This window comes from Cordyceps javanica, chromosome 2 (genome assembly GCF_051103115.1).
Source record: "Cordyceps javanica chromosome 2, complete sequence".
Lineage (NCBI taxonomy): Eukaryota > Fungi > Ascomycota > Sordariomycetes > Hypocreales > Cordycipitaceae > Cordyceps > Cordyceps javanica.
The window spans coordinates 794,391-1,757,737 of NC_139296.1; the positions used below are offsets into that span (position 1 = coordinate 794,391).

Below are 963,347 nucleotides of genomic sequence, written 5' to 3' on the forward strand. Positions count from 1 at the left end.
ATTCAACTTATTGGTCTAAAGTTGTGCGCTCACCAGATTATGTATACTGATTCAAATTAGTCTCGACATCTTGGCAAGTTCTCTCAATCACTAAACGAGATTCGTCTTCAGTGCGTCTTGTCAAGAGATATCCTGAGCGCGAGATAACTATAAGAAATAGTGGTGGGCTACCGGCCATGGTGGCACACGACAGCTGTCCCAGATAGCTATCAATGTATAAGATTAAAGTGCTGTACTATCCCAAAGTCCAGCAAATCACTCTTTATATCTCCAATTCCTTAGCTGAAGACCGTCAGAGGCGGCCAATTCTGTAAGCCCAGCGTGGCCCCTATATGAGCAGAAACGATGATAAATAGGCATAGATGGATATTGATTGAACATTGCAAGGAACCTGATGCAATAGTTACCTCGTGAGTTACATCATTTCTTCAGGGCTATTTCATTTGTGCAGCCGTTCTTTGGGTATCATTATCGCACGCTCCCAGTACAGTGAACCGTCGCCAACTATCTCTAGATGTTTTCTAAGATGGAAGAGATAAAATTCGTTTAAAACATTTGCTAACTGACCGGAATAAATTCAATTCGAGGAGAGCTTATTAATCATCAGAAGCGGCACCCAGAACTATATTCTTCATTTTTTAACAAGACAGGAAGAGTATCAAGTCAGATAAAGCAGTCAATGGATAGACACGATTTCATCTTGATCCGAAGTACTCATATACACGATAGTTCAGCCCCTAATTGGAGTATAGTAGAACCAGGGTCCTCATAGCCAAGCATTAACCGCTATAAATAACTCATCTATTTCCGAAGGCTGTCTCCGAACAACGACGCTTTAAAGCCGAATAGGCTCTATAAGGCCATGAAGCAAGACTAGATTTCATAGTGTCATCGACTCTGTACTTGAACTCTTGGTGTTTGTCGTTTGAGCATGCATACACGACACATGCGACGGACCAAAGTTTGGTGAAAGGGCTAGAAATGCATACAGATGTCGATGTGTCGCGAGGCACCAGTCATAACATACAGCCCAGATATCCCAGGATTGCTTCGAAGAGGCCAGAGTTACTACATTTAATTTCCTAGAAGCTTTGCCAACGGCACTTGCGAATCTCTAGCCAATCTGCGGGGAGGGGGGAGTAAGGAGACCCCTTGCGCATTCACAGCCATCCGATTTGGAAACTCGAAGAAGGAAAAGGTCAAAAAAAGGCCTTCAAGTCGATTCCCTGGCAAAAACAGGCATCCATCGACCTTGGCCGGGAGCCGAATTTGGGATATCATTTGACCACGCACAAGTACCGGCCGAGATTGGGCAAACTGATCCCCTTGGACCGTCGCATATTTCAGGACACGGGTACGCTTACCGTTTATGGAAGCTGGCTCTCGAGAACATGGGAAGCGTCTATACTTGCTACATCTTTCCGCTATCTGCAAAGTTTGGTGGTTTGGCCAGAGAACACGTCACTCGACGAAGAAAAAAACCTCCGATGGCCTATGATTGCCATTGAATATAGTGACCAAGAGAACTAGAGTGGACCAATGACGCGCATGTCCCCCCCCGGGCTGACTACAAAATGTTGCCTCAATGCCGATAGTTTCTGTATCGCGGCGATGAATAAACGGGTTCCGATCCGTTTTTTTTCGTGCCGACTCTTCCTCCTGGCGGGCGGCGATCTTTCATCCTGCGGTTTGTGTCCAGGTGTGGCTGTAGAAAGTGTCAATATCCAGGGTCCAGTTTCGGTTTCTACATCGACGCTGCCGTGTTCGCAGAACCACAGTCTTTTCAAACCAGAGCAAAAGATTTAGATTGGTGTGCTGCTGCTGCCTTGCAGACAGTTGTGCTTCTCAGACCGGCTTGATCTCAAGGGTGGTGGTTACCCTCGCTGATGTCCTGACGTTTGCGATGGCTACCAACGGCGCTGACCTGCTGATGCGTATCCCATCCGCATGACAGGACTGCTGGCAAATCATGTCAAACATGTTGGATGGCACGGCCTTTGATACAAGCCACCATTCCCAGATCAATGCATTCCGTGGCAAGTTGGCCACGGCTTGAGATAGTGGTCCGGCCAACAGGATGCAAGGTTGCTTATGCTCTTGCTCTTGCATTTTTGGCATGTCATATATAGTGTTGACGGAGCGTTTGTCAGAAAATAATAATACTGTTCAAACGACTGTCTGGCGGGAACCGTCTCGCAGAAGTGGTCGCCACTCCCCCCCCCGGCAGATCGTCGCGGAGAATGACTACCTCGTCGGGGAAGGATTTGTTGGCATACTTGCATCCGGGGCCCGCGCTGCAGGGCGCGGGCGCCACCGGCTGTGTTTTACAACTTGCGCCTTCAGACAAAAGTTCCCCTCTTTGGTCTTCTACGAGGTAAGTAGTCCATGGCCAGTAGTTGCTATTTCGTAGGAAGGCTCACCCCCGCCCTCCCCTTGGGGACGAGGTAGGATAGCATGCCACCCGACGGCATCGCAAACACCGTCACAGCGATGAGTTGCAGTCGGTACGCCTTCCACGATGTGGCAAATTGGATCCGTGCGACCATTGGACGCCCTGGAAGCAGCCGAGAACCCAGGGCGGGAAGTGGTTGCCGTCGGCCTTGTTTCCCAGTGGGAGGAGCTCTCTCTCTCTCTCTTTTCAAGTGCCGACTCTCGCCTCATTACCCCATCCGGTCAAATTAAATCCAACTTTTTTTTTTTTGATTGATCGAAAAAGCTGTCGGTGACGTCCAATGCCAAGGGCCCGTCGTCGAGTTGCCAGCAGCTCTCGAAACGTAACCATGTTGTTGGGTTCGGAATTCCCGTGGGTTTTTTTTTTTTTTTTTTGGTTTCAGGCAAGACACTAATAACCTGTCGGGGCATTGAGGCTCTTCTAAGATTCTTTTTCTCTCCCTCTAAATTTATGTTTAAGCTTTGGAAATGCTTGGCATGGAAGCTTGATGCTGGCCCTTGCGCAGAATCAATTTCTGACAGCGTCTCGAAATCCGTAGTTATTAGCTACAGATTGGGAGGCGCAAAGTCCTGCAGTCATCTTACAAGAGAAGCAGGGTGCAAAGGGGTGCAAAGCTATCAAATTCACCAACACGCCCCTGTTGCGTGGCATGTGGGTAGCCGAAAAATAAGATGGCGCTCGAGTCGGATAAAGACAACACGGCGCTTCACTAGTCTTACTCTTCTTTGCCTCTTTAATTTTTTAATTTTTTTTTGCTTTGCTGCTTGCCTTATCCGTACTGCGCTTCAATACAACTCAACACCGGGTAGAAGGCTAACGCTGAATAGCACGTCTCATCAAATCATTCAGGGGACGATATGGGCAGCCCTTTGGTGACTTGTCTCTTTCTTAGTCAGTTTCTCCGGTAGCATTGTGTTCATGTTACATGATGGCTCGTCCAATCGCCTTGTCAAGCCACATCGGTGGAAGGGGGACCCCCAAGTCGCAACGATGCCCAGTCGATGCAGGCTTGCGGCAGCGAGAGCCTCATACAAATCGCTGCGTTCCGTGAGACCTCCGTTCGTTCCGCCAATCGATGCCGTGAGCCCTGTTCGTTTGTTCCCGGTCATCACAACACCCCTTTGTTGAAAAACAAGGCCAAAGAAGGGGTGATCGATGAGCGGTGTCACGGGCGACGGGTGGATGATCTGCAGAGCTAACTGGCTCTTTTTTGGGGGGGCAGGGCACAAATCAACATCTTGACGACCTCTTGGCCTCTGTCTCGGCTCACGCTTGTTACGGTGGGGGGTCAGTCAGTGGTGCGGGCTTCCTCATTGGGAGTTAAATCCATGTGCTGGCAGAGATTTCCGCCTGCATTGGTCGTCTAGGGCCAAAAGCATGTAAGCCGGTTGTCGCCCGCTAATATACGAAGACCGAGAGGTAGCGTCAGCACCAAAGATGATACCACCGCCGGCAAAATAGCGCATAAACACTAATCCTGAAAGGAGACAAAACACGACGCGATTGGAAGAGCAGAGAGCCATAAAGCGGGCAAGAGATAAAACCCGCTTTCACGGGATTGTACACGGCACACACGTGCAGACGGTGTGCGATGATGTCTGGAGCAAAGACGACTAAAATAGCGCCAGAGTCAAAGGGAAGAGACTAATTATACGTTTCAAACAACAAGGTCCTCGTGGTTTTCGTGTTGCAACATGTGTGGATTTACTTTTCTTCCTTCCTTTCTTTCTTTCTTGTCCTTTGTTACTTAGCGACCAAACTAGATACGGCGTGTTGGGAAAAACGAAATTCCCAGCCTCACCGGAAACACAGCCGACGGCGCATCAGCCGGGTCAAGACCCCCATCAACGGCTTTTCAGCTGCTGGGGCGGAGAACGATGGCGTGTGTCTATAGAGCTACATCGTCATTTCGCACAGTCTGCTCATTTCCAAAAAAGGTTCTCCGCACAATGTAAACAAAGTGTCTGTAGTTGAACGGACGCGCCCCCCCAAATAGCCGAACGGCGATGGGCTCGCTCTCCAGACCGACCTCTGGGGGACTTTTGGCGAGGGGTTGCTGATACATGTAAGTCTTATCGAAAAGATCGGCGGTATGCCCGCAACCAGTTCGTTCGGCGCCCGGACTTTGGATGCTCCATTCTGGGCCAGGGACGGGGATGGGGGGGGCCTTGTTTGGCTACTTTTTTAACATTTGGTCGCAGTGCTTACTGGTCGATCACCCCGGGGTCGGGCAATTATCTCCAACGAGGTTTCACTGATACGCAAGCGTACAGGGCCCGTACGGCGAACAAGGGAAGAAAAAAAAAGGGACAAGGGCGAGCATTTTGTGCGTAGGGCCGGCCGTACATGTCTGCTGTTGCATCAGGCCACTAATAGGGCACAACACTGAGTACGGCGACTGCAAGGGGGCGAAGGGGGCGCGTAGGTATGTACATACATACAGAGTACAATGTATATGCAACGGCTCTCGGCGGAATGCTTTCGAGGGAAAGCTCGTCAAGCGGCTCGCCAAGTGGTGAGGTTTGTGTCCATGCTAGGAAACTCGGATCTGGAAAAGGGAATAAACAAGGGCAAGTGTCGCTTGGCGACAGCTTGGATTCAAGCACACCCTCAGGTTTCGCTACGACCCGAGTTCAGTCGGTTAGCCGACAGGGCCTCAGGAATTCCTGATCCTCTTTCCGGGCTCGCTGCCGGCGGCGCCATCGTTGCCCACCACGGCAAACCACGCCACAATATCGAGCGTCATTCCGGAGCCCCGAAAACCCGCCCATCGGCTCCGAGACGAGTTGGTGAAGAAAACATCATAGCCAGAGCGGGATACCCGTGATGAGCGCACCAAGGGCAAGAAAGGAAAATTAGAGTAGACAGAGGGGCCCGCGAGCGCACGGCGTAGAGGGGCGAGCCAAGGGGTTTTTGCAGATGGTAGTGCGCGGAGAGGAACCCCCCCTCTCTCCCCTTGAGCAGGCGATAGATGCACGGTGGGTTTTTCCGGCAGGCTGCGTGGTACGGATTGAACGAAATCCTCGCGACCAAGAGATTGATCCTTCGTTATCTCTTGATCTCCCCCGCCACGCAAATTCGCTCACTCACTCTATTGATTTTCGGCTCTCGTCGCGCCGTAATAATACTGATAAAAAAAAAAAAGTGGCCAAGCCTGGGGTTATGGAGAGTCCATGCGGCTTGGCTTCATTTGATTGTTCAGCGACCAGCGCCCACTCTCGAAGCAACAGCAAAGGCTTAATTAAAAAAGCCAAAATCAACATAGAATAAAATCAAAACCTTGAATCGGGCCAGATTCGCGAAATACGGCAGGCGGACGCAGGATGATCGGGGCGCCTCAGGGAAAAGGGGGGGCGTGCAAGAGGACCAAAAGAGGCAGGTACGTTTTTTCTGCGAAAGGTGAGTCCAGGAATGGAGAGGTCTTCTGGCCCTCTGAGGCTGAGAAGGCTTCTTCTCCAGTATATATGGAACGTGACGTAAAGGTAAAGCCACAATTACAACCCCTCGCAGTGACGCTGGGAACGGATATGCTAGACTCGCTTCGACTTGCATCGTATGGAGGAATGGATCCCCCTGCGATACCCCTGCTTCCCGCACGGCATCGTCTGCCGAGCGGAACTGCGAAAAAAAAAAATTGTACTAAAAAAAAATCAGTTCCTCCCCAAAACCAATTAGACAACTGGATAATGCCGACGGATAGCGTTGCTGCCAAGTAACTTACCTGACTGGCAGGATGCAGCCAAGACGATGCATCACATTTACGCCCTACCTGGCAGCAGCTGCCAATGCAGGCCAGACTCGAGGGCAAAGACAAAAAATAAAAAAAGAACCCTTGCATTTCACTCACGCATATTAATAAGGTCTCAACGGAATGGCATATTGGCGGGGCCTGCAATGTATTTTTCTTGTCCTGTTTCTTTTTCATAAAAGGAACATGGTCGGAATGCGGAATGACTGCAGGACAGGCTACCAGTCGCGTACCTCCGAGCAAGATGCGGAATACGCCATCTGAAGAATCTCTCTCGCGTTTCTTGTTGCTTTGGGTTACTTTCTTCTGCAGGCTTGCCTTGAATTGTCGAAATCTAGCGAGGCAGGCTTCCCTGATATGAAATCGGGACCTGACGCTAGGCCAAGGCAACAGACAGCCACAGCGATAAGTCACACGTCTCACCACCTCCACGATGCCCCCTGCTAGAGCGTTCGTCTTGACAGCGCCTCTCGCCACACACACACACACACACACACACACACACACATACAGGTCCGACATCCTTGTCTTCGATGGCTTGCCCATTGATCCTAGCTAGTCAAACACGCAGTTGCTGCCATCTTGCCCGCCACAGGCATACGCATCGCAATCGATTGGTTCTGGGAACAATGATGCTGACGACAGAAGACGGGGATCGTGCCCAATCACGTAGATGCCGCGGAATCAAGGTTCAACAAGGGAGGGGTGATGTTCCTGTTTATTTCCGTCGTCTTTCCTGTAGAGGCACTGATCTTCTGCTCCGTAGGGTAAGTGAAACATGGAGCAACACCTTCGGCCTAATTTTCTCGGATGAACGGCTAACTAACCTGCCGGTCAAAATTCAACCGCAAAACTATGGGGGCATACCTTGAAGAAATCTCCTCCAACACATGAAATGCAAGCTAACGGTGTGTCCTGCGTCGATGCTGTGTTTTCATCGACGGCGACTCATGCCCACCAGCAGCTGATATGAATAATAAAATTGCTGCTGTGAAGCTGAGTGCAGCAATCGGCCGGGTCAATCCCTCCACTGCCTGGGGGCGGAACCACAGTCAGGCTGCTGCTTAACACAGCCCCAGTTATGGAGAAAGATTTTTCACGATCCATCTATTCGTAAATGAAGTATTCGTGGAGCCTTGTTGATGGTTGACTTTGCAGCTGTCATGTATACTTCTCGCCTCACCGGGATAGCGCCTCTCACGCAGGAGAGCAGTCGGAGATCATCAAGCAAGATTTGTGTAACATGAAGCCTTACCTGAAGTCTTTGATCAGATTCATACCATCATTCATACCCGGCTTGGCGGCATTTGACTGCAACACCCGTTACGACGTCTCGCAGCTTGGCACAGGCGCCACGCCTACGTCTGCCAAGCTGAAAGTCACCCCCCCTGCTTCAATTTATTTCATCATTTTTTTGGAGCAGCAGCAGTACGAACTCGGGCTCTTCGGACAGCGTGTGCTGGGGCTCTAAAACACTCGAGGCTGAAAATAGAACCTGGTCTGCTGTGGCCCGAGTCTGTGTATGTCTCATTCTTCAAATGCATAATCGTACTGGATATAGGCAACGCCAATTCGTTTGTCATGATGGCGCAGAATCACCCGAATGTCCCACTCGACTCTGGCGTACCCCATGCTCGTAAAAACTCATGGGACTGCGCAATATGTGCCTATTCGCCGCGATCTGTGAGCTTATTTGACTTTATTCGGCCGGCTAAACAGACGGCTTGATAACCCTTTCCTCAACCATCGTTGACATCAAGGTAGAGGATGCGCAGAAATAGGAAGGTGGGAACAGTTTTTAAGAGTTTTTTTCTGGACCAAGAGCACCTGGAGGGATAGTGACGCGATCCGCGGAGACCTCAATGGACTATTCGGTGCGAGTGCCTAAGTACTGGACGTGGCTCTTACAAATGTGATGAAAGTGGACAGGGGCCCAATCCATCTCGCGCACTAACGAAGAACGCATCTGAGGTGTAAACAATTGGGGGCGTAAAAGACAGATTCGATGTTGCAAGGACGGAATCCCCGGGCGAGATGCCGAGATTCAGAGGAGAAAAAAAAGTCACGACAAAGTTCGTTGCGGAATCAATAAAATTCTTCTGCCCAGGCCATAACGTGGGCATTCGTGGGTCATCATCTGCACCAAGTCGGAGAAATGGCCTATTTGGCAGGCATTTGCCCCGAAGGACATCCATCCAACCTGAGTTGTATGCAACAAGACCTAGGCCGACCCCTCCAATAAGACTGGCGCTTTATAGGTGTCCAAAGAGAGACAGTATTGGGGCCAAGGAGCTTGGTGTATGGCTTGGCTTTATTTTTTCCTGACGATTTTAAATTTGGCACGCTGCCTGCGTTATTGCTTATCCATGACGGCAGCGGCGTAGGACAGTAACACAGGCTTACGGGGCCTGAAGACGTGCTTGGGCCCAAGGCTGAGTTGAACGAGGCGAGACAAGGCGTGTCTCTTCAACTTACGTATACAAGTAGGACATTGATTAATGACCAAGACACTAGTTGGTCAGAGAGATTAGAAAACGACGACCGAGAAAACCCACCGAGCTGCATCGAGCAAGATGACCGTCGACCGGTTATGTCACTGGTCGCATATCTGCCGGACAATGCCGGCATTACTTTAGACATGACAGTAACCGCATGTAGCAGCCGCCGGGTCAAGAATCACTGGCGAGCAATCTGGACTTCGCGTGCGTGGCCAGACAACCTGCGGTCTCCTGTGTGTGGGCGTCGTGCAAGACAAGGCATGCGCGCGCTCACGCTCACGGCACCGGCTATGGCGAAGTCCGCCAGCCACCCCCCCCCCCCTCCAAAAAAAAAGAAGAAGAAGAAAAAAAGAAAAAGAACAGGTAGAGATGGTGGGGGTGTGCAGCTTAGCACAGAAGATATTGCTTGTTCAGGATGTAGGGCCAAGATAACGGGGAAGCGATCACATTCGGCGTGGCAGTCGCATGCGCAAGACTGCGACGAATGACATCAAAGGGGCTGGTGGGAATAAAACTTGGCGGCCAAGTAGTTGCTTGACTGTACAGACGCCAAAAAGTCATTGTCTTAGTTGAAGTTAGAGGTCGCTCAAGTAAATAGGAAGATCCCGATCACACCAGATGATCCCCCACCAGGATGACGAGCAGAAAACACATAGGAGGCGTTGTGCCAGCAATCCCCCAGTGCTGCGCCTCTTGTGCTTTCCTCCTTCCTGATCAGCGCCAAGCGTCTGGGATGGCTCGGGAGATGAGCGTCGGCAAGCGTGGCCGCCGCTGTCCATCGTAATTGGGGTCCGTCGTGGACGAGCCAAGCATCGCGAGGAGGCTATGCTCTAGATTGTGGGAGGAACTGCACATGGAGGTCCCTTCGGGTGCCCGCAAAACACAATGCTTGCGGGACCTCCATGGCTCTGCGACCAGTGGATTGGCGCGTGGACTGACGGACGAATGGTGATGGCTAGATTGCACTGGGCGCACTCGTACCGCCGACGGGCTTGCATGAGCTTGCAGCACAGCGGGTATCCAGCTCCAGCGACCCGTGGGACCCGGGGCTGCGAGTATGCTTGGGCCAGAAAGGACAAGGTGCCACCGGCGCTGCAACGAAAAAGGATGCTTATGAAAGAAGCTAAACAACAAGAGTGCTTGGAGGGAGGGGTCGGACCACTGCCTAAGTAGTTAATTAGTTAGTAGTCGCGGTGGCGGCGAATGTAAGAACCAACTTGAAAACGAGTTGGGCGCGGCCGGCGGCAGGCAGGTAGGCCTAGATTAAGAGGAGCAAAAAAAAAAGAACGTAGCGAGAGAAGCAATTCAAGATTCGGCTGGGATGGCGTGTGGACTCGATGGCGTGAGTTTTTGAAGAAATAGGAGCAAACGGGCTCAAGCTTGGAGGAGGAAGAGGATCAGCAGCAAGCCGCAGTACTACCCGTAACGCAGCACGGTGCTGGCAACTGGCAGCTGGCAACTGGCAGCTGGCAGGCAAACGTAGCGAAATGGCAGGGCTGACTCAGCTTGTCAATCGTCGTGCTGTTGATCGCCCTCTTGGCTTTTTCTTAGTTCTTCTTGGAAGCTTCTTCACCTTGGCATTCTGGCCAGCAAACCGAACGGTATTGCCCAATCGCGTACTGAATCCCGCTTCTCTCGCTCACACATACCATCAGCCTCTCGCCCTCCGCACCTCATCTTTTGGCGTCAACTTTTGGCGCCCATCTCCATGGCCACCTTATGGTTCGGCGGAGCCAGCGTCTCCCCCAACGCACTAGCCCGAGTCGGCGCAGTTGCAGAGGGCAGAGCTCGTCCAAGCTAATCTGGGGACTTTTTCGACACTTTTGACTTCGTCGTGGTCGCACGGTTACCGCACGCCTCCCTCCCCTGCGCCGCCGAGGCCCACCGCCACCAGTCCAGGGTCAGCCGGACAAACCCTGAATCCCGGACATGCTTCACCTTGGTTCCTCGCTGCCCAGCGGCCGTCGCCGTACGCAGGGGTCGAGGGTGTGGCTCGCGGAAGATTTTGGGGGCCGTCATGCCATCGGCGGACAAGGCCCTCGCACAACAGTCCGCAGAGCCGCCCCCCCCGGTCCGGCACCTGGCAATATCTCGCCAGAGCAGAGCTGAGACTGGCCGCATCAGTAGCACCAGTAGCAGCAGAAGTAGCCATCTGAATCTCCTTTGGCCCAGTATTTAGGTGGATCACCGGCCTACTCTGCGCCTGTCTGCTGGGAGGCGTTTCTCCGCTGCCTGGCGCAAGTCTCTTCTATCGATGCGGCTGGGCTGGGCTGGGCTGCTCCGGGCAGGGCGTGTCGACAACGGACCGGGAGGAGGCGAGGGCGGCGGAGTGGAAGGAGTGGGAGGAGTGGGAGGAGTGGGAGGAAGTTCACCTAGCGTGCCGGCGCGCCTGGGAGGATTATTAACGTAAGAAGGGGGGGCGTGCCGAATCTACCACGCAGAAGAGATCCAACCTGCCGCTTGGGAATAGCTCAACCTGACCGGGTGCCGCTACCTAGTTAGCAGGACTTGGCTGAGTATGTCTATTCTGGGTCATGTTTCCGACTTCCAGCACGTTTCACCCCCAAATACTTTGCTGCCCCGGACCACCTTTTAGACACACTCTCTATCCCCACTGACTCATCTCAACTCCTTCGTCCTGGCCAAATACCTTATTTACTGCGTGCCCCTCGCTCCCGTTCTCCCAGTTTTGTCAAGTATACTTATACACCTGCATCTCCCAACATATCCCAAACCTGTTCTGCTCACCCGCTCCTCCCGCACACTACAATCTATCTCACCTTTGCCAACTGTACCACACATATACACACACAGAGAGATAAGAGAAACGCCCTACTGCAAACCCTCTACAAAAACCTGCACTTGGACCGAAATGCCCTCTGCCACGGCATCCGACGCAAGTGACCAATCCTGTCAACACAAGAAGACCATGTCTTCCGTCTCGAGCACATCCTCCGCCGGCGCACAGCCGCGTGGTAGCCAATCACCACCCACAACCATGAACCGTGAAACCACTCCAGAGTCCCTCGCGGACGCTGATCAAAAAACCAAGAAGAGAATTCAGAACAGAGTCGCCCAGAGAACCTACCGTGAGCCCACCCACAAGAACTCGCGGCGGCCTCTTTGGGCTGTTTCACTGACTAGACCATGACAGGCAACCGCATGAAGCAGCGGGTACAGGATCTCGAGCAGCAGCTCTGTGAAATGCGTGCCCGACAACAGCAACAACAATTCTATCCTCAGGACATGCCTGGGTCTGTTACACCTGACGGTTCCATGGGCTTTGTTCCCAACGCCGGAAACATTCCCCCAGCTCTGTGGCAGCAAACAATGTCCCTCCCCAGAACTCCAGGCTCAATGCCCCAGGAGATGTGGCCTACCATGGCCGTCGATGGCAGTAATAATCAAACCATGCCCGATGCAGTGCCCATGACTGGAAACCCATACATGGCCCGAAACTTTCACCAGCAGCCTCCTTTCAATAACCCGGCTCTTCTCAACCAACTCAACCCGTCGGGCGCCACTGGTCTTGAGCAGGTTCCGATGATGTCCCCGAGTCTGGAGATGCCTGGTGAATCTCCTATGCAGAGACTGTATCGCAATGGCAGCACTGCATCAACGCCGAATCAGGAATCTATCCAGCTAGATGCCCATTTTGGGTACAGAGGGACTGTCACTGGTCTTGGTAGGTTTCCACATTTCAGGAGCTGTTATAATTGGCATACTAATCCCAGTCTGAACAGGCCAAGCCTCTGAAATCTCCGAGGAAGACGGAAACGATGCCAAGCTATTCACCAACCCCACATCATGGGAGAACAGCCCGGCGATGATGTCGCCAACCAGCTCAAGGACAGGGACTGTTGCTCCCCAGAGCGCTATTTCCACCTCGCCATGGGGCTCTATTGCCACCGCAGCCACCGAGGTCTCAGATGCAGGTTCACCGCACCAATTCTCGAGTATCGAAGAGCGTTTCGAATATGTTCTAGAGTGTGCTCGCCGCGTTGGGTTTGATACGTTTGACTCAATGGCTGCTCAGTACTACGGAAGCTGTTTCGACCCCTGTTCTTCTCTCGCCATGGACCAGCGACTGAGCCGCAACCGCCATCTCCCCGCTCTATTGGCTGAAATTCGGCAAAAGTCTGCTCAGTGGAGTGTGTGGGAGAGACGTGCGTACCAAGACGAGGCGCTCAAGACCGCAGAGGACATTTGCGCCATAGAGTGCCGCGAGTTCCGATCCAAGCAGGATCTGTGCGACGCCAACGCCATGAATCTAGCCACTATCCAGCAGAAGGTACGTCTTTTTTTTTAGCTTGATTCGGGCCGCAAACCTTTCTGAGAACTGAGACGCTAACCGAGACTTGTTCCAGCTACCTAACGTGTGGACACTTCTGTCTGGGCTAGCCTCCGCCACACCGCTGCAAAGGCAGGGTGACCGCTCGAATTTGGTTTACAACAGTATCAAACAACTTTGTGCGCTAGGTGATGCGTCTGGTCATATGGCTGTGGATAGCCAGTAGAAACTTGGTTCCCACGAGGTATGTCCGCACTTAAACCAAGAACTTTTGCTTCTTTACTAATATGTGACAGTTCGTTCTCCTTATGAATAATATTCTTACTCTGTTCTTTACAACTTGATTGTTTGTAAAATGGAGTTTGGTAGTTTTTTTCTCGATACATATTACTATCTTGTTTGGTTAGAATTGGGCAAAAGATACATGCCAAGGCACGGTGTTAACAGCGTGAAAATGATCCGCATAGGCGTTTATTGGGCAGAAGCTGGGTTCAAGATTTGGGGATTTTGAAGACTATTAGCACATTTTGTTTTTGGTTGTACATAGATAAGTCTCGTGTGCCAAGCATTGCCTACTTGCTGCCACGTAACATATAAATTTAAAGCACATGATGCATGCACAAAAGCAAAAAGCCACCATATGTGCAGACATGGCGCCGATGATCGCGGGAGCTGCTCCCACATTTAACGTTTACCACAAATCAAAGTCTTGAAGATGCTGATCAACGCTGCGCCTGCCAAGTTGGGGTCAGACGAGGTTACTCAAACAACTGTCTCCTGAACTAGGAACTGGGGTAGCATGACGCGGAGCGGAGTAGCGTTACAGTGTCAAGAGAGGACGCGGAGACGTTGGAGGCAGAATATTGCGACGGTTACTTGTAAATACGAAATAGGTTATCTTATTTCCGACGAAGGGGACTGAAGTTTCGCAAGTAAGAGCTGACGGACGTAAGCAGCCCTGGTCATGGTGCTATTGCGAGGCTCACCAGTTTAAACCCTTGTCGTGACAGCATGCCTCAATCCCGGCTTGACTAGGCACATTGGCCCCTCAGCAGCACTCTTTCCCATCGATACATGGCGTGAGATGGTAGGCAAATTCTGGTGCCGGGATGGGATGCTTAATAAGGAGGCAAAACCGTCCTCACGTCAGAGCCAGAACCAAAACCAAACGCACGGGACTTGCTTGCCCCTTGACCTAAAAAAAAGTCTGCGGCTTTGGTGAGCATTGCTACGTTTTGTATGCAAAAGAGATAGAAAGCCACCGTTTTGAAAGTTTTGAAATTCGCGGCCTGTATTACGGCCACAAAGGGCCAGCACCGCATCGTCAGTCTTCCCTTTGTTATTCCCCTTCCAGCTCTGCGAGCCACTGTCTGTTTTGGATCCGCTGCTTCGATGCTGATGGCGCCTTGTTCACTCCTGGTCAAACCTTGTTTACGCGGCCGGCCCCCCCCCCTTGCAATCGGACCCCCCCATGCTCGCTGGGCTGTGTGGCTTGTCTGACGCTAAGATGCGGCCTAATAGCCAGCCCATGGGAAGAAATACGGATAGATTTGCGGTCGCCAAGCCGCTGGGACCACAAAACAAGGCCTCTAATGCGGTGGACTGGATCGGAAACCCGGTCGGGGACCGCAAACCATTGGTGGCTTCGATTATCTCGGCGTAAGCATAACTCTGGGCCTAAACAAAGCACCACACCACACACACCCTTGCAACTCAACCACCACTAGTTGGGCGGCGGGCCAGCCAACCCGTCACTGGACCGATCAAGCCCCTACTTACTTACAGCGAGATGGACCGTAAGCTGAGAGGAGAGAGCGAGATGTTTATGGAGTAGTTGGTGGAGCGAAACCATGCGGCTGAGAGAGGAACGTGTTCTCCCCCCCCAGCAGGCCGCCTCTCGGCATCTCACTTTTAAATCCTGGCAAGCACGACGATAACAAATGAGTCGTCTTAATAGGCTGGACACCTTTTATGAAGGATTTTGTCGCTGCTCGCTGACAGTTTAGCAGCGTGAGGCTGCAACAAGGTTATGTGGGCTGTGTTGCATCACGGAGTCCGGCAGGCGAACCCTAATTCTGACGGGCAGGACCGCGTCGTCACATCTTTTTTTTTCCCACTGGCAAGGAAGAGGGTTCTCTTCTCTCTTTCCAGCGCAGCTGCATAAATATTGTCTGCTCGTTACTGATACCCCAGCTCCTGCACGACACGCCGGCGGCGCGGTGCGCCAGTCCGCAAATGCGTTCAGGGAGCCCTGTCGCTTGTCCGAGCAGGCATAGACCCTGACAAAACTACCAGTAGTTTGGGAGTCTGGACCAAACGCCGGCCCCCCGCCTCCCCCCCTTTGGCGGGAACGATTGGGCAGGGCAACCAAGGCCGGCGGGCTTGATTACATTCACCAACCTCCAGGTGCCCCCGGGAGGATACCGGATGCAGTTTATCCCGGGAAGACGTTTGGAGGGGGGAGGGGGGCGGACTCAAAGTACTGGTAATAAACGCGAAGCCTGCGCCGTGGTGGAAATCAGCGCCAAGACAGCTTAGATCAAGAAGGGTCTGGCAGAGGTTCTTCTTCATGAATCAGCGGCGCAATCCTGGACGGGCTGCCATGCCGTCATGGACGTCTCAGCGAAAGATGTAGTTTGCTTACTGGTACCTAACCGCCAAGTTCTCACCATGTAAGTGGCAACAGGGGAATCTGGTCGCATTCTCCGGTTGCCAACCGCCAAAACCCTCTTTTGACTGCTGTGGTCTCGTCCAAGTACCGCTTTTGCTGTTGCTATCAACCATTACCGCTCGCGACGCACAGTCCCCGGGCCGCCTGGGGCTTTGAACGGGTCCTAGCGTGGCGGCGCTCAAGGGAGCTGGTTACTCCAATCTCTCTTTACTTAGTTGGCTGAGCCCTTCTTCAACTGAAAGCGAAACTCGAATCGCGGGCCAACCAAATGTCTGCCCGCAAAATTCACAAGTCCCTGAAAATCAACTGGAATTGTCATCTTTGGCCCCGTAGTTCCCAGCTGTTGCTGCCATTACTCAAGAGTGTTACAACGTCCCGTGGATCTGGCTGTCCCGGCCCCCTCCGACCTCCTCATACTTTTAGTAGTCTACTGGTACTTTCCTCTCGTTCCTTGGCAAAGGTGCGCCCAGACTTTCTGTGAGCGCACTGCTCCATCATGAGCTGGTTCCCAGCTCGAGCCTTTGCACCGGGCACCTGGCTAGCCGCAGCAACGACTTGCTCAGGAATGCAAACCTGCAGCGTTGCATATGCCCAGCCGCTACCGCGAAGGCACGAGGACCAGTGCGCACAGTCCAGTAAGTAGCTTCGCCCCATATCCTTAAACTGAAGCTTGTTGTGATGCTTGAATGATTACTGACGAGTGTGGCAGCGCTGTAGGTGGAGAAGGGCCAAGACCCGACGATGGTGATAGTGAGAAACCGCCTTTCTATTAGTGGATGATACCACAAAAAAGTGTCTCTGGGGGTGACAGCTACGACGTCGCCAGCCAACTCCGATCATCATGCCACATCGAGCCCCTCGGCTCGGGCCCCCTCCCCCAAAATCGAAAAAAGAAAAAAAGAAAGAAAAAAGCACCGCGCGGCCTATGTGGGTGGGAAACATCCGCATCGGCACCGTCAACGACTCGCCAAAGCGACAGTGGAACATTGTTACCCCGTACTTATCCATTACTCGAGGAAAGCTACGCCGTCTTGCTATCTCGTTTTGGGATTAGTCTTTGACGGCAGTCACTTTTAAGCTTGTTTCCCTGAAGGGCGACCTTGACTACATGTGTACTGGTAGAGAGCCGGCCGCCCCAGTCCCGTATGCCCTCTTGGCAAGGGCAAGTTACATAATTGCCAGCGAGGTTGTGTGCCGGGCGAGTCGAGCGCCAAACAGGGTGATGATGAAAGATTGATTGGCTCCGACTGATCCGTGGCAGGCCCCTGGCCGCTGCCGCCGTTACGTTTCGTTTAGACAATCTATATTGCCCCCCGTAAGCGGCGATGCAAGCCACGGGTCAAAGCCTCTTCTCGCGGACCGCTCGACCATTCGATCAAGGGAATTTTTATTCAAGTCATGTTCAATATTTCCTCCGCAAAGGGGTTGGCGCAATTGCGTTACCACGCATTGCTTAGATTGAAGTGGCGTTCGCGCGTGGTAGCATGCGGGCCGACTCCACGACAGGCTAGATAAGTATCTTCGCGGCCAGCTCTTCTGGAGGGGTGTGCGCTGCCGGACAGCTTGCAGTGTCGGCAACCGAAGCGATTCATCATGGGTATATTTTTGGACGCGAGATGTGTAGATAGAGCACCGCCAAGCAAAAGAGGCTTGGCCAGGTGGTATTGCAATGGCGCAACGGCAGCGAGGCTTCCAGCTCGTTGACACTTGTGCCCGCGGACGGAATGCATCATCTATCTCATTTGAAATTTTGCTTCCGCCCGGGGGGAAGACGACTTGCTCCGCGAATGATTCGCTCCCCCCTTCCGCCTTTCCCGCCCCCAAAAGGCATTAAGCATATTTGAGCCATCTTTACAGCTGCATGAATCTCTTGGCTAGCTCTCGGCGATGGTTGTTGTCACTGGCAGAAGTCCACTTGGTCATACGCCAGAGTCAGAACGCAGGCAGAGCCAAGAGTCAAGGTGGCTTCGGCACATGAGAGACAAGAGTCGTCCACTTGGCCCAGATCCTGTCTCTTCTTGCGCAACAGCTCATCAGTTCACACGCAATTTCACACCCACTTTGACCAAGACTTTTTGGGTATCCACCAAGAACCCTCATGGGGTCAACTCTTGACGCCCCTTTCAACTTGGCGTGCCAAGTTGCCTCAGACGGGAGCTGATCCGCAGCTAACTAATCTATAGGCCGAGCAAATATATGGCGAAAGCCGTTATGGCTGCTTACGAAACCGAAATTTGGTTACGGAGGTCCTCGGTCCGGCGTTCGCTTTACGGGGCATTGTATAAACAGGTTGTCATCATATTGAATAACCTCTACATTTTGTGGTGTGGCTTTTCCGCCCATCCCCTCATCTGGGCCCAGTGTCCTGCATAAAATAGCCCATTGCCTCCTATTACCGACGCCAAATTAGGCTGCTACTTTACTAAAGACAGTCCATAACTACTCGTTATCGCAAGGTCTTCCTGCGTTACATTGCCGCGTGGCACCCACACCCACACACAGACACGGTGGTGGATTTGACGGGGTATGGCCTATGGGGGAAAAAAGGAAAAAAAAGAGAAAAATAAATCTCCTTTTGCTCAGTCTACTTATCGGCAAAATACTATGCACCGCCAAGGCCCCATGTTTCAATTTGGGGCGGAGAATGAGCGTGGAGGCGGGGAGAACGAGAATGGAAGGAGGGGGGGGGGTGTTAGTCCTTGGCGATGCTACCCAGGGCTAGCAAAGGAAGCTGAGATGATTGTGCTCGTACTGTTCAGCGGGAGTGTCGTTACATTCGCCTTGGCGGGGCGAATGGCACATCTCTGTGAATACCAAGGATTTGGATCTGCCGGAGGACATATGCGACACTGCCTGCTTCTCGCCACCCCCCTTTCCCTGTCTTCCTCTTCGGCGGTTTTCGCAGCTCATTACGAGCCATGGCTGTTTGGCGGATCTCAGCGATGCTGTTTCGCATAAAGTCAATAAAATCAATGGTGGGCAACGAATAGGATCCGGGAACGACTTCTTTTCTGTGGTAACCGAAGCGGCCCGTGTCAAGGAGCGGCTTACCCGTCACGAGGGACCTCGTGCGGCATTCGCAACGGATGACGATGGGGAAAAAAAGAAAATTAATACCGCTTCCTCAATCGCCCCATGTTTCATGAGCACAGGTTTGGGTGTAGCAGTATCACACCCAAGGGGAAGAGTTCGTGTCCAGTCTCGACTTCTCGATCGGCAGGGAGAGAATACGCCGCCGACACATGGCCAAACCGTTTGACCCGCCGGGGTTTTTTCCTCTTCCTCAAGAACCGAGTCGAACCATGCGAAGAAGCCTAGGTCCGAGACACATCTTTTTTTATGAGCGAAATTCCCGCGCTCGGCCCTCCCACTTGCTGGCGTGTTGGCAAGGTGCTAGGCGAAAAGAAGGGGTTTTGCCGCATTCTTAATTTAGCGTTGGCAGGAAAGATTGATAACGAGTAACACGGGTCCTTGTCTCAATCAGATAAGTACGGATTAAATGCTGCCCCTAACAAAAGTTGCAGGCCACGCGTCGTCCGGTGGATCGGGGCCGGCTGCCAGGCTCGGGCAACCTCGTACGGGGGTGGAGAATGTGTTGGCTTTTCCATTTATTAGAGTTTCATTATTAAAGTCATCAAAGCCGATAGTTGTTGTCGTGGAGCGTACGGGATGCCCTAGAAGGCAGGCGCGTGAAAAAAAGTAGAAATAGTATCCATACCTCGCCAAAATGCTGATATGCTGAGAGTACGACTCACTCGGCCAGCCACATTATCGACGTCTGGCCACTTTCGGAGAAAACGGCAAAAAAGATGACACAATGTAAAGCTTCGGGATGGCCGGATAAGAGAGGCGTCGGCCGCACCCTGACCAAACATGCTTTTGAGCCAAACGCATTGCCTTGCAAATACACAGAAAAATGCCACAAAGATTGCCTGCTCCAGCGATGATTGGGCAAAGTTCGTTTTGGAATACAATAATGACGCCACATTTTCACAAGTAAGAGCATAGATATGAGTTGAAGGATTCTCTTTCGGGTGAGAGGGAGGGACAGACAGATGTTTGTGACAGTGCTGCGGTGAAATGATGTTGGAAGCATGTCGTCTGCCAGGCTATGGCTGAGTTTCTTTGCGCCAAAGTGAGACTTTGGTTTCAATTTCTTAACGATAAGTCTGATGGAGTTGAGTGTGTCAAAAACATAGAATGAAGGAATGTAAAAGTGAAACCCCATTGTTACATTGAGAATAGTTGTTGACAGAAGATTCTCACACCAGCAGCAGGCCCCAGGCCACCGAGAATCCTTACCAGCAAGCTATGTACTCATTCTCCCAAAACTTTAAGTGTACTGAAAAGACATTGTGAGTATGACTATATGCAGAAACAAAGAAAGCTGATAATTGTGAAAAGTAAATATGGTCAAGGCAGCGATGATCAGGCCGCACGCGGTAGACGATTTCCAGAGATGTGCCTAGCCAATAGAGGTATATCCAGCAAGATTCGGCCACGACCCTTCGATGCTGAGGGATGAACTAGATATTTAAAACTAGTTTGAGCCGCGACACAACCACGAGCCTCGAGTGCCATCGAGCACGCCAGGCGCAGAGGCACCGCCGCTCGCGACCTCGCCGCGGTCTTTCACCAACAAAATTGATCGACTGAGCCACGATATTGCGCAGGGCTTCCTGCGGATCGAGGTGCGGCTCGAGACCATTGAGAAGCGCATCAAAGGTATCATGTCTGACAGTATACAGCGCTCTCTCGATGCTGCTCAACGAGTGTACTCTCAGTCCGGGGCCGTGGGCAAAGGGGTTGACACAAATTTCTGTGGTAGGCACGGCACACGCAGATGCTCCAATCGAATAACTTTGTTTATTGTCAAAGAAAAATTATTATTACCATCATATCATGGGAGTTTTATCCTCCTCACATCGCATTGTAAAAGCCATGCTTCTACCAGAACCAATACTGGGGGGCCGCTCACGGCCAGTCCAAGTCTCCCTTACCCAACCACCATATGAGAAAAACAAGAGGAAAAAAAAGACAAAACCGTCCAGTGAAAATCCAACTCCCAAGTATAATCATCGACTATAGAATAAAACATGCATGGCAAAGAAAAAAACGGAAATGGGGTATAGTGCCTATTTTTTCAAGAGACAAGAGAAGCATGAGCGAGTCAAGGGTATCGCGCTGCAGTGTTTTTTTCTTCTTCTTTTTCCATGCCAGAATCCTTCTCTGGCGTACGCAGATTCTTCCATTTGAAGTACGCTCAGAGACGAAAATCGATGGCAAGTAAAAGTTGCCATGCGCGAGAGGCGGAGAGAGAATTGAACGACCAAGACACAGCATGGTGAAGAGTTTGGGGCCATGCTCGCTTCGAGGAGAAAGAATCGCTGATTTCGACCGATATTTCAAAGGAGACAACAGGTATTAAAACCCGGTATCGGGAGAAAAAAATAAAAAAAGAGACCATACGCGCGCATATCGGCCCCAGATGTGCTGGCTGCGTGATGCCAGTTTAGCTTTGCGCTGTCCAAAATAGGAAACGGGCAGGAAACGGGCGTGGCTCTGATTGGCTGCGGGCCGCCCGCCTGACTGCACCTCGCGATGCGCCAAAAATTCTTCATCGACTCGACGCCCATCCTCTCAAGTCACCTGGCCCTGCGGCCAGCGAGCGCTATTGGCTTAGTCGTTCTCTCGCGCGCGCGGGGGGAACAAAAACCCAATGCTTGCCCACCATGGGCGGCGCCAAAAGCGAGAATCCCTTTTTTACAAGCCGCAGCTTCCCTGCGGTCTTTTTTGCGACCCCGGGGAGGAAGAGAAAAAGTCGCATAACGTTTGCTTAGGCACGAGACGAGCCGTCACTGTATCCGGCGCCATTGTACATGGGCGGCGCGGGGTGTCCATGCTGCGATGACAGTCCAGAATAGCTCTCCGCATAACTTGCCGGGGCCTGGTCCCATCTGGGGGGAGTCGCGGCGGACGGGTTGTGGCTGATCGGAGTGTGCAGTCCGCTGTGGCCATAGCTGCCTGTTGACACGCTCCTGTTGTCGTACGTGCTGACGGCGGGGAGGGCGCTGGTGTTGATGCGCATCGGCGGCGGCTGGTGAGGGCTGGGGTTGCGCATGCTCGGGCTCATCGTGCGTGCGACGCTGGGGTAGGAAGCCGTGGTGTACGGTGTCCAGCTCGCCTGTGAGCCGGATAGCGACCGTGGGGAAGGAATGGGGTCATGGTGGCTTGCGGTGATCGAGTACTGGCTGTGAGGATCGCCGTGGTGCGACGACATGCTCGACTGCGGCGGCATGTGCTGGGCGGGAGGCGTCGGTAGCGGTGCGTACGGACCCGGGTTCATCGGCGCATTCATGCCCGCGGACGGCATCTGGCTGCTGGGGCTTGCGCTGTATTTGCCGATAATCTTCTTGAGAGCGCCTTCGAGGACCTTCCACGGGAAGACTTTGACGTCCTTTTCAATGTTTCGCGGCTTCGGGTTAGGAAAGCCCATGATGAGCTTGAAGAACTCCTCGCTGTCTGGCTTCGCTTTCGAGACGGTCAGAGGATGGAACCCTTCGAGATTTCGACGGATACGGTTCTTCTCCTCCACGCTAAAGCGGTTGGGTGCCGCCACGAGCTGTTCCAGGAGCTGAATGGTATCGACAGACGTGACAAAGCACTCATTCTTTTCCGCCCAGTAGATGCACGACACGCAGATGCTGTTTTGTGGGCGTTCATTTACGGGTACTGCTCGAAAGTCTGTCGTCAACGTGGATCCAGATTGTGTTTTTCGAAAAACCACGATTCGGCGACGGTTCTCCCACTCCTCGTGCGTCCAGTTGTCGACCATGGAGTCCAGTTTGCCGTGGATCTTCAAGACAGCCTTGGTCGCGTAGAGGGAGATGGCGGCATACTGACTGCCGGCGCTGCCTCCACTCGTGATAGTGCTCGTACGGATAAGCGCGGGTGGGTTTGCGGAGGATGCGGACATTGAGATGGGTGTCAGGCTGCTTCGTCCCACGCTGTCGAGGCCGCCCATGGAGCTCCGCGTGCTTCCAAGAGGGGTGTTGAATCCATTCCACCCAAGAGAGCGGCGTCCGCCGTAACTGGAGTCAGCAAAGCTGTTGCTTCTATACGTAGTTATCATCTCGTTGTTGCTTTGTGTAGGAAATGCTGCGGCGTAGGATCCGGGCTGCGAGGAATAATCGTAGCTATTTGTAGCGGCCTCGTTGCTGATCTGAGCCTCGCCAGACTTTGGTGAGTGGCCCGGCTGATCGACATGCGTGCCAGGTGCGCCCGCCTCGGTCTTGGGCATCTTGTCCGGTCTCGTGACACCATCGCCGGACGCTTCAAGGTATTGGAAGTGGCCGGCACCAGTCCTCGAGATCTCGTCGCCGGTTGGGCCGTCGATAACTAGTGACAAAGGCACGCTGCTGGAGCTACAGCCCGTGACTAATGACTGCGGCGCATCGGCACTGCACGAGTAAATGTAGCCTGAGCTATCTTGGGGGTCCCTCGCCACATCCTGCATGGGGCACTTTTCGTTACCGAATTGAAGGAAGAAGTATGGCATCGGTGAGGACATCGAGAATAAATCGTACTGAGCCGAGATCTTGAGATAGACCTTGGTCCCAAAGACTCCCGATGATGGCTGGCAAGAGACGACAGTCGGCCCCGCCGGCATGTAAGGAGCGACTGCATTGTTAGAACCAAAGGCCTGTTGGTTCAGCTGAGCGAACTTGTCCGCCTGTTGAGAAGAGAAGGGCTGCTGGTAGGGCTCCAATGCAGCGTCTTGGTACCTTGGTTGATCGTAACCTAGGAGCAGCTTATTAGTATCTTTCCTGCTTGGTATTGCCTCACACCTGAGCAAGCCATATATCGGGAAATGGCACCTCTCGCACAGCTCTGATGGGCAGTGCGATAAACTGGCTCAGCGAGGAGAGACCTAGAGCGACATACCAGGTATCGAGGGTAGTGACGGTTTGCTGTAGGCGGCCATCTTGTATCAGGCGGCCACGAGGGCAGTTCACTGATTATGTTGAAAAAAAGGACTTTTGGCGACAGAGCAGTTGAGGAGAGCGACTCTAGATCTCTGTCCTTTCAGATACTGGTAATCTGTCTCGGAGCCTTCTTGGACTGGCCGGCGAGGCATAGTCAGCAATCATGACCGACTGCAAAGAGCACGGGGTGTCGCATCAAGTAGCAGAGGTTTCCTCTGCGGCGGCATGTTTCGCGATGAACTCACATCAAGATATCTCCAGAGTGAATCCTTGCCCACTGGGAGAAAAGAGAACCGTGGCAAGTGTCGTTGGGGGGGGGGAGGAAGATGAAGAATGCAAACCACTGTCTTGGGAGAGAGAAGGGCTACACGAACGGTTTAAACCAGGTCTCGACGAGGTCTCGACGGGAGGGAATCAGTCGCACTAATAGGGCTCCCTGGCATCTAGTGCCTTGGGTTCGGAGATTTGATATGCGACAACCCCCAGAGACTAAAGTGCAAGTCGAGGCTGGTGCTTGTACCGTGGAGTGTTGAGCTTTCTTGCGATGCCGCGCTAGTTTCTTCTTTCTCTTGGAGGAGGAGGAGGAGGGGGGGGGGGGGGGGCTGGGTGAGACAGTGTATGGGTCCTGAGAGCTGGTAATGGGACGGAGCAAGGTCTCTACCAGTGGCGGAGAGGGGTTCCGATCCAAAGCAGAGACACTGGCATTCCAAGAAGAGAAGATCAGTACGCAAAGTTGGCAGGGTGCTTTCCTCTTCGGCCAGAGTCCTCTCGAATGGGAGAGGCGGTGTTTGAAGCAAGCCAGATGGTGTGCGGACCAGGCAGTCACTGTCTCATTGGGGGTTCAGGGACAGGCAGCAAGCTCATCGGAGGCTGGCAACTGGGTCTGGGGGAGGTAGTATGTAGGAGGAGGAGGGTTAGGAATACACAAAACGGGTAGATTTGTTGATGGGACGGAGAGAGAGAAGTTGGCCACTAATTTGCAACGTCGGGTCAGCATTCTTTTTTATCTCCCATTGCCCAAGTAAGTAGTGTGGATGATGCAACGGGGGCAGTCCACAACTGGCAAAGACTGGCTGCGAAGTAGCAAGGGGAGAGAGATGGAATGGAAATTACCATGGAGATCTACTTACATTACCAAGATGGGCGATTCGATGAGGGTCGATTTGACTAGCAGCGGACTTATTGTTCAGTATCTGTCGCCTCGCCGCCCGCGCGCAGTGGAGTCAAGATGCTGCAAGTGCAAGCCTATCTGAAGGGAGGGAAATGAACGTTCAACGACGGTGAAAATCATACATGTATCTGAGATTTCGCTCAAAGAGGACGTTCGCTTCAACAAGTGTAGACAGGATAGGAAACTAGCTCCAGCGGCCGATGGGAGAACAAAGCCAAGTCAGGAACAGCATAGACTGGCCAAGGCAGTGGGGTCGAGAGAATTCAGGAGAGTCAACGTCTCGGGGGCGCCCCCTGTGGATATCTCGAGTTGTCGAGAAGAGAGAATTGGGAAACGCACCAAGGGATGCTTTCTTTTGGCGGCTGGATGGCGCTATGCAAGTCGTTTTTTTAGCTTGTCCTGCTTCGGGACGGGGGGAGGAGGACCAGGACCCAGTTGGACGTGCACCCAAGACAGGACGAGTTGCCATGTAAGAGCCAGTTTGACCCTACTTTTTCACGACAAAGGCAACCCAGCAGTTGGCCTAATGGCCCTACTGGCCTACCTAATCTTGCGCACAAGCCATATTGCAGAGAAACAGACTAGGGGGATTCAAGCCCATCATACTGGTACGCGAACGAGCTTCTTGTCGAGGGCATGGATGAGGAGGAGACTCTGGACGCCACCGCGCCTCGCTCCTGGGAGCGGACAAGGCACGCCCGTGGCCGAATAATGGCTTGCGAGCCAAGGTAGCCTGCCTGCCACTTTGTCACTTGCTTTTCTTTTCTTTTCTTTTTTTTTTTTCCCTCTCATGGAGTGCCACATCCACGCAGGTCCCCCTTGACCGGCCAAGGCCGGGCTAGACCATGGGACACCAGGACACAACAAGTCCAAAGTACATCGAAATGGCTGCCGATGATGGCTTGTGCCTAGTTAGTGGGGAGGGGGGGGGGGGGGTACGCTGGGCTCTTGTCGTGGGGAATGGCAATTGTTTAGCCGTCTTCCCGCCGGCGCGGCCACCGTTGAGATGCGAGATGGTTTATGAGCTTCTGAGGGATGATGCAAGGGTAGCAAGGGTGACAGGCAACACCAGACAGGGATATCTAGGCCGGACTGGCGTAGCATTGGGTGGGGGAGCTGGGAATCACAAGGATCAGCCCTCCCCCAAGCCGCATTCATCATTCTCGCCTCTTGCGTGCGTGTGCGTTGGCTCCTGGAGGTTCCTTTCAGGTTCAGGCTGGTCCAGATTGAGTGTTGATAGTGGTCAAGTCAGCTCGTGGCAACGAGCAGGTCAACCAGTAAAAGTGTCATTGCAGTAGTTGTCTTGGATCAAATGGGGCTGCCGATGATGGCGCGACAAGCGTTGCGTGCAGTGCAGAGGAGAGCGATCGCTGACTTGTTAGTCCGCACCGGGGCTTGATCCGCCCGACTCCCAAACCAAACCGTGGGAAACAACAGCTAGTTAGCCCAGGGCGGTGCCTAGTTACCGCGTACTTGGTCCAACACTCGGCCTCGATTGCAGAACTGCTCTGACCAACGAGGTACATTCTAGTCTGTCTAGTATACTCTGTACTTGGTTGCTTTTCCAAGTAGTTGGTGCAGGGCCTGACCAATGTCAAGCAAGGGTCGGCAACCCCGTACTGAGTACTGATAGAAAGCGGTGGTGACTTTCAGGGAACCTGGTCATGGAGGAGCAAGCACTTGGGATGTCGTATCTTGGAGTACTGGTATTCGCCGTGCAGACCGGGGGTTGCTGAGAGATCAGCATCAATGCTCCACCTCGCGTCCCTCCCTCCACCGGGAGGTGTGGTGATGAAAAGGACGTCCAATTTGGCCGTCATCACTGATGGGTTGGATGCAGCCAAAGCCTGCTGTGGCGTCCTGTGACATTGCGAATGAACCACGCCGCCTCAGAGCCATCCTATATCAGGACCGCAATAATTCGGCACCACTAAACAGCTGAACCAGCTCCCCGGTGCCAGCCAAGATGCTCTCGCTCTCTGATTCCTGTCTATCCCTGCGCCGATGCAGCAGTGACAGCTTGCAAGGTGAGGAGGGGGGGGGGGGGGGGCCACGTGCCGCCACGGCTCATCTGTCCGCCCGCCCGGGGATATTGAGTAGTGTGGACCTTTGAGAACCACAAGACAGAAGGAAATACCAAGTACGACGACGAGTTTTTTGTGCGCTAAAGTGATGCGCAATCAGAGCAGCCTGACATTAGCGCGTCCAGAGCTACAGTATCAGTATCGCCATGTTGCTTCTGGGCAGTCTGGCAAGGGAGTTGGTCCGTGTGGTGCGACTGCGCAAAAAATTGCAAGCGTGACGGAAACAAGACTGTAATCTTAAACATGCTGCAAAGTTTTCTTTTTCCTGAGATGGGCAATACAATTTGCCCGCGAAAAAAAAAAATAAAAAGGGGACGGGGGGCCATTGGTCATGCGAGGAGAGAGGAGAAAAAAAAACGAAGGGAAAAAGGAAAAAAAAAAATCCAGAGAAAAAAGAAACCGTGCACCCACCCCCAACTTGGGAGCCGCAGAATGCGAGCGAAATTAAACTCGAATTTACCAGTCGCTGTCTTTCTCCACTATTCAAGCCACAGTTTGCAGCTTTGTCTGTGCCGATTGTGACAAGCCGTACTAAGTAGACAGCACAAGTTGGTATTGAGATTGCGTTCCCGCATTGGTGGTGATTTGACCGAGCCCTTGTCGTGCCCGTCATGATGGATGGTGGGCGTCGTCGCCGCCGCCGCTGATGGAGTCCCCATTGACTACCGACGATCGGGCAAGGCCCCCTCTGAATTGAAGCATCATCCAAGCAAGGTGGTTGAAGGCCATGTATGCGGGTGGTGTTAATCCCGAGATCAGCAGACCTTGCAGAAGCCACGGCGCAGTGCGCCCGCAGCGTCCCCGGATGTTGTGGTACAACAAGAAAAAGACTTTGCCCTTTTTACATGGTCGGAACCGACGTTCGCTTTTTTTGATAGCATGCAAATCGTCCCACAGATCCGGTTGCTGCTTTAATCAACCCCCAGAGACCAGAGAGCAAGCAAAGTGTTGGTGTCAAAGTTGATGTCAAAGTTGATGGCGCCATGGGGAGGAGTTGCCTTACTTGCTCCAGTTAGACCATGTCGGCAATCGCAAGCATGGCGGCACATGTCGTGACTGAACTACTACTCTCATCATGTAACGCTGGTTTGTGCAGACCTCTCTCTACTCGCGCCCGACGGGCTGGCTGCATGCGTTGGAGTAAAACACCAGATTAAGCAGGCAAGCAGGCTGTGAGGTATGCCGCCACGCCACACCATACAGACTTTTGGGACATCCGCCTGACCTGTTAGGAGCCTGCATATCAACAAGACGGAAGCAAGCCCACCGAAGGCGCCGCGCCCAGAGTGTGTGTGTACGTATGTTTGCGTGTCCATTCTTGCCTTGCTCGTCCAGGGGGGGGGGTCTGAAAATCAGCAAGCTGGACGACGACGACGAGGGTGCCCGTTTAGTTCGCTGTTAGCCGCAGATGGTGGACCGGGGGGAGCATTTTGCAATATTTCATCATATTCTGGGTGCGCCATATCAGGCTGGCTCCAGGTATGAGAGATAAAGTGTGGGCGTTGGCGAGTCAATTCAAAGACAAACTTGTGCCATTTCCCTTCAAAGTCGGGGAGGCGCCAACAAGGGTGTGTGTGTGTGTGATACTTTTCACCGCTCCGATCGGTACGGGTGTTTTGTTTCTGTATGTCGCGATGAGGTAAAACAACGATTAAGTGTGCGTGCAAGTCTTGCTTTTGGTGCCAGGAACGGCCGTGGCTGCCAGACACACAACCCGTGAGGCTGCGTGTCCGTGGCCCATCAAGGGTGTGTGTGTGTGTGCCCTTTTTGCACTGTTGGGGGGAAGCTGTCAGTGACGACTCGAGAGAGCAAGGTCTTTGAATGTCTCACCTTGTTCCTTTGCCCCCCCCCCCCCCCCCTCCATGCCTGCGTCGAGCATTTCTCGCTGCGCCGTTCTCTTGCTTTGCGGTTACCTCATAACCGACTGATGGCTGTCATGTCACCACTGCCAGTTCCCAAGTCCTCAAAGCAGGCCTTGCCCCCCCCCCCCCCCTCCAACACGGCTGCAGTCGAAAGGCGCATCAATGCCCCCTTGTGCATTTTGGCTGCAAGATGAGCAGCTGAGAAGGGAAGGGGGGGGGTTATTAGCTCGCGCCATGCCGTTACTAGCCTGTCAACCTCCCCCCCTCCCCCCGACCGCCGCTCTGGTAATCCACACAACTCACTGCACGCTGCGTTGCATTTTCTGACTCAAAGACTTACCTGATCGGGATCTATTGCGCAAAAACTGTCCCGCCTGTGCGGCAACAGTTACTGTGAACCTCTTGTCGTTGTTGTCCTGCAGGCTTTCTCCAAGACGGCGAATTCGGTCGAGTCTATCACGTTGGCGTTGTTGATCTCTGGCCACGCAACAGGATTTAGACTCTGTTTATTGGGAGACTTGGATGGACACGGGGTTACTTTATACGAAAATACTACAGTATGGCTTTCGCTGTTCTATGCCAATGATTTTTCTTTGCGGCCGCCACAAGCTTTGACCACTTGCAACTCGCGTTCGAAATCTCGGGTGCCCGGATTGACAGTGTGTTGCTGTAGACGTTACTGCGCAACCCAACGGGGGCAGGCGAGGATATGCAAAGAGAACTCTACGCAAAGACGCATGCTGCTTCCCTTTATTACTTGGAGGCCGGCCTGAGAAGACTGCTAATAACCACGGCCCACCCCAAGTTCTGCTCTCTCTCGCCACTAATACACCCAATCTTCTTTGGTGGCTTGACTGATACATGAGATTTTCAAAGCCAACTCCATTCCGCGCATAATCACAACACTTGCACTAACATGACGCATGTAGGGATTCAAAAAGGCAGCGAGGCCTGAGCATATTCAGACGCGTGCTTTTTTTTCTGAATGCCTCCGGTGTGACGGCAAAAGACCCTTTGTAGCACTTGATAGTATCGTTCGCATCGGGCCGTTATGCGATGCCTGTATGTGTGTGTGCTACCCTGCGAGATAAATTGGCGAAGTCGTATTTCCTGTGTTCATCTCTTCAAACTTGAAGCGGAACCGCCGACGGCTGCGTTGCATCTCCCCCTTCGGAGCATCGGACTGTGGCGCTCGCCTACTGGCAGCCCGTGGTGGTGGCGCGGCTTCAATCACAGCGCCTGAGAAACTAATAACTCGCAGCACCCGCCTGGGAATTTAAAAATTATTTATTCATTTATTTATTCATTTTCGCCGTGGACTCGAGCGCCATAGCGGCCCTTTCCTTGGGAATAACAGCGCGCACATATATACCAGCGTGTTGGATTCCGACGCTTGGCTTTGGCTGGCAATCATGGCGCAAAAGGAGCTGAAGAGACTTGGAAATTATCGCCACAATATTGCCATTAGCTCCAGCCCAGTCTTTTTTTTTTCCTTTTTTTCCTTTTCTTGCTGTGCGATTGTCTGCTTTTGCAACGTCCAACGCCCTTTGTAAACAACGGCTCATCGCTTCTCCGCCTTGCTTAGGTTGTGCTCTGCACCTCAACCCCAACACCAAACTTGCGACCTGGTGCCCGTGTAGAGTGCTGCTGATTAATGCCCCCCTGTTCGATCTAACTGCAATGCAATTGGGCAGACTTGCATATGAATTTGGAATCGTTGAGATTGATTGATCGCCCGCGTTATTAGGTCCCGCTATACGCCACTCCGCTCGGACTCCGTGGGGGGGGCAAAGGGGGGGGAGGGGCCAGTGACATTTGCTGGGGGATAATAGAAAGGATGATATCCCTACGCGGATCTTTCAAGCGCTGCCAGTCCATCGGTAAGGTTGCGCTACACAGGTGCTGGGTACTTGGTGGCTTCCGTCCAGTCTGTTACTAAGTACGGTGTACTCCATAGCTATGAAGGTGAACAGCGTCGCCCTGCTCCTATAATGTTGATCCGAATGCGACCAATTCTACTGAATTCCACCCAGAGTGGAAACTCTCATTTGTATCGTGCGGCTTCAGTATACTTGGTGGCGTCACACGCAAGGCGTTCACTGTACGAGGTCGTGTTCTTCATATTTGGAAAGTCCAGCGAGTTTCGTCCTCTTGGACACCCAGAAAATCAGGAGCCATTTTCATTTTTTGCTTGATTGCTGCCAAAGTGACGACTATGTAATACAAGCTTTCTGCGGAATCTTCTTTGAAACCCACTCCCACGTAGCAGATCAAAAAAAAGAGTTCGACCCTTAACCTCGTAGCCCTCTAAACCTGATGACTCTGATCTTAAACAGGCACCCGAGACGGAAGGGTCAGACACCACGATGGAGATGAAGCAGTGTATGCTCTTGAAAGCATGGCCTCTTTTAGCTCTTCGAGTCATGCCTCTGCATTCGTTCCTTGTTGCACCACCCACCGTAGCACGCGTCGTCGCATCGATCCATGACACACACTGCGCCGCGCGCACAACAGGCGAGACCTGCGACATTGTCTAACGCTGCACTAGCGATGGGACTCAACCGTCAAAATGGTTTGCAGATGAGAAAGGTTGTTGAATCAACATCGCCAACGGTAAAAGAGAAAAAAAAAATATGTGCGGTAGTTGCTTGTGCCGACCAGGGGTGTTGTTCACCATGCTCGCCAAGCAGGTGACCAAAGGTCGCGCGCGGGCGCCGACCAGGGGGTTAACGGCAGGCTCTGTGCGGGCCATTTCATTGCCCGACACTAAACAGGACGGATGACGTTCACAATTCACAATTACACCATCAGGCAAACTACTGAAAGTCTGGCCGTGAGGCGCACCTCCCGCTCAATACGGCGTCGCTTCAACGTCGCCTCACCACCACCACCACCACCCCCTTCAACTTCTGTCCCTTGGACTGTTGTCCCTTTGGTCACCTCCACATTTTGACCCCATGGCCTAGGCCATCTTCTCCTCTCGCCTTTCGGTCACTAGGAATTGATCCACTTTGGACGGGATGTGACGGGATGCTTGAATAGCTAGCTAGCATGGGGGGTCAGACCAAGTCACTGGTCAGTAAGTACCTGGTGTGATTGATGAGTCTTCTTGTCCGACCGAGCCCATCAGATTGGTCGTGCTTGGGTGCACCCCATGGAAAACCCCGGCTTACGGTCGCTGCGGTGAGGCGTCCATTCCGTCCAAGCTTTGTTTTACATATGCCGTGTGATGGTTCGGCCCTTCGATAGCCCTGCCAGCAAAAGGCCAACAAATGCTCAGGGTTCAGCGACGAGCAAGTGCCGAGAATCCGGATCCGGGCTTTCAATCAAGCGACTTTTTACCACAACGACGCTAATAAATCAATTTCCATCATTCTAGCGTCTATTGCAAATGGCCCGTCGGCAGCACGGATGCTTCCTACCCTAGATATGATGTGATTACCATCATGTTCTGGCATGTAGAGGATTGTGATGAATCAATTTAATCGTCCCCTTTATATCAGAGCTCGGCGTATCATGGGGGCCAGTATTTTCCTGACTCGGCCTGTCCACAGGGTAGGTGTACGCAGCAGGACATCAGGTTGGCTGGCAGTAAGAAAACTGTCGTTGTAAGCCGTTACCAATGAGGCAAACTAGGCAAACTCGCGCCAATGTATTCGACTGGGCGTATTTCTCGTGAATTACTTTCAACATGGTGGCGTCGTCATCTCACCGGCCAGATACTGTTTCTAAAAAAAAAAAAAAGACATGTTTGGCTGAAGCAGACGAGAGAGCCAACGGCCGCGCCGCCCTAGAGTGTTGATAAACATGTCGTAGATGCCCACGATGCCCTGGATCTATAGACTAGCCCTGGCAAACAATGCCCCGTCCACCAGAGATTTCTAGCCGAGTGTCTGACACACTACCGAGAGTTCCCTCATGGTTTTCGGTAAGAGACAAAGTTTGAGGCGGCGCAGCGCGAAGCCCCCCCCCCCCCCATCTCCGCAAGTAACCGCAAAAATGCAAGAGCCAATGTAGCGCACGCAGAATGCCCAAGCACTCGTGGCCGTTTCTTGCTGCCGGTATGCTTAAAAAGTACCGTCAAGAACAACTTTCTCTGCCCTTGTCCGTGCTTCCGTGTGGCAGCTGGTTGCGCTAGTTACCGAGCTCTCACCTCACCTCGGTCAAACGGACGGTGACCTGATGATTTTCTTTGCGAGCCCCAAGCTTGCAACGCTACAGTCATGGGGAGAAAAGTCCGGAGTAAATATCCGCATCTACCGAGAGAGAAATCTTTGCTGCAACGAATGGGAGAACAAGGCAACAGAATCAGGCCACAACCGCAAAACCACTCGTATCATGATGTCCCTGCGCCGTCCTAGTGGTGGTCACAAGGTATTGATGGGCATTCCTTCACTATCCGAACCTCCGTAACATCGAAGCATGGATCAGCAAAGCTCATAGTCACATACATACATTCGCCGTTTCCCCACCGTCGATAATCTCTGTTGCTGCGAGAAAAATCTCTTTCACGTCATGTGAGCGTTACAAGCAGGGCGGCGCAGCTATTGGTTACTGGGAGAGTTATAATTTTTTTGATCGTGGTGAGCATGACGCCTGCATTCGATATTATTCTGTATTACTTCAAAAACATTTCCATCATTCGAAAGGTACAGATAGTCGGACTTTCCAAAGAGTTTCGCCTCAGAGCTCTTGTACTGAGTAGCTGTTCGTCTTACCCACCCCTTGCCTCGAGGGTTGGCTCAGGAGCAAATACTAGAGTTCGTCTTAACTCTCTCTTCTTTCTTTTTTGGCATCAAAGCGCTGCGTGCTCCAAGACAATACAGAGGTACTTTCTTGTCAGATATGCACCACCATGCTCAGCCAAGTACTCCGTAGACGCCTCCTTTGGCACCAGGAATGCCAATGTCTCACCCAGACCATCCCACCCGATAAGCAGAAAGGTGGTCAGTGTGACGGACAAGGCCCGCCGAATTCCTCATGACACTTTTGATTTGCGAATCAGCTCTATACCAGCTCCAGTCCATGAGGTAGGGGGGCGGGACGTCTACCCGCTCTGGCAGCCCAACGATGCTGCTGTGAGCCCAGCATCCCCTCACTTTCTGCCCACGCCTGCGGTACGAACAGCTTCGTGACGCACATCCACCGAAATCACGAAGCCTCGATTGGGGCTTTGTCCCCCCGCCCCCCCCCCCCCCCCCCCCCCCCCCCCTCTTGACTGTTCCGCTGTCCCGTCATTCTGGTAACGGGGCAAAAACATTCGGTACAACCGGGCGTAAAGCTAGGCTCTCGCAAGCACCACCTGGACGCAGACCTGCGATAGAGATGAGTATGGTGATAGAATGATCTGAATCAATAAAAAAGAACAACGGCCTACCAAATGGAGGTTTGGCTGGTCACATCTGCTGCTGCCACAAATGCCCACCTCGGATTGTTTCGGGTACGTGAAGGATACGTTTGTCACAGAAGTTGTACGCACGAAAAAAACATCACACGGACACCAATTGTGAGGCCACTTGAAAGCAAACGACTGTATCCGTATAGTTGCTCAGTCTTGCTCATGCACGAATTGAACCCTGGGCGTCATGTTGAGCCAGGTCAAGTTCGGTCGAAGGAAGAGGCGCGCCGCCTCCATTCCAGCCACTGCCATCACATATCATGAAGACAAACAGTTTTGTCCAATCAACCCCGGAGAAACCAAACCCGCCTGTCATCTTTGCAGGGAAAGTGACAAGCAGCTTTGCTGTGGCTCACCGGGGCCAGACCCAGCGACTCCCGACAACTGATCCTTCCTACCACCAATACAGAATTTCATGCATCAAGTGGCGACGCCAGCTTCCTTTTTATTTTCTTTTTCTTCTCAGAGTTGGGCCGCCGTCTTGAAGTGCAAGGGCGGGCACAAGGCAGGGGAAGAGGAGGGGGGGGGGGGGGGGTCCATCACCGCGATGGCAACCACTGGGCTGGTGGTGGTGTCCCACGGCGGAAACTGAGACATCCCCACGGTTATGGCTTGCGCCCGTGGCCGTGTTGGAGGCAGCATGGCAGCCTCGGAGTGAAGCTCGGGCTCTTAACCCTTTCAGTGCTGAAAAAGGTCTCTAGGATCTTTTGGCCATGTATCGTACACGCCTCTCTGGTGCAAGCGATGCAACATGGCCCCAGCACTGCTTCAGACAGCTCGAAGAGGCCAAGCTCGACGGCCGCTAAAGTGATGCGGAAGCACCCGCGTCAGTTTTCTACTCGTTAGTGTGGGCCTTTGAACCATCTTCTGATGTGCTCTGTTTTCTCGCCAAGTAGTGCGGTAATATGTATGACCTCGTAGACTCGTCCCATGTCCAAATCGCTGTCCGTATCCGACAAACTGCGGAAAGGCGCAGTCACTCCAGGGCCATGTCAACTCACAGGTTTGTGATATGTATACCAGGCTTTGGCAAGCTAACCAGTTATGCTGGAACGGGTTCAGTTTGGCCTTGACGGTGACTGGGGTGGATGGGCGGCAAAATACTGTACGGCTGGACACCACGCTATCAACTGCAGTCCCGAGACTGACCGAGATTAGACCGATCATGATTCTATTAGGACTTGAAGCTGTCAATACTATGAAGGTCCATCTTACCTCCATGGTAAAAGCCTTAGTGATTCATTTTTCAGTCGAAATTGATACTCGGTCTATCAAGTTTCAATATCTCAGATCATACAGTATACCTGAATGCAGACAGTAGAGCCCAATGCCAGAAATGCAATGTCTTTTATCATGAGTTGATTGCAAAAGCCGCCGTGGAGGGACAAGCTGCGAGGTGGAAGGCTGATACTAGACTTTGGCATTTGTTGAAATCCTGCAGTTCAAGTGTTGGTGCTGCTGAGGGCTTTCAAATCTTCGCCATGAAGATGCGAATCTTTCTGCAAGATATCTGAGAATCTCTCCATCTTTCGACTTGATGTCTTTGATAAAAAAGATTCCTTTGTGCTCGCTCCTTGGGCTGTCAGATGCGTGATAAGATTCCAGATCAACACCTTTGTTCTCATCTCGACGAAGGGCTTTATCAGCGACACAGCTCCCCTCTGGCAACCAATCTTCGAGCAAGTTGAGAAACTTTCCATGTTGGCAGAATGTAGAGATACTTGTGTTTCAGTAAAGAACACACTGGCGAACAGTTATATTTTTGCCATGCTTCACTGGCCATACTTTGAAAAAATCGAATTGCCTCGAACTTGGCAAGGAGCCATAGGCTCATGAGCAGAAACTGTGCGTAATTACCTTGCAGCTCGACCGTGGCATCAGGTCTGATCTTACATTGCACGGGCTTGATCACCGCTCTTCCTTGAGAGACAAACATGAAGTCAGACAGAGTCGGGCTCTATCTGCGCCCCCCCTCTCCCCTCCACGGCTTGCCACAGGCTAAGTAACTCGAAGCTTTCTGTCGAAATGCTCGAGACTTCTCCAGAACAAAGTCGAAGCAAGTACCGGCAGGCAAATATAAAACGTTCATACAGACTCAAGTGCGAATAGCAAGGGGTGGCCCTTGTTATCGAATCGTTGCCTTCAAGAGCTCAGCAGAGTACCAACCTCGTTATTGGCTACTGTCGGCGGCCACGGTATGGGAGATCGGTGTGATAGGTAAGTATGGGCTTTGTATTCGCTCCCAGTAAAAATAAAAGATCTTGGTAGTGTGTATTTCGGTCGTATAGCTTAGCGCATATCGCATACCGTGGCAGCACCGACGAGGCAGAGAGCACTGAGCCATGGCGAGGTATGGCACAGAGGCCATATGGAAGTCTTCAAGTTAGAGGTCATGTCATAGTTTTCTCTCCAGGTGCGGTAAAGTGTGTGTTTTTATCGAAAACATTTCAGCAGATATCAGGCAGCGACGTGGTCTGAGTTCACAGAAGCCCATATAGTGCTATCCGGCAGCTCACTACAAAGGTCGTGATGCGACGCACGTGGACGGAAAACAGTTTGCAAAGACGCTACGCGCAGTTCCTGCCAATTGCATAAGATAGGAGGTCACAGGAGTAGATTTGCTGATTGCATCGCTCTCAATCGACAGCTTCATGGACAAGGTAGAAGGGGCGGCGGTTGTTCGCTCAAGACTGGTAGCTGGCTGATTATCAGTGGCAACATCGGTAAATGTTTCGTCATATATCGTCCCCGTTACATATATTGTCGTCTATTTATTCATCAGTACACCCGGTGCTGTAGACCCGAGCGACATATACCGCCGAAGTTTCCCGATGGCTCCTGTGCAAGTTAGAGAGTTCCGTCTTTGATAATTCTGAGAGAGTCCAGCTGCCAATATCCGTGACCACCACGTCTTATGATCTCGCCAGCCTGTGAGAAGAAAGAGTCCACGCGCAAGGCCACAGGCCGAAGAAGCAGCTTTCCGACGTAGCATTCCGTAGCCGCCAAACGCTGTAGGGATTGGTGAAAGCTCAAAAGAACATGATGAGCCACTTTAATATCGTCGGGGCCAGAGGCCACGATGAAGAGGTGAATCATAAAGTTTCCACACAGGATAAGTTGAGACCGTGCCACTGTGAGGGCGTTAGAAACATGCATGGCACAAGATTGCGGGAAACAACTTACGCCGGCCCCAGAAACCTTGTAAATCACCTTCCGTAACTTCATCCATGAATGTCGCAAATATCTGCATCTCATAAACAGCTTCGTGAAAATTCCGGCGCAGACTCGAATTAGGATCTACTCGGGCCGCCTTTGTGGCGGGAGACAGAATGGCGCGGAACAGTAAAACTTTGGCGGTGTGGTACATCAAATGTAGTGGACCTGGTAGATGAAACAGTTTAATTCACGTGTGAACGATGCAGCATGGAGCAGGAAACATACAGTTGTTATGGATAGCGGGCGCCGAATTGATTCGCCTGGTGGACAAGCACTGGGGAAGCAGACTAGACCAATCGCGTAGTTTCTCTCTTTGAATTGCCAGTGTGTGAGCAACATGGTCGGGGCCATGTGAATACCTCGCACCTGGATTTACAAGACTAATTTCAATCATCAGATGGATTTCAATGTTGCAATATATGGGAACGAAACTCACAAGCTGCAGTCGATGATTTCGCGTACAATTCTGGTGATGCGAACCATTTCCAAAAATCGTTGGCCAACAGCGACTTGAAATACAGAGGAGTCCGGATCAACCATGTGCTTCAAATCCTCGGGCACATCTTCATCGAAGCGGAGGTCCTCTATATCAGGCGGCGTCGTGTCGAAGGATTCACGATATATGTGAGGGGGGTTCCCATGGCAGACAGAAGTCCAGCAATCAGCCATGTATATTGCCCACCAGAGCTTCTTGCGAAGTTTCTTCTCCCATGGCTCTATATTCCAGTTGGAAGGATCTTGATGAAGGCCGCTCATCTGCGCATTGGAGACGGCTTGAGCCGCGAGGATCCAGATGCTAGGCGTCTCAACTGTATCGGTCCAAGGCGGGGTCATGTGGATCAGAAGCAAGCTCGCTTGCAGGTTGGCGAGGTTCGGGTTCTCGAGCTCACATCGCAGAGAGCTCTGCGCCTGCGTATGCAGCTCGTGTTGCTCCCAAGGACAAGGGCCCTTGAGGGATGGATCTCGGTTCCAGAATACAGTGGCCAGTGCGTACACGGCGCCGCGGAGCGATGCAGGAATCTTTTCCTTTGCGGAGTTGTAGAGACGGAGGAAGCGAACCTTGGAGACGACAGGATACACCGGGTGAACGTATTTGAAGTATAAGCGGACGAGATTGGGTCCATAGGGGTAGACTCTGGATTCAATGGCGAGGGATGCCTCTCGTTTGGGGCGGTTGGTGTACTCGGGGACTTCGTTTTCTAGGAGCAGGAAATGAACGGGGGGATCATTTGGGCGTGAACTGCCGGGATAGACCTGGAGGTAGTCGGCGTCAATCTCGTCAATCTCGCTGACGAGCATGTAGCGGAAGGAGTCAAGAACGTGAGTATCTTGTTCTGCAGCCGGACCCATGTAGTTGGCGGTCTTGTTCACATTGTCTTCGAGTGTATGGATGCGACCCGGGCCGTTTGTGGGCCAGATACCCATGCCCTCGACACTGCCGTTGGTGAATGTAGTGATGGTGGAAGGGGGAGGAAGAGTAACGGCAGTCTTGCGATCCTTGTCAGTGAAGGGGGGAGGCAGGGCTGCTTGCGAGGAAGGACGGGGACTTGCTTGCATTGGCGTTCGGGCTGCAGAGGGATGTGAGGGAGGGTTGGCGGGAGAAAAGGCATAGTGAGAGGAGCCGGGGCTGTCGTGTGAGGGCGTGGGCCACGAGGTCACGGCCGGCCGCGAGGTGCCGTTGGCGAAGAGATCCGGGCGAGGATGGCGGGATGAGTCTGCAGGAGATGAGATGGAGAGCGAATGAGGCGAGGCGGCATCGGGCGAGGCGTGATCAGCGGATGCCGTGTCACCAGCGTCCTTGTCGGCTAGTGTGCCGGAGGACAGGCAAGGGATGCCTCGTGTCTCACAGAATCGGCCTGAAAAAGCAAGGCCGGGTTAGCCATGTACATGCAGGATGCGAGGCAGTGAGCCAAAGATGATGGCAAGCCTCGCACTAGAGAAGCGAGGCGAAGCGGACAGGCCACAGGGCAACGAGCAAGCATAATTGAGGCGAGAAAGGCAAAGAGGGTGAAGAAAAAAAAAACTTACATGGCGGCTGGTCGGTGATGACGCACGCCGTCTTACGGCGGCGACATGCATCGCAAGGGCGATTCTTTCGACTTCTGCGCTCACGAGCCTGGCCGAAGCTGCTCTGGATGGTAAACTTGCGGCGGCGGGCTACGGAAGCTGAGGCTGCATCAGCCGGCGCAGGCTCGGGGGTGTCGGCGGGAGGACTGTGCATGTTCGGATGGTTTGCAGCCGAAACAAGAGCGCACAGAGACGGGTACTAGGGGAATACCCCGGACGAGGTAGGCGGGTAAACGAGATGAGAAAGATGTTCGGCCAACAAAGAACTCGGCCAAGGATGCAAAGGGCGGGCGGGCGTGGTTGCAGATGAGGCGGCCGAGCGTGAGGGAAGCCAAGATTGCAACGGCGGGCGAGGGGGGGAAAAAAAAAGTTGGCCGAAGAATGAGGAGTGGGGAGGGAGAGAGAGGGAGAGAGAGAGAGAAAGCGAGGAGAGAGAGCTGAGAGGCTGGAGGGGGCGAAGCGGCGGCAGGCTTGAACTGGCCGACGTACGACTTGCAGCTTTTTGGTGGGCACAAACGGAGTTTTAGGTTCTTTGCTGAAGACGCAGGATGACGACGACCTAATAATAGTACCTACCAGCCTACTAACCTAGCTAGGTACCTGCCAATGCCTATCGGCTGTTTACTGGCAAGAGAAGAGCTTGCAACTACTTACGGACTAAGGATACCTACTAAATAAACTACCCTCCTGGGTACTAGTCACCAAGTCCTTAGTTCGGTCGGTTCCTTGACACTTGGGTACTAATGAATTATTTAGGTATAGTATGTACCTAGCTGCTGATGATGATGCGCGCCTGGCAAGCAGAGGCACGGCACCACGAGCACACTTGGACTCCAACTCGCAGAAACCGATTCAATACCCATCATCTCGACAAATTCATTTACCTCGAGGCATGATCTCAGCAGTACAGAGTAAGAAGCTTCTCATTGCTTTATAATCATCCCGCCAGGTTTTGTCTGACCCCAGTACCCGTTTAATAATTAGCGGCATGACCGCTGTAACCCGCCCTATTTTAGCGGCCTGTCGACATGCTAATAAGCGGGACTGTCGGCTAGGGACTCCGTACTCCGTAGTTTGAGAGAAGTACCGACGTACCTAATTCAGGCTTGTCAACCAAGGCGAAATGCCCGTGATTCATGGCAAGGAATCATGATGGGAAAAAAAAGGAGAAAAATAAAGGAATCAAAATGGAAATGGAGTCAAAAAGAGAACCTGACAAAGAGGAAATCAAAACGTAAACCCAAAATCATCCATCACCGTCTCAATCCACTTATTACAGACGAATTCCCAACATCACCACTCTTACCCATCCAGTAACGGAGCGTCTCGTTCCGCCGCTTGTGGATACAGCCTCGTGTGGTGCCTGCAAGAGTTGGCCGACGATGCCACACCACGAGTCAATTCTTGGCCATTTCTCCCGAATTCCCCATCTCCACCACGGCTGCGATACCCACGCCCATTGATTGTTTCAATCCATCAATGTTCATGCCATTACTAAAAAAGAACTAAGTATATGCGGGGAATCGCCCACCGTCAACCTGAAAATGCTTCTGCACCTGGCAAACACTCAAACAAACACACCGCCATTGACAATGCTCCACGCAACAGTCGAAATAGCGTCTCGCCTACTTTGGTGAGCCAAGTCGTCCGTCTTGGCCTCTCTCTCAACGTTGCTCTATCACTACTGCCGGCTCCGTGGTATGAACCCCTGACCCCCTTGCTTCGATCCTCTTATTCTCGTCCCCGACATTCGCCGCGGCCATTCGCCCCGATTCCGACAAGCTGACGTCCCACCGGTCGCTATAGTACCTTTGCACCTCCGCGGCCGCCATCTCGTTCTTGACAAACCCATCTACGGCCCGTGCCGGGAACGCCTTGTGTAGCGCCACAAAGACGAGGCCGCTCGAGAAGAATCCGTACAAGTAATTAGTCATATACAGCTCTCGAATGCTGTCCGGCACGCTGACCGAGCTGTTGACAGAGGCGACAAAGCCTGGCAAGCACGGGCCGACGCCGATTGCCCACTGTTCGATATGGCGTTAGCGACTGCTCCTCACATTACTCAACTGGATGTGATACTTGCCGCAATGGGTGCTCTCCAGTTGACGCCGTTGCTATACCAGTATTTGCTCGACGGGTCGCCTCGGAACAGATCGTCGACATCCAACTTCTGTCGGTGCACAATGTAGTAGCTCGCCACCATCATGCCTGTCATGGGCGCCAGAAAAACACCATACCCGGACATGACCGAGATGAAAATGGTCGCCGTGTCTACCATGCGCCACGGATTCACAATGGGGCTTATCATCGCCGTGATGTAGGCGCCACGGCGAATGTTGAGGAACCGCGGGAAGACAGCCGCCAAGTCTATGCCTCCTGCCAGCGCGTTGCCGAGAACGTTACTGCCCAGCTGGGAAAAGGTCAATGCCAGACCCGAAAAGAAGACGCCGGCGCGAGCCCCCGGCGTTGGATTCCTGCGGACAACCCGCGCTAGGAGTCCCGGGAGAAACCAGTGCTCCTTGCCAAGGCGGTCTTGCGTCGCGGCGACCACCAGGATGCCAATGATGGACGTGCCGATGCTATAAATTGGATACGCAATGATCTGGCCCCATTTGGCGTCTCGGGGTGAGCGCGCCAGGCGAGTGTAATCGTTCTGGTTGAGGATGCCGGCCGCAATCGAACCGACCGTCGCAACAATGCCAGAGACCATGACCCACGCGGTGCTGTTGGGACCACTAGGAGGGTTCGGCTTGTCTTCGGTAATGGTGCTTCCAAATCCGCTCGGTCCCATTGTCGACAGAGCCCAGATCAAAAGGGCGATATAAAAGACGAGTGCAACGAGGGATGTGCTGTTCAAGAACCACTGCAGACGATGCGGCCGGATCCATATGAATGGAAGGCTGATGGCGCAAAATATGACGTACGACATGAAGCGCGCCGTCGTCAAGTGAGCGCGCCGTGGCATGGTATTGTTGATGTGACGATCGACGCTGGGATCCAATGCCAGGACGATCAGATGGAAGCACTGTCCGCCAGTCCATGCTTGAGAGGCATACCTGTTGCAAGGTTAGTGAGTCTTTTTTGAGTGACCATTTTCGTAGAGCAAAAGATGAGCCACTGACCAAACTATGACATGCGTTAGCAAACAGGAGATGATGATGTGTAGGAATACTCAACGCACCTATTGAAAGAAATATGCGGTTCCAGATGGTGAACTGAGACCCCCACATGCCCCAGATCGATCGACTGATGACGGGAAATCCGACTTGAGCAAGGTTAGTTGAGGACTCTTGGATGTCAGGCAGCCTCGTTGCTCACTGTGATACCGAGGGCCTGCCATGGAATTGGCGAGGACCGCAGCCAACGCTATCAGATTCCCAGCCACGATGCCTGCATTGCGCTAGTTAAGATCTGATTGTCCGAGGCCAAGCGACAAATAAAACTTACAAATGACGGCTTGCCACCAAGAAAGGCCGAGCGGGATGAGTGCACTCCCGGTGATGAAGGTCGTCGTGTTGCAGTTAATGACAAGCCCTATCATGAATGCGGTCAGCCATGGTCGGTGAGAGTGCTGTTGAATTTGGGGAAGATGGTACAGAAATCGTGAAAGGATCTCAGGTTCCACGTCCGCCGTTCCTTCTCCACGGGCCTGACATCATCGTTCTGGAGAATTGTACAGTCAGTGAATCAAGCATCACTCGTTGACGTTTTGGAAAGGGGATGGCTCACAATCCATTGCGACACCGAAGATAGCTCAGCAGCCCTCATGAGTGCAGAGAGACGCTCCGTGAAGCGGCGAGGGCGGCGTCGTGCCCCTTCTGAGGGGGTGGTCGACGACATGGTCGACCTCTAGCTTTATCAACGCCGCAGCTGGATTTCCTTTTCGCGCCGTGTCGCGCACCAAATGCAGGCGAGAACAAAATAGGCGGCGACTGGCAGGCAGGTGACAGGTTTCTGCGAGGAACTTTTTTTCTGTGCAGCGTGGTTGGTTCGGAGTAACCTAAGCAGGACCGATTGGCCCTCAAAGTGAGCAAGGTCTCAGAGCCATATAGATCTGCGCTGCAAAGCCAAGGATGAGGCTTGGGATAAGTGCACCAGAACGGCAGCCTGCTCTCTTTTCTCGATGTAAGAAGCGCTTCACTCTGTTCTCGACGTGCGATGGCGCATATAGGCAGTGCATTTCGTTGAACCGAAGAAGAAGCGGAACTAGGTAGAGTTGGAGGCCCGAAGGGGGCCAAAGGAGCTAACCATCTCCACCCACTCAGTTGAATAACTAACTAGTACCGGGGCACGCCTCAGTGGGCTTTACTGAGTACTAGTAGACGGACGCGCGGTCGCGCTGGGGTTGGCTGTCAAACTGGCTTCTCGATTGGCTCGCAACTGCGTAGGACACGGTTTGAAATTGGTCTGAAAATACTCCGAGTACAGCTGAGGCTCCAGTCGCGCTGATCTCCCCACCACTGCGTTTTGTTGGTCAGCCGTATTGGGGAGTTTGACTGGTTCACTTGCGGCCTGCTCTACACCTAGCAGAGTTATGCATAGATGTATACATCCCGGCATATTACGGCAACAGCAAGACTACTCTTGATGAATCCCCAAAGAATATCGACTTGAGGGGCTGATCGCAAAGACGAAGTTGCGCTACGAGAACCGTTGCACTGCCTTGCGCTGTGGAAACTCCGATTACGTCATCGGGTCTGGGCTGAGCATTTACTTTGTTGAAAGCGAAATCCAATAGCCTGTGCTAACAAACATTGTTAAATTCCCGAAGATGGATGGGGAGAGGCTTGACTCATGTCCTATATCCAAGCAAGCCCGGCAAGCGAGTGTATGAAATCTCAAGACTTTGCCGCACGTCCAACGCGATGCGAGGTCTGACGCAGGTACCCCCTCGTCCCCTGTACATGTGCCACGCCCCCACTACCTTGTGTAACGGGTTCGTGCACACGATATGTGCAATATACTAAATTTATACTCTGTATATACGGATAGAGCATGTACGAACAAGTTTATTTTAGAAGCGTAATAACTTTGTTGTAACTTTGTTTCAAGATACTTTGATGCTGTTTTTTTCTTTTTTTTTTTTAGTGGGAACCACTGCTAGCACCAGATTTGGCAAGTTCATGGCCCGAGAACTACTTGGACATACTCATGGGTTGGAGATGGTAGTTGCGATGAAACCCGGCAGCAAAGTACAGCGGATAAAACAGCGCAAAACATACCTGATTACTGCTAGTCACACATTTGCCGATCCCAGACCGGTCTGGGATGCGCCATGGTTGCAGTGGATGAAACGTAACGGCCGCGACACACTGGACAGAGAAACAAGTAGTCGGCCGCGCGTGCAATTCATCGCATGCTAGGCAGAGGAGCGTCTCTTTTATTGGGCTACCCATGAACGTGTCAGACGCTAAACGCATTTGCTCACTTTGAAAAAAATTCCCAAAATTAGGAAAGCGAATGGCGGTGGCTCTTTCTTTCTCTCTCTTCCCAACCTGGATACTTTGTTTCCCAGCACATGAGGCGTAAAGCAATGAGGCCAGGATTTTTTTTATCATCTCGTTTGACCTACTATGTATGAGCAGTTCGCGAACTTACTCTCACAGGTCTATATAATCATGTGTCGTGATTCCGCAAAATCAGAGACACGGACCTGCCCTGACAAGGACCCTTGCTCGTTTCTGTCGAGCGCAGCTTTCGGAAGTAACACGCGGCGTTTTTTTTTGAAAGCCTTTACCCGATTCCTCAACTGAAGAAAAAAAAGAAAAAAAAACCCACTGCGAAACCGTACGAAGTAGAAGCTTGTAACGCATGATTGCGGGCTAAAGGGGGCGGCGGGGGGCTTCGGTGCGTCAGGCCGACCTGGCAGTCAGGACAATGGCGACCTACGACTTCTGTTCGAGCTGGTGGTTGCGGCTTGGAACGACAAGTTACGGGTATGCGAAAAGGGCCGCCGCGGCGTCCCCTTGATAGGCACCCGAGGCGGGCTTGCGGTGATGCCCGATTACTTTGGCCAACTTCGCGGCGTGTGTGTACAAAGGGGGCCGTCAGCCCGTCAATTTGTCCTGGCATCTTGCCGTATGAGCCATACTCAAGACTTGGCAAGCATGGATGCCAATCCGACTTCTCCTAATCTTTGGTGGGAAGCGGCAATCCAAGTAGCAGCAGTGTGACGAAGGGGGCCGGGCGGGACGAATATGAGTAACTCGGTCAAGGATATTGACGTCATTTTATTTGCTGGAAAGAGATAGAGCTCTCTGGGCCATCCATGTTCTTTTCCCGCGGCCTGTCTTCATCAGCCCAAACGTTCTCATGCCCAACCGCCCTCGGCCATGAAAGTTTCATGGCTGTCCACCGTAGAGAACCATTGTCGTCCCGGCACGCCAATTCAGCGTCGATGGAGCTTCACCCTTCCCTCAGCATCCCTCAAAGTTCGCCTTGGCTTTTGAAATTTACGAGTCCCGGTACCTTTCTGGCGCGTTTGTATGAAAAATGTGCGCAAAGTCCATGAATCCGACTGGTTGTGAGGTGGCAGGACATTGAAAGAGGGGGAGGGAGGTAGGGTGAAAACCAGGCAAAGAATTGCCGGCCCACCAGTCAGGGTTCTGAATAGCTACAGGAAAATGTGCCGCCGAGATTGCCTAGTAGGTTAGGGCAAGGTACTGAATTGAAGCACCAAAGGAACAACACTCGACTGAAGACGTCGAGATGGTTGAACCCCCCACCCCTCACACTCCCTGATCTTTGAAGTTCTTGCCATGAGATTGCGCCGATATATCTACCTCTCAGGGCATCGACTCGATATACCAAGTCACCGTCTTACACTTCGTAGCCAGTCTGATATCGCCAGTCACCAGATTCTCCCACCAAGGACTGTCACTCCGCAGCGTGAACTTTGCCTTTCGCCTACAGTGACCATTCATTTGTTCCTGCAAAACTTGCCAATTGGAAATCAGTTAAGCCCGGCCCTTCTGTTCTTCTTTTTTTCGTCTTGGTCAGCCTCGGCGGCAGTGAAGGACACGCCGGTTGGAACAAGTGTGCAATATACGTGGAGACTGCTCATCCATCTGACGGTCATGACATTCTTGGACAATGGCCTTCCTACACAGCCCCTCCTCGGGGTGGAAATTACTGCCAATGGAGCCAAAAGATAAAAGCCTGCAGACTATTTGGTCCACTTTATGAAGCAGTATGGGCAGCATCCAGCACTACCTCGGCGAAAAGCCCGGCTCTTTTGCTTGATATACATGTACTGAGCTGCTTTGCAGGATTAAATGGCATGATCTCGACTAGGAGTATCCTGGGGGGCTGGATAGAGGCGGCAGATCGCCGGATATTGTAAGTTTTGTTCAAGTTATGCAGATGCTGCGTCAGACGTTCAACTCCAGCGACAGTCATTTCGGCCTCATCCGCACTGCACCTATCTTCCTGCTGGTATCTTTGCTAGTTCAATCTCTCCGATTTACTTTAGTACGCCGATTGAGTCGACTTGATGATTGTGAGTGGATGAATTTGTGATACTTCTCATCTAAAAACCACCTTTTTCTAGCGTGCCATGTACCCCAGTTGCGCGATTTGCACGGCGTCTGGGACCCAAAGAGCCTCCGTCGGAAGCATTGTCCAGAGCGACACTAATCTAACGGAGATCAAGATGTAGCCATACTTCTCGCTCAGGCATTTGCAGTCTTCAAGAACATAAACACCAGTGCATCTGCTTTTCGCCGCAATGCTACATCGATCTACTGTGTCTTTTGTCATACATTCAGGCAGATGCTGGCATTCCCAACTGGCTTGCGTGGTGGGATGGATTCATTGAAGAGTTTTGTCCCAGGTGGAGGGTTTTTAGCAGAATTGGGCGGATATTGCAATCACGAGCTCCCTCACGCAACAGCAACCTGCGCACATACCAGCAAGCTTATTACACACTCGCAGAGTGTCTTCTCCCGTGTGTTGTTAGGACCGTTTGTATATATTGTACTCACCACTTGCATGCGCATAGAAGATGATCGAAAGCCTGCCGACCACTTTCTGGCATTATCAGAGTCAACCTTCATTTGCAAGGAGGAACTGCGAATCGATTGATCATCTGTCCAAAGTATAGGTTAAGTGAGATTGCTGAGGAACTGCGAATCGATTGATCATCTGTCCAAAGTATAGGTTAAGTGAGATTGCTCTGTAGCGAAAGAGGCTGTAACGCGGGCCGCATAGATATTCTACGGATACCAACTGTGTTGGTTTAATAAAAGGGCTTAGTGGAGGGAGAAGATGCTCGAAGTTAACCGATATACTTGTCATATTCCAGAACTTCTCTTGAAAATTTTGCCCAGCTTCAACCTTGTCGTGTGAGTGGCGCTTCGTGCCTTTGGCTCCCGGGTATGACCAGTAGCAGCGAATCATGAAATAAATTTTTTTTAAATGTGCTCGCGCTATGGCCTCAAGTCAAGCCAGCCCGGGAGGTTGACCCGGCCGGCTCATGTACCAGCATCAACAGGGTGTGTGACGCAGCGATAAGTGTGTTGATCAGGTTGGACTTGTTTTATGGACATGAGAGTCTTTCGCATTGGTCGCGTACGCTAATACAGCCCTCTCAATATTCACTTGATGACACTCTCTAGAATCATGAGTTTCTCCAGAAGCCTCGGCTTCAACGTTGTTGGCAATCGCTAATTTCAAGGTGACGAGGTTTTGCTCGGTTTCCTGTATCGGCGTTGACGCCATCTGCGTTCATTGATAATGGGCGGGAAAACGTTTTGACAACAGCCACGGCGCCACGCTTGGTAATTATCACGCCCTGCGCCTTTGCGTGCTCCGAAACCGCACAGCTTAGAAATATCCATCGTGCATTTCATCGCTGCCCCCAGCAAGAGATCCCCAAGCCGACCCGAGCTCCGTCTCAGCTGAGGCGCCGAGGCCGAGCCTCATTCGCCAGGGTAACTGCTGCGCGACCCACTCACTCCGAAGCCGAAGCCGACCCCATACTTGGGCTCCATTCACATTGACAGTGACCTGAGTCAATGTGAGTGCGGCGTGAATCGAGGCCGAGTCTGCCAAGAAATTAACGATCGCTGACCGAGTGAGTCGCAGTTCATCACAAGGTTTGTGGCCGAAGGGCGCGTGGCTGCGCACGCAATGCCGGCCGGCGCTTGGAAAGTGACGAATACGGATATGCATTTATTTATCTATATATATAAGGGGCGCGCTTTCCTGATCAAGCCCAATTGTTGATATGCCAAACCAATATTCGGTCCTGTCAATTAGCTTCTGAAATAAAGACAAAGAAGATTTAAAAAGTCACCAAGCAGCCTCGTCACAAAAATTATACAATCAACAAAGGCCTTCCAAACCAAAAAGACAGCCACCAAAACCACAACAATGCCATTCTTTAAAAAGTCAAAGACGGCAAACCTCGGGTCGACAGCTTCCGAAGTCACTCTCGTCGATCCGTCTGCCAACCAAGCAGTGGCCAAGCACACGTCGCAGACTGTCAAGCCCAAGTCCGCGCATCCCAAGCAGAAGCCCCTGTCGTCGGAGAAGGATAAGTGGAATACCATGGAGGCTAGGTTAGGTGAGAACTCGTGCGATTACATGTGATGTATCATTTCGCTAATTTTTTTTCTTCTTATTTGCAGCTTATATTATCAACAAGTGAGAGACGGCCAGCGGTTTGGACGGATGGCGCTTTAGACAAGATACCACGACATGAAATCACGATAGACGTCAGCTTTTATTTTACTTGCTTGTTGCATTCGTTGCGCTTTATTCCGGTCATTTCACGACTTGAGTTAATATCATAATTCATTTTTCCCTTTTTTTTTAACCTTTCAAGCCCCTTGTCGGAAAATTGTGACAGTTGGTAGCCCGATTCGGCTGGCCGACCGGTACTGCACCCGGCATAAAGGCCATGCTCCACATATTCGGACTCCGGTTATAATGAGCAAACTCGGCGAGCCGATCTGGGTTATACCAGGCGCAAACCCTGGCTCATTATTGCAACCCAATCATGCTTCCCAAGAAATGTAGAAGAGAGGGAAAAAAATACAAAAGAATCCATGATTTGAGCGAGTAGGTAGAGTTAGCGTGGCCGGAGTTTCACCAACCGGAAGAGGCTGACACCCCACGTCGCGGGTTCCCTGCTGACAATGAGTCACGTGAAGCATCGGCTCTGCCAACAACTCTACCCCAAGCTCAGGAGTGAGATGACGAGGCCGTGAGACGGCGAGGCTTGCTGGTGGCGCTGCTGTTTTGAACAAATCTCACTACGAATTGACGCTCATTGACTCAATCTCATGATCCGGAATTATCGGCCCGGCATCATTGAAATACACATCAATCGACGCCACCATAGAGGAGCCACCCCCACCATCGAACCCCTCACCGAGGAGTGTCATTCATAGCTGTGCATGGTTGAGCTGTGCCCGCCATCGATATGAAATCGCCGGGAAAGCCGTCGGCGGCAAGCATCGTCTTCGTGCAGGAGGATCCGACGACGGTTCAGCGCTTGAGAAAATGGGCACCCAAGACAAAAACCGGGTGCAAGACCTGTCGGTTCGTTTATACTCGCGCACTGTAGTCCGTGTACGCGGCTGGTCGCAATCCAGATGCTCATTTCTTTTCTTCACTAGTATCCGGCGGGTGAAATGCGATGAGGGCAGACCGTCCTGCAAGAAATGTACGTGACCACGAAACAAACTCGATGGGCTATCGAATGGAATTCCTTGAATCTCACACGACGCATCCAGGCATCTCAACAGGCCGCACATGCGACGGCTATGAAACCCCGGCAGCGGTGCCAGATCCAGCAGGGTCACCACCAGCGATGTCGACAGAGCAACTAATGCGACTTCTAGACCAGCCAGCGCATGCCTCGGGTCCCATCTACGGCGGCTCCAGCCGTGCCGAGAAGGAGGCCTTTTTCCGCTTCTACAACCTGACGGTCAAGCAGGTGGCGGGCAAGACGGACACCATGTTCTGGAAGATCAACCTGCCGCAGCTGTCGCAGGCGCAGCCGGTGCTGTGGCACGCGTCGCTCGCGCTGTCGGCCATGCAGCTGCGCGAGACGATCCACGACAAGACGGCGCTGGCGCACCAGACGCGCCAGGATCACTTCAAGTTTGCGCTGAGCCAGTACAGCAAGTCGATTGCGCAGCTCGTCAAGCTGTCGGGCAAGACGGACATGACGGGCAACGACCAGGAGGCCGTGCTGACGGCGTGCATCGTGCTGAGCTGCTTCTGCCTGATGCAGCTGGAGAACCGCGACGCCCTCATCCACTCGCTCTACGGCCTCAAGCTGACGCGCCAGTGGAACTTTGCCAAGCGCGCCACGAACCCCAAGCTGTCCGAGAGCGCCCGCTCCACTGCCGACTACCTGACCGCCATGATGAAGTACTTTGAGATGAGCTTTATGGAGCAGGCGACGGAGCCTCCCACCCCGGAGGAAGAGGCGGCCGGCCTGCCGGCGCGGGTCCTGACCATCAGCCGCCTCCCAATCGGGCGCCACCGGGTGACGCCCGACGCCGGCGAGTGTCCGCTCACGATCCGCCTGTGGTGCGTCAAGGGCCAGGTCGACCTGCACCTGCGCTTCGTGGAGGACCGGCAGATGCCCAAGGACGAGTTCATGGCGCAGTTCGAGACGGTCATCATCACGGCGCAGGACATTATCCGCGACATCAACGCCACGTCCAAGGTGGACCAGGAGTGCACGCTGGCCGCCACGTTTGGCGCGACGCCGTTTGTGCCGCAGCTCGTGCAGCCGCCCATCGCGTGCTCCGACCGCCACCGGTTGCAGACGGCCACGGTGCTCGTCACGGGCGGCGAGTGGCCGTCCGACATTGGATACTTTGACACGACGGTCCTCGGGTCCAAGTTTGAGCGCGGCGCGCTCGTGCCCTACGGCTCGCTCGTCTGGGACGACCGCATCGCCGCGGGCGGCTGCGACTGCGGCTCCGACGGCGTGCGACTATGCCGCGAGCACGCGACGCCCAACATCAAGCAGGACTTTATGCGTGAGGAGGGTATCAAGACCCTCTTCAAGGACCTGGGCGACGTGATTCGGCGGTGGCCGGTGCACATGGTTACTATGAACTGGTAACTGCCCGCAAGAGATAACATATACGAATATAAATATATACATAGCTACTCAGGATACCATGGCAATTTTTGTTTTACGAGGGAAATACGTTTTAAGCACGGGGAAGCCGCAGTACATAGTTGAAAGTCCACAATTTTATTCATTCTTTGACGGAGTTGGACAAATCCATTAGATAGTGACAGTGAAATGCAAAGGCACATGGAGAAGCGGGCTCTCGTGTCTGGACCCTGCCCTGTAGCGTGCTTCTGTTTGGCTTCTGTTACCTTGGCTTAGAGCTCGTTCTCCTTCTTGCGGATGTCAAAGACCTTGAGGGCCTCCTCGGCGGCCTTGAGACCAGAGAGGGCCATGGCGCCAAAGGTAGGACCTAGCGCGTGCGTTAGTTGTAGACCCGAAAACGAGAATTGAAGCAAGACCGAAAAGAATGGGATAAAAATGAAAATAAAAGAAAGGCGAGCTCAACGTACCCATGCGGTTGGCACCGTCCACCTCGGACAGCTCCATGCCGCCGACAATCAGGCCCGGCACAATCTCGCGCGTGCCCTTGACGATGGCGTCCTCGGCCGTGTTCATGTCGAGGCCGCGCATGCCGCCGAGCTTCTCGATGCGCTGCATGCTGACGAGGCGCTTGACGCAAAAGGCGCCCATGGGGCCGTCGTGGCCGGTGGTGGAGATGATGAGGGGCGCGTTGATGGTGTTGGGGTCCATGCAGGACTGGTCGTCGTGGTGCATGGAGACGAGGGTCCAGTTGGTGACGACGCCGGCGATGCGGACGTTGGCCGGGTCGTCGCCGTCGCGGGCGGCGCGCGTGATGAGGTCCTCGACGCAGGTGGCGTTGAAGAGCTTGATGTTGGGCATCTGCAGCACCTTGGACATGACGGTCGAGGTGAAGAGGGCGGCGTGGCGGACGACGACGTAGGCGCCCTCGTCCTCGTACGGCACGCCAACCTCGCGCAGGAAGGCGTCGGCGGGCTTGCGCATCACCATGGCGGAGAAGAGCTGGCCGCCGAGCCACGCGCCGCCACCGGGGCTGACCGAGGCCTCAATGATGGCGATCTTGAGGTCCGGGCGCTTCTTGCCCAGCACGTAGGCGGCCGACAGGCCGCACGAGCCGGCGCCGATGATGACAATGTCAGACTCGGCGTACGTGTCCAGGTCCTGGAAGTAGCGGCGCGTCATGGCCCGCGAGACCTGCGACTCGCGGATCGGCGCAAACTTGAAGCTGTCCCACTGGCCGAGCATGTCATCGATGGCGATGCGGCTGGTGTCGGGGAAGCTGCCCGGCACGGCCACGGCGTGGCTCCCGTTGCCCTTGGACACGGGAACGGCGGCGTGCTGGGGGGGAGAGATGGCGGCAGGAGGGCTCATTTTTTTTTGTGTGGGATTGCAGGATCACCTGTGACGGTTAGGATGATGATGTCCTGTGAGAGACGAGGGGGACAAAAGGGGGAGGCATGATCCTTTCGCTGGTATTATCCAGATCAAGTTGAAGGCCGTATAATCTCAGCCACGCCCGCCTCTTCGACCTCGTTTCCGTGGTGCCGTACAAGGTACGGTAGTGGGAGACAAGGACGCAGAGACGGGCAGGCACCGGCTCATGCTGCAACACTTTACCTGAAAGAGGATAACATGATCTCAAGTCTGGACAGAGTACCACCGAGAGGCCGCCATGATGAGGGCCATTGTCCCGGGCAAGGGAGGGTAATCAAATACCAAAAGACGTTGTGCTTTGTATCTGCGTGTCGTGTAGAGAAGAGTGTTAGCCATCCATTACTTTTTTTTTTTACCTGTCATGCACCTGCCAGCCGCCGAGATGTGGACGAACTTATTGGATGGTTTGAGATTCTTTTTTGTTACTGTTTTCAATCTTGTCACTGATGAAAATCGAGGTGAAGAAGAAAGAGTTGGAAGCAAAAGAAAGGGCCGCCATGCGTCTTTTTTATATCATTACTCCTCTTTTTTTGCGCCCTTGCCTCTTCTATTGGACGACGACCCGAGTCTGGCCATGTCTATGACAACGCAAAGGAACAACCCCTCCGACTGAGGGGTTTTCGGAGGGGGGGCCAAGCCGCTCAAGCACTCCACACCGGACACGGCAATTGCGCTTAGAGGCGGGCAGGAGGGGTCCTCGATTGCCAATCCGTTGCTAAAGGAGTTTGTGGGACTGGGAAGGGGTGGGAAGGACAGGCTGGATGGGTGGGTGGGTGCTTTGACTTGCATCATTTACAGCAAAAGCCATCTTTGCATGAGTGAGTGTTATCTGTTAGAGCTTGGATAGAGCTACGCGGACGGCATCTCGAGATCGAGACGAACAGGTCGGGCCAGCCCAGATTTTGGGTCCGAATGCGGCGCCGTTGCTAGCGCTGGCCAACGTCTCACATGGCGGAAAGAGAAAACGTTGAATTTTGAAGTGGAAATTGAGTCATGTCGACTCATAATTATGGTTATTCTATTCGTCTATAAGCTCCTCTTAATTGTGGCCCTCGTACGAGGACGGGAGCGTTCCAGCTTCCCTAACGCCCCTGGACATCAGCTGGCCGGTGGATGAGTTAAATTGACGAGCGGTTTGTGAATTTATCTTTTCAGGGAGTTTACAATGGGCGTATTCATTCGGTGGTTTCATTTCCGTGCTCGGTGATGAACAAAGTGGGAGCATGTCTTCTGGGTTGGAGGACAACAGTCCAATCATCCAGAGATTCCAAGATGCATTTTTCGCTTCATCATGAGTGGCATGTAATTACGCCTCGGCAACCTCTTTCACAGTCTGCACGAAGCGATCCGGGTCGTGGGCAAAGCGGCCGAGAAAGAGGCCGTCGAGGCCCGTCTTGAGGCGCTCGAAGAGGCCGGGCCCGGCGCTGCCGCCGTAGACGACGCGCGTGGTGCCCTTTCTGTCCCGGACGCAGTCGAGGGCGCGCAGGCCGGCAACCACGGCGAGGATATGGGCGTTGCCGGCGGGCTCGGCGGCGCCAATGGCCCACACGGGCTCGTAGGCCAGGACGAGCTCGGCGTCGTCGGCGAGGGCGCGGGCGACGGCCTCGACCTGCGGCCGGCACTCGTCCACGGCGGCGGCCGTGTCGTCGCTCCGCGTCTTCTCGCCGACGCACACGAGCGGGACGAGGCCGTTGCGGCTGGCGGCGGCGGCCTTGGCGGCGGTGACGGCGTCGTCCTCGCCAAAGAGGCGCCGGCGCTCGGCGTGGCCGACGGCGACGATGCGCGCGCCGGCCGCCCGCAGCACCGAGGGGCTCACCTCGCCCGTGAAGGAGCCGCTGTCCTCCCAGTGGCAGTCCTGCGCGCCGGTCCACACGGGCAGGCCGGTCGCGCGGACCTGGGCGGCGGTGGCGCCCACGGTGACAAAGTCGGGGAGGATGAAGACGTCAATCCGGGCGAGGAGCTCCGGCGGCAGCGTGGACAGGCGGGCGAGGACGTCGGTCGTGTAGTTTTGGGTCTTGTCGTAGGAAAAGTACATTTTGGAGGAGAGGCCGACGAGGCGGCGGCGGGGGGGAGGCGTCGTCGTCATGGCGAGGGGAGCTGTGATGTCAACGCAAGAGATGCGTCGTGGTGGTGGCAGGCAAGCACGGCAGGACAGCAGCGAGGCACCACAAATGCTGTACTCGGGTGGACAAAGGGAAAAGGTAGAGATGAGGTAGAGGAGAAATCATGGTGGGAATTGGACCCCAAGAAAAATGAAACTGGCAACTGTTCTTGCTTGGTAGCCTCACGACTGGGCGTGTCCGAGGCTCGGTGAGCTTTCCGGCGGCTGGGGCGACCCCTCCAACCCTCCAACCCGCCTGGAGCCGACTGTTGAACAGTGGCATTGGGTGCTGAAGGAACCCGCTTAAGGCGCTGAGCTCCGGGCGGGTTGGCGGGTTGGCGGGTCCGAGGGTGTCTTTAGAAAAGAAGGCGGTTTCTGGGTAGAGGTGGCGAAGGATATACAGAGCTACGACGGATGGATTACAATGAAGAAAAAAACCAAAACAATTACCGAGACATCAATTCCCCAATTGGTATCTAATGATTATTTGTAACCCCTTTGAACCGGCTCTGAAGAGCAAATCTTGCTCGCGCTCTCTACGACTGCCTGTGTCGGCCACGGGTGTATGAGTACTAAACTACAGCGAACGCCCGCAGCGCCCACAGCGCCCACAAATCTCCCCCGCCAGGTGTTGCCGCTTCGGGCATGCCGGGCTCTGAAGTGGTGACGGATGCATTGCCACGCTGACGCCGATGGCTCTTTTTGGATTCAGGATTATATTGATTTTTGTCTTGTTAATCTTCCCCTGCTTACTCGTAGTTGGACCATGAGCAACAATTGGAGCTAACTGTCTATACAATGTGTACTGATGATGTGCTGCTGGGAGGCGGACATCACAGGCCCGGGCAAAGAAGCACAACACCGCAACAGACACCCCAGTACTTCATCATGGTAGCTCCGTCTTTCCAACATTGTATAGGAACGCACTACCTTTGATAACGTGCACATCGGCCAGGAGCCTCTTAACCCTCCAGCTGATCAATCTCGGCCACCTTCTTGGCACTCGCGCTGTTGGGGTCAAACTCGTAGCCCAGCCACTCGCCCGCCAGGCGGCGCGCCAACTCAAGGCCGACGACGCGCTCGCCCATGCACAGCACCTGGGCGTTGTTGCTGAGCACGCTGCGCTCGACGCTGAAGCTGTCGTGGGCCGTGACGGCGCGGACGCCCTTGATCTTGTTGGCCGTGATGGCCACGCCCAGTCCGGTGCCGCACACCAGCAGCGCCCGGTCCGCCTTGCCCTCGGCCACGAGCCGCGCCGCCGCCGCCGCCCGCGTCGGGTACGCCGTCTTGTCGCTGGCCTCGCCCGAGCCCACGTCGATGACCTCGCTCACCCGGCTGTCCGACTCAAAGTCGCGCTTGATGGCGTTTTTGTAGCTGACGCCGGCTTCCTGCAGAAACGAATTGGGTTGTCAGCGGTTGATAAAAACGAGAGGAGGAGACCAACGCAGAGAGAGAGAGAGAGAGAGAGAAACAGTGGCGGCTGGCTGGTCACTTACATCGCAGCCCATGGCTATTCTCCAAGTAGGTGCCATTGTTTGTCTGATCTTGATAAACCGTAGAAGGAAATGAAAAGAAAAAAGGGCCGAGCGTCTAGACGAAGTGAACAGAAAAGATGTCAAGGTCGAGAAGATGCAAAGGCAAAAAGGTGACACGAGAGAGGCAAGCTTTCGTTTGCACGTCCGAAGCTCGGCCACGGCTTGCACCAGCACAACCTCGCCACACCCCTCACCAACTTGGTCCAACCCCCACCAAAACAAATGCTCGGAGAAAAATTATTCGATCACGCTGCCATCATTCAGGGACCGCGGTGCTAGGCAATGGCCATCCGAGTTCCAGAACCCCGGATGCAGGGGCAAAAAAGCTGGGGCAAGCTCCATCTCTCGCAGCCCAAAAAGACCCCTTCGTGGTGGGTGACCGCTGCCCGCCGGCTTGCCCGATGCGGAAATCCCGATCGCAATCCCCCCATCTCCATGATGCTGCAAACAAGAAAACGGACCAAAGCTATGCTGTGCTTGGTGCCATTGTGGCACACTTGCAATGTCTTTCTAGCTGTCCGAAGACGGGAAGCTCCAGATTTAGTTGTCCGTCTTCCCCTCCCTCACTCGTCTCGCCCGCTTCTCCGACTGCGGCACCATGCCCGACGCCGTTGTTGCTGCAGCCACGCCTGCCAACCTCGACACCCCGTGGGCAGAGGACAAGGACGAAGAGTTCCTCGCCACGCACCCCCAGCTCACGATAAATCGCTGATCAGCTCCCTCGGGGCTCTCCCTCTGCTCTCTCCTTCACCCTCACCCTTTCCGCCGTCTTACTGCTGCAAAGACTTTGCGGTCGCCGTAGTCGTCTCTCTCCTGCCGCACGACCTCTCACCCGCAGGAAAACAGCACGCGACCTCCCATAAATCACCATGTCTAAACGTCACCTCTTTGACTCCCCCGACGGCCTCGTCAATAAGGCCCTCCGCGGCATCATCCGCTACAACCCCAGCCTCAGCTTCGACGAGGCCAACCGCGTCGTCTTCAACTCGGACTATGATCGCTCCAAGGTGGCTCTCATCTCGGGCGGCGGCTCCGGCCACGAACCCGGCTGGAGCGGCTACGTCGGCACCAACATGCTCGCCGCCGCCGTTCAGGGCGACATTTTTGCCAGCCCCAGCACCAAGCAGATCGTCGCCGGCGTAGACGCCGTTCCCAGCGACAAGGGCACCATCCTCGTCATCACAAACTACACCGGCGACTGCCTGCACTTTGGCCTCGCCAACGAAAAGGCCAACGCCAAGGGTCACCGCTGCCGCACCATCATCTGCGGCGATGACGTCTCCGTCGGCCGCAAGGGCAGCCTGGTCGGACGTCGCGGCCTTGCCGGTCAGATTGGCGTTCTCAAGGTCATGGGCGGAGCCGCCGGCGCCGGCGCGTCGCTCGACGAGGTCTACGATCTCGGTGTCGCTTTTTCCCAACAGATCGTCTCCATCGCCGCGACTCTGGACCACTGTCACGTCCCGGGCCGCGCGGAACACGCTATGCTCAAGGAGGACGAGGTCGAGCTCGGCACCGGCCCCCACAATGAGCCCGGCTACAAGAAGCTCTCCCCGGCGCCATCGCCGCAGGACCTCGTCAAGCAGATCCTCACCCACTGTCTCGACGAAAAGGACCCCGAGCGCGGCTACGTTAAATTCGCCCCCGGCGACGAGACCATGCTGCTCGTCAGCAACTTTGGCGGCATGTCCCACCTTGAGATGGGTGCCCTGGTCGACGAGCTCCTCGAGCAGCTCGAGCGCGACTGGAACATTGACCCGGCCCGCGTCTGTGCTGGCTTCCTCGAGACGTCGCTCAACGCTCCCGCTTTCTCCGTCTCCGTGATCAATGTCACGGCCGCCGCCAAGAATTGCAGCTACTCGGTCGACCAGATCAAGTCCTTCTTCGACGTCCGTACAAATACCTACTGGGAGTCGGTCGCCGGCGCCCAGTCCAAGCGCCGCGCCCGTAAGGACCAACTCGTGCAGGCACCCAAGCCCGAGCACAAGACGGCCGACGACGCGCACGACCTCAAGGCCGACCCAGCCCTGCTCGACAAGGTCCTGCGCACCGCCTGCGACGATCTCATCAAGGCCGAGCCAGACCTGACCAGGTGGGACACCGTCATGGGTGACGGCGACTGCGGCGAGACGCTCAAGACGGGTGCCACTGCGTTGCTCGCCGCGCTCGACAGCGGGCTGGCCAAGACGGGCTCCGTCGTCTCCGTGCTTCTGGAGCTCGAGGACATTGTCGAGAGCAAGATGGGCGGTACGCTCGGCGGCATTCTCGGCATCTTCTTCGTCTCGTTACGCGCCGCCGTCGAGAAGAACATTGCTGTCGCCCAGTCGGACGGGGCCGTCGCGCTCTGGGGCAAAGCCCTCGCCACCGCGCTCGAGAACCTGCGCCGCTACACGCCCGCCAAGGTCGGCGACCGCACCGTCATGGACACCCTCATGCCCTTTGCTGAGGCCATGGGCACCTCGGGCTTTGACGGCGCCGTCGACGCGGCCGTCAAGGGTGCGGAAGCGACCAAGACCATGACGCCCCGCCTGGGTCGCGCAACCTATGTAGGCGGCGGCAGCAGTGGCGGCGAGAACCAGGAGCTGCCTCCGGACCCGGGCGCGTGGGGAGCGATGGTTGTCATTGCTGGTCTGCACAAGGCTTTTACGGGCAGCAAGTAATGAAGGTGTGGGAGAAGTTGCATTTGGCGTTTTTTTTTTTTCACAACTTGAGCGGCACCGGAGTGCCCTGTAATGAGGGGGGAGGCTGAGGTAGTAACGCATAAAGAATGGGCATGTTTGCAACCGGTAAAAGAATCGCCGGGCGAGATGATTAGTCTGGATGCATGAATAAACATTTGAAATAAAGTAATCAGATTTGAGAGTATAGGTGAAGCTACCTTGATCTGATCTACACGAGTTGATGGGTAGAAATTCCAAAACTGTCCAAGAGAAATAGCTACGCAGGGCGTGTGAAAGATTGATAATCCCCAAATAATTCTCGATAAATCACAAACCTGCAGAGAGAAGAAGACTAAAACGACGAAGAGATAAAACGGTCAAGCATGCGAAATCCTTGATTGTTTATTCATGGAGCAGATGATTCCCTCGTTGATTTGTTCTGACTCCTATGGCGGGGATATTTGAAGGAAATCTACGTTATCCTGCTGATCTGAGTCGAGCCTTTCATATTATAAAAATCAATTGACAGAAACAGAAAATTAAAAAAAAAGAAGAAGACGGTTCGTTTCCACAACTTGACGATGCTCAACACCTCCCTTGGTTTCCTCAGTCGCTATCCTCCAGAGCCTTCTCCTTATCCGACGCCTGCTGCTCCCCCTGCTGCTGCTGCTGCTGCGGAGGGAACTTCATGCCGCGGTTCGGCCCGCCGGGCGCGGCGCCGGGGCCCCAGCCGCCGTAGCCCCCGGCCGTGGCGACGCCGGCGAGCCCCGCGGCGTTGCCCATGGCCAGGGTGCCGGCGAGCTGGTTGCGGCCGACGCCGGGCTGCGTGTCCTTCCACGAGTCGAACTGCTCGCGCGTCTTGCCCGTGTACTTGAGCAGGTCGGCGTCGCTGATGGGCTCGCCGCGCTTCGAGTCCTGGTAGCGCTGGTACAGCCCCTTCTTCTCGCCCTGGCCGTCGGCGGCGGTCTTGTCGTTGGACTTGAAGAGACCCATGATTTGTGTGTGTGTGTGTGTGTGTGTTTTTTCTTTTATCGTTCCCTTTGTCTATTTAAGGGCTGCAAAGATGTCGACGTGTTTTTTTTTTCTTCTTGGTGCGTGCACGTTGCTGCGCAAAGGAGTTTGTGTGTATAAGTCGCTGTTGGGTTATGATGTAATGTCCCGCCAAGAGAGGACCCTTGGACAGCAGATCAACGGGTTTTTATCACGAGTAGGCGATTGCTCTCCATGGGGTAAACTCAGTGCTCCCCCCAATCAGTTACCCGCCTGCATCAGCCTTGCAATGACGGCATGGGCAACTACCTCCGACTCGGCCCAATAACGCTGCTAATCAGAACTGTGGCGCTGAGGCTGTCCCGCTTCTGGAAAATTCGCGGTGGAGGGTTGTGAAGGGGTCTCGCCCAGTTTGTATTAATCACAAGACCACTCAGCAGTTAATTCAAAATTGCCGTTGAGCCGACCAGGCTGCCAGGGCAAACTCTACTCAGCCTCAATGGGTTCCGCATAGAACCTGGGCGGTAAATCGAAGATTTGTGGGTTCTTTCAAGATGCTTGGCATTCAGGGAAGCGGAACATCCTCATAATTCTGCGTGGCTACATTTGCTCAAACATGTTCCAGTAGCTGTGCAATTGTAATTGTTCTTTGATTGGGCATGAAAGCCTGGTTATATACAATGAACCGCCACCGAGGCACTCGTCACACGCCACACGCACACGTACACGCACCACAACTGTACGTTTAGGCAGCAGGTTCATTATCGGCCCTTTAACCGGTGATAAATAACTACCCCAGTCTGTCGTGGCGGCGCGCCATCGCCGAACTAGCAAACTAGTGATGCGGGCGGCGGCGCCCGGACAAGGTAACAAAGAAACGTACGACATGGACGTCCCCTTGCAATTATTAGGCATGGACGGCCATACCAATAGTGTTGTTACCGCCGTTGAAGGCGACAAACTGCGACTTGAACATGATGTCACCGTAAATAGCCATGCCGCCAGCCGGAGCCGCCTGCAAGCCGCCAAAGCAAGCTACAAGGAAAAAAGAGAGTGTTAGCCGAAACCAAAATCCACAACTAAAAGTAGTGAATGCCGAGCGCCGAGCTCCGCTACGTTTCAAGGTGGGAAACCTGGAAGAATATATATATGTGTGTGTGTGAAGAGCCCCAAACTTACCACCATTGCCCACGGGCGCAAAGTTAATGTCGGCGCCCTTGATGCGAGCCATGTAGACGCCGCCAATGTCGAGGTCCAGGTCCGGCAGCTTGGCATCGCACGGGACGACGACGCCGCCCATCTGCTTGCTGTTCTGCGCCTGGGGCACCTGCGCGTAGTAGCCCTTGACGACGGAGGGGTCGGCGAGGAGGAGCGTGGTGCCCGTGTCGGCGATGGCCTGGCCGCCGCGGGCGCCCTGCTGCGGGGCGCCGCCGTTGACGGCAAAGGACTGGCTGCTGAACTGCCAGAAGCCCTTGGTCGTGTTGACGGGGATCCAGGTCATCGGGCCCGTGAACTTGGACGCGTCGACGCGGCCAAACTCGTACGCGCCGGGCGCGCTGGCGCGCAGGTCGGCCGTGAAGAGCGGCTCCGCGAGGCTGGGCATGACGTTTTCGAAAAACGTCTTTTGCTTCTGCGGCTTGACGGCGTTGATGGTGCCAAAGGCGAGGCCCATGAGCCCGTCGTTCTTGACGTCCTTGGCAAACGTGCCGCTCACCTGGGTCGCCAGCTCGACGGCCTGCCGCGGCACCACGGCGCCGCCCACCTCGACCACGTCGGTGCCCACGTTGCCCGTGGCGCCCGAGCCGTCGCCGTAGCGGATCGTGAACTCGGCGCCGGCCATCATCTGGAACGACCGGCTCTTGGCCGGGTCGAAGAACTGCCGCCCCTGCGTCTGCGCCGTCGGCAGCTGCGAGTTGAAGACCCAGAGGTCCGACGAGCCCGTGTCAAAGTCGAGCGTGATGGGCTGCCCGCCAATCTTGACCTGCGCCAGATACTCGACGTCATCCTTCTCCGGGACGGCTTCCACCGTACCGGTCTGATTGCCTTGGCGCGCCTTGGCGAGAGCGTCCGTCATGTCGGGGCTTTGATTGCCATTGTTGTTGTTGTTGTTGTTGTTGTTGTTTCCGGAACCCTTGCCGCCTCTTCCAGCACCATTGCCATTGCTATTGCCATTGCCATTGCCTTGTTGGCCGCCACGGTTGCCTCCGTTGTTGTTGGCGCCATTGTTGGCTCCGTTGGCAGCACCGTTACCCGTGCCTTGGGCAGGCCGGTTGCCGCCATTGTTGTTTTCACCGTTATTAGCACCGTTCCCAGCTCCCTGAGTGGGACGGTTGCCGCCACCATTGTTGATGTTACCGTTGTTATTATTGGCGCCGTTATTCGCACCGTTGCCGGCACCTTTGGGAGGACGATTTCCATTTCCAGTAGCCTCGCCGTTGCCATTACCATTACCATTGCCCAGCAAGCTACCCAGGATATCGTCGAGAGCGGACTCTGTCCCGACTTGCTCCACACTAACCTGGTCATCCGACTTTTCCATCGGATTACTCCATTTGCTAGTACGACGCCTCTCTAGTATCTCGTTCTTCTCCTGTGTCTCCAGAGCGTCGACTAGATCGTTGGGCAAGGGCATTCCGTACTTGCGGTAAGCTTTGGCAAGGGCCCGGGGTCCATTTCGGCCAGTGAAGGCTTCATTTCGAACTCGTTCGACCTTGAAAGATCTCTTTTCCACGTACGGGGCGGCGGTAGCCAAGCTCGTCAGCTCCAGCAGGAGCAGTAGTGAAGAGAGGGCCTTGGTATACATGGCGCCTGGCTATGTGAAATACCGTGAAACTTTATGAAAGGAAGAAGAAGAAGAAGAAATGTCACGCCTGGTGACAGAATGAGAATAAAAAAAAGAGATGGTAAAATAAAGATTGAGCTGAAAGAAGGGTGGGCAAGAATATATGCCAAGAACTCAACACATAAGAAATGAAGTAACAAAAGAACGGGAGCCAGCGTCCCTCGGATGATGAAGAAGAAAGGGAGTAAGGAGAAAAGACGATCAAGAACTCGGGCAAATAAATGTCTAGTAAAGGAGTATATACACGCTGCTGATCCTCTACCAAAGATGTCGGCTGTGTCGGTCTGTTCGCAAACCGAGTTCGTCACAGCCAATCGCCCCCCAGACTTCAACATGGCGAGCTGGATAGCCGCCCAGCAGACGTCGTCAGCCTATTGCGGAGACCGGGATCCCTCCAAGGGACTCTCCGCAGAAGCAAAACAGGTGCTACTGGGAGTTGTCGCTCACACACGGCTTGTAACAGCGATGGCAAAGTAAAAGTCAGGCTTATTGGCTATATCTGTGGCTTCCACTGTTTCGCGCTATCCGATATTCCGCTTCAGGCCCCGAGGGGCGCTGATTGTGGTTTCCCTCGTGCCGCCGGAGCCGGGTGTATCAGCCGGTAACAACAATCTGGGCGAAACGTGGTTGCTATTTCCCGCTTTTCGGAGCCGATATTGCCAATAAAAATTTCATCATCGTGCCAACATGTATTCTACGCGAAATGCCCTTAATTTCCCACAAAGCCGGCTCTTATCTGCTGAGTTAGGATGGTGGACAGGCAACTGCGGTTTTCATTATTCGCAAGGCAAGGGGGGGGGGCATATTAATTACGTCTACACGCCTTCTTGAATAGGACAAATGCAGCGGCTACCGTAATAACGGAGAACGAATAAGTAGTACACCGTGAATAGCCCCCAGGTTTCAGCGGCAAGGGAAAAAAGGGACCCCCGCTGGAGAGAAACTTGTCATGTTTCAGGACTTGCATGTAACAATAGGAAGCTGCTTAGCGATTGGCGGAAATAAATGAATTGTTATGATCCGTACTGAGTGAAGATGATTGAATGGATTGGAACAAGCTTGCATGGGGAAAAGCGATAGAGGGCACTTCATGGGCAGTCATTCCCTTCATTTCCACAATCGCCTACTTGAGTGGCAGGTACTAGTTATTCGGTGGCACTGGGACAACCTGACCAGGGGACCGTTCAGTTTGACCATCATGTAACCGACTAAAAGTATAAAGTTGGTGAGCAACTTAACTAACTAGTGGGTAAGTAGCTTGAGACACCGACTCTGCTAAGCGTCCTTGTGCCGGATGTGATTCCTGACTCACTAAGCATTGTCTAACCGTGCCTACTCAACCAAGCGTACTTGATTTTTTTATCGACCGTACCTGCTTTATCAACGACCCTCAAGTGTGAGCAGCATTAAATCAGAGGGCAGCGTATATGCTGATTATTGTATGAGCTCGGCGGCTGTCACTGCTAGATATTAAGACTGAAGGAACCTTGCACGTTTTTTTATTTTTAGGACAGAAGCCTGTTATTTCTGGCTTTCTTTTTTTTTTTCGCTTCTCCTTTACTTTTTCTTATCAATCTCTTTATTAATGTTTTAATCTCCACTCCCTTGGTTGGTTTGTTACAACTACTTGCCTCTTGAAGCCTATATTTAGCGATTCTCAGGTGTGCATGGCCATCATGGGCATTTTCCTGGTCAATTCACTTGCATTGAAGAGGACCACAATGTACATCAAGCTTGGCAAACGATGCAATTTTCCCTTGGCGATGCGATGCGAGGTCGATCGCCAGTGGATACGGCTTGGCGCTGAAACCACCAGCAGCGGCTAGCCGTTTCACACACATCTTCAAACTCACTGGGGCGGACTGACGAGGCTCACAGCACTAATCGGGCAAGTCATGGATGAGACCTGGAACTTCGTTTGAGACGCATGAAGATTCGGAGCATATTGGTAAACAAATTGGGCAGGTAGGCGTGGGTATCATACCGGACGGCAGTCCTGTTAATCTGGCAGAGTCGCAGTCTTACACCACCAGCTAGCTGTCCTCGTCGTGATTTTCAGAGAAAGACTTTCTCACATGCCGTAAATTAGCTTGTACCGGATCAAATGTACATATGTTCCTATCAATCAGTCTGCTGATCTCGTTTCTGATCATCATGGTTGAAGCGGTCTCCGTCTCAGCCGGTTCGATGCCTTCCATAATTCTTGAAGACGGCTAGCAAGAGCAGATCATATGTTCCCTTCAGAGAGCCCGCAAGCACAAAGGTCAACCAGAAGTACTTGTGACTAGCAAGTACACCGGTGATCAGAGGGCCCATGCTCTGCGCTGTCGTCTTGACGACGTTTACAGCGCCCATTACGGAAGTTCGTTCTCCCGGCTGCAAGATGGTAGCCATGAACGCGGTCCTCGGTGCACTGTCCATGCTCTGCAGGGATGCACGCAAAACCAAAAACATAATCGCAAGTTTCGGATCCGATGGAATCGGAATCAGGGCCAGAAACACTGCCGAGGGAAGATGAGTGAACACCATAGTCTGACCACATTAGCAAAATCATGTCATCTCGGGATGGATGAAACGAACCTTGACATTTCCGAGGCGCTTTGCAATGGACGAAGCGACCAACACCGTTATTGCCGAAATGATGCTAGTCGTGAAGAAGAGAGACCCTAGCTTGCCTTCTTCGATGCCGAACTGGCTCCGGAAATAGAACGTTACCCATGAGCTGTGAAAAATATTAGCCATGTCCGCGTGGTGGGTTTGTCTTGTGTCCGCAGATACTCACAGGGAGGCCAGGCCTGAGCCCAAAGAGTCAATAGCAAACAGGATACAAAGAATGGTCGTAATCTTTTTGCTTTCCGGGCTGATATGAGGAAGCATAGATGCCAGCCGGCTCTTCTTGGCAGGCGGCGCAGTTTCCCGTGCATCATCGAGCAGGGGCGCACGCTCATCAGCGGTATCTGTCGGTGCCGGCGGAGCGGCGTCGAGCTCTACCTCGCGGGACAGCATGACGGTGAGCAGCAGCTTTATCAGGCCGAACACGGAGTAGGCGACAAAGGCTCCGCGGTAGGCGCCGAGCAGCGACCAGTGAAGGCGGCTGCGGGCCGCCTCGATGGCCCAGCCGCTGGCCATCATGCCAAAGGCCGACCCGGCGGGCGCGAAGAGCGTGTACCAGGCGTACACCTCGGCCCTGTGCTCCGTGGCCGTCAGGTGGGCGACGATGCTCTCCTCGACGGCGCGAAAGGGCCCAATCTCGTTGCCGGCCGGGCTGATGACGCCGAGGATGGCGGCGAGCAGCAGCGCCCAGTAGTTGGAGAAGAGGGCGAAGACGGCGCCGCTGGCCGCCATGAGCAGCGCGCCGAGCGAGAGGATGGCCTTGCGGCCGACGCGGTCGGCGAAGAGCGTGAGGAAGAAGCTAATCACCACGTCGCCGGCCAGCGTCAGCGTCATGAAGAGGCCGACGCGCGTGCGCGAGTGGCCGAGCTCCTGCAGGAACGCGACCAGGATGAGCGTCGTGACGCCGTAGGCGAAGAGCCGGACGAAGCGCTGCAGGCAGAGCAGCTTGATGTCCCGCGGCGAGTGGAAGAGCGTGACCAGGCCGAGCTCTGCCAGCACGCGGTAGTAAAAGGGCGGCCGTTGGGCCTGCGCCTCGTTGGCCATGGCGACGACCGGGGGCGGCGGGAGGAGGGAGATTCCGTCACGACGGATATGGAAAAGTTTGGTGCTTAAACTGTCGCGCCCAGATTGAATACTGAATCGAGTTCGTCTGAGATGTCCTCGTGTCTGACGGCGCACAGTGGTTATTTATGAGCTTCACAACTGTCGGAGCTCCGAGATGACACTAGTGAGGCTGTGATGGCCGTATTATTCGCAAATTACGAACGTCTCCACGTGCATCCGCTATTTACCCCAAGCGAACCAGTTTAGGTGGGTTTGATCTCAAAGTTCGCCGAATCGCCGAGACTGCGTAAGAGTGTAATCCTGTCTTGATTGGTTTTAGCTGGACGCTGATACGACCCGCATATAAGCAGGGAATTACAAGTGCTCTGCCAAGGTATTTCGAAATCCTGCTGTTACTTATCCCATCACTCTGTCTAAAGCAAAACCCTTCAAGCCCTGAAGAAGTAGGAGAGCTATTTTGTCTACTGCTTGTACTCTCCTTCGGAAACGCGCCTGATCAAGTCCTTGAGTACCTTGGCGGCATACTCGTAGTCCTTCATGTCTAGGTAGATTTGCGAGCTGAGCCGTACCCAGACTCTGCCTCCCAGCGCGAACAACGGCATCAGAGTCCTGTAGTCGTCCTTTTGGGTCTTCATCATCCACTGGTGGGCGCTCCCGGCATCGTCCTCCGGCAGCGCGACATCGCCATCCCGGGCAGCGGCACCCTTGTCGCCCAGCCAGATCGGTAACGCGACGTTGGCCATGGCGCAGTTGGTCAATGTGCCCTTCTTGTTCTCCAGGACCTCGGTCCCGAGTTCCTGCGCCACGTACTTGCTTCCCTTCTTGTTGAGGTCCCAGAGGTACGCCATGATGCGGTCCTCGCCGCCGCACACGTCCCTGCGCCAGGCGATCGCATCCTTTGTCACAATCTCCTGCGACCGGTCTCTTGTCCCCACGAGCTCGAAATTATTGACAAACTCGGACTTTGTGTTTGGCGGCAGGGGGCTGCGCCGGACGGTCGCCTTTGGGAGGTACCCGTGGCTTATCGAAAGGGCCGTCCGGATCAAGCCCTGGTTGCGCTCGGGACAGTACAGGATGGCACAGCCCCGGGGCACGTGAAGCCACTTGTGGCAGTTGGATGTGAAGAAGTCGGGATCCGCCGCGGCGAGATCCAGCTTCACCATGCCGATGCCTTGCGCACCGTCTACCATGCTCAGCACGCCGAGTTCTTTGCACGCTTTGCACATTTCTTCCCACGGGAATACAAGTCCGGGATTCGAAGAAACGACATCGAATGTGCAGATCCGGGCTCTCTTCCCTTGCTTTTCAATCTCCGATACCGCATCACGGAACTGCTGAATAATGTCCTCGTCCTCCAACGGGTAGCTGAGAGGGATTTCGTGAATTCCGACACGACTCGTACCAAAGTATTCGACCATGTAGTCTGCAATCTTTGCGCATGCTGGATATATCGTCGAAAAGAAGATGATGACGTCTTTTCCGTCTTCGGCCCACTTGATGTTGCGAAACACCGTGTTGACGGCCTCGGTGGCATTGGGCACGAATACCACGGTGTCAGTCGGCGCGTTGACAATCTTGGCCACGGCTTCGCGGGACTCGTCAATGAGCAGACCCAGATCATACCGGATAAACTTGTCCGGCTCCGCCTCGGATAGGTCCTGATAAGCCCGAAACTTGTCCCTGATCTCGAGCGGCATCGTTCCATATGATCCTGCGGGTTCTTTATTAGCCCTTGCTCCAAGTTCATCAGTCTGCGCTGGCCTGCGTCCCACCGTGGTTCAGGTTCACCCAATCCTGTGCAAAGGGGAACAGCTTCTTCACTTCCCCTCCAAACTCCAGATACTTTCCTCTAGAAGGAAGCTCCGTTTGGTTGGTGGAAGCCATAGCTTCATACAGATACTGGTTGGTGATGAGTCTCCGATTATATGATTTGACAACTTCAGTGTTGAGCTGAGCGATTAAAGACGGCAAACTAAAGACGGCAAACTTGTTCCGACTGCGCTCGGACTGCTGACAGCGCTCGCGATGAAGAGATGATTTATACAGATTGCACAATGACTAGGTCCAAAGAATGCTTTACAAGTGAGTCATTGCAGCTGAATAATTCGACGACTTGCGGAGATCCGATTTCGGGTCGCGCCCATCTCTCGTCTTAAAGAAGTCAACCACGCCCTATAGAAATGCTAACGAAATAGGCCGCGAAAAGCCGCAGCTCACCCAAAAAAAGAACAAACGCGAATTATTATGGCCCCTACCAAAACACTTCGTAACGAGACAAGCTAGTTTAAATGATCAAACCACAAGCATAGGTCATGTATTAGTTGCATTCAGATAGTCTTGACCCGCTCAGAGCAATTGAGTCATTGGTGGTGACAAGCCGGAGCGACACTTGGGCGCTCTGCGCGACATGGATGACTACGCACTTCTTTAGGAAATACTCGTTCCCTTTTTACTGTTCTCCTTCAGATGTTTCCTTGTTTCTTCTACTTTAGATCCCCCCCACTCATAGATCCATCACTTCTAGATCTTGCGCACTCTGGTAAAGCATGTGGTGTGAGCTTCCGCTGCCTCCCCTGCTGCTTCCATTGAACCTTTTGTGGCATCACTGTTGCTCCAACCTGTATCTGCTCACATGTACAGACAAACACTGGCCAGAAGTGGGTGTGGCACTGTTGTGTTGATTCAAGTCGGTTATTATGTCAGGTCAGCAAAACAATACTAAGGAACGCAGTGGTAGTATTACAGAGGCAAGGCAGCTCAGAGCTACAAAAGAGATCTGGCCATGTAACTAGTAGAGCAAACTTGAAATACAATTGCCGACAGTCTCGGTCTACTGGTTGATAACTGCCAAGGAGAGAATACAGTGTCCATCTTAGGGTCCAAGTGGACCACTGTAGAGGTCAGCCTCACTTTTCTTAGCGCAGTGCGAGGCTTCATCAGGATAGGTAGGTACAGCCGATCTCTCCTGCGAGGAAGGAAGAAAATGGTGATGGAAGCTTAAAGTGAACTCGATATTTCATATCATGAGAAAGCTATGTAACAGACTTCGGTAAAGAAAGTGGACCAAATACAGTGAAAGAAAGCAAATACACCAGAGAATGTCGTATGTCTAAAAAAATGACAGGCAAGGAAATCGTACATGGCGTCTAGCTGTCCCAAATAGCCCCGTATGCGGGAACTCCTCGTGTTTCCAGCCCATAAACTACCTTTTTGGTGATTTTCTCGTTGGCGATGATAATGACGGCCTCTGCTCGGAATGAGACGGCCAAGTTGTACCCCATCTTGGTGAGGTCTGGTCTGCCTTTGACGGCCGTGTCGTGGATGATGGCATCCGGAATGGTCTCGTAGATGGTGTTGAGAAGCGCTTTGCCAAACGTCTTTTCTGGGCTCTTTGTGGACCATATCAGCTGTGTCTCACAGGACGGGTTCTGGATGTGGCCCAGGAGCGGTCCAATGCCGGAACCGGTCCCGATGACGACGATGCGGTTGAAGAGTGTGGCAATGCGCATGACGCCGCAGGTGGGTATGCCGCGCACCCACACAGATCGCGGCGCGTTTTGTATGCACGACTTTGTCCAGTCGCCCGCGTTGGAGACGACCAGGGAGTAGCCGGGCTGGTTGGCCAGGGCACTCGGCTTGGGCTGAGGAATGGTTGCGAAGGAGTGCCACTCCAGCAGCGGGCGTGTCGAGATGCGCGTAAAGCTGCCGTTGACCGGAACAGTGTACGTAAAAGAGAGAACGGCCGCGTGGTCCGACAACGGTACAGTCTCGACCGGGACTTTGCGCAGGAACAGCCAAGAGGACGCGATGCTGCACGTAGCAACGGTCAGCAGCCAGAACGCGGGGCTTCGGACGAGAACCGTGCCCATGTTCTGTCCCGGCTGCAGGACATCCCTAGCGTTGAGGACCGTCTTGACCCAGAAGAGGAGGAGCGCCGTCCAGCCCATGAACCGGTGGCCCTGCTCAAACGTATTGTGGTATTTCTTGCGGAATGTAGGGTAGGCGAAACCAATCATTGCGCAGCACAGCGCGCAGATCATCCAGGAGACGACAATGGAGGCGACGGAATCGAGCCGCCTGTCTCGGTCCCGGAGATAAGACATGGTGGAGGAGATGTTGCTGCCCAGCAACCAGGCGGTCGAGCAGACACCCGCGGCCGAGTGCACGCCGCCCAGGTGGTAAATCTTGGCGCACCTGCGCCTGATCCAGAGCGGCGCGCCCTTGGGCACGGAGCAGAACACGGTGTACAAGACGTTGATGACGGCATCCTGGCGGACCAGGACGGCCAGCGTCAGGTTGGCGGCCACCACGACCGTGAGGGGCTGCGCGTCGTCGGCGGCGCGCAGCGCGAGCAGCGCCGCGAGGGCGCCGGCGTTGAGGAGAATGACAAAGGAAAAAAGAGTGCGGTAGATGATGAGGATGCGGTACGCCAGCCCGCGCCACGGCTGCGGCAGCTTCTTGGCCGGAACGTCGAGGCTCAGGTCGGCGGCGGGAGAAAAGTCCTGCTGCTCCTCCTTCTCCGTGACGGCGGTCGAGGCCGAGGAGAAGGAGCGCGTCTCGACCAGCGTGCCCCTCTCGCTCGGCGTCTTTTCCAGCGGCGGCGCCTCAAAGGTGCTGCTGCCCTTGTCGTCGGCCTCGGCCATGCCGCGGAGGGCCTTCTTGTCCGTCTTGCCGTTGGCCGTCACGGGAAAGGCTGCGAGCTGATGGATGACGGAGGGGATCGCATAGTAGGGCTGGCGCTGCGCGACGCACGCCAGGATGTGCTGCTCATCCTGGTCGGCGGGGGACACGAATGCGTGAATCTGCCCGTCCAAGAAGAGGGCCACGGCCTGGGAGACGCCTGGCGCGGACAGGAGCGACGAGGAGATGCCATCAAGCTCAACCCGGAATCCCTTGCTTGTGCATCAGTATGTGGTTCATCTCAAGAATGTCGAAGCGGGAAAAAAAGATAATAATTACCTTGACTTTGACTTGGTCGTCGCAGCGTCCAAGAATGATGATGTTGCCGGAAGCGTCCCACTGGCCAAGATCACCCGTGCGATACATTCGCGACCTGAAACCAGTCAGCTCCGAGATCTTTCATTTTTTTTTTTTTTTTGGCAGCGGGAATTCTTCTTTGCTTACCCGTCATTGGTAAAAGGGTCGGGGAGATAGGACTCTCTGGTTTTCTGCTCGAGCCCGACGTAGCCTCGAGAGACACCACTCCCACCGGCCCACATGATGCCGGCCTGGCCGAGCCCGATGGGCTGCATATCCTCATCGAGAATATAGACATTGTTGTTGGGTGTCGGCTTTCCAATGTTGATGGGCTCTCCCGCAACATGCTTGCACATAGTGTTGACAATGGTTGTCTCAGTTGGCCCGCAGCAGTTCCAGTACTCCGCTTCGGTAGCCCAGAGATCGGCTAGAGACTGGGTCGTGGGCTCACCGGCAGTTGCGACTACTCTGATGTTGCGGTACTTATGGGGTGGGTATTTTGATAATATGCTCGGGGTGCAGATCAAGACATCAATCTTTTTGCGTCGGTCAGCCTGCTGTGAGGGGCGTGTTGCTTGCGAGAGTTACGAGTACATACCTGGCGCATCGTGGGCTCCCACTCAGACCCTCGGATGACGAGAGTGCCACCATTGCATAGACAGGTGAAAATTTCCCAGGCAGCTGAATCGTATTAGTATCTGCTGAATAAAACTAGTTTTTGAGCATGTTTTTTTCTTTTCAAGTACTTACCCATGTCAAAGCTGATGTTGAGAACTTGACCAACACGGACACCGGGACTTACACCGAGGTTTCCGGGATACTGGCACACAAGGTTGGCCACGTTACCATGAGTAACGTCAACTCCCTTGGGCTTTCCAGTAGTACCTGTTAAACTCTGTTAGCATTGTGCTTTTCATGGATTATTCCGTTGACTTGCCTGATGTGTATATGACGTAGCACCCGCTGGCAGGAGTCGCCAAGTCCATCCATGCACGACCAACCGCATGCACGGCGTCGTCGTCGTCGCCGTCGCCGGCCACGCACTCTTCCACATTCACAGCGTGGACATGCGGGAACAAGCCTCTGACTCTCTTCTCGGTGGCAGAGATGCACACCAAGACACGGCCGCCGCTCTCTTGGAGCACGTGGCGGAGGGTAGAGTCGGGCACGACGCCGCCGTCCAGAGGGACGTACTGGGCTCCACAAAGCAAAACGGCCCAGATGGCGACGACCATCTCATAGCCGCGCTTGAGCACGAGGGGGACCCTCTGGCCCGGCTGCACGCCGATGCGGCGCAGGTGCCAAGCCAGGGCCTGTGCTTGCAGGGCGAGCTCGCCATAGGTCATATGCCGTGGGACACGACCGGAGAGATCGTGCACTGCGGTCCCCGCGGGGTTGGAGAGGGCATAGTGGGTGAATGCAGCCGTGGTGGTGCAGAATGGAGCTGTCTGTGCTTTCCCAAAAGAGAAGACCATGTTGGCCGCGTCCATGTTGGTGCTCTTGGGCCGTGTAAGCATCATCGCGGTGGCCATGGTTTACTGACCGACAATTGCTCGAGTGCACATGGAAAGTCTGAAAAGAGTTGAATTGATAATTTGGAATACTCGGTTCCAACCTAGGTTCTCAATCATATATACATATTTCGGCAGTTTCGAAGCTTCCTAATTTGGACAGCCAGTTCCGGCTAACGATGCAGGCTGCTGCATGAAACGAGGCAAAATGTATCTCTACGGCAACATCAGGGTGCTCGAAGTATCCAATCTCTCCAAATTCTTCCGAATCAAGCGTCTTTTCTCAGTCACGCGGCCGGAGTAAGGCGTCCAGTTTGTAGACATGCCTTCTCACCGAGTGGGAATTTCGCCACACATCCCCAACGCCGGAGCTACCAGGGGGGGTGGTTTCCAATCCTTCGCGTCTCGCCGTGTCGTCGTTTGGTATCTATTGGGCGCTTGGGAAGTGGTGAATGTCACCACAATGCATTGTACAAGCCACGTAAGAAGAAGAAGAAGAAGAAAAAAAAAAAAAAAAAAAAAGAGGTGGCATTCCAGCCTCACCACAACCCCGGTACTGCATAAGAGGCTTTTCACCCTTGTATAAACGCAGAAAAAGGCTCTCGCCCTTGTTTGACTTTTTTTTTTTTCTTTTTTTCTTTTTCTCTCTTCTTGCGGCGTTTCTTCGCTAGCTCGAACCCAAGGTGCCGGCACGATGGGTTTCGAGTGCTCTCTGCTTGAGCCATACCCACGATCATGTCTCACTCGTTAGCCAGAGAGAACACCCACTGATTGGCAGTTCGCAGGAATTGCGCGACGCTGTGGCACATGACCGAATTGTGGCTCGCCTACCAGGAGATAAGGGAAAAAAAAAGAATGAGTCGGTGGCGGCTTTGTTGAACGGATACCCGTTCCGAGGCCAAGACGACCTGCCTGTGTTGAACCGGAGAGCATAAGAAAGACGCAGCGACGAACTATATCCAAGATGGCGCCTATTTTGTCAAGTCTGTTCTTTTTGGTTTTCTGGCTGAATTAGTAAATGGATCTAACCTGTTCAAGAAACGCCTGTTGTTTTATTTTATTTTTCAACCCGCAAATACCGGTCACCCGTTCTCAAACCCTCGAGAGTGTGAAAAAAAACAAATGTTTCTTGACTCTTTCCTCAAAGGCCGACAATCTAAGACTGTCATGTTCCAGAGCCCAATTGGCTTTTGTACTTTCCACGCGGGTAGGAGATTAAAAGAGAACGGAAGAAGAAAAAAAAACTTGAGAGATTATCATTCCACCATTCCCAAGAACCCTGCCAAAGTGGGCAGAGACGGTGAGGAATGGATAGACCTCCCCAGGCAACTCTACCTTGTCATCTCGTTACCCACGGCGAGCTGAAGGTGTGGGCATTGTTACCGAGACAAGGGATGGCCGTCCTATCTCTAGGACCGATTTGCGTCACCATCCTACATCTTCAACAACAGCCTTCGGCCCCCCCCCCCCCCCCCCAAACAGTTGTCGAGCGACAGGGTCTGCACGGCCCATGTGGTGTATGGTTTCAGCCCGCAAAGGTATGTTTTGGTTTTTTGAGTTAGTCATGTCTTGAACATCGTAGAAACGTGTCCAGGTTATTCCTGCAGCACCGGTCACACACTGCCCGACTCATCATGGCCAAGGCTGGAAGGGGGGGGGGGAGAGAGAGAGCTGTCACAAATCGCGACGAACTCAAGATGCTGTCTGTGCGCAAGCATCGTGATGAAGAAATCTCATTCAAGATCACCTTGTCACATTCCAAAAATGGAATGTCGCGCCGTCGACCTGCCCGTATCGGTCTTGTTTACGACGGGTCTTTCGGATGCTTCAATTGCATCTTCGCCGTGCGTGCATATTGGTTCTCGGCCTAGTTGTCAATGTACGGGTACATGCGCACCTTCTGTCCGAGGTATCTGTTTATTTACACTTTAATCCTTGCCTCTCCAATAAATGTTAACCGGTCGATACCGGTCAATATCCGAAGTCGTAGTCGCCCTTGCGAGGCAGCCCAATCTCCATCATCAAGCAACCTTTCCTCTCTGCCACGACCCTCCATCAGGTTGATTCTTGCCTCTTTCTTCACATTTCCGACGGAGCATTCGCATTCAATCACACCATGACTGATACGGCCCCAGTTGATTTGGTATTATCGTCAACCCCCGCTGCGGGCGTCAGACTCCTCTGCCTCAACCGACCAGAGAAGCGCAACGCACTCTCGCAGCCTTTGATCCGCTCCCTCCTCTCGGCGCTCAGTAATGCCTCTGCAGATGACCACATCTTTTCCATCATCCTAACTGGAAACGGACCCTTCTTCTGTGGTAAGTCTCACCATCGATCCTCGTTCCACGTGAACCGATGGATGAATGTTCTAACCGTCACAAGCCGGCGCCGATCTCAATGATATCGCCACTCTTGACGAGGCCGGCGCAAGAGCGTCTCGCTACCTGGAGGACTTGTGCAAGGGCTTCGCCGCTGTCAAGAAGCCCATCATAGCTGCCGTCAACGGCCCTGCTGTACGTGTCCCGCACGCGACCCCTCCCTCTCGATACAAGGTGCACGTGTGCACTTGGCTGACGATGAACAGCTCGGCGGAGGATTCGAGATTGCTCTGATGGTGAGATGATCCTCTAATGCACCCTTCTGTCCCACCTTGTTTCAACTGCGCTAATTAAAAGCAAAGAGCGACTTTATCGTGTCGGCGGAGCCCGCCTACTTTGTACTCCCCGAAACAAAGATTGGGCTCATCCCCGGCGCCGGTGGTACCCAACGACTCACGGCGGCCGTCGGCAAGTACAGGGTGGGTTTCTTCAACGGAAAGCTGTACAGCAATGTCCGTCCGCAGCTAACAGGATCGGTCCTCCCGCCCGTCCGCAGGCCATGCGCAGCATCTTGCTTGCGGAGCCCATGACTGCCGAGGAGGCCATGGCCGCCAGCCTCGTCGCTAGCGTCGTCAACCCTGACAACTTGACCCAGCGCTGCTTGGAGATGGCATCCAACTTCACCGCCGCCAACAGACAGACTATCGAATTCGCCAAGCAAGCCATCTGCAGAGGTGAGAGTGCATGCGTAAGCGGAGTCGTGTTATTATCCTTGTCTGACTGATGAGCTAGCCGATGATCTCGGCCGTGACGACGGCTTTGAGCGGGATTTGTACTATACCGCGTTCGGAACTGATGAGAAGAAGCGCGGGGTCGACGAGTTCTTGACCGCTCGTCGCAAGAAGGCCTGAGCGGATTCACCATTGCGCGAGATGAAAATTTTAGTAGAGACATGTAAATGGAATTTGCCGTTCCGCTTAGGTTTTCCAGCAACTACAGTACGCCTTTTCAATAATAAACAGTCAATGCATTGTCGTTTCTTCGTCATCTATGAGTCTAGGCTTGAAGCGCAGGCACTAGCTCGCGTTTCATTGCTGCACTTCCAAATCGAGCCCCAGTTCCGCAGTTGGCCCTCGAGCACTCTCGTTCCGGTCTGCGAGGCGGCTGCAGCTTTCCGCAGCAGTGGGCTAGCCCCCAGATCAGCGAACGCCACAGCCGCATCCGTCGTCTCGGGCATGACTCTCGTGGCTTGCTTGGCTCGCTGCTGCGACTGTTTCGAGGGCTGCGAGACTGGATGGGTCTTGGACGGGGAAGAACATGGCTGCTCCAACAACCCAACCAGAGGATCGTCGATATAAAAAGGATTTGGGCGACGAAACCCGGTGAACCAGCCAAGGTTCGGCGAGAGGGACGCGAGCGGGCCCGTTGGTGGACTCTTGGGCTCCATTGGCTGGGGCTTGCCGAAGGGCGACGACACGAGACCAGGTCTCAGCGGCGGTAGTGTCATGCCCATATCAAGCTTGTTTTGTAACGTACCGCGACGCCTGCCCACTGTGGGCATCACAACTTCCTCGCCGTCGATCATTTTGCGCTTGCGGACTCTGGGGTTTGACTTGACAGAGTAGAGTATCGAATTTTCCTGGGCGAGATCGCCAGACACGGGGCTCTGGGGCTGGAGCTGGGGCTTCTGCTTCTGCTCCTCCTCCTGCTCCTGCTCCTGCTCCTGTTGTTGCTGGTGTGAAACCGCGAGATCCGACCGGGGTTGCTGCATAACCATCTCTGCCGCATCGCTTTTGCGGCTGCGACCATGGTTGGGATTCAGCGTGGAGGGTCGTTTCTTGGCTTTTTCGAGCGCACCAGGAGCAGACTTGCGCGAGCCCTTGGCTCTTGGCCGAGGCAGTTTGAGAGCGGGGATCTGCCCCGGATCCGTCGCATTAGCATTCATCAACGACGGCACTGAATCGGCCGTGACTGTTGCGCGACGAGCGGGCTTTGCCGGTGTCTCCCTTCCGGTGATACGTCTTAGTTCTTTGAGGATTTTCAAGGTGCAATAAGCACCAGTGACTTTAGAATCGCGCATGGCTACGGGGTTCGCGGCGGGCGGGCGCGGCTTCTTAGGTGATGGGTCACGCCAGAGCTTCGGAACGCGAATCTGCAGGTCGTCGACCCAAGCATCGCAATCCCATTGAATCCAAAAGTCAATAATGTCGCCCCATGAGCTCTCTGGCGGCTTGGTGAAGTTGACAAAGATCACTTTACCGCCTTTGCTGTGCACCGTTTTCGCAAATTCTCTCACCATGACTTTGAGCCCATGCACCCGCAAGCTTGTGCCTAGAATGAGAAGCATATCTGGATAGAGCGCGAGATCGTGAGTGATGATGGGACTGATCAGGTGAGCATTGGGATGCTCTTCGCCATATAAAACGATGTCCGGGCGTAGCTTTCCAACGCCGAGCGCTCTCTTGCCCTTTTCCTCACGCTCCGCGGCGGCTCCAGCACATCTTGGACACTCGGGCTGCTGGCCCGTCAAGGTCGCTGTTTCGCGGTCCTCGTCATCCCAGGAGCAGACCTGCCCGCACAGAAAGCAGCGCAGCTGTTCCAGCGATCCATGTAGGAATACACACTCGACACCGGATTGCGATGGCTCTTTCTTGAGAGTGGCGGGAGGCGTGCTACTTTTTGTATCGGTGGACGATGCTTCAGTCTCAGTCTGCGAGGCTGATGCTGATTCTGATGCAGACGCTTGTGATGCCCGTGGTATGGGCGACTCTGATGCAAGGTCTTCGGACACAGATTTTTGGCTGCTAGACGGCTCTTTACTCGAAGCCTCGTCCACCATCTTGGCCAGCTGGTCCTTGTTGGCCGTAGATCGACGGCTGAATCTACCGCGACTGCCGGGCCCATCAATCAACGACGTTGAAAGGCCAACTTTTTCTTCAATCTGATCAATGTTTTGCGTGTAGCAGCGTACCAACTTGCCGCGGTTCCTCAGGTGACTGATGAACCTATGCGAGCCGGTCGGCTCCGCGTCCTTGATCTTTTGCCGCAGAGACGTGGCAAATGTGTAAAATACTTGCGTGCGGACCGGGTCGGCCCAGACCGACACGTCAAACAAGTCTCGGCCTTTCATATTGGGCAGTGTACTGCGGCCAGAACTTGATCCTTGCGACGAATTAAACAGCTTCCTCGCTGCTGAAAAGTCTTCCGGCTCTGAATCGCTGGTGTTGCTGTGCTCATTAGACTCCGTGTCAGAAGTTGAACCGTGGTCGTACGGGTCAAATAGCACGGGCGGAGGCGAGGATAGCGGCGAGGAGCTAGGGGGTACGCCGAGCCTCGAGAGATGCTCGGCAAGCCGGAATGCGGACGGGGGTACTATTTGGTCGTCGGGCGGCGGTGAGGACAAGGGTGAAGTGGCGAGCTTGGCGAGGGCGATGGAAAGCGAAGGACGCGCAGGGCGAGGGGTAGTATAGGGAACCTCGGATGTAGGTTTGGACTCTGGCAGTGACGGGCTTTCCGGAGCAGCGCTTGAATCCGCAGCAAGCTCGTCCTGTTTTATCTGTTGATGCAGCGTTTCCGTCTCCTCGTCGTCCTGGGTAACTTTTTCCTCTAGTTGTGGCGAAGCACTGGAAGAAGCTCTCCGCCGCTTGACTGGTCTGTCTGCGTCCCCTTCATCCTCATCCGCGTCCTCTCGCGTCTCCGCGTCGGGTTTCCGCGCTGCTTGTTTAGCCACCGCGTCGAATTGTGCTTGAATCAGCGAGTACAGGCCATTTTCGGATCGAAAGTCCTGTAGATAACATCGCCATGTTAGTGAAACTCGATCAAAGATACCAAAGACAAGCACCAATGCGTTTTGGCTGTCGCTGCATACCGGAATGCCAGAGTTGGTACTTATGCCCGCGCCCGTCACGACGACTACCTTGCGCGCTTTCAGCAGCGAGTCAGCAATGCCTTGGAGAAGCTCTCCGGAGCTTGGCTCGACGTGTGCAGTCGGCATGATTCCCTATCCGATGCAAGAATTGGCTTTGATCCAAGAGAAGGCGAGCTCGATGGTCTGTGGTTTGCTGACTACCGCGCAGTCGCAAAGCCAACGCGTCGCACCACACAGCGAGTGACAGTCTCAAAATGTGTACATGTAGGTGATGAAGAAATCCGTCATGTTGTATTGTATGTTGAAGATACCATTGGCAGTTTCGTACGCTTTGTATTACGCGCCGGCAGCTATCTGATCGATCGCGGTGTAGACGTTGTGGGTGCGATAGACTCAATGCCGAACCGAGGAACGTAAGGATAATAAATATCAAGAAAAGAAATGGGGCAAAAAAAGTATCCAAAAATTGTAAAAAGGGGAGGAAAGATGCCCAATTCAAGAGCTGCAGCCGCTTCAATGGTTTGTGCAATGCTGCTGGGCGTTTGACAGCTGTGACGCGCCTCACAGTACTTGTGATGATGTCGCGACTGGGTGGTTCCCGCCGAACCCCAATTTGTTTTCTTTCCTCCCATGGCGGACTAGCGCTGTTCGGAGCAGTCACTGATTGAGCCTTGAGCCGCTGAAAGGACCCGCTGTAGGCGGCTGATTAGTGGCGGGCCAGCGGGCTTTAGCGGCATGTTAGGGATCGTCTTTCAGACGGTCCAGCGGTTCCGCCAGGGCCAGGCCAGACCTGCTGCTACAGCACGGATAGGGTGGGGGTGAAGAAGGGGCGCACAAGTTTGGTTTGATGGTGCTAACAGCGCTAGGTGGGCTGACCTGCAGAGAACGTTAGTACAATGAATGATCAGCCTTTCATCATTCCTGTCTCTCGATCCTGCCAGGAAAGTCGGCATAGAAAAATAAAACGAAACAATCTACCTCGAGTCATAGCAAGCATGTGTTTGGCAGTTGATGCCAGTAAGCTGTTATGCCTGCATGCATTACATGTGTATTTTCTTCAACCGTACCACCACACTCCAGTTCGAAGGTCACTGTGGATGGCATTTACGTGCACACACACACACATATATATATATACATGGGCATCATCCCTTCTCGTCCGGCATGGTTGTCAAAATTCATAAATCATTTTTGTATGCTCCTCTACTGTGCTTTGGCGAGAATTATTCGCGCATGCTCCCATTGGGCTCTTCATGCCGAAAGACTGGATGATTGGCGTCCACACAGCCGACCTGTGATTGCGACTTGTCCACCCCCCCCCCCCCCCCTTCACCTCGAACTCAACAATGCGTCTCTCCTCATCACGCATCCTGGCGGACAATCCTACTCGACCGCGTGTACCAGCGCGTCGAGAAGCTCGGTAAAGTCCCCGGGCACGCCCAGCCCCGTGACGGCGTCCCAGCCGGGCTTGGCCGGCCACCCGCCCGGCGTCTCGCCGTCCCAGCTGCACGAGCGGCTCTGGCCCTCGGTCACGTCCTGCAATGTCCTGCGCACCGGCTCGCTGTACAGCCACGGGGTGACCCATCCAAGCGGGCGCTTGCCGGCGCGGGCGCGCGCGTCGTTGACCATGGCCAGCATGGCCGCGACGATGGGCGCGCTGGCGCTCGTGCCCTGCAGCAGGCCCGGCCTGCCCTGGGCGACGACGAGCACGTTGGTGCCCACCGCCGCAATGTCCGGGATGGCGCGGTTCCGCGGCTCGTAGTAGCCGTCGAGGTGGCCGTCGAGGGCGCGCACGTACGCGCCCACCGCCGCTCGCTGCCAGGCCGGCTGCGCATAGTACTGCGAGAAGCCCCCCGTGCTGAACTCGGCCGCCGCGGGCGGGCCGCCGGCGGCGGCGGCGGGGGCGTTGCTGACGGCGCCCACGGCGAGCGCCCACGGGCACGTCGACGGGAACGTCGCCACGGTCATCTTGCGGCCGGACCCGTCGCGCGCGCGGCAGTTGGAGCCCTGCCCGCCCTGCGCCCCGCCGTCGCCGGACCCGAAGAGCACCGTCATGCCGCGGGCGGCGAGCAGGCCAATCATGCCGCACACCTTGTCCGCGTACGGCCGCGGCACCGACGCCTCGTCGTCGGCGTACGAGACGGACAGCACGCTCGGCATCTCGCCCGCGGGCTTGTCCAGGAGGTACTGGAACAGCTCCAGGAACGGCTCGTTGGTCGACGCGTTGCTCGAGTCCGACCGGCCGTCCTCGCCGATGAGCTCGCCCCGGCCCCCGGCCGAGTAGAAGACGAGGCGGGCCGGGTACGCCAGGCCCAGCGCGAGGTCGACGTCCAGCGCCGCCTCGCTGCCCGACCGCGACCGGTCCTGCGGGTTCTCGCCGCCGCCGACGAGCTCCACCGTGTAGTTGTAGCCCTTGGCCGCGAGCTCGGGCGCCTGCTGCGACAGGAACTGGTCCGAGTCCTCGTAGTTGGCGTACTCGTCGAGGAAGCCGGCCACGCCCATGGTCACGCTCGACCTGTCGTCGGGCGTCTTGTAGTAAAAGTTGTACGCCTCCCGGATGCACCGCGGCGTGACGACCGAGGTGCACGGTGGTGGTGGCTGCGGCTGCGGCGCGTCGGCGCGTCTCGTCAGGTCCATCTCGTCGAGCCACCGGATCTGGGAGACGGAGCGGGCCGGCTTCATAAAGTTGGACACGGGGTGGATGAAATCAATGGCGTCCTCGAGGGCGTCGGGGATGGAATACTGCGTGGTGCGCAGCACCGGCGCGTCCCCCCCGCCCTCGTAGACGTAGTGCTCCAGGAGGGAGCCGATGAGCGCGTCCGTCTGCCTGACCGTTGCGCGGACGTGCACCCAGTCGCCCTTGGTGTCCGAGTCCTGGATGCCGTGGCTGCGCAGCCACGCTTGCACCATGCTGACCGACTTGGCAGCCGGGGCACGCATCGCGGTAGAGTCTACCAGCGATAGCAAGTCCCCTCGCACCGATGTCAAAAGCTTTTGGAGGCCCTTCATCTTGGGCTGCTTCAGGGCGATAGAAAATGAGTATTGTTGATTCGGGTCGACTTGGTCGTCGATTTTCTTCCATCCGGGAGGGAGCCGCGCCGTCTTCTCGATGCAAATGTCGGCCAGCGATCCCCATCCGAGCAGCGCCGCTCCCAATGCCAGCTTGGGTAACATGATTATCGACGATGAAATAGAGATCAAAGTCGACAATAGAAGGAGGGCACTTTTTTCAACAAAAAGTTGCGGCCTTCACCCTATTGTCAGGAAAAGGGGGGGGTGTCCTCTTTATTACAGAAGCAAAGTCGTTGCAATACTAAGTAGCCCAAATGGTCTGAGACATGTATTCGCCCATTCAGGTACAAAGCTTGTAAAATGCCTATTTATTAGTCCCCTTTTTGTTTGTTCTAGTTTTGCCAACGATGTTTCCCACTCAAGTTTCGCCTATTACGGTGCCTGGCATGTACACGTACAACGCGAATCCTAATCCACCGAGTCAATAAGCAGGGCCGCAGCACGAGTTTGACATTGCGACAAACGAAGTCCCTTGAATCATCGGCTAGTGCTATGAAGAGAAAGGCATTCCCGACCCGCACAGTCCAATATTGGGTAGCACATAGCGGGCGTGTTGTTTCCCTGGCAGCCATGTCTCACATCTGAACCGAGTACTAATATGGAGTGCACTATGTAGTTGCTCGCGCCGAGGCTACGCAGATTCAGGGAGACACGCCAAGATCGATAGGTAACAATGAATGGTCAAGAAAGAAGAATTCTAATGTCCGCCTTATTGATACATCTGTGGTAGGCTCCGCCTGTTTTGCTTGCTGATGTCCGCAGCCAACATTTACAGGGCATTATTCTGTATACATCACAAGGCGATTGTGATTAGTCCCTGTCTACTTGAGTTTCCCTAGCTTGGCAGTTGCTCTCTTGGGCGTGCTTTTTTCATCCAATAGTTGAGCAGTGACGTAGTGCTCCTAAGTAGGTGTCGCACTTTGACACGGTCCAGTGTGAGTGAGATCGCCGCTCAGCCCCCGGAGCTAACTTGTAAGTACCGCGTGCCTCCAAAACTGGAGCTTGCCCCTTGCAGATGATCACAGCTGGATAAATACCATATTCATGCTCCTTGGGGTATTTTTTTTTATTTTAGCCAAATGTGTGGGATCGGCTCATCGTCGGCGGTAACTACATGGCCCTCAATCCTCTGCTGGTATTCTTGCAAGCTTCGGGTAGTCGCTGTTCATTGCTGCCATGCCCTGTGGTTGGCTGTTGCACAAAATCACTGGCAAAGTGCTCTCAGCGGGGATTTGTGACTCGTTGATCCGGATATTCCATTCATCCTTGGTGTCCATAGGATTGATGCCGGGCCTTGCTGTGATCTCGCCGCCTGACAGGCGCAGCAATTGCCAGCCACTCCGAGCCAAGAGGCGATTATACCTACCCTGTATAGCGCAGGCGGAAGAGGAAGGACCGGTAGTATTGCAGCGGAGAGTTGAAAAGTCGGCAGCCAGACTATCTGGAGGATATAGATGACCACTTGCGAAGTCTTTGCTTGGATTTGGTTTGTCATTAGAATCTAGCAATGATTCTGTTTGATGCATTCGCCCGAGCGGGATCCAATCTCGGGTGTTCTACAATAGCGGTACTGTGCCAGCATGAAGCGAGTGATCGACGTGTGTCAAAGGCTTGGAGACAAGAAGAATAACGTAAAATGGCCCACTGTACTTCCATCCCGATGAGAAAGATGATCAAGGATTTCAAGCACATAAGAGCTGTGCTTATGAGTGTCCTGGCTCGGCTTTGGTCACAATCGCGAGCAGACGGAATTTCCCGCGGATTTCCCGCGGAACTCGGACTACACGCAGCAAACGTACTCATCAACGACGAATATATATACATCAACAAAAGAATGCAAAACGGAAAACATCCATCATTCATCACTCACAACTCATCGATTCCTCATTTTATCTGACACTAATTCAATATCGAGCCACATCTGTCTAGATCATCTCATATTGAATCTTGTTCTGCCCATTCTCTCTCGAAACAGAAGAGCATACCCCCCTTCCTACCAACAACAACAAAAAAAAAAAAACAACAACACATCACATCATGTCATCATCACAATCCACGCCGCAAGAGAGTCTCCAGGCCATCAACAACAGGACCCTGGGAACGTCGGCCGACTCCTTCCCCGTCGTCACGCTGCCCGGCGGCGACCAGGTCCCCACGGGCACGGTGGGCGCCCTCCTCGTTAACATCCGGGCCTACGACGCGGCGGCGGCAGCGGGGGACGCCGACGCGCAGGACACGCTCGCGCGGGCCATTCGCGCAGCGGTGCCGGTCCTGCAGCGGGTGGGCATGTTTGACCTCTTCCGCCCCGATGAGTGGACGTCGGACCGGAGCCAGGGCAGGACGTTGGTCGGGGAGACGGCTGCGGCTGCGGCGGCGGCTGCGGCCAAGGAGCAAAGTTGAGACATTGGGGGAGAAGGGGGGAAACATGACAGGAGAGAGAGAGAGAGAGAGCGTGATGGAGAGTGGTGCAAGGCCAAGGAAGAGAGGAAGAAGAAGAAAGAAAGAAAGAAAGAACCACTGGCCCGAGGAGAACAGTGGTATTCAAACAGAAAAAATGGCGTGCAAGACGAGACACTTGAGTTGCGACGGACTAATACGGGTGGTGCATCATGAAGAAGAAAGGCGCACCTCATTCATTATTCATTGTAAAGCCCCCATTCGATGATATAAAAAAAGTAAATAGCCAAAAAAAAACAATGCTGCACACAGTATAATGCTCCTTCAAATGTACCCAATCCAAGAAATATGTGCAAAAGAGAAAACGGACATCAAAAGAGGTGGTAGTAGAGCGCACGCAACAATACATTGATAGTGCCGTTGCTCATGAATGATGAGCCGGGTAGAGCTCACATGTCTTCTTACAACGTCGTCCTCATTTGATATCCAACGCGACGACGACGACCAACCGCAAACCTTGACAGGTCAGGCATACATGGATATATAAAACTTGGTCCTTCAGATGGCGAGAGAGAAAAAATAAAAACGGAAATGGTGGGTATATGCTTCCAATAAAAAAAGTATGGTGAATTTGCAGCTCCCTTCATATACCAACAGCGCCAGCCACGCTGCTTGTCCTGGGTGGCAGCTGAATATCGTCGTCGTCATCTGAGCTGTCGGCGGCGGCACGATCCAGTATGCGGTCAATGTCCTCGTCGCAAAGCGCCGGTCGCGCGCGACTGTTGCCGAGGCCGAGGCCGCTGGGGAGGGACAGCGCGCCGCGTATATGGCCGCCGACCCCGTTGGCCCGTCGTTTGGGCGTCCAAACGTTTGGTGAGCGGTACGGCTGCTGTTGCTGCGGCGAGTCGAGATCCATCGGCGAGCCGGGCGGCGGCGGGCCCATGGCAGGCGACTTGTCAAAGCCGACCCGCCTTTGGGGCATGGCCGGGCGCTGGCCGGGCAAGCCTTTTCGGAAGCTGCTGCTGCTGGTCGGGGTGTGGCGATTCATGTTGTTATTGTTGTTGCTGTTGTCGTGCAAAGAAGTCCTCTGCTGGGGCGGCGCCGGCGAGACGGAGGGGGAAAAGGCGTGTCGGAGATTGGTAGAGTTGTTGGGGCTGCTCATGAAAAGAAGCGTCTCGATGGCATCCTGTTCTCGCACGTTCTGATGGGGCGAGTACAGCATGGCGTCTGGTGGACGCGACGGTTGCGACGACGACACGGCACCCGGATCCAAGTGTCGTCGCGGTGAGTAGCTGCTCGCGGCCGAGGCGGAGTGCGAGTGAGTGAGCAGGGCGGGCGGATGCCTCGCGATGGTATTTCGACGGCCGTTGCCCGACTGTCTGGACAGCGAGGGCTGGATGGGCGCGGGAGGGGCGAGGACGGGCTTGCGGGAGCGTGCCGGGGGTGAGCGGGACCCGTGACGGGGCTGCACGGGGTCGGGCGCAAAGTGCACCTGCGCCGCCGACGTCGGATGCGGTCGGGGGCTGGTGGAAGAAGACTGGCGGCGATGGAGGGTAGAGTTGCTGGAGACGGGCGATGCGGCCTGGGAGGCGAGAGACTCGACCTCGTCGAGGGAGCGTGACTGCCATCCGTTGTTGACCTTGATCATGGCATACGTCAGCCGCGTCTTGAGATCCGCCGACATCTATAAGACGTGTTAGCGAGAGAAGAGCAAAGGTGACGAGCGCGGGTTGGGGGTGGGGGGGGATCAGTGGTTCGTGATGCGTACGTCCATAATTTGGCTTCCCGTCGACGTCGTGCTCATGGCACTGACGGTTCTGGCATGGCCCTTGATCGGGCTGTTGCTGCCACTTCGAGGCTTGACCTGGCCGTCCGCCATGCGCTTCCGTGACGCGGTCGAGGCCTCCTGCTGGTCGATGCGTTGCTGGGCCGCGGCAATGGCGGACAGCCGCAAGAGCTCCTGTCCGGCCTGACCGTGGGCGTCGGCCCCGGCATCATCGCCCTGTGCATGGGCGGCTCGCCTCGCGTCGCCGCCGGCCGCGGCCGCGGACTCTTGCGAGTCGGGTATGGTTGTCTGGGAGGAGGAGGGGCAGGCGGACAAGGCGGCGGGCATGGCGGAGGAGACGGGCGCGACGAGGGACTGGCCAAAGGTCGACGACGAGGGCGCCGCCGCAGCGGACGGCCGCGAAGCACCGGGCACGACCTCGACGCGCCCGGCGTCGTCTTGTGTCGGGGATGCCATGTCGTCGTGGTCGGCACGTGCTTGGTGGGCGGTGGGCGGCGTGGCCGGCACGGTCAAGTCGCTCCCGTCGCGTCTCGACGACGACGCAGAGGACGACGGCAGCGCCGCGTCGCCGCCGCTTTTGGTACCTGGGCCGAGTTGCGACATGCGGAGTTTCTCTTTTCTCTTTTCTTTTCTTTCTCAAACAGCCAAATTAAAGAAAATGAATCGAGAAATCAAGAATCCGAATCTGGGCTCGATCGAAGGGGGGGGTTTGGAGCGGCCGTCGTCCCCGGGGGGCAGACAGAAAGCGTGATTAGCGGCCTGGCAAATCACCAGTCGTGATGAGCGAGGGCCGTTCCGGACAAGACCGAGAGAGAGTGCAGTTGGCAGGTAAAAAGTACCTCTTTCAGTGGGATCACACGTATTAGGACAGCGCAGTGGTTCGCGGGGGAGGTCATGTAGCGGGTACCTACTGACTGATTTGGACTTTAAGAAGACGGGAAAACAACAACAACAAAAAAACCCCCAAGAACTGTAGAGACGCGTTAGTTTGTCAGGCCAGAAATATTCAGTCGTGTCTGAAGGGTGGAAAAAAAGAAAAAAAAAAGAGAATGACAAAGGAAGAAAAAAAAAGAGGAAAAGAAAACGGCTGCCTGTGATGCTCGACCTCTCAGTAAGTACTCTGAACGCCAGCCAAAGTGGTTACGCGGTCTCGCGCGGCGGCCTCGCAAAAATAAAAGTCGCAGAGACTTTCGCACTCGTACTTGCAGCGCCTGCTGAGTGGTGGCGCGAACCTCCCGCCAGGCCGCGTGACAGCGGGGCTACACTGGGGCTACCTGAGCTACGACTTGTCATTACGCTCATCACAAGGATGGGAGCATTGCCCGGTGAAGAAGATGTGGAAGAATAGGAACAAGGTCAGAAGGGAAAAAAATAAGAAACAGGAAAAAAAAAAGAACAAGAAAAGAAGAGAAATAGAAAAAAGAAAAAAGTGCCAAACCAATACCATCAAACTCCAACACTGTGCTTCATTTCTGCAGGCTTCTTCACCAAGGTGAGTACCTAAGTACCTTAGTAAGTACAAGCAACTGAGTAAGTACATCTCCCCACTGTACCTAAGCCACTCCCTCTTTTGTGAGGGGCAGCCCTGCATCATCACCACCGCGGCTGGACCCATAAACTGAAGCACAAGTAAATAAATAAATAGCACGTCTAACCTGGTTGATAAAAACCAAAAGACTGGAATAGAAATAACAGAATCCCAGCTGTGAACAGAGGTGGGCCGTCTTTGCTTCAGTAGTAGTCTACTGGTAGTGCGAGTAATGACCTACTTACGCGCAGCAGCTGCAAGCCTCTTCGGTAAGTACTTACCCAGGTAAGTAGGACATTCGGCAATAGATCTATTGCGTGGTTTTTCTACAACTGCAAGTCACTCGAAATCACTGGAAATCGCTGGAAATCACTAGAGGTCAATTCACGTATAGAATTTTTGAAAGAGAAGAAAAGAAAGGAAAAGACGCAAAACGAATGTCCTTGTCCGTCCCATTCTTGCCCTCACGCCTCCGGCGTCCAGTTCCACGCGCCCGAAGTAAACAGCTGCTTGGCCATCTTGTCCACGTACAGCGCGCCCTCGTACCGTAGACGCTGGTCGTTGGCCACGGCTCGGGTAAACAAGAATGTGAGCCTCGCCTGCTCGTCGTTGCCGTCATTGTCGCGGCGTACCGCCACCGCCGCCGGCGCCGCCGTCGGCGTGCACGAAGGAGCCGGCTCGCGCCCCCAGGAGGCCGTGTCCCGTCGATTTTTCCAGTCGGCGTGCGACAGTGCCACGACACGGGCTGAGAGCATCGACTGCAGGTAGTCCAGGATCGGTCCGATCCGCACCCGCAGGCCGCAGTTTGTGTGGTGCTTGTCAATCTGGTAGTTGGGACACTGCCGCAGCGTGCCGAGCAGCTCCTCAATCTGGACAGAGGAGCCGTCAGGCACCGCGTCCATGGACGAGGCGCCGTAGTCGACCAGGTAGAGCAGGCGCTTGGAGACGAGAAACTTGATCATCTGTCCCAGCTGGAACGAGTCGCACGCCGCGCTCGAGTCGTAGCCCAGCTTGCACTGTCTGTCGCGGCACGAGTACAAATCGATAAAATGCTTCTGCACGGACGCGACGGTGCCGAGTATGCACTCGCGACGGTAACGAAGTTCCTCTGCGAAAGCATTAGTTGGCAACATCAAAGGTATGTGTAAACCGTCACCCGGTCTGGATCATCTCCCGACCTTCTATACCGTCGGGCAGGTTCCACCATGCAGCCGTCGAGACCGTGTCCGGGTCATGGAACACGCTCCAGAGGCTGGAACCGCGCATGATGAGCTCGCGCGAGGACTGCTGCAGCCTCATGGGCTGTCCCAGCAGCCACGAAACCAGAATCTTCTGGCGCAGGACTTGCTCGACCTCGGTCGGTCGGCCCGCATCGTCCACGAGCGGCTTTGTGCTGGTCAGCGGCCATTTGAACTTGAGATCCGTGTTGAGTGCCCGCGCAACGACGGCGATGCAGTCAAACCGGTCTGCAATGATGGCCATGGTGGTGGCGTATGACATGGTGGCCCGCATCTCCTTGACCGGCTTCCCGTGCAGGATGCGCAGCATGTCCTCGAAAGCGCCCTCACGGCCCGCAGCCTTGGTGGCGTCGTCGTCGTCGGCGACCGTCACCCATGGGAGGTCCTCGACGCTCGCCTCCCCGGGCGCGACCCTCATCGAGCGCAGCTTGGCATGGGCGGCGGCGACGACGTCGGCCTCGCGGAACTGCGGGTTGGATAGCAGGTTGGCAAAGTACCTCGAGCTGCGTTTCAGCACCTCGAGGCTCAGCCGATACGCAACCCGCAGCCGCGCGCGGCCGCTGGCAGGGGGCGGCGGCCGGTTTGGCGTCGGCGTCTTGCGCAGCGCTGCCGCCTCGGCCTTTCGGTGCTTCTTGAGCGTCTCCGGCGACGTTTCAAAAGTCACGTCCAGCACAATGTTGCCATCTGCGGCGATGTTGACAACCCTGCGTCCATCCGCCGTCGTGCTGTCCGATGTCTCGCCGTCTGCAGAGGCAGCGGCCGACTCTCCCATCCTTTGGTCTAGGGCATTCGAACATGAAATGGCTGTGGGGATAGGACTTGAAATCGCCAATACCACAGCACCGGAAGCTTAGACGAGAGAGCCCTGATAGTCCTGATATGTTGAGAGGCGGATAGCAAGGTTCAAATGCAGCCAAGATTGGCGGCGGCGGCGTGGCAGCAGAAACGCAGGTAGATGCCTAATATGGTGTGCTCGGCCGAGCTGGAGCACAGCGGAGGCCAGCACTGGGGCTCTTCTAAAAGTACAGGTAGGTGCCTTAGGTAGGTAGGTAGTGCCAGGTGCGCCCACAGTACTCCGTACAGCAGCCAGCTTTGCCCTGACGGGGCTATCTACTAACCTAGGCAGGTAGCAGTAAGTAGGTGTTGATGAGAACGAAAAGTGCCAGTGTCAACCGTGGCTCATTACTTTTCATCTTTTGGAAAATGGTGTCGAAATCAATTCTTGATAGTAGACTTGTATTAAACAGATTTTTCTGCATCCTTGTCGTCCTTTTCTTCCTCGTATACCAGTACATTTCCCGCGTGGGTTCGTCGCTACTTACTGAGTACAGGCAGGCTGAGGCTTACTACGGCCTGTGGAGCCGCCAAACAACCCCCCACGCCCGCCTATCAATACGCTTTGCGCCGGCCAACAAACTCAACAGATCTAATCTTGCGTCTCCAGTTCAGACTGTCAACTTTCCCTCCGCCTTTCCGTTTAAAGCTCCACTGCCCCCTCACCTCCAGAACGGCCATCCGTGCCTGTCTTTAAAAGCTCGCATCTCGTGAGAATTGGTCTTCTCTCTCGGGGACTCTGCACCTCCTCCGCGCTGTTGTCCCTGCCCCTCGTCGAAGCCGTGAGTGCCAACAATTGGGCACCGCGCCCCGCTAGGCCACCTCAACAACTGACGTCGTGAGACAACAGAGCTGAGCTGCTTTCGCTGCTGCCGGCCAATTCGACTCGACATGCTGGTGGGAGCCCTGCGATAACAGCACTCACCCTCCGCTCCGGATTCGACCAAACAGGAGAAACGGAAATGGCCTCAATGGCGCACAACGTGTGCCGCTTCCCGAATAGGGTCGCCTATCTTTGCGCCGAGTGCGCCAGACTGGTACCGTCGGCGGCAGCCCTGGTGGCTCGCCCGCGGGCTGCGCGAGCCTTTTCGGAGCTGCGCGCCGGAAATTCCAAGCCTGATAAAGATCCAGAGACGGCCGAGCACTCGCACTGGATGTCACCCCCCTCACTGCAACAGCATAATCTGCCATGCCGCCCCTCCCGCCGAGCGTCGCTAGCCGCACCGAGCGAGGCGGCTGCCGCCCAACACCCCGAAGCGAAGCGACGAGGCTTCCACACCTACTTCGTCACCCACCTGCCCTCCTCCTCCATGCATCCAGACGCCAGACGAATAGCAGGCGGCCACAAACTGCCCCGCGACGCCTCCACACCTCACACACCGAGCCCCGGCGCCGGTCCCGCCGTCGCCATCCCCAACCTGTCGGCCCGCGACCTGACCGTGGTGCGCATCCCGCTCCGGAGAGCCAAGCACCACTTTGGATCCGCAAGCTCGCGTGGCAGCCGACCCTACAATGAAGACACCGACCAGGCTGGCATCGTCGACATACCCGCCTTTGCGAAACGCGCGCCCATGAGCATCAAGCAAAAACCTGGCGAGCCGACGCCCGCCGAGAGCCAGTCCGGCGACCCCCAGATATTCTACTTTGGCGTGTTTGACGGTCACGGCGGGACGCAGTGCTCGACCTTTCTCCGCGACGAGCTGCACGGCTACATTGAGGAGGTGTCCAACACGTTTGGCCTCGAGAGCAGCCTGCGCAAGCAAAAGCCCGGCCGCGAGGCAGACGGCGGCGGCGGCCTTCTCACCAAGGAAAAGGCGCTGCGCTCCGTGCCCCTCAAGAAGCCGGAAGAGGTCGAGGACAAGGTCGAGGACCCCGACACGGCCTCGATGCGCCACGCGCCCAAGCACGGGCAGCCGCTGCAGAGCGAGGACGCCGTGCCGGCCAAGCTCCACGACTACCCCAAAGCCGTCCAGCTGGAGCGGGACCTCGTCGCCGAGTACGCCGACACCATCGGCGGCTACTTTCGCCGCTTCAACCCGGAGCACTTTGACCTGTCCGACGACGCATCCCACAACTCGGTCGTGTCCTTTGAGTCGGCCCTCACCTACGCCTTCCTCCGCGCCGACCTCGACTTCGTGTCGGCGCAGGCGCGCAAGGCCGACCCGGACGACCTGCGCGTGTCCGACTCGCCCGTCAACAGCGACGAGATCCTCGGCGCGCCCCACGCCACGCCCTCGGGCCACGGCATCGGCGGCGCCACCCGCTTCAAGGGCGGCTCGACTGCCTCCGTCGCCCTCATCTCCACGCCGACCCCGGCCCCCTTCTGGCACCCGGCCGCCCAGTCGACCCTCCTCGTCGCCCACGTCGGCGACAGCCGCGTCCTCCTCTGCGATACCGCCACCGGCCTACCCCGGCCCCTCACCTCGGACCACCACCCCAGCACCCCGACCGAGAGCCGCCGGCTCCGCCGCTACGCCCCTGCCGGCTCCATGGTCTCAGGAGACAGCTTCGGCGAGGAGCGCATTGCCGGCCTCGCCAACAGCCGCGCCTTTGGCGACATCCGGAGCAAGCGCATCGGCGTCTCCGCCGAGCCCGAGGTCACCCGCGTCGAGCTCGGCCCCGCCCAGTACGCCTTCCTCGTCCTCATGTCCGACGGCGTCTGCGGCACCCTCTCCGACCAGGAGATTGTCGACATCGTCAAGGAGGCCAAGACCCCCGAGCAGGGCGCTCGCGCCGTCGTCGACTACGCCACCGAGGTCTCCGACGACGGCGACAACGCCACCTGCCAGGTCGTCCGCCTCGGCGGCTGGGAGCGCCGCTCCGAGGGCGGCCTCGGCCCCATCGGCACAAAGGAGGTCCGCGACATTCGCCGCAAGGAAGCTCTGGATCCGCGGCGCGGGAAGCGGTGAGAGAAACGTGCACACGCTACAGACGACAAAACAAGAAACAGAAACCAATGGAAGCGTAGCGAGCGAGCTATTGGAGGAGAAAGATAACAACGGAGCGTTAGGGTCATGCTCGAGGTGTTTCCGCAGTTGTGAGACCAACAACAAACACCCTCATGTTCGACAATGCATTCGTCGACCATGGCTCAAATTCTTTCCACAGGACCATTTTTGCATCACCATCATTAGAAATCCAGGCATTTTATATAGATCTCCTTGTCTCATAAATACGAGCTTTTTTACTAGAATTGAACTTTTCGATGGACCAGTATCCCCTAGTAAGGATGATCTGCATCAGTGCGTTGCTCTGCCCTCTCCAAAAACTCCATTCACCACTCCCCGAGCGTTTTGCCAGCGCTACATGCCCCATAATCTAAATCTCAAAGTGAACGAAAGAGCGGTACCTCGTCTAGTAACGAGGTCCTTGGCCAGGGTACTGGTTCCACGAACCAGGCGGACCTTGGCCGGGAGGAGGCTGCTGTCCGTACGGCGGGTACTGTTGTTGCTGTGGGGGGCCGCCATAGCCGGGGCCGGGAGGGCCGCCCGGGCCAGGTCCGTAACCACCTCCACCGTAGCCAGGGCCACCGTAGCCCTGGGGAGCAGGCGGCGCCGGGCCACCCCATTGACCTCCGGGAGGACCGTGAGAAGGAGCGCTACCATATCCAGGCCCGCCACCATAACCGCCTTGCTGAGGAGGGGGCGGCCCCTGGCTATATCCAGAGTAGTACTGGCCAGGGTTAGGAGGCGGCTGGTTGTATCCACCTGAAGGCCCGGATGTCGGCTGGCTGTAGTTGTATCCGTCTGAGGGAGGGGGACGACTTGTCGGCGGTGCAGGCGAGTGCGACATGTAGTTTTCACTGGCATTTCCGTCACTTCCTTGAATCGACGCCAAGTCTCGCGTCTGAATTTCAGACCAGAGAGAGCCAGCAACCTTGCCATGGCCGGCGTGCGCCGCATCCAAACCACCTCCACAAGAGTGAATGTCGCGCTTCCCACTTCCGCCCTGTTGATTCAGAATATGGTTCTTGCCAGTTTTGACAGAATCCGAGGACAAGAGACGATCAAGTTCATGACGGCGAGGGTGCTCATCGGCCCATTTTCGGACAGTTTTGAACATGTCTCGATGAATCTCAATGTTTTCATCACGAAGGGCAGGGTGATGTAAGGCGCGAAGAATATCGTTGGTAACTTCGTCGGTAGGCACGCCAATATTGTCCCAAGCAAAAAGAATGCGACTGAGATCGTTAACATATATAGTTTGGGAAGGTGGCACGAAACTTACGGAACTGCATACTGCAGACAGGTTGCAGCGACGCGGCCAGCACAGGAGTTGAGGACATTAGTAAAATGATCTTTCGACAGCATTGAGTGAGTGGGATCCGAGCAACGAGGATTGTCCCATGGCTCCAGCTGAGACTTGGAGCTGGCCGAAATGATGCCTGAGGAGCCGTCTTTGAGCACCTTGGATACTTGGTTGATGATGGGACGGATAAAGGGGGCCAGCAGTCCAAGCACAAAAGCGGTTAGAGTTTCGCTAATGTGTTCAAGAAGCTTCTCAAGACCAGGAATCTTGGCAATCCCTCGGCTGATGGTCTTGACAATTCTGTCTCTGAACTGAAGAATCGGGTAAATTTGCCTAGCAGTCTTGACAGGATCAAAGTCGGGGCTCATGCCCGGGACGATGTTGGTGTTTCCTTCGGCCCTAGCTCGATCCATACCGCGGTCCATGGATCGGTTTTGCTGTTCCTGCGCCTCAGACATGGCCTGGAGCTCTCTAGCTTGGGCAGCAAACCCATCTCCTTCGCCGGGGAGCTTTGAGACCAAAGAGATGAAATCGGTTGGCGCAGAGACACCGAGAAAACCGCGATCACTCGAGCCACCCCCGCCATTTCTGGCAGCTTCAGCGTTCTTCAGAGCAACGTCGACCTCGTCGACCTCTGATTGGGTGAAGTGATCATTAGCCTCTCCAATGACGGAGTGAAGGAAATCGACACCACCGAATGTTCCAGTAACGATGGGATAGATTCTCTTGCCGCGAACGTTGATCTCGGCTTGGGTGCCACAGTGTGGGAAGACATTGTGGTGACCCAATTCTCGAAGAGCAAGCTCACAGTAATTACTGTGCGCACTATAGTCTTCCAGACAATGCAACGCCTGACCAAGGCATCTGAGAGCTTCGCAAAGGTTCTCTTCTTTCCCTTTGCCCTTGTCGCCGTTGGTATAGATGCGACCAAAGTGAATGCAGCGAGCGATGCTGAATCGCAGATAGCCGGCGCTTGTTGCCCAGTCACCTTTCTCGTTCTTGATGTAGTTTTTCATGCCAGTCTCCATATCGATCTCGGTTTCGACAGGGCGTACAGGTCCTCTGAGGCGTGGGTCCAGCGTGCGAGCATCGACGCCTTCGGCATAGCCAAGAGGATTGTCAATGTGCTCTTCGGGTCGGTAGCAGCCAAGACGCTCCTCGGTGACCTCGAATTCGTCGGTAGCGTATCCATGAGCCATGAAAGACAGAACCCACACCTGATTTATAATGTCAGAGCTCCATCATACGAACGACAGGGTGGGAACCAATACAAGAATGCGAATAGTGGCGCCGTTGACGCCCTTGAGACTGCCAACATCGACGGCCTGCGAGTAATCACGGAGCCAGTTGCCAAAGTAGACGCGTTTGACGTTCATGGAACTCCATTTCTTGCCGTGCAAGAAAGCAAGGCTTGTGAGCATGTCCTCAATATCTGGTCAGGTTAGCTAACGTATTGTCACGTCGCGAGGCACGAGTGCGGGGCTAAACCAACCTCCATGTCGCCAGTTAAAGCCTTCAACCTGTGCTACGGTAAGGATAATGCACTTTAATCATATGGTAATGATGACCAACCTGAGCAATGGAAGGGATATTCCCTGCGCCGAATGCGGCGACCTTGCCGGGCAAGTAGGCCAGACAGACAACGGCCACCACTAGGATGAATGTACCCCGCGAAAGCCCGAATGACGACATGGTGGGGGTTGCAGAATAAACGGAGCTGTGTTGCTTGAGCTAAGAGCTCGTTTGAGGAGAGGTATCAAAAATTCAAATGAAAGTAGATGGTATCCTGAGCGAAACGGCGTAAAGAGGTATTGTGTTGAAGATCTCGCACGACAACCAAAGCAGGTGACAGTGGTGGTAAGTATGTAGGTGGGGTTGAGAGAAGCTTGCTGGAAGAGGTCAGATGCAAAATGTGGCTGGTGAGGCAACCTGCCAACCTGTTTGCCTGCGTCCAACGTCTGGTGGACGCGCTTTATTAGCCCAGCCTGCGCCACTCCCTACTTTTAGGTACCTTAGTATGTTGGCAGCCACCATGGCGCAGCACTGTGGCATGTAGGTGAGGGCTGCAGATGAGCTGTTGCCTTTAGGTATTCGCCGAGACAAGAAAGATGTTACCATTTACGGATTGCAGACAGCTACACTTGAAAAAATCAGGCAGAGACGGGGGCTTGCTGCAACATCCTAATTTCGCCTATTTGATAACTACTGGTAGTGCTCATGAGCCTGTGTCTTACTGCGGTGAACATGACGAACATGGAGAAACCTACGCTTCCCGCCATACCTACTCAATAGCCGTGTGCTTGTTTGATGTGCCTGATTTTTTTCCCTCCTCAGAATCCCCGTTTTCGAGCCACGCGTCCATTTTTTCTGCAAAGCAGGCCTCTCGGAAGGTCGGGATGATTTGGACCACAAACACCCGACCCAACCAGCCATGATGAGGTTACAGGGTGCAGATGCGCCCATGTCAAATCCTACAGCATCCTCCCAGGGGGGCCAGGCCAATAAGGAATGCGCTATAAGGATTCCCCTGCCCCTAAAAGGCGGGGCAAGGTCAGTCGCGACTGGCCTGACTGTGGCCGCCAAAGGGACAACAAGTAACGCCACCAGCACTCTTCGGCATCCGCTAACACCGGCTGCGATTAGTTAAGGGGCCCTGGCCACTTATTCCCATCTTTAATTTTGGCACCAAACACTCGCTATCCTAAAATCCTTCCTCTTCACGACATCTCTGGCCTACGCGCAAATCGCTTCGTTTTCCTTTGCATGACTGGTTATTCAAGTTCAACCCTATAGTTCTGCTCAGACAGCCTTTTCTGGCCAACAGCGACAGCTTGAGCGCACTACCACCTCTGTCGCGAATCCTTCGCAGGTACCCGGCCCTCCCGATAATATTCCCGATTACCCGATCGCCGCAAGATGCCATCCAGAATTCTTCCCACCTTTTCGCGCGCCGAAGTTGAATCGCATAGCTCTGCCGACTCATGCTATGTTACCATCGGCAGCAAAGTTTACGATGTTACCGACTTCGCCGATGACCACCCAGGCGGGAGCAGCCTTGTCCTTGAATACGCGGGCAAGGACATCGGCGACATCTTAAAGGACCCTACATCCCATGAACACTCCGAGGCCGCCTACGATGTTTTGGATGATTCACTTGTTGGCTTCGTTACTGAAAAGAGTGTCCCCAACGGCACTACCAATGGATCTGCCACTATCGAGAAGAACACCCCATACGTCCATCCCCGTACCGGCATGTCTTGCGAGGAGGATCTCAGCAGGGACACCGACGTCAGCCTTGATTACAAGAAACACAAGTTCTTGGATCTCAGCAAGCCCCTTCTTCTCCAAGTGTGGAATGGCGGCTTCACCAAGGATTTCTACCTCGACCAGGTTCATCGCCCGCGCCACTACAAGGGTGGCGAGTCGGCCCCTTTGTTCGGAAACTTCCTTGAACCCTTTAGCAAGACCCCATGGTGGGCAGTTCCATTGATTTGGTTGCCTTGTGTTGCGTGGGGACTTACCAAAGCAGCCGAGGGCCTCCCTGTCCCGTATGTTGCTGCATACTGGATATTTGGCGTCATGCTCTGGACTCTCATTGAGTACGGCATGCACCGCTTCCTCTTCCATCTTGATGGGTATGTACTATCCATTCAGTCATCTTTCTCGGCATATTACTAACGCTACCCAAGCTGGCTCCCCGACAACCGCGTCTTCATCACCCTCCACTTCCTGCTCCACGGCATTCACCACTACCTGCCCATGGACAAGTACCGACTTGTTATGCCACCAACCCTATTCGTCGTTCTTGCGACCCCTTTCTGGCACCTGTCACGTACTGTCTTTTCATACAACTGGTATGCTGCTGTTGCTGTTTACTGTGGTGGAATTTTTGGCTACATCTGCTACGATCTCACCCACTACTTCCTCCACCATGAGAACCTTCCTCTGTGGTACAAGCAACTCAAGAAATACCACCTCGCGCACCACTTTCTCGATTACGAGCTCGGTTTCGGTGTCACCAGCAAGTTCTGGGATACCATTTTCGGGACCGAGCTGACGACTCCCATCAAGACCAAGTAAATGACCTTTGGATGCTTTGCGAGGAGGCCAAGGAAGCGAGCGGAGTAACAGGTGTAGCTGCTGGGCAGATTGAAAACCTACGACATGATTGAAAGAGCGTCAAAAATTGCGAATGAATGATTTTTCTTCATTACACTAATTAATTGTAACTTATTTTAATACACTTTAATTTGCTCATGCGTTTACTTGCCTTGCTTTTCTGTGCTCCTCAGCTGCCCCGCCTGATTTCTTTGTTGCTGCCTACCTGCCCTTCTTGGCGGCCGACAGGCTGGCACGCGTTCACGTGACCTTTCCCCGACCCAAATTTCGCCGCCTCTGTTGCCCGACCTCCCCCCAACAGCACTTTGATTGCTGGAACCAGTCTCGAGTCTACCGAGGTCGTGATACTGTATAAGTGCCTGAAATAATTATTAGCGGTGTATCGAAATTTCAAAAAATGGCCAGCTTAGACGTTGAAGCCTTGCTCGACGCCACTGCAAAGAGCGCAGAGGAGTCCCATGCCAGGCCATCTGCTGAGGATGCTTCCAGAAATGAGCGATCGGACCGCAGAGATTCTGACCGTGACCGAGACCGAGACCGCGACCGTGACCGAGATCACGATCGCCGCCGAAGAGATCGCCGCGATGCCAGCCCGCTGAACAGAAGCCGACGAGGAACTCCCGATGAGGGCACACCGCGGAGTGACGCCGGCAGCCATCGAAGCCGGCGCCGTAGCCGGAGCCGTGATGATGACCGCCGTTCACGACGCAACCGAGACGGCGACTACTACCGCAGTGGCCGAGGCCGTTCACGTTCCCGCTCGCCGCGCCGTCACAACCGCCGGGATGATCGCGATAGAGATCGTCGCGATCGTGATCGCCATTACCGAAGCCGCGATGATGACCCGCGCGACAAGCGAGACGCTACGCCTGCGCTCAATGAAGATGAAAGGGACAGAAGAACAGTATTTGTACAACAACTTGCAGCTCGGCTGCGGAGTCGTGAGTTGAAAGCGTTCTTCGAAAAAGTTGGTCCTGTCACGGAAGCACAGATCGTTAAAGATCGCATTAGTGGGCGATCAAAGGGGTAAGCTGACGAGCACTATCACTCAAAGAACTACAATACTAATGTATCCCAGCGTCGGCTATGTCGAGTTCAAGGACGAAGACTCGGTGGCCACTGCCCTTCAGCTTACTGGACAGAAACTACTAGGTATACCTGTCATCGTTCAAGTAACGGAAGCAGAGAAGAATCGTCAGGCCCGCACTACGGAATCTGGCGGCTCTCACCCCAACCACGTCCCGTTCCATCGCCTATATGTCGGAAACATTCACTTCAATGTCACCGAGCAAGATCTACAGGCTGTTTTCGACCCATTCGGAGAACTGGAATTCGTTCAGCTTCAGAAGGATGAAAGCAACCGCAGCCGCGGCTACGGCTTTGTTCAGTACGTTTCTCCTCCTAACTAGGCCCACCCTTCGTCTCTAACAATTGTCTAGGTTCCGCGATGCGGGCCAGGCTCGTGAAGCCTTGGAAAAGATGAATGGCTTTGACTTGGCCGGCCGTCCTATCCGAGTTGGCCTCGGCAACGATAAGTTTACCCCTGAGAGCACTGCCAACATGTTACAGAGATTTTCGGGCCAGAACTCCAACCAACAGGGCTCCGCCTTTTCAGGATCCGGTGGTCGCGGAGGACAGAATTCCAACTTCGATCGAGCCGGCGCGCGAGATAGTGAGAAGACGGGCGGCGCTAGCGCCCTGGATGACACCGATGTTGGCGGTGTCAATTTTAATAACTATAGTCGCGATGCGTTGATGCGCAAACTTGCCCGAACCGACGAGTCGAACAAGGGCTCTGACGAGAGGCCGGTGTTGAAACCTAGAACCGAGACGAAGCCACTCCCCATGAACGTCAACACTGCCAGCCGTTGTGTTGTCCTCCACAACATGTTCGATCCCGATGAGTATGTTGATGTAACAATCCCTCTAACACTGAACATTTCTAACAAGATCCACAGGGAGGAAGGCGATGACTGGGTCAAGGAGCTCGAAGACGATGTGCGCCAGGAAGCCGAGGAGAAATACGGTCATGTTGTACACATTTCCGTGGACCCCAATACCAAGGGTGATATCTACCTAAAATTCGACAAGGTTCAAGGTGGTGAGAACGCTATTCGCGGCCTCAACGGCAGATACTTTGGTGGACGCATGATCGACGCGTCGCCTGTTGTAGACGCAGTCTACAGCAGCTTGTTCTCTCGCACCCGGGCTTTCTAAATGCTAATCTTGAGCTCCGCGATATTCTTATTTCACTATAGGATCCGACAACGAGAGGCGCGCTAAACATACACTCGTCCCAACGGAGCCCAAGCTATTTGCGTCTCACGACTGGCATCTACATCGCTTGCACCATGGGCGATTAAGAGCCACCAGTTCCACCTTCAGAATCCGCTCTTGCATCATTAGCCCGAGCAAACAGGTTTTACACTTGCCTCGCCCTAGTCTCCCGTACTGATTTATATGCCCTAGGACAGCCAAATCAGGCTCCTACCCGACAGGAGTCACGATAGGCATTCCCTGGTAAAAAGTCTTTATGAAATTGGATGCTCCTTGCCTTGTATCTATAAAATAATCTATCAGTAGCAGATTTGTTCTAAACCCGTTTGCTTCCGTGTCTTCTGTATGCCCTCGTGCCTGTGAGCGAAAATTAATATCAAAGTTCGCGGGAAAGTCATTTTCTGCGCTTTACCACTACTGCATCTATTGATGGCAGCCTCTTTGTGTCGTTTGTTAGCGGGTCGGTCTGAGAATAACAGTTGTAGGGAAGAGGTGCGAGACCCGTTTGCCCTCGCGTTCTTTTGACAGTTTTGATGTTCACATTCTCCTGTGGTTCCCTCTCACTTGGCACCAGCTGCATTCACTCGGCCTCGCATGCTAAACTGTCGGAAGATGACTCGCTTCGCTTCCCATGACATGAAGGCGCTTCCCGCTCCTTCATTCACGCATTTTCGCGCCACTCAGCTTTCGCCTTCTCATGACGAGGGGCATGTGCAGCTCAGTCATACCGTCGTTTCATTCTCGGTCAATATCCCTCCTCACAGCTTGTCATTTATATTGCGATTTGTGCCAGTGATCTACGGAACGGACATACCACCACGCTGAAGATGAGAACGTGTGTTTGCTACGCCTTGCCCGTGTAAAGCAACCGCGCTTCAAGTTACTGCCCCATCTGCCCATCGTTTGGTGAGTAGCGGCATTATGAGCATAACTGGATCGACCGCGATCGGCTCAGAACACGAATCCCGAGTCGACGGGGGCATGGTAAGGCCGGCCTCGCAAGTTGGCGACGACATTGCGACACAAGGATCCGTCGGCACCATGCTCTCCATGAACTTCTCGACGCCGCTCGCCGGTCCGGCGCGTTCTGAGAAGATAAAGCAAATGTCCAAAAATCATGTGAGATAAATCTCAAGATACGCCTTTGCTCTAGATTACCGTGGTCGCTGACTCGTGACCGTAGGCTGCATTCGAAAAGTCGCGCGCGATGCAGCAAATCCTCGTCAAGATCCAGCAGTCGCTGCGCCGGATGCCAGGCGTGTCGTCGGCCGAGTCCTCTGAGATTGTGGTGCAGCTGCAAGAGGTTGGACAGACCATCAGCCGCGAGACGAGCGATCTCGTCAACGCTGTCATGAACCTGACGCTCGATCAGGAAGACACGGACAAGGCCGTCGCGCGCATGAGCATTGAGGCAAACATTGCCAAGGCCAGAATAGATGACCAGTGTAATACCATACAAAAGTTGGAAGCGCAGCTGAAGAGTGACACATACAGCAAGGCTCAGAGTAGCCAGAACGTTGAGCAGAGCTCGACTGGCAGCAAGACTACCCAGAGCCACGAGGACAAAAACGAGCTGATCGAGGTCAGTCAGTATGATGCTGAGCCTTGCTCTCCGCTGTCAAAGAAATCGCCCTGCTGAACAGATTCACAGGCTCTACAAGAGACGAACAAGCACCTTGAGGAGCAAGTCAACGGTCGTCGCTCCCTTTGGGTCATGAAGCACCCGGACGAGCAGTCCCTCGCGCGCGCCATCGAGACACTTCGGGACTCTGCGGAAGGCTTCCCCGTTGCCCAAGGCGCGCTCATTTCCCTCCGCCAGAACATCAACCGAGCCAACAGCGGCAACAGCGCCGGCGACCTGCGCCAGGACTATGGCCGGCCCGCCGAGCTGGATCATGACATGGCCTCGCCCGACTTTCACGCACGACCGTCGGCGGCGCAGCTGCCCATCGGCAGCCTACGCGGCGCGACCGGTGCGCCTCCTCGTGCGCCTTCGACGGCTCCATATGCTGCTCCGCGTCGAAGCAACCACGCTTCGGCCTCTGCCGCGTGGGACCAGCATCCTCCGCCGCCGCCGCTACCCACCTCCTCGCGCGGCGTACCGTCCTCTATGGGCGGTGCCGGCACCAGCAGCTTTGCCATCTCATCCTTCAGCCGTGGTGGCTCCAGTGGCCGCAAGACGGTGGTGCCGGCGACGGCGCAGAACAGCTCGCACTTCAGCCCCAGTGCCGCCGAGTTCTATCCCTGGAACCCGTCCTCTGGTGATCACGGCAACGGAGGCAGACGCCACGCGTCTACTTCTTTCAGCAACGGCGCTGCCAATGCCAGTGGTGCGCCCAACTCTAGCAGCAACACGCGCGACTATTATCCTCGTACCCCGACTGCCGCGTCCCGCGGCCGTTACGGTCGCCTCCAGGAAGCTCCGCCGTCCGCTGGCTCTGACACTGGCGGCGGCGTGAGCCTCGGCGGAAGCAGCACTAACATGGCGAGTCGTAGCAGCAGCAGCTTGATCCCTGCGCCTCCCCTGCCGCCGCCGCCGCCGCCGCCGCCTCCCCCAGCGCCGGCCCCGTTCATCGCGCCCCTGGTACACATGAACGAGCGGTCGATGGCGGCATGGCACGACGGCATCATGGAATTCTACGCCGTAATCCGGGCGTTTGTCGAGCGGCACGCCAGCCAGCCGGACCACGCGTCGTCGATGAAGATGAGCTCGACGGGACTCTGGCCCATCCTGCTGGCAACGTACCACCCGCTGTCGCCGGCCGAGGCCGCGTCGTACCTCGAGTACCACCTGCGCAACGAGAACTCCAAGGCCTGCCTCGTCACACGCGTCATGATTGACTACATTGTCAACCGCGTGTGGACGCCTGCCGCGTGGAGCGGCGCCGACGATGAGTCGACCTATTCGCTCATGGAGCTGGAGCGAGATATGGAGAGAATGCTAGGTGCGTTCTCTTGATTTTATGTTTTCCCTTCAATTCTTTTTCTTCTGCCTTTTTTCCCCCTTCATATGGCTGATATTTGTGCTTGTCTGTTTCCGTGTGTCTAGGCCAACCGTCCGCCTTCCGCCAACCTTTGCTCGACAGGCAGGCGGCCATCATCGACGCGATCCTCGCCCGGGAGCAGGACTCGTCCTTCCACAAGGCCAAGGTGGACGAGATGACGGGTACGCTGCTCGCCAACCTGCAGCCGCTGCTCAACCGCCTGGCCAACCCGGCCGACGCCTACCGTGACATGGCGCAGGTGGCCGAGCACGCGTGGGAGCTGTCGTCGCGCATCCTCACGTCACGCCTCACGTTCGACTTTCGCTTCCCCGAGATTGGCAGCCGCTTCTCGAGCCAGTCGATGCTGCCCATCTGGCCTCGCATGGATCCCTTTGAGCTGCAGGCCAAACACTGGCGCGTGGCGCTCGTCACCACGCCCGTCATTACGTGCCGCAACGACACAGGCACCAACATTTCGGCGCATTCGGTGTCTCTGGCTGACGTCTTTTGCATGCATTGAAACGTCAGACCAGATGCGGCAGCTATGGGGAGGTTTCTTGTCTTTTCTGCTCCATGTTTCTTTGCTTTTTTTTTTTGTGTTCTCCGTATTTGTGTTTTCCTCTTTCCTTCATTCTTCATGCTATTAGTCTCTCTCCGGTTTACATGACAAAAAAAGGAGCTTGTGGTTATGCAAAAGTGCAATGCGAGTGGAATTAAGTTTATGGAGCTATTTTTACGAAAAGCGACAACATGTTCTTTGGGGGGCTGACTGGGGAGAGAATTGGGACTGTTGCTTCGAGATCTTCTTTACCTTTTATATCATGAAACAGCGAAAACGCGGCGAAATAGATTATGAGCCACATTTTCTATGGAGTATAAAAAGACATTTGGTCAGGGAAGAATTCGCGCACAAAAGGATCAAGATAAGATATAGGCTGAGATTTTTTTATCAATGAACAAGGCAATTTCCCTCTATCTAGGCCAGTCTATAATACAGAAAAGAACAACGCCACTACGACCCTAGCGGCCAACCGAACCCGATGAACTGGATGGCGACCCAGACATGGTTGAGCGAAAGCCAAACCAGCCAGCCCGCCGCTTGATTCAGCTCAGCGCGTCTTGGCGGGGTTTTTAGGCGCCGGACATGGGCGTCCAGTCCAGCCGCTTGACCACGGCGCCGAGGACGACCTTGAGAATGTCATCCGCGGTCAGGGTCTGCTTCCGCGTGTGGCTCCAGCTCGAGGCGTCGACGATGTCGCGGTACCCGGCGGCGGGCTGGTCCGCCAGGCAATTGTCGAGCGACTGCAGCGCCTCGCGGGCGCGGGCGTCGCAGCCGACCTGGAAGAACTGCACGCCGAGCTGCGACATGGGCGCGCCGAGGTCGGTGAGGCGGCGCGCGACGTGGGCGAGCACGCCGGTCGGGTCGTCCGTCGGGCAGCCGTCGGTGATGACGATGACGTTGAGGGGCTTGATGAGGCCGCCGGCCGCCCGCTGGCTCTCGAAGACGCGCATGTAGCTGCCGAGGATGGCATCGAGGCGCTCGCCGGTCGGCGTGCAGCCCCACGGCCCGCCCACCTCGTGGAAGAGGGCCGTCACCTGCTCGGGGTCGCGGATGCCGTAGTAGCCGCCGGGGGCGCGGGCCGAGGGCGGCAGCGCCCTCCCGGGCTTCTGGTGGTTGAGGAAGTAGATGTCGATGCCGTCGGCGTCGCGGGCCGTGCAGATGGGCACCACGGCGCGTAGCACGTCGGCGACCTCGGTCCAGCGCGACTTCTGGGACCCGGGGAACGACGGCTCGGCCATGGAACCCGAGTCGTCAATCAGGAATACCGTGTCAAAGTTGCAAAGAAACGCAAATGGGTCGTTGTCGCCGCCGCCGCTGCCGTGTGTTGTGGCGCCGCTAGAGGGGCCGGGTTCCGGAGCCGCCGTGTAAGCGGGCGGGGGGTCGTCGCATGCAGCACCAGCACCATCATCCTGTCCGGGTGCGCCCTTTTCAGCAGAGGCCTCTTGAAAGATGGTCAGCGATATTCTGCGGCGGATTATGGATCTTTCTACTTACTTTTCCCCAGTGCCGACCGATAGAAAGAGCTCATTTTGAAAGGCATAATGGGTGGTGAATTGTGGTGTTGGTGGTAACGGTGGCAGCAGTGGGAGAGTGAAGGATGCCTAGGTGAGATGGGTTGAAGTGAGTCTTATATATAAGGGAAAGGATGCCTGGAGAATGTCAAGTCCTGGCGTTTTCTTGTGTCTCTGTTTGTTTTTGATAATAGTATCACATTGCACAGACGCAAGAAGAGTTTCTTTATATGTCGTGAGTTGGGCAAAACAGCCTTTCTACCCCCAGCGTGTGTAACTTTGGGTCGCCTTTTTCACAGCCTCTCTCTACGCGCCCGACGCAGGCCATCACATAGCAGCCATCATAGCTACACTGATATCGGCATCTCCTACATGAAGCACCAATGTGATGGTGATTAGCTTTACTTTCCTTTGTTCGGTGCCCGTTTGCCGAAGGCTTGACGCTGCATTGGTGGCTACTGGTACTGATAGAGGTGTGCGCCACAGCCCCCGGCCCCCGCCCCCTTGCACAGCCACCAACAAGGCTCTGTCTGTCTGCAACCCCCCTTCGTAGTCAGAGATCTCCGTTGTGCCTTGCGACTGCGTCTACCATGGGTTTCAGGACTTTCCCTCCTGGTATCATGTAGCGTTCCTGCAGGATCCTACGTTTCTCAGTCTGCCCTATTTCCGCCTTGCTAGGACGGCCAGCTGACCGTCTCGCGGGGTCCGGCAGATCGACAGCGTTTTTACAGTTGAGGTGTGGGTCACGAACTGTAATATGTAGTGGGCAATGAGGCTTCTATTGCCGAAAGAATTCATTTTCAGCCTTCATATACCTGAACATCACCGAGAAAATAGGAGCTATTCATGCTCAAAATATGCACTACTTTGTTCCATACACTCGTGATCAGAGGTGCTATCGAGTCATCATCTGCACTGCCTGCCACACGGTCTAGGACGACGCCTGCTTCTTGAACCTGCAAATTGTTGTTAGCTGCGGAAAGCTAGGGGTACACTTAGGGCTACAAGGCATACTTGTTGACCACTTTTTCGATGCTGTCCAGGCCCTTTGTAAGAACATCCATTCTAGGACCGTACGAGAATCGCACAAAGTGATGGCAGGGCGAGTCAAACAGGTCACGGCGACGTGAGGGGTTTAGATCAAAGAAGATGCCGGGCACGACAATGACCTTTTCTTCCAAGCAGGCCTGGAAGAAGTTGAGGCCGTCAGAGATGGCCTCGGGCAGACCCTCCAGGTTCAGCCAGCTGCGCCGGTTAGTACACGGCTGCGTTTTCGGCTGGTGTTGGTGAAGAGCTTACAGGTAAAAAGTAGAGTCGGGGACGTATTTGATGACAAAGCCCATTTCGCGGAGGCGCTTGACAACAAAGTCGCGCTTGTCACGGAAGTGGCGCTGTAGGTGCACCATTTCCTCCTGAACAAGCTTGGGTTCAAGGAACTGCACAGCAGCCTCCTGGAAGGCGTGATTGGCACCACCATCAAGGTAGCTGCCGCAAGAGCCGATACTTGAAAGAGTTAGCATCATTTGACAGGTAGAGAGGTTGGGGTAACCAACGCGCTAATGTATTCTACGTTCTGTTAGCCAATATTCTAGCAAGTCGCGAGGCTATACATACCCTTGGGGCCAATGATCCATGCGATTCTCCAGCCTGGGAGTCGGAACCGCTTGGTAAGGCCATCAATGATCAGGACATCATCCTCGTCGACGTCCTCGACATTCTCGGCGGCAGAGATGGTGGTTCCGTCGCAGTTGCTGGTGTAGTTGTAGCCAGAGTAAAACTCGTCGCTGATAAAAGTGGCACGTCCACGGCAGATGTCCTGAATTTCGGCAAGCTCGGGGTTGGCGACAACACGACCGGTAGGATTTCGAGGGTTGGAGGTGAGAATGACAGAGGTACCACGAGAGATTTCCTCTGCAATCTTGTCGGGGTGGATATGGTAGCCATCCTCCTCGGAGAGGGGGACGGGAATGGCAGCAAACTAAACTTGTCAGCACGGCTGTTCGTGGTCAAGTGCAGCGCGACACTGGGCGGCGTACGTTCTTGAACAGGCTCAGCATTTCATTATAAGCCGTGTAGTCGGGCAGGAAAAAGGACAGGTACGAGGTGCCAAGGACGGCGGCGATGCGGATCAGACCGGCGCGGCCACCGGGGACAATGGCAACATTCTCCCAGGTGTACTGGCTTTCCTTGCCCTTGCGGTGAGCCTCGTTGTAAAGGTTGGCAACAGCCTCGCGGAGTGGCTTGATGCCGGCAGTGGGGCCGTACTCGCGGGCCGCCATGGAAATGTCGATGGTGTTAGGACGAGGGAAGCAGCCAGCAATATCGTCTTCGACTTCGGGGGCACCTTGACCAAGATTGGCCCATTCTTCGGGGTGTTCGGTGAAGCCATATTCGCAGGCGCGCTCGGTACACCAGACGACACCGGTCGAGGCGCGACTGGCGTCGAGGCCAGCGTGGGGCATGTGGCCTTCGTGGGCATTACGGAATTGCCGGTGAACTTTGGACTGAACCTCTGTTTGTGACAGGATTAGTATTCGATTGCGGCAGAATTTTGCTGCATTAGGATATATATCGGAAGTTTATCGGTGATAGCTCGTTTCGTATCGGATTGCCGCGCACTGTTGGGTTGGGCTGGAGCTTTGGCGGGGTAAGGGTAGGTAGCTTGTTGAAGGCAATAGACCGCGGGGAAGCCGGACAGCAACGTCGCCCTCTAGGAACAGGCCGCTTGCAAGACGGACAAAGCAAAAAAAAGGAAAAAAGAAAGAAAAAAGCAACCCACCGTTGGATCCGGGCTCAGCATTAGAAAAGCGTCTGGCCATGGGCTTGGGAGCGCCAGTGTGGCGGTTAAAAGAGAACTTGCGGCCGCTAAACATGATTGATTTGGTTGCGCGTGTATGAGTGAGGTGTTGGATGATGCGACGTCAGTGTTGAAGGGCACTGTGGTGAGAGAGAAATAAGCAGGAATTGCGATGGCGTCAGGGATGCACAATGACGAAGAAGGAGAGCAGTTGAGGAGAGAAATCAGAAGAAATGCGAGGATGGGAGCAGTGTGAGGAAGAGGAGGGGAATCGAGTCATGAAAGAAATGAGAGAAAAAAAAGAAGCGCGCTGATGAGGGTCCAATTGAGGATGCCAGTCTGGGGAGGGCGGTCTGTTTTATTTAGTTGTATTTTGGTTTTATTTGCTCGTTTTTATTTTATTTTATTTTGGGTCGACAGAGTGGCTGCCAGCTGCCAACTGCCAACTGCGAGGCCTCAGAACCAAAAACGTCAGCTGCCAACCATCTGACCAGTGATGCCCCTCGTCTCCGCCATGCCTTGTTCTCGTCTTCACGGCAGCCTACCTATCTACTTACTTAACTAGGTACCTACCTTGATCATCAGTCCTCCCTTCTGGCTCTCTCACCTCCAATTCACATGCACACACTGGCGATCCAGCCCAGTCAACCGCATACGCAATCCAAACAAAGCATCGGGAATTCGGCACGCCGACCAGCGCTGATGTCCGCGTTGGACAGTGAGGATCCATCAAAACCATTTCAAGACGAGAGAGGGGCGCACCAAGAGGGCCAAACAAATGGGGGCGAGCATTGAGCACCGAGGACACCGCATCGCACCAATCAATCAGAAGTCAACTTACAAAACACGCGCAAAGTATGTACAAGCCTTCCCGGTGCGCAATCCACTTCAAAGTGACCAGCACGCCGCAATTTGGCCGGCAAAATAACGCATCTTGGTCCAGGCGCTGAACAAATACCGTTGATTCGGTGACGGAACTGGGCCTCGTCCTCCCTGCTACGCCTGGCCTGCCAGCCTAAAAGTGCTGATCGCCCATCCACGGGCCGCTCCCTCATGCCTGGGGTGCATACACGGCAACTCCGGACACGACGAAACTCTTCCCAGTCTCGTAAAAGCGGCTGAGACTATACAACAATACTCAGTACCCTTGACGCTATCTTGGGCCAATCCGGAAATTGGTCACGCTTCTATTACTTGAGGCATTAAATAAATCGTGGCAAGACCGCCTCGCAAACAGAAACAGTACACCGAGAGCTCCAAATGGGGAGCTCCATCCGACCTTTGTTTAGACGTTGTCTCTCACCTGCGGCCTCTCATCTTAGCACAAACACTCCGATGCGGCTTTGTACGAAAGAAACAAAGCAGAGCCTGTCGCCATACGATGTCATGCCTCAGAAAGAAAAACCACGCCGTTGCACGGCCTTGAGCCTGGCGCATCAGCTTCCATGTTGTTGTAGAAATCGTGCAGGCCGTCCCCCGACTTGCTCCACAGTAAAGGTCTCACCAGGCGACATCGCATCGGATGAATGACAGCATTGTTGGCCCACGGTAGTCTTACAAAGCTGTCGGAAAACAAAAAGGGCAACGTATTCTCTCAAGTACGACGTTGCACCAAGTGCCAAATCTTTCAGCTCTGCGCCTTTATCCATTAGCATGCACCTACTTCGGAAACGGGTTCGCTGATGTTGTCTCCCCTGTCGTCCCTCCACCTGTCAGGACCCTGGCTGCCGAAGCATCGAGACACCTAACCCACCCGTCGCCAAAATCGCCAAGCTACAGGAAAAAAAATTGCTTCGTCACAGCCTCAGTTACCCTTGACATCACATCCACGAGCAACACAACGTAAGCCTCGCATCACAATTTCCAGTCAATCCCAAGCTGCAACGTAATATAGAGCATTATAACCCTTTCAATGCGCCGCGCCGCGCTCGCAACGCTCGCAGGGCACTCGTTGCGTCACCATTCGTGTCGTCCAGCACCCGTCCTCTACCGCCGCGCCTTGGCCTCTCACCGCGCCTTCTCCATGTCCGGTAACACACAATACTCGTCGTCATCATCCAAGGACGACGCCACGGCCCCCGCCACGGACCGACAGAAGCAGCAGGGCCTGCCTGCACCTGGCGAGGGCACACCCATTACACTCGACGTCAGCGGCGACGGCTCCACGGTCAAGCTCTCCGAACTGGGCCCGCTTGTCGTCAACGTCGACGGTACCGTCGCGCGCATATCCAACTGGAAGGAGATGACAGATGCAGAGCGCGAGACAACGGTGCGCATGGTGGGGAGGCGCAACAAGCAGCGCCTGGAAGCTCTCAAGAAGAGCAAGGCGGCGGAGGAGGAGGGGAGGGGGGAGAGTGGCGCGCAATGAACCGTGTAACTGAAGGGGCTCAAAATGTATCCAACTTGTTGCATACGTGAGGCCATACGCGAGGCATGCATGAGAGGGCATGTATATGTGTAAGTTGAAGAGTGCCTGCCCGTCGCAATGAGCGGGTGCATGACGTTACCGTGGGAGAGAGAGAGAGATGTCGTTTGTGATCATGTACTGTGCTACATACTAAGTGTACGTTGAGAAATTATTTATTCAGCACATTTGCCACTTTTTCAAGTCTTGGGATTCAGAAAAAAAAAGAAAAAGGTTTCCAAGCCAGAGAAAAAGAGTACGGATACGACGAGTACCTCTATAGAAGTTTGATTCGTTGAAACAGAGAAGCGCTGTACATATGAGTCGAAAATTAACAAGATAAAAGAATAGTCAATCATTAACGCATAGTTCATCTAGAAACGTGTCTCACAACTGCCAACCAGAGTTTATAATCATGATTGTCCCACAGTTTGTCCAAAATAAAAAAAACATAGAGCCCGGGGGACCGCCCGCTGCTCAGTCCCGCTCCCCATTCCCATGCTATACCTGATGGCCGCCCTTGGTCATTCTCATGCGCCGACGAGATTCAAGCTTCGTCGAGAGTAAAATCAATCAAAAAGAAAATCACTAACCCTTGCCCATATATAAAAAGAAACAGAAAAGTAACAGAAAAAAAAAGACGGAATAAACAAAAGAGATTGGTAAGATTGCGAAAGGGGACAGTATCCACCGAGAGTGAGAAGCCCAGCCACACAATCAATGACTACCAACATGAAAACGCCAGCTTTCTTCCTTGTAGTCAAGGTTCAAAGCATTCCAACTTTTTTGTTCTGCAGCCTTGGTCCAATGGACTTGGCATGCTTGCACATTCATGCAGGAATATGCAAGCAGCTATGCAAGTTTGCAAAGCTACCGCTCGTCCTTGATGGCGGCGGCGGCGGTAGTGCTCGACCCGGCGGACTTGTTGAGCTTGGTGCCAGCCTGCTTGGTAAACTCCTTCCAGAGAGCGGCAATGTCCTCGTTGCCCTCGTTCTTCTCGACGAGCAGGTTCTTGAGCCACTTGTTCTCGGTCTCGAGCTGAGCGACCTTGTTCTCGAGATCCGTCACCTTGGACTGCATCTCCTTGGCCGACTTTTCGAGAGCCTGCTCACGCTGCTTCTTCTTGATGCGGAAGCGGGCGCTGGCGGCGGTGTTGCGGCGACGCTTGTCCTCCTCGGCAGCGACGCGCGAAGCCTCCTCAAAGTGCATGGCCTGAGCCTGAGGAGCAATGGGCTCGGCCTTGTGCTTGACCTCGGCAGGGCGGGCGGCAGCGGCGTGATACTGGGGGTTCTGGTGAGGCAACTGGGCGGCGCCATGGTTGGGCTGCAGAGGCGGGAAGTTGTGGTTGGCTTCGGCAAAGGTGTTCATCTGGGGCGCATATGTGTTGTTGAACTCATAGGCGAATTCGTCTATAATTGGCAGGGGCCGTGTTAGTCAACTGCTGGAATCTGGGGCGCGTAGCATTGTGCTGCCGTATGGGCCAAGCACCGAAGCTGCAAAGTGAAAAGAAATCCTGAAGCTCAGAGTACAATGGAAGCACCGAAGCTACCAAGTACAAGGGAAGCCCGAGGAAACAAGGAAAAAGAACAAGAGCAGCCAAGAAAAGACGAGTAGGATAGAGGCAAGGGGGGATTATGCAAGAGGATAGATGGCAGGCAGACCGAGGGAAAGAGATATAAAAAGGAAGGCGACAGCAAAGATGACGACCTAACCTTATCAAAGGTCCCTCGATCTGCGTTGCTGGCGACCCGAGGCCGTGCGGCGCAGGACAGATTTGGGTGCATCGACTGAGGGGCGCCGGCATCACGAGATATTGCACCATCGGTCCCGCCATTTGTAAGCCTCCAGGCTCCCCAGGCGGGCCCCACTTGGGGTGCTGCAGAGAGGCTCTCTCTAGAGAGGCTCCGGCTCCTGAGAGGCTGGATGTGCCAGCTGGCAGTCCCAACAAGGGCAGGCTGCAAACTGCCATGTCGCAATTTGCAAGGAGGCGGGGATATTGTGCCAGAGGTACAGATGCAGGCAGACCAGGTATAAGCTGATGCGGGAGAGGCAAGGTGGAGAGGGGTCGAATGGCGAACCGGTTCAGCGAGTCTGTCTACCCTTGGATTTCTCTGATTGACTGGCACACTAACAGTCGTTGCGAGACAGTACCCCCTCCCCCAGAGGGTGGGCAAGTAGACAAACCTTAACCGAGGCTGAAAAGGCGAACATGGAACGCAAATGTAGGGTACAAATGGACAAGGGGCAGGAAAGTAAGTTGGAGGGGGACAAGTTGAAAATAAAAAGATGAAAGAGGAAAAGAAGTAGTAGACGTACTGGGGATGAAGTCCAAGTTGGGCATGTCACCCATGACGGAGGGAGCAGCGCTCACATCGTCGGAGGAGGGTGTAGAGTGGGCAACCTCCTTGACGGGCTGGGCCTGGAAGTCGGTGTTTTGGCCCGTCTCAAAGTCGAAGAATTCCGTGTTGGTGAAGAGAGCCAGGTCGCCCTCCATGTTGAAGTTTTCGTCGACGGAGCCCTCTTGAGGAGAGATGGTGTTGAGGTCGCGGAGGTAGTGCGACACGTTGGGGGCGTGTCGGCCGTTGTAATTGGACATTTTTGGCGATTTTGTCAAGGACTAGTCTGATGATGGCCGTAAATGTTTTTTTTCCCGATTGATTCTCGATGAACTTTTGGCGATTCAAGGCGTCAATCACGTAGTCGGTGGTCTCTCCAGTCCGTAAACGTTGTTCCTTTTCGCAATGTGGTGGGCGCACACGAAGCGAAAAAAAGAATATAAATTTAGGTCGGTCGCAAACCTCTTTGGTGTAGAGACGGATCAAGAGACTTTTAAAAAAAAGATCGAAAAGGATTATTTCCGTCAAAGCAATGTCGTCGGATGCCGTCAGTATCGGTTGTCGGTGGAGAGAGATGATGAAGAAGAAGAAGGAGAAGCGTTCGTGGATTGTTTGCGGAGAGGGAAAAGGCAAACGCGGGGCGGAATGGTGGTGGATGGTGGTGGAGAGGCAGGTCAAGGTTATTGAATGAGTCTTTTGCGGATTTTTTTCGCTCGCCGAGGGGCTCCGATACCGTCTTGATGGGAGCAGGAGAGCGAGGTAAGTACTTGCCTGCATGCGTAGGTACCAGTCGGCAGGGGATAGGGTGTGTAGGTACCTAGGTCGGTACGTTGGTACATGGGAACTCAGAGTTGGGTACTTAGGTTACTTATAGGTTCTGGCAAAATACTTATAGGGACTCCGTGAGGCGCGAGGGGGCGCTGAAAGCAACCAAAACAGCATTACCGAGGGGGGGCCACAGTGAGAGATGGGTAGCGAGTGGGTACTTGCTGCTCCGTACTCAGTACCGAAGCCGAGCAACCAAGGAACCTGCAAACAGCAGCACGTAGGGGGGTTGAGGGGGCTGCACTGAGTAAAGGTGTCCTGTGGTGTCCTGTGGTGGGGAGTCTGGTAAGTATGGAGTACTTGGCGGGTATGTACTCCGTATTGTGGGCGAGACAATTAAAACAGCCTTAATATTTATAATTATTTTATTACTGAGTACCATCATTTTTTTTGGTCTTGCTCTGAACTTGGTCTATTTCTCTTTTTTTTTTCTTCTTTCCTTTTTACATGGTTTCGCGACGTCCCGAGACACCATGGCCGCCCAGTGGCAAGGAGGCGCCAGGGGAGGGACAAGCATCCAGGCAGGCAGGCAGGCAGGCAGAGAGGCTGAAGCGGCAGAGCCAGAGCAAAAGACAATAAAAATAAAATAAAAATACTTGGGGGGTCCAAGGTAACTTTGGTGATTGGACATGTTGAGCCTCCAACGCCACGGCCAGACCAAGTGGGGGAGTGCAAATCGTCGTCTGGTGCTGCTTAGCAATCATCATCAGCATGCTTCCAAGTTCCCACACAACCTGGCAGTGTGGCAGTCTGGCAGACTGGCGCTGCAACATGGCTGCGGAGCTGAGCTTAAATGCAAAAACTCGACCAATCAAGCTCATTCCACCCGCCTGCATCATCTTATCTTTACCAATCACGAGCCTTGCATGCCTTGGTCCGCCCTGCCCTTCTACTGCTACATACGCCCTTTGGAGCCCCCATCCGGACCATCCCCTTATCTTGCTTGATGAGTCTCGAGTCTGCACGGCGCTCTACTCAGTAAACTCCGAGCACGTGCCAGCCACCGGGCGCCGTGCAGGAACCTCTTGTTCGTCTTTCCGCTCTTCCGTGTTTCCGCCCGCTCTTCTTTGACTCTCTCTTTGTCTGTCCGTCTCTCTCTCTTCCCCAATCCGTTCGTCGGCTCCGGGTTTACACGACCAGGGCAACCCATACAACCAACCAGAACCTGGCAACCGAGGCCACAACAGACCATCATGGGCTGTCACACTGTCTCTTTGTTACCAGCTTGCCGTACTCACACTTAATGCTAAGCACATGGCACTTAAGTCCTCCGTAGAGCCCGAATAAACTAGGACCCCTCAGTGCCCCCCTACTTACTCCCAGCCTGCTGCCTAGCTAATAAACCCCGCCAGTGTCATCGAACAGCCTTTCTTTTTCCATTTTGAAATGGTTGCCATCCAGTCTCAACGCCATCATGACGTGATTCATCGGCACTACCAATTGCAGCTATCCGACCCCAAGGCACTACCGGTCTCTTGCTGCACTATTGGTCTATTACGCCGCCCCTTCCCAAGCTGCATCAAACTATCAAACTATCAAAAAAAAAGTTATAAAAAATACATCTCACCAGCAAGGGAACCATGTGTGAAGTCTTGAACCTACGTAGCATTTTCGGCCCCCCCGCAAGTAACCAGGGGCCCGGGAGGGGCGGCGACATGTTCGAGTCCAGAGCATGGCTTTGCTCTAGAAAATGTTACCAAATAGAAATGTCTTGGATGATTTCGCCTAATGAGACAAGAAAAAGAAAAAAAGGGAAGAGACAAAGAAACGCAATAATATAAATTACTTATAGTACACAAATTGTTTAATGGCACACACCAAGTTCTACAGCTGCTCGTCGAGACCCCTTGAGACCCCTACTGGTACCGACTAGTAATTACTACTCCCACGCCAGCCTGGTCGTCTCCTCGTCAATGTGAATGCCAAACTGCCTGCTGGCCAGCCCGTAGCTCTGCGCCACGGCCTCGCTGCCGTAGACGCGCATCTCCTCCTCGTAGTCAGCCGTGAGCCCGTCGCGGATCCTCCAGCCACCACCACCGCCACCACCACCCGCCGCCGCCGCCGCCTCGCCGATGAGGCGGCCCAGCAGCGCCGCGTCGCGGAGCGCCGTGTTGGCCCCGAGCCCGCCCGCCGGCGTCATGCTGTGCGCCGCGTCGCCAATGACCGTCACCCGCGGCTCGTTGGGCCACCGCGGCACGCCCGACGGCGTCGAGCAGGTGATTTTCCAAAACGCAGCCTCCTCGTCCCGCATCGCCTCCACCAGCGCCCGGAACCGCGGGTGCCAGCCCCGCGTCAGGTCCCGCGCCATCGACGCCGCCGCCGCGCCCACGATGCTGTAGTCGTCGTTGGGCGCGCGGATCGTCCCCGGCCGCGCCGTCATGGTCCAGCCCAAGTCGTCGTCGTCGTCGTCGTCGTCGTCATCGTCCTTGGCCTGCTCCCCCTGCTCCCCCTTCTCCTTCTCCACCTCCGCCTTGGGCCGCACGTTGGTGATGATGCTCACGCCGTCCGGTCCGCGCAGCGCAAAGACGCCCTCGCCCAGCCCGTCAAACGCCGCCCTCGGCGCCTGCCCGTGGATGCCCCGCGCGCCCGTGTCGTACGTCTTGAGGCGCCCGCCCGACACCTGCCGCGCAATCTTGGAGTGGATGCCGTCGCCGCCGACGAGCAGCGCGCCCTCGTCCGACCGCGACCCGTCGGCGAAGACGGCGCGCACGCCCCTGCCCCCGTCCGTCAGCTCGTAGCCCGTCACCTTGCTGTTCCACCGGATGTGGCCCTCGAGGCCCGTCGCCAGCACCCGCCGCATGTCGCCCCGCGCCATGCCCACCACCTTGCCGCCCCGCGACGACAGGCCGCTGCCGCCCACCGTCAGCGTCTCTCCCTCGGCCGTCTCGCCCGTCACGGCGTCGAGCACGGAGAAGCCGGCGCCGCCCGTCTTGCCGCTCCGCCGCCAGAACAGATCCCACAGCTCCGGGCTCAGCACCGACTCCACGGCGTCCAGGCCCTCGGCCGACAGCCGCAGCCGGTACCCCTGCGCGCGGAAGATGAACGAGGCGTCCCGCTCAAAGATCTGAAATGGGATACCGGACCGGAGCAGGGACTGGCCGAGCAGCAGAGACGATAGGCCGCCGCCCGAGATGAGAATTGGCTTTGGGTCTGCCATGGCGTAGATATGTGTGTGTGTGTGTGTGTGTGTGTGTGTGAATGTGTGGGTGGTTGGTACAATCACTCGATTATTTGTGTATTGAATTTCACTAAAAAAGAGAGGATTTGAGTATTTAATGTTCTTGTTTTTTTGGCGCATTTACATCGCGCCGGCAAAGGATAGATCTTGACTAGATTTATGTTTTCCAATACCCCGGATCCGTCCCGAAAGGCGAGGGCCGATGCATAAAGCTTAATTGTAAGCAGCCGCGCGGGACGGAGCCATAATTGTAAGCCAGTGCACGCATACTGGGTACGTCCGTCTACTGCCTCGGAAGCCACTTTTTGTCATTTTTTATTTTATTTTTTTCGCTCGGCGCTACTCCGATACAAACCTCCGATTACAAAGCCAACGTAGCGCCCGCTCAACCACACCATAAATCGGCCTCTATATGGAAATCGATAGTAGTGCTTATAGACTCCATTTCTTTCTTGAATGTTTTCGCAACGTCTCCGACTTTTACATTTATAATACTATCAGATTAGGTAATAATATGCTTCAGGTGCAATGACTCCCTGCGCCATGGTGTGAATGGTGGGAAATGGAGGAGGTATCTGGGCTTGGTCAGATTAGCAAGCAGCAAGGGGCGGGGTACTCCGAGGCTCGCAATGCTATCAAAGGCGTCGTATTTACGCTGTATGAGATGATTACCCGCGACAAGGCTCGACGTGACAAACGGCACGAGGATCAAGACATATTCGCAGTTGAGCAGATGGTCTGGTCCAAGCATCCCGATGTGCGGCTGGGTCGTCCCGTCCATAAATTCCGCAGATCTCTCAACGACTGGCGCCAACGTAGGCGAAAGGGAGACCAGATCACGGTCAGCACACAAGCTCCAAACGCGCTAGACTGGCCGCCGATTCCTGACCCGCCACTGACACAAGTCACCACGTGTCGTGGTGTTGAACTGGAGCCCGTCGAGGAGTTTCAGAAACTGTATGAATGGAAGCGAAGCAAGTTACGGGAACAAGGTAAAGTGGTCCTGAGTCGGCAAAGGCCAGCTCAGAAATGGCCAGAAAAAAAAACAGCGCCGACGACCTTGTCAAAGTTGGCCGAGTGAAGAGTAGTCCGTACTTGGCGAAATAAAAGCAGACAACCCCGGTATCCGCACGTAGATGGTCTCGTATGCGACAACGAGATCACCATCACACCCTAAACACTATGCCATACGTTTGGTGCTGCTCCCCCGCGCTCTTCATAGTTTGTTGTCAAAGATGAATGGGCATGAACACACATGGGAATAATTCTGGTTCGGAATTCAGAGGGCCCAGAAGTCAAACTGAGTTCACGCTGCCAAGGATGGCCAAGAAAGTAGGTAGATAAGATATCCTTTGTATATATTGCAGCTGCTCGTGGCTTGCCCTTCTGCTACTATCGATTTGTAGTCTCCAGCACAAGGCACTTCAAAGGGCCGACGCTGAGGGTCGGGTGGTGACTTCACGAACAGCTGCTGTTGGTTCCAAATTACAATGCCTGCACGACTCATACATTTTTGGTATCACAATACCAAAAAAAATCCATTTCAATCAAAGCAGAATGGGGTCAAACGTCAGTCGGGTATATCAATCCTTTCCTTATACCCCCTTCCCACCTAAAGGGGGTGTATTTGTACGAGGCTACGACTACAACTGGGCAGCGTTCGCAGCACACGCGCACATTTGACTGCCATCGTACTGTGAGTACATAGTTCAACCAGTCATTTCAGTAGCAAGATTGCCCCAATCTATGATGATGGATTGTACGTATCAGCTTCCCTGGATGGAAGCACTCGTTAGCCTGCGAGTTCCCGAAAGACAAACGCAGATATCGACACTAAAAAGATCATCCATTGGTCTATTTGCCAAATTTCCGAATTCTCAGATATCAGCAACTCCACTGCATACCTGTCTAGGTCATCCCATCCTCGTCCAGAAGCAAGATGACTTCCCGAGGTCAACGCACTACACAGCAAAGTGCTTTCAGCAAAACGGCCCTTCTCGTCAACCGATGATTTGTCTTTGTCGTTTGTCAGCTTTTAATCATACAGCAATTTTATCCCGAGACAATACGCAGATCGGCCATGCCGCTTCTGCTTCAGATCGCCAAACCCGCCCTGAGCGTCACAGCCATGGGGGGAACGCCCTTGGCCTGCTTTCACGAAAGGAAAAGGCAAAACTCAATCATCTTGTTATCAAAACTATGCTTATTAGAGAACTAGAGTAGCGGCCCGTGCACTTTGAGCGCCTGCAGGTTACACTGCATGGGCGATCAACCGTGTAAACTGGAACCCCCGGGCGTCTCAATTCAGTGATTCCATCCTGTCCATCGCCGACCTCCCGCCCCAATGCCCTACGTTAGCTTCTGGCGTCCAAGACAAGAGCCAACGTGTCAAAGTGACAGCGTCTGTGCAAATACGGAAAGCCAATCAGTATCCAGCGGACAGGCAAGGGCACTGTTGTAGATCACTGCTCACAAGTATACGGATGTGCTCGGAGATGAACACGGTTTCTCCAACCCATTAGTGCGTAACTTGCACAACCGATGATACCCAGTCAGCAATCTAGGGCGAGAGAATGGTAAGAGCAATATCGGCTTCTGGATGAACCGGTACTAGTCGCTCTGGAGCTGCCAAGTGCGGCAGGCTCACGGGCGTTCCAAGCCATTCAGACTCAGCCCAGTCTGCAGCTCGGCTATGCCTTCCTAGCTAACAAAGAAGTTTACAGTAGATTCAATACCATGTGATTAATGTTTTAAACTTGCCGTTGCTTCATTCGAGCTTCCATGTCTTACAATATTCCAGACCGCACTGAGCCATGACGCCGCCCTCTCGCCACTGCGCCCCCACGAGGCTCAACGCAACAGCTCCTCGCTTTTCGCAGGCACAGTTCAGTTACAGGACAAAGCAGTACGATTACTTGCTCTCGTCTCGCTTGCTGTTCTTATGGTATATACAGATCATGATTGCCTCCGCAAGGCGCTCTCGTTCCCTGGCAAGTAACCGCAAGGAACAAGCCTGCAGCTTCATGAACCACAAACTCACAGAACGTCCCAGAAGCGTGGTAAGCCCCGAATAATTTGCCCCCCGACGTTATCAGTGAAAATCCTGCAATACGGCCTGATGTATAGGCTGCTGTGGAGCGAGCTGAGATGGAGTGGTCGCGCGACCCCTATCCGCGAGCCTTTTGCTGCGATGGCGCAGATTGCGCCATCGCTGCCTCCGTACACGAACTTTTTTTTTTTCCTACTGGCCCCCTTGTATCGGCGATCCCGCCTTGTCTGCTTCTTGTTTTTCGTAATTTGGGAGGAGCAAAGACTTTTCCAAGTCACTATCGAGATGTTCATCTTAAAATGATCGGCACATATTTGCTGAATATACTTTCGTCATCGTGAGAGGCATCCATCTAACCAATGTGGCCGCGCCGTTGGGTTACAATCAAGGCCGACTGCAACTGCGACGCATGAGACAGCATAATGAGGCTCCATCTCTCAAGGGCCGTATTCCAAGTCACGGCAAAAGGAAAAGATGAGCTAAGGAAGCCGAGTTCATGTACTTGTATTCTTGTTTCATTTATATATGTGATGAATGTACACAGCCACCGACGGGCCGTCGGCCACGGCAGTCATGCTGGCCGTTCTACTCTAGCAATTTCAATATCCGAAAATATACACAACACTGCGGCGCCGGCATGTGATGTCTCATAGCGACCAAGTCACGCGGATTGCGCCATCTCAGCAGTTGGCGTAGATGGCGTTGGCGAACATGGCATAGCTGTCGGCATTGTTCAGGCTCTGCTGGGTCGTCAGCTTGCGGATGTTGTCGTAGCCGTAGCCATTGTCCACGGTGCCGGCCACCTCGCGGAGGTGGGTGGTCTCGTGCAGGGTGGTGGTGGCCTGGTCCTGGCGGTGGCAGGCGTTGGTGAGGGCGGGCAGGTTGTCCCAGTAGAGGTCGCAGTAGACCTGGAGGCTGCGCGCGGGCTGCGTGTAGGCGAGGACGCGGCTGCGGCAGCCGCCGAACTGGTCGGTGCAGTAGTAGCGGGACGCGCCGCCGTTGGTCGAGCCGCACTCCTGGGCCACCTTGTCGAAGACGTTGGCAATGGTGCTGCGGGTGCCGTTGGACGACGACTTGAAGTACTCCTCGACCTTGGCGGCGGGGCCGGACCGGGCGGCCTCGGCGGCCTTCTTGGAGAGCGACGCGCAGCTGCTGAGGGCGTTGATGGTGCCCGTCTTGCGGCTGCCGGTGCAGTCCGACTGGACCTGCGTGCGCTTCTCGTACCGGGCCTGGATGGCGCTGTGGACGGCCTGCGCGACCGCGCCGTCGATCTCGGCCTCGATGGCGTTGGAGGCGTACGCGACGGAGCCAATCAGCTTGTTGTCGGCCTCGGAGGCGTACGACAGCACGCCGGTCGAGGACACGGAGAACTTGCCGCCGGCGGACAGGTCGTGGGTCTCGGCGAGGTGGAAGGTGACCTCGACGGACTGGCCGGCATCAATCTTCTGGAAGTCCTCGTCGGTCAGGTTCTCGGTGCTGAGACGGAGGCGTAGGCCCTGGAACTCGACACTGTTGCCTATAACGAGCATGTTAGCGTTCTTTCTTTCTTTCTTCTTCTTTCTTCTTCTTTCTTCTTCTTTCTTCTTCTTTCTTCTTCTTTCTTCTTCTTTCTTCTTCTTTCTTCTTCTTTCTTCTTCTTTCTTCTTCTTTCTTCTTCTTTCTTCTTCTTTCTTCTTCTTTCTTCTTCTTTCTTCTTCTTTCTTCTTCTTTCTTCTTTCCTCTTCTTTCCTCTTCTTTCTCTTCGTCTACTTCTTCTCGTTCATATTCACGTCAGGGGAATTTTGAGCTTACCATCGGCCTCAATGGCAGCCTTTTCGGTGTGGGCATCATCAAAAATGGTACCGTGCTTGAAGATCTTGAGGTTGTTCTTGCCGGTGTTGGTAATGGTGGCCTTGACCTCGCCAGAGCTGCCAGTGGACTCAATCTTGACATCAAGAGGGGAGGGAGCAGTAGAGGGGGCAGCAACAGCCACGGAGGCAAGAGCGGCGGCGAGGGTGAAGAACTTCATTGTGAGGAAACTGAGACGGTTTGATTGAGGCTTTTGATGGTGGGAAAGGAATGAGAAGCTGTTGATACTCTGCAACTTGGTCAGTACAGTCGTGTCTCATGGACGGCGTAAAGCGAGCTTTTATACACGAGAGAGCATCCGGCCGCCGGGTGATATGAAACGACTGGCATCCCGGGAAGGACGACGACGCTATTCGCAGAAGTGGTCCGACTTGGCTTCCAAATTTGGCAGTAGCCTTGTCCTCCGAGGACCACTTTGCCGATCGTTGCCAAGAATCCGGAGAAGGCCACTGTTAGTCTTTCAAAGAGACAATGGGTTCGATGCGACTTGCCAGAAACCGTCAAGGTCGTCTTGGCATCGGTATCCAAGTCTGTCAGCGCTACGGACAAGCGCGATGTCTGTCGGGTGCGCTCCCGCAGCAAGAATTGTTTTCGAGAGTGTTCAAGCGGCCTCAAGATGCCAATCTCGAGCCTCCGTGAACGAGTTTTGAGCCATCACCACAACAGGACTACTCCGGGGCTCGGAACCAACAAAGGCGATGATCGTCGAGTTAACCGACTTCAATATTGGCAAGCATTTTTGGCCCCCGCTGCTTCCCCCTTCTCACGTCGTTTCACCTAGATCAAGGCTCCGAAAGCATGATGGCTGTTTTTTTGGATAGTCTGATCTACATACAGCAGAGGGTTTCAGGCACATGGGCGCGGATAGAGTTGTGCTTATGCTAAAATGGTTGGTTCATGACCTGCCTAATGCAGACTACGGGAGGGCCGCTGTGTGTTTGGCGGTATACAGATGCGGCGCCGTCGGATGCTCGCTCTCACTGTCATGTCTGCAATGCCTGTCATCAGCTATGCCATACCATATGGTCAATAACTTGTTTTACTGTCACTGTCGGTGCCTCGATTGCGTGTTGGCTGACCAACACGTTCAAGTCATCAAGACAACTTGCGAACAGCACGCCGTCTCAAGTTTATCGCTGAAAACTGTACAAGTATAAATGAAATCGCAATGGAGCTCTACCCTCTATTGTCAGTTTCGGATGAAAACCTCCTATCTGCAATTCGGGGGTTATTGTAGGGTAGCATTGTATAGTACCGTTCCCTTCACTTGTGCGCAAATTGCTTAGCGGCTTGACAATGAAATGAAAAATATTATATCCAAGGGGTCACCATGGGAATCAATCCGAAGTCTGGCCTTGTCAGCTCAAAGTGGAAGTCGCTAGGGTGTTGGCCTACAGCTAGTTGTGATGTGTACTGATAGCATGATGATCTGCACAATTCCGCAACCCCTGTTTGAAGATGGAGGAGCAGACCCAGGCATATACTATTGGCACATTCATTATCAACGCCACGTGTTTTGGGAAACTGTTTCAAGTTGAATATACTCTGTTATCAGCCGTTCTCTGAAGAGTTTTCTCCCCAAGAGCTGGTTACCATGACCTTTGTTTTGGCTGGCCTGGACATCATCAGGGGGGAGATTGTAGCTGACTGGGGGACGGAGATGGCATCGGCCCCCGTAGTTGTGACCGGCTAGCACACAAAGCAAGGGACGCCATCTGCCGGCTTCTCCTTTTCGAGATGCCGGAGCATCGTCCAGAGATGGTAGGTGGCAGCTGCTGCGGGGAACGAAGAATGGAGCTTGACAGGCCCTGCCATTTAGTGGACTGCCAAGTCGTGGAGATGGAAAATGTCCGATGGTTAGAGCCTCCTTGGAACTGCCGGGAACGGGTTTAGACGGGCCATTGGAGTAATCCTGGCAAGGAGCTTGAAGATGCAGATGTGAGACGGGAAGCACAGGTTGTCTTGTCTTTGGAGCTGACGGAGGATTTACAGCAACGCTGCTCGGCAATGGGCCAGGACAGGATTTTTTTTTTCTCTCTCTGAAAACCTTGCAACTAGTGTCCATCTGAGGGCTCACAACATTATATTAAGAAACCGTGCCAACAGTCAACCGGCTTGTAGTAAATAGGGCTCGCCTCCGTAGAAAACCACTCGCGGCTGCTAATAAAGCGCAAGCTGCAACCTTGGGCACTTACAGCGGCTCCAGCACAGCTTCAGTGGCTTCCAGTGGATTTACAGCGTCTACTTGGAGCCTTTTGGCGCCAAGCATCCACTGTAATATCCTCGCAACAGGGCAATGTCTCCCTGTAAGAGTATTGCTCAACAGCACGCTTTAGGCCCACCCACTTATGCTGTCCCCTGGCCAAGCTGCAGGCTACAGAAAAGCTTCTGGCGTCGCGCGACGCGTCTTCCCGCTCAATGGCACCCCTCCACCCAAAAAGTGCTGGTCAGCATAACCAGCTCGTCGAAACATCACCGCCGCCGCCCTTCAAACGCCAATTGGCCTTGACATTGTACGCACCATCCCGCCCATCTAATCCTCCCCCTCGGGCTATGGCACCCTCCCCGCCGTTGCCATGTCTCGACTGTCCATCCCCACCACGGCGCGGCTGCCCTCGTCTCTGCGTGTTGACCCCTCCAACCTGGTCGTCATCAAGAGCCTGAACCGGCTGTCGCGCGAGTCGCTTCTTGCGCTGGCGCTCGATTGGCTCGACGAGGGCACCGTCGCCAACGCCGTCCCCTACCTCGACCGCCGCGGGCCCGACGAGGAGCCCGACAGCGACGACCTCTATCCGCCCTGCCGCACCGTCGCCGAGCTCCAGCAGCTCTACGCCGACATGCAGGAGCAGAGGGGATCCAAGCGCGACGTCGTCAGCCGCATCCTCGAGGGCGACTGGCGCCACGGTCTGACCCTCTACCAGCTTGCCATGGTCGACTTTGCCTACCTCGACGAGCACCCGGCCTCCCAGAAGTGGACTGCCTACAAGATCCTCCCCCTCACCCACCCGACGCACGATGCCGACGAAGAGATCCTCAAGGTCGACGAGGCGAGCCTCCACATCCCTCGATTCCACCCCTCAACCTTTCTCCAGAACCTGCAGGACCAGGTCCTCCCGGATGTCAAGGCTCACTACCACTTCTACCGTCCAAGCGACTACCCCGTCCTGATGTTGCGCGTCTTCGCCATTGACTCCCCCTACAACAGCCAGCTCGCCCTGACCTCAGCCAGCAGCAATGGGTCCGCGACGAACTACACCTCCTCGCGCACCGTTTATCTGGCCTTTCCCGATGGCTCGCCAAACCTGTACATCTCCAAGTCGCAGTCAGCCGGCGCCTCGGCCCACGGCGAGTCGCGCAGCCTGCAGAGCTTGATCGTCAAGGGTGTGCCCAAGGCTCTCTCCAGGCCCCGGGAGCGCTTCACCCTCAGAAACTCGGGACTCACCAGCAGGAACCTGGATGCGCTCCTGGACCGCAAGGGCCCGGGCCGCGGCAACGCAGCCGGCGGCGGCTGGAGCATTTTCGCCAACGAAAAGAACAAGAAGTCACCTCTCGACCCTGTGCTGCCGCCACCTCCGCTGTCAGCGTCTGAGCACAGCCGAAAACGAGCATCGCCGCTTACGCAGCAGCGTCGCGAGGCGAAACGAGCCAAGCTGGTGGCCAAGGGACGCTTCGGCGACTCGGCCATTGTGACGGACGGCAAGGGCGTGGAGCGCGTCGATGTCGTGATTCAGGACCCGTATCCGTCTGTCAATGGTGTCGACATACAGGATTCGGACACTGACGACAGACGACCACCGGCTGCGGCCAGGCGCGGCCCGCGAAGGAGCCTAGACACCATGCTGAACGAAGACGGCGACGACTCCGCGGCCGCCGTTGCTTCCCTTCGGGGCGCCGACTCACGGTGGTCTCCCAACGTGCGGATCACATTCCAAGGCACCCACGTGTTCGCCGGCATTCGACAGCTCGTGGAGGCCGGCATCATCGACGGCGAGCGCATGCCCGGATGGATGACTGGCGAAGATGGCGTCACGGCAGGTGTCGTGCGCCACGGTCGTATCAAAGGAAATAAGGGCTCGGGGATATGAGTTTTATGAGTTTTGTTTTAGTTTTTCCCTCTGTTTTGGCATTTCTATCATGTATTTATCATCTAGCGCTGTTTAGATACCATTCTTGGAAAACGATACCCCGTAGGGATACGACTGGCACGTCTATCTCTATTTTTATGTCCAGCTAAAAACAAACGCTGTTTTTTGTCCCTTTGAATGACCCTCTTCTCTATGCACTCTCGCCGAGGTCAAACACCTTGTTCGTGTTTCTCCAGGCGGCCTCGCAGACTTGCTCCACCGAAACGCCCTGGATGCCCGCGACAATCTTGGCGATGCGTTCTATCGTGCAGGGCTCGTTGCGACCCTTGACCATGCAGCCCTCCTGCCAGTTCTTGGTTGCTTTGAAGCGCGACGGCACCTCGGGCTCCGCTTTTTGGTTCTTCTTTTTGCCGTGGTTCGGCTGCTTCTGGGGCTTGTGCTTCTTTCCGGCGCTGTTGGTCGTTCCCGAGGCGGCGTCCCCGGGCGTTGCGGGCGCCTCCGCCGCCTCCGCCGCCGCCTCCTTCGGCTCCGGCTCCGGCCGAGCGGGCTCGGGCTTTTCGACGAGATACTTCCAGCCGGCGTGGCTGGGGCGCACCTCGCACCAGGGCCCGTCCGTCTCGAGCATGATGCGGTCGAGCGGCAGCTGCGCGACGACGGCGCAGTTCTCCTCCGTCTTGAGGCTGCAGCCGTTGACGCCAATGTAGAGGCCGAGGTCGAGCAGCTCGCGCATCTCCTCGAGGGAGCCGGTGAAGCTGTGCACCACGGCGCCGCGCCGCAGCCGCTCGAGCCGCGGGCCGAAGGCGTCCTTGAGCAGCCGCGCAAAGTCGGCGGCGGCGGCGCGCGAGTGCAGGAACAGCGGCAGCGGCGGCTCCACGGCGGCGGCGAGCTCGAGCTGCGCCGCGAAGCTGTGCAGCTGCACCGTCTTGCCGCAAAAGTGCAGCCGGTCGTAGTCGAGGCCGAATTCGCCCAGGGCGACCAGCCGGCCGCCGCCGTCCGAGGCCCGCGCCCCGGCGGCCACGATCCCTTTCAGCCGCGCGATGTGGGCGGCCGACTTTTCGGGGTCGACCGCGCACTCGGGGATGGGCGCGGACGGGTCCGGGTCGCAGGGCGCCGTGTGCCCCTCGTCGGTGGCCGTCGACTCGCCGGCGCCGAACATGCCGCTGCTGCACGGGTGTATGCCTGCGGTGTAATAGACGGTCCCGGCTGTTCGAGTGGTGAGTGACGTGTGAGCAGGTTGGGGAAAACGAGGGTCGCGAATGCATGTGCTGGTCAGAAGAGGAACCTACGATACTCATTGGCGAGGTCGACAGCATCCTGGATGCTATGCCAGTCCGAGCCCGTCACCATCAGTTTTGTGCATCCGACCTGCTTGGCTCTGTCTATAACGGCTTCTAGGTCGTCGGGATGCTTTTGGTTGCCGCGATACGTGCCGCGATATACGCGATCTGCGAGATTGATGCCAATCTAGCCCACGGGGCGGAGGGTCAGCTCACTGGTCACTGCCTGACCGGCGTGGGGACTCCCCCTTACATCGACATATCTCGGGCTGTATGCTGGTGCTGAAGGCTCAGCAGTGGGCTCATGGTTTGCCATGACGTGTATCGCTGAATTTCTAACTCGCTGTAGTGAAGGGGAGCGTAATATTGACTGCTGGATAAAACGAGGTCTAGGGTGGCTGGTCAGCTTTTTTTTTTTTTTCTTATTACGATGACGTTGGTTCATTTGATTGGGCAAGTTCAACTGACCTTGGCCGACAAAGCATCGAGTAAATTGATATGGATGATGTGGCTGACTGGAAGAGTCATACACTGGTTCTGAGTCACCAGATGGTTGTTGAATGAGATGATGAGAATAATCTCCGCCTGTCTCGTTTCGCGCACTGAGGCTGCCTAGTCCACGAGTGGCAGTGGGTCAGGCATCGTGCGCTGCCCCTGGGCCACGGCACGACTTTCATCGAACACTGCATTTATTGGCCGAAAGGCTGCTTGCGATTCACTTTGGAAAAAAAGTATAATAATAACAACAGAAGTCATCTAAAATCGGGGGCCAATAGACACACCCTACTAATATACTACATGCCTGAATGTATTAAGTAAAGTTTGCCTCGCACTTACTCGGCTGAAGATCGCGACAGTACCAACACCTAGTAAAGCCCAAACGAGTTTCTGGGCCAATCTCGAGAGTATCATAATGTCAAGTCTGTAGAGCATGCTCAAAAACTGCGCTTCGTCATTCAGATGTGGGAACGGCACGTCTGGGACGGGAACATCGAGAAACTTGCACAGCGGCTCCCATCCGTCTCTCAAATCGAACTCGAGCAGCCGCTCTGCTGGTACGAGCCTCCTGACCATGTCGTGGTGCTCACGGTGGCGGCCGGGGAGCCTTTCGTGCGCTTCACGCCTCGAGCATGCCCCCAGCCAGCCCATGGACACGTCGAAATACGCCGCCGTCGTCGTGATGCCCGCCCAGGGCGCCAGCGTGCACTTGATGAAGCCGCCGAGGCCGCAGTAGGTGCGGTCGAGGAGGACGCGGCCGTAGCTGCGCGCCCACTTGTCGACGGGCCGCTCCACGAGGATGACCTTGGCGTCCGGGTACGCGCCGATGAGCTGCTCGCTGAACATGCTCCCGACATCGGTGGTGCAGCGGTAGCGCCCGACGAGCCGGTCCCAGTCGGCCCGGGTCCACGGCAGCAGGGGATCGTACGGGGGCAGGTAGAAGGGGAGTCTGCCGTCGGGCGCGGCGGCCAGGCGGGTGGTGCGTAAAAAGGGAAACGAGCACCACGCCGCGTGCGTCCACGCGTAGACCTCGCGGGTGCTGATGTCGCGCATGCCGTGGTGCACGGGGCCGACGCCGAGTATATCCAGCGCGGTGGAAAGAGAGAGGGTTCCCGAGCGGGGGAGCCCAGCGCAGATGATGCCCTGGCCGGTCGCGAAGGAGGCATTTGAAGGGAGTTTGCTGTCTGCCATTTGTTGCGGATATGGTGTCAAAGCGATAGGTCTACAGTAGTCACACCAGAGCGCATATACGCTCGACCAGGGCAATCTATGTTGTGATGGTAGTTGACGTCCTAGTGAATGTCACGCCGACACAGTTGTACATGTATGTCAACGAATGGCAAATTAAAAAGTCTCCGAGGGCTAGTCGCGGCTAGCATGGATTCAATCATACGCAGCCGGGGTCGCTTACTAGGCTACACGACGGAGTAGTGATGAACGGGGTCCATGTTGTTGGATGAGATTGAATCGACATCTGAATGGGGGCGAGCGCAGAGTACAGCGATCGTCTGATGCTATCGGACTCCGACCGTGACCGAGCTTGGACCGGAAATCACAGCGTTGCACATTCGATAGATGCCAATCCTGCAACAGGACGGCGCCGTGTTTCATTGGAGCAGCTCGGAATCCTTTGCGAGTCGTCCCGGAGGAGCACATTCCTTGCGTGGCTGCGTGAAGCGAGTACGGTACAGCACAGCCCGAATTCACGGCCAGTCTGCGTCAAGTGGCGGGGAGATTGTACATGACCCCTTGTACTGCACACTCTTCCCTTGATTGCCAAGAGTGTACGTGCTATTACTTACCAGTAGCCAGCCTCTTTGTTCCATGGGCGGGCTATTAATGAGATGGAAGTGGCACGTGATTCCGCGTCACAGTGCGAAACGCGGTCGCGTATCCAGCCACTGTTGATAACGGTGGAAACAGTGGTAAGAAAGAAACGTCATAAGGGGACCAAAAATGGGAAAATAATAATCATAATTGGGAGGAGCAAATAGAGGAATCATAAAGTAAATCCAACATGTCGGCCTAAAAGGATACAGCCTGTAGTCAATTGGCCTTGGTAAGCTTGGTAAGTAAGTACTAATAAATCCCAAGAAGCAAACTGCCCCATCATGTCAAGTACTCCGTACTCCGTACTGAGCCCCTCATCAATTACCACCCATAGCTCGGGGGCCTCCACCGATGGCAGTAACCAACACTATTAACACCGTCGGGATTAGCCCAGGTACAAGCGCCCCCAGCGTCCCATTGCTCGCATTCCCTTCGATCCCCTTCGGTCGCCGTCGCCGTTAAAGTGCATCGACCAGTTCACGTGACTGCGCGCCACACTGCAAAGCGCGCGTGGCCAGCCACTTTAAGTGCTTGCGTCGAGACAGGATAATGCGTGAACATTCACCAAAAGACACTCTAAAAGGGTAGATATTATATTCATTTGAAAGGCAAAAATAGACGAACATATCTCTGCTGATTATTCATATATATTTCTCAACGTCGTCATTGCTCTGCCGCTGCGGCGCCCGAACCATCTTGAACGGTCTCCTCAACCCTGGTCTCAGGTCCGCCCGTTTTTTAATGGATTCCTAGGCTTTGTCATTGTTGTCGCGCTAACTTTTGGCGTCGCGTAGCGAAAACACGCGACCGAGCATAAGAAGCCCGTTTTACCACCCCTCTCTACGCGTCTTCTTCACTCTTCCCATCTTCAGCATCTGCTTCTGCATCACACCAAGGCCTCGACCTGCAACGGCTCTTCACCCCACGACAGCTGTGTGTATCCTGGTTGATACCTGCAGCATTGAGAGTAGTCAACTCTTTCTTCGCCACGCCTTTTCAGCCCGCAGTCGTCGCTTCGACGACGCCATCACGTCGCCGTCATGTACGTGAAGAAGAGAGGTAAGTCGCGATGCAATCATCCACTCTCGGGATGCAGCTTCTAATGCCCCCCCCTCTAGATGGACGCCAGGAGCGTGTCCAGTTCGACAAGATCACTGCTCGTGTCTCGAGACTGTGTTACGGCCTCGACACTGAACATGTCGACCCCGTCGCCATCACCCAGAAGGTCATCTCTGGTGTCTACGGTGGTGTGACCACCATTCAGCTTGACGATCTCGTAAGTGCTCAATCCATTGCCAATGCCACTACCCATCCTGGTTGCTAATCGCACTTCACGACAGGCTGCCGAGACTGCCGCCTACATGACCGTCACCCACCCTGACTACGCTATCCTCGCGGCCCGCATCGCCGTCTCCAACCTCCACAAGCAGACCAAGAAGCAATGGTCTTCTGTCATCAGCGATCTGTATCACTACATTAACCCCAAGAACGACCGTGCGTCTCCCATGATTGCCAAGTCGACATACGAGTGTGTCATGAGACACAAGGAGGAGCTCGATTCCGCCATCGTCTACGACCGCGATTTCAACTACCAATACTTTGGTTTCAAGACCCTGGAGCGCTCATACCTCCTCAAGCTCAATGGTAAGATTGTTGAGCGTCCTCAGCACATGATTATGCGTGTTGCTGTCGGAATCTGGGGCGACAACATTGAGCGTGTGGTTCAAACCTATAACCTCATGTCGAGCAAGTTCTTCACCCACGCCTCGCCCACTCTCTTCAACGCTGGTACGCCCCAGGCCCAGCTGTCATCCTGCTTCCTGGTCGACATGAAGGATGACTCCATCGAGGGCATCTATGATACTCTCAAATCTTGCGCCATGATCTCCAAGATGGCAGGTGGTATCGGCCTCAACGTTCACCGCATTCGTGCCACCGGCTCCTACATTGCTGGCACCAATGGTACTTCTAACGGCGTCATTCCTATGCTTCGTGTCTTCAACAATACTGCCAGATACGTTGACCAGGGAGGTAACAAACGCCCCGGTGCTTTTGCCATCTACCTCGAGCCCTGGCACGCTGATGTCTTCGAGTTCCTCGACCTGCGCAAGAACCATGGCAAGGAAGAGGTTCGTGCCCGTGATCTATTCCTCGCTCTCTGGATCCCCGATCTGTTCATGAAGCGTGTCGAGAAGAATGGTGACTGGACTCTGATGTGCCCTAACGAGTGCCCTGGCCTTGCCGACTGCTACGGCGAGGAGTTTGAGGCTCTCTACGAAAAGTACGAGAGCCAGGGCAAGGGTCGCAAGACCATCAAGGCCCAGAAGCTCTGGTATTCCATACTGGAAGCTCAGACCGAGACCGGCAACCCCTTCATGCTCTACAAGGACCACTGCAACCGCAAGAGCAACCAGAAGAACCTTGGTACTATCCGCAGCTCTAACCTCTGCACTGAGATTATCGAATACTGCGCTCCTGACGAGACCGCTGTTTGCAACCTGGCTTCCCTGGCCCTCCCTGCCTACGTTGACTACACCCAGGGTGTCTATGACTTCAAGAAGCTGCACGAAGTTACCATGGTTGTCGTGCGCAACCTGAACCGCATCATCGACGTTAACCACTACCCCATCCCCGAGGCTCGCAACAGCAACATGCGTCACCGCCCTATCGGTGTCGGTGTCCAAGGTCTTGCTGATGCCTTCCTCGCTCTGCGTATGCCATTTGAATCCCCCGAGGCTCGTGAACTCAACAAGCAAATCTTCGAGACCATCTACCACGCCGCCCTCACTGCCTCCATGGAGATTGCCAAGGAGGAGGGACCTTATGAGTCGTTCAAGGGCTCACCGACCTCCGAGGGCATCCTTCAGTTCGACATGTGGAACGTCAAACCCTCTGACCTCTGGGAGTGGGACGAGCTCCGCGAGCAGGTCAAGAAGCATGGTGTTCGCAACTCTCTTCTGGTGGCCCCCATGCCCACTGCCAGTACCTCGCAGATTCTTGGCAACAACGAATGCTTCGAGCCCTACACATCCAACATCTACCAGCGCCGTGTCCTCGCTGGTGAGTTCCAGGTTGTCAACCCTTGGCTGCTTAAGGATCTCGTCGACATGGGCCTGTGGTCTGACGCGATGAAGAACCGCATCATTGCCGAAAATGGTTCCATTCAAAACATCCCCAACATCCCTGCCGATGTGAAGGCTCTGTACAAGACTGTCTGGGAGATTTCCCAGCGCCAGGTTGTCCAGATGGCTGCTGACCGTGGTGCTTTCATTGACCAGTCCCAGTCACTCAACATCCACATGCGCGACCCAACCATGGGCAAGATTACCAGCATGCACTTTGCCGGCTGGAAACTTGGTCTTAAGACTGGCATGTACTACCTGCGCACGCAGGCTGCTGCCGCTCCTATTCAGTTCACTGTTGATCAAGAAGCTCTGAAGCTGGTTGATGCCGCTACTGCCCGTGAACGCCTGCCCAAGAAGCGTGCCCCTCCTGCCGGCACCAGCTACATGTCGTCAGCGTCTCCCATGGCCAGAGCGTCTGTCACCCCCAAGGACGCTGGCAACTCTGTCAGCTCCAACGGCATGCCTACCCCCAGCACCACCCCTCCCCCTATCATTGCCGGCAGCCGCCCTCTGTCATCCCTCCAGAAGCCGAACACGATGAAGGCGGATGTTGAGGATGGCGATAGCCCCAAGGTCCTCGCCACTGAGCCCTCTCAGCAAGTTGACGAGGAGCTTGTCGAGGGCAAGCGCTCCAGCAATCAGGATGAGGACGGCGATGACAACCAGGACCGCGAGCGCGACATTTACTCGGAGGCCGTTGTTGCATGCAGCATCGAGAACCCCGAGTCTTGCGTCATGTGCAGCGGTTAGAGCATGATGCGCCATCATATTAGACACGAGTGTATGACTGTAATTCCAATCGGCTTGGAAGCAGACGAAATAGGCATGTTGCGAGTATTATTTTTTGGTTTTTGTTCATTGCAAAGCATGAGAAAAATGGACCAGGTATTCATGGAGGGTAATTCAGCAGCTTTCGGTCATGGGTTTTATTTCATTGGTGTGTTTTCTGTTTGTTCATTGTTGTTTTGTCTTGCACGGATGGTTGTGATATCTTGGTGTTTCCCCCCCCTTTTTGGCTCATTATGGATTGGGATGTTGATTATCTTGTCCTAGTGTGCGAATGTATCTAGTTTTGTGCTCTATCTCGTTAATGTCCACTACGAATGCATAATTCAATGTCCGCCGCTTGAGATTGTGATTGCTGCAGATGGCTGCATGTCTCGCAAGGTGGGGTAAGCAAAACAGTTGACAGTCTGCCAAGGATCCGGGTCAACCTTGAGACGGGGTGATGATCTCACCGCTGATGCACAACTCGACATACTTGCTTGATCGTCTCTCCCCAATGGTTTTATTTCTTTTCTTTTGCAAGTCATAGCCCCCACTGTGGCGAGAAGACAGGCCTGTTGAGCAAGAACTGTGCCCAGCGGTGATCGGATGATTCAACACTGCAGCCACTTGAGTCCCCCCCCCTCTCCCGATGTGCCGACGGATCCAAGCGACAAAAAGCTGAGCTGCATGGGGTTGGGACACAATGTGGCGTCACTGGGGAGACAAACAGGGAAAAATGAAAGGCTGGGGGTTGCAAGCTTTCTGTATCCGACAAGGTGACCCCCCCCAAAAGAAAGCCGACTAAGTAAGTATAGAGGAGTTGCTGCAGGCTGCAGGCTGCAAGCTGCATACAGCAGCTCAGCCATGAGTGCCGTGGTGGGTTGGATGCCAATGCTAAGGCAGCATCATGTATGCGGTGGGTTGATTGCGTCTTGTTGCATTTACAAATAAGTATGTCACTAAATTGTATCCGGCCGAAAAAAAAAGGAAAAAAAAAAAAGCCTACCGACCATCTGTTGCGTCACAGACAATTGAGTTTGTCTTTGCTTTTCCAAGGCGATTGACTTTTTTTTTTTTTCATGCTCTTCTTAGCTCGCCTTTTTGGGTTACTTTTTTCTGCTGCCAAAACTACTCGGTAATGACGAAGTTGTACGGATTATACTTACATATTCCTCCTTTGGATACTTACAACGGCGGAAGTCAAAGGCAACGCAAACCATATCAACGGCACAACGTACAGCTTAGACTGGACGTAGAGGGCAATGACGGCGAGCTACATGTCGTTTTCGTCGAGAACAGCCCGAGACCAGAGACTGAGAATGTCTCACGGCCCATTCAGTGACTGAATGGGAGCCGCCTTCTACCAGCGCAAAAGTCTAAAATTTGGGACCGTTTTTCAACCCTGTTTAGTTGAACGAAATGTATCAGAAACGAGATGATAGCAGAGTTGTCATCTTAGAGCCATCAAGTCAGTGAAAGCACATACGAGGGTGGGCAGCGTCGACTTTTGCTTCCTAAGCGTTCCTGTCTTACTACGTAAGAACATACTGACTGTCTCTTCGATTGACTCTGCGTGCATGTCTCGCGAGACCTCGGTTCTTCCAATAGCTGCCGGCTCAGACAAGCGCATGGTATTTCCACTGTTGACACTAGTTATCTACGCTACGGAGTCGGGCCTTGGTCCGAAGGGTCCAGCAGGTGAAGGAGTCACGTAAAGCATCGCTTCATAGCAGGACATGGTTTCGTGTAGCCAGGTGTCGAGGCCGACCTTGGCAACACGGCTGTATTGATCTTGTACCTCTTTGTACAGCCGTCTCACTCATCAATACTTAGCAGTGCCCTCCACAGATAGACCCGCTCTTGGGCTCAAAGAGCAGGAAATTTCCGCTCTGGAAAACCTTGCCAAGCAAATTGAGCCATGGGGGGCTGTGGGTATGAGAAGAGTTGAAGAGGTCTTCCCAAAGCGCTCAGTCAACATCGCTAATAGGCTTAGTTTGGTCAGCTACTTACTGGTAGCAACGCTTGTGGCCCAAAAGTAGACTGCAGTCGGCTCCTAGCGGCCAACCAGACCAGGGTTGTTGTGGCTGGGGACGAATTTAGCTGCAGATCGGACGGCGTTGGGGATACCAGATGCTGGAGGAGTGTGGCTGTCTTGTTAGCTGTCGGGGCACAGATATTCACCACTTTGTTGTTTGGACCATAGCAATCTAAGCCAAGACAATTAAGCAGATACGATGAGAGGTCGGTCGATGGCTTCAAAAGCTGCAGTGCGGCCGTTGCAAAAATGCCAATGGCACTGTGTTCACTAGTACCTGTCCATGCACCCAGCGGATGATTGTTGTGGGCCAGTCGGGAGCGCGGCTTCTGTGGCGCTCTGGCCACGCCGAGATTTGCATGGGGATCAAAGACATCTGCTAGTGGTCGGCTGATTTGATTGCTCATAAGTATCAGCGGTGAGATACCGACAAACGAAATCCGTACAGAGTGTGCAAGTAGATGAGTGAATTTCGGCCGACCAGCCGCGTGGAGACGCTCCATGGGTTAGCATGGTGACGTCCTTGTGCAAAATCTACGGCTGCGACAGTCTTATCGTTGGGGATCTCGACGGCAACGTCGCATTTGAACAGTCTTTGTTTGACCAGGCGGGAAGCCATTGCCGGGTTACCTGGCGCACATTGGATGGTACCGAGCGCGGTGACGTCGAGGATTTATGTGGCGTGAGCGCTGGCCAGGGGTGGGATGTGGGTTGATCGAAAGGATCCAGATATTTGCTGCGCTCACCGAAGGAGGCTGCCTTTACGTTGTTCCCGGCATTGATGTGGGCGGCGCTCTCAAAGCTGCTTGGCTGCGTGTGCGATGGATGATGCGGTTGTGGACCGGCACAACTGGGGGCCCAGCTGAACAGGGGAGCGGACGCGGGAGGGGCATCCGAGGAAAGCAGTTGGCGTTCAACTCCCAACCACAAACGCCGTCGCCAGGCCATTCGCCAAGCAGCTCTCGGCCAGCGCGAAATGACAAAGCTTGAGGCCCTTTCCACACTGGACGGCTGGAGCGTGTGTATGCTCTGCAATTGGACTCTTGGAAAAGTCAGGGTGCTTGGAGCGAGATTTGCACAATGTAAACGGCCTCAGGAGCAGTAAGACAGACAGGGGATGCCAGGTAGACAGCTCGCAGGCTTGCAGATTGGGGCCATTGGCATCGATTGTGTGCTGCAGACTTTTCCTCGATGGATACTAGATGGACGTGTCGATTGAAGCTTGGGTTGCCGTGCGTGGTCGGGAACAGGCCTGAGTTGGCAGATGATGGGGGTGGGAAGCTCTCATGAAGCTTTCCGTGGGCTAGACGTCCAGCTTGTTCACTGTGGCGCAGGCCGACTGTAGTGGTGAGTCCAGTGCCTCCACCTTTGGTCCTAAGAAGCTGTCGGAAAGCCTCTAGAGAGCTTGCTTCAGAAGGGCAGACGGACTACAGCAGCTGGAGGCCGCCACTGAAATGGAGACCGGCCTGCGCCACACCATCCATCACCTTGGCCGGACGCAGTAACGCCTACTTAGCTTGTCTGTGTTTGCGACGAAACCTGATTCTAGTCACAGTGCAATGCGATTGTTATCGTGTCGAGCATGTGAATTCCAGACAATTGGCGGCGCGCTGACCTGGACTCCCCCGTCGAGCCAAGAACGCGTCCCTTTGTGTGGAAATTTAGACTTTGAGCCCACCCAGCACAGTGGCCCAAGCTGTAGATTAGGTGTTTCAAGGGAGCAATGCAAATAAAGTAGCCCTATCCGATCTTTACTTTGTCTCCGGAGCTATGGGAGTCCGACCCCTCCCTTTCTATTAAGAAGAAAAATGTCTGATGGGGATTTGCGCATTCTGATGGGAGTGCATCGAAGCTGTTTTGCACCGAAAAAAGCTGCATCTGGCAAAGGAAGCCCGAGTTTTGGCTGATGCGATGGGTCCCCGCTGGCACTGCAGATCGTCATAATAAACCATCGGATATATCATCAGCACATCACACGCATCACACACTGGTGTTTTAATCTAATTTCCATCGAAACACGTCTGCGGGGCGTCTGGTAGCGCTGTGATACGCCGTACGAGTAAGATACCAAGAAAGCCTGGAATGAGGTCGTGTACTCAGTACGGAGTAGTTCGCTTGGGCTTGGCGCGACACAAGTTTGAGAGAGTTTGGTCGCAGGTGCGGATTGTGTATTTACCAGTACGCGAATTTTCCAGAAGCAAGGTCTCTTTAACATTTTGCACGGGCTTGACAGCCCTATAATACTGCACTGTGTTATCATGCCTCGACTAAAACTGTCCGAAGCAGATGGCCCTGCAATTTGGTAATGCACCATATAAATTACTCCGTATTCATATGTATATAGGGCTAGGCAAACCGGTAGGTCTCTCCAGAACCAGCCAGCAACATCGGGGAGCGCCTATCTCTTGCAGCTGATGCGACAGAGGTCGATCGGGATGACCTGTAGCATTGAAGATACCGTCTCAAACGGAATTGCTGCGCAGCTAGACCTGCGACAAGGCGTCGGTCACATTGAGCCGCGACACCCGGGTTTGCCCGAGGAACTTCTTTTTTATTCTGCGAATTGGCAAGGCAGGACGTAATGCGTAAGTATGGGATTAGCGAGGCAAAATTTGGCGTTGTTAGCACTGACATTGTGGCCCAAGACACAAGATGGGGGAGTGAGTACACGCGCTTGGCCAATTTTAGCATACCACTGAAGCTTTGTGACGCGGATTCCATAGAGGTATTTCCGACTATTTAATGCTAAAAAGGAAAACACTTCAAGATTGAGGTGCAAGGGATTCCCAAATGTAGCCTGAGGCGAGGGATGTTCCATGGCTGGCATCCAAGTTTGCGGGGTCCGAGACAAAGAGGAGCGCCACGGAGGGAGGATGTGGCTTGCTTGCGGTGCGAGGAAATTACCCTTGGGCATTTGCAGGCATTGTACGGAGTACGGAGTATCAAATACTAAGTAGGAGGGCGTGAAGAGCCTGTCAGACTTGCTGATGAAATTTACATTGATTACATATTCCAGAGATGTTGAGAGGCATACGGAGCACTCCTGTCGGTGTTGATATTATCAGTAGCTGCCTGGCGCTGGCCTGTTATATCGGGGAGGGGCTTGCGGTTGAGAGAAAAACAATCAAAAGTTTGGACCATGCAATTTAAACACAAGAACCACAAGTAATGATCAAGCAACAGGCTAGTGACTCCTGGGAAGAGCTGATTCGCGTGTGCGGCAAGGGGTGGTGCGATGGCAAGTTCCTCGTCATTTCGCTTCAGGTGCTTCGACTCCACTGGCGGACGGCACGACACTGGTAGAGCAGGGCCCGGTGGACATGCTACAGTGGAAGAGCGCCGCTAACAGCCCGCTAGAGACCAGCTTGGAGGATCCTTGGGCAGCCCATGAGGAGGTCGCAGCGCACCAGTCGGGTCGGTGTGCTGTGCATCAAACTGATTACATATGACCGTGCCAGAGAGGGGTGGAAAAAAAAAGAAAAAACAACCTTTTTTGCTATTTTCTGTATCTGTCCATTGATATTTCAGGGGTGGGTGCGGCTCGGAAGCTCGTCTGCCGTGTACTATAATCACAATATGATGGATTGCTGGTTTGCCGTCATACCTACGTATACGTATGCATCTCCGTGGCGAGATCCATGAGCCCGAGAGAGAGAAGAGCCTTGCTGGGCTGAGCTGTCCCGGTTTATCTTGCAGTGAGTGGCAATACCCTGCTGCTGTCGCTTTGCAACATGCAATTGAGTAAAATAAATAAATAAATAAATAAATAGCCGAAAAAAAAATAATAGATCTAGAGGGAGATAATGACGAGCCTGACCCCACCAGCCTCCCCTTTCCAAGCTTTCCCTTGCCTTTCAGCCACCCCTGTCCGCCTGTGTGGCTAGTAGTACCAGTAAGTGCTGAACTCGATTTTAGCGCGTCATAGGTACTCCAAGTAACTGTGGTCGGCCTCGCCAGACCGGCTCCGGTGGGTTTCCCCAGCCCAGCCAGCCAGCCATCCAGCCTACCCCGGCGCAGTCCCCCCCCCCCCCCACCATCCACCTGGGAGGGCTGCCACGCTGCCAGCAGCTGCGAAGGGCAAGAGGCAGGCCCGTCGCTGCACGTACCCGCTTGTAAAGCTACGTACCTGCGCATACCTACTCAGGTACCTGAGAGGCCCATCGCGTCGCCGCGTTCAGCGCTAGCATGCTGCTAGTCCAACTACCTTGCTCCGTACCTCCATAGACAGATAGGTTAGTAGACACCTGGAAGTAGGCGAGACAAGCAACAACATACCACCCCCTGCCCCCCTATCCCAGGCAAGCTAAGCTACCCATCGAGCCATCTACCCATCCCAGGGCCGGCCATCCAGCCCATCATGGCTCCTTGCCCTCCGTTTGCTCTGCTGCCCGCCCTTTCCCCAAGTTCCCTCTGGCCTGCCAGCTGCCAGGTCTGTCCAAAACATGCAAGCCCGCCAGCTGGCAGTCACTCATCGCTCATAACCCACATTTAGAGTTTATCCTCTCGGCCAATTGGCCGCGCCCCAGTTGCCGTTTGCCGTTTCCCAGACACGGTCTCTCACACTCTCTCGCCCTCTCTCGCTGCAGTACTAATAATTGCCCTCCTCCCACCCTCCCTCCAGCCTCTCTTCTTTCTCCTCCCTTCACGCTTCAACTGCCACCGGTTTTCTCTCTCAAGTGTTCCCTCTCAAGTTTTCTCCGCAACACCTCAGCCCTGTGCTTTGTCTCGTCGACTTCAACACTTCTAAACAGTATGTCTTGGCTAATATCTACTCCCTTATCCCTCTTACACACTGCTCGCCTGTTCCGCCACCGTCACTGGCACCAAATAAACACCCAGGCCCGAGCCTTCAATATAGCATTATCCTTCGAGACGATTAGCCGATGAACTCCGTGCAAGGTTTCTTGGTGAGACTTTGCACGCAATCGATATTCAATCGCTCTCCGTTCGACGAGATCCCCTCGACTTGCCTTCCCGCCATTTCTTTTCACAACATCTTCCACAAACATTCAGACGCGCTTGAGCATTTGCTGACTATCCCGCCTCTGAATCAGATACATCGTCTCACAATTGTTTCACTCCCAACTCCATCAAAATGAAGTCTGTTTTCGCTCTCAGCGCTCTGGCCGCCATTGCCACCGCCCAGGATGTCTCCAGCCTGGCCCAGTGCGGTGTAAGTGCACGATGATGTCCCTGTCACCAACCGGGCAACACCTCTAACAATCCGACTTAGCAAACCTGCGCCAACAACATGCTGGCTGCCGGCAAGGCCCAGGAGCTCGGCTGCGCTGCCAATGACCTGAAGTGCCTCTGCGGCAACGTCAACTTCGGCTACGGTCTCCGTGACTGCTCTGCCGCCATTTGCCCCAGCGAGGACGCCGCCAAGGTTGTTGCCTACGGTATCGCTGCCTGCCAGGGTGCTGGCGTTAGCATCAACCCTGGCTCCGGCTCCGGCTCCGGCTCCGGCTCCGAGTCTGGTTCTGGCTCTGCCTCTAGCTCCGCCACTGGCACTGGCTCTGGCTCCGGTAACGGTTCTGGCGCCTCGTCTACCGGCTCCGGCTCCGGCTCCGAGCCCACTACTACCTCTGGCTCTGGCTCTGGTGTTGGAGGTGGCTCTGGCTCCGGCTCTGGCTCCGAGTCTGCTACCGGCACTGGCTCCGGCTCCGGCTCTGAGTCTGCCACTGGCACTGGCTCCGAGTCTGGCAACGGCTCTGGTGCCTCTTCCACTGGCTCTGGCGAGGCCACCACCACCGGAACGGGTGCTGGCTCCGAGTCCACCTCGGGCTCTGGCGAGGCCTCGTCTACTGGCTCCGGCTCCGGCTCTGAGACCACTCAGGCCCCTAGCTCTTCGGAGGGCTCTGGCAACGGCAACGGCGAGGCTTCCTCCACTGGCAACGGCTCTGGTGCTAGCTCCACCACCGGCTCCAAGAACTACGCTCCTCAGGCCACCGCCCAGGTCGGCGTTGTCGCCGCCGCCGCCGGTATCGCCGCCTTCTTCCTGTAAAGGAGTTGAGCCCTTATCTGCAATTTTTTTCTTCTTCATGATGCACATGTTTGTCACATAATACCCCGCCTGATGTGTCGACTCGAGGGGTCGCCAGGGTGTCGCATTTGAGCTGGAAGAACCTACACGGGCAAATCTATGCAAAAACGTGCTACTCGGTTGTCGACTCACGACTAGATGCTAGGCAGGCTCCACGAGGGTCGATATGATTTAGTGATCTTGTTCTTGTTCTAATGGTAACGACGGGGGAATGGACAAGTGGACTTATAATGTATGGTTTTTACGCCAGGAGTGTTTGAAAAGAATATAAACCTGATTGTTTGCCCCGCTTGGTCGTTGGACTCGTCTAGCGCCGCAGACATTAATAGATAATATTTGGTTTTACTATTATGGCTTTGCTTGCTTTCCACATTGTGACTCTGTAACTGCCTCTACGCAGCCACGCCTGCTTTACGTCGCCAGGGAGGTAGTTGTGCCGTCACCATCACGCTCAAAGTGACTGTATGGTTGCCTTTCTGAAAATGCCTACTCACAAACCAGCAGCTAATTGATGGCCACCGTGAGTGACACCTATGAGATTTGATGGGCCCAATGCATCATCAATGTTATTCATTGATAAATGCTGAGCTCAATCTACTATACGGACTCTAACATCTATAGCAATCGGCTGGTGCCTTTCCGACAAGGTACCAGCGCTACTCGCTGCAGGTCAATGTCGGCCGCATCACAGACACGAGTTCCAAATCATGTGCGCCACCTGACCGCAAAAGCCATTTTCAAGCAAGTGGTATCCTTTCGCAGAATCCACGCGATGGGCCAATGCCGCCATCTAGGCAGCACTGCTCCAACCTGCGGCTACGTTCCGGGTGCCAACCCCGCAACAGCCCCTCGTGCAGCAGCCGACTCTACAAAACCAACTCACACCAAACATCACCACAGCACTCGCGCGTCATCATGCTCGAAAAAATCACCAAAGTATATGCGAATCATGGCATTCCCATCAAGTGCGACATTTATACCGCCTCCGAGCCCGTGCCGGACGCGCCGGTTGCTCTCTTCTTCCACGCCGGCGCGCTGACGGGATGGGGCCGGGACTGTGTCCCGCCCTGGCTGGTACAGGTACGTCGGGAGAGGGCCAACGAGCTGGTCACGCTTCCCTACAGTGACCCCCCCTTGATCCGTGTTGGTGCTTGCTCGAAGCACTGTATTCTGACCTGCTTCATACGATATAGACTTGCTACAAGCAGAAATGGCCGCTCATGAGCGCAAGCTATCGGCTCATGCCGCAGACGGGCACCGATGGGCTGGCTGAAGACGTCACGGCCGCGTATGAATTTGCGCAGAACTGGGACTGTAGTAGCAGTGAAAAGAAGCGGCGCGTCATTGTTGTGGGCGCGAGTGCAGGTGCGTAGAATCCCGCGCGTGGTTTCGAGCCATGGAACCGACTATTGTGTGTCTGGGCCATAATTAACCTTGAAGGGAGCATTGGAGGCGGGAAACAGGATTCTTCCTCGCCTCGTTTCTCGGCCGTACCGCCAGCCCACCGCCGCTGGCGCTGCTGTCCATTGCGGGCATCAACTCGTTCACGCACCCGTTTTACGCCTCGTCGACGCTGGTGACGCCGGAGCCGACACCCGACGCCGACGTGGCGCCGGCCCTGGACCCGAGCGCGGCGCCGGTCGTGGGGCGGTCCATCCCCAACGGGCACGACGGGGCGGCCGACTTTTGCGTCGCGGCGCTGCGGGAGGACGGCAGCCGCGACCCGGACTTTTGCCCGCCGCCCGCCGAGCCGGACACGCGCAGCGACGAGGAGCGCCGGCTGTGGGACGCCCGCGCGCTCCTGTACCGGTACCTGATCCACCGGAACCGCTGGCCGGGCCTGACGGCGGCGCTGGACGGCGGGCGCGAGTGGACGACGTGGTCGGCGGCCCGCAGGGCGCGGTGGCCGCCGACCGTCGTCTTCCACGGGAGCGCCGACGCGGCGGTGCCGCTCGAGGTCAGCGAGCGGCTCCGGGACGTCATGGGCGCGGAGCGCGTGGCGCTCTTCGTGGCCGAGGGCCGGGATCACCTCTTTGAGAGGGCCCTGTTCCTCGAGGACGAGGAGCCGGGCATGGACGCGGTGCGGGACGCGGTGGCGAAGCTGGTCGAGGTTGTCAAGGCGGCAGAGGCGGCGGCTTGAACATGGGTGGGGAGAGTGGGTTGGTTGGTAAATGAGACAGGATAGGGCACAATGATGGCGCTTTTTGTGGCTTGTAGGATTCGAAGTGAGTCATGGAACTCGGCTCCCGGACAGGGTATCTGTTCCCGTTGTGTTTGTTGAGTGAGCTACGCTGCACTCGATGGATGGGATATGGGGTTGTCAAAAAGCTGTTGGCGTGATTATATGGATTTAGATGACCACCAACTTGCTAGCAAGCACTAATCGAGACTGAGTAGTCTGTTTACGCAACCATATTCTTGAACAAGGGCCCAAACTTTGCTTGATTGGTTTTTTTTGTTCTCAACTGCATGTCATGATCCGGGGTGTTGACAGGCAGAAAGCCGTCTAAGCATTTCCGTCCTATTTCCAGGACCGCATTTTCATCAGCAGACTAAAACCCCTGGCTCAGCCACTCATCATCCCAGAACAGCCCTAGTTCGATCTTTTCTGGGGGGGGGGGGGGGGGGCCAATTGGCAATTATTACAGACTGCTGATGTAAGGGCCATCTAAGCAAACATGACGAGCCTTGCAGAGTGGAACAGGGACTCGAGCCTGCCCCGGCCCTATCATAGTGGCGGTGTCTTGGGATGGTCACTAATAATTATGCAAGCATCGACAAGCGTATTGACAAAGCTCTCGTTTGATTTGTGTAGTCTTTTGCTTCCTCGCTGGGTTATTTCTTTTTTTATTTTTGGATCGTGGACGAAGCTTTTGGACTATAACTAAGCAGACCAGACACCTCTAAAGCGTTCGCAACCTTTCCATGACACAACTGCCCTTTTTGTCTATATAACCGCCATTGTAATTCCCAAGTCGCCGAAATTCTCATGTTTCGAAGCACACTCAACAACAACCACAACCACAACAACAACAAAAACAACAAGAACATCTTCACAGCAGTCGTCCTTGCTCTCCTGTCCGGTCTCGTCTACATTTGCATCACAGAACAGGCCGCCGCGACAGCCATTGCGTCCGCAAAGCTCTCTGCAGTCAAGCAGCTCCTCCTAGTCAACAAGGGCTCCTCCTCCTCCTCCGTATTGTCCACCACCTTTCAGGCATCGTCGTCCGCCGCCGCAATGACCGGCACCGCGCTCGCCGTCCCGCGCACCATCAAAAAGGCCTTTCTGGCCGTCGAGCAGTCCGAGGGCCAGGGCGCCCGCGTGCGCCGCTCCATCGGCACGCCGTCCCTCCGCAACTTTTCGCCCTTTTTGATGCTGGATCACTTTTCCGTCAAGCCCGGCGCCGGATTTCCCGATCAGTACGTTATTTTTTTCATTCATTTTTCCTTTCTCATTTTTTCTCCCCTCCCGGATTTCCTCTAGTCTTCTCTCTCTTTTCCCTTTCCCCTTCTCTCTCTCTTCCTTCCTATTCCCCCCCCTCCCTGGTCGGCCGGGTCTCCACTTTTAAAATATCCAAATAACTGACATGACCGAAAACCAGCCCTCACCGAGGTCAAGAGACCATCACGTACCTTCTCGAAGGCGCCGTCGATCATGAGGACTTCACCGGCGCAAGCGGCACCATCAATGCCGGAGATCTTCAGTTCATGACGGCGGGAAAGGGCATCCAGCACGCCGAGATGCCCCACCAAAACACTGACGGAAGCGCCAACGTCGGCCTTCAGCTCTGGGTCGATCTGCCCGAGAAGCTCAAGTACTGCGAGCCGCGCTACCGCGATCTCCGGGCCGCCGAGATCCCCCAGGTGGATGTGGATGGCGGAAAGGCCACCATCAAGGTCATCTCCGGCCAGAGCCACGGCGTCGACTCGGTCAAGGACCTCGCCTACACGCCCGTCTGGATCCTCGACGTGACGCTCCGCCCCGGCGCCAAGGTCGTGCAGCCGCTCCCGCAGGGCTGGAACGCCTTCTCGTACGTCCTCGAAGGCGACGTCATCTTTGGCAAGGAGGGCGAGGGCAACCGCTTGCCCGTCGGCCAGTACCACAACGCCGTGTTTAACCAGGAGGGCGACGCCGTCTACGTCGAAAACGACCCGGATGCCATCAAGGACGCCCGCCTCGTCATTGTCGCGGGCACACCGCTCGATCAGGAAGTCGTCCAGTACGGACCCTTTGTCCTCAACTCTCGAGAAGAGGTTGTCCAGGCCATCACCGACTTTCAGACACACTCCAACGGTTTTGAGCGCTCCGAGGGCTGGCAGTCCGAGATTGGCAAAAGCATGAGGTACTGATCAGCGGAATGTCTGCTGAGATGGACAGGGAGTAGCAAGATTGTGGTGGCTTGATTTTGGGATGCGGCGTTTTGCAAGATTTGAACGGGTCATATGCACCCGAGGGCCGAAAACCGGCGTCTGCTAGCAAGGATGGCCTTTTGTTAGATTTCTATATTGAATTTGATTTATATTCCAAAATGCGGGTTTTGTCGTATCGGATGACCATGTGTGAAACGGCCTGCCGATGTGGCCCGATGCAAGGCAGGCAGGCACTGCAGTCACGCAAACAAGCACGGCTAGAGGAAATGCCGCGGCCGGCCGGGTTGTTACAGGAGGGTCGTGAAGCAACTACCGACCTGACCACGCCACGCACCGTGAAGCATGCGGCCCAGGTCACATGGTAGTCTTGCATATATATGACTGTCCACGTAGCTGGGCTGTCTCTGGCTGCCGCTGCAACACCCTCTCCACGTCAGGCTTTCGGCCGTTGGGCTGGTCAGGTCATCCGGCATGAGGCGGCAAGAGAGAGAGAGAGGCGGAGGACTGCTGTATGCAGACGACGACGCGCGCGCCCAGGTCTTAATATGTATGCGATGCCTTGTTCGCATTGCAAGTCCCGCCTGCCGGGGACAAGGTCAAGCAAGTCCCATTGTGAGTCATTTGCATACCGCGACGTATAAAAAGCAAGACCTCCAGAGAGACGACAAGCTTTCTCAACACTGGTTTCTGTCACGCGGGACGCCGTTGGGAGAGATGCCCGAGGCTGAATGAGGTAACGAGGTGCATGCGTAGACCTAATAAACTTGCCATGACCGCCCGCATAATCGTGGCTGCATTTACTTCCTCCGTCCTCTGCCCTATCTGACACACACCGCCGCAAGCTCAAGAGAAAACGGGTTGATCTTTCTTCTTTCATTCTTTCGGGCAAGCTGCGTCCTGTCTTTGCGCGCGAGCCAGGACAGACAGGCAGAATAGGCCAAGGAATATTACCGTGATTTCCTTGTCAATTGGGCAACATGCATGCCTGGCATCGTAGCAAGGGAAAGGGGGGAGAAAAGAAAAAAAATAATAGAAAAATAGAAATAATCAAAAAAAAAATCGCCAATTCACGCCCGTTCTTTTTTAGAGTCGGAAAAGTTCCCCGTCTCCAGGGGAAAGGGATAGGGGGGAAGGGGGAAGGGACATTTCTGCATGCCCAGCCGACAAGGTGCATGCATGGTTTGCTCGTCCAGGTTTCGAACTGCAGAGCACAATGTCACGATGATGTATTGCTTGCGTAGTTGAGACTGAAAAGGAAAAAGAAAAAAGAAACACTCGCAATCTTTACCAATTTCAAGGATAGGTGCTGCGGGTGCAGCGTAGTCCGGGCACACTTATACGGCGCGCGGCGCTCTGCGACATTCATCCGTAGTACTGGCGGCGGAGCACAACGCCAAACTGGTCCCCCAACTGGGCAGCGAGAAATGTTGTTGTTCCAGCGCCACTTGATCATGGCAAAGCAAGGGTGTGTATATATGTATGTGTGTGTATATATGTGTGTGTGTGTGTGTGTGCAAGGACGAGTGGCTCCAAGTAGGTGATCCTCCCTTGTTTTTTTTTTCTTTTTTCTTTATTTGGCGTGCCCTTTCCTACTGAGTACCTATTTTATGGAATAGTAATCAGGCGTCGCCCGCAGACCGATGTAATTCGGATAACCCGACCGCCTGGACGAGGAGGCGGGATGCCAGGCACCGTACTTGGAGAAACCCTGCCAAAAAAAAAAGGCCGTATGATTACACCCGGTATAGTTACTACTACTCCGTACTAACATGAGGAATGCGCCCATCATCGCCTTGGTTTGGGGGGAAAGGGGGAAACACAGCCATAGCTTGGTTCGATTACGGCCGGGTTCGTCGCGTGTGCAATTTATTTGCTTTCTGGCGCCGACTTGAGGCAGGATTATGCGCTTCCAAAGCACTTTTATAAAAGTACACACACCGCTCTTGCGCCATTCAACTCGTCGGCGGTTTGGACGGCTGAGTGATCAATGGACCCCTCTGCCGGGTTTTGGTGGCTTACCGTGGTCGCGCTGGTTGGTTGCACATTTGCATGCATAATTTGCTTTTTATTTTTATTTTTCGTAAGCCCGGGCAACATGGGTTGCATGTAAATCGACCTTGGTCTTCTCTGGAATCTCACCCTTTTTTTTTCTTTTTGTAATACTGATATTAGTTTGGTCCATATAATCCTGTACGTCGTGAGTGAAACCAGTCTATACCTTGTTTCCGATTTCCTGGGCCCTGAGCCGCTCTGCATGCTTTGCGTTTGACCCAGCTCATGTGCGTACATTGAAAAAAAAAAGCCTAGTCTCGTAAACAAACTTGACTTGCTGATTCATTCGTCCCAGTGAATCAGGGCACAAGGGGAGTCATGTCTTGGGGGACCTCTGTGCAGATGGTGACGGGACTCAATTGCTCTACCCTTCCTGCGCGCCTTGCCTTGCCTTGCCTTGAGTCTCTTTTTTTTTTTTTGCCAGGAGAAAAGACGTCTCGCCCAAGGCTCGAGCACATGTTCATGCAGCCGCAATCCTCCTTTGTGCCCGAATACTGCCATGGTCTGGCCGCTTGTCCATTTGAAAGTTTCCATGGCGGAAGAAACCGCATGCAGTCAGTCAGTCGTACGCTGACGTGTTGTGTACATGTATATATAGTACATGTATATATCGTGTTGAGAGTATCACCGCCTACTTACTGGCCACAACATGCGGCCATCGTCACTGTGCTTTGCCTTGACAACAAGGCCCCCCCTCCACCCCCCGGGCCCTGCCCACCACTTTATCCACAATATCCAGGGCTGGGGGTGGTGGGCACTGGGCAATAGACGAAGCCTGGAGCCTATTGCCAGACCAGATAGTTACCGATAATCCGGATACAAAGTGCCCAACGGACCACCCCATCCCCCCTGTCAGCCCAGGACAAGAACAAACCACATCGGCAGTTTTAGCTCACTTAACCCCCGCTGATTGGACGATACCATCCGTGGTCCCCCCCCTGCTTGGGATGTGCAAAAAAGCTTGGGTCAGTCAGTGCCGGCGAATGAGGACGGGAGCTGCAAGGCCCGGGCAGCAAAAGGGTAGAGACAGAAGGAAGTACCAGTAGCTACCAGTAAGAAATGCCACGCCACCCATGTCTCGCGCAGTATAAACAAACTACTGGTACATAGGCGAAAGAGAAAGATGCCCAAAGCTCGCCCCGGTTTTTGAGACATGGCAAGTACCAAGAAGCGCCAGAGTTGTCAAGCCGATAAAAAAAATTTGATACCTTGCTTGCCTTGGCCTTGCTTCTGCATGTAGGTCCGGCTTTCCATGTCTTTCTGGCTTCGGGACCCCTTTTGTATTTTTTTTTTCTCGGCTGCGCCTCATAATCCTTGCCCGCCAGCCCATGCCATTCGTTTTCTGACGTCGTCTCTCTTTTGATCTGCCCAGGCCCAAGCGCACCTCCCATGCAACGCGCCAGCCAACCCGTGTTCTTGGGAAACCGCAAGTACAAGAAACCCTTGGCGGTCCCTGTTTTTTTATATAAATACGAAAGGGTACTAGTATCCTCGAGAGTCCCGGCCGACAAGAAGGTTTCGATGGGCTGATCCGAGTCCAAAAGTCGACAAGGAAGCATACGAACCACCATCCATTGACGAGGAGCCTCCCCGCCCCCTCCCTCCCCCCATTCCCGTCACATCAAAGACAGTCCCGGATATCTGGGAGAGCAAGAAAACACCACCAAGACGTCTTTTTTTGTCTGGAAAATACGAAAAACTTACATCTTTGCGGGGACAATCGGCCGCTCCCGCCGTGGGTGTGTTGTACCCGCTCTCAGCCATCCACTTTGACCAACACAATCTCGGAGAAGCCCTGGACGGGCCTATAGTCGACGCCGTGTTGAGACTAGCATCTCCGAAGTTGAACGGGCTGTTTATGAGGATTCTCACTTGGGACATACAATACCTATCCCACTGGGATCGAACGAGCTAGTCAGTCCGTCACGCCACCCCCCCCTCCCCTTTCGGCTCTCTTCCGCTTTGTCTACACCCTTCCCCTCCTCTCTGCTCTTCCTCCTTCTTGGCCGCTCCTCCGAAAGGGCCAAGCTCGTACAAACCAATCATCCATCCATCCCGTTTCTTCCCCCTGCCGGCGAATAGGATAGAGAGAGAAAGGTGGTTGCTTTTAGCGCACGCGCAGTGGGGAAGTTGTTCTCGGGACATAAAAAGCTAAAGAGACGGTCGGTAAGGTAGGTATCTCAGCGCGGCGCCCTTTTTTTCTCTTTAGTTTAAGCGTTGGTTGCCACTTTCGCTTCCCACTACTCTCTCTCTTTCCCTTCTAGCTTCTCCCCTTTCTGATATCAAGTCTGCGTGTTCTAATTACAAGGTTGTTCTTCGAAAGAAAATCAAAATCGGAGCTGCTATAGCCGGACCCTGTCTATATTATTCTTTTTCTTATCGCCGCGACTTGATTCAAGTTGCATGCCGAAAAGGTTCACAGGTGCTTCAGATATCCCCACTCATATCACGCGCGGTTATTGTTGACCTGGCCGTTGACAAAAGACTCAGTTTCCCCAAGATTTCCAGTGAATCTGCTAAAAGAAATGGGCGCCGCACAGGCTCCATCCGTGGCCGAGGACGTTCATCTTCTGACGGCGGCCGAGGTGTTGGGCTACATCCGCGCCGGTGAGCTCACCGTCGAGCAGTATGCGCAGGCGCTGCTGGATCGTATTGCCGAGCGCGACTCGCAGGTCCGGGCGTGGGCCTACCTCGACCGCAACCATGTCCTCGAGCAGGCCCGAACTCTCGACGCCGTGCCCTTTGAACAGCGCGGTCCTCTTCACGGGATGCCTATTGGCGTCAAGGATGTCATCTACACCAAAGGTAAGATAGAGGGACGGCCCGGCCCGGTTTAATCTTCTGTCCCCGGGAAACCTCCCAATGTCGGGGGACGGGTTACGCCACAAGACAGACGGACAAACACACACAAACAGGAAACTCGCATGGTAGCTAACCCCGGCCCAACCAAATCTTTCCAGATATGCCGACGCAATTCAACTCGGGCGCGTACAAGGGGGACTTTCCCAAGGTAGACGCCGCGCCGATCAAGCTTCTCCGTGCGGCCGGCGCGCTGCTGCTCGGCAAAACGACGACGACCGAGTTCGCGGCGACCGGGGAGGGCCCGGCCACGCGCAACCCGCACGACCTGTCGCGGACGCCGGGTGGGTCGTCGTCCGGGTCCGGGGCGTCGGTGGGGGACTTTCAGGTGCCGGTGGCGCTGGGTACGCAGACGGGCGGCTCCGTGATCCGGCCGGCGTGCTTCAACGGGACGTACGGCTTCAAGCCGACGTGGGGCCGCATCTCGCGCGAGGGGCTCAAGTTCTTCTCGGTGACGTACGACACGCTGGGCTTCTTCGCGCGCGGCGTCGACGACCTCGTGCTGCTGGCCGACGCCTTTGGCCTGCACGACGACGCGTCGCTGCCGGCGGCGCCGACGACGCCCCCGGCGCGGCTGTCCCGGCAGTCGCTCGACGGATCGGTCGACGGGCTGCGGCTGGCCGTGGTGCGGACCCTCATGTGGCCGCACGCGGGCGCCGGCACGCGCGCCGCCATGGACCGGGCCGCGGCGCTGCTCCGCGCCCGCGGCGCCGTCGTCGACGACGTCGACCTGCCGCCCGACTTTGACCGGCTGCCCGCCTGGTACGACGTGGTGCTGGCGCACGAGGGCGGCGCCGCCTTCCTGCCCGAGTACCGCGCCAACCGCGCTCACCTCGGCGCGCTGCTGGTCGGGTACGCCGAGACGTCGGGCGGCCACTCGCACCGCGCCTACCTCGAGGCGCTCGACGGCATCGCCGCCCTGCGGCCCCGCGCCGACGCCCTCTTTTCCGGCTACGACGCCGTCCTCACCCCCAGCGCCCCCGACGAGGCGCCCCTCGGCGCCACCACCGGCAGCTACCTCTTCTGCAAGATGTGGTCCGCCCTCCACGTCCCCGTCCTCAACATGCCCGGCTTCCAGGGCGCCCACGGCATGCCCATCGGCCTCTCCCTGCTCGCCCCGCGCTACAGGGACGCCCAGCTGCTCGCCGTCGCCGCGCCCGTCGGCGCCCTCTTCGAGGCCGAGGGCGGCTGGACGCGGCGCGTCCATAACAAGGCGAGCTCGACGGCGGCAGCGGCGGTGGCTCCCCCCCTGCCGATAACGACGACAACAATGAGTGAACGTTTTGACCTGCCGACGAGTAATTACGGTGGCGTGCACGGCGCCAGCCACAACAACGGTACGATTTCGTGAATACAACAAACGCATTCTCTTTTCCTTTCTTTTCTCTCTTCCCCTTTCTTCTTCTTCTCAAAACAGCACTTTACTAGCACACAGTAGACTGATGCAGAATCGTGGTCAGCAGTTGGCAGGATCAAGCCTCGGTTATAGTTGCAAGAGGTAAAAGACAAAACATACAGCAACAGCACTAATCACACACATACACACACACACATCTTAGCTTTCAATCTAAAGATTGAAGCAATGAGAAAATCTTTTGTCAAGAGGGGAAATACACAGGCCTTGCATACGTGTCTTTTATGTTTTTGCGGCATCGTCATATTTTGTTGGCGCTTTTTCATGAATTTCCTTTCTGTCTTGGATGATGAGAGAACAAGGAAAATGGGAGGAGTAGAAGGGGAGGGAGAGGGAGAAGAATTAGAAAAAGAAAAAAAATAGGACAAAGCCGAAGAGGTGGCAACAAGACTCATTTATATATCGCAAGAAACCCCCAATTTTGGTATCGAGTGTTGAGCTCGTACTAGATTGACTAATTCAATTTTTGATCCGCCGGATTGTAAGAATGCATATATGCTGCGTGCATATGAGAGAGAATACAGAATTCATGAAGCGGAACGCATGAAATTTTGTCAAGGGGAGACAACACGAAAAGAGAACCAGGAAAAAAAAGCAATTCGATCATTCATCGCATCTACTCATTGGCCGGCGGCCATAGCGTGATCAATACATGCAGCAAGCTATCATTCGAGTCAGCTGGTGAGATCGGAGGAGGAAACAAACATCTTGCGGTACATACAGCTTCGGGAACAATGCCCTGGTTGCCGAGATATCGGCACATGCTCTTGACAAGCTCGACTTGGTCGTCGGGGCCGAGTCTAGTAATGGCGGTTTCCAGCACGGTGCCGAGGTCAACCTTGTAAATGGCGATAAAGGTGTGAAAGTACATGTAGGCAAAGAAGCCCATAATGAACTGGCAATCCATGCGGTCCGTCATGCCGCCGTGTCCGGGGATGGAGTCGCCAAAGTCCTTGATCTTGAAGCTGCGTTTCAGGCCCGAGGCGAAGAAGCCGCCAAAGGGCGCAATGAGCGAAGCAAAAGAGGCGAGGACAAAGGTGTGGAGCTGAATCGGGGCAAAGGTGAGGGTAATGGTGCGGTGCTGCGGCAGGAAGAAGAACTGCGGAATCTCGTAGGTGGCGGGCAGGAAGACGGGGTTGGGGGTGCACTGCAGGCCGGTGAAGATGTTGGCGCCGAGGTCGTTGACGGGGCAGATGAAGAACTTGGACTGCATCATGAGGTTGGAGAGGAAGATGCCAAAGATGACGGTCATGATCCAGGCGCCGACAAAGCCCTCGACAGTCTTTTTCGGCGAGAGCTTGATGAGCTGGGTGCGGCCAAAGGCGATGCCGCAAATGTAGGCAAAGATGTCGTTGGTGATGACGAGGGAGGCGGGCAGGAAGAACCAGATCATGCCCTCAAAGATGTTGTTCATGACAAAGTGCGCCTGGACGACGATGAGGTAGAGGGCCATGTGCGTCCAGGCAAAGTTGGTAAACTGGAACTTGTAGTGGCCGGCCTTGAGCGAGGCGACGAAGAAGACGAATCCTGGGGAGACTCGAGGTTAGCTTGCGAGAGCAGAGGCAAGCGACTGCGCAGCGAAGAGTCGCGGCAGAGGGCCTGGGCGCGGGCGCCGTGTGCTTACCAAAGACATAGAGAATGAAGCTGATGAAGCGGTGGTGAGTAGCGAGCGGAAGCAGCACCTTGTCAACCAGGACAATGTGCTTGAAGTAGTAGATGACGCTCTCGCCGTACAAAAAGTACATGGTGGTGGCGAGCCAGTACCAGTTGAGGCTCTTGGTCGATCGTAGGGAGCGGGCGCGGCTGGGCACGTTGGCGATGGCAATAACCTCCTTGAAGGAGATGATCTGGACGGCGGTGACAATGGCAATCATGTAGATGTGGCCCATGAAGAGGGCACCGAAAAAGACGCCCATCATGACAAAGGTCCATAGCGTCCGCGTCCAAAAGTTGGCCTTTTTCTTTTCGTACTCGGCTCTTTGCTCCTCGGGGGTGGGCGGTTTCTATGGAGGCGCAAGGAACACGGTTAGTTCTCCTGCGGCTTGGGTGGCGCAAACGGGCAGCTAGAAAGGGGGAGAAGGGAGCTGGCAAGCCAGCGCTTGACTGCCTTGCACCAAAACATACCTCATCGACAGTTTCGAGTGTCAAATGCGCCTTGCTGCGCGAGGGAGAGCCATCCTCGCTGACGTCGCTGAAGCTGGACCGACGGCCCTCTGAGCCGCTGCCGTTGCCGGACTTGTGGGAGAAGCGAACGCCGCGTCTAGCCATGACTGGCTACTGTGTGCTTTTTTTGTGTGTGGTGAGGCTGCCGTTCCAATTGCTTTTTCGTTTCCAAATATCAGAGACTGTCCTTTGCGCAGAGCGAGGTCGCGAGATGCTGATGTTGTTGTTTCGTTTGACGATGGGCCGGCAAAGGCGGCAGCGACGGCGGCGAAAAAAGCAAGGTGGCGGCGGCGATGACGATGTCCAGCCCGAGCCTAGAAGATAGCAAGCTGCTCCGGTGTCTGCGGCAAAATGAGGGGGCAGCGCAGCTCCTTGACGAAATGCAAATTTGAGCAAAGGAGGTCGTCGTCGAGGAGAAGAGGACGGGGGGGGGGGGGGGGGGGGGTAGGTTTTGGTGGACGGGGAGAGGAGGTATGTGACGTCGAGAAATGTTGTTGAGCGCTGACCATGGATTTCTTTGGACTCTTTGGATTAGCTGGCCTCCGTTCCAGTTTTTTTTTTCCTTCGGTGTTCTTGGGAGTCTAAGTAAGTATTTCCCAGTCTGAGCCAAGGTAAGGTTACTTTTGCAGTTGGGGGGCTGGACGGGGACAGCGGAGCAATCGGGTCGACTTTTCGCAGCGGAAGCACCGGTGGAGGTTTTTTAGGTTGGCAGGCTTGTTAGTAGGTACTTACTTCGCCCATACCTAAAGATACTTAGTAGCCGTATGATGATGCTTTTCTTCGAGGTAGCAGTGCATTGTGGCTTGTGAGGGCGGGGCGTTCCAGGGGACTTGGCGCTGGAAAGCGCTGGGAATTGGCTTGACATCAACGGACAAGCGTGCTGTATTACCAGTCTTGGGCGTTGTCTAGGTACCTCCCCGTTTGCTCCCAGGTACCTAAGCTACTAACTACCTAAGCACTGGGTATACTTGGGACGCTCAAAGGTGGAGAGGGACCAGCCGAGGGACAGCGAAATGTGGAGCACACTTGGGGCTTGAGGTGGCTGGTGCAGGAGCTCTGGCCTTGTCAAGATGGATGAAGCTGGGGAAAAGGGAGCAGCGGTGCTGAATTTTGACTAGAGCACAGGAGGCTCAACAATGACGAAAAAAATCAGGGCGACTCTTCAACGTCGGTCCAAGCCACTGCATTTTTTTTTTACATCAATATCCTAGGCGGGCATAGAGTATCTGGTGCGGCTCTGCGCTCATGCCGACTAGCCAAGGTTTCGTGCTAACTCAAGCAGCTACTTATCCGGGCGGATTGCCCAGGTATTGCTGGCAAAGCCGCATGTGGCGTTTTTCCATCTACCTAGGGACAGGTAAGTATATAGTTACTCAGGTACTCAACAAGAATCCATCCACCACCAACAAACAGCTGCATGGATTCCCCTCGTCAGTACGGAGTACTCCATACAGACTAATATATTCTTATTTGTATCCGTATTTTGGTGGGAAACAGCACAAGGCGGCGTGATTGGTACTGCGAGTTGGCCACATGCCCCTAAAAGTGATGCAATAATCTACTTATACCCCGTACGTTAATAGGTGCTGCAATACGTCCTGCGCCAAGCCGGAATGATCAGCCACAAGCTGCATTATAAGCTGTATTTACAGGTGCGGTCTGCTGTAAGCTTGTGGTAAACATGGCCAAAGCAGCGCCCTGACGGCACCGAAGCCTCGCAAGACACGCTGTATTCCCTACCTGGAGTAAGTAAGTAGGCGCCTTGCCAGACAGAGTACCTAGGTACCTAGACACGTAAATAGCTAGGTAGGTACCTACCTAGGGCGGTACGGCCTTCATCCTCTCCAAACAAACGACATCTCCCATCTCAACTTTAATCAATCTTACCTGCACCTGTCACTTTCCCTCCTCTAGCCACACCAATCATCTTCAACGTAAGACGCTAAAACTTGTTCTTTGTCTGACCCTTTCTTACATCTTAGTTGGCTCTTACACACAGAGGATAAACTGCTGGACCACCACCATCCACTCAACAACTCAACCAGTCGCACATGCCGCTACTGCACCAGCCCGGCTCCTGAACCCACACACACTACACCTACTGCCGCCAACGTCATTCGCTCACATCAATCCAAGCAAACACTACTCACTATCTCGACTTGCTCTTACAAACCTGCGATTACTCCCGACCTGTTACACGACTCCCCGGCATAAATATCCCGCTCGCCCACTACCCCTCTCTCATCTACCCCTCCCTCTCCCCCTTGATGCTGCCGATTCGCACCTTGGCTCGACCTCTGCGCTCGACCTTGACCAGGCAAGCTCCATTTGCGCCTCGCCAGACTCTTGCGCTTACCAACCGATTTGCTGCCGGCGCCACACGTCTCGCAAGCTCTTGCTGCGACGGCTCAAACCACCCTCACCCACCCGCGACCTCGCGACCCAAAATCATGGCCGGCTCTAGCCCCAAGGACGTCGAGGAGTACCTCCAGCAGTCCCACGATCGCATCTTCGAAAACAACCGCCAGTGGGCCGCCCGCAAGAAGGAGCAGGATCCGGGGTTCTTTGTCAGCCTGAGTGCTGGCCAATCCCCCAATTACCTCTGGATCGGATGCAGTGACTCGCGCATCCCAGCCGAGCAGATTACTGGTCTCGAGCCCGGCGAGACGTTTGTCCACCGCAACATTGCCAACCTTGTTGTCAACACCGATCTCAATGTCATGAGCGTCATCAACTACGCTGTCCGCCACCTCGGCGTCAAGCACATCGTCGTCTGCGGCCACTACGGCTGCGGTGGTGTCAAGGCTGCCATGACCCCCAAGGACCTGGGCATCCTCAACCCCTGGCTGCGAAACATCCGCGACGTCTATCGGCTGCACGAGGATGAACTCGACGCCATTACCGACGAGGAGAAGCGCTACAACCGTCTCGTCGAGCTCAACGTTGTTGAACAGTGCCGCAACGTCATCAAGACCGCCGCCGTTCAGCAGTCTTACAAGAAGAACCAGTATCCTATTGTTCACGGCTGGGTCTTTGGCTTCAACGATGGCCTCCTCACCGATCTCAAGATTGACTTTAAGGAGATGCTTGGCAAGGTCCAGAAGATCTACAACCTCGCCGACGAGTAAATTCGCCGCCAGAGCTGTTACACCATAGCAAAAAAAAAATCACAACAATAAAAATACCGCCGCATGTACTTTGCGTCGTTTTCGTAATACGGGAAAAGTGTTTTGGAAACAGCAACGGGGCTTTTTGGGGCAAAGTGGAAGGACCGGCCAGCTGTTGTCGTAGGCGTTGGGAGCATGAGGCGAGAGTAGCATCACTAGAAGAAGAGCTTCTATCGAGGCGTTGAATACAGAGTTTACGGTGCGGTATTTGCATCACCACCAATGAGAGGGAAAAATTTCACAAAGTCGACCGGCAAAATTGTGACTGTAGCATTTTGACGGATTGCCGAAGCTAGCCTAGCATATCCACGCTAGCCAGGACGACTTCGGAGCATGAGCCAGTCTCAACCGCTAGGCGACGAATATTTTTGGATGGTGAATTGTATACTTATTAGACACTTCGACCGTCGTGGTTGAGCGGAAAATGACGAGGGGTTATTTGCATCTTGTAGCTTTTCTTGGCTCGGAATGGGGGAAAGTAAGGTAAAAGGAAAAAAAAAAACACGAAGCCTTCGCCATCAGATTGAAAAGAAAATCCCGATAGCTATTCTCAACAGACTCCACAACCAGCAGCCAACAGAGTATAACAAACACGCATAGGCGCTATGCGACTAGGCTCCGATGATCTTGCTGTGACATCATGCTGATACAGGGTATAATAATGGTGAACCTCCGCTTTGCCGCGGCATGCAACACAGTGGCATGCAACCCAGTTGCGACGCATCGCTTCCAGCTCAGCAGTCGCTATGCAAAGAGCTGTTTACAAAGCTTTCTGCGAGATGTTCCGGCAGAAGCTTCTTGCTCTATCACAGCCTGCTACCGGCCCCTCTGCTCCAACAACCGTCACCTCTGCTGCTCGTCTGTGCTCTTGGAACCAGATAGCTCGGCCCCGACGCATCGAAATCCCCTTCTATCCCGAGGCTCGTGTAGCTCAGGTGGTTAGAGCGTCGTACTAATACCGGGCGAATATCGTCGATTATTGGTGATGCGAAGGTCGTAGGTTCAAGCCCTGCCATGAGCACAAAGTTGGGATCGCATTCTTTTTGCCGTCCTCGGCAGTCGTTTTGCCAAGACGAGCTTGAAAGAAATAGCAACGACAGCTGTTTCACGATTTGTTACGCGTGTTCCAACACTACATGAAAATCCGAGGCAGGAAGGAGCCGTTATGATGAAGAGAGGTCATGGTTACCAGCTACAGCTGCGCCTGGATCCGTGTACACGCTACACGTGCCACACAACCCCACCAGCCCTCCAGATCTACCAAGACAACGTGAACGCAACATATAATATGATAACTACTTAAAACCTTGCCAGGACTACGCAGTTCTGCAATCGCTCGACAACCCCCCCGCCGGCGGTGGCCTAAATGGCCAAATCTTGCTGGCGCTCATTTCTCCAGCATGGACTTGGATGAATTTTCCGACGACGGTCTCGACGATCTTCCCGAGAACGCTCTCCGCGAGATTGAAAACCAGGCTATCCAGTTCACGCAGGCACAAGCGCAGCCAACGCAAGACCAGCCGCGATCTTCCATAGACGTCCGAGCCCAACAGTCTGATTATGGCTGGGAAGAGGACGATGACCTGGACACCGCCCAGGTCGTCAACGACGCTGGCGTGCCCGTGGGTCGACGGCCCGGCTTCCCCAAGGCGCCGGCCCAGATTCCTACCAATGCGCCGCGACGAGCCATACCGCCGATTCCGAACCCTCAATGGAATCCGTCCACGGCTCAGAGCGCCCGGCCGAACGCGTCACTGGCGCAGCCGCCTCCTTTACGCACAGGCGTCGTCGCCGCCGCCGCCGCCGCCTCCCAGCGCTTCAACCCTTCGCAAGCGTCCGCCGCCGGGGGCGGGCAGGCTCCGCTGCTCACGCAGACCCAGCCCGGCGACGTGCTTTCGGCCCTCCAGATCCGAATCCGCGCGCTCGAATACGACCTCAACGCCGCGCGGGGCGAGGCGTCCATCATCCGCGCCAACTCGGTCAAGGCCCAGCGCGAGTTTGACGCGCAGGTCTCCCAGCTGAAAAAGGCCAATGCCGAACAGCTCGATAAGCACAGCCGCGCCGTCGAGGCGGCCGTCGCGGCCGAGCGCTCCGCCCACACGGAGCTGCAGTTCCTCCAGCAGGACATGAAGGAGGTCAGCGACCGCGCGCGGAGAAGGGACGCCGCCGGCCCGCCGGGCAGCATCGCCACGACGCCGAAAAAGGCCGGCGGCAGGAGCTGGGGCATCGCCGACGGCTTCGACGAGATGGACGTCGCCATGAGCCCCAGCAAGGGACGCGGAAGGGGCCGATCGGCCGGCTCTGTCGCCGCCAATGTGGGCGAGCGCACGCCGACCAAGGGCAAAAGAAAGCGGCCAGTGGTGGACAGCCCGGTGGCGGCCCTCGAGATTGACACCGTGGACAGCGTCATGGGCGATGACAAGCCGGACCTGTCGCAGTCCTCACAGCACCGGACCACTGTTCCCCCTCCCGCGCCGCCTTATGAGGTTTGTTTCTTCTGTCTGCCGCGCCATTTATCAAGTGCTAATCGTTCGCCACAGTTCCTGCAGCTCATTCTAGACCATGGAAGTTTTCATCATCAACCGCCCACTTTTGACATTCTGTCTCGCTTTTCCTTCCCGTCCGACACGACATCTGCGTCACTAGCCTCCAAAATCTTCGAACGGCTGCCGCTCATGGGCAACCCACACCAGCCCATGCAGCTGCAGGTTGACTTTGCTGAGACAATCATCGGGCTCTGGCTCCGCTGCTTCGAAGAGCACTACTGGGCGCCCATCAAATACCTGATGTCGCTCCTATCTTTCACCTTTCAGCTTCACGTTACCTCGGTTGCTCCACTCGTTGCTCGGAATCTGTTACCCATTGCGCAGTCAACAATCTGCCTGGTTGCTGACACTCTGCAGTCGCGATTGCCAGACGGAAACTTTCCAAAGCAGCAAGAATATAAATATTATGAAGAACATGTTGATACTGTCGAAGCCATGTCGCTTTTGCACATGTGTGCTCTCGCTTGCGCGACGTCACACGACGATGTACAACTTGGGTTTGAGCATGGTCTCTCTTCTTTTTGGAAACTCATGACCCTCGATATGGTTGTCATATTATTGTCACCCAAGCAGCGATTTCACGATATTGTCAACATGCTAGACTTGTTATCTACCTCTTCAACTCCGGATTCGGTAGGTCCCATAACAGAGGAAAAAGAGCCGCAACTTGTCGCTCGAATAATGATCGAACGCGTCTCTGCTAGGCTTGTGGAGGGTCCGCGATCACCGCACACCCAGACGCAGAAAAGGACGATACGGGCAACCGCTCTTCGTACCCTCATTGCTTTTGCTCGATATCCGTTTGGCGCCTTGCAGCTCGCTACGCACGACAACGCTCTGCCGCGTCTCATGACCTGCTTGTGCACGTCCATCGATGAGCTCTACGATCAGCCCATCTCGTCCACGTTTCTACCCGAGCCGCCAGTACCAGCTGACGAGGATGTCTGCGGGGGTTCTGCCTCCAATCATGCCGTCAAGATGGACGAGGCCAGCGCTACTCCTGAGCTGAGCCGCATTATCTCGCAGTGCGTGCTTCTCCTCCACGCCTTCGTCACGGACCCTTGTACGGCTGATGCCGCTGACATGAGCCGCAAGCTATCCGTATTTCACGGCGGCAGCCAGCGCCAGCTCTTGGCACTTGGCCGCCTGACTTTTGCGGAGGAAGATCTGATCATGGAAGCCGGCATCGACAGCGAGATTGTCGAAGCGGCGCATGAGCTGCTTGAACTAGCCGTGTCGCCTGATGAGGGCGAGGTTGTAAGCGAGGCATTTGGGCCATGAGCATGTGATGATGGATACAATAGCGAAATGCTACAGCTGGGACATGTGCTTCGCATACCGCGGAATTCCGGTTGATGATTGCTCTCATTAATCATTATATAAGTATGTAATGTACACTTAGATTCTATATTACGCCCAGTTTTTTGAGACAGCGCTTCGGCACTTTGCTCTTGCGGCTTGTTCCACTAATACACAATGAACACGCAAGACTCTCCAAACGTGCCAACTACCACTTTGAGGATGATGGCGGGAAAAGAGGAAAACACTGAAAGAGCCTAGAGCAAATCTGCTGTCGGCTTCTACCGTTAAATTCTCTGTTTCCTTTTTTTATCTCCTTTTTTTAGTTTTTTTTTTTTTTTTTTCTGCATTTGATCTCGCAGGAGTATGCCATGCCGGCACAATCCTACGCGTCCAACCCCATGGACTTGCGGATCGCCACGTTGGGCACGATCCAAGAGGGCCCCAGGCGAAATGCGCCGCTGGCCGGCAGGCCGGAATCTTTGGCCCCCATGGCCATCTCGGTCAGGAAGCGGCCGAGCAGCGGTGTGGGCGAGTGGGTGCCGGGCATGGCCGCTCTCATGACGGGGCCGAGGACGGCGATGCCGGCGCGGTAGAGCAGGCCCGGATCCGGGATGTACGGCTTGATGGCGTCGTGCTGCGACGCGTCGACGAACCCGGGCCGGACCGAGTCGACCCGCAGCGCGCCGCGCGAGGCGGCCGCGAGGTCGGCCAGGCCCTGCTCCGTCTCGCCCTTGACGCGGGCGAAGAGGGCGGAGAAGCGGCCGGGCGTCTGCGTCGCGCCCTCGCCCGAGACGTACACGAAGCGAAAGGGCCCGCCGTCGCCGCCGTCGTCGCCGCCGAGGCCGGCAAAGGACGCCGCCGCCGCCAGGGCGTAGTCCTTGGTGATGGCGACGTACTCGTCGCGGCCGACCTTTGTCTGGCTGATGCCGAGCGCCCACACGCAGCCCTGCGCGCCGCGCAGCTGGCCCAGGACGTCGGCGTCGTACGCGGCAAAGTCGCGGTGGATGATGACGTGCACCTTGGGGCTCCGGGCGTCGTCGGCGAGCGGGATCGGGCGCCGGCTGAGCACGGAGATCTTGGTCACGTCCTTGGCCTTGATCATGGCCTCGAGTACAGAGGACCCGACGAGGCCGGTCGCACCGGTGAGGATGAGATGCATGGGTGGTGGTAGGCAAGGTTAGGTTAGGTAGGTAGGTTAGGTGGGTAGGTAGGTAAGAGAGAAGCTGATGTTGGAAAAGACTCCGAGTCACTGTTTCTGGATTCTCCCGATGGATGGGAACTGGTACAAAGTTATAGTAATTTTCTTCTTCTCTTTCTTTTTTGCAAAGCCGGCCGCGTTGCTGTTATGCGTACGGATGTACATGGCTGCTTATCACCATTATCGCCGAAACCTAGCCCGCCTGTGCGGACCCGGACTCAGCCCGTGCGGAGTCCGTCGTCCTTCCTAGGTGTATGCACATAACAGCTGGATCTGTCTTTTTTTTTCGGCCGCAAGGCCTCCGCCTGTTCTCTAGAAAAATCAAGAGTAAAATTATGGCAAGATTTGACTCGAAGCGAAATCCATCGCAACAGCGGGACCACGTCGTATTCCACCGATGCTTGCGATGAAAGATATACTTGACCCAAAAGTTCATACCTTCGCATTCCGCACTCATCAGTCCTACCTGATCAATACCAAACAACATGTGCCGCTGAGCACCACCGCCATCGTCGCAATTGCCATATCGTTTTTCCAGCCACTCAATCCTTCTTTTCAGTAGGGACCGCTTGGGGATGGAAAGCACCGAAGCGGCCAAAAGCCTTTTGCCATGGTAGGGCAACCGGAGCCGCCGAAGTTACGCTTGGGAGCTAACCAAAGCTACCCTACACGAAAACGCCGTGACAGTAGCTTCACGTTTCCTACGTCTATATTCACCTCATTATTTCTATATGTAAGGAATTCGACTATCTTACATGAAATACGGAACATGACGCACGCAATTTCTATTCAGGTTCAATTCTCAGTATGTGTACCAACAAGAAGCTTCTATGGACGGCACATTTGAAGCGTCAGGAGTATTCCCAAGGGAACCAAATTGAAAGCATGCAACGATACCAATCGCGGCTGAAGAAAATTGGTTTCATTTCCTCGAAAGAATGACAGGCTTTATTTTGTCTCCTCGCTGGGCTCGATGTAGGCTGGCAGACGTAAGGGACCACTAATCATCACTGCCCCCTCGAAATGGTGAAAGAAGAAAAAAACAGATAAGGAATAAGAATTGTTTAACTCATTACAAGTAGCAAGCAGACTTTATTTCTCTTTTTCTGCATTATTTGCTCTATTTCTCCTATATTCGTTGCCGCAGTTCCACGTTGCCCAGACAACCGTGACCAGTCTCTACCCTCACAGTCTTCGCCTCACCACAGCTAGCCTGGCTTCTATCAAGCAATCATCGACACAATGTCGCAGTAGCTACAGCGGCGGAACATGCAGCTAGAATGACGAGTCCATGGATGATCATGTAGGCAAGGCGACTGGGTGACGCTTGTCAACGGGCAGATGGGAGACAACAGTACATAGGCGCTTAATCATATATACGGCTTTTGCCATCTCATGCAGACTGGGCAGTTTCTGCACATAATTGCTACGTGAGGCTTGTACCAATACATCAGATGTCGAAGTTACTGTACATGCATCATTTTCCTTCTTGTAAAACATGAGAGCTACAGGTATTCTAATCTGCGTCGTACGCATTCACGGGGGTTTCTGTTCTGGTGCCCTCACTGATACCCGGTCATTGTCCTTCAATTTTTGTGCCATCTTTCTACGGAACCGGATGAAGGCTCTCCATCGGAAGGGACACACCTGACTTTCAAGTGCGCTCCTGATAAAGTCAATGAAAGCAAGATCAAATGACGAGGTCAAGCCCCGAAAAATGTATAAAGGTAGGCAATGAAATGTGTCCAACCTGTGCTTTTTTACCATACCATCCTGCCATCCTATCGCTTTCCGGAGAATCAGGTTCACCTATCAAGAAAAAAAAAGACTGAATTGAGCAGCAAACAGGTGGCTCAATAAACTAACTGCTGCGTATAGAAGAAACAGTATACATATCATAATTGTGACTACTCAGACGCCTGTTGAATACTTTCTTCCAGCTGGGTAGTAAAACAAGCTATGAACGCTTCGGCACTCATCATACTACCCGCGAGAAGTGACCTATCACCACTAAGCGAGACGCTAATTGACTGCTGGTCTTGAACAGTGATGTTGAAGAAAAGTTGCTGAGGATACAAGTGAGAAATGTCCAGCTGATCCACGAGCGATGCAGACAAAGTAGAAGGTTTGGAAATGGTAAAGTAGTCTGATGCAATGGGCTCGCCTAACCTCCATCTGGAGAGCGCCTTGGTCTTGTTCGGCCGCTCTTCTAGCTGCACAGCCTGGTCGCTGTCGACGAACATGATGTTGATATGCGTGTTAAACCTGGGGCCCATCTTCCGCACATTGCCAGTCTGCGAGAATTTGGCGAGCTGTGCCAAGTGATGTTGGATGCTGGTGAGGGCGCTGGCTGGCGCATTCGCTCCCCGTTCCAGATCCACGGACATGGGCGTCACGGTAAGCGTAGGCATATTCGCCGCGGTTAGGTCTATATCCTGTGCGCCGGTCGTGGAACACAAGACGCGCGAGGCATGGCTTAGGCCAAAGGTGGGATGCGAGCGGCCCGTGAAACGCGACAAGGTTTTTGCAAAGGCGAAAAGTATCACGGCTGAGGGGTTCTTGGTGCTCGCCAGACAATCGACTGCCTCCCGCGGAATGCCCACAGATGATTTGACCTTGAAGTGCGGGCCGTGTGAGACTTGAACCGCAAGCTGTGAGTCCTCGGCCGGAAGCAGGATCGTGTCTTGGGCCCGAAGCAGATGCTGTCTCCAGTAGGAATTTTCCATGGCAAGGTCCCGCGCTCCTCGTATTTGCTGCACCTGCAGTTCAAGTGAACCATGATGCTGGAGAGCAGTGCCATGTGTCAGCATGTTTATCAAATCGCTTTCAATCATTTTGATGCTCCATGCATCGTATAGTGCATGATGGAATCGCAGAACAACTGCCTTGCCATCTGAGCCCTCCAGGAAAGATAATCGCGAAGGAGGTTTGCGCATATTTGATGGATCAGCATTTTCTTTGCTAATGTGCTGAGTGACAAGTTCTTCGATCAGTTTCCCATCGTCATGGATTACTGTAAAACGGCTTGATCCATTGTCAGCCTCGCTCAAGGTCACTTGAACCAAGTCAGCGTCTTTGCCCACGACTGCGAATGTCGTTCGAAGTATATCATGAGCTCGGACAAGCTCACTCCAGCGTCGTGCCACCATTTCTTTGTCAATATTGTCATCAAGGACCCGATACAGCCACGGAGCCTCAAAGAAGCGCTTGCCGTGGAGTAGCCATTGTTCCAGGTGTGCACGTTGGCCAGAGAGTACTGGCAGAACGGAGAGTATGAGATCCTCTGATGATTGTAGTTTTTCTGCGACAAGGCTTTTCATTTCTTGTTCTTTAGCCTGAGATTGCGATTTCTGAGTTGAAGCATGAGGCTCCACCCGTTGATCTCGCGTCCCGTTTTCAACAATGTCGCGGACACTCGCACCTTTCATAATCTGGAAGACGCTCACGATCAAGCCAGTCTTTTTGCGAACTGCATTGGCGAGTTTTATGGCCAGAATGGAGTCTATCCCGGCGTTGGCCAATTTGGTATAATAGTCGAGAGCGCGGCCCTTGCTTCGCGGGCCAAGTATCGCTTTCACGATGTCCAAAACCGCATCGCAGTGAGGCGTGTGGCCGTTCAGCTCACTCACCCTGTCTGTTTTGCTCGAACGTGCGCCATTTTTCTTTGAGTCATGTCTCGTTGTGATCTTCATTTTTGCCAGGTCAATCACTGGCTCGTGTGCGTCTCCAACGGCGATACGCATCAACATGGCCTCCACGGCACGCCCTAAAGCTTCCAGCTCAGACGAGCCCAGGTTGCCTCTCAACTTGCCACAGAGAGTGTTGCCACTGATGAAATAGTTGGCAATTAACGGATACTCGTCAAAAACTGGCCCGTCTCTGGCTTTTTGATTCGTTGTGTTGTCAGATGTTGCCCGTACCAGATGAAATAATCGCTCCGCCGGCCCCTGCGAAGCAGCCACGCCATCAAAAACGAACAGGCTTTCGAATAGTGTAGATGGCACAGACTGGCCGTCAACCAAGGAGGATCTCCACAGTGTTTGGATTCCACGCAAAGATGCTAGTGCATTCACCCCTCGTATCTCATCGCCCGTGTTTTGTACCTGTTCCAAAGCTGATGCCAAACTGCAAGCAGCGCCGTCCTTAGACAGTCGCACACGTATAGGTACAGTATTGATCATTGGCCCGAGCATGGAGCTTTGCGATTCCGTATCAAGGTTGCTAGCTGTTGAAATTGTCTCACCAAAGATCACATCTGGTTGACTGTAGAGAAGCTGGCAGAGTGCTGCTGCCCAAGCCAACTGAAGTGCAGCCTTTACTGTCACATTGTATGATTTACATCCCGACTGCAAAGCACTAAAACTAGACTCATCCAAGCAAATAGAGAAGGTCGATGATGCTTGTGAGTCATTTGCCGACAAGTTTAGCGGTATGTAGGTGTAACCACTGACAACTGTACTCCAGAATGCTTCCGAACTGCTTTGTGCGGCGGAAACCATCTTTGCAAATGGACGAAATAGATAAGTCCGGAAATCGTCATCGGAATTGAGGCGACCGTACAAGCGCGCACTATATCTTTCTTCGAGTATTCTCCATATAGAAGAGAGTGACGCGGCATCGTATAACACGTGGTGAATCTGGAATGTCACCCTGCCAAGAGCAGCTGACACAATTTTCCAATTGAACAGGTCACTTTTCTCTGTAGCTGAAACCACACCCAGCCAGGGCGCTTGACTATTTTGCGTGAAGGTAAACTGAGTGCGCAGAATCTCGCATGCTTGGATGACATCTTGCACCGCTGCGGAGAAAGCATCTAGAGACGGCGTGTCCATCTCAAGAGCTTTCCCAGAAAGTTGGATGCTGTGAGAATAGAGGTAGGCGCTCTTTGTGATTGCAAAAGATGCGCTGAGCATACCCTCTTGCATAGGTGTCGCCAAGAAGAAGAGATCCTTGGCGAGTTCTGCAAGAATGTTGTCGTATGAGTCTGAGACGGTGTCCTCTTTTTGGCTGGGCTTGTGCACGCTCTCTACGGCCTCCAGTTCTGTGCTTGTAAGACGTTTACCAAGCTTGGCCTCGGATCCGTGAACGTGATCTATAAGGCCTTGAACTGTTCGAGATTTGATGACGGCATCAACAGTCAACTTCAAACCAGTTTCCCCGCTCAGACATTTAACAAACGGTAGCACAGTAATCGAGTCAAGCCCGAGTTGGTACAAGGTCGTCGTTCCAGGCTTTGTCGAGATCTCCGGTTTTGGGAGCTGTAGGAAGCGAGAGAGAGCTATGTGGACGGAATCTGTTGCGGAAAGTTGGCCGCGATCGCTTAGGGTGGATTTTGATCCCTCTGCTTTGGGGTCTGAAATGCGAGCGAGGTTGGAAGTGTGGTGGTATACTGGAACAAACTGCCCAACAGTGGCACCTGCGGTGGCAGCGCTGCAGACTATCTTCTCGAAGATTTGAGCAGTATCTGCGAGGCGCGATGAGCTTAAGACGCCGCATGAAGAAAGTGTCAAGTCGATGCTGCCATCTGTATAGATGTCGACGTCAATAGCTAACGCCATGTCACTCTTACTCTCGGTATGCAGAGCAGTCATGCCGCCTGGCTTGTTTTCTGGCGTTACCGCCACGTCGTTGTCGATGATATTGATACTCAGTAGACTATCAAAGAGCTTTCTATCAGAGCCAACCCAGCGCTGAACCATCTCCGAAGGAACAAAGGGCATGGATCCCTGCGAGGCATCGCAGTGATACTGGTGGATTCTTTGAGTGAGTTCAGTAAGCGTCTCATCTTTAGACTGTAAATGGATTGCTTGAGTCAAGGTGTTTAAGCATGGGCCAATAAAATCATCCACACGAGGGATAGTGTGGCTGAGAAGAGGCCTTAGGGATAGGACATAGCCGTACACGACATCCGCTTTCTGTGTCAACCGGGCCAAACATAGAGCAGTGGCGAGCTGGAAAGCACTTGATAGCTGGATTTTTGAGGTAGTGTTCGATGTTGCAGCCTTAAACTTTTCTTTGAGCTGCGTTGCGGTATGACGGAATCGCAACGTTGACCGAGCAGTAGAAGATTCAATCATTGTGCCGAAGCTGTCAGTAACATAGCATGGCTGGACATCTTGTAGCAAAGTCTGCCACTGAAGTCTGACTGAATCTGTTTGCATATCGGAGAGCTGGCACTCGAAAGTGACTTGCTTCATCAACTCCAAGGAGGCGCTAGAGGAAGCCACGTCCGAAGAGGAGTTTGCATATTCTGCTTCCAGTTTTTGTTTTAAAGTACCCAAGGCTGCGCCGTCGAACAAACCATGGTGAATCGTAAGAGTGACAAAGACCTGACCTGGCTCCTTGTGTTCATCCAGCTGAACTCTGAATGGGGGTCTGTGATTCATTTGACGTACGACATCAACCATTGTGCCGAGGTTGTCAAAAGGGGAGAAAGTGGCGGCAGCAAGCACCACTTGACAGATTTCGCCACGTCCTTCGCGCTGGACAAAACAGGTCCTAAGCATTGCTTCAGAAGCTACTATTCGCTCAAATGCGGCTCTCCACCGTGAGATAATTGTTCCTTTAGGCAAAAGGTAGTGAAATTGAGCCAGATATGGGACTTGGCTCACTGTATCATGCCCTTCGGGATTCCTAGTCAACCACGATAGTGAATGTGCCACTAGCGCGGCTTGCAGTGGAAGACAAGGCAGAACAGCCTCGATATTCAAGTCTTTCAGACCAAAAGATTCCTTCTCTGTCTCAGACAGAACGATTTCGAGCTCCTGTGATCTCGCAATGGCTTGTAGAGGCTCATATCCAGCTGATGAGGGGCTAGCAGCATCGTCTTTGTCGGTAGATTGTGCTATTGATCCAATAGTGCATCCTGCTGCAAGCAGAGTTGTCATGCTGACATTGGCGAAACCTTTTCTTCTCAAGATTGACATCAAGTGAACGGCCGAAAGACTGTCCACACCCAGCTGAGCAATGGAACTCGTTGCCGAAGCTAGAATTTTGCTACCCACTGCTTCCTCCACAGCTTCCAGGATGATTGTTTCCTTCGCGTCTAGATGCTTTTCCACTGTACCTACAGTCGTTGGAAGAGTCTCGTACGTATGAGTTTGACCACCGAAAAAATCATTTCCTAGCCGTTTAAGCTGCTTTGTATCTACTTTGCCAGACGCTGCTAGGTAGGGAATCTTGGACACCCAGACCAACGTTGGTACCATGAAAGCCGGGAGCTTTTCGTCACACTTTTGCCCAATAACATTAAAAAGATCTTGTTGTGCCTGGGGAAGGTTGTGTACGACTTGGGAGTCTGCTTCTAGCTCCCTCCTCAGCAAGTCTCGCGCATCACGGGCAACAAACCCCATAAGGACCTGCTGGTTGTTCGCATTTGGATTAGATACAACGGCGGCAGCAAAGTCGAGATGGCCCTCGCCAACAGAGGACTCTTTTAGAAAAGTGACAACCTCTCCAAGTTCAAGCCTCTGACCCCGAACCTTGGTCTGCTGGTCGATTCTTCCCAGGAATTCGAGCGTCCCATCATGCATCATTCGCATCATGTCGCCAGTCCTGTAAACGCGTTTCTCGCCCCAGTTAGGCAAATGGATTGTGCAAAAGCTTTTTGCGGTCTCATCTGGTCTATCCAAGTAGCCTATGGCAACTTGTGGGCCTGCGATACAGAGTTCGCCGGGCTGGCCTCTCATTGCAAGGACTGCATCGCCTTCTGAGGTGTGGCATATCAACAAGGCTTCGAGGCCATGAAGGGGCAGTCCAAGGTTGCGCGAGTTGGAGTTGTGATTGACGGCATGTCCCAAGCAGCCAATTGTGACTTCTGTAGGTCCATAGAAGTTGAAAAGTGTAGCTCTCCCATGGTCGTCTGCAGCAGTGGGACCGGCAGGGCTGGACCACATGTCGAGAAGCTCAGACGATGCTTGTTCCCCTCCAGTGGTGATTACCCGTACTGTTGGTACATCGGAATGTTTCAGGCCCATTTTGGTCAGAACAGAAGGGACAGAGCCGAAATGGGTGATTTCTGAGTGCTTGATGACTTGATGCAGACTGGCTAGCATGGAGTTGCGATCCTTGCCAATCACCACACGATACCCCAAATACCAAGGCACAAACATTTGCGTAAGATGTGGATCGAAAGCACGAGATGTGAGGTTCAGGTATTTACCAGAATTGCCTAACGTTGCGGTGGCGGGAGCATGTTCCACCAGCCTGGTACTGAACGCTTCAATGAAGCTGCACAAATTTTGGGCTGACACCCGGACGCCTTTTGGCCGACCAGAAGAGCCTGAAGTGTAGAGAAGATAGCCGCCATTGATTATCGGTTCACGTGTCCACGAGCGTGGCCACGACGATACTGTGTCAATCGCATCATTACCGTCTGGGACAAGAAAGACAGGAGGATCATCATTGCGATCGAGACCAAGTGTATTTTCGAGATCGGCCGTGGTTATGACCAATTTCGCCTTTGCATCGCGTATGATGAGTTGCTTTCGTGCGAGTGGCAAGTCTTCGTCTATAGGAAGGTATACAAAACCAGCACGGAATATTGCCAATGTCACGGCCAGAGACATAATATCACGGGCCATATACATTGCCACAACATCATCGGTGTGGAGTTGCGCTGCATGAGTTGTAAGCTTGGTAGCTATTGCATTTGTGAGTGTGTTGAGCTGGCCGTAGGTAATTTGGCGGGTGAGAATTGTGTCATCCAAGGCGTCCGACTCCTCAAATACCAATTCCTCGGCGGCGATCCAGTCAGGAGAGTTGCTTGCGTGTATAGCAACTGTATCGGTGGGATCAACCTGTTGGGGAGAAGCAGACAAAGTCTTTCCGCTAACAGAAACGAGGTTGCGTGCGAATCGATTGCGAAGCTGACAAAGTGCAGTGTCAGGCGAGCCCACCATAGCATTCATAAATTCGAGGGTCTGCTGCAACATTAAGTCGAGCTGTCCCTGAGAAATTTGGCGACCATCTCCAGTCAGCTCGATCGTCTTCTCTGCTTCAAAGATGTTCAAAGCTAGTGGGTGTTCCACATTGAGTGACAGCGCCATGTCCTGTTCTTTGAACATCTGTAGGGCGAGTGAGGTAGGCTGCTCTATATCACTGTGCGGCGCTGGGTGATAGACAAAAATACCAGGAAGAGGTAGATTTGTGCCATTGTTGGCCTTCTTGAAGGCTCTTTTCAAATCAACTGGATGTAAATTCCGGAGAACATGTGAATACTTTGCTGAATCCCTCGACATATTTTCCCAAAGCTCACTGGCTGAAGAAGAGCTCGCTCGAATAACGACAGGGATAGTGGCAATAGCTGGACCCATGACACTTTCAAGATCTGGATGAATGATTCTCTGCGAAACAGTTTGGCCCAATATCACCGCATCCAATTCCATGTACCATGCCAGTATGCAACCGAATGCAGACTGGAATGCAATGGGGACGCTGGGATATGCGGCGTCTCGTGATTTGAAGATGGCCGGAACAGCTGCTCTTGCACATAGAATCTCTCTTGATTGCTTTTGCCGCGACTGTGTCAGGTCGGGAAAGGGGCCGTTAGTTGGACCTACTGCTTTCTGCAACTCCATTAGTTGAGCAGCCCACAAAGAAGCTGCTTCTTCTCTTTGTTCAGTTGTAGGCAGTAGACCTAGCTCCAGTCCTCTTTCAAACTGAAGTGTGCAATCGGGGCTCAGGTGATTTGAGTCGCGGTACAGCGCTGTGACAGTTTCTAGCAGAATCTGCGAAGAGACTCCGTCGTAGAGTGCGTGATGCATGCTTAGCATTAGCTTGTGCTCGCTCTCTGTATAGGTAACAGCCCACGGAGGCCTATCTGTCTTGGAAGGCTGAAGTTCAGTCTGTAGTTTCCTGGCGTGGTCACCCAGATCACCTTGCGAGCAAGTGGTCCAATAAACCTTTGCATTACTTCGAACAAACTGGAGGATAGTGGATGAGATGCCGTGTGCACGAGCCCAGGAAATACTGCTATCACTCCCCTCGATATCAAATAGTGTCAAAGGAAAGAAAACAGATCGAAGAATGTCAAACCGCTGGGTGCATTTTTCCCACGCCGCTTCAAGGCGTTGAGCGTCAATTTGTTCCATGTGACTTAAATCAAATACTCGATGCGTCCAGTATGCGCCACCATCAAGCATTGTCTCAACAAGGAGTGATTCTTGCATGGGCGTGGCAGGCAGTACGCACAGTGTATCTTGTGGCCGCATAGATCCCTCAAGTTTGTTTGTCAAATCCTCTCGAATATTGGCCAACCATGAATGATCGGCTCGCGTGTTATCAGATTCCGCAATCATTGTTTCAGGGGTAGCTTCGCATCGGGGTCGCACTGCATCGGTAACAACATTGATGAGCTCGCCGAGAATCTGACATCGCATTAGGCTTAGAACATTGATCGGGCACTCGAGCTCTCGTTTCAAGTACCAGGCGAGTTTGGTTATTTGAAGAGAGCTCAAACCTAAAGCTGCTAGTGTGTTATCTGGAGAATTTCTCTCCGGCGGGATTTCCAGGTAAGCGGTGATCATGTCGACTATCGGCAATTCCTCCTCACTCCAATGTTCTGTTTTCGATGCGTCAACTCCGCCTGAAGGGTCCGCAAGAACACCGCGAGCTGACAACTTGAGATCAGAACTTTGGTAAATCTCCCGCAGTACTTTTCGGTCAACTTTATTGGAGGCAGTCCTCGGCATAGAACCGTCTAGTATAATGACATGGCCCGGTACCATATAAGCCGGCAGGAGATCTTTTGCTCTTTGGATAACCTGTGAACGTATACTGTCTGTGTCGATGTCTGACGTCTTGATGGACACAAAAGTAACGACAACTTTGCTTTTGCTCTCAGCATCAGACCCAGGCAGAGGAAGATACAAAGTTTCAACATGTTCAATAGCTGCCTCTTCAGACTTGACGGTTGCGCATGCGGCACTGATTTCGCTCAACTCGATGCGAATACCCGTGATCTTAACCAAGTCGTCGTTTCTGCCAAGAAACTCGAACCCGTGATCGTTGAGGCGCACCATGTCACCAGTCAAGTAAATGAGACCGTCGATCGCATTTGCATTGGTAATAAAAGACTTGGTGGTTTTGGTTTTGTTGGCTAGATAGCCTTTACCGACTTGCAAGCCTCCAAGAGCCAGCTCTCCAACGCCGTATCTCGGAACGAGCTCCCAGCGCTTTTGTTGGCCATGTGCCATTTCAACTTCTCGAACGACAAAAGCTGTGCAAGAATTCAAGGGAAAGCCGACATTGGCAGCTTTGGCTGGCTCTCGAGTTTTACCACGAAACTGCCTCATTGTGGACACAACAGCGTTTTCAGCAGGCCCGTAAGTGTTGTAGGCCGCAGTGGTAATGTCTGGCGCTGCCCACGCATGTGCAACATCTTCCGTTAGTTTTTCGCCGATGAATGTTACATAATGCAGTGTTGAGCCCCTGATCTCCTCCACTGCGATACTTGCGCCAAATGACGGCGTCAGATGGGCGTGCGTGGGACGTGCTTTCCAGATAAAGTCGACAAATGTTCCCAGTATTAGTTCACGAGTCCCGCTCACGACACAGCCTGCGAGACCCCAAGTGTAAAATAGATCTTGTACAAACACATCGAAGGTGTACGAGGACAGCTGTAATGTGCGAACTTGGCCCGCTTTGTCGTCGTGTGCGACTTGAATCTGTAGATCCTTCATGGCCTGGAATGCAGCAGAATGCGGGATCATGACACCTTTTGGCTCACCAGTGGTTCCTGATGTCCAAAGGAGGTATGCCAAATCTGTACCACAAATGCTTCCCGGAGAGAGGGTGCCGGTCCGGGGGTTTGGTCTCACCAATAACTCATGATTGGCGTATTCATCCATTATGATGACACGCCAGCCATGCAAGCTCTCTTGCGAAAGACACGGTTCGACCAAATGAAGAGACTCTTTGTTCGTTAGAAGCACATTACTTTGTGTTCTCGCAATGAGAGATGTTCGTCTCTGAATAGGAGACGTATCGTCAATCGGGCACCATGCCGAGCCTGCCTTCAGAATAGCCAGAATAGCGACATACAAGTCGACACTGCGCTGAATACAGATGGGAATAACCTCGGCATTCTCCTGTCTGAGTATGTTGGCTAGGCCATTCGCCCTAGAGTCGAGCTCCCGGTAGCTGACATCAGTGGGAGGAGTGTCTAACGAAGTGTAGAATGTAAGCGCCACTCGATCGGGGGTGGCTGCAGCTTGGCTCTCAAATTGAGAGTGAAGAAGTGTAGCATGGGATTCAGCGCTGTGGCTCTGGTCAGTTGCATTTCCCTCTACAGAAAGAAGGTGCCTTGGGAGCCGAGACGGGAGCGCCTGAACCAAGTCATAGGGGTCTGCGCCGAGGAAAACGTCTACGAGCCCAGCTAGTTGCCTCGCCACGAAACCAGCTGACACTTTTGAGAGAGTGTCTTCATGATATGTGATTTTGAAAGTCATTCCATCGCCAAAATACTCGGGGCTACCAGGGAGTCCACCACTAGGCGGAATTACCTCCGCAAAGATGGCGAAGTCGTACCGAATCGCGCGACTGCGGGCTTCCGTCCAGGGAAATGAAGCTACTTCGGGCTCACGTTTCTCATCCGAATCCGTATAAGCTTGTAGAGCTAAAGCGGTGTTGTACGGAAGGGCTCTTAGAACGCCGAATGATGTGTGTCTTTTTGTTTGCGCCACTCGAGACTTGGCATTCAGAGCTTCGAGTAACTCCTGCACGGTCTGGGAGCTTGGAAGAGCGACCCGACAAGGTACAACAGAAAAGTCAGGCGCGTGGGTAGGGGTATGATGACCAGATAAGACACTCCCAAATGTGACATCAAGCGTATCTGCCTCGGAGAGGAGGCTGATCAAAACACACCAGGCGGCTTGGACGATAGAGAGTGGTGAGGAGTTCAGGATGCGACTGCGGCTCTCGAGGTACGCCCATGATAGCTCACTTTGGTGCTGTACCATGCCAAAGTCTTTTTTTTCTTTGGATTGTCCAAACTCGGCATTGTTCCCGCTCAGGGATCCCAAGCTCTCAGCTTCCTGTCCAACGAGCTCGTCTTGCCACATACGATCGGTTGCAGGATCCAGGCCAGAAGCCCAGTCAACAACTGAATCGAAGATACTGTTTCTCTGTGGCAAGGTTTGACCCGAAAAGCAACTGGCAATATCCAGAAGGAGGAGCTGGATTGAAGCGCCATCACAAATACAGTGCGCAAAGCTCAAGATAAGCACAACTGGACTTGCGATATCTTGATCCTCTTCAATGACCTGGATCTGATATAGTATGTTTGACTCGAGGTTCATCTTTGCCGCTGCATTTTCTACCAAATCGTCGATCCCACTGTCGAGGTACTGTGCGCAAACCTTCTGATGTGTGATGCGGGGCGAGGCTTCAGTGATCTGGGACCAAGCATCTTGTGTGACAACAACTTGCGCGAAAGGGGAAAACGAATCGTCGCATGGAATCATCATGGACCGGTAGATTGGCTGCAGGGAGATGACCGATTCAATGCTGTGCATCAAGGCTGGAACACATGTGCCGGCTCTCAATCGTAGGATGGAGTGACTGATGTAGTTGCGTGCATCCATGGCAAAGCTCACAGCTAGCTGACTCTGTGTGTTGGTGGCTGGCAATATGGCTTCAACATCTCTTGGTGTGACATTCAACTTGGAAAGTGCTTCAGGCATGTTTTTCCTGGAAAACTCGGCGACTCGAAGTCTCGCCTGCTCGCGTTTGCCCTCTGCAAACGCGGAAAAAAAGACGGAGCGAATGCTGGCATCCGCTCCAAGAAGCTGTGCTAGTGATGGTTGAAGCTGACTATACCGAGGGTCTTCTTGGCCGAGGTCGCTTCGAGACCAGCGATGTCGGATATCGCGTAAAAATCGCATTGCTAAGAGGCTATCCAGGCCCGTGCTCGCAAGCAAGGTTGTGGCATTGATGGTTTGGTTTGTGCCCAGAATGTTGGACACCATCTCAAGTAGCTCGTCTTCCAGTTTTGCGTCACTCTCATTGCTCAACGGGCTACGTCTCCCGATGTCCACGTCTCGAGAGGTGGGATAGTTGTGTTGCTCCAGGTGTACTTGCACGTATTCAGCTGCTTTTGCGCGATTTTTCTTCCCTGATGAAGATTTTGGCAATTCCTCAACATTGAGAAGCCTGAACGGTCTCATGTAATCTGGAAGATACTGGTGCGCGACCCTCATGCAATCACGCTCAACCGAGCCAAAATCATCTCTGGAATCTGGGTCGAGCACAATTAGGCTGACAACCTTCTCTGACCCGGACACGGAACCTTGCGGTCTCCAAACGACGGAGAGAGTTTCTCGAATTTGAGGCACCTTCTCTGTTAGGATGCTTTCGATTTCAGCCAGTTCCACACGCCGCCCACTCAGCTTGACTTGATCGTCTGAGATGCGGCCTAGGAACTCAATAATGGGATTTCCTCGATCGTCCCATACAATTCTGGCGCGATCTCCTGATTTATAGCCACGACCCCATGTATCATCGTCGAAAAAGGCAGCTGCTGTCTCGCTTTCTCTGTTAATATAGCCTGTTTGGCTAATTTGTGGTCCGATCAGGACGAGTTCTCCTGTAGCGCCCATGGGGACAGGCCTCAAGGTCAACGTCGAGGCTGCCTCGGTATAGCCCTCGTCGACAATGAGAACGCCACACGTTGATAGGGGCGTTCCTATTACAGACCCGCGCTGCCCGGATGGCACATGTGCCTGAGCGATGCAGTATATCGCAGCCTCCGTCGGGCCATATCCATTATAGAGACCGCTCGGCTTCCCTACCGATCGACTGATCGCGGCGGCGTTGTAGGGCGCAAAGTCTTGAATTATTCTAGTGGTGAGGCTCTCGCCACCGAGCATCAGACCTTTGATAGACGAAGGGTCGAGCAGACTGGCAAAACTCGGTGTGATATTCGTAATGTCAGCTTTCAATGTGGTGAGAACCTTGTCTAGATTCTGAAGAGTAAAATCTCGTGGAGCACAACAGAGTGTCGACCCAGTGCTGAGAGTCCAGAATATCTCGAAGATGGAGATATCAAACGTAGGCGCTGCTCCTTGGAACCATCGAAGTTGTTGTGTGTTGGTTGGGCCCAGAAGTTGACCGAAGCCATAGTGGGAGCTCAAGGCCGATATAGTGCATGCTGCTGAAGCATGACTGATCGCCACACCTTTTGCCCTGCCAGTCGTTCCCGATGTATACAAAACGTATGCTGTACTTGTGCTTGGTATCGTGGGAGTCCCCTTCTCCAGTGAGCAGCTGGTTGAGACGTCACAAGCTCTGAGGTATGGGGTTGTATCCAACAACGGCTTGGCCGACATGGCCGATGCCGCTGATGGCGCGGAACCAGCTACAAGAACAGTGATGGGCTGAAGATCTTCGAATAGAGCTTGCAGCCTTTCTTTCGGGGTATCGTGTGCGATAGGACAGAATGCCAGGCCTGCCTTGAGAATGGCAATGTAGCTAATGTACATTTCTGGACACGGTCCGATCAGAACGGCCACAGCTGCGGGCGATGGCAACGTTTGAAGCTCTGTACAGGTACGCAATAACTCTGCAGCTAAGGCACTTGATGCAGTTTCCAATTGCTTGTACGTGTACTGGACTCTCTTGCCACTATCCAGGTCAATGAGAAACTCTAATGCAATGGCCTGCGGAGTCTCGGCCGCACGTTGTTCAAACCAAGCATGAAGCAGGGGATTGTGATTGTCAAAGCTGCCAATCGCCTCATGGTCTCTGGTTTCTTTCGGAATTGAATAGTTTGGGAAAATAGGCGGCGGTGAAAGCGCTGGTGGACAATTTAACACCGACGGTCTTGTCCACTCGGTGGTGTGAGGAAGCCCAGACTGCAGCCCTCGGACGATGTCATCTAGCATCGTTCCAATGCTGTCCAAAGCCGGTTGCGGTACAATGTTGGCATATGAAACCAAATTCAGGGCACCGCCTGGGGCAGGGAGATGAAGCTGAAGTGCCTGCCTGCCATGTTAGTGATATGGTCCGATTTGCGTTTAGCTAAAGCGCTTACCCTGCCATGTCCAACTGAGATGTCCGTTGAGATTGTTTCAGATCCCGTATACGGCATAAACTCAAAAGCCAGGTGCGAATCCGAATGCCGTCTATTTGTTTCGGAAGGCAAGACTCGAATGTAACCCCCACGGTTCGAGTCATGGACATAATATGACTCTCCTGGGTTTATAACAAGAAGTTGCGATGCCACCTTTAGAAAAGCTTGAACGATGAACGAATCGTCCAAGTTGGGCTTCAGAGTACTCGTCCAATGAGCAAGCTCTCCGGTCTCCTGGTAAACCGCAGATAAATTATAGGAGCGGGTGTGCAGTGGCCGCAGCCTGGTTGCTGTTGGTTGAGGAGGGTCCATTTCGAGCAGTTCGCGACGTCGTATGTCAATTTTGCCAACCACTTGACGTATACTTGCCGGTTCTGCAGCTCTTTAAAGTGTGTTTCTTTTATTAGGAAGCCTAAGACCCTTTTCGCTACTTGGTTACTTCTCTACCAATTATCAAGGAGCGGCGTCGGCAAGGCCTTAATACAGAGCGTCGTCACTCATATCCACCAACTGTCAAGAGCGGCAAGCAGAAGACAACTCCAGCCTTGAGACAACCGACCCATGTCCATATTCACCAGAGACCTAGAAAACAAGCATTGTGGAACCGGAGAGGTGGCTCTAGTGACAACCTGTTGGGAGCCGCAAGGGAGTGGCTGGGATTAGGCAGGTGTGTGTGTGGAGCGGCAAGCTGAGGGACGGGAACAGGGAAGTATTACTGAGTAGTTAGCTGATGAGATTATCAATCTGCGTTGCCACACAGTGCTTCTGGCTGAATCGCACTGCGGCGTTCGGACCGGAAAGATCAACACGCGCCGTCTTGCGAAAAATCACTAGTCCTGGTCATTCGGTTCTAGTGATGATCCTTCGCGCGGTATCCGACCAACCATCCAAAGCAGGGTTTGTTTTCCCACTTTAATTTTTTCTTCTTCTTGTAAAAGTGTCGGCCTGATTAGAATGCCCGACGTATTTGAGCATCGTATTTTAGATACGAGTCCCCGAACACTTACATTGAGAGTGGGCTATATCACGTTGGCCCACCGCGTGTTTTGATATAGCTCCTCATTACCGATAGCGCGCAATGAACTCTTGATAGAAGTGACTAAATCTGAATTTCCCAAAAAGAAAAAAAAAATTACATAGGCATCTCAGCCTAGCAAGCACCTAATGCTGTCCGATGCAGCTCTCAGCACACACGCCGTAAGCTTGGTTGGAGGGGGGCGCACTTGAAGGGTTTCGGATTCCTGATTGATAGGATCACCACTTTACACTACTGATTCAGGAATGATGGGCCGGATGTATTTTCCAAATTCAAAATCGCGTTCAAAATCAAGATCGTCTAAGTCGCTTTAGCCCCCCTCCCCCAAGCAGAGCCACGGCATGTCTCGGCTAAACAAAGTGTCCCTCCTGAAAAAAGCGATTCCTCTGCAACGCAAATAGGATGGCCGTTTTATGCGGCAGCTCGAAGCGCTTCTTCCTGTCTTGAGGCAAATATTTGCTCTGAATATGAACATGGGCCAGGTCATGTCGAGGCTCTGCCAGAATCTGCTCGGTGCGCGGATCCCGCAAGAAGCAGCAGTGCTTGATCGACGTGGCCACCGCTTGGTAGCGTGCGCCACCGCGAAACCGTTCCTCTCCCTGGATGATGTGGGAGTTTTGGTCGTAGTCGCCAATGGTCACACCGCAGCACGATCCAGAGAAGCACGCTGCATTGTCCTCCTTTGCGTAGCCCAGCTCGGTGTACCCAGCCAGCTCCCCGTCCCAGGTGAAGATGCAGGACATGGTGTGAGGGTCAGCGAGCTGTGCGGCCAGATATGCTCTGTGGTGCTCGTCAGGGCCGCGTTCCTTCCATGCGGCATTGACGCGATCCGAGTTCTGCCAATTCTTGTACGTCTCAAAATGGACTGGGTTGGAGGCGTCAATGTGTATGATCTGGAGCTGCTGCCCCAGTTCGACCACATATCGCGAATAGATGACGGAGCCAGGCTTCGGTTTCGGTGGACGGACAGGATGGACGGTGCAGACGTTGCCTTTGCGAGTGAACCCCATCTGAGTAGCAAAGACACCAAGCGTGCTGTTAAAGCCCGGAAAGCCCGTAACTTCGGGTCGGTCTTGGAGCCAGTGTTGCGCATCTGGAGCTCCAGCTCCCTGCCAAAATGCAGACCTATGCAGCCAATAGATGATGTCGCTTCGGTCGCCTCCTGCCGAGATATTTGGCGAAAATGGTGACACCACAGCTAAGCCCGTGCGTGTCATGTATTCGCCCAATCGCGAGCTCGACAATGATATAGGAATCAAATCGCAGTCTCTGTGGTCGGGGTGTAACCACAGGGCATATACTGCCGCCCAGGCTTGCACAAGCTCATGATTGGAGGTGCTAGGTCTGAATGGCGACGCAGAGTTGACGTTTTTGTCTAGCAACTCTAGGTGTAGCACAAAGCCAACCTCAGCCCTGTCGTCGCTTACCATGGCCGCAGAGACTCGTGTCTGGGTCCCATACGCAGTCCATTGCGCCAGTGTCATTGTTTCAGAGCCGACAGTATACTGAAGTCCGGCATCTTTGTCCGATGAAATCCATACACTGGTGGTGGCGTCTGGCAATCTGAAAGACAGCTTACCAGACCATTGAGGCGACAGCTCTTGGCCAGACTCGGGAGTCATTGGTGTGTCTGCCATTGTAGTTGACAGTAATGGAATAAACTGGGTTTATTGTAATATTGCAGTAATGAATGAGATGAAGTCACTACGAGAGGAAATGGATCGGGATTTATGAAATGGCAGGACGGACAGACAGACAAAGTCAGGGAGGAGCAGCTAAGACAATTTACTTGCCAAATGCAGGCAAATGATCACCTTTCCCGCAGAAGACAAAAGCTGGTTGACACAAGCCCAAGTTGCGTCGTTGACCAACGCCGCTAAGTTCACATCTAAGAAATAGGTACGTAAATCGCCGTTCGCCCTGTCTTGGCCTATGTCTGGAGTACTGCTCATGACGTTCGTATACAAAGTATACTCTGTCGCTGCTCCTACCCACAAATTTGGGTTAAGTATGAAGTATCCGTACGGAGTATAGAGCTATACCTTGCTCGCCAGGCTTCTCACACCCACTCATACCACTGCTTAACTACCGACGTAATATAACTCGTGGAGACAATCCCTACTTAGAAAGCCACGGCGGGACGGTGGGGGCGCGCTGGATCCTGAGATCCCCGTCTTTACGTGCTTTACTTCGTCGCTCACGTACTACTACTACCTTGATCTACCAAGTACGGAGTACATCAATTTTGTTCACTAATATCACCCTTGCAGACAGCGCACTGACGTACAGATGCGGGCCATACGAGGCCCTAGGTAGGGACGGCTCAGAAGAGTAAGTGGACTGTTCATCAGACGGTAACCTAGTACAGCGCGCAAATCTCGCTACGGGTGTGACTGACTGACTGACTGTATGCACCTAACAAGCACGGAATTTCCTGCCTATCTCGTTTCTAACGCTAGGCGCCTTCAACCAGTCGGGCGAAAACAAGTGCTGGTTTTTTTGGTGTAAGTGCAAGATACAACGCCCTATCTTTGCGCGGGAAGCGAGACACTCATACAGACAGACGCAACAGTCAAGAGTCTCTTGCATTCAGGATGCAGGCCAGTGACACCACGTCGTTTCCTCCGCGGAAATGGTATAGACGAGTCCCTTTCGTATCAACGGTTCCGATTGAGAAACGGTTGACGGAGCCTCGCCAAATCACAACCGCAAAAAATGTCGAAGATGGTACCCTTGGAGATGGAAAGGCCGTCTTTCCCGAAACCACGGCCAACTGGTTTTCGATATTGACGTTCGACTGGCTGGGTCAAGTTTTACGCACAGGATATAGCAGACCGCTCCAGGCAGATGATCTATATGACATGCCAGATCATAGGCTAGCAAAGGGCTACGCAAGTCAACTTGAGGACAGATGGCGAGCTAGGCGGGACCAAAACGAGGCAAAGAGCCCGTCAAGGTGGAAGCCGTTCTGGATTCGCCGCGCATCAAACGCAACTGTCTTGGCGCTTGCGCTCAGCGATATATCGTTCCGTTGGTTCTGGTTCGGTGGCCTCTTCAAGCTGTGCGGCGACATGCTGCAGATTTTGTCGCCGCTCCTGATTCGCTTTCTCATCGGCACGCTCTCGGATGATTCGCCGAAAGCGCTGGGAGCCGGATTCGGCTATGCAGTCGGCTTGTTTCTCCTCCTCGTCTGCTCCGTCACGGCCAACGTTCACGGCTTCTACCGCTCGTACACCACGGGCATCTTGTCGCGAGCGGCACTCATGCATGCCATCTACGCGCGCGCCACTACGCGACTGACGGAGAGGGAGCGGCTGCGACGAGAGCTGGGCACCGGAAAACTCATGAGTTTGATGAGCGCCGATGTGACGCGCGTCGACTTTTGCTGTGGGTTTTTCCACGCGACGTGGACAAGCATCGCCCAGATGTTGCTCTGCTTTGCACTGGCGGTGTGGTCCCTCGGCTACAGCGCGCTGCCAGGGTTTGCCCTTCTCGCGCTCCTATATCCCCTGCAGTCGTATATGATGCGCAAGCTATTGCAGCTGCGTCGAGGGAGCATGCCGTACACGGATGCCCGCATTAAAGCGGTGGTGGAAGCTGTGTCCACGATCCGTCTCGTCAAAACCAACGCTTATGAGGAGAGTATCCTCACCAAAATTGACAAGCTGAGGTCCGATGAGGTCATATATATCCGAAAAAGAATGCTTCTTCGAGCGCTCAACGTGGCCGTATCGTACACCGCGCCAACTCTTGCGTCCGTCGTCAGCATCATCACCTACGGGGCCACTCATCAAGGACGCATGGAAGCAAAAGTCGTATTTCCTGCTTTGGCTTACTTCCTACTACTTAGAACGCCACTGCAAGTCTTGCCCACTTCGCTCTCCGCCATCGCAGATGCTCGTGCCTCACTTGAACGCTTGTCCGCCTTTATGGTAGCGAGCGACGATACTTTCCGCCCAGATGCCGTACCAAGCAAAATCTTTGAGGATCGACCCAATGAGAAAGTGTCCGATGATATTGTTGTTCACATTGAAGATGCCGAGTTTGCACATCATGATGATGAAGAACTCTTGATGGACGACGCTGCTGAGAAGTCTACACTCGACGCTTCGTCGGCACGCACTCCTCGTCTTCGCATTGATACGCTCTCTGTCAAGAAAAACCAGCTGGTGTGCATCACAGGGCCGGTAGCGTCAGGAAAAACATTTCTGATCGGCGCGTTGCTGGGGGACAAGCACCGAATTCGGGCGCAGCGGTGTGAACTCAATCTCGGTCATGACCTAGCACAGTCCGCTATTGCATTTGCTCCCCAGACAGCTTGGCTTCTAAGTGAGACTGTCCGAGAAAATATAGTTTTCGGACGCCGTTTCGATTTCGCGAGATATGAGGATGTGCTCACGCGATGCTGTCTCCATGACGATATCAAAAAGTTACCAGACGGTGACATGACGGTGGTTGGTGAGCTCGGCGTATCACTATCGGGTGGTCAGAAGCAACGCATCAGCATTGCCCGCGCTATTTATGGTGATAGCAAGCTGCTTCTCCTCGACGATTGCTTCTCGGCTCTAGATGCTCATATTGGCGCAATGGTCTTTGACATGGTTGTCAACAGGGCGCGCAAGGATAACGAGACGACGATTGTTCTTGTAACCCACTCTGTGTCCTTTACCAGACAAGCAGATCAGATTCTTCATATCGAGAATGGATGCATTGTTGAACGTGGCACTTATGCCCAGCTCTTAAGTCATAACGGCCTTTTTACCAAATTTGTGCAGTCCTCGCTGACTCACAGGTTAGCGCACGACGCTGATGCGGAGCACAAGGAAACTGCAGAGGAGTTGGCATCGGGCTCTGTTGGAAAACAAGAAACGGAAGACGATGTGAAGCCAGATCAAGTCAAAGTCGAAGAGAAGCTATGTGCAGAGAACAAACCTCGCGGCAAGGAAGTCATGCAGAAAGAAGAACGACTCGTCGGTTCCGTCAGTGGCAAGACATATCTCCGTTATATCCTACTTGGAAACGCCGCCTTGACGGTACCGCTATTTGTTATGTCTATCCTGATATACCAGGGAACAGCGGTTGTCTCGCCCCTATGGCTAAGCTGGTGGCAAACTAGGAGATACACGTCGTTGTCTGAAGGTGTGTATATGGGCGGGTTCGCAGCCTTCGGAATCGGACAGTCGCTTGGCTTATTTTGTATGAGCGCAGCATTTGCATTTTTCTGCTTTTTCTGCTCCAACAAGCTGCACCATGTTGCCATGTCCCGACTGCTGCACGCACCCATGTCCTTTTTCGATACCTCACCGCATGGTCGCATCACGCACCGGTTCAGCAAGGATGTTGATGCCGTCGACAACGTTGTTGGCGAGACCCTGCGTCTCTTCATATCGACCACATCACAAGTCATCGGCACCATCACTGTTGTGGCGATTGTTCTCCCGCCGTTTCTCGCCGTGGCCGCGCTACTCTTGCTCATCTACATCTGGACAGGCATGTACTATCGCCCGTCGTCGCGCGAGCTCCGGCGCCTCAACAACCTGCTTCGAAGCCGCATTTACGAGCACTTTGGCGAATCGCTGTCTGGGCTGCCAACGCTCAAGGCATTTGGCATGCTACCACGCTTTCTAGAGGACAATGCGCGGCGGATCGACACGGAGAACACGGCCTACTGGCTCTCTGTGGCGTGTCAACGCTGGCTGAACCTGCGCCTTGATCTTGCCGGATCTGTGCTCGTTCTAGGAGCTGGGCTGCTGGTAGTCGGCCTGCGGGACAAGATTGGCGCATCGGCAGGAGGTTTAGTCTTGACCTATGTTGTGACGGCTCAGCAAGTCTTTGGAAATATGATCCGGCAGAGTGCCGAGATTGAGAACAACATGAACTCGGTCGAGCGGCTCCTTCACTATGCATACAACATTGAGCAAGAGCCTGCATACCATGTTGCCGACCAGGACAAGGCACTCGAATCCCGTCAATGGCCGAATGAGGGACGTGTGCAGCTTCAGTCGGTCACGCTCAGTCACCGGGATGGTCTTCGTCCAGCTATTAGGGATGTGACGCTGGATATTGAACCGGGTGAGAAGATTGGCGTGGTCGGGCGCACCGGCGCGGGCAAGTCTACCTGTACGTATACTGTATCTATACGCAACACTTACTGAAACTTGGACCTTACTAACTATGTTACGCTTCAGTGCTCTCGGCACTCCTAAGGATTCGTGAGCCTTCAAGCGGCAAGGTCCTCATTGATGGGGTTGACATTGGCACTCTTGGCCTGCAGTTTCTACGCTCCCGTCTGTCAGTCATCAGTCAAGATGCCGTTCTCTTGGCCGGCTCCATTCGCTCGAATCTCGATCCTTTTGAGCAACATGATGATAAATGGCTGAACGACTGCCTAGAAATGGTGGGATTGGGCGAGGGCGTACCTCAGAAAATTGACAGCCACGACGAGGACGATGACAGCAACAAATCCGAAAACGGCCGACGGACTCTGACTCTAGCCTCGCATGTTACGCAGGGCGGTTCCAACATTTCACAGGGCCAGCGGGCCCTCATCTCCATTGCGCGCGCGTTGGTGCGACGATCCAAGATTGTCATTTTTGACGAGGCCACCGCGTCAATTGATGTCGAGGCGGACGCAAAGCTCCAAGCCATGTTGTGCCGGGTCCTGGTCGACGCCACGGTGATTACCATAGCGCACAGGCTGGATACAATCATCTCGTCTGTGAACAGGGTCATCGTCATGGATAGTGGAACGGTAGCCGAGTTTGATACGGTGTCTGCGCTCCTGGCTCAGCCAGACAGTCTCTTCAGGGCGTTGTGCGATGCCGCCAAAATTACGGTTTAGAAAGTTTTCCTTCCTGTTTCGAGTGGAGGTGCTTTTTTTTTTTCGGAAAGAGTAAAAAACATGGATAGAGCGAACAGGTTTCAAGCATTTTCTAGGTATGCGATCTGCATGATGTGACTCAATTCATCCAGAGTTGGAAAGTTTTGCCGTATACAGACTATACTTGCCTCATGTAATGCACAAGCAAGCATGTCATCGAGCAAGGAATTGAAGGATGCACTTGGCGCGGCAGCCGCTGCAAAATATATGCCAAGGAATAGTTCTACGCGACGAGCGCCCCCCCAGCAAAAGTATAAGCTTATTGCCGAGCGGGCCAGGAATCTGTTCTCCACACTACCATACAAGGGTTTACTCTATGAGGGATATACCCAACAGGAACCTTCTCATGGAAATACTAAGTAGGGGCAGTAATGGCCGTGGGCTGCCAAGGGGGTGTGGATGAGGATGGGGCGGCGCGGGCTGGCGGTGGCTGTTTCTCCGCCATTCGCCTCCGTATTGTTTAATCCGATGTTTGGGTAGCATTTATCAATCAGTCCACTATATACGCCTGCCTCCACACAGTGCGACGCTCTTCAGAATTAAATCCCCCCGGTAGGCCAAGTCTGGCGAGCGGAGATCCCTCAGCCGGGTTGCTCTGGTCTTCTACCTGCGAGCCGGCTCACATGATGCCCCCCGTTCCTTTTATGATGGCGAAATAGGGGTTTTCTCATTTTGAACTCCGGCCAAGTTCCGTTCCTGGCTATTGATTCCTTTCGTGTAATCTGTACTGGAGGAACATTGAAGGAAGCGACGGGAGAAGCTTGCCTCGTTTCCACCAGCTGAAGGGCCTTTTTCGAGCAAGGGTCTTCCCATCACAAGGCTGCGCCGTTTTTTTTTTTCTTCTTTTTCCGACCAGGGTCTATACGAAGTTCTTGCTCTGGCGACTCTGGGAATTACAAAGCTGCGCAGTTGCCACACATTGTCTTGCGTGGTTTGGAAGGGAAAAGGGCATGCGCATTCAGCTGTTTTCGCTGCCTCGTCTTCCGAATTCAGAAACAAGCAAAGCTTTCAAGGCAAAGACTCGCAGATATGTCGAGTTCGCGAGAGCAGCCGGCGCATCAGTCTGGCGCCGTGGAGAGCCACGCTGTTCCAGGCACCTCAAGCTCGACCGGCAAAAACGCCGTGGGCCTTCGCATTGACGATGAAGAAGCACCATCCAAACCTACAGACGAAGACGATGGTCGTCACGTCGAAGCCGGTGTCAGCAGAGTCGAAGCCTTCAACAAGGTTCTGTACGAGTCGGGCCGGGCCGGCCAGATCCTTCTCTGGCTGCTGGGAATCTCCATCGGCCTGACCATGTTCGCGTACGCATTGGACCTGGGAATCACCACGACCGTCTTCAACACCATGGCCAGCTCGACCTTTGGCCAGCACTCGCAGCTTGGCGCCGTCGCGACCGCCAGTCAGATCATCCGCGCCATCAGCAAGCCCTTCATCGGCAAGCTCTCCGACATCACCTCCCGACCTACCACGTACGTGGTCATCCTCGCCTTCTACGCCCTCGGCTTCATCGTCGCCGCCACCTCCAGCACATTTGCTGCCTACACCGTCGGCATCTGCTTCACATCAATTGGCAAATCAGGCCTCGATCTGCTGAGCGACATCATTGTCGGTGATTTGACGCCGCTTGAGTGGCGTGGTTTCTTCGGCGCCGCGACGTCTCTGCCCTTTGTCGTGACTGTCCCCATCAATGGCTTCATCGGTGAGGCCTTTGTCGACAAGTGGCGCTGGGGATTGGGCATGTTCGCGATCCTCATTCCAGTGCTGCTCACACCCGCGATTGTGACGCTGTACGTGATGCAGCGTCGCGGCGAAAAGCTGGGAATGGTTACCATGGCAGCATCAAAGCGCATCCGCACTGGTACTGCCGGCGAGGCTGAGCTGTACGGTACGAGTGGCCGATTGTCGCACTGGTTCCATCTTTTGCGCGGCGGACTCATTGATATCGATATCCTTGGTCTCATTATCCTCGGCGTGGCGTTCTCTCTTATCCTTCTACCCTTTTCAATCGCCAAGAGCACTGCCGGCGGCTGGGGCAGCGCACGCATCATTGCGATGCTCGTCGTGGGCTGCCTTCTGCTCATCGTCTTTGGTCTATACGAAAAGTTCATGTCACCAAAGCCCGTCATGAGCCAGCGCATCATGAACAACCGGACATTTGCTGCGTCTGTGGTCATCTTTACTTTCAATCAAATGGCGTCCTCCGTCCGAAACACATACTTGTCGTCGTATATTTACATCACCAAAGAGTGGACGGAGTACCAGTGGATCATCTTTCTCGGCATCACAACCATCGGGCTCAGCTTGCTAGGCCCATTCGTCGGCCTCATTCAACGTCGCACCCACCGCTACAAATCAATGATGGTGTTTGGTGCTGTGGCGAGGATGACAGGCTACGGGCTGCTGCTTGATAAGAACGGAGATATGACGCAGGACACTGCACGTCTCGTCATCGCTCAGCTCGTATACTGTCTCGGCTCCTTCAATGTCGTTGGTGCTCGCGTGGGCAGTCAAGCTTCTGTACCGCACGAGGACATGGCCTCGATGATTTCGTTGCTGACGCTGTGGTCGACGCTCGGCTCGTCCATGGGAAGTGCGGTGTCGTCTGCCATCTGGACCAACGAGATGCTGGACCGCATGCAACACGAGCTTCCCAACGTCAACAAAAAGACAATTACGAAAATATACAGCAGCATCAAGAAGCTCCGAACGGACTATGCATTCGACGATCCCATCCGGCAGGGCTCCATCCGCGCGTATGCCTATGTCAACGGGCACATCTCGATCACTGCGGTCGTCCTCGCCGCGCTGCCTCTCTTTGCCAGCTTCTTCATGCCCGACTTTTACTTGGGTAAACAGCAGAACGCTGTCACAAATACTGGGCTCAATGGTGAGAGAGTTGACGTGCCTGAGCAGGAGACTGAGCCTGTTGTTACGAATGACGGCGGCAAGGTGCCCTTCTATCGCCGATGGTTAGTGGCCTACCGCAAAGCCTAGACGCAAATCGCGGAAGAAATACGTAGTTGAAAGTTTTCCTTGACCAATCTTCCCAACCCGACTTACGTTTCTATGAGGGAATGCATTCTTGGATCATCAATCGCCTTGCAGCAGCTACCCTATAGATTCACTGTTGATCAGATTAAGCCTATGACACATATGCTGCAGTATCTTACGGTATATAGTAGCTATTGACTCAATGTTGATCGTATTGCCAGAATAGTGACCCATGTGCACACGAATTGTCTGCCGCTGCTCTTTGCTACTACTTGTTGACATTCAGCCAAAGCCACGAGATTCGAGGCGCGTCACCCTTGTACGAATACAAATTGAAAGCGCAAAGATTTACGACATGATCAATTCAATAATTATCGCGAAAACTAAGAAGCCAATTCGCAAACGCTCTCAACCCCCATACTCCACGCCAACCTAGATGAACAATCTGCTCGTAAGACCTCTAGCTGGTATAAGCGCATGTGCCCATATCCCGCTTGACAGGCTCAGCCTCGATAGAAATATCAAAGTCAAAAATATCCATAGGGATGCCAAGAGTCGTGCAGACATTAGGTTTATCCACAATCCCAGCGATTGAGCCACGCACAGGGGCACAGGATAACAATAGATAAATCTGCTCGCCCGAGTACCCTACAGATCAAGTTAGCTAGCCGTCTCATGACCGGGCAAAAAAGTCGCGACTCACCAAACTGTTTAAGGTATTCAATGGCCCGAAGGCAAGCCTGCCGATAGGCGACCGTAGCGTCCAGGTAGTGCTGCTTGCCGTCTTCATCAACAGAGAATCCCTCAAAGGTGAGGTAACGCGAGGGCCCGTAGTGAGGCTGCACCTCGCCGGGAAGAAAGACGGGATGCGGGACAGCTCGCGACTTCATGCCATTCTTGATGAGATCAAACTTGATTGTGATGATGCCCGCCATCTCGATGGCGCCGCAGAAGCTGATTTCTCCGTCACCCTGGCTAAAGTGCAAATCGCCGACGGAAAACTTGGCGCCCGGGACGTGGACGGGCAGGTACGTCTTGGAGCCGCGCGAAATGTTGCAAATGTCGACATTGCCACCGTGCTCCGGCCGTCCAGGCACGGTGCGGGCGCCCTCCTTGCCGATGCGGGCCTTGAGCTCACCGGTGGCGGTCGTCGCATGGGCGTTGGTGTCCTGGGGCAGGTGGGCGAGGGTCTTGCCGGGATGCGACGTGGCGCCGGCCTCGACGAGGCCGCCCTCGCGCTTGTTCCACTCGGCGAGAATTTCCGGCGACGGGGCGCAGCCGAGGATACCGGGATGGATCAGGCCGGGGAAGCGCACGCCCGGTATGTGGCGGCTGGAGCAGTAGATGCCGTCAAAGTCCCAGATGGCCTTGGCGGCCTTGGGGTAGTGGTCCTCGAGGAAGCCGCCGCCGTTGCTGCGGTCAAAGACGCCGGTGAAGCCCCAGGGGGAGTGGTCAAAGGGCTGGATGTCGCTGATGTGGACGACGAGCAGGTCGCCAGGCTCGGCGCCCTTGACGTCGAACGGCCCAGTCAGGTAATGGCACTTGGACAGTTCCGCATCACGCACGTCATTGGCGCTATCGTTGTTGCCGATCTGGCCGCCGGTCCAGTCGAGGCATTCAATCTTGACAGTCTCGCCAGGCTCGACTGTGCCAATGCTAGGAACTGTAGGAAGTTGAACGTGTAAGCTTGAGATGATCCGGAGACGCTCACGAAAGCAGCAACAACGACTAACCATCTGGGTGCCAGCGGTTGTGCAGATAGGGCTGCTGATCAGCAGGCACGTCAAAGGAGACGGATTGGGCAGTACGAATCTTGCCAGGCATATTGGACAGATTTTATTCTTCTTCTTCTTGGTACAAGTATCGTTATCAGAATTTTGGCTTTTGGTATTGATGATGAAATGGTAAAGCTACAGACTTTTTTGAGTTCAGCAAGCTGAGCGCCGAGCCGAATTATATAGGAATGCGCCTCGTGCGGGGAAGGTAGTATAGTATAGCCATCGAACGACGGACAATATTCAACACGTTCTCTTACCCCGCATGTCTAGAGGGTCGAGACCTGCATCGTCGATAATAGTAAATGATTGACACTCGGCATTCGGAGTTGTATTGGCTGCTGAATCGAGGGCGTCTTGGCATTTTACGAGGTTGCGATAAGAGGCTGTTGTGAAATGATATCAGTCGCCTAGGGATCAGCATAGTCTCCGCACATGAGATTGTAGTCATGTGCCGTTATCTTGAGCAGGAGATATGCATAACCTGAGCGTCTATTCGCACTTGAAGCTGCCATTTCTCCAACATTGTTGAGCAACGCCTGGGTCGGCCAAGTCTTGGACCGGCCATGTTTTGTTGTTAGTGGCCGTTGCTTGGTGTCAAGAGCGCAGCGCGGGGAACCTTGTCTGCCACCCAATGCAACCGCAAATCAGCTTTGACTATCGAGAAGCTAGTCTCCTAAGCTCGGACAAGAGGAAATAAAAAAGGCGACCGCCGATCAGCCAATCACCATTTTTATTCTCCGACGTCAAGACAGGACGGACGAAAAAGAGACCCGTCGATCGACCAGTAGGTCTGCCCTCGCATGACTCGGACAAGAGCGAAACGGGGGAGAACGCGGCCGTGAATCAGCCCCGTCTTGCCAAGGGACAGATGCTTTGATGTCTCTCCAAACCTTTAAACTCGGGCGAGAGGAAGGAATAAAAAAAACCCGACCGTCCAATGTTGGTGGGTGGCGTCGGGCTGAGGGAGATGGCAAATGGGGTGTACTCCTTGAGCAGTTCGTAATCGTCTCCTTCTATGTACATACTCCGTGGTTACAGATTACTTTGACCAAGCAAGGGTAGAGTGTGACCTGAGACGATATTGGAACATCCTGCTCCAAATGAATGCTCGCCATGGGTGGAGCTCTCTGGCCGGTCTTGACATGGATCATGGCGACCAGTACTGAGTAAAGTCTGGAAAAAAGGGCCATTTGCAGCGAATCGCTGGCATTCATGGATTTGCAGCAGATACCTGTTGTTTCTACTTCACGTTACGAATTCGGGAGCACCATCGCGTGCCAAGGTAACGATGCAGTCAGCAAGGCATTATGATATTACATCATGAAAATGGCCAGCAAAACTTGAGATAACAAATCTACCTGGGTGGATCTCAATGTTTCAAGCTGCTGCACTTGCTCATGCGGTGTGCGTCTCCTCCACAGTTATTGAGACAGCGAGCGGCGTGGCCAAAATCCCAGCCGGGCATAGGGCAAGAAACGTTAACTAGCGTGTACAAAGTCGTTAGAAGAGGTGCACGATACCATATAGAAGGTTGCCACATTCTCTCTACGCATTCTTAAGGTGGACATTGTCGAGTTGTTACTTGGTACGTTGAAAACAAAGTGACTCTGTTTATCTGGCCACCGAGGATGTCAGGATAGTTTCGTATGGGCAAATGACTTGACCATTCATGTAAAAAAAATTCGGCGATATGCATTCGTGTCCGTGATGCGATTTTCACATTTCAACATCAGGAACGATGAGTACAGCAGCGCCATCATCAGCGCGATAGCCGTCATGGTAATCGAAGCGGAGGAGGGAGGCGGTTGGTGCAGCCCGATGAAATGCACGCCGAAAGAGTCGGCCAATAACCAAAAAGGCGCCAATGCTAGCGGTTTACACCGCACACCAGCCACGCAAAGAAGACATTCACCGAGTGATTGACGCAGACCGAGAGTGCCGGTCCGCCGCAGGCACCGGCGGTTTGGGTTCCGGGGCGGACACACGGTGCAGCCCGGCGCGAAAGGAAAGAGGGGGGCGCGCCGCTGTGGGATGGCGCGCAGCAGCGTGGTATTTTTCGACGCCAGAACCAGCATGCACAAAGGGATTCGGCAATTTCGTGTACTGGCTACAGGGGCAAGAGGCAGTCGAACCCCCGTGGTGGTGGTGGGTGAGTGACGCACGTCACTAGACGCGAGAACGCCCAGTTTCGGCCAAAGATGAGGAGGGTTGGGCTGGCCATTCAGGAGTGGGTTGTGCAGTGGCCGGAGGAGATGGGGCGCAACTGTCGAGGGTCTATCGCTCTATTATCAGAAGATCTCATTAATGGGAATGCGGCTTAGCCTCAGCCCCATGAACTGGTCGGAGGAGATGGGGCGCAGCTGTCGAGGACTATCGCTTTATTGTCAGAGGATCTAACTGAGAATGCGGCTACAAGCCTCAGCCTATAAAATGGCTAGATTCACAGCAGGTACTGTTTGTACGGAAAGGCAAAAGGTCTTGGCTGCAACACACGTGCATGCCCTCTGCTTTGGTATTTCTAACGAGTTGAGTGATTATCTTTCTCCTATTGTACGTGCCCCATCTCCCAGTTCTAGTTTCCAATGATGCCTCATTACTTTATGGGAGTTTCTATTACACCTTGTGTATCGCGCCCGTCTTGACGTCGTAGATGTAGCTCGTAATGGGAACATCTAGCACAAGCTCTGATTTCTGCAGCAGCGCCTTATCATCGGCCAAGCTCTGATGCAAGTCCCGAATCGGCAGAAACGAGAAATGTTCCGCGCTTTCATCAAGCTCCGTCCGGATCTTGCTGCGCAGCGCCTCGTCACTAAATGTCATCATGCCGCAGTCCGTCTACCGATCCATCAGTTCATAATTCCACCCATTTTTTTTAAAGAGAGAGAGCTTGCAGCACCACGTCCCTCCATCGAGCAAAGCGAGTGAGTGACAGGGGGAAAAAACGTACGTGATGGATAAGGACGATCTCGCGCGTGCCAAGGAGCTGCTGGGATATGATGATGGAACGGAGGGAGTCGGCGGCGCGCCCGCCGCCATTGCGGATGACGTGCGCGTCACCTTCAGACAGGCCGAGTGCGCGGGCGGGATCGATGCGTGCATCCATACAAGTGAGGATGAGTACCTTGCTGTATTTTTTTTTTTTTTCGTTTTAGCTGTTTGCTCCCTGTTCTTTTACATTCCAAGCTTTGGAAAGACTGGTATAGGGTAGCTTCTTCGACGAATCGCTCACCACGACAGCAACTCGCCTCGGCATTACCATATCGGGCAAGTAGACACGTACCGGCCCGGGGGCATGGGAAGATCGGCTTTGGTGAACTGTGCGGCGTACTGCTGGTTCGCCGCTTCAAAATCGGCGGTGACAGACATGTTGCTTGATGTCGATTTGGAGTGGGCGCTTTCTTGATGTGGTATGAAGAGTATTCCAGAATGAAATTACAAGCATACAAGTATCAGCCAGTCAATCAAATATATATCAATTTTCTCACAAAATGTTTGTCCAGTGTCATCAACATCTTTCCGGCAAAAAGCGGCCAATTCGGGGCAGTGTCACCGGGCCGTAATGTTCGAGAACTCACACTGTGACGGGATCGTTCGGATCGTCGTGGTCCGCAATGGTGTCATTTGCAGCGTACCCATCAAGATCCGCTGCTGCAATTCTCTCCCGCCAGGCATGTCCGCTGTTGCATTGCAACCTTTGCTCATCACGCTACTGCCATCCGCTTCAAGAAGCCTCTACATCCCGAAATCTTCGAGTACAAAGAGACTAGAAACTCTGAACGGAGCCAGTTTTTCCTGAATTTGGGTATGGCGTGGAGCATATCATGACTCGCCGGACTTATCACGGGCACAAACACGGGTCGCCAAGGCCCAGGGATCGGTCTAGCACGGCAGATTAATCAGCGAACGCCATAAGACTGCTTTATAATCTATCATCATGCGATCGAATAGAATTTTTAAAAGTGTTGTATCTATTATTGACTTGGAATTAGGGGACGGAGTTCACAGTCTTTGCCTAGGCCACAAGTTCCTCTTACACCTTATACGTAAAAGATGAATTTTTATCTCACTGGGCTTTTTTGCAATTTCCGCAGGAAACCGACTGCGGACTGGGAGGAGATCGCATGGATAACAGCTTCTATAGACAAAATCTCACATCTTCTGTGGCGCGCTCGGCACTCAATCACTCATCAAGTCTGACGAGAAGAAGCCGCATCGCATCGCATAGGCGTTGACAGACGAACAAAAAAAATCTGGGAGGTGGGCAAACTATCAAATTTGCTATCAATTGTAGTTTACACTGCCACGCATATGTTTGCGGATATTAGCCCCTTTTCGGACTCTGGCTCAGGCTCCAGAGCTATGATGAGGATTTGCACACCGTGACCTTGGCTTGAGCTTTTCAACATCCTCGTGACACTCTTGCACATGAAGGGTTGTTTTTACCACCTGGCCATGGCTGCATGGGCTCTGTAGAGACGGCAAGGCTATTGATGGCATCTAAATGACAATCATGGTCCCTGTTGCGTTTTTTCTCTGCAGTATACATTCATGGCGTGATTCCACCCACGTCGGCCCCGACTTCCATGTGGGCCAAAAGTCGGTATACCGTGAGCCAGCGAGAAGCTTTGGTGCGTAATATGTCGGATACCGCCAGCTCCCGTTGGTGATTGAACGTCGGCTTCCGGTCTTTCCGTGATGTTGAGGTCCTTCAACAACATTCGCAACCTATGATGTGCTCGGTTGTTGGGATTCGCCTTGCCCGGGTTAGCCGGGTAATGTGTATAAAGATGACGGTTTGAACGTTGATCAACCCTTTTCAGATATCTCATTTACAGCATCTTTTCAGTCGCGATACTAAATTCTAATCTGCATTGAATCTACATCTATCATGCCTGCAGTCACTCGACAATACAAGGCAGCTGCGGTGCAAGCCGAGCCTGGCTGGTTTGACCTTGAAAAGTCCGTTCAGAAAACAATAGGCTTTATCCAAGAGGCTGGAGAGAAGGGGTGCAAGCTCATTGCATTTCCTGAGCTTTGTGAGTGTTGATTAGATGCAAAATGAAAATAAGTCTAATACGATGTAGGGATTCCAGGGTCAGTACAATATCTGCAGACGTCTACACTACTGACACAGTCAGATACCCCTATTTTCAATGGCGCGTAAACTATCAGGACTCCTTGCCGCTTCTCAAGGACTACCATCAGAACAGCCTGCAACCGGACTCGAAGGAGATGCAGCGAATTCGCGCTGCTGCGAAAAGCGCTCAGATCTATGTATCCTTGAGCTACTCGGAGCTCGAAGGCCACACGCTATATATCGCGCAGATTCTCATCGACCCGACCGGCACTATCATTAATCACCGCCGCAAGATCAAGCCCACGCACGTGGAGAAGCTAATGTTCGGGGAAGGCACGGGCGATTCGCTGAACACCGTGGTTGAGACGGAGATTGGCAGGCTTGGCCATCTGAACTGCTGGGAAAGCGTACGTTGCCCTCTCTGTTGGTTCGAGATGCCGACTGTTCGAGATGCTGACCGACTTGAACAGATGAACCCATTCCTCAAGGCCCTTGGCTGCGCCCAGCATGAAGATATTCATGTGGCAGCATGGCCCGTCTCCCCCCCTGCCTCGTCCCTCAAGTATCCTGACCCCTACCTCAACACATCAGAGGTTATATCGGAGCTGGTGACTCCTGCCTACGCCTACGAGACGGGCACATGGACATTGGCGCCGACACACGTTGTCACGCGCGAGGGTGCCCGGTTAAACCTACCGAAGCGTCTGCAAAATGACGAAAGAGCTGTCGATGCGGAATTTGAAGTGATCGGCAATGGCTTCACTCGGATCTACCGCCCTGACGGGTCTCGAGCAGTAGAAGACCCACCAAAGACATTTCAAGGTCTTGTTGTGGCCGAGATTGACCTGGACGAAAACCTGCTTACGAAGCATCTGGCCGATTTTGTATGTTGCTTTATAAATGAGAATTTGGTAAATATGTACTAACTGGCATTGAATAGGGAGGGCACTACATGCGCCCAGATTTGATTCGGTTGCTTGTCGATAAGTCGCCAAAGACACTCATCGTCGACGCTGATACCATAGAAGCCAAGTCTCATACCAGCACGTTGGAGAGACTTGGCCTTGCTAAACCGCTCCCTGGATACGAGGCGTAGTTTGTTTCTTGACTCAATCACTTGAGAGGACAATCCCAACTCAATCATGCATCTCTAGTTTACGTGGGTAGATGAATTCATCGATGTAGTGGAAGCTTCGTATGCCAAGATATTCAAACGTCTGTGTTTGCGTCGCTGCAAGTTCCCGGCCCTTGACAGAGTCATGGGGTCATCGGCCTCGAACTTGATCGGTAACGGCTTACTATTAGAGCTTTCCTCTCGAGCCCGCGATCTAGTCTCTACGAGCAAATGCAGCGACCGTGCCGCAAACTGCGAACTGAGTCCTCCTACTCTTTCCCTTGCACCATGTATGGGCGCCAAAAAATGGTCATGTTAAAAGGTGGTGGAGCTGCTTCAAAGGGAAAGGGGTCGATATTCTGGCTGCGAATAATCACAGATGGACACCAGTCCATGTGCAAGTTTGAGGGTGTGCATCCCTTTAGCCTCTTATAAGTTATAGTAGCCCGATGATAAGGGCCCGACTGCGGAAAACACCGAAGGGCAAGTAGATTACGACCACGGAAATGTGGTAGATGGGGGCGATGGGTGAGAGGACCACATTGGACGGCGCCAAGAAGAATAAAATAATGCCGATGACCCTTCTTTTTCTGCAAAAGAAGGAAGCAAGATAAGTAACTAGTGGACGCTGCCGTTGACAATAGGGCAACGGCGGCATCCACTTGGTTGTCGCACCATGAAACCGGCCCAGCGTCACGACTCCGTCTCCAATCGGCCCCTAGCAGTTTTATCGCAAACCGGCTTGCCGCAACTGCGCCTCCCTCTCACACATTCCCGTGACAAATGCCCAGAGGGATCCAGCCTTTCCCGCCGGGCAAAAAGGAAATTTGCAGAGCCAAGAATCGACCCATGGCTCATCTCGCGGCATAGTACTCCGTACCCCCGCCGAGAGGGCGAGAGAGAGAGAGAGGGCTGGGCTGGGCTGGGTTTTGCTCAATCCCACCGGCACACGGCGGTTACAGCCACACCGACCTTGTCTCATCATCGGACTTGTTGATTTGCAGGGCCCTACGGTTGTAGCAGGATGACGGTAATCCCAATCCTCTAACTATCGAGGAGAGGAAACGAAACTGGTATCAGGCCGGTGTGGCCTGACCGGCGCCTGCGCGTCTTTCTTGTTTCTGGTCTCAATCGCTCTCGCTTTCTGCTCTGCATACCTTTTTTTGTTTTTGGTTTTGTTTTCTTACATCCAAGTAGTCTTTCTTTTAATTCAGTGCAACCGATCGCCCGTTTAATTCTTCTCTTTCTTTATTCCCGGGACGAGCTGCTGCGCGGTTCCTCAGCCTGTCAGTCATTTGATCTATCCCTTCGTAATATTACCTACCGATGAATACGGCGAGCGGGTACTCGCCATCGAACAACTGTTAATTAAACGGATTCGGGGCCAGCCTTCTCTCGACGAGAAAAGCCCTTGCTAAACCGCCCCCTTTTTTCCCATCTTTGCTTTGGAAGACGGATGCTCGCCGCCGACAGCTTCGTCAACTCAACCATGATGGTCCGCGTCTCGCTCGTGGCCGGCGCCCTCCTGGCGCGCACCGCGTCCGCGGGCCTCGCCATCGCCGACACGATCCTCGTCCGCGCCGAGGATGTCCTCTCGACGCCGTACGTGTCCCTCGTCGCCGCCGCCGAGCACCAGGCTGCCGCTGCCGCCGCCGCCGCCTCCTCCCAGGCCCTCGTGCGCCGCCAGCAACAGCAGAACCAGCCCGGCGGCGACAACAACAACGCCACCCGGCCGCCCGACGGCATCCAGCTGCAGCCCGACGGCAGCCTCAACCTCACCGCCTGGAACCAGGAGACCAACAACGCCTGCGTCGACGCCCTGCGCTCCATCCAGCGCGCCAGCAACCCCTCGGGCAACTGCATCTGCTACAACCTGCCCTCGCTCGACGCCAAGTCGGGCGTCTTCGAGGCCGAGATGCGCCTGTACAAGGTCTCGGAGCCCCGCGGCAGCTGGACCGGCATCAAGCCGTCCGACATCAACGTCAGCGTCTCGTACACCGGCGCCAGCGCCAGCCCGGTCAAGCCCGAGACCCTGTCGGCCAAGGGCATGAAGGGCGCCATGTCGTCCGTGATTCGACGCTTGGGCCTGCAGGCCCGCGAGGACCACAACCCGGAGCTGCTGCAAGTATACATGCTCGTGGGCCAAATTGACAAGAAGGAAATGTCGGACCAAATGTCCATGTACGTTTGTGTGCAAGTCACGCTCGACATATGTACTCTTTGACGCTAACGAAAGATGTCCTTGTTATAGGTCCGCCCTGCAAAGCCTCATCATGCCGACACTCACCCTCGCGGCCACCAACACCAGCGGCGTCCGCGTCGCCACCAATGTCAGCCTCAACGAAGCCACCTTCCTCAACGGCGTCTTTTCGCGCGAGGTTGTCCAGTCCGACTTTTCCGCCGCCCAGGCTGCCGTGGATGACGCCCTCGCCGCCCTGCACAACGGCACCGCCGCCTTTGTCCTGCCTGGCGTCCAGCTCATGATCTTCCCCGTCGGTCTCATCATCACCTCAATCTGGCTGGCCCTCGGCTTGGCCGCGTACGGCATGGGTACTTTTGAGCGTATCCAGCACGCCGAGAACTACAGGACACGCAAGGGTCTCGATGCCAGCCGCCTCCGCGGAGGAAAGACATTCTGAGTCGATTAGGGCAGCCTCAAACTTACATGTGTAAACAAGCATGTTGTCTCATCGCGGCTCTTTTTTTTTTTCACCTCCGTTGTCGGCATTTTCTTTGCAAGCGTCAGATTTATACATTCATTATAGCCGTAGCCAGGCACGTTTCAATAGAACATTATTTGTCAACTATCCAATCTGGGTATAACTAAAAGCGAGCATTACTCTAGGAAAGACAACGCCAAGCAATCATCTCAGCGTCAATGCGGAGCCGTCTCAAACTAAGTCTAATTTGCAATCCATACTACAAAAGAGAGATGTAAAAAGAAGAAGAAGAAAATGCAAGGACATAAATGACGAGACAACTGCGAAACCAGAGTATGCAGTTGATTCCGTTCTCAAGTAGCACCGCGCTGAATTCATCACACAAATGACAGAAGCAACCTCATGGAATCATCCCATTCGCCGACTTGATTTGAAAAAAAAAACAAGGCTAGAAAAAGAAGAAGAAAGGGGAAAAGGACTAAGAATCATGCAGAGACGCTCAAGCGGCGCTCGCCTCTCAGGCGGTTCTTGGCCCACATGATGGACTCGATAAACATCATGTAAGCGCCGGTGACGATCCAAAAGGAGATGATGATGCCGAGGCCGCCGACAAGACGAGCGTCGACGATGCGGCTGACAATGGCCTCGCGCGTGGCATTGTTCATCATGAGCCAGCCGTAGAGGGGCACCAGCTGCTGGGCGTCCTGGGAGAGGGTGCGCTCGGCGGCGGCGGGGTCGGCGCGGGCGGCGGCGTCCGCCTCGGCGGCGCGCTCGGCAATGGTGTCGGCCATGCGCCAGGCGACCTTGTTGTTGATCTTGTCCCAGGTGCACTCGCAGGCGGCGGCGCGGGCGGCCTCGCCCATGCGGGCGCGCAGCGCCTTGTCCGCGGCCAGGCGGGCGGCCTTTGCGACGAAGCCGTCGACGTCGTCGGGGCCGACCAGGAAGCCCGTGTCGCCGTGGGCGATGATGTCCGAGGGCCCGCCCTCGTCGCGGGCGACGACGGGGACGCCGCTGGCCATGGACTCGAGGACGACGAGGCCAAACGTCTCGGTGACGGAGCAGTGCAAGAAGACGTCGGCGCTGGCGTAGTAGGCGGCCAGCTCCTCGCCGACCTTGAAGCCGGTAAAGACGACCTTGCCGGCGGCGCGCAGGGGCTCGTCAAACAGCTCGTGCACCTCCTTCTCGACGTCGGGGTTGCGGTTGCCGCCGACAATGACCATCTTGTAGGGCAGGCCGCGGGCGTCCATCTCGCGGGCGGCCCTGGCCAGGAAGTCGAAGCCCTTTTCGCCGGCGATGCGGCAGACGGTGAGGAAGACGACGACCTTGTCGTCGCCGTCGCGGGGGCCCAGAAGTTCGGCGCGGAGGCGGGCGCTGCGCCGGGCCGGGTGGAAGAGGTCGGCGTTGACGCCGCGGGTGAGGAGCTCGAGCTTGTCGGCGGGGACCCGCTGGCGGGCCAGGTAGCGGCGGACGAAGCGCGAGGGGTAGAAGATGGTGCGGACCGAGGCGTGGCGGAAGAGGTAGCTCTGGACGGCGTCAAAGGCGAAGACGGCGGCGTGGCTGAGCGGGGCCGGGAAGAGGATGTCGCAGTAGCCGGCGAGGTCGGTCTGGAAGTTGCAGAGGACGGGGATCTGGCGGGCGCGGGGCTGCTGGCGCAGCTGCAGCATGACCTGGAAGCCGAGGCTGGCGGGCGAGGCGAGGTAGATGAGGTCGGGCAGCGCGTCGGCGCCAAAGGTGCGGGCGTAGAGGGTCGAGTTGCGGACCGGGTAGACGACGGAGAGCTCCGGGTTGAAGGGGAGCGGGTAGCCCGTCAGGCGCACCTCGGGTTGCTGCAATTGCTGCTGCGGCTGCTGCTTGTCGTCATGGAGCGGCGACAGGCTCGGCGACGACGGCGGCGAAAAGGTGTTGTGGTTGGTGTGATTGTGCGGCGCGACGACAGCGACCTGCGCCCCGTGGTTGCGAAGGTGCGTAACCAGCATCAACGTCGTCCGGCTCACGCCGTTGACGGGACCAAAGGACTCGGTGCAGAGCAGGATGCGCTTGCCGCGCAGCTGGCTGGGGAATTGCGCCAGGTCATGCTCGGGGTACCGGCCGGAGGAGGAGGCGGTGGTCATAGAAGCCATTTGCGCACGCGAGAAATAGAGAGAGAGAGAGAGAGAGAGAGCCTTCTTCGAATGGCACAAGAAGGCTGAGAGGATTCCGGACTGGAAAAGATGGTTGGGTACGACGCGCCGCGGTGAGGCTCACAGGCTCTTTCTTGTCACGTCTTGTTGCCGTTGTAGATGGAGTCACGTACGGCCGGATTCAAGACTAGAAATGAGCATTCGATAGAATAGAGAGAAGAAAAAAGTGGCAAAAAGGAAAAAAAAAAGAAAATGGCAAAGGTGTGCAGAGGAGGGGAAAAAGTTGGGATGCAGCTGACGTCAGACAAGATTCTTGTCCCAGATACCTAGTCAGTCCAACACATGACTTTTTAACGAGGATTGATAGTACTTAGTAGGTACATGAAAAACGGACAGCGGCCGGACGGAAAACACAGGACGCGGTGACTGCCTGTACATGAAGGCGTCGGCCGAGGACGAAACCGCCCGGTGCCACCGTCGTCGCCGGCGGCGCGCGCGCGTGGGAGAGGGCAGGATGGCCGCACGTGTGGTCGCGAGACGCGGATGTTGCCCAAAAAAATGGAGGGGAAGAGAAGGGTTTCTAGCTTCTCCGCCGCTTGAAGAAACGCTTCCAAAAAAAGAAGTCATGGCTTGTTGGGGCAAAAAAAAAAAAAGAAATCACCAAATGCAGACAGCGGCTTCCCGTGAGCGGAAGGGGGGGGAGGGGAGGGGGGTATGTACATGGAACAAACAGGTGGGCAAAAAAAAAAAAAATCAGCCTTGTCATGTGCTCTCGTCATGCCTAAATGGATAGACTGTCTTTATGTCTTGTTCGTTTTTTGTAGCAATGGCGAGTGCGAAAATGGCCACGGGCATGGCTGCAGTTTGTCTGACTGGGTGGCTTGAGAGAGGGGTAGGGAGGGAAGGGGGGGGGGAGGGGGACCGCGCTCGGCGGGGGAGGGGTTTGCGGCCCTGCAGCTGATGCAGATGATGGAGGGTGTTTAAATCGGGATATAGCTTGATAAGGGCCCTTCGAGTCGCAGACCGAATTGTGGTGGTGGTGGTTGTTGAACTTGTTGTTGCGATCTGTTGCAGGGCTGCTATGTATAAGTCGATGATGGCGTGGGTGCTGCTAGGCAAGCCATGGCAAACAGGGCCATTCGCCAGTAATCAACTGATCAAATCTGCCCTCTTTTCACTCCCATCATTGCTCACAAGTTTTGGCTCGTCATCTGTCCAGATGTACTCGGTACCGTCCCGTCCTTTGCATTGCCAGAATCGGGTGGCTGGAAGTCGATCTATCCAATCAGAGACGAGATCTCAACCACATTCCCCATCGCGGCCAATGACAGGCTACAAAGTGCTTCCCCCGGTTCGGCTACCCGCCATAACACATCATGACTAGAGGGTCTCAGTTCCCCAACAACTATTGCGCCCCCAATGGGAAAGAAAAGGAGGGTAAAAAAGAAAGAAAGAAAGAAAGACTGCCGCCGAATAAGCACAGCGATTCAAGACCTCGTGGGCATTCTGGTTGGTCAAGGGATGGAACGGGTGCACAGTCGATGTTGCTGCTGTACTTTTAGTCTGTTCCCAGGCTATTTATTGGCACGGCGGGAAGCGGTTTGTGCTCGTGACAATGAAGAGAGATGTGTGTCGCCTCTTTTTCTTTTTCTGGCTCACCGCCTCTCAATTATTTTCCTGACTAGTGAATCCAACGCACAGTCTTCTCTACTTCTTAGGAAAATAGAAATTGGCATCATGCCTGTTTCGCGTGCGAGGTCGCAGTGCTGCCATGTAAACTGCCCCGGGTGATGTCGGACGGGAGGCTTATTGGCTGAGCAAGCAGTGGAGCGCAGATGCAGCTGCTGTTTCCAGCGATTGCCGAATGCAAGCTCGAGGCTGCATTTTATGAGTGGGTGGGAGAGCAGCAGTTGTTAATAGGGAGGAGGAATCTCAACGAGCAGGCAGGGAAAAAAAGCGTGATGCAGGGTCTGATCGGCATTCAAAAGATAGAGGGGGGGGGTTCCCTTCTATCGTGGCTGTATGGCTTGCTGCTGTGGCTCACACGACAGCACTAAAGACCGCAATTGCGCCGCGCACGCGGACCAGCACAAGCCGCAAATCCAACTAACAACGGGCGGTACCAGTAACCAAATTGAGAGAAAAAATAAGTATGTTGTGGGAGATGACTGTTTGGTATAAAAAAAAAGCCAAGGACAGATGCGGTGACGCGACTGGTGTAAAATGCCTGACTCGGCACACTAGTAGCAGCGGCAGCAACAGGAGCAGTAGCACCTAGCGCAACACGGAACTGTAAAGCTTAAAAAGTAGCTTGACATTTTGTTGCATTTGACCGGTTTTCTTTTTGAATAGGAGGAGTGAGAGACGGGAGAGAGAAGAAGGAGAAGAAGAAGAAGAAAGTAGAGTGGCCGAGAGTTGTACAGCTGCCCCCCTTGTGAATGCAGAATAGTTGCAAAGCAACTCTTAACGACCATGGGTGAGAGAGAAAGAAGAACGAGGGAGCGAGAGAGAACAGAGAGAGCAGAGAGAGAGAAAGAGGGAGAAAGATCCTATCACCACCACCACCATGTCCAGGGAGCAGGTCTTGGACGCACGCCAAGCCAGCCAGCCTACAGCCAAGTGTCCTTGTCTATTTCCGTGGCGTGTTGTTCCGGATCCTGCTGACCCAATCCTCAAGTCCGCATCCGTGCCCACGCACCAGGAGTCAAACCTTATTAGACCACCCATCTGTAACTAAGCTTATTGTTTTGACACGTTTGGCCAAGGTGATGATGGCAAGTGGGAAAAGGGGCCAGGATGCTCGTGTACTGAAAACAAGTGAATGAAAAAGGACAGAAAAAAAATGTTTAGGTTGCTGTCATAATTGTGAGACTAGTGTTGATTGTTCCTCTTGATGTAAGTGATGTAAGAAGTAACGATGATATTTGGGTTATTCAAGCATTCGGCATTGGGACTTTCGTATGTCATGTTTTTTTCCTGTTCTTTCTTTTCTTTTCTTTTTCTTTTTGATTCCCGTGGTATTTCCCGATCGCTAGGGGGCCAGAAGAGCAGCATGTCGCGTGCCAAGAAGCTCAGCCAAGGAGGAAGGGGGGACTCAAAGTGTGACATTTTCTCGGCCTGCATTAGGAATTGCTTGGCTGTGTGTGGCTTTCTTTTAAGCGGTTCTACAATTTTTTTTTCTTTTCTTTTTTGGTTTCCTCTCTCCTTCTTTTCCAAGTTTTGGTCCATTTCCTGTCATCGGGTGGGTTCTTTGAGCATTACGCAATACCATTGCGGGATGCGTCGGGTGGTGATGTGTGGCGCCGGCAAGCAATCTCTTGCAAGTTGCGCGTCTCGTGGAAAATAGAAAGAAGAGAAATGAATGTATCTGCGTCTGCTAGCTCGGCAGAAAAATGCCGTTGGCGCTCAGTCCACAAAGGAACAAAAAAAAAGTTTTGGGAAAGCTGAGTTGGTCGAGTCCGCGTAAGATGCTGTCGTCACGGACGGAAACGGGCGGGCTGGTGGCACGACGCCACAAAAGCTAGATGGGCAGACCATCGGTGCCGACGCGGGCAAAATCAGGGGGGAAGGATATAGGGAATGAGAAAGGAATTAGGGATGAGAGCTTCTAGTGCCGAGACTTTTTTATTTTTCAAGGTTTTTTTTATTTATTTTATGAGTTATCGCGTTGCATTGAAATGTACGGAGTATATGCCCAGACTCTTGGCAAGGTTTGCGCCGTGACGCACATTGTGGCAGTTGGCCAGCACCAGGGGCTACAGTGGGTGTAAGTGTTGGTGAGGGCGGAATCGGGAAAGGATTCTGGCGGAGGGGGGGAGAAGAGAGAATAGAATAATACAGAAGAAAAGCACAACGGTAATGGCCGACTGAATTGGTTTGTGGTGCCGAGTACAGCTACTACCTGATGCTATTTCCATTGTTTATAGCCAAGACGTTAGTGTGCCGAGACGGGCAAGGAAGCTGTCATCAGCCACGGTCCAGTTATAATTTGGGGATGCCGGAGTAAACGGATAGGAAGAAGCCCGAGTGTAGAATATGCAGAAAAAGAGGAGGGTATGAAGAGGAGGTTTCTCAAAAAAGAAACCCCTTGACCAGCACCTGTCCTGTTACCTGGCAACTTGATATTGGTCATGGTGTTGGTGGTACGTACTCAGTAATGTGAGGCATGGGATCTGGTGATGCTGCATCTCGATAGTGCAAGGTACCATGTAATCTGTAATAGTAGCTACCTCACCTATAAGAGTCCATCTGCAGCGGGTGCACGCTGTGGGTGGGTGCAGCAGGTACTATACTGGATGAGCAGCCCACCAACTTTACAGGGCATTCCTCGCTAACATTGCCAAGTTCCAGTTGATAGGTACCTTCAGGCGTTTCTACAGCTGCCCCCTGCGGGCTGCTTGTACTAAATCAGTGCAGCGCCCTTCCGCCACTTCCAGCTCTGTTATCAACATACTCCGTGCCCCTCCCCCATGCCTCACCTCACCAACCCCAAGCGTTGCACCCACCCAACAAGTACCTCGTCACCCATTTTATATCAACAAGATACATTTGGAGCCCCCCCCTTCTCCCCCTCTTCCTCTTCCTCCCACAGACCAAAAAAACCAACCCCACTGGCCTTCCCCCCCCCCTCCCCCATATCGCTCGGCCACCAACCTACAGCGCCAAGCGCATTGCCCACGTTCGCTTCCTGGCACCCTTGACAGGCAAGGGCCGCCGTCCTTGCACCCAGTGAGAGTGCGCGCCTCTACTTAGCTTGGACACCAACTTTGCTTTTAGCTTATGATTTTATTCAATTCTATTTATATTCAATTTTATTATTTCTTTTATTCATTTTTTGGTATTTTTTTGTAGCCACTTGGCGCCGTTGGGATTTGCCTGTCGGGCAGGCAGCACCCCCGGCTGGTGGACGCACCGCACCATGGGTGCACCGTATCATAGGTAGTGCCTTGGGGCGATCAAGCCAATTCCTTTTAACCACCCGCTTCTCCGCGTCTCTCTCTTTTTTTTTTTTGCGTAGTTGTGTCTGTGTACCTTTTTTTTTTATTTTTCGTATTTCTACTCGCATCTTCTCTTTCTCCTCATCTTCATTGCCCCTACTTTGGTTTTCTCCTTCTTCTTTCAACTTTTGATTCTTGGTCGTCGAGTTCTACCTGCCAGTTTTCCCACCCACCACCTACCTCCTACAGGTACCTACCTACCTACCCTAGGTACCTACCTACTGATACCTGCCTATACGCTGCGCTACGCCGCCCCCGCGAGACGCCCCCCGTCGGCCTCACTAACACAGCAAACGGCGCGCGCTGCCGGCCATCGCCATGTCGTCCTCACCCATCGTCGACACCGTCAAGGCCCTGAGTCTCAACAGCTCGGCCAACAACTCCAACGCCTCGCAAACGCCTGCTTTCACCATCCGAAACATTTGTTGCGTCGGTGCTGGCTACGTCGGTACGTCCTCACACGAGCACCTCACCTTACCACCCCCCCCTTCTCTTCACTGCGAATCCCATGTCGTCTTGCAAACAAGTAGATTCGAAGACTAACACACACTCCTTCGACATCCAGGCGGCCCTACCGCCGCAGTCCTTGCCTTCCAGAACCCTCACATCAAAGTCACCGTCGTCGACCGTGACCAGACCCGGATCCGTCGCTGGAACTCGAGGCACCCTCCCATCTACGAGCCCGGCCTGCAGGACATTGTCCGCATCGCCCGCGACGGCAGCCGCGAGACCTTCTTCACCAACGATGCCACCAGCGACGCCGACACCTTCAACTCGGACTTTGGCGAGGTCCGCGTCCCGCCTCGTCAGAGCAACCTCTTCTTCACCACCGACGTGGCCGCCAGCATCGCCGACGCCGACATTGTCCTCATCTCCGTCAACACCCCCACCAAGGAGCGCGGCATCGGCGCCGGCAGCGCCACCGACATGACCGCCTTTGAAGCCGTCACCGCCGTCGTCGCCCAGAACGCTCGCGAGGGCGCCATCATCGTCGAGAAGAGCACGGTGCCTTGCCGTACAGCTCAGCTCGTCGCCGAGACTGTTCGTACTTTTTCCCATGACACTGAAACATTGCTCTGGCCCCCAAATAAAGTCTGATTCTCACTAACACGCCTCTCCCGGCCCTCGCAGATTGCCATGCACCGCCCTGGCGCCCACTTTGAGATCCTCTCCAACCCCGAATTTCTCGCTGCCGGCACCGCCGTCAACGATCTGCTCTACCCCGACCGTATCCTCATCGGTTCCGCCCCGACCCCGACCGGCAAGCTCGCCGCCGAGGCTCTCGTCAACGTCTACGCCGCCTGGGTGCCCCGCGACCGCATCCTCACCACCAACGTTTGGTCGTCCGAGCTCGCCAAGCTCGTCGCAAACTCGATGCTGGCCCAGCGCATCTCCAGCATCAACTCCATCTCCGCCGTCTGCGAGCAGACGGGCGCCGACGTCGACGAGGTCGCCCGCGCCGTTGGCGTCGACCCCCGCATCGGCAACAAGTTCCTCGTCGCCGGCATCGGTTTTGGCGGCAGCTGCTTCAAGAAAGACGTCCTCAACCTCGTCTACCTTGCCGACACCATGGGCCTGCCCGAGGTAGGCGAGTACTGGCGCCAGGTCGTCAAGATGAACGAGTACGCTCGCGACCGCTTCACCAACCGCGTCATCAAGTGCCTCAACAACACCCTCGTCGGCAAAAAGGTCTGCATCCTCGGCTACGCCTTCAAGAAGAACACCTCGGATACCCGTGAAGCTCCCGCCCTGGAGATGATCAGGACCCTGCTCGAGGAGCGGCCCCGCGAGATTGCCGTCTTCGACCCCTGCTGCAACCCGCTGGTGATTAAGAATGAGATCCGATCCCTCCTCGGGCCGCTGGCCGAGGGCAACAACATTTCCGTCTACGCCAACGCCTACGACGCCTGCGACGACGCCACCGCCGTCGTCATCGCCACCGAGTTTGACGAGTTCCGTAACCAGCCCGTACCCAAACCCGCGACTCTTGCCGCCGCCGCCGAGACTGCTGCTGATGCTGCTGCTGCGCCCAAGACGATTGGCGGCAAGCCCAACCCCAAGTCCGACCCGCGCCCCTTCAAGGCAGCCACGCCCTCTGAGAATGATCTCTTGGCCCTCCACAAGCATCTGGCTCAGCGCGAGAATGGGCAAGGGCCCGACCCGCTCAACCGCTTCAACGCGGAGCCCTCTTGCGACGGTGCCTGCCCCGACTGCCAGCAGGAGAACGAGAGCAAGGCCACGGGCCATGCCACAGGCATGGGCAGCGCCGAGGAGTACAAGCCCAAGGAGCGTCTCAACTGGGAGCGCATCGCTGACTCCATGACGATTCCCCGCTGGGTGTTTGACGGCCGTGGCGTGATTGACTCGCGCGAGATGGTCAAGCTGGGTGTGCGTGTCGAAAGCGTTGGTCGTCAGCACCGCTTCTAACGGATTCATGCATGACGGACGTTGTTTCTGCTCTTTTTTTTTGTTTCGTTTATCTTTATGCATTCAAGTGGCATCAGATGGTTTTTTGGGATTCCGTGTTTCCGCACAATGACATACATGTTGCATTTCTAATTGGAGTCGAAACGCCTTGGCAGGGTCTGCCAATTTTTATGGACTAGACGAGATTCTATTTCTCTTCCTTTGTCCCCCCCCCCCCCTTCTTTTCCCCAAATGAATAGATTTATATCCAATAATTGGCCAAGGTGGCACACGCTAGTTACAGGACTTGGTGGTGTATGTTAGAAAAAGGTGCAAGAGCAAACTGCATTACTGTGTCGGTTCCAAACTACAAAGCCAAATTCCATGATTCAAGACACGATACAATGTCGAACAATTGACCAGCCCAGGGGGGTATAGAGTTTTACTTTGAGCTGCATTTCCGTTTTCTTTCCTTGTCCGAAATCTCTCTTGCGTCTCTGCCTGCGCTTGGGTTTCGCTTTCAACCTCAACTCCCCCTTCTCCCCCCGCCTCCCCTCAAAAATCCATGGCCATCAAACCTTGACCGGCTCGTTGGCGTCGTCGTCGCGCGGCGACGCCCCGCTGCCGACCTCTCGCCGAGGCGGGATGGAGAAGCCGACGAGGACCCAGCCGACGAGGACGACGTACTCGGGCAGCAGCGCCATGAGGGCAAAGGCGACGGCCGAGCCCGTCAGCGGGTTCCAGGGGCTCGGCCGCGCGTTGCCGCCTGCCGCCGCCGCCGCCGACTCGGCCGCGACCTCGAGCAGGCCGTACGCGGTGCGCAGCGCCAGCGGCGCCGCCGCGGGGAGCAGCGCGCCGACCAGCACCCGCCGGCTGCTCGGCAAAAGCGGCGGCAAGGAGGAGGAGGAGGAGAACCACCACCACCGCACCTGCACGCCCGTGAGCAGGACCAGCTCCGCGGCCAGCACGACGTACCCCGCCAGCGTCAGGGCCCGGCTGAGGCGCGCCGAGACGGAGGCGGTGCCGCCGCCCGCGGCGAGGAGGAGGATGGCGGCGACAAAGGTGAGGCGCAGGACCTTGGCGAGATGATGGTACGTGGGCTTGTCTGCGTGGTTATCTTGTATGCTGTTTTTGTAACAAATGTCAGTTTTTTTTTTTTTTTGCTCTTCTTTCTCCTTCTTTCTCTCTTTCAATCTGTCTTGTGTGCATGTGCATGTGCATATGTGTGTAAACCCCCGTGTTGCAGCAGACGTACATTAAACGAGTGAGGCCAAGGTTGGCAACAATCAGCGGAACGACGCCGACGTTGAGAAGGATGAGGGCGGCGATCCAGAGACCAGTGTTGTCGGGCTTCTGTTCGGCAAGGATGGTGACGATGCCACCAGCGAGGCGGACTTTTTTCTGCAGCATTAGCCTTTTTATTCTCTCTTTCTTGTCGGCATCATCAATTTTTTCTTCTTTTTCTTCTTCTTCCTCTTCTTCTTCCTCTTCTTCTTCTTTTTCTTCTTCTTTTTCTCTTCCTCTTCTTTTCCTCTTCTTTCGCTCTCTTGCAGGTTGGCACATACACAAACTAAACGGTATTAGCGGCCACCAAGCCATACGTGGGCGAATGCGGGCGTTGCGCCAAAACAGGTAGATGACGACGGGCACCATGGGCGCGTAAAAGACGACCTGGGCAATGGCCGCGGAAGTGTGCGGGTTGGGCATGGCGGGCCGGTTTTTCAGCGACGAGTTATTCCGTATTCCGTAGGTTGCTGTAGTTGCTGCAGCGGCCCTGCTGTTTTGGTTGTATTTGCTCGCTTCGGTGATGAAAGAGCAAGTTTGCTTGGTGCCCCCTTCTCCAGTCCGAGGTGATGAATCTTCTATATATCTTGGGAGAAATAAAGCTCTCGCTGCATTCCGCCCTATACGGACAAGCGGCGACGACAAGTCGTGGCCATCCCGATCCCCCCCTGCCTGCCTGCCTGCCTGCCTGCAAATCTCCCTTTTGCGAAATGCGCATCGTTGCTGTGCCCGTTTCTTCGTGGCATAACGCCCGATTCGGAATAGCCAGCTGAGAGAATGAACGGGATGACGGTGCCGGTGATCCACGATGGGTCGCTGGCAACTCGTTAGCGTACCAGGACAGGCCGAGCCACCTTTCCTCTCAACTGTGCCCGGCCTTCGCCACTTTGTATTTGTTCCACATCTACACAGCTTCGGCGATTTGCTGCTCATTGCCACCAGTAAGTAATATGGACAAGTCCCGGCCATGTACTGCCCGCACGTCATGCGGTCAGCCTTACCAGGCGACAAAGTAACAGTGACGCCCGGGCACCTGTTGTTTACAGGCAAAAACTCTACTTAATCAACTTCATTTGAACAATGTGCGCTAGCAGCATCTTCTCCGCTTTTTCGTGGCATAACGCCCAAAAGGGAAATCTTGCTTGGGGGACATCTCGCAGGAGCTTGTCCCTGCCAGGCAAGGTTTGCCTTTGCCTCGCCGCGACAACGCTGTCTTCTTTTGCGGCCGCACACCATCCATCCTCGAGGCGCAAACGACCTGGAATCAAGCCTAGCCCTGATCAGCGTTTAGACTAGCATTGGCGAAACCCATGCTGCCTCTCGTAGGGTAGTAATGAACCAACTTCTAGAAAGGGAAAGCTTATAGGGTGGCTTTTTTTATTTTCGATCTAATAATTTAGAGTTGACAAAACAGTGGCTGTTGTGGTGGCAGCCGAATGTAGCGACCGTTTTGGTGAGGGGAGTCTATACCGCATCGATGGCTATACCGCGAACCATCCACCCAATCGCCGCCCGGCGCCCGCCTCGGGGGTCCGGCTGCGGTGGCGAAGCAACCTCCGGACCTTTTTGCCCCACACGGACGGCACCCAGGCAAAGGGTACTCCGTAGTTGGTATTTACCCTTCCGACCCGCCCGCCCGGCCGCGCGCATCACCGTTCTTGCCCATGACCACAGTTCTCATTACGAAATCGCTTCTTTGGCCAAGACCAACTTTGTCCTGCGTTCGCACTACGGTCATGATTCGTGTCGTCAATGCTGTTTCTACCGCCGTGGCTGCATCCCTTGGCCATCATACAGGGCGCCCTCGTTGGCGCGTCGCAGATGGAGTTTCAGATTGGGCAAGCACCCCCCCCCCCCCCCTCCCCCCCGGGGGTCGCCTCCATCATGTAACGACCAGGACCGACGAGCGAGCGCTGCTTTGAAAGTTCTGCCAGTCAAGATAATGCGCAGATGTCATGCCACCCGCACCCAGCTGCGCTTCGATTCCCGCCCAACGTGGATTGGCCAAAGTCTCAATGTAGGTTGGCTTCTTTTTGTTTCATCAGCGGCAGAAATGGAAAAATAAAAGAATGATTGTTTCTTCTCATCTGCTGACTCTTGAGTCGTCAAGCATCAATGCAACTCGGTAAATGCGGAATGATGTCCATGTTGATGACGCCATCGTGCAGTGCTGGACGGCAATATTGTGCTTGTTGCCCAGTCGCACAACACTGCGAATCCTCCCGACGTATTCCAAGTCTCTCTCATAGCATGGACAGAGTTAAATAGCATGGGGGAAGAGCACGCCGTTCTGTATTAATAGGGGAGTGATTGCCATAAATAGCTAGCCCCTCACTTATTACTCTTCCGCTGGTAGTGGCTCGAGTTGTGCCTGGCTCGGTCGTGTTTGAGCCAGCCGTTTCATACTGCTACCTGTCAGACCAGCGTTGACCCTGGCCCTTGCGTGCAAACCACTGATGCATACGTCTTGAACCTGGTACGGATTACCTGTGTCCCTGATTTGTAGACCCTCCGGAAGGTGCCGCCGCCTGAACTCCCCTCCTGCCTGGTGCGCATGTCGAGAGCTTCCTCATTTACACACTCCCCCGAGCAAAACCTGTGCGCGCGCGCTTTTCTCTCTTTCGTGCTCACCCATAGTACGTCCCGGAAAAAAGCTGGCGTGTAGCAGTCCACGGCATAATGAAGGCGTCAGATGCGGGAATACTGCTGCTATCCAACGGCGCGCTGATGGCCGGCGTGCTCGCCGAGGCGCTCCCGCCGGACAGCATCCCGATCCAGTGCGCCACGATATGCGGTCCCATTGTCGAGCTGTCGTCGATATGCAGCGGCAGCCGCGGGCGAGGCGGAGGGAACGGCGGCTCGATCCTGGCCAGGCGACGGAATCCGATAAATCAAGACTTGCACGTGGCAGCTGACCGAAGGGACAAGGTCGCTCGCGTACCACATGACGGAGCCAACGTTGTGGAAAGAGACTTCACAGTCATTGTGCCCGCGCCAACATCCTTTCCAGCATCACTACTTCAACCAGAGGAGACTGCCTCTCCACCCCAACAATCGAAACTCACACGTATATATCCTACACAAGTATTGCCGACGCAAAAATCACAGTCAAACACGCCACCGTCGTCACCACCACCACCTCCTCCTCCTCCTCCTCTTCCTCCTCCCTCCTCGACATCATTGCGGCCTCCGCCACCACCCCCGACTGCAAGCCCTGCTTCAAGCCAACAGCATCCTTCTCCAAGCACACCGACTGGAAACGGCGATGAAGAGGGCGAAGGCCCGACGACGCGGCCCACGACGGGGACTTCTGCCACGCCAACGACCTCTCACCGTCCGCGCAGCTCAATGGACGCCATGACGGACGATGACGGAGATGACGGCTGGGAGGAAACCGGCAGCGATCAGGGCACCAACGGCGGTAATGTCACGAAACCTGATCAGGACCAGGGACGGTGGACCGCAAACAGCGGCGAGGAAGACTGCGTCTGTCAGAACAAGAGCTTCAACGTGCCAAACATTGCTGCTCTTTGCGCGAGCTGCATCGCCGGAGCCAACCAGGTCCAGAATGGTAAGCAAAATGTAGCCGCCCAACACTTGGTTTCTTTTCTTTTTCTTTTCTTTTTTTTTTTTTTCTCCTTGCGTGAATACCATTTTTTCCTTCTTCTTCGACTCCTAACGTTGACCACTTTTGGGCACACATTTCTTTCTTTATCACTTTTTTCGTCTTCATTTTCATATCGATGGGCCTGCCAATGCAGCTTGTCGCTAACTCGAGTCTACAGATATGGATGTCATCATGACAACTTGCAAGTTCACCACGAAGCAGTACAGTCCAGATCAGGACAAGCTCGTCAACAATATCCAAGTGCACGCCGTACCGCCAAAAGCTGTGCTAGGCCAGAATGCAGGCGTTGCCAGTGGCGAAGCGACAAGCCTGATGCCCACCCGTGAGGTTCAGATCGTCGTGGGGGCAGCTCTCGGGTTGCTTCAGCTGTGGCTTCTGTGATGTCTGAAGTGGAATCCCCGTACTCTGTTTTCTTTGCTTTTTTTTTCAATTTCACTCTCCCCATCTGGCTAGTACCTCGAGGATTTCTAGTCTCCATTGAGCTCTACAAGCTCATCTACAGCCACCAAACCATTTCTTGCCCAAACCGATTCGAATCCTCCCTAGCGAGCACCAGGGCAATGTGGCGGCAGCCAACACCGCCTTCGATGCTGGAGATCCTTCACTTCGCCATCCAGCCTATGGTCTTTCGTGCGCGATCATGGATCTGGCATCGAATTGGGTGTCGCATTCAAGTGCAGCGCCCGGATAGATGAGGGAGAATTTGGCTGGCTCACATTTCTCCGTGTCAGCATTCGTGATGCCCAGAGCCTACCAGACCGAGGACTCTAGTCGGAAAAACTCGTTAACGGCCTACATACTTTTTGTACATTACCGCTACACATGTCTCAATCGCAAAAGGGATGTGTTCAAGGGGAAACCGGCCACCAGAGATTGAGACCATTTTGGGAATCAAGGAATAGGCAGCGGTCGGGCCAACCCAGATCTCTGAATCTCAGCAATGTTCATCACTTTTCACGGTCGGCTTTTTTTGCTCATTTTTGCTCAATATATATGTCATGTGTTTTTAAGTCCTCTCAGAGTGTTGTTGGATTTTTCCCATTGCCATCAGTCGTCGTTTAGTTACTACTTCGTTGCAGATTTCAGAGGATAGAGCTGATGAGAGCAAAGACTGAAGAATCAGAATTACATCAAACATAGCAGATGCGTACAAGTCAAGGGCAAGTCGAGGCAGCCAGCTCAGGTGATTTTCTTTCTGAGCACATATTGGAGCCAGACTATATTCGATGTGATTACACTGAGCATGCGACGATTTACAGCTACGTAGAAACAAGGGCTCCAGTAAAAAACTCTAAACTACTTAGATCACACATTTGTCCGGGTCGTAAATTGCCGCAGTTAAATAACTACATTGTCTATTTAAATGACCAGCTGAACTCTGGGGTAGACCGGCTCGCGATGTTCTGGGGTAATTCTCCACCAATAATACGCTCCAAACCCAGCATGCATCATTGAATCCGCCCCAATATTTGCAAAAGACAGGGCACAATGTGCGCAAAGACTGTTTTCGCAGCTACATCTCGGCTCGAGCATCGATTTGTGAATGCTGTGAGAGCTTGGCAACGCCGAAGAAAGAAAGATGAGGCTCTCCGTTGTTACTTTGGCACTCTGCGCTCTGACGTGCAATGGCGCCTCGGTGAATACCCAGGATGCCCAAGACATGGCGACTCTGACACGCCGAAGACTCGCTGACCTGGCCGAATTTCCCGACCCCTCATGGTTTAGCAGCATTGCAAAATGGATCGACACGCAAAAGCCAGACGGCACATGGCCGGATGTCAATTACCTCTCGGGATGCCCTGCGCGTAAGTCTTTGGTGATCGCCCTCGACGGGGGATGGAAAAGGGGGACATCGGTTAACGGGCAGATGTGTCAAGGACGCGCCAATTGGCCAATTCAGGACCATTGGAACCGAATCATCACGTTGGCGGCAGCATGGAGCGGCACCAGCTTGATCGCGGATCAAAAATGGACCAACGATACCAAGGCGTGGGAGGCCATCTCCAATGGCTTGGATTATTGGTTCAAAAACGACTACAAACCTGCCGCGTGCATGGGGAATGGCGGCAATGCGTGAGTTGCCGACTGTGCCTGATGCTTTGTGTCCGTGATGCTGACCCTGAGCAGGGCGCTGGGCTGTCCGTGTGGCACGCCAGGGCTGTGGAACACTGCAAGTTCTCTGGCACTCTGCAATGGAAGCATGAACGACGCTGACCGGCCTCATTTGGAATTAGAACTGGTATGGTCAGGCTATCCTGATCCCGCAGTTGAGCTCTACGGCCTGTCTCTTGGCCCGAGATGGGAATCTTTCCCGGGAGCAGCGAGAGGGGTGCATCCGCCTGACCAAGCGTACTTACGACAACATTGACCAGTCTTACGGTACTGGAGGGACACTCACCGCCGCCAATGTAAGCTCCGGCTCCTGAGAGCCGACACATTCTGTTCCAGACTGACTTGCTCGCGCTGAGGTGGTTCTTGTTCTGCAAAGCGCTGTAAGCCTAGGCCTGTTCACTAGTAATGCCACGATCGTGGAAAGCGCGATACAGAGAGCATTTGGAGTCATGACGGTGAGAAAGTATGCCTTCCATCTTGAGCAAGGATTCTGATCCGCGTGCGTAGTTTACCGACGGGGCGATGCAAGACGGCATTCACAGGGACGGCTCATTTTTACAACATGATGGCATCCTGTACAATGGCAATTATGGGAAAGATTTGGTACTTTGCAAGTTTGCAATTTATTTGGGGTGACTATCATGACTGATTATTGCGGCAGCTCAACATCTTTATCCAACTCGAAGGTGAAGCTGTCGGCACACGGTTCGCTGCGGATGACGCCACCCGAGAGGCCATGTCGACGTACATCCGAGGCAACGAGTGGATGATATTTACAGACCAGAAGACGGGACAGCAGCACTGGGACTTTGCAAGTATAACCCGTCAAAAAGCACCTGGGCTGCCGCCTAACCGGATACGTAGAACACCATCGGCCGCTTTGTCAGCTACCCGACCAAGGATTTGCAGGCCAGTGCCGACATCAACTTCAACGTCACGAAGCTCGCGCGAGCTGTTGCTGACTTTGAGGGCCCGTACAACGTCAATGATACAATCCAAAGACTAGGGTCCAACGGGACAGAGCAGCTCATCGGGAACAAGGGGTTCTGGGCAAGCGATTACATGGTAAGTTGCCCCTGCATCAGCCCGTCACCACCAGACCTATGCCGCGACTAACGTCCGCGACAGGTGCACCGCAGGAAATCTTTCATTGTTGCGAACAAGATGCTCTCGGTGCGCTCCACCAGCTCGGAGCTCGTCAACGGCGCCAACCCGCTCGGCTACCACCTCGGCCAGGGCACGCTGTTCACCTACGTCTCCGGCACCGAGTACGAGGACATTTGGGCGTCGTGGGACTGGAACCTCGTCCCGGGCACGACGGTCGTCCGCGACCGGCCCGCGCTGGCGGCGACCAAGGTCAAGTACAGCGGCCAGAGGGACTTTGTGGGCGTGGTGAGCGACGGCCGCGTGGGCGTCGCCGTCGAGGACTACGCGGACCCGTTTGACGGGCACATCTCGTACAAGAAGGCCTGGTTCCATCTCGGCGACGCGGTGCTCGTGAGCGTCCTCGACGTGCGGACCAGGGGCGGCGTGGGCGGCGCGCCGCCGCCGGCCATCACGGTGCTGGACAACCGCGCCAGGGCAGACGGCGGCGCCTTCGTCGACGGCAAGCCGGTCGCGCTCGGCAACGACACCAGGGCGGCCGGCAGGACGCTGTTTTACGGGGGCAACGGGTATCTCGCCTACGGGGCGCCGCTCGACCTCACCATGTCGGAGGGCGAGCGGACGGGGAACTGGTCCGCCATCTCGACGTCCACGGCGGGCGAGGCCACGGCGGCCATCTTTTCCGCCTACATGACCGTCAACGCGTCCGGGACAGCGACGACGACGTACGCCCTGTTCCCGGCGACCAGCCAGAGCGAGCTGGCCCGGGAGGCCGAGCGGCCGTCGTGGCGCCCCGTCTCGGGCGGCGGCGTCTCGGGCGCGGCGGGCCAGGGCGTGCTGAGCGTCGTCTTCTGGCCGGGCGGCGGCGACGGCGGCGCCCTCACCGTGGCCCTCGCCGACATTGGCTGGGCGGACAGGGGCACCGTCAGGCTAACCTCGCGGCAGCCCGGCGTCTACCTGCTGACCGGCACCAGGGCGGCGGCGACCGGCGGCGGGCCGGGCAAGAAGGGGGTGCGGCTGGCCGTGTCGGCGGCCGACCCGACGCAGAAGCTCGGGACGGCCACGCTGGAGCTCGCCTTTTCCCAGCCCCTTGGGAACGCGAAAGAGGGCGCGTGTAACCGGGCCTTGCGGTCCAGTAGCGAATTGTCCTTTGTGTTGCCGGCGGGAGGCATGGCGGGCTCGTCGGTGCAGCAAAGCACATTCGTGCCACTGGTATAGGAAACAGTAGCACCGAGAAGGCTGGGGGTTACGGAAAAGGCTGAGGGGGGGAATACGGAAAGTAACAGCAGCAGTGTCTTGTTCTGTTTTGATTGGGTAAAATTTTTGTCAACCAGTAGAGGGTCGTACATGTGCGATATTAGCCACCGAGTAACCAGCGTACACGCAGCAATGACGACGTACAGCAATCACACACACTCACGGGGACACACACACTCACGGGGACACACACACTCACGGGGAACGAGGCAGAAGCGAACACATGAAACCCCAAAGGCCCTGGTATCCCAAAGCCGTGGAACATGATGCGGCATCCAGAACCGAGAAAGAGGCCGTACAACGCATGCGCTTCCCCAGTCACAGGCCGCACCGTTGGACGATTGGATGATTTGAACCTTGTCCCTCCGTGATATAAATACCCATCTACGCGCCGACAACGTTCTTTGTTTTTCCTTTCCTTTCATCAAACCGCATCCTTTGCGACTCTTTTTTTTTTTTACCTTGGCTTCTTGCACTGGTACGAATACCTTTGGAAAGCTCCATATCGGGGCGCCAGTGTTTGAACGGTCTGCCAACCGAAGAGGCCAAGTCGGCATCTCCCGTCCTCCTCCTCCGCCCCCGCCCCCGCCCCCGAATCGATCGATCTACGACGACCACCGCCGCAATCGTCGTCGCCGAGCCCGAAACCGAACGGGAAAAACGTTAGCTAAGTCTTCCTGTTCCCCCCCCCTTTTTTTTCTTTTTTTCTTTTTGCTTTGCTTTTTTTTTTCGTTTCTTTTTTTTGGTTTTCGTTTTGCTCATTTTCTTTTTCTTTTTTGGGCTTCCTTTTTTGGGTTGTTTTTGGGTTCTTTTCGGGTTCTTTTTTGGGTTTCTTTTTTTTGGGGGGGTTTTGTTTTTAAATATTTTATCCAATATTTTTATGATTTTGGGGGTTTTGTTTTTTCGGCGTTCTCGGAGTTCCTGGCGTTCCTGGCGTTCCTGATTTTTCTGATTTTTCTGGGTTTCTGGGTTTCTGGGTTTCTGGGTTTCTGGAGTTTTTGGCGTTTCTGGCGTTTCTGGCGTTTCTGGAGTTTCTGGAGTTCCTGGCGTTCCTGGCGTTTGGCGTTTTGGCGTTTTGGCGTTTCATCGTTATATTGTTGTTCTTGTTGTTCTTGTTGTTCTTGTTCTTGTTCTTGTTCTTGTTCTTGTTGTTCCTGTTCTTGTTCCTGTTGTTCTTGTTCTTGTTCTTGTTCTTGTTTTTGTTCTCATTTTTGTGATTGACATCTACACAGGTTTTTACAATATATTTCTATTCTTGCACAGAAAAACTCGAGTGTGTAATCGTGCTTGTACATGGTGGCCGTGCTATCTGCTTGCAACGGAGCAATAGATCGTATTAGAAATATATAGTCATACAATGCTGGAATTCATTTCGCTAATAAATGTATACAAATTCGTCATTCTCTCTGTCGGTGAGATCTTTAAAGGCATTCTGCCCAAGACGCTGCTGCTCGGAAGCCTCCACGTCGCCACCGGCCACCTCGTTGTCGGACTGAATATCATGGTAATGCTGCTGCATGGAGTGGTCGACGACTTTGGCCTCCTTGCCGTTGCGTACGCGCCTCTTCTCCTGCAGCTTGTTGAGCATGACCAGGTTGGCCCACTGGATGAGAATGACGGCGACCAGGGCGACAAAGATGCCGAGGCAGGCGCGCAGGCCGGGCTTGTACTCGGGTGCGTCGGCGCTGTTGAAGAGGATGGGGCCGACAATGTTGCCGGCGGAGCTGGCCGCGTTGTAGAGGCTCATGACGACCGACTTCTTGGTGGTGCCCGCCGTGTTGCCGACGATCCAGGTGACGATGAGCGGGTTGCCGCCAAAGAGGAAAGCGAGCAGGTAGTAGCCGACGAGCAGGGCGGCGCGGGCCGAGTCGTCGCGCTTGACAGAGTAGAGCACGGCCAGGCCGGCGACGACGGGCAGCACAAAGAGCACCAGAATCGCGCCCTTGAGCTTCGCCTTTTGCGCCAGGTAGCTGGCAAGGAGAATGACAATCAACTGCAGGGCGCCAAAGGGCATGTTCAGCAGGCTGGAAGTGTACTTGTCAAAGTGGAGGCCGTTGATGATGAGCGGACCAAACGTGTTGGCGACACTAGCGCCAATGTTGAGCAGCATCGCCATGGCCATCCATATCCAAGACTTGGGCTCCAGAGCCGCTTCGACGAGGTGCTTCCACTTAAACTCGCGGTTGCCTGTGCCCGTCTGGTTCGCGCGCAGACGCTCAATGGCCTGCACCTTTTCGTCCTCTGTGAGAAAGCGGGCGGAGGGGATGTCGTTGTCGAGTTTCCAGTAGACGACGGGGGCGGAGATTATGGTGATGAGGCCAACGAATAAAAAGATGCTAGGCACAGTGTCAGTACAATCGTTTCGGCAGCCGACTGGAAATCCATCTCACATTTGCCATTCCTTGAGCAGATCGGATTTGATGTGTCCCAGGCCGTAGGACAGAGCCGCAGCCAGGATGGTGGCGAGGCCGTTTGTGCCGTACCAGGCGGCGATTCGGATGGGCTGCTCGGCGCGGCGGTACCACTGGCTGGTGATGATGCTGAAGAGCGGCAGGCAGCCCGCCTCGAAGAGGCCCAAGAAGAAGCGGGTGGCCAGCAGGTCGCCAAAGTTCTTGCTGGCGGCCATGCAGGCCTGGGCGATGCCCCAGCCCAGACAGAGCGCGGGCATGAGAATGCGGTGGGGGACCTTGACGATGAGGTAGGAGGAGAAGGGCTGCCAGGCGAGCTGGGCGATGGCGGCCATGGAGCCGACGAGCGAGTACTGGTTGCCCGTCAGGCCCGTGTCCTCCTTGAGGCCGTAGGTGGCGCCGTAGCCGAGGACGGACTTGTCGAGGATCTGGAGGAAGTAGACCCAGACGAGAATGACGAGGATGACGCGGTCCGTCTTGCGGCAGATGCGGCGGCTGTCCTCCTCGGTGAGGCGGACGGGCGCGGAGCTCCCACCGAGGACGGCGGCGGCGACATCGTCGTGCTTGGTCGTGTGCGGCGCGGAGCTGGTCGAGTCGTCTCGGGACTGGCGGCGCGACGGACGCATCTCGTGGTGGGCGACGTCGTGCTTGGGGTCACTGGCATCCATTGTCCTTTTTTTCTGGTCTCCCCTGTTATCGTGGGAGGGACGACGGTGGACACGGGGTAGATGCGGCGGGAAGCATGGGGATGGAAAGGGTTGGTGACTGGCGAGGGTCGAGTTTTCTTTATACCCAGCATGGCAAACGGCTGCTGTATGCCCATCTCCGTGGTTTTCGCCCAGTCAAGTGGGTGGGAAAACGAGAGCCAAGATGGTTTAGTCGTGACGCTAACAATTCTGGATTCCTCCCCCCCCGGGGCCCCGCTGAGGTAGGTCGGTCTATAGCCTACCTATAGGTAGTAAGTAAGTACTTGCACCTGTTAGGTTGGGGATTCTTTAGCGCCATCGACTCATGGCTTCGGGCTTGGTTCAGCCGCTAAACGAACCGCCTTCTAGGTCCCGGAGTGCAGGAAACAGCCTACCTAGGTACCTGCGGACGGCCTGAAACCTACAGGTGGGTAGGTACCTAGGCACTCGCTAGGATGATGCCTGGAGCAGCCCGTAGACCGCTGTTATGAGGCTGAAAATGGGAAAATAGGAGCCGTTCCTGCAGCTGCAACGTGATGCAATGTTCCCCCACGCACTGAGTCTTCCAAGCAACCCCCATCAGCTTGCCAGGTACCTAGGTACCTACATTAGGCTACGGAGATGGAGTAATTAACTGTGCCGGCTATCTAAGCGTGTCTGGGGCATCGGCACTATATCGACCGGTTGTTTCTTTTATTTTCATCTCTTGACTCGTTTCCCACTCTTTTTTTTTTGTCTCCTTTTCTTCGTTTCCTCGCCGGATCAAAGCATGAGTGGAGTGATGTTGGAGACTGCGGTCAGCTCCTGGTCGGCAATATCTTTTTAGAGCCCCCCTCCCCTCCCCCAGGTGCTCCCACGATGTCAATTGCCGGCGCCGTAGCCCGTATCCAGCCGGCCCTTTTACCCATCAACTTACCCACAGCTTCATGACCCCCTACCCGGGGACGAGGTACGTGCGTTAATAAGCCACAGCCCAACGCGATTCAGCACCTTGCGTGGTCCCCTGCAGGGAGGGCGAAGGTAATAGTACTTACCCAATGAGACCCCAGCACTGTTACTTATTGAGCTATTATTGGTACCAGTACCTCTTGTCGTGCCTCCCAGCTGTGCTGCAAAAGGCGCTGCAAGGCCGCCGCGGAGAAAAAAAAAATTAGGCATGTATTGACAGGCTGCTTGGCCTCATGCATGGCAGTGGCCGGCAGCATCCCAGCCATATATCTGTGCAGGGAAACTCGGCTCTCGCTCGGTTGCCACTGGTTCTCGCCGTCCGCGGGCGCCTGGCCAACTCGCGATTCTTTTTATGCTTGAACGGCCTGCCGTGAAATCATCCCAAGGCCCTTTGCAAGTCCACAAAATACACTACATCATCAGAACGTTGTTGTTGACCCCAGATTCGCTCTTCTCCAGAGCGCTATCCCGCAATCCCGCCATCCGACCTTGCCGCTTTCGTGGGGTGATGGTCGTAGTGTTCACTGTTGTGCGGGGGGGCCGAGATCAAATGCCGACTGGCTCTTTCAAAGTCAAACGCCGGACGGCCTCGTTACTTACCTGCTACCAGTACCTACGAAGTACGGATACTGAGCAGGTAACTACTTATTAGCTGTCTCAGCGCCAGGCGACTGGCCACGCGCCGAACTTGCCAGTAGCCGGCACCACGTGTGGTATTTGTGGTCACGAATACAAAATCCAAATCCGGTACAATAATTTCAAAGTACTAGCAATAAACTATTACCATATACCTTTTGAGGCGTTTCCTTTTCCTGCTGTCCACTCTTCATCAATATTGCGCGCCCTTTTCCAGGTCGGAACGCTTTCCGCCCACCGAAATGACCGTCAGCTCTTCTCCCCTGCACCGTGTGGTGCTGGTCGTCTGCGGCCCTGCGGCCTCGGGGAAAAGCTCCGTCGCAGAGGCATTGGCCGATGAGTTTAATTTTCAATACATTGAGGGAGACAGTGTATGCCCCTCCCCCTCTCCCATTTCATAGACTCCCATTTCATATATCCAACGCCGTGAAAAATCCGCTGCCAGAGGCTGACCCGCGCCATGTCTACCGGTAGCACCACCCGCAAAGCTCCATCGACAAGATGACCAGCGGTATACCACTCTCCGACGACGATAGGTGGGACTGGCTCGTCGGTCTCCGAGAGCTTGCCAAGCAGGGCCTACTGGCAGGCCATCCCGGCGTTGTCGTCTCCTGCAGCGCCTTGAAACACACCTACCGAGACGTGATTAGGATCTTGCCCGCGGAGCAGCCCGGCGTCATGCTGCGTTTCGTCTACCTCAAGGTCAGCCCCAACGTTCTGCTCGCGAGGATCAAGGCCAGAAACGGCCATTTCATGAAGGACAGTATGCTCAAGAGCCAGCTGGACAGCCTCGAGGAGCCTCTGCTGGAGGAGACAGATGTCATTACGGTCGACGCCAATGTTGGGCTGTCTGACGTCACCAGCAACGCCATCTACAGCGTGCGAAAATCTGCCACGGTTTAATGGTCTGATTTGGATAGAAATACACAAATACACTTATAGAGAATAGACGATATGACACGACTTGAAACCCCAAGACAAAAACTCTACGGATTACTTCCGGACACTGATTAATTTACCGGCCCTGCAAGTGTACAGATTAACACTACTGATAGTCCCGTCGCAAATATTGCCCCGTAGTGGCGGCTATTGGTAGGTACTCAGTAGGCAAGCAGGCCATTCTACTATGTGTGATGGGTCCAGTACTGAGTTACTCAGTTGTAGGTGGGGAGTTCCCGGCGCGGGGATACCGTGCCATGAGTGTGCATACTGGGCCTACATTCCTGCTCGCTTTTCCACAAAGCAAAACGAGAGGGAAAAATAAGTAATTTTCCACCTATCTTTGCAAACATGACGACTCTCTCCCTCAACGAGGTTGATAATCGCATTCAGGGTCGTCTTGCCCTGGTCACGGGAGCGAGGTGAGGCCCAGTCCCCCCCCCCCCCCTCTCCCCCCTGCCCGTACCTGCAAACGGCAGTCCCCTATTAATAACAATGACGATGATAGCGGCGGAATAGGTTCAGGATGCGCCAAGGGTCTGGCGGCAGACGGTTGCGACGTGGCCCTCCACTACTCGTCTAGCAAGGTCCGTGTGCGATGCTCTGTGAAGTGGCCATATTTGCTCATCTCGCGCGAATCAATTGGATGGACTGTCCTGACACGGCGTGCAGGATAAAGCCGAGGCGCTGGCGTCGGAGCTCGCGGCGCAGTACCCGGGGCAGCTCTTCGTCACCGTCTCGGCGGACCTGACCTCGCGGGAGGCCACGAGGGATCTCGTCGCGAAGCTGCTGGCGCGGGCCGACGTCGCGGCGCGGCACAAGGCCGTGTCGGTGCTGGTGGCCAACGCCGGCCTCGGCAGGCGCATCCGCGATGTCCGGGACATTGACGAGGCCGACTGGGACGACATCATGGAGGTCAACGCGCGCAGCCAGTTCGTCGTGACCAAGGCGGCGCTGCAGGGCATGCGGGCCCAGGGCTGGGGGCGCGTCATCCTGGTCGGCAGCATCGCGAGCCACGGCGGCGGCATCAACGGCTGCCACTACGCCGCGTCCAAGGGCGCCCTCTGCTCGATGGGCAAGAACCTGGCCACCGTGCTGGCGGCCGAGGGCATCACGGTCAATATTGTGAGTTTATGGTTTGCGTGAGCTGTCGGGACAAGGGGGGGGCAATGCTGGTCATGCTAACGGGACGGGGGGGACCCCATTGTATAGGTGTCGCCGGCCATGATTGGGGCGACGGGAATGATTCCCACTCCAAAATCGAGGTACAAGATGCTATTTCCTTTGCGTGGTGAAAATCGGGCTAACGTCTTTTTTTTTTTCCGTCTTCTTTCGTTTACAGAACGTGGACCAAGGGCACCGACATTGACGCGCTCAAGGACCAAGATCCAGGTCTAGGCATTGCTGCGAGTGTGCCCATTCACCGCCTGGGGCTGCCTGAAGAAGTCGCCAGCGTGGTTTCAATGTAAGTGTGGAGAGTTTTTGTTTTTCTCTATTTTTCAATATTGTAAAGTCTGTCATGGTTTGCAATAAATTTAACTTTATATTAGGTTCGCAAAGACTGGTTATCTGACGGGCCAGGATATTGTGCTTGGAGGTGGCTTGAAATAGACACACAAAAAGAAAAAGGGACAGACGAGTAGAATTTCGAAGCAAAAAGGACGAGAGCGAAATTACAAGTTTACAAGAATCTGCGTGAAGATCCAAATTTTAATTCTCAATCGTCAAACACGCCGCCTGTTGATCCCTGCCGCCAGGACCTACATACAACCATCGGCATTTGCCGCGAGTTCAAAGGTCCCAAGGAAAGGCTCGGCTTCTGCCGCCTCTGGACCAAGCGAGCAAGGTCCTACCTAGTTAGTGGCTGCGCCATGGCACCTAGGCTCTAACTACCTAGCCAACGGTCCCCCATACCTTTTTTTTCCCCAGCGAAATCGTTCTTCTTTTTCCCCAAAAGGCTCGCTCGCCCGTCGGCTTTTGCCCCCCACAGAACTTGCCTCCTCCAAACCCCATTTTACGGCCATCTCGGCCGTCTCGCGATAACCATAAATTCGCACAGTAACCGGCATGACCCACCCCAGCAAAGGAAAGCGTGTATCGCGCGCCTGTATATCTTGCCGCTCGAGAAAGACAAGATGTGATCTGTAAGCGGCCCTCCTCTTTTCCCACCCCTTCCCCCTCCCCCAGTTCCATCTCACACTAGCGCCGTCTGCCCGCGATGCGCGACGCCGCGGCGACCTTTGCGTCACTGGAAGCCGCCGCCGCCGTGCGCCAAACGGCCAATGCCTTCCTTGCCTTTTGACACGCGAAAAAAAAAAGACATCAAAGAGAAAAGCACCCCCTTGCTCACCACGGAATATGATTCTTTCTTGTCCAACAATGGCAGAGATTCCACTGGCTCGCCGGGTACCCCGCCCTGCCAACGATGTATAGAAGAGAAGCGCGAGTGTGTGCTCGCCACCTCGCGCCGCGGTGGCCGCCGCGTCCGCAAGAAAAAGGTGCAGGATGAGTCGGGGCCTGCTAGCACCGCTGCGGATGCGAGCGGTCACGCAGGAGGGGTCGGGGCGCTGCAGACACCCGTGCGCCAGACGGCACCGCGCGACGGTCACGGCATGGATGCCTGGCCGCACGGCGGCGGCGGTGGCGGCGGCGGCGTGCCGCACCAGGATTCGTCCTGGACAGGCGACGGCTCTACGTCTCGGACCGACGCCTCGCAGTCGGCGTCCCGCCGAAGCTCAGTCGCCCTCGACGGCCACCTTGCCTCTGCGGACCTGCTCAACCCCTCGGACGCGCTGGACTTGCTCGCGCATGTGGCCGACTTGGAGCCCGGCAACAGCCAGGACAAGGACTCCATGCCGGTGCGCACAGCCAATGCGAGGCAGGCGCCGCGCGACACCAATCTCCATTACCCGCCCATATCGGATGGCGCGTTGGGTTTTGCCGACGCGGCCACCTTAATACAACAGTATGTTCCGGCCACGCACCCCGCCCACGGGCGCGCGCCAGTCGTCAACTGACATGTGATTGCCCTAGCTACCACGAAAACTTCCATCCGTTCTTTCCCATCGTATACAAGTCCATCTTTGACGGTCACATATCGGAATGGATCGAAAAGGAGCCCCATGTCCTCACGGCAGTCCTGACCGTCGCCTCAAAGGAGGAGCCGTCGTGGCAGAGGGCCCACGAGGCCTGCTCACGGCACATGGAAAGCCTCTTGTCGCCTCTCATCTATGGCGGCGTCACCACAGTCGGCGCCGTCGAGGCGCTGCTGATCCTGGCCGAGTGGGCGCCCCAGCCGCCGCATGAGATATCGTCCATCGGCTGCGGCAAGGAGGACTACGGCGCCTGGATGCTGGTCGGCGTTGCCATCCGGCTCGGCTATCTGCAGAGACTCGAGCAGACGGGGTTGCAGGACCCGCCAGAGAGCCCTTCGGAGAGCTTCAGCCGTAAAAAGATTGCCTGGGCTGGTAAGTGTGTGCCGCCCGCATCGAGAGGACCACCGCTGACCAGTGTTGCCAGCATGCTACATGAGTGATCGCCAAGTTTCGATCCGTCTTGGCAAAGGGTTTTGGTCTCGAGGGCCGGGCCCCGCTTCGAACCTCCGCGCCGTCGACTTTCCTTCCCTTCAGTCACAACAGCTAGGGCCTGACAATATGGGGTTACTGTTCCAGGCGCAGCTCGAACTGACCCAACTGTTCAGCAATGCGCACGACATCCTATACTCGTCAACGAGTCATCGCGAGCAGTTGTACCTCGGCGGTGAATATGTCCGATATATCGTATGTTGCTAGACTTTCTTTTATGCTTTATCAATTTTCCCCTTGTTGGGGTTGGACCGCAGCTGACACAACCAGGACGATTTCGCTGCCGTTCTGAGAAAGTGGAAGATGACGTGGGGAAGCTTCAGTTGTGAGTTTGTAGCAATAAAGTGCTTTCTCCCATCGCTTCTAACAATGGATCCCAGTCACGCCACACGTCAAAGCTTCGTTGATCCTATCATATGACTTTTTGCGCCTGTATATCAATGCATTCGCATTCCAGGCAACCATGAACAGGGCCGCGGCAAAGACCCGCAAAGCCAACAAGAGCCACATTACAGGTCCGTTGTTTGCAGACTTGGCCGCGGCACCGGATGCCCGCTTCATCTACGAGTCGATCGACGCCGCGAATTCTCTTTTGAGCATCTTGAACAGCTTCATCGACCCGGTTGCGGGTTTAAAGTACATGCCACTCAAGTATTCGTTGTTTGTAATCTATGCTGCTGTCTTTCTCTTCAAGGTACGTTTTCACAGCCTGCTAGTCTACTTTGTTGTGACCTGACCTGATGGGGGGGAAATAATAGGCTTGGAGCGCGGGCGCTATTAGCAATGAGGGCATTACAGGCGTGAGGCGCGCCATTCTCGGGACTATTGCACAACTGCAAAAGACGTCCAACAGCACACAGAGCATCGGACATCGATATGCGAGGTCGCTGCGCTTGCTGTGGAGGAAGCGACCGAGCAGAAGGGGCCAGAAGCAGGACAACAGCCAGGCGGCCCAGCCGTCACTGAACGTTCCTCTGGAGCAGTCGATTCCCGGGCCTCAGGGTGGTTTCGACGGCGGCATGCAGGGGGGCATCGAGCTGGAAGCGCTGAACGGATTCTCCTGGCGAGACTTGGACTCGCTGGGCCAGTACATTTCCAACGACGCGTCCATGACGGACGGCGTGCTGACGACGCCGGAATTCGATTCGGAGCACAGCACCAACGCTGTGGACGCGCTGCCTGTGGATTTTGCGTACCAGAATATGTGGAATGGTGGTGATATCATCTTCTAGGGTAGAAGACGGGGCGATTCAACAAAAAATCAAACCAACAGAACTGAAAGATGGTTCATGTTCTGTATGTGGGTGACGAAGCTTATGTTGGTTCGGTTTTCTGGCAAAAAAAAGGACAGAGGTCGTATTAGTCAAAGATTGAAATCTAGTCCGCTTTCATTCGGTGCTATCCATACCTGGTCTATAAGTATTACTTAACTTGGACGATTGCGATGAGGAGCTTTTGTGATGCGGACGTGGTACCCGGGCGCGACTTGAGGTGATGGGACTTGCAAAGTTCCATGTCCCACACTTTTGTCTCGTTGTCGGCAAACGGTAGTTGGCAAATGAACGAGAATCAGTGGGCCACTGATTATAATCTAAGCCGAAAACAAAGAAGAAGGGGAAAATAACGAATAAAATGAAAATGCACGACAATACTTCGGTCCATATGGAGGTACCTATGTAAGTAGCAACGAGCCCCATCCCGCCATGCAGGTGTAGGTAGGTACCCGGCGGGTGACAAAATAGGCCGCCGTAACACAAGATCGAGCTTACTTTTCATAAACGCAAACTTTTGTTACACATCTATAGTATAAAGGTGAGACCTTCTATTATTGCAACTTATTTGCCCGCTCTGTGCTGGCGGTCTGTTCTCTCACCCACCTGGGTACCTGCAGCCTGAGGCTGTAGACGGGCCACTGCAGCGTCACGTGCTGAAGCGACCAACTAACTACAGCGACCCCCTTTTTCTGGGTGAATTCGTATGCTGGACGCCCTTTACCCAATTTTGCTTTTTTTCTCGGGATGAATTGATTTCTTGCGCCCGCCTGCTTGGCTGCTTGCGAATCAACAAAGGAAAGAAGAGAATTTCTCAACACGAAGAGAAAAAATCACACGACTCAGCAGACTCATCACCACACACATGCACACGAGAGGTGGCGTGCACACCCCCTTTTATCCGGCGCAATGGCTTCCGCGGCAGCAGCAAGAAGCAGTTGGATGCAGCCTGCACGGCTAGTGGTGAGAACAGCTGCTGGTGCTGGTGCTGGTGCTGGTTGCTCAGCTGCGGCTCAGCGGCTGCCGCCGGCATCAGCAGCAGCAGCAGCAGCACGGTTTTACTACAGTGGGTGCGGCGCCGCAGCTGCAAGGCATCAGTCGCAGTCGACGTAAGTGCTCAAGCCACCAGTTTTTTTTTTCTTTGGCCAGTGTCCCTGCAGCCTTGCCTTTTTCTGACCATCACCTGGTTTTTGTTTTTTTTTTTTCCCGCACCCCGCGTACAAAGTCCCTTGGTATTGAAGTCGGACGATCCTCCTCGTCTACGATTGTTCGCTGTTAGGTAAAGGGCGGCTGTGCTAGCTGCATGGAGCTAGTGGCTCACTGCCTGGCCGGTTACAGCAAGTTGGCTGGTTATTACTTAGGTATCTAGGTGAGGTAGGTTAGGTAGCTTTCCCTGCTTACCTGCCTATACCTACCTACCTACCTAGGTATTACTGAGGCACTTACTTTACCAAAGGACCTTTTCCTGGCTCCAGTATCTGGACTCTACCCAGGTACATCTGTTTATTACTGGCCTGCCCGCTGAACAAAGTACCTGCCTGACCCGCGTGGGATCTGGGACATCTTCATGACCAATAGCCAACTTATCTTGACCATCTACCCATCAATCTATTGCCTCCTCCCTACCTCCCTACCTCCCAAAGGGACCTACCTACCCTGATCCTCGATGCTAGACAGCTACGACGACTACGTATCCGCTGTCCTCGTCAACAAGTTGCACCCATTGGACACCACAGAGGACTTTAGGAGGAAAAAAGCCACCCACAGCTGATCCACCCATCTTACCCCTCCACAGACGAGGAAAGGCCCCGTCCTCTAGGGTCACCCCTACACCATGACCAACCCCGCCATCCCACTACTTGACACACCATTTACACCCAGAATCCATCCCACCGCCACCTTCCACAAACGCTCTCGTCACCCCACCGGCTGCCTGCTCCGAATTTCACAACCTCTCTGCTGACAGCTTGTCCTGCCCAGTATATTATCTAGCCGGCGTCCCTCGTCTCCTTTGCCTCTGTTGCTTCGCTCCCTCCAGACTGCCCCGCAATCCCGCCATCTGCATACTAGCCAGACGCGCCACTGCTCCTTTCGTCGAAACAACATGTGCAGAACTCAGTCCGGTCTCGTCCCCGGCGGCGGCGCCAACAACGATCCTACCAAGAGTCGCGAGCTCCTTCCCGCCAATGTCGTCCCTACGCACTACGACCTGACCCTCGAGCCCGACTTTACCAACTTCAAGTATGACGGCACCGTCATTGTCGACCTCGACGTCGCCGAGGACTCGAGCTCCATCTCCCTCCACACTCTCGAGATTACCGTCCACTCCAGCAAGATTACTTCCAATGGCGAGCTTGTCACGTAAGTCGAATCCCTTCTACCAAAAAAAAGGAAGGAGAAGGAAAAGGAAAAGGAAAAGGGGACAGAGGAGAAGAAGGGGAGGGGAGGGGACAAGAACGAGGAGGACAAGGACAAGTAGAAAAGAAAAGGCGGCAAGGTCTGTTGCTGACGTCCCCCAAACAGTGATAATGCCACCGTTACCACCGACGAAAAAGCTCAAGTCACCAAATTCGACTTCCAGGGCACTCTCGCCAAGGGCTCCAAGGCCCAGCTCGAGATCAAGTTCACCGGTATCCTCAACGACAAGATGGCTGGCTTCTACCGCTCCACGTACAAGAACAAGGACGGCTCCGACGGCGTTCTCGCCGTCACCCAAATGGAGCCTACCGATGCTCGCAGAGCCTTTCCCTGCTTCGACGAGCCCTCCCTCAAGGCCAAGTTCACCGTCCACATTATTGCCGACAAGCACTTGACTTGTCTCAGCAACATGGACGTCAAGAATGAGACCGAGGTTGGCGCCAAGAAGGCTGTCCACTTCAACACATCTCCTCTCATGTCCACCTACCTCCTTGCCTTTGTCGTCGGCGAGCTCAACTACATCGAGACCACCGCGCACCGTGTGCCCATCCGTGTCTACGCTCCCCCCAGCGAGGATATTGAGCACGGCCGTTTCTCTCTCGACCTCGCTGCCAAGACTCTTCCCTTTTACGAAAAGACGTTTGGCATCGACTTTCCCCTCCCCAAGATGGACCAGGTTGCTATCCCCGACTTCTCCGCCGGTGCCATGGAGAACTGGGGTCTCGTCACCTACCGTGTCGTTGACCTCTTGCTTGACGAGAAGGAGACCAGCATCAACACCAAGATTCGTGTTGCCGAGGTTGTCCAGCACGAGCTGGCTCACCAGTGGTTCGGTAACCTTGTCACCATGGACTGGTGGGATGGCCTTTGGCTGAACGAGGGCTTCGCCACCTGGGTTTCCTGGCACTCTTCCAACTCCTTCTTCCCTGAGTGGAAGGTCTGGGAGGAATACGTCGTAGACAACCTGCAGTCCGCCCTGGGCCTGGATTCTCTTCGCAGCAGTCACCCCATTGAGGTCCCTGTCAAGTGTGCTGAGGAGATCGCACAAATCTTCGACGCCATTTCCTACTCCAAGGGCTCTGCCGTTTTGCGCATGATTTCCACCTACCTCGGTGAGGAGACCTTCCTCGAGGGTGTTCGCCAGTACCTCAAAAAGCACGCCTACGGCAACACCGAGACTGGTGACCTCTGGGCTTCGCTGGCTGCTGCCAGCGGAAAGCCGGTATCCGAGGTCATGGGTGTGTGGACCAAAGAGATAGGCTTCCCCGTCGTCACCGTGACTGAGAACGGCTCTACTGCCGAGGTGACTCAGAACCGATTCCTTCGCACAGGCGATGTTAAGCCCGAAGAGGACAAAGTTCTCTACCCCGTCTTCCTTGGTCTCCGCACCAAGGATGGCGTTGAGAATAATACAACTCTGAACGACAGAAAGACACAATTCAGCATTCCTGCCGACGACTTCTTCAAACTGAATGCTAACCACACCAGCCTGTACCGCACAGCGTACACGCCTGAACGACTAGGCAAGCTTGGTGAGGCTGCCAAGGCGGGCCTTCTTACCGTTGAGGATAGGGCTGGCATGATTGCTGATGCCGCCTCGCTCGCTGTTGCCGGCAACCAAAAGACCAGTGGCATCCTGAATCTGCTCAAGGGCTTCGACTCGGAGACTGAGTACGTTGTCTGGAGCGAGATCCTGCGTCGACTGTCGGGTATCGAAGGTGCCTGGATCTTTGAGGACAAGGCTGTTCGTGACGGCCTGAGGAGGTTCCGCCGGGAGCTCGTCAGTCCCAAGGCCCACGCCCTGGGCTGGGAGTTCAAGGAGACTGACACCCACAACGAGGAGCAGTTCAAGACTCTTATGTTTGCTTCTGCTGGTGGTAGCGGCGATGAAAAGGTCATCCAGGCTGCCAAGGATATGTTTGCCAAGTACGCAGCTGGCGACAAGTCGGCTATTCACCCCAACCTCCGCGCTTCCGTCTTTACCTTGACCCTGAAACACGGTGGCGCCAAGGAATTTGACCAGATCATCGAAGTCTACCGTGCCTCGACTCTGAGCAACGAGCGTAACACCATCTTGAGATCTCTCGGTCGTGCCGAGGATCCTGAAATCATCAAGCGCAGCTTGGCCATGCTCTTCGGCCCCGATATCAAAAACCAGGACTGCACATCTGCTCTTGGAGGTTTCCAGGCTCATCCCAACGGTATTGCGGCCATCTTTCAGTACCTGACCAACAATTGGGACCTCATCCTCAAGAATGTTGGTGATAACGCATCGCTGCTTGGCGGCGTTGTCGCCGTCACCACTGGCGGGTCGACCAAGGCTGAGCAGCTGGCAAAGATCGAGGCCTTCTTCGCCGACAAGAACACGAGCGCTTTCGATAATACTCTGAACCAGATTAAGGATTCCATCCGCGCTAAAATCGCTTGGCTAGAGCGTGATGCGGATGATGTCGCGGCCTGGGTCAAGGAGAATGGATATCTCTCCTAAATTTCTAGATACCACATAAACAGCAGTGAATTTTGCATTCAAGCTAGTCGTATCAACTAGTTCTAGCAATTAAAAAAAAGTTGAAAACTCGCAGCCTGGAAACGACTTGTATGATTTTTACTACGACCTATTCTGAAGGGAACACCGGCTGACAGTGCTCCAACGAGCATGGGCTTGACGGTGACTTGGAAACTTGAACTAATCCGATGCGCTGATCCGCGTTATTCTCACCTAGTTCAGCCGCATTGTCTTTCGCACCACACGGAACACACTGGGCCAGCAGGAAGCATAGCACCACGACGGGCGGCAGTCTTTCGCGAAGTGACAGTTGTAGTCGGCCCACGCGTCGACCGCGTGCCCCTGCAGCATGTCCAGCTGCCGCAGGTTCCAGGCATCGATTGTAAGTACCGGCCGGGCAGACCGTCCGGCGGCGGTCGGGAGCGGACGGATGTGCTCCTCGCGTAGCCTCTCAGAATCGGGTGCCGTCTTGCCCCTCCTGTCCCCGTCGCCGCCCTCCCTCAAGCAAAGGCGTCGACGAGACGAGACGAGACGCCGCTTGCCGGCAAGCCGCGCGTCGGACCCCGCGACGCGGCAAAACGGATACACGTCGTGATGCACATGTCAATGTTCTCGACAGTTTGCGCTCGACGTCAAGGTCGGCCTTGGTGGTGATGAGGGTATTGGGCGCTCGGCGCCCTCGCCCTCGCCCTCGCCCTCGCGGCACTGGCAGGCAGGTAGACTCGGTTATGTACTCGCAGTGCAACTCGTGCGGGTACGGGGTGGCAGCTGGGCTTGGTACAGCGCGCCGTTAGGGTCCAGGTCCGGGTCCGGGCGCGACGGAGGCTCCTCCACGTGCGGCGCGAACAGTGGCAAGTCCGCCGCGTATGGTTCCATGTCGTCGTAGGAGTATTGTCGGCAGGCTCCATGCAAGCAAGCACTGACATTGTTGTAGTTGCCTCTGCGCCCACGTAAAACTCCGCGACGTGGGCGTGCTTGCGGGAATGTGGTGGCCAAATGGAGGATCTAGGAACGGGACAGCCGGGCACAACGTTTCTAGAATGTGGGGGAAAACAACGGACAAGCAGGTACGAATGGATTAATTGGGCTCGCTACACATTGCGTCATATCAAGATGGAGGATCTGGGGGTGATTGAGATTTTGTCGGATCTGTAGGGTAGTGTAGCGGAGATTTTTTTTTTTTATTCACGGAAAATCGGCGCCGAGATACTCGCCGTTCATCTTTCGCCGCGGCGGAATTTGGTGGATAAAGGGGCAGGGCAAGGGGGGAGGGGTGGGAAGAGGCCAGATAAGATGCTGAAACAGATACTGGCGGGACTCAATACGCAGAGGGCTGTGCCGGAAGAGAACAGTTGAATTGCGAGACTCGGACGGGCAGTGGCCCGATTAAATCGATACGGAGCCATTCGGACTCGGACTCCAGCGCCGTCCCGAGAGCGGCCTCGCCGCCGCCGCCGCCGCGTCCTCCTCCTCCGCGCGATGCGAGCCAATCTGCAATGCCTCTAGACAAGAGACCGCGGATGACGCACGATGCAGACGACGCTTCCAGGGCCTGCCGGGCTGGTGACGACAGATGCCTGCCCGGTGTCGCGTGGCCGAGGGTGGTGGTGGTAGGTAGGGCCCGACAGGGCTGATTTGGCATGACGCCATGGAACATGATAGCCTTGTGTGAGTGTGTGTGTGTCTGACTCGCAAAACGCTCAACCTGATTGGTCGCAAGCCATTTGTGTTGGTATTCCGAGAGCTAATGCAAAACTTATTCAATTGACTTTTTTTTTTTTCTTTGGTTCTTTGTCTTGTCTGTTTCAATCTTGCCGCATGCCAGCCAGCAACATCTGAGAGCGAAAGAATTTCACAGGCAGATTGCATAAAGCTGACATGCACCTGGAAACTATGCGGCGGTTAATATTTACTCCACCCTTATTAAATTGACCTTGTTGTTTTTTATTTTGATTTTTTTTCTCCCTCCTGTCCCAATGCAGCGCGACGCTGGGCCAAGGACCCGATTGGGGCCCGAGGGTTCCGAATACGCGGAGATGGATAAGTAGATTCAAGGCCGCCAAGACAAGAGGAAGGAAAAAAAAAAAAACTAAAAGCAAAAAGGCCGTTTCTACTGGTAGCGTGGCAATGCATCCATCTTCGCACGTCATTTTCTCTTCGTTTTCTCAGTTTCTTTCGCTCTCTCGGGGTCCAACATTCTTCGGATTTTACCGCTGCCACCCGGCGAGGCTGAGTGGGAGGTTGCAACTAGTAGAAAGCGAGTTGCTCGCCAATCAATGCGGCGGAGAAGACTAAGGAAAAGTTTGTTTTTTTCTCTGTTTTCTGCGGCGGACTTTTTTTGAGTTTTGGGTGTCAGCAAGCCAGCCGTTGGGCAATGCACTGCGGGAAAACAAAGTAGAGAGCTACCAGTATGTATGTGTCTGTGCCACTGCTTGTTTCGTCTCATAATAAGGGTCTGTTTACATTCCAAAAGGCCCACGCCGGAAACCTTGTCGAGCTAGGGTTTATAATTTGCATGTGTTGATCCAGAGATGGGCCTGCATCACAAATGCACCTGCGGTTATAGGTTTGACACCGCGTAGTAAGTGTCCGGGCTGGCACCTCAGCACAGCTGGAACCGATACCGTACCAGGCACCATGCAAGGCCAATTGATCGCACCCTACAATCATCGGCAGCTCTTCAATCGATCATCAACCGGAGCTGCCAGAATTGATTGGCCCGAGACACTAGCCGGAAGCAGCCTGGCCAGCCCCAATAGCCGGCTCGACTAGCAGCGTCACCTCTGCGATGAGCCAATCCCCAGTCTGCAAATCCCTACGGGGTATACTATAGCTCCGTCCCGAGGGCCTCTCTTTTTCTATGGGCTCTAGGCTGTGCCCGGCCTTGTCTGTGGGCTAAAATCCGCAGACGGACATGCCAGACCCATGCAAGCACTGATCCACGTCAAGAGCTATCCGAGCTTGGCCAACTCTAGCTGTCATGGAGGGTGGTCAATGTACCAAGTTCGGGGGCAACCAGACATTGCCCGTACCATCGAGGGCGTTATCCGGACTTGTCGGGCCCCTCCCTACCGAGTCTTGGGCAGATTGAAATACCCTGGCTTGTCCCGCTTCATGTTGTAGATGCCCTCCCTTTCACTTATACCTTATCAAAGTAAGACCCCCTAATACGAAGCGCGGCATACGGCCTACATCAGTGTCTGCACGCCCAGTAGACGAAGGGCCCTATCCTTTCAACACGCGCTTGCCAGTCCTTTCTCAAGGGCCTCTCCAAGATGGCGACCAACGACAACAACACCACCAAGCCGCTCGAGGTGGCGCCAGAACTCGAGTACCAACCGCAGCAGCCAGGCCCGTCTGCCGGCCAGATCGACGCTCGACAGGATGTGGAGAAGCCGGTGCCCATTGACGACTCGGACGAGGACGAACGGGGCGACGAGATCGCGCCGCTGGGCCGCCGCGACACCAACGCCATGATCGCGGACAATGACCGCGAGGAGATTATGCGCATCGCCAGCCAGATCAGCCGCCGCCGCTCCAGCGTCGCGAGCCTGCAGCAGGTGCCCTCCCACGTCGCCGGCCTGGACGTCGACGACGCCCGGCTCGACCCCCAGAGCGACACCTTTGATCTCGGCAAGTGGGTGCGCCACTTTGTCAGCCAGGTGCGCAAGGAGAACCGCGCCGGCCCCAACACGGGCGTGTCGTGGCGCGACCTCGACGTCTTTGGCTCCGGCGACGCCATCCAGATCCAGAAGACGGTCGGCTCGCTCCTCATGGCGCCCCTGCGCCTCGGCGAGTTCTTCAGCCTCGGCAAGAAGGAGCACAAGCAGATCCTGCACGGCTTCAACGGCATCCTCAAGCCCGGCGAGCTGCTCGTCGTGCTCGGCCGCCCCGGCTCCGGCTGCAGCACCATGCTCAAGTCCATCTGCGGCGAGCTCTACGGCCTCAACCTCGGCGACAGCACCGAGATCCACTACAACGGCATCCCGCAGAAGCAGATGATGGCCGAGTTCAAGGGCGAGACCTCGTACAACCAAGAGGTCGACAAGCACTTCCCCCACCTCACCGTCGGGCAGACCCTCGAGTTCGCCGCCACGGTCCGCACGCCCCAGGAGCGCATCCAGGGCATGTCCCGGTCCGAGTACGCCAAGTACATGGTCAAGGTCGTCATGGCGGCCTTCGGCCTGAGCCACACCTACAACACCAAGGTCGGCGACGACTTCATCCGCGGCGTGTCCGGCGGCGAGCGCAAGCGCGTCAGCATCGCGGAGATGCTCCTCGCCGGCTCGCCCATCAGCGCCTGGGACAACAGCACCCGCGGCCTGGACTCGGCCACCGCCTTCAAGTTCGTGCAGAGCCTCCGCATGGTGACGGAGATTGGCGACGGCGTCTGCGCGGTGGCCATCTACCAGGCCAGCCAGGCCATCTACGACCTCTTCGACAAGGCCACCGTCCTCTACGAGGGCCGCCAGATCTACTTTGGCCCCGCGCGCCAGGCGAAGCGCTACTTTGAGGAGCAAGGGTGGTACTGCCCCCCGCGCCAGACCACCGGCGACTTCCTCACCTCCATCACCAACCCGGGCGAGCGCCAGACCCGCGAGGGCTTCGAGAACAAGGTGCCGCGCACCCCCGAGGACTTTGAGCGGGCCTGGCGGCAGTCGGCCGACTACCGCGCCCTCCTCTCCGAGATTGACGCCCACGACAAGGAGTTCTCCGGCGCCGGCCAGGAGACCAGCGTGGCCCAGCTGCGCGAGCGCAAGAACGCCATGCAGGCCCGCCACGTCCGCCCCAAGTCGCCCTACCTCATCAGCACCTGGATGCAGATCAAGGCCAACACCAAGCGCGCCTACCAGCGCATCTGGGGTGACATCTCGGCCCTGGCCGCCCAGGTCGCCAGCAACGTCTTCATCGCCCTCATTGTCGGCAGTGCCTTTTACGGCAACCCCGATACCACCGACGGTTTCTTTGCTCGTGGCTCTGTCCTCTTCATCGCCATTCTCATGAACGCCCTCACTGCCATTTCCGAAATCAACAGTCTCTACGCCCAGCGCCCCATTGTCGAGAAGCAAGCCTCGTACGCCTTTTATCATCCGGCTACCGAGGCCATGGCTGGAATCTTGTCCGATATACCCATCAAGTTTGTCACTGCTGTCGTCTTCAACATCATTCTCTATTTCATGACCGGTCTCCGACGCGAGCCGGGCCAGTTCTTCCTCTTCTTCCTCATCACATTCATGACCACCTTTGTTATGAGTTCAGTCTTCAGAACTCTGGCAGCTTCGACCAAGACCGTCTCACAGGCCATGGGTCTTTCTGGTGTAATGGTTTTGATTCTCGTCATCTATACTGGATTTGTCATTCCGCAGCCGTCCATGCACCCTTGGTTCGCCTGGCTTCGATGGATCAACCCAATCTTTTACGCCTTCGAGATTCTCGTTGCCAATGAATTCCATGGTCGGGATTTCCCTTGTGCCCCCGGTTCCTTTGTCCCCCCCTACCAGCCTCGTGTCGGCACGTCCTTCATTTGCGCCGTCACTGGCGCAGTCAAGGGCGCAGAGACGGTCAGTGGCGATGCTTTCATTGCTGCGAGCTACCAGTATCACTACTCCCATGTTTGGCGAAACTTTGGAATTCTCATCGCCTTTCTAGTCGCCTTTATGATCATGTATTTCATCGTCACCGAACTCAACTCCTCCACCACCAGCACTGCCGAGGCTCTTGTTTTCCAGCGAGGCCATGTTCCTGACTATCTTCTCAAGGGAGGTCAGAAGCCTGTGGAAACAGACAAGGGCAAAGAGGAGAATGCCGAGGATGTTCCACTGCCCCCGCAAACCGACATCTTCACTTGGCGCGATGTTGTGTATGACATTCCCTACAAAGGGGGAGAGAGAAGACTGCTTGACCACGTTTCCGGTTGGGTCAAGCCTGGTACTCTGACTGCTCTTATGGGTGTATCTGGTGCCGGAAAAACGACCCTCTTGGATGTCTTGGCCCAGCGAACTACAATGGGTGTAATTACTGGCGACATGCTCGTCAGTGGAAAGCCACTCGATGCCAGTTTCCAGCGCAACACCGGTTATGTCCAGCAACAAGGTAAAGACTGCTCATCTCCATATAACAAACTCTTTGGCTAACCTCAGATCAGATCTTCATCTCGAAACCGCGACTGTCCGCGAAAGTCTCCGATTTAGTGCCATGCTTCGTCAGCCCAAGACGGTCAGCAAGAAGGAGAAATACGAGTTCGTTGAAGAAGTCATCAAGATGCTCAACATGGAAGAATTTGCCAATGCCGTCGTTGGTGTGCCTGGCGAAGGCCTCAATGTCGAGCAGCGCAAGCTTCTGACCATTGGTGTTGAACTCGCCGCGAAGCCCAAGCTACTCCTCTTCCTCGACGAGCCCACCAGTGGTCTCGACTCGCAATCCTCCTGGTCCATCTGCTCTTTCCTCCGTAAGCTGGCAGATTCGGGTCAAGCTATTCTCTGCACCGTCCACCAGCCCTCCGCCATTCTCTTCCAAGAATTCGATCGCCTCTTGTTCTTGGCCAAGGGTGGAAAGACTGTCTACTTTGGTCAGATTGGCGACAATTCGCGAACACTTCTGGACTATTTTGAGGGCAACGGCGCTAGAAAGTGTGACGACCAAGAAAACCCTGCCGAGTACATGCTCGAGGTGGTCAACAACGGATACAACGACAAGGGCAAGGATTGGCAGTCAGTCTGGAACGAGAGCAAGGAAAGTGTTGCGGTGCAAACGGAACTCGATCGTATTCATTCAGAGTCCCGACCCTCGGGATCCTCCTCAGATGCCACTCAGCGAACCGAGTTTGCTATGCCATTGACAACCCAGATCAGGGAGGTAACATACCGAGTCTTCCAGCAGTACTGGCGCATGCCGAGCTACATCATTGCCAAGATTGCCCTTAGCGTTGCGGCAGGTCTCTTTATTGGGTTCACTTTCTTCAATGCCAAGACCAGTCTGGGTGGAATGCAGATTGTGATGTTTTCCGTCTTCATGATCACCAACATTTTCCCTACCCTCGTTCAGCAGATCCAGCCGCTTTTCATCACCCAGCGATCGCTGTATGAGGTCCGTGAGAGACCCAGCAAGGCCTACTCCTGGGTAGCCTTCGTTTTGGCCAACATTGTTGTCGAGATCCCTTACCAAATCGTTGCCGCTATCCTCATCTGGGCATGCTTCTACTTCCCTGTTGTTGGTATCCAAACCTCTGACCGCCAGGGTTTGGTCCTGCTCTTTGTCATCCAGCTATTCCTCTACGCGTCTTCATTTGCGCACATGACCATTGCGGCCATGCCAGATGCGCAGACAGCCTCTAGCATCGTCACGGTGTTGGTGCTGATGAGCATTCTGTTCAACGGTGTCTTGCAGCCTCCCGATGCTCTACCCGGATTCTGGATCTTCATGTATCGCGTCAGCCCCTTTACATATTGGATTGCCGGTATCGTGGCGACCATGTTGCACGGTCGTCAGGTCGAATGCGCCGAAAAAGAGACGCAGATTTTTGACCCTCGCGATGGCCAGACTTGCGGCACTTATCTCGCCCCTCTTGCTGGGCAGGCGCCCGGCACTCTGCAAAATCCCGATGCCACGTCAGACTGCAGGTACTGCTCGTTCAAAGTGGCTGACCAGTTCCTGGCGGGTTCCCGTATCTACTGGAATGAACGATGGCGCAACTTTGGCATCATGTGGGTTTACATTGTGTTTAACATTGCCATGGCCATCTTTTTCTACTACATGTTTAGAGTCCGCAAAGGAGGATTTGGCCTCGGCAAGCTCTTTGGCCGTAAAAAGGCCGCGAAACCGAAGAAGGAGGAGGCTGCGACTGAGAAGCCTGCCAGCAGTGGCTCCGCGACTTCTACTCCAATTACCAACTAGAATATAGGTCGATATCGATCAACTGCTTACTTTCATTACAACTGAAAAAGAATTTCCTAGTCCTTTACATTAGATTTTATATTTATATTTGTTTAATACATGTACCTTCTTTTCAATACCGTTCTGCTACGGCAGTTCCGAATACTTGGTCGCGTGCACGACGAGCTGCGTCGCTATAGTTGTGTTCGCTGTCGGCCGATTCACGGATCTCTGTAGCAAGTGAGTTGGCATACCGTGCGAAATGGTAACAGCTTCCGGGTGCAATACGACTTGGTCTTCAGCCACGCAACAAAGAGTATCAAACATCTTCAGAGATCTGAGTGAGGTCTCTCAACCTGCCGAAGACGCAATCACCCGCCGTATTCTTCAGATGCAGATCCCTCCTCAGTCTTTCGCCGAAGCACCCGTGAGTATCGTGGTACTCTTATGATATTCCAAGACTTTTCCACAGTTCTGTAACGAGCTAGAACGGGTCCAGAAGTCTGAGAAGTGGAGTGAAGGGTACAAGTCGCGACAGTATCTGCACCTCAGTCTTCGGCGTGGATGCATACTTTCAAGTATAAATGAAGGCCAGATATAAAGAGCATTTTGAACACGAAAGATCCCATTGCCTTTCGTGTTGGGTAACATTACGGCGAATGCATGATTAAATGCACGATTCAGGCAACCGGGCAAAGAGTTGGTGGATTTGCGGCGATGCCTGACGTAGTTGTGGCGTCGCTAGCTCAACGCCTCCTCCGTGGCCAATTATTACGCTAGTGAGTTAATTATTGAGTTCTCCATTCACCGCTTATGGGAGGGAGCTCGTCGACGTTGATGTCTATGCCAATGTCTATATGAGGCACCGCTTCTGCGAGCCGGCGTAAAGAGACGCATAAGGCGCGCAAAGACGTCATTAAAAAAAAGAGAGGATTGCCTCTGCCTCGGAGACTGAAAACGACGTCGTAGGTGAATAGTTCGATTGCATTTTCTTAGTTTCCCAAACAGAGACGAGGGTTAGTTGTGACGGAGCACAGGCTGTTTTAGACGTTGTCGGTCTCGACTAAAGGGGTGAGGCTTTTGCATAGACGTTGATTTCGCAGACTTGGCCAAGATCATTTCCCCATGATTCAATGCAATCCCATTGTCTTTTCTTATGCAATCGCTACGCTGCGACTGCGACGACCAGTGGTCGCCACACTATTCACCCTGTACCAGACTTGCTCAGGTTATCTATCAGTATTAGGAAACGGACAACCTAATAGAGATGTTGTCAAAAATTCGCCAAGTCTTTGCTATTGTAAAAAGACAAATATTGTAAATAGTACACGTTGTTTTCGAACAGTCGCAGGGCCATAACGAGGTAAGAGCCCCTGATCAACAAAGCCTCCTCATGCATTGCTATTCGACCGGGTCGAGTGTGAAACCGGGCTTAGATCTGACACTGCCCCCGATATATTCTGTAGCATACTTGGCCTTGTGAAACGGCACTTCGGGACCCGAGAAGCGGCTTTGTATACGTGAAGACGACCGGTAGCAAAGAAGACAGCAGTCTTGAGGGCATACCAACGGCTGGCGGACGACTACGAAAGGGCTATTGCAGTATTCAGAGGCACAGTGCCTCAGGCTTTATCAGTATCTGTAGTTTGAACACCGATACCGCAAATGATACAGGACGCCACCGATACCCATAGGTGGCACTAAAATTTCGCAGAGTTGAAATGGCTTCTTACTGATACTGATGGAAGGATCACAGTCTTGGCAGGCCTGGTGAGGGGCGGGCCGCGGTGCGTGTGGGAGATTTGCTTGTCGAGCCTGAGGAGTCACTAGACTCACTACTGGTACTACTGGTATGCCGAGACAATAGCCATGAACTACCGAGTGGGACTAGGATGATGTGTGGCAGAAATATCCTGACATCCATCTAACTGCGGCACGAGTAGCATGATCGTAGAGAAAGGACTGATGATGAGATCGTAATGCGTCTCAACCACTGCGCCAGCTCCGCCTTTTGCTCGCATGACGCTTTCTCTTCATTGATCATATGGGTTTCTGCTGATACGAGGAAAATGTTCATAAAGATTGCGAAAAAAAGAAAAAAAAAACAAAGCTTAGTCGCCACCACCAGCCATTCCTTTTCCCAGGTAGCGCAGGCTAGCAATGTCATTAGCCGACGGAGAATGCTCCATTTATCCAGGGAGAAATTTTGCGTGAAGAAGATCGACAAGGTGCCCTGCCGCGCATTCTGCAACAGTGGATGCTGTGGCTTTTGTTAGATTTTTTTCCGCCGCAGGGTCTGGTTCGCCGTGGCTCCGGAATAGGCAATTTTCGACGCCGGTTCATGGCAAAGCCCCCTATTGCACATTCCACCAGGCTTATTACCGAGACTTGGTCAATGCTACCTGAGCGAAATGACTAGGTGAAAAAGACGTGCAGGGACGGATTTTCACTGTCGTTGGCTAGATCGGATGAATGCTGCACGTGAGTAGTACTATCAGTAGAACATCCGGAGCCGCTCCGAGTTTTGCCAAGCCATTTGATTTCGGCAGTCAATATACTGATCCCCTCAAGCTACGTGCGCTAAAAAAAAGAGGCCTCTCTGTAACAAGGATTGACTCTGGCAACATATGCTTCGAGTTTGCGTAAAACTTTTACTGCCAAGGTGGTCGAGAGCCGGGCTCCATTTCCGCCTCGTGTATTAGTAGTAGAGGGATACCGAGTTGCTGACTCTAAGTAAGTAGTATACAGAATGAAGACGAGGTACAAAGATGCTTGAGTCGCAGCTAGCGGTCTACCAGCAAAGAAACTACCGAGCACTATTTTCGAGTTGGCCCCAGCCAACAACTTTTCGTTGTTAGTCCGCAAAATGCTCGGTATCCGGCTGAATGAACTTTGCAGCTTATAGCAGTGGAAACTATGGCCAGGTTCATTTCCCCTCTGGTTACTGAAACAGTCCAGATGAGAACCGGGACTTGAACCCACTCTTCTACGTTGTTGCAGGGCAATAGTACTCCGTGCACGACTCATGGCTGTAAATCCGGACAAGGCCGCTAACCAACTTGTCAGTACTTGGCAACGCTCGCTACGGAGTACAAGGGGCGAGCTACCAGTAGCATCCCGATTTGTAGTTTGATCTGCAGGTAATATGTAGATGAGTTTCCGTAGTCAGTCCTGTGCTCTTCTTCCTTAGCAAGTTCGAGTTACGCCTCATTCAACATCATGTCTGATGCTGCCGTGGCCGCGGCCATTGCCAGCGGCAGAATCCCCGAGGGCATCACGGAAGAATTTCTCAACGAATCAAAGGACCAGCCTGCAATCATCGCCATTGTTGTCGTGACCGTACTGACCAGCTTGGTTGTGCTTTGTCGTCTGGCATCGCGCGCGTTCGTCATAAAACGCATCGGTATCGACGATGGGTTGGCCTTGGGATCTCTGGTACTTTCTTGTTCAGACATGGGCAACATCATCGTCCCTTTTGCTAATTCCTGTGCCTTAGTCTTGTTTCATTGCATTCGTTGGTCTCTGCATTGAACTCATCAAGTTGGGTTCTGGCCGTCACTTTGTCTACGTCGAAAACGTTCTCAGCAACGAAACGCAGCTCCGGACCCAGGTACTCGACTTTGTCGCCCACATTCTCTACACGGTTGCGCTCCTCCTTTGCCGCGTCTCTGGACTGGCATTTTACCACCGTCTCTGCAATATGCATGACCGATTCAAGCTCATGATTCAAATCGTCTTTGGCATCTTGATTGCGGGGTTCTTGCCACAAATCCTGCTCTTGATTTTCCACTGCCGCCCGGTAACAGGATATTGGCCCTACGACTCCCAGCCTGAATCGAAGCGATACGAATGCCTGCAGTGGGGTTTGGTGTACAGCGTCAATTCTGCAGTGTCGCTGCTGTGCGATCTGCTCATCTTTGGTATTCCTATTGTTATGCTTTGGAGCCTAGAGATGAGCCGCAAGAAGAAGATTCAGCTTGGATCTATCCTGCTGCCCGGTACTCTGTAAGTACAATACTAACAATACCAACAATGGCCGTGGTTTCAAACTGACCAGAAACCTAGCGTTATTGCCATCTCCGTAACACGATTGGTTCTAGTGATCCGTGGACAGTGGCAAGAGGACATGGTGAGTCGAGTATTCTTTATCACGGCGCGGACGCTCACTAACACTACATCACACAGTCATGGGAGTACAATCCGATGCTCGGTGTCGAGGTGGCCGAAATTGGTGCTACTTTGATTGCACTTTCTGTCCCAGGAGTCAAGCCGGTTTTTGACAGGTTTGTATTGGGCAAAAAGGATACCAGCGATGCGTATGGTTCCACAGGTCAGCGGAAACACAATGGGACGACTGACTCGGGTGCGACGAAGCTGGGCACCCTTCGGCTGCGGAGCCAACATCTGGGTAGTCGAGAGGACATCAACCAGCCCAATTACGCGACGGCGGTGAGCGCTGGGCACGCTCCTAGCACGGATGACTTTCACAGCACCAAATCCACGGATGGCATTTATGTCAAGGTTGACTTTGACGTAGATGATGGGCAAGCTCATGCCCGGTGAGCGGCGGAAAGAGCTACGTGTTATTCTAGACTACGAATACTTGTAATTTTCAAAATTCATCAATTATGCCACCTAGCTACGTATCTCGAAATACCCATTTCCATGAGCTAATTTTACAGTGACCACAACTTTCCGTTGTAACAGGATTCAGGTGTACTGGTAGACTGAGCGATGGGTTCCTCTTCTCAACAGTTTGTGGACCAACCAGCAAGTTTGTCACCCCACCAGAGAACCCGTCTAGGTGCCTGTAATGAAAGAAGCGAGTCAGTTAGTTAGTTACCCGCCATTTTGAGAGTGGATGAAGAAGGTTATAAGCCACTTTTTACTGGATCCCTCTTGCGGGACCTGTTGGCCGAAAGGGCTTGCCGGGGCGATGGGGTTGGGAGCGCAAATTTCTGTCAGCCAAACTCTCGCAAACCCGCAGTGTTGCCATGGAGGAAGTGTCATGGAAGGGATATGGAAGCAGCTTCTCCCGACGCACTTACCACCTGCCGGGGATAGATACCCTTTGGAAGCGCGGTTCTTACGGGGATCGCCACTCTTTACCCAGTACGCCAGGGAGGGGGCCCATAACTACCAAGTAGAGCATATTTGATGAAGATTGATACCCCGGTAGTTGCCATATTTCTCGCACGTGGCAGATTCATGCCGCGGAAAATTAGAGGGCGATATATGTAGAACCGTGGCCGCGCATTTCGCTGTCTCATGCCTTTACACAACCGGATTCGGCTGCCACAAGGACAATCGCACAACGGTGATCGGCAAGCCTGTGCCCCCTTTCCGTCCATTCCACGGTCTGCTGTCTGTCACCTGCCTACCACCACCTTGCCATCATGCGTGCTTCGATCCTGTCCGCTGCGGCGCTCATCGCGGCTGTTCGCGCGTTCGATACGCAATTCACGCCGTCGCTAATCCCACTCCTGGAGAATGCCGATTCGACGAAGCTGTTTCCCATGGCCGACTGCCATGGCTTCAAGCTGGAGGAGGCCACCATCGACCAGATGCAGCAAGCTATGCAAAATGGCAACCTGACATCGGTCAAGCTGGTGGGCTGCTACCTGACTAGAATGTTTCAGACTCAGGAGTACATCAAGTAAGGAACTTTCTGGCGTCTGCGAATTTTGCGATTCTTCGCTTTGTGTAAGATGATCATTTTCTAACCTGAAATCCGATGCAGCTCCGTCTTGCAAGTCAACCCGGACGTGTTCGCCATCGCCGCTGAGCGCGATGCAGAGCGTCAGGCCGGCAAGGTCCGAGGCCCTCTGCACGGGATCCCCTTCACCGTCAAGGACAACATCGCCACCAAGGACAACATGGAGACCACGGCAGGGAGCTGGGCGCTTCTCGGCAGCATTGTGCCCCGCGACGCACACGTCGTGACAAAGCTCCGCGACGCTGGCGCCGTGCTCTTCGGCAAGGCCACGCTCAGCGAGTGGGCGGACATGCGCAGCAGCAACTACTCGGAGGGATTCTCCGGCCGCGGCGGGCAGTGCCGCAACTCATACAACTTGACAGTGAACCCCGGCGGCAGCAGCTCGGGGAGCGCTGTCGGCGTCGCGGCCAACGTGGTGCCCTTCTCGCTCGGTACCGAGACTGACGGCAGTGGTAAGAACATCTGCATCTCCTCCGCGCTGTGATTGCAGACATGCTGACCTTGGCCATGACAACAAAAAGTCATCAACCCTGCTTCCCGCAATGCTCTTGTCGGGTTCAAGCCCACAGTCGGCCGCACCTCACGAGCCGGCGTCATCCCCGAAACGGAGCACCAGGATTCGGTCGGCACCTTTGGCCGCACGGTGCGCGACGCCGTGTACGCTTTTGACGCCATCCACGGCGCGGACCAGCGTGACAACTACACGACTGTCGATGGCATCATTGACGCGCCCGAGGGCGGCTACGCGAAGCTTCTGGCCAAGAAGTCGGCGCTCAAGTGTGCGCGCTTCGGGCTGCCGTGGAAGAGCTACTGGCGGTTCGCCGACGACGAGCAGTTGGCAGCACTCACGCAGCTCCTGGACTTGATGCGCGCCGCAGGTGCCACCATTATCAACGGCACCGAGATCACCGACCATGAGACCATTGTCAGCCCCAATGGCTGGGATTGGGATTGGGGTGTCACTTCGCGCAACCGCGCCAACGAGTCGGAGCTGACTTACGTCAAGGTTGACTTTTACAACAACATGAACGATTACCTAAAGGAGCTCACCAACACCAACATGCGCACCGTCGACGACATCATCCAGTACAACTTCGATAATGACGGCGCCGAGGGCGGCCACCCTTGGCCTCTCGGCCACCCGGCATTCTACTCTGGCCAGGACGTCTTCCTCGCCGCGCAGAAGACCAAGGGTGAAAAGGACGAGACGTACTTCCAGGCGCTGAACTACATTCAGTCCACGGCCCGCAAGGGTATCGATGATGCTCTCCGCCACAACGGCACCAGACTCAATGGTCTGCTTGTGCCGCCGGGCGTCGGCCAGAGCTACCAGCAGGCCGCGCAGGCAGGCTACCCCGCGGTCACGATCCCAGCTGGTGTCAGCTCTGACTCGGGAATTCCGTTTGGACTCGCAATCCTCCAGACGGCTTGGCGCGAGGACGAGCTTGTCAGATGGGCGAGCGCCATCGAGGACCTGCAGCTCACCTCAAACACGACACTCAAGCGCACCCGGCCGACTTGGCGTGGCTATCTCGAACGCAACGTCCCTGTGCCGTTTTAATACAGCTTTATTCAAAGTATAATTGGATTGAGTGTGTGGTAGCTGTAGCAAGGTATGAACATACAACAATTACATTAGAAGTATATATTCCTTTACCCAAAGATTATTTTCATATCCCCTCTCCAGGATCAAGTGATGCTCAAAATGACACGAAACGCTTTCCTAGATTCACCGGACTACTGCAAGTAACACATGAACTCGAGTCAAGACATTTACACTTTGGGTCAATTGATGTGCACTATGTAGAGGCGATGATCGGCCGATAGGCTGCCAAACATCAAGAGCTGTACATGGGTGTGATGATTGTCCCTCTCACGGCCGGCCGAGCCGGAACTTTACACGACGAAGAACTCCACGCGACGGTCGAGGCTACCTTCCCCCCTTTCGATTTTTCTTTAAAAGTTTGAGAGCTTCTCAAGCGGGAGGGGCGGCGGCCGGCGCGGCAGCCGGAGCGGTGCAACCAAGCGTCTCCTTGAAGCACGCCAACCCGGCGTCCACGCCGGTCTGGAACTCCGGGGGTGCGAACAGGCCCAGACCTTTCTTGAGAGCCCCGACAGCGGTCTTGAGACCAGTGTCAATCATGCCGCTGCAGTCGATGGGCGCGGCCGGGGCGGCCGGGGGCGGCGCGTCGGTGACGGGGCAGCCGATGGCCTTCTTGAAGCAAGCGCCGCCAGCGTCGGTGGCGTCCTTGAGGTTAGCCGGGGCGCTGCTGCCCAGAGCACCCTGGAGGGCCACGACGGACGCCTTCAGCGCGGTGTCGACCATGGCGGGACAGCTGCGGCGCTCTACGGCGGCAGAGGCGAGGCCGGCGGCGACGGCGGTGATGAGGAGTGAGGCCTTCATTTCGACTAGGTAAATGGCGAAAGCTTTTGATATAGATGGTGATGATGATGATGATGATGATGGCAGCAGGGACAGAAGACGATGCGAAATGCGTAATGCGTAATGCGTAATGATGCGGGATTGTTGGCAGCAGTCATCAGCTTGGTAGGCTCTCGTAGTCGGTTATGTAGTTTTTCTTCGCTGTGCTTTTTGCGACAAATGACATATACATAAATTCAGAAAAAAGTCGTATTAGTGCCATGGAGTTGTATTGATGCGACAGCTTGCAGCATTGTCTCATCATCATCCGACGAGGGCGCGTCAGGACTCAATTGACAGATACCGCTTCCCACCCAAATCTTGCCGCTTGTCCTCCTCAAGTTACCCGCATTATTGACCCGTTGATCCTTTCGGCTTCTTCTCTCGTTTCCCTGCATGCATGTACAAACTTGTGCGCTGTGCGGTAATGCTCACCAGCTGTGAGACATGGAAGTCAGCCCCGTGGCGTGGCGAGACAGGCGCGGAACCGAGACATGAATGAGGTCCAGGATCCAGCCAGCCACAGGATGATGGTGCTCTGCTACAAAGTACAGGGTCGAGGATGTTGTGAGGCATGCCATTCCTTACGTACGAGCTGTACCAATTAACCCTTGTGAGAGAAAGATGGCGAATTGCCTGGGGCCACTCGTCCATATCCCTCATTGTTGTCGGTGTTGTCGGTGTTGTCGACGCTTTGGTTTGACGCGTATTACTATAATCCTACATCTTTGTTCTCTTCGATTGTCATTCTATAGCAGCGGAACACCGATTGAGCCCTCGCGCCTTACTGGTCGCTGTTTAGGACTGTTTTATGCGAAAAGGCCAGACGCTGGTGGATTGTAATGTAGTCCTTTTAACACAGAAATGCATCCCCGCTGTCAGACCTTTTTGGCATGTTGGCAGATCTACGGAGTACATGACTTAGACATGGCCAGGTACATTACATTCCCTGTTCTTGGCCAATTGCCATTTCACTTTTCCTTTTATTGTTAGCGGGAAAACGAAAAGAGGATAATGCAGCATTCCACAAGAAAATGACCATGTGGAGAGAATGATGTCTCTGGTACACGCGGCAACTGCTGGCCAAATGCCACTTGGAACAAGCTGAGATAATGATTCACAAAAGTCAACTAGCTTCAAGAGCCCGAAATATTGCTTTTCATGATGCGCTGTTCACCCATAGGTCGCAGGTAGCCCAGACATGGAGTCAAGATCCGTCACCTCTAGCCGCGCTAGCTGTCAAATTTCCCGCCACGAAGAGGAATTTGAGGCTTTCAACCCATTACCGCAAAGTGCGGATCTACTCTAGTGATCTTCGCCTATCTACTTTACTTCTGATACATAGCCTCTAGTTACTGTGTCGATTCGCTGTCAATGTCTTCCAATGGATCAATTCACGGCATGCCTGCCCGTACTCAAGCAATCTCGAGACTATACCATCAGTCATGTTGGCCGGAGCGGTGTATTTCTGATACATGGGAGTGAAGCCAAGGACAATGGCTGACACGGATGCAAATCAAATTCATCATCTGACGTGAAAGTGGATAGAAAGTATCTTGTCGGTGAGTTTGCCGAAAAAAAGGGTTCTCCAACCAGTAGCACTCCTGTGCTGTGGAATGCTTGCTGTATTAGCTCTGACGTGTACATTGTATTTAAGCTATCCGTATTCCAAACTAACGGGTACTTTGATATTCCTTACGTATTTGCTTGTCCCTGGCGAATCCCATATTCGTACTTCTAGTGTTCTCCTACAGGCCGTTGGGGTCAGTGTCCAGTATCCGCACTAGAAGGTCCAAGTCAAATTCACGCCGATCACAGTGTTGATACATGGTAACGAAAACTTCCGAGATGGATTACACCTACGACAGCAAAGCCTTGAACCTGCCGGACTCAGCCACGACAGGGGGCAGCGCGTCAAACTTTGATCGTGAGCAGGCCGTATTTTACGACGAGATTGGCTGCCTTGACGCAAAGACCTTCTCAGAGGCCGCAAGTGAGGCCGCCAATGTCTCCGAGTCTCCCGCTGCTTGGACTTACAAGTGTATTGGAAAATGCAAACGCCCTGCGGGAGGCTGCGTCGAGCATCTGCGGGCGCAGGTGGCAGCACTGCGGGCCACGGCGGATGATGTCGCAAAGAAGCACAGCAATGGCGTTGGCCTCATCAACAATGGATCCGGCCTGCTCTTTCCGGGGAAGCAGAAGTCTGCGGGATGCAGCCGCTCACCGGCCTGGGATGGACTTGAAGAGTCGAGCCCTTGGTTTCCAGGCAAGGTCTCCGGGGTGCCAGCACCGAATTTCTCTGCCCTGTTCGGGGTATACACCCAAGGTTTTGTCCTCGTCGACTATTGGGAGAGGATCAAAGTGTCCAAGCTGGACGGTACAATCTCCTACGCGGCCACTGACACCGCCTGGCGTCTGAAAGGCGTCGAGGTCCAGTGCGTGGATGATGACGAGGAGACGGAACCGTGGGCGACACAGACCTCTCTGGAGGGCGGCCGCGAAGGGCGGTTCAAATATCAATGCCAGATGCCGAGGCTCGGAACCGCGCAGGACACACTGGCAGAGCAGCTCTTTGCCATTGGCGCGCTGCGAAACGCCCGGGTTCTCAGCGCCGTCATGTGCTGCGTGGAACTCTACCACACGGCGGCCAAGCTCCTCGAAATGCGCGACATCACCATGAGGACGGGCCGCGAGACCAGGGTCGGCGGGCTCCGAACCACCATGGACGGCGTGGTCTTCACCAAGGTGGCGCTCAAGGGCGACCAGCTCCCGCCCAAGCTGAGCGGCTACGCCACCAGCCCGACGCCGGACTTTGAAGACCTCTGCCGGCGCGAGGGGGCGACGGGCGCGATGCGCAACACCAGCGTCATGGCCATGTCGCTGGGCTACGACCGCGGGGTCTACGGCGGCAGCATCGCGGGCATGTGGGCCGTGATGGACTCGGGCTTCATGTACGACTACTCGACGGGCAACTTTAGCCGGAAGCTGGGCCGGCGGATCGGCGACGCCTTCGCGGCGGTGCGGGCCCAGGACACGGGCAACGCGGCGCTCAACGCGCACCTCCTCGACGTCGTCACCGTCATCGCGTGCAACTTCACGGCGCTCAAGGCCAAGGCGGCGCTCGAGGACCGGCGCAAGCTGCGGTCGCGGCCGTGCATGGCCGTGTGGGACGACCTGGCGGCGGCGGCGCGGTACCGCATGGCCGACGCGGCCTTTGCGCACGTGTGGTACGACAGCCCCAACGACATGCGCAGCCTCGTGCTCGGCGGGCTCGGCTGCGCGCTGCACGACCTCATCGACGTCGGGCCCGACGTGGCGTGCGGCGAGGTGAGCAACCTGATCCCGTCGCTGACGGGGGGGGACCTGTCGGCGGGCGCGCTGCGCGCCGTCTACGTCGGGCTCGTCGCCGCGCTCGAGTGGTGCGCCGAGCACGACCCCTTCAACACGACGGGCCTGGCCATCCTCTTCACCCACTGGTGGCAGCTCTGCAACCTGCGCCACCGGCCCGTCGCCCTCATGAGCCGCGTCGCGCCCTCGCCCGCCTACGCCGTCTGCCCGGAGAAGCTGGCCGCCGAGCCGACCTTTGCGTGCATCACGCGCGGCCACGGCCTGCGCTACGTCGAGGGCCAGGCCGTCCTCGACGACCAGCGCGCCGAGCTGGCCCGCGTCGAGGCCGCCCTCGCCGCCGCCGGCGTCACCGACCTCGACGGCCTGATCCGGAAGCTCGTCCGCCCGGTACTCGACTACGCCGACGGCAAGGACACGCGCCTGCCCGTCGAGGTCGCGTACTGCACCGACGTCCTCGACGCCAACCTGGCCCGCGAGCACTCGCACAAGATCCGCGCCCTCTGGGCGCTCATGCTCATCATGTGGAAGTCCGGCGCCGTCTGGATGGCCGTCCTGGCCAACACGCAGTACTCCCACCAGGGGCTGACCAACTGCGACCGCGGACGCGACGACTACAGCGCCTCGACGTGGGGAAAGGCAATCCCGGGCGCCGACAAGGATGCCGGGGCCGGAGCGTCAGGGTCGGGCCGTCCCGAGAGCTCCAGCGTCCAGTGGTTGATGTCCAAGGCACGTCGGCTGGCGCAAAAGCTGTGGCTAGCTTAGGGCTGGCGGTTGGACAGGGTTTTGATTGCAAGCTGGTCTTGCCTTTGTGACTTTTACTCACGACATTTGACTATTCTTGCTCAGTATATACGTATAGCTACAGAAATATATTACCCGTTTTACAAAAGTTTTACGTTATTTTTGCTAGGCTACGGCCGCGTCTCTCATCTGCCGGAGGGAGACGATGGCACCACTGACAAACATGGGCAGCCCTATAATGAGCTTCAAATCAAAATTTTAAATGAGGCAAGAAGGTACATCAGATAAGAAAGGAGAGGATTCTCCCTATATCATTGATCGAGGGCAATACACAAAGTACACAAAAGCACACAGAAAATAAAGTAAAAGGCTTCCCTGTCTGCCTGCCTGCCAGTAGATATTACAGAGAATGAACTACAAGCAGATTAAGAGGATGCTATGGCATTGTAGTAATAGATTTAGCTGTCCGATCAGCCAATTTGATAAGTCTGTCTTATCTAGGCCAACTATCTACTACACTGTCCTTCTTACAGCGTGCTCGAGGGAACTCAGCTACCAAGGTCTCGTACGTGACTGTGTCGCGTTTCCTCTTGAGACGCCGCGATGAAGAGGCCCCCTCGTCAACGACCAGGACCCGCGTAGAAGGTCTCGATCCCCCTCCCCCCTCCCCTTGTTTCTCGCTTGTTGTAGAGAGACCTGCCCAACGAAACTTTTGCTTCTACAAGATGCTTGTAGGAGAGAGAGAGAGAGAGAGGCAAGGGTTGCCCCAAATCTGATTTTTTTTTTCAGCTTGCCCACTAGCGCCGGGCATACTCGATCAGATCCCACAGGTTGCCGTACAGGTCCTTGAAGACGGCGACGGTGCCGTAGTCGTGAACCGCGACCGGCCGCGCCCACTCCACGCCGGCGGCGGTGAAGCGGTCGTAGTCGCGCCGGAAGTCGTCGGTCGCGAGGAAGAGGAAGACGCGGTCGTCGCCCGTCTGCCGCCCGACGGCGGCGAGCTGGTCGGGCGAGGAGGCGCGGGCGAGGAGGATCGTGGTGACTGCACTGCTACTGCTGCCGCCGCCGCCGGAACCGACCGCCGCACCGGGCGGGGCAATGGTGACCCAGCGCTTGTTCTGCTCCGGGACGGGTCGGTCCTCGACGACGGTGAAGCCGAGCTTGCCGACGTAAAAGGCGAGGGCCTCGTCGTAGTCGCGGACGACGACGGAGACGTGCGCGATGTGTGGCATTGTTGGTTGTGGTTGTGGTGATGATGATGGCGGTGGTGGTATGTGGTGGTTGCCAAACAGAGGAAAAAATCAAGGATATATTGTGTGGGGAAACAGTTAACGGCGGAGACTGTCTCCCTCTCTGTCCTCGTCTCTTTCTCTCTCTGTTCACATACGCCACGATGGAATGGGGATCTCTGTTTGGCACATAGTATACATTTCTCATTCAATTCAAAAAAAAATCGCTTTTTCTTATATATACCCGAGCAGAAGCAAAGACAAAACAGAACCAGGCTTGACCAAAGGAATCAGACTGTACCATTACAGCTTCGCGAACAAGCCGGCGCAGGCGCCCTTGCCGAGCTGGACCAGGGTGCTCTTGGTGCGCATGTAGGCGCGGATACCCTCCTCGCCATTCTCCAGGCCGATGCCGCTCATCTTCCAGCCGCCGACGGGCATCTCGGCGGGGGACTCGCCCCAGGTGTTGATCCAGGTGATGCCGGCGTGCAGCTGGCGGATGACGTGGTGGGCGAGGCTGAGGTCGGAGGCGACGACGCCGGCGGCGAGGCCCATGGGGGTGTCGTTGGCGCGGCGGACGACGTCGGGCAGCCACTGGTCCTGGGAGCGGCCGCGGACGGCGTAGGGGAGGAGGCACATGACGGGGCCAAAGATCTCCTCACGGGCGACGCGCATGTCGTCGGTGCAGTCGGTGAAGACGACGGGGGGCACCCAGTAGCCGGCGGGGGTGGGCTTGGTGCTCTGGGCGTCGGCGGCGCCGTCGTAGAGGACGCGGGCGCGGTCGACGTCCTTGCCGTGGCGGATGTAGGCGCGGACCTTGTCCGTGTGCGGGGCGGAGACGACGGGGCCAAAGTTGGTGGCCTCGTGGCGGGGCATGCCCATGCGGATGCCGTGGCGGCAGCGGCGGACCAGGGCCTGCTCGAGGGCGGGCAGCAGGGTGTCGGGGACGAAGACGCGGGTGCCGTTGGTGCAGACCTGGCCGGTGGAGAAGAAGTTTGCGGCCATGGCGACGTCGGCGGCCTCGTCGACGTCGGCGTCGGGCAGGACGACGAGGGGGCTCTTGCCGCCGAGCTCCATGGTGATGCCCTTCATGTCCTTGGCGGCGGCGGCGGCGACCTTGCTGCCGGTGCTGACCTGGCCGGTGAAGGAGACCTTGGCGACGGCCGGGTGGGAGACGAGGGGGACGCCGGCGCTGGGCCCGTCGCCGTAGACGACGTTGAAAACGCCCGGGGGCAGGCCGGCCTCGAGGTAGATGCGGGCGAGGGTGTCGGCGTGGAGGGGGGTGACCTCGCTGGGCTTGTAGACCATGCAGTTGCCGGCGGCGAGGCAGGGGGCCGACTTCCAGAGGGCGATCTGGATGGGGTAGTTCCAGGCGCCGATGCCGGCGCAGACGCCGAGGGGCTCGTGGGTGGTGAGGACGTAGGCGTCGGGGCGGAGGGTGGTGTGCTGGCCGGGCTGGCGGCCGGCGACCAGGTGGGCGTAGTACTCGAGGACGTCGGCGCCGGTGGCGACGTCGACGGTCGACGTCTCGGACCAGGCCTTGCCCGTGTCGAGCGTCTCGGTCAGGGCGAGGGCGTCGTTGCGGGCGCGGAGGAGGGCGGCGGCGCGCAGCAGGACGGCGGCGCGCTCGGGGGCGGGCGTCTGCGACCAGGTCGGGAAGGCGGCCTGGGCCGAGGCGACGGCGTCGTCAATCTGCTGGCGCGTCGAGGTGTAGATGGTGGCGAGGGGCTCGGCGGTGCTGGGGTCGATGGACTGGAAGGTGTCGGAGGCGGATGAGGTTTTGGGCTGTGGCTGGCCGGAGTGGAAGGTGTGAATTTCTTTGGCAAAGGTCATGATGGCTTTGCTTGCTTTCTTGGTTTGTGGTTGTGGTTGTGATGCAAGAGACGCAAGTCTGGTGGGTGTGTTTGTGTGTCTTTTTCTTTTTTTTTTTTTCCCTTGGTGGGTGACAAGTGACGCAATGCGGAAACAGAGGATTCGTCGAGAGCTTGCTGGCTGTCCGGGGCCGAGTTTCGCGCAGGACGATGAATTGGGAGTAGAGCCGGTGAGAGAGACAATTGCCGAGCAAAGCAGGTGGGTTCGGCAACCAATGGTAATAGAGAGCTTGGTTGGAGTCGGTGTTGATGATGGATGGGAGGGAGGAGCTGCAAGGACGAAGTTGGCGGGCGGGCGGCGAGCGGGACACCGGATGCTCGGACGCCGGAGGTCTGGCAGCTGTTGTGGAGCAAAAAATGGAGGAACTTTTTTTTTTCCTTCTTCTTTTCCTCTTTTTTTTTTTTTTTCTTTCCTTTCTTATTTTCCATTGCGTCTTATTTTTCTCACATTTTCCTCGTGTACAATTGCTCTCGGCCCGTAGCTGCCTTGTCCCGAGTACAGTGTTTATTGTCACGTGCCCACGTACCTCTATTGTATCCTGAGCAGACGAACAACGCATAAACAAGCAGGTTTTCTGTAGTATAGGTATCCGTGTGGTTGATGGTATTACGATTGTTATTTTGATCGTGAATGCTGCGCTCTGCAACACGAAATCTTTAAAGGTGGCCGCCTCTACTTGGAGACTATACCCATCTCGATGCTACCCGGCAGCTGCCTCACGATCTGGCACTCTATACAAAGGAGCTTGGCTTCATCCTTGACTGCTACCATGAGTTTCGGCATGATGTACAGATGGGCGAGCCAGGAGATGAAGGGAATCGAGAAGCAAATCGTCATCAGGCGTGAAATTGTCCGGCAATCGCGATTGTCTGTGTACGGTGATTGCCCAGAAGTGTGCTTCCACTCCGTATCCATGCCGTGACCCCGTAGCCCACTGACTGACTACTAATACAACCCACAGTCAATTCCGCCGGCTGCCTGGTGCATTACTCGCCAGTGTTGGCGGGCGAAGGGGGCGCAAGCAAGCGTTGGTGGTTGCAGTGGGAATGGAATGACTGTGCAAATAAATTCCTTGGTAGCCAGCAGCCGGCAACGGCAACGGCAACGGTTCTGCAACACGGAGCACGGCCCGATCAGGTGGTTTACACCCCGGGCAGTTGGATGCAACCATGCAACTACAGTTGAGTGGATTGGGGACCAGCCTCGAGACTTGAGCCAGCTGGTTCCAGCCACAATGGCGTTGGCTAGAAACAGAGTTGAACCATGCAAGTCGGTAGTTCCATAACAAGCTGGTAACAGGCCATGAGTGGGCGAAGGGGATTTTTTTTCTCCCCCTCTCCTGCAGAAAGATTCCTTTCTCACAAGAGAGAGACGGAGAGTGACAGAAAGATATGAAAGCCGTCGTGAGACACGTAGCCTTGATGGCTACCTCCGTTTGCTGCTCGTGTAAAAAAGGCCGCCCCGGCTCGGCGCCCCTCCGAAGAGAAGAGGAGAGGCCCCCCCCCGTTTCCCAAAAGGGTCACTGACTAGCATCTGCAATCCACTTGAGTAGAAACAGAACCCTTGCTGTGGGCAGAATGGGTAAAAAAAAAAAGTGAATCGTCGATAGGACAACTACTGAGTTGACACGGGAAAGAAAAAAAAAAATCGGCGGGGCAGGGTGCGCCAAAAAAACAAAATGACATCAGTGACCCGCAGGCTAGGTGTCGGACGGCTCCGCCCAGCCCCAGCGGGCGCTGTAAAAATGGCCTGTAGAAGGGTGACATGGTGCGATGGTATGGGGGAGGGGGAAGCTAAAGAAGAGATTTCTTCTTCTGCATTCTTCTTCTTTTTCTTAAACTAAAAACAATAAAATAAATAAAACTAAAAGGCCAAACAGCCGCCCACTTTCGGCGCCGGCCACAGCGCGGCTACAGCGAGTTCAGCACGCGGCCAGCCTGCCTGCAGGTACGTACCTATCTTGGTACCTAGATGGACCTGCATACCCTCAGCAGAGCAGCGTCGTATTAAGCCAAGAACTGGGAAAAGAGGAACAGATGTGAAGAAAAAAAAAGACAACAAAAATCCCCTCGTTGGTCTATACAAGCTGTGCTTGCATAAAAAAAAAATCCCCAGCTCCTTGGGGCTTGCCTGATTGTGACAACCTCGACAACCCTCGACAAGCCTCCAGCCTCCATGCTCCAAGCCTCCAGCGCCCCAATAGCCCACCATCTAGTCATACCGTGCATCGAATATCAACATCGGCACTGTATTCGAACCCGCAAATCAAGAGCATCTTCACAGTGCCAACAGAGGCCCATCATTTGACCCTCTCATCCCCATATCATCACCACCCATGTTCCCTCCCCCTCCCCACCTACGTAATACCCTGTCTCGTCCATGCTGAACCACATCGCCAAACATCATCATCATCACCACCACCACCACCACCACCCAATGTCGGTGAGACGCCCGCCTCACAGTCTGACTGACTCTCTACACACACTCTACCCCGGGGCTCTCTCAACCAGGATCCACTCCACCGCCCAGCCAACTCGCGTGATCGCAATTAACAATTCCGATACTCCGCCTCGGCCAATACTGTTTGTCATTTGCTTGCTCTGCACCGCATTGCATTTGGCCGCAGCCCTGCCCTCTACTACTGAGTAATGAATATCTCTCTGAAGAATAACAATAAAAAAAAAAAAACCCATCTCCTCGGCTCTCTCCTCTCCGTACTATTTTTCTTTCCATCTTCTTAGATACCTGCCTTCAACCAACTTCCCATCCGCTATTTCCAAACCACCACCACCACCACCTCCATCATCATCATCCTCACCACAGCCCACGAGTGATCTAGCCTCGACACCTCTCAGCTTTCCAAAGTGGCGTTCAATCACCTACTATAAACCCTTTCCCGCTCTCCCTCGCTCGCTCCGTGACCCGACCTGCATATCCCGCTCCGGTTCCGGTCAAGCTCTGGCTTCTGTTTGCTCCACCCACCCGGACCCTAGTCACCCTACTTGCCGCGCCTTTGTCTCTTCTTTTTCTTTTTTTCTTCTTCTACTTCTTCTACACCTTCTACTTCTTCTACTTCTTCCTCTCTTATTAGTCCAGCCTCCCAAACCCTCTCTTCGGCCTTGGATACTCTTTCCTTGTTTTTCCTTTTCGTTTCTTCTATTTGACATTCAGAAACCAACACCCCTCCAATCCCTCCCCTCGGCCCCTCCTCCCCCAAAAAAATGACCACACAGTCTCTTCCCGCTTCGGCGGCCACCAACTTTGACTACATCATCGTCGGTGGTGGCACCGCCGGCTGCGTCCTCGCCTCTCGCCTCTCCAGCTACCTCCCCGAGCGCAAGGTCCTCCTCATCGAGGCCGGCCCCTCCGACTTCAACCTCTCCCAGGTCCTCAACCTCCGCGAGTGGCTCTCCCTCCTCGGCGGCGACCTCGACTACGACTATCCCACCACCGAGCAGCCCAACGGCAACTCCCACATCCGCCACTCGCGCGCCAAGGTCCTCGGCGGCTGCTCCTCCCACAACACCCTCATCTCCTTCCGCCCCTTCCGCCACGACATGGACCGCTGGGTCCAGCAGGGCTGCACCGGCTGGACCTTTGACAACCTCACCCGCCACATCGACAACCTCCGCAACACCTTCCAGCCCGTCCACGCCCGCCACCGCAACCAGCTCTGCAAGGACTGGGTCGCCGCCTGCTCAACCGCCCTTGGCATCCCCGTCATTGACAACTTCAACTCGGAGATTCGCGAGACCGGCCAGCTCACCAGCGGCGCCGGCTTCTTCAACATCTCCTACAACCCCGACGACGGCAAGCGCAGCAGCGCCTCCGTCGCCTACATCCACCCCATCCTTCGCGGCGACGAGCGCCGCCCCAACCTCACCGTCCTGACCGAGACCTGGGTCTCCAAGCTCCACGTCGATGGCGACGTCGCTACCGGCGTCGACATCGCCCTCAAGTCGGGCCAAAAGATGACTCTCCGCCCCCGCAAGGAGATCATCCTCTCCGCCGGTGCCGTCGACACCCCCAAGCTGCTGCTGCACTCGGGTCTCGGCCCCCGCGCCCAGCTCCAGTCCCTCGGCATCCGCGTCGTCAAGGACCTCCCCGGCGTCGGCGAAAACCTCATTGACCACCCCGAGACCATCATCATGTGGGAGCTCAGCAAGCCCGTGCCCCCCAACCAGACCACCATGGACTCGGACGCCGGCGTCTTCATCCGCCGCGACCCCACCAACGCCGCCGGCAACGACGGCGATGCCGCCGACATCATGATGCACTGCTACCAGATCCCCTTCACCCTCAACACGGAGCGCCTCGGCTACCCCCTCATCCCCGACGGCTACGCCTTCTGCATGACCCCCAACATTCCCCGCGCCCGCTCCCGTGGCCGCATCTATCTCACCTCGGCCGATCCCAACGTCAAGCCCGCCCTCGACTTCCGCTACTTCACCGACCCCGAGGGCTACGACGCCTCCATCCTCGTCGACGGCATCAAGGCCGCCCGCAAGATTGCCCAGGAGGCTCCCTTCAAGGGCTGGCTCAAGCAGGAGGTCGCCCCCGGCCCCAAGGTCCAGACCGACGAGGAGATTAGCGAGTACGCCCGCCGCGCCGCCCACACCGTCTACCACCCGGCCGGCACCACCAAGATGGGCGATGTCTCCAAGGACGAGTATGCCGTCGTCGACCCCGAGCTCAAGGTCCGCGGCATCAAGAAGCTGCGCATCGCCGACGCCGGCGTCTTCCCCGAGATGCCCTCCATCAACCCCATGCTTACTGTCCTCGCCATTGGTGAGCGAGCTGCCGAGTTGATTGCCATGGAGGAGGGCTGGAAGCCCGACTCCAACAAGCCCCGCCTGTAAAAACCCAGCACACGGTCGGCTGTATTAAAAAAAAAGAGAGAAGAAAAAAAAAAGTCGGCAAGGCTTTTATTGTCTTTGCTTTCTTATATTTGGAAACGGGAAATGTCAACAAAAGAAATTGACAAGTTTTTTTTTTTTTTGGAGAAAAGAAGAACCTCGCAGTCTGGAGCGTGCCCAGCCGCCTAACCTGCGAATTAGGAATGACTACATGTATATATACCTGTCGGTGCATGATATCACTTGAACATGATGAAGCTAGTAAAAGCGAAAAATGAGGAACAGAATGACAAGTTGAAACGTAACTTTGCAAACTCGTGGATCAGAGTGCATTACGCAAATAGGTGAATACGTCAAGCAGACCAAGAAGTAGATGTATGATGAGTTGAACCAATCTATGTGAAGTAAAAAAAGAAAAGAAAAGAACGAAAAAAGCCTTACGAAAACCATCTAAAAAAAAGTTGATCAAAGGAAAATACTACCCAGAAAGCAAAAAAAAAAAAAAAAAAGAAAAGAAAAAGGAAAAAGAAGGAGACGCCAACGCTATAATGCCCATCATGCTAATGCAACGCTCAATGCTCGCTTTCAATAGATTTCAATATCTGCACAACATCACGCACCAACTCGTCCGCCTCTTGTTCCGTGACGAGGGCCTCTGGGCCAAAGACACCCATGTCGAGCCGGCCACCGTCCCGCACGGCGAATTCGACATCCACAGAGTCCTGTAAAGAAGAACCCAAAATAGTTAGCGGAACCAAAGCTCCCAAGAATGATAAAAAAACCAAGAGGGGGAAATTTTGCAACATCCAATGAAAAGAAAAGCACCAAAAAAAAAAACGTACCGGATAAGCGTCGCAAACTGCATTCTTCACTACCAACTCATTTTGAACATGACGATACAGCGAAAGGACGGAGGCGGCAGCGGCTTCTTCCTCGTCATGCCCGGTAGGTGTTATCGGCACGAGCCGCACAGTGGCGGCGTCCGGCGGTGATGCGTTCCGCTCCCGCTCCCGCTCCCGCTCCGCCTCCGCCGTCGGCGCCGGCAGCGTCAAAAAGTTGACAAACCTGTCCACCTTGACGCCCGTCCACCGGGCCACCTCCCACAAGCCGACCTGCGCGTGGTCGTCGGCAGTCACCTGGCGCATGTCCTCGTGCACGCGCCGCGCCGTCTCCACGACGCTCTCCGCCTTCCGGACCACGACGCGGAGGGGGACCAGGTTGAGCGTGGGCAGGGTGTCGGGGATGCGGTCGTCGGCGCGGTTGGCCAGGTAGACTCCGAGCACGACGCTTCTGCTGCCAGAAGAGGAGGGCTCCGGCTCCGACTCCGACTCCGGCTCCGACTCCGGCTGCTGTTGCTCGCAAGGCGGAATGGACAGCGCGTATGCGGCGAGGACGAGGGACTGGAGGCTGATGCCGTTGGCGGCGGCAACGTCTCCCAGGGCGGCGACGCTGGAAAGGGCGCCCTCCTTGAAGAGTGCTGTTCGGGGCCCGGTCGTGTCCACTTGGCGGATCGCAGGATCGTGCCCGTCGAGATGGCCCGTCCAAAACGCCCTGCGCAGAGCCCAGCTCTCGTCGCTCTGCCTGGCGGTCACCATGCGCGCCCACTGGTGAATGTGCGCGGCGTCGTCATCGTCGTTGTGCTGGTCGTCTTGCCCCTGCAGGTGGCCGAGCAAGGTGTCCATCATGGCTGGCAGGCTGACGCCGTCGTACAGCGCATGGTGAATGCGCAGCCGCAGCGTGGTCTCGGAAGGCTCGAGAGTCCGGCCCACCTCGAGGCGGACAAGGGGCTGCGCGCCGCCGGCGCGGGAGCAGCCCGGCTTGAGAACGACCTGGACAAAGGGCAGGTCGTCCCCTTGCCCGGTGGGAACGAGACATGTGCGAAGCATCGGTAGCTGTTCGACGACCCGGGCCCAGGCATCGTGAACGTCCGCCACGGCTCGGGACCCAGACAATTGGTAGGCAAACTCGGGGTAGAAGATCTTGCCGCTGGTGTTTTGCCACGTGCTCATCATGTACACTTGCATGGGCAGCGCCGGCAGGACGTGCTCGACCTGGTCTCTCGCGATGCCGGCCCCAGCGAGCAGAGCGTCAACGTCGACGCCCGTGGGCGGTGTCCAGGCTCGCCAGTCCAGTTCCGCTGGCGGCGTCTTGGAGTCTTGAGATGCGCCCGCTTGCTCGGCCATGTGCGCGATACTGGTGGAGCGTACCAACTCGGTTGGCCGGAGGAAGATGCCCTTTTGCTTCAGCAGAGTGGACACTTTGATGGCAGTGATGGAGTCGAGGCCCAGATGATATAGCGTGCTAGACGCGTCGATTGCATCTTCCGGGATGTTTGAAACTCGACTGAGGACATCCCTGATTGCCAGAGAGACCGAGTCCCAACCGCAAAAGGCATCTTTGCTGTTTGTTTGCGGACCATCACTGTCATCTTCGGCCAAGATTATAGAAGGGAATCCGCAAATTTGGGCACCTGCATGCGAGAACACGACAACGTCCTCGTCGACGTGACCCAGAATGTGCTGGAGAGCCGAGTCCAGCTCCGCGAGCAAAGTTTGAGAGAACTGCTCGTCCTCGAAATGGCCTTGACAAGCCACTGTCCACTCCAAAACGTCTCCGCCCACCGCTGCTGCTTCTACGCACACCGGGTAGTCCACGCTCGATGATCCCTCAACAGACCGGAACAGCGACTGCGAGTCGCCTCCCGAGGGGTTCCTTTGCAGCAGAAACAGAGAATTGAACAAGTCTTTGCCGGCTACTCTGGCTACTTTCATGGCTTTGCGGAGGGGAAACGTCTGGTAGGACCGCAGCTCGGCAAGGTTGTCCTCCATGTATCGCAAGAAGGAGGAGATTGATCCGTGCAGGATGCAGCGGACGGCGACGGTGTTCATGGTGGGAAACAGGAGGTCCTCGGCGCCTTCAAAGTCGCGTCCCGAAAGGATGGAGCCAAAGACAATGTCGAGCGAGCGTGTCCGGCGTGCGAGGACGACGGCCCAGCAAGCTTGGCAGAGCGATTGGAGGCTGATCTTTTGCTCCCGGCAGAAACGGCTGATGTCGCCGAATCCAATCGTAGAGATGGCCTCCACCCTGGCAGCCTTTTTAGATGAATCCGCATCCGCTTCGGGGACCATGGTTGACCGCGCCGCTTCGAGATAGTTGGCCCAGAAGCCTTCCGCTTCCGACGTGAGACACGCAGAAGACTTGAGCAGGAAAAGGTCTGCCGATGGCCTGGATACTGTCTCGCCCTGGTAAATGGTCCTCAGATCTTGGTGGAGTAGTCCAAGAGACCAGCCGTCGTATAGAGCATGCGAAATGGAGAGCACAAAAAAGGTCGTCTCTCCAAGACTGACACGCACAACACGCGCGAGGTTCCTCTCGGCCGCGTTCTGACGCGCCTCTTCTCTGCTCTGTTCCTGGATAGCCTGCAGCTCATCCATGGCGGTGATTGTCACTTCCGATATGGCGGGAGAGGACTGGTAGACGACCTGCGCATAAACCGCGGGAGCTTGTGGATCTACGATTTCCACGAAGCCAGTTCGCAGGATCGGAGTTGCCTCAAAGAGCCTGGACCACGCAGCCTGGAGCCGAGAGGCGTCGATGCCGGGCTCAACCTGAAGGACTTCGTGGTTGAAATACCACGTAAAATCTGATTCGACCATGCCAGAGACCATGGTGTCCTGGAGCGGCGTTGTGGGGAGAACTTCGTCAATGTTGGCCATGTCAAGCCCCGTCACCTCCACGTAACGGCGGAGCTCCGACTTGATGTTTCGCAAGCCGTTCATCTCGCTTGGTCCATGACCGTTTACCATTTGCATTACCGAGTCCGCCAATGACGCCATCGAGCGTCCCTTCATGATTGCAGATGGGCTAATCACCATATTTTTCTTCTTCAGGCGAGCAGAGAGCTGAACCGCATCGATGCTGTCCAGACCTAGTTCAAGCCAGGTGGTGGAGGGCGCAATGTCAGCCTCCGAAATGCTGGATAGAGCTGTAACCTCTTGTAGTAGAGCTCGGGCATTCGGGCCCCAAGATTCCGCTTCATTGTCGCTGATGTCTTTTGGCGGCTCTACTTTTGATTCATCGAGCCGAGCTGATTCGATCTGAACTGGAACTGATGCATCCGTTCCAATGCTAGTGAGCATGTCTTCGAACACATCCAGGATGTTACTGAGCTCCGATTCATTTGTCAAGTCGCGCTTTGCAACTACAAGGAGCTGTACTGTTTTGTCATGGCGTTTTGTGACCTCCAGGGCCAAGGGGTAGTCGGGATTCAACCCGCCATCCTCAACCTCCCACGGAACGACACCCTGCTGCTCCATCTCCCCCTCGATTTGGTAGGCAAAGAGGCTTTCGAAAAGCGGCTTGCCGTTGGCCGCCCACTTTTGCAGTTGCTGTAGGGGCACGTGCGGATCTTCCAGAACCATGGCGTTGAAGTCTTGGCATCGCTGAAGGAGGGAGCGCCAAGTCGGCACTGAGGAGAGATTGCCAAAGAATGGCAGAGTATTGAAAAGGGGCCCGGCGGTCAATTCCACTCCTGGCAGAGAGATTGACCGTCCCGATATGATGACTCCCGTTGTAGCATTGCCGCGGCTGAGCTTTTGAAGAGTGGAAATCCAGGCAGCGAGCAGCAGAGACTGCATGGTGACGTTGTTGACCGATCGGAGACTTTCAAGCTTTGGCCAACCGAGTACCCGTGTTTGAGATAGCGGGACAACGCTTCTTTCCCCTTGAGAGAGAGTCAGTGAAGAGAGAGACCAGCCTTCGAGATGTTCCATCCATGTCTGTTTCGCGCTTTCGTGGTTCCTTAGGGGTCCATGGATGAGGGCATCCGCAAAAGAGGGGCCGGATGTGACCTCGATACCACGATATAGTTTTGCCAGTTTGTTCATCATCAAATCAAAGCTTATACCGTCGTATAGTCCATGGAATATGTACAGCACAATGATTTTCATGTCCGTGCCGGTGACGAGGGTGGCCTTGATGGGAGCGTGGAGGCGGTCGCTATTTCCATCGATCCATTCGTGCCGCAGAGACTCAACAACCTCTTCAATAACCTCATCCTCAGCGAGGGAACGCTCGTCCCACGGTAGACGCATTCCCCGCAGGGCCACCTGGGCAAACCCGTCAGCAGTATGTAAAAAGGATGTGCGAAGAATCGCTTCCTGCTCGAAAAGGGAGCTGAATGCAGCTTGCACCGATTGGACAGCAGTGTCCGGCTTCAGGTGAAGCTTAAAGGTATTAAAGTATGCGCCTTCGCCGTCTTCAACAGCAGTCTTTGCGAGCATTCCTTGCTGCAACGGAGAGCATGGATAGATGTACTCAATCTCCGACGGCGACACGTTGAGATCTCTGCAGACGCGAGCTCTGTATTTGTGTTCGAAAGCCTGGACTCTTTGTCGGGTTCGCTTAAACTCTGCCGAGGTATCGCGGGATGCATTGGTCGAGAGCGCAGCAGCGAGATCAGCCACAATAGGGTTGCGAAGGATCAGTGCAGGAGAGGCGGCAGGCAGCCCCCTTTCAACTAGAAAAGCAGACAGCGATAGAGCCGTGATTGAATCGATTCCAAAGTCGAAAATGCTAGCGGAATCTTCGACTACGGCGCTGTCTAGGTTGCAGAATTGTGCCAACGATGCTACAAGCTTCTGATAGCTTGGACTGTCCGCGGACAGAGTGCGTTTGACAGTGGCTGAGCCTAATTTAACCAACTCTTCCTGCGTTAGTCCAGAGAAGAGCGTCCTCAGCTGTTTAGCTTCTGCCTTATTGTTTGGCGACAGCGGAATAAATGGGAGCTTCAAGAAGTAGGTCGGGACCATGTATCCCGGCAGCTTGTCCCTGCACATGTTTCTTGCCTCAGTGCTGATGCCGCTGTCGTCTTCGAGGACAGCTAGTGGCGTGCTGCGGTCCTGGGTTTCGACAACGAAAGAGACAAGCACATCCTTTCCGCTAAAGGTGTGCTTTGCGACGAGTGTTGTCACGTCATGCATATTCTTGACAGACCGGATGACATGGTCAATCTCGCCGAGCTCTAGCCGCTGACCGCGCAGCTTTACCTGGTCATCGGCCCGACCAAGGAACTCGAAGCATCCGTCGTGGAGGATGCGAACCAAGTCGCCAGTTCGATATATTCTTTCTCCAAACGCCGTGAGAGTAGGGAACTTTTCGTCTGTCAGCTGTGACCGATTCAGATAACCCTTGCCAACTAGCTTGCCGCTGATGCAGAGCTCCCCGACCGCGCCTCGGAGTACGGGAATCTCCGTATCCTTGTGGAAAACAAATGATCCCACGTTTCTGAATTGCCTGCCGATGTTACTAGGTCGGCCATTCTGCGGCACACGCTGGTAGGTAGTGACACCAATCGTGGCTTCTGTCGGACCATAGGCGTTGTATATGACAGCCTTGGACCCCCACGCATCTAGAATTTCTTGCTTCAACTGTTCTCCGCCGGTAATGAAGACGCCGCGGCAGAGACCAGGGACCGTGTCAGGATGAGTGAGCCTAGCCAAGCTTGGTGTCAAGTCAATATGCGTAATGTCGGTATTGTTGATGAAGCCAATGAGATCATCCAGAATCAAGTCCTTCTTTGCCGCCACGACTGTGATTCCAACAGACCAGCTCCAGTACTGTTCAAGCACTGATACATCGAAATGTAGCGCCGCGAATTGGAGCCATCGCGAGTCATCAGCCCAGTGTCCGCGAAACAGGTCTTGGAAGGCCATCATGCATTGTACCGTGTTCTCGTGGGTGATTTCGCAGCCTTTCGGGGTACCGGTGGTCCCCGAGGTATATAAGCAGTAGCAAGTGCTGCCAGGCGTGAGGATCCCGTTTATCTCGCATGGTGTATCGGGGTAGTCTCCAAGCAGGGCATCGTCAATCACGATGACAGGGCAAGGCACTTCAAAGTCAATGACACTTCCGTCGCCAGTGAGGAGGCAAGGCGCCCCCGAGTCTTGCAAAATGAATTCCTTTCGGGCATTTGGAGCGTTGAAGTCCAAGGCAACAAAGGCAGAACCGGATTTCAAGATGCCCAAAATCGCAAAATACGCTTCAGGGCATTTGTCAAAGTGAACTGCAATGATGCTGCCAGCCTCGGTGTGACTTGACAGCATGTTTGCGACTTTGTTGCCAATGGAATCGAGTTGAGAATATGTCCACTGCTCGCGAATTGGCGCACTGCCCCGGAATCCACTGACATGCTCCAGGGCAATCTTGTTTGGATTTGTCCTTGCCTGAATCTCCACGAATTGGTGCAGAAGCTCAACTGGCGCTTTCATGGTCGGTTCCAGGGGTGGAGAGACGGCAAAAATGTCGGGGTTATACTTGTGCAGGTCATGCTGATGGCCGTCTGGATTCACGAGAAGGTCTTCTAGGGTGGCATCAAATTGGCGCAGTAACATCTTGGCTTGATTTGGGGGCAAAATGTCACTGAAATACGTGATACGCAGCAAGACACTCTCATCACCGGTGGGTTCAACTTCGAGCGACACTGGGAATTCGGCCGCCGCATCGTCTTGCTTCTGAATCCAGGGCCGCTCATCAGTCCCGCCTTCGATTTTCTGGTATGCGACAAGTGTGTCAAAGACTGGGGTTGCCGGGTAGCCCATTTCCTTCTGGATGCGACTCAGAGGCAGGTATTGGTATTTGTGGATTTCGGAGACGGAGCGCATGATCTGATCCAGGAGGTCCTTATTCGATCCAACGTTTTGAGCCACCACCGGCACAGTAGTCAAACAAGGAAGCGGTGTATTGAGCGTAGCTTCGCAGGTCCTACCAGAAAATGTGACACCGAAAACAACTGCCTCTTCCCCAGTGTAGCCCGCGAGAAGCCTAGTCCACGAAGCTAGGATCGCGGTTTGGACAGAGATCTCCAAGCTTTTAGTCATTTGGTGCAGATCTGAACTTGTGAGAGTGGAAGTGACTTCTTCGATCAGTATCTCTCTCTTGCTTTCTCTCAAAGGCGTGAGGAGTGGAAAGTGATTGATCGTTGCCTGCTCCCCTAGTCGATGCCAAAAAGTGCAAGCTTCTTCCTGCTCTCCTGTGCTGCGCTGCAGCACTGCAGAGAGGCCAGCAGAGACATCTTCGACAGAGTGGGCTTCCTGGTCGTTCAACAGTCTCCCAAAATTCGACAAGGGTTCTTGTAGTGAGGTGGCGTCATAGAGAGCGTGATGCATGATCAAGTGAACATGGACCGCATCATCCAGTGTCACAACGGCCAATCTCCACATGGGTAGAGCCAAGTGTGACTGCATTTCCCTCGCTGCACTCTCTTTCCAAGCACGAGGATTGAAATTGGCATTTTCCGCAGTGATAAACAGGTCGCTCTTCACAGTCTTGTACTGAATCATGGCGTAGGCTGAATCGGCATGGCGGACCGAGGTAAACCCAGTTCTTAGCATGGAATGGGCAGCGACGAGCTGTGACCATTGTTGCAGGACCATAGCAGCGGTTAATTTCTGATCCATTTCAAGACCAATCTTATTGAGATAATGCTCTCCGCCAGAGGAACCGAAGGCTGACAGCATAGCAGATTGCATGGGCGTGCAAGGAAGTAGCTGATAGTCGTCCCCATCCAGGCTCAGCCCGGGGCGCAACTTCGCATCAAATGCGGCTAAATCATATGCAATCAACTCATTCTTGGGCCGATAGCCGTTGTCAAATATCCTTGTGGCAATCTTGGAGCAATTTTGGCAATCAATGATATCCGATGCCGAGATGGAGTAACCTTTTTGACGAAGGAGTGCCGCCACCTGAACAGCGTTGATGCTGTCAAGACCAAGCCGGAATAAGCTGGTGAATCTTTCAATGCGTTGGAATGGTGTTTGCGATAGCTCGGACAAAACGGCACGAACATCGAGTTCTTCTGCTGTCCAGTTGGAACTGTCGTCATGTTTTTCGTACTCGTCTCCATCGTCATCGAAGAAGTACGGTTGTTCGAGGTGCAAATTTTCAAGCAAGGACTCGGGAATGCTACGTTTATTCAGAACCGCATGGGGAGATGCAAGAATCTGCGAGAGTATGTGCTTGAAAAGTTCTGCGATTCCTGCAGCCAGGGTAAAGGACACTGCAGACATGTCATAATGTACGTCGAGAACCAGCGTATTGAGATTGGGGCAAGGAGTGACTTCGCAGACTAATGGCAGATCCATGACACCAGCATCTTCTTCCAGTGTCCAAACATTGACGTCCATTTCCTGGAGGGGCTGTTGAACGAGAAGGAGAGTGTCGAATAGCGTTCTTGTCTCAGTCGCGGCAATCTTCTGGACTTGTCGCAAAGGCGTAAACTGATGCTCCAGTATGCTCGTGTTGAGGGCCAGTAAAGCTTTTGCCAGATCAATATTCGATAGCGAATCTGGCATGTCTTGGCGGATAGGCACAGTGTTGAAGCACGGCGCCACCAGGCGCTCGATTCCTTCGAGTCCGATTGTGCGACCACTTACGACGTTGCCAAAGCAAATGTCACTCTTCTGGCCCAGAATTGCCAGCAGTCTCGCCATCGTGGCCTGGCATAGAGAGAGAAGTGAGATACCAAGCGACTTGATCTGGTGCTGGGCCATGTGAAGGGATCTCTCAATGGTAAGCGTGTGTGTAACTTGCTGAACCGCTTTACCGCGGGGCTTGCGAAATAGCAGCGAGGGCTGGAAGTTGGACAACTGATGCTTCCAGAATGCCTGGTTAGTATCGGGCAGCTTCAAAATTTCGCTCATGAATGGAACTTGAGAAACAGGCGGTCTTAGTTGCTCGCCGCGAGCAAGAGCTTCAACCTCGCGCCAGAGACACCCCATCGCAACACCGTCGTAAAGTGCATGGTGGCAAATGAAGGACAGAAATCTCGTCTCCCCGTAGTGTATCAAAGCCAGTGACAGAGGCGGCGTGTTTGTGTCCAGCGGCTCTGGCACCAGGGCAAGATGATCCCGAATGGCGTCCTCGAGGGATGGTTGCGTTACAGTAAACTCGCGCCATGGCAACTCCCATTTCGCGAGCGACACTTGCGCGATGGGGTAATCTGGGCTGTTGGTAGAAACGAAGCACGTGCGTAGAATACTGTGACGCTCACACATGTGCTGCCAGTAGCCTCTCATTTTGGTGGGATCAACTCCGAGACGCAAGAGAGACTTGTTGTAATAACTTGTCTTGCCGCGAGACACCATGGCCTCTTGGAGTGGAGAGCATGGCAGAATGTCAACAACTTCCTTGCCTTCCATTGCAAGAGCAGTAGTGACAGATTGCCGGAATTTCTCGTCGAAATACTCATTTGTGATAGCAGCAATGGCATCTTTCTTGTGGCTGGGGTGCAGCCTTCGGGCAAGCTGGGCGACTGTCGGGTGCTGCAAAACAGTCGAGATAGATATAGTGGTTCCAAACTCTCTCGTCAGGCTTTTGGAAACTTGGATAGCTGATAGTGAGTCCAGTCCTAGGATAGCCAGCGGCGTCCATCTGCCAACATCATGGCGCGATACTTTGAGGGAGGCGGCCATGAGCGAGGCAACAGCTTGCTCCGTCTCGTTCCAATCTTCATCATCCTCTTTGGCAGAAGCATGGGCCACTGTTTTGAGAAAATCGTTTGACAGTTGCCCAAACGCTGCATTGATCGCTCTCTTGTCAACCTTGCCGCTAGGGGTGAGAGGAATGCGCGAAACGGGAATCAGATAGGACGGCACCATGTATGAAAGCAGATTCGTATGCAACTCCGCAAACACTTGATCTTGCACGGCCGTGTCTGCGTCCAATACGCGGAACTCTTCTGCAGCCTTGTCTCGGACATAAAATGTCACCAGCCATTCGCCCATTGAATCCTTCTGCTTCAGGACAAGCGTAACAGCTGCTGTGGCAGAGGAGACCCTCGATACGATGCCATTGATCTCTGCAGCTTCGATGCGCTGGCCACGCAATTTCACCTGATCATCAATGCGACCCAGGATTACCAAAGATCCATCCGGGAGCATACGGCCAAAGTCTCCTGAGCGGTAGAGTCTGCCGTAAGACGGGTGCTGGATGAACTTTTCTGCAGTCAAGCGCGTCATATTGAGATAGCCAGTCGCAACTTGATCGCCACCAAAGCAAAATTCGCCGGCCCAGCCAACAGGGAGAGTGGCTAAGCCCTTTGGCTCGACAACGGCGACAGAGGTGTTGTCAAATACCAACCCGAGATGTTCAATATAGTCACCCGGCGACATCTTCTTGACGGAGCAGATATTGGTTGTTTCTGACGGGCCATAACCCTGCCATAAAAGCCTATTCCATCGCTCATTGACAGCATTGGTCATGGGCTCACCGGCCGTCACGAGAAACTCGACGCTGGGAACATTAATCGGATCAAGAAGTGAGGCTATGGTTGGTGTTAAGCTTAGATGCGTAATCTTAAACTTTCGAATGGCTTCCTCAATATCCGCGAATAGTACGTCATTCGTCGCAGCACACAGGCACATGCCCTTGTGCCATGCAAAAAATATCTCAAAGACGGAGACATCAAAGGCTTGTGAGCAGGCTTGCAGAAAGTTCGAAGGCCCCTTGACGGCCTGTGGGTACTCCACTCCAAGGTAAGTGACGTTGCTCGCAATGTTCTTGTGACTGACATTGACACCCTTGGGTGTTCCCGTTGTTCCGGACGTATAGATGACATAGGCCGTGTTGCTGCTGTCAATGTCGATGGACGGGTTATTAACAGGATAGTCTTGCATCGTATCATCATCAATAATCAATATCCGAACAGCCGGTGAAATCGGGATATCTCTTAGGGAGTCCTGGTTGGTAATGCAAAGACGGGATTCTGACTGTTTGAAAATCTCCAGTATTCTCGCATTCGGCGTGGAGGGTAGCAGCGGTAGGTAGCCGCACCCTGCTTTTACAATACCCAGGATGGCGGAATAAAGGCGAATGGATTTTTGCATGATGATGGGTATGACCTCGCCAGGCCGGACATCTTGAGCCAAGAGGAAGTGGGCAATACGATTGGCATTACCATTGAGGTCATGGTATGTAATAGACGCTGTCTCAAAAAAAGCAGCCGATATTTGAGTGGCGAAAGAAATTGCCACACGATCGCCGTAAAGAGCTGCCGCTTCTTCGACGACGCCAGCTAGGTTGTCTGTCTGTGAGCTTCGGTCCATCTTCTCCAGCTGCATATTATACGCCGAAAGATCGGTCTCCAAGGAGCGCATCGACTCTAATGGCGAATGCGGATTCTCGATGATGGCTGAGGATATCTTCGCAACCTGGCACAGTATCTTGTCAACCACATCAGACGAAAAATAGTCATTGTGGAAAGTTGCCTGGAAGATGACGGCACCTGGCGCGGGCTGCACCTCAAGAACCAGCTTCGTTTCTAGGCTGTCCATGTGCGCAGTCTCCGTGACGACGGTGCCCATCTGCTTTCGATGCTCGAGAGACTCTTGGTACACAAACAATACATCGTACAATTGCTCTGCCCCATACATGTTGATGATTTTCTTGACGGCAAGTTGCGACAGCGTCGAATGCTCCATCATGTGCCGGTTGCTCGACGATATGCTGTTGACGAGATCCTCGACGGTAGCCATGCGCTCCATGTTCACACGGAGGGGCAAGGAGCTGATGCAAGGTCCCATGATGTTTTCGACGCCTTTTACCGGAATCGTGCGCCCAGAAGTTACAGAGCCTATTACGACGTCCTGCAACCCAAGGATGCCGCCCCAGACCAGCGCGAGGGCGGCTTGAAATGGTACCTGTGCGCTCCCAGTGTACGACTGGCTGGGCAGACTCGGGAGAGCGTGTTTGTAGGTTATTGACTGAAGTTTTCCAGACGGTACTGTCCGAGGAATGAGCCGGGGAAAGGGGGGCTTATTCCACCCAAAGAGATAGTCAGCCCAAAATACTCTGGCTCTGTCGTCGAACTGTTCGCGCTCCTGCGATTGAAAGAAGGCGAGTACGTCTCGAAACTGGTTCCGAGGCGGCAGTTCTTGGTTGCTAATTGCTTTTGCAAGATCAGACTTGAACAAGTCGAGAGACCACCCATCGTAAATTGCGTGGTGTAGGTGTAGGTATATTCTGTACAAGCTGTCCTCGGCAACTCTTTCAACGTGAATCTTTAATGGACTTAGTAAGTTTGAGCTGGCCCTGTCTGGTATTGTCAGACATCTTTCGTGATCACGAGCTACCGTGATGCTGTCGGCGCGTAATGCATCAAATATTACGGATCGAAAAGTAGACTCGTGTTGCACGAATCCGGTTCGAAGAATCTCACTTTGCTGAACAATGCCGTGGATGGCCTGGCATACTTCCTCGGCGGTCGCTTTCGTGGACAGCTGGAGCTCGACCGTATTCCAGTACGCCTCTGCGTTGCGCATCGTCTCGGAGAGCATAGCAATTTGCAGATTCGAGCAGGGCGTAACGTCCTCAACCTGGCGATGGGATAGCTCGAGCTCAAGCTCTGCAGACTTGATGTCGGCCAATTTTCCAATGCAGCTGACAGAGGCTCGGAATCTGTTCACTTCTTCTTCTTCTTGACCCTCAGTTTCTACTAATGCGGAAACGAGGTGGCCAAGGCTCTTCATCTTGAGTAGAGACACTGCTTGGATGCTGTAGCCTGCCTGTCGCAAGCTGGAAGATAGCCCAATCGCTGTAAGAGAGTCCAGCCCAGCTCGACCAAGATCGGTTTCGAGACTCGACTGCGAGCCAAAATACTCTTCCAGCACCTTCAGTAGTCTAGGCTCTATAGAAGCCTGAATGCCGCCAGGCGCGCGAGTTTCAGTTTTTGACTGCTCAAACTGTCGTTCTAGCTCTTTTGCATTGACCTTGCCGCTGGGCAATCGTGGCAGCTCTTCCAAGAGCACCACCTCGCCGGGTATCATGAATTGCGGCAACCATTGATTGCAGCTTGCCAAAACATCCTCTTCCAACACGCAGCCGTCAACGGCACAGAAGAGCACCAGAATCCCACCAATTACCCTCGCAGTGGCTCCGTGACACCCGCTCGTTTTCAGGGCGGCGTGCTCAATCTCGCCCAGCTCGATACGCTGGCCACGCAGCTTGACCTGCCCGGCCGATATGCGCCCCAAGCATTCAATGGTACCATCTTCATTGAGTCTGGCTTTGTCACCGGTGCGATACACACGCCCGTACGGTGAGCTGATGAAGGCATTATTTGTTTTTACTTTGTCATTGAGGTATCCGGTTGCAAGCTGGTGCCCGCCAACCGCAAGCTCGCCGACTTGGCCAATGGGGAGTATTTGGAAGTTGGTTGAATCAGAGTCATCCGAGGCTGGCTTGATGACGAAACAGGATACAGTTTCTAGGGGCGTACCGATATTCCCGGTAGAGGAATCTGATTGAAATGATCCTTGTAATGTGCTGTTGAGGTTCCTATTAGCATGTCTGCGAACCGCCCTTCTCAGATCGTTGCACGCTTACCAGTGGATAGTTGCTTCAGTTGGTCCGTACATTGCCCACAGGATGCTCTTTTTGTCGGCGCTGCCACCAAACTCTTGCACCACCAACGGGTTCAGCATCTCACCAATTGTGAGCAGAAGCTCCAGTCGTGGCGCATTCTCCCTCTTCCGTAGCAGGCTCGCTGCCACAGTCGGCGTGAGCTCGCACGCATCCACGTCCATCCGCCGCAGCACCGCCGGCAGGTCGTCCAGTGTTTCTTGCCGGCGGGCGCTGGCGAGCGTCGCGCCGCGAAAGAGCGGGAAGAAGATTTCAAAGACGGACACGTCAAAAGTGGGCGCGGCGAACTGAAAGAACCGCGAAAAGTGCGGGATGTGCGCGTCGTGCGCGAGAAGGGCCTGGGTGGCCGCGTCGTGGGATATCGTGACACCTTTCGGTGTGCCCGTCGAACCCGACGTGTACATTACGTAGGCGTAGCTCTCCGGCGTGGGCTGCCGTGTGGTTGCCTGATGCCGCGGACCAACAGCCTCATAGCTGTCGGAGGCGTGAAGGACGGTGACACTTGCGCCACGGGGTATCCTTGGCGCGAGCTCTGGACTAGTAACAACGACCTTGGCACCGACATCTTTCAATATAAATTGAACTCTTTCTGCGGGAGCGTCTAAGTTTAGGGGACAGAATGCACCGCCGGCTTTGAGAATAGCTAGCAGCGTGATATACAGATCTGGAGACTGCTGTAGAAGAACGGGCACGATCAGCTGGCCCCGGACAGAGCCGGACGCCAATGCAATTTGCGATGCGAGCGCATCAGAGGCTTCATGAAGTGATCGGTAGGAGAACTTGGTGATGTCTCCTTGGCAGAGGTGCTCCAGCGCAACGTCCTCGCAGGCAGGCCGCACGAGGCCGTGCAGTAAGGCTGCTGGTCCGGACGCCCTAGGGGGAGACGGGTTGAGGACGGACAGTCCCTGCGTGCTGTCCATGGCTGCGGGCAGGCTATTTTCGTCTGGTGTGGTGACTTGGTGATCAACAAAGTGCTGGCTGGACATGCGCAAGCTCAAACGCCTGAACTGTCTGTTTAAGAGCAGCTGGTTTTCATGTGGAGTCTGGCAGAGAAGTAGTTCGTGCCGGGAGGTGACTTGTCACAACTTGTCACAACCCGCAGCCGGCGCAAATGCCTGGAATAGGGACCGCGGAAAACGTGTAATTCATTCAACAGCCACGTCGGACACTTGTCTTGCTCTTTTCACGTATTTGTCCGTTCCTGGTCTCCTTTACGACGAGAGGCATAAGCAAACTAAACCATGTCATTATCAGCCGTACAGATCATACGGGCTCATTCGGCACATCTAACCCTTGCTTCTACACCCACCACCCTAGTCGAAGAAGCTCGGATCGCAGGGGATGGATGGGTGGATGCCGGGCGGGCAATCGGGGAGGGTGACGGACTTGCAAGAGGAGATTGAAATAATGATTGAACCAATGAGAAGAGTTGTAAAACAAATATTATTGCGTGATCACAAATGCAGAGCAAGCTGTTCGACAGCTTCCAGGTTGCAGCTTCAGTGGACCCCTGCAGGGAGAGGCTGGCCTGTCAGAGAGGAGGAATTATTCAGCACCACGTCTTGATTCGCGACGGCGTGTCCCGAAGGTGAATCACTTGACGGAAAGGGCTGCGGCAAGGGAAGTCATATGCGACGCCGGGCCGTTGGGAAGGGGGAATGGAGGGGGGAGGGGGGGGGGACTCGCTTGCATGCCAATAGCTTCCTGCGGTTAAAATGAGGATCTCGGATTTGAATGGGAAAATGCAGGAAATGCGGAGACGAGGACGGACGATGATGACAGTGAACTGACGAGCGCAAGGGCGGTGGCACCAAAAGGCAAGCGTCTCGCGTGGAGCTTCTAAGTTTGGTCGATGGCTCGCTCATTCACAAGCGTGGCTGGGCATGGATCCGCCACATTGATGGTGTGTCTGAGATGCAGATCGAGGATTTGATGGCGGCGGCGGCGAGGCAAAGTGACGGCGGGCTGAAGGTGATCGGTCCCCGTGTCATTTCCCGCCCTCGTTTCTGGTTGTGTAGGATGTGTGAGAGAGAGAGTGTGTGTGTGTGTGTGGTGTGCAGGCGAGAGAGACAGAGAGTGAGTGAGAGAAAGAGTACTCCGTACTAGGACGGACAATCAGCCAGGGCTTGGCTTTCGGGCTCGCTGGCAAGTCGATGCGACAGCCAGCCGCCTGCGTAATGGAATCAAGCCTTCTCTCCCGCTTCCCGCAGGTACACCACACCCCGAGCATGACTAGACAGACAACGCGCGGAGAGAGTAGAGAGAGACACACACGCACTCACTCACACCACACAAGCCACCCACATCAGCAGGGTCCTTGTGTCCATGACGAGGCGATTGCGCGCGCGGCGCAGGCCAGCCTAACCAGAGGGGTACCCATGCCGTTGCATGCTGATGGTTAGTTAGTTATTAGTTGATGCGTGGACGGCGGCGCCATTCGTGCAGCTTTTTGATGCGGAGCTATCGGAGGAGCCAGCCTAAACGGTTCTGGCGACAACCATCATGACAACAAGCTTTCTCTCTTTCTTGTCTGTGTCCTTCTCGCTCCCATCAACTGGCCTCGCTCTCTCTCCGGCCCGTGGGCACATCCAAGGGTATGCTGATTACTCGGCCCAGGGTTCTGTGGGAACTAAGTAACATAAGCACGCTTTCTCTTGCTCTCTTTTTTTTTTCTTCTTTTTTTCTATTGGCGTCCCTTTCTGCACAGACACACAGAAGCATTGCTTGGCTACAGGGATTTTTGCCCATTTTGACCAGTTATAACGCCATCACCAGTCCCATTCGGAAGAGAGGCTGAACAAAACTTGAAAACATAAAAAAAAACGCCCCCTCCTCTTACTGATGCCTCTTTGTTGGGGGAGAAAAGTTGGCAAAAAAAAAGCAGCAGACCAAGTTTCGCGGACTGGCAGCCTTGAACGATGACGGCACGGCTTTTTTTTTTTTCTTCTTTTTTTTTCTTTTTTCTTTTTTTAGCGAACAGCAATATCCCCGAAACCCAAAGCAGCCAATCTGCAAGCGCAACGCGCCGTCGTTGAAACAGCAGAAGACGGCAAAGGAGGGGGGTGTGGTGGTGGTGTGGTGGTGTAGTGGTGTGGCATCCATAGAGGCTACTTTTTAGAAACTAAACTAATATAATCACCCCAAAGTTTTTTTTTTTAACGAGCCAATGCAAGACAAAAGGTTCCACCGCCCCGGCCAGCGGATTTACGTAGCTTCTCTTGTGGACGACCTCATTATTGTTAGTTAGTCTCTGCACAGTGTGCCCCATCGCCGACAGGCACGCGGTGCAGCGCGGCTCCAATAAATCCCTCCGTCTCTCTCTGTTTCTCTGTCCGTGTCTCTCGGTCTCTTTGTCTCTCTGTCTCTCACTTACTTGCTCTGTTACCCCCCCCGGCACCGTCTCTCTCCAGGTTTGCCGGTAACAAGGTTTTCCCACCAGTCGTGCAGCTTCTACTGCTCTTCTAGCTTGACAGGCTCGACTAGTGCATATCATCTTGTCCAAATGACCTTTGATTTATTCATATATTTTCCTCCTTGGCTCCGAGGAGCGACAATTAAGGTGCGTGTGGGCCATCCGTCACACATATAGCCGGCAATTGAACAGCTGTCGTGTTTTTTTGTCGGGGTGGATGTGCATTAAAAGTCTCGGGTACTGTGGAGTTACTCAGTATAAGAGGAAAAAAAGAGGCATGGCGGCTTCCCAGAGCAGATCCTCGAGGCTACCGAGAAAAGGTGAGGAAAAATTTTCACGACGAGGCGGACAAGTGAGAGAGAGGCAAAGGGGGGGCATACAAGAAACAAGCGAGCCAATTGGTGGTGAGTGGGTGAGTTACCAGGTTCTGGATCTTATCAGATCCTTTTTTGTTATCTGATCATCAGATAAAAATTCGCTCACCCCCCACATGGCGCTCTCAGAAAAACGACAATATAAGTGTTTCGCGCCCCTCCCGCCAGAATGACAGGCCCTGGTTCTTTGGCTCCAGTCTTCAAATTAGCTTTTTATTCAGTTTTTTTGGGGTTTTTTTCTGGTGCGGCTGAACCCCAATCGGGATGTGGTGGGTGACAAAAGAGAGAGAGAGAGCGACAGAGAGAGAGAGAGAGAGACGGAGGGAGCGACAGAGAGGGAGTGTGCGTGTGCGTGCGTCAGAGGCTCAGAGCCTATATGCGGAACATGGGTAATGCAGGGCTCTACCTTCTTGCTTCAGGTTCCTGAAAAGGCGCTCCAGCCGGCGGGGAGGGACAAGAACGGGGGCGGCGGCGGCGGCGGCGGCGGCGGTATCACTCAGATCCCAAAACAAGCCAGCCGAAGCGCTGCTTGGGATCCCGCCCCCCCGTCATGACCCTGTCCTCCCTCTTCGAGCAGCTGAACGGGCCAGGCAATGCTGCCAAGCTGCGCATGTGGATGTTACACTGCATTCGAGCATCACAAGGATCCGCTGGCTTGCTTGCCTGGGTTTGGGCCTTGAAGTGCGTGTGCTTGCATGCTGCTCCTTGTCTCTGATGATGACACGCCCGTTCTCCGAGCTCTTGCGGAGCGGTGGACTATGTCCGAAGGCCACGGCCAAAGAGGAGTCTCGCGGCTCCATTGAACAACCTTGACAGCCTGCGTCTATTAGTAGCAGAGGGAATGGAAGGGAGGGGGGACCGTTCCGTAAAAGTCAGCCTGATGAAACCATCGCCCCGGCTGCTGTAGACTGACTGGATGACTGGCTCAATGCCACCCTATCTGGCAAACTCTAGGCGGAGATTTTGGCCCATGGTCGTCGTGTTTAAACGTGGCCGCGTGGGGTTGCTGAATGCCGAGCAACGGGTCCGGCGCTACACCTTGTCTAAATTTTGCCTCTCACCGGCACTCTTCATTTTCCCCTTCCCTGTGTAGATTAGTAGTGCCAGGTAGTGCCAGGAGACGCAAGAATAGCTACAAAGCCCCAAAAACTAGAGTCAGCTCCATCCGCAGCTCCATGGACCACCCCAGTTACGGCTGAAATCGGCAGACGCTGCTGGAAGCATGGCATGTTCTTGCGCCCATCCTGTCCGGCCCCCGACCGGCATTCCCATTGCCAGCCGGTGTGGCGTCTGTCCAAGAGATCCGTCAAATATATATGTAGAGCGTTGCCCCTCCATGCAGGCCTACCTGGACCCCTTCCCACATCTCTCCCACCTTATATATCCCAACCTCTTGCCACGACTCAATCGTGCGTGCCTCGGTACCTGACCTCTTTCTACCAGGCCTCTTTGTTATTTCCATTTTCTCTTGTAAGGCTTGTTGACAACTTGCACTGTTACTGGTGTCTCACTGACCTTGCCAAGAGATTCTTTGCCCTTTTTTTTTAACAACCTTCTTTTTTCCCCACCGGCAATTGTCATCGTCCAGATCTGAGAGCCCACCATGTCTCCTCATCGAGAAACCAGCGGAGATGAGAGCACCGCGGCTACCGTGCACCAGAACGGCACTAACGGCACTGCTGCTCCTGAGCTTGTAGCGGTCCCTACCAACGGCACAGCTCCTACCAACGGCGCGGTCCCTACCAATGGTGCGGCCACGGCACCCGAGTCTCTTGCCGTCAAGAATGGCGTCGATTCACGCGTCAAGCCTATTCAGCGTTCCTCTCATCTCGTTGCCACCGATCTCGATGCCGAATATGACCTCGTCTGCGTCGGTTTCGGCCCCGCCAGTCTCTCCGTCGCCATTGCTCTCCACGACTCTCTGGCCGCTGGCAAGAAGCTCCGTCCCGACGGTTCGGCTCCCAAAGTCCTCTTCTTGGAGAAGCAGACTCGTTTCGCGTGGCACGCCGGTATGCTTCTTCCCGGCGCCAAGATGCAGATTTCCTTTGTCAAGGACCTAGCGACCCTCCGTGATCCTCGATCGCACTTCACATTCCTCAACTACCTCCACCAACACGACCGCTTGGTTGACTTTACCAACCTCGGTACATTCCTCCCAGCTCGCATCGAATACGAAGACTACATGAGATGGTGCTCGAGTCATTTCGAGCATCTCGTTCAGTACGACCATGAGGTGGTGTCGGTGACGCCGGCAGTTAAAAAGGCCGACACTGTCAAGCTTTTCACTGTTGAGGCCCGAGACAACGCCAGCGGGCAGATGCAGACTTTTAGAGGGCGCAACGTTCTGCTCGCCACGGGCGGCAAGCCCAGCTTCCCCAAGAGCTTCCCTATCAAGCACCCTCGTATCCTGCACTCCTCGCAGTATGCCTACATGGTGCCCAAGATTCTTTCTGACAAGAATGCCGCCTACAAGGTGGTCGTGGTCGGCGCCGGACAGAGTGCCGCCGAGATCTTCCACAACATACAGAACCTATACCCCAACTCGAGCACCCAGCTCGTGATGCGCCAGGAATTCCTAAAGCCCAGCGATGACTCGCCCTTGTAAGTACCTTTCTGGCCACGACTCAAAGCAGTGGCGTTGTTGTTACTCACACCTGTCTAGCGTAAATTCCATCTTCAACCCCGAGTACATTGACTCGCTGTTCCCCAAATCCGCCAAGGACAGGAGTGAGTTTCTTGTCGATGCTCGCGCCACAAACTACGGCGTCGTACGTCTGGAGCTTATTGAGGAGTTGTTTGAGCGCATGTACTCTCAGAAGCGTACGCTCGGCCCCGATGAGCGCAGCTGGCCCCATAGAATCATGGGCTGCCGCCAGATCAGCAACATCGAGTCCAACGGAGAGCGCCTGGAGGTCAAGATCCACGGGCTTTCAGATGGTGTGGTCAACTCTGCCGACGAGGAGATCCTGTCTGCAGACCTCATCATTGCGGCCACTGGCTATCAGCGCAACGCGCACATTGATATGCTCAAGAGCACTTGGGACATGCTGCCCAAGGCTGTCCCTGGAACTGCCATGTTCAACAAGGGCGTCACGGGATGGAACGTCGACACGGAGCAGGGCGAGCGCAAGATCGCCGTCGGCCGTGATTATCGCGTCCAGTACAAGCCTGGGACAGTGGCCGCCGACGCCGGCATTTGGCTGCAGGGATGCTGCGAGGGAACCCACGGAGTAAGTCAAGAACAAGAGCACTTTTTTTTCGGATAGGTAACAACAGAATGCTAATCGAGGTGATGCAGCTGAGCGATACTCTCTTGTCGGTTCTTGCTACGAGATCGGGCGAAATTGTCGAGTCCATTTTCGGCTCCAAACAGTAAGAGTGAAATTTGTCAGGCGCTTCGAGCAAAGCAGTACAAAGTATAGACTGCTGGTTGCATGAAGCAGCTAGTTTGGAAAAAGTAATTTGTTCATATTCTTAGCGAAGATGCGCGCGAATGAGCCGCATCGGATATTCTTTTGCTTTGGGATTCAATGTTTCTGTCAGCTTACCCCTATTTTACGCTACGAAGGTCATAGAAAGGATATACGCATATGATGTTTAGAGTCGATGTACATGGCGAGAAAGTGTGAAACAATCGGAAGCCAAGGTTTGAAGCCTCGATTGTCTTGCGTGATGGTGATCTGTGGAGCCGGCGGCGCTGGGGCATGGCCAGCAAGGACGTGTAGGGAAAAAATGTGAAACTGGCAAGACATTTTGTCAATTTAATGGTGGTTCAACTTGATCACTCAGAGCGACATGTCGTGTAAAATCCGAAGCAAACTCGGGCTTGAATTCTGGTGAACTTTGCAAACTCGGTCGGGCTCGGTGGCCGGGCTCAGTGGTAGGTTCTGATCCGCCCGCCATGTCTGATTGGTGGCAGTGACGAAAAAAAAAACGCTGATTCTCCGCCTGCATGTCTCTCGGGTTTGGTGGTTGACGCAAAAGAACCATGCAAGATCGACATGTCTCATGTGGCCTTGAGCTTAAGCAGCTGCTGTTTCTGGCAAGGGTCCGGTGGCATTGGAGTGGGCAAAGCTGAGGTGGAGCCCGCCTCGGAGGGGCGAGAGAGAGGCAACAGTGGGAGCCAAGTTGGCCCAGGTCCGTTTCTCGGACATGCAAAACCGGGCAAGCGTGCAGAGCATGCTCCATAGCGGTGGCCATGAACGGGTGGGATTGGAAGGCGCCCGTCACCGGCCGGCCCTCAAACAACCAAGGGCAGGCATGCAGGGAATACGGTGTAAGAAGCCCGCAATAAAAGAGAGCCGAGAACAATGTAGAGATTGTGGCTGTGCAGCAAGCCGGCGGCGGAAATGGGGCGGACGTTGGAAAGGTGTGAGCCATGTTTCTTGCGGAGGGTATCTTTTCAGTCGCTGATTAACCTTGATTTTTGAAGGCCAGCCCGGGGCAACGGCGTCGTCTAACATTTTCAGGAGGGGTGAGTAATTTTCGAGTCGAGTGAGGGTGTCGTGTTCGTAGCAAAGTCGAAAAGGTCGTGGGCCGCGTGGCTCCGGGGAGGGCAACGCCTTGTAGGGCGAGCCCAGTCATCTCAGGCCGGCAATCAAGGATCAAGATTAGTTCGTGGGGACGGGTAAAGGGCCTGATTCGGCGGCATGATTCGATATCGATGGAAAGTAGGGGATGATACTGGCCAAGAGAGATTGGAGATTGGCAAAAGACGTGTACGGGTGCGTAGGCAATGTCGTAGCCCTGTGACGCGGCGTGGGTAGAAACGACGCGGCGAGAGCATCAAGAAGGCTTGGCCCGTTTGGCTCGGTGGGTGCGTCTGCGTCTGCAGCCAGTAGCCAGCCAGCCAGCTTACCAGCCAACCAGCCGGCTACAGGGCTGTCACGGCACATTGGGCTGGTTTTGGCTGGATTTGGGTGAGTCACGCCAACGCTAGGAGGTGGAAGAATGGACTGGTCAGTTTGCAGCGATGGATTCGATTGGTGAGTTGCAGCTAATAAGAGCGGCGAGAGGGTGGTTATGTGGAGGTCTGGAGGAGGGCGGAGAGATGGATGTGGATGTGGCAGACAATTTGATTAGTCAGCGATGTGGTGTGACCGTTTGATGGAGTGACAGATGATGGCGGCTCGTCTGGTCAGGTACGGATTACCAGTAGGTGGGATGCATTTGATACCCCTGTTGAGGAAGCGATTGGTCGCCTCTTTCTAGCTGGCCAATTTCATCAATTCTCCAATAGTTGTCTACCAGGTATGTGCTGGAGCCCCCGCCGAACCGAACGGAAGGCGGGGGGACGGGGACAGGTCGTGGCTTGGAGCGAGGCTTTGTGGCACGAGTCGGGAGGTTACGATTTAAAAGCCACAGCAAGGGAAAAGAAGAGGAAGAAGAAGAGAGTTTAGGCATGGAAATCTTTGTTGATAATGAATATCAATGGATAGAAAGTGTTGGGTATATTGAGTATTCGAGGTAATACGAATGACTTAGACATGTCTGTCAGTACAGAGCTGCAAGTGACACCAAGGTCCGATGTTGTGGTGCCTCGGTAAGTACAGGTGTCCTCGTAATTACAGGGTACCTAGATTACTTGAAATAGCTACGAAAGGGAAGCCGCTCACTTGGAGTCAGACGCTACGCCACAACAAGACCATGATAACAAGGGCGCAGAAAGTGGTTTGAAGAACAAAAAGCAAAGTATGCGTTTAATGAAGAAATAAACAACAGGCTTGCGCCAGCGCTACCTCTGACAATCAAGCCCAGGCTTTCGAGGGCGGCCTTCAGCCAGCCAGTACTAGGGCAGCAGCAACGCCTCGTGTCCCCACTGGCTCCCTGAAAAGGTGGGGGAACGGAGAAGGCTGACCTGAGAGCTGTAGCCTGGAGAACGGCGCGCCTATATGGAGGCCGGGGCACAGTGCTGGAGCACGGGAAAATGCAGGAGAAAAGAAGAAGAGAAAAAGAAGAGAAAATCAAAATCAAAATCAAAGTCTTCAGCCTGTTTTTCAAACCCATTGTTTTGCAGCTTGTTGTTGCCTCTGAGAGAAACTCTGCCAGTTTGTTCATCTTGTGCAGCGTGTTGGCCAAAGTCACCCGCTAAAGTGCCGACTGCCTGCCTGCCCCGAGCACAAGTACAGGTACCTAGGTACCTCTCCAAAACCGCGCTTCGTGTTTGTCCTACAGGTACCTATAACCATCTCAGCATCTTTTACACGGCTGGAGCTTATAAATCTGCAATCCGGCAATCAATCAACCAGGTCCATTCCATCAGCGACAATTGGTCCTACAGTCTTGCCATCTGTCCGCATCCATGTCCCTTGACTACCAGTAGTTATAACTTGTCCATATCAAAAAACTAAAACCCCCAGCTAATCAAAACCCACTTGCACATGGCGTATAGATAATAGCACTTGGTACCCCAACCAATGCCCCCCCCCCCCGTCCCCTCAATATTCCATGGCCGACCCCGGGCCCTTTTGTACCCTGTCTCTTTTTAGCCTGTCTCTCCATTTGCTACCTCGTACAGTTACCTTTTTGCCTCTGTGTCGACACTCTCTTTCTCGACCTCGCTCTCTCTCCCCCAAAATACTCCCCGTTCTCTTCTCCGCAATACCATCCTGTCTGCAAACCCCAACTATTGGTGCATCTATCTGAAGAGCCTCGCAGCCGCTTCCTTGTCCGCCGTCCCTCTTCTCCTTGTCCTCCTCTCCCTCCTCCTCTTGCTTTCCTCCTTTCCTCCTCCTCCTGCTCCTCCTGCTCCTCCACTCCCTCATCAGATAACTCCCCTGTCTCAGCCCAAGTCTGCTTGTCCTTTACAACGTACCAACGTAACTGCGGATTACTTATCGAGTAATCTGTAGTCACCATCTTAGTACCTGCTGGGTAAGTAGGGGAGCCAAGCCGACGTTGCCGTCTCCACCAAACCCCCGTCCGTTCTTCTTCTTCCCCAACCCCAAAAAAAGCTGCCTCCCGCATTTACTCTTGTCATTGTCAACGTCAACCTGCCACGCCCGCGATTCGCAATCCTCTTGCGAATCCCTTCCGCCCCTTGCAGATACACCAGCCCTATCACAGCGACCCGGCCCTCCTTGACGCGACGCTGCTCCTCCACTCTCCCTCTCTCTCAGCCTGATCCTCACACCCGCCGCACGCCACGCCTCGCATCACCCATTTGCACGTTGGCTAGCATTGCTCGTCTGCTAGTCTGCTCGTCTGCTCGGCCGTTCTCGGCCTTAGCAGTCTCTCTGCCCTGTCTGCCCTCCTCAAACGCCAACCTTGCTGCAGGTTGGCTCATGATGGACAGTCATATCCCCTCAATTCCTTGACATCATGTACATTGCGCCAGCGCCTTGGTAAACATATAGCGATACCCCTCTCTCCATCATCTCGGACCCCGCCGCCGCCGCCGTCGCCGTCGCCGTCGCCGTGTCGCCGTTGTCACTCCTCCGTCTCGAGAATCCGCCGCTGCTGCTCTGCCCCTCCCTGTCACCATTGACCATTGACCGCTGCTCTCGTTTTCCTCTTCCAAAGTGGCATACATTTCGTGCCTCTCTCTCGGCTTCTGAGTCTTTCCTGCCTCTGCGCATCTATGCAGATCGACGGTGAACGACGGCCCTCTCAGAGGCTACCCGTCAACCCTCGCCGCCACAAAGTAGCTCCCGAGCAGCGCAAACGTGTTGCGAAAGCGTAAGTCTGTTCATCCACCTTCAACTAATCAAATGATTTTTTTTTTCGATTTTTCCGATTTTTTGCAATTTCTTTTTTCGTATCCTCGACCCTCTCCTCCATCTCCCATCATCATGCCCTGACTCGTCTTCTCCTTGTCTACAGATGTAATAGCTGCAACGTACGTCGCATCAAGTGCTCCGGCGAGAGGCCCTGCGCCTCGTGCGCTTCCGCCAATCGCGAGTGTGTGTACCCTGCACCTGTCGAAAAAGTCTCCGTCTCCAAGTCAGAGCTCGACGACCTCAAGAAAAAGGTTGAGCTGTACGAAAAGGCTTTGCAGGATGCCCTCCCGGACCCCGCCAAACGACACGAGCTGCTGCAGCACGCTGCCGGCAGCCCTCCCTCGGCCATCTCGCCCGTTCACAGTCCCTTCTCCACCAGTAACCACTTTGCCCCGAGCGTCTCCGGCCAGAGCACCATAATCAAATCCGAGCCTCTGGATGACGACCACACGACCGGCCGCCTCCTCCATGACGCTGACGGCACCGCCCGTTTCCACGGCGAGACGAGCGGTGCCACCTTTCTCGATCATCTCAAGGAGCTCATCGGCGCCGTCTTGCCGCTTGCCCACCACCAACAGCCCGCTCCTCACGATGGAAGCGCCTTCTTGTCCACTCTGGGAAAGTGTCCCACGGATGACTCTCGCCCACTCGATGAAAAGGATGTGAACCCTCTATTGCTTCCGCCGCCAAGCTCCATGGTCTCCATGCTCACCGAAGTCAGATACGTCGTCCAGGACGGCAACGGCGCCTGGCCCAGCGGCGGCATCTACTGGTTTGGCGACCTCGGACAGCCGCCACAAGCCCCAGTCGTCCCTCCCAATCAAGCCTCCTTTGATCTCGACGCATATCGCTTGCTGGCTTTCCCGCATGCTGCCTTTGCCATCGCCGCCCACAGCACTGGTCCCTGGCCGCCAATCAACGAGTCGGAAGACATCAAGTTTAGCGACTCATTTTTTGCGAGAGCCTGCGTGCTACTCCGGAACCCACTCGATATCGGTCGCTGTTCGATACAGGATGTCTCTGCGTTCGCGCTCATGGCATATCATCTCGTCGAGGTCTGCAAGCGAGATTCTGCCTATATGCACATTGCTGCTGCCTCACATCTCTGCATCATGCTTGGGGCACACCGCGGCTGGGTAGATGAAAAAGGCAAGCGAATTTTCTGGACCGTCTACATTTTGGATAGATGGCTCAGTTGCCTGATGGGTCGTCCGCCCGTCATCGCCGACGACGCAATCCGCATCCCGCTTCCCTCTGATGCTGCGTAAGTGGTCCGCATCTACCGACTGCGGTTCAAAAGTCAAACTAACTCGTCCCATGTAGTGGCATGCCGCCCGCAGCCGGCTTACGCGCTCACGTCGAACTCTCACGCATTTCCGGTTACGTCGTCTGCAATACCTACAGGATAGCGCCTTGGGATTCGGTGAACGGCTCCGGCGACTCGTCACAGAGTCCTGGAAAGGTCATGTGGATGCTGGAACAGTGGAAAAGCACCCTGCCCTTGCGCCTGCAGCTGTCACCGGACGGCCTGAGCAACGATCCGGCCTGCGTAATGCTGCACATGCGATACAACCAACTCATCATTGTCGCTACGCGCCCGCTTTTCTTCGTCGCCGTCAAAAAGTCCGTCGCTGAGCGTCTCATGTCGCAAGCCAGCTCCAAAGAGTACAACATACAACTGGCTCATCTCAGAATGTGCATTGACGCCGCGCGCAACAACATCAAACTTGCCCGCCACTTCATGACCATCAATCGCCACCCGAAGCCGCTCCATGCCATGCTGCACTACTGCTTCAGCGCAGCCGTGTGTCTGATACTGGAGAGCCTGGTTTACCCGCAGCAAAGCGTGTCGCCCGAACAAAACGCCAGCAGGAGCGCCGACATCCAGTTCGCCCTCGACATCCTCCACGGCTGCGCCCGCTTGAAGAGCGACCCGACCGATAAATCATGCACCGAATCGCTGCACGATTTGCAAATTCTGGTCGCAAGGCTGACGACGCCTCTCCACGTCGATCCCCAGATCGGCAACTCTCACCTGCAGGCGCTGGGACTCACCAACAGCTTCCCGCAGCCGCCGCCGCCACCGATGCCGATTGAATCCGAGCCTGCTCTGTACAATGAGCTCGTCAACTGGATGGACGACGACTGGTTCATGTACGGCACATATATGGATTGAGAAGCATAATGAGCAAGATTAGACGAAAAATGCGATGACGACTTGAAATACAATATTTTTTTTCATTTTGGTTTCTTTTTCTTCTTTGGGGGGATATTGGGAGGGAAAGGAAGGGGGGTATATCCCACGCATATTTAAATTTACCTATACAAGCTTTTAGAAGGAGCTACACAAAGCATGGATCAACAATACCTCTCTCTCTATATATATACGCATTTTCAAGGCCGAGAACCAGCATCAAACCCGAAACTCAACCAACAAAAAATAGTCTCCAACCCAGATTCAACGGTTTTCTTCTCCTTTCTCTTCCTTTTTGTCCAAGATCGTATTTTGGCTTCCTCTTTTCTCTACCGTCGATTCCCCCCTTGCCCGCACAGCATCACACATGTATATGGTTGTGGGAGAGTTTTTTTTTTTTCATCTTCACTTTCCTTCACTAGCTTTGTTATTTCTGGCTAGTCACGCATCTCTCACCATCTTGCGTACCTTGTAGTTTGGAGAGGAAGAAGGATGGAAAAGAGTAGCCTGAGGGAGCAAGCAAGCAAGCAAGCAGGTAACTGGCTGTCTGTACTGCTTGTAGTTGTTTCTTTTATACAAAATCAGCGATTATTTTAGTTTCTTTTTTTTTCTCGGGTGGTCACATTGAATCAATCCATCGATTTCAAAATTTTCGAACTTGAAGAAAAAAGAAACCCATTCCGTTCAGAATGGCCCGTCATTGTTCAAGTAATTGTGTTCAAAACCACGTGCAAGTTCTGTAGCAGTGGATGATCAATCACAAAAAGATGATCGAGGGCAAAAAGGCACATTTCACTTCTTCGACGAGGTGTAAAATCACATTATACGCAAGCATAATTTGTACAAACAGTTTCTATTGCCCCTCAAATACAACGCCACATGGGTATCATCGTGTCTAGCTCTCTGGCGGCGGCGGCGGCGGTTGCTGCGCCCCATCCATCTTCATGGCCGCGAGCTGGCCCTGCAGGCCCCTCTTGTCCACCCTCATCGCCTGGTCCAGGTGCATCTCGCCCTCTCGCAGCCTGGCCTTGCTGATGGCGACGTCGCGTTCGCGCCGCCGGCGCTGCGCGTCCACCGCGCGGTTGTGCTCCTCCAGCGCCCTCTCGCGCTTCTCCCTTGCCCGTTTCCGCTCCGCATCCGCCTCGGCGGCCACCAGGTCCGCGCCGCCGCTCTGCGACGACGGCGGTGGCGGCAGACTCTGCGCAAAAGCCTCGATCAGGGGATCGCGCACGCTGGGCGGCAGCGAAATGTACCGCACGTCGGCCAGGACGGTGCTCGGGAGCGAGCCGCCGGCCGCGGACGCATTGTTGAGCAGCGCGGCGGGCTGCGCCCTGAGCAGGGCCGTGAGGTCCGCCTTGAGCGACGCTGACGGCATCTTGAGGCGGTTGATGTGCTCGCGGTACAGCTTCTCCCGGTCCCTGTCCGGCAGCGCCGCGTCGCGCATGGCGTCCTCTTTCTTGTACTTGCGCCTGAACTCGGGCCAGTAGAGCTTCGGCGTGGCCTTGTCCTGCAGGAGCGCGAGGTACGCCACCCGCGGGTCCTGCTTCTCCTGCTGCGCGCGCTGCGCCTTGCGCTGAGCGATGCGCTCGCGCGACCACCTGTCGTGGCACTCCTTGCGCGCTTTGGTCGTGCTGAGTGCGGTATAGCGCGGGTCCTCTACAATCTTGCCGTCTTCGAGCAGCTTCTCCCAGGCGCTGTAGGGGTTGATGCGGAAGTCGTCGAGCATGTCGGTGAAGAGGAGCTCGGCGTCTTCCTGCGAGAATTCCAGGCCCTCCGCGCCGTCTGGCCAGTCCTGCGTATTGCCGTCGTCGTATTCGCCTGGTTCGAGCCCGTACTCCTCGCCCATCATTTGTAATTGCATCGCAATGTCGTCCTCTGTAAATTCAAGCGGGCCGGCGTCTTGTTCCGCCTCCTGCTCTTGTTCTTCGTGCTCCTCGGCATCGTCATCAATCCGAGGTCGTTTATTAGGATGGTTCGCAGCGTCATCGTCTTCTTGACCTTCATCGTCTGTAACTTCGACTTCTTCATATTCTGAGTCATCACCAGCATCGTCGCCCTTGTCTTCGGCTGTATCTTTGCCGCCCGTAGCCTTCTCCTGTAGGCGCTTCTTGTCCATTTCGAGAATTGCCGGCATCAGCTTCTCTGGAATGCGCCAGTAGCTTGTGTTCTTGGCAGAATTGTAGACGAAGCGTCGCGAATACTTGGTGTACACGAGGATCCACGGCTCGTGGCCCGGGATGGGAACCTTTCTCCGGGGCTTATCTGTGGGCTGTGGGCGCGGTCTCACAGCACCTTTGCCATGATCCTGGCGTTGCTGCTGCTGTTGTTGCTGCTGTGGTCCGCGATTGTGCTGGGCGAGATATGCATTGGCAACTCTTGGGTCGGCGAGTGAAGGCATCCCACTGTATGGCCCATAGGGTTGCTGCGGTTGCGCTAACGGTTCGGGGACAGAGGCGACGCCCGGTCGCTTGTATGTCGACTCTTTCGTCTCGGCATTGTAATAATATGTGTGTCCAGTCGGTGCCGTGTGTTCTGTCCAGCCTGGTGGCAGTGGCGCGCTGCTGGCCACCGCCGCCGCTGACGGCACGTATGTCGATTTGAGCATCGAAAGCAGGTTATGGGCGGTATTATTCAGTCAGTAACGCGTTCATGGGTTTTCCGCAGCCGTTCCCCGATCAATGTGCGTCTTGGGAAGTGGTTGGCGCAGATTAAGATGGCAAACCAGGTGGGAAATAAAATGCAAGCTTCTGGCTGGAGAGCGGGTTTCTGGTGGAGCTACAACGGCTACTTACCCTTCACAAGTACCCAGGCGACGAACTCGTGGGCATACCACCAAATCTAGGTACAAGTACAACTAATATCTCTAGACGAGATATGCTCGCAATAATCATTTCGGCCTCTCATCGAAGAACAACGGATTCCTTTGTCTCGTCTGCGTACAAACCATGATGCTACCAGTCAAAGCTCTGTGGGGGCACTGCGCCACTGACTGGCTGCCAAGGTTGTCTTTACGGCTGCGTACCTGAGCTCAACACCCCCAAGTACCTAGCTCTTGGTCTTGACACGTCTTCTGCATCAAACACATCAACGGAGGCGCCGGCTCAGCGATAGAGTGCGCATTCATATGGCGTAAAAGACGTATCTGGGCTGCTTATATACAAGTATACACCCCGATGAGCTCGGGACAATGGCGCTGCGTGGCACTTCCAGTCCTGTCAGGATCCCGTCAACGCCCTTTGCAAGGCTCTGGATGGTCAGCCAGCGATACCACCACTTCAGACCTAAAAGAAACTAACGGAATCACTATATAGACATCCCATGCTCCCGAATATGTTGGTTTTCTTCTGCTTCTTGCCGGCTGGATATGCGTAAGCTGCTCGTTCCTTGCAGCATCTGCGAGCACGCGACACTAACTCACCCGTGCCAGCTGGTTCTCTTCGTGACCCCGTTTCATCGCATGTTCAGTGTTGATGACCTGCGAATCTCGTTTCCCCACGCAGAACATGAGCGTGTGCCTGTCGGTGAGACTACTTGCTTTTGATCCCGTTGTTTTCGGCCATCCTAACAAGCGGCAGTCATGAACTTTGTATACGCCTTCTTTATTCCGCTTGGGGTGCTCGTCGTGTACAACCTGATTATGCGGTCGCCAGTCGCCAAGCACGAAGTCACCTATATTTCCTTCATGATCTCGATCGCGTTGACATTATTCCTGACAGACGTCATCAAGAATGCAGTCGGCCGACCGCGACCTGACCTTTTAGATCGATGCCACCCCAAGGCTGGAACCACGGCCCATACGCTAGTCACCATTGATGTATGCACCACTGCTGATGGACACAAGCTGCAGGATGGGTGGCGATCATTCCCTTCTGGCCATTCGTCTTTTTCCTTTGCGGGACTCGGCTTTGTGAGTCTGTACTTTGCTGGTCAGTTTCAGATCTTCAGGACGGCGACCGGCGGCCGTGACCTCAGCCGTGCCCTCTTCTGCCTGACACCGCTCGTGGGAGCGGCCCTTATTGCCATTTCTAGATGCGAGGACTATCGTCATGACGTGTATGACATTTGTGTTGGGTCGATCCTAGGCTTCACCATAGCATACTGGAGCTACCGTAGGCACTGGCCTCCTCTGACCAGCCCGCTCTGCTCCCAGCCTTATCCACCTCCAGGCACTGATAATCAAACTTGGCAACGAATCCGCGATGAGGAAGCTGGGCCAGAGGATGCTGGTTTCGAAATGGGCCAATTGAGAGGCGGAGGCGGAGGCGGCAGCAGGAGCTAGGCTACGTTGACGATATGAACCATTCAGAGACATTTTGTGTCATGTTTGTTATACATAGTTCAAGGAAGGATGCCTTCCCTCATATCTATCAGCCCAGTTCAGCCCAATTCCTTGCATGTGCATTTATTTCTCCTCAGTCTCTTCGTTCTTGGCCAGATCATGCTCCTTTAGCAAAGCCGTGATTTCATCCGCGCTCCATAATCTGTGGTACACCTTGCCGTCCTCGGTCTTGCCTACTGTAGCGAACTCGACTAAAAAAGTATAAGTATCAAGATAAGTCTGGCATTGAGCGACGGAGCTGCTTACTCTTTTCGCTGCTCAGCTTCGTGGAGTCCATGGTCTTGCTCAGGACCTTGACGGCCATAGCGCAAGCCTCCTGCAGCGTGCAGTCTTCCTTATAATCCTGCTTCAGCAGACTCTGGGCACTGGCATTGTTGGCTCCAGCGCTGGTGGCTTTCCAGCCGCCGTAGTTTCCTGACGGGTTGCTGAGGTACAGTTGGAACTCTCTACGGGGGTCCCAGCCGGCGTAGATGAAGGAGACGCCGAACGGTCGGAGACCGCCGTGTTGGGTGTAGCCCTGCTTGAGATCGCAGAGTCGGCGTACGAGCTGTTCGCAGGGAATGTCTTCGTTGTAGGTTAGGAGATATCGCTGGGCGGCTTGGCGGGCGTAGTTGATGAGGATGTTGGCATCGGCTGTCATGCCAGCGACGGCGCAGATCATGTTACTGCAGGTGGCGGGGGTCAGTGACTGATCAGGTTGCGGACAATGACGTCGGAGATTCATTAGGACATACTCGTTGAGGACGTAAAGCTTTTCGGCAGAGGTGTCCTGCTCGAGAAGCTTGGATGTGACCTTGCGCTCGGCAGCGAGAACGATGCCGTCCTTTGCCAGGATGCCAATGGCGGTACCGGCATGGGAGATGGCTTCGAGCGCATATTCAACCTGATAGAGTCGGCCCTCGGGCGAGAAGATAGTCGTCTGAGTTCTAGTTAGGCTGGAAGCGTTCTGATGGAGCTGTGATGGTGAAGGCGCTACATACTCTCGAATCGTAGCGACGAGACATGATGACAGCGTCGCGGGCGCGCGGAAACTACAAATGGGTCGTTTCTGGTAATTAATAGGAGAGATGACGAGGGGACAGAATGGAAGCCGCGGGTAATCGTGGCGATTGTGTGTTGCAAAGGGCCAATCGTTGGTAGGGTCACGAAGCTCAGGATGATGGGACGGCTGGTATCAAGATCAAGCTCCAGGCACGGCCGCCGCGTAGCTCGTTGTGAGGGCTGCTGGCTGGACAGAGGAGAGGTAAGGTTAGCTTGGGCGGGTGTGGAGTGGCTAGCCGAGGATTGGCCGTAGTTAGTCACCAGCGTGTGCAAACAGCACAGAGCACTTTGCGGTTGGAAATCTGGCCTGAACCGTTAGGCATCCACGACTGTCCACCAAAACGCCACCTGCCCGCGCCAGTCTGGGCTCGCGTCACTGTCTGTCGCTCACTGATGACCTATTTTATTAGGTGCTTCTAGGCTTCTAGGCTGCTTGGCTGCCAGCTGCCAGCTGCCAAACCAAAACTGCTTCGACGCTTGTAATTCGCTGAAAGCCTCCACCCAAAAAACTGACGTATTTTTGCTCGGCTCGAATTTCATATCCTCCTCCCCCCCAAAGCAGACAGGCAGCTTTTTCTTTTCCCCTCGCCACCTTCATCACCATCATCACCCTCTCTACAGACTCTTCGAGCTTCTCGGCGTATCGGTATCCATCACTCCTCCCCGTCTTTACGTGCTCTTTTCATCTCTTCCCATCTCTTCCCATCTCTTCTCATCTCTTCTTCTACATTCTTCCCAAAAAGTGGGCTTCGGACCGCTACGTGACCATCTCAAAGTCCTAATAACTGCTCAGACACAGGGGCTAGCCAGCCTCTCCCAGCCCACATCGGCAAGAGGAAAAAATCAAAGGGGAACCACTCCTAATAGCTACGCGCTCGCTCGTCACAAACGCGACTCTGGGCGTTTTTGCGCCAGCCTACGCAACCCATTTCTGCTGTTGCAAATCCGCAAGATAGACACAGACTGTTATACTCTGTGGCGTGGGGATATTTTCGCGTTTAGTTCTGCTTAAAGCCTGCCTACTCCGTAAACCGCCCCATACCTGTTGGATCAGGTACCTAAACAGTAGAATACCATCGCAGGCGAGCCTCCTGCAACTGCATATTGCGCTGCGTTGACCGAGTAGCCATGTCCGGTAAGCTATAAACCACCCCATTACCTGAGTCGCTTGCGCGACTCTGCGCCCCCGAGATGGCGCGCGGCGCTGATGTCGCGCGACGTCGTCCCTGCCCTCCCCCCCCCCTGATGCCGCTCTTCTCGCAGCTCATACTAACTCTTTCTTCGCAGGCGAACCCGAACCGAGGCGCTCAGTCCGCGCGACCAAGGGCCAGCACACAAAATCCTTTGACGAGCTCGAGCAACCCGCTGCCCCCAAACGACGCCAAACGAAGAAGTCGAGGAAGGCACAGGACGAGGAAGAGCAATCCCAAGAGCCCGAGGAGATTATCCGATGCGTCTGTGGCGCTACGGAGCAAGACGAAGACTCGGGCGAGGCTTGGATCTCGTGCGAGACATGCTACGCGTGGCAACATAACGTCTGCGTCGGCGTGAGCTCATATGAGGATGAGATCCCAGAGTACTACTGGTGCGAGCAGTGCCGTCCGCAAGACCACAAAGAGCTGCTAGATGGCATCGCCAAGGGAGAGCAGCCGTGGATTGCTCGACGCAAAGCCCACGAGGAAGAGGTGGCAAGCAGAAAGAGGAGGGGTGGTAGGAAACCAAAAGGGAAACGCGCAAGTGATCCAAAGGACGAGATTGAAAAAGATGGCCGGGGCAAGGCCAAGGCCTCGCCAGCTCCAGACGCTACAGCAAAAGATAGACGCGAATCTGGCGGTCGACCAGGCAAACGAAAGTCGCGGGACGACTCTCAGGACGGCGACCCAAAGGTATGTATCAACACATTAAATGTTCAGATGGAGCCGGCCACTAACGACTGTGCAGAACTCCAAGTTGCGCCGCGTCTCGGCAAACGATTCATCTGCCGGGGACGTGCAATACACACCGCCAGCTGACTTGGCCACAACCATATCCGACTTACCGACTGCCAGAGCTGGGCCGGCCAAGGCCCTGAAAAAATCAATCCTGCATGTCTTGTCAGCAATGGAGAAGAATAATGCTGCCAAGATTCCCAAGGATAGCACTACAGAGAGCACATCGGAGCTGTATGCTCTCCAGATCGAGCGCGCAGTCTTCGATACGCATCCAGCCAGCAAGGGCCAGAAGGAATACAATCAGCAGATAAAGTCGCTGACGTTTAACCTCAAAAACAATCCAGAGCTTGTCGATGGTCTGGTTCACAAGGCCCATTCACCGGCAGGGCTGGCAGTCATGACATCGGAACAGCTTGCATCTGCTGAAATGCAGAAGCAGACGGCGGAAATGAAGGCCAAGGCAGAGAAGCAGTCCATTCTCTACACTGGAGAGACGGGCCCTCGCGTTCGAAGAACCCACAAGGGCGAAGAGGTTGTGGAAGACGAGAGCATGGCGAATACTAACGAGCTTCCAATACCTCGCGGGGGGGGCGCTCGACGTGGTGCAAATACCGACTCAAGCGAACCGATCAAACGAGAGTCCATGAGCACTGACTACGACATGGCTCAGTCGCCCAAGCAACCGGATGATCAACGCTCGCCCAGCCAGTCCAAATTCAATATTTCTGAAGTCTTCTCTCAAGTCAAATCACCAACCCAGGCGCAGCGTCGCCGACCTTCCGCGCCTGTTCTCAACACGTCGGGCCCTGGTTTTGACCCTGACGTTGACCGAATGCTGGAGGACGAGAATGACTCACCGCCCTATTCGCCTACAGAAGACTCAACAGACCCCGACATTGTCTGGAGAGGATCTCTGGCTATGAGCTCCATCGCGGACTTCCAGGCTACTGGAAAGCACGTCGGTGGTGCCAACTTTGCTAACCTGGGGCACTGGTCCAAGCTCATTCCGAAACGCATGACTGTAGCCGGCCGGATTACGGAGCAGAGTGCCATTGAGTATCTTTGCAGCCTTCGTTACAGCAACCTGACCGATATAGTCGTAGTCGGTCTTACTCCGACCTCCCCGGAAGCGCAGCCGGAATACAACGCCCTAGTTGACTACTTTGTCAGCAAGAAACGATATGGTGTCGTCGGTAACAAGGCTGCAGGCAACGTTCGGGATACATATCTCGTGCCTGTTCCTCCTGGGGAGAACAATCACCCCGAGTTCATGCTGAATTTGGTTGATAACTTCATCCCCAAGACGCGAACCGAGCCCATGCTGCTAGCAGTCTTTGTGTACCGTAATGAGCCTTCCGAGACCATTCAACCAAAGAATGAACCTATTGCCTCTCCCTCGACACCTGCAGTAGCTACCGCGCTGAACACCGAGGGATATGCACAGCGAAGCAACTCGATTCCCGGCCCTGGGTTCTCGCCTGCCACGCCACACGGCGGCCTTGCGGGCTCCCCTTCCAATGGGAACACGCCCGGGCAGATAGCTACTCCGATTCCATCGCACCTTGCGCATGGCCGTGCTCCGCCGCCCGCACCCACACCACCCAACGCCTCGAACCTGACCAGTCCCCCGCCACCGTTTGCTCAGATGACGGAAGCTCAAAAGATTCAGGCACAACAGGCCGGCCAGCACACAGCCCACGAGGTTCTGGGGGCCTTTGTCAAGGTCCCCACCGTACAGTTTCTGCTGCCCCAGGCACACCAGATGTCCCGCCGCGAGTGGGAGATTATCAAGTCGATTTATGAGCGGGAACCCAAGGCTCGCGATGATCTCCAGTACCTAAGCGTGCTACTAGAGAAGGAAAGCGGGCCGAAAAAGCCGTGAGCTACCTTTCTCTAGGCCCCTATCCAACGCCCTTGCTAGTCATTATTCTCTATGGTGGGATTCTGAGTCAAATTGTATAAATGTTGCCTCGTAATGTATTATTAATAGCCGCGCTGGTGCTTCGAAGCCGACGTCTCCATACGCTACTTTGTCGTTTCTCGAAGGGAATGGTTCTACTGTTAACTTTGGCGCAGGTAAGAAAGGGGAGAGGAGAAAAGGTCAGGTAAAAGTGGGTTTATTTAAACAGAAAAAAAAATGGAATTGCATATTAATTTTCAATCGTGGGAATGAACAGCATGTGATGACTCAACAGGGGTTTGTCAACGGGTGAATGATTTCATTTCTTGTAAAAGAAATCACAAGCGTAAAAGGCTCTAGACGCACTGGGCTCCCGTTTCGTCGGTCACGGTTCGTAATTCCGGAAGCCGTATGAATCCCGTGCTCTAGCGTCGGTTCCCATCCATCAACGACAAACTTGCCGGCGCTCGGCGCTCGGCCGGTGAGAAAATGCAGGATCTGATAACTCTTATCAGATCCTGGCTCTCGACCGCCTGCGTCGTGCGTCCAATCACAGCCATAGCCACCGCAGCCTTATTTCACATGCCGTAAATGTCTTATAAAGAACACCAGCTCGCCTTTAGTCTTTTCTTCTTCTTCTTCTTCTTTTGCGCTTCACTCTAAACTTCTATCTTACTTTTCAATTGCAAAACTCTCGCTTCAATCTACCACGTTTATAGGCGCGATGGCTGTTTCCGACGGAGACAGCATCGAAGTCATCCCCATGCCCGGCCGCGACGAGCAAGACCAACCGGCCGCGGCCGCTGCTGCTGCTGCCATTGGTCTCTCCAGTCTCGCAGCGGGGCACGGCAAGGGCGAGCAGCCGCCGCCGCCGCCGCCGCCGCCATCGGACCCGTTCCTCGTGGCCTTTGACCCGGACTACGACGCGACCAACCCGCTCGACTGGCGCGCGGGCAAGAAGTGGATGGTAACGGACGTGCTCTCGGCGACGGGTTTCAACCGCATCATGGTGTCGACCATGGTGGCGCCGGCGCTGCCGGCCATGGGGCGAGAGCTCGGCATGGGCCCGACCGCGGCCGCGCTGTCCATGTCGGCCTACCTGCTCGCGACGGCCTTTGGCCCGCTCGTCATCGGCCCGCTGTCCGAGGTGTACGGCCGGCAGGTGGTGCTGCACGGGTCCGGCCTCTGGTTTCTGGTGTGGAACGTCCTGTGCGGCTTCGCCCATTCCAAGGAGACGCTCATCGCCGCGCGCTTCCTCGCGGGCTTCGGCGCCAGCGCCATCTACTCCCTCGGCGCCGGCGTGCTGGGCGACGTGTGGCGTCCGGAGCAGCGGGGCCGCTCGCTGGGCATCTACCTGCTGATCCCGCTGCTGGGGGCAGCCGTCGGTACGTTTAGAAAAAAGACGGAAGAGGGTACCCTTGGGGGGAATTGCGGGGGTGGGGAGAGAGATGGAGGAAAGCAAGACAAGGGTGCTGCTGTACAGTTTGCTAATGAGATTCGGGTATATTAAACAGGACCCATCATCGGTGGCTTCATTGCCATGCGCTCCGATTGGCGCTGGATGTTCTGGTCGACGTCCATCTTCCAGGCCGCCATGATCTTCGCCTCCCTCTTCTGCTTCCCCGAGACGTACGGACCGCTGATCCTCCAGCGGCGCGCGCGCAAGCTGCGCCGGGACACGGGCGACGCGCGCTACCACACCCTCAGTGAGCGCCGCGACGGCACGCGGTCGGCGGTGGCGCTCGTCGCGCGCGCCGTCAGCCGCCCGACGCGGCTGCTCCTGCGCCACCCCATCATCCAGGTGGTGTCGATCAAGGGCGCCATCGACTACGGCATCCTGTACATTGTGCTGTCGACCTTTTCCGAGCTGTGGATGCGCCAGTACGGGCAGTCGGTCGAGATCAGCGGTCTGCACTACCTCGTCATCTCCGCGGCCGAGATTGCGGGCTCACAGCTCGGCGGGTACATCATGGACTGCGTCTACAGGCGTCGGCAGCACCGTGGCGCGCACGTCCCCGAGTCCCGTCTGCCGTACATGATTCCCTTCCTGGCCCTCGGAGGCGGCGGCATGCTCATGTACGGCTGGGTTGCGCAGTACAAGCTGCATTGGGCCGTGGTTGATGTGGGTGTCTTTATCATGCTGTTTGGTCAGCAGTTGAGTGGAATTCCGAGTACGTTTGCTTCTTCTACCTAGCTGTTCCATGCTAGGATTACGAAAGGATTGCTAACCATCTGTCTAGTCAGCGCCTATCTCATTGACTCCTACGGAGACCATGTAAGCAGTGCCATGGGTGCGACACAGTTTCCTAGGAGCCTCACAGCGTTTCTGTTTCCGCTCTTCGCGCCCTCAATGTATCAAGCATTGGGATACGGATGGTCAAATACAATCTTGGCCCTTGGCTATTTGGTCATCAGCATCCCACTGACAGTACTGCTGTGGAAGTATGGCGCCGGGCTTCGACAGCGCGCAGGCTCGTCATATTAAGAACTGCTAGTTGGTAGAGTAATTACGTATCGAGACAAGTCAAGATCGTTTTAGTAAGACGCGTACTTAATATACCATTCAGCTTTGGCAGCTACCAGCTATGGGTATCGATGTCGCTTCATCCGGATGGTAGATATATCGCCAGCCGTGGCAGTACTGGATCCTGTATCGATATTCGCGTAAGCGAATTCTATGGAGCTCGCGACATCAGCTTTGCTCCTGGTTGTGGTACTTGTGCAGCCACCTGACTGTCTCGGGTGACGTGGCTGCAATTTATGATCGTCCAATGCGCGAATATTCACGCAAGTGCGCGTCATTATGGTAGTACCGGCCCCATGCTACCTCACAGCAAACTTGGTGCTGTTGCACTTGTCTATACCACAGCAAAGAGGCGTCCTTTGTACATGGTTTGTTTCTTATTATACCTTGTCCCTCCTTTCAGGCTCAGGGGAATATATCGTCCACAGACGCCCAAATCTGCCGTTCTCTATTCCAGTCAATGTTTGAATCCTTTGCATCTTCGGCGCGCCGCTTCTCTTCCGTTAGTTGCGTTGAGCCGGCCCCTGAAGTTGCCACAGCAGCAGCAGCAGCGCTATCACTCAGGCCTAAGCTTCCCAGACCTTCCAGCAGGCGCTTCGCCTTGTCGACTTGCGTTCGTATGGCTAGCGTCTCGGTGCGCGTGCGGTCCAAGTGGTCCTGCATCATCTCAATCGCTGACTCGCGGGCTTGGTGCGGGCGATACTCGTTGAGGATATGGTGTATATTGATGAAGAGCGTCCGCAAGTCTTGCACCTTGGCCTCGGCGTGCGTGGGACTTCGCGAGAGTGCGCCGGTAAGCTCAAGAAAGTTGAGCAATAGCGACTTGGACAGACGCTTGAGCTCGAACGCGCGGTCGTAGTGCTTGGCGTCCCTGGCGCTCGACTGGCCCGAGGCGGGGAGATTGGTGATGCCTTGCTCTTCGAGTGTCGGTAACTGATCGTTGAGCTACAGGGTGGGAGAAACGGACGGTCAGTCATGCGGCGCAGCGAACTAGCTTCTGTCAGGCTTCATACCATGTACTGATCTCCAAACACACGCCATCGCCCGTCGGTGGGTTCTGGAGGCGGCTGCAGGTACGTCAACTCCTCCGGGAGATTCGTGATTCTAGTCTTCGGCTTGTAGCTTTCGTCATCTGTCACTCTCTGCTTCTCTTCCTCGTCGTGTTCTTTGCGCAGATGATCATAGCTAGCTATCTTGTCGGGTGTAAAGTCTTTCCAGAAGGGCGGCGGGTTGGGAAAGGTTGACGACAGCGAGACGGCCTCCTGTTCCTCCATGGTTTCCGTTATGAGAGTGTCAAATAGACGGCTCGCATCGTCATCTGAGATGGCCGATCCGAGTGCGTTGTAGTTCGGACCCGGGATGAAGATGGGAAGTGGGCTGTCCGGGTCCTGCGAGCCTGGAGACGGCGTGTGCAACACATCGGTTAAATTACGGCGGTGAGAGCCCTCCATCCTTGCAAGTGACTCGATTATCCAGCCTCTTGACTTTTTTGGCACTTTTGTCGTTACTACGAGAATCTGGAAATATTTGGAAATCCCGTCTAGCCATTGAGCTTTATACTTTTTTTTTTGCCGTGGTGCGAGAAACCCAGAGGGGTCGAGGTGCAAATGCTACGTATACTTGGGTGCACCAATCCATGCATTACCAGTAGTGGCGGTACAGACGAAGCTCCGCGACTGTGTGCTCCCCGTCACTACTTCTCGTCTCCAACCAAATCACGCTTCAAGATGGCCGACGTGCGAGCGCTGCTACGCCAGCAGCGACAATCCCGTCGCATTGACCACCCTTACGCTGCGTACAGCGACGCAGGCAAGCTGCTGTGCACCCTGTGCCGCGAGCAAATACGAGCTGAGAGCCAGTGGGAGTCGCACACCAAGGGTACAAGCCACCGGCGACGGGCCGTCGCCTCTGCCACGGCCGCCGCAGAGTCAGCTCCGTCAGAGGATGCAGAGTCACTGAATGAGAAGGGGCAAGCAGCACAAGCACATGACGCAGCCGCCGATGACCTGGGGGGGCAGGCAGAAGATGAAGAAAAGAAGCCCAACGCCGGCGATGGCACCGAGATGACACGGACGCAACCACACAAACGAAAGATTAGCGACGCCGACGATACCGACGCCATGGATCTAGACGACGCTGTTCGAAGAAAGAGAAGCCGTGGCGACATTTCCATTGACGTCTCGGCCGCCAACCACCGCCGAGACGGCGGCGCGGACAAGGACAAGGACGCAGAGGCCTCGACGACGAACGCCCCTGCCCGCCGCGACTCCAACCGCACGCCACCGACGCTGGCGCGACGCATGTCCTCGACACCCTCCCGCGGCGTCGAGCTGCAGATTCCCTCGCGGCCGGCCACACCCGCCCACCGTGATTCGTCCTCGTCGTCGACGCCGGGCATCTCGAGCCTCTCCGGGCTCACGACCGCCTCCGCCGCCGTGGCCGGCGCGCAAGCGAGCGCCACGCCCTCGGCCACTCACGGGAGCATCGCCGCCGACAAGTTCCCCGACGCTCATGTCGATGAGGACGAGTGGGCCGCGTTCGAGGCTGAGATGGCCGCCACCGCAGCGCCGTACGCCGACGACGCCGTCATCTCCGCGCCCGCCATGAATGCCGAGGAGTCTGCAGCTGCTGCTGCTGCTGCTGCTGCTGGTGCCACCGGCGGGCTGATCAGTGGCGAGCAGGGCGGCGGCTCGCGCAAGAGTCGCGCTGACCTCGACATCGAAGGTGAGCGCGAGGATGCGGCGCGTGCGCGCGAGGACGAGTTTGACGACATGCAGCAGCTCGAGGCGCGCGTCAGGCGCCTCAAGGAGAAGCGCGAGGAACTACGTAAACGGGCGTCGAGCATAGGGCAGAGTCATGCTCCTGCAAGGCTGCAAAGTCAGCTGCCCGATGCAGACAGCAAGAGTCCCGCTGCGGAGAATGGAGCTAAGGAGGGTGCACCGGATGACGACGATGAAGACGACGAAGACGACGACGATGAGGAGGAGGATGACTGGAACGGCTTCAGATTCCGCAAATAACGGCGTTTTGCATTCTGCATGTCGTTTTTTTTTTTTTTGAAGAAAGAAAAAAAACAAATCGAGCGGCTGTCGGCCAAAAGATGCGAGTGGCAGACGTTGCCTCAGTTTACGGCGCATCACGGAGTTTAATTTTGAAATTCACAACTGGGCAGCATATAACAACACGGCGAGATCTGTATTTTACAAAGTAGGGGCAGTTCTATTCTCCATGTAAATAATAAATGTGATGAGGAAGCCCGCATTCAAGGCAATAATTGTTGAGGCATGACGCCGCACGTCAAATCTCACATACGAAGCAGCCATCATCGTCCAACTCCGCTAGCGAACAAGAGGCTTTCCCGGCCAAAACACAGATATAGGCATTGCAAACAAGTACAAAGAAACGGATCATTGCTGCCTAACGCAGGGCTGTATGTTGCTCTTCTCGGCCGACTTGCTCCCAAAATCGAGTAAGTCTCCAAACCCGGCCCACACCACGTACTTCATCTCGGTGGCGAGCCCTCTCCTCTCGCTCCTGCACCTCCCCCCGCCACTTGGCAGCGATCCACCTTCTAAGACCGTCCTTGACTTTTTCCTTTTCAATGGCCCTGCGCTTGGCCACCAAACCAGGGACGACGTGTACAGTAGTCATGCCGGGGACACATTCCGGGGGCAACACTGCGCGTTGGACTAGTGCCTCCGGTGAGGGGCGAGCGGCCAGGCGACGGGACAGACGAATGGATACTAGAGAGCGAGCGAGTTTTCGAGACACGACTGACGTATGTGTGAGGAAGATGGAGCGGGTAATGAGATCTTCCAAAGAGAGCCGGTTATGCAGGGCTAGTAAAGGAGGGAGGGTGAGCCGAGTGCGCCTGAGGCGGTATCGATGTAGAACTGGGTCCGCGCACAAAGAGCGCAGGTAGTGACATGCCTACAGCCGGATGCCCGAGTCAGCAACGTGTGTATGCATATATTCACGGCGAAGTGTGGGTGGCGCAAGGCGACGATGGTGTCAAGGTGATCGAAATGGAAAAAGTGGCATTGGGCTGCTTGCAGGTTCTTGGCGCGGTGGGAAAGTGCCTTCAGTACTTACCCGTGAAGTAGGCAAAAGGTCGCACACGTCAAGATAGCCCAGAATCTGGAGCATGATCTCTGCTGGCAGCGCCTGTAGCGAAGGGTCGTGGGCCGAAGGACCCAAGTTGCGTGATAGGGATACCGGGGTGTAAGTCAAGCCGCGGAGGCCAAACGCACTACCCGATGCGTCGTGGCAGTTTGCGAGGGCCGGCAGAGGAGGTTGGGCACCATATGGGTGACAAGTATCTGGTAATGCCGTTGTGCTGGTCCCTGTCGCAACTACATCATCGTGAGGCGCATGCTCTGGCAGCGGTCGAGACGTGGCCGTGGGGGCGTCAGCGCAACAACAACAACTAGAGACAAGCAGTCTGCGGGGCTGAATCATGAGCTGTTCATCTCTCAAGGCGGCGGGTGGAAGAGCATGAGAAGGCTGTGGTGGTAGGATGCTGTCGGGATCCATGGCAATGGGCGGCTGCAAGCTGCGGACCAGTGACAGTATTCGCGGGGGCCGATGCTGGTGAGGCCCGATGCGGCGGCCCGGTGGAAACTTGGCGTTTTGGGTATGCAATTGTTATCGTTCGTGGCTCGCTCTACCGATCCTTTTCGGGGTAAGCAGGATGTTGTTTTCCTCCAGATTAGGCCAAGGCAAGTCGACTGAATAGCCACAATGAGGCGGTCGTCGCATGAGGTCGCGGATTCGCCAGACGTTTTACGCAACCGTCCGGGCGGCCATGCCTGGGTGGGACTGCGGCCGCCACAAACACGGTTGCACGCCGCCTGGCGGAGCGGTGTCGACCAGGAGAAATTGGAAGAGAAAAAAAAAGATGAGATTGGGAAGGGCAGGCACCGCGGGCTGGGATACGACGAGCGGAATGCAGCTGCAACAAGTTTTGCAGGTGGGCAAAGAGGGAATAAGTTGACCGAGGCGAGAAAAGCGATCGCTGAAATCGGCCCCAGGTTTCACGGCGCAAGGCTCGACCAGAGTGATGCAAGACGCACGTCCGAGGGTGGGTCGGTCGAAAGATGCTGAAACCAGCGCGTCTGGTGTGGCCGAGGAGATGCTGGCAAGGATGATTTCGATAGGCTGGGCGTATATTGAGGTCACGAATGATGGAAGGGGGGCATGGAGGTGAAGGGATGAAGTTTGCCGAGACGAAATGAGCAAAGGACCAAGACAAGTGTTGATCCGTTTGCTCTGGCAGCTGGCAGTTGGCAGCTGGCAACCCGCTGCCCATCACGGAAGTCGCTGTCGCTACTTAACTACTTGACTCGTAACTAACGCCCTCGGTTATTAATAACTACCTAGGTACCAGTAGTATGTACATGCAAGTAACTCGCCCAACTTACTTACTTAGGTGGTCTCTAGTACTTACTTACCAGGCAAGTACTTAAGTAAGTATCTGTAAGTACGGAGTCCTTGGTCCTGTGTTTACGCAGTCCACCAGACTGGCGGTACCTGCATCTTTGCGGCGCTGCACCGCGAATGCACAAGTCACTGTGGATCATATATCAGGCAGCAGTTTATAAAGGCCCTGCAGCGGCAAGGAACAGATGAGCAGGAAAATCTAGCATTATGATGCGGGGAGCAGAGCCTTTTCGATTGCGAGGGATATAGCCAGAGGGCGGGCCTGCAATACTAATAGGTAGATGATCACGCTAGGCGCTAATGGGATGCAACCCGATCAGGGAGGCGATCGGCTAGGAAGTTGCCCGTAAAACTAAGTTACCCTATACTAGAGTTTAAACTTTTGACGGATACTGAGTAGGATGTACATCACTTGCTTGGAATGAAAGGGTGTGAAGGGAGGGGGAAGGAAGCTTTTATGACAGCTCCTGTTTATTCATTCAATCTCCCTTTTCTGTTCCGGGACATCTTACAGTTGTCTTGGCAGTGTTGGCTAGCGACTATCATACGAGGCCCTATAACTGAATCATGAACCTCGCTTCCCCGCAGCGTTATATCAGGTTCCAAACATTGCATAATATAAGACGATTCCGGACCAGACTCGGAATATCATGATGAAAAGACGGTGTAGAAATTCGAGGCACATTGAAACTTGGTCATTCGCGGCCTCTTTTCGGATCTATCCCTCTCTCATTGATTGCTCCCCTCGTCGTCCCAGTGATGGCCAAGAAACAGGCCAGAAACAACGTCCCTTTGCCCCAAAACAAAGGCCGCCTTCTAAAACAGTGTCTTGGAGGTCCGAAACTACATCATCTCACATGTAGATTCTTCACACTACGGCTTGCTACCGTCTCTTACACGCCCTATTGCACGACTTATCACCCGGCCGCAGGCACACCCCACATTGAAAGTGCTTGCATACCGACCTGTGCCAGAGGTCATGTGGTGAGAAATAATGGGATCAGAGCATCACAGATATAAAGAGATATGACACACGTATTGCTCCATCGTCAAGCCGCCGATACCCCTCCCTGGTGCATCTTGTACGCCGATGATGCAGGCTCACAAGTCAGATCCCTTGACCGCAACTTGCAATAACAAACAACAAAGTTGATCGATTTTGAAAAGAGAACAAGGCAAGAAAAAAAAATAAGAAATTCTTGCCAGCCTCGTGTTTTTGCGCATTAGCCTGGAGCCTTGTCTTAGCCTTTTCCTGAATGAGCTGCATTCTAAGCCCGCGGCCACCTCGTACGCGGCCCGTTCACGCGGCCACCAGAGAACTCCAATCATAAACCGGGTGACGCCCCCCCCCCCTCTCAGCCGCCATATCATGCGGCCATCCCCTGCTTCGTCACAGTTCCAGATTATTGCCGGCCAGTGATATCATCGACGGCTTGCTGGGACCGACACGTTAATCCGTTTTGGAGGAGAGGTACCGGAGCTGAGAGATGCCGAACGGCTGTCTCAAAGGTAAATTAACCTCAGCAGGGGCGTTGAATTACCGGCGTCGCTTAGGAATATTGAGGACGTAGCTATTGCAGCATTGCTGATTGGGTATAACTGCAGCGGCAATACTACCCATGTTCCGCCCCCAAGCATGAGCGGGAGAAAAACAGTGATCTCCTCAGTGGCGATTCGAGAGACCCTCCGCTGCGTTACTCTGCCGTTCGATTTGTTTCGGCAGCTTACATGCTTGTATTGGGTCTCGAAAATTCTGCATCGAAATCTGTCACCATGAATCTCGAGAGTTGCGATTGGCCGTGGACGTAACCCGGTATTCTCTCGGCGATCGTACATACCGGTATATGTCGCTTCTGCATGCATCACTGCCGTTAAAGACACCGGTAGAACGACTGTGGCTCGGAACATTCCCGCTGTATCAGGCAAACTGCCGTACTCAGTAAAGACCAGCGACTCGTCGGCTGTCCGCCACCAATGGATAACAAAGCACCCATGCGACCCATTTACCCTTGCCATATTTCAATAGAAATCCGTAATTCAAGGGTGTAGCGCCAAGACAAGCCTCAAATGCCAGGATTATTACCCAGTCATGGTATTATTCAATTTTTGAATCGTCTACACTGACAGTGTGGACCGGCCCGTTGCTGTGACCAATGTATTTGCCACGTAAGGATGCCTTACCTCACGAGCCTTTCGCCCTCACTGATCATTAGTGGTGCCCTTCACGGCACCGAAAGCACGGGGAAAGGCCGGACTCGACAAGGATTGCGTTGTCGTTTGCTAAAATCAAATGGTCACGGTGGTTGAAGCGGCCGCAGGCTACCAGACGCCTAGTTTCAGTTTCGGGGACAAAATGCAAGCCGCACATCTGCCAAGCGAACTTGCTGCAGGACGGAGCTCAGTGTCATGATAAAAACTCGCAGTGGAGACTGAGTGTAAGCATGAAAACGTTCTTCAACTAGGAAAAAGGCAGACTAGAAGGTGTGGGACGAGTTGTCGGACGAAGCGGATGGCTTCCCCGCTGGGAAATGTCTTCAGCCGTTGCCGAACATGTCTCGCCGTCCTGTAGGATTTGTTCCAGATGGCAGCGGGCGTACAGAAGAAAGTCATTTGTACCAGATTCAATAACGGCAGGCAGACACCAAAGTTGCCTCAAGAGAAAAGTGGAAGATTGCCCACGCAAACCTTGTCGCGGCTAGACACACCCCTTCAATAGTTGGCCTCATGCAGTGCAACCGGAACACCTCGACACATGCTGCCGTGAGTCGTACTGATAGTGTCGGCCTTGTCTTTTAACGTCCGGTTTGTACATCTTTCAAAGCGGAAGAGACTGTGGTCGGCGGCTTTTTGTCCACGAAGGATTGGTGTGGCTTAGAGGTAGGCAAAAATCACTTCTTTTGTTTTTCGAGGGCGTTCCACAGTCTCCAGGATGGCTGCAGAGCCACCCGAGTAAAGTAGTAGCATCCGGAAATTTGACTGTCGCTCCAGAAAGCCTCGGTTCGCGACCCAGAACACAGGCAGGCTGCAAAATGCAACCACGAGGAGGGGGGGGTTTATGAAAACAACCTCAACCTTTGGTGGCTTTCTTTCTGGGGATCATTGCGGTGAGACCGCCGCCTATGCTTGCCGCCATCATGACAGTCGAATGACAAAAGTAATTCTACCACTCGTGCCACGTCGCCCGCCTCACTTTCTCGGGGCTCGTCCCGAAAGTAACGGACAGGCGGGGGCGAGTACTGGTACTCTGCTCCATGGCACGACTGAGGACATGGGCAAAGGCTCCTCATTTCCGTGCCTCCGCTACCTCATGTGAGGCATTGGGTATGCAAATAGCGAGTGTGCTCCGGAAAATGTGTCCCCCTACACTCTGGCTTGCTGATGGCCACTGCTAGACGGCTCTGTTGCCACACCTCTGTGTTGCGTTCCAGGGCTGCTTGTCCAGCGTACCACAAGACTCACGGTCATATGCCGCACTATAAACGGAAATTAAGCCCAGACCAATGGAAGCTGGCTTACAATACATTGGAAGCCTTGTCGTGCCCATTTTCTGACTTGTCAAGGACAAAAAGAGTCAGACTGGCGGCCAAAGTGTGCTGTCAACGATGGTATCGTAGTTTTGCGTTGCATGGGGAAGCTGTTAAACCTCGCACCACAGATATCCCGCTCGGTGCTAAGAGCCTGAAGTGTCTGAACCAATGGAAACGACGTCGGCTTTCGAGTACTGCTAGAAAGCTGTGTTACCCGTGCCATGGTTCCCTGTCTTGCGTTACCACAACCGGCTTGCCACACGAATAAGCCAAGTGCCAACATGATTGATAACGGACAAACAAGAAGCGCCTCTTGATTCTGCAAGTGTGTGAGTACGGGCGCGAATACCATGAAACTGTTAGTGTAGGTGTGTGTGTGTGTGTGTACTCCGTACGTGTGTGTGTGCTCTTGTGTGTGTGTGTGTGTGGTGCCGCCGTGGTGCGAGGGATGGGCTCGGCGCTCTCTCAAAGTTCGCTGCTGTCTCAGGCCACCTTGATATTATATCCACCAGCTCGGGGGCCAAGAGCCAGACTGCAGCCCCGGCCCTCACCGAGAATGACATTGCAGCCATGCTCGTCATCAGCGGTTAAAAAAAATAATTAGCCCCCTCACTTCCCTCCTTCTGGCGAAGACGAACCACGACGACCCACTGGGCCGCAGATCTGGCCGCCTGCTCCTCCGTCCGCGTTGCGGCGTGCTGAAGTTGGGCGGCGCTGCTGTGAAAGAAGTGATGATGCTAGAGCCTAGCAGGAGGGGTAAGGAGCGCCACTAGCAAGCCCTTGTAATAACATGGCTGCTTTGCTGAGCTGCATTGTGCATGCAATACAAACGAAGGTGGTGTGCATTCCGGATCTGTGCAAAGGCGCACCACGACCCGCTGCCACGTCTCTATTCTCGCAAGGAACACGCCCCTAGTGATTTGGGGAAGGAGGGGATCTTATGGGGGCGGTTTGGTGCGCGTGTGGTGTGTGTTTTGATAATTATCCCGGCTTTCCTTGGGGCGCATCCTTGCATTGGTGTGCAGCGAGAGCATCGCTCTGCATGCTGCAGTGCTCTCTACATGCAGGCATAACGCCGTATCTTGTATAGGCGATTCAACTGCATCTCGCCCGAATCTGCTCCGGAGTTTGTAGTGTTGGACTCGATTCCCGGCCAAAAATCCTGGCAGTCTTTGGACGACGAGAGGGGCGTCGACCCCCTTGTGGATGTGTGTGCCCAAGCCGCACCACACACTCACATTTTAGCACAATTAGCTAACGACGCTGTTGCAGGGTCTTGGGCCAGAGACCTTCACACCAACTTGGGTAACACTATACACCCGCAGCATTACCCAGGAACGTGTCGTGTAGGTGGCCGCATGCGCGTGTTGTTCAGTGGGGGAGGGGTGTGTGCATCAGGGCGAGATGTTGACAGGAGACAAAAGCATGGGGCAGAAAGTACGGATACCCAATGCAAGTGTACAAGCCTCTTTTGCTTTTCTTTTTTTCTATTTTTGCAGAATCTATACCCAAATGACGATTGTTGGCCAGCAAAGGAAACGGTGATTGTTGGTCTCGGAAGTCCCACTGCGGGTTGGGCCTTAAGTCAATGCAAGCCAGACGCGGACGAGCGACGGCCTGTTGAAGCGGCCTTCTGTTCGATCAGGTATATAAGTTGGCTGGGATACCCGAGCTTGCTCTCTTGCCAAAAGGTTGTTTCTCTATCTTCAGGTTCGCTGCGCCGTGACGCTTTATCGAATTCGACTCTGGGCGATTGAGTTCCGTCTACCGCATCTACTCACACTCTAGGCCAGAGCCTGGTGTCCACTACCCCCCCTTCCTGTGTAGAAGTAAGTTGTGTTGCATCTTCTGTTCTGTACCGAAAGTTACCCAGTGGCGGATCCCGGAAAGTACTCGCATGTCTCCAGGATCGCTGGGTGGGTTCCGTTGCTAAGTTGACTGGCTGACATGCTAGACCACTCGCCGGCTTTTAGTCGTCACCATCATCTCCCTCTCGTACTTGTCTTTGATTCGGTGTACTGTCGCTCGCGGTTTCGGTCGATACTCACCTGACAATGTGCTACTTTGAAATGACGCTCTGGAGCTGTGGCTACTGGCGCTGGGGCCACTTTCGTCAACAGTGCAACAAAGAATACCGCATGGGCGAGACTTGCGGCCTTAAGCTCGTGTATGACACGAAACGGGAAGCAGATGCCTGCAAGCTCTGCCACGACATAGAGAAGAAGCAGAGACGCTATGACAAGATGGCTCGCGACGTCGAGCGCTGGCAGCGCGAGGGCAACCGCAGAGCGACGATTGAAAGGACATGTGGAGAAATGCGAGAGGTGGCGGATCAAATTTACCGCATGAGAGACGAACATTACCAGAGAACCTCCTCCCTCGGACAGGTATGCACATGATGGCCCTGCCGCGCGAGCGATTGCATGATGCGCGGCTGCATATTGACACCTGCGATCAAAACGGCTGACGAAATTTATCCCAAAGTGACGAGACGCACGAGTTGTGTAACGACGAAAAATCACGAAAGTTGTGGTGACCCCTCACCAGCCGACCACATTGATCGACCTAAATATGTGTGGCATAAGCGGGCAAGACGGCGGAACGGAGCGCGCTCTGCCAGCAGCAGGTCAGATTTGTTGCGGGTTGTCGGCGAAATGGACCAGTCATCTGCCGAGGCCGCGAAGCGTTATGTTATTTGGAACATCTGGAACATGAATTGGACGAAGAGTTTTCTTTGTACTCGAGATTATTTCACATCAGTAGCACGAGCAACAATCACAGACTGCGTAATTCATCCTTTGAAATGGAAAAAAGGACTGCTGAGCATTGTGTCGCCCCAGTGTGTGTGCCGAAGCCAAGCGCTGGGAAGTGTATTTCAGCAGACGCAGTGGCTGCATATGCGCAAGGCAGTGCTAAAAAGTCAGTCTTGTCTGGGGCAATGCTGCTTGTCTGTGAAATAAGTTTGCAGGCCCGCATATGCGGTTTGACTCGAGGAAGAGCAGCCAGCCGCTGCTTGTATGGCGCCGTCTTGTGTCAACTAGGAGCCGAAAGCAGTCGTGATAGGGCTTAGCAGCCCCAGCGAGTCTCTCGCTATCCGCTTCGAGCTTTGCAAAACGAGCAGCCAGAGCCCCATGGCCTGACTTGTTGCTTGAAAAGGTCGCGCAGCAACACCACTACCCTCCCCCCTCTCCCCGTGCTAGCGAGCTGGGCATACGTACGGGTTGCAGGGCACCGGCATTCGCCCAGGATGTACGGAGTACAGCCAGCCCAGTGCGACAAACCTTCCCCCGCCTGCGGGCCATTAAGCTTTTTCGCTCATAAGTGCTCGGTGACTGTCGCCCACGTTGTCACAGGCCACTGAGGCTTGGTGCGTCTCCCGGACACCCTGTGATTAGTCCAAGACGCACACTGCCTGCTGCGCTGCCCGCTCGCTCGCATGGTGGAGAATGATGTTGGAGGCTTTCTCGGACAAGCTTCACCTGACCGACATTGACATGATCTGCCCAAGACCAAGGCCAGCACGAGTAAACGGTTTGGTGGACAAGCGTGCCCCGCTGACGGGATGGCGTAGAACGGTGGAACGGGGGCCAGGGCAGACTGACACGCCAAGCATTTGTCCCAGATGCGGGAGCGCTTCTCATCTCGGACGCTGATCCAGAGCTGAACTCTACATGTGTCCTGTCCCGACAATCTGGTACCAGTCTGGCGCCATCCCGACAATTTGGTCCTGGGTGCTGTGCTCTCCAAGGGGTTGGTTGATGCGCGGGACGCTCCGTCCACCCTTGTCCGAACCATAGAGCGGCCCCATTCCACTTGTGCGACTAATGAGCGGTGCGAGCCGGAGCCGCTTGATGAAAAATAGGGCTAGCGAATGGAGAATTGAGACTATCCTGGTAGACTAAAAACCGGCTCCGCCGATTTTCTTGCGCACGTGTCCGGCAGTTGCGAAAGCGATGGATGTTGCGGTGAGAAGAAAAATGTCAAATCGCTTTATATACCTGAGTGGCTGCGGCTCTCGAGGCAACGCTTTGCTCATCCAGTAAACTTTCAGCGCTGAATGAATAGTGATTAAAATGTCCTGCATCGCATCGACTGCTTTGATTATCAAATTCCGAGTTTGACGTTATTTTCTTTATTAAACAGCTATATTTTGTACCAAGTGTTCCTTGGTCCTTTCCTTTACGAGTAAGAGACGATGAATCGATCGATTCTGCCTTGAAGTGAAAAGACGCTTCCAACGAGCGAGGTGACAGGGCGACTGAAGGTGCTGCTTCGTGAGGAAATTTTGGTCTGCGTGGTATACAATGAAGGAGAAAAAAAAGATGGAGGGTCGTTCCGGTCGAGCCATGATTTTCATGACGAAATGGTCAAGATATTGTACAAGAAATATGTATGTCGCAAATGCACAGCAGTTGCTTCTTAATTCATTGCCGCGGCAGCATCGGCAAAGGTTCCGACAAGCGCTCCATTGTCGTTGTCCAACGTCTTGAGACTCATGGGGCGTTCGTTTTGCGAGTCGTCTTCGGTGAACCAGTCGATTTTGACGCCGGCGGCCTGGTCGACATCTTCCGATGAGAGCTTTGATACAAGGTGCTGGTAGCGCGCAACGCGAGCGCCTTGTCCAGCGTATCCGAATCCGGCCGACGTTCCGGCGTTGGGCCTTTGGGGTGCAATCTCGAAAATATCAACCATGTTGCTAAACGTCATAGAGTTAGCATTTTGGTGCAAAGTAAGGGCGGAAAAAAGACTCGCAGGGCGGCCATTGACGTTTGTATACACCCGACAAATCCCCCCCCCCGGAGCTTTGAAAAGCCGTTGAAACATTCTCACCTCGACGTTTTGGCAACTACTTGCTGAAGAGCCTCATTTTCACGTTGGGCCTCGATGGAATCGTCCCCGCCGTGACCTTCAGCGAAGCTACCGTATTGCATGGTAACATCGTCATCGTATAATAGTCTATTCTCCTCCTGCTGTGTGTGATTGTTTCGCAGTCAGCCAAAATGCGCACAAAAGCGTTTGCTCGCCGTCGTGTCGGCGCGTACCTCGTCGTATGTGTCTTTGTCCCGCTGCCCGAGACAGGACTGGCAGGCACCCATAGTGGCTGAACTGGGCGCGCAGGGCCGCGCGACGGAGTCGCTGCGGAGTTTCGAACGACCGGTCGGCGCAGGGAGGTGCTAGTTCATGCTATATAGCCGTTCGGGAGGTGGGATGGCGTCGTAGAGTAAATTTGTTGACCAGAAGAGACTCGCTGTTGACGGGCAGGCAGCTGGCGCAAGTTGGCGCAACCCGACGGTGCAAGCGCCGGTGCCGGAAAAACAGGCGTTCCGGTCTTAGCTAGCTCAAACGTTGAGCCAGCATTTTAAGCTTCTCGCAACTTCGTCTCGGGAACCACATCTGGCGATTCACAAAGTATATTTTTATGATGGGGTACAGGCCCTACAGTATTTGCATGTCCTGCCACCAAAATCGATTACTTTCATTTTTTGTTTGTGGTTTTGTGTGTAGTCTCTTGGTTTGTGATGCGTATTCTGATATGCCACCCCCTTCCAATACTTCCGCCCTGCTAGACGCTAATAATACGGAGCACCTTGGAACAAACTGAGACCATGCCGAGGGAGCCAGGTGACTTGACCAGTCGCTACTATATACTCAAGAGACTCAAATCGTTCTGAACGACCTGCTCCCTCCTATTTTGAAATACAACATTGAAGATGCAGAGCGTTCGATGCCCCCTAATTATCACCCTCGAGGGGGCTCCTTCAACCCGGGTGTCAGCGAGACAGTTTTCATTGATATTGCCATTGTAATATCGGCTATTAGCTCTTATTGACCATGATTGGGAAGAATGAAGCAACTAAATAAGAAAGACTAGATATAAGAGATCTTGTAGCCACTGACCGCCTTGGTGATGCCCTTGTCAGCTCGCGCCAGACTTGATCTCCTTTTTGAATATTCACCGCTGGTGCTTCCGTTGCCGACCACTCTTTTCGTATACAGCTCCCACCTTCTTACGCAATGCATTCCAGCGCCATTTCTTGGGCGCTGCTGGCAGCCGCCCCTCTGGCCTCGGCTCGATTCAGCCTCCTGCCCCGCGCCGTCGCCGACAATGGCTGTCCCTGCCCCACGTTTACCAGCATCACGACAGTAACGGTGTCGCAGCCGGCAGTAATCTGCGCTCCCATCACAATCACAATTGCCCAGCCGGCCCCCATCGAGGCCGTCACCGTCACCGTCACCCACACCCCTACACCTGAGCCCGTGGCCTTTGAGGAGGCCGCCGCCGCCTCCATCTCATGCCAGCAGCCCCAGGAACTGGTCGCCGGCGAGACCGTCATCATGACCCCCCAGACGCTTCTGGAGCCCGAGACGTTCATACCCAGCTCAGAATACGTCACCACTGTTATCGTCCAGCCTCTACCTACCGAAAGCCCCTCCCATACCGAGGGGGTGGGAGCTGTGACCATTACCACCAACGAGAGCCCGTGCCCACCCGACACAACCACAACAGTCACTGCTTTTAACACTGTTCGGGTCACTGTCAGCTCGCTTCCTAGCCAAGGTTCGACGACAGTAACTGGCGCGGCCGCTGCTCGATAGCCGGCCCGTCAATATCACAACCTGCTTTGATGCTGTTTACAAGATGGGCGACAGCAGTGATTGGGTGTTGCATATCTTCTATTTCTCTTCTTTTATATATCATTTGGCATTCTGTGATAAGTGTCGGCGCACTTGCTTGCAATGCAATTGTGAATCTGCTACTTTATAATGTATAGCTACGCCGTGTTAGACCGTGTCGTAATATTTCCTTGTATCATTTGTTCACACAACGGTATGCGCACTTGCTTGCAAAAATAGATTTACTACCATAGAATATACAGCTACACTGTCTTAGACCGTGTCATTACAATGAATTTTACAGTTTTTTCAAACGAGTGTATGCGCACTTGCTTGCAGTGATAGATTTACCACTATATAATATATAGCTACATCGTATAGCTACATTGTATCAGAACCGCATTGATAGCGCAACTGAACCACAGCAGTCATGTTCCTGCAAGCTTCCTCTTCCCGTCCCCCTCTCCCATTTCAGTCCCAGTTGGCGCGAATCACGTCCGCGATGACGCCGTGGTCCTCCTCCTGCTTGAGGCCGCTCACGACGACGACGGCCACGACGCCGTCGACGCCCGGGACGCGGATGGGGACGCCGCCGCCGTGGATCGCGTACTCGCCCGCGGCCTCGGGCCCCAGGCCATTCTTGGCCGCGAAGAGGGCCTCGTCGCCGCCGCCGTGCTTGCGGCCGACCAGGTACGAGCTCACGCCCCAGCGCAGCACGGCCGCGCGTTTGCGCCGCACCCACGCCTCGTGGTCCGGCAGCGCGCCGGGCCCCGTCACGCTCTGGTACAGCGTCGGCCCCCCCGGCGCGGCCGCGGACACGTTGATGAGCGCCGGCCGCCCGGCCGCCGCGAAGGCGAGCAGCCGCGCGTGCAGCAGGTGGCCCAGCTCCCAGGCGTCGTCGGCCGTAAAGGACGACAGCACGAAGCCCTTGCCGCCAAAGTCGGTGGCGGCGAGCTCCTCGTACTGTCGCGCGTTTGTTTGTCTCTGTGTTAGTGAGGGAGCAAAGGAGGGCCTTCGGTGGTGGTGGTGTGTGGTTCCGAGACGTACCGTGGCCGGAGCGTGCGGAATGTCAACCGCCGGCGCCGGGTTTCTAGTCGCGGCAAGGACCTTTTCAAGGCCGTGCCCGGCGGCAAAGTTTCTCTTCCAGACCTTTTGAGACATGTTTCTCTTTTATTTGCTTTTTTTCGTCGTCTTATTGATTTTATGATTGGTCTTGAAAGATATTTAAAGTTTGCATGGATGTTGCAACCCTCCCGGAAGAAAAAAAAAAAAACAAGCACAAGATAAAAAGGAAAAAAATGGCAAAGACTTGGGACATGCAACGTTCCCACCAACCGCCCAACACCACCCAGTTTTTGAGCCATTTTCTTTTTTGGGGTTAGCAACCTGGCGACCATCGGAGCCGCAAGCCACAGCGGGAAGGGTAGAGAGAGAAGAGGTGCGTGTTTTTATTATCTAATGGAGCTACCCGAGTACACTCCGGCCGCCGGGCCTCCGAATTGAGTTTGGTCGCCGACCCCGCCTCCACCGGCTGCTGAGGAGGGCGTCAATTAATAATGGCCGTGGGCCGGACACACCGACAACGGTACACTTTTGAATTCAATAAACGCATTCTCAATAAGGTTTCTCTTTTTCTTGCAAAATCCGAGTATACTAGCAACTGCGTACATTTCATCCTACTGTACAATGATTGGCTGTCGTTGTCGTTGTTGTTGTTGTTTTCGAACATGCGCCTTTCCGGGGCCGGTTCCTCCATCCATCATCATTCTCAAAGATAGAAAATCACAAACAAGAAAAAGGCTACAAAAATGAAATCCCTCGGCATGTCCTGTCATCATCAAGCAAGCAAGCAATCATGACTGATGTTTCACGCGCATCTGTAAATCCAAAGTCAAAGTCGAAGAGGCACCGGATTTCTAAGCTTCGCCGCTGACGAGCTCACTTGTCGTTTGCGTATCTTCCATTTCCATGGCCACATCACCGTCTCGTGCCAGAAAAGACAGGGACGTGCTGCTTGTCTCAAACATGCCGTCGTCGAGACCCGGGTTCCCCTCCAGAGCTTGAATGGTCTCCAAAGCCCGGACAAACTTCTCCCGCTCGGCCTTGAGCGCTTCGCGCTTTTCCGCCGTCGCTGTGTCCTCCTCCATCAAGCGCTGGTAAGCGGCCCTGGCATTGCCACCCTGAAGCCCAAGTCGAGTCCGCAGCTCAAAATCGAGGCGTTTGCGAATCTCTGGCAGCATGCCGCAAAGTGTAAGCTGGGCCATCCGGTCCACGAAACGCAGTGCAGCGAGGCGGTAGTAGCCTCTAACATAAGATACCACCTTAACTTCGTCGGCAAAGTTATCAGGGCCGAGCTTGAACTTTTCTTTCTCTTGCTCCTTCATCTCTTGTTGTCTCTGTTCCTCGCCCATGTTAGCCCAATTGCCAAGTCGGCGCGCCGCTTCCGGAAAGCGAGCCTGGAATCGCATCTGGTGTCGAAACCATCCGAGTTCTTTCTCTTCCAGCTCTCTGTACATAGTTAGAGTCTCTTTCTGGAACGTGATGAGTTGCTGAGTCTCGTGTTTGAATATTAGGAAGGCCTGATCCATTGTCTGTTGCAATTGCTCTTTAAGAAAACGTGTTAGGTGGTCGCCAGTCTCGCGGTAAATCAACCGTTTTCGGAGACGATCAAGAGACGAATTCAACTTCTCGCCTAGCTTTTCATGTAGTTGTCCCATGGTCGCCGACAAGAATTTCTGTGTTGGCTGCTCCCAAACCTTGATTGACTCTACTGCCATGCCCTGATACACATCGGGTGGGATGACATCCGGAGTACCAGCTTGCATTTTACCCCGAATTTCGGTTTTGACTTGAGCTAGAGTACGGAATCCGCTGCCCAGAGAGCTATACTCTGTAAATGGCGGAAGGAGCTTAGCCTTCTTAACGCGAGGCGCTACCACAGCCACAGAGGGGCTCGCTGTATCCTCTCTTTTCAGTGACATACCATGGCCGTTGGGGAAGCCGTTGCTGTTTTCAAGACGAGGGCGTTTAGATGATGGTGTGATTTGGACTGCGCCCTGTCGCCTCTTCGGAGTCGACGCAGCCGGCGGCGGTGGCTGTGCATCAGAGTCGTCGTCAGAGATCTCAACCAAAGGGGTATCGCTTCGGTCTTTCAGAATAAACTTTGGCTTAATGTGTAGTAAACAGTCGCGAAAGGCCTCGGGCAGGGCGCCGCCAAACTTGATCAGCTCATCAATGCCTTGGCGACAGCTTTCGGAAAACTGCATTAAGCTTCCCTCCACCTCTAGCTCAATGTTGTCGGGCAGCTCTGGGAGGGCAGCGAGATTCTTATTCACCTTGTTCAGACGACTGGCGACCATTCGTTTAATGTTCGGAAGGCTACATCGACGTTAGAGTGTACAGAAAGGGGGGGTCAAGGGTGTCTGCATACCTGCTTGCGAATGCATCAGCCAGCTTCTCTGACAGGAACAATTTGAGCTTCTCCACGCCACAGCGGTTGCTGAACTGATGAAATTCGTTTGGCCATGCCTCCACGCCATGGTCCACAAACATGGCTTCCTCCCATTTGCTCAGCTCCCCCAGTGACTTTCCCTGAGGACGAGATGTGATGAAATAGCCCAGTCCCGTTTTATGAGCCTCTCCTTTCATTATGGACAGCCACTGCTCAAAATTTCCTCCAGGGGCTAGTAAATCAGCCTTGGTCAGCACACCGATCGTTCGGTCGGATGCACCGAGCTTTCTGGTCAAGCCAAAGGTGGAAGAATTTTCAGCATCCGAGTTCATGGGCATACTGCACATGATAATAGCGGACGGATGTTGGATGTACGCCTTGGACAGGTTGGTGACAACCGACACTAGGTAATCGTCTCGGGCGTCAGCAGGGTTTTGAAAAATACCCGGCATATCGTAGAACGAGAGATTGGGCAGATCAGGGCCTTTGATTTCTAATGCGACAATGTTGGGTGAAAATTTGGCCAAAGTGCGATCCGCCTCGTGCGAGATTGGCGTGCTGGAGGCAACAGAGCCCGATCCAGGAACGTACAGGGCAGGATTCTTGTTGTCGTTGAGGATGGCGATTTGTGCCCAGCGAAGGACCTCCTCAATTTCCGTATTATCGTGCATGCTTTTGAACTCGACGACATCGGTCGCCGGGCGCTTTTTCCACGGGAAGAAGGGGTCCGCATCAGTGACGTCCGACTCTACAATGTTGTTATCTGGAGGCGGAGCGTAGGTATACTGTTTGCGCAGCCAGACCCTGCAAGACCACTCCGGATTCATGGAGACACGGATATGGAGAGGGCATCGGGTGCAGGTTCCCTCACTTCGGGGCAGGTCTAGTTGCGCGAGCCCAGACATGAGGCTAGACTTGCCTGCACTCTGGTCACCGACCAGGACGAGTTCGGGCAGCTGGACATCATGAGAGACGCCGAGCTGCTGCAGCTCGCCTAGAGCATCGTTGAACGCCTTTAGCCTCTTTGCAATATCCTTAAAGGATTCTTGGAAAAATGAGCCTTCCTCTTGCGTGGTGGATATAGGTAACTGCATCCTTGGAACAACTCGAACTTCGCGAAAGAGCGGTTCGGTGTCTTCTGCGCGTTCGCTTGGCGTAGCTAGAAATTTGCGAATGTTAGGGCAAGAAGTTTGCTCACAGTGAATGTACGGATGGTGTTTTGGTTAGCTCCTCCACATACGCCGAGGAGCATCTCGCATTGTTGGCGATGCGAGTTGTGAAAGTGAGAGTGACTTACGCGCATCAGAACGGCCGTGGCGATAAGAGAGCGGTGGCGCCATGCCCGGGGTGTCGGTGGCAGAGCCGAGCGAATGATCCGTAGCTGACCCGCGTGAGCTCACCAGATTGGTCTCGGAAGTGACATCATTGTCGGATGGAAGTGAGTTGAGCGACTCTCTCTTGATGCCACGGCTGCGACCGCGGTTCGCAGAGTTGGTGGCAGACGGCATGGTGGCGGACGATGAGGGGGGGCCGTAGCAGTCGATTGCCCCAGTAAGTCTTTCACGTTTCTATAAGATGACGACGACGACGCGTCCGTCTTTCTTCAGAGCATTGCTGAGATGGCGCGTATAAGCTGTTGGTATCAGACCACCATGAGTAGCCAAGGAAGTGCGTATAAGAGTGGGCGGGCGTGCTTAAAAGATACAAACGGCGGGCCGCTCTCTCACAACAACCTGCCAAAGCAAATTTGGCTGTGCGAATTGGGGAGTCGAAAGCAAATTGTCATGGACGGCACCGCTGATAAGTCTCGCCTCAGTGTGTTGTGAGAAGAACTGCGCGTCGCAACGAGGAGCAGGTGAGGGCCACGACTCTGTACTCTATTGCATCTCCTGAGTCTGATAAAACGTGATAGCTGCACTGTCAAGAACCAGGCTACATGCGCAGAACACTTGACAGTGGACAATAATTAATTGGGTTACCACGTTGACTACTAGTCTTTTAATCGAGACCGGCTTTTTAAAGTATATCTTAGACTGATTTGATGTCGCGAGTGCTGCGTGAGAATTTGTTGTGCTAACAGAAATTATTACTGACTGGAGTTGCCAGCGAGATGCTGTCGACTCAGGGGTTTAAAGAGGTGGCTGGGAGGTGGGCCAGATGGGCCAGAGGAGGAGCTTGCGTCTAGCCAGTGGTTGGCGGGAGCGGCCCGTAGCCTGTCACAGCCTGGCGCCACAGCGGGCGAGATTGGGCAGCACAACTTCTTTGCCGTCGGGAACTGAGGAACCTAAAGTAGCCTGCAAGAAAAATATAACTGTTGTATTTCTCATCTTCATGCAGCCATCGTCTTTTCGATCTTTTTGATAACCCTCCATCTATAGCTTGCAACGATTCAACGGCGTGTGTACCATCAAGGGCCCAAACAATAAGTAAAAGTGTGCAATCATTCGCTCAGTCTTCTATACTCTAAAACAAATGCCATCCTCATGGTATCAATCCGTGACGTGTGCTACCTTCGACACCCTTGCCGAAAATAATGATAATGATAATAATCAAGCAAGCCAAACCCCCAGTGCTTGCTATCCAATGACCCGCCCAGCCTATCAAGAGGCAGTATTTCTCACCTCAGGCCGGCCGGCGCCGTACATTTCAACGGTCCTCCCTCTTTCTTGTTCCTCAGAAAAGAAATAAGAGGCCATACGCTCTATGCCACGAAAACATCTCTACAGCTGCTTTGCCAAGCCGGTGCGGCTGACTTGGCGTGGTGTAGGAGCAGGGCTGCTGGGACGGCTCGATGACAGGCCCTTGGTGTCGAATGGGTCCATATTGATCCGTCTAGGATCAACAGTTCGTGGAGTCGAGCCAGGAGTAAGTGTTCTCTCAATGGCGGGCTTTTCGAAGCTGGCCATGCGCAGGGGGGCGGGGCGAGAACGGCCGCGCTCGGGAGCACTGTATAGCCAGACAGCAGCCAGAACCATGGACGTGCCCATGAGAAACGTAGCAGTCACTGGAAAGTCGAACAGCCAGACACTGACAAAAAAGCTTACCACGATGCTAATGCCCGTGGCAAAGTTCTTGACGATATTATCGGCATCTCTAATGACGATGCTGGCAATGACGCCTCCAGCGGCCTGCAGCACAATGGTGCACCACACAACCCAGTTGTAGCCCTCGAAAAAGCCGTGCTCCATGATTCCAGAGCCGTCCTGCCAGACGACGCCACCAAAGAAAGCAGCAAGAATCGAGTAGACGCCAAGCTGCAAGTTCCTGATCCAGACACTGTTGTGGCATGGAGACTCCTTGAGGATTTTTTCAAAGTACACGCCGGCAAAGCCCGATACAGTCGCAGCGATTAGGACCGCCGTGAGACCGACCGAGTAGTTCATGATGGGGTCCGACGGGAACTGGTCGCTGTTGATTCCCTCATAACTGGCTGACCGGCGGCTAAGGTGCGCAGGTGGCTCACTGTTTTCCGTGTTGGGCTGAAAGCCAAGCTCGTGCTGTGACCGAGGGAAGAAGTGGTCGGCAACATTGTGGAGGAAGAGGGACTCGAGGGATTCGCCGGCCGAGGGCAGGGAAACAACAGAGACACCGACCGTGAGTACTATGAGAGACATCCAGCGTGTGAGGCCCAGATAACGGTTCAAGAGGCAGACGCTGAATACTGCCGTAGTGAGAATCTGAGACTTGTGATAAGCAGCTTTTCCCGACAAGGCTCCGGAGGGAATGACATACTTTGAGTTGGTACAGTACCTGGAAATGCACCGGGTCCAGGTTGCCGACAGCAACATATTGCAGCAAATTTTGAAGCGTATAAAAAACGGCTGGCAGAGCCAGCTTCCAGCCGTCACCAGAAAAGACCCCATTGTATATTTGTTCAAACAAGACGGTGGCGGGGGTGCTGGGCGCGAGGGTCTTTGAGGCTTCGTAGATGGCCACGGTGAGAGAAATGGCAAACTTGATAATTTCGTGTATGAGAACAGCCGTCGAGGTAAAGTATCGGTGATCGCCAGACGGGGGCATGATTCGGGAGTAATGCATTATCTAGGCGATGTCTCTGTTAGCAGGAACCGAAGTGGCGCAGAACGATTCATGTCCACATACGAGGATGAGTGCCGAGTTTTGAAACGTCAGCTGTTGGTCCAGTTAGCTTTGTCAGTCTGCACGGCGACTCTCGAAACAGCCAAGCATACCGTAACGAGGGAGATGTGCTTGGGTATCGATCCGGGCTTGGCGGCGGCAGCGCCACTTTCTGCGAGGAATCCCATGATTGCGACTACTTTCGCGGACAAGATCGGTTTGACGCAATCGCAACACACCACACAGCGAGAGAAAGAAGACGGAGAGACAGAGACAGAGAGAAAGCGAGGCCAAGTTGCTTGAGGAAATGAGGTCGTGGTGGCTTCAACAACCAGAGTGTCGTGGTGTCGGTGCGGCGGGCTGTTTGTTCAAGTTGATAAATGGTTTGCTCTGCGGGAAGGGGTAAATTCGAATTGAAGAGAAAAGTAGTCGTGATGTTTCCGACGCAAGAGGAAGAGACCGTGAACAGGAGAGATGGCTTGCGCAGTGTCGGTTGCAGTTGGCCGGCGAAGAAGCAGGCCAAAGAGAAAAAGGAGTGCAATGTCAAACAGTGACCAAAGCGTCGAGCGCTAGCTATTCCGACCGAGGGAATGATCTAATGGAAGAAGGCTAGCAAGGAGAGAGGTAGGCGACAAGGATGAGAAAAAAAAAAGTAAAAGAAAATAGGATCAATCAATGCTGTAATTGCTGAATTGACTGGTCAGCAGCCAGTTCTGGGATATTTTCAAGGGTGGAAAAAGAAGCAGCAGGTGAAGCTGTCCTGAAGGCGGTGCTTGTCGTGAGTGACGAAAAGGGTTGGTGGGTGGAGAAGAGGTGGAAAGGAGGCTGCGGGAGAGTCGCCCAATCAATCGGCAATGCAGGCCTGTCGCGTGCCGCAGATTCGGGACCTGCGTGCGGTGAGTGCCTGGCTGCCTACTAATGTACCTAAGTAGGTAAGGTACTTAGGCAGTGGGTTGTAGGCGGTGTCGGGCAGCTAATACGGCACCTGTCGGTAAATAAGGTACCTTAGGTTCCTAAGTACCAGTCGTGCTTGGGTACTTAAGTAGTGGCTGGTACTTATAAGTAGTGGCAGCTGCGACCTGTAGCAAGTCAGCACGTCGGTAGGTAAGTCATGACAGGCCAAGAAATAAGAAAAAAAAACCAACACAAAGAATCCTTTTTGCCGCTCTGCTCAGAATAAAATTTGTGAGAAAAGGGAGCAGCGGCCAGACGTCGAAATGAGGAATTGGCCCTGATTTTCAACTCGTCACTCCATGGTTACTTTCCACCCTTGTCCAGCTGCAGAACCTTGTCAATACTGCCCCAGCTCCTTCATGCAGGCACCTGTCATAGACTTGCATGACTTCATGGAGCTGCGTGGCTGCATGCCAGCCAGCCAACAGCAAGCAACAAGCACCAGTAGCAACAGCAGCAGCAGCAAGGTCGTTCCCCGCAATCCCGCTGACAATCTGCGACCTGCCATCTGCCGCCTGCACCATGCAGCCTGAGCTCTGGTCTTGTAGCGGTCAGCCACCCTCAATCGCTGTAATGGCACCAACAAGGTGCCTACTTGCCATCTTGCCTACTGTACGCCTACCTACGTACTGAGCACCCAGAGACTCGACCACCTCGACCGTCGATCATTCGGACAGCCCCCTCTCCACCACGGCCCAAGTGGGCGCCGCCGCCGCTCAGGTCGTCCTCGTCAAACGCATATCGGCCGAATATAGGGCGATCGTCCAATATTGTCAGTGGCGGGCCTAGATCCATTACTTTTGCCGCCCTCGTGCATCATCAACCGCCGCGTGTGAGGATACCACGGCCGTCCCTCGGTTCTCCGTGGTTTCTAGTTTGCCTCAGCATTGTCTTGAACATTGTATCGAAACAGCCGCCAGAAAAAGGAAACAAGACTGTTTTCGATACAAAATCCAGTACATGTCTGAATTATAACAATACATTGCCAACAATATGATCCATTTCCGTGTTACAGGGCTGCAGCGTGCCACGTAGGTAGTATGCTCATGGAGACCCAGCAAAACATTCAACAACTGTATAAATGAACCTTAATTGAAAATCCAACATGTTCTCATCTACATAACACTCCACACGTCAAGCGCGAGAGAAAAAAAGACAGAGATAAACAGGTCAACATCCATTCACCGAGGCTCTTACTCACGCACCTCAAGTTGACTTGAGCTCAGTAAGCGCCACACATCATGAGGCTTTCTTTCACCAGCCACGGCCAATCACGATGCCAAATATCAGCCTCACCACCTCGAACCATTCCACCTTCGAACCCGGAATCACCTTGCAATTGCCAATAGGGCAAAACTCCTGTACACCCATCGTCTCATAGGGGCGTATAATACAGTCATGCCGCCTCCCCGTTGCTTCCCCTTCGTCGTCCAACTCGCGGGATCGGCTGCCGCGCTTCCTCTGTCCCTGAAGAGCCCTTCCCGCCACCAGAACAGGCAGCAAACGTCAACAGCAGCAGCAGCAACACAATGGCGTCGGTGACGCCCGTCGCCAGACTACCCGCCACCTCGGCGCGCCAAAATATTGGCCCCCTGACCACGGCCTTTGAGATGCCCCCGATCTGCTCCACGGCGACCTTGTCCGACAGCCAGGTCGTCGGCGGCTCCCTCTACGTCCTCGCCAACTACTACGTCGAGCCGCGCTGCGAGGACGCCTCGCGCACCGCCGCCCACAAGCCTTGCTTCCCGCACATCACCGCCTGGTCCGACCTCAACCCGGGCTACTTTTACTCCCCGGGCACCCAGTGCCCGTCGGACTGGGTCACCGCCACGACTATCCGGTCCGGCGACGGCGGCGGCGGCGGCGACGGCGGCGGCGGCGGCGGCGCCGGGTCGGATGCGTTCTACAACGGCGTCCGGATGAATACGTTTCTTGCTGATGAGACGGCCGCTATTTGCTGTCCCTCGTATGTCTTTTGCCTCTAATGACTCTTCTTCTTGACAAGTTCCTTCTCCTTCTTCTCCTCTTCTCCTCTTTCTCCTCCTTCTCCTCCTTCTCCTCCTTCTCCTCCTTCTCCTCCTTCTCCTCCTTCTCCTCCTTCTCCTCCTTCTCCTCCTTCTCCTCCTTCTCCTCCTTCTCCTCCTTCTCCTCCTTCTCCTCCTTCTCCTCCTTCTCCTCCTTCTCCTCCTTCTCCTCCCTCCCCTCCCTGTATCCTGCTTTCCTAATCAAGTCTATTCTTTCGCCAGTAACTTTACCTACACCTACACCCACGGTACCTCGGACGGCAGCACAGTGCAGACCGGTCAGTGCTTCCGCACCATCACCACCAACGAGTGGTACCACAGCTGCGGCACCTCGGGCTACGCACCCATCATCGTCACCGACGTCGGCAGCCCCACGATCGGCCTCGTCGGAAAGAGCGCCGGCTCGACGACGACGCTCGGATCGAGCACCGTGCCCTTTGGAGGCATGATTGCCAGCGCCCCGACTCTCCAGCTCAACTTTCGCGCTCAAGACGTCGGCTCCACGGCTGCCCCGTCTCCGTCCCAGTCCCCCTCCGGCGGTGGCGTCGCAAACGGTGCAAGTAGCAGCAGTAGCAGCAGGCCCGCCTCCTCGTCCTCGGGCTTGGGGGGCGGCGCCATTGCCGGCATCGTGGTCGGCGTCGTCCTCGCTCTGCTGGCTGGGCTCGCGGCGCTCTTCTACTTCTTTGGCCCACGCCGCCGGCGTAGCGTCAAGACAAACGACGACATCTCCCGTGACGGCCGCGGCGGCGGCGGCGGCAGCGGCGGCAGCGCAGATGCGAGGGCTGCAGCCAACGCGGGTTATGAAAAGGCAGAGCTAGCGGGGAGTGTTATGCAGACGCACTCGGAGCTTGATGCGGCCCACCAGCCGCGGCAACAGAGTCAACCCGTCGAGCTCCAGGGCGACAGTTCTCAGCCAACGCAATACGCCGAACTGGACAGCTCTGGTCCGCCTCAAGGAGCAAGATAGGTGTTTTTCTTCCCCATGTTTGACTGGATCATCACATTTTAGCGGCCTCGAACTCATGTACATGCGCACAATATTAGAACAAGCTGGCTGGGGGAGGCTTCAGTAGAAAGCCACTTACACATGACCAATAGAGCTCTATCACCGTACCGTATTGCCTCCCCCAACACAAGCTGTGCCACCTCCCAAAACTGGATCCGAAAGTCGCAAAATTCAATGCAAGTGAGGGTCCCAAACCCCTGTCACCGATCGCCGGATCCGTGACGCGTCCTTCCGAGGGTCCCGATGCGCTCCTCCACCCGCGGGCCAATCCACTCCGTGTGATACACGCCGGAGCGCATCACAATTTTGCAGCTCGGCTTGGTAAATATAGATTACCCGCTTCTGATCGGCAATGTGCAGGCAATATGCAGGCAATGTGCTCGTATTCCACCCCGAGTGCCAGACACGTCCAGACGTCTTCATCGTCATATGGATGTACTGCGGCCCCCCCCCCCGCTCCCTTCTAGTGTCTCCACAGCTATGATTTGTAGTGCCAACAGCCGGGTGTGAGACGGCAACCTCGCCGTCGAGCATCTCGGCATCAAAGAGATGCAACATGTCACGTTCAGAGGGCATTTTTGATAAAGACGAGCCGTGTTCAAAAACATGATATTGCTAAAAGCTATCTCAGTCTATAGATGGATAGATGCCTGGCGTACACTTCCTCAACCTCATGTCAATCTAGCAAATTCGTTAGTGTTCAAATCAGGCAGCAAAGCCAACCATGTTGCAGCGCCGTTACCAGCCTCTCCCCAAGGCAAAGTTGCGCTCGTCAATCACCGTGTTTCCTGACCGAAGACCGGGCATCGTACTTTGTTTGCCAATGTCATGGGCAAGGTGCTCCCAAAGCTGGAGCTGCCAAAACATTGCGGGCGGGCTGTCTGCAGAGCTCTCTGAAACACCAATAGAGTACTAGTCGCTTGCTTGTCGAGGGCTCTGGAGAAAATTCATCACTGGCTTCGAAGTGTGTTCGGCTGGGCTGGCCTTGTCGGAAACCACTACTCGCGTTTTGAAGCTCCAGACGCTCTTCTGTGGCAAAAGTCTATCAGCACTAGCTGTTGGCACGGAAATAGCCCGTGTTGTTCGATGACACAAGTCTCCGATGCTGCTGAGATGGTCAAGAAGCCCTTGTTGGTAGGAAAGCCGGAAATCTACACTGGCGTCAACACTTTTAGCCAGATGCTGCAATTCATCAAATTTGTTTTCGAGATAGTTCAATGTCAGAGCTGCGTAGTTTTGGATCCAATACTTCATATCCTGTTTCCAATCAACTTTTAACGGAGAGTGGAAATACGCACTGCTCGCGAGGATAGGGCGGTACGATCGTGGAAGCCCCGCAGCGCTGCCGGTGAGTTCTTCGCAGCAACTCGCAAAGCTCGGGCACACGGCATCGAGCATTGTATTCTTATATAGAGGGCTTCGCTGTTGGTTGAAAGCGCCAGGTGATTCAATCAGAAACATGCTGCGGTCCTGAGGCTGCAATCGATGCATTAATGCCTATCCTATTCAGAACAATCAGAGGAGTTTTGTAACTTACATCAGAGTCGGCACCCTCAATCTGACAAGATTTGAGTATGCTGTTGGGGGCTGCTTTTGCGTATTTGATCATCTCAACGCACTTGGCAAAGACGATTTGAGCATCAATTCGAGAACCGGTTGAATCGGTCCAAAGAGGACATTCTGGCATCGATTCGATGTGTAGAACGGACCGAGGGCAGCTAGTATTCAGCGTAATCTGGGTAATTTGCGTAGTTTGTTGCAGAGTTAACTCTGGTGCATACGCGTAGCTCAAAGAAGCACACTGAGAGATGGCTTCACCACCAGGCAACCCAATGTCTTGGCAGCGGCCACAAGCTCGTTCCGATATTGGCCTGTTGTAGACTTGACAGCCGTTTTGGCCCGGAGCAGCCGTGTTTTCTCTTGTGAGCCATTTCCATGCCGGCACCAACGTAAGGACTGCGACGGCCAGCCTCCAAAAATCCGAGTTGTCCCTGTAGGCTCGGGCAGACGGAATCCAGAGCTTCATCTTCGGCCACGAAACGGCAATGGCCCCCGTGTTGGCTTTGCTTCGTGATGTCTGTCGCCAAAGGGCGACTTCAAGATCGAAAAAAGAGTGCGAGGTAGTGTTGGCAGACAAGGACCCATCAAGGATACTGTATCTGGAGAGAGAGAGGGAAAAAAAAGGGAACGGAGGTGAGCAGTGCTCTGGGTGGTTGCCAAGTCTGTTGACGTGAACCAAGAGGTGGAAACGCAGGAACCAAAGGACGGGACAAAAAGTGCAATGCAAAGAGAAGAAGCAAGAAAAAAACGTGAATGTGGCGGCGAGGCACGAAGAGTTTTCCAAGAAAAAAAAAACACCTTGGCCGTTCGTTGTCTCTTGGCAGTTGCCGGCCGGCACGTTGCCAGCTGCCCAGACGTGCTGCTCACGTCTTGACGTTTTACATCCCAGACCGCCAGGTCGATAGCCTCTACGTAGCAAGGGTTGAAAATACGGTATTAGGCCGACAGAGAGAGAAACCAATGTATTGTAGCAAAAATATGTAGCCCCTAGCCAGCTTCGAACAATAATAGTCGCTCCAAGCGGCAAACGCCGTCAAACGCCCAGCATCCCTAACAACCATGGCCACCACAAAATACCGCAAACAACTCCTTCCACTTGGTAATACATGGCATTCTAGCCTAATTCACACTATAGCTGCGGGGAGCTAGTTTTCAATCTCCATGGAATCGGCGTCTGCTCTGGCACTGTTGCTGAGGTCCAGATCCAGCAGCCTCGCGTACTGGCCAGTAAGCCGCTGCAGCTCACGGAATTTTCCTAAAATTTGGTCAGTACTTCACTTTGGAAATATTGCATGTCATCTTTGCCTACCGAGAATCAACACCACGCCCTTCAACAATTCCCTTCTATCCCAGCCACACAGTTCCTCGGACTTGCTGAACCAGCCCTTACCAGCCCCCACGTCGGCGTCCCCGCCTTGGAGGATGCCACCGATGATGGTGTTTAATAACTCTTCGACCTTCCCATGTGCACCTTCAGCCCCCAGGCGCTTTGCATACATGAAAAGGTATAAACGAAATTCGTCGCGGGCTCCCAGCTGCATCGCTCCAGCGATACGGTTCTCAAGATGCGCAATGCTGACCACGCTTTCCAAATCCTCGGCTTCTTTGCGCTGTATGACCGTCTTGATAATACGCTGCAGCGCGTACGCGCGGCCTTTGAGCAGAAACTCGTTTGTGGTATGGCGCTCCAAGAAAGGTATGATGCCAGAGGAAACGTCCACTGGCGGTTCCTCAGGCTCCTCCTCTTCTTGCCTTCTCCGGCTCCGTCTTCTGCTTGACCTCGTCTTCGACTTCGGTCCAACCGCCGTGGACTGTAACGCGGAGATGGACGAATCATTCGAGTTCCAATATTGAGATCCAACAGCCCACCAAGCCTCACTCAACCGTTGCCACGTGTACATCTCGCGAGCATAATAGTAGCCATCGCCGTTCGTCAAGGTTACAACTACATGACCGGTCGTGTTAAGATGGGCCGAGGTGACTCCTGGCCCGGGTGAGGCCGTGTGTTGGTCAAATGAAGATGTCGCAACATCAAGAATTGGTCCAAGCGATACAGGAGGGTGAGGCGAAGACTGCGTTCTGATATCCCACACATGGGCCATTCCCACCGCCGTAATACACAATAACCAATGGTCACGGCACTCGAGAATGACAGGCTGCGATTCAAGAATCATGGGATTCAAAAGTCGGCGTCCGGCAGGCGACCAAATGTGAATAGATCCGTCCTCGCAGGCAACAGCCCAAAAGTTCCTGTTTGCAGTAACCAGAATAACGGCCCGGGGTAAGAACTCGTGCCAAACGACAACACCACGTTTTGAAACGATAACTTGGGATGGATCACGAGGGTTGGCATCATTCTTGGCCTCGAGCAAGATGTTGTCGGGTGTCTTGGAAGCTGAGTCTTCGGCACCAAGAATCCCTTTCTGGAGGGGTCGCAGGATATGTGATCGCACTCGAGGCACTGCAAGCCTCACAGCCGCAACAGATATTGCTGGGTTCAGGACGGCAGGTCGCAAGAATTCTGGCGTAGGAAGGACACCATTCTCAATGTTGGCTAGCACGGCTGGTTCAATGCCATCCGCGCCATTAGTCATGATCGCTGTTGGGCCGCCAGTCGGCCGCTTGGCAACAGGTTCCTCTCCCTCATCTGCCTCAGCCACAACACTTTTCCGCTTGTTTCCGAGCAGCATGGAGGCGATGCCACCTTTGGGCAGGCCTTCAAAAGGTTTGCTGAGGTCCAGAACTGTAAGGGGTGCGTCGTTCTGCGACGATTTCGCCGTCGACGTAGAACCAATCAGTTGCGTTTGAGGCAACGAAGATTGGCCGGTACCGGACGAGGATACCAATAGAGGAGCAACGCGCTTCTTGCCGTCCTTTCCGACCGTCACTCTAGACTTGAGCTCTTTGACGCGCTCTGCAGCTTTGTCCTCCTCGGGTTTGTCGATCGAGTCGCCATTGGCTGCAGGTTTGGGCGTGGAGCTGCCAGTTTGTGTGCCATTTGTGGCTGCAGTGGCTTTTTTCTCGCCAGCAGACATGTCTCCCATGAGTGCGCCCATCCGTGACTGCAGAGCCTTTGATTCGCCAGCCTTGCTCTGGTCCTCGAGCATCAGGCCGTCAACATCCTCTGCGATCCCCATGCCTTTTCGTGAGACGCCATACTTCTGCAGCGCCCGGTCATTCTCTTCCTCCCTGGCAACCCAGCCAAGCTCGCCGTCCTCGAATCGGACGATGACGATGCTACCATCCAAACTGGCCGCATAGAGGGTCTCCCCATCAGGCGTCCACGCCAAGTCCGAAACAGACTTTCCAGCAAGATCTTGCAAGATGACAACGGGCCGAGAAGTGTTGGTGTTCCAGATACTGAGCGTTTTATCCTGCCCGGCAGATGCAATCACAGTAACGAGCTGCGGGGGCTGGTCACCATTGGCATCTTCATCGCCAGGCTTCGAGGTATGAAACAACCGGGGAGAAAACAAGCACACTTCCGTAGGTGCCTCATGGCCGATTAAATTAATTTCGCTATCCCAACGTGTGCGCTCGATGATTGCGACAGAGCTGACAGGTCCATTCACGGCATTAGCAGCCGCAATGTGGTTCCCGTCCGGCGACCATGAGCAGCGCCGAAAGTACGTCGTCAGCGGTGAGCTCTTAAATGGGGAGCTGATTGTAGTTTCGAGGACGAAGTTGTTAATCATGTCGTGCTGGGTCGAGTTCGGTCCCGGGGACGTGAAGCGGAAGATTTTAATGGTTCGATCGTCGCTGGCCGTGGCAAAGAACTTGTTGGCGGGATCAAACGTGATGCCCTTGACATGCGACTGATGCGCGGGCAGCGATTTGAGCTTCTCAAAGGTGTAGCCCGACCACACGACGACTTTCGAGTCGAGGCCGACGGAGACGAGGATGGACGAGTCGTACGACCAGGCCAGGTCCTGCACGTCATTCTCGTGACCGATCAAGCGCTTGTACGTCTTCCAGTTCTCGACCGGCGGCGGCTCGTCGGAGCCAAAGGTGGCCGGCGGCGGGCCCTTGTCGAGGTGGTAGACGCAGATGAGCTTGTCGTCGGCGCCGCTCGCCAGGTACTTGCCATTGGGGCTGAACCGCACCGAGTGGATGGTGCCGAGGTGGTGGCTCATGTGGCAGAGCTGCCGCGGCTTGGTGTACGACGGGTCGCGCGAGTTGTAGATGGCCTCGGTGGACCAGATGCGGACGTGCCCGTCGCCGCCGGCGGTCGCGAGACGCTTGCCATCGGGCGAGACATGACAGCTGTAGACTTCAAAGTCCTTTTGCTCGCCGCTGTGGCTCAGCCACGACGGCTTGATGAGGAGCATACTGGCAAGGGTGCCCGCATGAGCTACGCTGCTTTGTCGATGGCAAAAGGGGGCACTATGGTGATGATATTTGGGGGCGCGGCGGTGGTGGAGGGTTGTTTGAGCTTGGCTGCTTGGTGTCCTGCTTGCTGCTGGCGACGCGCGGGCGCGTTGGACAGCCCTTCCAGCGTGTTCTACTTTTTTTTGGGTGACCAAAGAGCTAGCTGCATGGCCGCCTACCTCTAATCAGACCCCGACATCTGGCCCATTGTTCGCTGTCACACAGTGCTGACGGCACGGAATAACTTTGATGCGGCCATGTCTCGATCTAGCAGTCCGGTTGTTTCACTTGCAAAAGCACAAGGAAAGGCGAGCTCTGCTGAAATGGGTGTTTTATTCTGTTTGAATACTTCTTCTTCTTCTTTCTAACTACTTCTTGACGAAATCAAAAGGGTTATAGACTACCATGTAACATAACAGCTCTTGGATGCTTCAGGCGCAGACTTGAGCTTGAGGGTTGACCATCAGGAGAGATGGCAAATGATCAGCAGACCAGAAAGATGTAAATTATAAGATGAACTTTTCTCCCTTGTTCATAATTGATTGCTCCAGATGGTGGTTTAATTCCAAAAATCCCGCAGCCTGTCAGATCCAGACAAGTCAGCCATGTACGCACGGTCACAATGCTCCAAGCGCCATTGCCAAGAAAAAAAACCCCAAAAAATCAAGTGCTTCCTCAAGCAATCATGGCTTCTGTACAAAACTTTTGTTCCCAACGCCAAATTTGAATCTCAAATCCCATGTATACTGTGCCAGAAATCGGACCGTTCGTCATGCAGCTACCGCCGTCGCAATAGCCGCCATATGATGACGGTTCATCGAATCCTCGGCTGTCGCGAATGGCTCGAGGTCTCTATAGTTCTTCAGCAGCCTGTGTCTTGCCACGGCTGTCGCATTGGCTCTTATTCGATCAACAAGTTCTTCGTCGGCCTCTTCGATGCGTTTGATCATCCCTGCCAAGCCATTCCAGTCGACCACGTTCTTCGCCGCCGGGTTCCAGGCGCTAGCGGCGGCACACACGCAATTCATTTCGAATTCGAGAATTTTGCGGTATTGCCGCGAAATTTGATCGCGCATAGCGTCTTGCTGCGATCGGAATTTGGCGTCGTCGCGCCAGCTGCCTGGGAGTAAAAGTGACGCGAGTGTCATGTAAAAGTCTATGCGGCCGAGGACGTGAGAAATCCCAGCATTCATGTAGTCAAGTGCTAAAATAGGGTCCAATAAAAGCTGCATGCAAAGACATCGAATTGGATTAGCTCGATGCAATGTGGAAACGAGTAACAGTGTTTGGAACAGAAGCGTTGTACTCACCGGTGTCATGGTACATATTCCGGCCCACGCAACCGCCGACGACATATAAACAGGCACCACAGCGTCAATCGCCGTTTTTGCAGCATCAATCGTCGCACGCGCCTGCGACTTGCCCTGCTCTGTCTGCGAACCCCTCCGTTTGGCGAGGCCGGCGCTCATGATTTCCTGTAGCAGCCTCAGACGGTCCTCGTCAGACCGTCCACGAAAGGTCATGGTCATACCGCCAGTTTTCAGATGACTTGGAAGCTCCTGCGAGATGATGGACTCGTACGTCAGTACAAGTCCTGTAGTAGACGGCCCGTCGCGGAGGCCGTCGTATACAGTGTTCCAGAGACTGAGGGAGACGCTAGCTTCGCGCGCCGCCGCGGCCGAGAGACTGGACAGGGAGTTGCGCGGCGAATTGGTCTTGCGACGCGGCGAAGCGCTGTGATGGTTGTTGCCGGAGTCGTGGGCAGCGTGTGAGGATCGTGGGGAGATGAGGCTCATGCTGCCAGCACGCAGCCGACCCACGAATTTGCGGATAGGATTTTGCTGCGAGTCCGCCGTCATGATGTGTCGTTGTTCATAGGTAAGGTGAGTAGGGCGATTAGACGTTTCAATCGAGTTGTTGGCTGCTTCGTCGTCGCGATGGTAATAATAACGATTGATTAAGCCAGACTAAGCTTGTTGGGACTGGGGCGGAAATAGTGCAAGCTGCACGTCAACGGAGCTGTGGCGGCAGGCAACCAAGCAACGTATCGAAGACGGACGGTGAGAAATAAAACCAGGCTTCACTGCTCCAACGTATGATGCAATCAAGGAATCGACTTCAGGGTCTTTGTGGGCGGCGCTGATCTTTTCATGGGGCTTGGGAATAGCGATCGTCTTAAGTGGACTTCAGTGGCCGGCTCGGATGCGTACGCGCAAAGAAGAACGACAGAGGGTTGAGACTTTGGGTTGAACAGTCACAAATGGTCACTGATGGAAAGCATCAACAGGAAAAGACCGGTGCCGCGGTCCGGAGTGCGTGTCTGTCTCGTTTTCTTTTTTTTTTTCGGCGCCGTCTCTGGCCGGTGTGGCTTGCATATGAATAAGAGAGGTGTGTGTGTGTGGTGGTCCAACTGAGGCTGACCGTACTCGTAGTTCGCTCGTAGTTCGGCAACCCCCTCGGGCACGCCTGGGCGCGCGCAGAACTAGCGGAGAAAGTTGGTGTGCAGTTCGTCTACGAGGCACGGTGTTTTGCCTGTCGTTTTGACCTGGTTAGCTTGGCAGGCTGGCAGGCTGGTAGTTAGGCGCGTCGGCCATACCTCCGTTAGTCCAGGGATGACGCCTCTTTCCGTGAGTGGGAACACTGCGTCATGGTTTCGCTACCGAGCTGATTCTCAATAGCCAACGGCACTTATTCGTCAAATGAACAGCGAGAGCCCGAAAGTACACCTCCAGCTCGTCACAACGGTCCGAACTGTCCGAGAAATGTAAAGTCAAGATGGAAAACCTCGGAAACTAGGTAGTTGCCTTTAGTCATTCGCAAAAGCTTACTTGACTATATATGGCCACTAGCCCATGTGTGTGTCGGTGTCTCTTTGGTCGCGATTTCTGCATTTCCGAGCTGCCGGGTTCTCCCACTGGTACGCTACCGAGTAGTTACTATCACGCGGCGGGGGGCGGTTTGTTAATAGTAGTAGGCCGGCGGGCGAACCTTTACGGTGTTGGGCTAGCCTTACGCACGGGATGAGTAGAGGACTCTACAGTCAGTTGTTGAACACCCGTCAACAAGTCGTCATGCGACGGACAAGCGGCGCTACCAGCACTCGTCCAAGGCAGGCCACCGCCGCCCGACCCTCCCCGCCCTGCCCTCCCACTCACACACACTCGAGTTGAAGTAGTTAGCATTTGCCGGGCGGCGTGGAAACGTCCGTATGATGGGCGATGCGGGGGTGCTAATTGGCTGCGTTGCACCACCACATTGAGGTAAAGGCTGACTATCGAAGAATTGATAGGCTGAATCTCGAGGGCAGTCGGTTCATGAATACCGAACGAAACGAGGGAATGGCCAGCTGGCTTCCGTCTTTCCTTGTTGCTTCATTTGCCGCGCGGTCCAGAGGAAGTAAGTAGAGGATCGCTCATATGTACAATGTGGCTGCACAGGTGGCTGTTCCCCGTCCGACAACACACTCTAAGTAGATGCGGTAGACATATTTGTCTCGGTCTTTTATGCAAGGCAGGATGCGGGTCACTTTCTTGCCTGGAAAAAAATTGTTGATCGCTCGCATCTACCCACCGACCGACCGCCGGTTGTGAAGATGTGAGGGCAACTAGGCCAGTAGAAAAAAAAAAAATGCTTTGACTCGTGACGGGCTGCAGACGAGGGGGAAAGTCGACGTCCACACCGCCGTTGTGACTACTTCCGCTTGCCTTTTGATGCCTTCTTTGTCCCATCATTCGAACTGCAAAGCAAGTTGAGTTGATTTATTACGCAGCAGGGCGAACCGTGCCGCTTGGCCCTTTGTGACCCCCCGCTGGCCCAAGTGGCGACGAGTTTTCCAAGTCTCCGGCAGGTTCTTCCCACTCCTCCTTCAGGCTATGAGGTCAGAGAACTGTGGCGCAGGGAGGGGCGGCATCGGATACGACAGTTGGACAGTGTGGCTGTGCTCGAGTCGGCACAGAATTGTTACTAAGTATCCCAACTGTTAAATACTGAGCTTTGTTCTCAGCTTCTGCAAGGGAGGTCCGAGGTGACTAAATGGTACAAACACCCGTACAAGAGCTTTGCTCAAGGCAAACTCGAATGATGCCCCACGTAGAACGTAGAACCCGTTGGAAGCTCACCAACAGCCTCCCATTGTTGTGCCATGGTGAACGAACACTCTGCACCGATGAACGAGCAGCAGGAGACGTGTTGCGTCATGACGAGATGGTTCTGTCGATGACCCGGTTCGGGGTCCAGCAACAGTTTTCTCTCCATATCTCTCTCTTTCTCTCCCTTTCTCTCCCTCGCCTTCTCTCTCTCTCTCTGCCTTGTCCAGTCTTATGGGGCTGCGTCAGGACTTGGACCAACCAAACAAGGTAGATGGAGTCCCAAGACAGCGCCGTCACTGGCCGATGACAGCTCGGCAGAGCTTTCACTCTTGCCTGGGACAGCTCTTGGCCAGCCCCGCGTAAGAAAGCTGGCCGCTCCTGCTGGAGCCAAAAGCAAAAACAGAGTTTGGCAGCGAATAAAAGGCCAAGCTCGCGCACCCATGCAAGCTCGGAGCTACACCTGATTTTATCCCACCTGCAAAACACTTTGCACTACCCCGCACTGTCAAAATACCCTCCAATTCCCATCGCAATGGCTAACCCCAAGGTCTTTTTCGACGTCTACGCTGGCGCAGGTGCGTTGATTGCTCATTCGCGCTCAATTCAGGGGTGCATGGCTGACTTGTGTGTTCTCTTTTTCCAGACAGCCTCGGCAGGATCACCATGGAGCTCCGCAAGGACGTTGCTCCCAAGACGGCCGAGAACTTCCGCGCCCTCTGCACCGGCGAGAAGGGATTCGGCTTCAAGGGCTCCTCCTTCCACCGCGTCATCCCCGGCTTCATGTGCCAGGGCGGTGACTTCACGAACCACAACGCAAGTGCTGACGCGCACATCCGCAGAGACAGCGATAAGCTAACCTAACCAACAGGGCACTGGAGGCAAGTCCATCTACGGCGAGAAGTTCAACGATGAGAACTTCACTCTCAAGCACACCGGACCCGGTATCCTCTCCATGGCCAACGCCGGCCCCAACACGTTTGTCTCCCCGCTGACTACTACAAACCGTATCATTGTCGCTGACCGGTCACTAGCAACGGCTCCCAGTTCTTCCTCTGCACTGCCACCACCGGCTGGCTGGACGGCAAGCACGTTGTTTTCGGCAAGGTTGTCGATGGTATGGATGTCGTCAAGAAGGTTGAGAAGTTTGGCAGCGATTCGGGAAAGACCTCGAAGAAGATTGTCATCAACGACTGTGGCGAGATCTAAAGAAATCGTCCAACAGATAGCTAGGTCCCGATTAGCCGCATATCCTTGCTGTTCTAGAGCTGAAAAAGTAAGAATAAAAATCGTACCTCTTGCAACGTATTCGTTGGCGTGGCCCCAACCAAACTCGAGGGGTAGCTTTCTTGCTACCCCTCATTAGCACCCTGATGAGAGCTATCCGCTTAGCGTCTGTGGACTGTTCCCGCCTCTACCAGGAAAAGCAGGGAACGCATTGCACCTGTATCTGGCCACATGCTCAGAGAATACGAATTGGTTGTCTGGGACAAGCCAATCCAAGCCAATCGAGCTGATATATTTGTTTCCTGCCTGTAACTGCATTATGCATCCCTCGTTTTGGTCGCTCACAGCAAACGCACGTTGTTGACCCCCCCAGCGGAAAAATCCGCCAGATCATGCTCCGCCACTGCACCAGGACGCATCAGCCACCCTGACAAGCCACTAGTTACCACCAGAAGGTGACGGCGACAAGACGGCCATAGCAAAGGGTGATGCGCGATACCATGGGAAATCCAATGTGCCGTGCCATGTTTTGATGAATGCTAGCTACTTAGGACATATTGTTCCATGCAAAATGAAAAAAAAAACCCCCGAAACGAAACGAGACGAGACGAAAAAAAAAATGTGAAAAAATGACGTCGAGTTGGCGCAGGTAAGTGCTTCGGCTACGTGCAGCTACATTCGACCAGTATTGGCCGGTTTGCATCTCGAGAGAAATGGTTCTGTCTTTTATACACGTACAGATAGCACGTCTGGGTATCGGACTGTTGTAAACGTGATTTACATATTCGGCAGTGGAAAGATGCACCGAATCAGAAAACGATCGGAATAGTGGCCACACCTCATGCTCTCGACCTCTTTTTCCCTCGTTGACCTACCTCAACTCTCAACGTTGCCTTTGCCCTTCTTCCTCTTTCTCCATCCTGCAGCGCTCGGCGGCTCCCCTCTGCATCGCCGTGATCAGCCTCACGTGCGCCTCGCGCAGCCCCTGCAGGCCCTTGCGCGTACCTCTGAGCTCGCATTCTCGGACGTCGAGCGCGGCGCGCAGCGCGGCCGAGGTGCGGCCCGCCGCCGCCAGTCTCTCACGCAGGGACCGGACCTCGACCCTGGAGTTTCTCAGGTCCGTCTGGAGGGTCCTCCTTCTGCGCCGAGCGGCAGCAGCGGCAGTAGCTCGCCGCCTGTCGGACACGCCGGCACCCTCCAGCAATGCCCTGCTCCTATTCCTACCCCTCCTACCCCTCCTACTCCTCCTCCAGCTGCTGCTGCTGCTGCTTCTCACCTCAGCCTTGGCGGCTACGAGCTCGGCTTCGAGCGCCTGCATCGCCTCGCCGGTGGCCCGCGTCTTCCTTTTGGAACCGTCACTACCACCAGCACCGCCGCCGCCTTCTTCTTCGTCTTCGCTTTCTTCGGGCTCGCGTGCCAGAGGCGAGGTGCTGCACTGGCGCTTCGTCGCCTCGAGCAACTGCATGCAGAGCCGGACGTCGTCCACAAGACGGGCGTGCCTGGCCTGCGCCTCCTGCAACTGCTCGGATACGCTCCGCAGCCTTTCCAGGACTGTGCCTTTGGCTGCCCTTTGGCCCGCGGAGGAGGACGTAGAGGAGGAGGAGGAGGGGGGGTCAAACAGGCCATAGGCCGTGCAGGCGGTCCCGCAAGCAAGTCTGGCCGCCAAGGCGATAGCCGCGAACAGCGAGCCAACAGTTAGTAACATCTTGGCAGGCATGACGGTTTCTTGTCTCTCGACGGGTTGGGGAGTGCTTAGCGGAAGTATTCTTCTTGGTCAAGTGACTTGATAATTCTCGCACAACTTGGTTGGCTGATGGATGATGGCAGACATGAGTAGTGAAGGGTAGTTGCATTGGTTTTTGTAGTGATGAGGACATCCAATACGCAGCGTTGGCCGTTTGCCAAGCGTCTTTGACATATCAAAGCACCACGGCATGGCGAGTGTAAACAGCGTTGCGGGGATGCTGAATGAAGCATTCATACCCATTCAACCGTTTGTAGGATGAGCATCACGCCTTTGCCAAAACCTCCATTTCACACAAAGACGTTGCATTCTCCAGCTGTCCTTGCGAGAGACACATAAAGACGAGGAACAATGACGCACTTTGTTGTACTTTTTTTTTCACAACGCCGACGCTTCTTGTCTGGGCTCTGCCTCTCTCTCTCTCTCTCTTTTTCTCTTCTTTTTTCCTCTCTCTTTTTCTCTCTCTTTTTCTCTCTCTTTTTCTCTGTCCTTCTCTGTCGCCATCGCTGCTCACTTGGCCTCACCGCAAAGCATCCACGGTTGACCTCAAGCCCCGAACCGGTCGCCGATGATCGAGCCTCATCCCGCCTCGTCTGTTCCGCCAATCGGCGACTGCGCTTTTGTTTCTTTTTTTGCGTTTCGGCTTGTGCAGCGCAGGTGGTGTCCTCCCTTTTTTTAAAAAAAAATTCAGGCTCGTCTATCGGCGAACCCCGTCTAGCCTCCAGGTTTTCCCCAGCGATTGGTCTGGTTTACGATGAGCCGTGTGGGGTGGGGGCGAAAAAAGCTCCGAAAAGTAGGCTGAGCCTTGGTTGGGAAACTTTTGACAGCTTGCCGCCAAGTCCAGGGAGAGTTTGGTGGTCAAGTGGTGTCAACGAGTGAGGTGAGTGTGTGTGCGTGTGTTGTGTGTGTGAGTGTGTGTGCGTGTGTTGTGTGTGTGTGTGTGTGTGCGTGTGTGTGTGTGTAGTGTCGATCTTGGTACGCAGCCTCGTTGCTGGCTTCGTTTATTTTTAATCAAACATGCAGCTGAAAAACTGCGAGCACGGCGAAAGCAAAAATAAGAAAGCCCATATTTATTCTGCGTCACTGGATAAGGCGCCGCGTTTAACCAAAATGACAACGATGCACATGGCTGCCCAAGCTGCGACTGGGTGACATCGTTCATTCAGCGACTCCGTCAGAACCGAGCGGGCTGCGCAAGCTGTCCTTTGACGTGGACTTTCTTGCTGGGAGCCTATTCATTTTTTATTGAAAATTCTCCATAGTTTTCTTCGTGTCACGGCTTTGCTCGTTAAGCGGCAAGGGCCGAATACTTGATACGTCTCTATAAATACGAATATCAGTAAGTAAGTATAATGAGTGTCGCTCATTACAGTCTGATGTAGCGCTGGCTATTACTTACTATTACCAGTAGTACAGGGCACATGCTGTTAGCTCATGCTTGCTCTGCCTTTCTTCTCCACACCCCCCTCTGCCCCCAGCTGATGAAAGACGAGGCTTACCGGGCAGGGGAGGTTCATTCTCCTCCCCTACTGACTTTGGCCGGCCGTTCTTTCGAGGAGCGACAAAGCATCGGAAATTCAAGGTAGAGAAAGGGTGTAGTAAAACGGAGAGTGTCCGGAACTCGTATGCTGAAAGGCGGCTCCTCTCACCTACCGCAAACTATTAATAACAGACTACAAAGTCAGTACAATAATGGTCGAGATTAGACATGTGGGCCATGCACGTTCAAAAGGTCCTCCATGAAAGGACCTTTTCTTTTTGGGACGGCTCTCGCCTGAGACGAGGAAAGAGGCGCAAACAAAGGCTCTCTGAATCAATGTGGCAGGGAGCGTATTATTAGAAACGGCACGACTGCGACTTGCGCGAGCAAAGGGAGGCATTGACGATTAATTGTCGGAACAAAGCGGGCGCTCCGCGGCCGCAGAAGCAGACAATCAGGGACTCACAATGTTTGGTACAATACATGTTGCGCCGCGCAAACTTGTGAGTGATTCGGGAGGCTCGGTATGCGGCTATTGATATTGGAACACCTATTGTCCAGACTCGCTATTGTCGTGCCAGGCATTGGCCACTGCCGCCCTTGCTTTCCGGCGGTCCATTGAGTTACCAGCAGTAGCTACTCAGTACAAAGAAAAAACAGTAGCGTAGGTTTGAGTGGACGAAAATTGATCGCGTTAGGGGCCAAGCCACAGTGGTGCCAAGGGTTGGTCTGTTGAACTATTCGGCATAAGCCTTCCTGAACGGGGTTAATTGAGCCAGCCCACCCGGCTCAGGCGAGGCGACGGCCAACAAGAGCTCTGTTATCTTGCGCTGGTGATTTTGCTCCATACAATCATACCCCATCTTCGGCGAGCAGTGGGGGACCTCCCCAATCAAGCAGGTTCCAGCGACGTGTGAATATTACTGACGGGGGCAGAGTTTTCCCCGTCCTCCACAACCTGGACCGGGGCTGTCAGCTGCTCGGTTGGGACTCGTTGTGTTGCCATCAGTGCTGGTACTATTAAGTACTATACTGAATTGCTTCTGCCATGATATCTGCCAGGATGGCTGCAACAGGAAGGTGGTCCAGACCAGAGCAAAAAGTAAGTCAACGTACTGGGTAGATGGAGCGCGCCGAGACCTTGTCACTGTGGCAGCCGAGTGCAATGTTTGAAAAGTTGAAAAGAAAAGTTGAAAGCAACAACTTGTACACAAATATGTGGCTTTGCTTTTTTTTTTTTTGTTCATTACCGCCGCAGTCACTTTCCTCGAGGTGACCATGGCAGAGCGAAGCGAGGGAGGGGGGGTAAAGGGGGTGGATGTATCAGTAAGCAATTGTGAGGCCCGAGTGCTTTAACCGGATATCGGTCTCTGGGGACTGTCAATGGTCATCGTACCAGTATGAAACGACAATCTCCAGCGCATCGATAGATCACATTACATTTGCGCGCGCGCGAAGTGTGATCAGAGAGCACCTGACGGGTCTGAAATGGGAAATAGAACTGGTTCTAAACCGCGACACAAAAGAACAAAATCAAGGAATCAGTAATAGCATAGTAATGTGGCATTCCGTTGCACATTTGCGCAATGTGCGCTGTCCTCTATTGATGCTCATCCATCAATAGGGCATCGCTATTGGCGGAAGTGGCGATTGGCAACCATACCACATGACAGCGTCCAATCCCCGCGTCTCCGCTACATTTTCGTTTCTTTGCTTTTTTTCTTTTTTTTTTCTTTTTTTCTTTTTTCTTTTTTCTTTTTTTTTTCCTTCCCTTTTTTCATTTTCTTTTTTTCGTTTCGTTGGTAGCCAAACTTTACCTCTTTGCGGAACTTGGCGTGGCTCCCGCTCGGGCGGAAACTTTTGGCGATCACCAGCAAGAAGAGGGAGGGTGGTTGGATGATTCGGTTCCCAAGGCCAAACTGTAGAGTTGAACAGGAGTCATCAGCCTATTCTGCACTGTTATTGGTGGATGAGAAATTTACGTAAGACGCTGCCTCTTCTCTGGTGCAAGGGAAACAAGGACGAATGAGCCGTGTGTTTGTGATTGTGATGATAGGTACCGTGGCAATGCCATGTGTTGGGCAGCAGTGGCGCACCGGGTTGACTTGTCCCTAACTATCATGTGTATCAAACGCAGCGGAAGTTGCACATTTGTCGGTGTGCGATCGGGACATGTGGTACAGGTGTGTGATGCGATGGATGTGTTGTCGCGGGATTTTTGTTTTTTTGTCTTTTTGTTTTGTCTTTTCTTCTGTTTTCTTTTCTCAGTGCCGAGGGAATCGTAAAGGGTGAGTCAGTCATCCAACTCTGCCGAAAGAGTTATCCTTGCTGGTAGGGTCCAGATGGTGGTGATTGTAGTGCGCGTGGTCGAATGAGCACTAGTCCTGAGAGAGTAAACGAAACTTGCCAAAGCCGTTCATGGTCAACTTTGGTATAGTATGAAACTCGAGTCATCTTTTGAGTTCTTTTTAGACCCGGATATCGCTACATGACGTGCAAAGCATATCGAGGCAAAGTATGCGGGTGATGCAGCGCACAGGGCGGCCGGCATGCCTGGCGTCAGCGCAAAGACCACCGGCTAGGGATGACATGGTCGGGGCTATCGCCGGCGGCGGACGATGTGGTGCAAGGCGATCGTACATAATCACAAGCCCAGTGTCTTGTTGTCACGTCCGTCGCGTCGGTGGGTGTCCGACTGTCTGTGGCAGCCTGGCAGGCAGGGCAGCGGCAGCTAAGCAAGCAGCGGGCCGGCAGAAGCTTCCCTACCAGGACCAGGTTATCGAGTGAGGGAATCAGTCACGTCGAGCATGTACGGATACTCACTCGCTCACTCGCTCACCGGACTGCCGACCCGACTCAATGGCAAAGAAACCAGACGGAGCAGGGGTTTGTGCGTGTTTGCTGTGGTGTTCCCCGCGAAGGCTGGCGTGCGTTCTCAGTGGGCAGCACATGTAACCGTCCATTTCGGAAGAGACCGCCGCCGAGTCCTTGTCCGCCAAAGCATCCGTTCATTGCCAGGTTACATTTTGCAGACGGAGGAGCTAAACGAGGGGAGCGGTGGGCGGGTGGGATAGGCGGAAAGTTGACGAGCGGGCGTGGGTAATCGTAAAGCCTGATTGTGGTGATGGGTGTGTTTGCAGATGGTCGCCTACATGCCTACTTGCCTACTAACTTACTATCAGTACTCCGTAAACTAAGTTACGTACTAACCCAGTACTGGAAGCTGTTAGCCTGTTACACACCAGGAGGCCGTGGGAGTCTGGGGTAAGATGGGGGAGGAGTATAAGTAGTGGTTCTGGGGAGGGAAAAATACCTGCTCATTGGGCCTAGATTTGGTGTCTGGGCAAGTACCTCACCACTGGGTACTGGTAATCCGTACACTGTTACGGATGGTACTGGTATAGTTCCAACTCGCCACTTATTACTTACTGGTTAGGGGCCGAGAATTTGGCGCACGTCGTAGCTGCAGAAAGCAGGTGACGGTTTTTAGTCATGGCAAGAGTTGTTGATTTTCAGATATCAACATGATGAAAGGCACTTGATCCCCATGCCTGCCCATCTGCCTGGCAAATAGCGCTGCGACATTACGGCCAGCTGTTGTCTCGCGGCGCAACCACAGGACCTCGCCTGGTGATGCCGCGCATGGCCGGCACTGAGCTGGCCAAAGCCGGCCTTGGAAGCCAAGTAAGTAGTTACCTAAGGTACTTACTACTAAGGTTAGTAGTTAAGAAACTACTTACTTAACCTGCCTGCCTGCCTACTTAGGTAAGTAGGTACTTAAGTAGGCAGGAAGGCAAATACCGTACAAAGGCAAAGGCAACAAGTACAGGCGGTTACGAGGGGCGGGCAGCGGCGTACAGGGAACCGAGTAACGGCGGGTGGCAGCGGGTGACAGCGCACGCGGCCCTTTGCAGACCGCCGTGTTCCGGGTGCTTGGGTGGCTGCCCGCCTCTGTATTCCCTTGTCTGATGTGCCCAACTTGGCCGAGCACACCACTGTAAGTAGATGCCTAGAGGTACATACTTACCTACCTCCCTTCTTGGCCATCTCCGCCATTTCCGCCGCTCAACCACTCACTCACTCATTCATTCATTGCCCGCTTATCATTGCCATGTCATCGCGTTACTCACCCACCCGCCTTCTTTTACCACCATCGCCATCAACATTCATTGTTACCACCACCCCCATCTTATCCCGCTTCAGCCTGCCCAAGTCACGCACCGGCGTGAACCCTCAAGCGGACACCGATCGGGCGCCATCCATCCCTCCCTCCGCCTCCCTCCGCCTCCCTCCATCCGTCCACCCGCGCTGGCTGGCGGTGTACCCCTACTTTTCCTTTTTTTTTTTCCGTGTTTCTTTTTTTTTCCCTCGCTTCCAGGCTGCTACAGTTTCCTCCTCGCCGCCTCCCTAATCCAGCAACTGCCCGGCGTGACGCCTCGGTCTCGCCACAATGTTGCATCGCCATTTCAGCAGTCCTCGTCGCGGCTGGGCTGGAGCTGGAGCTGGGCTGGAGCTGAGCCGGTGCGGCACACACTCTACTCCGTACATATTCCATAGGTACCAAAGAGACATGTGTAGAACACGCGTAAAGTAGGGAGGGTACATATGAAGCTTTCCGGCGCGCCGTACGGCGGAGTACTTTGGAAAAATAATAAACCCCCGGGATAACCCAATCGCGGCGACAGTCCGTGATGAAGCTCGCTTACCTCACCACAGCAGGACCGCGCAGTGCTGAGCGCGCTGACAGTCTCCATGATGAGGTATGTATTACGCCTGTGCTGCGAGTCTGACGGTATCACTCGACTAACGAGATTGCGAGCGCACACCACACAGAAAAACAACATGCTCGGATGCTACTGAGTACTTAGTTGGCGCCAGCCTGCCCGCCTGCCTGCCGTCTGCCTGTTCCCCGGGTGGTCTCGGTCAATCACTACGGAGAAAGCTTACTCCCACACCCACTCCAGCTCACTCACTCACACGCCTCATCACGACCCCCCCATCCCCCCCATCATCTCACCGTCTCTTGAACTAAACGAGCAGGGGTGTCGGATACGGGTCCGACGCCACCAGCCCAGACTCAGATCTTTGTAGTCCGCCTTAACCTTGCTACCAGTACTTAGTATAACATGCCAACACCGCCCTCACCCTCATCCCATCTCCTGGTCGCCCTCCAGCTATCAACGCGCATTTATTCCTTGGCACACGTCGGCTTCACTTCGATCCTCGCCAGTCTCACACGCCTCGTGCCCCAGGTCGCCATATACAAACATCACCAAAAGCAGCCAACATACATCACTCCCCCACAACCACAATCACAGCTTGCAGCCGCAACCGGAACCTTGCCCCCCATGGCAACCTTGACGCCGCCTCTCTCGCCGCGGCGGCACTCTGGTGGCTTTTTCGAACTTCCACACAAGAAATGGAGACGCCGCCGAATGACGATCAATCTCATGCAGCAGGAAGAGCGTGACAGAGCGGCCCGCGAGGCCGAGATGGCATCCCGAACCCGCGCCTGCAACTACCTCACCACCTTTCTTCACAGCTCGCCCTGGACCGACCAGCTCGACCAGATCACCATCGTCTGGGACTCGGTCCCCGCCATGGAAGAGCTCGAATCGTACGGGGACCTGGACGAGAAGGAGGGCACCCGGAACTGCCGACGCCTCTTCAAGGCCGTCGTGGTCTGGGACGAGGTCGGCCATCTGCTCTGGCAGACACTCAAGGCCGCTTCCCAGCAGCGTCGCGCCCTGGAGCCCGCCGCCCCGGTCGCGGAACCCATGGACATTGCGCGAACCTCGACCGACGGCTCCGACGCCTGGTGGCACTCCCCCCTCGGCCACTGCAGCCGCCGCGGCTCTCAAGAAACCACCAACTCGAGCCTTGCCTCGGGCGAACAGTACGAGCTCAAGGGCGCCAGACACGCGGATCGCGCCTGGCACGGAGCCCATTGGAGGGACGCCTTTGTACCGAAATCCTCCAGCCCCAGCTCCGGAATCCTCGCCCTGTGGATCAAGTGAAGACAGAAGCCAAGTCTTCATCATACCAAACTCCCGCCCCCACGACGAGAAGCATCAAGCCCCATGGCATAACGAGCATACGCTCCCTTCCGGAAGAAGCCGCGTCTCCGAGCTCCGAGCACAGTGGCTGCAGAGGTACGTTGAACACATCTTGAGTGTTCCATTTCTCAGCACGACATGAACTAACAAAGTTGATTCGTAGCTCCCAACTGACGATCACATCGCACGGCTTCCACTCAGCATGGATGCACGAGAAAGCAAAGGTGCGAGAGGCTCCTAAAGCGAATTCGGCATCAACACACGCTTGCATCAACAAGGACTATTGGTCAGGGCGAAGGACGATGTCGTCTAGTCGTTAGTATACAACGGCTGCCTACTACCAGCTGCAGTGTAATTCTTGACTCCAGATTCATATCTACAAAGTCCGGCAGTAAGGCGCGCCTGCTATCTCGGACCTGGCTCTTCATACAGGCCAGTGGCTCCGTTTTTTTTTGGCATTCCTTCGCAGGGGAACTTTTTTTTGTCATCACATGGCAATCTGCACGGAGGAAAAAGGGCTTTGCATAAAATTGCGAATGATGTGTTGCCGTTGGGCTGCATGATCAGCCAGCCCCCCCCCCCCTCACAACCTGCAGTGGTGGCTTGCACGATGCACCTACGGGCAGCGCGACACAGGCTTGGCTACATGGATGGACCATCTTTTCTTGCGTCGGATTTGAATAGAAGAGGTCCTTGTGACCTAGATCGGGGTGTTGGAACCTCACACAGCAGCCAACCATGATGTTATCAAAGGTCAGGTACAACTGGTGGCTCGCGACTCCTGATGAGACGCAGTTGGAGACGGAGTTGACCGTCAACAGGATTTCCGGGCTGCTGCTGCTGCTGCTACCCCACTGTTTATACATCCGATTAGAAGTAGCGAATACATTGTTGATTCAAGCTGAACAGCCACGAGCTGTCCGCTCTTATTCATAGACATCACTTTTGACTGTGCACCATAATTGAGCCTGTGCCCAGCCCGGGGAGGGGGAGGCTCGGCACGGGCTGGCCGAAGTAGAGGACGTCGAACGTGTGGGAGACCCCTCGCGGCTCGTGGACAGGTCATGGCGAACACGCCCGAGCTCGTACCGAGCGAGGATCACGAACGCCCAAGTTGGCGAGATCCAGCATGGACGGCCGTATGTCCGGGACGATAGTTTCCTGGCTGAAAAGCGTGACAGGTAACAGCCCAGATCCTCTTTAACCCGGGTAGCATTGGCTATTGACCTAAATCATAGAGCATCAGCCTTGTGTTGTGGGCTTCTTGACCTGACATGGAAGACTCTCGACCTGGCATGGGAGACTCTTGACCTGGTATTGGGCTATCAACTGACCACAACGCGATGCAAGTAACAACCACTGTAGCTTGCTCTTTAAATCTATTCGGAGCTTCGCTTCAACAAGTGCACACGATACAAGTTGGACTGAAGCCGCCACCCGACCAGGTACCAAGAAACGATGTTTGAGAGAGTGAATTTGAAATATATGTACATAATATAATAAAATAGAGAAAAATGAGCAGAGTTGACGTGGAGCAGAAAGATCAATACAAGTAGCAACGTCTCCCACTCCAAGCATCGTAGAAACTCACCCATCCTGCACTGATGGGGTAAATGCCGACAACGTTGCTGCTGGTGTAAATGCCAACCGCGGGAGCCGCCAAAGTATCAAACACTCTCAGCAATAGTCTCACAGGGGTAAAAAAAAAGAAGCACCACTTCTTCTTGTAGGAAGGAATCATGTCAAGGTAAATTTGCATACCGACAATCTCGAATTTCCCAAGCTCGCGTGAACTGGTTGTGCGCATCTTAGACTCTTTGTCCGTCCTTGCACTGCCATCTTGTTTGTTGTTGATACTTTTTCGCAAACATTGACTGTAAACAAGCCATGAAGTATTGGTGGCTTGTAAAAGCCACTTCTTGGATAGTCTTGGTCCAGAGAATGGCAGATGAGAGCAGACTGTTTCTCTCCCCTTGGCCCTGTTGCTTTCTGCCCTGCCACTTCTACTTGCTCTCCTACTCCTACTCCTACTTCCTTTACTTGTATTATTTCTTCCTTCTATCCGTACTATTTTTTGACTTGAGATTTCGACCTTTGTGAAGTCGTAACCAATTATCTCTATGGCAAAAGGTTCACCCCCTCTTCCTGCTCAACAGACCTACGAGCAACAGCAAACCCAGGGAAGACCCAATAAAGCTGCTGCCACCTACTACAAAATTGTGCGTACGAAAGTAGGGAGACTGGAAACTTTTTTCTTTCTTTGAGCTTTGAAGCAGGAGAAGGGCAAAAGAAAAAAAAAGTTGAAGCAAAAAAGATGCCCGTGAATAGCAGTTCAACCCTGCCCGCCAGCATAGATGGGGTGTTTCACGGAGTCGGGCGGGCGGGCGGAACCGGTATGAGAAACCAGATGAGCACGGCGTAAGTAGTTTATCTGTTTCATCTGGGCAAAAGCGGGTGCTAAAAAAATTTGATCAATAAATGAGACTTTAAACAATCTATATCAGTATGTACTCAGCACAAACTTGTATTTAACGGCGTTGCGAGACAATGGCGACTGTTTGTCTCTTTGTTACTTTTTTTTCTTTTTTTGGCTCTTTGTGCCTTGACGATGGGATAATGAATAATACCCCACCTCATTTTATACTGCACAAGCGTGCACAAAAGGGGCAGGAAAGAGTACTAATTTCACACAGCTTTATGCCGGTTGTAATGTGGGTCAAGGACCGTTGCATAATTTTGCGGGGAGGTAACTTTTGTACGGAGTAATGCAGCGGCAAAAGCGCAGACCGTCGGAAATAGGTCACATCTCTCTCATAATGAGAGTCCAGGCACACACACGCATAAAATGCACAACGCTTCTTTTTTTTTTTTAGTTTTGTTTGTTTGTTTGTCCACCTCTTTGCCCTTCCCCCCTCCTCCTCCTCCCCCACCCCCAGTCTTTGTTGGTCGATCATAATTTTGTGCACGAGGCGCCGCAGGCATCGGCAAGTGTGTACTTATTGAGTATGACTTCATTGGGGGCCTCGTTGACGATGACAGTCCACCACCAGACAGGTTGAGTGCCAAAGGGAGCACGTCCAGGAGCACGGAGCAGGAGAGGAGGAAAAATTCAAGTACATGAAGAATAATATCAAGAGAGGGGGGGCGGTAGAGAGAGGCAGAGAGACAGAGAGAGACAGAGACAAAGAGAGCAACTCGACGCGCGTAGACGCCCGCCCAATCTACGTGGCGTGTATAGATTTCTAAGTACGATTCTTTGAGCTTCGCTTGTTACGTGCACAAAAGTACATGTAGTATTGCACTGGCTGAGTTTCATATGCACACACCATCTGATCACCTCCATGCGTACTAATACAGTAAGCAAGTAGAAGGTAATTTCCCCAAGTCTCCACTCGCAACGCCAAGCCCAAAAGGGACAGTCGGCGTCGGCGTGGCCAGGAACCAGGAACCAAATGCAAGAGGAGAGAGAGAGGGAGGAAGCGAGGAAAGAAGAGGGGGGGAGGATAAAAGTTATGCTGGTGTATCAAGAGGATGAGTATGGGCATATATGTCTATCGAAAGTTGTCAGTTGTCATTCACTTGTGTTGAGGATTTTTTCATATTCAAAAGTTAAGAATAAAATAAATGCATAATTAAAGTGAGCAGAGGAAATAAGGGGGAAAGAATAGGAAAAAAAGGAAAAAAAGGTATAATGAAATAATAAAAGTCGACATCGTATTAATCCATGCCTTGTGCCGCGCGCGAGCTTCCGAAATGAGAAAGTAACATGATTCCCCAGTAATAAGCAACTTTTCGGACATCAGCTCATCACCAAACCCACAGCAATACCACCGGTATAGCCAAACGCCAACTTCCAAGGCACACGCATACACCCCCCTCCCCGTAACCCCATGTTAATATTGACAGTCTACGGATGGTCCAGAATTCGCCCCCTCACCCCTGTTTATGTCTGTCTGTCTGTCTGTCTTTCCATCTGTATGTCTCTGCGACAGAAGACTAGTCTGTTCTTGTTGCTGTCTTCTTTCCTTTTTTTCTTCACCGGCCTTGTTTCGTCTGCAACAAGTCTCAGTTCAGCCTCGACACTTTTCTTTTTTTTTTCATCGAGGAAAAAATACGGCCAAAAAGTTGATCAAAATTGTGAAAAAAAATTCAAATAAACAGGATTCCAGGAAAGGCTCGCTTTCCTCGAAACGCCCCTATACAATTAAGAATTAAAATACATTTGTAGCCCAGCGCCAAAATGTAGAATCCACTCAACAAGACGAAACTAAAAACAACCAAGTTTGCCGTAAATGCTTTATAGTATTAAAAGAGCCTAGTTAAACCTCTGTACATGTCTAACTGAAAGACTCCAGAAATATGCCAGTCGTGAACAAGCTGCAGAACCCTTGCTAGGGTTCAACTACACAGTCGAAGGAAATTTAAGCAAGGATGAAAGCAGCGAGACCGGCGGCAGCGGCAAGGAAGGCGGAGCCAGCGAGACCGGCGGCACCGTTGGTGGTGGGAGGAACAACAGGGCAGTTGGGACCAGTGCAGCTGCAGGGGGGAAATGTTAGCAAACCATGTCGCAATGTAAATGATCAAGTAGGCATGGGCGCAACTTACGTCTGGTTACCACCAGCAGGGGGCTGGGGAACGCCAGTGCCGGTAGGAGGCTTGGGGCCGGGGTTGCCACCGGTAGGGTGAGGAGGCTTGGAGGGGTTACCCTCGGTAGGGCAAGGGACGGCAATGGTAGAGTACTCAACCGAGGTGAGGACGGTGGTGTAGCTCTTGGTGATGGCGGTCACGGAGTGGGTAGGGCAAGCGGGAGCCACGGTGGTGACAGGCTTGGGGGGCTGGGGAACGCCGGTGCCGACGGGACCGGTGGGCTTCTCGCCGCCGGCAGGGCCGGTAGGCTTGCCGGCAGGGCCGGTAGGCTTCTCACCACCAGCAGGGCCAGTGGGCTTCTCGCCGCCGGCGGGACCAGTGGGCTTGCCAGCAGGGCCGGTAGGCTTCTCACCACCAGCAGGGCCGGTGGGCTTCTCGCCGCCGGGAACACCGGGGGTCTGGGTGGGAGGACCGACGGGGCAGACAGTGGTGGAGACGGAGATGGTCTCGGTGCTGACGACGGTGCTGTGGGCAGGGCAGTCGGTGACGGTGGCAGCGCAGCTGGTGATGGTGTGGACCTTGGTGCTGTAGACGGTGCTGGTGGTCATGGGGACGGTGTTGGTGATGACCGAGGTGGTCTTGGACTTGGCAGGGCAGTCAGTGACCGTCTCGGGGCACTGGGTGACGGTGACGTGCTCGGTGATGAAGGCGGTGCTGGTAGGCTCAACAACGGTGACGTCCTTGTTGGCCATGACCGAGGTGGCCAGGACGGCGGCGGCAGCAGCGAAACGCATCTTGGTTGATTTGTTTGGGGAGAAAGGTTGAAGTGGGAAATAAGGTGTCGAAAGAGTGACTGAAAGCGAATGAAAGCTTTGGAAGTTGTTTGAAAGAATGGACGACCGAAGTCAAACGAGTCAAAAGCGAGATGCTTTGGTTTGTGAATGGGCTGTTTTTGGCTGAAGAAGAAAGAAGAAGAGAAGGGGAAGATGGAGGACGAGGAGGGAAGCGGTATTAATAGCCAGCTCGCCGCGGGGGGGCGTGTGTGTGTGCGTCTCTCATCTTTGTATTTTGGGGGGGGACATTCTTCATCGTGTTTGCGCGTGGGTGAGAGGCGGCGAGCGATGTGCGGGCGTGGATTGAGTCCTGTCAAGTTGCATCTGGTAGTAAACTCGTTAGTCAGGAGAAACAATGTGATGTGCGTGCTAGAGGCACGCCCTCAGAGCTCCATCTGGGAAATTATGCCGGGCGGGATATGTTGGTGTGGGTGTGGGTGAGCGTGTGTGCGTGGGCGAAATCCTGGTAGCAAACCCACCAGCCGAGCAGCCAACCAGCCAGTTGAGGAGAGTGAGAGCGAGCCAAAGCCAGGCAGATGGACAGAAAGACTGACCAGAGAGAGAGAGTATGTGGGAATGTGGGCTTGTGAGGACGGCGCGTGGAGCGTGGAGCTGGAAGCTGGAAGCTGGCATGGGTGATGGCATTAAACATGGACATGGATATATGGAGGAGAGAAAAAGGGGAGGAGGGGGGGGACATGTGAGCTTGATTGGACCGTCGGTCAAGGACGAGTTGAGGAGGCGGCGCGACGACGGATGGGGCGCGCTAATCCAGGGGAACCAGGGGTCATGGTACTGGACTGCAGATTACAGTGGGCATCGCTGCATCCAGTGGTAGATGCCTTGGGGCTTGCAATGCACTGGTAACTTTAAGTACTGGTAGATGCTGCTACAAGCCTACAAGTAAGTAAGTACTCGGTAAGGAGGTGGTGATGCTGGGTTTCTGCTGCAAGCTCCCTACCTAAGTGACCAACTAATAAGCCACCCAACCACCTTCCTACCTGGTACTGCAGATGCCACTGTACTCTGTAATTATCCAAGCAAGGAGGTACTGATACGGGTCACTGCTGCAATCTCGTCGCCCACCACTCAACGCGCGGTGCCAGCTGAGGGGCGGCCGTATGCATGTGCCTGTGCCTGTGCCTGTGCCTGTGCCTGCGCCTGTGCCTATCAGTGCCCCCACTGTACGCTCTGCACTGTACCTGCAGACGGCCTTACTGGACCGCATCTCCTTCAGTGGGGGGTTCTCTCTTTCGTCAGGGCATTATAGGGGCTCTAGGTACCTTGCCTAGCTGCTGTTGCTCGAGTACTTACTACTAACCTACTTACTGCCCAAGCCTGCAAGACGCATCTACTTACTTATTACTTAGGCGCCCAGAAAGGGGGGCCGTCAACATGTAAACGCCTCCTGTAATGTTACTCATTTTTGTTTTATTATTTTTTGTTTTTCTCTTCTTCTTCTTCGTCTCTTGAAATATTCAATTTGCTCCATCCATCTGCCTGCCACTCATTCATCAACTCGAGTCTACTCCTTGCTTCACACGTGTTGGTCTGGGCAAATACCTCGATAACTCGTATTACAGCCTGTCCAAGGAATCTACTGCAACATCATTCCAATTCCTTAATACTTTTTTTTCAATTCAAATATACTTATCCTTCTTGCTGGAAAAAAAAATGTCACTGTAGTTTTATTATTAGTTCTTTTCCCACCAACCCACCCGCCAACTTTTAATTCCTTCCCCCTCCGATCAATCCCACTTCTGGATAGTGATGCGTCGTTCATCTCCATCCATCATCCACCACTCATCAACAACCTTGAATCCTTGCCTTGATCCCTTCCTGATGAGCGCAGGTGCCTTTTGTCATTCACGTCATCCATGTCATCCATGTCATCCCCCTCCCTTCCCCTGCGTCTCTCTCTCTCTGTCTCCCTGCCGAGTACGGAGTACTCCGTACTTGCTGGTCTGCTGGTATTCTTTTGCCACCAGGTTGCTTGGACCTAGCCGAGTGCACGTTACTCTTTGTTTCCGCTCCCGTAATCAATACGGGAGCAAGTACGGAGTAATATCGGGCCATCTACCGATTACACGCGATTTAACGAATAAATAAAATTGAAAAAAAAAAATCCGAGGCCCTTGCTGTCGGCCCCCAGCACTGCCACTCGCCACTGCAAGTCATCATTTCGCAGTTGCCCAGTACAAGACCGCGGCGTACAGAGTACTGGTCATCAATTTGCTTCTCACAAGTATTTCCTATTGTCGTAATGAAGAGCATGCTGGTCTCTGAATAGGTACCCATCACCATTCCTGCACACTGCTCGTACTTGGCTACGTGCTGGCTATTCGCTACTCGATGCATTGTCATTCTCATGGTGAATAATATTGCTACTTGGGTATTATAACCGTGATTTTTATTTATCATTGTTATTCTAATAATCCTCATTCTTATTGTCATTATTATTGCCCGTGCCCTGTAACTTAATCTCGCGACCCACGCCAGCATACAGGCATCTGCTAATAATAGCCCGCCACCATCTCTTGGCCGGGTACCTGCTCATTACTCAGTACAATGGATTCATGCAGAATGTAGCGTCCTAATGTCCTAACCAACGACTTTGCTTGGAAAAAATGAAATAAAATAATAGTCATGCAAAAATTAATCTCGGCCCCTCGTCGTTGCCGCCTTTTTTTTCTGAGTGTCCTAGCAAAAAAAAAAAAAAAAAAATCGAATAATCGAAGTAGGTCATCGGCTTCCAGCGCCCGTAGGTAGAAGCTGCAGCCGATCAATGTTGGTTCCGACTCGTGCTGGTAGCGCCTACACTTGGCGCACGGCTGGTATGTGGCTCCTTGGACCGCACCGCGCGAATGCACACTATTTGGCTTTATTGACTACGCTGCATTTTTCTGTGGATTTTATTTCTTGTTTTAATAGAAGAAAAAGACGAACAACATAATCCGTGATTGATCGGTCACTTTGTCTGTCTCTCCTTTTCGAATCTTGATGCTGTTGTTTTATTTGTTTTCTTGTGACCTCGCGTAAGCCGATCTATACCGTCCGCCCCCCGATGAACGGCCAACTACAAGTAGCCCGCATTGAAACAAGAGAGCACGAGCATGATGCATACCAAGATCGCATTTTCAAAAAGGCTTGGCTTCCTGATCAGAATCGAAATCGGAAACAATCTCTCGGCCTGCTGCTGCTGCTGCTGCTGCTGCTGCCGCTGTCGCTCTCACTATCAGTACTTGCATCAGGACATGTACCAGTAAGAATAGCCTTTGCGTCAGACCAAGACACCGTCTGAGCCTCACAGTCCGTGTCTTAGACTCGTCTCACGGGTCGAGCTGCCAGACTTGCCAGACTCGATCACACAGCCTCAAAGACGCGCCGCTCCCTGCGTCACTGACGCGGAATCAAAGTCTCCCATTACGCGATATTGTGGGCAACATCTGCTTCGTCTTGAATGTCGTCTTTTGCTTGTTCATGAAACCCCCCTCCCTGCTAGCTGACCGACTGACTAGCACATACATACAGTGGCAGGCTTTGGTGGAGATGTGTCGAGCACCACCAAGTCGGGGCAGTAAGTAAGTAGTGTGTCTGTTCACTGCACTTTTGGCGGCCAGCAGCCATTCCGGCTGAAAAGCTTACTTATTAGTCTATGCGTATTACTTTGCCGTACTCCGTACCAAGTGCTGTCATCCAGTGACAAACTAGTCAACCCCGTCCTGAACCCCCACGTTCGCCCCGTTGAGCGCGCGCGCCATCAAAGCTGCCCGTAACTGTATGTACTGGTGGCACGAGGTCTGTCAAGCTTTTTGTCGTAGGCATGCTCTGCAAGTAGCTTGTCAAAAACCTGCTGAGCGACCGGAGAACAAGCAAAGGAGGGAGGTTTGCGTTGTGCCTTTGCATACTTGGACCCGTCTCCCCTCTATCCAGGCTGTGCAATGCACATTCCCCAGTCTTGATGAATCATGGTCCAATATTCACAACCCGACCAACCTTGCACAGAACTTACTTATTACTTGTGAGCCGCCGGGAGAGAAGGAGGGGGGGGGGCGAACCAGGCTGCCAGGGAAAGAAAAAATGAGACTGATGAGCATCGCACCGCGACTGGCTTACCTTTGCATCCCGCTAATGCAGGAACAGATCTTCTACCCACACAATACGAAACGTCGGCGCGTGTTTTCCTAGCGTGCACAAAAACTAGTTGCTTTGGGAGAAAGGACGAGTGTACTGAACATGCGCTCTTGGACCGATGCCCCCAGCCCCAAATACCTAAAGGTCTGTGTGTGGATCGGCGGCGGCGCCCCGACGAACCTAAGCTTTTCAAGCAAGCCACTTCTTAATTGTTGTCCATAAGTAGTGGAAGGAAAGGGAATATTCCACTCAAACGTGTTGCCCAGCAAGCAAGCCACTTTGCACGGTCCAAAGACCAACTACAAAAGAGACTGAATTACAACCCTTACGAAGTGATCAACCTGATTGTCTTTTACGAGCCCTCAGTGTCCTCTCATGTACGGATACCAAGATGTAAAATACAATCTTTCTTGCCCCCTTTTCTTACTAGTAGCAGTCCCAACGTCGTGGCAACCCAGATTGCAGCTGCCCATTGCGTCGGTCCACGCTGTCCCCAAGTGGTGGTCCAGACCGGCGCACGTGATAGGGGGGGGGAGGGGTGTGGTTCTTTTTCTCCTCAACCCCCGGCTCTGAGTAGTATTGCATTGAGGGGGGGGATGAGTAGTTTATTCTTCTTATTACTCTGCAAGCACCGGCCGGTCAGCCCAGTCGTTGGAAATGAACTTTGCCGGCCAATAGAACCCTACACTTGTACCTCGTCGGCCATTACCGCCGCCACTAACATGATGTCCTGCCACTCTCGACCAAGCCCCCAAGGAAGCCTGACTCGGTAAAGGAATCTGTACACTTGCTTTAGGGGAAATAAAAGAAAAAGGGCAGATTGCAGCGCCGCAAGCAGCTGCACGAAAATGAGTGACAAGAATTTTTTTTTTTTGAGAGTCAATCATCCAATTTCGGAACACCGCTCGAGCCAAGTTGGACTTGTGAACCTGCCACCAATCATTATCACCACCCACCCCCTCCAATGTGACCACAACACCTTGCATGAGCTGCCAAAAAGTGCGATATTAGCTCCAAGAAAGAGAACACTGAGTTGCATCCCCGAGATTAGTGCCTAGCTAGCTGCGGGCGCTGTAGAAAGTCACCGCACACGCACACACACACACACACACACACACACACACACACACACACACACGCTCTCTCTCTCTCTCACACTCTCTCTGACCGACTTCCTCACTGACTACTCAGGGTGTACTATGTAAGTAGCGGCAACACTGTCAGCGACACGGTTGCTCACGTTACAGTCGCGTAAAGCCTCTTCTCTTTTTTTACTGGTAGGATTAATCTAGAAATTTAAAGTGAAAAAAGAGTCTTCCCGAATTGACCTCAATGAAATGTTTCGATGTGTATCCGCACACAACTGTGCCATCACCATACTTGCCATTGTTCCAGGATATTTTGTCTGTAAAAGGGTCATCTGCATAACAAAACTTTGAACATGTTCCTCAACATTCTGATTTCCAAGACGTAAGTAGAGGTGCCTTTCAAAGGCATCTTCCCACCACAAGTACCTGCTGGGCTCCTGGATACTGTAATGAGCTTGGAGCCGCTTACTTACTTACAAGTTACCAGGCAACCAGGTGCCGATTTCCTGTCGGTGAACATTATTTTGGCCCGGCGCCACTGCGGGAGCTTGAGCCGTGAAAATCCACGACGGCGCGAGAGAGACCCTGTTGGAGAGACCGCTTCCCCCGCCCCTGGCCTAATAAGACTGGTGGACAAAACTCGTCGCGCGGACCTGCAATTCCGTCCGCCCCATGCAAGTACCACTACGGAATACTTTTACCAAGTATCAGGGTGAAAGCATGTCCCTCGGCCGCCGGGTCTTTATCTCCATGATCCTGTTAAAAAAAGAAACCCATGTCCCAGCTCCGTTGCTCGTCCCTCTCATCGACCGATGAGCTCGGCCGCGCGTGTTTCGTTTGGACAAGCTTTTGTTTTTCTTCCCACCAATGTGGACAGGCACAGGTTCCACAGGTAAAGCAAGGGTTCCTCGTCGGCAGGCGGAGAGTTGTCCCCTGCCCTTGCGGTTTTGAAACACGAGATGCTACCAAAAAAATGCACCGAACCAAGAAAGCGGCAGACAGGACAATGCCCCCCCCCTCCTCCCCTCTTCTTCCCCTTTCCGACTTTCAGATTAGCTTTCTGATTTTAATGCCATGCTCGTATTTTGCCAGCAACTTACGCCCGTTGCGCCCGAGGCCTGGGCCCCATGGCTCCCTCTCCCGTCAGGTTCATGACCACCACCTCTGGTCATTGCGTTGCATTTCTCCATATTTCGCTAGGATATCTGCATCTTCACCGCGATTCCCCTTCCAGCCTGCAGCCGTCCTCGGCACCCCCAATAATAAGCCCAATAGATAGGGGAACTTGTAACGTGGGCGGTGAACTGGATAACAGACGACTCCGAAGCTGCCACTGTCACCAACAGATCTGGTTTCCCTAAAACTTTCCAGCTACCCTTCACTTTGTATTGTTTTTTTTTTTCTCGTGCTGGAATTTATCGCATTCGGGTGTCGGAGCCGTCAAACTTTGTTCTTTCTTCGTGTCACCTTTGAGGCTATGACGCGGTCTCCCTTCCGTCGCGTCTGACGCCAAGCTTTCTTGCCATGTGTGGGTAAACTCCTTCCAGTCTCGTCTTCATCATTCCAGTACATATCTATTCGACTTTTTCGACTTTTTCTTTTCGACATTCCCCCGCGGCGTAGACGATCCTGCTCGTCATATCTTGATGCCCTTGGACGCGTCGTCGACATTCTAGCGAAAGCCAATCCAACCTCCACCAGACTCGCGCGGCGAAAACACGCGTCGTTGCCGACAGTCATTCTTTCTTGGGGCTGTTGGTTTCGGAATCTCCTCTTTTCGTTTTGTTTTTCCGATCCAGGGCCTCGGGACGCGGTACGCGACGAACTAATCGATGATCCCCTATGCTCACCTTGGCTGCAAATCGCATTCCACACGACGTTTCAGCCCCAACACGCCGGGGTGCGCAGTGAGCAAGGCCATGACGCAGAACAGCAAGTGAGCCATGTTCCTCTCCATTGTGTCATCTAAGACACATTCTCGAAGAGCAAAAATCCACCATATTCGTATCACGATGCGATACTTTCTTTTTGGCCAACATGTCCCGCCTTGGCTCCCTGCGCCCATCTTGGAGGGTTGTGAAGATCAGACACGAGTGCTGGTAATCCACAGCTGAGGGCAATACGTCGGCCCAAGTGCTGCTCAACAGCGCTTTCTCTATTCCCCGGGTATACTGCGTATTCTCGCCTTTTTATATTGTGTGAGTACATCGTAATACTGTTGTGCACTGTGCCGCCTTATTTCCGGATTGCTCTGTAGCAAGCCGTACTCTCCATTCGTCGGTTCACCATTGAGTGCCTACGCCGTGCTATATGACCCAGTGTGGTCTCTCCTTGAGTAAAGGCTCGAGCATCGGCTCCAGTCGTTGACCTGCGTTCATGTCGTATTCCCTGCCATGCTATCCATTTTGAATCTGTGTCGATGTATTATCCGTAATTGGGCTGTAACGATGGGTCCGGAGGCTACCTTCTTAAGGGCTTGGTGAATTTGGGACGGACCGCGTTCACTGCGCGCGCCTATCGTGAGTTTCTGGCTTTTCAGAGAATGCTGCGACCGACCTCTCCCAACTGACTGCGTGGCTCTTGGTCATGTTTCCGGGCGAGCTACCCTGTATCTTGTAGAGTGAATTCATGGTGCCCGTCCTGTGTTTGATTTCGAGTTTCGAGTATTGGTTTCTTTGTGTTGGGATGACTTTGGTACGATCGTAGCTCTATGCATTCCTTTTTGGATGTTCCTGATATTTTTCGATTCGATTGGTTGCATGCTGTGCAGACTGGACACTCATCGCCAGGCGTTTGGAGATATGTATTCTAAACCTAACATGGGTAAGCACGGTCAAATACCCGCACAATGACTCGGGAGATGGCATAATTGGAACAGAAAATGTGGCCTGCGAATTGAGAATATCGAAGTAAAGATAAACACAAGTAAAGCCACCGCTAAGCAGTCAGTCTACACCATGGCCAGAGTCTATACTGTGTCCAAGCAATAATGTATCGCAAACGCAAGACAGTGTAGGTCCACGACGCACAGTGACAAGCGTCCAGCACCGCCACAAGCTGATAGCTAACAGCCACCACAGAAGCTTCAGGCAGACGCTCACCAGCCACACAGCCAGCATCTTCGACGGCAACCCCCACAATGGCACGAGACTGGCACCGACTTTTGAGAAAATGGACGCACACCGTTCTCACATCGCCAAATACACCGACTTCCCAATCGACCCGGCCGACCGACCCCTCCTCACGGTCATATTCACTTCCTCACTGCTGTAGTACTGCTTCGAATCTTTTGCCTCTGCCTGGCCAGGCGCCCTGCTTCCGCCCCTCCACGTCCTTCCAGGCATGTATCCGCGGTAGTCGTCCCCCTCCCCCAATTTCGAAACCCGCCACCTGTCTACCATGTTGTATGCTGTATGCCCAACGCTGCCAGAGTTATAGCAGCCCTCCGCGAAAAGTTTTTTTTCTTCACCAGTCTTTGTCAAAAGTATAGCACCAGGACAATTAAGAAAGACGCACATCTGAACTGCGCACAACATTATTTTTTCACCCCCTCTTTTTTTTTTTAAAAAAGCCATGGAGGCTCAGGTATGACGCCCGAAAAAACACAGTTTTCCCCTCGTGCCCCGCCATGGGTGGCCGGTATCTGCTGCGTCATTGCCGCGGGCGCCCGTTGCAAGGAACGCACATTTGCTTCTCACCGGCTGCAGCTGACACGCTGCCGCAACGCAGATCGAAAGTGTTGTCGATATCTTGTCGAACCCTAGGTCCGACCAGTCTCTACAAGGGGAAGCTCTTCAGTATCTAGGCCAGGTGCGGTCCGACCCGCAGGCATGGCAGGCCTGTACCAACCTCTACGTTCGGACCTCACCCAGGGCCTCCGATCTTGCCCGCATGACCTGCCTCGAGATCATCAACTATGCCGTCTACAACCATGGCCTCGACCCCGACAGCCTCAGCTACCTCAAGCAGACCCTGCTTGAATATGTTCGCCATACGTATGGCCCCGATGCCCAGAACGAACCCGATCAGCCTCACATCCAGAATAAGCTCACGCAAACACTGACGTACTTGTTTGTCTTTCTCTATCAGAATGGGTGGCAGTCCTTCCTCGAGGATTTCCTGGCCCTCACCGGCGTCGCCAACAACGTCACCAACGTCAACGGTACGCTCTTCTACCTCCGCATCTTGTCCTCGATCCACGACGAGATTGCCGACATGCTCCTTTCACGTCAGAGCAACGAGTCCAAGCGCAACACAGAGCTCAAGGACCAGCTGAGAGCACAGGACATGCATCGCGTGGCCGAGTCATGGAAGCAGCTCCTCGCTCGCTACAGTGACAATGACGCCATCGTCGAAATGGTCCTCAGAGTCATAGGCAAGTGGGCTAGCTGGATGGATATTTCCCTCATCATCAGCCAAGATATGCTTAGTCTCATTCTACCCGTCGTTGGCCGGAACAAGAACGAGGGACGAAGTGACAAGGTCCGTGATGTCGCCATCGAGACCCTCACCGAAATTTGCGGCAAGAAGATGCGCTCTACCGACAAGATGGAGATGATTTCCTTCCTAGGTCTCCAGAGTATCGTCAGCCAGCTTGTTTCCATGCCCCTCCTGAGCGAATACCGCGGGACACACCAGTATGATACGGATCTCGCCGAAGTCGTAGCCAAGCTCGTCAACAGTGTAGTCTCCGACATCATCAGGGCGCTCGACGACCCCCAAATGACCGACGATGCTCGACCTCGCGCTAAACAGCATCTCAACGACTTCCTCCCACTGCTACTCCGCTTCTTCTCCGACGAGTATGACGAGGTCTGCTCGACTGTTATCCCGGCTCTCACCGACCTCCTCACCTTCCTTCGCAAGCTCGGACAACTCCCCGAGGAGTACAACAGCATGCTTGCTCCTATCCTCGACGCCATTATCCGTAAGATGCGATACGATGAAACCTCATCTTGGGGAAACGAAGACGAGCAGACAGACGAGGCCGAGTTTCAAGAACTGCGAAAGAAACTCCAGAACTTACAAAAGACAATTGCCGCCATCAATCAGCCTCTCTACATGGATATGCTGAGCAACCTGGTTGCCACGACCTTCCAGACTCTCGATCAAAGAGGGTCAGATGTGGACTGGAGAGATCTGGATCTTGCTCTTCACGAGATGTACCTCTTTGGAGAACTTGCATTGCCAAATCACGGCCCTGGTACCAAGAACCAGCCCTCCAGCGAGGCCTCGGAGCGTCTGGTAGTCATGGTCACAAAAATGGTCGAGTCTGGTATGTCTCATCACGAGACCACAACCCCCATCAAGATACTAACACCGCATAGGCATTGCCAGCTTCTCGCACCCCGCCATCTTACTTCAGTACATGGAGATCTGCGTCCGATACAGCGCTGTATTTGATACCAACACACAGTACATCCCACAAGTGCTGGAGAACTTTGTTCGTTTAGTGCACCACGAACACGTACGCCTCAAGACTCGCTCATGGTATCTGTTTCACCGATTTATCAAGCAGCTTCGAGGGCGGGTTGGAAACGTTGCCGAAACAGTCATTCAGTCTATTGGAGACCTGCTACCGATTAAGGCCGAGGTTCCGGGCGAAGATGCTGACGATGACATGTCATCGGACGAGTCTGACCACTCTGCCGATGCCCTCTTTACCAGCCAACTGTATCTCTTCGAAGCCATAGGGTGTATTTCGTCTACGTCCAGCACCCCTGTTGATAAACAGGCACTCTACGTACGATCAGTGCTGGAACCTCTTTTCCAAGATTTGGAAGTGCACTTGCCTCGTGCAAAGTCTGGCGATGCCCAGGCTAATCTTCAAGTTCACCACATTGTCATGGCTTTGGGCACGCTAGCACATGGCTTCTCTGATTGGACGCCGGGGTCAACAAACAAAGAGCACACACCTCCGGACAAATTGGTGGCCGCCGAGTTTTCAAGGGCCGCAGAGGCCATCCTCATCGCACTGAGCCAACTCAATTCATCCGGCGAGATTAGAACTGCATGCCGTTCGGCATTCTCCAAGCTTCTAGGTGTTCTGGGTGCTGCCGTTCTCCCCCAGCTCCCGCAGTGGATCGATGGATTGCTGTCGCAGAGCTCGTCCAAGGACGAAATGGCAATGTTCTTGCGTCTGCTGGACCAGGTTGTTTTTGGTTTCAAAACCGAAATTTACGATGTCCTAAACATGCTGCTGACTCCGCTACTTCAGAGAATCTTTGCTGGTCTGACAGAGCCGATCCACGGAACAGACGACGAGATCCAGCTCGCAGAACTTCGACGCGAGTATCTCTCCTTCATTCAGATCATTCTCAACAATGGACTTGAGGGTGTTTTGATCAGCGAGGCCAATCAAGGATACTTTGAGTCACTGATTTCCTCTGTAATTGAGCTAGGAAAGACTCTCGAAGGCAATTTGGGACCATCTCGGCTCGCATTCACCATTTTACTACGCATCTCATCTGTGTGGGGTGGGCCTGACGTGGCTACCATTTCGCAAAACCCGACTGCCCCAACCGGGTCCGCCAACCCTGCCATCCCCGGATTTGATCAGTTCATGATTGATCGTTTCCACAACGCATGCTGGGAGGTACTGCGCAATCCCAATTTCCGCCCTGGGCAAGACGCGCAGACCAGGCAGATTCTCGTGGAGATTGCCAGCCTAGAGCAACTCATCTACACCAAGACTGGCGACGCTTTCATCCAGAACCTACAGAATGGAGTCTTCCCAAGTCTGGGCATTGACGGCAACGAATTTTTGCGGTCACTTACTACGTCGACTGACAAGAAGCAATTTCCTTCCTATCTTCAAGGGCTACTCAAGAGCCGCCAATGAATAGTGCTGTCTACAGTTCGGAACCTATGACACCAGAGTACCCACATACACCCATCTCGCGGGAAACTCCGGCAACAATTTATTCTGAAAAAAAGAAAAAAAAAGCACCACCTCTGGCATGTGACTGATGGATATCGTCTGGGAATGGAAAATATTTTTTGTTACATGAGATTAATCACTGGAGTTGCGGAAAGGACTAAAGATGAACATAGACAATTCAAAGACATAAAAACAATACCCCAGAGAGAAAATTTATGTAAACCAATGACTCTTGCGGACATGCTCTTCATCCTCTTGACACGCTTTGAGATACTTGCTCGATCCAAAAGACTTGTTCAGACATTCTGTAATATTTGGAGGACGCACAGTAATTACTGACGTCATGAGATCTCATCTTGAAGTGAAGGCTGATCAGAATTCTGCGCTGCTGGCCCTCCCGCCCGGACAGGTTCTGTGGACTTGCTTACAGTTCTGTGTGGCCATTGCCTTGCGGCCATGAAAGATGATCCATGAGCTGCAATAGCCTTTTCCAGCTTCTGACTCATGAAAAAGAAGCGAGTCAACATAGCAAAAGGTGGAGGCACTTTTTTTTTATTTTTTATTTTTCCACAATCAGTCAGAGGCTTGACGTCCCGAAAAAAGCCGACTCCCTAGCTGGCAAGCCTCGACGCCACCTCGAGCTACACATTGCACATCTTTTTGTCTCTTCTCCCTCTTACTGTCTCTGACCACATTGCTAGCCCGTTCAATGGCTGATTGCCTGCGTGTTCGGAGCTCATTGAGTTCGATGTGAATGGTTGCCCAGATTTCACTTGGAGAATATATGTTTGATATGATCCACTTTTACCCGCCAGGAACCGATGAGCTTCAGGACCAATCAGGCGCAGAATAGAAAATCAAGCTCCATAAAATGCTCCGATTGCTCCTGCCCCGGCTCCAAGTTTCCAACCTCCGTCGATGGAACTGAAATTTACTTTCCTTCTCTTTTCCCCCCAAAACTTGCTATACCTTGGATTGGGAGAAGACCACAATCAATTTTTTCCGTTTTTGGCAAAGAAGAACCGCATTGAAAAATTCTGACTGCTGGGATAAATATTCATAATCCACTGTGATATAAGTCAAGGATACTCTTGCGGCCATCAGAGAGCCTGCTTTGTATGATATCCTTCAATCAGCTTCACTAGATAAATCTTGTTATCTAGAATGTATGATCCATGAATTGTGATCTTTGTGCATCTAGAAGGCGATTGAAACTCCCCAGAAAATTATTTTGGTGGCTTGATGACTCGATCGAATGCTGCGGACCATTGAGTGGCATTCAAGGTCTCTTTCCATCTCTGCGTAATGCTATCCACATGAAAGAAAATACACACAACATGATGTCACATATTGGTACTGTACCGATATCTTTACGTGTTGAGGTACAAATCATGTTCCAATGCAGGATTTCGGCTTCTGAGACCTTTGGCTTTCGGCCTCTTGCCAGCCACGAAGCAAAAAATGAGGGTATAGGGCCCAGCTTTTCGGCGAATATAGGAACGCGAAATAACGAAAACTCTACGTGTAGTTCAAAAATACGTGTAGTTCAGAAAGATACCCGGTATGTATATAAATAGTCAAAAAGCTGGAGTAGAAGAGTTACCAAGGAGCTCGGGTTGCCCGTGCCGGCTACGAGGTAAACCAACGTCAATCCGGCAGCAAATCGGCCGCCATTTTGGCGGCAAGCACATTTTCTCCCCAGTTTTCCCGTATTTCTAAAAAAAGATTTCTCTTTAAAAGATTCGACGTATTGTTTGGAACATTTGCGCCGCAAATGTACACTGAGAGACATGAGGAAGGTCAGTCGAGACCGATTCCACGGCAAGCCCTCCTCCTTCCCCGCTGCCACTTTCCGTCATTCTTAACGCTCCTGGGAAATTACTTTTTTCGTGAGAATATTTAATCGAAGAAGCTTTTCGTGTGCAAAGTCTAAAGGAAAAATCGACTTCACCATACTGCCAGAGCAGTATATTAAGGCCGCGTCTTCCCCGTCCTTTTCGACTTTTCCTTCCCTCCCTTTCTTTCCAACCGAAACTTCACAGCCAATTGACGCACTAAGCTTGCAACAGACAAAACGTGGACATCGATACACCAGACAACACTAGCACACCTGGCAACACTGGCACACCCGACAAAATCAGCATGAACATTGACACACCAGACATTATCAACGTCAACATTGACATGACAGACAACATCAACATCAACATTGATACACCAGACAACATTAACATGAACACTGGCACACCAGAAAACATCAACATGAACATTGGAACTCCAGACATGGACACGGACAAGATCATGAACATGAATATGTGTTTGGACATGGACATGAACATGAACATGCCATGCGTGAACACGAATATGCCATGCATGAACATGAACATTACCATGCCAGATGGAGATCTGTCCAACATGGGAATGCCCAACATGAACATTCCCAACATGAACATGTACAACACGAACATGCTCAACATGACCATGCCAAACGCAGGCCTGGTCAACTTGAACTTGACCATGACCATGCCAAATGCCAACGTTCAGCAGCCAATGAGCACTGCGCCACCCCCATACGCCTGCTATCTGCCCCAGGGTCAGCCCGTCTCCAACGCGGGCCCTTGTCCGATGGAGTGGGACCGCCAACAGCAATCCCGAAAGCGCTCAACCAAGGAGATCAAGCGGGACATGGACGCCCTGTCGCAACAAGGCAAGGCCATTGACCAGCGTATGCTGCCTTCGTCGGAGAAAATAAAGATTCTCTCCGAGCTTGCCGCGCGAAGCTGCCATCTCGGCAAGGAGCTGCGAGCGGCCCAGAAGCGCGAGTTCAAGAACCGCTACGCCAAGGCCAACTCTGAGGCTGCGTCTCACCAAGAACCACCAGCCTCTGCCATTATCAGCACTGACCCTGCTACCGAGCTGGTCGCTGCCGGAGACTTTGATCTCGGCTCTCATGCCGTTCCCGCTCTCAAGTCCTTTCCACCAGTGGGCCTATCTGGTGCTGCGAGCTCCTCGCCTGAGACTGCTGCTGCGTTTCACCCAGACCCAGCAGCCTCTGATGTCTACATTGGCCCTGCCACCGAACAGATTGCTGCCGAAGCCGTCAACTTCGGCTCTGATCTCGGCCCCATTTCTAAGTCCTTTCTACCAGCGGGCCCCTCTGGTGCTGCGGGCTCCTCGCGTGATGATACCGCTGCGGACCGCCCCGAACCAGCCTCTGCTATTAACATTGACCCTGCTATCGAGTTGATTGTTGCCGAAGACGTCGAGATGAGCTCTTATCCCACTACTCCTCTTGCTTCCTCTCCGTCAATGGCCCCCTCTAGCACTGCGAGCTCCTCGCCTGAACCTGCAGCTGCACGCGAAAAGCTGGACCAGGCCGGGTCTAACCCCTGCCCTGACGTGGACGCATCCGCAACCAACGATACTAACCACGACGCCCAAGAATTCAGGACTTTCCGCGCGAGTGTCGCAAAGGAAGGGCTTGGCGGCATTGTCCACTTCTTGGAGAACGGCAACGCTGACTACCTCCCAAATTTGCTCGCGCACAAGTGAACAAGGAGCCAAACCACCTCAGCCTTTGCCCTGTGTGGGCATTGAACCATGGGAAAAGCAGTCTGCTTTGTTGAAACCATATGATGGTTGTCGGAGTAAAGTTTGGGATGGTGTCTCTTTCAACCTCGGGAAAATCTTTACCTGTTTTTTATCTTGTTGCCTTTTTTCGGCTCATTTTCACACTCTTTATGACGGTTTTGTGTTGTTTCTCTTTACTGATACCCGGATACCCTGTATTATTATTACGATCTGTGGCAGCGTTGGTTTTTCTTTTCTCTTTTAGGGACTGGATACTTTCTTTTCCCCTTGTATCACCACCTTTGATCATTTGATCACCAGCGCTGTGTTGCGAGGCCTTTTCCTCGTTTTACCTTCACTTGGAACAAAATTGCAGCTTTTTGGTCTAGTACTACTGTCTATAACTTGAGTTGACTCTAACTAAAAAAAAAAACAAAAAACAAAAAAAAAAAAATCAACAAAAAGATGCCACTGTGCTGATTGTGACTTGTCCCTGCAGTGCTGTAGACTAAAGCAGCCAAGACATCGATGCATTATCACCGTAGCAAGGTCTTTTGTAGAGATACATGACAGTTTAAGTTGAAGAGTAATGTCATCCGAGATGGGGATTTGTATTGGATAAAATTGAAAAAAAAAACTCTAATTGTCTTTTTCTCTTTGGTGTGTCGCTGCGATTTGCCAGTGACGGACCTCCCCCCCCGGCCAAGAAAGAATAAAGATGCAAATTGAGACAAGGCTAGCTAGCCAATTACTACTACTAAGTTATATTTTTTTCTTGATGATGCTTTCCACGACTAATAATAATCATGAGGGAAAACAAACCCGGCAAGTAGGCAAAAAAAGAAAATGTACAGGATCAGCATGGCCAGAACTGGTGTTGGGACAGCCACCATTTATCCCGTGGCTCAACAACCCCCCACCTAGGGAAAGAAAAAAAGGCGGAATAGAGAGAAGCTGGACGCAACAACGCAGAGGACGACGGAATCAAGGGAGAAGACAGCAATAGGTGAGCGAACACACCGGCAAAAAAAAAAAAAAGAACTTAAACAATATAACCGTCGGCAGCAATGTTGCGCCAGCTTCGCACGCCGCTCGACTCTTCCAGCTCCACGCACCACCAGAGCACCTCCTTGGCCTTGTCGGCCTGGCCACTCTCTTCGTAGGCGCGCGCGAGCGCAAACCACGCCTCCGACGAGTCCCATGCCGTGCCGAGCCGCGTGAGGCCCGAGAGCAGCGTGTAGGCGCGGTCGCGGGCGGCCAGGCGGTCGGACAGCGGCAGGCTGGTCGTCTTGTAGGGTGCGGGGAGGCTGTCGCCGCTGTCCTTGGCGCGGTTGGGGACGGCGGCCGGGTTTGCGCCCGAAGCCTGAACCGGCTCATCTTCCAAGGCGGCCGACGACGGCCCCAGGCCGAGAGCGAGAAACGGCAGGGTGCCCGCGGCAGCCGAGGCGGCTTTGCGAGCGTGCTCGTGGAGCGCAAGGCTGGCTGGGTCGGAGGCGACCTCGCCGTTGGCCAGTGCAGGGATGGCAGGCTCGGGTAGCAGCAGCTCGCTGTAGAGGTCAAGAAGAATGTTGGACAGGCCAATGGTTGCCCCGGGGTGGTCCGGACAATGCGTCAGAGCGTTTTCGAATTCGGCCCTGGCCTCAAAGGGCTTGCCTCTGGCAAGAGAAAGCAAACCAAACTATTGAATGTCAGTAAAGTACAAAATCGGGTGAGAGGGAAAAAAGAAAAGGCAAGATAAGCAAAACGGACAGGCGCATTGTGAAACATACCTCTGAGGAAATATCTGCCCAAAGAGCCTCGACGCTCTTCTTTTCGGCCCAGATGGTAGTCTTGGCGGCGCCACTGACTGAAGGATCGCGAGTGGCCTCAGTTTCCAGGCCTTGAACTAGCTTCTGCGCTTCCGCAACGGCAGCTTTGCTCTCGTCCAGCATGTTCGCGCGGCGGTAGAAACCGGCAATCATTATCCAGACCTTGACCAAAACTGCTGTTCGTCTTGATCTTTCCTTCTCTTTGGAAAAGTGCACCAGCGGCAGCAGTTGTGATGGTACATGTGTCAGTTCCAGGGAGAGCTCCGAATACTCGGTGCCCTTGGACATGATTGAGCCACGCGAGGTGATTGAAGAAACCGTCTTTTCGCGAGTGAGGAACGAAGTAGACATGGCGACAGGGGGTCCTTTGGGCGTGTCGGGTTGGGCGCCGTCAGAGTTGGGCGTAAAGAAGGGCTCACCGTCAATGTGATTGCTCTGATGGGGTTGGGTGCCATTGGTGGTCGTCTGCCCTCTGCTCTGGCTACGATTTCTCTTCTTGAGACTGTTGCGTCGAGGAGCATCTCCGGGGCCATTGCTTGCGCGGCGTGACGTCGGTGGTCGTGGAGTTTCTTCCGTAACTTGGATGGAGGGTGCCACTGTTTGAGAGGTAGGAGGCCGAACAGGGAGGGCAGTTCCTCTGTCGTTCGGAGCCTCGTCCGACTGTCGTGACAGAGCCCGCGATTTATCCTTGGGAACAAATATGCTGCCACGCAGACTGCTGCGGCCGGAAGCGGGCTTGGAGTCAGACTGTGAGTGCGCAGGTGGCGGGGCTGCAACATTGCCGAATAAACGAGTAAACAGTGAGAGAAGCTCGTAGCTGGCGTTGACCGCAGCATTAGGCCCATCCTGCAGCTCAATGAGAGCCAACTGGGTCATTTTGACTTGGAGAAGCTCTTCCTTTTCGAAATCATCCATTTCATCTACCAAACCACCCTGAGTCTCTGTTGAGATGCTCTTTACCTCGGCGTCGTTGAGATGCTCACTCTTGAAGCTTTCCGTCTTTCCAAAGAGTATGGAAGGGTCCTTGAATTGTTCGACTGCACCGTCGCAGGCTCTACTAGCCATGGCGTAGTCTTGGCGAGCACTGAGTAACAGGGCTAGGAGATGCCACATGGGAATGAGGGACCTCTCTTGCCAGTAGGGGCCGCTGTAGAGCTCATCGTTGACGCTGCTTTCATCCCGTTTCGTGGACATGAGCGTGGCTCGGATGATTTCGACGGCCGAGGAGAGTTCTTTGCGTTCAGCAAGGAGAAGGCCGAGAGCAAAGATGCTGCGCGTATCTTTTGACCTGCCATACTCGGAGGAAAGCGACTTGCGCAGGCACCGGATAGCCTTTGACTGGATCTCGGTGCGGGAGGCTGCTTCGTAGGTTGAGCGAGACCAATGGGCGTGCGAGAGGCCGATGGCCTGCCAAGCGAGCGCAATGACGCGGGGCGGGACGTAGCTGCTGGCGTCGGTCCCGGGCTGGTTCTGGGGTAGTCTGGCAAGCCAGTCTTCAAGCTCGGCGCCAAGTCGGCGAGACTTTTCTGCAGACTTGTGATGGCCGTAAAGGCAAAGAGTCATGATGGCCTGAGCCATGGTTTCCAAAACGGTGGCGTCGCTATCCAAGCTGGGCTCGGGGATGCCGGTTTTGGCGATTCGGGCCTTGCCCTTGCTGACGATTTCGAGGTAGGAGTCGAGTGCCTTGAACGCGAGATCAAACTCGGCGACGGCAACGTGCACGCTGAACAGCGATCGGAGAATGAGGGTGGAGTGGTAGGTCTTGGTGGCAGCGCTGTACAATGTTTTGAGGACGCCACGGCTGATGGCTCTGCGGCCACCGTGGCCGAGGTCCTTGTCGCTCCAACCGCGTCCGCAAAGGATGGCCCAATTGTCCATGACTTGCTTGACGAAGCTTTCAACCTCGGAACGATGCTCGTCAGCTCTGGGGAAGCTGGTTTCGGAGAGGAGAAGTTTCTCGTAAGAAGCCTCGACGCGCTTCAGCTCCATGCGCAGCTGGGTGCGAGCTGGCGTGTCAGCGGGGACGTTACCCAGGTTGGCGGGAGGGAAGGCGTCGTCGTTGAGAAGATGTTTCGAGAGGCCCTGGTAGTACTCGTTCCATATGGAGCGGCGGGGAACCGAGTTGGCGGAGCCCTTGAAGCCGAAGCCGCCGGTGACGGGGGCGGACATGGCCTCCCAGTATCGAGCCCAGGCGCGGAAGCAAGCGATGGAGTTTTGCTGGTCGAACGTGGCGTCTCCTTGACGGATGGATTCACTCGTCAAGGAGCAGTATTCGGTCAGGTAGAGCTCGGACCAGTACTTGAGCTGGGAGTGGACGGGCTGGCCGCCCCAGACGCGGTCGAGAGAGGGCAGGCCAGACTGGAAGGCGACGAGGGCATCGCGGCGCTGGTTGCCGCGCATGAGGCAATTGGCTCTGAGGTAGGCAGACTTCATGGCACAGACGCTGGTCCACTCGGTCAGGGACTCGTGAGGGTCCTGAGTAGCTTCGGAGAGGCCGCTGGGGAGATGGTCGAGAGCGAGAGTGTATTCGGTGACGACCCAGTACATCCAGCCGACGCAGACGCGAGCCTGGAAGGCATCCTGCCTGCTGACGGTCTCGGCGTCAATGGCAGCCTGCAGCTTGGGAATGGTGGTATCGACGCTGAGCTTGTCGACGATGGCGGCTATGGAAGGGCGCTCGGCGCCGGTGGTGGCGCCGGAGATGGCACATTCGGTTTCGGCGGTCAGGGTGAGGCCTGGGAGAGGTGGAAGAGCATTAGCAAGATGTGGCAGAGGCGATTGGAGAGGGGTGGATGGAAGCATACATTCTCGCTGAGGAGCGTGCTTGCGCACTTTGCGGACGAGCTCGGGCACGGCAGCCCAGTCGCCTCGACAGCGGGCATTGTCGAGCTGGTCGATGTAGTTGGCGGCTTTGGCCTAGGCGAGGGAGAGGGAGGGTTGTTAGCTGGCGGAATGTGGTGGTGTGAAATTGGGAGATGGCAAGATGGAAGATACCGTCATGTCTGCGCAGAGGCTCCGACGCAATAGACTGGAAAGCGCAACGCAGCCTATGGTTGCTGTGCTGGGGTCGGGGTCAGGAGAGGAGAGGTCGAGCGGGATGCCTTTTCGGTGACGATATGAAGTGCGGTTTGGTGGCTGGTGGGTCGGCAGCTGCTCGGGCAATGAACGCAGGCAAGAAGAGCACAGAGCAATTGGTTGGCAACCTTGTTAGTACATGGCGAAGGAGGATAGAGTAAAAGAAAAAAGATGTATGGAGGAAACGGTAGCCAGGGAAAGATGAAAAAAAAAAAGGAAACCAAAAAAAAAATACTGGTGACGAAATTACCCCAGAAACGATTTCACTGGTACATGTAAATAGGCAATGAATGGCATCTGCAAGGCGGAGCGCCGGGGGGACTTGAGTAGAGGGGTCGGCGCGGGACAGGGGCCTGAGGGCTAAGCAGGCAGGCAGGCAGGCAGGCAGGCGCTAGCTACTTGGAGGTACCTATAAGAAAAAGGACAGCCAGCCAAGTCCGTGACAGTGGGCGAGCCTCGGCCCCGGAAAAGGGCGCTGAAGAGAGGCGGGATGGATATGACATGTGTGTGTGTGTGTGTGCTGGCTTGTCCTTATTTTCTTCTTTTTTTTTTCTCCTGTCCAACATGGCTTGTTTCTTTTTTATGCTGCATATTTTCTTTTCTTCTTTGAAAGAGATGGTCATAAAGACAGACTCATCTCTGCCTACCTACCTGGGTAGCTAGCTACCCACCCTGCCAGTTGACTGTTTTCCTGGCACCTACAGAGCGCTGGGAGTGACTTTGTTAGGGGACCTGGGGTCAACTGTTGAGCCTTTTCTGGGCATCTCCTGCTGCTAAGCGTCCTCTAAAACAAGCCAATCAGCGCTGCAATACACCCCATGGTCCCTTGAACCCCACACAGCCTCGTCAACTCTCTCTGCGGATACATCATACGGATACTCTCTCTCGAAAGAGTGGTAGAGATTGGCAACGCTTTGACAAAATGAAACGGCCATCGCAAACAATCCCATTCTCTACTCGGACTCTTTTTGCTGTAGTCCCTAGATCGACCGTTTTTACTTTAATTACTGAATTGCTTCTTGCCCACCTCGGCCATCTCCGTCAGAGCTCTGCCCAGGAATGCAAACTGGTAACTATGCTTCCTTTCTGCCGTTCTTTTTTTTTTTTTTCTTTTTTTTTGCTGCCATTCTTTCATTCATTCTTTTCTCCCCCTTTGAAAAATTCTGAGAATCAAATTGGTAAAATATTACAACATCTGGCATACGTTTCCAACCATGCTAACAACTGACTTGTATCCAAGCTTCTTCTTCACATAAATGGCTGCTAGAAAAAAAAATATAGCGGGATTGACAGCTCTGGAACCTCCCTGTAACTGTTCTGGCAACTCCACTATCCTTCGGTACAGTGTGCGCGCTTGCAGCTCATGTGGGCCGCTAACCGTTACTGGATCAGTGACCAACCTCGACTTCAAAAAAAAAAAAAAATCGCCAACCGTCACCGACAAACGTCGATGTTCCCAGCTTCATTCTGCACCTCTCTTATATCTCGTCCGCTTTGGCGTTGATACCATAATCCAATTGGATATTCTATTGCCCTAGATTCACACCGAAATTCTACTTTGGCATAAATTACCAACCCCTCCATTGCGGCGCACTCACCTCCCGCCAGAGCTGTCGACTTGGACCAAAGTGGCTTTTGCAATCTGATAGAAGGAGGCTCGTTGCCCAGCATAGCCCAGCGCAGACTCCTCTCAATCATTCAAGCTACTTCCCAGTCAAACTTCCATGGCGCCACAATGTCCTCCCGATCTGCGGGTTCTCTGCCGCAAACTCACCACCACGCCGCCTGACCTGCTGTCTCACCAGCTGCCTGCCCTCACTCGCAACCTTTTGCGCTGCAAGGATGTGCTCTCCGCCCAGCATGATGCAAAGGCCAAGGAGGACGCCTCAACATCAGCCCTCGTACACAAGCTCAAGAGGAGCATCACGACGCTGCTGGAAGGACGCAGCCGTGAGGGTCGTTTCGCCGCCGCAGTTCTCATCAAAGCCATTGTCGACGTTGGAGGATGGGAAATTCTTCGCACTGCCGGACCTTGGGTCAATGGCCTCCTCTCCATTGTACAAGTACGTAATCTCTGCCCTGCCAGTTTTGTTCTCGACTATTTCGATTTTTGGATTGTACAAATACCAACTACTACCAGAAAGGAGATCCCGTTGCCTCCAAAGAGCTTGCCATCGTCGTCATCACTCGCATCTACATTCTTATCCAGCCTTACCAAACCCTGATCCGAGAAATTGCCACGCCCACCATCCCGGCCTTTGGTGCAGCTTGTGTCCAGTTGCTCAAGGCTCATTCTTCAACTCCGCCGCACGTATCCGAGACCATCTGTGCGGCCTTGCACACTTTGATTCCTCACCATCCCGCTACTCTCCGTCCTCTCAGCTCCCAGCTTCGTACTGCCGTGAGGCCGTATCTTGCACCCACTTGCTCAGACACCCTCCATGTACCTGCTAGCTTGACCCGTGCCGCCCAAAGACTCGTCATTTCCATGCACTACGTTGCTGCCAAGTCTAGCGGCAGCGATGAATGGGGCAAGTTGGTCGACACGATACTCCGCGATCTTCACCAGACGGCCGATCAGGTGTTGCGCGCAGTTGACGAATCATGGCAGCCTACCAGTGGTTACGACAGAACCCGGGTGTCGACCGATGGCGAGCCCAAGGGCGGTCATGACTCTAGTCCCGAGCAACTTCCCTCATGGGTTGGAGTCGCGGCCGGAGCTGACCGCCTGGCTGGTCTATTCTCATACTTGGAGGAGACATTGCGTTGCTCTACCAAATCCGCCGTCACTATTCCTATCGGTGCTTATTTGGATGCCATTTGCCGTATATGTGTTATTGCCCGACTATCACCAAAGACCCAAACCTGGGACCAGGCACTGGACACGAATGCTGGAGTTGGCCGAGATGAAAAGGACGAACTATGGAGCATTGTCCCAACCCTTCACATTGCCGCCATGTCTCTCCTACTGACCATGACCTACCGACTCGACCGCGACATGACACCCCTCGTGCCGGAGTCTCTCGACCATCTCGTGCGGGTTGTCAAGTCCGGTATGAGCGTTGCGCACATTCGAAGTATCGGCTACCAAGTCCTGAACCAGCTTCTACGCATTGCAGGATCGACAATGCCCAAGACTACCGTCGACATGATCGACCCCATCCTCGGTGCGTGCTGCCGTGACCTCCAGCAAGACGCTGGCGTGCTCAAGCCTGCAGAAAAACCCGCACCGTCTGCCAAGGATGCCAAAAAGAATGGAGGCAGCGTCGCCGTTGCCAACGTCGATCTTTTCCTAGCCAAGCCAGAGGCCAACGCCGCCAGCAACAGCCTCGAGCTTGAGCCCGCCCATAAGGATGCTGCCTCGAGGCTCCTGGCGACTATGCTATCGTCCCTGACCCCGGGCCATCTCAAGCCGACAATGCGCGGTCTCATCGACAAGACGGCCATTGTCACCGCCAATCGCGACGCCATGCTTTCGAGCGTTCTCAACCCGTACAAGGATCAGCGCGGCCGACTGTATCCCAGCATCCTGCCTTATTTGTGCCGACAGTACCCCGAGGACCAGGGTCTCGAGATCTTACGCAGCAACCTGCGCACCAGCGGCATCAACGGCTCCAGTGACATGTTTGCCAGCTTTCAAGAAGTGGTAGAAGAGCAAGAGGGCGATGAAGAAGCGGAGGAAGACGCAGATGCGGACGAGGAAATGGCAGATGGCGACGATGATGCCGGCGCCGCGGCAACCACCAGAGGGGAGGAACCGTCACAATTCGGTTCGCTGGCGTCACTGCCCAAGAAGAGCGCCACCGACGCGCCTCACGAGAACCCATTCGCGGCACGCAACGGCGCCGCGGACGACGGAATCTCTGCCGTCGCCGCCTCGTCCGGGTCGCCGCCCAAGCGCAAGCACGACGGCTCGGACGAAGCGGCGCCCGCGAAGCGTCTCGAGGTCGGGAGGCCCGCGGAGCTGCCCAAGGCCAAGGCCAAGGCCGCCGCGCCGACCGCTGCGCAGCTGCCGACCGGACAGGGAGAAGCCGAAGACGACGACGATGACAGCGATGCCAGCGTGCATCTGAACATGGAGCTCGAGATGGACGACGACGACGACGACGACCAACAAGAGGACGGTGAATGAAGCAGAAGCAGTCGGGTGGTCGAGTGGTTTTTTTTTTTGTATACCAGGGTTAGACTAAAATCAAAAAGCTTTGCATGGTCATGACCACCCTTCTACTTGGTTCTATATGGGATTCATGAATGGGGTATATAAAGTAATACCGATGTCTGTATAATACAGAGGCTTTTTCTGTTTCGAAACAGCGCCGGATCTACATATTCAAAATGCAAATGGCGAATGCCCCAGCCTTGACCAAAGCAGCAACGCCCCAGAACAAAGAAAAAAAAAACAACCAAAAAACACAAGAAATCTATCCCAGAAGTCAGCACACAGGCGACAGCATAACAGCCTCTTACACCCCCCACCCCCTCCCCGGCAAAACCGTGACATCATGTAGCAAATCGTACAACCTCCCTCACTTCCTCACTCCGCCACCACCAGGGCAAGGGCGGGAAGATCGGGGAGGCTTGTGTTTCTTCGGGGGTGCTGCTCAGTCCCGCAGCCACGCCCTGCGCTTCTCCTCCTTGCGCGCGCGCCGCTTCTCCTTGAAGGCCTTGACCTCGGCCTTGCTGGGCTTCTTGTTCTGGCGCTCGGCCTTGAGGCTGCGGCCGTCGTGCGCGGCCGACGCGGCGTCGGCGTCAAAGTAGGCGTTCATCTGCCGCCGCGCCTTGGACTCGTCGCTGTGCCGGCCGGGTCCGGCGTCCTCGGACTGGAACCCGCCGCTGTACCGGTTGAACGTCGCCGTCGCGGCGTACAGGTCCGCCGCCGCCGCCGCCGCCGAGAGCCCTCCCGGCCCGTCGGCTCCTTGCTCATCGTCATCTTGCGCGCCCTTGGCATACCACGCGTTGGGATCATAGTCGCCGTGGATAGCCGGGTTGTAGCCGCCCGCCGCGGGTTTCTCGTGCGCCGGTGGCGGCGCCGCGGCGGTACCTGGCGCGGTAGTGGGCACGCGGGGGTTATCCCACTGCGTCTTGCCGGTGAAGCGGTTGTGGAAGAACCACGCCTGCGTGTTACTGTCAAACTGGCAGTCCCAGCCGTCGTCCTCCGGGACGGGCTCGCTCGGTAGTGGGGGCCCGCCGGGCGTCGGCTCGTTGGGGAGCGGCGGCGCGGTGTCTGCCTCTACCTCGCCATCCTCGAGGTCTGCTCCTGTCGCTGGGTCTTCTGCTTTCGTCTGGTCCTTTGTATCCTGCTCTTCACCAAGGGCTGTTGCCGCTGCATCCACAGGAGGGTCGTCGTCTGGCTTCGCGCTGGATGCGCTTTCGTGTGCTCGAGGTGCTGCGTTGATCTGCTGCTGTGTAGCAAGATCCGAATCCTCGGCTTGAGATTCTGGAGCTGGTGATGACGCCATGGTCGTAGTGATGCGCTCAGGTGGGAGAAAACGTTTCAGCGTGGACGTCGTCGTTGAAGTTGGTGTGATGTGTTGTTGTGCCCCTGTAATCATCTGCAATGGTGAGCGTCTGGGTAAGCAGCCATCATTATGACACTTGGGCACCTGATAGAGAGGAGACAGAGACGCTATATATGCGGTTCCGTTGAATTCGGAGCGTCCGTTTGCATGTGCAATGTTGTGCGGCGCAAAAACAAAGAAGTGCGGCGTGGTGGTGCGCCTTGCAGGTTTGCAGGGATGGCCTGCCTGTTGGCAAAATAATCGTCATAGCTCATCGTCGCCAAATTCGGCGGGCGGTGAGTGGACATCACGTGGAAACTCTTGCTCTACATGAACACAATTGTAAGCATCTCGGAGATTCATCTTTTCTAAATAGCTGAATCAACAATCGGTTATGACTAGGATTCATGCTAAATCTTTTCGTTCCATTTATTACTGCGCTTGAATGTTGAGCACGTATAGGCCACATTGTGCTCATTCTGTGCACGAATACCTCACCGACGAAGCGGAGGAATAGACAATGAGCTGACTCTTTGGGCAATGCGCAATGATTCGTCCCTTCGACAAAAAATCGTCCTTTGATAGCAAACAAGATGGCGTAAGCAGGCAACGACGATGGTCCCGATCGGCCAATTCACCAACGAATACTGCCTTGGGGTGAAGCTTGTCATCAAAACGCACGCGCCACCCCACGGAACTAGCCAGGAAGAAGAAAGAAAAACAAGCTGTTCGTACAGAGTACAATTTTAAGCACATCACGCTTGTCTTACTTGCCCTGCCTTTCAGTTCACTGGCGTACCGCTGAGTCGGGTGCAACCTCTCGGCGTGGCCGCTAAATCTCGGAGCAGCACGATCTAGACCACAGCGCTGCGCCTCGCCAGCGGCCTCACAAGCAGCTGGCAAGGTGGTACGGGCTGAGAGAGACCTCGAATGCTAGTTCGAAGTGAAACGACCTTCGCACCTCCATATATCTTCAATAATTTTAATCCTGGGCGTAGGGAAACCACAACCGGCGAGTCCCAACTGTCTTTCGCACTCTCGTCTACTTACACAAGACCCCCCCTCCCCATTGTTATGGCTTTTCGACAGTTAGCCGCCACGCTGTTGTTCACGCCATTCTTCTTCACAGCGTCAACGGCAGTTGACCTTATCGAGGATACCAGCTGTGACTGTTTTCTCTCCAACGGAACGAACCCCGACTACTACGCCAAGCACGCCTTCTTTGACTTTCGGCAGCTGTCGCAGCATGCTGGCGTGCCAGACGTGGTCGAGGACGCGAGCAAGGTCGCCTCGGCGCCGGCGAGCAGCGACTACTTCAGGTCGGATGCCTGGACCAGCTTTTGGGAGGTCGAGAGCTGGGACAACCGCAAAGCCGCGGCGAGCAAGGGCAGCGAGAACAGCCTGTCCAACGACGCCACCGTCTACATGATCAACTCGGCAAGCAACATCTACATTGAAAAGGCGGCCAACAGTAGCAGCAGTGGAAGCGACGGCGGCTATGGCGGCAAAGAAGATGCCGCCACTTTCCTCACCATGCGCACGAAACGCCTCCGGGACTTTCAGACGGCCGCTGAGTTTCAGACGGCGGAGGCCGGCTACCAGTTCCTCTCGCTGCGGATGCGCGCGCGCACCGTCGGCGCGCCCGGCGCCGTGACCGCCATGTTCACGTACCGCGGCGCCGACGACCCGGCCAAGGTGCAGGAGTCCGACATGGAGGTCCTCACGCGCGGTCCGCCGTCCGTGGTCCAGTACACCAACCAACCGTCGGACCTGCCGGGCCGGGGCGAGATCGCCGGGGCGACGCGCAACGCGACGCTGCCCGGGGGCGCCGCGTGGTCCGACTGGGCCGTCCACCGCCTCGACTGGACGCCCAGACGCAGCGTCTGGTACGTCGACGGGCGCGAGGCCGCCAGCATCGCCTTCCAGGTGCCGCGGGATCCCGCGGCCGTCAACCTGAACGCGTGGAGCGACGGCGGTTCGTGGAGCGGCAACATGACGGTGGGCGGCGAGGCGAGCCTGCAGATCCAGTGGATCGAGATGCTGTACAATACCACACGCGCGGGAAAGCGATCGTTGACCCGCCAGACCGCGACGGGGCCGGGAGGCCGTCACAAGGTGGCCCGTAGACGGAGCCGCGGAAGATGCAAAGTCGTATGTACGATTGATCATGCAGCAGAGGTGGGCAGGGTGGCGTTGTTGGCAAATAACACAGCGAGCGGTGCAGCTCCAAACACCAAAGCTGCTGATGCAAGTGGCTTCCTGGTATTTGGCTGGGCCGTCGCAGTGATATTGTATACAACGCTATAGGATGAAGATGTAACCCCTCAAAATGTATAAAGTTAAGTTATTGCCTGGCCCGAACTCTGTTTCCAGATGGGAACCAAAATTATCACACCAGGGAATGACGCCCAACCACCACAACAACCCTTTGTCCTTCTATTCCTCCACAAACAAGTCAATTACTATGCGATGCTAACGTCTAAACTATGTAAGAAGACTAATCAATCCCTGAAGAGTCCATATATCCCTGAACCACTACGTCCCTACGCAGTCACATTGATTTAGCATGTAGTATATTATTATAGAGAATGCACCGCATGAGGAACTGTAAAATCATCGGCAAATCCAGCCGACTTCCATCTCGCGTCATGGGCTTTTATCGCCATCCCAGTTGGCATCTGCTACCCTAAGTCCTGCTGGCAGGACTGGTGGTTTGTGTCGTTGTCTGTATACCATCTCTTTCCAGCCAGCAACTGTTGGATTGCGGTGGAGCAGAGGGGGAACAAGACTTCGAACATATTTGGCGAGTTGACCTGACCAAGGGCATGGTCGAGGTTGAAGCTTTAGGGCTTCACCATTGCGTTTCAGCAATGGATAGACCTTGCGGGGAGTTCTGGATTCAGCCCTAGAATAGGGTGTCCAGAGCACTCCAGAGAGCTTGACATCGCCGGCAGGCTTCTACCGGCGAGGCTCAAGAGAAAAATTCGAGTTTGTGAGAAATGGGAAAGAATTCCAAAGTTTCTCCAGAAACGCCCACAACAAATGCCCGGGGTATCATCCAAGAAAACCAGATCCAAAAACACCAAAACCAGCCGTTGTACCATGCTTACCCTTCATTACCGAGAAGTCGTCGTGTAAAGACCACTGCCCGCCGTAAAACACCACCACGGTACACGCTCATGTGTGACAAAACACTGCTAGTATATTCAAAATAGTCTCGCTAAGGGTCAGTGTGGTACCAAGCAGCAGGCCTTTAAGCAAGCTCTTGTAATCCTTTGGACCGCGATAACTTTTCATCTCCGTCAAAACGCCAAAAAAATCAAGTGAATTTTCTCTTTCTGCACAACTGCCGATAAGTGTGCTTGTAAAATGTCGTAAATCAGCTTCAACCGCAGGCATGTGGAAGAGCATGGTGTGAAAATTGTTCAAAGAGCAAGCGTCTGGTAGAAGCCAGCGCCAAAGCGTCGCTCGAGTGCTGAAGAAACAAGTAAAAGAGGTATGTAAAAAGTGGTATTGAACCGATGGTAATAACAGTGTGCTGTTGATGCCGACAGCAAGGGGCGGGTGGGACAACATGTCCTACTCGAATTCAGGGTGTAACAACGCAACACGCTTTGCCCTAATAGGCCCAGATCTGATTGATTCAATCAGGGCCGGTTTGGTATTGCATGTCCTTGAGTTGCTCGTAAGTGAGAGTACCGCAAGCGGTCAGTCAATTAGGCTATTCTGCTAAAGCAATGCGCACCCCCAAGCTGATACGGACAACTATGCCCATGGCACGGACCGCTCCGAGTTGGTTGGTGCACCAATTCCGTGGTGCTGTGCTCATAATCGTCAAAGTCGTATCGTGTTCTTTGGTACATTTCGAGCCAAAAGCTGGCAACTTTCATTGCAGCTGGCTTTTATCGCGCCTTTCAGCAGCTGCAATAGACCACTGCTGTTTCTCAAGGCTGGGCCTCTATCGCATAGATGCAGATTGTTCGAATGGAAATGGTTGGGTTGGAAAATTCATGCTCGCACTGAGTCCAAAGGGATCCCAATCCAAGTTTTGCTCCAGAAGCTGGCTCATAGAGGAAAAACCCGCTCCAGACCCATGAATCTGGTGGTTGGCTGTGGCCGAGGTAGGCGAGACAATCATGCTGTCGCTACCAGCGAATGAGTGAGGGAATGACTCGCTGCTGGTTGCATTGTCCATCTCCGAGTCTTGCATGAGTTCTCCGTGCTGATCATATTCATGCTCGAGCGCATCAAGATGGCTGGGGAAGGGAGGGGTAGCGTAGAAGGCACCACCGGAGCCAGCGATAGAGCTTGAGCGACGCTCCAGGAGATGCTGGCCTGAGACTCCGGTGATGATGCCAGGCATGTGTGAACGAGGCCCACTGCCAGAGTTGACCTTGATGGTTGTATTTTCAGCAGATGGGGAGAAGGCAGAACTGGCATTGCTGGGAGAGGGAGCAGGATGAGTTTTTGGAGAGGTTTCAGCCTTGACGCCGTTCATGGCAGTGTTGCTGGCCTCAACTTTAGGCGCAAGAGTAGAAACCGACTTGCGAGCGCGGTTCATGATGGGCCTGTGAAGGGGAGGGGGTTGCACCATATTCTGGGGCATGTGGGTTGGGCCTAGAGTTGGGCTACCAGTCTTGGCCTGAAGCTCGGCATGGACGTCAATGCCTTTCTCCAGGAGGATGCGCTCGAGCAACGAGTTCTTGTAGCGCAGCATGAGGCACTCATCGGCAGCATTGCGATGGGCAGTCTGGAGGTTGTGCAGGTTTGTCTCATGGACCTGGATGGTCTCCTCAAGCTGCTTGATGTACTCGGTGCGCCTCTCACGGAAGGCGGCCTGAGCCTGTCTGTTTCTTTGCTTGCGCTCCTCAGAAGTAGCATAAATCTAGATGAACATTAGTCGTGATACAAGAGGCTCGGGGTATAGCATGACAACTCACAGGCTTGCGACCGCCCTTTCGCTTGGGCTGTGCGGGCTCAATGGCAGCGGGAGTAACAGGGTTCCGCTCACCCTCGGGGGTAGAGCCAGCAGAGTCCTCACTCTCGTCCCTGTGGGAAGGCTTGGGCTTGCTGTCGATGGACATGTTGGTGGTGGCGGCCATGCGTAGATTGCGAAGACTACTTTGCAGGAATATCTGGTAGGCGGTATGTTGTCGTTGAGTGACAATGCGGGTGATGCAACGACAGCCGGAATGAGGGATGGCCAAGATGTGAGACGGAGTCGTCTGGATGCAAGCACCAGTGTATATCGAATAAGAATTGATAAGAATAGATGTGTATGCAGATGGGCAGGATGAAAAGGGAAAAAATGAAGTAAGAAGTAGGGCGGCCGGCTGAGATGGGGCACCGAGGGCTGGATGGGAAGCGGGGGAAGGAAAGAAGTGGTTGAGGACGGCAATCCAGGTTCCGGCTACGGAAGCAAAAACCTGGGCAAATTTTGCGGGAACTTGTGACCTCTCCAGCTAAGGACCTTGCTTGGGTACTTTGGTAAATAAGTAGCTGGCGGGCGGCGGCGGGCGACGTGCTCTGATGGTTGGTGGCTGAATGCCGGGGCGGGGGATGTCGCAGCCAGTTGTGGGAGGGCGTCTGTCGTCAGGGAACAGGCGTGTATCCAAGGAAGAGGTATATGTTTGCTTCTATCCTGTTCGCCGTTTCATAGACAAGAGTTGCCAACAGTCTCTGCTGACAGGTTCACAGTTGATCCAAATCTGGGGTTGTCATAGAGCCAAAGCCGGGGAACGACGAGGCGATGGGGGAGGCGGCCTCGAGTTCTTTTATGTAATAAGAGGCCACTACTTACGGGGGAACCTCTGAACTACGGAAAAAGACGAGCAGCCTCACCAGCGAACAGGGCAGGCATACTGGTAGATTGTTCGTGGCAGCTGTGGAGCGGCCACCACCATGGCCTGGAACTCTGCCCCATCCCATTCCCTCCATCCCAGAGTGGGCGGGGGTTGCCATTTGCTATTGTCGGGCCTCTCTGCCCAGTTGCTGTGGATATCATCCAAGGCACGCGGGGGAGGAGAAGAAGACTTTCTTCACACAACACACTGTATCGTGCACGGTATACCTGCCGTTGGCCTTGCGTCCTGCTACTCTCAACCACGTTGGATCCTGTACTCCATACAGTGCCAAGGATGGAACCACCGGGGCGCATGTCTCAAGCACCGGAACCTCGACCAGGATGGGGCTGGCGGGCCTGTTGAGTCGTTAGCTTGGGGTGGCTGTCCAGGGGTGGTCCTGCATTGGCTCGCTTTGTACGGAGTAGCTTCGTTCTGGTCAAGCAACCTTCATCACGACTTGCGCATAAACATGCTCAAGGTTATGCAGCCTCCTACTGGTAACTAACCCATGCCTGCCATGGTTGCTGGTAAGCGATGTACCAACGTTTCCGCATGCATTGACAGAGAGCGATGCCGGCCGGTGAGTAGGCCAGGGCTGGCATATGCCTTGTATAACTGGGTTGCATCCTCACCAACAGCAAACTATCCAATGTTTATATGCCTCTTGAATGTCGCTCATCAGTGAGCAGCTTGACTACAGGCTAGAACGTGTAAGTAAACCGGCTCTGCTTCCAAGGCTTTACAAGTACTCGGCAACTGGCGCTGACTGGCATTGAACCTGCACAAACAAGCCACCGCCGCCATGGCTTTCGAAAGTTCTCCCCCACAGAAAGTATGCATCTCCGCGCCTCTCCAACTCAAGCCCCCTCAAAAAAGCTTGTCGCCTCGTCCCTTTTGGCCCCGATAATACAAGGGGAGGGGGCGGCCACACGCCCGCCCGGCAAAACTTCCTCGTTCGTCCACGCTCTGCCAGGATGATACTGAAAGCTCAGGAGATAGTTTTCCCGTTCGCTTGGCGAAATCAAGTGGACTTCTGGACAAGGTCCGCAGAAGGCTAGCGCCTGGCTAGTTGGGCTCATTGACTCGAAAGACGTGACATCCGCGAAATTTGGCGCTGTACTGAAAGAGGGAGGTTGCAGAGATTGCCGGTCCAATTCGTCCTACCCCTATGCCCTACTCTGAAAAAGGCAGCCGGGTAGTAGACATTCATTCGGGCGATCTGAAGGCTGTCGCCTCGTTATCAGTACCAGGAGAATGCATGTTTCCTGTTGATCGCTCATGGACTGAGCTGTACGGATACATACGCTAACCCGTAGAATCATTGCTGAGTTTCTGAGACTCCCAAGTACTTACCGTGTGAGCGAGCTACACGGTATATTTTATTAGCCTATAAAGTGGAGAGAATACTCGCATACTAACCTACCTTGTATCCAATCAAGGCTCAACCCTCGGTAGACTTACTGGTATTCCTACTATTTCAACTTTGTACTTCCCAAGGGACTGTATAGTATGTTTATTTATGCTGGTAATTTCAAAAATAAATTGGAAAATAGTTGGTCATATATAAGCTTTAATCACTATGGCAGACAAAGTATACATTATATAGTCTAATTACTACGGCTTACTCGCTGTAGGGTAGAGTAATCCTAGGGTGATAATGTAGAGCTACAAAAATATATATTATTATACTTTGCTTATAGCTTATTGCCAGTAAGGGCTCAAGGTAATGTCTAAGGAGTGAAGAAACAAGTCGATAAATAGAAGAGGCCAAGTGTATTAGTAAAAGAGCTCTATGACGGCCTTCCTACAGAGTTTACAACATCCACTAGCTATACTGGGTCGCTAGAAATCAAGTCAAGGAAAGACCTATTAGTTCTGTTTCCCTTTGTCAACTGCGATTTCTTGACATACAAGGCGATAGCGTGGAATTGAATGCGTAATAATCTAGCAAGTCAGGGTGCTGGTTACGTTCAATATATCGAGAAAGTTTCTGGCGGTTGAAAATGTAAAGAGGCAAACGCAATGGGCTGAGGTTCGACCAGCTTTTTGTCTGTGGACTACGCGCCTGGAGCATGAGCCTATGAAGCAAGGTGGTAGAGGCTGCTTGTTGCCTCGTTTAGTGGGAGAGAATCGATACTAGTGTTTGAACGGGATCGGAGAAGCTCCCTCTGATGAGGAGCATGGCGAGAAGCCATCGCTGCGAAGCCCGGTTAGGCGGCACGATTTTATGGGTTTTACACCATTGCACCCTCCCGTTAAACCAACCCTCTACCACATGATGGACAATCTCTACCACTCGAGCTTAATGCCCACCCAGGCTACACAAGTTATGGCGCGTGAGGCATTCAAACTGCGCGGGTTGGCTGTTGCACGGAGCTGCTGGCACTGTTGCCCGGAGCTGCCTGGAGTTGCGCCTCTTGCCGTTGAGGCTGCAGGGGACTTGTTGGGCAGCAGCGGACGGATGCTCTCATATGTAACATGGAGATGTAGCCAATCAGGTCGCTGGGCAAACGATGAATATGTACACTTTCAAATGCAAGTTTACTCGTTCTGGTGATTGCTCTTCGTCGTGAGAAGATAACAGAAGTCCATATTGCATATTGAATGGACCGCTCCGCGAATGCCTTTCCAACTCTCTCCCTCGAGCATCGTACTGCTCCGAAACCACACCGGTAAAAGCTATGATCAATCCCTTAGATGAACTAGTGCTGGACAGGCCGTACTTCGTCAATGCACCAAATGCTCAGACTCGTCGCTAGGCAACAGCTGACTACCTAGCCAAGGCAAAGTTCTCCAAACTATGAAGTGGTTCAGGTACTACATCAAATAGCACACCCATTTTCAGACGGTAGCATTATTAACAGAAAGATCTTCGTCTAAGAAGATCATTCGATGAGAAAATCCGTACGACTCGGCCAGTCTGATCTACTTGCCCAACGGCGGAATCTCGAGCTCGTCGCAGAACAAACTAACGTAACGGTGCCGCGTATCTACGACTTCGGTTTCGATCGACGGATTCTGTTAAAAGATGGCACAAGGTCTATCGGATGGGTCTTGGTTCCGCCTTCTGGAGGAGCGCTTGGTGGACGAGCAGGGCTCGGGGTGGGCTGGCATGTGGGAAGTTGACAGGCCCATTCAAGCACCGAACCATCATCATTCACAGTAGGCTTGAACACTCGATGAACGCTTCGCAAACCGTTCCAATAGCTGGTCCGAGGTTACCTGTATTCTTGGTCAAGATCGAGCACTCGCAAGCCGGACAGTACCGCTAGGGCTAGGAGCAATTTCTTTGATGAGATGAACGCGGCTCTACATGAGCCGACAGCTGAGGTCGAATTGACCAGGAAGGGGGCCCTGGCGTTAGATGAGCTAGAAGCCAGGTTTTAGGTACCTTTACAATCTCCTTGTAATAGCTTAGGTTAATAGTCGTGCTTTCATTATCATAGTAGTAGAGCATGTTCAAGTGATACCAATACTAGTTTATAGTTGACCGTTTCAGGAAAGGTCCAAGAAAGTAAGTAGGTTTCTGCAACTACTTGTCGAGTATTCTCTATCATAAAGGCACTAACATAGCCACATGCCATGCTAGCCACTTTGTGGGTGTTGGTACACGCATCAAAACATGAGCCTCGTCTACCACAGAAGCAGCGCTGTCGTCGTTCTCAAGCGTGCAAGCCTTCGCTGCAACAGCGCTGCAATCAGGCCACGCGCTCCTCATTGCACTGCCTGCATTGTCCTAAGCTTCTTACAGTATCGCGCGATGGTGCAAATTTGCCAATTGACCCATTTTCTCCATCCCATGGGCTAGATGCCGTGGGTGGCTTTTCCGACGGACCCAGAAGTAGGCTGCCTGGTGGAGTCTTCCTTTCTCACCTTCCAGATCAACTTCAGTCCTTGCTTGGAAACTTGTCTTCTTCGAGCTGATCCTAAGCCACGGTTGCAAGCCGACCGGTGAGATTGCAGGTTCAAGCCGTCGTGCCAGGTCTAATCATGCACCATAGGACAGCCCTGCTCGATGCGCGGGTGGAAACGTAGATCATTAGGTCGTGGCGAGCACTGGCCGCTTGAATACAGATCAAGTCCCACTGCTCTGCGTAGCAATGGCCGCTTGTCGGAAGTCAACTCCATGATGCGCCCAATCTCCTCTATCAAGTGCAGGGAAGAGTCCCGATGAGCTTTGGCCCTCTGCAAATGAGCCGTCGACTTTCCCCCCCGAGCCCTGACCAGGGCAGTCGCCTTTTGACAAAAGAAGTTACAGGGACCACTGTCGTACCGTCGTCGTATTTGCAATAGCCTGCCTGCGCGCAACCCATGACTCAGCTCAAACATTAGGCTTCAATTCAACTACAGTAACCGCCTTCTGTCTCACTGAGCACCTTCTTGTTTGGGCAAGGCAACTGCCTCCAAAACTGCTAGACTATTCAATCAAGTCCCTAAAAACTGATGATGCAGTAGACACACCAAGCACGTAGTCGTACTAGTTCCCAGGCAATCTTCATTGTGGAATCAGACCATGGAGAAGAGAGTCAAGTCTCCTTAGCTAGTAGCACTTATCAATAGAGCAATTGTAATAAGGTAGAGCTGGCGGAGTCTCGGTGCAATCGGTACTCATGCGTACTTGTCAGCTATGAAAACAGTTCATGGTAGACGCGAGGCGAACTGTGCGTGCAAAAGGCCCTGGACGCCGATCATACAGGGAATGGAATGTGGCGTGAAGCCGGGAAACGACATTATCTATTCCCATTACCCCATCAGCGTTTCACAAGTTTGTTGGGTCAATAAGTCCTCTCGGTTCGTCCGCCTGTTCCGGCTCCGGCTGATGAACGCTGGTCAGCCATGTTGTCGCTCAAGGTTCTTTCGTCTGCTACACGAGTGGACCGTTGGCAGATGACCAGATCATCTTGTGAGCCGAAATTTGCCACTTCTTGACAATCCTTCGCAGAACGGGAGCTTCCAGAGCCACTCCGGCTGATGCGGCTTGCCGGGGTTTGATGAGTTTGATGGGTTTGGTGCGAAGCGTGGCGACAACGGCTGCATGCTAGTCGCTGATGGGAGAATACGATTTGCGACTACCAGCAGAACTTGAGTCTCGCCATGTCTGAATCAAAGCACTTTAAAGAGAGGGCGGCGGAGAGCAAGGTGGCACGGCGCAGTACTTGGCGCGTATTGTCGATGCTGTATCTGGACATTGTCTAGCCTGACACATTAATGTCAGCATGACGCTGTCTGTGACAATACACGTCGAATCATATTTCCCCGCAGTCTTGAAATCCGGGGTAAATACCGATTGCTTTCGCTGTTCCCGTGCCGATTGTCTGCAAGGTGTCAATGACAGATTTGTTATACGTAACAGAATTTCATAGCCAAGGCCCTACAGAAAGTATACTAGGTCGGTGTTGTGGGCCTCTAACAGCTGCAAATCCGATAGATTAGGTTGAATTTGCTTGAGAAGGATTTTATAGCCTGTGATGGGAATGCAGTTGTTGATCAGAAAGCTCGACTTACAGACGACGACGATGACGGCGGCGCATGGTGTTGAGGCAATTCTGGCTAGACAGAGGTGAAACCGGCACAGTGCCGTTCTACAGTGTGTAGGGACATTAGCACAGTAAGGCGCCTAGTTGTCCCTCCCCTGGAGCTTGGGCCACGAAAAGTAAACAAAGCGCCCCACCCACGTCAACAAACCCTTCCTTTCCTACACGCTCCCCGTTGACATCATATCAATAACGTTCATACTACAACATTCCACTATACAGGCCCGTTGAGCTACTCCACGCCAATTTACCTTGGTGCTCCTGTACGCTTTCCTCCATTATAGGCACTTTGCGCTCTGCTGGCACGATGTCTCCCTTGCGGCGTCGCTCTGCGCGCATCGCCAGCACCTCAAAGGTATTTAAACTGTTGACCGCCACTTTTATGTGAAATGTACTAACAGGTACAGAAAACCAAAGCAGTCCCCGAGCTCTTGTCTGTTACTGAAGATGCCGAACCTGTCGCAAAGTCGTCGCCTCGGCGCTCCGTTGCCAAGTCGCCCATGACCGCCCCTTCTACACCACCATCGTCGGCGATCAGGCCACCTCGTAGCGAAATGCACCCAAGCAAATTTCATCAAAGCACCGGGGAGCCTTCTTCCGCAGTAGCTCTTGGGTTCACAGATATCGAAGCCACCGACAGAAGAACGACGGGTACTGCGTTGACCGCGACCCCGTCAAGGTCGACTGGCATTCCGACGTCGTCGTTCACCTTTGATCTGGCGACGTCTACCAATGGAAGCATGCTCAGTAGCGACGCGAGAAAGATTATGGAGGAGCTGCAAGAAAAAGCTGCCAAAATTAAGGTTGAATTGGTTGCTAAGCGCGAAGCAGAAGGGATGGATAGTAGTGCTGTGGGCGACCGCCGTTTCGCCAAGCCAAAGAGCCTTGCAGGTCGCTACAGCGCCGTTCATGCCGCCGAATTCGACAAGATGGATTCCATTGAGGGGCATGCTTCTGCTTGGAGGGCAAAAACATTTACGCCTGTTGTTTCCGGCATAAAACGTTCGCCATCCAAAGCCAGCCTGGCTGAATCGCCAAGTAAAGCGGCCGAGTCGCCTTCCGCCCAGAAGACAAGCATTTATCGGCAGTTGTCGCAAAGCTCACAGAAGAATTTGAAGCGCAAGTCGTCGGCTGCAAACTTGGATGGCAGAAGCGGTGTAGAGTCGCCCAAGAAGAGTCATCAAGATTCCTCGCCCAGCAAAGGAACTGATCGCACTCCAGGGGAAAGACAGCCTGTGAAACGGGTCAAGCAACGCAAAGAGGACGACACATCCACCAACAGACCCAAGCCTGCGACGACCCCGACTGCTTCGCGTACCACTCAACGTCCCCAGTCAACTCTCTCGCGCTTAAGGAGTCCTACAAAGTCGTCAAGGATGCACACATCAGCCAGTCCTGCAAAGGCCGCTGTTTCTTCGGTACCCACGCCGACGAAGCCGATGGTCAGCCCGCGCAAGCCTACGATTTCGATGATTTCTACTCCATCTAAGCCATCTGCCAGCCCCGTCAGGGTGGCTGCACCTCCTACGCCTAGTTTTGCACAGTCGCTCTCTGCAGGCACCTCCAAGGCCGATGGGCTTGCTCGCCGAATCCTTAGCCCGATGCGCATGCAGAAAGTCAAGTCCATTCTTCGCTCACAGCCGGCCGAAAACTCGGCTGCCGGGAGCGCCATCCCCCAGCCTGCACTATATGGCTCGCATACTCCTGCACCCCCACGGCGTGACAAGGACTTGCCACCGGCCCCTTTCACGACACCTCGTCGTAAGCTGACGAAGAAGGTGACATTCACGCCGGAGACTAAGCGCGCAGCCGCGGAGCAGGGCTCTCCTTCACCACTCAAGCCATCGTTGTTCAGATTCAGATCTGCTTCAGGGCCCAGGAGTATTCGTGATGTGGAGGTGAAGAGTACTGCGACCGAACATGGCGGTCACGTTGCCTATCCTGATTTGTCTGCGTTCAAGGATATCATCGATTCAAAAGATGAGGACGGCAAAGAGAGGGCGCCTTCCGTCCCAAGCTCATTCACGTTCCGCAGTGACCATACTATTGAGTTTGGCGATGCTCCTAAGACTGGGTTTGGTAGCTCTGTTGGCCAGTCTAGCGTTCGTCATGTTAGACAGTCGCTCAACCAGGCAGCAAGTTTACCAGGCAGCTTCCCTGCGCCACCTGCTGCCAGCTCGCACCCTGACAAAGAAAATACTGCACCATCCTCGCCTTCCAAAGCATTGGCGGGTGTCTTGCACGGGCTGACAAGCAAAAAGCGCCACCGGCCAAGCACTGATGAGGAGGATGCGGCGAGGGAGGCGGCAGAACGAGCCTCCAAGAAGCGTAAGAACACGATGAGTGCCCCTGAGCGCCCGGCCTTGTCTTCAGCAAAGGCTATTTCATCGACCCCTCAGAGCAGCGCCAAGAGAGCACGACTGGACCGCAATACAGCTCTGACGCCGAGCAGACAGCAGCTCAGCAAGACTCGGACGGCGACACCGGGATCCGCTAGCCCGGCAAAGAAGACGCAAGGCATGAGCATGAGCCGTTTACAGGCACTTGCTCGTCCCAAAACTAGAGTATGAAGAGTGGGACTAGCCGCGCGCTGTATGTTTACTGTTGTTTACCTTGGCAAGATTGGATTGCTATGTTTCGGATCACCTGCTGCAGCAGCTGCTACGCTGAGTCAGGTTGATGGCTTAAGATGACGTCGACTTTGCCTTTTTTTTGTTTCGGTTTTCCGGTTTAAAAGCGGGTTAAGGATAGGGTATTGGCGTTTTGATTTTTAGGTGTTGTATTGGTTTTTCTTCTTCGCTGTATATTTCAATGTAATCAACACAACAGCTTTGTCTGTCTCTTGTGGCATTGTTTTGGTGACTTGCTGTTGCCCTGTGATTGTTTGACATGGGCGGCTCCTGCCTGTCGTCTGATGACTTTGGCCGTGTATGTGACGACACAAGTGTTCCGATTAATCATTCATTGTCAATCTCAATGTGATCGTTCATTCTTTCGAGCCCGTCATCATTTTAGAAAAGGTTAAAGAAGGAAGAGAAGCAGAATCTATTTATCATCATCGTCAAGTCAATATCAATACAGAGGCATCGTGAGTGATGCCCATAGCAGAGTTACCGATCATGGAATTTCGAACCGGCGACGAGTTTATATGTAATTATTGCCACTGCTCGACACTTGGGTATCCGGTTATTCTTGGTCATTCTGCTCGCCTCGCCTGCAGCCAATGCGCTTCCGCCATCGTCAAGCTGTCGATATGCTGGGTCTGCGGAGAGATGATCTGCCGCGGGGACGATTGCATTAGCTTTGGTTGGTGCTTCTGGCACAGGGCTTGCTTCAGCTGTCTACTCTGCAGGGGCCGCGCAGTCGTTGATCTGTCCTCGCGCCGAACGGCGGGAACATCAGCGGGCAGGGGCGCGAGAGCAGAGGTAGCGGAGGTGTTTAAGCCGCCGCTCTGCGCTGCCTGCGATATGGAGACGGCGAGAGATGCGACCGAGCATGACGACAGAATCGTACAAGCATGCGTGGACTTTGTGGATTCTACCGATGGAGGGATAGCGAGGCTGAGATGGCAGGTGATGAATGGCTTGTCTGGTTCGATACGAGACGAGAAGCGGGATCCGCGTTTGGAGAGCTACGCAGGGCGAGAAGCCAAAGCAGAAGGGAAGAATTCAGGGCCAGAGGATGATGAGATGGGAGAGTCCCAAGAACTGATCTGGATCAATATGGCCGATCCGCTCAACGGGCCGGTCTTTCAACCTCGCCCACTCAAGCCGGTTCCTACGTGTATGACGAAGAGTGCATGCTTTATAGGCCAGAAGAATACTACGGAGAATTGAGCGTTGTGCGCGGTCAAATTGTTGTCTCGGGCCAGTATGCCAGGTTAATTTGGTGGACCAGTATGGTGTACTCAGTATGGTGGAATCTTGGGCGATCAGGCAAGTCGCGACTCCCAGGAATCCGCAGCCAGCATCCCGAGTATATCAGCATTGGGGTCATCAGATACGAGAGCACTGCAACGGCGAAACAAACACGAAGACTACTTATTGACAGTGCCCTTCGATCCGTCTGGCTGGTGGCAGTTGAGGGCTGCCAGTCTTGTGTGGCAGAGACGGGTACTGCTGGTGGAGCCGCTACTACAAGGACAGGCGTTAGTGCGCCTGGTTGCGGCCCGGCAAAAGCACTAACGCATGCGGGGGCAGCAATGTTGAGGTCATGAACAGAGCCCTACTTGGGACACAAAAATAAAACCAAAAAATAATAATTCAAAAAATAATAATACTCACCACAACCACAACCACAACCAAATATTAAGCGAGGAAGCGGTCGGCTTTTTTGGAGTGCACTCGGCCAGTGACGCTAGCTGCATGCGTCCATTGATTTCGATTTCTTGCGCACGCTCGCGAGATACACTGATGCGGATTGGCATTTTGTCATGTATTTTAGTGATGAGTGAGGCAGCGATGGCCGTGTTGGGGGATAGATGTGTGTGTGCCGTGTCGGCCAGCTAGGTAGGTAATGGGTAAAGTTCGTTAGCTGGTAGGTAGAGGCAGTGAGGTAGCATACCCCAGATACAGAGAGGTAGGGAGCCCCATCGGTCCCTGCGTACCTAGGTAGGCACCTAAGGCACCTAGAGTTCCGGCCTGTAGGCACCTGTAGTAGCTGTAAGCCAAGTCATATAGGTAATCCGTAGGTACTTAGGTAGGTAGTATGTAGTCTGGATCAGGTCTCCTTTTTCCTCTGTGGCCAGAGCTTTCCAGCGGCCGGCAGCGTCTTGTTTCAGGCCCCAGCCTGAGCTGCGTGTCCCCCTATAGCAGTCCTGATACTGGCTCCTCCGGTATAATCACTCAAATTTCCGGGCCGCTTGGTACCTACTGGGTACCTAACTTTAGGTACGTTGCCTGAATGGGTGCGCTACATTACTGAGTATTAGCAGGCGGCCCCGGTCCACCCCAATTTGCTGCCCTTATTTTCTTGCTAGGCCCTGCCTGCTGCGAAATGCTAGGCAGGCAACTAACGTAGCGAGGTACCTGTGCTTGGCCTGCCCTCTGCTCCCCCTGCTCCCTCTGGCGTCGCCGCACACAAAGGTCATGCGATCCCAAGCACACTCTTTTGCCTCTGCCACCACACACGTTGTCAACACTCCCACCCGCCATTGAAAGCTCCTCGTCGGTAGGCGTTAAGCCATAAACAACACGACCAAGATGTCGTCCTCTATTACCTCTCAGGTACGCATTCATGATCCGCATCTTCGGATTGCCCTGCCAGCAAATCGACGCAACACACGCTGCCCCTTTGGCGAAGCGAGCGAGGGAGAGAAAAAAAAGCCGCCAGCGGCCCTACACGCCGCGGGAATCCGTCGTCAAGATCGCCGCCAAAATACTCCCCAATCTCCTCGAATCGCTGTGCACAGTCCTGAAGAGCAGCGAGCTGGTTCTTCTGAGAAACTTGAAGCTACTGGCGCGTGCTTTCGGGGTCGCAATGTGATGCGCGCGAGGCGACACCGCTTGGCATTTTGAACGATGATACGATGGATTTAGCTAACTTGTGCGTTTGCCTCATAGAACCGATTCGCCTACTTCGGTACGCTCCCACTCCCCTTCATTGTATAGGTGGCTTTTCCATTCGACCTGGAGTCGTCGACTCGAGAGCGAAAGCCGTCGCACACTCAGCAAACTCATCATCACCCCAACACGTTCCGCATACTAACCCTGCACCAATTCTCAGGCAACGACGAAGACGGTGATGCCAAGCCCAATGCCCCCGTCAAGACTGTCGACAAGGCCACCACCCACACCACCAAGCGCAATGTCGAGCCCCAGGCTCCCGTGAGAGCTGGTGGTGCTACCGGCAGCCGTCGCGGCGGCCCTGGTGGTAACGAGGGTGGTAAGTTTTCCTGCGCTCAACTTGCCTGTCCATCCCAAGGGGCGAACAGCTCTCCAAGCATTCAAGCTGACGGCATCTTATAGCGTTCCGTGATCGCAACGCTGGCAGCTCTCGAAACCAGACTCGCTCCACTGATGAGGCTCCCCGTGAGGGTGGCCGCGGTGGCGCTGGAGCCCGCGTTCGTGGCGGTACGTTGTATTCCATCAGCTAGCGGCGCTCTTATCGTGCTGCCTCGACACTGATTGATCGGTGCTAACACTTGATGCAGGCCGTGGCGGCCGCCGCCCTCGTGATCAGGATGACCGTCACTCGCGTCAGAACCGAGAGTAAGTCGGACATGGCACTTGCCTGCCAGCCAACACACGACACGCGATGTCTCAACTAACCACCGGAATAGCACCACTGCCAAGCAGACTGCTCAGGGCTGGGGCTCCAACGAGGGTAACGCCGAGCTCAAGGACGAGCAGGCCGGCGAGGCTATTGCCGAGGGCGACAAGAACGCCGCCGCTGATGCCGAAGCCGAGCCCGCTGAGCCCGAGGACAAGAGCGTCTCGTACGCCGACTACCTCGCCCAGCAGGCCGAGAAGAAGCTCGCTCTCGGCGGCCACAAGGTCCGTGAGGCTAACGAGGGCAGCAAGCTCGACAAGAAGTGGGCTGGTGCCAAGGCCCTCGAGAACGACGAGGAGGAGTACGTCTCTGCTGTCGGCGGCAAGAAGCTGCGTGAGCGTGAGCGCAAGGTCAAGCAGACTGTCGACTTTGATCCTCGTTTTGTCGAGTCTGACCGTCCCCGTGGCGGCGCCCGTGGCGGTGCCCGCGGTGGCCGTGGCGGTGCTCGCGGCGGTGACCGTGGCGGTCGTGGTGGCGAGCGTGGCGCCCGTGGTGGTGCCCGCGGCGGTCGTCCCACTGCTGCTGCTGCTAACATCAACACCAAGGACGAGTCTGCCTTCCCCAGCCTCGGCAAATAAGCGACCAATGGCCCCGATCCCTCGCCTCTCTGATTGAGTGATGTTCTGCTGTCACCGCGGGCTCACAGCCAACGGAGAAGATGCGCTCGCGACGCTACGGCTCGACGAGGCAAACATGGCTTGAGTTTGTTGGGATCGAGCGGGGCATTATCATGGTTCGCGCGAGCGGGCAGCCGGTAGCAAGACTGATTGTTGACAGCTGAGGGATTGTGGATGTGGCGGCCTTTTTCTTCCATGTTCTATTCTTTGCCTGCAACGATCTGTTTTTCTACACGCGTTATTCCGCCCCTCCCTTACACAGGAAAAAAAAACGAAACACGAATAAAAAAAAACTGGGCAGAACGGGAACAAAAAGAGAGAAGAAACGAGAACTCGAAAAAAGGGAGGGCCTTGAAAAGGGATAAAGTAGGGAAAGGGGTATATTTTGGCTTGGGAGATTTTGGGTCTGATGTATTCCAAGTAATCTCTACGAGCCTCTTGAAACGTCTTCTTTTTTATTTTACACATTTTCATGATGACACTACTGTACCCTCTTGTTATTTTGGGCCGTTTTCTTTTCCTTTACTCGAAAATTACTTAGGTATACTGGTTGCTATTTTGAGTCTTGATTTTTCGTATTTACAGAGAAAAAGTTGGTTTCCCAATCAATGCCGCGAGGAGCCACTATGAAATCGATGATTTGTGTGATGGGAGGAGTGTTGGATTTGGCATCTTGGCCAAGCTGGGGTCGTGAAGTCTTGACACTGGTGATGATTCGTCGTTATGTTATCACTGCCACTATAAAGAAATTGATCAGTGGAGCATGGAACGACGGTACGAATGTGAAAAAGAAAGAAGCAGAAGAAGAAAAACAGACCTGGTTCATGTTGGTGGCCCAACATCATCATCATGTCGTCTAGGGTAGGTTACTGTTGACTTGAGGCTTTTCTTACTTGATCAACTTTGACGGCAGCACGAAGAGAAGAAAAGGCTGACAGTATGAGCGCAATTTGGCAGCTTCTGGTCTTCATCAGAGCTTCGGTCGCGTGGCCAAATGGCAAGGCGTCTGGCTACGAACCAGAAGATTGTGGGTTCGATCCCCACCGTGACCTGCGGATTATTTCTTTTTTGTTCGTGTTGTTTCTTTCTTTTTGCTCCCCTCCATACCTGGTGCGATGGGCGCGCTGTGAGCGGGCTTGATATCTGGCTTGTTATGCATTCGACGACTGGAAGAGTGTGGCTGCAATGCTCTGCCGTTGCGCGGAAGCTCAGTGAGGCTCTCATACATGACACGCGTGCTGGTAGCGAGAGCCAAGGCCGCCGCCACAAGGGCCATCTTGAGCGGCTTGTCTACTTTGTTAGTCCATGTGTCCGCTGTTGTCTTGCTCGAGCTGATTTATAGATTCGTGGATTTGACATTATCTCTTTGAAATATTCTCGGCTGTCTCGTTCTACTTGGAAAGAAAAAGGTGTTTAACGGTGTAGTAGAAGTACCCCAGCTCAGAAACTGAAAACATTGCCCGAGTGTTTATCTGCCTCGGCATTTCTGAATTCCTTTACCATCTGGCCACTGAGGATGATGGGCTCTGAATCGCGCCTCAGGCCCCTAGGCGGAGGTAATACACATAGTACGCACCCTGACAGCCTTGAGCCTGTGAGCACTTGTACGCCAGAGAATGGATACTTGGCATATCGCGTCCAGCTGCTTCTATTGTTGCAAGCTGTGCAAGTTGAGCATTGCACTGGGACCCTGGGTTCATTTTGCCATGCCATGTAGAACGAATCTCATAAGCTACTGCCACATGTGGTGCTGACTGACACTTATTGAGGCACCGGCTTATCACGACAGCACCACCTCGCTCACGAACAGCGAGAGCCGGCGACACTGGGCGACAAAAGAACCTTGCCAAGCAAGACGTGCACGAGATTGCAGAATATCTAAAAGTAGTAAAGATTTCACCCCGACCGATAAAGAGCCCCGTGCCGGCACACCGGCACTCCCAACTATGACCCGTTGTTTATACATGCGGCACCAGCAAGCGAAAGCCCTGGCAAAGACTGAACGCTGGCTGGCGTCACACTTTTTAGCTTCTCTGCATCACAAAACGAGCAAGTACCAGAACGAGAACAAAAGTGCGCCGTCTAATTCGACTGCATCGTGAGCAACTTGACAGACAGAGAATGCGGCGGTTCGGCAGTCTTAGGGCCATGTGAGATTCCTAATCAGGCAGGAGGGCATCGCCTTGATAAGCCTGGCTTGATGCCAAGTCGGTCCCCGCCGGACGGATCTCCCATGCGCACCGGGGGTCTATTTTCAGCGAGTTGACGGGACAAGATGATGTGCTTCCTTTCCGTAGCAAAGGTACCGAGACTCCGCTCTAAGAATAGTTGGCCACTGCAGCCCCCTTCCCGCCCCCCCCCCGGGATGTCAAATAGAGAGAAAAAAAAGCCTAACCCCGGACTCGATGGCAGGTTCGGCGGATGCGACGCCCTGTTTATTACTCGATGCCGCACTTCCGAGGGCTGATGGCAGACCTCCTGAAAATGCCGCCGTGCCGATGGGCTGCCATTTGCATGCTAGTCTGATACGCAATCTTTTTTGTAGAATAGATGAAGACAACAATTTACCGGTCGTGTTGTGCTTGGCGGCATCGTCTTCCCATCTACCTTGCTGCCTTCTACAAGTGGCGGGATGCTTCATCTGACACCGACGAGCTCTTCATCAGCTTCCAACTCTGGAATGCCACCCAGGCCGGCCTCGAAACCTGGATTTGGAAGGTGGCGAGTTTGATATCACGGAAACCTGCGGGTTACTGTATTGTTCGGATTCATGTTGGGCCCAAAGCCGGAGGTCAAGGACGCTTAGAAGTGTATAAATACTGCCACAAGTTTCCAGTAGTTCAAGTCCAAAAGGCAGCAGAGCTTCAGAAAAGAACTCAAAACCCGCTGAAAACTACCTCCCAAGAAAAACTCCTCCAACCTTTTCGTGTGATTCGAAGATGCAGTTCTCCAACTTTGGAAGCTGGTTCGTGGCGCTCCTGTCGGCCTCCATGGCCGCCGGCGCGGCCCTGCCCACCACCACCAAGGTCGGCGTCGTCGAGTTCAAGCAGACGCGCAGCGACAAGTTTGTCGGCCGCAACGGCCCGCTGGCCCTGGCCCGGGCCTACCGCAAGTACGGCGTGCCCGTGCCGGACTCGCTCAAGCAGGCCGCCGACAATGCATCGCCCGGCAGCGGGCGCGCCGCCGCCAAGCGCGCGCAGGGCACCGCCGTCGCCAACTCGGACCAGGGCGACCTCGAGTACCTGGTGCAGGTGGCCATTGGCACGCCGGCGCAGACGCTCAACCTCGACTTCGACACGGGCAGCGCGGACCTCTGGGTCTTCTCGACCGAGACGCCCAGCGGCGGCAACCACAACCTGTACAACCCGGGCCAGAGCTCGACCGCGCAGAAGCAGGAGGGCGAGACGTGGTCGATCCGGTACGCCGACGGCTCCGGCAGCTCCGGCGACGTCTACACCGACGCCGTGACCGTCGGCGGGCTGACGGTGCAGAGCCAGGTCGTCGAGTCGGCGCAGCAGGTCTCGCAGCAGTTTGCCGGCGGCGACAGCGACGGTCTCCTCGGCCTCTCGTTCAGCACCCTCAACACCGTCACGCCCAACCGCGCCTCGACGTGGTTCGACAACGTCACGCCGCAGCTCGACAGCCCGCTCTTCGTCGCCGACCTGCGCCACAACGCGCCCGGAAGCTACGTCTTTGGCGGCATCCCGGCCGCGGCCGGCCAAAACGTCCTCTACACCCCCGTCGACAGCAGCCGCGGCTGGTGGGGGTTCAGCACCACCGTCGCCGGCGCGGCCGTCAGCGGCATCGCCGACACGGGCACCACCCTGCTGCTCCTCGACGACGCCGTCGTGAGCGCCTACTACCAGCAGGTGCCCGGCGCCACAAACGACGCCCAGCAGGGCGGCTGGGTCTTTGACTGCGGCGCCCAGCTGCCCAGCCTCTCCTTCACCGTCGGCGGCGGCGACATCACCATTGACGGCAGCCTGCTCAACTACGCGTCCCAGGGCGGCCAGTGCTACGGCGGCCTCCAGTCCAACGGCGGCAACGGCCTGTCCATCTTTGGCGACATTGCCCTCAAGGCTGCCTATGTCGTCTTTGACGCCGGCAACAACCAGCTTGGCTGGGCTCAAAAGTAGAGCCGCGAGCGTCCAAAGAAAGCAGTTGTTTGCTAGTCAACCCTTGTCTATATTTTGCCAGGCTAGCAGATGCGTATTCAAGTACATATAGTATATAAAACGAATTGAGATTTTTGAATTTGGCATCCACTCACCAGATGTGTTGGCAACTGTACTCTGACTGGTGCAGTCTACGACTGGTGCTGTCCATAAACATGTCAGACAATGCAGCGTCGTGTACAGTCTGAACCCCGGAGATGATAGTGGCAGATTTCTACGTCACTAACTTGAGGTGTCTCAGAATTAGTGACGAAAGCTATCAGTGCATTGAATGTAAAGGAACCTGGAGCTTCGGAGTAAGCGAACCAACGACGGAGCGGTGGCTCGAGTCAGTCGGTCGTATAACCGAATTAGGCAGCGTAGATGCTGTCGTTGCGCCGAATCTTGTTGAAAGGAAGCGTGAGAAGATCGTACCAATGATTTGGCATCTGCTCAGGATAAGTGAAGCATCGTGGATTCATCGATCAAGCAAGCGAAATAGAGCTAGCTTCTAGACTGGCTGATATAGCAAGTCTTTGTCAGAAATAAAAACGAGACAGGCATTTGTATGCCCCTCACATCAATTTGACATTCGCCTTGTATGCTTTTGCACCTCTTGCGTTGTATGATTCAAGTCGCTTTCTATCGCGCGTACCCTTTCTCCTTAACTCTCCGTGAATTCTCTTTCCCTACAATGACCTTACTTAGGTGGTTCAGGTTGCGGGTGCTCACAAGTTTTCGAGGTATCCCGGCCAATATATGGTGCGGAGTCTCTGTTAATCTACAGGCTGGGACCAATGCTGTTATCCATTTTCAGCGACTTCTGCCAGTCCGTCCCTTTCTTTGACTTATAGTGCCTGATTTCCAACCCCTTACAAGACTTGGGCCTCACATTTTGCTTACTGCGACACTTTCGGTACTCTGTCGAAATGCTGCGCTCGCAAGCAACTATGATCCAGCTCACAGGGTCCTCTTGCTATCTGACATTGACCGTGGCCACGAGTGACGTCAAACTTTTGCCCACGCGCCACCTAATACTTCAATCACAACAATGATGTGACCTGGAACTTGGCCCAGCATGATTTTGAGAGCAAACCGAAGCCTTGAAAACGCATTGGCTCTTGGCGTTCTTTCTCCGAATTAGCATCGAGTCCAAGTACTTGCCCCGTCTATCCCCGAACTATTCCTACCAGAAATTGGACAAGCGATACACTTTTCAAGACGTCGAGAATACCATAGTGTTCTACTCGGTAGTATATCTTTTTGGCGATTTTAGGACCCAATTTGAGCTGCAAAGGCTGCGAATGCTGCAAGGCATGCGACGTGACGGGATCGTGCGCGGCCTGTTGATTGTTGCTCTTCACGGCACCAATGCAAGCGCCGTGACCGTCATCACACCATCGCGAACCAATTTCCAACAACGCCGGCTTGGGAGCGGGAGCAAACCCGAAACCCTCTTTGTAGCCAGCTCGTGTCCGGGCTGGCCTACGAACACAGGCGGTAAAAAGTGAGTGCCGCCGCTCTCACTAACGTAACCATTCGAGACGAATAATGCATTTCCCTTTTACACGACAGATTTTTGATTACAACAGTGTATAAAGCTCACAATCAAGAGGCCACCACGAAGGACAGAGATAGATATACTATGAAATGCAAGAAACAAACCGTTGCGAGACCATTACGCCCCAGGCTGAATGGGGGCGGAGTGTGCTCGCCAAGCCAAGCGGTTGGCCGACGAGGCACCTCTGGGTAGCACTCAGAAAATACGATAAGGGCTGATCCTTCCTCTATGCACAAGTAACAACACCAGACAGGCTTCTACGGAAATTTGCATGCATGATGTGGGGTGAGAGGCAGAATCAGGCTCCCTGTGTTGTCTTGTACATGCGAGTGTGTAAGTGTGTGTGATTAAAAATATCTGTAAATGAGCCACATGGTATAGCTCCAACGGAGACGCCTGGACCGGACGAGCCCCTTTAGTTGTGACTTGGCGATTTCGGATGGATGGCAACTTGTTCTTTTCACACTAGCTTTTGTATGCCCATGTTCGGCTGGCTCGCCGCCCGGATGTTGTCGCCGCGAAAGGGGGCATCGGTCGAAGAGGGACCTAGACTACCACCGCTTGAGCGGATGGCAGCCCCGTTCCTAGGCAAAATAATTCGATGGCGGAAAAACAAACCGAAAAGCTGAACGTACCAAGTGACATTCTGGCCAGCCTTTGGCGCTTGCAGCCGGTAGACCAAGAAGACGGCACGAGGCCAGATGTAACCTACCCAGCTAGCATCGAGCCTGCAGCCACGAAAGTCCCTGGGGCCGCCAGTTCTGCACCATTCTGGATATCAGAATCGAGTTTATGGCTGATTGGTCGTAGAGTCTATAATTTCCGCTTCCTGGTGTAGAAATCGCATATTCGGAAGGATAAAGCTGGCCGGTCACGCATTCGATGCCTCGAACTGGGCGCATGCGTCGTTTGACTTGGCCAGTATCACACCAGAAGCGCGAAGCCAAGCCAGACCCGGCAGTTTGCAGGTCACCATGGCATGAAGTTGGGGTTTGCCGATGCCTAATTCCAAGTCATGACAGCTTCGGTACATCGTATTCAGCAGCCCATTCTGAACGACTTTCGTACCCACGCGCGGTACAGCATGTTACGCCCTGCAGCCATTCCCCAGATCTTCAGCCTCCGTTACAAGCGGAGGAACCAACCCAGTCAGGAAGTGGGCTATTCGTGGTGGTGTGGCGTGGCGTTATGAGCCGGCGGCAAGGTTACGTTACATGAGTGTGCCACGCGTGAGAGGACGCTAGGGTAAGCCCAGAAATGCAGCCACTGTGACAACAGCGTAAAAGGATGGAAATTGGCCAGAGGGCCCAGCTGACCTGTGGTCCGACGCCATCTTCTCGGCGCCGTTGTGAAAGATTCAAGGGTGCCTGGGTGCGTCATGCGTTGGCGGTGCGGCTTATTTGTATTGTCGTATGCTGGTCGACATCTTGCGCTACGCTGCAATGCACAATGGACTGCCCGGCAACCATTTTGCATAGCGTCCAGCGGGCTGCCTTCGAGACGTTGGAAGGGGATGGGATGGGAGGCTGTTCATGGGCGAGGAGGGCAGGGACGGTGGCTAAAGACGGAAAATAATCGCGACGCCACCTTCTTGATACATGTACTAGGCAAGCTTGCGAGGGCGCCACGATCTTAACCTGTGGTTGTATGGCCTGGCCGGTCATGCGCCGCAACCAATACTTGATACGACACCAGATTCGGTACTTTGGCGTCGAGTTGTTGGCAGCGCCAGTTCTGTCCCAAGCCAGCCTTTCCAGACGAGTGGCAGCACCATCGGTATCCGACCGCGGTGCGGAAGGTGCCTGATTTGACCGGCTTGAAGAGAGCAGTGTATGCTGCTGCTCGAGAAGGCGAAAGAAACGACCAACTACTCAGTAGTTTCATGATGAGCGACCAGGGTTGCCAGGCTCAAAAACGAGGCGAATAGGTGCTTGGTAGGCACCTGGCAGCCCTGCCGCCCCCAGCCGAACTGCTCTGCACGCTTGGCCCGCAGCGGGGCAGTTTTCGATTTCCTGGCCTTTGCCTTTGGTGATCGTAGCTAGTAACAGAGTTTCTTTCATAGAGCTGGCCGAGGGCTGAGAGCGACTGCGAGTGATGATAGAACAAAAGAATGATAAAGTAGATGAGCTTATCTGTTTTCTTTTTAACAATAAAACTGAGGAACTGCGCGTCTCGTGATCTGAGCAACGTGAAAGTCTGTTGGCGATGACTCGCAATATCAACGGTGAAACGAGCTGCACGCTACGTGGCTAGCATCGTAGGTACAAGCACCCAGACACCTAACAGTTAAAGTAGCGGTCTCTACCCGTACAAGTATCAGTATCAGCAAGACGCGCATCAAATTCGGCACGAAACTCTATAGATAGCAAACTCAAACATTCAACCCACCTTGTTCAAAGAACAGCAGCGACTTGACAACTGACAATGGAGCAAGTATGGCCTCATACTCGGCCGTTCCCGTCAGGCCAATGGGTTGCGCTTTGCGACTTTGACACGTAGCGGCGACGTACAAAGGTGAAGAGACTGCCGGCTGCTGACAACTACTGGCTGCAGGGTGCCGCGACAAGGAACAGGCAGTCATGCAGTTTCGCCTTAGTTGACGGTGTGGCTGCACTTTATCACGAGCTGTTATTCTCGGCTTGCTCCCATGCTTTGCAGATTGTGAAGAGTCATCCAGGGGGGACAATGCTGTCGCCGCAAACCCAGTGGCGCAAAACGGGCATCTTGCGTTGCTTTATCAGTATTACCCAACGTGGTTGCTTCCCCGCTGTCACGTAGCGTTCTGTGTCTGGGGTCAGCCCATCCCATCCCCAATTTCTCTCCAGTGGTTCCAACGAGAATCCCCAGTTCCCCTCGTCCACGTCCCTGGGATGACATTCGTAGAGCCCTGCTGGTGTGGGGGGTAGGGCGAATGCTGACAGAGTACCCCATGGGCCAGAGTGCCCGTAACCCGGCAACTGGGCGGCCACGGGCTACGCGACGGTCGCCGCATGGGCTATGCAATCGACGTACATAGTATGTCACCAAAGGCTGGTCTCTTTTCTTATCGCTAGCTTCGTGGTTGCAGGCAGCCTGGTGAGAAGTTTACGAAGGTTTTGCACACAGCGAGGGACCCTTGCTGCTGGCTATCGTGCAGGTGGCGGCGGATTTGGACTCGACGTTACAGCCTGCAAAAATAGATCAGAGACAGAACTTTTTCAGGCAACATCCGGGGATTGCTTATCCTCGTAGGCTAGATGGCTAGCTAGTGCCCACTCACTGGCCGAAGGTTTTGCCCTAGTCTTTGGCCTAGACTGGCTTCCTTTCCGGTCATAGGGGGCCGCTGGAATGAAACTAGGCCCAGGATGGCGGGTCCCGTATCCTGTTCCAATCTAAACCCCCAGGCGCAATGCGTGGGTGGGCAAGCCAAAGTGCGTTTATTGCTTCTAGCCTGCACATTGGCTGGGATCAGTGGCGAAGGTCGATATTAATTGCATGGAAATATGAAGCCGTTGATGGAGGAGATGAAAGGGTGACGGGGATGGATGGGCTGGGCGACGTGTTTGCCGGCCCTCAGTTCGTTGGCATGAATCTCGAGCGCAAACGGCAAGCTGCTGATTCTCTGCCAGCTGCCAGCAGCCAGCTGCCTGCTGTTGCTGCGAGCATCCTGCTACCCATTTGCCAGAGCCGATGAAATCTCATCGCGCACTCGCTTCTTCCTTCAACCCCATCATCCTATCCGTCGCAGCCTCACTTGCAGAAACGCACCGCGCTGGCTCGTTCTGACGCCGCCTTGCCCCATCCAACGAGCAACCGTCCATCCGACCATCCATCAGCCCAGCCCGTCCATTGAGCACCTAGATATCGACTAGACTCAACCAGAGCGCCCCCTCCCCCAAAGAGTCAGCCACAACACGCCAGTCTGTTGTTGCAATTCGCTGCCCCTGGTGTCTTTCTTCTCCGGATACCACCCTCCACTGTCCACTTGTCTTCTCCACCAAGACGCTTTTGCTGGTGCGTGCCATCCTTCCTCTCCTCCGTCTGCTTCTCCATCCTTTTACTAACAGCGCCGCTTTGTGGCGCTAGCCCCGTCCGCCCAAGCTCCGTCGCGTGAGACGCCTGTCTCTTTAGGAATATAAGGGTCTCACCCCCGAGCTTCACCTTCACTTTTGCTCTCGTGTCTCTTGTCCATCCTTCAACCAGGCCAATCCTCGCCCCTCCCCCTCACAGGAGCCACATACCCCGGACTCTCGATAGGACACCGTCGATCATGTCTGACGACCACAAGGAAACCGTCGTCGAGCACTCGGCCGACTCCAAGGAGTTTGCCCACAGTGCCGACGACGTCTACAATGGCATCGCCGATTCGCCTGCTCGTCCCGCCGGCTGGATGTACAAGGGCTACACGCCCTTCGGCCGCAACATGGAGCTTTGGTATGCCTCGCCCAAGGTTCAGCTGCTGATGATCTCGTTCGTCTGCTTCCTCTGCCCTGGCATGTTCAACGCACTTAACGGCCTTGGTGGCGCTGGCCTGCCACCCGAGAAGGCATACGTCGGTGCCAACTGCAGTGTCGCCTTGTATTCTACATTCGCCGTCTTCGGTTTCTTCGCTGGTACCATTACCAACCGTCTCGGTCTTCGTGCTGCTCTCGCCTTTGGTGGTCTTGGTTACTGCATCTACGCCGCCTCGTTCCTTTCATATAAGCACACTGCTAATGAGGGCTTCGTTTACTTTGCTGGTGCCTTCTTGGGCGTCTGCGCTGGTATTCTCTGGTGCGCCCAGGGCGCCATCATGATGGCTTACCCCCGCGAGGAAGCCAAGGGTCGTTACATCTCCATCTTCTGGATCATCTTCAACTTGGGCGCTGTTCTAGGTTCTCTTGTGAGTTGCATCGTAAACATGTACAAGTTCGTGTCTGACCAGAGCCGTTTAGATCCCTCTGGCCCAAGCTGTCAACGATAAGTACTCCGATCAGGCTGCGGATGGAGTTTATATTGGCTTCATTGTCCTCATGGTTCTCGGCGCTGCTCTGTCCCTCTGCCTCTGCAATGCTGATAAGGTCGTTCGCGAGGACGGTTCCAAAGTTATCATGATGAAGAACCCTACTTGGGGTTCCGAACTCAAGGGTCTCTGGGAAACGCTGTACCAGCAGCCTTGGATTCTTCTGCTGTTCCCCATGTTCTTCTGCTCCAACATTTTCTACACCTACCAGAACAATGCCGTCAATGCTGTTGCCTTCAACGCCCGCACCCGAGCTCTCAATGGCCTCCTCTACTGGCTCGCCCAGATTGTTGGTGCGGTCATCAACGGCTTCGCGCTCGACTACAAGGGCGTCAAACGCTCTACCCGTGCCCGTGTATCAATGATCTTCCTCATCGTCTGCACCTTTGCTGTCTGGGGCGGAGGCTGGGCTTGGCAGAAGGACCAACCTACCCGGCAGTGGCACAAGGATCACGCTGATGCCCAAAAGCTCGACTGGGCCGACGGTGGCAAGTTTCTTGGCCCCATGTTCCTGTATTTCTTTTATGGCTGGTATGACGCTATCTGGCAGACCTGCATTTACTGGTACATGGGTGCGCTGTCCAACTCTGGTCGCAAGGCTGCCAACCTGGCTGGTTTCTACAAGGGCATTCAGTCTGCCGGTGCCGCCATTTTCTGGCGTCTGGACGGCATGAAGCTGGCTTACAACACCATCTTCGGTGCCACCTGGGGCTGTCTCGCCGCCTCGCTCCTCATTGCTGCCCCCGTCATCTTCATGCGCATCCAGGACCACGTCTCTGTGGAGGAAGATCTTAAGTTCTCCGACGAGACGATTGAGGATGTTATTGCGATGCCAGAGAAGCGTGTTGCGGGTGAGGCTTAAACTATCTTGATTTCTATAGGACGTTGAGAATCTTGTATGCTTCTGTTTGGAAAGAATTGGGAAGGTGGACTGAGTTTCTGACGTAGCCTGGATGACTGCGAGTATAACTTTTACGCTTCATATATGTTTATAATGGCTGGTTCTGCATGGTTGCTATAGCATTCTGCACATTTGCTGCTTCAAGTAGACAATATACCCTGCTTAGCATCATCTTCAACTGTGGCTTATTGGAGGACGGGGTAAAGGTGATTTCGAAACCGTGCGGCTTTCGATCCAGGAAAGCTCATTGGGTTGGACGCTCAAACGAGATCATCATTAATTAGCATGCGTAATCTGACGCTATGTTGGTGTAAGTCGGATCAGTATTCGGAATGATCTGTTGTTCCCTTGCCGTCTGGCCGGGCCTTCACTTTGACTTTTTCAACGGCTGAATCGACGGCATTGGACCCGACGGGTAAATTTGGCCACGGGATTCTGTGAGCACAGCGGTGCTGCATTAAAAAGCGAACAAGAGACGGGGCGGACCCCCAGAGGGGGGTCTGAGACCACAATATAGCTGGTCGAGGGTGTCGTCCAGGAAATCAACGCACATGCATCCGGCGCAACAATCATCATTCAGCCTTAGCAAGTGTGGTGGGGACGGTTCAGTATTGGCACTCTCACAGTCTTCATGTCAGTACTCCCTCCCAGCTAAGGAGACTTTGAAGCAAGACTGTCTAGGGGGCCGGGATCTAGGACGGTGGACATTGGAAACATGATCGGTGTAATGCTAGCAGGCTTGGCATAGAACTTATCAAAAGGTATGAACAAGAGTCGCGGCTGGCCTCGACATGGAACGGCAGTTGGCATCAGCTGTAGCATGACCGGCCTATCAACATCTGCCTCCATCTTTTCCAACGTCTCGAGTTCCATCGTCTCGCACTGCTAAATACAACATTGCCTCCTGCCTATTTTTACGGCTAATCTCCCAATAAGTTAGCTTTATAATGAAGGGATCTCATCTAATCGTGCTGCCTTGCCTCTCTGCACCCACATTCGGATGTCAGTGCTGCCATGAGTCTAAGTCTACACGAACAATGGTGTCGAAACTTGCAGTGGCGCTTCTGAAAATAGTGGCAGGCTTAGAGTTGTTGAACAAACTGGTGGCTATAGCCTGGGATCTACACCCGCGAGACTGATAGCGACAAGGGGTGCAGGTGCTCAAACTTCTGCGGAGGTACGTAGTCAATCAATATCTGCCAGTGTCATGACCGCATGGCAATTTCAAATGCTCAGCCCTTAATCATATGATGACATCTTGTCAAAGCCGTTCAATTTTGCAGTTTTTTTTTATGAAATGAATAGTGATTTACCTCTAGTTCTATAATGTTACAAGATCAACAGTGGCGTTCGCAGTGCAGCCACATGTCAACGGTGGTCCGAAGCCGACGTCGTAGGGAAGATGAAAGCCGCGGTCAAAGATCAGCTCGTCTCCCAGGATTTAGAGCTTCAGCCCTTGTCCCGTGCCGTTGTCCGTCTCGTCCATCAGCTCCAGCACCGCCCTCTCGACGTGGTCCCCCATGGTGTAGTGCGTGTCTTGTGCGAACTCGTGCAGCACCGCGTTGGGCAGCCTCGCCGCGAGGTAGCGGATGGCCTCGATCGGGGCGTTGACGTCCCTGGCGCCGTGCCAGATGCGGATGGGGGCCGCGCGGAACGTCACGTCCTCGAGGCGGAACCCCCAGTCGTCGTCGGTCAGGATGCGCGCCTCCTGCACGGCGCCGTCGGGGCCCTGCGCAAAGGGCTCGCCGAGGAGGAGGTCCAGGAGGGCGGCGCGCTGCTCGGCCACGGGTCGCTCGTCGGGCGCCGTGACGAGGTTGGGCCGGGCGGTGCCGGCGGCGGCGGCCTCCTTGTCGCGCGCCTGCTGGTTGGCGAGCTCCAGCCAGGCGTCGAGGCGCGCAGCGACGAATCGCGTGCGGGCGAGCCGTCGGGCGGCGCGCACCGCGAGCGCCGTGGCGGTGCCGAGCGCGCCCGGACAGCGGTTGGCCAGCACGCGGACGACGCGGCGGCCGCGCGTCATGAGGTGCCGGCCGGCCGCCCACGGCGGGGCGCCCGCGAAGAGCCCGACGGCCGTGAGCGCGCCCGGGGGCAGCGCGTGCGCGCAGGCGACGGCGAAGGGGCCGCCGCCCGAGGTGCCGAGCACGGCGAAGCGCCCGAGGCCCTGGGCGGCCGCAAAGGCCTCGACGTCGCGCGGCCAGTCGAGGAGCGCCCGCCGGGGCCCCTGCGGCGTCGACAGGCCGTACCCGGGGCGGTCGAGGGCCAGGACGCGGATCGAGTGCGCGAGCGCGAGCCGGTGCAGCAGCCGGCCCTCGACCCGCGACGACGGGTAGCCGTGGAAGTAGAGCAGCGTCTTGCGGCCCCGCGCGTCCCCGTACTCGGCGAAGCCCAGCTTGCGGCCGTCGGGGAGCGTCATGGTCTGGTTGTGGGCCGGATTGGCGGAGGCGGAGGTGGAGGCGGGCGCGGATGCAGAGGCAGTTGTCGTCTGAGTGGACATTCGTCTCGATGAGACTCGGCTCAGCAGCCGATGCGTCGATGCTCTAGCCGCCATTGAGGTTGGGGTGTTGTGAGATTCCGGTTCAAAAAAAAAAGTGTGTTTGTGATGCCTATTGGAAAGATGGGATAAAAGAAGAAACAAAATTAAATGTCACCAGGGCAAATTAAAAGAATTCCGTGTGAGTATAGATAGAAACACGATGCAGAGATCATGACAGCGATTGTCATCTTTACTTATATTGACTCGATGACTCGACAGCCCGGTTTGTTCTCGCTTCAGCGCCTTGAAGCTTTTACAGCCGTAGCGCACGATGGAGCCTAATTCGGCAAAGCGCGACCCCGGGCTTGTGGGGTCTCGGCCGGGGCAGGGGATGAGCCCCGGCCGTCCAGGATTCTTCAGTCGGCGATACTGTGCGCGTAGGCCGTGCATAATCTCGGTCATGGCCTGCACCGAGCCTCTATGGGGAGGAGTGTCGAGCCCAGTCGATGCTTGTCTCGCTGCGATGAATGCACATGTACACGCTCGCCAGGCAGCATTGCCTGCCCAACGCAGCAAATTCTTGTTTTCTTTGCTTCTTCTTTCTTTCTTTGCTCCCCTATTTCACAGAACCCCCCCCCCCCCCCCCCCGTATAGCATGACATGACATGTAGGCTCACTATCCGTTCCCATCGCCATTCAGTGGGGTAATATAAGCAAGTAGGCGGATATTGCGCAGCCTACATCTCGCCTCGTTGCGACTCTAGATGTCGCAACACCGAGTGGTGCAACATTTGATATGCGGCGCGAGCGATTACGGGCCCTACGACGCGCATGGTTCAGAATGCATGGAGGGCGCGTCTACCACACGCGACCGTAATCGAAAATACATTCACGCCACATTGCTCTTCGTCCGATCCAATCAACTACACCGCGCAGCGATCAAGACAGTGCCAGGGCAGCTACACTGACAAGACTTCTCTACAATAATCTGTCGATGGGCTACGCTTTCACAGAGTGAGTTACTCAAACAAGTGATGAATAATATGTACTGGTTTCAATTGTGCGGCACATAGAGTGAGTGCTTCATCTGCTCAAGTTACATACAAACCTCTCCATCATACAATCAACAAGACGCGCTCGTAACAAAAAACGGCCCATGACCAAACAAAACTGTCCACCATATTGGTATATCATGCTGCATGCTGAAAGACAAGATCCTTTGAACGGAAAAAAGAGCGCCCACCCAGCTGCTTCCTGCAGTCTACGTTGTGCCCATATCGCATCTTCAAAGTGCACAGTTTTGGCAGCAACACATTTCCTCTGCCGCCCACATCAACGATTTTTTGAGTCCTCATTCGGCTTTGATGCCTATGACATTCCGTAAGACCGCGCCTGCCATTCTTCCTCCCTTCACCAGATTTTCGATCCGTTGTCATCCATGCGCCGTTCCAAAAAAAAAAAAAAAGAAAAACCCTGAAACAAAGGTATCTTCAGATTGTGTGCCCAAAAATAAAAAAGAAAGAAAAGACTGTTTTGGTGTCGCCTCGTCGCTGATTGTGTCGTAGAAGAGAAAATATATCCAGAGTCGACAGGTGAAATACAATAACAAAGATAAACGATTGAGTAAAAGCCGGGGTATCAATATCGAACAAAAAAATAAATATCAATGAAATCAATGCTGCATGTGCGGTGAGTCGAAACCCCGAAATGCACTCGGTTCGAGTCTAGAAGCCGTGATTGGTGATGGCATTATACTTGTGCCGGCGTTGCGTTATGGTGGTTTCGGTCGCGCGTCATCCAGCCAAATAGATCGCCGCGGACGGCAGGGGTGGTTGCGACAGGCGTCGGTGGCTCCATCTCCCGGCGCACCTCACGAGGTTCGAGCAGTAGGCTCTTGCGGTAGTAACTGACCTGCACGTTACCCTGGTCGTTTTGGCGAACACGGTTAATCTCCGACGTGAGCCAAACCTGCATATCGGGGAGCTCCGTTAACCGGTATGGAATCTGAAAACGTTGCAACTCGCCAATGATCTTAGCGGTGCGAGTGTGCTTGTCAAAGTTCACAACCGTCAGGCCACCAGTTCCATCATCCGCACCTTCGGTGCCGAGCGACATTTGCTTCGTGGCAGGGTTACCGATATCCACAAAGGTAAGATCCGTAAGATACATGCCCAGAAAGGGCAAACACGGCGGTACGTGATCGTGCAGTCTGGTGCGAAGCACCTTGTTGTTTTGAGACGGCTCGACAATCTCTTGCAGCAGCCGTAGCAAATCCTTGCGCTTAGGGGAGACGGCGTCCCAGGTCTTCCTTAGGCGGTTGATGGTACTGCTATTAAGACTGCAGATGATGGCCATCAATCCATCGTAGTTGTTAAGTCCCAGGCACTGGTAAGCGACTTTGATCCAGTGTTTAATGATGGTAGCACGCTTTTTGATCTCGTTCTGTCCAAGAATCGTATCGGCGACCAAATTTGACAAGTCTGTCGAAAGCGAGGACATAGCTTTGACATTAGGTGCGTCGGCACCACCCTTCTTCATCCACTGAGAGCCTAATAATTCTTCGGGCATAATGGCGCAGAAGATGTTCATTTGTTTCAGCGTAAGCTGACGAGCCAGTTCGATAGGCTCGAAGTCGAGCATGGCCGGGGCTGCGGTACCGGCCTTGAATGCGTTGAGGAGGTGCTGCTGGTGTTTCGATAAAGCAGAGGGTGGCAGAGGTGTCTCGGCAGGAACATATTGCCCGATGGCGGTGTTGGTCTTGCCAATAGAAGAGATGAGGCGCGGGACCAAGGACCCCTGGCCGGAGACCTTCATCGCCAGCTCCAGCAGCCTTCGTCCGGCAGATGGCAGGACGGCGGCGAGCTTGCCCTCGGCAAAAGGCATAATCACCTTGAGTGCGTCGCGATCTGTCGAGTCCCTCCAGTGAGACTCAAGCCAGCCCTTGAAAGCATTATATACTCTCAGGCGCACAGGCCCAGCCATGTGAGGAGCATCGGCCACGTAATCGAATCGTTCGACCAGAGTTTTTGTGAGTTTCATTGGCGTGCAAAAGAGACGGAAGGTAAGGAAGAAGGTAGACACAAATGTGGCGTCAGGAGTAGATTCGTGCGTGGTAAGGCGCTCCACCAAGGCCGGCAGAGAACCGCCCGTGACCTGTCCTTCCTTGTTAAACATTAGCTCATGAGCAAACGTCTTCTCAAGGAGCCGAGATTCGACATCATCTGCATCATCAGCCAGGACCGTGTTGCTTGTAGAGCTGATATCAGAGATCGAGGGCTTGGGTCGAGGCGCAAGGCCCTGCTCCGGTGTTGTGGCTCTCGTGGACGTCTGGGAAATGATACTAGCCTCAGAGTCTCTGCTCAGGTACGTTGTACTGCTACCAGCACTCGACGCGGCAACCGCATCAAATCGCGCGGAGTGGCTGTCATGTTCGCGGGCAGAGCTGTCAGGTGTGCTATGCACATCGGGCGGTAGCAAAGTCGTGGTGAGCCTGGGTAGAGGAGGCAAAGTCGGGCGCGAGACAAACGCCGACGAATTTGAATTTTCTTCATTTGTTGATTTCGCGGATGAAGGGCGGGACGACGTCGGTGAATCGCTCTTGGTGGTGGCGGTGGTGTGAGAAGAAGAAAGGCTACCAAGGTTGTTGTGCGGGTTGTTGACGGGGTTGAGAGATTCCCGACGGACGGGTATGTAAGAATCGGCGGTCTGCAAAGAATCGGCGGCGCTAATGGTTTCTGAGGGGCAAGGTTCGGCTGCCGAAGGTGTTCGTGAGCGTTCTTGAGGAACAACCTCCAAGATGGACAAATCAATGTCAAGAGCACTTCCTTCAACATCATATTCAAAGTCGCCGATTCGCTCGATCGTGGCTTTGGCCTTGGCAACGCATTCCCCAGCAGCCTTGACACAGTCAGTCGCAGAGGCGAGGAGGACAGACGTATCATAGGAAGTGATGACGTCGGCGTCTTGCGTTGCGGCTCTGACCAAGATCTCTCTCGTCGAAAAGACGAGCCCATGCGAGCGCTCCAGGAAAGTCGCTCGAGATGATTCCAGGGCGACAGGAGTCACATTGCAGTGCGCCAAAACCCCGTCGACAACGGTGAGAAGCTCGCCGGCCGAGCAGGCCGACTGGCTGACAGAGCCCGACAATTCCATACGCGAAGGTGATTGCCAGTGCAGCCTTCCGATGAAGGAGCCGAGATGAGAAAGTAACCTATCGTGTTTTCGGCCAAGACGTTCCGAGATCAAATGACCAGGGCGCGAATGAGGCGAAGGCCCGGCCAAGGAAACGCGGTGAGCGAATGTGGCGGATGACCGATTCTGTGAGATGCTGCCCTGAGATGCTCTGCGGTTCGTCGTAGCGGGAGCTTGGTTGAGGGACGATAAGCGTTTGTTCCATTGGGCTTGAGAGGAGTGGATTGCTTCACCCAGGTCTGAGGTAGCTACACTAGCAGTCGTATCATCGGTAAAGGCCCGTGAGCCAGCCTCAGATGCCGTCTCGACGCGGTGCTCTTCAAAAGTGACTCTTTCTGCTGGCGGTGTCGGAGGCACATACGACTCCTCCTGTACTGTAGCCATGACAGTGACGGACGCAGGGGCTCGGGCTCGCCGGTCTTCATCAAGGACATCAAGAAATCGGACACCCTTGTTGACAATGCGGAAGGCTTTCAGGATCATTTCATCGACGACATCGTTAACGTCCTCGGCTGGATAGGAAATTTGACGCTGAGAGTCCTGGAGGCGCTTGGCCGTCTTGACCAGCAAGGAGAGCTCCGCCAGTAGCGATTTTCGGCATTTACGCAGAGAGTCGTTGCGTTGGATAATGACAGACTCTCTATTTAAGCAGTTTGTGCGTTCCTGAGATTGAAGAGTTAGCAGGGCAGATTGAGGTCAACGGGAGCCCACAAGATGGGCTGAGATGATAACGTACCAAGAGGAAGCGGACACCGGCAATGATTCCCTTCATAAACTCCTGGTTCCTGAAGAGTTCGCTGTCGTCGACGGAGGTGCTTCGTAACAAGTCCCAAAAGTTGAGCAGGGACTTGAGCAGGGCACGGAGATCGTCGGGTTCGTACGCTTCGCAGTAGTTGGTGGGAAGCCAGCCGCGAGCACCAGAGATGAGCAAAGTGCCATCAGCCCAGCCATTGGTATGGATAGAATGAACGAGAATGACATCGCCTTCCTCGAGAGGCAGGGTAACGCTGGATTCTGTAGCGGCATGACTAGGCTGGAAAGGATAGAAAGCGCGAAGGAAATTGTGGAAGACGGGAGGTGCATCGGGCGATAGGTCCTCCTGGGAGGTGCTGGGAGTGGCGGGAGGCGTCATCTGTGCGGATTGTGAAGAGTTGCCGTGAAGTTGATATGGGCCATTGACTGGCGAAGCAGAGCAAGTCCTGGACAAGTCGAGGGGAGCCACTTGAAGACTGGCTCGGCCGTGCTGTTCCGGTAGCATGGCGTAGAGGGGAGCCGTCAGAGGCCAACAGGGCAGGTCGTCAGGCAGTGGTGCGAGCCGAGAGTCGACAGCCACGCCACAAGACAGCCTGCGTTGCGAGAATCGGCAAAGTCGGTGCGATGGTATAGATGGAAGAAGACGAGAGGCAGCTGGTGCGAGAGACGCAACGGTGGGGTGGAAAGCTGCGATTGGCAAGCGATATTGCAGGCAATGAGCGTAATCGGCTGTGTAAGTGTATGCAGAGAATTGGCTCTCTCTGAGCGACGGTAATCGTCGTCGTGGTAATCCGTATTGCGGCGTCTGTTGGCGTGGGGTGGTATATTGGTGATGGTGTTGGTAGTGGAGGATAGACAGGAAGCTGCGACGGAGTGCAATTTAGACGCGCGGTGACGATAAAGAAGACACGAGGCTTGAAGCTGCAGCAGACGAGAAAATAGTCAGCGAGTAAAGAAAAAGAGTCGCGAAGTTGTTGATTGTGTCGAATGCAAGTGGATGCGCGTCTGGAATGCAGAGGCGAAAGGGCCGTTTGGGGGCCAGTTGAGGCAGTAAAGTAAGTCGGTAGGTGTAGGTGGTGGGGGGGTTGGCAGGCAAGGCAAGTAGAGGTACCTCAGTAGGTACGGATACTAAGTAATAAGGCAAGGCAAGGTAGGCAGGATTTGTGTTTACTGGTAGTATGGGTGGCCAGGATAAAGAGACCTGGTAAGGGTACTGGATGGCAGGTAGAAGGCAAGCAGGCAGGGCAGGCAGGTAGGCAAGCAAAAGTAAGTAGGTAGGTAGGTAAGTAGGTAAGTAGGTATCCGTAGGTTGGTAGGTTATCAGTAGTAGCTACCTGGGTACCTAGGTACCTTGTTGATGGCTGTTGGAATGCAGCAACCATCGCAGCGGGCTGAGCCGGGGACAGATTTTGGAGGTGAGTGGCGCTGGAAGATGGGGGGGTGGAGGGGGGGTGCTTCAGGGGGGAACGCTGCGCTGGGTGAGCGGCTTCTTGAGAGGAGGAGAGCTGGACTTCGGAAGCAGCTGCAAAGGAGAAGCTGAGTAACTACCTAGACAGGTACCTGCCCATCCTACCATCAGACAATAGTAGAGCAAGGTACCTTTCTAGAAAGGCAGGTGCGCAAGGTAGGTACGGAGGTGGCGCAAACAGGTGGCAGCACCGCAGGCGCGGCAACGGGAAGGATGGGGGGTGTGAGGGGGCCAGCAGGTGAAGGTGCAAGCCAGAGATGCTAAAAAAAAAAAAAAAAAAAAAAAAGATGCCGCATCGCGTGGTACTTACAGGACGGACACATTGAAAGGGGGGAAGGACACGACGCAGGATGAGAAGAAAAGAAAGGACGGTAATCACGAAGTTCAATGCAAGAGAGAAAGAGGGAAAATAGATGAAGAGGCGAGAGGAGTCGGGTTTGAGAGAGAGAGAGTCGTAACAGACAGGGAAGAAGGGGGGGGAGTAGCAGCAAGTCGTTTGTGTACAGATTACAGATTACAGATAGGTACGGAGTACTTACTTACAGAGCACAACTAACCAAGGCAAGGGCTGGTCAGGGCCACTGGTAACTTATAAGGGCTGCTGGTTCGAGCCGCTTGCTTCTCAAGGGCTGGTAAGGAGGCAGGTTGGTAGGGAGGGTAGGTACTTTATTACGGGCAGCCACTACGCAAGGCAGGACGTTGTTGAAAGTGTCAAGTGCAAGCACCGTAAGTACGGGTTACGGAGAACGGAGTGTTATTACCAGGTATATACCTACCTGGATAGGTACCTACCTAAAAATACGTGCTTGGCTTGCCTACAAGGTAGGTAGATACCTACATTGCCAATTTGCTTGCTTGCCCAGGTCGCCGTCCTCAAAAAAAAAAAAAATCGGCCAGGCTACCTAAGCAATAAATTAACCCAGATTACGGAGTAGATGAGCAACAAATTCAAATTGGCCAGCAACCCAGCCAGCCAACCAGCCAACCAGCCAACCATGAACCATGACGCGCGCCCGCCGCCAGGCAACAAAGCGAGCCGAACCCAAGGCAGTGGGAGAGTGGATGCGGGCCCTGTTCCTCCTGCTCGGAGCCTTGGAGATGGGCGAGGTACTAGTCCGGACCAGGGCTCATTTTTTTGTGTCTTTGACTCTTGTTGCTTTTTTTCTCTCTCTCTTTCCCACCCGATAACTCAGTAGCTGCCATTGCCAGGGAGTCTATCCCTCGTCTCCTTGGCCAAGCTTTGTACTAGTATCCGTACAAAATCCCGATGGACCCCCGACCTAGGTACCTACTAGTTACTGGTAATACTCAAGAACTAAGGTGGCAGCTAGGTACCTAGGTAAGTAGCAGCATCCACTAACACTAACACTCTACCAGTAGGTAGGTACTAAGTAGCAATGCCACTCCTAGTATCCGTACGGATACTCAGTAAGTACAGTTTACTCCGTAGCGAATACTGATATCACGCTACCAGGGAGCCAGACAAGGGAGCCAGTAGCAAAAAGGAGACAGACCAGGGAGTCTCCAGCCCAGGAACCAAGAAAAGATTAATTCAGACGTGAAAAAATAAAATAAAATCAAAAACCCGCCCTCTCCTCTTTTTTTTTTTCTCTGGGCCTCTGGCAACCGCTTCGCCTCCGTCCGCTGACACGGAAAAGCAACTTCTCGGCTGGGGCTGGCACTCCACGCGCCGGCGGGGGATCGCTGCTCCCTCGTCCCAGTTACTCGTCGAGTCGACTGATGGGAGGACCCGGAGGGGGTGACTCCTGGTCTTGCCAGTCGAGACTCGCAGAATCGCAGACTCGCAGACTCGTGGCCGAGCAGGGGGCCAGGGGGTGAGGGAGCCGACAAGGGGGCACCGCCAGAGCCTAATCACCGCTTGATGACGAGGAACTAGCGGTAGCATCGACATCCCAGCCAAAAAAACAGAGAGGTCCGTCGTCGTTGACAAGGGGACCGTGTCGCCTCCCAAATTCAAGTTCAGGGTTCCAACGAGGGGATGAGCCCCCCTCCCATCTTGTCTTGTCTGTGTGGCCACCCTCTGTGGTCAGTGGTCAGTGGTCACTCGGCGAGCGGGTCAGGCTTGGTTGGGTTGGGTTGCGTCGATGAAAAGCGAAAGGTCGTCGTCGTCGACTCTCCTCCAGGTAGACTTATTGGTGAGAAGTCATGGCAGGGGGGGAGGGGCAAAAGAAAGAAAATTTTGTCAGTTGCCATGAACAAGGTAGCCATGCACAATGCCAGTCGCCATGTCGTTGAAATACGGAGATGGGGATCGAAAGCCGCCGTTCCTTGCTGTACCTACTTGCAGCCGCTGCATGCATGCATGGTTACCTGTAAGTAAGCTGGCTGGTTGGGTATGGTAAGGGGCAAAAAAGTCTCGTTCACACTGCATGCTGCTGGACCAGGCCGAACCAAACCGGACCAAAAAAAATGCCAATCTGCAAGTATTCTTTACGTACCTGCAAGTCTGCCCAAGATGACAGTCGTCTTACCTACTCGGGACTTTTCGCCGTCCTCCCCCCGTACGCGCACGAAAACGTTGGACGGAACAAGGGCCAGCCAGCTGCAGCCCGCGACCGACGAACAAGTCACTGCCCAAGGCATCTGTAATTTGCCTCAGTACGGATTGCTTGGTACTTACTTTATTATAGCACCTTCTAAGTAAGTAGGTACCTACCTAGGTAAGTAATCCGTCCACCATCTCCCACCATCTCCCACCATCTCCCACCATCTCCCATCACACACTCACGCAGCAGCCAGGCATTCAGGCTCCCCATCATCTTTGCTGCCGCGGTTCCGTTCCTACTCGTACTCTCCATCATGTGGATATTCTTCTCTTGATCGACTCGATATCCTTCTCATGACCTCGCCCTTTTTTTTAATTTGCCGCCCTTGTTCCCTTTGACTCAATACTGCCTCAGCCCGACGCCACACCCCATTATGCAAACGCATGACAGTACTGAGTACAATATACACGACAGACAGGCACCAGAAGCAAAACACCAACCACACTAACACGACCCATCCTGCATCTCACCTGCGACTTGCAGTGGCGGTCCAAGAGTGCATATATTGCCTCAGCTTGGCCAGCATCATAGCATCGCGGCATCGCAGCATCGCAGCATCAACACCACTGCCGTAGTACTCATACAACCGACTGCCTACTCGATACGCAACGCCGCCCTTCAGCTTCCATCGTCATCAATGAATCCCTCCCCGCCCAACTACGCATCACCTGCTCCCGGTATCAGGTATATGCAGCCGAGTATCCCCAACAAGCTCCGTATATACACACGTACTGGTACGACAGCCATTACTCGCAGTGGAGTAGTCATTTCTGCCCGTCCCCTCCTCCTCGCAAAAAAAGACATGACAGCACAGTGGATCGCCATGTCAAGAAACACTCCCGTCCTGATGCGTAACGTCATGACAGAGTCGATGCCTTCGGGGTCCTGATTCGGACACGCGCATGCCACAAAGTCAAGTGCAACTAAGAATGCAGCATCAAGGCGATATGAAAAGCACCTATTGAGACTTCTCGCCATCAATTGCTGAGTAGACACTCGCCCGGTTTTCCGTCGAGTTTCTGTCGAGTTTCCCGCGGCCCGGCAGCCTCATCGGAAGCCGCCTACGCCTCTCTGATCCAAATCAATCACCACGCTGCGCTAATACGCCAGCACGTCCTTTTTTAGCAACTGTCAGGCAAGCAAGACAGCCAGCCCTGCGCTCCACCGTCATGGAGCAACCCGTCGCCAGACCGCACGAGCATTAACCATCATTGTGGTACTTACTACCGAGTAGCTAGGAGTAAGCTCCGAACCAGGCCGGCGGCTTCATCCTCGCGTCTCGCCCCTATCCCATACTCTCTCTCGCAATAGCAGAAACCTTCATCCCCCACAGGGCTCTGCCCAAAATATTCAGCTGCATAGAGTCCCTGTTCAGAAGTCCTAGAGTCTTGACAGACTTGCCAATATCAGCAACGCTTGAGCAGAGCTTTTGCGAACCACCATGGAACATGGAACATGGAACATGGCACTTCGCAGTATGGGAGCGAGAGAACAAGTCCACTTTAGCGCCATGGCGACATTTGTTACTCTTTGGCATTGGCAGTGGCGTTTCTCACCTCCTTATCCGCACGGCACCAGTCCAGGCCGCGCCGAATCCATGATCATGTTACCAGGGTTCGCACACTGCACGCTGCACGAAAAAGAAACTTGACCTCACTTTCAGCAAACAGTGCAGACGAGGCATTGCGTCATTGGTCACGTATGACTGCTGATTACCAGATGCCCCAAGGGTCAGGCACATACAGCTCATTCTGGCCGGTAGAAATCATGTTGCAAACCCATCTCGGCACTTAGGGACCGCAAGAGTAATGCGCAGTGCGTAACCACGCCGCTCTTGTGACATCCAAGTCCTGCATCTTAGCCGTGCTTGGTCTTATTCCAACGGTGAGCCCCTAACCACTTAGTGAGGAAGCTAAACCAGCTCTCGCTAGTCTTACATTTGGGTCCAAAACATGCAGTGCAAGACACAAAGGTGGTCCCCCTCCAGTTGTCTTTGTTTTTGCCAAAGCAACACTAGTTACTCAGTTTGTCAGTACACCTCAGAGGCCAGACTTCAACCCTCTGCCTCACTCGTACTGAGTACTTGGCACGATAGGTGAAACAATTTCATTGCTCGTGTTGTCCTCTGGCGTTGCTTCCTTCTGTCTTCCTTCTCTTTTTCTTTTTTTTTGGCACCCCGTTTAATGACTGGCCTCCACTGACTTCCGAACCCAAGGAACGGTTTGGCGGGCCTGGTGTACTCACTCGTTCCACCCCTGGTCTTTTTGCAAGTTGTCTCGACTGGCAAGTATCGTGCGCTGTGGCCGCCTCGAGCATCAGTGGCCTGTTCTATTCCCATTACACCCGTCGTCTCAGGGTGTCGTCTGATCTGCTCCCTGAAAGAACCCTTCATGAAAACCCTTGTTTTGCAGGAAGACATTGGATTAATATCCACTCGTTACGTCCCTCACCTCAATACACGCCAAAGTTATGCTGGCCCGAATTCCATCGAATTTTCAGCCACAATCAGCCACCAGCCTCCCTTCTCGAAAAATTGAGGGTGGATCGTGTTTCGTGCCTAGCAAGTGCAACGGCAGATTCCCCCCGGCGGGTGACGTTGTAAGTAAAGCTTGTCCCTACTAATGGATGCGTACTGAGGCACATAGCTACACGAGCAACCGCTTGCATACTCATTTGCCCTTGCCATTCACTGCCAGTCGGGATGCGGTGTGGTCTGTTACCCAAGGATGTGGAGTTATGGGTGACTTGCTGAGAAGAACCACTCTATGTATTGACCCTGCCCCAAGTACATTCGCGATGCCATCCTTTAGCAGCTACCATTGCTAACACAGTTGACAGATAATTGGAATACCTTTGTAGTGAATGCCGTTGCGGAGCAAATGCTACTTACCCCAGAATGACATGAACAAATCTTTCCGGCAAACCAAATCCCAAATTGAAAGCAGACGGGCCGTGCGTATCGCTTCCCCATGCGTCATCTGTTCTAAAATCCTTTCGTCAAATCTCAAACACCCCAAGCAACGGCATAAGATGTTTGAACTTCACCCACACAATGTGAGCATTAGCATAAATCTGCGCTGTAGTCTTGCCACAACATCGACGTCTCAGGTTCTCACAAACTGCGTCATCGCCCAACACCAGTTGTGATTCTCCCCGTCTGACTGCGATATTTGTGACGATAGCTTGCAGCTCCATGCACGGTGCATCATGCATCATGCAGCATGCAACAAGTGTGATTCGGCGCAACGAAGAAACAGTCACCACGATGATGCCTAGCCATTTTGGTAGCTAGCCGCTCGCCACAGTGGGTGTCGCTGGGCCAGAGCTTCTCGGCAGCGGCTTCCGCCGCCACGCCTCCTCCATTTCCCGGGTGAGCGGGTTCGGTCAGGTCAATGCGACCCCAGCAACTACATCTTGCGTGTAACCATTGAGTAACTGTGACGGGAGCGAGAAAACAGCATCAAATTCGCGCGACGCTCGTGTCCTACCAGTATGCCAGGAAATACTCCCGTGTGATATGGAAAAGCAGCCGTCTCTTTGCCAACGAGGCTTGCAATCCAGAGCTGCTCTCGAGTCACTGCCGGGCAATCTCATACATCGGCCTTTGGGTCAAGCACCACCTCACGCGTGTCACACAGACCCCGGACCACTGCATACTCGATTATTAGGGCCGTCGCGAAAGTTGATGCAAAGTAATTGTCAGCAAAGACTACAATTTTCGTCTGGCAACACTATGCTATGCTTCAACCGATCGCCTCATCCCATCAAACAAGCGTTTGACATCATCAGGCGACACTCATCCACTGTAATCTCCTCAAGAGCAGCTGATGGAGCTGCCGCGGGTTTGCATTGCATCGCATGAGTCGACCATGGCTTCGGTACCTTGGTATCCGACAAGATGGTTCTGTGGTCTCTGAATATGCTCACGTCTCCCAAGGTATCGAGTACAAAACTCTGCCTGGCCTTTGATGGCATACAAGTGCCGTGGTCGAGATGCATGCACACGCAGACGAAATAACCCGCATGCTCGGCTGATCACGTTATGAAATTCATGTGTTTCTCCCCAATGTCACCTTCTATGGCACCAGCCAGAGTACTAATAGTCTGACTTTTCCCTCCTATTGGGTATAGCTCATAGCGGCCCGCGGATTCCCTGTATCCCGCAAATTTGACTTTCGCGCTCTGTGCTCAAGCCGTGGAGCAGAGTGCCAGATGGAATTTGCGCCCTCCACTGGGTGCTGTAAGCACTCATCTGGCAATCTGTATACTGTGCTCTCTGCTTCAGTAACCATGGGGTAGCTGTCGTCACAAGTAATGCTACAATCTTCTGGAAATGTCGAGGCAATGGCCCCCGAGGCAAGGCAGCAGTGCCTGGCACGTCGCTTACTGTTTCCAACCATTTCGAGACCTGCCTCGATACCCTATTTCCCGCCAGAGCCAATAGACGATAAGGAAGAGTCCCACCTACTTGAGAAGAGAGTTCAATAAGAGGCAAGAAATTTTTGCGACTACTGCAAGCCCGCATGTGGCGTACCTCGGGGGCTGGGCAGGAACAGCCCCGGCTCACTTCCGGAGCATGGTCATTAGTTGGAGAGGCCCGGATCCTATCCCCCGCGTTGACGGAGCAGCTACCTGCCCCCAGTTGGTAGGTAAAAATCAAGACTCGGGAGGTCCGGGGTCTAAAAAATCCCGACTGATGGGCAACGCAGAAGCCAAGTCAAGACGCTAAAACCAACTACTGCGTTGGCTCTGCACGTACACTCGTGAACACGACCTACGAGTAACGCATTTTGGGGAAGCAAAAGGCAGTACCCCAAGTAAGTACGGGTTCCAGCTCGGCTTGGTCGTATCAACTACCAAAAGGGCCTTCTTCGCAAACGCAAAGATGTTCAAGGTGGTAATTAGCAGCAATGGCCGGAACCCCTGTCATTAGCGCAAGTTGCTGAAGATTGCACTAGTCTCTTGAGGAAGTCTACAGGTTACGTAGGTGACAATCGGCACGGACATTTCTGTAGAGTTAAATGGTTGCTTACATCCTGCGTTGCCAGTCTACTACGCTAGAAATCTAAAAACAGGAGCACGATTTGCCATGCTGAACATTTGATGGACAGGCCTGAAGAGTTTTTTTAGCAAGGAGACGGGCAAACTCTCTTCTGACCTACTGCACAAGTCGGAGCTTGTACTTAGCGTTACATAGCGCGGCCCAGTCCTCCGGGCTCCCCATCAGCCATGCTTCGAGCGTTCTATTGTTGTTTTTAGCAACCGAGCTTATCATGATTAGTGAGAGTCAAACCAAGGAAAGAGGGGCGGTGGCTAAGCGAGCGAGCCTTTGATTGCTTCCCTTTTTCCCGTTACCTCGTCTTGGGTATAGCACGATGGCTCTTGCTTGGGCCGGCGGCACGGCTGTCGCAGTGTCTCTATTGCGCTAAAGAAGAAATTTAAGAAACAGGTCGGACAATCGACGGCAACCGATTGGAGAGGCTGCGCGCGCGAGGGGGGGCGGGCTGCGAGAGGCTCGCCCTTGATCACGGATGGTGGTGATGTATGGACGGGAGAGGAGGTGGACGGTGGACTGCCTCTGGAGCCCTTGCGAGGACCAAATAAAAAACCTTCAGTACATCAAACGGTAAGCCGAGGCTTAAATAGACTTCCGTATTTTGCGCGGCACAAAATTGCTAACTGTCAAAGGTCTAGATGCAGTTGCAAAATGTCTCAACGCGGGGCACAGAGAAAAGTGACACTGGCAGCCTTGCAACGGCCGAGTTGTGCGTGTCCCATCAACCCTGTGAACCGACTGTCGTAACGCTGAGTTGATTCTGTCCTCAAACTCAAGTATGAGGATGCTGGCACATGCTTGTGCACAGGTTTAATTTCGAAGGCACATTTGTCGTCACTTACCGGGGGGGGGGGGGGGGGTTCTTCGAGCCTTGTTCCTTGTTTCCGTGCCTGCCCCCCCGTCCTTCGACTTGTGGTCCGGATATCAACCCGTCGGCTTGCCGAGGGGCGAGAGACAAAAAGAAGAGGATTGAAAAGTATGACGACCCAAGACAAGTAGTGCTGAGCAGGCAAGCAGGCTATCGATACCGCTAATAGGAAAAAGGCTGTGTGGGCTGGGCAGCATCTCGTTGACCCAGGTACCTGGAGGCCGATCTCTATGCGTGCCACGAAATAGGCTTTGCGCATGCATTTGTTGTCCAGATTGGCTGGAATAAGTGTGCATATAGGTACCGAGTACAGATTACGAAGCTGAGCTTGCAGTAGCGTTGTACACAATTGGGTTCAACGAATCACATTATCGGACACAGTGGTGTCTCGTTGGCAGAAGCTCCGGTGGAGGTCGTGTGCAGTTGGAATGGAGCGGGGAGGAGGGTTTCCCGCGGAAACGCGTCGTCGATACTTGGACGCGTCTTTCGGGGCGAGTAACACCGGACCTTTCGTCCCCTGCTACTTTTCCTGCCACTGATGAATTCCCTTCTCTGTTTCTCTTTGTCCTTGTGCGTTGCAAGGAAAGTCTCCAAGGTGTGGCTGCCGTTTGAGACGCTGCTTCACCGTGGTCCGTGGCCGGGGGGTCGTTCTCCAACCATTCTTGTGCATGAGCATATATCTGCCGCACCATATTATATTACCTGGAAAGAGCACATATAGGTTCTCGCAAGTCGCCTCTCCATTCGGCAATTTATCGCTCGAAGATCCCGAGTGGCAAGTGACACTTTATCGATCCATTCACCCGGAGCTGGCTGGATGCCAAGATGGCATCAGTCGTTGTGTCCCCCTCCTTGCTATAGTACTGCCACTGCTATGCCGTCTACCGAAAAGCGGGCATTTGGGGGGCTGCATATGCAGCTCACCACGGGACGCATGTACCAAAGGGACCAGCTCGTCCCAGGTCCATGGATTTGCTGGCAGCCCGAAACGATGGCCGGCGGCGGCGCGTGTCATGCAAGATTTGGTCGCTCCACGTCCCTCCTAACTGCGCTGCTCACGAGCTGCTGAAAACGAAGTCATGCAAGCGGAAACGCAACACTGGTCCTCGTACACTGGCCAGCAGGGTAATATTGCGTTTCGCAACAGCGTGCCACCATTGTACCACCATATACGGAGCCGATTGAAAATAGAACATCGCAGCTGCTTATACTCACGAGGCCTCCGTTCTACTTTTTTTCTTTTGAACCTATAGAGAAACACCCCCAGCTTTACTTGGCGAGTTTCTAATCATAGATGAAGCTTGTCTCTAGGGTATGGTAAGTGTGCCAATGGTCTTTTTCTTGCTTCGGGCATCTATAAGCGCAGGTGGCGTGCTCTGTTCAGTCTAGCTTCCTGGTATATCTCAGCCCAGTTTCCATAAAGAGAGTTGGTCTCTGCTGCTGCCAACATGTCGTTAGGTGGGTGCTCTTTTCCAGGGTTCTACAACCATCATGGCCATTACTTTATTTCTGGAGTTCCTCAGGCCAGCCAGAGAGCAGCAAGCAAGCACTGCTCTCCTCCTCCGGCTGGCCACACTTCTTAGCCATATCACTGAATGTGATATGAGGAATGGCACGGACACAGGCTTTGCTCTTCTAATCTCGGTCCTCCCCTCCCGCCCGTTCGATCAATCGGAGGTTGCCCTGTGCTTGATCTTTTGCTACAGGTACCCACGAGCTGCGAACAAAACGAAATGCAAGCGGGTGGTGGCAGTGGTGCTGGAAAAGAAAATTAGACACTGGCAGGGTCCTTGTCTTGTCTCGGATATGAGAGTCTCGCCTCGGGGACAGCTCTGGCACTAAAAACAGCCAAGTCAAGTCCACTTTGGCACCACGGTAGCATTGGATGATGCTGTCGCTCCTTCAGCACGCAGCAACAAGTACGAACAACAGACAGTGTAATTTGTACGCCAATTACCCCTCCTCACCTCACCTCGTCCGTCGGCAGTTGTTCCCAGTGCTCAGATTGACGGCGAGCCGTATCGTCGGCTACAAGCTAATTAATGGGATGGCGAGATGAGCAACCCCACGTATTCCAAACGGCTATGACCGCCCTCCCCCCCCCCATTTCTCAAAATACTGCCCAAAGACGGTTTCGCGTAGAAGGGGGGAAAGTGGAAATGGACGAGTGACGGGCGGATCTCATCCGATAACACACACAGGGGGGACAAAATGCACTCGAGTCAGTTGAAACAACCATGTAGATGATCTTTTTGTCAGTTATCAACATTGGCTGCGCCGAGCCTCGCGCCAGCAATCTGCTGTAGTGCGGCGTCGTGAATGAATACCCAGTAACACGGAGCCGAGTCCGGGGTATTGTGTATTGCAAGGTTCCGCCACAACGGGAATGAAAGGGGTCGATTTGACTACTGATAACTATCACTTACCTACCAGGCTCTCTGTTCAATCCGTGAGAGGCGGGGCGGGATGTCTTTGCTTTTTCTCCCAACGGGAAACTGCATTGTATTTGACGAGCATTCGTGGTCTCAGTACGTTAGTTATCATGGCGGTCTCAAGGCCGTTGTGACGTCTCAGCCACCCACCTTGGTCACGTTTCTTTGTAAATCCGGCCGGCAGCCCTCAACGGCTTTTCGATTTTCAACGTCTTCTTCTTTTCTTTTTTTATTGCACCATTGTCAACATGGGCCCGGATCATCATCTAGCCAGATGGACTCTTCAGCTGCGCTTGGCGAAGATGGAGAGAGTTTGCACGTCACATGTGATGGCATGTGATGGGAAGAAAGCGAATTACCCTCCTTTCGTTGTGCGTTAAGCCAGTTGTCGTCAACGTTTTCCGACTTTTGGGAGCAACAAGAACCACGACACAACCCGCCGCCGCCTTGCGACTTTCCCGTCCACGTCACCGGGCCAAGGGTCCGCTATCCGCGTGTGGGGAGAAATGCTTGCGAGCAGGAAGGAAGATTGAAAAAAAAAATAAAGACATCTCGCAGACAACCGTGCGCGAGTGGCACGCACCCTGGGCTTGCATGCCCTCCCCCCAGCAACTCCTCTGCTCCTCATCCATCCATCCATCCCCCCCTTGCAAAACCACCTTTGCAGAATGGCACACCGACGTGATGCGCAGCCGTAGACTCCTTTTTCACTCGGCCGATAAACGCATCAAAGGTCCTCGAAGAGGGGGGGGAGCCCACGTGGAACGCCCGCGCACGCCTTCAATCAGCTGTGTGCTTCAACAGGGCACAAGGCAAAGGGACGATGTCGTGTGTTCCAGGCACAAGTGAGATAATTCTCGCCTCCCATTACTTGGCAGGCGGGCGGGTCATTGGGCGATCCCATTAAACAGAGAGAGAGAGAGAGCTTGTCATCACAAAAAAAAAATATAACCAGAAAGATGGGCTGCCAAGCACCGGCCAACTGTCCGTGCCAACCCTGTTCTTCACGAACAGTCGGCCTGGGCGGCGACGGCTGTCGGCTGTTCCTGCAAAGGAAATCATTGGGCAGATTGTGCGGCAAAACTTTTAAGTAATGATTTTTTGTAAAAGGCAAAGAAAAACCTCCGGTTCCTTTTCCTTGTCTGCTGTCGACAGTCTCGACCTCTTCTTGTCCCGCACGCGCAGGGGAGGGAGAGCTTGTGTGTGCGCCGATCCTGACGTGGAACGGTCATCATCTGTGCCGCAACTGTACAGATCGCACCTTTTTCTTTCTTCATTTTCATCCTATCAGCATGCAACAAAACCGTTTTGGTCTTCAAAGCTTATTCAAAAGTAGCAGGTCGTTGCGTCCAACCAGGGGTGAGGGAGAAAAAAAAAGCCAAAGACATGTCTCTCTATCGCAGGCGAAAACTGAATCAGCCACCACCATCCCCCCCAGTCACCGCCTCATTCCTCCACTGCCGTGATCCCCATCTCGGTTTTTCTGTGACTGGTACGGCGATTGATCAGGAACCAGGCCCCCCCCGGAGGAGGGCAGGGGGGAGGGGATGATGTAGTTATCACTTCTCATCTTCACGCGTTGGTCCCTGTTGATAAGCCGGCCCGCAGCCCCGGTTGGCCGGGCTGACCCGACAGAGCCGCCAAATGGGATATACAAAGCTTAAGTAGGAACGGGCAAAATAAAAGAAACGTAATGTCAGACCCTGAGCCCTGAAATCATGCAGGCGCGCAGCCGTGACTCACCAGGGTCTGCTTGAAAGGCTCTCAGTACTGGTACTCCGTACTATTAGATACAATGTTCCCTCTCGGGCAGCATGGTGTCGTCAAATGCTCGTGTTGTATGGCGTCTAGACACTTGCAGGCGCCCACCGCTGATCGTAGGCAAGGTAGGGGGGGGGGCGCATGTCGTGCCCCTCTGTGGCTTGTCCCTTTCCTCTCTCTCCCTGTCTCTCTCTCTCCGTGGTCGGTCGGCAGGCAGGCAGAACGGCGCAGTATTCAGACGGCTCCGTGTAACTTGGGGCAGAAGGGAGATGCCGCGCATAGGCGGAAAGTGCCTGAACCGTGTAACTCACTGCGGTGGTCTGACTCTCCCCCCCCTCTTTTCCTCCTGTTCGTTTTTTTTTTGGAGTTGGGGCTGCAATCTCATGATTTGCGATGGCAAAGGGACCCGGAATATACGTTCTTGTTTGTTGGGGGGGGGGGCATTCTTTCGTGTCTAAATGAGCCGCTGCGCAACACACACGGAACGAGAAGGAAGGATAACTTCCGACATATAGAGGCCTACCAAGCAAACGGAGGAATCGCGTCATGAGACATGGAACATTTTTTTAATGGCCGTTCATATATTAGCTCATGGGCGATATAGAGTGGACCTTTCCGTTTGGTGACTTTCCGTGGCTACTCAGTCATGTAGTTGCGATGTCTGGCAGCTACAGGGTATTTGATTATTGGCATCTTTGTGTTTTCCATGTCAAGTGTGTACGGCGCTCGGCGGCTCACCAGCCAGTGGATGAAATGTTCATATTCACAAAAGGCGAAAACTCCAAGGACCTCACCTACCCTCAGAGGCTTACTCTTGCAGTATAGAACTCCGCATGAAGAAGAAGCGCTTCTCGCGTTGCGTACTTCTCTCGTGGTATTGATGTGAGGTGTGACCTACCCTAGATAGTCAGGATGTCTCGTTGACAGTGACTAGACTCTACAACAAGTACATGTGGTTTGGCCAAAGGGCGATTTCCTTGTGGACCGCTCATATGTGCCAATGAGTATATTTGCTCACGTTAGTGATGATAATAGTCGTCACTACTGATGTTGTCTGCAAAACTTGCCGTGTAGGAGAACTCGTTCGTCAAGATTCGTTCCCAAATCCTTCATTAAGCCACCACTGTGCTCCTCCTACAACACAAAAGCATAGCAACAAGGCTTCTTCTGTAGAGAGAATTGAAATGAAGATAATGCAGACGGTTTCAGTGGAATTAAAAGCCTCAACTTGAATGAATGTTCGTTCCATTGATAGAGCACAGTGCCCGAGTTCATATATGGCACTGTATAGAGCCTCATTCAAGACCTTGCCTCGTATAGGCAGTTTTACAGCGCTACTTTACGGGCTCCCCTACGCAAGGCGCATCATTCTTAAGGGAGAGGTCATCGCAAGCTAAAGCAGCAACAAGACTAGCCCGATTGGCCAAGTCAATCGACTTCTGTCTGGAGCGCATCGCACGTTCATCACAAGCTGCTCGTAACTGCGTGTCAACGAAACGTTTCATGGAGGCGTCACCGCTCACCCGGCAGCCTCAGCCCGAGGTCTTCACCCCAAAGATCAGCCAGCTATACTATGAGCTATTTCAGGTAGGCCGCTGCGCACCTCCGTCTGGCCACAACGTTACTGACGGCTCCTGACACATTTAGGTTCGAATGGCCAACGAATACCCGTCCATGATTACGACGCGACTGACCTCGAACCACGACACAGGGCAATGAAGAGGGACGGCAATCAAAGGGCTTCTGGAGGGAGTTTTTCCTCCTCAAGCCAGACCTCGCGATTTTGCGCAAGCTGCTGAGGGACATCTCCCCCGCCGACATGTTGCTATTGGAGGGGCAGTCGCAGGAGCTCTTCAACGAGGCCATTGACGCCCTCAAATCTGGCCGCGGCGGCGCGCCGCAAAACGCTCTGGATGTTAGTCGCGCGAGAGGGCATGTGTAAGCCGCAGCAACGGCTAACCTTTCCTGCTAGACGTTGAAGGTTTTTTTGGCCAGTGTTTTGGCGAAAAGATATGCCCATCCGAGCTCGGCAATCATCACGATACTGGCCGGGCTGGACCGCATCGATCCCGTCTTCACAGACTTTGTTAGTACCCTCGAAGCTACCATTCGAACCGGAGACGACTGTGCGTATACTTGTCAGAACCTTGTTGCTGGATGCGCGAGTACTCATTGCAGCATAGTGGAAAAACGACACAAGGCAATCGGTGTATTGCTCGCCACCACGGCCGGTGCATACCAAACAACCTTGCTTACGTACATGATACAACGCGATTTATTCCCAGCTGTTATAAAGGTGAGCAGAGAGCTACTCCCACCCGACCCAAACTTGGCTGATCGTAACATTGCTAGTTCATCCAAGACGCCCAATTGCCAGTCATGGTTCTAGAGCCTCTCATCCTACTAAGCTTACTGGCCAACTACAACAAATTCGAGTTCCAGAACCCGTACCAGCTGCGGTTAAATGATTTCATCAACGAAGGTGCGATGACAACCATTGTCGATTGCATCGGTATGGCCTGTCAGTTGCTTCGTACAGACTACATCAACGTTCAGGAAGATTTACCAGAAGGCTGGACGTTCTCCAACGCACTCGGAATGCTGGGTCTCGGTGCCATTGCGCCAGGTCCGAAACAAGAAAAGAAGCCAATCTACGACGCCGAAACGGCGAAGCAAATGTTCACAAACCTGTACGTATCTTATGCGTGTCGAAAGAAAAACTATATATCCTGACCTGGCCCAGTCCGAAAGAGCGGGCGGCGATGTTGCTAGCTGCCTATGACTTCAGTCATGCCAACAAGCTGTTCTGCACCAGCTTTGTCACCGCCACGAGCGAAAAGGGAACTGAGCGACCAATGGCAGCATACCTGTCTCTCACATCCTACTTGCTCCAGCATGCACATCTATCGCATCGCTCCACTTACTATGCGCACTTGAATCTCATGGTATTCCGACTGTTGATAGAAGACCAGTCCATTTGCAAGATACTGTGCGGCGAGGAGTCCAAAATGCCCGTCCGCCTATGTCGGCACCGCCCGCCGTTCTTGCCTCTTGTCAAAGGCGAGCGAGTGTTGGCATGCTCGCTTCTCGACACAATGATTGATGGTATCAATCATAACCTCAGAAAGAGACTTGATGTGTCATTATACACACTCTGTCTAGGCATACTGCTTCGGGTTATTTCATATTTGTCGCGCTCGCGAACTCGCCTTCACTATCATTGGGCAGAATTCTTCAGGTCTTTGCTTTCGCTGCTTCGTTTCCTCACAACGTACACATCGGATCTCAAAGACTTGCCTCACATGGATACCCTGATTGATCATGTGGTCAACCTGCTTGCACTGTCGCTTTCCGCCGGCGAAGCGTTCCTACCTACCCCAGCAGCCTACGATGACCTCTTCTACAAAATCGTAGAAAGTGGTGAAATCTTGACCAAGTTCAAACAAAACTACGGACTGGGAAAGCAGATTGGCCACTCGATCGATACGCTCATCAATGTAAGCACCCATTACAAACAACTGCTTACAGAGAGCGGTGGGAAGAAGAAGCCCAACAACTTGACGACGACGCAAGTGACGGACGTTATCAAGCAGGGCTACGAAACTCTGAGTATCCAGGCAAAAGAGGGCCTTGATTCGTGGGACAGGTATAGAGAAGCGGATGATCGCATTTTGCTCAAAAACATGACTAGAACGGCTGTCGCAGATGTTCGCGAGCTGGTAGGGGAAGAATAAATTCGTATGGTATATAGAAAAATTGGAACCATTGAGCAGATGCATAATTGAAATCATCCGTTATGCGATTCACAGCACATAACTATCAATCTTCCATGTTTAGCTGGCTCCTTCTATATCAGCCGAAGTCCATATGCACTCGCGGCCTTTCACCCCAAAATTTGCCGTACGGACTCATTTGGCGCGTCAATACTGTCCATGAAAATATTTCCGAGAGCCGAGTGATGTAGAATTGCTGTGAGGACGGACCCGCTACTGCCAGGACAGACAAACCGTGACTTGACATGAAGGGCGCGCGAATGGCTTGACAACTTATGTCGACTCATTGGGCGTTATAGCGGGTCTGATGGCGGTTTCTGCACCCGTTAACTTCGTGTCAACCTCAAAAGCCAGCAGCCACCCACATTCGGCGAGTTCAAAGCCAATCTGACTCTTCTAATGCCGCAACATGATTACAGGTACTTTACACGACAGCAAATGCCCCGTCAAGCCATGTGTGTCCAAGTATTTGGCACTTCAACACCACAAAAGAGGCTATGACGGCTACTGCTGGACTCGAACGGCGCGCAGATGACAAACAAACAATACAAAGTAATGGTGAAAACTCTCTTTATTTCATTGTTATAAAGTGGTATCAAGTTAGAAAGGTGTACAGCTAATGATAATCAATATGCAGAGCGCCCGAATTAGAAAAGTCGGGACCCTCCAGATATACTCTACACGCCAGAACACCACTGACGCGAACGCAATCGACAACACGCATACCACGTCCGGAACGTCAGGGTGAGGCTTAGAAGGTGGCGTGGAGGAGACGTCTCCAGGCGGGATAAGCAGCTATGCGTGCCCGATAGGCGTTGATCTCGTCCCAATCAAGCTCGCGGCGGCCAGTATCGACGTCCATTTGCGCGATGGTGAGCCACCCTGTACGCTTCCACAAGAAACCGCAGGCCCAGAAGAAGAGAACGACGGGAAGTGCAAGGTACTGCTTGAAGAAACCCTCAACAGTGCCCATACCGGACTTGCCAGGAGGAGCGGTAATGGCAGTATAGAACTGGGCCATCAGGACGAGGACAATCAAAGCAAGACCGAGCCAGGAGCCGGCGACACCACCGGCGGCCTTGAAAGGAATCTCATCCAGGGTGTGGCCGTGGTACTTCCAAGCAGCACGGAATCGAATGTGAGCAAGGCAGACTGAGCCCCAGGTGAACAGAGCGGCGAGGCCAGAGAGAGCCAGTAGCCAGTCGAAAACGACAGGGCCGGAAGAAGCCAAGCTGATGAAAGCGAGGAATCCAAAGGCAATGAGGACGATGACCGAGAACAGAGGACGGCCGGATCTATCGATATAGCTGAAAACCTTAGGGGCATAGCCCTGCTGCGCAAGGGCAGTGAGCGTACGGGATCCTCCATAAACACCAGAAACACCGATGGAAAGGACGGAAACCAGAATGACGACATTCATAAAGTGATCGAACCCCTTAAGGCCGGCATACTTTCCAACAAGAACGAATGGCGAGGCCTTGGCATCTGCATAGGCGGAGCTGGACAGGAGCGAATCATCATCCGAGCGGATCAAGAGGCCGACGAAGAACAGACCAAGGATGTAGAAGAGGGTGATTCGCCAAAAGACCTGCTTGATGGCGCCAGGAAGAGCGCGCACGGGATTGCGAGATTCCGCAGCGGCCAGACCGACCAGCTCAGTACCGGAGAAAGAGAAGGCAGCCGTGACGAAGACGGAGCAGAAGCCCTTGAAGCCGTTCTTGAAAGCGCCGGGGTTATACCAAAGCTTGGCTCCCGAGTACTCGCTGTATGCGCCGCTCTTGGGGCCGCCGCCCAGCACAAGGACGAGGGCAATGATCATGAAGACAACGGTGGCTCCGAGCTTGAATATCGAAGACCAGAACTCTTCCTCAGCATAGCCAAGAGCGCCAAAGACGTTGATAATAATGATCAGTACCAAGAAGACAACGATCCACACGGCAAGTGATGTGTTTTCATCCCAATACTGGATCGTGATACCGCATACTGTTAATTCGAGAGGTAACACGACGGCCCACTGGAAGACGTAATTCCATCCCATTGCGAAACCCCAGGAAGGATCGATGAAGCGGGTCGAATAGGTATAGAAGCCACCAGAGACAGGATACATGACGGCGAGCTCGCCCAGAGCGTAGACTGAAGAGAAAAAAGGTCGTTAGGAATCGAGTTGAACCACAACGCGGCGAGCTCCGTCGTCCACGACAGCCACAGTACAAGCAAACACTGTGCATGATGAGAGAAAACATACCGACGTTGAACATCATCACACCGATAATCAAGAAATCAATAAAAACACTACCGGGGCCCTGGTAATCGGATGCATGTCAGCGCTTTGGGCTCATTACGACGGGCCCAGACGGGAAGCTGCAGCGCACACCCATTGCGGCACTGCGCAGATTGATGCAGCCGCATTGTCGCGGATATACTTACACCCTTGTACAGAGCACCGCCGGAACCGACAAAGAAACCAGCACCAATGGAGCCACCGATGGCGATCATGTGCAGATGGCGTGCCTTCATGGGTCTCTCCAGTTCCACGATGCCTTCGCCATAGTGCTTTGGCTTGAAGGAATCGATTGTCAGGCCATTGCGAGTCGCCCAGCTCTCTTCGGAATAGGCAGCGCCGGCCTCCTTGGGAAGGACCTGAGAAGTGCCTTCATACTCGGGGACGGCCTCGCCCTTTTCAGAGGCGATTACACCGTCTTTACCGGACATGACGGGTTGGCTCTGTTCTATGCTTGCTTGCTACCAGCAGAAGAGCAACAATGCGGAGGAGTGATGAAGAAGAGAGAAGAAGGAGAGAGTAACAAAGGAAGAGAGAAGAGAAGTAGGAGAGTCTGAAAGGAAAGATGGCTGCGCAGGTTTGGGGAAGGGGGGAAGAAGCGCCTCTTAACTTAACGGAGGTGCCGCACAGGAAGCTGGAAGCTTGGCTGGGAGGGTCGGACAATGCTGCCATGAATACACGCATGCAAGGAAAGCTCCCCTTCCAGAGTCTCTGTCATACTGCTCCCGAGTCGGCTCGTGAGCTAATGAGTTCCAGACTGGGGCACCTGGAAACGGTGGCTTGCAAGCCAAGAGGCCAGACTATCAGACTCGGCAGGGGACTTTGGAGGTGCGCATGGGGAAAGGGGGGGTGGCGAGAAGGAGGGGAGGGGGCGTACGGGCCAAAATTCGGAGGCGGCTTGTGTGCTGGAGCGCAGTTTGGGGCAAATTGAAGACGACCAAGGTCCATGACAGACAAACGGCCTGATTACCGCGACAAATGGGTGGTGTAGGCTCAGTAGGCCCAGGTGGTTTACTGCCATACACCCAGGAAAACGTGCACTGGGGATATTCTACACAAAGATGCTAACTTGTGCAGCATTCCGACACTCGAAAAGAAAAGGAGCCCTTCCATAAGGTCCATCGCCATGATAAAGCAGAACGGGACGGGGCTACCTGAATCAAGACTCTTGGTGCTTAACCCACTCTGCCTGCCCTCTGGCCATTTCGCCCTGCGCGATAGGGACTTAATGCAAAGATAACAAAAAACATCGCCGATACTTACTACTGGGCCGGCCTCTCCGAATTGCGCCAAAAACCACACAACCCTCAACTTGATCTCAACACCAAATCCGAAAACCCAGTGAGAATCATGACGGTGCACTCTGCGAAAGCTGGCCAAGTATATGCTCAACGGCGGACGCACTCGGTCTGGGTTGGGAATTGGAACGACTTGTTGGATTTCGCATCTGGGGGCACTGCAGATCTTGGCACCCACAGAAAGGAAGGAGCTAATAAAATTGGTCCACGAGGCACTGAACCCCACCCCCGTCTCCCGCCCTGCTGCTAATCAAAGACACCAGAACAATCCTCAGAGCTGAGGTGCTGAGGTTTTGGCCGTGCCAGGCAACAGGCTACCAGGCAAGGCGGCAGGGGACTTGGTGAATTGTCACAGTTGTTGTGGGCTTTATCTTTCACTCCCTGCGGGTAAGCGTCGATGAGGGGATCACTTGTTGAAACTTCAGAGCCTCCCCTGCGAGCAAACCGGATTTTCCGTGATTTGCATTGCGCCTGCGACATCTTTCCAGCTCGCCTCGCCTGGTGTCTGACTACCTACCCCAAGTCTCACAGCCACCTGAACCTTCTGGCGCCTCCACCGAGGCAATCTTTCCTCTGGGCTGGAACTGACTTGCGGCGCACAGATTACGCCAGTCCGGACGACAGACCCCAAAACGGAATCGTGACCTTGCGGCGCGTCAGCAGGAAAACGCCATGCACCAGACGCCCCCCCGAATGCTATTTTCAGCGAATCTGGGGAGTCCTGCAATCCGGTGCCTCTGTATCCGTACCAGTCAACCGGATGGTGGTGTAGCTGTGTTTTGCTTTCGCAGACCAGAGCTGGACAGCCTCATTTGTGGTAAACGTCGAGAAAGTCTTTCCAGTATTCGGCTGATGTCGTCTGGCCCAAAGCACACTTCGCATCGCCACTGGGTTTGCACAAGTGTTGTCCAGCGACGGCGAGAGCGTGGCCACTGCCCTATTTCTTGAAGGCAACTACTGCATGTGCGGGGAACGGCGTTTTTTGAGCATGTCCAATCGAAAACGAATCAAAGAGCCAGCGACATGCTGAGCTCTTCGATAGCGCGCACCGCTGACGCCTCATCCTTAGGGACGGTGCCGACTACTGGGGCCTCTATCACTACCCATGCTTCTGGTGACCCCGCATCTCTCCCCACTGAGCTGCGAAATGAGGAGACATCCCAGTGCTGGCATGTGCAGAACAATGCATCGCGGGGAAAGTGCTTCAGGTTATCCGTACTCTGCACCGAAATCCTTTCGAGGCTCTCTTCTCCAAAGCCGACAACAAAGGGGTCTCTCACGACTATTGTAATTTGGGTGCAGATCAGCAACTTAGCACGGCACTGGGGAATGGTCGCATGATTAGGTTTTCGATGGGTGTGAGGCGCAGCGCCGGATAGCATTCTATGCAGCCTTCCAACCACCTTCGGCAAGTTGCCACCTTCCTCTTTGCGGTGCGAGCTGCAAGCCTAAATCCTTGGCCTGGCTTTATATGCGCCACATTCAAGGTAATTTCTCACATGGCGGAGAATCAACGTGGCAGGAAGTATAGCTAGCTACACGGAGCCGGGTTGGTTGGTGGTTGTCCAGTGGTGCAATCTGCGGAGCATATCTATGCGACTGGCAGCAATACAACTTGGTTAATGTGGGAGTCGTAATCAGCCGGGGGCCTGCCACATGCGGCCCTAAACGACTAAACCTTGTTCCCAAGTCTAATGCTAGGCGACTTGGCAACAACACCAGAAGAGTAGCTGTGGCTGGAGGGCTTGCAGGCAACGTGCCAACTGGCCAGAACGGCCAGAATAGACCTGGGAAGAGACAGAAGCCCCTTCGCCTCTCCCGAAGTGCTCCAGAAGTGGCAAGCCACCACGAGGTGCTGCGAGATGTGATCTGGACGATGATGAATGAGAGCTGCTTCAAATGGCATGCCGCGCTTCTCTTATCACCACGGCCCGTGCTGGTAATGTCGTTCATATCATTGCGGAGTCGAACAGGCTTGGCCGCTTATCAGCCAAGGCCGCCGACCTGTCGGATTTGAAGGGGCAAGCAATACCGAACTTCCCCAGGAGCCAAGAGCCCAATTCGTACAGAAAGCCACTGACACAAGGCAGGTCGGACTGTTGCCCACATTTGAACAGCAAGAGACCTGCCATTGCACCAATAAAATATTGTTGTAGTGAGTATTTCTCGAAATGCCAACGTACTGGTAGAGCTGCCTTGCCATCGACCTCCGCACGAGTGGGTAACGATACCAGCGTGACGCCCTGGCCAGCGATTGCCAAACCGGGTCGAGTGCGCCGCCGCATTTTTCTCGTCAAGTAAGTACTTGTGGCAACGAACATTTTCAGAAAAGGGGCCCGTGATGCTGTGCTTTGAATGGGTGGGGTCCAGTAACGCTGTACTTTGCATCACGGCCGCTTCCCGAGCAGCATGAGGCGCATGACGTTGTGTAAAACACGGCGAACAGCCGTCCGGTCGCAAAAATGCGCTACAGCAACAGTCGCGCCTGTTTCTTGAACACTTGCCAACGAGAAAACGAAGCAATCATCCACCTACGGTGGGTAGAGAGACTCGATCACCGGCTTCCCTTGTTATCGAGTACAAAGTGGTCGTCAATTAAATTGTACGTAATATTTTGAAAGGAGGCTTTACGGACTCGGCCGCCTCCAGACGCCAAATTACCAACGGCGGCATGGCTAGGATTAGCGAAGTCTCAAGAACGGCTAGATCAGCACACTTCTCATCTGTTTTGGGCCCATAATGACAGCCCTGCCCGAAATGTGGCCACCAATAAGTGAGAACGGTGAGGTACGGGAAAGAGCCTGTACTTTCCTGGCCAATTTACCAGTACTCGTTGCTTCTAGCGCGACCTTGAAGAACATAGAACCGCTACAATGAGGCGCACCCCCTGAAAAGGAATGGCCCCAAGAACGCAGCTCTTGGGATCTGGCGCTGGATAACTTCCGACGTTTCTTGGAGGCCTTGCCACGCCACTGGTCGAATAAGGAGCGCTACTGAACCTAATACAGCGCTAGCAAGTGGTACCATTTACAGCACAATGCTGATATCGTGAGAAAGTAGTCGCGGGACGCTCTTCGCCGCACTCTGTTGCGCTTGCTGTGTTCCATCGGCCAAACATATGACGAAAAGGCCAAATCCGAAAATCTCAAATCCCAAAAGGCCAGACCTCCACAGTACAAAGAACGTGAGAAATACGAGTCACCAGAGAGGTCCAGCACAGCCCACTGGAGGGACTGGGGAAGACCAGGAAGCCCGCCCACATGAAGCGTGTTCAAAGGCAAAAACATCCACTTACCCCGTATCCACCAACGATCTTGCGGGCCAGTGCTATGGAGCGGTGAACGTTTGCGGGCTCCATTGACTGGAGCATTTCCCCAGAATATCGTCAGAAAGGCCGGCCGTTGAAGGTTGAGACCAAGTACGCGACACCAACGGCCCCGTCGCGTAGAACATGCAGGTGAGGCTATTCCAGCGGATTGAAGATTCTCTCGGAACGACAAATCGTTGGTTTTGTCAAATATAAACGGGCCCATGGTGGGTTTATTCTAGAAGGCGAAAAGCCACGCCACGCCACGCCTTCTGGAACGCCCGAGTCGCACGTTACATGAGGCTTCCAAAACACCGCCACTTGGAGCTAGCATTGCCTTGCATCAACTTCATCCCGGCAGTGTGGCTTTTTTTTTGTCTTTTCTTCAGCGACAAGTCGGTCCGTAAAGGTGGGCGGACGAGTTGTACCGCCTGTTGTTGGAACCACTGCCGCCAAGCACGGGACGCCGTGGGCACCCGGTGATGAGAAGGATGAAGGGGCGCAAGGCCGGCGCAAGCCATTTTCTGTTGGTGTCGGGTACTTGCAGCCAATATGGCTTATCAACGTGCTTCCGCATTGCTGGCATGACAGAAAGGGAGAGGAGAACCAGATGATTTGTGTACTGGTAGTTGTGGACGTACGCCGGTCAGTGTGTGTGTGTGTGTGTGTGTGTGTGTTCGCACGTTGTGATTGGAGGCTCAACATCTTGGCTGCACCTCATCCCCCCTCCCCTCCCGCTGGACTGGTCACCACAAGATGCGCGGAATTGGTTTTGAGAGCGGCGGCGCGGCCGCCAAGTGGCTGTGGCTTCAGAGCTACGTTAAAACTATGACCCCGGAGGTTGGGTTGCTTTGCACGACTGTGCTTGACAGTTCAGGCCGACAACTACTCCGAAGGCTTCGCCGCCATGGCCCCGGGCTGAGATGACTGACACTGTTGGCCCCCTCCCAGAATCTGCAAATCGGCCGCTGCCCAACAACGAGGGAGCCCTACGCTCGTCTTTCGACGAAATTGCACTTCTTGGAAAGACCGTTGATATGTGCAGCACGGTCACCTACAGCTCTCCTGCTGCTTTGATTTCAACTCTAATCCGTAATACATCCAATAACGCCACCGGCTGCCACCCCCAGCAAGTCAGTATTAGCAGTAATTTAGACGCGCATAAGTCGCATTACAAGGGCTTGACAGCTTTGCTTGCAAAGTTCTGCCCACTCCTTGCGCCACAAGCAACAGAAATAGCATGTTGGAACCCCCCTGGTATGAGCGAATTTGATTAACATGTTCATTTTGTGATGGAACTTTTGAGGCTAGTTAAATACACACCCTCTCTGTGCCTTTCAGGGATCGGCCAATTTCGAATCTGCATCATGGAAAGGGCGAGGTAACAAACAGATGTGTGGCCTGCTCCCTCTACACTATCAACCTTGGGAAGGGCAAGGCACAAGGGAAGGGTTGGGGGCAAGGCCATGAGCCATTATTGGCTACAGGATTATTGGCGGATATTGTCGTGTAGAGGAAAAGGACGTCCTTAGCATACTTCCAATGGGCGTCGCCATTGTCTATTCAGCCATGTGGCGGCGGCCAGCCAGACGTCTCGGTGGCGGCACCGGCATGAACGCTCGCTCAGGATCGGGTTTATTTTGTGCCACTAGAGACGCGGAATCAGCTTCCGCGCCTACATAAGATGGAAAAGACGGGGGAATACCAAGCATCTTTCTTACTTTTCGCTGCCAGAGGGCGCAAAAGGGAACGGGGGACAAGAAACGCCACGTTTTCTAGTTGGCCCTGAGTCGTGATGTCGCCACTCAGCTGAACGGGGCCTCTCCGCTGAGGAGAAGACGAGGCGAGTTTCTGATCTGCCACGAACAAGATGGGCAAATTGGTCGAAAGGAGGTTCTCCTCGACTACCCCGCGTCCTTGACTAGTGAGGGATAGCATGGAAGACGCGTGGAAGCTGTGGATGCGATACGCCCCCTCCTCCCCGGGGCGTCTGGCGGTTGTCTGATGCCGGCCTTCTCGTTGGACGATGGCGGGGGGGGAACGTGGGGTAAGGATGATATTGGCGATCATGCTTGAGGAGAGAGAAACTGGGCCGGTGACAAGCGAAAAGAAGGCGTTTTTCCTGGGGGTATATGGAGTCCTTTCTTTGTGCGAGAGAAGAGGCCCCTGCGTGAAACTTTGCCGTTTGATCCTTGAAGCCGCAAGAAAGCGAGGAAGATAGAAGCGCACGAGTCATAGCACTCGAGCCTCAAGAGGCGAGAGAGGAGGAAGAGGAAGAGAGGTTGGAGGGCTCGCGCGGATGTCGGCAGATGTCGACTCGAGCGTTGCATCAGCCCCCCCTTTCTTTGGCGCCCATGGTTTGAAAGTCGCCGGCAAGAGATGGAGCCAAAGGTAAAGGTCAATATGTCATTGTTTTTGATTGCTACTGGTAACAGGGGAGAGTAGGTCATGTGCGGCAATATTTTGTCAGCTTGTCCGTCCGTGCAAAAAGGTGCGCTCGACAGAACCAGTCAATCTTGCCGCCCCCTTCCCCAACGGAAAAGCAACAAGACAGCGAATACGCGAATCGCTCCCCATCGGCTCAAGGCGGAAATTCTGCAGAGGCATCATTTGTGCTCAAGAGAGATGAAGGCCTGAACACGGGGCGGCCGGATGGAGGGATGGAGGGAGGGAGGCGAGTTTCCTTTTTTCCTCTCCGGCAAGCATCGCTTGAAAGTCACAAAATGCCGACTTGAGAGACGATTGTTCTTTTCCTTTTCGCCCCTGCACACTCTGACAAGATCCTCCCCCCTTTGTCTGTCCCCCTTCCCTCTCTCTGTCTCTTTCTCTCTGTCTCTTTCTCTCTTTTCTTCCGCTCATATTGGTTTACCGCCTTGTCCGGGGTAAGCGCACAGCATCGAGAGAACATGATGTCCTGAAAGCTGCCTGATTTTCCCGTGTCGACGCGGATGAAGCAACTCTGCTCTCAACGTCTGAACTGATTTGGCTCCAACCTTGACCTCTATCCCTGTGAACAGCAAACAAACAAGGCAATTCTGCCGTCTCCGACTTGCCTCTCCATAGACTCGCTTTCCACCCAAACCATTGAGCGATCCAAGCAAAGCCGCGCCGTCGTCTTCTGTCGCCGGCCGGACTCTTATGGAGACCGCCGTTTGGTTTGGGGGGGGGTTTTTGGCTAGTGGTGGTGCTCGGAGAGCACAACTGGCTTCTCGCGTTGCCGGGAGAAGTAAACGGCGGACGAACACGTCTCCAGCAATAGAGAAAGGGGGGGAGGGGGCTGACGACATTTTGCCTGGTCCTTCTGTCTCTGTCTTTCTTTTGCTTTTCGATACGGGCTAACTTTGTGAGAGAAGCAAAAACCGCCCAGCAAACGTTGTTTCCGGAGAGGAGGAGCAGCAATGACAACAACACATGCCGTGTCTCCCGTGCCGCGCCGGCCTTGCTAGTAAATCCTCTCCTCCCCGAAGCGTTGGCTCGACAAGACCCCAGCCGCCGCCCGTCATGCCGATGCCCGCTCCGGAGAGGCCCCATGTCTCGCTTGTCGCGGGCCTTGTTGTCGGGCAACTCGCCGGACGGCTTGGTGCATCCAACCGCGCATCGCCAATGGTGGAACCTTGCCTCACTTGATTAGCGGCACTGACAAGATGCGAGGCAGGCAATCTGTGGTACCTCTTTCATAATTCGGAGCGGTGAATTAATTGCTCCTGTGTCATGGGCTCGCGAGGCTGTCGTGTTGCGTCGGTCAGGCCGGAGTCATGCAAGAGGACTGGGTTTCACTCGTTTGCTGGGGTCATTCAACAGTTGAACGTTTTGCTGGAGAGGATTCGCGAGACAAAGTCACAGGCAAGTCACGAAAGGCAAAAAAGAGAAAAAAAGGAAAAAAAGGGAAAAAAAAAAGAAAATGTTGGGGAGGGTGGACATGTCTCAGAAGCTTGTTCACTGTTTTTTTATTGCGTTTCCTCATACCCTACCTAGACCGCTTCTACTACTGAGCCAACTCTCTTTTTTTTTGGGAGTAGTCCTTTTTGCTTTTCCTAGATACAAAAACACCCGTGAAAGCAAACGCGGCAAACTAGGCAGATTGCGCATGTAAATCATCCATAGACCCAAGGCTGGCACAGGGGCTATACAAATTGTTGAGGGGAGCTGAGAAACATTGGTACTTTGGTCGTTGATGCGAGTCCACCCCCGGCCGCAGCAGGTCGGGAGACAAAAGCGTCTGTCGAAAAAAAGGTGCCAGGGGAGGAGGAGGAGGAGGAGGAGGGTACGTTTTCTGGGAAAGAAGGGGAGCATAGCATAGCATAGCGCTGCATAGCATGCTGTTTCGAACATGATGAAAGAAGGGAATGCGCGCGTGACTCGTGTCCGCAATGTCGAGAAGCCTTCTTTCCGTGGACATTCTGCATTACATATTGACAGAGTCTACCGCGGCACTCCAAGCCAAAAACTTTTTTTTGTTGTTGTCTAGATGCTTGAATGGAAGGAGGTCGTCATCGTACACGAGTAGGGCCCTGTGCAGGCTTGGTCACCGGCCAATTGGCCGGAAACTGGTTCATGGTTGGTTGGTCGGTTACCGGCCGACCTTGTCGGTGCCTTGTGAGGAGGTGGTGGGAGAATGGATATGGTGGATAGGGAAAAGAAGGATTTTCGTTGGCAATTGGCGAGGAAAAGCAGTAATGGACGGGAGCTGCTTTGGATCCGTCTTGTGTCGACGGGCGCTAATGAGCGTGTCCATTTGTGTGTGTGTTTTGCCCGCCCCTTTTTGAGCCAGGCTCACTCCTCTTGCTCATTCAAAAGATGAGGAAGCGAGCGAGGAAACGGGTGGTTTTTATCTAGCCCAGGAGGGCGGCGCCGCCCGACTCGACGGCCTCAATCTCGGCGAGGTTGATGGGCTGGCGGCGGAAGCGGGCCGGGAGCTCAGAAATGTCAAAGAAGACGCCGCTGGGGGCCTCGACGGAACCAAGCTCGGCGCCGGAGATGCTGCCGATGCCGGCCTCGCCGGAGCGGATGGTCTTCTGGAGGGGGCCGTGCTGCTGGGCGTGGTCGCGGTAGGAGCTGAAGGAGGCGTGACGGGCGGAGGCGTCGGTCGCGAAGCCGTCGGGGAGCTTGCCCGAGGGCGAGGCAGGGTGAGGCTTTGGGGAGTGGTCAATGGCGGCTGCGAAGGAAAGGAAAAAAAAAGCGAGGTTAGCTTTGGAAATGTTGGCGGCAACAGCAAAGGACGCGAGACAAGGACGGATGACGTACAAGGGATGGAGCGAGGACCAATGAACTTGATCATGGGCTGACGCTCGGCGTGAGCGGCAGCCTGGCGGAGGGCGCGAGTGGTGAACATGGTAGCGGTGTTGTGTGTGTGTCTGTCTGTGCGTGTGATATTTTTTGCTTCTTCGAGAAGCTGAAACGGTGGCCTGATGAAAAGCTGAAGAAGCGGGCGAGATATTGAGGCAAGAGAGAAGAAGAAAACCGGGAGAAATTGGCGCGGACGAGAGAAAAGGTCGCGACAAGAGAGCTTTGGTGGGTGCGCGGAGTGGGTCGTTCTGGTTGCGGCTACTTGCGGGTGGGATGGAGGTTTTGTTGGAGAGGTTGCAAGGTTGGTCGAGAGAGAGGGATTGGTGTTGTGATGAAGATTCGGATTCAAAGAGGATTGGAAGAGAGAGAAGAAGGAGATTTAGAAAAAAGAGTTTTTCGGATGGTGTGGAAGGAGGAGAAGGAAGAAGGGGAAACAAGAGAGAAAGTGTGGGAGAGAGGACCGGAGATGAATAATATATGGTGGTGTTGGGGGAGGGGAATTTGTCGGGTTCGGACTTGTTGGAGCGCAGTCGGGGTGGGTGAGGGGGAGGATTGCTAGACGAGTTTCTGGAGTAGCAAGTAATTATTAGAATGGGCAGGGCTTATTAAAAATAAATAAATAAATAAAAGTGATGGCAACTAAATCTGTGCTAACCGAGCAATCCGTACCGAAGTAGCAAAGCAGCAGCAAAAAGAGCAAGCCCGATCAGCCAGTAGGAAGGCGTAGGATTTGGCGGTAGTGGTAAGTCGTACTTGGGGATCGGTGCCGAAGACGAAAAAGAGGGGCCGAAGACGAGGAGACGGGCAAACGGGTGTGTTCAAGTCGGAGGAGGCCAGGCACAGAGACACACACAGAGAGACAAAGACAGGGTATCAGTAGCGCGACAAGAGCGAGAGACAGTTGACAGAGAGGCTGAAAGGCTTGCAGCAGCAGTAGCGGTTCATCAGTCTTTTTTTTTTTTGGTGGGGAAAAGACGGATTGAAAGCACGCCATTAGTAAAGTACGGAGTGGGCTTTTTTATTTTTATTTTTATTTTTTTTATTTCTTGTATTCACTACATATCTCATCACTTCATCATTATTTTCTTTGATATGGCAGTCTCAATTCATTTCTCACTCTCTACGTCTTTTCCTCTCTCTCTCTCTCTCTCTCTCTCTTTTTTTTTTTTTTTTTCTTTCCCTTCTTCCGCTACTCTGAAGCAATCGGCTAACACGGCTGCACGGGTCTCTCCTCCGACAGTCGGAACCACAAACTGCAACCACCCCGGACCCGACCCTTTTGGAGGCGCGGTCTCTTATCTCTGACCAATCATCATTCCCAATCCATCCTTTTCCGTATCTATGCTTTTTTTTCTTTCTTTTTCCCCGCGTGCGGCTGGCCGAGCGCAGACAGGAAGCGTGGACAAAGGACAAGATGATGCACCAGTAATAGTAGCACATTATTTACATTTTGTTTTTCCAAAAAGTCAATTCCTTTTCTTATTCATGGTTTGATCCAACACAATCACGACTGTCCTTTCGAGAGCCATTCTCTGCATCCATTTCGCACCATACTCACAATGCAGCCTCTGTCTCTTTCTAGTCTTCACTCCTCCTCCTTTCACCTCATCAACATCATCATACCTACTATACTTACCCAATTACCCACCAAAAACATGTGAGATGGAACCTCAAAACAGCCCATCCATCCCCCCCTGTCTAGTCTCCTCAGCCTCTTTGGCGATGCACCTCCCCCTCCACGGGCAGAACCGGAAGCACGTCTGCTCAGTACTTGCGAGACAAGAAACCACAACCACCACCTCGTCCTCAAACCTGCCTGACTTTTTTGTTTGGTTCCCGTTCCTTGAACCGGCATCAGATGCTAGATGCCACGTTCAAACATTATTCATGCCTCATGTAACCTCGCTTTACTCCTCCTTCCCCGCCTTTTCCCGACCGTGCAAGATTAAACAACCAACGGCTGAATGAATTCCTTCCTTTCCTAGTCATTCCCCAACTTTGTTCTTGATACAATCTGCCCATCATTTCCAACCATGTCGTCTGTGCTCTTCTGCTCTTCTCCTCTTTCTACATTTCCCCCCATACTACGTCACTGCCGCGCTCTTTCTTCCACTCCCCCAGCTTTCTCTTCTCCCTTTGTACCGAGTAAATTGTCGCTAATAAACCCTCCCCCTCCCCTAACCCTAAAACTTCCCCATCGGCTTACCACCTCTCCGCAATCTAAATCTCATCTACCTAGTAAGACTGTACTAATAATACGGCACTGACTACTCCGTACCAAAATCGCATCTGACCACATGCAGCCCAAGCCCTGCTTTTCTTTTCCTCTAATCCGTACTCCGTACCTTGGCTTGCATATACACAAACTCCCTGCAGGGGACAATGACCAAACCCGCCCTTTGCCCTCCGCACCTCCTCTTCTTGCGACGCCACATACCTGCATATCCCCATCTATCAATTACCGTGCCCTTTTCTTTTCGGTTCTCCCCCCCCCCCCCTTGGTTCCTCCTTCTTCAATTAGCCTCCGTCTTTCTGGTTTCTAACTCGCCAACTACGTACCCAGTACACTGCCTGACATGTGCCCGCCAAGCACGTCCCCTCAGATTTTGTCCCGCCCTGCCCAAGCAAAAAATGTCGCAAATAAAAGAAGAATAAAAATAATAAAAAATAAGACCCCCAATATGAATGACGTGGACGTCAGCTCTCTTTATTACCCTTCGGAAAATATCGCACATTCACGCCTTGGTACGATTGACCTCTGCAAATCACCCCACAACAGAATACAAGCCAAAAGGGAAGCTTACAAACGAGAGAGAGAGAGAGAGAGGGGAGCGTACATTCTCACCTGTTTTGCGTCATCCCGTTCCCGTTCCCGTTCCCGTAGCCTTCGATCTATGCTGACAATGAGCCGAACCGAGTGATACACGATGGGAGTGGCGTCCCATGCGTTCTAAACGTTTTCTTTTTTCTCCTTTTTTTTTTAAAAAAAAAAGACCAAAAAACACAGGTCTAACATAGTATCGTCATGGTTCTGGTACCACGGCTGTAGTGCAAGATCGTCTTGCAAGATCGTCCGTCTTGCATTGCTGTCCATCATGCCGTCCCGAAAACACCCAGACACATGCAATTCCATACAACACGTGCCATCACACCATCACCTCTCCGACACGGCAGCAATAGTCTACAGCTAGCCAACGTAGAGCCGTAGCCCGACGGCCTGGGGGGTCTTGATGCCTCGCATGTGACAGTGCTGCTTCCTGTCCGCCACAGTACTGCACCCGAAAATTGAGCCAAGTCAGAATCCTTCATAGTTCCTCTTCTATCATCTATGGCCAGTATATTCAAGGAGAAAGACGAAACCCCCCCAGTGATAAAAAACAAACGCTACATGTACAATAGCTGTAGTAATAGACAACATGACGACACCAAGTCGCCAGTAAACAACCCTACTCACCACACACTCCCTGGCCTGCAGAAAACTGCAGTAGTCCTGTTCTGGTCTGCCATCGTCTTCACTCAGCCCTTCTTGACCGCGGCCTGCACAATCTCGACACATTCGTTCGCATCCTCGAATACATGCCACGCTTCCAGAGGAATGTCCTTGAACGCCTTTTCAAACCGAGACGCTTCATTCTTTTCCCCTAACCCAAACATAGCCGTATCGGTTGCCTTGCGGATGAGGATGAGCCGGATCCAGCCAGGAAACGTGCGATATCTGTGGAATCCGCTCGTTAGCCATCTGCATGCGCGTAAAACGAAAGCAGGACCAAATAAAAAGTAAAAAAAGACAAAGAAAGCGGGAGAGGGGAAGAGAGAAGAGCAAATATGCTTGTCGCAACTGCCACTTACATTTCTCCGTAGGCTTCGGGGTCCGACTGCGTCGAGTCCCCAATGACAATCATCTTGCGTTTGGGCAGCCATTTGTTAATCTTCTTCATCCGGTCCACCTTGTACTCCTCCGTGCCCATTGTCAAGGCCGCCAGCAGCCCCGCAATCGTCTTCCAGCTCGTGTCGCGCAGGATCAGCGTCCCCGGCGGGTAGTAGGCGTCGCGAAACTGCCGCAGGAAGGGGTACAGGTTGTACGGGGACGCCGACAGGTAGAACCACGGCGTGTCTGTCCTCAGGATTCCGTCAATCGCCTTGTATAGCTCCGGCATCCCCGTCACGGCCCGCGGTTCCTCCACAAACGTCTCCCGCAGAATGCCAATGGGGTCGCTTGTCGTCGTTACTTTGATGGTGTCGTCAATATCTACAATGGCTGCTGTCAGCAAGGAGGAAAAAAAAGCAATAAAAAATAGACACCCCCCATTCCCTGTGACCCCCTTTTCCCATCCTTACCTGAAATGACGCCCCAACCTGACGGTCCGGCATAATAGGTCTGCATGCCTAGCAGGCCGGGAATGCCGCTGGGAAGGCCTCCGGCCGTCGCCTCGACCACGGCGCCCTTGGTGTGGCTCGCCACCGGCATCACGTTGGAGCTGACGCCGTTGAAGCCTGTGGGGCCGAGCTTGATGGTCTTTTTGCGCGAGCCCTCCTGCGACACCGAGACCGTCTTGGCGACGCGGACGTCCCACACAAAGGGGATCAGGCGCTCCTGGATCGTCTTGCGCTCCTCGGCGTCGTCGGCGATGCCTAGCACGCGGGCGACGCCGGCGACGGCATCAACCAGGTGGGAGCGCGGCTCCTCCTCGAAGACGGCGGCCACAAACTCGGCTTCCCACGACGCCGAGAAGCGGCCGCCGGTCCGGTACGCCGTGTTGTCCATGAGCCAGACGGCATCACCGCGCGTGACGGCGCGACCCCCGAGCGGGTTGAGGCGATTCAGGAGGCCCAACGCCCCGGACAGGCTGAAGCGGGTGGTGAAGCTGGGCGTGAGGCTAGTGACGGCGTTGGCGCTGGCGGCGGCGAGCTTTTTGGGGTCGGGCAGGTCCGCCTCGACCTTGTCAAAGTTGTTTTGCTTGCGCGTTCGTCTCTGCATGTCGGCGGCAATGGCCGATGGGTTGAAGACGGATTCCTGCTGCTGGTGCTGGTGCTGGTGCTGGTGCTGTTGTTGTTGTTGTTGCTGTTGCTCCTGCTTATCGTCGTCTTGGGCGTTTGTTTCGTTCATGGTGGGCGACAGAGACAGGCGCGCCCAGAGGACACGCGAGAATTAAAATAGGACAATGAGACAAAAGGGCTGTTTCTGCGCCAAGATTCGTGACTCTTGTCAACGACGGGTGATGCGCTCGCGGCGGCGGACAGATTAGGCGATGCTAGGCAGCATAAGAGGTCAGGTGGGAGTAGGAAGAATACGCGACCTGCACCTCGTGGGAGGACGGGGGGCCTCAGCAGCGAGCAGGTAAGTAGGTATACAAACGTGAAAAAGGACCGACGAATAGTACTGCACTTTGGGCGAGGTCAGGAGTTCGAGAAAGTCGGGATATAGGCTGTCATGTTGAGCGTGGACGGGCGTCGCGAGGCTCACTCTGACCTCATCACATGAGGAGGCAACCTGGAAGGAAGTGGGAAGCAAGGGAAAGGGGGGGAGGCGCGAAGAGGGGCGGCATAGTGACTAGGGGACGAGGCACTTTGTCGCAAGAGTATTGGACTCGGCTCCATGACGATCATCATGATGAGCTTGGACTGTCAGCCTTGGACCAGGTCTGATGGGCCAAGCTGAAGAGATGGGCGGCGGCGGTAGCGGAGGCGGCATTGTCAAACAAATGTGGCGAGTGGATGGATGGATGGATGGATGGATGAGCTGCCCGCTATTTTGGAAAGAGATCTGGACGACTCGGCAAATTATTCTGACGAGAGAAAAAAATACCCTCCCCGAGATGGTTGGTAGCAACAAAGTTTGTACCAGCGCCGGGCCGTGCCTTGCAGCTGTTCTGTTGCAGCACTTTTTTCGAGGGCCTCGTGCTCGTGCCAGGTTGCGCCTGAAACCCACTCTATTTAGAAGGTGCATCAGGGGTCACATGCCCCCTGACGTCACTGAAGAGCGCAGTACGAATGCTCAACTGTCTCTTCAATTAATGAAAAAAAGAAATCAACAAAATCAACAAAAAAAGAGATGCAAGGGTTCAAGTAAGAAAAATTACCGATTTTTTTGAGTCTGCTAGCTTTTGTATGTGCCCTCATTCTCATCCATCCCTCGTCCCACCCATTGTTCTCCTCCGACGCAAAAACGGTCACAACGGCGGGTCTCAGCGCCACCCCCAGACTTTTGCCCTACTTGGTAATAATTGGGATGCCCTCTAATATAGCATCCTATACCTATAATAGGTATCACCAAGGACGGCCACCCACCAACGGCTTATGCTTTCATCGACGGAATCCCGAACCATGGAAAAGAAAAAAAAAATCGGCAGGGCTGGAAAACTCACACGCAAAAGATAACCCACACACTATGCGTGTAATAAATACCCCGTCCGTTGCTTGTGTTTGTTCCTCGCACACCTCCCGGCCGGTCTTCCGAGGCCAAGCTTCGGCACTCCCGGCCACCTGTCGTGTCGCGCGACCGATGAGCACTTCCGCATCAGGCAATTGCAGAAAAAGCTCTCTAGATGTGCCAGAGGAAACGCACATCATCTCAATGCTGCATGCGACGAGCACGACCTGGCCGGAAGTCCGACCTGCAAACGCCCCCCGCCCTCCCCCCACAACGACGGCAAAAAGCTATCTTGGACATTGTTCACGCCGACAAAACAGAAAGGATCTATTCCATCACCGAAATTCAGAGATCTGTGTGTGCAATCCCGACAAGACATGCTCCCTCGGTTGTTCCGGGCGCACCGCTCACACGTACTTTCCACACATGCCTCGCAGAAGATCGTGATAAATAATCCAAGGGATGCCCGGAAAGCTACCCATCCACGCCAAAGATCGAGGCATCCGAGCCTCCTTTTTCCATTATACCCTCGCAGCACACTCTCTCCAGCTGCAGCTAACCCATTCCCTTTTACCCCGTCCATGAGACAACCGTCATCGTCGTCGCCGCCTCCGCCACTGCCGCCGCCACTATGCCGTCCTACAAGCCCCTCCCCAAGCAGTTCGCCGAGGGCCGTCTCGCCAAGCCGATGAGCGAGCTGCTCCGGAGCTACAACGAGGGTCCGCGCCTCGCCTGGGAGGTCAAGCACCTGTCCGCCATTGTCCGGGTCGACCGCGCCCACGTCGTCATGCTCGCGCGCCAGGGCTACATGACGCCCGCCCACGCGGGCGCGCTCCTCGCCGAGCTCGACGACATTGGCGCCGCCGGCCCGGCCGCCTTCGCCGTCGCGCCCGGCTACGGCAGCATGGTGCTGCAGATGGAGCGGGTCCTGGCCGAGCGCCTGGGCGACGACGTCGCCGGCCGCCTGCCCGTCGCCCGCAGCCGCCTGGACCAGGGCGCCGCTGTCCGCCGCCTCGCCGACCGCGACGGCCTGCTCCGCGTCGTCGGCGGGCTGCTCGCCCTCGACGACGCCCTCGTCGCCGCCGCCGCCCGCCACGCCCGCACGCCCTTCCTCGGCTACACCCACCTGCAGCAGGCCCAGCCCGCCACCTACGGCCACTACCTGCTCGCCTTCTCCGACCGCCTGCACGACTCCTTCCAGCAGCTCGCCCAGGCCTACCGCCGCGTCGACCGCTGCCCCCTCGGCGCCGTCGGCCTCGCGGGCACCACGCTCGCCATCGACCGCCACCTCACCGCCCGCCTGCTCGGCTTCTCCGACGTCCTCGACAACGCCCGCCTCGGCCGCGACGCCTACTACCAGGCCGAGCTCGTCTTCGCCCTCACCATGGCCATGACCCTGCTCAACGACCTCTGCACCGACCTCCACCTCTACAGCTCCGTCGAGTTCGCCACCGTCGAGCTCGACGACGCCCTCTGCAGCACCAGCTCCGTCTTCCCCCACAAGAAGAACCCCTACGCCCTCGAGACGGTCAAGACAAAGGCCGCCGAGGCCCAGGGCTGGGTCGTCTCCGCACTCGCCGTCTTCCGCAACGAGGGCACCGGCGACACCAACGGCCGCAACGTCGCCTTCATCGACGACGCCTGCGACACCACCGCCGCCATGATGCGCCTGACCGCCGAGATTGTCCGCGGCGTCACCGTCCGCGAGGCCCGCTGCGAGGAGCTCCTCTCCCGCGCCTGGGTCACCACGAACCGCCTCGGCAACGTCCTTCTGACCGACCACCACCTCGACTACCGCTCCGCGCACTCCGTCGTCGGCCGCCTCGTCAAGAACTGCCTCGACAACGGCGTCGCCAAGCCCAATGTCACCGTCGAGATGCTGCACGAGGCTGTCGCCGAGATGGGCATGGAGCCCATCGACATGACCCAGGAAGACCTGGTCGCCGCGCTGTCGCACACCGAGTTCATCAACAACAGCATAAGTCATGGCAGCATCGGCCCGGAGCAGGTGGAGAGGCTGCTAGTCAAGGCGACGCGCAGGCATTACAAAAGTCTCGCGTGGGTGGACGAGACGACACGCCGTCTCAAAGTTGCAGACAGCGAATTAGACGCTGCGGCAAAGCAGTTTTGTCAAAGTGCGTCTCCATGAATTATTCTTGATATCCCGCGTAGTAAATGATTTTCATAGATAGATGTGAAATAAACGCTTCATGATACAATGATACAATGATACAATTATATTTCATAGTTATGGAATCGTGTTCCACAGTGATGCCGCATCCTGTGACGGCACAGGGTCCTGAGTAAACGCCGGATACGTTTCAAACGGCATCATGAGATTCATTCCCAGAGTGGACATGGAGTCGGTGCCGAGTAGAAAGTCAAATTCATGATTACCCTGGTAGCGTTAGAACAAAAAAGATTTCAAGATGGACTGTCGTGCTTACCGATTCATTTTCATCCACCGCAGCTTGCGAAATCGGAGTGTGGGCGGAATCGCCTTCCTCCTCGGTCAGGATTTTATACAGCCTGCGCTGGTTAGGTTGTTGCTTCGCTGCCAAGGATAAAGAGGGAGCCGGCTTACTCGAGAGTTTCAGATGGCCCTGCAGATATGATGCGTTGCAGGATGGAGCGCAGGTTGGACAGGTTCGGGTTCCAAACGGCGGGATGGTCATTGTCACCGAGAAACTGGTCCGAGAGCATGTCAAAGAGCCGAAGCAGCGGCTCGGCCGTGGCAACGACCCGACAATACACGGCTAGCGCGCTAGACACGGCGCTGATGGCACGAAGCGTGCGTCGCAAAGGCAGGATCGTGGGCTGCACGGCAAGGCATTGCAGCAGGGTCACGCCGCAGCGGAAACAGTTGTACACGGTAATGGGGGAATTAAATGTCTGCGGGTTCAGACTGAGCTCGCGCGCATTCTGTATTGAGTAGTCAGTAAAGTTATCGCCAGAGAACATTTGCGCGCGCGAGCGACACACATACCTCGCACGCATCCGCGGACAGGGTAACGCAGCGATAGAGGAGGCTTTGGTCTATGGCCGTGCGGAACAAGAGTGGTCGGATGAGCAGTAATGCGGCCTGAAAGTACGTCGCCTGGACATTTTCGTCAGATTGATGAGGGAGGGTCGATGGTAGTAGATTTTGCGGCGGCGTCTGCTGTCGCCAAATGTCCAGCTCGGATAAAAACTCCATGACGTCCTCGTATGTCGGCGCAAGAGCATGAGGTCCGGATAGCCGTGTTCTGTCTTCATGTTAGCGAAGGGCTGCAGGAATAATACTTAGACAGAACATGCATGATGCGGGATCTGATTCGATAGATTTGCAAGTGATGCAGCGAGGTAGTCATCTGTGTCTGTTAGACTATGCCTTTCCAAGTAAGAGATGAGCTTGCCGTTGTGATTGCCCCGTCCCTGTCTGCCTCTCCGGATGCTTGCCTCTCCTGAAGATCCCGCAGAACCTGAGAATCAGTACACAAAACGTCTACATCTACAGGTACCTGCAGAACTGTCAGCAGTGCCGAAACGAATACTTGCCCATGGCAATTGTAGTAGCCCACCTCGACATCAATATCCATATCGTGGATCCCAAATGGTCGCTTGGACATGATGGACACCATTCTAACTAGTCAACGTGGGTTTCGTAACGGAACTGAAAGAAAATACCTGTCGAAACAATATGTACACCAGAAAAAGCGCTTCTGCAGTTCCATTGTGTACGGGTCCTGATAAGGTGGCTCGGTGTCGCACTTTCGGTGATACCCGAGCTCGATGCATAGGCGTAGTGTGACGCCCAACAGATGCCTAAATGTGTTAGGGATGTCCAAATACCGTCCAAACATATATATCGCACCAGATAGAGGGACCGCTCTGAGCCCGGTTAGTCCCATTCTGCTTGTTCAAAGATCTACTTACTGGTGCGCGAAACTGGTACTGCATCAAGGTGAGGAGCGCTTGGACAGTGTCCAGATTCTGCTGTGCCAATACGTTGCCGAGATATCTCAGTGAGTGTGTATAATAGCCCTATATTGTTAGTAATCGATCTTCCTCATTGTGTAGTCGCACACTTACTAAAGACAGTTGCTCTGAGCCAGTGGAAAATTGTGCGCCAATGGCATAGATGATCCAGAGAAAGTAGGCATCTAGATTTCTAATGTTATTATGCATTGAATGATTTCTCCAGATCTTGACTTTCTGAATACCTGTTTGAGACTCGATGTCTCTGTCAATTGCTGCATGGCAGACTGTCTCCCGCATTTCATTCAGTCTGCGGACACGCGCCCAGTCAACAATACAATACCGCGCTTGCGTATGCAGATACACAGTCTGTATCAATTGCTCGGCCTTTTCGGGGGCAGGAACGATGGGTAAGGTATCGGAATTTTGCTGAAACGGCAGCGGCCGGCTATGTAATATATTAAATACCGTTGTGTTGGAGGTCAGGGTGATCCATGTTGGCTCTGGAAGTGAGAGGCTGTCTCGTTTCTTGGAGGGACTTTGTGACATGGATGATGAAAAGTGCCCGGATATCATCTGCCAGTGTTAGAAGATACATCGAGGCCGAGGAGAGCCATGACTTGCCCCATTACGTTGTCCCATTCGATCTCGGCGCTGGCTGCTATAAGATGCAGCCGCATCACTGCTCACACGACTTGCGGCTACAAAACCCCCATTAATCGATGTTTACCTCACAATAGGAATTCAAACGTACCTGGAGAGCCACTATGAGTTGAGGGCGACGAGTGAGACTGGAGAGATGTCGCTGCAGTCCTAGCCAACTGTAAATCGGCTTCCAACGTTCTCACTCGCTCTTCGAGTTGCTTTATATATCTGAGACAATCATGAGCATTTGAATGTCAACCTTTAAAACCGTCACTCATACTCTGCGCCTCGAGGAACGCCATCTGGCGCAACGTCGTACCGGCATTCTGTCTCCTTCTCAGTCAATGTCGCAACGCACGGCACAGAGCGGGACATACCGGACCCTGCCTTGATGCAAGGTGTACATGTGCTGGCGTAGCATTAGCATGCTCATCATGGATACAGGGTAAAAAAAACCCCCAGCGACCGCGAAATTACCTCTGTCCAGCGCCTGCGGCAAAATGGCACTTGATCTTCTTCTCTTTGCAGCGGCAGCCTGCGCATCAGTCGGGGACACGTCATTAGCGATCAACACATTGTGCGCTGTACCTGTTTTCTCAACAACTTTTCTTTTTGAACCTACAAGCATTCGTGCTTCTGCGCGCGGGGGCAACTGCCGTCTCGACACGCTTGCGCTTTTGCGCTTTGTTGGGTTGATAGGACACCCCGGCCATCGAGGCCCCATATGAGCTGTCCATGGCGACGGCTGGTAAAACATGCGTTGCACATCAATGCAGCAGTGAAAATCGCAAAAAAAAAAAAGAAGACAAAGTGTCCCCTCGTCGATGGAAAGCTGCAACGAGGCAGCCTAGACACACGAGGGCTCAGTTGCGACCGCCGCCGGATCGAGGTGGGCGTGACTGCTCGAGTCCGCTATAGCCGTGTAGAGCCAACCAACAATTTTCCGCGGATGCATTCAGATTGACCCCAGCTCTCTCGCGCGCGCTCTCTCTCTCTCTCTCCCCACACCTGATAGCTGCTGCCTTGCCGTGGCAGACGGTGAGGCTAGCTGGGTCTGCGGGGGCGCGGGGAGAGCAGATAGGAATGGGTTAGCGACATGTCTTGGGGTTATGCTGGATTGGACAAAAACTACTTTTAAGCGGAGTGCCGATCCCGTCTGTTGTCCAGAGGTGAGATGAAGCCCCAGCTGGTTACGACATCAATTGTTATGCAGGAAATAGCAATCATTCACTGCTGGGAGCCCAGGAAACGGACGTTTGCCCCCACTCATCATCCATGACTACCGGTCCTATCTAGCCTGTACATGAACGCGGGGAAGACGTCGTGTGATGTGAGAGGCGTCGAGGGCTGGACTTTTGGACTTCGGAATTCCCGGGCCAAAAGCCCCTCACACACCATGGACTTCCGGGCCACCGCATCGAGCTGCTCGGCTGGCGCTTCTCAGCCAACATGGCGAACAAGTCGATCCATGTCCATTTCGGGTCACCCGAGAGGCGTGTGTGCCCCCCGGCCTACGGCATCTCGTCACCGCGACAAGAAGATAGGTAGGTTGAGTAGGTTTCCAACCTTTATTAACGGAGGCCGGCCTCTCGTTGAGGACCACAAAGTCACATCAGACTGCTCCCGCCATCACTCTGCCGCTACAAGACGTTTTGTCGCACCATTTCTCCCCCTTCAGGCGTTGCAGCAAAGATGGGCATCAAGGCCATATTTGCGCGGACCAAGCTCGGTAGCTATGGCAGCGCGATCCGCTCGGCGCCGCACCAAGTTTTGTTCAATCGAACGCTCTTGCTTACATCGCTCCTGTTTGCGTGCGGAGCGGTGCCACTGAGTAAGTACAGCTAATAAAAGAGAGAAGCTCAATGTGCCCGTCGCTCTCAACGTCGAGCAGCCAGCTAATACCGGGGCTATAAATAGCGTGGGACCAGGGATCGTCGGCGGTCATTGCAACGCTGCCCAGTTTCCAGAAGCATTTCAACATTGACTCTGGCACGGATGCGAGTAAAATCAAGTATTTTGTCTCGCTGATTGGTATCGGGGATACGATTGGGGCCGCAGGCTCATTCTTCGTCAATGATCGAATCGGCCGCCTCTGGTCGTATCGTCTGTACATTGGCATCTGGATGCTGGGCCAGATCCTCCAGATTGCTGCGCCCAACGTGGCAGCTCTCTATGCGGCACGCATTATCTGTGGCTGTGGCATCGGGGCTTTACTGGTCAATGGTCCAATCACCCTGGTTGAGATTGCACCTGCCGAGATTCGAGGCATCCTGACATCCTGGTTCACGGTGATGATGGGTCTGGCCCACGGTGTCTCGACATTTTGCGTCTACGGCGTCTACCTCGACAAGCGGCTCCAGGGCACTCGCATGCAGTATCAGATCGTGTGGATCGTTCCAATCATATTCATGGCCCTGTGCGTGTTTGCGAGCTTCTTTCTGTGCGAATCGCCGCGTTGGCTCTTTCTCATGGACCGCCAACAAGAAGCGACCGATACGCTGGTCCGCATCCGCGGCCTCCCTCTGGAGCACCCGCGAGTGCAGCGTGAGCTGCAGGAGATCAAAGAGGCCATCTACCAGGAAAGAGTCTTCTTCGCCGGTGGTAAGAGCACCGCCAACTTGAAGAGCATCCTGCGAGAGACGTTCACGGTGCCCGCGAATCTTCGGCGCGTGCAGCAATGCCTTATTCTGTACTCGCTACCTCAGCTTTCGGGCGCGGCCTCCATCTCTTCCTACCTCATTCCTATTCTCAAGATTGTCGGTGTCGCAAATGGTACGACGCGCAACCTTTTTCTGAGCGGCATGTACACCATGTCCAAGTTCTTCTTTGCCCTCATTGCCTCTTTCTTGTTTGTGGACGCGCTCGGCCGTCGCAAATCGCTCTTTGTTGGCATCACCTGCCAGATGCTCGCAGACCTATACGTTGGCATATACGTCAAGTATTCTCAGCAAGGTCCTGTCTCAAAGTCCGTCTCCCAAGCTGCGATTGCTGCCATTTTCATACAAGCGTTTGGTTACTCGGTTGGTAAGTAGATGCAAATGCCGACATAGAAGGGATTAGATGCTGACAATATTATTTTTTAGGGCTTCTCACTCTGCCGTTTGTATTCTCCGGCGAGCTCTGGCCGAATCGCATTCGGTCCTTTGGCGCTGCTCTTGCACAATTTTGCCATCGATTGTTCATCTACGTCATGAGTTTCGCGCTACCTTCTCTGCTCAAAAACACAGACAACTGGGGCGCATTCATATTCTTTGCAGGCTGGTGCGGTATCTCGTTGATTTATGTCTACCTCGTGGTGCCGGAAATTTCTGGCCTTTCCGTCGAAGAAATGGACGAAGTCTTTACCGGACCATGGCTGGCTGCACGGCATTATCGCCGGCGAGTCGCCCCGGCTGAAGAAGATGACAGCGCAAGCAATCACTCCGATTCGTAAGTGTAACCTGCTTGAGACAAGGTCTCATAATATACAAGCATCGCTAACCGACCCCTAGGGGTTCAAGGACCGCAAAACCAACCCACGAACACCGCGAGTAAGCCGTCGTATGATCTATGGAATGCTGTTCATTGTCAAAAAGGAATTAAATAAGTAATGGGAAATAAAAGACCAATATATGAATAATTTGATTTCTGAATCGACTGCGTTCGCAGTTCCTTCGTGTGCAATTGAGCACTGTTTTCGTGACTTTGGCGCCGCAGTAATCTCATAATACAAGCTAGAATGCGTACCATACGTTTTTGTTGTTTTATAAGCAAATGGAACATTTCACAAATATATAAATAGACACCATACACTATATAGATAGATGCCTTTGAGATTGCGCAGCACGCCATAGACGGATACTTGCAGCGGCAGTACAGGGGTATGCAGCCGGATTCACGTGTACCATTCGCATCACGGCTCTTAGCCGCCCGGTTGCCCAAAAAATTGAGATGATCGGAGATGATTCTTCAAAAGAAACACAATCGGTGTTGTGTCACCGAGCATCCAACGGGTAGGTGACCAATACACGACTGGTGCGACGCGAGCCGCGATGGTTGCAAATTATCAAACCAACGCAAGAGGTCGGCACCAGACAACAGAACTCGATTGTGCAGCTCTGTACAACCTCATATGTGACTGAGCGCCACTCGATTAATTTGCTGCCGTGCGGGGCAACACAATTACCTGGTCTCCTCCACCAGGGCTCTCTCACCACGACAACAATGGGTGTTTATAAAGGCGCAGAAGCGCCATTGTCAAATGTCGTCGTGACATACTTTAAGCAAACTAGCCATTCCAAACATGAATATCTGTCACGACCTTGCCGGCTGGCTACCCTCTCGCTGGCTCGCTGCAGTTGTCGCGATGGCAACGTCTACGGTTTTGCTGGCCGTCGTGAACCTCGTCCTGCAGCGGCCAAAGTTGCCAAAGAACGCGCCAAGGCTTGTCCAGGGCTGGCCCATCTTTGGCTCGATTGAATTCTACCTCCGTCGTGGCGTCTTCTTGGACAATGAGCAGAGAAGGAATGGAGGACAGCCATTCACCTTCTACTACGGGAAATACCCTATTGTGAGCCTGGTGGGCGAAGCTGGTAGAACGCTCCTGTATACTTCACGTCAGTTTGACTTGCGCGCGGGGTATGTCCAATGTGAAAAGTTCACTCTTTTTCACGTCAAGAATAATCAATAATTTGACTTTTCCAGCTATTCTACTTTACTCGCCGCCAGCCCCCATATTGATACGGAGATTGACAATCCTGCAACAAGCCAGATCAATCTATTCAAAAAGATTCTCACGCTCGAACGACTGATCGACTCTCTTCCAAGTATAATAGAAGATGCCGACTCAGCACTTGGCGACTTGTCCTCCAGCAAGACTGCAGTGCCAATCTTCCCACTCATGTACCGGATCATCTACAAGCTGACGCACCGCACCGGGGGCGTACATGAGATAGCGGAGAGCGACGAACTGTTGGAATCCACCTTGAAACGTTTTGACAGCATTGAAAACTGCTCGCCCTTGCAAATCATGTTCCCAGGCTGGCCTCTGGTGTCAATGATGTCGAAATTATGGGACGGTTTCAATCTGCGGCAAGTCATTGTCGGCGTGATCAACGAGCGTCGCGAAAGGGGACGTGTTGAGAGAGATGCACTGCAGTTCCTCATGGATCTAGGTGAAACAGATTCCGAAATCGTCAAGGCAAGTTGCTTCCCTTCCTTTTGAAAGTTTCCGGGCAATGGGCTGACATTCTGAGCCGTGTAGTGCATAATCGGGATATTGTTTTCCGGGCTTCTTAACACCGGTGTTACGTCTGCATGGCTGCTTTGTTATCTCGCTGAAAATCGGGTGTGGCATAACAAAGTGCAAGCCGAGGTAGACACCTTCATTGAAAAGAATCGCAATACAGCCGAGGAATCTGTGCTGGACATCTTGCAACGGTTACCGTACCATGACTGGAACACAGCTGCCCTGCATTGGCGCCTGTTTACGGGAGACTGTGCGGCTCAGTATGTTTGGTCCTGCTATTCGCAAAAATCTTTCAGAGCAAGATTTGACTATTCCTGGAACAAATCAGGTTGTCCCAAGAAAGGCTTTTGCGGTAAGTGGCTGCATATCGTGTCAGCGTATTGCTTGCGGCCCTGTACTGATGATGCACAGTTTTACGCCATGGACGACGTCCATCTGGACGAGGCGATTTATCCCAACGCCCTCCAATGGGAGCCAGCCCGGCACCTCCCTGGTAGAGAAGAAGGCACAAATAAGCCCCATGCATTCCTTGGCTGGGGCTCTGGCTTGCACCCGTGCTGTAAGTGTCCATTCGAGCGCCCTGTTTGACGATTCCTCGCACTAACACACGAACAGTAGGTCTCAAGGTAAATGCAACAGAGAACCGAGCCTCATCTTTGGACTTGTACTTACCGAATTAGTTTGCCGCGCTGGAAATTACTGTGGCCGTTGTCACAATGTTTGCCCATAATGAGTTTCGACTGGTGGAACAGGATGGGAAGCCGAGAAAAGGACCTTTGCCGAGCCCGAACAGGAATAACCTGAGCGTTAATTTGCCGAGCGAAGCTATTCATCTCAAATGCAGTCCACGGGACAGCAAAGCTTAGAGAGAGTAGAATTCTACCACGGAGGATTCCGAGGGCTATTTTTCTGATGACTAGGGTAGCAAGGCGCAGTGGGGAGACTGCGAAGTAACAAGGCTCGCCTACCCAGTATATCGCTGTTCTTCTTTGAGCGGGTACTAGGTAGGTCTCGAATTCTCAAGTTATGAGTTGACGCGATTTCGAATTCAGCTTAATAATTTACTACTCAGTATACTGAGTAAGTACCATCATGCTCAGTCCACGTGGGCACCTAGTGTTTCGTTTGCAACTACTCAGTATGCCCCAACAAATATGCTTACTGAATCATGGACAGCCACAGCGGGCCGGATCTCATGGCTGGCGCCAGGGGCGTTGTTTTACGTCAGGAGAGTACGTTGGATGGTAGTTCTCCTGCGCTGAGTTCTCGAAGCATCTCGCGAGGCCCAGCCGAGCCAATGCTTGGCCTTATTTTTGCAGCGTTAGAGTAGCTGCAGCCGATTACTAGGCAAGCTCGCCATTGCTGGATGCAATGATATGCCCAGTTTCCACAAGTTGCTTCCCCATACTGGCCCGCAGATTACCTTTTCAGCCCATCTTTTTAGCATGGGGGGCGGGTTCCCTATAGTTTTAGTAGCCCTGATATTACCCGCCTCTATCAGTAGCCAAGAAGCTCTGGTTTGCCTCGGTGAGCCCCGGCGAGCGCTCGGCTAGGGGAGCCTCGCCCTCGGCGGTGAATGAAAAGGTTGTGTCCACGGGTATATTACTGTGCAGAACCAAAAAAATATAAGCCCTGGCGGTAATGTTTGAGACGTTTGAGTTGGGGAACCACAAACAAGCGGCCTACTCCCGCGACTGCGGAGATGCAGACTTGATCGCTGACATGGGGATTTACCACAGCGCTCGTTGGCCGTAAAAATCCCGAGAGACTCGTGCGGCGAGATTTATTCAATAAGTGAATAGACTTTTGCTTCCACCACGTGCAGAACAGCTTGCCAGGGCTGCCAAAACTACTTACATTTGAGACCCTCTGAAATTGCCCACGTGCAGCTTGGCGACGGCACCAAACCAGCCAGCCACTACTCAGTACGGGCAGCCTGGGGCTCTCTCTCCACCCCCCAAGCATGTTTCGGCGCCGTCCGCGAGCCCTGGTCCGTTGACCACAGGTACCTTTGTGGGTGGAATAACTAAGTGGTTTTGGGATCAAGTGTGGTAGTCTGGTCTTATAAGAGCAGCTGAGCTGCCCGCATCCGCCGGTTGCTGCGTCTTTGGTGTGTCTTTGTTGACTCCCAACGGTCCTCCGCAGTGCAGACGATCCCCAGCGCCGCGCCCATCATGAAGACGGCCACTCTCCTCGCGACGCTTGGCGCTGCCGCCTGTGCCGTAGCTGATGACGTGCTCTACAGCAGACGCCATCTCTCCAAGCGCTTCATTGATAGTGATGGCAACTACAACATGAGTGAGAGGCAACAAACCAACGCCGGATCGCCGCGCGCGCGCTCAGGATTCAACGCTAACGATTTGCGCAGCCTTCATCCACGTCAACGATGTCCACGCTCATCTTGACGAGTTTGCAAAGTCCGGCTCCGACTGCGCAGACCCCTCCAAGGGCTGCTTTGGCGGCTACGCGCGCATCAAGACCAAGGTCGAGGAGCTCCGCAAGACATACCCCGACCACCTGCTCCTAAACGCCGGTGACGAGTTTCAAGGCACGCTCTTCTTTTCTTACTATGGTGGCGAGAAGATTGCCGAGACTGTCAACAATCTCAACTTTGACGTCATGACCCTTGGCAACCACGAGTGGGATAAAGGTGATGAGGAGCTTGGCAAGTTTCTGAAAAACCTGACATTTCCCATCGTTTCCTGCAATGTCAAGTCCGAATACGAAGCTCTCAACAAGACGGTCAAAAATTATCACATTTTTGACAAGCACAAATTAGCCATCATCGGTGCTACTACGGAGACAACCAAAGGCATCTCCAACGTGGGCAACGGAACCAACTTTCTCGACGTCACCACCGAGGTCCAAAAGGCCATCTGGGAGATCCGCAACACTACCGATATCCGTCGCATCGTCGCCCTCACCCACATTGGCTACGAGGAGGATCAAAAATTGGCCGAGAATACCGAGGGCCTCTCCCTCATTGTTGGCGGCCATAGCCACACCCTTATCGGTGACATGCCCAACGCTGCTGGAAAGTACCCGACCATCATCAAGGACCAGTCTGGCAAGGAGGTCTTTGTTGTCACCTCGTACCGCTGGGGCGAGTATCTTGGGTCTATCGATCTGACCTTTGACAAACAAGGTCGCGCTCTTTCCTACCACGGCGCGCCCATCCACATGACCAATGCAACAAAACTCGAAAAGTCGCTTCAGGATAAGATTCTGGCCTGGCGCAAGCCCTTTGAGGAGTATGGCAACGAGGTCATTGGCACTACCAAGAATGAACTCGACCAGACCACCTGTCAGAAAGGAGACTGCCTTCTCGGCCAGGCCATGGTTGACGCAATGCTCGACTACCGCCGCAACATTTCCAAAAACGCCGGTGACGAGCTCGCTGATTTTGCCTTTATGAACGCTGGTGGTGTTCGGGCCACCATTGGTGCCGGCAACATTACACGCGGCCAGATTCTCACCTCTTTCCCATTCGGCAATGCCGTGGTCCAACTTCCCTACTCCGGCAAGGATCTGCGCAAGATCATCGAGGGCTGGGTATCGCGCGAGAATCAGTTCAGCAAGAAGAAGACGTCATCGTGGTTCCAAATCTCAAAAGATATCAAAATCGAGTACAACCCGGACAACGACGCGGGCAGCAAGCTCATCAGCGTCACAATCGGCGGCAAGCCGCTGGATGAAAACCGCAACGACTATCGCCTCGTCACCCTCGATTTCGTTGCGCGCGGTGGCGATAACCTCCTCGAACCCACGACTGGCTTCGCGGCTCTCGACGCCGACTCTGATGTGTTTGAGGCCTACGTCAAGGCAAACACTCCTCTCGCGAACGAGCTTCAGGAGCGCGTGGCCAAGACGGACAAGAAGACGCCCGATGCAACCTCCACCCCAGGGGGCGGCAGCACCGCCACGGGCACTGGCAAGCCTGGCAGCGGCAGTTCCAGTGCTGCTGCCGAAACCAAAGGCTCGGGAAATGCGGCTACGGGTCTTGCTATGCCTTTGGGCCATGCGCTGCTAGTGGCCGCAGTAACGGCTGCCTTGCCATTGACTAGTTTGTATGCATGAATTACACGTACTTGATTTTCCCTCAAGTTCACACAAGATATAGAATAGAAAATGATGACAATGTCAATGCTTGGATGCCCACAGTAAGCGGCCATGTGCCACAAAATTTGCCCAGCCAACCCTGTCCATAAGGAGATTACTTGAAAAGAGTCGTATGCTCGTAATATTTGAAATGAAATGTATATATACAAATAATCGCTGCGTGTCATGCATGAATGTATAGTACGAGTATGTAGCTGAAAATGCAAATGCATGTTGCTGCTTTTTTTATTGGCTTTATTGCCGCCGCTGCAGCTTGCCTGCTTCTGTCGTCACATCGCGTGCCTCTCTGAGAAATGGTACCAGCGCCGTGCCGCCCGTGCCAGTCAGCTGCTCGTCGCCCTTTGTTTTGGACGACGAGCTCGCGAGGTTCTGCCTGCCGTTCCTGCCCTGCCACGGCTGCTTGGACGGGATGATGATGTAGCGCGTGACGATGGAGATGTGCTTCTGGCGAAAGGCGGCGAGCGCCGCCGTCGCGGCCGTGTAGGCGGCGCGCAGCCGCTGCTGGGCCTCGGTCTGGGGCGGCGCGACCATGGCGAGCTCGCGGATGCTGCCCATGCGGGCCATCTGGACGAGGAAGCGGCGGTGCGGGCCGGGCATGTACTCGCGCACCTCGTCGTGGTAGCTCGCGTGCTTGTCGCCGCCGTGGCCGCTGTGCTCGACGCCGAGCACCACGTCGAAGAACTGGATCAGCGAGCTCTGGCCGTTGCTGCCGCCGCGCAGCTGCCGCCACGCGCCGCGGCCGTCGCCCTCGTCGTACAGGACGCCGCGCGGCAGGCCGGCGGCCGCCATGTTCTGGCTGCCGGCGAGGAACGGGCGGATGTGGTGGTAAAAGGTCATGGGGTCGCAGCGCTCATACATGCGCTCGAGGAGCTGGGAGACGCCGTCGATGCAGCCCCGGAGCTCTTCCAGCCCGCCGACGACGCCGTCGTAGTCGCGGACCCGGACGGCCTCGAGAGCCGCGGCCATGGTCTGCAGGATGCCGGCGGCCTTGGCCTCCATGGCGACGCTGATGAGGAGGAACCACGACTCGGACTCGGTGCCGGTGAAGGAGAAGCAGAGCTTGAGCTTGTCCAGGTCGGAGAAGTCGTCGCCCTGGCACGTAAAGTTCCAAAGGTTGGCAGCGGCGTACGTCAGCACGGGCGGCAGCTCGACGTGAGCAGACACCTGAAGAAACGGGACCGATATTTGCGGCGGCAGGATCTACAAGGAGCAGGCGACTTGTTTCAGCGGGCTTTGTTGCGACTTTGGGTGGCATTCGCAGGCTTTCGAGAACGTACCTCTTGAGGCGTATCGCCGCCCCATACATAGGCGTGCGTCATAAAGGCCAGCATGGTGTAAGCGCGACGCCATTCCGCCTCGGACACCAGCTTGTCGACTGCAAGAACCGGCAATTGGCGAATCGCATCCCGAATGGTGCCCTCGTCGATTAATCTGGACAAGTTTTGTCCCACAGCTTCCCATGGTTGGTAATAGGGGTCCGACAGGACGGGGACGGGGCACTGGTCAGGTAGGAAGGCGTTTCTGGTGACGGCGTATTTGTGGAAATCCAGGGCCGGGTGCGGCGACCCTGGTGTCGGCTGCACGGCGTGTGGTGACATTTTGCCGTGCTCGAGCTGCCTTTGTCTGTGTCTGATGTTGTGTTTTGCTGGTGTGGCAGTAGGAGGTGCGCCGCTGACGGTTTGTTGTGGAAGAAGTTCAAGGCAACAATGGCAGGAGGGACAGACGCAGTGATGAATAGAGGCTATAGATAAGGTTTTCCATCAGAACGAGAATGCCTGCCAATTTAATAAGACAAACAGTGAAGGGGGGGTTTGGAAGAATGGGGCAACAATGGGTTGTAACGCTTTGAATATGCTTACCCGGCCGGGTACCGGAAGTACTAATAGAGGCTTCTGGTGGTCGGGAACCCACCGAAATGACGAAGATCCGTCATCCGCTAACTAGTGCATCCGAGGGGGCGGGCCCAATGGCGCGACCGGCTTCTGACCGAGGGTCTTCCGTGCGTCGTACTCATTACTCAGTACTCTTGAACAGGGGATGGAGGGAGGGGCGAGCTTTGTGGCTCTCAATGTTCCGTCAAGGCGGTATTAGACGGGTCAAAGAGTACTAATAAGCAACTTACTGGTAACCTTGAGAGATCTATACTCTCCAAAGTGCATTCCATCACCGTGTACTCCGTAGTTGTTTTCCTGGTGCTGGGTCGTTGACACTGTCCCCGAGATTAAATTCCATCCTGCATCGGGGCTGCATCGCATGCATCCTTGATCGAACAGTAACCAATATCGTACAAGCCACTCAGCTTCCAGGCCATTCATGACCTCTTTGAGGTGTGCTGCTCACGGTGCGTTCCGACTAATTGATGCAATGATACGCTGCCGCTCACAGTTGCCTGCAGAATACTGAGTAAGCAGGCCCATCACCATGTTCCCGTTCCAAGACTGCAACCGACCCGTTATCTTTGCACGTAATCTGATTCTTACTTGAATTGGTTTCCCCACGTTTGTTGCAGTCGCGACAGCAATGCGACAATGGCCAATGGAGCCAACTCGGTTAGTGCGTGTTGGACTCTTCCTAGTACGGAATTTCGGATGTCGGGACTTCGGGAGTAGGACGAGAAACTACGCAAACTCCATCATCAACCAAAAAACTCTCCCCCACCTTCGTCGGAGGGGTCATGGACATAAAGTGGTTTGCAAGGTCGTCTTGTCTCACGGCTTTTTTGAGTGATGCCAACCTGCCTGTCCAGCTTCCTCAGAATCGTGCCCTCGACCGTACGTACCGCATTTGCACCTTCACGCCAGATCGTACCAATTGCTGCCCTTTGCCGTCGCTCTCGCCTCTTCTCCGTCACGGCCATGGATCTGCCTGCTTACGTCGAGCGCCTTCGTGGCGGCGCCGCGGCCAAGTTCCCGGCCGACGCCAACTCGCTCGAGTTTGCGCAGAAGCTGGACTCGCAAGACGCACTGAGCCACCTGCGCTACGAATTCATCCTGCCGACCAAGACCTCCATCAAGAAGGACGCCTTGGACGGCACCCTGCCTTGTAGGTTCCCATCAGAGAGGCCCGCCGCCCCTTGCTTGCGTGCGCGCGGCGGCGCCCAGACCCTTCTGACCACCCTTGTCCTGGTTTCCGGCTTGCTGACCACCGTTTGCTTCTCCGAATAGCGACCGCTCACACAAACGGTGCCGCGACCAATGGCACCGCGACCAATGGCACCGCCACCACGGCGGAGGACCCCGATGTCGGCATCTACTTTGTCGGCAACTCGCTCGGCGCGCAACCCAAAGCTGTGCGCAAGTACATTGACGCCCAGCTCGAGACTTGGGCCTCCATTGGCGTCAACGGCCACTTCAAGACCATGGGCAACTCGCCTCTGGCGCAGTGGCAGGACATGGCCGAGGACTGCGCGCGCCAGTCGGCCGACCTGGTCGGCGCATCGCCGAGCGAGATCGTCATCATGAACACGCTCACCGTCAACCTGCACATGATGATGGCCAGCTTCTACAAGCCCGATGCCAAGCGCCACAAGATCATCCTCGAGTGGCGGCCCTTCCCCAGCGACTACTACGCCATCGAGAGCCAGATCGCCTGGCACGGTCTGGACCCGGAGAAGAGCATGGTCAAGGTCGAGCCCGACGAGGACTCGTACATGGCCACCGACAAGATCCTGGCCGCCATCGATGCCCACGCCGAGGAGACGGCGCTCCTGCTGCTGCCCGGTATCCAGTATTACTCGGGCCAGCTGCTCGACATGCCCACCATCACCGCCTACGCCCGCGAGCGCGGCATCATCGTCGGGTGGGACCTCGCCCACGCCGCCGGCAACGTCGAGCTCCGGCTGCACGACTGGGACGTGGACTTTGCCTGCTGGTGCACGTACAAGTACATCAATGCCGGCCCCGGCGCCATCGCCGGCGCCTTTGTCCACGAGCGCCACGGCCGCGTCGAGTGGCACGACGGCCAGGACCGGCCCGCGTATCGCCCGCGCCTGACGGGCTGGTACGGCGGCGACAAGTCGGTCCGCTTCAACATGGACAACAAGTTCGTGCCCACGCCCGGCGCCGGCGGCTACCAGGCCTCCAACCCCTCCGCGCTCGAGCTCGCCAACCTCGCCGGCGCGCTCTCCGTCTTCAACAAGACCACCATGAAGGACCTGCGCTCCAAGGCGCTCGTGCTCACCGCCTACGCCGAGCACCTCCTCGACGGCATCCGTGAGGACGCCAAGGACGACACCCTGTTCCGCGTCATCACGCCGCGGGATCCGCTCCAGCGCGGTACCCAGCTGAGCGTCCTGCTCCGCGACGGCCTGCTGGATGGCATCGCCGCCGCGCTCGAGCTCAACGGCGTGCTCTGCGACAAGCGCAAGCCGGGCGTCATCCGCGTCGCGCCCGTGCCTCTGTACTCGCGCTTCGAGGATGTTTGGAGGTTTATGCAGATTTTGCGCGGGGCGCTAAAGTTGTAGAGACAATGTGACATGACCTTGTAGCATTTCGGGGCGTATGAGCAAAACAAAATTAGATAGAGCTTATATTTTTTCTTTTTAATGAGGCAAAGAATTTTCATCTGTTACGCAGTGCAGAGTACATTGTTCGCTATTTTCTGTGCTATGGCGTCTGGATCGCAAAGCTGTATAGGTATACATTATCTGGGTAATTTGCTTGAACAAGAAATCATCGCTAAACCTCCCATTTCATAGTGCTACGCAAAGAAAAAGCATTTTTCTCGTTCAACCGAGCAGGCAAGTCAGCAACAGCAAGAAAATCCGCGTTTCCCGAACGGTCAGTCGCGGCTCTGCTAGTTGCACTCCGCTTTTTCGGATGAACGAATAATAGTTTCGGAATTTCGGATCACGGTAGCCCTCAACAAAACCTCACACGTCCACATGACCTTCCTCTTTTCAACTCTTTTTCACACGCACTGACGTCAAGCAGGGCGGGAAAAGGCCAGCGAGTAGAGTCCTGTTATCAGATCTATCCGACTGTAGCCGAAGTTGGCCATCAGCCAAACACCCCATCAAGAGAGACTGAACCTTCCCATTCAGAGTGGCCTCAAAAGTAATGCGCAAGGTCGATGCCGCCGCCTGCGTCTAGTAGTGGAAACAAGTTGACCGCTGAGCCGGCGCCGCCGTCGCCTTCGTTGACCCCAAAGGAGTTGCTCCAGTAGTCCGCGTCGGGCGTGTGCAGCATCGACTCGGAGAGGCCCAGAAACGCCGAGTCAATGTCTCCGATGCGTGGGGACACTACGCCGGCCACTCCACCGTAATGACCGTCGCGATCCGGCCGCCGGTCACTGTTGCGGCGAGCCTGCCACGGCATGGGCGAGGCGGCGGAATTGCTTCGCAGAGTACTGCCGCCGCCGCCGCCGCCATCCGCTCTGCTTGGAACAGGTGTCGCGCCCAGTACCTGTACCCGTCCCGTCGCCATCGTCGATGCCGTCGTCGTCGTCGTCGCGGGTGTCCGGAGAGCAGCCCCTCGATGACTGCTGCCGCCGGCATCGCGCGGCGAGTTTGCGTTGGTCCCGGCCCCGCTCCCGCTCCCGCTCCCGCTCCCGCTCCCGGCAGCCCCAAACGAGGACGGGCGGTGGGCGTCGTGCGGCACGAGGCCGAACAGCTGGCTGGAGCTCTCGGTCCGGCGCATGCGCTCCTGCAGCTCCCGGCGCTCGAGGTCCTCCAGGGCCGTCGTGAGCAGCGACTGCGCAATGAGGCTGTACTGCGTCGCGTGGCCGTCCGTCTGCGCAAAGTGGTCGAGGGCCTGTATGGACATGCGCGTGTACTTTTCGAGGATCCGCCCGAAGCCGCCCAGCAGCCCGACCCCGAGGACCAGCGACGCCGCGAAGAGCCACGAGACCAGCATGGGGGCGCGGTGGCCCAGCACGTCCAGCTCGATGAGTTCGAGCACCGGGTCGACCATCAGGCTGGCGGCGTCGATGCAGGCGTCGGCCAGCTTGGTCTTCCCCGACGGCATGGCGACGGACCGGTGCGGGGGCGCGTCCGACAGTCTCCTGTACAGCTCGTACATGAGAAAAGGCCGCGAGACGAGCATGACCGAGTAGTAGTACGTAGACAGCACCTGGCACGCGCCGCTAAGCTGCGCCTGGTCATCGGTGCCGCCGCCGCCGGGCTGCGTGATGACGTCCTTGAGCTGCTGGAGCCAGCGGTCCGACCAGCCGCGCAGCTGCAGCGAGATGCCCTCGGTGAGCTGGAGCGAGACCTTGCGCCGAGAGTAGATCTCGACGACAATGGTCTCCGTGATGAGCAGGATCTGGACCGACGCGTTGAGCAGGTCGAGGACCTCGTGCCCGTCGTCGTCGAGCGTGCGGTAGGACACGGTGCAGTCAATGTCCGACGTCGCGGGCGGGCGGCCCATGGAGGTGCTCAGGAACAAGTCGAGCGCGCGCAGGCTCTTCCACAGGTTGTCGCGCTGCCGGTGGACCGCCTCGCCGAACCGCGCGTTCACCTCGGTGCGGTGCACGCCGATGGAGTAGGCCGCGCGCGCGGCGATGCCAAAGAAGAGGAACGCGCCGTTGATCTGACAGGAGCACAGCATGTACATGGTGATGAGCACAAAGGACTGCACCGTTTCGGTGCTCAGGTCGCCGCTCATGTCCACGTACGCCCGGCTCTTGGCGTGCTCAAAGTAGTCCTGGGCCAGCGCCTCGTCGTCCGTGAGCCGGCCAATCGCCAGCACGAGATACTTGACGGTCGACGCGCCGTCCTGAGGCCTCTGTTGCTGCTGCTGCTGCTGCTGCTGGTCCGCCCACAGTAGTAAGTCATCGAGCAGGGCCGAATTGTCAAAGAGGTCAATCATGCCCGTGGTCGTGGACAGGTACGCGGACACAGCCGCAGCCACGTCCCCGGGGTGCACCGGCGGCGACGACGACCCGTTGGGGGTTTGTGCCGCAGCGCCGCCGCCGCCGACGCCGCCGGTGCGTCGGGTTGGGTGCGCCGGTGCATTTTCCAGCACCGAGTAGCGGCTGGTTTGCGGTGCGAACGCGTGCTGGCTCACGCGGCTGGTCACCACCTGCCGTACCGATTGGAAGAATGACAGCGGCGCACAGTCGCCGATAAAAATGAGCTTGCCGTGTGCGTCTCGCAAAAGTCGGGCCTCACGCGGAACTTCCGTATCATCCTCCGCGGCCTCGGCGGCGCCGGGCTGGTGTTGCGTCGCGTCACTGGCCCGCCCCGCGTCGCCTTTGGCTTCTGATCTTTTTGGAGCCTCCGTAGTCGTAGTCTGGCGCCTGGGCCGGGTCTGCTGGCCCCAATGGCGCGGCGCGGATGCGGTCCGCTGGCCGCCCTCTCGGCCTTCCTGGCGTCGCAACCGCTGGCCGTCGCCGCCGCCGCCGCCGCCCGGGAGCGGCCGCTGCTGCGCATCCGGGGTCGGTGACGCCGTGCCTGTCCCGACGGTCCCGGGCGGCGTCGTCGTGCCGTGAGCGCCGTGTGTCGTCGCCGTGGTAGTCCTTCTGCGGCGCTGCGCCGAGTACCGGCAACTATCGCCGCGCTGCCGCCCGGCGCAGTAGCTGCAAGGGAGCTTGCCGTCGCATTTTACTTTGCGCGCCTTGCACCCGTCGCAGGCATTGCCTACGCGGCTGCGAACGTAGCGTGGTGACCCGCCGCCTGGTACGTCGTCCATGCGTGTAAGTTAAATCAGTTTGCCTCCCAGTGTAGCTGTTGGCGCGCTTGTCAAGTAGCTTTCGGAAGCACTGTTATGATGCCGGTTTCACGTACAAATTTGTGTGGAGACGCATCCGAAGCACGGTGTGAATTGACTTCGGTAGCACTGTAGTCGACAACCTTTACGTCGTTCAGACGGAATGGCTTTCCGCACCACAACGGGTTAGCAATGAACCATGCGCTTTTTAGAATGCCTGTAATATTCTCATAACAGTCTCTTTTGTACAAATTATACAATGGAAAAGCAGAAAATACAATAGTTCGCCCCTTCCGTCTCAAAATAGAATTTCCAAACGCCACCAGCAAAGCTTGTACTTCAGGTTCTACGACCGGATCCAGTCTGCTGCAAAGTGTAAAAATGTTCAAAATCATAACGTCCGTTCATGATAGGTATTTCATCGTAAGGCCATATTTCCCTTGCTTTCTTGTCGGCGAAGGGCCGAAACAGGCGCACCGACACTGATAGTGACGCGCCGAGTTTGGTTAGCCGCCGGATCTCTTGGGCTAGAGTTTGTATTCTCTGCCCGAACACTGCCGCCGAGATTCATCCGCCTGGCCTGTGAGGTGGTGAGACTGCGCTCCTTCCATTCTGGTGAGCACGACAAGGGTGGATTCCGCTTCCGCTCCAAGCTTCCTCGCCGGTGTCGCGAAATACCATTGGTTGAGCTGGCAAGAGAGCTCGACACACTAGGACGACTCCCTGCGCGATCTCCTGGGTTCGATCCGACCGAAGATACACGACGCACGCTGGCTGCAGTCGCGGGGGCAAGGGCGCTCACCCTACGAGGCAGTTCCTTCTTGGCCGAGTGCATAGCGCTGCGAAGCTTGCGTGCGTCAAGCAGGCTGGATTCGGAGTCAGACCCGGAAGTAGTAGCCGTTGGTGGACAGTTCTCATCCACGATTGTCTGCAAAGAAAGCTGCGGGCTGTTTTTAGTTCCCTGTGCCAACGGTGGTGGCGAAATGTTGCCGCGTTTAGCGACATCGAGGGATCTGAGAGGGGAACCTTCCTCCGTTTCTGCCGGGGCTGTCGAGAAGCCAAGGCTAAGCGTAGGTGGCTGGGGTAAGGGTGATTCGGTTGGAAGCATTGAAGGTCGATTTGACTTGCTAAGAAATCCTGCCTGGAAACGACTAGGTTTCGAAGCGCCAAGGCTGGTCGCCTCAGGGATAATCAATGTTGACTCATCCTCCGTAGACTGATCATAAGTTGGGGCTGATGTCTCTTCTGCAGACTGCCTAGTGATGTGAGCGGCCTCCAACAACCCCTCAGGAGACTTGTTCTTGAAATTCTTAGGCGTCTTTTCAAAGTCTGCCAGAGTTCCCTCTTCAGTTTCATCATCTCGCCATCGCACACCACTCTTCTTATTCTTCTTGACGGGTGTAAAAGTGACAGCCTTTTTGGCCGGAGAAAGCACCTTACGCCTTCTCGGTGACGACTTCAGAGGGCTGGTAATGGTGTTTCCTCGCTCTGATATGGGCAGCACCAAGGCTTCGCTTGGCCTCGCTTGTCCAAAAAGCGAACTCTTCTTTACCGAGTTCTTCTGTAGGAAAGAACTAGGCTCTCTCGTTGGGATAGAGCCGTCCGGTTTTACAACTTGCGATGCTGATGCGAAGCCAATGTCAAGTAATTTGATAAAAACCCCCTTTGCATGAGCCACCGCACTCTGCTCGTCCATAGCCAGAATATCGGAGAGCGATGTCAGGATTTCAAACTGGGCAGTCAGTAGCATCTGCAGCATTGTCGCGTCACCAACTTTCTCTTGCTCCAGAACCTCACGGTAAGCTTCCCGGCTAAAGTTTGCCTTGATCAGTTCTGCCTCACGGTTGAGATCATTAACCTCTCCAGTGTCGGAGCCTTCAGTAGCCTGCAGCTGCTGGATGCTATGAGCCAGCGCAGTGTCGATGTGACGCTCCCAAGTCGAGTGTTCGAGCTTCTGGTGAATATGCTGGCGGCTATGCTCTAGTTCAATCAGAATGCCTTGCGCAGTTTTGCGAACAGCAGATAGATTATCAGGCATTGGCCCAATGTCGGTTCTTTGTTCGCAGACTGCATCAAAAGCTGCAACCCACCCAGTCAGTAGAGAAATTCTTCTCTCAAATCCTTTAAGCCTCTTCATATTTTGAATACGTTCCTGTCTATCAGCAGCGGCATTATCGTAGGCTGTGCGAAGACGTTGTACTCCCTCCCTAGCCACGGAATCTCTCTTGTCGTATTGTTTGCGGAACTTTGCAAAGAATGTCTTTTCGGCATCTTTTTGTTGAGCCTTGAGCTCCGTAATGAGCGCCATTTGTTCATCGATCTTGACCAAAAAGTCTTTAACGTGACGATTCACGTTAAAGACGTTTCGAGTAACCTTGGTCTGGATGTTTTTGGCTCGGTTCGCATAACGGAGTGTGTTTTGCGTCTCGTCAAAATGGGCGCTAGAAGGAGAAACGCACACTATCATGACGGTCTTGCAATTGCCGCCCAGCGAAAATTTCAGCAGTCGTGTGAGCTTACTGTTGCGGTATGGAACGTGCGCACGCTGGCGACGGTCACAAAGGGCATTGATGCAGCTGCCCAGCGCAAGAAGAGACTTGTTGATGTTGGCTCCCTCTGTCAGACGTTCGCCGCGATTCTTTGTGACTGATGCTCGCTCAGAGCCAGCGAGATCAATAATGCTGAGCGTCGCCATCGTGTGGGGTTCGTTAAGATCCGCGTTGCGGTCCTTTTGGGCAATGTTAACCTGAAGGACGGCATGAGACCGAGAAGAAGTGGCGTTGGCTTGGGTCGGTGATACTGTGCGGTATTCATTTCCTTGGACAATAATGTCCATGACTTCCTGCACATCTTTGGGGTGGTGACTTGTCAGGCCTGCGACGGTAACAGCCTGGTTACTGTCTTCGCGCAAAGTCAACCCAGCTTTGCTGCCTCCTGGAACTAGCAAGTCACGAATAGTTTCGTTGTAGATTTCCAGGTAGCTCAGGCTGACTTCGGTTGTCTTGTCCTGACTTCGCTCGTCAATCTTTTCAAAAAGTTCTTGCATGGTCAAGAAAATGATGCCCGGCGATTGTGGTGTGCCTGTGATTGTGTGCGTCTTTCCGCAGCCCGTGGCGCCGTAAGCGAAAACGGTGGCGTTATAGCCATCGAGTACGCTGTCCAGAAGGCTCTTGGTCGTGCCTTCGTAGACGTCTGATTGTGTGGTATTTTCGTCAAAGACACGATCAAAGGCGAAAATTTGATCTTTGACTTTTTTTGAGGCGGGAATGACTGATCGGGAGAATTTGTGCACAGGGCTATCCTCGGGCGGATCGAAAACGCTGTGCCTCGCGTGAGCTGAATGCCAGCATTTCAGAAATAGGACAAACTTACAGACAACGCTCGTCCATGACTTTGATGACATTTCGAATACCGCGCTGATGCAGTTTGGGGGCTGGCGCACCTGCGAGAGAACCATCGCCAAGGAAAAGTGTGTTGTCTTCGGCTCGGTGACTATAGAGCTGTTAGCATATGATCGTGGCAGTCGGCATGGACCAAGTTACACTTGTGCGGCTTCGCGGATCGTGAAAGGCCGAACACGAACTGAAACAACGTTAATGATCGGAGTACTTATTTTTCGGCCGGGGAGGCAACAACTCACCCGCGACGGTAATAGATGACTGCGCATCAGTCATTGTGATTCGCTTGTACGGTTCCTTGCAATCTGCAATTCAAAATTGGCCGATAGGCGTTGGACAACGCGGTCCAATATGTAGTCTCAAGACACGGAATCGATCAGACGGGCTCTGCGCATGAAGCGCGTGATAAAGGAGAATGGTGCACGGTTGGTTGTTCGCTGCGTGCAGTGTTTGCTAATCTAGGGGGCAGGAGTATGCAAGCATCGAAGAGCAGAAATGCGGCGAGATTGGCGTGTATGACTGGCGATAAAACAAAACGAAGGATATCGCGAATAAAGAACCGGGGCCAGGAGTAATTCAGCTGATGTGTAAGTAGAAGCTGCGTGGGCAATTATGGCACATTCATGCAAGTCAGTTGTCAGTGACGTCCTTTGTCTTTGTTGTTGGCTTGAGATCAGTTGCCCTGACAACGAGCCACCAGGGTCAGCCCCACAGCGCCATCAACTTGCATCGCGCCCCCTTGGCATTGCTATCAGTATTTCGAGTCATCGCCTGGCTATTCCCTGTCATCGGATTATGAGTCTGGAAATTAAGGATCAAGACCATAGTGGAAATTTTACTTGCTACGTTGCGCTTTCATTACCAGTAGCGTACGAGGTAAGGTTGTTGGAGGCCCCTGTTCAAGTCAGGTGCCACGAGGACCTTCCCCGGCCGTGTTCGGGGAGGCTTAGCAATGATTAGCCAGCCCCGGGGTGGACAAAACAGACCGCCGGTAGGTGATTACTAGCGTTTGCACTAAAATTAGGTAGGGCACGAATACTTAAGACTATAATCAGACTCTAACTACTCTATAAATAAATATTATAAATATAAATATAATATTAGATAATAATATAATTATTATCTATATTAAGGCTTTAATATCTTATTTTTTTTAGGTTAAATACTATTTTCTAGATTTTTAAAAAAAATTAAAGAATAAAAATATAAAATATTTTTTATTTTATTAATTATTAATTATAAAAATATAATAAAAGGTAGTTTTATATACTTTTAAAGGAATTATAACTTAAATTAAATAAAGGGCTTTATTTTATATTTTTAGTATTTTTATATAATTAGTTATACTAGATAAAGATACTTAGAAGGTTTTTAGCGGCGGTCTGTTTTGTCTACCACTTGCCAGCTACGGTGTAATAAATTTATACTTGATCATACAAGCGTCTTGCGCTGGTTCGTGGATAATGAAAGGGGGGGCTTGCAGGCTCTCAGACACCGCTCGTGTCTTTATCTATGATTTTGCAGTGTTTTCTGCTTTCTAGACCCCGTTCGTGCGAATCGGCCAAGTGCAATTGAAGTCCAGCTTCAGAAACAAGCGCATAGATTCCGATGCGCATCACAGCCGGCGGCTTATGTAAATGACAATCAATAGAGCTGGAATTCGTACAATCTGGTACTTGGGCAGACAGACATACAGACAGGTTGTCCCAGATGCCCAGAGACCTCTAGGCGGTCGGACCGCGAGAGGGGCGGACAAATGGCGACCAATCGTAAACGGCCACAAGACATACTCAGTAAATTCTGGGATGGCGGTAACGACGCCATTGCCGACTCGCAAGCAACTTTTGGTGGGGGGCGTTAAGAGGCCAGAAAAGGCTCACTCGACGCACACCACAGTGGCAAGGTGAAGAAGACTGGCCACTGATTGGTGGTGAGGCGTCGGGCAGAATGTCCGTACATGTCTGTCCACGACGCACCGAAGCTTACTACTCAGAGAGCAGAGATCAGATAGGAAATGCTGTCCAGCTATCAGGCATCTTGATCAGGTCGATCGAGCGAGATCTACTACTGCGTTGGCATGCGTCAACAGCGCTAATGACGATTAGGCTGGTTTTAGAAGGATGCAGAAGGGTCAGTGGTATCAGGCTAGCGATCCGGTATAATGAGGGCGTGATTCTGGCCGTGGTTTGGAATCGGTGTATAAAGACGTATCGAGATGCTGTTGGGATATGACGAGGATTTCCCGAAGCAGGCAGCGCAGAGCTGCGCGCCAGTCATGAGTGTGGTTGGCTTGTCTTGCAAGGACAAAGAGCAATCTTTGCTGTCGTACGGTCGGAGTGGTATCACAAGCCTCACTTCACAAGTAACCACATAATTAAGTCACTACTCTACTTGATGACTAGCTTGCCTGCCCAAAGCGATCCGGTAGCCATTGGACATATTGGGCATATCAGGCGTGCAAGGCCAAGTAGCGATACCCAGCCATGGAACCCTCGGGTGCCGGTGCTGTTTCATGCCTCACGAGAGAGATGCAGGCGCAGGTAGAAAAAATGGAGGAAAGGATAGAAGGCGTCGGGACTAAGTATTTACGGCGATGAATTCGTATGGACGCCCACGTTCAGCCAGCCCAGGTCCCTTTCGAGCGTGTGAGGTTGTGGCGGAGCGCCGGATCAACCATTTGGAGCAATTATTTCTGAGTGATGGAACACTGTAAGTACCCGTACATAGCGCACTGATAACTGCCAGCTAACTTAAGCGAGCGCCACCCATCAGGGGAGAGCATCAGGGGAACAGGTACCCTAAGGTACTTACTTTGTAGAGGCAACCGGCCAGAAAACAAGGGTATCAAGTACCTTCTTAGCGGCATGGCACCACAAACCACACGGTTAAAGCTAAAAGGATACTCTTACTGGTAGGTAGTAGTAGTTGTACGGAGTACGTGGAAGCTTATTCATTTGCAGTGGAAAAAAGAAGAAAGAAAAATAGAAAAAGAAAAGGCACGCCAGATATGAATATTGTCATCAAAAATTTTGCATTACAACTGACTTGCCTGCCCTAAAAAAATGTATTGTCCTTCTTCCTAATATCCCCTGGACTGTCTGCTGGTTGTTCGAATGTGGTGCCTTGCCTAAGTAATAAGTAGCTACCTGCCTACCTGGTAGGCCCGGCCTCTCCCTCCCTGCCAACAGCTCCCGGCTCCGTGCCTACCGCCTACTTACTCAAATTTGTCTCGGCCCTCCTGCCCTTCCTTCTTTCCTTTTAATCCCCCAGACGCAATCTCCCTCTGATTGCTTCACCCGTCGTCAATCTCTGCAACCATGGCGTCCAAAACTCCCCATCTCGAGGAGAATATCAACTACATCAAGACACCCAAGCAGCCTCCTTCGTCTTTCGAGGCCCAAGACTGCGGTGTTCCCGTCACTGATGTGAGCTCATTTGTCCACGCCGCCTTTCGCCCCCTCTCTCCTTGCTCCCAACAGCTCTGCCCACCCTCGCCGCGTATGCTTCGCTGCAAAAAAGCCACGCTCTCCCTCTTGCCTCCCACTCAATTGCATTCGCACTTGCGCTTCAACCCCCTCAAACCACTCGCCAGCTAATCTTGTCCTCTCAACTCTAGTTCCCCACGATTCACAATGCCCCGCTGCCCGCTGAAGGTGCTGGAAATGACAGCTTCTCCAACCTCGTCCTCGGCGGTCTGCTCCTCGGCGTTCCCTGGTTTCTTGCCCGCCTCGTCGGTGGTGGTATCAAGACCAAGATCTTCTTTGGTCTGATCACCCTTCTTCCCGTCCTCATCGCCTACTGGGCTTTCAAGTCGGCCTTCAGCCCTCGCATGAACGAGCACGCCAAGCTCCCCGGCCGTCCCGTCGAATCTTATATCACCTTCAAAAATGCTTCCGACAAGGCTAAATGGAGTGGCCGCTCTAAGGTCCCCATCCAGACCTTCTCCGAGATGTACATTGACGGCAAGGTCGACGCCAACGGTGACGTTCTTGATGTTCTTGAGTACCGTCACGACTGGTCCAACTTCAGCTTCACCCTTGATCTATTCAAGTTCATTTTCGGCACCTTTGGCCCCGACGTCCTCTTCCACACCAAGGACCAGGACATGGAACAAATTCGGCCCAACTATGACAACGGTAACGATCACTACGCCTGGTTCCTCGGTCCCCGCATGATCTACACCTCTGGTATCATCTCGGACCCTACCCGCGAGGAGACTCTTGAGGAGCTCCAGGACAACAAGATGGCCGTGGTCTGCGAGAAGCTCGAACTCAAGGAGGGTGAAACCATGCTTGACATTGGCTCTGGCTGGGGTACGCTTGCCAAGTTTGCCAGTCTCAACTACGGCGCCAAGGTCACTGGTATCACTATCGCTGAGAACGGTGCTGCTTGGGGCAATGATGTTCTGCGCAAGGCTGGTATTCCCGAGGAACAGTCCCGCATCCTCTGTATGGACTACCGTGACGCTCCCAAGGTCAAGTACAACAAGATATCCCAGCTCGAGATGGGCGAGCACGTCGGTATCCGCAAGCTCACCGGTTTCTTCCGTCAATGCTATGACATGCTCGAGGACGATGGCCTCATGTACGTTCAGCTCTCCGGTCTTCGTCAGGCTTGGCAGTACGAGGATTTCATCTGGGGCCTCTACCTCAACAAGTACATTTTCCGCGGCGCCGATGCTTCTACTCCTCTGTGGAACTACGTCCGATCCCTTGAGAGCGCTGGTTTTGAAATCAAGAGGTACGTCATCGTATAGGTTTTTCCCGCCCACCAAAGCGCCTAGACTAATCATGCACAGTGTCGACACTGTCGGTGTCCACTACTCTGCTACTCTCTGGAGATGGTACCGCAACTGGGTTGGCAACAAGGCTGAGATTACTGCCAAGTATGGTCAGCGCTGGTACAGGGTATGTTTAGTTGACCTCACCCCCCGCAACAATTGTAACTAATGTCTCGCAGATCTGGGAGCTCTTCCTCGCTTGGTCCGTCATCGCCTCCCGGCAGGGTTCTGCCACTTGCTTCCAGATCCTGGTTGTCAAGAACCTCAACGCCACTCACCGTATCAACGGCATTGCCTCCCAGTTTGGTCTCTCTGGTGCCCTTGCCAAGAGCAAGGCTGCCGGTAAGAACGCTCTGCCCAAATAATTGCTGCCAATATGAGGAGAGATGTCGCTTGGCTACAAAGTTTGCATTCCAAACTTTTATGGGGCGCGTTCACCTCACAGCAAGGGAGCTGGCTGAGCAGAAGTTCGTGTTTTGTATACAACGCACTAGCAACTACGAAGCAATGAGCAAGGATGATTTTGGATCTGTCCAGTAATGGAGGTGTCGTGGGACAGCAACGAAAAAAGGCAAAGAAATGACGAAATCACTGACGGGCTTTGTATGGCGCAAAAAAACTGGCAAAATGTAATAAATAAGGCGGGGGATTTGGTCAACGGCGCTATGTGTTGCGGATGCTCGGACGATTAGAGCCTGTTTAATTTTGTTACACAACGGGCCTCGGGCAATACCTGCCCAGGCTGTGGGATATACAGCCGATTTTTACGTCTTTGAAAAGAGTTGAAAGGGTATATATGGCAATATACTTGTTCATGTATTCGCGTAACTCGAACAGCCCTGCCAGCCTATTATCGCAATGTGAGGTTTTGTCCTTGTTTGGTCGACGTGCTTATGCAATTGTTTTTGTCTTGTTTATAGTACACATTGCTCCGTTTTAGAGAAAAAGGTGCCAGTTAATCCCGAAATATGAAAACTCCACGACCCAAGGTATTCATTCCCACCTGTCTCACCAGGTAGTGTCAACCCGTTCCCTCGCCTTTCCTGACGAATTATTTCTAGCTCCGCTACGCCCACTCTACGCAGCAACGGCAGGCTGATAGGCGTACCGCGCCAGCTGTGACATTCTCTCCTCGGGGCTGACCTCGGCATCATCGTAAACCAGCCGCGACTTTTTGCCGTCCTTTTCCTTCTTGTTCCGTTCAGGTTCGGCCGAACGAATCAGCTGGTCAATGTCGTCACCACCGGCGTGGCGCTGCGGTAGCCCATCGGCGTATCCCTAGCAATCAAAACGGCGTCAGTCATCTTATCCAAGGAAGCGGCCAGGGTAGATGCCAACAAAAAGACAGTTTGTGGGGGTATTTCTACGTACAGGGTGATTGTTGGCAGGGACGATGACGCTATCCACGGCCGGCAGCGTGCCGGCCTTTTTGTGTGCGCGCCACTCGGCCAGGCGCTTGAGCAGCTCCTCGGCCGTCTCGTAGCGAATCTTCTTGCGCGCGTTGTTGAGCGACTGGCCCGGCAGCGGGTTGCCGGTCGCGAGGCGGCGGCTCTCCTGGGCCTGGTAGAAGTTCTGGATGATGCGCGTACGGTGCTGCTCCAGGACCTCCTGCGGCACGCCCTCCATGCCAAAGATTTCCACGTCGAGCCCTTGGCGGTTCGGCAGCGCGTTCTCGACCTGGCTGACCGTCTCCTTGTGCACCTGGTTCATATGGACGGAGAGACCTGTTCCGCACGGGTCAGGCGTCGGGACAAGGGAAGAAGGGGGGAACATATACGCACCTCCGGCTGTGTTTAATCGGCGACCGCATCGCTCGCACTTGAAATGCTTTGCCTTTTGGTGGGAGATGAGCAGCTTCAGGTCTTCAAAGTCTCGCTCGCCTAGTAGCATTCCCAGCATCAGTTAGCAAGAGAACAAACATGCCACATGACTTCGTAGAGCTCCTCTTGGGCGCTTTCTTTCTCGGCACAACGGCGCGAACAAAATCGCAGCGCTGGGCAGGGCTGCGCAAAGACCTACAGTAGTAGCACCACGGTCGAGCTAGAAGCTCCTCGACATCGGGGTGGCCGCGTCTCTTCTTGCCCATTTTCGCGGGTGATTATATCTGAATAGGAGGCAGGTTCGAGGTTTCCGATCACTCGAGTACGCGAATTGTTGACGCCGAAGTTGTCCCGACGCTTTCTTTCGACACAGGTGCGTTTTGGGTGATGACTGCTGTCTCGACGTCTGCCTGCTGTCGCGACGGGATAAATTAGGCTAACTTGCGGCGGAAGAATCTCGGCTGAACCGTCACGGCACAGTTGAAAGAGTGGTAGTACTCCTTCCAAGAAACACGCATTCTGCTACTTTCCATGCTTTGATAAAAATCAATTCGATTACGGGTTCATAATTAAACATCATTCTGTGCCAATTGATTAATTTCTCTCCTACCCCAAGCGTGGCTGCCGCATCGCGTTCCTCTTGGTATTCAACAACTACCACCACAGTGACCCGCCACTACCTTTAGCCCCCCTCTCCCCCGAGATTACTCAGTTCTCTCTCGCTTTCACCTTGACCTTGAAGCCAGCAGGGCGGTAGTTGAACCAACCGTCCCTCTCCAGCACGTAGTTGTTGTCCGCTGCCTCGAAGTCTACCTGGCGGAGTATCATGGCCAGGACGAGGACGCTCCATTGCCACGCGTACGCCTTGCCGATGCACTCCCTCTTGCCGTTGCCGAACCACTTCTTGGCGCCGGACGGCAGCTTGGCGAAAGCGTCGCCGAGCATGCGCTCCGGGCGGAAGGAGAGGGGATCCTCAAAGACGGCCGGGTCGCGGTTGACGCCCGCCATGACGATGATGATGGCCTGGTCGTGCGCGACCTGGTACTTGCCGCCGGCGAGCAGCACGGGTGCCTTGTCGGCGGACGGCAGGGGCTCGATGTTGAAGCCCGGCGCCGCAAACGACAGCCGCAGCGACTCGTGGAGGATGGCGCCGACGTAGTCGAGACGCGCCGCGTGCGCGTGCTCGAGCGGCCCGTCGTCGCCCACGACGGCGGCAATCTCCTCGCGCGCCCGCCGGACGGCCGAGGGGTTCCGCGCCAGCAGGTACAGGGCCATGGTCAGCAGGCACGGCGCCGTGCTGCTGCCGATGGGCATGGAGATGACCTCGTCAATGACCTGCGACTCGGTCAGGCCCTTGCCCGTCTCGGGGTCCTTGGCCGCCAGCATCGCCGCCAGCACGTCCCGACGCTCGGTCGGGTGCGCCTGGCGGTGCCGCACGATGCCGGTCGCGTACTCGCGCATCACGCGGATGGCGCCGTTGAACTTGCGCCCGTAGAGGAGCGTGTTGACGAGCGGCAGCCGGGTCGGCCGCATCACCGCCTCGGCGGTCGAGTCCTCCATGGCCCGCAGCATCGGGTGTGGCGGCCCGGTCAGCGCGCCGAGCCGCTGGCCGTAAAGCGTCCGCGTCACCGTCTCGAGGTCCAACCGTGCGAGCTGCTCAAACGGTGAGATGGTTGTGGCCGTGGTCGTGGTCGTTGTCGTGACGCCGGCGCCGGCGCCGGACTTGATCCAGTCGTCAATCATCTCCTGCGCCGTATCGCGCATCTCGCCGTGCCATTGGACCAGCGCGTCCGGGGCGAGGTGCGGAGCGATGATGCGGTGCGCGATGCCCCAGGCAGCCTCGTTGTCGTAGGCCGTGAAGAGGGCATCGTGCACGGCGGCCCGGATCTCGACGATGGGCCCGCCGACGAACTTGCGGAAGCGTTTCTCGTCGCAAATCTCCTCGGCCAGCGCCGCGCTCGCTACAAACACGATGGTCTTGTTGAGGATCTTGATCTGGAAAATCTCGCCGTGCTCCTCGGCCAGTGCCTTGAGCGACGTCCAGGTGTTGCTGGGCTTGATGTTGAAGAGGTTCCCAAGGAGAGGAACGCCCTTTGGCTGCGGGATCGGCTGCGCCATGCTTACTGGTCTGTTCGCCTCGCAATGAGCTTTTCGGGGCCTTCAAATGGGCCTTCCAATCTCTGTTTTTTCTTCCCCTTCGTAGTGTAGAAGAGGGTGGGCTGTCGTAGAGGCGATAGTCTCCTCTTAGTTATTTGCTTGTGCCGCATGTGCCGCCCCATATGACGGAGTTGGCTGCATACAGGTCTGCCTGCATCGTCGTACCAGGGTGTATGCAAACCCTGAGACATCTCTTCGTTGTTCGCCGGCATCCAAATCCTCTCCTCTCCTCTCCCCTCATGTCCTGCGTAGATACATGACCAAGCTCGGAATGATCCTCGCCGCTCCTACTACCTCTCTCTAGACTTGCAGCCACCTGTTGGGGCCCCAGGCGTGCATTAGTGCGCGGCCCTAGCTGGGGACAGATATCTTGGGCGGCCCCTCCCGCGCACCAAGCTTGCGATTGATCGGCTGGTCAACGGGCTGGCCAATTGGTCCGGCTGGCTGCTTGGGTGCCACGTAGTGTGGGCGCCCATGCACCAGAAGTGAGCTGAACTGCATGGGTTGAGATTTGCATTGGCAACTGCGGCTGGATTATTGGCCAAAGCACAGCTGAAAAAATCATAGGGGATGCTCGCAGGTCTCAGAATTAAATGGGACGGACGCTGGCTGGCCAGCTGTGGACGCAGACATGGTTGCATGGGCAGCTTCTACAAGGCACATCACCCGTGACTTTTATTTCCAAGACCTATATTATATGTCGCTGCTACTTCAAAGCACGCTCACAGTCGAATATTGCGTATTGTAGCTGCAACGCCAAGGCTGGTAATGTAATGTTATCAGTTGTATTGAAAGTTCGTGGTATCTCGATAAATAAACGCCCTGTATCTTTCCGAATCAAATGCGCCGACCCCGAGACATGAAAACCCCGGAGTAACGAGAAAATTAGTTCCATTGCCTGCACGCGCCATTCATCCAATGTACATCCCATTGCTGCAGCAAGCAAACATCTATCATACATCGTGTTGGGATTCGCAGTGCCACTTGTTGTACAGTGTAGCATCGCGTCATGATCATAGACGTACATTGCCCTCTACTCCGAGGGTGCAGAGTTATTATGGTTGTCAAACATCATGATTGGCCACGTCTGCCCGGATTGAGCCGGCGGCGGCATGCCGCCGCCTTGCTGTCCCAACGAGGCACCGTGGTTGATGATAAAGGAAGAGTCGAGTGGCTGCGCGGTTTGGTGTTGCACCACACCACCTCCGAGTAGTAAAGCATTTGCGCTGTACCGTTCATCTGTGTCTGCGATTGCAGCCGTCCAGTTCTGCCAGGTGTTCCCACCTCCATTCCACATGTAACCAGCTTCTGTGTTTGGCGGCATATGGGGAGTCGCTTGAGGGGCAAATGCAATCAAAGGGTTGGTTGGCACAGATGAATCTGCCATCGATGCGACAGTCGATGTGGGGTTGCTGTAGAGCATCGACGCGTCAGCCTGGTAACCACTGGGACTCATGTCTTGCTGGTGAGCCGCTCCATAGGATAGTGGCTGGTAGCTCTGCGTCGTCGCCATCGATTGGTCAGAATAATAGCCCTTGTTTGATGCATCAGCGTCTGCGACGCTTACAGCCTCGTTGGCCGATGCAGCTTGCGGCTGAGCTTGCTGGGAAGCTTGTGAAATCGCATGGGAGCTCCCCTCGGTATGTGGTTGGATTGGTTTGTGTGGTTGCTTCCGTGTAACAGACTCGGAGCGGTGCTGGCCTTCTGTATGAAATTTTGGCAATAGCTTGCCGTTGCCAGAAGTTGATTTTGTGCTCGTCGCTGTCTTGTCTTCCTCTTTGTTGTCCATATCATGCCGTATCCAGCCCAGCGTCCGTTCCATGATTGGCCTGATTTCATCCGCGATGCTCGTTTTGGTATCTGTCAGGCACTGTTAGTTGCAGTAGAAGAGAATGGGTCAAGCAAAACATACCAAGAATTGCACTAATATCTTCCAGAATGGACATCCAACTAGCCATATCTTTTTGCAAGGAGGCAAACTCGTCTTCTGTAGTCTCAAATCTCTTTTCCCACTGGGCGACCAGCATGGCAAAGATGCATGCCGCCGCAAACGACACCGTGTACCATGTTGTGTCCAGACATTTGAGTTGCTGGATTTTTTGCGCGATGTTCAAAAACTCCTTTCCTGTCTCAGCACATATGCGGGTATTTTCTGCAATGACTTTTCTATCTGTGGTCATAGCTACGCCAGGATGACGCAGCGACAGGCGTACTTCCAGAGCGTACATGCGCATGAACAGAGGCGCCAGCGTTGAGAAATCCAGCGCCGCATCCTCGGAGAGTTTTAGTGATTCGGGCAAGTCCCACTCCCATTGCTGGAGTTGCTCTTCTAGCGCTTCGACGACGGAAAGATAGCTTTGAGGGTCACCTCGAACGCTGTGGACATTGGAAAAGACTTCCATGAAAATGGGTGTGATCTTGAAGCCAGCAATGGCAGCCTCGAACGGGCAAGGGATAGTACGTGAGGTGTCGACACCCTCTTCAGTAAGTAGTTCGTCTGCGATTGGTTCTGGAAACTCGGCGTCAATGTCTTCGACGGTGATGGGAACAGGATATCCTCGACGACCAGTGATGGAAACCACAGTCATGAGAATGCTCCACCACACTCTTTTGCGCATCTCGTTGGTAAGGTTGGTCTTGTCACCCTTTTGCTGGAGCTTTCGATGTAAGTTGAAGTCTATGGCACGTTGCAGCACTGCATGTGCAACCAATGATCCGCACCCGAGTTTGGAAAACTGCCGGACGTGAGAGGCCATGAGAGCCAAGGCTTGTACAGCCTCTAATTCTCTTGATAATAACAGCTGGTGCCATTTTGAAACGGCGAAGTGAAAGTGCTTGTTAGAAAGACTGTTCAGGTGGTAGCGCTGGTCTGCTTCCTGCCAGTTTCGTACGCCATATTGGAACAGAATGGTGGCAAAGACCATGTGCACCTGCGCCGACTGGGCGGCAGATGGTTGAAATCTCGGCTCATCGTACATTTGTGTGAGTAATGCCATAAATGTCGGCTGATGCAGAACCGGAAGAAAGGCGGCCATAGTCATGAAATACCAGTCTGCATACATGAAGGCTTCTTGCCGCGATGGAAGGTCGACCGGCACGAGAGGATTGACGCCGGCTGTAGTTTGAAGGAATGCATGCGAAGATTTGTTGTATATGGGCGTCGTGTCGGTGGGATCTTCTGGTTCATCCACATCGGCAATGGGAAACGAGCTGGTGTCAATGGTGGTGCCCAGGAAGGTGAGCTTCGTGCCGCGCATGGAATTGAGAGGTGCAATGGTGCGACCCGCAACGGTACCTTTGGACTCTGAACGCGACTCAAGTTTGCTGCGGGGGAACCTTGGAGAATATGACGACTTTTTGGCACAGTTTTTGACCCATAGGGACCCTACCTGGGCCCATTCGGACACGGGTGATTCTCTAGACGGCGACGGCTTGGCGGTTTCGGCATCCGCATCCTGGTTCGATTTTTCTTCTTGCCAGGGTCGGACTTGGATTCCGTTCTCCAGCAAGAGTTTTTCGAGCTGGCGGATGTGGGACACCATGCCATTCTTATCTCGTTCCAGTTCCTGCATGTAGCCGCGGCGCTCGGTGCGGCCAGAAACCCTGTCGGTGACGAAGCACTCGAGGTTTAAATTGACGCAGTGTGAGCAGCCTTCGGGAAGGGCATCGCACCGAATTTTTCGAACCTGTAAGATGGTGTAACAATCATGGTTAGCGATTTTGTGCAAAGACACGCGGGTGACGCAGAAATTGGAGGTAGGCGGCGCAGGCGACGAATGGCCGCCCCCGCCCGCCCGCGGTAATTTTTACCTTGCATCGGTCGCAGGCCTGGCCGGTACGTGTATACGACTGCAGACGGTTTTTGACGACGGAAGAGAAGTCCTCGGCGCCGCGCTCTACGCGGGCGATCTTGGCCTTGGCGCCGTTCTGGCTGCCGCTCGCTGAGCGCGCCGAACTGTCGTCGCCGCTGCTGTCGCCACGCTCGACGGACCGCTTCGCAGTAGAGGCGCGGCCAGACATGACGGGCGGCAGCGGCGGCGGCGGCTGCGGCTTCTGCTTTCTCGTCGTCGTCGTCGTCGTCGCCGCCGTCGTCGCCGTCGTCGCGGTTCGGGCGGCGGAGCGTGGCGAGACGCCGCTGCCGGCCGAGGCGGGCGAGGTCAGCGCAGAGCCGACCGAGGTGGCGCTGAAGCAAGGGCCAACGCTGAACTGCGACGAGCCCGCGCTGGCCGCCGAGGAGGCAATGGACTCGGGAGAGGACAGGAGCGCCGCGGCGGTGATGTCGAGGGTGAGACCAGGCGGCGCACAGGGTCGAAGTACAGGCGGTCGCGAGCCAGAGACGGCGGCGGCGGTGTTGGTGGGAATGGTGGTGTTGTTGTTGTTGTGAGTGGTGCCAATGGGTTGGCAAGAGTCGGCAAATGGATTCAAGTCGACGGGCCAGACTAGTTGTGAAAGGAGCGACGAGTCAACGGCAAGCGAGGACCTCTTGAGGACGTTGGGGGCGACAAGGCTGCGACAGCCGTTTGGCTGAACTGTTGATGCTGGGAAACATGAATCGCCCGGACCCACGCCCACACCTGAGCGAGGGTCAAGGTCAAGACCGACGCCAACGCCGACATCCAGGTCCATATCCATGGCGCCTCTTTTTTTTCTTTTTTTTTTTTTTTTTAATCTTTTCCTTCTTTTGCGGGCACCCTTTTTGCGGGGGTGGCAGGACACGAGACGGCGCTATCGATTAGTGTCGTCAATATGGGCAAGGATGGATCCCTCTTCTTGTTGTTTTGTTTAGTTTTATTAGTACCAACGATATACCTCCTCGGTCAACTGAGACGACCGAAATCCTCCACACAAGTTTTGCGTGTTGCAAAGTGACAAGGATCTCAATCGAAAAAGTCAATCAAGTACTCAATGCAAACCGAAACGATCCCCCCAACCAAAGATGGAGACGTGACGATTGCCGCGCGTACCCAGATCGGTTTGACCTCGCGATTTCCCAGCAACAAAGGACCAGGCTCTGACTGTGTGTCCCGTTCGCGTGTGCTGTGATGATCTGGTCCGTGTTGGTCTGTATCCAAAACGTCTGTGTCACTTTTCGTTCCAGACTTTAATCTGGTGCTTGCTGACTTGACACCGTTCGACGACACCGGAGATGACTGTTCCCAATCATTCATTCCCAGGCTCTGTTTAAATAGATTTCCATTGTCGCTTGGCTTTGTGCCATCATCTCGCCCAGCCACGTTCTCATATCACACCGGGGAGGGCGATGGTCCTTATCGCCTCTTCTTGCAGCTTTGACCAAGCCCATGATGCCTTCACGTATCTTCCCCAGACGCGTACCCCCGTGCCATGCTATCGTAGGCCCATTCAACATATTTCTTGGCCGTTTTTCTTTCCTTGTTCCAAGTACCTTGGCGTTGTCAAACTCGATAAGCGCCAGCGGGTCGGCCGGGGCTTCCCCCCCTCACCTAGCCTTGAAACGGGGGTAACCTACAGCCACGGGACTTCCGAGATCCAGAAACAAGCATCTGTCTACCTTTGGACGAAACCAGGGATTATACACATCTTGTTTCTGTAACACCTGTCTGGCTGCCTTGCGAACTAGCCCCATTATTACCAATGGCAGTCAGCAGAGATATGCAGTAGATGCAGCTCCCAAGGCTGCGGTGCTGGATATACAGAGTCCCCAGAATCTACCGCATTCCCTGCGCTCTTCTGCTAGACTCACATTCTTTCCCACGTTCATATGCAACATGCCATGGTCCCATGCTAATTTGGTTCCTGAGATTCAGCCTTGTTCGCACGTGGTGGTGGGTAAGGGTTGAAACCAAACCGCACGGCCAGACCGCTTGTACAAATCAATCGTTGACGACATCGACCTTGTGAAGGGTCACTTTGAGTTTCTTGCTGGGCCATGACATCTACATTTCAATGGCGATGTTTGCCTGGCTGCCTATTTAGTGCGCGTTCTAGTACAGATACTTTCATTTCGCACCAGAGTACTATCAGAAAACTTGTAGATGGTTCCAGGAGCCCTTGCAATACGTCGACCCAGCAACCTACTCAGCCAATCAAGATAGTCTGGCCTATCATGTATCGACCTCAAAGCTCAATTTTCAAGACCAAAATGCCTCATCTCGCCATGCCCGATATCGATACGCCTTGTCAAGTAGTCATAGACTATCCCCCAAGACGCTACACGCAAATGATTTTCATCAAAAAAGCGAACGAAACCAAACTTAGGGTTATGACTGTATCTCTGGGCAGAGCTATCATATTCAGTGACTAGGAGTGCCTCATGTATACGCTTTTCTACCATTGAGAACACCCATTTATCGGGGGAAGAGGTGGGAGGCAATGCTTCAAAGGATCTTGCCAAGGCTATCTCGTACAGCTAAGGACAAGTATAGTTATTTTCTCGAACCCTTTTGGTATTTCATTTCTCCTTTTGGCTTCAGTACCGGCAATTCTGGTTTCAGCAATCAGTTTCAAGGACGGTGCACCAGAGCCCTGTCTACGTGCTAAGTCTTGCTTGAGGCATGTACCAACTAACGAGCGCTATTAAACCAATGTTGCGATTTTCTCTCTTTTCAACTTTGCAAAGTGAATATATATACACCGCAACGTGATAGAATCGCGCCAGGGGCCGCTCAGTGCAAACTGGGAGGTGCGCACACTGTGCTTTGATCTCAGCAGTCAGAACGGCTGCCGCCTGACAGGCTCGGTGCGAGGAAGATGCTGCCTATTAACGCAGGATTGTTTATCCTGTCCTACTAGGCACTCGATTTATGCGGAGCTTGCGGCATAATCCCCTGTTTGCAAGATCCACTGTTGTTGTGGCTGCCGCTGCTCTTTTATTCAGGTTATTTGACCATATGAGCTCAGCTACTACCGGGCAAACTACTAATAATCGGCATCCCAGGCCCTTGAAGAACTCAAGGAACATAGCACGGTAGTATAGTGGATTGCTAGATGATGGCGCGCGTCTTCTCAAGCTCAACTTGGAATAGAAAATAGTCCGCCTTCTATCCTCTTATTGACTAAAAAATACTCCTGCTTCTTTCTCAACTACGTGATAATAAGTGTATCAGGGCCAGCCTAGCTTATGAGTTTGCTGGTCACGTACTCACGCCTACCTCAGTATACTGGCTCGAGGACCCTCTCCCCCCACTTGTAGAGCCCCGCGGACTGTTGGAGCAAGCATAGGTACTAACTCAGTAGAGGAGAGAGATTTTGCCCCTCATCACCGTATCGATACCTGGACTTTTTACTGAATACAAGTCTCCTCGAGCGCCACGCCACCAGCGTTCCAACTACATTAAAGCCAGCTTTGCATCAGCTAGCAGGAAACTCTCTCATTATGGAACTAGAAGTCGTCAAGCTCGAGCATCTGCCCGACAACTATCACATTCACATTGCCTTGTTTCGCGATGTGAAAAACGCCGCATTCCTGCACGAGCAGCTTCTGGCGCGCAACACCGACTTTGAATACGCCTTTGTTGATGCCTCCGTTGTACGAAGTCGCCTCTTCTCCCACTCCCCCGCTCTCTCTCTCTCGCTACATGAGTGATTTTTTTTTCCCCTTTGTAGCCTCATCTCGTATCACGGCTGACCTTGTCCCTTTTCCGTGACAGGTTGTGTCGAGAATACAGCTTCTCTCTGCACTCTTCAAAGCTACGCATGCGGCTGTAAATGGCGCACTGCAAACGCCAAACGTCCACTCCGAAACAGTCGCGTCTCTGAGCCCATCTAAAAATGTGAGGAAGCCGCGCCTTTTATTGATAAATTTCTTGCCTTCGTCAAGCCCCACCGTCCCATGGCGGCTACTAACGCGCGGCACAACAGATTGCGGATGCCTATCGCCGCTTCGGCATCTCTCCCACCACCAAAGACCTCGTTGTCGCTAAAATCACATTCCCTACGGAGGCACAGCCGCAGCCGGCCACCACTGAATCAATAGCCAAGCACCTGCTAGAAAATGTCCAAGGCAGCCATCTGAGTGTCACAGACGAAAATATTGCGGCCTGCACAGACATGACCAAGGTTCGGAAATATTACAAACTCAACGGCATAAACTGGTTGGATGCTTTGCAGAACACTCAAGCCCAGAAACAGCAAATAGAAGGGCTGGTCATCGGATCCATGGCCTTGAGAGGAGTATAGGAAAACTAGAGGCTTCACAGGCACTAGTAGCAGCGGGACAAGTAATTATTATTTCTTTCTTTATTCATCATTCGTATCTTTGGATATATGTGGGCTAATCTCTATCTATTTTCCTTTCCAGATATTTCCTGATAGCCATCCAAACTCCGGAAAAATATGGTGGAGGCAAACCCCCCCAAAAAAATCAACGCTATGATATGCGGCACTAGACATTAATGCGCAGAGTATATGCAAATTAGACAAAGAAAATTCAGCGTCCCCTGTGGTATCATTTAAGCAAGACCGACAGCAGTCTTGCAGCGGCGAACAAGCTCAGCCCACATGGCGTCACGACCGCTGCGGGTCCGGCCGACGGCGTCCTTGTTCTCGTTGGCGCGTCGTAGCAGGTACTTCATGCACTCGCCAGTGGTTCCCCAGACGAGGTATTTGAATACGGGGAGATCAGAGGCCTTGTTGGCATGGCCAGCCTCGACAAGCTCGCAGCTGACCTCGTCAGCCATACCCTGAAGCTGAGCAAAGGCAATGCCAGACTTGGCAGCACCAGCATCGCAAATAGCACGGGCACGGCGAACAGATTCGGCGTTATGGGTGGCCAGAACGACGTGAGCGTTGGGGAATGCACCCTTGCCATCGACCATGGGACCCCACTGGCGGGTGAGGACACTGGCAGCAATACCGTTGTAGCAGGCATCGGTGCCCTGCTGAGTCTCCCAGAAGCAGTGACGGGGGTCAGATCCAAGGTAAGCACCACGAACCAGCTTCACACCGAGACTGAACCCACCTTCCTTGGCCTCGGCCAGGTGGCGAGAGATGACGGCAGGGGTCTTCTTCTTGTATGCCTGATAGGTGCCATAGACGGTAGCGGTCTCGGGAGAGATGTTGTACTTGCGGGCAAAGGTCATGGTCCAGTTGTCGATTCCATCCTGGAGAGCATCCTGCTCGGCATCGAAGAGAAGACGAACACCACGCTGCTGGGCAAGGGCACAGATGGCGTCAATGGACTTGCACAGGTAAGGGGAAGGCTCGCCGTTCTTGGAAAGCTGGTAGAGGGCGAGACGGCCAGCGCCGGTGAACTTGAGAGCGACGTAGTCACCTGGTTCAGCGAGAGCAACGGTCTCGAGGGTACCGTGTGCCCAGGGCTCAATCTCGTTGGCGATATCGGCAGCAGTCTCCTTGCCTTGATCCTCAGCGGCAGCGGCAGCGGCCTGGTCCTGGGTCAGCACAACCTCCTTGGCGTAGCCGAGAATGACGCCGCTGAAGCCAATGTTCTTGAGGCGGGCGATGGTTGCCCGAACCTCGGCAGGATTCTCGCCAGCACAGAACTGGGCGTAAAAGGTTTTCTTGAGGAAGAAGCGAAGGAGAGGGTTCTTGTCGGGATTGAGGATGGGGTTGTGGGTGTTGGCGAGGAGAGACATGATGCGGAGCGAAGGAGGGAGAAGGATGGGAGAAGAAGAGACGACGGTGGTGAGAAGAGAGCGGACAATCATGCTCATGGGCAGGACCGAGAGAGGAGCGCTCTTGGGCTCGGAGCTGGGTGGTTGAGTGGTAGGGTCGACAGTGGGCAACTCAGCAACGGTGTTGGTGCGTCGGTCTGAGGAGCTGATGGCCAAGCTCTCGGATTTGTGAATAGAACGGCGCTGGGTAGCAGCCGGGAAGCGGCTCTTGTCATTGAAGCCAACGCATGACGGGGACAAGACTCGGATGGAAGAGGCGATGGCAGGGAGAGCCCGGTGCACGGGCAGGTGGACAAGCCCGCGTGCAGGGGCGGAAGTCATTGCACTCTTTTTAATCTGTGATTGGGGTTGAAGAGGGATTCGTTTGAGTTGGTAATTGGACTCTAGCGAGCACCTTTTTCAGGTTGGTGGGTGGTGGGTGGAAGAGTTGTTCGGGGTGCTTTGGTCACGGAAGGGTGGTCCGAAGGGCGAACTGGAAGGGTTGTCAACGGTGTATGGGTTGTTGGTGGCGGTTAGGAAAACGTCGGTGGCGAAATGGAGCAGTGAGATGAGATCTTAGCTCAGGCACGACTGGATTTAGAGTATCGATGAAGAATGGAAAAGAAAAAAAGAAGGAGGGACGGGAACAAGGTGGGAGGAGGAGGGCCAACTGTTTCTTATATTATTCGGTTGTGGTGTACGACTCACGATAGTCCGGGGGGGTGTGCTTGGGTGTGCTTGGGTGTGCTTGGGTGGGTTGTGGGTGGTGGTGGTCCCAAGTCGCAGGCGCCGACTAAGAGCGAGCGCGAACGAGGCGCGGACGGGCGACCCGGCCGGAGAAGACGGACATTATTGCCCCATTATCGGCCCAGCGAAAACAGACATCGTGACCACCAACACTGGAGGATTCCTGATTTTTTTTTTCTTGGAGGTCTCCACGACTCCGGGATGACCAACGACTCGGCATTACACATTACAAAAACGAAAGCTCCAGAATACTGCACGCCACCCTTATCGTTGAGCCACGCCGTCGAACGTTTTGTGCATGCATTTCTTTTAACCAACAACGCCCGGCCCACGCTCAAGGTGCACACACTCACAACAACAGCACAAGTGATAAGAAGCACGAGCCCTCGTCAGTGAATGAGAAAGAACGATACCCTGGTCAGTCACTCCGCAGGATGATTCAAAAACAGAGCCAATCTCGGGGTTTGTGACGCTCCCAAAAAAAAAAAAAAAAAAGTATAGCCAACCATGTCATGCCATGTCGTCTCTCCCCAGGTTCCGATAACGCCGCGTGGCCCAGTCCGCGGCCAAGGATGTGATGCTCCCCGGATAGGAGGGGAGTAATATGTGTCAGAAGAACGGCAGGCCAAACCTGGGTCCGCGCCCGTGGATAAGCTTTCCTATTCTCGACCGACGAGCCAAGAAAAAAAAATGGTAGGGGCAGGGGGGTGTGAGATTGATTTACAACTGAACGTACGGAGTACTGAGTAGTCCACGTAGTAGAAAGGGGGGGCGTGTGGAGTGACCGGGCGGGCTAGAAGACGCCTGGAACGCCCGGGGGCAATGCATCACATGGACTTTCGTTTTTTTTCCTCTCTCTCTTTAACAAACTGGTGTTGCCCTCTGCGGCTATGGGCTTGGTGGTTTGTAATTAGAATTGTCCCAATGGGTTTGTCTTTTCTTATTTTTTGTTATAAAAGAGTCACACCACCACCCTTTTACAGAAGAAGTACTACACATATAGTTAGGGGGGGGAAAAGAAAGAAAGAAGAGGCAATCGACTCCCCCCCGCAGAATGATTCTCAACATCCCCCTTCTATGTATGAGGGCCAATGAAATTCATTGCTTTGACACTTTTGAATTGTATTGCGGCAAGGACATTCCTGGCTAGCTGGCCGTCCCGCGTGTAACCGTCGCAATGGGTCTCCGAAGCACGTCCGGGAAGCCTCCTCTTTCCCTTTTTTTTCTTTTTTCTTTTTTTAAACATCCATCTCCTTGGCTTGCATAAGGCTTGTATGCGTCGCTGGAACACGTCCGATACGGTGTTTTCGGGGCCCCCATGCCGCGTCCGAGACGGTGGGCTCTTGGCGGTGGCTGGCAGTCCCTCTCTCCCTCTCAGTCTCTCTCTCTCTCTTATCAAATAACTGGGAGATAACAACCCACGGTCACTGGGGGGCACAGGCCGCAGTATCTCACGCTTCGAGTCTCTCTTTTGATTTTCTTTCCTTGGCAGAGAACGTGCGTGTGCCTCGTCTCGATAACATCTTGTTTTTTTTTCTTGTTTTGGTTTTGCTGCCCCCGGCCTCCTTTCCGCCCCCCGCCCCCCACCCCCCTTCTCTCTTCCACCGACCGATGAATTGGGAACCGCAGAGTGAAAGAGAGAGTTGAGCTCTCCCTCAATGAGCTTGAGGAGGACTGGGGAAAACAATCCCAATTGTGTAGCCCGAGTGAACGCTCGCACAATGATGGGCGCAAAGCAAACAATGTCAGCAGCCCAGTTTTGTTGTCTTCAACCCCATCCCGTCCCTTCGCATCACTTCGATTCGTTGATTTCGTAAGCCAGCCAGCGGCTCAGATGGGGGGGGGAGTTAACCTGCCCGTGTAACTATCGGCAGATGGCTGGCTTGCCCATCTCGCATCTACTGTCTCATTTTCCCCAACCCATGAAAAAAAGCGGCCACCAAGCACACACACACCCGTGTCGCTGTCGTTACATTACGCCCCCCCTCCTGGCTCTCTCTACTCAGAAGCCTTCTTTTCCCCCCTTGTTCTGCCTTTTACAGATTACACACGGCAGCTTCCCCTCCAAACAAAATCACTGTCTCACTGTCTCGCGGTCTCGCATCATGGACCTAGCCCGGCGGTAAAGCACGCTCCTGTGTTACTTGCCACGGGGCAGGTGATAGGCTGAGAGCTTGACAAGATTAAGAAAAATGTTAAGCTTAGTACAGATTAGGGGACCGAGAAACGTACTGATAAGCAACGCTCAAAACAGTCTGGCATCCGCTTTCACCTTTTTTTTTGTTCCCTTCTCTCGAGGTGCTGGGGATTGTCTCTGAATCTCATTTTCTTGGGTGCAAGCCACTCGCGCTGCCCCCCAGCATCTTCCGTTAGTTACGGCTTTGATTACGCGTTAGTAATTCCAATGCTGGCATTCACTAGCCCCCCAAACGTAATCATCGTGAACCACCTCCCAAAATCAGCTACGCCTCTGTGCTCTGGACTCTTGGAGAACTTGTGCTGGCGGGTCACCCTGCCGTCTGTCGCATCATTCGTGTTACCTAAAGAGCCTTTGGAAAAAAAGCCCTGCTACGTGTTCACAATTGTCCAGGGCAGACCGACGGCTCCCAATTCCGATAGCATGCGGGGGCACTTCCGGCGGGCCTAGGGCGTATCTTCGCAATCTCAGCTCTTCATGAGCCAAGACGGTCGAAAAGAGCGGCAGAAGACAAAAAAAAATCTGCATGTCAAATATTCTTCAAGAAACCATCGCTTACAATACATTCTAATCTGGGCAAAGGGCAGAAAATGCTATCAAAGGGAAGGAAATATGGAGCGTCACTTCTGAAAAACAATAGGTGTCTAGGGCAAGCATGTGTCGCCCTAGAAATTTTGGTGCTGAAAACAGGGCGCGGTGTCCTCGTACGACACCCATCGCAGAAAAAAACAAACTATCGTGAAGTCCGGCTTTGGAGTTTAGGTCTTTTGCCTTTGCTTTCCGGCGTCCTGGGCCAGGTGACTTGAAAGTGGAGGCCGCTAAGCGGACCGAGTATGCAGCAGGTGCCAAAACTCATCCGCTTTGGGCATTTTGTGCGCCGATGTAGGCGATGGGGATCTCGGATGAGGGGCGCCGGTAGGCCCTTGCAGAAACACCCCCCCTCCCCGACTGCCTGCCAGCCCGACCCTGCCGGACCCTCAGCTGAGCTAGGCCTTGGCCCTGCTTGCTTGTGGTTGGCTGCGTGCCTGTCGGACCACGGTCGGCGCACCAGCCTTTGTCGGAACCGTAACTCGGAGCCCTCTCGGATGACCGTCTGTGGGGCGCTGTCGGAAGACTTGCCCGACACTGCCACACACCCTTCGTTCCAAGCCCACCTGTTTTACGCAGGGGACAACCGACGTCGGATAGCCTCGACGTAACCAACCGGACGGCCACGAGCCAGCGCCGACACATCCTGCACCCCCCCGTACACAATTCCAAACAACAGCCCGTATCGTGCGGTGCGCGCTGCTGCTGACAGCGAGAATCGATCTAAAGGCAAACCACATCGTGTTAGCTAAACCTGTCTTTCCAATTGCGTCACTTTAACATCACCATCTTAGACGTATCGGCCGAAATATGTACCCTCCCCTCCTCTCACACACAAACGCGACGCAGATGTTTATCGCCACCCATATGAAAAGAAAAATGAGATGTCATTGCAACAGGGAAAATAGTGGTGACGTGGTGGCCAGGCATCTCGAGATGAGATGTGGGGAAAAAGAGGGAGGCCACAGATATGACCGACGACCAACAATCTGAGAAGCACTTACGTGTCAATGAGAACATGCCTGCCACCGACACTGTTGCCACTATTGTCGATAGCATGTCGCTGCTTCCGCGCAGGCGATCAACCGTCGTCTCCAAGCTGAGTGCCGCGAAACTCCAGAACCCCGTCTTGGCCCCCATTCGGAATCCTTCGCGGATACCACCTTGCATCGCATGATAGTTCTTCGACTTGTGGTAAAAGTACCAACCCGTGGTTGTGTCTGGCATCTTGTGAGCGTGCTCCGCGCGGAACCGTAGCTGAGCCATCTGTCCTCCCTGAAATCCTCCCAGCATAAAGCCAATCATGGTCGACGCTAGAGATCCGAGCAGCAGTCGTGTTGGTGCAAGCATGGAGAGGCGCATTGCGTCCGAAGACGCAGGCAACAGCTCTGGGGGTGGTTTCGCTGCCGTTTCCGTTGCCATCGCTGCCTGCACTAATTGCCCATCTCGGGAAAGCGATGCGAAAGCATCGCTCCTTGTCGCTCTATCGGTTGCCATCAATTCGTGTGCTCTCGTCTGTTGATCATAATGTGTCTGACTAGTGAGCAATGCTGCCGGTCCTTGGCTCCCAACACGTCCGATTGTAGCAGTGCAGAGCGGTATCGGAGTTGTGTCTCGAATGTCTTCGCCTCCTGCGCTCAGTAACCTTGATTGCAAGCTTCTTGGCTGGAAACCCTGCACAGACACTGTATCAGTATGACGGCCAGTCAGCTCATCTCTAGGCGAGGCCCCGGTATCACAAAAAATCTATCCCTGCTTGAACAAGGGTGTTGCTGTTACGCAAGGTCGACCTTGTTTCGTAAGACTTTATGTCGGCTGTGCAAGGCCAATTGTTACGTTGCTTTGGTTCGTAGTCGTTGAAATGACCTCCCAGGATTTTGCCTAGCATGAGGGAGCTTCGCGCGGAAGCACGTGATTTCGTGTCATCGATTAACGCGGGCCAAGGGCTTAACGCAGCATGCAAAGCCTCTGAGGCGTGTGCTCACAGTATCAGTGTTCAATAGGTTGCGAAACCAGCCCTTCTGAACCCATAAAATATCTCCCTTTCCTAATCTTGCGTAAAATGGTAAGTAGAGATCATCCCTTTGCCAGTGCGCACGCCTTTTCACAGGATGGCAGGCTCCCGCTAATGTGGCAGGCAAAAAAAAGGCCGCGGTAGATGAATCGCACCTGTCAGTGCGCTTCAGACACGGAGTTCATACAATCTACCTCTTTATCAAATCGCAGGCTCCATTTTCTGACATCAGTAATGAACTTGCCGATATTCTACATGATCGCTATCCAGAGGGGCTCACGACCGCTCTCGAGCCGCCCACGATTACGGAGATCCCCGCAAAGCCCAAATTTGTCTACGGCGTTTTAAATAAGCACGACGATCCCTCCCATGGTTGGAAACGTATCAATGTTGGCTCGGATGAGGATTTCACGCCCACCAAATGCGGTCTGAAGCACAACAGTCTCGTTGCTTTCATGCTACGAGACGACAGCGACGACCCGGATGACGTCGTCTTTCGGGTGGAGTGGCCAACTGAGGATGAGGAATTATACGAGCAAGAGTCATAGCATCACCTGAGCCCAACAGGGTAGAGGAAGAAAAATGTCCAAACAAGAATTTTTAAGACAAAATCCGTCGAGATTTCCCTGTGCCGCGGAACAGCCTCCGATTACGGCTCAACGGTGGCGTGTCTGACGTTGGCCAGGTTTGGTCTGTTGGTCACCTGCCAGCACAGCCTTGGTCAGCCATGCATTTGCCAACTCGCCGTAATAGGATATTGCAACCTAAAATCTGGATATTTCAGGTGCCTGCTCCGAACACTCTCCCTTACAAAATTTACGGACTCACTCTGATGTCATTTGCATTTTTGCTATTCTTGGCGGATAATGCGGCCTCTCCAGGGAAAGGCTACACTTTCTCTTTGCGACTCTCTCCGACTCTCTCTATGCGTGACAATAGCAATTACCTTCATGCCGTATTATTTCACATACTCGCTTCTGGTGGGATCCAGTCCCGGGTAGTTCTGCTGTAGGGACCTTGAAAGTCACTCGCTACCAATCGCGTGTACTATCGGATTCGCTGGGGGTGTGTTGTGTTAGGTATGCTACGAGCCGTCTTGCAGGGTCATTTCTGATGACACGGAATAATAATGAGACCCCGGTTCACAAGCATGTTTCCTGATGGAGTTCAAAAGGCCATGCTTCACAACCATGGCTAATTTGCCCCTATCTACTCAGGTATAGAGGAGAAACTCCGAGAGGATACAATATTGGTACAGGGTAAATCCAAACTGTGCCCGATTTTGAAACGTTGCGTGACGATTGGCGCGTGACATGCATGCACTGGTCCAAGGCCGGCTGAGACCCAGTCTTTCCTTTCTACGGCAAGACACAACTTCATAACAGCTTAATGAAGGTAGAAAAAAAAAGACGACTGTTCGATAGGACGAGCGATACTTTCGCGAGGAATATATTCGCTGAGATGTAAAGCAGCACGCACAGCTTAAAGTTTGTCGCAGGACCTAAGTTGCGTTTCATGACTAAGCTGAAATACGGCAATCGATAGCGGCGATGCCCTCACATGCCAGCCCCTATCCCTTGATATTTGTATAGTTATCAGTATTGCTCCACCGCCAGCTCGACACTTTCTTTAACGGCCGACCCCTTCCACTTCTCCAAATAGGCCAGCTGTGCTGACCATATCTTTGCTCATTCATACATGCAGCCGGCTACATGTTGGTCGCGTCGAGGTTGCGCAGTGGCCTGGGCCTGCTGGTGCCGTTGACGCTAGCTTGTTCGATTTATCTATACCTTTACCCATTCTTCGGGCAGTGCGCATTTCCACTACCGTCTCGCAATGCCACCGAAGCATTCGAGGACATAAAGAAGCTACATTGGCCCTTTGCTGATAGTCAATCCTTGTCCGACGTCCCTTCGAAGCAAGCACCCTTTCGGCTGCTTGCGCTCGGCGATCCCCAGCTCGAAGGAGACACTTCCGTTCCCCTCGCATACGCTGGATTCATGCCACATGTTCCTCTCCTGTTCAAGCAACTGACCTTTCAGACATGGCACCAATCTCTCAAAGAGCGGATTCGATGGTCCATGCACGACCTAGTCGACATCTTTTTCGACGATATCCCCAACATTTTCGAATCTGCGCGCAAGGTCTTCGACCTTTTCGGCAATGATTTCTATCTCGCACACATTTATAGAACCCTGAAATGGTGGACACAACCGACACACGTCAGCGTCTTGGGTGACCTCCTTGGGAGTCAATGGATTGAGGATGACGAATTCGAAAGACGAGGCCGCCGTTTCTGGAACAGGACGTTCAATGGCGGAGAGCGCGTCCCGGACGATGTCGCCGTGTTTCCGGACCAGCAGTATAACCTCACTGGATTCCTCAATGGGTCGCCGGAGGAAGATATTTGGAAGAAGCGCATCATCAACGTCGCAGGCAACCATGACATCGGTTACGCTGGAGACTTGACGGAAGAGCGCCTCGAGAGATTTGAGCGCGTATTCGGCAAGGCAAACTACGAACTGCGATTCGAGCTTCCTGTGACTGACCCCGACCATAATGCAAGCATCATCAACGAAGAAACGAACCCAGACTCGAAGCGATTAGCGCCCGAGCTACGGATCGTCGTCTTAAACGATATGAACCTGGACACACCCGCCAAATCTGTACCACTACAGGACGAAACTTACAAGTTTATTAACGCAGTCATTGGAACAGCAGCTGCAGTCGAGTTCGAAGGACATTTCACCCTCATTCTCACCCACATCCCGATGTACAAGCCTGCTGGCATATGCGTTGATGCCCCATTCTTCGACTTTCACAGCCAAGCTGATGGCGGCGGGCTAAAAGAGCAATACTTGCTGAGCGATGATGCCAGCAAGGGCTTGCTAGAAGGCATATTCGGTGTTAGCGGAGACACGAATGCCCCGGCCAACGGCTTGGGACGTCGAGGCTTGGTCATGAATGGACATGACCATGAGGGCTGTGACACGTATCATTTCATGAATCAGACCAATGGAACCAACTCTTTTGAGAGATCATGGGAAAGCGTTCGGTGGAGCGATGCTAAGATGATGGATTACCCCTCGCGCGCTGGCCTGCCAGGTCGTCGAGAAATCACGGTGCGCAGTATGATGGGTGATTTCGGTGGCAATGCCGGCCTCTTGAGCATGTGGTTCAACTTTGACACTTGGGAGTGGGAGTACGAATATATTGACTGCCCTCTTGGAACACAACACCTCTGGTGGCTCACTCACTTCCTAATTTTCGGAACTCTGGCCTTCGTCATCGCCTACATGGCGGTCGTCATCATGGACGCAGCTGGTCTCGATGTGGATGGCTACTATGTCATCACAGAGAAGTTGGTGTGGAAACGGATTCTTGCTTTTTGGGCAGAGGCAACGGCGAAATTGCGGCACAAGCCTGTGAATGATAATAAGGCACAAGGGAAGAGTAAACAAGTGTCGAGCCAATGAAGTTGATTGGAAAATTGCATATTCCCTTAGCACATAGAATTTATAAAGAAACATCATTATTCGGCCTCCGCCGGTATTCGACGAATTCTTCCCAAACAGAAGCCTTATTTAGGCGAACAAACCAGAGAGTTTCCAAATGCATGTGGCAATAGGCTGAGCGTGCTGTACTTGAAACTGACTTGACAAATATTTGCCATCGTATTGGCATCTTGGGCAAACTCGGTTCGGCTTTGGCAGTCGTAGGCTCCTGGCATCCCATACAACCGATGAAAAGTGGCATTGAACGTTACGAGAGTATATAGTGCAGGTTTGCACAATATCGATTATCGAAGTGGCACTTGACGACGCCAGAGAAAAACAGAAAATAGATTCCAGGTCTTCAACTAGTTCCAAGATTTTGATTGCGTGGTTCTTCTGCCATGTGACGACAACAGCTTGTTCGACATTTCAGCGGATGAGCATCGTTACCCTTGCACCATGAAATTCAACACAAGGATTCGGATAGAAGAGGAAGCTGCGCAGTACCTATCATTCGATAGCCAATTTCTGCCACCAGTAGACTGGGTAAGCAACTTTCGCAATTGACCAAGTGTCACGCGAGCAAGGAGTTGCTGCAGTCCCCAGTCGAGTGCCACATGCTTGGTGCGGATCTTTACTTCCCACGCGGCCGCGTTTGTTTCTGCTTGCTTTTGTTGAGCTACCCGATGAATATTATCAACGCTAGAGTAGGAGAGAACTAGCCCACGCAGCTTTATGGCTGTTATTCGACACTGTCATAACCCTTTCGAGCGACATGGAGGAAGGCGTTCTACAGCCGACGATAGACACTGCAGGTGCAAGCCAAACCCACGTGTTACTTGCAAGGAAGTAATTATATAAACAACCCTTGTTAGCAATTTTCCTGCCTCTGCATTGAAATACAAGCAATATACGGAAACATTGTTCTGAAGCAGACAGCGCGCTCCTGGCTTCACGATAGAACATATTGCGGAACATCCTACCACATACTCACATCCCTACTTCACCTTTAAAATGTATCGATATCCGCTATCTATCCTGGGACAAGTACTGGTATGCCTTCATGCCGCTATGGCTGCAGAATTTGGCCAGCTCGCCGTCAAATGGTGTCTCGATCACCCTGCAGCAGAGGCTGGGTAAGTTAACTGCCTCAACAGACCCAGGGACGATATGTGCTGACGCATGTCCCCCAACCTACAGATATGTGCAATGTATCAGCAAGATTGTTTGCAAAGCAGCTGGCCAGCCAGGCTGGACTGATCCTGACTCTGTGGCATGCGTGTCTTACGGCGAATGTGACTGCTCTAGATTCAAAAGCCAAGACAGCAATGAGTATGCGATGAGTAAATTAAACTTGAGTCACGAGTCTGATGGCTTACCACTTATTCAGATATTTCCAGTGCATTTCAAACTCAAAATGTGCTGCTTGTACGTCATCCGACGCAACGCCAACGTCCTCGATTTACGGATTTGAGACTCTCGTTCCAGGCACCTACACGCTGACAGTGGATGGGACTATCAAGACTGTTGTTGTGCCATCGCCAACCGCCACAATAACAGACTTTACTACAGTTACGCAGATGTCGACCCTGACAGTGACTATCACGAGAGAACCGGCAACAAGGACGACACTCGTATGGACCCCTACGCCTAAGACTACCACCTCAGTTCTCGCCACACAGACAACTCCATATCCGACTGGGAGTACAGCTCCCAGCCCAACAGCCCCTCCGAACTGCCCGCCGTACTGCGATTGCGAGCCCAAGTACGGGGACCCTGATGCGTAAGTAGGTGATATTGATCCACAAGATAGTTGCTCACCCTCAATAGGTATGAAGGCTGCCTTCAACAGCCAGAGTGTGCTGGTTGCGGAGTTCCATTCCCACCGTTGCCTGACCCCGTTTCCGAGCCTACTTCGTGTCAAATTTCGACCGCCGTATCATCCGTGAAGCCAACTCCGTCATGTGCCGCTTCGTGTGATTGCTCAAAGATCAGAGACAAGAGCAGCGATGCGTATGTAGTCAGATAGCAACAAAGACACCAAGGCTAATCAAGCATACAGGTACTTCCAATGTATTACGAACCCCAACTGTGAGCGCTGTCTGGTTGGAGGTAGACAAGTTGGCAAGCGAGACTATCGGAAGTAAATGGCAATAATTCCATTTCGGGACACCAAGTCACAGATATGGGCGCATATGCCTAAACAGCTGTCTTGAACAATCATTTCTTAATACACCTATAGTATACAATGACATCTGCACCTCGTACATTGATGTTTTTTTTTCTTTTCGCCACGTGTTCAACGTGGCCCTCACTTCGTCGGCAGAAGGTGCCCAACATGAAGAAACCAAAAAAAATGCTGAATCTATATCTAGGACATATCCTGCCCTGTCATGCAACCACGGGTGATACTAAGACACTGCTGGTGTTGCGGCACAGCCAGCTCTTCCCCCCCTTTTTCTTTCTAGTTGGCGTTGATGTATGGTTTGTGGTCCTAATAAAATTACAAAAAAAGCGGCGTTATGTTTTTGTTTGGTGATGACCGCGACAGTAGTGGAAAAAATAAGGAGAATCGGAGTTTGTCGTTGGATTATTTTCGGCCATTCGATAGCGCACGATACACAATCAATGATCCGTTTTGTATCGTCAGGAACTCCTCGATAAGAGAGGCAAAAGATGGAGAGTAGAGAAGTATTTCACTCCTCTTCTTCTTCATCTATGTTCCAGTTTTCCCTCTTTCTTCTTTCTTTTATTTCTTGGCATCAGAGGCGGCGGCAGCAGCGGCGGCATCCGCAGGCTTGGCCACGCCAAACCAGCCGCCAAAGGAGCCCATCATGTTGCTCATGGCCTCCTGCTGGGCCTTTTCCATCATCTCCTTTTCTTCCTGGAGCCACTTCTCGCCGTTTTCGCGAATATTTTGCGCCATGAATTCGTAGTTGCGCTGACCGCGCTCACGCGCAATATCTTGAAGCATCTTGCCCTGGGCAAAGGCCTCGCTGGCGCTCTGCTCGCCCTCGGCCTGCATCATGCTCATGTTGCTCGACTTGAGGCCGAGCATGTTGCCAAGGGCACCCATACCAGAGACCTTGGGCTTGCGGTCCGACTTGTTGCGCTTCTCGAACTCGCGGCGCATGAGAGCCTCGCGGCGCGCAAACTCGATGGGAATGTCCTTGCCCTCAAAGGACTTGATGACGCGGCGGACGTCGTCGTACTCCATGGTGTGGATGTACTCGAGGAAGGGGATCAGGTTGACGAGACCGCGGTCAGAAGAGTCACCCTTCCAGGGAGGAATGACGATGGCGTTTTCGGGCTGCTTGCGCACGAGCTTGGGGTCTGTGTCGATCATGATGACCTTGGAAAGGTCGCGGTTAAGGTACGACAGGTCCTGGATGACAGCGTGTGAGCAAATTGCGATTTTGAGTCGTAGAGCGCGGATAGTGAGCACATACCTTTACGATCTCGCCGTCTTCAAACTTGGTGGCCTCGCGGTAGAGTCTCCACATGACAATGTGATGAGGGTCCAGTTTCTGCAACACGTTTTCGGCCATGACACTAGAAGCCGTGGTGAAGAGAACAAGCTCGTAGTACTGGGAGAGGTAGAGGAGGAAGTAGTCGAGGCCGGGACGCTTGGCGACTCGCCACCCATACTCGCGTGACCATTCGCTATGAACGAGGAGCTCGTCCAAACTCAAGCACAAGGTGTATGGGCGCGCAAAGTATGGCTGAGGGTCTGGCAGCAGCTTGTCAAAGGCAGGCTCTTGGTAGTATGTGACGGATTCAGTCGTGCGGGCTTTGACTCTGTTCCACCATAGCCCGATGCCCCAGCCATTCGGTGCATCAGGGTGGCGTTCGGCATCGATCGAATCCTCCCAGTTGCGGCCCATATAGACTAGGGTGGAAGTGCCTCCAATGGCGGCGAGAACGAGTGCGAATCGTGTATATTTTCGGCGATTGAGCTGATGAGTGGATTCGTACGAATCATACGGGTCACGCCTTTCGCGGGAGGTTGAGCTTTCTTCTTGTTCGATTGTCTGCAGGTACGACGAGGGTTTCTGGCCGGCCTTCTCGGCCATTTCCTGCGCAAACGTCGAGGGGATGCCTTGCGTCAGGTCGGGGAGCTTGTGGAAGGGTATTTGCTCAGGTTCGTTGGCGGAGTCGGCCTCGGCAGAAGCATCCTTGGACTGCTGCTGCTGCTGAGATGACGCTTCGGCCGACTTGTGTGATGAAGGAGCTTCCTCGCCTGCAGCAGGGCCATTCTTTGCGCCTGGAGCGGCGGCATCCTTGGATTTGGAGTCGGCCTTGTTGCTATTCTTCTGCGAGTAAGGTCTGGCGAGAAGCGCCGATGGGCCAAACGAAGCCGGGCGGATGCGCAAGCTGGGGGCAACGGCCTGTCGGGCGACACTGGCCATGCGCACACGGGGCGCCAGGACGAGCCTTGACAGCATGTTGCGAGGTGTGTTTCAAATCAATTGCGACACGGCGCGGCGGCGAGACCTGAAGCAAGGAAAATCTGTTACGCCTTCACACCAGCTGCCGTGGGGAAGGCTTCCTTGAATTCTGATGGACTGGATGAGATCGTCTAAGAGATAAAAACTCGGGACAGGCGTTGAAGCTAGCCTGCGTGCCTCCTTGCCCACCAAAAATTTCCAGGCTGACCTCATCCAGTGGAACGATATGGCATGGCGCCACCCACAGTGAGAGACTGATGGTTTTGGTGTCCGGAAATTTCGTTTTGCCGAAACCCGAGTGACGGTGACGTACCGAGATATAGGCCTGCTACAATTACTGTAGTGAGCACCTAACCTTATAGCGGCAAGCTGCCCTGTATTTTGTACCTTTCAGCGCTGCGATAACTGCTTCACGTGGCGGCCGCAGGGGATCGTTCTGCGCTGGTTCGCCTATAGATCACCACCCGAAAGGGCTCCGTTCGTGTGTTCGGCTCCCTCTGTCACCGACTGCACGCCGCTCCTCCCCCTCACATCAACGGCAAGAGACATCCTTCACGATTTCGGCCTGCCTTCATTCCTCGTGTTTTACGCTTCTTCTTCTTCTTTGCCGTTGCCCCCCTGCTCTCGTTACCGTTCTCCAGCCCCTCTCGTTATCTGTTCCATCCGGCGCAATGGCGGCCTGCTTCGCAGTTTAGAGGGTGGTCCCTGGCTGGCCCTCGTCTGCGACATCGTCATGGCACCACCCTCTGCGCAGCAATCTAGTTCCAGAGCGATTACCTGCTGACCAGACACTGTCGCCCCTGATTTTGATAAAATCTCCCATTAGTGCAGCCGCACAAGATTCTCATACGGCCACCGAAGCTCTGCGAGTCGCAAACTCTTCCAACGACACACCCCGGAGATACCAAATTTGCCACCCATTCGTTCTACGATACCAGCACAAAACCACACCACCCACAATTGCACATAAGCGCGCCCCCTGCAAGCAGTCTTAATTCCGATTTCCAGCCATGCCTCGAAAGGCTGCGAGGCGCTCCTCTACAACCCAGAGGAGTAGCCAATGGAGACAGACGCACACGTCGGCGGAGTCGGGCAATGCCAACCCGTCGTTCGCATCGGGCTCTGCTACGGAGACGGAAGAGGTGACTGCCTCCATTGCCTCATTAACGCTCGATACACCCCTACGCACATTTCAGAAGCGAAAGCTGAAGCCTCCCGAGAAGGCATTTCCGCTTTTGTTGCTACCGTCGGAACTACGGATCAAGATCTATGAATACTTTTTTGCCGATATTACCGAAGTTCTAGACTTGACGCGAGAAAACCACAAGCGTATTCACAAAAGGCTGGGTCTGATGCGGACATGCAGGCTCATCAGCAACGAAGCGACGCACTTTCTCTACAGTACTCGAACGTTCCGACTGTTTCCCACGACGCCCGGCCGTTACTTCAAGACGAAGAAGCCTCTGCTGGCCCGCCTTTCCGCCAGACAGCGACGATGTCTCACCAAGATTGAGATGCGCCTCGGGCCGGGTTGGAGCGCGCCACCTGCGGGATGGGTTGTGAATGCTGCTCTTGGCTTACAGGACTGCATCAACGTCCATACTCTAGTGGTCTATGTCGAGGTAGACCCAAGCGACAACATCTTCAACAACTTTCGCCGCGCGGATGGGTTCTACGAAGAATTCAGCCGCAAACTTTTGGCAAACACCCTGAAAGGTCTGCCATCTGTTCAGACCATCGAATTCGACGCATACGAGAGTGTGCAGAAGAGGGGTGCAATGATGCGATCCCTCTTCAGCATCGCCACCGAGTCAGATAGAGTCATCACTTGGGGCCCCGATCGTGGCTGGTTTGGCGCACCCGAGGATGAGGAGCCCCCTACGAAGAATGGCGTCCCGAATCGATACCTGGAAAGCATTCCCATTACCGGATTCACAGCACAAAGCTTTGTTGCTGTTGCATGATTTCTTTTTCAATTCCGACTGCTTCACCTTGTGTGTTGTTGGAACCTACTCCGGTGAGATCAGCTATATTAGAAGCTCAATTCGTAATGATTTTCACGCCCAAGTACATGATTTCCCGGCCTCTCCCAATGCTTTAGGAACATTATAGCGCGCACTTCCTTGTTAGGACAAGAGGACTTCTTCATTCTCAGATATAGAGATAATTACTCATCGGCTAGTATTATCAATAATCAATCTCGTTGCACTCCATCGTCGTTGAATCTGTAACACGCGACCCGGCTGTTATCTTCTTGTTACTGAGCACCCAACATGGCTAATGCGTTTCGCAATTCCTTCACCGCAGTTGGGACATCATCAAAATTCAGGGCCGAAATCGCCCACTTTGCGTGCTTCTGGGCCTGGTTGAGGTCTTTGTGGTGTATGTTTGACGCGGGCGCATATGCCGCAGGAGCCGGCACCGTGTTAGGAGCTGGACTGCGGGCCGCGACGGCAGCTGGTACGGGGGCTTCCGGCGGAGGCATCGCTGGTGTAGGCGTCTCTCTGGGCTGAAGGGTAAGAGGCTCGGGCGGGGGTATATGCTCGGGAGTTATCTTGGTCGGTATCTGGGGTGAAGGCTGAGGGGGCACTTGTGACCCCGAGGAGGGTGGTACTACGGTAGGCGGTGTTGGCTGTAGGTTTGCTGCTGATTGAGGGGGTGGCGTGTTGATCGGGGAAGGGACAAACGGAGGCTCTGGCTCCGGTGCTGCCGCGGCAAAGCCGCCCGCGTCTGGAGCCGGAGCGGTCGTTGGAGGGACCGAGGGCATGGGCTCGCCCGCATCGGGGACCTCCTCCAAAGAGACTGGCCGTGCAGATGGCTGAAGACTTGACGTATCCTGCGTTGCAGGGTCGAGCTCGAGCCCGGCCGGGTCCTCCGGTTCGGCTTCGGGGGCCTTGGGGTTCGACTCGTTTGGGTCGGCACCCTGGCGGATGGCCTTGAGGATGCGCGCGGCGTTCCACTTGGCGAATTTGATCTTTTGCAGCGTTTCGGCCTCGGGAACGCCCCATTCGCGGGTCAGGTCGAAAAAGGTGGCGGCGGCGTCAAAGGTGTCTGCTGTTTGTCTGGCAAGCGACGCGCCCGTTAGCTTCTCTGCTTCTCCTGCTGCCCTGCTGCGGGGGACGGAGGCTCTCGTCAAAAAAAGCCAGCGCGGTCCTTTTGTGGCCCAAATACCTACCTTGTCACTTTGTTGGCGCGCATGGTCCTCTCCGCGCGCTCAAACGTCTCCTGCGCAAACATCTCCACGTATGCTTGCCCCGCCGTGTTGTCGGTGATGGCATCATCGTCTGCGCGCTCGGCCTTGGTCGACTCGAGCCGCTCGATCAGCACGCGGGTAAAGTTGAAGCAGTCGTCGTCGGTCGTGTGCAGGCTCTTGCCGACAATCTGGTTCACGGCGTGGTACTCGCACCAGTAGGCAATGGCCGGCTTGACGGCGCGGAGCTGGTTGGCACGGTTGATGAACCGGCTGATCTCGGGGATCTTGAGGGCGGCGGGGAGAGGCTCGGCCATGGTGGCGCTGCGACGGCTTTACTGCGTACCCTCCCCTGGACTCGGAAATTGAATTATAGGATATTTTTTTTTCTTTTGCCGTGTCAAGGTTTGTTGGTGCTGGTGATGCCGTCCAGCTTCTCGGAAATGGAGCTTGAAGCTGTAGCCTGCCAATTCCTTGGCGGGACAGTGAGGGGCTGACGTCAAAGGCCATCACGTGGGAGAATCGGATGCTTGCGGCAGGCAGCCACTTAGAGCAGCATTAAAATAGCTTGTCCATGTTTGATAGCTTGATGGTTTCATGGGAATTGGTCAATAAGAAAACATGATTTTCGATATGACTTGGTCTGTTATCGCGAGACTTGGTTCTGTGTGCGGAGCTCACAGGTGCAGATTGAAAAATCACTAACTGCGGACAGGTTTCGCTGACAATCAACTGGGCTAGAAATTAAGGTGAAACCTGGCCCTTGAATTCGCTCGTATCAACAGGTGGAGAAAAATCAAGAAGCAGAGAAGGGAATGCAATCAAAATTATGAAGCTCAATTGCTGTGCTGTCAAGGCCTTTGACAACAGCAAGCCGGCACTACCCTACACTAGTCGACGTAGAGACCGCCCGGCTCAACGAACAAGAGAGGTATGATGCCGTTCAACTACTAATGTCTGTTCCTAGAACATGTTTTTCATACCTAAGCTACAAGCAGGGCAGAACGGCAGACAAATATGGGTTGTGAACTTCCTTGCGGTCGGGTCATGGCGGGAGTGATGTACAACACTGTTCACAAGCAAGACACCGTAACAAGTTGTCTCACCATGCTGACGCTTCGAGGAGATGCCGAGTCACTCACACGTTGCATTTTCCAGACTACCCCCTCGGCACCTCCGATGGCACGAGCAGAGCCAACCAATTTGTCCATATATCGAGTATCAATCAGTCAAGGCAGTGCTGAATATGCGACACGAGTCCAAACTCTTCTGTCCGAGTGTCTCACTGTTGTGATAGGATCATCATGGTTGTGATAGCTTTTGATGTGTCACCTGTCTATTAATCACCGAGTCATTGCCTAATACGGATTATATTCCAGTCTTCCGTCCCGTTCACCAGTTGATCTCATGCAATTTGAGCTGATGTGAGCTACTTAGGCGGCATAAGAGAGTAACCAAGTGCACACTCACAAGCTTGAGCCTCATCCATCTAAACTCGAGCCACATGCTATCAAATGTAGCCTTACTTGGGTGCTCAAAATCTTGTCAAACGGCAGCAGGGCAATACTGGTAAGCACCGCTTCACTGTCCTTGGAGGAAAAGCGGCGCCTTCATTTCGCTGGCTAGGAGAATAAGCATCAAGCTGCAGCAGATAGACTCCAGCGAGCACGCCACAGCTGAGACGAAAAGCGGTTCCTATTCGAGTGGCGGAGACTGAAGTCTTCCAACACATCCTAGTCCTCTGGTGTAATATCTGCAGGTGCAATATAAGGACAATTCGTATTAGAGGGTAGTGGCTTACAGTAGCGCCCATTTATTGAATGCAGCGAGAGGTTGGCAAACACACACACACACACACACACACACACACACACACAAAAAGGAGATTCTGGGAAATTCTAGATTAAAAACCAGTATGATGGCCGGTGAGATCCTCGACTGAAGAAAACCTGCCTGCCACGTTGAAATTCTTGCCGCCCAGACGATTCTGACGGCGCCGCCTCGAAGCTAGGATGCGCGCTCTCGGCTGCTGCTTTGTGAACCTCCCAGACCATGCATCTGTTTAACAGGGGCATTTGCATTAGTCTTCTGCACGGGAGATGGCGAAATTAATAGCGCCGAGCCTCGCCTTGGTTGCCGCAGGTAAAACCGGACGTGCCTTCCAGAAAGGAAAGGCATCTTGTTGCATTTGGCACGGAGTTGATCACTTCTGGCAACATCTCTTGGTGTACCCTCGACCTGCTCTAGAACTAGGGGGCGCCAGGGCCACAACGTTTAGGGGATTTCAAAAGCTTGCACGTAGCAAATAATATAATACCCGGCAGTCATGGACACTCATCATTCTAGACCGCTTGAAGTCTTGTTGACGACTGCTCGCTGCCAGGCGTAGCGCGTCGAAGTTGGCGGCAAAGTTTCGAAATCTCCAACATATACAGCTTTGTTGGCATGCCTAGTCTAGGTACAGATTCCACTCTGACCAGTTTGCTGGTACTTGCGCCTAGTAGAGTCACCAAGTGGAACAGGACAAGCCATTCTTATTACCCTGAGAAACACGGGGAAACACAGGGATTACAAGGCCATTTCTCCTAATGTCTCTCTCCTCGGAATACTATGCCATTGATCCTTGATTTTGGTTCATTTCCTTGCGTCGTAATGAGGAAAAAAAAAAAACCCCTCAAAATTCATCAAATAACTAGGTGTTGAATCAAGGGACGGCGGATCGATCGAACCTGTCCCAAATCCATACCTCATGTTCTTCCGCTCACGGTGGCGCTCTACACAGTAACCGAGTTCTATTTCAGCCACAATTTCTGCATTAATTCTCCTCTTTGCAACATGTGCTTTGACCTTGAATGCAGAAGATCATCAAGACGGGAGGGGCGCTGATATCGCCCACACAAACCGGGATGGAGCTTGAGCAAGGCACGAGTTGCAGAATAAAGACTTGAACGTAATTTCCACATTCTGGCGTTCCCACACATAATTGGGTAGCGAAGGATGCACACCCCCTCCTATTTCTCCTTCTTCCCCGCATGTTGGTTAGATGAGGAGCCCCCTCTGACTGACATTTCATCTCCACACAATTGGCCGTTGCAGGCTCCAATGACAGTCAACTCGGATGATTGGGCCGGCCTTGCAGGTGGATGTTTCCCCAGCAAAAATTCCCCTTTCTCTCTCTCTCTCCAGTTGTGCCCCTGGGTTCGGATGGATGGCTTGCCTGGCCCGGCAAGAGCGGATCTATTCGCGAAGCGAGAAGAGCCTGACGGAGGTTGCACGGCCGAGAACAGGTGTTGTCGCCATGCTATGCTTTTTTCAATGCGTCACCTCTCAATCTTATTTATTCAGGCTATGCCGCTTGTGCGGAAGTTTGTATGTAAGTGTATGTAGCTCGCCAAGTGGCGCAGCTAGTACACGCATTTAGTTGTAACTTGTATGCACGAGTACAATTACTTCCTGACAGATGGGTTGCATTGAGAAGAGTTTTCAGGTCCGACTTTGGGCTGCCGATACAATACCAACATGGTCTTGTCTGAGTTTGAAAGAAACCGTGGGCACTCTGGATGATACGACTAATTTCTATACCCGGGCATGGATTGTCAATCTTCATTCCTTTTTGAGTCACCACATGGCATGATTTTACGCGATCTTTTGTGCGGGGTAAACACAAGCTGTACTTGGCTAGGCACATGTTTTGCTCAGTGTTTAAAAATAGGATCTACTTATATGTCGAGATGAGACCTCTCTAGCTAAGTAGTATGAGCGATATGTACATACTTGTGGTCACCCCCTTTCTGTGGCGGCGGTGGAAGGATGCTGGTCTTCCTGCTGGTATAGATACATACTCAATCCATCCATCTGCAAGCATGGCGCACTTTGGAAGGCCTTGTTGCCAGGGCAGCCCTGGTTACTTATAGGATACCTAGTCACCTACCCACACCATCCTTCACTAGCTCAGAATCGGCCTACCAATGGACAGAGTCTGTTGCGCGCGCACCTCGGCGGAGACCTTCGTAAGGGCGGCGGGAAGTGCAGCCACTGGGATTTGACGACTGGACTCTGGTGCTGGGCTCGTGATGCGTCTGCCTGTAAGCACAGGCTGCACAGCTGCTGGCACCCTCTCAAAACAAGCGAGGAAATTAAGTACCTTTGACTGGGCGATCCTGCCCTGTTGCCTGCCAGTTCGTGGCATACAAAGGAGTGTAGATCGGCAGCGGTCCAAGTGCGAAAAAAAAAGTGTAGTTGAATCTTGGGGGCATAACTCACGGCCTCTAAGAAGAAGCACGGCCCATCTCCCCCAGAAGCTTAATCAGCGGTACAGCGTGTGCCATGGTTAAGGGGAATAACTTTGCGAGGACCGCAGCTGCGGCCGTTGGTAAAAAGAGTGAGGAGAGGGACATTTGCTTTCGATCGTTTCGCCCGTCTTGCCCCCATGTTGCTAAGTAAGTAAGGCCTCGGCCGCGAAGTTGTCCATATTGGGAATCCGCATGTGCCCAAGTGGATAATTGTCGTGGGGCTTGCGCTTCAATAGTTTGTAAAAGGTACAATGGTTCCTTCATTCAGTTTTTGTTTTTTTTGCCACGCCGGCGCAATACTGAACCGGGAGCGCGTCATGTATCCTGTTGGCAGTGTGCCATTGAAGTTTGTACGAGTTGGCTGAAACTCCATATCAAGAACAGAGGGAGCATTGCGCCCCCGACACTGACCGTCTCCCTCACATGCCTCTCTCTTCCTATTCGCGAACCGCTTGGCCGCGGTGGGTATCTGCTCATTGGCAGCACAGGCAGTGGTTGGCCGGCTTGGACGCCCACCCCCGGAGCTGTGTCTCGATTTAGTCGACTTGCAGGTGTGGCAAAGACACAAGAAGGGAAACAACTCGAATGACCAGTCCGTATTGCGCAGGTGGAGACTTGCTCGCGTTCGTCTCTCCTGACTACTGATACTTACACCTTTTGTTTAGACTGGTTGACCAGCTCCTCGACACACTCCCGTGTAGTGGCAAGCCAGCTGGAGCAGCTGGATTTGCTTGCTGGTCTACTTACTAGCCCGAGTCAAATCTTCCTTCTACTCTGGTGCCTGCTCATCAAGCGCCGAGTGGCTGCATGAAAGGATGCAGAAAGAGGCGTCTGAGCCCACCCTGGTTGGCCGCGGCAACCATTGTTTCTCATCTGGCCGCTTTGCAAGTTTCGACGTCGCCGTGGCTCAACTGCATAAACCAATCCTTACGACAGGGTACGCAAAACCACGCTAGCACAATCAATGCGCGGGGGAGAAACCAAGTTGCGTGCAAGGGGCAGCGCGGAGGTGGGCCGCCGCCCGGTCTGCCCCAGACGGAAAGACAGCTTTTGCGGAGCATACTTACTTAGCTGGGGTACTCTATTCTGCTTGTCATACATCATGCCATCATGTATGTAATCCATACTCAGTAGAGAGGTTGAAGGGGTGGCTCACCAGCCCACGGGAAACTCTACGCTCGTAGCTTGCTAGCTAATCGAGAAATAATCCAAGTGATACAAGATGCCCGAATTCGCGGGCATTCTAGTGTTGGGCTTCTTGTATATAAGTAATGGGTACTACTTAGGTGAAGGCTCGAACCAATGTAACAACCACTGTTGCTTGCTCTTCCAGCCCCATGTTGGATCCCAGAGACGAGCTTCAAAGCCATGTATGGCCGAGAACTTGTTTTGCCTCCACGCGTGAGCTGGGCCGTACCGTGGCGTCAAGCCAATGTCCGGCGTCCGCACCAGGGAGGGAAAGGGCTGACCATGACTCTCCACACGCACACTTCGAGGGTAATAGATCTCAAGTACGCGGATGCACACTATTTGCCTCTTACTCACTCGTTGTGTACATGTACATGCTGCATGAAGTACCTGGACCTATAGCTGCCACCACACCCCATCAAGTGTGGCTTTCTCAAATGGCCAGACCTGGTCCACCCCCATGTTATAAGTCTTTCTTGTTCACGGACAAATTGAATCGGCAGCCTCGGTAATAAGCTCTTTCACAGGCCACACGCCCTCCTCTTCCCTGCTAGAAGTACTGAGTGACTGAGTTGTACGTACACTGTACTTGATGGAGGAAGCGATACCCTCTACTTACCCCCCTCCCCATCTTGATGGGATTGAGGGCTGCCCAGCACACGCCCCTCCAGCAGTCCAGACCTCCCCAGATCAAAGGTCTGATTGTTTTCCTATATAATCGTTGGCTCTCTCGCCTCTCCCTTGAATCTTGTTTCTTCTCTCCTCATCCCTATCACTCACCTTCGCTTTGAGTCTATACAACACTCGTTACTTGCAATTTCTTCGTTCTAGACACAGTCTTCCAACAAACCGTCAACATGAAGTTCGCTGTTACCCTCACCCTCGCCTCCACCGCCATGGCTGGCATTGTCGCCCGTGACGCCACCGTTGTCAAGGGTGTCATCAGCACTGTCCAGAATGATATTGACGCCGTCAAGGCGGCTGCCGATGCCTACAGTGGTGACAAGACCAACCTTGTCAAGGCCTCCGACCAGCTCAACTCCGACCTCAAGGAAGGCAAGAGCAAGGTTGAGGCCGGCCCCGATCTGGATATCAACGACGCCGTCGAGCTCGGTACCGGTGTCAACGGCCTGACCAAGGCCGGCTCTGCTCTCACTGATTCTCTGACTGCCCGCAAGTCCGAGGTCGAGAAGGCCGGCGAGTGCAAGACCGTTCAGGACCAGATTTCTGCCATCTCCGAGAACTCGAAGGCTCTCATTGATGCCGTTACCGCGAAGGTCCCCGAGAACGCTCGCTCCATCGCCGAGCAGCTCGCCGCCAAGCTGACCGCCGTCCTCGAAGAGGCCGAGCAGTCCTACAAGGACTGCACCAACTCCGGCAATGGCGGTTCTTCCTCCACCGGCGCCGGTTCCTCCGGCTCTGCTACCGCTACCCAGACCGGCAGCGCTACCCAGACCGGCAGCGCTACCCAGACCGGCAGCGCTACCAAGACTGGCAGCGCCACCAAGACCAGCGGCGGCGTTACTGCTACCGGCACCACTGGCCCTGCCACTGACTGCCCTCCCGGCAGCTCTACCACCGGCACCGGCGGCGTCAAGCCCACCAGCAGCCAGATCACCATCCCCACCGGTGCTGCCGCTGTCTACGCTCCTGCCGGCGTTCTCGCCGCCGTTGCCGCTGCCCTTGCTCTGTAAGTGGCTTTCTTTCGGAAAAACGACGCGATGACTGGGCTGCGACGGGATTGTGTAGTGCTTCTTTCAGTATCTTGGCGGAAATTGTATAGTACCCAAGCCTCTGTTTCTTATTTGGATTCTACATCGACACTTGGCTGAAGACGAATGTCGAGCCGCGGCTGTAATGTTGGTTAGATGGGAAGTTTTAATATAGGTTGGCTTAGCCAGTAATGGGAGAAAATTGTATTCGAAACTGGATCTTTCCGTCGAATGTGAACCTGTCAATGCCAATGCCGCATTCGGGATAATTTATCAATATTGCTACTGACTGCACCAGGCGCGCTTATTTGATCCGACTAGCTACGCACGCTTGCACAAGATCCATCGCGTGCTGGAGAAGCCCGTGGCTTCGCGAACAGTGACTGCGATTTCAAAGAAAGAAGATGCGATTCTCTGCAACTCGAATCGGGCCGGAATTACAGTGCCAAGATTTCGGGGCAGCATCCTCTGATGCGACGTTGAGGACCAGACGGAGCAGCAACTACTACTCTCTTGCTGGTACCTTGGCGTTGAGATTAGGCCTCGTATCTGCACTGCCGCACTAGTTTCCCCGTAAAGGTCCGGACAACAGGGAGTTGCAGGAATGTTGCTGAAGCCGTGCCGATCTTTCTGCGACGGCAACAGCGTGGACGGCAGTTGAGTTCATGTCCCTGCACCCCTCCACAACCGTGTGCAGCTGACTGCTTTCCTTCTTGATTTTTACTCACCCCCGTAGCCTATGATTTTGCAACTGCTCTAGCGAGTTGATTGGGTTTATTGATGCTTCCCTGAGACGCTACCTAAGCGCAATCATCTTACATAGGATATCGCGGCGGAAAAAGAATAACACGCTGTGGCAAGCATTTGTCTCCATGCACAACGTGGTCTGCAGCCATGAAGCATCCGAAACCACCAAATGCCAACTGGATGGGCCACAATACAGTGATTGAATGGCAAGAGTCCTTCGATGCGGGGAAAGATGTGTGTTCTCTCTGATATGTATTATCCAGCGGGTTGACACCACAACCTTGCTGGAGTTACATAGCCATGAAACGATGTGATACAATCGATAGAAACGGGATATTAAGGTCAAGATTTTCCCCTTTTTCCACAATTGGACAACAATGGCCGGCACTGCATCATAGGACTACGTGTGGCGAGATGGTACGAAACAAATAACAGTCTATTCGCTGCTAGGCTTCGGCGCCACTCCGTTCCCCAGCTTGGCTTCCCCGCATCTACGATGGGGTTTTCTCGAGTCTAGTTCTGGGGAAATCAATGCTGTTGTTATGCTACAATCTGCTTCATCCCAGAGCTGCTATGCTTTGCCGTGTCAGCTTGGCTAGAGAGTAGTGGCAACCAGAGCACATTGCCTGACTTGTCATTATCCAATCATTGATGTTCTAGGGACTACCCGCTGAGATACTGGATAAATCTTGACCTGCTTGACACCAGATAAGTGCTATACTAAAGCTGGCAGGGGTAGTGTCATCAGTGGAACCTGCTTTGAGACTACTGAATCCGGCAGTATGAACACCCTTTCACCGATCAGTCCTCCCAGTAAGATGCATTTTTCTATTTCGAAAATCCCAGAGAATGCTTCTCGAGAAAGATTGCGAATATCCACAGGTTAAATTCAATTTAACCGTACATCACCTCGTTGGGCGATCCTGTGCTGTCTTCCGTCAGCAGCTGACCAACGCCGACGTCACCCCCCCGGGAAGGGTTACCGGCTCTTGCAAAAGGATCCCCGCCGCAGGGTTATCGTTATCTCTCTGAGTATCGCTAACTGACGAACTGGTCCATCCAAACAACGGGGACCGATTTCTATAAAATCCGCTCTAGGCCTTCTCTGCTGCATCATCCTGGAACAGTCCAGGCTGTCGCACTAGGACCGACGAGGAAATTGACCACCGAACCCCCTCACTCACAACGCCGTCGGACGGATTCATATACAACGAACTCAAGAAATCAAGATCAAACCGAAAAAAATCATGGGAGAAAACAGTGAGAGCGTTGCCATTGAGGGCGGCGCCCTTGAAAAGTCCGGCTCTACGGTAATAGCAACGACAAGCACGATGCTGTCTCCCGAAGAAGACAAGAGACTGTTGCGGAAAATTGACATTTGGTAAGAAGAAGCAGTCGCAATCAAAAGTATGAACACTGAGAAGTTGTACTTAGCCTGCTACCCATGTTTGCCGTATCCTACATGTTCCAGTATCTCGACAAGTCAGCGCTGAGCCTGACAGCCATCTTGGGTATACGAGAAGACCTTGGTGTTTCTGGTAGTGCATACTCGTGGGCCAACAGTGTCTATTACTTGGGATACCTCATCGCATCCTATCCAGCCGCCGCTCTCATGATTCGTCTTCCCACCGGAAAGACGATCGCGGCTTCAATGCAAGTCAAGTCTGGCGTTGGTGCTTTCGCAATAATGCAACGCCGTAAACCAGGGTTGAATTTATGCTGACGCGCAGCGCAATTTGATTCTAGCTTTCTTTGGGGTTGCATCCTCATCATGACACCGCTCTGCTTCAACAGCGCCGGCCTCCTCGCGAACCGTTTCTTCCTTGGCGCCACGGAAGCCGCCATCGCGCCGGGATTGGGTGTGTTGGTATCGATGTGGTATAAACGCTCCGAACAGCCTCTTCGACACGCCGCATGGTTTCTTGGAAATTCATTCGCAGGAATGATTGGAAATTTGATGGGCTACGGAATCGGTCACATCCACAGCATCGCGTCATGGAAGGTAGATTGGTTCACCTTTGTCTCTCTTCACCCCTTGCAACTAACGCGGGCGCAGGCCGTTTTCGCAATCTTTGGAGGCGCCACAGTAGCATGGGGCGTTGCGATGTTTATGGCTTTGCCTGATGTTCCTAACAAGGCTTTCTTTTTGAACAAGGATGACGGCAAAAAAGCAATCCTACGAGTACAGGAAAATATGACCGGTATCAAGAATAACAAACTCAAGTGGGCACAAGTGCGCGAGGCGCTTACCGACCCCAAAGCATGGATGCTGTGCCTACTTCTCATGTGCTCCAGCATTCCGAATGGTGGCGTTGCAAGCGTAAGTCTACTCTTCTTCGTCCACAATAGCGACATGCGCTGATGTAACCTCAAGTTCGGTCCCATCATCATTCAGGGCATGGGTTTCAATACCTTTTCAACGCTCCTTCTCAACAGCTTGAGCTATGTTTTCCAAGTCGTCTATGTTATTGTTGCAACTGCTGGAAGCACATATATACGCAACACGCGGACGCTCTGGATAGCATGGGGGTATTTGCTATCGCTTGTCGGCGCAATCATGGTTCGTGTCATTGATCCGACTCACAGGTGGCCTCGTTTTGTTGGATATTGCATCTTACTTGGCTACTGCTGCTCCATCCCACTCACAATCTCTCTGATCACAAGCAACACTGGGGGCTTCACAAAAAAGACGACCATGAATTCCATGATCTTCATCGCCTATTGCATCGGAAACATCATCGGCCCACAACTGTTCTTCGCGAGAGAGTCACCAAAGTACACATCTGGCTTCTTAGCTATGCTGATCTGCTTTGCAGGGGGAATAGTTCTGTGTATCGCGCTTCGGTTCTACCTCGTATGGGAGAATCGGCGCCGAGATAAGGCAGCGGGAACTGCGGTACATTTTGTCGACACTGAAGCTATCAACCTCGCCGACTTAACAGACAAGGAGATTCCAGAGTTTAGATACGTTTATTAGTACGTAATAGTTTTTGAACGCCCGGATATCATGTACTCCATAACGCGAAACAGTTCGTAAAAAATGCAATATCAGTCTGATACTCGCACATCATACACTCCCATACGTCCTCCACCATCTCCAACAATCAAGAATCGGCCGTCAGCTGAGAAAGACAGTTCAGTAACGCTCCCCAGGTTGTTAAACTGCCTGAACCCAGAATCAAAACTACTTTGTATGTTGATTGCATTCCTGTCTGGCCAGCACCAGACCTCTTCTCCTGTTATCACGTCAAGGATGACGAGCGAACCTCTCGCACCAATTTCAGAACCCGAAGCATTACAGTAAGCCACCAATCGGCAGTCGGGAGATATGCAAGAGGTGCAATTAGGAATGGCGAATGTTCGGGTCGAGTTCGCGGATAGATCCCAGACAAGAACGTAGCGGAGCGGCACTTTAACTCGAGTCAAGTTGTACCCTGAGCCTTTGCGAGATGCTGGAACGGGAACGGCGCGGAAGCTGGCAGGTATCCAAGTAGAAACAACTACGCTACCGTATGTGACGAGGTCGACTGGGACAGCAGTGTCAAGCTCTTGATGTTGCCAAGGCCTCGCGACGCGATAAGGCTTATTCGAGGTAGTGTCATCCTCTGAAGTTTCCCAGGCGACGAGAAGAGTCTCTCTTGTTGGTGGAGGATGACCAGCAATCGGAGGTCTCGGTCCCGCAGCGGCGACCACAAGTGGACTGGTTGCTGAGACTGCCAACTCAGGGAGTACCGGGGTGAAAGGGAGTCCGGACTTGGCTAGCTCGATGGTGCGGTGTTTATAAAGTGGCTTTTTTCCTTCTTGCGACGCCAGGAAAACGTCTATTGTCGCAGACTCTGTTCGATAGACTGCGAGCGGGCATCTCCCCGCGTCGAACATGTCGAAGCGGCCTGCAGTCCAGCGATCTGCATCCCCGATAGTCTGAACTGACTTTTTCTTCGCCCAATTGAATACTTCGATAGAACGGCCGAAACGGGTAGCAACTGCAATCAAGGTAGACGCTTCAGAAAGGATTGCGTGGCTGCGAATCATGTAATCCCTAGAACGGGATTTTGCCTCTGTGTAAGACGAGAACTTGATGGCATTTTGTAGCTCGCCGCTAGCCAAAGACCACAACTTCACTAGATTGTGGCCGTGTTTGCTCGCAAGGATCGTTGCGGTTGGCGATATGTCGAGATAGTGCACACTATTGTTGACCTTCTTGTCTTCGGACACTATGTCTTTCCAAAAATGAAGGCTCAATGCTTTCGGAGCCGATTGTTGACTGAAGGTTCTCTGTATAGGAGCCCCGATCCGGTCCGAAAACGAACGATGTTCTTCTTTGCTTTTCGCAACTGCTAAGTGAGGTGATGCAGTTGTGACTGGGCTAGGCAAGGCTGGCTCAGTACAACTTGGGTGAAAATTCGACCGTGAGGAACGATTGGTGTTAATGGACGATAAGCTATGGGAGCTGGCGGAACAATGCCGTCGTATATTATTTTTAGCGGGTGGAATGGGAGGAAGAGGTTTTGTAGGTGCAGGATAAAGATTGTATTGAGACATGTTGGAGGTGGAAGCATTCCGCAGTGATCGACCCATCGACGGTCGTAGATCTCTGGACACAGTTGGCCGAAGAGGGCTATGCGAGGCGCCGATTTGAGATGTTGTAGACGGCACGTAATTTTCAATCGACCAAGAAGCCCCCCCGACACTGCTGGTGGTCGAGGGAGTCGAGCCGAGGCAGTCTCGTGATGGCGTGTTCAGAGCGAGCGCGGCACTGGGAGTGCTAAGCCCCTTCCAAGGCAGTGTGCCGGCTAAATAATTGCTGAACCAGTCAAACTCATGATCATCGATACTGAGCAGTTCGAGCCTATGCCTATTAGAAGACAGTCAGTAATAGGCAACAGGTATTTGCAGTCAGTCACATGAATGATGAATGCGTACCGTATGTGGTCCTTGTCTGCGTCTGTGGAGAGGTCCATGCCAGCTATCAAGATAGTTGGTGGAGGCGCTATATGCAGTGGAGGTAATTAAAATGCGCGACGCCTCACGCGAGCACTGTCTGTTGCAAGCTAATTCAATGCGTAATCTCCAGCGGGTTTTGGAATTGGGTATGTGCCGCCGTGTAAGTCAGCGAAATGAGTAGCGCCTAAAGGACGCTGGGTAGTTTCAGAATAGCATTTTCGACACTGCAACATGGAAAGAAGACGGTAGGATCTAGAGAACCATGAGCTGGGACTGCGGCAATCAAAAGGAGCGTTGAAGCTCATTCCCTTTCACTCCACAATGGAGGTGGAATTGGGCTCGAGTCATCACTGGCCTAAGCTGTGGATGGGACCCCCCAGTCCGGACGACAACGGACGGCTACCAACCAGCGGCTGAGGACGCCTCAACGCCACCAGAAGCCACACCAGAGTCTGAGATGGATTTGAGGATTAGAACTATTGGCTACTGACAGCTCACTTGGGACTACTCCGTAGAGAAACCCCTCACGCCATGTTTGCCGGGACCGGCAGCACTATGCCGAGCGGTGGTTCAGGAGTGATCTGCCAGGGCTTTGCGAGGTACCTGAATCCCAAAGACATGGTTGCCATCCCCTTATGCTAGGCCATTTGGCTACTAACATAAAGGGCTGCCAATGGTTGTGCACTGTAAGTAGTATTTATCATGATATGATTACCACATGCTCAGTGTAGCATCTTCGCGCGCGCCTTTGCCCCATTGCCCGGCACTAACCGCTCTAGTTCCGTCTTTGCCTTGGAGAGAACTCAATCGAGACCGGGCTGGCTCCATAAACGGTGGCCGTAGCGACCCGTGGCCGGGGACAAACAGCCTGCGGTGGATCGCAACCCTTACCAGCACCTCCCGTCGCGTGTAGCCGTGGCGGCCAGGAAATGACCAGCTGAAAGAGGCAACGCCGTCACTATTAGTATAAGACTCCCAAGCGACCCCGCATCTTGTTTCACTCTCACTTCAGCAGCTGGGAGATGCACGACAGCTCGCCTCTGTCGAATGCGAGTGATGTCCTAGTGTAGGCTTTTCACAGGCTCTTCCCGAAATCACTGTGGCGGGGGTAATCGGCAATGTGTGAGGATCATAACAGACATCAGCCAAGTGCCTGTCTGTGCGTGATTGCTTTGCCGTTTCCTTGCTTGCTTTGCCATCTGAACTGCCGGTTTGCAACATTGTTTGGTCCATGACGGGTATTTTCCCGCTGCAACTGAACAGATATCTTGAACTTGAGCACGATATATGATCATGTGCTATGGCCAGTGGACTTAATGAGACAAATTGGGCTGTGATTGTCACCTGCACTGAGATTTTCAGCAGTGAATCAGGCATGCTGTTGTGAAAAGCGGCCAGGTTCCTGGTTCTAGATGCCCCTGCAATGTAGAACTTTTGCTTCGAAAACCTTGCTCCCGCAGTTTTCCGGCGACCCTGTTGTTTCAGTGCCTAGCAAACACAAATTCCTTCAGCTGCTCGTTAGCCGTGGACTCTACGGTATGCATAGCAGCTGAGTGCTCCAGGTAGGTTACGTTTTCCGCGCCAGGTAACCTGAAATCGAGGATTCTTTGTCTCCGAGTACCGGCCTGAGATTTCCAAGACGGCGAACAGACGGGCCGGTGTCTGACCCTAGCAATGCCTTTGAACGAGTCTTTTTATTGGTCGCGATACTGGCAGCAGGAAGCAATCGAGCCAAGCTCTCACGTGGAAAAGGCCAGGTCGTGCACGGCGGCAACAAGGTCGACTCGCGCTCTCACAGAATTGACGTGAAAGATGGCTGACAAGCCAAGTGTGCGATGCAGTACCCGGGCGCGCGCCAACCGACTCTACGCGTCAGGGTCGGTTTGATCATGCCTGAACTGTTTGATCCCGACCTATCCCCATGCCGTTCTTCTTTCTGGCATTGCTGGGGCCATGTCGTAATGATAGCATGGCATAATCACAGGCATGTACTGAATGAGGCCAGCATGCGTCAATATCGTCGAGTCATACTTACAGGCACAGGTCCAAATAGACCTTGAGGAAACACTCGGTAATAAGCTCAATGCACACCCGCAGCATTCATGCACCTTTAGCTACCCACTCTTTGAACAAGTGTTGGTATTGATGAACTGTAACTAGTTATGGCCATCGTACCCAGTAGCTTGTCTGGTTGTGACTGGCGGACTGACCCGCTGAGTGGGGAAGCTGCCTTTCAGGATCCGTTCACGGAGTCAAGTGAGGTGAGGTACATGCTAGGAGCCAAAAGTAAAGATTCTGAATATCATTGGGAAAAATCCAGTATATGGTGTCAAGCCCTCTGCTAGCTGTGATAAGGCCCCGATGCGCAAGGCAAAAAGCTATGTAGGGCAGTTAAAATAACAGATGCGGCGGTTGGTGCCCCTCCAAAGCACTACTACCTGAGAGCTTCCTGCCCCACCTCCACCTCACGGCGCCTCATCCTCTTTGCCTCCTCAACAAACGCTCACGCTCAACGCTCCCATCAAACGGCCGGCTTCGAAGCCTCCAGATTAGAGGGAGAACGGAGCACGAAGTTTTTGCAGCAGAGACTGCCCTCCTGGCTCTTGAAAACCACATCAAAAGCTCCACGATCAAGCTTCTGCCGTGGCAAGCAATCATGTCCACCATGAATCCCGTTGTGGCTACGCCGCAGGCGGTTATGAGCCATGTTCAAAAGCTCGGCGATAGTGATCCCGACTTCCGGTTCATGGCACTGAACGATATCCTAAATCTGCTCACGTTCGCCAAGCCCGATTTTCTTCAACATGATTATAATGTCGCCGCCCGCACTGTTGATAGCATCATCAAGACGCTCGACGACCAAAATGGAGAAGTGCAAAACCTGGCCATCAAGTGGTTAGTCGTTGATCTCTGCGCCGGAATACCTCTTGAAAGACACTGTGCTGATACATTTCATAGTCTAGGACCCCTCGTCGGAAAAGTGCCCGCTACAATCGTTGCACCCATGATTGACAAGCTGTCCTCGCTCGAGCTAAAGCACTCGGTCGACAATGCAATCCCATCACTAGCACTACGCCAGGTGATTATAGCGCTCCCTCGGCCGCTTCCTGGAACCCCAGTTTCCAACGATGTCAACAACGCATACGCAGCCATCAGCCGTGTACTCATTCCCCGTCTGATAGGCTCTAAGGCCAAGACTCGTACCCCCATCACCGATAAAGTCACCACCTCCGACGTTCCTATCGGGCTGCTCCAAGATAGCAAAGCAATAACAGTCGAAGGAGTGGATGTATTAATTGAAGTTGTACGCTGTTTTGGACCTCTTCTTGACCAAGAGGAAGTGGAATCCATGCTCGATGTTGTAATGCGTCTTCTCGAAGGCGAACATGGAAGCTCAGTTGTCAAAAAGCGGGCAGTTGTCGCAATTTCGATGCTTGCCGTTTATTTGTCGGACCAACAGTTGGAAAAGGTCGTCAAAACACTCACGGATGGGCTGGCACGCCCGAATACTACCTCCGTTTCTCGCCGCCTCTACATTTCTATCCTCGGAAGTATGGCTCGTTCGATTCCTGCTCGTTTCGGAACGCATCTGCCACAGACTGTCAAGTTCATATTAAATGAATTGGCTGAAGAAGAGCTCGAAAAGCACATGCGAAAGATTAGCGATGGCGACGACCTGGGTCTGGAATTTAATGAGGTCAGAGAAGCATCCCTCGTGGCCCTCGAGGCTTTCTTAGCATCCTGTCCACAGGAAATGCGAACTTTCACAGACGAGGTAATTTCGTCTTGCCTCCGCTATTTGAGATTCGATCCGAACTACGCAGTGGACGAAGATGAAGAAATGGAAGATGACTTGAATGAGAATGAGGAAGAGGATGAGAGCGATGAAGAGTTCGATGCTGATGATGGCTTCGAAGATGATGATGATGACGCAAGCTGGAAAGTGCGAAGATGTGCTGCAAAAGCCATTTATACCCTGATTGCCACTCGTGGGAGTGGCGACTTATTAGAAAATGGAGTCTTGTACAACACGGCCGCACCAACTCTCGTGAAGCGGATAGATGAACGTGAGGAAAATGTTCGTCTTGAAATCATATCAGCTCTCTCTCTACTCATCCGCAAGACCGGTGAGGGTCTTCATACGGAACGCATCACTTTCGACGAACTGGAGCCCGATCTAGTGGTCCAGATGCCCATCAGCCGCAAACGCAGACGCCAGAGCAGCGGCGGTGGTTCAAACATGTCCAAGCATATGGTTGGCACTGGTCTGGTCTCTCCCGTCCTTGAAAAGGCATCCATGCATGGGCCCCGTGCAGAATTGACTACACTCATTCCCAGTGTTGTCAAAATTTCGACAAAGCAACTCAAGGGCAAGACCATCCCGACAAAGCAAGCTGTGATTAGTCTACTTGACGATCTCGTATCTGTGCTACGAGGCGGTCTTTCTGATCATTTTGGCACCCTAATAACCCTCATTCTGGATGCTGTCAAACCGGGCGGATCCAGCTCGGTGCCGTCGTCACTCGCGACAGGTGGAGGTACCGCATCCGCCACGCCCAGCTCGCTTCGCGTAACTGCCTTGAAACTGATAAGTGACATCTCAAAAACCCACTCATCCGCTGTTCTTCAGCCCTATCTGACGCAGATTGTCGGCGGTGTGACGTCCGCGGTTCATGACAAGTTCTACAAAATTTCAAGCGAAGCTATTCGGACCTCGGAAGAATTGGTCAAGGCCATCACACCACCTCGATCGCGAGGATCCGCACTGAAATACAAAGGCGAACTAGACAAGCTCTATACTGTGATAATGGATAGAGCATCGGCAAACGACGCGGACGCCGAGGTTCGGCAACGTGCTATCCATGGACTTGGTGTCTTGCTTTCGCGAACGTCCGCTACCGACAGCGAGACGCTATTGCCAAAAGACAAGCGAGAGGCTGCACTGACGGTCCTTCGCGAACGTCTGAAGAACGAAACTACCCGGCTCGCTTCCGTGCGTGCTGTCGACAATGTCGCGGCATCTGCCAACTCGCCAGGCCAGCTGGAAAAAGATTGGCTTCAAGATGTGGCTTTAGAACTTGCAGGCCAGCTTCGCAAGGCAAACCGACCGCTTCGTGGCTCCAGCATTGCCGCACTCAAACACATTGTGCTATGCAAGGCTGCTGAAAACCAGCTGGAAACCGAAACTATCGAGGGAATCGTGTCGGCGCTGATGCCGACCATTCGGAATGCCGACGCCCACCTCCTTGGCTCGTCCCTGCTGATCTTAGCACATCTTGTCAAAAGCAATCCACAACTCGTCATGGTCGATGAAACTGTGTCTGCTCTGTGTGAGCTTCTGAAGTCACATTTGGCTGGAATAGTCCTCGACCACCTGCTTACTCTAACCAGTGCTGTCGGCGAAAGTAGCGCAGGCGGTTCCTTGATGACAGGACTCTTGCAGCATGTGAGCATTGCAGGTGATCCGGTTGTTGTTGGGAAAGTGATTGGAACACTTCTTGTCACTGGCGGAGCCTCGTCGGGAGTCTCTGTTGACAGTTTCGTTTCGGAGCTACAAAATAGTTCGCAAGGTGGCGATGCAGCTCGCATTTGTCTTGCGCTTGCAGTTCTTGGCGAGGCGGGCATGAGACTGGGTGCAGAATCCCCGCTGAAGCCCGAGCTGTTCCTTGGCCAATTCCGCTCTGAGCCGGACAAAGTTTCCCTGGCCGCCGCCATTGCGCTTGGCCGTGCCGGTTCTGGAAACGTACAGTCGTTCCTACCCACCATTCTCAATGGGATGAAGAAGGGCGGAAATACTCAGTATCTATTGATTCAGTCGATCAAGGAGATTCTGCAGTCCGTTTCCGATCAATCGACTGACCTTCGGGACCAAGCCGTGCCTATTTGGGACCAGCTGCTCCTGGCATCAGATAACGCAGACAACAAGGTGGTTTGCGCAGAGTGTGTCGGCCGACTGGCAACACTAGATCCGAACAATTTTATGCCCAAGCTTCAGGTACGAAATATCCATTGCTTATCTCCAACAGTCAACACTAACCACGGCTCCGGGCAGACACTGCTTAAGGATCAGTCAACAGGTGTTCGTGGCATGGCGGTGCAGGCGGTGCGGTACACACTCCCCGAGTGTGATGAAGCGTTTGATGCCGTGCTGCGCAATATGTTGATTGATATGCTGCTCATTATGTTGCAAGACCAAGACATGGAAATCCGCCGCCTGGCAATGTCGACGCTAAACTCTGCAGCACATAACAAGCCTGACTTCATTCTCCCCCATCTCGGCCAACTTATGCCATTTGTACTGAATGAATCAGTCATCAAACCGGAGCTGGTGCGTGAAGTGCAGCTAGGACCATTCAAGCATACCGTAGATGATGGCTTGGAAGTTCGCAAGGTAAAAATCCCATGCCACACTGTTCATGTACCGAAACTTTTCTCACCAGCTTATAGAGTGCCTACGAAACGCTTTATGCACTCATGGAGACGGCGTTTAGCCGGATCAACCATATCGACTTTTATGACCGCATAGTTGCTGGGCTGAAGGACGACAACGATATTCGACAACTTTGCAACCTGATGGTCACGAAGCTTATTGTAATTGATCCCGACGAGACTGCACGACGACTGGACGCGATTGCCGAGGCTTACAGAGGCGTCTTGTCGACGAAGCTCAAAGAAAACTCAGTGAAGCAAGATGTTGAGAAGCAGGAAGAAGCTAACAAGAGCATTCTTCGTGTCACGCTTCTCCTGGGCGAGAAGATGAAAGCACTCACGGGCAATGCTGGTGCCGCTACGAGCAATGCTGGCGTGTCAGGTGTCTGGACGGGCTATTGGGAATGGGCCAATAAGGATTTTGAGCGTCAACTCAAGGGCTTGCGTGATGAGAATAAGGAACTCCACACGAGAATGGTCTGACGCTAGAGTCCTTATTTGTTGAAAAAGTAGTTGCATTCTGATGCAGCGTATGAATGACATGATCTGGCTTTTACCCCGTGTTGAGGCATGCGCTAACTTATGAGGCTCGAGGGAGAGATGGGGATTCGGGTAGAGTGACAACACCTCCAAGTGCGAAGAGAAGAACTATGAAGAGCGTAGTCTGCTGTAATGGAGATACTGCTGCGCATAAAAAGAAGTAAAACGCGCCTCATCGACTCTCAGATTGAGGGCTCCGATGCCAACACTAAACGAGGCCGATGCTTCGACGGCGGCTGCCCGCGAGTTTGCACCAAGTATGCGAGTGAGAACGAAGAATGTAGCGAACAGCACGATCAGGCGCTGATGCATGCATTGCTAAATTATAACGGTTTTGAATTGTAGCTTTTACGAGGTCTGTTTAATCAGCAAGTCTACTACGAGAGCGTACTTCAAGCGCAAAATTCCTCTGCGAGCTGCGTAAGAATCTGGGCCGTTTGCACAATGGAGTCGGTGTATACAAACTCGTCCTTGGCATGGAATCCCTCTCCGCGTGGTCCGAAAAGAATACTTGGGATACCGGCCTCTAGCAAGAGCGCGCAGTCTGTCCAAAAAGGGGCGCCACCTATCGCGGGCTCACCACGCGTGACGCTTTTGGCGTGCTTCCAGACGAGCTGGGTCAGAGGAGCGTCCTCTGCCATGTGGAACGGTGGCCGGTGAAAGGTAACGCGGACATCATACCTGAATCCTGGCGTAGCGGCCGCAACCCGATCCAGGATATCGCGTATCTCGCGCTCGACCAGGGTCGGGCTCTCGCCGGGTACGGTTCTTCGCTCGAGTGTGATGGTGCACTTGGCCGGATACGACGACACTTCCTCGCCGCCCCGTATGAGGGACGCATGAGCGCTGGGCGGCCCGACCACCGGATCAGCTTTCCGCCGCTGCAGCTGTTCCGAGTAACGGTCGAGCTCAACCAGGACGTGGCCGGATTTCGCAATGGCGTCGTATCCGAGGTCGGGGCGCGAGCCATGCGCCGCCACGCCGTGGACGTCGATCTCGAGCCACACGAATCCCTTGTGAGAGCGGACGACGGCCATGTCGGTGCATTCGCTCACAATGGCGGCGTCGGCTCGCCAACCCGCCTCGAGGACGTTGACCGTTCCGAGACTCTTAAACTCTTCGTCTGCGACGGTTGTGACGACGACGTCGCCGGCCAGCTGCCGTTTTTTGACGTTGGCCGCCGTTACCATCTGTGCCGCCACGCCAGACTTCATGTCGGCCGAGCCGCGTCCGTACAGCTTTCCATTGTCGATCCGGGGATCGAGAGGATCTCCGTCATATCCCTCAAGAGTTACAGTGTCTATGTGTCCATTGAGTAATAGACGTTTGCCGCCGCCGCGGCCCTTGACCACGGCCACGACGGACGGTCTCCCCTTGACCGGCTCAACCCAGTGTGCATCAATGTCGCGATGCTCAAACCACGAGCAGATGAATTTCGCGATTTCCGTCTCACCGGGGCCGGGATGGGAGCCAAGAGCCGGGTTTGCGGAATTGATCCCCACCAGGGCGCGTGTCAAGTCCACGGGGTCCTCGTCCGAGACGTCCCGAGGAACATCGTAGGAGCGAAGCCCTTCCGTCGAGAGCAACACCACGACAGAGCTCTCGTTCAGACCGAGGGCTGCTTTGTCGTCGGCGGATAAACGCCGCAAGGCAGCCAATGTGGCGGCGCCGCAAGGTCCCGCGTCAACGCCCAGCTGGTGCAGTGTTTCGCAGGCCTCGTGCGCCTCAAAGTCAGAGACGGTAGCGCTGACGTTGATGCCCTTTTGCAGCACCGGCCATGACCGCTCCGATATCGTCGAGCATTCCAGGCCTGCCATGATGGTGGGCGCGCTGTGAACCGAAGTCTCTTCCCCTCGAACGAGCCGCTTCCAGAGACAGGCTGCCGTGTCTGGTTCCACGGACATGACCTGACAAGTCGAACCCGGCGCCCTGTAGTGCGTCACGACAGAGTGTGCAAACGAGCCGACGCCGACAGGAGAAATGACTAAATCCGGAGACTGGCCGCCCAGTTGCTGATCAATCTCGTGGTGCATGGTCCCGTAGCCATCGACAATCCACTCCATTTACCAGTATTTTAGCAGGAGGCCCCGGGATCACGACAGACATGTTGGGGTGGCAGCAACTGACCTGGGGCACCTCGGTGTAATCACCAAAACTACAATCTTGAATAAGAAGGCCCTGAGAGTGCTGCGATGCAGCAAACGCTTCTTGCATGGCCGCGTCATAGTCTCGCGTCGACACGACGACACGCGCGCCCTCTTGCCGAATCAGGTCGATGGTCTCGTGCTTCATGCAGCAAGGCACGTGGATCTCGGCGGCGACGCCCAGCAGCGAGGCCATGCGGGCCACGGCCCTGCCGTGATTCCCGTCGGTGGCGGCGTAGAGCGTGAGCGGCGGCGAGGAGGAGGAGGAGGAGGACGCGAGGGCCTGGCGGAGGGCGGCCAGCGTCGCGGGGGCCGCCGCGGGCGGCAGGCGGAGGCGGCTGGCCACTGCCCTGTAGGTGCCCCATGAGGCGCCGAGGATCTTGAAGGCGGGCAGGCCGCAGCGGTCCGACTCGTTCTTGACGTGGACGGCACCGATGCCCGCGTCCCGCGCGACCGAGGGCAGGCTGACCAGGGGCGTCGGCCGGTAGCCCGGAAACCGCTGATGGAACCGCGCAATGTCTGGCAGATCCTGGTTCGGTGGCGCGGCCCAGTCTTTTGTGGCCGCGACGGGGTTGAAGTACAGCGGGCGTCGGTGCGGGGAGCCAGAAGAGGACGAAGACGAAGGAGAAGAAGAACAAGGCGGTGGCGGCGGCGACATGATGAGCGTTGGGCCGGGAGGGTGATGCGGCATCAAGACTGACACCAGAAACAATGGGGATAGACCTTTTTTCGACAATTTTCTTCTTTACAGTTCAGAATATTACAAACAATCTCTTTGCGAATTTAAATAATGATATTGTGCGCGCCCTCCCAGCTTGTTTGGGAGATTGTTGGCAGCGAATGAGCAGCGCCCTCTTGTCAACAGCTTGTTCTTGCGCCCTCTGCTGGGTTTGCCCGTGCTAGTTTCCGGGACGCTGTGCATGTTTAAATAGAGGGCGTGCCCACGTCTTAGCCAGAGCTGCAAAGTCTTGCTCTAATACTCATGCAGAGATGCATCTTTTTGCTTTCTCTTGAACGATTCTGTGATTCTTTCCAGATCATCGCCACCCACCCACCGATAGCCTACTGATAGCCAGCCAGCCAGCCAGACAGGACCCTCCCCCCCAGGTTTACAATCTTGTCTTTTGATTCGCGCGGCTCATGGAGCTGCCGTCGTGGTCCGCGGACAGCGCACAGCGTGCCATGTATTGCCCCGATCGAGCGACTGGGAAAGAAAAAAAAAAGAAAGCTTTATTCAGGTGAAGCGAAAACTCGCCATGTGATAATGTGATGGGGACATGTTGTCGGGCGTGGCTGCATGGGTCAGGATTGGCCCAAAAAAAAAAAAAAGGAAAAAGGTAAAAAAAGAAGGCTTCAGCAAGGCGGGCGCGCGGGAGTGACTATTTGCTGCAGAGGTTGACGGATCCGGTATAAAGACGAGAGACAGAGACAGAGGACTAGACAGGGAGGGAGGGAGATGGAGCCGATGAGAAATTGTAACCGACCAAGAAGGCTTGTATGGCTTGGAAAGCTTCCATAACGAACTCGATCGGCGCTTCCAAAGCTCACAGTCCAATCACAAAGCAACGCGACTCATCACCTCATTGTTACAGGATAGCTCATGGGGGCTCGTTGGCTCGGGACCCGGCTGGGAACGATTTCTTGATTCATCAAAAGCCAGGCGCGCCCTATAAGTCGGCATGGTCAGCCGAACGAATGGTGAATGGTCAGTCTCTGGTTATGCAAGCCCTCTCTCTGTCTCTCCCCTTTTGGCCGCCACGATGCGACGGCCGGTCGATGCCGACCATGCACGCCACTTGAAAGGATTGAATGGGTTTCAGTAATGTCGGACTTGGCGCGTCAATCAAAAGCCATCGAGAATGCAACCTACCCGTTGGGGACTATCAGACTTGAAGGACGGCAACGCGGGTCACCAGGTCGTGTAAGCCACTTGCTTGCGTATTGATGGAGCCTCTGGGATGGGCATCGGAGAAGAATATTGAATGTTTCTCCTTGATCGAGTACGAGCCTTGTGGTGGCGCAAAAAAAAAAAGAAGAAGGAACCAGTGATTTTCAAACGACAGCTGGTCTCTGAAAAGGGCTTCCGCTTTCCAACATGGAGAGTTGCTGGCCGAGACGAGCACGCGTGGGAAAGGGTTCACACACTTGCAAGTTGAGCTATCTGATTAGCCGGCAGGAAAGAGGGCATCAGACCTGGGGATCTGCAACGAGGAACTCGCGGGACATGCTGCATAGTTGGGCTGGTAGGTAGTCCTCGAGGAGTGGATGCGACGCATAATGCGCAGCAGTTATGGAACGGGCTGTACGCCACGCAAGCTCAGCCGAAAAATAAAAATGAAAATACACGGGCATTATTCTGGAGCATCGTCCGTCTACTGATAGTGTGTGTGTGTGTGTGTGTGTACTGGGTAGTTGATGGCCTGCGTCGGCATTGTTTCTCGGGTAGGAAGCTGATGCGCCGGACAAAGCGGGTTGATTGGGGAGGAGAGCACCCGTAAAACCAGTACAGATTTGATGGGCTTTTTACTACTTTACTGCCTAGTTGGTGGTAGTCTCATCACTCGTTGGCGGTGCCGAGTGTAATTGGAAAAAAGCCGAGTGCGTAAAGGTCGTTCGGGCCAGCCCGAGCCGCCGAGGAGGAGGAGGACGACGACCCCGTGGTTCTCGAACGCGGCAACGTGGCGGGCGAGGGTCTGCCACACGGTATTCGTTGATGCGATATTTGCTAATAAATCACCCAGTACCAGGGGCCAAATCAATAGCTAAAAAGGTCCTTGCCTTGCGTACCAGTTACTGATATACTGATATACCGGCAAGTCTAGCTGGTGTTATGCCCGAACCCGCGGGGCCGGCCGGCTGGCTGGCGTTGATGCATTGCAGTTTACCAGTACGAGTTGCTGCGGGTGCATTGTTCTAGTTCGCGCTGCCCTGGTTTATTTTGTTTTATATGTATATATTTTCGGCCCAACTGCCTTGCATGAATAAGGTTTTTTTAACAGTCTCAGAGCTGGTCTGGCTGGCTGGCTGGCTGGCGGCCACAGGTTGACAGGCGGATGTTGAGAGGAAGGGCTTGGGCCCGCAGTGGCTACGGGGGCCTACAAGGGCCTGCAGGAGGGGGGCCAGTATCCGCCAATACCCGCTAAAAACAGTAATCCATCCACTAGAAACATGAGGCCTATGGGGAATATTCCACTATAACTACAGTGAGGGGATGCGCCTAGGGTAAAGCGTTTGGGAGTTTTATCTATGCTGTTTTGCTATGGGCTGTCATCAAACGTTGGGGGAAAAAAAGAGAAGAAAAAAAAAAAAAAAAGAAAAGAAAGTATGGAGAAAGATATGAAAGAATTTCTGCCACGTTTTCTTCACAATAAATAGGTACCACTGAGTGGGTGCAGGAATTGGCAGAGGGTCGGTGTACGGAGTACTGAGTACGGAGTACTGATACAATGATACTGATATGGTAGCCCCGTGCCCCAGAGGCTGGCTGCCCTCGGCATATACAAGCTGCCAAGCCAACGCTAACAGGAAGCTGTCTGGGTACAGATAACGATGGTTTTAATGCTGAATGGGTTCTGTGGCTACTTACTTTTATTCCTGGTAGGCTGTAGCTGGCAGCTGGCCGATGTTCTTTGGCCTCCAAGGCCCATTGGTTTGGTCAGCAATTTCCCCCCCCGGGCGCTGCGCCGGCACCGGGGTCTCACGTCGCTACTCATTCATTACTCAGTACTTCCTTCCCTCTCATGCCCGCACTCACTCATCTTTCCCAACACAAACAACTCTTGGTGACCATGTAGGCCATTTCTTTTCTTCTTCTTTCTACTCATGAATATCCGCCATCCTTCCACTTGACGTCTCATTTTTTTCGGGGTCCTTTTTCCCTCCTTTGCCTTGGTCGTACGCCCATCGACGTCTTCCTCGTTTTGCAGGCATGGACCCTCTGCGCGCAGAGCGCGACCTCTTCGTCCCGCTCATTAGCGATGCCGGAGCCTCTCGCCCGGCGCCGGACACCATCGCCGCTCACGACAGCACCAGCAACGGCGGCCTGCTGCCGCACGTCTTGTCCCCCGGCGACGACCTGGATGCCATGTTTCTCGATCCCGCCTTTGTCACCACCGCCGACCTCGGTTCCAATTTCGACAGCCTCTACTTCGCCGCCGACCCGGCCCTCCTCCCGCAGCTCGACGCCTCGCCAGTCGATCCCGCGGCCGTCCTGGACGCCGGCTTCCTGCCTGATGCTCCCGACGGCGACTGGAACCTCCCCGTCGGCGCGGCCGAGATGATGCCCGCCGCTGCATCTCAGCCCCTTCCTGGTTCTGGTCCTGGTCCTGGTTCTGGTCTCGGTTTTGGTTTCGCTTCCGGTTCCGGTTCCGGTTCCGCTCCCGCCCCCGGCAACGCCGCCATTATCGACGAGTTCTTTGTCAAAAACGGCGCCTACCGCCCGCCCGAGCCCTGCCTCCAGTGCAAGCGCCAGCGCCTGCACTGTCTGATCCTCCAAACCACCGACGCCAACCCCAACCCCATCACCTCGTGCTCCAGCTGCGTCGCCCTTTTCCGCGACTGCAGCCTGGCCGAGCGCGGCAAGCGCCGCGCCTCCAGCTTCGAGACCTCCCGTCCTGTCATCGGCCACCTGCACGGCGTCAGCGAGGAGATCAACCTCTCCAACCTCGACGAGGAGCCCCGTGACGACGATGGCCCCGACGACGACCGCCGCGTGCCACTCGCCGTCGTCACCTCCAAGCGCGCCAGCACACGAACCGCCAAGAAGACGCGGCCCTTGTCTCACTGGTTCGCCTGCCATCTGGACCATCCCTACCCCTCCGAGGACCAAAAGGCCGACCTCGCCAGCCAGTGCGGCCTGAGCCGAACACAGGTCATTAATTGGTTCGCCAATGCCCGCCGGAGACACAGACTCTCGGCCCAGTCGCTCTTCAGCAGCAACAGCAACAACAGCAATAGCGTCAAGGCATTCCGCCAGGGATCTCCCATGCCACGTTCCGCGCTGGACAGCATGTCGCCCATGGAACGTTGGAGAAATTCGCCGCCCCGCGACGAGCCCGCCTCCGCCTCCGCCATTGAACGCGCCCTAAACCGGTCGTCGTTGGACGCCTCCGACTACTTTGGCAGCTACGGAAGCGCAAGGGACGGCTCTGCATCCTCGACGAGTGGCGACTCAGGCGTCTATCGCCGCCGACGGCGGTCTTTTAACAGGGCCTCATCCACCAGCTTCGGAGGCTCGGTCCATTCCCAGCAATCCGGCGATTTTACATTTGTCCCCTACTCGGCCAACAACTCTGTCGATGGAGACTCGATAGGAAAGAGGAGCCCGACGGTTGGCGGCGGCGGCGGCGGGCGCGCCAAGAACACCACGTTCCAGTGCACCTTTTGCTTCCAAAGCTTTCGGAAGCGATACGACTGGGTGCGGCACGAGCGTTCTATCCACCTCCCGGGACTCGACTCCTGGATCTGCCGGGTCCCGCTCCCGCCGGACCAGTCGTTTCTGGTCTGGCGCGTCAGTCATACGCACCCGGAGTGCATCTTTTGCGGCGAGCCATCGCCCACGCACGACCACATCCAATCGCACGAGTTCCAGACGTGCGCGGAGCGGCCCGCGTCGGAGCGAACCTTTACTCGCAAGGACCACCTGTGGCAGCACCTGCACAAGTTCCACCACTGCAAGAAGTGGGACGGCTGGAAGCCGGACCTGGCCCTGCTCCAGCACAAGCAGGACAAGCTCCAGAGCCGTTGCGGCTTCTGCAATGTCACCATGAACAGCTGGGAGGAGAGGGCGCAGCACCTGGCCTCGCATTTCCGACGCGGCGCGACCATGGCGGACTGGTCGGGCGGTCCGGGCATCCGCTTGTCTTCTGAGGAGAAGGCGAGTGTCAAGGCGAAGAGTTGATGCGTGTGCAGGCTCATCATATAATGAATGACGGAAACATTTGGAAAAGATGCCAACGAAAAAATAACTTGTAGATACTGTTTAATATATATATTCAATGACTTGTTGTTGAAAATGTCGTCATCTTTCCTCGTCTACATGGCAAAAGTTTCGCCCGCTTCCACATTTCCTCTGGGCTGGCCGGTCCCCAGCCAACGGAGAACTAAAACATCACACAGGGTGCAACATATTTGTCCCAGGCAACGGCTTAGTTTTTGGGCAGGTAGACACAAAACTCCAGACCCTGATGGAATGGCAAGGTCATTGTGATGAAGCCGCTCTCCGGATTACGCATATACGTCAGCATCTCGTCGTATCCTTCGGATACCGAGGTGTTGTCCGCGATGACAATGGCACCGCGGCGCATCTTGCGCTGCACAATCTTGAGAGTTGGCAGAGCCATCTCGGTCCAGACTAGAACAAGGAACAAGCAGTCCCGAGTTAGCAACCTTGATGTCGGGAAGAAGGCTGAAAAGAATGTTTCTCTTCTTTTTCTTTAAAGAAAACGATAGAAGAAAAAAAGAAGAAGAAGAGTTGGTCAAGGGGGACACATCATCTTACTATCAAGAAGCAGGAGATCGACATCCTCAAGGTTCTCCTTGAGCGTCTCTCTCAAATCACCCTCGCGCAGGTCGATGGCGCCCGTCACCAGGTCGCCGCACTGGGCCCAGTACTCGCGCGCGCGGGCCGCCTTTGTGGGCTCGTACTCGGTGGCGACGACGTTGGCCCGGCGGCCGGAGCCTCCGGCGTCGGCGGCAGCGTTGGCGCTCGCGGCGAGGGCCAGGTAAATGGTGCTGACGCCGAACGAGGTGCCGGCCTCGACAATGGTGCGGGCGTCGGTGGCCCGGCACAGCGCGTACACGTACTGGCTCTTGTCCTGGTCGAGCGCGATGAACTTGTCGCGCACCGCCGTCTTCTTGTCCTCCTCGGTGGCCGCGCCCGCGAACACGGACCGGTCCATGGCCCTCTCCTGCGCCAGCGACTCGGCGTGAAGCCGGTCCAGCAGGTCCAGGATGTGCTGGGGGGTGCCCTCCATGGGGTTCTGCGCGGGACGGGACGAGGGCATGATTCTTTTTTTTCCTTGGTTTGGCTCAGGGTTTGGTCCTTTGCTCTTGTTTGCTTCAATGTCGAGTATACGTGATTCCCTTGGATCGTAAAGCCGTTGTTGCTGTTGCTGTTGTAAAGCTGGAAGCCGGGAGGATGCGGGGTCGATCGGACTCGTCGCACTACCCTTTTTTTATACCTGGGAGGATTCGTATTCGAAGCCCATGAGCTTTTTTCGCTGGCATGACTCAGGATGGGCAAATTGGCCACTTAGAGCAACATGGCAGGGCCGCCTTCCGAGGAACGGCGGGCTTCGCGAAATGCGGAATTACTGCGCGCGCTGAGCTTGAGGTCATACTTGCCGTCCTCGCAATGCCGGTGTGTGGTGCGTGAACACGTACGCCAGAAACCGACGCGGGCGGGCACAGTCGGATATAAGACCGGTCCGAATGAGCCGGCGCGCGCGCGGGGGGAGGGGAGGGGAGGGTAGGGAGGCAAGGAGGGAGACTTTTTCACGAGTGTTGTGTGAATCATCATGACCGGATTCATCCGGGAACCCGGCGCCGGCCTCGGATCACGGCCAACTGTGGCTCAGACAGCAAGTTGCTAGCTTATAACCCCCCAATCACTAGTTGGGAACAGTGTGTTGCTTTTGAAGTCGAGAGAGAAGAGTGAGAGAGAGCTAACCCCCCATCAAAAACTCTTCACCACCTTCCATAAAGGAAAATGACCTGATGTGGCAGTTTTCACGACACACCACTTCTGCTTGGTCGGTTCTCCGGCCCAAGCCGAGCTTGACACCACACCTTGTTGGGCTACTTTGGCTGCTTGGATGCTTGACCACTCAGTACCCAGTACGGAGCACTGTTACTTACTGACACCAGCTCATAAACAGGACGTGGGTCAAGCAGACAAAAGTTCCCACAATCCACTCGTCGCAGGGATTGAAAACGGGCCCTAAGACTTGGCCGGCTGAGCTAGTCCCGTTGGGAGCACCAGGGTAAGGGGCCTATTCGCATAGTATACCCCTCGTACGTTATATTCGCACATGTACATATACTCCGTACCGGAGGCTTATCAGATCATCTGATAAGATGTCAACCAAGGCTGACACCATGCCAACTCTTCCCCGCCGTCCTCGTGCTTTGCTTCGCACCGGTGGTGCGTTGCCGAGTAGGGCAGTTTTACTTGAATCTAATCTGGCGTCATCAGCCAGCCAAGTAGCTACCTGTTTCCTCTTCCCCTCCCCCCGTGCTTTGTTCGACCATCGTTTGCCTGCACCCTGGTTACGGTTTCGCGTGTGGCGGGCTGAGATCAGCACGTGTACAAGTTTACGTAGACAAGGGACCCCCAAATAGGCCCGGGTTTATTAAGGAACTGGCGACGGTACCCAGAATGCCCAGCACAGACTATAAAAAAAAAACCGACAAGTATTACCCGCTGCGGGATAGCTGACAAGTATACAAACCGTTACAGCGGGGGTCGTATGGTGCGGAAGGATTCAGGCACGGAGCGCCTTTTCATTTTCCTGTAGCTGTTTTCCCCTCACCAGGCCATTCTGCTCCTTTTTTTCCCTCTTCTTCTTCTTTTCCTCTTCCCATCCATGCCCTTTCCGTGATTATCCACGCGTGTGGCGGCCAAAGATGAACTACGCGAGCTTGCAGATGGTTCCTTTTGCGTCCCCGGCACCGTTCACGGCGGCGCCGGCGGTGGCAGGGCCAGCGGGAGCTCAACCTCCCCGACAGACCCGCCGCCGACCGCCGCATCGGACGAAGAAGAAGAAGCAGCAGCAGCAGCAGGCGCGGAAGAAGGAGGCAGCCCGTGGCCGGGACGAGGAAGACGTCATCGCACCCGTCCCCTCGAGCGCCGGGACCGGCACCGCGCGGCGCAGCGACAATGACAGCGACAACGACTACGACTATGACTACGACTACGACGACGTCGACGACATGAGCCTGGAAGAATTCGACAAGGATGCCGCCAAGCACGGCGAGCAAGCGGCGGTGGCTGCGCAGCCGAGCGTGTCCGCTGGCGTTGAAAAGATTGAGCACGTCACCCGCTCGTGGACGCCGGCCGCCATCCTGGTCGCCTGGACGGGCATGATGCTGCTTGCCGTCGCCCTCAGTCTCGACAGCCTGACGGTTTCGTCCTACCAGCCGTACGCGCTGTCCGAGTTCAAGTCGCACTCCATGCTTCCCGCTGTCAGCACCCTCCAAAATATATTGTGAGTGGCAGCGCGCTCCCTCCTCCTCCTCCTCCTCTTCACCGCCAACGTTTGCAACACATTTGCTTTTTTCTTTCTTTACTAACCGGGCCTGTCCGCGCGCGCGCGTGTGTGTGTCACGACAGAAATGCGGCGACAAAACCAGTCATGGCAAAGATTGCCGATGCGTCGGGCCGCGCCGAGGCCTTGAGCATCTCGCTCGTGTCCATCGTGCTGGGCTTCGTCGTCAACGCGGCATCGCGGAACCTGGGCACCATGGCGGCCGGCCAGGTCTTTTACTCCGTCGGCCAGGTGGGCGTCATGTTTGTCCAGCAGATCCTGGCGGCCGACACCACGACGCTGGAGAACCGATCCCTCTTCGGGTCGCTGCTGTACGCGCCGCCCATCTTCACGGCCTGGATCGGCGGTCCGATGGTGGAAGCGCTGGTCCCGACTCATTGGCGCTGGTGAGTCTAAGCCGCCGCGGCTTCGTGGGGAAAGAATTACAGACATTTGCTGACTTTAATCGCGAAATAAAAGGGGATATGCCATGTGGTAAGAGAATCATCACGCCGAATATCTTGATGCCAGACTAATCATCTCGAATCAGGGCGATTATTGTGCCCGTCGTGTCGATACCACTGCTAGTGTCCATCTGGCGCGTTCAGAGCACAAGGGGCAAGGTCCGCGATGGTACTGCCATGGATGGATTCATCTCCAAGTGGGCACAGGCAGATATACCAGGCCTCTTCTTGTTTGTCGCTGGCCTGGTGCTGCTGTTGCTGCCCATGACACTGACCGTCCGGTTCCACAACGGATGGACCTCGCCGCAGATTCTTGCCATGATCATTGCCGGCACGGTCAGCTTCACCGGCTTTGTCCTGTACGAGATCTACGTCGCCCGCTACCCGATCCTGCCGCTCCGCCTGGCCAAGAGCAGGACCGTCGCCGCGGCCTGCCTGACCGAGTCCCTGTTCTTTCTGAGCTACTACATCTGGCAGCCGTACTTTTACTCGTTCCTGGTCGTCGTCAACGACCTGTCGCCAAAGGCGGCCACCAACATCGTGACGTCGCAGGGCGTCTCTACCGCCGTGGTCGGCATCGCCGCGGCACTCGTCGTCAAGTATACCGGCAATTGCAAGTGGGTGATTGTCACGGGCACCATGGTCAAGTTGATCGGCGGCGGGCTCATGATTCGGTACTCCAACGCGGACGCCACGCTCGCCCAGATTGTCATTGCCCAGATTATTGCCGGGGGAGGCTCTGGGATGATTAGCATCGTTGCGCAGACTGCCGTTCAGTCCGTCGCCGGCCACCAAGGTAGGTCTCGCACCAGGCCTTGGCAGCCAAAGAAAAAAGAGAAAAAAAACCGAAAAATTTGCTGACAAAAACTTGCAGATGTTGCCAATGTGACAACGCTGTACGAGGCCGCTCGGGCGATCGGAGGCGCAATCGGAAACGCGATTTCGGGCTCCATCTGGACAAGACTGCTGCTCGCCAGGCTGGAGGCATATCTCCCAGAGGCCTCCAAATCCAGAGCCGTCGGCATCCAAAACTCGTTCACGGTCGCCACGTCGTTTGCTGTGGGTAGTCCTGAGCGAATCGCCATCAACCAGAGCTATACCGAGGTCATGCATATCCTGCTCATCACTTCCATCGCTTTTCTGGCGGCCTCATTCTTGGCGTCGTGGGCCATTGAGAATGTAAATTTGAAAAAAGTCGATCAAAATGGCGCCCAGAGCGGTGTCATTGGGCGCATCAACTTTAAAGACTGGTACAAGAGCAGACTCTCCGGGAAATGATGGGCGACAGAGAACTGTTCCTTCTGGTTTTTTTTTAACTTCTGATGCCAATACCACATGGCCTGCACCAAGCAGACTCATGTAGACTGAATCGTTTGTTTTATATTTGGATTCTACTGCATATTGACCATGCCATGTCAGAAGAAGATTGACAAATGGAGTATAGAGTAGTGAATTAAGCGCTTGTTACTAATTATCTCATATCTCATATCTCGTGGGCTCTGTCAGGCCTAGGCCTCATCGTCGCCAAGGTCCGCATTCACCTTGACGAGGACCTTGCCACGCGCATGCAGCCCCCCCAGATGAGCATACGCCGCCTGCGCGTCCTCAAACTTCCACACGCTGTCGCGCACGACGCGGACGTCGCCGCTCCCCAGCATGCCCACGATGCGCTTCCTGTCCTCGAGCGTGGGCTCCATCATGGAGACGCCCCGCCAGAGACGGCCGACGCCGCCGAGCCAGGTGCTCACCGGCCACCACTCGTTGAGCTTCATCTGGAGGACGGCGCGCAGGAAGTTGGGGACGGAAAAGTTTGGCGGCTTGATGCCCGCGGACGAGTACACGCCGCCGCGCACCAGGTACGACGGCGAGCCCAGATAGAGCGACTGGTGCCCGAGCGTGTCGATGATGGCGTCAAAGGGCTTGTTCCCGAATACGTCTGTGAGGTAGCCTGGCAGGCGGTCATGTTTTGTGTAATCAACCACCTTGGGGAGTAGTTATTAGCGAGAAAATTTGGTAAATTCACATTACTTTTTTTTTCTTATCTCTTTTTTTAAAAAAAAGAGGGACATCGGGGGCAAATGCTTACCTCGTCTGCGCCTATACTCTTGACCATTTCGACATTCTTCCCGCTGCATATGCCGACTACGTACCCGGAATCGCCGACGACATTGCGCGCCATCTGCACCACCATGGTCCCGATGCCGCCGCTGGCCGCGTTGACGAGGACCCGGTCGCCCTCCTTGGCGCCCGACTCGTGCACCTGCTGCCACGCCGTCATGCCCGCCAGCAGGCAGCCGGCGGCGTCACCAAAGCTGACGCCTTCCGGCTTGTGCGCGACGTACTTGGCCGGGACCGCGACGTACTCGGCCAGCGCGCCGGTGCCGGTGGCCAGGGCGTGGCTGGCCGGCAGCATCGCGACGACCTTGTCCCCCTTGCTGAATCGAAAGGGCGGCGGCGAGGGCGGCGCGCCGCAGCCGGTCATCTCGCGCTCGTGGGGGTGCCACACGTCCTCGACGACGCCGGAGAGGTCCATCTCGGGGACGCACGCCTTGGCGCGGAGCATCGGCGGGATGAGCGTCATCTGGAAGATGGCGCCGACGTTGAGCCCGACAAAGGCCGTCTTGACGAGCACCCACTCCTCGGGCCTGGGCGCGTCGCGGGGCAGGGGCGTGCGCGGCGGGAGGGCTGGCTTGTCGAGGGTCGTCAACGCGAGCACCCGCGAGGGGTCGCCTCGTTCCTTGAAGACCCAGGCGCGCATGGTTTCTTTCTGCTGCGACATGGCTGACTACGAATCTGTATGGGGGGTCGGAAGGCTATTATTGCGTATACAAAAAGGGAGGCCGCGTCGCAGCAAGTCACCACGGCATTGCGGCCTGTCGGGCTTTATATAAGAGGCCCATACGCCCTAGCTGAGGCTGAGACGGAAGTAGGCATTGCGCAGTCTTTTCGGACTTGGAACACATTCCAGAATCTGTCCTCTCGCGAAAGCGCCACAGCTGCTGCCTTGCACCCTGACCTGTCTCAGCCGCACGTTCTTTCACCTGTAAATTAAGCTGCTCGATTAGGTATTGCTTTGGGTGGGCCTCCGTATTTTTCCCCTCAAGGAGCGTCGGTGCCATCGGGCGAGCTGGGCAAGGAAAATAAAACGGTGACTAGGACGATTCAAGCTGAAATGCGAGGCGGAATTCAGGGTCGCCTGTAGCCCTATGATGCGAGGGCTGCGGAGATGCTCAAGAGCAGCCCCCCCCCTCAATGTTTGTAGCGATACATTCTAAGATTTGTTATTTTCCGGAAATAAAGAGTGCTTCGCTTACACTCGATCGTGCAGAACCGCAAGACAGGATGCTTGCTACAGGCGCGAAGAGTACCGGCAATGTTGTCAGTTGCGGACGACCTTGGTCACACTTTTCATGCTGGCGAACACGCAATGACTCCTTGGCGATGTGAGAAACATTGTCTTGATCCAGATTTCGAGAACTATGATGTTTGCGTGCTGAGAAACCCCACATGACCTCATGTACACAGGAGATGCGGGCGGAGTTGAGATTGGCCCTTGGCACACACCAAGTGGCGGCTGCTGCGCCGCTGCGGACCAAGGCCACTGCGTCATGGTCGGCGAGTCAAGGTCAGATGGAGCCGGCGTAGGCGGAGTAAATTTCGGATCGTGTAGGCGAAGACTGTACAACGGAGCATGCGATCTCTTCATCTCCACAAGCAAGCCCTTGGCTTCAGCTCCGCATCTCTAACAAAATCGGCGACTTGTGCACTCTGAATACCCCCCGAGACATGCAGCCCTCATATGGATGGAAAGGAAAATGGTTATTGAGGAAAGTGAGAGGCCATTTATGTGACGACAGGTTCTATAACACAAGTAAATAAGGCGGGAGCTTCGTTATCAACAGAGAATGACCCAAAAACATGGAATTCTTCAATAGTCTCAGTATAAGCGTGCATAATGTACTTTCAAATCTGTCGTGATCAGTCAGACTTTCCCAGTCTTCCTGATGCTCCGATGCCTTGCTGGAAAACTCGTCACAAAGGATCAGGCGAAGACGATACGCGACCTATTCTGTCTAGCGCCTGGGCGTTGGGGGAGATAGCCTGGCTGTGCGCCTATGCCGTTGATCCGTACGTTGAAACGTTGATTATGCTTATTATCCACACGAGCCGCTTGGTTATTCTGCAAAAGTGGCTGCCGATCCTACCGAGACTGCTTGCGGCCTTATTCCCAGCGACGGATGTTGGTCGTGGCATTGTACCAGTAGACATGGCAACGGCAGCGGCGTGCTTGATTCACAATAGAGAAGTAGTTACATGGAGGGCTGTCAAATCTCAAATCGTAACCGCATCGACAAGTCTCTCCTAACCCGGCTGCCGCGCGAATCTATACAGCCTTGGGCAAGGCGGCTGGCCGGCCAGCTGTGAGCTTCGCCAAGAATCCGTCTATTGAACTTTTTTTTTATAAGAAGAAAATAGGGGCTGTAAATGTCGCCTTATTGGGCCAACCATGGATCTATTGGATCAAGTTGCTGGGCGAACATGCGATTTCTGCCAAGAAAGCTTCTCCGCCCTGCTTTGCATGTCTCCCATGTCATCATCGATCAAGACGGCCTTGCTTAGATGGCCGTGTTGCCTTAAATAGGTCGCAAACCCCGCGATTCATCTTGGTGCTGGGTGGTCGTGCAGTTTCCATCTGTCTTTTCTAATCCGTCAACGACACCAGATCGCTCTGCCGACGACGCTACATGACCCTGTCTTTTCGCAGCCGACGCCTGCTCCTTTAGCAACACTCGCACAAAATGGGAGCTTTTGCCAAGTTTACCAACTTTATAGCGCCCAAAAACAGCAAATCAGCTGATGGCCGCGATCAATGGCCCTCGCGGGCAGCCTTCCTTCTCGCCGCCATGGGTGGCTGCGCTGGCCTGGGAAACATGCTGCGTTACCCCAGCCAGACGTTCAACAACCACGGACTGCAGTGGTTCGTTCCGTATCTATTGTGCGTCTTCCTCATCGCCATGCCGGTAATGGTTCTCGAAATCTCGATTGGCCAGGCCTATCGTGGGGGCTGTGTCGTTGCGTTCAACAATATCAACCATCGTCTCAAGGGCGCCGGCCTCTCGCTCATCTACATCGGAACGGTGGTCAGTCCGTATTTTGTGGTCAACTTGGCCTGGATCATGGTTTATTTTCGCAATTCCTTCAAGAGTCCCCTGCCTTGGACGGGCCGAAGCGAGGAATTTTATATGCAAGATGTGGTTGCCAATGTGGACCCGATACCAGGAAACTATTCAGCCGACGGATCGTCCGTCACAAGATATGTCGAGTATCCTGGTGTGGGCGTCATTGGTGAGACCGTAGGCTGGGCCATCTTCACGTGGTTTCTGGTTTGGGCTTCCACCTTTCGCGGTGTCGGCCTGACAGGCCGTGTAGTGTATTTCACCGTGGGCCTTCCCGTCGTCATTACCATTATCCTCATCGGTCGCTCCCTCTCGCTCGAGAATGCTGCACGCGGCGTTCGATACTTTTGGGCGACTTGGAACGGCAGCCAACTCTCGCACGGCAAAATATGGCAGGCGGCATGCGGCCAAGTTTTCTTCTCGACCGGCGTTGGTTTCGGTTACTTTACGTCGTACGCATCGTATAACCAGAAATACTCCAATGCGGTCATGGATTCGATCGTGATTGTCAGTAGCAACGTCCTCTTTGAGAACGTCGCGGCGTTTATTGTCTATGGTGTGATTGGCTTTCTAGGCATCACACCTGGTGGAGGCAAGCGCCTCGGGAGCTTCGTGGTGGGCTTTATTACGCTGCCCACGGCCGTGACGGAGATGCCTGGTGCAAACTTTTGGGCCGTCATGCTCTTCTTCACGCTTATGGTTCTCGGCTACAGCTCGGCATTTGCCATGGTAGATGCCATCAATACGTTGATCATGGATGCCCACCCACATTTCAGTCGACCGTGGGTTGTGACAGCAGTCGTTGTTGCATTCTTCTGCTTGACGTTGCCGTACTGCACCGAGTTTGGATTCTACTTGCTCGACGGCGTTGATCGCTGGATCAATGATGTGGGCTTGGTGTTTGTCGTCTGGACTGAATGCGTTGCGTCGACAACCTTGTATCGATGGCGCGATGTTGTCGGTCAAGTCGGCCTGCCAGCTTTATTAACGTTCAATGGGGGTTTCTTTGGAGGCATGGTACTCGGCGTCACCATCGGCCAGGCAGTGTCACCAGTCGCTGGCGCGTGTGTAGGGTTTGGAATCTTCATTGTCGCCCTAATCGGAGCTGTGCTCCTAGCCAAGACACCGGATGCTGATGCGCCAAAGTGGTGGAACAAGAGCGTCATTGGCTCGCGGGCTTGGTTTATTGCATTTTACTCGGTGCGTATGCCATCATGGCCAGATTGCACGATGGAGCTGACAAAGTATTTTAGGGGAATCAGCTTCGCCGCGACTTGAATGAGGTTGTCGGTCAAGGTCGAAACTGGAAGATTCCAGCATTCTGGGCACCGCTTATCCGCTACATTGCGGCGCCGACGCTGTCGATTGTGTACAGCTTCTCATACCCGTCATTCTATGAGCTGCGAAACGACCCGCTCCATATATTCGGGTTTGCAGTTGGCCACATTGCTTTGATGATTATCGCTGCCGGCCTCATTGTACCGCGCTGGTTCGACATCTTGATTCCGCCGCCGCGACGCGGTGAAGGCCATCATGACTATGGTGCCAATGTTTTGATCCTCGCAGATGATGTTGGATCGACGAGCAGTATGGAGGCTGGAAATGGAAGCGGCCAAGAACCAAAGAGGCGAGGTGGCGATGATGCGAATTGATGTAGCTATTTTTTCCCTCTTTCTCCCCTTTGCCTTTTTTTTTTCCTTTTACCAGCATTAGATAGTAAGTAGATGGGGATCATGGGACCTGCGAGAAGTGGTCTGCAGGGAGCCAGTCCAGCCGCCTGACGAAGCTTTGTGGAGACAGGCTTCAACAAGTGGGCGCATTGGTTGGCGAAATGACGCGGTTACAAATTTCGGTAGCAGGTGATGCATGTTTCCTCGTGTTTCCTCGCGTTTGGTTGTGATTGCTGATGATTGCTGATGATTGCTAATGAGACAACCTCTATGGCCACCAAGTGCATACAGTATTACAGGAGGGTAACCTTTTTGGCCTCTGGGCATTGGGCACTTACCAAGCAGGCTGCCTTTGTACTGGTACTTGACATCAGGGCCTTGTTTAGTGCGCAAAGGCCACAAAAAGAGCCAATATTTTGACTACTAGGTACTTCGTAATGCTGGCACTGTCATTGGCTCAGTACCACTTTACCACTGTGCAGCGCTGTTAGTACGCGGCCCTGTGGCTGGGCGGAGCGCTAACAGCTCGATGTGGAGGTACCCAGCGCTACAAACGACACCTGGAGGTACTTACCTGCGGCCTTGGAAAATCCAAAGGCCTGATTTTATTACTTGGCTTCCTGACTAACCCGTTCTTCCGCCCCCGAGCTCTGCCGACAATGCTCATCCACGTTCCACCATCAACATAGTACGCAATCGACGACCAACGACATGTGCCACTATTCTTCATAAACTTGCACTTTTTTCTAGCCCTTTTGTCTTCATTCAATCTAGAGGAGCCTACGATTCCCTTATATGGGCTAGCTACCATGAACGCCCACCTCTTCATCGGCCGAGTCGCCGCTGCCCGCCACGCCACATCCCGCCTGGCCATTCGACAATTCTCCACGTCGAGGCCTGTGTGCGCCGCCTACCACTCCTACTCTCTGCCGACGCGCTCATCGTCCGATGCCCGCGGCGACGACTTTGCCGAGACCTCGATTGCCTACCCCGAAGCCCTTCCCAAGGTCCACGAGACACGACCGCCGCCATCCTCGCCTGCGTCACCAGCACCCGCCGCGGCACCGTCACAAGCGCCCGTACAAGAACAAGCACAAGCACAGGCACAGGCTCAAGCACAGGCTGCGTCGCCGGCATCATCACCGTCACCGACGAAGCAGCAGCAGCAGCAGCAGCAGCAGCAGCAGCAGCCCGCCGCCGTAGCTCCCGCCCCCGAAAAGCAGTCACAAAAAGCAAAGCCCACACGTCCAAGATCAAAGCTTCGACCGCGCAAGGCGGCCATGAAGTTGACCCCCGCCGCCGTCGAGCAGCTCCGCAACATGCTCGACCAGCCCGAACCCAAGCTCATCAAGGTTGGCGTGCGCAACCGCGGCTGCAGCGGTCTGGCCTATCACCTGGAGTACGTTGACAAGCCTGGCGCCTTTGACGAGACGGTCGAGCAGGACGGCGTCAGGGTCCTCATCGACAGCAAGGCGCTGTTCAGCATCATTGGCAGCGAGATGGACTGGGCAGAGGACAAGCTGAGCCAAAGATTCGTGTTCAGAAACCCAAACATCAGTACGTACTACCGATTCGTCCACCATCATGCAAAACCCACGTGCTAACCACTACACAGAGGAAGAATGCGGCTGTGGCGAGTCCTTTATGGTATAGAAGATACCCCAGAGTCCGTCAACTACTGTACATTTCTTTATTGGCATGTAAAAAACCAAGGGCTTGCGACAGATTCTTCAGCGACCCAGCATCGAGATGACATTGAGCATCGAGATGAACTGCGACTCGAGCAAGTACCAGCGACAGCTGGAGACGACAGCAGCGGAAGAGAACCATTGAATGGCGTAATGAGGCGTTTGATCACAATATTGGCATATCATTATTCATCTTAGACCATACAACGAATACAATCCATCTTTAATGACCCTCGACCCCTCAACCATGACGTAGTAACCGTAGGACTTGACAGTCACCTTGCTTGCCGCTCAAGCTGCTGCGAGAGGTATAGCATCACTGTGGGGTCCTCTGACCGCGCACTCCCTCGCCAACAGTGCCCGCTTGGCCCTGCAGTGACCTGCAGGGTAATTCCGAGCAAGGCAGTCAGATTGTATGAGGATTTGGTGGTGATTTGCTCGGATTTACCTCTGATCCACTTCCACCTACCCCAGCCTATCGCCACTCCGCGCCGAAGGAGCTCGGATCGGTGCTAAACTGAATAGGTCACCAACAATTTGTTGTAGATTGCTCGGCTGTAGATTCGTTCTTCTCTCCTGGACTTATGACAGCCTGTTGTGGTCGGCTTTTCTTGTTTTCGCGTGGAGCAGTTGAAGAGGTCTTGATTGCCCGCCCTGCCAATACCAGTATAAGCGCCTCCCCCGAGGTTGTTTCAAGCGCGCCTGTGACGTCAGGGCTACGAATTTTACACAATAAGCGTTTGATTCAGCCACGGATATTAGAAAATTTCTATGCGTTAGTTTTCTTCTTTGTTTCTTTCTTTCTATAAGTACAAGGCCAGCAACTCGTCTTCCAATAAACGACCATGCCCAACGCCAACATTGCGCCTAAGCCATCACACCATTAACCCAAGATTCACCCACACTCTACAACAGCTTTGCCGCGTCTACTTGCGGAAGTTGTTCCAGCTGTAGTGCATAATTTGTGATTGGTGTCGAGTAAATTCCGTCATACAAGAGCTTTTTTGGCGCATTAGAATTTCGAGATGGGTCATGATGAAGGAAGGGTCAGTGTTCAACTTACTCTGGGGAGTATCCCATGTAGTTGTGGATAGGATCCAGACCCGGCTGCGACGGGCAAGTGTCTTGCCCCTCATCGCACGTAAAGGTGGCGTAGGCCTGGGCGGGGGTGTCGGAGATGTGGTCGCCCGGCCCGTCGCAGCCGCCGTCAAAGGTGTGAAGGAGCCCCAGCCAGTGGCCGACCTCGTGGACGGCCGTCTTGCCCTCGTTGTACCGGGCGGAGATGCTGCCGGGCAGCGTCATGGAGGAGACGGAGCAGCCGTCGGCGGTCTGGTCGACGCTGCGGCGCGTGAAGACGTCGTCAAAGGACACGCACGCGCCGGAGCCCAGCGCTCCGCCCTGCGACATGGGAACGAACAGGTTCAGGGTGTCGACCCCGCCCCGGCGGTACTTTTGGATCAGGGAGACGAGATTGCTGCCGATGCGCAGGGTGGAATAGGCGGGATCGACCCAGAACAAGACATCTGGCATCGTGAATGAGATTCCGGACGGGCGAAACGCGTCATTCAAAACGTCCAGCTGCCTTTGGGCAGCTCTGCGGAGCTATGAGTTATATTAGCATCTCTCTCTTCATGAACAGGTAGAGACACGGCGTACAGTCCTTTCCGGATAGGTGTCATCTGGTGCCACAAAGTGCATGTAGACATCAATATTGATTGGCCGGCGTGCCCGCCTCTCCAGCTGTTCTGCCGGGAACCTGTCGCTAGCAACAGTGGCGTTTGCAGGTTCTGTACCGCAACGCAAAGTCCCGTCCTCAACTTGATCACTCTGAGCTGCTGCGGTGAGCATCAGCGCTAGGGGTACCAAAGAGAAACGCATCTTCGAGGGTCAAGAAGATGTCTTCAAAATATACAAAAATGGCGAGGAGGAGGCGTGAAACGAGAGTCAAAGTCGAAGATGCTGTGAGAACCAAGAAGTGACGAGCTTCCAAGAACCCGAGAATTAGTCGCTCATTATAAAGAATGGTTCAACGGATTCACGAGTAAGTGTCAGCCGGTAGGGGCAATCCGTGGGATATGCCGTGAAATGAACTACATAGTATGGAACGAAACTAGGCACATTGATCGAGTCCACCTCGAAATCCTCTTAATCTTGGAAGTTGCCAGGCTGCTTGCTACGTTTGTTGGCGAACCGGCTTCGCCGTCCTGGGCCGCGAGGACCAGCAAATGAGGCGACGTCGAGGGCAGAGGCAGTGGGTTCATCTTTTCGCGAGAATTGACAATCCGTTTGCAATCTCTCACCTTGCAAGGAACCTTTGGATAATTGGCAGCGCAATGAGCTTGTTGACTACCAGCCCGGTCTTGAACAGAAAGAGACGCATGTCCGTACTGACGAGCCACCAACCTGCCGACCCCTTCCTGATCCCCAACAGGATTTAGCGGAGCGCCTCGCAAGGGGTTTCACAAGGCACGTATCGCAGGGTTATACTCAGTATTGTCCGACCCCACAGGGTGCCGAAATAGGCATTGACCTCTTACTGATATTAACCCGACCGCTGGCGTGGAGTCGTGCATAAAAGAAAAGCATGGGTGTTGACATGGGTGTAGGCATGGGTTTTGACCCCAACTGACTCAAGTTGGTCGTCATGGCATTTTTCCCGATAGACAATGACTGACAGTTACGACGATGTTTTGAGATGTGTTCAGCGCAAACTTTACACAAGCATGAAATTCGGCAGTCACTGTTTCCGGTAATCATCTTTTGACACACGCTCTGCGTTGTCATTCTTCTTCATTTTTTTTATTTGCGCCTGTTTGGTACACGCAGCCGGAGCGAGGACTCAGCTTCCAGCCCCCTTGCTCTGTACGTCTGATACGTGTGGGTTCAACTATGTGATTGTTGGGTGGGTTATCAGGCCGAAGAACAACAGTCCACGAGGTCGGTAGTGGTCCTGTCGCTGTCGTAGGAATGGAGAACATAGTACGCGGCATATCATGATGAGCAGGTGTCAGAAGATATAGCCCAGGGGTAGCATCGTGGAACTGCGTGAGAAACGTGGCTCAGCGTCCTCGGCGGCGGCGACAGACGTGGCTCAGCGTCGGCATCGGCGACCCCCTGAAGAGTGTACGAATCAATCGTGCGCTGGTTACTCGGGCCCGGTTTCAGCTTTTCCGCCTCTCTCCAAGGTCTTTTCGCATTCCAAGTAGGCATTCCTACGCTCTCGCGCGTCGGCATCTCCCACTCCTGGCATATCGGCAACTCTCTCCCCAACGTTTTCGCATACAGACAGACTGTGCAGCCAATGCCCACGTTCGGCTAACAGCTTACATGAAAAAGAGTCCGGGCAAGACGTCCAGAGGCAGCTCCTCCAGCCAGGCCGAGCGGCGCCCGCGTTTCTCGGTCCGCGCCCATGTATGCTGCATGGCCCAGATCGCGTCCTTGTAGGCCATGCTCCCCATATGGTGGCCGAGTCGAAGCAGAGACTTGCATATAAAGTCCTTGGTCTCGTCCGGTGTCGTGGCCGGGTCGAGGGATATGCCCAGCATAAACAGCGGCCAAACGGTGAACTTGCCGAACCAGTCGGGTGACGCGCGCTCCGTCTCCCAGACGCGCCGCAGCGAGGCGTCGAGCACCCCAAGCGCCGCCGCTTCCACCTGCTGCAGGTCGATGACGCCGCCGCCGCCACCTCGCAAGCGCTCGTCGCGCTCGGCGAGAGCCGTCCCTTGCGGGGCATCGGCTTCCCCTATCAGCGCGTAGACGCCCTGGTCTAGGAACAACGTTCGGATGGCGTACACCATGACAGACATGTGCAGCGACTGGATCAGGTCTAGGAGAGCCGATCGCGTGCTGCCCCCGTTTTCGGCCTCCTTGGCGCGCGACCCAAAGACGTGGGCGAGCTGCGCCGTGCGCTCATCGAGCCACGTCGTGGGAGAAAAAGCGACAATGTCTTCGAGCAGGGTGCGCCGTAGGTGGAGTTTCGTCAAGACGCCTCCGAGGTCCTGGTAATCATCGTAGCGAGCCATATTGATGCGCATCAGGGCACTCATTAAGAAATCCGTGCAAGGAAACGCTGAGAGCCAACCTTCTTGATAGATTGGTATGACATGCTTCAGGTAGTCTTGATACATGTCTTTCTTGGGTCGCAAGAGACATGACGGCGACCCAATATCTCGCATCACCTCGATCCTATTCGCTGGGTTAGCTAGCCTCTGACCTGCTCCCGCGTCTGTATGGCAGCCCGGTGCACCTACTGCATGACTGTGCACAAATCAAAGTTGACGGGATTCAACTTTTCCAACGCGAAAGCCTCAATCCCTCCTCGGGCGGCGATGATGGCCTGCGCTCCTAGCAAATGTTTGTCCCAATCACCAAAGAGCGATTGCTGTACCTAGTGTTTCCCCCATTCTGGTCAGTTACACGGCATGCTAATAGTGGTGAGTGCGAGAAAAATGCATCAGACTAGACAACGGTTCATGTCCAACTGGTCATGCTTCCCCTGCGCCCCCCGTACCCCTCTTTTTTCTTCTTTCACGTACTTCACAGAGAATCATGGTCGTGGTGGCCTCGAGGAGACCACGATGCTCGCTAATGTTTGGGTCCGCCACCATGGCGGCGAGCGCGCCGGCCATTCGCTGCTGATGCCGGAAGACGACGGGGACGAGGGGGTGCTTGACGGACAGGAGCCGGTTTCGGCGAAGCTCGTACTTGTACCCCGGCACGTAGGCGGCGACTTCGAGGGCAGACTGCGTCTTGCTGATGCGGTGGACGGCGGAGATGGAGACGAGCGGGTTCGCGACAACGTCGGGCAGGTAGCTCCAAAACTCGACGAGTACACGGAACGGGTTGGTCGGGGTGTCGAAAAGCACCAGATCCGAACAAACATGGTCGTCATCTACAAGAAAGGGGAGAGAAGCAAACAGAGCAGCATGTTAGTAGGGTGCCATTTGTCTCGATACTTCTTGCCGGCATACAGTAACGTAGCGAATCGATGATGAGCCGCTGTAGTTGGTAGCCCTCCGGGTCCAGAGCCGGACTGAGGACAATCTTGCGGCGCCACAGGTACTCGTCACGGAAGCCGCGCATCTTCATGACCTTGAGGTAGGCGTTGAGCTGCGCAGCCTTGGGCGCTCTCGTCAGATCCAAGCCGTCTCCGTTGGGCATGGCGAGCTCCGACTCCGTGCGCTGCATCAGCACAAGCTTGGGGCGGCCTTTTTTCCGGGGCGGCGGCGGCGTCGTCGGCCCGTCGTCGGCCGGCACCATCACCATCTCTTCTCCATCCTGCCGCTGCCGCTGCGGACGCGCCGGTTCGCCTTTTGACGCCGCCGCTGCCGGTTTCACGTGGTGCGATTTGGGCTGCACCCAGAGCAGCGCCTGCGTGCCGTAGCCGAGGCAGTCGACGCCGCGAGCGACGCACTTATTGCAGGTCGGGCGGACGCCGTCGCAGCGCAGCCGTTGACGCCGGCACGTATGACAGTGCTGCGACTTGTCCACTGGTTCTTTTCTCCTGTGAGTCATGGTTTGCAGAAGCAAAACAGAAAAATTAAAAAAAAAAAAACAACTACATGATGTTTCTGGTGTTGAAGTTGTTACAAGGGCGTATGATGTATAAAAGAGAATGTTGGCGCAGGCGTGGCTGAGTGGCCCTGCGCCTTGATACATGACCCCCAGCCAGTAAACACTCACACCGTTCGTGGCAATTCACTGAGAGAGCATTTCAGCTCGGTGGAGGCTGACGGATTTTAGGCTCAGCCTTGGGTGCGCAATCTGCGAAATGGTGCTGTAAGGCTGAACGTTGCCAAGCCGAGCAATGCGAAATACGGTCGGCAATCGACACAACACTGCTTACCCATGCCCATGATGATTCTCTCTAGTCATCTCCATCGAGAAATGTGAGATAAACAACTGATGTGTGGTTTTGCACTAGCAATGATCAAGTGTGTCAACGCCGCTGACAGAGTTTTTCTAGCTTACAATTAACTATCCAGGGACCAGGGTACATACAGACAAAGGTGAATCAAGTATTCCTCTTCCATTCGCCAAGGATAACTAGTGAGAGCCTTTTTATTTTTACATTTTAGATTTTTTTACAACGTGCGCTGCGGCGGTTATAACAACGGTACTTGTGGTTCCTGCTTGTGGTCCATCAAAGCACTACAGACATTTTGAGCACGCAACGAAACGCCGTTGCTGGTTGCTACTCTATTACAGTTGCACATCACCTCTATGAAGTGCCATGCACGCGTTAATATTAGCAGAAATACCGTCATGACACCGGCAGAAGTGGAGTTTTCAATGAACAATTCTGGGAACATGGTGACCTCTGCGTGCAGAAACAATCCAGTCGCGCTTCTTCCTCGTCGATTCACCCCTGTCTACCGGCATGCGGACAACAACATGTTTCCAGCATTTTTCGAAACGCCTTTTGTGCGGCATATCAACGCTGGTATGGTGGCGCTTGCTTCAATCCCATCTAGTCTAGATTAATATAGCCGCGGGGCTGGCTTATTCGCTTGTACACCGCAAGACCTGCCAACAAACACATGGCGACAGTGTTGCCAACCTCCCACACCTCTTCGTACTCGAGCTCTACACGAGTAGTACTAAGTATTACGCCAATGCCCATGCCAGAGAGCATCATGGAATTGGTCCATAGTTTCCAGACGGCCGATTCCCGTAGCGAATTGCACAACACTAGCATCACTACAGCAAAGAAAGATGCAATGTCAGCGCAAGGAACGACACTCAGATAATGATTGAAGACAGACCCCATGCAGTGGGACGCAGGCTAAACTTACATGGGAAAAACACGACACGAGTGTCGGTGAGCCAGTCTATCCAATCTGCGTATCGGGCATAGCAAAACTTTCCAATAAAGCACAGGCCGACTATCAAGATGGCAAGGGGCGCTTCAATGTAGCAACGGACATGCGACCAATTAGCATGTGATTGGCCGAATAGGCTGCCTGGCTGCAGAGCACAAGTTGATGAGGGGTGTAGCACTTACCAATACTCTGCTCAAAAAAGGCAACCAAAAGACTGGAGGCGGCGACGAGGATCGCGGCCATGGCCATGAACCAGTGCAGGTGCTCGAGTTGCCCCCTTGCTGCCTCGTCCCGATAGGAATTGAAGAATTCTGGCGGGAGAGTGCCCGTGTATACCAGCATCGACACGAGAAACAAAATCCCGGGAATCATGTACTTTTTGCGTTGTCGAGACGAGTGTCGACGAAATTCCACGGCAGCCTGCACTCTTTTCCATACTGGCAAGGGAGCAACACTCGCCCAAGCCGTCGGCCGCCACCACGGGTCGTCCGGCGCAGGCCCGCGCGCGAGCGGCTGCCCGAGCCTCCTCCTGGCCGTGGCCGGCACCCAACCCACCTCCTCCGGCCGGCCGACCCGATTCCGGCCCAGCACCGCGACGGCCACGTGAAGGAGCAGCGAGCACGCCGCCACCAGGTACACGAGGTACTGGAGGTCCCTCTCGTCGTCGCCGTCGTCATCAGCCAGAAACAGGAACCAGGCCGGGAGGAAGCCCGAGAGGACGACGAGGAGCAGCGAGCGGGCCGCCAGCGCGCCGGGGGACAGCCACCACCACGAGCAGAGCACGGCGAGGAGCGCGGGGAAGAAGAGGCCCTCTGCGGCTCCGAGGATAGCCTCGCGGGCGAGGCCGCCCGGTGACCAGGGGGCCTCGTGAGGGACCAGGGTCAGCAGTGCGGGCAGGGCTCCTGTATGGGAAAGACTCGTGTTAGGCCCAGCAGTATATAACGGTGATGGGGGGTTAGAAGGTGAGCAGGCTTACCGTTCAAAAAGGCGAGCTGTGTAAAGAATCGTGTAATTGGGAGCCTTTTCAACAGAATAAAGGACAGAGGTTGCATGGCGACAAATGCAGCGGCATAAACCACCACCTGACTGTTGCGGTATTCCTCGTAGACAGCATCGACAGCCCAGTTGAACCGCGACAGCATTCCCAGCGCCAGCTGCCCCAGGTTGCATCATCCTTTTTGTTAGCATTGTTGCCTGTTGAATATGTGTACAAAAAAAAAAGAAAGGGTTTTAAAAAAAAAACTTACAAAAACAAGTGTCACAAACATCAGCTCCAGTCTCCATCTTGAAACCCCGTCTCCTGCAAGCGCATCGCTGCTTAGCAACGCCCCGGCCGAGGCAGTCACTGCCTCATCACTCGCGTCAATTGCATCATTTCCCGACAGCCGCAGCCGAAAGTTGTCGAGGCGCCTCATCGATTCGAGCATCCTGGGCCGGACCCGCACGACCGTCTCCCGCTCAAAGGTGTCGTCGCGCCAGTCGTACGAGCACAGGATCGCCCTCTCGTGCCCGCCCTCGCTGCCGACGATGAACAGGGCCACGGGCGGCCTGCGGGCGTGGATGTGCGTGACCGTCATCATGTGCGTGTCGACCAGCGTAAACTTGGATTCCGCCTCGGCGGCCGCCGCGCGGGGTGGTGGTGCCGCGGAGGGGGCCGGGTTGGTGGTGGTTTGGCGAGCTCCCTCGGCGGCAGCGTTGCCGTCATTTCCTTGGTTGGCAGCAGCGGCAGCAGCGAGGATGCCATCTCCTCGGGTGCCGGCGCTCGTGTTGCTGTCCTCCGCGGCAGGGGTACGATTGTCCTCTCCCTCGGCGGCGCCGCCGCTCGTGTCGCCGGCGCCGCCGTGATGGGCAGCGGCGGCAGCAGCAGCACCGCCGCTCGGGGCAACATGGGCCAGACGTCCGTGGTTGCACCCCCAGAGATGCCTCTCCACCGTCGCCGCGTCGACGTGGCCCTCGATGCCCGTCAGCTGGGCCTTCATGGTCCGCGGCCACGGCCTAGTCTGCCACCACAGGTACACGACCGGCGCAAACAGGCCCAGCGAGCCCACCGTGAAGCAAAGCGCGGCCAGCTTGGAGCCCGCCGCCGCCTCGTCATCCGACACGTATTCGGGGGCCAGCAGACGCACGAGCGCCCCCATGGACATGACGGCAAACCAGCCGACGAGGCCCAGCATGATAAGGCTCCGCGGCAGCTCGCCCAGCCGCACATTGACGCCGTCGAAGCCGTCCCAGCGGATCGCGGCGCTCGGAGCGTGGTTGATGAGGAGCGTCTCGGGGGCGTCCGCCGCCAGCCCGACCACGTGGACGGTCGCGTGCATGTCGTGCATTTTGGCACCCCATCGGTCCCTGTGCAGCCGCAGCGCCGGCAGCTTCTCACCATCCCTCGGCTCGGGCGGGAACATGCCAATCATGCGGCTCAGGACGTCGCCCCCGTCGTTTTCCTTCTTGAGCGACAGCCTGGCAAAGGCCTGGAACCACGTGTCGCCCCGCCGGACGGCCGGCCGCTGGCTCATGGGGAACAGGCCCATGAGCGCGTACGCGACGTCGCCGGCGCTGAAGGGGTCGGTGCCGCGGCGGGCGAAGCACTCGAGCGCCGTCTCCATGAGGCGCACGGGCGACAGGATGGCCGAGGCCTCGTAGTGGTGCACCAGCTCCTTGACGAGGCCGGCGTCGTCCCAGGCCCGCTCGGGAAAGTTGCGCTTGTCAATGGTCTCGGGCTGCTGCTGTTCTTCCATGTCGTCCCGGCCGAGGACGTAGATGTTGATGCCATGGTCTCGCGGGCAGAGGAGCAGCTCGGGGAGCGTCCAGAGCCGCGAGCCCCATTCCCGGAGCCACTGCTCGGCCGCCGCCGCCGCCGCCGCCGGCTGCTGCCGGAGCTGCCGCCTCGCGGGCTCGGCAAAGTGCTCCCCATCCATGATGGCCCGGACCTTTTGCTGCGCGGGCGGCCCCGTGGCGATGATCATGGAGTGCGCCGCGCGGACCACGTCGCAGATGCGGTAGACGTCGTCGCTCCTGCTCACGGACCGCGCCGAGGCTTCGCTCTCGCGCACGCACTCAAAGTCGAGCCAAAACGCCTGCCTGCCGGCCGCCCTGGCGGCGTGTATGCCCCACCGGGCCAGGAGCCTGCGGTCCTCGGCGGCGAGCGTGCGGTTCGCCTCGCGCGTGGCCTCGTCTGGGTACGGGTAGGCGTCGATCTCGGCGTCGGTGGAGACGCGGAACTGCCGCCGCGTGTAGGAGACAAAGACGAAGCCGAGGCCGGCGGAGCCGTGTCGGCCGATGAACTCGGCAACGTTGATGACCTCGTATCCCTTGGCACTGTTGTCCGCGATGCGGCACAGGTATCTGGGGCGGCATGCGATGCCTTGGTCGATGTTGAGCAAACCTTGGTCGCTGTTTGGCAAACCTTGGTTGTTATTTATTAGCAAAATGGCGGATGCATCATCTTGGCCAGCCGTGGCGTCATCCAGCAGCTCCGGCTCGGCTCCAGCTCCGGCCCCGGCTCCGGCATCCTCCAAGTTGACATCATCCGTGTACAACGGGCGACGCTGGGCAGTTCTGCTGCCGTCCCTCGTGGCTCTGTGAGCACCACCCCCTCTGTGCCACACCGGTTGATATCGATGGTCTGGGCCTGCACTCAGGCCAACCGAGTTGATGTAAAAAGAATGAAATGGGGGGCTCATAAACTCGAAACCGTGAAACTAAAAGCGAAAAATAAAAGGGATTTAGCAGGGAGACACCGCCCATCAATCGGGGGCTAAAAACTACATACCATCAAGGACGACAGGGGAAGAGCCACCAGGAGCCGAAGCGCGGCCTCGGCGACGGCCGGGACGCTGGATAGATTGACGTCCATGGTGCCCGGCCGGAGAATGGGCGCCGCGATCCAGTAGGTCAGCCTCCCGAGCAAGGTGGCCGGCGACGGGGGCATTGCGCCGAGGCGCTGCCACTGGCGTGTAGGGGGCAGCTCTCGCACATCCTGGAAGCACTGCAAGATCAACGGCGCGAGCTTTCCGTCTGGCGAGGTGACGTGGTGAAGCAGAGGGCCAACACTGGCAGCTTCCAGACGCCGTGGTGGTTTATTGTGCTGTTCTGGCATGATTGCGTGGGCAAAAACCCCCCAGCCTCGAGATGTATCGTGTAGCTTCTTGTCCAGGGCGCGCGCATTCACAATCATTCCACGTTGGTTGCTCCATGCAAATCAGGCTGACCTACGCGCTCTCTGCAGTTGCACTCCTACTCCGCAAAAGATGGTAACCAGATGTTACGCAGTGCCCAGAATCGTCATGTGATGGCGTTGATTAAATCCAGAAAGAGAAAAGGGACGTAGGGACGCCTAATAAAGGGGTCCCCCTTAAATACCTAGAAATTATATATAAAAACAGACTATCTAGAGTCTAAGGCCTTTTTCTATATCTTAATACTAACCTATAAAGATCTAATAGAGGTAAGTAAGGTATATTATAAGATAAACCTAATTAAGGTAGTAATAGTAATAGTATCTAGAATTATCACTACCCCTCCCCTACTAGTTTATTAGTAGCCCCCTTTATATAGCTATATATCTCTATATATTTATATTTAATTATATATAAATATACTTTTTAACGTTAGGGAGGTTTCTTTATACTCTTATAGCTTCTCCTTCTTATTAGTAGTTATTATCCTGCTAGGTTCTCTAAGTAAATAAACGTTATAGTCCCTTTCTAAGTGTAGGTTAGTAGGACCAAGACGATGGCCAACGCGGTCGAGCCCGCGCCATGCCTACCTCGAAACCTTGTAGATTCTCCTGCGTGCGATGCCAACAACGAGCTATCGTAAGCACCATTGTGGACATTAAGCTTGACTATTCAGCGATAAAATGAGAATTGACCGTGAAAAGATCTGGGCCACAATGAACATGCAATGTAAGCCCTGACCCTGAGTCGTGGGCGATGCTTGTGAGGCTTTGGGAATTGCTCCGTGTGAAGAAGAGATTGAGATTCTTGCGCGGTTGCATAGATAAAATGCAACGTTTACATATATGGTTGGTCATTAGATACATGGTTGACACCCTATTTTGTGTTGGTAGGCATGGCCAGCCACCAGGTGACTTAAAATTCGTTTTGATGGCCAATTTCTTTTTTCAAAATCAAAATCGAGACCTTGCTGAGTAGCCAGGAATCTGGGAGACAAGTCAATGATGGCCACAATAATGACGGATTGAATCGCATAAACTTGGAGTCAGTGATGATGCGCTGTGATGGGAACTTGCCGCCTTTAGAGCACAAAAATGAAACGCTCAAACATTTCATCGTACTGCGCATTACCACCATGACGAAGACGCGATAGAAAGTGTAGGTACATGGGCGAAGAGAGATGGAAAACCCCGTTTCTGTGTGTGCAGCGGACGGAAATTGCAAAGGCTCGAGGGCACGCCAAGCCAATCCGCCGCAGCAACTGCACGCAGTGCACACCGAGGAAAGGCCGTTAAGCAGTTCAGCATTCGCAGTATTGTCAATTCCAGTGGTATGAATACGAGAAAAAGAGGTCTATATGCTGGAACACATATAAATGTTGTGACGGGAGACGTTTGCGAAGCTTGCGCGTGTGCTGGTTAGAAGCTGCCCAAGACTTATATCAACTACCAGTCAGTACTGCGTATCTTGCGCGGCACACCTGGGGGCTGTCCTGTCCTGCACGTGCACGGGCTTATCCCGAGTATCGCATTGGACAATGCTAACACACGGCTGCCAGAGTGCGTTTTCGTGATAGCCGCCGTGAACGTTGCCAACCACGCCTCCGTTTGAGCAACGAGGGCAGGATCATCCTACCGGGAACATGTCCGTGAGCGAACTAGGGCGACAGGCAGTTGGCTGCGGGGATCGAATAGCATGGGGCTCACCCCAACCCAGCACGGCAGTTAATGCATTGTAACGCGGCAGAAATTGCCTATAAGCGATCTTGGGCGATAAGCGATCCACCAGTCAATGCACCGGCCGAGAGAAAAGATGCCATGCGGAGGAAACAAAATAAGAAGGATGTATGTTGCTGGAGAGCGGCGTTTGTCCCGCGGTGGACAGCACGGGCATCGGTCCGTTCATCGCTGGTCGTCCGGCGAGTGACTCAAAGCTTGATAATGTGGCGGGATGTTTCGTGCACTGTATAGAAGATCCATCGCTAGGGGCACCGGCAACGTTGGAAAACCAGTCAAGGATTGGAAATCAAAGTTGTCTAGACTGTAGACCGTAGATGTTTGAGGGTACGGATGGAGTTGGTGGCGGGTCTGGGCGAGCGACCAGTCGGGCCTTTTCTGCGCTGAAGGGACGAAACGACCTCCTCCACTAGATACTAGGGTACCTAGGTACCTATGTACGTGCTGGAAGAGTGCTGGACGAGTGCTAGACGAGTGCTCTAGGACAAATTATAGAAGCTGTATTTTAGCGCAGTTATGCTGCTGGATGGCGCTGTCGGCGTGCCGAGTACTGCCGTGGGGGTCAAGTGGTGGTGGTATACGAATGGATGGAAAAGGAGTGCTGACTACTTGTGTGGATCAACGGCCTACTTTGAGATTAAAGTCTTGTATTCAATAAGATGTACAAGATGTTTGTCTATTTTTTTCTTACGTCCATGACCGTGGTAGACAACTATACAACTTCCTGTGTCGTCAAGCATGTCCATCTTGACTATTACCGTGGGGGGTAGTGCCCTGAAACGCCGCCGTGGATCCTGTAGATTGTGGGAAGCCAACTGCAGGCCTACTCTAGCGTCAATCAGCTAAGGAGTACCAATGCTCGATATGCCCAGTATCTACCTAGGTAGGGTGATGGGCTCTGAGGTGTCTTGCCTGAAATGATGTGTATGCAAGGAACATGTATTTTACCAATTGCTCAGCACGCCCTGGCTGTTGAGTAACCGAGTTCACCAGACATCTAGTTAGGTTTAGCAGTAGCTAAGGTAGGCAGGGTACCTAGGTAGGTAGTTACCTACACTGGGTACCTGACCCACTGTAGAGCTCTCTATCCAGACCAATACAGCGCTGACGTTTCCGCCTCGCATCTCCAATTATTAAGCCCATCACCGTCGTAACCTTTGGTTCTTCTTGTCGTCGGGCTTTTTCAAGCTTCGTATATTAAGACGCGACTGTCCCCTCTCCATCGTTTCGCTCACAATTGTAACCGTACATTCCAAGAAACACACGCTACACACCACATATACACGCACAATGGCCACCAAGACCTTCAACGTCGGTGTCATTGGATATGGGTAAGTTTGTGTCCCATCTCGACCCCTCACCCCTCCCCCTCCCCCTCCCTCTCATTCTATCCCCCGCCATGACAAGCTGCGTCACGCATTGCCCATCACAACGATTCAATCCATCCGGAAAGCTTCAGTGTTCGAGCCTCATGATGCAACGCTTCGAGTGGCAGTCCCTCTTCTCCTGCCGCAATGGCTGACCACGTCTCCCCTCGTCTTCTAGCATGTCCGCCAAAATCTTCCACATCCCCTTCATCACCATCACGCCGCAGTTCAAGCTCCATGCCATTGTCCAGCGCAGCCCCAAGGACGGCAACTCGGCACCTGCCGACCATCCCGAGGCCAAGCACTACACCGACGTCGGTGACCTCCTCGCCGATCCCGCCGTCGACGTCGTCGTAGTCACAACCCCGCCCGACAACCACTTTGCCCTGACCAAGGCCGCCCTCGAGGCCGGCAAGCACGTCCTGACCGAGAAGCCTTTCGTGCCCACGTCTGCCGAGGCCGACGAGCTCATTGCTATCGCCCGCGCCAACACCCGCCTCATCTGCGTCTACCAGAACCGCCGCTGGGACTCGGACTTTCTCACCGTCCGTCATCTCCTCGCCCAAGGCACCCTCGGCCGCGTCCTCGAGTTCAACACGCACTTTGACCGCTACAAGGCGGCCGCCGCTACCAACTGGAAGGGCGAGCTGGGCATCCCCCAGGGCGGAAGCGCCCTCTTCGACCTCGGCACCCACCTCGTCGACCAGGCCTACGTGCTCTTCGGCCTTCCCCAGTCCGTTCATGGCCGCCTGCTGTCCCAGCGCGCCGGCAAGCCCGACTTCAACAACCCGGACGCCGTCGTCGCCGAGCTCACCTACCCTGACGGTAAGCTCGTCCACGTCCGCATCAGCGCCCTCAGCGCCGAGGTCGACCAGCTGCGCTTCTGGGTCCGCGGGGACAAGGGCAGTTTCCGCAAGGTCGGCCTCGATCCCCAGGAGGATCAGCTCAAGGCCGGCGCCAAGCCCACGGTGGACGGCTTCGGCAAGGACAAGCCCGAGAGCATGCGCCTCACGGTCGTCGATGCCGACGGAAAGGCCTCCGTCGCCCCGGTGCCGGACCTGAAGCCCGAGACGTACACAACCTTTTACCATGCCTTTGGCAAGGCCATTGAGACGGGCAAGGAGGAGCTTGTCCCTGTCAAGGCCACCGAGGCGCGTGATGTTCTTCGCATCCTCGAAGCCATCCTGGAGAGTGCCAAGTCGGGCAAGGATGTCACTTTTTGAAGGACTCGCAAGCGGAATAATGTAATTAGATAAAAGCCCAGGGGAAAAAGCCAATCATGTATATACATCTCTTTCGTAAATTATATGTAATACGCACCAATAGTGACACTTGAACGTTCCATCGCAATACTGACCTCCAGGACTTCGTTTCCGGCGCCCTCGGGTCCGACTCTACGGTGTAAAGACGCCCGGTTTCAAGGGTTCGCGGGTAATGTTGTCATCGTGACGAGCGCCGGAAGGCACGGGCAAGTCCAAAGCGCTCTACACAATCGACCACTTGAAAAAAGGTACAACTCAGGGCCAAAGCGAAGAAAAAAGTAAAGGATATGCAGTATTCGTGTAGTAGACTCTGCGGCTGGCGGCGGTTGAGCGTGGCTACTTAGCCCTGGCATGTATTCTATTTACTTTCCAGACAGCGCGAACGAGGAAAAAAGTCCACTGCGAGATCTCCTAGGAGTAAACTGTTGAATCAATCCGAGCCGTTGTAGAAGGGTGTTTGGGCATCTCCGGAACTACTTGAGTACAATGCGTTTGACCCCTGTTTACCATGACGCATGACGTCAGTCATGACGTTACAAAGGAGGGCTGACAAACTTTTGACTCTCACACGAGCAGCGCCATCAGCACGCGGCAGACAGCCCAAAGAAGTTTTAAAGTTTATGGTCCTCGTGCTACTCATGAGCCGCAGAATCGCGCGACTTGTAACTCCCTTTGTTTCTCCCCCTCAGCGCTTAGCGCCGGTGATCAAATGCGAAGAAGCCAGACAGCGACCAAGTATTCTGTAGGTCCCGAAAGAGATGGAAAAGCGATTCTCGCCTTGTTTGCTAGCTGCTAGCCATCTACAAGGACATCCCTGAACAACGGACAAGGCCAAAACGGGGGCGCAATGGTGGCGTTTTTTTTATTCCCTGCTCCTTGACGAGGCTACCGGCGCCACCGCCAGATGCCATGACGTCCGTCGATCCTCAACCTGCAAGCGTGCACGGAGGTGAACGAGAGAAGCAAAGAAGGTCCTGTTTTTGAGTACGAGTAATGACAATACGCTAATACTACTAAGTAATCGTCTAGGCCGAGTACTCGAGCGAACCGTTCTGAAGTGGACCAATTAATTACTTGGGCTTTCTCCTAACCCATCTTTGCCATGCATTGTGCAATGCCGGGGGTCTGTATACACGGGTTCGAAGGCTCTTTTTTGCGATACCCGATCACGCATTTGTTCCAGTATCTACCCCCAGCGCTCACCGCATTGTGACCTAGATACTCTCTCTCATTAATCTGACATCAAGTACTCCAAGGCAGGAGGGGCAAGGGGGGGTTTTCTTACGACGACCCTGGAATCCCGCTTAGCCAACTAACTAAGTAGAGGCTCACTGGTAACATGCACTACAACGCTGGCGAACCCTTTGGTCTGGCTGGGAAAAGGATCCATTCACTTGTTGCATTGTTGAGTGCCATAATTTCGCCAGTGTACCCGACTCAACGATTCTCGACAACCCTGGCAAAACGAAAGACGAGAGACAAAAAAAAAAGACGTCTCCACGTACTAGTATCATCATATTGTCGTGTCTTATGGATCGACTTTGCAACATATAAACAGGCAGCAGTATAAAAACTTTTCCTATTGGTGTTGGAGAGGGCCGCTTGGTGTGTGTGGGGGGAGTTTTGAACCAACTGACAGTCGACGTCCACTCTTTCATATTTCCCCTAGTTTGTTTAATTCTTTCTCCAGTCTATTCTTACAAGTTATTAGCGACGAGCGACGGCGGAGCGGCCGGGACTAGCATTATGGAGATTGAACTGATGGGGGGGGGGGGGGGCGCAGAATGCTTGCACGGAGATGGTGAGAAGCTGCAAAGGCGCACACGATCACCATACATGGCGCCCTGTTTGCACAAGAAGAAATCGCTTGATTTTCCGCACCGCACCCGTCTGCAAAAGTTTTTTTTTTTTTACTCTATCAAGAAACCTCTCTACGCATGCAGACGAGATGGAATGGTGAGAGGCTTTCGGACCGACCGAGGACGGTAGTCGATTCAAATGATAGTAAAACACGACCGAATCCAGAACCTTTTTTTTCTTCTTCCCTCTCCTCTCGCCCAAGAACTTGGCTGCCGCCCCCGGAGCACTTTTACCATATGTCCAAGAACATTGGAGAGGGGGGGGGGGGCCTTGCCGCACACCCCCAGTTGCTAAATTCCGGCGCTGACGCCAAGTAGATTCGGGTGGCGTTGTCTTGAGGGGCCGCATACTTTGATGGGCCCGTCTGGCGAAGAAAAAGAGAAGAGGAAAAAAAAAAAGGTCACTACTGACCCTTGCTAGTGGACGCCAAGCCGTGACTGCCGACTTGGGAGAGGGAGGGAGGGAGGGACGGCTGACGGGGAATCGCCAAGAGCCAAGGCCAATCGTTGGAGTATCAGGTATCAGAGACATCGTTGTTGAAGTTGTCTTGGGTTGCTGAGCGAATGCACGTTTCTGGTCTCAATGTCTTGCAACAAGGCCGAGACCGTACAATGAGTTGGTCTGGCCTCGGTTTCTCTTCAGCTGTTGCTGTGGCTCCGGGGTTTGTCGCATTCCTCATGTTACCTTTTTTTTACTTTGGGACGGGGAAAGGATGGAAACAGGCGCCTTGGGAGTCTTGGTCTCGTAAAGGGGAATTACCCATGGCTGGTCCTCTCTCTCAGTTTTTCTGCATCCTTCTCTCCCCAAACTCTCTGCAGCGGTCAGCCGGTGGGCAATTCTTAGCACATCGAGTTCCTTTTTTTTCTTTACTCTTTAGTATGCTTACTGGTCGTAATAATCATGTCAACGGAACAATGCAAAGTCTCCGCCGCGCCCGTCGAGGTGAGGGCAAGCGTCGTCGAGAGAGTGCTAGGCCGCAACCGCGTTAGCGATCTTCGATGCGAGACATGATGTCACTTTGGCAATGGCATTTTCCATGGACGGACGGTGGAGAATTGGTCCGCCCCCCCAGGAGGAGGACTAATAAGAAAACAAAGCCGGTTCTGGTCCGTTCAAGTGAGATGATGATATTAAGCTCGGCCGCCTGCGGTCATCTTTGGGACATTCTCTCCCTTCCCTTCTTCCAGCGGGCGCGTGTGTGACCAATCTCTTCCTTCTCTACAAAAAGAAGAGGGCTTATTATATCCTTGCCACTCCCTCACTAACACGACAGAAATCAAAGGGCAGCAAAACAAGCATCACTTTCTCCCCCCCCCCCCCCCCCCGATTCCCTTTCGGGCTCTGTCCATCCATCCCCTCTTATCTTTGGATCCGTCAAGATGCCTACAACACATTTCTCAGAAGACCCTCCCCAGGTCATGAACCGAGATGATCTGGAGCGCGCCAACGAGCTGCTCAAGGACCACTCCGGCGGCGACCATGCGCCGCCGCCCGCAGAAAAGGCCGTGGATTACGGCGCGGGGAGCAGCGATTCCGCAGACGGCGCCGTCGTCGGCGTCGGTGGCGGCGGCCACGGGACCAAGCTGGAGAAGCTCGGCACGTACGACAAGTACGAAATCACCGAGGACGACTGCTACGAGGAGCTCGGCTACTCGTTCCCGACGTGGCGCAAGTGGTACATCCTCACCGTCATCTTCTGGGTGCAGGTGTCGATGAACTTCAACACGTCGCTCTACTCCAACGCCCTCGAGGGCATCAAGCACGACTTTGGCGTCAGCCTGCAGGCCGGCCGCTGCGGCGCCATGATCTTCCTCGTCCTCTACGCCTTTGGCTGCGAGCTCTGGGCCCCCTGGTCCGAGGAGTTTGGCCGCTGGCCCGTCCTCCAGCTCTCGCTCTTCCTCGTCAACATCTGGCAGCTGCCCGTCGCTCTCGCCCCCAACTTTGCCTCCATCATGGTCGGCCGCGCCCTCGGCGGCCTGTCCTCCGCCGGCGGCTCCGTCACCCTCGGCATGATCGCCGACATGTGGGAGGCCGACAACCAGCAGTACGCCGTCGCCTACGTCGTCTTCTCGTCGGTCGGTGGTTCGGTCCTCGGACCCATCGTCGGCGGCTTTGTCGAGCAGTATCTTCACTGGAGGTAAGAATCACACCCAATTCTATTCAATGACCCCTTCCCCCCAAAAAGGGGGTCCATGGTTATTGTCAACCCATTCCATGCTAACTAGCGGTATTCTAGATGGGCCATGTGGGTGCAGCTCATTCTCGGCGGTTTCGTCCAGATTGTCCACTTCTTGACCGTTCCCGAAACCCGCACCACCATCATGATGAACCGCATTGCGAAGCGTCGCCGCACCCAGAACGGAGAAAATATCTGGGGCCCCGATGAGCTCGTCCCGTACAGGGACCGCTTCTCCGTCCGTGAGATTCTGTCCACCTGGGCTCGACCCTTCAAGATGTTCCTCACCGAGCCCATCGTCCTGGTCCTGTCTCTGCTCTCTGGCTTCTCTGATGCCCTCATCTTCATGTTCATCCAATCTTTTGGTCTTGTATACGACCAATGGCACTTCACCAAGGTGCAGATCGGCCTCTCGTTCATCCCCATCGGTGTCGGCTACCTTCTTGCCTGGTTACTCTTCATTCCTGCCATCAAGCGCAACATCAAGGAGCGCGAGGCCAAGCCCAATGACGAGCGTGCGCAGTACGAATCGCGCCTCTGGTTCCTGCTTTACACAGCCCCCTGCTTGCCCATTGGTCTAATTGGCTTCGCTTGGACTATTCAGGGACCCCCCATCCACTGGATCGGCTCCATGGTCTTTGCTGCCATTGTTGGCATCGCCAACTACGCCATCTACATGGCTACCATTGATTACATGATTTGCGCCTATGGTCCCTACTCTGCTTCCGCTACAGGTGGCAACGGCTGGGCTGTAAGTTGAACTCTATATACCAATACCCGGAACTGGATGCTAACATTTTTCAACAGCGTGACTTCCTGGCTGGTGTTTTGACCATTCCCGCCGTTCCCTTCTTCAGCAACATCGGCGCGTCGAGCGGAAAGAACCTGGAATATGCATCTACCATCCTGTTCTGTATCTCTTTCGTTCTGGTCATTGCGGTTTACATCATCTACTGGAAAGGGCCCGTTTTGCGACACCGCTCCCCCTTTGCTCAGCAACTCGCATCCGCGCGCCAAGAGCAAGAGCATCCTGGCCGTCGCCCTAGCGTCATCCACGATAGTCGCCGAGGTAAGCATCCGACTTTCTGTTCATCATCAAAGGACTCGCATTAACAATAATTCTAGGCTCCAAAGCCTCCGGCACCGAGCAGCGACCCGGAGCCGAGCGCCGATACAGCCAGCAGCACCGCTTCTTTGGTGAAAGCCGCGTCACCCCTCGTCAGACCCCCCGTGGCACCCCGTCAGCAAGCCGCAGGCCCAGTGCTGCAAATATTCACGCTAAATAAGGGCACACGTTCACGTGTGGCGGCTGTATATTCGACTTTGCAATTTCTTCAAGTACATTCGCTATGCTGGGATTGGAATGCTGGAGTAAGACATGATGTGGGTTACGCTGCTAGGTTGGCATAATTTCGTACGATACCTTTTTATTTACATGGTAATCTTTGCTTGATAAACATGATATCTTCCTTGTTGTATTTTGAGCCGGATTTAATTCCACCGTGAACTGGAGGCATCAATGTCGATGGCGTGTGATGGGATACTACCATGCTTACCCCAGATTCTGGTGGCAACAGGATAAAGCACTAGCAGCTGAGTACCACTGCAGATCTGTATTGAACGGGTGGCAATTGCCATCTTTTCCCTTCTCATCTAGAAAGCTCTTATAAAGAAGAGCTTCTCCAGATAGTTGAGACATTCTTACTGTTCGCACATCACTCATACAGCATTCTGCAGCTGTATCAATTTTCCAACAATGCGCATCACCATTGTCCCAGCGGGGCCCCAGACATCAGCGGCAACCATTCGAGAGCTTCTGAAGAAAGAGTCGAACGACCTGGAGGTGTGCGGTGTCTACCGAGATCTTGCCAAAGTTCCCGAAGAGTTCAAGTCCCATGATAATTTTAAAGCACTCTACGGCGACATCGAGGACGCATCCTCATTGGAGCTCAGCGGCTCAGATGCCGTGATGACAAGCACGCCGCCATTCTTGAGCGGAGAGGATCCTTTTGCAAAAGCAGAACAAGTATCGAGGAATGTCAAAGATGCTGTTGAGAGGGCTGGTGGGGTTCAGCGGCTCATGCTGCTCAGCAGCTTGGGCGCCGAGTTTGACGAAGGCGTTGTAGGTGCCAACTACAGAGCCGCGGTGCGATCGGCAACACTGATATGCTGCAACAGGGCGAAATCAAAACAAATCATATCGCAGAGAAGATCTTTCGAGGCACCAATGTTCCAGAGATTCTGTTTGTCAGATGCGCATATTTCATGGAGAACTGGACCCTCTTCAACGCCCACACGCTCAGAGACACGAACCCGTATTTCAACTCGGTCATCACGCCGCTCGAGTTCCGGATTCCCATGATTGCCGTCCAAGACATTGGGTCGGCCTTTGCGACAGGGCTGCTGTCGACCCATGCGCCGCCCGTAAAGCCCTACGTTTTTGCCTTGCACGGTCCCAGAGAATACTCGCCCAACGATGTGCGAGCCGCCTTTTGCGACACAATGAAGAAGCGAGTGACAGTAAAGGCCATTGCAAAGGACAAAATGGCCGACTTCTTCAGCACCATCCTCCCGCCAAGCCTCGTAGGCATCTGGGTAGAAATGTCTTCGTCGTTCCTCCCCGGAGGTATAGCCTCCCCCGGTTCTGATGGGGTTGAGAAGCTGGATGTAGTCCGTGGCAAAGTTGAGCTTGAAGAAGCCATTAGAGATGCTGTGGAAACAAGCCTGTAACTAGCGCCTAGCCTGTGCCGCCAAACTGGATGTGTTCATCATTCATGTAATCAATTATGCAGTTTTCCTTGAGATGCACTTGATCAAGCTCATAGAAGCTGTACATCTCGTTGAAGGACCTAGAGAAATACCAAATGCCCAATCTGAAAAAGTGATGAAGCTACCATGCATGTCTGATAGTCTTTGAAAAGGAAGTACTCTCAGAAAATCGACAATGGTAAAGAGGGCTCCCAGGATAATAGAAACAACGACACAATTTGTAACATTTCCCCCAAACCATTGTTTCCCAGCCCTTTTATTTTCGTTTTCAGGTCCCTTCAGGTGCATCATGATGGAGCGAAGTCGGCGACGGCCCCGAAGGGCGCCGGTGACGTCGGTGGGTCCCAAGACCATTAGAGCCGACACGAGCCGCTGGTCGGCCGGAAGTCCGTTCTATTTCCAAACCAAACATCGTCGCCCAGGTCTTCCCAAAACAGCCAACCCACGGAATACATCATTTGTCGCTTCTGTATAAACCAGGAAGAGCTCAGGCATGGTACCGAAACACCAATTGATGCGCTTTCGCGTGGGCCAGTGCCGTGGTGCCACGCGACGCGCCTTCAGTAGCAGCTACGTGCGCAGAGACAATGCATCTGCGGCTACGTCGACAGGGGCGGCAGAGACGGCACCCAATTCGCGATGGCTCTCGGATATGCGCAACCGTCTATCATCGGGCATCTCCAAACGGGCAGAAGAGCCAAAAGTGGTCGCACAGCTGAAGCATCACATGAGCTATCTGGACCAGCACTGGCTCAATCTCTCGGCAGGTCGCGAGGGTTTCCTCATTGAACCCCAATGGAGAGGGCTGGACAGGCATAATATTGCCTGGGGAGATATGGTAATTTATCCCAAATCTGCCGATCAACTAGAATCGTACCACTAATCTCTTGCTCGCATTCGCCAAACAGGATTCAATGGTAAGTGGTTTTTAATGGAAAGTATGAGATTTACTACCTGGGCATGCTAACCACTATATTATAGGGTATGATTATCACATCTTTCTAAAAAGCTGAGATACGAGCCTAATCTGCATAGGCCATGTAAACAATGTCATGTACAACCGGTTTGCAGAATCTTCTCGCGTCAACTGGGTGATGAACATTGCCGCCCAAGTACCCCCGGAACTTCGGCATGAAGTCACAGAACTCATGTCGCCACGAAGCATTGGGCTGATTCTTGCCAGCATTCGAACCGACTATAAAGTCGTAAGTCGATGATCTGATGTTGCCCTCCTAGTTCGTCAAATAGCTAACTGGCGGATCTCGCCTTGTGCTCTCGCAGCCGATAACGTTTCCGGACCAGGTCACGGTGCTGCACAAGCTTGTAAAAAGGCCGGATAGCACGTCTGATAGGATTTTTATGGAAGCAGTTGCTTATTCGCACAAACACAAGCGCCTTGCTGCTCGTTTCTTCGAAGACATTGCTGTGTATGATTATCGGGCAGCCAAGAAGGCGCCGCTCAAGCCATTCATGGTGGAACAGATGCAGACCATGTACGAGCTGCAGGATCAGAGGCAGCTCCAAACAGAACAAAAAGTCCAAGACCTCTTACAATCCATGGAAGAGTTGAAAGTGTAGTGAGAGAGCACAGGCTTAGCATCGCATTTAACCCTAGACATTATGGACAGAGGAGTTTAGAATATGTACAGTTTATATTTCTCGTGATTGCATATATACTGGTTTAGAAGAAGCGATTGAAAGTATGGACAACGGCGCATCGAGGCGACCGTGGAAAATATAGACTGAGAAGAGAAAAAAAAAGTCAAGAGAAACCGAGAATACAAGACGGGAGTCCGCCTTGCGCTTGCCAAACCAGTTGGGCTCTAAAGCGTAACTCATTCGAACGGTGCAATGGTTTACTGGCTGACATAGTGGGCAGTGTAGCCGACTTCCATCATGCTGCCATAGCCGTCCTGAGTGTCTCCGTTGGGGCTACCGGGCTGCAATATTGTCAGCATCAAGATTTTTCATCTCACAGTACGAGAAAAGAGGAAGAGCGGGCTTACCCAGTTCCCACCAACAGCGACGTTGAGGATAAAGAAGAGGGGGCTCTGAGCAACAGAACGCCAAATGTCGTAGTTATTGATGCGGCCGCCAGTGATGCGATGGAACTCCTGGCCGTCTAGGTACCAGACAATGCTCTGGTCAACCCAGTTTCCGGGACGGAGGTCCACCTCCAGGCGCCAGGTGTGCCAGTCTTGGTTGGGGAAGTTGACGGAAGCGCCGATACCATTGCCCTCGTTGCAGATTCCGCCAGGGAATGTGTCGCAGTGCATGGTACCGTGCCCGATGAGCTGTCCGTTGACCGTCTCGAGGATATCAAGCTCGCCGCATCTCGGCCACTGCACACCGTGGCGGATGGCGTCGCCGAGCATCCACCAGGCAGGCCAGATCCCCTGCTTGTTGTTGATGCTGTTGGTGCCGAAGCGGATGACGGCCTCCACGCGGGTGAGCCTACCCGCCTGGGGTGTAAAGGTGTACTTGGACTCCATGCGGCCAGACGTCCAGCCGTCCCCGTTCCTCCAGGGAACAATCTGCAGGGTGCTGCCGCCGCTTAGCTGCAGGTTACGGGGGTCACGCTGGTACACCTCGAGTTCGTTGTTGACATTCAGGTGGCCGGTGATGATGTTCCAGTTGCCCTCGTTGGGAAGCTGGCCACCGCTGCCGCCAAAGTTGTCCTGCCAGACGAGATTGAAACCACCATAGCCGGGCGCGTCCCATGCACTAGCGATGGCCGCCAGGGACAGAAGAGACGAGACGAAACCAGACTTTACCATGCTGACTAGCTTCTCGGATGTAGTTGGTATTGGTTCCGGGGGGTATATTGTTGTTAAGAGACCGGCACGCTGAGCAAAGGTAAAACAAGTAGTAAAAGGAGTGGAAGGATACTAGAGCTGAAAAATCAACAGGTATATACAAGTTTGAACTCAACATCTAGATCGCTCAAGGGGAAAATAAAATGGGAAGGGCTACATAAATATATCTGAGGATCTCATCTGGTATACACCCCCCTCTGTTACAGATGTCCTTTTACGCCCACCTGCGTGACCCTCCCATCGCCTTACCAGTCGCGTTGGGGTCATTTGGCAAGGTCAAAAGCGACTTTCAGTCGAGCGACAGGTGGTGTAATAATCTCACACCCTCCTTTGACGGAGAAGCAGGCCCAAATAGGCCTTTCCAGGAAAACGATTCGCCAGTCGGTGCTTTGCGAAACGTCGCATGGTGTCAGGGTAGCGGCTCCGCGCGCGACGCGCAAGGGTCAACGGACATAAGTATTAACTAGTAGAAACCGCACATCTGACCTTGACTGGATGGACTGCATCGAGTTCCGCGGAAGGAGGGGGTGTGTGCGGGCGGAAAGATTGGGTTTTCCTTGGCGTCTGTGGGGACAGGGCAGCGCTCACGGCTGTCAAAAAATCCAGAGCATGTCTAGACTCATTTGTGAATGCTACGTCGTTGTAACTAAATGGCTATCCTGTTGTTGGACGGCCCGATAAGTGAGGGTTGTGCTTCTGCACACGTGCGGTGAGCCGGCGTGGCCCTTTACACACAAGGCAAGGCAAGGCAGCTTACACACGGGTTTCCTGAGACATACTTCTAACTTCTTTAACAGCCTTCGCCAGCTCTTTGAGGGAGGGAGGCTGATCTCAGTCGCAACAAGCCTGCTGCAGCGACTTGTTGCTTCCCCTTGACGCTGCTGTTGGTCAGATCTGTTACCAGTCATACGACACTAGGCTCTCTCCTGCGGGCAATCTATTCGGGGAACTTGATGGCCTCCTTTTGGTTCACAGCCAAGCTCTCTAGCGTACATGGTATAGTTAGAGGAAGCGCCCGCGCTCTGCCACAAAGCGAAAAAAAAAGGGTCCCTGCAACAGCTCCAGAACCTCGGCGGATTTGCATGCAGCTAACAAAACCCATGTAATCCAAGGTAGGAAAGTGGTTAATGTGGCTTACTTGCGGCCCCCCGGGGTACCTCATAAGCGTGGATGTTTCCAAAGGAAGCAACCTTCTTTGGGTTCGGTGATTCTTTCGGCCGCGTTCCTCGCCGTGGGCTTTGCGCCACCAACTTGACACTCTGTTTTCGCTTCACGGGAAAAGCCACAATGATTTCCCTCGGCCCCTCAGTTGTTCCCGTGCCCCCTTTGAAAATCTAGCAGGAGGTCCTGGTGGCGGCGGCGAGGGGGGTTCAGATAGCCGGTGAAGCTCTCGCCTGGCTGCTGGTAACATGGGGCAAAGGCCTTCTTAGATGTCTCGTTCCTGTTTAGTTTCTTGCCCTGGCCACAGGCATGGCTTGTTTTGTTTCTTTTTTTTTTTTTGCTATTTTACTCTTTCCTCATCATGGCCCACATGATGAAAGTCGGCATCGAAAATTGTCCTTTGACCATTGAACTCTATTTTCCGCGTCTTCTGTGGCGAGTCACGACGCGTGCTTTCTGCTCTAGGGCCTGGCATCATGAGCGAGCCAACCACGATACGCCGCGACTAGTTGACAGGGATGCGCACCAGAGGGGCCTCTGGCAATTCTGATTAGTGCACCAGCTAGCTGGTGATTAGACGACATGGTGAGGTGCAGCATGGTTAGATCGATCCCGTGCTTCGCCGCCGCCAGGGTACTAACACCCACGCGCAAGTTGCATGACACATGGCGGCTTTTAACACTGGCGTCGCGCGCGCTGGGAATCACGTTGTCGTACAGGACAAAGCATCGCTCCGCCCATTGTTTAGATGTGACACTACTGTGTCTAGAACGGTTACCTAGACACGGAGAAGGCGGGATATGACGTCAAATCAGAACAAAGAAGGCGTGGTAAACGAGACTGCACAATTTTCTTCTTTATTTAAAAAAAAACACCAGCCAGTTGCAGTATAGGCGAGAGCCGCCAAATTGCATTGCGGACGACGCCGAGGTGGTATTCAATATTCGGATGCTCGTTCGGGCTTGTCCACCGAGGTATCGGGTGAACATGTTCATCTGTGCTACACCGCTACGCAGGTACGTCGGACCACCTAGTTAGTTACTCAGTACTTACTGCATGCCGTTGCGGACTCAACTTTTCCCCGCAGCGAGCGAGCAACCGGATCGTCCGAGTAGGCCAACTGTCCCGGGGGCATCACAGACACACGGACACTCTCATCAGGTTGCGCCACGCCGTGTACACGTTCAGCGCTGCTCCTCTGATGGAGGCACGTTATTAGCACCGAGGCCGCGCGATGTAACATGAGACCATGAGAACCAGGTGTCTTGTCAGAAAGCCTACTGAAGAATAAGTCGCCCAATCCAGTAGCCTGTCCGGATGCGCTAGTCCTTTTGCTGGTGTCAGTTCCGTGGTTGGGGGGCATGCTAAACGTGCAACAGGGCTGTGTCGCAGAGAAAGAACAAGTATGAAATCCGGAGCCGAAGAGCGGGCTTTCTACTTTCTGTGTGCCCACTATATCTGATTCCTCTCCTATAACGCGAGGATGACGGCCGCTTCATGCAGAAGAGGATTGGATGCGGAGCGGGCCATTCTAATTGTTTTCTCGACCGCTCGGACAATAATAAGTCAGCCAGGCTCGATAGCTTCCCTCAAAGCTTTCGACGTTACCTACCTTAATTGACAGGCAATCTCTAGGATTGGTGTCTAGTAGAAAATCCATGATTTGACAGGCTGACAGGCTCTGGATCAGCACGTTTTAAGCGAGACTCCTTCACCCTGCGCCTCATTTCAGTTGTTTCCTTTTATTTTTCCTTCTTTTTACACTTCCCGCTGGTATGAGTAAATCTCGATGCGCTTGTTACTGGACCTGGCCTCGGAGGGCTGTATCCGTCCATCTCGTTCTCCATCACTACCATATTCGAGAACCTCGTACGTTTTGATGTGCGAGGAGACAGCGCAATGCTGCGCTCTGATTGATCAAAGATCGAAATAGCAACGACTCCATCTGTCTGACTTTACCCCGCCAGAAACCTGCATCAACGTCATCATTGGTTGTGTAGCTCCCCCACAAGCCTGGGCTAGCCGCCTAGTCTGCGGACTCTCGCACCTCTTGGTTCAGCCACTCCTCATTGTATAGCAGTCCTGTAATTTACCATACACTGCTAAACCCAACGCTGCCCATTGTGAAAGAAACAGTTGTAACTCACAAGGACGCTCTTAAGCTGTTTACACACAACGATCAAAGTAAGAACCATGTCCGGAGCGGCCGCAGCATTTGCCCCCGGTTCCACGGCCCTCATCACCGGCGGGGCCTCGGGTGTTGGCCTTGCAGTCGCAAAGCTGTGCCATGCCAAAGCGATGAATGTGCTCCTCGTCGACCGCAACGCCGAAGCCTTGGAACAGGCCAGGCTGGAGATTGCAGGCGAGGGTGTGGACGCCTCCGGGCCACGCGTGGTTGCCTCGGTCGCTGATGTGAGCCTGTCCGAGGACTGGGCTGCGCTGAAGGACTCTGCACTGGCCAAGTTTGGCTCTATCGAGTTCCTGGCGCTCAACGCCGGCGTTGGTGGCAAGGGGACATGGGCTGACAACGACTACTTTCGCAGGGTGCTGTCTCTTCCCACCACCTATTGGCCCCCAGTCTTGCGACTTGCTAACTGTGGCGTAGATTCTTGAGACGAATCTGTTCGGCGTCATTAACGGAGTCAACGCATTCTTGCCCGTGATACAGGATGCTTCCAAGTCGAAGCAAACTGCCATTGTAATTACTGGAAGTAAACAGGGCATCACAAACCCACCCGGGAACGCCGCCTACAACGCTTCAAAGTCTGCCGTCAAGACGCTTGCAGAGCATCTGTGCTGGGATCTTCGCGACACCACTACAAGCGTCCACCTTTTGGTCCCAGGATGGACATTCACGGGAATGGTCAGTTTCTACCTGCAACTCTCTTTGGTCTTGCTGCATTCCATTTCAGACCCTCTTACATATTTTAACCGCAATCTAGACTGGTGGAGGGCAGACCAAGGAGAAGCCGGCGGGCGCGTGGGCACCAGAACAGGTGGCGGATTTTTTGTATAAGAAGATGGAGAAGAGCGAGTTCTATGTCATCTGCCCCGACAACGACGTGTCGGAAGAGACTGATAAGAAGCGCATGCTCTGGAGCGTGGGCGATATTGTCCACGGGCGTCCACCACTGACCAGATGGCGTGACGAGTGGAAGCAAGAGGCAGAAAAGACCATGTCGGAAATGAATATCTAAAGTCACGGATGGTTTTCCCGAAATGGACCGATCATCCGCCACCTTTACTGCACACCATGCGAAACAAAGCTGCCTGGAGAGCCGCCGGCCTTGCCAGGGTGATCAGGCTGTCTCTTTATCTCTCGGGCATGTAACACTGCATGAAGTCGGCCCGCTGGTCAGTAGCCCTGTATCACATTAGTAAAATATGATAGCGCGCATAGAAGAAATGTCAATCTTCCATTCCATCTTGATGACCATCTTACAGCTCTCGTGACACCACAGTCCCACCCAAAGACCAAGATGTAGCCCACCACGGCAGCTTGCATCGGCCAGTGGCTACCAATTGAAGGCTTTCGTCCAAGTAATGCTCGGTAAGGTCTGTATTGAAGACTTTTCGGGTGAATTTGGCGAAGAATTACGGAAGATACGGGGATCGGATATAAGGAGCTTGGCTCAAGCAAGAAACCATGGCAGGATCCTTCGGTCAGCACTACAGTGCATCCTGCGGCCGGTTGCCTTTCATGGACAGCCCGATCAGCGACCAGTTTGTGGGTGTACCACGTTATGTTCAGGATAGCTTGCTCTAAATTGAACAGATTAATCATGGCGAGAAGCGGCTAACACGCATGCGGCGGATGACCAACGAGGCAAGCAAAAGCTTGGGTCTACTTTCATTGCCTTTCCTGGTACCAGGAGCACATCCAACTTCCGAAAGCTTGTTGAAAGACAAGAGCCGCGACGCAGTCAATTAATACATTCATTCTACCATTGCACTCGTGTACTCTGAACTTGTGGTCTTCAAATCTTTAGCAATGCGCCATGAAAATAAGTCAAATTATGTACTGCCTTTTCCTGACAATACGAGTACCGCGTAATAGTGGGATGTTTTCGGCTTCTCATCTCTCTTTGCTATTAAAAAGGACGAAAGCTTGGTTCTAAACCACATTTCCTTGAACCTGCTTCTTCGTACGAATGTTGATATCTCTCCACAGCCAGACGCAGCCCCAAGCGACTGCCAGGAAGCAGACACTGGTCGCAAGCATGTATCGCTGTGATGCAGAGTAGGCATCTGCGATACCAGTTCGGATGGCAGTTCCCTCCTCATATCCGAGCTGCACCTCGATCCGGCCGTAAATAGAGTCGATGGGCGCGTCAGCGGGCAGGCGCTTCATCAGCTCCTTTTTAAAGGTTCCAGTCCAAATTGCGCCAGAGATGGTGGCGCCGATTGCGGAACCAATACTGGCAAAGAGATCAAGGATGGCGATGACGACGGCGACATGTTGATGGTCCGAAGGAGCCATCATCGCCATCTCACCAGCGACGACGATGGGACCGCCTGCAAACGCAACAAAAATCTGCGTCATGATAACATAGCCAATGGCTTCGTTGGCTTGACGGAACTTGAGCATGAGTCCAACGCCAAGGAGCATCAGAGGAATGCCGTACAGGGAGGCAACCCACTTGAAGCGTCCCGTAAAGCGCATGAGAAGACCCAGGATGATGGACGAGAAACAAGAGCCGATTCGGTAAATGTTGCTGATCCACGTCGTAGAGTCAACACCCAAGTCCCACACGACCAGAAGCATGGAAGTAAAGTAGCTTCCCCAGATGGCCGAGTTGGCAAAGACGAATGTAAACATGAGGCCACCAAAGAACACTGTGCGGTCTATGAGCAGGTTGTAGGGGATAAATGTGACCGGAGCAAAGAACTTTTCCCAGATGCAGAAGCCGATAAGAAGAAGCGCCCCAAATATGATGAAACAGATAATAATCGGGGCGCGCCATCCGTCCGGCTGGTAGGAGTAGAGAGAAAACGGCAACAGGAACAAGGCCCAGCCAGCAGCCAAGAGCAAAAGGCCAACAATGTCAATCTCGACGAGATAGTTGTAGACCGAACGAGCTGTAATTTTGGTCTTTTTTGATTCGAGTAAGCCCTGCTTTTTAGCCTTGATCTGATTCCAGATGAAGACGAAGCAGAGCGGAAGCACGATGACGGGCATCACGATTGCCCAAAGACCAAAACCCCATCTCCAGCCAGCGTCTTTGACCACGCGCTTGGCAATAAAACCGCTGATGGGAGTAGTTATGATGTATGGGGAAGTAGCAAAGGCGAGCATCAGAGCTCGGTTCTTGAGCGACGAGGTATCGGCAATGAAGACGGTGACGCAGTAACTGACACCTTGGGATCTAAGTGATGACTTCACGTTAGCTCGGGATTCTGTTGCGTGTGATTCGCTTGCCATGGTTTATAGCATTCGACGTACCCGACCGCGGAAAATACGAGAGCCGCAGCGTAAGTCTCGATAGTCCTGGCACAGGCGGTAATGATGTATCCGAGACACCAGATCAGGAGCGTCAGCGCGAGACCTTGAGGGCGGCCCCAAGTATCCAAGATCTTTGCCAGCGGTAGTTTGGTCAGTCCGCCAATGATGGACGACAGGATGGTGACGGCGGCACTGGTAGAGTGCTTGCCAAACGAACTCGTCACGAAGGGGTTGAGCGTGCGCGTGACGACTTCGGCGGTAGAAGTGGCAAAGTAGTAAAGCCAAATCCTGTAGTCATCAAAAGTTCTCTCGTTAGGATCGCGGCAGTCTTGACAAGAATTGTCGGGCATTGATCGCCGACGAACTACTCACAGCCCATAGGCGGCGATGAGATCCCATTTGCTCCAGGCCTCGGCCGCGGCCTCGACCTTTCTCACACCAGCTTGCTTGGTGGCTCCGAATTTCTCCTCGCTGGATCGCTCGGTAGTGGTGCCCTTTTCGTCGACCGCAGATTCTGGCGCCGCAGCCACAATATCTGGCTCTGCGGCCGGGGACTTTCTATTGAAGTAGCCCATCGTCTTGAAAGTCGCATACACGACAGCCACAAAGGAGGCTAGAAAAGGCCTTGGTGCACCAGACAGAAATCTACAGCCTGCCACGAAGCTATCCGAACCGTTTCAAAGAGGACCGATAAGCACACCTAGAGAAAGAGACGACACAACAATGCAAATCTTGGGGTGGGCTTGGTGGGCTTTATTAAGACATGACCCAGGGTCCAGCAAAAAAAAAAAGGCAGATCAATTTAGCAAGTTCGCCAAGAGGAATACTGGTATGCATAACAAGTAAATAGTGGCAACCAGCACAGGCTAGTGTCGAAACTACGCAGGCAAGAACGGCTTTAAACGAGTGAATAGGTTCTTCAGCTCCACGAAGCTAATGCATGGTGTTGCATAAAAGCCCAGGGTTGGCCAGGCCGCTCGCAAAGGAGGGGAGGGGGCGGTGGTTCCTATTGCCAGGCTCGGAGCAAATAGGATGTTGGCGACATGAGAAGACCTCAGTTAGCGCAGATTACAGCCAGCATAGAACCAGCCGCGGTTCAAGAGTTACGGCCTGTGCAGAGCCTTGCTGAGAAAATGCCTCGCAGCCTTCCATTTTGATCATCGATGGTGCGCTGGAGCGGAAACACCCTTGATTGCTGCTCATTAGACAAGAGGTGGTGGCTCCGGCTTTGTTGTCGGAAAGGGAAGCTTCTGCCGAGGCTAGAAAGTAGTATTGTACTAAATAAGTTGGCATCTTATCTGATGATCAGATAAAAAATTTTATCAGATCGTGACCACATTGGCCACACTGAGCAAGCCACAATCCTCCGCTCACACACACGGACAGCAAGCTAGAGGTGATTGGGTCCTCGCTTTCGTTTTGAGTTGCGTTGCAACATGGAAACTACTATTAGAAAAGTAGCTTGAAAATCTTGCAGCGGAAATTCTGTCGTTCAAGGGCCGAAAGCGTCGTAGACCGCGTCAGGCTGCTCGGACGTGCTGGTCAATTCCGTCGGCCCCGGAGACCAGGACCCCAGGTCGGCAGCCTTGCACCGCAACTCAGCTGCCTCGCGTGGAGCAACGCTGTGGAACTTAGTTCCATTGCCCTTCGCTGCCTCTGGCCCAATTTCACGGGCTGAAGCCACAAACAAGGGATCCTGGAAGAACCGCGCAGCCCGTGAATACTGGCGCTGAGCTAAACAACGCCGCGCTCCGGCCCCCGGTTGGGTTTCTGGACCGACAGCTGAAGAACTGTGGCTTCTGTCAATTGAAATCAGTGCACGATGGTCCTGTACTTAAAACGTCTCCCTGGCGCTGCCTGCCGACATTTGCGGCCGCGTCTTGGTGTCTCCCTGAGGTTTCTCACGGTATTGCAACGTTTTCACACCGACAGTGGCATCTTGACTCAAACGAAACTCAAATTTCCCACCGAAATAAGGTTCGAAGAAGCTTTTCCGCGCTCAATCTCGCAATGAAGGTCGCCACACTCGCCGTCGTGGCCTCTGGCATCTGGGCCGCCGCTGCCCAGAACCGCGCCGACTTCCTGCCGGAGTGCGCTCTCAAGTGCCTCGACGATGCCACGCAGAAGGTGACGAGCTGCTCCCTCACCGACGCCGTGTGCTGGTGCGTTCAAAAAAACTATGAGGACATTTACAACGCCGGAGTTGCCTGCGTCCTTACCGAGTGTGGATCCGACAAGGCCTTGAGTAAGCTACCAGCATTTTTACGAGACCAAAACCTTATTATTATCAGTGGTCTCTACTCCCTTCCCCGCCCCTTGTACTGACCGTTTCCCAGAGCAAGTACTTCCTGGTGCTGCCAAGTTTTGCGCCGCGGCGACTGCCTCTGCCAAGGCTGCGACCAGCTCGCCGGCCCCGACCGCCTCGGCTGCGTCGTCCTCGAGCGATTCGAAGAACAGCACGGCAACCATCACAAGCGCTCCAGCCTCGTCTAGCGCCTCGAGCAGCTCTACTGCTAAGCCTTCAACGGCGTCGCCCGGAGCGGCTGCTACCTCTGGCCCGATTGCTGGAGCCGCCGTGCTCTTGGCCGGTGTCTTGGCTGTTTTGTAAAAAACAAAATACTGCCTCTTCATGCCAGACACTTGGCGTAATTGCCATCTGAACAAGCTCTGAGGATGCTCTGGAAGGTCCTTGGAACTTTGTCGCCTGGCTGAAGATGGTTCGCAATTCTGAGTTGTTTCGATCGGCGTATGGTAATGTGGACTAAAGACTGCAAGAGGATGTGTCATCCATTAATTAGAAACGTCTCTTAGTTGATAAATAAAATGTGGCTTGCTAATAAAGCACTTCAATTTCGCTTAAGATTCCCCAACTTCCAGGAGAGTGGACAGGAGAGCCCAAACGGAGCATTGCATAACGTGTCTTGCCCACTTTCCTTATAAGTAGGCAGAAAGAATAACACGGTACCGGGTACAGAATATCAGGTCTCTATTTATATGAAGCGCTCGAAATCAGACGCGTTACTCAGTAAGTACTCAGTCGCCACCAAGTATCACAATCCTTGCTATAGAGCGTGTAATCTTCTTCTGGCACCTGTCTACCGAGTGGCGTCTGCCTGCGTCAAGGATGTTTATTTCTCGGCAGGCCGGATTTTCACCAATCCACAGGTGCCCGCCCGCCAAGGATTGACCCCGATTGAAAAGAAGGATTCTGTATGTGGAGCGGCATTGAGTAATTTCATGCATCTCCGAGACGAGTTTCTTCTCTTCGTAAGGAGCAGGTATATGAGTGCTTGCTTGGCACAAGCCGGCACGAGCCGTGAAAAAAGAACCACCTCGTTTCAAGTATAGTGAGATGCAAAGCGATCTTCCTCATTGGTCCTATCTTGCTTTAGACGACGGCGGCTACGTTTTGACTACGCCGAAGCAATTCCGCCTACGAAGCTGTCAAGGCAGAGGGGCGGAATTCGTTGCGACGCGGCCTCATTGGCTGCGGTGCGTCTTGAGTTGTGGTAGAATGAAGGTCATCAGACTTTTTATTTATTTCCATGCGCAAGTAGATTCGAGGCTCTTTTCATTTCCCGCATCGTTATCGTTCCAGCCGGAAACTTTTGTTCCCAACATAGCGAGTGCCAAGTGGGCGGTCTTCTTCCCACCGCCAGCCTACTGAGCGAATGGCACACGTGACTCGTCAATGAAGGAGCCGGGCAACATCTCGGCCGCATCTGCCAGCCAAAATTCTTAAAGTTTACCTCCTGGCCGCCGCCTCTCGCCGCCCAAGGCCCGCCTGGCAACGAGCTGCTGCTTCAAGCGGGTATTCTGTCCCGCGACCATCGCCCCACTGCAGGGGGGTAAAAAAAAGTGAGTGTGCTGGGCCTCAGCCTCACCGAGGCCTCGCCTTTGCGGCGTTGGACTTGCAGACCATCACCAAAAAGCCCATCCAAGATCCCTTGGTACCTGCTTGCGCGCAACGAGGGGGGAGGCCTACATTTGCCTTCCACTCCCCCTTCGGCGAAAGACTCGTCACGCCACCGGAAAACAAAGACCTACGCTACCGCACGTTGAGGCTCTGCCGCCCAACGTCTTCCGCCAGCCATGTCCGAAGATGATGTAGATATGTTGGCTGCCGACGGCCAAGGCCCCGGCAAGGTTGATCGTGATCGCCGGGCCCCGCGCTTCAGCTGGACCCCGGCGTACGAGGCGACGTTTTTCCGCAGCCTTTGCGAGAGTGTGCAGTTGGGCCTGCGCGAGAACAGCAGCTTCAAAGCAGAGGCTTGGGAGCGTGCCGCTGCGGCGCTCCAGGGAAGCCACGGCGCATCCCCGACCAAGAATCACCTCATCAACAAGAGCGACAATGCGCGAAAGCGATTCAGGTTGTGGAGGGGCTTGCGGGAGGATCCAGACTTTGTGTACAATCCCAAAGCCAGGACTGTGACCGCAACGGAGGAGGCATGGCGGGCACATATAGAGGTATGATGGCATCTTCAGGTCACTGTGTCGACTCACCTTTGCTAATGGTAGCTTTTTCGCGTAGCGCGAACCGTTGTCACGGGCTTTGCGAGGGCGGCCGTTCGATCACGAAGACTATATGGAGACGTTGTATCCCGATGTTATTGGCTCTGGCGGCGCTCCGAAGAGGATCATGAAGCCAAAACGCCGAGATGGTCAACTAGGCGATGATTCCGAGCTTATTGGAGCGAACACCTCTATACTGTCGACTGAGCCGGCCGTGACCGGCCAGCAGTCCGGCATAGAGAGTCCTAGCACTCAGTCTGCGCCGAACCCAAATTCAAGTCAGCCAGGTATCACAACACCGTCTACCGCCCCCACCTCGACCACTATTCAAAGTAGCGTCCTGACACCTCCGGAGGACACGGCGGTGTTGAGCAAGAAGCGAAGCCCTGCAGGCGCAGACCTGGACAGTTGTCTGCCAGTCTCGAGCACACCGTCGCGGCCTGGTTCATCCCAAACGGGGCCTTTGGAAAAACGTATTCGTTTCTCCGCATCGGAAGACGCCGGATCGCCGGTCGTAGCAAGCTCTACCAGCCTGCCAACGTCACAGCCGGCACCAAGCAGGGACCGCGGTCCTGTGGGCACGGCCAGTGACGGCCTCCGCGGCGCACAGGACATGTCGTGTACTGAGACGCGGGGTAGCGCCGGCCAGTGGTGTGAGGAGGCCGTCGATTTGTTCTACAGGGATTTCTCTGCAGAGGAACTGGACCTGCAAGTGAGAATCCCGCAGGAGCTGCTCAGCAATGAGCATACAGCGATGGTGTTCTGCAAAATGCCCTGCCAGGTGCGCGAGCATTGGGTCCGGAGTCTGCGTGCCGCCCTGCGCTAGCGTTGGGATCATGCCATCTCCGGCATTCTGCATCATGTATTTGTAAAGTCGGCATCGTTTCGTTTCCTTGTTCTATTTTTTTTTCACGATTTTTATTTCTGCGACTGCTTCTTCCTGTGGGTCTTTAATGTGGCATACGAACAAGGGGAGGGAGTACTACGGATTCTTGGTGATACTTTTGACCGGGATTTTGGTTGTTTGTCTGGGTTTCAATGGCGCTCTTGCTGGGTTACCATTTTCTGTGCCATTTATGCCTGTTGGGGTGGCATGACATCTATTGGGCCGGCGTCGTTTCAAGAATGGAAGGGGAAAGGAATGGCAGTATAATATATGAGTTTGTATACATAATCACATGTCCTTTGCCGGGGGTCTTGTACTGTGTCTGAGGCGTCTACCGTGCGCCACAGCGCAGTCGCCTGCATCTTGCCCGCATGATAGTAGCTCGGCGTGTAATCAGTACACTCGATTTATTCTCAGAGACCCTGCGATTGGCCGTCGCTCTAGAAAATCAAGCTTCCTTTCGAGGCCGTTGGGACTAGTCGGATGCGGTGAGGGCTGGGGCGCTAGCTCATTGCATCAGCATTATTGCCCAGTATACGCTCCATTGACACTTGTGCCGGCGACTACAGATCGAGGTAGAAATACATTAACATGCTATTCTGCAATGATCAGCCTTGAAATTCGCATGGGAAAAAAACGGAATTCCTAGAGAACCCCCTTGACGAAATCGACCAACCTGAACCATTCGTCCAGGTTCAACACATCAAGATGGTGTCATCGCAGAGCAGGGGCATGGGGCGATCGTTACGTCATGACCTGCAGGCTTTCCCTCCAGCTCTGCCCACCTTTTTCTCCCCTCGAGCTCCAGGCGTGTTTGGACATTGGGCAACCCTTCTTAAAACGTCGAGATCTGCCGCCTGTTCCTGAGCACACAAATCTTCTGCTCCTTCTTCATTCACGGTTTACGCTTTACCTAATCATAACGCTCTACGCCTCAAGCTCCTTCAAATCGAAGCTGCCCCTCTCTCGAACGCTTTCCCCTTCACAATAGCTGCAGACCAAACAAAACCACGCGCAACATTTTGCTGTAACGCGACAGCTCAAACTCATCAACAGTACGTGCGATCCTTCAGCTATCAATTCCTTTCAAAGCAATGCTAATTTTTTTTTCTCTTTCAGTGTCATATGCCAGCGCCGCCGCAAAGGGCCCCAAGCAGTCCGCCTCCGAGGTAAATGCCGACACACGCCGCTCTCCGTTCTCATCGAGCCGCCCGGCCTCTCACTCAACCCGCTAACTCTCTTTTCCCTCATCCTCTCAGGCTGCCGCCCCTCCTCCCCCTGAAATCATCCCCAACGAGTCGGCCTCGACGTCGTCGCTGATTGACGTCGACATGCCCAGCGTGCACACGGTGCCGTCCGACTTTCTGGAGCAGGACGTGCAGACGGAGACGCAAGCGAACCGCATCGAACGTGAGGCGCAGGCCGCCAAGGCCAAGGCCGAGCGCGCGCGCAAGGAGGCCGCGGCCAAGGCCAAAAAGGCCGACTCGTGGATTGCGAAGCAGTTCTCGCAGCTCTCGGACGGCGCCGCCTCGGGCGTCGCCCTGGCAAACGTCGCCACCTTTGTCGGCGTTGGCTCCTACCTCGGCTACAAGGCCTGGAACCTGTACGAGAAGGGCCGCCTCGACGGCAAGGCGGTCGGCCTGGGCGTCGGCATCCTGGCCACCGTGGGCGCCGCGCAGGCTGTGGTCGGGAGCTATCTGTACCGTGGAAAGAAGAACTAGGGAGTTTGCCAAAGGGCATTGTCATGGTCGTCAAGGAAGGAATCCGTAGGAGGTTGATGAAAGGCGGGGAAGAAGTCTGATCAAACCAGCAGCTTATTCATGTTCTGCTCTACATAGCTTGCTCAAAGCAAGTCTGTATTATTCAATAGTAATGTGTCACGTTTGTGCAGCGAGGGTCACTGTCTCAACATTGCAAAGTGGAGTATGGTTGTTTCGATTGTTTTTTTTTTTATTGTCGAAAGTGAAGTTGATAGATGTAGAGTAGTTTGTACAAAGTAATATATCCCGTCTCCCGTTCTTTTTTCCGAATTTGTCTATATGCCATCGTAAGCCGTTCTTGTTATGGTTTTCGTACAGAGCCCATCCGGTTCGAACTGGCCATTAAAGTAGTACAAGGGATAGCTGCCGGCCTCGAATGCCGTGACATCATATCCTGAAAGTAGAGAATGCCTTATCGAATTCCCAGTCCGTGGTTTTTATTTCGTCTTCTCAGCCTCTTTAGCCTTGGGAGCTCCCTTGTTAGCGTCGGTGGCGTCCTCCCACTTGGGACCCGGCGAGGAGGTGGTGGAGGTTGTGTCGATGCTGGCTTCGGGAATAGCAGCAGGGGCAGGTTCAGACTCCGCGGCCTGCTCCGTCTGCTGCGCGGGGGCGGCCAAGGTAGGAACGGGTTTCGGTTCCGCAGGCTTCTCTGTCTTGTCCTGTTCGGGAGAAGCTGGGGCATCGGCAGCGCTTGGTTCGGGGCGGAGTGTCTGCTTGTCGGCCGCCTTGTCATCCTCGGGAAGGGCCTTCTTCTCAGTGACTTGGTCTTGACGGGATGTTTGGGACTCGGATGGCTGCTCGAGGTCGGTGGGGAGGTCCTCCGCGTCGTCGGCCTCGGCTAGCTCAGCGCCGTAGATTTCGGGGTATTGGCGGAAGCATTCTTGCATGCCCCTGTACATGCCGCTGTTAGTGGTGCATCTCGGCGGGGGGTAAAGGTATCGGAACTAGACATACTGGAACTTGTCGATGCACTCCATGCCCTTGGGTTCCTCGTTGGAGTAGACGAAGCAGCTGAAGGCAGTCTTGAACTCTTCTCCGCATGGGCCATGAGCCATGCCACCGAGGCAGGGGCAGTCCCAGTTGATCTCGCCAGTCTCCGGGTTGAACGCGGCCTGCTGGCCGGCCTCCTCCTCGAGGGCAGCCGGCGATCCTGCGACATCAGAGTGTTCAGCGGCGGCCGGCTCTTCCTTGCCATCCTGCTTCTTGAGCGTGGACTCGGCGGGCGCGTCGGCTTTGGCGGCAGCCTGTGACTTTCTCTCTTCGACTATGGATTCGACGGTTGGAAGCTTTGTTGACTCGATGGCTTCAGGAAAAGAAGGCGGCGCAGTAGAGAACTTGTTGGCTATTCATTATTTGTGTCAGCAGCAGCATCAACAATGAAAGGGCAGCAGGAAGAGAGCGCAGTCGCACGCTTCCACCGAGTGCGTCCATACCGGGAATTGCCTCTTCAGCAAAGACGGAGCTGGTACTATAGTAGTAGACGGCACCGCCGGCAAGAGCCCAGCGTACGGCAGAGCCCTTCCACGACCTCGATTTATCGGCGGGCGAGGTCGACACAAACCGGCGGGGAGCGGATCGGAGCGCTTGAGCTCGCAGACCAGCGACAGCCGGTCGCGTAGCAGATCGCAGGGCTGTGCGGTACATTTCGGGACGTATTCTGGAAGAAAGAGAAAGGGAAAGAAAATGAAAAGGAATCACCAAGCGCCCCGGGATGAATTGAACGCACAGCAAACACAACAAAAGAGTGGCGAGACAAGTATCGCGAAGAAGAGACTGGGGGGGGGATCCGAGGGGGTAGCGAAAAAAAGATCCGAGCCGTCATTCAGGTTCGATTGGTCAGCGCACGAAAAAGTCCACCGAGACAGAGCGAAGAGCCTTGTAACGGGGAGGCGACGGGCTCTGACGCAAGGCCGAAGATTAACCACCACCTGCGTCTCCAAGCTGAACTACGAGTAATGCAATTAGAAAGACACGATTACGGTGGAAAGAAAGCTGGCTTCTTTTTTTTTTGGTCCTTTTTGGTCTTTTTTTTGGAGGGGAAAGTTTCACCTTACATCTGAAAAAACCCGGGCATAAAAGACATCACCCGGGCACCTTTACCCCGACCTGGCTGCTGTCTACCCTAGCATCCGGCCGATTGCACCCAAGACATCATGGCTTCCTCACTGGTGTTTGAATGGCATCCGGCTAGGCTCATGCAGGCCGACGAGCCAGTGGATGACTTTGCTTTGCTTGTGCTGAACCAGCCGCTGAAAAACGGCATCACCCTACGGAGACTATGGAAGAACGGTCAGTCCGATCAACCGCCTGCTTGGATGACTTTTGGTGCGCTTCAGCTGCGCTAACAATGTATCAAAACCACAGCTTCAGTGAGAGTAGCGGCGGATGGTGGTGCCAATCGCTTATATGAGCTTTCCTCGTTTCAAGGAAAATTTGTAAGATTTTCTTTTTCCTGCCTTTCAACAGAGGGAGAAGCGCGCACACACTCCTCTAACAATACAACACAGTCCAACCTCCAAGCCATCATCGGCGACCTGGACTCGCTGACCTCAACCGTCCGTGACTTTTACTCGTCCCAGCCCCAGCCCGCCCAGGTCATTCACGACCGCGACCAGGAGAGCAGCGACTTTGGAAAGTCCATCAAATGGATCCGCGACTCGTACAAGACGGACATTGTCGCCCTCGGCGGCATCGGCGGCCGCGTCGACCAGGGCATCAGCCAGCTGCACCACCTGTACCTCTTCCAGCCCGGCCCGGGCTACGAGGCGGGCCGCATCTTCCTGCTGTCCGGCTCCAGCCTGACGTTCCTGCTCAAGGAGGGCAGGCACCGCATCCACGTCCGCGAGGACGGCGAGCAGGACGTGTTTGCCAAGCACGTGGGCATCGTACCCCTGCGTGAGCCCAGCCGCATCACCACCAAGGGTCTTCAGTGGGATGTCACCGACTGGCTGAGCCAGATTGGCGGTAAGCTCAGCACCAGCAACCACGTCCTGCCCGACACCAAATACGTAGAGATTGAAACGACAAAGGATGTGCTGTTTACCGTGGCGCTTCGACAGATTGAGAATGAAGACGATGCTTGAGGTGTGGCACAGACGAGACGGCCATTACAGTGATGAAAGAAATCATCTCAAATTTGGACAGAATATATGTAACAGCGCAAAATTAACCCAGACTAGGATGCCTTCTACGGATTTCTTCTTGAGTAAATGCCATGTTTGTTCCGAATCAAAACCTTGTACGCCGCGCTCCATGTTTGCAAAGGCAATGCCTCTCCCCCAATGATAAAGCACACACCTCTTTGTCGATTTTTGTCCCCCTATCGCAGGTAGTGCAATACCAGCCAGCAAAAGCCAAAGAAGACGATCACGCCTGCGGCAAAGATCCACTTGTCCTCGCGCGCGCGCCTCTCCACCATGCGGATCGTCTCGCCGCTGATGCCCAGCGTGTTGGCGACGCTGTACAGCCGCTTCTGCGTGTTCTTGAGCATCTCGCGCTGCTGGCCCAGGTCGCCCAGCACCGCCTGCCCGCGCGCAATGTAGTCGTCGAGCGCCTGGTTCGTGTTGGCGAAGAAGTTTTGCTCGCGGAACGCGTGCGCCTCGCGCATCTCGTCCTGCGACCCTGTCGTCAGGTGCGACGACGGCCCGCCGCCGCTGCTGGCGTGTCGGGGCTGAAACGTCGAGGACGTGTTGGTCGCGTTGGTGCTGGCGTACGGGTTCTCCGGAGTCGAGCTGGCATTGTAGGGTCGGCGTCCGAGCAGCTCGGTGCGGTTGTGCTGGAACTGCGCCTCCTCGCGCGCCTTCTTGAGGTTGTCGACCTGGCTGCGGAATCCCACCAGGTCCTCGCGGAATCGCTTGACCCGCTCAAACGCTTCTTCTTGCTTCTTGGGGACGATTTCCTGGCGCGCCAGGCTGTGGTACTCGTCGATGGCTTTGCTGAATGTGGCCAGCGTCACCGACACGTTGCCGATTTCTGCGGCCGAGGCTTCGCCCTTGGACTGCAAGGTCGAGAGCTCGTTGTTGATGGACTTGCTCTGCCGCAGAGCGGCATTGTATACGACATTCTGCAAAATTCTCATTAGAAATCTGCACGGCAGAAGGGCACCCCTCAGGCACGAATCTCGGGGGACTGACCATTGTGTGCACTATGTTGGGGGGGAATAGCCACCAGGATGCCTGCGCGCAGCAAAATGAGCTAGGCCTGCATTCTGGACGCTCCAGAGCTTCACATGCGTGTTGAGGCCACCTTAGTATCTCGGCGCCGGAAAAATTGTCACCCCGCCACTTTCTTGATGAGGCATCAAGCAACACCTCACTTAGACGAATGCGAAGAAAAATAAGGTTTTGTCATTTCCAATTGGTTTCGACACTTTTTTATGTTACTCCTGCATTATGGCTGCGATTGAATTCCTGTAGTTGGCGCCTGTGGTAGACGGCGGTGTATCGTTCACTAGCCCGTACCTGCGTTGGCCAGCTAATAGCATCAAGCGAGCAAAACCATGGCATTGGAATGCGTGAACTCAAAAGGCAGACTTGGCTTTGGAGTATAAACGTCTAAAGTTTGAAGTACACTGAGGATGAGCGCCCTTGAAGAATGACCCTATCTGGTCCGGGTATGATACTCACCAAGAACGTCTACAGGGTAGCTTCACATTCCAAAACGTATAAATCCTAGTTTCTCAGTCTGCCAAAGCAAGAAGGCGGGCGCGTGTATACAAAAGAGTATCTCTGCATCACTAGATATAGACTGGAAGCCTGCATGCGACATCTTCACATTACAACGCCTGTGGTAGGTCCGCAGACTATTCTCACTCAATATCATTGGCCGGCCTTTCCAATCCCGGCCCAAAACTACATAAAGATAATTGGGGAATGTTGTTTGGAGGGATATCAGTCTGCCTCCGCTATTTTCCGAACCGCGATAAAGTCATAAATCTAATAATGAAGCATTCCATCACAGACCTCACGGAAGTAGTGGGCGGCAGTAGCCGAACGACCACCATCAAGAGGCCGGGGTTTGAGAGCATGGCCCGACGCCTAATCAAATGTCTGGTCCGAGAACATAATGAAAAGCCTTTATGAACCCCTGTATTTTCGATCAATTGCACTGCCCCAATGAGAGATGCCTGCTTTTATGCGAAGTTTCCTGATGCCGCCTGCCGAGCTCGGCGCCGATTCGGGCCCTGGACCCGGTGTACGCTAGCAACCAACTGGGCCTCTTGGAATATCGCTTATTCCAGTGAATATTTCCAAAAAGCTGCAACCTCACAAACACTCTCTCTCAGCCCCCAGAGACTTTGGTCCAATGCAAAACCTTTGTCAAGGGACTAGCTGTTTCCCATCGTTGCGCCTTCTTATCGATTCTCTTGCTTCAAAAGGCCCAGCGAAGACTTGATACTGCCGACGGGTAATGCAGCAGTGCTGCACTATGACGAAACCAAAGGCACAACACATCTGAGAGAAGCCTGATGTATGTGCGGCCCTTCCGCTTGAAAGATCGCAAAAAGACGCAAATTTTGCTTATACTGGGACTGCCCTTGCTCGTCCCCTCTTTCTTTCAACCCTTTACCATTAGCTTATTGTTTGAGTGTGGAAGACGAGTAACCGCAGGCTATAAAGAGATATAATTGGGTTTGACGAGATGAGAGACCCGGGACGCTCAGATGTTGATCTGGGCCGACCAGAAGTCGAAGGAGTGCTTCCCCGGCCGCCAGCACCCGACGAGGAGAAAGTCGCCATCCGGCGCACCAATTCGCGGGCTCCTTACTCGGTTCACTCGAAAGCAGTGAAGCGTCTCCTGGTACTCGGCGCCGCCTCTACAGCCATCTTCTCCCCCATCTCGGCCCAGATCTACCTCCCCGCGCTCATACCCATCGCGAGGAGCCTCCATGTCAGCGCCACCAAGGTGAACCTGACCATCACCACCTACATGATCTTCCAAGGGATCACACCCATGTTTGTCGGCTCCCTGGCGGACGCGGGAGGTCGTCGACCCGCCTACATTGTGTGTTTTGTCATTTACCTGGCCGCCAACGTCGGGTTGGCGCTGGCTCCCAACTATGCCGCCGTGCTCGCGCTGCGCTGCCTGCAGTCTGCCGGCTCGAGCAGCACGGTCGCGCTGTGCACGGCTGTCGTGGCAGATGTGGTGACGTCTGCCGAACGAGGACAGTACGTTGGCTTCACCGTCCTACCCTCCGTCCTGGCCCCTTCCCTAGGCCCCGTCTTGGGAGGCGTGCTTTCGCAGTACCTCGGCTGGCGCTCGATATTCTGGTTCCTGGCGATATCTGCCGGAGTTGCGCTCACCCTGATCGTGGCCTTTCTGCCCGAAACCTGTCGAACCATTGTCGGGGACGGATCTCTTGCGCCGCCGCCGATGTATCAGTCTCTTCTCCAAATGATCCGCTCACGCAGCAAGAACCGCAATACCGATGACGAGCCTGATCTGGAAGGGGAGTCTGCGGCGAACCCCGCCGCCAGCGGGGAAAAGTTCAAATTCAAGCCCCCGAATGTCCTTGAGGCAGTCATGATGCTCTTCCGCCGGGCATCCGGCCTCTTGCTCTGGTCCAGTAGCATCATCTTTGCCGGATTCTACTGCATCTCCGCCGCCATGCCTCCACTCTTCCACAGACGTTACCACTTGAATGAGACGCAAGTAGGCCTCATGTACTTGCCCATCGCAGGCGGGTCCATCATTGCTGCTTTGGTCGTCGGCAGAGGCATGACATGGAACTACAAGCGACACTGCGTCATGGCTGGAGTCTCCTTCGATCGCAGCCGCCAGATGGACATGACCAATTTTCCCATCGAGCGGGTTCGCCTGGAGATTGGCATCCCATTGACGCTGCTCGCGGGGACCTGCCTCATCGCTTGGGGCTGGGCCGTCCACTTCCACGCCCACATCGCCGTGCTGTGCGTCGTCATGTTCTTCCTTGGAATCGGACTGGTTGGAATGACCAACACGACCAACGTGCTCCTTGTTGACATGCATCCGGGAAAGGCGGGCACTGCGACGGCAGCCAATAATCTCGCGAGATGTCTGATCGGTGCCGGCGCCACGGCGGCCATTGTGCCACTGGAGAGGGCGATTGGTGTCGGAAAAGCATTCTCCATTGTGGGAAGCTTATACTTTATATGTCTTACACCGCTTGCTTTGCTGACTTTCAGGGGCATGAAATGGAGACAAATGCAGAAAAAGGAAAACTAGCATTTTACGAAATACGATGATAGAAGTATATATGAGAACATATATAGTGAGATTTGCATAGAAAGTATTCAAGTAATAACGAAAAAAGTTGCTTTTCTTTGCAACCGCGGAAGCTTCGCATCGTCCACCGTGACTCGACAAAGAGCATCGCACTAAAGCTGCATGGTCTGTAACTGAGTGACCCAATTTTCCACAAACACCAAGCTGGTACTGTTTTTCGCCTCACATCCTACATACCCAGAAAGCTGACATGCTGGTGATTTCTCAGGTTTTAAAAACCAATCGTGATAGAAACTCGATTTACCAAGTGCTGGCCTTTGGACTGGTAAAACTGCGACAAGTCGGCGGCTGAGGGAAGCAGCTCGCTACGACAGACTTTTCGTGATTCGACGCCACCGCCGAGAGCCTCAAGCAAAGGCTTGCATGGCAGTTTCCATGAAATCCAGGCCGTCATGGATAATAAGCATGTAGCGGCGGTGATGGGGGGCCTTTGTTTACTTCGTCATGCTCTGAGGGCCATGGTCGTGGCGCTGGTGACCCTTCTCGTTGTAGTCATCACCCACCGGCTGTTCTTGGGACCTTTTGCCCGTATTCCAGGGCCCAAGCTAGCTGCCGTATCAAGCATATGGTACGCTTACCATGCAAAGAATGGAACTACTGCCGCAATGGCCAAGCAAATACACCGCCGATATGGGCCTGTCGTGAGGGTTGGGCCGAAAGAGGTGTGGTTTGATAGCAAGGAAGCTTACGATGTTATATACAGTGAGTATTCTGAAATTTCTTCTACATTCAATAGCTTAATCTCACACAGTGGCTTACGGTGTATAGGCTCGGGTATGCGCGGATATGAAAAATCAGACTTCTATTGTAAGTCACTCTGGTAATGCCAACATATCTAGATACACGCTGACATCTGAAAGTGGCTACGGCACTCTCAAGACCACGAGTAGATTGGAATTTGACTGTGGAATTCGAAGACAACCTCGACCTCCTGTCTGAGATGAACATGAGCCGCTATAGGCTACAGCGACGGCTCATCGGCCGAGTGTACCGGACCGCCAATGCAGTTCGCCACGAACACGCGCTTGACAAGGTACTGGATGAAGTGACCGAAAAGTTAAAGTCCATGAATGGTAAAGAGGTCGATCTGAAAGAATGGATGCACATCATTGCTGTGGAATCTCTTGGCGCCATGGTCCTGTCTTGGTCGCCCGGGATGATCAAGGCTGGAACAGACCGCGACACAAGCAACCAAAGCTACCTTGGGTGGCGCCGCAAGTCCGTGCTCGGATTATTTCCACTCATCACGAAGCTCGAAGTCAATAACAAATGGGTGGGCAGGGCCTTCAGCACGCTTTGGGGCATAACATATCAGACTCCAAAGGGCTTCAAGCCCTTCTTCACTGTAAGATTCGCATACCTCCCCCGTCGAAAACAGCGCTGATTGATCTAGTAGGACGTGGGAAGGAAGGTAGCGCGACGAATCAAGAATGCGTCCAACCCAACAAGCAGCCAGAGGGAGGATCTTCTTGCCGACTTGATCAAACTGCATAAGGACAAACCCGAGTTCACGGAGCTATATCTGCGGAAAATGGCCATTACCAACTTTGGTGCTGGACATGAGACTCTTGCATCAACCCTAACAGCTGTCATGGCCATGCTGGGTGCGCACCCCGAAGTACAAGCAGCCGTAAGACAAGAAATCCGAACCCAAAAAGAAGCAGAATCACAAACGCCAGGAAGCAGTACCAGCTACTCGAATGCTTTGCAGTTGACGTACACTCGAGCTGTCATCAGAGAATCAATGAGGCTCCACCCCGTCATCAGCATGAGCCTGCCACGAGTTGTACCGCTGCACGGCAGCGGGCTCCAACTCCATGGATTCCATATACCACCTGGCGCCACGGTAGGCTGCAACCCCGTATCGCTGCACCGCAACGAAGCCATCTGCGGACCGAACCCCGACGCGTTCGAGCCTCGCCGCTGGCTCGTTGACGAGAACAGCAGCGACGACGAGGCACGCGTCCGGGTGCTGGAGCGTTACAGCCTCAACTGGGGCGGCGGATCGCGGACGTGTCCCGGCAGGCATGTGGCCGAGCTGATTGTCCTCAAATGCATCGTGCGCTTGCTCGACCAGTTTGAGGCACGCACCGTCGGCGCGGCGCCCGAGGATCACGGCCCGACGTACTTTCTGGCCATGCTGACAGGGGTACGCGCAAGGTTTCTGCGCGCGGAGGAAGGGAGATTGGAGTGAAGATGGACAAGGTCTTGCTGACGCGGATTCGATAGTCTGTCCCTTGCACTTTGCATTACACAAGGAATGCTGGCAGCCTGTCTACAAGGTTGTGCATACGCTGGCTCTACTTTGTACGTTGGGAGCGTATACGCCCGACATGTATGTAGCCTGGGCGTGCTCAGATGAGATAAAAAAACGTGGCAGCCCGATTTGGTAGTTGAGACCTCGTTCTGAACTGTTTCCAAGTCAACATCAACTCATATGCAGTAATACCAAGACATTTACAGTGGTCAGCCACACGGCCGAGGTCTGCCTCGTGTCACCTATCAGCCCTGATGATGAGGCAGGTGGAGATGTGCTTGCGCCAAGTCTCGGTGCGCTTTCGGCTTTTTTTCCCTCCTTCAACGCTTGCTTGGTACTGGCAAAACGTGGCGTCTGCAGATGCTGGGGCTTGTCACTTCAGACTGTTTGCTTGGCTGCAAGTAGTCTTGCTAATTTCTCGGTGGGGGACAGGAAACGTGGACAACTGACCAGATGTGGCGTATAATAGCCTCCTTCCTAGCATGAGACTGACCAGTCGCAAGCCAGCAAGGGTTTCCGCAACCAGTGGCAATACAGACCAATCTGTACCAGTCTACTTACTCCGCAGCGCCTCAAGAGTCAAGACCCAAGTTATCTCCCTTGCCACTCAAACCCGCTTCGTTTATGCTGGCCGCTAGTCCGCGCCATATTACATGGAAGTTGAACAGTTCGACGACGGCGACTATTCTGCTTGGCGTGAGCAGCACCAATAAGGATGCGGCTGGAGCTGCTCGGCTGGCTCCTGGGTACCCTACCCATCCTCCTGTTCGAGTGTCAAATTACAATATGCGTCTTTGCCATACCCTGAGGCGCGGTTGATTTTCTTTTTTTAAAAAAAGAAGGGGAGCAGGATATCGCTGGCACGGATGCTGAACCGACTTGGGTGTGTGCTAATATGCGCCCGACTCAGGCTAGCAAGACCTCCTCTACCCGCCGCTGCCCGATTCATGATGGAGGGGCGGAATCAAGAATACTAACTACTCCGTAGTGAGGACAAGTTAGTTGAAGTCGCGAATGACCAGTTGCCAGCTAGCTAGTTGGTTCAAGCTGACGCAGGGCTTCCCCATGGGCCCCCAGGAATAAGAAAATCCTCGGGGACGATGAAGTGTGGTGTTTAGTGGAAATTATTGAGTAATAAAAACACGGTAGATGAAGTTAGGTAGAGACCCCTTGCTGTTTGACCGTCGTGCCACCTTGTTCAAATTATCATTACGAATCGATATGTCACTCGACGACACATTCAGGTGAGATGGCTGTGGTCTCCATGGTTACATTTTCTCCGCGCCTCGCCTCAGCTGAGTTTAGTAGCTTCGAGATCAAGAAAGGAAGCCGGGAGGTACGGACGGGTGATGTCTGTTGGTGATTTTGGTGTGCGGCGCCGAGACATCGACACGTTTAGAGCGGCTGTCTGCAGGGTCAATGCCAATCGGATTCAGCTGGTGGAAATGCCAAGCTGTCATGGTTCGCCGTAACGGGCAACAACGGGTTTCCGGTCTCGAATCTTGGCGGTTGGCCTGATGAGCGAACATTGAGCCTGAAATCGCCGAGCAAGGACACCTCAGTGCAGCGAATAGAGGCGAATCTCATTCTTGAGGCTGGAACGGATCGTGTGATAGGTGATAAGTACCATACTCCGTAGTGTCGGAACAGTCACTTCTAAGTAGGAGCCAAGGAGCCAATGCACTCCGTAAGATACGCCGTAATACTATGATAGGTGCGGCTCCACTGCCGAATCAAGCACGGAATACCATGGGTGGCCCTGGCAAGTTTAATGCTTTGTGACAGTCTTATCTCTGGCTTTTCCTCATACATATATATGCTCCATAACTGGCGGGGATATTGTATGGCGTGCGAGACCGAACCCACAGTCGATGTTGATATGTAGTAATTTGTACGAAGTACGGATAGGCATTCCGAAGTCATTCAACGACCGGCTATGGATGCAAAAGTCAGAAAATTGACCGTGCGACCCTTTACAATGACAACAATGCACGTTTCACTGCAGGCTCTGAGCCCTTGTCTCGGTAGCATCCCGAGCGGGAGTGGCGACGAAGTCATGGCTAAAATTGTTACCACCTCGGCAGCCCTGCAATTTAGCTTTTTATAAGCTTGGCGTCTAGTGTGCAACTTAGTGGGACATTTGTACTAGATACGGGGCCCGGCGGCCAACTTATAACTCGAGGCAGGACACCGCCGTCGGAATGGACGCTTGAGCTGAGTGGGGGACGAGGTGTTGAGACTCGCGCGAGACGCATGACCTCGTGAGCGGCTTGTGGGATCACATCGAGCTAACAGTTGAGGCGCATGTGAATACGGATTCGACTGTGCGAGATGGCTAGAATCCAATGTCAGCATATGGACAAAGCGCATTGGGAGACTTGATTCTCATTCGTTAATGCCGAAGGAAGAACGGTGGCGCAAGCCAAGAGAATCGACACTCATCGCGCCCCCCAAAAAAGCAGCACCTGTTCCCACTTGCTAGTGGCTGTCGGAGGAAAAGAGAAGAACGAGGGCAGGCACGCACCCGAACGAGTGGCGCTTCACTGTTTCGGGCAAAGCGAGAAGCCAGTGCCGCCGCTCTCGAGGACCTGACTGTTTGGCGCTCGCCCTCGCCGTTTCCAGATGCTTACCGGCAATCCCACTACTTGCCACCAGCCAGGCGCAAAAACAGTCTAGTTCTTGTCCTGGCACGCGATGCCCATTCGATGGCAATTCTGACGTGGGTCTGGGGGAATTACAATGCAAGCCATGTGTTTGGCTAGCGCGTGAGGAGGATGTGATGGTGTGTCGAGCCCGGGCCGGGGAGGCAGGTAAGTAACATGCTGGCAAGGCTGTTAGCTAATAATAAGCACAGCAAAGATATATCAATTTAGAGGTAGCGTGTCTGGTGTATTGCCCAGGGCATGATGGGCATGACATCTCCTATTCGTTGTGATGATATTGAGGTTGGTAAACGGGCGTAGCTGAAAGGCTGGGAGTGTGGAACAGTAGCAGGTCAACAAGGCTGCAGCTCACTCTTGTCACGGTGCAGTTGCTACGTACTAGTTAGTGTAAGAAGAAGAAGAAGAAGAGAAGAAGAGAAGAAGAGAAGAAGGAGAGGGAGAAGAGGGAGGAGGAGTAAAGCGGCACGGTTCGTTTGTGTCGATGCAACAATGCCCAGCGAGTTGGATGAAAATGGAGGGGGCCAGCCAACGAACGGCTGGACTGATAGTGCGACAATGGCCAGCTGCCAGGCGGGCTGCCAGGCGGGCAAATCAGGCTGAGGCTCCAGCGGGGATACGCCGCTACAAAGACCTTACCGACCATTAAGTAAGTGCCTGAAGAGCTGAGGTACCAACTTGCTGACATCAGTATCAGTAGGTACTTCCATACTACTTACCTCTAAGTTTAGGTACTTATTAACTTAGCCTGCCCCGGTTTGACCACGGCTCGCCCCAGAGGCCCAGAAGGCCCTTGTTCTTCGCTATCTCTACTGTACGGAGTAGGATCCGCGCTATCTCGCCTCGCCTGACTACTCAGTACCTACCTAAGTTAGTTGCCTCGTCCCCTCTCTCCCCTCTCCTACATCTTCCTCACCCTCCAACACCCCAGCAATATTGCTTGACAAAGACCATCAACGGCATGCCCAATTTCATCAAAACACATGCCATCGAGTCACAGCAGACTGCGCCCCTTCTCGAAATATGTACCCCGTGCAAAGAACTTTGTTCAAAAACTTTTCACACTACCTACAGTCCATGTGTGGCTGCGCATCCATCACAACGCCACCAACACCTGTCTCAAGCTAACCGCTAGTTAGTTAGTTACTATCAGTGGGCTGCCCGACTGCACACCATCTCCTCCACAAAAGCATATTTTCTTGCAAATCTCCTAAATTCAAACCGACCCGCCTCGAGTTCTCGGCACTCCCCACAGGTCTATGCCCCCCTGTCTTCAATTGGCATTCCTTGTTATTCTCTACAGGTTCTTTTGTCCAGCCACCATGCCACCAGTCTCGAATAGGCATGCCCTCCGCCGCTTCAGTCTTGGCTCTCAGACGACTGACTCTCATATCCTTGACGCTCTCGACTGAACTGCGCAAAGCTACCAGCCGCCCCAGACTCGCCCCCCCCGAGCTCTAGACCCCTTCTTCCCCAGAGTGCTTATCATGTCCGTCTTCGACACGAGGACCAGCCGCACCACCAATGTAAGTGCATGGGCAGGCAAGCAGGCAAGTAGACAGGCTCCCTACCGTGCGGTATGCATATTTAATAGACACCCATCCCCCATCTTGTGATACTCTGCTTCCTTGTCTCTTTGCGTGAGAACTTTGAATTCCCCCCCTTCTCTTCCCGAAGCCGGCTTGTAGTTACTTGCTATAAGCAGACACCGAGAGCCTTTCTCCACACAGAGCAAGTCAACATCGTTGCTCTGAGGCTAGGTACTTGACCATGACGACCACCGTCAACCTCGACAACGACGCCATCGCGCGCGCCGGTCTTGTGGACCCTGAACACCATGGCATCCACAAGATTGACGATGAGAACCGCCAGGGCGATTTGATTGATGAGAAGCATCAAAATGACTTCGGCATTGATCAGCACAGTATCACCACGGATGACAATGACTGGCCTGACAAGCCAACGGAAGAGCAGCAACGCACTCTGCGCCGTGTCTCTGGCAAGATCAAGTGGGCTATGTGGACAATTGCCTTTGTAGAGTTGTGCGAGCGCTTCTCCTACTACGGATCCGCTGTGCTCTACACCAACTTTGTCAACCACAAGTTGCCCAACGGTTCTACCACCGGTGCTCCTCTTGCAAGCGATCCTAACCCACAGGCTGGTGCCCTTGGCATGGGCCCCAAGGCCGCTCAGGGCCTCACCTTGTTCAACCAATTTTTCGCCTATATCATGCCTCTTGTCGGGTACGTATTCGTCGATAAACGCTTCTTCTTCGATAGCCGCTGACAACCAGTTCTATAGTGCCTGGATTGCGGATGCTCGCATGGGTCGTTTTTGGACACTCCATCTGGCCATTGGTATCTCTACGATTGCCCACGTCGTCTTGGTCGCCGCTTCTTCCCCTGGTGTCATTGTTCACCCAGACTCATCCTTCGCTGCCTTCATCATCGGTCTACTCTGCCTTTGCGTCGGCACTGGATTCTTCAAGGCCAACGTCTCTCCCCTTCTGGCTGAGCAAAATGAGGACACGCGCATGCGAGTTGAAGAGCGCAAGGGCGAACTCGTCATCGTCGACCCTGCCATCACCAACACGCGTATCTTCCTCTACTTCTATCTCTGTATCAACATCGGCTCCCTCACAGGCCAGATTGGCATGGTCTATGTTGAGAAATATGTTGGCTTCTGGCTCGCTTTCCTCATCCCTACCGCTCTCTTCCTGATTGCCCCCTTCGTTCTTTGGTCGCAGAAGAAGAACTATAAGCTCACGCCTCCTACCGGATCTCTGCTTGAAAAGTTCCTCAAGATGTGGTTCTACGTCCGCAAGAGGTCCCCCTCTACCTTCAAGTTCAACTGGGATGTTGCCCGTCCCTCCAAGGTTGCAATCGCCGAGCGCCCGGCCTGGATGACCTATGATGATGCTTGGGTTGACGAGGTCCGCCGTGGCCTGATGGCCTGCAAGGTTTTTCTCTTCCTACCCGTCTTCTTCCTGGCCTACAACCAGATGACCGGTAACTTGACCACCCAGGCCAGTACCATGAAGCTTAACGGAGTCCCCAACGATATTATCCAGAACCTGAACCCCATCTCGATTGTCATCATGATCCCCATCTTTGACCATGGTCTCTACCCCCTTCTCCGCCGCCTCGGACTCCCCTTCACTCCCATTAAGAGAATGACGGCTGGTTTTTTCATGGCTACGCTGTCTATGATTGCTTCTGCCGTCATGCAGTACTACATCTACAAGAAGAGCCCTTGTGGATGGCACGCCAACGGCAAGATTGAGAACGATGCTGGAGAACAGGTCAACTGCCCTCCCGCTGACATTAATGTCTGGGCACAGTGCCTTCCTTACATCTTCATTGGTATTTCCGAGCTCCTCACCAACGTTACTTCGTACGAGTACGCATTCTCCAAGGCCCCTGAGAACATGAAGTCACTGGTCATGAGCGTCAACCTCTTTATGAGTGCGCTCTCCGCTGCCATTGGTCAGGCTTTCACCCCTCTGTCTGATGACCCTCTCCTTGTCTGGAACTACACTATTGTCGCTTGCATTTCCCTCGTCGGAGGTGTTGCGTTTTGGTTCTGCTTCCGCCATCTCGACTCTGAGGAAGACAAGTGGAACATGCTCAAGAGGTCAGAGTTCGTCGGTCAGAACCAACCAGGCACGAGCAAGGCTGCCGATTTGGAGCACAACAACTAAAATATATATAAAATAGAACTGCAACGCTGGTTTGGATTTACGGAGGATGATGTCAATGTATCTATAGTTAGTATATGCAGCTATTGCTGAATGACCATACCCATTTGAGTTTCAATTGCCATGACTGCACGTTTGAATAACGTATGAATCGACACTCGTGGCGGCGATAAGGGCTATCATGGTTGACTGTCAGTTTGAGCATTGAGACAACTTGCTCACGTGGAGATCTGTTATGAGTTGTCATTCTTCATCCCATGCAGCAGGCGTTGATTTGAAGGCACGGGCCTGTTCGCATACGACCAAGTTAACACCCCCATGTATTGTCGACCGAAGCCGGAGCGGGCCAGAGCCGGGCCACGCCGGAGAGCACTAACACGGCACTAGGGCGCAACGGCGGGCGCAAATCGCTTTCATTCGGCGTCTTGAGAATTCTCTCGAACCTTGAGTCGCGCTCAAAGTCCCCGTCGTCCATCATCAACAACAAAACTCATCTTGGTGGGTTTCTGGTCCTACTCCGTGATTGGTGCCACCATGTCATGCAGCCGAGGAGAGAGTAATTTCCGTACACAATCCTTCCATTGCGCTCCGGCCAATATGCTCACTCGTCGCCGGGGACGGACAACATTTTATTAGCCGTCTTGCTTATCATCGCACAATACTACGGCCTGGCCTGCCTCGCTCTACAACCGTGCAATAATTGCACAGCCCTCTGCGTCATCAAAATGCCATCACAAAGATCCGACGTGCCAGAAATGAGGGAGTCTCTGTCTTGGATGGATGGCGACCAACCCTGCATGCTCCCGTCTCCGGCGCGGCGCACCAAGACATCATCGCCTTCCCCGACCGACTCGGTTCCCGGAACGTCCCTCCCTCCTCATGCCACTACCACCGCCGCCGCCACGGCGGAGATGGCGTCTACTCATCCATCACCGCCCGGTCATGCTCCGCACGACGGTGAAACTTGCGACGGAACAGTGCCCTATGACCTGTCAGACGTCCGGCGTGGCGTGGCTGCCATGAACGCCGCGTACGACTGGACAGGACCCTCGGACCCGGACAACCCGCGCAATTTCCCGCTCGCCTTCCGGGTGTGCTCGGCGGCCGCTCTGACGCTGCTGGCCATGGTCGGCACCGTGGTGGGCGCCATGTACGCGCCGGCGCAGGACGCCGTCGCCGCGGCCTTTGGCGTGCCGCGCGAGACGGCGGTGCTGCCGCTGTCCATGTACAACCTCGGACTGGCCTGCGGGCCGCTCGTCGGCGGGCCGCTGTCCGAGACGTACGGCCGGCGCGCCGTGGTGCTCGGCACCGCGCCCGTCTTCATGCTCTTCGTGCTCGGCGGCGCCCTGGTGCCCGAGACGGGTTCGATCGCGGGGCTCGTCGCCTGCCGCTTCCTCGCGGGCATGTTCGCGGCGCCGCTCATCAACAACGCGCCGGCCACCATGCTCGACTTCACGCCCACGCGGCACCGCGGCGTCGTGCTCGGCATCTACTACACGGTGCCGTCGTTTGGCGCCTCGCTCGGGCCGCTCGCGGGCGGCTTCCTCGTGCACGCGGGCGGGTGGCGCTGGACGCAGTGGGCGGCGCTCGTGCTCGCGGCCGCGTGCTACCTGCCCGTCGCGGCCGGCACCCGCGAGACGTACAAGAAGATCATCCTGCGGCGGCGGGCCACCCGCCTGGGGCTGCGCGACTCGGCCTCGCAGCGCACGTCGCCGGGTCGGGCGCTCCGCCACTTCGCGACGACGCTCGTCCAGCGGCCGCTGCACATGCTCCTCACGGAGCCCATCGTCGCGCTCGTCAGCCTCTACTGCGGCTTCCTGTTTGCGCTGCTGTACACGTACGTTGTGGCGGTGCCGTGGATCTTTGGCCGGTACTACGGCTTCGCGGAGCCGCTGGCGTCGCTGTCCTTTCTGGGCCTGATTGTCGGCACGCTGGCGGCGTCGGTGCCGCTCGTCGCCATCGACGTGTGCTACTACCAGCCGCGGCTGCGGCGCTGGCAGGCCGAGCACGGCGGCGGCGACGACGACGCGGCGCTGCCGTCGGAGCACCGCCTCGTGGGCGCGCTGGCGGGCAGCCTGCTGCTGCCGGCGTGCCTCTTCGCCAGCGCGTGGACGGCGGAGCGGCGCGCGCACTGGATCGCGCCCGTGGTCTTCCAGGGCTGCGTCATGCTGGCGTCCATCCTCATCTACAGCAGCGCGAGCCTCTTCATGCTCGACGCCTACGGGCCCCTGTACGGCGCGTCGGCGTCGGGCGCCGCCATGATGAGCCGGTACGTCCTCTCGGCGGCGTTTCCGCTCTTCGCGCTGCAAATGTACGAGGCGCTGGGCGTCGGCTGGGCGACGACGGTGCTGGGCTGCGTCACGCTGGCCATGGCGCCGATACCTTGGTGCTTCTGGGTCTTTGGCGAGCGGATTCGGAAACGAAGCCGGTACGAGACGAGCACGTGAATTGCAATTTTGTTTTACTACATACCGGAATTCAAGATGGGCTGAGAATCCCGGTCTTTGATGCGCGACGTCCCGATTCGCGGCCACGAGATGAGCGCGATATTGATCAGGGCCTAGGTACCTGAATACCATACCCAAAAGCTAAACGTATCTATCTCCAGTTAGGGACATACACTATTAAGGAGCCCCAACATTTAATGAATCAGAATATATGCTGTTCATGAAGAAAAAAAAAAAAAAACAATATCAGCGCCAAGCGCCAGTAAGCCTGCATAAGATAGTCGCTAACTCGGCGTCTTCAGGCTCGTTCAGGCGCTTCCTGTCCTTGCTGCTCGGTGTGTGGGTTCGCTTGTTTGCAAAGAGGCCCCCCAGTTTGGCATCAGGTGCGAAACTGAGATGAATTAAATGTCATAAAGATTTGAATTGCTTGTTTAAACTGATTCGTCGCACAGAGCATCACCCAGTTGATGGGACGCTCATCACGTCAATATAGTAATACATGTCTCCTCTGTCTCTCTGTCTCTCTCTTTCTGTCTCTCTCTCTATGTCTCGCTCTCCCCCACTGCTACTTCTTCCCTACCGCTCAAATCGACCCTTCCCGCCCTCTCCCTAAACCGACATCTTCATCGCAATCGTCTTGTGGGGGTCGTAGCCCTTGACGACAAAGTCCTCGGCCTTCCAGCCGTCGATGCTGCCGTTCTTTTCCCGGCCAATTTCCAGCGTCGGAAAGTCGCGCGGCTCCCGTTCGAGCTGCACCTTGAGCGCGTCGACGTGGTCCAGGTAGACGTGCGCGTCGCCCATGACCTGCGTCAAGGTGCCCGGCACCAGGTCGCAGACGTGGGCGAGCATGTGCGTCAGAAGCGCGTAGCTGGCAATGTTGAACGGCACGCCGAGACCCATGTCGCAGGAGCGCTGGTACAGCTGGCAGTGCAGGTGTCCCTTTGGCTTCGCCCCTTGCTGTCCTTCCTCGCCTCCTCGCGCCTCGCCGATGCTGCTGCTGCTGCCGCTGCCGCTGGCGGCGCCGCTGCGCGGGTACGACACGTAAAACTGCGCAAACATGTGGCACGGCGGCAGCGCCATGAGCTTGAGGTCGCGCGGGTTCCAGGCCGAGAGGATGATGCGGCGGTCGTAGGGCGTGCGCCGCAGCTTGTCCACCACGTCGGCGAGCTGGTCGACGCCCTGGCCGGCGTAGTCGGTCGCGGCGTCGACGTAGTCGGCTCCAAAGTGGCGCCACTGGAAGCCGTAGACGGGGCCGAGGTCGCCGACGGCGCGGTGCCCGAGCCCGGCGCCGTCGAGGAACTCGCGCGACCCGTTGCCGTCCCAGATCTTGACGCCCGCCTCGCTCAGCGGCAGCGACGACGTGCTGCCCGCCACGAACCACAGCAGCTCCGCCACCACGGCCCGCAGGAACACGCGCTTCGTCGTCAGCAGCGGCAGGATCGGCACGCCGTCCCTGCTCAGGGAGAACTTGAGCGGTCGCGGCGCGAATAGAGAGACGGTGCCGGTGCCGGTGCTGTGGAAACAGGCAGGTTGGTCAGCTCTTTTCAAGGCCATGATTTGTGGTGTAGGTGGATGGTATTATTTTCTAATTTTGTTTTTTTCGTGTTCGAGTTACGTACCGGTCTGGTCTATGCTCTCCATTCTCTAGAATCTCGCGCACGAGATCAAGATACTGGTATTCTTCATGTGCTTTCGTCTGCGTCATGCTTGGAGGGGTTACCAGTGTCTGCGTCATGTTGGATGAAAGGCGTCAGTCCTGCAGACGCGTCGCGGGGCAAAGACTACGCGTAGAGTGTTTTTGGTGTCGAGCAAACCCACACCCCACCCAGACAATGACACGACCAGACAGACCGGATTCGCGCAATTGAATAAAAGAATTCAGTTAAATATGCTGTACATTTTATTGATACAATCACTTGGCTGCTCTATTCTATTTCATCATCGGAACGCAAAAAGCAAATAAAAATATCACCGCCTATCAGGGTATCATGCGCTGCTCCCATGCTCTTATGCAGGGTTTCCTAATTCTACAGACGACGAAAGACCTTGCCCATAATCTCCCGCGCCTTCAGCAAGTTCACGACGCTCATGCGCTCGTTGCTCAAGTGCGCCGAGTCGCTCGCGCGACCGCACGGTAGATGCGCGGCCGGCGCCTTGAACTCCTTCTCCAAAAACCGAATGGCGGGGATGGAGCCACCTTCTCTGATATAGAGGGGACCGCGCGGCTTGGACACCTTGTTCCTGGGGCCGGACGGGGCCTTGCCCGGGCTGTCCGTGTCAAACGAGTCGGGCCACGCCTCGATGATGGCCTGCTCGAGAGTGCGAAAAATGCTGTTGGTGGTGTCGCCGAGCCATGGCTCGGCCTTGTTGTCGATGCTAATGCTCAGCTGGTTCTGCGATTCCAGCGTGGCGAACTGCTGCCGCAGAAACTGGGTGAGCTCTTGGGCAACGTCGTTGACCTCCTGGCCGGGCACGAGACGTATGCTGATGTGCGAGTTGGCGTGACTGCTGACCAGGCTGCCGTCGGGGCCGGACACTTTGTAGCTGTGAACAGTGAGGTTAGGCTCACGCCACCGCGCCATCAGCGACTGTTTGAGAGTCTCTTCTGAAATGTTGTCGGAGCGACCGCGCTTCAGAATTGATACAATGTCATCGTATCGTGCTTCTTCGGCTGGTGTCAGTGCTGGGATACCGCTGTAGAACCCACGCATCTGCACTCGATTACCTGCGCCTTTGAGCCGGGAAACGATATAAGTCAAGTCTGAGAGCGGCTCGTTCATCATAAAGGAGCCATCGACTCCGGAATGAGTGTCAGGTCGCGGCGAATCGACGCAGACAGTTGCGTGCAGGACACCGCGAAGACCATAGGTGAGGCAAGGTACCTCGTCATCTAACCAGTAACTGTTGGCCAGCAGAATATAGTCAATGTGTCCAATGCGATCCTTGTGTTGCCGCACGGCTTCCTTGAAGCCTCGCGACCCATACTCTTCTTCGCCCTCGATGAGAAAGATGATGTCATTCTCCAGCTTCTTGGCTTGCATCAGGTCTGTTACGGCATAGAGGGCCGCTACGATCGGACCCTTGTTGTCGCTGACGCCACGTCCATAGATGTATCCGTTGATACCGGTCACCGTGAATGGGTCCGTCGCCCACTTGCCGGCCTCATTGTCGGCAGCGACGACATCGTAATGACCGTAAAACAGGATGCGTTTCCGAGTCTCGGCCGACTCCTGCTTGGCCGAAAACTTGGCGTAGACGACGGGGTTGTGTCCCTTTTCTGTGCTGAGCATCTCAACGTCACCGCCCAGGCGCTTGAACAGAGCGCCGAGGAACGTGGCGCCTCGGCGGCAGTCTTCTGCAAACTCGGGCTTTGAGGAGACCGTCTTGTAAGAGACAAAATCTACCAAAGTGGAGAGCAGAGGATCGTCTCCGCCCTCTGCCGCCTCTTCCGCAATCGTGTCGGAGCCGGGGACCTCCCAGATGCTAATGTTTTCATCATTGGCTCCGGTTATGTAAAACTGCTCGTTGTGGTAGTTTACGGCCGTAGAAGCTAGAATCTTGCCTTGATGGGCCTTCCAGCGACCGAGGCACTGGTACTTTTGGGCAATTTTGTCTGTCGGGTGCTGGTATTTGCCGTAATGCACAGTGCTGAATTTCTAGTTTCGAGGTTTAGCTGGGCCGTCCTGCGCTGCTCCCCGTGGTGTGTACTTACGCTTGCATAACCGTCCGTAGATCCAGTCCAGAGGAAGCCGTAGGCCATTTGCAAGGCCATGATGTTGGACTCGCCGGCCTTGATGACGCGCAGCTTCTGCGCCGTGTCGAGGTCCCACAGCTCGACAATGCCGTCGAGCTTTCCGGAGTAGAGGAATGAGCCGTCAATGGCCAAGGACAGCACAGATTCGGCGTCGTCGGTTCCCAGGGTCATGATTTCCTCGAGGGTGCCGCGGTCGGGCTCGTCCTTGTCGAGGCCCTCTCGCGTGCCGCGGCCGAGGGCCCAGAGCTTGATGGTGCCGTCGCCAGCGCCCGAGATCAAGACGTCGTCGTCCTCGTCGACCAGGACGGTGGGGCCCTTGGCCACGAGCATGCAGTAGACGTAGCCGTAGTGGGCAAAGTTGAGGATGGAGCCGCTGTCAATCTCGAGGACGGTGGCGGCGCGGGGGATGCGGGCCCAGCGGTCCTCGTTGCGTCTCGGGGTGCTCGCGCCGCCGCCGACGGCCTTGGAGTCGAAGAAGCGGTGGTTGCGGCGGTCCGGGTGCTTCTGGGAGCCGGCGGGCACGACGGCGGCCGGGTCGCCGAGGCGCACCCACTGGATGGAGGTGTTCTGGGCGCCGAGGTAGAGGGTGTCGTGCTGGGCGCTGTAGGCGGTGCTGAAGACGTCGCCGACGTCGTAGGTGCCGTAGACCTCGTAGAGGCGGCGCAGCGTGCGCGGGCACCAGACGTTGATGATGGGGTCGCCGGCGCTGGAGAAGAGCAGGGCGCCGTCGGGGGAGAGGAAGAGCGAGAGGATGCTGCGCTTGTGGGCCTGGACGTGCCGCAGCTGGTGGAAGGTCGAGAGCGACCAGGCTATGATCTCGCCGTCCTGGGTGCCGGCGTAGATGGCGTCGTGCTCGGGGCTCGCCGCGAGGGCGAGGATGGCGCTGCCGTGCTTGAGGCTGTGGAGGAGCTTGGGCTGGCTCTCGGGCGCGGCCTCGGGCGGCGGCCCGCCAAGGGATGCCGCGGTGGCGACGACTGGATTCGGTGTGAGCGACGGCATGTTGAAACAAGTGCGACGTGGATTGAGCCCGAAGCTCTGTGTGGTCGCGTGCAGTTGCCGGAATCAAGCAAAGGGACGGACGAGGCGGGCATCGGTGGTGGGTGGGTGTGGAGGGTTCAGGTCGGCTGCACTAACGTCGACGTCTGTCCACGTCGGGGGGTCCCAGAGAGAGAGAGAGAGAGAGAGAGGGATAATGTAGAAAGTCAAAGGAGAATGAAAAGGGAAAAAGGTAGAATGGGACGAAAAAAAGCAAAGGCCCTAAAGTAATACAATCGAGCTCAATTTCTGCCAGTGACAAGTCACGAAGCTGTGTGCAGGTCCGATATAGCATGGACGATGGTGTGCTGGAATTGTGTCATTGCGATTTTTATTAGTGGGGAATACTGAAGGTGTGCTGGGCCGTTGCCTTGCGGGCGGCGCAGTGCCTTTTGACTCTGAGTGAGTCACACAAAGGTCGTGAAAAAAAAAGTGAAGACGACGACTTGGAAATGCATCTCCAAAAAAAAGGGGAAAAGAAAAAGAAACACACAATTTTCTTACTTTTTTCTGGAGTTTCTCTTCGTCGCAGGAGGTGCTCTGCTTTGGCAATCTTATCGCATCCATCGCAATTGGACAAGCCGGGACTAACAACAGCAGCCGTGAGTGCGGGCTCAGCAACGCTGTCACTGTGAAGAATACCAGGAGGAGCCATGCTTCCCGTCTCCTGGGCAGCAAGAGAGAGAAGGGCAAAAAGACAAAAAAAAGGACCAAAATGTCAAAACTTTCTTCTCCTCTGGCACAAAAAAAAAAGAAAAGTGAGCGAATTGTCAACCCTTTATATGGCTCACTTCAGCGGCGCCCAACAAGGAAAATTTGGCTGACCCTGTCTGTCTGTGGCTGCGCGGCGCGCGCATCTCGCAAGGGGGGTGGATTATATATAAAACAAATCGGGTCCTTTGCAGCACTACCCGCTTCCTGGGCTTGCACCCAAGGCTCTGCTATACTTGGGTTCCTACTTTGTACAACGTAGGTAAGTAGGAAAGATCGGTGAGGGACAAGGCCTACTGAATAAGGTAGGGTTGGTTGGTTGGTAGCCCAGCTCCTGCATGTGGCGGTAAGTATTCGTCAGGTTCAGGTAAAACAGCACGAGTCTATTCCGGCGAAAAGGGGGACGGAGTTGTGCCGCGGTATGCAAGTATGCGTGCTCTTCCTCCCCCCCTGCAAGGCTACTGTAACATGGCATACTTGTGTGATCAGCACGTTATCTTGACCAAATCAACTTTCAAGGCAGATGTCATTTATTACCAACAAGTATCCTGAAAACAGACCATACAACTATACCAAAGTATCGAGCCATCTCGGCCAGTCCTTAAAAGGAAGAAGCAAAAAAAGAGAAGAAAGAAGAAGAGAGAAAGAAAGAAGAAAAGAGAAAAGAAAGAAAAAGAAAAAGAAAAAAAAAGATCACGCCTTAATCCAGCAAGACTTGGAAATCAAACTCGCGGTTCGTGTACAGGCAGTACTGCGGCAGCGTCCAGGGACCGCACGATGCGCCGCCAAGACCGTGGTGCAGCCAGTCCAGCTTGACCACGCAGTCCGGCCTCTTCTTGCGTCGCAGCTCGTACGGGTGCTGCGCGGCGTCAATGTCCATGGTGCCGTAGCGCAGAGCGTTGAAGCTGGCACCGTCCTGCGCGCCAAAGTTGGCCCGCAGGATCCGCCCGTTCTCGCCGTGCAGCTCGACCTGCCGGACGTCGGTGCGGTTCCCGCCGTCCTGCGGGAACTCATAGTCGACAAACAAGTCGTCCACGCTCGACGCCCAGTTGCCCACCGACTGCGACAGCTTCTTGTCGCGGTACGACTCGCCGGGGCCTCGCCCCCACCAGGTCACGTTGCTGACGCCCTTGACCCCGGCCGAGATGCCATACCGGGCAAACGTGTCGGGAAGATCGTTGCCGTGCGCGATCCCGTGCACGTGCAGGTGGATGGAATCGCCGCGGAACGTGTACGTGAACACGGTGTCGACGGCCCACGCGAGCACGGGAGGCGCGATTCTGGCCGTCACTTCAATCTGAGCTCCGCCAGAGATGGACATCCACTTCACCTGTCGCACATTCATGCCTGTTTGGTGAAGACGGCTATCGCTCCACCTTCTGCCATGGCCGTGGCTGTCGTTGTCTGTTTGGGCTCTGTAAAAGTCCATGTAGAACCCTTCTGACAGCAGGTTCAAGCCCGGCTGGCTCGACCTATTCCAGCCGTTGAGTATGCCGCGGACAATGTTGAAACTCCATTTTGAGGCACCGCTTGCCGAGGTGATTTGGAGTCCCGTGTCAGAAGCTTTGCGGATATGCGCCCTCGCCGAGGTGAGCTGCATGGGAAGCGACTCGGATATGGCAGCAGGCTTGGAAAGTTGGATCTCGCCAAATGCCAGCTGGTGGCCTGCCTTTGCCCAATTCGTGTCCTCCCGAAGCTTGAAAGAGATAAAAACATACGACTCAACACTTAGCTTGTTGGTAATCTCGGAACTGTAGCCCTCGAGCTTGACTGTCGCTTCACCATGTGGCTTGGCCGCTACATTCTCGTTAGTCTGGATTGAGAGCAGGGAAAGGATTCCACGTACAAGCCGGGATTGTAATGTTGCCGCTCGCAAGATTCTTCACGCCGTCCGCTCTGATTTCCCAGGTCGCCTCGATATGCTCCAGGCCAATAAAGTCGTAGCGATTTATGACTGTCAGAGTATTGCCTTGCAGCGAAACAGTCTGCACTGGCTCAATAGCTTTCGCGTACTCAACCAGATTTGGGCCACGGACATGGTCCGACCATATCATGCCGTCCATGACAAAATTTTTGTCGTTCGGCTGGTCACCAAAGTCACCTCCGTATCCCATATACTCTTCTCCGTCTTTGCTCTTGGTGCGCAGGCCCTGAAGGCGGTCAGCATATGGGCATCATCATGTGAGTGAGTCAGGTCTGATACATACATGATTATTCCATTCCCAAACAAAGCCTCCCATGACACGAGGGTGTTTGTAGAATGCATCGACATACTCCTTGGCGTTTCCGCAAGAGTTTCCCATGGCGTGCAAGAACTCGCAAATGACCAGTGGCTTGACCCAATCACGCTCCTTGGCGAATTCTTCAATCCACTTGACCTCAGAATACATGCGGCTGAAAATGTCGACCGTCTTGGCTTGCTGGTCACCCTCGTAGTGAACGAGGCGTGTCTGGTCGACACTCTTGATGTAGTCATACATAGCTTGGTGGTTTCTTCCGTAAAACGACTCGTTGCCCAGAGACCAAATTACAACGCATGGGTGATTCTTGTCGCGGCAGACCATCTGTCTTGCCCGGTCAACATAGGCTTCAGTCCAGTCTGGGCTGTCGGACAGGGCGTTATCTTTAAGACGGAACATGCCATGGCATTCAAGATCGGCCTCGTTGAGGATCCAAAGACCGAGCTCATCAGCAACATCGTATAGCCTAGGGTCATTGATCTGGTGAGAGGTGCGGATGGCGTTGAGATTGTGGCGCTTCATGGTGAGCAAATCACGTCGCATAAACTCGTATGGAACCGCTCGACCATGGTCAGGGTGATGCTCATGTCTGTTTGTGCCACGAAACTTGACTGGCTTTCCATTGACACAGAAGACGCCATCGATCAAACCAGCTACCCTGAACCCAACCCGCTGGGCTAGACTGCAGCCTTGTCCGTCAAGGAAATTCAGGACGACGGTGTATAAATATGGCGTCTCAGCAGTCCACTTGTGGGGGTTTTTGACGGGCAAAGAGAACTTGCCGGAGCCGTCGATAGACTTTGTGTCTGAGACGATGCATTGGCCTGTGTGATCAAGAAGTTTCAGCTCGACACGTGAGGATGCGCTCGTATCCAGCTTGACATTCAATGTGGCATCTACAAAATGGCCGTCCAAATCCGTGGTAACAAAGACGTCAGTGGGGTGAATTTCGGGAAACGCGTGGAGATAGACGTCACGGAAGATGCCGCTCAGCCACCACTCGTCCTGGTCTTCGATGTAGCTGCCGTCGCTGCGTTGATACACCTCGACAGCAAGCACGTTTTCGCGGCCCAGCTCAACCAGCTTGGTGACGTCAAATTCGCTTGGGTTGCGGGCGCCCTGGGAGTAACCTACCTCCTCGCCGTTGAGCCAGACGGTAAATGCAGAGTCAACGCCCTCGAACCGAAGGCGAAGCTGATGACGGTCGAAGTGGTCGCCGACGTGGAAGCGCGTCACGTAGCGACCACACTCGTTGTCCTCGTAAGGAATATTGGGGGGATCACAGGGCCAAGGATAGTCGAAATTGGTGTAGTGAGGACCCTTTCCGTACCCCTGGAGCTGCCAGTGGCCGGGGACGTTGATGTCGGAGAAGCCATAGGTGTCAAAGTGCTTGCGGTAAAAGTGGCGGGGTCCCTCAAAGGGGGATTTGGAAATGGCAAATTTCCAGGTACCAGAAAGACATTGGACCTTGGCTTTTGTAATATCTCGGGTCAAGGCTTGCTCTTCATTATCATAGAGATAGAAGTGGCTCCTGGGATAGAGGGTGTTGCGGTGGATGACCTTCTGGGTGCTCCAGTCCGGAACGCTGCCCGGGAACAGGTGCGCCTCCGTCATTGCCGTGCGCGTGGGTGAGCCGAGTTGGCAGGGGAGGATGAGGTTTGATCTTTTGAGGAGGTCAAAATGCCGATATTGTTGAAACAGTCAGAGGAGGTTGAGTTTCGTGGTTGCAAGTGTGCAGAGTAACAAGTTTGGAATGGCGGACCGGGAGTTTGTATTTATATTTCAAAAAACGGTTCGTGCCATGAGAATATCACGGGCGGTTGACTATGGAAACAGCAACCTTCCTGATTGAGAAAACAAGGTTAGAATATTGACAGAGTGAAGACGAGTGTCACTTGATGCCGGGTTGCAATTGTATAGATGCTAAGGCTTGTCAGCCGACAAGAGGAACAGTGTAGTCGCTGGGAGGGTGGGCAGCCACAATGTTGGGAGGGCGGGGAGGATCTAGCGGGGACGGACAGGGAATCACGAGGCCTCTATGGGGCATTGTGTTAGTAGCTCTTGGCGAGGTACCCGTAAACCCGCTGGCCCGTTTGCAGCTCGTTCCGATCAACTAGTCACTGGTACTCCGTACAAGATGGTTTTTTTTCTTGCCTTTTTTTCCTTGATATGTTACAAGAGAAAAGCACGCAAGTATATGATGCTCTTCTCTCACAGTGATACCGTCATTTTTGAGATGTAGAGCGGCAGGTCCGGTGGGAAGCCTCTTCTTCTTCACATTGGCCGTCGCCGTTTGCCGTCTGCCGCGCCACCAGAGGGGCTTAAGCGGGTGGCTAGTGGGGGACATGCTTCGCCGCTGCAGCACTTGCCCAAAGCCCCCCGTGCCCCCCCACGGCCGCTGTAGATCCACTGGGGCCGCTTGAGCTCAGGTACCCTGTTAGCCTGTCTGCCTGTGCCTGTTGGCCTGTTGGCCTGCTGCCGTCCCCCGCACTGGTCCATCGGCAACGAGCAACCACGAATCACCGGTGCCAAACATCCCCCCACTCGCGAAAGCTCTCCAAGGCAAGGAACGTCTACCTACCTGAGTGTGGGAAGCTCCCTTCTGCCTGAAGAGAATAAAAGAACTGAAAACAAAAGAAAAACAAGAGAAAAATTAAAGTGAAATTAAAGTGCCAGACTTGAAAATTTTCCAGAGTTTTCTTGCAACACCTTCACCACTATGGACCGCGTAAGGATCCGGGTCAGATGGCCTCTATCCGTTAGTTAATGTTGTGCATCCTCACGCCATGCATTCGTGCATGCAGTTCAGGTACCTAGGTAGGTACAGGTTGGCATATTGCCTCACCACCTCGCCCTCAACATTAGCCATCTGATACCACCCGCACAGCCATCATGGCCAATACTTGGCCACTCCACCAATGCAAGCCCACCGATGCAAACTTCCTCATCCAGTTTGCCAAGACACCAAATACATCCCCAGCATCGTGTTTTTATCGTTATATAGCCCATCGGCACTCTGGAAATTGCAACCGCTCACGCGCTGTCGTCACGTTCTCTCATCCATCGCGCCCTCGTCACTACACCGGCTGCGGGCTCTCGAGGCCGAGAAGCTGCCTTGCACAGCACATGATACAGTCTCTAAAGACAATCAGGATGTGCATTTCACCAAGTGGAAATCTTAAGCTACTGCACGGAAGCCAGCAAGAGACAAGTCCAAGGGCAACAAAATCGTCCCACCCCACAACTAACAGCCACTGTCATGATGAGATGGGTCTATTCGCCAGGGCCTGAGACTTATCCCTCTAGACGTTCTTGGAGGTGTCTATAGCGGCTCTTCCTAGTGCTAAGGACTATGAGAATAGTAATTACTTGAATGGAAGCCTCGGCAAAAAAGGAAGACCGACCCAATCCCCCCCCGCTCATGCCGATACGAAGGAGCCAAGAAATACCTGGTCTGGTGATGATAGCCACTACATTGTTCATGAAAACAACAGCCATGTACAGAGAGCCGTTCATTCCCCTTTGAATACTATCAGAACCTGCCATGACCGCAGCTGTACAGATAATGGCAGGCATCTGGCAGCTCTCTGTCATGCAAAAGACAAGCGCTGCTCCAAACTGCTCCAACGTCCGGGCTAACTAACCCCACGAAAAGGCTGCCAATTGCTAGTGACAGAATGCCGACTTGGGCAACGATGAGATCTTTTCTCATGCAAAGCCGAGCGTGTCTTGATCAACTGCTCACTTAAAACAGGGACAAGAATCACCGTCACGACGAAGCGTCGCCGTAGAGGTGATGGAGACCACCAAACCAGTCTGCGGGCCAGAAAATGGATTAGTATAAAAAGCCGTTAGGAAAAGCAAAAACGAAACAATTCCACCAGGAGCTACGAAGAGTTTTTACTCGCTTTGGACCAGGACCATCCATATCTATGTGTCGCGTATTGCTGTCGGATATCCGCCTATCGGAAGCCAATGGTAGAAATCATAAGGCTTATGAGCAGGAGACCGAGCTATCAGTCCTGTGGAAACAGTTTGCGAAAACCAAAGTCACCTTCTTTTGCTCCGTGAAAAGCGTGCGAGATGGCTTGACAGGGCGAGGCGCTGCCGTCCGCCTCCTTGGCCCGTACGCCGGAGGCGGGCTCACGAGGCAAAGTAAACGATAAACACAGTTGAATGACAAAAAGGATATAGCCAAGCGATTACGCGAATACAGACCGAACATTCATAGCTCAGTAGACAAGAAAAACTTCTATCAAAGTATTGAACGTGCTAGCAGACGTCATAAAAAAGAAAATTTCGGCCCTTTAGCATGAATAAATAACGGTACTAAGATCACCGGCTGTCGAGGAGGGGATATTTTACCCATAAACTTTTGTCGCGATCATATTACACACAGTGTAGATATCACCCAGCCGGCCAAAGTTTTGTCACCAATGACTGAGCCAACAAGTACGCAACCTCAAATCCAGCTCAGATCAAAGACGTCTGAGAACTGGGCTTCATTTGAAACTCTTGGTTAGCCAACAGCAAACTTGACAGGATTTACCAAAAGGGAGGCGAGCGGAGGCGAAAAAAAAATTGAAACATGATAGAGTAGAAATTTACCTACTGATGTTCAGGCAGAGCGTCTGCGTAATGACGCCGCCCAGGCTCACGACGATCAGCATGGCGCGCGGCCCGTGTACGCCTTACGGCATCGCCAGCAGCAGGCCGGACAGCAGTGCCTGGTAGGATGTAAATCTGATGTTTCAATGTCCAGATTGAACCTGAATCTAGGGAGGAAACACGGATAAAATCCATCGAACTAGACTCCTTCTAGGGCACTGTACCTTTTTTCCTCGGTTGCTGATTTACAAAGGTAATCATCACGGTTGTTGCTGCTAAATATTCATCGGGCAACTCACTTCGACGCATCTTGAAAACATCCACACAAACATGAATTGAATCGTGTTTAAAGTGACACGGCGAACTTGAACAGTACCGTACATCATCTCTGAGCTGTAGACGTCATGGTGTAGTACACGATTGAAGCACACATCTCCGACTTTTCATGTAGGATGAACATGCGCTGAAAATCGTTCATCCTACTGTGAGTAAGGCTGTCTGGGAGTAGCAAGTCATGTTAGGTACGCGGCCATTTGAGGGATTCATTGCGTCGCTCACAGCCTCGCTGATAGTTGGAACGAATGTCGTACGCCTCTTCGAGCACGTTTCCTTGTCCAACTTGCGCAAGCGACAATCTACTAAACGAAGGCCACGGGCAAGTAGACTTTTAATGCAAGCCAAGGACGAAGTTTCTGCGCACGAGGATGTCAGCATGAAACGACTTGGTTAGATGCTACGGTGACAGTCTTATGCTGTGCCGGGTCCATTCTGTGAGACAGGGCTGAGAGCCGGGTGGCTCTGTCGCGATCGTCTATCGCGATCACCTATTTGACCACTCAGGGTCCTGCTCTAGCCCGTGTTAGTGTCTGAGCAATTGCCAAGATACGTGATGAGCATCGGAAGCGGCCAGCCACATCATCTGCCGGAGCTGTCTGGGACAGTACACCTGAGCTGAGACATTCCAAGGTTGATTAGGTTTCGATTGGGGAGTATTTTTCTGCGAGCCTTGCTGAACGAGCAACAATTACGAAACAAGACTGGATGTGGTGGCAACATTCACGAATGCCATCAACTTTTCATGATACCCCGGAAATAGCGGAGTTGCCAAGCGAATCTTCTAGGCCTGATCAAGTCTGATCTTCTACGTTTGGTATTCAGAGCAGAATGGTCAAGTCTCCTCATTTCGCCCGACGATCCAAGCCCAACACCGAGTTGCTGTGCGCAAGAATGATCAAGACCGATTATAAAAGTCCCAGCTGGCCGCTCGTCAATGGCAAAATATTCTCTTGCATCAACACACAGCTCACTGGCCAGAAACCATATTACTCACGAATCAATCAAAAAACTATCCTACCAAAATGATGCTCAGCAAGATTTCCCTGCTCGCCCTGGTCGGGTTCACCAACGCAGCCATCGTCAAGGTTTATCACGATCGCAACTGTCAAGTCGAGGCCGGTGAACGAAACGTCTGGGACAATACATGCGCACCTACCGGGTCGTGGAGCTCGTTCAAAATTGTGTATGACGGCGGGCTAGGCCAGAACATCAGAGGCCACCACACCAACAACTGCTGGGAAGGATCTACCGGTGTTTGTACGGACGCCAAAGCTTCGGACAAATGCTACGATTGCAACAAGGGAGATACTTCCTGCAACGCTCTCGGGTCCTTCTTTTGGTCTTGTTAAGCCGGACATCAGGCCTCAGATTCGACTTGAGTCACACTTGTCCTCCCCTGTTGAAGATCTGAGCCAGTTTGATAGTTGCAATGTATGGAACCATCGATGAGTGAAGATGATTGGCAACGGTAAAAGCGACATGGAGATTACGGGACCTTTGGACATGCTAATCCATGTTCGACCGAGGAGCAGGGTTATGGCGGCTATCACAATATCGTTCAAGCATGTTCTGCCAAGTTTGCTTTTTCCAAGATCTTTGTAGCTCTAGTCTACTTATTCATTGCAAATTCAAGATTTCTTATCAATGTATTTGAGCCCTACTTATGTCACAAATTCCGCCCATGCATGGATCCAGAGGGGTTCAAAAATCATCGTGTTTCTCGAATAGGCTAACATGGCCCATTGCTCGCGTCTCGTGTTACTGCTCTCGTTTCGCCGGTCAAGTATACGGCACCATCTCTTCGCCATCGTCATGTTCAGCAATCAAATAAAAATTTACAGCGTTGAATGACTCCTCAAAATATGAACTAGTATCGATATTGAATTGTAAGATCTATTAGCTATTCTTTTTTCTCAGTTGGTTACGACCCGCTTGATGACAAGGCCAAGTTTTCTTTGAGCCGCACTATATCTAAAATTCATTTTTGACTATATTATCAAACTCCCTGCTAAAAGTCCGGCTCTCTCAGCAGTAGAAAGTAGTGAAGCAATACAAAGACTGGTTTCTTCGACGCCGTCGTGTCATCTGACCATGCCAGGGCTCCAGCCCGCTTCTCCAACACCGCCAGGGACCCCCTTAGCAAATTCCCCTTCAACCAGCATCAGGCTCTGCGTTGTCGAGTTTCCTCTGATTGTCTGAAAATTCAAGTCTTTATGCCGCTACCCGCGCTCAGACGTTCGAAGAGGGAGAAGACCTGCCTTCAAGAGCCTTCTTGCACCTCTCCCGTTGGTTTCGCGAAGCTAGTTCTCTCTGTGACCAGAAGTGCAAGGCTCTGCAGGCTGCTCGCCTGCAAAATCTCAAAGACGGGAAAGTCGACCTTGAGGTCCTTCAGGAGCCAATTACGCAACTCCACCGCAATCAGACTGTCGATGCCGTAAGCGCTTGTTGGGCGCGTGGGGTCCAACTCCGCCAGCTCAATCATCAGGTTACGGCTCAGCTTCACTCGGATCGCCTCAAGGATGATGGCAGATGCATCTGCAAACGAAGTAACTTCCTTGAGCAAGGCCAGAGTGGATTGCGTGCCTTGGTCCACAGAGCTACCACCGGGCAGAATATCAAGCATGGACAGGTGAGAGAAGATGGGACTGGACATCCACGATACTTCACTGCCTGCCTCACTGGTGTCGATGCCGGCAATGATGACAGACGTATGCTCCTTCTGAGTTCCTTGAATGATCAGCTCCATGCTAGCAAGCAGTTCAGCTTCCGTCACGCCCACGTATCCCTTTCGCTTCAGGTTGCGCAGTTTGATGCCGCTCTCCTCCTCAGCGACCGCGCCGACATCAATCATGAGCCCTAGATCAATGGCTGTTGCTGGCCGGCCGAGAGATCGCAAATGCGCAGCGAGGGCGTCCTGGTAGGTATTTCCAGCACCGTAGTTTGCTTGACCGGAATTACCTAGAACACCAACGGCCGAGGAGAGGATAACAAAGAAATCCAGTGGTTGGTCAGCAGTAGCGACGTGCAGGTTCCAAGTCCCGTCGACCTTGGGCTTGAGCGCGCGATTGAAGGACTCCAATGACATGTTCTCGAAAATCTGATCATCGAGAACCATGGCAGCCTGGATCATACCCCGGATGGGTGGCATGTATTCGGCAACTCGGCCAAGTTCAGACTTCAAAGCTTGCGCATCGGTCACGTCGACAGAGAGGGCCTCGGCCCTTACGTTCTTCTGGCGAAGTTCCTCAAGTAAATTCTTCATGGCAGGTCGTTGGGCCCCGGAACGTGAGGCAAAGATGAGATTTCGGGCTCCATGGGCAGCTAACCAACGGGCTAAGCTCTCTCCCAAGCCTCCGAAGCCGGCGATTAGATATGAAGCATCAGGAGAGAGGGTCAACGGACCCGAAACCACTGGATAAGCCTAGATGAGAGAGTAACACAAGGATAAGTATGCTGTCACAAGGCACGTTGGTGGCGGGGTACATCAATGCCTTACCGGGACAATGTCGTCTACACCTGGGACGACAACAACCTTTCCAACATGTTTACCGGCTTGCATGAACCGGAATGCCTCCTCAATCTGAGCCATCGAAAAGGTTTTGATAGAGGGAATCGTTTCAAGCCGTTTAGAACGAATCAGCTCCATGGCTTCAAGAAGTAATCGGGATGCAAGCGGTACGTTGGACCAGCGGACAGTATTCAAATCCACTGCGTGGAAGCTGACATTTCGCGAGAACGGTTCCATGTCCAGGAATCTGTTTTGAATAATGTCCTTCTTGCCCAACTCGATGAAGCGACCAAACATGGCAATGCAGCCCCAGCTGGCGCTGAGCGCCTCACCAGCCAAGCTGTTCAAGATCACATCGACGCCGCGTCCGCAAGTCGCTTCCTTGATCTGGCGCACAAAGCTTAGATCGCGGCTGTTGAAGATGCGGTCCTCGGGGATACCAAACTGCTCACGAACCAAGTCTCGCTTCGCTTGCGTTCCTACCGTGACAAAAATATCGGCGCCAATCATCTTGGCGTACATGATGGCCGCTTGACCGACACCGCCAGCCGCGGCATGGATTAAAATGGATTCACCTTTCGACAGATGCGCGAGGTATGACAGGCCGTAAACAACGGTGGCGTAGACAATCGGAATAGAGGCGGCCACGGCAAAGCTCATATCGTCGGGAATGCGCTGCATCACTCTGGCATCATTGCGCAAGTAGTTACAGTAGGTGTTGCGACTCCAGACGGTCACACGATCCCCGACCTTGACGTTGGTAACGTCCGCACCAATCTGCGTGACAACTCCCGAACATTCGAATCCAAGAGCTGTATCAGCCATCTGTCCGGTACTGATCATGATGTCTCGGAAATTGACGCCTGATGCCTTGACTTCCACCTCAGCATCATGTGCAGCCAAGGGCTCGGTTAAGCGGGTATCGTCCTCAAAAACCAAGGTGTCAAGAAGCCCGGGGGTGTTGATATTCAATTTTAGTGGGCGATTCTCTTGATAGAAAGGCTGCTGCTCAATGTTTTGTTGCCGGGTATCATCTCCGGCGACGCGGTCATGAATGGTGCGGTTGACATCGGGTTGGCCGATTACCCGGTGAATTTGCCAGCAACCGCTCTGATACAAGTACTCACATTCCTCAGTGCCAGACTGGAAAAGATACCCAAATAACCTCTTGAGCTCATCAACTGTCTTCTCAGGAGCGGCGCGGTCGATGTAATCAAAGTCTGCCGTGTAGAATTTCACGTTTTCATATTCAGTCCGCAGGGTTCGCGCGAGACCTTGGAAGAGCGCCGCGTCGGGCCGCGTCGAGGAGCCGCATGCACCCTCCGAAACCCACAAGATGGCCTTTGCAGTTCTCAGATGTTGCAAGGCATCGAATTCTTGAGGTTGAAGATCCCGAATGATGGCGCGGTCGAGTTCAGCAATCGAAATACAGAAGCTGTTCTTCAGCGACGTTTCCGCGACTCGGGAAATTGAAACAACCTTTGTAGACAGTCCGAGGTCGTTACCAAGCTTTTTGATCTCACTCTGTACTATTCCTGACAAAGGGGAGATATCGTCGTCGGTGATTATGACCACTGACTCCGCTTGCTCTTCGCAGGGCTCTGTCGTACGGTCCAACGCCACACACGACCATACCCGACCTTGTTCGTCCTTTGGTTCGAGGTTGTCTGGAGCACCCAACGTGAAGTCACCAAAACCATGACGCTGTAGGGCTTTGGCCCATAAATCCTCGCTCATAGTAGGTCCCCATTGACGATAACCCTCTTCCGACATCCACCAACCAGGGGTACAACCAAAAGGTAAGAACACCTGGTTTAGAGGGTTGGATATCTCTACCATGATAAGACGGCCGCCTGGTTTCAACAGTTTGCGAGTGTTTTCGATAGTTTTGTCGATATTTGATGTGGCATGCAGAACAAGAGCGGCGACAACCACATCGTACTGCTTGTCGAAGCCTTGATCGACAGGATCCTCCTCAATATTGAGGCGTCGAAACTCAAGCAAACTCTCCCAATTCTTGAACTTGATTTGGGCTTGCTCAAAGAAGCCAGAAGAGATGTCGGTGAATGTGTAGGATTTGAATCGAGGATAGCGGCCGTCCTTGCCTGCCATAGCTTCGAGTATGCTCTCAGTAGCACCACCGGTACCTGCACCAATCTCCAGAATGTCCATGTTTGGATTCTGATTGGATAGAAGCCCTGCATATTGGTAGAGTGTTGTGGTCGGAATCATTTTCCCATAGTACCGGTATAGGCGGTCATCTTCTAACATGATGGCCAGCGGATCGGCTTTTCCTAACAGTATCTTGTCTAGCTGTCGGCCCACGCGACAAAGGATCTGCGAATCGACATCCGTGGGCTCGAGGCGATCAATAAGTGCCTCCATCTTGGCAACGACAGCGGCATCGTCCAATTTTTGCCAATCTGCTGTTTGATGAGGAATCTGATTCGACATGACCAGTGTTTGCTGATACTGCAAATACTTGTAGAACATTTGAAAGTGTGGCTTCATGTCCTGTACCTGGTCCTCGCGGATATTCCTCAGCGCTTTATCATAAAAGTAATACGCGATGGTTTCGAGGTTCGCAACGCGAGTGGAATCTTGCACCACAGGCAGAGTCTCACACATCATTCGATCACTCACTTCCCGCGGCAGAAGGTTCGGGTCTGGCTGCCAGGTGGAATGGAAACAAAGCTTGCGAGCAGCGGCCCCATCACCCTCTGCATCACCAGAAGAGATGTCGAGTCTTCTGCATTGCATAGATTTGAAGCTGGCCACAAGTTCTCCGGTGGACTCATCAGCGACGAGCACTTGAGTATCGAGTTCACGGGGTCCACTAGGCGCGACTGTTGTAGCGCACTTGAATACTTCTTCGGGGGATTTGCTTATCTTGTCGGATATGAATACTTCTTCAAAAGAAATAGGCACAAAAGCGGCCGGACAGGCCTGTTTTCCGTGCAAATAAGCTGGGAAGATCATCTGAACAAACCCGTCCATCGTTGCCGGGTGAATCAGATGAGGATACTCATACTCAAATGGCATGAACGTCTTTGTATTCGGCACTGTGACGAAACCTTGGGCTTGACCGGGATTGGACTTCAGCGTGCCGGTCATATTGCGGAACGGGGTGGCGAAGTTCAATCCGGCTTCGGCCATCATGTCGTACATGTTATCGGATGATCGTGAGCCTAGAAAGTCATTCGAGGCCATGATAGCATCGAGATTTGGCTGATATGAGAAGTGATTTTGAGTGCTCGCGATATTTGAGTTGTGCACAGCACAGATCAAACCATGAGCGTGCTCCAGCCAGGTACCCGAATTATATGAGAAGACACGGAATTCGTACCATGTATCAGAGAAGGTAGAGCTGCTATCCTTGTAGTGTCTCATGGAAAACATAGTCTCCACCATTTCGTCGTTGGATGGGACTACGAGACCGCTGCTGATTTTGATATCCTTCAGGCGATACCCTGCGAATTCTCCGGCCGGCTTGACATATTCTGGGAACTCCCGCATGTGACGAAGAGCCTCGATTGCCATGCAAATGTATCCCATGCCCGGATAAATGTAGGATCCTTGAACACTATGACCTTTGACCCAGGGCTGCTCACGTAACCGGATCAGGTTTCTCCAACGCGGCTCCATGGGGTTCCAGTCGCTGACTGGATACCCGAGCAGGTCGGTTCGCGCATGTCGTCGAAAGCGGTGCTCTATGCTCAGTCGAGACTCGTGCCAGTGGCGCTTGCTGTGATTCCAGGAGTATGAGGGCAAGTCGACAATGACCTGTGGCTGAGCTGTGCCATCCGGGTCATTGATGTGGGAGAGCTTGACAGGGACACCTTTGGCAAATAAGAATGCCGCCGCTTCCAAGGCTGTTTCGCATGCGTCCTGTCCTCTAGAAAGCATTGACTTGTATGTAATATCACTTCGCTGTATGCTAGGAGCGCGAAGAGTCTGGTTGACGGGGCCTTGAAGTGCGGCATGAGGACCGATTTCAAGAAGCAGGTCGACGGTGGAAGTTACTCGACGTCGACTGCGCTTGTTACTAGCTTGCTTGGTGCAGAGGGCTTCCAATCCATCGCTGAAGCGCACACAGGAAACCATATTTTTTCTCCAGTACTTTGGACCCAAAATATCCGTCTCCGTGACCAGGCCACCAGTTACAGTGGAAAACATCTCCACGCCTTCAGAAACAGGGTTGACTTCCATTCCAGCGAGGGAATGCTCGTACTCCAAGGCGACAGCTTCCATGTGGTGTGAGTGATAAGCCGTGCTGACTTTTAGAAGTCGAGCGAAAGTTCCTTCACTCTGTAGTGATTGCTTCAGAGCATCTAGTGCAGCACTATCACCAGAGATCGTGACATTGTTAGGGCTGTTGACGCAAGCCACGCCAATTCGACCCAATTTGGGATCGATGTCTTCGATCTTCTTCTTGGCGTCTTCTTCAGATAAGCCGACGGCCATCATGGCACCATTCGCAGACTTGAGCTTTTCGGAGCTCGAGTAAAGTCCGCGAAAGTAAGCTGCTTTGATGGCTGACTCGGCAGGTAAGATTCCTGCAGCGTATGCGGCCGAGATCTCGCCACTAGAGTGTCCGATGACTCTCTGCGGGTAGATGCCCCAGCTTGCAAGAAGGTCCACCAATGCCATCTGGAGAACAGTGCAAAGAGTTTGGCTAAAGAGCGGCTCATTAATGCGCGAGTGCTCTTCATCCTTTTCCAACTCTTCTATGACAGACCATTCTGCGCCCAATTCGGAGACAAAACAGTCAGAGTCTTGAAGACGCTTCTGGAAGACAGGGTATCGCATGAGCTCCCGGCCCATACGATACCACTGCGCACCCTGGCCGGTGAAGATGAAGGCCACATTCGAAGTCTTGGATGGGGCACGTATTGGCTTCTGATGGGTTTCCAGCATCTTCTGGGCCAAGTCCTGGACAGAATTAGCGATGACAAAGGAGCGCCATTCATGAAGCGTTCGACGTGAGCATTGGGTGTAGGCCAGATTGTCCAGGAAAGTCTCTTCATCGGCGGTTTCGCGCCGAGAAACATGCTCCGCAAAATTCGCTTTGCTCAGAACTCCATTGCTCTCTTCATGGGTAGACCACATGAAGATTCTGTAGCGCGGGATTATCTCTGACTCGGGCGAGCTGATGCCACTGGAACCGCCGTTGAATCTGATCGTGTACCCGTTACCCCGGAGCCGATGTGTCCCGTTCTTTTCATTGCCACTACTGACTGTCTTGCTGGCATCAAGAATCGTCCTTGGAGATGTTCGGTGACCGGCTCGCAGCCCGCGACTGACTAGGTAATGGTAGGCATCGTCCAGAATAACGTGACTGTTCGTGCCACCAAAGCCAAACGAGTTGACACTGGCTCGGCGCTGTCCACCGCGAGGCCAGGGCATCATCTCGGTGGGTACAATGAGGTTCCAGCCCTTGAGGTCGATCTTTGGGTTAGGAGATTGGAAATGTATGCTGGGCGGAATTACGCCATGCTCGAGGGCAAGTACTGCCTTGATGAGACCAGCGAGCCCGCTGGCACCTTCTGTGTGGCCGATGTTGGGCTTGACGCTTCCTACATACAGAGGCATCGTTTTACCATGCTCGTCCAGTGGCCGATTTTGTCCGAGCGTGGCGCCAATTGCGCTCGACCTGGTGCTAAGTGTCAGAGAGACCTGGATCAAGATGCAGAGTGAAGAAGGCTTACTCAACTGGGTCACCAGCCTGCGTACCGGTACCGTGAGCCTCAAAGTAGTCGGTGCCGTCAAATTCAAGGCCAGCATCTCGATAGGCCGTCCGAATGAGGTCGCGTTGCGCATCAGGAGATGGCTGAGTGATGCCAAATGTTTTGCCATCCTGATTACAGGCGCTGCTCCGAACAACAGCTCTGATTGTGTCATTGTCACGAATGGCATGTTCGAGCGGCTTCAGTATCAAGGCCGTGACGGCCTCGCCACGAGCATAACCATTGGCCCGCTCATCGTAACTATAGCAGACCGAATCCGGGCTGAGAAAGTGCAGGTTCGACATGGTTGACAGAACATCTGGCATGAACATCAGATTTGTCGCACCCACAACAGCCTGCTTGCTCTCGCCCGAACGTAGACTCTGGCATGCCAAATGCATCGCCACAAGACTGCTACTACAAGCAGTATCCAGGGTCAGGCTTGGACCTTTCAGATTGTAGAAGTAGCTGATCCTGTTAGATAGAATTGAGGACGAATTGCCAGTTGAGGAGTGGATAGGCGCAATTTCGGCATCTCGGTCGCCCATGTCGTAGTAATCGTGTGAAAAGCAGCCGACATAGCAGCTGGTCATCGTGTCGGCAATGTCCTCGAGATTGATGCCTCCAGATTCCATGGCTTCATATACACATTCCAAAAGTAAGCGCTGTTGAGGGTCCATACTCTTTGCCTCGGTGGGTGAGATGGAAAAAAATGATGCATCAAAGGACCCGAGGTCTTGCTGGAGGAAATGTCCACCCCGGGCATTCATCTGTAGCGTCACGTTAATCCGTGTATCAAGAATATTGGGAGGGCGGAGTTTCTTGACATACATTTCCTGCTCTTTCTGCATTTGGGTGATAAAAAGCATCAACGTTCATCCGATCTTTGGGAACTTCGCTCCATGCAGCTTGCTTTTCCGCGACCAGCTTCCAGAGCTTGTCGGGATTGGTAGCATCACCAGGAAATCGACAAGACATGCCCACGATAGCTATGGGCATCGACTTGTCTTCTTTCAAGATGCCCCGAACCAGAGCATCCGGTTGTGCGAACTCGGCATCGGTCACGAAAGGCATCTTGTCACAACGATATACCGTTCAAGTGCGATCCGTACTGAAATGTGTTGAGATGGAAGAGCGGAACAAGTGTACGATAAAGATAACACGAGGGGGCTAAGTGATGTCAGTTTCCTCTAGAGTACAATACAGAAACGCGTTCAAAATCGCCAGCACGACTTCCTGCTTTTAAGAACTTCTCATCTTCTCGATATCTAACAAGTCCCAGGCCTTCACGCGAGGCTGGACATACAAGGCTCATGCCACATGCACAGCCCTCCGAGCCTTTCTCGATTTCGATATTGTTTGGAAAAGGAAGATTTCGTTTCTTTCGTCCGGGCCATGAGGCTTACTCGGAGAAGGATGCTGACGTTTGAAATACCACCTTCGGAGCATTTTCGGTAGTCCACGCACCGCCTCGAAATAAAAGCTGATAGGGAGAAGATGTTGGCCGGGCCTATCTTCGAAATCCGCCGAGCCTTGACTGTCAACTCACAACATGTGATTTGAAGCGTAACCATTTTTATAGGTCTATAGGGGCTATTTTCTCGCTTCTTTCTTCAATCGCTATCAAAATGAGGTTCCTTTGCCTACATGGTGCTGGGACAAACTCCCACGTACGTTTGTTTCCCGGCCCAGATCCAAGAACATTCTCAATCATTTCTGATACTTGTTTAGGTCCTTGAAATCCAGACTGGTCGGTGCAATGATGCTAAGTTTCAAGCAATAAATTCTGTAACTCACCACCAACAACAAAACAGCCCCAATCCGTGCAGCACTAGAATCCAGCGAAACATTCGAATTCATTGATGGATTTCTCGATGTTGAACCTGTTGAACGTACGTTATACCCAGGATGGTTATTCATTATTTATCACTGACAGAAATATTATTGACTGTCAGCAATCAAAACCCTTTTCCGCGGTCCTTTCTTTACATGGTACTCGCCGGGATTCGGTGGCCACACCTTGGAGGAGGCCAAGGCGGATTTAATGGACTTGATTCAAAATGAGGGTCCCTTCGATGCCTGCCTTGGGTTTTCTCAAGGCGGTAGTCTGTTGGCATCCGTCATCATGGACCATCAAAGAAGCCATCCATTCGGTCCGGACCTCTTCAAACTGGCCGTCTTCATTTGCTCGGCCGCTCCGCTGCTCGTGACAAAGGCAAAACAGATGCCCGATGTTTCTCATGATTTGGCTTTTATTGAGAGACTGGCACCATTGACTAAGCCTTGGTCAGGCCCCTATGTTAGGGATCATGAACCTCAACCGGATGAGTCGTGGAACATTTTTATTCCCGACAAGGTGATTGAGGCAGGATTATCGATCAGGATTCCAACAGTGCATATTTACGGCAAGAAGGATGAGGCGCTAAGCCTGAGCTTGAATCTGCGAGACATGTGTGATGCGCGAATGAGAGTAGAGCTTGATCATGGTGGCGGCCACGATATTCCGCGGTCGGCCAATGTTGTCCAGGATATGGTTGCAATGATCCGTCGAGCGATACATTATGCGGTGATAAATTCGTAGCATCCTAGTTTAATATATTGAGATTTGGTCATACGATACCTTACACGCGGAAACAATGAATTTACAGCCGCATGAACAATAATTCCTTGATGCAACTTATTTAGTCTATAGAACAAGCCTATGAAATTTTAGGAAAAGAAGTACAAGTCAAAATAGAAGCCCAGTGGTGAAACAATCAACCTGTCCCACTGAATTTCGCCGTTTCGGCAGTCAGGCTGTTTAGGGTAGTCGCGAGAGCGCTGCACGAGATAGTTGGGTCTAAAATGTCAACAGTTTGGATAGAAGGCAAGATAACTAGGTGAGAGATGAGAAATATTGAATGCAGCTCAAGCAAACTTTGACGCCACAGCAATTTTACATATCCTTGTTATAGACCTCTCTGAGCTACTTCCAAAGGAACCTAACGAGCCCCCAATTTACGAAGCAAACCACCACTCAAGGAATGATTCTAGAATCGTGCCGCTAGATTGTTCTTCGGTTCCAAGCTGTAAGTAACTAGAAGAGCCATTAGTGAGCTATCATGTGAGGATATTCGAAAGTTTCATCGATCGTACCAGGAAACTTCTCATCCACGTTTTTCGGGTGTGGAAGAAACCAATCGGCGATACAGAGCGCCAAATTTCTGAAACGAGCAAACCACGGTGAGTTTCCGGCGGGAAAAACGAGGTTGTGGATGAACATGCTATTCTTCGCCGCTGTAAATCCACTGTCGAGCATCAATTTCTCGTACTGGCCGAGCCGGTCGGTGAGACACCCATCCTCGCTCTTGAGCGACTCGGCAAGTGAGATGGCATCAAAAATAGCACTGGTTGCGCCTCTTCCGAGATACGGCGTCATACTGCCCCCCAGAAATTGATTAGGCTCGGACAAGCAGAGACGCATGAGAAACCCGTACCTGTGAGCAGCGTCCCCCAAGATTGTAACACGCCCGGTATGCCATGGCGTGATGAGCTCCTGGGTTCGAAGGTAGGAAATGAAGACGGAACTGGGAACAGTGATTGCAATCAGTGACTTGAGTAGAGGGTGCCAATCCCGCGCCCGACTGAGGCATTCGTCTTTCAGCTCCTCTGCCGTCATCTGGTCAGGCGACTTGGTTTTGTTGTGAAACTCGTTGGTGTAGCATCCGAGGCCAATCATGAGAAAGGAGTCTTCAGGGTCGATTTTCTGCAGATCATATGGTCCGTACGGCTTTTTAGGATTTTTGAAATACGAAATGACCATGGATTGTCTAGGAGTCAAAACCTGTGCAATAGAGATCAATTAATCGCGATTCTAGGAAACCACAACGACCACATATTGGTCCGGCGTCACTCACTAAACCACCGGAGCCCCAGGGTATCATCGCTTCCGTTTCCGGCGTCAGTGGTGCCTTGAAATAGATGATGGTGACGCCTGTATCGCGTCTCGTACTGTCCGGCAACAGCTGTTTTCGAACTCGAGATCCAGCACCATCAGCCCCGACGAGCACATCACATGCCACCGTCTGACCATTGCTAAAAGTCACCTTGACCTGATCATCGTCCTGGTCGTATGAGCAGAACTGCATGTTGAATGCGACCGAGTTTCCAAGGCCGTGGAGCAAGGCAGTCCGAAGCTTCCATCGCGAAATAGAAATGGCCGAGCGTGCCGCCTGATTGTCTGCGCGATACTTGACTCGACAGTGTTGATCCATGAAGCAAGCCCGATTGCCGTGCATCTTTGGTACCCCGACGGCATTTGCCAACAGCTCTTGCACTTGCGGCTCGACCTGGTCTCGCAAACGTTGAAAGATTTCCGGCACAACTAGAATCCTGAATCCAACCAGAGAATTGCCAGCGCCTTCGGCAGGCCCCCGCTCGTATACAGTTACTGAGTATCTCGCATCATTTTTGAGGAGCTGGGCAAGAACCAGTCCTCCGATGCCAGCACCGATGATGGCAATTCGAAGCGGAGAGTTTTCTGTTGATGTCTCAGAAGCCATTTCTTTGTTCAAATTGGAGGGAACTTGGCTTCGACAACGAACATCTAACCGAGTTGCGATCCTGCCGTTAATTCTACATTCTATAAATTCGTGTTATAAATTCGTGTCTGAGTCTCGGGACGTTCCGTGGCCTGCATCCATCTGGAGATGAGCTGACCAGCCTGGACACGCACTTTCCGTTTTTTGCGCCGATACCATTTGTTTCTTTCATCCATTGTCCCAAGTCGGCGCAAAGATTCCACCGGCCGGCGGGTTTCGTCTCGCCCGCATGAGCAACTGTGGGCGCACATCAACTGAGAGTGGCCAGCCTCAGCCTTGCTGAGGTGACTTCGGGTAGCCTCACACTTCCGAAACCCCGATCCTAGTTGATTGTGTTCAACCTTCAACCGCCACTATGGGAAAGCTGGCCAGGAAAACATGTGAGAGCAGCAATGGGCCCTCTTGCTCTTTGTCAGGGTACCCCGTCGTTCTTTGAACCATCCTTGCATTTTTGTACAGTTTTGCTAGGCACTATGCACTATGCACTGCTAAAGGACTTCCGACTCAACCTGTAGTATTGTCGCTTTGCAGTCGTACCTGATCGTCCTGATTCATCCTTCATCCCTTTCTTCTTCTTGGTTGTACTGCGAGCATCTGCACTGCAGTCACGGATTGTGCTAGTCCTGTAACTGCCATCTATCGACAGCATGGGGTCTAGCTACGAAGATACGGCAACTACGGCGGCGCCAAAACGGGCAGCTCACATCGACAGTTCTCAAATCGGAGGGCTGCGCATGACTTGTATCATGGCTGGGTAAGACATTTTCACATCCGATATGGAGCATAAATGTGCTAAAGCCTTCATTGGTGTTCGTGGGTAGTCTTTGGATCTGTCTCTTTCTCTCTGCCTTGGAGACCACCATCGTCTCGACAGCTCTTCGAAGCATGTCAAGCGACTTGAAAGGCCTGTCACAGTCCACATGGGTTGTAGTCGCCTACCTTCTTACTTATAACGGTAAGTACACTGCATCTTTTCAGTGCTGTCTGCTCGTGTAAGCGGGCGAAAACTCGCACACCACCAACTTGCGCCCTCACCCCGATATCTGATGTTTCGTAATGGTCTAGGATTTCTCCTCGTATTCTCCAAACTGACCGACATATTCGGTCAAAAGAGTCTACTGATACTGTCGCAACTGATTTTTCTCGTCTTTTCAATGGCCTGCGGGGCTGCCCAGACCATGACACAACTGTAAGGCAAAAACCTGTCCCAAGGAATATACTTACATCATGTTGCATTAGCCGCTGATGTGCTCCAAAAAGGATTGTATTCCGGGCCTTGCAGGGAATTGGCGCTTCCGGTATCTACTCGATCGTCTTTGTGATAATCGGGAAGATTGGCAGCGTAGAGAAAATGCCGCTGTACATGGGGGCCATCACTTCCGTCTTTGCTTTGGCCAGTCTTATAGGTCCCATACTGGGCGGCATCATTGTCAACCATACCACCTGGCGATGGGTGTATTTCATGAAGTGAGCGCTCTTTGAGCAACAGACTGCGGACAAGAGGAGATTCTAATATTTTTTTTTTTTGATCAGTGGACCAGGGGTTGCACTATCACTCTTATTGCTCATCCCTTCCATCCCTGATCTCGGAGAGAAGCTTATGGATAGAGAAAAACTGAAGCAGGTCGACGTCATTGGCGGCATACTCTCTTTGGTATGGCCAACGTTGCTTGTGTTTGCCCTGGAGCAGGGAGGCCAGGCGTATCCGTGGCAAAGCAGCATCATCATCGGAACTCTGGTCGGAAGCGTCATTGGATTCTTCTCATTTGGATTCTACGAGATACGGGTTCAGCGTCTGGGCAAGCAAGAGCCCATGCTGCCCATGAAATTGTTGAGCATCCCAACACTGTTCCCCAACACTCTGTGAGTCACCATGAGCTACTCTAATCAGCGTTGAATACTCATTTCTTCTCGTCAGAGTCATGTTTACCATGGGTGGCTGCTTTTACGCTGCCATATTCCTTCTCCCGCAGCGCTTCCAGGCTGTCAACGGAATTTCTGCCCAGAGAGCGGGGATCAACCTGCTTCCCTTCACCATCGTATCACCAGTATTCTCAGTTCTCTGTGGCATGCTGCTCGCAAAAGTCCAAAAAGTAGCTACCATGGTGCTTGTAGTGTCCTCTGTATGTACAGTGATCGGCATCATCATGCTTGGCACGCTTTCAAGTTCACCTCAAGTCTTTGAATTGAAGACTTACGGATTTGAAGTCATTCTCGCTCTTGGCCTTGGTTCGATGATGCCCCCATTGTTTTTGTTCATCAAGGTCGATCATGATGACTCCAGTTTGGGTAAGTCAATTCTCTTGTCAGCACAATGGCAATTTCAAGCTGCTGTTCTTGTCAATTAACGAGTTTTAGCGGCCATTATGGGCGCAAATAATACCGCTCGCACTCTAGGTGGCTGTGTAGCCGTGGCGATTAGCTCCTCTATCCTTCACGCAGACCTTGTCCCGTCTCTGAGATCATTTCTGTCGCCAAACCAGGTTGAGGCAATCTTGACTTCAACATTAGGAGGCCCAGAGCTAACTTGGTCAGAGAAGATCAAGGTTCAAGAGGCTTATGGAAAATGCTATAATATGCAATTCCGGGCATTGATTGCTTTTGCTGGCGCCAATCTCATCTGCTGCCTGGCATTGTCAATAGTGCGGTACAGTATTGAACGTCGTCACAAGCAGAATGTTCGGCCTTCAAATGCAGCGCTAGAAATCGGGTCCGGTCAATGAATTAAAACATATAGTATAGCCTGTCAAATTTTTACATCACGAACATAGTCCATAGCATGGCCATGCGGGAATGATTAGACTATCATGTGTTGCACTGCATCTAAAGAATGGCTTGAGTAGGGAATGGCCGCTTGAAACATAATTTAGCAACGCAGAAAACCAAGATTCACCCTCGCAGCTTCTTCAAAACTTCCCAGCCACCAGCAGAGAGTGCTTGCGCTTGACGGGCAAGAATATCGCGGTAAACCCAGGCGGAACGGGCGGCTAGCCAGGTCGAATACATAATCGCCGCAGAACTGAGCGCTCCAACCGCATAGAGATCCCAATTCTTGGCTTTATACGCCGGCATTCGCATATCAGCTGTCTGCAAATGCATAGGCCGCAGCTGTTTTCCGTCTTTACTGAATCGCAGTTCATTGTCGTACATCAGCTCTTCAATAAGATCAGCGGCGTGATTCTTGCGGCGCGCAGCAACATGGGCAATACGCTTGAGCCGTAGCACATTGCGCTGATAGGATTCACAATCATCTGCGAGAATTCTTTTGGCTTTGAGGAAAAGCTCGTCCGATGTGAAGCCTAGTTTACTGAGAGACTCGGCCACGCCACCCGCGACCAATCGAGTGGTGTTCGCGATCTGATCAGAAAATATGCCCATGGAGAGCATCGGCTTGCCGTGGTAGAGGCCTTCATTAGCGCTGGATCCTCCGCCATGGGTGAAGTATAGCTTGGTAGAGTGGTGATCCAAGACGGCGCGTTGGGGAGCAAAAAGGGGGAAAATAAAGTCTGGGTGCTTGCTCTCGAGCAATTGTCCCATTGAAATGCTCTCAGTTTTGGCGCCGCGACTGGTCTCGACGGAAAACAGCGCGTCAAGATTGAGATCGGCTCGGCAAGTCTTTCCCATGGCCCAGATCACGCCGTCGATGAGCTTCGCTTTCATCAGGCGAAGCACCCCGGTAAGAATAGCAGACGCATGTTCATGAGGCAGTATGATGTGTGTACCTAGAGCAATGTACAGTACTGACTTATGACTACCCAGGAAGTTCCCGCACTGGTCATCCAGCGGGGGGAAAGTAGGGCTCAAGAGCGGCCCGACCGGGGCGCAGGTCGGAGGCAAGTCCCGCGGAATCTCCAGGCCAAAGAAGGAGTTGACAAAGATCAGATAATCGGGTTTCTGGGGCTTGTGGGGTGGGTAGAAGACGCCGTTATCGCGACGCAACTTCTTGCCCGCCTTGCCAGCCTGTATGATGACGGGTAAATCAGGCAAAAAGAAAATCTCATTCATAATTCGCAGCCACATGGACGTATCCTCTGAGGTCATGGTTCCCGGCAGCTGGAATCCTGGCTTGCCCGGGATGTAAGAGCACGGTAGCTGGAATGACGGCATGTTGGGGCTGACGACGGCGATGGGCAGGTTGTACTCGAAATGAATGTCATTGGCAGCTTCGACAAAAAAATCAGCAATCATCATGGCTGGCCGAGTGGCTGGAGAGTCCATGAGCTTTTTGAGGCCGTGGTAGGTCTGAGGCCAGAACGAGTCCCAAAGATACTTGGAATCCATGGCCTTTCCGATGCCTTTCGAGATATCCCACTCTTGCATGCGTCGGTAATGCGCATCAAGCTGTTTGGAAGTTGGCCCTGGCCCGAGAGTATGGAGCTTAGTGACGAATGCATACTCGGTGATCCAGCCCTCTTGGCCCTCGAGCGTTGCGAATTCTATGATGTGACCGCGTTCCGAGAGCGCTCGGCCAATCTCAAGCACGGGAGCTGTCGATTCCAATTTCTGTTAGCTAGTGGCTTGGATACTCGTGCACGCCCGCCCTCGTCCCCTGGGATCTCCTTGGCCACTAACCAGCATGAGTGAAGCCTCCGGTGGTTACCACCAGCAGGATCTTGCGGGATGGATGCATTTGCGAGTCGTCCATATCGGGAGTGTACTCGAGGCGTCGCCAAGAAGAAAGCAAAAGGCAGAGGCGGGGCCCCTGGAATAAGAGAGAATAGGAGGAGCGCCCGAGTTTGAAGGATGCGACCAGGCTGCGGCCAGGCTGCGCCTGTCCTTTCGGGCTCTAGTCGGTGTCCGATGAAGGGGCAGCGGGCTGAGGAGATGGGCTCCCGTCGTACAGATGGCGTAATAGCCTGAAGCAGGGGCCAAAATTCCCCCGGCCCTATCGGAGTTCGGCGGGTTTTTATTGCCTTGCCAAGAAGACTTGGCAACGGCTCGCTAATTCGATCTGTCCGTTGCTATTTCCGTTTTCAGGCTACTGGTAAGTTCCGTCTTGTTAGAGAAGATGAATAAAGCGGGACTAACAGCTCTACGACGATGTCTAATTCAGTCTTTGAGTTGTGGTTTATGTTCTAGAACAAGAGGAGAATATTACCCCGACTATTTAAATGATGTAGAGTTCTAGTTTTCATGTTCTTATACAGTCTAATCAATACTAGTTTCCTCTACCCCGTCATTCTGGGCGGCGAGCCCCCTCAACGGGTAATTCTTCTCAGACTACCGTCACAGGCCGGCTAATGGGCAGGTCTCGAGAGCTGAACCCAACACTGACCATCATCTCGCCACCAGGGATGCGCCAGTCCTGGGCCTCAACATCCCAGTAACTAATGTCCCGTCGTGTCAGCTCGAAAGATATCTTCTTGGTCTCCCCTACCTTGAGAGGAACTTTCTCAAACCCACGAAGAACCCGGATCGGTGTCCCTGGTGGCACATTCTCGGGCGGGAGGGTCATGTATAGCTGCACGACCGTAGAACCGGCTCTGTTGCCCGTATTTTTGACGGATACAGATGCCGTCACTACGTTTTCCCACAGGCTTGGGCTACCGCCCATGGCCAGCGACGAGTTTCTGGCCGCCGGGGGCAACGCCGAAACTGTTCCGTTATTGGCACAGGGAACCAGGGACAGGTCCAGTTCGGAAGCCAGTGCGAACGTGGTGTAGCTCAGCCCGTAGCCAAATTCATAGAGCGGAGCGATGCCCTCCTTGTCAAAGTGGCGGTAATCGATGTACAGACCTTCGGTGAAGTTGTCCTGCCAGGCCCGCCCATCGGCTGCTTCCGGGCCCGTAATGTTCACGATGGGGGCATTATAGTCTGATGCGTTTGCGGCGACTGTGTAGGGCAGACGGCCCGAGGGGTTGACGTCGCCCCAGAGGACGTCCACGATGGAGTTTCCGCTCTCCTCCCCGGGGTAATGAGCAGCGAGGATTGCGACCACATCAGGATTGTCGGCCCACGGCATGATGTTTGGGCAACCAGAGTGAGTTATCACGACAGTGCGCTTTGGACACAGAGCAGCCACAGCATCAACAAGCTTTGCAGAGTTTCCGTCTGCCTCGAGATCCGTCCTGTCTACACCCTCGGTTTCCCACGTTTTCAGGAACACGAGACAGACGTCTGGCCAGGGGTAGAGCGTGGTCTGCTCGCCGCTCGTCAGCAGTGTCGTGTTGGTGATGTACTGCAACTGAGCGCCAGTCTTCCTGGCACGAGCCTTGATGGCCTCTAGGGGAGGCACGATGGAGCTCGTGCGGCCTCCGCCAGAACCGCCGCCGATAATGACAGTCCCCACGTCGTAGCCGGCGTTGGGGTTAAGGGCCCCAGTCGTTACATCGGCCGCGTCCTCGCCGAAAACGCCAATATTCCGCGGCGAGCTGAGAGGCAGCGTGCCGTTGACATTCTTCAGCAAGACCGTGCCCGCTGACCCCATCTGCCGGATCAAGGCCGCATGGTTGCCACGCACATCACGTCCTGGCGGCGTCGGGGTGGACCGGTTTAATAGATGCGTGCCGGTAATGAAACCAAAGTTCTCAATGGTGAGCAGAGTGGAAGACGGGTCAACCGTGGGGAAGCTCGTCAAGTTCTGTCCGAGATACAGATAGGGCGTCAAAACGCGGCGGACCATGTCGTCGACACGCGCCTCTGGTACGGATCCATCTGCCACCGCCTTGACCAGGTTCGGTCCCCAATAGCTGTGCTGCAAGTCTGAACCGGAGATTGGACCTGGCTGGTTCATGTCCATGCCCGCAATGGCAGTCTCTGCACCAGACATGGCAGCCATGTAGTCCGAGACCACGAAGCCCTCGAATCCAAGCTCGCCTTTCAGGATGTCTGTCAACAAGCGCTTGCTCTGGCAGCTGTAGGTACCGTTGACTCTATTGTAGGCGCAAGTCACGCTCGCCACACCAGCGCGGACGGCGTCTGCAAAGGGCCACAGATAGAGCTCGTGGAGCGTGCGGTCATCGATGTTGGCCGAAATGGCGTCAACCATCTGGCCATCAATCTCAGTCGCCTTTCGCTGAGTTTCTTGTTCGTTTCCTATAAAGTGCTTCGCGTTGGCTTGAACACCTTGACTCTGAACGCCGCGAACTGTGAGCTGCATCGCAACACCAGTCAAATAGGGATCTGGCGAGAATCCTTCCCAGTTACGCCCTCCCATGGCACTGCGCCCCAGCGGGCCGCCGACGGGACTGTCGCGCGTGTCAGTCTGCTATTCTCATAATGGGGGACGGGACCACACGAGGGATTCTCACCCGAGCATAACATGCGCGCCCGAGCCTCTAAACTCCGCGCCGAGAGCCTCCCCTCGCTGGTAGATAAGCTCCCTGTCCCAGGTGGCAGCCATGGTAAGGCCGGATGGGAACACGCTGGCCATGGCGGCAAGTCGAATGGCCGCGGGCCCATCCTGTATGCAGAGTCCGCTGAAGCCGACGCTTTCCACGGGTGCCACGTAGGCCATGCAAGTTCCTGTAAGAGAACCGGTTACAATGGCAACCTTTTCGCGTATGTTCATACGCGCCGCCCATTTTGCAGCTTCGGATCGTGATTGGAGCCATTTCGTCTCGTCTAGTCCGGGACTCGCTTGTCAGAGAAAACCATTCGTCAGTCGATAGAGCTCATCGTACGATCATGTTCCAGTATGTCTCGCACCTGTAGATACTGTTGACCGTAGAGCGTGCACTGTAAGGATTGTCTGCGCTACAAACAAGGCTGCTGCTGACCAGAGCATGATGCAAATCGGGACAACGTGGCGTGCGCACTATAATTGGATATCTCCGCTAAAATGAGAGTCTTACAGCGGCTCGTGGCCAGCCCGTTCCATGAGGCGCCATTGTGTTGATCGAAGCCTTTATACTGTCGAATCGCGCTGCTGTTTCGCGAACAAGCCACCGGGGCGTGAGGGTAAGGCGTGATCCTTCTGTGTTTCTTCTACGCCCCGTGTCACTGTCGATAATGGGGGGTTTTCTAGTGTCGATCATCACTGTCGGTAGGTTTTCTGATCAGACGAGGCGCCGATTTGCCTTCATTTTGGTTCAGCCACTAGTTACTGCTACCGTAAAGCCGGAGGCGCGGAGTCGATGTTTCGCTTGCTGAAAAGAATTCCGACGTGGTGATACTCTGTCGCATCTATACTGTATTCTCACAGCGATTGAAAGCTCCTCCCTCGAAATCTCTTAGCTACTCGATGAGAAAACGAGGCCCAAGAGGTCGGAGAGGTCGTTGGTCAACCAGCGCAGAGCAACGAGTTCCAGCAGGCTCGGCCCCCGGCCGGCTCGGCACGTTAGCTTCCAAGAAGGGCAAAATCCGTGACCTGGGTATGCCACATGGCGCGGCTGGTTACTCCCAAGCAAGGATGGACCAGCCAGGTACCAGCCCCTGTCATCAGATACCGAGGTGTCATGGTCGATGAAGATAGTACATCGATTTCCGCGGAGATTCAACCACAATTAATGTATACTAAGTGGCGTGAGCAGCTTTACCGAGCCTCTTCGCGCTCAAACAGGGGCATTTACTAACACTCGGCACATCATGCCGAAATGGAAGGCTAAAAACTGGTATTTGTGGGCTGTCAGGCTCGCTAACAACTTCAGATCAGTTGAAACATGTCCATTATCAGGCTTTATTGACGCAACTGCAACCCCACCTCTGTCTTTCTGGCGCAGGGACAGCCATTGTTTAGGCTAGATGAGCCGCTGAGGTTGCACGTCGGACCAACCGAACCAGCTGGTTCCCACGACTTCGGAGCCCCTAATTATATTCGTTGCAATCTGCAGATGAAGAGACTAAACGAGTCTGAGCGGCACTGATGCAGAAATGATCGGCCATGGCGTACGGAGTAAATATCCTTGTGCTATTGGAACGACTATCTTAAGCTATCGGATACAACCTGCGTTAGTGAAAGGAGTGAACTTGCATACGATGATAGCCTCCCCAGAGGACAGCTGCCCCCAACATTTGCCATCCCTTGCCCCGTCATGTATGCCCCGCATGAATGTAGCCTGCTTCCCAAACTGGCAATGTGGTCTCTCAACACTGAAACGATGATTTTCAGCTGGAGCGAGCGGCTGATGCCCAGCTGTCCTAGAGACAGGTCGAACGTTTCGATGGTGTTGGTGCTGGATGCAGTGTAGGCAAACTTGCCCGACAGATGCTGAAAATGGGTACGGATGATATCCAGTTGATAGCGATCCTCCGTACCCGTGACGGCAATGTCCAGCAGTATGTCGTTGTATGTGTGTAGAAGTTGAAGTATCGGCGCTTTGATGAGGCCAAAAACGGTACGCTGGTCGTCAATGAAGCCGTAGCACATGCCGCTCTCGAACTCTTGTGTACACCTTTGGCACAGCTCACACACCAAGTCGATGAGCTCCTTTCCTGGCGTCAACAATTCATTGATGGCGCCCAGCGTGCTTCGGGTCGGCAACAGCGCCGATCCCTCGCTGTCCGGGGATGTTCGACGTCTTGCGCGGGCCATCTGCTGGTGTAAGCGGCCGAGCGCTTGGATGATGTCGGGCAGTTCCTTGCAACTCCCTGGACCTCTGCAGCTTTGCGGCACGTCTGCGTCCATGCTGGAGTCTGTATTGCTCTTCTCACTGCCAGGCTTCTGACACTCCAAGTTGCTTCCCAGTTCGTGGTCGAGCATGGCCAGCTGAGGGTCGGCAGGTAAGGACTCGAGCCATAGCAGGCTCGTGGGGGATTGGAAGCCGGAGTGCTCGACTGAGGAGAAGTCCGTGGTTTCAGAGTCGTATAGTGAATCGGTATGGCTGCCGAAAATCATGCCCGGCATCATCATTCCTGTTGTTGTCGGTATCGTGCATGCCGTGCTTGGCGTGAAGTTGCCGCCACCGTGACCCGATGACTCGACAGAAGACACGGGCTGCGATCTAGACTCGGAATTCGAAGAGTTGCTCTCTGTATAGTTTCCCGCAGACTTCTTGGGCCGACCTGGCCTCAGGGGCTCGCTGTATACACATGTTTCGCCATTCTGAATGCAGCGGTAGCAAGGGCCGTTGGCTGCACTTTGCGAACAGCGTAGTTTCCGCTCATGACATCTGTCACAGGCCAGCCGCACTTGTCTTGCCACTTTGTTTTTCGGCGGTGACGCTCGCATTTTGACGTTTTTTGCGTTGTTTTGGTGCAAAGACACAAAGATGAATAACTTGTTATCACGCTGCGGATAGTAGACCAACTTGGCTTATACAAGTTTAAGTTTAGGAAAAAGATTGGAGCGTCACAAGTCTGTCGCCCTGGCTTGAGCTGGTGCCTACCCCGATTCGAAGTGGTCCTTACTAACCCTTGCAGGTGTCAGACCAAAAGGTGAGAAAATTAAAAACACTATATGTAGTTGATTGCTGCTGGTAATTACTGTTTTATCTAGCCTATGGTAACATAACTATGGATGGCTTCTGTCCCCTTTTACCTAGGGCATCTCAATCATATACTCCGTAGTAATAAGCTAACTAGTTGATACTCCATCGGGCGCCTCATCCCATCATGCTCGCGATTTTTCTTCTCGGGCCATGACGGTCAGGGATCCAAGCAGAGAAGATTGGTGCTCGTTCAATCGTTAAAATGTTAGCTGACATGTACCGGGAAGGAGTGTGACCCTGGATACGAAGCTCTTACTTCTTATCTGTTGCTCATTGAAGAGGCTTGTCGGGAGGCGCTTTATTGATTCCGCGGTCTGGAGGCTCGGGGCCTCGTCGATTGCCCGGCTTATGCCTTAATCGGATAATAAGCCACAGCTAGACTCGCCTTGCGTAACTGAGCTGGAAGGATTGCTGAAGGATGCTGCCCGGCTAACTAGCGCTCGACGGATGGGGGCTGCGAACTTGTGGCTGCCTTATGGGTACACGGTGTAAGCCGAATATTTCGAGCGGCCGGGTGGTGCTTGAATCTACAATATGTATCAATCATAGAATCAAAGTAAATTTCATTTGATCACGGGCTTATTCGGCCGAGGTTCAAGTTATTCCATTCACTGATCGTACCTCACGAGGACTGTATTTGCGATGCTGTTTCCCCATTAACATAGCAATTAATGTGGCAACATAGGCAGCCAATTAGCAAAGAAGCACCGCAGCCTTACAGATATTTATTACACGTGGCGATCAAGGCAGTGTTTCTGGGGCTTGCACGGAAGGGGGAGGCGTACGCAGATGAACTTTTCGCTGGTTCAGACACCCGCCGAGTTGGCTTTGGGGAGCTATTTCAAAACCATCATAATAGCCAGCTGCGTAGATGAACTGACGGCGGAACTTTGGCGCTATTCGGCACCGCGGACAGTATGACGCGCGAGCAACGCCGTCACTGACATTGTCTGGTCGCTTGGGGTGCAGAAAGAATGCAATCAAGCCAACGCCTTGAATAGAGATAGCATAAAGCAGCAATCTACTGCGGCATGGCATAAGCATAAGACGACACTATTGCCGCCCCCTCCGGCGCAAGACAAACTCGGTATGCTATAACTAGTCAAGCCTACTAACACTGGTGTATTTTGGACCATGGCACTTGTGGCTGTTTTTTATCGAAGAGCTGCTAGCTACTGCACTACTCGATGTTTTGGCTATGCATTGGGGTAGCACCAGTCTCAATGGCTGCGAACGAGGACCTACGTATCCTCACAAGGGCTGAGAGGGTCATTCAGGAGTCCTTATGCGTGTCCGTCCAGATTACACCCAAGAGCCGATGTGAGGCGCTTATATAGCTGCAAAAACGGCCGCGTTCTTCCGCTCACTTGGCGTATATTGGTGCAGAAATGTTGTGGACAAGCGTGCAACCGGTACTAGAGAGTCTACCTTTCAGCCAAGCCTGTGCAATAGTAGAGCTGCGCGTTCTGGGCGGTCTAAATTTCATCAGCACTTTGAGGCTTGAAAATTGAGGCACGTGGTTCTTGTTCATTGACTGACTACATGATATAACATGCAAATGACTTCCCTTCAACTCGCTAGTATGACTTAAAAACGGCTTTGACAGGGCTCTACATCTCGCCGGGTCGGCTTTGCGCAGAGCTTCGTGAGAGGCAGACATTTCGCCTCCACTGTGCAAGTCACTCAGCTTCATCGCCAAGTCCTGCCGCGCACCGCGCATCGGCGTAGGGCAGCGGGCGTTCCGCAAGGTTGCCAAGCCACGGACGCGATCTGATGCCGGCTAAACGAACTGGTGCCATCCTGCCGCACTCCCTCGCTCACTTTGTTAGCCAAATTATGGTCGGCCACGCCATCGCTTTCGGAAAAGATCAAGTTTTTAGAGTTGACTATGATTTGCTACAAGATGAGTGTTGGGGGGGGGGGGACTGGAAGGAAGAAGGGCTGGTAGTAGCGGTCGTGTTAGTTGAAGTTGTATGCGCGGTGATTTCATCTGCAACATACATCGGAGAGCACTCGTAGGCATTGATCAAGACAAACCTGGGCCCGCTGAACTCTCTTTCCAGGCAATTAGTGGTATACTGCTTTGTAGAGCTGGCAGGAAGGTGAAGACACAAGATCTTCAGGTAGGGGCCATCTTGCGATGGTCAATAATTTTCTATATTCATCGTTACTGATTAAATTACTTCATTTATTACATTTTTTCCCTTGGCACTATCTTTTTTTTTTGTCATGGGTTGACATCTGTTAGCTCTGGATTGCGACTGTATGAGTACTGTTGTGGATTTGGACCACAACACAGTCTTACAATCCATCCCTATCTGCGAATGATGAGATGCGTAGTTGAAATTTGAAGGAAGCTACAGCTGCGACGAAATTCAGGAAAGGCGGCTGAAGGGGTGGCCGTAACTCGGTTGGCAAAGGTAAATAGCCTTACAACGCAGCGATTCTGCACTTGCGATCAGATTATCAACGGTATTGCAGGACTCATTGATTTGATTGGAAGCAACGGAGAGATGATTCAATCAGATTGAAACAACTTTAACCTCCGTTGAACTTGTGACACGTTATTACTTGCACCTGAGAGTAGCCGAAATGGCCATGTCCGCTCAAGAGTTAGCCAGACAAAGCCCGGTCAAAGACGAAATGCTAGTTGCAATTTTCGCCCGTTCAACACGCCATATGTGTTTCTCAAATAGCAGAGTTTATGAAATGTGTTCCTTTCAGAAAAGCTGTGTGTCAGAGCTACTTTAGTCATATCAACACCTTGTCGGGCTTGAGATATCGGATACGCTAGTGAGACTGAGTCACATATAATCAATTTCAATGGTCATGGTCCAGTCATATTTACCAACATGTATATAACAGGAGCCAATCTAGCAATATACGCAAGAAAGGGCTTCTAGCGCAGTCTCCCATTCAAAATGGCCACCCCTTTGCACTATTTGAACTCACACAAGCGCCCGAGTACCGAGGCCGGGGCCGTACTGCTCGAAACCAGCCGCCTGATCATTCGTCGTTTCCTAACGACTGATGCCCCAAGTCTTGCAGTTGCGCTGAATCACAAAGAGGTCGTGGTTCAGTTGAGTGACCGCTTCAAGCATCCGTACGAAGAGTCTGACGCCGCGACAGCAGTTGAACAGTCGTTTCCGTCGGAGCACGACAATCAGTTTTCAGCGGCCTACCCTAGAAGCGTCGCAGTCTGTATCAAACCAGACACGGTTGACAATTCATCCCCGGAACCATGGCTCATTGGCAGTATCATTGCACATGCAGGCACAGGCATGGCCTACCGGACATGGTCCATAGGGTACGCACTGACTCCAGAGGTCTGGGGTAAGGGATACGCAGCGGAAGCAGTGACTGGGTTCAAAGACTGGTTGTTCGATACGTGGCCACGCCTTGCCCGAGTGGAAGCCAGTGTGTATTCCACCAACATCGCGAGTGCCAGGGTGCTTTTGAAAGCTGGCTTCAGTGAGGAAGGGCTCCGGAGAGCTTGCTTGGAGAAAAACGGCGTTTTGATTGATACGCGCCAGTTTGCGATACTGAGAGGCGGCGACTGCTAGGTTCAACTAGCTGGCGCCACCAACCGTCAACGGCATCTAACTGTTTTTTTTTAAACGATGAGCGGGAATTGATGGTCATAAGAAGTGTCTGCAATGCATTCTGTAATTTCGATCTGACGATGCGAGATATAATATCTGCTGAAATTCATGTGGATGGCGGCCGTGCATCGCCGGTTCGAGTAACTACGTTTCCCCGCCACCTACTTTTTCGCGTGACTGAACTGCCCATGTTAGCTGCAGTTGGCCAAGCTCTTCCGCCACGCTCTTGTCACAAGAACCTTTCATCAAACTGGTCGTCAGCACCTATTATCAGGGACAGACCTTCCTACTCAGTTGTCGCTCACAAGAGTATTATTCTTAATTTTATAGTGCCCGATATTCACTTTACCCTGCGCACAAGCCTCCGCGCCAAAGATGGAAGACCAATTTGGTGGCCGCACCGACGACGATTTGTTCTACGACGACGATTTCGAGCCAGTCGATGGCGTAACTACCATCATCCATGATGACGTGCCAGTCGAGATCTCTTCATGCTACATCACACACTCAGATTTGGTACCGCACCCTGCGGATCTCGAGTCTGCGCTTGCGCCAATCGCTGCGGCCGCTGCCGCGGCAGGCAAAAGGAAGGGACGTCGACGACGCAAGTCCAAGTCCCCCAAGGCGCCGCCGCCGCCGCCGCCGCCGCGAGGAGGTCTTGCGTTTTCCAGATTCGCAGACAAGCCCGTAGAGCCGCTGGAGACTCAGCCGACCCAAAAGTCCGAACCACAGTCACCGAAGCCACCGTCGACGACGACGACGGCGACGACGACAACGACAGCGACAGCGACGACGACGACGAGCCAGGACCAGACGAGTGGCGAAATCAGCACGGCCGCTGTCGCAGCAAATGTCTCTGCGCCGAGAGATAGGAGAAGTAATGCAAGAAACCAGGGGAAGCTTGCCGAAACTTCGACCGACGCACGCGCGCAATCTGGCGCCAACCCTCGTCAAAAGTTGACAGAGCAAGAATTGACTGCCAAAATGGAGAAGATGAAGCTGCTGTCGGCAGAAAAGACGCGCAAATTCGAAAAGGCCGAAAAGGATGAGAAGCAACACGCAGAAGCTTACGCGCGCGGGATGGAAGAGGCGCGACGTCAGCGTGCCGAGACTGCAGAGAAGCGACGGCAAAACGAGGAGCAGCGTCGTCGCCTCGAAGAGGAGCGCACAAAGAACAGGGAGCGCAAGCTCAAGGCCATCAACATGAAGCAGGGCGGCTGGGACGAAGGCAAGGAGGCCGTCGGCGAGGAAGAGTCGCAGCGGCCGGCTCGTGCGGTGAATGGCGGTGTTCGCGGGTCCAAAGGCGCACGCGGGTCAGGGTTGCGCGGGAGCCGTTTCGCACGAGACTCTAGCGAGGGAGAAAAGTCGGCGACACCGGATCGCACAGACACCGACAGATCCCTGGATGAGCGACCTCGTCGTGGTAGCCGTGGGAGAGGCAGCCGCGGCGAGGGACGTGGCGGGCGCGGAGCACGCGGCGGCCGCGGTGGCCGTGGCGGCGGCTCCGACAACGGGCGCAGTCCGGCGGCGGCGGCTCACGCAGCCACCAAGGAAGATTTCCCGTCGCTGCCTGCCAAGCCGGCATCTCAGAACGAACCCGTGGATGATGCGAAGAAGCCTGCCGTCCTGGCGCCGTTGCCGCGCTTTGCTCCAGCCATCGGGAAGTGGGACGATGAGATGGAGTTTATGGAGGAAATGAACACGGTCGCTTCCAAGAATTAATGTATTATGATTTATATTACGGTGTCACATGGCAGCATCATGTCGGTAGCGCAGGCACACAAGGGTATGGCAAAAACAGACTGTTACAATGGGAGGCGGCGTCAATGATTTTTTTTTTCTTGTATTAGTACTCTGATATCACGCGCGAAGCGAAACACGATGACTGCGCTGTTTTGGAAATAATTTGACCAAGCACAGGACTGATTTTAAATGGAAAGCGTTTCAATCCCCCGTCTCGCAAAGATGCTGTTTTGTGCCAATGTCGTGTTGTGTCAAAAGGGTATACATTTATGTAAAGGGTTGCAAGCTCCTGACTAACTCCGGTATATGTACAGATCCTTTTGAAATTTCATTCCCAAGCCACCCAAACACCATTAGCCTCCTCGATACCAGTTTGCACAAAGCTCTCATGGGCGCAACCCCTTTCGCATGCACTACAGTTCTACCACCCACCACGATAACCACGACCGCCTTTCCCTCTATACCCTCCGCCCCCGTGCCCTCGGGGGCCCCTTGGGCCGCCGCCACCACCGCCAGGCCCATCGTCGTCGTGCATCGTCCTGGCTCTAGTCTTCATTTCTCTCGGGAAGGCATCGTAAGTCTTGCGCATCTGCGCGAAGCCCAGGTGCATCTTGCCGTAAAAGTGATCCGCCAGACGGCGGTCATTGTCCAGTCGACTGAGGTACGCGCCGCAGACATCGCAGACCTGCAGCTTTTGGTGACCCGATGGGCCAGAAGTGTCCGCAAGGGCCTTGAGCTCCTTCTCCTTGTCCGCCTTTGCTTGCATCGCTTGGCGTACTCGGAACAGTTCGTCCTGCGCGCGCGAGACCTCTGACATGGAGCCGAGTATTTCTACTTCGAGGAGGCCGTTATGAATTGATGTGTTGAGATCAGAAATCGCTTTCAACTACAAGACGAGATTACCAGTTAGCAACAGCATGGCAGAGGATTGGTGTAGACAGGTCAGGTCCTAGCATGCTCACCATCACGTTGGTCTGTCTGATCTCTTCTGGGGTCTTTTTTAAGCGTCGCTGGGCAGCCTCTATGCCTCTGTTACACTCATCAATGTACTGGTATAAATGTCGGATGTAATCGTATTCAAAACCGAGCTTGCTCTTGTCGCGTTCAGACATGGCATCGTATTCAGTCTTGAGAGCTTCGGAGTGGATTTTCGGGCAAGGGCCCAGATCTTGTTTCGTATTGGTAAAGAGTATATGAGGGCATGTGCCGGCGATGTATGAACGACACAACTTCGGGTCGGAGAAGGAAACTTTGGCGGCTTGCGACGTCACGGATGCGCCCATGAGCTGCTCAAGCAGCTTTCGTTGCTCGGCGGCCATGGTCAAGACGCGGCTGTATATATGTGCTGTCGCAGTCTTGTATGCAGTTTTTTGGCGGGTAAGCGATTCAGCAGACTGTATGCCGGGATTCAGGGAGGATTCAAGAATCAATGCTCATCGACCAAGTACAGCGGCTGATAGCAAAGCTATTCCTGAAGTCTTTCGCTCCTAGCCTCGTCCGACGCCAAAACCACCGAAGGCAGGCTAAATTTTGCCACATGCGACCGCCTGCCAGCGCCCCCACGTTGCCTTTCTTCACTGCAAGCCCGCCACGTCGCCTAAGATCGAGCCGAGTATAGCGGCAAGCTAGGCTGAGAGCTTCCTCTGATGCCTCGCTTCCTCCCTTTTAATCGCCAAGCATTATATCGGACTGAGATGTAATATCAGCCGCACCGAGCGCGGAAGATCTACACTCTTCTTTTCACAATGGCGCGGCTACTGTCACTCGTTCTTTTCCTTCTTTCCGGTATCCTGGCATCTGCTTCGACCGACTACCATGAGCAGCTGAATCTACGACCGTTGCCCCTATCAGGCTTGCTTGCAAGCTTCAACTTTCGATCCAACGTCACATTTGACGATTTCGAAACGCGAAATTTCAGAATATTCCCGAGATCACTTGCGCAAATCCTACAATACGCCGGTACGCGCGAGCTACACTTGCGATTTGCACTCGGACGCTGGGACACAGAAACATGGGGAGCCCGGCCGTGGGATGGGCGCAAGGAGGGCGGGCAGGGAGTCGAACTCTGGGCATGGTTGGACGCGCAGTCCGAGGAAGAGGCAGACAAGAAGTGGCTCATCCTCACCAATGCGCTTTCTGGGTTGTTCTGTGCTAGTCTCAACTTTATTGACGAAACAAGAACCATCCGTCCAGTCATGTCCTTCCAGCCAGAAGGCGACCATTCAGAAGCTATTCTTGCCAACACACGGCTGCTTCACGGGGTGCTGCCACATGAAGTTGTTTGCACGGAAAATTTGACACCGTTCTTGAAGCTGCTCCCTTGCAAAGGCAAGGCAGGTATCGCGAGTCTGCTTGACGGTCATAAGTTGTTCGATGCCTCCTTTCAAAGCATGGCCATTGATGTGAAACCCATTTGCGACGCTGAGGGTAAGTGCGTCCTACAGATGGAGGAAACAATCGACATGGTTCTTGATATCAACCGATCGAAGCGGCCCAGAGGTATGCCGACACTTTTGCCAGGCTTCTGTCAACCAGCACGCTAACGACTACTTCAGACAACCCGATCCCGCGGCCGCCCAACGAAAATGAGCTTGTCTGCGACACCTCCAAGCCCTATCATGCACACAATATTTGCTTCCCCGCCGATCACATGCTCGGCCAGGACTGGACATTGTCACAAGTCTTCGGTCGGCCCATGCAGGGAGCTTGCCCACTTACCGACGCCTCTGTGCCTCCAATCTGCCTTCACATCCCCCATACACGGAGTGTGTACTCGTCGGAAGGGGCGCATGAGATCAAAGACGCCGAGAAACCCAAACGATGCTACAATATACCTGCAGATGGTGAATTCACTCTCGTCTTGGCGCAACCAGACGTTGCAGAGGTTGGCAAGGGCCTCGAGGTCAATGAGCCTGAAACGCCGCTGCTGTTTGCCGAACGCAGTCTGACTGGCTATGGCCAAGAACGTGGTGGTGTTCAGGCGATTCTTACCAACCCCAGCGACGAAGAAGTCGAGTTTGTCTACATGGAGTCACTGCCATGGTTCATGCGCATCTACCTCCACACCCTGTCAACACGGATCCAGTCCAGTGGATCTGTGGCGGCAGGCAATAACGCCAGCGATATTATCAAGGAGATTTACTATCGCCCTGCCCTTGATCGTGAGCGCGGCACGCAGCTGGAACTCCTTGTCCAAATTCCACCTCGCTGCACCGTTTTCCTCACTTACGCGTTTGAAAAGTCTATTCTAAGATACACGGAATACCCCCCCGATGCAAACCGCGGTTTCGATGTGGCAGCCGCCGTCATCACAACCTTGCGGCCAAAGGCAATGAGCCTGCGAACCACTGGACTGTTACTCTACCTCCCCACGCCGGATTTTAGCATGCCATACAACGTCATCATCTTGACGTCGACCGCCATCGCACTCGCCTTTGGCGGCCTATATAACATCATTGTGCGCCGCATGGTCGGCGCAAATGAGGTTGCGCCATCAGCGTTGAAGCTGAAGCTTGATAAGCTCATTTCACGTATAAAAGGAAAATCTGCAGCAACGTAACGTCTTTTCAGCTTGTTTTGGCGCTTGTATAACAATGTTGGTTTGGTTTGTGTCTGAGACACTTTTGCCAACTTAGAGATGAGGCCATTGGTTTTGCAATACATCGTGACCAGATAGAACCTCAGTCAAGCTGCTATCTCCAATCAAATAAGAATACCATGGTTTGAAACTAGTGTGATGCGTCAAAATTTTTCCTTGTCTTTGTGTTTTTCTTGCAATCATCTATGGCCAAGCGGCCAAGGCGCCAGTTGACGACGTGGCTTGTCTGGGCACATGCACCATTCGCTGAACTGGAGCTCATCCCTTGGTAACGGACGATGCTCGGCCTGTCAGAAAGGATGTCGAAGAGGGCCTTTTTAATTCATATTATGTAACGGGACGTTTGACATTACTGCTTCTCCTCAGCTCATATGTCTCGTCCCCGCTGCTGCCCTGTTTTTGTCCTCATCTGTATCTTGACTATTTGCCTCCACTTGCGCCGCTTCTTGACCACTCAAAATTCCCAGTATAACAACTTGTGGTGCATAGAAAGATTTTCCAATGTGCAGTTTATCGGCGGGAACAAAAATGTCAAAGGTCCTTGGTACAATAAATCCAAGCGCAATGATGATCATGACCACATGTGAAGTGGCGAAGGCAAAAATATGCAGAGGGTCGTTGCGAACAGCATAAAACGATGGGTAAGCAAATGAAAATGTAATTGCCATGATAGGCGCAGATATATAGCGAAGGATAGGCCCCCAGACGATTGGGATGCTCCAGTTCTTGCCGATTGCCACGACATTGTTCAGGTCGCGACAAAGCTGATTTGCCTAGCATTCATGAGTATTGTGGCTTACAATCTTGCCATGTACAAATTAGACTTACTGAATAGCACGAAAGCCACCAGAACTTGTTCAGGAGACCGTTTCTGCCCCAAAATGATGGGGCCAAGGAGTCGGGCGATTTAGCCAACACAACAGAAACACACGCGCCAACAATGTATATACCGAAGCCGGTCCCTGCTCCGGCCTCGGCGCTGACAGACTGAGCCACAGCAACTCCGAGGACCATGGCAAGAACGTAGGCCGAATTGTATATACCATATGCTGCAAGGCCAACCTGACCCACGACATCAACATACCGGTAGAAGCTCGTGATCGCAACGGCCTCGCACCACACAACAAATATCAGGGCTAAGTTATTTGTCCAAGTATCGACAGCATCCAGAAGGTAAAAGCCAAACTCTGTGCAGTACAGAAGTGAGAGACAAAAGGACACGAGGATGATGCCGGTAGAGATCCGCGTTCGAGAAGTGTGTTGGCCCCAGTTGGTGTCGCAAATCATGGTAACGAGGGACTCGACAAGAGCAAAAGCGGAACTTAGACCAAGCAACGCCAGCGTCAGAAAAAACAACACAGCCCAGACATTAGCTCCGGGCATCTCAGCCAGAGCCAAGGGGTATGTAAGAAAGCCGACCGTAAACGTGCCAAGTGTGACGCCCTGATCTGGCTCGTATCCTAGATAGCCAATCACGCCAAAGACGGCGAATCCGGCAAGTATCTCGTAAAGAGAGTTGCTGAAGGCAATAATGATGGCGTCCTGGACAGCATTTGAGTATTTGCTGTTATAAGAAGCGTAAGAAGTGAAATAGCCAAAGCCGACGCCGATTGAGAAGAAGATTTGACCCACGGCGGCTTGCCAAATATCGCCGCCAGCAAGCTTGTCACTGTGCCATTCCGCAAAGTATAGTTTGATCCCGTCAATGGCGTTCGGTAGCGATAATGAGCGACCAATGAGAATGAACATCATGATGATTGGGAGACCCATCGTGATGTATACTGCTCGGCCAGTCACCCCGACGCCTTTGTACATGCAGAGGTAGACAAGGAACCAGATAAAGGCTACCCATCCGACTGTCTCTCCAATCATACCACGAGCAGCATAAGTGACATAACTTGTAACTGTGCTCCCACTCGTAGCGCCGGGAATTGGGTCTGGGTTTCTGATGACGTCCCCCATGTAGAATTCCTCACCTCTGCCGGTCCATGGCAAAGGGCTCTGAAAGGAGGATCTAAAGTACCGCATAATCCATGCGATAATAGGAACGTAATATGTGGCAACGACATAGCCGTTCATGATAACGCCTAGGCCAATACCCTTTGTTCGATTGTTGAGTCCGTGAAAGGCGACAACGGCGCCGCCGCGATACGCCTGCCCGATCGAGATCTCTAGAATCAGAATCGGAATTCCAAGGAAAAACAGAGCAATGAAGTACGGGATAAACCACTGCACGCCATTGTTTGCGAAAACTACCGAGGGGTAGCGCAGCATGTTTCCGAGGCCAATAGCGCCCCCCTAAGAGCGATCTTTTAGTAAATTATACAAGTAGAAGGCAACGAACAGTTGCGTACCATTGCAGCGAGGACAAAAGCGGCCCGCGAAGGCCATTTATCGCGGCCATCTTCTTCTTTCTCTGCGTCCGGCGAGAGGAATCGGTATACCCTCTTTACTAAAGATGCCATGATCAAATCAGCGTAAAGTAAAACTAACAAGGAAGTAAATTTACAACACAAAACCAGGAGCTCCTGGAATGCTGCTGTCGAGGTCTCATCATCCTTCTTATAACAAAATATAGACAAAAAGGCACTTGCTCAAGCCGTGTGTGAACCCGCGATTTTCTTGGCTGACTTCACCATTGTAAATTAGAAGCCTTGGTAGAATATGAGCTAAGCGTTCGCCGAGACTCAGCTAACAATCTTGGGCATCTATGAACCAAGAGACAGCGAATCACATTGCGGGAGTGCGCCGCGCACTTATACCCAGCCTGCTGCGCCCAGATGCCAAATGACAAGTCCGGCCCTAAAGGGGTATGGGTGCGCGGTGAGGCTTCTTCGCGAACTATCATGAATAAGGAAAAAAATAAGGCTCTGCTAGAGTAGTAATTATGCCGATCTCTGCCATTAAAAGCTGCGCCCAGAGTTTTAGCCTGCCAGGCGACATGTTCATTAGCTAACTATCGACGCGTGCGGCGACGACAAGACGAATTAGTGGAGAGAAGGCGTTGTCCCCAGACTCTTGGCAGCAGTTGAATTAAAAACGACTCGGCCTTGGCTCGCATGTGAGCAAACCAGAATGAATGAAGCGAACGGGAAGGATTCAATCATCTACCCTGGGCACGGTTCCTACCAAACAGCAGGTTGTATATAGTACGAACTTCGGCATCGCTTGTTGCGGCACAATTTCTCAGTCATGCATGAAATGAACTGCGTATATTCGCCGTTTTGCTCTTTCATATGTAAAGCCTTATCATTGCCAAGCATTGTACCTCATTATCGAGCGGCCCAAGGTTGTGCGTGATGATGGTCTAGCTATGGCACGCATCCTCCTCTATTTACATGTGTTCTTGTTCCTGTGTTGCAATCGCGCCTTTAAGTACACGGACAATAGTATCCAGCTCCTCTTCTGTTACGGTGAACGGCGGTGCTAGCAAGATGTGATCTCCCCTTGTGCCATCCACTGTTGTCCAACCTGGATAAATTGCCACGCCGGCTTCAAATGCGACCTGCTGAACCCTAATGCCAAAGGTGATGGACGGATCAAAGGTCTCCTTCGTCTCTCTGTCTCTGACAAACTCCACGGCCCAGAAAAGTCCGCGGCCGCGAATATCACCCACCGAAGGACAGGCGCCGAGTTCCGCTCGCAGTTTCGCTTCGAGAAGCTTTCCCATGGCAGCGCATCGCGCTACGAGGTTGTCGCGGCGCACAATTTTCTGCACGGCCAGGGCGGTAGCGCAGGCAATCGGATGTGCCTGGTAGGTATGGCCGTGGTTGAATGAGCTTGTTCCCTGGCGGATGACATCCACGACTCTCTTGTGAGCAAGGACGGCCGCAATCGAGCAGTAACCACCACCAAGACCCTTGGCGACCGTCACAAGATCAGGTGTGACATCTTCCTGCTCGAAAGCAAAATACGTCCCGCAACGGCCTGTACCACACATGATCTCATCCAGTATGAGAAGTATCCCGTATTTGTCGCAGAGGGCCCGGACGCCGCGCAAGTAGCCGGGTGGTGGCGGCACGCATCCCGCAGTAGCACCGCCGACAGATTCAGCAAGAAACGCAATGACTTTTGAGGGTCCTACAGCCAGAAACTCATCTTCGAGCTCTTCCAGGAGACGTCCGGTAAAGTCGGTCATGGTTTCTTCGTCTCGTTTGTATCGATACGCGTACGCTGGCGAAACATGTGTTACATGTTGATACCCAAAGTTTTGATAGGGAACCTTGCGGGCCAGATTGGAAGAAACAGACAGCGATCCCATCGTATTTCCATGATAGCTTTGTTTCCGGGACACAAAGTGCACGCGATCTGTCTCGCCCTTTTCGAAAAAGTATTGGCGCGCCAGTTTAAGCGCCGACTCGACGGCTTCGCTACCGCTGCAGACAAAAAAGGCTTTCTCGAGCCCATGCGGACTTCCTTCGAGCATAAAGTTGGCCAAGTCTTCCGCCACGGGCGTAGTATATGATTGCGTGTGCACATAGCAAACTTTGTTGGCTTGGCGAATCATGGCCTTTGTAACTTCTTCATTTCCATGACCGAGAATGGCCACCGCTGCACCGCCGCAGGCATCAAGCACGGTACGTCCGTTTGCAAGATGCAATTCAAGGCCTTTTGCAGACTCGACCATTGCGGGTTCGACCTTGAGTGACCGATGCATCAAGTGTGTGCCTTCAACGGTTCGATTCTCCGTCGCAGGTCGTAAGGGTGTTTCGGCATTGCTATGAGGAGACATGTTGAGGCATAGGGGCTATAATATGTTGATTGATTCATTTTCGTAGAGAAGTTTCCAGCTTTGAAACCTGCCGACGACATCTATTTATATTGTTTAGACTCGTATCAGTCTTGATGCTCGAGAACCGAAACCCGATAGCGGTATCGGCTTCTTCCCCATGACACGACGGTCGTTCACCGCAGGGCGCATAAATGACAAAAAATGGGGTACAATGCTACAATGATGAATGATTCTCTCCTAGCGCCGTCGTCGATACCCTTGACCGCCAGTATGTTTGTCGGGTCTGACCGGCGACGGTCCGGTGTGCAAGTTCCAGAATAGGCAACTTCTCGGCTTTGAATGCCACCTTCAAAACCGACGAGGATGATCGAAAGACTATGAATCGGGACCATTATAGTGGATTCAAATAAATGCGTATTTCTACCTTTTCGCTTCTTCGCTTCTTCGCATTACATTTTTCTGTTCTTTGCACCTTTTCTCTCAGATCCAATCAATATGTCTGACGAAAAGCCTTCAGACCGGCCGAAGCCGTTCGAACGCGCAGTACAGCAATCCGATGAAGAGAGCGGTGCCGAGAACAATCAGGATTCCGCGATGAAATCAGACCACCACCTGGATGGTTGGAGGGGGTGGATCGTTGTTACAGCATCGGCATCTTCTCTCTTCGTGTTCATGGGCGTGATCTACTCATGGGGTATCTTACAGGCCGACCTGGCGCGCAAATCCAACATGTCCTTGACCACATTGACGTTTGTCGGCTCCCTAGCAACATCATTTATGACTTCAATATGTATATTTGTGGGTAAGGCTGTTCGAAAATTTGGCTACCGAGAGACTGCCATTGCAGGGGCACTCTTGCTTGGACTGGGAGAATTCGTGTCGAGCTGGGTGACCCATCATCTCGGCGCACTCTTTGTTACTCACGGAGTTATATTCGGCGTCGGAGGCGGATTGACCATCTTGGTAAGACTGAATTAACTTGTGCGGTGGTATTCTCAAGCTGACAGGGACATGTAGCCATGTTCTACCGCGCCTCTGCAGTGGTTTCGGAAACGCCGCGGTCTCGCAACGGGTGTCGTCTTCGGTGGCGGCAGTCTTGGCGCCGCGGTGATGGGCGTAGCAACGAATAGCATGGTGGGCCGCATAGGTGCACCTTGGACTTTTCGGGTTCTGGGATTCATGCTGTGGGCGGTTTGTCTCCCAGCCGCCTGCCTCATGAAGCAGCCTGCTTCGACCCAGAACTCGGTACCCAAGCTTCAATGGTATGTGAGCGCGCCAGGAACTCGAGAAAGGCCACGGAGCTAACAGATCTAGGCATCGGTTCAAAGAAGTCGATTTCCTCCTCATTTTTTTCGGTTCTTCCCTGGCTTGCTTCCCATTGTTTATTCCCCCATATTTCATACCCATTTTTGCTCGCTCAATAAGCCAATCCGGAAGTACAGCGATCATTGGTTTGACAATTTGGAATATAGCATCTACAGTGGGACGAGTGTGCGCCGGCTACACTGCCGATTCGCTCCTGGGGCCTCTAAACAGCTTTCTTGTTTCATTGGTCTGCTGTGCAGTAAGCTCGCTTGCCATTTGGCCCTTCTCCTCCAGCATGGGAGTTCTTGCTGTTTTTGCTGTTATCAATGGCATAGGCTGTGGCTCGTTCTTCAGCTTATTCCCTACTGTCCTCGGATCTGTCTTCGGCCAGCAAAATACCATGGGAGTACTGCCCATTATGTGGGGAGGGTGGTTCTTTGGATTCTTTTTCGTAAGGTTAACATCATCCTCGTTCGGTTTATAATTGAACTAACAAGGCTCAGGGAACTCCAATTGCTGCACAACTCTATGCACTGGCCGGAACTAGAACGGACACAGCCGCGTATCGGCCTGCGGCATACTACGCTGGTGCAATGTCGGCTATCGGCATCGTCTTCTCCGTTATTCTGCGCGTGCGGAGGGCAAAGGACTTGTTTGCAAGGATCTAAAATGGTGGTTCGGATAGCATCGGTACTTTTCGCCTCGTTTACATAACACCGCGCACAGGCTGAGCACAAGCTACAGCGCTCAAACTGTGAATGAGCGCACTTATTACACGAAAAAATTATATAGATTAACTGAACAATAATGGATACTTATTGCATGACTCATATTAGAGCCCGTAAAAATTCAACTTTATCTACGAGTGTCGGTGCGGTTTTCGTCCTCCCTGCTCGGCTCGTCGCCACGAACGCCGACGACCCACTCACCTGTACCGGCTTCGGAAAAGACTGAAGTCTTTCCCGATCAACGTACCCGTCTTTCCCGAAGACCACTCACCATTTCCGACACTACAACCTCTGTTGCTGGAATAAGCCCATGAGGGACGGACTGCGATGCGTACGAGCTTATCCTGCGATAATTGCCGGTAATCATCGAGACTCCATCAATAGTCGCAAACGCTGACTGTCATCAGAGCATCCAAGGTGAAATGCATGCACGCTGGAAACGCACCATGCCAGCGATGCCGCAGGTCAAATCTGGACGGGTGTGCACTGAGCCTTCCAAAGACCCCGATAGGGAAATTCAGGCGCAAGAGAACTCGCCAGAGTCGGGTCTCAACAACACCATCCAATCATCAAGATGATGAAGAGACCTTGCTGAAGACTCCTCAACAGAGCGACGCGGGTGCGGGCCCCATGCAAAATATGAGAAGCATTGGCTACTCTGCCGATCTTGATCAGGGAACACGTTCGTCCGTCGCTGTTGTGTCGTCGGCAAGCCATTATGATAAAGAATCTGTGGAAAGACACATCTGCAATCTACCAGCGGGGATCGTGATGAAATGTTTAAATGTGTTTACGAACAAATTCCCAGAGTTGGCCATTCTACATCTGCCCAGCTTTATCGCAGAGCTCCGTTCAAGTAGTTCCAGAGAAGCGACTTCTCTCTTGAGCGCAGTACTGGCAGTGACGCGCTCTCAGATTTGTGTCCTGAATGCCTCCTGGGGAGAAGATCTCCTTCAGCGAGAGCATTATGCTTTGTACACCAAAGATCTTCTAAAAGACCTTATCTTGCAGCCCCCGAATGTTCAGGTGGTCCAGGCCTTGCTCATCATCACTCTCCATGAATGGGGCACCCGAGATTTCCACAAGGCGTGGGTTTACTGCGGTACGATGCCATAAGAACCTGCTCAGTCTCACAGGCACTAATCGGCCTCGCTAGGAGTCGCTATTCGAATAATGCAGGCTCTGCATAGCTTGCGGGTCGCACCATATCCCTTAGATCTGACTTCAGAAAGAAAAAACGACGCCACTTCAATAGCCATCGAGACTCGCACCTATTGGGCTTGCTTCATCATGGACTGCATGGTCAACTCGGGTACCTACAACCCACCGATGCTACCAATGTCAGAAATGATCAAGTTGAAAATTCCTCGGCCAGTCGGCGTTGTTGAATTTGCGTTTGGGCCGGATCCATCATCCAGTGCGCCACGAAGTGACGAATCCTATGCCAACCACACCACTGGTATACTCGACATCACTCAAGGTTTCGAGATCTTGGTTGCTGGGTTTGGCATTTGGACACACCTGATGGCATTTATATTCCAGGACGGCCGCCGCGCACCGGGCATGTGTGCGCCTTCAAACTGCCCATGGGTACCGGGGTCGCCCTGGTTTGCGTCTCGCGATCAGTTGGAGACTTGGAGAGCGAATCAACATCGCAAATTATACTACCCAAATAACTCAGTCGCAGTTCACATGACACTCGGTTATGGGGAGACCTTTTCGTATCTCAATCTGTTATATTACGTTAGGTGAGTACGCCCCAGCGAAACATTGCTTCCCTGGAGATTAATCCGCCGCCGGACAGCACATTGATGCTCCATCGAGAGTACTTTCCCTTTCTACCCACACTCGAGTCGACGCCACAAGGTCCTGTTGATCATCCCATGCTTGAGGCTACTGCCCCTGAGGGCTGGTGGGATGAGAGTGCCCGGGCTTTATTCGGCGCTGCAGAGAATATTGCCAAGATTCTTCACGAATCCTCCGAGTGTGGCGTTCATCTGATGACGCCATTTGCCGGCTTCTGCGCCTTTTCCGCAGGCTATCTGAATCTCTACGTCTATTATTTTCCGCGGATGAATTTGGGTCGAAGTCCACAAGCAAAAACATGCATGGACATGTGCCTCGACTATCTCAACCAGTTTCGAAAAATCTGGACAATCGCTGACGGATGGGTAGGTCCTCGCGTTCCATTTCTGCTCAACTCTACTTCTAACTTTTTTTTGTTTGCAAGATTAAAACCATCCAGCATGCCTCACTTCTGTATTCTCGGGCCGTCGAGAATCGGTCGCGATATCAAGGCAGGACAAGAACAGACTTTGACGTGCTCCACCAGTCAATCCATGAATTCCGCGGAATAGATCGTTCGGATCAGCATACTCAAGAAATTGACGGCGCAGATTTATCCAGACATGCAGAGAATCAGAGGCAATCGGTGGACGGGATAGCACCAGAGGTCGATACAAACACACTTCTGACACAACTTCTGGCAGAAGTGAGCAGCAATTTAGACGAGCAAGGGGCGTGGTCCCAATGGTGGCCACCTGCGGAAGAAGTGTCTTTACCAGCGACAAATTAGACAGTTTTCGCGTGTGAAATGCCAGCAACTATGAGAACATGACTTCCCTTCAAAGGGTCAACATATCCTGAGCGATTGTTTGAAAGGCTAAATAGAAGTCACTCGTCGATTTGACCATCTGGTCGAGTATGATAGGTATCGTCATCTGCAACAGAATCTTGGTATATATATATATATATATCTATATAAATGCAATAGCCTATAGCCTAGCCGCATCGCATCTCATCCTCATCAAGCATGGCGCACCTCGAGGTTGTCAAAGGTGGCCTTGGTCTGAAACGCACGAACGCCATTGGTGCCATGCTGGAACCTGTCGTCCGACACGGTAAAACTGGCAATCACGTCGCGGCCGTGCGTGACCTTGCAGTCGAGCTGACTGCCCACGGCGCGAACAGCAACATTGTACACCCTGTTGGTATGAATCGGCGCGCTGACCTCCTTGATTAGTGTCCAACCATTGTCGGCGCGACCAATGGCAATCTTGCCGCTGGTGCTGATGCCCAGGTAATACCCGCGGTACGCATGGACGCCTTCCTGCAGATTCGTGGCGCGGAATATGATGCCCGCGTCGCCGGCGTTTTGGCTGGGAATGGCCACGTCGACGGAAAAGTATTGGTCGGTGAAGTTGGTGTTGATGGCTGCTTTGCCACCGTCTGAGACCGTCGTCTTGAGCTTGCGGGAGCTCGTATCCCAAGAACCGCCGTATGTCGTCCAGCCAATCATGTTGCTGTCCTTGAAGTTGTCCTGAACGCCCATGATGATGGGCTGTATGGTGCCATCATCACGAAAATATAGGCGATCGTAGGCAAGCCTCCGGTCATTGCCGTCTGTGCTGCCCAGCGGGTGGCGGTGGTAGATGATGTAGTGGATGTCGGTGCCGGGGACGGTGATGACGCCGTTGTGACCCGAGCCCGTGGCCACGGCCAGGTCCTGCTGGAGGATCTTTTCCAGGCGCTTGAAAGGACCGATTGGGTTGTCGGAAATACCATAGGAGACGGCGTAATCAGGGCCGCCCCAGCCGCCCTCGCTCCAGAAGAGATAATACTTGCCCTTGCGCTTGAACATTTGAGGCCCCTCGACGTAATTTTCTGGCGTAATCTCTTTGTACTGGTCACCGTCAGGGAAAGTGCCGATGCTAATCATATCGTCGTTGATGCGGGCCACATTGGCGTGGCCGTGGCCGCCGTAGTAGATGTAAGCCTGGCCGTCGTCGTCGATGAAGACATCTTGATCGATCGGCTGCGCTCCATTGTAGTACTTGCCAATGAGAGGCTTGCCAATAGGATCCAGATACGGGCCTTCAGGGCGATCCGCCACCCCGACTCCAATGCCGCCGTATTCGTCATTCGTCTGAATGTCGTTGGCGGCAAAGTAGAGGTAGTACTTGCCGTCGCGCGCGATAGGGGCCGGCGCCCAGACGGCTCGCTTCGCCCACGGGAAGCTGGAAGTGTTCAGGATGTCGGGGTGCCTCGTCCAATTGATGAGATCGGGCGAGGAAAACGCGTCGAGAAAGGTTTGGGCGTCATACTCGTGTGAGTAGGTCGGGTATACCCAGAACTCGCCGTTGTAGAACTCATTGTCCGGGTCAGCGTACCAGCCCTCGACAAAGGGGTTCCCGGCCGGGTTAGTAGCGAAATCTAGATCGGATGCAGCTTTGCCGACGGCGGACAGCAGCACTGTCGCGACAACGGCTGAGGCTCTCATGTTGCTGTTTTGTGCGAAGGAGGTGTGGCAACGGCCCGCGCAACGACACCAAGAGGGCGATATCGCAGCATTAAATCCCCCGCGGCGGAGAATCTCACCCTATTCGGCCCTTATATATATCTTGACCTCATGAGCTTGACCATGGGACTTGCTGCAGACTGCGACGGTTGCACCACCTGCCAGATACACACTAGTTAGCGTGGCTGCAGGAGGATGCACAGATCGTGGGGGAGCTTGGGTGCGAAGGTCGACCGCCTTTGCGTGCGTTCAGATCAAAGTTGATTTGTTCTACAAAATATTAGGGGTGAAATCAATAAACACATAGGTGACTGTAAAGGGGAAAGGTATGCTCATCTACTTCGCGCCACGACGCATTGTAAACAGCTCCCTCGGATCGCTGTCTCATAATACTTCGCGCTTGCCCCGCATCCGCAAGATCACGGTAGCCAAAGAGCGTACAGCGCCACTTCTAACTAGCCGGCCCTTTCGTGTCCCTATTGTTCGTACAGTATACAGGTATGTTCATATGGACAGGGTTCCCCGTCAGTGGATTCTCCTGTGCGATCGGAAGTAGGCAACGCCCCAATGCTTGACGGGACCAAGAAAGGTTACGCACGGGACGTTTACACTGGGCTTGTTATAATGTGCGACACATTCTGTGTGTGTAGTAGAAATAACAGACTGGCTCGATACATTTTCAAGAAAGTGGTGTCTATGTTCGCGGCAAGGCCTATTTTTGAATTCTACAACGTTCCGCTCCTCGCATAGTTGCGACCCGAGCGACGACATTTGGAGATACCCTGGAGCATGTTTTGCAGGAAGCCTACAACCCGGCTTGACAACTAAAGAAGGAATGGCCAGTCCAAGAAGACCAGCCTTGCGACGGACAACAGTGATGAAATTCATGCTGGTAAGTTAAATGTGCGTATCGAGGTCCATCTTGGCAAAGACGCGGAAAATAAGGGGAATTGTACGTGGTTTGCAGGAGGGGCTCATATCGAGAATGAACCTGCCACGGAACACGAAGCTGTCATCAACAAGATACGCTGTCTAAAGCAGAAGCCCGCATTTGCGGCCACTGAACAAGCCAATGTGAGAAACTCGTCTCGTGTTCGGCTTGCTGCTGAGCAACAATCGAGGCTTTGTATTGTTGGAGTCTGGCCTGATTGGCAGCGGAGCGACATGAATGAGGCCCGTGTAAGATTGCCAATGAAAGAAATATGGTACACTCACACTTTTCGCTCGCAACAGTCTCCGCAGCGTTTCTTCGTGGAACATGGACTTGCTAGGGGTGTCAGGGTGTAAAGGCGAGTTTGGAGACCGGTCGCAGTTTTGAGACATAACATCGCATATTAGTGCGTGGCAGATATGAGCCTTCTGGAGAAAGTAATCTCGGCCAATTCTGTATCGCACTCCAGGGCACTGGAGTTCACTTGGCACAGCCCCATAACGGTTATTTCCAGACGGCTGGCATGAAGTTATGTTGAAAACATCGGCGTCGGCGGCATGGTGGTCCTGTCATGAGGCACGAGGGTCGGCGATGGCGGATCGAAGTCGAGTGATCTCGGAATCTGCGACTCGAAGATATTGCATACGTGAGAGAGCGCTTAGCGTTGGAATGTTGAAACAATCTGAGTGGGTGGTTTGCCGGCGCGTGCCCTCCCTCGCCTGTTCACCAGGCGACGAAGGCATCTCGGAAGACCAGCGGCAAGGGCAGACAACCAGATGCCAAACTCGTGCCGCACATTGAAATAAAGCACGCCGCAAGGACAAACCCCGGTATAAACGCGTGTTACTTCTGGTCTCTGGCACAGGCCCGCACTGTGCGTCACTGATTTTCATGTTGGGAGGTTTTACCGTAAGAGAAGAATAATGTGCAAGCTTGTTTGCAGGATCCGGCCCAAGTGGAAAGAAGACAGTCTAGACAGTTACAAGATTGACCGTTGCAGCTACTAGAGGCCGAGACAGTTGCTCTGCTGACTGGATACGAATGGAGATGCATGGTGCTGATCGGTTGTCCCAACCTCCGCCGTGAGACTCTGGTATGACGGCATCATGAGAGACTTGGACGGGGGTTGGGGGGGCGTGAAAGGATGAATGGCCCACGCTTGAATCGCAAGCGTCCAGAACAACAAAAACAGCAAGACCAAAACAAAAGAGGAGGGAGAGTCATTGTTTGGAACGGTAATTACCGGATAAAAAAAGACGTTTGACAAGATATAGATGATCGCTGGTGGAGAGTTCGTACTTTAGCTTGGCTCAAGCTGCGTGCGTTAGTGATGTGCAGAAGCACGCTCATGCCTACATCATAGAGATGGTAACAACCTAGATACGAGACTAAACGCTCCCGGTGTTTTTTTTTTTTGGCTGACCCGCCACATCCTTTCTTTCCATGAAAATTAGAATATCCTACCACTCAAGGGTAGGTGATGTCAACGACCAAAAAACAAGCGGCGTCTTGGCCGGCCGGTTTCGGTGCCCTTTAGCTATGAGAGCAATGCCAATCGGCACCGCATGGCGTCGTGAGAATCTATTGAGATGCCAAACTTAAAAAGAAGGAGGTGGGTGTGGTGATCGAAACCCTCAGGACGGACTGTGCTGTGAGCAATGCCGCGTGAAGCGCAGCTGCGTCCATCCGGTTACATGGATCTACGCTGCGAGGTTGTGGTTGCACTCTGCCATACAGTTTTGCCATGCATTAGCTTTCGGGAATTTGCTTTCTCCTCATCCCCGTTTTAGGAGGTGCGGCCAGCTAGTACACGAGCAGTTTCTTCGATATGGGACAGAGTAGGCCATAGGTTTTCCCAATGCCAGTTCCAGAAGCAATTCAAAAGTTCAAGCAGCGCGCGGGGTTGAGGGGACTCATACCGTTGGGAGCTCGAGCTAGAGTAGGTGGAAGGCCATTACTTCGTATTTGTAAGATACGACTCATCGTGATTCCTTTTTGCCGGATTTGCAGCTCTTGCCGGCAGGACGAGGCTGCCGCCAAGCAAGTAGTTACTACTAGGTGGATATGGAAAAAGTGTCCGTCGGCACGGAGTAAAGTTGCTGAGAATCCCACCACCATCTCCTAACCTTCCGGCAGTATGCCACGGTACTATTCAAGAGCTTGTTTTTCTTCTTCTTTTGATTAATTAGAGGATTGGCCGCGGCCCAAGAATCCAGGATGCCATTTGATTGCTAAGACAGGGGTTCCCCCAAGGCAGGCGAGATTGCGGTGAATGCCATATTCTAAGTATGTGAAATGAATCTGTGACTCGGTTTACGTTAGCCAAGTGGTGTAGTCGAGTACAAGCAACGTAGCGATCCTCGTTGCCTTGACCGATCTGCCGTGTAGCGTTGCAAAAATGGTAAATGATAGGCAGCGGGACACTGCCAGGAGCCAGGCCCGAAGCCCTGGAGGGTGCCGTGGCGAGGCAGCGAGTTGATCCCATGCTCAAGTTGATGAAAGGCCTGTCTATTACAGCGGATTAGTAGGCGCGGAAGGAACCTATTCCGACCCCATTCCAAGCAAAAGCTCTGACCATGCCAACAGGACAGAGTACCATCGCCCAAGTTGACCTGCTCCCAGTACTGAAGTTAGTTCATCAGCCAGAATTGGCAGGCAAAGGAGAAGTCCGCCACCAGGCCAAGCGACGACGGCAACTTGGGCCAGGAACAGGCGGGTTGCCCAAAGCTGCTCGGCCTGGGTTGAGGAGATGGGCGATCGCCCAGCTTGAAGCCTCTCAGCCGGGCCAGCCCAAAAGCAGCTGTGCTGGGTTGGCGTACACCCCCCCCTCCGCTATTTGTCGCCCGTTGTCCCACACACACAACGTCGTATGGCGCCTCGAGACCTGGTCGGCCATGACCTCATGATCCGTGAGGAGTGAGGGTTTCTTTGAGCAACAGCGCCTGTTGGTTAGAAGATGTATAGGGAGGCAATTTGGGGTTGCAAATGAAGGGGAATTGCAGGATTCGGCTACCAACACACTGGCTGCGTCGTTAGTGCTACTCAGGGTCAAAGTCCCTGCAATCGAGTCGGCGCACGCACGAGTTGGAATCTCGGGGACGCATATGTGTACATCGACCTAGATGGCTACTAGAGCTAGGCAGGTACCAGTAGTCTATGGTAGGAGCGGCCTGTTGCGCCTACTAATAAGTAGTCAGTAGGAATATGCCGAGCCTGTACGGAGTATACCTTGTAAATCGCCAAGGAGCATGTGGGTGCAGAGAGCCATGAGAGCTTGCCTTGCAGGCTTGCCAGGGGGGTGACCCAATTGCCCGATTCCATGACAACCCGAAACTGACAAGTAGCTATGCCAATGTCTCGAGGTCATCGGTGCGGAGTACAAAAACATGCATCTAGGGAGGTAGCAAAGTTCTTATCGCATTGGCCAGATTAGGCACTCATGCAGGGTTCAAGAAGCAATCGTCCGTTGTTGTGCGACAGGTGCGGGATGCCATTCCAAGAACAAGATAGCGGAGCAATCAATTGACTTTCTTCCTCTTCTTCCTCCTCTCTTTCTCGGCTTGATTTGCCACTAACCATGTCAGGCTACACAGGTGAAATCGAGGACTGCAAGAGTTGAACGGGGTAACAGAATAGTCGAGAGGAGCGCCAAATGCAATGCAGGGGAACAACCCCCAAGCAGCAGCCACCCAGCCCACTTGGTTGCCACGCCCAAAGGTGCCTCGCATGCTCTAGCGCCATGCGGCCGGGTCGACTCGAAGCGGCCAAGGCCACAACTTGGGCAGAGGGCAGGCGTATCGGAGGGCTTTGCTAGCTGTTGTGCTGGATGGATGAGCGTAGCGGGGAAGGGTAAGAAAGCGAGAGAAGGCAAGGCGGGAGACCAGCAAACCAGCTGTCACGTTGCGTTGTCACTACCACCCACGTAATTTACAGGATGCATGGTGGCTTATTGCAGATTAATTGTGTAGTTCGTTGATGAGGGTACAGTCATGCGAACGAAACGAAATAGGACTGTTGTGGTGGGAAGTGACGGCAAATCTGAAAAGGACTCCAAAAGCAAGGGAGCAGAAAAAAAGGAGGGTACTCGTGCAACCATCAGCCAGGGCTTTTGGGACGTTTTTTGACTTTGGATTGAGTTTGTCTGAGCTGTACTTTGTAGAAAGGTGGGAATTTGATGATGGGTAACTGGAGCTAATAAACTCGGTCCTTGCCAGCCATTGCGCACGACCGAGTGTTTGCCTAGTAAGTAGAGGGGGGTTTGCCCATTACATCACGACCTTGCGGTGGCGGCGGGGTTCAGGAGAAAAAAAAGGCAACAAATACTCACAAGTAGTGAAAAGAGAGACAAGAGAGAGAACAGATACTCTGTAGAGATAGTCGAAACGCGGGCATATGCGTGAAGGGAAAGACTGTGCTTTTTCTTCCTCGAGTGGGATGCAGGAACGGAACAAGCCTAGACAACGCGTAACCCGGCCAGCCTCTTCTCAACATTCCACAGCCAAGCGTACAGCTGTCGCGCGCTGACAGGAGCCCACAGACATAGACACAGACACACCTGTATAGTTAAAACCTAACCTGTCCTATTTTGGGGGAGTCTGACCGTTCTATTCCGTAGGCAGCTAGTAACTAATGACTGGTGGTTGGCAAAAACTGAGAGGTGTGTATGTGCGTGTGGGCTTGACGCCGTGCTGGTACTATCTTGACTGTGGTGGTGGTGTGGAGGATGGCCAGCTTCGGAAGAGTAGGGATAGAGGAGAAAAAGGGGAACTCAGCCTCGTTGGTTGCAGAGATACGAGGAGTCTACCGAGGCGAGCACAAATTCTGTTGAAAAGACGAGAAATCGCGTTTTAAAGAGGGCGTTGCCCGATTGATGGACCTAGAATCATGCCATGATAAGTAGTGACAGTCTTGAGCGAAACACCACGCGTGGGCAGGCATGTCTGAACAATTAGTGCAGCATTCCGTTACGAACAATGAGAGACGGGAGGAATTTAGAATGAGGTTATTTTAAGCCTCATCTTGCCTGACTGATGTGGTCCGTTGTCATATGATATCGATGATTCGACTCAACGTCCGTCCGTTTGATCATGTCCAGCCTCGTCGATAACTGTTGCTGGGATCGGCTGACAGACGATGCCGAGAAAAAAAAAGACTCGGCGGGCACGGAGAAACGGCGCGAAGAGAGGTTGGCTGGGGTTTCAGAATGGACGAAAGTCAAAACCTGATGTTGTTCAAGCCTGACAGGACGGGCCACCTGAAGGATGCGCCAATTAGTTGTTAGTAGATGGGTAAAGGGTTCCACATGCTTGACAGTCGAAAATGGGTTAGATGAAAGCTGACAAGCCTGGATGAGCTACCGAGTTCGTATTTTGCTATCAGTTGGCTGCATTGACGGATCAATGGTGCGCTAGAATTCAGGCCGAGTTGGCTGTCAAAGGTGTTGAGGTGTTGTGGATGTTTTGTGTGGCGTGTTGCGTATTGAGGTGTGATGACGGAGAAAGAGTAGCAGAATTGGCTTTTTTGGTCTCCATTATTACTTTTCCGAAGAAGGTTTCGATAAAAAATTCTCATACTTTTTTTTGTGTGTGTTGGAGTGAGGTGTTAATTAGTAAAATGCGTGCGCGGGTGCGTGTGCGCCAAGTTTCGGAAGGGAGAGATAGGGAGAATAATAATGCTGAGGTGCTTTGATGAAGCCCTTCCATCGCTCCTCTTTGCTTCTCTTCTTCTTCCTCTTCCCTCTAATGTTTATTTTGGTCAATTTTGCTAGTCAACTAGCTGGCGTGTAATTTCGACAAGATCGAGATTGTTTTGTCTCGTCTCTGCTGGGTACGATTGTGACCACCACCACCAAGCGACGATCTGATTGAGGGCGTGACGCCAAGGCCAGACAACAAGCAAAGCAGCAAAGACAAGCAAGACAGGAGGACCGACACGACCCGACTTACGGGCTGGGCTGGGCTGGGCTGCACTCCCCTCCCCCACTTACGATCCCATCGCCCAGCCAGCGAGAAGCCGGCGGGCCATCGAACGAGGGCCAGTGGGCAGCCATGATATATTTTTTGACCCTACAAGGGGGGGGAAGAGGGGGAAATCCAAGTCAGGTCTGACGGGAGCGTAGCGTAGAAACAAAAAGAAAAGACGCTGCAAAAAGCCTCCCTTGAGACAAACAAGATGGGAAGCGGCTATTTTTGTTTTTGTTTTTATTTTTGTTTTTTTCACGCAAATATCCAGAGAAGGCTAATTCTTCTGCTTTTACCTCTTCCATGCTCTATTTTCTCGTCTAAATTTCCGCAATTAGTTTTAATTCATCCTTCTCAGTGATGTACTTTTTTCTTTTTTAACTACACAGAGCAAAGGGGCTTTCGGCCCTTGTTCAGTGCCACTGGCAAAGGACATGCTCTCCTCGCATCATATCAGTGCCTTGACCACTGACTAGGCCCACCGTTCAGCGCTGTGGTTGGCTGCGGGAGCGGCGGAAATGGTCCTTGGGGGGTGGGTGGGTGGCGTTTGTACAACGATGGCCCAGATGGGGGTGTCCGGGACTATTTTCTTCTTCTCTTGTCCGTTATTAGTGAAAAGTACTCAGTATGCACAGAGCTGGTAGCGTAGGCTGTCTGCCTGGTGGTGCCTGGCTTCGGCGTTTACCATCCGTTAGTTAGCTGCCAGCGTTTGTTGTTGCCAGCTGCCAATCCAGTTTTCAATCCAATTGCCAATCCAATCCAGTTGCCAATGCCGCTGCCAGCTGCCATCGAAGTTGCAGCCAAGTGGAATGGTTGCTAACCACCTCCGTTTCCTGCCTCTCTGCTCACTCCACTCCCTCGCTACCTCGCAATCACACCGCAGTTGCCAACTGCCAACCTCCCCCCAGCTGCTCAGCTGCCAGCTGCTGACGAGGTCTTGTTTTCCACCAGCCGGCCTGCCAACTTTCTTGAACCAGCCACCCCCCTGTCGCTGCCGTCGTGTGGGCCTTTTCTCTCACTCGACCAGGGTTCCCCATATTTCCGAGCCGCCCCATGTACTGCACTTGTGCACCAGTGCTCCTGCCGCCAAAAGGATCAACTGCTCCACGCATGCCCGCCACCCTTTCCCCCGTTTGCACTCGACTGGTGGCCATCACGGCCATGCACTGCCATCTCGGTTACGTGCTATCACTAAACAGTCTTTCTCTCTCTCTCTCTCTCTCTCTCTCTCTCTCCCCCTCTCATATTCCCCTTCGAAGTGGTTACTGGTAAGCTATCCTCTCCATCTAAACACACCCCCTTCTCCACTTGCCTCTCAAGCCACATCCCAACCTTCTCTCTTACCAATACAGACAGTTGCTCGACTGTCTTTCTTCGGCCGTCTCTTTCTCTCTCTCGCTCTGCCTGTACCAACCTCGCCTTGCCGTCTCGCCGAGTCCATCCACCCAGACCAAACCGAACCCGCAGCCCTGCTCCTCCTCTTCTGCCACTAACGAGTTGTTTCTCCGTAATCCGTACTCCGTACATTCGTCCGACTATCTCTCCAGAAACCGGGGCTCCTAACCTAGTCTGCGGGCCTCTTGGACCTTTCTGTTTGGAGTTGTTTAGTTTAGTTGCTTTTCTACCTGTCCGTTCTTGGGCCTGTTCTAATGTCTAGTAATTCATGAGTGCCGTCTTCACCCCCCTCTCCTTCTTCCCACCCCTCCTCCTCTTTCTCTCTACCAAGGCGCAACGACCAAACGGCCAGACAATGCTCCTCCTAAACAACATTGGACCCAGCACCTTGAGAATATATGTACCCAAGCCGATCCCTCCTCTCCACCCGTCTGTTCTCTTCCTCTTCACATCCTATTCTTTGTTTTTGTCCAAGCAACTTCTACCTTCGCTCCTCGGACGATATCTTTCTTGTTTCCACCCATCGTTTTGGTTAACAAGATCACGACCTTCGTCATCCCGTCGCTGATTCGGATCGCTTCCTTCGCTTTCACATCTTAACCTAATTCAATTGGTACGTTGCCGCTGCTCCGTGCTTACCACTGCACCGATTTGCCAATTATATCACCGGTATCCTTCTGGAATGCTGTGGCCGTTCTTCTCATGTCACACACTTGTCTCACGCGATGCTGCTCTGGTGCCTCTGATTCGCCCGCGAATACCTTGCTAATCAACTCTCTAGACAAAATGAAGTGGACTGTCGCCGCCCTTGGCCTCGCTGCCACCGTTGCCGCTGTTCCCCAGGGCGCTGCCTCCGGCCTGAAGCCCGATGCCTCTGCTCCCCAGGGCTGCTCCGCCAGCTACGACGGTCAGTTTGAGGTCAGCGTCTTCAAGCTCGGCGGCCAAAGCAAGCGCTCCATCGAGGTATGTGAAAAAAGAACCGTGAACTCGAGCACGACGGTGGCCCAACAACATGCATATGCTAACCTTCAAACTAGAAGCGTCAGTGCTCCGGTGACAAGGCCCTCGTTCTGGACCTCAAGGACGGTGTCCTGACCGACAGCAAGGGCCGCATTGGTTCCATCGTCGCCAACTATCAGTTCCAGTTTGACGGCCCTCCCGCCCAGGCTGGTGCCATCTACACTGCCGGCTTCTCCGCCTGCCAGAACGGTTCCCTCGCCATCGGTGGCTCCACCGTCTTCTACCAATGCCGCTCTGGTGACTTCTACAACCTGTACGACCGCAGCTGGGCCGAGCAGTGCGAGGCCGTTTCGATTGTCGCCATGCCCTGCAGCGCTCAGAAGCCCAACGGTGGCAGCCCCATGCAGTCCCCCGTCGCTACTAGCATGGTCGTCACTACTGTCGTCGCTCCCCTCCCCGATGGTCAGCCCCAGGTCAAGACCACTACTGTCCCCGTCCCCATGTGCCAGATCGGCGACGGCCAGGTCCAGGCTCACAGCACTCCTTGCGACCAGGCTCCCGGCGCCCCCGTCTCTCAGATCTCGGACGGCCAGATCCAGGCTCCCAGCAACCTGCCCCCCATCTCCCAGATCTCGGACGGCCAGATTCAGGCCCCTACTGGTGCTCCCGTCTCTCAAATCTCCGACGGCCAAGTCCAGGCTCCCTCGGCCACCGGTGCCCCTGTCACCCAGATCTCGGACGGTCAGGTTCAGGCCCCCACTGGTGGCGCCAAGGTCACCCAGATCTCCGACGGCCAGGTTCAGGCACCTACCGCCTCCGCCACCGTCCCCATCGCTGCTGGTGCCAAGGCGATTCCTGGCCTTGCCGCTGCCGGCCTCGCTGCCGCTCTTTTCCTGTAAGCGCCTTGAAATTATAGGTTGCTAGCAGATGTGGAAGGGGACAAGGAACAGTCGATGTCGCTCAGAGCGAAACATGTACTCGGCCTTTCTGTCCCCGGCAGTTTTGCATTTTCTGCTCAGTCAACGAATCTTAACGTTTATTCATTTTTACCGTGCGTTTGGAAAGGAAGCGGTTCAGTGGCGTACTGCTACTTTTATGGAACTGTTTTTTTGGCGGATCTAATGTGGTTGTGAATTTTTTCTTCTATTGTCGCATTCATGGCGGTGGCCTCGCTGGTGCGTAAGCATTAATATATAACACACATAGTCACAGGTATAAATGGGTAGAAGATTGACACTTTAATAATTGATAAACGACGCGAGTAAATGAGGGCGCGCAATTGAAGCATGTTAGACTTGTGTGATTGAGCTAGTAGCATTGCTCGTGGCTGTAATAAGGTCAGGGTTGCTGACATAATCATACAATTTGCACCCGGTGACAAGCCTACGTTTCCGACAACCTTTTGCGTAGGTCTAGGTTACAACACACAAAACAGGAAAGCATTGTCGCCTGAAAGTGACTCAAGCATGTCGGAATACTGGAAATCCACGCCGCGGTACTGGTGTAAGTACTGCGCGGTCTACGTGCGCGACACCAAGCTCGAGCGCGCAAACCACGAGTCGACGGCGAAGCACCAAGGCGCCATCAAGCGTTCCCTGCGCGACCTGCACCGCAGTCACGACCGAGACGAGCGAGACAAGGAGCGTGCCAAGCGCGAGATTGACCGTCTAAATGGTGTCGTCTCGGGCTCGAGAAACTCCCCTTCTTCCCCGGGCTTCCCCGGGCCATCCTCATCATCGACAGCTTCCTCCCACAAGCCACCCGCTCCGCCCGTGGCCTCGTCCGAGGCGTCGCTCAAGAAGCAGCGAGAGCAGCTCGCCGAGCTGGGCGTCTCGGTACCGAGCAGCTTCCGCCCCGAGATGGCCATGCCAGGAGAGTGGACGGTCACGAGCACGCGCGTGATTGAGACGAAGAAGACTGGCGAAGGCGAAGGCGAGGACAACAAGATCGAGGCGCGCGCGTCGGGCGTGCGCAAGCGCAACGAGAATGAGGACGAAAAGGAAGAGGAGGCGGCGGTACGCGGTCTCTTCAAGAAGCCGCGGCGCTGGGGACGCGACTCCAAAGCGATGCCGGACGACCAGGAGGCGGAGCTGGACGCGCTGCTCAGCGGGCCGCTGGTCAAGAAGCAGCCTACGGAACAGGATGGTGTGAAAAGTGAAGGGGCGGGAGAAGCGGAGGCGGTAGTCAAGGCAGAGGATAAGACTGATGTGAAGCTGGAGCCTCCTGTCAAGGAGGAGCTAGATACGGCGACTAGTGGCATCACCGACACGGCGGCGACGTCGGAGGATGCGGGCCCGGCCGAGGGCGCTGTGGTATTTAAAAAGCGAAAATCGAAGGGATTGAGGACAAAATAGGCATTTTTGGTCAATTTTTAAGACGTGTACATATGCATCCAGCATCGTTGAGAGGAGGAAGGCTACGTTTTCATGATACCCAAAATACAGACAATATGCATTTACCCTCGGAGCCTTGCAAAATCTTTCTTGCCTACTCCGCTCAAGGCGCAGAAAAAATAGATATAGTAAAATACACTGGTTGACTTTTGACTCTCTTGTAAACGAAGAAACCAGAATTGTGACCTGTTCTCTACGACCGGTGCTCTCAATGTCGGTGCTTGCTGGTTCCGTGCCCGTTTTTTTTTTGCCCGCCGGACCTGTCGGCCACGGAAACGGGGGCTTAACGCCGGCGGCACATACACGGTGATAAAAGTCAGGAATCAAAAATAAAACAAAAAAGGGCTAAATGGAATTAAGTCAAGAATCAAGCCGCGGCATTCGCGCAAGGACCAAATGGAGAGGGCGGCGCCAGTTTCTCAAATGGAGAATCCGATACCGGGGTATTATTGGAGGAGAAGAAAGAAGAAGGATAGGAAAAATAAAATAAAACGAGAGCAAATCAACTGCAAGATGAAGACACCTAATTCCAAGGCGAGGCCAGCTCTTCCTTCGGTCGCGTTCTGCCGGCGTCGCTGCCGAAGCTGCCCTCGAGATACCCGTGTAGCCCCGCGACAGGCCAACCACGGCCGACCTATTGCCACGGGCAGGGATGTGTGCCGACTGCATTGGTCAAAGAGGCGGCATATATGCGTAGATTTTTCCTCAGAATTGTACCCTCCAACACGGGGTTTAGAAAGTTGACCCCGAGCCTGACCATTTTTACTCTTCTCGTTTTTTTTTTTCAATTTCATTGTACCATTTTCGTGGTTGGCAGCTCTTTCGGAGCGGCTTCACTGGTGGGGAGGAGGGGCAGGCGTTGGCGTCACCAAAGTTGTCCATACATGACGAAGACCACCACCACTACCACCACTCGCCATTGAGCTCTTTTGGGGGGTTCCACTGCCTCGGGCCGTAGCAATGGCGTCTTGGTGGAATAAGAGGGACAAGACCAAGAAAAAAGAGGGTGGCTGAGACAATTACACGGTAGGTATTAGTAAATAGCGAGGACACATAAAAAGCTTCCGCTCCCCCGTCACTGCTCCTAGTATGGGGATGTAGGCATCATCTCGTTCAAACAGCAGATCGAGTAGCTTGCAACCTACAACAACGGGACCAACGCACATTCATCATGGCCTCTAATCCTCCTGCTCGTTGCTGCACCCTGGGAACGCTCCACGAGTGAGTCTGCACCTCGTACCCCTCTCCTCTACCTCTCATGTGCGGGAGAGCATCCTGAGAGCACCAGGACAAGCTACCCAGGTACCCCGCCATGACGGAAAAGCCAACGCAAAACGCGCCAGCATCCGCCCGGCAAAAGAAAAGAAAATACCCGAAAAATGGCCAGAAAGAAAGAAAAGAGGGAAAGAAAAGAAGGACCTGTCCGTGCTAACACATGCGCGCAGGGGCGAGCCCAAGGGCAAAATCATCAAGATCGACAACACCATCGAGGCCTACGTCGCCACGCCGGCCGAGAAGACGGCGCGCGAGGACGTCGCCATCCTGTACCTGCCCGACGTCATTGGCGTCTGGCAGAACAGCAAGCTCATGGCTGACGCTTTTGCCGAGCGCGGCTACCTGACGGTCGTGGTCGACCTCTTCAACGGCGATCCCGTGTCCCTCAACCGCGTCGAGGGCTTCGACTTTGCCCAGTGGCTCGCACACGGCACCGGCGGCGACAACCCGCACACCAAGGAGGCCGTCGACCCCATCGTCGTCAAGGCCATTGCAGCCCTGCGCGACATGGGCGCCAAGCACATTGGCGCGGTGGGCTACTGCTTTGGTGCCAAGGTACGTTTTCTGTTGGTTTCTTGAGCTGGTTCCATACGAGCGCCCACCCGCCCCGGACCCCTCCTCCTCATGAAGAGGGTAGGGAGGTAGCAAAAGCGCAATTCAAGGAGGAGCTAACCGTCTCCCTTTCTTCGCAACCCTCACAGTACGTCGTCCGCCACTACAAGGACGGCATCGAGGTCGGCTACGTCGCACACCCCTCCTTTGTCGACGAGGACGAGCTCGCCGCCATTACCGGCCCCTTGGCCATCTCTGCCGCCGAAACCGACTCCATCTTCCCGGCCGAGAAGCGTCACCGTTCCGAGGAGATCCTCGCCGAGACCAAGCAGCCCTACCAGGTCAACCTCTTCTCCAACACCAACCACGGCTTCGCAGTCCGCAGCGACCTCAGCGACAAGCAGCAAAAGTTTGCCAAGGAGCAAGCGTTCCTCCAGGCTGTTACCTGGTTCGACCACTACCTGGGTTGACTAGCTGGGGCGAAGCTGTGATAAAGGGACGATGGAAAACACCAGGCAGCAGAAAATGCGCGAAAGCGTCGGAAGAATGAATAGCCATCTTGCTCAATATACCAATTTAATAAAAGCGAATACAAAAAAAAAAAAAGAAACCCCCATCTACCTGATTCAATTTCTCCGATGAGATGCATCATCTTATTACATTCGATCCCATCTGGGTAACTTTTGTCTTAAATTCGGGCGGTTGCCCCACCACACCTGCTTGGCTTGGCTTGCCCAGGCCCGTTTGCGCCAGAGTTGGCCAGAGCTAAGAAAAACGTCCAGTTGGCATCATCATCAAGCCAACCGGTCAGCCACGTTTACAAACGCCTTTTCCATCCGCCTTCCTAAAGAGCTCCTCGCCTGCGCACACCCTCAGCCGTCTTGCGAATTTGCGCAAACGCAACCCTCGCCAGTAGACATGCTGCCAAGAATCTAAGACGAAGGGCCGCAAAAAAAAAAAGATGGCCGGTACCGCTGACCCCATCAGCCCGCGACTGTCACCGCCACCGTCGTCGCACATGTCCCCTACGACCGACGCCTCGATGGCCATGCTCCCCGATCCCGCGATGCGCGCGGCCGGCATCCAAGTTCGCTCGCGGACAGCCAGCAGCCCAGTGCGCACCTGGACAGAACAGCAGCTCCTCCAAAGTCACGCCAGCGTCTTGACAAACGGAGCCGCTTCCGCCACGGTCGACCGGGGCCGGAGCGACACGCCTCGCCAGGATGCCGAGCAGCCACAATACTACCAGCAGCAGCAGCAGCCCACGCCGCCGCCGCATCAAGACGACGAGCAGCCTCAGTCGGTGCCGCCGCGTCCGCAGACAAAGTCGCGGCGCGGAAGCTCCAACGCCAAGCCAGGCTCCGCGGATCATGTCCAGCGGCTGCCCGCCTCGGAAATCCAGGAGCTCATGTCGTCGCCGCTTTCGCTGCCGGTCGGTCCCGCACCGCCCGGCTTCCGCCAGTCGTTTGACCACGGCAAGTTCTCGCAACAAAAAGAGGCGATTCGCAAGTCGCTGCTCGCGCAGCCGGAGCTGCGCACCCTGCGAGACGGCGGGGCCACCGTAGTTGGCCATCAACATCACCACCACAATCACAACCAATACAATCACAACCTCAATCAGCACACAACTAGCGGACTAGGCATCTACGAAGGGCGTGGCGCCGAGGCCCGCAACGCGCGCACCGAAGCGCCGCGGTCTGCGTCCCCGCGCACCGTGTCTACCCCCCCAACAGGACGTTCCAAGATCTTCGAGCTGCCGCCATACTCGGCCGTCATACCTAGGTCCGCGGTGCCGCCGCCGCAGCAGCAACATCAGCAGCGCCCGAAACTATCGCTTGGTGTGCATGTGGACGACGCCGGCTCGGACAAGCGCGCCAACGGCATCCTGCCCTCGCCAGCTATGCAGGCCGCGCCGGTCGCAGCCTCTGCCACCGTGACGGAGACCAAGGGGCCGAGCAGCGGCAGTCGTGCGCCGTCACCGATGCCACCCATGATCCCGCTGCCCCCCATGTCGCTACCGACGCACCTACAGCTCGAGCTGGCTGCGCAGCGGCCGAGCCCTCTCTACATTCATCACTCCCACACAAGTGAAATACCCTACGAATCGAGCGCTATCAAATTTGAGCGGCTTCGCAACGTCATGCTTCTCCCGGCCTACCTCGAACGAACACTCTACTTTGGGGCGCTTGCGTGCCTCGACGCCTGGCTCCACACGTTTACCATTCTGCCCATTCGGTTCCTCATGGCTGTGGGCGTGCTGGTGCGCTGGTGGATATATGTCATCGGTAAGGAGACAAGGTGGCTCCTGGGCTTTGTCTGGGACGGCATCGGTCGGCTGTGGCAGCGGGGACGCGCAACCAGAGGCCGCGCGGTCAGCGAAACGGTACATGGGGATCGGTCACGGAGCATCAGCTGCGCAAGCGAGCCTACTAGTAGTACGGCAGGCGCAGACGGACAAGGCGGGCAAGGAAATGCGCCGTCGCTGTGCACGGCGACGCAGCGGCGGGCCGCTTCTGCGCAGCATCGCGAGCAAGCCGGCCCCGGCCCCAAGTCGGGCACCTTTCGCCACCGGCGCACAAAGTCGATGCCCTCCAACCTCTCCAGCTACCACAAGGCCGACCTGCTGCAGGGTGCCGTCATCCTCTGCAGCTCCTTTGTGCTGATGCGTCTCGACGCGAGCCGCATGTACCACTTCATCCGGGCGCAGTCGGCCATCAAGCTCTACGTCATCTTCAACATTCTCGAGGTCGGCGACCGGCTGCTCTCCGCCGTCGGGCAGGACATTCTCGAGTGCCTCTTCAGCGCCGAGACGCTATCGCGCAACGCGTCGGGCCGCTCCAAGGTGCTGCTCCCCCTCGGCATGTTCCTCCTCGCGCTGGCGTACAACTGCCTACACTCGGTCGCGCTGTACTACCAAGTCATCACGCTTAACGTGGCCGTCAACTCGTACTCGAACGCGCTCCTGACGCTGCTTCTCTCCAACCAGTTCGTCGAGATCAAAAGCACTGTCTTCAAGCGTTTCGAGAAAGACAACCTCTTCCAGCTGACATGCGCCGACGTCGTCGAGCGCTTCCATCTCTGGATCATGCTCCTCATCATCGCCATGCGCAACATTGTCGAGGTCGGCGGCTTCTCCGTCCCCGGTGCCGGCGTCGGCGAGACGGACATTGACAGCACCACCGGCGCCGCCAGTGTGCCGCTGCACCACCCCTCCATCCTGCCGCACAGCTTCACCGCCCTCCCGTCGTGGCTGTGGTCTGGCGAGGTCCTCTCGCCCTTTCTCATCGTCGTCGGGAGCGAGATGCTGGTGGACACCATCAAGCATGCCTACGTCACCAAGTTCAACAACATCAAGCCGCACTTTTACTCGCGCACGCTGGACATCCTATGCAAGGATTACTACACTCATGTAAGCGCCGTAGCTCCCCAGTCCGCGCTCCATTTGAACGATTTCACTAACACGCCCCGAATAGGCATTTACGAGTCCGTCCCTCACCCGCCGTCTGGGCCTCGCCGTCATCCCGCTGTCTTGCCTCTTCATCCGCGCCTCTGTACAGACATACCACATGTTCTTGGCCACGTACCTCCCCATGCCGCTGCCGCAGTCGACGCAGACGTCCCTCGCCGAGGAGTCGGCCCGGCCCTCGTCCCCCGCCATGATGGCAGCGCTGAACCGCTTCGACGCGCTGCTCCGGGACTCGCTCGGCCGCGCGACGTACGGGCAGCAGGCGTACGGCGGTGGCGTCGGCAGCGCCCGGCCCTGGTACGCCTGGACGTCGGACGACCTCGTCGCCGCGCTCGCCATGGTCGTCGTCTTCTTCACCGCCTTCCTCGTGCTCCTCATCCTGAAGCTGCTCCTCGGCATGGCCCTCCTCAAGTACTCCCGCGGTCGCTACGCCGCCATGAAGCGCAAGGAGCAGCTTGTCGCCCGCGGTCTCGTCGAGCGCGACTCGTATGACGCCAAGGGCCGACGCGTCGGCGGCCGCGGCGATGTCGAGCTCTCCGACGACTGCCAGCGCTGGATCCACGCCGACAAGACGGAGGGCCTCAAGGGAGGCAAGGGACCAGGCGGCGGCAGTCGGAGACACGGCGAGGACAAGGCCGCGCCGGAACCGGATTACAACGGCGTCTTTCGCTACGACATGGTCAATAAGCGTATCTGGTAACGGACAACATTACAAAATAGAATAGAGTGGGTGACTGGTGCTGGTGAGCCGCACATCGAGCATCATCAACCAGCATGCAGAAATCTGCATAGCACCTGGGAATTTCTCATCTCCTCCATATTTGTTACTGACTGGTCAGACTTCTCTACCGACGGTAACAGGTGTGTACTAAATTGCCGTCGTTTATCAACGACAAGTTGTACTGTAGCTTTGCATGGCTCTGGCGTCAAATTAGCACGTTTTGTTTCGTTCACCTTGATAGAATTTGAATGGACTGCACACCTTATATACACTACCATGACCAGTCACGCTCTCACAGCATGACGCATGATCGATGCGCAGACGGATAGAGTAGGCCAGTATTTCTATGCTTGATACCAAATCAATTTACGGCCTTTGCAAGGCTAAATATTGTTGTTCTATTATTCTTACTCCCAAGGTATACCTTTTAACCCCCAAGCTCGTCAAATGTGCATTGCAATCATCGCTTCATGGTTCAAATCATCGAAAGCAAGCTTTCCTACTAGCGCTATGTGTGTTCTCAAAAATCATGTCCAATATGTTGCCGCCTTTATCCTTTCCCAAATTCAATGTTTTTATGTTATTTTGGCTTATATCGAGGCCTGCTTATTGCAGACCAGCAAGCTTGAGCAAGTCAGGGTGGCTGGCAAGGAGGTCCGGCTGGCTCTTGTAGAGGCCGGCAACAGCGCGCTGCAGAATCTCGCGAGTGCTAGGCTCGAGTTGCTCCTCGGGGGGCGACAGGACCTTCTCGAAGATGCCAAGAAGCTGAGGAGTCGCCTGCTGAACAGTCTGGTTGGACTGATCGTACAAAGTGTAAATACACTTGTAAATGGGCTCATTCTCCTCGTAGTCTTCTTCAAGAGGCAGAACGTTGATGACAGCAGGCAGGGCCTCGCTGACGAAACCAGCATCCGGGTTTTTCATCATCATTCGGCAGAGCGCACCAGCGACGTTGTCGGTAAGACGCATCTCACGGACAGCGATGAGGGGCTCGAGCTTCTCCCAGATCTGAGGGTACAGGGGGAAGGTTTTGGAGGTATCGGCAGAGGTGTAAAGAAGAAGCCCCATAGCATAAGCAGCGTTGGACTTGGCAAGGGAATCAGGGTCCGTGAGGCGGCGACCCAAAGCCTGGCCAAGAGAGTCGGTGAACGGAGTCATGGCCTCGCCGGCGTGCTTCAGAACCTCGGCAATAGTGCCGACGGCCGTGGAGCGGTGGAGGTCCTCAGTAGAACTAGACAGTCTAAGAATAGGCTTCTCAAAGATCTTCCAGAGCTCAGCGAAAGAGGGGCCAAGGGCGGTAGCAAGGCTAACAACAACATCAAGGGCAGTATCGACGACAAGCCAGTCGTACTCAGACGAACCAGCGTCAATCTCCTGCTCAGCTTCCTCGTCACCTAGATCCTGCTGGCAAGGGTGCGAGCGAGTGATGATCAAAGTAATGACAGAGACGATCTCCTGAAGCATCTCTGAGTTGGAGGCGAGAACAGCAGGGCCACAAGCCTTGAGGGCAGCAGCAACATTACGGTTGATATCGGTAATGACACTCCTATAAGTTCAATCGTTAGCCACGGCTCGATGTGCAACATGCCGAACAAGAGTGATTGATAGAATTGCAGATCAGAAGCAGATTAGACGTTTTCTCAGCAACCGCATTTTGCGTCTGAGTGAGCTGGGTATAACGCAAGGTATTCATCATGCAAAGCTGTAAGGATAACAAGAAGGATGTTACGTACCGTTCGCTGTCCTCGGCCCAGAGGTTGTTGGTGGTTTGCTGAAGAGCCTGGCCAATGCTGACAATGGAAGCGGGAGGTGTGTGCTTGGGAGGCATGCCAGGCTCCCACTTGATGCCAGCATTCGTCTCCCAGACTTGGAAGACACGAGTGTAAATTCTCCAAAGCGTGGAAACGGCAGACTTGCGGCAGCCTTCGTATGTGTGTTCGGCGAAAGGGGTGATTTTCTCAATCGTCTTCTCAGTGTATGTCTCAAGGTTGCTGCTGTTGCAAGAGTTGGCGATCACGTCGCCCAGAACATCAAGAGCAATTTCCTGCTCAAGAGCCACGGCGGTGACGGCACCGAGATCCTCGAAGTCTTCGAGGTCAGCCCAGTCGTCCTCATCAGCACCGCCAGTAGCAATGGCAACATCATCCTGGCTAGAGTTGGTTTTGACCTTGATCTTCTTGCCACCGACAACAATGGAGCCTTCACCGAGCTGGCTAGCATCGATGCCGGGAAGATCAATCTCCTCCTCCTCAAGGTCAAGCGAGGCGAAAAGACCCTTGAAAACGCCATCCAAGAAGTGACTGAACTGCTCCTGGTAGACCTTGGAGAGGCTGGACCAGAGAATGAAGCTGGTCTCCTTGAGTCTAGGGTTGTCGAGATGGAGGGCCTCCTCGCTAGCCTTCATGAGGTCCATGACGTAGGGTTGGAAAGCTTCGGAACCGACAGCAGTGGCGATACGACCCAAACTGTCGCAAGTGGCACTGCGGAGGTTCATCTCTTCGTCGCTGTCCTTGATCATGACGAACTTGCCCAAGACTTTCATTACCTCCTCGAAGTAGGGCTTGAATTCAGCCTCCATTGAAGATGAGATGGCGCCAAGGGCGGAAGCAGCACCAGCACGGACGCTGAAATCATCGTGGCTCAATAGTTTGACCATGGGGGCAATAAGGTTCGGGCCGTATTGGGCCATGACCTTGTTCTCAATACCATCACCAAAAGTATCAAGAGCACCACAAGCACAACGAATAATGGCCACGTTCTTCTTGTCATTGCCAGCCTGGGAAGCAGCCTCGAGATTCTTGAGCACAGCGGAGAGGATCTGCTCGTGGTGAGAAGCCATCTCGTCGACCATCTCCTCAGCGAGGTGGATGAGACCAACGAGGGCAGCGTGGCGAACCTTGAGCTCGTTGTCAACAAGGAGGCTGACAATAGTAGGCAGAAGAGGCTCGAGCTGAGTAGAGATGAAGTCCGGGGCGCCAGCGGCAGCGTTGCCGAGAGAGAGCATGGCAGACATCCTGTAGCTGGGATCCTGGCTGGCAGCAAAGGTGGGGAACTGCTCGAGGAGAGGGACAATGACCTGACGAGGAGGTAACGAGTTGGCCAGCTCGTCAACGAGACCAATGGCGGATCTGGCCGGGGACATGTCCTCATCATCCTCGTCGTCATCGAGCTCAGCAACAATATGCATGGCACCAACCATCATTCGAGACGGGACGTCAGTCATGGCCTGCAGCTTGCGGGGCCGGAAGTGGACAGTCTGGATGAGGAAGGCAACGGCCTGCGAACGAGCGTCATCCTCGGCCTGCTTGTTGCCGGCAAGGTCCATCATGAACTGGAGAAGCTCTTGGAGGTGAGAACCAAATAGCGCAGAGTCGAAGGCAATGAAGTTATGAAAGACTTCGAAAATGACTTTGTAGTTCTCCTCGTCCTCGGCCTCAACAGTAGCCTTGAGAATGTTGACCATGCTGGGAAGAAAGCTAGCGACGGCCTCAACGGACTTAGGGTCCTCCTCAGGAATGATGTTGTTGAGGATGGCCCCGACACCACGAACAATGTTGATGCGAACCTCCTTGCTGTCCGGGTCCTCGATGCGAGAGTTGAACAGCTGGAGAAGCTGATGGGTGTGTTCATTGAAGTGGACAGGATCGTTCTCTAGCATGGCATAAATGAGGTAAGAGCCCACCTCGCGGGCCACAACATTGTCGTGGTTAACGAGGGGGATGATCTGCTGGAGGAACTCCTCGCCCTGCTGGTTCTCCATGTCGAGAGTGACGAGGTCAGCAATCAAACGAGCGAGAGAGTGGCGGTTGGCAGCAGACGACTCCTTCAGAGAGCCCTCGAGGAGGTGGGTGCGGCACATCGACTTCTTGTCATCGGGCACGCTGTCCCAGTGTTTGACGGCGATGCGGGCAGCCTGAACGGAGGCGAGCTGTCGAATGGGGGCATCGCCATGAGTGAGGGAGATCTCGACGAGGAGCAGAAGAGACTCGGGCTTCGAGTAGTAGTTCTTCTGGATATCAGCCGTGACGGCCTTGACCTGTTCCGTGTCGGCTGGAAAGAAGAGTTAGAAACAGGTCAAAATGACCGGCGGGGGATAAACATACGAACTTGGCTGGCCTGCAGCAACTGGACAAGCTTGTCCTTGTCCATTTTCACTCTTTACTCGTTGGCAAAGCCTACACGAGAGAAATGAGTATTTTTGAAAAGTGAAAAGGTGTGTGAAGGAAAGAAAAAAATTTCCTAACGAGCCAGGGTCGCCAGAAAAAAAAGTTGAGGAGGGGTCATAAGAAATTTGCCCCGCCTGGCGTGGTTGGTACCTTATTAGGTACGGAGCAGGTACGGCAGCGGCCTGCCTTGTAGGTAGGTACCTACGCCCACTGTAAGTAGCTGCACCTAGGTAGGACGACTCGGGCGGGACAAAGACAGGCAGCGCGTCTTGTCTTCCTGTCGAGGCCCACCAACTAAGGCCGGGCTCAACCTTGAGTGGCTTATGCCTGAAGTACCGACACGGCATGTTGAGTGCAAAAAGGTACCGACAGCTCAAAGTGTCTCTAGAGCAGCGGGGCCGCACACTTGGTGACTGGACAACAGAACTGAGCCGCTGTGAGCAGACCGCATAAACAGAGCGCAAAGCGCAGACCTCGCTGCTGTCCTTGGTCAGGCTAATAAATATATAATAGCCTGAGTTGGACCCACCCTCCTTTGCTGGTACCCCAACAGCTCCATCCTGGAGATGGCCGTGATATCTCAGCTACAGTCAAGGCAGCCAGTATCTACACTGTGAGTAGGCGTCTCGTTTTCGTAGACTAAAACCAGCCTTGGCCAGTACCATATAAATGTGGAGTCTCATGGTCGAGGAAGTGCCCTGTTGCGGTCTGGCCGAGTACACAGCAAAGAATCGGGAGCTCAGGTTCCGGCTGTCCAACCTCTCAGCCATCGAGGCAGATCTGCGAACCAACCGACAGCTTGTCGCAGTCAAGCTTGGGGTTGAGCCTCAAGATGTCGTCGACACTGCCTCCACGAGTCTCTGCAATGTCCCAGCACGTATCGCCCTTGCGGATAGTATAGGCCGCGGTGCCGCCAGGACACTCCAGGGCGCGGCTTTCGTCAGAACCCGCCGCTACGTGGAGATACCACCAGAGGAGCAACAGGGCGACGCCGATGATGACTCCGAAGTTGAGCAGCGGCATGAGCTCGTGCCTCCATGACACGTTGCCGCCGGCCGGAGCGTTGCCGAGCAAGAACGGCTGCGCATCATCATCCTCGCCCGCGAGCTCGTGGCCGACCCGAGTCAGCTGGCCATATTGCGCACCAGGAGCACTCTCCCAGTAAGAGCCATCTGCGTCTTGAAACGTATAGATGCCCGTGTCAGCGTCGTAACCGACACGCGTCATGCCCTCGGGCAACCGCTCCTCGTCGTCGTCATATCTCGATCGCCGAGGCATTGCGTCGGTACCTTATCAAGTAAGGCAGTTGGCAAAGTTTTTAACAATATTGCAGATGAGAATTGATGAATTGAAAGAGTAGCGGATTTGACTGAAAAAATATTGAAAGGAAGAGAAGAGGCCATTACTTCCGTCCTGATTTAAGTGTTTCAAGGTTCCCACGCGCACAGCCCAGTGGACTTAGTCATCAGCGCCCCCTGGCAGAGCCTGGTCACAAATTCAATGTACATGTTACTATTGATTAATGGGCTGACTTGGAAGCCCAGCACAGCCGGGTTATTCATCACAACTTCCTCTTGGGCATTTTTTCTTATTTTCTGCGAATAGATTTTGATAGCCACATTGCTGCGATTCGCCATGGCTGAGGACTGCGCGCCAAAGAATGGTTTGCGATTAGCAAGAAACTTGGCAATTCACTGTCAGCAATATGCGCGTTCCCAGCACTGCGAAGGTCATTTTCAATTTCATGGGTATTATAGCTTTTTGACTGCCACCAAAAGAAAGGTCAATGCTTTATACAGAACAACGAGCAGATTCCAGATTAGATGAAGAGCATTACACCCACGGCCACGGCGACCGAAACTACTGTGGCAGAGCCACTCATGGTTCGAACACCACCACTGCCCTTCTTAGAAGCAACATCGATAGTCGCGTTACTCCACAGCTGGGGTGCATAAGAAGCAGCTGGCTGGCTGCTGTCGACAGTACCATTCCAGCAGTACTTGCTAAAGCAGTCCTTGCAGGCAGTCGGAACCTCAGTCTTGGTGCGGTCGAAGCTACGAGACAGCATGGCGCAACTGACACAAGTTGGCCAGTTGGCATCGCGCGTGCTGTTCATCTGAGTCGCAACAGCCCAGCCGTTTGAAATTACGGCGTCTCTAACGGTATCATTGATGCTCGAAGTGAAGGTAGATAAGTTGGAGTGAAAGACATAAGGATAGTTGGCGAGGTAAACGATCAGCGGAGGCACAGGCCCGTTCGAGTTGCTGGCGTTGCAGCCAAAGAAGGTTGGACGGGTATTCAATCCCAGGTTGATGAAGGTGTTCTTGTCCGGGACAACAGGGAAGGAAGTCCCAGCTGACGAATTGCTGTGAGTTCGTTGGTATGTCGCAAGCGGAGCAGCGCCGTCGGGCCAGTTGCTAGTGTCGGCACTCGAGTCTACAGCAAAGACGACGTCGACTTTTCGCGCATCGACAGTATGAGGGTGAAAAGGGACATTCTGGCCGTCCTCACCTCCATCCACCAGAGTCAGACTGTCCGAGGTAGCAACATAGTTCTTGCCCGAATTCCAGTTTCTGAACGGGTTTGGGGTCCAGTCAGCCACGTCGTCACTTCGGTCACCCAGCGTGGTCAAAAGGTCGGTAATGAAAGCCACAACAGTCTTGGGAATATTTTTGGGCTGGTACTTCGCGGGGTCGCTCTTCATGCGCAGAATGATCTGGTTGAAGAGACTGCTGGATGTTCCCATGACATAGCCAACATTGTCAAAACCATTGATGCACTTGGCGTCGCTCGATAGCTTTCCGTTGTCGAATTTGGACCCAGTGAACTTGAGCGGAGCGAAGCCAGCCATGCCAGGATCCGTTGAACCAAGCTCCCAGGGGTTGAACTCGAACAGCACAGACTCGATTGTCGTATTCTTTTCGCCGGGGGCTCTGCTGTCGGCAACGAGGATGGGCAGTGGGGTCCTTCCAGCAGCAAACTCGGTATCATTGGCGATGGAAGAAAAAGTGAATTGGGGACCGCCATGCTTTGCCTTGACCAGTTGGAACGACAACATGCGGCCCCAGATATCGGTGATCGAACGATTGAAACCCGCGTTGTGCTTCTTGTCCAGCTCATCGATAATCGTGGCATAGTAGTCTACAATGCCAATATTTTTGGGGCCTTTGAAGAACTTGACGTCAGCAAACATGTGGCCTTTGAGCAAGTTTATTCTACACACTCACCTTCAAGGATTGATTCGCCAAACTGCCAGATCTCCTTGGAGTCGACGGCATCTTGAACTGTGGTGAAGTTATTGGTATAGATGCTGCCCACGAGCCAGCCACCTCCGGACAGGCCGGAAAGGTAGGTGGCACTTTGTAGCAGACCACCGAGGTTTCCCTTGTCAGTGCTGCCAGCCGAGCGACTGTCAAATGCCTTGATGGCGCCTGCGCCGTTGAGCATTGCGCGGTAGCCGCCGCCAGAGACGGCAATGCCAATATTGGGCAGAGCCGATGAATTGGAGTCAACATTTTGCAAGTACTTTTCACTGTCAAAATTGGGAATGGCTGCACGCTTCAGGAAATCTTTGATGTGTGTAATGGTTTCCTTTCGGCGGATAGGTAGCCATGCCTTCTCCTCTGGACTCAATACCGAGCTCGAACTGTCACGGATAAATGGCCTCGTGCTTGGGCAAGTCACTTCCGAAGGAGCATATCCATCAGGAGCTTGCGGTGTGGCTCGGCGAACCAGGAACTCGACATCTTCAGAAGTCAAGTCTGCGTTTCGGAGAGCTAAACCTCTTGTTAGATGATGAGATGGAAATCATGAGCTGAGGCCTTCATACCAAGAGCGTTTGCATTCGCAACAGAAGCGATAGACGGGCTGGCCAGTGCCAATGCTGCAGCGGCAGCTAACAGTTGTGGTTGGCGCATAGTAGAGGGTGATCGACAGCAACTTCGCCTAAGGCTACACGCCGTCCTTGTTTACTCTTTAGCGAAGTTACCGGCTTGACTACGAGCCGGGGGGCCAAAGGGGGCAAGACGGATATTATACTTGATAGCATCTGCGGCACGTAACATGGGGTGGGCTGTGCTCGTTGGGTGCAAGGCCCAGCTTATTAGCCCCGTACACAGCCAAATGCGGGCGGTTCACGGCACTGATTACTTCCACCATCCAGCCCCCGGCCAGCCAAGCCGAGTAGGGCCGCTGCGGCGACTGGAGCTCCCATCACAGTAAACGTTGGTAAGTCATCTAAAACTGCACGAAAATGACCGTAAGCAGCTAGCGGCGCGCAGTTGACAGCCCACTCTGACAGTCCAGCTTCACAGCCCTAGAGAACTCTCCGAGAACCCCGGGGGATGCGCTGACGCCACCGATGAAACCTACTTGTATAAAACTTGAGAAGTTTTGTCACACCATACTCTGGCTGGCTGCGCTGCATTCAAGCCTCTTGTCATCACTCGTGACAGCTTACGCTCGCCTGACGGTTCACACAAGGAGCTCACCGCACACACCAGTTGCCTCGGTGCCGCCGCGATGGATTTTCGTGCCGGAATGCATGGACCTGTTGCTGCAGTAAGACAGAGAGGGAGCTCACCTGCGCGGCCATGCATGCAGACCCTGAAACTGGCGGGACCAATAGGCGTATCAGCGGCCGCCGCGTTAACTCGATCGGGAGGGTCGGAAGTCAGGGCCACGTACTCCCTCCGCGGGCTGGCTGTGTCGACCGACTATTGACGTCTAAGCCCTGCGCCCGCGAATCAACAGCCTCGCTGAAACAACCCTTGAATGAAGAGTTTGTTCGTGCCCAACCGGGATTGTGGCAAGGCCCGGCTACCCGAAAGCCGACATGAGACCAGCAATGCCACGCTGGGGAGTCGCTGTCTCAAAGTGCCCAATAATATTATAAACCCAGCGCTGAACCCCATTTCTCATTTCTTTCCTCACTGCTCTCGGGCGCAGGGCGGTTCCCAACTTACTAGTGTCGCCCAATCACCGGCCTTGTCCACCGTACGAGCACAGCCTTATTACCGACAAAACGTGGGTTTTACGCGTACAGATCCGTTGGCATGCTGCACAACCGGTGGCTGCGTCTCTGTTTGGGGCTCAGTTCATGATCTCGTTGAATTTCCTCATTGTTGGCGAGTGCCTGTGGCTGTCGTACTAGGACAATGAATATTGCAACCGAATTGGTGAATCTATTCGCAAGGGAACCATGCTGAGACCAAATGTAGCGAACTTGTCACGTGCGAGTCGGCGTCATTGTAAACCACAAAGACAGACCTCGCTAGTTGGCATCGATAGACCTTGAACAGGCGTCGTCGAAAAAAAGCTTGCGCGGCAGTGTAGAAGAATCAGATTAGATTGAGTAGTGCACCGTATGCCTGCGACATTGCCTTACTTGCCGCTTCTAGGCGCCGCTGCCTATTTTTTTGAGCGATAACCCAGGTCAAGCGCCGCAGCCGGAACAGCGAAATGCCTCCCAGATTATACCATCGAAAATCTAGAACAGGTTGCCAATTGTGTCGTCAAAGGCGCGTCAAGGTAGATCTCATGCATCGTCACATAGGCCGACGGCTAACAACGTCCAGTGCGATGAGGCTCGCCCCGTCTGCGTAAGGCAACACAACGGATTGCTGCCGCCGTTCTTGGCTCGCTGACATGGGTTCTAGACAAAATGCAAAGCCCATAACCAGGAATGTGTTTATGACCGAGCACCTGGAAACCCAGAAGCAGTCGTCACAAAGCTCAGTCCACACTCTGCGGCCTCGCCAACGCCACCCACTGCGTCCGAAACTCCTTTGGCTCAGCCAGAATCCGAGACAAAGGAGCGTCGACTCCTGGAGCTGCAGCTGATGAATTACTTTTGCTTCGACTTATGCTCTTCGCTGCCTGGCACTTATTTCCATGAAATCCGCAACATTTGGACCGTTGTTATTCCCAGACTCGCTACCAACTATGATGCTCTCTTGAATGCCATGATGACGCTGGCATTGCGGCACATGCTCTGCACTGGCTGCCAAGATATTGCACCACTGGACAAGGTCGAACTCTACCACGCGCAATACCTTGAAGCGACCTTGCGGGAGTATCGCAGCGTCGTCGGTACTCTGACTCCCGCCGTTGCGGACGCGGCAAGCTTCACGTCGGTCGTGTTATCGCTGGACGCTTTTGCCAGTCTCCGCGATCGTGATCTCTCCGACTATGCGGCTCCGGTGCAGTGGCTGCAGCTGTGCAAGGGCGTCACGCAAGTTTTTCGCGTCACGCTGAAGCTCCTCGAGGGCGATCCGGAAGCCAACATCAACAAGATTGTCGCGACCAGCGGGCCGTTCGTCGAACCTTCCAAGATTATGTGTGAGGAAAACCGGAACCGGTTTCCTGCGTTGCTCGTGCGACGAACGGGGGACTCGGACGAAGACCATGCAGCTTTTCTCGAGGCTGCTAGTTATGTCGGCGCCATACAAAATGCGGTCGAGGCCGGCGAGCGCATGGATATCACCACGCGCCGCCTGATCATCTACCCCGTTCTCTTTCCGCAACGCTTCGTCGAGTTATTGGGCGAGCACCAACCGCGCGCACTGGTGATCCTTGCACACTTCTTCGCGGTCGCTGTACACTGTCAATCTTCTCCTTGGGTCGGCGACATCCCTAGGAAGGAAATCATTGCGTTGGCGGGATTCCTACCGCCCCAATACCAGCAAGACCTGGCGTGGCCTCTCAGCATGATGGGGCCGACCAACAGATGAGACGATGTCAACCTCGGGGAGCTCGAGCCAGTCGCAATTCTATATACAACTAATACAGAAGAGGTTCAGCAGGTATGACGTATGTGTACAATCGCATAAGTCATGTTTTCTGCATGTAAGCAGTCTTTTTCTAGCGCCATGTCCCTGACAGTCTCCGGCGGCGATCAATCTCGGGATCGCTCTCGGTATCGTTCAAGGCCCACTCTTAGAGGGCTGATGGCTTGTACCAGGGCAGGCTTCACTCGCAACTCGAAGTATAAGTATCGGAGGGGCTGGCGGAGAAATAAATTGGTCAGATTGGTTTGAGTATTGTTGGTCACTATTTATCAGTTTCTTGAGATCCTGTCTATCTGCAATTATCAAATCCTGGCAAGCCAAAAACAACCGGTATCATGAGCTCCGTCACGACAGCCCAAATGGCAATCTATGCCGTGATGATCATCCCAGTGCTTTACTTGCTGAAGAAACATGGCAAACCTGGAATACTGGGATGGCTCTATTTTTGCGCCTTTTGCATGCTAAGGATCCTGGGCGGTGCTCTCGCCCTGGGTGGAAGCAAGGCCGCCACCATTATCGCAAATGTTGGACTATCACCACTTCTCCTCGCTGCCTCTGGCATCCTTCACGAGTCGTACGTATAGCTTGTTCTGAACTGAGACCAGAGATCAGAACACTAGTTCACGAAAGCTAAAAAAAAAAAACCTCCCGGTTACAGAAATTCTCTCCGAAAAGCGGGCGATGCAAAACTCGAATGGGCTGTTGTGCTTGCCTTTCACATTCTTATTGCCGGCGCGACCGCTATTGTCGCAATCGGCGCCTCGGCGCTGCAAACCTCCTCTCCCTCGCCCTCTGATTTGACAAAGGTCAAAGTAGGGATATCACTTCTGACCATTGGCTGGATCATCCTGGTCGGATGGTCGGTACAGTCGTGGCTCCGCCGAAGCAATACCCAGCACATGGAGGCGTCGCGCGCTGGGCGAAAGGTAGGTAGCTCGACCTTCAACGCTGCACATCTTTCGGAACTAACATGCTCTCAGATTCTTATTGGTGTTTGCCTCAGCTTGATATTCATAGGCATCCGGGTGCTGTACACGCTGGTTGCCTTTGTCTCGCAGAAGCAGTCCTTGAGCCCATCCACGGGCACACTTGCCGTTCGCGTGGTTCTCGTTCTGCTGCCAGAGTTGGCTGCGTCTCTCATTCTTTTGGCGTACGGCTGGGTCACTCGTAATGTCTCAAACCCAGGCTCGGTCGATGAAGAAGCTGCCGGTGTGCGTCTGAGCAGCAAGGGAGCCAGCGCCTAGAGCAGTATCCAAAGAGTCGGCGTCTGCGGCCCTTCAGCCAATGCAGCACAATACTGTAGAATAGTCAGCCGTGGCATTTACTTTTCTTCTTTCGTCTTTCTACGTCTCGGTTAGTTTTGCAATACAATAGAGCTTGTCAACATTTTAGTCAGTTTGGGTCATGAAGCACACTGCCTTCGGTTTTGTCTGGCAACCAGTCCAGCAATGTAAATAACAGAGCAGTCAGCATCGTTTTCATTGCATTACTATATAAGATCTCATCTCACTGAAGTTGCCCTCATTACTATCTTCTCTACTCAAGTCCGCTTGGTCTTAGCCTCAGAGATCTTAAAAGCCATCTTCGAAATCTTAAACGTAATTGCCGCAAGAAACTCTGCCAGCCTGCGCGGGAAAAATGTCTGGCCAAACCACGCGACATTGGCGAGACCACCGGCCCAGAACCAGTCCGGCGACCTACCAAACAAGCCGCCAAGCCAGCCTTCACCCTTCAGCGCTGCGGCAACCAGCTTCTTTGCGTACACATCGGCGGGCATCGGCGAGTTTTTCTGGCTGAAATGGATGCGCTCGTCATACATGTCTTGCACAGGCTTGTAGAGCGAGCTGCTTGGCAGCTCCCGCACAAAGTGTGAGGTGATGTTGGACTTGACGGTGCCCGTCATGGCCACCATGACGCGAACGTTGAAGGGTTTCATCTCCAGGCGCAAGGTACGCGAGTAGCCGTCAAGTGCCGCTTTCGTGGCGCAGTAAACAGATGCGAAAAGATATGGCGTTATGGCGGAAATGGATGAAATGTTGATGATAAGACCACGGGCGGGGATCAGGAGTGGCACGCAAGCCTGGCACATGAGCATCGGACCAAACACATTGGCGTCAAATGTCTTTTTGACATCGTCAATGTCAATGTCGGTCGCGGGGATGGTGTGATTGACGCCGCTGTCGGCCTTGATTAGCTACACGAGGCTCATGGAGAAGTAAGGGGCAGGGTCCTTACGCATTGTTCACAAGAATATCGAGCTTGCCTGCGGTAATTTTCGCGACCTCTTCTTTGCACTTCCGAATGCTGGCTCTATCACACACGTCCAGTGAGACCACGCTCATGCCCGTGTCTCGCAGCTCATCGAGGACCTCGGCTCTGCGCGCAGTAGCAATAACGTGATACCCTACTCGCTGTCATCAATTCCCACATCTTTCATCAGCAGGACCAACGACTGACCATTTCTCTGGAATTCAGTAGCAATTGCGTGGCCAATACCGCCAGGCGAGCACCTGCCACGGAATGATTAGTCCCAGGCCCCCAGCTAAGCTGCTACGCGGCCACTTACCCGGTGATGAGGACGTATTTCTTGCTTTCGCTCATGTTTCAGTAAGAGGTATTATGCAGAATGCAAATCTTGAGGTCTCCGTTTGCAGAGTTGCGACGTGTATTAAAGGGGATGTAGTTTGTTATCGCCTAAAGTCCGGGGAAGTCGATCACCGCGCGTAGTGTGAGCCAGGCTGAATCTCCGTGCGGAGCCACGGCTGGATACTATTCGCCGATCATGGGGTATATATGGTGATCATCAGCGGCGCCGATGTTGTCACACCTCAACTCCAAAAAAGAAGCGACAACGCGGCTAGGTCCCATATTCATCGAGATTGAATACCAGTTATGAAGGGACTAGAACGCTATTGCGGAATAAGAGTTCCCCTTGGGTGATGTTTGCAAGCTGTCACAAGCTGGTCCACTCGGTTACCCTATAGCTATTCTAGAGAGGGAGAGGATCTAAAGGCAAGAGAAAGGACATAATGGGTCGGTATATTAGGTTCGGAAATACAATTGAGAAGACAACAACCGCTGCAATGAATAATTTATCTTCGAGAATTCGACTATGCAGCTATTGTTACCTTGTGTTGTGAGATATGTAAATCTGACTAGTAGCCACCACCTGTCGGGCAAATATCCTCAGCTGAACATGGCAATCATAAATTATATTAAATACTATAACAAATTCTTTTTCGAACCAGATGAAGGCTCGGAAGTGTCTAGAAGACTTGAAAATCCGCCTATGTGGTGGTAGCTACGATCTTGGTAGATGGAAGTTCGCACCAATTCAACCGTTTTGGATATCCCCCGCGCCGCCACAGGCACCTTGCCATCAAGCCTGCTATCACTGTCTGTGGGCACGTCAGAAACTATGTGTTGCTCATCACTTCGTCGGCCGGCTTGTGTTCCAGGTCCGCTGATGGAAACGCTCTGCTGCGCCAGGTTGGAGCCTTGCCACAGGCCGTCAGCTAGCCCGGTGGAAATGGTCGACAACGGATAACCCTTCTCTATATCGCCTCCTCGCTTTTGACAGGGGACATGGGCATTCGAAGTCCCGAACATGCGCGGCAATAGAATCCCCAGGGGCTGCTTTATGATCACCAAGCATGGAATAATGATGCCTAGGTTGGCTTCAACGAGCGTCCAGATGCCGCGTGTGATGAAGTTGAAGGTAATGTCCATTCTGTTCTTTAGAGAGTTTTGAACAGACGTGGTTCGGAGAATCGATGTCGTTGTTACGCTGTGATATGTTAGAATCGACAGCAAACCGCACCAGCAAAGTGTCCAACTTACAGGCCGCCCAGAAGAAATAAACCATACAGCATAACTTTGTCGCGTTTACCCAATTTCAGCTGCTGTATCATGGGAATTGGTAGAGCGAGCACCATTATATCGGTGAAAATGTTCATGACCGCATATGCCACCCAGAATTGACCCGAGTTGATGCATCTGGCTTCAACAGAGTGATCCCAAGCGCCGGCGATGGGGATGCATTGGAATATTGTAGCGAATATTGACCCCAGGCTCCCAGCTACGACAATGCCAAGTGTTAGAAATGCCCCAATTCGGAATCGTGAGGAACAGAAGAGCCGCAAGTATAACAAGATGGTCGCCACTTTGTTCAGACAGACAGTGACCTTGTATGGTGTCTGAGCTATGAAGAAGAACTTCAAAGCCATGTGCAAATCTTCTTTAGATAAGTCTGCTTTGTGCATGCCGTAACCATGGGATATAGCCAATTGCATGGCGACGGATACAACTATCGAGAAACACTGACGAGCGTCTCGGGTTAGTGCCGTTGCCATCACCATGTATTCAGACACGAGGTAGCATACCAATGAAGCGACAATTGTTGCGTCGTCCCAGCCAAACTTTGCAAACCAAAGCCGCGTTGAGCATCGCAAAATGACAAAGAGGCCGGCGCTGATGATCATCACCAGCGATGTAATGTATAACTTCCAGCCGTCATTGTCGTGGTCGGTGGTAGGAAGTCCCATTCCCCGAGTTCCGGCTGTTATCTTTTGAGCATGTTGCTGTGCCATACTCGGCAGGCCTGCATTGCACTGCCAGGAACGGCGCTGCCGCGAAAATCTCAAGGACGTTCGTTGGTGACAGGGTTCGGGACTATCATGTCGACGTTTCCTCGTGGATGAGAGCAATTTGAGTAGCCACGAGTTCTCGTGATATACGTATACCTGTCTGCTATTCTTTCTGGAGTTTGTACAGGGGAGGACTTTAGCTTTATTGAGAGGCTCTCAAGGATGCTCCAACACGAGACAGCCGACTGAACGCCAGCTCTCTCAATGTACTCGGGCTCGGAGCACCTGCCAGAAAGCTGACTAGCTTACTTTTTGCATTAGAGACCTAGCCGAGACTTATCTCTTAAGGGCATGGATGTGCTGGTCAAACAACACTAGCACTTGGTCTGGGTGTAACGCTGTAGCCACTCACCTGTCGCGAGGCCCAAAAGCCAAAGATCCCAGACGGTTTGGCAGTTGCGTCTGATGTCCCTGGTCCTTCGTCTACCCCGTGGCGTGCGCCACTCATCATTGGGCTGGACAAATAAGCTACCTGACCGGCGTTCTCAGGCCATATGGTTTGCTTGGGAGGAAAGGAGACCTGGCTGGCTGCCAGCGCTGAGGAGAGCCGTTGTTTGTCTCTTTTGTTCTTTTGTTCTGGAACAAGATGTCTCTCCGATCTAGTATTGCCACCCGGTAGGTGAATCAGAGTCCATCAGCACTCTCTCCTGCTAGATTGAACGGCGAGCTAGCGAGTTCACTAGTAAGCCCACCACCACCCCGAGCACCTCAATTACGTCGCCTGCTTGTTGCCACTCACTACTTAGGTAGGTAGTCGTAACAGAGCAGAACACGGTCCCAGCGGCCTGTTTATTAGTGAAGGATGGCTCTTGATTAGCGTTCCTGCGACTCTGCGCTGCCTCATGTCTCGCTTGCATGCTGAGAGGCACATGCACGCACGTACGAAGTACATGGTGCGTATTTACAGCTCGGACATTCGATAACATGCAGGAAAGCATGATGCTCGAACTCGAATCTAATTCTATGCAATCGCACGTGTCTCGGTGTGCATAATAACATATGGAAATCTCATAACGACTGTAGACGACATCCCCTTGATTGGCTGAAAAGAGGTCTTACTAGGACGCCTTCTTCTTCTGGAATCCCCGCCAGGCTTCGTCCTCAGCCTTCATGCACCAAAGTCTTTAAAGGACCCCTGTAGGCGCAACTGACTGGTCGGGGAACAGGCGACTATAATGCCAATTTCCTTGATGCCCCCCACAACTTGCCATCGTCTCGACAATTTCTCCTGCCTATTCCGCTCACAATGCTGTCCCATGCTCTCTTTACCAGTAAAAGTGACGAACCGATAATAAACTAGCAACTCCTTAGCGGCGGCCGTCACTTCAAGGCTGCGGCAGTCCTCTCAGCGGTATGGGACTGAGTAGCACGCTGCGTGCAAAGTAATCTGCATTTCCGAGGCCTTGGCATAATAAACTAGTATTAGTAACTAGTACTCTGAAGGCTATCCATGTCACTGACGGGCAGTTGCTCCTGCAGACCTCGAGCGTCACAACGTTGCCCAAGCTTCATGACAATGCGAATTATTGTTGTGGCGCTCCTGGCGCTGGCCCGCGCCATCGAGGCAGAGACGGCCACCGATAATGAGGCTGGCCCTCGGTCCCTTCTGACCGTAAACACGACGAACGGCCCCGTAACGGGCCATCCCGCGAGCAACTCGCAGAGCGTCATTGAGTATCTGGGCATCCCATATGCCAAGCCCCCGGTTGGTGATTTGCGATTTGCACCCCCGGAGCCCTTCAGAGACAATAAGCCGTATGAGGCGGCTCATTTTGGTTATGACTGTCCGTTGACGCCCTCGTCGCCCGTCGACTATCCCGGGTTCACGCCGCAAGCCCCGCGAATCCTTTCGTATTTTGCCTCTGGCGCGGGTACCAACAAGAGCGAAGACTGCCTAACACTCAACATTTGGGCCAAGACAACGGCTGCTTCCTTCAAGGCTCAGAAACCAGTCATTGTCTTTTTCTACGGTGGTCGTAAGTAATGCAGGCCGACTATAGACGTCATAGCTCTAACACTTATTCTTGATAGGATTTGCCATTGGAAACACAAACAGCCCGTTTTACAACGCCAAGTACTTTGCGGATGCGCAAGACGTCGTCTTTGTCACAGTGAACTACCGCATCAATATATTTGGCTTTCCAGGATTCCCAGGCAAGCCGCAGAATGCCGGACTACGCGACCAGCGGGCGGCCGTTGAATGGCTCCACGAGAATGTCCATGCCTTTGGGGGAGATGCCAGCAAAATCACCATCGCCGGCCAGTCATCAGGCGGCGTTGCGGTTGACTATTGGACGTACGCGTACCATGATAAGCCTCTTGTCAACGGCGTGATTGCTACTTCGGGCAACGCATTCAGCTTCCCGGTGCAGCCTGAAGGAACCCCGCTGGAAAACTTCAAGCACGTGGCGAAGCAGCTTGGATGCTGCACTCGGAAGGACGTATACGAGTGCGTGAAGAAGGCCAACTGGCGCGAGGTTGAAGCCGCTGCTGCGTCTGTCAAGCCCGGTAAGAGCAGTAGTCCTTTGCGCTCGGTGCCTCCCTTTTATCCCATTCCAGACGAGGAGATTGTATTCTCTGATTACGTTGCTCGCACAAAAGAGGGCCAGTTTGCAAAGATTCCCATCTTCTCGGGCAATAATCATAACGAAGCCGGCTACTACAAGATTCCGGCATATGGCAAGGGTGTCGTGCCAACCCAGGCGCAGGTCGACTCGTTTCACCTCGAGTCTTTTACCTGCCCGATTGCGTACCAGGCGAACGCGCATGAGAGGCACGGCGTGCCGGCCTGGGTCTGGCGCTACTTGGGCGACTGGGATAATACGCGTTTGTACCCGACGAGCGGCGCATATCACGGCACGGACCTGCATATGATTTATGGTGCTTCGGGCGATGTCAGTGGTATCTCGCCGGTGGCAGATCAAAAGAAGCTGACAGAGGTCATGCAACAAGCCTGGTTCGCGTTCAGCAACGATCCGTGGGATGGTTTGACCAACGGATTGGGCTGGCCGAGATACGATGAGAAGAGTAACAGTCTCATCGTTTTAGGAAAAGAAAACAGCCCGGACCCTGTGTTTGTTCGGCCGTCAGAGTTCAATGCTCCATGCTCTACCATTATATTAGGCGCACTGGGCACGCAAACTCCCGAGATAACGTAGACCCTGTTGGGTATAGCGATGCCCCTGAAGCAGTCCGATTACTGGTATATGATCTCGGTCGCTAGTTGAAAATGCAGTACATTTCCTGTCCTTGGAATCTATCAAAAGATTTCTTGGAATTTAGTAAAAGGTTTCTCTTTGAATCTTTGTGAGCCGACTTGCTTACTAATTTTTTTTTTTTTCAGAATTAAACTCGCGGGATAAAAGATTGATATTTCTGCAAACATCTCCTAGCGTTGCAATGTCATTTCTTCTCCTGCATAATCTCTTCATTGTTGTTTTTTGCACTTAGGGGCACATGCGTGGCCTGTGAGTTTTATTCTGCGTGTCAAAACCGCCAAAAGAGAGTCATGGTAGTAGCGCCAAGAGGTAAAATCGTACAAAAAGAAGAACACCTCGTACTGACAGACCCTCGAGTTGGTTTGATGATCCATGAAGTCAATGCCACTGACTCATGAGTAGCATCTGTGCGCATGTGGAAATATCGAATATGGCGCGAGGCTGCATGTAATAAGCTGGGGCCTCCAACAAAGGGTCCTCGGCTGCCAAGCTCAGCCACAATGAACCCCTGTGGTAGCCACAGCCTTGTTAACGTAAATCCGTAATACGAGGGCAAACAACATTAGGACGTGGGCCTGATCGACAACTTTGAGCTTTGCTGAGAAAGCTCTGTCGGATTCGGCCCCTTCCTTCCTGGGATGTGCTCTTTCAGCTGCCCCAGGTCCTGAGACACGTGTTGGAAGTGAGCAAGATTGCACCCAACTCGTTTCTTCTCACGCCTGGGACTATAGAAGAGCTTTCAGACTTTTATTACGGGTTTCCTTTGTGGAAGTTGTCGTCCCTAGCTCAAAGATCTTCTTCCGTCAACGTCGTCGACCGGCCATGCGCCTACGTGACTCCAAGTGGTTGGCTCCACAGCGACGGCGATTCTGGGCCACAATATTCACGGTTGCCGTCTGCATTGTGCTCATTGTGACACTCAGCTGGCACTTCACCAACGTAGGAGAGTCACACCACGGACCAAAGAATGGCTCAGGATCGTCAGGAAATCCCGGAGGCCAAAAGGAGGGGGACCTGATCTGGCGAACGCTGCCATGGAACAATCCCCTTGGTACACCTCGACCGTTGCCGACTCAAGGGTCCAAGCCTTTACCTGCGGTGCAGTTCAAGTTTGCGGAAGAAACAGACAGCGATAAGAGAACACGGACAGATCGTCGCGATGCTGTCAAAAAGGCCTTTGCGCGATGCTGGACATCGTACAGGGACCAGGCGTGGCTCCATGACGAGCTCAAGCCTGTAAGTGGTGGATTCAAAGACACCTTTGGCGGCTGGGCCGCAACGTTGGTTGATGCCCTCGACACAATGTGGATCATGGACATGCGGGATGAGTTTCAGGAGGCTGTAGGAGCTGTGGACAAGAATGTTTCTTTTGCCAGCTCTTCGTCTGGGGATGTCATCAGCTTGTTCGAAACCAACATTCGCTATCTCGGCGGCCTGCTCTCCGCCTATGACTTGAGCGGCGATGATCGATTGAAGAAGAAGGCAACTGATGCCGGCGACATGATATTGAAAGCATTCGACACACCGAACCACATGCCGATAGGCCGCTGGAACATTAAAGAAGCCGCCGAAAACAAGAACGAGACAGCGCCTTCTGCGACGAGCCTTGCCGAGATTGGCACCATGGTTCTCGAGCTCACGCGACTAAGTCTAATCACGGGCGATGCGCGATACTACGATGTTACACAGCATATAAGCGACCTACTCGATGCTTCGCAGATGACGACCAAGCTTCCTGGCTTGTGGTCGATCTCTGTTGACCCCAGTGCTGCTCGCTTCGACGCCGGCTCGACGTACTCAATGGGCGGTGGCGCCGACAGCGCATACGAGTACTTTCCCAAGATGATGGCCCTCCTCGATGACCTTGATCCCATGTACAAGCGACTGTACCAACGCAGCATGGCCGCCACGCAGAAGCACCTCATCTACCGCCCAATGGTGCCTGATGACGCCGACATCCTGATGACGGGAAATGCAAACTCCGAGGATAATACCAGCGAGCAGTCAACACTAACAGCCTCCACCGAGCACCTAACTTGCTTCGCGGGTGGCATGTATGCCCTGGGCGGGCGGCTCACGTCCAACGACTCGGATGTTGACATTGGCCGTCGCCTGACTGACGGCTGCGTGTGGGCATACAACGCCACAAGATCGGGCGTCATGGCGGAGCGCATCATTGCCGTGCCGTGCGATGACAAGATGCACTGCGCTTGGAACGAGACGGCGTGGCGCGAAGCGGTCGGCAACGACGTCAAGGACGACGACCTGCCGCCCAAGGGCATCGCCCAGTTCAAGTCTAAAGAGTACATTCTACGGCCCGAGGCCATTGAGAGCGTCTTTATCATGTACCGCATCACGGGCGACAAGACATGGCAGGAAAAAGCGTGGGCCATGTGGCAGTCAGTCGACCGTCTCACAAAGACGGACCTGGCGAACAGTGCCGTAGATGACGTCAATTCCAGGGACGCCGAGAAGAAAGATTCCATGGAGAGCTTCTGGCTCGCCGAGACGCTCAAGTACTTCTACTTGGTATTTTCGGAGCCGACGCTGATCAGCCTCGACGAGTGGGTATTGAACACGGAGGCGCATCCGTTCAAGCGTCTGGGCACCAAGTCGTAGATGGAGGTCGCTTTTCTGAGATTGCATGCGCCGGAGTTGGGAATGATTGCATCGCATCGCCTCATTACATCTCTGAGTTGTCTGTATAGATATCAATTGTATACTTTTGTACAAATATTACCAAACAACATCAATCGGCCTGATTTGAGTTTCGCTCCTACACACAACTCGTTATAATTGCATTGTGCGATGAGAAAAGTTGCAGCAACGTGTAAATGTCTCATATTTGGCTGTCAATGCTTCGCTAGATTTCTATGCGTATATAATAATACTTTTGTTCATATTACCCTGAGAATTCTCGCATGCTGATCACTGCGTGTAGTGCATGAATAGTCATGGATGAACCCGTACTCATTAAGCAATCGTTGGCCTCAAGTCTCAACCAGAAAAAAAGCAAAGAAAAAGAAAACCATGATTCCTTCATCCTAGAAACGCCTTTCCCATGAATATCCAACACATGTATCTTGTCCAACCTACCACGCCATGCCCGAGATCAAGACCTTTTCATTAGTTTGGTATATAAGGCTTGTATTCTCGAGCGGGCTGCTGCTGCTGCTGCTGCTGCTGCTGCTGCTGCAACGTCTGTTGCGGTGCCGGGTGTGACGGCGGGTGTGACGGCGGCGGTACGGTGTGGCTGCCTTGCGCATCCAGCTCAAAGACATTGCTCACCGGCAGCGTCTGCGGGGGCAGCTCGGCCAGACCGCCGCTCTGCGGTGGGGCGTACGGCCCGACATACTGTACATTTCCGGGAGCCGTGTTGTTAGAGGCGCCGGCCGGGGGCTCCCAGGCGGCGAGGAAGCTATCTGGTCGCTGCTGAGGTAGTTCCGGGCTTGTACTGGTGGGCAGCGCCACGTAGCTTTGTCGCTGCTGCTGCTGCTGCTGCGAAAGTGGTACGCCACTGTAGGTCGACCCCGAATAGTGCGACTTGGGCTCGTGCTCTGCGAAGCCGCCGCCGCCGCCGAGGTTGGGAGAGGGATCCTGAGGCGGGAACGTGGTAGCACCACCACCGCCGTACTTTTCGGGCGGGAGCATCGGGTGCGCCTCGTCAGCGGCACCGCCGCGTTTGCGCCGACGGACGAGGAAGAACGCGAGGGCGGCGATGGCGGCGACGCCCGCGACGGAGACGCCCGCTGCGACGCCAATGGTGCCCGCGGTGGAGAGCTTCGTCTTGCCGCTTTCCTCTGTGCTGCCGCCCGCTGGTGACGCGGTCGGTGATGCCGTTGCAGAAGCGGTCGACGGGGAAGAGGTTGCGCTGGCAGTCTGGCTAGCCAACGTCGAGGAGGATGTCTTGCTGCTGCTGCTGCTGCTGGCAGTGGAAGAGGAGGAAGTGGAAGAAGACTTGCTGTCGCCGGCGGCTGCGGCGTCGACAAAGTCGTCCTTGTCAAATTTGAGGGGCGTCTTGGAGGTGCCGCACGCGTCGGCCATGGTGTCGTAGACCTTGGCGACGTCCTTCTTGTCCTTCTTGCCGAGACACTGAGCGGTAAGCTTGACGAAGCTGCCTCCGTTGCCGCAGAAACACGCGTTGAGCGCCTGGGACGAGTCGCCCTGGCACTTGGATGCCTTGGCCGCGTCGTAGAGGCACGGCTGGGCGTCCTTGGGGTAGAAGTCAAAGTTGGCCTCGAAGGCGAGGGCGGATGGGGCAGCGATGAGAACGAAGAATAAGGCGAATAGGAGGCAAGGAGCGGCTCCCGTGGCCGGGTAGCGGTATCTGGTCATAGTGTTGGACGAGTTCAACGAGATGCGGCGGGTGTTCTTGCAATGATGTTGGCAATATTGGGTATTAGTGTTGCTCTTGATTGTTGAGATGGTGTAAGTGGCAGGCGGAGCAGCAGCAAGTCAAACGGATGCTTCGATCAGGAACCAAGTTCGAATCCAGCTTGACGGATGTGAATTAAGCTCCGCACTTGAAGTAATCCTTTGGAAAGAATGAAATTTGGCGTTGTGAAAAAGGCGCAAACGAGAGGAGGCTGTCCGTCAGTTGTCGTGGAGCGTCCGTCGATTGTTCCTCTCTATCAGCCCGATGGAGCCATGCGATGACAAAAGGAGGTAGAGAGTGATTCTTCCGAGATGAAAGAGGGTAAAGCTTTAAACAAAACGAAAAAAAAAAAAATACGCAGCAAAGGTGTGTAAATTGGCGACCGCGAGCCTTGTTGCTCTCCTACCTATTTGGAGTGGAGGCTGGGCTGGCTGGGCTGGCTGGGCTGACTGCGGGCGGAGCTGCAGATTCTGGCTGCTAATAAAAGTCAAAGCTCTCCCCCCCCCCCTCCCCTTCCTCCAACCCTCCATCCCCATCCCGACACAAGCAGCAAATGCATCCATCCGCTCGTCGGGTATGCATGTACCTGCAAACTATTTAAAGCCTGCGTGATTGCATTTTCCTCTTCCCCTCCTTTCACCGACTGCATCCGACCAGCCCACATAAACCCAGGAAATGAGAAAAGAAACAAAGACCAACTCGACGTTGTTTCGGGAAGCGTTTACCCACAGGCAGCATGTTCTGTTACCCAGTCAGTCTGCCAGTACTGAGTATACTGATTGACTGAGTATAAAGCTTGTTTCTCTCCTCATCAACCCGCCAGGGCTGATCCTTGTAGGTCCCCAGTATAATCTGTACTGAGAAACGAAAAAGATCCAACTGCGCCTCGCGAAATACCAAAATTAGCATCAAGGGCCCCAGTGCGGCTGCAGCCCTCCGTCCCGTCGTCCACTGGCAAGGAGGGTGTGGGACAAAGCACACGCCAACGTAGCGGGACAACGCCAACGCATGCAAGCATGCCAACTTTCTTTTTCTTGTTGTTGCCCGGGGCTGGCCTGCACGTCCACGGTTTCTTTGTCCTCTTCGCATGTGCGACCCCAGCCTCATCTCGTGTTGTCTCCTGTTGCTGATTTACGACCTCTCAGTCGAAGACGTTACTCGTCAGTCTCTAGAGCAGGAAAAAAAACAGAGTGTAAACGTGATCAATTGGAAACGAATCGATAAACTACCTGGGTGGTTCTGGCTGCCCCCGAGAGAAACGGCGTTCCCCCCCCGCAATACTACATTGTGGCCGATCGCAATGAGAACCCGCCAACCAAGCCAGCTTCCTATCGAGTAACATCGTATCCTGGACAAAAAAATGTCTAGCATTAAGTATACATGACGAGACAAAACTCGTCGTGATATAAGTGGAAATGTAGCGATTACTAAGTAACCAACATCTCTTGACGAAGATGTTGCACATTGAAGCACAGCCACCCCCGACTCAGCCTTGTCAGGCTCACCAACAAGTCCTTAATCAACGGCGCGACTATGTATTTTGGGCCGCAGTGGATACAGCACTCACAGGCTCACTAGTTGAGTGTTACTTTTTTTTAAGGTTCCGAGACACGAATGCAAGTTTTCCCTGTTCCTGCCACTGGATTGGCTCTATATCCTCTCCGGCGCAACCTACTGGTAAATGCCCTGCTCTCGGAAATAGACGTTACAGTGGGATTGCAACGGTTGGCAGTAGTGCCACACCGAGCTTCATCTATTGTACTTATTTCGTGGGCTCACCGGGGCAGCAAGGCAAGAATCGTACGAAATGCAATCAACCCCGGCCCATCTCTATTTCATTAACCTCATCCCGGCAGTATGCCTGCTCCAAAGCATATATATATACACGGTATGCATGCGGAATAACAACATAAATGAAAAGAGAAATAATCACGGCAGCTACAATCGCACCGTTGGTATCTGCGACATGTGCACCTTGGCCGCGCCGTACGGAATCAACCGGTACGTCTTCTTCTCGCTGACGCAGGTTCGGTCTTTCGGCACCCGGTCAGGAGTGACACCCATCTTCAAATCCCACTTGATCTGGCAGCCATCGACTGTCATGAAATTGGCAGGCGCATTGTGCTCAAAGATGGGGTTCGGCATCGAGTCGCTGGCACCAATGCCGCTGTACTTGATAGTCGACGGGTCAATCGCGACATTCCACTCTTTGGTGCTGTTGATGAATTCATCACGCAACTCCTTAAAAGGGAGACCGCTGAGTCCAGGTCCCTTAGGGTCGCCGTACGAGTGTGGGAGGCTCGTCGTCTTGGAGTAGCCTACGTCGAGAGCATAAAGTAAGTTGCCGTAGAAGACGGCGACAGTATTATCGGCAAGCGTCTCGATCCTTGGGCTGATGCCAAGACTGTAACTGATGGTTGTGGTTCCCTTGGAGATGGAGATTTTCTGCATGCCCGTGTCACCGCTTGCTTCAACGCCAGTGGCCGTGGCCGTAGTCTTGCCCTCTGTCTTCCATTGGATACGAAGCGAAGAAGCGCGCAGGTTCATCCACTCAGGTATGCGAAGATACAGGTCAAAGTCTCCTGATGCGCTGATCTTGTAAGACAGCGAGTTTGTAAAGGGATAGTTGGTTGTGCAGTCGATTGACACATCGCTACCGTTCACCTTGGTTGTGACCTTGGTAGGGCCGAGAAGAGCATGGCCGAGACCTTCAGAGCCGACCAAGACCCAACTGTTGGTGACAAACTTGGGGTATCCCTGGGGATGATTGACCGTGCAGCATGGATATAGAGGTTCCATACCGTAGGTGGTGGCTACACCACTGTTGGCCGTGGTGAAGACGGGCGGCACGCTGCCGTCAGCCTGGATAGTGCTCAGCGCGAAAGGCATGTTGGGCGATGCCATATACTGGTGGGCCCATTTGTCACCAGTCATCATGACGGGCATTGCGTTGAATATCGTAGTCTCGGCGCGGTCGGCGAAATCGTTGTCTCCGAGAACCTGGTACATGTAGGCAAGAGAGTAGCTGGTCTCGACGGCAGTGCAGAGTTCGCTGCCAATATACTGCGAGTCATCGCGCTGCCACTCATCCGCAAGAACAGAGCCAGATGCACTGCCGTGGTATGTAAATGTCAGATTAACAGCATCTCTGCTACGCTGGCGGAAGTAATCGCCGCCCTTGAACCGCCACACGACGCTGGATGCCTTGAGACCTGCGAGACCTGGTTAGCTGCGGCTGGAGGGCTACGACCTGAAATGAAACTTGCCTTGGCCAACATTGACGCCGTGGATGTATGGGGTGATGCTGCCATCGCTGGGGTCGACAACTTTACGGTACGTGGCGGGATCATACCAAGTATCCCACTTGTACTTTGTTTGGTCATAAAACAGGCCCATGGTATCCCATAGCTGGCTTTCGTTGTTCTCAGGATGGTTTTCTAGCAGCCACTGGATAGTGATGATCATGTCGGCGACGCGCACCTCGCCCCAACTGCAGTCGACATCGCTAGCGCAACGGGTGAAGCCCTGGCTATTGTTGTGCAGCATCTTGTTTCCGAGTTGGAAAAATTTATGCAATGCCGTGACAATCCGCTGCTCCCACTTCTTGTCTGCCTCGGCGAGCTGGATAAGGCCGAGGAAGAAGGGTGTGCGCGCCCAAAAGTTGCGCTTGTCACCCGTTTCCGGCCCAATCCAGCCATCATCGGCTTGGAAGTTGAGGACCGTGTCGGCGACGTCGTGCACCTGGGTCTTGAGCCTGTCATCGTCGAGTATGTATGCGGTCGGTACAAGGCCGTTGAACCAGTATGGCAAGGCCTCGTTCAGGTTGCTGTACTCGGAGCCGCCCTTACCAGGTGTGTTGAGCCATGATGACTGGTTTACAAATATATAAAAGTCATGCTCATGGCCGGGCAGCCCTGACGCCATGGCCTGCATCTCGCCCAGCAGCCATCCTGCAGGCTTGACATCACCAACGGGGAGAGGGCTATAGGTCCACGGCTTGACTGTATTGGTCGCGATGGTCAGCTGCAGCTCATGCATAGAGAGCTCGATCTGGATTGGTCGCGTGTTACATACGTGTATCGGCAGCTGCGGCCAAACCCAGCACCGTTTGCGCAACTAGAGCGGTGTTCGTTAGCTTCATGGTGCTGAGGATTCAGTAGAGCATGGGAGAGCGAGAGCGAGAGTGAAAAAGAAACACGCTACAGAAGCGCGTAATAGGAAGCATGTATGCGTTTCTTGTCTCGCTTTGCCTGGTGGGTGGACAAGCACGGAATGCGCGACACAGAGTGAGACCCATGTAAGGGAGGATTGGGTGTGAAGGAGGGCAGGAGCACAATGGCAGCGCAAGGCCTTACTTTTATCATCAAACCACATAATATGAACCGTCGTTGAACGGTGGGATGGGAGACCCCGAAGGGGGTTATGGCGAGGTGTGACTGCACACAACCCACGACCGGGACGTACCAGTTCAGAACGCGCTTCGGGACGAATCTACAACAACGCTAATTGGAGGCGGGGTAGAGAAACAGGGGCATCAGAAGAGGCAACACAAGGACGCAGGGGGTTCGAATGCACAATGCTACCCAGTACCAAATGACCTTGGCCAGTTCTGTAAGTAGGTTGCAGGAGCAAAAGTAGGGTTGGAAGTTGGCAACTTGGCGCATAAAGAGACAATGGGTCTCGTGAGCCAACCCCCGTCTCTTCCACTCCTCCTCCTCCTCATCCTATCGCCATGTTCGCCGCCACGGTTTTTTATTAGCGTCTCTTCCCCGCCGCCACTAATTTTTCCGGGGCTTGACTAGCCGTTCATACTGCCCTATACTGAGCCGACGGTGGAAGATGATTCGATTGGTGATGTTGCGGCGCCTTATTAGTGCCTGTTCGACGTTCTGGTGGTGCGGAAGTGGCACGGGGTTGCGGTCAGGGGCGAACGCCTCCAAGCCCCCCTCCCCCCCTCTCTACGATGAGATCTTCTGTGGGAGACAGTTACCGCAGGCAGAGTCTCTTTATCTCTTATTTTCCTAGCCTCCATCTACGACTTTGTTTTCTTTCTTGCATGGAGCCGCGAGGAGAGACACAGACGAGACGAGAAAAGCATAAGGAGGCAGCATACCTATCCAAGAACAGAATACACAACGGAAACCCGAGAAAGAAAGAAGAAGGGAAGGAAGCAAACGCATTTTCCAATCTTAGCAGAGCAACTACACGGTCTAGCATCTCATGCATAGCCATCCTAGTTCGGCCAAATATCGTTCGTAGGGGCGTCATACTACTCTTGGGCCCTAGCCTAGCCAACCTCGCCACCCATTTCTGTAGCTCTCCAATTTCTCACAGACATACGCGTGGGTATAGAAACCTCCCTCTATCAGTGCCTACATCTCTCAATACGACGTCGGCATACATGGACTTTCGCAACCATCAATAGGTGCCAGCCACATTCGGTACTCCACACACCTACCGGCCCAGTTCTCCTGATTCTCCTCTGGTCATTCCCACAGCGCCTTCTCATCTCCGATATGCAGGCGTGATGGCATATAAATTTCCCTTTTGATACAAGTCCAGAGAGATCCACACTTGGGCCGTCGACATTCGCAACGACGCGACACGCTCGCCATCATGTGTTCCCCTACCTCATTTCGCCTTTCCATGTCACTTCATACCACCTTCCTCGTACAGGTGCGCCCGCAGCCCCGGTGCCCGAACATAATTGATTCAACTTCAGATGTCTTTCGGGCCGAATGCAATAGGCCGCGGCGTTGGATGCTCATCTGCCGTCGAAGCCATCGGTTGCCGTCATCTTACGTCCCATGGTAGAATGGAACCTAAGCTGTGGCGCTTCCAGCCTGGTATTGGTGGAATGTAGATCAACTATATTGTTCGTGTTGTAAAATCGTGTATAATTCCCCTGTTCCCTGATTGCTAAGCGCCAAAGTACATCTTCGCCAAACGCATTATCACGCAAGTAAAACGTAACCAAGTAGGTTGCAATACTAGTCGCCGTGTGAGCGGGTAATCCGAACAATTTGAGTAGGAAAGATTGGGGAGTGCAAAGTCAAAACCGGTCGTAACTCGCAACAGAGTCGGCCCGTGACGAGTTTCCTAACAAATCCCTGCTGTGCGTTGCCTAGCAGTCTGAGATGAAGGATTTATTGCGTGGGAAAGCTGATCCTCGATAATGGTGGTTGTGGTGTCTACATGGTTGTCACTTGTAACCTATATATTGCTACAAAGTGACATTAAACGAGCGCATCATGGTTGTGACATCTCACGTGTACTAGTCGTCGTGCGTCCATTTCGAACGCTGGGGTGTGGATGAAAAGGTAACGTAAACTTTTTTATTCAGCAAGCAAATTGAAAAAGGACAAACGCCTCTCCAAATCTATATGTCGCTCTCATGTGCCGACTAACCACCGCCATCGTAGCGGTAGTAGTAATGTTTCTGGTTGTTGTTGCGCTCTCCGTAGCGGAGACTTCGCTTTTTCGTCTCGTAGTTCTCCAGCTTTCGTGCACGCTTTTCTTCCTTGCGGACGGCCTTCTTTGCGTCGTCAGAAGCCCCGATAAGCCCGGCGGCTCCTCTTGGGGCTACTGCACGGCCACGACTGCGGTTCCGGCGCACCAAGCGACCGTCAGCCTCATCGTCTGAGCCGGGGCGCTCGGAGCCCTCAATCGCCAGGCGCTCTGCGCGCTCCTCAGGAGTTGGGTAGTTGTTGAGGTTCTGGCGAAAGTACCTGTTGAGCGAGCGATGGCCAACCGATTTGCCGGATGGCAGATGAAGCTCATAGTCGTCATAAAAGACGGCGTGCGTATGCTTGTGCGCGCGCGAATGCCAGCCATCTGCCTGGTGTCTTGGTCGCGGGTCATCATGTGTGTGGTGCGGATGCTTGCTCAGTCTATCGTATTGGTGGTAGTGGCCTTCTGCCGGTACAGCTGTGAGGTCCTCGGAATCCAGCGAGGATGCAGAGCTATCAGTTTCCCAACCGTCACCATCCTCATCCTCCTTCTCGTCGTCGCCGTTGACCTTGGGCTTAGACACACGGGCACCACCAGCGTCATTGTCACCCATTTCGTCATCAGTATCTGAGCCTTCTGGGTCAGAATATGTCGCACGAAAGTCGTAGTAGTCGCCAATGTCAAGTTGCTCCTCCTCAGTGCTATAGGGAATCTTGCAATGGCCGGTATCACGCATATGAGTCTGTACGGCGTATATCGAAGTCTTGACCTTGTCGCAGAACAAACAAGCGTGGCCCTGTGCAACTTTGAACTGAAGCTGCTGCAATAGGCCATCCAAGTCTGTCAGGTAGGGCTTTTCGGGTATGAACATGCCATGGAACTTTTCCATGTGCTGGGCATTGAGGGGCACGCTGGGTGACTCATAATTGCAGAAAAGGCAAGAGTTGAGGGTCCACACTGGCTCCTGGGCATTGCCAGTGGCAGTTCCATTTTCAGTCGCAGCATCATCGGCGTCTTCGTTCACTTCGTTGGTGGTCGGGGCAGGGTTATTGGGGCGCTTCACTGGGGAGGGTCGCTGCTGGGACAGTTTGGCCTTCTGAAGACCTTTGATCACTTGATTGAACTCGTCCTCGGCGTCAGAATCCACGCCGCCATTCTTGGAAGCGGGGAGAGACTCGCCCAGAGAAAAGGTAGAGCTGACGACGGACTTGGTCTCCTCCTCGATGGGGGGCCCAGCTGTCACCTCGTTTTGCTTGTGTTTTTGGCTGAGAATATGGTTCTGATAGGCATTTTCGCTATAGTATGTCTTGTTGCAGGCTTGGCATGACTTTTCGAAGTAGGCTTTGTCGGTCTCGGCAGTGGTGGCTGCCCGGGCTTGAATGACCTTTTCGGTGAAGACTTCGGCGGAGATGGGTGGCAGGGTGGCGACGCGGCGCTTGAGGTTATACCGGCTATTTGCGGTCAAAAATGCTTTCCCAGCTGCTTGTAGGAAGGGTGCTTTGCTTACTGCCAGTCACTTTTCATATGTGCTTTTTGGAGGTCGATATTTCTGTACGCAACCTGGCAGGTATTGCACGTGTACGGGTGAGACGACGGCGCAGCTCCGGCACCTGCCGCAGGCTGAGCACTCGCCATATTTTAAAACCAGCGAACAAAAATCTGTGAAAGCAACTTGTCTCTATGGTAGATGCGAGAAGTGTAAGGTAAAATGGTGACGGCGGTGCTTCCGGCAAAGCAAAAAGGATGAGTCTGCGCGGGGCAGAATTATTAATACTACGTTGATTGTGGCAATAGGTTTTTTTTTTTTTGGTGGCGGGGTCAACCTTCTTTGGCTTTCGTCACCGCTTGCCTAGGTAGGAGGGCCCAAAGAGTGGAGCCGATTGTCCAAGTGGGCAACCGGGCTGCCAAGCTGCTTCATCTGGGACGGATTTTTAATTTTCAAACGCATGAGCTGGACTGCAATATTCCAGTGCCTGCCTTTCAGCCCCCGACTTGCCCCAGCCTCAAGGCTCAGTTCCAGGCAGCGGATGTCTGACTTAAATACGTCTTTTCGGGCGTAGTTGGCGCTACAAAGGGTTTACGGCGTGATGGACATCAACGGACGGCACCTTTGCGTTTTCAGTGGCACTTGAGCCTCTCGACATTGTACCAGAATTTCTCGACAGGCACCAACCAGATCAAGGTTAATAATGGGCAAATTTGAAAGCCATTGGCCCCCAAAAAAAATCGAGATCAAAGTGGTAGCTCGCACTCGCAGAATACCAGCCCAATTCCTCGCATCTGGCGTCACCTTTTGATTCTCATTTCCATCTGCATACGGTGCAGGAGGAGGTCTACACGAGAAAGGCGTGTCCAGGCTACGTCAAATGGCTATGTAGCTCGCTCGCTCACTAATCAAGCATTTCACGGTGTATGCAGATAATGGTTCGAAGCAAGGATGATGATATCTCTATAGAAGCTATTTGCATTTCTCCTCGCGCGATGACCTTGATTGCCAGTGACTTTTCCTTCACATGATCACAGGGCATCCAATAGCCTGGTATGATCATCCTGTGCGGCATTTTCAGTTCCAGATCGATCTATGCTGGTCCACGCTGGCAGGTGCTTCCGGTGCTTACTGTGTTGCTGGTAGGGAACGCGCCTCGGCTCCAGGCGCTGGATTTCGGGATTTGAGACACTCATCCTCACTCTCAAACTTCTCGCCAAAATCCCACCAGTTTTCTTCTTTGCAGTACTCGATTGTACCAACGCAGTCCTCAGAGTACTTCTTGTCAAAATCTGCCGCACTATCAACGGGACCGCAGAAAAGAGGGATCCCTGTCCTATTGACCTTGAACGGGAGCTTTGTTGGTTCTGGTGCTGGCTGTGGTGCTGGCTGTCGGGATTGGAAGCACTCGTCCACACTGTCAAACTTCTCGCGAAACATCCGCCAGTTTTTATTTTCGCAGTACTTGATTGTACCGACGCAGCGCTCAGACGAGCGCTCGTTCCATACATCGAAATTCGTCCCGCAGAGGCGAGGGTCATTTCTATTACCAGGCTTGAAGAAAGGTAGCTTTTGCAAACCCTGACGTGCTCCTACTGGCGTAGTAACAGCAACGCCTGCACAGAGGGTTAACATGAATGACAGCTTCATGTTGAAGGAATGGTGAAAGAATCTTGTTTTCTTGTGACTTGTAAAGCGTATATGAAGAAAGATGCAGATTATCGGTGCCGCCAGTGGAAGGATGGGCTTGAAAGAGGATGTTCTGCTGTCCTGCTGTTCTGGCGGTTGGCTTAGCACCTTAAATACATGTCCTTCCTCACGCCAAGGCTTCGACCCTTTGCTGCTCGTATTCTGTACTTACACTATAATATACCCGTCAATTAAAATTGCCCATGCCCCAAGACGTCAGGCGCACTTACGTCCTACACTTCCATATTAACAGTCATGACTCGAGCATATGTCACTTATCAGTAGGTGCGAGACGAAAGTTTTACACCCTGTCGGGCCCTTACTCAGTATAAGGTATCTCTTCTTCGGTCCATCCCCTTTTTAGCTATACCGCTGGCATCAAGAAATATCCTGGAATATTGCATATACTACCAATCATACTCGGTACTTGAATCGTAACAGAGTGGGAGGGCGGATTAGAAAACAGATGTGCGCACAGTGACACAAGTAATAATGGGAACGACACTAAGCAGTGACGCACAGCCGCGAAAACGGCCGATCGAGCCTCTGCTACTGAAGATAGGATGCTGAACACTTGGAGCATTAGCCTTCGAAGTTGGATCTGTGGAGACGTTAATTTTGGCTGGAAACGTGTACGGTGTACTGAGTACTTGGAAACTTCGTGGGGTTGAGGAGTAAGTTTACCACACCGGAGTGCGATGTGAATGCTTGTCTACGTACTAGCCACCTAGGTACCTCCCTTGCCGCCTTTCTAACGAGAGGCATCGCCAAGTTGGCCAACTCGTGTGTGAAGTCCTCACCTACAAACGGCCTCAGGCTCACCGACGACTGATCAAGATGATGAGCCATTCATGTTCTGCCGACGAGATGTATGGCTACGTGATATTTGAGTAGATGCGAGGCGGCAGCGGCAGCCTTGAAGTCTATCTTGTCTCTAACGCTATGATCACGTAGTCGCAATAGCTGGACTGGTGTCTTCAAGCTACTGAGGGTGTTGCGTTTCTTCACAGCTCCCGGGTAGGATAATTCGTCACCTGCTTCGACTTTCCCATTTCGTTACGCATAGAATTCACACAATCCGACACTCTCTCGATGGCCTCCAGGCAGTGGGTCACGCCGAATGTTTGCTCGAGTCTGCACCCACATATATGCCAAGAGTGTGACAACAGGATTATCTCGGTAAAGAAGACCGAAACGACCATTTAGAGCGATCTTTCTTATCAGTATCCGTACGTGCGTGATTTAAAACACAAGATTTATAGACGAGGGGTAGCTCTGGGCGCATAACGCCGAGGGTGATAATTTATACACGTGTGACTTGAAAATACTATGATACTGATAGTCTGTCTAATCTTGCGTCTACCAGTATGAGGTTATTCTGGGCCTATTATACGAAGAGCTATTGATTTCTTTACTGAGTAGCACTAAGAAACTGGTCTACGTAAGAGTATCAGGTACTCCGTACTTGAAATGTAACTACTATTTCGCTAGAAACTCATATATAATATTGTATATGGAGAGGGGCGACTGCGAGTTAACTGTCGATAATGACTTTATGATAAGTTTAGCGTCTGAATGTAACTAATTCGGTCAGTTTGAGTGCTGTATAGACGGCTTTAGCGTTGAATTTTGGATATGTATTACTCTATTTCGGACTGTTCGTGGACTCGAAAGCATGCTGAAAGCGACGCATGTAAAGAGCCAGCGGAGAAGGGGCGGGCGTCTTTATTTAGGCAACTTAGGTTTCTACGATCTAGGCTATGAACAGATACGTAGTAATGGCGGACGCGGATAGGCATGCTCTACTTATCCCTGGGGATAGCTTATTTACTGATAAGTAGACAAAGTGGTGCCCGTCTTGACGTGGTGTCGCTCCCCAGTCCCCAGTCGATGTGTTTGTTGCAACTTTTACCCTGAGAAATGCCCTCCCCAACCGACAACTTCTCCATTTATGACCTTGTTGGAAACTCTGTGGCCGCCTGCAAGCAGTTAGCTACCTAGCGTTGAGGTTTAGCAAGACAGAATATGCCGTCAATGACGAAATCGTCGCTTTTTTTTCTTTTCTTCGCAAGGACAACAGCCGCCAAGGCTGACTTCGAAGAGAGAGCTCGCAGCATCACTGGCTGCGACAGGATTGTCGAAATTCCCATTCAAGGCGTCTGCAGCTACTCCATGTACGCTGGTGCTAATCTAGAATAAGTTGTTCAATGCCGACTCCGGTCTTTGGCTCTGAAAACAGAATATGACCTGGCGACAAAAATCTACGGACCTTTGGTCCCGACTGCTCAGTTTCGGGGTGATCTCGGGGCTACCGATGTCGACGGCAAAGCTCAAGACGGCGGGAGAGAGCCGCTTCTCATCTATCTCACGTCGCAGATGCCTGGTATCACGCAGCTAGATTTTGTGCTGTCTCACAATTCTACACAAACCTCGCCCGGGTTTTCTTTTTTCGTTTCGTCAGAATTTACTCACCGACATTGCCAGGTTTGCCCCCCCAAACACTATTCAGTACAGCAGTCTCCGAGAGTCCCTCGGTTTTTTGCTCGATCCTGGCTCACGCCGCAGTATGTCCCATTCGAATACCGGGAACAAATCGGAGCCGAGTATCTGAGAGATCCGAAGTACCTCCAGAATGACCTCCCAGAAAAATTCCAGCCCTATATCAAGAAAGCGCGGTTGCTTGGCTTCTTCAGAAGCCTCTCCACGGCGTATACATATAATACAGCGTAATCTCTTCCCGCATCGCCATCCTCAGTGCTACGAAATCTTGCGCAAAATACGAGAGTTGTTCGGCAGCTCTGAATAAGAATCATGCGAGCTAAATGAGATCTACACTTGGGCTATTATTTTTCTCAAGCAAACGAATGGTAGGAGACCCGAGCATACCACGTGTGGCAAAGCTTGCCCAGGTACCAACAACCACCAACAATCACCAAGAGTATTCCTAAGAATCCACCATTTTGGGCAAGTGCTACGGAGGGAGCTAATTCTGTTTATTTCGAGGCAAGAAGAGCATATATTCTCTTCAAGCAAAAACACATAGCTAACCAGATCAGCGTAAATAACCCCGCAACTTAATAACGGCCCCGAAGAGGCTGTCATATATAGCCAGCATGTGGAATAAAACCTCACATGTCTTTTCACGTATCGACATGCTCGTTCCATGAGAATTGTCCCAATACAACTCCTCGGTGCACAGGGGTTAGGGATCCTTCACCCGGTGTCAGCGTAATTAGGGAAGGGTATATTCGCCGATGCAAGCGGACAAGGTTGACGTTTGGCAAAACATTTGGGGCTTACTTTCCGCTCCAAGCAAACGCACAATATCATTCTGTAATTTATTACTTTATTTGTTCTTTTTTTTTTCGCTTTTTTCACCTCTTTCTACGGCCATACACACCGACGAGCTGAGCTTTACGCCTACTAACCTTGGGTACTAAAAGCCCAAGCCACTCCGCCGCCCAAATAATGCGCTAAGCCGGCACTGTGCAACTGTAACCGCGCCTCAATCAGAACTCGCCTTGTCCGTAAACCTTCATCCATCCATCCGTCATACTGTCTCCCATCCACAGCGTTGCTTACTTCCCTGGCTACATAACGACCTCTTCATCCTCTGCCGAACAATACGAGTCTGCCCAAAAATCCCCGATGAGCCGCTAGCCGTCACCACCATGAGTGCCCAGGCACTTCGGCTGCCCCAGCGCAGGCCCAGCGACTCGAACCGCCTCCGTGATGACCTCAGCGATGACGACGACGACCGATATGACCTCCTCGCCGGCTTGTGGCAAGAGTCGCCCTTTGTCAGGCTCCCGTCCGATGCACCCCCTCAGCTAAACCCCTTCGTTCGCGACATCCAAAACCCTCACAAGGTATACGCCATCCACCGCGCCAGTCGCCGCCACGACTTCCAGCTGCTTGTTCAACTCTTTATTCATCAGCTGCGCGACGGATGTGCAAATAACACGTGTACTACGCCGACTTGCTTCAGTTGCCGGAAGCGACTCGCCGGCAAAGCACCAATCCGGCGATATAATCCCACGAGTGCTAGGACCTTGGCCGTCTATCTCGCCAGCCAGGACAATCCAGAAAGGGGTATATGCCCGTCTCTAAAACGACCGAGAGATACTACCCCGGCTGTCAACAATTTGGTCTTCTCCAAGTGCTCCACTTCAAACCGTGCCAGCCAGAAGCCGACCGACGGCGACAACCAGAATCCCATCAGGAGGGTGATCAAGAAGTCACAGTCGAGCAACCACTCTTGCTCCAATTCAGACGAGACCGATGTTTGCGAGGGGTCAATCAAAGATACAGCACAACGGGTTGAATCACTGCAAGACTCAGTGGAGATCTGTATCTCGGAGCGCCCCGTCACTCGGGACTACAGGTCCTTCGCTGCTACGACATTTGGCACCGTCGCATTCAAGATGGTTGAATGGCTCACACCAAACTCCTTGGACGCTCTTTCTCGGAAAATACCTAATCTCAACTCCACATCGCAGTCACCCTCGGAACCGGCTCCTAGTGCCTCGCCCGAACCTCAACCTCAGTCAATTTCGGGTAAAGACGCACGCGACCACGAAACGCGCGAGTCCTCAGCCTCTCTCCACAAGTCCTCGCCAAATCCTGATGTGTACGGTGCTGTAGAGTCTCGCAGTAAGAAGGAACAGCTAGCTCCTAAGCGGAACTCGAAGCCAGCATTTCGCTCCAAGCCGACCGCCGAAGCCACTCGACGTAAATCGATCGAACCTGTCTGTGTTACGGCCGAGGCTGAAAACACTCCCCTTCATCGGCCGACTCGCATGAATGCATACCATCCCGATAAGCTCTCACGAAGAACGAAATCCCCTACTACTATAACTTTCAAGCCGGCGTTTTTCGAAAATGTGCCTATCCCCCCATCCGTGACGGACGAAGTAACAGTCACTTCATCAGATGGCGAGGAGAGTACCAAGGAAGAAACATCCAAACCAGCGCGCCCCGGCAGCAACCATGAACAGAGACAAAAGCAGCACTCAGCTGAAGATGTACAAGACGAGGACGTCGACGATGCAACGGCCATGGAGTACCCGCTACCGCAAACTTTATCGCAGCTCAATATTGAGATTATTGACTTCATTTGTGACGTATACATGGACGATGAAACATCGGAAGATCATTTTCATGGCACACTAGCCATTGAACGCAGCTATCCAGAGCCGCAGGATAGGGAAGGGCATCTAGTGCGAACGCCTCAGCGAAGAGATGCCTTGTGCAAGAAAGCATGGAAAGAGTTCCACGAACAAACCCTCTTCAGCGTTCTCAGTGACCCGGCTGCGCTGGTTTTGTCGTTTTCAAAAAATGGACAATTGATCGACTCGCATAGTCTATGGTACTGTATGGTCCGCCTCACTAGGGCATCGCCAAGTCTTGTTCTTCACAGTCTGTGGTTGTCGGCTGCCAGCTTGTTCTCGCTTCCGGGGGCCAGAAACTCGAAAGACAAGCGCAAAGCGAGGCATTCAGCATCTTTACAAGCAGAAAGCATCATGTCAATATGCCTACATGCCCTTGTTGCACTCGTTCCAGTTGTCTCGGACTCAAAAACCCTATACGACCTCTCCCGTATACGCTCACATGGCCTTGCGCTGTCCAATCCTAGTGCATCATACCGGCGACCATCTGGCCTTTGCCTGAAATACGACGAAGTTTTTTCAAATAGCCTTGCCTTGCGCTTAGCGCGTCGGCTGTTCCTTGCAATTACCATATGTCAAGAGCATGGCAAGGCACCACTAGGATCATTATTAGAACAACTTGACTTGCGAAATACCGGGCTGGTGCGAATACTGAAATTCACTCACGAAGAGCGTCTTTTGCATGAAACCAGGGTACCAACTCTGCTACTTGACTGGGCTCGTGCCGTGTTGTTGCACGAATGGGATGGCAAGGCCCAGTTCTACAAGGACGGTACTTTTTACGGCGCGTTATCATTTATGGATACTCTTTGTAAGTTCTCCAAGGGCTGTTTCACGGGGTAGTTGCTAATTGTGTACAGATACGAACAGGAATATTCTTCTACTTGGAGAAATCCAGTTTCGAGTAGAATACTTTTCTGAACGTCTGGATGCCATGCGTGTACCAGTACAATGGATGGCGACAAGTTCAGCAAAAAATATGGGCAATATTCTCGATTATCCTTATCTTTTTCGATCCGACACGCTTGTCACGTACTTTCGCTCCATCAACTTTGCATGCATGAGCCGCACCTTTGAAGAAGCCAGCTCGTTGAAACGCCGCATGAGTGCCATTGTTGACCCTGGGAGTTTAATAACAAATCCTCATCACAAAGTCGTGTTAAAAGACATGCTTCGCACAGCCGCGTCAAAGTATCTTGTGTTGGACATTGGTCGAACCACTGTACTTCGTGACGCCTTTGATCAGATTTGGCGACGTCAGAAGAGAGAGCTGCTCCGTCCTCTCAAAATCCACCTGGGCGAGGATGCCGGCGAAGAGGGCTTTGACTCTGGTGGTGTACAGCAAGAGTTCTTTCGACTTGCCATTGCGGAATGCTTGGATCCTGTGTACGGGGCCTTTACGGTGGATGATAGAAATCACATGGCATGGTTCAAACCTCAGTCCTCTGTCGAGCTCTGGAAGTTTGAGCTCATGGGCTTGCTTCTGTCTCTCGCAGTGTATAACGGCTTGACATTGCCTGTCAATTTTCCCAAGGCATTTTATCGAAAGCTCCTCAAGCAACCAGTCGATCAGCTTTACCATATTGCAGACGGCTGGCCCGAGCTTACGAACGGATTGACCACACTTTTGGAGTGGGATGAAAAGGACGGTCTTATTGAGGACGTATTTGCACGAACATACGAATTCTCCGTACCTGGTGTAGGAAAAGATCTGACAATCCATATGCTCCAAGACAAGCACAAGAAACAGCCTGGCTCACCGATCAGTGTGGATACGGATGTCCCGGAGGCGCCATACGTTACGAATGAGAACCGTGACGAGTACGTCACGGACTACATTCGCTATCTCACGGACTACTCTGTCCACAAGCAGTTTGACTGTTTCCGCCGCGGCTTCGTGGCTTGTCTCCCGGAGAAGGTTTTGACTTTACTCACGCCCTCAATCCTGCAATCCGTTGTGGAGGGCGTGCAGGAGATTGACATTTCGGAGCTGCGCCGTTACACGCGCTACGTCGGCTGGGACACGTCACACCACACGATCCGTGACTTCTGGTCCATCGTCAAGCGCTACGATGACCGCATGAAGCGCAAGCTGCTCGAGTTCGTCACGGCCTCGGATCGTGTTCCAGTCAGCGGTCTCAAGAATGTGCAGTTTGTCATCCAGAAGAATGGTGAGGAGACCGAGGGTGGTCACCTGCCGACGGCGTACACCTGTTACGGCACACTCCTGCTGCCCGAGTACCACGACAAAGAGGTGCTCCGGGAGCGGTTGGGCATGGCCCTGGAGAATGCGCAGGGTTTTGGCTTTGCGTAATTCGGCGGTGGAAGAGGAACGGACCATGAATTTCGAGCGGAAGGAAGATTGGGTCCAAAAGCATACAGCGGAGTCTTGGTTCATGGGGCTTTTTCATGCTATTCCGCCGTGAGCGAGCTTTGTTTTTCTAGGCCCTTTAATTTTCAATTGAGCGTACTTGATAGACACGACGTACTCTATTACTTCTATAACACGTTTCTTTACGACCATCTGACGGGGGCACGAGGGGGGAATCTTTTTTAAAAGCGCAATGCCTTGTCTAGTCTCGCACCTGTCTCACATTGAGATTTATTCTCTTGCTCTTCATCCAGCCCTCCCACACTCCAAACTGTCCATCCTCCTGCGCCGGCCAGTTCTCCAGATACTCGGGACACGTCCCGGGGATGATTTTGGGCACGCCGTGCCAAGCAAATCTCGATTCCTGTGTCATGTAAATGGCGTCACCCGAACGCAGCCGCAGCAGCAGGTAGTCCTTGTCCCCTTCTGCCGTCTTCTCCACCACCACACCTTCTGCCACCGGCGCCGCCACCGGCGCCGCCGCCGGCGTATTCGGCGTATTCGGCGCAATCATGAACAAGCCGTCGCAGCCAAAGCTCAGGCTCACCAGGCCCTTGTCGGTGAACTCGCTGACGTCGCGGTGCATCATCATGGTGTCGCCGGGGCTGTAGAGGTTGACGATGGCGGCCTGCGCGTCCGTCGCGGGGAACATGGCCGCGAGGAAGCGCGCCAGGTCCGTCGGGAAGGGCGGCGGGGGCGGCGCGCCCCGGCCGTCCGGGTACACGCGGTTCGTCCAGTCGTACTGCCCGCCGAGCGTGACCCAGTGCAGGCGCCGCGAGAGGACCTGCTTCGGCGTCAGCGGCTTGTGCACCGACGGGTCCTTGGGCGTGAAGCGCCCGGCCGCGGCGGCCGCGGGCTCGGGCGCGGGCTCGGGCGCGAGGGCGAAGAGGGAACGCTCGGCGACGGTGTCTCCCGCCGGGTAGGGAACGTCGTAGTGCAGGTGCAGGTTGGTCTGGTGCTCGGGGTTGCTGAGGTCCCGGTGCAGCATCCTTTCGAGCGCGGCCACCTGCACGGCCGGCGGCACGAGGGACGGTGCTATCAAAAGACCTGAAATAGGAGGGGCGGTGGCGTGTCATTAGCTGGAGAAGGAAACATGAGCTTGAAAATGCAAAATGGAAAGGTGGTAACTACCTGGTAGCAGCGGGTGATGCAGGACGGCGACATCTTCGGTGGCCAGGTCGACGTACTCTTGACCGAATTGGGAGAAGGCCTCTCGCCGTTGCTCTTTGGTGATGCTGCTTGCCTGCACGAAGCCGCTTCTTTCCGGGAATATGCGTGGGTCATCGATTCGCGGGTGATCCTTGACCTCTTTTACCTCCATTCTAGACCATGACTTCCACTTTGCCCTCATCTCGTCCGTCGGCTGTTCATGAGCGTCTATTTCTGTTATTGTGGCCATTATTATGACACATTTGATGGGTGCTGTGACGGCTTCTATTATACGTGATGAGTGTCTCAGAGGCTTCGCAGCAGCTTATGGGGTCGTTTTACTGAATGAGATAATCTCTGTGAAATTGAAATATTACAACTAAAAATCTCCATGTGCAATGCACCCACCTCGTTTGAGCCCACCAACGAGGGGTGTGGATGGGGAGCACGGCTGCCTACGTATAGGGTCGAAGCTAGCTAGTACAAACACTGAAACGCCACCAAAATACTAACAAATTTCGCTGGATAGAACTTCCTCCTACTCAGTAAATGAGATCATGATAGTGTATAAAACGGTTTATATTTACAATAATTTAGAATCACTCCGATTATCAGATTCTATGCTACACTCATCTTTGGCTCATCAACAGAGCAGGTCTCGATGCCCTCAAGCATGATAATAAGACCCTTGGATTGAGCATGTAGATTCGTCTACTCCGAACCGAAGGGCTGTCTGTTGTCGGCAAGCGTGACGGATCAAATTAGATCGCCCAATCCTTAGTATCAATTTAGATGCCAAGCTGTGAAGTTGACCCGTACTGGGCCGCCTGTTTCGATCGCCTGTTCGTACCATAACGTCTGAGCTGGATTCTCCTCCAGTCGAAAAATAGGCCTCGTGAGCTGGTGTCGGGCCAGCATCAAGTCCCGTCGCGCCGCGAACGCAGAGGGACAGAGGCTACCTGATTACTGCTCGATTAGAAAGCAAGACTCCTGTGATCATTATTCTTATGTAGACACGATCTTGAATAATACGAGCAATTCAATATCTTCACAATAAGATCAAAAACATGAGCTTGGGATGAGCCCTCCGCTACGTATTAGTGGCAACATTTTGTAAATGTTTCAGAGGATTCTTGTTCGAACCAATTCGGGGAGAATCAACGTTTCAATCATTTGCCTTTAAAATGACGCCTCAAAAATTGTCAGAACTTTTCTACCACCACAAATCTGTCACAATCTGATGTTACTGGCATCGTTGAAATAAGGTGTAGGGTGGGTTGCGCCTTGACGGCAAAAAAAAACTTACATAATTTTGGCATGAGACGTCACTTCATTCAAGCCGAATTTCTCAAACCACCCAGTCTCAAATCCAGATTACTACGGTCTTTGCGCATCCAATTCATGGGTTTGAGGAAATATCTCATGAAACACTTGTACAAAACTATAACGATGACTTCTATGATCAATCAATTCTAACCTTCGCCACACTACAATGTCTCGACGAACGGCTTTGCTCGTACGGCGAATGCCCCTGGCACCACCTATAACCAATGCTAGCACACGCAGATTACTTTCTCAAAGCCAATTAGCACACACTCCTAGACCGACCAGCGCATCTCGACCGCAAAATACCACCAGGATCTCCGCGCACGGCGGCGCTCCGCTGGACTCACCCGCCACCTACACCAGCATCGTCTCACACGCCGCCTCGCCCTCGTCGCTCACCACCACCGCCGCCACCGGCCCCGGGAGCAAGGACCAGGCCAAGCTCGCCCGGGCTGGCACCTTCTTCGAGACGGACGCGCGCTTCCTCTACTCGGCTGCGCAGTTCCGCGACCACCCGTTCAACGAGCAGGTGCCTGAGGTGGTCATCCTCGGCGCCTCCAACGTGGGCAAGTCGACGTTCCTCAATGCGCTCGTCGGCCGGCGCGGCGTCGCGCGCACCAGCCCCAAGCCGGGCCACACGACGCTCATGAACGCCTTTGGGCTCGGCCGCCCGCTGCCGGTCCCGCGGACGTCGCTGCCCAGGGGCGCCGCCGCGCCGCGGCACGGCCTCGTCGTCGTCGACACGCCGGGCTACGGCTTCCGCAGCCAGGCCACGTGGGGCGACACCGTGGTGCGCTACCTCGGCGCGCGCAAGGCCCTGCGCGGCGCCGTCGTCCTGCTCTCGGCGGAGAAGCGCCTCATGCCCGAGGACCGGTGGCTGCTCGAGGCGCTGGCCGACGCCGACGTCCGCACCGTCGCCGTCGTGACCAAGGCGGACAAGGCAGCGCGCGGCGGCGGCGGCGGCGGGGACTGGGCGGCCCGCTGCGCGGAAAAGGCTGAGGATATACGCCGCGAGCTGCGACGGACCGAGAAGGCGACGGGCTCCGGCTGGCGCGAGGGCGCCGGCTGGTCGTCGGACGTCTTCGTGACCGCGGCGGGCCTGGGCCAGATGGGCAAGACGAGCAACAGGGCGGGCATGGGCGGCGTGCGGGCGGCAATTCTGGACATGGCAGGATTCACACTCGAGGACGATGCCGTCGAGCAGCAGCCAGAAAACATTTCCTACACAGGCAAGATAGTCTCGTTTGACGACATTGTATGGAAGTCTTGAAACGAGAAAGAAGGCTAGTGTACAGTCTCATTAGGAGTACGAGGCAAGAATTAACGATAATCTATGTACAATATACAAGTTTCACCCGTTAATATTTTGGGGGTGTCGCTGCTTTGGTTGACTGCGGCGTGACTGGTCTCTTGGACTTTCGACTCGCCTTGGTATCAAACAGGCTCTTGACCTTTCGCAAGCGAGCCCATCTCTCCTTGTCTTTGGCATTGCGGTCCGCCTCGTCAAGCTCGGGCGCAGTCGTTTTGACAGAGGCATTGGACAGGGGCTCTGGTCGGACCGGAGCCGCTTTTTGAGGTGTAGAGGGGTTCGTATTCGCCTTCTCGGCCGCGGCTGGTGCTTCAACCGGCCCCCGCTTCCTGTGACCTTCGTAGATACTGCGTAGACTTGACTCATTCTTAAGCATCTGAAGTAAAGTGACCCATGCAGTGGCTTGTGAGTCATCCCCACTCGCGCCAGTTCTGCTTTGCGCTTGGGGATTCTTCCATGGACAGAAAAACCGGTGCTCGCGAATTGGATCAAGGTGGTCCATGGCTGCCGGCACCAGTATTTGGCCATCCTCATCCACCTCCTTGCTCTTGAACATCCACAGACCAAGACGACGCTGGCATGTGTGGCAGGAGGCAGTGTTGGGAACCGCGCCGATGCGCGCATTGGATAGGCCTTGCCACCCGGTGAGAGCCAGAGCGAGCGCGGCGCGGTTAGGTGACGGCGCGGGAGTGGTTGTGGCAGTGGTTATGACAGCAGGCGGGGGTTGCGTGAAGAAGTTCTTTGGCAGTTGCTCGAGGACTCTGTCAATGACGATTTCATCAGGAAGGCGGAGGTTGAATTCATAAGGGAGGAAGGCCTGGCGGGAGCAGAGTTCATCATAACGCTGCCTTAGACTCTCGAGGGTGCCACTGGCATTGGAAAAGAATATTCGCAGGAGTGCATCTAAAAACTATTAGCGCGGAAGACTGAATATTCAAAAGAAGCGCGAATGGTACATACCGTCACATCCGCGTTTTTTCCATAGACATTCTGGCTGATGTGAAGAAACAATGAGGTCTGCATATTTTTCCACAAGCGCCTCCTCTTTGCATCACGTTAGCGGTTGCAGCTGATGACATATCAACCCGGGCAACCTACCAATTTCCGATGCAACCAACACGGAGACCTCCTTTCCGTCTTGCTCTTTGCGATTGAGCTTGACTACCAGCTCCTTGTGGCACAGCGCGCAGCGCACACGCTCCTTGCCATGGCAGACCCAGCCGCGCTTTGCCCATTCGACCTCGCTCACGCGATCGGGCTTGGGTGTCCAGCTTGTGATTTCCTGAAACGAAGCCAGCCGGCGCAGCAGCTGCTCCCTATCACCGGGGCAGTAGCGAGAGGCAACTTCCGGGGGGCTCGCGGGGGGCGCGGGTGTCTGAAGCGGCCTGCGCAGCGACGAGATGGACGCCAGAGACAAGGACGACGCTGACGCCGCTGCGCCGCCAGCGGAGACACCCATGCGGCGCTTCTTCTGCGAGAGAGGCGATGACAGCGGCGAGGAGGCGGCCCCGGTGGCAATATCGGCCGTCTTCGTGGGTTTCTGGTCGGAAGGCCTGGGACTGTTGAGACCCTGGAGAAGGGCGTTGAACTTGCGCTTGGTCGCGTTCATCTTGACGAGGCGGAGATTGGCGCCCAAGGGGCCAGGCAGAGACGGAGGGAGGGACACCGACGGCGCAGAGCGGCTGGAAATGAGTCGTGGGGGGTGAATCAGCAACGAAACCCAAGGAGCTGGTGCACTAGTTTTTGATGATGCACAACATTGGAGAAAACAAAGAGCTGAAACAGTAGGTGATTTACACGCGCATTGATGATGTCGAGGCAGACCTGGCCCGTTTGCAAATGAAGACGGCTTTGATGCTGTGGAGCAGAGTGCGTCGCTGCAGCGGTCGCTGAGCCAGCGCCTGCAAGGTAGTTTAAAGTAGGGCAGCCAGCGCCTTTAAAGCTTGTCTCAGAAGGCGGCCCAGCGAGCAGGGACAGGACAACAAACAAGATCCTGAGCTCGCAATATTTTTTTTTCCAATAGCTGCCTCCACGATCGCCTTGGATTGAGCCTCTACCAATCATAGATAGCAGTCAGTAGCCAAAAAAATTGTTCGACTTTGCCTTTGCAATAACCTCTTGATAGCGTGACACCAGCCGTTATTACACTCAGCCTGGGAGCTCTACCCCGGCCAGCCACCGGTCTCCAGCCACAAGTCTGTCCAGCCAGCCAGCCACGATAAAGCCGATAAGAGACCCTGTGCCCCACCTACAATTGGCGGTCACAGTTTTTTTTTTTTCTGCCATCCGCCATCCGCTTTTTTTCTTCTCTTTCCTAGTTGGGGAACTTTTCTTAATCGCTTCCCTTTTGTGCCTCGTTTTGCTTTCTGAGCAATTGCTACTTTTTTTGTTGCCATTTGCAATTCGTTTTCCTGCCTGAATTCAGTCCCACGCTCTCTCTTATGTCGGCACCGCCTTTCTGGCTCTTTTCCAACAATCACACAACCCCCAACGCACCCGCCACCACTGCTCCCGAGCCGACCGCAGACCGCCGCTCCACCACCAAAACGATGGGCAAGAAGACGAGCAGCGCGGCCGCCCCCGCGGCCCCGGTCCTGCTGATGGACATGGTCGAACGGTTCCTCAAGGACCACGCCTTCTCTGCCACGCACAAGGCTTTCCGGGAGCAGCGCAAGGCCAAGGATCTGGCCACCAAGGACAAGGACGCCGCCGCCGCCGCGCCGACTCTCGTTGAAGTCTTTACCTCGTGGCAACAGGACTCGACCAAGACCGACGCCTCATCCGACGAAGGTGAGAGCTCCGACAGCAGCGAAAGTAGTGACAGTAGCGAGAGCTCTGAAGACGACGAAGACGACGACAGCAGCAGCAGCAGCAGCGAGGAGGAGCAGGAGGCCCCCAAAAAGGAGACCGCTGTCAAATCGCTGAAGCGCAAGGCTCCCGAGAGCGACAGCTCCGACAATGACTCATCCGACTCGGGTTCGAACTCGAGCGACAGCTCCGACGAGGAAAAAGACGACAAGAAGAACAAACCCCTGGCCAAAAAGCTAAAGACCAAGACGACCACTACGGAGGACTCGTCCGATGACGAGATGGATGTTGACTCTGCGAGCGACTCTGACAGCGACTCCGACAGCGATTCGTCCGGCTCGGACTCTGACTCGGACTCTGATTCCGGCAGCGACTCTGATAGCGATAGTGGCTCGTCCGACTCCGAAGTTGAGAAAGCCGCCGCCGTCGCCCTGCCCGACAGTGACTCCTCCTCCTCAGACTCGGACTCTGATTCCTCCTCGTCCTCTGAAGATGAAAAGGCCAAGCCCAAGCCCAAGACCAAACAGCCGAGCAAAAAAGATTCGTCCGACTCATCGGTAACGCTCGAGCGCGCCTCGCCCGTCGCCGAGCCTCCCCTGCCTCCCGCGCCCACCACCACCACCACTGGCGGCAAGCGCAAGCACAATGTACCCTTTTCCCGCATCCCCAAAGACATCAAGGTCGAAGCGCGCTTCGCTTCCAACGAGTGGGTGCCCATGGACTACTCGCAGCGCGCCCACGAGGACCTCATCGTCACCAAGGGCAAGGGTTTCACAAAGGCCAAGAACAAGATGAAGAAGGGCAGCTTCCGCGGCGGTATGATTGATATCACCGAGAAGAAGAGTGTCTATTTCGACGATTAGAACAACGAATGAGTCCAGCTATTCTTGATTCCCTTCATGAACTCCTTCTTCTCTCTGTTACCTTTTTTTTTTTGCATCTTTTCCCTTTGTTTTAATACGGGGGCGTCATGGAATATCAATGGTGTTGCCGTTTTTGTTTATTCAATTTCTCGCATGGGCTTGTATTTTTTTTTGTTCTTCTATTTCTTTGCGGCATTAGAGACGTGTTTGGAAATGGCCAAATGTCGTGATACCCTTTGGCATGTACCTCAAGGTTATCGAAACAAAAAGAACAAAAAGTTGAAAAGTTTTTTTTTATATATATTCGGATCTGCTCTTGGACATTGCACAAAGAGCTTTGGCATGCCATCATGCCTGAGCATACAACTATCCTAAATATCTACCGGAATTACAAATAAAAATACGCAAGACATACACACACATAGCACACAGTAGTATGTTTCTTATTAAAACTAACCTGCCCCCAGAATACGCCGCCAGGTTTCCCCTTGCCTTATTATCAGGTAAACCACAAACGCCTGAAAAGCGCCAAAGGCAAACCCCGAAAAACAAAGAAAGCAAGCAACACCGAGACTGGGCTACTCGGAGCCATACGTTTCCACAACCCACCGCAGAAACTCTTCCCACATGCGCTCCCACTGCTCCAGGACCGCGGCGCGCTCGTCGTCGTCGAGGCAGGCGTGCTCAATGCTCCAGAGTACCAGCTGCTTCCAACCGTATATGCCCATGTCGGCTTTGCCGATGAGCACTTGATAGAAATCGTGCGATAGTGATGATCTGCGTCGTCATCGCCCGTTAGCAACATGTCCCTCGATGGGGTAGGCGGGGAAAAAAGGGAGGAATTCCAATTACCGGAACAGGGCGCCATTGTCGGAGCTCACGGCGCAGTGCACGTTGTTCGCCAGCAGCGCGTACATGGCGTGTCCATTGACGCGCGGGGTCAGGCCGAGAATCTCGTTAGATATGGGGCACAGCTCGACGCACACGCCTTGTGCGCGCATGCGCTGCAGAACGAGTGGGTGCTTGGGGAGGGCGAAGCCGTGGCCGATGCGCCGCGCGTGGAGGAGCAGCGCGTCAAGCAGGTTACCGTCGACGGCTGAGCCCGCATCTAGCGTCTCGCCGCAGTGAAAAAGGAAGGGAATTTCGACGGCCTGCCGCCGGCACTGCTCCTGGAACGCGAGGAACTCCGGGATGAAATCGCTCAGTGGCCGGCCCCGCGACTCCTCGCCGACGAGATCAAAGCCTGGTGGTTCTATAGGTTAGAGATGCGGCCAAATCAGAATGGACGGAGCGGCGGGGGTATTGGTTGTACTGGTGGGCAGAGGAGGTTTTGTTTGATTTTATCTTCGTGTTTCAATTCTTCTTGGACATACCTGCGATCCATTTCGGCCAGCGCTGCTTAAACTCGAGACACTCGTCCAGTGCGGCCTTGACAGCCGAGGGATCGAGCGAGCGAGGCGTGCAGTAGATGACCTTGATGCCGCCAAAATAGCGGTTCTGCGCCGCCATTTCTTGCTGAAACTTGGTGACCTCATCTATGATGATGTTCATGATGCCCTTGTTGTCAATGGGACCCGTCCCGTCGTCGTGGTACAGCTGGTTGCTCATCATAAAGTTGGGCCTTATCTCGGCGTATTGGATATTGTCGCGGACGAAGTCCTCGAGACAGAGGCGCGTGTACTTGCGGTATGCCGTCTCGTAGTTGAAGAGGCCTTTCATCATTCTTGTGCGTCCGTTGAACTTTTCCCAGGCACTTGTCGCATTGGAAGGCGCCATGTTAGCAAGTGAAATTATCGAACAGAAATCTTGGGCGAGAAATTTGTCAGAAATTTGTCTCCCCCATGACTTACCCAGCTGCCGTTTGCAGAGCTCCGTGAGCTTCTTCTTCCGAAAAGACTAGCTTATCTAGCAGCCACGCCTCGACGTCCATGCCCGGGTAGTGCTCCGGAAACTGCCGCAAAAATTCGGCAAACTTCATCGTCTGCCGTGGCTGATACAGCGCGGCGAACAGATTGCCCGGTGCTTCGTTCTCGCGCTCCATACTCAATAGCCGGAATTGGATCTCGCACCGGGCGAGATTCTCGTGCCCGTTGTCGACCACGAGCGGCAGGTCGCTCGTGATGAACATGCGGTCCATGCCCTTGGCGATACCGAGCAGCACGCTGGGCGGCAGGCACGCGTTGAAGTGGATGTGCAGGTGGGCGCCCTTGGGCATACGCCGTGCCACGTCGAGAAGCCGCGTCTGGTCAATGAGGTCGACGTTGCTGAGGAAGTGGTCGCCCGCGAAGCGCGGGTGCTTCTGCCCGCCATGCCCGGGCCGCGGCTCGGCGCATTCGTAGACAGACTCTCGGTCAAGTCGGCGTAGTCGGTGCAGGATGCCGTCGACGGCCGCCTCGAGTGACGTGGCGCGCAGGCGGCAGCGGTGGTCAAAAGCCAGGGACGCCTCCGCCTCGCACAGCTGGCTACGGGCCTGCTGGTACCCGTCGACGTCAGGCGCCACGCTGCTACTGCTGCTGCCAGTGGTGTTGGTCGTGCTCTGGCTCGCAGCGGCAAAAGACGATCGCGACGACCGCTGCCTCTTGAGCGGCGCAACGTCGTGAGACGACGACAATGACGGGCTGGCGGGGTGCGTTGCCTCGAGTATCGCCAACGCGGCTTCAGCATCATGGGCCGAGTCTTGGCGCAGACGTTGCTGCAGGGTGGTTTCGAGATTCATGTTTGTCGTGGAGACTGAGCGGCCAGTATTACCATTGTGCATTTGTGAACGCTTCATGTCATTGTCTCTGGGGTGTTGATAGGGAAAAGCGAAGGGCCACAATCTGGGTGCGACTGAATGTATATATGTATAGAGAGACGTGTACATGTGCAGACAGACAGACAGACATGTATATGTGTAAGTGTTGGAACTGGGAGACTGATTGCGGGCGCCTAGTGCCGCGGCGCCGTCATATAGGTGGTGAAGTGGTGGCCTGGTGCGACGGCTCTGGGCATCATAACCAGTGGCGCGCGCGAAATAGAACAAGTGCCTGTGTCCCCGTAGAGCCGAAAGCGAGTCTTTCAGAGGTGCTCAGCCATCCAGCAAACTGTCCAGTGGGATGCGAGACGACGGCGGGCTCGAACAAGAGAGTATCGTGGCCGAGGTCCGATGCGCCTTAATGTCACGTCCTGCCAGTGTTCCGGCCGCCAACAAGGTTGGTTCTCGCGTGCGCAGTGGTGCGCCGCCCGATCTGGAAAAAGAAGACAAGAGAAATTACAAGAGAGAAGGAAAGAGGCAGTAGGCAGCGACAGAGACCAGGAGGGACGGCTGGCCCCAAGATTGTCAGCCCTATAGAGTCGAGAGAGATGAACGAGCTGGCGGCGTTTAGTACTGGGTAGGCTACCAGGATGTGACAGGTGTGGCAGGTGGCACGCGATGAGCTCGGCCTTTTGGTGGAGAGGCGCTTTTGGGTGTTGGCGGGGGACGAGGCAAGGCGGAGTGTAAGGCTGTCTGCCAGCCAGCCAGCCAGCCTTTGAACTAGCGCCTCTAGATAATACCAACAGGCTTCGGGTTGTGGTTCCCAGCGAAAAAGCGGCGGTCCTCTTCCACAGGGGTTAGTTATAGGTTTAGCTAGGATAACATAGCTGTACATGGAACGAGCCCAACGTCGCCGCTTTTGAACAATTTGCAATTCCCGGGCGCGCCGCCTAATCAGAGCCCTGTTGGCGCTCTGAGCGACTTTGCCCTCTGCCTGTCCATAATTATTATTCCTCACCACTCTCAATAATGCCATCTTTCATCGTCATCAGCTATTTCAATAGTTCATTTCATCCAGTTTATAGCTTCAGTGGACCCACGTAATAAATAACCTCGTCTACTCTCATCATCCTCACATCACCTCTCGTACGTATAAACCCAACATGCTACAATCCTCCAACTATCTAACCACTACTCCAAGAAAAAAAAAAAACTGCCTACCGAGGCTGTGCAAAGAAAGAAGCCTTGTGCAAAAGTCCTTTGGCTTTTGCGACAGGTCGTAGTTCCGGCATCTGCACAAATCTTGCGAGGTCAGATGCGGCTGTCCGCCCCAACAAGAGCCAAAGTATCTTCATCTCCTGCACTGCCTCCGCATTATTTCTACTTTTATTGCCCGGACCTTCATGTGGCCTCACTTGCGTCAACCAACAGTCAGCGATACCGCCCGTGTGGTAGCCTTTTCTCCTTGACCCAAATCCATCTACAGTCCTCGTGTGAGAACACAGCCAAGAGAAAGAGTCAAAATTCGCACAACAAGCATCTTGTTTTTCCATCGGTCGATTCCCTCCATCTATCATGTGTGTAGTTTGTTTGCCACACCCTTGCGCGAGATACGTACATACACACTGCCCCCGTCTTGGCAGCTACTTATACATAACCCAGTCTTCATTACCCAATGAGTCCGGCATCGTTCATCTAAGCAAAATAGCTCTTCCACAACACGCCCTCCAAATCTTCCAATTGCTCTGAAGTAAAGTACTGTCACCCTCATGTTAGTGAATGGTCCGTCGTCTCGCGGCACACCTCATCGCATACCTTTTGGTCCACAGTCCAGCTGTCTTGTCGAGTCTTCTTGAATTCGCTCAGTATCCCCTTTGTTGCTTTACCCACCACTCCAGCATCGCCCGCGGCGCGACGGGCCAAGGTAGCAAGAACTTCGGGCATCCACCTGGGCGGTGGTGTGGCGTAAGGGAAGGCCTCGATCAACGCACCCAGACCGAGGACAGCTGCATGCCTTCGTGTAATCTGCTTCTGCACATCCACCGGCGTGTCGGTTCCGGCCAGCTTAGGTCCACGCTTCGGCATCGGGTTCTGTGCTAGTTCTTTTTCAAACCTGCTCTTGAGATGCTCAATCATCGGGTCCCGTACGCGTCGAGGTGAGCAGCGAATCATTCCCGCCAACGTCGACGCCGCACACCCTCGCACTTCGAGTTGCGAGTCGCTGAGCATGTCTGAAACTGTAGTGAACAAAAGATCCCTTAGGCTCTTCTCCGTCGTAAAGATGCGTCGGAAGTAAATGACCTGCATGTTTACAAGAGCTCGCAGGCGTTGATGCCAGCTTGCGGCATTGCGCCCTATGCGAACCAGACCCTTGATAAAGTCCGCGTCCTCTCCATCTCGGAACGGAATGTTGGGTAAATGGCGATACACGTGGTACGCCGTGCGCATTAGCTCCGGATCCTCCTTGACGTCCATCATGTGAAGCAGCTCGTCCATAAACAGCGTCGAAAAGAACGGCACCAGCTGAGTGCACTCATGCGACGACAGGGCGCAGTCCAGCCACATCAGCACAGTCTTGCTACCTGCCGTATACGAAGACTGCGTCTGCTGTCCGGGAGTGCGCTCGTGCCTCCACTTCTCCAGCCGCGAAAAGACATCCTTCATCACAGCGCTGAACTCGTCGTCTGGCTTGTATGGCCGAATACCAATCGATGAGGCTGCCTTGTTCTCTTCTAGTAGCTTGCTCACGCTCTCAAATGACTCGTGATACCTCGACTTGTAAATGACTGAAATCACACGGCCCATCGACTCGCGCACTGCCTTGTAAGGATGGTCTAGGTGCTCCAGAAAGTTATCCAAGATGGGCTGTGTATCACGGAAATGCCACCCACCATCGGCAATGGCGAACTCGACTAGCTGGATCTTGGCGGATTCCTTGAACGCAGCATTGGAGCTCATGTCCAACTGGAAGCCACGCAGCGCATCCACCAGCTCATGAGATCGGCGAGGATCCTTGGAGTCTAGGATGAAGTGCAAGCAAGTCATCCAGTACGTCAGATTGTCAGGAGTAAGCCCATCCGCAAATATTTCCAGGATTTTCGGTGCGGCAAACTCCCACACACGGCTGCGCATGGCAGGCGGATCGTCGCTGGACCCAGCCAACAGCGCTCCGAGAATTTCAGCGGTTGCGCGATGCTGATGTTTGTCGCTGCCATCACCGTACACCTCAGCCAGGAGCTCCTTGATCTCGTCCAATGTGACAGCCGTGCATTGGTAATGCATCAAGTCAAAGACATGCATCAGCAGATAGACGTTGCTCATTCGGAATCTGTCTGCTGAGCTGTCTCGTGGCTCTTGTTTCAAATACTCAAAGCACTGACGAAACCAATCCTTGTTCAAAATCTTGCCAATCTGACGGCGCGCAGCGCGTTCCACGTCATCATAGGAATCAAATGGCATAGGCCTGGCTCGAAAGGCAGAGAAAGAGGTGCCCCAGACAAGCCATCCGGGGTGATCCGCATCCACCATGTACTCTGCATTGTTTGGATCCTTGAATGCGTTGAGGAATTTTCTGGTGTACTCGGCGTCACCCTTTTTCACCTCGATAGTAATTTTGTTGCGATCGCTGCTCTCCTTCTCAAGCAGATAATTGCGGTAGTCATGCTCATAAACGGCTCGTAGATCGATAGCGGTGAAGATGGATGTAAAGGCGTTCAGGTAGTAACCCCTCAGGCCCGGATGAGGATCGTTGGTACCGTTTGCAACCAACTCAATGAATTCGGCCGGTGCAATAGTGTCGAAGCGAAGACACAAGTTGGCCGCAAAGATGGCACATCTGGTGGCAACCTTCCAGTGTTCATTCTTGGCCTTTCTGGTGAGTTCGAGGCCCAGGGCTGCCTTTGATTCTTCGACGCGCTCGCGCCGTTGGAGAATGAACTGGTGCCGTGAGTCAATCGCCGGCGTCGGGTCTTCCTTGGGGCGGATAGTATCAACGACGTCACTGTCCACAACGATAGCCCGCTCAAATGGCTTTCCGAATTCTATTAGGGAGTAGAGAGCGGAGGAGCCCAGGCTTTGGATAGACGGCTTGTCGATGCCTGCAGTTTCAATATACAACCTCATTGCCTCTGGCGCAAATCTCCAGTCTTTAAGCAACGTCTTGAGCAACGACGTAAAAAGCAGCGAGTACATGCCACCCTTGATGCGATCGTGATCGTTTTGCTGAAGAGCCTTCTTGAGTCCTTGTAGAAGCGGGGGAATGACAATCGGCTTGCCGCCGACAAGGGCCTTGAGCGACGAGTCCTGAGCGCTCTGGGCGACGCGGCGGACATCGGCGTATGAAGAAAGGCAAGACTGGGTCAAGTCTAGAAGAAGCTGCTTGTCTAGTTCGCTCTTTTGCCTTGATGAAGCGTTGTGTTTCATACGCAGAAGCAAATAGGCCTCGGCTCTCTTGATGAGCAGCGGTCGAGGATAAACCTTTCGGAGTCCCTTGACCTTGAAGGCGGCAATGTCGGCCTTGTAAAGACGCAAGTGACGTTCGAGTGGGTGGGCAGAGCGTTCAATGCCGACGTCTGTGATCCATGTCCGGTACGCAGAGCACAGCGCAGTAAAGCAGCTAACGTCGTCCTCTTGGTGCTCATTTAAGAAGGCGTGTGCTTTTGTTAATAGCTGGCCGAGCTCCTCGCGAAGGACGTGGATGTGCTCGTATGCTGGATCATCTCGCTTCAGCGGATATCCTGCGCGGTAGCGGAACTGAGGTCTCAACTCCTCGTCATCGGCGACCTCGGCGAGGGGGTCATCGTCGTCAACCATCAATTCATCCTCATCGACGTCAACAACCGGGTCTTCCCCGGTCTCCGCATCCGCATTCCCAGATGCGCGCTTGGGATCAAACATGACGGACATCCCTGACGTGACCAGACGAATCTGCTGCATCAGCCGTGAAACTTCATCAGACCACTCCTTGTTCTTGCCTTTACGGCTGACGGGAGGATTGTCGCTAAGAAGGAGAGCCAGCTGTTGAGAGATGGACTTGGTCTGGGCTGCAAATAGCTCCACGGCGAACTCGATCTCGGGTGGCGATGGCTGATGCCATTTGATGGTGAGATCAGCAGGCGCTGTAGTCTTGCCCCAGTCGCTGATATCCAAACCTCTCTTGACGACATCTGGCTCGTATAATGAGTGGTCAATGGGGTAAGTGTGGGTCAGATTGAGAAGCAGATGATGGATGTAGTTGGAGACCAGGATAGTCGGCAATCCGCGGCATTTTTCTTGCATATACCCAGCAATTCCAAGGAGTTCGTCCTTGTGGCTCAGAACCTCGCGTCCGACGTGCACTACTACCATGGCCAGCATGGTAATATGCCATACGAGGGCTCTGTCTCGTGGTAGGTAGTCAGTGCCTGATGTTCGATCAGATGCAGCATGATTATGGTCAATTTCATTGCGAATATTTACTACAAGCATGGGGACAAAAATCTTGAGCGTCTTTTCGGGGTTCACCTTGCAGAGCGCGTTGAGAATCCAAGCCATGGCATCTCGAGCTTGATGCACAACATGAGATGCAACAAAGGTGGCAAGCCTCTCGACGGCCATCTCAAACAGATCTGGAGACAATGAGGCAAACAAGGGTGAGAGTGCAGCTGGGAGCGCATTGATGACGTTGTCTTCCGGAGTGCCGCCACGGACCTGGTTGGCGTCTGGCAGGTTCTCGAGCAGGGTAAACACTTTGCCAAGCAGGGTCATGACGAATTCGCCAAAGCCCGCAGTTGATGAGCGTAAGATATTGGCCTCGTCCTCGTCTGTCAATTCTGTGTTGTAGTCAATGACGACGTTCTGGCCATCGCGCTCCATACGGTCCATCTCGGCCTGGACCCATTGCATAGCCAGGCTTGTGTCGTGAACAGCGCCATCTTCCTTGATCATTGAAGCAAACGGGATACTGTATGCGACACTTTGGATGAAGTTGAGGGTGTACTGTGTCTTGCTCAGATCATTGGCATCGATGCCGGGAAGGGCAAGTGCCAGAAGAGCAGTTATATGACATCGATAGCCTTTTAGCTTGGACATGACATTCGCAATCATTTGTAAACTATTCAAACTCGAGGTCGTTCGGTGTACTTCGACCAGGCCTTGCAGACTGGGGTAAAACCTTTGCAGTGCACCAGGTAGAACGAGATCAGGTTCTAGATAGGCCAGCCCTTGCAAGGCATTGTAGTAGCAGTGGGATACGCGGCTGCTCTTAGAGAAAAGACCCATGAATGTGACTTCCTTGAGCGATTCAACGAATCGCCTCTTCAGCTCCTTGTCAATTTTGCGCTCTTGTGGTATTTCGAGCTCGCCACTCTGTTCTCGATTCCATCGCGAGACAAAGGCATCTGTTAGAAACAGGGTCAATTGCCCCAGGAGAGTTGTCCAAGTGCCTTGATTGGAGGGGTGAAAGAATGTGTCAATCGACTCCATCAGGCCCTCAAGTGTAGACATGACGGAGTCCTTGTCGCCCGAGCATGCCGGCGAGAGTGAGCTGACTATCCAGCGAGCCATCATGTACGCAATGGGATACTTTTTCTTGTCCTTTTCCATGTACATGCCGGCCCCGGACAGAAAGTCAAGCGGTGAATAAGGCGAATTAGACTGTCCAACGGGAATTTGCGTTAGGCGCAAAATAGTTGTGAAGATGAGGTCGGATTGCTCCTTTGTGAAGATACCATACTCGCCAAAAGGCACATGAGAGCAATGCAAGTGATCCCGGGCCATCCTGGAGAACATGTCGATGAAGAAGATGTCTACCACCTTGGATCGATTCATGATAGACCAGAGATGGAAGAGGGTGGGAAAGAAGGCATCGGGCTGGGCATTGAGGACATCTGAAGGTGCGGGATGGCTGGGCAGCAGGGTGTTGAGGACGCCAGTAACGATGAAGGCATTGGGTAACTCGTGGACACTAAAAAAGGGTAAGAATTCTTGCAGCATCTCAGGACGTTCCTTGGGGTCGAAATATGTGTGGACGTGGGTGCAAAGCTTCAGAAGCTGCTTTGAGGATCGTCTGCGGCTGCTCTGGTGAGCGGGCACCTCGGCGGGGAGCACCCAGGTCTTGACCTCTTTCCAGAGTGGTCTCCAGTCGAGTGTGAGGTCCTCGCCGGGTTTCAGGTAGTGGTTTTTTCTGTGAATGATGGGAAAGAAGAATTAGCAAGAGAAAGAAAAAGAACAAAAGAGTAGAAATAGGAAAAGGTATAATCTCTTGGCAAGTGTGAGTGTTGCAAGCATTGCCCGATCGTACCTTGTTAGCGTCACAACCATGCGCAGGAAACGGTCTGCCGCAGTAGAATCCAGGCCCGGGGCGAGAGCAAGTGAATAGTACAGCTTGGCGAGCTTGGCCCTTAGCTCGCGCGTCATTTCAAACTTGAGGTTGAGCCATCCCTGGAGCTCCCTGGTCCAGTGCAGGGCCCCGGGGGAAAAGTCCTCGGCGCGGATGGCGATGTAGAGCTGTTTGAGGATGCCTTGTAGTGCGACGTCGCGTTGGCCCTCCTCCTCGACGAGAAAAGGGAGTTGGTTAAAGTACGCAAAGGTGCGCGGCCGATATCGCTTCTTGTCATCCTCGTCCGACTTGGAGCAGGGGATGCCGGGTGTGGTGGCTCGGGAGATGGGCTCGTACGAGGCAAAGTTGGCAAAAAGCTGCGAGGCCGATGACGAGGAGAGGGCGCCGAGAGTGCCCTCGTGGTGAGGGCCAGGATTCTCGTCCATGACGGACGGAGGCGCAGGGGCTGTGGGTGAATGGATGGCAGGGCGGTATATCGATAATACTGTTCAAGCGATTTCGGTGTGGTGTGGAAAAGGGTTCTCGTCGGGGTGTGTGGTCGGGGGGTGCGGTCGGGTTGGGTTGAGACTATGGTTGGACGGGAGAAATATATAGATGGCGTTGGTCGGCAGAGCAAGCGTGCCAAGCGGCGGGCGGATAAGTTTGTTGCGGCTGGCGTGTGTGTGTGTCGCGCGGGCCTGGGTGTGGTGTGGTGTGCAAGAGAGACTGGTGGCCGAGGACCGCGGGTGTTGATGCAAGTCTAGAAATGGTTGCAAAAGGATGAAATTGAAATGTATGGTGCCATTGAGGGGTTATCGGGACGGGCGGCGGTCGGAGGACGGGTTAGGCGGCAGAGGGATGTCGTAACGGCAAGGCGATGGACACTCGGCGAAGATGGTGTGGGAGCTGCGATGACGGCGGCGACTCGGTGCCTAACGGGACGCAAACGAACGGAGAAGGAGGGTGCAGGTGGTAGCTGTTAACTAGTTCGTAGTTGGTGCGTGCGTGCGTGTGTGTGCGTGCCTGTTGTATGGGGTGGTTTGTATCCGGGGGCCTTGGTATGTATGTATGCGTCGTCGGGCAGGAGGGTTCTCTCTATCTCTCTCGATCAGGGGTGTGGGAGAGAAGAGTGCTTGGGACGACGACAAGGTACAGCAGACACGGATGTATGTGTCTACTTATGTATTCGATTTGTTGCGACAATGGCAAACGAAGAGCTTGCGGTGTTCCGTTGGTGCTCTTGGAGCTGTCAAGGTCGAGGCACAACAAGCTACTGGTAGCTCTCCCTCTCTGTTTGTGAAGGGCTGAAGGGAGGGATGGGACCGGCGGCGCGCGAACGAAACGACTTTGATTGATGGACTGGAGGCTAACAAATGGCTGAAGAATGACGACGGGAACCTTGCCTAAAAAGTTTAACCTGGCTGGGAGCCTTGAATGCGGGAGGAGCTGCAAGAAAGCCAGAAGCCTGGGCAGGGCCAGTGAGATGGGGGGTGGGAGTGGGGGGTTGATATTGGAGGGGGGCTTGGGGGGATCTGGCAGCGAATTGACAGTGGATTGGTCATGGGATTGTAGGGGATTTTTGGAGACGATTGGGGGGAGGGACAGAGCGCTGATTCAGTGATTCAGCGGTCCACAAAATGACACCCTCAATCGCTGAACGACCCTACAAGGTCACCTAGAGCTGTAAGTAAGCAGGTCAAGGCAACTACAAGGATTCAAGCATTACAAAGGGCTTTGGCATTCATGGTTTCTGCATTGCCTCTTTACTCAATATCATTTCGTCCAACATTGGATATGATGGGCTGGCTCCAGAAACAGGAGAGATATGCTTTGTTCCGGCCCTCTCTCCCCTCCCTCCCCTCTCCTCGCCAGGGTTCCCTCTCCTACCAGTACGCTCTTCACCGCAAGCATCCTGCCTCCCTCTTACATGGTTAGTAGTTTGGCCAAGTCGGCTTCGCTTCATTGGTCCGTCCAGCACAGAGGCAACAGAGGAAAAGTAGCCAACAAGGTTACACAGCTCCGCACGCTCGCTTCCGACTTTGACTGACCGGTCTTTTATTTCTTTTAATTTTCATCCGTATTACAATTTTCTCACTTTCCCATTTTCTCCTTCCCTGTCACCTGATTTAATTATGTTTTGCCTTTTTTCTTGCTTTGTTGGCTTCTTCCCCGTGATAGCCCGCCCCAGCCAGGGGACCGACCAAGATGATCCCGGATGCTACACCCATGCTCATCTCTACCCATACTGGTAGTCCCATACCTAGATACCCTGTTTCTACAGAGTACTTAAGTAGCAGCTTAGGTACTACGGATACTTGGGTACCTAGGTATTTGCTTCCATTACCCCAGGCTGCCACGGGCCACCTCAGCGACAACCGCCCCCGAACTTCATATACAGGGCACCGATGGGTATTTCCTCCATCGATACTTGGTCTAATACTTACTTACTCTACTATTACCCAGCCCAGCTAGGAAGGCACATGCCATCCTGCCTGAACGGATACCTGTTCACCAGATGGATATTCGTAAAGGTGCCAATATAATGTCGGCAACACGCCGTCAAGCCCAGTCAGGCCCAGTTCCGACGACATTACAGACTACCTTGAACCACATCACAGCGGCCCAAAGCAGGTAGATAGTCATTGGCCGAGAACCAATGCATGCTGGTCAATCCACTCATCACATGACTCTTCGTATTACTTGCATGCTCATCTCCATTCAACAACTTACTTCACCGTCCGCCCCCGATTCTATCATACAAAATACGGACCACATCCCGTGGTGGGTATCTAAATGCTTTATGCTATGCTACTACCTAGTGTACATGTGTCCTATGTCTTGCTGCCTCGTAATGCATTGTTTGTTTGCTGCGTCTTACGTCTTACGCTTTTGTGCGCTTCCCTCCCCGCCAAAGCAATGGCGCACCCACGAGGCCACTTTCGTCATTGCTCCTTTGCGAGAAACAGCCTTCTTGTCCATGCTGTCGGGCGTGTTTCGTCCGTCATTAGAGTCGCCGTGCGACCCATCTGGTCGCCGCTGTTGTTGCTGCTGCTTTCTCATAAAGTGACTGGCTGCCGATAATGTTCGGGCCGGTGGCTGAGCATGCGGCGCCACTCCCGTCGATTTCCTACGCTGCTGGGTCCTGCCGTCCTGAGGCCTGAACTCTCCCGAGCTCTCGCGCGAATCAGACAACGACCCCCTCGCATGTTCGCTTTGCGAACTACAGCACTGCGACATGGAACGGGCCATCTTTGGGTTTGCCGTCGCCGGCCAACCCGCCTGCCGGAGGCTGATCCACGTCGCCGAGACCATCATCAGCATTTTCTTGTCGTCGGTGACCGCCACAGTCTTTCGTTCCTCCCCCACGGCCGAGGCGGTCGGGCCTGGCTGGTCCTCTTGAGAGAGGCTGACCCCGCTCCCAAGCGACTTGGTCGGTGGGTAACGGTTGCTCGAGGTGGACATTGTGTTATAGTTGTCGTATATTTCCAGCGCCGACGACGTGAGCACTCCCATGATGGGATGTCGGCGCGTAGCAGGGTCCAAGATGCTAAACGTCCACTTGTCCTGCATGGGCTGCGCCGGCCCAGCATTGTTGGCGTCCATGCTATTCGTCCGCAACGGCGTCAGGCGCCGCACCCATCGTCCTGTCAGGGGATGAACAGAGTCGTCAGATCTTTTCATCTCGTATGAGCCATTCGCAATAGTCTCAATGACCCACGTAGAGCCATCCCGAAACGTCAGTTCAGCACGGTCCATGCCATCATGCGGATTGACAGACACAATCGCCAAAACGTCTCGTTCGCCCATGGGTTCCGGCGCGTCACTCGTCGCTGGAACTGCTGGCGTTGATATATTATAATTATCGCTACGCATCAGTAGCAAGTCATTTTGGCCAAGATTAGGCTTGGCCCAAAACATTCGTGGAAACCGTTTCGCCAGAGGAGGAATGATGAAGCTTCCCGCAATCTGGCTGGACGGGACAATGTCGAACGCGGGAACGGCGCGCTTCTCGCCGACTTGTTGCAGCTGGAGAAGAATCTTGGGTCGGAGCTGAACGAACTGACGTTGTTTCGTGCGGAGACCAGGAGCAGGATGCGCAAGCGCAAATGTTGTCGACTTTCGCGGGAGGCGCTGCTTGCGCCGGCGCCGACTGGAGACGTCGCTCTCCAGCGTCAATTCTGATCCGGCAATAGACTCCTCATCTTCGCTATGGACTGGCGTGGCAAAATGCGTAACTCTGGGTTCTTGGCGAAATCGAACAGATTGATCTCGCAGTCTTGCGCTCTCGGAAACGTTCCTGGGCTGTACCGGGAGCGAAGTTGGGCGTCTGTTGCGCGCCGGAGGGCTTTGCTCCTGGTTATCGCGCGGCGTCGTGCCAGCAAACGACGTGGAGGATCGGCGAGTGTCCTCTGTAAGTGGTTGGCGCATGCTGGATCGCAAGAGAAGTTGTTTTCTGGGTACTAATTCGGAAGATCGACGCTTGGTAGTATATTCGTGGCCATGGAGGCCAGCGCCGGAGTGCAGAAACATGCAGAAATCCAGCGCGAGAATCTTGATTGATGATGGTTCATACAGCCACTCAACTTGTCGACGATGCGCGCAGTAGCATTCAGCGATGGCGGCAGCCAGCACGACGCAATGCGATAGCGTGTGCCAGGGTTGTATTTAGAGCCAACTATCGGCTGTAAGACTGTTTAGTGTTGCAATGTTCCGGAAAGGGGATGCTGCTTTCGATTGTAAAAAGTCGTATATAGTTGACGTCGAGGATGTGCTCGAGTAGTGAGCGGAAAGTGGTGTCTGGGGTCATCAAAATAGATAGATAGACTGGATAGATGCGTGCGTGAGCAGCAACGCAGTACAGCTGAGCTGCTAGATTCAAGTATCGATCAATCGAGGTAAGCGAAGCAGGAAAATAAAAAGAGAGCGGCGAAAATTTTAGGCGTAGAGTCAAGGAGATCTTTTTGAGTTTGTTCGGGTTGGTGCAGTTTCGCCAAGGGAAGGGGGGGTCTCTTGGCTGGGTCAATCTTGAGCGTTGACAGGCGATGACATGCCGTACTGGTGGGAATGGGTGCGAGGAAGCTACGGTCGTGTTGTAAGAAAGGAGACAAGAATCGATGTTTGAAGTAATCAAAAGGGTAGGCAAGGTATTCAAGAACGAAACCCTTTCTAGTTACGAGAGCGAGATAAGAGAAAGCAGAAGAAGGGATGGCGAGGAGGCCTGGGTGGTAGTGAGTATTCATAGGTAAGGTCGGCCAAAACAGCTTCTGCCGGGTCGCCCAGGCTGTCCGAGGGCGCATGTACGACGTAGGTTAGCGCTTGAGGGGGGGAGGTCAGGTAGGGGAGGACCCGACCCAGTGATCAGTAGCAACCCGTTTGCCCCTCTGATAAAGGGTCAGCCCCTCTTAGGGAAGAAAAAAGAAGAAGAGGAGGAAGAAGCGGAAGAAGAAAAATGGGTAACAAACGAGCAGAGGAAAATAAAAATAAAAATAAAAATAAAAGAAAGAAAGAGAGACAGACAGACAGACAGACAGACAGAGACAGAGACAGAGCTGGGAGGGGGACAAAAAAAAAGAAAAAGAAAAAAAAAGAAAACGCCGGCGCAGCGCAGGTATCCAGTTCAGTTTTAGCAGGCTTGTCGCATCCCTGTTTGTCTTTCCGGCAGAGCCGCGCCCGATCGGACTCATCACAGTGGAGTGGCGCGTCAGACAGAGGCAGAAGTAGAAGCAGAAGCGGCGACGGCGGTGGTCCAACAGCAGCCACCCAGCCCAGCCTGCGCCATGCCTTCCAGGCTGGGTGGGTTTTGCCCACCATCATCACCCATGACCCATCACCCATCGGACCAACGGTACTCGCTGACACGGCAGCTATAACGCCCAGTACAAGGTACCGCGATTGCGCGAGTCCGAGACTTGGCTTCTCTGGACCACCAGCGGACTTTTATTTTTTTCAGCCGCCAGCCACACAGGTGTTGTACTTGGTGCCGCTGGCATGAATGTTTAAGAATTATGCGCAAGTCAATCATTCGGGACAATTTAAAAAAGATTCTTTGTTCCTTGTATCCTCTTCTTCTCTCTCTATTTCTCCCTTCTCTCTCTCTCTCTCTCTCTCTCTCTCTCTCTCTTCTTTTCTTTTCTTTTATCCTATTCATTTATCCGCCAACACCTCGATTCGACTCAAGCCCGCACTACTTACTCTTTTGCTTGTCCATCCGTATACCTACGGAGCCCTTATTCTCCGCTCCTGGCATGTTTTCTAGGGACTAATACATTATCAATACCAAGCGAGTCACATTTTTCCCGGTCTTGTCATTGTTATTATGATCGTCACATTTATTATTATTAATAATTGTCCTCGCCCTCTTTCAAAAGCCTCGACCGTTGCACCACTTGCTTCTCCCGTGGTATGACATTAGTCGTGCACCTAATTCCAGACTCGTCGTATTCGCCGTCTAGTCTGTCATGCGCAACCAGTGACCACTGACCTCAGCAATACACTACCGCAGGTACCCTTGCAAATAAGTAGCCCCTCCCTCCCCCTTTCAGCCAAGACGCACGCGCCCTGATTCGACGGCGCTGGCCTGACAGCCATCTCCAACAAAGGGGGGGGGGGGGGTTGCTCTCTGCAGCCATGCGCGTATTCGCTTTTACATCTTGTGCCCTGTATTTTGTTTTGTCAAATCTCGCATCTGCCTTCTTCCGCCTGCCAGACACCCGCGTACTCGCAACAATGCCAATCTACTTTGTATCAGTAGTTATGGGATCAGTACTCCGTACCTTGTCTGGCTTTCTGGTCCAAGCTGCATCTTCGCATCGCATCGGCCCCTGACCGACAAGCCATTATACAACCATCTCGCGTGCTTTCGCCCCTCTCGTCATCCATCGTCCCATTATCGACGTATAACCTGCAGGCGTCTCGAGACCAGACGGGCGTTGCTCATTTCTCCGCCAGCTTCGACTTGACCCCTCCTCTAGGTATACATGTATCAAGAGTGCCGCATGACGAGCAAGTCCACACTGCCACGGGCCAACCGCCACGAGCAGCACCAGGAACGGCGTTGCACCACCATTCTTGTCCGCCCTATCGTCCCAAAAGGACGTGGCTGCAAGGGTACGTGCCCGCTAACTACCCAGTAACGTTAGCAAACTAGCAAACCACCCGCTACGCGTACCCCATACAAGGCTGTCACCTGTACGGATTACGGATATGTAGATCCCCATTGCAGCAGCCACATTTGCAAGGTCTCGGAGACGAACCAATGTTTCGTACCCGAACCGGACTATTCGCACTCCCGGCACCGAACCTGTTTCCGTGGAGCGTCGGGGGTCGGAGTGAGACGCCTACTATCAATCTCCGCAGTTGGCGACGGACTTGTGGTAAAACTCTGGCACGACTCCGAGCCATCCGATGCAGTGGGTATCATGAACGTTTAAGTTGTTCACTGGTACCCTTTTGTGCGGGACGGTTGTGCATATCTTGAGGCTTTGGCTTGAGGATCCTGTGGCCATACCTGTTGGTTGATTCGGTAAGGCTGAGTCACGAGAAGGGCTTTCGTCGTCGTCATTTTGTCTGCGCTGCAATAGTGGAATTGGCCATTGCTTGTTCCTTAACGGTTGTCTGAAGAATAGCTTTGGCGCAACTGCCATTGCTGTTAGTGACGGGTGACGTGTATTCAAAATTTATTCTAAAGAAAAGAAATTGATATAAAGCAAAGTTTAGGCGAGGCCACTCTAGATACGCGTACAAATGAGACCTGACAGCGTTTCTAGAAAAGACAACCATGTGTCCGTATCCTTGGACATGAAGGCCTGACCGTTATTCACTCGTTATTACATGGTGGATCTCATTGTAAAGTGGGGCCGTATGTACAACAATTTCTCCAACCACCATGAGGCCCGTCAACACTTGAAAGACTTGGACCCTCGATCGACGACATTATTCGTGAAGTTACTCTAACCGCTGGCCGGTAATCAAAACCGCATACATGCGTAACCCATACCAATCAGCACCCCCGGTTTTATAGCCGGACGCAAGCATGACCCGGACCCATTTCATCCCAGCACGCGACTCGCGCCATCGTACAGCCGTCGTCGCGTTGTTTCGGGCGCTGGCCAAAACAGCGAGCAAGATTACCCTCGCGGACCAGGCCGGTGTGGCGTCTACAGACCGGCGGCCTATCCAATCGATCTTGCGCCGCCGATTCGACAAGAATGCAGGAGACACTAGCCCCAGGCTCGTCTTTGCTGCGCTGGCCGCTGGCTACAAGGTGCGACTCGCAACCTAGTCATATGTCGTTGTTCACCTTGAGTAACGAAAAAGAAAACATAGTCTTTATCATTTCTCACGAAAGCTCAAGACCCCAGCTCGGCCGAGCATGAGCAAATTTTGTGCCACCTTTCGAAAAGGAGAGCTCCAACCGAGCAGCCAAGCGTGCCGCTCACCGAACACCTCGTTGAAAAAAGGGAGCCTCTCCTAAGCAAAGTCTCTGAACCTGGCGAAACTCCAAAATATGTTGCAAACGCATACCCCCGACCGCTGAACTCGTTGGCCGGACCGCGACGTGTCCCGATGGTGGCCACCACGGCCGACGGCCTACCTTTTCTCCGGACGTCTTCGCTGCAGCCCCACGACATGTCCCGAATGATTGGACGGAAAGTCAAAGTCTTTCAGTCCAGGATTGCCAAAATCACCGAGATACAGGATGAACTCTTACCAGACGCCGCGTCAGAAGATCATTGGGACGGCCTCGTCGCGCGCCAGCTTCAAAAGGAGGGCTTACAGCGCGAGAAGACAGGCGACGTGGAGGAGTCGTACACGTGGAGTCTGTACCTTTCTCGCCTGTGGCTCGAATGGAAGATTGAAGCGACATGGCAGGACTGGCTCGCACGAGGCGAGGCTCTGCAGAGCGTCGTGGACGCCGAGCAAGAATTAGCGGACCAAGAAGCTGGAAAGATCCGGAACCCTGAGCCAACGATCAAGGAGCACGCGCAGCCTCCTCCAGCAGTCAATGTGTCGAGTCGTGAAGTCAATTTCATGGGCCCACCGAAGCTCAAGGGTAGTGCAATTCAGATGGACGGCCACGACATCTTTGCGACGGAGGCTTGGGCTGCCATAGTCAGGTCAAGACGTGGCATACTGCAATCTTGGATTAGCAAGGCGCAAACAGCCTAGAGAAGCATTATGAAGTACATGGAGTATATAGCGCGATCTTTTGTAATTTGAAGCCAATGCTACATGTGCTGGTTCTCATACAAAGCAGCCGCCGTAATTGACTGTGCAAGCAGCGAGGATGACGCCGCGATGATGAGCACACTCTCAATTGTCCTATATGTGGAAGATATCCCCTGTTGTCTGCCAACCCAGCACAGTGGTACGGATCGGCCCCTTCAGCTACGCCAGGGAAGATATGAAAAGATTCATGCCTTCCCTGCGAATTACAGACTCAGTATTTGTCAACTCGTCTAGTTGCCCCGCTGACCCTGGACTTCAAGCAAGTGACAATGCGATGAATCATCGCTACTGTGCTAGGCTGGCCACGGATGATAGTTCAAATACGTAAGAGACTAGACGAATTTGTTTCAAGGGCATCTTCCGTCTACCTGGTCCAATGTTACATTATCTACGCTCAATCTGCCTGTTTCTATGGCTTCTGCCGTCCAGCCAGTCTCTACTAAGTTTAGCGCAAACTCGCATGACTAGCCGACGTGGGGAAAAGCCACCAATCAACAGCCTCTATCTAGACGACTTTCTCGACTCCACCCTCCATTCTGGACGCACTTTGAGAGCCCTCTGCCCCCCTCTGCAGTCGACTGCATTCTCACCCCAACTTACGAAGAACGCCCTGGGATCGAGATCTTGCCTGGCAAAGGGCCAATATATCCATTGTATCTGCTGTGGGCAATCTCGGAAATCTTTGAAAGGGGACCGCACTCCGTAAGAATTGGACGTTGCGCCTCCCGACAGATATCGGGGCATCCGACCGCCAAAAAAACCCAAGTCTCCACTATCCAATCGTCTACCGGACAGTGCCGTTGACACAAGTCGTTGTCGACGAGCAGCCGCGACGAGACTCCCTTTTGGCTTTTTTTCACTCTGTCAACCACCTCAGGATCGCTCTGCCGACGCGCCTCGGAGCATCGCCGTCGTCGCCATGAAGACGGAACCGCCAGTCGTCCAAGTGCCTACAGGCAATGCCTTTGCGCCGACCTTTGCCGTGGAGGGGCTTACCATGGACGCCACCATGCCGGTGACCGGCAAGCGGAAGCCGTCACCGAGCGAAGAGAGGATCGCCGGCGAAACAGAAGAGCAGAAGCACAAGCGCGCGCGCGGTCGGCCACGGCTGGACACGAAAGATGAGACTGCCGCCGATGTAAGTAGCTTCAAGACGAACCCCCCCCTGGAGGAAGGGACGGTTCCCCCGCGCTGCTGGGCACCGCTTCTGACACACAAGATAGCGCCGGAGAACGCAGATTCGCCTTGCGCAAAGGGCCTACCGGCATCGCAAGGACAATGCCATCACAAGTTTGGAGGAAAAAGTCAAGGAGCTGGAAAAGAACAACGCCGACATGAGCCGCGAGTTCCAAAGATTTCACGATCTCGTGCTTTCAAAAGGTTTATTGGACCCTTCATCAGAAACTGCCATTCGGTTCAAGGCCATTTCAGACAACTTCGTTCGACTCGCCGGCGTGAATACCGGGGAGACGGGCTACATCTCGCCAGAGGATGAGCGCACAACCATTGCCGACGGCTTCCGAGGCCCTGCAGACGCGAGCTCTGGCTCATCGGCTGGGATCCAGAGCCCCCAGAAGTCCCAGCCGGGCACCGTCGAACACACGGAGCTGATCATCTCGCCGGGGCAGGCGAAGGCTGCGGACTCGATGGCGTCGTACGAAATTGTCGCACAGGCCACACCCGACAACGCCTCGTTCCCCCTCTATACGGCCATGGACACCGTGCCCAACCTCGCTGGGTTTGCGTCCATCAATTCGCCGTTTGCGACGCTGCCGTTGACGAGCTCCCTGTCGTACCACGAGCTCACATTCGGTCGCCGGTTACAGAGAAGGACGACGGAGCGTGGCCTTTTCTTGGCCTCGATGGCCAACCCGCCACCCGAGCGATACGCTGCCGTCTTTGGCTTCTCTCTTCTTTTTGAATCTCGCGAATCGATTGCGCGACGTCTCTCCCAGCAATTGGCCAACATGATCATGCCTTTCCAGGACCAGGCGAACATGCCCAGTGGCCCCTTTGAGGAAAAGATGGAGCAGCGCATCAGGCTGACCTTTGGATTCGAAAAGGAGTTTCTGAATGCCGACGAGATCGAGATGTATCTTCGCCAACTTGGAATCATCATCCCTCAGCAGGTGGAATTCATTGATGCAGAGGTGGATGTCAACGAGCTCGCCGATTCCGTACCCCAAGTCTTCACCGGGCATGGGTCATTTTCGTCTCAATCTTCGGGATTTGACAATATCAATGGTCAGGTTTCTGCTACCATGCCGTTGAACATGGGTCACAACCATGCCATGATTCAGCAAACGCAGATGCAGCCCCACGGTGCCGTTCCGGCTTCCGGCCTGCTCCCGTACATGTGCCCACCGGGCATGGAAACTGTATGGGGGAGGACTCCTTGGCAGAAGCCAAAACTTACTATAAGCGTAGGGGTCTTGGTTGAAGGTAAGTCTAAACAACAAATCCACTTCTAGGGGATGAGATGATGCTAATACTCGACCAGAACTAGCCTCGAGGTCTGTCTGCATGGGCAAGCACCCTGGTGTCCGTGTCAAGGACATCAACAATGCCATCAAGGTAGCCGCTGGTCTGGGATAGAGCCTCTACGCATTTTCCTCCAGTTTATCCATACTTCATACCATGACACACGGCGGACATTTGCTTTCGGCGCACTGGGAAGGGTTTTTCTTATTACGGCTTAGCAGTTTGAAATTCATAGATATCCGGCCACTGATGGCCAACAAGGGGCGTTGTGAAGGGAGTTTTTTATCGAAACTAATGCTTTATTGGGAGAGGCTGTTGATTTGCAGGGGTTTTTGGGACAGCCTGGAGGGCGGATTGCAGCGCATAATAATTTAGGTGCGGCGGACGGCAGAGTCTGCAGGACCTAGTACTTGGCCATGGTTGGCCCTTTTTTTTCTGAATCAACTATATACGAGGATAGATAAACACGCATATATATACATCACATTTCTGCTGCTAAATATTATCAAACATTGAATCAACATACTCTCTGTACTTTTTTTGGGCTTGGCTTTTCCATGGTCGCACCCAAGTCTCCGCTAGTTGGGCAGGCTAGGACAACCTTGAGACCACCACTGCATTCTCGTAGCGTAAAAGTTCTTCGAACAAGAACGATTCTTCGGGAGAATAAAAATCTTATAAGGGTAGCTGTAGTACGTCTGATCAGGCGTGCAAGAACGAGAATTACGGAAAAGCTGCCGTTTGCGCCGCTATAGGCAGTTTAGCATCACGGCTCTAACGGTGCGGATAGCGGCTTTACATAAGGTGTTCAGGGTACCGGAGCCGAAGCGTCTGTGACACGTTTATTGCTTCAACGTCAAGGTTCGACGTGCGCCGACTTTGAAATAGCAAAGCTATAAATCATCCCCTCGCTTTGCAGCAGAAGACCACCGACATTCAGTAGCCGACATGCATTCTGACAAGCAGATCTTGGGCGGCAGCATCACACCGCGACTGGTGATCCACGGTGGTGCGGGCAACATTGTCCGGCATGGCTTCCCGGTTGACAAGTACGAGCAGTACAGAACATCTCTGCTTAGAATTGTGTGCTTTTTCTTTTTTTCTTCTCCTCTTGGCCCCCTGCCTTCCTTTCACCGGATGGGTGGGAGATAAACGCAGGGCACATTAGTAACTAACCGCACCACGATAAACAGGTTACAAGCACGCACGCCTACATGACCACCTCCATAAATGACTCAAAGGATGTCGGCTACTCGCTCTCCATGTCTGGCCGTCCACGGCGGCCCTCGGCGCTCGAGGTGGCGACGCACGCCGTCGCGCAGCTCGAGGACGACCCGCTGTTCAACAGCGGCCACGGCGCCGTCTTCACGCGCGACGGCACCAATGAGCTCGAGGCGTCCGTCATGGTCTCGCGGGGCTTCAAGAAGCGCGGCGTCGGCGTCATGGGCCTGCGGCGCGTCCGCAACCCCGTGCGGCTCGCGCGCGCCATGCTCGAGCATGGCGAGCAGGACCTTGGCGGTCGCCCCCGCGGCGGCAGTCTGGACGATCTCGAGCCCTCGGGCGCGCCGGCGCCGGCGCCGGCGTCTCTGGACGTCCCCTCGGCGCAAGGCCACACGCAAATCTACGGCGAGGCGGCCGAGCAGCTCGCGCGCCACTACGGCTGCGCCATGGTCGAGCCGGCCTACTTCTTCACCAAGCAGCGCTGGGACGAGCACGTCCGCGCCCTGGAGAGGGAGAGCCGCCACGGCAGGGCGTCGGGCGGCGCCACCTGGGCGGCCGACGAGTACCTCCCGCAGGGGACGTGCGGCGCCGTCGCCATGGACGAGTACGGCGTCGTGTGCGCGGCGACCAGCACCGGCGGCATGACCAACAAGCTGACGGGCCGCGTGGGCGACACGCCCGTCCCCGGCGCGGGCTTCTGGGCCGAGGAGTGGACAGAGGCGGCGGGTGACCCCGCCGGCAGCACGACGGCGGCGACAACGCCGTGGGAGCGGCTGCTGCGCTCCGCGACTGCGGCAAGTTCGCCGATTGAGCTGACCGGTTCCCTGCGAGGGTTCTTGGCCGACTGCCTGCCGACGCCGTTCACCTACACGCCCGTCTTCGCCTCCCACAGCGGCGGCGGCGGCGGCGCGCTGACCACGACGCGGGCCCTCGCCGCTTCGGGCACCGGCAACGGAGACTCCTTCTTGCGCGTCAACGCCGTGCGCACCGTCGCGGCCATGGCGCGGTGGAAGCCCGAGAGCGGCGCCTCGGCGCTGCGCGCCGTGGTCGGGCCCGGCGGCGAGCTGCAGCGCAGCGCGGGCGACCGCTGGGGGGTCACGGGCGAGGGCGAGGGCGGCATGATCGGCATCGAGGGCGCGGTGACGCGCGACGAGCGGGGGACCGTTGTGGCGGCGCGCGGCGAGGTCCTCATGGCGTACAACGCCGGCGGCATGTACCGCGCGTGGATCGACGACGAGGGCCGGCCCGTGATGAGCATCTGGTCGAATACCGGCGAGGACGAGATGCCCCAAGGTGACCACTTTGAGTAGTGGGAATTAATCCATCTACGGTATGAGAATAATGTCATGTGCATTAAGTATACTTGGGACAAATAGTGCATGCCCTATCGATGCAGTCGGAGAATGACACTTGTGAATCTGGTATTCTGGCCGTATTACGTTGTCAAGTACCGCTTGCCCAACTTGCGTGTTTCAAATTTGCTCCATTAGGATATTCCATTAAGAGTATCTACTCATGTAACGTCTTGGCGTGTAACAGCCCTACCTGCCAGAACTGGCCTACCGAAATCTGGTTTCAGTGGTACTTTCGTGTAAGCCACCAACTGTCTAGTTCGACTGAGTCTGTCGCAGTCTTTGGCAGCTTTGGTGCTCACAAATCGAGCAGTCATGTGCTGCTTGGACGAGATTGCGTAAATTTTCTTCCTGAGAGTTCTCACCACGTATAGACTGCGCTCTAGACAAATTTGATATAGAGTCGCTTGACAAGCGGGAGAGGATGCTATATGGGTTGCGATTCGCCACAACCTGACCGCCAAAAGGGCCATCAGAGTTCCATCTTGGCATCAGCCTCGTGCTTGCTTGTCTTGTTGTCTCGCCAGTAGATGCCCATAATCACCAGCGTAATGAGTATTGCAGAGGCGTACAGACACATGATGCCGATGAAGCCATTCGTGTAGAGCGGCGCGTCCGAGGGCTGAAAGAGCTGCGGCCCGACCATGCCACCAATGTTGCTGCCCATGACGGCCATGGCCAGCCCGACGCTCCTGTAGTTGGACGTCGGCGCGTTGATGCTGAGCCAGACGTCGTTGAGCGCCTGCGCGAGCGCGTTGCCGCTGCTGAGGAGCGTGAGGAGCGCGTAGCGCAGCCACCTGTCGCGGCTGCGCCGCGCGGCGACGAGCGCGCCGCCAAACACAATGGACCACGCAAAGGCGACGATGCAAAAGAGCCCGCGCTGCCGCCACCGGTCCGACGCCAGCGAGACGCAGACGGACAGGACCACGACGCCGAAGCTGCTCACCGCGTTGAGGAGGTTGGCGCGGACCGTGTCGAAGCCGAGGCTCTTGATGATGGAGGGGCTGTACAGCTGCAGCGCGCCCTTCGGCGTCTGGGCGGCGATGTTGAGGAGCATGTGCAGCCATGGCCGCACGTCGAGGAGGGTGCGCCGGAATGCGTCGAGGGTCATGGTCGCCTTGGCCTCGCGTGTGCATCGGCCCGGCCCGGCGATGCGGTGCACGAGGACAGCTCGTTCGCGCTCGCTAAAGGCATCGAACAAGCCGTGAAGCGGCCGTGTCTCGAGTACAGATTCTGGCATAAGCAGGAAGAATACGAAAGAAACTGCGATTGTAAACGCTCCCTCGACTGGCGATGGGTTGTAAGTAGTTGGTCACTATCTCCCAAGCCTGGTTGGTACCCGGCTGGTGGCTGCCACTTACTTATAAAGAGCCATCTCCAGCCCGATAAACCGGCGGTGCCGTGCAATTCCAGTAGTCCGGCCGCGATCAGCGACCCCGTACCCGTCGCCGCGTAGTTGCCCGCGTAGAAGTTGGCGGTCCGCAGGGCCAGCTCGTCGGCCCTGTAGAACAGCGCGAGCACGTACTGCGCGCCCGGGATGAAGCCGCCCTCGAAGAGGCCCAGGAGGAACCTCGTGGCGTAAAAGGCGGGCACGCTGGTCATCCAAGCCTGCGTCAGCGTGATGGTGCCCCAGACGGCGAGGAGCGTCGCCAGCCAGACCCGCGCCCCGAGGCGCTGCAGGATCACGTTGGCGGGGATCTCGGACACGACGATGCCGGCCTGCAAAATCTGGCTGCCGGCGTTGACCTGGCTCAGGGAGAGGCCTAGATCTGCCCGGATGGTGTTGGTGAGGGCGTTGGCCATGTTACTGCGGTCGAATTGCAGCGCAAGGAATCCCAGCACCAGGGCTGGCAAAAGGTAAAGGTCGAGCCTGTCGTGATGGCGCCATGTATTAGGAGGGAAATTTCAGGTGCACCTGAAGTAATTAGGAGCCTTGACTTACTTTCGACGAACTCGCTTTTCTTCTTCTTTCGTGATAGTCTCCAGCGTTCCCTGACTGGCCGCGGCATCCCAGCATGGTCGAGCTTCCTCATCGTATGCCTTCACCTCGGTGGGGGACAAAACGGTCTCTGACCCTTTCACTTCCATGACTCTTGAAATTCGGGGCATAGTAATGACAAGCGTTTCGAGGGTCCCAATGGTCCGTAACAGGGTCATTAAATATTATCCGCGGGCGTCAATGTAACTGCAGCGACTGCTTGTCGGCCCCACGCCGACGCTCACCTCCGCCCAGCCTTTGATGGCTGACTTGCAGAACACGGCATGCCACATCTCTCGCGTGACTCTTTTCCCTTGAGCAGATCCAATCTTTGCTATCATATACGGCTATACAGCTTCCCAAGTATTGCATACTCATTTACAAAAATGTCTACCGACCCGTGCAAGCCCAACATCGTCCTTATCCTGGCCGATAATCTAGGATGGGGGGAGCTCGGGTGTTACGGTGGTGGCGCTCTGCGAGGCGCTGCAACACCTCGCATTGACCAGTTTGCGAGGGAAGGCCTGCTCCTGCAAAACTTCAACGTTGAGAGCGACTGCGTGCCGACGAGGTCGGCGCTCATGACGGGTCGGCACCCCATCCGCACCGGCTGCCGCCAGTCCGTGCCGGCCGGCTTCCCCCAGGGCCTCACGGCGTGGGAGAGGACGCTGCCCGAGTGCCTCAAGGAGCGGGGGTACGCCACGGCACACCACGGCAAGTGGCATCTCGGTGACGTGCCGGGGCGCTACCCGTCCGACCGCGGCTTCGACGAGTGGTGCGGCATTCCACGGACGACGGATGAGACGCAATTCACCAGCGCGGTGGGCTTTGACCCGGACGTCGTCGCCGAGATGCCCTACATCATGAAGGGGGTAGCGGGCCAGGCGTCGGAGAACGTCAAGCTCTACGATCTTGTCGCCAGACGCGAGATTGACGAGATGCTGGTGGAGAGGTCAAAGGACTGGCTCAGCAGGCAGGTGCAGAGCGATGATAAGAAGCCATTCTTCTTGTATCATCCTCTCGTCCATCTGCACTTCCCTACACTACCGCACAAAGATTTTGACGGTAAAACGGGTAACGGCAACTTTGCCGACTCCATGGTGGAAATGGATCATCGTGTCGGTCAGCTCTTGGATCACGTCGACGCCATTGGTGTAAAGGACAACACGGTCGTCATCTTTGCATCGGACAATGGACCCGAGTTTCGAGAACCGTATCGCGGCACCGCTGGTCCGTGGATGGGCACGTACCACACTGCCATGGAAGGCAGTCTGCGCGTGCCGTTCATCATCCGTTGGCCGGGCAAGGTTGCGCCTGGGACCGTGTCTAATTCCATCGTTCACGTCACGGACATCTTCACCACGTTGCTCGCGGTGGCAGGTGCGTCGGTTCCTCAAGACAGACCCATCGACGGCCTTGATATGACCGCCTTTTTCCAGGACTCTGCCGCCGTGCCATCGCCCAGGCAGGGGTTTCTCTTTTACATTAAAGACGAGTTGCGAGCCATCAAGTGGCGGGACTGGAAGTTACATCTTGTTTGGGAACCTGTGGTAAACCAGTCGTCTGGCAAGCTAGAATCTCCGCTGTTGTTTAATTTGACCCGCGACCCCAAAGAGGAAAGCAATGTTGCGGCCTTCAATACGTGGGTCATGCAACCGATGCTCAGACTCAAGGCGGACATGGACAGGAGCTTGCTGCACTACCCTGCTCCTGAGGATCCTCAAAAAAAGAAGTTTATGGAAATGCATGGCGATAGCTGGTAGATGATGAAATAGAAAAGTGCCCACTATCGCGGCTAAACCACCAATTCCGTAGCGTGTAGGAAGTCTCAGAGCAGACTCACTCAAAGCCACCGGCGTCGTTAAAGTCTCGATGTTCTGATTGATCACTACTGAAAAGAATGTTGAAATCAAGCATCTCACTCTCCGGAGCTAGCGAGTAGGCATCTGCTTCGGACTCGTCGAGCGAGGTAGAAAGCAAGTCGAAGCTGTCTCGGTATTGTGCGCCAGGGCGATACCTCTCTACCATCCCCCACAACACGGCAGAGCAGATGTTGATAGACTCACGATATTGTTTCAGCGGCAGTTCTATCTGTTGTGCAATTTCAGGCAGCTTCAGGCAGTAAATCATCGCAGAGCCTGCTCGGTGGAGGTGATGTAGCGTTCGCCAGTAATATCGCAGATGGCCGTCCTTAAAGAGCTCCTTGTACCTCTGTATTACGCCATACGCCGTGTGCGCTAGTATTGAAAGGTGACTGGGGCTCAGCGCATCTTGATTGTTTTGCGGGAATAATAGCAGAACCTTGAGGTTTTCGCTGTAGCCAGCAACCACGTCAGACGTTTTCGCGCCTGGCTGAGAGGGCACCTGGGAGGCTTGTATCCGACGAAGCATGTCTTCTCGCCACGCCGTAACATCGAGAGAAGCGGTATTTCTGTATTTATTTTGCATCAATGTGACGCAGATTTCAGATAGCATCCTTCGTTGTAAAATGAGCTGCAGAGCGGCTGATCTGCCAGCATCGCTGTGGATTGGCGGTAGCGGGGCAGTGATGGCTTCGTCGGGGATACTGAAAGGACGCCCAAGAACAGCGCAAAGCATTCTTTCGAAAGAGTATACGGACCAAAACAACCAGCATTGGTCAATACCGTCGTCAGTCGCCAAATCATGAGCCTCGGCGTTTTGGAGATTGAGTTCGAGAATGAGTCGCGTTGCGATACCGAGAAGATGCCATGCCGGGCGCAGCTTTGCGTCGAGTAATAAGTATTGCACCATGAGAGCAATGTTCTGGATAGCTTGAACACTGCACCCGTGCATCATGGTAGCATTGCGTGAGACTATGTCGCGCGCACGGAGAAAATAAGCCTCGGCTCGCGACGCAGGTAGCGAGACTTCTTTCCGGTTCATCAGGAGAATCGAAGTGGCAAACACCATGTACGCGGTGAAGAGCCCGTCTTGACTTGTCTTGTCGAGGCTGTCCTGGTCATCCCTGCCAACATGGGCCAGAGCAGCTTCGATCTTGGCGCGACTGACCACGGGAGTAAAGGAGTCCGAGTGCTCGAAATAGATTGATAACAGAGCATCTACACCGTTCCCTGTCGGCAGTGAAACTTCTACACGTGCATGCCCGAGCAAACCATCCACGGCACACTCCCAGGGATCAGACACGGAAATCACATTGGCCAGGCCATAACCCTGCAGTGAGTCGCAGTAGGGTGAACTGACAGACCACGAACCCAGCTTCATGGCATTGTCGCCGGGTGCGACAGGGTCATGGCTGGCATTTTGTTTATGTTTTTGTAACTCTTGTTCCAGCATACGAATTTTGTCTTGGAGCTGCTTCGTATAACTGCAGCGGTGTAAGTATGTGGCCATGGCCAGCCAAGATGGTTGGTCCGACGCTCATCAGACACAACAAACATACATGCGAGGTGTCGGGGTTCCATCCAGGTCCGTGCTGACGCACTCGGCGCCAGCTCTCTGGCAGTTGCTGCATGCTGGTAGTTGTTGGTCGCACCGCTGCTTGCGGGAGCGACAGCGCAGGCATGCAGTGACGTTGGTACGCCGCACGGCAGAGCGCGCGCTGCTGCGGTGCATTGCTGGCCTCTCAGCTACCGGGATGAATGAATGCAAAGTAGAGCATGGTCAATGAAGGTGTAGCTGACTTGATGATGCTGGAATGGGATGGGATGGGATGGGTAGTATCAGGTCGCTCCGCACCTGGGCGAGCAAGGGGCCTGTCAGGTGCCCGCCGGTAATTATTGCGCCACCAATAGCGTTTCTAACTTGGGGAAAGCGAACGGGCGTTGGTTGGGTTAACAGTTCAAAGGCATATGAGTGGGCAATGAACAATAGCGGCACCAACGGACTAGCCGCATCAAGCACGCCGGCCTGGTGGAATCCTGGGGAAGCCGGGGCGAGATTCCACGGAGACTGGATAGCTGTCGTACGTTATTTATTTTTCAATTGCTTTTTTGCCCTTTCAACATGTTTGTACCATTTTCACGACTGATATCCGGTGCCTGACCGCAAGTTCAAACTCAAACGCAACCATGGGTCTGAAAGTGATGCCTGCGGGCGAGCAAGACGTCGCACGTTCCGTGGCGATTGAAAAGGTGGCATACAGCCGCGGGACTATCAGCCACATCATCTTCCCCGGCCCTGCTGGGAACGACTCAGACGCCTCCCGGAAGGAGCAAATGCTCAAGAACCTCCGCGCGGAGCCAGAGTCGTGCCTGTGGATCCAAGCGGTGGACGAAGACCGGGTCGCCCAGGGCCTTCACGGCATGGTCTGCTTCTCGATGGGATATCTCTGGCAGTCGAAGCCGCCGCCGCCGACCAAGAGAGTCTGGGGGCCCGGATCGAACCCGGAGGCGTGCGAGGAGTTCTTTGGCACCATGACGAGGAAGTGGGCGGAGCGAATGGGCGACAAGCCCCATTTCTGTAAGTTGATGCGCACTTTTTGACCGGGGGTTTATCTCGGGGGCATAAATGATTGTCTTCTGACTCGAGAGATTTCGGCATTGTAGACCTCAAGCTTCTCCATACGGACCCGGCATACCAGAGACGGGGCGCCGCATCGATGCTGCTGCAGCACTTTGCGGACCTCGCTGACGAGCACGGGTTGGAGTCGTACCTGGAGGCTTCCGAGGAAGGGCGGCCGCTGTATGAAAAGTTTGGCTACGAGACCGTGGAAGTCCTGGTGACGGACTTTAGCAAATGGGGCGGCCCCGACAAGTTTGAAACCTGCCTGATGTTGCGCAAGCCCAAGACGGCGAGTGGGTGAAGAAGAAGCGATCAAGGGCTGGTCGTTGAGAGTACGCCAAGATTCAACGAACATGTATTTCGGATGGCAATCATATATGTGTAATAATTGGATTGTGCCTGACAAACGCGAGTCATAATTACAGGACACGGGTGAAACAAAAAATGGCCCTTTCACGATTAGTCTTGAATCAGTACCTCTTTGTAATCTACCAGGAATACATACATAGTACAACACAAATAATGTGAGTAAATAAAAGAAATCAAGAGAAAGGGTAAATCCGTGCACAAAAAGAGGAAGAAGAAGAAGCAAGACCAAGGACAGAAGAAGAAGAAGAAGAAGAAGAAGAAGAAGAAGAAGAAGAAGAAGAAAAAGAAGAGTGTGTTGAACGTTTCAGCGTCGCGATAGCCAGTCTCCCCAATCTTCTCTGAGCTGTCTTACAGACCCTGTTTGAATTTGCAAATTATGAGTATTATGGTCGTGTTATAAACAGGAGTGATATATGTGCCATCATAACAAACAGCTAGCATTGTATTTGAATTACTAGTCATCACCACTTCAAAGTCGTTACTAAAGGCTTTGCAGTAAACCATCTAGTACTATAATGCTAATGGCTGCTCTTCATGAATCACTCGGCTATCGAAAACACTCATGAGGAATAGTTACAATTTTAGTGTTCTGGAGGGTGTCATGCAAAAGGCGTTGCCTCTGATATTGGGCTGCATGCAGGGGGGGGGCGTGTGGGCTTCAGCCCCGGTGTCGAGGTTGACGCGGTGGTACTCAGCAGGTGTGAACATGTGATGGCAAGGGAGGAAATTCAATTGAGTTGATTGGAGTCAATAAAAAAGACTCCCTTCTTTTTCTCTTGTACTTGTCCTTGAGCTTTGCCGGCCCAAAGTTGCCAGCAAAACAGGGCGGCCCAAAAGAAAGCCATGTAAGAGCTTGGCGACGAACAACGCCAATAATTCGTACGCTGCAACCACCCGACGACCAACTAACCCCAATTAGTATCTATGTCGCGAATAGCGTCGCGGAAGGCCAAAAAAAAAAATACAACGGCCTTGTGGGAAAAGCGGACTGGAGGCTTATCCTGTGCATACGGGCTGACGCAAAAAGGACAAAAAAAAAAAAGTTCAGCCTGCGCCACTTTTTTTCTTTGGGTTCACACAGCGAACTTACAGGGGTATCAGCCCACTATCAGCGCAAGACCCAGCTCCCGAGCCCACTATAACCAGGCAGCGAACCCAAGCAGCCAAGGGACCAGATAAACATGGAAGAGCCTCGCTCTCACCGACGATCAAACGACCTTTTCCCATAACAGCTTCATCCATTCCTTCTTTTTTTTTTACCCCTTCTCCTTTGCTACCTCTCTCTTTGTACGATCCCGCCGGTATACAGCCCTCCCCTACAAGCAACCCTTCCCGCCATCCCACGAAGCATGGAAAAGGCGCAGCTGGCCCGCGCAGCCCGCGCAGAAGCCGAGGCCGAAGCCGAGGCCGCCGCCGCCGCCGCCGCCGCCAACACCACCACCACCAACACCAACACTTCCACGGCCACCACGACGACAACTCGATTACAACCTCAACTAGCACAGCAAAAGGAGCAGCGCCTTCGGTCTCATTCTCAGTCGCATTCGCCGTCGCCGCCCGCCGCCGCGGCGCGGACCCCGCGCGCGCAGCGCAGCCACATTGACCTCCACCGCTCCGCGCCGCTGCCGCCGCCGCCCTCGTCCTCGTCGCGCGGCCAGACTCCCCCGCCCTACTCCGGCCCGGCCGACCCGGCGTCCGCCTCGGCGCTCGAGCTCAGCGCCGACGACAGCTACCCGCACAGCAGCGGCAGCGGCGGCGGCGGCGGCGGCAGCGGCAAGGGCTTCCCGCGGTACCCCGGGCTGCCCAAGATTGACTACCGCATCTACTCGCCGCCGCTGTTCAAGCTCTCGTCGGACCTCACGTCGCTCACCTCAAAGGCCGAGTACCTGTCGACCAACGCGGCCGCGCTCGTCACGCTCGTCCGCACGCAGGCCCAGGTGCCTCCCAAGCCCTACATCGTCGTCAAGGGCGCCCGCGGCCGCAAGGTCGACTTCGAGGTCAAGCTCAACCTCATGGCCCTGCTCATCCCCGAGGACGGCCGCGCCCGCATGGACTACATCCGCTGCGTCGGCCACGACGAGGTCGCCTACCGCGGCGGCGCCCGCCCCGACGTCCTGCCCGAGGTCGGCGAGGGCGGCCTCGACGAGTGGTGCCGCCGCTTCGTCGAGGACCCGGCCGGCATCAAGACCTTTACGCTCGAGCGCGTCGTCGCCAACCTCGACGTCGGCTGGATCGACGGCCAGATGCGCAGCCTCATCGCCTCCCTCAAGTACAAGGGCAACGTCGACGTCACCTTTGTCGTCACCCACAGCAAGATCACCGTCCAGAACCCGGACAAGGTCAACCAGTTCTTCACCTCCGTCACCAGCCTCTTCGCCGGCAAGAACAAGTACGAGGTCGTCAAGTCCGTCTGGCCCTTTGCCTCCTCCCGCCCCGGCGAGCCCGGCCGCCGCTGCGCCGTCCAGACCGAGGAGACCTGGTGGCGCGAGTGGCGCGGGCCCATCGGCTACGCCATCGCCCAGAAGCGACAGGGCTGGGTCACCGTCGAGGACAAGCTCGAGGCCGTCATGGAGGGCAAAGGCAGTGACATGGCCCCCGTCGATTGGGGTCCCGAGTTCCATGCTTAGAACGCTTTCTGTCTCCTTTCCCTCTTCTCATTTCTTCACTTTCTTCTTGTTTTTTTTTTCATACGTGGCTAGCATGGCACTGGTGTTTTCTTTCTGGGAGGGGGACGCTCCTTTTCAACTATTTTTTCTTTTTCCTTTTTGTTCTTGGTCTTTTTTTAGAATTTTGGGGGGGATATGAATGTAAAGATACACCGATACAAATGAAAGCGCACTTGTTATTGAATTACACGTTTGATAACACATTACCGCTAGTGAGAGACGTCCCGTAAGTCGGAGAAGAATACAAAGCAGCGACGAAATTTTCGAGACGGAGACTGAGTATCGTTATCAGGTTGAAAGAGTTTAACGTAAAGACTTGTTGGCGCGAGGGCCTCTACGCGAGCACACCAGTTAGACGGCTATCCACGTGTGTCCCAGCAAAAGCTCCTATATTCAGTCTAGGTCTATAAAAGTCGCCAGCGAGCATATTCGCGGTTCGGCGCCAGAAACTTGGTCTACGTTCATCTTCGTGCTTCGCGACCCAATACTAGCCTCGTTCAAAGCCACCCATCTGCCGCTCATCGTTTTCTCTTCACCGTCTCTCCTGCTCCTGCTGCAGAGTCTCGTCCCTGCTGCCCCTGCGCCGTCTCATCGGCACCGGCTGCGCTACAACAACAGTTTCGATTCCTGCAGGAACAAGCTCTTGGCCCTGCCCTAGAGAATCCACGTCAATCTCGACGCCGAGTAGTGCCTGGAGAATCACACGCGAGCCCGCCTTGCTCATCACTTCGCCCGAGTCCTTGCACAGCTCCGACGCGACACACTCGATGCAGCCGTGAAGACACCTGCAGGACTCCACACGCTGCAAGGCGAGCCGCAGCAGATGGTCAATGTGCTCAAAAGCCTTGGTGCTGATCCCCGAACCGTTGGCGCCGCCCTTGGCGTCGTAAAATGTGAGGCGACCGGGCCGCTTTCTTGTCGTCTCCTCTTTGGCAAACTCTTTGAGCGCGACCTTGCACTCGGTTCGCACGTCTTCGGGTGCGCTAATGACAAATGTCGGCAGTAGGCTCATGACGCAATGTTGTGCGGCGTGGATGGAAGCTGCCGCATTGATGCGATTGCTGTTGAGGACATCCAGAGCAGACCTGGGTATGTCCAGCCACATTCCCTTTGTGTATCGAATGATGGGCGGATTGTCCACGTGGACGGCATCGAGAACTCGCCCTTTGGAATCTACCTTGAAGAACCCAAACACCTTTTGTAAAATCTTGATGGTACCATGGTATGCCAAGGTTCCAGAAGAGCCAATGTCACGTATAGCCTCGGTCTCGACGGGATCAATATCCGTATAGTCGCGCTGAGATGTCAACCAGTCCACCTTGACTCGTTCCACCTTTGCCATTCGTTTGTCGGGCACAAAGTCGCGGACAAGGTACGTTCGACCTTGATGAAGGAATATTCCACCGTCGTAAATTGTAAATGTGGCACGAGAGGCCTCAAGTTCTTCCAATACAACGTTTCTTCCATGCGTGATATCAATGACGGCAAAATGCTCATCTTCCGTATCTCGAATTGCCACGTATTTAGAAGGCTTTGGTCGGAAACGGTCATGGCAATGATAGTACCCCATGTCATCCACCACGAGCCTTTCCTCGCAAATTCGGGGCAGATCTTGACCGAAATATTTCATGTCATATTCTGGTCGAATCGGCATTTCGAAGGCCGCGCATTGTATATGTCCCTCGCGCACAAGCATATTGTCCAGATCCAGTTGTAGCTCTGCCGTGGGTTTGGAGAAGAGCTCCTCTGGATTCTGCATATAATGCTGATCCGTAGGAAAACTATCTCCTAGCAATATGGAAAGCGAGTCTTTATTTCTTCGTCCAGCACGTCCGCTTTGCTGACGCAAATTAGCAATGGTGTAGGGGAAACCCCACGTCAAGACGCAATCTAGTGCGCCGATATCGATGCCAAGCTCAAGCGCCGTTGTTGAGACAATCCCCAACAGTCGGCCTGCAAACATTTCCGACTCGATCTTTCGTCGATCCTGGGCTGTGTACCCTCCTCGGTACCCCATCACAAGGCCAACGCAGTCGCCGCGGCCTCTGTTCTCGAGTTCTTGCCGTATGGCGTTTACCAGCACCTCGCATTGGTTGCGAACTCGGCAAAATGCAATGATGCGCACGCCTCTGAGGAGCAGCTCGCAGAACAACCTTGCACATTCAAATTTCGCGCTGCCTCTACCACTCGCAGGATCTCCTGGATCCTTGTACGGCGTGTTCCAACACAGAAACTCTTTTCTGCCCGAGGGAGATCCGTCAAAATCGACCAGTTTTACGTCGTCAATACCGAATATGGTTTTGAAATGCTCAGTTGGATTTGCCACAGTAGCGGAGCATGAAATGAACTGGACATTTCGATTTCCAATGGCCGCGCAAATACGTCTTAGACGTCGCATGATGAAAGCGACATGTGACCCCAGCTGTCCGTTATAGTAGTGTATCTCATCAACTAGTTAGAGGCCGTTAATATGAGCTCTGAAGAAGCAAAAACATTCATTCACTCACCAACAACATATTTCAGGTTTTTTAAGAATGATCTCCAGCTCTCTTCTTGTGGCAGAATAGTAACATGCATCATGTCAGGGTTGGTAAAGATAATTCTCGCTTGCTCACGGATTGCATTCCGCGCACTGTACGGCGTGTCACCATCAAATGTTTCCACGATGGTGCCCTCGAGCCCCGGCATGTATGCCATCATGTCTTTCAAGCTGCGTCGCTGGTCTTGTGCCAGGGCTTTTGTGGGAAAGATGTACATGGCTCGCGACTCAAAATCCTGCTCCAAAGCGTACAGCACAGGCAGCTGGTAGATCAACGACTTGCCAGAGCTGGTAGAGGTTGCGACAACCACGTTCTTGCCCTTGTGTAGGGCATTCAAAGCCTCCGCTTGGTGGGCATAAAATGATGTGATACCTTTAGCATTATACATGGCGTTGACGAGATTTTGTGTAAGTAAGAATTCCAAGTCTCCATAAACAGGGTCCTGCGAATCAAATACTCTATGGCCATCGGGTACGATTTGACCAGTATACCATTGGCTTTGTCTTATTTCTTGCACAATTTCTGGTATTGACTTGCGTTCTTTCGGAATGGTGGCGGGAATGGTGCTGACAACAATATCGCCATCTTCTCCTTTCTCGCTCGGTTTAGGCACGAACGATTCGGCCAATCCCTCCAGTGCCATACATGGATCAATCTTTTCATCTTGGCAGTTTTTCAGAAAAGCGTTAACGGCGCTCGTGAACCGCTGATTACGACGCTCAATGAGCTTCGTCATCTGGCCCTGGCCATAGATGGGCATCTGCAGCTTCTCATCCCGCAATCTCCGTTGCGGGTTTGTGGCCTCACCGGTTTTTTTATCCGGGACTTGTCTCTTCAGATCACCGTCAATAAACTCAAAGAACAGGACCTCATAGTCCTCTGCCGCGGATGTGCCAAGAGACTCGACACCAGTCCAGCCGCCAACAGATGCATCAGGGGCAATTTCTTGCCTTTGTCGATGACCAAAGAGCTTGAACGAGTCGTCCCTGCGCTCCGATGCTTTTATGTCCAGCTCGAGCGTAGATTTATCCACAAAGCTAAAGTTGATCCCTTCAGGGCGAACTGCAACGATTTTTGCCACTTCTTCGATGGATAATGGGCGCTTGATGTGGGATTCCACTGCTGGTTTGATGGCTTCGAATGTTGTAGCAAGATGCTTTCTCGTGGAGCAGAAGGTAAAGACTAAGTTCAGAGCCTGGTGAGTCCTGTTCAGCGATGAGAAGAGCGCTGGCCACGGCGGTGCTTCTTCTTCCTGTTTCCGGCTTTTTTTCGTCTGTCCTTCAGGTTGAGCGTTTGGAGCTGTTTTCTCGTTTTCCAGATCTGCAGTACGATCGCTATTTATCACGCTTGAGTCGCTTGTCTCCGGGTCTATATGCTCCCTCGAGGACAGTCTTTTGCGTTTAGCTCCCGCAGCCGCCTGTAGAGTGGTGGCATGATCAGGCATGATCAAAAGAAAAGTAGTTCATACAATTGGTCAATCTCGTCATGGTACAGAAGGGGCTTGAGAAGTGATACTCTCCATTTGGGTCTTGCCAAGCGGTCATGGTGCCGTAGAGTGGCGACGCGCACGCTGTTACAGCCGAATGATTCACGTTCCTGGCGCCAAATCACGTGTAGGCCGGTGAAGGTTCATGGCAGCTTCATCTGTATGCACCAGCACTTCTCGCTATCCGCATATCAATACGTAGATTTCATAGTCGTTTATTTTAAGGCTCTAAAATCTACAAAAGAAAATAATATACAACAAATTCATCCGCCGTTAAACAAGCCGTCCGCCATTGCGTGTAAAACTCCGGTCTGCCAAAAGGGCTAGAATGCAACCGTTGCAGAAGTCCTGTATTTGCGCCAACTTTTAACCCACGCTCCTCACTCAGTCTACTTGGTCACCTTTTGGTATGAAAGCCCAGATAGGCATCGACTAATTCGTGCATTGCACTTGGTGTCGGTCAAGGTCTACCGATTCTGAAGCTCGCGTTGAATGCTCTCCACCTCGGTTTGGAATAATTTCGCGTTGGCGGCCGACATCTGACAATCCGTTAGCTATGCCTTCTTGGAAGTATTCACTTGGTTTTTGCCTACTCTCATCGTGACAAGCAGTGGCGTCGCGCTGTCGCCGACGAATGCTGTAAAGAGAACTGACGTGGATTTGAGTGACGTCTTTTCTTGGAATTTCATGGCCGAGATAATGGCAGTGTTCAGGATAATGCGGTGCGTTTGGTCTTGACGCATCAACAAGCGAACCACCTTGGCCGTGGCTTCGTCGCCCTCTTCCTCATCGAGTCCCGACGCATCGAAAGAACCGGGAACAACCACGTTGTTGTCATCAAACTCCACACACGACTTAGGCGCGTTGATCTTGAGCATACCAGCGCCACGCTCCTTCCAGGCGTCATTTTCATGAACAAACATCTTTGCCCTGACTGATAGAATAGTGGCTTCGCCAGCTTCACCGTCATCGACGTCAACTAGCATCTTGTTAGCACTGCACGCTGCAGCAAGTGCAGCGAAGCACGGTAGAGGCAAACCTTTATGTAATTTAACTTTAGACTTGTCATCTTCCTTCTCTGACGAAGCGTCACGGTCCTTCTCCGCAGCGCTGTTGCCCTCTTCTTCCTCGCCGTTCTCTTCTTCCTCGTCATCGTCAGCATCGCTATCTGGGGCACCGAACGGCTTGGCACTCTTTTGTGTCTGAAAGGGCTTTGGCTTCCCAGAGGCAAAGCTCGAAAGGGGCTTCGCACCCGACGCCGAAGCAAATCCGCTTCCGCCGAGGCCGCTTCCAAACCCGTTGGTGCGTGACGGCCCGGTAGCAAAAGGAGATGCGGCGCTCGCGGCGCCGCCGAAACTCAGCGTAGGCGCAGGTGCAAGGGGTTGCGCCTCCGTGTTCTTCGGTGTTGATGCAAAAGACGTCAGCGACTTTTTTCCGGCCGAGCCAAAAGCGCTGCCAGCGTTGCCACCAAGGCCGGCAAATGGCGAGGATCCAGCAGCGAGCTTGCCGAAACCAGACGCCGCGAACGCACTGGCTGATGTTTGCGGGGGATCTTTCTTGTCTGGTCCGGGCTTTGCTTCCGCAGTCCCGGTCTTGGCTTCCGGCTCCAGCTCCGTCTTTGGTTCGTCCTTGTCGGATGTTGTCTGCACGAGATTCGTCAGCCTGCGGCTCAGGTCATTGTCATACGGTGCAAATGTCACCTCATCGGCGCCGGCAACGTCACCATCCGTATCACGGTGTCGCTTCTTCTCAGGCTCTGATCGCGAGGCTCTATCCTTGGCCGAGTCTGCGGAGGCGACACTGTCGGTATCGGTTGGCTTGTCGTCCTTGGCGGGGTCCAGCTGGTCGTGGCCGCGCTTCTTCTTGGGGGAGGCAAGTTGCTCCTTCAGCTCGTTGTTACGTTCGTCGGCGACGTCATCGTCGACGGGCGTTTCTGGACGGTCGGCATCATCGGAAACGCTGCCACCAACAGGATCCGAAATGGAGTGTTGTTTTAGTTCGCGGCGTGCGGCGCGGGTGTCGGCGTCCTCAGCGGCGCTTGTTTGAGGTGTGTCATCCCTGGGACTGGCTGCTTTTATCTCTTCAGCCATGACGATGGGGTAGGTTGTGTTGGGTCGGGGGGTTCTCGTCGCGCCTGGTTCCCGTTGTGCACGTGCAAAAATGAAGCTTGTAGCAGTCGAATGAGGTTGTCAAGCGAGATCAGATGGTTGTGGAGTCAAGGGAAAGCACGCGCGGGAGAGGGAAGTTGGCCGGTATACGGATTCTTGGTTGCAAGGCAAGCGTCTAGCAAGGGAAAGAAGAAGGCCGCTGCGAGAGTATTGTGAGTTGGGTGGGAGACTCCTTCTGGAGCATTGATCGACGTGCGCAAGCGGTCACCCAATCAGTTATGTCGCCTGCAAGTTCCAAGTTGCAGAAGGTGCAAAGCAAATAAAGGAACCCCTCACCGCCCAAAACGGGGAGGGGTACAGGCCTGTCCTAGTAACGGATCCCGCTGTATTCATTTCAGTCGGGCACGCCGTGGACGGCTCCGGCGGGACAAACAGCGCTAGAGATGCCACTGAAAGGAAGCCAAGGGCCGCCAGAAGGTCACTGCGTGGTGCTGTAACCTGTCAAGCCTAAAGTGGCCGGGAGCTAATACCTTACCTAAGGTAGGTAAGGTAACTTATAACGTGCAAGTGCCTGCCAACTGCCTATTCATTCCATTTTATTAGCGCTGGCCCGAGACACATTGCCGCTAGCCTGGTCCCTCTCAGCCAGTCACGTCCCTCGCCCAGTCTCACTTCACATTCAAGTAGCACCCCTCGATGGAAATCAGTACACGTTGCCATCGTTGCAGCGGCTAAATACGGATATTACAGTACAATTAAATCGGCACATAATCAGACAGCCAAAAGCAGTCTCGCGTAACGCCTCCTCCCTATGTAACCCAGGCAGCTTCCTGCCCTACGTTCCCGTGGTTTTTGAACCTTGCTGCCACGCTCAACTCATAAAGCAGAGAGCACCCAATCCCACGTAGAAAATGAAGAGAGGATACAGAGCAATGGCCAGGCGGTTATGGACAACGCCACTCCCACCCAGAATGCTGACACCGGCCGCCAAGGACCACAAGATGAGGATGATGAAGATGGGAATACGAGGGATCCAGTGCAGGTGCAGCGCCGACAGGAGCGCCGCAATCACAAGCGGGAAAAGTGTATATCCGATGATGCACACGCTTTGCGCGAAAGAACTATATGACACACGATTAGCTTGCTTTTCTAAAGTGCTTTTGTGAAGCGCGCAAAAGGCAGTGTACGTACATGCTCCCACCAAGTAGTCTGATCTGGAGAGTGACGACGGCCTCCCCCAGCCAAATCATGGCAAAGACGCCGCTGAACACGGCATCTTTTTGCTCCGGACGGGCCGAGAAGCTTAGGAGAACACTCAGCAGCAGGCAGAAGATGAGAGGGCCCCATAGATCCCAGTCACGCAGGCCTGGGCTCAGCGAGCTGCCCAGTAGTGCCTCGGGGTCCATGACGCGGCTCGCCAGGCCTGTGAGCTCCTCGCGTGTTCCCGAGATGCCGGCGCCGCGGATATTCGAGTACGCGCCGCGGAAGCCGCCCTCGCCGTCGAACATGGTGCCGCCCAGGAGGTAGCGCGGGTACAGCACCTCGCGCAGCTTCGCCCACACGGCTAGCAGGTCCCGGCGCACCGTCTCCCAGACGGTCTCGTCAATGGTGTTTTGCGAGGCGCTTCGGTCTTCTCCAGGGATGCGTGAGGTCAGGTAGCTCTGGTCGAGAGGTCGCGATGACGAGCCAATGTTGCCCGTGAGCGGCGCACGGGAGCTGGACGGCGCGAGAGGGTCATCGAAGTCGTTGAGGTCAGCTATGGCGCGTGTTAGCCTTTGATATCCAGCATCTGCTGCGAAGGAAATGTAGCATGCGCGCCGGGCATACCATCGTCGGGATCAATTAACTCGTCGTCCTCGATGGTCGGGTTTGCGTAATGCCCCTTGGCTGTAGACATGGCGGGCGAGTAAGCAGCCTGCGAGGCCTATGATGCTTTGGTAAAATAATGGACCAGAAGTATCGGGTCCTCGAATCGTGGAACCGGATTCCTTAGTTATCCAGGGCCACGATACAGTGGCAGGCAAAAACGGCGTAACTGGGACGATGCCGCTGGTTGCTGACGTGGTGGTGGTGCTTGTGAAATGGCCAGCTTCCACGTTGCCAGCTGGTCCAAGCTCCGCAACCGAGCCAAGGGACCGAACGGTACGTACCTCGCGCCCACCCATCCTACCGCGTGCGCGCGCGCAACTACTTACTGCGCATCCTACCACGATGCTGCACTTTAAATCAGTGAACTTTTATCCAACCAGAACTTCTATTGCGGCGTGAATACTCTGCTGCTTTCATTAAGACCTTCAATAATTTTTAATCAATTTTTCTCACTGTCAGAATTTTCAAAACCACGGCTCCCAATTCCTATCTCCGTTCACTCTGTACTGTGGGAAGCACACTGGCACCAGCCACGACTACTTCATATCAAATCCGGGAGCCCCTCCGCCTTTTCCGTATATGAAGTCCATCTCGTCGAGGTTGGATCATTCTTTCTTCCGTAAAAGGCAGCGCAACCACAAAATATCGGCAAGTGATGGCACGTTGACCGAACTGAGCGGCATCACACAAGCTATTGTCGAACGCATCTTTCACTGAATGTGACCATACGCAGCACAATATTACCACAATGACAGCGTCGAACGAGGACTCTGCATTTCATCTTCCCAAGCTGCGCGTTTCTTTTGGATTCGAGGTCTGTTCTTGACTCTTACCAGAACCGAGCGGTGAAACAATGGCTAACATTCATGGAGAACGATACCAAATTTTTAAACAACGATGATGACGTCGCAGGTATGTGCGAAATACTCCTACAGGCTGAAGAAGACTGGCACTAAACCTTTGGCAGAGTTTTTTGACGTCAAATTCTGCCCGTACCAGCCGCTCGATTGCGATCCCGTGTTCGCAGCCGTGAGCAAGAAACATGCAAGTTTTCACACACAGACAGTTCAACAAAGGGTGCCGTTAAGCTAACTTATTTGTAGGTTGTCATATGCAAACTCTCTTCTAATACTGGAGATTCAAATCCCTGCTCCGTTCTATTCATCATAAGAGACGACGACGTATGTGGTGGTAACGCCTACCCCCTACAGCCCAGCTCGTATGTGCGGTCCGCTGACGCCGCTTCATGTAGGACGATGCATCGGGCTGCTGCTGCACCTGGACCAAAGATCCCATGACTGGCGCTCCATATATTTGTATCGGAGGCGGGGACGCCAAAGTGAAGATATATGACGTGACGACCGGGAGACTAGTAGATGTGAGTTGACCTTTTCAGGAAAACACGATTATCCAATTGACTGACCTTTATCCAACAGTGTTTTTCTGGCCATGGAGGTGTACGCGGGCTTCCTCCGAAAAACCAACCGTAAAGCTGACAAAGTCTAGGATGTCAATGACCTTGCGACGTCGCCAATCAACTCATCCATCATTGCTTCAGCGTCCAACGACACGAGCATTCGGATATGGAGCATCGATGGCAAGTTCCGGGCACAGCCATGCCTGTGCATCCTTGCTGGAGAAGGACACTCTTGGAATTTATTAAGTTTGGTACGTGCCCGTGAGCAGGTCAGCATCACACCCTTCGGCTTCCTCTGCTAACACTGCTTAAAGTCGTTCCACGACACTGGAAAGTATCTGATCTCTGGTGGCCACGATCAAGTCATCAACCTGGTAATATTTCATGATGCGCACTACCATCTAACTACACACTGACAATCCTAACAGTGGACACTGCCTAGTCTCCCAACGGAGCCTGTCGTCACGCCGCTGCAAGTGCACTACCCGCACTTTTCTACATCGGCCGTCCATAGCGGGATTGTAGACTGGCAAGTTCCCCCCTATCTCCCGGCAGCATGCCATGCATGGTAGCAATTGCTTACATCGCGTCGCGCAGCGTGGCTTTTTTCGGCGATTTGATCCTGTCCCGGGCCTGCCACGACAACGTCATCGTGCTGTGGCGTATCGAGGGCTTCTCGTCCGACGGCCCGCCGCCGCCGCAGAGTGCGGCTCCGACAGCGCAGACAGCGGTACCAACGACGCTGGACGACCAGTCGCGGCTGACGCGATCGTTTTTCGTGCCGTCCACAACGCCCGAGTGCCCGTCGCAGTACACGCGTCTGCTGGAGCTGCACACGCCCAACTGCGGGCCGCAATTCTTCATGCGCTTTGGTCTACACCACGTGCCTAGGCAGAACCCCGTGTTGGCCTTTTGTAACGCCGGTGGCAACATCCTCTTTTGGGACCTGCGCCGCCTTGCCATCTACCACGATGTCATGGCGGCCCTGAACGACCCGTCTCGCGACCGCACTCGTCCCACGCCCCTGCCCACCTGGCTGAAGCCCATCATTCCTAGACAGCGTGCTGACATGTTTGGCCGGATTAAGAGCGGCAAAGAGAAAAAGCGCGGGGGTGCGGCTTCGGCTTCCGTCAGCACGCGGCAATCCTCGACGGCCTCGTCGCGTGGCGGTGGCGGCGCCGGCGGTGCCCAGGGCTTATCTGGTACCAGCGTAGGGCCGGGCGAAGAAACGATGACGCCAGAGTTTAGCGCGGAGACGCTCGAGTCTTGGGCGGCCAAGTACAGCATGGAGGATCCGCACGAGCCCGTCAAGGCGCACCGAACCGAGTCGTCAGCGGCGACATTCGTCGGGCGGCAGGCGGCGTGGAGTCCGGGTGGCGAGTGGTGCGTGGTGGTGGGCAGCTCCAACACGACGTTGGTGCTGCAGCGCTGGGCAAAGTAATCAAGACGTGACGACGAAGGAAGAAAAGGGCCAAGGAAAAGAAAGTTGAGAGAAAGGGGAAACAGGGTTCACGCGAAGCTGAGAGAGCATGGGAAAGGTCATGCGACGTTCATCTATCTCTTTAGTAGTATATGTATATTTTTGGGGTACCAGTCGCCTCCGCTGAAATTTCAACGCCTGTAATGATTTTGAAGGACAGAAAGAGAACCAAGATGAAAGCGGAAGAAGAAAGAAGAAGGAAGAGGAAAGAGGAAAGAAGCCCGCGTGGGACGGATTGCTGTGTCATAAGAATTCTACATGTTGATAACTTGATAAGTCGTGTCCGAAAATGAAAAGGGAAAGATTATTATTCAGCAGTCAGGGGTGTTTGACCTAGCTTCTCTGCTTCGCCCGTGGCGTGGAAGCCATCTAGAGTGACAGTGACGGCGCCCGCTTGCACCAGCTAGAAAATGGTTGTTAGACACGGTTCAAGAAAAGGGGGGAGCAGAGAGGAAAACTATGCAGGTAAAGGGAGAGACTTACAGCACGAGACAGATCCTCAATCAAGTCATTGACATCCTCAATGCCTACGCAGAGGCGAATAATGTCCTCTGGCATCTGGCGCTCGGCCCTGGTCTTGGCGTCGATGCTGGCGTGGCTCATCTGGCAGGGCATGCTGATGAGGCTGTTGACGCAGCCAAAACTGACGCTGATGGCCCAGAGGCGGGCGGCCTCGACGATGCGTTGGGAGACGGCGGCATCGCCCGTCTCAAAGGCCAGGACGGCGCCGGCGCCGCGGGCGGTAGACCAGTGCAGATCGTACTGGGGATGGGACTTGAGGCCCGGGTAGCGGACGCGGAAGCCGCGCTGCTCGAGAAACTCGGCGATGGCCTGGGCGTTGGCCTGCTGCTTCTCCATGCGGATGGCGAGGGTCTTTACGCCGCGCATAAGGAGGAAGGAGTCGTTGGGGGAGAGGCCGCAGCCAGTGGAGTTGATGGTGAAGAAGAGCTTGTCGCCGACAGCCGGGTCGTTGCAGGCGATGACGCCGGCCATGATGTCGTGATGGCCGGATAGGTACTTTGTGCCAGACTCGTAGACGATGTCGGCGCCAAGGTCGAGGGGATTGCAAAGCATAGGGGAGAGCATGGTGTTGTCGACGACGACGAGGGCTTTGGGGTTGGCGTCGTGGGCGCGGGCGGCGATGGAGGGGATGTCGACAATCTTGATGAGGGGGTTGGTGGGGGTCTCGAGAAGGACCATGGCGGTGCGGGGGGAGATGCGGTCGGCGACGGCGCTGACCTTTGTGGTGTCGACGTGGTGGACGACAATGCCCGAGTTGGAGGCGAGGTAGGTGAGCAGGCGGTGGGTGCCGCCGTAAAGGTCGTCGCCGGTGATGACCTCGTCGCCGGGGCGCAGGACGCGGGTGATGACATCGAGGGCACCCATGCCGGAGGAGACGGCGAGGGCGCGGTGGGCGCCCATGATTTTGGCGAGGTGCCGCTCGAGATGGGTGCGCGTGGGATTGCCGGAGCGGGTGTAATCGTACTCCTGCTGGCCGCCGGCGGCCGTGGTCTGCTTAAAGGTGGCCGACTGGTAGATGGGGATGCTGGAGGCGCCATACTGATCCTTGCCCTCGGTGTAAACGAGCTCGGTCGCGAGAGCGTAGCGGTTGCGACCGTTGCGCGGGCTCGAAGGGGCGGGGGATGGAGGGAGGTTGAGGGCGTCGACGACGTTGATCTTGCTGCCGCTGGCGGCGGCACCGGGTGTGGGAGCCGGAGGCGGGTTAGACGACATGATGGCGGGGTGGGAAAGAGAGTGGTGGTGGTGGTGGTGCTGGCGTGGTGGTGTGCGCGTTTGTAGGTGGGAATTGTGCGTCCAGCGCTGGGTCAATGGCGACGATGGAAATGGCAGCAGGTTGTCGGAAGCACTGACAGGCTGGAGAATAGACGATGCAGGACTGGTATGCTAGGAGAGAAACGATGTCTGTGGGAAGAAAAAAAATGTTGAGCTTTGTGAAAAATGTGGTGGTGTTGTAGGCAAAGCGCAGACGGGCAGCCGGGGCCGGGCTGGAGTGCAGTCACACAGAGACAGAGGAATCAAGATACCTCCGATTTAGGTGGTTTACGGTGTCCACGATAGGTACCTGAGCAAACCAGCTCCCTGTTGCTACTTTGTGTACAAGTGCAAGGTTGCTGGCACGCAATCCGCCCGTAGCCCAAGCCAGGGGTCACCGCCCTGTGCTCAGTACCTAGGTAAGTAGGTAAGTACTTGCTTGTACCTAATGATCATAGGTGCGAGGGAAGTACTTAAGTACTGAAGTAGGTCAGCCTGTTCAGCCGAAGAACGGAACTGGGGAATTTACCTTGCATGCCAACAGCGGGCGTTTGTTGCTATTTCTGCAATGCACAAAAAAGATTCAAATATAGGTGGCCTTTGGAGAGGTGAAGAAAAAACAAAGTGACAAAAAAAACAACATCTTCCTTCTACCAGAAACAGTCAACAACAGTGCCATAACCCGTCCTATACCTATCTGCAGCCCGTTTCAACGTAGGAATAAGTACTGCGGAGTACTCAGTACTTACCTGACTGCCCCAGCTTGCATCGCCCTGTACCTGCTCCCTGTGGGGTCCCCCGAATGACGTGATCGGGGTTCGGTTTCTGAGCTCCGGCCTCGCAAATAACGAAGCCACTCACTAGAGTGAGTATGGATGTGAGTCGCCCAGCGGTGCCGCCCAAGTATCGAGTAATGAATTGTCAAATTCGAGTATTCAGTGTTCATGCGCCAACAATACTTCTTCGCAATTCCAAGCTATCAGTCAAGTCTATCATGTGCGCCTGACCTTGAAGCTTTTCTCAGCTCTACACCAGCCATGAGTCTCACTGCGTCTTCAGCGCTTATCAGTCCTTGCATCGCATATCTCCAACATCGCTCGTCTTACTTCTTTTCCAGAGTATAGGACAATGAATCGCCAACCAGTGGCAACATGGTAGTTTTATCCTATATTCAGAGGAATATTTTGATCAACGATAAACTTTAGTGCTCCTCGTTGAAACCAAGTTTGCCAGAATAGCAAATCGGTAATATGTAGCAAGCCGCAGATACGGGGAGACTGGAATGGTTCAGCCAAGTACCAGGCAAAGGCAAAAATCTCCGTCTTCCATAAAGAGTCTGCGCCTGTTGTCTAGCCGGCAAGAACGTGCAGACTTGCAGTCAACGGTGTACTGGAATAATTACAGTGTCTACGATATTTGTCCGTCAAGACAGTGGTGTCTATGCAGGCGCTATCCGTGCCCGATTCACAATTGCGACGACTCAACGTGCACACACACACTTGGCGTCCCTTGCATGGATCGATTGATACAAGGTTAAAACAAGCACGAGCCGTGGGGAGCTGCACAAAGAATTTCGCTCCCTGGCTCTGTTGTCGTACGTCACGCTACTTATAAGAGTCAGGACCAACAAATCCAGGAAGAGAGCGCATGGACTTTGAGATACGCACGCCTTCTTATGCAGGTTGTAAATGGCGACAATTTGGGCAACACTTTGTAACCTTTTCGAGGCGTCGACGAGCTCGCATATTGTTGCCTGCAAGAGAACAAAAAAGATACGATGTTAATACTCAAAGCTCTTTTGTCTTGCACTCGTGACTCTCTGGGGCATTCACCACTATGTACGATCCGATGTCCGATGTGATAAGCTGGGCCTGCCATGTCGACTGACCTTTACCGAGATAAAGGCCCTTGAAAAGGGAGTCAAGATTCCATGTTGACGGAGATAGCATAACCCCGATCGAAGCCTTCTTTTCCTCAATTTGGTACCTCCCAGAGGCTCCCACTGTTTTGCCAAGTCAACCCTGGAGCCACACACACAATACGGCCCGCCGCCAAGGCAACGCGGCAGGGCTGGTAATTTCTCTATTTGCCTCGATCTGCGAGTAATTCCGTCTAGAAAAAAACCCTTCTTTTCATCTCTGGCAGCTCTATTTATAGGATTGTCTCCAGTTTTGATGCCTCCTCTCATGGTGACCCGATTACTAGTCACCACCCTGCCTCTTCGGGTCGTCGCTCGCCTCGGACATACGAGCTTTAAACTGTGCCCGATTAGGCAATCACCATATTGTTAGCGACTACAACAGACTTCATGATATCATGTCCTTTGACTCTGATTACGCGTCGTGATTTCTCAGTCTTTCTTCTTTCGCCGCATATAAACCTGCCTTCTCCGTCTCCTCCCCTTTTCTGTTTCGAGATTTTCTCTTCTCTAGCCATAGCACATCGTGACGCATCTCTACGCATCTCCTTGGCTTGCTCCGCTTACAACCACTTACACCATCTCTAAGAGCAAACTATCAGTACCGTCTGGGAAAACACAGCATACTTGATCATGTCCGCAACACACTACTCCACGGCACAATATGCCGTCGCCGGAGCCGCCGTCGCCCTGGCCTCCGCTCTCGTCGTTGCCTACCGCGACTACAGCGCCTACTGCGCGCTGGGCGACCACGGCCTGCCCGGCAACTTCAAGGGCTGGTGCACCCAGCTCAAGTTTACCCGCAACAGCCGCAAGGACACCACCGTGCCCGCACCCTACGACCTCGCCGCCGAGGCCGCCCTCGCCGGCCCTCACTCCGCCGAGGTCTTCCTGCCGACCAAGCTGCCGGCCCGGGATGGCGCGCGGCCCAGGATCCCCGGCTTCACCGCGCCGCAGCGCCAGGTAAGCGACACGGCGTCCGCCGCCATGAAGGCGCGCATGTACGACCACCTCGAGGCCCTGGCCGGGGCCAACACCGGGCTGCTGCAGTACGACCTGTCGACCCTCGAGGGCCCCGTGCCCGCCCTCCAGCTGCACAGGGACCAGGACCGGCCCAAGCACCTGCAGCGCACGCGCGGCGAGGTCGCGCACATCCACCCTCCGGACGGCAGCACCCACCTCGTCCTGTCGCTGGCCGACTCGCGCCACCTCATCGAGACGGCCTGGGGCCAGAGACATCGTCTCAGCGGCACGATGCTGGGCTGGGGCTACACTCTGTTTTATGCACCTCGGAACGAGGACGAGTTCCAGCTGTGGAAGGGAGCTGTGGCAGCTGCTGCTAAGTACGCCTGCGCGGATCTGGGCAAGGTTGAACTTGTATAACTAGATAGTGCACAGCCTGAACTTTCTTCAATTATTACCTTGTTGCTTTGGGCCGATTTAACAATGAGCCGTGTGTGGCGATTTGCCTACCCTGCACTCGGAAATGTCATGGTGTGTAGCTCAGACTTGAACAGAAAGCCGAAGAAGAGGTTTAGTATCAATATTGACTCAGACGCTCGTCCAATTTATAAGTATGCTCATTTATGCTCATTTATGCCCAAAAAACTTTTTGGGTTGATGCTCTCGGCCTTTATGCAAGCCACCCGATTCCCTCGTCCACGGGCCCGAGAACTAAGAAACTTCAGAAGCATTCGTCTCAGCTTTTTGCCTCGCCCTCCAATCCTGCTCCAGAATCGACATGTGGACAGTGTCGTACCACTTGCCCGCCAGGTAGAGAGACTCGGGCTGACGGCCGTTCTCGACGAAGCCGGCCTTCTTGTACACGTGGATGGCCCTCTCGTTGAGGCTGCTCGTCTCGAGGAAGAGGCTGTGCATGTTGCCGTAGTCAAACGTCCAGCCCGCGAGCCAGCGCAGCGCCTCGGTGCCGTAGCCGCGGCCCTGGTGCGTGCCGCTGATGGACATGCCCAGGCCGGCGCGGCGGTGGTGCGCGAGCGAGGGCGGGCCCGTCGCCAGGCACATCATGCCGACGGGCACGCCGCGCAGGCCCTTGGCGTGCTCCTCGCGGCTGTAGTCGTGCGCGAGCTCGTCCCAGCCGTCCGGCTTCAGGCAGATGATGACGTTGAGCAGGTTGTTCTTCCAGTGGCCCAGCTGCTCGTAGTAGCTCGTCCTGGACAGCGGGGCAAAGGCCTGGATGCTGTCGAGGCCCTTGATCGCCGGGTTCATGGCCATCTGGTGGTACAGGAACTTTTTGGTGTCCTCGTCGGCATTGTCAAACGCCTCGTAAATGAGGCGCTCCGAGGTGAAGATGGATGAAAAGTCGAGAGACATTGTGCAATTTGGGGGAGGGAGGGGGGGGGGGGGGGGGGATATGTGTTCGATGAGCCTGGTGCGGCGTGTAAGCTCAGATGGTATGGGTGTCCTATGAAGTGTATGGTTCGTCTAGCCTGCAGCTCAGAGAGGATGAGCAAGCAGGCCGAGGGCGAAAGGAACCAAAGCTTATATACGGCTTTTCTATGGCTCTTAAGTGTCCCATTTGGTTTTTATCGGCCGATCCGGCTGAAGCTGATTGCACAAGAGGCCAATCAAAGGCACCCAGCTTCATTGAGGTGATGTGGCCGCGTGCCCCAGAGTAAGCTGCAAGGCGCCACCGCTGTGCTACTAAGTTGGCTAATAACAGTCGTTCATGTACTTTTGTTGTCTGGAGCTCGCATAGCACGGTGCTATTAACAAGGCTGCGCTAGAGGCCCATATTCACCTGCGACGCTGGGAGCCTCGTTTATTCGCCGCAAAAGCTGCATTGTAGTGCACTCTTGTGATTCGCAGCGCCACCTCGGCAAGTTCTCCGTAGCTTGATGCGCTGTAAACAGCATCAGCCCGGCCCAAATGTGACGGAGGCGGCAAGAAGCGGCTTCCCAAGCCGCAGCCATGGTGGGAAATGTCACGGGCATAGTGCGTCACCTTGATGCTGCATCAATCCCCTCATCGGAAGCGAATTCGCATGCGCGCCGTTGCGGCGGGACCGTAACAAGCAACCATACGTTGATAGCTTTACACGAGCACACGCCTATTTTACGAAAGCATGATGGACTCTCTGTTTCGATTTGAACAAGTTCAATAATTACACCCGATTTGCTCGTATTAAACGATTCATTTTGTACAAAATGTCAAAATAATCTGCAGAGGGGGGAGGGGGGGCAAGTGTTGTAAAGCTTCAAGTATTTTATGCTAGCCTCCAGTACTAGAGAATAAAATGTCACCAAACTGTTTGATACAGCCGACCTGCAATTCCGTCGACGGCTGCATTTATACACATTGCTATCGATATACATGCCGTAGCGGCCTTCCCAGGCCAGCCCTGTCATACACTCTCTGCCTAGCATTGTGCCTGTTCTTCTACGTAGCCCTGCGAATTGGCAGCACAGAGTAAAAGTGAGACGCAAGCGGTAGACCGTCTTCGACATCATCCGCTTCGGCCAGTGCCCGAGACGCCTCGTCCAGAGTCCCGCCACTCTCCAGGATCGTCTGCAACGCTCGCCTCGCGACCTCGATATCCTGGCGTCGCCGCTCGTTGACAAGGTGAAGGTCTTGCGAGGCCGACTTGTCAAACGGGACCGCCAAGTCGGCCATGAATAATGACGCCGCAGCCCGCAGACGCAGCATCTCGTGGTTCTTGGTATACGGCAGCTCCCGCATCAGCGCGTCCATGCGCGCCACCACGGACTTGATGGCGGCCAGGGTTCGTGTCCTGGCCTTGTCCTTCGGGTGTGATACCGACACCCCGCTTCGCGTCCTGGCGATGTGGAAGCTCTCATCTTCCATGAGAGTCTCTAATCCCGTGTCGGCGTCGTCGTGAACCAGGGGCTCATCGACCAGAGAATCGTCCGCTTCCGCGACTGGCCTAGCAAGACTGGCCGTGTGCTCAGCATAAATGTTGTAAATCTCAGAGCTGTACAGGCTGATGTTGAAATGGAGCGCCGATATCTTCTTTGGCGCCCTGTGGTCGTAAGGGTACTGCTGGATCAGCGTCTCGAGGTACGCTCTCAGCTTGTTCATGTTGGCGGCGGAGCCCCAGCGCAAAGGCACTTGGAAATCATCCTCGGCATTGATGTCCTCTGTGCCATCTTCGCGGTGTTGCGAGTTTTCATAACTCCGTCTCATGTCATTGCGTTGCTCCTCACCTTCGCGCATAATAATTTCGGCTCCAAGAGTCCACAGGTTGTCGTGGCGAATGTCCAGTGGGCGGGAGTAAGGCCGCAGCTGCAGCGCCAGCCCGAAAGCGCGGGCTGCTTTGGCCACATCGCCTTGGCCTAGGAACTGGTGCATCGACCGAGTGAGAACGGCCAGATGTCGTCGCTGCGCATCGGGCGCTCGCTTTGGCTTCGTCTTCTGCGGTGCTGCGTCACTGTCCTCATTGCTGTCTTCATCCAACCCCGTCTCGTAATCCGACTCTAGCGCCGGCTCAGCAGGCTTACGGCTGAATCCGCGATGCGGGAAGTCTTTGACGCTTTGGCTTGGATCTTCATCGGCGTCTGACAGGCCTGCCACGGCAAACTGCGCAAGCTTTGAGGGCGGGTAGCTGTGAGGGTTGATGGCCTGCGCGGACGGTGGAGGGACGGTGGGATCGCTGGCGAGAGAGGAATCTCGTTTTCGCTTCCCTGACATGCTTAATTAAATGCGGCTTAGCCGTGTGCGGTGCGCGATATGGTTTTTCTCAGCTCATAGTGGTATACATGAGCATCAAGTTGAAGGGTGGAAACTCGGATCTGAAGTGAGGCGGCTTGACCCAGTATACCTACTTACTAGCAACCAGCGAACACCAGCTTCTGGCAACATCTCACAAATTCCCCGCCAATATCCAGATCTAGGAGAATTCGGAGTTTAGAATACATATTTACCAAAATACGGTCTGGAGTAAATGTCTTTTTGGTATTCTGTAACGTCGACTGAGCGATCTCTACTTTACCAAAACAGATCAAGTTTCGTACAACTTACAGCGCGGCAACGAGTACCTGTTAGCATACGAATTGGAAACAGGCCCTCTACCCTGATCACACATTGTATTCTTGGAAGGTTCCATGCGAACGTGATGCAAAAGGGGGTAGTTTGATTTTCATCTATGGAGTCAACGTGTTCCACCGCTGATGTACAGCCCGCTCGTCTACTTTACAAACGACATTAAAAGGAAACGCCAGCAGTTCAATTTATTTTGTTCAAGGTCGGTCAAAGTATGTCCACTGGCCCGCGACGGGTTTCTCCTCGAGGTCTTCCCAGCTGTGAGGAAAAGTTAGCATATATAACTCATAACGCAGCGTAGCCGGGGGCAATAGACTTACACCTTGGCCTTCTCCATGGCCTCGATAATCTTCAGCTCACCCTCGGCAACTTCAATAACCTCCTCGATAAGGCCGGCACCGATCTTTTGCTCGAGTTCTTGGATCCTGGCAGAGCGAATTAGTCCCCATCCTGTCCCTTGGCGCCCCTTCACAAGAGTGGCGGTAGACTCCAGACTTACTGGTCAGCCGTCAGCTGCGGCTCATCCTCCCACTCGACCTTCTCGTGGTCCTCGAGGGGCTTGCGCTCAGCCCAGACGACCTGGTCGGCGCGCTCAGCCGGAGTGCGGATGCCCTCAAGCTCGCCGCCCTCGTTCTCCTCGCCATCCCACTCCTCAACGCGCTCATCGCCGGGGAGATGCCGGGAGCCGACTACGAAGATACGGTCCCCGAGCTTGACGGTGCGGGCCTCGCTGCCGTCGACGCGGCCGCTAGCTACGCGGAACTGCTCGGGATTGCTGCGCACCAGCTCCCGGGCTTTGGTCGCCCACGCCTCGTAGCCGGGCGGCGTGTACTGCTCGACGAGCGACAGGCGATGCTTGGTCACGGCCTCGACCGATTGGCGGTACAGCGATGTCGCCGGCAGCGACTGTAGCTTGTGGAGGGTGCTGCCGTACAGAAAGAGAAGTGTCGATCGGGGGGTGGCGTGTGTCCATAGGCCCGTCAGTCCCGTGGGCGTGCCGGGCTCGAGATAGCGCGCAAGCGCTCGAAGTGTTGGCCGCATGCTTGGCGAGTGCAATTGGCAAATGTTGTCACCGTGGTGTTGAGGATCGACTTCGGACCTGTCTGCAGAGATTCTGCTCAATGCTCTCTGATCCAGGCGCCAATGAGGTCGAGCAATTACCAAGCTAGCATCACGTGGGATATCACGTGTATGGACTATGGTGTGAAGGTACAGTGAACGTTTGCTAGAAATCTGACAATGGAGGATCTGAATCAAACAATCGATCATAGAGAATTCTCTTGTGGGCTTTTTGCTTTTTTCTTCTCGACTCGATTATACTACTTTTTACATTGTCGCTCGCTCTATGCGACGCCTATTTTAGCGATACCGCTGCCAGGCTTGTCGAACTGCTAGAGTCCACTGTAGTGGAACAGGGGAACAGAGCCATAACTGGCCATTTGTATGAGTAGGCCATCGATGCCTAATTGATAGAAACACAAAGAAAATGTTCGCTTCCAGAAGCAGGTTTACCAGCAGACCTGTCAATGTATATCCTCTCCTCGTACACATCGCCCCTCACTTAAGCAGCATCCTCACGCCCCTTGCGGTAATTGGCCTACGCAATCGATTAGCTACTAATGTATCAAATTGAAAGATGGTACTGCAACTCATACCTCTTGTTCAGTCTGCAGCTGCGCAATAATGGGAGCAAGTTCGCCAAGAATCTCAGAGGCCTTCTTGTGATATTCAATCTGGGCATTGACGAGCTCAGATAGGTTACGCAGGGGCTCGGGAGTGTCAAGGACCTAGTAATGTTAGCCTTTGGGGTTGTACAGGTTGTATGTGCCATGTAACCCACATTCTTCATAACGCCGACAGCTTCCTCGGTCTGAGTGACAAACTCGTCCTCAGCCTTCTCAATTTCCTCCTGGGCCTCAGGGCTGAGCTCAGGCTCCTCGTGACCGGCGGCGGCAGAGCCCTGGCCGAGCTTGAAAGTAGTGCCCTTGGCATGAGCTTTAACGGCATCGAGGGAGAGTCTGGACTTCTCGACATTTTTCCTGGCACGGGTGGCGAACATGATGTTGGTGTTCAGGGTGGTGTTCCAGCCAGCGAGGAAACGGCTCTGAATCTGCGAGTCCTGGGCAAGGCGAGCCTCGCCGACGCGCTCCATGGAGAGGGCATACTTCTCGAGAGCAGTGGCCAGAGGGTCCTCACCAGCACCCGAATGGTTCTGGTGCAAGGTCTGGCTGGAGGCAAGACTTGCGCGGGCGATGGCATGGCTAAAGGTCTTGGGCTGGGGCTTGGCGGTCGGGGGAGCGACGAGAGCGGCCTGGGCTTCGGCGGTACTGGTAGCGGAGGACAAGAGGGACACCTTTTCGCTGACAGTGCGGCCGAGGTCCTGGAAGGTTTCCTTCACGTTCGGGGGGTAGTCGTAGGCTTCGTTGGAGTATTGCTGGCTGCGGTCGGGGGCGGGAGACATCCTCGCGGTTAGTGGGAGGGAGAAGCAAGACATGAAGAGTGGAGAGAACGGTACTCACGTAACATTGAGCATCTTCTGGTGGGCTTGCTTGAGAGCATCGACCTTCTTCTCGAGGTCGATGTAGTCGGCGGGCAGCTGAGTCTGTGATGCGCCAACGGTTAACGGGTTGTCGCAGGAAGGGCATACGTGAATGCGATCCCCACCTTGTCCTCAGTCTGACCAAACTGCTCCTTGGTGTACTGGAAGGTGCGCGACGCAAATGGCGTAATCTGCGCGCCAAAGTCGCTGCAGCGCGTGGGCAAAAGCATCAACGGTTAGCTGGAGTCCGACCCTGATTGTCGACGCGGGGGAAGAGGGAGCTTGCGCAGCCAGATGGTAGCGGTAGCTTCGGCAACATACGAGAGATTCTTGCCAAACTTGGAAAAGTCCATCTTGATGGGATATAAGACTGATCGACGGGAGCTAGGTAGAAAAGTGTACGGAGAGTGTATAAGAAATTCCGTGGGGAGGGTATTTGGACAAAAGGTGTACGTGCAGTCGCCAACGCTTCAATGAAGGAACAGCGTCACAAGCGAAATGGCGCGCAGAGCCTGGTCCACCCAGGGGTTCCCACAGTGGCCACAGCGACGACGACAGCAACCACAAGTGCCAGATAAGCTGTCGGCGTTTGACGGCGCTACGGGTCCCCAGGGTTAGTAGGGTAAGTATCCGTAGGTGGCCAAGCTTTTTTGCCAATCTGGCATTCGTCATTGGCACGTGACGCGGTGTCGATCTGTCTACTATAAACCGTGGCATTCCTACCATGATACAAATCACGACTGTGGCAGGGTATCTCTGTAAATAGTAAGTAGATTGGAATAGAGAAACGCCAGGCTCCCAGCCAAATCCAGTCCAGAAAAAAATTTGATGGCAAAACGGACTATAAAATCGCCCGCCAAGCCATTGAAAACGCCTCCCAATGAAACATGAGCATCCCATCGTATGAATCCCTCAGCTAGTCTACAATATGCTTGTTATCTGCCCAGCTCGGCTGCACGCTACGACAGACTGATTCGTACTGCTGCAGCTTGGGCTGGCGCCCACACAAGCCTAATGTTGTCCAAAACATGGTCCAGTTCGAGTCGGAGAGCTTGATGGTTCCCACGGACCGCTCAAAATACCATTTATTGACCGGATTATTCTTGCGGCTTCGCCAGCAGACGCCTTCCGGGAAGCAGTCCCGCACCATGGCGTTGAAGACAATGTCCGCGACGCCACCGCTGCCCTGTCGGGATTTTAATACGGCAAACTTGTCGAGGTACGGTACGTAGAGGCCCTGGTCGTGCGCTTCTTCGTCAGTCACGCCAGCAGGCTTCTCCCACGTCAGTATCGCGCCGCCTTCGTATTCGCCCGCAATGATGATGCCGGCGAGATTGTCGTTGACTCGGTTCAAATAGTCTTGCACATCGAGCTTTCGACCAAACGAATCGTCAATGAGGTGTACCAGTCGAGGCAAGTCAACATTATGGTCCGTCAGTCGACAACGCGGTGCGCCCGGCTGGGGTGGCCGCCAAGGATTCTCTCGTGGATCCGGATAGATGGTCAGCGGCATGCCCTTCTTCACCAATGTAGCTGCCGTAGAATCCCTCGGGTCAACCCTGTAGCCGCCATCCTGGATGCGCTGGAGCGGCAGCGATGACGAGTACATTGGTTTGTCTGTCAAGAGGTTGTGAAGAATGGGGTTGTGTTTCTTGCGCGTCGTGACCATACCATCGAACCCAAGTTGGCTCTCTTCCATCTTGATTGAACGAGGCTCCGAGTAGATCGGGCTCGTGTTTGCAGCTGCAAACGGCGTAGTGATGAGAGCAGAGGATGATGGCGGGAGGATCGTGAGCGTTTCCTTGGCCAGGGCCAGATTCGAAACGTGGTTGTTTGTAGTCGGCTTGCCGCTTGGGCTTCCGGTCGCCGGGGATCCTTCCGGACCTAGGAGCTGCGCACGAAGCCGGTCATATTCTTGCTCCAAATTGATGAAGCGATGGCAAACGCCAACACCCCGACCCGATGTCGGCGTGCCGCCCAGCGCATCCAGCAAAATGACACGCTCCACCGAAGCAATCTTCTCCGGCCGCCAAATATTTTTGCTGTTTCCGCTCGCGTCCGGGAGAGGGGGCTTGTCAAACTGGAGACCAGACAGGAAAGTCGTCAGTGCCAGCACAGTCTGCTCCGCATTGGCAGGTTGGGCGGCAGCCACTTCATCCCGAGCAGACACGGACGCGACAACAGGAACGAGACCGTGCTGAAAGGCGCGCTTCAGCAGGCCGCGATCGCTGACCTTGATCGAGTTGGAATACGCCGAAGGGTGCTGCGCATCAGAGGCCTCCCCGATAAATATGTCGCTTATGACCTTGGCACCAGGCTTGCCAAAGTTGTCAACGGCCTCGCAGAGCCGCAGAGCCTCGTCTTCAAAGAGCTGGCGGTTGCTGTCCCCGGTGCAGTCAATGACTACGGCGCTGAGGAGGCCCAGGGCACGCAGCTGCGCAATGGTCTTCGCGATGCCGTCCACGGTGCTCTGGACGAGATGCTGCGGATCGCGCAACATCATAATAGCAATGTTGAAGGGCTCAATCACGACAGGTATACCTGCAGACTTCTGGCTGTTTGGTGCTGTCTCTAGTTCCCGTTGGCTGGGCTGATTGGCGGTATACTTTTGCAGATAGCCCTTGGCATCACGTCTTGTCGCCGTCGACTCCAGCACAGAGACAATGACATCCTAGATATAATTTAGCTTCATAGTTTCATGGATCGTGAACGCGACACGGGTATACGTACTCTCTCCAGCGCTTGCTTTTTGACTCTGGCCACAGATGATGATGACATGGGCCTCACCGCATCCGCAGTAGCCGTGGTTGTCGTCGCCGCGGCCGCGAGAGGTTTAACCGTAGCTTGCTTGGCCATGCTATGCGCGAGCCGGCTCTGCTCCCCCATAGAGCGTGCACTTGCCACTGAAAGTCCAGGGCCACAGCCCGCAGCCACCTTTTTCCCGACAGTCGCCCAGGCCATGGTGATGTTGTTGTGAGGCGGTGACCGGGGGGTTTTTCGGTTAGCAATAGGGCGGGAAGCTTGATAAGAGCTCAGCACTATGTATTGTGCTGTTAGTGCAGGGACCAGCTTACGCTTGGCTACGGCCAGCTTGGTTTGGAGGAGGTGGCCCTTTTGTGTCGACTCTCATGCGGTTTTGGATGTATAAGAAATTGTCTCGGTATTTGATGATGTTGGCCAAGAGAGCGCTGGTTAAAACGAGCGCCAGGCAATCAGACCCAGGAGTAGCAGGGCTAGAGAGCCAAGCAGCGTTTTGGTATAAGTCGGGTGGATGAGTCAAGGCGGGCCGCTAATATTTTTCCCCTGTTGGCGCGCCCGCCTGGGACTGCTACAGTGGGTTCTGCGGTGGACTCGGTGGCCCTTCAGCGCCCTGAACCAGACGGAGAAGGTGTTCACTGCCGAGGCGTGCCGATCTAGCTCCGAAGATGCGTGTTGAACACAAGAGGTGTCGAAGGATGGTATATATGAAAGATGATGGGGTCCGAAAAAAAAAACCACACAACAAGAAGAACCTGATTTGTGCGTATTCTTGCCCTGAGTGCTTACAACGCAATGCAGCTGAGGCATATTAATACAGCCGGGAGCCCGATGCTGCATGGTGACAGCACGTGTGCACAATGACGTTGGACGCAGAGCCCGCAATACAAATCGGTTGTATATCTAAGTAGAGTTTAGCAAGCCGCGTATTGTCAAAATACCTTAGTTTTTGGAACTGCAAGCCCAGCTTAAGCCTCACAAGATCCAGCCCTCCTATTGGCAAGCTACAGTAGGGTCCAATTCTATCAAAGTACTGGTTTTGCTGATGTATCACTCCTTACTGAATACAATAGCACTTGTCGACACCTTTTGGCTTATTACGCAGTTGCGCCATCATGTGTCGTGCGTTGCTCTTTTCTACGCATCATTCTCAAACTTGAGGCCCGCCTCCTTTCGTACCACGCCATAAATAGCCGCAATGTCGCCCGTCGGGCCGGCATGCTCCCGCAGGCTCGCCAGGTGCCCGTCGGCCGTCTCGACGTTTTGCACGCGCGTGCCCGCCGCCGCCGCCAGCGCCTTTGCATGCCGCGCGTCCTTGCGCGCGAGGTCCACCGCCCACAGGGGTTCCTCGCGCCGGTGGTAGTCGCCCGTGAGCATGCGCGTGCTGTACGCCGCGTAGGGCCCCGGGAAGAGCGCCGAGACGAGCTCGTGGATCGGCTGCGTGCCGAGCCCGGACTTTTCCGCCAGCACGTGCGCCTCGGCCAGCTGCTCGACCATGTTGAGCACAAACGTGTTGCCAATCACCTTGAGCGTCGTCGCCCGCCCGTACGGCGCGTCCGTGAGGTCAATCTCGGCCCGCGCCGTCACGCCCTGGAACCACGGTCTCGCGCGCGCCACGCTCGCCGCCGGGCCCGCCAGCACCGCGATGAGCTGCCCGGCCTCGGCGGCCGCCGGCGCGCCGAACACGGGCGCCGCGACGAACTCGGCACCCCGCGCCAGGAGCCTCTCGGCCGTCGCCTGCGTCGAGTCCGGGTGGATGGTGGAGCACTCGACAAAGAGCTTGCCCTGGACGTCGGCCTGCAGCGCCGTGGCGATTGTCTCGCTGACGGCCTCGTCGTTGGAGATGCAGGTGAAGATGACGTCGGCCTTGGCTACGGCGTCGACGAGCGACTCAACCACTTCCGACTTGCCGGCGGGCAGCTTTTGGTTCAGGTCGACGGCCCGCTGCTTGGAGCGGTTGTAGATGAGAAGCGGAGAGTCAAGGTTGCCCTTCTCGACAATGTTCTTGCACATGGCCTGGCATCATAGCATTAACATAACGAAGTGCGATGCAAGCTGTGGAAAAGCACTTACACGGCCCATGTTGCCGAGGCCGATCCAGAGCAATGTCGGTGCCATGGTCTGCGATGTAGTATGTGCTTGATGTTTGTGCGGTGCGTGGGATGTTTGCGCCTGCTGCAGATGTGTATTTGACTTCTTGAGGCAGTATACAGAAAAGTCTTTGAACCTTATAAAAGACGTGACGGAGCACGCCCTTAAATAGAACTGCCAACCTCGGGACGGCACGGCACTCGTGTGCGCAAGCGATTTGTAAGTGATTTCATAGCGCACGATAGTTCCCGCACTGGCGGCGCCCATCACTGGCTAGCAAGCCCACTTAACGCATGCATCCATCATGACCACCAACCTACCACACGGTCGGTGATAAGGGCGAGGCGCGAAGCAGTCATATTCGTCCGCCGCATGTTCCGCAATATCCGCTGGCTTTACAAGCAATAGTAATAATCTTGTCTTCTTCTTCTCCTAATATCCATTCGTACTCTTACCTATAGAGCTGGTCGCCTCCAGGACAGGTCGTCCTTCAAATGCGCGCGCCGCCAAAATGACCCGGGGGATGACTAAGCATTTGAGCTCGGTCACTGGCAGCCCGCACCGTAGGCCGCCTACGTACCTAGCTCCCGCCGAGTAATTAGAGGCAGCATCACCAAACCAGATCTCCAAACCTCGAAGAGCCACCGCTGTACACGATCCCAACTTGACCAAACATAGAATCAGGAAGCACGTCAGGATGGCGCAAGGGTAAGCCCATTGATACCCATAATCCGCGGCGACGCCCGCAACGCCTTTGCTCCAAGCTAACGGCTATGCGCGCCCTCGTTCAGGTACTCCATCTTCATCGGCCTGTTCGTCATCGTGGCCATGTGCGCCGTTGCATGGTTCCTCTCTCCCAAGGGCGAGAACCAAGTGTATGTTCCCGCTGATTCCCCCACATCTCTCTAATACGCTGCCGCCCTGTCCATCACTTGGCTAACCGCCTGCCCTCTTCCAGGCTCTGGCGCTCGTCCCTCATACTCGCCATCGTCAGTTGCTACCTCATGTGGGCAATCACTTTCCTAGCACAGCTGCACCCCCTGATCCGGCCGAAGCGACACGACCTGCGAGAACAATTCTTGGAGCACTAGGCGCAACAGAACGTCGATGTGGATGGCGAAGGGGAGATGCATCTCTTGATAGACGATGAGCGGGCACAGGGAAAAGAAGCGGCCGCCCGCATGGTCGCTCGTGTATGACTACAAATGCGAATCATTGAGCTCTTTTTTTAAATATGTTATGGGCGTTTTGTCGATTGTTGTGTTTACTCTTGGGACAAGGACGAACAATAAGGGAAAAGAGAGCTGGCCGTATATATTGCAAGCTTTCTGAGACCTTATCACGCACTGCAAGACGGAAGGAAACTTGCAGGCATGGGTTCGCTGAATTAAATATACATTCCCGGCTATCATTACAATGTTTGCACTATATTTACATGCGAGTGTCAATTTTTTCTGGTTCTAATTGCGTCACCCGACAGCCAGGCGTCCGGCCCAGTCGGTCAGATACGTCACCGCGGCCCAGAGCGCCTTTGCGTCGGTCGTCATGCTGGCGTCGACGGAAGTCGAGTCTGGTCCGTTGAGCCCGACGGCGACGAGGACGAGGCGGGCGACGGACCAGCGGGCGGCTGCGCCGACGAGTGCCAGCAGGCAGGCAACGTAGTAGCGGCAGTCGAGCAAGATGCGCAGCGCCTCGACATTGTTGGCAACGACAGCCCAGCCAAGCGACGTGGCGGCCGCTGGGACGTCGTAGTCCCAGATGACGAGCAAAATAGGAAAGAGCTTGGTCGACGAGGACACGAGCAGCGCCGTCGACACCGAGTTGGGTCGGCCGTACCGCGGCAGGATCCCGAGGGCGACGAGCGGCGACAGCGACGAAGCGACGAGGAAGCGAATGACAATGTGGAAGGCGACTGTCGAGAACGTACAGAGCATCACTTTTATGGGAAGGGTCGTCAGCTAGGTTGTTATTATGCTAGTCCCGAGCGCACATGGGAAATGAGAATGGGGATGGGAAGGGTAGGGAGGAAGAGCTGCTCTTACGGAAGAAGAAGTATTGTATCACAATGGGCTGCTGCGCGAGCTGGCCCAGGTTGCTCTCACCTGGCGTCCCGCCGGGGAGGCCTTGGTTCTCGATGCGCGCCCATGTGAGGTAGACGTCGAAAAGTAGCAGCAGTACGCCGAGTCGCACAATGGAAGGCTGGTAACATTTATCCCTGTCAGCATTCTTGTCCCCTTCGCAGTCTCTCCTCTTGCGCAGCATTCAGCAGAATCCCAAAACGTACGTCAAATCGGTCGCCATCGCGCATCAAGGTATTGTGTAGCAGATGCCGGTAGACCTGCAAGATAACGCCAGTCAGTCAGTCTTTTTGCTCTTCGCCTTCTCTCTCTCTCCTTCTCGTCCGTCGGATCGTTGCTTGCGCCCTGGGCATACCTGGGGTTTGATAAGAACGAGATCGATAAAGAGCACGACAAAGTCATGCTCGACGTACTTGTCACAGAAGCGCCCGCACTTCCGGCACACCGTCAGTCGAATGTTGTGACCACTGGCCTTGTCGCCCGCGCCAGAGTACTGCGTCCACAGCGTCTTGACCGGGTGTCGGCACTCGATGCAAATGGGCATGGCTGGCGGTTTTTTGGGGGGCGGCGATAGCTTCGCCTCTTTCCGCGTCTGTATTATTTCGCTGGCCAGCCTCTTTTCTCAATCGTTTTTGCCAGCCCCCCCTTTGCCGTGGAGGGATTGTGCCGTGGAGGGATTGTAAACGTGGGGGTTGCTACTTCCTATGGCGCGAGCGCGCGCAACTGGCTGGGGTCGGTCCCTCCAATTCGAACTTCCAGGAGTCGCAGCCGCTAGCAGGCGAGCTTCCCGACCGTACAGCAGCATTGCGCCAGTCCCCCGTGTGCGCCACGAAGCCATGCCACTGTAGACCTGCTGGCACTGGCAAAATAAACCAACAGCTGATCAGCTACTATAAAAAAAACCGCTTGTACAATATTTACCTGTGGACCACTACACCGGCAGCGCCGTACCTGTTGTGCTTCGCTGATGAAGAAACAAATGACCTAGAATAGCAGTTTCTTTTTTTCCCTACAGAGGAAGAACGGTTGTAGCTTTATTGAGATGATTTGGTTGTTTTGTAAAAAGACAGTATACTATGAATATGCTTGTTGTGCCTCGCAAGAGCTCCGTGGTACGTGTTCTCGAGCAGGCGAATGTTTTCAATGCCGTGTTGCCATCTTGCCATCAAAACGCCTTGTCCAAGAGTAAAATAAGAGCAAAACAAAAGAAAATAGTCAAGCGAGACTGTTGTTGGAAAAAGAAACGAGACGCAAACAACGAAAACCAAAACCTGTGTGGGAGGTGTCCTCTTTGGTGACTAACAAGAATATTCTTGGGTATCATTTCCACTCACGCTCGACCAAACCCGTGTTGACCCTCGATAGTAGTCAGACTGTCTAATCTTCCTTCTTCCCTTTGCCTGCCCCGCCAGTGCTGCTTCTCATCGAGGCGGTGCCCATCCCCTGGCTGTGGCTGCTTGTACCACTGATTGCCAGTGGCTCGAGGAGGCTGCCTACAGGTTCGCTGTGAAATCGGCCATCATCGCTGCCTGTGTCTGTGAGCTCGATCAAGTCGCTGTCTGTGCGGATGACGCCCTTGGATCGCGGACGCAAGAGTGGCGTCGTGGGCCGCTTCGCCAGTGCTCCACGCAGCCAAGTTTCCACTGCCGCGGCCGCCCTATCCAGCCCCGTGCCGTGGTTGTTGAGCGTCGCGGCATCTTGGCGGCCGTCTTGAAAGGGGCTCTCAACAATGGAATTACTGCCTCCCTTGAATCCGAACTGCGCAATCTCCGAGCCCATGACTGACATGGAAGGCAGCTGATCAATGTTGAGCCCTGGAAAGTGCTTGTTCGCCCAGGCGTTCAGGGAGTCCTTGTCGGGCCCTGGAGCTCGTATGTTGCGGCCCATGGTTCCGACTCCGCCGGGTCTTCGCATCCAGGACGGTTTATGCTCGGCTGCTTCGCTACCTCCTCTGCTTCGCGAAGAGACTGGTGTCAAGGATAGCTGTGCTTGACTGCCCAGCGAGCTCTGCCGCCGCGTCGGATGGTTTTCGGAAGGCGCTGGTATGCCAGCGGAGAAGTCTGAGCTCTGCCGTGGCGTTGACAACACCGACAAAAGGCTTTTCTTCCGGCGCGGGGGAAAGTAACCCATTGATTGACGCGAGACTCGCCCAACTTCTACTGGTATTTGAAAAGACTCTATTCGGACCCACCGAACATGGCTCCACGGTTTCTTGTCCTGTGCGATCTGCTGCGCATCGCTTTCGCCAATGTCTGATAGTGAGCTAAAGTACTCATCATGCTCCGGTTTTGGCCTGGGCGCGGGCGACGGCGCAAGTAGGTCTGCTTGCGGCGTGGGTTGAGGAACCGGGGGATCGCATGGCGAGCCCCGGATCTCGCAAGCATCAACGGGTAATGTAAGCCATTTCCGTGTCTGGATGCTATCCCGTGACCAGAGCCCGTTTGCTTTTCGAAAGACATCTTCTCGGCATTGGTATCGCAGGATGATTCCCGCGTACGTATCGTTTGGCAGCACATGATGAATGTAAACTAAATAATCGTCGGGAGGCTGTTCCGCCGTAGCGATATCGTCCGAGTTGCGTCGTTTATGTCGTCCGCTCGCATCCAGACCACCATTGACGCCTTCATGGCTCTCCAGAACGCTCGCAGTCTTGGCTGCTCTCAGTGCAGCGTCTCGCTCTGCAAGAGACCCTGCCGCCACATCTGCCAGGCTCGGGGCAGGCGCTGGTCCCCAAGATGAGGGTCCTTTGTTGCTACCGGCACGGTTGCGTCCCGGGGTGGTAGCAGGTCTTCGTCCGTTTGGTGATCTCGAGCCATATGGACTACCCATGCTTTTTCTAGCCTTATCCCCAGACAGGATGGAGCTGGCGAATCCCTGGACAGAAGACCAGCTCTGCGTCAGTGACTCGCCGAGGAATTGGCCAATGTTGGCGTTGCTACCGCTCGCCGTTGCGTCGTGGCGAGCATCGGCTCGGCCACGTCCATGATGCGATGGCGGCTGCCCAGTCGACGCCTCAAATGCTGAGAGCAGACCGGTGCTACCGGCGTAGCCCGTGTCAACGTCATTGTCGGGGGTAGTGCTGTCGTCGATGCTGATGAGGCGGCGATTACGTGGTCGGACAGAACCGCCAGAGCCAGCAGCGGGCCCCGCGGCTAGCCCTGACGACGACCTCGCAGAATAGCCTGGTCGGCTAGTCATGCTAACCGCGAACTTGTCGGCGGCGGCAGCTCGCGGATCTGCTGGCGGTTTTGCATCCGTGAAGAGGAAGTCTCGGTAGGAGATGATGCCGTACGCGGGGGGGGCAGACGGGTCGTCTGGTTGTGTCGTTGGAAGAGCTTCGTTGGCGTTGCGCTAGGTCGGTCGCAGTGACGTACAGGTTGGTCACAAGTGGGTTAGCGTGTACAGCAGTTCCTAAGCAAAGGGAGAAGGGCTGAGGCGACGTCCCCGGCAGGTGGTGAGAATAATGGAGGGCAGCTGAGGGGCAACTAGGAGAAAAAGATCGTCAGTTTGGACGATGCAGCAGGATACAGTGCCTTGATGATGTATCGAGCGAGTGAGGAGGGGCTCAACCGCTGAAGGTGGCCTGAAAGGTCCTTACATAGCGGTATGCTGTTGGCCAGATAATGTAACTCCCTAGGTACCGAGCTAGTAGGTAGGGGCAGCAGAGCGACAGCTACCAGGTTGCCAGGGAAGGTATGTAGGCATATTATCAGTACCAGTAGGTGCTAATATCGGTACCTACTAAGGTAAGCTAGGGTACTTGACTTGGACTGATAAGCCCCAGAAGCACCAGTACTCAGTACACCCGTCAAGCTGATCTGGACAATTGACGAGTGTTTGAGGGCGCAAGACGGGGCGGGCCAGAGCACCTAGGCCCTCTTGCTGGATCCTTATAAAGCCGAACAGGACACCTGGTGTCTCTGCTCCTACTCGCGTTTTCGTTTCAGTGGGCTCAGCCGCCCGCGCCATACAGGAAACCCGCCCGCGGCTTGGCGCTCCAGGTATCCGTACAGATCCATAAGTACCTACCTAGGTAGGTAAGTACCTGTAGGTAGGTAAGTATGGAAACTGGTAAAACAGTGAATTCGGGGCCGCTGCAGCGTGCCTTGGTTGTGGCCTTTGTCAAAGCAACTACCTATGTGTGGTCTGGTAGGTGCTGACTCTGGCCAGTTCTTAGCCGGTAGGTAAATAAACAACCCATTATCGAGGTCGGCCAGCTCTTTCAAAGACAAACTGCGGTCACAACCTGTCTTCTACCTTGTCAAAATACCGCGTCAGCATCTCATACAGCATGAGAAATGTATGTGGAGCTCAACCCCTTTCATTGTTTGCGCTGGGCAACTACCTAAGCTGCCCATGTAGGTAGGTAGGTAGGCACTGTACTTTTACTTCGTGAACTTCGATTTCTAGGTAGCAATTCGCTGCTTTGAAGCATGTCACTCCATTTTGTTCCCTCGTCATAATAAACGCCATTCCACCCCAACAGGTATCGCTACAGAGTACACATGGTGGCACAACTGCATTTTCGCAAATTAAAAAGAAGAAAATTTTGAACTGGCAGCTGCCCCTATGCGGGACCTGCTGCATTCTCTCATTGATTGGTGTTAGTGGCTGGATTGCCAAGATTCGGCGGCACATTGTTGCCCAGCGCATCTAGGTTCAATTGACTTGGGTCCCCCTGGATGCCAAAGAATTGGAACCTGTGGCGTCGTTAGCTCCGCGAATTCGCGTCCGTACAGAAAGCAAGGTACGTACCAATCTTCAACGTTGAGCGTCGTCGGGACTGGCTGTCCTGCAGCTGATCCTGTGCTCCAACTATCCGGGCTTTGTCCATCTTGCACAGGCCCATCAAAATTGTTTTGCCACATAGTCGCATGCGTAGCAAAGCCTGGGACTGGCAGTATACCATTACCGTTGCCGTTGCCATTGCCATTACCTTGACCACCTTGACCACTTTGACCACTGCCACGGTGTTGGAACTGCGGCGGAGGTACGCCGCCTGGCACCTGTCCTAATCCGCTAGGGTCGATGCTTTGGTGCGTTTGTGATGGTGAGACATTGGGGATCCCCGTACTGTCAGGGAACAGCTGGTCCGGCTGAAAATTCTCCCAAAGCGACTGCGAAATGTTGGGTGAGTTTCGAGTGACCAGATACAGATCCGGGGGGGTGGCTGGAACCGAAAATGACGGATTAAATGGAGTCGCCGGTCGCGTCTGCGGTCTTGAGCTGGTGCCTCCCATAAATGTATCGTTTGCTGGCCGATGTGTAGGTGATATATTCGCCTGGTTGCCAGCAGGTGCTCCGTCCATCTTGACTGCACTCGGTGTTTGCGGACGGGATCGTTCGTAGGACTCCTGAGGCGTCGGGGCGTTTGCAGTAAAATCCATAGCCATATCATCAAACTTGCGTTTACTTTGGTCCTGCTGCTGCTGTTGCTGCTGCTGATGTTGCTGCGCCTTACTATGCTGATCCAATTGAGACATGCTTTGCTGCATTTTGCGGTGGCGTTTACCCGCGGCCTTTTGTAGACGCTCTTCAAGCACCTTGTTTCCGATGATCGACTCAAAGAGCGTGTACACCATTTTGCCGACGAGCCATACCCTTGAGACCTCCTTCATTGCTTGCATGCAGCTTCGCAATCGATCATGAGTCACTTGCTGAATAGATGGGACTGGGGACCGCATCTGATAAACGTGCATAATCAGTGCAGAGAACAGGCTGTATACGATAAAGGCAGGGCAGTATCGAAGCTGATCATGAGCAGCGAGGTTCTCAACAATCGAAGTAATCATAGCCGCAGCTTGGAAGGCGATATTTCGTGATGGATATGGCGAGTCGTCCAAAGTTCTGGGTCCACCATTTGGAGGCATGTGAGCCCTATGCAAGAGGCACAGTGTTGTGTAATAGTTGGAATGCAGCAAAGCAGACCAAAAGTGGTGTCGGGGCATCTCCCAATAGACGATCTTGGGACAGTTTTGTAGCCAATCTGCCAAGGCCATGTCGCTGTGGGTAAGATCGATGGCATTGCGCTGGCGACCTTTGGACGCAACCGAATACTGCTGCGATAAAACCAAGCCCATGATTTCACATAGCTTGACGTATTGCAAGAAGAACTGCACGTGAATCTGATCGGGTGCGAATTCAGGATTGTTCCCGGACTCATCCTCAATGAAATCGTCTTCCGTTAGCATTTCAACATCTGAATCATCCAGGTTGATACCGACAGGTCGACCGAGAGCAACCGCGACAGAACGATCACGGGTGAAGAGAGTCCACCAAATTCTCTTCCACAGGCGCTTGTCGGATTTGCTCAGCTGAGACTGCTCGACTGAGCGATGCATACCGGATCCTTGAGCAACGATAGTAGCAACGCGGCTCCAGTAGAAGACGTTCTTGGTCACGTCTTCAGGGCCTTCCCAGTACCAGCCCATTAGCAGGACAGATTGTACAATCGTGACGCGGTCGTCTTCGTAGTTGGCATCGTACAAAGCTTTGGCGCGCTTGTAAAATGTCAAGGCAGCGGGGGTGGTCGACCCATTAGCATCCATGAGCTGCTGATTGCTGCAGACGCGAGTGCCTGCGAGCAATACAGCTTGCAATAAAAGTAGTGAAGGGGGGTTCTTCGGGTCGCGATACTGCTTCATGAAACGAGCTCGGTTAACAACAGGGACAATGGGATGGACCCATTTAAAGTAGGAATCGATGAGTTCGTCGCATAAGGATCGAGGCGGTAGTAAGAAGGCGCCTCTTTGATGCAAAATGTCAATCTCAACATTATCGAGCTCAGTTAGCCTGGCGCGAGAACCTCTGACATTCTCAGGCAGTGGGTAGTGCACAACATCGGCGGAGCCTTGTCTGTCATGGACCAAGAGAGTGAGATTGGAAGACTCGCCCAAGTAAGCAACACGGCCAGCTTCGGTGATGGGTGCACGGGTAAACTTGGGTTTCATGACCATGTTAAGGTAGGTGCCGGTGTCGATATCCTGCTTGCGTGACTGTGCCTCCGTCAGGAGGGTCAATGGGGTGCCTTCTATCGAGTGTGATACCGTCGGCGGTTGTGGGTATGTGGCAGAGCTGATAGAGGTTCCAGTTTGGGATCGTTCATCTCCTTCGCCTCGGTCACTAGGGCACCATTAGGTCGGTAGCAGTGGTGACGCTTCGGATAGAAACCAACCTGTCTGAGTCTTTACTGGTTTGACCAGCGTTGCTCTGAGCTTTCTTTCGTTTCGGTGTGGGAATGCGGCATTCGATCTGAAATGCGACGCAGTTGGTGCAAGGCACACCAAGACTGGCGGCGTCACAACGGACCTAACAGCATGGTACTTAGTCTGGGGAAGCTTGTGATAACGGGGGGAATCAGCATACTTTTCGTGCATGGCAAGTCTATTGGCAGGATAACAGGGTGAGAATGTCAGCAGGCAAGCATATGAGTGAGTGGTGCAGCGTGATAAGGTGCGGTGACTGCGCGGGCCCAGAGATGCCTCGGCACGAGGAGCTGTTGCAGGGCTCGGGCAGCGGAGATGGGGGAACGTTGGAGCTCCAGGCACATACCTCACATGCACGAGAGGCGCGTTGTCTATATCGGGTAGGGCTGATCAGCAATGGTCTCCGATGATATTGCAAAGCGAGCGTTTCTCACCTCCTAAAACTTATGCCAGCGTTGGCAGCCGCGTTGGCAGCTGCGTTTAAACTGGCACTGGGTGACGATTTTGTGGGAGACTGGCCATTCTGGCCAGCGTCGCCCGACATGTCAACGTCCATGGCTGCGGTCGGAAGCGGGCGACAAGTATTCAATCAGAAAAAAAATGAAGGTCGATGCGAGGATGGGAGTTCTGGTCGGGACTGTTCGAGAAAAGGAGAGCAGCGCGTCGGCGAGAATCTCGACAGGATGAACAGAGCTGACACTTTCGAGGGCGGGGGATGCGCCGGGGGGGCGAATGCGCGACGAGTCGACGACTACAAGAGGAGGCTGCGTGCGGAGCAGGTTAAGCCACACGTCTTGCTCTAGCGGCTGCGGGGATGAAGGGGCGAGAGAGCTGCCAGGCGGCGAAGCCGGACGCAATATTTGGCGGTAGTGCACACCAATGCACCAATGAGAGACTAGCTGTTTGGAGAGGACTCCAAAATTGCGTAGTCCGGAGCAGAGGCGGGCGTGACCGGTGTCGCGGGATCAATCTGAGCGGCAGGGGTTGACGAGAATAAGTGAAGAAGCAGGTAGCGGCGACAACCCGGCGATGCGCAGAGAATCGAGAAGAGGTCCCCGAATGCCAGAGCTACCGGATCCTTGAAAGAAGACCGGCGTCCAGGCTGGGTGAGGTGATGGGGTGGATACTGGGTTCGTGGACGAGGTTCCGCAATCGTGGGGTGGGCAAGCTTGGTAGCTACGGCAGGTACCTCGTACCTTTGCGGCGCGCCGGGGGATGGGTATTGTAAACCGATTTTCATTCGACACTGGTGCGGTGCGGTGCGACGCGGCGCGGGCGAGAGTGACTCTGGTCGGACGCTTTGGAGATTATCAGACAGGAAGCCAGGATCGATGATGTTGTTGGATCAAAGTTATCGTCTCCGTTTGTTCACGATGCATAACATTGATGATGGACCGTCAAAGGTCTGGCAGCGGAGTCGATGCCAGCTGGCAGATAATACCTAAGGAGGCACTGCTAGTCAGCGTACTCAGTCCTATCTTAGTAGGTGGGTAGGAACCTTAGTAGGTACAGGTACACTCAGTACTGTACTGACAGGTAGCTCCAGCTGTTGCACTAAAATACCAAGTGAGAAAAGAGGTAGGTACCTGTAAGTAAACCGGCACCAGGTTCCAGTCTGCAGGCGAGTCTTGTTTCTCCTTCTCAAGATAGGCCAATCGTGTTATTAATCAACGCACGGTGAATCGCCCGCCAGCAAAAATGACCAACCGAAGGAACAATGAGGCAGCCGGCTAGTCGTCCAACCACTCGACAAGAAACTCTGGCGGTGATGAGCAAGAACAGAAAAAGAAATCAAAAGAGCAGCAATGCAAAAACGAGGAGGGTAGGCAGGAAAGGGGGAACGCATCCAACGACCGAGGACAACTGGGGCTGAGTCCTACATATACCTACAACCATAACATCCCATTCACCAGCAAACCTTCGCCGTTCGACCGTAAGAGTAGCTCCAAAAGGCGCTTGCAAGCTCTCGACGAACAACGACCGGGCGGTGCAGGAAGTAAAACGACCATCCCTGGCCGAAGTCACCCGACACCCCAGCTCTCGCGTGTCTTGGGTTGCGGAGAAGGGCAAGCCATCGACGGGTCAGTTTGGAGAAAACGGCATTAACAAGTGAGGATCTGAGGGTGGTGGTGTGGTGTGCACGCCAGCACCTGCGACTTGTTCGCCTCTGACCAAAATCCGGGGGAGCGGCCCAAGTGCATGAAGCATGGCGCCACAGGCTCCTTTTCGACATAGCCAAGGGGACGAGGGCGGGTCAGTAACAACACACGACCGAGAGAAGCTGTCTACAAGGCGCCAAGCCATGCCGTACTCAGTATTTTGCGCCGCCAGTGAAAGAAGCGATTCTTCATCAGAGGATACAGAGCCGTGAGCGTTGCTTCTTTTCCCACTTCTTTTTTGTCTCATTCTCGTGGTAAGATTTTACTCTTGGTCCGTGAAGTGGCCGCTCGTCGCAGCTTTTCCGTTCCGCCACCTCCTTGTCCACCCGCTTTGGCCTAACTTACTGGCTACTCAGAAGTTCAGAACACACACAACCCTCTGCAGCAAACCCACCACCACCACTTGTCGATGCTAGTGACGAAGCTTGTCAAGGACCAGGTCAAGCCTATTTCAGGCCACCGCAAACGAGCCCACACCACCTTTTGCCAGAACTAAAAAGGGGAGACAAGGGTTGATACCCCAGACTCGAGCGATATAGGTAGCGGCACGGGGCCGTTGGCGAGATTATGGCACCGAAACTCCTTTCATGTGAGCTAGTGAGGCATTGAGGCTCTCAAGGTATGCAGTTGAGGCCATGTTTCTCGAGCCCCCTGCCTCCGCCCCCCGGTTCTAGCGACATCCGAGTGGTTGTCGACTATGGTGAGCGATGATGTTCATCATCTTCCACCAATAAAAAAGCCTGTATTATACAGCTTCTGAGTTTGAAGCCTCATAAATCCGCAGGTAGTCACGCCATGATAGCATTCTACCTTCTTGTCACCAATCAACTATCTATGCATTCGCAACTGTGTCTGCGCACTTCGCAGGTGAGCCGTCGAATATCCACCCTCTGGTGGAGAGTCGCATTTTTTCTCCAAATTTTTTCAATCTTGCCTATGGCGGAGATTGGTGGACGGGCTGGGGCTCGGTTGCGGCTGGGCCTTATTATTACACTTTTCAAACATCAGCAGAAAAGACAACGTGGTGCCACCAGCGGCCGCTACATTGGCTACGTCCCCTAACCTTACCCATCGAGAGGAGGACCCAGCTCGACGCATGGCATACGGATAACGTGAAATGTAATCATCTATGACAAAACTAGCGGCTGTCTGCGCAAGTTTTCCTGAGAAAAAATGAGACCCTGGACGCAAGGACGGCGAACAATTAACGTTCCAGAAGTGAAGATGACCAAATGGGCCCGGCAGTCAGCCACACCGAACCTACAACAGGGCAGCCGGTTTCTGCGACGTCGGCCTCCTCCTTGCAAGACTGTACCGCGAAAGCCGGCGTCTTTCTGCGCTCCTTTGAGGCCGCCATCGGGTGCAGCCGTCCCCGACAGTAAAATGGACAGGTGCAGGTCAGGCCCCAATCCTGGCTTCTTCACATGCTTCTCGGCCTTTTGTGAGCGAGCGGCGCCTCTAGCCTTTGAAGACGCTCGTGTTAATATATCTGTCACAGCTCGTCTCAGCCCTGTGTGTGTATGTTTGGGTACGTGTGTGATGTTGTTATTTGTTTTTATTTGTCCTTCTCGGAGGTGTCATTTCTTCAATACCATTCTCTGGGCGCGTGGGAGAGTACAGTCGACAGTCAGTCGACGAAATCTCCGAGCAGGTCTGGCGCTGTTTCACGCGATCCACCTATAGCGTTGCAGATGGTCTCTCATCTTCCCCTGCTTCACTATCACTTTGTGGTGATTGTTTGAATCACCTGCCCTCCGGCCGTCGAGTGATACAGAGCGGCGATGCGGGCCTGCCGGCAAGTTCCCTCCGGCGAGTACGTCGCTTGGTCGCTTCTTCTCGCAGGGTGGGGTGCTGTGATCGACGGCCCGTCCGTCGTCGGTGTCATCGCACGATGCGACCTGCCAGTTACTGTTGGAGAGCCAACTCAGCAAGCCTTCTGGCAGACCCAAAAGACCATGTCTTACCACTCGCCCCTTCCAAATTATTATCTCGCCTTTCGTTTGGGATTGACACAATAAGCACTTTACTGACTCCCATTTGCCCATTCGCAGCTTTCATTTTCTCTTGCCAGCCAGCGAATCTACAGGGTCTTTTTCGGCCAGTTTGGTCCAAGCTCAGAGAGAGAAGAAAATGTTATCATTGCTAGAGTCTGTGGCCGACTTCCGAAGTTGCCGGAGATGTGATCGACAGGTATGAGCCGCCAGCTCTTTGATCACCATTTTGTTTTGTTTTTTTGTCTTCTCCTTCGGCTTCGGGGGAATAAATTAAACTGCCCTTCGCGAAGTTCCATGCCGTGCGATGGTGCGTTTCGGATTCCTTGCACAGCCCTGTACAAACATACTTTATCATGCAGATTGATATAGCAATACTCGTACTATCCCGAGTCATGCTGTTTGTTTCGCAGGGACCGCATCGGCGGATACGCAAATACGATGTTATGAATATATGTAATATTATATCTACACAAAATTTTGATTACAAGGGAACCGTGAAAATCTGTTACGTGTCCCTAGTCTATTGAAACCCAAACCACGTCATTATTGAAACCACTCTTCAGAATTTGCATTTTCCCTGCTTTTCTTAGTTTTTATTCTTTCTTGCTACTCTTCTTGCTGGAAGCGTGGCCGTTGGAGTCTGTAGTCTTGCTCGGCTTCTCAGGTGCTGGGACGTGCTGGTGCTGCTTCACATGGGCTTCGACCTGAACTCCTGAGACGAAGAGCGCGCTGACAGCTTCCAACGCGGCAACGAAGACGCACAGCAGGCTGGCAATGGCAAAGTGGCTGATCGTAGAGCCAATCTCGAGCCACGAGCCCTCGTCCTTGACAACCCAGAAAAAGTAAAGGGTTAGGATGTCACTGATGGCCATAACAATCATGAATAGCGCCGAAGGCGCGACGCCCAGACGGATGTTGAGTACGCCTAGATTGGCCGAGATGAGTGCAAAGGGCACCATAATCTTGAAGATAAGCAGGGCACCCTGCGAAAAGGGGTCAAAGACGGGTAACAGACGGTTGACGCTGTCCAGGCTAAAGGAAGAGATGGAGGCAATGTTGCCGGTGCTGAAAAAGGCAGACTGGAGCAAGACGAGGAAGAAGAGCGCGATGCGCGCGTCGGACAGCCGTAGTGCCCTGTACTGCAGGCCATCGAGTTGAATCTTGGCCTCGTCCTTTGCTCCTGCCGAAGCCCGTCCGTATACCTCCACAGAGTACTCGAGGCGGACCCAGGCGACCAAGGTGATGCAGAACGCAACGTAAAACAGGCCCTCGTATGAAATAGTCAGAATGACAAAAGTTGGCGAGCAAGTCAGGAAGATCAGCATCAGGCGATGCATGTAGTTGCTGTTAGGCTGCAGGCGATGCGCAAAAGGCATCAGCAACGAGATGATCAGGACTGTCCATCCAACAACCTGGTTTCCGAGTGGAAGACCTGTCTTGGCTGCAAGCGAGAGTGCGCTCGAGCGAGTAACGAACATGGCCAGAATGGTCAAACCAATCTGAGCCCCCATCAAGGTTCGACTGAGAGGGTTGCTCAAGCTCTTGCTATTAGCAGTGGGTTTGGTGAAGTCAGACAATACAGTATCTTCAAATAAGAGATACAGAATGCCAATGATAACCATCGAGACACCGCCAGCCAGGATTAAAGGAATGTTATCCGTCTTGTTAGCGGGGAGCAGCGTGAATGTGCTCATGATGAGGCACGACAAGAACCAGGTAGCGCAGAGGGTGACGTTGTTTCGGAGGAAATAGATGCCATTTAGCAAAGGCCACAAAGCGCCGAGGACGTAGAGGCCAGTAAAGACTTCGCGATGGATGTAGCCGAGCGCGAGGCCCTCAATAACGCCCACGTAAATGATGGCGTAGAGACAGAAACTGAGTGCGGCGCTAGCAGACTTGATGTGGGAGAAGAGAATTCTGCGTCCCTCAGAGAGGCTCTGGCGACAGGCAAACACTTCTTCCCAGAAGATGACGGGGAAGACAGCATAGAGGTAGTACGTGGGAGAAGATTGGGAGATGATGAACGAAGCGTATAGGGCGATCAGCACCGAAGAGAAGAAAACGAGGCCGATGGCAGAGCGCTGAGGCTTGAACTTTTGACCAACGACGAAGAGGTCAATGACGGTGGTAGTGGCGTAGGCCATCCAACCCAAGTAACCGATGGTGATGAGAGCCCGCAGGAACAGCCAGTCGTATGTCTGGAGATAGCGCAGACCCTCGAGGGTAACCTGGATCAAAGCATCCGTCTCCTCGATGGCCTCTTCATACTTTCTGCTTTCAATAAGGGCCTTGATGGCGTCAATGCGGTGATCAGGACTGGCATTCTCCTCACTAAAAGGGCGATAGGGACGGAAACGAAGCTCGGTTGCCAACTTCTTGGCCTCCTTGACACGGTACATCTCCAATATGCCCTGTGCATTAACAAGTGACGCTTCAGCCTTTTCTGTGTTTGTACCAGCGAGATAGGACAGCGGAAGCTCGCCCACAGAATTGGCGGGGAAGTCCAGGCCAGCCAGGTAGGCCATGAGCGCAGCGATATCAGCCTGAGCAACATCGTGGCGGCGAATTTGATCAAAACCCCAATCTGCAGAAAATTCATCATGTCCGGGCGCGATGGTGTTGGTGTGCTTCTCTGGTCGAGCGACACCGGAGCCCCAAGCTACCAGAGGCGTGCGGGTGTTGTCCGGATGACCGTCCCCGTGGCTGCCCCAGTCGCTCATACCATGATCGGCGGTGAAGATATAGGCAGTCCTGTCGTCACCATAGAATTTGTCAATGAGTTCAGTCATCTCCTTGACACCTTGGTCGACAACCTTGATGTTGTGAAGGTATTCCTTGGAGTATGGGCGGTACGAGTGTCCGGTAGTATCGATACCGAGCAGATGGAGGAAGAAGACAACCTTGTCCTGGCGCAAGGCCTTGTCCAGCTCTTTGTTTGTGGCTGCTTCGGCAAAGAAATCTCTAACGTGGTCAAACACCCAATGATCGAGGACGACGGCATCCTTGGAGAAGTCTTCCAGCTCGGCTCCGTAGGCAAAGGCGTCTACGCGGCCGGGGACGGCACCGGCTTCGAACATGGGGACAATGTCGGGGCTTCCCCAGCTCCAGGTGTGGCGACTGCGGTTGAAGACGCTGTCAAAGTGGACGGGGTTCATCTTCCAGCCAGTTGCGACAGCGGAAACGTCCTCGTACAGGCCTGCGATCAATGCGACGTGGCCGGGTCGAGATTCGGTAGGCACGCGCGTGTGAGAGACGCCAAAGGTGCCCTCGTTAAGAACTTTGGAGCGAATAAAAGGGGTGAGAGGTCGAGGGACGAGGTCGGCTTCGGTTTCGGGGTAGGGTTCGGGAAAGGACTGAAAGGCCTTGTCTGCACGAAGACCGTCACCTGCAGAATGAGACGCTGATTAGCTTCCAATTGGTGTCGCGCAGAAATGGATCGTAGACATACCAACAAACAGTACCAACCTGTCAGCGGGCGCCTTGACAGAGGGGGCGCGCTCAACGCCATGTAGGCGCATGCCTGTGACGATTGGGCTGACAAAGTAGATGTCAAAGATGGAATATATGTAGATCAGGTGAAAGACCATGGCCACGGCCAGGAAGCCGAAGCGAGAATAAGCTGCCATTTTTGCGGCAAAGTTATCCCAGTTGAAAAATGAGTGTGTGTGCGTGTGTGTGTTTGTCTGTCTGTCTGTTTCGGACGTCGTTCACGTCGCGGCTTGGCTCAAGGTGTATATAATGGACTCGGAGAAAGCACCTTGATAAACTCGACAAGCGGGCTGGCTTTCGGTAGCGTTGGAGGGTCGCTGCGAATGAATGGCTGGCGGGAACCGAAAAAACAAGAGGGCAAGAAAAAAAGGCTGGGGCAGCGGGAACGAAGAAAAAAAAAAGAAATGAGCTACACGGGCACCATGGTAGGGTGGTGATGCTCGACGCAGAATTGTGATGCGATGCTGTTCTATGCAGCAGAGTAAAGTGGCAGGCAGCTTGGGCGCGTGAAGTCGCGAAGTGGCAGGCGTGACGGGCAGAGAGACGGCGGAGGCGGCGGCGGCGGCGGGTGGGCGGAGCTTTCCTCCCCGTACCTTGTTAGGAACAGCTACGGGTACCAGTAAGTTGGCGTCTAGTGGTGGTGACTGGCTCACCTCAGGGGCTCTGGTTGCAAAAAGGGGCCCTCCTTTGGGGGCCCACAGCGGGCGGAGAGGGGCGGCACTCCCCTGGTAAAGCCCCTGCTAATAGAAACTTGCCCTGGACGTACAGAAGCCTAAGTAAAGGTACAGCGTGCCTATCAATTCCTATACTGAGTAACAAACAAGCAAACACGCTCGCATTTGGGTCGCTGAATTTTTGATATGCATTCAAAAGAAAATCACCCGCTGCAGCTGTCGGAAGTTGAACCAGCCGATTGAATCTATCGTCAATCAGTTTATACAGAGCTAAAATGGCACACGTTGCGGCGTTGCTAGCTCAGGAGAACACGATGAATCTCACCCCAAATTAGACACCAATGGCCATCGTCGTGCTTCGCCACGTTGCCTGCCCATTTGATGTGTCCTCGACCACCCACCTCGGGTTGGACCATCCTCTGTTACCGTCATTTCACCAGACACGCTACTTACTTAGCTAGCTCTTTCGTTTTTACTTCCATGAAAACCAAGTACAGACGCCTTGATGCGGTGTGCATGCGCAGACGAGACATCAGCTTGCGGGACTCTTCAAGGCAATATGGTGTCGTAGCGGCATGCTTTACACTCAAACTGTGACTTTTTGCCTGCTTTATGTTGTTGCACGTTCTTCGAAAGCATGTACAGGTCTTATAGGTCATCTGCTTACACGATGCCATTCCTACCCTCTTCCCGACTTGTCAAGTCAGAGATCTGGTGACGGCACGACTACAGATCTCAGTCGGAAAGGAGCGGGCGAAGAAGCAGATGGGAGTCTCATATGCAATTGGACTGATGCCATCGCCTAAAACATAGCATGATGACTGTTGAGAGGAAGCAATGATGGTGATTTCAGCATTGGCTCACTCCAGGGTAGGCCACTACTCATCCACTAACTAGTCGCCCAAGTGTATTGGGCAATCAATATCCAACAACGAGAGATTGCAAGGTCACATTGATGATCCTCTTGAACACTGGTAATATCCAATTGTGTTTGCATAATCATAAAATGTACGGAGCTTTCTATCTCATGCCCAAATAAAAAAATGACCGTAACCAAAGGCCACAGGGTATCAATTCCAAAACAACGCCGCGCGCTAATGCATCCCCAAATTCCTCGCCGCCATGCTCAACCAGGTTATTCGTTCGACCCCTCCGATCGTCTCTCCTTCAATGCCTTGGCCACTTTGCTGTAAAAATTGGCCACCTGGGGTCTCTTAAACTCAATCTGCTCACGGAGATAATTCGGCAGGCGGCCAATCAAATCAGCGTCGCGATCAGACTGCAGTTGTGGGTTGTATTTAACCATGGAGTCTTCATAGCGGACAGAGGAGCTGCTGCCAGCCATGCTGAGCTTGAAGTGTAGCGCTGCAGTGTGTTAGATTCTGTTCCCGGTGGGCTCTCAACAAATGAGTACTTACTACCATTGCGACCGGTCTGGATGCAGTCGAAAATGTCGTGGCTGTCATCCTGCTTCATCCCCTGGATGATGAGGCCCGTAAGATCTGCATACAATTCTTCCTTTGCATGAGCGGCATGAACCAGTTCCGACTGGCCTGTCCAGGCTTTGGCCGCGCTGCCCTTGACGGCGCTGCTGGGAACAGCGTTCCCGGGCGCGGCTCGACTTGCAGCAAGCTTGGCATTAAGGGCTTTGATTTGGACATCGGCCTCGGCAAGGGAGCTTGTCAGCTTCTTGACTCTGTCAGAGAGGTCCTGTGCGTTGCATTGACTGTCTCGCAACTGCAGATGCAGCGTATCGGCGTCACTCTGGCGGGAGGCTACCTCCTCCTGGAGCTTCGCGATGAGTTTGCTTGCCGCTGATGACCATGTTAGTGCCCGCTGGCCTTGATAATGTGGAATGGCTACTGAAAACTCACTCGCTGCATTTTCGTCAGTCTTCTTGCGCAGCTTCTCATAGTTCCGTTCCGCACTTTTGACGCCGACTTCACGAAGCTCCGTGTGTCGGCTTTCAAGATTTTCATATTTCTTCGTCATTTCGCGTAGACGGCGTTCCAGTAGATTGTGATCTTCATGTGTGCTCTGTGATCTGCTTGCTGGACGTGCCTGTGATGAGGCTGGCGCAGCAACTGCCTTGAATCTAGACACCGGCACTTCGTCCTCTTCCGCTGCCCCATTCTGCTCAATTACGTCCACCATATCGATCTCACCATCCTCTTCCAATTTTGCAGCGAATTCTGCTTGGTGACGGCGAGGTGCGCGCCTAGGCGATGAGGATGTATATCGCTTCGTTGTCGCGAAACTTTGCTTAACAGGTCGCGAATCTTCGAGTCGCTGCTTTTTGCGAACTTCACTTGGCTGGTTTGAGTCCAACATACTGTCGTCGTCGGAAAATTCATGGCGAATCAGGCGAACCGGCTTCTCGTATCTGCTCTGGTGCGACGGGCGCGCCGTGTTGGGATTGCTCATCTCCGTCAGCGCTGGTCGGCCCGGTGATAGTCGGCGCGGGGCTTTTCTGTCGATGGATCCTGCTGGTTTAACGACGGGTTTCGTGACTCGATTCGATGCCATGCTCCTAGCGACCGAGGTTTGCCTCTTGCGAGGGTAATTTTCCGTGCCTCCCAGGTCCGAATCCGAATCGGATCCGTTGGCGAAGCGCCCCGCGTTACGTACCCGGGTCGCCATGGCGTGGTCGCGGGTTTCCGTCGAGAAAGCGAGATAAAAATTTCGTGTATATAAGTATGATATATATAGATTCGAGACGGACAGATGCAGCCGGCAAGTAGGGAAAAAAACAACAAATGCAATGCGATCGTGGTACAACAATGCGTCGGTGAAGTGGGAACTATCTAGATTTCCTGTTTTGGTTCAATGTAAACAAAAAGCTGGGGCGGGTCTTTCAGTGAAGCGACCGCGTCCTTAGTCAGCAGCCAGAATGCCGCCGGTACCTTGTTAGCCTCAAGCGAGGTGACGTGCGTCCAAGCCGAGGCTAGCAATGTACTTCCAAGTACCTGATCTATGCATCCATGGCCCTTCAGCGTAGCAAAAGACGAGAGGACACGACCATTATTATACGCTTTTACGACCTAAATATCGGGATATGCAAGGTGACATATAAATTGAACAACGTCGCCATTTTGCATAACTTTGACAGCAAAAGGAGCTCCATTGGCTCCATCTCATTGCCCGACTATTCGTCGCCACCTACATGTGAAAACCCACTTTGGGCATAAGGTACCTACAAGTACAACATCAAGCCGCAGATACGACGCCTGCATCGACTAAGTTAGAGTCGCTGGCCGCATCACTTTCTCTTCACACATCTCGCCCCCCTACCATTCAACCGCTGGTGAAGCCTTCGAAAGGCCAGTCTGCCTTTACTTCCTGTTTGCCTCGGCGACTTCTCATGCCCGATCAGTCAGCGTCTTGGCTACGCTGGGTCGTCGGAATGGGCGAACGTCGCAAACTCGGCGATGTCGCCATGGACCTGGTCCTCTTCGCCGGCATGGTACGTCCCCTCATTTGTACATGCTCCCTCAGCAGAACAAGAACGTCTTTTAACCAAGGACCTTTTCGCAGATGACAGCTGGTCTGTATATCGCGCGCAATTTCCTCAACCCTATCCTCAGCAACCTCGCCGATCCCGACAAGGAGAAACACGACCAAGCCAGACAAAAAGCCAAAGCCCACCTCGAACGCATAAATCGACGACGTCAAAATGAGGCCGGTGGCGGCGAAGGAAGCGATGACTCTCGAAGCGGCCCCCACGTGGAAGACTTGGTGCTTAATGAATATGAAAACCTAATTGCGCTCGAGATGGTCGCCCCGGAAGACATCCACGTCGGCTTTGATGGTGAGTTGGAAGCTCTCGTACTTCGCTGGCCTGCAGTTTGGTGCTAACCCCCGCAATAGCCATCGGAGGTCTGGAAATGATCATCGAAGAACTCAAGGAGTCCGTCATATACCCACTCACCATGCCACACTTGTATTCGCATGCCGCACCTCTTTTGTCAGCTCCCTCCGGCGTTCTGCTATTCGGCCCACCTGGCTGCGGAAAGACAATGCTCGCCAAGGCGCTTGCTCACGAGAGCGGCGCTTCATTTATCAACCTGCATATTTCTACCATGACGGAAAAGTGGTACGGCGACTCCAACAAGATTGTCAAGGCCGTCTTCTCACTGGCTCGCAAGATGCAGCCTGCCATCATCTTCATTGACGAGATCGATGCCGTTCTCGGCACGCGACGCAGTGGTGAGCACGAGGCTAGTGGCATGGTTAAGGCTGAGTACGCACATTGGAAACCGCTGATCTATCTACTTTGAGCACTAATAACTCAACAGATTTATGACGCTGTGGGATGGACTTACATCTGCCAACTCCTCAGGCATGCCCGCTCAGATTGTCGTTCTTGGGGCCACAAACCGTATTCACGATATTGACGAGGCAATTCTGCGACGAATGCCCAAGAAATTCCCCGTCCCTCTTCCCGGCCAGGAGCAGCGCCGCCGCATCCTTCAGCTTATCCTGCAGGACACCAAGACCGACCCAGAGCATTTCGATCTTAGCCAACTGGCCAAGCTCACAGCCGGCATGTCCGGAAGCGACATCAAGGAAGCTTGCCGAGACGCTGCCATGGCCCCCGTCCGCGAGTTTATGCGTGAGAACCGCGCCACCGGTCGTCCTATGCACAATGTCGATGCTTCGAAATTCCGCGGTATCAGAACTGATGACTTCTTTGGCAACCGAGGCGGCCAGCTCCCACTGGGAAATGGTAGCCTGCGAAAGGCTGGCAAGCAGCGCAAGGGACAGAGTAACAAGAGCGGTAGCACGCAAAGTGATGAATACGAAGACATTGATGAGTTGGTTGCCGAGGAGCAAGATTAATCTAGACCGGATATGCCCTGATGGATGCGGAAAATACGGAATGCACCTGTACAAATATCACACACCGCTTTGCACGATTTTGCTATGACAACGTTCACCGAACAGACGATAGTACAATATATTGAGAATGTACAACATGAATAAAATAGCATGTGGCAATGCTATGACGAGTGTTCTGCGATGGATTTAGATATGACCTGTCGCCTAGCCTGGCGAAGACTTTTATGCCGTTTGTCCCCGATGCCCAGTCTAAAAAAAATCAATACCCTGCATATATACAATGAACTATTCAAAAAGACAAAAATATGAGAAAAAGTTCGGCAGAGAGATATTTCGTCACAACTCTACCGCTGCATTTAATCTTCAAGGTTGGCTTTCCCCATGGCCTTTAGCTTTTCCACGTACTGGTGTCGGATGACCCATATGGTAATGGCCACACCAACCAGGCAAGACGCAAAGGTGATGCCGTACGCGGAGCGGTAGCACTCGAGGCCCTCATGACACGAGCGCTCGCCGCTGGGGTCAAAGACGCTGTGGTGGTCCAGGATGGAGCCATAGATGAGGTTGAAGATGTTTGAGGAGAAGACGGGCGCGAGCGTCATGAAGCCCCAATTCTGGCTGAGGCCGTGGATGCCAAACGTCTCGGCCACAATGGACGGGAAGACGCCAAAGAGCAGCCCGTAGGCGACGCCGGAGAGGCTGGACAGCAGGAAGAGATAGATTGGCGTGGAGATTGTCAGGCCACAGAGCTGGGCCACGGTGAAGAGGAGGCCGGACATGACAAGGCACCACACTCGACTGGCGCCGAGCTTTTTGACGAGAAAATCGGAACCGATGCCTTGCGTAAGCCGCAGTTAGCATACGCATGAAGTGAAGGGTTACTGGGCTTTAGACATACCGCTAAGAAGACGCCCGAGGAAGCTACCGATGGAAAGAATCGACACATGCATCTGTTGACGATGGACAAGAAACTCCGCACCCTTTGAGCTATCGTAGTGTTTCCACAGTACGTTGGCATCGTTTCCAATATTGCTATGATAAATCAGTCTCCGAGGTGATCGTCTGGACCGTAGCGCGTGCACTTACTTGATGGTCATGAGACCGGCACCGGCCAGGATCGTCATGATGGCAAACAGTTGCCAAAAGTCGAGGCAAGTCAAGAGCTGGAAGCCACGAATATCTACATGATGAGACGGATCTCTATCAACACTTGCAATTCCCTCATGGTTCATCACAGACGATCCCGACATAAGGGATGACGTCTCGTCTAGTGTAGCGTCTTCGGTATCTGCGCCGTCCACCACCCGAGCAGGGGCGAGTGCAGGACCGGACTGCTCCGCCGTGACTTGGGCAGTTGTAGTAGCAAAGTTGTTGGACGTACCAGGTTCTCCATCATCAATCACGCCGCGCCGCTGGTGGCTGCGCGCCGACGACGTGCGCCGCAAGCGCTGTCCGCGTATGCTGCCGGACGACGCGCCGGGCTCCGCGCCCGGAACGGGCTGGTACGACGATGACGACGTGTGCGGATAAGCCTTCAAGAAGAAGAAGCCGCCAAAGGTGAGCGCCACGGTGCCCCAGGCCAGCAGCTCCAGGAACGAGCTGGGGTCGCCGGGGAAGAGGATGGACCCCAGGAGGGAGAAGAAGAAGGCGCTCAGACCAAAGGCCGCCAAGGGAAACGCCGTCGCCGTGCCGCGGTGATGGGGCCAGTTGAGCGCGGACACCTTGACGGCGGCAAAGAAGCCCAGGCAGCTGCCCATACCGGTGAGGTACGAGAAGAAGCAAAGGACCGGTACGGAGCCGGACGCACCATCGTACGCACGATGCAGCGGAAAGTAGCCGACACCGAGGAACACAGCACCGAGGAGGACGGCCGGGCCGGACCCGACTGCGGGATGGTCGACGAACATGCCCACAAGGGGACCCAACGAGTACATTCCCAGGTTGCCAAACAGGCCGACCAAGTTGCTCTGCGTCGCCGTGAGCTTCAGGCGTTCGGCAAACTGCGGCGCCCATGCTGAGTAGACATACTGTCGATTGGACAGGTTAGCAAACAAGTGTTTCAAATCCAGTCACCTAAACGTGTGACTGGGAGGAGAGGAGGGGGGGGGGCTCTTCAAAGCCCTCCAGAGAACGGGTTCAACACACGTTTGTGCCGCAGGCCAGCGAGATGACCGTGGCCGCAATGCTGGCGATGATTCTTCTGCGATGCATGTCGTCTGCTTGCATGGTGGGCGGAACCTAAGTGACTCGGCGCGCAAGGTAGATAAGGCGACTACTTAGTAGCGTCGGGTGAAACCGATGAGAGGGATGACGTGCTGATAACACAATCCCATCGAGAGAGAGAAACTGGAGAGAGGGAAGAATAAAAGAACAAGAAGCAGCAAACGAGAGTGAACCTGAGACGGTCTCGGATGAAGGAGGTGAAGAGGACAAAACGAATGGCTGGCCTCGGGTCAGTGTCCCGGGATACTGGCATGAGATAGCAAGTCTGAGTTGTCCTGTCCGGCGTTCGGCTTGGCCAGATATACGGGTCCGTCCGTCTCCAAATTTAGCCTCCAGACCGCTGTAAATGGACGCTGCGCCTGCTCCCAAACAGTGCTGGAGACGCTGACGTTACAGAGCAGTCGATTCCCCGCGGACTCTGCAGGTTAGCGGTCGTTTTCAGTGGGTTATGGTGGGTGGCGCTCATGCCAAGCTAAGGCCGACGGAGGGTCGCTTACGTAAAGAGCTCCCTCCAATTCCCTCCACAGCCGCCCGTGGCAGGCAGCTGATCCGTCCATCCATCGGGTTGTCGTCACCTCTCCAACCACCACGAAGACGAGCCAGTACCCTGAGCGCACAGCGACAGCCTCGACGTGCTGGCAAGCGCGTTATCCCTCGACTCGACCTCATCGCAATTTGAGCCGCCCTCTATCGATCCTTCTTCCTCCGAGAACTCCCTAGACTCACATCGCCTGCCCTCACCATGGGCGCTCTTCTCTCCCTCCCGCTCATGGCGGTGCCTAGCATGGCTACGGTAAGGATCCGCCGTCGCCATGCGCCCTTCTTTGTAACCTCTCGCTCGTTGACTGACATGGCCGGCTTCTCGTAGCTACTCTCCTTTGGCGCCAGCTGCTGTGGTGCGGCCACATGCTCCATGGTCTGCAGCGCCTGCGGCAAATGCGGCAACAGGTTCGTACCTCTCCCGCTGCCATAGCCTCCGTCATTTTCGCCGCGCCTCCCTTCGCAAAGCGCCGAAAAGCAGCTAACCTTGGGGCGAAAAGTGTCGCGACCCGTATCGCATACGCCTTAATTCTCTTGGTCAACTCGATAGTCGCCTGGATTATGCTCACGCCTTGGGCCATTGAGAAGCTGCAGCACCTCATGCTCGACTACGTCAAGATCAACTGCCCCAACGGCGAGTGCTATGGGTGGCTTGCGGTGCATCGCATCAATTTTGCTCTCGGCATATTCCACCTCATCCTCGCCGGTCTGCTCTTCGGCGTCGCCTCCTCCAAGGAGCCCCGCGCCGCCATCCAGAACGGCTACTGGGGACCCAAGGTCATCGCCTGGGTCGCCTTTGTCGTCATGTCATTTCTCATCCCCGATGAGTTCTTCATGTTCTGGGGCAACTACATTGCGCTCATTGGTGCCATGCTGTTTCTGCTCCTCGGTCTCATTCTTCTGGTAGACCTGGCGCACGGCTGGGCTGAGTACTGCCTCGCGCAGATCGAAGAGACCGACTCGAGGTTGTGGCGCACCGTCCTTATCGGCTCCACGCTCGGCATGTATGCTGCTTCCCTGGCCATGACAATCGTACAATACATCTTCTTTGCCGGGCAAAGCTGCTCCATGAACCAAGCTGTCATCACCATTAATCTTCTCTTCTGGATCATCATCTCTGTCATTTCCGTCAACCCCACCATCCAGGAACACAACCCAAAGGCCGGCCTCGCGCAAGCCGCCATGGTTGCCGTATACTGCACATATCTCACAATGTCTGCTGTCTCCATGGAGCCCGATGACAAGCAGTGTAATCCTCTTATGCGCGGCCGCTCCGCCCGCCGCACCTCCGTCGTGATTGGCGCCATCGTGACTATGCTCACCATTGCTTACACGACAACCCGCGCCGCCACCCAGAACCTGGGCCTAGGCGGTGGCAACAGCATCCGCTTACCTGAAGACGATGAGCACGACCTTGTCAGCCAGCAGCCCAGCAGCAGACGAGAGATGCGCGCCGAAGCCCTCCGCCGCGCCGTCGAGGAAGGCAGCCTGCCCGCCGACGCCTTGCTCTCTGATGATGATGACAGCGAGCCCGGCAACACGGCGCACGACGACGAGCGCTCGCGCACGCAGTACAACTATTCCATGTTCCACGTCATCTTCTTCTTGGCCACGACGTGGGTCTCACTGCTGCTCACTATTAGCCAGGAGACGGCCGTCGAGCCCAACAGCAACAGCGACTTTGCCAGCGTCGGACGTACCTACACCGCCAGCTGGATCAAGATTGTCAGTGCCTGGCTGTGCCACGGCATCTATATTTGGAGCCTGGTCGCACCCGTGGTCCTTCCTGAGCGATTTGACTTCTCCTAGACGCTTGTACGATGCGCATCATGTTCATTTAGCCTTTTTGCCCCAAGGGTGTTTAGCCTTTGCTTTTAATGTCCTCTTTTCCTCAGTCATTCTTAAAGCGCTTTAACGTGGGTGGCGCTGGATTCTTTATCTGTTCGGAGCAGACCCCGTTTCATCATACATCAAATGTACCATCCTCCGAAGCAACAATCGCCGTGTCGTAGTCTCTCTCGCCTTGTCCCGAGTATGCCCGGTAAAATCGCTTTACAGAAGAAACAGATGCGAAGCCAAGTCTTAACTGGTATTATTTCTTTATTCAAAGAACTGGAAGGTCTATCCGCCACATTGACCCCTCCCGGACACCCATAATTATGTATTTATTTGTACGTCAGCGTCTTGACTTCCTCCCGACCCTGCCGCTTGCTCTTTAGACAACACATCGGAAACGAAACGAACATCCTTTCCTATCCACCTCGAATGCCACTTTCCTCCGGATGTAACAAACGCCTTGAACAATGCTCATTACACAAGAAACGAGAAACAAGAGGCGAAGCAATAAGCTCAAGAATTAGCTTTATCCACCACACATCAGCTCTCTGTACAATTCAATTCTCTTCTCATATCCATGAGAAAACAGGCGGAAAAAAGTATTAGGTATTTGCGAAAAAAAAAAGTCAACGTCATTCTTTGCTCAACGATGCCCATTATATGTCGTTCATTTCGTTGGAAACGAGAAAGACACAAAGAGTAAAACAGTAGAAGTCATGGTTTTGGCGGTGGTAATGGCGGAAAGATGGCAAAGGGAGCGCGTGTCGTGTTGCGGGGTGAAGGATGCCATGACGCAGGTCGAGGGTCGTCGTAATCCTCTATGTGCAGTGTATACGAAGAAAGGTCACTAATGAGACCTCATGATGTTTTCCCATCTGTTCTGCTCTCATCAGCATTCCCTTCAAACATGGCGCCAAGATTACTCATAGACCACGATGTAGAGGTAGCGTGAAGAATCACGAGCCACGCAGCGACGATATTGACCAGATAATGCAACAGGTAGGCATGGGAAACACCGTATATGGCGGCGCACAAAGCAGTAGTGAACAACAGAATGCTCGTGACGTGTCGCAGCCAGCTTGATATTTGCGGCACCATGCGCCCAGTCGTCATGTTCTCGACCAAAAGGATAAAGGGGGTGATGGACAAGACATTATGGTGCGAAGAGAAAGGGGTGAGCCAGTGCACCGCCAAGTTGCGCACCCATACAGCCAGAATGGGCAAGTTGATGGGAAGTACCCACATCATCAGGAGAAGGATCGAGTGCGTATAGTGGTAGTAGTTGACATTGGACGTGGACGGCACGACGGCGCTGATGCGGAGGGCTCTGACAGACGTGAAGAGCTGGACGATGCAAGCTACCAGGTATGCAAACTGATATGGGATGAAAGTTGCGACCAATAGCAGAAGAATAGCGGTTGAAATCATGCGTCGTCGGGGAGTGGATGGCGAAAAGATGGGAGACCCCATGTTGGCGTTACCGTTGGCAGTATCAGCGCTTCCTCGAAGTCGAAATAGGATAAACACAAAACTGAATAGCTGAGAGAAGAGCAAGATGATGTAATGCAGGGCCGTGCAGACTCCGATACAAACGAGACCAATCAGTGGCACCATGAAGGTGAATAATGGATCCTCAGAACCGATCAAAAGATCGTTGCGATGAAAGTCTATAGCCGATGCTGTGTCAGCCAGCGGGCAGCCGCGTTTGCTAGTATCAACCCGTGGAGCTACACCGATAGAAGTCGCAAGCAGCGTCAGTGAGAGAAGCAGCAGCGGGATCGATTGGCGAAGCGAAAGGTCGAGACTCTCAGAAAAAGAGATGAAGACCCCTGTCTGGTCATAAACACGGAACTGCTTGCGAAGAACCAGGGTAACAATGAGAAGCGGGAAGGCTGCAAACACTGTGCGGTAGCGCATGTACAGCTTGCCCAAGCTGCCTACAACATCGAAAGTGATCGTGACTTTGAGTGGAGATTTGCATGTCGGGTCTGAGAAGAATTCGAGGCTGACACCCTTGTTTGCTTTGTGTGCCATGGCCGGTGGCATATAAGGCGCAGCGCCATGAAGGCTGATGCCGATCTGGGATATGTTGACAAAATAGCGTGACTCATATGGGCTCTGCAAGGACTGGCGGAGCATTGGCGTAAAGAGTGCATGCTCCTGAGCACATGCTCCTGATTCCACTTGAAGATTATAAGCCAAAAGACTGGACTCAATGGCGGGGATTTGTGCTTCCACCACAGTGGGACGCGTTGCTGGTAGGGTAAATGAGAGACCAAGAGTGAGTAATTTACCGAGCACAATATTGTGCTCTTTCTCAAAGTCCAGCGCATCGCTAAATTCGGCAATGACGAAATTGTTGATTGGCGACTCTGCCTTGTCGATGATTGCGATAAAGTGATGCTCTGAAAGATGCTGGGCGTCGTATCTCAGGTGCGAGAAGGGAATCAGTTCCGGCTCGCCGTCGCGGTAGAACGGGTTGACGGTGTGCTTAGTCGAAGCTGGCAAGACGGCTACATCTCCAGCAGCGTTTTTGCAGGCGAGTTTCATGCCAACCTTGCTGCTGTGAGTGAAGTCCATTGTCGCGATGAAAGGGATGCTAGCCGTGGGGGACGTCAGTACGGTGCAAACAAGCACTTCGAGGGGACCGGACCCCCCAATGTCGTCGAGAGGGCTGTTGGATATGAGGGAGAATCGCTTCTTGATTGGCTCGGCTGGTGGTGGGATTGGCAAGAAGTACACTTGTGGGCTCGAATCTGTGCCGAGTTGCCTCAAAATCATACGCTGGCCTGCTGGAACAATATTCTCCATATCCTCATCAATCATGAGAAGGGTAGTGGCTTGACCATGATTGATTGTCTTTTGCGCGTTGGGCTCCAATCCGGTCAAAAATCGCTTCCTGAAAGTAGTCATTCTGTCGGCTCTGGGCTTAGTCTGGCTCGCGCGGTGAACATCAATGACATCAAACAAGGCTTGGCTGACGACCTTGCGGAACTGGTCGCACCACATTATAGCCTGATGATCTGCACTTGTCCAAACTGTCGGTACACCAGTAGTGTAGACAGTGAAGCCGTGAGTCTCGGGCACAATTGAATCGATATCGGCGTAATCAGAAGGAACAACGGTGTCGAGGGCACCTCCAGCAATTGAAATCAGAGTGACATGCCAGAGCGGATTGCTGCTGGCCCATTTCTGGGTGTAGGCTCTCCTCCAATATTCGTTTATCTCGTCGTAGATTTGAACAATTTGCCCGTCAAAAGTGACTGGCGGGCGAGCATGTGGTGCTGACATTGTGACAATGGTATTGATCGAGTTGGCTTGGTAGTTCGGCTGTACAAGCATAGTACGAGCAACGACGCCGCCCATTGAATGGCCAATTATGATGACAGACGTAGGGTCGGGTAAGTCGGAGTCGCGGAGAACTTTATTGGGGTCAGAATACAACGACAGAATATAGCGAATGGCCTCATTCAGATATTCAGCTTGGTCCAGTAGGGTCTGACCGTGGAAGGCAGTGATGTCCTCGTTGAAGTCGACGGTGAAAAAATCAAGGTTGCGGACACCGGCGTTGAGTGAGCTGCCATCGTGCTGAAGACGTTCATAGAAGTGGCTTGCCGCCTCGGCTGCTATCGGTCGGACTTGCTTGTAGCTACCAGCATTACCGGGAATAAAGAGCACGGGAACTCCGCGAAGCTATCATGGAAACAATTAGCAACACTACCACAAATTGAAGCAGTGGCGGACACGTACCTTGACCTCATCGTCAAGACCTTGCTCCCGATAGAGGTGTAGGGAGTATTTGGTCGCGAAACGAGTGTGCTCGGTGTCGAACTCGCGAAAATGAATATACGAGGGCCGCATGTACGACATGCGGCAGCCCTTAGCATCCTGCTGCCGGTTCACTAAAGAGTGAACGATGGCACCGAGCAGAAGTAGACCGAGCGTGGCGGTGACAAGAGCGAACAAAGAAATATACCAAGTGCCGAACCGGCGCGCATGGCTTCGGTGGCGGGCGGGCGAGGTCAGTTTAGGATGGCCCATGCCGGAGGACGTCGCCGGTAGGGTCGGCGACTGGGCGAGAGGAGGCGAGGGAGTCAGGGGCTTCGTGGCGGCATGCCCATTCCCATTCGAGGGTGCAGCATGGTTCCAATCTAGACTGCTGGGGCGACGGGCCGTTCGAGTCGAGAGAGGACGAGACTTGAGGCCCGAAGGGCGGTTATCGGCCTCGGGAGCGAGGACATCGGGGTCGATGGGAGAGGACTCGTCACCTTCGTCGGTCGACCCGGACGAGCGTCTTGTCATGGGGAAAGCTCGAGGGCTCCCCGGAGAAGGAGGCGAGCGGGAAAGAGTGTCGAAGTATCGCAACAGTCACAAGGCAAAGAGCAGCGCAGTCGCGATGAGGTAAATGGCGTAAGCGAAGGAGTAACAGTAGCGAGCGGCTGGGACGAGCCGCCCAAGCCCAAGGTTAGACTTTTGGCGACGGTTGCAGCGGCGAGGTCCAAATTTGGAGGACTCAGACGGAGATGGCTCGTATCAAAAGCACAAGTCGTCGCACGGGCGGAGGCGACACATGCCGTCACAGTCGTCAGTCCAGCCGAGAAGAGCGCCCAGCAGAATCGATGGGGAGGGGGAACGGAGCTGGAGGAACGGCGGTAAAATGGGAAATTGGCTCTTTGATACTGTTGTAGGACTATCGCGATTGACCCACAGGCTTGGTGGCTAAAAGAGGCTAGAGGATGGTGTGCAAGAGGACAGAGGTGATTGGACGCGGTGAGTTTCAGGGGCGAAGAAGTAGTGGGTTGGGGGGGTTTTTTTGAGGCAAGTACCTAAGTTGGGGGCTGTTGGAGTCTTGTCGGGCTTCGTTGGAGGCGGCGGAGGGGAGCTTTACGGCAATACGGGTGGTGGCTGGGAACGGCCCTGGGTGGGTGGGTGTCAATCTCACTAACTGACTCCGGCAGGCAGGCAGATTGGCACCGGGGAAAGGTAGGCGGTTGGCTTCCAGCGGGCTTTCAGTGGGTTTTAGGCGGACTTTGGCTGAACGGCCCATGTCTTAGCGCCCTGAAAATCGTAATGCGGTAAGTACCTAGGTAGTTGGTGGTACCTTGCTTGCTTGCCTACTTACCGGTAGGTTCTAGGTATCTCAGCTGCTTACCTAAGGCAAGTAGACATACATCCGACCACCGTCCATGAGGCGCAGTAGCACTCCATCTTGGGCAGTGCCACGATATATTTATATTTTAACAGCCACATTGCGCATCGTGAGCAATGCATCTCGTAAATGCAAAGGAAAATAAAAATGTAGCAAGAGAGGCCAAGGCTCGCCTCCGGGTTACTACTAGTATCTACCCAAGGGCCAACATACCCAGGCGCGTAGGGGCTGCATCTGTGCATCAGGAGTCAGGACTATTAGTAGGGACTAGGTACACCCTTGTTGCAAGGTAGGATAGATACCGCGCGTCCCCTTCCCTGGAGCTACCTACTTATTACTGCACGTAATACCTCTGATGGGAAGGAAACGAGTGGCCTGCATCTAATAGTACGGAGTACTAGTATTGACAATTTGACATACGGTAATTGCTGCCAGCACAGTGCGATTTGCTCAACGTCTACGGCCACTACTTGGTTGAACCCTGTCGTTCTTATCACTCTTGCACAAACGAGGCGACTCATCATGCCCGCAGTGTATATGATGCATTCAGACTACAACCATCTGTTCTTGAGCCCAGTGCGACCCAATTTATAATCTTCTCTTGTAATCACCTGCGAGGCATCCAAGTCCGTGTCACGACGACACTCCTGCGCCGGCCGGAAGGCCCAAAGCGGAAGTGGGCCGGGTGTGAGGATTGCGCTGGCCGGGCTCGTCATGCCAACCTTGCAATGACACTGTTTTGGCTTTGCTGTTGCGCCACACGGTAAGTAGCTTAAAAATTAGCACCGTCTGCCCGAAACAGCCTCGCTTGGCCGCTTTCGTTGGGGAGCTTGAGCTTGAACGTTTTCCAGGCATAAGTAAGAAAACCATCTGAGACTGCTGCTGAATGTCATCAGGTGCTGGAATTCAGGCCTATAATCCCCAAGTCATGGTTGTCCCCTAAAGGATTCGGGGCTTGTTGGTGGAGAGAACTGCCGAATACTTCACTACTTAGGTAGTACTTACTGGGCGCATCCACTGGCTCCCTGGCAGGTAACTACTCAGTAGGTGGTCAATCACTTACCAAGTTACCCTGCACCCGTACCGGCTCTCTGCTGAGTAATGCCTGCCATCAATCAACGCGCTTCGCCGGTCGTGACGCGTTCGCGCTCATCCACTACTTACGGTTCCACTCAGCTTTCACCACCTACAGAAGTACTCGCTGTACCTGCGAATGCGGCCACTACCTACATGCCCAGGCAGCTACATAGAACAAACTTGATTTGCTCGCCCACCAGGCCGTGAGAAATGACTTATGACGCTCACACTCAATTAGAACCTCCTACTGCAACGGTCACAACTCCACCACAAATTTTCACGTTGTAACCTGCATCGCCACAGGTGTTGTGACACTCTGGTCTTGGCCATGCCTGACAACTGATTATGGCCACCATAAAGCAAATCGATGGCCAAAGTGTATGCCATCTTGCTAGTGTTGCATTCATGCCGTCTCATCAGCCACTGACGTTTGCTCCAGATCCATCAAATCCAGTCTGGCCAAGTCATCGTTGACTTGTGTTCTGTTGTAAAAGAGCTTGTTGAGAACAGCGTCGATGCTGGCGCTACCACCATCGGTACTTATCCCTCTGCTTCTCCTTCTTCTTATTCCTTTTATTTTATTTTTTTTGCTTGTTTTTTTTTTGGCTCGAGCCAAAACTGACCTGAATTTTTGTAGATGTTAGATTCAAGAACCAGGGCCTGGATTCTATCGAGATCCAAGACAATGGCTCCGGCATATCGCCGGCCAACTATGAGTCTGTGGCGCTGAAGCATCACACCTCGAAGCTCTCCACGTACTCGGATATCGCCAGTCTTCACACCTTTGGCTTCCGCGGGGAAGCGCTAGCCTCATTGTGTGCTCTGTCCACTGTTGGCATCATGACGTGTCTCGCCCAGGATGTGCCCAAAGGCACTAAGCTTACCTTTGAGCCTTCTGGAAAGCTCAAGTCGACTTCTATTGTCGCCGCGCAAAGGGGGACCACTGTTGCCGTCGAGAAACTGTTTCATAACTTGCCAGTTCGTCGACGAGAACTGGAGCGCAACATTAAGCGGGAATGGCACAAAGTGATTGCGCTGCTCAACCAGTACGCCTGCATTCTGACGCAGCTCAAGTTTTCCGTTTCCCAGCAGCCAACCAAAGGCAAGCGAATACTCCTCTTTTCTACCAAGGGAAACCAAACAACCAAGGACAACATTATCAACATCTTCGGTGCCAAGACAATGACGGCTCTAGTAGCGTTGGACCTGAAGCTGGAAATTGTTCCGACTACTTCCGCTCTACACTTGACCACGGCTGAAGCTGGTGCCTCAAAAGAAATTAGCGTCCTCGGCCATGTTTCCCGACCTGTCCATGGCGAAGGCAGGCAGACACCCGACAGACAAATGTTCTTCGTCAATGGGCGGCCCTGTGGACTTCCGCAGTTCGCAAAGACTTTCAATGAAGTCTACAAATCTTACAATTATTCCCAATCACCATTCATATTTGCAGACATACGCCTAGACACAAACATGTACGATGTAAATGTTAGCCCAGACAAACGCAGCATCCTCTTGCATGACCAAAACCACCTCCTGGAGAGCCTGCGCTCAGCCCTCGTTGAGCTCTTCGACCGGCACGACTATACAGTACCAGTCGTGCAAGCATTTTCAACACTTGGGAAGTCTACCTCGAAACCTATAGCCTCTAAGAACCAGTCCCTCACGACAACGCCGGTTTCAAAGCAACAGGACCGGACTGAAGAGTCGGATATGTCTGACGCATCTGCTGAAGACAATGACTTCCCATCGTCTGACGAAGAGACAGAAACAGTCGGACCCGCGAAAACTCCCAGCAACTCGGCGCTCAACACGAGAGCACAAGGTTTAATAAGCCAGTGGGCTTCCAATTCCGCAAGTTCGCCTGCTGCAAAGATATACGTTGCGGCCCCACACAATAGTATCAGTGCCAGATTTGGCAGAGACAGTGACGAAGTGTCGAGAAGCGTCAAAGCGATACGAGTTCGCGATTTTAATGATCGACTTGCAGAGCATGGGCAGAATGGATTGGCTCCACCGTTATCGCCAAGGCGAGATGACATCGCGGAACAATCACCACCGCCTTCTTCAAATGCCTCTCCAGAACCGCCGATACCTGCTACGCAGCCGATGAGATTGATGGACGATACTCCGCGAACGAAAATTCCGCGAAGCCTTAAGCGGGATATCACGGAAACAATTACCGTCACTATTGGTGATTCGCCACGAAAAAAAATAATCATGTCTCCCTCTAAGAGGAGAAAGACAGAAAGCATAGCCAGCGAGACCAATGAAGACGAGGATATGCCGCCCGATCGACATGATCTTCACCAAACTAGATTGGCGAGGAGACATGACGAGGACATTTCACAGTCGTTGCTCAGTGAGGAAGAGCGAGAGCAAGGAGAAGCGGAATTATACTCCGAGCCTGAAACGACTGGGTCGAAAGTCTATCCCCAGCTGGAGCTTGAAATAGAAGAGGACGAAGAAGATCAAGTATCGGAAAAAGAGAGTGAAGCAGATACACATTCTGATGCTGATGATCAAGGCTCCGATGGGGACTTTGACGCGGCAGAAGTAGACAAGGACGATGAGGATGTTGAAGAAATTCCAGAGAAGGAGACGCCTGCAGCAGAGCTGAAACGAACTACCTTGTTCCAGTCAACGTCTCGTCGGAAGGATAGTACGCTGACTTTAGTACAGCAATTGGCCATAGGGCCAGACCTCCTCCGTGTCCATACCGATAACTACAGGACCAACGCTCTAAGAGCATCCACCGCAAACGTGACTATGGATTCTGTAGAAGACATAAGCGCTGCAGATGCTGAGTCAAGGCTACAACTCATCATTTCAAAAGGAGACTTTGGCAGGATGCGCGTGGCTGGGCAGTTCAATATGGGATTTATCATTGCCGTTCGTCCACGCGCTACCAAACTACCAAACAACGGAGACGACGGTTCCAGCAACGATGAGCTCTTCATTATCGACCAGCACGCCTCCGATGAGAAGTATAACTTTGAGAGACTACAGAGCTCAACTGTCGTGCAGTCGCAGCGTTTAGTTCACCCGAAAACGCTCGAGCTGACGGCGCTGGAAGAGGAGATTGTCATGGAGAACCTACCGGCCATTGAAGCCAACGGCTTCAAGATCCTCGTCGACACGTCGGGAGACTCCCCCGTGGGCGCGCGCTGCATGCTGACCGCGCTCCCGCTCAGCCGCGAGACGGCCTTTAGCCTGGAGGACCTAGAGGAGCTCATAGCCATCCTCGGCGACACGCCCGGCGGGGGCGGCAGCGACGCGCAGATTCCGCGGCCCGCCAAGGTCCGCAAGATGTTCGCCATGCGGGCCTGCCGCAGCAGCGTCATGATTGGCAAGGCGCTGACGACGAGCCAAATGTACGGGCTCGTGCGTCACATGGGCGAGCTCGACAAGCCGTGGAACTGCCCACACGGCCGGCCGACCATGCGACATCTGTGCAGGCTGAAGGCGTGGGACGATCACGGCTGGAAGGGCGACATGGCGCCGAGCTCGACGGAGCGGTGGCAGGCTTTTGCACAAGAGGATGAAGAGTGATTAGTGCATTCGTAAAGTGGAAAGGCCGGAGCTTTGTTCATTTATGTATTTGCGTTATGTTTACCTGCCATATACCTACCCAGCTTGAACTGAGTTAACCCCCCCTCCCCCCCATCAAGAGATGAACGTACTATGCTTTTACAGTGTCTCTCTATACTATATGAAATCCTTCCACATTTGACCCGAATCCAGAAAGTAAATGCACCAGATGAAACCAGAAGAAGCAACCCGAACTATAAACACATGAAAATACACTCTGCGCCGTCAAATAAGCAAGCCTTCCCATACCCACCGTACTCGCCTTTCTCTCCAGAAACTTTGACCTGGTCCCGTCATCATTTCGTTCCGTTTCAACCAAAGTTCACACGAGACTCGCCAACAGCTTCTTCTATCACATGCTTGAAATTGCCTCAAAGCCTCCTTGCACAGAAAGAAGAACAAGAAGAGGAGGAGGAGCATAGAAAACATTGCTGCTGCATCAACTGGCGTAGCCAACCGTGAACCGGCCATCGGCAAGACCTTCCTCCGCCACTTTGCCGCTCACGCGACGACGCTCGGCCGTCTTCGCGAGTGTGTGGTAGTCGTTGCCCGACGAGATCTTTCGCGTGTCGCCCACCATGACGGGGGGCGTCGCGGGGCGCAGCTCGCCGTAGGAGCGCGAGTAAAAGTCGTCCCCGGTGATGGCGGGCGGCGGGCGTAGGTCGGGCTTGTTGGACCATGGCGAGCGGTCTGCCAGGCCTCGCGCAGCTTCGTTCAGGCGCTCGTTGCTGCTGATCTCGGAGAGAGCGCTCTTGGCGGAGAGCCTTGAGGCGGTCCACGCCATTGGTGGTCCACGCGAGGTGCGGCCACCGCGTGTCTGAGGGCGAGCGAATGTCGACGCACTGATGGACACAGGGCTAGGGTTCGAGCCCAGAGGGTTAGGATGCTGGCCACCATTTACACCCCGGTGGGCGCTGTTGGTGTCAGCATTCTCATCGTCACCGTAGTCAGATCCAGAATCGTCAGCGTCGACATTGTAGCGCTGGTCTAGCGCCGAGTACGACTTGGAGCCACGGGCCTGGCGCGAAGTGTTGGCGGCAGCCATCTCGCGGTTACGGTGATTGGTGCGCGAGATGAGCGAGTCCGTTGGCATCCAGGTCTCAGTGAACTTGGGTGCGCGGGAGTTGTTGGCGTTCGCATGATTGGCGACATACTGCGGCCGGGCTGGACTAGCGTCACCAAGCGCAATCTCCGTATAGCTTCCTCTAGAAGAACGCGGGGCTGACATGCGGCTGCTGACCATGGATGCGGGGGAGTAGGTCACCATATTCTTAGTCGGGATCTGGTACTGTCTCTGCGGGAGGTTGAGCCGGGGCTCACTGTTGACAAGCGTATCCTCCGATTGAGTGCGGGTGTGCATAAAAGGGACAGAGCGAGGGTATGAGAAGCTGTCCCACGAAGCATCAGACCGGTGCTTCCCGCTGCGAGCCGTGGACAGTCGCTTCTCGTTGTCGGAGCTATATGTAGTGACAGAAGACTTGTTGCGCTTATGGAACGAGGGACGAGCCGTCAGGTTGGACTCCAACGGGTTCATGTCAGGCGGCATATCGCTGATCCGCTGGAAGGTGATGGCAAGCCACATGGACGTGAGGAATGAAATGAGGTGCAGTCCGCCAGCACCGATGATAGTGTAGTACACAGCAGGGACGAAGTAGTCGAGCAGGTTTTGGTCCTTGAGCAAAGTTTCCCATGAGGCTGAATCACGGTGTGCCATGAAGGCCCCATATGCGTAAAAGGAAGTAATTGTCAGATCAAAGATGCCTGCAAACAGTTGATACGCCGCTGTTGACCCGGGAGTTCTATACGTCGCGGAGCGAGAGTGATGGACGATTCCGTACAGACTGTGAAGACCTGCAATGCCAGACTGTGATATTGTTAGGGATTTCTTGACAAAGTTGCGTGATGGCGAAAGCGGAAGCACTCACAACAATGCGCATAATCCATGCTGTAATGACGTTGACGCGACTAATCAGAATCATGAGGACAAGGATGCCCAGGGCGCCATTGAATTCCAGTATGCGGCATAGAAGCTGCCAACCACGAACCCATTTGATTGCTTTTTCAGTCTTCTTCCCTAGTTGTCTATACTCGGATCGCTGCTGCAAAGCTTCGTGGGCACTGTTCCAATGGTTAGTCACCTCGGCATACACAATGTCGCCCCGTTACTACGGGCGAATGGTTCAGATGAGCATACTCAGGGTGTGTGTTGAGCGAGATCAATGGCCCGGTCTGAGGCTTGCGCTTCGGCTTCGGCTCCCAACTGGCACGGGTGATGGCCTTGGGGTCAAATGTTGAGGCCGGGAAGCGCGAGTCGTCGCTGGCCGTTGCCGAGTACATGTAGGGCTGACCCGGCGCCATTGTTCAAAGAGACAAAAAAACCGAAACCGATTGAATGGCTTTGTTCAGCTCTTTCGATTGTCTCTCGATAGCGCTGAGTATTTGCTGGCTTTGGAATCTGCGCAGGCGAAACAGGCGAGCGTTGGAATGTTTGCTAAGGGAAGAGAGCTGGAATGGGTTGACTCTCTAAGAATAGTGCTCATAGGCGGGGGTTATGCCAAATAACGCTTTCTCTTCCAATAGCGACGTCCGTCTTGCTAGCCGCTCAAAGTGAACCATTCATCGGCGATTCTTGTCAAAGCGTCATGCCTGCAACCACGGTTCCGTCGTGCGATGGTTTGGGGCTGGCGGTTGTCGTGGAGGCCGTTTCCATAGCAACGCCAGCTTGCCGCCTACGGACTGTGAGCTCTGGTGGGCCGCCTCGCCTTTTGTTAGGGCGTCCGACTCGCATCAACATGTTGCCGACAGCCGATTTTTTCTTATCAGGTGAGTGTTATTGACACCCATGTAACTAGTAGAGCTGTATGGGCTGAGTTCTGAAGTGATAGGAAATGTATTCAGCTGCCACGACTTTGCTGTTCCTTGCCTAGCGAATTCCGTCGAGGCCGACCCACCTCCACGGTTGATCAAGCTCGCTTCGATGTTGTCGTGGTACCATAATATCGTGCATAATATCGTGCAGGTCGTCTAGGCTTCTAACCGAGTCGATTATATTTTAATACTCAATCTGTAGGTAGAGTCTTTGCTCTTTGTAAAATCACTTATTAGGTGACCGACTAGCCGCTAGTAAGTAGCTTGTGGTGAGAGAACCTCACCAACGACTTGTATATACAATAGTAGGCCTCTCCATTCACGCGAATTTAGGACTCCAGATCAAAAAAATTTATCCATTCAAACTCTCATAGGATGGAGAATTTTACAGGAATCGAGAATGAGTAACCGACCATCTTTTTAGACCAAAGATACCTTGCCGTATCGCCGTGCTGTGGTGTCCAGCCTTTGAGCTTACCTAATGCACTAAACTCGCTATTCAAATGGAAAATGCTCGGCGAGAAGGAATTAAATCCGCCCTCGTATGATAGCTAGAAACGCGGTCTTACAGCATCCAATCATGGAGCTTGCGATTACCAGGTAACCAGAATGAATTCGAAGCAGATATGGCGCTCTGCGCGCCTGCGTTTCCGCTGTTGCGCCTTCCCGCGACATGCCTCGAGCCTCGCGCCGCGGTCGGCCGACGCTGCCTTTCGACTTGCTGTAGTAGGATCCGGACCTGCTGGATTTTATACGGCCTATAGGGTAATGAACAGAGTCCCAAATGCGCAAGTCGACATGTACGAAGCACTGCCTGTGCCATTCGGCCTGGTTCGCCACGGTGTGGCCCCTGATCATCCGGAAGTCAAGGTGAGTGTGCGACGCCAACTATGCACCCGTACATGGACAGCATCCTTATGTGCATCTGCAGAACTGCCAAGACAAATTTGAAGAGATTGCCTCATCTCCAACATTTAGATTTCTCGGCAATGTTGCTGTAGGGTCGACTTCCAAGCCAGCATCGCCAGATCAATGCCGGATCGAGTTGCAACAACTCATGCGCAACTATGACTCCGTACTACTCGCCTACGGCGCCTCTGAAGACAAGAAGCTCGGGATTCCGGGAGAATCTACTCTCAAAGGCATTTATTCTGCTAGACAGTTTGTTGGATGGTACAACGGCCTGCCAGACTGTGCTGGTCTCGAACCAAATCTTGATGGTGACGAAGCCGTCGTCATTGGCCAAGGCAATGTCGCACTTGACGTAGCACGGATGCTGCTAGAAGATGTCGATGTGCTTCGAAAAACCGATATAACGGAACATGCACTCGAACGACTTGCGCAAAGTAAGATCAAGAGAGTGCATGTTGTTGGGCGCCGTGGCCCAATGCAGGTATGGATAGATAAGTGACAATATTGGCAGAAGCCTTGTTCATGTTAACACCGCTCACAGGCAGCGTTTACCATCAAAGAAGTACGAGAGCTAATGAAGCTCCCAAAAGTCGCGTTCCATCCGGTGAATAGAGCATTGTTACCAGAGGACCTCAAATCACTCCCCAGAGCTCAAAAGCGACTGATGGAAGTCGTCGTCAAGGGCACGACTACGAACCCTAGCGATACACCGTCGTCCTGGTCTCTTGATAGCTGCCTGTCTCCCAAGCACTTTTTGGCTCATGCACAAGACGCGACTCGAGTTGCCGGTACCGAATTTGACATAACACAGCTGGAGTCTGTATTTGATCCCAAGTCGAGAGTGAAGCCAACCGGCGAAACTACTATTCTGCCGTCAGATATAGTGTTCCGTTCTGTCGGGTACAAGTCTGCGGCCTTACACGGCTTTGCAGGGGCAGGAATCCAATTCGACGAACGCCGTGGTGTCGTTGATAACGACGGCCTTGGCCGGGTCACACGGCTTGTCTCGGACAGCGATACTCAAGTGGTCAAGCAGCAGGTCCCTGGTCTCTATTGTGCTGGCTGGGTCAAGCTTGGCCCGACAGGAGTAATCGCATCTACGATGAATGATGCGTTCGCCACAGGCGATGCGATTGTAAATGATTGGCTCGGAGGTGCGGCTTTCTTACAATCTGGAGAGAAAGCTGAGGGGTGGGATGGCATCCGCGGCGAGACGGGTACTATCAACGCAGATAAAGCAATTATGTGGGATAACTGGCGACAAATAGACAAAGTTGAGAAGGAAAAGGGCAAGTTGAAGGGCAAGGAGAGAGAAAAGTTCACTAGCACGACGCAGATGCTGTCAGTCATCAGCTGAACAAGACTCCAAACAATTGTATCATAGAACGCTTTTACATTGCTGTATCATATAACTCTACGAGCTCTTCACCTTCTCAGTAAGCTCGGGTACCTTCTCGAACAAGTCCCCTACCAGACCGACATCGGCAACCTGGAAAATGGGGGCATCGGCATCCTTGTTGATGGCGGCAATGACCTTGCTGTCCTTCATACCAGCAAGGTGCTGGATGGCACCAGAGATTCCGACAGCAAGATACATCTCAGGAGCGACAACTTTGCCAGTCTGGCCGACCTGAAGACTGTTGTCGGCATAGCCACTGTCGACAGCGGCACGGGAGGCACCAACGGCTGCGCCCAGTGCGTCAGCGAGGGGCAGCATTATCTTGTCGAACTCCTCCTTGGACTTGAGACCACGGCCGCCAGAGACAACCTTGTTAGCCGTAGCGAGATCAGGGCGGTCGGACTTGGCGAGGTCTTCCGAAACCCATTCGGCGGTAGCTTCGGCCTTGGGATCGGCACCCTCCTCGATGGCAGCAGAGCCGGAGCCAGGGGCGGCGGCAGCAAAGGCGGTGCCTCGGACGGTCAGAATCTTTATGTCATCGGCAGACTCGACGGTGGCAATGGCGTTGCCGGCATAGATGGGGCGGACAAAGGTCTTTTCATCCTGAATAGCAGTGACATCGGAGATTTGTTGAGAGTCGAGCAGGGCAGAGACGCGAGGCAGAACACTCTTGGCGAAAGCCGAATTGGCGGCAATGACGTGCGTGTAGCCCCCCTTCTTGATGTTTTCGATGAGCAGAGGAGCATAGTTCTCGGGAAGGCCCTGCGATTGTAAGTGTCAACTTCCCCAACCCGCAAATGCCCATGAAGAGAATCCGCACCTTTTCGTAAGCCGCATTGTCGACGGTAATAATCTTGTCGATGCCGTCAACCTTGGCAGCTTGCTCAGCGGCACTCTTAACACTGGCACCAGCCAAGAAGCCATGAACGCTTCCGCCGATAGCCTTGGCCGCAGTCACGGCGCTCAAAGAACCAGCGCTAAGCTGGCCCTCACGCTGTTCTAAAATTGCAAGGGCAGAGAGCAAACGTTGGTGGGCGTAGGCATTGAGTGTAACTCGGCCAATGGCTGCCGTAGCAGGTCGGGCCACAGCTCGTCGGGCGGCGGAAAACATTGTTAAAGGTCCGTGGTGGGTTTGTCTTGGGGATGCAGCGGCAGCGTCACCCAAGAGCTGTTTAAGTCAAAGGCCGCCCGGCTGGCAGCGGGCCGAGCATGCGCGCGCAGCTACCGCGAACCGGCGGAGAGAACGGCGAGTCACGTGTACGCAAATCCGAGTCCTTCCGCCACGCACCCAGAGCACCAGTGCACGTGACAAGGTACAATTGGCAAGCCACGTGACGAAATCTCCCCCTGCTTGCAGCATCGGCCAGCTTGTATGGTCGTCGCCATGCACCACGATCTCGTCGCGCCAAAATTTCCCATCACGACGCGACGCTAGCCAGCGCATCTCATCGGTTTCGCAGCGCCAATCGCAATTATAGGTTCCATTTGCATCGCCGCCGTGCTGTCCTGCCTGTGTTGGTGATATTTCCGACAAGTTGGACGCTACGCGACGCGACGTTTCCTGCCTGTCCGTTTCTCTACCTGACCCGCAACGAGAGCTCCTTTGCGACAAACCGTTTCCATCTCACAACCATGGAAGGCGCCGCGGTGTTTGGTTCGCCCAGCAATGGGGAATCCCCCAACGGCAACGCCATCCTTGCACAGCCTCCTCTGGAAGGAGAGAACGCTGCAGGTGCTGGTCAAGGTACCGAGCCACTGTTCAATCTCGCGTAGGGATGCGTGTATCGAACTAACGCCATCATTCATCTAGCAGACGTGCAAATGTCAGAGACTGGCGCGCAAGAAGCTACCATCAAGCAGGATAGCTCCACGCCGAATCCTGGTGCCTCGTCCGGGAACCCGCACGATACGCCTGCAGTCCCAGCGGCCACCACTACTCAGCCCGACGAGGAAATGGGCGACGCGCCAACGGAGGCTAAAGAGGGTGGTGAGGCTGGAGCTACTACTGCTGACGCCGAAGGACAAGAGACCAAGTCGAAGGAGACGATCGAGTCTGCAGCTCGTGATCACCTCATCTCGCAGGCTCACGCCATCGTTCTTCCTAGCTACTCAACATGGTTCGACATGAACGCTGTCCACGAAATCGAGCGCAAGGCTATGGCCGAGTTCTTCAACAATCGCAACCGAAGCAAAACTCCGGCTGTGTATAAAGACTACCGTGATTTCATGATTAATACTTATCGCCTGAACCCCGTTGAATATCTCACTGTCACCGCCTGCCGCAGAAACTTGGCCGGCGACGTCTGCGCCATTATGCGCGTACATGCCTTCCTCGAGCAGTGGGGATTAATCAATTACCAGGTACGGATTACAGTTTACATACATGACAGACGTGTCTGATTGTTGAAAAATAGGTCGATGCTGAGCAGCGCCCATCTCCTGTTGGTCCGCCTTTTACTGGCCACTTCAAGATCATCTGCGACACACCTCGTGGTCTGCAGCCCTGGCAGCCGTCCGCTGATCCTATTGTTCTCGAGGGCAAGAAAAACGCCGACACTGAGAGCAAGGCAACCGCGGCTCCGCCCGCGAAGGGCGATCTCAACCTGGAGATTGGACGCAACATCTACGAAGCCAATGCCAAGGGTTCTACAGTGAGCAAGACCGAGACTGGCGCCAACGGCGAATCTGCTGCCACAAATGGCGTGGCCGGCTCGCCAGACCTCACCAAGACACCGATCGCCAAGGTCAACTGCCACCAGTGCGGAAACGACTGCACCCGCGTCTACTACCACAGCAACCAGACGGATGCCAGCACAAAGGGCAAGTTTGATCTGTGCCCGAACTGCTTCACCGAGGGCCGACTTCCCGCCAACCACACCGCCAGCATGTACGCCAAGGTGGAGAACCCCACGTACACTGCGACGATTGATCGCGATGCGCCATGGACCGACGCCGAGATCCTGAGGCTCCTGGAAGGGCTCGAGCGATTTGACGACGACTGGGGCGAGATTGCCGAGCACGTTGGTACCCGGACACGCGAAGAATGCGTACTACAATTCCTGCAGTTGGATATTGAGGAGAAGTACCTCGACGCGGAAACCCAAGTCAATGCACCAGCCGGTCTCTCTCTTTTGGGAACGCAAGGTGGTCAACTACCTTTCAGCCAAGTCGACAACCCTGTCATGTCGGTGGTTGGCTTCCTCGCCAGTCTTGCTGACCCTGCCAGCACTGCTGCTGCTGCTAACAAGTCTGCCGAGGCTCTGAAGCGCAATCTGCGCAAGCAGCTGGATGGCAGCAAGACTACGACAAATGGAGGCAGTGCCGAGGCTGGCGATGACAAGGAGAAGAGCGATTCTATGGATCTCGATGTCCGGAAGGAGGAGCAGAGCTCCAAGCAGTCGAAGAGCGCCGAGCTGGCATCTATTCCACTGGCCTCCATGGGTGCGCGTGCGGCGGCATTTGCATCTCACGAGGAGCGCGAGATGACGCGCCTGGTATCTGCGGCGACGAACGTGATGCTGCAAAAGCTTGAGCTGAAGCTCAAGTACTTTGGCGAGCTGGAGGCTGTGCTCCGTGAGGAGCGCCGAGAACTTGAGCGGGGCCGCCAACAACTATTCCTGGACCGTCTCGCATTCCGCAAGCGTGTGCGGGAAGTGCAGGACGGCCTCAAGGCGGCGGCGGAAGCCGGGGGCGAGCTAGCCGTGCGCCAAGCGCAAGATGCGGTGCGGGAGGGCGACTCGCTTGGGTTCCAGGCGGTGGCGGCCGGGGCCGGTATGCAGGCGCCGAGTGCGGAGGGCGCAGTCAAGTCATTCGAGGCGTAATAGTTATGACAATGCAAAATAATACCAAGGAGTGGCGTCTGGGTTTACAAGGTATTTGTGAGGAGGTGGACAAAGTTTACTGGGAGGCTTTGGTTCAAGTGAAGAAGATTGATACGTGCCGGATGCTGGGCAGCAACAGGATATATCTGCCGGATGGAAGGGTGGAAAGCTGGGGCAGAGAGTTATGCCATGATGGCGCGTAAGCTTGTTTATTTTACATGTAGTAGTACTGGTACTGGAGTTTTCTGGGCTCAAATGAAATGAAATTCGGATTTGCTAGAAACGGTGGAAATGATTGACTGTCGCGTTTGAATGTCGTAAAGACGGGCGAGCTGAGCCGACAGCTGGATGCTGCGTAGGTGGCTGGGTCTCTGAGAAGGTGTCCGGGTAGGCAGCCAGTTAGGGTTGTTGTTATGAGCAAGAATGTGTCAGTATTACGGATGAATGGGAATTGGTGAAATGATGGTTGCGAAGGCGAGCCGTGGAGGGGGGTCGAGCGGCGAGATGCGATGGTGGTGATGATGGGGACCCAAGGGTCGAAGCATTGCGCTGGGCGTTATTAAAAATGAGGTAATGGTATTGTTGAAACGAAGGATCGGAACAGTTACTGAGTATGGTGGTGTAGTGATGGATGGGTGGAGATGTTCTCTGCAACGTCAAACAGGTCGGTTGTGTGTGGTGGATGGATGGATGGATGGGTACATACTCTTGCTCCTGTTCCCCAACTCCCGTACCTCGATGGTGTCCGGGTGAGAGGAAGTGGACACGCTGCGGAGCACGCCGGGGGGCCTGGGGGTCAAGTTATGGGGGAGTTATGGGGGTTTTTTGGGCGTCTTGGTGGAACGGATGCCCTGTACGGAGTACCAGTAATCCGTTAACCACCTCGTACTAACTCAGTAAGTTACTGTGTAGTAGGTACAAGTTTGCCAACGGGCGGCTGGGCCTCGGTGGTGCGCGCGTGCGGCCGTCGCCAGGTACACCTGGGCCGCAGCGAGGCTGCACCACCAAACAAGTACCCCCGAGTTTCGGAAAGGCAGCTTGACCTCGGTTGTCGATGGAGCTGGCCGGCACAGCCAAAAAATGAGCAGTACCAGTACACGGTACAGATGGGTCTCTCCGGTAGCCACGGGCCAATCGACCGCTAAAAAAGTAAAAAGGTCCCCTTCTGCAGCGCGCGCACCCCCGGCATGTGGCTCTTCGCGCCGGCTGCCAAAGCTCAAACTCTCCGTCACAGGTCAACCGGAGATTCGCTCCAAGCACGAGATTCAAATCCCTCCCTTCCCCAGAGCCTAGGCCACCACTCCTCCTCTTCTCTCTCTCTCTTTTTTTTTACCCTCTCTTTCCTTTCCCCAAGACGTGAAAGCCATTGGCCATGTTGACTTCTATCCGCTCGCAAGGATTGAGGAACAGCTTCCGCAGACTAGCCACTACACCCACGGTTCGTACATCTCATTGCCCTCTCTCTCTTTGCCCGCCAGCGCGCGTCCGCTCGGTTACATGCTAGCCAAACTTGTTCTCTTCAATCCCACCACCGTTTTTCATACTTGAACGAGACTCGGCATTGCATTAGCTGTTGTGTGCGCAGACTACAAACAACAGTCTTCCTCCCTCAACACCACCACCATCTCTGTCAGCTGCTGACCGTCCATCTTACCCATACCAAACAGACTCTCACAATGGCCCGAGGAAAGCACTCTCTGCCCCAAGGTATGTATAAACAATGTCCAATCGCTCCTACACCCATTTCGTCAGCTCACCCCTACCTGCAGGCTACGTCGAGGACGCCTCCAAGGGCGCCATGCTGCGATTCCAAGACTCGCTGCCCCGCCTCCCGGTCCCCACGCTGGAGGAAACCGCCACCAGATACCTCAAGAGCTTGCGCCCGCTGCTCACGCCCGCCGAGCTCAAGAAGACCGAGGCCGCCGTCCAAGAGTTTGTCCAGCCCGGCGGCGTCGGCAGCAAACTCCAGGAGAAGCTTCAGGCCAAGGCCGCCGACCCCAAGACCAAAAACTGGATCTACGAGTGGTGGAACGACGCGGCCTACCTCACCTACCGCGACCCCGTTGTCCCCTACGTCAGCTACTTCTACTCCCACCGCGATGACCGCAAGCGCCGTGACCCTTCCAAGCGCGCCGCCGCCATCTCTTCCGCCGTCCTCGAGTTCAAGAAGATGGTCGACCAGGGCTCCCTCGAGCCCGAGTACATGAAGAAGCTGCCCATCTGCATGGACAGCTACAAGTGGATGTTCAACTGCTCGCGCGTTGCTGCCCGCCCAGCTGACTACCCCCAGAAGTACTCCGCCGACGCCAACAAGCACATTGTTGTCGTCCGCAAGAACCAGTTCTTCAAGGTCCTCCACGAGGTCAACGGCAAGCAGCTCAACGCCTCTGAGCTCGAGCACCAGTTCCGCCGCATCTACGAGACTGCCCAGTATGTCCCTCCCGTCGGTGCCTTGACCTCGGAGAACCGTGACGTTTGGACCGATGCTCGCGCGGTCCTCCTCGATGCCAGCCCCAAGAACAAGGCCGTTCTCGAGGCTATCGAGGCCTCCTCCTTTGTCGTCTGCCTCGACGACGCGTCCCCTGTCACCCTCGAGGAGCGCGCTCACGCTTACTGGCACGGCGACGGCGCCAATCGTTGGTACGACAAGCCCCTCCAGTTCATCATCAACGACAACGGCACCTCGGGCTTCATGGGTGAGCACTCCATGATGGACGGTACACCCACCCACCGACTCAACGACTACGTCGGCGACCTCATTTTCAACAACAAACTCGATCTCTCCGAGGCCCCCATTCGCTCCGACCTGCCCGAACCCCAGGTTCTCCGCTTCGAGATCACCCCGGCCGTGCAGACCGAGATTGACCGCGCCGTGGCCGACTTCAAGCGCGTCATCGGCGAGCACCAGCTCGCCGTCCAGGCCTTCCAAGGCTACGGCAAGGGCCTCATCAAGAGATTCAAGTGCTCTCCCGACGCCTACGTCCAGATGCTCATCCAGTACGCCTACTTCAAGATGTACGGCAAGAACCGTCCCACCTACGAGTCCGCCGCCACCCGTCGCTTCCAGCTCGGCCGCACCGAAACCTGCCGTACCCTTTCCGAGGACTCGGCCAACTGGTGCAAGGCCATGGCCGACGCCTCCATTGACGACAAGACCAAGGTTGAGCTCTTCCACAAGGCCATCAAGGGCCACCTCGAGTACATTACCGCCGCCTCGGACGGCAAGGGTGTCGACCGCCACCTCTTTGGCCTCAAGAAGCTCCTCGAGCCCGGCCAGGAGGTCCCCGCCATCTACAAGGATTCGGCTTACGCTTACTCCAGCTCCTGGTACATTTCCTCCTCCCAGCTGAGCTCCGAGTACTTCAACGGATACGGATGGAGCCAGGTTATTGATGGCGGATTCGGTATCGCGTACATGATCAACGAGGACAGGTGAGTTTTCAACCTCGTATCAGAGCGTTCTTCGAATCAAAAGTACTGACTGCGTGACAGCATCAACTTTAACATTGTCTCCAAGGGCCTCGGCAGCGACCGTATGAGCTTCTACCTAAACGAGGCCGCCTCCGACATGCGCGAACTTCTTACCCCTACCCTCGAGGCCCCCAAGGCCAAGCTGTAAACTACATCACACGACATATTTATTCTTGCCCATTTACTTTGTTTGGGCTGTCTTCTTTGCTAGTCCTTTGAGTTTTCCTTTTTTTTTCTTCTTCTTGTCCAAGCATAGACTTTTGCATCATGATTTCACAGTGCGGATAGGCCCTTTCGCGTGTTTTTTTATTGTGTTGGATCTTGGTTGGCCTAGTCTCCCCTGCGCTTGTGCTATGCGACATCCACTAGACGGACAGAAAGAAAAAAATACGAGTATCGATGTTTAGGAGAGGAGGAACAAGAGGAAGAAGAAGCAGAAGTGTCTTTTCGCGCCTCTTTTCGGCGGCGCTGCCCAAACCGATTGGATAGGTACACGGGTGTCTGCCCCGGGAAGGGGACGACAGTTTCATTGTATTCCGAGTTTTTGGATAGTAAGCTGAACTGAAAGAAAGATGCTAAACCATGCTGTTTTATTGGCCCATGTTGTGACCACCTCGTGACCCATCAGCCGAGCCGTCTGCAACCACTTTCAGGTCATATTCAATACCCAGGTAGTCAGTAAGTTGATTTTCTTCTTTCAACTAGAACAACGATCGATCTTATACCAGAAACCATTCCTGCCTTATTCTATGAGTCAAAATGGCCCTCTTTTTACATTTTCAGCCTTGCATTAATTCAGACACAGCCCTCCCCAAACGCTGCTTGCGCTGCAAGGCGTGACTCACTAGTGGAGATCACCGCAGGTCGAACCACTAGACAGACCACAGGTGTTGACTCGCCTCTTTTTTCGCTATTTAAACACTACGCCTATCTTGCCTTGCTTCTTCTTGCTGTTGACAGAACTATATATACATACAGATATTTCCTTTTTACCTCGGTGCTCCTATCCTGCATATTGAGCGTTCTGTGGCCTTTAGCGAGCATTGCTGCAACTTCCTCACTTCCTCCATCTTCTTCACTCTCATATATATTCAGCATCTCTATTATCATATAATCATGGACTCGACAGCAGGCTCAAATTCACAATCTACTTTCAGCGCTCCATCATACGATACAGCGCTGTGCATCATTCCTCCTCAAAGCCTCTGGCCAGCCATCAACCGGCTACGCAGTCTGAACGACAAGGCATATGCCAAGTGGCCGCCACACATCAACCTCGTCTATCCCTTTGTGCATCCCGATGTTGTCGCGGACGCTGCTGAAATTCTCCGTCAGCTCGATCTGTCCAGTCTCATACCACGCAGGGTATCCATTACAGAGGCGGATGCGTTCATCCACGACAAACACAATACTCTGTACCTGAAGCCGGATAGTAGAGCAACGACCAACTTACACGGGCTTGTGAACCAAGTGCGCTCTGCAATAGGCTGGCAGGCACAGAGTAGTTACCATCCTCACCTGACTGTTGGTCAGACCGAGGATGCAGGCTCAGATACACACAAGTTTCTTCTGCACAAAGCCCGCCTGCTAACACCCATCTCCTGGGACGTGGCGCAACTCGCCATCAAGGTTCGCGACACAAGTCCCGGGCCTGTAGACGGACTGCGACGAATGAAGCTCTGGAGGCTCATTGACATTGAATCGAAAAATTTGACCGAGCTTACGCTTCCCCAAGATGAAGTTCTGGCGACGGACAAGAACGACCACTCGCAGGCCCCCAAGGCGTACTCGCAGCCTGCCTACCACTTTGACTCGCAAGCGGAGACGTGGGAAACGTTTGACAGTTCGTCTCTAGAGCCGGGTACGAATGTCCTCAGCAGCCTGATTGTTGCATCTTATAATGTTCTTTCTGAGTTCAACTGGCCGCCGGATAAGTCCAGAAACTCAACTCTCATATCCAATCTCCTATCTCGACGTGCCGCAGCCGATGTTGTCGTTCTACAGGAGGTGTCGGACCACTTTCTCCCAGATCTCCTCCACGACGACGACATTTGCGCCAAGTACCCCTATAGCACACATGGTCCGCCTGATCAGCCTGAAATTGGCCCTCTTCCCAGCCTTCTCAATATCGTGATTCTGAGCAAGTTTCCCATTTCGTGGGAGTATCTTCCGCTCCAACGGCGACACAAAGGATCTGCAGTGGCGACATTTCCCACCGTCTCGTTCCATCCCAACAGCGAACCACTTGTCGTTGCCGGCTGTCACTTTAGTCAAGGTCTGACAGACGGCGCACTCTCATCCAAAAAGGTTGAAGTCTTGCGCCTGCAGCGGCATCTTGCCGAGCGGCACGGCAAGAACCCATGCATAATCGCCGGCGATTTCAACGTCACCACTTCTTCTTACGCCATCGACATGTCTCAAAGAAGTGGCGCTCTCTCCTCAAATGGCAAGCAATGTCTGGAGGATATCCACGATATGCTGTCCAACACCGAATTTCACGATGTGTGGCTAGCGACGAAAATTGCGGCCGGTGAATCATCCGAAGTAGCTTTGGCCAACGAGGCTGTCATGGACCTCTACGAGGGAGAACAGGGCGCTACATTCAATCCGCTCGAAAACAAGCTTGCCGAAAAGCTGGTCGGGGGAGGAGCCGACAAGCGACCTCAGCGCTACGACCGCATTTTGTGCAATGCGCGGCTTCCTCTGCAACCTGTTGCCTTCAACATGTTTGGCAAGGAGTTGATCACGCAGATAGCTGATGAGAGCCGGGTTCATGCCAGTGATCATTGGGGTATCCGCTGCCTCTTCACCGAGACGGCCGGGACTGGTGTTGTGACCAGTGGGATTCTGGATCGTGCGAAGCCCATCGAGCTGACCGAAGCGCCAGTCTCTCTGGGCGGATTTGAGGATCTCAAGCAGACATTACTAACTCGCGGCTATCTGCCTTCTGAAGACGACGAAGCGGTTAGAAAGCAGGCGATTTCACTTTTGGAGAGCGTCCTACTAGGGATTGATCAAAACAGGCCGGAACAGGAGGGTCGAACGCCTGTAGGCCTCGTCCTTGTTCCGGTCGGCTCATTCGGTCTTGGTGTCTGGATGAGCTCCTCCGATGTCGACTGCCTTTGCATCGGAACCATTAGCTCCAAGACATTTTTTCGCATGGCCCTTCAGCGTCTGAGAAAAGCTTCAGACCTAGGGGTCCGGGTGTTGAGAAAGGTGTTGGCCAACACTGGCACGATGCTGGAGCTGCAGATCCTTGGTATCAAGTTTGATCTCCAGTACTGCGCTGCCACTTCGCTTGTCGAGAAGTAAATTTGTTCTGAATATATCCTGTCTAATCCAAACTAACTGTTGACAGGTTCCCCGGCGTGATGAATTTGCCATCTACTCATCAGGAATTCTCTCTCCCAGTGCAGACTCTGGCGAAGCTGAAGCCCGCCCGAGACATGTACTACCTGCTGCGTTCTATCCCTGACCTTGCCAAGTTCCGAGTTGCTTTCCTTCTTATCAAGGCTTGGGCAAATTCGCGAGGCATCTATGGTGCCAAATTTGGTCTCTTGGGTGGCATCCATATTACTGTTCTTCTCGTCCCCATCTGCAAGCAGTTGGCCACGCTCCCGGGGTCCGTGTCCACGACGGATATCCTCGCAACATTCTTCAGTCATTATGCCACTTTCGACTGGGAGACGCAGGTTGTGCTGGATCCATTCTTTCACAAGGAGCTACGCTATCACCGTACGTCCCGGGAGCCTTTCTGCCTCCTGGGCTGGCATGCTCCGGCTCTCAATACCGCCATGATCGCCTCGACGCCTACCGTCAAGTCCATCGCCGCCGAGATTTCCAAGACAAACTCTCTTTTATTCCATCCAGGATCAACGTGGGATACGATTCTAGACACTGTAGGCGGCAGCGGCGGCGCCACGGGAGTGCAAGACTTTCTCCAGAGCTTCAAGAGTTATGTGAAGATTGACGCGCGTTTCTGGGGATCGTCTCCCTCGAGCGGCCGAAAATTCTTAGGTTGGCTGGAGTCGCGCTGCGTTGCGATTCTCGTTGGTAAGGACTGACACAACCACAGATAACTTGACAGCGGATCATCTCGCTAATTATCTGTGATAAGATATGAATAGGAAAGCACCAGCCCTGATACCGCGGTTATGGCCCGGGCGCTTCGTCGACGCGCCCATTACCGAAACGTCTACGGACTCAGAGTACCAAGGTTTCTATCTCATCGGCCTAGCGTGGAACGAAGACGACGGTGGTCGTGCCAAAGACAACACCAAGGCGACCAAGATGGCCCTCGACGGCCTGCTACGTGACTTTGAAACTCGAATGCGTGGTGACGCCAGGTACTACGATGCCTCTTCGTGCTGGATGGCCGCTGGCGTCGTCAACACCGCCGACGTTGCCTCGGCGGCTCTCGATCCGGGATACCTCGACGCCGCCGACACCATATTCGATGATTTCGAAGACGAGGACGACGATAGCGAAGACGAAGACGAGGACGGGGATCAGGACGCCAGCAACAGTAACGACGAAGAAGCGGGCTCATCGCGCGCCAAATTGCGACGGTCCGCCGCCGCGGCGCGCCCGGTGAAGCTCAACGTGCCCACATCCGCCAAACCCGAGGGAATGGGCCGGTTCCGGCCGGCGTCTGACGTCCTCCACCGGCTCCGCTGGGACACCGCGTTGGACGCCGCCGACTTCATCGTCGGCTTCGAGGACCGCTTTGCGGGAGCGCAAGAGAAGGCGCTCGCGCAGTGGAAGACGGAGCAGACGGACGAGGAGTTTATTCCACAGCACCGCATCCTCTACTTTAAGCGGCGCAGTGACGGCCGTGTCGTCTGGGAGCGCAAAACACGCGTAGACCGCATCTTCGGCAGTGGCGTGGTGCCAGCAGACTGTATACCCGTTTGAATCGAAGGCGGGCTACATGTTAATGATAACAAGTCTTCAAGCATTAATGTACAAGAAGAAAAGGAAAAAAAAGATAAACAAGATAAATAAGAAAATAAATGGTAAAACTTTGCTAGGTATTGGTCGTCAATTGTCATTAATATCCCACATTCCTTACACCAAGCGGGAAGCAGGGCCCCATCCGTCAACTATATCATACAATGCAGTCTGCAAGGAGAGACGGCTTTTATGCGCCCAGGCTGACGAACACGGCAGCGATGGACGTCTTGTCGTGCTTGACATATTTGCCCTTGCCCTTGTCAATTTCATGGTAGCGGTCCCAGAAGCGGTCGTACAGCGGCTGCAGCTTCTGGCGGATGTCCTGACCAAACATGGCGCGTACCTCGCGCTCCATGGTGTATGCCTTGTGCCTGGTCACCATATCATCAAAGGCGTTGTTGAACTGTTGAAACTTTTCCTTGATCTTGTCCTTGTCCTTGCTGCTGAGGGCCTTGACGACCGTGGCCGAGTCGATGGGCCCACCCGACTGTGGGCGCGCGCGCTGCGAGGTGTGAATTGTGTCAAAGAGATGGACGGATAGGTCCTTGCACACCTCCGTATAGGACAGGGTCGCCTTCTTGCGCCACGGCTCGAGTATATCGAGACGGGGTTGCAGGAGCGGCGCCAGCTCAGAAGTGACGATGGACCGCTCGATAATGACGACGCTGTTGGCCAGGAAGACGCCCTGTGTAGATTTGCTTCGGATCAGGAGACGCATCTTGGAGTCCAGTGCCGTGAGAAGAGCTTCTATTGTATCGATGCAGTAGTGCGTAAAGATCTGCTGGCCGTCAGCGGTGACATCGAATGACGCGAGGCTGGGTATGGCGTCGGCGGCACGAGCGGAAGCGCCATTCTTCCATCCGCCGTCTCCAAGGGAAATCATGATGCTAGCTATAGGACGGAGGAACTCCATCATGGCTTGGAGGCGCTGCATAGACTCCGATACTATGGGGAGAGGTGCGCCGTCATTGGGTAATGTCTGAACAGCGGCAACCTTGCGTTTTGTATCTTCGAGAAGTTCTGCTAGTGACGACTTGGCCGTTTCTCTCACGGGCTTTAGGGCGGCTGCCAGTTGAGGTTTGAGTTCGCCGGTTCTAGTCTCAAGGTTTTCAGATAGCTTCGAAAGAATCTCTGTGACTTCGTATGCGAGATAGCAATCCGTGGGGAGGTGTTGTTTGATGTGCGCGTTGAGTTCGCGCAGAGTTCTGGCAAGCTCGGCGAGAGGAGATTGGCATGCAGCCTGGAATATAGGCCCCCAGTCCTCGCGAGCAAAGATGCTGCAGACATTCTCATACTCGGCAACAAAGATTCCTTCCATTGCCTGTGCGTATGTTCCGATGCCGTTGGTGCCGGATCTATAAATAGCCCCAGGGTTCTTCTTTTTTGCTGTATTGACGCTAGCAGCCGCCAGATTGACCAGAGACGCCGACAAGTATGGTCCACGGATCTCGCTGTATAATTTCGCAATAGGAGAGTCATATCCGGCCCCATTCCGAGTGGTTCCCAGGTGCGAGTATATCAGGCCCAGTCGTGTGATGGCCTCCTGAGGTAGGACTGGAAACTCCTTGTCCTTGGTAATGTAATGCAGCGGTTCGAGGGATCGCGGGGTTTCATTACGAAGCAACTTGTCAAAGAAGGCTTCGAGTTGCGTGTTTCCGTTCTTCATTAGACGCGTCAGATCCGCCATGGTATTCTGATTGGCCCGCAGATTGGACGCTTGCATATCCGCATGAGACCTGTTTATACGCTTCATTGATCCCAGATAGGCAGACAGCCCGGCCTTCTCGGGGCCTGCCCGAATGATCTGCTCTTCATCATCTTTACTATCTGCCGGTTTTCGCAGGCGATCGATTGCGGAAATGACGGATTCAACATCTGTTGTTGTTAGCTAGGAGCGGGGTGGAAGCCGCGGAGGAAGCTCACTTGATCCTAGAACCTGCAATCGCCGAGTTTCTCCGTTCAACGGCCCAGCAACTTCGCGAACACTTTGCCCCGTAGCTTCGAGCCTACCGAGACATGCCTGAATCTTCTTGGTGAGCTGTGTCGTCTTGTCCAGGCGTGAGTTGAGGACGTCAACTTCGGCTCGAGCTTCCTCGTCTAGAGCGTTAAGCGACACGTTTGATGCCAAACCAACGGCCATTTTCCGTAATCGGCGACGTTTCGCGATACTATAGGCGGAAGTGAGAGGTCCCGCAGTGCGCGATACTGTTGCGACAAACGATGTTCTCTACGCCTTGCTTTGGTTGTGTCAAGTCAACGTGAGACAAGATGAGCTGTCAATCAAAGGTGGGGCAAACTGGCCAGCCTCTCATGCAGGTCTATGGACTGGGCAGGTACATGATCTGTAAGTAGGTAGTCAACTAGCGAAGAGGAAGACGCTTTGGAGAAAGAACACGGTACAAAGACCGGAGAATTCGAAGCTAATCTTGAACAATGAGGCATGAGCTCGAGCCTCGAGGCTGCTCATAAGTTTTATTGATATAATATTTCTCATATCATTTTCAGTGTTGTTTATCTTGCTACCCCTTGCAGCTGGATTCTGCTTACTAACATCCTAGCTTTGGCCCAATTACGGCCTTGGGCAGTTCTGTAACCACTTTACGCGGTATGTCGCGTCTCGACGCGTTTTCGTGTGCCCACCCACCAGGCCCTGCCACACTTGACCCTTGATCCCGCCTTGTCCCTCTTCGCCTTTTGGATCTGCCATTAACAAGGTTGCAGCTGCTCACCATATTCGCCCATCATGGACCAATATATGCTTCAAGATGAGGCCGTGATTGATCGTATCCGACAGGCGGAGGAATTCTTGGATCCCAGTAGGCTACCCCTCATCTTCATTCGATGGCGTCAACCAACCTCAAGCGATGCTAACTGCCGTTATTAGGTGATTCCCACGCACGGAGCTACAGATCAGACATTATTTTGATGCTGCAGAAGAACCAGAGACGCTTGACTGTAAACCTAGACCACGTTCGCGATCACAATGAGAATCTCGCCAAACTTATCCTCGAAGAACCTTTCGACTACACTCTGGCCTTCAACCATGCACTAAAGCAGATTATCGCTGCATTGCAACCGTCTCAGGCTCGCCCTGACCAGCAAGCTGCTGATACCGTCTACTATTGTGCTTGGGCTGGCAGCTTTGGCCTGAACGCTTGCAATCCTCGCACAATTTCGTCTCATCATCTCAACCGCATGGTGTCACTCGAAGGCATCGTAACGCGCTGCTCCCTTATCCGGCCCAAAATTATGCGCAGTGTTCACTGGAATGAGAAGAAGCAAAAATTCCACTTCCGCGAATATCAGGACCAGACCATGACGAATGGTGTCACCACCTCGAGCGTCTACCCTCGTGAAGACGACGACGGAAACCCTCTGCTCACTGAATATGGCTTCTGCACATATCGCGATCATCAGACTATCTCTATTCAAGAGATGCCGGAGCGTGCGCCTGCTGGTCAGCTTCCTCGCGGTGTGGATGTCATCTTGGATGACGACCTGGTCGACAAGGTGAAGCCTGGTGACAGAGTTCAGCTTGTTGGTATTTTCAGAACACTTGGTAACCGCAATACCAACCACAATAGCGCGTTGTTCAAGGCTGTCATACTTGCCAACAACATTGTGTTGCTGTCGTCCAAATCTGGCGGCGGTGTCGCACAGGCTACGATTACGGACACGGATATTCGCAACATCAACAAAATTGCCAAGAAAAAGAACTTACTCGAGCTTCTATCGCAGTCCCTGGCTCCCAGTATCTACGGTCACGATCACATCAAGAAGGCAATCCTCCTCATGCTTCTCGGCGGTATGGAGAAGAACCTAGAAAACGGTACTCACTTGAGAGGTGACATCAATATTCTCATGGTTGGTGATCCCTCTACTGCCAAGTCGCAACTTTTGCGATTCGTATTGAATACAGCCCCTCTTGCTATTGCCACAACGGGTCGCGGTTCATCCGGTGTTGGTCTGACTGCTGCCGTCACATCGGACAAGGAGACGGGCGAACGTCGTCTGGAGGCTGGTGCCATGGTCATGGCAGACCGTGGAGTCGTCTGCATTGATGAATTTGACAAGATGTCTGATAATGATCGCGTCGCTATCCACGAAGTTATGGAACAGCAAACTGTTACAATTGCGAAAGCGGGAATTCATACTTCGCTAAACGCTCGCTGCTCCGTTGTCGCAGCTGCCAACCCCATCTACGGGCAGTATGACCCCCACAAGGACCCTCACAAGAACATCGCCCTTCCCGATTCTCTGCTCTCTCGTTTCGATCTGCTGTTTGTCGTGACCGATGATATCGAAGACACCCGTGACCGCCAGGTTTCAGAACATGTTCTTCGTATGCATAGATATCGTCAGCCAGGGACGGAAGAGGGAGCGCCTGTTCGGGAACAGGCCTCTCAATTCCTAGGCGTATCTGCCGATACGCAAGCAGGAACGCAACGCCCTACTGAAGTGTTCGAGAAATTTGATGCCATGTTGCACGCTGGTGTTACACACACTTCCGGCCGAGGGTCAAACAAGAAGCCAGAGATTCTCAGCATTCCTTTCATGAAGAAGTATATACAATACGCCAAGACACGTATCAAGCCTGTCTTGACTCAGGAAGCATCCGACCGCATCGCCGAAATTTACGTTGGTCTACGCAACGATGAAATGGAGGGCAATCAGCGCCGCACGTCACCTTTGACTGTCCGTACACTCGAAACCATCATTCGTCTTGCTACTGCCCACGCCAAATCCCGTCTTTCGAACCGTGTAGAAGAACGTGACGCTGCTGCTGCTGAGGCAATTCTGCGATTTGCTCTTTTCAAGGAAGTCGTTGAGGAGTCGCGAAAGAAGCGCAGAAGGACTGCTACAGTTGACTTTGCTTCTTCTAGCGAAGATGACGATGACGAAGATGAAGACGGGGAGAATAACGCCGCCGACGGTGCGTTCCGAGGGACTAGATCGACACAAAGCACTTCGCGCACAACACGTTCGCGTGGTACAGCCTCTGGGGTAGGCGCCCCCAACGGTAACAACAATGTCCACGACGAGGAAGCAGACGATGATGAAGAGGAGGTAGATGAAGCTACCTCCTCGGCTGCACCGCGGCGCTCCGGCAGAACCACGCGCTCGGCTGACGCTGCGTCTGAATCACAGACGTCGTTTGGCTCTTCGATGCCTGCGTCACAACTGCCTAGCCAAACACAGGAAGACCAGGATTTGGCTAGTGGCACTGCCTCCCTTGCGATCGACGACACCCCAATTGCCGCACCTCGTTTGGCTGCATTCAGGACGGCCCTTGGGCAACTTCTCAGCACTCCTCTATTCGAGGATGATTCGGCCAGTCTAGATGCTGTCATTGATGCTGTCAACCAAAAGGTTGGAAACCGCAGTGGCGGTGCCTTTGCCCGCGAGGAAGCCGTCAAGGCTCTCAAGAAGCTTGAGGAGGCCAACCACATTATGTGAGTTTTCTCTATTTATTCCATGTTCTCTGAACTGTTACTAATAGTTTTACAAAGGTTTGCGGATGGCGAGCTTGTCTACAAGATTTAGAGAGTGCGTTTCGGTTGTTTCGGTTGTGATTTCCGTAGGAGAAATATCATGGCGTTAGGGGTATAAGGTCACAGTGCAAGGGATTCACGAAATGGGAACACAGGGCTGGTCAAATTGGCCATCCTTACGAACGACATAATGGAACATTTCCAGAAAGACATAACGACAGCTGCTCGTCCCTACACTGCCTCTTGTGCTAACACAACGTGTTTCAATCACCCACTTGTATTGAACCCAAATTCCTGAACGGCTAGTGAAAGGAGGAAGAATATGGTTTAATCAACAGCGCAACTTTCCGGGATAAGGCAGACTATCCCTGGCGTGTGCTTGAGTGGTAAACCTGGTTCGCCCAACTCTCATGACCCTCTTCCTGGTGAGAAGGATTCTTAGCCAATGCTGACCCCCTCAGCTTAGTTCCGAGGCTGTCCGAGCAGATCTCATAGAGCTTGTCGGCATGCCCGTTTTTTTCTTCAGGCAGGCCGCTCTCGCGCAGCGGCCACGGATTTGGCCGTAGAGGGGGTGCTCTATCAGCGATCATCCTTCCAACAGCAATTCTCTACATCGTGATGAATGGGGTTAATGGGCTCATGCCTCATAGCCAAGCCAAAGCCGGAGTATTAGACTTCTTTTCCTTTCTTCTAAAAACTTTTTTCTCAAATAAAAGATTTCACTCATTGGCCATCACTTTGAGTGACTCTATTCGATTTACCCTTGCGCGTCAGAATATTTCGTGTTTCAAAAAGATCCCTATGGTTTGTCGGGCCTTTTTGGTCTGCATCAGGCTATGGGAAATGACGCGTGACTACGTTTGATTTAGTGTCCTAGGGAGTAAATATCCCGTGATCGAAAGCAAAAGGCAAGCACATCGTCGGTGTTCCCTACCAAGACAGAGCGGCGACGATTGTCATCGCCCTTGGGGAGTCATTCTCTGCTTCTTGATTGGCTCTATAGTTGTGCAAGTCTAGTTGTTGTACTCTTGCTTTTATCAACAAGACGTAAAGTAGCTAGCACGCCAGTGTTTGTATACGTGTGCCTAGTTACCTCTGCATGTTTGCTCCTGACAAAGCTGTTAGATGTCAAACTGCTTGGACTAGACATGAAGTTTGGGAACGATACACTTGAAACCGTGATTCACCTTTGGCATCAATTGCTCTCATAAATGCTGACCTTTCCCGACCAAAAGGGTGTGTCCTCGTCATCCTTCGTTCTCGACGAGAAGCCATCTCAGAATGCGCGACAACAATCTTATTGCCCGCCTGTATGCTTGGCCTCCCCAAAACAGTCTTGCGTCAGAAGCTGTTAGACAGAGCCGCTTCGCAGTGTCGCCGCTCCAAGAATTGACCATTGCTGCTCCGTTGGGGCGCAGTGACGGCTTGCCCACCCCGATCGACCTCGCGTCCGATATAATGCTGAACCAACCGCCCAATCCGCATATTCGAATCTCATTCGACTTGATTCCAAAAACAGCCCATGGTATAGTATTTGGGTGTGATCGAGAAAGCGATGTCGTCCTGCCGGACGAGGGAAGCATCAGTGCACATCATTTCAGTATCGGCTTTGACGCGCAGCGTCGCCTTGTGGTCAGAGACCTAAACTCTACAGCCGGTACCGAGGTATGGTACAGTAAGTTTGACAAGCGCCGTTTTGCAAGGCTTCGACGAAGAAATTTCCAATGGTTGGTGGAAGGGTCCGGCCGGATACCAAGCAATGAAATTATCATCCACGCAGGCCGCAAGCTGAGCTTTCTACTCGTTGCAGAACATCAGCATATGGATCAAACTGAATACAATGAATACATTACAAGAGTTGATCGCTTCAGTCGCGGTTGTGGCGCTTCGCAGGCCCTTGTTGAAGCCATCAACATTCGCCTGCAATGCCAATCACAGCTCATGAACGAGGCCATGAAACTCGAAGGCGGACCCATATACCGAGAAGAAGTCGTTGGGCAGGGTGCTTTCGGTAGATTCAAGTACAAGTGGAATGTTAGCACCGGGGAGGAGATGGTTTTGAAAGAGCCCATCAGTGGAAATGCGCTCAGCCAAAGCGAGCTACGACGTTGGAAAGAAGAGGCCTATACTATGCAGAAGCTCCGCCACGTAAGCTTCACTCATCACAAAACAGCGTGCAACAGTTCGCTAACAAGGGGCAGTCTAACGTAGTAAAGCTTCTTTGGGCAGACTTCCTACCCAGACCTCAGCCGTTCATCGAATACTGCGTTGGCGGCACGCTCACGAACATTGCGCACGAGCTCGGCGCCGCAGACATCCTCCAGGTTCTGCAGCAGTCCCTGTCAGCCCTTCAATTCGCGCACAAAGTCGGCATCGCTCACCGCGACCTGAAACTGGACAATATTTTGATTGCGTCGCGGGACCCCTTGAGAATCAAGCTTGCCGACTTTGGGATTGCTAAACTTCATGGCCAACTCCAGTCGGTCTGCGGCACCCCGCCTTTCATGGCCCCTGACATCTGGGCGATGAGGCTCCCCTCAAAGGAAAAGTATTACACCAAGGCTGTTGATATCTGGGCACTTGGTGTGGTCATCTACCGGCTTCTGTTTGAGTTGCCGGCGGGATTTGGTCCCAAGCTCTGTTTGCGAATCGTTCATGATTTGCATATGTATCTGAAGACGAACCGTGGCACCATTGCAGAATTTTTGGCAAAGTACATGCTGCAACTTCATGAAATTGACCGCGCAAACGCTGCAGCATGCTATCGCGCGGCGAAGGCACTTCCGCCTCCCAACGACCGAGTAGGGGGGGTCGGCGCCCATCTTCTTACACCACTGATCTCAGCACCACGTTCGAGGAGCTGCTCGAATCTCTATGGGGAGATGGTGAGCGTTCATCCAGAAAAAGACTGGCAGATGACACCGAAATCACTGAGCTCGAGTCATCTAAGCGTCGAAAACAGCAACAAGTCAATGCGGCGGATGTGGCCGGTTCAGCGCGGAAAACTAGGCCAAGTGAGGAGCAGCACACGGTCACGACTCCGGACGAAGATGGCACAGCTAGGTAGCATGGCTTTCCCGAAGCCTAGAATTACCAAGTGCTGAGCACGGCCTGTTGTATGTTGTTGGTCGACCCTCATATCGAATGTAGCGAACATGAAATCTTGGACAGGACGGGCAGGGCATAGCTGGTGTAGGATGGTTGACGAGTATTGTTCCCGGAATCGTGTCCGGTCTCGTGTTTGACAATTTTCGTATTGAAATTCGCACCTAGTCATGCAGATATTGGATGGCATTGGCATTTGTGCAGGCGCAGCATCCTTCAGTGTACATGACTAGATGCCTTTTCTTTGATGCTAGATTAGAGCACTGCCTTCCATCGCGCTTTTTTTGTTTCGCTTGAAATGATAGACAGCAGCCCTTGAGGTTGCGTTCCTACTTTGCTTTGGTAACTGTCCAAGTTCTTCACCTAGACGCTTCTCAACGAGTCAACCTTGCCTTTGCCTGTGCCTTGGTGTATTGCTGTGCTGCGAGGCGAATTGTCCGGGGCCGCATCTGGGTTCCCATGCTTCTATCGAAAGAAACGGTGAAATGAGTTTCTTGACGTTTTTAGCAACCAGCATTCTCTATCTGGATTTCTTTTGCGCTAATGTGTCCGGCGTGCCTGGGCATGCCTGGGTTTCTGCGCTGCCCACTGTGTACTGCCGCTAGTAGTGTATATGGCGATGGCGAGATGTGTGCATTGCAGTTTCGGGCACCGGTTCGATAGTGGAATCCATGTCATGTGTCGTTGGTTTCGGGTTTCCAATTCATGCCAATTTGTTCGGGTTGTGTAAATGCACTCGATGGAATGTCTGCGCACTGGTATGTGAACATCCTTTGTTAGCCCAGACCCCGCACCTCCTTGTACAGAGGTTTCCAGATCAAGTCTTCAGTCAGGACAGAACCGATGCGCCACATCATCTTTGGCTGAAACTTGCCTTGTGCTCGCCTGCTCTTCCTGGATTGCAATGCAGATCCCATCGACTCGAACTAACTACCAGACAAGCCTTGTTAGCCGCACAGGTACGCGTCCATCCCGCCGCCCCCCCCTCCGTCGGCCCCGTGTGCCCCGCACTGGAGGAACCCCTCTCCCCTCACCAAACAAGGCAGTGCCTGTCTGCCCCCTTTGGTCACAGCAATTCGGCCAGACTACACCGCCGCCACCGTTGAACAACTTGTCCTTTATCCAACAGTCTCTCGGCGCCTTCGTTCTTCTTCAATTCGCTCTACCTTGCTTTGCATCACTCAAAAAAACGACCCCCCGCCCGGAAAAGAACCATGTCCGCTCCCGTTGTCCCTCCCGGTAGCACCATTGTGCAGTCCTTCAAGAAGTCCTTCGTCGATGTCCCCATTGACGAGGCCAATGGCCGCGCCGTTGCCACCTCCGAGTTTCTCGAGGCTGCCGAGTCGCTGACCACGATTTTTGGTGAGCATAACACTCTTCGCATCTGTGTTGTTGGAATTCGAGTGCAGGCCATCGCTAATTGACCATCTCTGGCAGATGCACTCGGATCCGTCGCGTTCTCGCCTGTCAAGAACGACATGCTCGGTAACATCAAGGTAACCTCACCAAGAGCAACGCATGCTGGAATCAGAAACCCACGGACCTAACAACTTTGCAATCTAGAAAATCCGTGATCGTCAGCTCGCCTCTCCCGTCGAGTCCGCCAACATTCAGGACCTCTGCCGCAACGAGCTCAAGACTAAAAAGCACACTGCCACCGAGGGTCTCCTCTGGCTAGTCCGGTACGCCATCTACGCCCATTTCTCGATCAGAAGAAAGGCAGCATGCAAAAGACTTGAAACTCACCTTGTCATCTAGTGGTCTCGAGTTCACCTGCCTCGCTCTTACTGCCAATACGGAGAAGCCCGACGAGGAGCTTGCCGACTCGTTCCGCGCCGCCTACGGCAGCACCCTCAAGCCTCACCACAGCTTCCTGGTCAAGCCCATCTTCAGTGCCGCCATGAGCGCCTGCCCCTACCGCAAGGACTTCTACGCCAAGCTCGGAGACGACAATGCCAAGGTCACAAGCGATCTCAAGGTCTACCTTACTGCTCTCGCCAAGATTGTCGGCATTCTCAAGCAGTTCCTCGACAGCAAGGAGGCCAAGTGGTAAATATAAAAAGAAAATTTAGCATAAGAATATACGCCGTTATTTTCCATCTGAAAAGCGATCCAAGATCTGGCCCAACAGCTTTCCCACCAGCCACTCGCGAGGGAATCGATGTTTAAGGAACTTGCGTAGATTGCATGCCACGTCCTGGCAAAATATGGTCATCTTGGAGACTGACCAGCCACAAGCGGCGAAAAAGGAAAAAAGCGAATTGCCCAACACACTCCGTCAGACAATTCTCAAAGCCTGTAGGCAAGCGGTACTTCGAGGGTGCAACACATTCCAGCCCCATCTGCAGACTTCCATTTAAGCTGACTGGAAAATCGGCAGTGCCGGTACGGCGCCCTCCATGGCATCGACGAGCTTGAAATCGTGGTCTGCAAAGCGAAATGAGATCGAGTCAAAGTCAAACTGCGCGCGGACAAACCCGGACAGTGGATAGCAAGCGCGCCCCCTACTTCTTGTATGTGCTTCGTGGCCCCCTTCGCAGCTGTGACTGGCAGTCGCCCGGAGTAGTGGCGGCACCATCATACCGCCGCCCTGCGGTCGCTCGCTTCTCAGACACAAACATTTAGGCTCCATATATGTTTTGAGCTGATGTTGGCCAATTCGATACTGGCCGACTACTCGCTGCGCACCGTTGGCATAGTGAAGCATCAGACCTCGTAGTGCACCGTTTGTGGGCTCTTCAACTACATCTAGGCGAACAACATTGTCAAGAGGTGCGTATGATGTGAGTCTGAAAGGTTCAGGCTGAGCGAACGCCATTTCCCTTGGAAAGCTTCTAACTTCGTCAGAGTACTGAAGCTTCGACACTGGATTCGAGCTGTATGCGCCAACACCAGATACAAAGGGAGCTTGTAGCCTGGTGAAGAGCAGTTCTGGCTCTTCGCCGAGCAGTATACAAGGGCTACTTATTGGCATGAGATATCCGATAAAGACTGTTCCAGCCAGCTTGGTCTTGATCTAACGCGCAGAGTGATCAGAAGCCATTCGTAGCCAGTGCAAGTTGCGGCTGTAGTCGACTCACCATCATGCCCGGTTGTTGTATGCGCTGCGTTCGGCCATCTGTGCCGAAGGCTATGGACAAAATCTTGTCGCCTGCTGGTAGCGGCAGATATATCCACGCAAGATCCGAGAACTCCTCCATCGGAGGTCCTCCAATCTCCTTGAATACACATGTATCGTGTGGGAGTCTTGCAATTGGATACTTTGGTGTATGCGCGTGAATATGAGCAAGAAAGTGGCTATGGAAAATAAAGGTTAGACCTGTGGCTCCTCCGAGATGAGCGGTTTGGAATCGGTTGGCAGGCACCATCTGGCCACACATGCGAGTCGACGAAGCACCATTATCCACCCAGTCAGATATGTCATCATGCAGACTCGCAGGCCGCAGCGGGTTTGGCGGCGGGTTCATCAAATCCCAGGTAGTGAAACCCTGGTGGCCATCGGGTATACAAATACGTGCCCGTCCACTCTATACGATAAATTTAGCTTTTGCGACTTGCGCTGAATTGAGAACTGGTTGACTGACCCTAAATATGACTGCAACGGATTGTAACTCTTCCTCATCGGCAACAATGTATTCATGGTCGTGTGCCAAGTAGCCTGGCAAGAATGAGGATGACTTTTCAATGCGTTGGATGCGACTTATTCCCTGCGAGTCGATGGCGAAACGCGTCAACTGTGTAGCCGGAGTGGAGGGACCAATGGTTTCTGGAGATGAGTCACCGCGTTTCCATGATGCAATTTCTAGAGCTGATATCACGGTACACTGGTCTGCTACGTATTCGGAGCGCTCAAACGCAACCGTGGCGGCGCGCGCCACCCTCCACAACAGGGCGTCTCTCGAAAACTCGAAAATATCGCTGACAATCTCCCACGGCAGGCGCGTTGCAAAGTCTCTCATTCCCATCTTTTCGAGTACGTAGCGGATCCCGGCTTTACTACACAGAAACTTCTCACGAGGCAAGGGCCGCGCACCCTGCAACGTCTTGGTGCGGTTCCAGGGTTGGCGCCACAGGCCGAGAAACCAGAGGTGCTCAAGGGCGTCCTGGCCGTGGCCACCGCATGCCGTGAACACTCTAAAGCAATCTGCATGGACGACGGTGCACTCTACACGGCAGCCAGGTGGCTCGGGTTCGACGTCGAAGCGTGCGCCAACAGCCCAGTCACCGATGCGAACGATGGGCTTGGAGTCGCCCGGCCGTGTGCCTCCAGAGCCCGTGGCCCCGTGGGGAAACACAAACGGTGGCGTAATCTCTTCCAAGCGCATCGAATCCTGGCTTGACACCACTGCCATGGCAAAAAATCACGCCGCGTCAGCTGATTTGCCGGGCAAAGGAGTTCCAGCTCACTGAACTTACACGCATAGGCAAGACTGTGCCGCTTGACAGGCCCGGCACACAGCCCGCATTCAAACGGCAGGTAGAAATGTCCACGCCATGAATGATCACCTCGGAAGCCTGTCCGAGACATTGCAGTAATAGCTTTTTTTCCGTCCCAGGGCAGGGAAAGAAGGGGGGGTGTGACGGAAGTGCGCAACGACAGGCCCCTAACGCCGCCTGATACGGATCGATCTGCAACCGTGCGGCGAGTTGAGCAGCCGATCGGACGCAACACGTCATATGCAAGTTGGAGAGGAAGGCAATGGGCGTGTCTGCGACGAGCAGAGTGAGGTGCGGATGGCAAAATGTCGTGGTTTGCACCGCCCAAAGGCCCAGCCTTCGTGGGATGCAATAACTGCGCTGCCAAATGCAGTTACACAGCGGAAATGCGCCGAACAAATATACAGCTATCGGATGAGGGGTTGCTCGGCTGCGGAACGAGGGCAGTAGCCCGGAAACTATTCCGTAAACCGCGTGTGTAACCAGAAGGCCTTGGGAGCCCGGCGCCGTTGCCACCGCCATTTTACCAGTAGGGGGCGTTTCTTTGAGCTCCCTCTTTTCAGCCTTTCTTTAAGTGTACCGGGGGCTGCCATACTGCAGACAATGGCTCGACTTCCTTTGACGCAACTGGGCGTTGGTAAGAATATAACAAGGTGCATGGGTGTGGTGGCGGGTAGGAGCATACCTACAGTCGTCCGTAGCCGCCCTGTCTACTTTGAGCATGGGGAATCCCTGTCACCACCGCTTTCCCGGCAACACAGGATGCTCGTCCCGCTCCTTCTATTCGCCTCAGATGGAAGAGCTTGTGCAAGGGGATAGCCGCTTTACAGATTTGGACGTTGAGCATTGGCAAGCCAGGAAGGGCATCGGTACAGACCATGATTTGACGGGATGAAAGAATATCCCTCCAGAAGCATAACCAGTCCTGTCCAAGACTGGTGACGTAGTTTCCGTAATTCTCGGCACGTTATAGGCAGGGGCGTCTTTACAGATCAGTCATCACACATATGTACGGCTCGTAAATTGCTCCCAGTGCTGCAAGTCTCAAAAGGTCAGCATTTGGACGACGTCGTCAAACGGCGTCTTATTGGGTTATTATTGAAAACGTTGGCGTCACCATTTGATGCTCAGTCGTCCTCGAAGAACAAAATAAAATCAAGGGCTTTGCATACTCTCGCACCATGTACATTAGCAGCATGATCTGCAAAATCCCGTGGCGCGCTGCTGTGATGGGAGTGCTGGTTGTGGTTACGCAACATACTGTCTGCTTGGATGGCTGGCTGTCGACCTGATAGCTGCCCTGTATCAACTTTCTCAGCTGAGGTGTTTGATTAACACTGCTCTACTCGACGATTTTACGTCTTTTCTTTTCCCTCTCACGGCCTGAGGGCTTGTTGTGTCCCCATTCAAGCACACTTAACCGACCCCGAAGCCAAGCCGGACCCATGGCGCAACGGTAGCGCGTCAGATTCCAGTACCTGGAATTTCCTGAAGGTTAAGCGTTCGAATCGCTTTGGGTTCAATTCCCTACCTCCGGATCAATTTTTTTGTTGCGTGCGAGTGGGTGTCGTGTGCCCCGCGCTGGTGCCCCGCGGCGGAGGGGCAGCAATGATGACGGGGTCCAACTTCTAAGTAGAGCCACCACGGATCTTTCTTTTTTCTTTGTCTTGCCCTGTTGCAGACGTGTGTATGAGAAACGAACCCTGCGCATTCGTCTTTTGTTACTATTTCTTCTGTTGAAGTTCTGTCCGGGTATTCTATCGTAAGAAGCGGAGAAAAATGCTCGTGGGAGGTTTATGACACTGTCATATTGGCAAGTGGAAATGAGTCGTCTTCAGCCATGGCGCGCTTGCGTGGGTGCTTGCGTGGAGCTAACACTTGAGGTTGCTGGTCGCATTCACATCGTATTGGTACCTCTCCGGGGCTGAACGGGCTGGTTTGGGGTTTGTATGAGGCGATTATCTGCCCTCAGCTGATAGTTCGAAGTCGTTTGCGAAGAGTAACACAGTACAAATAAAAGATCACCGAGTTGTCATCCCATCACAAACGTCCCAGCACACCGAGCCTCAGTAGATATTCAGCTAACACGAAAAATCAGCGCTCCAAGCAAAACGACGTGTTCAGAGAGACCGGAGGAGGAAAAAAAAGTAATGACTGATCCCTTTCGCATCATCATTGTCGGCGCAGGGCCGGCCGGTCTCTCCGCCGCCCTCGCCATCGCCCAGCATCCCTCGTCCGCCGCCGCCGACACGCCGTCCTCGCGGCCTGTCCACATCACCATCCTGGAGCTGCGGCGCAGTGTGCAGACAATCGGCGGCGCCGTCAACATGACGCCGCTCGCGCTGCGCTACCTCGACGCCCTCGGCGCGGGGGCGCGCCTGCGACCCCGCGGCCACGCCGCCAGCGCCATCGAGCTCGTCGCGCACCGCACCGGGCGCCTGCTTGCCACGCTGTGGCCGGGCATCGACGCGCTCCGCGTGCGCCGCCAGGACGTTGTCGAGGCCTTGACCGAGACTGCCCTGCAGGGCACCGCCGCCAATGGCCACCCCGAGGCGCTGCAGATTGTGTACGGGGCCAGAGTCCAGCGACTGGAAGAGCGCGATGGTGACGGTGGCGTGCGAGTCACCTACATACAGGACAACGGCGGCGGCGACGACAACGACAACGACACCGGCGGCGTCGGCAGCGCTACTCTTGCCGAGGTGACCATTGACGCCGACCTCGTCCTTGGCTGTGACGGTATCCACTCCCTCGTGCGGCGGCAGCTCGTCGAGCCCGACCGCCCGGAGACGTATACGGGCAAATGCGTCGCGTACGGCTTTATTCCCGCGTCGGCGGCCGATGCGGCGCGCTGGACCCGGAGCGGCGGCAGCCAGCCGCTCGTGCGCCACACGACGCTCGTGCAGCGCGGAGCCGAGTCGCTGCTCTTAGCGCGCCATCAGCCGGCCGGCGCCCGGGAGAGCAGCCTGTACCTCGCCGCAGTGCTGCCCGTCCCGCAGCCGCCGCCGACGCTGGAACAGGACGCCTCCGCCGTCGCCGGCAACACCAGCGCCAGCCGTCGCGAAGGTTGGGCGGTGCGCGGCGCCGCCGACAAGCAGGGGCTGCGGCGTGCCATTGCCGACGTCTTTGCGGGCGGCGCCATCGACTGCCTCGGAGAGGTGCTGGCGCGGTGCGACGACTGGTTCCTCTACCCGGTGCACATGCTGCCGGAGGGAGGGGTATGGTCCAAGAGACGAGTGCTGCTTCTCGGGGACGCCGCTCACGCTGTGAGCTTCCACCCCCCCTCCTTTGTGTGTTTCCACTTGTCTTCTTTTTTCTTTCCGAAGGCATCATTGTCAGGGCAATGAACTGATCGAGGGTGTCCGTTTGGTAGATGCCGCCGCAGGGAGAGAGTACCGGCGTCGCCATCGAGGACGGCGTGCTGCTCGCGCACGTCCTGTCGCGGCGGGATACCGGGCGTAGTGTGCCGCAGATGCTGGCCGACTACGAGGCGTTGCGCCGGGCCGACGTTGAGGCGCTGCACAAGACGTCCATGACGCGGTGGAACGCGCCAGCGCCCGCTGGCTGGGTCGGTCAAGTCGTCACTGAGTGGATGGCGTGGCTCTTCGTGTCGTATCTCAACTGGACAAGCAATCACTTTGCACGCGATGTGCGTAAACTAGCTCTGCCGGAGTAAGCTGGCAGCTTTGTAACTATGGACTGCTTTCGGTTCGTTTTCCCACCTGACGATATTCTTCCCCTTTAACCTTGTTAGCACTGCATGATGGTATGATTGTCTGGTACATATTTTTTTGTGCTATTGAAATCGGAAACTCCAATCATGGCCGTCCCTGCGCCGCTATTAATTAATGCAACAATTCTATGTATGCTGAATGATGCTCATAACAAACCGTGTAGCGTATATACAAAAAAGACCCTGAAACGCCATGCTTGCCAACGTGAAGACAGTCCCTAGCTCGACATTTCGACGAAAGCAGGAAAAGAAGAAACCAAATCAAGAGATAGTTCGGGCTCGGCTATTCAGCAGAGCGGGAGCGCTTGAAGTAAGCCGAGGGGCGGAGGCGAAGTCGCTTGGTGGGCAGCGAGAGCATTGAATCATTATCAGTGTCATGAAATTGGCCAAGCCAATTCGCGATGGCAAGAGTTGCCTCGGTGTATTCGGTGGCCACGCTGTCCTTGACGGCGGCCATGGGTAGGGGCTTATCCCAGGCATGCTTCTCCTGGCTGACAACGCGAAGTGTTAAGGTATTGTCTGGGCAGGCACGAACGCGCTTGGCAAAGCGTAGACCCTCCTGGAGCAGCATGTCATACTCGCAGAGGCATAGATGCATGGGTGGCAGCTTAGCCAGAGTGACGTCATCGATGAGACCGGGGGATAGACGCCAGTCGGTGCACTCCTTTCGGGGAATCTCAGGATAGACGTAGGAGACGTCAATCAGGTCTGTGAGACCGGATGAGAGCGTGAGATCGGGGCGATGGCAAGTGCTGCGCTTCTCAGGTCGCGTAAATGTCCAGTCGAGAACAGGGTAGAAAAGGGCGAGGCCAGCGATGTTGGGCACAGGCAGAGGCAGTTTGTAGTCCCACCGCTGAGGCTCCTGCAGCACGATCCAACTGCTCAACGCGTTTGAAGCACCGGCAGAGAAGCCCGAGAGAATGATGCGATTGGGATCGAAGCCAAACTCGTCAGCACGAGCAGCAATCTGGAGAATGGAATCGACGCAATCTTCTATGGGAGTAGGAAATGGGTGGCCTGGAGCGAGTCTGTAGTTGACAGAAAAGACGACAGCGTCAATGGCCGTCATAACGGCGGCAGCCCAGCGGCTATCGTCGGTACCGGTGCCGAGGATCCAGCCACCTCCGTGGAAGTTGATCACGGCGGCACGAGGTCCGAGGGCAATGCGTGGTGGTGTCCAGATATCGACCTTGATCTTGTCCTTGCCAGAGGACGTGGATAGGGTAGAGTCGAGCCAGACACAGCCCGTGGGCACAGGTGCGGCAGGGACGGTTCGATTGGAGAGACTAAAGGCAAAACCGGCTGCTGAGCGAATGGCGTGTGCTCTCATGGAAATGTACCATCGCGAGTTGGTGGCGAGAGGGTTGACATAGTCGACCCTGTCAGCCTCGACCACGTCAGGGACCTTTTCCAAGTGGTCATAATTGTCGGAGGTTCTGAGCTGGACAGTGGTCGGCTCGATGATCGTCGGTATTTGTTCATGCACAGCCTGTGTGGCCTTGCCTCCCTTGTTGTGTGGTTTGGACTCTAGAATGATGGCGTTTTCGTTGGGAGCATCACCAGCGACGTCGGAGGTGGGCAGGAACGGCATAGCGTGGGGGAGCCAGGGGTGGTGGTGGACGGGAAAGGGAGAGAGAGAGAAGGGTTGGCTGGTTGGCTGGCTCGCCAGGGGAGTCGCGTGCAAGTGGCAGCAGAAATGTAAAGCGCAGAATTGACGATGAAAGAATGACGGAGGTGAGTATGTATGACGATCTGTGTTAATGGGAGGGATTATGAGGTGTTGGGAGCAGAAAAGGGCGGCGCTCCAGGAGTTGGCAACGCCTCATCGTACTCGTACCAAGGCAAGGCCACGCTGGAGGGCTTTTTGGGCCAAACTTGAGTGGTGGGTGCGAGGCTGTGGGCTGATGACGTCTGCAGGTTGGTGGATAAAAGTGGCAATGGTGGAATCGAGCAGATCGTGCCTTGTGGTGGGTTGGCAAGTTGGCTTGGTGTAATAAGTAGTACGGATGACGGAGTACTGGAATGTCAAGTGGCTGTTGGCATCCAAGACGGTACCAGACACTCGGCGGGAGAAATGTGAGACAGGTTGCATGCAACGATGAGGCATCGACTGAGGCATCGCAGATTTGACTGGTGCTGGTGCCGCGACTCGCAACTACTGGGCAGTAAGTAAGTAGCACTCGCGACCTTAGTACACTCGTTCCTGCCAATGTTGGAGCGCCACCAGCTGGCCTCTGTACTGGTAAGTAATGGCTGGGGCACTCGGAGGGAGCGAAGGCTGGGGGAGCGATTGTGGGTGATGGCGTGCCCGGCCGTCGCCTCAGCGCTCACTCAGCGATAAGCATTGTTCCAGGGCAGCTGCCAGATTGCCAGGGCAATTGTTGGCTCCGTGGCTCCTATAAATAACAAGTTTGACCCACTGAAAGATGCCCAGAAGAACAAGACCCCCACACCAACATTCAGTCCAAACGCCCTCAGCGGGCCGAGCACCCTTCACCCCCATTTCCCGGGCAGGCAGCATATGCTCTGCTCCCCGACGCTTCGTTCCAGATGGTGAAGCTGGGAAGAGTGCAGGAGTGCGGCTTGTATTTGCGGTGGCACACCAATTTTTCGCACACGATGTACAATGTTCGGTATGCTTTGTTGGGTGACGTGCTGATTTTGGATTGAAAAGTAAAGATCAGGAGAATCGGTCTAATGACACGCAAAGAGAAGGAACGGGAGAGTCGCATAATGCTAGGAACACTTTGAACCACTTTTTGCACTACCAGTATATCCATTCAAAGCCTGCACCACAGCTTGGGCAGTAGCAAGCCTACCGTGCCAACAGTCTTCTATAACGCTGCCGTATTGGACGGAGCACGTCTCGGGAAACTCGGCTGCTTGAAAGCGACGTTCAACCTCCGCATCTAGTAGATCGATGTAGGGCTCACTGCCGGTCATGATCAAGTACAGTACCGATCCAAGAGCGAAAATGTCGTCGGCCTCGGTAGGTACGTAGCCCCTCCCCCATGGCCCTGCCTGATACCTTGGTCCCGGAGCACCTGTTTCTGTAGGACTCCCGGGAAAGATGCTACCAGCAAAATCGCAGATACATAGATCCAAGCTATCATTCAAAAGAAAATTCCGGGGAGCGACGTCGGCGTGGATTACTTGCTTGTCATGAAGGCTCGCCAACGCTCGAGCTGCCTGGGTCGCCCACTTTCTACGAGTCTCGAGGTCAGCAGCTTTATTGTCCCTGAAGTATGTAGCCAGATCTCCGTTGGACTGATATTCAAGGGTCAGCGTGCAGGACTGGGCATCCCAGCCCAGAAATTTGGGGACCGTCGGCGTGTCATCACCGTCGCCACTACTAATACCCAGGCGTTGATAAACCTCGGCTTCGCGAGCCACGGCCGCGCGATTCATGTGTTCTTCGGTCGCGTTGAGGGGATTTTGTAGAGGCGTCTTCACGACTGCATCGCCCGAGGGCAGTCGTTCTACCAGCGCGGTGGTTCCCAGACCGATCAAGTCTCCCTTGCGGAGGTAGTAGACCTGCCCGGCATGCTCTTTTGTAGCAGGTATCTGAAATCTGGCATCGGGCCAGTGGGGGTAGTGTTCTCGTTCCCATTCACCGTAGACGGGAATATACTCGAGAAAGGGAGGCGGGGGTGTTGGATGCCGCTGGTACAGAGATTACGTTAGTAGGATGCTAGTAGAGCAGCTACGAACAGCTATTTCGCGGTATGCTAACCTCGATTTCGTCTTGTTGCTCAATATCATCGGCGCCAGAGGCTTTGGGACGAAGCAGGCGCATGACTATTAACGACGCAGCTTTTGCCCAATGTCGCAGCATAGCGATGACATTCTGGAATATTGGCGTAAAGATCAACATGGCGCATCCGAAATGAAACGAAGCGTGCTTCTACGGGAAGGAGCCGGGAGATTGGGTTTGATGCGCAGGTTTTCCCGATTCGTGATCGGCGCGTCGTCATTCTGATACATAATAAATTACGGTTACAGGTGTAACTTCTCCTTAGTATGAAGGGCGAGCCGCGACGCTACCCTATAAGCAAGAATGGCACCCGCATCGCGGCGCCAATGGGCGCAAAACAGTTGTTCCACTGCAAAGACGAGCGGACAGGGTTGGTCAAACTTGAGTAGGTCGCTCCGAACCTCTTTGTGTCGTATAATGAAGGAATAGCTTTTCTGCTACACAAACACCCATTGGTGACAGTGACAGTCCAGTCACGGGATCCAACAAACCCAGCTGTGCCAAGTCACGATAGATTGGAATCGTCAACCAAATTGTGGCTACGCTGCCCATACAAATTTGTATGGGCAACACCGTAACGGTGTACATTGAATACCAGGTGAATATAGAAAGATCCTACTTACAACAATGTATCACTATCATAATCTCTAATTCATTCTCTGTCGACTCCACAAGAGCCCGATAGCGGCTTAGATCACTCTACATTATGAACTCCATCTTAAGGTCACGCATGATTTATATATCGTAGTTTCCTCGTATTTCGCGTCTTACGAGCTCTCTTCGAAGTCGGTCGCATATCGTATACGGGATTATCGCCAGCCTCAATAGATTTTTTGTCTTTAGCTTTAACGGCTGCCGATAAACGCTAATAGGCTCGCCGGCCTTGAAAGGGCCTTTACAAGGCCAATCGATATCGTGGAGCGGCAGTAATAGCTTTGAAAATACGTATATAGTAACAGTTCAGTAGATTTGGAGAAGACAAGTATGCAGTGGGCGCACGACCTGCGATTTTGGTGTAAATCACTTCTGGCACTGCTAAGCCACGCCCAGCCACTACTTCATTCGTTGACAATTTTGGTGCTTGTGGTTGACAAATCGGACAGGCTGAGAGCCAATATCCTATGGCAACGAACGCTGTTAATACTCACCAATTACGCTACTTAAATCAGAAGCACAATTGTCGCACTTTCTGTGGTTGTGAAAGTGGATTGGAAGTGTGTTGTTGTACTGAGTAGTTGCGCTATTAGTTGCCACCTTCGTATTCGTTTTCCCTCGGGCGGGAATTGTCGTCTTGTTATCACCGGCCGCAGCCGTCTCGTTCAAAGCTCGCTGGTGATGGAATCTATGACTGCCAATAATTCTGCAAGAGCTTGAGGTACGGGCCACAACGTGTCATGCCGTGCATCAGCCACAATCCGTACCTGGACGCTCTCACCCACATCTGACGTCGTTGATGACGGTGACCCTGGGCGTATCGAGCGCCAGGGCGCGCCAGTGCCAGTGTCAGTGCCAGCGCAAGTGCCAGCGCCAGCGCATCCAGCTACCACACCACGGTCTCTCTCATCGCGATGCCGTGTCGACGACGTTGCAGGCTCAAGGTTGTAACAATAAGAAGTCGTTTCACAATGGCGGGTCGCAACTTTTAAGGGTGGAAACAATGTCACCTTGCTGCCCAAGGCTCTCTCCTCTCTCTACAGTAAGGACGTCAGATTCCCGATATCCCGATGATGCCGTCACTTATATGGCCCAACCCTGCATTGGAGTCGCGACTGGGCGCTAGGTCATGCGCCGAAATTTCGTCTGTTCCAGTTTTACGAGGTTGAGTGTTGTCGAGCAAACTATCGACAATAGTACGCGTATGCATGGGCAGCCAGGCAGGCCTCCGACCCATGTGCGCGTATTGCTGGCCTTTGGAGGCCGGCTTGCCAATTGAGCCTCAGAATCTCAGGTCGCACATCAGTACTCCGTACCTCGGGCCCCATACCCATGACTGCTTTGATTAAGCATAGTAAGCAACACCCGCCCGCAAATTTGGTGCTGGAGGCTGCTAGTGGGTGCTTCGGCTGCTTCGGGCGCTAGAAGAAGTCAAGGAAGGTCGCTTTACAGAGACGGACAGATTGACCGTTCTGCCGAAAGAAAGCATCTGACCAAAGCAAGTAGGGGTCATTGGATCGGGAAAATAGAGAGGTCAGTCTAAGGACATGGTGTACAGATTCGGAAGTGAGGGACGGGGACGCCGGAAACAGTCTTTCAAGGTAAGTAACTAATGGCCTATTAGTAGACTAGTTAACAAGTTAAGTACTTACTCACCTAGGCTGGACCCGGGAACTCACCTACTTAGGCTGGACCCGGGACTGGTGTGGGATCCGGAGCGCGAAACAGCGACCCGATGCTCCATGTCGCGGACTTTGACGGAAGCCTACTCTAGGCCCGGCTCCGTGGACGGTTCAGCTGGTTGCCACGTGAGCGAGAAGAAGAAGAAGAAGAAGAAGAAGAAGAAAATAAAACGGAGGAAAATGTGACGCTGTTTGGACATGGGATAGAATCAACAAGGTATGCCGTTTTTTTTTTTGGTGATGCCAGACAAATGCTGATAAGGCAGAGAGAGGTAAGTGCCTACTAAGCAGTGGGTAAGAATTAGGTAGGAACTTGACAACGTCAGCCCCCGAGTCTACAAACTTTAGGTATCTTCCTACCAGGCCCGCACGGTTTGCTTGGTCATCAAGGGCCAGCCTTACAAACAAGCTTTCTGTCTTCCGTCGGTAGGGGACCAGCACTAGTTCCAAACTGATAAATTTTATAATTCATTCTAAGTGATTAGTTAAGTGAGCAGGTACCATAACTATAGAGTGGCATGCTGAGGAATTCCCTGGTAAAAGCTCGCGGCACTTGGCAGGCCAAAGGCAGCCTCTGCAACCCCCCCCCCCCCCCGGTGTGGTTACGCCTCCCGGTAGGTCCGGAAGCTGCCGCACTACTGACTACCACCTACTTGGGTACGAAAGGCCGAGCGAGCGCTGGAGATTGGTTGTGGGAGAAACGCCGCCGAGCGCCGCCGAGCACCACTCGTAAGGCTCGTCTCGTGATGAAGAAACACTGGCCAATGAAAAGAGATTTTCTTTTGCTTTCGTCATAATGTCCAACCTCGCGACGAAGGGAAAAAAAAAAAAAAAAAGACCGACATCCCATACTCTTCTCGTACTTTCCTCTAACCTCCCCATCTCCGCCCCGCCGCCCGCCGGACAGCTAGCCGTCTTGGACACCTGAATAAAACTTTGGAAAACCCCTCGTCACTGTCTATCCAAATTTCGTCTTGCTCATTTCTCGTTTTTCATCTCTTGCATCATCTTATCATCTTCCACTTACCATATATGATCCCATCGACACTAGACAGTACACCGATGCCAATCCAAGGCCAAGACTAGCCAAGGCCAACGCCCCTGTCTTGTCCACACAATATCCCGCCCGTGTCAGAGCCGGACCCTCTGCTCCTCTCTGCTTTTCCCCTCTGCTTTCGCCCCTCCAGGCTCAAATTTCCTACCCCGCCAACCCGCCACAGGTCTCCCCCCCCCCCCTCCCTCGCCCTCGGCCGGCCTGCATATACATGCTAAAAGGTACTATACGGTCGGTACCTAGGTAGCCACATACCTATTTCGCTGTGCCAAGACGACATTATTACATCAACGATCTACGCTGCCCGCCGCCGCAGCCTTTGCCCTCGTCGCAGTCTCCGTCACCGTCCCGTCAACTTGACCTGTTTTTTTCCTGCGTTTCACCACTGCTCGCCTCGTTCCTGAAATTGAGGCGTCTTTTTTACTGTAGGGCTCTTAGCTCCCGTCCGGCTCTTCATCACTTTTTCTGCCCACGCCCGGACTTTTCTCTCTCCTCGACCTCTCTTTCCTTCTCCCCCCTCCCCATCTCTCCTTCTACATCAAGCTGTCTGCATCATGACCGACAGCAACAGCAACGCCAATTCCGGCGTCACCAGCCCCGTGTCCTCTGCTTTTGGCATGCACAAGGGTGGCAATGGCAGTCCTCGAACCAGCACCAGCGCTCGCCAGAGCATGGTCATTCCAAGCTCCGACAAGCTGAGCCTCGATTCTTTGACCCTCGACAAGAGACACCAGGACCTCCGCGACGAGGTCCGCGCCCAGTCGCCCTCCCGCACCGCCGTCCACTCCGAGGCCACCCGCAGAATCCTCGCCGGCCTTGATGGCGGCTCCGAATTCAGCAAAACGTCGGGCTCGGGTCGCTCCAGCATGGATAGCGTCCGCAGCACCTCCAGCGCCGACTGGCCTACCCATCCTTGGGAGCTCAACACCATCAGCCAGCTCGCCTCCCTTCCTATGGGCACCGAAGTCAACTTCAGAGCCCGTATTCACACTCAGCGCCAACTTTCCAAGGCCCTCGACTTTCTCCTGCTCCGTGACCAGACCCAGTCCGTCCAGGGCCTGCTCACCCGCGACAACATGGACATGGTCAGCTGGGTACAAAAGCTTCACCCAGAATCTTTGATCCAGGTCCACGGTACTCTCAAGTCGCCTCCCGAACCTGTTCGTTCCGCCACTATCCAAAATGTCGAAGTCGAGATCCAGGCCCTGCACCTCGTCACCGCCGCCCAGAATGCTCCTTTCAGCAACTATAAGCCCCCAGAGTCTCTGCGCAACCGCATGTCAGCTCGCATCCTCGACTTGAGACACCCAGCGAACCATGCTCTCTTCCGCATCCGCTCCATGGTCACCTCCAAGTTCAGGGAAACCCTCGAGGGCCAGGGTTTCGTTGAAATTAACACTCCCAAGCTGCAGCCTGCCGCCACCGAAAGTGGTGCTGCCGTGTTCAAGGTGAATTACTTTGGCCGCAACGCCTTTCTGGCCCAAAGCCCCCAACTGGCCAAACAAATGGCCGTGTCTGGTGACTTTGGACGTGTCTTTGAAGTCGGCCCGGTCTTCCGTGCCGAAAACTCCAATACCCATCGTCACTTGACAGAATACACGGGGCTAGACATCGAAATGGCCATCGAGCACGACTACCACGAGGTCATCGACGTTCTCGACGAATTCCTCAAGTCTGTTTTTAAAGCCGTCTATTCCATGCCCGAAGTTGCTGTCGTGCAAAAGCGCTGGCCGAGCAAGGAATTCAAATATCTCGATGAGACCTTGGTACTAGACTTCCGTGAAGGTATCAAAATGCTCCGCGATGACGGACGCAATGTCGAGGAAGAGGATCTGTCTACCCCCGACGAGATGCGTCTCGGTGAACTGGTTCGCGAGAAATACGGCACTGACTACTACATTCTCGACAAATTCCCTGCCAATGCACGTCCCTTCTATACTCACAAAGACCCGGAAGACCCTCTCTGGACCAACTCATTTGACATATTCATTCGTGGTCAAGAAATCTGCTCCGGTGGCCAGCGTATCCATGATGCCCAGGAACTCCGAACCAACTTGGCTGCGGCCGGCATTACCGAGGACGGCATGGAAGACTACCTCGCCGCTTTCGACCTCGGCGCCCCGCCTCATGCCGGCGCCGGTCTTGGCCTGGAGAGAATCGTGGCATGGATGCTCGAGTTAGGCGATGTACGCTACGCATCTCTGTTCCACCGTGATCCCAAGTCTCTTCCCGAGCGCAAACAAACCTCGCTACCCCACCCCGATGCCGACACCACCAAGACGCTGGCCGAGCCGCCCTCTGTCGAGAAGCTGATTGCCAACTACGGTGATGCTTCCAATACGTCATGGCTCGATGAGAGATTCATCATCTGGAGACACAGCACTGGGGCAGCTATCGGTTATGTAAGGCAAGGCAAATTTGCCATGGTCACCGGAGATCCTCTTTGCGACGCCTCCCAATATCGGGCCATAACCACCGACTTCATCAAATACGCCACGACAGAATTACATCTCGTCCCCATATGGATGCTTGTATCGTACGATGTGCAAAAGATTCTTGGCCGCGACATGGGCTGGCGCACACTGTCTTGCACCGAGGAGCAGCGCGTCAACGCTGACAAGATTGCCGCCGCCAACGACGGCCCCAAGGCTCGTCGCGTAGAGCGCGAAGGCGTCAAGATTCACGAGGTCAAGGCCGACGAGGACTTTATCCGCCGCGCGGACCCCGCCATCGAGGCTTGGAAGGGTAATCGCAAGGGCAAGCAGGTCCACTTGACCGAAGTCCGGCCGTGGATCGACAAGGAGCACCGCCGCTACTTCGCCGCCGAGAAGGACGGCCAAGTACAGGCCATGGTAGTCCTCGCCAAGCTGTCACCCAAGCATGGCTGGCAGGTCAAGTGGGCGCTCGACTTCCCCGGCGCCGTCAACGGTGCCATCGAGGTGCTCATCGGCTTCGCCCTCTCGAGCGTCTCAGGTCAGGTCACCTTTGGCGCTGGCGTCTCCCAGAAGCTCACCGCTGGTGAGCACCTCCACGGCATCCGCGCCCGCTTCCTCGCCACCACATATAGCTCCATTGTCGAAAGCCTTGGCCTCCGCCGCAAGGCTTCGTTCCGCAGCAAGTTTGGCGCCCTCGGCGAGTCGGTCTACATTTGCTACCCCAAGCACGGAGTCGGCCTGCGCGACCTGCGCGAAATTGTCAAGTTCTTCCAAGACTAAAAAAAAACAAGAATCCAGGCGAAAAGCACATATGCTGAGAGATCTCTTTTCTTTGGTCCCACTCTCTTGTTTTGGTTCAGCTTGCATATTCTACATATACACTCAAGTTATTGGCGGATACCTTGTTTTGCGTACTATTTGCGGTGTCGAATAGATTTAGATTCATCTCACTCTGTTGTTATTGCTGCTTTTTTTTGGCTCGAATTTTGTTTGATGATGACGAAATATTATAGTTTTCTTGGTAAGAAGGGTTGGATGAAGTAGTTGAGCATGATACCAATGGCATACAATTCTTTTTGGCAGAAACCCACTCGTGATGCATTTCGCCCATGCTAATATACATGTGTGTGTGTGTATCCTTGTTGCGCTGAGTTTCCAAATAAGACGATAACCGCCAGCGTTCGCCCATCATTGGCATTAACACAGAGAAGATGATAGGGGGCGGAAGATGCAACTCGAAACAAATCAGGCCAGACAGTAACGAATCTGATCATCCAGTATATTTGATCTACCGCTATACCATTTTATAGAACTTCTACCGAACCGACTACGAAAACGAAATTTCTCTCAATACTCATTACTTCTTAGACACATAACATGAACCACTTCAAATGATGGATTCTCGCCAGCCGATCAGCGATCGACTAGTCAAATACATCAGCCATAAAGCGCTCATTGCGCAGATTATCAAGCCACGCACGAGCCGCCTCGTCCGTGAGAGTCTTGTCCCGCTTCTGCAGTACATTCTCCTTGACCATGTCAATGCAAGCATCCTCAATACCTTTGCCCACAGCTCGGCTGCCGCACAGGTACAGGCGAGCACCTTGGTCCCACAGGTCAAAAATATCCTGGCGGTCCTTAGAGACGCGCTCTTGGACGTACTTGCAGCCGTCAGACTTATCCGTAGCACGCGAGTAAGCTCGGCGTACATCAACGGCACCCATCTTTTGCCACTCAGAAAACTGCTCGGCATACAGGTCATCGTCCTCAGGGGAGCGACAGCCAAAGAAAATCACAGCGGGGGCGAGCTTGCGGCCCGCAGTAATCATGGCAGCACGCTCCTCAGCGAAACCGCGGAAGGGGGCCAGGCCAGTACCGGCAGCCATACAGACGATAGGCGTCTTTTCTGCATCGGCAGGAAGATGGAAAGCAGCCGAGGGGCGCACGGCCACGTGAATTTTGTCGCCCTCGCGAAGCGAAGACAAGTAGTGACTGGCAACACCTACATGCCGACCCTGGCCAGAATGGGCGGGGACATCAAGGAGAGAGTAGGTCAGCGTGACTCTGGTAGGATCAACGAGAGGAGACGACGAGATAGAATACTGGCGAACGCGCATGGGAGGAAGCATGGCAAGGAAAGTTTCGAAAAGCAGGCCAACGGCAGGGAACTTTTCCAGCAGGTCAAGAACAGACAGACGCTTCGCAGTAACTTCCTCTGAAAATTTGTCTCCAAGGAGACTCTTCAGCGCAGCCACAGTTTCTTGATCCTCGGTCGAGTCAATCATGGCCTGGATATTTCGCTTTGTGGCAGGCTGGCTGAGTTCAACGTAGGCACCGAGAACGTTGGTGGCGGAAATCGGAACACCAGTAGGCAACGTCGTCGGCCCGCTGCAGGTAATAGTGAAAGTGGCATCCCAGCTAAGCGAGAATCGACGGAAGACACGTGCAATTGTAGCTGAAGGGTTGAATGGCAGAACTGCCAAGTAATCACCCGCTTTGTAAGACATGCCGGTGGGAAGTCTGATCTCGATGTGCTTTTTAACAGCTTGTTCCCCTTTGGTAAGCACCTTGGTATCAATAACAGAAGCCTCTTCGACGTCCTGGCGAAGGGTGGTCTTGCGAGGGTGTGTGATCTCAACGGTAAGGCCGGAAGCACCTTGGCTAGATTCGGTATCTTCGGTGCCGTACTTCTTCTTCAAGGCAGGCCACAGGTTCTCGTCCTCCCAGGTTTCGAAATCGCTGAACATGTCACGATCAGCGGCGTCAGTGCCTGTCATGGGGATGATGCGGTCGGCACCGCGCTCAGCCATGGTGGCGTCGACAAGCTTTGGGATTTTGTGGAATGTTTGGGCCCAATCATGGTGGCCACAGCCAAAGACAGCATATGATACATCGTGCAGCTCATTTCCCTTGAGACTTCGGAGCCAGTCCACGAAATGGGCCGCGTTGGATGGGGGCTCGCCTTCATATGAGGCAGTGACGATGACGACAGGGCGATCAGTTGGAAGTTTCTGGTTGGCGTTGTCCAGCGGGCCAATTTCAGTGACCTGGAAGCCATGCGCACCAGCATCGGCAGCAACTCTCTGGGCGAGAGCTTCGCAAGTTCCGCTGTTAGAACCATAGAAAACGGACATCGGTTTGGCGTCGCCAGCGGGTGTAGCAGCTGGAGATCCCGTTCCCTTGGCGGCCTTGGGTTGGACCACACCACCCTTGAGCTGATCTTCGAGCTCGGTGGCGTTCATGCCATGACGAAGGCTGGCTCTCATGAAGAAGTTATGAGGCTTGACGGTGAGCGTTTCTTGTACCTCCAAGGTGTAATTAGGATCGTCGAGAGTGAAATTGAAGTTTTGGAAGAGAATAGCCATCGCGAGGACAGCTTCTTGCCAAGCAAAAGGTCTGCCGATGCATGCGCGTTTTCCATTACCAAAGGGCTTCCAGGCGCTGGGAAACTCCTTATTGAGGCGGGCAAAGTTATCATCTAGCATGCGTTCCGGCTTGAAATCGGCCGCGTCATCACCATAGACACTAGGATCGAGGTGCGATTTTGCAAGAAGTAGGGTCAGGCGATGCTCCTTTGGAATGAAATATTTGCCCCCCAGCAAAGTGTCCTCCTTTGCTTCGACACTAAAGGCCGGGATCGGAGCATTGAGACGTAGCACCTCACGGAGGACCTAAATAATGAGTCAATAGTGGTCCACAAGTAGAAAAGAGCAGTGTGCAACATACAGCTTGGGTGTATGTAAGTTTGGAGATATGCTCAACAGTGATGCGGTCTCTGCCGACAACAGAGTCCACTTCTTCTTGCACCTTGCGGTACTCGGCCGGGTGCTTGAGGAGCTGATAGAATGTAAACGAGAGCATCCCCGAAGTCGTTTCATGGCCAGCAATGAGGAAGGTGATGAGCTGATCAGTGATGCTTTCATCGGTAAGTTTCTGGCCATCTTGGGGGTCTTTTCCATCAAGCATGGCGCTGAGGAGGTCTTTGCGGTCGCTGGGATTTTTCTTGCGGTTGGCGACAACTTCGTCGGCAACGTCGCGCATGGTTTTGATATCTTTCTCGTACTTTTCGTCGACCGCTCGGTAGAAAAACTGGGGAGCAAACGCTGGCCGACGGCCACGGGCACCGCTTTCCTTGAGGAAATCGCCCATAGCGCGGATGAACGGGTGAAGCTCCTCGTGGTAGTACGAGTTGAAACGATAGTCCATAGCGCAGAGGGCAATTGTGTCGAGAGCAAGTCGAGTGAAGTCATCAGAGGCGTTGATTGGATCTCCTGAATGTCGGGCAAACTTCATGGCCATCTGTGAAGCAATATCGTGCATTTCGTCAAACATGTTGCGGATAGAGAGGGGTCCAAATGCGGGAATGAGGATGCGATGAGCTTTACCCCAGTTCGGTTCTGTCTCTGAGTCGGCAGTAAAGAGGCCGTCGTGAACGCCGGCGCGGACTTTGCCAAGAGTACCGGCGACGGTTTTCTTGAAACGACGCTCATCGCAGGCGTCATTTACAAGCTCCCTCGAATTAACAACACAAAAGGCGCTTCCACCTAGACGCAAGCGATATATTTCGCCTAAGACACGTTACATGTCAGTGGGACGGCGATGCAAGACTGCGATAAGCCAAGCCGATGCTCACCATATGTGTCTGCAAGGCGTTTCAAGTCATTGATAGGACTAGTGCGCATCTCTCCCAGGTTTCCAATGAATGGTAGGCCTGGGGGCTCAGGGATGGGGATAGACTCGGCCATTGTGAAGGTCTTCGGTCGTGATGCGTGTCGGGTGGCAGTGGTGGTGTCTGAGGGTTGAGCAGAGGATGTCAGCGAAACGGCCGAGGGGACTGGAACTTCGAGATAATCAAGATCACCAATGCCATTATGACGACAACAAGAGTGATATTGGCGTTTGCGCGTATTGTAGGAAACTTGTCGAGCGTTTGAAGGGTATGTGGTAGGAGCAAAGGCAGCACGAGGGGCACATACCAAACGGAGGGAGCTCCTAATGTAGTAGTTACAGTGCTGGCAGTCTGTGGCCTAGGTAGGCGATGCCGGCTTCTGCTTCCTTGAGCGCAGGACAGTACAAATACGGGATAAAAGACGAGTTGAGAGTATGACTTGTTTAAGTGCAATTGACCGAGAAAAATAAAGTTCCCAAGGATGAAAGCTGGCCCAGATCAGTGACGACGACAGCAGAGGGGCCTTCCGACTTATATGGGCTAGCTAACTTCGCCGGGCTTGGAGCTTCACACACCACAGAAAACTAAACTCTACCATGCATGACGAAGCGGCGGGTCAGAAACTCGACAAGTGAGCCAACCAGGGGATCAAGACTCCGGCTCGATGAGCTAGCGGGATGAGGGCAAAAAATCCAGCTGGTGTGGGAGCCGCGGGCCGCCATGGGCGACGGCCGTGGTCAGCATTGTCCGGTGCACGGCAGCGAGCGACAAGTCCGGGCTCAGACGGCAGGGGAGGATCAGTAAGTGAGGGACTCGCCCGAAAATACCGTACCCAGCCAGGTCTGACGAGCTAGGCTAAAAAAAAATGAAGGAGGATTTGGCATTGAGACAGATTGCTGGTCGGGGTGGCCCATACCATCGACAGTGCGTGGCGCATTACAACGAGGCCCCGCCCGGCCGGCCGGTGGCCCCGAGAGTAAAGTGCCAAGTGCCCCCAGCCAGGTCCGATGTGTGTGGCTCCGCGCATGCAGAGGAAAAAAAAATTGGTAACATCCATGGGATGATTGGTGAGGAGCGATGCCACGCTACGGGCTTTATTAACTGGTTATTTTTCTTGGCCTCTTGTACTTTTGTCCATGCTTTGGCGCAGTTGCTTGGCCATTGGCAATGACTGTTGAATTTCGTTGAACGATTCGGCGAGGAAAAGCCAGCTTTTTTTTTTTTCAGAGCTGCTACTTCATTCCGATTGTAGCTTGTTGTAGTTGTGTCCAATTCGAACCTGGTTGCAGTGGTATGCCTCTACCATTATTCCTTTCCGTTCTCGTACCAGCTATCAGCCGATGGCTTACAGGCAGGGCGACAGCTATGCTAATAGTAAGCAGTAAACTAGGTGAGACTGTTCTGTTGATTTATAGCGGCATTGAGTGTCTGGGAGCTGCCGGGAATGCTGATAAGAGCTTTCTTCCATGTACTGGCGTCAGCCTGCGTCTTTCGGTACAGAAGCACAAACTACGTAATCTTCGCCTCTATTGGAACATGGCGTCGAGCATACTACTGGAGTTGGGATCTTGGCATCCTTTGCATAACAAGACCGTAACTTAGATTGCTACTCAGTTGTGTCTCCTGAGAGCAGTCCTTGCAGCATCGGGGTTTTGGCTTCGAACCGGACTTTTGAAACCGGTTGACTGGAATGCGCCAACTACTAGTTAATAGGCTTCAGCGGCCTCAGCGGGCCGTACACCGGGGCCGGCGGGTCGCTACTGGTAATAAAGCCACTGTAACAGACCCCTGGCCTAGTAAAACACAGGGCAACCTGCCGGACGGTGGTATTATAACGTGCCCTGTCAAGTCAATTGTCAAACTGTCACTCAATGAGGCACCGCCACAATCCAAAGCCCGGCCAGCTACTCCGTACTGAGTACTCCGTACAGGGCTCGGACAATAAGCCACCTCCGCGGTCATCGATCCCTTTTGGTCTCAATATTATACTTACCGACCGACTCCTTGTAATTCATGCTCAAATAAATTTGGATCTCCTCAGGCGTCTTTAACGAATACCTTTTGGCTCCCACTTCTTCCCAGTCCGTCATTTTCAGTTTCCATCTCTTCCATTCGTTTTCCTCTACTCCGTAGTCGTCATCGACGTTCACCCAACCCTGCCAAGTCTGCTTTCCAAGAAGGGCTACTATTCATCATTCGCTTATTGGTGGAGCGGAAACGCCGTCATTCCGCCAAGTTGGTATGTCGAACCAACCTTTCCAGCTACTACTTCACTACTACTCCACAGTTCCCGCAATCTCACCATAAGCAGCTTTTCTGTTTAACCACCTATTCTTCCGCTTGTTCTCGTACTACCCGTCTCTTGCGTTGTAGAGTAACCAAACTAAGCACTCAATATCTCAGCGGTTAATTCCCAGTGTGACAGTGTACTTAGGCATTGATGAAGAGTTCTGTTCGTCTTAACAAAGAAACCCCCAGGTACCATTTCAGTATGAACGTACCCTACAGCGTACTTATTAGGCACTGGCATCTCTGCAGACCTGCAAAGATACAATCAGTGTCTCACCTGCGTTTCTAAACTCACTGGTCATTGAATCTCACTCCGTTTTTTTCTTTTTGTGCTTCTCTGCTGAACCTATTATCCGTCCAAGTCCAGTCTACGCAAAGGTGGCTTGCTACTTTTTCGTCATACTCTTTACCTCACTACCTCATCATGAGCTCTACGCAAACTGCGTGACTACGCTCAAAAAAGACTTTACAGCGTAACGGACCACAAACACAAGGGTTCAATGCTATTACCGTCCGCCACCAGACAAAGATATGCTACTTTTGGCGCTGGAACCAAGCGCAATGCAGAAATAGTACACAAGGAGTCGTCTGGCTGCCATTTCTGGCTAATAAGCTCGCTCCCCATCTTCGAATCGTTATCACTGCTAAGCCCAAAATAATCTTCTGCCAGGCAAGGCCCTGCTAATTCAAACTGATGACAATGGAAATGAAAAATAGAGAAAAAAAAAACACGTGGTGATGCGTCAATGGTCAAACGCCGGGGTTGAACATCTTTTCGTCTCCGATAAACAAAACCTGGGTGCAGAATTCCATAGAGAACAGATAATATGGCATAGGCCCATACTTCAAGTCTTCAGGCATGTCTTGCAATTTCGTTTCCCTTCACCTTGCCTGTTATACTATAGTGTGCCGTTTCCGTCAACAGATCAGCCCCGAAACCACCCCATCCCCGTCTGGGTTCTGCTACTAGATTCCTCGGCGGAGTCCGTCCGCCGAGTGCTCTGAGATGGGCTACGTTCCCTCATGCTTCTCGCTTCTCCACCAGCTGGCGCTCTCGGGCTAGTTGGTGACATGGAGCTGCGTCTTTGGAGCCGTGATGTATCGTAGCTAAACCCTGTTGACGAGCCTCGAGATCGGTCTCGCTCGCCGTGCTGTGAAGAGAGCAAACGCATCGCTTCGTTGAGACGTGTCTGGCTCTGGTTTGGTGGCCGCGAGGATCCTGCTCTTGGGGGCGTAGGTGTCAATCCAGGTAGCCGCGCGGGTTCGGCAGGCCCAGTCTGCACCCCGCGCTCGTCACCTGCAACTACTGTCGGCGTCGGAACGCCTTGTCGTTCACGTCGATACTCATTCTGGATATTGTTTTGGTTGTTGTACTCCTGTTGCCGTGATTCTGCCGTGTTTCTATCGCGTTCATTCTGCTCCATCGGCGCACGGCATACAGGACAGGTATTGTGCGCCTTCAACCAGGCAACAACGCATTCCTCATGAAACGAGTGATTGCAAGGAAGGGACACCACGACCTCACCAACCTTCATGCCGTCAATGCAAATCGAGCACTCCGTGTTTCCATCTTCGCTTTTCAAGTCCTCGTCGATGGTTTTACGCGGTAAACTGGCCAAACCTTGCTCCGAGGCCGGCGGTGCCGCAGTTGATTGCGAATTTGCCTCCATCAAAGTCGAAACAATTCGGTCCAGAGCCTCTTGCGAATACACAGCATCACCATGTACTCCGTTGTTGATTAGACCAAGAAGGTCTCCAAGATTTCCTGCCAAGTTTAAACCGCCACTCCCACCTTGTTCGGCAGCCGCTTGGAGAGCTTCACCTGTGAGCTGAACCCCGAAATCACGGAACGCGCTGGTAAACATTCTTTCGAATGATTAATACTAGACTGGAGACATGGCGCATCTGAGGCAAAGATAACTCACGTTGAAAAGGGCCCAAAGCCTATAGGCTCGTCTGCTCCCAGCGCCGACCTATTGGACGAATAAAATGTCACGGAACCTTGCGACGTTGCGTTGGACCATTCAACACGACCTCCGCCATTCTGAGATGCCTCACGAAGGCGGTCCATCAGGTTTCCGTTGCCGTCCCCCGCTGCGAAGGGTATACCGATCGATGACACAATACCCAGAAACCTCTCCACAGACGGTTCAGGGCGGGCATCGTAGTGATTTGCATCCTCTCCTACTTGCGTTGAGTGGTCGTACCCGAAACCGTTTGGGTCCAAGTGCTCGTCTATATCAGCTACTTCTGGGTCGGAATCATCTTCATCTTCGTGCAGATTTCTGTGGAACTCGGGGCTATGTGACGGATCGATGTCGGAGTCATCGGAGTCGTCTGAGTCGTCTTCACGCCCTGGCCGCGGGTCGTTTTCCAAACTCACCTGTAAAAGAATCCGATAATATTAGCAGCAGCGAGGAAAAAAAGAGTGCAGCTGAGCAAGTGTGGAGCTGAGACTCACGACTTCTGTGATATCGCTTTCACAAGAGGGGCATTCTAACCCGTACTCATCCCGAAACCATTCGTAAGCGCACGCATGGCAGTATACAACCTCGCGGTCCGTAGCATCCAGACGCCGAGCAGGATGCACCTCGGAAGCCATTTGGCCTTGCCTACGTTGATAGGCACCAAAGGCGCTCAAACCGAGGCCTATAGCGAGACCAGCGAGGCGGAATGCGCGTGAAGCCAGACTGAAAGGTTGTGGTGGCAAAAGCTACGAGATGTCAGGTATGGGGCGCAGAGCGATACCGGCGTGGTGGCTGGCCGAGTTTGCTTCGTATGGTGGCTACTTTCGATAGTGTTGCGAGAAGAAACTTTTCGATTCGAGAACGTCGAATAGGATATACGCGTTTGCTGAGATGCGCAGTAGGAGCTTCGCCGGGTTTGCTAATATTCGGGTAGGTAGGTAGCGGTGGTGGTACTGCTGGGACCCTGGGCTTGCGTGATTCAGAGTCGAGTTGCAGAGCGGTGAGTCGTAGCGGCGGCGGTGGCCAATAAAGTACCAAAAAAAACGAAAGGCAAGGGGTATTTGGAGAGAAAGAAGCAGATGCAAGGATGGAGAAAGCGCGGGAAAGAGAAAAGGGCAATAGGTGAAAGGACAGGACAGAGGAAGTTGGAGAAACGTTGTTAGCTGGCTTGGATATGGACTTTCAGGTGCGGTGTAACTGAATAATCGGGTCAGGCGGCTGCCAGAGCTGCGGTGGGGAGGTGTGTACTTGTCCAACCCAACGTCGTTAGTGCCACCTAGATGTACCTTTCTCGTGGAAGTCACCAGAACTGTTGGGGGGGATTTGAGCATTAGAACACGGTCTGGACATGGTTAGAATACTCTTCATTCAACACAAACATTTGATCTCCTCATTGCGGCATGCGCTAGAACCTTGCAAATAAATTCGCGCTGCACGACATGGTGAAATCTTGAGTTGGAGCCTTGCAGGTAGATGCTCAGCGATGGGCCGACAGTTGGGTGTCAAGTCGACGGCCAGAAACACATGCAAGTGACTCAAGACAACTAGAGAAAGGTGGCTGCCATGGTAGACGCAGATGATAAGTTCTACAGATGAGTCGTACGATATCCTGCTCACGGGACAACTGCTCAGCGTCTCAGTAGCATACCAGTCTTGTGTAATGATTGAATGATTTTCGGACTGAAGCACTTGTTTCCCCTGTCCGCGTCAAGAGATCAAAGAGAAATCCGTGATGTAATTCCTCTACCGTCTGGATGTATGTACAGGTCGTTCCGCTCCCACTCCCTTCTTCATCGTACAATATCTCATGCAATTATTGAGTCTTGTTCTGCTCAGTCTGATTCTCCTCTTTATCCCATTGAATCAGTTGCTTCGACCAGCTATAGATAGGTAGAGGTTAGCTTTTTCTATCCCGTCCCACACAGGTCGTCGTGGTGCAAAGTCTCCTCCTTTCGCATGTCCATCTTCGGGGTGCTTCACATACCGTCTGCTAGGATACCACTCGCCAGGTTGAGGTTTGTGTGCCCAGTTTTCGCGATCAGCACCAAACTTCCAAGTGACGGCGACGATGCCAAAGATGACGGCGCCGGCGATCAGGGTGTTGCCTCTCCAATTAGCAGGCTGAGCATACCAACCACCAGCCGGCGACCAGACATGCTTGGGATAGCTGTGATTTCGCGTATGATTAGCTCTTGACCGTCTTTCGCCCTAATTTCTGTCGTATTTCTTGTCGAGTTGGCTCGGCCGAGAGGGGGGAGGCGCTATTGGTTTCCATCGCGACAAACTTACGGAATCTTTCCACCGCCACCCTGTGCTGTTGTTAGCCAGATTCGCGCTCGCTGTACCATTGATAGACTTCAAACTCACCATTTTTGATCAATTGTCAGCGGAAGCTGTTTTCTGCTTGATAATTGATTGTACAGTTGCGACCTTGTGATGGACTTGGTCTCGGCGGCCAAAGGTGAGTGTGCCCATTCCGCGCGCTGGTTCTTGGAGCGGGGCCAGGTTAATCCGGCGCCGAACCTTGCCGGGCCGCAAATTAGCTGCAAAGGTGCCCCCAAATCCCAAGCTCACACGACTCCAGCAGAACTTTTCCCGCGGATCCTCGTATAGGTAGTAACCACGACACGACATAAAAAACGGACATTCCTTTTTCCCAATTCGGTCCACGCAACCAGCCATTTCCACCGTATAGTCCTGGAGCTTTTCGGTCTTGCTCATCAATAACTCTTCTTTTGCTACTGTTTTGTTTTCTCAATACTTCGACCAGATGAAGAGGTTACGGGTGTCACAATGGAGCGGTCATATGCGCCTCGCTGCTCGGCAAGGAGTTGCCGCTATGCCTAGACGGCAGGCTTCTACGATACTCGCGCGCTGCCAATCGACAACGGCAATTTCCGGCACATCCAATCTCACAGACGACATCCCTCTCGAGGGCGCCTTCTCCCAACACAACCCTCTCCCCTCGCCGCCCCCTGCCCGAGCTCCCGAGTCGGCCAAGCTCGCCGCGCTGCACGCCCGTCTGGCGCTGCCCAAATCGATCCCCCTAGAAACGATAGCTCGCGCACTCATCACGCCCTCAGCAGACGGAAACCAAAGCTTTAACAATGCGAGTTTGGCGGAGCTGGGCCGGTCCATCGTCAACTACCACGTCCTCGAGTACCTCGTTTGCAAGTGGCCGCGTCTGCCCATTGCCATCCTTTACGAGGCCCTGAGAGCCTTTGCCGGCCGCGAATCCCTGGAACAAGTTGCGCGACGCTGGGGTGTCGACGCTGCCGCCGCCCCCGGCGAGGAGGTGGATCCTGGCCTGTTGCAGTGGAAGCCCGACCCTATCGTGGCACATAACTCGCGCTGGGCCTATGTCCGCGCCGAAGCGGAGCGTGGTAACCATTACCGTCGTGGTATGAGTAGTCGTGTCGTCCTTGATGACGCCTTTGGCGATGCCCATCAAGCGGCCGGCGAAGGAGAACCAGGCCTGGCCAAGATGCAAGCTGCTGCGTACACATCATTTGTCGAGGCCGTTGTCGGTGCCATATACGCACACTCTGGTGCCGATACGGCCAAGACGTTTGTCAAATCACATATCTTGTCGCGCGACATTGATCTCAGCCGCATGTTCCAATTCCAGCTACCGACGCGCGAACTGGCCATGCTGTGCGCTCGTGAGGGCTTTGAGGCGCCGCGCGCCCGTCTGGAGAGCGAGACCGGGCGTCGGTCGCGCACACCCGTCTTCATTGTAGGCATCTACAGTGGCGAGGAGAAGCTGGGCGAGGGTGCCGGTGCAAGTCTGGACGTGGCCCGCCGCGTGGCGTCGATGAATGCCCTCAAGGCTTGGTACATGTACAGCCCGGGCAACAAGGTTCGCGTACCAAGCGACATGACACTGCCGGACGCCAAGCCGTGGAAGGCACCGCACATTGATATCGGCGAGATCATCTAAAGGGAGACCCTCAGCAATTCATAAGCAGCGAAATCGGTTTGCATGGTGGGAGAGGCGGGGGAGAGGGGGTTGAGTGTAAATCTTTGTATGAACATGATGGCGTGTGAGTCGGGCAAAGGCATAGAAATTTTAAAAAATGGCCAAACCAGTGAGACACAGGGGTTTTTCTTGGGCAAAAAAGGTAGATGCCCACTTGTACAACTTTTTCCATCTAAAATCTACACTTGTAAAATAACCCAAATACATGTTGAAAATTTTACACAAAGGGAGTGCGAATATTGTAGCCATCATGTCCAACGAGCTCCACGACTAGTTGCTGCCTCCTTTTTATCATTAGTCCTTGCTGAGATCTCCAGGGTCTGTTGCGAAATGCAACAGAACGTCATCTCGATGTACCCTACCCGCGTTTTGCTTGCTCTTCAGCCTCCTCTTTTTTCAAACGCAGCTGCTTTTTGCGTTCGTACACGGCTCGTATCGTATTTCGAATCTGCGCTTTGCCCTCGTCGTAGTTGGCGCGCGCGAGACGCACCACGTCTTCAATGTTCTCCGGGGTGTAGATGAAATTCCATGTGCTCATAAAGTCGCTCTCAGCGGGCGAGACGCCGGGAACCTTGTCATTGGGCAGGAACGGCACGTAGACGACGGCAAGGCCGGCGTTGGGGTCCGTCAGCCGCCAGTGCTCCGACTCGGAGACGGGCTGCGTGGCCGGGGTGTCTTCCTTGGTGGTGCGCTCCTCGGTGGTGCCGATCCAAACGGTGCAGTAGCCGAGCTCGGCGCCCTGGTTGCTCTGCTCCTGCTGCTTCTGTTCCGCCTTGGCCTGCTCAATCTTGGCGTCGGCCTGGGCAGTCGAGTGCGCTTCCGCGGCTTTCATCTCGTCGACAGCTTTGGCCTCGTCTTGGGGCCAGCCGACGCCGACCGGCCAGCCCTTGATGCCTCTCTGGCGTGCGTAACCGTCAGCAACGGCCAGCCAATTGTCCGTCTTGATATCGGCCGAGGCGTCAAATGAAATCAAAACATCCACGTCGCGGCCCGGGCGGAGTAGAGGGTAAATGGGGAGGTTGTTGGACATGCCGGCATCCATGAGCTGTATGTGTTCATTTTCGTAGATGCTAGGCGTGGCAGTCTTGGCAAGTTTGCCGTACATTTTATAGGCGTAGTTGGGAATAATGGCAGGGTCGATAGGATGCACCTTGGCGAGAGCAACGTCCTGTTCCGAAATCATCTGATCGATAGCGCCGAATCCGGTAAGGGTTTTGACTATGGGCTGAACTTCCTTATAGTAGTGGCTCAAAGTGGCACAGAAGGCGCTCCCAAAGATGCCCATCATCAGAGGGGCGCGGATCTCGGGAAGATGAAAGCCGTGCTCCAGAGGTACATCCTTTCCATCCTTGAATCGTCGCCCAAGTGCCCAAGTGGGAATACCGGCGCCAATCTCCTCGCAAAAGACTTCGTAAGGCGTGATCTCGAACCACTGGAACCAGGATTCTTTCTCGGCCTTTTCCAGCTCTCTTTTGGTAGCAGCTGAGCTCTTGGAAGACTTGGTCTTATCACTGCCTTCTTCCAAGGCCGGGATCTCGTGTCGGACGGCGGTGTAGATGGGGAGCGGACGGTCGCCATCTTTTAAGATTTCTCTTTGATTGGAGATTTTGAAGTCACGGTCGTTGACACCTAGTTCACCTTTGGGGACAAGGAATCTTGCGCCAAGGAGCAGACCGTAGATGTCCACCAGACCAAAATCGGCGTTCTTGTCACCGCGGATCTTTTCAATGACACCGCTAAGCAGCGGCCGGGAGGTTGGAAGAGAGGTAAAGGCTTGTAAAGCGACCGGAGGGTAGGCGATATGGGTAGAGGTGCGGGCCTTGAGGTGCTCCAACAGCGAAGGGATGCTGCCCTTGTTGAAAGACGTCAAGTACAGAAGCTGCAACCAGCAGGAACCGCTGACACCGGCAGTGTAAGTGGCACAATCAAAGAGGCCATCCTCTGAGGCAGCGAGAAGAGAGCCAGTTCCAGCGACCAGAGCACGGAGACCGCCACCGGAGCCGCACATGGCAATAGTGGGGATGTCATCGGGGTGAATGTCACTTTCGTCAATTTCCAGGTACTTGGCAAGCGCGGCTCTGGTCTTCTTCTTGCGGCGAGCCAGAAACTCCTTCTCGTCGGGGCACAGATCACCCGAGACGCGGACCTCGGCCTTGTACCGGATTTCCGGATTGACAGAGGGATCGTGGGCCTCTGCCCAAAGGTCCTCGGCAAGAGAGCCAGGAGCATCAGAGAGCTCATGTTGGAGCTTTCGAATGAAGCCGGGCATCTGCCGCGACCACTCGGGCAGGATGAAGCCAACCAGCTTCTCGGAGAATGCCGTCCATTCCTTGTCTGCGGCGGCCGAACGCTCCTCCAGGCCCTTTGTGAAGTTGCTCCAGGCAGATTCCTCAGCGGGCTCACCGGCCTTGCCGCTCTCCGACGTGCTCTGCTTTGATGCTCCCTCGTCGGGCTGGCTGCCGGCAGACGTGTGGACAGGATTTGCCTGCCTCGTTGGGTCAGAGAGACGGCGAAAGTCTTCGGTGGGGTAGAGCAGCCAGGTCAAGAAGCCCGCCGCGACAACGGTCGTGGTGGCGGAGACGCGGCGTCGCTTCTTGGCCCCCGTGAAGAGGCCGCTGGAAAGCCTTGGCCGGAGTGGTGTGAAGCCGGCCCGACCAATGGTTGGGCGGAGGCCGTTGGAGGCCAATGGGCCAAGAAAATTTCCCGGATGATTCATAATTGTCGATGAAGATTGATTTACCACGCCCGGAGGCGGATGTCTACTGCCAAGGCGATTTTTTGAGGTCTGGTAAGAAAACGATTAGGTAAAAAAGGGCGCGGCAGCAGGTGGTTTTGCGATCGGCTGTTTGCGACTGAGCGAACGCTCATCATTGCATGTGCTAGGTAGCTAGTGACGTACAAGCTAGCCAAATTTGGAGCTTCTGCCCCTCCACGGTTTTAAGCCGAAGCTCTTACTGCGATAAAGCCCAAGCAACCAGCAGCTTTTCAATTAGTTGCAGCGAGTTGCGCCACTAGTACACACTTTGTATTACCTTAACTACTAGGTAAGTAGTTGCTTACCTATCTATTAATTAGTACTAGTTAATGTTAATAGCAGTCGCATAGTAGCCAGTAAAGTAAGATATTTCACTCGCGAGGCCACCAACACCACATCCTATGTTAAGAACCTTTTATATTCGCTTGATTCCAATCTAGCTAATAATGATATATTGGTAGGCTTACTATCTCATAATGCTGGCGTAATCGTCTGTTCTAGACTGGAGAACGGCCGAAGTCTCATCTTTAGCAGTCTTATTTTCCCAATGCTAAAAGTATTCGTCGCCCGCTATGGCACGGTCAGTCTTGTCTTGGTCCATCATAGCGCGAATACCACCTTGTTCTTGGCTCAAGTTCCATAGAGAGCCTTGTCAAAGGCTGCATTCCTAGCCTCGTCTGCGCGTAACGGGGCCTGAATACTCGTTCTGAGGGCGAAGGTGGTGAATAGAAGTGCGATAGTCTCTACGAACAGGAAGATGGACAAGTTGGTCATTCTCTGGCTCTACACGGCCTCTCGATGGTCTTTTTATACTGATGTCAGTGTCTTGGTGTTCATGTTCCGGATACGAGGTCGCCCAGGCGCAAGGAATGCTTATCTTACTCCAGATATGTCATCCTCTGGAAAACCATTGACGGCCATGCATTTCATTCGCCGTGGTCCCAAAAAAAGTATCGACGTTAGTTTCGCATGTAGCAGCCACTTATGCGGGTGACAGGGCGAGCCAGTGAAAGAAGTACTTGTAAACGACGGAAAACCTGGCAACCGATCAATGCAAGAAATATGTAGCGTTTAAATTGAGCAGAAACAGGGTATCTAGTGAATTATACGTGGTGAAAAATCAAACTCGGGATACGATTTTCCTATCCTTACCCTGTCATCCTCGCAAGGTGACTGTCCAGTGCAGAACTGATGGTCGCCCCCTGGCTTCCCTGAATGTACGACAACGTATTTACACACACGTAACGGTGAATGAATCCACAAGTCGTTGCTCGGGCCCCAATGTAGTTCACCTCTTTCGCATTCGTATAGAAGGGTTTACTGTGTGCGTTTTTGCCGATTAGATGATGTACAAGCTGTAGTGGTCAATGGCCGTTGTTTGCAGGTTGCTCGTCGTCGAGATGATCATTCCCCCACCAAAAAGACCCAAGAAGGTACGTACCTTGCCGAGCGATGAAATGCGCAGCCACCAGAGTTCAAGCTAGTAAAAGCTTGGGTGTAAGGTGGGGCGCAGGCTGGGCGGTGAAGGTGGGCTTTCCAGTAATTCTCTGGCAGAATAGTCGCTTTTTTCTTCTTTGCGCAGACCTTTCCAAGCAGATCTATATATCTTGGATTGGCAACTTTGAGACACCATTTACGAATCGCAAAACACTGTGTTAACTTAGTGGTAAGTTGTGGAATGTTGATTGAATTTTGCAGCGCTTGCTGCCGCTCGAATTATCTCTGGGGATGTTCCCAGTCAATCTGAACCCCGCCGATAGAAGCGCAAATCTCGAACGATTACTCACACCGGGACAGGCGCAAGAAAAGAGTCATCTTTGAAACGACTGGCCGACATATTTCAATTACACCTCCTTTTCCAGTCATCAGTACAACGCTCCTTCGCGATTCAACTTCCAAGATGAGCGAGGCCGACGTTGCCACCAAGCCCGCTGAGGTGGTTGAGCAGCCTGCTGCTGCCACCTCCGAAGCTGCTCCCGAGGCTGTTCCCGAGTCTGTTCCCGAGGCTGTTCCCGAGTCTGTTCCCGAGTCTGTTCCCGAGGCTGCTCCCGAGGCTGCTACCGAGGCTGCTCCCGAGGCTGCTCCCGAGGCTGCTCCTGAAGTCGCTCCTGAAGCTGCCGAGACGACTGTCGCTGCCGCCAACGGTCAAGACGACAAGAATATCCTCAAGACCACTGCCAAGATTGACCCAGATAACCGCCAGAAGAACAACAAATTCGACCCCAGCCAGCGCGAAGTCTCGGATGATCCCGTCGCCATCCGCAAGCAGGTCGAGTTCTACTTTGGCGACTGGAACTTCCCCCAAGACAAGTTCATGTGGGAGAGCTGCGGCGGTGCTGAGAACAAGCCCATCGCCGTTGAGAAAATCCACTCCTTCAAGCGCATGCGCACCTTTCAGCCCTACAGTGCTGTTGTCGCTGCCTTGCGCGATAGCGAATTCCTTGATGTCGAGGGCGAGGAGGGCAAGGAGACGCTGAAGCGCAAGGTTCCCTATCAGCCCGTGGCCAAGGCGCGCGCCAAGACTGAGGCCGCGACCGTCTACGTCAAGGGCTTTGGCGACGAGACATCTAGCACACAGTTTGACATGGAGAGCTTCTTTGCGCAGTTTGGCGAGGTCAAGGGCCTGAAGCTGCGTCGCACCCCCGAGGGCCTGTTCAAGGGCTCCGTCTTTGTGACCTTTGCCACCGAGGACGCCGCCAAAAGCTTCGTGAGCAAGGACCCTGCGCCCAAGTGGAAGGAGCACGACCTCAAGATTATGACCAAGCAGGCTTACTGCCAAGAGAAAAGCGACCTTATCCGCGCCGGTAAGCTGGAGCCTAGCAGCACCACGAGCAAGAAGTTCTTTGAAGGCCAAGAGGGCGGTGGCCGCCGCAATGGTGGTGGTCCCCGTGACCAGGATGACTGGAAGAAGCGCCGTGATCACGACCAGAAGAACGGATTCCGCGGTGGACGTGGCGGCCGTGGCGGCCGTGGTGGCCGTGGTGGCCGTGGCCGTGGTGGCGGCTTCCGTGGCGGTCGTCGCGACAACGAGGATCGCGGCAACAAGCGCTCTCGTGACGATGACAACGGCGGTGAGGAGCGCGCTGCTAAAAAGGTTGATACAAAGGAGGAAGCGTAAATCAAGAACAGGGAGGGTTTTTTTTCCTCGTGAAAAAAATGCAAGAGGAACAAACTGAATCCTATATTGCGAGCCTCATAGGACGGCTGTGACGACAGGGACGAGAGGGAAGACGAGCAGAGAACTAGCATGTAGGGTGGCAAACAAGTGTGAATGGCGTTTTACTGGGTTCCAATTTGTTGGTTTCATCATTTCACATCTTTACCGAAAAGAACAGTATAGGAAAAGAATTTGCAACAATATCCCGAGTCCCGTTGGTGCGATGGTCCGAGGTCCCGTACTCTCAAGAGGCCACGGACTCCGAAAATAGCATGCAGTTGGCGGACGCCTTCATTGATCAAACGAGGCCGATATGTCAATTCGGTGAACCTTTATGTTGATACGGTACCGGCTGCTCTGCAAAACGCCGTTGGTCGGACCGGCCTCTCAAGGTTGCTGAATAGACGGGCGGGCTCGAATCCTGCACAGCAAGTAGTGCAGATCGTATGCACCGACGGATACCGGTTCCGGGCGGGCCTGTGGTCAGTCAGCGTCAGACGGCCTCCATTTCCCTTTTTCTCTCAACTCCTTGCTTGGGTTTGCGGACACTAATATCAAGAAACCGAGACGGAGAGTCCGCGGACGACAGCACACGTCGGACGGGCCTACCAAACCACATTGGGCAGTAAACTAATACATGGGGTAAAACTCCCTGAGGGGCGACCCAGTATTAGCATTTGCTAGGAAGAAGAAAGAAAAATGTCCGTGACTCAGCCGGCGCCGTGTCGGCCGAGTGGCGGGCAATGGATTTTTTTTCTCCCTTCTTCTTTGTAGCTTATGCCTGGATTGCGTGGCGACAGCCGGTCAATGGCTGATTCTGAGAGTTTCCAATCGATCATGCTATTGCATACCACATTAGAACGAGAAAAGAATGAAAAACAAACAAAGCTTCCCGCACGTTGCGCGAGGTGCCTAGCTTCCCAACAGCGTTCCCCTTTGAACGATTGCTTCCAGCATGGAAACGAGACGAGGCTGGCCAGTACCATGATCATATTTAATAATGCCCCCAAGAACTGATTACGCGAGTAGTGACCATGGATCAAACAAACGCATCTGCCATTCTTGTCCCACACAGCAATGCATACCAGTATTTGATGCTGTACTGCCACCCTACAACTTCTCCCTCGTCCGCGGAGTTAGTAGTCGGTCTAGTCAGCCAGGGCCTATTCCCGGTCAGGCTTCCCCATTCGAAATCCATCAACTCCATGGTCGGCCATTGTTTGCCGTAGTGTGTATTAGCCTATTAAATGACCTTTTTTTTTTCATTGTCATGTATACAAAAGTGACACTGCTCCCTCCCACTCGCCCCCACTCAACCTCAGTCCTTGACGTTGCATCTCTGTTCTCTGCGCTTCAGTCTTGATATCTACTAATATCCTTCTCTCTTTTTAAACTCTCGCTTTAGATAGTCTTTGGTACTTGATAGTACGTGGCCACATGCCTCCTCTGTCTCGGTGTTCCACCACAACACTTGGCGTGTAAGACGACTTCCGAAGCCAACTCGCGGCAACCAATTCGCACCAAACCACAACCATGACGGCCGCCGATCCAGAAAAGTCAGACCTACCGGTACTGCATAGAAATGGCGACGGCTACGACCCGGAGAGGCACGAACGCCCTGCTACACTCTCGAGCAGCAGCGACGACGACGGCCACTACGACCAGCGCGACGACGCCTCGTCAAGGATCGGCCGTTCGCTTTCGCGCGTCGCCTCGGCCATGTCCCGGACGTCAGGTCTCTCCCGCACCGTCTCAGAAGTCCGCGACGGCATGCTCAACCAGCGTGACCTCGAGATTGGCCACGACAGCGACGGCAGCGGCAGCAACAAAGAGCAGCACATTCCGGACCCGAACTTGGTGACTTGGGATGGTCCCGACGACAAGGAAAACCCCAAAAACTGGGCGTTGAATAAGAAATGGATAGATGTACTCCTCGGTACGTTTGCATATTGTGGTGTGTGCAAAAGTTGCAGGACGCGGCAAAACACAATTGCGTTGTGCACCTGCCCGTATTGACGCAGATTCATACATGCACATCACAGCTTGTCTATTATTTTTTTCAAAAAAAAAAAATAAAAAAAACTCGACTAACCGCTTGTAGTTTCTCTCTTCACCTTCATCTCCCCCATATCCTCCTCCATGGTTGCGCCGGGACTCCCCGCCATCGGCAAGGACCTGCACATCGACGGCCGCACCGAGCAGGTGCTGGTCATGTCCATCTTCGTGGCGGCCTACGCCGTCGGTCCGCTGTTCTGGGGTCCGCTGTCGGAGCTGTACGGCCGGGTGCTCATCCTGCAGAGCTCCAACGTGTGGTTCTTCTGCTTCAACCTGGGGTGCGCGCTGGCGCGCACCGAGGGCCAGATGATCGCCTTCCGCTTCCTCGCCGGGCTGGGCGGCTCCGCGCCGCTCGCCATCGGCGGCGGCATCCTCGGCGACCTCTTCACCGCGGAGCAGCGCGGCAAGGCCATGAGCGTCTACTCGCTCATGCCGCTGCTGGGGCCGGCCATCGGCCCCGTCGCCGGCGGCTGGATCGCGCAGCAGACGTCGTGGCGCTGGGTGTTTTGGAGCACCACCATTGCCTGCGGCGTCATCCAGGCCGTCGGTCTCGTCTTCCTCCGCGAGACCTACGCGCCCGTGCTGCTGCACCGCAAGCGTCAGCGCCTCGTCCGCGAGACGGGCAACGCTGACCTGCGCACCGAGTTCGACCACCCGGACCGCACGCTGGCGCAGACGCTCGGCACGGCCCTCACCCGGCCCTTTCGCCTGCTCGGCACCCAGCTCATCGTCCAGATTCTCGCCCTCTACATGACGTACCTCTACGGCACCATTTATATCCTCTTCTCCAGCTTCCCCATCCTCTTCGCCGAGGAGTATCACCAGCGCCCGGGCATCCAGGGCCTCAACTACATCTCCATCGGCCTCGGCTTCTTCATTGGCACGCAGGTGTGCGCCCCGCTGCAAGACCGCATATACGCCTATCTCAAGCGCAAGTACATGCCTGACGGCGGCCCCGGCCGCCCAGAGTTTCGGGTCCCGCTCATGGTCCCCGGCGCCATCCTCGTGCCCGTCGGCCTCTTCATCTACGGCTGGACCGCCGAGTATCACACCCACTGGATCGGTCCCAACATTGGCGCTCTCATCTTCTCCCTCGGTAGCATCATCGGCTTCCAGTGTGTTCAGGGGTACCTCGTCGACACCTATACACGGTTCGCCGCCAGTGCCGTTGGCGCCGCTACCGTCCTGCGCAGTCTGGCTGGGTTTGGATTCCCACTCTTTGCCCCGGAAATGTACAAGGCCTTGGGCTATGGAAAGGGCGGCACGATCTTAGCTGTAGCCGCCATTGTCATCGGCTGGCCGGCACCTGTACTTCTGTGGTACTTTGGCGCAAAGTGGCGCGCAAAGAGCAAGTTTTCCGCTTAACATTACTACCCTTCATTTCATCTTCTCATCTGCCTTGCCGCCAAGCATAAAAAAACAAGCTGCGGTAGTTTCTAGTTGACATATCGTTGAATTCTTCCTCATGACATAGAGCATTAAATCATTAGACGGCGTTTTTGCTTTTCTTCTACAGCATACGGAAATGTCTGAACATTGATGGTTGGTGGGCAGCTCCTCATCGAAAGACAAACATGTCACGTACGGCAGATAATCTAGTTGCAGTCTCACAGAGCTACTTATGTAGCTCAAAAATTTGAACTTTTCATAACGAATTTCTAATATTTCTAATATTAGCCATCTCGTGCGTTTTAGTTTTGAATCTTCCATCACGTATCTGTTTTTTGTATGCCATCGTTCTCTATTCATTAAACACACACCTCGTGCTCTCACGACGAGTAGTCCATGCGGCCGTCGCCCATGAGGTTCCAAAACTCCTCGACAATCTCCTTCTGGCCGGCCGGGGCCCCGCGCACGGCGAGGTACACGCGGCCGTCGACCTCGGGCTCCCAGTCGCCCGGGTTGCCGCTGACCATGCGGCCGCCGGCCTCGTGGAGGATGCACCAGCCGGCGCAGACGTCCCAGGCCCAGCAGCCGCCTTCCCAGTAGAGGTCGAGCTCGCCGGCGGCGACGGCGGCGATGTTGAGCGCCGCGGAGCCGAGCGAGCGCATCGACTGCACCATGGCGCCGCCCGTCTCCTTGGAGGCGCCCAGACGCCGAAAGGTCTCGACCTTGACGTCAAAGTTGGGCCCGTCGCGGACAGAGCCCCATTCCACGGCGACGAGCGCCTCGCCAAGCGAAGTCAGCGGCCGCGACGTCGCAGCAAGCGGGAGGCGGCGCGGCGCGGTGTCCCGGCCGCGCGTCATGAAGGCGCCCTGGCCTTTGACGGCAGTGAAGAGCAGGTCTTGCCATGGGTTGTAGATGACGCCCACAGAAGGCGTGCGGTCGATGGCGAGGCCGAGCGAGATGCAAGCGTTGGGGAACCCATGAATGAAGTTGGTGGTGCCTTTATGGGAGAGAAAGAGAAAGCGTCAGACTTTGATAGCGTAGATTTGACTCATCCTGTATGCCCCGATATCAAATCAGATGAAAGACTTACCATCAATCGGGTCCACGACAAAGGTGGGCTCGGGGCCGAGCTTCATGCCGGGCTTGTACGTCTCCTCGCCCATAAACGCCACCGAGGGAAACGCGGCCGACAGCTTCCCAGCGACCATCTTCTCGACGGCTTGATCCGCCTCGGTGACAATGTCGACGGCGTTGAGCTTGGTGCCTGAGGGAATATCCGCCGGGTTGGCCGCGAGGATCATGCGCCCCGCCTCATGGGCGACCGCGATCATGGTGTCGCGGACTTGTTCGAGGTTAAGCTCCGTCATCTTTTGTCTTCTTTTCTGTCGCGAATGAGATTTGTAACAGTTTCACGTCGAAAGCTGATAGAGAAAGCGAAAGGAGTCTCTGTAGCTCACAGTCGGCCGTGTAGCAATGATCCGTTTGTGAAGATGCGACCATTAAGATGGGGCTGACATCCCCCACGTCGTCGGTGAACTTGGTGGCTTCGCGAGCCATGATAATCAATGATGAATTGCAGCACGAAACATGACATGACTCTTAACATGACAGTGGTCAATTATTTACCCTAAGCTCGGAATACTTGCATCAAGCGTAGTATTTTAACATTGTACTCGTAGCTTCCCTTTTTCGCGTCTAAAGAAAATGACGTCAATGTGATTGACGCCTGGCAGAAGAACCCGGCGTGCTTGTTGATAATAAATTAGTCCGGACATTGTACCAAAACTGCCATTTGATAACAGTATTATTTTATATAGCTTAAATGATACGTGTTGTCAACTTAACGGCTGCATCTCAAACGAGTGACCAAGTTCCATGGACGGCTGCATTTCGTTAGTGACACTCCGGGTACATACTTGCATCAGTTTCGAGTCCGTGACAAAAGTGAGCCAAAAGAAGAGAATCAACCAGCTAGTCATTCATAAAATTTCCTGTCCATTCCTTTGCTTATGATCGCCCAACCAACGCATTTCAGCCTCAAACGTCCCGTAAAGAAAGGTCCCAGATCCAAGGCCGTAACAACAAACGAACGCATCAAGATAGAAACGGCGAAAAAAATCAAATAATACACCTTAGACGGCCGAAGGATTTTTTTCCGATTTACTTGTTTACCCCGCCGTGTAGAGCTTTATACATTCTCCTTAAATACTGAGTGGCGCGAGGGACTGCTGCTCTTGTGTCCGTGGTCCATGGGCCGGGGGCTTACGCCGCGCAAGCTCTCAGCATGATCGTCGTCAAAGGGGTTGTTGCCGCGAGGGCCACCACCGGGGCTCCGCGAGGGCTGTCGACCCCTCTCGAGATCAACGTCGTCGTCGTCGGCGTGCTCACGGCGGGGCGTGGCGGCTAGGTTCATATTGTAACCGCTGCCGCCGTGGTACTCGGTGCTGCTGCGGAGGCCGCCACCGCCGCCGCCGCCGCGGGCCGTCAATTCCTCCTCATAGTAGCCGTAATTGTCGGCTTCGTTGCCAACGCGCGTATCCCAGGCCTCGTCGGGGTCGAGGGCGCGGTGGGCGCCTCGCGGGCCGCCGGCGGCGCCGCGGTTGGAGGGCTCGTACGCGCCAGCTGCGGAGCGGTTGTTGCGGTTCTTGAACTTGCGGATCTGGTCGTTGAACCAGCCCGTGACACCACCGGGCGCGGGCTGCGGCGGTCCGTAGGGATTATCTCGGCTCTTCCAGGGGAGGTATGACGAGAGGCTCGGCGCGGGAAGCTGGAAAGAGGGCGTGTGGCGAGTCAGCAATCATCGTACAGTGTTAAAGGCCAGGCTCGTGCAACTAGGATGCATTCCCCAAAAGAGCAGAGTAGGAGCAGGAGCACAAGCGCACTGCCAGAGGAAGAAGCGATAGGCACTTACGCCAAGTCTGCGTGCGCGGTACTGCGTAAAAGCAAACCAGCCCACTGCGGCCGCCAGGGCGAGCACGACAATGGCAATGATGATGCCACCTGCGACGGACACCATTGTTGCCGTAAATGGCAGATCAGGGTGTGACTGTGTTTATTGCTTGTGCCGGGGGAGGTGATTCGTCTTTTTTTTTTCTTTTTCCTTTTTTTTTTTTTGGAAACTAGATACGGAAGACGACGGGGCGTTGTCGCCAGTACCAGGCGTCGCGCAGTCGCCCAACAGCTCCTGAGATGGTGGTCGTAGCCTGGTTACGCCAAGTTGGGCGGGCAGACTGATGTTGTCTGTCGCCTGCGTCGAAGCGATGCTCGTCGGCAATGGCGCGGTAGTGACGGCGACGTTGTGAAGTTTCTCGGGTCGTGTTTTGCGCGTTGCTAAGCTTTGAACTCAGTATACGTTTCCGTTCAGATTTCGTTTGAAAGTTGCAGGGGGGTTTGAGGAAGCTGGCTCGCCGGGGCGCGCGCGCACGACTAAAAAGTTCCCCAGCAGGCTGACGTAGGGGAGTCCAGTTGTACCTCGTACCTGGCTCTCAGCTCTCTATCCTTCACAGCTACTTACACCCGACCGGGCTGGGAAGTAAGTCGTCAGCACTCCGTACCAACCAGGCTGAAGCTAAATAAATAGGTACCTAGGTAGATACCTACCTACCACCTAAGTAGGTTACTTACCTACTCATCCTTAAACAGATTGATACCTTAAGTAGCAGAACAACATTGGACTGACCACTGACCACTGGAGAAACAGCTTAGCCTGTGACTTCTCTAGGGCCGCCACTAAAGATTTTCGGCCTCCAGCTTCCTTTACTCGAGATGCTCATCTACCCTCATAGGTACCCTGCCTTGCATTTGTTTAATGTACTTTTCTATTTCCCCTGCGTTCTGCTACCGATGTTGTTTGTAACCAACGCAGAACTGCCCCCAGAACTGAATGTGAAGACGGCCACTGCTGCCTGCTACGGTCGGTGAGTACCTAACAGACAGCTTACGCAGCACCCTTTAGGCTCCAGTATAAACACCAAAGAACCAAGGTGGACTTGCTGATCATCACTGCATTAGCATTGATTTACGTATAAGAAGACCTTGCAAGGCAATGCTCTATTTATTGCTGCCTGGTTCTAATTACTAAGTGCAGTCTCCGCAAAGTGAGGAAGAAACCGCATACTACCTAATAAGTTTATTACGTAGGCGTCGCCATGTTTCAAGCTATTTCGCATCTTGACAGCGACTCCATTCACCACCACTCGTCGCAAACGACATGGACTTGACAAACTTGTCCACCGTACAACGCCCAAGCTCGTCGGCATCACAGCCGTGCAGCGGCACTACACGGTCGTTGAGAAGGATGCGCACCAGCTCCTGGTCGCTACCACCGCACTGCATCTTCTCCACGTACATGCGCGCACCAAAGGGCACGGCGCGCGAGGCTGAGTAGCCGCCCAGCTGCTCCGGCGACTCGCGCTTCGTCGTGGACAGGTCTTCGGTGCCCTCAAACAGCCGCAACGCCGTAAACACGGTCATCATGCCGTTATCGTGGCTAAAGTCGGCGTACAGCTTGCGGTCTAATGGGAACGTCTCAGCGGCCCCATCCAGCGTCGAGTTGGTCGACGTGTGGTCCTGCACAGGCTTGCCCGTAAGCCGTGCAATTAGTTCGTTGACGAAGCCGACGCCCTGCGACGACGCGAGATCGCGGCCGGGTCCGTATACATACCACTTCTCCAACGACTGGTAGTAGTCGTAATTGCGCCACTCGTCCTTGGAAAAAGCGCGGCAAAAGGGAGAGAGTGTCAGTTCGGGCGAGGCGACAGTCTCAAACGGGCAGAGCTCCATAAAGTAGACGGTGCTGTCAATGTCAAACTTAGCTCCGGGCAGCTTCTTGCCCAGTCTCTTCTGCACCGAGGGCACCCAGATATCCTTCCACTCCTTCTGCTTCGCACTGCCATCCTTCTTGCCAGGGCCCTCCTCGAACAGCTTGCAGCTGCCGTGTTCAAGAGTGTTGTTGTAGCCTTCCTCTTCCGGAATCACCAGGATGCGCGAGGCAAAGTCGTCGCCGCTGCGGCCTTGAGCATCATAGTAACCATGCGTGAAGTTTTGCGCCGACATGATGACGCGCTCAGACCCCGAGGCTCTGACAAACGGCTCCGACTCGGAAGCCAGGTCCTTGTAGCGACTGTAGAAAACCTTGCCCGAATCGACCATTTCCATCTCACCATACCGTGACAGATCATCGGGGACAAGCTCATATTTATAATCTTGTAGAAACTCGAACCCTTCCGTGTATTCCGTGATTGAGCTCTGCAGCTCTTTGACGAGGGCCGCATACTTGACTCCTTTGTCGGCCGATGGTCCACGGGAGCCGTGTCGCGAGAGCATCTGCGCAAATGTCACTTTGCATTCGGATGGTATCGCAGGGTCGACCTTGGAAGGTGCAGGGGCCCAGGGTGAATATTGTCCCCAGGTGCCGAGCGAACCGGAGCAGGTCGCCTTCTTGGTGCAGCATGTGGAAGCATGGCCTCTATTTCAATGCCATCATTAGCAGGGCGAATCGAGCTGGGCAGGCGGCGTTTGGAGAGATTCTTGATACGCTCGTGTCGGATGAAGCATAATGATGTGCACATACCCTAAAGCTAGAAAGAGAGCCGCTGCGATCAAAGTTGAGCCCATTGCGAGCTTGAGCAATGTCTTTGTCGGCCGTCTGTTTCCTATAGGATCACGGAGCGCGTCGATCGGCACATTGCCCGGCTCGTCGCCGTGGACGGCCGAGTACTTGTAGTCTCTGCTGCGCTTACTATCCATCATTTAGGTCGAGAGGGTGTCGAGAACCAACAGCCAGCGTCGGTTTCCACACGTGCGTCAATATAGAGCTTGGGTTGGAGGGTCGTGTGGGTGGTATGCAGCGGGAGGCGCACCCGCAGAGTGCTTCGGTCGCTGAGAAGAGGAAAGCACGGGAATAAGAGTCCAGCGGCTCACAAGAGGCCAGAGGACAAGTTGTCAAGTTGTGCGATGTTTGTCAAAGTGTCAGAACTCGAAGGGAAAAAAAAATCGGATAGAAAAATAAGAAGCGCCGGCGTGATTTATTATGCTGGAAAGGGAAAAGCGAGACAATGACGACGCATTGGTCAAAGGGTTTCAATGGCGTGTGTGGCGCTGTGACTTGGCTCCAGTAAACAGGCTCACAAGCATTGCAGTGTCTCGGCGGTGTGAGTTGCGCAGGCCGCTGGTCAACTGGGGTTACTATTTCTTCCCACCAACCCACCAACATCAAGTCCATTTGTTGCCCAACGTTGTGTTCAGGTCTCGACCACGTTGCGGTAGCGCGTGCATCTACTGGCTAGTTAGGCTTCGAGTAAAGAGAACATTTGCATGAAAAATATAATGAAATACACACTTACTACGTTGAGCTTTGGTAGCATCAGAGAGACAGCAGAGGCAAGAGAATTATCACTTTTACAGACGAGATATAAAGAAGTGACATGAGAAAAGATAGCATACGAGGTGAAGGAGTATCAAGAATGAATTCAGTACGCTGCGTTGTTCGAAATAAAAGGTATAATTGTCCGGGCCTCCAAGAACATACCGCTGTTGCCGTCCCGTGTAATAACTACCTTAGTAGATGGCCACCTTGTACGTATCACATTGGAAGCTTTCCCTCATTCTATTCGCCCGTCCAAGCTTCATTTCATCTGCTGTCTCACTGGATGCGCCTTCTCTACTCCATATAATTCCTTCTGCTCATTTCTGAAACAGCGCTGATATTCAAGGGCTAATAATAAACTGACTAAGAATGTCCGACCAGTCCTGATTACCTGTTCTAGGACAAGATCGCCAATTGGCAGTGGCGCTGCCAACAGAAGATGAAGAAACAAACGAAACAAATAAATCACGATGCCATCTTTTCCTGAAAAATAGCAAAATGTGAAATCGTGCGGCGCATTGCCTGAATGCACTCTCCCTCTCTCCCTCCAATGTATTCCTTCTATTGCGCCCAATCTTTTTCAAAAAGTGCTTCGGGTATAATATCCACGCTTTCGTCTCCTCCCAGAGGTATGTCTATAAAAGTCCCAGTCCAATTCTTACAACCTAAAGGGCGATGCCAACGCTCATTCTCAGTCCCTTGGTGTCTTGCCCAAACGTCGCGCACCGCTCAATCGGCAGCTCGCGCGGCGTAGCCGGCGAGCAAGGCGAACGCACACTTGGTGCCTCGCTGTTCTCCCCTCCATCGCTACTCGACAGTGAGTGCAGCGACTCGTAGCTAATGTGAGCTCCGTTGACGGGCACGCACTGATAGAACCCATCCGTCTTCTTGATAGCGCGAGGCTTGTTGGTGACACTGTCCAGGCTGCTCTTTCGTGGTGGCGCTGGGAACCTGAAGCTGGATAGCCCTTCGGTAAACGGCTTTTTCTTCCGCAATGGCGGCCTTAAAACAAGCGGCAGCGGCGGCGGCATGCCCCGGGCATCCTCATCACGCTCTAGTGGCGGTGTTTGCCTTCGTTTACCTTCCATTTTTTGTGTGCCCAGCCCATCTAATGTGCAAGACTGTCTCGGTAGAGTGACCTGATCTACAGGCAATCTATCAGCCTCACCGTGGAGTCGCTCCGCAAACGATGGGGCTGATGGGGGCAGCGCTGGGATTGATGGCATGGGTTCTAGATCTGTTAAAACCATAAATTAATACGTATCCGACCAGAGCATCTGAAGAGGGAAAATTTTTACCAGGCAGGGTTCGAGTGAAAGAGCGCTGAGAATGCGGGCTTGATGGCCGGCTAGGCGTATACAAGCTCTGTCTCTCGACAACATCGTCAATTTTCTTCTGCAGCATTTCTATTTCCTGCATTGCATTGGCTACCCTGGCTCTTATGGCCTCGACATCAGGTGAGGTGTGTGATCTCGGCCGCGCCGTTTGCCTCGAGGTCGTTGATGTGTAAGTCAGCGATTTCGGGCTAGAGTTTCCCTCGCTCACGCCAGGTGATTGAGATGGGGCGCGGGACAGCGATGGCATGCTTCTCTGCGAGTGCAGAACCGGGCTGCGCTCTGCATCCTCTCTGGCATATGCGGGTGGAGGAGACGGGACCATGATTGGAAGGTCAAACTGAGGCAACAGAGGTGAAAGGCGATTTTGCATGCTGTATATGCTGAGTTCGAGCGGTTCCAAGGGTGGAAGGCTCTCGCGTCGATAACCGCGTTCCCAATCATCATGCGCCGGCACTGAAGGATGATGAATTCGGAGAAATTCGTGCGCTTGTGGTGTACGACGTATCTCTGGAGGATGGATGCTCAGAGGCGCCACAGGAAAGGCGTGATGCGATCCCGATGTCAGATGTCGGAAATCGGTCGGTGCGGATATCAGCATCTTTTGCGACGAGGCATCCGATTGATTGCGTTGTCTACCAAAAAATCCGAGTTTCGGTGAATAGGCCTTTGATTTTGAATTGGTTCTAGAAAGCCTTATTGACGATTCTGTGGACGACCGGCCAAAGAGAGGAGGTGCTTGGGGTGCCGGCTGGTCAGCGACGACAGCAGCGGCAGGCATCTTTTCATCGACTGTGCAATAATAATCAATACCGTGTTCCGGGGACCGAGAAGAATATTCAAGTTTCAATAAAATAAAAAGAAGTTGAATGAAGGTTGAAGAATAAAACGTTTGGTGAACTTACCCTGATTTTGGGTTTGGCTGTGGAATGTAAGCGGAATGCAACACCATGACAACCACGACGACGGTCCTGTGACATGAGCACTAGGCGGTTCCCTCATGCTACAATATGATTATCCTGTTCATGCATTTCTCCCTGTATAATCTATCACAAGGGTCAAGAATCCGCGTGTAGAGGAGAGATTGCCCAATGTATATACTGTCAGCTCCAGCCAGGTATTAAGCAAGAGACCAGTTGTGGTTGACCGTAGGTGACTGATGAGGGTGATTGAGAACGAAGGAGGCTACGGCAATCTGGCGACGGCGCCATAATGAAGAACCAGCGATCGGGCGTCTTGGGGCGAAAAGCGACAGCCCCAGTAAATAAAATCACATAGAGCAGAAAAATAAACCTCGTCATTTGAGTCTAATGACGGATCCATCGTGGTGTCATCCGTAACAAAGGTGGTCACGGCCATTGGTGGCGGCTGAGCAGCGGCAGAACAGTGAACCTTGAAACGGAAGCTGTTGATAGGTCGCCGAGGACGATGCTGCGAACCAGTCGGACGGCCGCATAGGGCATCCGGCAGCAATTGGTGCCCAGCAGCAAGGAGTCGCGAGAGGCTGGCTTGGCTGGGCTCCGGGCTGGGTTGAGGATGGTGCGCCACACTAGAAAGTCGCGACCCACTGGCTCTGGTCAGACGGCCATTGTTGCAGAGCGAATCGATGACTTGCATGCCAACCTGTCCGGATGCCGCGACCCAACGGCTCCATTCGCTCCATCCATGGTTGGCACACCGTCGCTGGCTAGGGGTGTGCTGGGGTGGTCGCGTGGGCAAGGGTACTCGGCCTGTCGAGCGGCGTTCACCCATCGACGCGGTTGCAGGGCAGATAGATACACTTTGGCTCATCTTGCTGTTTGCCGCTTCGAGTCAGGGACGTGGCGAGCCCAATGTTTTGCATTTCCCCTTTTGTCCAAGGCGTGTTCTCTCACTCGCGCTGGCTTGCGTGAACGTGGGCCTTGGCAGCGCTCCGGGCAGGAGATTTTTTTTTTTTTTGGCCACCCGATCCTCAGGTATACACACATGCCCAGTATCTGTAGTGCAATGCATGGCACCAGCGCGGTTCGTTCCTGAGCCGAACTGGATACATACGGGACTACCGGAGACGTTAGCACTAAGTAAGGAATACGACCAAGAATGATGCAAGAGAGCAGAAAAGTGGCACGCATTGCCCCGTCAGCCCCGGCGATGCTTCCAAGAATACACGCCGTCACCCTGCAAACCGTTGGAGAGGGTGTGGTGACGATGCATCGCGTTTACTGAGATATTCTGGGGTCCTCTGACGAGATACCACGTTGTAGAGATGTCTCGGCTTAGAGGATAGTCTGCGTGAGCAACTGTGCAGTGCCAAGAGGCATTCTCCTTAGCTTCAGAGCATGTGAAAGGGCCTCATCCCAACAGGCGGTGACAATAGGGTCAAAGCCTCGCTGCTTGTCTCAGTTTACGACTGCGTTGGAGAGGATGAGTGGTGGTTGTGAGGGCGAAAAGCAGCTTAGTAGTAGTGGGGGTACAGAGCTAAGACGGGATGGTGGTGTGCAGCCTACTTAGTATGGTATGTAAGTGGCATCACGGGGTTAAAAATGAAGACGGCGAGACTGGGCTAGAGTTCAGTCCAGATTTTATCAAAAGGGGAAAACTATTAATAACAAAGTCTAATGGATATAGAGTACGCTACTCAAGGGGTTCTCCGGGTGCATACATGCAGCACCAGCACAGCCTTCGAGGCGACGTATCCGTATTCACATGCTCGACTATAATTCTGCCTAGCAATGAATAAAATTTATTTTTCCATCATGTTACATGGAACATATGTTGATTCAACCCTATTTCTGGTCCTGCCCCTTGAACATTCACATGTGAACAACGATTGTCACCATGCTGAGTCAACCTTCTATGCTTGTGCCTTCTTTGTTTCTGTTCAATAGCATGTCGCTGCTTCAAGCTTGATACATACTGAGTAAATTCTTCATCATGTGGGTCCGTAATAGTGTGAAATAAGATTAAGATATACTTTGCTTACTCAGTACCCAGTACCTACAGTTCATACCCTGATAGAACTGCTACAGGCACAATAATCCGTAGCAGCAAGCGATATTGGCAGGGCCAGTGTAAATGCGTTCGCTCGTCAAAGCCGGGGCCTCGTCTTTTTTCCTTTTTTGAGTTTTTCCTCCTCACTTTCACGAGATTCCTCATTGATCCGTCGCCAGAGCCTCTTTCGACGGTCGTGGCCCTCCAGAAACGCACGAAACCATTCCCGTTTAAACGGCGGCAGCCTCCTACCCACGCCGTCACCATCGCCCGCGAGTTCTCTCAACGTCTCAAAATAATCCTCAAAATCCGGAAACACGAGCGCGAATCTGGCACCGTCTCCTCTAGCCTTGATCCTCTCCGCCTCCCATTGGCGCATATCCTCCAGAGGCGGTAGCGTGGCTCGTCCGGCCAAAAGGCGAGCAACAAACACGGCCTGCCACTCAAAGACTTTGAACGTCAGACCCGCATTCACAGCGCCTACGAACAGCAGGGTAGGGTCGCCCTGCCAGACGACGTGTTGGTAAAGACCGGGTACTCGGTTGTTGCGGACTGGCACTCCCGGCAGAAATGGCAGCGTCCAGCTATACCCGGTGCCAAATATGATGTGATCGACGTCGGAAACCGAGTTGCCATCGACAAAGTAGACGTTTCTGCCATCGACGTGGTCTATCGACGGGTGCTGTTTGATGAGGGGATGATTGAATGCTTCGTCTCCAAAATAGCCGTTGGGAGTGTGTCCAATCTTGACGGCGTGGACAGGTGCTTCCGCTACCTGGGTTAAATCAAAAGCAAGATCGGCCGCCGAGACAGATGCTCCGACAACCACCACGCGCTGCAACTGTCATTATCACGGCATCACAAATCGCAACCCGACAGAATACTTACTTTGCCCTTGTACGAATGATTGCCTCGAAAGTGCTTACTGTGCACAACACTCCCCGGGCGCATCTTTTGCAGTTGCTCCAACCCCGGTACGGCAGGAATATAAGGAACAGAGTAATGTCCCGAAGCGACAACAACAGCATCGAAATATTCGCTCCACCAATAATCTTGAGCGTTACCCTCTTTTCGAACTGTGAGCTTCCATTCGCCGTCAACCTTCTCAGCTTGTTCGACCGTAGTGTTGTATGAGACGAAATCTTGATAGCCGTTCCGATCCACCAGGCTTGCAATGTAGTCACGCATGACGCGCCAGTGTCTGAATGGCGTGTCTTTCCCATGCAGCGATATCGACCGTTGGCTCTTCTCAGATGGTATTGGTTCCTGACTAAATTCCATCGGGATCGAATCAATGTTGGTCTCCAGGTACGGGTACACGGACGACTCCGTGAAGCGCGGCTGATTAGACTTGGGAGTCAAGGCTGGCAGTTGCGTCGGTATCGGAAGGGGAACATCAGCGGTACGCTTTGCGAGTGCATCGAAGTTTGTTTCTGCAGGGGGTGCAGCAGTGTCACCTATCCTTGTTGTCACCATTAGCTTCTGTTCTCAGCCGAGCTGGTGGGAGTGTATGCATACCAGCATCCTCCGGGGCCTTCGCGACGCTCGAATACCCTAATCAGATCAAACTTTTTTTCCCGAGCCAATGCATCTATTGTAATGGCGCCAGCAGGGCCAACGCCAATTACGGCCACCCGTTTTACGGTATTTGGGGACATTGCTGCATGGAAATCGCGGGGGTGGATGGACACCGAGACCGGGTGCCAGTATACTTATTAAATACACCAACTCATTCTCTTCGATGAGCTCTGTACCGATTGACTCTGTCGGTTTCTCTTATACGGCGGCCTAGGCGCACGTCAAATAAATCATCAATCACGCAATCGCCTTGTCGAGACTGCCAAGGATAAAACATCCAAGCAGCCGCACAGTAAATATTCATCCATGTTGCTTAACTTTCTGCTCTCTTTCTCTCTTTTTGAACTGAATTTTGAATACTTTTTGGTGCTCGCCGCTTGCACGTCAGGCGTGTGGTTGATGACGCCATCAACTCATCCAGGTTCTTAGCTGTGTAACAAGAAGGGGTGCAGCGCTCAGACTTTGCTAAAATATGAAAACTATTCAAGTTTGTAAATCGAAATTTTCGCATTTTAAGCTTAATTTTCTTCAACCCCAACTTCAGCGTGATTTTCAGCATCGCTGAGGCGCAGAGGTCCTTGAGATATAGCTCGTCAGTTTAATTGCGCATTGGCATATTGTCTCTCCATCATTCGCTCATCAAGGACCATGAACAACGATAAGGATATCGCTAGCGCTTCACAAAGTGACTCCTCTGGTGTTTGGGAAATACGAAAGTCTCCAGACGAAAACCAGCATATCAACAGCTCCTCTCCATCTATTGAGCATGACTCTAGCTTGGAAAAATCAGCACGGCGCAAGTAAATACACCACTGCAATAGTCAGGAGCGCGAGCCACAGCTAATAATGCTATTTGTAGGGTCGATTTCTCCGTCCTGCTGATTCTCTTCCTCGGCCTTCTCCTCTTTCAGCTGGACCGTATGAACCTTGCCAGTGCACTAACCGGTGGCTTCGCAAAAGACATTTCTATAGATCAAAACACCGTAAACCTCGGCAACCAACTGATGTTTATGGGAACTGTGGTGCTTGAGATTCCATGCAACATGATTCTTCAACGAGTAGGACCTCAACGGGCAAACCCAAACGTCGGATGAAGAATTAACATGCTATGTGAAGCTAGGTCCTAGAAAGTGGATTGCAGGCCAGGTCTTTGCGTTTGGTTTTACGGCAACAATGCAGGTCTTTGTGAGAAATAGGGCTGGTTTTCTGGCGGTGCGCCTGTTTCTTGGGTTTACTGAAGCCGGCTACATTCCCGGTTCCATTTATACGCTTTCCACATGGTATACCCCAAGTGAACTTGCGAAGAAAGTTGCCATCTTTTTTTTCGGCATGTTTGGCGGAAATGCTATCAGCCCACTCTTGGCATCTGGTATCCTTCGGCTGGACGGCGTGCAGGGACTTCGAGGTTGGCAGTGGCTCTTCTTGCGTAAGGTAAACCACCTCTTTTATTCAGTTGCGCCGCTACTCACACTTTGAAATAGTCGAAGGGTTGTTTACAATCCTGGTCTCGTTTATCATTGTGCTGTGCTTGCCGGACAGTGTTAGCGAGGCGTCCCCTCTCCTAGGCCCAGGTCTGATACGTCTCTCGAGCCGCGAAAAGGAAGTGCTGCAGAACCGGACAGCCACAGAAAGGGGTCCCCAAGAATACAGCGAAGAGAGACTGGACTGGAAACTTGTCTGGAGCGTCGTATCACACTATCGACGCTGGCCAACGTACGTGTCGTCATTTTGCGTGTTTTCCACGTGGTCCCCTCTCACAACGTACACACCATCCATCATCATGTAAGTTGAAAGAAGAGAGTTTTTTTTAACGGACTGAGAATTCACCTCTTTATCTAGGTCACTCGGGTTTGAGCGCATAGAAGCCAACGCTCTTGCCGCCGTGGGGGCGTTCCTGGCCATTGTTGTGGTATTCTTCTTCGCATATGTCAGCGACAAGACCAACCTCCGCGGTGGCACAGTCATTTCCGCGCAGGTTTGCTACCTTGTCTGCGTTGTCGTTGCTCGACAAGTCCATCCTATGGTCGGTAGGTGGTCGCGATGGGGCCTATGGACGGCGGTGAACGGCTTTGCTGTGGGATACCATCCGGTGTCGAATACGTGGCTGCAGCTAAACTGCCGCGATAGACGGGAGCGCAGCATTGGTATTGCGTAAGTGTGAATGAAGGGATGAAGAGGAGAGCCACCATACCTATCAACAGAGGCTGACTTGTCCATGTCTTGTGTTCCAGCATGTGGGTGATGTCATCTATCAGCGGTCTGATGGTTGGTACGCAATACTTTCAGGCAAAGGACGCTCCCTTGTAAGTTTCTAATTGGTCTGCCACTATGCCACCATATGTTTGCTGACCATAGATGCCATCTCGGCAGTTACCACACGGGGCTTCGCACTGTTATCATAATGATTCTTGTTGGCATCTTTTTCGCCGCTTTCCAGATTTGCATTTACATAGTACACAACCGCCGAGTGGGTAGTAAAGGAGGTCAAGCTTCTGTTAAAGGAAAGGATATCATCTATACCCCTTAGTACCGGTCAGCATAGTATTCCCATGTCTCAAATCCACAAGAAGCAGTTTTTATAGTTGATTGGTGATGACACTCTACAGCGCCGTATGGTGGCAAGGCCATGACACGCTTTTCGTCTCGGAACATGTAGAAGCCATCAGGGCATCATTGTTTGCTGGTTCAACCGTCCTTGCAGATCATGGAACAGCCAAAACAGGTTTCGACGGCTAATCAAATAGAAAGTAAAAGCTTTATTATTAGGTTAGGCTGGCAATCCTCGCCGCCGGAAATCCTAGTGGCCCACTGCACCACCCTGCTAGCGCTGTCCACTTTGACCTGTCCTGGAAGGCGGGACGGCGGTGGCTTCGGGCAGTATCTCAAAATTCCTGGACGCTTTCAACTTTTTTGGCCATCTTGACGTCTGGCGACTACCCTACGCACGACAGTTCATGCCGCGCTACAATGGGTAAACGATCTTCAGGGACCAGTGAAGGCGCAGCCGCGTACAACAAGCGCCAGAAAACATACCATGAAGCCCCGACGAGCGAGGATGTCTATGCCAGCGATCAGCTGAGAAGGCTACTTTCCTTCGACCAGAACATGCGAACTGCGCGGCACGGTATGCTCGCCTCTTCGGCTAGTCTTTCCCGGTAGATTCACATGTTGACTATTTCTAGGTCTTCAGTCCTTCAAGAAGCTCCTCGACGAAGCCAATTCCACAGAGACCGACCGCGAAGCCAAGATCGCTATTATCCGTGGCTACCTCAAGTCCGTCCAACCGCGGGACACAGGCGAGGATGCGGTCTTCCTCAACGATGTCATGGAGATGTGGTCCTTTGCTTCCCAGGTCAATGACGATGGTGTCATGTCCTCCGTCGCTGTTGTCTTGGCTCTTCTGCTACAGGTTATTTCCGACAGCCTCGATCTGGTGCCCTATGGACTCGGCATTTGCCAGACGCTTCTGCAGGAACGACAACTAAAATCCATATCGCGCAATCTTTCCGCCGAAAAGGGAAAGGGCTTTGTCATTTCACCAACCCTCCGATTACTGCGCGAAGCCGTTTCCCTTGATGGCGGGGCCTTTGCCAAGCGCATTTTTCGTGCCCGAGCATCTACGTTTGCATCCCTTGGCCGCAATCTCGAGATAACAAATTTCGGCGATGGCCCAGAAAACCCTCGCAAGGCTTCTGTTCGAACTAATGCTGTCCGGTTCTTTTTATCCTGCCTCAAATTCCTCAATGCAGATGGGAGAAAGGAGCTTCTTGCCCAAAAAGAGCTCTTGTCGCATGTTACGTTTATGATGAAGAACGACCCCCCGTTCCTGGTGACGGAAATATTAGTCTCGCTAAAGACAAATGTTCTCATGGATTCGAAGATTGCACGCGACACAAAGTTCAAGAGCTTCAACACCAAAACCCTGATGCGCTTCCTTGGATTATACACATACAGCAACGCCTCTGCTCCCCAGGACGATGTTGACCAAGTCATAGAAATGGCTCACCAATTCCTCGTATATACATGCACAAATCCTACAGCAGGTGTACTCTATCCCTCAAAGGGTTTATATCCGAAAGAACCTGACGAAGAGAGCTCGACACCGCGACAATCTATTCAAGCTAAGGCCGATGGCAATCTCTGGGCTGACAAGTTCCGTGATGGCGTCCCCGTTTTCAATTTCGTTCTTTCCGAGTTCGCTGGCAAACTTCGCCCATGGTCGAATCTCAAGCACAACGAGCTGCTCGTCGCCATCTTTCAGGCTGCCCCCGAACTGATTGCTGACTACTTCTTTAACAATCGATCGTTTACATTCGAGCCTAAGCTTTCAATGACGTGGATAGGCTATGCCGCATTTCTTTTCAACACCATGTCGATACCTCTGCCCTCAGCCTTCGGCGATACTTCCTTATACGCAAATACTCCGCCCCCTACCTCCATCCTCCTCGATAACATCATTCCTCAGCCCATAAATCAAAAAGTCCTCATTCGCTGCTTCTCTTTAAAATCTAATCTCACTTCTTTCTTCGCGACGAGAATTCTCGTTCAAGCACTCGAAAAGCTTGCCGTCGCTTTAAAAATGCACGAGGAGGACGGAAGAAAAAATAAGCAGATCTGGACAGATGCGTCAAGAAGATTAATAGACTCGTTCTGCCAAAGAATACCAGACATGAAAGAAGTGGTGCGTTGCTACAAGGCTATTCCTACCGAAAACGTGTTACATCGAACACTGGCCAGTCGCTTATTGCGACTCTACTACGAAATTGTGCCTCGTGTAGCACTTGCTGCCAACTTCGATGTCTCGCCTTTCTTTGTCGAAGTACTGCGGAGCATTCAAAATCAGAGCGCCGACCCAAGCTCTGCTTCCTTTGCTGTCATGGAGCTGAAGAACTTGGTGTCAATTGCTAGCTACTCCCCTGGTATGCGATGGTTTGCCAAGACGGAGACCAGCAATAGTGGGAGAGGATACTCTGCCTTCACGTCATTACTACAAGTATTGTGTGAGAGTGACGATACCGCCCCCTTGGCTCAGCTGCAGTCCGTGCTTGCCGATGTGGCAATTGAGAATCAGCTTGTGGCCAAGAGCACAAGACTAGTAGCCCTACTACGGGCCCTGCGTTGTACAGCCTCTGACTCAAAGGCTGCGAGTGTGCCTTGGGCATACTTGGACAATTGCATCACGAGATGTGCTGGCTCCCCCATCAAGTATCTGGAGCAGATCAAGACTGTGCCAGAAGGTGGGCAGTTCAGTCTGCTAAACATTGTCCTGCAAGAACAACTGTCTTTTGCGCTCGATGGCGCCACACAGACGGCAACATCTGAGATTGGAAAATTTCTTTCCTTGTACTTCAATGCTTTAAATCTCACAGGAGAGAGCAAAAGCCTTGTCACGGAAATCTATTCAACTATCTCCGAACAAATATCAGCAACAAATGCTGTCAAGATGGCTAGTCTAGGTGACAAATCGGAGAGGAAAGCCTTGCAACGCATCACCATTGAAGAAGCGCCCGAGTCAAATACTTCCACCGAAATCAGCGCTCTACCAGGTGTTATGGTCGATGAAGCACGTCTAGAGGAAATGCTTCATCAGCCTTTTAAACTTGAGGAGGATAACAATGCGCTCGTCAAATGGTCCTCGAAGAACGTCGAAGATCTAGTCGAAGATGGCCTTGCTGCAGGGCTTGTCAAGCTGCTCGCCTCTCCCCACATCAACATCCGCAAAGAAGCTCTTACAAACATACTCAAGATGGCCGCCAAGATCGACGAGTCGTCGTACGAGGAGAAGAAGCAGGTCTGGCTGCTGCTCTCCGAACTCGCCGAGTCGAGCAAGCCCCAGGTCGCCGCCGGCCCCGTCCCGTCGTCATTTATTTCCTTTGCCGTGCATGCCCTCGAGATCCTCAAGAATCCGCTCCACCCGCTGTACCCCAAGATCAACGCCTTTCTGACCCGCAGCCCCGTCTGGTCCCTCGAGAAGCTCCCCATGGCTCACGACATCCTACATGGCGAGCCCGGCGAGGACGACAAATACTACACGGAGCTGGCATGGCTGCTGACGCACCTGCTCGACAGCCTACGCACAGCCTTTGACCTCGACGTCTTCCACCGCAAGCGCTGGTTCGAAAAGGTGCTCGCCGTCGCCAGCAACCCCTACCTGCGAGTCAACCTACGCACCCGCATCCTCCGCATCGTTTACCGCGCCACCTGTATCGAAGGCGGCAGCACCACACTCATCACCCGCTTTGGTGCCATGAGCTGGCTCGATGGCCAGCGCGCCGCTTGTGAGTCGCGGGACGATGCCGCCGTCTACGCCGCGCTCATGCGCAGAGCGTGGGAAACGTGTGATCAGGGCCGCGTCACGGCGTGGAGCAAAGGTGGCATTCAAAAACTTCTGGAAAATATTTTGGGTTGATCAATATAGGGGCGTGACAAATGGCGTAATGTTTTGTTGATGAGTTTCGTGATGTGTTCAAATCATCTTTGCACATCAAGTCGGTGGATGTGTGTAGTCACATAGAAGTACAATGACAACTGCTTGAAGTAATCAAGGAACGTGGCCAATGAGTATTAAATATGTGATTGATACTGCCTGCTCTTTGAGCCCCTCAAGTATAATTTTCAAAAGACTCGGATCAGACAAGGAAAGGAATAATATTGATCAGAGGTTCAAAACATCAAAAAAAGGAAAATAATAGAAAAAAAGAACTCCTTTTGCTCTCCTTCTTTTAGTTCTCCCTATCGAGCCTATGTCAGAGGCTACTGGTATAGACCTGGTTTACTATCCAAATAATAATCCAGAGATCACACATATATGCCATGCCGTTAAATTCAACAAATTCAAAAACAACAAAGTTAAAAAATGATAGATGGTCTTTGGGGGGGGGACCGCTTCCGCAATGCCAAGATGCATTCACCCATGCTGATTCCCATAACCTTCTCCCCCGAGACAAAAATTATTTGTATAAAAAATCTAGGCCACTGCTGCGATGTGTCAACAGGCGGCACGTATATAACATGGGGGTATTCCGAATAAAGGTATGTTTCGAGTCATCATTATAAAAATGAAAAGAGCGCATCTTCAGTCCTTTACAGCTGGCCGGAGAGAAGAGCCTCAGTGGCACTGTTGATGTACTGCCTTTTAGCGTCAAGAGGTACGTCGAAGCGCCGCTCCAGTTCTTGCTTGATACCCTTCTTGGTGACAGTCATCAGGTCCGCTGTCTTGAGAATCTCGCGAATCTCGGCAAGGAGTGCATCATCGCTAGGCAGACCAACCATGTCATCGGGAGAAAAGAACTGAGAGCCGCCATAGGAGCTCATGCGGTTGGCGCCCATCTCAGAGTGAGCCAGCGACATGCGAGACATGCTGCGAGGATCGTGGGACATTTGAGGCATGCCGGGCACCAAACCAGTTGTTGAGCCAGGACGGCTCATGTAACCGTACTCGGAAACATGAGGGTGGGCCTTGGTGGCGTAGCTGTAGCCAGAAACTTCGGAGTGCGAATCGTCGCGAGAGGTCTGAGTGTCCCAAAGCTCGGCCTGGTAATCCTCCCATCGCTTGCGGGGAATCGAGCTGGGGTCGAATTTGCCCTCGTCGGAAACGACGACCTTCTTGCCCTTCTCACCGGCCACGACACGAGTGTTGCCCCAATTAAAGTCGTCCATGTTCCAGAAGGCATACAGAGGAAGACCAAAACTGAATACGGGAATGGCAAGGATATACAAGATCATCCATCCCACCATTTCCCACTTGCGGCGTAGGATGAAAATGACGGCCTGCAAACCATAGATGACACCCAAGAGAATAAATGCTGTCACTGGTACGACACTACTGTCTTGAATAACGAGGACAATAAGGTAGACGATATAGGCAAGGGTGACGGGCTGGACAATAGTGCTGAGCAAGTCGATAAAGACGACAAAGCGCATACTGAAACAGCAGAAGCCACAGAGTTGAGCCATGGGAATCAACTCAACGAGATTGTGCACAGTAGAGTTGATCCAGCGACGACGCTGCGAGAGGAAAACCTTCCACGAATCAGGGGCGATGGTCCAGGCATGAGCAGTGAAGATGTACTTCGTCTTGTACTTGTTGTGATATTTAAGGAGCAAGGTCGTAAGATAGCGATCCTCACCAAGGTGCAGCAGGTTTTTCATGTGCAGAGTGTCAACACGGATTGTGGAGTAGTCTTCCACAATTTCTCGGCTAACGAATAAAGGCTTGCCAGTCTCTGCAGCGCGAATTCTGTACATGGAAAAACAACCTGGTAGACAAGTGACGGAACCGAAGAGCGACTCGAATGCCTTGGAGAGATTGTGCGAAATGTAGTATTCGTAGACTTGAATCATAGTGATGAAGGAGGACTTGGCATTGGTCAAGGCGGTCTCACCGCATACCGCAATCAAGCGCGTATCGTCAATAAAGGCAGAGACCATGCGACTCGCCGAGTCGGCCGCAACGACAGTATCGGCATCAATCTGTAGCATGAATTCGTAAAATGTGGGGTTGACACCAATAATGTTGCGGATCTGGTGGTACATTTCGAGTTCCATGGGGCTCATAGGAAGGTTGTAGTGGACGCGGTTCAGGAAGCGCATGACAATCATCTGCGAGTCACGCTTACCACGGTTACCAGGACGGCCGACCTCGGAAGGCTTACCAACCTTTACGATAACCATGAAGGGAACAATGTGACCTTGCACTTCATAGAGACCAGAATAGACCTTGCCCATGTTGTGCTGCTTAAGACCTTCACCGAGAGACTCGAAGCTCAAAGGCTCAGGATCCACAGTATCTGCAACTCCAAGAATGTCGAGCACAATACGAGGCGTAGGGCGATCGTTTCCTTGACCAATAATCATGCCGTCACAGACAATGACCAAAAGCTTGCGCTTATCATCATACTTCATTCTCGCAGCGGAGTCGATAGCACGGCGTAGAGAATCCTCATCCTCAGTATAGGCAGGAATTTGGCAAATGACGAATTTGTCGAGATTCTCGGGCATGTTCTTGCCTCCAAACTGTAAAGCTGCGAGGAACTTGAACCCAATGACAGAAACCAGCAAAATAGTAACAGCAAGAACCAAATAAGTGGCCAGCTGGCAGCGAGTTGAGTTTCGCGTATCAACATCACCGACATAGAAGAGGTTGTCGAGGCAAGTCTTCATTCTCTGGCGCATGGCTCCATCCATGGCCAAAGAATTCCAGTATCTTGTCATGTCCGAGCCAGATTGAACTTGGAACATCTGGAGAACATCGTCGGACATGAAGTTTGCGAGGTTTGGATCATCAGGTGGTGACTCGCCAGGTTTAGCAAGAAGCTGACGACCACCAGCCATATATGTCGTGAGATCGTAGACACGGCCATTGATGACTCCAATCTTCTGTTGCTTTTCGTTGAGCTTCTTTACGTACTGAAGTGTGTAACCAACATTGCCCTTCTTGAAAAGGGCACGTAGCATAGTCATCTGCTCATAATACCAGTCGGGCCGGGTATCGTTGGTGTAGTAGCGAAAATCATGGTACTTCGCGTTGAGATCTTGAGTGTTGATGAGTGCAGGGGAGATGCCAGTGAAGTTTTGGTTTTTGTAGTCAAGCGTGACTTCGTCATTAATACTGCCGTCTTTGCCCTGACAGAGAGCATTGACTTGAACCGGGAAGAGAGAGCTGATGTCCAGGCCAGCATAGTTAAGAAGCAGCTTCTTGTCGAGGTAAGACGGGTAATGGTGAGGAGCATATGAGGCCAAATCAAACACATTTCCACGAATAGAGACCAAAGCGCCCTTGCTACCAGTCTTGCCATTGTATGAAGACAGTTCTGCTGGGCTGTAAACGTGTTGCCTGGGGCAGATGAGCATAGGGAAGACCACGATGAAGAAAGCAGCGACCAGGCATAGGAACCAAATGAGCAAGTTGATGGCAAGCTTCTCACGCCACGCCATGCGAACATCCTTGCGGGGCATGCGACCAACCCATCGAATGAGGAAGTCCGGGATAAACCAAGTCAGCAAGTAAACAACGAAGACCCATCGCTTGCGACTGGCGCTATCCTTGTACTCCTCGACCTCAACCAGATCCTTCTCATTGCCTCGCTCAGCCATTTGCTCACGAGTATCGAAGTTCTTGAACATGTCGCCGCCACCGATGGCAGAGACACCAGCTTCGGATCGAGCATCATCACCTGCAGCAAAGTATCCGCTCTTGGTCTTTTCGCCGGCGTACATGAGGGGTGTGTTGCCACCCGAGACAAGCTGCTCCTTGGAGGCAATGAAGGGGTTGCGATCAGGGACACCATAACTTTCGCCATCAGCAGAGATCATGCCCGGACGAGCAGATCCGCTAGTAGTAAGATGGGCAACTTCCATCCAGCATCGTTCGCTAAGGAATACACCGGTAGAGCCAATCTGCACCTCATTACCGGGCCATCGCTTCTCTTCAATGACGATTTCCGCACGCTCGCGTTCGCTGCCAACGAGAATCGTCTCCGAATCAATGAGACCGAGGAGCTCACCAAACGGCAGAAAGATACTGAAATCAGCGGACCGCAGGCGTTGACTGATCTCCGCGATACCAAACGTCTGAACTTGAGTCCTAACACACTTGCTGTCAAATTGATTGGCGATGCGGCGGTCATTGGGCTTTAGGCAGAAGACGAAGTAGGCATTCGTGCCGGGGTCAGTGACAGCCTTTTGAACATTGTCGAGAGACGATAGGAATTGACCGGAAGCACCCTGGTCAATACCTGTGGTGGTAGCTCCTCGTCGCGTCGCATCCTTTTCGCGAGAATCGAGTTGCTCTAGGCGGTCAAGTGCATCCTGCTGCTGTTGGCGGCGGGAACCTGGCGGGCGAGCTCTGGTACCCTTGCGAGACATGACGCTGGGGGCACGGGTAGGCTTGGAGCTGACCGAGGCCTGCATGACAGTGGTCCTTTCGTTAGGGTGAGTTACAGTTTGGAGGGCGTCCTGTCCAAAGAGACGAGCAACAAATTCGCTCTTGGTAGTGTTGACCATATTGAGCAGGTCGCCAGAGATGAGCTCTCCATTCTCCTCGATGAGACCCCGAACGGGGTAGTCCACCTCACCAGCAAAATGCTTGACGGTGAAAGTAGCGGCTGTGTTCTCGGTCATGAAGTTGCTTCCAGGCAGCTTGGCAGTGGCAGAACCGATCTCGATGGCGGCATTCTTGCCTTCGAAACGCCTGCGGAGGCTCTCAAGAAGCTGCATGTCGGTGCGGTTTCGACGGGTTTGGTCATCAAGGATACTCAGCAAGCCGTTGCCGGATTTGAGCAGGCCCTTGACCGCATCGGAGTTGTCAAAGTAGGAAGTGGGTGCAACGCTGACTTCCTCGGACTCAAGCATTTCGGCCTTGCGGTCGAAGAAGTTGTGCAGAGTGACGTTGTAGAGAGCCTCGGTGGCAGCGTTGTTGAGAAGCTGGTCGAGAACAGACCTGGTAGAGCTCTGCTGAACAAAGCCGGGGAAATCGACAATGGAGATCGTATTGGCAATTGACTCTTCGGGAGCACACAGGCGCTGGTTGGCCGATTCCATGATCCAGGCAACAAGCAAGGCATAGAGGGTTCTAGCAAGCTCATTGGCGTGGGCACGAGCGCCGGCTGGGTCAAGCATAACAGTGACTCGCTCCTTTTGAATCATCTTTGTCTTATATCCGAGAGTTGTTTGCAAATCGTTGGCATTGATGCCAAGGAAAGCAGCAACGATAGCTAGGACATCCTTGTTCTTGACTGCGGTAAAAGAGTTGCCTCCTTCGTGGGAGAAGCCACCGCTATCACCGCCGGTGACACTGGTATCATTTGCGCTTTCGAATTCGAGCTGGCCAATGTGGAGAATGGCGGCAAGTATCTGGCAAATCTCGGCGATGTCGTTGCGAGGAAACTCAAGTTTCTTGAGGGCAGTCTTGAAAAGCTGGAAGCCGTCGGCATCATTGATGCCGACCTTGAGTTGGGTGGGATGACCGAGATACTTCCAACGGGTTGCACCGGCACCAGGAGAATCGTCAAGACCAAGATGGGTCTTTTCGGCGGCGCTTGTTCCGGCAAGAAGATAGTAGAGGGCGTGGAAATTGCGTTCACCAGTGGGAACATCTGTGATTCGGCTTCTTTCTAGTCTGTGGTCGAGGAGCTTGCCACCAATGAGGATGGGGTTGGTTGTGGAGGAAGTGTCGTATTGTAGCTCATAGAAGAGGCCCGACTTGGAAGCAGTCGGCGTTGTAGCAGTCTTTGTCGTCGTAAGGGTGTCGAAGACATATGCGGCGAGAGAAAGCTTGCTGGAAAGAGGAGTGGAGGACTTGTTGAGTAGGGCGGTAAGGAGGTGAGAACGGATCGTAGATTTGCCTGAGCCGGATTCACCACTGCAAGTATTTGGGTTAGCCTCTTTTGCGATCTATCACTGGTAGATTGTGTGGGAGATTGCATACAGGAACACAACGGCTTGGTTTTCAGAGCGGTGGCCAAGTCTCAGCCAGGCACGGTCGGCCATGTCCTCAGCACCGGCCATTGCACTTCCCTCTTTGCCGCCATCGGGGCCTTTGGAGGACGAGGTGTACGTGTTGAGGCAGACGAGGCCGTGCGAAGAGAGTCGAGCGGTGGGGTGGGCGACATGGAAGCGGCTGGCGAGATGAGCGGTGATGTGCGTATCGGACTGCAGATGAGTCGGAAGAGAGGGCAGTGAGTCCTGGGTATGCGCGCCCACGCCGAGATTCAGCATGTTGGAAGCCATGTTGGGCGAGCAGCCTGGAATTGGCTCTCGGGGGGGTTGGGCAAGGCTGTCGACAATGTCGATGTGAATAGTAGCTTGCTGAAGAGAAGAGTATGAGGATGAGGGAGAATTCGAACCACTGGCTGGTTTCGTGTACCAGGGCGTGTTGCGTGCGAGGACAAGAGGTCTGAAACAAAACGTCGATGGCGTGTAGAAGAAGCGAGAGGAAGCCCAACTTCAACCTCTGTGCAAAGAAAGCGAAAGAGATGCAGCAAGAGATGGGACTGAGGATGGGAAACGAAAGTCGAGAAGGAAAGGGAGCAAAGAAAGCAAAACTGCCCCACGGGAGGGATTGAGGCAGCAGCGCGAGTTGGAATCAAGAGGTGGCTCTGTGAAGACCAAAGCAAAAATAAAAAAGGATTCCAGGTTTTGTGCAGACACGACACGCCAGTGCAGACAGAACCTGATGGGGGGCGGCAGCTACACAGCCAGACGGCTACCAGTAAGTACCAGTTGGCCAGCGACTCGTGTGAGTTGCCATGGCCAGCCCAGCGCAAATCGGGGGAGACAGACGGAGCGGACAGTACCCGCTCAACCGCTACTCCGTACAGCAGTTTGGTACCAAATAAAGCAGCAGAAACAGGGGGCGAAGCAAGACGGCGAGGCTTGAACTCGTGTTAGCCTGCGCTAAAAGGTTCAGGGGGGTGTTTATGGATGGAGTCTGATGGGGACAACGCAGACGGGGATGGAGAGAGGGGGGTGTATTCTTGCATGCATCTACGGAACAGCCCGAAAGTCCGGCTGGCGTCTTGTTCCAAAAGCGCAGTGTCTGGTGTCAACAGCTACCTTAGGGTCCTACTAAGGTACCTACCTGTATTAGGTTTGTAGGCAGTGACAGCGCCTCCAACCACTAAAAGATCCAAAAAAAAAAAAAAAATGCCCCGAGGCCTCTGTTCAGCGGCGGGTGTGACTCTATCAGTAGGAAATCAGTGAGTCGTAATCCCCTACGTGCGTGCCGACATTGGTCCCTGAGCGCGCTGTTCTTGCAGGGTACAACAATCGCACCTGACGCTGGCGACACCTTGGTAGCCGTCGACGTCAGACACCTCCTTCCCATCGTCGCAAACACCCACTACCTCGTCTGAATCATCCGCTCTCTCGCAAAATCATCAAAAAAAATACAATCTTCTTGCCTTGTTATTATTAACCGATGCGGAATGATGTCGTCAACACCCAAAACTGCACTCCGCCTGGCCCGCATTCCACAGAACCCGTCGCCCGTTAAACAAGGGAAAGCGAGACGGTGATCTCGGCTGGTGCTTTGACCCGGCTTTTTCTTCTTTTTGTTTTCTTTGTTTTGTTGTTTCTTTTTTCGAGGGTGGAGGGGGGCGCCTCTCTTCTTAGCACGTCTACCAAGTAAGTAATAACTTATAAGTATCACGCCTCTTTATTTTCCGCTAGTTCACATGTCCTGGCCTATGCATGCAGGCTCACCGTCCCTCTCTTTGTTTCCCGCCTGTTTTGAGCTCAACGAGCAATTGACCTCCTTGCGGAAAAGCTTTCCTGGTGTTGCCGATGCAGCAGTAACAAATGACGGTTCGCGCGCGTGTCGATCCGTAATTGCAGAGGTTCAGATTTGGACAGCCCAGCTAGCTAGTTCGCAAGGGCCTGTCAAAGACAGTGCACGTTGGAAGCTCTGAGATTATTAAGTACAGCGCTGCTCATGACCATTTGCCACAAAGCACACTCGGGGAGTTTGTCAGCACCTTGTCCGACAGAAAGGCGTCAATTCCCGCTTTCGAAGTCCTCGACCCCTGACAGTCAAGGCGCATCGTCTCGTCTTTTGCTAGGACCGAGCTGAACAACCGTGGGCCCGTTACTGTATGGGGCAACCAGCACAATTTCCGTCACAATGCTAACTACTGGTAGTGTGGAATGGCGGCGTTTGCGCGGATCTCTGGTGGCAAGGAGGGTTTGTGTTCTCAGCGCCATCAATTTAAACAAAGGTTGACATCGACAGCCTATTCGCTAGTCCGCAGTCGAGCCCAGGATTGCTTCTGGTTGCTCGCGAGTACTGATTTAAAGCAGCCGCCCAACAGGCCTCAGGCTGGTTGCCCTGAATGACGCCGTGGTGGACCTCGCAGTGAAACGCTGGCCGGCTGGGATTTATTCCTTTTTCCATGCCTTCTATGCATGGGGCTCCCCTGTTGGCAACGACTCGGTAATTTGCTTCATCTTCGACTGGGTTACCCTGTATGTCGAGTCTTCAACAAGCCGCCAACAAAACATACACACTCAGTATCCGTAAGTTACTTGAGCTATCCAGGACGATCATAATTCGCGGCAATCGCAACTTTAGAATGATGTGCATCGTAGCAGGGCTCGATTTCGGACACTACCATGGTACTATATAAAGTGGCGCAGGCTCTCTACCAGCTGCATCAGGCTGTAGCGCATTCGACTTTTTGGGGGTACGCGTGCAGCAGTCAGGGGTAAGTCATTATAAAATTGACCTAGGTACATGCAGTATCAGAAGACTCAAAGCGACGCTACTACCAGGGCATTACTTACTCAGTACGCCGAATGCTGGAGGAGAGGAGGGGCTTTGACAGAGGTTGTCACGATGATGTGTGGCATGCCTTAGGTCTACCAACATTGGCAAGATTCCGTAGATGATGACCCGAGGCGCAGCGCACACGCCAAATGCATTCCACGGCTAGGAACTATTACTTCCCAACCATGAGATGGGATGGCATTGCCCGCCTACTGAGGACACTAGAACGCAGCGCCCCTTGCTGCCCGGAATCCTGGATACACTCGACGAGACTAAACAATCATCCAGTAGCCGGGAGAAGCAGAGAATGGTCGCGTATCCCGATATAGAGTTGCCAGATCTGCACAGCCTGCCTGGAGGCAATACGATGTGTGGCGTGGCTTCATTACTGGTATGATGCAGCGAGAACGTGATGGTGGGCTTGATACGAGAAGGAGACCCCTGTTTCGCCACGCATACGTATAATGCGCCGCCATGTTATGTTATGCACCGTCTGCGCCCTTTTTTTTCTTTCTTTCCCTTTCTTGCTACTGAATGAATGTGTGTGGCCCCCGAAGCGGAAGAGGGACGTAGAGGAACAATCAGGCCACCCGCTGAGACACAATAGCCACAGTGGTCACTACACTTCGTATCCTGCTGCTCTTTCTTTTTTCTCCTTTGCTTTGTCTGGAAGACTTGGTGCAAAATATGCGAAAGGAACCATAGAGAGCTTATGTGTCTACAGATTCACCTCGGCTTTTCTCTTTCATCTCAATATAGTTTTTGGCCAGTTTGAGGGCAGTTTGAGGGCTACTCGATGATACTATTTGGAGGGCTGACCGGCGCACCTTTACGCCGAGACACATAAGACAAAATACTTAGGTACTTGGGTATATTTAGCAGTGCCCAGCTACAGTAGGTGCGTGCCAGCACGGCTACCAGTACGTGGTTTGGTGGTATTGACCTCTCATCCTCTCTACTTACACTGTTCCACAGCGGCCGCTACTTACCTAAGCAGCTAAGTCAGTTGGCACGCACCTGCGTACGCAGGTACCTTGGCTCCGTGGCATCATTACGGGGTTTTAGTTCAGCTGCTCATCTCGCTTGTCCGTCAGTGGTGGTTTGCGCAAGTTGCCAGACATCCGCAATGGCGACTGCATGCACAAGTATGGGGTCGCTAGCAGACAAAGACGTTTATGTAGGTAGAGCCCGGGTATTCGCGTGTGCAAGCTATACACGTATAGAGTACTTAGTAGACACCTGGGTATGCTCATCGGCCCTAGGGCTATCACCTACTTGCCAGCACCTTGCAAAGAGGGCAGGTGCCTACGTACTGCTCAAAGTAGATAGATAGAAGCGCTGTGATGATAGAGCATCTGGTAGAATTAGCACTGGTAGGTCCAAAGTGGCGCGCCCCTGAAGCCAAGCCCACCGCACGCCGCGAAAAAAAAAAAAAAAAACGAAGTGCGCTTGTGGTGGGTTGCGCCGGCCGTAGCTCGTGTATGTGCGTGTACGAATAGGTATCGACCTATTGTTTACTTTTTTTTTTCCTTTTCTCCTCCTCCCAGTCCACCACCAGGTAGCGTCGTGGGGGCACCTAAATTAGCAGGCTATCAGCCTAGGTACCTACCTATACTAAACAAATATTGCCCCTAACTTCATTCTTGCTGCCCTGCCTGCCTGCCGCTCCTTACTGAGTAAGTACAGCTCAGTGTTGGGTCTGCCTGTAAGCTGCAGCGGGTTGGCAAGCCAGTGATGCTCGATGGGTGTGATGTTGACTGCATGTAACAGTTTTTCATCCATCCACACAGCCCCGTACAAGCTACTAACCTACTGGAAGTAGGAGTTACCTACCAAGGTTGCTACCTGTTCCCTCTGAATCGCCCTGTAGACCCCGGCACCCTGCTCAGTAGTACTCCCGCCACACCCATGCCCACGCCAGTCCTGCTCAACCAGTAGCACCGCCATCTCAGAGACTCCCTTCTCGACTTCTCTCTGCCTTTTTTTCCCTTGATTGTTTCACTGTTTTTGGCAAGCTTTCTCGCTATTCATCTGAGCCCGTGCTGCCTCACTCGCTTTGGCAGCCCTCATTTACTTTTTTCCTTTCAGTTTTCCGCATTGCATTCGCTATCTTCTCGACCACACGCCCCCCGCCGTGCCCTGTTTCCATCCTGTTGTTGAAGGACAGGTTTGGCCAGCACGTTGACGCTCGCTCCGACACTCAAACACCGTCCTCTTCCTGCGGTTACGACGCTGCCGTTTTCTCTGTATCGTCGAGTCGAGTCTTTCAAGTCCTCTGCTACAGCGTTCCAGCCTGTCTCATGAATATTTGAAATACAGTTTCGCCCGTTGCTTCTCCGTTGAGCCTAGACAGCCACGACCGTTGTCGACGTTTTTTCCTCACTCAGGCCCGACTTCAACACCTTTGACGTTGTCTGGGGTTTTCGTCTCTGCAACCCGCCGTCATCATGGCGAACCGAATGTCCATGTTCTCGGTCGCCTCTGAGGGCCTAGGCAACAACCGTGGCCCTCAGACTGCTCAGGTGTCCACCACGACTCTCCTCAATACCATCCACAACATCTATCTCTCCAGCCAACCCCATCAATTGGATTCGAGCACCAGTCTTGTTGTCAATACTTGGCTTACCGCCGCTCAGGGCGGCCCGACTGTCGATGCCGCCCTCGCCACCAGAGCCTGGGAGCACGCTCGCCGCCGTGCCGAGGACGGACTCATCGTGCTTGGGTTAGTCGCCGTCTGCACCGTTGTTTTCCCTTCATTTGGTTTCTAACACTCTCCTTTAGGTCTCTGCACTCATCTACCCCGTCCGTCCTCGTTCCCTTCATTTCTTCCATGCCATTTACGATACCGAGCTCCATCTTCAAAAGTCTCGAGTCTGTCCAACCATTCCTGCGCTGCGTGACGCCCTACAACCCATCGTTTCCTCGACAGGCTGCCCTGAGCGTGTCCTTCACTCTCAACCTTGCCGGTAATCTCACGGCTGCCACCCTAGCTTTGTCACAAGGCGGGATCGATACCGAAAACGGCCTTTTCAAGATACCTGCTGACGCTGGTTACCGGGCTTTCGATGTCTTCTATTACTTGCTCACGTCCGCATCTACCCCCGCAGAACGAGAGTTTCTAGGTCTCCAGGCGCCTTCCACCTATGCTCTCCTTGCTCGCTCGTCGACCTACGCTCCACCTGCGTACTTACCCACGGCCGATGATTCTGCCTCTGCTGACGACTTCCGCCAGGCTCTAAAGGACATCGGAATCAAGGGATCTGCCCACCGAAACTTCATTTCTACTCTGGCCGGTCTCCTCAAACTTGGCAACACTCTCGACTATGAGCTCGAATCTGAATCCCTCGAGGAGCTCTGCGAAGAAGCCAGTGGTCTGCTCGGTCTCGACCCTGCCGTCCTCATTACCAAGTGCAGCACCGAAGACAGACGCATCCTTGTCAGTGGGCTCTACGAGTCACTTGTTGACTGGGTCATTTCCAAGGCTAATACTGCGATCGCCTCGCAAATGACCCGAATCCGTGATGGCGAGGAATCTGCCGATGGCCGTGGCGCACGCACCCCTACCTCGGAAGAGGACAACGGTGATACTGTCAGCCTCACTGTAGTCGAAATTCCTGATCCCACTCTCGGAAAGGCCGTTTGCATGCGATCTATTTTCGATGACTCTTGCGGCATCAATGCTGAGATGATTCAGGACGGCGTCGAGGCCTCACCTGCCGGCTCTTCCGTTCTGAGAGAGGTGCAACAAGCGGTCGCTGATGTCGCTCCGGATTTGGGTATCATGACCGGCCCCGAAGGCCGCGAGCGCCAACGTGACTTGGAACAACGAGAGGTTGTTCTGGAGAGAGTAGCTCATGCCGCTGAAGATGGCGGCTTCATCAAGAAACTTTTATTCCCCGTCCCTGGCGAGGGTATCAACCTTGGCCGTGCTGGTAGATTTGACCTCCCTCACATGCTCGCTTCCAGCCGTGCCTGGTACCACCTGTCTTTGCACCCCACTGATGATGGCCCTGCCAGCCTCGCTGCTCTTCCCTCCATTACCTCGGCGTGGTCTGCCGGCACTGTTTCGCGACAGCTGCGTTCCTGGCGCCTTCCTGAGTGGGCAAATCGCCGTAACAGACACCTCGACTATACTGCCGACTTCGATGTGGAAGAGTTTGTCACCCGCTATGGCCCTCTTGGCTGTGCTGATGGCAGAGATGGCATCGAGAGTTGGATGCTGGAGCGCGGTTGGAGCAACGGCGAAATCTTCGTCGGCAAAGAACGAGTTTGGATCCGTGAACCTGCCTGGTGGGACGCAGAGTCTATGCTCGACATGAAGCAGGGTACCAACGTCCATGGCCTGAACAGCAACCCGTTCAGCAGCGGTTTCGATACATCCTACTCCAATACCGGCAGCGGATTCTTCCCGCCGCAGCCGATGGACCAGCCCTACGGCGCCAGCCGCGATGACCTGATGGGCGGACACTCCCGTAGTGTCAGCCAGGCCAACATTAGCCAAGCAGGTTTTCCTCAGGCCATGAATGTTGCTCCTTCTATCGCCCCTACTGCCATGTCTGGCACGCGCAACGTCAGCAAAGGTGACTACGGACTAGGGACGAAGGGAGACACTTACAAGGGTGATGATTATGTTGATGGCGACTACAATGCTGAGCTGGACCCCGAGCTTGCCAAGAACAAGCATTTGGAAACAAATCCTACCACTGCCGGTCGTCGCGCCTGGGTTGCTGTCGTCTGGGCTCTTACCTTCTGGATTCCGTCCCCATTGCTCCGATATGTTGGCCGCATGCGTCGACCTGATGTTCGCATGGCGTGGCGTGAGAAGCTTGTTTTGGTCTTCATCATCTTTCTTCTCAATGCCATGGTTGTTTTCTGGATCATCTTCTTTGGCAAATTGCTCTGCCCCAATTTCGACAAGGCTTGGAACAAGAGTGAAGTGGCTAGCCACCAGGGTGGCAAGACATTTTGGGTGGCTGTTCACGGGAAAGTCTACGACATATCTGATTGGTGGAAACAGCAACATAGCGATGTGGCCAACGTCAAAACGACAAGCGATCTTATGGAGCCGCTCAATGGTTTGATCATGGACAACTACTTTGTCCCGCCTCTAAACCGGGCTTGCGGCGGGCTTGGAGTGAAGGAGACGACCCGACTTACGGCTAACAACACACCAGATTTTGAGGTTGCCGTTCATACCTCCGGCTACTGGGCACGATACCCCCAGAGCAAGCTGCACGACGAGGACTGGTACTGGAACACTTTCTTGCCAAAGATCAAAAACTACTATCATGGCGACCTCGTCTGGAGCACAAAGGATGTCAAGGCTGAGGGCAGCGACAGTCAGCACATGTGGGCCATGTATGGCGACCAAATTTACGATCTTACCGACTACTTCAACACCATTGATTTGAACACTGGTAATGATGTGTATCAATTCATGAACCAGAAGATATCCGACCTCTGGAAGAACAATCCTGGCCAGAACATCAAGACAGACCTGGATAATGTACTTGCGGATGCTAAGAACGCCGGTGACCAGAACACATACAGCAACATGATCAACTCGTGGAATTGTATTCAGAACTCATTCTACGTGGGCAAGACCGATTTCAGAGAAGGGGCTCGGTGCACGGTCAACAACTGGATCATGTTGGCCTTTACAATTATCATTTGTGCCATTATTCTCGTCAAATTCGTGGCTGCCCTTCGCTTCGCCTCTAAGCGCCGCCCGTCACCTCAGGACAAATTCGTGATTTGCCAGGTACCCGCTTACACAGAGGGCGAGGAATCACTCCGCAAGGCGCTTGATTCCCTCACTGCATTGCAGTACGACAACAAGCGCAAGCTAATATATGTTGTTTGTGACGGTGTTATCACTGGTCAGGGCAATGACCGCCCAACGCCCAAGATTATACTCGATATTCTCGGCGTCGACCCCAAGCTGGATCCTCCTGCTCTACCATTCAAGTCGGTCGGCGCAGGCAGTGAGCAGCTTAACTTCGGCAAAGTCTACTCCGGCCTTTACGAGTTTGAAGGCAATGTTGTTCCTTATATTGTTGTCGTCAAAGTCGGCAAGGAATCGGAACAATCTGGCGCCAAGCCTGGTAACCGTGGCAAGCGTGACTCGCAGATTCTGCTCCTGAGCTTCCTCAATCGCGTTCACCACCGATCTCCTATGAACCCTCTTGAGCTGGAAATGTTCCATCAAATCAACAATATTATTGGCGTTGACCCTGAGTTGTATGAATATCTCCTCATGGTCGATGCCGATACTGCCGTCGAAGAAGACTCGTTGAATCGTTTGGTTTCTGCCTGCGCGCACAATGCCAAGATTGCCGGCATTTGTGGCGAAACAAGCCTGCAAAATGATGAGAAATCGTGGTGGACCATGATTCAGGTGTACGAATATTTCATCTCCCATCACCTTGCAAAGGCCTTTGAGTCGCTCTTTGGAAGTGTTACCTGTTTACCCGGATGGTATGTCATATCAGTTCTTCCTCCATGCGTCCAATCATGCTAATCTGACCCACAGTTTCTCCATGTACCGATTAAGGACCGTTGACAAGGGCAAGCCTCTGATCATCTCGGATGCCGTCATCAAAGAGTACAGCATTTGTAATGTCGACACCTTGCACCAGAAGAATCTGCTCTCTCTCGGTGAAGATCGATTCCTGACCACTCTCATGACAAAGCACTTCCCGTCAATGCACTACAAGTTTGTTCAGGATGCCCAATGTAAGACTGCGGCCCCAGAATCATTTGGTGTCCTGATATCTCAGCGTCGTCGCTGGATCAACTCTACCATTCACAACTTGGTCGAGCTGTTACGTCTTGGAGACATGTGCGGCTTCTGCTGCTTCTCTATGCGATTCGTTGTCTTCATTGATCTCTTCAGTACCATCATTCTGCCAGCTACCTGCGTTTACCTCGGCTATCTCATCTACCTGCTGGCAAGTAAGACTGGTCCGTTCCCTGTTATTTCGATTGCTATGTTGGCAGCTGTATACGGTCTTCAAGCCTTGGTCTTCATTCTCAAGCGCCAGTGGCAGCACATTGGATGGATGATTATTTACATCCTGGCATTCCCCATCTACGCGTTCATTCTCCCCATCTACTCGTTCTGGAACCAAGACAACTTCAGTTGGGGTAACACTCGCGTCGTCATTGGAGAAAAGGGCAACAAGCAGGTCATCGCCGTGGAGGATGAGGTCTTCGACCCTCGATCAATCCCCATGCAGCGATGGGATGACTATGCTTGCGCCAACAACCTGCCTGGTCGTCGTGGCGGCTACCAGGAGAAGGACGACTCGCCCTACATGGATCAGTATGAGATGGACGAGATGAAATCTGTTTACTCTGCCGCTCCTCAAGGAACCGTACTCTCCGGCATGCATGGTAACAATCCTTACTTGACGCCACAATCTCCGGCCCTCTTAGGCACCCCCAATCGCAGCTCCACGATGCTTCATGACCCCATGATGCAGCCCAGAGTGCAGTCTGTCGCGGATTTCCACGGTCGTCAGTCTCCTTACGAGGACTTTCCCCAAGCGCGACCCAGCATGATGAACATCCGCAGCCAGTCCAACCTTTCTTCTCAGTTTGGTGGCAATCGAGCTTCATCTGCGATTGGCTACTCTGGTGGCCACCGCCCTCCCATGGCTAGCGATGCCTCCATAAACAATGTCAATATTGACTTTAGGCAAAATAGTGGCGCGACGTCGGATGCATCCATCATTGAGTCGATTCAGGCCGTTTTGCGCGAGGTTGATTTGGACACCATCACCAAGAAGCAGGTGCGCGCTCTTGTAGAGCAGCGTCTACAAACTGAGTTGGTTGGTGAACGTCGTACATTCCTCGACCGGCAAATCGATCGTGAACTGGAGAATATGTAAATGGTGCACGGGATACTCATGCGACAAAAGCGACATTGGGTAAAGAGTTCCAACGAGAGTCTATTTTTGCGTTTTCCGTGTCGTTACTTCTTCTTGGACATTCTGGTATTATAATATCTCTTTGTTGCTTAATTAATGCTTTGGGGGAGTGAATTTCTTGACTTTTTTTGGACATTTTGTTTAGCTTGCCTGTTTTAAGGGGGTTTTTCGCCCTTTACCGTGGAAGCTCTCCGGGAAGGAACTGAATACAGCAGAGCTTGTGGCTATGCAAGCCAGTACAATCATTTTATACATTACTCTTTATTAGTTACATCTAACTCATGATCTATGAGCTGGCGCCAAACTTTGTATGCCGAGTAGAGAACGCAGTGACAATTTGAGAAATACCCCTCTAGGTCCCTTTCCTCTTTTGCAGACCACACGTAGGTATGCCTGGGCTCCTTAGTTTGTGCGTGTGCTATGTAGCATGCAGCAGAGAGAGGTATAGTATAGAAAGGGCGTGCTCATTTGCAGATTTATTTATTTACGATGTTTTAAAGTATGATGTGCTCTATATTCTTTATATATTCAGCCCGCATCGACAACACAGTCTACGTGTCAATCTTGCCGACGCCCTTCAGGCGCAAGTAGACGTCGGTACCCCAGCCGTAGAGGCTCTGGAGAGCGATGCCGCCTCCAAAGTACTCGGCGTAGGCGCGGCTCAGAGGCAACCCGTAGCCGAGGCCGGCGATAGAGCTGCCGCCGCTGCTAGCAGTGGCGATAGCGGAGAGGCCATCACCGCCCGAGGGGCTGATATACTCCTGATCATCGGAGAAGGTTGTGAACGAGTAGGACCAGATGTCGGGGAGGACATCGGTGGGAATGCCGCCGCCACGGTCGCGGATGCGAATGGTGACGCCCGGGGTGGTGTCGTCGAGGGGCAGGATGGCACCAGTCCGGGCGCCGCTTTCCGGCGCGGGAATGCTGGGAATGGTGTCGGGTGGCTGGTGCTTGAAGGCGGGCTCGGGGGCGATGGTGACGACGATGGGCTCGCGGGTCTTGCTCTCGACGGTGGCGCGGAAGGCGTTCTTGAGCAGCTCGGTGACAATGTACTCAAGGTGCATGGGGACGAAGGCCAGGGTGGTGTCAGGCTCGCCATCGATTACGAGCTCGGGGCGGACGCCGTAGCGCAGCTCGCAAATATCGGCAACGAAGCCGGCGCAGGACTCAATGGTGAGGGCGGGCCGAAGAGCGGTGTCGATGACGCCAATATACGAAGGATGGTCCGGGCAAGGGGTCGGGCTGGCATCCGGGTCAAAGTGTTCCTGGCTGCTAAAGTGCAGGGCAATATGCTGCTCGGCGACGAGGCGGGTGCCGATGCGGGCGCGCAGGTGGCTGTCGAGAAAGCGGGTGACGTCGGCGGGGGAGATATAGCGGCGGCACTCGAGGAAGCCCTTGGCGAGGATGGGGATGGTGTCGGTGTGGGTGGCGACGAGCTCGGCGAGGACGTGGGTGAAGCGGACCTCGTCGTCTGGCTTGGTAATGGCGCGGCCCTCGACAGCGGCCTTCCAGTAGGGCAGCAGGATGGACAGCGAGTGCAAATAGTTGTTGTAGATGCGCGCAATGTTGGGGTTGGAGACAACGATGAAGGGCAGGTTCCGCAGCGCCTGGATGCGGTGCGCGAGCCGGATTGGGAGTAGCGATAGGGTGAAGTTGGCAGAGGAGAGGAGGGAGCGTTCCGAGAGGGGAGGGCGGCCGTGTCTAGATGTGAAGCAATCTGGTTAATAGGCAATGGTCTCTATTCGATTCTTGTTTTCGAAAGCGGCGGGTAAAGAGGCCCGAGGAGGAGGATGGGGAGTTCCTACTTGACGAGATCGGCCAAACTCAGCGGATGTTGCGTCTGCCGGGCTAATGTGGCAATGTCGGTGTCGGTAACCTTATCAACAGAAGCGCCCGAGGTGGAAAAGAGGCGCGGCCGGCGAGGACATGATGTGCTGTTCGTGGCGGTGCGGCGGCACACGAGCCTGGCAGGTGTGTTCATTCGCGCTGCCATGGCAGCATGGCGCGTGTTTGGAGAGGAGCCTCGGCGCGTGGACGATGCGTTGTGGTGCTGCCAGTTGCCCTTGTGCTGGTTGGTGCTAAGGAAAGCGTTGGCGTAAGCCGAGTGTGGTGGAAAGGGCGGGATTCGCGATTTCGTCAGAAAATGACAAATGAGACGGGAATTGGCTTGTCGACTCGATGGCACAATGGATTCGCGAGAGTTGTCAGGTTAGAGGATGCGGGGCGCAATGGATGATGAGGGGCGGGTAGAATGTCGAGATGGCGGTGGCGGCGATGCGTGTGGATGGTGATGTTGAAGGCTGAGTCGAGACATGGATAATCTGGGGTTTGCAAAGGTGGGCATACCGCTGTCGGGGGAGGCACGAGGCGGCGCACGGCTCGTAGTGCCGCTGCCAGCCGCAGTGCCCCATCCACCACGCCTTGTCTTGCAGCATCATCATGCAGGCGGAAGAGTGATTCGGTATGAAGTCGCTTACTTCGTATTAAACTATCATTTTAGGAGCTCATCCGTTTTTCCTTTCTTCTTGCACACTTGTCTCGTCAGAGAGCCACTCCTCGTGCTACTGTGAAATCCGCATCTGCTCCATCGATGGGTATTAATAGAGTCGAAGAGATCGACCTGCAGTAGTAGCGCCAAAGGATCCCTGCATTCACACGCCAGGGGAGGCTGGGCGAGCCGCATCATCAGATAGCAATATAATGGGTTTGTATTCATGTCACTCTATATAGTCAGGGATTCGCTGCCAGGCTCGCCATGCACCGACCAAAACTGCTCACGAAAGGTCTTGTCCCTCGCGCTCGATCATCTACTGGGTCGTGGCGATGCCGTCGGGCTCGACAGCCTTGACGTGGGGGTGAGACTCGAGCGTGGTGATGGAGTCCTCGGGGTAGCTGACACTGCGTGGGAGGGAGAGAGTATAGTTAGCAAACTATGTCCTTTGTGGTATTATGAGTTTGGCGGTGGAGGGGTACAGCTCCCGGCACCTATCAGGGTGCAAGGGAGCCGACACATCGTCGTCGGGGAGTAATACGTACGAGAAGCCCTTGATGATGTCGTACTCGTGGACAATTTTGCCGCCCTGCTCGATACACTTGTCCTTGGTCCTGTTAAGAGTATTGTTAGCGACGCGCACTCTGCGAATCTGCGGGCAGGTTTTGAAGGATGACGTGCTACTTACTCCTTGACCTGGTCAGGCGTAGCCTCGTCTTTGAGAGTGACCTTGATGGATCAAAGTTAGCCGACATTATTTGGATACCGAGGCACTTTGGTTTTGCGGGTGAAGGGACGAACGTACAATATAGGTAGGCATTTTGACGGCGTGATTTGTTTGGAGTCGCAATTGGTGTTGATGAGAGGAAGCAATGGGTCGCGCAGCGATGATGAAGGCGGGGGAGGGGTATGACGTGGGCCTGGGCCTAGGCCACCGGGCCATGACTGTGGTTCGATGCCTGCAAACCGGTGTGCTGCACGTGTGCCTTGCTCTCACGTCCTACTACCAACCTAATCTTCCATCTGTATGACAAAGGCATGGTGTCTTTTCATTGTGGCGCTTTTGTTGGAGCTATCTATGCTGCTAAGCTGAGGTGTCTATGCGCATCACGTGGAGAAAGTCGCTGTCGATGATGCTGCACGCTTTTGCTTGTGGCAGACTACCCTACAACGCACTGAAAGGGAGAATTGTTTACTGTGGCGACATATACATCCATAATGATATCATTTGAATTCTTGGTGTTCTGGTTATGATGTTTTTCCTTCTGGCTCGAGTGCGCTTGCGCGATGTTTGTGTTGTAGCTGTCTTCAGCTGGTATTCTGGAATACTATTAGTTACCAGGCTGCTCCGTGGACGATCCGAGGAGCAAGGTGTCGCATACAACATCACGTGCGGGATCTACAATAGCACCCGCAGATGTATAAATAGAGATATCTATTCTAAGCACAGGCGGGACAGATCTGGCTGCCCTCGTTGGGAGTTAGAAGTCTACTTACCGAAGCATACGGAAGCCTAAAAGCACTTCATACGGGTGCGCGATCATGCACTCCTCCAATGCCTTTGGCGCAGAGAGCCGTTACTTAGTATGTCAGTCCAGCAACACTGAATGCGCCTTACCTAGATGGTACTTTGAGATTGCTGCTGCTTTAGTGGGTGTGATCCCACTGTGTCGACTTACGGCTAGTACAGAATTGATGTCACCAGTATCGTCAAAAGCGGCCCCAAATACACTAACCCATTTAGTTCTAGTCTCCGGACTACGTATTCGGTCATGGGCGCGTATTCGGTATTTCCCTGAACCCGCCCAAATTGGACACTTCTAGCGCCGCTCTAGACACGTCTGGTCCAGGTGCTATGCCCACCGCCTCTGGAGCATGCGGAGCGGTTAGGGTCAGAGTAAAATGATTAAAGCAGCGGGTGCTTTTATGTTTTTATTGAGGCTGATACGGTCGGATAAAAACACCTGTAGGTACTTCCCCACTCACTGTAACAGGGAGTTGACGCGATAAGAGCAAGTAGTGTCCATAGGCCTCATCTGATCATCGCACTGGCATGAGTATGAATGCTTGCCGGTTGTGAAGAAGGAAGCTCAATCAGCTGCCCATCTCTCGTGCCGCGATTTGATCTCTCTATCCCGAGCCTCCATGCCTAGGGGGCTACGCGCCACCTAACGGAAGCATGACACTGGAGGAGGCGGAGGCGGCGTTCCTGAACGGCTTCGATCTACGCTAACCAATCTAACTCGTTCCTTTTTTTTTTTTTCTTTTTAGGCCGGACCGTATTTCCTCAGCCTGGTTCGTGCGTCGCCCGCTAATAAGAGTACGAGAGATGGCGGCATCCGGGTTCCGAGCGTGCCACGACCCATGGGCCAACAACAGCCGAGGAATCTGGTGATGCTGCAGACAAATAGGGCTATGTCCAAGGGATCATGAGTCTGTTCTTGATAGAAGAAAAAAAAGGCACAAGAAAATATGACAATTGTCGGCAAACAATTTGGCCGCCCACCTCACCCGTGGTGGCTGCTGCACCACTTTGTGCATCACCATGCCATTCTGTTGGGCGCTTTTCCTCATCGCTATTAGTCTCCGCTCTTTGTCTCCGCCCGTTCCTATAAGCTATAATTTTTTCTTGAATTGTCAAATTGCGTTACCTGCATCTGTCTTTAGGTCCCCTCCTATTGGAAATCCTTGTGCCACGAGCTGTGCTCTCATCTGTCACCTTCAGGACCCTCCCTCCCTCTCTAGACCCTCCCCGGACCGCCGGGTTCCCCCAAAGTTCCTCCTCCTCCCACCAGTACATACTCAAGTACTGGGGGCTCCCAAAAAATCTGTGACCTGCACCAATTGTCACCACCCCTGCTCCATATCTTTCTCGCTTCGCTCCTCCCTTCCCTCTCCTTTCTTCTCCCCAAGCCTCCTCCGACTTCTGGCCCCCCGACCCTCGCCCGTAGTCCAGATTGGATTCGACCGAAGCGGATAGATTGTTTTATTTCGTTACCGTCTCCCTTTGATCGTTACTCGAAATATCCTCGTCGGCTGTCCTTGGCCATCCTGCCGATACAATGGCTGCCGCCGTCAACGCTTCGTCTACCTTCAGCTCTGTCCTTGCTACCACCAAGTTCACCGCCGCTGGTCTTCCTCCTCAGATTGACTATGTCATTGACGCAATCACCTCTACCAGTCCATGGATTTTGTTCCTGACCTTGCTCGCCATGTGCGTCGTCTACGATCAGAGTATGTGCTTTTCGCGACGCTTGTGCTTCACAACAATTCAAACCCGCCTCTAACCCGCTTCGACAGTCTCGTACTTTCTCAACAAGGGCAGCATCGCCGGTCCTCTGTTCAAGACACCATTCATCGGCCCCTTCCTCGAGTCCATGGACCCTAAATTCGAGGAATACCATGCCAAGTGGCTCAGCGGCCCCCTCAGCTGCGTCTCCGTCTTCCACAAGTATGGCCCGCCTCATGTTCCTCACGATCCCCCGCTCCCCAACAAAACACCCTAACTCATCGCTCCCAGGTTCGTCGTTATTGCCTCCACCAGAGACCTAGCGCGCAAAGTTCTCAACTCTCCTGCCTATGTCAAGCCTTGCGTCGTCGATGTCGCACACAAGCTTCTCGGACACGACAACTGGGTCTTCCTTGACGGCAAGGCCCACGTTGACTTTCGCAAGGGCCTCAACGGGCTCTTCACCCGCAAAGCTCTTGAGCTCTACCTACCCGGCCAGGAAGAAGTCTACAAGACCTACTTTGAGCGCTTCGTCAATGTCACCAAGAATGCCGGTGGCAAGCCCGTCCCCTTCATGCCCGAGTTCCGTGAGCTCATGTGCGCCGTCTCTTGCCGTACATTCGTTGGCCACTATATTAGCGATGAGGCTGTAAAGAAAATCGCAGACGACTACTATCTCATCACCGCCGCTCTCGAGCTTGTCAACTTCCCCGTCATCATTCCCTACACCAAAACTTGGTACGGCAAGAAGGCAGCCGACATGGTACTCGCCGAGTTCGCAAAATGCGCTGCCAAGAGCAAGGTCCGTATGGCCGCTGGCGGCGATGTCACCTGCATCATGGATGCCTGGATTATTCAGATGATCAAGTCGGACCGCTGGCGTGAGGCTCAGGAGAAGGGGGAGGACGCTGGTGAGAAGCCCTCTCCCATCCTTCGCATGTTTGGCGACTATGAAATCTCCCAGACCATCTTCACTTTCCTCTTTGCCTCTCAGGATGCCACCAGCAGTGCCGCCACCTGGCTGTTCCAGATTACTGCCCAGCGACCCGATGTTCTTGACCGTATTCGTGAGGAGAACCTCACGGTTCGCAATGGTGACCCCAACGCCGAGCTCACCATGGACCAGCTTGAGTCTCTCACTTACACTCGCGCCGTCGTTCGTGAACTCCTCCGTTATCGCCCTCCCGTGCTCATGGTCCCCTATCTCGTCAAGAAGGCTTTCCCCATTACCGACAGCTACACCGTCCCCAAGGGCTCCATGCTGATCCCCACTACGTACCTGGCCTTGCACGACCCCGATGTATATGAGAATCCCGATCAGTTCGATCCTGACCGCTACTACATTGGCGACGCCGAGGAGAAGGGCGCCAAGAACTACCTCGTTTTCGGCACTGGTCCTCACTACTGCCTCGGCCAGGTTTACGCACAGCTCAACCTTGCCCTGATGGTCGGCAAGGCATCCGTTCAGCTGAACTGGACTCATCACCCCACGCCTGTCTCCGAAGAGATCAAAGTCTTTGCCACTATTTTCCCCAAGGTATGCCACCTCGCACTTGTTCACGTGTTGCCGCCATTCTCTAATTTTCTTCTTAGGACGACTGCCCCCTCACATTTGAAAAGCGACAGTAAAAAGAAAGCATGTTCGAATTGGGAATCTTGGCGTTTGTGTTTCGTTTCGTTCGCTGAAATTGGGCGAACAACCTGGCAGGATAGAGCATCACCTGCAAAATAGACATGATACAGTGGTAATACTGAGGGAGGTTGGGACGCGAGTCATGATGCCAGATGCTTTGGGTTATTTGGAAAACAATGCGGTCAAATGAAGAGGCGGTATTGACTGCTAATAGAGCCATGGGTAAATAATTACCATTTTAATGATTTCAAGTATTGTATATAGTTTCTCCACGTCTACGACCATAGCCACAGATTCCAAACGCGCAAGCCTGTGTCTTCGACCTGAATCGTTCTTAATATACTTGCGAATTGGACTTCTTTGCATATACGAATGTATTCAGACGCAGGCAGGCAATTGAGACTTGCAAGCGTCTGAGTTGTGGTGGTCTGGTGACGCGCGAATGGCATTACTGGAGCCACCCACTTACCAGGCACTCGTAGGCGGATGACCAACGCCTGGCCCGAGTGTCGGACACCCTTCGTATACTGCCTCACCTTGCAACAACCAGCTACACCACCCACACCACCATCGGTCCCTTCTCTGTCAACGCCGCACAATTGTATTTGACTGAACTGACGACTCGAGCGCCATTTACCATCCCCTCGCGCGCGCGCGCACACACACACATACACACATACACACATATAGAATTGTCACAGCCATGTCAAGCCAAACAGTCGTCGCCGCGGCCGTCCGCTCCGCGACTGCACTTCGTCCTGCTGCCACCAACGCCTGGCGCGCTGCGTCAGCCCAGCGATGCGTGACGACTGGCGCCTTGCCGTCGGCACCTCGTGCTCTCACCACCGCCTGCACACGAACTCCCGCTCGCTCCTCGGCGACCGCCGCTCGTCGACGCGGCGGGGTGCCGCCAGCGCCGCCATCGCTAGCTGCCCGTAGTTACTCGGCCACCGGGCCGACGCCGTCTAAGCTCTGGAGCTTCGCCGACATTCAGAAGCAGCTTCAGACCAACGAGGATAAGAATGTAGTTTTCGTCGGTACGTTTCTTCCCCCTCCTTCTTTCCCCGCCTTGGACCGGAACCTTGTCTTTTTCTTTCTTTTCCGCCGTTTTTGGTTTTGCCGCCTTGCTTTGCCCTTTTCCCATGGCATTGTGTTTTTGGCAGAAGCTGATGATGATGGGTCACGACGGCTAGACGTCCGCGAACCGGTCGAGCTCCGCGAGACGGGCAAGATCCCCGGCGCCATCAACATACCCGTGACAACGGCCGTGCAGAGCTTCCACGTCCCCGAGGAGGAGTTTGAGGACATGTTCGGGTACCCGCGCCCGGGCAAGGACAAGACGCTCGTCTTCTACTGCAAGGCGGGCGTGCGCGCCAGGACGGCGGCCGGGCTGGCCCTGCACGCTGGGTGGACGAACGTCGGCGAGTACCCTGGCTCCTGGCTCGACTGGGCGGAGCACAATGGGCCGGTCGAGAAGGTTGATGGTGGCAAGTGACGCCTTTGCGTCGTGATGGAAGACAAAGAAGCTGTATATTCACACTGCAAGATTGTACATTAGAAGATGACAACTCCTCACATGGATCATTCAACCATCCAAGTTCTCGATGCTCAGCAAGTCACCCTTAACAAAACAAATTCAGTTGCATTTCATGGCAATAGAAAATGCATTCAATCAGAAACTACCGAAACAATCAAGCTAACATATGCCCTTGAACGTTATTTAATTTACATTGAGCAAGCCCTTGCCCAATTAGAAGAGAAGGAAGAACTTCTCACCACCGCCGCCAGCATCATCACCGCCACCACCCTCCTGCGGCGGCTTCTTGGCGACGGGACTGCCGTGGGCGAAGAAGAGAATCTTGATGGCCAGCGAGAGGCCAAAGTGGAGTGCCACGACAATGATGAGCAGGACCTTGCTCGTCTGGCGGTCCGTGGCGCTCAGCACAGGGTAGAGGTTGCGCAGCAGGAAGGCGACCGACACGCCGAAGCCGACGGCGACAAACGTCCAGTTGAGAATGGACACGGGAGACCAGCTGATGCAAGCCACCGGGACCCAGATGAGGTTGGAGTAGCCGTAGAGGGCCCAGCACTCGAGCAGGTTGGCCGACTCGCTGCCAAAGTAGCGCAGCGCAAGGAAGAGGACGACGGGGATGACGAGCGTGTATCCGTACACCAAGCCGGCGGCGCCTACAGACAAACGAAAACAAGACAAAGTCAGAGATACCATGGTTATGCGTTTGGGGGGGGGGGATGCACCCGGGGGAACAAGAGTCACCTACCGCTGAGAAGGCGAAAGTCGTACGCAAAGGGCACCGTGCCCCGCGTCGCCAGCCACTGACTGATGCTGCCGCCCAGGAAGAGGATGAGCACGACCGTCGTGGCGATCCAAAACGGGCCGTAGAGGTCCGGGTTGCCGTCGAGGACGTCGAGGAAGTTGGCGCGAGGGAACAGCGCCGCCCCGCAGCGTGACAGCACCGCCGACGTGTCCACGTCGAAGAACTGCGCGTAAAAGGACGTCGACCACAGGAAGCGCTTCTGCGACGACGAGCCGGACGAGGCCGTCACGGGCGGAGGCAGGCCCGGGGAGCTGCCGCCCTTGCGCGCGCCGCGCGCCGCGCCCTCCTGGAACGTCGAGTTGTGGAATTCGAGGCCGTCTTCTTGCAGGTCCGTGTGGCCAAGGTCGCCCTGTTTCGCCGGCAAGGGTGGCCGAAGCGGGCAGTCGTTAGCGGTTGCGTTCACGCCATAAATTTCATGCAAAAAAGAGAGGCCACAGGGAAAAATGGGCCTAAAGGAAATCATTCCGAGGTTGTGTTGAAGGGTATTCGTCCTGGAGCCCCCTTGCGCATCGTCGCAACACGTACCTCGTCGTCCACGTCGACTACGGCGTCGTATCCGGAGCGCGACATTTTCTATCGCTTTTATGAAAGAACGTGTGTGTCCAAGACTTGCAATCTGCCTTCACCAGTTAGTCTTTCGAGGCCGTCGGATGGCGGATTCTTGGTTGACGTAAAAGTCCAAACGTCCCTGGCGGCGGGTTTGCAGGGTGGGAGAGCTAGGGACAGCTGTCGCCGTCGTGGGCCAAAGTGGCCCGAGATTGAAATCTGACTAACCTTGTAAACCAATAACGTAGCGCAATTTTGGCTTGGCTGAGCGGCCTCATGCAATTGAGAACGATAAGTTGGAATTTTTTTTTTTCGAGATATGAAGATATCGGTCAAAAATAACTGCAATTCTTCAAGCAGAAAAGAACATGACACTGTGTAAAAAATATCGTCTATTTTCTGTTGCTGAGTAACACATTGTAGCCGCTTCGGCAGGTGTCAATGGCAACAATGCAAGTACTTGAGCCTCCCAAAAAGAAGAAAAAAATTCTTGTTTTATCGTTTGAAAATCCATTGAATTCTTCAGGTTTTGGAGCTGCTTACATTCTGGCGTTCTTGTTGACGGTTCATTCTCCATTGATAGTCGCTCGTTCATCTTGGCAACCCGCGACTACTCCTGACCACCACGCGGCTATCAATGGATGGCCTCCAGGCCTCCTCAATAAGAATGAAACTTTGGATTGCCTGTTAGAAAGGAGCAGCCCTGTAGTTTCCAAGCCCCGGTACCATTGCTCTCGACCTGTAGAGAAGCTAGCCCGGTGGCTAGGGAAAATCACACCAGCTCTTGGATGCGAACTAAACAGCGGACATTTGTGTTGGACGAGATATAGGGTGAAGTTAGAGACGGAGCCATGTGAGGAAAAATAATGATAATAGATATAAAATATACCAAGTACAGATATCCGAAAATTTAGTAACCAAGTCTCCTACTATTGGCTGTTTGCAACAGAACGATATGGTGCATTGAATGCAGCGCTGCCAGTGTGATGCACAAGGCGCCGGCCGATAAGGAAGGTTCTGGTGCAAGCTATTGAACGCATTGCGACTCTACAGCTCAGACAGGTTTCTTGATTCGATCATCAATGTCCGGAGACTCCGTGGGTAATGGCGGAGACTGCCAATACCCCAACAGGCACTACTCGTATTGCGAATATTGTAACCCGACAAATCCGCAGGTGGATAGCGATGCCACCCGCTGCTTTGTTTCCTCGCTCTTCGCTCTGTAGATGAGCGAATGTAACATCTTCGATAGAGGTCCTGGCGTTTCGTAGAATTATTTTCAGCGAAATAGTCGGTTCCTCTCACGGCATATAGTATGCGCAGTTCCAGAGACCGGATCTTCTGCATCGACGGCTTTGCCCACCTGCCAATTGGCTTGAGTTTGCCGAGCGAGGGAGGTGATTAGATTTTCTAACCCGTTCGGCAAATATTGGTAGGCAGATATTTCAACCCTCAAGGTTTCCTGCATCAATTATTGCTCAAGTGGTATGGAAATTAGTCCTCGGGGGCTGGAAACATTCTCACGTGGGCCAGTGATCCACGCAGACCATGCAGTCTAAGAAATCATGGCTTCGTATCTGCAGGGTCGCGCGTGTAGACGAGACTCTATAGATAGCGAGCTGCCTTTCTCGGAAGTATGGTCATTCTGCCACTGCGAAACAGTACGAGATATACGAGACTTTAGCCACGAAGATACGAGCTTTCGTTGCGCATGCCTAGACGTAGCTTGGAAGCAGACCGTATATCTAAAGGTGCTCCGCGTCAATATTTATTCACTCGCCTCTGTTCTCACAAGTCTCTATCACAGAGATTCTCATCTATATACTTTACGTCGCAAAGTGCCCATTGCATCATGCATAGACTAGCCGCCTGCTTGGTCGCCGCAGCGGTTGCGACGGCTGCGCCGGCAGCTACTGAAACGATCGTGGAGCATCTATACACCAATACCACCGTCGAGGACCAGCGTATCCGAAGCTACTGGACACCTGAACGCATCGAGACACTCCACGATGACCCGCTCTTGCCTGCATCGTTCCCTTTACCGTTTGAAGAGCGACCATATGGTAACGAGTTTGGCGACACACAGTCAATCGTGCGCACTGTCGGTCGAATCCTGAGCACTGTATTTCTAACCAACGGCACTGCGCAAGACGGCAGCTGCACCGGCACGCTATTAAATAGTCGGAATGGTGCTGTAGTTGTGACGGCAGGCCACTGCATCTTTGGAGCCCCAAGCGGCGTCAATGGCACCTGGTTGACCAACCTACTCTTCATTCCTGGCTTCCGTGACGGTAGCGGAGTCGCCAACTTCACCGTCAATAGGGGCTACATCTCGAGCCACTGGGAAGCGAGCCCAGGTTTTGAGGGGGAGATTCATGACCGTGCATTCCTCGTGCTCAATCCGGACCCTGCGTCCAACTCTGACGCCGAGAGCGTACTAGGGACAGGACGGCGCATCAAATTCACAGACGCGGCGCCCGAGCAGCCATACAAGCGGCGTTGGCTCTTTGGATACCCTCGCAGCGATGGCGCGGGCGCGCAAGATCATCTTCGATACGGCACACCGGCCTTTACGGGACGGAGACTAGCTACCTGCAATGGAACGCCGGGACTCTTTGGCCCAGACCCTTCTATGCTGCAAGTGGCCTGCTATATGAGCGGCGGTGCCAGTGGTGGTCCGATTATGGAGGACTTTGACGCAAACACTGGCAAAGGGTCTATTGTCGCCGTCAACACCTTTACAGGCTCCATTTATGACGAGTATAAGCAGAAAATGGTACTCGCAATGGTCGGTACACCGGTAACAAACAGCTTCTCAAAAAAGCTGTTTAGCCTTGCTGAAAGCATTATTCCTGTGCTCGTATAGGTTGAATATTAACAGAGATACTATGGCTGGCTTGTAAAGCCACGTTCTTGCGAGTTTCATCTGTGCCACGCCTCATCATGATGACCGTCAAGGGCGGCATTGACATCAGTTAAGACTACAATAAATTGATTAGCAACCATGTCCAATTACAGTCTGGACGACATGTCGAACAAGCACTGGCATTATTTCTCAAGTCAGAATGGTATTCGGTATATTCGACATATTTATTAGGTGATGCATGCTCGCCAAGTAGAGCGCTGGCGTCCGGATCACCGACGGCCATGTACGGAGGCCAGCCGCAGTCGTGACCGTGGCTACGCCAACGCTGGAATGGTTCGTTTGAGTCATTGCAAGCCCGTCAGGTCTTGGCTCCCAAATAGAACAGAAAGTTGCACGTCTCGTGCCTGCTCCGCCGTTTGGATGTCTCGTCGCCGTCTTGATTGCATGTCACGTGTCTGCATGCGGCCAGATTCGATTTTTGAAATATATTTTTGTTCTTTTTAGTTCATTGGCATCGTCTAGAATGCATTGCCTGAGCAAAGGATGCTACCGTAGAAACAACAAGGAAAAAGTAATTTCGCGAACCCGGGAAGCATCTCTTATCCTCGCCAAATTCGTCAGAATGCCAGAAACCACCCAGACGCCAACATCCACACAAATTGGATTTGCCACAACGCATCGTCTATTTGAGCTTCTTCTTAGGGCGGAGCTGGTTGGTGTGGCCGCACTTGCGCTTGCGGCAGTTGGTGGCACGGGGGGGGAGACGAGCCTGCGACCGTTCGGGTTAGTATGCTGTCGTTCGTGCGAGGTTTCATGGGCCATATTGGCTGTTGTCGACATACGTAGCACTTGCGGCAGATCATCTTCTCGCAGTTGAACTTGGAGGCCAGAGCCTTCAGAGAGGGCTCAATGATACCACCACGAAGGCGGAGGACCAGGTGGAGGGTAGACTCCTGTTAACGCATACTCAGTCAGCCAAAAACCACTCTTGCCACCAAAATAAGTTCGTTCCGCGACACTCTGAAGGAAAAAAAAAACCATAGAAATCGGCATTCGGTGTATCGAAGTTGTCGTCGGTGGCGGAGAGGGAGCAACGAACCTTCTGGATGTTGTAGTCGGACAGAGTGCGGCCATCCTCGAGCTGCTTGCCAGCAAAGATCAGGCGCTGCTGGTCGGGGGGGATACCCTCCTTGTCCTGGATCTTGGACTTGACATTGTCGATAGTGTCCGAGGACTCGACCTCGAGGGTGATGGTCTTGCCCGTCAGGGTCTTCACGAAACTGTAAGCAACACTCTTGTCAGTATTTCTGTCCTCTAAAGCGATCGTGTCGAAGCTCTATCTCGGCGGTTTCGGTTCGAGGCGGCACTGGGCGACAGCAATCGGGGGCGAAAGCTTACATCTGCACTGTCCGACTGTTAGCATGCACAAGTTCCTCCAAGTCTTAACTGCGCAACACTTTACTTACTCTTTACTGATTTCTGTGACTCTGACGATGTGAGGTTTCGGAGGCTCAAACTGCGCGTGTATTTGGTGGGGCGCAAAGGCGCAAATACTCGGAAACCCTAGGTTTGCCCAGACCTCACGTGACAATCTCCTTTACCGAACTGCAAATGTGTGCTCCCCACCTTTTCGGCTTCGCCTCTTTGCGGGCCTACTTTCGGACAAGGTTTTCTGCCTGTGTCGATCTGGCTCATTGGGATAATAAGGGCCACTGCATGTAATAAGTAAGTGGACGTGCAGTGCAAATCTCAATTTGCGCATATCGGCTCTGACATGTATTCATAAGCAAGTCTTTAAGCAAAGGGTATCTTGAATTGCTACAGCGCGTTGATATATAGATATATAGTTGTTTATTTGCTGCCTTCAGCCTTTTGCCATGCTACAATGGCTTGCTCAAGCATGTACACGGCGCGCACCGTGGTTTCGAGTGAGACTTCAGCAGCAGAGCCTGTACATCCATAATCAGAATGGTTTTCTAAACTGAAACGGCAACTTTCAACATTGCAACGTGAGGTACTCACTGATAGCGCTATAGAATAAATTGGCTACCGGGGGGAGATCGTCGACCTTTCGATATGCTTCGTAAGTGAACTTGCTAGGCACCTCTATACTCGGCATTCCCATGGCGTTTTGCAACACTGCGTGAGCCATCTCGTCCACTTCTTCGGGTGTCGGTTCTGCCTGCACAGGATCAAGCACTGACTCTGGCTCCGATGGAAAAAACTCCGTGACTGGGTTTGTATCTGTGTAGAGAGTAAGTGACTTGTTCCCATACACAAGCGGAATCATTTACCCTTTTTTTCCAAGAAACTTGCGATATGACGGAAATAAGCATCGAGATCGTCGTCTGTCATGCTCGCAACGTCACTGGGCGTTACACCATCGAATGTACGTGGCTCGTCTCGGCTTGGCTGGCCTTTGGCAGGCTGCCAGCTATCCCAGTCAAATGATGGCAGAGTCAAGCCATCATCAGATATAGTGAGTGGACTCCCGCCACTGAACGGGAAACATAGCTTCGTGGCAACAATGAGTAAGGCGACGAGTCGAATCTCCGGATTATGGAGAGGATGTACTCGAGAACTCTGTACTGGCAAATGAAATCGATAACCAAGTACGTTGCAGATTCTCCGAACAGCAGCAATGCATTCCACTAACACATCTCAGCCGACTTCGTCATGTAATAGTCGAATAACAAACCTGGTAATGCTAGCAGCTTGGCATACTGCACTAGCAGCGGGATGTAATTGAGATCTGGGAATAGCATGTTGTAGTTGAGGTAGTATGAACAAGCTAAATCCATGACTGTCGAGTACGCTTGAGCACCATGTAAAGGCGCTCGAATTGGTGACTTCAAAACTTTAATATAGCTAGATGGCATTCGCTCTTGCATCTCAGCGGGCAACTGCTGAAACTTAACGCTGCGTTAGTTGTTATCCGAATGTGTCATTGCCGTGGTCGGCTAAATATATTAAACGCACAGCATGTCGATAGGGGAAATGGAAATCATTTGCCCATTTAATGAGGTCACCAAGGCGTGTTGGTAACCGCAAAAGATAGCAGCCCAAGTAGCACAGTGCGAGGGTCTCGCTCAAGCTTGGTATCGGCCAGCTAAGCCCGCGATCGGCACTCCAGTTCTGCGCTCTCGATCGTGAAGTCCACAGCTGCGTGGGTTCGACAACGGTCGGCTGGGAGCTGAAGATCTCTAAGACGTTCTCCGAAGCCGCCCCTGAAGCGGTGCCCTGCCCTAACGCTGTCGCACCGCGAATGCGCAAATCCCACAAGTCTCGAACAACTGTTTCCAGCTCCTCCATATGCCCCTTTTCCTTTATGAGCCACAATAGCTGCTTGCGAAGTAGTAGCTGGAGGGCTTCCAGATACAGCATTTTTCCAGCCTCGCCAGTGAGCTGTCGCTTTTCCTTTTCCCTGGAGGCCTTCTGCTTTTTGGAGACTGTTCCCATCATGCCAGCTTCAGCTTCTTCACCAAGGTCAAATTGAATGAATCCCTAAAGTCCAAGTTGTGGTCAGCCCTTGTAGAATAGGTCGACGATGACTATTGATTCGTACCTCAACCTGGTGCCCACGGGCGCAGTAACGCATGCCATCCTGGAGATAATATCTTTGACTTCCGCATTCGGGACATCGTTCGCCTCGCGGCATTCGCCGCAAATCTCGAGAGTCACTCATGCTGAGGATATAAAAGACAAATCGTGCTGAGTGAATCAAACGTTACAACACCAATGGTTTGAGAGAGAGGTCTCGGGTTTCTTAACGAATTATAGTGATGAGCATTCTTTTCGTAGACATGGTTTTGGGAGGCATATTATAACAGCTGCCAGGCGTATCTGTAGAACGAGGCAAGCAGTTGCTAGTATGTGGAGAGAGGTTGTGAACGAGAGGTTCGGGCCACCGGCCAGCCACAGGTGCAGGATTTTGTGTATAGCGGGACCTCGCACGTTCAAACTCTCCGGGCAAAAAGCTCCATGAAGTCTGAGACAGATGCACCTCAACAGGGAAATCAGAATTACACTGCATCTGGGAGGTAAGTTCTAAGATGGTGCAAATTTAGTAGTCGAATTCGCCAGAGCGTAGATTTTTTTTCCCAGGCGCAGAATTCGCCGTCAAGTTCAGCATATAAGGCTAGTGTATTTTTTTTGTCTCACTTTCCATCTATGAACAGCTATCAAGAAGTCATTGTCATGTCGGTATAAGAAACAGATTCAAATCCGATAGTCTTCAAGTTGTAGATGCCGAAATTTAAAACATAGCAGCATGAATCATATCCCGACTACGGAAAGCCTTTCAACGCAACAAGCCCGGCACAGCGCCCGAAGCAGCTGTCGGACAAACAGCAACTAACAACGCTATTCATGAAAGACTCCTCGTCAATGTAGAGGGAGTTGGAAGGCCCTCGAGCAGCCGGCGGCTGTGCGTCAGAACCGAAGCGAGGCGCTTACGCACCCTTGGGGGCCTCCTTGGCTTCAACGGCAGCCTGCTCGCCCATGGAGGTAAGAATGATGACGTCTAGGGAATCGACGATTAATGATCTATGCGAGGCAGGAGACGGATCAATTGTGGAGCAATCAGCAACTTACTGGTGTCCTTCTCATCCTCTGTGAAGAGCTTCTTAATCTTGTCACCGATTTCACCATCGGGCATGCGGACATCATCCTTGGTGTCACCGTCGTCGTTCATGAGGGAGAGGAAACCGTCGTCGGAGATGTCAAGCTATTGGATCGGGTCAGCACCATTGAAGGAAGGACGGAAGCGCGAAGGTAAAGCAAAGCAGGGAGAAGGAAGGCAACGTACAAGCTGGTACTCACGACGGGAGACGTTGGGGACGTCCATGTTGTGGGTAGAGGGAGAGAGATCTTCGTACTTCTTGCCAGTGAAGATATCGGTGGCGACAAGGTGGACCTTGGCGTGACCGTGCTTGCCGGTCTTGGAGGTGGACATGTCGATAATCTTGCAAGGGCGGCCCTTGATCACGACGAAACCGTTCTTACGCAGAGCAGAGCACTGCATAGGGAAGGTAAGAGAGGCGCCGGCATCGGCGGACTCGAAGGTAACATCGTGCTGGTAGAGGAGATGGAGTTAGCCATGGAATGATGGAGAAGAGACGAGAGGCAAAGCAAGGCGCGGAAGAGAGACGGGTTTGGTTGAGGCGGATGGAAGTGGTGGTGTTGAGAGCGCCAGGCGAGGGGCACGAGGCGAGGTGCGGGGTGATGCGAGGCAGCGGTTGCGACGGCGCGCACGACTGAGAGCTCGCGGGGCGGGCAGAGAGCAGCATCTTACCTCCTCAGCAGACATGATGATTGATTGCGCGAGAAGAGGGCGTAAAGACGGGAGAAGCGAAAAATTGATGGGAAAGAAAGTTGTTGTGCACCAGAAGGAGAGAGAGGTGGAGGAGCTAGGTGGAGGAAAAAAAGCGTTCAGGGTACAATAATAGTAGGAGGTAGGTAGCGGGAGGGAGGAGGCCGGGTGCGAGTTTGGTGGCGCGCAACGAAAAAAAAAAGCTGTGAGCCGGGTCTGGATTTTTTTTCCTGGCCTGTGTGATTGGGCAGATTGTGTGAATTTGGCAGTCCACAGGCTGGGACAGGCCAGTGAGAGTGGTTGCCACTGGTTGCTGGAGAGGACGCCCCGCAGCCTGGCCCTACCTAGGTAGGTAGGTACCTAGGTAGGCACTTAGGAAACGAGGTACCTCTTTACCGCTGCCGGGAGACGGGTAAAGCCATGCAGGACAAGGTAGCTACCTGCCTCATCGCCTAGGTAGGTACCAGGCAGTCGCTTTGCCTCGAGGTGCCTCCCTGCCTGCGTACAGATTACAGCGTTCTTTCTGGCAACTGTCGGCCCACATTAGACACTGTCCCGTTTAGGTAAAGCCTTCTCTCTGCCAGCGAGATGCGCTCTTGTAGGCGAGCGACTCCATACTAACCTGACTGCTAGGTGCGCAGCTCCATGGGTACCTTCATGTACGCCATATCATCACCTACATGCAAACGTCGTCTCGTGCCCAGCGGCCACAACTGCTCTATTTACCGCCAATCGCCCTCCAGAATACCCTCGGATGCAACTGAACTTTAGAGTCAATACCGTCATCGTCGCTGGCCGCACCCTCATCCTCGTGTAGCCTTCATGATACCCTCGCGACGCTCCATCCCTTTCTAAACCGCAATGTGGCTTGACCGGCTCGCTGGCCAGGCCAGCGGCTCTGGCTCATCCACGCCCCAATCTGTCTCTCGATCATATTCGCCGCTGCCACGACGAACCTCGAGCAATCTCAGTCCATACGTTACGTCCCAGCGTCAAGGGCAATCCCCTAGGGCCTCTTCGTTATCGCTTGTCTCTTCCGAATCCTCCACTTCACTGCTGGCATCGTCACGCCGACCCAACGGTTCAGGCTTGAGGCAATCCTCATCGCCAGTCGCGTACCCCACAGATTCTATACAAACGTTGGAGAAGCTTTTGGGGAAGACACCGAGCTCGTCGCAGGCTGCTGAGTTCGACATTCTTGACCCAGACTTCGACTTGGACTTTGATTTTGGTGGTTTATCGTTAAAGGAGCTCGCCGTGTCTGAATATAATATAGACGCACTGCCGCCAATATCAAAAGCTCAGAAACCCTCTGATCGTATGGAACGAGCCACGCATCTCTGCGGGTCTGTGGCTAACATGTGTACAGATGAAAGCGACCAAGCGAAATTCGAGGACTTGCACCGTTCAATCACTGCCTGCGATGATATTCTAAGCTCGGTGGAGATGAACCTGACAAGTTTTCGCAACGACTTGGCCTCTGTGGCTGCAGACATTGAGTCTTTGCAAGATCGCTCGACTGCACTGAATAAGAGGCTTGAGAACCGAAAAGAGGTTGAAAAGGCTCTCAGCCCCCTGGTCGAAGAACTCAGCGTATCGCCCGAAATTATTACCAAGATTACGACTGGTCACATCGACGAAACTTGGCCCAAGCTGCTCACAGAGCTCGATCGACGAGCCACGGCCCACAGGAAGAAGACCAGTGAAACTCAGCAGAGTAAGGCAACTTCTGACCTTGGCCCGCTATTAGAGAAGCTGGTGCAAAAGGTATGTTCGACCAGTAATGCGGCTTAGAAAGAGCAAGTTACTGACAGCGGACAAACATAGGCAGTCGAGCGTATTCGGGACGTCATCGTCGCGCAAATCAAGGCCTTGCGATCGCCCAACATCAATGCGCAGATTATCCAACAACAAAACTTCCTCAAGTTTAAGGAGCTCTATACGTTCTTGCACAAACACCACCAACAGCTTGCGGAGGAAATTGCACTGGCTTACATGAACACCATGCGCTGGTACTATCTTACTCAATTTACCCGATATGAAAAGGCGCTGGGCAAAATCAAGCTTCACATCCTAGACAAAAACGACACGCTGAATCATGAAGAAACGACGCGCATGGCCAGCGTCTTATCAGCTGCACGAATGTCCGGACCACCACATGATGCCTTTAATATTGGACGCCGAATCGACATGGTCAGAGCGAGTGGGCAACCCGCGCTCTCGTCCTTCCTTGCCGAGGAAGACAAGGCCACACACTACTTGGAAGTGCCATTCCGGAGTTTCAATCTCGCTCTGATAGACAATGCAGCGGCGGAGTATACATTCCTTGCTACATACTTTTCACCTGCATTGTCATTTTCCCATATTTCAAGAAATTTTAACTACATTTTTGAGCCTACTTTCGAGCTTGGCAAAACACTATCCAAGACCCTTATCGGCGACACCTATGACGCACTAGGCGTTCTTATCTGTATTCGGCTGAACCAGCATTTTGCTTTTGAGCTGCAGCGCCGCCGAGTACCAGCCGTGGATAGCTATGTCAATGCCACGAACATGCTGCTGTGGCCGCGGCTGCAAGTCATTATGGATCGTCACTGCGAGTCAGTCCGACAGCTTATCAATTCCACACCGGCAAAGGCCAGCAAGTCAACAGCAGAGCAGGCCAAGGTCTCTGCGGCGCCGCATCAGGTAACCCAACGCTTCGGTCAGCTGTTGCATGGGTTTCTGTCCCTCAGCATCGATGCTGGCGACGACGAGCCCGTAGCGACCAGCCTGCAGCGTTTACGCACTGATCTGGAGGCATTCCTAACGCGCTTCGGCAACACCTTTGGAGCCGACAAGCGCAAGACGGCGCGCTTCATGTACAACAACTACTCACTTATTCTGACCATCATTAGCGACACGACTGGGAAACTGGCCGACGAGCACCAGCGGCATTTCGAAGAGCTAAAGGCAGCCTACCAGGACGGAGAGTAAAAGTATGACATGAATTTCGAAGCGCTGAAGGATCGGGGGCCGCCGGGGGGGATACATAAGGTGGAACTGACACCGGTTTTTACGTCACACAATTTTTGAGCGATCATCTATCTGCCATTTATACATGTCTTTTCGTAGTCCATGAGCGCACATCAGAGCGGTCCACGAGCGTCACGGCCAAAGGCGTTGGAGGGAGAGTCACTTCGTTTTTTTCACTTTCACATTCCACCACCCTTAGAGAAAGAATAACGTTTTGGAATGTCGAGCCGTTCTTTGTTCATTGATACATTTGATCTATTCCACATGCTAGCCTTTTCCTTGTTAATGCATTACTCTTAGTTTTGCAAAGAATACCTGCCGTATGAGAAAAAGCAAAAGTCTAAAAATAGCCAGTGTTGTTACAGTTTTTACCTTTCTTCTCACTTGGCAAAGAAAGATGCAATAGAACTGAGAAGAGTGGGGTTCCGACGCACGTAGAAGGCGACAAGGCCCACGGCCACGGCCATACCTAGGGCTTTGGCCGGGCGACGGTACGCCCACATGACAGACAGAACGGAATTGCGAAGGTCCAGCCATTGCAGCTCCTTGGACTGCTCGTCGAAGAAGGCGGCACCGTCCTGGAGCGTCTGTCCAGCGGCGTGCTGGGCATCGCGGGCCGTCTTGAGGGCGCTGGCGCGGGAGATGCGGCGCCAGGCGGGCAGCGTCGAGGGAGGGCAGCGGGCGTAGAGCGTGACAGAGCGGGCGATGAGGGAGTCGAGGTCCATATTGGCGGGGACGCGAGCGAGGATGACCTGGAGAAGGTCAGGCTCATCAATGTCGAAGATCTCATCACGGCGGTCCACGACAATCTGGGCAAACATGTAGATGCTGAAGACGGGCTCACGGGCCAACAGCACGTCAAATAAGCGAGCGATATCGTGGTAGGCCTCGATGTTGTGGGCGTACATGGTCAGGGTGCCGGCGAGGGCATAGAAGGGCTCTATGGTGGCGATGTGCCGGCGGAGGGCCGGGTCGGCGCAGCCGAGAATGTCGGGAAGCAGACGCAGCTGTGCCGTCGTTGGGCCGAGGTTGGGCAGCATGAAGTCGCGGATGCGAAGCACCGACAGACGGGTGACGCACCTGGCCGCCCACGCCGGCTGGAGGACCAGCAGGAACACCTGGCATATGTCGTGGTAACCTTGAAAGTAGCACAGGTAGGGACACGTGCGGAGCACCTCGGATATCAAAGCGGATAGCTGCGATCGCCGTCGCTCGAGGTCGCTGTCGGAGAGGTCTGGTGATTGCAGGCGCGCATGGTTAGAGAACTGATCAGGAGGTAGTATGGTTCGCGCCGGGTGCATGGTGGTAGTTACCATGCGGGTAATAGACAAAAGATCGGTTCACGTCGAGCTGGACCTGGTCTTCGTCACGGTGACGAGGCAGCTCTTTCCAGCCGCCACCATCATCGTCAGACTTGGGAGGTGGCTCATTGTTGAGGTTTGTTCTCGGCGCAGGTACCCCAAGCAGTATCGGCCCTACGGGTGTAGTTTAGTCGTGAGTTACCACGTGCCAGGTTGAACCAAGAAGTGGCGAGGGTGGACAGGAAGGGGGTCGTACAAGCTAGCTGGCGTAGACTGTCGGTCAGGAAGCCACCAGCCGATTCCGCGAGGCGCTGCAGCTCTCGGATGTCAGCCTCTGCACAGGCACTGCGGATCTCGTCCTGCTTCTTCTGGTCCGTTTGGCAGACGATGTCTGGCACGGTAGCGTTTTCGGGCGTCGACGTCTTGCGCTCGTCGTCGTCGTCGTCGCCGCCGCTCTCCCGATGCATGGTCAGACAAGCGGACAGACGGCCGAGCCCACCGGGGGAAAGGGGGGCCGAAAGGGACCAAGTGCACGTTCTATGGCCAGTATAGTGGCAGAGCTGTCTTGCGGGAGGGATAGTAGACCGTGTCTCTCAGAAGAGGTGTTGCTGTGCGGCCAGCGCAGTGCGCAAATCGTGTCGTGGAGCCTGATTGGACATGAGCTGGCCACAGTGCATCTGCCTGGCTTGGCTGCTTAGGCAGGCCGTTTCATGGAAGCTTGGGTGGGGTGTCGAGACGTCACTGCCAGTGTTTCAATACTTAGCACGTTTCACCGACTCAAGGGGCATTGGGCACGCCTTTCTACATAGGTAGCTGGAGCAGCTTTCCGCCTCGGCCGCGCCATCATGTTTCCTTTTCCACGTATAAGACATCTTGCACAATAACAATATCATGCCAGAGCATGCTGACTTTAGAGGCTGACTTCACATGACGGGCCGCGCTACTGTGGTTTCAGTCATATATCACTTGCTCAGGCTCCTGCTGTAGGGGCGGGAAAACTTAAAAAAAAAAAAAAGAGAGAGAGAGGGAAAAAAAAAAGAAAAAAAAAGAAAAAGAGACCAGACTGACTAGTAGCGTGTTATAGCCCGCCTATCTCGATGTGTCTGGAATAGCCGCGCTTGCAAAATATCCTCGGCTGTTGGGCGTGCTACCTGACTAGAGCTTCTGCTGTTGGCCGTTGAATTGACTCTGTTGGGCGGCTGTAGGGCTCGGCAGCGAGCTTGGGACCGTTGCTGCGCGCGTCAGGTTCCGATACAAAAAAGCAAAAAGGCGCATCGCATTGTGCATGAGGAATCTTGAGGGCAATCACAATTTGCCAGGACAGAGAAGGAGGGTGGAGGGCCTTTGCGCAGCATTCAGCTGCCTCAGCCTGCGCCTGACTTGCCAAGACCAAGCCATTCCGCACCACGCAACGCACTCTTGGTTCTAGACTTGTCGACTATCATCCCGCACGAACGTTTGCTGATCCCAAAGCAAGGCATGCGTCCTGCAGGCGACAACCTAGTTTGCGTCTCCATCCCATATTCCGCTACCCTCTGTGGCTCTGGGGTTGCGGTGCGCCGGTGGAGCACGCTGGAACGGCGCGGGGAGGCTCATCGACTCGACTTTGTGACCTGTCACCTTCCAACGTCTTGACATGGACAGAAGAGGCTAAGAGAACGAGTAGTTCGTGCGGTACTGGCGTTTAGCCACCGGGGCTAGGCTCATAACACCCGGGTCTATCGAGGCAGGGCCGGTGCTGATGACGATAGCCGAAGCGGTTACACGACTACACACTTAACTGAGTACCTCTAATGCTCGCCATGTATGCTAGGTAGCTCGGGCCTGCCAACATGCCCACGCCTGTCTCCCTCACTTCTGCCTCATTCCCGCGCCGTCACCGCCCGCTGCCGTTCACTTGACAGCCTGACGCGACCGTTGACCGAATTGCAACCAAGCCCGTGCACAGGCTTGCTGTTTTCGGCCCACTGGTCGCAGCACTACCCTGCAAGAGCTTCCAACCAGTACCAGTAGTCACAACCAAGGGTGACGCTTCAGCCCTGGTCTTGAACTTGCTGCACACAACCACGCCGATCTCTCTGACAAGACGAAGACGCTGCCATCGAACAGTTGTGATTTTCTGCTATCGCATGGTAGACCGCCACGTCAACCCACCCGGTCCTGCATCGGGTTGCACCGCGCGCCGTCGTAGCCCTACTGGTCCCCTCTATTTCGCCTCGACAGGCAGTAGCAACTCGTGGCGCTCGCATCGGACGAAGAAAAATACGATGCGAAGAAATGGGCCGCTCTATCACGCGCAACACGCTGCTTAAGTGGGTAGGCCAGCACGGCTGACGCAGAACAAGTGGCCTCACGATTTTGAACACTGTCTCAGATACTTTGGGACGCCAAGGTACGTTCTTGTCAGGCTAATGCTTCGACAGCAGTCTGCCCAACATCGGACGAGATAGCCCTGGACTCGAGGCGGCATCTTTCTGCGAACCGGGTGAAGCTCTGCCCTTGACTCTGAGATCACCCGTGGACAAATCTTTTCGAGTTTCCCCTCTGTCCAGGAAGTTACAAACCTTCATAGCGCCGGCCCAGTTTCCCTGTATGTTCTGGTGATTGGCTGGGAAGCACACGCTTGACTCCGCTGCTTTCAAGCCATTGACACCAGCCAGCGAGGGCAGGCACCCTGATGCGTTGACAAGTCAAGGTCGCAAAAAAACCTGCCGTAGGTGACTGCCGAGAACTGATCTAAGTAGCTTTCTTCCACGTTCGTGCACAGAGCAGCCTATTGACGCAACGTAGGCCTTGTTACGTGAGTACAGGCCACCGCCTTTCTGCCCTTCGTTACAGTGATGCGTTGCATTGGTTGTAACACGCTAGATGCTCAACCGCGGAAGCTGGGTATTGTATCTTCTATTTTGCTTCGGGTCTGACAGCCGCATCACCCCGGATTCACGGGGGAGAAGCGTGCAGGCCCTGTCATCCGGAAGAAGACTGCGGTGCGTCGATACCATTTCGGGTGGTTGTTAATCCGTATAAACAGGGGAATTTCAGTTAATTCGTCCGTAGCTTTCTCGCTGTGAATACCTGATAATGGCGTCCCAACTGTGTGAGTGGAGAGTCATGGCCATGCCCACCCTCGGCATATAAGGATCAGTTTACTTGTTGCGAGACATGGTATAGTCCCGTAATGGATATTGCTGTTCGCATATGACCTATCAAATACTCTGGTAGCAGGTGAATACGCACAAATGCGTTGGTATAAACGAACTTTGGGAAGCCTTGTCTCTAGTGGCAGCGATGCGGCGTAAAGGGCAACAGGGTAGGAGCTGAGCAAGGCAAGGCACAGAGGGGGGAAAGAAGAAGTGGCACAAGACTCTAACTAGCCGAAAAGGAATAGGAGCTGTGAGGGGGTTTGGCTGCTGTAAGGACGAGTCAAGTCATTCACCCCCTTGATCATTTTTTGGGCACCGACATTCTTCATGCTATCCCTTGACCCTTGCTCAGCTTGACCAAGAGTTACAAACTTGGTAATCCGTAATTTTGCGAGCACTTGTATCTTATGGTAAGGGATTCTTGTCGTAGTCTACCCGGCTAAGCAGGGCTACGATGAAAGAAGCGAGAAGACAAGGTGTGAGTCGGGCGAGACCGCGTTGTATCTGTCCATAGTGGCATCGACAACAGCGCCATGTGTCCACCGACGAGAAGCTAGAAGCTGTCACTGACAATGGAAAGAAGGGACTGGCCGCCGTGAGCAAGGAAGGCACAGGGTTGCTGGTTACGTCGACGGCTGCCGTCGAGGGTGCGGGAACGGATGTGCGGCGAGTGAGTGACCCAGCTGTCCATTCACGGCGACTTCGGGGAGGCGCAGTATCAGTATTGGCAGTGGGCGGCCCACCGAATGAATGGATGCTGCTTGCACTCGAATTCTCGGGCTTGCAACTTTGCAAGTCGATGAGGCAAAGACGAAGAGATAGCTGGCTACATGTATTTTTGTAAGCACGTAGGGACGGATCCACCAAGGCGTGCCAAATAAGCAGGTCGCCAGGGAGAGGGGGGTGAAGGAGATGAGGAAAAGGGTGTGCTGTTGCCTACTTTGCTACTTCTCTACCAAGTAGTGACAGATTACGGATACAGATTGCTAGTTGTGGTTTGTTGAGGAAGTGAAGCAGCCACTTCTTCTTTTGCGGTCATACTTGGTTTAGCCTTTGGTCTACTTACTCGCTGGTGGGGATCCAAAAAGATCGTTGCGTACCTATGGAGTAGAAGCCGATGATACGGTTTTAGGGCAGACAAACAAATCACTTGGCGGACAAGAAACAAAGTTTGGCCAATAGATCTAGTATAGATGCACCGTATTCTAGAGGCCCTCGTCCAATCTCTACACTTGCTGGACCTGATCCAGGTACATAGCACTCTCACCTCACGCTTCTCGACACTCTCCGCACCTTTGGTCCCCATCAAAACCTTCCCTTGCCTGACCGGACCGGTGCTAATAAGGCGCAGTCTAGTGTCCACCAAGAGAGATACCGGGACCATTGAAGGATGTGCCGGGAGAAGCTCTTGAATGCTGAGAGGCGCTGAGGGATGCTGAGGGATGCTGCTGGAAACAAGCTCACGACCGCCTAATAAAAGCGGATGGCAGGGAACCCAGGCCCTTGTCGCATCAGCCCCGCTAGCCCGCGTCTTGCCTTGGCGGAGCCATGTCGAGAGTGGGCATGAATATTTCTCTTTCTCTCCCTCCCACCCACCAAGCCACTTGGAAGAGGGAAGAGATGGGGTGTTGCGTATCTCCGCTTAGTGTTACCTGGAGGCACCATCTGCAGGAATCGAATGGCTTGTGGGAGGATGCCGCAGAGGAGCAGAGGAGGGGGGCTGCTTTTGCTTATCCATAGAAGGATGATTTTCGCTGCGGTGCAACATGTAGCATGACGGGCCAACGGTGTAGTTTGCGGTGCTCGCGCAACAAATTGGCGGCGCTGTGGCCCCCCAAGATGGCTTTGTACATGTATGTAGGTAGGCAAGGAGAGGGAGACATGGAGAGAGAGAGAGAGAGAGGGAGAGAGAGAAATGACAGCAAGGAAGAGAACGAGCCTGTATCACCACACCACCCATTCACGCTAGAGACGAGGCACACGGGAAAAGGCGCTAGTAGGAAATGGCCGAAGTGTAGTGTGTGTTCTTTGTAGCACGGCTAGTTCTGAGATTATTATTATGCTAATCAAACGTGGTTTGCTCGAAACCGTTGTTGAAAATGAGATGCGTGGTTGGCCGGCCTTGCACTACCTAGGTATTAGTACCTAGGTAGGTACCTACTTACTGCAGCTATCCACACAGGCAAGTAGGTACGGTGGTGCTGGTCAACCAGTCCTCCCCTACCTAGGATGACACGACGACGATGTCCTGTACATGGTCCGTGATATTGCACAGTAAGTAAGCATATTCATGAATCCTATTCATGAATCTCGATCTCTGCAAGCACAGTACCTGTGGAGCGTAGAGATATCTCGGGCTGCAAGTAAAAGATGGCGGCTGAGTGATTGCTATGCGAAGGTAGGTACGGAGTACTTGCCTTGAATATCGAAGTGCCAAGGTACCTAAGTAGGACCCTTGCCCCCCAAATGCCAAAGAGTTACTTACTCATTATCCGTACCTTGGTCGTACTTCGTACTCAGCACGACTACCCTAATTGTCCAAAGGTACATGCCTCGGTAGGTGCCATTGCGGAAAGCAGACACGGCTACAAACACGCTTGGCTTCAGTAGGGGATATACATTAAGTATGCCTACTTATTAATCTGTAGGTACCTGGTTGCTAAGTAATACCTCTTACTGAGTGAGACAGGCACCACAGGCTGATCAGGCACAACAGGTCCAAGGCCAGCAGGTACCCGGCCACAGCGGGCTAATGTCGACAACCTATCAAAGGGCCCCCCTCCTGGGCATTCACTGACTGACAACGCCTGGTGCGCCCGAGTTAGTGTGCCCCATTTCTCTCCCCCACTGCCTTCTTACCTCGCTACTTACCTACCAGCACGGGC

The 963,347-nt window shown here is 53.9% G+C and overlaps 274 protein-coding genes and 3 non-coding genes across 277 annotated transcripts; 139 read left to right on the forward strand and 138 right to left on the reverse strand.

Annotated features, from left to right (window-relative positions):
* Positions 1-11,627: 11,627 nt before the first annotated feature.
* Positions 11,628-13,333, forward strand: V2A60_002753 (bZIP transcription factor; the record flags this gene model as incomplete). The annotated part of the gene is made up of 4 exons (XM_083254099.1): positions 11,628-11,787; positions 11,853-12,383; positions 12,442-12,989; positions 13,286-13,333. The coding sequence occupies 4 exons, from the start codon at positions 11,628-11,630 to the stop codon at positions 13,331-13,333; spliced, it is 1,287 nt and encodes a 428-aa protein (XP_083110225.1).
* An 8,163-nt stretch (positions 13,334-21,496) lies between these two features.
* On the reverse strand, positions 21,497-23,644 carry V2A60_002754 (uncharacterized protein; the record flags this gene model as incomplete). The annotated part of the gene is made up of 2 exons (XM_083254100.1): positions 21,497-23,460; positions 23,605-23,644. 2 exons carry the CDS (start codon positions 23,642-23,644, stop codon positions 21,497-21,499), a joined length of 2,004 nt encoding a protein of 667 aa, XP_083110226.1.
* A 14,164-nt stretch (positions 23,645-37,808) lies between these two features.
* On the reverse strand, positions 37,809-39,597 carry V2A60_002755 (Zn(II)2Cys6 transcription factor; the record flags this gene model as incomplete). The annotated part of the gene is made up of 2 exons (XM_083254101.1): positions 37,809-39,232; positions 39,405-39,597. 2 exons carry the CDS (start codon positions 39,595-39,597, stop codon positions 37,809-37,811), a joined length of 1,617 nt encoding a protein of 538 aa, XP_083110227.1.
* A 1,510-nt stretch (positions 39,598-41,107) lies between these two features.
* Positions 41,108-43,283, reverse strand: V2A60_002756 (permease for cytosine/purines, uracil, thiamine, allantoin-domain-containing protein; the record flags this gene model as incomplete). Its single annotated transcript, XM_083254102.1, has 7 exons — positions 41,108-41,467; positions 41,527-42,499; positions 42,591-42,708; positions 42,762-42,833; positions 42,891-42,977; positions 43,040-43,106; positions 43,173-43,283. 7 exons carry the CDS (start codon positions 43,281-43,283, stop codon positions 41,108-41,110), a joined length of 1,788 nt encoding a protein of 595 aa, XP_083110228.1.
* A 5,532-nt stretch (positions 43,284-48,815) lies between these two features.
* Positions 48,816-51,531, forward strand: V2A60_002757 (uncharacterized protein; the record flags this gene model as incomplete). The annotated part of the gene is made up of 2 exons (XM_083254103.1): positions 48,816-49,008; positions 50,291-51,531. 2 exons carry the CDS (start codon positions 48,816-48,818, stop codon positions 51,529-51,531), a joined length of 1,434 nt encoding a protein of 477 aa, XP_083110229.1.
* Positions 51,532-51,800: 269 nt separating this feature from the next.
* Positions 51,801-52,896, reverse strand: V2A60_002758 (thiamine thiazole synthase; the record flags this gene model as incomplete). Its single annotated transcript, XM_083254104.1, has 2 exons — positions 51,801-51,895; positions 51,996-52,896. The coding sequence occupies 2 exons, from the start codon at positions 52,894-52,896 to the stop codon at positions 51,801-51,803; spliced, it is 996 nt and encodes a 331-aa protein (XP_083110230.1).
* A 1,369-nt stretch (positions 52,897-54,265) lies between these two features.
* V2A60_002759 (triose-phosphate isomerase) lies at positions 54,266-55,045 on the reverse strand (the record flags this gene model as incomplete). Its single annotated transcript, XM_083254105.1, has 1 exon — positions 54,266-55,045. The coding sequence occupies one exon, from the start codon at positions 55,043-55,045 to the stop codon at positions 54,266-54,268; it is 780 nt and encodes a 259-aa protein (XP_083110231.1).
* Positions 55,046-56,022: 977 nt separating this feature from the next.
* On the reverse strand, positions 56,023-56,592 carry V2A60_002760 (RpiB/LacA/LacB family sugar-phosphate isomerase; the record flags this gene model as incomplete). The annotated part of the gene is made up of 2 exons (XM_083254106.1): positions 56,023-56,448; positions 56,557-56,592. 2 exons carry the CDS (start codon positions 56,590-56,592, stop codon positions 56,023-56,025), a joined length of 462 nt encoding a protein of 153 aa, XP_083110232.1.
* An 872-nt stretch (positions 56,593-57,464) lies between these two features.
* Positions 57,465-59,252, forward strand: V2A60_002761 (uncharacterized protein; the record flags this gene model as incomplete). Its single annotated transcript, XM_083254107.1, has 1 exon — positions 57,465-59,252. One exon carries the CDS (start codon positions 57,465-57,467, stop codon positions 59,250-59,252), a length of 1,788 nt encoding a protein of 595 aa, XP_083110233.1.
* Positions 59,253-59,858: 606 nt separating this feature from the next.
* V2A60_002762 (uncharacterized protein) lies at positions 59,859-60,245 on the reverse strand (the record flags this gene model as incomplete). Its single annotated transcript, XM_083254108.1, has 1 exon — positions 59,859-60,245. The coding sequence occupies one exon, from the start codon at positions 60,243-60,245 to the stop codon at positions 59,859-59,861; it is 387 nt and encodes a 128-aa protein (XP_083110234.1).
* A 904-nt stretch (positions 60,246-61,149) lies between these two features.
* On the reverse strand, positions 61,150-63,045 carry V2A60_002763 (pepsin-like aspartic protease; the record flags this gene model as incomplete). The annotated part of the gene is made up of 2 exons (XM_083254109.1): positions 61,150-61,277; positions 61,422-63,045. The coding sequence occupies 2 exons, from the start codon at positions 63,043-63,045 to the stop codon at positions 61,150-61,152; spliced, it is 1,752 nt and encodes a 583-aa protein (XP_083110235.1).
* Positions 63,046-65,259: 2,214 nt separating this feature from the next.
* On the reverse strand, positions 65,260-66,741 carry V2A60_002764 (major facilitator superfamily domain-containing protein; the record flags this gene model as incomplete). Its single annotated transcript, XM_083254110.1, has 3 exons — positions 65,260-65,616; positions 65,665-65,806; positions 65,867-66,741. The coding sequence occupies 3 exons, from the start codon at positions 66,739-66,741 to the stop codon at positions 65,260-65,262; spliced, it is 1,374 nt and encodes a 457-aa protein (XP_083110236.1).
* Positions 66,742-67,223: 482 nt separating this feature from the next.
* On the reverse strand, positions 67,224-68,646 carry V2A60_002765 (uncharacterized protein; the record flags this gene model as incomplete). Its single annotated transcript, XM_083254111.1, has 2 exons — positions 67,224-68,473; positions 68,535-68,646. 2 exons carry the CDS (start codon positions 68,644-68,646, stop codon positions 67,224-67,226), a joined length of 1,362 nt encoding a protein of 453 aa, XP_083110237.1.
* Positions 68,647-69,908: 1,262 nt separating this feature from the next.
* On the reverse strand, positions 69,909-73,271 carry V2A60_002766 (uncharacterized protein; the record flags this gene model as incomplete). The annotated part of the gene is made up of 6 exons (XM_083254112.1): positions 69,909-71,654; positions 71,722-71,815; positions 71,887-72,275; positions 72,338-72,420; positions 72,490-72,624; positions 72,677-73,271. 6 exons carry the CDS (start codon positions 73,269-73,271, stop codon positions 69,909-69,911), a joined length of 3,042 nt encoding a protein of 1,013 aa, XP_083110238.1.
* A 2,095-nt stretch (positions 73,272-75,366) lies between these two features.
* On the forward strand, positions 75,367-76,479 carry V2A60_002767 (ClpP/crotonase-like domain-containing protein; the record flags this gene model as incomplete). The annotated part of the gene is made up of 6 exons (XM_083254113.1): positions 75,367-75,568; positions 75,633-75,763; positions 75,835-75,864; positions 75,931-76,047; positions 76,125-76,302; positions 76,361-76,479. 6 exons carry the CDS (start codon positions 75,367-75,369, stop codon positions 76,477-76,479), a joined length of 777 nt encoding a protein of 258 aa, XP_083110239.1.
* A 137-nt stretch (positions 76,480-76,616) lies between these two features.
* Positions 76,617-79,562, reverse strand: V2A60_002768 (DHS-like NAD/FAD-binding domain-containing protein; the record flags this gene model as incomplete). The annotated part of the gene is made up of 2 exons (XM_083254114.1): positions 76,617-79,352; positions 79,437-79,562. The coding sequence occupies 2 exons, from the start codon at positions 79,560-79,562 to the stop codon at positions 76,617-76,619; spliced, it is 2,862 nt and encodes a 953-aa protein (XP_083110240.1).
* A 1,257-nt stretch (positions 79,563-80,819) lies between these two features.
* On the reverse strand, positions 80,820-82,610 carry V2A60_002769 (S53 family peptidase; the record flags this gene model as incomplete). The annotated part of the gene is made up of 1 exon (XM_083254115.1): positions 80,820-82,610. The coding sequence occupies one exon, from the start codon at positions 82,608-82,610 to the stop codon at positions 80,820-80,822; it is 1,791 nt and encodes a 596-aa protein (XP_083110241.1).
* A 1,935-nt stretch (positions 82,611-84,545) lies between these two features.
* Positions 84,546-84,908, forward strand: V2A60_002770 (uncharacterized protein; the record flags this gene model as incomplete). The annotated part of the gene is made up of 1 exon (XM_083254116.1): positions 84,546-84,908. One exon carries the CDS (start codon positions 84,546-84,548, stop codon positions 84,906-84,908), a length of 363 nt encoding a protein of 120 aa, XP_083110242.1.
* Positions 84,909-85,548: 640 nt separating this feature from the next.
* Positions 85,549-87,294, reverse strand: V2A60_002771 (Whi5 domain-containing protein; the record flags this gene model as incomplete). The annotated part of the gene is made up of 2 exons (XM_083254117.1): positions 85,549-86,589; positions 86,674-87,294. 2 exons carry the CDS (start codon positions 87,292-87,294, stop codon positions 85,549-85,551), a joined length of 1,662 nt encoding a protein of 553 aa, XP_083110243.1.
* A 1,389-nt stretch (positions 87,295-88,683) lies between these two features.
* V2A60_002772 (uncharacterized protein) lies at positions 88,684-90,229 on the reverse strand (the record flags this gene model as incomplete). Its single annotated transcript, XM_083254118.1, has 2 exons — positions 88,684-89,327; positions 89,407-90,229. The coding sequence occupies 2 exons, from the start codon at positions 90,227-90,229 to the stop codon at positions 88,684-88,686; spliced, it is 1,467 nt and encodes a 488-aa protein (XP_083110244.1).
* A 1,033-nt stretch (positions 90,230-91,262) lies between these two features.
* V2A60_002773 (type 2C protein phosphatase PTC6) lies at positions 91,263-93,200 on the forward strand (the record flags this gene model as incomplete). Its single annotated transcript, XM_083254119.1, has 1 exon — positions 91,263-93,200. The coding sequence occupies one exon, from the start codon at positions 91,263-91,265 to the stop codon at positions 93,198-93,200; it is 1,938 nt and encodes a 645-aa protein (XP_083110245.1).
* Positions 93,201-93,645: 445 nt separating this feature from the next.
* V2A60_002774 (heterokaryon incompatibility Het-C) lies at positions 93,646-96,231 on the reverse strand (the record flags this gene model as incomplete). Its single annotated transcript, XM_083254120.1, has 5 exons — positions 93,646-94,471; positions 94,519-95,756; positions 95,811-95,971; positions 96,032-96,059; positions 96,112-96,231. The coding sequence occupies 5 exons, from the start codon at positions 96,229-96,231 to the stop codon at positions 93,646-93,648; spliced, it is 2,373 nt and encodes a 790-aa protein (XP_083110246.1).
* A 1,224-nt stretch (positions 96,232-97,455) lies between these two features.
* V2A60_002775 (fatty acid alpha-hydroxylase) lies at positions 97,456-98,619 on the forward strand (the record flags this gene model as incomplete). Its single annotated transcript, XM_083254121.1, has 2 exons — positions 97,456-98,174; positions 98,229-98,619. The coding sequence occupies 2 exons, from the start codon at positions 97,456-97,458 to the stop codon at positions 98,617-98,619; spliced, it is 1,110 nt and encodes a 369-aa protein (XP_083110247.1).
* A 436-nt stretch (positions 98,620-99,055) lies between these two features.
* Positions 99,056-100,875, forward strand: V2A60_002776 (uncharacterized protein; the record flags this gene model as incomplete). Its single annotated transcript, XM_083254122.1, has 4 exons — positions 99,056-99,684; positions 99,737-100,045; positions 100,098-100,562; positions 100,617-100,875. The coding sequence occupies 4 exons, from the start codon at positions 99,056-99,058 to the stop codon at positions 100,873-100,875; spliced, it is 1,662 nt and encodes a 553-aa protein (XP_083110248.1).
* Positions 100,876-101,856: 981 nt separating this feature from the next.
* V2A60_002777 (uncharacterized protein) lies at positions 101,857-104,439 on the forward strand (the record flags this gene model as incomplete). The annotated part of the gene is made up of 4 exons (XM_083254123.1): positions 101,857-102,054; positions 102,119-102,517; positions 102,587-103,880; positions 103,985-104,439. 4 exons carry the CDS (start codon positions 101,857-101,859, stop codon positions 104,437-104,439), a joined length of 2,346 nt encoding a protein of 781 aa, XP_083110249.1.
* A 611-nt stretch (positions 104,440-105,050) lies between these two features.
* On the reverse strand, positions 105,051-106,009 carry V2A60_002778 (uncharacterized protein; the record flags this gene model as incomplete). Its single annotated transcript, XM_083254124.1, has 2 exons — positions 105,051-105,922; positions 105,976-106,009. 2 exons carry the CDS (start codon positions 106,007-106,009, stop codon positions 105,051-105,053), a joined length of 906 nt encoding a protein of 301 aa, XP_083110250.1.
* Positions 106,010-106,923: 914 nt separating this feature from the next.
* On the reverse strand, positions 106,924-108,865 carry V2A60_002779 (pyridoxal phosphate-dependent transferase; the record flags this gene model as incomplete). Its single annotated transcript, XM_083254125.1, has 7 exons — positions 106,924-106,948; positions 107,007-107,237; positions 107,292-107,495; positions 107,546-107,558; positions 107,607-107,970; positions 108,029-108,504; positions 108,772-108,865. 7 exons carry the CDS (start codon positions 108,863-108,865, stop codon positions 106,924-106,926), a joined length of 1,407 nt encoding a protein of 468 aa, XP_083110251.1.
* A 1,836-nt stretch (positions 108,866-110,701) lies between these two features.
* V2A60_002780 (uncharacterized protein) lies at positions 110,702-111,157 on the forward strand (the record flags this gene model as incomplete). The annotated part of the gene is made up of 1 exon (XM_083254126.1): positions 110,702-111,157. One exon carries the CDS (start codon positions 110,702-110,704, stop codon positions 111,155-111,157), a length of 456 nt encoding a protein of 151 aa, XP_083110252.1.
* Positions 111,158-112,063: 906 nt separating this feature from the next.
* V2A60_002781 (uncharacterized protein) lies at positions 112,064-113,789 on the reverse strand (the record flags this gene model as incomplete). Its single annotated transcript, XM_083254127.1, has 2 exons — positions 112,064-112,602; positions 113,510-113,789. The coding sequence occupies 2 exons, from the start codon at positions 113,787-113,789 to the stop codon at positions 112,064-112,066; spliced, it is 819 nt and encodes a 272-aa protein (XP_083110253.1).
* Positions 113,790-116,233: 2,444 nt separating this feature from the next.
* Positions 116,234-117,511, reverse strand: V2A60_002782 (FAD-dependent oxidoreductase; the record flags this gene model as incomplete). Its single annotated transcript, XM_083254128.1, has 1 exon — positions 116,234-117,511. The coding sequence occupies one exon, from the start codon at positions 117,509-117,511 to the stop codon at positions 116,234-116,236; it is 1,278 nt and encodes a 425-aa protein (XP_083110254.1).
* A 3,750-nt stretch (positions 117,512-121,261) lies between these two features.
* V2A60_002783 (Deuterolysin metalloprotease family-domain-containing protein) lies at positions 121,262-122,589 on the reverse strand (the record flags this gene model as incomplete). The annotated part of the gene is made up of 2 exons (XM_083254129.1): positions 121,262-122,097; positions 122,373-122,589. 2 exons carry the CDS (start codon positions 122,587-122,589, stop codon positions 121,262-121,264), a joined length of 1,053 nt encoding a protein of 350 aa, XP_083110255.1.
* A 2,416-nt stretch (positions 122,590-125,005) lies between these two features.
* V2A60_002784 (centromere protein Chl4/mis15/CENP-N) lies at positions 125,006-126,514 on the forward strand (the record flags this gene model as incomplete). Its single annotated transcript, XM_083254130.1, has 1 exon — positions 125,006-126,514. The coding sequence occupies one exon, from the start codon at positions 125,006-125,008 to the stop codon at positions 126,512-126,514; it is 1,509 nt and encodes a 502-aa protein (XP_083110256.1).
* A 190-nt stretch (positions 126,515-126,704) lies between these two features.
* Positions 126,705-129,480, reverse strand: V2A60_002785 (3'-5'-exodeoxyribonuclease; the record flags this gene model as incomplete). Its single annotated transcript, XM_083254131.1, has 3 exons — positions 126,705-127,717; positions 127,801-127,978; positions 128,629-129,480. 3 exons carry the CDS (start codon positions 129,478-129,480, stop codon positions 126,705-126,707), a joined length of 2,043 nt encoding a protein of 680 aa, XP_083110257.1.
* A 1,679-nt stretch (positions 129,481-131,159) lies between these two features.
* Positions 131,160-133,994, forward strand: V2A60_002786 (ribonucleotide-diphosphate reductase subunit RNR1; the record flags this gene model as incomplete). Its single annotated transcript, XM_083254132.1, has 3 exons — positions 131,160-131,178; positions 131,238-131,395; positions 131,460-133,994. 3 exons carry the CDS (start codon positions 131,160-131,162, stop codon positions 133,992-133,994), a joined length of 2,712 nt encoding a protein of 903 aa, XP_083110258.1.
* A 7,148-nt stretch (positions 133,995-141,142) lies between these two features.
* On the forward strand, positions 141,143-142,051 carry V2A60_002787 (CFEM domain-containing protein; the record flags this gene model as incomplete). Its single annotated transcript, XM_083254133.1, has 2 exons — positions 141,143-141,220; positions 141,281-142,051. 2 exons carry the CDS (start codon positions 141,143-141,145, stop codon positions 142,049-142,051), a joined length of 849 nt encoding a protein of 282 aa, XP_083110259.1.
* A 954-nt stretch (positions 142,052-143,005) lies between these two features.
* Positions 143,006-144,230, forward strand: V2A60_002788 (alpha/beta hydrolase; the record flags this gene model as incomplete). Its single annotated transcript, XM_083254134.1, has 3 exons — positions 143,006-143,170; positions 143,284-143,455; positions 143,554-144,230. 3 exons carry the CDS (start codon positions 143,006-143,008, stop codon positions 144,228-144,230), a joined length of 1,014 nt encoding a protein of 337 aa, XP_083110260.1.
* An 849-nt stretch (positions 144,231-145,079) lies between these two features.
* Positions 145,080-146,440, forward strand: V2A60_002789 (RmlC-like cupin domain-containing protein; the record flags this gene model as incomplete). The annotated part of the gene is made up of 2 exons (XM_083254135.1): positions 145,080-145,510; positions 145,693-146,440. The coding sequence occupies 2 exons, from the start codon at positions 145,080-145,082 to the stop codon at positions 146,438-146,440; spliced, it is 1,179 nt and encodes a 392-aa protein (XP_083110261.1).
* A 4,598-nt stretch (positions 146,441-151,038) lies between these two features.
* V2A60_002790 (amidase) lies at positions 151,039-152,723 on the forward strand (the record flags this gene model as incomplete). The annotated part of the gene is made up of 2 exons (XM_083254136.1): positions 151,039-151,318; positions 151,474-152,723. The coding sequence occupies 2 exons, from the start codon at positions 151,039-151,041 to the stop codon at positions 152,721-152,723; spliced, it is 1,530 nt and encodes a 509-aa protein (XP_083110262.1).
* A 683-nt stretch (positions 152,724-153,406) lies between these two features.
* V2A60_002791 (phosphatidate cytidylyltransferase) lies at positions 153,407-155,054 on the reverse strand (the record flags this gene model as incomplete). The annotated part of the gene is made up of 4 exons (XM_083254137.1): positions 153,407-153,448; positions 153,508-154,313; positions 154,411-154,789; positions 154,911-155,054. The coding sequence occupies 4 exons, from the start codon at positions 155,052-155,054 to the stop codon at positions 153,407-153,409; spliced, it is 1,371 nt and encodes a 456-aa protein (XP_083110263.1).
* Positions 155,055-157,399: 2,345 nt separating this feature from the next.
* Positions 157,400-158,077, forward strand: V2A60_002792 (carbonate dehydratase NCE103; the record flags this gene model as incomplete). Its single annotated transcript, XM_083254138.1, has 1 exon — positions 157,400-158,077. The coding sequence occupies one exon, from the start codon at positions 157,400-157,402 to the stop codon at positions 158,075-158,077; it is 678 nt and encodes a 225-aa protein (XP_083110264.1).
* Positions 158,078-159,036: 959 nt separating this feature from the next.
* Positions 159,037-159,137, forward strand: V2A60_002793. The gene has a single exon. It is a non-coding gene; the product is annotated as a tRNA-Ile (tRNA).
* Positions 159,138-159,516: 379 nt separating this feature from the next.
* V2A60_002794 (Rad26 family protein) lies at positions 159,517-161,943 on the forward strand (the record flags this gene model as incomplete). Its single annotated transcript, XM_083254139.1, has 2 exons — positions 159,517-160,602; positions 160,657-161,943. 2 exons carry the CDS (start codon positions 159,517-159,519, stop codon positions 161,941-161,943), a joined length of 2,373 nt encoding a protein of 790 aa, XP_083110265.1.
* Positions 161,944-162,346: 403 nt separating this feature from the next.
* V2A60_002795 (uncharacterized protein) lies at positions 162,347-163,123 on the reverse strand (the record flags this gene model as incomplete). Its single annotated transcript, XM_083254140.1, has 1 exon — positions 162,347-163,123. The coding sequence occupies one exon, from the start codon at positions 163,121-163,123 to the stop codon at positions 162,347-162,349; it is 777 nt and encodes a 258-aa protein (XP_083110266.1).
* A 1,946-nt stretch (positions 163,124-165,069) lies between these two features.
* Positions 165,070-178,641, reverse strand: V2A60_002796 (uncharacterized protein; the record flags this gene model as incomplete). Its single annotated transcript, XM_083254141.1, has 3 exons — positions 165,070-167,045; positions 167,880-169,660; positions 170,360-178,641. 3 exons carry the CDS (start codon positions 178,639-178,641, stop codon positions 165,070-165,072), a joined length of 12,039 nt encoding a protein of 4,012 aa, XP_083110267.1.
* A 1,976-nt stretch (positions 178,642-180,617) lies between these two features.
* Positions 180,618-181,904, reverse strand: V2A60_002797 (acyl-CoA N-acyltransferase; the record flags this gene model as incomplete). Its single annotated transcript, XM_083254142.1, has 1 exon — positions 180,618-181,904. One exon carries the CDS (start codon positions 181,902-181,904, stop codon positions 180,618-180,620), a length of 1,287 nt encoding a protein of 428 aa, XP_083110268.1.
* Positions 181,905-182,861: 957 nt separating this feature from the next.
* V2A60_002798 (P-loop containing nucleoside triphosphate hydrolase protein) lies at positions 182,862-187,108 on the forward strand (the record flags this gene model as incomplete). The annotated part of the gene is made up of 2 exons (XM_083254143.1): positions 182,862-186,387; positions 186,456-187,108. 2 exons carry the CDS (start codon positions 182,862-182,864, stop codon positions 187,106-187,108), a joined length of 4,179 nt encoding a protein of 1,392 aa, XP_083110269.1.
* Positions 187,109-188,176: 1,068 nt separating this feature from the next.
* V2A60_002799 (major facilitator superfamily domain-containing protein) lies at positions 188,177-190,144 on the forward strand (the record flags this gene model as incomplete). The annotated part of the gene is made up of 1 exon (XM_083254144.1): positions 188,177-190,144. One exon carries the CDS (start codon positions 188,177-188,179, stop codon positions 190,142-190,144), a length of 1,968 nt encoding a protein of 655 aa, XP_083110270.1.
* A 457-nt stretch (positions 190,145-190,601) lies between these two features.
* On the reverse strand, positions 190,602-191,965 carry V2A60_002800 (Acetamidase/Formamidase; the record flags this gene model as incomplete). The annotated part of the gene is made up of 3 exons (XM_083254145.1): positions 190,602-190,789; positions 190,845-191,804; positions 191,875-191,965. The coding sequence occupies 3 exons, from the start codon at positions 191,963-191,965 to the stop codon at positions 190,602-190,604; spliced, it is 1,239 nt and encodes a 412-aa protein (XP_083110271.1).
* A 2,567-nt stretch (positions 191,966-194,532) lies between these two features.
* On the reverse strand, positions 194,533-195,285 carry V2A60_002801 (beta-class carbonic anhydrase; the record flags this gene model as incomplete). Its single annotated transcript, XM_083254146.1, has 3 exons — positions 194,533-194,754; positions 194,867-195,044; positions 195,200-195,285. 3 exons carry the CDS (start codon positions 195,283-195,285, stop codon positions 194,533-194,535), a joined length of 486 nt encoding a protein of 161 aa, XP_083110272.1.
* A 1,522-nt stretch (positions 195,286-196,807) lies between these two features.
* V2A60_002802 (carbon-nitrogen hydrolase family protein) lies at positions 196,808-198,092 on the forward strand (the record flags this gene model as incomplete). The annotated part of the gene is made up of 5 exons (XM_083254147.1): positions 196,808-196,955; positions 197,004-197,013; positions 197,058-197,403; positions 197,467-197,880; positions 197,937-198,092. 5 exons carry the CDS (start codon positions 196,808-196,810, stop codon positions 198,090-198,092), a joined length of 1,074 nt encoding a protein of 357 aa, XP_083110273.1.
* A 1,474-nt stretch (positions 198,093-199,566) lies between these two features.
* Positions 199,567-200,749, forward strand: V2A60_002803 (uncharacterized protein; the record flags this gene model as incomplete). The annotated part of the gene is made up of 2 exons (XM_083254148.1): positions 199,567-200,291; positions 200,362-200,749. The coding sequence occupies 2 exons, from the start codon at positions 199,567-199,569 to the stop codon at positions 200,747-200,749; spliced, it is 1,113 nt and encodes a 370-aa protein (XP_083110274.1).
* Positions 200,750-201,255: 506 nt separating this feature from the next.
* V2A60_002804 (glycosyltransferase family 4 protein) lies at positions 201,256-202,890 on the reverse strand (the record flags this gene model as incomplete). The annotated part of the gene is made up of 1 exon (XM_083254149.1): positions 201,256-202,890. The coding sequence occupies one exon, from the start codon at positions 202,888-202,890 to the stop codon at positions 201,256-201,258; it is 1,635 nt and encodes a 544-aa protein (XP_083110275.1).
* A 5,315-nt stretch (positions 202,891-208,205) lies between these two features.
* On the forward strand, positions 208,206-210,314 carry V2A60_002805 (uncharacterized protein; the record flags this gene model as incomplete). The annotated part of the gene is made up of 3 exons (XM_083254150.1): positions 208,206-208,335; positions 208,453-208,928; positions 209,019-210,314. The coding sequence occupies 3 exons, from the start codon at positions 208,206-208,208 to the stop codon at positions 210,312-210,314; spliced, it is 1,902 nt and encodes a 633-aa protein (XP_083110276.1).
* Positions 210,315-210,865: 551 nt separating this feature from the next.
* On the reverse strand, positions 210,866-212,000 carry V2A60_002806 (uncharacterized protein; the record flags this gene model as incomplete). Its single annotated transcript, XM_083254151.1, has 3 exons — positions 210,866-211,418; positions 211,549-211,687; positions 211,895-212,000. The coding sequence occupies 3 exons, from the start codon at positions 211,998-212,000 to the stop codon at positions 210,866-210,868; spliced, it is 798 nt and encodes a 265-aa protein (XP_083110277.1).
* Positions 212,001-214,256: 2,256 nt separating this feature from the next.
* Positions 214,257-215,586, forward strand: V2A60_002807 (uncharacterized protein; the record flags this gene model as incomplete). The annotated part of the gene is made up of 2 exons (XM_083254152.1): positions 214,257-215,148; positions 215,363-215,586. 2 exons carry the CDS (start codon positions 214,257-214,259, stop codon positions 215,584-215,586), a joined length of 1,116 nt encoding a protein of 371 aa, XP_083110278.1.
* Positions 215,587-216,784: 1,198 nt separating this feature from the next.
* V2A60_002808 (uncharacterized protein) lies at positions 216,785-219,639 on the forward strand (the record flags this gene model as incomplete). The annotated part of the gene is made up of 9 exons (XM_083254153.1): positions 216,785-217,010; positions 217,083-217,278; positions 217,333-217,375; positions 217,440-217,613; positions 217,674-217,772; positions 217,825-217,920; positions 217,979-218,128; positions 218,182-218,382; positions 218,446-219,639. 9 exons carry the CDS (start codon positions 216,785-216,787, stop codon positions 219,637-219,639), a joined length of 2,379 nt encoding a protein of 792 aa, XP_083110279.1.
* Positions 219,640-221,053: 1,414 nt separating this feature from the next.
* Positions 221,054-222,754, reverse strand: V2A60_002809 (major facilitator superfamily domain-containing protein; the record flags this gene model as incomplete). The annotated part of the gene is made up of 2 exons (XM_083254154.1): positions 221,054-222,014; positions 222,069-222,754. 2 exons carry the CDS (start codon positions 222,752-222,754, stop codon positions 221,054-221,056), a joined length of 1,647 nt encoding a protein of 548 aa, XP_083110280.1.
* A 1,844-nt stretch (positions 222,755-224,598) lies between these two features.
* Positions 224,599-225,259, forward strand: V2A60_002810 (gluconokinase; the record flags this gene model as incomplete). The annotated part of the gene is made up of 2 exons (XM_083254155.1): positions 224,599-224,727; positions 224,831-225,259. 2 exons carry the CDS (start codon positions 224,599-224,601, stop codon positions 225,257-225,259), a joined length of 558 nt encoding a protein of 185 aa, XP_083110281.1.
* Positions 225,260-225,646: 387 nt separating this feature from the next.
* V2A60_002811 (uncharacterized protein) lies at positions 225,647-230,111 on the forward strand (the record flags this gene model as incomplete). Its single annotated transcript, XM_083254156.1, has 11 exons — positions 225,647-225,717; positions 225,804-225,882; positions 225,968-226,420; positions 226,508-226,560; positions 226,638-226,760; positions 227,682-228,260; positions 228,329-228,762; positions 228,815-229,074; positions 229,150-229,204; positions 229,260-229,573; positions 229,638-230,111. The coding sequence occupies 11 exons, from the start codon at positions 225,647-225,649 to the stop codon at positions 230,109-230,111; spliced, it is 2,895 nt and encodes a 964-aa protein (XP_083110282.1).
* A 2,143-nt stretch (positions 230,112-232,254) lies between these two features.
* V2A60_002812 (peptidase family M1-domain-containing protein) lies at positions 232,255-235,056 on the forward strand (the record flags this gene model as incomplete). Its single annotated transcript, XM_083254157.1, has 2 exons — positions 232,255-232,511; positions 232,674-235,056. The coding sequence occupies 2 exons, from the start codon at positions 232,255-232,257 to the stop codon at positions 235,054-235,056; spliced, it is 2,640 nt and encodes an 879-aa protein (XP_083110283.1).
* Positions 235,057-238,349: 3,293 nt separating this feature from the next.
* Positions 238,350-242,967, forward strand: V2A60_002813 (ABC-2 type transporter-domain-containing protein; the record flags this gene model as incomplete). Its single annotated transcript, XM_083254158.1, has 2 exons — positions 238,350-241,167; positions 241,220-242,967. 2 exons carry the CDS (start codon positions 238,350-238,352, stop codon positions 242,965-242,967), a joined length of 4,566 nt encoding a protein of 1,521 aa, XP_083110284.1.
* A 3,198-nt stretch (positions 242,968-246,165) lies between these two features.
* V2A60_002814 (uncharacterized protein) lies at positions 246,166-247,509 on the forward strand (the record flags this gene model as incomplete). Its single annotated transcript, XM_083254159.1, has 4 exons — positions 246,166-246,381; positions 246,443-246,951; positions 247,012-247,075; positions 247,132-247,509. 4 exons carry the CDS (start codon positions 246,166-246,168, stop codon positions 247,507-247,509), a joined length of 1,167 nt encoding a protein of 388 aa, XP_083110285.1.
* Positions 247,510-248,342: 833 nt separating this feature from the next.
* V2A60_002815 (amidase signature domain-containing protein) lies at positions 248,343-250,223 on the forward strand (the record flags this gene model as incomplete). Its single annotated transcript, XM_083254160.1, has 3 exons — positions 248,343-248,602; positions 248,687-249,114; positions 249,184-250,223. The coding sequence occupies 3 exons, from the start codon at positions 248,343-248,345 to the stop codon at positions 250,221-250,223; spliced, it is 1,728 nt and encodes a 575-aa protein (XP_083110286.1).
* Positions 250,224-250,637: 414 nt separating this feature from the next.
* Positions 250,638-251,066, reverse strand: V2A60_002816 (uncharacterized protein; the record flags this gene model as incomplete). The annotated part of the gene is made up of 1 exon (XM_083254161.1): positions 250,638-251,066. The coding sequence occupies one exon, from the start codon at positions 251,064-251,066 to the stop codon at positions 250,638-250,640; it is 429 nt and encodes a 142-aa protein (XP_083110287.1).
* A 1,866-nt stretch (positions 251,067-252,932) lies between these two features.
* Positions 252,933-255,194, forward strand: V2A60_002817 (uncharacterized protein; the record flags this gene model as incomplete). The annotated part of the gene is made up of 1 exon (XM_083254162.1): positions 252,933-255,194. The coding sequence occupies one exon, from the start codon at positions 252,933-252,935 to the stop codon at positions 255,192-255,194; it is 2,262 nt and encodes a 753-aa protein (XP_083110288.1).
* A 776-nt stretch (positions 255,195-255,970) lies between these two features.
* Positions 255,971-256,405, reverse strand: V2A60_002818 (uncharacterized protein; the record flags this gene model as incomplete). The annotated part of the gene is made up of 1 exon (XM_083254163.1): positions 255,971-256,405. The coding sequence occupies one exon, from the start codon at positions 256,403-256,405 to the stop codon at positions 255,971-255,973; it is 435 nt and encodes a 144-aa protein (XP_083110289.1).
* A 300-nt stretch (positions 256,406-256,705) lies between these two features.
* V2A60_002819 (aldehyde dehydrogenase domain-containing protein) lies at positions 256,706-258,235 on the reverse strand (the record flags this gene model as incomplete). The annotated part of the gene is made up of 1 exon (XM_083254164.1): positions 256,706-258,235. One exon carries the CDS (start codon positions 258,233-258,235, stop codon positions 256,706-256,708), a length of 1,530 nt encoding a protein of 509 aa, XP_083110290.1.
* Positions 258,236-261,495: 3,260 nt separating this feature from the next.
* On the forward strand, positions 261,496-263,133 carry V2A60_002820 (GMC family oxidoreductase; the record flags this gene model as incomplete). Its single annotated transcript, XM_083254165.1, has 1 exon — positions 261,496-263,133. One exon carries the CDS (start codon positions 261,496-261,498, stop codon positions 263,131-263,133), a length of 1,638 nt encoding a protein of 545 aa, XP_083110291.1.
* A 569-nt stretch (positions 263,134-263,702) lies between these two features.
* Positions 263,703-278,465, reverse strand: V2A60_002821 (uncharacterized protein; the record flags this gene model as incomplete). The annotated part of the gene is made up of 4 exons (XM_083254166.1): positions 263,703-263,852; positions 263,973-267,853; positions 268,037-277,449; positions 277,510-278,465. The coding sequence occupies 4 exons, from the start codon at positions 278,463-278,465 to the stop codon at positions 263,703-263,705; spliced, it is 14,400 nt and encodes a 4,799-aa protein (XP_083110292.1).
* A 4,469-nt stretch (positions 278,466-282,934) lies between these two features.
* On the forward strand, positions 282,935-284,707 carry V2A60_002822 (L-lysine 6-monooxygenase (NADPH-requiring)-domain-containing protein; the record flags this gene model as incomplete). Its single annotated transcript, XM_083254167.1, has 3 exons — positions 282,935-283,932; positions 283,994-284,561; positions 284,630-284,707. The coding sequence occupies 3 exons, from the start codon at positions 282,935-282,937 to the stop codon at positions 284,705-284,707; spliced, it is 1,644 nt and encodes a 547-aa protein (XP_083110293.1).
* A 4,203-nt stretch (positions 284,708-288,910) lies between these two features.
* Positions 288,911-291,225, forward strand: V2A60_002823 (uncharacterized protein; the record flags this gene model as incomplete). Its single annotated transcript, XM_083254168.1, has 3 exons — positions 288,911-289,008; positions 289,162-290,313; positions 290,373-291,225. 3 exons carry the CDS (start codon positions 288,911-288,913, stop codon positions 291,223-291,225), a joined length of 2,103 nt encoding a protein of 700 aa, XP_083110294.1.
* Positions 291,226-292,138: 913 nt separating this feature from the next.
* V2A60_002824 (uncharacterized protein) lies at positions 292,139-293,848 on the reverse strand (the record flags this gene model as incomplete). Its single annotated transcript, XM_083254169.1, has 1 exon — positions 292,139-293,848. The coding sequence occupies one exon, from the start codon at positions 293,846-293,848 to the stop codon at positions 292,139-292,141; it is 1,710 nt and encodes a 569-aa protein (XP_083110295.1).
* Positions 293,849-294,430: 582 nt separating this feature from the next.
* V2A60_002825 (phosphatidic acid phosphatase type 2/haloperoxidase) lies at positions 294,431-295,522 on the forward strand (the record flags this gene model as incomplete). The annotated part of the gene is made up of 4 exons (XM_083254170.1): positions 294,431-294,496; positions 294,555-294,611; positions 294,671-294,764; positions 294,819-295,522. 4 exons carry the CDS (start codon positions 294,431-294,433, stop codon positions 295,520-295,522), a joined length of 921 nt encoding a protein of 306 aa, XP_083110296.1.
* Positions 295,523-295,645: 123 nt separating this feature from the next.
* Positions 295,646-296,586, reverse strand: V2A60_002826 (proteasome core particle subunit alpha 3; the record flags this gene model as incomplete). Its single annotated transcript, XM_083254171.1, has 4 exons — positions 295,646-295,773; positions 295,829-296,247; positions 296,317-296,501; positions 296,563-296,586. 4 exons carry the CDS (start codon positions 296,584-296,586, stop codon positions 295,646-295,648), a joined length of 756 nt encoding a protein of 251 aa, XP_083110297.1.
* A 1,165-nt stretch (positions 296,587-297,751) lies between these two features.
* V2A60_002827 (Adenylosuccinate synthetase-domain-containing protein) lies at positions 297,752-300,436 on the forward strand (the record flags this gene model as incomplete). Its single annotated transcript, XM_083254172.1, has 3 exons — positions 297,752-297,758; positions 297,911-298,509; positions 298,565-300,436. 3 exons carry the CDS (start codon positions 297,752-297,754, stop codon positions 300,434-300,436), a joined length of 2,478 nt encoding a protein of 825 aa, XP_083110298.1.
* Positions 300,437-301,178: 742 nt separating this feature from the next.
* V2A60_002828 (uncharacterized protein) lies at positions 301,179-302,939 on the forward strand (the record flags this gene model as incomplete). Its single annotated transcript, XM_083254173.1, has 3 exons — positions 301,179-301,839; positions 301,969-302,625; positions 302,695-302,939. 3 exons carry the CDS (start codon positions 301,179-301,181, stop codon positions 302,937-302,939), a joined length of 1,563 nt encoding a protein of 520 aa, XP_083110299.1.
* Positions 302,940-303,383: 444 nt separating this feature from the next.
* Positions 303,384-304,429, reverse strand: V2A60_002829 (mediator complex subunit MED7; the record flags this gene model as incomplete). The annotated part of the gene is made up of 2 exons (XM_083254174.1): positions 303,384-303,923; positions 303,992-304,429. The coding sequence occupies 2 exons, from the start codon at positions 304,427-304,429 to the stop codon at positions 303,384-303,386; spliced, it is 978 nt and encodes a 325-aa protein (XP_083110300.1).
* Positions 304,430-304,705: 276 nt separating this feature from the next.
* On the forward strand, positions 304,706-305,998 carry V2A60_002830 (uncharacterized protein; the record flags this gene model as incomplete). The annotated part of the gene is made up of 1 exon (XM_083254175.1): positions 304,706-305,998. The coding sequence occupies one exon, from the start codon at positions 304,706-304,708 to the stop codon at positions 305,996-305,998; it is 1,293 nt and encodes a 430-aa protein (XP_083110301.1).
* Positions 305,999-313,998: 8,000 nt separating this feature from the next.
* On the forward strand, positions 313,999-314,343 carry V2A60_002831 (uncharacterized protein; the record flags this gene model as incomplete). Its single annotated transcript, XM_083254176.1, has 1 exon — positions 313,999-314,343. The coding sequence occupies one exon, from the start codon at positions 313,999-314,001 to the stop codon at positions 314,341-314,343; it is 345 nt and encodes a 114-aa protein (XP_083110302.1).
* Positions 314,344-316,363: 2,020 nt separating this feature from the next.
* Positions 316,364-317,040, reverse strand: V2A60_002832 (LAMTOR domain-containing protein; the record flags this gene model as incomplete). Its single annotated transcript, XM_083254177.1, has 3 exons — positions 316,364-316,640; positions 316,775-316,914; positions 316,987-317,040. 3 exons carry the CDS (start codon positions 317,038-317,040, stop codon positions 316,364-316,366), a joined length of 471 nt encoding a protein of 156 aa, XP_083110303.1.
* A 919-nt stretch (positions 317,041-317,959) lies between these two features.
* Positions 317,960-318,541, forward strand: V2A60_002833 (uncharacterized protein; the record flags this gene model as incomplete). The annotated part of the gene is made up of 1 exon (XM_083254178.1): positions 317,960-318,541. One exon carries the CDS (start codon positions 317,960-317,962, stop codon positions 318,539-318,541), a length of 582 nt encoding a protein of 193 aa, XP_083110304.1.
* A 489-nt stretch (positions 318,542-319,030) lies between these two features.
* On the reverse strand, positions 319,031-319,720 carry V2A60_002834 (uncharacterized protein; the record flags this gene model as incomplete). The annotated part of the gene is made up of 2 exons (XM_083254179.1): positions 319,031-319,543; positions 319,607-319,720. 2 exons carry the CDS (start codon positions 319,718-319,720, stop codon positions 319,031-319,033), a joined length of 627 nt encoding a protein of 208 aa, XP_083110305.1.
* A 755-nt stretch (positions 319,721-320,475) lies between these two features.
* On the reverse strand, positions 320,476-323,518 carry V2A60_002835 (P-loop containing nucleoside triphosphate hydrolase protein; the record flags this gene model as incomplete). The annotated part of the gene is made up of 4 exons (XM_083254180.1): positions 320,476-321,491; positions 321,543-321,937; positions 321,990-323,169; positions 323,308-323,518. 4 exons carry the CDS (start codon positions 323,516-323,518, stop codon positions 320,476-320,478), a joined length of 2,802 nt encoding a protein of 933 aa, XP_083110306.1.
* Positions 323,519-324,730: 1,212 nt separating this feature from the next.
* Positions 324,731-326,275, reverse strand: V2A60_002836 (nucleotide-sugar transporter-domain-containing protein; the record flags this gene model as incomplete). Its single annotated transcript, XM_083254181.1, has 4 exons — positions 324,731-325,687; positions 325,743-326,051; positions 326,112-326,141; positions 326,201-326,275. The coding sequence occupies 4 exons, from the start codon at positions 326,273-326,275 to the stop codon at positions 324,731-324,733; spliced, it is 1,371 nt and encodes a 456-aa protein (XP_083110307.1).
* A 2,295-nt stretch (positions 326,276-328,570) lies between these two features.
* Positions 328,571-330,032, forward strand: V2A60_002837 (uncharacterized protein; the record flags this gene model as incomplete). Its single annotated transcript, XM_083254182.1, has 2 exons — positions 328,571-329,007; positions 329,288-330,032. The coding sequence occupies 2 exons, from the start codon at positions 328,571-328,573 to the stop codon at positions 330,030-330,032; spliced, it is 1,182 nt and encodes a 393-aa protein (XP_083110308.1).
* Positions 330,033-332,776: 2,744 nt separating this feature from the next.
* Positions 332,777-335,959, reverse strand: V2A60_002838 (TUP1-like enhancer of split-domain-containing protein; the record flags this gene model as incomplete). Its single annotated transcript, XM_083254183.1, has 2 exons — positions 332,777-332,886; positions 332,941-335,959. The coding sequence occupies 2 exons, from the start codon at positions 335,957-335,959 to the stop codon at positions 332,777-332,779; spliced, it is 3,129 nt and encodes a 1,042-aa protein (XP_083110309.1).
* An 810-nt stretch (positions 335,960-336,769) lies between these two features.
* On the reverse strand, positions 336,770-337,858 carry V2A60_002839 (uncharacterized protein; the record flags this gene model as incomplete). The annotated part of the gene is made up of 2 exons (XM_083254184.1): positions 336,770-337,225; positions 337,310-337,858. The coding sequence occupies 2 exons, from the start codon at positions 337,856-337,858 to the stop codon at positions 336,770-336,772; spliced, it is 1,005 nt and encodes a 334-aa protein (XP_083110310.1).
* Positions 337,859-340,619: 2,761 nt separating this feature from the next.
* V2A60_002840 (peptidylprolyl isomerase) lies at positions 340,620-341,293 on the forward strand (the record flags this gene model as incomplete). The annotated part of the gene is made up of 4 exons (XM_083254185.1): positions 340,620-340,662; positions 340,731-340,900; positions 340,956-341,062; positions 341,119-341,293. The coding sequence occupies 4 exons, from the start codon at positions 340,620-340,622 to the stop codon at positions 341,291-341,293; spliced, it is 495 nt and encodes a 164-aa protein (XP_083110311.1).
* An 859-nt stretch (positions 341,294-342,152) lies between these two features.
* On the forward strand, positions 342,153-343,010 carry V2A60_002841 (uncharacterized protein; the record flags this gene model as incomplete). Its single annotated transcript, XM_083254186.1, has 1 exon — positions 342,153-343,010. One exon carries the CDS (start codon positions 342,153-342,155, stop codon positions 343,008-343,010), a length of 858 nt encoding a protein of 285 aa, XP_083110312.1.
* A 6,651-nt stretch (positions 343,011-349,661) lies between these two features.
* V2A60_002842 (uncharacterized protein) lies at positions 349,662-350,552 on the forward strand (the record flags this gene model as incomplete). The annotated part of the gene is made up of 1 exon (XM_083254187.1): positions 349,662-350,552. The coding sequence occupies one exon, from the start codon at positions 349,662-349,664 to the stop codon at positions 350,550-350,552; it is 891 nt and encodes a 296-aa protein (XP_083110313.1).
* Positions 350,553-355,012: 4,460 nt separating this feature from the next.
* V2A60_002843 (uncharacterized protein) lies at positions 355,013-355,972 on the reverse strand (the record flags this gene model as incomplete). The annotated part of the gene is made up of 2 exons (XM_083254188.1): positions 355,013-355,127; positions 355,197-355,972. 2 exons carry the CDS (start codon positions 355,970-355,972, stop codon positions 355,013-355,015), a joined length of 891 nt encoding a protein of 296 aa, XP_083110314.1.
* Positions 355,973-364,222: 8,250 nt separating this feature from the next.
* On the forward strand, positions 364,223-364,506 carry V2A60_002844 (uncharacterized protein; the record flags this gene model as incomplete). The annotated part of the gene is made up of 2 exons (XM_083254189.1): positions 364,223-364,245; positions 364,314-364,506. The coding sequence occupies 2 exons, from the start codon at positions 364,223-364,225 to the stop codon at positions 364,504-364,506; spliced, it is 216 nt and encodes a 71-aa protein (XP_083110315.1).
* A 300-nt stretch (positions 364,507-364,806) lies between these two features.
* On the forward strand, positions 364,807-368,074 carry V2A60_002845 (Ran GTPase-binding protein LOS1; the record flags this gene model as incomplete). Its single annotated transcript, XM_083254190.1, has 3 exons — positions 364,807-364,818; positions 364,963-366,508; positions 366,561-368,074. 3 exons carry the CDS (start codon positions 364,807-364,809, stop codon positions 368,072-368,074), a joined length of 3,072 nt encoding a protein of 1,023 aa, XP_083110316.1.
* A 2,181-nt stretch (positions 368,075-370,255) lies between these two features.
* Positions 370,256-371,665, forward strand: V2A60_002846 (uncharacterized protein; the record flags this gene model as incomplete). Its single annotated transcript, XM_083254191.1, has 1 exon — positions 370,256-371,665. The coding sequence occupies one exon, from the start codon at positions 370,256-370,258 to the stop codon at positions 371,663-371,665; it is 1,410 nt and encodes a 469-aa protein (XP_083110317.1).
* A 1,060-nt stretch (positions 371,666-372,725) lies between these two features.
* Positions 372,726-376,491, reverse strand: V2A60_002847 (uncharacterized protein; the record flags this gene model as incomplete). Its single annotated transcript, XM_083254192.1, has 4 exons — positions 372,726-373,361; positions 373,453-376,226; positions 376,296-376,407; positions 376,486-376,491. 4 exons carry the CDS (start codon positions 376,489-376,491, stop codon positions 372,726-372,728), a joined length of 3,528 nt encoding a protein of 1,175 aa, XP_083110318.1.
* Positions 376,492-378,290: 1,799 nt separating this feature from the next.
* V2A60_002848 (rRNA processing/ribosome biogenesis-domain-containing protein) lies at positions 378,291-380,698 on the forward strand (the record flags this gene model as incomplete). The annotated part of the gene is made up of 2 exons (XM_083254193.1): positions 378,291-378,629; positions 378,707-380,698. 2 exons carry the CDS (start codon positions 378,291-378,293, stop codon positions 380,696-380,698), a joined length of 2,331 nt encoding a protein of 776 aa, XP_083110319.1.
* A 469-nt stretch (positions 380,699-381,167) lies between these two features.
* On the reverse strand, positions 381,168-382,025 carry V2A60_002849 (WW domain-containing protein; the record flags this gene model as incomplete). Its single annotated transcript, XM_083254194.1, has 1 exon — positions 381,168-382,025. The coding sequence occupies one exon, from the start codon at positions 382,023-382,025 to the stop codon at positions 381,168-381,170; it is 858 nt and encodes a 285-aa protein (XP_083110320.1).
* A 1,113-nt stretch (positions 382,026-383,138) lies between these two features.
* On the forward strand, positions 383,139-384,371 carry V2A60_002850 (concanavalin A-like lectin/glucanase domain-containing protein; the record flags this gene model as incomplete). The annotated part of the gene is made up of 1 exon (XM_083254195.1): positions 383,139-384,371. The coding sequence occupies one exon, from the start codon at positions 383,139-383,141 to the stop codon at positions 384,369-384,371; it is 1,233 nt and encodes a 410-aa protein (XP_083110321.1).
* A 1,651-nt stretch (positions 384,372-386,022) lies between these two features.
* On the reverse strand, positions 386,023-387,148 carry V2A60_002851 (MeaB bZIP transcription factor; the record flags this gene model as incomplete). The annotated part of the gene is made up of 2 exons (XM_083254196.1): positions 386,023-386,949; positions 387,005-387,148. 2 exons carry the CDS (start codon positions 387,146-387,148, stop codon positions 386,023-386,025), a joined length of 1,071 nt encoding a protein of 356 aa, XP_083110322.1.
* A 6,600-nt stretch (positions 387,149-393,748) lies between these two features.
* V2A60_002852 (uncharacterized protein) lies at positions 393,749-396,011 on the forward strand (the record flags this gene model as incomplete). The annotated part of the gene is made up of 2 exons (XM_083254197.1): positions 393,749-393,796; positions 393,849-396,011. The coding sequence occupies 2 exons, from the start codon at positions 393,749-393,751 to the stop codon at positions 396,009-396,011; spliced, it is 2,211 nt and encodes a 736-aa protein (XP_083110323.1).
* Positions 396,012-398,642: 2,631 nt separating this feature from the next.
* Positions 398,643-400,289, forward strand: V2A60_002853 (uncharacterized protein; the record flags this gene model as incomplete). The annotated part of the gene is made up of 6 exons (XM_083254198.1): positions 398,643-398,666; positions 399,003-399,021; positions 399,166-399,324; positions 399,408-399,512; positions 399,593-399,650; positions 399,722-400,289. The coding sequence occupies 6 exons, from the start codon at positions 398,643-398,645 to the stop codon at positions 400,287-400,289; spliced, it is 933 nt and encodes a 310-aa protein (XP_083110324.1).
* A 1,019-nt stretch (positions 400,290-401,308) lies between these two features.
* Positions 401,309-401,380, forward strand: V2A60_002854. The gene has a single exon. It is a non-coding gene; the product is annotated as a tRNA-Arg (tRNA).
* A 1,887-nt stretch (positions 401,381-403,267) lies between these two features.
* V2A60_002855 (pepsin-like aspartic protease) lies at positions 403,268-404,464 on the forward strand (the record flags this gene model as incomplete). The annotated part of the gene is made up of 1 exon (XM_083254199.1): positions 403,268-404,464. One exon carries the CDS (start codon positions 403,268-403,270, stop codon positions 404,462-404,464), a length of 1,197 nt encoding a protein of 398 aa, XP_083110325.1.
* A 5,828-nt stretch (positions 404,465-410,292) lies between these two features.
* On the forward strand, positions 410,293-411,886 carry V2A60_002856 (major facilitator superfamily domain-containing protein; the record flags this gene model as incomplete). Its single annotated transcript, XM_083254200.1, has 2 exons — positions 410,293-410,904; positions 410,957-411,886. 2 exons carry the CDS (start codon positions 410,293-410,295, stop codon positions 411,884-411,886), a joined length of 1,542 nt encoding a protein of 513 aa, XP_083110326.1.
* A 1,480-nt stretch (positions 411,887-413,366) lies between these two features.
* On the reverse strand, positions 413,367-414,416 carry V2A60_002857 (Alpha/Beta hydrolase protein; the record flags this gene model as incomplete). Its single annotated transcript, XM_083254201.1, has 1 exon — positions 413,367-414,416. The coding sequence occupies one exon, from the start codon at positions 414,414-414,416 to the stop codon at positions 413,367-413,369; it is 1,050 nt and encodes a 349-aa protein (XP_083110327.1).
* A 1,728-nt stretch (positions 414,417-416,144) lies between these two features.
* Positions 416,145-419,844, reverse strand: V2A60_002858 (ras guanine nucleotide exchange factor domain-containing protein; the record flags this gene model as incomplete). The annotated part of the gene is made up of 2 exons (XM_083254202.1): positions 416,145-419,249; positions 419,323-419,844. 2 exons carry the CDS (start codon positions 419,842-419,844, stop codon positions 416,145-416,147), a joined length of 3,627 nt encoding a protein of 1,208 aa, XP_083110328.1.
* A 15,150-nt stretch (positions 419,845-434,994) lies between these two features.
* V2A60_002859 (ARMH3 family protein) lies at positions 434,995-437,225 on the forward strand (the record flags this gene model as incomplete). Its single annotated transcript, XM_083254203.1, has 7 exons — positions 434,995-435,078; positions 435,203-435,406; positions 435,464-435,617; positions 435,675-435,787; positions 435,844-436,181; positions 436,235-436,596; positions 436,654-437,225. 7 exons carry the CDS (start codon positions 434,995-434,997, stop codon positions 437,223-437,225), a joined length of 1,827 nt encoding a protein of 608 aa, XP_083110329.1.
* Positions 437,226-438,015: 790 nt separating this feature from the next.
* On the reverse strand, positions 438,016-439,976 carry V2A60_002860 (uncharacterized protein; the record flags this gene model as incomplete). The annotated part of the gene is made up of 3 exons (XM_083254204.1): positions 438,016-439,397; positions 439,510-439,567; positions 439,692-439,976. The coding sequence occupies 3 exons, from the start codon at positions 439,974-439,976 to the stop codon at positions 438,016-438,018; spliced, it is 1,725 nt and encodes a 574-aa protein (XP_083110330.1).
* A 9,006-nt stretch (positions 439,977-448,982) lies between these two features.
* V2A60_002861 (ribosomal protein S36 family protein) lies at positions 448,983-449,482 on the reverse strand (the record flags this gene model as incomplete). The annotated part of the gene is made up of 2 exons (XM_083254205.1): positions 448,983-449,305; positions 449,395-449,482. 2 exons carry the CDS (start codon positions 449,480-449,482, stop codon positions 448,983-448,985), a joined length of 411 nt encoding a protein of 136 aa, XP_083110331.1.
* Positions 449,483-452,952: 3,470 nt separating this feature from the next.
* Positions 452,953-454,543, reverse strand: V2A60_002862 (phosphatidate phosphatase App1 family protein; the record flags this gene model as incomplete). The annotated part of the gene is made up of 3 exons (XM_083254206.1): positions 452,953-453,151; positions 453,286-453,685; positions 453,775-454,543. The coding sequence occupies 3 exons, from the start codon at positions 454,541-454,543 to the stop codon at positions 452,953-452,955; spliced, it is 1,368 nt and encodes a 455-aa protein (XP_083110332.1).
* Positions 454,544-456,437: 1,894 nt separating this feature from the next.
* V2A60_002863 (argininosuccinate lyase) lies at positions 456,438-457,955 on the forward strand (the record flags this gene model as incomplete). The annotated part of the gene is made up of 1 exon (XM_083254207.1): positions 456,438-457,955. One exon carries the CDS (start codon positions 456,438-456,440, stop codon positions 457,953-457,955), a length of 1,518 nt encoding a protein of 505 aa, XP_083110333.1.
* A 99-nt stretch (positions 457,956-458,054) lies between these two features.
* On the reverse strand, positions 458,055-461,145 carry V2A60_002864 (fungal specific transcription factor domain-containing protein; the record flags this gene model as incomplete). Its single annotated transcript, XM_083254208.1, has 9 exons — positions 458,055-458,204; positions 458,254-458,335; positions 458,391-458,728; positions 458,793-459,051; positions 459,557-459,610; positions 459,660-459,676; positions 459,722-459,829; positions 459,878-459,948; positions 461,031-461,145. 9 exons carry the CDS (start codon positions 461,143-461,145, stop codon positions 458,055-458,057), a joined length of 1,194 nt encoding a protein of 397 aa, XP_083110334.1.
* Positions 461,146-462,100: 955 nt separating this feature from the next.
* On the forward strand, positions 462,101-463,942 carry V2A60_002865 (general substrate transporter; the record flags this gene model as incomplete). The annotated part of the gene is made up of 4 exons (XM_083254209.1): positions 462,101-462,239; positions 462,326-463,432; positions 463,492-463,837; positions 463,900-463,942. The coding sequence occupies 4 exons, from the start codon at positions 462,101-462,103 to the stop codon at positions 463,940-463,942; spliced, it is 1,635 nt and encodes a 544-aa protein (XP_083110335.1).
* An 811-nt stretch (positions 463,943-464,753) lies between these two features.
* V2A60_002866 (uncharacterized protein) lies at positions 464,754-465,611 on the forward strand (the record flags this gene model as incomplete). Its single annotated transcript, XM_083254210.1, has 2 exons — positions 464,754-465,025; positions 465,092-465,611. 2 exons carry the CDS (start codon positions 464,754-464,756, stop codon positions 465,609-465,611), a joined length of 792 nt encoding a protein of 263 aa, XP_083110336.1.
* A 226-nt stretch (positions 465,612-465,837) lies between these two features.
* V2A60_002867 (uncharacterized protein) lies at positions 465,838-466,501 on the forward strand (the record flags this gene model as incomplete). Its single annotated transcript, XM_083254211.1, has 4 exons — positions 465,838-465,987; positions 466,047-466,194; positions 466,251-466,261; positions 466,316-466,501. The coding sequence occupies 4 exons, from the start codon at positions 465,838-465,840 to the stop codon at positions 466,499-466,501; spliced, it is 495 nt and encodes a 164-aa protein (XP_083110337.1).
* Positions 466,502-467,809: 1,308 nt separating this feature from the next.
* V2A60_002868 (Metallo-dependent phosphatase-like protein) lies at positions 467,810-469,712 on the forward strand (the record flags this gene model as incomplete). Its single annotated transcript, XM_083254212.1, has 2 exons — positions 467,810-467,933; positions 468,004-469,712. 2 exons carry the CDS (start codon positions 467,810-467,812, stop codon positions 469,710-469,712), a joined length of 1,833 nt encoding a protein of 610 aa, XP_083110338.1.
* Positions 469,713-469,988: 276 nt separating this feature from the next.
* V2A60_002869 (indoleamine 2,3-dioxygenase) lies at positions 469,989-471,352 on the reverse strand (the record flags this gene model as incomplete). Its single annotated transcript, XM_083254213.1, has 2 exons — positions 469,989-470,954; positions 471,032-471,352. 2 exons carry the CDS (start codon positions 471,350-471,352, stop codon positions 469,989-469,991), a joined length of 1,287 nt encoding a protein of 428 aa, XP_083110339.1.
* A 1,257-nt stretch (positions 471,353-472,609) lies between these two features.
* Positions 472,610-474,216, forward strand: V2A60_002870 (kynureninase; the record flags this gene model as incomplete). The annotated part of the gene is made up of 2 exons (XM_083254214.1): positions 472,610-472,796; positions 472,919-474,216. 2 exons carry the CDS (start codon positions 472,610-472,612, stop codon positions 474,214-474,216), a joined length of 1,485 nt encoding a protein of 494 aa, XP_083110340.1.
* A 586-nt stretch (positions 474,217-474,802) lies between these two features.
* V2A60_002871 (uncharacterized protein) lies at positions 474,803-477,382 on the reverse strand (the record flags this gene model as incomplete). The annotated part of the gene is made up of 1 exon (XM_083254215.1): positions 474,803-477,382. One exon carries the CDS (start codon positions 477,380-477,382, stop codon positions 474,803-474,805), a length of 2,580 nt encoding a protein of 859 aa, XP_083110341.1.
* A 436-nt stretch (positions 477,383-477,818) lies between these two features.
* Positions 477,819-481,074, reverse strand: V2A60_002872 (P-loop containing nucleoside triphosphate hydrolase protein; the record flags this gene model as incomplete). Its single annotated transcript, XM_083254216.1, has 4 exons — positions 477,819-480,720; positions 480,773-480,892; positions 480,943-480,982; positions 481,041-481,074. 4 exons carry the CDS (start codon positions 481,072-481,074, stop codon positions 477,819-477,821), a joined length of 3,096 nt encoding a protein of 1,031 aa, XP_083110342.1.
* A 3,041-nt stretch (positions 481,075-484,115) lies between these two features.
* Positions 484,116-485,943, forward strand: V2A60_002873 (uncharacterized protein; the record flags this gene model as incomplete). Its single annotated transcript, XM_083254217.1, has 4 exons — positions 484,116-484,223; positions 484,415-485,538; positions 485,597-485,705; positions 485,758-485,943. 4 exons carry the CDS (start codon positions 484,116-484,118, stop codon positions 485,941-485,943), a joined length of 1,527 nt encoding a protein of 508 aa, XP_083110343.1.
* Positions 485,944-486,655: 712 nt separating this feature from the next.
* Positions 486,656-487,664, reverse strand: V2A60_002874 (C2H2-type zinc finger protein; the record flags this gene model as incomplete). Its single annotated transcript, XM_083254218.1, has 4 exons — positions 486,656-486,856; positions 486,950-487,302; positions 487,360-487,458; positions 487,598-487,664. The coding sequence occupies 4 exons, from the start codon at positions 487,662-487,664 to the stop codon at positions 486,656-486,658; spliced, it is 720 nt and encodes a 239-aa protein (XP_083110344.1).
* Positions 487,665-488,106: 442 nt separating this feature from the next.
* V2A60_002875 (uncharacterized protein) lies at positions 488,107-489,516 on the reverse strand (the record flags this gene model as incomplete). Its single annotated transcript, XM_083254219.1, has 1 exon — positions 488,107-489,516. The coding sequence occupies one exon, from the start codon at positions 489,514-489,516 to the stop codon at positions 488,107-488,109; it is 1,410 nt and encodes a 469-aa protein (XP_083110345.1).
* A 1,072-nt stretch (positions 489,517-490,588) lies between these two features.
* V2A60_002876 (uncharacterized protein) lies at positions 490,589-494,187 on the reverse strand (the record flags this gene model as incomplete). The annotated part of the gene is made up of 3 exons (XM_083254220.1): positions 490,589-491,415; positions 491,468-493,241; positions 493,366-494,187. 3 exons carry the CDS (start codon positions 494,185-494,187, stop codon positions 490,589-490,591), a joined length of 3,423 nt encoding a protein of 1,140 aa, XP_083110346.1.
* A 2,722-nt stretch (positions 494,188-496,909) lies between these two features.
* Positions 496,910-497,712, forward strand: V2A60_002877 (protein CGI121; the record flags this gene model as incomplete). Its single annotated transcript, XM_083254221.1, has 2 exons — positions 496,910-497,062; positions 497,395-497,712. 2 exons carry the CDS (start codon positions 496,910-496,912, stop codon positions 497,710-497,712), a joined length of 471 nt encoding a protein of 156 aa, XP_083110347.1.
* A 272-nt stretch (positions 497,713-497,984) lies between these two features.
* On the reverse strand, positions 497,985-499,487 carry V2A60_002878 (FAD-linked oxidoreductase-like protein; the record flags this gene model as incomplete). The annotated part of the gene is made up of 1 exon (XM_083254222.1): positions 497,985-499,487. One exon carries the CDS (start codon positions 499,485-499,487, stop codon positions 497,985-497,987), a length of 1,503 nt encoding a protein of 500 aa, XP_083110348.1.
* Positions 499,488-503,248: 3,761 nt separating this feature from the next.
* Positions 503,249-504,099, reverse strand: V2A60_002879 (uncharacterized protein; the record flags this gene model as incomplete). The annotated part of the gene is made up of 2 exons (XM_083254223.1): positions 503,249-503,400; positions 503,682-504,099. 2 exons carry the CDS (start codon positions 504,097-504,099, stop codon positions 503,249-503,251), a joined length of 570 nt encoding a protein of 189 aa, XP_083110349.1.
* Positions 504,100-504,739: 640 nt separating this feature from the next.
* V2A60_002880 (uncharacterized protein) lies at positions 504,740-505,239 on the forward strand (the record flags this gene model as incomplete). The annotated part of the gene is made up of 2 exons (XM_083254224.1): positions 504,740-504,742; positions 504,796-505,239. The coding sequence occupies 2 exons, from the start codon at positions 504,740-504,742 to the stop codon at positions 505,237-505,239; spliced, it is 447 nt and encodes a 148-aa protein (XP_083110350.1).
* A 1,164-nt stretch (positions 505,240-506,403) lies between these two features.
* On the forward strand, positions 506,404-508,167 carry V2A60_002881 (uncharacterized protein; the record flags this gene model as incomplete). The annotated part of the gene is made up of 1 exon (XM_083254225.1): positions 506,404-508,167. One exon carries the CDS (start codon positions 506,404-506,406, stop codon positions 508,165-508,167), a length of 1,764 nt encoding a protein of 587 aa, XP_083110351.1.
* Positions 508,168-509,256: 1,089 nt separating this feature from the next.
* On the forward strand, positions 509,257-509,839 carry V2A60_002882 (uncharacterized protein; the record flags this gene model as incomplete). Its single annotated transcript, XM_083254226.1, has 2 exons — positions 509,257-509,321; positions 509,746-509,839. 2 exons carry the CDS (start codon positions 509,257-509,259, stop codon positions 509,837-509,839), a joined length of 159 nt encoding a protein of 52 aa, XP_083110352.1.
* Positions 509,840-510,934: 1,095 nt separating this feature from the next.
* Positions 510,935-512,630, reverse strand: V2A60_002883 (protein translocase subunit TIM50; the record flags this gene model as incomplete). Its single annotated transcript, XM_083254227.1, has 2 exons — positions 510,935-511,570; positions 511,635-512,630. 2 exons carry the CDS (start codon positions 512,628-512,630, stop codon positions 510,935-510,937), a joined length of 1,632 nt encoding a protein of 543 aa, XP_083110353.1.
* A 1,013-nt stretch (positions 512,631-513,643) lies between these two features.
* Positions 513,644-514,597, forward strand: V2A60_002884 (uncharacterized protein; the record flags this gene model as incomplete). Its single annotated transcript, XM_083254228.1, has 1 exon — positions 513,644-514,597. The coding sequence occupies one exon, from the start codon at positions 513,644-513,646 to the stop codon at positions 514,595-514,597; it is 954 nt and encodes a 317-aa protein (XP_083110354.1).
* Positions 514,598-514,890: 293 nt separating this feature from the next.
* Positions 514,891-516,140, reverse strand: V2A60_002885 (Vta1 like-domain-containing protein; the record flags this gene model as incomplete). Its single annotated transcript, XM_083254229.1, has 2 exons — positions 514,891-515,695; positions 515,809-516,140. The coding sequence occupies 2 exons, from the start codon at positions 516,138-516,140 to the stop codon at positions 514,891-514,893; spliced, it is 1,137 nt and encodes a 378-aa protein (XP_083110355.1).
* A 6,020-nt stretch (positions 516,141-522,160) lies between these two features.
* Positions 522,161-522,997, forward strand: V2A60_002886 (cell wall mannoprotein 1 family protein; the record flags this gene model as incomplete). The annotated part of the gene is made up of 1 exon (XM_083254230.1): positions 522,161-522,997. One exon carries the CDS (start codon positions 522,161-522,163, stop codon positions 522,995-522,997), a length of 837 nt encoding a protein of 278 aa, XP_083110356.1.
* Positions 522,998-525,009: 2,012 nt separating this feature from the next.
* On the forward strand, positions 525,010-526,739 carry V2A60_002887 (uncharacterized protein; the record flags this gene model as incomplete). The annotated part of the gene is made up of 5 exons (XM_083254231.1): positions 525,010-525,143; positions 525,197-525,435; positions 525,493-525,764; positions 525,819-526,082; positions 526,137-526,739. 5 exons carry the CDS (start codon positions 525,010-525,012, stop codon positions 526,737-526,739), a joined length of 1,512 nt encoding a protein of 503 aa, XP_083110357.1.
* A 4,623-nt stretch (positions 526,740-531,362) lies between these two features.
* Positions 531,363-535,618, forward strand: V2A60_002888 (armadillo-type protein; the record flags this gene model as incomplete). Its single annotated transcript, XM_083254232.1, has 4 exons — positions 531,363-531,601; positions 531,665-534,701; positions 534,759-535,097; positions 535,154-535,618. The coding sequence occupies 4 exons, from the start codon at positions 531,363-531,365 to the stop codon at positions 535,616-535,618; spliced, it is 4,080 nt and encodes a 1,359-aa protein (XP_083110358.1).
* A 449-nt stretch (positions 535,619-536,067) lies between these two features.
* Positions 536,068-538,477, reverse strand: V2A60_002889 (tryptophan synthase beta subunit-like PLP-dependent enzyme; the record flags this gene model as incomplete). The annotated part of the gene is made up of 2 exons (XM_083254233.1): positions 536,068-537,732; positions 537,803-538,477. The coding sequence occupies 2 exons, from the start codon at positions 538,475-538,477 to the stop codon at positions 536,068-536,070; spliced, it is 2,340 nt and encodes a 779-aa protein (XP_083110359.1).
* A 3,270-nt stretch (positions 538,478-541,747) lies between these two features.
* Positions 541,748-543,718, forward strand: V2A60_002890 (uncharacterized protein; the record flags this gene model as incomplete). The annotated part of the gene is made up of 1 exon (XM_083254234.1): positions 541,748-543,718. The coding sequence occupies one exon, from the start codon at positions 541,748-541,750 to the stop codon at positions 543,716-543,718; it is 1,971 nt and encodes a 656-aa protein (XP_083110360.1).
* A 247-nt stretch (positions 543,719-543,965) lies between these two features.
* Positions 543,966-544,823, reverse strand: V2A60_002891 (O-methyltransferase; the record flags this gene model as incomplete). The annotated part of the gene is made up of 2 exons (XM_083254235.1): positions 543,966-544,171; positions 544,319-544,823. 2 exons carry the CDS (start codon positions 544,821-544,823, stop codon positions 543,966-543,968), a joined length of 711 nt encoding a protein of 236 aa, XP_083110361.1.
* Positions 544,824-546,444: 1,621 nt separating this feature from the next.
* Positions 546,445-547,029, forward strand: V2A60_002892 (major facilitator superfamily domain-containing protein; the record flags this gene model as incomplete). Its single annotated transcript, XM_083254236.1, has 1 exon — positions 546,445-547,029. One exon carries the CDS (start codon positions 546,445-546,447, stop codon positions 547,027-547,029), a length of 585 nt encoding a protein of 194 aa, XP_083110362.1.
* Positions 547,030-547,172: 143 nt separating this feature from the next.
* On the forward strand, positions 547,173-548,806 carry V2A60_002893 (uncharacterized protein; the record flags this gene model as incomplete). The annotated part of the gene is made up of 4 exons (XM_083254237.1): positions 547,173-547,471; positions 547,545-547,559; positions 547,615-548,324; positions 548,403-548,806. 4 exons carry the CDS (start codon positions 547,173-547,175, stop codon positions 548,804-548,806), a joined length of 1,428 nt encoding a protein of 475 aa, XP_083110363.1.
* A 230-nt stretch (positions 548,807-549,036) lies between these two features.
* V2A60_002894 (NAD(P)-dependent alcohol dehydrogenase) lies at positions 549,037-550,307 on the reverse strand (the record flags this gene model as incomplete). Its single annotated transcript, XM_083254238.1, has 2 exons — positions 549,037-549,510; positions 549,615-550,307. 2 exons carry the CDS (start codon positions 550,305-550,307, stop codon positions 549,037-549,039), a joined length of 1,167 nt encoding a protein of 388 aa, XP_083110364.1.
* A 2,020-nt stretch (positions 550,308-552,327) lies between these two features.
* On the forward strand, positions 552,328-554,357 carry V2A60_002895 (sodium:neurotransmitter symporter family protein; the record flags this gene model as incomplete). Its single annotated transcript, XM_083254239.1, has 2 exons — positions 552,328-553,905; positions 553,959-554,357. The coding sequence occupies 2 exons, from the start codon at positions 552,328-552,330 to the stop codon at positions 554,355-554,357; spliced, it is 1,977 nt and encodes a 658-aa protein (XP_083110365.1).
* Positions 554,358-555,184: 827 nt separating this feature from the next.
* Positions 555,185-556,028, forward strand: V2A60_002896 (Fe-binding Fe/S cluster assembly protein ISA1; the record flags this gene model as incomplete). The annotated part of the gene is made up of 2 exons (XM_083254240.1): positions 555,185-555,932; positions 555,991-556,028. The coding sequence occupies 2 exons, from the start codon at positions 555,185-555,187 to the stop codon at positions 556,026-556,028; spliced, it is 786 nt and encodes a 261-aa protein (XP_083110366.1).
* Positions 556,029-556,989: 961 nt separating this feature from the next.
* Positions 556,990-557,941, reverse strand: V2A60_002897 (zinc metalloprotease; the record flags this gene model as incomplete). The annotated part of the gene is made up of 3 exons (XM_083254241.1): positions 556,990-557,062; positions 557,127-557,665; positions 557,720-557,941. 3 exons carry the CDS (start codon positions 557,939-557,941, stop codon positions 556,990-556,992), a joined length of 834 nt encoding a protein of 277 aa, XP_083110367.1.
* A 1,445-nt stretch (positions 557,942-559,386) lies between these two features.
* Positions 559,387-561,577, reverse strand: V2A60_002898 (Zn(II)2Cys6 transcription factor; the record flags this gene model as incomplete). Its single annotated transcript, XM_083254242.1, has 4 exons — positions 559,387-560,248; positions 560,314-560,450; positions 560,599-560,954; positions 561,034-561,577. The coding sequence occupies 4 exons, from the start codon at positions 561,575-561,577 to the stop codon at positions 559,387-559,389; spliced, it is 1,899 nt and encodes a 632-aa protein (XP_083110368.1).
* Positions 561,578-562,532: 955 nt separating this feature from the next.
* On the reverse strand, positions 562,533-566,980 carry V2A60_002899 (uncharacterized protein; the record flags this gene model as incomplete). Its single annotated transcript, XM_083254243.1, has 6 exons — positions 562,533-562,762; positions 562,858-562,968; positions 563,067-563,786; positions 563,861-564,038; positions 564,132-566,582; positions 566,654-566,980. The coding sequence occupies 6 exons, from the start codon at positions 566,978-566,980 to the stop codon at positions 562,533-562,535; spliced, it is 4,017 nt and encodes a 1,338-aa protein (XP_083110369.1).
* Positions 566,981-570,085: 3,105 nt separating this feature from the next.
* Positions 570,086-571,385, forward strand: V2A60_002900 (uncharacterized protein; the record flags this gene model as incomplete). The annotated part of the gene is made up of 2 exons (XM_083254244.1): positions 570,086-570,126; positions 570,341-571,385. 2 exons carry the CDS (start codon positions 570,086-570,088, stop codon positions 571,383-571,385), a joined length of 1,086 nt encoding a protein of 361 aa, XP_083110370.1.
* A 3,278-nt stretch (positions 571,386-574,663) lies between these two features.
* On the forward strand, positions 574,664-576,746 carry V2A60_002901 (major facilitator superfamily domain-containing protein; the record flags this gene model as incomplete). Its single annotated transcript, XM_083254245.1, has 4 exons — positions 574,664-575,421; positions 575,521-576,211; positions 576,268-576,529; positions 576,586-576,746. The coding sequence occupies 4 exons, from the start codon at positions 574,664-574,666 to the stop codon at positions 576,744-576,746; spliced, it is 1,872 nt and encodes a 623-aa protein (XP_083110371.1).
* A 470-nt stretch (positions 576,747-577,216) lies between these two features.
* V2A60_002902 (uncharacterized protein) lies at positions 577,217-578,190 on the forward strand (the record flags this gene model as incomplete). Its single annotated transcript, XM_083254246.1, has 2 exons — positions 577,217-577,582; positions 577,639-578,190. The coding sequence occupies 2 exons, from the start codon at positions 577,217-577,219 to the stop codon at positions 578,188-578,190; spliced, it is 918 nt and encodes a 305-aa protein (XP_083110372.1).
* A 532-nt stretch (positions 578,191-578,722) lies between these two features.
* Positions 578,723-579,234, forward strand: V2A60_002903 (uncharacterized protein; the record flags this gene model as incomplete). Its single annotated transcript, XM_083254247.1, has 3 exons — positions 578,723-579,067; positions 579,138-579,146; positions 579,211-579,234. 3 exons carry the CDS (start codon positions 578,723-578,725, stop codon positions 579,232-579,234), a joined length of 378 nt encoding a protein of 125 aa, XP_083110373.1.
* Positions 579,235-579,281: 47 nt separating this feature from the next.
* V2A60_002904 (thioesterase family protein) lies at positions 579,282-579,807 on the forward strand (the record flags this gene model as incomplete). Its single annotated transcript, XM_083254248.1, has 2 exons — positions 579,282-579,434; positions 579,511-579,807. The coding sequence occupies 2 exons, from the start codon at positions 579,282-579,284 to the stop codon at positions 579,805-579,807; spliced, it is 450 nt and encodes a 149-aa protein (XP_083110374.1).
* A 278-nt stretch (positions 579,808-580,085) lies between these two features.
* V2A60_002905 (concanavalin A-like lectin/glucanase domain-containing protein) lies at positions 580,086-581,006 on the reverse strand (the record flags this gene model as incomplete). The annotated part of the gene is made up of 2 exons (XM_083254249.1): positions 580,086-580,169; positions 580,236-581,006. 2 exons carry the CDS (start codon positions 581,004-581,006, stop codon positions 580,086-580,088), a joined length of 855 nt encoding a protein of 284 aa, XP_083110375.1.
* Positions 581,007-584,399: 3,393 nt separating this feature from the next.
* Positions 584,400-585,403, forward strand: V2A60_002906 (SDR family NAD(P)-dependent oxidoreductase; the record flags this gene model as incomplete). Its single annotated transcript, XM_083254250.1, has 3 exons — positions 584,400-584,750; positions 584,812-585,069; positions 585,149-585,403. The coding sequence occupies 3 exons, from the start codon at positions 584,400-584,402 to the stop codon at positions 585,401-585,403; spliced, it is 864 nt and encodes a 287-aa protein (XP_083110376.1).
* A 917-nt stretch (positions 585,404-586,320) lies between these two features.
* Positions 586,321-588,224, reverse strand: V2A60_002907 (uncharacterized protein; the record flags this gene model as incomplete). The annotated part of the gene is made up of 3 exons (XM_083254251.1): positions 586,321-587,572; positions 587,650-587,937; positions 588,022-588,224. 3 exons carry the CDS (start codon positions 588,222-588,224, stop codon positions 586,321-586,323), a joined length of 1,743 nt encoding a protein of 580 aa, XP_083110377.1.
* A 1,435-nt stretch (positions 588,225-589,659) lies between these two features.
* On the forward strand, positions 589,660-590,257 carry V2A60_002908 (CFEM domain-containing protein; the record flags this gene model as incomplete). Its single annotated transcript, XM_083254252.1, has 2 exons — positions 589,660-589,894; positions 589,986-590,257. 2 exons carry the CDS (start codon positions 589,660-589,662, stop codon positions 590,255-590,257), a joined length of 507 nt encoding a protein of 168 aa, XP_083110378.1.
* A 1,484-nt stretch (positions 590,258-591,741) lies between these two features.
* V2A60_002909 (SANT/Myb-like DNA-binding domain-containing protein) lies at positions 591,742-594,768 on the forward strand (the record flags this gene model as incomplete). Its single annotated transcript, XM_083254253.1, has 5 exons — positions 591,742-592,116; positions 592,181-592,942; positions 594,087-594,102; positions 594,167-594,216; positions 594,307-594,768. The coding sequence occupies 5 exons, from the start codon at positions 591,742-591,744 to the stop codon at positions 594,766-594,768; spliced, it is 1,665 nt and encodes a 554-aa protein (XP_083110379.1).
* Positions 594,769-595,244: 476 nt separating this feature from the next.
* On the reverse strand, positions 595,245-596,451 carry V2A60_002910 (coiled-coil-helix-coiled-coil-helix domain-containing protein; the record flags this gene model as incomplete). The annotated part of the gene is made up of 3 exons (XM_083254254.1): positions 595,245-595,698; positions 595,762-596,149; positions 596,241-596,451. The coding sequence occupies 3 exons, from the start codon at positions 596,449-596,451 to the stop codon at positions 595,245-595,247; spliced, it is 1,053 nt and encodes a 350-aa protein (XP_083110380.1).
* A 509-nt stretch (positions 596,452-596,960) lies between these two features.
* V2A60_002911 (thiamine diphosphokinase) lies at positions 596,961-597,890 on the forward strand (the record flags this gene model as incomplete). Its single annotated transcript, XM_083254255.1, has 3 exons — positions 596,961-597,096; positions 597,172-597,242; positions 597,315-597,890. 3 exons carry the CDS (start codon positions 596,961-596,963, stop codon positions 597,888-597,890), a joined length of 783 nt encoding a protein of 260 aa, XP_083110381.1.
* Positions 597,891-598,126: 236 nt separating this feature from the next.
* V2A60_002912 (acyl-coenzyme A:6-aminopenicillanic acid acyl-transferase-domain-containing protein) lies at positions 598,127-598,943 on the reverse strand (the record flags this gene model as incomplete). The annotated part of the gene is made up of 2 exons (XM_083254256.1): positions 598,127-598,870; positions 598,941-598,943. 2 exons carry the CDS (start codon positions 598,941-598,943, stop codon positions 598,127-598,129), a joined length of 747 nt encoding a protein of 248 aa, XP_083110382.1.
* Positions 598,944-600,447: 1,504 nt separating this feature from the next.
* V2A60_002913 (major facilitator superfamily domain-containing protein) lies at positions 600,448-602,010 on the forward strand (the record flags this gene model as incomplete). The annotated part of the gene is made up of 1 exon (XM_083254257.1): positions 600,448-602,010. The coding sequence occupies one exon, from the start codon at positions 600,448-600,450 to the stop codon at positions 602,008-602,010; it is 1,563 nt and encodes a 520-aa protein (XP_083110383.1).
* Positions 602,011-602,675: 665 nt separating this feature from the next.
* On the forward strand, positions 602,676-604,264 carry V2A60_002914 (cytochrome P450; the record flags this gene model as incomplete). Its single annotated transcript, XM_083254258.1, has 4 exons — positions 602,676-602,772; positions 602,839-602,877; positions 602,931-603,415; positions 603,467-604,264. The coding sequence occupies 4 exons, from the start codon at positions 602,676-602,678 to the stop codon at positions 604,262-604,264; spliced, it is 1,419 nt and encodes a 472-aa protein (XP_083110384.1).
* Positions 604,265-608,757: 4,493 nt separating this feature from the next.
* On the forward strand, positions 608,758-610,687 carry V2A60_002915 (POT family-domain-containing protein; the record flags this gene model as incomplete). Its single annotated transcript, XM_083254259.1, has 2 exons — positions 608,758-609,230; positions 609,289-610,687. 2 exons carry the CDS (start codon positions 608,758-608,760, stop codon positions 610,685-610,687), a joined length of 1,872 nt encoding a protein of 623 aa, XP_083110385.1.
* Positions 610,688-611,409: 722 nt separating this feature from the next.
* V2A60_002916 (major facilitator superfamily domain-containing protein) lies at positions 611,410-613,131 on the forward strand (the record flags this gene model as incomplete). Its single annotated transcript, XM_083254260.1, has 1 exon — positions 611,410-613,131. The coding sequence occupies one exon, from the start codon at positions 611,410-611,412 to the stop codon at positions 613,129-613,131; it is 1,722 nt and encodes a 573-aa protein (XP_083110386.1).
* Positions 613,132-613,740: 609 nt separating this feature from the next.
* On the reverse strand, positions 613,741-614,866 carry V2A60_002917 (thymidylate synthase; the record flags this gene model as incomplete). Its single annotated transcript, XM_083254261.1, has 2 exons — positions 613,741-614,644; positions 614,751-614,866. 2 exons carry the CDS (start codon positions 614,864-614,866, stop codon positions 613,741-613,743), a joined length of 1,020 nt encoding a protein of 339 aa, XP_083110387.1.
* A 292-nt stretch (positions 614,867-615,158) lies between these two features.
* On the reverse strand, positions 615,159-617,884 carry V2A60_002918 (glutamine amidotransferase subunit DUG2; the record flags this gene model as incomplete). The annotated part of the gene is made up of 2 exons (XM_083254262.1): positions 615,159-616,787; positions 616,844-617,884. 2 exons carry the CDS (start codon positions 617,882-617,884, stop codon positions 615,159-615,161), a joined length of 2,670 nt encoding a protein of 889 aa, XP_083110388.1.
* A 1,447-nt stretch (positions 617,885-619,331) lies between these two features.
* V2A60_002919 (uncharacterized protein) lies at positions 619,332-622,485 on the reverse strand (the record flags this gene model as incomplete). The annotated part of the gene is made up of 3 exons (XM_083254263.1): positions 619,332-620,428; positions 620,478-620,781; positions 620,839-622,485. 3 exons carry the CDS (start codon positions 622,483-622,485, stop codon positions 619,332-619,334), a joined length of 3,048 nt encoding a protein of 1,015 aa, XP_083110389.1.
* Positions 622,486-626,837: 4,352 nt separating this feature from the next.
* V2A60_002920 (uncharacterized protein) lies at positions 626,838-627,164 on the forward strand (the record flags this gene model as incomplete). Its single annotated transcript, XM_083254264.1, has 1 exon — positions 626,838-627,164. One exon carries the CDS (start codon positions 626,838-626,840, stop codon positions 627,162-627,164), a length of 327 nt encoding a protein of 108 aa, XP_083110390.1.
* Positions 627,165-628,075: 911 nt separating this feature from the next.
* On the reverse strand, positions 628,076-636,123 carry V2A60_002921 (type I polyketide synthase; the record flags this gene model as incomplete). Its single annotated transcript, XM_083254265.1, has 4 exons — positions 628,076-629,236; positions 629,312-634,976; positions 635,032-635,819; positions 635,881-636,123. The coding sequence occupies 4 exons, from the start codon at positions 636,121-636,123 to the stop codon at positions 628,076-628,078; spliced, it is 7,857 nt and encodes a 2,618-aa protein (XP_083110391.1).
* Positions 636,124-638,137: 2,014 nt separating this feature from the next.
* On the reverse strand, positions 638,138-639,590 carry V2A60_002922 (uncharacterized protein; the record flags this gene model as incomplete). Its single annotated transcript, XM_083254266.1, has 2 exons — positions 638,138-638,872; positions 638,946-639,590. The coding sequence occupies 2 exons, from the start codon at positions 639,588-639,590 to the stop codon at positions 638,138-638,140; spliced, it is 1,380 nt and encodes a 459-aa protein (XP_083110392.1).
* Positions 639,591-640,980: 1,390 nt separating this feature from the next.
* On the forward strand, positions 640,981-641,977 carry V2A60_002923 (uncharacterized protein; the record flags this gene model as incomplete). Its single annotated transcript, XM_083254267.1, has 3 exons — positions 640,981-641,096; positions 641,163-641,492; positions 641,548-641,977. The coding sequence occupies 3 exons, from the start codon at positions 640,981-640,983 to the stop codon at positions 641,975-641,977; spliced, it is 876 nt and encodes a 291-aa protein (XP_083110393.1).
* Positions 641,978-642,518: 541 nt separating this feature from the next.
* Positions 642,519-644,274, reverse strand: V2A60_002924 (glycosyltransferase; the record flags this gene model as incomplete). Its single annotated transcript, XM_083254268.1, has 2 exons — positions 642,519-644,116; positions 644,202-644,274. The coding sequence occupies 2 exons, from the start codon at positions 644,272-644,274 to the stop codon at positions 642,519-642,521; spliced, it is 1,671 nt and encodes a 556-aa protein (XP_083110394.1).
* A 570-nt stretch (positions 644,275-644,844) lies between these two features.
* Positions 644,845-649,413, reverse strand: V2A60_002925 (glycoside hydrolase superfamily; the record flags this gene model as incomplete). Its single annotated transcript, XM_083254269.1, has 3 exons — positions 644,845-646,816; positions 646,880-647,207; positions 648,639-649,413. 3 exons carry the CDS (start codon positions 649,411-649,413, stop codon positions 644,845-644,847), a joined length of 3,075 nt encoding a protein of 1,024 aa, XP_083110395.1.
* A 4,560-nt stretch (positions 649,414-653,973) lies between these two features.
* V2A60_002926 (uncharacterized protein) lies at positions 653,974-655,320 on the forward strand (the record flags this gene model as incomplete). Its single annotated transcript, XM_083254270.1, has 1 exon — positions 653,974-655,320. The coding sequence occupies one exon, from the start codon at positions 653,974-653,976 to the stop codon at positions 655,318-655,320; it is 1,347 nt and encodes a 448-aa protein (XP_083110396.1).
* Positions 655,321-655,762: 442 nt separating this feature from the next.
* V2A60_002927 (LUC7 domain-containing protein) lies at positions 655,763-656,660 on the reverse strand (the record flags this gene model as incomplete). Its single annotated transcript, XM_083254271.1, has 2 exons — positions 655,763-656,227; positions 656,304-656,660. 2 exons carry the CDS (start codon positions 656,658-656,660, stop codon positions 655,763-655,765), a joined length of 822 nt encoding a protein of 273 aa, XP_083110397.1.
* Positions 656,661-657,086: 426 nt separating this feature from the next.
* V2A60_002928 (GPI-anchor transamidase subunit GPI16) lies at positions 657,087-658,900 on the forward strand (the record flags this gene model as incomplete). The annotated part of the gene is made up of 2 exons (XM_083254272.1): positions 657,087-657,840; positions 657,897-658,900. The coding sequence occupies 2 exons, from the start codon at positions 657,087-657,089 to the stop codon at positions 658,898-658,900; spliced, it is 1,758 nt and encodes a 585-aa protein (XP_083110398.1).
* Positions 658,901-659,301: 401 nt separating this feature from the next.
* Positions 659,302-661,404, reverse strand: V2A60_002929 (sodium:neurotransmitter symporter family protein; the record flags this gene model as incomplete). Its single annotated transcript, XM_083254273.1, has 3 exons — positions 659,302-659,712; positions 659,768-661,237; positions 661,294-661,404. The coding sequence occupies 3 exons, from the start codon at positions 661,402-661,404 to the stop codon at positions 659,302-659,304; spliced, it is 1,992 nt and encodes a 663-aa protein (XP_083110399.1).
* An 869-nt stretch (positions 661,405-662,273) lies between these two features.
* On the reverse strand, positions 662,274-663,671 carry V2A60_002930 (pyridoxal phosphate-dependent transferase; the record flags this gene model as incomplete). The annotated part of the gene is made up of 1 exon (XM_083254274.1): positions 662,274-663,671. The coding sequence occupies one exon, from the start codon at positions 663,669-663,671 to the stop codon at positions 662,274-662,276; it is 1,398 nt and encodes a 465-aa protein (XP_083110400.1).
* A 495-nt stretch (positions 663,672-664,166) lies between these two features.
* On the forward strand, positions 664,167-666,282 carry V2A60_002931 (uncharacterized protein; the record flags this gene model as incomplete). Its single annotated transcript, XM_083254275.1, has 3 exons — positions 664,167-664,634; positions 664,689-664,937; positions 666,112-666,282. The coding sequence occupies 3 exons, from the start codon at positions 664,167-664,169 to the stop codon at positions 666,280-666,282; spliced, it is 888 nt and encodes a 295-aa protein (XP_083110401.1).
* Positions 666,283-666,994: 712 nt separating this feature from the next.
* V2A60_002932 (fungal specific transcription factor domain-containing protein) lies at positions 666,995-668,279 on the forward strand (the record flags this gene model as incomplete). Its single annotated transcript, XM_083254276.1, has 3 exons — positions 666,995-667,452; positions 667,509-667,875; positions 667,935-668,279. The coding sequence occupies 3 exons, from the start codon at positions 666,995-666,997 to the stop codon at positions 668,277-668,279; spliced, it is 1,170 nt and encodes a 389-aa protein (XP_083110402.1).
* A 231-nt stretch (positions 668,280-668,510) lies between these two features.
* V2A60_002933 (glycoside hydrolase family 43 protein) lies at positions 668,511-669,983 on the reverse strand (the record flags this gene model as incomplete). Its single annotated transcript, XM_083254277.1, has 1 exon — positions 668,511-669,983. One exon carries the CDS (start codon positions 669,981-669,983, stop codon positions 668,511-668,513), a length of 1,473 nt encoding a protein of 490 aa, XP_083110403.1.
* A 9,090-nt stretch (positions 669,984-679,073) lies between these two features.
* V2A60_002934 (uncharacterized protein) lies at positions 679,074-680,146 on the forward strand (the record flags this gene model as incomplete). Its single annotated transcript, XM_083254278.1, has 2 exons — positions 679,074-679,250; positions 679,325-680,146. The coding sequence occupies 2 exons, from the start codon at positions 679,074-679,076 to the stop codon at positions 680,144-680,146; spliced, it is 999 nt and encodes a 332-aa protein (XP_083110404.1).
* Positions 680,147-680,713: 567 nt separating this feature from the next.
* On the forward strand, positions 680,714-681,601 carry V2A60_002935 (uncharacterized protein; the record flags this gene model as incomplete). The annotated part of the gene is made up of 1 exon (XM_083254279.1): positions 680,714-681,601. The coding sequence occupies one exon, from the start codon at positions 680,714-680,716 to the stop codon at positions 681,599-681,601; it is 888 nt and encodes a 295-aa protein (XP_083110405.1).
* Positions 681,602-682,811: 1,210 nt separating this feature from the next.
* Positions 682,812-683,937, forward strand: V2A60_002936 (dienelactone hydrolase; the record flags this gene model as incomplete). The annotated part of the gene is made up of 3 exons (XM_083254280.1): positions 682,812-682,861; positions 683,086-683,470; positions 683,617-683,937. 3 exons carry the CDS (start codon positions 682,812-682,814, stop codon positions 683,935-683,937), a joined length of 756 nt encoding a protein of 251 aa, XP_083110406.1.
* A 491-nt stretch (positions 683,938-684,428) lies between these two features.
* Positions 684,429-687,633, forward strand: V2A60_002937 (eukaryotic membrane protein family-domain-containing protein; the record flags this gene model as incomplete). The annotated part of the gene is made up of 2 exons (XM_083254281.1): positions 684,429-686,876; positions 686,941-687,633. The coding sequence occupies 2 exons, from the start codon at positions 684,429-684,431 to the stop codon at positions 687,631-687,633; spliced, it is 3,141 nt and encodes a 1,046-aa protein (XP_083110407.1).
* Positions 687,634-688,260: 627 nt separating this feature from the next.
* V2A60_002938 (karyopherin KAP123) lies at positions 688,261-691,803 on the reverse strand (the record flags this gene model as incomplete). Its single annotated transcript, XM_083254282.1, has 3 exons — positions 688,261-689,200; positions 689,388-691,704; positions 691,758-691,803. The coding sequence occupies 3 exons, from the start codon at positions 691,801-691,803 to the stop codon at positions 688,261-688,263; spliced, it is 3,303 nt and encodes a 1,100-aa protein (XP_083110408.1).
* Positions 691,804-692,582: 779 nt separating this feature from the next.
* Positions 692,583-693,098, reverse strand: V2A60_002939 (LysM peptidoglycan-binding domain-containing protein; the record flags this gene model as incomplete). Its single annotated transcript, XM_083254283.1, has 1 exon — positions 692,583-693,098. One exon carries the CDS (start codon positions 693,096-693,098, stop codon positions 692,583-692,585), a length of 516 nt encoding a protein of 171 aa, XP_083110409.1.
* A 541-nt stretch (positions 693,099-693,639) lies between these two features.
* V2A60_002940 (uncharacterized protein) lies at positions 693,640-695,737 on the reverse strand (the record flags this gene model as incomplete). The annotated part of the gene is made up of 3 exons (XM_083254284.1): positions 693,640-694,985; positions 695,048-695,596; positions 695,650-695,737. 3 exons carry the CDS (start codon positions 695,735-695,737, stop codon positions 693,640-693,642), a joined length of 1,983 nt encoding a protein of 660 aa, XP_083110410.1.
* Positions 695,738-696,341: 604 nt separating this feature from the next.
* V2A60_002941 (Zn(II)2Cys6 transcription factor domain-containing protein) lies at positions 696,342-698,551 on the forward strand (the record flags this gene model as incomplete). The annotated part of the gene is made up of 3 exons (XM_083254285.1): positions 696,342-696,380; positions 697,397-697,420; positions 697,478-698,551. 3 exons carry the CDS (start codon positions 696,342-696,344, stop codon positions 698,549-698,551), a joined length of 1,137 nt encoding a protein of 378 aa, XP_083110411.1.
* Positions 698,552-698,943: 392 nt separating this feature from the next.
* V2A60_002942 (uncharacterized protein) lies at positions 698,944-699,852 on the forward strand (the record flags this gene model as incomplete). Its single annotated transcript, XM_083254286.1, has 3 exons — positions 698,944-699,182; positions 699,267-699,534; positions 699,589-699,852. The coding sequence occupies 3 exons, from the start codon at positions 698,944-698,946 to the stop codon at positions 699,850-699,852; spliced, it is 771 nt and encodes a 256-aa protein (XP_083110412.1).
* A 296-nt stretch (positions 699,853-700,148) lies between these two features.
* V2A60_002943 (uncharacterized protein) lies at positions 700,149-701,209 on the reverse strand (the record flags this gene model as incomplete). Its single annotated transcript, XM_083254287.1, has 4 exons — positions 700,149-700,785; positions 700,844-701,012; positions 701,066-701,118; positions 701,175-701,209. 4 exons carry the CDS (start codon positions 701,207-701,209, stop codon positions 700,149-700,151), a joined length of 894 nt encoding a protein of 297 aa, XP_083110413.1.
* Positions 701,210-701,830: 621 nt separating this feature from the next.
* Positions 701,831-702,564, reverse strand: V2A60_002944 (uncharacterized protein; the record flags this gene model as incomplete). The annotated part of the gene is made up of 2 exons (XM_083254288.1): positions 701,831-702,395; positions 702,449-702,564. 2 exons carry the CDS (start codon positions 702,562-702,564, stop codon positions 701,831-701,833), a joined length of 681 nt encoding a protein of 226 aa, XP_083110414.1.
* Positions 702,565-704,770: 2,206 nt separating this feature from the next.
* Positions 704,771-706,412, forward strand: V2A60_002945 (Alpha/Beta hydrolase protein; the record flags this gene model as incomplete). Its single annotated transcript, XM_083254289.1, has 2 exons — positions 704,771-705,230; positions 705,286-706,412. 2 exons carry the CDS (start codon positions 704,771-704,773, stop codon positions 706,410-706,412), a joined length of 1,587 nt encoding a protein of 528 aa, XP_083110415.1.
* An 882-nt stretch (positions 706,413-707,294) lies between these two features.
* On the forward strand, positions 707,295-709,091 carry V2A60_002946 (glycoside hydrolase; the record flags this gene model as incomplete). The annotated part of the gene is made up of 1 exon (XM_083254290.1): positions 707,295-709,091. The coding sequence occupies one exon, from the start codon at positions 707,295-707,297 to the stop codon at positions 709,089-709,091; it is 1,797 nt and encodes a 598-aa protein (XP_083110416.1).
* A 507-nt stretch (positions 709,092-709,598) lies between these two features.
* On the reverse strand, positions 709,599-710,807 carry V2A60_002947 (uncharacterized protein; the record flags this gene model as incomplete). The annotated part of the gene is made up of 1 exon (XM_083254291.1): positions 709,599-710,807. The coding sequence occupies one exon, from the start codon at positions 710,805-710,807 to the stop codon at positions 709,599-709,601; it is 1,209 nt and encodes a 402-aa protein (XP_083110417.1).
* A 1,978-nt stretch (positions 710,808-712,785) lies between these two features.
* V2A60_002948 (uncharacterized protein) lies at positions 712,786-714,988 on the reverse strand (the record flags this gene model as incomplete). The annotated part of the gene is made up of 3 exons (XM_083254292.1): positions 712,786-714,059; positions 714,114-714,848; positions 714,922-714,988. 3 exons carry the CDS (start codon positions 714,986-714,988, stop codon positions 712,786-712,788), a joined length of 2,076 nt encoding a protein of 691 aa, XP_083110418.1.
* A 2,262-nt stretch (positions 714,989-717,250) lies between these two features.
* V2A60_002949 (C2H2 type zinc-finger-domain-containing protein) lies at positions 717,251-718,932 on the reverse strand (the record flags this gene model as incomplete). The annotated part of the gene is made up of 2 exons (XM_083254293.1): positions 717,251-718,748; positions 718,805-718,932. The coding sequence occupies 2 exons, from the start codon at positions 718,930-718,932 to the stop codon at positions 717,251-717,253; spliced, it is 1,626 nt and encodes a 541-aa protein (XP_083110419.1).
* Positions 718,933-719,911: 979 nt separating this feature from the next.
* V2A60_002950 (uncharacterized protein) lies at positions 719,912-720,433 on the reverse strand (the record flags this gene model as incomplete). The annotated part of the gene is made up of 1 exon (XM_083254294.1): positions 719,912-720,433. One exon carries the CDS (start codon positions 720,431-720,433, stop codon positions 719,912-719,914), a length of 522 nt encoding a protein of 173 aa, XP_083110420.1.
* Positions 720,434-724,143: 3,710 nt separating this feature from the next.
* On the forward strand, positions 724,144-727,954 carry V2A60_002951 (uncharacterized protein; the record flags this gene model as incomplete). The annotated part of the gene is made up of 3 exons (XM_083254295.1): positions 724,144-725,773; positions 726,311-726,451; positions 726,501-727,954. The coding sequence occupies 3 exons, from the start codon at positions 724,144-724,146 to the stop codon at positions 727,952-727,954; spliced, it is 3,225 nt and encodes a 1,074-aa protein (XP_083110421.1).
* Positions 727,955-728,213: 259 nt separating this feature from the next.
* Positions 728,214-729,332, reverse strand: V2A60_002952 (uncharacterized protein; the record flags this gene model as incomplete). The annotated part of the gene is made up of 2 exons (XM_083254296.1): positions 728,214-729,058; positions 729,143-729,332. The coding sequence occupies 2 exons, from the start codon at positions 729,330-729,332 to the stop codon at positions 728,214-728,216; spliced, it is 1,035 nt and encodes a 344-aa protein (XP_083110422.1).
* Positions 729,333-730,652: 1,320 nt separating this feature from the next.
* On the forward strand, positions 730,653-731,756 carry V2A60_002953 (translation initiation/elongation factor MRX8; the record flags this gene model as incomplete). Its single annotated transcript, XM_083254297.1, has 1 exon — positions 730,653-731,756. The coding sequence occupies one exon, from the start codon at positions 730,653-730,655 to the stop codon at positions 731,754-731,756; it is 1,104 nt and encodes a 367-aa protein (XP_083110423.1).
* An 88-nt stretch (positions 731,757-731,844) lies between these two features.
* Positions 731,845-733,404, reverse strand: V2A60_002954 (C3HC zinc finger-like-domain-containing protein; the record flags this gene model as incomplete). Its single annotated transcript, XM_083254298.1, has 3 exons — positions 731,845-732,698; positions 732,756-732,839; positions 732,894-733,404. 3 exons carry the CDS (start codon positions 733,402-733,404, stop codon positions 731,845-731,847), a joined length of 1,449 nt encoding a protein of 482 aa, XP_083110424.1.
* Positions 733,405-734,236: 832 nt separating this feature from the next.
* V2A60_002955 (SRP40, C-terminal domain-containing protein) lies at positions 734,237-735,466 on the forward strand (the record flags this gene model as incomplete). Its single annotated transcript, XM_083254299.1, has 1 exon — positions 734,237-735,466. One exon carries the CDS (start codon positions 734,237-734,239, stop codon positions 735,464-735,466), a length of 1,230 nt encoding a protein of 409 aa, XP_083110425.1.
* Positions 735,467-736,044: 578 nt separating this feature from the next.
* V2A60_002956 (uncharacterized protein) lies at positions 736,045-738,182 on the reverse strand (the record flags this gene model as incomplete). Its single annotated transcript, XM_083254300.1, has 4 exons — positions 736,045-736,243; positions 736,319-736,709; positions 736,840-737,219; positions 737,317-738,182. 4 exons carry the CDS (start codon positions 738,180-738,182, stop codon positions 736,045-736,047), a joined length of 1,836 nt encoding a protein of 611 aa, XP_083110426.1.
* Positions 738,183-739,895: 1,713 nt separating this feature from the next.
* V2A60_002957 (proteasome activator BLM10) lies at positions 739,896-745,943 on the reverse strand (the record flags this gene model as incomplete). Its single annotated transcript, XM_083254301.1, has 3 exons — positions 739,896-739,958; positions 740,016-745,362; positions 745,480-745,943. 3 exons carry the CDS (start codon positions 745,941-745,943, stop codon positions 739,896-739,898), a joined length of 5,874 nt encoding a protein of 1,957 aa, XP_083110427.1.
* Positions 745,944-748,371: 2,428 nt separating this feature from the next.
* V2A60_002958 (uncharacterized protein) lies at positions 748,372-749,925 on the reverse strand (the record flags this gene model as incomplete). The annotated part of the gene is made up of 1 exon (XM_083254302.1): positions 748,372-749,925. One exon carries the CDS (start codon positions 749,923-749,925, stop codon positions 748,372-748,374), a length of 1,554 nt encoding a protein of 517 aa, XP_083110428.1.
* Positions 749,926-753,529: 3,604 nt separating this feature from the next.
* On the forward strand, positions 753,530-754,665 carry V2A60_002959 (uncharacterized protein; the record flags this gene model as incomplete). Its single annotated transcript, XM_083254303.1, has 2 exons — positions 753,530-753,760; positions 753,823-754,665. 2 exons carry the CDS (start codon positions 753,530-753,532, stop codon positions 754,663-754,665), a joined length of 1,074 nt encoding a protein of 357 aa, XP_083110429.1.
* A 979-nt stretch (positions 754,666-755,644) lies between these two features.
* Positions 755,645-757,320, forward strand: V2A60_002960 (bZIP transcription factor; the record flags this gene model as incomplete). Its single annotated transcript, XM_083254304.1, has 3 exons — positions 755,645-755,863; positions 755,949-757,167; positions 757,226-757,320. The coding sequence occupies 3 exons, from the start codon at positions 755,645-755,647 to the stop codon at positions 757,318-757,320; spliced, it is 1,533 nt and encodes a 510-aa protein (XP_083110430.1).
* An 834-nt stretch (positions 757,321-758,154) lies between these two features.
* On the forward strand, positions 758,155-759,737 carry V2A60_002961 (nucleophile aminohydrolase; the record flags this gene model as incomplete). The annotated part of the gene is made up of 2 exons (XM_083254305.1): positions 758,155-758,289; positions 758,400-759,737. 2 exons carry the CDS (start codon positions 758,155-758,157, stop codon positions 759,735-759,737), a joined length of 1,473 nt encoding a protein of 490 aa, XP_083110431.1.
* Positions 759,738-760,251: 514 nt separating this feature from the next.
* V2A60_002962 (uncharacterized protein) lies at positions 760,252-761,867 on the reverse strand (the record flags this gene model as incomplete). Its single annotated transcript, XM_083254306.1, has 3 exons — positions 760,252-761,066; positions 761,141-761,649; positions 761,722-761,867. The coding sequence occupies 3 exons, from the start codon at positions 761,865-761,867 to the stop codon at positions 760,252-760,254; spliced, it is 1,470 nt and encodes a 489-aa protein (XP_083110432.1).
* A 276-nt stretch (positions 761,868-762,143) lies between these two features.
* Positions 762,144-763,520, forward strand: V2A60_002963 (alkaline-phosphatase-like protein; the record flags this gene model as incomplete). Its single annotated transcript, XM_083254307.1, has 1 exon — positions 762,144-763,520. One exon carries the CDS (start codon positions 762,144-762,146, stop codon positions 763,518-763,520), a length of 1,377 nt encoding a protein of 458 aa, XP_083110433.1.
* Positions 763,521-763,596: 76 nt separating this feature from the next.
* V2A60_002964 (transcription factor domain-containing protein) lies at positions 763,597-765,351 on the reverse strand (the record flags this gene model as incomplete). The annotated part of the gene is made up of 2 exons (XM_083254308.1): positions 763,597-765,103; positions 765,179-765,351. 2 exons carry the CDS (start codon positions 765,349-765,351, stop codon positions 763,597-763,599), a joined length of 1,680 nt encoding a protein of 559 aa, XP_083110434.1.
* Positions 765,352-765,806: 455 nt separating this feature from the next.
* V2A60_002965 (acyl-CoA N-acyltransferase) lies at positions 765,807-766,540 on the forward strand (the record flags this gene model as incomplete). The annotated part of the gene is made up of 2 exons (XM_083254309.1): positions 765,807-766,197; positions 766,284-766,540. The coding sequence occupies 2 exons, from the start codon at positions 765,807-765,809 to the stop codon at positions 766,538-766,540; spliced, it is 648 nt and encodes a 215-aa protein (XP_083110435.1).
* Positions 766,541-767,957: 1,417 nt separating this feature from the next.
* Positions 767,958-769,235, forward strand: V2A60_002966 (uncharacterized protein; the record flags this gene model as incomplete). Its single annotated transcript, XM_083254310.1, has 1 exon — positions 767,958-769,235. One exon carries the CDS (start codon positions 767,958-767,960, stop codon positions 769,233-769,235), a length of 1,278 nt encoding a protein of 425 aa, XP_083110436.1.
* A 571-nt stretch (positions 769,236-769,806) lies between these two features.
* Positions 769,807-775,390, reverse strand: V2A60_002967 (uncharacterized protein; the record flags this gene model as incomplete). Its single annotated transcript, XM_083254311.1, has 5 exons — positions 769,807-771,725; positions 771,782-773,019; positions 773,772-773,839; positions 773,894-774,279; positions 774,340-775,390. 5 exons carry the CDS (start codon positions 775,388-775,390, stop codon positions 769,807-769,809), a joined length of 4,662 nt encoding a protein of 1,553 aa, XP_083110437.1.
* Positions 775,391-776,279: 889 nt separating this feature from the next.
* On the reverse strand, positions 776,280-777,305 carry V2A60_002968 (uncharacterized protein; the record flags this gene model as incomplete). The annotated part of the gene is made up of 3 exons (XM_083254312.1): positions 776,280-776,529; positions 776,600-777,164; positions 777,236-777,305. 3 exons carry the CDS (start codon positions 777,303-777,305, stop codon positions 776,280-776,282), a joined length of 885 nt encoding a protein of 294 aa, XP_083110438.1.
* A 720-nt stretch (positions 777,306-778,025) lies between these two features.
* Positions 778,026-780,135, forward strand: V2A60_002969 (WD40-repeat-containing domain protein; the record flags this gene model as incomplete). Its single annotated transcript, XM_083254313.1, has 10 exons — positions 778,026-778,091; positions 778,150-778,189; positions 778,245-778,306; positions 778,381-778,458; positions 778,530-778,655; positions 778,714-778,734; positions 778,784-778,945; positions 779,009-779,068; positions 779,123-779,223; positions 779,292-780,135. 10 exons carry the CDS (start codon positions 778,026-778,028, stop codon positions 780,133-780,135), a joined length of 1,560 nt encoding a protein of 519 aa, XP_083110439.1.
* A 346-nt stretch (positions 780,136-780,481) lies between these two features.
* On the reverse strand, positions 780,482-781,908 carry V2A60_002970 (cystathionine beta-lyase STR3; the record flags this gene model as incomplete). The annotated part of the gene is made up of 2 exons (XM_083254314.1): positions 780,482-780,577; positions 780,658-781,908. The coding sequence occupies 2 exons, from the start codon at positions 781,906-781,908 to the stop codon at positions 780,482-780,484; spliced, it is 1,347 nt and encodes a 448-aa protein (XP_083110440.1).
* A 2,590-nt stretch (positions 781,909-784,498) lies between these two features.
* Positions 784,499-785,248, forward strand: V2A60_002971 (uncharacterized protein; the record flags this gene model as incomplete). The annotated part of the gene is made up of 1 exon (XM_083254315.1): positions 784,499-785,248. The coding sequence occupies one exon, from the start codon at positions 784,499-784,501 to the stop codon at positions 785,246-785,248; it is 750 nt and encodes a 249-aa protein (XP_083110441.1).
* Positions 785,249-785,539: 291 nt separating this feature from the next.
* On the reverse strand, positions 785,540-786,196 carry V2A60_002972 (GNAT family N-acetyltransferase; the record flags this gene model as incomplete). Its single annotated transcript, XM_083254316.1, has 1 exon — positions 785,540-786,196. One exon carries the CDS (start codon positions 786,194-786,196, stop codon positions 785,540-785,542), a length of 657 nt encoding a protein of 218 aa, XP_083110442.1.
* A 1,065-nt stretch (positions 786,197-787,261) lies between these two features.
* V2A60_002973 (uncharacterized protein) lies at positions 787,262-788,530 on the reverse strand (the record flags this gene model as incomplete). The annotated part of the gene is made up of 1 exon (XM_083254317.1): positions 787,262-788,530. The coding sequence occupies one exon, from the start codon at positions 788,528-788,530 to the stop codon at positions 787,262-787,264; it is 1,269 nt and encodes a 422-aa protein (XP_083110443.1).
* Positions 788,531-789,078: 548 nt separating this feature from the next.
* Positions 789,079-789,922, reverse strand: V2A60_002974 (ETC complex I subunit conserved region-domain-containing protein; the record flags this gene model as incomplete). Its single annotated transcript, XM_083254318.1, has 3 exons — positions 789,079-789,139; positions 789,202-789,306; positions 789,381-789,922. The coding sequence occupies 3 exons, from the start codon at positions 789,920-789,922 to the stop codon at positions 789,079-789,081; spliced, it is 708 nt and encodes a 235-aa protein (XP_083110444.1).
* A 520-nt stretch (positions 789,923-790,442) lies between these two features.
* Positions 790,443-791,773, reverse strand: V2A60_002975 (BAR domain-containing family protein; the record flags this gene model as incomplete). The annotated part of the gene is made up of 6 exons (XM_083254319.1): positions 790,443-790,478; positions 790,537-790,668; positions 790,722-791,343; positions 791,401-791,483; positions 791,546-791,627; positions 791,742-791,773. 6 exons carry the CDS (start codon positions 791,771-791,773, stop codon positions 790,443-790,445), a joined length of 987 nt encoding a protein of 328 aa, XP_083110445.1.
* A 563-nt stretch (positions 791,774-792,336) lies between these two features.
* On the reverse strand, positions 792,337-794,381 carry V2A60_002976 (acetyl-CoA:L-glutamate N-acetyltransferase; the record flags this gene model as incomplete). The annotated part of the gene is made up of 2 exons (XM_083254320.1): positions 792,337-794,091; positions 794,151-794,381. 2 exons carry the CDS (start codon positions 794,379-794,381, stop codon positions 792,337-792,339), a joined length of 1,986 nt encoding a protein of 661 aa, XP_083110446.1.
* Positions 794,382-795,314: 933 nt separating this feature from the next.
* Positions 795,315-796,295, reverse strand: V2A60_002977 (NAD binding domain of 6-phosphogluconate dehydrogenase-domain-containing protein; the record flags this gene model as incomplete). Its single annotated transcript, XM_083254321.1, has 2 exons — positions 795,315-796,193; positions 796,251-796,295. The coding sequence occupies 2 exons, from the start codon at positions 796,293-796,295 to the stop codon at positions 795,315-795,317; spliced, it is 924 nt and encodes a 307-aa protein (XP_083110447.1).
* A 670-nt stretch (positions 796,296-796,965) lies between these two features.
* V2A60_002978 (H(+)-transporting V0 sector ATPase subunit e) lies at positions 796,966-797,359 on the forward strand (the record flags this gene model as incomplete). The annotated part of the gene is made up of 3 exons (XM_083254322.1): positions 796,966-796,976; positions 797,060-797,143; positions 797,227-797,359. 3 exons carry the CDS (start codon positions 796,966-796,968, stop codon positions 797,357-797,359), a joined length of 228 nt encoding a protein of 75 aa, XP_083110448.1.
* A 378-nt stretch (positions 797,360-797,737) lies between these two features.
* V2A60_002979 (sterol homeostasis protein ARV1) lies at positions 797,738-798,890 on the reverse strand (the record flags this gene model as incomplete). The annotated part of the gene is made up of 4 exons (XM_083254323.1): positions 797,738-798,180; positions 798,311-798,467; positions 798,553-798,606; positions 798,702-798,890. The coding sequence occupies 4 exons, from the start codon at positions 798,888-798,890 to the stop codon at positions 797,738-797,740; spliced, it is 843 nt and encodes a 280-aa protein (XP_083110449.1).
* An 833-nt stretch (positions 798,891-799,723) lies between these two features.
* V2A60_002980 (CeGAL family transcription factor) lies at positions 799,724-806,107 on the reverse strand (the record flags this gene model as incomplete). Its single annotated transcript, XM_083254324.1, has 4 exons — positions 799,724-801,697; positions 802,983-803,046; positions 803,102-805,468; positions 805,986-806,107. The coding sequence occupies 4 exons, from the start codon at positions 806,105-806,107 to the stop codon at positions 799,724-799,726; spliced, it is 4,527 nt and encodes a 1,508-aa protein (XP_083110450.1).
* A 4,190-nt stretch (positions 806,108-810,297) lies between these two features.
* V2A60_002981 (mannose-ethanolamine phosphotransferase MCD4) lies at positions 810,298-813,330 on the reverse strand (the record flags this gene model as incomplete). Its single annotated transcript, XM_083254325.1, has 2 exons — positions 810,298-813,089; positions 813,153-813,330. The coding sequence occupies 2 exons, from the start codon at positions 813,328-813,330 to the stop codon at positions 810,298-810,300; spliced, it is 2,970 nt and encodes a 989-aa protein (XP_083110451.1).
* A 1,672-nt stretch (positions 813,331-815,002) lies between these two features.
* Positions 815,003-816,507, reverse strand: V2A60_002982 (chromosome segregation protein Csm1/Pcs1-domain-containing protein; the record flags this gene model as incomplete). The annotated part of the gene is made up of 3 exons (XM_083254326.1): positions 815,003-815,232; positions 815,286-815,681; positions 815,742-816,507. The coding sequence occupies 3 exons, from the start codon at positions 816,505-816,507 to the stop codon at positions 815,003-815,005; spliced, it is 1,392 nt and encodes a 463-aa protein (XP_083110452.1).
* Positions 816,508-817,228: 721 nt separating this feature from the next.
* Positions 817,229-818,706, forward strand: V2A60_002983 (protein-degrading AAA family ATPase MSP1; the record flags this gene model as incomplete). The annotated part of the gene is made up of 4 exons (XM_083254327.1): positions 817,229-817,330; positions 817,402-817,675; positions 817,735-818,107; positions 818,163-818,706. The coding sequence occupies 4 exons, from the start codon at positions 817,229-817,231 to the stop codon at positions 818,704-818,706; spliced, it is 1,293 nt and encodes a 430-aa protein (XP_083110453.1).
* Positions 818,707-819,062: 356 nt separating this feature from the next.
* Positions 819,063-820,932, reverse strand: V2A60_002984 (major facilitator superfamily domain-containing protein; the record flags this gene model as incomplete). The annotated part of the gene is made up of 4 exons (XM_083254328.1): positions 819,063-819,544; positions 819,605-819,738; positions 819,793-820,733; positions 820,852-820,932. The coding sequence occupies 4 exons, from the start codon at positions 820,930-820,932 to the stop codon at positions 819,063-819,065; spliced, it is 1,638 nt and encodes a 545-aa protein (XP_083110454.1).
* A 739-nt stretch (positions 820,933-821,671) lies between these two features.
* Positions 821,672-823,278, forward strand: V2A60_002985 (serine incorporator/TMS membrane protein; the record flags this gene model as incomplete). Its single annotated transcript, XM_083254329.1, has 3 exons — positions 821,672-821,722; positions 821,798-821,877; positions 821,970-823,278. The coding sequence occupies 3 exons, from the start codon at positions 821,672-821,674 to the stop codon at positions 823,276-823,278; spliced, it is 1,440 nt and encodes a 479-aa protein (XP_083110455.1).
* Positions 823,279-824,163: 885 nt separating this feature from the next.
* On the reverse strand, positions 824,164-827,607 carry V2A60_002986 (PGAP1-like protein-domain-containing protein; the record flags this gene model as incomplete). The annotated part of the gene is made up of 2 exons (XM_083254330.1): positions 824,164-826,998; positions 827,056-827,607. The coding sequence occupies 2 exons, from the start codon at positions 827,605-827,607 to the stop codon at positions 824,164-824,166; spliced, it is 3,387 nt and encodes a 1,128-aa protein (XP_083110456.1).
* A 2,269-nt stretch (positions 827,608-829,876) lies between these two features.
* Positions 829,877-833,080, forward strand: V2A60_002987 (ATP-binding mismatch repair protein; the record flags this gene model as incomplete). Its single annotated transcript, XM_083254331.1, has 3 exons — positions 829,877-829,909; positions 829,971-830,067; positions 830,169-833,080. 3 exons carry the CDS (start codon positions 829,877-829,879, stop codon positions 833,078-833,080), a joined length of 3,042 nt encoding a protein of 1,013 aa, XP_083110457.1.
* A 478-nt stretch (positions 833,081-833,558) lies between these two features.
* On the reverse strand, positions 833,559-835,477 carry V2A60_002988 (uncharacterized protein; the record flags this gene model as incomplete). The annotated part of the gene is made up of 3 exons (XM_083254332.1): positions 833,559-834,983; positions 835,045-835,237; positions 835,314-835,477. The coding sequence occupies 3 exons, from the start codon at positions 835,475-835,477 to the stop codon at positions 833,559-833,561; spliced, it is 1,782 nt and encodes a 593-aa protein (XP_083110458.1).
* Positions 835,478-836,596: 1,119 nt separating this feature from the next.
* V2A60_002989 (NADPH-adrenodoxin reductase) lies at positions 836,597-838,256 on the forward strand (the record flags this gene model as incomplete). Its single annotated transcript, XM_083254333.1, has 3 exons — positions 836,597-836,857; positions 836,919-837,380; positions 837,441-838,256. 3 exons carry the CDS (start codon positions 836,597-836,599, stop codon positions 838,254-838,256), a joined length of 1,539 nt encoding a protein of 512 aa, XP_083110459.1.
* Positions 838,257-838,313: 57 nt separating this feature from the next.
* Positions 838,314-839,409, reverse strand: V2A60_002990 (electron transfer flavoprotein subunit alpha/FixB family protein; the record flags this gene model as incomplete). Its single annotated transcript, XM_083254334.1, has 2 exons — positions 838,314-839,060; positions 839,119-839,409. 2 exons carry the CDS (start codon positions 839,407-839,409, stop codon positions 838,314-838,316), a joined length of 1,038 nt encoding a protein of 345 aa, XP_083110460.1.
* Positions 839,410-839,930: 521 nt separating this feature from the next.
* Positions 839,931-842,119, forward strand: V2A60_002991 (SWIRM domain-containing protein; the record flags this gene model as incomplete). The annotated part of the gene is made up of 3 exons (XM_083254335.1): positions 839,931-840,042; positions 840,109-840,659; positions 840,713-842,119. The coding sequence occupies 3 exons, from the start codon at positions 839,931-839,933 to the stop codon at positions 842,117-842,119; spliced, it is 2,070 nt and encodes a 689-aa protein (XP_083110461.1).
* A 1,676-nt stretch (positions 842,120-843,795) lies between these two features.
* V2A60_002992 (carnitine O-acetyltransferase CAT2) lies at positions 843,796-845,738 on the forward strand (the record flags this gene model as incomplete). The annotated part of the gene is made up of 3 exons (XM_083254336.1): positions 843,796-843,826; positions 843,889-845,551; positions 845,612-845,738. The coding sequence occupies 3 exons, from the start codon at positions 843,796-843,798 to the stop codon at positions 845,736-845,738; spliced, it is 1,821 nt and encodes a 606-aa protein (XP_083110462.1).
* A 968-nt stretch (positions 845,739-846,706) lies between these two features.
* V2A60_002993 (uncharacterized protein) lies at positions 846,707-850,504 on the forward strand (the record flags this gene model as incomplete). The annotated part of the gene is made up of 3 exons (XM_083254337.1): positions 846,707-848,898; positions 848,949-849,643; positions 849,708-850,504. 3 exons carry the CDS (start codon positions 846,707-846,709, stop codon positions 850,502-850,504), a joined length of 3,684 nt encoding a protein of 1,227 aa, XP_083110463.1.
* Positions 850,505-850,730: 226 nt separating this feature from the next.
* V2A60_002994 (GTP-Rho binding exocyst subunit EXO70) lies at positions 850,731-852,683 on the reverse strand (the record flags this gene model as incomplete). Its single annotated transcript, XM_083254338.1, has 2 exons — positions 850,731-852,418; positions 852,467-852,683. The coding sequence occupies 2 exons, from the start codon at positions 852,681-852,683 to the stop codon at positions 850,731-850,733; spliced, it is 1,905 nt and encodes a 634-aa protein (XP_083110464.1).
* Positions 852,684-853,286: 603 nt separating this feature from the next.
* On the forward strand, positions 853,287-856,087 carry V2A60_002995 (MCM DNA helicase complex subunit MCM3; the record flags this gene model as incomplete). The annotated part of the gene is made up of 3 exons (XM_083254339.1): positions 853,287-853,359; positions 853,428-855,996; positions 856,054-856,087. The coding sequence occupies 3 exons, from the start codon at positions 853,287-853,289 to the stop codon at positions 856,085-856,087; spliced, it is 2,676 nt and encodes an 891-aa protein (XP_083110465.1).
* Positions 856,088-857,316: 1,229 nt separating this feature from the next.
* Positions 857,317-859,102, forward strand: V2A60_002996 (FHA domain-containing protein kinase; the record flags this gene model as incomplete). The annotated part of the gene is made up of 4 exons (XM_083254340.1): positions 857,317-857,710; positions 857,816-858,183; positions 858,237-858,748; positions 858,880-859,102. 4 exons carry the CDS (start codon positions 857,317-857,319, stop codon positions 859,100-859,102), a joined length of 1,497 nt encoding a protein of 498 aa, XP_083110466.1.
* Positions 859,103-860,354: 1,252 nt separating this feature from the next.
* V2A60_002997 (glycolipid transfer protein domain-containing protein) lies at positions 860,355-861,193 on the forward strand (the record flags this gene model as incomplete). Its single annotated transcript, XM_083254341.1, has 4 exons — positions 860,355-860,502; positions 860,578-860,636; positions 860,704-860,822; positions 860,899-861,193. The coding sequence occupies 4 exons, from the start codon at positions 860,355-860,357 to the stop codon at positions 861,191-861,193; spliced, it is 621 nt and encodes a 206-aa protein (XP_083110467.1).
* Positions 861,194-861,496: 303 nt separating this feature from the next.
* On the reverse strand, positions 861,497-863,492 carry V2A60_002998 (uncharacterized protein; the record flags this gene model as incomplete). Its single annotated transcript, XM_083254342.1, has 3 exons — positions 861,497-862,156; positions 862,221-862,667; positions 862,725-863,492. 3 exons carry the CDS (start codon positions 863,490-863,492, stop codon positions 861,497-861,499), a joined length of 1,875 nt encoding a protein of 624 aa, XP_083110468.1.
* Positions 863,493-865,016: 1,524 nt separating this feature from the next.
* Positions 865,017-865,099, forward strand: V2A60_002999. Its single transcript has one exon. It is a non-coding gene; the product is annotated as a tRNA-Trp (tRNA).
* A 628-nt stretch (positions 865,100-865,727) lies between these two features.
* On the forward strand, positions 865,728-867,253 carry V2A60_003000 (FAD-dependent oxidoreductase; the record flags this gene model as incomplete). Its single annotated transcript, XM_083254343.1, has 2 exons — positions 865,728-866,843; positions 866,951-867,253. The coding sequence occupies 2 exons, from the start codon at positions 865,728-865,730 to the stop codon at positions 867,251-867,253; spliced, it is 1,419 nt and encodes a 472-aa protein (XP_083110469.1).
* Positions 867,254-867,593: 340 nt separating this feature from the next.
* On the reverse strand, positions 867,594-868,901 carry V2A60_003001 (Alpha/Beta hydrolase protein; the record flags this gene model as incomplete). The annotated part of the gene is made up of 1 exon (XM_083254344.1): positions 867,594-868,901. One exon carries the CDS (start codon positions 868,899-868,901, stop codon positions 867,594-867,596), a length of 1,308 nt encoding a protein of 435 aa, XP_083110470.1.
* Positions 868,902-870,046: 1,145 nt separating this feature from the next.
* Positions 870,047-871,184, reverse strand: V2A60_003002 (protein kinase family protein; the record flags this gene model as incomplete). Its single annotated transcript, XM_083254345.1, has 2 exons — positions 870,047-870,973; positions 871,044-871,184. The coding sequence occupies 2 exons, from the start codon at positions 871,182-871,184 to the stop codon at positions 870,047-870,049; spliced, it is 1,068 nt and encodes a 355-aa protein (XP_083110471.1).
* A 3,824-nt stretch (positions 871,185-875,008) lies between these two features.
* V2A60_003003 (uncharacterized protein) lies at positions 875,009-877,669 on the forward strand (the record flags this gene model as incomplete). The annotated part of the gene is made up of 1 exon (XM_083254346.1): positions 875,009-877,669. One exon carries the CDS (start codon positions 875,009-875,011, stop codon positions 877,667-877,669), a length of 2,661 nt encoding a protein of 886 aa, XP_083110472.1.
* Positions 877,670-878,313: 644 nt separating this feature from the next.
* Positions 878,314-881,634, reverse strand: V2A60_003004 (cytochrome P450; the record flags this gene model as incomplete). Its single annotated transcript, XM_083254347.1, has 3 exons — positions 878,314-880,560; positions 880,616-881,457; positions 881,523-881,634. The coding sequence occupies 3 exons, from the start codon at positions 881,632-881,634 to the stop codon at positions 878,314-878,316; spliced, it is 3,201 nt and encodes a 1,066-aa protein (XP_083110473.1).
* Positions 881,635-884,773: 3,139 nt separating this feature from the next.
* V2A60_003005 (RING-H2 finger protein) lies at positions 884,774-886,449 on the reverse strand (the record flags this gene model as incomplete). Its single annotated transcript, XM_083254348.1, has 3 exons — positions 884,774-885,713; positions 885,773-886,230; positions 886,309-886,449. The coding sequence occupies 3 exons, from the start codon at positions 886,447-886,449 to the stop codon at positions 884,774-884,776; spliced, it is 1,539 nt and encodes a 512-aa protein (XP_083110474.1).
* Positions 886,450-887,627: 1,178 nt separating this feature from the next.
* V2A60_003006 (uncharacterized protein) lies at positions 887,628-888,184 on the reverse strand (the record flags this gene model as incomplete). Its single annotated transcript, XM_083254349.1, has 4 exons — positions 887,628-887,694; positions 887,799-887,981; positions 888,104-888,123; positions 888,182-888,184. The coding sequence occupies 4 exons, from the start codon at positions 888,182-888,184 to the stop codon at positions 887,628-887,630; spliced, it is 273 nt and encodes a 90-aa protein (XP_083110475.1).
* Positions 888,185-888,653: 469 nt separating this feature from the next.
* V2A60_003007 (mitochondrial 54S ribosomal protein mL44) lies at positions 888,654-889,754 on the forward strand (the record flags this gene model as incomplete). Its single annotated transcript, XM_083254350.1, has 1 exon — positions 888,654-889,754. The coding sequence occupies one exon, from the start codon at positions 888,654-888,656 to the stop codon at positions 889,752-889,754; it is 1,101 nt and encodes a 366-aa protein (XP_083110476.1).
* Positions 889,755-890,151: 397 nt separating this feature from the next.
* Positions 890,152-892,509, reverse strand: V2A60_003008 (acyl transferase/acyl hydrolase/lysophospholipase; the record flags this gene model as incomplete). Its single annotated transcript, XM_083254351.1, has 1 exon — positions 890,152-892,509. One exon carries the CDS (start codon positions 892,507-892,509, stop codon positions 890,152-890,154), a length of 2,358 nt encoding a protein of 785 aa, XP_083110477.1.
* Positions 892,510-894,448: 1,939 nt separating this feature from the next.
* V2A60_003009 (tRNA maturation protein LHP1) lies at positions 894,449-895,666 on the forward strand (the record flags this gene model as incomplete). The annotated part of the gene is made up of 1 exon (XM_083254352.1): positions 894,449-895,666. One exon carries the CDS (start codon positions 894,449-894,451, stop codon positions 895,664-895,666), a length of 1,218 nt encoding a protein of 405 aa, XP_083110478.1.
* Positions 895,667-897,238: 1,572 nt separating this feature from the next.
* On the forward strand, positions 897,239-899,125 carry V2A60_003010 (MFS transporter; the record flags this gene model as incomplete). Its single annotated transcript, XM_083254353.1, has 2 exons — positions 897,239-897,641; positions 897,807-899,125. The coding sequence occupies 2 exons, from the start codon at positions 897,239-897,241 to the stop codon at positions 899,123-899,125; spliced, it is 1,722 nt and encodes a 573-aa protein (XP_083110479.1).
* A 404-nt stretch (positions 899,126-899,529) lies between these two features.
* V2A60_003011 (inositol monophosphatase family protein) lies at positions 899,530-900,706 on the reverse strand (the record flags this gene model as incomplete). Its single annotated transcript, XM_083254354.1, has 3 exons — positions 899,530-900,146; positions 900,240-900,491; positions 900,607-900,706. 3 exons carry the CDS (start codon positions 900,704-900,706, stop codon positions 899,530-899,532), a joined length of 969 nt encoding a protein of 322 aa, XP_083110480.1.
* Positions 900,707-901,337: 631 nt separating this feature from the next.
* On the reverse strand, positions 901,338-902,165 carry V2A60_003012 (uncharacterized protein; the record flags this gene model as incomplete). The annotated part of the gene is made up of 2 exons (XM_083254355.1): positions 901,338-901,916; positions 902,061-902,165. The coding sequence occupies 2 exons, from the start codon at positions 902,163-902,165 to the stop codon at positions 901,338-901,340; spliced, it is 684 nt and encodes a 227-aa protein (XP_083110481.1).
* A 1,142-nt stretch (positions 902,166-903,307) lies between these two features.
* Positions 903,308-904,897, reverse strand: V2A60_003013 (histidine phosphatase family protein; the record flags this gene model as incomplete). Its single annotated transcript, XM_083254356.1, has 2 exons — positions 903,308-904,616; positions 904,722-904,897. The coding sequence occupies 2 exons, from the start codon at positions 904,895-904,897 to the stop codon at positions 903,308-903,310; spliced, it is 1,485 nt and encodes a 494-aa protein (XP_083110482.1).
* A 1,284-nt stretch (positions 904,898-906,181) lies between these two features.
* Positions 906,182-906,604, reverse strand: V2A60_003014 (uncharacterized protein; the record flags this gene model as incomplete). The annotated part of the gene is made up of 1 exon (XM_083254357.1): positions 906,182-906,604. One exon carries the CDS (start codon positions 906,602-906,604, stop codon positions 906,182-906,184), a length of 423 nt encoding a protein of 140 aa, XP_083110483.1.
* A 3,313-nt stretch (positions 906,605-909,917) lies between these two features.
* V2A60_003015 (uncharacterized protein) lies at positions 909,918-911,478 on the reverse strand (the record flags this gene model as incomplete). The annotated part of the gene is made up of 3 exons (XM_083254358.1): positions 909,918-910,655; positions 910,709-911,282; positions 911,339-911,478. 3 exons carry the CDS (start codon positions 911,476-911,478, stop codon positions 909,918-909,920), a joined length of 1,452 nt encoding a protein of 483 aa, XP_083110484.1.
* A 568-nt stretch (positions 911,479-912,046) lies between these two features.
* On the forward strand, positions 912,047-913,705 carry V2A60_003016 (uncharacterized protein; the record flags this gene model as incomplete). Its single annotated transcript, XM_083254359.1, has 6 exons — positions 912,047-912,198; positions 912,258-912,456; positions 912,515-912,824; positions 912,880-913,180; positions 913,238-913,549; positions 913,630-913,705. The coding sequence occupies 6 exons, from the start codon at positions 912,047-912,049 to the stop codon at positions 913,703-913,705; spliced, it is 1,350 nt and encodes a 449-aa protein (XP_083110485.1).
* A 660-nt stretch (positions 913,706-914,365) lies between these two features.
* Positions 914,366-917,807, forward strand: V2A60_003017 (ribosome 60S biogenesis N-terminal-domain-containing protein; the record flags this gene model as incomplete). The annotated part of the gene is made up of 2 exons (XM_083254360.1): positions 914,366-914,522; positions 914,581-917,807. 2 exons carry the CDS (start codon positions 914,366-914,368, stop codon positions 917,805-917,807), a joined length of 3,384 nt encoding a protein of 1,127 aa, XP_083110486.1.
* Positions 917,808-918,481: 674 nt separating this feature from the next.
* Positions 918,482-924,127, reverse strand: V2A60_003018 (chitin synthase class Va; the record flags this gene model as incomplete). The annotated part of the gene is made up of 2 exons (XM_083254361.1): positions 918,482-923,759; positions 923,826-924,127. The coding sequence occupies 2 exons, from the start codon at positions 924,125-924,127 to the stop codon at positions 918,482-918,484; spliced, it is 5,580 nt and encodes a 1,859-aa protein (XP_083110487.1).
* A 4,980-nt stretch (positions 924,128-929,107) lies between these two features.
* On the forward strand, positions 929,108-934,552 carry V2A60_003019 (chitin synthase-domain-containing protein; the record flags this gene model as incomplete). The annotated part of the gene is made up of 3 exons (XM_083254362.1): positions 929,108-929,382; positions 929,442-933,137; positions 933,193-934,552. 3 exons carry the CDS (start codon positions 929,108-929,110, stop codon positions 934,550-934,552), a joined length of 5,331 nt encoding a protein of 1,776 aa, XP_083110488.1.
* A 590-nt stretch (positions 934,553-935,142) lies between these two features.
* Positions 935,143-936,584, reverse strand: V2A60_003020 (branched-chain alpha-ketoacid dehydrogenase; the record flags this gene model as incomplete). The annotated part of the gene is made up of 2 exons (XM_083254363.1): positions 935,143-936,292; positions 936,397-936,584. The coding sequence occupies 2 exons, from the start codon at positions 936,582-936,584 to the stop codon at positions 935,143-935,145; spliced, it is 1,338 nt and encodes a 445-aa protein (XP_083110489.1).
* An 814-nt stretch (positions 936,585-937,398) lies between these two features.
* On the reverse strand, positions 937,399-937,902 carry V2A60_003021 (uncharacterized protein; the record flags this gene model as incomplete). Its single annotated transcript, XM_083254364.1, has 4 exons — positions 937,399-937,489; positions 937,628-937,696; positions 937,771-937,811; positions 937,888-937,902. The coding sequence occupies 4 exons, from the start codon at positions 937,900-937,902 to the stop codon at positions 937,399-937,401; spliced, it is 216 nt and encodes a 71-aa protein (XP_083110490.1).
* A 2,242-nt stretch (positions 937,903-940,144) lies between these two features.
* Positions 940,145-941,940, forward strand: V2A60_003022 (C-22 sterol desaturase; the record flags this gene model as incomplete). The annotated part of the gene is made up of 4 exons (XM_083254365.1): positions 940,145-940,316; positions 940,383-940,533; positions 940,603-941,848; positions 941,905-941,940. The coding sequence occupies 4 exons, from the start codon at positions 940,145-940,147 to the stop codon at positions 941,938-941,940; spliced, it is 1,605 nt and encodes a 534-aa protein (XP_083110491.1).
* A 707-nt stretch (positions 941,941-942,647) lies between these two features.
* V2A60_003023 (Rhodanese-like domain-containing protein) lies at positions 942,648-943,439 on the forward strand (the record flags this gene model as incomplete). Its single annotated transcript, XM_083254366.1, has 2 exons — positions 942,648-942,981; positions 943,138-943,439. The coding sequence occupies 2 exons, from the start codon at positions 942,648-942,650 to the stop codon at positions 943,437-943,439; spliced, it is 636 nt and encodes a 211-aa protein (XP_083110492.1).
* A 255-nt stretch (positions 943,440-943,694) lies between these two features.
* On the reverse strand, positions 943,695-944,850 carry V2A60_003024 (Yip1 family protein; the record flags this gene model as incomplete). Its single annotated transcript, XM_083254367.1, has 3 exons — positions 943,695-944,131; positions 944,224-944,629; positions 944,806-944,850. The coding sequence occupies 3 exons, from the start codon at positions 944,848-944,850 to the stop codon at positions 943,695-943,697; spliced, it is 888 nt and encodes a 295-aa protein (XP_083110493.1).
* Positions 944,851-946,678: 1,828 nt separating this feature from the next.
* On the forward strand, positions 946,679-947,692 carry V2A60_003025 (trypsin-like serine peptidase; the record flags this gene model as incomplete). The annotated part of the gene is made up of 1 exon (XM_083254368.1): positions 946,679-947,692. The coding sequence occupies one exon, from the start codon at positions 946,679-946,681 to the stop codon at positions 947,690-947,692; it is 1,014 nt and encodes a 337-aa protein (XP_083110494.1).
* Positions 947,693-948,374: 682 nt separating this feature from the next.
* Positions 948,375-951,377, reverse strand: V2A60_003026 (uncharacterized protein; the record flags this gene model as incomplete). Its single annotated transcript, XM_083254369.1, has 6 exons — positions 948,375-948,461; positions 948,535-948,645; positions 948,792-948,972; positions 949,091-949,097; positions 950,821-951,196; positions 951,258-951,377. The coding sequence occupies 6 exons, from the start codon at positions 951,375-951,377 to the stop codon at positions 948,375-948,377; spliced, it is 882 nt and encodes a 293-aa protein (XP_083110495.1).
* A 766-nt stretch (positions 951,378-952,143) lies between these two features.
* V2A60_003027 (translation protein SH3-like domain-containing protein) lies at positions 952,144-953,000 on the reverse strand (the record flags this gene model as incomplete). The annotated part of the gene is made up of 4 exons (XM_083254370.1): positions 952,144-952,214; positions 952,286-952,418; positions 952,500-952,766; positions 952,986-953,000. 4 exons carry the CDS (start codon positions 952,998-953,000, stop codon positions 952,144-952,146), a joined length of 486 nt encoding a protein of 161 aa, XP_083110496.1.
* Positions 953,001-953,864: 864 nt separating this feature from the next.
* On the forward strand, positions 953,865-955,979 carry V2A60_003028 (Sac2 family-domain-containing protein; the record flags this gene model as incomplete). Its single annotated transcript, XM_083254371.1, has 3 exons — positions 953,865-954,321; positions 954,373-954,770; positions 954,831-955,979. 3 exons carry the CDS (start codon positions 953,865-953,867, stop codon positions 955,977-955,979), a joined length of 2,004 nt encoding a protein of 667 aa, XP_083110497.1.
* A 419-nt stretch (positions 955,980-956,398) lies between these two features.
* V2A60_003029 (GTPase-activating protein GYP8) lies at positions 956,399-957,786 on the reverse strand (the record flags this gene model as incomplete). Its single annotated transcript, XM_083254372.1, has 3 exons — positions 956,399-957,252; positions 957,332-957,493; positions 957,576-957,786. 3 exons carry the CDS (start codon positions 957,784-957,786, stop codon positions 956,399-956,401), a joined length of 1,227 nt encoding a protein of 408 aa, XP_083110498.1.
* Positions 957,787-963,347: the final 5,561 nt, after the last annotated feature.